Source organism: Chlorocebus sabaeus, chromosome 7 (genome assembly GCF_047675955.1).
Source record: "Chlorocebus sabaeus isolate Y175 chromosome 7, mChlSab1.0.hap1, whole genome shotgun sequence".
NCBI lineage: Eukaryota > Metazoa > Chordata > Mammalia > Primates > Cercopithecidae > Chlorocebus > Chlorocebus sabaeus.
In genome coordinates, this window is record NC_132910.1 from 60,301,456 (window position 1) to 61,410,836 (window position 1,109,381).

The 1,109,381-nt window shown below is 38.6% G+C and overlaps 10 protein-coding genes, 3 long non-coding RNA genes and 4 pseudogenes across 24 annotated transcripts; 7 read left to right on the forward strand and 10 right to left on the reverse strand.

Moving 5' to 3' along the window:
* Positions 1 to 10,364: 10,364 nt before the first annotated feature.
* COL25A1 (collagen type XXV alpha 1 chain) lies at positions 10,365 to 523,055 on the reverse strand. Of its 2 annotated transcripts, XM_007999508.3 has the most exons (37): positions 522,055 to 523,055; positions 520,937 to 521,006; positions 258,677 to 258,721; positions 256,710 to 256,717; positions 221,671 to 221,688; positions 187,011 to 187,037; positions 186,845 to 186,871; positions 147,505 to 147,576; positions 146,668 to 146,775; positions 143,799 to 143,834; positions 126,582 to 126,608; positions 124,197 to 124,241; positions 105,348 to 105,401; positions 103,384 to 103,410; positions 100,921 to 100,965; positions 93,892 to 93,924; positions 93,411 to 93,446; positions 88,400 to 88,444; positions 72,072 to 72,134; positions 66,418 to 66,486; positions 65,606 to 65,650; positions 64,025 to 64,069; positions 62,736 to 62,813; positions 55,379 to 55,402; positions 54,712 to 54,756; positions 51,225 to 51,269; positions 48,592 to 48,672; positions 47,640 to 47,702; positions 46,968 to 47,018; positions 43,777 to 43,803; positions 33,843 to 33,896; positions 28,526 to 28,579; positions 26,581 to 26,607; positions 25,565 to 25,618; positions 20,633 to 20,710; positions 18,802 to 18,840; positions 10,365 to 15,555 (listed from the first exon to the last, which is right to left on the reverse strand). In XM_007999508.3, exons 1-37 carry the CDS (start codon positions 522,349 to 522,351, stop codon positions 15,553 to 15,555), a joined length of 1,965 nt encoding a protein of 654 aa, XP_007997699.3. In that variant the 5' UTR covers positions 522,352 to 523,055; the 3' UTR covers positions 10,365 to 15,552. The 2 variants fall into 2 exon arrangements, with proteins under 2 accessions (XP_007997699.3, XP_007997700.3); XM_007999509.3 differs by lacking the exons at positions 10,365 to 15,555; positions 18,802 to 18,840; positions 20,633 to 20,710; ... (2 more) ...; positions 65,606 to 65,650; positions 147,505 to 147,576 and adding exons at positions 35,798 to 35,833; positions 40,177 to 40,257; positions 148,351 to 148,410 and having other exon boundaries at positions 23,442 to 25,618.
* Positions 523,056 to 565,463: 42,408 nt separating this feature from the next.
* Positions 565,464 to 566,610, reverse strand: LOC103236099 (RNA-binding motif protein, X chromosome-like; annotated as a pseudogene).
* A 90,604-nt stretch (positions 566,611 to 657,214) lies between these two features.
* On the forward strand, positions 657,215 to 757,963 carry SEC24B (SEC24 homolog B, COPII coat complex component). Of its 4 annotated transcripts, none has more exons than XM_007999515.3 (24): positions 657,215 to 657,413; positions 681,200 to 681,943; positions 690,979 to 691,146; positions 699,146 to 699,250; positions 708,600 to 708,680; positions 712,280 to 712,521; positions 723,100 to 723,281; positions 727,089 to 727,191; positions 729,061 to 729,187; positions 730,848 to 730,957; positions 733,602 to 733,714; positions 737,379 to 737,497; positions 738,153 to 738,208; positions 738,451 to 738,657; positions 741,881 to 742,004; positions 742,405 to 742,563; positions 743,342 to 743,515; positions 744,417 to 744,527; positions 747,372 to 747,547; positions 748,467 to 748,604; positions 749,725 to 749,829; positions 750,682 to 750,774; positions 755,947 to 756,050; positions 757,074 to 757,963. In XM_007999515.3, exons 1-24 carry the CDS (start codon positions 657,287 to 657,289, stop codon positions 757,186 to 757,188), a joined length of 3,783 nt encoding a protein of 1,260 aa, XP_007997706.1. In that variant the 5' UTR covers positions 657,215 to 657,286; the 3' UTR covers positions 757,189 to 757,963. The 4 variants fall into 4 exon arrangements, with proteins under 4 accessions (XP_007997706.1, XP_007997705.1, XP_007997708.1 ...); XM_007999514.3 differs by having other exon boundaries at positions 657,216 to 657,413; positions 723,097 to 723,281; XM_007999517.3 differs by lacking the exon at positions 699,146 to 699,250 and having other exon boundaries at positions 657,219 to 657,413; positions 723,097 to 723,281.
* On the reverse strand, positions 736,155 to 736,281 carry LOC119624116 (U2 spliceosomal RNA; annotated as a pseudogene).
* A 12,468-nt stretch (positions 757,964 to 770,431) lies between the features above and the next one.
* On the reverse strand, positions 770,432 to 771,223 carry LOC103236705 (protein SET-like). The gene has a single exon (XM_073017824.1). It carries the CDS (start codon positions 771,076 to 771,078, stop codon positions 770,704 to 770,706), a length of 375 nt encoding a protein of 124 aa, XP_072873925.1. The 5' UTR covers positions 771,079 to 771,223; the 3' UTR covers positions 770,432 to 770,703.
* Positions 771,224 to 771,813: 590 nt separating this feature from the next.
* Positions 771,814 to 774,628, forward strand: LOC103236102 (cell division control protein 42 homolog; annotated as a pseudogene).
* A 7,700-nt stretch (positions 774,629 to 782,328) lies between these two features.
* MCUB (mitochondrial calcium uniporter dominant negative subunit beta) lies at positions 782,329 to 895,184 on the forward strand. Of its 2 annotated transcripts, none has more exons than XM_007999519.3 (8): positions 782,329 to 782,585; positions 864,544 to 864,619; positions 865,703 to 865,873; positions 875,751 to 875,855; positions 888,887 to 889,047; positions 890,438 to 890,641; positions 891,242 to 891,358; positions 893,659 to 893,870. In XM_007999519.3, exons 1-8 carry the CDS (start codon positions 782,487 to 782,489, stop codon positions 893,734 to 893,736), a joined length of 1,011 nt encoding a protein of 336 aa, XP_007997710.3. In that variant the 5' UTR covers positions 782,329 to 782,486; the 3' UTR covers positions 893,737 to 893,870. The 2 variants fall into 2 exon arrangements, with proteins under 2 accessions (XP_007997710.3, XP_072873639.1); XM_073017538.1 differs by lacking the exon at positions 782,329 to 782,585 and adding an exon at positions 863,940 to 863,958 and having other exon boundaries at positions 893,659 to 895,184.
* Positions 894,769 to 918,272, reverse strand: CASP6 (caspase 6). Of its 3 annotated transcripts, none has more exons than XM_007999523.3 (7): positions 918,166 to 918,272; positions 904,521 to 904,563; positions 903,853 to 903,999; positions 902,954 to 903,030; positions 901,065 to 901,240; positions 897,068 to 897,227; positions 894,769 to 895,709 (listed from the first exon to the last, which is right to left on the reverse strand). In XM_007999523.3, the coding sequence occupies exons 2-7, from the start codon at positions 904,547 to 904,549 to the stop codon at positions 895,471 to 895,473; spliced, it is 828 nt and encodes a 275-aa protein (XP_007997714.3). In that variant the 5' UTR covers positions 904,550 to 904,563; positions 918,166 to 918,272; the 3' UTR covers positions 894,769 to 895,470. The 3 variants fall into 3 exon arrangements, with proteins under 3 accessions (XP_007997714.3, XP_072873640.1, XP_007997713.3); XM_073017539.1 differs by lacking the exon at positions 918,166 to 918,272 and adding an exon at positions 917,931 to 918,034; XM_007999522.3 differs by lacking the exon at positions 918,166 to 918,272 and adding an exon at positions 909,569 to 912,019.
* On the reverse strand, positions 918,103 to 931,882 carry PLA2G12A (phospholipase A2 group XIIA). The gene is made up of 4 exons (XM_007999526.3): positions 931,391 to 931,882; positions 925,095 to 925,171; positions 923,947 to 924,112; positions 918,103 to 920,954 (listed from the first exon to the last, which is right to left on the reverse strand). Exons 1-4 carry the CDS (start codon positions 931,596 to 931,598, stop codon positions 920,836 to 920,838), a joined length of 570 nt encoding a protein of 189 aa, XP_007997717.1. The 5' UTR covers positions 931,599 to 931,882; the 3' UTR covers positions 918,103 to 920,835.
* Positions 931,883 to 943,495: 11,613 nt separating this feature from the next.
* CFI (complement factor I) lies at positions 943,496 to 1,015,833 on the reverse strand. Of its 3 annotated transcripts, none has more exons than XM_007999531.3 (13): positions 1,015,732 to 1,015,833; positions 974,542 to 974,812; positions 972,490 to 972,643; positions 962,867 to 963,042; positions 961,876 to 961,989; positions 961,624 to 961,734; positions 958,898 to 958,918; positions 954,302 to 954,337; positions 951,070 to 951,173; positions 950,789 to 950,892; positions 947,795 to 948,075; positions 945,284 to 945,388; positions 943,496 to 943,910 (listed from the first exon to the last, which is right to left on the reverse strand). In XM_007999531.3, the coding sequence occupies exons 3-13, from the start codon at positions 972,558 to 972,560 to the stop codon at positions 943,693 to 943,695; spliced, it is 1,341 nt and encodes a 446-aa protein (XP_007997722.1). In that variant the 5' UTR covers positions 972,561 to 972,643; positions 974,542 to 974,812; positions 1,015,732 to 1,015,833; the 3' UTR covers positions 943,496 to 943,692. The 3 variants fall into 3 exon arrangements, with proteins under 3 accessions (XP_007997722.1, XP_007997718.1, XP_007997719.1); XM_007999527.3 differs by lacking the exon at positions 1,015,732 to 1,015,833 and adding an exon at positions 1,002,532 to 1,002,888; XM_007999528.3 differs by lacking the exons at positions 958,898 to 958,918; positions 1,015,732 to 1,015,833 and adding an exon at positions 1,002,532 to 1,002,891.
* On the forward strand, positions 988,030 to 1,014,199 carry LOC119621502 (uncharacterized). The gene is made up of 3 exons (XR_005238069.2): positions 988,030 to 988,066; positions 1,004,283 to 1,004,455; positions 1,014,093 to 1,014,199. It is a non-coding gene; the product is annotated as an uncharacterized lncRNA (long non-coding RNA).
* Positions 1,015,834 to 1,015,906: 73 nt separating the features above from the next.
* GAR1 (GAR1 ribonucleoprotein) lies at positions 1,015,907 to 1,025,480 on the forward strand. 3 transcript variants are annotated; one of them, XM_007999535.2, is made up of 7 exons: positions 1,015,907 to 1,016,175; positions 1,016,530 to 1,016,755; positions 1,018,326 to 1,018,480; positions 1,019,398 to 1,019,457; positions 1,023,175 to 1,023,316; positions 1,024,726 to 1,024,794; positions 1,025,163 to 1,025,480. In XM_007999535.2, the coding sequence occupies exons 2-7, from the start codon at positions 1,016,542 to 1,016,544 to the stop codon at positions 1,025,174 to 1,025,176; spliced, it is 654 nt and encodes a 217-aa protein (XP_007997726.1). In that variant the 5' UTR covers positions 1,015,907 to 1,016,175; positions 1,016,530 to 1,016,541; the 3' UTR covers positions 1,025,177 to 1,025,480. The 3 variants fall into 3 exon arrangements, with proteins under 3 accessions (XP_007997726.1, XP_007997725.1, XP_007997728.1); XM_007999534.2 differs by lacking the exon at positions 1,015,907 to 1,016,175 and adding an exon at positions 1,016,184 to 1,016,378; XM_007999537.3 differs by lacking the exon at positions 1,015,907 to 1,016,175 and adding an exon at positions 1,016,184 to 1,016,293.
* Positions 1,019,468 to 1,028,896, reverse strand: LOC103236111 (uncharacterized). The gene is made up of 3 exons (XR_498064.3): positions 1,028,797 to 1,028,896; positions 1,021,663 to 1,021,742; positions 1,019,468 to 1,019,848 (listed from the first exon to the last, which is right to left on the reverse strand). It is a non-coding gene; the product is annotated as an uncharacterized lncRNA (long non-coding RNA).
* Positions 1,025,568 to 1,045,525, forward strand: RRH (retinal pigment epithelium-derived rhodopsin homolog). The gene is made up of 7 exons (XM_007999533.3): positions 1,025,568 to 1,028,809; positions 1,033,827 to 1,034,017; positions 1,035,718 to 1,035,817; positions 1,036,354 to 1,036,507; positions 1,037,769 to 1,037,937; positions 1,043,041 to 1,043,219; positions 1,044,646 to 1,045,525. The coding sequence occupies exons 1-7, from the start codon at positions 1,028,704 to 1,028,706 to the stop codon at positions 1,044,758 to 1,044,760; spliced, it is 1,014 nt and encodes a 337-aa protein (XP_007997724.2). The 5' UTR covers positions 1,025,568 to 1,028,703; the 3' UTR covers positions 1,044,761 to 1,045,525.
* Positions 1,029,199 to 1,100,024, reverse strand: LOC103236108 (uncharacterized). The gene is made up of 5 exons (XR_498061.3): positions 1,099,845 to 1,100,024; positions 1,053,013 to 1,053,185; positions 1,044,689 to 1,044,756; positions 1,043,744 to 1,044,091; positions 1,029,199 to 1,029,472 (listed from the first exon to the last, which is right to left on the reverse strand). It is a non-coding gene; the product is annotated as an uncharacterized lncRNA (long non-coding RNA).
* On the forward strand, positions 1,048,649 to 1,075,912 carry LRIT3 (leucine rich repeat, Ig-like and transmembrane domains 3). Its single transcript, XM_007999532.3, has 4 exons — positions 1,048,649 to 1,048,859; positions 1,052,232 to 1,052,704; positions 1,070,693 to 1,070,998; positions 1,072,715 to 1,075,912. Exons 1-4 carry the CDS (start codon positions 1,048,744 to 1,048,746, stop codon positions 1,073,854 to 1,073,856), a joined length of 2,037 nt encoding a protein of 678 aa, XP_007997723.1. The 5' UTR covers positions 1,048,649 to 1,048,743; the 3' UTR covers positions 1,073,857 to 1,075,912.
* Positions 1,081,279 to 1,082,130, reverse strand: LOC119621487 (keratin, type I cytoskeletal 19 pseudogene; annotated as a pseudogene).
* Positions 1,100,025 to 1,109,381: the final 9,357 nt, after the last annotated feature.

Below are 1,109,381 nucleotides of genomic sequence, written 5' to 3' on the forward strand. Positions count from 1 at the left end.
CACTGGCTAATTGCATATTCTAATTGCATTGTTGCTTCTATTACATATACTATTAGTAATTACTAGTATAATTAGACTATTATTATTGCTTCTCTTAATAGAAGTAGTATTCAATGTTCTATTCTTGTTTTTCATTTTAAAAGGAATGTTTATAACTTTTTGCTAATAAGAAATATGTTTGCTATAGGTTTTTAATATGTTCATTCCTATGTCAGGTCAAGAAAACTCCATTCTATTTCATATTTTAAAATCAGAGAATACCTATTAAATTTTATCAGATATATCTTAATTTCCCCTTTCTTATGTTATACATTTCTTATCCTCTTTTTGTACCCAAAATAGCATAATTAGGCTTTGTCCTTCTTTCTCACATTTTTAGAAAAGTCAGTGAGGAGAGTAGTCTTTAAAAATTAATATTTTAGCCCTAAAAGTAGAAAGAATAACTTTATTGTTGGTGAGTTCTCAAAGCAGTACCAAAAATTGCTAGATGAATTAAAGAAGAAAATGAGAGCTGATTGTGGCAGTAAATTATAGACAGTAAGTTGTGGGCAATAAATTTAAAACAGCAAATAGTGTAAAATATGTAGCTAAAACTATCTAAGGGTAGGTTCTCTAGTCTGATATATATATATATTTTTTCTTGAGATGGGAGTTTTGCTGCTGTTGCCTGCCCAGGCTGGAGTGCAATGGGGTGATCTTGGCTCACTGAAACCTCTGCCTCCCGGGTTCAAGGGATTCTCCTGCCTCAGCCTCCCAAGTAGCAGGGATTACAGGTGCCAGCCACCACACCCAGCTAATTTTTTGTTTTTTTTTTTTTGGTAGCTACGAGGTTTCAGCATGTTAGCCAGGCTGGTCTTGAACTCCTGACCTCAGGTGATCTACCTGCCTCGGCCGCCCAAAGTGCTGGGATTTCAGGCGTGAGCCACTGCACCTGGCCAAGTCGAACATCTTTGCTCAATTTTTTCATTATCTCTTGATTTTATGTTTGTTTTCATTTTCTGAAGGTAGAAGAACAGTATAGGAAACTCCATAATTATTCAATGTCAAAATGGCTAAGATATTTGATACCTTGTCCATTTACTAAACATCTCAACCACGGATGAAGTCAACAACTATTTCCACCACTGTTTGACCATTTCAGAACTCCTGTCTTTCTGTCTTCTCAGCCAGTGACTTGATATATTTGCTCATTATAAATATGACTTATTTTTTTTTCTTTCATTGTTTCTGTATTCCAACCTTCCTTTTAATTTGTAAGTATAAACTCATAATTTGGAAAAGCTTATATCTGCTTGACTGCCTTTTATGTACTCTACTGAAAAACATTTTCCAAATGGGACTTTATTACTTTCAGAACTTGTCATTGCCCTTGAATGATGGATTTGGTGAACGCTGAAAGCAGGCTTCAATTCAAGCTAAGATGTGAAACCTGGGGCATTTTAGGGTGGAGATATGAGAGGGGATTGAGGGTGGAGTGCAGTGGAGATTAAAAGAATGGAAAGGAGTACCAAAGAGTGAGGAGTTACCAGCGAATACAGCTCTGAATAGTCACTCCTTGGAACAACTCCTGTGATAGGAATGCCAATTGAGTAACAAGGCCATGCATACCTCAGATATGGCAAGTTTTGACTGAATTGGAGCAAACACTGCTGCCAGACAGCATTTCCCAAATTGCGTCTATGAAAGACATATCCTTTATCTCTTTAACAGACATTCCAGTTCATATTCTCCTTTTTTTTTTTTTTTATTTGAAACCAAGTTTTGCTCTTTTTTTTGTCCAGGCTGGAGTGCGATAGAGTGATCTCAGCTCACTGCAACCTCTGCCTCCTGGGTTCACGTGATTCTCCTGCCTCAGCCTCCCCGAGTAGTTGGGATTACAGGCACGCACCACCACACCTGGCTAGTTTTGTATTTTTACTAGAGATGGAGTTTCACCATGTTGGCCAGGCTGGTCTCAAACTCCTGACCTCAGGTGATCCGCCTGCCTTGGCCTCCCAAAGTGCCTGGATTACAGATGTGAGCCACCGCACCCAGTCCCAGTTCATATTCTTACGTTTAATTATCTTATTTGTGGAATACTTATCACTATTTTATTGGATAATTGTTTTCTGGAGGACACAGCTTGGTTTAGAAGAAGTAAAGAACAGCCCCCCCACCAAGTCTTTTCTGCTATCACATTTTAATGTTGATACTACAGAGAATAGAAGGGAAAATGCACATAGACTTGTGTCCCTTGTTTGGAGGGATCCTTTTGTTTGTTTTTGAGACGGAGTCTCGCTCTGTCACCCAGGCTGGAGTGCAGTGGTGTGGTCTCGGCTCACTGTAACCTCCACCTCCCGGGTTCAAATGATTCTCCTGCCTCAGCCTCCTGAGTAGCTGGAACTACAGACACCCGCTACCACGGCTGGCTAATTTTTGTATTTTTAGTAGAGATGGGGCTTCACCATATTAACCAAGCTAGTCTTGAACTCCTGACCTTGTGATCTGCCTGCCTCGGCCTTCCAAAGTGCTGGGATTACACGTGTGAGCCACTGCGCCCAGTCGAGGGATTCTTTGTTATCAATTCTGAATCAGTAGAAAAGTCATGCAGATTTTAATATGAATTACATGCTCACTGTTGCATTGCATATTCACACACCCAATATTATCCCTGGATGACTTGTTCTTTTTTTCCTTTGGTTAATTGCTTTCATAAATATATTACTTTAATTAGTATGGATTTGAGTGCCAACTATGTGCTGGACATTAAAGACATAAGGGCAAACAACACAGAGCTCTCTCTCTATGGAGCCATGGCATGTCAAAAGTGCTATGATCAATGAAGTACAAGAGGCAAAGGGAGCATGGGGAGAGTTACACAACCAACACTGGAAAATCCAGAGAAGCTTCCCCAGAGGTAGTAATGACTGAACTGAGATTTTTTTTTTCTTTTACTTTTTCTTTTTATTTCCTTTCTTTTTTTTTTTTTTTTCCGAGACAGTCTCACTCATTTTTGAGATCTCCGCCTCCTGGGTTCAAGTGATTCTCCTGCCTCAGCCTCCCGAGTAGCTGGGATTACAGGCATGTGCCACCACACCCAGCTAATTTTTGAACTTTTGGTACAGGTGGGGTTTCACCATGTTGGCCAGGCTGGTTTTGAACTCCTGACCTTAGGTCCTCCACCTGCCTCAGCCTCCCAAAGTGCTGGGATTACATGCATGAGCCACTGCGCCCGGCCTGTTTTTTGTTTTTTGTTTTTTTTTTTAAGCCTCTGAGACAAGTTCAACTAAGCTGATACTTTAAGAATAAGTAGAAGTTAGGGAGGTAAAGTGGGTTTTTAGGTAAAGGAGGGATGAAACAGTGGCAGAGAGAAAGTCTGGAAATGACAGAGAAGAGCCTGGTTGAATAACTGAAAAGTAAGTGCAGGTTGTCTAGATAAATGACAGGAAAAGAATGGCGAGAGGTAAGGCTAGAGGAGTGGATACGGACGGAATAGGCCTTGTAAATGGCAAGCAATTTGACATTTATCCTGAGAGAAACAGAGCTTCAAGTTAAAGAGTTTCAAGCAGGGAAAGATAATTCTGGCTACTGTGTAAGGCAGGACCAACCACTGTAAGACCTGCAGTTACAGTAATTCACACATGACACAAGTTACTTGGCCTTAGGTTGTGGCCATGCAATGCTGTGAAGATGGCAGTGGTAGTTTATATTGAATCAGTAGAATCTGCTGGTCATGAAGAGTGACTGGGGATGATGAGGAGGTAGAGTCAGATGTGACAGGTAAGTTTTGGTTTCATCAATTGTGTGAGTGGTGATACTATTCCCATAGTGATACTGTGTGGGGCAGAGGAGGAGGAATGTGGCAGCGGGGCAGTGGGCAAGATCAGTTCTGCATGTGTTGAGTTTGAGGTGCCTGTTGCACATCCAGAAGTATGCAGCTGCAATCAAGACTGGAGCTTGGAGACAGAGAGTGGCATGTTGATGGTAACTTACTTTGTAAGGCTTTAGGAGCTCATAAGGGGAGAGAGTAGTTTCACTGTGTGGTGGGGGAGGGCTTAATAATGGATTGAGGAGTGAATGGAAGGTGAGGAAGTGGGTATGGTGAGTACATAATCAACCTCCTAGAAGTCAGTCTTTAAGGGAAAGCAGCAAAAAGAAAGGCCAGCAGCTAAAGGAGTGCATGAGGTTGAGGAAAGACCTTTATAAAAATAGAAGATATCTGAGTATTCTTAAATGTGTTTAGTCAAAGGGAAGGACAAGTTGAAACAACAGGACAAGGTTCCTGGGAAGCCTGGGGTGGATGTAGAGCATTTGTGGCAGAGGTTAGCTGTAAGAAGGGAGAGTGACATCATTTTCAAATGTGATAGAAGGGAAGGAAGGAATCAAAGGTGTAGAGGTGGGCCACTTTCAGTCAGCTGAGGGGTTTGAGAGAGTCTCTCTGTGGATTTATTTTCTTTTGTGAATGCAAGATCATCTACTGAGAATGAAAAGGGAAGAAATTAAAGGAGAGTAGAAAAAGTTTGAATTACCACCATGATTAGGGAAACACAGACAGAATATTGATTATTGGTAGTTGTTGAATGCACAGGTAAATTTGGAGACTGAATTTATGATGAACCAATCTGGACTACTGAGTGATCTTCTCCCATAGCATTGAGTAGACTACACCAGGTAAAGATGCAGAGAAGGTGGACAGATGGGCTATTACATATTTGGCTTTTGGCAAGTGGGCACACGGAACAATGGGGTAAGGAAGTTTGTTGGCATCAGTGTAGGTGAAAATTTGTTCTGTGCAACCTAAGTTGGAGAGCAGAGGAAATGGAGCTGTGTCGGGCATGGTAAGGAGGGCCGAGAGATACAGGGAATGGAAGTGGTTGTTAGGTGCAAGAACAGTTACAGTGGGAGTCACTGGGAAGGAAACCCTGCCAGGATAGTAGAGTCCTCAGAGTGGGATGTTTGAATGCATTATTCCAGAGTCGGAGCAGTTTCAGGGATTGACACAAATTAGTGTGTCAGGGGAGGGAGTTGCAGAATTGGAGGGTGCAAAGAGTCATTAGAAATGAGGTCTGAGAAGATAATGGAATAAGGTGTTGGTTATATTACCCATGTTGACATGTAAGTTACCTCAAATGATAACATTTAGAGAGAAAAATAGGACTGTGAACCACGTGCTAAAGGCTTCAATTAAAAAAGGTAATGACAGAAGATGGCTGCAAAGAAGGGCAGAGGGTACTAGTAACCAGTTATCACACCACTCAAAGAAGTGGGGCCTTCTAAACATGAATGAAGAATTAATTGTGTGGAACTGGCAATAAGGAGCAATGTGGATGACCAACTTTCTTCCCATCTAGGTGGGAGGATTGTGGGAAAATCAGCAGCCTCCACTTGAAGGAGTTGCAAAAGAATGACCTCAGAGTTTTAGTTAAGGCACTGATGAGAAAATTCATAGAAGAGGTTCACAATAAAAGGATGGTCACCACCCCTGAATTAATGTCACTTATATTTTATTAAAATAGACTAGACTAGCAGTGTTTCTGAAAGTGTGGACCTTGGAACAAGTGCACTATCACCACTTTCGAGCTTGTTAGAAATAGAAATTCTCAAGTCCCATACCAGATCTCTTGAATCAGAAATTTAGGGGGTGGGACCCAGTTATCTGTTTTCGCAAGTTCTCCAGGTGATTCTAATAAATGCTGAAGTTTGAGAACTTCCAGACTAGATCTAACTTCCTAACATGAAGAGACAATGAAAAGTCAACAAATACAAATTGAGAGATTTAGAAGGCAAACATTTGATATTTAAATAGATAACAACATGTGTACTGTACAAAGGTGTTGAGGGATCGGAACAAAATCGTGGTCCTCAGTTTCACTGACTTGCTTTAAACCACACATCAATCATCGTAGGCCTCCTGCTCTTTACTCTTGTTCTCCATGGACTAATTCAAACCTTTCTACTTTCTTTAAATTCCCCCCGATCACTTATTAGGTGATATTCCATCTACCACCAAGCAGGTGATATTACACCATACTTTATATAAAACATATCTTTAGTAAAAGGTCGCAACACATCTTCCCTTAGTTTGAGAACTAGCTAGCATGCTACAGACAAGCTCTGTGGATTGTTTTGCCCATCATGCACATTAATAAAATTCAGAAGTCCCAGTGAGTTTTGTTGTTCTTGCAGCTTTTGTTATTTCTTTTCTTTTTTTCTTCCAAGAGAAATAATCATTTATTTACTAAAAAATATTAATTGAGAACTCACTGAGTTGGGTTCCTGCTCAGTTTTACCATGTGGTGGGGGGGACAGACAAACTACAGTTATTAGCCATCTGATAAGTATTTTAGCAGTGCCAAGTAAAAGAAATTATTGGAGTAGAGAAAGAGCATCTCAGCTTGGCAGGAAGGGGTGTTTAGTAAGTTGATGCATATGTTGAGTCTTGGAAGAAGAGCAAGTATTCTTCAAATGAATGGCAGGGATGAGGATGGAGACTATTTCAGGGCTAGGGAGCAACCAAAGGGATCCTCAAATAGTTTAACATGGGAGAACGCTGGGAGAGGGTTGCTGGCCAGCGAGGCATGAGGTTATAAATTTCGTCATGGTTGACTCACAGTGGGCCTCGGATTCTACACTGAGGTATCTACATGAGGATGGGAGACTACTGGCAGATTTTAAGCAAAGGAATAGCATGATTAAATTTCCCTGTAGAACTGTTTTTAGGGAAGCTGGTTTTGGCACATTGCTATGGTTTGGACATGGTATGTTCATGCCAAGTCTCATGTTGAAATTTGATCCCCACTGTTGGAGGTGGGGCCTACTGGGAGGTGTTTTGGTCATGGGGATGGATCCCTCATGAATGGCTTGGTGCCATCCTCATGGTAATGAGTGAGCTCTCATTTTATTAGTTTCTCTGACAGTTTGCCCAAGTGCTGGTGTTAAAAAGAGCCTGGCACCTTCCCCTGCTCTCTTGCTTCTGCTTTCTGCATGTGGTCTCTGTTCACTGGCTCCCCATTCACCATCAGGGGAAGTAGCTTGAAGCTCTCACCAGATGCAGATGCTGGTGCCATGTTTCTTGTACAGCCTGCAGAACCCTGAAACAAATAAACCTCTTTTCTTTATAAATTACCAAGCCTTAAGTACTCCTCTCTGGCAACAGAAAAATAAGCTAAGACATACACGTGCTTGGCTTACATTGAGAAACACTATCAAAATCTGCTGATATAGTTATTGTAGAAGTGTTCTTTATAAGATCTCTCACATAAATATTTTCAGGCCAGGTGTGATGGCTCAGGCCTGTAATCCCAGAACTTTGGGAGGGTGAGGCGGGCGGATCATGAGGTCAGAAGATGGAGACCATCTTGGCCAACATGGTGAAACCCTGTCTCTACTAAAAATTAGCTAGGCATGATGGTGTGTGCCTGTAATCCCAGCTACTTGGGAGGCTGAGGCAGAAGAATCGCTTCAACCAGGGAGTCGGAGGTTGCAGTGAGTCGAGATCGTACCACCAAACACTCCAGTCTGGGAACAGAGCAAGACTTCGTCTCAAAAAAAAAAAAAAAAAAAAAAAAAAGGCCAGGTGTGGTGGCTCGGGCCTATAATCCCAGCACTTTGGGAGGCTGCAGTGGGCGGATCACCTGATGTCAGGAGTTCAAGACCAGCCTGACCAACATGGTGAAACCCTGTCTCCACTAAAAATACAAAAAATCAGTCAGGCATGGAGGCACGCACCTGTAATGCCAGCTACTCGGGAGGCAGAGGCAGGAGAATTGCTTGAACCCAGGAGGTAGAGGTTGCAGTGAGCTGAGATCACACCACTGCACTCCAGCCTGGACAACAGAGTGAGACTCCATCTAAAAAAATATATATATTTATATTTAATATATATTTATAGAAATCAAATTATATATACTTTAAACATATGTATATATATTTTCAATTAGCTTTGGTTATTTTGAGGAACCTGTGCCTTGTCACCTTATGGATGATACAAGTGTGTTCTGATTTTTCTTTTGCTATGAACACCAGGAAGCTCAGAGCCATGCTGGTTGTTTCATTGAATGATACTATGGAATTTTATATTTTCTTTCTTTTCATTATAACTTTCTTTGTGGTCTTGAACTATGTTTACATATGTTTTTCCAGGTTCTTATTTTTAAACTAATTTATGTATTTTAAAAGGTTTTTTTGTTTATTTGTTTTTGTGAAAAAGGGTATCCCTCTGTCACCCAGGTTGGAGTGCAATGGCGCCATCTTGGCTCACTACAGCCTTGATCACCCAGGCTCAAGTGATTGTCCTGCCTCAGCCTCCCAAGTAGCTGGGACTACAGGTGTGTACAAGAATGACTGCATAATTTCTTTTTGCACTTTTTTTTGTAGAGACAGGGTTTTGCCATGTTGCTTGGGCTGGTCTCAAATTTCTGGGCTCAAGCAACCTGCCTGCCTCAGCCTCCCAAATTGCTGGAATTACAGGAGTGAGCCACCATGCCTGGCAATAGTGTTCTTTAAAAATGTTCTTTTAATTTGTCTTAAATCTTATGGGAAATGAAATAAAAGGATGAATTTATAAATAAAGCCATATTTGCTTTCTTTGGATCATCATTCTCAGAGTGATAGAGGGTATGAGATAGTTAATAGTTGCAGAGAGGTTAGTTAGAAGGTTTCTCCAAAAGTTTAAGAGAGAAATGAGGAAAGTCTAACCTGAGGCCGTGGGATGGGGATGGAGAGAAGGGGTAGATCTGACAGAGATTTAGGAGGCAGAATTGGAGGAACTTGGTGATGAATTAGATGCTGTGCGTGTGAGGGGATGGGTGGGTGATGGAGGTGTGTAGTGTCCAAAATGATTCTGAGGCCTCCACCTTGTTTGCCTGGATGGCAGGTGGGGAAGGTGGCACCATTCATTATGATATGGAAGTCTGTAAGAAAACCAGGGGTGAAGCGGAAGATGATAAGCACCCATGGGACATCCAGGTGGACATGCCTTTATCAGTTGGTCTGAAAGTCAGAAGGAAGTCTGATGAAGACACAAATGTGGTCTTTGTGAGAGTGAATGAGCTCTTCTGGAGAGAGGGAATGCATGGCTGAGAAGAGCAAAAGCAGAAGAGAGAATGAAAGTCGGAGCCCTGAGAATCATCATTTAATGATCAGGTAGAGAAGGAAGAGCTGGCAAATGAAAATAAGACAGAAAAGTAGGATTAAATGACAAGAACATAAAGACTTGAGAGCTAAAATGAGCACTGAAGAGGGTGGCAGTGGTCAACTGCATCTAATGCTGCTGGCAAGATCAACAAAGATGAGCGCTAGATCTAGCCATTCCACAGTGTATATACACTTCAAAACATCGTATTTTGCACAATAAATATACACAATTTTATCTTTCAATTGCAAAAGCAAAAATAAAAGGTGAGCATTGGGAAGTAGTCTTTTATTTGGGACTTGTAAATAATTGGTGTCTTTGGAGGCATTTATTCATTAAATACTTTATATATATATATATAATTTTTTTATTTTTTGAGAGTGAGTCTTGCTCTATCCCCTAGGCTGGAGTACAGCGCATGATCTGGACTCACTGCAACCTCCACCTCCCGGGTTCAAGCAATTCTTCTGCCTCAGCCTCTTGAGTAGCTGGGATTACAGGTGCCTACCACCATGCCCGGCTAATTTTTTGTATTTTCGGTAGAGACGGGTTTCACTATGTTGTCCAGGATGGTCTCGATCTCCTGACCTCGTGATCCATCCGCCTCAGCCTCCCAAAGTGCTGGGATTATAGACGTGAGCCACCGCACCCAGCCCATTAAATACTTATTAAGTGACTATTATGCGCTACAATCTAATCATATACTGTTGACCAATTTGATGGGAGGATGGTAAGAGGCAACTAAATGTAAGGTAACTTAATTCATCAAGATGGGAAATAGTGGAGGAAAATTAGGAGGGAAGGCCGGGTGCGGTGGCGCATGCCTGTAATCCTAGGACTTTGGGAGGCTGAGGCAGGTGGATCATGAGGTCAGGAGTTTGGGACCAGCCTGACTAACATGGTGAAACCTCGTCTCTACTAAAAATACAAAAATTAGCCAGGTATGGCGGTGGGCATGTGTAGTCACAGCTACTCAGGAGGCTGAGGCAGGAGAATCGCTTGAACTCAGGAGGCGGAGCTTGAAGTGAGCCGAGATCGGTCCACTGCACTCCAGCCTGGGTGACATAGCGAGACTCCATCTCAAAAAACAAAAACAAAATCAAAAACCAGAAAGTTCTAGTTTTAGAAAATCCCTATAGCTAGGTATGTGCACCAGGTTAAATGATGGGGTTACAATATTGTAGAAGAGTAGAATAAAATTCTTTATGAATAATGTTTAAATCAAAGAAAAGAGGCCAAGGTTTTCATGAACATCAATAAAGCTTTATAACAATACAATTCATTATCATTGTTTGGATTAATATTGTAATAATTACACACTTTTTACATTATGAAAATAAGTCATAAATAGTGTAAAAATAATTCTGAAGATCAACTTCTCACAAACTAGGAACCCTGAAAACAAATTTAAAAAGCAAATAAAAACAAATTGGAAACTGAACACAATGCAATTATCTCCAAACCACAAATCAAAAATCTTATGCATCTTTTGATACAGTAATGTCAGCTGGAGAAAGTACAATGAAATTAAAGTAAAAATTGAACAGGGAGAATTCAATCTTTCAATTATTTACACTACTGAGATAAACAGGTTTGTGCCATATTTACAGTGATAAGACACAACACATTCTTAGAATAATCAATTATATGAGACTGGCCCACAAACATTTAAAAAAATATGCAGTGTAATGCTTGCCAAAATATTTTTTTTGCATATTTCACTTATTTTGTATTTATGTGAGTTTTTGGCAATATAAAAATAGCTGCACATAGAGATGAACTTTAAAATGTAAAAAATACAAATAAAAATATAATATTTTCTAAAGAAAAATCAGATACATACATCTTTTAAAAATGTTAAGTTGAATGAAACATTTACAACAGTATAAAGAATACTCACATAAATGTCAACAGTATGTAAGACATTCTTTTGTGAATCCAATTCATTAATATTTCTGAGATAGGTGAGAATATCAACTACATTTTGAGAAATGTGGTACTTTCTTTGTTAAGTTGTTAATAAATCACGCATAACTGTTTAGGCTGAAAAAAATCTTCCTATTCCCAAAAGGACAGTTCTTTCAATAAGCAGCACAGGCAATTTTATACATTTAAATATTTTGAAATGAAAAAAGTCATTAAAGTGTTTATTAGTAGGGGGTTAGCAAAAACCAAACTCCACTAAAAATTTAAGTTAGAGGAGTGTCCTGCTGTGTCAACTTTATGTTGGCAACAAATCTAGCCAACATAGATATCCCAATAAAAATGGGAAGAAGTAGGGACTGACAGTCCTTCTAGTCTAAAACAATTTAGCATAATCATAATTGGTCAAGCTTGTTAATTCCACTAGGGATGTATGATTTTAATAGCCAGAATCACAATAATAGTCAGATTGTTCTTACTTATTTTTAGAAAGATAAGATAGGGTTCCTAAGGACTTAACTTCCAAGAGATAGCAGGAGCTTTTGTTTTTACAAATTAGAAAATCCTATTTTTTTGAAGTGTGAAATATTAATATAATTTGATTATTAGGAAATAAGAAAAAAGATTTCAAATATTAGCATCTGTATGTTGCTTATGATCACTTATTAGAAGATGTTAAAATACCACTAAAGTATAGCCCAATTCTGGGTAAGACAATATATAGTGGGGAAAGAAAGGATAACAAATTATGTTAAGTGTTCATGCTTTGATAGTAACATTAAAAAAACAACAACCTTGGAAATTAAGCACATTTCCTAAGTGATAAAAATGCAACATATCAAAGACAATTTTTCCATTGGTACTGACATGCTGATTTGACAGTTTTCTAAACTAGCATATATATCTGTCTATATAGATAGATAGACAAAGGGCATGTAGTATAAACTACTTGATGTGTAAGTTCTTGCTGTCCCATAAGAACATCGTATGCACAGAATGTAAATTTAAAAACAAGACCTTTCTTCTAGTAGGAATTAAAGATATTCTAATGTCCTCTATAAAATCACATGAGAAAAAAAAGTCCTCCAAGACTGCTTTTACTAATGAAAAACAAAAACTGAAAGAAAAAATTAGGTATATTTGTGCACTAAGTACTCTATAAGGTGTGTGCAGACTTCTCTAATGCTAGTTTTGTCATGTTTCATCAAATCATATAAACTAAAAGATGAGTGAATGAAAAAGATGAGACACATGAAAGTAGATAAAGGCATATGATGTATGAAATGACTATGAAAGAGGAGGATCCATGATCCGAGTAAACACACATCATCCGTCTATAGGTACACTGTTTTGTTTTACATTAAGAAAGCCTGGTCATCGGACCATAATTATAGCAAATTCATGAACTTTAAAAATAAAATCACACACTAATGATTTAGGAATGCTATTAAACAGGGAAATAAAATTATCCATAGTAGTTGCATTGTCCATAGAGAAAAAGGAAAAGAAATACATTAGCACCAACCAACATACATGAAAAACAATTTTAAATCTAAAACACATATCAATTTGCCATCTTTTAATGTTTTATCAGAAATAGAAACTGACCTTGCCTTATTTCCAATGTGTCTTTCATGTATATTTTCTCAACCCTCTATCCAATAACATACATTAAAGAAATCTTTAAGGAAAGTATATTATCTATCAACACATATCAACAAACACAATTCTTTCATTCATTTAGAAATTATTTAAGAATTCTCTATATTGATGACAAAATGGATGCTTGAAAACATTATAGTAACTGAAAGTTAAAGATTATCCATTATGGTTAAGACCTAGTAATTCCACTGAACAAGGAGGAATAGCGTCATCCCTTTGTTTTTCCCAAGGAAATAAATGTAATGGAAGTTTATAACCTCATTTAATCATGAAATAAGTCGATGTTGTGAAATCAGTTACAGAGAAAAAACTCAATATACACACAGGACAGAACAGTATTCTTTGAAGGGCTGTATTTCAAAACAAATTTTTTGTACATAAAGTGTTTTTCTTTTGATGTTGAGGTATCATCTCCTGAAGCTGTGCAAGTTTTAAATAGTGATCCATCTCAATCCACCTCTTTCTACTAGAGAAGCAGAAAAAAAGACAGAAGGGAAAAAATACAGCCACTGGACACTGTAGTTTGTTTTCCTGAAGAGAATGTCGTTCCACCCACTTCAGTTCATTTTTCCAAACCATTTAAGACAAATTGTGTCAGACATTGAGCAATACCTTATCCTAACACCATGCCATACAAGAAATTGTTAGAAAATGCCCTCCATTATTTTCAAAATGCTAAACTGGCTTAGGGGTGTGGAATGTTACCAGAGATGTTACCAGTTAGACTGATCTAATAGTTTAAACATCTTTCAACTTTGAAAATTTAATAGAAAAAAAAAAGAAGATGCCATTTTGTATGACCGTCATTTGGTTACATAACATAAATGAGATCATGAGGATTTTAGGTTTCTTGTCTTATGGTTATATCTTAACTATAAGCCAATGATGAGTTAATTTCCCTTCTGGTGGTGACACCTATGCGTGAAACTAGAAATCTTCCCAGAAGACGGCATCGAGTCAGGAGAGAAATTAAATTCTCTAATGGGCTGAAAGGGTGCCTACTCCTCATTGATAATGTTTCTTTTAATGTAACACTTCCACTTAGAATAAGCCATTTCAAAACATGCTACCAACTCTTTACTGTGCAAAGAAATGTTCCATCTAATACGTTTAGGTAAAGTTTGAGCAAGTAGATGAAAAATACTCTCTTTATGGCAACTATATTTCACAGCTTTCTGAGATCTTAGATTTGGTCTGTGGATATGAGGATAAGACAAACATTTAAAAAATGTTAAAAAGAAAGAAATCTATAGACAAAACTTAAAACCATAAAAACAGAAATTAATATTATCAAATGTGACAAAATCTTGGCTTTATATTAACTGATAATCTCCATGTACGTTACATTCATCATGTAAAGAAAGTCAAAACATACTTAAAAATGTGTAACTTTCATGCTTTACAACGATTAGACTGAAAGTGGAGCTTATTTTATACTCTATCCAATTATCCAAAACAAGAGAGAAGTTAGTAAAAGGTCATTTTGACCATCGGAGCCAAATTATTATGATTTGAAGTCTTCTTAAAAAAATTATTCAAAACATATGTGACAAAAACTGAAATGAATATTTTTTCAATATTCCTGGGACTAAAGAAAGAAAAAGGAAAAAGCATTAAAAAGAATGAAAAATACCTTTCTGTTTCTCAAACTTTGAAATGTTTGACATGGGTTGGATCTTTGGAGGAAGGAAAGCTCTCACAACAACTTTGGCACAGATGTCCCAGTGAGCTCTCCTATATCATCAGGAAAGGTGATTTTGGCTGATCCCTTCTCAGAACATGTTATTTCTTCAGTAACCCAAGTTTTGGTGGGATGCACATCCCTGTTTCCTCAGGGACAAGGGCTCCCATTCCAAGAATCTCCTATTCCAAAAGAAGCGCTGTGCCTCTGTCATTTTTAAAAGCACCCATATTAACACTTGCTGAAATTCAGTTTATTTATATATATATTTTTAAGTCTGGTTCTGCATGTTTGCATTTGTAAACCTCTTTCCTACTTGGTCACACGAGAGACAGTGCTGGAGGCTGAATCGGTCCTCTTCCCGTGTCTTCACTGCCAAGGGCAGCCCAAGGAAAACTGGCGGCAGCAACAGGCTCAACCCCTTCGTATTTCAACCAAAGTGGCCACGTGAGCCCACAATACTGGAAGCTGTAGATCTGCAGTCAGGACTGCAACTCCCTCAAAATACAAAACAAATTGTGTGTGTGCTCTCCACCACCTTATCTCTTTTTGGCAATAAGCCATGGTGTAACCCCCTTGAGATGACAAAAGGAATAAAAGCTCAGATGTAATCAAAGGACTTGTGATCAGCATGCTAGCATCTGAAGTTGCACAGCAAGCAGGTTTGGCACACAGTCATGCTTTTTTAGTCAGTTTCAATGGGTAGTGTAGGTATGAGTCAACGCCAACACGGAAGGTGAATAGGAATGTGATAATCAACTCTAAAATCAGTCAGTATAGTACATTTTCGTAGCTTTGAGCCCATATTTGGTCACCATTTCATGTAAACTATTTCATGGCACTTTTTGTCCATGCAATTAGCAAGCCCGAAGAAGGAAAATAGCTAGTACAATCAATCATTATCTACCACTGATTTGTCCATATAAATACGTATCTTCACATAAGATAAAGAGATACTGATCTATATTTTTTGCAGGTTTCTCACTGATTTCACAAATTGCCCAATTTCAGATGTAAGTGGAGTAAAAATGGACATGTATACTATTGCCAGCAGGAAGAAGCAGCCCTATGTAAACATATCTCAGACTTGTAAAATCTGCAATTCAGTTTTCAACTATAAATATTAAAAGAGGACCATTATATACACAACTTCATGCTTGAAAGGTTAGATTCATCACTGCAGAAAAAGACAACAAAAAGATAAATACATGGAATTAGTAGTCTTGAATTAAAATTTTAAATCAATATTTAAGAAAACTGGTAGAACCTTGAATAGAGTCTATAAGCCAACTGACTGGCTACCAATGAGCCAATTGATTATCTGATATGTGTGCTATATATTACTTTCTAAACTCCAAGATGTCATGGCAATTTCCATCTGAGGTTCATTCCACATTTTTCCTTTGCCACTGAGAATTTTAGGGTAAGTGTTTTGCTCAGTAACTGTTCTGGGAAAGCAGAAAATTAGGATGTTTATCACATATGTACGATAATTAAATTTAATTCTGTATTTGTAAGCTACATAATCTTCTGCAAGCATTACAATACAACTGTGGAAAGGGCTGAGGACTGACCTCGATAATGTTTACTTCACCAACACCTGACTCTAATCCTCTATTCTTCAGTTCTTGGTTCCTCCTTCCTTTTGCAAGCCTTGCCCACTGTGAATGTTATGCAAGGTAGACCTGCCTGCTCTCAGGCCTTCAATCTGTATTACAGGTTCCATTGTAACCTAAGGCACCACAGATTTCTGGTTTCTCACCTCTCTCTCATAGCAGTCATAATTACTAAGGTTTTCCTAGAACTGCATTAAGTCAGAGGTCTGAGGAACAGAGGTCTTTGAGATATACACTTACAAAGCAGATCTTAGAGACATCCTTGACATTTACTCAAAGAAAAATCAGTAAGTAGAATGTACAGAGAAGGAGAATAACAGAGGTCTCTTCATTCACCCTCCACAATGCACGGAGTCATCTTTAAGTTTATTTATCAACATTTGTTTTTCTCTATTCAAGGAAAATAGATGCTCTACTAGGTGTGCTTTGGAGGCTGCTTTCTAATCTTCAGAGATGGAGTTCACTCAATATTCTTGCCTGTCATGCCAATGCCAAAAATGTGTCTATAGGAAGCACTCCTTTTTCCAAACCCTCACTTATCTCTCTTAACTCTTCCTGTGTTGGTAAATTTAGAAAACGGAACTATATCTAGAAAGAAAACTAATTTAAACAAAGATGAAATAGTTTTGCATGTATAAATCATTGAGAGGAGCATAACCAAGAGGAGGTGGTAATCAGTGATTTTTATGACTGCCACAATTTGAATTTTAAGTCAAGTAAACATTTGCCACTGTGCCCTACAGCCTAATAAACACAGCAGTGTTCAAAAGGGTGATAACACCCAAAATAGGACTCACTAAAAGCAATCCGCTGACCTTATTTTAAAAATATAATTTTAAAAGTAATTTTTATTTGACTATTTTATATCACAGCTAAGTTGACCACATAAGAAATTTGAGAACGTTTTCATTTTCTAATTGTTTCTTTCCTTTCTGGGGATGGGTGGGAGAGGTTGATCAGAATGATTTGCATTTGTGTGTTTTGGGTGGGTGTGGTAAACAATACTAAAGTTTCACAATTCTTATTCTTTATATAAGAAGGTGCTAGATTCGTAAGATCTTGAACCTTCTGTAGCATATAGTGTCTATTCTGTGGAAAAATATGTATTTAAAAGGAAAATTTCTGATTTTCTAATAGTATTCATATTACTACCAGCTTTGGTCATTTCATGAACCAAAAAGATGATGAGTTCTTTGTTGCCATTTAAGGGTATAAACGCCTTTAAAAAGGCAGCGATTCAGAGGTGGCTAAGAACGATTGTGAACCCAAGTTCTGAGTGGTGTCAGAAGGCTGGATAAAGCAAGCCTACTGCATCTCCGCTATGTGAAGTGTGCTAATGGTTGGTTTAAAAAATCATTACACTATTAGATTACAGGGCAAAGGTTAGAGAGTAAGTGGTAATTCCAGCTCAAGATGGTATTAAAAATTCTGTGAACGGAGGTTATGATAGGGGAGGGATAGTTTTCTCAGGTGAATAAGAATATGATGATAGGTCCATTTTCATGAGACCCACTTGACCCTGTATGTGATCAAGCTAATTATCTGACAGGCTGAAAGCGGAGTATGGGAAGCTACTAAATAAATGACGCTACTGAGAGAGGTTTTACTTTCTCTGGTCAAGTAGGTGAAACTGATTAAGAAAGAGAGTGAGTTATTCAGGATTTTCTCACCGTGGAGTTGCTAGGGTAAGATGCAACTAAGAGAGTCAGGTTTCCCATCTTTCTGCATTGCTACATAGTTTTGCTATAATGTTGCTAATGAAGCATGCCTGTCCAAAATTACTGAAGAAGCCACAAGGTGGGGAAGAAAAAAATTTCAAAATGATTGAAGCATCTTGTGCATTTCCTCAGCTCATTTTTACATGCTTGGAATGCTTTTATCCTTCAGTAGCATGTGCACAGCCTTTATAATTAGATCTTCACCATTATTGCATAAAGGTTTGGTATTCTCTGAATAGCACAGCTCATTCGGATGATCTCTTCCCTGCTTATGGTTTCACTGTTGCTTTCTATTGTCTCTCTCTCCCTCTCCTAGGTGTGTTACACACTAGTTCTGTGCTCTTGGAAGGTCCTTGACCTCTCTGAATTTGTTTCTTCATCTGCATCACTGAGGGTAATAAGACTTTATGGGGTCATTGCATGGATTAAATGAAATGATATTCTCTATATGAAAAGGCTTATCATACAGCCTTTGCACATAGAAGGTTCTCTATAAAGAATAAACTCCATTCCTCACTGAATACACACACAGTGACTATGGGCAGTCATATGAAGAGGCTAGAATAAACTGATTCATAAAGGACACCACTTAAATTTAATTCAGTTTCTCCTACATAACTCAAGACATCATTAAACAAATGATGCTTATATTTTTCTGCTTTCTCAGCTCTGTGACTATATTGACAGGATTCTACCATGTATTAGCATGTTTGTCTGTGTAAGTAAGTATAAAAAGAAGAAGAATCACAATTGAGAATAGGTTTAAACATTAGGAAGACAAAAATTTTGAGAGACAAGTAAAACGTTATCAGGGTGCACTGCCCCTTTCCATTCCAAAGAAAGGATTAGATAGGGAAGGTTCCAAATTGCAATGTTTGCTAAGAATTGCGTTAGCTGATCAGTTTAGGAAGAAATCAGCAGTAAACATACTGATCAAAAGATATTCTGGAGATGAAATCTTTTGCTTTTTAATATCCAAACAGCTCTTCGCAATGTCACATCCAAAGGTCTGTTCTGAATGGAAAAGGCTAGTCCAGGTTAAGAGAAAGGGAGAGTGCTTCTTTTGAGAAATTATTCAGTAAAGCCTACCTTTTGCCAACAGCCAGGCATGGGTAAGCCATCTGGCCCCTGTTTTAAAGAGAAGAAAAAGAATTCCTCAGGCTCCATAAGAGTGATTAAACTTCATAATTCACATGCTCAGAGGCTTAAAAATAAATTTCTACCCATTAGTGGCTTTGGTCATGGGCATCTTTTACTAATTAGCAACTCCCAATATATTACCCAGTGTTAGGTAAAATAAAGAAAATTCAAATGTTTTCCAGAGTGAGTACACATTTTGAAAACACATAAAGTATAGAAAATGTTATGCCTAATTTTGAAAAAGTAATTTACAAAGCATAGTGCTCTATTCATATCTATATTTTTAGATAATAAATCTATACTCTTAATTTCATTAAAACAGGTCTCGCTGGTATCTCTATTAAGTAAACCGAAATAACTTATCTTCCTGGTCACTATTAGACTATGGCTGAATTCATGATAATGATGAATAATCAATGATAAACCATTTCTATCTGAAGTTTGTAGCTCTTCACATGCCAGTAGTTTTCACTTTTCTAATATTGAAAGTAAATACAGTAGAACATACTCAATTGAATTAGAAGACAAGCAGCCTATCTATATTTTTATAAAATATTATTTAGAACATTCATCGATTTCCCTATTTAAATTATTCAGAAGTTAAATTCTGAATAAAATAAGAGGTTCCTAAGTGTTGCAAAATGTATTTTAAAGTGTATGTATTCTTCAGATACAAATGATACAAATAAGGCAGGAAGAACTGGTACATCAAGAGGGCATGCTTCTACTTTTCCCCCAACAAAATGATCATAAAATATGATTTATCATCAATACCAAGCAAACAAAGAACTAGGAACTTTGTATTGAGATTTTCTAACTATAATCACTGACTGCTTAATTTTTAAAAATATAAATACAATCTCTTAAAGAGAAATATAAATTTATCTTTAAAGAATCATGCTTATACCTGAAGAATAATATAAGAACATGCAGACCAGTATAACCATCAATGCAAACATAAAAATTTTTATTTATACCTCAGAAAATATGAATATACTTTCATTTTAAATGTAAAAAAAAAAGAACACTTTTGAAAATCTTCATAAAATATTTGGGAAAAACTGGTAATGCCAGATTGGTACAAGGAGAAGGTTCAACCAGCAGAATTTTAGATTTTAGTATCAGGAGGATTTTGAGTTCATGCCAATGGAGATAAGGGAGTTTGGTCTACTTCAGGAAAGTGAGTTTCAAAAGGAGAGACCATTAAATTGAAAAGGTTATGTGATAAAGAAGAGGGTTGGGGCTGCAGACTCTTATCATCTTTAGAAGCTCAGAGAAGTTTGGTCCTCTTCTCTGTGGTCTCTTAAAGCATTCTCTTGAATTGGTTAACGCTTAACAGAAGCTGAATTCCGTAGGTTGGGCCTTATTTACAGCCTGATAGAAATACAGCGAAAAAGGCAGAAATACCTTTATTTGTTTTAGAGAAAAAGAAAAAAAGTCAAACTCAGGTGGAAAACCAAAAGCTATGGTCCAGCAGTGTCTTTGCATCAAATATTTTCATATAATTTTACTGTAATCTTTAAATTAATATTCCAAGGAACACAAAAAAGGTGGTCATGTCAGTTGTGAGAACAACATCAGGAGATTAATTTGCATTCATTGATAGAAACGCGTGCTTGCCCTCTGACTCTGCAGAGTGGCAGAAGGAGCCTGTTCATGCACATGCATGTAGTGTGTTTATCATGTAAAGCTTGCCCAGAAAGCACCACTTTACACTGATAGAGATGAACATGTAATAAAGGAACTGCATGCAGGGTGGTAGGAAAGAGAAATACTGTACCAATTGGCAAGGGGCATCCAGCCCATCCAGGCCAGGCTGGCCTGGCTCCCCTTTTTCCCCCTTAACGCCACGGAATCCCTGTTTGTAAAGATTAACTGATAATGTTACTAACACAAGAAATCACTTAAGCACAAATTCTGCGAAAGAAGTAACTACAACAACAAAAGGCTGGGAGAGGAGCAACTCTGAAGGGAAAAGTAACATCCAGTGAAGTTGGACAAAGTAAAATGGAGGGAGACATATTCCTACAACAGGGGCTTGTCTGAAAACAGTGGCCTTCTCTTTGGAGGGGTATGGAATAGTGCTGGTTCCTTTCAGATCTTACATTCAGGTTCCAGTTGTGCCGTGATATTTGGGGGTTAAGAAACCAGGCAGAGCTAGTGGCCAGAGATGAGATGTGGAACATATCAGGATAACTGTGATAAATGTTTCTGGGTATCTTGAAGTCCGTGTTAAATGACCCCAGTCAGAAACCCTCCTGTTACGGATCCCTCCAGCTTGCTCTTCTCCCATCTGATCCCCTCACACAAACATCTGGAGACAGTTCCAGGAGTCAGACATACCAACGGGCAGGGTGCATCTAATCCAGGAGCACCCTGTTCTCCTTTCTCCCCTTTAGGGCCCTTTTTGCCTTTCTTTCCCTTTTCCCCCTGTGGATACAAGGGTTTAAATAAAAGACAAATTTTATTTTGGGGGAAATAATGGTAATTCAAAAGATGGTTTAGGTAAGAAAATTCTGGAAGGGCATTTACCACTGTTTTCTGATTTAGGTAAGGCATGATATTATAAAAGCTAATACTTTCAGACTGACAATGGATTCTGGGCAGGGGCATGTGGGATTTTATTTAAGATACTCAACAAGACAGAAAGAGGCTTAAAAGCTGATACATCAGAAGTGCTAACTTAGACCACAATGTCACAGTCATGAATTAGGTGTCTGAGTCACAGATCCTGTGAGGATGACAGGTACCAAAAGCATTGAAGCCAGCCAGTGGCAGATGAAGTTCAGGGAAATAATGGATACTTCACTCAATTTTCAATACCTGTCACCTTTCTTTTTTCTAATCCTGTAACAGATGAAAGCTGCATTGAACCAGAGGAAAAGGAAAGAATGTTAACAGTGTCTATTTCTTTGAAATGTATCCAACTTTATGATTGATATTACTTGTGTAACTCTCATTCAAAAATATTCAATGTCTTAAAATATGCTATTTCTTTTAATATTTTTTATATCCTTTTGTTACAGCAAAACATTTTTTTAAAAGAAACTAAAAGCAAATACTTTCCTTATTAAGTCAGGTAACAAATGTTAAAAGTGCTAATAGTTTGCAGCAATGCCAACTGGAGAAACAGACTTATTTATAAACCTAGGGATCTTCTTTAATTCACTCTCTTACTGATCTCATGCCATGTATTTACAATGGTAAATGAGTTTCCAGCTTACTCATAATGTGACAAAAGCCAAAAAAAAAAAAAAAACAAAACTATGTTCAGGAGAGGAAAAGCAGCTTGGACTCAATAAAAATGAGGTAGGCAGGATAATTACATAGTGGGAATGTGGCTATGGAAATTAGTATTTAGGAATCAAGGTAAAGGTTGTGGGAAATCTGCATGGATCATAGGGCCAGAGGAATTAAGGAAAGGAGGCAAAAGGAGGAGAAGGAAGGAATGCACCTCAGCTGTTTTATATTAACATCAATATCTCTGCATATTTATAGACAGGGAGTTAGTGCCGTGCAGAATTCAAAATACTATACAATACATACTTAAATAAATGTATTCATTCTGCAATCAGGATGGGAGTTACAATAAAACTGAATAATCTCTGAAGCAAAGCAACATGAATATTGAAAGGTGAAAAGAGATACACATAACAGAAATATATGAGATGTGCATTCAAATTAATACATTCATTCTGACAGCATGAGCAAAAGCTCTTCATTTATCTCCTGTGTGCCAAAAAGATTGCATCAGAAGGCTCAGAAACAAAAACACTTGGATTTCTTGAATATGGGGCAAAGAGACATTCTCTGTGGCTTAGTTGATCATGATCAAAGACAATGATGACCCCAGAAGCCAGGGTGAAATGAGAGCAGTTGTGATAGGAAGTAAGATGGGAGGAACATTCAGAAGTAAGTTGGTCACTCACTCAAGATGGATCAACATCCTTCCTTAAAAAATCACTTCAGCACCATGACATAAAACTGATGTAAACTCATTTGGGTGAGCCCTTCCCTCCCAGAGGGCAGTGGACTCTTCCTCACATAGGTGGGTCTGAGACCGGGTGTGTTGGGTATTATTAATTTGGAATTCAATTCGTTATTTGATTGGTAAATCAACTCAGATTAACCACTCAACAGAAAAATGTTGTCATATGAATGGTACTGTGCCAGACTATAGGAATCGTTTTTCAGTAATATCTTAGTGAGCCTCAAGCTTTACGGAAAAGAAACACTACAGTATGAAGAATAACGTGCCAATGTTATTATTAGTCAGCACTGTTTTGTAATATGTACTGATTCCCCATGCAACACAAAACCATGTCATTGTGGGTATGAGTACATGAGAGTTCTTGATAACTTTTATTTCCCATGTCAAATAATTATATACATGAATTATTCTCATTTAGAATCAATTTTTGTAAATTTAAATTTAAAACTTCTAATCATGGAAGCTGAACATGGAAATATTTTGTATGGGTGATTAACATTATTCTGAGGATCAAGTTTCTAGCTTTTATGCTTTCCTATGCTGTAATGCTGGTAATTTCTTTCTCGTAAACATGAGTATCCTCCTAATGGTATTTTTTTTTTTTTTTTTGAGACAGGGTCTCACTCTTGTTGCCCAGGCTGGAGTGCAATGGCATGATCTTGGCTCACTGCAACCTCCACCTCCGGGGTTCAAGCGATTCTCCTGCCTCAGCCTCCCAACTAGCTGGGATTATAGGCACCCACCACCACCCCCAGCTAATTTTTGTATTTTTAGTAGAGACAGGGTTTTGTCATGTTAGCCAGGCTGGTCTCAAATTCCTGACCTCAAGTGATCCACCCGTCTCAGCCTCCTAAAGTGTTGGGATTACAGGCGTGAGCCACCGCACCCGGCGGTAATATGTTTTTGCGTGATTAAGATTTTAGACTCATATAACCCATTAGGTAAATATAAAATGCATATATATACGTTTTTGAGTTTTTTTAGAGACAGAGTTTTGTTCTGTCACCCAGGCTAAAGTACAGTGGTGTGAGCATAGCTCACTGCAGCCTCAAACTCTTGAGTTCAAGTGATCTTCCCACCTCAGCCTCTGGAGTAGCTGGGACTACAGGTACACGCCACCATGCCCCACCATATTTTTTTTATTTTTTAGCAGAGCTGGGAGTCTCACTAGAGATGGGTTGCCCAGGCTAGTGTTAAACTCTATGCCATAAGCAGTTCTGCTACCTTGGACTCTCAAAGCACTGGGATTATAGGCATGAACCACTGCACCCAGCCACATATCATCTTTAAAACACACTCATCTTGGGCTGAAAGCTTATATGCACAATTTATCTCAAAACACATGTATTTTATAGTCAGAATTTATAATTCAGAATAAAAGAATTTTTTTATACCTCAGTTTTCTTGTTTGTGAAGTGGGGAAAATAATGCCAACTTTGGGGGTTGTTATAAGGATTAAAAGACTTATCATATGTAAAGCTCTTGGGAAAGCACATAATGCTCAGTAAATGTGATGATACTGGTGATGATGACGGGGCTTTCAGATAACCACTTACGCGGGCTCTCTTACCAACGGGTGGGGGGAGAGTCTAAGCAATGCTTAAGGCCTAAAACTTACACCACAAGCTTAATAATCTTCTTTCTTTGACAACTCTCATTTAGCCTTGCTTGTCAACAGCTATGAAGGTCACTGTCCAAGATACTTGATAGGGTTAAAGAGAGCAGGGACATAAATTAACCTGAGAAATATAACAGGTTTAAATTTGTACTGTGAAATATAGTTTCAGCCACTTTAAGATTTTCACTATTCTATTGAGGGATTGAGTTTTTGATGGCTTTTTTTGTTGTGCCCAACGTAAAAAGTTCTCCTTAGATCTACTACCAGGTAAAAGACCCAAGCAAAATACTGAGAAAGGGGTGGTGGGGGAAGAGAGAGAGAGAGAGAAGGATGGAGGGAGGGAGGGAAGGAGAGAAAAGAAACAGAGGAGAGGAAAGGAGGGAAGGGAGGAGAAAAGAACAAAGGAGAAGAAAGGAAAAAATGGCTTTTAAAATCCATAATCCAAACTTTTCAAGTCACAAAACCATATTGCCTGATATTGGCTCCTAAAGACCATGGAGCTGCTGGTTCAGAGATAGAACTTCAAAATCAACCTCATAAAATACACCAATATCTCCGTTTTAAAAATCCCTGTTGCTCTGAACCTGAAAGTGGCAAGTCCTAGTCCTGCGTAGTGAACTTACTGTAGTTTATCAGTCACACTGCTTCTCCTCCATTTTCAAATAAAAAATATCAAGGTACAAAACATATCTCCATTTCTCTACTGGGAAGTAGTGAAGACAAGTGAGATGCTGGCTTTGCAGGGTTCAATGAGCTCTGCCAAATACCATTGCAGATTTGTGCCATTTAATTTTACTTTTTAAAATAATTTTTTTCAAAAATCCTTTACTTTTCAATAAATTGGTGTCAGGTGGTTGAAAAACTGTAGCTTGAATATCTGGGGATAATAATTTTTTCTTCTATACTAGGCAGTGCCCTTACTCTGGCAGCACAGCCTTCTTCATTCCTCTCTGAAGACCTGATTCCTTAAATCAGGCATCAGTATGTTTTTGGAGCACAGGATGGAAAAAGATTAAGTGTCAAATGGAATCACACAAGCTGAACAGCAAAGCAGACAGCAGGAGAAGAATCAAACAAGGTATATGCTGGGATGGAGAGGTCACCTTTTCTCCCTTTTCTCCTAGATCGCCCTTCTCACCCCGTGGACCAGGGAAGCCCTGTAAGATAAAAAGCAAACCAAAAAGATCTATTGGTGTAATAGTGGCAAAATCATCTAGAAACAAATATTTTAGGATTTTACATTTCTGAACTTAAATATAACACAAAATGGCTCACCAGTCTTAAGACTGGTGAGATAATAAAGCAGTGCTTAGAAATGTAAGTTTTCTAATGTCTCAATTATCTATACACAACAGGTTGCTTGATTTTTCTTTTAAGACATAGAGAGTAGAAAGAATATCAGGATACTAGTTTGAATTCTTGGAAGTTCACTGATTTGTGCAGATTTGGGCAAATCACTTACCTCTCTGCACTTTAGTCCCTTGACTGTAAAATGGGGTTAATGATATCCACCAGACAGCTGTTGTGAATGTTAAATGTGGTGATGCACTACAAAGTACCAGAATGATACCTGCCCATAACAGGTGCTCATAAACAGTAACTAGTATTTGTATTACTTTTGGTATTCTCATTATTCATGTAATACAGGATGAGCAGTGATTGTGTCTAGAGGCATTTGCTTTTGACATTCTCTATTTTCACAGAAACATATTAGCATAAGATATATAGGGACTAAATGCTAAAGGAAAAAAATACTGCCTAACTGCTTTGAGAAAAAAACATATCATTCTGTAAGGATAGCATGTGAGAAGTATCTTGATTTTATGCATATTTTTCATACATAGGTCATACTGATGTTAAGAGTACCCTCAACTTGGGAAAGTATTTTGAAGTGCCACTATCCACTACTAGTTATTAATTTTATACAAGATAATTGTGTTTTTTTGCTTTTCTGTTTTATCTCATGCAAACACTACTGTATATTGCCGTTTACATGCACAGCAATATATGTTCTATGCATACCTATATGCACAGAAAATAAGTATTCCTTTTGTTATTGATGATGGAGACCATCAACATCTATTATAATAGGATGATGTTTATTGTACTTATTACTTACATCAAGACCAGGCTCTCCATCTTTCCCCTGCCAAAGAACCATAGTAGCTACATTAGTGTTTCTAAGTTTTATGAATAATTATAGATTTATTTAAGGCTGTCTGAACATGCAACACTAGTACTAGAACTACTTCAGAAATGTGAAAAAGATTCTCGTTTGGATTAGTGACTGTTAGTGTTGCAGTTAACTGTCATGAAAATTTTATATGATATATTGGGTTAAATAGACTAATATTCTGCTGGTGTTTAAGGCTTGGTAGCTAAGTTATCAGTCCAGGAGTTACACTGAAAGCAAAAATACTGTTTAGTTGATTAGTGACTGTTAGTGTTAAAGTTAAGGGTCATGAAAATTTTATATGATATATTGGGTTAAATAGACTAATATTCTGCTGGTGTTTAAACCTTGGTATCTAAGTTACCAGTCCAGGAGTTAAGTTAAAAGCAAAAATACCGTTCAGTTGAATTAAAAACATACCAGCACTAATAGAGGATATGAATCAATGCTACTTTAATTCGATAAGTTAGTAGTTAGCTCACAAATGAGTAAAGAATGTAGAAATACAGTTTTAATTTGGCTAGATGTGCACACCATGTACGAAGGGTGTGAAGATTGCAACTGAAAAGCTGTTTTTAAGTAAGCTTTGTAAATGAATAATCCCCAAATATTTTTTTAAAAGTCGTAAGACTGTTAGGCAAGAATGATAAATTCACTCCCATGGTGCAGATTATCATGGTGATGACCCTATTGTGTCATAGTATGGATCCATCCAAAGTTCACGAAAGGCTACTTTGATTCCATCAATTAGATTTTGAAACCTATTTCAAAATCAGCATCTTTTTTTTTTTTTTTATTTAGCACTGAGGTAATCATGGACTGTTTGTTATTTCAATTCATAAAAAGAATGTGGGAGATATGGAAAGGTTAAAACCCTTAATGCAACAGACGCTTCTACTGTCATCCTACCCTATCTTAATGAATCAATTATAATCATTCCCAAGATGATATTTTTAAAGCAAATCAGAGGTCTCAATATGAATTCTGTGTAATTAAGAATTTTCAGGCCAGGTGCAGTGTCTCATGCCTATAAATCGAGCACTTTGAGAAGCCGAGAAGGGCGGATCACTTGAGGTCAGGAGTTTGAGACCAGCCTGGCCAACACAGTGAAACCCCATCTCTACTAAAAATACAAAAATTAGCTGGGCATGGTGGCACACATCTGTAATCCCAGCTACTCGGGAGGCTGAGGCAGGAGAATCGCTTGAACCTGGGAGGTGGAGGTCGCAGTGAGCCAAGATCACGCCACTGCACTCCAGCCTGGGCAAAAGAGCAAGACTCCATCTCAAATAATAATAATAATAATAATAATAATAATTATTATTATTATTTTCAGAAGACAGAACGTTATCAATGTTCTATGTTCTGAAGATCATTTGTCATCACAGTAATTTAGAAAGTCAGAAACATCAAGTCGTCATAAATATCAACGTAATTTGGGGAATACTTTTTACTAGCAAGAGTCATTTTAGTAAATAGTCTATAGGAACAGATAAAGTCTGAAGAAGGCTGTTTTCAATGAAGCTTCCACAGCCATTTTTGGATCCAGTGACCTTCCAAGGAAGTACCAGTTATGAGTGTCCAGTCAGATGACGTAGGGAGGGCATCTTCTGACAGGATCCTGTTCTTGGGTTAATAGTTTATTCTAGAGACAGACTCTGATCCTGTCAATCTCGTGAAGTGCCTGGATATGTGTCTGTACATGATAAGAGGGCGAGATACTGAATATGACCTATTTGTGAAGGACATGGAATTACTGGATTTATAGGTAATGAGTGGATTGCTGTTTCTTCTCTAACATTAGTCTGCCACAAGGGAAGGGTTAACCGTGTCAGTGACTGGTCATCTATGCATGCGGAAGGTGGGGATGTGCATGTGACCGGGAACTCACAGGCAGCCCATAGGGCCCTCTTGGTCCAGGCTCTCCCATAGCTCCTTTTTCACCCTAAAATGAAAAGTAGAAAGTTCAAATCATACACACACACCCACATTCACACACTTCCTCTCATGCCCTATGTCTAAAGCCTCTATTTCAAGGACCATTCTATGAAAATCTCAAAGATTTAGCTCTTACAGAGTCACTGCCAGTGATATTTGGAAAGTAATCTACAGTAGCATCTTTTGCTAAATCACCTTTGAAAGAGGGGCAGCACAAGATTGCCGCTGGTCAGCTGTGCAAAAGCATTTGCATATCTCAGATGCCATACTTGGGTTTCTTTGGCATTAGTGTGAAGCATTTATTTGTTACTAATTATTTTGTTAGCACCTTTAAATGTAAGAATAAAGTGCCATTCTTTTTTGAGACAGGGTCTCCCTCTTTCATTCAGGCTGGAGTGTAGTGGTATGATCACGGCTCACTGAAACCTTAAACTACTGGGCCTAAACGATCCTCCCACCTCGACCTCCTGAGTAGCTGGGACTACAGGCAAGCACCCCTATGCCCAGGTAGTTTTTAAATTATTTGTAGTGATGGAGGTCTTACTATGTTGTCCGGGCTGGTCTTGAACTCTGGGGCCTCAAGCAATCCTCCCACCTTGGACTCCCAAAGTGTTGGGATTACAGGCTTGAACCACAGTGCCTTGCCTGAAAGGCCATTTCTTCTATCAAAAAAAAGTTATTCAGGGAAGCCCTTCCTCGACTGCCCACTTCCTACCACCAGCTATATTTTTTATTTCACAGCCTTTAGACACCAGAAGATGCATAAAGTTCGTGACCTGCTTATTCTCTGCTACCCTCACTAGAATACACACATGAAGGTTCTGGGGCCTCTAGCTTTGTTGTTCCCTATAGCATCCTCATAACTTAGAATAGTGTTAGGCACATCAGGAAGTGTTTGTTGAATGAATGAGTCAAGGCAAATCTATATAATCATGTACACAGTTTGATTCCTTTCTGACAAAGAGGATTTATGTATTTTTTTATTTATTTTTTATTCTGAGACACAGTCTTGCTCTGTTGCCCAGGCTAGAGTATAGTGGCACAATCTTGGCTCACTGCAACCTCCACATCCTGGGTTCAAGCAATTCTCCTGCCTCAGCCTCCCGAGTAGCCGGGATTACAGGCGCCTGTCACCACGCCTGGCCAATTTTTGTATTTTTAGTAGAGACGGGGTTTCACCATGTTGGCCAGGCTGGTTTGGGAGTCCTGACTTCAGGTGATCCACCCACCTGAGCCTCCCAAAGTGCTGGGATTACAGAGGTGAGCCACCGTGCCTGGCCTGAAAAAAAAGGGTTTAAAAACTTTCAACCCCTCTGAATGCTAGATAAAGTAGGTATATGTTATCTTCCTCACTTTCTCTCCAAGTAGCTATTTAAATAGAATAGCTTTCCCCATCTTACATGATATTCTTGAATGCTTATAAAGAATAAGTATTATTGGAGGTAATCTTGTGAATAGAATAATTGTGATGTTAAAGAAAGGGATGTTCTGTATTTCAAATGGTGTTTTCTGCTGCTGCCATCTCCAAATTGAAGTATTTGTCAGTATTTAGTAAGAAAACTTCAGGAGTAATGGTGATTTTATGTAAGTAGCCAAACAGAAAATCTTATCTCCTTTTATCATACCCCTGAAGGAGTTTAAAGGTTAGCAAATCTTTTTTCTTGGCAAAACACCAGGTTCAGCTGATAACAGTGCCTGCAGAGCTACCTGATATGCCTGTGTTTCTCCAGATTCCCATGTGAGCAAATTTCAGGTCCCTGTTGGCATTTTCTTTATCTAAATTTGAGGAGTCAGTGGAACTAATTAACACTGTCACCTACAGGCAATATGGTACAGGTGAGATTACTGAAAATAAATATGATAAAAGCTTAAACTTTTTACTCATTATTACTTTATGGTTATTACTAAAGCAGAAGCAATTGCACTCAGCACAGTGGCCAGATTTTAAATGAAACATTAAACATTTTTTTAAGAAGGGAATTTTCTTAACTTGTTAAGAGACACCTATAAAAAATATCTACAGCATAGGACTTAATAGTGAAATATCAAAAACAATCCCTTTAAGAATGGAGCAAGGGATGGGTGCAGTGGCTTATGCCTGTAATACCAGCACTTTGGGAGTTCAAGGCAGGAGGATCATTTGAGGCCAGGAGTTTGAGACCAGCCTGGGGACCAAGGTAAGACCCTATCTCTAAAAAAACAACCAAACAAAGTAACTAGTAAGATGTGTGTGTGTAAGTCTGTGTCTGTCTGTCTGTCTGTCTGTCTATCTATCTATCTATCTATCTATCTATCTATCTATCTATCTATCTATCATCTATCTAATCTGTGTGTGTGTGTGTGTGTGTGTGTGCGCATGCATGCACGTGTAGTGGGAGGTGAGGGTTTTAAGGAAAGATCCACATAAACTGGACTGTGTCTAGTTTGAAATAACTGAAACAACTCCACAGATTAGAATGAGTCTAATTGGAAAAATCTCCATAGATTATTTTGACATAACCATTCCCTTCTCCGCTGAGAATCTTGGCTTTGTCTTATTCTTAAAACAAATATACTATGGCTTATTTGAATAAAGCTGTCGCTAAAACAGGTGTCTGTGAAACTCCTCTTCTAGAACAGCCCACCCCCAATAATTACTTCAAGCTATTAACAATAATTCCATTTCTCTTGCCAGTGACTGCCTCAGAAGTGGACAGCTGACCCAGTGCTGGCAAATGAGGTGTCAGGGGCATCAGCCAGGAAGCTCTGGGGAAGCTTCCTCTCTGCTCAGGAAGAGATATGGGGGTAGTCTCTCTGTTCTCTGCTGGTGTCTCACTAGAGAGGATGCTTGGACCACTGTGCCCAGCTTGTCTACGGTCAGAAGACAAAGCCAACATGTGGAAAAGGGCTCCCAAGCAAAACCTAGAGTCCTCCTTTGAATATTTTCTTATATAAAATAATGTATTTCTTTATTGTGTAAGCCATTTTGAATTTGGGTTCTGTCACTTAGAGCCAAAAAGCATTCTAATGATTCCAGCTTGAAAGCTTTTAGGAATGAAATATTAACACAGGGATTTGAATGTGCAACTCCTTTTCCTGGATTAAGCAATTCCAAAAGTATTTTTCAACCTCTCAAGCTTAATACACTTTATAGAGTTCCAAAGCCAAATGAAGAAATCAGCTAAGGTAGGGAGGATCAGGTGCTTGCAGAGTGGAATATTAATGCTGTCAGTCATACACTTGAAAATGTTTGAATAACATTGCCTGTCAAATGCATGGTTTCTTTTAGGTTGTTCTAATTTCATTTGGGTTCTTTAATTTGCACGTCAACACTGAGGCATTATCCTAGAACACCTCCCTTTGCTGATTCTGACTTCTTTAAAATTTGAAACTTTTTCGAGAGAATTCAGATGGCGCCTCCATCAATTAACTCTGAGAATCACACTCCAGTTCAGCACTTCCAGTGAGGGGCACTTGGAGAGTACTGATATATGATCCAGTTAAGATAGTTAACATCCTGAGTAAATACAAGAGTAATACTTTACACTGCACACCATTTGACTGAAACTATGCCTTCAAATTCTTAGCAATTTCATTTGCTCTTCTGGTTAATTCTGCTCCAGCACTGAGACCTGATACTCTTGTGACATTGTGGAGCTATCGGAAGTAGCAGCTGATTTACCACATGGTAAACCCTCTTGAGCCCCAGGGCATTCTGCCAAAAGACTGCCTGAGATTTGCTGCTCCATTTTTAGTACGTGGGCTGGGTTTCTTCATACAATGCTTGAAAGCCAATATGCGTCAGCAGCGTTGAGGCTTTTAGCTTTTAAATATTTTTAATTAAGATGATCTTCAGAAGTCATTGGTTTGATCTTAGAAATATGACAATTGCACATTCAGATTATACGTTCCCTTAGAACTCATCTCTTTCTACAAGCATTCTTGGATAAAGCCAATCTTCATCACTGTACAGCTTGTAATATTTGTAATATTTTGGCCTCATTCTCTGGTTATTTCCTGCATGCATTTTTCTTTCTCTGCAATTAGATTGTAAACTCTTCTAGGTCAAGAAGAATAGCTGCTTTTTTTTTGCAGCATTCAGTATATATTAATAAATATTAATAAAAATATTAATAAAAGACGGGGAGATAATTAATCAATTATAATGGTATTTATTATTCAATGTACTGAAGCAAATGAGCAAAATAGGCTTTGCCTAAGTGGGAGGAGAGTGTTTCCATCTCACACTAGCAGTGATACCATGCTTTGCACATCGTAGCATTTGGTAAATATTTCCCGAATGAATGAGATCACTCTACAGAACACAGAATTATAGAGTTGGAAGGTATGTTAAAGAAATGACTACTGGCTCTCTTTTTTTAAAGCAAATTACCCCAGACTGATGAAATCTATCTAGTTTTTAAAATACCACAAACTTGCACAGTGAATCATTCCAACATTTTGAAGCCCTCACTATTAAAATACTTCTTTATATCCTGTCCTGGATGGTAGGGAAATTGATGACATAATTTCACTCAGACACACAAAAATACTTCTAAGATTTCCAAGGTGAGGAAAAGAAATAGTGGGAGAAAAAGAGAAAGAGAGAGAGAGCGCGAGAGAGCGCGAGCATGAGAGGGAGAAGAGAGAAGAAAGTTTCAGGTAGATGACCATTTCTCTTCCATTCTGAATGTCTTTTTTTTTCCCCAAAAGATATGGAAACATGGCCTAGCAATAGAGAGGTTAGTGAAAGGTTTTTGTTTTATAATGCACTGAAATTATTTCCTTATGGTTAAAGAAGAACAGCCTATCCTTTAGCTTTAAAAAAGGGGGGAGCATGTGTAACTGTGCAGAAAAGAATACTTAGGTTTCATTATTTCCTTTGGAAAAAAGTTATAAGCTACTCTGAATGAGTACAGTAGCTTTATATAAAAGATTATCAACCAGAATACATACTCCTGGAAATTTTAGCTCCATTGACTTCAACTTTCTGGATGAAGGCCAAATGAAAATATCTTCCTTATGGGTGAAGGAAGAATCATCTGAGCTATTTATTTTAGCTATGTAAATGTATGTGTTGTTTTTATTAAGGCAGCCATGTTCTATTTTATGCTCTGTGGTTTTCTTCTCTCAATACTAGGACTCTGAATAGAACTTAGGATGGTATCTCTTTTTATTTAATATTAGATAGCCCTTTATTTCTTCTGAAAAATGAACAGTTCAACTAATATGGAAAAGCCATGCTCTGTGTTTTCTTTAGTACAAGCTTCATAACCTCAGCAACAACTTACTCTTTCTCCTTTGGGACCTGCAGGGCCATGGGGTCCCATAGGACCATCTGTTCCCTAAAAAAAAAAAAAAAAAGATAATATGAGATATGTCACAAGGGCTGCAAGAATAGCAGTTATAATTTATCCTGAATTTTTCCTAGGTGAATGGTGCCTAAGAATACCAGTAAGACAACTCATCTCCTTTCAAAGTGCTTTATGCTTGATTATTTCAGGCCAGCGGTTTTCAAGAAACTCATGCAAAAAGGATGAATTATATAACTGCATGTTTCAATGAAAGGTACACACAGAAAGCTGCATATCATATTTAATTATATCTTTTTCCTCTGACTAAATAAAGCATCATTGGCCGGGTGCAGTAGCTCAAGCCTGTAATCCCAGCACTTTGGGAGGCTGAGGTGGGTGGATCATCTGAGGTCAGGAGTTTGAGGCCAGCCAGCCTGGCCAACATGGTGAAACCTCGTCTCTATTAAAAACACAAAAATTAACTGGGCATGGTGGTGGGCACCTGTATTCTCCTACTCAGGAGGCTGAGATTGTAGTGAGCCAAGATTGTGCCACTGCACTCCAGCCTGGGCAACAGGGCGAGACTCGGTGTCAAAAAATAATAAATAAATAAATAGAGCATCTTCACTTTGCCCCATAATCCTAAGAAGAAAAATGTAATTGTTTTTCCTTCCTGTCACCTTTTCCTCAAGCCCTTCTCTATACTCACTGCCACCCTTAGCCGGGCAAGCTCTGAACTCTTGTTTTCAGCTGTTTAAGAGGCTTGAACAGTTACACAAGTAGAAGAAAATTATGAAGCAAATGAAAACAGCGTGTAACTGTTCAATCCAAACTTTCTGCAGCTCTCTTGGGGGCAGCAGGGGCTTACAGGAAAGGAATCATTCTTATAGATTCTGCGGCAGTGGCTGGTCACTAGGCTTACAACTCACAAACCAGGCAGCCAAGATGAACTTAAATATAGAATTCCCTTTTGTGCCCCTGGTTAGTTCAGGATTAGGATTTCTGCGGGAGAAGAGGTGATATTTGAATGAATGTAAGAACGCTGAGGTCCAGTGAAAATCATGACTGCCTGAAATAAGTTTTTAGAATTGAAAAGGTGGGAATTTCTTTTAGATTCTTAAAACTGTAGCCAGGACTTCGAGTATACTTGCTCATTTCCAGGATGACTATGCTTAGATTCACACAAAATGGATTATAATATTTGCAAATGTAGGAACTATTTCAGCATGACTTTTCTTTAGTATTCCCATTTCTGTTCTACTATTCTGGTTTATTCTGTTAGAGCCTTGTGATAAGAAAGAATTCAGAGTTTAAAATTCATTCTAATGTTGCCGAATTCTCATCAGCTTAACTGATATTTTTCTTACTGCCTGATTTCAAAGTTCACTTTCAGAAGACTTCTAAATACTGAGTATTTGTGGCTGAAATTTAAGAGCTGGAGCTGTTAAGAACCAAAGAAAAAAAGACAAAATGACAGAAGACAGACAAGTCATTTCTATGAACAGAAATTGAAAGTTAGTGCCAAGGAAGAAGTTACATTTGATGGACATAAGTCTAAAAGGAAAAGCAAGTTACAATAATTTCACATTATTTTAATCTCTTCAGAGGGCTGCTCTCATGGAATTGTAGGGGATGTCTGTCTACTGGTTCTGGAAAAATTTGTCTGGGATTCTAAGATAATGAAGCCCATTAGTCTGGTCATTCTTCCCACCTAGCAAATTATCCAGAGTTGAACACAAGTTTCAGAAAGACGTTCTGGCAGTTTAGCTGTTCTCCACACAGAGTTGCAACCGTCCTCTGTCCACCTTTCCCCTCTTTGCGGCCATCTTTGTCCACCTTCCCCGTTTACGACAGCTCTAAGTACACCCTAGACATGGAGCAAAGGGGTCTGTCCTGAAGCGCACGATTCACAGCCACAAAACATGTCAGAACAAGACAAGGGACTGACTCACCCGGGATCCTGGCTTTCCGTCTAAGCCAGATGCTCCCTGTGTGATTTGGTTGGTAGCAGGGTTGGTGGGTGTAACACGAATGACAAGAACAGAGATTAGTATGAGGTACCGATGAACAAATGTAACACTTCAAACAACATAATACGCAGTTACAGGGTTCTGGGATGAATATCACATTGCTACAAATTGTTAGTTAAAAAAAAAAAAAACCACATGACAAACACCCCACAGATGATGGCATTTTAATGACATTTCTATTTGACAAATTCTTATTTAGAAATCAAGCTAATGAAGTGTATAAACTGGGCTACAAAGTAGTTACTCATAACAGTCGCAGGCTTCTATCTAATTTCCCTATGAAATTCATTTTCTAAAGACTGTGCTGTTCACCATATATTTCTTTAGGTTCTGAAGAGAAAAGAATGGGCTAAAAAAAGGGCTCATTATAATAATCAATCAAATGTAGCATTTCAGAGAGAAAAAGAAAGCTCTGGTTATACTTGTTAAAATAGTGTTTATGAATAACAAATGCAGGGTTTTCACATGTTAGGATGACTCTTGGTGGATTTTACATCAACAATAATTACTCATTGTTTTCGCATTTGTTCCTGCTGTTCACACTACCTTCCACTAGAGGGACTTCTAGGAAAGGGAAAAAGCCAGAAAACAGTTGGTGGCGACCAAGCAAAAAATAACTTCCAAACTAAATTGTTTCTCGATTCCTTCAAATAATCTTTGCATCAAAGCCTGACTGGGGAAATAAGTTTAAAAATTTAATGTTCTCAGACAATGCACGCTTTTCTTCACTTTGAACTCTAAGCTACACATAGTGTATGATTAAAAAATGGCATTTGCAATGTTTGTTTCAAGAATAAGCACAATTATTTCTTTGATACGGCTTTTGTGTCTCAAAGCCCAAGTATTTATTTATAGTCCTTTAAAAATATTGATTTGATTAAGGAGTATTTAAGAAAGAAAATGCACTGGCCCTAAAAATTCTCTTGTCAAGATCGCAGAACTATTTCCCAATTTTATGCTTCAGATGCAGTTAATAATACAAAATGGAAAAAAAAAAATCGATTCCAGATGAAAACTCTACCAATGATGTTACTCTATATACATGTTGGGTATTCTGAGTTTTTATTTTAAAATTTCTTCTGTATAATCCTATTATGAGCCATACTATAACTGCAAAATACATACTTTTTTTTTTTTTTTTTTTTTTTTTTTGAGATGGAGTTTCATCCTTGTTGCCCAGGCTGAAGTGCAATGGCACAATCTTGGCTCACTGCAACCTCCATCTCCCAGGTTCAAGCGATTCTCCTGCCTCAGCCTCCCGAATAGCTGGGATTACAGGCATGCGCCATCACACCCAGCTAATTTTTGTGTTTTTAGTGGAGACAGGGTTTCATCATGTTGGCCAGGCTGGTCTCAAACTCCTGATGTCCACTGATCACCTGCACCTCCACTGATCATAGTGGAGATCGGTGATCTCCCAAAGTGCTGGGATTACAGATGTGAGCCACCGTGCCTGGCCTACGTACGTCTTTTTTTTTTTTTTTTTTTTTTTTTTTTTTTGAGATGAAGTCTCGCACTGTCGCCTAGGCTGGAGTGCAGTGGTGTGATCTCAGCTCACTGCAACCTCCACCTCCCAGGTTTATGCCATTCTCCTGCCTCAGCCTCCCAAGTAGCTGGGACTACAGGCACCCGCCACCACACCCGGCTAATTTTTTTTTTTTAATCGAGACAGGGTTTGTTAGCCAGGATGGCCTTGATCACCTGACCTGGTGATCCAACCGCCTCGGCCACCCAAAGTGCTGGGATTACAGGCATGAGCCACTGTGTCCAGCCTTACATATGTCTTTTGTTAGCAATAATTACAATAAAAATGTATATTGTTGTTCGTTTGTTTAAGGTTAGCATAGGTACAGCTGTTAGCTAAATGTTGCATAAAAATTATCAATAGCCCTAAATTTTAAATTAGGGCAGACTTTAAATAAATCAGACTGAAAGTTTAAATAAAATAGAAAATCCAAACTTTTTTTTTTTTTTTTTGGAGACGGAGTCTCACTGTGTCCCCCAGGCTGGAGTGCAGTGGCGCGACCTCGGCTCACTGCAAGCTTCGCCTCCCGGGTTCACACCATTCTCCTGCCTCAGCCTCCCAAGTAGCTGGGACTACAGGCGCCCACCACCTCGCCTGGCTAGTTTTTTGTATTTTTAGTAGAGACGGGGTTTCACCGTGGTCTCGATCTCCTGACCTTGTGATCCGCCCGCCTCAGCCTCCCAAAGTGCTGGGATTACAGGCGTGAGCCACCGCGCCCGGCCTTGTTTTTTTTTGAGACGGAGTCTTGCTCAGTCGCCCAGGCTGGAGTGCGGTGACACAATCTCGGCTCACTGCAAGCTCCGCCTCCCGGGTTCACGCCATTCTCCTGCCTCAGCCTCCCGAGTAGCTGGGGCTACAGGCACCTGCCACTACGCCCGGCTAATTTTTTTTGTATTTTTAGTAGAGACGGGGTTTCACCGGGTCAGCCAGGATGGTCTCGATCTCCTGACCTCGTGATCCGCCCGTCTCGGCCTCCCAAAGTGCTGGGATTACAGGCGTGAGCCACCGCGCCTGGCCAGAAAATCCAAACTTTCTTTTGCCTTTTGATACTTTCTTCAGTTACCATTATTATAACATTTGAAAATAAATGTAGGCCAGGCATAGTGGCTCACATCTATAATCCCAGAGCTTTTAGAGGCCGAGGCGGGAAGATTGTTTGAGGCCATTGAGTTAGAGATCAGCGTGGGAAACATGGCGAGACCCAATCTCTATAAAATATTTTAAAAAATACATCGCTTGAGCCCAGGACTTTGAAGCTGCAGTGAGCTATGATTGTACCATTAGACTCTAGCCTGGTGACAGAGTGAGACACTGTCTCAAAAAAAGAAAAAAGAAAGTAAATGGCGAAATTGTAATAATTTTACACTGATAGAATTATATCTACCTAGAATGCTGAATTAATGACCCACATAAATTATAGAGGTTTTATGCCTGTAGTCCATTGATCTAACTGGTGTGATTAATTGATTAAACCTATATTCTAGGCTGGGCTGGTGGCTCATACCTGTAATACCAGCACTTTGTGAGGCTGAGGCGAGTGGATCACCTGAGGTCAGGAGTTTGAGACCAGCGTGTCCAACGTGGTGAAACCCCATCTCTACTAAAAATAGAAAACTTAGCTGGGCATGGTGGTGCGCACTTGTAGTCCCAGCTACTCGGGAGGCTGAGGCACAAGAATTGCTTGAACCCGGGAGATGGAGGTTGTGGTGAGCCAAGATGGCACCACTGCACTCCAGCCTGGGTGACAGAGAGAGCCTCTGTCTCAAAAATAAATAAATTAAATAAACCTATATTTTAATACAAGGTTTACATCAGTCATTCAATAAATAAATACCTACTGACCATCTACTATATGTGGGATGTATGTAAGGCACTTGCTATCAACTGGCATAAAGTATAATACCCATGGCAAAAATGAAATAAGTGGTCATCAGCTTTTTTTCCTCCCACATTTCAAATTGTGTATAAACTATATTCTGCTACTGATTTTATGTCATATTTTACTCATATAATCTATATTGTTCTTTGTTGATTTGTATCTATATTCACCTAATAGGTAGCATATTAAAGGCTTGAAATTAAAGCCTCATAATAACAATTCTTTAAAAATCTCCGTTTAGTTGTTGTGGAAAGAAGGCTGACATAAAGAAAACGAAGAGCCAGGGGGAGATTCCTTCTTCATGAAAAATAAAAATCTCTAAACAACTGCAAAATACTTCTTTTATACTACTCACTATTGCCACAAGAACCTCATAACAGGGAATTTTCAATACGAACAACATAAAACACGTAGAACATGATATGATTGATTAATGTAAGGAGCCACAGCATTGACCTCACGCCATCAACAATGGCCAATTCCATACCTGCCACCAACAGAGGGCTACAGTTTTTGGTATCCAAGGAGAAAAAACAATTGAGGAGGAATTTTAAACTGCACTAGACTATAAAAAGTATTTGGGAGAAACTAATGAGCACAACACTTTTAAAAGAAGGGGATAATGGGAGAAGAATTATCAGCCCTAAAAGAGGAAGGTTGGCATGTATGTAATTGAAGAATGACAGGACATTTATAGCATTGTTTGTTGCGGGTCTTCCTCTGACACAAAAGCAGGCATCAGAGACACAAAACTGAGCTGAGCTCTCCTCGAACATAATGTGTTTCCTAATTACAGAAACCTCAACAGTATGAGCTGCTGAGTAAACTAGAGTTATCACGTAGGGTAGAAAGAAAAATCTGAGATTTGCACTAAAATGGAAAGTTTTCTTTACTTACTGGAAGACCAAGGGGTCCTCTGTCACCCTTTTGACCTGGTTCACCCTTCAATCCTTTAACACCATTTAACCCTGGTTCACCCTAAATGCAAAAGCAAATGCCAATTTTGGTTGCTATTATGGGTGTTTAAACTGTGAGAGAAGAGAGCCAGTCTCTGAAATAGTTGCAGATTCCAGTTTTAGGAAACAGCAGAGTCAGGCTAGATTTGTCTTGCACCAAATATTAATTTTTAAACTTAAAATTAGTTACTAAACTGACATCAACAATTAATATTCTAGAAATCAAAATTCCCAGGAAAGTGTGCTCCTTACAATAAAAATATGTATGGTTGACTTCCTAAATTTTTCAGTTCTATCTCAAGGAAATTCATGTTATATCACATTTTTATGATCAAATAATTCAAAGACAATCGAGTGGAGGATGCTGAAGAAGACTCAGTAGAAAAAAAAAAAAAAACCCACTCTGCTGGAATGGAAAACTGGAATATGCAGGACAGGGTTATAGACAGATATTTTAAGCCTTTAAGCATGTTGTCCAATGGAATGAACTAAAAATGTAGCAGCTGATGTTTGAAGTAATGCCATTTAGCAAGTCCTCATTCACTGCCCTTGCCAAGTCAGATCCCTACATGGACTAATCAACAAATCACCAATCCCAGGAGAAAATATGAAGATCAAAGAACTTAAATGTAGTTTTACTAACTATCCATCTGCCCAATGTTAGAATAAAGAAAGTATGAATTTAACTCAGGGTGACACTATAAAAGTCACGGTAAATGATAAATTATTGACTCTATTTTTAAAAACCAAGAAATACAGTACACCTATTTTCCATCAGTAACAACATGTTAGATATCAAGTTCTGACCTGTATACTTTTCGACTTTTATGTGTAGACATTAATTTGCCAAGAAAATCTTGAAGGACTTGTAAATGAAAGATGATTTCAGACACAAATGCCCTATAGAGTTTTGCTGGGTTGGGACGGGAAAGGGAAGAGGCTATACTGACATGGCAGAAGGGGTTTTTAACCTGGGTAATATTTACTCAACTTGCCTAATGATGTAAGTCAGTGTAGCGCTTGTTAAACATAAGGAGTTCAGGGCCCCACCCAGTCCATGGTAGCACAGAAATGGGTATCTTTAATAAGCCTCCCAGGTGATTCTTATCAGGAAATTCTGGGAAACACTGAGCTAGATTCATGCATGGAATCATGTTATGTATTTGAACTTTCAAAGGGGGTCGCAAAGTGATGAACACATTGGCATGGCATAAAGAAACTTCAGGATTTTGAAGACAGGATGTTTGCCGTGCAGCCACTCTAGCAAGTCCAAATGTGCCGGTTGTTGGTAAGATAGTATCCTGGGAATTCTACTGATTGAGGACACGATATTAAGGCCAAGGCTCAATAGTCAGTGACTAATTTGAGATCTGTGGCTTTGCATGTGTGTGTACTTTTAGCAAGTGGTCTTGAGGTACTTGGGGTTAAATCCAGTGACAGAAAGACCAAATTTCAAGTCTGGACCTAAGTTCTAGTCCTAGATGTGTCATGAACTAGCTGTGTAATTTGGGGCAAATAACCTAAACTGTTTGGGCTTGTAGTTTATCATCTATGAAATCAGGGAACTTGCATAGGTATCGATGAGGTCTTTTCAACTTTATAATATCTGAAACTTATGATTTAAGTAAGAATTGAAGTCATATGGACAAAATAAATTGTTGCATTCTAGAAATCAAAAGCATCTTGGGCATCTCCTAATCCAACTGTGATGGCATATCTGAATCACTTATGAAATTAAATATCTTAGTGGCATTATCCTTAGTCATTATGACCAGGCTGGTTTTTGTTGGCATCTTAAAATCCAAGAGTAGGGCTGGGCGCGGTGGCTCACGCTTATAATCCCAGCACTGTAGGAGGCCAAGGCAGGCGGATCACTTGGGGTCAGGAGTTCAAGACCAGCGTGGCCAACACGGTGAAAACTCGTCTCTACAAAAAATACAAAAATTAGTCGGGCATGGTGGTGGGTGCCTGTAATCCCAGCTACTTGGGAGGCTGAGGTAGGAGAATCACTTGAACCCAGGAGGTAGAGGTTGCAGTGAGCCGAGACTGCACCATTGCTCCCCAGCCTGGGAAACAAGAGCGAAACGCCATCTCAAAAAAAAAAAAAAAAAAAAAATCCAAGAGTAGGAAGCACTGATTTTGTCCAGATGGGGAAAAAGGCCGAGAGAGATTAAACAACTACTAAGATCACAAAGCTGATAGATGGTGCTCTGTCTTCTGACTCCCTCAGATAGTACTCTCACTCCAAAGTCTAATTCATGTTTCTGAGATACTGTTAACTCACTGGCCTTATTGGAAGGTAAGGTAGTCTAAGAAGAATAAAGAGGCGTGAACTTCTCCCATTCCTGGGTGTCACCTGCATGACTGGGAAAAGGAAACCCAGATTTTCTGAGTCAGACCAATACCTGCCACCATCCCTAGAGCTGGGTGGGCTAAAGAGAGCCAGCCTCCCCAGAGGAGACAGTGGCCTGCCTCTGGGCTTTGTGACACCTAGTGCCAACATTGCCTTTATGTGTCTTCCCAGCCCCTACCTGTTAGTTGCACCAGCTCACTACTGAGGCACTCTCAGGAGTTCATGAACCTTCTTTCAAGCAGGCTTGAGGATGAGTTATAGAATTTTTCTGTTCAGAACCAAGTATCACATAGCAACAATAACAGCTGTCTTTTGATATTTATCAACAGCTGCACCAAATATTTTGCTAAGCGTTTTATAATCATACCTCATTAAGTTATCACAGCACTGTAAGGTGAGTTACCCAGTTGAGTAAATAAAGGATCAGAGAGGGTCCATAATCTGCTCAAAGTGATACAGCCTGGCAAGATTGAGATTAGAACATAAGTCTTTATCACGTATGCGCCCTGAAAGGGGGAGCTTGTCTTTCAGGGCTTATTTTAATCTGCCGGATGTCCTCTCGGTCTAGACTAAGGCAAAGGACAGGTGGAGACCATCTTCATCATGCAAGCTACACTAATTCTGCCAAAGAGGAGCTTTTCTCCCATGTTCTCTTTTTAACCCAAAAGCATAGAATGCATGTAAGTGCTGTGATCTTCTTCCCAGTATAGCACACCTGAAATACCCCACCCGCTTCTAGACCAATGACCTCTGGGCGAATACAAAATTAAGATGCTGGAGAGGCAAAGCATTTAGATGTGGTATGACTACATGGCAAGCAAGAAATATCGATTACTAACATCCAAATATACAGCTAGAGACACCATTAAAAAAAGCATCTAGACTAGTCTGAGAATCTCATCAGATTCACTTCTAAATGGTTGACTTGAGTACATTATGATTCATAATTTGAGAAGCTTACATAGTAACCAGGAAAAAGGCAAAATGAGGAATAATTTATCTCCAAGTGATCACTTAAATTTGTTATAAGTCATTTTGTGTTATGAGATTTAAACATCTGGATGCTTAAAGGCTCAAAGATTATCAACATTACTTGACAAATAAGACAGGACAGACATGCTTCTGTCATGCTTCTCCATGATTATCAAGGAAGTAGAAATCAAATAATCAAGGGATTTGTTGGATTACCTTTGGTCCAGGAAGTCCATGAGGTCCCTGAAAATGGAAAACAGAGCTTTTAATTAAGAATTGATTCTCTGTTTCCCAGCTGGAGTGAATATTATATCACGTAACAAAAGAGATGTAAGATAAGAATCTTCTTGTTTGAGCTATAGCTAGAGGCAGGCTAGTGGATATTATTTATTACCTACCAAAAGTTCCTGCCAGTTCTTGGATTGCTCTGTAATAGGAAATTCATTAATAGCAATTCTGTCTGCTAATACCTTTGAGGAGGGAGAAATCCGCCAGGGTTACATGGAAGAAAGAAGTAGGAAAAAACAGTATTCTGAATAAGTAAATTATGGTCACTCTTTCCTCCCATTGCTCAAGAAACAGCATTATTGGAATGATCTAAGCCACAGAGCATAGCCAGTCATCCCTTTCTGACTAGCTCCATTTCTATTTTATACCATAAACAATTATTATTGACTTCTTCTCCTTCTCCTTCTTCTTCTTCTTCCTTCTCCTTCCTCCCTCCCTCCCTTTCTCGCTCTCTCTCTTTCTCCTTTTTTTTTTTTTAAAAAAAGTCTGAGTGGAATAAGCGAGATGCTTCATGAGTTCAAATGAAATAAAAATATGACTTTGAAGAGAAATTTGCCAAAGAGAAGCCCCAGACTTTAAGTGACAGGGAAGAGGAGAGGTTTTCCATTAACTCTTCCAGACCCAAGGTGTTGAATAATCTAAAGAAGACAGGAAGTGAGGAGATGACACCCAAGTTTGGGATTCTGGAGCATCATTTATTTAAGATTAAAGAAAAAATTGTTATGTAGGAAAGCTAAGCATTATTATTTAGATTGCATCTATTTTTACAAAAACAAATTCTTCAAAGTTCTTGTAATAATTGTTTATCGGTGGAAGAAAGTCATAATGCATGCATGACTCAGGATCATAAAACACGTATTTTGTAGAAAATCTAAATATACAGACTAGTCAACTTAAATTAACTAAGGTTACTGTGGATTGCTGTAAACATTTCAAGTGATTTAAACAAACTATTTGGAGAAAGGAGTATTTAAATATCCATCAGTAAAATTATAAAACTTCAGGAAAAATTTATATTAAGCAATGCCTATATATTTGTTACATATGTCCACATTAGAATAATATTTTCCTTTTCGATAAGTTTCAGGTAAGCATTTTCAGGAAATGGCTGTTACTTTATCAGGTATTCTTATCTCATTTTAATAATGGCTTAAAATTCCTCTAAACTAATTAATTTTATGATATGAACAGGCTGTGGCATTTTCTAATTTAACTTTCTATCTTATAGTAGAGGGAGTATTCAAAAAAAAAAGCCAAAAGTATGTCATTTGCTTAATTCTTAATGAACCGTCTAGTTTTAAGAAAATAAGGTCATACTGGGTGAGGTGGCTCACACCTGTAATCCTAGCACTTTGGGAGGCCAAGGCGGGTGCATCACTTGAGTCCAGCAGTTCAAGAGCAGCTTGGGCAATGTGGTGAAACTTCATCTATTCAAAAAATACAAAAATTAACTAGGCGTGGTTGGTGACATGTGCCGTAGTCCCAGCTACTTAGGACGCTGATGTGGGAAGATCACCTGAGCCCAGGAGATAGAGGTTGCAGTGAGCCATGATCGTGCCACTGTACTCCAGCCTGGGCCACAGAGTGAGACCTTGTCTCAAAAAAAAAAAAAAAAGGAGAAAGAAAGAAAGAAAGAAAGAAAGAAAGAAAGAAAGAAGAGAGAGAGAGAGAGAGAGAGAGAGAGAGAGAGAGAGAGAGAGAAAGAAAGAAAGAAAGAAAGAAAGAAAGAAAGAAAGAAAGAAAGAAAGAAGGAAGGAAAGAAAAGGAGGAAGGAGAAGGAAGAAGAAGAAGAAGGAGAAGGAGAAGAAGGAGAAGAAGTCAATAATAATTGTTTATGGTGTAAAATAGAAATGGAACTAGTCAGAAAGGGATGACTGGCTATGCTCTGTGGCTTAGATCATTCCAATAATGCTTTCTTGAGCAATGGGAGGAAAGAGTGACCATAATTTACTTATTCTGTAATACTGAAGTCTTTTGATTAATTTACACCTGAGAGACACATGTGACCTTCCAGCCTGCTTGACTTGCTCTTATTCTGCTCCAGTCAAAAGCATTTGAAGCACTCTGCCTTTGACATTCTAACCTTAACACAACTGTCATTGGTTTGACATTTAAAGAATTATACTTGCTTAATGGCTGCCTTCCTCACTGGACATCAGTTCCTTGAGGGCAGGGTCACTGTCACCATTGGCCACTGCAAGACACCTGCAGTTAACACTGGCCCTGGTTCAATGAATCAATCAAAGTATCATAAAAGTAAGAAGGAAAAGATACCAAAATATGTTATCTGAGGAAGTAAGCTTCAATTTTTATCATACTGTTTTACAAATATCCTTTTTTAAAATTGACACATAACTATATATTTATGGATACGATATGATGTTTTGATACCTTACACGTAAATGTTCCTATTGAACATTTCATTAAAGAGTTCAAACCTCAAACTTTGTCAGAATCATTCTTTAATGGCTATTACTACTACTACTATTACTATGACTATTATTTTTGAGATAGGGTCTCACTGTCTCCCAGGCTGAAGTGCAAGGGCACGATCAAAACTCACTGCAACCTCGGCCTCCCTGGGCTCAGGCAATCCTCCCACCTCAGCCTCCTGAGTAGCTGGGACTACAGGCATGTGCCACCATGGCCAGTTAATTTTTGTATTTTTTGTAGAGATGGGGTTTTGCCATGTTGCCCAGGCTGGTAACTCCTGACCTCAAATGATCTGCCCACCTCGGCTTTCCAAAGTGTTGGGATTACAGACATGAGCCATTGTGTCCAGCTGATTCTAAATCTTATTCTGCTGGTATTAGAGCAGCGGCTGGATTAAATGATTTGCCAGTGTTCACGCTGTAAGGCTGTAGTAGAGCTTGCTATATCTGTCTGTCTTTCCTCACCTCTATCACAAAACTACTCTTATCTCTTCCCAACATACGTGTTTGGGAGAGTGAATGACAACACTGTAAAGTTAATATATCTCAAAGCACCTGGTATTTTCCATCCATTCCACAGAGAGTAGTACAAAATACAAGCTGACTGTTTAGAGGGATGTGTTCATGTTCTCTCTAGTAGCATGCTCATAAATAAGCAATTACATTTTGGAAAGAAGGGAAACTTACCATGGGGCCAGGTGGGCCATGGGGACCTGGTGGGCCTGGTGGGCCTATGATCTGTATGTCCAAAAAATAAAAATGTTTTTGGTTACTTCATTTAGATAAGGCAGTTCAACTTGAATCTTGTGCTGGGGTTCTGCTAAGGCCATTAGTAGTTGCAAAGGAAGAAAGATACTGGAATAAGTGATGTGTTTGATTCTCTAGATTTAGAAATTCCCTTGTGAGAATTAAAAAAAATACTCCAAAAAAAAGTTCTACAAAAGCCAGAATAAATCAAAAGTATGTTAAAAGAAAAGGAAGCAACTGATTACCAAGAAACGCTATAATGTCACTACTATCAAACTCAAATATTTCACTAAGCATAAGCAGGACTCTGGAGAAACAAACAAGTATGTTCTATATTCACAAAGATCTATCCATTGTTATGAGAAAACCATTGATTTTTTTTCCCTCAGGATTAGACAGTCCTCTGAAAACCTGCTTCTACCTCAGACCTCTGATATACTTTGTCTCTCACTGTGTAAGGCTGACGGATGTTTCTTCTACAGTTTGACAAACCAAGAAGTTTGAGGTCTGTCTACTGTTGTTCAGTCATCTGGCAGAGGTGGTATAGGTAAGTGACAGGTCAGCGTGTGAGGAGGTTCAGGAACCATGGAAGTTCAGCCACCATGGACTTACAGAAGGACCCTGTGGACCTGGCATTCCAGAATCTCCTTTTTCTCCTTTCATTCCATTGGCTCCCTACAAACAACCAGTAAGCAGGGTTAAGCAGAAAAAGTTATTTCCAGTGTAAGAGACAACTGAATTTTCTCCCCAATCCCATTGTTCTCTTGACATTTTATAATATTATGCACTTGCTACATAAAAGAAGGATTTATCTCCTTGCATTCTAGCTTAAAATAGCAACTTTACTAAAATCTCTAGGATTATGGGTGGTATGTAAAATAAAATATAAAGTAAATACAAACTGGCTTGAGCTTGATTGGTTCAAGTCCTATGGTGTTATATATATTGAGTTATAAATGTTATATCTTTTATGGTGGTGTGCAATTTAAACAGCAAAGGTAAGTCTTTTAACTTAGTTTTTATTGACATTTATATACTTCCTTGTTTTATAAAAAAGTCTAAGGCAGTGTAGTTTACTGCATTTTTTAAAACAATTTTTACATTTTCTCCTCCAAATTCTGGGTTAGAATTATGGGGAAAACTACAAAACACCATCCCATAGTATCATACACACAGAGGACACTTTCCAGAGAAATTTGTTTTTTAATTGTCCTGTATTTTTTGGCTCATTTCTTTATTATGGTTTATTTCATAATAACCAGTTAATACCATCTTATGCATACTAAATTAAAGTGGCCAACTATGTTTATTTTATTATCTTCTAGGGAAAACAATTCAGGAAAACATGAAGGCTTACTTTATAATTCATTTGGTTACAAGCTTTACAATTTGAGTTCCCTAGAGTAATTAACCAATAATACCCCTCAAATATTTCAAAATAAAAATATTAGATGAACCAGTAGATGAGATTGCAGCTAATGATATAACTCTTTTCTGATTATTTAATTTACCTTAATAAGAACATAACATAAAAAGTATACACAAACGAAAACTATAAACATACCGGTAATCCAGGAAGTCCAATTCCTCCTTTTTCGCCTGTCATACCTGGGTCCCCCATGTCTCCCTTTGAGCCTTTGAGTCCCTAAAAATGATAGATAGGGTTGGCATGTAAGCAGCATACTGACCCCTGATAATTACATCCTAGGGAAAATAGAATTCCGGATCAATTTCATTAGTAGGTGGGTTCAATGTTGAGATGATTCTGATTTTTGTTTTTAGGTCGACTTATTTCTTCCAGCACCCTTCTACATGCAATCAGTACTATTTCTCTCTATAATGAAATAGATTAAGTTCTATTAGACCATTTAAGTATGAAAAACATGAACTTAGGTTTTCACATAATTCTCCTGATTTTGTATTTTTACCTGGCAGCTAATTCTATCTCACCACACCTGAAAACAACTTAATAGATTTCATTCTCAACAATACAGGATGTATTCTGAACTGGGACCTAGTTTTATATAATAACAAACGTCCAGACAAATTTCTCTCATCTCTATCCACTATACTCCCCTCCCTCCTTACTGCAGGCAGAAGTTCCAGTCACCATCAGTTTGCAATGGTCCAGTCTACAGACTGGTAAATCATTGGATCATTTACCGCACACTAATGCTCAATCAATGCTTAAAAGTATGACAACCTCTTCACAGTGTTCTTATTTTGTTCTCATGATGTCTCTATGAGGTGAGCCAGAATGTTATTTTTATTCTCCTTTACAGTGAGGAAATAAATATGCATTTTTAATGTTAACAAATCTGAATTTTGTAATTTTCTTTTTTTTTTTTTTGAGTCGGAGTCTCACTCTGTCACCCAGGCTGGACTGCAATGGCGTGATCTTGGCTCACTGCAACCTCTGGCTCCCAGGTTCAAGCCATTCTCCTGCTTCAGCCTTCCAAGTAGCTGGGACTACAGGCATGCGCCACTATGTCCAGCTAATTTTTGTACTTTTAGTAGAGACGAGGTTTCACCATGTTGGCCAGGCTGGTCTCAAACTCCTGACCTCAGGTGATCTGCCCACCGTGGCCTCCCAAAGTGCTGAGATTACAGGCATGAGCCACCATGCCTGGCCTGAATTTTGTAATATTAGTACTGACATTAATTTATATTTTTAAGCATTTTCATCCTAGGAAACTCACTTCAATATACTGATGGCTCATTCTTCAGTAGAGATGATCATAGTTATTATGGTAAGGGGCTTCTAGGCTGCACAAACCTGTTTATCTTTTCTTTATTAAAAACTATTCATGGAGAAAAATTATTTATGGAAAGGAACTTTTCTTGTTAACTGTATCTATTTAATAGTACCTAGTTCAGAATTACCCACTGGGTGAGTAGATGCCTGAATGAATAAATGGATCTTACTGATTAAAAACACCTGGATTATTTTTAGGGATCTACTAACAGAGAGCAGCCAGACGGCAACTTAGTGACAGAAGAAGACCTTGCAAAGCCTATAGAAAAAAAAAAAAAAAAGCTAGCTGCTATATCTGTAGGAGTCACATTGTATATCATTATGCATGTCAAATTAATTACTTACAATGACCAATGGTCAGAGAAGTAACATAGACAGACTTTAAAATTCTAAGTGATCTATGATATAGCAAATCATCTAAGGTATCTATGTTTTTTTTTTAATCACATGTTCACTTAATATGGCATTATTATTGTTTCAACATATAACTCTGATATTAAAGATAACATCTCCTAAACCTAATTTTCCTATCTAATACTTTCTTCTAAGGAATACATGTTCACTAGCTGTATTAAGAATCCTTTTGATTTCTTATTATTTTCCTGATTTTAGCCATTTCTCGGGTAAATAATGGAAACTAAGAAAACACTAAAGATCTTGAAATGAACCCTTTTGATTCCATTCCAAATTCTGAATACTGTCCATGTTCTCCAGCTCAGATTCTTTTAGGGCAGGGGTCGCCAAACCATGGCTCACAGTCCAAATCCATCCCAGGGATTGTTTTTGTACAGAATGAATTAAAAAAAAAAAATGTTGAGGTGTTAACCAAAAATAAATAAAAAGGAAAGTTCAGCACAGAGTGTATGTGGCCTGTAAAGCCTAAAGCATTTACTATCTGGACTTTTATTAACCAAGCTTGCCGACTTCTGTTTTAGGGGGAACCCTCAGAGATATACTACCATACTCTGCCAAGCTACAACTTCCCTGCCTGTTTCTGTATTTTCTAAGGATCTAGGGATTAGGTGTCATCTTTATTTGGGAAAGGAAAACGTTGTCTAAATAAGGCATATAGGCAAGATTTAGTTTTGTGAAAGCTATCGTCACTGATTTGAATTTTGACATATTTGTATTAACTGACAAAAATTAGGCTGGTTTTACTAACTTGGTAATGATTTTACAAGTCTACTAAAAATTTGCAGGGGAGTCACTGGTAGGTTGATATAAGGTATTAAGAACCAGACTAAAGTATCATATGGCTTAGATATTTCTGCAAAGAAAACTAAGGTCTAATTTCAAACTAATTGCTTTTTAGATTCAATGAAGTCCTTAAAAGAAAGAAGGTATCAAATATCAATGCTCATGACATTTTGGCTTCAAACCTACAATAAAAGTAGTAATCAAGAATGATGCTTTGAATAATAGTATATATCCATGAAAATTACCTGCTCTCCATCCATTCCTGGGATTCCTGGAGATCCTTGCTCTCCCTGTTAAGGTAAAAATAGATGACTTGCTTCCATTCTCATTGTTAACATACTGCACTACATAAAAAAACAATGCTAGTTGGTTAACAGTACAATTTGACTTTCAGCAAATGCATCATAACCCGAGAATATTCTGTTATAGCACATATCTAAACTAAGGGAAGTAATAATCTTTCTTCAAGATTATGTATAGTATTTATATGTAGCTAAGATCCAATGCTTTTAGTGTTTTTATTTTTTCTCCATGTGAGATGCAGGTTAAAACAGAGTGGTCAAAGAAAACTGATAGACATAATTTGATAGCTGACCATATCCTATAACAACAACCTATCTGCCTTAGTTAGTTAACTTTTTTCTTCATACAACCTCTGTATGATTTCTCTTACTTTCCAATTTCAGTAAAAAGGAAAACATAACAGTTAACCTAAAAAAATAAAATGCAAAGCCTCATGAATTTGCAACAATATTTTAATTGGCACAGTTCAAACAGTTAGTTACAAATTCATGATTGTGAGTGTGCAATTTCCAGAAAAGCCTCACTGAAGGATATCATAAATCAGATATCTTAATCTATATAAAATTACTTTTGAATCAATTCAATTTCTTATACTGTGCTATGAATGAACTAATATTTACTATTCATGTTATGATTTATAAAGATTTTTGACAAACTCAAAATATAGAGATTTTTGTTTGCCTTTTCAAACTGAAGATGTTCCATTAAAAGCAAATTTATACAATATGCCAGAAAGTTAATCGAACAGCGAATGTTTAGTCACCTTTCAGTTTTGAAAAGTGACTAAATAAATTCCTTGAAAAGTAAGCATTATTTTGTATCAATGAGTCATTTATGTGGATCCCATTACAAATATCCCTGAATCCCACACTGTGGAAACTTTGAAAAAACAGCTCTTCTGAGTGTGAGAGGCCTGCCTCACAGACAGATTTTCAACAAAGCTGACCTGAGCCTATATTTTCTAGAAAGGCCTGTTTGGTGATACTATAAACGACAATATTGAAATGGCTAGAGCTCCTTTCCCTGGTAAAAACTTTAAGAGCTATAAGGTATAGCATGAAATTTGAGCTTTCCAGTGTTTAAGGCAGGCATGATCTTGTGGTTATAAACAAATGAAGCAAGAAAAGCAGTGGGGGAAGGGCCTTTTCTTATTTCAGATTTCCTGCTCTTTGTGGTAGCAGCAAAGTTTATTTTGCCACAAACAAGTCTGCTGAGAGGTTGGATGCACCTGGCTAAGCCCTAGTTTCATTCAGAGTCTGAATACTTGTCAGCACTGTGGGTCCAATAATGATGGCTTTGCTAGGCTTTTCCCTTTAAAATATGACTCACAAGTGTTTAAAAGGAGAATATAATTCATGAGTTATTCATTTATCCTTCAGCTCTCAAATGGGGTTTCTAAGAGTTATTTGATGTGTAGGGAATCAAACAATTCTTGTGTGATAAATGAAGGAGAAATGCTAATTGAGTAAGTTCCCATTCAGTCTGAGTTCCAAGATTAGAAGCGGTTCTATACTTGACTCAGGCTACATTTTGCTGTCGCTTGGTCATAGCTACATTCCACCCCAATTATCCCAACCTTTTCAAGGACAGATCATGAAACACATAAAGGACTGTATCAGCTAACACAAGATCTCAATTATAAGACCATTGTGGGGTGGGTGGGGGAGGGATGATAGCATACTGGGAAGGATGGCAAGGGTAGGAGGTAAGCAAGAATGACTCAACCCTCCTCCATATTGCTTGTCTAGATATTCATCTGGGCAACTTCTTCCTGTCTTTCAGTTTCAACTCAAAGCCGCTCTTGGCTCTTAAGACTTAGAGGGACCTTCTATGCACTCACTCTATTAGCAATTGTACCTTTACTTGCCTATCTCCCTCCCTAAGCCATAAGCCCTTTATTGGAATTTCTTTCTAGTATCCTTACTAGATATTAGTCCTTACCATAGAGTGGAGGCTCAAAAATTACTTACTGAATAACTGAATTAAGACATGAATAGCAATTGGATTGTAAAAACCAGGGGAATACAGGTTTTAGTGATACAGCTTTTTTTTTTTTTTTTTAACCTAGGAGGTCCTTTTTGCCTCTTTGGGTCAAAGAATGTGTGCCTTTGGGGCTTCTCTAGGCCTTTGGACTGTTGAGAAAAGTCCTAGAAACTTTTGAGGTTGGTGGGAAATGAGATATGTATTTAGCTCTGGGGACAATTTTGGTTCTGGAGTCTTAGTCAAGTGAGGAGGTGAAATAATGAACTTAGACCCTTGGTTGGTTCTACACAAAGGAAAAAAGAAATTGCAGATTTCCTTCTAGGATATCTAGTCCAGTTCACCAAGATATTACTGAATGGAGGTCCAGGCAGTGTTGCTCACCAAGAATAAAGATTATGTATAATTTTTTGTGTTATGTCTCTTAGGGACAAGAATGTGCTGGAGAAATAGAAAGTTAAAAATCCCATACCTTATATTAATGTTATACATGAAATCTATTTGAAATTAGGATCTATGTTCTAAATATATAGGCAAGGAGCTCAGTAATATTGTAATTTATATTCCTTTATATAATAGAAAGATAAATTTTCTATATACTAGACTTCTGTTTGTAAGTATCTTGAGAGAGTATGAAAGCTGATATGTGTGCGTGTGTGTTATGATAGACTTAGCAAATAAATTGCCCTAAGAAGCGTAAACAAAAGATGAATTTTGAAATAACTTGAATCTCCTACAAGAATCCAATGACGAAAGTCATATTTCAACACATGTAGCTCAGTTCTGAAAAGCCAGAATCACTGGCCATGTGTTAATTGATCAAACATGGTTGAATGACTAAGCTTCAGTTTGGAGGGATACAGCCATCAACAAAGTTTAGATATAAGCAAGCAATTCTACCCTTCTACTATATTTAGTTGGTATGTTTCATTAGATAAGATTTAAATGGCAAAATGTCTGAAAGTAAATAATAAAGACTGCATTATGAAAAATGATCCCTAAAGTTTTGATTTGTGAATGCACCATATTAAAACTTCCCTTACTCTTTTTATTAGAAAAGCATTAGAAAAAAGGATCTTTCTTGGTGTCAAATTAAATTTTCTCCAACCCTCCTTTAATTAAATATTTTCTTTTTTTTATATACCACATTTAGTGTTTCTTACATTTATAATTTCTGTGGAACTGTTTTCTCTTGTTTAATATTCTTTTTCTCAATGTCTTCCCCTAAATTAAATTTCTCTCTCTTCTTTTCCTATTTTCCCTAATTCTTTTCTAATTTCTATCTTCCTTTAGTCCAGACCTCAATTTCCTTTCTTCACTCTCTAAAACAATATTGCCGATCTCAGTTTCTTCAGCATTTTGTAAGACTGATTTTCAAAGATGCATATACTTAATGTGGGATTGTCTGCACTGTATGTGATAAATGGAAACAAGTAAATAAAGAATAACCTTTGGCCCTTGTAGTCCTTGAGGTCCAGGAGGCCCAGGAGGACCCTAAATCAAGAAAAAGCACAGTTTTTAAAAGTAGTAATTATATGTATCAAAATTCATGCCTTAAATAGGCACACTATACACTTCCCTTATTTCTGTCGTAATCAGATATCCCCAAATATAAATTTGCAATGAGGAAAAATTTTTACTAGTTACATAATTAGAAAAACCCACCTATTCATATACTAACATATGAACACATTTGAGGTAAAGATAAGATGGAAGGTCTTTTGGGTAGATTCGGTGAGGCAATGTAAAATTGCTGCCATGCTCCACACTTATCCTATTGGGATGAATTAGCCTATGAATATTAGCTTTGTTTCTACATATGCTCCTTGCCCCTCCACCCCAAAGACTTTGATTTCCCAGACCCTACAGAATAAAGCTATATTGTTTAGATAAGGCCAGAGACTTTTAAGAAAATTAGCAATCACTTTTTTTCTTGACCTTTTCACTAAGCAGACAAAGTGATTCAACTGGAGCAAATGTAAAAGATTATTAATACAAGAAAACATAAAATTAAGTATCAGATAAAAACAATAGCTACATTAGTACCATTTTGACTGGCATGCATCAATACCAAATACAAAACCACAAACCACAGAAAGCATGCAATAGGAGTTACCGTGACAGTTAAGGTGGTAATCCTCTGTTGGGAAAATGTATTGACAAAGACAGAGTTATCTATTTTGTGTGCCAAAGTACAGTAATACATTTGTGAAATAATCAACTTTTTGAATATGTTTTGGCTAGTGTGATCTTATAAGGAGTTGACAAGATACTGAGAACATATTTTCCTATCTTCAATACAGTATAGTTGTAGAGATTTTTTAAAAATTATTTTTAGAATCCTATTTTAAAAACCTATAGCTGAAGAAAAAGAATGTCAAAATTTTAATTCACCTGATTGAAAAAATTATGCAGTAAAGTTGTATATGCTAGAGGCTTGTCAGTATAATTGTGAACTGAGAAATTTTGCTATTGATAAAAGCTGTATTCTAGAGAGCACTTCATTATGAAAAACAGAAATACCCAACTGTATATTTTTCTCTTTTAGTCTGCAGCCCATTTGTTGCATTAAAACTAACTTTGTGTGTGTGTATGTGTGTGTGTGTGTGTGTTCCATGACTAAAGATATTAGTCGACATGGAATTAATCTAATTTCTTTTTTTTTTTGGCATTCCATTTTTTTGTGAACTTAATCAGTAAAACAAATGAGTTTTTAAAATTGATTGCTTGATTTATTATACTTAAGTTCTGGGATACATGTGCAGAACATGCACATTTGTTACATAGGTATACATGCGTAATCGTGGTTTGCTGCACCCATCAACTCATCATCTACATTAGGTATTTCTCCTAATGCTATCCCTCTCCTTGCCCCCCATTCCCTGACAGGCCCCGGTGTGTGATGTTCCCCTCACTGTGCTCATATGTTCTCATTGTTCAGCTCCCACTTATGAGTAAGAACATGCGGTGTTTGGTTTTCTGTTCCTGGGTTAGTTTGCTGAGAATGATGGTTTCCAGGTTCATCCACATTCCTGCAAAGGACATGAACTCATTCTTTTTTATGGCTGCATAGTATTCCATGGTGTATATGTGCCACTTTTTCTTTATCCAGTCTATCATTGATGGGTGTTTGGGTTGGTTCCAAGTCTTTGCTATTGTGAATAGTGCTGCAATAAACATACGCATGCTGGTACCAAAACATAAGTAGACTGGTACCAAAACAGATATATAGAGCAGTGGAACAGAACAGAGGCCTCAGAAATATCACCACACATCTACAGCCATCTGATCTTTGACAAACCTGACAAAACAAGCAATGGGGAAAGGATTCCCTATTTAATAAATGGTGTTGGGAAAACTGGCTAGCCATATGCAGAAAACTGAAACTGGACCCCTTCCTTACACCTCATACAAAAATTAACTCAAGATGGATTAAAGATTTAAATGTAAGACCTAAAACTGTAAAAACCCTAGAGGAAAACCTAGGCAATACCATTCAGGACATAGGCAAGGGCAAAGACTTTATGACTAAAACACCAAAAGCAATGGCAACAAGAGCCAAAATTGATAAATGGGATCTAATTAAACTAAAGAGCTTCTGCACAGCAAAAGACACTATCATCAGAATGAACAGGAAACCTACAGAATGGGAGAAAGTTTTTGCAATCTATTCATCTGACAAAGGGCTAATACCCAGAATCTACAAAGAACTTAAATTTACAAGAAAAAAACAACCCCATCAAAAGGTGGGCAAAGGATATGAACAGACATTTTTCAAAAGAAGACATTTATGTGGCCAACAAACATATGAAAAAAAGCTCATCATCACTGGTCATTAGAGAAATGAAAATCAAAACCACAATGAGATACCATCTCATGCCAGTTAGAATTGCAATCATTAAAAAGTCAGGAAACAACAGATGCTGAAAAGGATGTGGAGAAATAGGAACACTTTTACACTGTTGGTGGGACTGTAATTTAGTTCAACCATTGTGGAAGACAGTGTGGCAATTCCTCAAGGATCTAGAACTAGAAATACCGTTTCACCCAGAAATCCCATTACTGGGGTATATACCGAAAGAATTAATCTAACTTCTTAAAGTGCTAGAGAACTGTAACAAAATATACTGTCTCAAAAGTCTTAATCTCTAAAACATAATTCCTGATCCATGAATCATATTTTTGAATTAACATTTTCTGGTCTAAGTTCTGTGCTGAGAGTTCTATGGGGTTGATAACCACTTTATGAACTCACAGAGGGGAGAACGTTTCCTTTACGGACTCTGGTCATAGAGAAACATTATTCAATTACATTTAAACTTGTAGATATCCGTTGAACGCCATCCTTGTGTTTTCCACTATTCCACTCCAATTTCTGATTTGAGCTGTTGTTACTGTTTTGTTTTTTTTTTTTTTTAATTGTTGTAAAAGGTAAAATGTCCACAAACTGGGGGCAAAGTTATAAGGAAAAAGTAAGGTCCCAGAATTTTCCATCACATCCGTGTAACATAATTCCATTCAGTTTATTCTTCAGGGATTCACCTAGAACAAGAACTGGATTTGTAGTTATAAGAAAGCTACTTTTTTGTTGGTGTTGTTCCTACAGTGCAGATAAGTCATTAAACAAGGCTATTAGAAAATTAAGGAGTAGAAATAATTTCTTTATCATTGCCTTCCAATGACATGTTACTTTTTTTTTTTTTTTTTTTTTGACATGGAGTCTCGCTCTGTCACCTAGGCTGGAGTGCAGTGGCGCGATCTCGGCTCACTGCAAGCTCCACCTCCCAGGTTCACGCCATTCTCCTGCCTCGGACACCTGAGTAGCTGGGACTACAGGCGCCCGCCACCACGCCTGACTAATTTTTTGTATTTTTAGTAGAGACGGGGTTTCACCGTATTAGCCAGGATGGTCTCGATCTCCTGACCTCGTAATCGGCCCACCTCAGCCTCCCAAAGTGCTGGGATTATAGGCGTGAGCCACCACGCCCTCCCTACATGTTACTTTTTAACTAGAAAACAGGATCATAAAGCCCTAAAAAGGAAAGGGAGCTTCAAATTTGAGCTCTCTGTGCCATATATTAATTCATTTTTTACTTGAACATAATGGTAGTTTGTATTTTTTATATTTAAGGATAACAACATGTTTAATAATGAGCTGCAAAATAAAAGATTATTATTAATGGTAACTGACCTAACAGATGGAGTTTAAATGATTTTGTTAAATAACTATGTTTGTGAAACTTTAAAATTGTATAGTGTTCCATCCAGCTAATAGAAAAACAAATGACAATAAGCTGAGCTAACTTCACAAATACATAGACTTGACCACCATCGGGAAGCACCAGTATGCAGACACACAGAGAAGTCCTAACGATGTGTCTCACTTTGCATTTCTGATATGTGGCAAATCTAAGTTAAAGCTCTATAAACTCAGCAGGATTCTGTCCTGAACTCAAATAATGAATTGAAAACCAGAATTTTTGGTGGTGATAGAGAAAGACATGCCATTCTCTAGTGAGACACGATGTGAAATGGGAGGCATGAACTACAGAAACTGCAAATTGGGTAAAGCCCAGCAGCCTGCTTTGTGATTTATTCCCTGAAATGTTTATCTGAATCTCTTTAGAATTAAAGGTTATTTTCTTTCATTTCTCATAATGGTGAAAGCTCAAACTCGCCCACAATTCATACTAGAGAACAGGTTTGGTTTAGACGGCGATGAGAATTTTTTAAAGAGTCAGTTAGGAAACAGAGGTTTTATTGCTAATTTGTGAAAATTTAACCACCTTAAATAAAAATAAATAGCTTATGGCAATGTTTATGTAAATCACAATCTTCAATAGAGGCAACAGTCAAATTTTATATTTCTAATATGGTATGATTTTAACTGTAATATACTTCTACTTATCTGATTATCCTAGAGTATTTGTGGCAGATGATTGCTTTAAAAGGGGTAATAATGACATACCTGCAAAACTGTAAATATCCATCACTAGTTAATTAGAAGAATAAATGTCTACTATCTCTTCTCAATCTAATGTATTAATTTTATGAGGAACTCAATTCACTAGAGCACTATGTTAGGAAAACCAATAGTTTTGATGTGAAAAGATAACTATAAGCATGGCAAATAGTTGCCTAACAACCAACCCCATAAGAAGAATAAACCTTTAGGTTGAGACATAAGCATAAACTAGTGATGGATATTGACTGTTTTGTAGTCATATAGAATTAAAGATGAGAAAAAGAAACAGGTATCTTTTCATATCGAGATATAGGTGTCACATTTTTTAAAAAGTACAATGCTTTTAGGCATATCAGTAGAAAGTGCTGAGAAGCTCTGAAAAATCACCCTAAGAATAGTATTAGGTTTTGTGGACTTACAGAAAAACATTTATTCCAATAACATCCTCATTTTGCAGATAAGATCAATGAAGTATAGATACATTAAGCAATTTCCCCCAAATGACTGAGCTAATAGAGGGGAGATCAAAATAGAGATTTCCATTTTAGACTAAGGATAGCTTGTCTCATGCCAGGCCCAGTTCATGCAAAGAATGCTTTGAGAACTTGAACACAGTGTTGCAGAAAAATGCCCAATTATATTGGAGCAGTTCTTGGAGGATAAGAAAGTAGATACTCCTTAAAGGTGTAGCAAGAATTATGGGGCCATTGGAAGTAGTTCAAGGGCAATTGACAACATTGCTAATAAGCTAAGTTTTTAAAAAGTCGCTATATTTTATAAGAACTTTGAAAACACGCCGGGCGCGATGGCTCAAGCCTGTAATCCCAGCACTTTGGGAGGCCGAGGTGGGCGGATCACGAGGTCAGGAGATCGAGACCATCCTGGCTAACCCGGTGAAACCCCGTCTCTACTAAAAAATACAAAAAACTAGCCGGGCGAGGTGGCGGGCGCCTGTAGTCCCAGCTACTCGGGAGGCTGAGGCAGGAGAATGGTGCAAACCCGGCAGGCGGAGCTTGCAGTGAGCTGAGATCCGGCCACGGCACTCCAGCCTGGGCGACAGAGTGAGACTTCGTCTCAAAAAAAAAAAAATAAATAAATAAATAAAAATAAAACACAGTAGGCACACCAAAACTTTGTGTTCTCTGTCTCTGTCTCCCTTTCTTTCCTTAAATAGTTATCAACTTGTGGGGAAAAGCGAACAATTTAGAAAACTAGTTCTAGAACTTGACAGTAGCCCAGAGGCCACTGATTACGTCGAATCCAGTTACACAGAGGAACACTAATTCAAGCTCTTGACTAAAGATACTGTCCAAGCAACACTTCTCCAAGCAGTAAACATGCTTCTCTTTGTATTTTACCAGAAGAAAAAGAATGAAAAGGCCAAAAAATAGGCTGAGCTGAAGATAGATTAAAAAAAAAAAAAGACTTAGTACTCTACTAGTTAAAAATGATAGTTGTAGCAAAGAACCTATTAGAGGTACAGATCTGTCATAATTAGATTGTGTTAGTAAAATCATAAAGATGGAAAAATCAAACAGGTACAAAGTGGCAGAGAAATGTTTAAAACAACTAATTTGGCTTACAAGCAAAGAAATGGCTTGTACATGAGTTAAGTATACTTATTCAACCAATAACCGTTTATTTAATATTTACATATCTAGACAATATAAGCATAAAATGTTTTTCTATCACCAAACTTACAGTCTCATAAGAGGTAAGACTAAAATCAACTATGGAGTTTGATTTTCAATGGTAAACCACCAGAACCCCACTACTAATGTTTTAAAGGATTAAGAGGAAGAACTCATTTGAGTGGCAGCAGTGGATTGATGTGTAGAATTTATATGGGAAAGAAAGGAAAGAAGAGTGGGATGAACACAGGCAAAAAGGGGGAGATTTGTATGGATATGATAAAAATGATTATACCAGGGGAGATTCTGCTGTGGAGAAATGAAAAGTTCTCCACAGGAAGGGCATGACTATAGAGGCTTAAGATGGAGAAGCTTTGGCTTGATAGAGTAGGCAGAAGGGGGGTCATTAGGTTTCTGAGCAAATTAGAAGCATCGAAGCCATGATCGTTTATAAAAATTAATCTTGGAGTGATACACAAGATGAATTAGAAGGACAAGGAGGTACTAGGGAAAGAGTCATTGGTCAGGGAGCTGTTGCTGTATTAGGCATGAAGTAAACAGGATGTGGACTCAGTTGGGAATGGAAAGAACAGGCAATCTCAAGAGATACTTTGAAAAAGGGAATAGAAGCCCCTTGGTGAGACAGAATAAGTAAAGGACTAAGAATAGTTTAAAAATGGCTCTAAACTTTCTATTCCCCCAAAATCCAGATTCACGGTATCACTAACAGAAACCGGTTACTTAAAAAAGGGACTCATTTGGTAGGTGGGAAAGGTAACCAGTATAATTGTGTATATGGCTGGAAGTTGATAAAGCATTCATACATCCATAATGAGAATATTCTTGAACAGCTGGGAGTATACACAGATTATATCTGGAGACGAAAGAACTGAGAGCCATAATGTGGAAGAACACAGAGGGAGTGGCTGTACCAAGAAAAGATCAGAGATTTGAGGATACTAGGGAATAGACAGAGAAATTAGAAACACCAAAATACAGGTGATACGCCAGAGAAGAAAAATGGAAAAAATGAAATGAAAGTAGAAGGTCAGAGAGACAAAAAAAAAAAAAAAAAAAGTTTCACAAGGAAGGTGGTTTGATATCAATATCACAAAAATGTCAGGGGTGATGAGTCCAGTGGACTTGACATAGAGGTTATCGTTGACCTTTGTAAGAGAAGCTGCAACAGAATGATGATAAAGGCTAGAATGCAGGAGTCTAAACATGAAAAGAATGACTAGGAAGCAAAGGTGATAGAGACAAGCCACATAGTCGATTGCTTACTTAATGAGATGAAAAGAATTATATCGTAGCAATAATAAGAAATACTTATAGAGGGCTTACTATGTGCTTACTCTTATACTAACAGTATAATATATATTGTGCCATTTGGTCTTCTCAACAAGGCTATGAGGCAGATACTGCTACCATCCTCATTCTGTAGACAGGGAAACTGAGGCACAGAGAAGTGAAATAACTTGTCCTGGGTCACACATTTAGTAAGCAAGAGAGCTGAGATTTTGATGCAAGCAGCTCCAGCCCCAGAGGCACAGAGCTCTTGATTGCCTTGCCACGCTCCCTCTGCAAGCAAGGAGGCAAAACTTGGCCAAACTAACACAAGGTTTATCCCTCATAAGCCTTAACTATATCTGAAGGTGGAAGGGAAAGGAAAGAAAGGATTGAAAAATGCTACAAAATAAAGAAGATAAACTGGGGCAGAGAGAAGAGGATGGGTTCTTGAGAACAGGGAGAAGGGGTGCCTTGAGCAGTGGAGTCCTCTGAGGATAGAGGGTGTGGAAGCTCATATTTGCACACATTACATGGGTGCTCCTCAGCATCCTTCTTAGTGTATGTCAGGGCAGGGAGCAGTCACTTGCCTGTAAGGCTTCGTGGAGGTTGCCGTTGTAGTCTATGATCTCAGTGGCTCCTTGATCCCCTTTTTGACCAGGTGGACCCTATGACAAAACCAGTCAAGGGAAAATCATGGGTATTAGCTTAGCATGTAGTGTGGACTATGGCAGAAACAGAAACAGAATTCACAGCTCTCTCTGACCATCATTTCCCTACTAAGGCCCAACTGTACTTTAGAATATATAAATAATTATGTTCAAAATGTATCCTTATTTCAAAGGAGGCAAACTACTTCTTATATCCTGTTTTTGGTAGGTTCAATATATGAAATCTGATTAAAAAAAGATTTAATTTTTGAAACTATTTTCTGAAAATTACAATATAGGCTACTCTGATGTGACCTGTACAATTTTATTTGCTTTATTCGTATTTATTAAAGCATCCTCCAACCTTTTGTTCCTCATCCATACTTCATATATTGCTTCCTCATTCTTTTTTTGAGATGGAGTCTCGCTCTGTTGCCCAGGCTGGAATGCAGCAGCGTGATCTCGGCTCACTGCAACCTCTGCCTCCTGGGTTCAAGCAATTCTCCTGCCTCAGCCTCCCATGTAGCTGGGATTACAGGCATGCACCACCATGCCCAGCTAATTTTTGTATTTTTAGTAGAGACAGGGTTTCACCATGTTGGGCAGGCTGGCCTTGAACTCCTGACCTCAGGTGATCCACCAGCCTTGGTATCCCGAAGTGCTAGGATTACAGGTGTGAGCCACTGCACCTGGCCCTCATTCTTTAAAAAGATAGAACACTGTTCTGCAGAAAAATGTTGGCTTTCCCATCAGGAATGAATGCCACAAAAATTAAACCAAATAGGGAACAAACAATAGAATACATGTATATTTTTAAGACTTCTACCCTACTTACTAGATCTGCTACTTAACTTCCATTAGTCATGCCATAATTCCCTGACTTTTTTTAAAAGGATGCTGAACATATGGGTTATTGCTTTCTTTATAATTGAGTTAATTGAAAAGTGGAAAATTCCATTAGCTGGATGGGAACAGAGGGAAAGTAGACAGGGGGAGTTCTTCAGACTTTCTCAAAGAAACTTAGTTTATATGTTGGAATCCCTACACTCACTGCTTCTGGTGAGGAAAATAAAGGAGGTGGGGCATTTCAGGAATAATTACAGTAGTCTACCTCCAATACTATTATTGAGTATTATTAATACAGATGTCATATGAATAGCCATGCAGACATGAATTCAAATCTGGGATTGTAGGAAGCAAAAGTTTAGATGGATGACAGGAACACTCACCCTTGGTCCCTGAGCTCCAGAGTCCCCTTTGTCTCCACGATCCCCCTTTTCCCATTGGAAAGAGAAAAAACTCAGTTAGAAATGGGAGAGTCTAGAAATCTCTCATCTAAGAATGTATTTATACCATACAGAAGCACCTTTAATATGAACTTTTGAAGTGAAAAATAACAGCAACCACCACCAAAATGGCAAATGCTTTTTTTTAAAGATACAGCTTGAAAAGAACTAAAATTCCTTTTTTAAAAAAACTCCTTTTTCAGGTTATAGAGTATCTTGAAAAAACAATATATATGGTAATTGTCTCACTAGGTAGGATCTGCAAAGGCAAAGCAAGGGGTTTCTATGGCACCCAAAGTAAGCTTTTACCTTGCAGATTGAGCCATGTTCTTCCTTTTTATGAAGAGATTTGGGGCAAAGGGAAAAAGAGCCAACAATTGTGTTGTTTTTCCTCTGAGAAGAAAAGTATAGATAATTGGGACAGGAAAGGCATAGAGAGCTCATTCTAGGGAGAATTAGGAAAGGAAGGTCACAGGCTAGGCCTCCCTCTGATGATGGGGATCTAAGGAAAAGTTCATCTGTAGGTATAGGCATTTAATACTCAGACAGTGCTGAAGTGGACAGCAGCCAGCTGGAACAGGTTGGCAGGGCTGAAGGTCAGAGGCAGGGCAAACCCAACGCTCTTTTTTCAGTGCAATGTGAAATTTATCTGAAGTTTCACTGATGGTGGCATTACCTCAATTGTAGAGCATGAAGAATAGTCTAAGCCCTCAAAATTCTTAGAAATGTAAACTGAAACTTTGGAGAAGAGATTTGAACCTGTGTAGATTTAAAGGTTCTTTAAAACAGCCTTAAATTGATAGGGTTCTTTTTCTGTATAGACTTCAAAGCATTTTTATATGTCTTTCTACAGATTCCCATAAACTGGGTAAGGATGAATAAAGATAAGCAGGAAAAAGGATTATAATTCTTCCCATCCACAGTATGCTAATAACATTGATCATAATAAATTTGCTATGAATGAAGCGTTAATAATCTTTGCTCTCTGTTTTCTTCATCTTGGACACATTTTTTTCCATGTTAGTAGCTAACAGTATTTTAAATAACACAATTCTGCTGACACTATATATGTTATTGCAGATAGTATAAAGAGTATGATATAGAGGAGAATTTCAATTGGCAGTAAATTTAATGCAATGAAGGCAGTCAATTAAAAAACAGAGTATAATTTGAGCATTTATCACAAAGATAGCCAGGAAATGAAAAATTAGATTATACAACACATAATTTAAGGAAAGTTCTTAATTTTTTTCAAAGAAGCTATTCCTATGAAATAGGAAATACAACTTTTCTTACGGAATTTTCTGAAGCACAAGACTACACAAAAACAAGCAAGATGAAATAAACGTATTGTTTTGAGATATCATCATAGAGATACTGCAATTCATTTTGCAATAAGTATTGCAATTCCACTGTGTGAAAGAGTTTAATCTAAAACATGAAAAACATGCCTCTGTGGCAAAGGTAAAAAGCACAGATCTTGAAGGCCTCATGTTATATTTAAATGGTTATCTGGTTACTGACCTTTGACCCCTTTGGGCCTCTACTTCCTGATTCACCTTGTTTCCCCTATTACAGGAGAATAAGAGTATGAAAAAGATAAAATTATAGAGGAGATAAGAACAGAAGAAAAGAAATTAGCAGTTACTCAGAATAATGAAGAAAAATGGAAACACTTTATTTTAACTGCCTCAATATATGGCTCTACAGAATGTTGGTTATTATAATACTAAACATAAGTATCATCACTATATCATCAGTTCATTCCACTATTATTCTGAAGGCTGCCCTCCCATCAGTGGATGAGAAGAGTTCTGTGAGTAATTCTCATTAGTCTCAACAGTGTTGGCCTGCATCAATTTCCTTTTCATCAAAGAGTAAATCGTTTCCTGTGTCTCCAGGACGGGCTATTAAAATAAAGTGTGACCATACTAGTTTGCAGAAAGTTTAAATGAATAAGGTTAAACAGTCAAATAAGTCCTTAGCTCTAATATTTTCAAGGTGTTACGCTCCATTAAGTTACCATAGAAACTAACACAGCACTTACCAACAGGGATTTTTTTCTCAGTAAGTTTTAATATACATTGAGTGATAATGTGTTAATATGACAGCACTTCTTTCACATTTGGATATGCTATCAGTTTGCTCACTGAACAGAGTAAACAGGGTGAGATGAATTGTAAAATCTCTTTTGAAAAGAACCAGTTGGTGTGCATTTCAACAAACTATTTGTGATTTGGGCTGTTTTAATACCTGTTAAGAATGTTTTAGTTTTTTTGTGTTCTAAATCAAATCAAGCCAGAGAATGGTTATTTTCCAATGTAAGAATAACTGACCTTTGGTCCGGGGGCTCCGGGTTCCCCTCGCTCACCTCTTCCAGGAGGTCCTGCTTCCCCCCGTTCACCCTATCACAAATTGCAAAACAGGTAAGTGGCCATTCCCCCAACCCAGGCTGGTTCCTGTAGATTAATAAATGAGTTGAATGAAACCAAAGAAAGCAGAGAGTTTTCATTGATTTACCCAGTACCCAGCATTTTATTAATCTCTTTACATGAATTATCTCATTTTATAATCAAAACAATTTGTGATGGTTAATTTTAGGTGTCAACTTGACTGGATTAAGGGACACATAGCAAGATAATAAAGCATTGCTTCTGGGTGTGTCTGTGAAGGTGTTAATGGAGGAGACTGGTGGGTGAGTCTATTGACTGAGTGAGGAATATCTACTTTCAATGTGAGGCGGCACCATTAAATCTGCTGGGGGCCCAGATAGACGAGGAAGGCAAACTCTCTCTTTTGGAGCTGAGAGCCCTTCCTCTCAGTCCTTGGACATCAGAACTCCAGGTTCTTGTCTTTGGATTTTGGGACTTGCACCAGTGCCCCTCAGGCTCTCATGCCTTCAGCCTCAGACTGAAAGTTACACCATCTGCCTCCCTGGACCTGAGGCTTTCCAACTTGGACTGAGCCATGCTACTGTCAACCCAGGGTCTCTTCCAACTTGCAGATAGCCTGTTGTGGGACTTCTCAGCCTCCATAATTGCATGAGCCAATTACCCTAATAAATCCCCACTTATCTATCTATCTCCCTGGATATATCCTATTGGTTCTGTCTCTCTGGAGAACCTTGACTAATATGCAATTATCCAATGTTTGTATTATCATCCCCATTTTATGGATAAGGAAATGGTTTGGTAACTGCCTGTCAAATAGCTATGTTGGTAAATAGAAAGACCTTTAAATGGAATTGATAAAGACCATCATTATACCTCAAAATAGGAACGAATACCCCTTTTCATTCTGCAGTCACTTTTTAAGCATTGCTGGCAAGAAGCATGGCAAAGTGGTTAAGTTCCTGGCTCTGTAATCCAGCATCTTAGGTTTTACTCCTGGCTCTGCTATTTACCAATTCTGTGTTCTAGGGTAAGTTAGTTAGGTTCTGTACACCTCAGTTTCCTCTGTAAAATGGACAAAGTTAATAGTACTCATCTCATAGTTTATGAATGTAAAAGTGTTCAGAATGTTGCTAGCCACACAGGTTTTACAGTTTTTTAAATATATTCATATCTCTGTGAAGTTTAAATATGGCTACTGTCCTCAAGGACCTAGTGATGTAGTTAGGCAGACAAGAGTCGCAAAAAACCAAAATAGTTAAGGATTAAGGAGTAACATAAGGCCATATATGACAGAAGGGGAATCCCCATTGATTTCTATTATTGTGGATTGGATCCCTGTAGGTGAGACTTGAATTGTGTCCTGAAGGATGAGTAGGGTTTATTTCATAATTATTGCTGTTAATGACTGTAGCATGGATGAGTGCAGGAACTGCACAAAACACTTTACATGCATTATCCTATTTAATCCTCAGGATAGATGAGAAAAGTTTTATCATCCATATTCTACAGATGAGGAAGCCAAAGTTTGGAGAGGTTAAGTAACTTGTTCGAAGTCACAAAGCTTCTAAAGTGGGTAAAACTGATTGTACTCAAACTTCAATTTTTGCATAAATGTTTTAAATGTACATCTTTGCACATCTTTGATCATTTTCTCAGGATAAATTCCTAGTTGGAAAATTGCTAGGTCAAAAAGTATGAATATTTTTAAAAACTTGCTAAATTGCCCTCCAGGAAGATGGTACCTTTGAATACTCCCTAAACACAGAGTAAAGAGTGTCTGGCTTCTTGCATAAGGGGCAGAATTTCAATCATCAAACATTTAGAATTCAGACTGTTGATGACATATTTATGGATGAAAGAGGTGCTCTCCTCACTGAAGGAAATACTTCATCTTGGAAAAGATAAGAAAATAGAATTGGATCTGTGGTGGGTCATGTAGGGCTTTAAATTCCAAGATCCTTATCTGTATCATGCCCACTTTGGGAAGCTTTTGTGGTTTTGTAGGGGAGGCGGGATAGGTTAGTCAAGGGTTAAGAAAGACAGGAGGCAAGAGTTAAAGACTTAGTAGGCTTCTCAACAGCAACTGAAGAGGTTGTGAAAAGGGAGAGGTTGAGAGAAAGACAAGGGACTTCTCTAGATACAGGAGATAGACACAATGGCCCAGAAACGAAAGGACTTTTTGCTTTTTGTCATCCCCCACCCCATTACCCTGTTGAGTGAGACTAAGGAGCTTCTATTGGTATATGAAAATTATTAAAAAACTGTAAAGTATTTGGTGTTTCTTTTAATGTTTTACTTTAAGAATTACAGAATAATTCTAAAACAGTCCACTATGAAAACCCCTTAAAAGTCATTTATCTGTAGTTTGCCACAAGAGTGAAGTCTATACATCTTTACTTTTTAACATTTATATATTTTTAGAGAGGGGATCTTGCTATGTTGCCTAGGCTGGAGTATAGTGGCTATTCACAGGCACTATCATGGCACACTACAGCCTCAAATTCCTGGGCTCAAGTAGTCCTCTGGCCTCAGCCTCCTGAGTAGGTCGGATGACAGGTGTGCACTACCACACCCACCTAGAATCACTTTTTGTTACATCCCTTATTAGTTCCCTATCACTCTCTGAAATCATATTATTTATTTGTTTACTTCTTTCCCTCCTTCCATCTGTTCCTCACCCACACTGCAATGTAAGCTTCAGGAGAATAGAAACTGTTGCTGTTGCATTTACCTTCCATGCTTAAATGTAGAAAAATATTTGGTAAAAATATTGGCGAATTAATGAATAAACAGTATTAGTAAAAGTATTCTAAAATATTCTGACTATAGCCCCATTTCTTTTCTTTTCTTTTCTTTTTCTTTTTTTTTTTTTTTTGAGGCAGGGTCTCACTCTGTCACTCAGACTGGGGTGCAGTGGTGTGATCTTGGCTCACTGCAACCTCTGCCTCCTGGGCTCAGGTGATCCTTCCACCTCAGCCTCCTAAGTAGCTGGGACTACAGGCATGCGCCACCATGCCCAGATAATTTTTGTATTTTTAGTGGAGATGGGGTCTCGTCACGTTGCCTAGGCTGGTCTCAAACTCCTGGACTCGAGCAATCTGCCTGCCTCAGTCTCCCAAAGTGCTGAGATTACAGGCTCTAGCCACCATTCCCAGGCTCCTCCCCCCATTTCCTTAGCCTAATCTAGGTCCCTCTCAGGTACTAATGTAGGTACAAAAGATGCAGCATTTTTTGATGCCATTACACATCTTCCTTGATTATGATCTCTCTTCACTGTGTTGAGAATAAGAAACACAGTCTTAGCTACTTTTTAAATCTGAATTTAGTGGTACAAATCCAGATTGTCTACACAAGTAGAAGAGTGGTGTTCAGCTGAAAGAGATTTTTAAAATAATCATGACTTTCCCATTATCATACTGAACCAACCATAACATTTATACTTGGCATATGTGGATTCAACACGAATTAGATATTGAACTAATATTCATGTGTGTATACGTGTGCACGTGCATGTTGCTGTTTTAACAGCTGATTTAAGGTAGGTAATTCAGCTGACAATTAACCTCAAAGTAATGTTAGTAAAATGAATTTCCTATCCATATCCCCTGTGTGGAAATACAAAATAGGTACAGTACATTCTTTACTTTTATCTGGGGTTCAGAGTAGTATCTGTTATATGAGTACCTGGTCTATAAAATCATGCTAGGTTCTTCATAACAGTAATTAATGTTGATTTTATGCCTCTATATCTGGAACTTTTTCTGAAACTGCAGAATAGTTTAAAATCAGGTAACTAAAGAAAAGATATTTAGGAATGAACTCCACTCTCTACTGCTTGTATTTTTTCTATTTTCCCTTGTACAGCACACAAAATGCCACACACGCTTTTAGATCCAGTTCACGCCTGGCTTTCTCCTTCATTGACCAGGCCTCCCTTTCTTTGTGTATCATGCCCATCCGCGAGGCTGCCTTCTTTCCTCCCCTGGCTCTGAGGCTGCAAGCCTGAATAAATACAACCGTTCTTGTATTAACAGGGAATGCTCATTATTTTCTTGCTCTCACTCTCTCTTTTTATTCCAAAAAGACATTTCTTGTGTGAATCTGCTCAGGCTAAAACAGGCATTCCTCATATTTTGTTAATAAGCCTGACAGCTCATTATGTGAAGAAATTTCTTAAGAAAACAATTTTGCATAATCCGATGGAGTTTCAGTCCCCCCTAGGACACACATAGTTTCCATTTACTAGGTTTAGAGTTATTTTCACTTGACCAGAAGAAATGAGGACCCTTCTGTCAGAACAGACCATGAACATATTTCTGCAACTCTTGGAAATCATCCCTGGCTTATTTCTGTTGAATGCAATACACATTGAGGCAAAGACTGCTGTGGTTTAAAAATAAAAGAATGTAGTTTGATGTAATTTTGCCCCTTCTTTGATTCATGAGTCTGTCATGAGTAAAGTTCCATCATCAGAGCTGTACTTTTTATGTCTTTCAGGGTAGATTAAAAGAGAACTCTGGGTCTGACTGTATTCATAGCAGCATTTTTTTTTTTTTTTTTTTTTTTTTTTACATGGCAGCACATAGATTTTTGCTTTTAGAGCCCTCTCTAGGGTTGCCAAGCAGAAGATCATGAGATGGTTTTCATTATAGAATATTTTTGCAGACATTATTCTGAGTAGATCCTTTTGGGATGAGGCACTTAGGAATCTATATGACATCAGTACTTGCCTTTGAAATCTGGGGAGTAATGGGAATTGTAATAACCTTTGATTTACAAGTATATCCTGAAAATGGTGATGAGGAGCAGCAGTTAATGAGTTCTATCTCTACTCCTCAGAATTCCTCTACTTTTCCATATGGCCAGGAGGCTAATAGCATCCTATCAGTTTAGGAGTAATTTGGGGGACAAGTGGAACAATTAAAATATTCCACCATCCTGTTGTCTTGCCTAAGGCTTTCTAGAATTAACTTTCTACTACTCAATATTAAACACAGTGGTCCCATTAGAAGTGTTAGTAATAGGTAGGTTAAGCTGCTTTCATTCTCTATTAGGCAAAAATATCTGGCAACCTAAATTATGAAGTTATCCCACATTTCTTTCAACATAGTGGACTAAAAATATATGACAAAAATTTCAGTAAGAAGAAATCAAGCAGGAAAGAAGGAGGGAGGGAGGAAGAAAAGAAAGAAAATAAAAGAAAGAGAAAGAAAATAGAGATGGAAAGAGAGAGAAAGAAAGGAAGAAAGAAGAAAGGAAGGAAAGAAAGAAACAGAGAGAGGGAGGGAGGGAAGGAAGAAAGGAAGGTAAGAAGGAAGGAAGGAAGGAAAAGGGAAGGAAGGAAAGGGAAGGAAGGAAAGGAAGGGGAAGGGAAGGGAAGCGAAGGGAAGGAAGGAAGGAAGGGAGGAAGGAAAGGGAGAAAGGAAGGAAGGAAAGAAAGAAGAAAGGAAGGAAGATAGGAAGGAAAGAAGGAACAAAGGAAGACAGAGAGAGAAAGAAGAAAGAAGGAAAGAAGAAAGAAAGAGAAAAGAAAAGAAAGAAGGAAGGAAGGAAGGAAAGAAGGAAGGAAAGGAAGAAAAAGAAAGAGGCCCACTTACTTTTGTTCCTGGTAAACCTGGTAAGCCTGGTTCTCCTTGAGGACCAATGAAACCTGGTTCTCCCTTTAAAAACATGGGCATATGAGATCATTAACAATAAATAAATAAATAAATAAACAAACAAACAGCTAAACTCATTTTCTTCTACTGAGATTTTACTTCCTTGATTGTACACAGCTTTCTTGCCAAGATCCAGGTACTGACTATAAAATTAATCAAAACCGGTTTTAATCAGTGAAGACACTTTGAGCAAAACTTTGGAGAAGTTTTAGAAAGTAAAAGTGACTAAGTAATCAGATAAATGTCCTTATAATTTCCTTCCCCTCTGTTGTCCAGTGTTTCTTACCACTTACCAAAACAAGATGCATTATGTTTGGGTGAATATGGTAGGTAGTCTCTAAAATGGGCCTCAATAATCTTACCTCCTGTTGTTCATCCCCTTGTGTAATCCTCTCCCCTTGAGTATAGACTGGATTTACTGACTCACATCTAGTGAACAGAATATGGCAGAAGTGATGGGGTATCACTTCTGAACCTAAGTTGTGAAAAGTCTGTGGCTTCCATTTTGGGGGCCCTTTCTTGTTCTCTCTTAATTGGATCACATGTTGTGAGGACTGAGGACTGCCCAACCACATGTGTGAACTTGGGAGCAAGTGCCTCACCCTTTTAGAGTCCTCAGATGAGACCACAGGCCTGGCTGCCAGCTACACAGCAATCTCATGGGAGACTGAGCCAGAAGCACCTAGTTATGCTGTGCTTGAATTCCTGTCCCTCACAAACTATAAGACAGTTAATGTTTGTTGTTTTAAGCCACTAACATTTTAAGGGTATTATGGTAGGCAGCAATGGATAACTGATGCAATGAATGTTGTTAGGGAAGCGATTCAGGAGTGTTCAACATGAAAAGAAAACTATCTCTCCTTGCCATACCTCCAAAACCTTGTCTCCACTATCTAGAAGAAACCCAGCAGTAAAACAAAAATATATTTCATCTTGGTCCGTGATTCCTGGCACTAACCTCCTAAAATTGAATTTTCTGAGCGATAGGATAGAGAAGGAACATCTTTTGTTATTCAAACCAGTTCCTTTCAACCATCCCTGAGTCTATGTCACTGAGGTGACTCTCATCGACGCCCTAGACAACTTCAGGATAGGAACTGGTTGCCAGAGGGACCAACGGCATAAGAGTGTGGGAACTTTCTGCCCTACCTCCCAGCCTCTGGGGAGGGGACAGGGTCTGGAGATGAGTCCAACCACCAATGGCCAATGATTTAATCATTAGGTCTACATAATGGAACTTCCATAAAAGGCCCTAAACAACAGGGACTAGAGAACTTCCAAGTCAGTGAGCACACCCATGCACTGGGAGGGTGGAATATATCAACTCCATGGAGACAGAGGCTCTTGTGCTCTGGCCTCTTTTGGACCTTGCCCTATGTACTTCTTCATTTGGCTGTTCATTTTTATTAACTATAATAGTATATAGCACCTTCCTGATTTCTGTGAGTTGCCATAGCAAATATCAATCCTGAGTCGGGGGGTTGGGGGCGGGATGTGCAAACCCCTGAATTTATAGCTGAGTCAGACAGAAGTACAGGTAACCTGGGGGCTCAATACCTGTGCCTGGTGACCAAAATGAGGTCACTCTTATAAGACTCAGCCCTTAAATCTGTTTGATACCAACCTGGGGAGTTAGTGCCAGAACAGGATCGAATTGTAGGACACCCAGTTGGTGTCAGAGAATCAGAGAGGTAGAGAACTGGTGTTGGAAAATACACTATATATTTCGTGTTGGAAAATACTTGAGATAAGCGTTCACATTATCTTGACTATCCGTAAAGTTTTATTTTCTTTTTTAACTATTTGAGGTCAAATATAAGAGTTTACCCAAAATCTATAAGAAAATTTTAAAGCAAAAGACATAATGGCTTTGTTCTCAGTTCCTGTTTGTTCACCCTCTTAGATGATTTCTGGAGTAGTTGTTAATGTTTTAAAATATATTTGATTTCTTTCTAAGGCAGAAGTATTTCCACCTTTGTTTCATGATACTTGGAACTGAGCAGGAATGTATAGATAAAATGTTTTATAAGACATGATAAAATGTCAGGCTGGGTGCAGTGGCTCACACCTGTAATCCCAGTACTTTGGGAGGCTGAGGTAGGTGGATCACTTGAGTCCAGGAGTTTGAGACCAGCCTGGGCAACATAGGGAGACCCCCATCTCTACAAAAAATATGAAAAATTAGCCGGGTGGGATTGTCTGAGCCTGTAGTCTCAGCTACTTAGGAGACTGAGGCGGGAGGATCGTTCAAACCAGGGAGGTTGAGGCTGCAGTGAGACATGATGGTGCCACTGCACTCCAACATGGTTGACAGAGAAGACCCTGTCTCAAAGAAACAAAACAAAAAGACAGGCTAGAATGTCATCAAATATTTTCCACACAAGTCAATTTTTAAAATATGCTATTAAAAACCTTGGGTATACCCAAGGATACCACCACCACCAGACATATATTGATACATAACTCATATATATTTATCTCTAGCCCTGGTGCTCATGAGACTGATCTAAGAAAAAAAAAAGGGCAGGAGTGGGGAACTAATGCTTTAGGTTTATTGCTTGCACATTTTCCGTAACTCTCTAGTCTACCTGTCCCATACCTTACACCTATTAGAAAGGAGAATCTGAAAACATAATTTTGGGTGGATCTCTTAATGGTCTAAAATGAAAATCTGAACTATATTCAGAGAAATCAGTGGCGATTATTCTACTTCTAGTGAAAGAGTTTAACTAAAGTCAAACAAAAACATTACAAGGAATACATTTGTTTACATGTAAAATATTTCCCCTAACAAAATGATATATACAAAAAAATATGTCCTCTCCCTTCCCAAGATAAATGCTGTGTTAAAGTCAACGTGTATCATTGGTAACAACTTACTGTCGGGGGAATGTAATGCAAGTTAATATGTTGAAAGTTTGTAGGAAGACAAGAATTCTTGTATACATTCAAGTGAAAATAAAATGATTTCACTCTTTAGCAAAACAAATAGATGCACCATTAAAGCATACAAATAAAAGAGAAGAAAAAAGAGTATATGTTGCAAAAACATATTTCTTATACAGGTTAGTGTTTAGTTTATAAACAGATGAAGCATGCAGGTGCATAGTTCACAAACAAATAAATAAGGCTTTGCGATCTCAGCTGCCAGGTAAAAGTGTTTTTTTCTTCCTTTTTTAAAAAATAGAAGATATGTTGTTTCCTTTAGTAAGTGTATAGAAAGTTCTTTTCTTTTTATGTGCTAGCTAAAAGCATTGATAGTTCTTTTAAACAAAAAATTCAGGGGAAAATTTATTTCTAAATACAAAATTAGCACTGCATTTGACAATCTCAATGATTTTAGCACAATTAATATTGACTGGCTAATTTTAAAGGCTTTGAGTATGATACGTTATACCTGATCATGCCACTTTAAGAAAGCATCTACCATATCTGTACATTCTGACACACTTCTTATTTCAATTTATTCAAGGAGAAAACCACATACTTAATTTTAGGATCACAGTTTTCGTCTATTTACTTCCAGAGGTCTGCATCACTTTAGAAACATTATTTCCATTTTCTCTATATCTTGGCTGGATGGGCAGGAGTTAATTATTGGTCTCTTTTTTCTCTCTCAGACTTCAAAAACAGTTGTTGAAGTAAATAAGGCATGGATATGTTGACTCATGGTCTTCAGCTAGTTGGGCTATTTGTTACTTCCCTAAGCTTATACCAGAGGTTCTCAAAGTGTGCTCTGGGGACATCCGGAGATTTCTGGACCTTTTCAGAAAGTCTTTAAGGTCAAACTATTTTTACAATAACACAAAGACATTATTTGCCTTTTTACTTTCATTCCTTCATGAGTGCACGGAGTATGAAAAGTTCAATAGGCCAGACGTGGTGGCTCATGTTTGTAATCCCAGCACTTTGGGAGGCCGAGGCGGGTGGATCACTTGAGGTCAGGAGTTTGAGACTAGCCTGGCCAACATGGTGAAACCCTGTCTCTACTAAAAATACAAAAACTAGCCGGGCATGGTGGCCTGCACCTGTAATTCCAGCTACTCGGGAAGCTGAGGCAAGAGAACCACTTGAACCTGGGAGGCAGAGGCTACAGTGAGCTGAGATTGCGCCACTGCACTCCAGTTCAGGCAACAGAAGGAGACTGTATCTCAAACAAACAAACAAAAAAGAAAGGTTTATTATATGGTTCCAGATTCCACATTGCACCTAACCTTTAAGAAACTGCTTGTGAGGTTTAGGATAGTAGCAAAGAAAAATACCAACAATTATTTGAATAGGCTAACCTTCCCCTGTCCAATTACGTATCTGCATGAGGCCAGTTTTTCTTCATGTACTTCAATCAAAACAACAAATTGAATGCATAAGCAGATATGAGAATCCAGTTGCCTTCTATTAAGTCAGGCATCAGATTTGCTATATATAAATATACACACACATACACACACACATATACATATATACACACACACATGCATATATCTCTCAAAATGTCATTCTTCTTGCACTTTTTAAAAATCTTGTCTTAAAAACCAGTTATATTTCATAAAACATGCTATTTGATTAACATGTAATGGATTTTTAGAACTTTTTCAGTTTTAACTTCTTTTTTTTCTTTTGTTTTCATTTTTGAGACAGGGTCTCACTCTGTGCCCAGGCTGAAGTTCAGTGGTATGATCATGGCTCACTGCAGGCTTATCCCCTGGGCTCAAAGGATCCTCCCACCTCAGCCTCCTGAGTAGCTTGGACTATAGCTGTGCACCACCACGCCTGGCTAATTTTTAAATTTTTTGTAGAAACTAGGTCTCGCTATGTTGCCCAGGCTGGTCTCGAACTCCTGGCCTCAAGCAATCCTCCTGCCTTTGCCTCCCAAAGCACTGGGATTACAGGTGTGAGCCACTGCCCCCAGGCAGCTTTAATTTCTAATGCAGAAATAACATTAGACATATTCTACACAAACAAAAGCTCTTTCAATTCTAATTTTTAAGAATGTAAAGGGATTCTGAGACCAAAAAGTTCAAGAACTGCTAGAACAAAAATGCAGAATTTTATTAAAGACTGACTTTTCAAGCTGGAGTCTTAATAGAGGATTCTGGCTTTGTTAAGGTGTGGCTTAGTTAAGACTTACCATGCAAAACTGCAAGCAAAGCACTTAGCCTCTCCCTAGAATGAAGTCAGCGTGCAATAAATGCTTGTTATTATTGTTTCCCTTATCTTACAGGCTTACAAACGTTAGCTGTCTAGTAGTAGTAGTAGTAGCAGCAGCAGCAGCAGCAGTAGTAGTAGTAGTGCTACAACATCTCTGCAACCTAATTGGTAATATACAAGGTGACTTCTTGTCACCTTTTAACCTGCCTAGGGTTATACTCAATACTACTTCAACTTCTTTCAAAAAGTAACCCTAACTTTTCTCAGTTGAATATGTCATTAGCTCATGAGACAGTATCCATCTGCCAGAGTAGTTGAGATTGCAAAACCAAAAGAGGTTGAAAACACATCAGAACTGTGTAAGATAGAGAAGTAACAAGTTTACTAAGAATGAGTTTTCTTCCTTCAAAGAGGAATAGAAGAAAATGTTCCTACCTATCAATTTCCCTAAATGAATGTAATCCTAAAAAAAAAAAAAAAAAACCCATCTTTTTGAAAAGAATTGATATGCGGTTTAAAGGTTCTAGAATCTCCTAAAATGTCTAGGCGAAAGGCAATGACGATCTAAGTTTATAGAAATATTTTCTTGTAATAAAAAAATAAGCAAATGACGACTACACTATAGTCCCAATTAGTCACGATTTTTGTTAACCAGGGTAGAGGAAAGAGACCAGGTTGGGGAAGAAGTCAGGAGGAAGCAGCTGAAGTATGATTCAAAGGCAAAGGACTTTTGGGAAATCATCTTTGGAGTCAATCAGACCTCACAAAAACGAGCTTACATCAGTTTTCAGGGCAACAAACAGGAGAAATAACTTTATGTTGGAATGTATAATAATTATCACAGCTGTTTTACATCTTTAATCTCCCTTAATCAATGGGACATAGGAGAGTAGTAAATTGAAAATAATCCACACGTATTTGTCTGGGTAGACAAAGTGAGGGAGGAAACTGGAACTATAATAGAATTAAGTACTTACATTACTTTTAATGAAGGAAAAAAATAAATCCAGAGGGTTTTTTTTTTCATTTTTCTCATTTTTCTTTTTTACTGGGCAATTACCTAAATTAGAAAATCCAAATCATAATTTCAAAATGGACCATTTTAGAAATAACATGAGAACGTAAAGCAGAGATCCTTTGAAAAGGGCATGTCCTACTCCCATTATCAGGGAAATGTGGATTTAAACAGGCAGACTACAAGTAAAATAGCTCTACCATTGAAGTAAAAACAATAAAGTAGGACATTTTCTGAAAGTATTTAAAGTTAATGTTCTGTCAATGCATTTTAAAGAAAATAACAAAAATGTCTAAGAAAAATAGGGAAAAGACAAAGACTTAAACCTCTGGCTTGTTGCATTTATCAGGATGCCAATGAATAGCATAAGAATAAGTTGGATAGAGCACCAGTTATTTCAGAGTTACTTTAATCTGTTTTTTTCCTCAGGTATTATACATATTTCTTCTCTCATTTCATAGATATTCCACATTCTCCATCTCCATCTGTTCACTCACTATCTCAAGTTAGACAGCATGTTAGGTTTTTACTTTTGTTATCAGTGAGAACAAGATGACAAAGTCAACTGGGATTCCTCACATTGGTGCTGAGGATAGACAGTGTGTGGAAGGGAATGTGTGAAGGCAACTAAGAGACAGATCTGAGACCATTGTTGCTTGCAAAGTTAGTGCCTAACTCATGGGCAAGGACTTCATGACTAAAACACCAAAAGCAATGGCAACAAAAGGCAAAATAGACAAACGGGATCTAATTAAACCAAAGAGCTTCTGCATAGCAAAACAAACTACTATCAGAGTGAAAACGCAATCTATAGAATGGGAGAACATTTTTGCAATCCACCCATCTGACAAAGGGCTAATATCCAGAGTCTACAAAGAACTCAAACAAATTTACAAGAAAAAAGCAAACAACCCCATCAAAAAGTGGGCAAAGGATATGAACAGACACTTCTCAAAAGAAGACGTCTATGCAGCCAACAGACACATGAAAAAATGCTCATCATCACTGGTCATCAGAGAAATGCAAATCAAAATCACAATGAGATACTATCTCACACCAGTTAGAATGGCAATCATTAAAAAGTCAGAAAACAAAGGACGCTGAAAAGGATGTGGAGAAATAGGAACACTTTTACGCTGTTGGTGGGAGTGTAAATTGGTTTGACCGTTGTGGAAGACAGTGTGGCAATTCCTCAAGGATCTAGAACTAGAAATACCATTTGACCCAGCAATCCCATTACTGGGTATACACCCAAAGGATTAGAAATCATGTTACTATAAAGGCACATGCACACGTATGTTTACTGTGGCACTATTCACAATAGCAAAGACTTGGAACCAACCCAAATGCCCATCAAGGATAGACTAGATTAAGAAAATGTGGCACATATACACCATGGAATACTATGCAGCCATAAAAAGGGATGAGTTCACATCCTTTGCAAGGACATGGATGAAGCTGGAAACCATCATTCTGAGCAAACTATCACAAGGACAGAAAACCAAACAGTGCATGTTCTCACTCATAGGTGGGAATTGAACAATGAGATTACTTGGACACAGGGCGGAAAACATCACACACTGGGACCTGTCGGGGGGTGGAGGGCTGGGGGAGGGATAGCATTAGGAGAAATACCTAATGTAAATGGTGAGTTGATGGGTGCAGCAAACCAACATGGCACATGTATACCTATGTATCAAACCTGCACGGTGTGCACATGTACCCTAGAACTTAAAGTATATATATGTGTGTGTGTATATTATATATATATAATATATATAAACACTTTATATATATATATATTTTATATATAATATATATATAAAGTTAGTGCCTAAGGTGAGAGAGAATAGTAAAAAGAAGGAAGACAAGGATGAGGAGAAGGAGTAGTGGAATTCAGGGAGGGAGGGAAGGAGAGAGAGAGAGGAAGACAAGAGGAGAAATAATGGAGAGGAACAGGCGTTTTAAAATGTTCTCCTCCTTTCTCCATTACCATAAAAATTAAATCCAGATTTAATCTGTTCTCTTTGTTTTTGTTGTTTTCTGTATTGTTTTGTTTTGTTTTTATGTGTCCTGGAAATCTCCAACTAGATCTACTCTTGAAACAAACAGAACAATCTAAACGATGTATTATCTAACCCTTAAAATAAGTATAGAACTATGATTTAATCAAAACCTGGGGATAAAATATATATAACATTATTTATCAAAACCCTTAGGGCAATCCAAAATTGTAATTACTAACACATAATAGCTGGCATCCCATTCTGTTCCCCAAGCCACATGCTAACCAGTGACTGAATGGGATGTCCGCAATATGGATATCTCAGCCCTGTTAGTGTTATTATAGCATAGGACTAATGCAGCTTCAAATTCCAAAATGAAGACAAATTTGGTCTAATTTTCTAGTCTTCTGAATATTGCATCTGATTTCTTCCTGAATTGTTTCATGCATTTTATCCTTTGGTTATTCTTAACATTAATTAATAGTTCACCATCAATGAGTTAAAAAACCAGGTCTCAAAGCTAAGACTACAGCACATTTCCCTTTGTTAACCCGGTAGAAAAGATGAATAATAGAATAGCTGTGGTTTTGGCAACAACCTGGGGTTCAGTTAGGAAAGAAGAAATGCTATTAATTCAGGATAAAACACAATGTAGGCCTGACAGTAAACTGCCGGGAGCAGCCGCAAGCTGAAAATCTGACACAGGTCGCTAATTTGAACAAAAGATTTAAACAGCCAGGGCACATAAAGATACAGAAGCAAGTCTGTGGAGAATAACTTTAGCTGAAATCAGAGGTGTATCTTCATATGACCCAATGTGGAGGGCCTCATTGTCTCACATTGATCTTTCCATTTAGGCAGTCATAACTTCAATCTTGTAGTATAAGCTCAGTGACTATCAGCCACAGTACCTAACGTGCACTATATTTGAAAAAGGGTCCTATTTTTGCGTGGAACAAAAAGTTCCACTGTCGATTAGGGTATGAGCATTAAACCTCTCTGTCTCTCCTTTCCTCTTGTGTCCATGAACTGGCTATAGGTACACACAGAAATGACGTAAACTACAGAAGATTTAGCTATAGGAAAGTAGGTTCTATTCATTCTAAATAAGATAGATAACTTTAAGGTAAGATTTTTGACTGATGCCCCTTCTCCTCAACTCCTTTGCTATTACTTTAAAAAAATTCATATAGTCTAATGAGATAGCAGCTTAAATACTGTCTTCTGGCCAAAAGGCAAAAAACTAACAAATAAAAAAAACCATATGAACAACTACCATCTCTAGCAACCACAAGGGAAACAAACAAATATTGGCCTTCTATTTTACAGAAAGGCAAGGCAAAGCTGGAAATTCCTTAGGAGCATGACATTTCTGAAATCTAACAATGACTACCAAAGGTCTCATTAAGTCTTAGGATTCAATAATAAAATCATGACTTACTTTTCTTCAAACCCACACTTACTATATAGCAAAAAAGTATTTCAGGTGACCTTATTTTATCTTCTAAAATGGTTATTGGAACAGTTAACACTCTTTTGCCAAATTTACATAATGATGAGAAGAATCAACAAATACTTAGATGGGATTATTAGTCAATGTAAGAAAGGAGGAGACAGCTTCCTTCGTACAGAAATGACTCATCAGGTGTTTCCCTATAAACTTCCAGAATTTACCGTCTGCTAAATGAAATGGTGGCCAGAATGTACTGACTGATTAGCTGTTGCCCATAGAAAAACCTCTGGTTTTTCATTTTACCATTTGTTTTATTTTTATAAGTCATTATCAATTAAAGGAGTAAAAAAATTACTTTTTAACCCCTCTAAAAAAAAAACCTCAAGTATACCAGGTTAAAGCAAGTACTTTTTTCCATGATATTTATTACCCCCGAGAAGATCCAGTTTTCATTGCCCAATAAATAGTATAGCAGGGCTTGAAAAATATGTGCTGATCTGCCTGGGTGCTAAAAGCATCACCAACAATTTTGATTAATGTGTCTTGACACTGAATGCATTAGCCATACAATATTCTTCTTGCTTAAAGGCTAATTAGAATTCAAGGCAGCATGATACCTGCTTTTGAGGATTACAGTAAGAACATTTGCTGTAATAAGAACCATCAGGCAGCCAGTTTTGGTAATGATTGATATGTAAAATTATTGAGGGGAAAAAGAATGAGAAAGTAGAGTCTGCCCCCAAAACATTTATTTCCCCTAAGTATCAAATTTTAGTGTAAATTAAAACATCTTGGTGGCACTGATTAAAATGAACTATAATAGCAGGTTTATTTAAAACCCAGAAAACATACCTTTGTGATTTTTTTTTCTTAACTGGATTACATCATGAAAGCATATTCCTTGTATTTATTTGAGGCTTCATTCTGGCTGCTAAAAATCTCTGATTTCTGGTTATTTGAGTTTCCTAATTGGACTCTCCAATTATTCAACTTTTCAGATGAACTTTGTGCAGGCAGGAAATAATTATATGTAACGATAACACCATGTTATTCATTTAACATTACTCCATTTTCTTTTTCTCTTTTAGGAATTCATTTCACATCCTACGTTGCTTCCAGAAGTTTTTCTCTGCTATTTTTAAAATGTGATTTGCTGTTTTTGAAGAAGGAACCTCATCTCTGGTGGATTTAGAAGATAAGCTTCTATTAGATTACCGAGCACTGTACTTAATCCTAAGAATGCCAGAGTAAATGCTTCTGCCACTTGTAAAAGCTAGTCTTTATATAATTTAGTGGCAAGAATTATTTCATATGCTGGGATATAAAGGTTAGTTACTGTCTCATACCCTCCTAGTCCCCAAGTTCTTGATCTTAATGTCAAATTTTCACTAACGTGGAAGCCAGAACAAAAATACCAAGCTTTGAAGCATGATAGTACTGTGAAAATGTATTTGCCAATAAAATGATTTCATATAATTTTTACGGCATTACATCTCCCTTGCTCCACATTCCCCCCTCCCCCCCCCACCTTTTTTGCTTTCTGAATATGGTGAAATAAACTGGTGGTATACGTTTTTTGTTTTTTTTTTTTTTCTTTTTGAGATGGAGTTTTGCTCTCTTGCCCAGGCAGGAGTGCAGTGGCACGATCCTAGCTCACTGCAGCCTCCACCTCCCAGGTTCAAGTGATTCTCCTGCCTCAGCCTCCCAAGTAATTGGGACTACAGGCATGTGCTACAACACTTGGCTAATTTTTGTATTTTTAGTAGAGATGGGGTTTCACCATGTTGGCCAGGCTGGTCTCGAACTCCTGACCTTAACTGATCCACCCACCTCGGCCTCCCAAGTGCTGGGATTATGGGCGTGAGCCACCGTGCCTGGCCTGGTGGTACACGTTGAAAGAAAGAAAAGCAAGTGCTGAAAATCTATATTTATTTATTTATTTATTTTATTAATTTTTTTTTTTGAGACGGAGTCTTGCTCTGTCGCCCAGGCTGGAGTGCAGTGGCCGGATCTCAGCTCACTGCAAGCTCCGCCTCCCAGGTTTATGCCATTCTCCTGCCTCAGCCTCCCGAGTAGCTGGGACTACAGGCGCCGCCACCTCGCCCGGCTAGTTTTTTGTATTTTTTTAGTAGAGACGGGGTTTCACCGTGTTAGCCAGGATGGTCTCGATCTCCTGACCTCGTGATCCACCCGTTTCGGCCTCCCAAAGTGCTGGGATTACAGGCTTGAGCCACCGCGCCCGGCCTTATTTATTTATTTATTTATTATTATTATTATTTTTTGAGATGGAGTCTTGCTCTGTTGCCCAGGCTGGAGTGCAGTGGCACAATGTCGGCTCACCGCAACCTGTGCCTCCCGGGCTCAAGCAATTCTCTTGTCTCAGCCTCCTGAGTAGCTGGGACCACAGGTACCTGCCACCACGCCCAGCTAATTTTTGTATTTTTACTAGAGATGGGGTTTCAACTTGTTGGTCAGGCTGGTCTCGAACTCCTGACCTCAGGCGATCCACCCACCTCGGCCTCCCAAAGTGTTGGGATTACAGGCAGGAGCCATTGCGCCCAGTGTGAAGATCTATATTTATGAAAAATGTCTTGGGTTAGGTAACATTGACTGGGGTCTGGAGAATTTCCATCATTACAAGTCAAGGTTTGCTTTTACTTTTCCTGTGAACAGAACCAGGAAGGAGAACATTGAAAGTGCCATGTCCTATGCCCACAACACTGTGGTTCTTCATCCTTTGTTCCTGGGATACATTTGGGTTATAGGAAAGGTGTATAGTGTGATGTCATGTTTGGAGAAAAAGCAGGTGATCCTGACTTCTCTTAAAGTAACATCCACTGGTGACTGCAAAGGAGTTTTCAGAATTTACATTTACTAACCTACAGAATATACATGGCTTTATATCCTATAGGTTAAAATTACATGAGGAAAGACTGTATAGAACATGTGTGTAACCAATGTTTCCAATATTTTGAGCTGCCCTGAAAGAAAGAGATAACAATAACCCAAACTGCTACAGCATTTACTACATGCTTGGCAATATTTTAAGAACTTTATTAGTGCATTTAATTTTCACAACAACCCTCTGAGTTATGGTCAATGAGTCCCATCTTATGAGGAAACTGAAGTACAGAGAGATGATAGAAGTTGCCCCACATTATGTTATTGATAAGGGGTGGACAAGGATCTGCACATTGGTGGTCTGTTCTGAAGTCTGCTCTATCCCGCTTACTGCTAGGGTAACATAACCATAAAAATGGGGTAAGTAATGTACTTACGTTTTTCAAAATAAGTGTAGAGAGCAAGGCCTAAGAAAATAGGAACTTAGAATCTTACTCTTCTATGTAGTATCAGAAAAGCTGGTTACAATAATTTGACCCATTAAAAATATGTGAAGGCTTGTTTCAGAAACTAATTTTCTGGGCTCAAATCTTATTCCAGAAGATCAATGTCTGCATGGTACATTGTATATAATTTAATTTTCCCAGTTGAACATCGTGACACTATATGAACCATGAATGCACGAAACAGGAATTCCAAATGTCTTCCATATGGTAAGAGGACTTTTGGATACTTCTGCAGGAAGCTTAAGGGTAGCTCGAAATTAAGTTATGCCTGTTCTTAGTGACTTTTATTATGTATGCCTAAGGTATTAGCACTTTTCTCTGAGTGGGACCCTGAGGTGATAGATAGATGAGTCTGCTGTCTGTATTTAGGCACTTTGCTCATTTCCTGAGAGCTGTGGAAGGCATGTGGATGCTCATTAAGTTTCCCACCATTCCCCGAGAGCAACAGGTGGTGAATCAAAGCTTCCCTGGTATGTCATGGCTGGTTTCCTCAAAGTCTTGGAAATAACGGGTGGCATTCACATGCTCTCTGTAGCACCAACAGATAAGAAGGAGATGAATAGCAACAGGAAGTATTTCCAAAGCATAAACAAACACACAGGTCTAGGAAGGTTATGAGTAAAGTGCTTGCTACCACACATTCTATATCCATACATGGTGGTTTCATCTTTTAAATCCTGTTACTCGTTCAAACTATGAAATCATAGTTAACTGTCCTGTGGTGGCTACCTAATAGAAGAAATGTAAATTAAAGGAAAAAAGAACATTTTAAGTTAAGAAAACTATGTCATAAAATTATAAGCCTTTAACTCTACATTTATAAATATCCAATGACCAATAGTTGTGATGTATCTTTAAATTGTCTCCTTTTCAAAATTACTAATTTATAGTGAGCACTGACTACATTATAAGGAAAGCATATCTCCCACATCCTGATTAGAGAAGACAAAGCTTATTAACCAAAAACAGAGCCTAAGATTTAAATCAAATACCAGATAGTTACCCAACAGTACTTGGTAATTATGTAGAAGAGTATCTCTAGTGATTGATGAAAAGAGTTTTTGTCAATTAATAGCTTCTTTTCACTATAGTCAGCAGTCAATGAGAGAAAAACAAAAGAAAATATCAGAGCTACCTGACCTCGACAAACTCCATCTGGCCATTTCCTATGACCCGAGGAATAAAAGCGTTTGCTAGAGGTGGCAAATCATTTAACACCCCTCTCAACTTCAAAAAGCTCAAAACATTCTGACTAGTCCACAGATGACTAGGCAAATTCCGAGGATCCAATGGGATATTTTTGTGATGGGGGATATAAGACTAAAGTAAGATGATAAATAGTATAATCAAAATTGCTGCTTTTTTTTTTTTTCCTTCGGAGGGAAATAATCAATTTCACATTCTCAAGTACTCTCTCTCTCCAAGAAAGTGCTTCAAGCTCAGGAGAAGGGACAACTGGATTTCAAAGTACAGAGGTTCCTGTGAGAGAAGCTGATAACCCGATCACCTACAAGCACTTGCTGCAGGAAACTGCTTCAGCCCTTCCTAATGCCCCTCCTTTTAAATGCCTTCCCCTTTATTTATAATGCTACAAGGTTATTTTTGATTAATGCTGAGTATCACTTTCTTATCACTTTAAACAAATAGTTTTAAAATTTTTATCACTTTCCCATTATTTGTAAAAAGCTATCTTTGTGTGTGTGTGTGTGTGTGTGTGTGTGTGTGTATGTTACTAAGGAATGCCATAATTTAACTCTATAATATGAAACCACCTATTAATTTGTGAAGTTATTTTTGCTAAATATCAAATGATAAGGAAGTGACTTCAACTCTTTAGTAAACTGCTGTCATAGAGTGTTACTTTTCACCAAAGAATCCAAAGACTAAAAATCTATTAAAAGGACATATCTGAACTTTTATGATACTAATCTAGAAACATCAAACAAAAAGATAGAACTAAAACTGCTGAATGCCAACCAAGAAGACATAGCTTTCATGTCTATCAATTATACCAAATATACTCATAAAATATTATATACATCATATGACCTCTGGGAACTCAATAATATATCTATCCTAAAATCATATTATTTCACATAACTCACACTTAAAGCAGAACCTTCATAAAACAGTATACACAACTCTCACACTAGAAGTAGGCATGCTAACTTTATTTTCCTTTTTTAGAGATGGAATCCCACTCTGTTGCCCAGGCTGGAGTGCAGTGCGTGATCTCAGCTCACTGCAAGCTCCACCTCCTGGGTTCAAGAGATCCTCCTGCCTCAGCCTCCTGAGTAGCTAAGATCACACCTGGCTAATTTTTTTTGTATTTTTCAGAGAGACAGCATTTTACCATGTTGGCCAGGCTGATTTCAAACTCCCGACCCAAGTAATCCGCCTGCCTCCGCCTCCCGAAGTGTTGGGATTACATGAGCCACCATGCCTGGTCTAGGAATACTAACTTTAGAATGGACTAATGTACAACAGAGATTGATTCAAAACTTTGTAACATGAGAACAACAAAAGGAAAATGTATTTGCATTATGTTAACCCCATTAAGTAGTTCTAGAACATATCTTAAAAGTTTTAAAATAAGAAGCTGATTTTAAAGGAGCAACTATATCTAAGGCAGTAGAACTTTAAGCCTTGTCAGTTGCCATGTAAACAATTTCAAACACTTTTAAAAAATGCTTTTAACATTTTTAAGTGGTTTACACCCATTTAAAACAAATGTTTTCAAACTAAGCTTTAAACAATTATTTCAAAAGATATTTAGAAAGTTTGTGGGGACAGTGTATGTGTTGGGTCAAAATATTTTAGTAATATGATTTGTACTTTGCAGTGATAATTATTGAGAGGAAGTAGAAGATAAATGTTTTAAAGGGATTAATATAATGAGTGAATCACAAAAACAGCTGCCTAAATGTTAGATTTATGGGGATGTTAAGACTCTAATTCTGATCAAAATCTGATAGGGTCTTAAGAATAAAATTAAAATGTGAAGGTAAAGAGACTAGACTTTAAAGAATTCCTGTGACTTCAAATGAAGTGACATTTACATTTATTTAAGGGGCAATAGTAAGTTAAATGGAGAAATAAACAATCCATTTCGCCATGGCAAACTTTAGAGGTATCTGTGCTTAATTTTTAATTTAAAAATTTAGTTAGTTGAGATGGCTGGAGAGTACTTAGAGAACAGCATTTTATTTTTATTTTTCATTTGTCCCTATTTTCCTCCAATTTGGGTGAATCTCATAATTACAGTTCTGTGAAGCCAAGACTGTCCGTGCAGTATTTACCTTTATCCCCGGAAGTCCAGGAAGCCCAGGAAGCCCTGGTTCACCCTACATAGGAAAATCATATAGCATTATAGAATGATATTCACTCAGTCACAATATCTGGAGAAAAACATGGCAAATGTTCCTAGCTCAACACTTTCTGCAAAGATAAATTTAAAAACCGTCTACTTTCAAAAAGTTTGGTGAGATTATACAATTCAGTCAACTCTTGATTTAGAAATGGGTTGACCACTTCATAGATTTTTTGGGATTTTCTCTCTTCCTTTCAGTTCACTGCACATTGGTATCTCTGTCAGATGGTGAGAAACAGGAGTCAAAAGAGAAGAAACTCCCATATTTCATTATTTCTTCATTAAATGATTTGTTGGGGAGGCTCAATCTATTTGCCCAAATGAAGATAATGTGTGCATTTCAACAATGCATCCTATCTCAGTATTCCCTCACCTTAGATAATCAAGAGTTGGCTGTATGAACAGATGGTCACATCAAAACGATATTCATTAAAAGTCTTGCTCACTTAAATAGTAAGCTTTCCTTTTCATTCCTGAATGATGAGAAGAAAAATGAATACTTAAGATTAAACCTAACTCCAGTCTGTATTTCTGACAATTGTTGAGTCTGAGCAACCCTGCTTAGCAGCTTAGGGCTAATGGTACTATGCAGCTGTTGCTGAATACAGGTTTGAGATTAAGTAGTACATTTTGGGTGAGCATATTGGAGTCAAGCTTAACCTTCTCATTTTCACAGAGTTGTCTACATTATTTTAAGCCCAAAGAATGATAACAAGAGGTTCCATTGCTTATAAAATCTCCTGAATTCTACTAAAGAAGTATAAAGGAAAGTCAGGAGAAAATGAAAGTCCTCTCTGTTGGATTGAAGTGACTATTTTTTTGTGTAAATAACATTTGAAGGCAAAAGGGTGATACTATTTCATGATGGCCAATTAGTGGGATGACAACTAAAAGACACAGGAGCATTAAACTAACAGTTAAGTGACAAAATAAAGCATTTCCTTTCATCTAAATGCTTTAACAGTCCGCATTTCAAGGTACATCCACTAAGTCCAACCAGAAAGTATTATTACTTTCAAATTATGAAACAGCATAGTTTGTTCTAGTATTATCACAAAGTGATGTCTGAGACTGCTTATTAAGCTGTGTGATTAGACCAAAAAAGGACAATGGTTTTCTTGATGATTTAGGTCAAAGTTACTTCAGGAATGCAAAAGAAAAATGATTCTGTCTGAAACTATATAAATGAAGGTTTGCATTATGAACAATAAGACTAAAATGAGATTAAGCCAGAGGAGAAAGGCTGATTATTAAGAACTTGTTATTCCATTCAAAGAATGTCCAAGTAGTTAAATTTCACACAGATATAACATTATATATTTGATCTTCTTTTACTTTCTCTTTTACCTTTCAATCAATGAGTTTAAGAGGATCCAGTGAAAAGAGTTTGTGTATATTTTTTGCTGAAAATTCTTTTATATTAAAAAAGTATAAAGCCTTTGAAAACAGTAAATTGCAATAGAATGTACAACTAATAAAAGTAAACATATTGATGGCAAATCTATAGCTTTGTATGGTTTCAGAAAAGTTCCCCAAAACTCATTTTTGAAGACATTCCATCTGAAACATTTGTGGAAATATGTAGGTTGTAACATTATTGTCCAACAGGTGTTCTCGTCATATCTTTCCTTCCCACCAAATGAAAGGATTGAATGACTACTTTAAAGAAAGATATTTATTTAAACGTGCATGCATACATAGACACACACCCATATATTTAATCAAGAAAAAGATATGTAAGACATTATGGAATATTTTATAATGTAGATTGACTACTTACAGAGATTGAGCATTTAACTTTTCTCTACATCATATGTGTACTATGTATGTGTATTAAGTAATAAATATATTTTTTAGTGAACAGATACTTTAGAAATTCTTATTTCTCATAGTTTTCATATTTCATAATTTGACCTTTCCAAGTTTATGTTTATTAGTTGATATGATGAAAGATTATAATACATGTAATGTTACCCTTTGTGGAACACCGCCTAACATTTTTAGGAAGACATTTTTTTCCTATATAAATCCTCTGTCGTTATACCATAAAAGGTTATCTTCTAACTAGGATAAGTGTGTCCAACCCACAGCCCACAGGCCACATGCAGCCCAGGATGGCTTTGAATGTGGCCCAACACAAATTCATAAACTTTTTTAAAGCGTTATGAGATTTTTTGTGTGATTTTTTTTTTTTTTTTTAGTTCATCAGCTGTTGTTAGTGTTAATGTATTTTATGTGTGGCCCTAGACAGTTCTTCTTCCAATGTGACCCAGGGAAGACAAAAGATTGGACACTCCTGAACTAGGCAATAGCTTTTCAGTTAACTTCTCCATTCTTGCCTATTCCTTGGTTCAGGGACTTCTCTCAAGAACTCAATTTGGGGATGCACAGCCCAAAATTTGGGATCAGATCTTGGTCATAATTAGGATTTGGTTCATTATCCCATTCAAAGGGGATATAAAAATAAATCAAAAGTGTAACATATCTGTGTAAAGCTTAACCTTCAGGTTTAGACTTTTGCTTTTTTCCCCTTCCTTTCACCTTTCACTCTCCATTACAGGAGAACATCAAAATCAGGACTGAGCCTTCACCTCATGTCCCTGCTAGAGTGCTCTATATATTTCTAGAGAGTTTAACTGTGAGGGGCCCTTCTGATAGGAGATCAAGTAATTTTACTCCTTTAAAATTAAAATATTTATTTTAAAAAGATGTGGGAAAATTAGGAAGGAAAGAATTAGGTGATGAAACACAATACTTATAAATCTACACACTCACTCTACAAGCACATATATACACTCCAACTCACACATCAATCACATAGTAAACTCTTGAGGCTATAAAAGAAAGAAAATCCAATGAATTATTCCTACATTATGAATATAACTCTAGATCTCAAACTCTCATGCTGAAAAAGACCACACAGTGGAAAGCTAACTGATGAGTTTTTTGCTGTGTCACAACATTCTGTACTTTTCTGGGGTGTCTCTGACACAGGAGCCTAAGTGCCAATGAACCCCTAGCATTGTTCTGAAACGGAGAGAAAATGCCGTGGAAGATCTCTTGAAGCAATTCTGTACTCAGTTCAGTTTATTTCTCTAATCTACATCAGCAGCAAGCATGGACATACTTTACTTTTAAATCAACATTGGGCTAAGTATTGTCAAATCCCGATATTAGACAAAGGAAGTCATAATATTGTGGGAAAGTGGGATTGTATCAAAGGGTAGAATCTGGCCTAAATATTAATGAAAAAGATGATGCTTACTTTAGGGCACATATTCATTCAGGAGAACTGTAAGCTTTTAAGGATTCTGCCCCTTCTCTCAATATAGTTTAAAACTGGATTTGAATGCAATGCAAAGGAAATCCAGTGTTCCCATGTGTAAATCTATAAACTTCCAGAATGAATCTAAACTGTATTTCTAAGTAATCATTATGATAAGGCAACATTTTATTAAGTAATTGAAAATCTATTTGAATATTCCACTCTGAAAACAGTGAAAACTATACAAGATTATAGCAAGTTTGTTTTGGTTTATTTTTTAGAGACACAACTGTCTTACAGACTTTTTAGCAAATCACGGATTTGGAGAGCAGTAAAAACTTAGACTTTAAATTTGAAAAACTAAAGGACCTAAAATTAGATTGTCTGAGAAGATCAGTTGCTTTTTCAAACCAAAGCAGACCATGGATCTCTGTATCGCTAATTCCAAATTTCTCAAATAAAGAACTGATAGGAAATCTTCGAAAATAAATAGTAAAATTTGCAGAGTTCTGCTAGGCTCTTTGAAAGAGTCTCAACTTTACTTAAAACCGGGCCTAATGAGTCATTGCTTAGACTCTTAGTTTTAAGAGAAAAATCTGTTTTTAAATTAGAGAAATGTTAAAAGAATGTGAAAGACCTCCTCAAAAATTATGTTCATCCTAAGTGTTTAAAACGAAGTAATTATTCTCTCAATGACTTCAAGAAGGTGGAAATATTATTTTACTATATCTTAAGGTTCTAAAATACAAGAAGGGATTTATTCTCTCTTTCCTTTTCTGCTAATGAGGTAAATTTTATTTTTCTATTCATATGTTTATCTACAACATCAGCTACTGCTAGACAAAAGCAGAGTCATGATCTTTAAGAGATTTATCCTAATATAGAATCCACATTTACTTGCTAGCTACATCTGTGGTCTAAAATCTGACTGCATAGGCATCAATATCCAAATGCTCAGATAATAAACTGCTAGCATGTGTTTCCTGTTTCAGACTCAAATGAGAGTATGAATCTAAACAGATTCACTGCATGTCCTCTAATTTACTGCTAAAATGATGTACAAATGCAAAAACCAAAAACTACTGTATCTATAAAATGGTATGACTAGTGCCTGTAAATAAAATTTAGTTCATTAACAAATTTAGTGTGTATAACAACACTCATGGCACAAGTAGATATAAGTCACATAAAAAATTATCAGTATGGAAGCATTTGCAATGATAGGAAAAGGAATGTAATTCATAAAGAATTATTCATCACTATTGAGACAGTTTAATAATAGTTAGATAGAAACATCAAAGCAACACAGCAAATTATAGACTTTTTTCCATTAAAAAGTTATTTTAAAAAAGATAGAAACATGCAGATTACCATTAAACATGCAAGATAAATTGTTGGCATTCCAACCCACCTGATCTTTGTTAGTTTCAAACAGCTAAGTATATGTAGACTTTATTTCATAAAGCATCCTTTTACATGTATAAAGTTTGTTTGCACATTGTGCTATGGTCATCATCAATAACTTTTAAAATGCAAAATAACCAATAACACTCTGTAATGCAAAACATGAAAACCACATCATTTTGTAATAATTGTTTTCATATTACACAGTGGATGGTAGATATAAAATGGTGAATATGAGACAGTAAGAACACACTAGAGATAGAGATATTACCTTTTGCCCTGGACGACCAGATTCTCCAGGTTCTCCCTGGCCAAAGAAAACCGAAGATGAAAAAGATGGTCTTACAAGAATTTTCTAAAACCTTTAGGCCTCTGGGCACCGTCACAGGGATGGCCTAGTCCCCTTCTACAACCACATGTCTTTTATTTCCTTTATCCTGCGACTCTACATCTCATTAGACATACTGCTTTAATTTTTTTTTTTTTGCTGTAAATATACCTATAGATCACATATAAATCACATTTCCATAAAAACCAATCAGAAAGGGAAGAGAATGTAAGACTTCTTATTTAAACCTCCATCAAATTTCCCACAGATATTCCCTATGACTTTTGGAAGTCCAATTATTGCAGGAGAATAGGAACAGAGAGATAACCACGTAAGTTGCTAAAAAGGGAGAGAAAGTAGAGGCCTATAAAAATCAGAACTGTAAATCCTGGAGTACAACAAACACTTGCAAGGTTATACTTACCTTAATTCCTGCAGCAGATGATCCAGGGTCACCCTAAAATGAAACCCAGGAGAGATTATGCCACAAGTTATGGGAATAGGAAACATCACAAGCACCCAGAGAGCCATTACCAACACAGGTACTCAAAGGGTACCTCATGACTAATGGGCCTAACTATGCTCCATAAGACTTTGTACCAATATCTCAGCTGTTAAGATGTCAACATTTCCAAGATAAACAATGCACTTCCTAAAAACATGAGTTTACTTCGCATGCAGATACATAAGGATTACATTCTGTGAAATAAACATAAATACGAATTTCTTCCCTGGATACAGTGCTAAAAATACATTGTGAAGCAATAAATTACAATTTAGAGATATGGAACTTTTGGCTTTCTCTATTCCTGGAATTTATTAATGCCATCAGCTATCATTTACTGGGAGTTCGCTGACCCTTTTGCTCTTCAGCAAGTCAAGGTTCAACAGATGAAGTCAGAGGTTAATGATGTCGAGTTAGAAAAAGCCACGCAGCAGATCAGTTTGTTTTCCTCATGAAGCACTGTCACAGTTACAATGGGCACGTTTTTTCCAGCTTTACACTTATTTCATTGTAACTCAGGCACCAGGAAGTTACAGGATGATGGATGACTTGTGGGTGAGGGGGACACATGTGAGCTCTGAGAGAAAGTCTTGAGACAGAATCTGTTTTTTAAAAGGCACTGTATTCCAGCCAGATTTCGTGGAGTGTGAATGCTTCTCTAAAGCAAACATGTTATAAATAAGCAGATAGGAACTAATGGGGAAAATAATATGGAGGGTAGCTGCGAATGTTGCTTATTTCTGAAATGAGGTCAGCAAAGGGCCTAGAATTTCAAGTTCCTTCTAGCCCTCTCTGTCTCATGAATACGCTAGAAGGAAAAAGAAAAGGTCATTTGAGACTGTCAAGAAAATAGAAACAGCCACAGGAGGGAGGCACATATTGGGATTTCCTCAGCTGTCTCATCTGTACAAATGCTCAAGGAGCTCTGGGGGCCCATTTCCTTGTTCTAGATTCCAGAAGCTCCTCATCAATCTCTTTTAGAGACAGACATAAGGCCTCAGGCCTCTGTACACGAGCCACTTGCCCAGCTCCCTCAATTTCTCTCCCCTCTGTCCATGGCTGGCACTTTCTCTCTTCAATTCTTGGCCTAAGCGGCTTTGTCTCAAAGACCCCTTCACCAACCAGCCTAGACACATCAGACGCATGCCCCTCATGCACACATCTTACTCCGTAGCATCATGGTCTGTTCATGTCCACTGCAGCTTACTTTCTAATTGACTATTTATGTTTCCTGCCTATTCATTGTCTATCTCTCTGTTAGACAGTTAGTTGAACATGAGCAGATTTTGGATCTATTTTTATTTAGTGCCCTGGCCCATAGTATATGCTCAATACATATATGGTGAATGAATGAACAAATCTCAAAAAGAATTTTTAAACAGGTTAGTTGTCAGGGATCAAAAAGTAAAATTCTTTAGGAAGGGAAAAAAAAGCTTAGGAAAGAGAGGGAAATAGCAAATTAGCTTGTTAAGTAAACCGATAGTTATGTGAGTTTCTTTGACATCTATAACTGCTATCCCTCCTGTTGAAAATTAAAATGTAACTAAACATAAAGAAGAGGACCCTAATACCGTCTTACTGTAGAATGAAACTAATTTCTCTTGCCAATCATTAATATCCAATTGAGTTCCAAATGGGAAGCAACATAACTATGTCCAATAAAAAGAATATTTATTTCTACTAAATTAAATCTGAAAGCCATCAGTATCAGTGAAAGCCATCAATGAATCAGGTTTGTAATATTTTATACAATAATATCTTTGAATTCATAAAAGCAATTTTGACTCTACAAAAGTTCCTACTTTGTCTCATTTAAACCTCACAAAACTCTCATGAAATAAAGGGACAGATATTATTATTTCCATTTAATAAACAAGGATATCAAAGCAGCTAGCTAAATGAATTTGGGGTTTCCTAAATTCTACTGCCATGTTTTTTTTTTTTTTTTTTTTGAATAGAAAAGAATTGTTGGCTTATTTCATTTTGACAACAGGACATAAAGGCTGTAGTAAACTTGTAAATACAAGGAAGCTGCTTGTATTAATTGTAGTTTAATTCAATATCTTAATGAAAAGCATCCAGATAATCCCTAATGTGAGTAAAGACTAGATTTAGTTCTCATAAAAAGTGGATGGAAAGAAAAAGATAGTTTCTTGAAAGGGCAATATATTTGTGGAAATCTGAGCAGTTCCGTTTGATGGACAACTAAGAGTGATTTTTTTTTTTTCTTTTTTAAAGACTTAGAACTGTGAAATCTCAAGGAATTTTTACAACTTTTAAGTGGTAACATGACTGCTGGAAGACGTTCATAAGTTAAGCATTTTAAAGGATAATGCTGCAAGTAGTGGAAATAAAATAGTGTGTGTTTATAATCCTCCTTCCCCACAGAGTGAAAATGAATACTGGATTAAAGTAGGGGGAAAAACCCCAACTATGTTTTAAGTATACTCTTAGCTTCGTAAGTCAGTTGGCTTGGAAGTAAACATTTCTACAGGGTAAGTTATAGATGAGGAAATACTATAAGAAGATATTTTAGATAAATGAATTTGACTTTACTATGTTTCATTCAAGCATAGTTTCCATTTTTGTTTGTGATTATTTTCAAAACAACACTCAGTAGATAATTACATGTGTGTGTTAATAAGGCACATGTGGATATATGAAGTGAATATAGTGACTTATTTTTATCATTCGTTAATTCATTCAACAAATACTTATCAAGCACTAATTGTGTGCCAGACATATCTATTAATAGATGCTGAGAGCTGGGAGATAACAGTAAGCAATGCAGTTACAATCCCTGTCCTTGTCCTGCATTACAATGATCATTTTCTAATATATGTAGTGCAAAAATATTGTTGATGGAAAGCATGAATGATAATTTATTTTTTTTCTTTCTTTCCTTTTTTTTTTTTGAAATCTGATGTAGGAAGAGACTGTCATGTTTGGAAAATTCCATGTCACTATGCATGCACAGAAGACGTGATAAGCAAATTCATGGCTATCAAAGGAATTATAAGGAGTGCTGTGGAGCATATAGCAGGTGACCTACCTAGTCCAGAGGAGACTGAAGGCTGCTCCAGGGAAATGACTTATAAATTAAGTTTACAGTGGACTGAAGAATGAGTAAGATTAGAAAGTAGAGAAGTGATGATGAGGAGTCGGGGGAGGAGGACAGACAGCAACAGTATTCTAAATTATGGAAATGATGTGTGCTAATTAGGGAAGGCCCGGCACTGATTGGTGCAGGAGTGCCCACTGGGATAGGCCTTCAGGTGTGATTTTATGAAAAGAAGACAGTTAGGTTGGCTCTAAATATGATGTGGCTTCTGAAAAGGCTCAGAGGATGCAAGTCAAAGATGTATTTTCATACTTCATACTTCATACATGCATCTTTGCTATGTAGATGTGAAGTATGAAGATGAAGACAAGTGTGAATACACATAGGCAAGGAAATGGGGGAGAGGGGAGCAAAGAAAAAAAAACAGGCAATGCTAAGAAAGCGAAGGCAGAGCTTTTGAATCAACAGACAGAATTGTGAAGAGTAGAGTGATGTGGCCAAACCATTTAGTGTGCAGCACAAACACCCCATTTCTCACAGGGGAAAATAGATAAGAAATCAATTTCTACATTTGTTGGTGGGGTTAACACTCCAAAGAGTGGGACATAATCCTTCGACAGTAACTCTACACATGGCTGAACTCCGTCTTTGGCAGGTTTATGCTCTTAAACCTAGGGTGTACCATGATTGTTGGCCAGAGTGTGCTGAAGTTGCTGGCCACAAAGAAAACCCAGTCTAGTGGTTTTTATAGTTCCACAGTATTTCCAGATGACCAGTCTGGAAAGGTTTAGATTACTTTACCATCCAAAGGCGCTGAGTTGAATCAAAAGGAAAAAAAAAAATCCTATTAAAGTCAATCAATGACGTAATTTACTACATCAATGGCAGAAAAGAAGGATTTTAAAAAATTTTTACATCTCAAACTTGGTAAACGATGAATGAGTTTCACATACTGTACACAAAGGCCATGAGAAGAGTGTTTCCAACATGCTGGAAACAAATTATGTGACAGAAGGAGGAAATGTTTAAAAAACACATCAAAAATTATATTGCAATTACAGCATTCTTGGGATAAATGCTACAGGTCGGATTACATATTATACACATTACAGATTCCTATTTACAATCCCCTGTTTAGACCCATTGAAGGTTTATAGAAATGATTTCCGTTTTAACTGAAGCATTTCTTATACTTAATTTCAGCTGACTAATAAAACTTTTTGATAAAAAAAGAAAAACAATCTAGTTGATTTCAATTTCCATGTGGGAAGAAAAGCTAATATTTATTGAGAGTTTATTATGTGTGAGTCAGTATGGGAAATGATTTGCATTAATATATAAAATAAGAACGGTATTCCTTTGAGATGACCTTGGTCTTTTCAAAGAAAAAAGCTGTTTTACCATTGTAAAATTAAATTGCAAAAAATTTAATTTTATAATATAATTAGAGAAACAATTTTTGTCCTACATTCCAAAAATGAAACTTTAAAAAGACATCTTTTAAGCATAAAATTCTCTACGTAAATCCACATAGGCATAGTTTAGATGTAGTATAAATTTTTTTCACTTGAAAAAAATTGCGCTCTGTGTAGAATATTTCCTTTCTTTTAAGTGGAGGTTGGTAACTATGGCCAAATTCAGTTGGCCACCTGCAAGACCCAGGAGCTAAAAGTGGTTTTTAAGAATCAAAATAACAATAATATTTCATGACACATGAAAATTACATGAAATTAAAATTTCAGTGTCCAGAAATAAAGTTTTATTGGAATACAGCCTACTCACTTGTTTATGTATTGTCTATGGTTGCTTTCATGCCATAACAACAGAGTTGAGTAGCTGTGACAGAGACCACATGGCCCACAAAATCTAAAATATTTATGTTCTGGCACTTTACTGACTTCTGCTTTTAAGCAAAAACAAGCAAGTTAGATGTAACACCAGGTTTATATATTTAGGGTTTCAAATTTTGACTTTGAGAGTAATCAGGGTATATCATTGGTCTCATTTGTATTAAACAGATTCATGCCATGTTTGATTGCAGCACGATACTTAAAGTTGGCAGATAAATAAAATGGGCCTATAGCAGTGATACTCAACTGTGGGTGGGTGGCTTTGTCCCCCAGGTAACATTTGACAATGCCTGGAGACATGTTTGATTGTCACAACTCAGAGGTGCTATAGGCATCTTGTGGGTAGAGGTCAAAAATGATGCTAAACATCTGAGGGCCCCATAACAGAGAATTATCTGGCCCCAAATGTCAATAGTGCTGAGGTTGAGAAACACAGATCTATAAGAAACTGAGAGCCCACTCTAATTTCTAGACTGCTTGAATATAAATACAATTGCTACTTGGTGACATTAATTCATTCCTACCACACATGCCATATTTATATTAATATTTATGAGAAGAAAAAAGATAAATTTCTTTTTATTTTGTGGCTATGTTTTTATGACTAACCATTATCCATCTGTACTGTAATAATTTTCAAAGTGGAATAATTTCCAAAGTCTCAGCTCTAAGGTTAAATAAATACATCTTCATCACTCAATTACTTAGCCTGATTTAAATTAAAACCCATCTGGGCCGGGCGCGGTGGCTCAAGCCTGTAATCCCAGCACTTTGGGAGGCCGAGACGGGCGGATCACGAGGTCAGGAGATCGAGACCATCCTGGTTCACACGGTGAAACCCCGTCTCTACTAAAAAATACAAAAAACCAGCCGGGCGAGGTGGCGGGCGCCTGTAGTCCCAGCTACTTGGGAGGCTGAGGCCGGAGAATGGCGTGAACCCGGGAGGCGGAGCTTGCAGTGAGCTGAGATCCGGCCACTGCACTCCAGCCTGGGCGACAGAGCTACACTCTGCCTCAAAAAAAAAAAAAAAAAAGAAAAAAAAAAAAAAAAACCCATCTGACTTTATTCTATTTTCAATTTCTTAAAAGATCTTAATCCTGAAAACATAGCACAAGTGAAGTATAACAACCTTCCTATGTCAGAGGTATCTATAAAGTATGAATCCAAGCAAAAGCTGTAATGATAGACTGAGGAAAAATAAGAAGAGAGGAGGCAGAAGACAAGCCCCAAAGCTACTGCAGTATAAATGCTAGTAATGGTTTAAAAGACCCGTTGCCCAGGACAGAATACGAAGCCTGACAAAATATCCAGATTTAGTGGAATTTGAATTGAGGTAAATTTTCAAGACTGCATTAGAGGATCTAATCAAGTGACATTACTTATAATCAAACTTTTCTTTTCCTGTTCTTTTTAAAATTATTATTTCAATGGGTTTTGGGGGGAACAGGGGGTGTCTGGTTACATGGATAAGTTCTTCAGTGGCGAGTTCCGAGATTCTGGTGCACCCATCACCCAAGCAGTGTACACAACACCCAATGTGTAGTCTTTTATTCTCAGCCCCCTCCCACACTTTCCCCAAGGCCCCAAAATCCATTATATCATTCTTATGCCTTACAATCAAACTTTTAAATCTCATTCCAATCCTCTGACATGTTCTCTCCTGAAACTGGTACAAACTGCATCACTTTAGGTCTCTATTTTCATATCCCTGAGTATAAAGGGAGCATCCCATTTACACATGAATAAGTGTTTTAATTCCTTGAAAGCCATATTGCTGAAAACTTAGCTACACATTTTCTATAATTTTTGATATATCATTTTACTTTGAAAATGTTTTAATTTGTGGATAGGAGCTTGTGGAGTAATCACCTTTTATAAATCAAATATTTAAATGTTTTCTAATCTTGGAGAACGATCTCTGACCTTATCATATTTAGCAACTCTCACTCATCTCTCTAAAAATCTCCCATCTTCGTATAACTTGAAATAAAATTTCTTGCTGATATATGTACCCTTTCATATCTTACAAAACTGTACCTTTTCGCCTGTGTCACCTTTGGGGCCGTTCTCTCCTGCGTCTCCCTGAGGAAGGGAAACAAGTGACACATGTAAAATACATTGGTGACATTAAGCAGAGTATTTTTCATTATTTTAAGCTTTCTTTCATGAACACTAGATATTAAAATCTGTTGCAAATGCTCTATAGAGCTAACGTATTTATACTTGACCAGTTGTCTGATATCAATAAAAGAAATTTTACTACAATGAACATGGCTGAACAGTTTTAAACTATTCCACAGTATTAACAGAAGACACTTGCTTATCTATCTTCCAATGCCTTATTTGGGCACCTAAAGCCTCCTTAATTCTGTCTCTCCTCAAAGCTCCACTCAAACAAAGGTTTTCTTCTGACAGTTCCCTGAATATGCCATGGGCCTTACCACCTCTGAGTCCTTCTTCATACTATTTCTGTCACCAGGATCCCTCGTCTCTCTTTCCCTTTCCATCTGTATAAATCCTGCCCTGTCTTCAAGCATATCTCAAATCTCCAGGGCCTCAAAGTACATGACAGGGCCCTCAAAATCTGTGGACTGAATATTTATTTTTCTGGGCCTACATGGTTTGCATTTGTGAAATGAATGTTTTATGCTTTACTAGAAAAATATAAAAAATCATAGTTTATGCTTTTTTGTTGTTATTTTTGAGACTTCCTATGCCTGTTCCTTCACTGACATCTCTTTTTTGCCTACAGAGCAATGCATTAGGGAAATAAAGCATTCGTTTATTATCCATGCTTTCTTCCTTCAATTCTGAATTCTTCAATATAAGTCTTACAATATGTTATGTGGAAATGTTATGGACTTTGGAGGCAGGGAGACAGCCCAGTTCCAGCACCTACTGGGCAAATGAGATTCTCTTTGCATCAGGTTTCTCCTGTGCAACGTAAGGGAAAGGATAATTTACACAGTTATAAGAAATAAGTGCTACACTGTGTGGAAAGCAACTAGGACAGTATCTGGCACATCATAAGCTATTAATGATAACAATGCATTACTATTCACATATTCCATAGGCTGGAATGCAGTCACTTTTCTATTACTTAAAAAGTTTCTCAAAATAGGACAGAAACTATTGATCATAACTTTCTTGGGAGAGGGGAGAAAGGAAGTTGGGAAGGGAGACTTTCACTTTTTCTCTGTATTTTGCTTTATTCTTTCAAATAAGCATGAAGTCAGTCTGCTTGGGCATTTGTTTATGGTGACGAATACACTGTGCAGGCCACGAGAGCCTGGGACACTTTCTCTAATGAACGCCTGGTATAGTGCTGATACTGCTCTTTTTCCCTCCTAAATTCTATACAAAAGAGTCACCCAGTGACTAATTAATTTCAAATTAATTACCATGAACTGATTGGATGCTAAATAAATGCCCTAGTAATGTGTTATGAGGGACCTTTGATAGGCAGTTGATTTGCATGCTTTTTATAAAATTGCACAAAAATCCCTCTATTAAAAAACAAAACAAACAAACCTTCTTAGTAGGGAAACTGGCTCAGAGTAATTGCAAAGCGAAGGGTTTAACTGAACTGCCCCCTCAGGAAACTGCCCTTTCCACCCACATATTTTGCTCTCCCTCTACTAATGTTTTGTTTTCTTTACAATGTTGAAAAATACAGTTGTAATCAAGAATTTTTCTTGATCTTTAGATAAACTTCTTTTGAGATTAGAGGTCATAAAACTCATTTGTCAGAAAGACCATATCACTTATGAAGAGCATGATGCAGTAACTTGGTAGTTTCCTACTCAGCATATTTTTCAAACACTATTAAAATAAGTAGCATGAGAACCAGGAAAATAAGTATCATAACATGCAATCAGAGCCTAAAAATAATCAGGACAGGCCCAAGTAAGGAAGAGTCTAGGATAATTTAACACTCTGCTTTTCCTATTCCTCTTTTTGGTTTTTATGGGAATTCTTTGTGGGCAACCTTCAGATAATTGCTGCCGGTAAACATCTGTACCCCTTTAACCTAGTGACATCAGAAGCAGTAGAGAGAGGTGCGGGTGCTTGGAAAAGTATTAGAACGGCATTAGCAAGTAGGCAGACCAGATTTTGCAGGCCTAAGGATTTTTGAAACCCATCTAAAAGCCTGATACAGAATGTTTAAATTTGCTCCCTTCCTCTTCATTTTTAAATATTTGTTCTGAAGGTACATCGGCACCTTTTTCTTTATTTTTTAAAAGTTTTTTTTTTAACCCAAATTTTTGTCTATACGTAAGAATCACACTATTTCCTCCTTCCACTAATTCACAGTTTGAAAAAACACAGGGGTCATTGTATCTATATCTATATATCTATATCTATCTACCTACCTACCTACCTACCTAGTAATCTACCCACCCGTCCATCCATTCACGCATACAGTTTAGTTTGGGTACTTCTTTGGTATGCTGCTGGTGGGGAGTAGGGAGAGAGGAATACAGGCAGAATCATTCTTACCTTTTCACCTTGTTCTCCAGGTTCTCCCTGAGCAAAAAGACAGAGATTGGGTGACATCACATCATAAAACACCTAATTTTATGATCCTTACTAAAGAAAACAGATATTGAACTTACTAGGTAAGTTATGCATGACACTTTCTATTTTGGCTACATGTAGTTGCCATATGAAAACAAATGATAAAATGAGTTTCCTGGAGAATGTGAGCATGAATATCAATTATCAAATGTAATCTTAATTTTTTGCTTTTATAGCACTAAGAAATGTATTTGAAGATTATCATCCAGAAACTGGCTTTTGGAGCACTAAGGAGAATGATGGTGTGGCAATTCAATATCTTGAGAGGCTTCTTAGCCTACAATTTTTCATTCTGCTTAAACTCAGAGTTAGTAAGGTGGACTAGCATGCTTTTCTGAAAATCCTTTTATTCAAAGGATTCCCTGGTTTGTAAATAATTTCAAGGTTCTAGGGTGCCAGGGTAGTTACCCAATCTGTCTTGCCCTAATATGATCATAAACAGTCCTAATCTTGAACCCCTTACAATATCATAAACTCTCTTTAGCTTCTGGTAACCAGCATGTTCCAGATCAGGTATATTTTAGGAGGCACCTTCAGGAAAGACACTAGAATGGGGCAGAATTGAAGTGAGTTTAAGAATGATGTCCTTACTCAAAATGATGACCTGGATGGCATGAGGAGTAAAATGCAAAATGGTGCCCTGAAGAGAATCTCATTTTCACTTTACCCAGGAAAGGACAGAGGTTGGAGCAGGAGAGTAGGAGTCCTAAAGTAAATCATATACATTATGATGTAGTTTCCTATGAAAAGCTTGAGTGAATGTTGCCATAAGATCAGACTGCTTTGGAAAAAAGATGAAATAAAGCAATTATCTTTTTTTTTTTTTTAAATGTATAACCCACTGCAGAAGTCAGTTTGGAAGCCAGACTCTTTTCTCTGGAACTCAACCTGACCCTTTGGCTTTCTGCATTTCTGGTCACCTTCACTGCTCAACACCCAACCTGATGGTCGCTAGGCAACACCAGAATAGCACTGTGAACATGCATTAAGCATTAACTCCTATTGTCTGGCTTTTTAGCATGCAGAAAGAGAGAGAAGAAGACAGGAAAACAGCTAGAGTCCCAAAAGGAATATTTTCTTTCCTCTCCTGCAGGACAAAGGACAGGTCTATAAATTTAAGGTCTGTCCTAGGCGCCTGTCAATAGCAAATGATCTGTAAAATCAGCTGACAGGCATCTGTGGGTAGGAATACATACCAGCACAGCTGATGGGATTAGACATTAGTTTTGTACTTCAAGGGATGTTCGCTCATCAAAGGATTTGGGATTTGGCTGCCTGCTTGATTTAAATTGTCACCAATCTTTTTATATTTAACTGATTCAATTTTTTTTAAGAAACAAAGAAAACTTGGAATAAAAAATCTTCATTACATTTTTCCCCTATTTAGTAATTCAGACTACATCCATTTTTAAATTTTAAACATCTTTAATCTGCCTTCATCTGATTAACTGGTTATGTTGTGTAAGAGTTGGAGGTGGCCAAATCTTGGGGAAAAGCCATAGTGAATGTCATCTTTAGTAAAGCATATGTAAATATCAAAATTTTAGGCAATATGGACATGACCTATGTTTTTATGTACCCATTAAGTGGTAAAATGACAACAGTCAGATTTGAAACATAGGCCTACTCATGTTATTTAAGTATCTCAGAATAAAGATGTTAGACAATCACATCCCATTTATTTTTCTGCATTTAATACTAATGAGAATCACAAATGTAATTAATTCATTACTAACAAAGTTCTATACTGTAGCAGAGTATACTATTCACAAAATACTCATTTAAGTACAACCGGTGAGATTGTTAAAAATTGTATTAAATAATAGCTTACAATTTCCTGACAATTCATGTGTCAAATGATTCTGCTTGACTTTATTTATACTAACCTTTGGTCCTGGTATTCCATTCTGTCCTACTGCTCCAGGCAACCCAGGCTCACCCTCAAAAGAGAAAAATAGATACTACTAAGTAAAATAGACAAAAATCAATACATTACATGGATCATTAGAGGAGACAGCCATCTAATAATTCTCTAGAAATAGATAAAGAGTAAGTAAGTGACTATTAGTTTAAATTCAAGTTAGCTTCCATGGTCCAAAATGCTGCACGTAATGGAGCAAGGATACAATGGGGTTAATTTCCTTTGTTCAGTCTTATCATCATTAAGAAAACTGAGGCAACTTACCAGCAGAAATTAATATCTAGCATGTTGCTGGGTACATTGTGAACATCAAATAAATATTTTCTGAATGAGTAAAAGACATCTGAAAATACAAGACTCTCTTGGCAAAAAACTTTTAAGTGATTCATCAGCTCAGAAAAAGAAAGAATAAATCATTCTGTTTTCACATTAGACTTAAATGAACATTTACAAACCTAAATCTTGAAGAACATACACATCTTTGAACACCTACTTAATTCATTTAGACACATTGACACGAAAGTAAACACTAAAAATAGCTTTGGTTTTTCTTTCCAATTTTATTATAAAAAGAAGAAGAATAAAACATTCAGACTTATGGATCTCATTGTCATATCAAGCGATACGCTTTTGGACAAAAGATGATGGTTATTAGGCTAGAAAAAATTTCCTATTTCAGAAAGATGATGATGTTTACTAGTCTTTCAAGACTCTGAACCAGCAATTGTTTTCCAAAGAGGCAAAGCTCCCTGAAGTGCCTAGAAACAAGGAAAAGATACTTTGGCCCTTTATGCTTCCATGTGGCTCAAACTTACAGCAATTAGAATTCTGTTCTCATTTTAAAACATTCTGAAAGCCCTTCACTGTGTGCCCCAATTACTGGACAACTTTCTTCTTTCCATTGAGGCCAGCAAAGTTGCTCCTTAGTTGATTTTTAAAAAATAGACTTTATTGTTAGAGCAGTTTTAGGTTCACTGCAAACTTAATTGATTTTTGAGAATGTTTTCTAAGTCACATGGAGGGCAGGAATTCTGTCACTTTTACATTTGTGTTCTCAGCTTCAAATACATGTATGTTAATAATAACAGTAACATTTCTTAAGTGCCAGAATCTTTATAGTCATTGACTCAATTCTCACAAATTTCCATGAGGTAGGTACTATTTTTATCTCTATTTTACAGGCAAAGAAACTAAGGCACAGAGAAGTTAAGTAATTTGTCCAGATTTACATAACTATAGTCAGGACTTGAACTTTCATGGCTTAAGAAGTTATGCTCTGGCCATCAGAGAAATGCAAATCAAAACCACAATGAGATACCATCTCACACCAGTCAGAATGGCGATCATTCAAAAGTCAGGAAACAACAGGTGCTGGAGAGGATGTGGAGAAATAGGAATGCTTTTACACTGTTGGTGGGATTGTAAACTAGTTCAACCATTATGGAAAACAGTATGGCGATTCCTCAAGGATCTAGAACTCGATGTACCATATGACCCAGCCATCCCATTACTGGGTATATACCCAAAGGATTATAAATCATGCTGCTATAAAGACACATGCACACGTATGTTTATTGCGGCACTATTCACAATAGCAAAGACTTGGAATCAACCCAAATGTCCATCAGTGACAGACTGGATTAAGAAAATGTGGCACATATACACCATGGAATACTATGCAGCCATAAAAAAGGATGAGTTTGTGTCCTTTGTAGGGACATGGATGCAGCTGGAAACCATCATTCTCAGCAAACTATCACAAGAACAGAAAACCAAACACTGCATGTTCTCACTCATAGGTGGGAACTGAACAATGAGATCACTTGGACTCGGGAAGGGGGACATCACACACAGGGGCCTATCATGGGGAGGGGGGAGGGGGGAGGGATTGCATTGGGAGTTATACCTGATGTAAATGACGAGTTGATGGGTGCTGACGAGTTGATGGGTGCAGCACACCAACATGGCACAAGTATACATATGTAACAAACCTGCACGTTATGCACACGTATGCTAGAACTTAAAGTATAATAATAATAACAAATAAATTTTAAAAAAAAAGAAGTTATGCTCTGGTTTATGAAGTTATGCTCTTAACACCATGTTACACTGATAAGTGAATGAGTATATCTAGGAATTGGGAGAGAGTAGATGATGAATATTTCTATCTCAATTATTATTTGGTTTATAGTCCCACTTATAAATGACTGTCAGAATATATAGAAACCTGAATTAAATATAACCTACATAGAGATGATTTTTTAATATCTACCAGATAAACTAAGCAATGTGAAGCTTGTGGTGTCTTTCTAGAATAGCGAAAAGTATTTTACTATTATAGTGGATTATTAAAATTGCTAAAGTCTTAACCTCCTGGAAAAAAATTCTGCTTCCTATATAAAGTCACACTGTAATTGTAACTCTTGCACTTTCCTTGGTAAAATGGGAAAAAATGTTGACTTAGAATAATGATGGTCATTACGGGGAAATTTTGATGTGCCATTTGTACATAACAAAGGATAAGAACTTGGAAACAGAATACATCCTGAAAAAGGAGTATCATTTACTGTGCAACCAGAAAAAGACCTATGGAGTCTGCTTGCTTCAAAGAATCCACAACAGGAAGCACTAATATCATAACTCATGGTTTAATGCAAATAAGAGATGCCGCCAGGAAACAATGCAAACTTTGTTTAGACTTTCAAAGAATAACCATGGTAGCAGAGTTATTTTTTTAAAAACTGGTTAAGCCTCTGGAACAGGACAAAAATTCATGCTGAGATTTTGAAGCAAGGAAGAGAAATGTTGCTGAGGTATCTGCATAACATTGTCCTTAATATATGAACATTGAGGGACTAAAGCTTGATCTCCTTTTTTTCTTTGATTTTTTATGTTTTTAATCTTTAACATAAAAGGCAGCAAAAAATGGTACCTGTAATCCCCATCGCTCTATAATAATTGTTTTCATTTTGTCCCGTCTCCTTCTGGTCTTTGTTATTTACGGTTACATTATTTTCAAGCAATTGTAAACATATTGCATAGCTTGATGTTCTGATTTTTAAAATCTTTATATGCACATTTGTTTTCACACAGTATTTGTGAACACTGTCTTGTGAATAGTTTAATCATCTATCAAAGTCAGGTGTGATCATTTGTTTAATCAGTCCCACATTGTTGAATACTCGTGTTCTTCCAATTTTTACTATTAAATATAAACCAAAATAAACACCTTTGTAAATACACTCATATTTTTCTGTCAAATAATTTAATTATGATAAATTATCTAAATTTGTTTTATTAGTCAATGGAAACATTTTATGGCACTAACTGCATATTTCTAAATTGCTTTCTAAAAGAGTTCTGAGTTTTATTTGCTTTTATAAGCACTTTAAAAAATTTTTCATAGGCATTGCTTTTATAGGCATCCACTCTGTGTTACTTTTTGAAAACGTTTTACAACAATGTTTTTTCACAACAGCATTGAATATCACAATTTTAATTATTTTTGTGGCTATTTTAATATGCACAAATGAGAGCTTACTGTTGTTCAGTTTTAAATTTTTTACTTGTAAGCTTAAATATTTTCTGATGGGTTCATCATTTAAGTAGGTATTCACAAAATTTTACAGCTGAAAAGTGAATAAAGCTAGAGGAAAAAATGACTGATAGCATTTTACCTTTATAATAGTTATATCAAGCAACACATACTCCAAGTTAGATTAAGGGACTACAGAGCATTCTGTTATTGTCCACACTTAGTTTCCCAGGTTCTGTGCAAAGAATATAAAAGAGAAACCACTGTACAAGTCTGAGTTTCATAGCCAAGCTACAGAAGTCTGTAGGTGCTGATTATTCAACTAACAGTGAAAATTTACTATACGTTCTACTCTAGACTGAGTGTTTCCTGAGACATAAAGATGAAATAGACATGACAAGTGCCTGTGCCCAAAGAGCTTATTTTTGAGTGGGGCAAATATATACATATATGTATACATATACACATATACATATACACATACACATTAGGGGGGCATCTAATTGAGTTCATGAAACATTTTTGGGGGAAAGTTTTCTTGCACTTCATGAAGAAAGAAACATAATAAATAGAAATCAATGAGAAGTCTTACTGAGGAATAAAGCATACATCTTGTATTAATATCTTTCAATATATCAGGACAAAAATCATTATCATGAATCCTCTAAATAAAGTTATCATGATGTTACACTATTACATAATAGTGAACATGTACATATACAGAAAAATATATCAGAAAGGTACAAACAAAAAAAATGGGAACCATGTTGTGTGTGTGTGTATGTGGGTGGGGGGAGCTGGTCTCATGTGTGTTGCACAATCTATCCATCTATTTCTGAACACATTTCATACTTAAAACACTGAGGGTATTCCATAGATGGTAATAAAGAAAAACGGCAGCTAACATCTTAACCACAGGTAGATTAATGGGGTTTTGCTACTATACTTTAAATTTAAAGGCTATTCCCAGTATGACCATTCCCAAATGGCCATTTCCATTTTAGGCTGAAAACAAGTTGGACTGACTTTTAAGAAGGATGGCTTGCTTCTTTCATTTAAAAAAAAAAAAAAAATCCAACTCTTTTGGAACTCTAATGTAAAATATTACTCACGGCCATTACAATTATTTCAGGAACTGTCATTCAAGGGCTACTTGAATGAATAGTTAAGGATAAAAAGAAATGCGGTTTTCTTATAAATACTGAGCACTCAAAGGAAGTATGTCATCTAGCAGTAATATTGCTCATCATCACTTGAATCACGATAGATTTCCTTTCTGGAAATTGGAATGAGAATGGAATGGACCTATACGTTATACCTGGAAAATGAGCAGAGTTTAAACCTATGTTGTCCAATTGGTACCACTAACCACAGGCAGCTATGGAGCAGTGGAAATGTGGCTAGTCCTAATGGAAATGGATGTAAGTGCAGAATACAATTTTAAAGATTTAGTAGGGCAAAAAGTGTAAAATATCTCACTAAAAATGTGAATATTATTATTCTTGAAATATTAATTCATATCATGTTAAAATGATAATTTTGAATAGACACTGAGTTTAAAAACTATATTATTAAAATTAATACTACTTCTTTTTACCTTTTTCCAATGTGGTCAACTTAAAAATTGCATATGCAGTTTGTATTTGAGGCTTGCATTATATTTCTGCTTCTCTCGAGCATTGGTTTAAACTATAAAACTATTTAATTGTTAGAAGACATCATGAACCAAAAGCCTTTAAAAGCAAGGAAGGAGTACTATCAGTATTAAAGCAAGTCAACATACAGCAAGACTTCAAAATGGAGACTCCACTTCATTGCATATGCAGTTAAAATGCACCACAGAACTCTGCCAAGCTGGAGCAGTATGTGGCGGGTGGAGAGACGAGAAGCAAGCTCCGGCTCAGGCCAGAGTGGCTTTTGGAGGGTCCAGGAGATCAAGTTCTTGTGTGTAACATGGCACAGCCAGTCTCTGTACTGTCTGTATGGTAAGCTAGTGGTTAGAGGCTGACTCTAGGGACCAACTAAAGGAGTTCTTTGCCACCCACCAGCTTCCAACATTCTCTTAAAAGCAAGTCAGGCATAGAGCTCCCTCACTCAGTTCTCTGCAAGCCTGTCCCATCTCATTCAAAATAAGAGCCGACATCCTTACAATGGCCCCAGCCCCACATGATCTGACTCCTACTGCTCCTCTGACCTCCCTTCTGCTGCCCCCTCACATACTCCAGCCACACTGAACCCGTCCCCACCTTGCTCCAGTGTGGAAAGCATCCGCCTGCCCAGGGCCTTTGCACCTGGGCGTTCTCTAATGGACCTCCTATGTTTTTTCCTCAGATAGCCATAGGATTGATCTCTCACCTCCTTTAGCTTTGAATCAAGCATCCCCTTACTACAGGGGTTACCCCTGAGTTTCCCCCACTCCCCTAACCACATCACCACTCCCTGTAAAGGTGTATGCCTGTGCCTTTCTCTATTATACCAACTGCCACCTAAGATACAACTTTGTGTTTCTTTTTGGTCTCCCGCCATTAGGACTTTCAGGTTTGGCAAACAAAAATATAGGAGATGGAGTTAAATTTAAATTTCAGATAAATAATGAATCATATTTTAGCTAAATATATTCCAAATATTAAATGGGACATAGTCATATTAGAAATTCTCAGTTGTTATGTGAAATTCAAATTTAATAGGGCATCCTATATTTTATCTGACAACCCTATTTTCCACTCCCATACCCCCATCACCACTAGACTATGAGCTCCTTGAGCAGAGGACTTGGTCTATTTAGCTCATTACTCTTTCACAGCACCTGTTAAAACCACTCACACATAATAGCTGTTCAGTACATCAGTGTTAGAGGAATGAATGAATATAGGAGAACCAAATGCATTAAGCCTACATGAAGATGTGAAGCACTGAATAGGCCAGGTAGGAAACGAGACAGCAAGGCTGCCCAACTGGGAGTTTGGAAAATAGTATAACTGTCACGGCAAGAGATGGCTCTGTCTCAGGCACCTGCAAGGCAGCCGCCATGGGAAAAGAGAAGGGAGCAAGGAAAAGATGGGAGAAATGTTAACTCTGCAGTGGCGCACCTCCAAGTCATGCCCAAGTCAGTCTGAATCGCTAGGATTGAAGGACACAGGCCCAGCATGGGGTAGAGTGAAGAGAGGTGAGTGTGAGTCTATGAAGGGCAGGGTGACAGCAATGAGAACGTCAATGGCTTCCAAGAAAATCCCTCCAGGACTCTGTTGGGGGAAGAGTGTTTACCTAGAGGACTAAAGGCTCCAGCAATTCAGCCTGTGGGTCCAGAGCCTGGGGCATTGTCGACATTTCCATGTACTGCTCATCTCTTCCGTCTGCTTCTTCCTTCACCCCCAGTGCCTCAGGTGAGGGGTGAGAAGTAGCAGGGACGATGCTGGTTCTATAAATTTTCATGTCATCTAAAGTTCCCCAAAGACCCTCTCAGAATTTACACAAGTGTCATCATTTACTCCATGAACTCACTAACATCTGCTTTTCCCTAAGCAGGAGCACTCACAAAACAGTGAAATATTTTAGTGAAAGGAGCCAAGCCAGTCATTCTTAACAGTGGAAGAAACATTCAGAGAGAGGAAGTAACTTTTCCAGAGACAAGGAGCCACAAAGAGGTAGATGTGAGATTAAAACCCAGGTCTTCTGATTCCTCATCTTGTGTTTCTTCTATTCAAGCAGCTTGTGTCTAAAAATATTATTCAATTTTATCATGTTTCTTTTCTGTTTAATTTTCACATAAAATAGTAAAGTGGCTTTAGGACACTAATACCAGCCTAATACCATAATACCAGCTGTTCCACATAATAGCTGTTCAGTACATTGGTGTTAGATGTACTGAACTTCCAGTTCTATGACAAAGAACAAATTGCTTATGCTTCCATTCGGGCTGTTTTTCTCTTGTAAAGTGTGTGGGGCTGAGTCAAATATTTGCTTTCTTCCAACTCTAAAGGAGTAAGATTTATTACTATTACTAGTTGTTGCTGTTGCTGCTCTTGTTGTTGTTGGACTAAAGACGTTACCCGGTCATTCTTTATTTCTTAGAGATCTGACTAAATTTGGCTCAAGTCTAAGACTTGCTTTTTCCAGTCCCCTGCTCAAGCCTTGCATCTATACATGTCTCTGATTTGCCCCACACCAATTCAGGTGGTTCAGTCAATTCTTCACCAGTTTCCTGAAGAATTCCTCTCTGCAGGAATTTCGTGAATTCAAGATTCACCATTTGGTCTTTCAGGAAGGCGTCATCACGGAGCTGAGTCTGTCTTCATCTTACTGGCTTCTCCTCTCTCCCTCTTCCACCTCACTGTCCTCCTTCTTCCCTCCCTCCTAGACCATCTTAGGAAATCGGCTTCTCTCTCTGTGTAGCAGTTCTGCAGTCTTTAGCTCCTACTTGCATCCCCAATCCCTGATTCTTTTTCCTTTTCATTCCTGGAAGCACAGGAAGCTGTGTAACATGCAAAAGTAAAAAGAGAAAACCCCTAGCCTGGACAATTAGGTTTGCTTATGCGTCAGAGAACTGGCATCCCTACTGGGTTATCTAAACAGCAAACTTCCTCCCTAAAATTAGAATCGTGTAACCGCCCAACAGGCTCATCTTGCCGGCTGCCCAGACAGAGCCAATTTGTCAAGACAAGGGAATTGCAATGGAGAAAGAGTAATTCACACAGAGGTGGCTGTGCAGGAGAGCAGAGTTTTATTATTACTCAAATCAGTCTCCCCTAAAACTCGGAGCTCAGAGCTTTTAAGGATAATTTGGTGGGTAGGGGCCAGTGAATTGGAAGCGCTGATTGGTTGGCTCAGAGATGATATCATAGGGAGTGGAAGCTGTTCTCTTATGCTAAGTCAGTTCCTGGGCGGGGGCCACAGAACCTGTTGTCAGGTCGAGGTGGGGCCATCCGGTTAGAAATGCAAAAACCTGAAAAGACATCTCAAAAGGCCAATCTTAGGTTCACAATAGTAACGTAACTTGCAAATCTTATGACCTCTGGAATAACAGCTGGTAATATTTAGAATTCCAGCCCCTCTCATCCTTACTCGGTGGCTGGTGGCCTTTCACTCATTTTACAAGAACATTTTAGTTTTTGGGAAGGGCTATTATTTAAACTATTTGTAAAATCCAAGACTAGTTCAACCTATGCCCAGGAATGGACAAGGACAGTTTAGAGGTTAAAAGCAAGATGGAGCTGGTTAAGTCTGATATCTTTCACTGTCATAATTTCCTTAGTTATAATTTTGCAAAGGCAGTTTCAATCTCTTTGTCCACATTGGTAATGTGAATACTAAATAGTAGAAAAGCAGACAAGTATATCAGCCAGGAACTTAATACAAATACCCTCTTTCGGGTAATTTGCTGAAATGGGTCTTAAACTGTTTAATAACTAAATTTAACCTGGTGACCAAACCTTCCTTATGCTTTTTTAAAACTTACAAATGTTGGCCGGGCGCGGTTGCTCATGCCTGTAATCCCAGCACTTTGGGAGGCCAAGGCGGGTGGATCACGAGGTCAGGAGATCGAGACTATCCTAGCTAACACGGTGAAACCCCATCTCTACTTAAAAAAAAAAAAAAAAAAAAAATTAGCCAGGCGAGGTGGTGGGTGCCTGTAGTCCCAGCTACTCGGGAGGCTGAGGCAGGAGAATGGCGTGAACCTGGGAGGTGGAGCTTGCAGTAAGTGAGTCGAGATCACGCCACTGCACTCCAGTCTGGGTGACAGAGCTAGACTCCGTCTCAAAAACAACAACAACAACAACAACAAAATTACAAATGTCTAAAAATGACAAATAAGAAAACATGATAGTTGTATCAATAATATAACAGTATGAGGTGTTTCAGAAATAAGTCTTCTGGTTAACTCTTTTAATTTTAGATTTTCATACTGTTCATGTAGACAGAACTATATACAATACAAGTTGAACAAAGGAAATGTCATGCAGAGAGAGAGAAGTTTCCAGGGGGGTGGGGTCATGAAAGATACTAAATTGACTTTATCTGGGTGAAATTTACTTAAATGAAAGGAATTATTTGCCTTGAGGACACTCACAAAATCTGAAGGTCTAAGTAGGAGTATGCATGGTCACATGGAAGACTCCCCCATTCCACTCCCTGCCTGATAATTTCCTCCTTTCTCTTCCCATCCTCTTTGTCTCTCCAGCCCTAGCTCTCTCTAGGAAGTGCCTTGGGGATTACACGTGAACCCCACAGCCTCCAAGCCCTGCCCACAGCTCCTCATCAACAGTGCTCCACAGTCGCCCATAGGCTTAGGGGTGCACATGCTGGCAGGATGGTCCACTCTTCAGAATACAGATCTGGGGAGGGCCCAGTACTGACAATGGACTCAAGACAGATGAGGCAGGAACTCTTGGCTTCCAGGTACCTGAGACATGATCTGGAAGTGAGAAGACAAGACTATGGGCAGGCAAGTCTCCTTGGCCCTATGGACTCCTCACTTATGAGGAGGGTGATACCACAAGATGGACAAAGGAGGCTTAGAAGAGGGGCACTGCTCGCCTGCATCCAAGGGAAGCACTACCCAGCATCCCCTTTTAAAATAACATGAAAGATGCAAAAGTGAGCCCAAACCAGCCAGAGAGCATGATGCCACAGAGGGTTCTCCGTTTTGAATATAAAAATATTATCCTCGATGTGTACTCTTATGGGGGAAAAAGATTAAGGATAAAAGCTTAAGGGATAGGAATATGAAATATCAAAATGGATGAAGGGGGTCATATGAAGTGAGTTTCTTAGGGCCGGGAAAAGTCAGATACAGCAGTTTTTCAACTCCCTTTTGTTACAAGAATCTCTTCTAAATTAGACAATTCGTGTTTATTACAACTTTCCACTGGACTGGGATCACGAGAAAAGAAGTTTCAGCAGTAGTGGCCAATCCTCATCTGACATTCCCCTGGCAAGAGGTTGAGGAAAAGACCTCTACCCACGTGTCTCCAGTCAGAAAGGAGCTCAACAGAGTTGCTGCATATTTTGGGAAAGACACTCTTTCACGCTCTGAATGTAGATATGAAAGAATGCAGCGCCAGGAGTGATTGGCAGCCACCTTACAACTGAGAGGAAAGCGGGAACTAGGTTGACAGCAGGAATATGGAAGAAGTGCCAAGAGATGAAGGAACCTGGGTTCTTAGTGATGAAGTTTAGTTGTCGGAACAAAGTCAAGCTGAAGACTGCATTAGCGCTGGACTTTCAAGCTCATATGACTTAAGGAAATACCTTTATTTTTTCACCTGGTTCTCTTAGGTTTCCATGACTTGTAACATAATGTGTTCTTGAAAATATATCCATTTTTAAAGTTTTAAAACCCAGCTAATTCTTTATTTCCTAAAGTATAGTTCTTAAAGATACTGTGTATAGTTTGAATGATAAATTATTCTTTCTCTTGGAAAGAGAATGTGTTTAATTATTAATAGAAATTTTAAATGTTTATGTCCAAGTGGAAAAATTCTAAAGGTCAGTGAAGAGAATGAGATAATACTTCTTACTGATACTCATTTGGACACCTAAGAGGTTTCTGAATCATGGAGGCGTTAATGCCTCCAATTCAAAGAGGAAAACAATCTATTGTTATTTAACAGTCTTTTAATGGACAGTTACATGTATTACTTCCTTTATCTTTTCTGATTAAACTTAGAGGTGAACATTATAATCCCTATTTGAAAAATGAGGAAACTAAGGCTCAGAGAAGGTAAGCAATTTGTCCGAGGTCATACAAACACCGAGCAGCAAAGCTAGGATTTTCTGAATTTAAAAATCCACACTCTTAACCACTACCAAGCAGTGGAAGCAGAATGCCTGACTCTTAAGTTCTACTCTGCCACTAACACTTGGATGACCTGGGGCTTCTTTTACTCTTTCTGCACCTCAGTTTCCTCATTAAGAAAATGGAGATAATCATAGTGCCTATTTCACAGAATTGCTATGAGGACTAAATGAGCTAAGATGCCTGTAACACTTAGGACGCTGCCCAGCAGGTAATAAACACTGGATACATTTTAGTAAATATGATATACTGCTTCTGTTCTCTGAACTAGGCAGAGAAGACAGAGGAGAGGATCCTGAAAGGAATTCAGTTTCTCATAAACGAATCCCACTGATGCTGTCTCACAGTTGGATCATGGCTACCCCTTGGCCATGTGGCCTGGCATCAAATAAATGGTACTGGGTAGATTTCACCTGTTATGATTTTTGACAATAAATTATAATATTGCAGTCTTATTTTTAACACAAATCTCAAAATCAAGAATATCAGAGATTAGACCTAATGATACAAAAACAGGGTGTGTGGTTTATATTGACTTAGTATTTTAGTAGTCAGAAATTTTAAGGAAAAGCTGTCCATGATGAATACAAAAACCCTATAGTGATGAATAATATCAACAACACGGTGTTTTAGGAACAGAATTCTAAGAGCAAGGTTATCTATAGTTTAAACTGTAAATATTGCGGCATGGTGATAGCTCCTCTTCTTTTGCCAACTCCCGTTTATAGTGGGAGCCTCACCGAAAGTCTCCGATTCAGGGAAGTGCTCTTACTCAGTCCTTTGCACCGGGCCAGGGAGCCCTGTGCTTTTCTGTTATAATACTTCACAGTATTCTAATTTAAAAATCTATAGAGTTTTCATATAATTGTTCATTTAATCCCCCTACTACCCATTAGCCTAGAAATTCCGTGAGGCAGAGACAGCTGTAAACTCAGTGTTCAGTTGGTGCCTCACACTTAGTAAGGGTTAAATAATATTTGTTGAATGAATGATCGAGGAAATTCATAAGTGACTTAAAGAGTACATTTAAGGGAAATTTCTTTAAAAAGCTTTTCCCAATTATGGATACAATTTAATCAGATGTAATATGTGGGTATTTTTGTGATTTCTTCTATAAAATGCAGTGTCTTTTACATTAAAATATAAAAGAGTGGATTTCATGATGTCATAATTCATTCATAAACATTTGCTTCACTGTTTTTCTGTTTTGTAGCAGCGAGTGAGAAGCTTTACTTCCTCAGCTACCCCTTTCTCTCAGCAATCCCAATCCTTCAACTGTTTATTCTTCCTTCTCCCAATATTTTCATTTGCTAGAATAATAACTGGTATCGAACTTTATAGTAACATGCCTAAAAAAGTCAGGAGGAAAGTGGTTTTAAAGAAAATCTTACTATAATAGTTTTATTTCAAGCCAGCACAACTAGGTTTTTGTTTTCTCCTAAAGAAACCCAAAAATAATTACAGGAAGAAAAGAAATATCTTGTGTTCTGCTTAACAAGTAAAATTGAGTGAAAAAAGTCTTTAAGGGTAGAGTAGGTTTTTGTATAAAAATGGCTGAGAATATATATATCATTCTCAGGAATGGATGAAGTGACTTGACTTTATGAAATATCTGTAACAGGAAATGATGGTACTTCTTTAAGAAGAAAGCATTCATCCTCTCATTATAGTTACTAGAAGAAAATGGTCATGTACTCTTGGAATTCTAATATATACAATTATTAATGTTAAAAAACTGAAAAATTAAAAAGTGTAATTCTCACTTTTAACACAAAAAAGATTGAATTGTTGTAAGATACTTTCCTTGAACTATTAACTAATCTGGAATCATCAATCAATCACTTAATTTAGTCTCAATATCTTTTCTTCAAGTTTAGCATTAGAAAGTCAAAAATATATTGCATAATAAATTACTGGGTAAATTCTGCTAAAGGAAAATTTTAAGCTAATTAACTAGAAAACAAAAATAGCCCTACAACATGTTGAAAACCTTCAGGAATGTAGGTAGCAATAAATATATAAATAAATAACAAAAAAACCTGTGTTTAGTGTTTATAGTAAGTGAACGGGGAATTAAAAATATCGGATTTATTGTATTGTCCACTGCATAGACTTGAATCAATGGCTTAAGCTTTGAAAGTCTAAGAGCTTCAATTTATCTGTTCTCTAAATATACTTACAATAAAAATGCCATTAAAAGTATGCTGTAAAGATTAATGTCAGTGAAGAACTGTGTGACCCAGGTATAAGAGATAAAAAGGAATTTCAAATGTCATAACTGTAAACTAATTAAAATTTAATGTTACTTAAAAATCACATAGCTATTTGTGATGGATTCATAGGTGATACATTAATATCAATTTTTAAATTTATGTTATATTTGAAGTTTTAAAAATAACAATAAACTCTAGAAAGCACTTAAAATTGCATGAATCAAGATCATCTGATATTTATCTTTTGGTTTGGAAACAATCCCTATGACTCTGCAGGCCTCAGAAAAATTCTAGCTTACATAGACATAAAAAATTTCATTTTAATCCTGAAAATCTTCAACATTATTTTTGTAGTAATCAAGAGACAAGGATGTGAATTAAGAGGAGTAAACATAGGAACTTTGTATGGACTTTATCTCGAGCTCCTTTTTTTTTTTTTTTTTTTTTTTAAGATGGAGTTTTGCTCTTGTTACCCAGGCTAGAATGCAATGGCACAATCTTGGCTCACTGCAACCTCCACCTCCAGGGTTCAAGTGATTCTCCTGCCTCAGCCTCCCGAGTAGCTGGGATTACAGGCATGCACCACCATGCCCCGCTAATTTTGCATTTTTAGTAGAGATGGGGTTTCTCTATGTTGGTCAGGCTGGTCTTGAACTCCCAACCTCAGGTGATCCACCGCGCCCGGCCTCCAGCTCCTCTTTCACGGCATTTGCACAGTGTTGGGCACTAATTGCTATTCAAATAAACTGTCATAGTGATTATCTGTTCTTATGGATGCTAAGAAAGATGTAAATCAGGAAAAAGTAGAAAAATACAGAGTTTTAATAACACCTTTTAACAGTCCAGATTTTTAAAAACTGACATAAGTATGTAAACAAAAATTGTAGACAGCAATCTATTTTGCCAAATAATTCTTCACTTTAAAAACACGTTTCAACCATAAAATTATTTTAAATAGCTCACATTTCTCCAGAGTATTTGAAGTAGGAACTAACTGATCAATATTCAAATATACATCACTTCATGTATTATGTGTGTGTGTGTGTTTGTGTGCATGCACTCATGCACACACACATGGTGGGGGGAAGAATACATTATGGAGGATAAATAAAATGTTAGTTATATGTTTAAACCAACAAGATCTTCAGGAGAATTACATTATTTTTGTGTTCAATAAAATTAGCCAAAGAAGAAATAGATAACATTTTATATTTTTAGGTAGGATTTGTATTAGATCTGCCCTAACTGCTTGGTTGGTGGAAACAAGTCCAAATTACGAAAACATCAGCTTTCAGAATTGGGAACAGAGGATGCTGAAAGCTAGTTGCATTGGAAACAAGACATGGGGGATGGGGGACTTTTTGTGTACTCATAGTATCTCTGAGAAACTTAGGGATAAATTGGTACAGCTTCTGCTCTCATTTTACAAATGAAGCCCCTTTGAATGCAGAGAGAAAAGGAGTCCTTCAAAGGCTACACAAGAGATGAAAGAGTACAGAGTGTTCTGACGCCAGGACAGGGATCCTACATCAGCCCGCTGGTGACTGCGCTTTCATAATAATGTGAAACGTGTCTTGTATCTATAGCAGTGACATTCCAACCACCCAGTCCTTAAGAGCTGGGGCCCTTAGTCCTTAGGGTCAGGGAAACAGCCAGGGTACAGGGAACACATTCTACCTCTACGTATAATTCTGCATATTCATTTCCTCTCTGTGAGGAATTCAACAGGGTTTTCCTCCCTGCTTGAATGTAAGTCGAGGGCTCATTTGCTGACACTTTTTTTTTTTTTTTTTTTGAGACAGGGTCTCACTATGTTGCCCACGCTGGAGTGCAGTGGCACGATCATGGCTCACTGTAACCCTGAACTCCTGGGCTCAAGCGATCCTCTCACCTTGGCCTCCCAAAGTGTTGGGATTACAAGCATGAGCCACTGTGTCCAGCCTGCTGAAATTCTTAAGGCATGAGAATACTACTAGAGATACTTGACAACATTCATTGGGCATCTATTACAAAATATTCACTTTATATATGTTGCCTAATTAATACTACAGGGTCTGTCTCTATAGTGTACACTGGAACCTTAGAAAGGTTAAGTGACTGGCCCAAATGAGGACACAGAGCATTCTCTCTCAGATGCAGAGACCACGCCCTTTTCTCTGTACCACACTGCCTCCTACATTTCACAGAAGGATGCTCTGTAGCCCTTCATAGGTTGTGATGCCAGAAGGGGCAAGATTGGAGTCTAATACCATGCCACTGCTTATGCAAGTCCTTTCTCTTAATGAAAAGCCACTATAAAAATAAATATTTAGATTAGCAATCAAGGTGATCAAAATGTAAAATACAATGTGTAGGAAAAACGTCACGCCAAGTTTATGTGCTAAGGCCTTCACCTATTTTGCCATCCTGAATGAATGGACAATGTTCTATGGGAAACAGAGCATTTTTGTCTTCTTTTTTTCTTTCTCTCTCTCTTTCTTTTTTTTCAAATAGAGACAGGGTTTCACCATGTTGCCCAGCTCCTGAGCTTAGGCAGTCCTCCTGCCTTAGCCTCTAAAAATGCTGGGATTATAGGCATGGGACACTACGCCTGGCCAGTGTTTTCTTTAAAAAGTATACTTTTCTTTTTTCAAACATAAGAAGAGAATTTTTTATTCCCCAGGGTTTTTTGTTTGTTTGTTTGAGTTTTTTTGCCATATTTCTTACTTTTTTCTTTTTAAGAGATAGGATCTCACTATGGTGCCCAGGCCGGACTCAAGCAATCCTTCTGCCTCAGTGCCCCCAAGTAGCTGGATATTATTTGCCATATTTCTGATGGCTTAGAAATTATATCCTCCCCTAACCACTGCCTGAAAACTTTTCTAAGTATCAAAAGTACTCTTTTGGAAAACGCAAAATTGTATTGGAGAAGAAAATGTTTTCTCAAGACAATTTAAGGATATTGAGGTGCTCTTACTAAAAAATAATTATGTCATTGTAAGCTCCTTTCTTGGAAAAACAAATTCTAGAGTTCAAGACTCCAGAAAAACAAAGTCTAGAGTTCAAAAAAATTGTTTAAAAACAAATTCTAGAGTTCATTTCATATGCTCATATGCTCTAAGTACGTAAAATTATTAATCTATTGCCAGTTTTGTTTTTACTAAGTGACCTACTGTTTCAGTGAAGGAGACTCGTGTTCTTTACACTTTCTTTTCCTAAAAATGATACAGCAAATATTACAAATGTTAAGTAATGACTAGACCTAACAGAAATTCCATACACAAAGCTTTAGGTTCAGTTCTCTGAAGGAGGGAAAACAAATTTAAATTACATTTTGCTGATGCCTTCATAAAAGTGTGAAATCATTTCATTTCCCTGGGTTTTACAGAAAACACTTTTAAAATGCCACAGAGATGTATAACAAGACATAAAACTGCAAATATTAACTGTCTATTTCCTTGAAATATAATTTAAACTTGGTGACTAGGACAAGAAAATGTCACATTCCTTTCTCTTGCTAAGGAAATTGCATATTTCCTTTGCAAAAATAAAGAATACGCAGTCTTCAAAAGGTATATGTGACAGTTTTAAAGTTGTTTTGTTTCACGTTAAAAGTTTCTATAAATTTTCATGATTGTCTCAAAGTTGAAAAACGAAAAGAAACAAAGAAGAAAAAGGAAAACATTATTAACCTTAGGCATACAAGTTTTGTTTTTCACCAATGCCAAAAACAATATTTATGCCATATCTGTATTTCGTTCTTTCTAAATGTTATCTGGAGTTATATAATTTTCAGATCCATCTGAGAATGAATACACTTTTAAATTTTTGCTTAGGTTTCCCTCCGTGATCTGCAATATTCTAAATCTTCTGTCTTTGCCAGGATTTGTGAAGCAAATGGATATGCATTTTACTAAGTGGAAAACGTAGCTGTGACATGGATGGTTAACTACTGGTGACTGTGTGGTGTTTGGTTTATGGACTAAAGGACACCATAAGCCTTGGCTGAGAACATTAATTTCATGTAGGAATTGAGTACTTCTGGGAACAGAGAGCCTCTTAAAAACATAGATTAACTGAATTTTCAGAACTCCACTGAACTGAAGTGAAGGAAAAGTTTAATGGTAATATCAAATACAGTCTAAAGGCTTTACATCTATTTACTCCCTTAACTCTCATTGACTCTATTAGGTAGGCACTGCCATTGTCTCCCTTTACCAATGAGAAGCTGAGGCCAGAGAATTCCAAGGACTTTGCCAAAATTCACACAGCCTCTGAGTGGTAGACTCATGCTCTTAGCAACTTACTAGGTTTAAAGTTGTGGTTGTTTATGTCTTATTGACAGAAAGAAAAGATGGATGTGATGGAAAAGATCACAAGGAGTATTTATTGCATCTGAAAGGGTTGAGTTACGTATGATTTCAGAATTTGGTCCAGAGTACATGGATTTAAAATACTCTGGGAAAGCAAGACAATAGGTCACAGGGTATAAAAGGGCCAGGCCAAGAACTCTGAGGAAGACAGCAAAGTCCCTCGCTCAGCTCCCTGGCTCCTGACGGACTGGCTCAGCAATGGGCTTTGTCAGCGACCACAAAGGCTTTCCTGGTTTCTGTGAAGGTTCCAGGCTAAAGAGCCGGTCAGGGATGTTGAGGAGCTATGCTTTGTCCAACTAGTAAGTATGTAGCAGGAGTAAATGTATACAACACATAGACATGTGTATGTAGAGTGTATTGTTGTTTCTTTCACTTTACTTTTTCCCCTCATTATTAACAGTACAATAAAAGTGTATGTAATACCAAAGCGGGACAAACCTATTTAATTTCTACTTTTGCTTAACAGTGAAAAGAGCTTCCTTCTGGATTCAGAAAGTTTTACTAGTTCCTTCTATGAGAATAACTTTTGTTAGCCAATTATTAATACATATTAGTTTTACCACGACCAGAATAAACTAAAGTGCATTTTGTTTATCACAATCAATGTTAAACATAAATTTTTCCAATTCCATATCTATTTATGAGAAAGATATAGTTGTATCACATACATAATTTACTGAACAGTAACACATCCAAAATACTTGAAATGGAAAATTTTCAAAGAATTCCTGACTCTTTAATGCATCTTTAAAAATTAAACTAATTTGGTCATTTGTAGCACAATCTTCCTGTATTTCAAAAGTATACGTAGTGTTTTTATAAGCATATAAGCTTATTACTAACATTATGAACTAGAATAATTTTGTGATTTCAATGGTCACCAAGTTATTTTTTAAATACAATATTTTATAGAACTCACCTTTTGCCCATTCATCCCTGGAATTCCAGGTGCTCCAATAGAACCCTAAAGAGACACATGATTAAATTCAGTTGATATCATACACAAAATATTTCAATTCTAAATTTATATTGTATTAGTTATGTAAGCCTTGCTAAAACATTTCTAGGAAGTTTTATTTTTCAGACCTTATCTATTGTGTTCAAATATATAATGTAAGCAGATTCCTCAAGCTTCCCCAGAAACTACAGAGTTAAAATTAAAACTTGCTTCTAAGTATCCACTTAACTTTAATATGTTTTAAAGAAATTTACATGATAAATTGATCATACCTATCAGAGGGCCACATGGCTCTAAATTTTCATGTTTTTAAGAATAAACAGGCTTAGTTCCATCTGGAAAATGCCTACCAGTAGCAGTAACACTTGCATTTAATGAGTTAAAATACCATAAAACAAAAGGTAATCAAAATAACAACCATTTGTTCTGCAGTTAAATAAGGGACCCATGTCGTAAACTCAAATTTGTTGTATTTTAAGCATTTTTCTCCCAGACTTTCAAGGAGTAAGTTGAAGCCACATGAATGTGAATATGTCTTCCAGAGTGACTCAAAAAGGTGTAAAAAATGTTATACACTGACCAGGAACAACACAACTTCTTTACAAAAAAAGTTAAGGTGTGTGTGTGTGAGCACGTGTGGGCATGTGTGTGCACACGCATAGTGGCGTGAGTATGAATGATTGGACATAGATGGGTGAGCTGGAGAATAAGAAAGCTAATTATTACCTGAGAAAAATCTATGACATTTAACTGGATACAGAAACATTAGCAAATATTTTCAAACAGTGATGTCATTTCCCCCCATTACACCTTCCATTTAGGCTCTGGAGAAACCATTTTAAATACAATGTGCTTATTCTTTGTCTAAAACTGGAAAACAGATTGTTCTTAGTAGATGTATGATATTACATTTCTTTAATAATAACGGGGAAAATACTTTTTTTAAAATAGCAATTATAGACCAAAAACTCCCCTGAAAAGTAGTCTACTGAAAAAACAGTAATTGTAATGAAAACAAATTGAGATGGCAAGTTCCTTAGTGCATTCAGTGATTATATTGAATGGGTCATTAAAGGACTTCCCGAAGCCTGAAGCAGTAATTTTATCCTGGTCGTATGTGGATTAGAGTAGCTTTACAATTTCACACCATGCTTAATAGAGACATTATTGCAAAGGACAAAGTGTTCCTATGCACAAGTTGTCTCGCAACCCATGGACTTTTACTTGGTTTGTAGGATTATGTTTCAACAGATGCCACATGCCCAGTGCTTGGGGGATAAAAAGTCTCTATCTTTGATGGATTCCAAAGATAAAGAATAATCACTTTTCCACCTGTTATAATACAATTGTTTTCTTTAGTTTTCCGCGGGTTAAATACCCGCCTCCCCGATTGAGGGGTATAAAGATGGGGGAATGAGGACTTACTGATATTTTGCTGGCAAAATGCCATCTATTTGCTATTAAGATATTTACTACTATAGGATAGGTGTAATTTTGGAAACCCTAGATCTTCTCCATCAGAATTTGAAAAAAAAATTTGTTTTTGAGACCAAGTTTTGCTCTGTCTAACCCAGGCTGGAGTGCAGTGGCACAATCTCGGCTCACTGCAGCCTCTGCCGCCCAGGTTCAAGCGATTCTCCTGTCTCAGCCTCTTGAGTAGCCGGGACTACAGGCGTGTGCCACCACACCCAGCTATTTTTGTATTTTTAGTAGAGAAGGAGTTTCACCATGTTAGCCAAGCTAGTCTCTAACTCTTAACCTCAGGTGATCCAACCGCCTCAGCTTCTCAAAGTGTTGGGATTACAGGCGTGAGCCACTGCATCTGGCCTCTCCATCAGAATTTAATGGTCAATTCTGATGATTGTGGATAACAATGAAATGACTATCAGGAAGTCACTTTTCAGGTTACCTCAGCAAGAAGGACACCAACAGGCCACTTGAATATAGTGAACCTAGTAATATCCTTTTTTTCGGCTCAGTTCCCTGGCCGTTTGGCAATCACATAATTGAGGAAGGCCATGCATTCATTTTGCAATATCAAATTATCTTTCACATTTTAAATTTTGTCATAATGTTTTACCAGTATTTGAATTAAAAATTCAATAACGTACAAGTTCAGCAGACAACTTAAAAAGAGTCTGCTCTGGATTTATTGAATTTTTAATAATGGAGTCAATTAGACATCTAATGCTCACATTATATGACTGTATTTTTAGAAAGCAGAATGCACAAACCAGACTAACTGCTTCAGCATGGCTTACAGTAGCTAATTTCATTCACCTCTCCTGCTTGCCATTAGGTCATGAGAGCATAATTACTTTCACAGTATTGTTGTTTATACTCTACCTTTTGTCCTGGAGGCCCTAGAGGACCCTAAAAAAGAAAAACAATTCAATTAACATAATGTTACAGCCACTTAAGCTTAGATGACCAATTTAAACTGTCCTATTCTCTAAGATTCTCTTTGCTCTACTGAACTATGTTGACATTTCATATATTAGGAAAAAAAAGGAAAGAAAAATTTCAGTTTGAAGTACCACATGGATCTTTTCTTCTAATTTTCTTGTGAAAAACATTAAGCATATACAGCAGGATTCTGATTTGTCCTCACTATTAAAAAATAATATTTGCTGTTCCAGCACATGTTGTTTTTTAAAAAAATACCTATAAATGTATCACATTAATCTCATTTAAAAGGCTGAAAATACAGTCCTTAGAAGCAGTTAAAATGCAATGTAGTTTTTCAGCAAATGGACACATTAGATGACTTCTGCACCTGCAAATCTTCAGTAAGCAGATTTGCAAAGGAAATAATTGAATGGCATTACAAAGAAACATGTTTTTTTTGTTTTTTTTGTTTTTTTTTCTCTATTCTTCCTCTTAGGAAATATAGTCAACTAACCTGCACAAAAACTTGTTTACAAACTAGGGGAGGCCAGTGTCAACTATGATACCGAGTATATACTAGAAAAGGGAACAAAAGATGCTGTCAGTTGTTTCTTAGACTAAAATACTGGGTGGAGGAGATTTAGTAAGATCAATGAGAATATTTATACAGCATGGAAATGCAGCAGTTTTGAGATTTAGCAGTTTTTCAACCACAAAATCAGTGTTAGGATTCTCTTGGCTTTATTTAGAGCAAGGCATGGCTTTGAGACAGTGGAAAATAACTCAAAGAGATATAGCTATATTTCTATTTGTATCTATTTTAAAATATAACTATTAAGCATTTTCTTCCAGTTCTTTGAAAAATATTTTTTAGTATGTTTCAGCAAAGTTATAGACACTCATCATTTCATGTTAAAAGCTCTTTATTCCATGACATTTAACTAACGATCAGCTTATTTTCAGTGTGTGACATTTCAGTTAATCAGCATGTTGCATGCCTACTCTATAACACTAAATAAAACACTAGGGTGGTTGTTAGAGGAAGATCTGTTCATGCATCCTTTTTATTAAAAATATATAATGTTTAGGAACATTCAGAGAATCTGTTCCCCATGTTATTTTGCAATCCTCACAGGAAGACTAACAATTTCCTCATATAATCAGCTTTAGGTTATTGAAAGTACACTGTGCAATATTGCCTTTATATATTTCTATTTAATTTACTCAACCAACCAACTGTTTAATGAGCTTGTTATTTGCTTTATCTGTATGGTCAGATATTCTCTCTACTTATCTCACTCCCTCTATTTAAAATTCTCCCTGTTTTAGATTTTGCAGAGAAAATAGAGACTATCAAGTGTAAATTCCCTCGACATCTTGTCTCTCATCAAACCAAATGTATGTGTACCTCTTTCCTGTATCAGGGGAAGAAGAGCCCCTCCTCCTATACAAGGCAAATTCATCCGGTATACTCTGGAATCCATCCTTGTCTCTGTCCTCAGGGATCTTTTGCAATCAGTTACCCCTGCATCTGTATCAGAGGCTCCACTTCTTCACTAGTTCTTCCCCTTAGCATATAAACATATTTAATCATTTCCTCACTTGGGTAAATTGTTTGGGAAGTAAATGTTCATGTTATCATACTAAGTAAGGGCAGAATTTGGAGGTTGTGGTGATAGGAGATCTGAGAATCAAGAAAGGACTTGGGTTTTATCATTGTCTATGATTCCATTTTCTCCAGTGTCTCTAGAGTACTTTACTTCTTAAAATGTTGACGTTAGAAAGGAAATCATAGAACAAGGAGTACATTAATTCAGTATTTAGACTGAGAATGTGTATGTTCAATTCACAAAGGCTTGTTTCCCACTGTAAACCTAACTGCCACTTGAAAAAAAATGTTGTTCACTAAAATTGTCTCTTTCATCACATTGATATATAACCCTGGAAGGGGATGTTTCAAATGAAAATAAGAGTGAATTCTACATCAAATATTTTAATTAGAGAATAACATATCTGATATTTTCTAATTTGGTCTCTGTTGCATAATCACATAAAATCAGAGATTTAGAATGACTAATCATAACTCTGAAATTCATAAAATTAAATAAGTTGTATATTTTAACACAATATTTAGTGAAAATCTAAGGATGGCTACAAAGACAATATTTTCCTTCACTGTTAGGAAACTACTGCTGCTTCTGGTAACCTCTAAAAATAAAAGCAGTTTTTAAGATTTAACATTAATTTTAAATTGGGAATACATGTCTTACAGAATTTTCATAACTATGCTGCCAAGAATATATTCACAGTTACCAGAAATGTGCATATACTTCTTTTATCTCTCTGGCAGGAAAAATGGTAGAGATCTAACAAGAGTATCATCCATTACTAGGGGGTGACCTGGGATTAAGGCAGAATAAAATATAGGACACTTAAGTACAGACAGACAGACAGACAGACAGACACACACACACCCCCCACACAGACACGTGTGCATGCATGCACACATCCAGAAATACGAGTTATTTTTACTGAGCAAGATTTTACTTATATACATTTGTTTTGAGTACCCTTAGATTAATAATACCATTATATATCTATGACACTGTGGTAATTAAAGTTAAGCTTACAAATCCAAGTTTCCCTACCCAAAAATTGATTTTCAAATTAGGGTATGTTGCTACCAGTTGGTTAAGATGATTACATTTGATTAGTCTTGCAGTTTTTGGTACAAAGGTAAGTTTATAAAGTAATGGGCAAATAACATAGAAACATTCATTGATTTATCAAATCTTTTTTTTTATTTTTGTTTTTCCTTTTGAGATGGGGTCTCACTCTGTTGCCCAGGCTGGAGCGCAGTGGCGTGATCATAGCTCACTGCAGCCTCAAACTCCTGGGCTCAAGCAATCCTCCTGCCTCAGCCTCCCAAGTAGCTGGGATTACAAGCACATGTCACTATGTCTGGCTAAGTTTTTAATGTTTTGTAGAGACAGGGTCTTGCTATATTGCCCAGACTAGTCTCGAACTCCTGACCTCAAACGATCCTCTCACCTTGGCATCCCAAAGTGTTGGGATTACAAGTGTGAACTACTACACCTAGCCTATCTAATATTCCTTACACTTGTTTATATTTTCATCCTGCACAACAACTTGGATGAATAATGCCATAAATTCATTATTCACTCGTCAAACAAATGCTGACTATTCCCAAAATTAAAGTCAATTGTTCTAGTGATTCAAGATTTCTAAAACAATTCCATTATTGTTATCCTCATGATTTAGTAAGTTTGGATCAAGTAGATTTCCAACCTAGAGTCATAATCTTTTCGGTTCATCTTTATTAATCGATGAAGCAGTCCTTCTGTAGTCCTTCTTTATTTATATTTGCATATACTTTGTATATAACCAGTTAAGATGAAAAAATCTAGTTTGATTTTTTCAAAATAATTTTTTTGCATATATGTCAAGATTAAAAACTGTAACATACAGAATCTCAACATACTAAGCTACATTTCTTTAAACTCCAGAAACGTCAACTATAATTAGAACCTTAAAATACACCAATTTAAATACAGGTTCTGGGTGATATAAATTGTAAAAACTTTTTATTGAAGAATTCTGCATCATGAGTATAACTTTATCAAAAAGACCAAAACTCAAAGAGTCACTGAAAAATTCTAAACATGGAGTAACGGCACTAATCTGCATATAATTCTTTATACCAATTTTAATAATCTTTCAGAAAACACCATGGAAAGTCATGCAAAATAAAGTTCAGATAAAAACTTGTAAACACAGTAAGAAATTATATAGTATACTTGATTTTCTTTCCAATTTTTCCTCTCCCCTGCTAGATTCCATATCTAAACATTTATGTACAGTATTCAGCATATGGTGAGAAACTTAAAGAAACCTGATCGACCTCATGTTGGTGACTTGCTTACCAAAATCATGTTACTCGGGCCTCAGAGTAAAGTTTTACTCCTACTTCAGTCCTTAAGAATATCTGTATGGTCCAGCCCTCTTCTCCAGTCACATTGCTACATTCCTGTTAAACCCATTTCTCGTTCCCTTAGCTAACGTAACGTTCACGTAATGACCACCCTGCTTTTGGTCTCCTCCAATCCTTTCTGCACACTGCTGCCTGCGTGAGCTTCCCCTAATGGGTTCATACCTTTCCCATACTTAAATATATTTCAATGGCTTTTCATAGCCTTTTAGAAGAGTCTGAGATTTGGCAGTAGTTGCAGTTTTGTGCATAAGCCAGGCTTCCATAGTTCTACACCTCTGTCTGTTCCTATAAAGGGCTTTCTTCTCTCCTGTCCTCTCCTGCATCCATTCCAAATATCAGAGCTCAGAGCCCTCACCCTTGGGGTTAGGTGCCTTCTTTTGTTCTCCAAAGCACCCCTATGATGTTTTTGTAGAATTTACCAACAATAATCATAATTGTCTGGTTACTGCTTTCTTCACTCTAAATTACCTTTATCATGCACAGTAGCTGGCACATAGTGATTGCTCAGTGAATCATTTTGAGGTTAATTCATTTATTCATTCACATAATAGTTTTTAAGAGCCTACTGGGTGCTATTTTGCCTACAAAATAAGGCAAAATAAAATGACCACTCAGTGAGCACTCAAAACAAAATAAGATAAAAATACATACCACTGGACTTCATATACTAGTGAATGTAGTAAGACAGTAAAAAAATAAAATATAAAATTGTGTCAGGTGGTAAGTGCTAAAGCAAAGAGGGGGATATGGATTGTGAGAAGTAGATGGAATACTTTAAATTGTGTGTGTGTATGTGTGGGGTGGGGGGGTCATTTAGTGAAGCTCTCAGTGATAAAGAGGTCAGGCAAAGAGCCATGTATATAGAAGGGGGAAGAATATTCCAGGCAAGGGAAGAGCAAATGCAGAGACCAAGAGTTGGGCACATGCTAAGTGTGTTCAAAGAACACCAAGGAGGCTATCAGTGAGTAGCGGGAGATGGGGATACGAACAGGAAAGAACAATTGTATGTGTATGGCCTTGTAGGTACTTGTAAGCACAATGATGTTTACTTTGAGTAGGATAAAAATTAAAGAAATGAATAAATGGATACATAAAGCAAATCAGGTTTTGTTTTGTTTTTTCTTAAACTTTAGACAATAGTGTTTCAAGATAGGAATGGCAGGATTTTTCACTCTTTTTGTTCACCTGACTCATTCTAACATTGCTGGCCTATTCTAATAGCCTCCAGATTACCTCTAATTGCAAGCGTGAGTAGAGGAATTTAGGTCATGACTTCCATATGAATACAGCAAAGAAATCATCCAAATTATATGGTATCATTAACAATTGAGAGTGTTGTGTATGTGTATGTAGGCCTACGGTCTCCAATGCACTTCAGAAAACAATTATGCAAACAGTAGATAGAATTATCAACCCAAGTAAATCTTCAAAGTAGGCTGTTAAGAAAAGAATGATGCTGTGACCATTATGCATTGGCTGTACTTTCCAGTTTGTGAACAAAAAAAAAACCACAAAAAGATGCATCATGGGATGGAAAAAAATCAATGAATTTTTCTGACACTACTGATGTTAGCACAAATTTGATTGAGGTATTAATTACTTAAACAGGATGCTGAGTTCCTAAATGATGTGCTTTAGGATGCCTCTTGGGACATGTTTTAAGGCAAGTTCTGGTTGCCTGCTATTAGGAAATGATGTAGGGGGCGGACACAGTTCCTGTTCTGTCCCTGATGACTAACAGTAAAATCTGAAGCTCTGAGAGCTGCTGGTCATTTCTGGACATGAGAATATACAACTAGCTTCTGTAATAAAAAACACAGGGAACAAAAAAAGAGGTAGCCCATCTGCGAAAGGGAGGATAAAAGCCCAAAACTATTAAGCCATTTAAAATTATTTCCTTTTCAAGTTAAGAATTTTTCCATGATTTAATAAAAGTTAGGCAAAATGAAGAAAATACTTTTAAAAGTCTAGTTCCAAAGGGAAGAATGATAACACATATAATCTAACTGATGGAGTCATAAAACATTAGTACCAGACTTTCTCAAGGGTTTGGTACAACAGATTTTAATTACAATTTTTTGAAAGATATTAACCTGGTGTAATGCATCATGAGATCACAAAATACATAAACTTGGTTTATAAAGAGTAAGAGGAAATTTGTCTTACTTAAGAAGGGATCATTTAAGATGCATGTATATAAAATGTCATGTTCTGCTTGGGTGTTTGATGTGGGAAGGTTAAGAAACATAAACTCTAGCCACTATTATATATATGTCTGGAGTGTAATTCAAGTGATGTTTTACAAGATTCGGATTTCATAGCTTAAGTGTGTAGAAATGCCAACTAGAAACTGTTGGGAAATGTTTAGAATATAAGAGAGTGCACTGCAATGTTTTCAATGTAAAAGCCCGTGATTTAGTTGAAGTGGGTATGAAGGAACATAGCATAAACAAGAGCAGAGCAAGACAGTGCTGAAAAGGGAGAGCCTCATCTCTTGTTTCAGGTCTTTCATAGATCCTGTCTTCAGTCACACTTCATCATTTATATTTTCCCAAGAAGTCCATATCCTTCTCCAATCAGTCTTCATGTGAAGTTCTTAATCATTCTTCAAGGCCCAGCGGTCATAACTCACTTCCTTCGTGAGCCTTCTCCAGCGCACCCAGACGAAGCTTGTTTTTACCCTTTGTGTTTCTTTAGCACATTTCAACTGGCTATATTTTAACCTATTTACCTATTTTAAAAATCCACTTGACTAGGTAGCAACTTCCTTGGGCCATATATTTCATATCATCAGCACCTAGATTAGTGCCTAACACATAAATAATTATTGACTAAATGGAAACAATGAATGAATGAATTTAAAAATCATTAAATTCTGTTTACTGGCTTTCCACCATTATTTCAACACTCATACTATCATAACTCTATCACTGAAAGAGTTCCCAGTTTTGAGGCAGTTGTTCTGTTTAAGTATCAGAGATTTTTGTTTCAGTAATATCACCCCATAATTCCTATTATTTGAAAAAGTTCCTCTACAACCCAGAGCCTTTTAGGAAGATGACATGTCATTATATGTATTCATGAGCATTTGATGAAAAAAAGTTCTACATGCGGTAGTTATTTTTTAAAAGAGTAAATTCTTTTTGACTTCTCTATCTCATGTGCTGAATTTTTGAGGAAAATATTAAACCAGGATGATTCATTTATTGGTGTTTCTCAAAATCATGAGGCTATGACCTCTTTAAGGGAGGTCTCTTAAAGCTCAGGAAATTAAAGAAGTAATACATTTTTCTCACCACTTGACAAAACCAGAACCCAAGACTAAATATTGAGCATTAAATACCATAGATTAAAGATAAATCTAGGTATATAAAAATCTATTTTTGATCAGATTCCAAAACAGAGACTCTATATTACCTCTCGCCAGATATCCACACTAAAATTAGCTCACTCCATCTCTTCGAAATATTTAATAAACTGCTTCTTATTGCTAAACCCAAAATGAAAATGATCCGAAAAGAAAGAAAAATTAACAGGCTTCTCTGCCCTCTGTGATTAAACATACTTCCCTCGAGTACTATAAAGGAAACAAATTTATGGTTCACAAAAGCCTATCACCCTACACTACACTCAGTAAAAAATATTTCCATTGAGCAGTGTAAGTGCTTTTCCTATTTTAAATCAACAATGCTGAGAAACACTGGCTGCTAGAATTTAAATAACTCATGATTCACAGAAAAAGTTCTTAAATTTAAGATTATAATGTATAGTCATATCCTATTAAGATCTGTTTTCTACCTAGATGGATCTGGACTGTCTATTAATAATAGAACTTTCTATAATGATAGAAACATTCTATACTGGTCAAACCAATAGGATAGCCACCAATCACATATGGCTACTGAGCACTTGAAATGTGGCCAGTACAATATTTAGACACTGAATTTTAAATTTTATTTATTTATTTATTTTTTATTTTCTACAGGGACTCACTTTATCACCCAGGCTGGAGTGCAGTGGCGTGATCTCGACTTGCTGCAACCTCCACCTTCACCTTCCAGCCTCAAGTGATCCTACTGTCTCAGCCCCACAAGTAGCTGGGACTACAGGCATGAACCATCAAGCCTAATTTTTGTTTTTGTTTGTTTGTTTTGTAGAAACGGGTTTTCACCGTGTTGCCCAGGTTGGTCTCAAACTCCTGAGCTCAAGTGATCCACCCACTTGGGCCTCCCAAAGTGCTAGCTCCCAAAGAGCCTGGCCAACTTTAAATTTAAATGGCCATATGTAGCTAATGCTGACTGCATTGAACAGTGCAGATCTAGACAATAGAACACCCAAGACTCAAATCAGTGAATTGGATTCTAGCCTGGTTCTGCCATTAACTATTTTGTAACCTTGGCAGTTTCTTTTTCACTCTGATGTTATTCTGTGAAATGCTAAGCTAAATTATTTCTAAGATTTCTTCTAAACCTTTTATATACTACTTAATAAATAGCCATATGGTGTGACTAGAATTTGGGGCTTTTTTTTTTTTTTTTTTTTTTTTTTTGAGACCGAGTCTTGCTCTGTCACCCAGTCTGGAGTGCAATGGTGCAACTTTGGCTTACTGCAACCTTCACCTCCCAGGTTCAAGTGAGTCTCCTGCCTCAGCCTCCAGAGTAGCTGGGATTACAGGCACCTACCACCATGCCCAGCTAATTTTTTGTATTTTTAGTAGAGACGGGGTTTCACCATGTTGGCCAGGCTGGTCTCAAACTCCTGACCTCAGGTAATTCACCCACCTTGGTCTCCCAAAGTGTTGGGATTGCAGACGTGAGCCACCGCACCCGGCTGGTGTGACTAGAAATTGATGCAATTACTTTTCCATTGTCCTCATGAAAATCATCCTTTTAGTTATAACATGCATATTTATAAGCACATATATACTCCAAATAATCTATAATATATATAAATATAAAGAGATGCAGGCCGGGCGTGGGGGCTCACACCTGTAATCCCAGCACTTTGGGAGGCCTAGGCAAGAGGATTGCTTGAAGCCTGGGCAATACAGCAAGCCTCCATCTCCATAAAACATAAAAATAAAAAAATCCGGGTATGGTGGTGCATGCCTTAGTCCTAGCAACTTGAGAGGCTGAGGCAGGAGGATTCCTTGAACCCGGGAGTTTGAGACTGAGGTGAGCTGTGATCATGCCACTGCACTGCAGGCCAGGTGACAGAGCAAGAACCTGTCTCTAAAACAAAACAAAACAAAAGAAGAAAAAGAAGAGCAATTTTATGTAATTCTGTTGGATTTATCCTGCCCAATCCTACCCTTGGGACATAATGACATGACATCAATTGGGAGAAAAACATAAAGCTAATTTATTTGTACTAGAGCCTGATTTATTAATGGATTAACTCATATCATTCAGTCATTCTGTTTATTAAACACATTAAGTACCAAAAACTATTATATGATGTGATAAATGCTGTGAAGCAGGGGAGAAGACAGCTTCTAACTTAGCTTGGGGGAGTGTGAAAGTGTATGCATGTGTGTGAGGTTTCCTCAAAGGAGGTGACCAAGCAGAAGTCTATTTCTTTTTTAAGGCTCCACTCAGACACATAGATCCTGAACTTCCCTTAGATCTGGCAAGGAGGCTTTTGTCTTGAGCCCATGCTTTAAAGGGCCCTTTTCTGATTGTGCTTCCCAGGGGGTTAGGAATCCATGGGTCTAAGAGAACATGCTTACCCGTACACATACCCTCCACCCTCAGCCCTACCAGCCCCCCAGCCACCTGACCTTTGGGTACTAAGGACTCTGGAAATCTCTGCCCCAGTGACTTGAGCTCACTTCAAAGACTCTGTGTTGCCTCTTCCCAGGCCTGTTCTTCTGAATGTGAACCATACCACTGGTGTACACCATAACAAATTGGAAGAGAAGGCAAAGAGGTGGGTATTTTGAGGGGGATCGATGAAATTTGGTCCTGTGAGCATTCAAGAACCCTTTATAAAGTTAGAGCCTGAGTCTTATCAAGTTGAAGAATGGAGGAAGGGGTGGGAGAGAAGGGAAGCAGGCCAAGGATAGGGCTAGGGCTAGTTACAGCCCTCCTTGTGCCACCACACTGTGGCTTTGAATTCCAAGGAGGGCAAGAATTCTGGATTTGAACTTTCCAAGTCATCATGAGAATATATCTGTAAAGGTTGGAGGATAGAACATATTTTACTGAACAGTTTCATTAGGTTGATTTATAACTTAAATATTTAGACACTTTGTATAAGGACTCCCATTTTTCCTCTTGCCCTAAAACTTGTACATTTGCCCTAAGTCAGCAAAGGTGAAGCACATTCAAACAGACTTAACTCTATTTTTAAAAATTTCTCCTTTATCTAATGATGAAATATGAGAATTTGATGAGACAGATCAATTATAACTTAGTTAATATTCTCATACAAGAATCACTTACTTTGCTTCAGTAGAGCTACAATAAGCTGGATTCTAAAGTTAAAAGCAGTGACAACTAGAGAAGTTGATTATGGTTTTGAAGAAGGAGACAATTTTTAAGACTTTCTTCTATTAAAAGCTTAGCATATGACTGTTCATTGCTTTTAATTATTTACAGAACATATGTAATAGATATATATAATATGCATCTGTGCATTCATAATAGAAACAGAGCAGGATGACGGGACTTTAGAGTTGGAAGGGAACTTATACCGTTTAGTTTCACCATTTCTTACAGATGAGGACTCTAAGGCCTAGATACCTTAATTTGCCCAAATGATAGAACTTATTAGACCTTGAGTTTGAGCCACTGTAAAAATAGTTAATATTAGAGCTGATTCACAGCCTAGAGGTCATTAAGGAAAACAAAATGAAGTAATGAGAGAGGAATACAGACAGAGTCATCTACTCAGCTGTTGAGACTGTCTTTCTGCTACATAATCATGCTCCTAAATCATTGTTGAAAATATTCCCCAGGATGACGTTTTGTTTCCAGGAGACAGAACCAGCTTCAAAGGAAAGTCAAACGTTCCTTCCTATCACCTCACTAAGCGACCTTTAGACACCTCTAGAGAAAAGTCTGTGCACAGAGGAATCAACACAGAGCAGGTCCCCCAAGGCTGGGGAGACAAAACTCCACTGTGTTGATTCTACGGCAGGACTCCCTGGAAGGGGTGGCAGGGCAGCACCAGAAATAGAAGGCATCACTTGTCTGCTTTCTCTGGTCCATTTGAAAAACACACTACAGGCTCTGGGCAAAAGTGCCAAGGAGGTGGGAGGAGCCTTGCAGGTGTGCCATTTATATGTACTTCATGGACAATCAGATTAAGGGAGGCTGACAAAGCATTAGAATGGTTGCTAAGGCATCTCAGCAGGCAGCGCACACAACTGAAGGACATGCAGTTTTACCAAATAAGGTTTTGTTGTCAAAATTTTGTCTAATAACTAACTACAATTAGATGATATCAGTCATTTTTGTTATTTGTCATTTGAAGGTTTGGGGGTCTTGCTTCCTCTGCCAGATCCAAATCGGGAAGTCTGCTGTTATCTTTAGTGTCTGCCATCTGTTGATCAAGATAGCAGGCAGATCAAAGCACAGTGAAAGAAAGCCATGAGTTTTAGCAAATCTGTGGGATAGCAATACATTATAAATTGAACATATTTAAAGTAAACCTTTACATACTGGTTATTTCAATTTTATTTTAAATGCAACCAAAACATTTTCATGCTTATGTTATTAATTAATATTTTAAAAACATTATATTCACTTGACCCAAATGTATTAAATGTGTTTACAGGTAAAATTAAAATAAACTAAAAGTATCTGTAAACTGTTTGGACAAAAGTCCAAATTTCACTTTACGGCATTGCAACAGCAAATATTTCTGAGTTTTGAACTCTCAGATACCACTAGGGCCCAATGAGGAACATTTTAAGTATTCTTATAATTCAGTAGAAGATAAATGAGTATGTTATGGAGTTTATATATATTTAGGGGAGGAGAAGAAAGGAATAAAGAGTTTCAGAACAGGAAAGTGATTTGGTCTCTGAAACCTTGGATATAGACAATTTGGAACAAAAATAATATACATGAAACTGGAGCTATTTGGTATATTTTTTTCGATACCGTCTATCTTTCACGCTTTTGAAAATTTCTGCATCTGTCAAAGAAAGAAACAGCAAGAATATCGAAAGGAAAGATACCTTTTAAAATACTATTTTAATAACGATTTAAATTTCTGAAGAACTGAAAGATAAAGATCATTTGTGCTAGGATTCAGAACTTGATCACTTCCAATTATGGTCATTCCTTTGTTTCATTCTTGGGTCTAGTTTTATAAGATACAGCAGCTCTCTCCTTATTTAGACGGAGTCAAATTTATTTAAGTGCAAGATCTGGGTTTTAAAAGCTCATCCTGAACTTCCTGGAAACCTAAAGGTCATGTTTACAGAATAGATGCACGGCAGGATTAAATAAATGTGGAACTGTATGAGCTGCAGGTCTTCTTTTTTATTCTATCAGAGATGCTGTTAATCATCAGATGACTACTTCTGCAATATAAACTATATATCTTAGATTATGAAAACTAATTCCCTACCTGATACACTCATAAAGTTTTTCAAGAGCTAATTTTAGATTGTTTCTAGCTTCTTCATTTCATCATCACAGACATTTTAAATTTATAACAATTCTCTAGCGCCTCTTAAGACCCTTATGTAAGCAAGCACTCCTCCATGACACAAACCAACAAATGTAGTGGGGTTTACATAATGTGAAAAAGATGAGAGTAGTGGTATTTATTATCTTTTGTTTGTCTTAATAAGTGGGTGAGAAGGGGAATGTTATGAAAAATTAATAATGTAAGAAGATACGATATATGGGGGACGGCTAAAACAACAACTACAAACAGGACACAAGCAATAAATTACACTCTTAATTGCAGTATTTGACATGTTGTAATTTAATTGGTAGCTATTATTCAACTGTTCTTAGCCCTTACATTTCTTACAGCAGCCTTTCTGTATGCCAAGTTATATCACCAGACATTTGTTTTAATAGTAATACTTCTCATTTATGGAACTCTTTGTGATTCATAAAACATTTCATATTATCATTTCACTTGCTTCTCACCATAACCCAGTGAGACAGGTAGAATAGGAATTATTACCTACATTTTATAGATCAGTAAAAAGGATCACAGACTATAGTCATATACCACTAAGAAGTTCTAAAACCAGAACTACTGATACAATGTACTTTTCTCCCTAGCAGATTTCAGGTCTCCCCCGCCCCCCACCCCCACAGTGTGTGAAAGAAAATTTCTAAGTTTCTAAGAAAAATTTCCTCCTCACGATTCCTCAAGGATCTAGAACTAGAATTACCATTTGACCCAGCCATCCCATTACTGGGTATATACCCAAAGGATTATAAATCATGCTACTATAAAGACACATGCACACATATGTTTATGGCAGCACTATTCACAATAGCAGAGACTTGGAACCAACCCAAATGTCCATCAATGATAGACTGGATTAAGAAAATGTGGCACATATACACCATGGAATACTATGCAGCCATAAAAAAGGATGAGTTCATGTCCTTTGCAGGGATATGGATGAAGCTGGAAACCATCATTCCGAGCAAACTATCACAAGGACAGAAAACCAAATACCACATGTTCTCACTCATAGGTGGGAATTGAATAATGAGATCACTTGGACACAGGGCGGGGAACATCACACACCGGGGCCTGTCAGGGGCTGGGGGCTGGGGGAGGGATAACATTAGGAGATATACCTAATGTAAATGATGAGTTGATGGGTGCAGCAAAACAACATGCACATGTGTACCTATGGATCAAAGCTGCACGTTGTGCACATGTACCCTAGAACTCAAAGTATAATAAAAATAATAATAAAAGAGAGAGAGAAAAAAGAAAAATTTCCTCCTCATGGAAACTGCAGTTATATTTCTAGTATCCTCTTCTCTTTTTGGTATGAGTTAAAATATACAGGTGCTGTTCAAGTTAATAAATCATGATTTCTTTTTAAAAAGGTAGATTTTTAGATTGGAGAAATATTTCATCTTAAACAAACATAAAAAGTAGAAATTCAGTTTGCTGAGGAGAAGAATTAGAGGATTACACTGATTTGCAGAAAGATTCTGAATAGGATTTCTTTAAACAGCAAAATTCCCTGGCACATTCAAAATATGTTGATTCAAGAAAATCTAATTTATACAAAACTTTACAGGAATACATCTGGTATATAAATCCACACTCACCTGTAATTTACTCTAGAGAGAACAACTGAGTGATAATAATAATAACATACTCATATAGTTCTTCATTATATGTTTTAAAGTGCTTTCCCCTAATTTATTGCATTGTCTTTGGCAACCTTTTAAGGCGGTCAGAGAGGGTATTATTATCCTTTCTTCACAGATGAGAAATTGAGAGGTTAAGTGACTTGCCCAAGGTCAGACGGACATTCATTCATTTACTGCTATCAGAATGATGTAGTTTCAACGGGGTAGTCAAGGAAATATGGTTCTTCCTCCTATTTTTTTAAACAAGCTGTGAAAGCCATTAAAACAGAGGTAGATGATCTCACAAATACAATGTTGAATGAAAGAAGCCAGACACAAAAGTGTACATACTGTAGGATTCGATTACTATACAATTCAAATGTAGGCAAAACTAATGTATAGTGACAGAAGTCAGGATGGAGGTTACCTCTGGGGTGGCAACTGGGGGTAAAGAAGGGTTTAAGATAATGTCCTCATTCTTGATCTGGTTTGTACATAGTTTGTTCACTTGGTGAAAATTCACTGGGATATACACTATAATTTGTCACTTTTCTTTATATACATTAAAGAAGTTTTCTCTCTGAAAGGAATCTTACATCTTAAAAACAGTAATTTTTAAATGCCATTTAGATCACTTAATCTACATATCCTTGAAACATTTGTCCTTTCCAGTAGGTTTCTTAAATGCATTTAAAAAATAAGAACATGCACTAAATTATAAGAGTTTAAAGAGTCAAGAAAAGTTTGTAGAAAAAAAAGCCCAGCACTGTTTCACCTGAGAAAGTTTTGATACAAAATGGGAACTGGAGCATGCTAAGATAATAATGCAAGTGATTTAGGATCAGGTCAAACATTTGTATTTAACTATGTCAAACTGGGAATGGTAAGCAAATGAGATTATATTGTTATTCACACAGTATATCCTGGAGAGCATATGTAATATGTAAGAGAGAATTCCTTGAGTGGAAGATGATAATTTTTAAAAAATATCCATTTTATTTCAGAATATTGTACATTAGGATGCTGTATTAGCTATCAGGGAAAAAAGCCAATGCCAGCGATAAAAATCTGAGTAGTCTGTGCACACCTGGAGACAAACAAAGGCTCCTGAGAAGCCCACATAGCTTTTGATATAAGAATATATGGGAAGAATGTGTTTTCACCATTTTCCAGGACAAAAATTACATGTACCTTCAATTGCTTAAATTAATTTCAAAATTTATATTGTAGTTCTCCCAGAATTCCTCATACTCTATAACTCCATACCACTGAGAGCTAACGCTGCACTTGTATGCAGTTACCACTGATGACAAAGGTTTTAAGTTTTACATATAGACTCTTTTCCGTTCCTTCCACTCTTTTCTTTTTTTAAACAAAAACCATTATATCACCAAAAAGTATCTGTATCGGGCACGGTGGCTCACGCCTGTAATCCCAGCACTTTGGGAGTCCGAGGCAGGTGGATCACAAGGTCAGGAGATCAAGACCATCCTGGTCAACATGGTGAAACCCCATCTCTGCTAAAAATACACAAATTAGCCAGGCATGCACATGCCTGTAGTCCCAGCTGCTCAGGAAGCTGAGGCAGGAGAATCACTTGAATCCGGGATGCGGAGGTTGCAGTGAGCCGAGATCACGCCACCGCACTGGTCTGGGTGACAGAGCAAGACTCCATCTCAAAAAAAAAAAAATAAATAAATGTAGAATAAAATTGTATCTTGATATTACAGGTCAGGAACAGAGAATTTCCAGGCAGTGGATGAGATCTGGACCCGGGATGCTTTCATTTCACCAGGGATCCTGCAAAGGCAGCTGTACCAACAGCTGACTTCCCAGGAGAGCTGCGAATGCATCTCAAGCCCAAAGAAGCCTTGCTGATTCCTGACTCTATGCGTTAGTTTCACTAGGACCTACCTGTTTTTTAAATATATATATATTTAGAAACAGGGTCTCACTGTGTAACCCAGGCTGGTCTCAAACTCCTGGGCTCAAGTGATCCTCCCCTCCCTGGCCTCCCAAAGTGCTAAGTTTCCAGGTATGAACCCCCGTGCCCAGCCTAACATTATGCAGGATGGACAGTGTCAAGCTGATTGTGGTCACCTGTCGGCAACCCGGCAATCTCTGGGCCCATTCCTTCAGTATCCAGGATGAGTGTGAGCCCTCTTCTGGCATTTGGGTTATTAGAGAATTACCCTGTGTTTCCCAACAGTGTTCACATCGTAACAGATTAGAGAGACAGTTCAGGAGACAGAGAGGAGGGGACAGGAAGAGGTAGGTTGAAGGAATTTTTAACCAAACATCTTTTCTACCAGCAAAAGATAAACAAATCATGGGGAACTGGGACCTGTGTGTCTATGAGTAAGTCCATGTGGAATCATTTCAGGACCTTTTTTGTTTGTTTGTTTGTTTTTAAATGACAGAGAACCAAAAGGCACAGCAATTTTTCTCTGGATAGAGGTGTTCAATGGTAGAAAAACTCTGAATCACTGTGCAAAGTTTCCTGTGCGAATCCATTTAGTCAGACCTGATCCCTTTGAAAATGGGATTTCCATTTCTATTTAAGCTAATAGGCATGCCCCTAAATTTAATCTCTCTTGCAGCAGTCACTTAATTAATTCTCTCCTTTGGCCTGCGGCATCTCTGTCGCTCCCCACACCTGGAATCTTTCTTTTTCTCCTGCATCAGCAATGTAGATATGTAGTCTTATGACCCTTAGCATGTAGTAGATAGGCCATATTACTTTTAACTTTTACTAATTTTCACTTTTTTATTATAGTCTGTTATATGACACATACATTTGTCACACATAATCTTGACCATAGTTTTAAACAACCTGGCTTAGTATAGAAAAAGATAAATTGAGATACTTGCCATCAAGCCTTGTTCTCCTGGTTTTCCTGGTTCACCCTTAAAAAAGAATAGTGATAATTTTAGTAATGCTGTAAGTATTTTTAAAAAACCCTTCAATCATTTTTTTTTCTTTGGGGCATGTAAATGTCAAGTATATTTCTTCAGGTTAAATAGAGGAATGTAGCACATTAAAAGAGAGCTAATTTCCCTTCTACAAATAAACTTTACAAAGTTAGGGTTTAATAAAATTAGTCTAGATTATCATGTCTTCTTTAGGATGACATAAAGATAAGGACATGGTGTCTGTATGAGAACTCAGAACTTTCATACATAGGACGGAGAGACAATTGCTCTTAGTACAGGTGTTTAATAAAATGAGCAGAGACTGATGTTAAACTTTGGTCTTCCTGGATTAACGATGGCTGAAGTAACATGTTTTATTAAATTTGATACAGAAAATTACACTATATCATGACATCATCATTTTCTTATATTCAGATTGATATAGAATTATCATATTTTATTGTCATAATGACAGTCATTGGCTAAAAATATTTTTTGTCCTAAACTGCCAATGAATATAGATATTGCTGGTCTTTCAAAATAAGTATTTCACAGTTTATTTTTATAGTCTTTTTCTAGCAAGGTATGATAACACATGCCTGTAATCTCAACTATTTGGGAGGCTGAGGCAGGAGGACTGCTTGAGTCCAGGTCTTTGAGGTTATAGTGTGCTATGATGGCATCTGTGAATAGCCACTGCACTACAGCTTGGGCAACACAGCAAAGACCTCATTGCACACAAAAAAATCTTTTTTTACTTTGGGAGGCCGAGGTGGGCGGATCACCTGTGGTCAGGAAATCGAGATCATCCTGGCTAACATGGTGAAACCCCGTCTCTACTAAAAATACAAAAAAATTAGCCGGGTGTGGTGGCGGGCGCCTGTAGTCCCAGTTACTCAGGAGGCTGAGGCAGGAGGATCACTTGAACCCGGGAGGCAGAGGTTGCAGTGAGCTGAGATCACGCCACTGCACTCCAACCTGGATGACAGAGCGAGACTCTATCTCAAAAGAAAAAAGAAAAAAAAATCTTTCTCTAGCAGTCATCATAGTACATATAAATAAACTCTGAGACCATATATAGTTCAAGTTATATTTTTGAAAATTTTAAAACAAGTTAATTTGTCCTATGTGTAGAAAGCTCCATTTCTTACTTACATGAATAAACTATATTTGTTTAAAGAATGATATAATTTTGGATTATGTGGTTTGTCATACCTTTAAATTTTTTAAAAGTAATTTATATCTTGAATTTGAGTATAGTATATAATGCTCAATGATCTGACTAATGTACCATCAAAATGGTTTTAACTACTTTTTGAAGAGACACCCATTGTATTTCTGTTCGCAACCAGCAATCAATGGGAGAGCTTCAAATATCCCTAAAGCTGTGGATCTCTCTGCCTTTTGGAATATCATCATGAGAAAAAGCAAGGCATTAGAAGACAGCAATAGAATTCAACCACTGTCTTTGGAGGTTGAGTGAAAGCAGTCCTAACAACTAGCAAATCATATGTTGAAAGACAATTCCGCATTTTATATCAACAAATTCACAGCAGCTTTCAGAAAAGGACATGGGCTTATGAGGCTGTCTCAGAAGTTTTAAAGTATGCTATATTCTTATAAAGAGTCATTATTTCTAAAAATGCATAAATATATGCATATAAAAATGAAAGAAAATATACTAAAACATTAATGAGTATTGTAAATATTTATTTTTTTGTTTTATTTTCAAAATTTTCTGCTTTGTGGATAAATATTTTCATTATTATTATGTACCACAAAAATACTATGAAAATAATTTGTTAAATAAATACACTTAATAAATAATTTAATCCAGTAATAAACCTTAATTTCTAGTCCTAAAGTCATAAAATAAATCTAAAATTTTTGACCTTTTCCATATATTTCTTTTAATTGCTGGGTTGTCTCTGAAACCAAACCATTTATCTTCTGTGTTTTACTACTATATCATTGACACTTGACCAATCTTTGTAGCCAAGTATTGAAATTACTTTTAAATTATTTCTATGAATAAGCCTTACGTACAAAAGACAAATGATATTTAAACCATACCTACTGATGTTTTAACCATTCATTTTATGGTTATTAGCAATTTTGGGGTTTCAAGTTATTTATAAGGGAATAAATATTAGAACATTTTACTTCCTCTACTTTCCATAAATAGTATAGGACTTTATTGGTCTACTCTTGAACCTTTGGAAAATGTTATTAGCCTCCTACTTAGTTTTTCAGACTAATCTCCCATTTAAACCAAAGGCCCCGGTGCACACTATGGCAGTCAGGTTACACCTGGGATTGGGCAACTCCAATCACAGGCTTCTTGAGGCTTCCCTCAAAAACAGTTTGGTGGCTGCCTCCAGGTGTCTCTTGTGGTTTGCTTGGATCCCCAGTGGATTAAGTGGTAAAGAGGAATGCAGCTGGGAGCGCCCTATGCTGCTTGGGGACTTTCCCATCATCTCTCTTCCCTCAACCCACTCCACTCATCATCCCATTTCCCTCAACCCACTCCACTCATCATCCCATTTCCCTCAACCCACTCCACTCATCATCCCATTTCCCTCAACCCACTCCACTCATCATCCCATTTCCCTCAACCCACTCCACTCATCATCCCATTTCCCTCAACCCACTCCACTCATCATCCCATTTCCCTCAACCCACTCCACTCATCATCCCATTTCCCTCAACCCACTCCACTCACTTGACCCCCTGACCTGATGCCCCTCACCACCCTGCTCCACACTAGTTCTCAGCCCTTAACACGAAACAAAACGTGTGAGAATAAATGATCCAAAAAGCGACTCACGGGTACTCCTGGCATTCCACGGGGGCCATCTTTCCCTGTGTCCCCAGGTGGCCCTCTTGGGCCTGGAGGGCCGGGGGGTCCTGGAGGCCCTGCCTGTCCTTGGTCACCCTGTGATGGAGAAAGGAACAGACCAGCAATAACCATGAAAGATAAAGACTCAGGTCTTCTTTTCAGCACCTTATATTTGCATTATCTGATCCACATTTACACTATGAAAAGAACCAGAACAACCACAAATATAAAGCCTGTAGGCAATTTGCCTCCCAGCAGGGAGCAAATAAATATTCATGCTGGGTGACTGAGTAGATGCTATTAAAATCAAAGCAGCTCAGGAACCAGCACTTCCATTCTTTGAAATAGTGTATATGTTACCACTATAGTCAGAGCTGGTATAAAACGTGTGAATTACTTTATCCATAACACTGCATCAGTTGTATTCACCTCATTTAATAAAATGGTTGCCTTTATAGTTAGACAAATGTGTTTACTTTTTCATACCCTATAAAATTAGGCATATGAGGCTCCCATCATATTGCATAATAATTTATAAATTACCAAAGCTAGAGAGCTTAGAAACTGGATCTGTTAGTAGCTACAATTTAAAATTTTTTAATTAAGAAAAAATTAGATGGGCTTTTAGTATCTTTTTTGGTACTTGTATCTAGCACTTCAAACAAATGCAGCTGACTAAACATAATTTTGTTTGAGGATATTTCCAAATAAATACCCACCCACCGCCCACACCCCACCCATAAGAGATAAACGGTAAAGCAATAGGTATACAGAGCAATAACCGATGTAAAGAAGAAATCAGACTTCAGCAAGAATAAGCACTACCTTAATCAGGCGGCGTTTAATGAGCTGCTGATCAGCAGAGAGAAACCCATGATTGATTTTAGGAAACACCATCTGATCAGTCAGGTGAGGTCAAAGGTTGAAGTTCAGAGATGAGAGAGTTGAAGAATAGACATCAGAAGGCCCCAAGAAAGAAATAAAGATATACACATTAGACTTATAATGATTATTAAACAAAATAGAACTGGCACTTATGTCTAACGTTAGACCCACTGACTCTTCTCGAAAGAAATATCATCCTGAAATGCGATGCTGAGACCAGATCTTCAGTGGTAATGAACATTTTTTGTGCTTCATCATTTCACTGTGGACGTTGGATCTTTTTAATGTAGTTTATTCCCAGAAGCAGGTAAGCAGGTGCACCCCTGCATTCTTCACTCTGAGCAGAAAGTCTAGAGACAAAATGCCAGTTCCATTTCCATCAGACTTGTCAACCAGCATAATGTGACGTGAACTTGACTGCCATTTTATTGACACCCGAAGTCCAGAGAGAGTACTTAGGATGATTTAATTGACTGGAAAAATATTACAGAGCATTAGAATGCATACAAATTAAGCCATCAAGGCATGGCATGGTTCTAGATCGCTATGCCCACCTCTCTTCACAGTACCTGTTTGACGTCAATATCCTCCTCTCAAGTATGCTCAGGATACACCCTCTTACTAGACATTTGACCTCAATGATGCAAGTGGGGTCCCAAGTGCCCAGTAACTTGACATATATGATGAGAGGAAGCCAACGGGCTCGGCAAGCCAATTGAATGGTTCCTGCTCACGCTTATGCTGATTGCATTTCTGACTATACAGGCATGAGTAACAACCACAAACCTTGACGGTGAGGATCTGATTACTGTGCAGGGCAGCAACTGTGGGGAAGCCTGGCAGGCCCTATGGACGTAGCACAGCACCAAAACAACACGACATAAAACGTCACACAGACATTTCACTGGGGGACAAACAAAACAAGCACATACCTAGCGCCTCCCTTCCCTGGCTCTAAGTCTTGCCTCGTCTGACACACAATAAACAAAATTAGACACATGAGGCCCCAAAATAAACTTTTTTTTTTTTTTTTTTTTTGAGATGAAGTCTCACTCTGTTGCTCAGGCTGGAGTGCAATGGCCTGATCTAGGCTCACTGCAACCTCCACCTCCCGAGTTCAAGCAATTCTCCTGCCTCAGCCTCCCTAGTGCTGGGATCACAGGCGTGCGCCACCACGCCCAGCTAAGTTTTGTATTTTTAGTAGAGACGGGGTTTCACCATGTTGGCCAGCCTGGTCTCCAACTCCTGACCTCAAGTGATCCACCCACTTCGGCCTCCCAAAGTGCTGGGATTACAGGCGTGAACCACCATGTCCAGACTTTTTTTTTTTTTCCTTTTTTTTGAGATGGAGTCTTGCTCTGTCACCTAGGCTGGAGTGCACTGGCACAATCTCAGCTCACTGAAACCTCTGTCCCCAGGGTTCAAGTGATTCTCTGTCTCAGCCTGCCCAGTAGCTGGGATTACAGGCATGTGCCACCACATCCAGCTAATTTTTGTATTTGTCTTAGAGACTGGGTTTTACCATGTTGGCCAGGCTGGTCTCAAACTCCTGACCTCAAGTAATCTGACCGCCTCGGCCTCCCAAAGTGCTGGAATTACAGGCATAAACCATCAGGCCTGTCAAACCAATAATTTCCTAAAGCATGGAATGGGGAAACAGAGAGCTCATGGTCATTGAGCCTGGGGCAGGTACAATGGGATCTGTGTCTACATGGTGTAAAGAGTTTGCTACATGGAGCATTTCTAGAATCTTACAAAATTACAACATCTTAATTACAAAATGTTAGTACAAAATGGAGATAACTATAGACACTGTTATGAAAACCACACTGTAATTTCCCTCCATTGACATTCTATTTACAACTCAGGATATACAACACATGTATTAATTCTTTTTTGGACAACAACAGGGAACAAAATTTTGTCATCAGATCATACTTATTCCCCAGAATAAACATAGTACACCTCACAAAATACAGTCTTGCCACCCACATATCAAAATTTCTCTCTCCAATCATATGATGAATCTCAGAACTCTCCTGTTTCAGGAATTCATGCAGAGGTGGTGGATGAAAATCTGTCTCTTATAACATGTGTATTTCATGTCAGGGGGATTTATGGTCACACTCTGCAGTAATCACTTCTGTCACATAACTTTTCCGAAAGAACTTGACAGTTCACACAACCCCTTAATGCAGAAAAGCGGTTCTGAATTCCTTGAGAACACGGAGAGATGTTTTAGAGACTCGTTCTTCAATAACTTGTACTAACTCCTCCTCACAGGCGTTATCAATTGGTTAAGTTTGAGAGAGAAATTTTGCCTTTGTTCTATTTCTTTTCTAAGAACATGTGAAACTAAAACCTTTTATTCCTTTTTTTCCAAAACACACACACACACACACACACACACACACACACAGAGAGAACATGTTTACCAGTTTACCATACAAATAAAATAAACAACCACCACAGCAATACATGGCCTGGGCTCTCTCTCTTCCCACCCAAATTTATCTTGCAGATATTTTTAGGAAAGCCCAGGAAATTTCTACATTTTTAGTTTTATTAGTTTTGTGAATATTTCACCCCCCACATCCCTCACATTAGAGATATGTTTTTCATTTTAAGAAAGGCAGAAAAATTAGTTTGTAGTCTGAAGACACTTCTTCAGCTCTAATGCCTTTGATTCTCCGTCTTCAGGACTACAACTTCTCAGGAAGCAAAACAGAGAAAATCTTATCTTTTGCCAAATCCGTTCTGATAAGGCTACTAAGTGGCTCCGTAGTTTTGAGGTGACCTATGTCCTCTTTTTCTTCTCTCTAAATACAAGTCCTTTAAATATAGATTCTGCATACATTCAGAAATGCTACAAGTTGGAAAACAGATGTATACAATTTGCTTTTGTTTTACTATGGAATATGAGTTTAAAATGTTATTAGATGGTAATGTGCCAGCATCTTTCCATCTGTGACTCATTAGCCCTATATTACACAGTCAGAATTTTATATATAAAGCTCATATTTATGTAACAAAGAACAAAAACAGATACAAACAAGAAGTCTATGAGGGATCAGAATCTTGATTAGTGGCGATAAATCATAATGTCACTTGAAACAGGATTATCTAACAAAATAATTTTAAATTAAAAACCTTTTAGCAGCACACATGGTAGGCCTTACAAATATTTTGAAATTTGAATGTATAAATAAGTCACTTCTTGTACTCATGTCTGAGCATGACCAGCTTTCTATCTGATCATATTTTCAAAATGCTCACACACACACACACACAAAGTCTCAAGTTGTATAACTCCTTAGTTTGGGTTCCAATTTTAATGAGATCTAAAGAGAGAAGTGGGTAGGCAATTCTCACCTCAGAAAGATCTTTTTCCTCAAACAGAATAATCTCTGTTTGAGGAAGCTGATTTATAATCCTTAATCATCTTGACTGTGAAAATGCTACCAATTAGGTGTTTAGAGCTACATTTTAAAGATTTCATTAGCATGCCAGGCAAAATAATTTTTCAGGAGTTTACATGTAGCAAAGTAAAAAGCAGACATGTGGATGGATTCTCTTAAATACTAACAAAAATCCCATGATTTGGGCTGCAATGTCCTAGGACCCCGTGCGTTTCAAACTGGGGTAAAAGTAACTCTGAGAGTATATGCTGGTGTCCTAGAGAGTGTTTCAAAGCAATAACAAATATGGTCCATCCTCCTAAAAAGTCTATTCAATTAATGGCAATACATTTAAACATTATTATGTAAAGCAAACATTGATATATTATAGGGTTATAGCATTCAAAATTGGACACGTTTTAAAAATTTTCACCATTTGACGGTGGTAAAAAAAATCCCATTTCACAGGGGCTGCCTCCAGATCCTAGGTAGACACTGACTCTGCTTCTTGTGTGAGTTCTTTGGAGGGTTGGTTTCTAAAGTACAGGTGTTGACACCTATCCTCAGTACAGGTGTTGATACCTTATGGCTTTGTGTGGCCACACCTGCTAGGCTTCTCTAGCCGCTCATACAGAGGATACAATTTTTATTAACTATACCATTTTTTCCCACAGTATCATTAGTCATATCCTTTCTAAACAAATAAAATGGACATACTTTACTTGGTTTTGCATCTCAGAAAGTTTGCCTGGTACACAGACAGTTTGAGTGGGTGTGGAAAAACAAATGTGTCTCCAGAAAAATACGGAGAAAAAAATCCAGGAATATTGAATATTGAATACTGAATATTGAAATAATTTTTGTTATTGTTGTTATTTTTTGAGATGGGGTCTGACTCTGTCGCCCAGACTTGAGTGTAGTGGTACGATCTCGGCTCACTGCAACTTCTGCCTCCCGGGTTCAAGCAATTCTCCTGCCTCAGCCCCCCCAGTAGCTGGGACTACAGGCATGCACCACCATGTCCAGCTACTTTTTTGTATTTTTAGTAGAGATGGGGTTTCACCATGTTGGCCAGGCTGGTCTCGAACTCCTGACCTCAGGTGATCCGCCCACCTCAGCCTCCCAAAGTGCTGGGATTACAGGCGTGAGCCACTGCACCCGGCCTGAAATAATTTGTACACATTTTCACCCCCAAATACTTTGAATTATTAAGAAATCGGATGAATAAGAGCTGTAAAACTACCATATATAACTCATTTTTTCCCCTCCTGAGAGCATAAAGCCTCAGACAGCTTCATGAATCTTCGTGACATTCTGTGAAGTAGGCAACCATCTCACAACCAGTATTTTGACATCATGACAGGAAAGGCTGTATCTCCCCCTTCATTACCAACTAGAAGAAACAATGCAAGCCTACCCCAAAGGGATACTGAACAAATAAATAATTCATAAGAAATGCTTCTAACTACTTAGAGGCCATACATTCAAGGTGTTACTGTCATTTTTATTGTGTACTCAGTAATAATGAGTATTATAAGATTATAAATAGTGAGAAAATTTTGTGCTTTCTCAAACGTATTCAGTAAGGCAGTGATAGAGCCAGAAATTCAATCCAGGTCTTCTGATTCTAAACTTTGTCATTATGCAATTTATGTGTTTATAATTTTCTTCTACCTGCTTTACAGTTGAAATAGTAGAAAGCTTAAAAATTGACTAACATTCAACAATATTTAGAAAGCGTTTGTTGAGCACCTTCTGTGCAACATTCACTATGCCACGCTCTGGGGATTGAATGGTGAGCAAGAGCCCATGCTCACAGGGTTTACCATCTAGTGGAGAAATAGAAATAAGCTGGCAGTTGTCATACAGAGTGACAAGTATTATGGTGGAGAAGTGGGGGGGGCTACAAAGAAAATAAAATGTGCACTAGACATATGTTTCAGGAGCCATGGAAAACCTCCCAAGCCAGGTGAAGTAGAGGCTGGAGGTTGGTATAGGAAGAGTAAAACTAAAGATAGACCATTTAGGAAGGTATTACAATAGTCTAGCTGTGAGATTGTGTCTTAGAATTAGAGGAAGGACAAATCAATTGTTTGAATTGTTATTAAGGAAGTCGAATTTGTAGGACTTGTAACTTGGCTGAGAATATAAGGGTAAATGAGGAGCAGAGAACGGTCCTAGGTCTCTAGCTTGGACAGTGGAAGGATAGTAGAGGGAACACAAGGAAAAGGCTTTCTGGGGTAGGCAGGTAGTTATGAATGATGAATTCAGCTACAGGTTTGCTGAATTTGAGATGTCTATGGACAGCCAAGGGGCAGCAGTTGGACATGCATATAGAACAGAAGAAAGGTGAGAAATGACTGGGCACGGTGACTCATGCCTATAATCCCAGCACTTTGGGAGGCTGAGGCGGGCAGATCATGACGAGTTCAAGACCAGCCTGGCCAACATGGTGAAACCCCGTCTCTACTAAAAATACAAAAATTAGCTGGGCATGGTGGCAGGTGTCTGTAATCTCAGCTATTCGGGAGGCTGAGCCAGGAGAATCATTTGAACCCAGGAGGCAGAGGTTGTAGTGAGCCGAGATCACGTCATTGCACTCCAGCCTGGGCAACAACAGCGAAACTCCGTCTCAAAAAATATATATAAAATAAAAAATTAAATAAATAAAAAAGAAAGACAGGTGAGAATTATGAGCCATAGGGATATGCGAAGTCATCTCGGGAGGTTGTAGAGAGGGTAGACCTAGGAAAGAACCCTTCAAAAGACTTAGGTTTAAGGGATGAGCAGAGGAAGAGGCAACCACAAAGAAGATGAAAAGGAGCAGCTATAGAAGCAGGAGGAATGGTAATTCTCCTCACAGAAGTTCTAGTCAGGTAAATGACTCAAAATGATAGATGCACATACTTTGCTGTTTATTGCATCATCAATAATGCTGCCTAATTCACATAAATGACTCATAATAAGAACAGGTTAACAATGGTCAGTGTCACTGACAATGGCTGATCATTGATCAGCACAAGGGAGTGTACCTGAGGTTGTAGGGCTATGGATGAAAAGATAATTATTTTACTTACAAAGAGTCAAAGGGTCCCAATAGCAAGTCATATTAAATAAAAAATATGCATTATGCTGAGAAATGAAATCTCCAAGTTTCTCCATAATGTAAATACTATCATGATTCTGTTTGCCCAAAATACATCATGCATTACAACACGACCATTACAGTGGGCATGTGTGCAGCATAAATAGAGATAAATACTCCTCAAAGTTGATAAAATAATTTCTAGCTAAGAGAGACCAGATGGGGAAACACTATAATAGGATACAAAAATATTTAGGTAAAAGAATTGCTTCAGTTTAGCAGAAACTGTTAGAAGGCTAAATTAAGAAAGAAAAGAATTTAAGAGAAGGAAATCTGCAACTAGATCATTCCATATTGCAGTAGATGGTATAATTTATCTGTCTGAATAGAAAAATCAACTATATAAAGCTAAACAGCTAAAGGAATTTTTGAACAATCATGCAGTACAAGAATTGGAGCCTGTGGAAATCAGAAGTTATAACTGATGGTAAAAGATTGCCTCATGGTAGTATTAATTATGGGAAGAATTAGCCTTCTGTAGTTGAATATAATATTTTCAACTGGCTCAAAAAATTACTATTTTTCTATCTTATTGATACTCTAAATTCTACTAATTTTCTCATAAATTTTAACCCTAGTCACTCCAGGAATTATCTTTTTTTGTCTATAAATAGTAAGTGTAAATTTTACAAGTTATTTGAATATAATATTTTCAACTGGTTCAAGAAGTTACTATTTTTTTATAGATACTCTAAATTCCATTCTACTATGTTTTATCATAAATATTAACCCTAGCCAGTCCAGGAATTATCTTTTTATACGTCGATGACAAGCGTAATTTTACAAGTCATTTGGAAGAGAAAGAAAACAATGCAATCTCTGTATTGACAAATATCATTAAATACTGTAGCTACTAAAATGCTAAGTAAGTGAAGACAGCCTGCAAAAGATCTATGAATAAGAAGACAGCAGATAAACTTCAGCACTGGCAAGTGCAAAGTATTAAGAAAAGTGCCTAAACTACTCATATAGTGCCGAAGGCTCTACTTGTTGTATATAATCTATTAGGGGATTCCAGGGCTTGTTGTAAAGTGTTCCCTAATGACATACAGCTAAGAAAGGCCAATAGAAGATGAGACCCCATGAAAAGAGGTAGAATTCCTGAAGAAGGATTTTCCTGGTCTGAGTGAACCAGAGAAGTATAGACACAGGATACAGGGAAGAAAAATAAAGCAGCCTTGAAGTCTGGGAAGATGTACAAAAATAAAACTGTATTGATTTTATTTATATATACTCTGCTAGAACTGGATCAGAGCTATTCTCCACAAATAAACATAAAGAGAGCAGTCCGGTCTTAGGGTTTCTTAATAATAATTAAAATAATAAATAATGACAATGGTGATGATGGTATTAATAGTGGTTAAGGCTTATATGATACTTCCTTTGCGTGAGGTATTCTTCTAAGAGTTTTATAAATATTAACTCTTTTAATCCTCACACCAACTACTTGACAGATGAGGAATTTGAGACACGAAGAGGTGAGGGGTCTCGCCCACCCATCTGTAAGGGGCAGAGCCACGAGTCACCCCCTGGCCACCTGCTCCAGTGTCAACCATCTTAACCAGCATACTTTCCATAAATTTTTCTTTTTTTTTAATTTTTTTGAGACTGAGTCTTACTCTGTTGCCCAGGCTGGAGTGCAGTGGCACAATCTCGGCTCATTGCAATCTCCGCCTCCTGGGTCCAAGTGATTCTCCTGCCTCAGCCTCCCAAGTAGGTGGGACTACAGGCATGCAGCACCACACGCCCAGCTAATTTTTTTTGCATTTTTAGTAGAGAAGGGTTTCACCATGTTGACCAGGATGGTCTCAATCTCTCGACCACGTGATCTGCCCACCTTGGCCTCCCAAAGTGCTGGGATTACAGGCATGAGCCACCGTGTCCAGCCCCATATCTTCCATACATTTTTCATAGTCTCTGAATTTCATTTTCACTTATTCATTTGTTCAATCAGAATTTAACACAATTGCACAATGACCAAGGCAATATTTGGACATTGAGATTAGAGCGGTAAACAAGATAGACCTTATACCAGGCCTTATGGAGCTTAGAATGTATGAAGGCAGGTAGACATGAAACAAGCAACTTCAAATGTGGCTGGGATCTCTTTTGCTAACATTTATCCATGCTCTTTTTCTCTTGTATTTTTTCATTTCCTCCCCCCTCCTTCATCAAGCTCTTAGATGACCCTTTGCTTAGGGCCTCAGAGGAGGCATAAGGAGGCAGAGTGCAAGACATAACTTGTCTACCAACATTTCTAGAAATGAAAAATACCTAGAAAGACACTCCCCCAAACTAGAAGTGAGGAAAGAGATCTGTAGTCTCCGAGAGCAGAGAGGGACCTAAGCTCTGCTTCCCAGCAGCACTTCCAGGAAAGCAACACCACAAAGAAATGGCCATGTGGAATGTCAGATAGACATGTGTGAGCAGGCTTGCAAAGGATTCCCCTGCCTGAAGTACTGCACAGAAGTAGCAGAACGATTCCCATGCCCCATAGGTGCAGTCGTGACACACTAGGAGACCCTTGTGGCTAGCCACTCTCAAAGGGCAATGATACTTTTCCTTCCTGATACTTCCGCCTAGATGAACACTGGAAAAAAATAGAAAATATATTTTCCTTTTCTAAAGACATACTGAATCAACACTTGGTATATAGAGATTAGGTTCTATTTTAGGAACTCTCCCTGGAGATGTAGACTCTTCTTCAATTTGGGCAAGGTCAAGATAAGGGCAATGGCAAAGGGTTGTAAGGATTCCTGTGGGAGGTCAGATTGATGAGAACAAGAGGGATGAACTAAAACATGCATTCCTTCGTGTGACAAAGTTCTCTGGAATACATGCTATACGCCAAGTACAGTGAAAGAAGCTGCAGGGGTTCAAATCTAATGGGGGAGAGGGAATTGTCATATGAATGTCAATCCACATGGAAAATGTGTTAAATTAGTGCTCTGGTTAGAGGAGCAGGCAGTACTAAGTTTATTCTGTCTAAGGACTGGAGTAAGACTCCCATAAAGGTAGAAATTAAGACATGTGAAGATGATTAGCATCCTGGTATTGCAGTGAAGTGTGGACTGGAGGCCTCTGGAGGAAGGTATTCCAGTCTGTAGCACAGAGAGCAAAGGAGAAGGTACACTCAGGAAATTCTGATAAGGTGAGTTTGGCTGTGGTGAAGCACACACATTTTAGATAAATGCCTGGAAAAATTAATAGGGAACAGATGTGGGAGGTCTTAAAAGAAGCTTCAAGAGGGAAGTAGTGGAAAGCCATGAAGGTTTTTATACAACGAAGGTGCCATGCCATGTGAGTACGAAGAATACAATTCTGACACAGTTAAAGAACAGATTAAAAACCCAGATATGGTTCATGATCCTTCATCTGCAGTTCCAAAATCCAAAGTCCCTGAAGATAAATATTTTTTTTTAAATTTTTTTCTCCTTCCTACCTCTCTCCTCTCTCTCTCTCTCTCTCTCTCTCTCTCTCTCTCTCTCTCTCTCTCTCTGTCTCTCTCATGGTGTCTCACTCTGTTGCTGAGGCTGCAGTACGGTGATGCAATCTCAGCTCACTGCAAACTCTGCCTCCCAGGTTCAAGTGATTCTCCTGCATCAGCCTCCTGAATAGCTGGCACTACAGGCACCCACCACCATGCCCAGCTAATTTTTGTATTTTTAGTAGAGATGGGATTTCACAATGTTGGCCAGGCTGGTCTCAAACTCCTGATCTCAGGTGATCCACACACCTTGGCTTCTTAAAGTGTTGGGACTACAGGCGTGAGCTACCGCGCCCAGCCAAAATATTTTTTCTTAAGTTTTAAAGTTTTTCCTGTTTTCAGGAAACTTATGTGATGGAAAAAACTTACTTGAACAGATGTAAGGCTATTTATGGTCATTAATAATCCTTCTAAGTGTGAATATACATATGTTTCACTGTAGAATTTGATGGTTTGATTACAAGGTGTCTCAGGCCCCTAAGGGTTTCAGACAATATGCACAGCATGAACTAAATTAACTTTCTAATTTCTAAAAACCCTAAGTTCTGAAATACGCTTAACTAACAAGAGTTTTAAGAAGGGATTGTGAGCCTAGTTCAAAATTAATGACAAAGAGCCCTTTAGCAGAACTGAAGATTATAGAAAGAGTGGTAAGTTTTGAATTTAAGGAAATGAATGTGGGTTTGAACAATAAAATGTATTAATTATAGACAAGTCTAAAAAATGCCCTGTCTCAATATATGGCAATTTGCATTACATATTATAATTTATACCAGTTTGTATTAATTAAAAATAAATCTACTTTTATGATTTCAGTGTTATATATTAATGAGAACTAGTATGATCAATTGTCTGATATACATCTTTTAATTAATTGCCTTAATGAATAAGGACATTTATAATTAGCACCTGTTTTTCAAATAAGCAAAAAATAACCGTGAAAATTTTGTCCTTTTATGAAATGAAAAAAAATTCTCCAGCAGTCCTGTTTAGAACGTCAATTTGATTGTCAAACACTGCATAAAAATCTACTTAAACCTCCCTGTGAAAACAAAAATGGTGCAAAAGCAGGCTGGAATTCAGCCCTATCTGAATTTCATGCAATATGCCTTTGAAATACAAATTTTGAATTATGGAGCTCAGATTATATAGTTTTTTAATTCTCAAAAACTCTTCCAAGATGGTGCAGTATAAAAATAGCATGCAATACAATAATATTTTGGAACTACATTTCTACAAAACCTAGGCTGCCCTTCAGTTGAGGTTGCCAGGTCAAGGACTCATCTCAACTTGAGTATATCCCATCCATTTTCTGAAAGGAAACAGTCTACATCTGGGAGAGGAGGCACAGCATGGATCAGGAAAGAAGATCAGTAGCTGACAGGGTACCTGACACTAAAGGGAAAACAGGCATTTCTCCAGTAGTCTGTGAGAAAACCTCAACTTTTTTTTTTTTGGATGTTTCATGCTGGGAGAGAAAGCATAAGTGTCCTGCCATTCTCTGGATACTCTATTTAGTACTCTCATTTAATGAGTATTTGCTAAACATCCTTGTTTGATACTAGATTGAGTTGACTCTAAAATTCCTTGGGCATGCACCCTGAATGTAGCCTCTTTTCTACTCATGGAAGAAGTAGATGGCTATAATGGATGGAAAATCATCCTGTACCTCCTTGTATATCTCTGCAGTTCAACATCCACCCTAAATAAGGTTTAGCCCACAGTAAATGCCTGACAGCCCTCTGGGATAACTGAACTCTTCAAAAAGATAATGGAGTGCTTGGAACAGTAGAGCAGAGAGTAATGTTACTTGCAGTGGTACTCTTCTAGGTACTTTTCTCTACTAGTTCATCTGGTCCTGTTCTCCAACATCCTCCTTTAGTTCAAATCCTAATTTTGTAGTGTTTTCTCAGGGTCTGCTCAATTATACAACAGTAAAATAGAGTCTGTTGCTTGAGGGCATCCCTGAACTCTGCATGTTTCCCAAAGAGGCTAAAATATTTATTGCAATTTAGGACATGTTTGAACATCCTGTAATTATTTTTGTATTTGATGTCACTTGTACATATGGAGTAAATTCAAATGACTATAAGAATTGGCAGGGGCGGAGCAAGATGGCCGAATAGGAACAGCCCCAGTCTCCAACTCCCGGCGCGAGCGACACAGAAGACCGGCGATTTCTGCATTTTCAACTGAGGTACTGGGTTCATCTCACTGGGGAGTGCCAGACGATCGGTGCTGGTCAGCTGCTGCAGCCCGACCAGCGAGAGCTGAAGCAGGGCGAGGCATTGCCTCACCTGGAAAGCGCAAGGGGGAAGGGAATCCCTTTTCCTAGCCAGGGGAACTGAGACACACAACACCTGGAAAATCGGGTAACTCCCACCCCAATACTGCGCTTTAAGCAGACAGGCACACCAGGAGATCATATCCCACACCTGGCCGGGAGTGTCCCACACCCACGGAGCCTCCCTCATTGCTAGCACAGCAGTCTGTGATCTACCGGCAAGGCAGCAGCGAGGCTGGGGGAGGGGCGCCCGCCATTGCTGAGGCTTAAGTAGGTAAACAAAGCTGCTGGGAAGCTCGAACTGGGTGGAGCTCACAGCAGCTCAAGGAAACCTGCCTGTCTCTGTAGACTCCACCTCTGGGGACAGGGCACAGTAAATAATAACAAACGCAGCAGCTCTGCAGACGCAAACGACTCTGTCTGACAGCTTTGAAGAGAGCAGTGGATCTCCCAACACGGAGGTTGAGATCTGAGAAGGGACAGACTCCCTGCTCAAGTGGGTCCCTGACCCCTGAGTAGCCTAACTGGGAGACATCCCCCACTAGGGGCAGTCTGACACCCCACACCTCACAGGGTGGAGTACACCCCTGAGAGGAAGATTCCAAAGCAAGAATCAGACAGGTACACTCGCTGTTCAGAAATATTCTATCTTCTGCAGCCTCTGCTGCTGATACCCAGGCAAACAGGGTCTGGAGTGGACCTCAAGCAATCTCCTACAGCTACAACCTACAGCTGAGGATCCTGACTGTTAGAAGGAAAGCTATCAAACAGGAAGGACACCTACACCAAAACCCCATCAGTACATCACCATCATCAAAGACCAGAGGCAGATAAAACCACAAAGATGGGGAAAAAGCAGGGCAGAAAAGCTGGAAATTCAAAAAATAAGAGCGCATCTCCCCCGGCAAAGGAGCGCAGCTCATCGCCAGCAACGGATCAAAGCTGGACGGAGAATGACTTCGACGAGATGAGAGAAGAAGGCTTCAGTCCATCAAATTTCTCAGAGCTAAAGGAGGAATTACGTACCCAGCGCAAAGAAACTCAAAATCTTGAAAAAAAAGTGGAAGAATTGATGGCTAGAGTAATTAATGCAGAGAAGCTCACAAACGAAATGAAAGAGACGAAAACCATGGCACGAGAAATACGTGACAAATGCACAAGCTTCAGTAACCGTCTCGATCAACTGGAAGAAAGAATGTCAGCGATGGAGGATCAAATGAATGAAATGAAGCGAGAAGAGAAACCAAAAGAAAAAAGAAGAAAAAGAAATGAACAAAGCCTGCAAGAAGTATGGGATTATGTAAAAAGACCAAATCTACGTCTGATTGGGGTGCCTGAAAGTGACGGGGAAAATGGAACCAAGTTGGAAAACACTCTTCAGGATATCATCCAGGAGAACTTCCCCAACCTAGTAGGGCAGGCCAACATTCAAATCCAGGAAATACAGAGAACGCCACAAAGATACTCCTCGAGAAGAGCAACTCCAAGACACATAATTGCCAGATTCACCAAAGTTGAAATGAAGGAAAAAATCTTAAGGGCAGCCAGAGAGAAAGGTCGGGTTACCCACAAAGGGAAGCCCATCAGACTAACAGCAGATCTCTCGGCAGAAACTCTTCAAGCCAGAAGAGAGTGGAGGCCAATATTCAACATTCTTAAAGAAAAGAATTTTAAACCCAGAATTTTATATCCAGCCAAACTAAGTTTCATAAGTGAAGGAGAAATAAAATCCTTTACAGATAAGCAAATGCTTAGAGATTCTGTCACCACTAGGCCTGCCTTACAAGAGACCCTGAAGGAAGCACTAAACATGGAAAGGAACAACCGGTACCAGCCATTGCAAAAACATGCCAAAATGTAAAGACCATCAAGGCTAGGAAGAAACTGCATCAACTAACGAGCAAAATCACCAGTTAATATCATAATGGCAGGATCAAGTTCACACATAACAATCTTAACCTTAAATGTAAATGGACTAAATGCTCCAATTAAAAGACACAGACTGGCAAACTGGATAAAGAGTCAAGACCCATCAGTCTGCTGTATTCAGGAGACCCATCTCACACGCAGAGACATACATAGGCTCAAAATAAAGGGATGGAGGAAGATTTACCAAGCAAATGGAGAACACAAAAAAGCGGGGGTTGCAATACTAGTCTCTGATAAAACAGACTTTAAACCATCAAAGATCAAAAGAGACAAAGAAGGCCATTACATAATGGTAAAGGGATCAATTCAACAGGAAGAGCTAACTATCCTAAATATATATGCACCCAATACAGGAGCACCCAGATTCATAAAGCAAGTCCTTAGAGACTTACAAAGAGACTTAGACTCCCATACAATAATCATGGGAGACTTCAACACTCCACTGTCAACATTAGACAGATCAACGAGACAGAAAGTTAACAAGGATATCCAGGAATTGAACTCATCTCTGCAGCAAGCAGACCTAATAGACATCTATAGAACTCTCCACCCCAAATCAACAGAATATACATTCTTCTCAGCACCACATCGTACTTACTCCAAAATTGACCACGTAATTGGAAGTAAAGCACTCCTCAGCAAATGTACAAGAACAGAAATTATAACAAACTGTCTCTCAGACCACAGTGCAATCAAATTAGAACTCAGGACTAAGAAACTCAATCAAAACCGCTCAACTACATGGAAACTGAACAACCTGCTCCTGAATGACTACTGGGTACATAACGAAATGAAGGCAGAAATAAAGATGTTCTTTGAAACCAATGAGAACAAAGATACAACATACCAGAATCTCTGGGACACATTTAAAGCAGTGTGTAGAGGGAAATTTATAGCACTAAATGCCCACAAGAGAAAGCAGGAAAGATCTAAAATTGACACTCTAACATCGCAATTAAAAGAACTAGAGAAGCAAGAGCAAACACATTCGAAAGCTAGCAGAAGGCAAGAAATAACTAAGATCAGAGCAGAACTGAAGGAGATAGAGACACAAAAAACCCTCCAAAAAATCAATGAATCCAGGAGTTGGTTTTTTGAAAAGATCAACAAAATTGACAGACCACTAGCAAGACTAATAAAGAAGAAAAGAGAGAAGAATCAAATCGACGCAATTAAAAATGATAAAGGGGATATCACCACCGACCCCACAGAAATACAAACTACCATCAGAGAATATTATAAACACCTCTACGCAGATAAACTGGAAAATCTAGAAGAAATGGATAATTTCCTGGACACTTACACTCTTCCAAGACTAAACCAGGAAGAAGTTGAATCCCTGAATAGACCAATAGTAGGCTCTGAAATTGAGGCAATAATTAATAGCCTACCAACCAAAAAAAGTCCAGGACCAGATGGATTCACAGCTGAATTCTACCAGAGGTACAAGGAGGAGCTGGTACCATTCCTTCTGAAACTATTCCAATCAATAGAAAAAGAGGGAATCCTCCCTAACTCATTTTATGAGGCCAACATCATCCTGATACCAAAGCCTGGCAGAGACACAACCAAAAAAGAGAATTTTAGACCAATATCCCTGATGAACATCGATGCAAAAATCCTCAATAAAATACTGGCAAACCGGATTCAGCAGCACATCAAAAAGCTTATCCACCATGATCAAGTGGGCTTCATCCCTGGGATGCAAGGCTGGTTCAACATTCGCAAATCAATAAACATAATCCAGCATATAAACAGAACCAAAGACAAGAACCACATGATTATCTCAATAGATGCAGAAAAGGCTTTTGACAAAATTCAACAGCCCTTCATGCTAAAAACGCTCAATAAATTCGGTATTGATGGAACGTACCTCAAAATCATAAGAGCTATTTATGACAAACCCACAGCCAATATCATACTGAATGGGCAAAAACTGGAAAAATTCCCTTTGAAAACTGGCACAAGACAGGGATGCCCTCTCTCACCACTCCTATTCAACATAGTGTTGGAAGTTCTGGCTAGGGCAATCAGGCAAGAGAAAGAAATCAAGGGGATTCAGTTAGGAAAAGAAGAAGTCAAATTGTCCCTGTTTGCAGACGACATGATTGTATATTTAGAAAACCCCATTGTCTCAGCCCAAAATCTCCTTAAGCTGATCAGCAACTTCAGCAAAGTCTCAGGATACAAAATTAATGTGCAAAAATCACAAGCATTCTTATACACCAGTGACAGTCAAACAGAGAGCCAAATCAGGAATGAACTTCCATTCACAATTGCTTCAAAGAGAATAAAATACCTAGGAATCCAACTTACAAGGGATGTAAAGGACCTCTTCAAGGAGAACTACAAACCACTGCTCAGTGAAATCAAAGAGGACACAAACAAATGGAAGAACATACCATGCTCATGGATAGGAAGAATCAATATCGTGAAAATGGCCATACTGCCCAAGGTAATTTATAGATTCAATGCCATCCCCATCAAGCTACCAATGAGCTTCTTCACAGAATTGGAAAAAACTGCTTTAAAGTTCATATGGAACCAAAAAAGAGCCCACATCTCCAAGACAATCCTAAGTCAAAAGAACAAAGCTGGAGGCATCACGCTACCTGACTTCAAACTATACTACAAGGCTACAGTAACCAAAACAGCATGGTACTGGTACCAAAACAGAGATATAGACCAATGGAACAGAACAGAGTCCTCAGAAATAATACCACACATCTACAGCCATCTGATCTTTGACAAACCTGAGAGAAACAAGAAATGGGGAAAGGATTCCCTATTTAATAAATGGTGCTGGGAAAACTGGCTAGCCATAAGTAGAAAGCTGAAACTGGATCCTTTCCTTACTCCTTATACGAAAATTAATTCAAGATGGATTAGAGACTTAAATGTTAGACCTAATACCATAAAAATCCTAGAGGAAAACCTAGGTAGTACCATTCAGGACATAGGCATGGGCAAAGACTTCATGTCTAAAACACCAAAAGCAACGGCAGCAAAAGCCAAAATTGACAAATGGGATCTCATCAAACTAAAGAGCTTCTGCACAGCAAAAGAAACTACCATCAGAGTGAACAGGCAACCTACAGAATGGGAGAAAATTTTTGCAATCTACTCATCTGACAAAGGGCTAATATCTAGAACCTACAAAGAACTCAAACAAATTTACAAGAAAAAAACAAACAACCCCATCCAAAAGTGGGCAAAGGATATGAACAGACATTTCTCAAAAGAAGACATTCATACAGCCAACAGACACATGAAAAAATGCTCATCATCACTGGCCATCAGAGAAATGCAAATCAAAACCACAATGAGATACCATCTCACACCAGTTAGAATGGCGATCATTCAAAAGTCAGGAAACAACAGGTGCTGGAGAGGATGTGGAGAAATAGGAACACTTTTACACTGTTGGTGGGATTGTAAACTAGTTCAACCATTATGGAAAACAGTATGGCGATTCCTCAAGGATCTAGAACTAGATGTACCATATGACCCAGCCATCCCATTACTGGGTATATACCCAAAGGATTATAAATTATGCTGCTATAAGGACACATGCACACATATGTTTATTGCAGCACTATTCACAATAGCAAAGACTTGGAATCAACCCAAATGTCCATCAGTGACAGATTGGATTAAGAAAGTGTGGCACATATACACCATGGAATACTATGCAGCCATAAAAAAGGATGAGTTTGTGTCCTTTGTAGGGACATGGATGCAGCTGGAAACCATCATTCTTAGCAAACTATCACAAGAACAGAAAACGAAACACCGCATGTTCTCACTCGTAGGTGGGAACTGAACAATGAGATCACTTGGACTCGGGAAGGGGAACATCACACACCGGGGCCTATCATGGGGAGGGGGGAGGGGGGAGGGATTGCATTGGGAGTTATACCTGATGTAAATGACGAGTTGATGGGTGCAGCACACCAACATGGCACAAGTATACATATGTAGCAAACCTGCACGTTGTGCACATGTACCCTACAACTTGAAGTTTAATAATAATAAATAAATTAAAAAAAAAAAAAAGAATTGGCAGATAATGTAAATAAAGAAGCAGGTTGAAGACAAAAGGAAGTGGGGAGACTTCGCTGAATAGAAGAGTGAAGCTGGGGCTGAAAGGAAACAATAACTAATCCCTTGATTTTTGCCACAGATGAAAGCAGACCTAGTGTGGCTACATCTTCACCTGCTTCATGAGAAACCAGAAATGAAAGTCTTTTTTTAAGGAAAAAATAATGTTTGCTAACAATTGAAATTTTGTTTATACATTTTATATTCCAAATGAAAATACATTTGATAGTAGGATTTGTCTCACAGATCACTAGTTAAAGATCTCTGATTTACTGTTTTTGAATGGTGAAATACAAACAAAACAACTGTAGGACTTTGCCTTATAGCACACTTAGCCCAACCGATAGAACTTTATTTTGTTGCATTAGCATTTGAAGAAAGGGTTACTGGTTCTTATTGTATCAATTACACATTGTAATTCACAGCACTGATTCTTAAATCATAGAAATGTCAAAATATGATTGTTATACACTATCTCTAGCAGGAATAAGAACAGAACAAGGTATAATTCCTTTTTGAAAAGGACGTACCTACATCCCATAGTGATTAATTCATCTGGGAGGAGTCCCATGATTTGCTGTTAATGAAAGAGGCTGTTGTAATCTACATGAGAATTATGGTTTCTCTGGGATTGTCAAAACCAAATTTCCTGACTTCTATGAAATTAAATCTAAAGTTTAGAATGACATAAATATTGAAAAATCATAAAATAAACTTTCTACTTTTTGGTTTTAATTTCCTAGTGGTTGATAATGTTATTTAATGAAGTACAGTACATTTTTCATATTAAGTAGTGTATCACATGCTATCATGTTTATTTAATTCTTAAAAGTGATATTTATTTGCACATATAATTTACTTGAAATAACTACACTGATAATATTCATATTTAACCTCAAAACTCTTTTATACTTCCAAATTTCAAGTACTTTTATGCTGCCAAATTTAGATAATAATAAGGCAGACAAAAATGTCAAGAGTAAAGATTAGATTGTCTTTGTTACTGAAAATGAGGGCTCAAAATATGCCTTAGGTACAATTTTGAATAGGAACAATTCTTTCTTTATTTAAATGTACTTAATATTCCATTTATCAAAGAAAATTGTCCATATATAATAGAAAAAAGATTTTCTCTTTTTATGGTTACATGAATTAATTCAAAGTGTAACGTGGTCTTTCAACTTAGTAAATTTTAAATGATATATATGCATTATTTGCTATTAAATAAAAGAGAAAAAAAGGGAATGACAATGCTCTCGGTTTGAATGCATAACTAATCCAGACCAAGGAAAAAACTTTCTCTGATGTTTTAAAATATCTAAAAGCAATAGCCCAATTTACAAAATACAGACGTATGTTATAAATCTTTTTATTTTTTTAATGGGTCTTCGATTTCAGTACCCATAGGAACAAAGTTTATGTTTTAAAAACCAGGTGGCATCTGGGATACCCAGATAAGTGACCAGTTCTACCACCTCATTAGCTACAAGTTTTAGGACTCACATATGTGGTTAAAAAAATTACAAGATGTATGTCTGTCATGTCATTATTGAAATTGAATTGCTTATTTTCACATAAGGGACTGTCAATCATTCTCCTTGGATGATATGGGATTTTAGCAAGTAAGAAACATGAAAGAGAGGAAGAAGTTACTATTTTATAGCTCTGGGATGAAGCTTTGTAATATTATAAAGAGTTGAGATTAAGCTTCATAAACTTTAACTGCAAAATTGTCCATGTTTCCTGACTTGCGAAATGTTGGGGAAGTTAATGTTAGAAAAGCAGCACAAAACAAATTTGACTAAGAAAAAAAAAAAGATTTTTCAAGGGAAATGCGAGTCAACTTTTGTACAAGCCATAATTATTCAATTTGTGAATTACTAAGGGCCTAATAATTCACAAATTGCAGAGTGGACTTCCCTTCCCCTCTCCTATTCTTTGTAGGATTTCCTTCTTTATGAATATCTTAATTACAAATAAGGAAGGAAAAAAAAAAGGAAGTGAAAGTCAATCCAAGGATTAACACAGAAGAGTAGCATGGAACATTATGATCTGTGTCAGGAGCACTTAGGCTCCATAAAGACTGGGAGGAATTTCTAAGGGCAACAAAAAGAGCATATTCTGTTAAATTCAGACAGAGAAGCATAATAAAATAATAGATCTATTTTTTTCAGTCAACTGAGAATAAAATGTGAATAGTTGATAGAAGAAAGCAGTAGCAACCAGTTCCTATTTAGCTTCTAATCCTCTGTCAAACAGAAAAAAATATAGTTGTTTGAATTAAACATTGCCACAAATACTGGTGTATTAAATGCCAAGGAAAGTGAAGAGATTACTAATGAAAACTTTGCAAATATAAATGTGTTTTAGCCCGAATAAATAGCTTTCAAAATACTGAGCATTTGCCAAAAAAATTACTCAACCATTCACATCTCTTTTTTGGAAACTGTGAAAAGTGCAAGAAGCAATAGAAGAGAGAAAAAGGTAGCTCTGTAAAGTATAGACAGATTGCTAAAATTTATAATGACCTAAGTGAAGATGAGAATATATTATTAAAAGAATTGTTGGTGAAAATTTATAACAGAATACTAACTTTATTTCCTTTTTAAAAAGGGTTATTAGTAGGTGGATGCACATATATAACTGGATTTCAGCGAGTGGTATGCCAAGGTTTCCTGTATTATTCTTAGATTCTATATTGAGAAATCTGAACTGAAAATCAATGAAAAGAATGGATTTATAACTGGTTGAACAATCTACACAGATAATAATGCTTAACCAGTCACACAGTTCAGGACCTCCGGACTGATCCATTCAATCTACTTTTTTTTTTTTTTTTTTTTTTTTTGAGACAGAATTTTGCTCTTTTCTCCCAGGCTGCAGTGCAATGGTGCAATCTTGGCTCACTGCAACCTCCGCCTCCCAGATTCAAGCGATTCCCCTGCCTCAGCCTCCTGAGTACCTGGGATTACAGGTGAGTGCCACCGCGCCCAGCAAATTTTTATATTTTTAGTAGAGATGGGGTTTCACCATGTTGGCCAGGCTGGTCTCAAACTCCTGACCTCAGGTGATCCACCTGCTTCGGTCTCCCAAAGTGCTGGGATTACAGGCATGAGCCACTGTGCCCAGCCTCAATATATGTATTAATGAATCAGTCTTCTCAAACTTTGGGTGTGGGAATGATTTTTGTCTCTACATGAATATTTCTACATCTATATCTCAAATATCCAGGAAATGGGAGAGAAGAAGAGGTATAATGATTGTTGGATTGCAAATCAGAATCCAGAGGGGACCTCAACAGGATGGAATGATGAGAGTGGTATACTAATAACATGGATAAAAGAAAGTAATGGTGTGTGAATCCAATAAACTAGTTATGTAAATACACAATTGAGGAGCTAAGAATAACAGTAAAAAAGAGATTTTAGAATTTAAGTTGATAAATTTATACATTAATATATGATATGGCTGCCAATGTTGTTTCAAACTCATCTAATTCCAGACTGTATTAACATAAACAGACACATACAGAGGTAGGTTTTATCCCAAACACATATTCCTTTAAGGAGGACATAGGAACATGTATAGAGAACCATGACAGTAAGAGGGCAAAAACTGTTCATATGAAGAATGGATGAAGAAGACGGGGTTGGAGCAGGAGAAGATGAGATGGGACATGAGAGGTATTTTAAACAGGCTGAAAACTGAAGGGAGAGCAGAGTAGAACCACCACCACCACAGAGTGTATTCAGTTTCAGCTGGGCCATCACTGCCAAAGAATGTAACCAATAATGGAAGAGCTTTAAGGTTCATTTTACCCATGAGCTTCAGTGTTTCTATAAACCACTGAAGGACAGTCATGTTTAAGAATAATTAGTTCAGAAGACAGGACTGAAACTAAATGTATAGGAAGTAGAGAATGGTAGGCATTGATTCAAAAGAAGGAACAATAAATATTTGTTGAATGAATGATTGAATTACTTTGCAATGTTAGAACTATCTATGATTAGAATAGTCTGCTTTTTAAAAGAGTGAGTTCCTTGTCACTGAAGATGTTTGAATAAAACTCAGCTTAGGACACCCTATAGAAGTTTCCAGGCAATTAGCTGGCAGGGTCAATTGCCTAAATTGGTGACATGGGTTTATTTTACTGTTATAAGAAAAAGTCTGATGAGGCAGCAATGAATTTCTCTTATCCATATTATCTTCCCCCTCCTCATCACTCTTTTAAAATAGGACAACGATCATTTATCTAGAAAGTCTTTCTGGCATTGCCAAACCATTTTTAATTCTAATAAAAAGCAAAATGTGACCTCTTATATTACCCAATAGTTTAAAACACTATAAGAAAAAAAAATTCAGATGCATTCAACTCTTTCCGATAAAAGGAAATACAATCTACCATATAGGATTCCATTTATGTTATCTTTTTTATTTTTTAACCTTTGGACCATCTCATTAAATTCTATATTTATTGCAGTCAGATAAATTAACTCTCAATTTATTTTTATATCAAGGTGGACACAAAGAAAAAAGAATTGAATAATACTGACCCAAATTAGTTCTTCATCTTAAGATTTGTCAATACAACCATAAGGGGCAACTCCAAACAATTCATGATCTTGTTCTTCATTGATGCCTCAACAGGGCAATTTTGTTAGAAATACTTACAAGGGAAAATGTTCCATTAACCCAACTGTGCAAACAAAACCCAGAAAGTACATATAATAACTTAAAACATGGGTGTTTACAGAAGTATACGGACTAGTATTATAAATGAAATTATTTGGGTCCAACAATGAAAACATATGCAACTAAATACAATATGATTCTAAATATCTATGAATTTTGGCTATGACCTATAAAAGATATCTAAGCTAGATCATCTTAGGTAATAAACCAACATTTAAAAAAAAAAAAAAAAAAAAAAACCTCTAGGAAATTCTGAAATTTAGAGTCCCATTTTTCCTTAAAGGAGTGATTCTGAAATTCTCCCCCTCAAAGTCTCCTGTTTCTAATTTCAAACATACGCAATTAAAAGACTAAAATTCATCTTTTTCACATTTTTTACATGTTACTTAGTGACAGTTATTCTATCTACAACTGTGCTAACTTTCTAAAAATTCTGTTATTCTATAATTTGTATTTTAAACAAAAAATCTTGCAGATAACATAAATTCTGTTGGAATCTTGATGTAAAACTACCAAGTTTGAACTATACTAATTTTAATCTTTGAGCAGACTGGTATACTAATAAAAATTCTACAGTACTATAGACTGAAAACCACATGTATAAAAATAATTCTATATAATTTTAAAACAAACCGTATGTAAATTATGTTAAAGGAACTATTATAGCCTCTTTTTATAGAAAGTAAAAAATGATTCATAATTAATTGTTTTGTGTTCTATGTGTTTGTATATTTTGATGGACTTTGTCATATAACATCAAAAGCAAAATCATCCTAATATCTAATCCAGGTATTGCAAACTTCAATGTCAACAGAAACTGCACACATATGTAAGTAAACGGAACAGGTTGGGTGTCACCGGGGATAATCCAAAATGCGTGTCCTACCTAAAGCAGACAGACTCCATTCACCTTCAGCCAACCTTCCTTATAAAGGAAGGTAAACTCAACGGTGCCAGCTTTTTACATTTCTCAAGAGAAAATTTTAAGTAAGATTTATATGAAATTGCCCAGTATTAGCAACTAATCTGGGAAAGAAAAATGAAAAGTATCTACTACCAAAATCTGGTTCACAGGCTACCAGTCTGCAGCCTCTAATCTGCTCCTTTGTGAATTGCTAATTTAAAATATAGAAGGAAGATTGCACCAAATAGTGAACACATTCCAATAACAGGAAAAAAATAAAGACATTGAATTCCTTTTCCCCACTACAACCAAAGGTGTTAATCTCTACCCTAAAAAGAAATTCCATATTAGTTGTGACAGTTTCTCAAACTACAACCCTGTTGGCACATGCCATTATATTTGACACATTCTAAAAATTGTGACTTGTTGTAACAGTTACAATATAAAATTCTGGGTAGATACAATGACTCAAACTTTGCATTCTTCTCTGACACATTTTATTAGAAGTACATGGCTCCAAAGTGGAAGTAATACCACAGACCAGTATAGAGTTACAGTATTAACATTCAACATAGTATTGGTGACATAGCAAGCTTTCTCCAATTCAATTTTGTTTGACTTTTCTGCCTAAAAATGTAAAATGAAAGGTGAAGTTGTAAATCTCTACATTAGCTTTCTGAACAAATCCAAAAAGTCTAATAGATCTCCAGATATTCCCTTCTTCCTGAAACTCCTCAAAATTCATTTCCTTTCATAAAATTTTTGAATAATTGCAAATGACTACTAAACAAAAGGTTGCAAGACTGAAAAGTGATTTTTTTGTGATTTTGTACTGAACAAAAAAGGCAAGAAAAATAGAATGGCTTTATAATGTTGTATTCCAGAGTTTCCTAATATAGAAGATCCTTTAGAAAATTCACTTTGTCAACCTAGAAATAATGTGTTTATCTATGCCAGAAAATGAAATAACATGTGTAGTGGGGTAAAGTTCTTAACGTAAACATAGTAGTTATCTATTTGGCAGAGAAAGAAAAAGAGATTGTTCAAAGACAATATATTCCTTACTATTCTTTTCATCATCAAAATTATACTGATTGTCAACTATATTACACATTTTTTAAACAACAAAGATGTACCACCAAAGAAATGTAAGAACATTAATAAAAATGGTTAAATTGTAGCTAGTGGCTTTCTACCATATCATGCATATAAGCCATGTTAACAAAGACAAAATACAGTAATTTTTCATGTTCAAAACATGAGATAAAACTATGCCAGTGGTTTAAAATCTTTCCAATGCTATGTTCTCAAAGCACAGTTCAGTAGGATAAAAATGAACTGAGGATAGGGAAGAATCAAGGCTGAAAAATTACAAAGTGCTGGTATAACTTCTGTTAAATTCAAGGACTACATTAGAGCCCCTTTTGTATGTAAAAGTTTGCATTCCTAAAAGGAAGCTTTGGTGCTGGCATTCCAGAACCATCTTCTTCAACCACTACAAAATAGAAAGAAAAGCTATATCTAAGAAAAGTCGTCTGTCTCCTGAATTAGTCTCCAAGTTTCCTCTAAAACTGAAGTCAAGGTAAATATTTGTTTCTCAAGATTATCTTGAAAACGTGTGTGGACAGTCAGAGCGAGTCTTTGATGTGATCATCAAGAACTTCCACTGTGCTTGCTTCCATCTCACTTTGCAAAGAAATACTAAAAATGATTTCCTTGCATGTTAAGGTATGCAAGAAGAAACCTCTAGCACTAAATTATGGTTAATTTACATTCTCTTTAACCCTGAAATGCTATACTGAATAGAAAAATACTTTTTAAAAAACAATTAGAAGATGAGGAGCTTAACAATTTTTGTGCAAAAAGCTAAGGAAGACATATCAAGTTAATCTAAAAAGTTTCATAGATTTCTTTGAACATTTACCTATCTTTTCAATAGGAATTAGAGTATAAACAAGAATAGGTTCACATTTGTGCATGTTTAGATCTTGTATATGCGGAGAATCTATATTTATGGACAACTCTGCTTCATAAAGACATTATTGATGAGTGTAATTATGAGTAAGTATTCACACACAGATAATGTGTATATAAAATATACCTAGAGATAGACTAATTCCTGTCAGTGAGAACTGAAATGCATTCACACTAGCATATGGAAAGAAATACAGTACAATATTTTAAACCACTGGCTATAAAAGGCAAGTGTTTGATAACTCTTAATATAAGAAGTAATTCATAAATCTTGCAAAAGACAATCCAAAATGTATTATTTTGATTGTCTTTCACAAGATTTGCCACTTAGTTTTTAGTTGCATATGATTGCAGTATATGCAACTTCAAACTAAGGCACATCTCAGAAGGTTCTCCTGTTTTGTTCTGTTCTGTTCTGTTCTGTTCTGTTCTGTTCCGTTTTGTGCTTGGGCATCACTCCCTCAGTCACTTTCTTCATTCTGTACTTCCTACCTCACCAGTGGAAGAATTTCCCTTTAGCAGTCCCAGAAATATCACAAAGTGATGGCTTCCTCTCAATGATGACAAGGTCAAGATTTTGGCATGAAATTTCAAGATTGGGCCACAATTTAAATAGTCTAGCTAAGTAAATTAAACTCAGCCTCTAAAAATAATAAGCCTGATGAAAGGCCAAAGGTATAAAAATATTTTTGAAAACAATTGAATGTATTCTTAATTAAAATTTTGATTGTATCTCCCTTAGATTTTTCTTCCCCTGCCAATAAACAGAATATTCAGGCTGACGTGTTCTTTCGAAGACATGGCAAATGAGACAGGAATTACCACCTGTTGTTCTCTTGTCTTTCCTAATGTTACAGTTGGTTCCTGCCATTTCCCATTGCATCCCACAGGCTTCAAGCCAGGACAGCACTCTCACTCTGCCATGGCAATTTTTCTCTCCTTTTGTTTTCCCACCACCATTTCTCTACCCTAATTCTTTTTTTGTTTTTGTTTTTTTTGTTTTTTTTTTTTTTTGAGACAGAGTCTCGCTCTGTCACCCAGGCTGAAGTGCAGTGGCAGGATCTCGACTCACCGCAACCTCCACCTCCCGAGTTCAAGCAATTCTCTTGCCTCAGGCTCCCAAGTAGCTGGGACTACAAGTGCTACGCCCGGCTAGTTTTTGTATTTTTAGTAGAGATAGTATTTCACCATGTTGGCCAGGATGGTCTTGATCTCCTGACCTCATGATCCACTTGCCTCAGCCTCCCAAAGTGCTGGGATTACAGGCGTGAGCCACCGTGCCCGGTCCTTAATTCTTAATTATAAGGAATTACTTTAGGCCGGAAGCTGACTAAAATACCTGTACTGAAAAGAGTATCCTATGTAACCAATTATTTGATGGTTTGGAATGCTACACTGGAGGTTTTTGACACTACCTTTCCATCACTGACTCTTTTGTCAATCAGATTCATGCTAAATTCACAAGCTTATAAAGCATGATAAGAATGCCTGGAAGTTCCTGGTATGTGAAACTGTAAAACCAATAGTGTTGTTATTATTATTATTATGATTACTATTTGTCTCTCTATGTTTGTGTTAAGTAATCCATTTGTGCTAATAAAACCCACTAGTGATCAATAAAGTTTTCTCTGAATATCAACATTTTTCAAGCAAAGTTTAACTGGCTTCTAAGAGATGAAAAGCAAAGCTTCCTCATCCCCCAAAGTCACTGTAGAATTACATTTGAAGTAGGGCCTTGCAACTGACATCCTTTTCCTACAAAGCCAGTCTTGTTTGCCAATTGTGATTTACAGGCTGTGTCTGCTGCAGGGGACTGCTGGACACATTAGTGCAGGTATGCTTATGAAAGGATGCGGCTGTCTGGCATTAAATGACTTTCCAGAGACCCATCTTGTTCAGACCTATAGGAACTGTTCTCCCTGAACATGATCTGTCAATGCATAAGCCATTATTCCACCCATTCTGGAGGGAAGAATCAAAAATATAATCCTGCCCTCCAGTCCCTTCTGTAAATCGTGACGCACCATTAAAATCTGCTGTTTTATACTTTCTTGACTTCTATTTGTTTAATCCACTTCAAATATTTCCAGTTGCAACTATAATTCTACATTTGGGAGTGATACAAAAATAATGGTGGTAATAATGTTCAATTTTGTTAGTGTAAATTGTTTATAAATTGCTGTATTTTCTATCCACAATACGTTCATTATTCATAGGTATTACCAGCTAAAGTATAAATTGGATTTTTTTTTGAACATTTCAAATACAAGTTTTAGTATATTTACTAAAAGGCTTACATTCTCTACATAATATTGAAAGTCGCCAACCCCAAATCAACTTTCACATTTTTAGCATATGCTTCCATTGTAGGCATTAGTGCAACTCATAGCTCTACATTACATGAATAAATAAATCTAAAAATCTTTTATTTGGATTCAGGTAAAAAATAAGCTTGCTTAGATATAAGACAAAGAATAAAACCTTCTGTATAGTTTCATGTTTGAGAGAGGATTATCAATATATTACTTATCAAGGAAGTCTTTAAATTATTTAACCAATATTTTATAAAAAGCAGCACTTGTAAAAATCCAAACAAAAGAAATATAAATGGAATAATATTAAATATACATACACAAATATATTCTCTTTTAATTAAAATATGTCATTCTACTTAATTTCAAGAAAAATGTGAAATAGTGCCCCTAAGCTTGAAAAGATAAGGCATACATCCAGAGATATATGTAACGTGAAAAAGTGAGAAGAATATTGCAGTTTACATAAACAATGAGCACAAAAGTGTGGACAAATGAAATCTCTTTACTCCATAAAATGGAAATAATTATTTATATATCATATGTAAATAATTTCTTCCATATCATAAACAATGCAAATAATTTAAATAATTTAAATAATGTAAATAATTAAATTAAATTAATAAAATAATAAATGATAAATAGTAAACAATAAAATTAATTAAAATAATGTAAATAATCAAATAATTATTTACATATGATGGTCACTGTACTCAAAAGACAAAAAGGAAACCCAATGGTTATTTAAACTGGTTGGCATCATTTTCCAGAATTTCTTGTCAGAGGATGTACTTAGGATTGGATTTTGGCTTTGGTTTTGATTTTAGTATCTCTGTGGTCATTAACAGAATTTTCAGTTAAAGGCTCACATCTCAGGCATTTCACTACTATACTATTTTATATACATAAGCATCTTACACAATGTTCCTTCTTACTTTCATATATTTTGTATAAAAGTTGACTCAACTGAATTACTATATTTATTCCGTAGAGATAGATTTACTTACATAATCTTTTACATTAAAGACATATATGCAAGATTTAAAGTGACATAATATGGGTAGACCCATTATTGCTCATCCTTTCCAAATCTCTCTTTTTTTTCATATTTGATGAGCCCAGCCATTCAACCACTAACTCTGAGATAAAATTCAAAACACTGAATTCCAAAGAAATATTGTCAACACATCTACCATTGTTTGTAAAAAAAAAAAGTTATTTTCTAAATTGACCCATATTAGGACAAATTTACAAATATTCCTGGGTTCAATTCAATGCAACAACTTTTCAGTGTTTCAAAGTACGACAGAGAACACTCAAAAGAGAACTCTGATTAGAAAATATAATAACATTTGCAAATCTTAATGATCTCACTGTTTCCATGCCAGCTTCTGAATCTGGAAAGTGTTAAAATAATTTTCACATAATTTATTTCTTTCCATTGTGTTATATCCATTCCCTTTTCTCAGGCAATACATTCAGCACCCAATGAGTAGTATATTCATTAAGGCTACAGAGAAAGGCAAGGGTTAAACAAATAAGAACATCAAATTAATATCCAAGCCTAAATGCTTTAGCAGAGCCAAAAAATCTGTTTAATCATTCAAGTCAACAAAGGTTAAGATAATAAAATAAACTTCTAAATGCTTTCCTTTTCTGGAACTTAATCTGTCTTGCCAAAGATGTTTTTAAGATGCTATCAGTTTTGCATAGTCCCAGCTGTTATGAAAATTTACTCGAATACACTAGGAGGAGAAAGGAATTTTATGAAAATAGTTAAGCAGAGCTCCTGGGTGGCTTACTGAAACTGTGAGAGCTTAGGACTCATTTAAAACCAGCTGTTGGCTGATGATGTCGAGACCAATAACCACTAAAGCTCCTATTTATCAGGACTCTGTGTTATTTGGCAAGGTGATGGTAACCAACTGATTAGAAGATTAATATATAATCAAAAGATAACTTCATGATGTTTGTTCATTTTATTGCCTAAGTTTGATTAATAAATTTGCCACAATTTCAGAATAACATAGTATTCCATTTTAAAAAGTCATTATTAAATATTAAAACAGCTTTGCTTATTTTTAAGGCTATGTTTTTAAGTCACTAAGACAGAGAAAAGAAATATGAGCCATTATCATCAAAGCCCTGGGTGTCACTGTGATTCCAGGGCTATGGTTCATGATGAGGGCAGAGGCCCTTATGAACTGGGCAAACAAAAAGCCCTCTTTAATGATGAAGAGAGACAGCGGTAGCAGTAGTGGGTGTAGATGACAACAGGAGAAGCATTAAGTCTTGAGACTTTTACAGTTGACATTGAGATTCTGTTACTGATAAAAAAAATGAAGTACATTTTTTTTTTTCAAAGAGAGACTTAGAATAAAAGTGGAATCAACAACATAGCTTATAGGTTATGCAAATTCAGCATTATGAAGAGCAGAAAACAAATTTCATCCATCTGGTTATCCTGGAGAAACAATTACTAATAGCAAGTATATGCAAGATCTTGATATGCAATTTTCTTTTTAAAAAATTTTTAAGACTGATGTGATAATATTTACAATTTTCAAATAGGTGTTATTGAGTTGAGAAGCAAAATCCATATTATAATGAGGTAATTGGGTGTTCTTACAATCCTTGGAGGGGGTCAACATTGCCCTGCCTCTCTTTGCTCCATATAGTGAGTTCTAAGGTATTACTCAGTGATATACAGGTTCTAGGGTATTACTATGTGGCAATCATTCATTCATTTATGTTTTGGGGAGTATTACTATATGGCATTCATCCATTCATTTTTTTCTGTTGGGTTGACAGTGCATGGCCTGCATACACTGAGTCTATCGTAATTGCAAAGAAAAAATATCCACCTATTTATGCTTGTGTTCCCCAGCTTTTTCAATCTTATTCACAGAGGCCTGGGATTTTCAAGTTGAAAGGGTTCCTTGCAGCCATCTGGAGGCAGCTTGATATTGTGGAAAGACAGCAGGATTTGAAATTGGCACTGAGTCCCAACACTGTCTTTGGTAAATGTATGTGAAAGAACTTGAACAAGTCACTTAATCTGCTTGAGTTCAATCCTCATCAGAAATAATAATAATAATAATAATAATAATAATAATAAAGTTGGCCATGTGCAGTGGCTTGCACCTGTAATCCCAGCACTCAGGGTGGCTGAGGTAGGCAGATGACTTGAGTCCAGGAGTTCAAGACCAGCCTGGGCAACATGATGAAACCCTATCTCTACTAAAAATAATAATAATAAAAATAAAAATAGCTGGGCATGGTAGTGTGTGCCTGTAGTCCCAGCTATTGGGGGACTGAGGCAGGAGCATCACCTGAGCCTTGGGAGGTTGAGGCTGCAGTGAGCCATGATTGTGGTTCTGCATTCCAGTCTGGGCAACAGAGTAAGACCCTGTCTTAAAAGAAAAGAAAGAAAGGAAAAGAGAAAAGAAAAGACAAGAAAAGAAAAAAAAGAAAGGAAGAAAAGGAAGGAAGGGAAGGGAAAGGAAGGGAGGAAAAAGGAAAGAGAGAAAGAGAAAGAAAGAAAGAGAGAGAAAGAAAAAGAAAGAGAAAGAAAAAGAAAGAAAAGAAAGAAATAGAAAGAAAGGTTATATTAATACGTGTTCTACTACCTTACAGCATTACTTTGGAGGATAAATGAGAGAACACATGGAAAATGTAATCTGTAAATATCTAGGTTCAAATTCTGGTTCTGTCAGTGAGTGATTATTATTTTGGACAAAATATTTAAATTTTCTAAGTCTTGGTTTCCACACCCATTAAATGAGAATAATAAAAGTAAGTATTTCATAGGGTTGTTGAAATAAGGTGTGACATCATAGAGTGATTGGCATATTTTAGGAACTCAATAAAAGTATCCTTATTATTATTTCAAACAGATATTTCTGTAACCCCTATTATTTCACATTAATGTTGATGACTTTATAACAACTACCTTATTGATAGGGAAGCAGTCTTGTTCACTGAAAACAGCACAAACTAGAAGCTGAGAAAACCAGGTTTGAATCCCATTTCTACCACTTACAAATTGTGTCAACTTGGGCAAGTTACTTTACCCCATATTCCTCATATGAAATATGGGAAGAAAAAGGAGGTATGGTTTGTTGAGAGCTTATTACAGATTTTTCATATATTACTTTAATCCTGATCATAATCATAGAGATAGTGGTAGAGTTAGAATTTGATCCCTGTCCAGCCTGTCTTCAGCCCATGTGGATAATCATTTTACTCGACTGTATCTACTTTTCCTGTCCCTTCGCCCCCCAATAATCTCTCTCTCTGCACTATAGGAAGGCTTAGAGATGATGTGTGCAACTTACCTAGAAAAGTATTCAACAAGTTGTAAGACTAAGTTATCAGCAATTATAATTATTATGTGAGATCTTATTTCCTAGTCCAACTTCCTTATTCAACCTAGGAATCCCTGACAACTTCCTTTTAGCAGGTCGTGCAATCTCTATTTAAATACAAGCTTGGTAAAGTCATAGCCTCAAAACTTTGCAATACAAAGCTATGAGGACGAAATAAAGAGAATCAATTATCTATTAATTTATCTCTATGTGGTGACTGACAGCACAGATAAAGCACCATCCTGACCCTAAGCCTAAAGGCTTAATGAAATACTGTGTTTGGAAGGATGAATTAAAGATTAGTGGCAAATCTGCAATGACATCTCCCCAAGAATCAAGGCGGGAAGTGCAATTCTTATGTCAGGATGCATTCATTTGTGGAAATCTAACACTCAGTGCCTCGTAGAATAAAACCAAATGATAATTGTGGTTGTTATATTATACCTAAAACTGTAGGCCTGAAATTGGTTCAATGTATACTGAAAGAAAGTTAATGCTGAAAAGTTAGCCCACTTTCTCCTGCATTAAATCATATGCCATCAACTGTATTCAAAGATGGTCAACATTTACCTTTTAACGTCTTGCAATCTGACTTCCGCTCTCACTACTTAACAAAATGTATTCCTTTAATAGTACATGACTCCAAAACAGCAAATTCAAAAGCTTTTTAAAAGACCTCATCCCTGAGGCTCTCTTTTTATTGAGAACATTACACTGGCCACTCTTTTTTTTTTTTTTTTAAGTAGTTTTGTCTGTAGTATTCACACATTGCAATGTCCTGCTTCTACCTTCAAATGCTCTCTCTTTTGCTGACAGTCCTTCCTTCCTCATCCCACTCCTTAAGTGTGAGTATTTTTAAAGGTCCTCTTCTAGGGCAGTACTCTTCTTACTCTTTGCCTACCATTTTTCAAATTCTAGGATTTCAATTCTCCCTCTGTGATAGTCATCTATGTAACAGTTACCTCCAGTTATGGCACTGCCTCAGAATTCTAATCTCATGTTTCTGTTTGTTACACTATTCCAATGAAATATCTCATCAAGATCATGAATTCAACATAATTAAAACCCATCTTCTCACTTATCCTCCCAACTTTCTTCTGACCTATTTTATCAAGCATCAAGCCAGAAATGTTAGCCCTATTTTTATCTTCTTTTTCAACTGCATCCCCTACATCCAATTAGCTTCAAGATTTGTCTTGAATTTTCACCTCAGCATCTTTCCATTTCACTTCCTGACTGCTTTTTTAAAAAACTTTAACCTGACTACAACTCCACCCAGGGTCACAGGTCCTCCGTGTAAATTGAATAGGGACGGGATCCATCTTTCACTCTTTGCCTCAAGACTTCTCTCTCACCAAATGCTCCTCTCTCAGTGTCAGCCCTGATTTCCCTCTTTGTCTACTCAGGTGTTTGCTTGGCACTTGTGGTAAACCTTATTGACTGGATGACCTAACTTCCCTTTCAGCCCTATTCCCCTTGTCCCTTCCAGCTTTTGGATGACCGTGTGACACAACCTAGCCAATGAGACATGACCAGAAGTCTACTAAGAAGTTCATAGAGAAAACGTTGCTTTCTTGATTCAGACTTTTCTCTCTCTACCCTTCCTGCTGATATACCTAGATGCAATGGTTGGACTTGAAGCAGCCTTCCTGCAATCATGAGACAAGGCCAAGAGAGTCACAGACTTAGTAACATCATTGAATCAGTAGTAACACCATTTAATTATATAAATAACACTATCAACTACCTTCTCCAAACTTCTTTTTATGTGAGAAAAATAAACTCATATCCTAGCTTTCACGGTGAAATTCAAACTTTTGTCCATATTTTGGTGACCACTTTGGAATCTCTTTCTTGGTTCATCAACTTACGACCTCCCACTCTACCTCTCTCCCTAACGCCCCGCTGAAATTCTCACTCTGACACTGACCTTTTTACTCAGCATATGTCCTTGCCTCCAACAATACCTGATGTTCCACGCTAAGTCAACTCATCCTTTTCACTTACCTCTCCACTGAGGACTGGATATTGTCAATACAGCCTAGATTCTTATGACCTTGTCCTAAATGAGTGACATAGTTTCATGGTCTACTTGGTCACCCTGCTTTCAGTCTCTTCCAATTGTATTCTATAGCAGATACTACCACCAAATATATATATACATATATATGTGTGTGTGTGTGTACATATATATATATATATAAAACATATATATGTATTTAATAATTATTATTTTGAGCCCGAGTCTCTGTCTGTTGCTCTGTTGCCCAGGCTGGAGTGCAATGGTGCTATCTTGGCTCACTGCAACCTCTGCCTGCCAGGTTCAAGTGATTCTCCTGCCTCAGCCTCCCAAGCAGCTGGGATTATAGGCACTCACCACCATGCCTGGCTACTCTTTGTATTTTTAGTAGAGATGGGGTTTCACTATGATGGCCAGGCTGGTCTTGAACTCCTGACCTCCGGTGATCCGCCCACCTCAGCCTTCCAAAGTGCTGGGATTACAGGTGTGAGCCACTGTGTCTGACTTCAAAAATATTTTTATAAGGAACATTTGGTCATCAGCACAGATAGTCTCAAAAGAAGATAAGCACAGATTACTCAAAATTCTCAATGGCTCTCTAATGCCTACCACACTAGACATTCAAAATGCTCCATAATATAACTTCAATCCAAAATTTTCAGTCTATATGACACAATATTTTACTTAACCTATTTATTGGTAAATGGAATATTATTTTCTAGGGTCCTTTTTAAAACTTACTTTTAATTGACAAATACAAATTATATATACATATATTTGTGATATATATATATTGTTTTGAAATATGTATACATCATGAGATGGCTATGATGGCTATATCAGGCTAATTAACATTTGTATTACCTCATATCCTTATCTTTTTTGGTGAGGACACAATGTACTCTCAGCAAATTTCAAGAATACAATATATTGTTATTAACTGTGGTCACATTGCTGTACAGTAGAACTCTATTCGTCTTATGTAACTGGAAGTTTGTATCCTTTGACCAACATCTCCCAAAACCCCTCCCCACCTAGCCATGGGTCACCAGCATTAAATGCTCTACTTCTATGTATTCAACTTTTAAAAATGCCACATGTAAGCGAGATCATGCAGTTATGTATCTTTCTGTGCCTGCCTTATTTCACTTAACATAACGTCCTTCAGGTTCATCCATGCTGTTGCAAATGAAAAGATTCCCTTCTTTTTAAGATTAAATAGTATTCCATTGTGTATACCACATTTTTTTAAAACACAAATGGAATATTATTGTTCCTTAACTAAATCCTGCCATTTTCTACTTGGATCATATTGTTTATACTATTTCCTCTTCCTGGAATATGTAATGTCTTGCTCTTCAGCGTATCCTCTAAAGATTACCCATTTATCAAATTCTAGCTCAAGTGTCACCTCTTCCGCTGCCAGCGCTCATTTAAAATGAAATAATTTTCACTTTTCTAGCACCTCTTGGTATATCTATTTGAGGCATATAACATATAACCACACAGTTTTCTTACTCAGGTACCCATGAAATTATCAGCTTCTTGAGGGTCATAATGATATAACAGTATTTTATTCATACATTCAACAAATGTTTATTGGATATTCACTATTCTATGTGAAGGTGGTATGAACAAGATAGAGAAGAACCTTGCTTTTATGGAATATAGGATCTAAGGAGGGAGGGGGGCATATTTTATAGATAATGAGCAAGTAAATACATAAACAAGATAGAATAATCTCTGCTTTAGATTGAGTAGTTAAAGAAGTTCTCTCAGAGGAGGTGATATTTGAGATGAAGTTTCAAGAATAAGAACCCAATCACAAGAAGACCACAAGAAGACCAGGCAAATGGAAAGCTGTTGAGTTGGGTGAAAGTGCAGTGGAGGACAGTTTGGTCGAGTGTCGTAGGTGGAGGGGAGACTAGTGTGAGATAAGCTGGTGGGAATGGGCAAGAGCTAAGCACAGCAGGTTGGATTTCATTCTAAAGTTTTACACAGGAGTAACATGATCTAATTTACAAGTCAAGTGATCTCTCTGCCTGCTGTGTAGAAAATGGATCATACAGGGTTAAGAGTGGAAATAGAAAGATTAATTGGAAAGCCACTGAAGTAATCAAGAACATGAAAGTAAGTCGAATTTGGTAGTTAGTAGAAGAGAGAGATAAGTGGACACATTTATTGTGTCTATAGTATTAAGCCCAGTATCTTAAAGATGGTAGTTGCTCAATATATACTGCTGAATATATGTCCAAGTACTTAAAAATAGTCTCACATTCTTAATTTCTATATGATCTTCAAGTTTTTCCTGCTTTGATTTACCTCTTACGGCTTAATTTATTCCCACTGGATACTTGGGGAGTCAAAGAGATAAAACTTTCAAATATTCAAGAAAATGATAAAGGTCTCATAATGGAAATTCACCTGACAAAGAGCTGACATGATGGAGTTTGGAGTTCATATTGTTAATTGTGGGAAGAAATAAACTATTGGAAACAAATGGTAAAAAGCGTAATTCAAAATCTGCAACAGGATGAAAATGGACAGGGTATTGGAATAGAAACTCTAGATTTTAAAAAAGAGAGCCTTTGGTCATTATCAGCAAGAACACTGTGCCTAAACAGAGAATGTGGGTAAAATTAATTTTCATTAAAATTGGAGATGTTTCCAACTCTTTCTTTTGATGTTTTTTGAAATATAGAACCTTCATCTTACTATCTTGATATGATCAATTTCCTAATATGTAGTTAATACTATCTTACTAGATAGTAATGTTTATAAAATTCTAAGGGCACTGAATGAGACCTGCTTGGAATCTGAGAAAAGACAGGTGAGTCAGTGGGTTTTCATTCTCTTTCGCCTCTACCTTCCAGGACATTTAGATTTGTACCCATGAAGATTCATCCTGTATTAGGAATCCAATCCAAATTCCTTCAATACAAAGCAAAATACAAAGGAAAATGAGATCACTTTTTGCCACTTTCCACCTGAAATGCTAAATGGGCTCTGAATTGAGTGATACTTGGCCCCATTCAGTGTGAAAACTGGCTGAAATCTGTATGAAAGGCAGTCTGGGTTTGTCGAAGTAGTTCATGAACTTTGGCCAAACTTTCAAGGAACCTGGTCCAAGTCTTGGTTTGTAATGCAACATGAAACCAGGTGAATTTCAGATGGTTTCAGGTTTCATCCTGAAAATTTGGCCTAGCTTTATAATCAATCATCACTCTTTGTAACGATGAAAGCCAACACACCTTTTTGAAAATGAGGACTGCATGCATACTGATGACAGCTAAGTTGTGAACCACCCTTCACTTCCTTTGCCAAAAGAAGATTTCTCAGAATGGAAACAGTTTCCCTCTTACCTGGAAAGGGGAAGTTGAGTGATTTTGATATTGCGTGTAGAAAGAAATGATACTTGATATGAAGAGACATGTCATGTGAAATAATCACCACATACAGAGCAAATGGCTGTATTCTAATCACTTAAGGTTATAAGAGTCTTATTTTCTTCACATCCATGACAGTGGATAACGTGGTGTTTAATCTCCTAAAATGAGCTTCTGGCCATGAAGCTAGTCATCAGCCAGAGTAACTGCCATGAGAAACAAAATGCTGTGAAGCATAACCAGTATTTCTATATGAAGAAGTGGCTGAAGAACAAAAGGGAAAGTACAACAAATCAGAGCATAACTGTTATCTAGTTTAAGAAACATGAGGAGATAATGCAACTACAAACCTTTCAAGTTTGCATCAACTGCATCTTTTGCAAAAATATCTCTATGCAGTATAAATGCATTTAATAAGCAACCAAGCACAGTGAATTTTACAGAAAGACCTACATAGTTTCTGTTTTCAACCTGAAAGTTTTAAATAAGCCTTTCCACTGTAAAAAATTACTCTATTCAACCAAATACTTGCTTTTGTGCATAGTGACATGAGAAAATTGAGAGGTATGTTGAATGGAGCCACTACATCATTGAAACAGTATGTCTGAACATTTGGGTAATAAGGCACAGATGTGAAGTAGAGGACTTGGCACTACCAAGGTAACAACAAAGCATTCACCATTGTGTTATAATGGCTAAAAGGGCCACATCTGAGAAGCTTAAAAGAATGCTCCCTCCTCCCTGCAGTGCTAAATTGTATTACACCTTTTATCTGCTTAAAAATCTACAAAAACTAGAAATTCAAACAAGTATTATGCAAACTTATGGCAAAGAACAAATATGTAAAATGCATTGATAATTTTATCTGCAAAAAAAAAAAAAAAGTTTATGCAATAGCACGTAAAGTGTAACTGCAGCAAAAGGGCAAATTCAATAGAAATCCATATGGCCTCTATGTTGCGAAACAATTCATGCAAATCTGAAGGACTCAACAGTCACTGGCAAGGTGGCTGCTATTGACTCTTAGATGTGATTCTGGCCCTTACTCAGTACGTCTAATTATTGTGGAATTTTCTATTTATAGGCATCAAGTAAAGATAATGCAACAGAATACATCCAAATTGTTAATTAGTTTTTTTCACTTACAAGTGGTATGGTGTTTTTGCCAGCCATTACTGAACCATGTGGCACAAAGGCAATTATGAAGCTGGGGTACTTCCATTCAATAAATATGGAGTTAGAAACTAATCTTCTGCCCAGGATAGGTAGAGCACAACTTACCCGAGGTCCCTGATCACCTTGTTCTCCCTGTAGAATAGAAAGGTGAGATAACAGTTTTAGCCAAAATGTATACATGATGCGCATTCAAAAGATCAAAATATAACACAGTATAGGTCATGCCAATATGGATCTCCACTAACTTTATTTCTGGTATGCATTTTCTTACCTTATCACCTTTTGGACCAGGAGGGCCCTGAAAAAACAAAAAGAAAAATATTTTAATTTAAAAAAGATATTGTAAACTGAATAGATCAGTCAGGTTAGTTGAAAGATTCATTCAAAGAATACGGAGATAGCTGTCAATAAGGTTTCTCAAGAAATTTTGGTTTCTAAACTATGATCATATTAGAATGTGAAACATATAACCATATATGTTTGTTCATAAATACCTGTACATATCATGTCATAAGTACATAATATGCTGAATAAATTTTCACGAACTCAACACATATATGCAAGTAGAACCCGGTTAAAGAAACCGAACATTACTCACAAGTTAGAAGCTCCTGTTGGGACATTTCCTTGTCACTACCCTCCACCAACAGTAACCACTATTCTGACCCCTGACAATATAGATTAGCTTGCCTGTTTTTGTACTTTATGTACATAAAATCACAGAGTCTGGCCTCTTTTGCTTAATTAGTGTGAAATTCATCCAAATTTTGTGTGTAGTGGTAGATTGTTCTTACTGCTTTATAATACTCCACTGTGTGAATATATCATCATTTACTTCTTCATTCTACTGTTGGTAGCCATTTGTTTCCAGGAATTTCTAGGTCTTCGCTATTATAAAAATATTGCTATGGCCAGGTGCAGTGGCTCATGCCTGTAATCCTAGCACTTGAGGAGGCCAAATCAAGTGGATCACCTGACATCAGGAGTTCAAGACCAGCCTGGCCAACATGGTTGAAACCCCATCTCTACTAAAAATACAAAAATTAGCTGGGTGTGGTGGCGCATGCCTGTGATCCCAGCTACTTCGGAGGCTGAGGCAGGAGAATCGCTTGAACCCGGGAGGTGGAGGTTGAGGTGAGCCGAGATTGTGCCACTGCATTCCAGCCTGGGGGATAGAGCAAGACTGTCTCCAAAAAAAAAAAAAAAAAAAAAAAAAAAAGGTGCTACAAACATAGTAATTCACATCTTTTGTGAAAAATTATATTCATTTCTTTCTGCTGGGTGTATATCTAGACAAGGAACTGTTTAGGTTATAGACTATACATATGTTCAGTTTTAGAAGATGCTACCAAATGGTTTTTCAAAGTGATTCTTACCATTTAAGCCCCGACAGTGATGTACAGAATTTCAGTTGCCCCATATTACCAATACTTGATATTTTTTATCTTTTTCATTTTAGGCATTCTGGTGGTGATGTAGTAATTTCGCTTCATGTTTTAATATGTATTTACCCAGTGATCAGTAAATTGAACTCCCTTTTAATACACTTATTGACCATTTTGCATCCTTTTTCATAGTGTCTTTTCATACCTTTTGTCCTTGGCCTACTGAATCGTCCTGTTGATTTGCTAGAGTTCTTTATCTATTATATATTGTACATTGTACATATGTATGTAGGTAGATGTAGAGTTATTTATATATTTTGAATGAGTCTTTTGTCAGATATATTTACCACAAATATATCCTCCCACTTTGTTTACTGCCTTTACATTCTCTTAGAGGTGTTTTTGATGAATACCTCTGAGTTCTTAATTTTAATAAAACTCAATTTAACATTTTTTATCCTTTATAGTTGTCCCTTTTTATATTCCACTTAAGAAATCTTTGCCTACTTCAATGTCATAAAGAGGGCTATGTTTAGTTTAAAAGCTAAAAGCTTCATTATTTTATCTTTCATATTTAAATCTGAATTTATTAAGAACTGATTTTGTGTATGATGTGAGGTAAAAGTCAAGATGTTTTTTTAAAATGTGGATATCAAATTAACCAAACACCATTTCTTGAAAATGTACCTTTTCCCCATTATAGTACAGTATTACTTTTGTCATAAGTGATGCTATATATGTGGCTTTTTACAGGAATTTCTATTTTGTTGGGCAGCTGTCTATTCCTGGGCCTCACTGAGATCTTCTTTACCTTTGAACAGAAATACTAATGCTAGAGGCACTGATTATGTTATGTTTTCTAGCTCTTAAAGATAAAGTCATGTTTTGGTTTCAGCCCACCTGAGGAGCTGGAGCATTTCAGAGTCACCTTCTCTCACCTCCATTTTCAGCAGGGCTGAGGAAAAAGGACAAGGCTGGACAGGAAATGGGCCCAGGTTCTAGCAAAGTACCCCATCCTAGGTGTCAGTGGAGACTCTATGTCGCTGCAGGTGGGAATGTAGCAATGCTCCACCTTCTAAAACATTTCCTTCTGCTAAGTACCAGCTACAGAAGAACTGCACCAAATTCTCATTCTCAGTGTGGCCCTTCTGGTAACAGCTGTGAAATTATCATAAAATTACGAATAACTACACCATGTCCTATGCTTTGTATCTTTTACCATTGATAAAAAACTTTTGCACCTGTTATTGCATTTAATCTTTTCCACAATCCAATGAGGAAAGTATTATGAAAATCCTTTTACAGACACCAAAAATGAAACTCAAAGACTATCAATGTTAGGCTTCTTGCGAGTTAGCCAGGACTTTAACCCAGTATGTGTGACTTTGAATGCAGAGGTTTTGACACAAAATATTTGGAACACAGCTCTGGAACTAGAGTCTCAGAAAGAAGGATACCTGTCTGGTGCCTACCTTCCACAAGCGCCATCTAAAATGCCTCCCCGTTGCATTTTCCATAGTGTCACAGACACTGGTCCCAACGTCTCAAGTTCAAAATGAGAGAAAGGAGAATTGAGGAGGAGTGAGGAGGGGGAGAAGGGACTAAGATAATGGAATCAACTTTATAAAACCTTTTTATCTCTTACCCCCAAAATCATTTTGCCATTTAAAAGAGGAAAGAGAAAAAATTTTGTTTTCAATAAATTTTTAACATTTTTATTGTTTTCCGTGAATCAAGTAGTAATTAGTGAGTACGGTCTATGTGTTCATCTCTGGAAAATTAAGTTTAAGGACTTTATTTAATTATTTTTAACAAATGCAAAATGCTTACTAAGGTTATACAAGTAGCATTTTATTTGCGGTGGGGCAGACGAAAGCCAAAGAAAAGAATAATGAGAGGATATCACCAAATTTAAAAAATACAATCGAGGTTCTAGTCTTGATTTAAGTAGCATGTTAACTTTATTTTGATTTTTACACACATTTGTTGAATGTTTATACAGTGTGGCAACATTGTAAGCACTGGTGGGACACATATGTTGGGAAAGGTTGATTTAGAAAGACATGGTCCCTGTCCTGGAAAAGCTAAATAGCCTAGTGTCTAAGGCAAACAGTTTCCACATACTAGCATTAAGAAAAAATGACCTCCAGAAAATTCAGTTACATCAAGGTCAACTGTTACTATGGACATTTCCCCAGCCTCCATATCCACCCCCTTCCCAGGTTCCTCTTTAAACTTTTGTTTGCTTTTGCCAGTGAGATTTCAGAGGCCACATCTCCCATTGTACCAGTCCTCTAAAGGCACCTTGTTAGGTTACACAGCATCTTTAAGGACAAAGTTTTTGTGAAGTTATTTGACAGGAACAGAGACAACCCTTTTCCTCAAAGTCCAATTACTCATGCCAAATCCACATGTCAACTAGAGCTCTTTAGCCAGCTTACCCTGAGCAAGGATGCTTAATTCATGAACACATGAAAATTTGCACCCACAATTGAGCAATAAATATTGCTGCCTCAAAAGAGGGTGTTTCTGAGCAGACAGTATGGCGTCCTGGCACCTGCCAGCTTAGGAAAGAAGCAAAGCCGAGGTCAACCTCCACACACAGCTGCAGGGGCTGCTTCGGACGCTCCAGCCCCCACTTGTGCACTTGGGATTAACAGCAGGTGTTTTCTTCTGCTCTGACTGAAATCCCACTCTTCTTTCTGAATTGGACCCTCTTCACTGAAAATATGGGTTGAATGTGCAGAACAAAGTGGGTTACCTTAGTAAACACAGATAGTATAATATTTCCAAAATTTAGAAGCCATACTTTTTTTCTAGGTCAAAAAATTACAAATGAAAGAAAGGTTTATTTGATCATTAGCCTTTAAAATTAAAATTGGGGTATTAATGATTTTTTTCTATCTTTAGCATTAAAAAAAAGCTAACTAGTATTAACTAAAGGATAGGCAGCAATAAAAATTAATGGCTATTTGAATTACAAATTATTTTTCAATGGCACATTGCTGTTTTCAACTAAACCAAGCTCAACAATCTAATATTTAGTAGACATATTTATTGTTCAGGTGACAGTACCAATGGCTGGTTGGTAACTATTCGATGATAAAACTTTGTTGCTCCAACAAGGTTAGGGTCAATGGAAAGGAAAGATGGTAAAATCAGCAGTCATAGGGAAGTGAATAGTGAGTCACAGCTCTATAGAAGGCCCTTTTGGGGACTCTTGTCCTGGTTTGGTCTAGAATCCAATAGTCAGGTCTTTTATAAGCCCCACTTTAATAAATAAGTAGGAATATTTGAAATGATCTTTTGAATTACTTGTGTGTAATTAATCCTAAAGTTAATTGCAGAAATAAGTACTTAAGGGTGCTAATAAAGTTTTTATTTATTATTGTTGTTAGTAATTAGAACATTTATTTTAGGGCATTGTTGGAATGTTATTAACTTCCTACCAAAGGATTTATAAATTTCCATGGCAAACTTCAAATTAGCCCCTGTTCAAATGGCTTTACATTCAGAATCTGCAGGAACCACCCTTCTATTTGTAAAAAGTCTTTAATGTGGGTTTTGGCCTATACCAATTTAAGTCTCCTCAAACCTACTTCTGTTTAAGTAACTAAGGTTTTAGCTTTTTTCCTATCCTCTATTGTCTATTTCAATTAAATGATAAAACCAAACTGAAAACAAAGAGAGGCACAATGAATGACTTTCAGGAAAATATTGAATTTCAATCTACATAACAGCAATGGAAATACAGCTGGAAAAGAGAGATATATTCACAGGCCCGGAGTAACCCAATCATGGTCCTTTATTTACTGGAAGTATAAATTATACTTGCTTTGAACTGGAAAAAACCAAGGAGGGAATAGTTTTTAAAAGATGACAATCATGAAAACAAAATTAAATTGTGCTTGAGGTAGAAAAAAGTGGAAAAGGAGCAAATATTGGGAATTCTTGGCAGCCCGAGCTCCTGGAACAAGAACGGGGTTATGACTTTTATCCCAGGAAAGTATAGATAAGTTTATTTTTATTCATGAAATATAACGAAATCTCTTCTGATTCATCTATTCACTGTTGTAGAAATGAGGACAAGCAAGCTTCATTCTCTAAGCATTTTCTGGCTCACTATCAGCCAGGCGGTGTACGCTGAGTCTGGAGGAGGGACATGTAAATATAATCACAATCAGTGGACTAAATACGGTGTTGTGGGAGTTCAGAGCAGAAAGAGGACGGAGAGCTGGAGTTGAAAAGATGCTATTGGAACTGGCTCTTGAAAGGTGTCCAGGAAACAAGGGGATGGAGGGAGGAGGAGAGAAGCAGGCCGGGGAGAAGGGATGCACATGACCAGTTGTGAGAAAACACCACGTTGTCAGAGAAAGCAGTTCAGGGTGGTAAGAACATGTGGAGAGTGGAGATAGAAAATAGCAGGAAAGAGATTTCAAAGTCTGGTTAACCACACTTGGGTGTTTGGGCTGGATTCTGTCATCAATGTAACAAGGAATGCGGAGATGCAGTGTGCTCTGTTTTGTGGAACTCAGAACATGAGGTGTTCCGGATTCTTAGGAAGTGTTTGCCTTGGTCCAAGAGAGAGATGGTAAAGCTTTGAATTAACGTTGTCCTAGTGGAGGCACAGGGAAAGTTCTAGATTCAGGAGACATTTCTCAGGTAAAAGTCAACAAGACTAGTTAACTGATTGGACATGGGGGCCACTAACAGGTGTCAACATGTTTTAACAAGTCCTACTCATTTCAAGGTTCAGAATTTAGTGCATTTGCAGACAAACATTGGCCTAAGCTGGTTCAACACAGATAAACACAGCAGTTCCACAGCTAAGTGAATCATACAGAGTTTAAATCTGGTTTTAGGGTTATATTTCAAATCCACAGTGTTGGCAGCTTCGGCTGGCCTAATTGGAAATAGCTGAGGAGAGAGAAAACATTCTCTATCATCACCATTGAGCAGAAGCAGCACAGAGGTAGTCATAACTGCCTCCCCTCAGAAGCCACCATTCTTCTGTGTTAACTTCTGAATACAGGACATCTTTATCACATTTTCTTTCCTCTACTTTTTCAACTGTAAACTGAATATGGAATTATTCTATTTTAAACTCCACAAGTTTCCTAGTCTTTTAAAGATAAAGAAGATAGTCTACTGTACAAGCTGTTCTCTAGCAGCACAGCACAACCTCAATGGTCACCGCACGCCTGATGTGGGTCTTCTCCCTGATGTGCTCAGGCACAAGCAAACGTTATCCATGTTCACAATCTCCCAGGAAGGAAAGAAGCGGAATATCCAGTTTTTCTCTTGTACAACTAGGATAGAAGCTTCAATTCTACTGCCTACTCCCTAAATTGCATGATGAACTTGGCTCATAGTGCCAATGACACACATATGCAAACCCCACACTTATAAGGAAACTGAATTTGGTACCACAGTTTCTTAGCAGGTATCCAAAACTGCAGAAAATCACATAGCAAATAGTATTAACAATTGAAAATCTAGTGTTTTACTTTAAAAATAGGGATCCTAGGTATTTAGGTGAGGATACATCCACTCCTGAAAAAAGTGTTTTATGTAGTACAGGTTTACCTCCAACTAGAATGTGAACATGTGTTCTTCCGAGTATTTACTTTCACCTTAAATTCATACACAGTTTTCTGTTTTACTGGCATATACTTTTTAGAGACATTTCTTCTTCAAACCACTATATTGTTTTATTGACTTTCAACTTTGCAAATAGCTTCAACTACAAATGTGAAAATTTTAAAGTTAAAATAATGTTTTCTGAAAAAACTGATGTAAAATCATAGGAGTTGCCCTATAGTAAGTATAGATAAATTGTGTGTGTGGAACTTGTGTTTAATATCTTTTTAAATGCTTCAGTAAAAAGTTAAAAAAAGTGAAAGTATAATTTGAGAGTTACTTTAAAATGCAGTACATGAAATAAAGTATCTTGGTAGTTAAGAGCTTGAGTTTTGGAGTCAAATAGATGCAGATTGAAATCCTGGCTGTAATCACCTGCGTGATCTTTAAATGGTTAACTAATCTCTTTGTTCCTCAATTTCTTAATCTGTAAAATGTGGAAAATAATGCCCACTGTTTGGCTAAAATAAAATATTATACATGAAGCAACTTATAAAATGCCTGTCCTACCAATAGTATAATAGTAATTATCAAGTATACACTCCATATTTTTAATATTTTAATTATGATAAACATAAAATAAAATTTCTTTTTCAGATACTTGACTTGAGGATAAAGAAATACAATAGATTTCCTGGCTAGGTGTGGTGGCTCACGCAGCACTTTGGGAGGCTGAGGCAGGCGGATCATGAGGTCAGGAGTTCGAGACCAGCTTGACCAACATGGTGAAACCCCATCTCTACTAAAAATACAAAAATTAGCCGGGCGTGGTGGTGGGCGCCTATAATACCAGCTACTTAGGGGGCTGAGGCAGGAGAATCCCTTGAACTGGAGAGGCAGAGGTTGCAGTGAGCTGAGATCGTGCCACTGCACTTCAGCCTGGGCAACAGAGCGAGACTCTGTCTCAAAAAACACACACACACAAACAAAATAAAACAAAACAAAAAGGAAACACAATCGATTTCCTAAACCAAAAGAAAATGCCTTGGGAAATGTCCTGGGGGATGGTTGAAAATATTTTGAGAATATGAAGGTCTAATATAGTCTACCTCTATCATTCAAGAGCTATTACCAAACAAAACAAATAAACTTCCTCGTAGTTTTAACCACATTACTTTTATGAATAAAATAGACTAAACATCAGACCCTAAAACCACCTAGTCACCCTTAGCATAGAGTAGGTGTCCAACCAGTTCTTGCTGAAATGAAAGGCCCAGAAAGAAAAGAATGCAATAAAACTCTCAGTGTTCAAAGCAGCAACGTATAAAGAATTATAGAAGAACCAGATTCAATGTTGCTGCAAAAGAACCGTGTTTATTATAGTGTCAAACTCTGCTAAGCCAGGGAAGGGAATTATAGCTATAAACAGATTTATAGCTTCAGACTTTACACCTTTCAGTGTGCACTGAAGATTAAAAGAGACCAAGCAGAGGGGGTGGGTATAAGCAGAAACTTTTAAAATATCAAAACCAGCCTCACTTACTAGAAAACAAATTTTTATGGCTATTATTTTCTGGGCATTTTCTACAGTAAGATCCTAACTATAAGGTTTTTTGTGATGTCCATCTGAGCCCTGAACAAGGGACTATATGTGCCCATGATCAGTCTTAAATCATAAGCAGCTGCCATAAGGAAGCAATTAGTGGGTCTAGCACGAAAGAAAATTTAGAAAAACCAAACATTAAAAAAGGACTTTCAAAAGTAAGACTGATGTAGCTCCATGGAGTTAAAGGCTTATAAAACAGCAGGAATCAGGGACGCTTTCTCTGGTTTTCTTTTCTAACACAATACAAATTAAATACAGTCAAATTACTGCTCCTGTCAATCAAAACCAAGGGGGCCCTTCTTCCTAGCATCATTCCTTACCTTAAATGTTTTAAGAAATTGCTAAAACTTCTTTGTTTAACTTTGATTTTTTTTTAACTTATTTTTAGAGGTCAAATAAAATGAACTCCACGGTGAAAGACTTGGAATCCTAAACATTCCTTTTGTCGAAAGAAAGTATCAACTTGCTCTTTTAATGCCCTAGTAACCCTGTGATTTTACAGCTAATGGTGCCATCTATCCTACAATGCTCTTACTGTCCTCAAAACGATTCAAACGTATTCAGAGATATGTTCATGTTTATACCTTGGGTTTAATCTACAATCATCAATTTCAGCATGTTTCCTAATATATTGTCCCAACATAATTTTACCGGGGCTACTTAACAAACATTGTTTGCTGGTCAGTTCGATTCTTTGCTTCATTTGCAGTAGTATATAGAGCAATATAGGTTTTATGAAGGGCCGCTGAGCACAACACAGGCTAAGGGTAGGATGCTCTGTGGAGTCTAAAGAGATACTCAGAAGGAATTAAAAAATGACTCTCAGATGAGGCTAGTAGAGTCTGACTCTCAGGGCTTGTCTACCATTCTCATGCTTCCAATGTATATTGGATCTCCCTCCTTTTCAGTCGATGCCTAAGATGATCAAAGGCTTTTAATACGAGCTTCTACTACGACACTCCCCATCTTCAGAGTCTTCTGTACCTTCATCCTTCTGTCTGTGGAGTGAAGGTAAAACTGTACCTACCCACTTCTGTGCCTCCTCCCCAACCTTGCCCTAGTTATTCTTTTTCTCACTTGTCTCTTCAATCATTCCCATTCCCTTGGATTCTTCTCTATGCCCTTCAAACATGTTCTTTCGCCCTCTCCTAAAGACAAGGGGAAGCAAAGCTGACTTTGCCCATTACTCCCTCATTTTAGTGTCTTATCTTCTTCCTCACTGTCTCCCTAAACAATAGATTGGTCACAGAAAGGAAGTTGAATTGGAGGACAGAGAGGGAGGTAGCAGAATAGATGTCATATTTTTACAGTCTGTTTTGGGAAAAATAAACATGAGTTGAAATGCATACTGATCTTGGGGACATTTCTTTCCATTAGGAAGAAGAAAGTTGAACTATGGGAAGGAAAACTGCTGAACCAGTCTTCCAGGCACGAGAGAGGAGTTATCTCTGGCTAAACTAAAACCAAATAAACTGGAGTTTTGGGAAGATGGGGTTGACAAAACCTGTAAATATTCAGATTGCCCAAATCTGTGTCTAAACCTTTTTTGTTTTTTACTCTACTTCCCTCATCAGCTGTGAAATGTATACCCTTAAGGCTATAACTATTATCTGACTTATGTCCTAAATTCTTTTCTAGGCTGCAATTCTGCATTCTCAACTGATCACCAGATGTATTAGCCAACATATACCATCATCAGCTCAAATTCAACATTCTCAAACCAAATTTCTCAATTTTTTTTGCAAGCCACTCATGATTCTTGACTTTCCTATTTTTGTTAAACACAGTACTGCTCCTCCAAGTCTAAAAGCTTAGTATTATATTTGATTCACTTAACTTAATCTATTGCCAAGTCCTATAGATTTCATTTTCCACAAAATCCCTTGAATCTATGGCCATCTTTTCATGTTTCTTGCACCCTTGTTCCTGGATAACTGGAATAATCTACAAGCCTCTGTTGGTCTTACCTCTTCTACTCCATCCTACATAATTTTGTCAGATTAATTTTTCTAAAGCACATTGTTGAGCATATCATTCCTCAACTGAAAGAATTTCAGGGGCCCATTTTGTAATCTACAATGAAAAAGTTGCCATAGACAACAATCTTCAATAGATGTATTTGGTGAAAGGTTGCTGGGTATCAGGTCAACATACCTTGACCTCCTGATCAACCATGTACTTCTTGATATAATGAACTAAGAATTATACTATAAATTTATTACAGATTTTCCTAAAAATTCAGCCAAACCTACTCAATCTTCTGAATGTAACCCGTAGTTTAAATAAAATAGAGAACATAGGGGAACAAGTTAAATAATACCAAAGGAAATAATTAGACAAATCCAGAATGTGGGACACTCTAAATATAGAGTAAATGTCCTAGAAAAACTGATTTCATGGAACAATAAGGGGAAGGAAGACCACTATAGAATAAGAAAGACTGAAGAGTTTTAATAATTAAATGCCAAGTGCAGGCTTTGGGTCTTGGTTCTAGCAAAACATCTGTAAAAAGACATTTTTTAGACTATTGGTGAAATGTAAATACGGACTGGGTATTGATATGAAGAAATCATTGTTAATTTTATTAGGGTTGATGATAAAACGGTGGTTATGTTTTCCAAAGCCTCTGTCAGTTCGAGATTCATATTTCAGTATTTGTAAACATAACGATATAATATCTAAGCTTCGCTTCCAGCAAAAACTAAACAAAACAAAATAAATGAGAGGAAAGGGATTCATAAAAGTAAGATTAGCAACTGATGTTTCTTGAAGCTCGGTGATAGGTCTAGGTCAATTTATGATACTATTTTCTCCTCCTTTTGAGAATCTTTGAACATTCCCATAGTAGTTAAATAATTTAAAAATTTATTTTAAAATGCTCTTCCAATTCATGCCAAATAAAGCATTAACTTCTGCCTGTGACCAAAGCCTTCTATAACCTGCTCCTAATTTTCCTTTTCTGCCTTATCTTCCCCAGTTCTCTACAAGGAGCCTCTTCTCCAGCCTGTCTTCAATATCATCTATTCTCAGAATGACCTTCTCTCTATCTTTACTTATGTCTTTCTTCCTTCTCGTGAATAAACATTATCAATTGTCATTTTGCTTGGAATAGTTAAAGCATACCTTTCTTTTCTTTTTCTTTTTTTTTTTTTTTTTGAGATGGAGTCTCACTCTATCGCCCAGGCTAGAGTGCAGTGGCGTGATCTTGGCTCACTGCAACATCTGCCTCCTGGGTTCAGACAATTCTCTGCCTCAACCTCCCGAGTAGCTAGGATTACAGATGCCCACCACCACACCTGGATAATTTTTTGTATTTTCAGTAGAGATGGGATTTCACTATCTTGGCCAGGCTGATCTTGAATTCCTGACCTTGTGATCCACCCGCTTCCACGTCCCAAAGTGCTGGGATTACAGGCATGAGCCACTGCACCAGGCTGTGGATACCTTTCTTAAACCTCTTACCAGGAAGCCTGAGCTATGAAGCTACTTGGAAAAAAAAAATAGAATTTTGAGTTTCTGGAAGAAAATTTTGCCCTTGCAGTACAGTCCCATCTCCACCTCTCCCATAAGCTCACGATCTCTATAGCCATCACTGATGACTCATATCCATGACCTCGCTTCCCAAAGCATTACCAGACTACCCTTTGAATATGTCCTTTCCTTATTTCTGAACTCCTAAAACACTTGTGTCACTCTTATGAAACTTAGCTCACCCTGCTGGGAATAAGATTTGTTTCTTAATAAAATACTAGGGCCCTTGAGGGTAGGAAAAGAGGTACGTGGGGAAACATAACAAACACTGACTTTGGAAGCTTTAATATATACTACCACATGACCTTTGGCAGATGATTTAACCTCCCTGAACCTCAGTTTCCACATCTGTAACCTAGAGCAAAGAATAATTACCTCATATGCAAGTTGTAGAAAGTAATTAAAAGAATGTAGGGTTTTCTGTAAATATTACTTTCACTCCCTTCCTCTCAAATGTGTAGCTTTGTGCCTTATACATGGTAAATATCCAATAAATACATTAGCATATTTTCTGCAACAAAGGCCTTTAACAAGACATCAGGACCAAAATTAGTATTTTCTAAATAGCCTGATAGCAATAAAAAAGACACAGATATCTGTGTACTCAACATGTTTCCAATGAGTGCTTATGAGGATAGAGTTCAACCAGAAATTGTGCTTTTTAGGGTGACTACAATTTCTCATGTGTTGACTCATGACACTAGGTAAGAAGAGTTAATAGAAGAATAAAAACTTTGCACAGTCTCCTGGAGAGGAAATGAACAGTATTCAATGAAATGTTTTTCTCACATTTCAAACACAGGCAGACATCTTTGGCTCCTGTTTCCCTCCTCCCTGTGACTTCAAAGTTTTAGAAAGAGTATTCTGTTTTCACTCTTCCCACATTTTCAATACCGAGTCATTCCTTAAACAATGGCAAATGCTGCACTGAAAACCACCAGGCTACCGAAGTTACTGAAAAATTTTCTACTTGCAAACCCAGTAACAACATTTCACATTCCCCATTCCTTCCTTAGCTTCATCGGCAACACTCTTCTCTGGGTCTTTGACTAATGGGGCTTTCTCACTTTCCTTCCCTGGACCTTTCCCTCTTCTGCAATTCATAATTAACCCTATCCTCATTTCTGTCTTTTCTTCCCCTCTACACACTCTCTGGGGATCCCCTTTATTTCCACAGTGTCAGCTACTACTTGTCCACTCTATCCCACTGTGGTCTCTCTCCAGGACTCTGCCTACTGACCACTCTACTTCTGCTCCTGGATGTGCTATTCTCATCTCAGATCATTATGTTCACCACAAAGACTTGGTAGTTTTCTTCTGAGTAAACCGCATGCACTTTATTCAGGGTCCTGCTGGCCCAAATTGGGACTGGATCAGTTAGAGGAGGCTTCGATCCAGATGAAGCTCCCTGCCAGACTCCTAGTTAGGCAAGTGGAGCAGAAGGTGGATTTCAAACTGTGCCTGCCCCTTGGCTCAGCTGCTTTGTGCAGTGCACAGTGTGCATAAATGTCAATGGTAGTGCTGAGCTTATTGCAACGAGTAATGTTTCCTTCGCAAATAAAAAGTTCTACTATGTTTATTTTTTTTCAAATAGCTCCATAGCTTAGGTTGCCAGGTAAGAGGTTTCAAGGAAGGCGTGCTGTAACTCTTCTAAGCAAAATGATAATTGATATTGACTTGACTATATCAATTATGGATACATCAGCTTTGACTTGTTTTCAATTCTGCGTATTTTTATTAAAATACAATTTACTAATTTTGAATTACTATGATCAATTCTGCCTGATTTAAGAGTTCCAATAATTAGCACTGGATATACTGATCATTTGGAGAGACAAAAAACAAACCTTAAAGTGTACAGGCTAACATTAACTTGGTGAAAGATTAGACTCTTCTACACTCACTGTGCTAACAAGATTTAAGCATGCCCTACCCAAAAGAAAGAAAACAGAACAAAATGTTTCTGGAACTCTTTTTCTAACTACTATCATATAGCATTCCTCATTTTAATCTCTTACTATCCAAAAAATAAGTATATATTTAAAATGTGGTGTCAGTTGAAATGTCTGAAGATGTTCAGAGAGAAAATAAAATTAGCCTATCAAGAATTTTGGTTAGGATATAAAAATTGCCAAATAGGCCGGGCGCAGTGGCTTACGCCTATAATCCCAGCACTCTGGGAGGCCAAGGCGGATGGATCACTTGGGGTCAGGAGTTTGAGACCAGCCTGGACAACATGGTGAAACCCGTGCCTACTAAAAATACCAAAACTAGCCAGGTGTAGTGGTGGGGCTGTAATCCCAGCTACTCAGAAGGCTGAGACAGGAGAATCGCTTGAACCCAGGAGGCGGAGGTTGCAGTGAGCTGAGATCACGCCATTGCACTCTAGCCTGAGCAACAAGAGCAAAACTCCATCTCAAAAAAAAAAAAAAAAAATGATTTCAAACAAAAGAATCCATAAAAATATATATGTGAAGTTATATCTACAGAAATAATATACATCACAAAATTTATAAATAAAATTTTTAAAGTTTGAAATATTTCAAAGTGAATTAATCTTATTTCACTGAAGAACATTTTGAACTAAAACTCTTTGCTCTCTTTAAAGAAAATTATACACACCGTGTGCACATAAATGCTTATTTTACATAGAGGGTCCTATGCTATAACCATATCTAACAGTGATCGTTGCTCCATGTATTTCTTAACTTTAATATTGAATTATTTATCCCAAAAATCTATACATTTTGAGGTTATTATCATATTAAGTGCTTATCCAGCAAGTAAAGTACCAGCTCTAAGGGCAATATCAAGTCATTATGGCTCTATCTCAGTATGAGTGCTTATGTGAGAAAGTATATATGTGGGTGCTTACATGTGCATAAATATGCCTTTACTAATAACAGTTATATATGTGTGCCAATACACTGTTTTAAGTGCTTCATTAGGTCATGTATTAAGTTAAACGAACTATTTTCATTTTGCATTGAAAAACTGGAGGAAAAAAGTTAACTTGTCCAAAGTCATGCAGCTCATAAGTGGTAGACCACAACTTAAACCCAGGTACCTACCCCTGGAGCCCACACCCTTCACCCTGTATGTGTTTCATATGCTATTGTACTAATAGACTGCTAAAAGCTGATATTTTCAGTAGGCTCAGAATTTCATCATCAAATGCATATAAAATTATCATTAAATCTGAATGATTAAATATATACATTTATTTAACAGAAATTTATTGTGCATTTTCTATAGATCAGTATTGTATAAAGATGCAATAATGAGTAAATTCAGGGAGTGATAACAGCTTCCACAGATGCAAAACATTGTTGGACTAAGTTAATTGTTCATGAAATGCTACGTGTTATTCACCTTTATTCAGGCAGAATTGAGAGGAATATATTTGATAGAAAACATAGCATAAAGTAGGCAATAGAAATTCTTCAGCTAATTTCAGTGAGAAAAATTCTAAGATAAAAGTAAACTCTGAGATGATACTATACCATTTAAATACACAAATGATCACGTAAAAATAATGAAATATGGATTATAGTAAAATAAGTAAGCCATTATACCATATGTACTCTTAAAGACATAAACTATCTAGAGTACAATGGAGTTTTTCATATCATATTAACCATCTACTTCATAAAATATCAAAAACTCTAATATAGTAAGACTTTTATTATCATTCTCTTTATAATGTAACCACCACATAAAATACAGATAACAGAGAATGATAATACTTTGCAAGTCTAGCATGATTTCTTTGGGATAGACTACATTCTTAGCTTAATATGACAGTTCTATTGTGTAGGGAGCAAAATATTTTCTGCACACACATGCACACATATGCATGCAAAGGCACATGCTTTTTGAATTTCTTGGAGAATGTATATTTACTCCCACCCTCTGCCCCCAAGTCAGGCTATATGATCTGAAAAGGGCTGGATTGGAACACAAACATGAAATATGGGAATTTCTAAAGTGTTAGGTTAGAAGGAGCTTAGTATATAATTAAAAACGTATGAATAGAAAGTTAAATGCTGCCCCAAATACAATATTTTATTCAGGAATAATTTCTTTACAAGGCACACACAGCTTGAGTTTTCTAAATTTTAGTACAATACTGTGAAATGAAATGAATGATTAGAATACACACACAGAAGGAAGCAAAGAAACATTTGGGGGAAAAGGCAAAGTGACATCCTCCACTTCTTTTCAAGAGCATCTGAAAAAGTACAAATGGCAGCCTCAAGTCTCTGTGTGCAGTTGTCTGATGGTATTTGCTTGTGGTTTCTCTTACATTTTTTTCTCACTGAGTAATACAGAATTACAACATGCATAACACTTTAGTCCTCCAAATTCCTAAGGGAATTATATCTCCTTTATGTTCATGCAACTCTGAAAGAGAGTTATGAGGCTTTGAAACTAACAATTTTATGCAAAAGAAATGGCCTTAGAATGGAAGGCCATTAATACAATGTCCCACTATTTCACTATCCTCTGTTGAAGATACTGATGGGGTTATTTGGGCCAAAGTCATGGTCAATATATCTTTGTAAAGAATACAGGATAGAATCCTGAGAAAGTTTTAAAATATGACTAGTTTCTACAATTTTTATCAAAGTCTTTATTAGTGGAAGAATATTGATATCTAAGCAATATGGGGTTGTACACAACCACCATGAACTACTTTCTATGACAGTCCCAAGAAAGCCAAGCCTCGGACCCCACAAATAGTTACAAAATGAAATAGCATATCATAAGTATGGCCCTGGGTTAGTACTGCTTATTTTCACCACAGATTAAATATCGATATAAATAAACTACTATAATGAAGGAAACAAAGGTATCCATCTCCAAACCATGTGGAAGCAACTTAATTGAAACTGTTAAATGTTCAGTAAAGTCTCAGGCCTTAACTTCAGAGATGTTCTGGGAGGAGGGCGCCCAAGATGGCTGAATAGGAACAGCTCCAGCCTCCGGCTCCCAGCATGAGCGACAAAGAAGACAGGTGATTTCTGCATTTTCAACTGAGATACTGGATTCATCTCACTGGGGCGTGTCAGACAGTCAGTGCTGGTCAGTGGGTGCAGCCTGACAAGCGAGAGCTGAAGCAGGGCGAGGGATTGCCTCACCTGGGAAGTGCAAGGGGGAAGGGAATTCCTTTTCCTAGCCAAGAGAAACTGAGACACACAACACCTGGAAAATCGGGTAACTCCCACCCTAATACTGCGCTTTACCAAGGGTCTTAGCAAATGGCACATCAGGAGGTTATATCCCACACCTGGCCCGGAGGGTCCCACATCCACGAAGCCTCCCTCATTGCTAGCACAGCAGTCTGAGATCTAACTGCAAGGCCGCAGTGAGGCTGGGGGAGGGGTGCCCACCATTGCTGAGGCTTAAATAGGTAAACAAGGCCTCCAGGAAGCTCTAATTGGGTGGAGCCCACTGCAGCTCAAGGAGGTCTGCCTGCCTCTGTAGACTCCACATCTGCAGACAGGGCATAGCTAAACAAAAAGCAGCAGAAACCTCTGCAGATGTAAATGTCCTTGTCTGACAGCTTTGAAGACAGCAGTGGTTCTCCCAGCATGGAGGTTGAGATCTGAGAACAGATAGACTGCCTGCTCAAGTGGGTCCCTGACCCCTGAGTAGCCTAACTGGGAGACATCCCCCACTAGGTGCAGACTGACACCTCACACCTCACACGGCTGGGTACACCTCTGAGACGAAGCTTCCAGAGCGAGAATTGGAGAGCAACACTCGCTGTTCAGCAATATTCTATCTTCTGCAGCCTCCATTGCTGATACCCAGGCAAATAGGGTTTGCAGTGGACCTTAAGCAAACTCCAACAGACCTACAGCTGAGGATCCTGATTGTTAGAAGGAAAACTAATAAACAGAAAGGACACCTACACCAGAACCCCATCATTTCATCACTATCATCAAAGACCAAAGGCAGATAAAACCACAAAGATGGGGAAAAAGCAGTGCAGAAAAGTTGGAAATTCAAAAAAATCAGAGCGCATCTCCCCCTTCAAAGGAACGCAGCTCATTGCCAGCAACGGAACAAAGCTGGACAGAGAATGACTTTGACGAGTTGAGAGAAGAAGGCTTCAGTCGATCAAATTTCTCAGAGCTAAAGGAGGAACTGCATACCCAGTGCAAAGAAGCTAAAAACCTTGAAAAAAGAATGGAAGAATGGATAACTAGAATAATCAATGCAGAGAAGACCATAAACGAACTGATAGAGGTGAAAACCATGACACGAGAACTATGTGACAAATGCACAAGCTTCACTAACTGACTCGATCAACTGGAAGAAAGAGTATCAGTGATTGAAGACCAAATGAATGAAAAGAAGCGAGAAGTGTAGAGAAAAAAGAGTAAAAAGAAATGAACAAAGCCACTAAGAAATATGGGACTATGTGAAAAGACCAAATCTATGTCTGATTGGTGTGCCTGAAAGTGACAGGGAAAATGAAACCAAGTTGGAAAACACTCTGCAGGATATCATCCAGGAGAACTTCCCCGACCTAGTAAGGCAGGCCAACATTCAAATTCAAGAAATACAAAGAACACCACAAAGATACTCCTGGAGAAGAGCAACTCCAAGACACGTAATTATCAGATTCACCAAAGTTGAAATGAAGGAAAAAATGTTAAGGGCAGCCAGAGAGAAAGGTCGGGTTACACACAGAGGGAAGCTCATCAGACTAACAGCATATCTCTCGGCAGAAACTCTACAAGCCAGAAGAGAGGGGGCACCAATATTCAACATTCTTAAAGAAAAGAATTTTCAACCCAGAATTTCATATCCAGCCAAACTAAGTTTCATAAGTGAAGGAGAAATAAAATCCTTTACAGACAAGCAAATGCTTAGAGATTGTGTCACCACCAGGCCTGCCCAACAAGAGATCCTGAAGGAAGCACTAAACACGGAAAGGAACAACCGGTACCAGCCACTGGAAACATGCCAAAACATAAAGACCATCAAGGCTAGGAAGAAACTGCATCAACTAATGAGCAAAATAACCAGCTAATATCATAATGACAGGATCAAATTCACACATAACAATATTAACCTTAAATGTAAATGGAATAAATGGCCCAATTAAAAGACACAGACTGGCAAATTGGATAAAGAGTCAAGACCCATCAGTTTGCTGTATTCAGGAGACCCATCTCACATATAGGCTCAAAATAAAGGGATGGAGGAAGATCTACCAAGCAAATGGAAAACAAAAAAAAGCAGGAGTTGCAATCCTAGTCTCTGATAAAACAGACTTTAAACCATCAAAGATCAAAAGAGACAAAGAAGGCCATTACATAATGGTAAAGGGATTAATGCAACAAGAAGAGCTAACTTCCTAAACATATATGCACCCAATACAAGAGCACCCAGATTCATAAAGCATGTCCTTATAGAACTACAAAGAGACTTAGACTCCCACACAATAGTAATGGGAGACTTTAACACCACACTGTCAACATTAGACAGATGGATGAGACAGAAAGTTAACAAGGATATCCAGGATCTGATCTCAGCTCCAGTTCAAGCAGCCCTAATAGACATCTACAGAACTCTCCACCCCAAATCAACAGAATATACATTCTTCTCAGTACCACACTGCACTTATTCTAAAATTAACCACATAATTGGTATTAAAACACTACTTAGCAAATGTAAAACAACAGAAATCACAACAAACTGTCTCTCAGACCACAGTGCAATCAAATTAAAACTCAGGACTAAGAAACTCACTCAAAACCGCAGAACTACATCAAAACTGAACAACCTGCTCCTGAATGACTACTGGGTAAACAATGAAATGAAGGCAGAAATAAAGATGTTCCTTGAAACCAATGAGAACAAAGTCACAATGTATCAGAATCTCTGATACACATTTAAAGCAGTGTGTAGAGGGAAATTTACAGCATTAAATGTCCACAAGAGAAAGCAGGAAAGATCTAAAATCGACACCCTAACATCACAATTAAAAGAACTAGAGAAGCAAGAGCAAACAAATTCAAAAGCTACCAGAAGGCAAGGAATAACTAAGATCAGAGCAGAACGGAAGGAGATAGAGACACAAAAAAACCCTTAAAAAAAAAATCAATGAATCCAGGAGCTGTTTTTTTGAAAAGACCAACAAAACAGATAGACCACTAGCAAGAATAATAAAGAAGAAAAGAGAGAAGAATCAAATAGATGCAATAAAAAATGATAAAGGGGATATCACCACCAATCCCACAGAAATACAAACTACCATCAGAGAATACTGTAAACACCTCTATGCAAATAAACTAGAAAATCTAGTAGACATGGATAAATTCCTGGACAAACACACCCTCCCAAGACTAAAACAGGAAGATGTTGAATCTCTGAATAGACCAATAACAGGTTCTGAAATTGAGGCAATAATTAATAGCCTACCAACCAAAAAAAGGCCAGGACCAGACGGATTCACAGCCGAATTCTACCAGAGGTACAAAGAGGAGCTGGTGCCATTCCATCTGAAACTATTTCAATCAATAGAAAAAGAGGGAATCCTAACTCATTTTATGAGGCTAACATCATCCTGATACCAAAACGTGGTAGAGATACAACAAAAAAAGAGAATTTTAGGCCAATATACCTGATGAACATCAATGCAAAGGTCTTCAATAAAATACTGGCAAACCGAATTTACCAGCATATCAAAAAGCTTATCCACCATCAGGGATGATCAAGTCAGCTTCATCCCTGGGATGCAAGACTTGTTCAACATACACAAATCAATAAACGTAATCCACCAAGTACACAGAATCAATGACAAAAACTACATGATTATCTCAATAGATGCAGAAAATACATGCAGAAAACTACGATTATCTCAATAGATGCGGAAAAGCCCTTCATGCTAAAAACTCTCAATAAACTAGGTATTGATGGAATGTATCTCAAAATAATAAGAGATATTTATGACAAACCCACAGGCAATATCATACTGAATTGGCAAAAACTGGAAGCATTCCCTCTGAAAACTGGCACAAGACAGGAATGCCCTCTCTCACCACTCCTATTCAACATAGTATTGGAAGTACTGTCCAGGGCAATCAGTCAAGAGAAAGAAATAAAGGGTACTGAATTAGGAAAAGAGGAAGTCAAATTGTTTCTGTTTGCAGATGACATGATTGTATATTTAGAAAACCCCATCATCTCAGCCCCAAATCTCTTTAAGCTGATAAGCAACTTCGGCAAAGTCTCAGGATACAAAATTAATGTGCAAAAATCACAAACATTCCTATACACCAATAATAGACAAGCAGAGAGCCAAATCATGAGTGAACTCCCATTCACAATTGCTACAAAGAGGATAAAATACCTAGGAATCCAACTTACAAGGGATGTGAAGAACCTCTTCAAGGAGAACTACAAACCACTGTTCAATGAAATAAAAGATAACACAAACAAATGGAAAAACATTCCATGCTCATGGATAGGAAGAAGCAATATCATGAAAATGGCCATCCTGCCCAAGGTAATTTATAGATTCAATGCTACCTCCATCAGGCTACCAATAACTTTCTTCACATAATTGGAAAAAACTACTTTAAAGTTCATATGGAACCAAAAAAGAGCCTGCATTGCCAAGACAATCCTAAGCAAAAAGAACAAAGCTGGGGGCATCATGCTACCTGACTTCAAACTATACTACAAGGCTACAGTAACCAAAACAGCATGGTAGTGGTACCAAAACAGAGATATAGACCAATAGAACAGAATAGAGCTCTCGGAAATATTACCACACATCTACAACCATCTGATCTTTGACAAACCTGACACACACAGCAATGGGGAAAGGATTCCCTATTTAATAAATGGTGCTGGGAAAACTGGCTAGCCATATGGAGAAAGTTGAAACTGGATCCCTTCTTTAACCATATACAAAAATTAACTCGAGATGGATTAAAGACTTAAATGTAAGACCTAACACCATAAAAACGCCAGAAGAAAACCTAGGCAATACCATTCAGGACATACTCATGGGCAAAAACTTCATGACTAAAACACCAAAAGCAGTGGCAACAAAAGCCAAAATTCACAAATGGGATCTAATTCAACTAAAGAGCTTCTGCACAGGAAAAGAAACTATCATCTGAGTGAACAGGTAACCTAAAGAATGGGAGAAAATCTTTGCAATCTATCCATCTAACAAAGGGCTAATATCCAGAATCTACAAAAAACTTACACAAATTTACAAGAAAGAAACAACCCCATCAAAAAGTGGGCAAGGATATGAACAGACACTTCTCAAAAGAAGACATTTATGCAGCCAACAGACATACGAAAAAATGCTCATCATCACTGGTCATCAGAGAAATGCAAATCAAAACCACAATGAGATACCATCTCACACCAGTTAGAATGGCAATCATTAAAAAGTCAGGAAACAACAGATTCTGGAGAGGATGTGGAGAAATAGGAACACTTTTACACTGTTGGTGGGAGTATAAATTAGTTCAACCATTGTGGAAGACAGTGTGGCGATTCCTCAAGGATCTAGAACTAGAAATACCATTTGACCCAGCCATCCCATTACTGGGTATACACCCAAAGGATTATAAGTCATGTTACTATAAAGACACATGTACACATATGTTTATTGTGGCACTATTCACAACACCAAAGACTTGGACCCAACCCAAATGTCCATCAATGATAGACTGGATAAAGAAAAAGTGCCACATATACACCATGGAATACTATGCTGCCATAAAAAAGGATGAGTTCATGTCCTTTGCAGGCACATGGATGCAGCTGGAAACCATCATTCTGAGCAAACTATCACAAGGACAGAAAACCAAACACTGCATGTTCTCACTCATAGGTGGGTGTTGAACAACGAGAACACATGGACACAGGGCAGGGGACATCATACACCAGGGCCTGCTGAGGGGTGGGGGTCTGAGGGACGGATAGCATTAGGAGAAATACCTAACATAAATGACAAGTTAATGGGTATATCAAACCAACATGGCACATGTATACGTATGTAACAAACCTGAACATTGTGCACATGTACCCTAGAACTTAAAGTAGAATAATAATTTTTAAAAAAGCTCTGCAAAAAAAAAGAGATAAAAGAAAAAAATGTTCATGAATAATTATAACACAATTTAAAGAGGAAACCGGAGGAAGGAAATTAATATTCACTGAGTGATTGCTATGAACTAGGCACCACATTAGACATTTTACATATATTATCTTATTTTAATCCTCACACTGTTGAGATAAGACATAATTATCTCTGCTGCACAGATGAGGAAAATGAGACTAGCCTGATTGAGTAACTTGCCAAAGATAGATAGCTTGCAAGTGGTAAAGTTGGGATTTGAATTATGTAACCTGTCTGATCAAGGTCCATGCCCCTCTATTTTAATTGTAAAGTGTTATATAAAAAGTTACACAGTGCCAGGCTTGGTGACTCATGCCTGTAATCTCAGCACTTTGGGAGGCTGAGGCAGGAGGATCACTTGAGGTCAGGAGTTTGAGACCAGCCTGGCCAACATGGTGAAACCCCTTCTCTACTAAAAATACAAAAATTAGCTGGGCGTGATGGCACAAGCCTGTAATCCCAGCTACTTGGGAGGCTGAGGTAGGAGAATCATTTCAACCCAGGAGGCAAAGGTTGCAGTGAGCCGATATTGTGCCACTGCACTCCAGCCTGGGCAACAGAGTGAGACTCTGTCTAAAAAAAGAAAAAAAAAAAAAAATATATATATATATATATATAGAGAGAGAGAGAGAGAGAGAATGTTGTCAGGATTCAGAAAAAGGGAGAAATTACATTTAGTTAAGGGAGAGTAAAGACTTCTTAATAGAAGAAGCAGCATTCAGATATGAAGGGGTATCCTATTTGGATGTGTGGAAACTGAGTGTGTCCAGGGGTTAGGAGGAAAGGCTACTACAAGAAAAGGCAAAAAGAAAAAGAAAGATTTGAAGAGAAAAGAAGTAAATGTTTTGATTTGTTTCAGGGGAAGCATAGTCTAGAAAGGGCATTAATGAAAAATTAATGGGAGATTAGGCTAGAAAACAGGCCAGATAAGAGGATTTGAATGTCAAGCAAGAATCTAGATTCTATTGTATTCTAAATGAAAAACATATTAAGACTCAAGGTTTTGAGATCAGAAGAGTGACATAATCAGAACTATGATATATAATTGTATTAGGATGCTGCTGGTTGATAGTACACTCAATCCTAAATGCCTGCACTACAGATACAGATAAAAAGCTAACTACTCACTTTCCTGACTTGCCTCCCTGCAGCAACGAGTGGCCAGACAACAGGCATATCTTCACAGTGGGCAGAATGGCAATTGGGAAACCAGGGTTAAAACAAACAGGCCTGTGAGATCCTGTCAGGTAGGCAGTCTGCCACTGTTCAGTCTGCCACTGGCAAAGCTGCACAAAGTATTAGTACTGTGACTTGAATACCTGGCAGTAGTGAGGAATGGGAAAGGAGAACTGGGATGAAGAGTACAAGGTAGAAAGGGAATGCAGAGATGGGGATCCAGGAAATGACTTAGTTCCAGAGCAAGGGTTTTTGAATCTGGGCAGAAACTTAACTGTCTGAGAACTAAGGCATGACTCTAGGACCATTCTTAGAATAACAGTATTGATCCTGAGTTACCTGCATATTGGTAAAGGGCCTATTTAAATGCCTCATGTTTAAGGTCTCCATTGAACCTGGAGATTATCCAGATGTGCAGATGCAGAGCAGGACTTGCAGGTGGGGTTAAAGTCATCCGTGGAAGGGATGGGTCTGCAACATTTGAGAACTTTGACACACTATAGACTATTATTGATAACATTAAAAGTACTATCACAAGAGATGTGACATTTTTCCAAAGATATACCTAGAACCAACAGGGATATGAAAAGGTGTTCAGCATCACTATTCATCAAGGAAATGAAAATCAAACCACAGTGAGATATCACCTCACACCTGTCAGAATGGCTACTGTAAAAAAAGACAAAAGATAACAAGTGCTGGTAAGGATGCGGAGAAAAGGGAATCCTCATACACTGTTGGTGGGAATATCAATTAGTACAACCATCAGGGAGAATTGTATAGAAGTTTCTCAAAAAATTAAAATAGAACTACCATAGGATGTAGTAATCCCATGGCTAGGTATATATCTGAAGGAAGTAAAATCAGTATGTTGAAGAGAAATCTGCATGCACATGTTCACTGCAGCATTTCTCACAATAGTCAAGATATGGAATCAACCTAAATGTCTATTAGCTGATGAACAGGTAAAGAAACTGTGGTATACATACACAATGGAATATTATTTAGCCACAAAAAAGACTATCCTACCATTTGCAACAACATGGATAAACCTGGATGACACTGTGCTAAGGGAAATAAACCAGACACAGAAATATAAATATTTTATAATTTCATAATTTCATTTAAATGTGAAATCTAAAGTGGTTAAACTCATAGAAGCATAGAACAAAGGCTGAAGGGTGGCAGAAATGGGGAAATGTTGGTAAAAGGGCACAAATTTTCAGTTACAAGATGAACAAGTTCTGAAGATTGAATGTACAACATGGGTGGTGAAAATATGTTAATTTGATTGTTATATTGCACAATACATATGTATGTGAAATAATCATATTGTACATCTTGAGTATATTCAGTCTTCGTCTACTAAGTAGTTTTAAACAAAAATATAGATACAATTTTTTTTTGTTTTACTTTAAGTTATGGGATACATGTGCAGAATGGGCAGGTTTGTTACATAGGTATCCATCTGCCATAGTGGTTTGCTGCACCTATCAATTCATCATCTAGGTTTTAAGCCCCATGTGCATTAGGTATTCATCCTAATGCTCTCCCTCCCCTTGTCCCCCACCCCTGACAGGTCGTGGTGTGTGATGTTCCCCTCCCTGTGTCCATGTGTTCTCATTGCTCAACTCCCACTTAAGAGTGAGAACATGTGGTGTTTGCTTTTCTGTTCCTGTGTTAGTTTGCTGAGAATGATGGCTTCAAAAGCAATTGCAACAAAATCCAAAATTGACAAATGGGACCTAATTAAACCAAAGAGCTTCTGCACACCAAAAGAAACTATCATCAGAGTAAACAGGCAACCTACAGAATGGGAGAAAATTTTTGCAATCTATCCATCTGACAAAGGTTTAATATCCAGAATCTACAAAGAACTTAAACTAATTTATACAATTTTTAAAATTAAAAAAACCAGAACTATCACAAGAACACGGACTGGGTCTGTTTATCTACCACAATTACACTGCCTTATTGTGCCTTGCACATTGTGCTTTGTATATAGGGGCTAATACTTGTTGAGTAGTTAATTGAATTATGTTAATATGAATTAATGAACAAATATCAGGGTAAATTTCATTTTAATAAATTTAGCCTTACTCTCAAAAACTCTCATTACTTCTAGTTTGAAATATAAAAGGCCAGGCGTGGTAGCTTATGCCTGTAATCCCAGCACTTTGGGAGGCTGAGGTGGGTAGGTGGATCACCTGAAGTCAGGAGTTTGAGACCAATCTGACCAACACGGTGAAACCCCGTCTCTACCAAAAATTCAAAAATTAGCTGGGCGTGGTGGCAGGCGCCTGTGGTCCCAGCTACTCGGGAGGCTGACACACGAGAATAGCTTGAACCTGGGAGGTGGAGCTTGCAGTGAGCCGAGATCGCACCATTGCTCCAGCCTGGGAGGCAGAGCGAGGCTCCATCTCATAAAAACAAAAACAAAATGAAATACAAATGCTCATCTGCCTTTTCGTTCATTTCTCTATCTTCTTTCTGCCTTTACCCTCTGTTGTTACTTGTTATTTTTCCAGGTTGCTGTGATATTATTTACTTTATTCCCCCCCTTTTCCTCTCCAAGAGTTTTATTTCCCTTGATTCAGGAGATTCACAGCAACACCCTCTCTCTTCATTTCCCTGGCCCTTTTTCCATCTCAACCACAGCTGTGAGGATTGCTTTTTTAATTCTAATACCCTTTCACCATCTCATTTCCCTTGTCAAGAACCATTTTCTCACTCATTTAGGTAAATGCAGACTCATCTCTCTTCCCTGAGGTCTCCTTTCTTATTTAATTTCATACTACGACTGTAAAAGAATTTGCTGCAATTTAGCTTTCTAGTCCCAGCAATTCTCAACAATCTACGCTGTCTTCAGCTTTAGGAAGATGATCAGAACCACTCACTGAATAAAAGATACTTTCCCTTTTTACCATCAGTCAGCAAAATAAAACCTTATTAATCTGGAAGGCTTTACAAAATAACGTGTGATATACAAGTAGATTTGAATGTTTTTTTTTTTTTTTTTACTCTCTAAGGAGGAGTTTGCACTGTATAATATAAATACTATGAATACGATGATGTGGGAACGATAGAGTTTGGATATTTGCCCCCGCCCAAATCTCTTGTTGAAATGTAATCCCCAGAGTTGGAGGTAGAGCCTGGTGGGAGGTAACTGGATCATGGGGGTGGATTTATCATTAATGATTTAGCATCCTCTTGGTGCTGTCCTCGAGACAGCAAATTCTCACAAGATCTGGGTGTTGAAGTGTGTGGCACCTTCTCTCTCTCTCTCTCCTGTTTTTGCCATGTGATGTGCCTGCTCCGCCTTTGCCTTCCACTATGATTGCAAGCTTTCTAAGACTTCCCTAGAAGCTGAGCAGATGCCAGCACCATGCTTCCTGTAAAGCCTGCACTACCATGAGTCAGTTAAATCTCTTTTGTTTATAAATTACCAGTTTCATGTATTTCTTTATAGCAATGCAAGAACAGCTTAACAAAGAGAATGTTCAACCTATGCAAGACAATTCTCCCTAACATAAACACTTGCACGTGAATAACAAGTTGTTAATTACAATTCTGTTCAAATCTTTTAATAAACTTTAAAGGATGCACAATCTCTATATTAGTCCATTCTTGCATTGTTGTAAAGAAATACCTGAGACTAAGTAATTTACAAAGAAAAGAGGCTCAATTGGCTCACGATTCTGCAGGCTGCACAGGAAGCATAGCAACTTCTGCTTCTGGGGGAGGCTTCAGGAAGCTTCCTTGCCAATCACAGCATAAGGCAAAGGGGGAGCCAGCACTTCACAAAGTCAGAGCAGCAGCAAGAGAGAGAGGGAAGGGAAGTATTACGTATATTTTTAAACAACTAGATCTTATGAGAACTCTATCAGAAGGACAGCACCAAGGATGTGGTGCTAAACCATTCATGAAAGATTCACCCCTATTGTGTCTGGAATTGGTGGATTCTTGGTCTCACTGACTTCAAGAATGAAGCCACGGACCCTCGCGGTGAGTGTTACAGTTCTTAAAGATGGTATGTCCGGAGTTTGTTCCTTCTGACGTTCAGATGTGTCTGCAGTTTCTTCCTTCTGGTGGGTTTGTGGTCTCGCTGGCTTCAAGAGTGAAGCTGCAGACCTTCACGGTGAGTGTTACAGCTCATAAAGGCAGTGCAGACCCAAAGAGCAAGCAGCAGCATTTATTGCAAAGAGCAAAAGAACAAAGCTTCCATCGGGTCAAGAGGACCCCAGTGGGATGCCACTACTGGCTCAGGCAGCCTGCTTTTATTCCCTTATCTGGCCCCACTCACATCCTCCTGATTGGTCCATTTTACAGAGAGCTGATTGGTCCGTTTTGACAGGGTGAGGATTGGCGCATTTACAATCCCTGAGCTAGATACAGAGTGCTGATTGGTGCATTTACAATCCTCTACCTAGGCATAAAAGTTCTCCAAGTCTCCACTAGATGAGCTAGACACAGCACTGATAGGTGCATTTACAAACCTTGAGCTAGACACAGAGTGCTGATTGGTGCATTTACAATCCTCTACCTAGACATAAAAGTTCTCCAAGTTCCCACTAGATTAGCTAGACACAGGGCACTGATTGGTGTGCTTACAAACCTTGATCTAGACACAGAGTGCTGATTGGTGCATTTACAATCTTCTAACCAGACATAAAAGTTCTCCAAGTCCCCACTAGATTAGCCAGAGGCAGAGAACTGATTGGTGCATTTACAAACCTTGAGCTAGACACAGAGTGCTGATTGGTGCATTTACAAACCTTAAGCTAGACATAGAGTGCTGATTGGTTCATTTACAATCCTCTAGCTAGACATAAAAGTTCTCCAAATTCCCACCTGATTCAGGAGCCCAGCTGGCTTCGCCTAGTGGATCCCTCCCAAGCCAAGGCCACTGGTGGAGCTGCCCACCAGACTGGTGCACCTGGACTCCTCAGTCCTTGGGTGGTCAGTGGGACTGGGCGTGCTGGAGCAGGGGACAGTGCCCATTGGGGAGACTCAGGCTGTTTGGGAGCCCACCGCAGCGGGAGATGGCTGAGGCCCAGCAAGAATTCCAGAGCAGTGGGGGGGGTGGGGGGGGGGCGGCAGTGCTGGGGGACCTGGCGTGACCTCTGCAGCTGCTGGCCCGGGTGCCAAACCCCTCACTGCCCAGGCCAGCAGTGCTGGTCGGCCGCTCCGAGTGTGGGGTACGTGGAGCCCACGCCCACCTGGAACTCATGCTGGCCCTTAAGTGCCGCACAGCAGCCCCGGTTCCCACCTGCGCCTCTCCCTCCACACCTCCCTGCAAGCAGAAGGAGCCGGCTCCGGCCTCGGCCAGTCCAGAGAGGGGCTCCCACAGTGCAGTGGTAGGCTGAAGGGTTCCTCAGGCATGGCCAGAGTGGATGTCCAGGCCGAAGAGGTGCCAAGAGCGAGCGAGGATTGCTACCACATTGTCACCTCTCACTATGATTCAATCACCTTCCATCAGGCCATACTTCCAACACTGGGAATTACAATTCACATGAGATTTGAGTGGGAGCACAGGTCTAAACCATATCAATCCCCCAACTTAAACATTTACAACCCTTTTTTGGAGGAAGTATTTTGTTTGGAAACCTAATTATATCTTACCGTAGGAATCACAATATGAATATGGTTTCTTTTCCCAGTCTAATCCACAAAAGCCTATTCTTAAAAGTACCTAAAAGAAATCCCCATTGTACAATAGAAACAGACCATTATTAGTAATAGGGTCTTAATGAAAAATCCATTGAAAGTCAGAAGTGTAGATTTTTGGTGGCAGTAGGCTGGCTAAGAAAAGTCTGAATGGCATGGCCATGACTCAGGCAGGGATGGGAAATGTGGATTTAAGGGTTGGCTAAGGAAGAATTTGTTTGTAGAAACCTTGCACAGATGACAAGCTGTTTTCCTTAACTAGTTGCAAAAGAAGACGGAGAGTGAAAGAAGAAGTTTAGGCAATGTCCATACCGTTCCATTTTCCCACAGCTAACAGCATGTGCTAGGGAGACCCAGAGCTGGAGAGGAACAGAATTATCAGGCCAGTTATACTGAATTGTACATAAATAACAAAAAAGTTTTGACATTTTAGGTGAGAAATCTTATAAAATCAAAGAAATCAAAAGGATTGACATTTTAAGAAAAAAGTAGGTATCATTTTGAGTCAACAAAAAGAAGAGGAAAAAAGAAAAGACAAAATTTCAAGTTCCTGTTACTAGACATATACTGTATGTGAAAAGGATAATTTTCAGTGAGCCAAGTAAACAGAACATGGAAATTTTAAGAAAAATTTGATCAAATAAACGAAAGCTTTCAACAACTGAAAAACCCATAACAACTTTCTAATTTTTTTTTTTTTTTTTTTTTTTTTGAGTCTCACTCTGTTTCCCAGGCTGGAGTGCAGTGGAGTTATCTTGGCTCACTGCAACCTCCATCTCAGGTTCAAGCAGTTCTCCTGCCTCAGCCTCCCTAGTAGCTAGGATTACAGGTGTGCACCACAACACCCAGCTAATTTTTGTGTGTGTATTTTTAGGAGAGATGGGGTTTTACCATTTTGACCAGGCTGGTCTCAAACACCTGACCTCAAGTGATCCGCCTCCCTCAGCCTCCCAAAGTGTTGGGATTACAGGTGTAAGCCATCGCGTTCACCCTCTAATTTGGGTTTAAAATGCATATTGCTCATTAATACACTGTATGTATTTACCTTATAGATCTATGCTAAACAGATTTAATGTACAGCTTATATAAATTTACTCAAAGAAAAAGTAGGCTTATAGTAAGGTGTTAATGTAAGATATAACTATAAAATACAAAAACTCTGCTGCAGATATTTATAATCAAATCTACTACATATATCATTTCTAAGTGCTCATATTTATGATAGATAAAATTTGTTTTGTGGTTGAAAGTCTATTTAAGGAACAGAAAATCAAACATCACATGTTCTCATTAATAAGTGGCAACTGATTGATGAGAACACATGGACTCATTGTCGGGAGCAACATATATTGGGCACCTGTAGGGGCTTGGGAGCAACACACATTGGGCACCTGTGGGGGCTTGGAGAAGAAACAGCATTGGGAAGAATAGCTAATGGATTCTGGGCTTAATACCTGGGTGATCAGATGATCTGTGCCGTAAACCACCACGGCACACGTTTACCTGTGTAACAAAGCTGCACATCCTGCATATGTAACCCTGAACTTAAAATAAAAGTTAAAAAAATAATAAATAAAACTAATTTTGCTGAAGAGTAATTTTTTAAAAGTCAGTTTAAGGTCTACGTTTTTTGTAAAAGAAAATTTCCCAAGAGCAGAGCAGAGGTTAGGAAAGTAATGCATTACAATAGGTAATGGGGAAAACAAAATATACAGATGGATAAGAGCCTATACAAAATTCATCTATAATTTAAAGAGTATCAGAGAAAAGCTAATGACCATCAAGCACCAAATGCAAAACTTCATGAAGAGCTATTTAATTTCAAATCTAACAATGGAAGTTTCTTTGGAAAAATATTATGATGATGTAGGCGTAAGAGGTAGGCCAGGCTTTTCCTTGGGGACACAACAACTCTTCGCTTCTTTTTTGTGCTATGGAAAGATTATGTGAGGGTATATCTTGGCTTCACGTTTTCCCTCATACCTATCCTTCCTCAATTTATTGACTTCCTTTTACTGTGATGTGAGGAAGACATTTTAAACTAAATGATCATGAGATTTCACATCCACTAAAGGCAAACTGGTAGCCAAAACAAAGGAAACCAGAGCAGGTTTCGAATGGGACCATTTGAAAATGCTGGTTCCAACCTCCTTGCAAATTTTCAACATTTTCCAGCATAGGCAGTTAGGCAGACTATGTTTCTGCAGAGCCATAGCAAATATAGGACCTTATGTGAAGGTGTTCTGAAGTGTCATGATATACATTCATTCTCAGCCACCATCATCCACGGTTTTTCTGGTCCTGTCCTGTCCATTCTTGGTTTCCAATGTTGGTTTATGATCTTTCTTCTGTTTATTAACTGTGGCTGTATACTCAAGATTTACTATGACTGTTTTTCTTTTTACAGTTACTCTCTTTAGTATCTTATTAATTACTATGCATTTAATGCTGCCTTTATATTTAATTTCCCAAGTCTTTCTATTAATATCTGAATTTTCTACTCTGTCTTGTCTATAAGACACGTACACTTGGATGTTGTGGCACATGTAGGTGCCTGCCCACCACTAACTGCTCTAAGACAGTGCTAGAATGCAGGTCCCATACGTCCCTATGGCTTCCTAAATTCCTTTCATAGCAGGCCAGGAGTGCTGAAAAGCCAGCACCCAGCTGCGACCCTCAACAGTAAAGGCAGGGAAATTAGTGGATAAATCCATCAACTTCCTTGTCCCTCTCTGGAATGATTCTGCAACATGGTCTACACAGTCTCTCAAGATTCCTCAGCAGGATTGAGCCCCAATTGTCCACAGCAGTAACCTGCTAATTGAGGTACCCATTTTTTGGTGGTGTTGCCTTCCCTATGTCATTTCTCCACCCTCTCATGATGCTTTCTAGGATCATCTCTCAAATAAATTATTTATGCTCAATTTCTTAAGAACTGCTTTGGGATGCAGGAAAGAAGGTACAGCTAAGACAGAGGTCCTATTAAAAATTAAAGTATGTTAAAGATTACGATCTCTCAAAATCAACTCTTCAACTTCTTTTATCATCGGCTGTCTCACCACCTTCTCTCAAGGGCTGAGCACTACAAAGTATGAGGGTTTTAGATATAGACTTCAGTTTAGCTCCCAGTTAATGGTGTTATTCATGTGAGTAATTTATCTCTTCTGTTTCTGTATGTTTATACACACACGCGCGTGCACACACACACATACACACACACACACGTAGGGTAATAATACTTTCCAAGGCTGTTGTAAGCATCAAATAAAATAAAACATGCAAGCTGAATACAGTGGCTCATGCCTGTAATCTCAGCACTTTGGGAGGCAGGCCAAGGCGGGCAGATCACTCGAGGTCAGGAGTTCAAGACCAGCCTGGCCAACATGGTGAAACCCCATCTCCACTAAAAATACAAAAATTAGCAGGGTGTGGTGGCAGGTGCCTGTAATCCCAGCTACTTGGGTGGCTGATGCAGGAGAATCGCTTGAACCCAGGAGGCGGAAGTTGCAGTGAGCCAAGATCGCACCATTGCACTCCAGCCTGGGTGACAGAGCAAGAGCAAGACTCCGTCTCAAAAAAAAAAAAAGAAAAAAAAGCAAAACAAAAACCCCCAAAAAACAAAAGAAACCATGCAAAACATCTTTTACTTGTCTTCATTCCATTATAATATGGTTATTTCAAATTTAGTAAACAAGCTATAACTTTCTCCTATGGGTTTTATTCCATTAATAATTACCTTGAACCAACATGGAACACAAGAGTGAAAATCACAAATGATGAGAATATAGGTATTTTCAGATATCAATACAAATTAATTAAAAGTCAAACTTTCTCATAAGCTTGGTGTGAAAACTTGTTTACTGAAGTATGTGGAATTTTTTGTTTCATTAGACATCTATATATAGAGATCATACAAACCATAAATAATATTCTTGTGATCTGGTATGAGGTGGAGCACACAATAGATAATTCATGATATTGACTACAAAGCTATCATGAAAATGGCTTATTTGTGAAACAATCTAAGGCAGAAATAGCATTCGGTACATCAAGGGGAAAGCGATGGAAGATGAGTTCAGTAAGTAATTATATTATTTATAGGCACTGGAGTATTAAAAGTAAAACATTAATAACTGCATTTTCTTCTCTATAGAATCCTACACATTATAATTAGTTTTGATATTGAATTTGTTGTTTGAGTTTTTTGTACTGACTTTTCATTTCTGAAAACTCACTTCTTCTTTTGTATTTCCATCTTCATACCACATTCCTCCCCTTCCTAAAATTTGCTTATTTTCTTCAATATGATTTAGGGCTCAGTAAGATTTTCTGTTGACTGCATTCATGCTTAATTATAAATCACGTCTTTGGCAGTTGTTTCTAAATTAAAAATTCAATATCTGTCTGTAATGAATCAAAAGTAGCTGGTAGGATCACAGTCTAAATAATCAGAGTCTGCAGGGATTCACAACATTATTAGTACACGATTAATCAGTACATAATGCAAACCAGTTCAGACTCGACTTTTATGTCGTGCTGTCTTACATTAAAGTCCTGTGGCACTGTTTCAGATCAGTTAAGAGTTTTGCTTTATATGATAGAACATTGTTAAATCTGCCATCTGGCCCAACAGCTGATGCGGCTCACACAACCCTGAAGAGGCCCCAAGGGTTTACTCCTGGGAAATATTTGGTCTACTGTGTGGTGTCGTGATTACCAGTTCATAGCTTTTTTATATCTTTTGAAAGATTTGCAGAAAGACCTCCACACTGGAAAAATTCTACATTGAAAATAATTATTTGCCAGAAAAGAATTATCTTACCTGAGGCCCAGGCTGACCCTGAAATTAAAAAGAAGAAGAAAAAGAAAAACCATTACAAAATTGTATCCTAAGTGAATATTTTCACTACCGAAACTGAAACTAGTTCTGGAAATATTTACAAATATTTCTGAAGATAATACCCTAACTACTGATAAATTTCACTTGTGGCTTTAAAAAACTCATATCACATCCTACTAGTTTTACTTTATGCTATTTATCTAAAATCTGATATTATAGTCTATTTAACTCCAGAATGACTCCAGGGTTTTAGCGTCCTCTAAAATTTAATTGGAAAAAGAGAAGGTAAAATGAATACCATACCTAGTATTATCGTGATGAAGGGGTTACTTAAAGGAAGAGTCTTCCAGGACAGGCTATGAGCCCAAGCTATGAGCTATTCAAAGCACAGACTGCGAGCTACACATTCAAACATGACAGAGTTACATTTTAAAAAAATAAATGCAGATACTTTAGTGTTAGAGCTCATCAAGTCTTTTCATTTCTCATTATTTCAATAACATTTTAAGTTAGTTTAAAAAATAAACCTTTATCTTTTACTTTGCATAACTGAGCCTAAGGACATTTTAAAAGGATATGAGAGGCCTTTGGATCATGCATCCTAACTCTTCACACAGTCAATAGATTATGTGACCTCTGTCCAATCTAATTTATTTTAAATGTCATTTTCTTGTTTAAGCTGATCAAAAATTTCAAAGCAGTATAACTGTAAATGCTTCTAACTAAAGATCAATCACTTGTGAATAAAAGTATGGATTACCTATCAACTTCTTATAACCTCCAACTGGATTTTGTATTAGATGAGATTAAAGAAAATGTTCACACTGAGTTAAGAAATCTTAAAAAGTAAATAAATAATGTGCAGTCTCATTGTCTCAGCTGTGTGGCACCAAGTATCACACAGGAAAGTGTGGCGCTAATACAGCTCCCAGAGAAGGCCCGGGAACTGTCTCTCTTAGCCTCTCTCCAGGCTTGCAATTTCCTTAGGTACTTGTTCTCTAACTCACTGGGGATAGAACAGATGATTTCCAAGAACTTTGCCTGAAAATGTAGTTGGCAGGTCAAACTAGGAAGGGGAGCCAAACCAAGTCACTGCAGATGTTACTCACCCCAATCCTCTACTTTCCAGTAGTGGAAAGAGAGAGAAAGAGAATAACATCCTTACCAAGTGCCAGGCACTTTTGGATATACTATTCCATTTATTCCTCATAACTGCCCTGAATTTTTCAGATGGAGAAACTGAGGCTCAGAGAAATAAGCTGAAGGTTACAACTTACACAAACTTATAGAAAAGCCAGAGTTTAAATCCAAATCTGATTTCAAAGTTTATGCATTTTCTACCAGGTCATTCTGCCTTTCAGCCTAGAAGTTTAAGCTGACAGTTATATATAGACTTGCTCAGATCAACTATGGTACAAGAGCATTCTTCAAGCCGGTAACACTCTAAACTTCCCAACCACTCCAGGGCTGCCACAGCATGAATCTTTGCTTCCAGAAGCATACCTAGGACCAGTAGGCACTCCTACCTCCAACTGATACATATACAGAAGCCAGTTCAGTAAAGCTTCTTGACGATAATAGCTCTAAAATCAGCACTAAACATAGAGAAGATTTCTGTGGAGACACTATGAAGGTTTTTTGTTTGTTCGTTTGTTGTAAGGTCTTACTCTGTTGCCCACACTGGAGTGCAGTGGCACAATCACAGCTTACTGTGGTCTTGACCTCCCAGGCTCAGGTGATCTTTTGACCTCAGCCTCCCAAGTACCTGAGACTACAGGCACATGCCACTGTCAATGCCCAGCTAACTTTGTAAAAAAAAAAAAAAAAAATTTTTTTGAGTTCTTGCCATGTTGCCTAGGCTGGCTACAAAGGTTTTCTCCCAAGAACCACTTACATGTAACTATGGATCTTTCCAGATCCATGTACTGGGTGAAATTACAAACATGTGGTCACTCTTGTGCACTCTTCCCCTGCCCCGCCCGCCACCAACTCCCCTCAGCTCTAAGCTTTTGGTCTTTCTGATGTTTTGAACTAATGCAAACTCAGAAATGTGAACATGTGGCTGGGCGTGGTGGCTCATGCCTGTACTCGCAGCACTTTGGGATGCTGAGGTGGGCGGGTCACTTGAGGTCGGGGGTTTGAGACGAGCCTGGAAAACATGGTGAAACCCTGTCTCGACTAAAAATACAAAAATTAGCTGGGCGTGGCAGCACGCACCTGTAATTCCACCTACTCGGGAGGCTGAGGTGAGAGAATCACTCAAGCCCGGGGGGCAGAGGTTGTAGTTTGCTGAGATTGTGCCACTGTACTCCAGCCTAGGTTATAGAGTGACACTTTGTCTCAAAAAAAAAAAAAAAAAATGAACATGAATATTTTATAGAATCCCAGAATATATTACATCTCTTATATGTGTTATGTGAAAGTTAAAATGCAGGATTCTGTAAAACCAGGAAGAATTTCTTCAAACGAAAATTTGTTTAGTATAGTTGTGATATTTTCAGACTCCTGTGGTTGTTCTACAAGTGACAGACTTTTCCTGTCCATCTTTAATATGTTGCATTCCTGCCATTACACTGACCAAATGATGTGGCACGATGTGTGCATACACTTATATGCTATTATATAAAATATATATTGCATTATGGATTTTATGTTAGTGATAGAACAAACAGCCATAAATGACTGTTTACTACTAAAAACTGACATCTATATAGGCATTGGAAAGTTTATAGCACTAAAGGAACTCAGATTACTCTAATGTATAATATGAATTTCAGGGGTGTATGGCGTGTGTGTTAGGGGAGGGAACAGGAAAAGGAGAGAAAAGAGGAAGTGGTTGATAGAGAAGCTTCCCACAGAAACAAAGCATACAATGTAACGAATTCAGTAACTCTGATCTAAAACTTAGAATACACAACACAGGCCTTACCACTCTTCTAGGAGATTCCAGGACTGCCTACGCCAGGTCCTCTCACTCACTAGGATGTAACAATCTATTCACTAGCAGGCACCTACCTGCAAAAAGACAATCTGACAGCGCAAGTCTTGCAGTCGTCATAATAGAGCCATCTGGCAAAACCAGGGCCATGATCAGAGGAGAGGTTTCTGGGGATATGGTAATGGTATCTGCTCTGAGCAGGAGCCGTGGAATAGAGGGAGAGCAGGAGAGTGTCTCAGAAACTTCGTAGTGACTGACAGCATGTGGTGATAAAGACTTTGCCCCAGACTAATCAAAAAGAAACACCTCAGAATTTCCTTAAGCTGCTTCTAAGTAGTTTGATTAATACAAATATTTTCATTCACTACTGAGTATTTTTCTAGTTAATTGTAATTTAAAGGTAGTGACCACTATTGATAATTAACTGGGAAGGTTAACTTTTTCTAAAGGACACCCTGAATGAGTAGTTATAAATTATGATTAGGGTTCACAAAACACACTGTTAAGTTGCCTTTTTAAAAACGGAATTCCTGAAAAGATAGTTTTTCCCAAGCAAATCACCAAAATGCTTCATAAATAAAAACCTGAATCTATTAAACGCAAAAGCCATGCCAAGTGAAACAGTTAAGTCACAGACATACTGAAGTCAGGAACATACATGAGAAAGTGGAGAATACTGAGTGCTCCGGGTCACTGACTCACTGTACATCAACAGTTAAATGCAATGCTCTCAGGGCAGCTTAGGTACCAGCAGGAAGAAGAAGAAACAGCAGGAGGAGCTGATCTTAAAAACTGATCATCAGAACAGCAAAGTGGAAAACAATCAGCCAGTAGCTGATGTTTTACAAGAAAGTATTCAAAGGAGGTTGAAAGTTTGGCGAGGCAAGTAAGCCACAATGGAACATGACAAACGAGATGACCTGTCACAGGAGTATGCATTACTTTAGGCAACTAAAGAGCAATATTAACTATTCTTTTTTGGACTGTTGTTGATGGCAGCAGCGGCCCATCTGGAGTGGCTGCTGTGAAGATGCTGGCTGCAGCAGAGGAGGTGCAGCCAGGACCATGTGCTCCATGAAGCCAGCGGGGGCAGGAACAGGCAGGATCCCTGCCCCCTACTGAGTTGGTGGGACGGGTGCCCTGCAGTTCTGGGGACAGCTGCAGCTGCCCAGCCATGGCTCCAGACCCTGGCATTCCCTGCATTTAGGGAGCCTGGGAAGCCCCTCCTGCCCCTGTAGACTTAGAAGTGCCTGCTCCCACTCTCTGGCCTCTCCCCACTTCCAGTGCCGGCTCCAGGGTGGAGCAAAGTTGTGGCTGAGCATAGACACTGTCACAACCAAGCTGGGTGTCTGCATAATCAGGGCAGTGCTGATATAGCAGCCCCCCACTGCCTCAGCCACCTCCAGACTTTAAGTGCCAATGAGAACAGAATGGAGGCCAGTGGGGCTAAGGGCAGCACAGTGCAGGCCTGCAGGTGCCCCTTGGCATGAACAGCCAAGGTGCCATGGAAGACATGTTGATGATGGTGGGAGGCAGACAGGTTCCTAGGCAGAAAGGGGTGGGTCCCTGGTGAAACCCCTCCTTCAAGCCAGGAAAGGCCTGAAGCCTGGGGACCAGACTGCCAGTTCCGGGTCCAGGCCTGCCCATGACTGCCCATGGATAAATCAGCACTCACTTTCTTCCTTCTGAAGCCCATAAAAACCCCAGACTCAGACAGACTCACACGGACATGGGGACTACCACCTACAGAAAGGAGCCACCACTCTGGGTCTCCTCTCTGCTGAGAGCTGGACACTCATCAGGATGACCTGCCTGCAGAAAGGAGCTACCCACTTTGGGTCTCCTGAGAGCTGTTCTGTTGCTTAATAAGTCTCCTTTCCGTCCTGCTCATCCTCCAGTTGTCCATGTACCTCATTCTTCCTGAATGTGGGAAAAGAACTCGAGACCCACCAAATGGCAAGACTGACAGAGCTGTAACACAAACAGAGCTTAAACACCTGCCCCTCACTCGCCATGCTGCGAGCATCAGTAAAAAAGAAGAGCTGTGGCCCTTCAGGGAGCCCAGACCTAGGGCCTCCCTGAGCCAGGGCTGTGACTCTCTCTTCGGGGTTTTGTGGTTTCTGGTGTCTCCAAGTTTCTGGGTGCCACCACATTCCCCTTGCCCAGACATGGGTGCCCGCAGCAGAAGCCACTTGCAATGTGTCTTATCCAGCCACAGATTTGCATGGAGCTGGCACCTGTGACAGCACCTGGAGCTGCCTGCCCCATTGCAGCAGCCAGTGCACCTTGGCTGTGTGCAGTGGCTGGACCCTGCACTCATTCATACACCCTTCACCATCTGGCATCTGGCTCACCCTTGGCATGTGTAGGACCCAGGCTGGTAGCACAAGCCAAGCACAGCCTGCCAGGCCAAGTGGGCAGAATGAGCCCAGTGGGTCTGAACAAAACTCAGGCAAAGGCGCCACTGGCCACAAAGGTTTCCAGCTGGAAAAGTGACACCCAAAGGATCCTGTGACATTGTCACAATTATAGTTGCTAGTAAGCGCTAACACAATGCTCTGAATTGACAAACTCATTTGGATCTCTGACTGAGGCAATTAGTTTCACTACATGACACTTTTTTTATACATCATAAATCTGTGTCTTTCCTTTTCAGACAGGACAAATGCTGCTCTCCCATTTAACACACTCACAGATAGGCACAGAAAGGTTGTAGTTTTAAAGTACAATATTATTTTGAAATATTGATTAGGATAACAGATTCACATACATCTTTACTGTGATCAATTTTAAATTCAAAACGTCCATCTACAAAAATTTGAGGAAATATTAGTATTGTTCATGCAACTCTAAAAGGTACTACCTCTGTTTCAAGATAATTAGAAAGAAATTGCCTCAATAACTCAGAAACTCATCATTAAGAAACCCAAGCTTGACTACTACTTTTATTTTAGTATACTCATATTTGGATGTTTTTATTCTCTTGAATTGTTGGATTCCTTGCCATCTAAAACAATCATTTGAAATGATTACTATAATTTCATTATCTTTAAAATTCTCAAATTTACACGCTGAGATGTCAAGTTTATTTTTCCTTTCAGGTGAAAGGAAAAGCACCTGTAAAATAAGACCTGTAGTAGGCACCCAGATAAAGCTTTAGAACCACCTCAAAAAAACTCTGAGTAGCTGCAGGATTGTTCTGGTGGCAGGAGGTCTTGAGGGCCAATAGGAGTCCTGTCAAGGAACCCTCTCCTGGTCCCTGATCCCATCCTCTTTCTTTTATTTTGAGATGGAGTTTTGCTCTTGTTGCCCAGGCTGGAGTGTAATGGTGCAATCTGAGCTCACTGCAACCTCTACCTCCCATGTTCCAGCAATTCTCCTGCCTCAGCCTCCTAAGTAGCTGGGATTACAGGTGCACACCACCACTCCCAGCTAATTTTTTGTATTTAGTAGAGATAGGGTTTCACCATGTTGGTCAGGCTGGTCTCAAACTCCTGACCTCAGGTAATCCACCCACCTCGGCCTCCCAAAGTGCTAGGATTACAGGTGTGAGCCACTGTGCCCGGTCCTGTCCTCTCAATGGGACCCTTAGCCTTACAAGAGTTGCAGTTTGACCTACAGTCTGTGCCAGTTAGTGGAACAGATGTATTCTACACTTGCAGCACTAGGGAGTAGGGATCTTGCCCATCCTCAACTCTGTGAATATGTTTGCATTTTCTTCTCCAATATCTCAGACCCCAAGCTATAAGGTGCATTTGAAACAATTGTTGAACTGCTGAAATGTGAGCCTATTTTGACTAGCCCAAAGAGGGTAGACAATAATATTTTTAAAGAACCAGTAGAATGGTTACTCTCCTTACATTACAGTGGTATATTTTCAAAATGTAAGTTCTCAATTTAATATTCCAGAAAGTATTCTCTTGGCTTCTGTTCACTGCAGAATAAATGCATCAATGTTGAAAAGGAAGTTTTACTGTATTAGTCCATTTTTACACTGCTATAAAGACATACCCAAGTGTGATGGTTAATTCGGAGTGTCAACTTGACTGGATTGAAGGATACAAAGTATTCATCCTGGCTGTGTCTGTGTGGGTGTTGCCAAAAGAGAGTAACATTTGAGTCAGTGGGTTGGGGAAGGCAGATCCACCCTTAATCTGGTGGACACAATCTAATTAGCTTCCAGTGAACAAAAAGCAGGTAGAAAAACATGAAAAAGAGAAATCGGCCTAGCCTCCTGCACTGGATGCTTCCTGCCCTCAAATATCAGACTCCACATTCTTCAGTTTGGGGACTGAGACTGGCTGTCCTTGCTACTCAGCTTGCAGACAATGTGACCTTGTGATCATGTAAGTTAATATTTAATAAACTCATATATATATATAACCTATTAGTTCTGTCCCAGATCCCAATATACCAAGACTGGGTAATTTATAAAGAAAAAACGTTTAATTAGCTCACAGTTCCACATAGCTTGGGAGGCCTCAGGAAACTCACAATCATGGTAGAAGGGGAAGCAGGCACGTCGTACATGGTGGCAGGCAAGAGAGAGTGAGCAAGAGCAGGGAAAACTGCTTCATAAAACCATTGAATCTCATGAGAACTCATTCACTATCATGAGAACAGCACAAGGGAAACTGCCCCCATAATGCAGTTACCTCCCACCTGGTCCCTCCCTTGACATGTGAGGATTATGGGGATTACAACTGGAGATGAGGTTTGGGTGGGGACACAGAGCCAAAGCATATAATGAACACTCAATAGAATTTTATTCAGATAACAAAGAAAACTGAGGCAGCCAAAGGCCAGAGGAGCCTATGTATACACCTACCAATACAAAAGAGAGTTCCATCTTGAAGAAAAATTACTTTCTAGTTTGATTTGGTCTCCATATCCAATTAATATGAAAATATTATATCAAATTACTTTGTAAATTATGCTCTGTAAGTGTTGCATGAAGGTTTAAAATAGGTTATATATCTGATTCTAACACTTCATTTCATTCAAATTTAGATAAAGCATCAACTAATTTTTAAAACTAATTAATATGTAAATGATATACTAGAGAGAGAAGCAATTGAAAACATAAAGCATTATGGATTATGTATATTAATTTTAAAGTGGCTTTGCAAAGACTGCATAATCTCCCAATGTCTACAAGCTGCTCTTGCTTCCAAGGATTCTTATACACTTGACTGAGATAAACATTATTCATAATTTATATTGCCTGTTGTGCTATCCTACAGTATAGATATTAATAATTCTGCAAGTTAGCTGCAGTCAAATAATATTACTTAGACAATAATCTTTCAATTTAAGGTTTTCTTTTGGAAAACAATTCTCAATGGTTTTAACGTTGGAAAGCAAAAGCCATATTCTACTCTAGAGGAAAATAAGTGGCTCATCTAAAACCTGATGGATATTTCTTTTTTAAAAAATTGAAAGAGAGGTAAGAATGAGCATGGAGATTATTATGGGGGGTTCAATATAAAAAGAAAAGATTCAAAACTTGGAAGATTTCTTCCATGATATTTGCTTTTCATAAATACATAATTGTATTTAAAAATCTACTCATGTTTAAACAGGTCAACAAGTTGCCACATTAATTTTAAAATATTATATTTTCTAACACAATACCATATTTATTTTTTCTCTCTTATGACTAACATGTTCATATGTGGAACATAAGTAAAAAATTTTATCACATGCATTTTTGTTATAAAAATTTTACATACAGAACATAAAAAAGATAAAGACTCATTCATTAATTTGCATTATTAAATTTTATTGGATACCTAATATTCCACTGAGGTTTATTCAGATTTTTACTATTATAAATAACATTTATGTCTTTCTATATACAGATGGTCCTCAACTTATGATGGTTCAGTTTACAACTTTTTGACTTCACAATGGTGCAGTCACAATACGCATTCAGTAGAAGTTTTTGAATTTTGCTCTTTTCCCAGGTTAGCGATACCTGGTGCAATACTCTTTATGTTGGGCAGCAGCAGCATGCCGCAGCTCCCAGTCAGCCACTCAGTCACATAGGCAAACAACCAATACTCTACTGTGTGCTGCGCTGCTGGCATGTTTTGGATATTGTGTTTTGTATTTTTGTGTCCTATCACGTCTGCAAAACACTCATCTGTTTCCTGTTTCTGGTGAGAAGAAGAGGAAGGCAATTACTCTTGAGATGAAACTCAAGATAACTGCCCAGTATGAAGGCGCAAGCCAGTAATGGCCATTGCAAGAGAGTTCGGACTTTCATGATCCATGATATCAACCATCTTAAAGGATAAGATGTGAATCAGTGAGGCAGTGAAATCATCAGCATTGGTTAAATCCACTATCATCACAAAGAAAAGAGCTGGGCTGATTGATAACATGGAAAAATTACTTGTCATGTGGATGGAAAACCAGATACAGAGGTGCATACTACTTAGCCTACTGATGATTTAGGCTAGGGTAAGAAGTCTGTTCTATAAGGTCAAAGAGTATACCAATAATTGTACATATATACAAATGTTTATAGCAAGACAAGGCCAGTTCCAACACTTCAAAACGCATCATAATTTTCATAATATGAAGATCTGTGGTGAGACAGCAAGAGCCGAATATTGAAGGTACCAAAGCTTTTGGGAAGAGCTGCGTAGGGTAAGTGTGGATGAGAAGTGTTTACCAGCACAAATATTTAAAGTCAATGAAATGAGCTTATTCTGAAAGTATACGCCAGAGCATATATACATTCACCAAGAGTCCAATGTCACGGTCTACGGCATCCAAAGGCTGTGTAACACTGCTTTGGGGTGTTACAGGAAAGGCCTTAATTTGAGGTGGAAATGTTGCTTTGGGGTGGAACTGTTGCAGGGTTCAAATTAAAGCCTTTCCTAATTTACCACTCAGAGAACCCAAGAGCATTCAAGAATGTGAGCAACCATACACCCTAAAGAAAAAGCCTGGATATCAGTATTGTTTGACGACTGGTTTTTGAACTGTTTTATTCCACAGGCAAGAGAATATTGTAGGAAAAACAACATTCCATTCAAGATTCTTCTAATCTTAGACAATGCTCCAGGGCTTCCACAGAATATCGGTGACATGCATCTTGATGTAAATGTTGTGAATCTGCTGCTGAACACAAATGCTTTCATTCAACCCACGCACCAAGGCACAAGAGCTGCGTTCAAAGCACATTGATACACCAGACATTTGCGCAGGCTGTTGGAGCGACTAAATCTGGCTGCATTCTAAATTCTATCCAGAACATCGTCGCAACAAGGGAAGAAGTCACATGGCAATGCATGAACGGCATTTGGAAGAAAGTTTTGAAGACATGTGAACACATTCAAAGGCTTTAACAAAGATTCTGCTGTTGATGAAAGAGTAACAAGATACTAGTGCTTAGGAAATCACTAGAATTGGACATTGATAAAGAGAAAATTTATGAGCTTGTTGGCATCGAGGCTGAAGAACTTTCCAACGAGGAGCTGACTGAATTGGAGGAAGAAAGAAGTAAAGAAGTTGAGGCAGAGAAAGCAGAAGTGATGTCCAAGGCACCAAGAAAGTTCACAGCAAAGAAACTGGCAGAAATATTTGCTACTACTATTAGCAATGGCTTTTGGAAGGCAGAGAAACAGATGTCAATTACAGGAGATTCACAAGCACTGATGGCAGATACAGGATGCTCTTGTTTGCGATAAAGAGAAATATATGATGAAAAGAAGAAAAAAACCATACAGTCAAAACTTGCTATCCTCTGGAAGAACATTGTGCCTGCTAAACCATCAGCAAGTGTCAATGTCCTTCTACCCGCTATTCTCAAGCCTCTCAGAAGAAAGAGACATTGATAACCCTGTTGCTGCAGCATCTCCATCATCCAGCAATTATTTTTAGTTCAATGCTTCAAACATTCTTCACCAGCGGGCATTCTTCTGTGTATGTTACTTCATGGTGAGTACCCATACAACCATCCTGTTTTTCACTTTCAGTATGGTATTCAATAAATTACATGAGATAGCCAACACTTTATTATAAAATAGGCTTTGCATTAGATGATTTTACCCTACTGTAGGCTAATGTAAGCGTTCTGAGAACATTTAAAGTAGGCTAGGCTAAACTATGATGAGCAGTAGTTTAGGTGTATTAAATGCATTTTCTACTTACAACATTTTCAACTTACTCTGGGTTTATTGAGACATAAACCCATCATAAATTGAGGAGCATCTGTAAATATCTGACTATATTTCTGATTATTTCTTTATAACACTAAAAATGCAGTGTTATTCCAATTATTAAGTTTATATATGTTTACATATTATGTTTATTTATATTGTAGTATACAAAATATAGGTTATATATTTTCTAGGATATATTTTTGCATATATACATATTTATTCAGACATATAGTTAGAGATTGATCTAAAAAAAGAAAGAGAAGGAAAAGAAAAGAAGAGATGAAGAGGGAGAAAGGAAGAAAGAAAACATGTACAAAAATAGTGGTTACCTATGGATGATAGGATTATAAGTAAACATTTTTATTATTTTAGTTTTTAATGCTTCTCTAAATTTTACTAGCCCCATCTCTTGATTACAAAAATATATTGTCACATGATAACTAATTAACTGCAGAAAACTTTTAAACTCGTAAGTTGTTATTTTTTTTCCATATTAGTCATTTACTCAAAGATCTACGTCAATGATTTTGAATTCCAGTTTCTAACTTTCTCCCAATTCAGGGTGTTTTTAATTACTTGGAAGAATGTTGCAAAATGCTTAAGATATGCTCTCAAAAATTCAGTAAGTAAGGGTTTTAAATGTACCTTTCTGTATGCCACATATCACTTGGAAGTAGGAGTAGAGAAAGGGGCAGGAGAGTTACACAGTTAAATACCAATGAGAAGAGGTCATGGCTCCACATCAACTGGGGATCCCTGCTAGGCACAGAGTTCCTTGGATCCTTTGCTGTTTTGCAAACCAAAATATCTGGGTTGTAATTTAACTGCATTATTTTACAGAGTTGTATAAATAACTTACACTTTTGACTATAAATGTTTGTTGAGTATCTAAAACATCATGCTTATCCAAGTCTTTTCACCAGCCGGTATGGAATCAGGATTGGCAATCAAGGTGTAAGTAAATGATCAGTTTTACAGACATGTTTAGTAGGATATAATAAACAAATATGGAATACTTCTGAAAAGAGACCTGCTCAGCTTCCATTGCTTTAAAAACATATACCCAGGCAATTTTTACTGCCCTACCAATTTTTATTACACTGAATATATTGAGTAATTTGGTTTCTGCTATGTTTAATAACATTCTTAATGTGTGCTATTTTGATTGCTCCAGATAAATACTGGAAGCCAATTTATAAACATCTTTCAGTCTGATTAAATTTATATGTGCCCAATTCTGATTTTCCAAATATTGTGCACAAAGATGGACTTGACAGTGCTCTCTGCAGCTGTCCTAGATGTTTCGCATTAATAAAGGCATGCTAGCAGATTTCTAACACCCAGAGAGTCAATTAATGTATAATGCATGAGTCACATCATCCTTACTGCTTCACTAAGGCAGAATCCTAAAAATGAAGCCTGTTTTAAAATGAGGGAGGAGAGGCTCTGCAAGCTGACAAGCTTATGTTCTTGAGGGACCCAGATGTTTGTGGCTGAATTGTAATAGCTACCACTTACTGACCACTACACAACACGAAGAGCTTTACAAATGACATCTCTCTTTGTTACAATAACCCTGCAAATTAGGGGTCATTTCTACCATTTTGCAGTTGAACAAACCAAGTTTCAGAAAGGTTAAGTAACGTTTCCTTAGTCAAACAGCTTCTAAAAGGGAAGTTCAAACTATGAACATGGGTTTATTTGACTTGGACCCTTTTGAGCTCTCACTTGTGTCATGCTGGTTGCCCATGGGCTTGGGTGAGATTACCCAGAGAAAGAAAGTAGCAGTGATTCTTAGCCCTCTTAGGAACTGGATAAAAGCTATAGATGCAGTAGTTAGAAATATCCACATATAAAACACTGCACACACACACACACAGACTCTTAAGTTAGTGGATTCTCTAGGAAATAATTCACTTGGGTTCAGAACCCCTGACTAGGGGTAATGTAACGTAAACATTTCAGGAGCAGGAGAGGAAAAGTGTTCCAAAATAGAAACTGAGGATGAAAAAAACCTAAAAACAATGACAACAAATTAGAGTTACAGAAATCAAGATTGGAGAGAATTTCAAGAAGGGAAATTGATTAAAACAAGGAGTCCATTGCATTTAACAAGTAGAAAGTTGGAATTTGTATTGTAATTGATTGAGCAGTGAGGTGAGCAAATTAAGACAAGAATAAGCTCCATAGATGGCAAGCAGGTGTCATATGAAGTGTCAACTCTGGTTATTAACAACTGCCTGGAATAACATGTTTAGAAGGTTTGGAGGCCAGTTATAGACTTTGGAAAAGGGTGTGGGATTGATAGGGAATGTCTACAGACAGCAATAATGGAAAACATGTGTGCCGACGATTTGCTAGCCTGAGTAGACACCTCTTTTTAGTAACTGTGCATGAAGAGAAGAAAGGAAATAGGAGCGTATCTAAAAGGCATATAGGGTTAAGGAAAAGTTTTCTTGCTTGTTTTTGTGATAAGGTGGGAGGTACTTGAAAATGTTTACAAACGGACAGGACATAGAGAAAAGAAATGGCTTGCAGAGCAGTATCAGCATGCAACAGAACACAAAAGGAAGTGGAGTCAGAGAAGAATGTGGAGAAAAAAACACCATCTTGTATAAGATGAGAAGAAAGAAAGTGAGAATAAATACAGATCAATTTGCTGTACAGAGGCAGAAAATGGACGTATTCCATTCCTTAAATCTCAGAGGACTCTGAAATAGAAGTCTGCTAGGGATGGGGCAGGTGTGAGAGGAATAAAATTGATTATTTATTCATTTGCATAATATTTGTTGAGCACCTACAGTGTGCAGGCATTCTTCAGGTACTAGGAATATAGTAAATATGGTAGCTGAAACAAAGCCCCGCTATCACTTTTGTGGGGGAAGCAGGCTTTAAGAGACTGTTTATGAATAATGTGGCAGCTAAAAGGACTCAGCAGGAAAGCACATGAGGATAAGGAAGCTAGAGAACAACTCAATGGGAGGGTGCTATTTTACAGGGTGGTCATGGGAGGCCTTGAACGGAGAAAAGGAGGAAAAACAAGCAAGTGGTAATGCTCTGTAAGACGGAGATATGCTTAGTGTGTCCAGCAACTGACAGTGTGTCTGGACTAGAGTGAGTGAGGAAAAAGAGTAAGGAGGAAAGTTACAGAGAGGGAGGGAGCAGATCAGACAGGACTTTGCAGGTCATGGTAAGAACTTGGCTTTTAATCTGGATGAAATAGAAAGCCATGGCGAGGAGGTTCTGCACAGAGAAAGGGCACAATCTGAATTATATTTGAAAAAGATCATGTCCATTATGGGGAAAAGGCAGTAGAAAGGCAGGGGTATACACAAGGAGAGATGTTAGGGGGCTTTTGTAACATTCTAAGTGAAAGATAAAGGATGGGATGGGCCAGGGTAATAATAACCAACGAGGTAAAAAGTGGTCAGTTTCTGGTGTAAGACTTGCAAATAGATTGAAAGTGGGGTGTGAGAAAAAAGAGGAGTGAAAAATGACTTGAAAGGTTGACCAGAGCAATTAGAGCAGTGGAACTGCTCTTTAGTGATGTGTGGAAGATTTAGAAGAGGAGCAGCTTTGGAGAGTAAGGGTGGAATTCCAGCATTTGATTTTGAACATGTTAAGTTTGAGATTTCTAGGAGATATCCGTGTGCAAACATTGAATAGATAGTTGGATATACAAGTCCAAAATTCAGAGAGTTCAGACTGGAGATATACATTTGGGAGACTTTGACATATAGATAATAGTTAAAGCCATGAGATTATATGAGATCGCCTAATGAGGCAATGTAAATAAGGAAGAAAAAAGGTCTAAGTTCTGAGCCATCAGGCATTTCAAAATTCATTTATTAATTCATTCATTCGTTTATTGAGACAGGGTCTCACTTTGTCACCCAGACCAGAGTGCAGTAGTGCGATCGAGCTCACTGTAGTCTCACACTCCTCCCAGTTCAGTCTCCCCAGTAGCTAGAACTACAGCCATGTACCACCACACTCAGCTAATTTTCTATTTTTTTGTAGAGACAGGTTCTTGCTATGCTTCCCAGGCTGGTCTAGAACTCCTGGGCTCAAGCAATCCTCCTGTCTTGGCCTCCCAGTATGCTGGGATTATAAGCATGAGCCACCATGCCCTGCCCATTCCAACATGTAGAAACCATGAAGAAGAAAAAGGGGCCAGGCCTGGTGGCTCATGTCTGTAATTCCAGCACTTTGGGAGGCAAAGTGGGCGGATCACAAGGTCAAGTGATCGAGACCATCCTGGCCAACAGGGTGAAACCCCATCTCTACTAAAAATACAAAAATTAGCTGGGCATGGAGGCGCGCGCCTGTAGTTCCAGCTACTTGGGAGGCTGAGGCAGGAGAATCACCTGAACCCAGGAGGCAGAGGTTGCAGGGGGCCGAGATTGTACCACAGCTCTCCAGCCTGGCAACAGAGCAAGACTCTATCAAAAAGGAAAGAGAGAGAGAGAGAGAGAGAGAGAGAGAGAGAGAGAGAGAGAGAGAGAGAGAGAGACAAAGAAAGAAAGAAAGAAAGAAAGAAAGAAAGAAAGAAAGAAAGAAAGAAAGAAAGAAAGAAAGAACGAACTGACTAGCTAGGAGATAAACAAGGAAAGTATTTCAAGAAGAGACCAATTCACTGTGTTGAATGTGGTCTAGCAAAGTTGGAACTGAATTCTGACCACTAAATTTGTCATAGTAAAGGTAACTAGTGTACTTAAGAAGAATGTTTTCAGTACAGTGGTAGTGATGGAGGCCATGTTAGATTAGAGAAAGTGGGGAAACAATATTTGATGAGTGTGGGCAACTCTTTCCAGAGTTGCATTGTAAAAGGGAGTGGGAGCCATAAAGAAATGGAACAGCATCTAGGAAACATATAGGGTCAAGGAAGTTTCGTTTTAAGGACAAAAGGTATTATGGAATAATTCTATGCTAATGAAATTATCCAGAAGAGAGGAAAAATCAATGATACAGGAGGGAGGCAATTCCTAAGTTTTAAATTGCACACCATTCTGAGTAGCGGGATGAAATCTCATGCCATCCCACTCCATCCCGCCCAATACATGAATCACTTCTTTGTCAATGTAACTATGCTGTATACACCACCTGCGGAAGGTCAATAGTAGCCTAATGCTATGTCAACAATGCCTATGTCATTCACCTCACTTCTTCTCACCATGTAGGCATTCTGTCATCTCACATCATCACAGGAAGAGCGAGTACAGCACAATAAAATATGTTGAGAGATCACATTTATATAACTTTTATGGTAGTATATAGTTACAATTGTTCTATTTTATTACTGTTGTTGTTAATCTCTTACTTTGGCTAATTTATAAGTTAGACTTTATATAGGTGTGTGTGTGGTATGTGTGTATATATATTTATAGGAAGAAACAGTATGTATAGGATTTGGTGCTATCTGCAGTTTGAGGCATCCACTGAGGGTCTTGGAACATATCCCCTTGGACAAGAAGGAACTACTATGTAAAAATAATATAGATAATATTGTCTATATTTATTCAATAAGAACTCAAAAACTCAGAAATACAGAGTACTCATACAAATTTGTAATTTCCTGCCTACAATATTCTTAATTTCCTTACAATTCTTAGACATTATTGTCTTTATATATTATTTGTGATGAGCTATTACAGAAATTACTCTGAAAACAGGAAATCAGAGGCATCCAGGCACCTCATAGATAAAGAACCTACATCTACTCCCTGCTTTAAATATTTTCCTTGCACAGCTGATACCTGCCACGGACATTAATGCACCCTTTCTCCATACCTCCTGCTCCTCAGAGTTCGGATGCTCTATTCTTTACTTCCTCAGGATGAAAATAGGTGGCCAAGCCTCATGAACAGGTCAATTGAGACACAAGCAGCAGAAGGCAGGTCAGAGTATCACATCCCTCCAGAGAGGTGGTGCCTGGGTCATTATTTCCCAGAAGGCAACAAGATAGGCTATGAAAGAAATAGCAACAGAAGGAAGAAGCTGCTGCCAGATTCCCTGCCCCTCTGGTCTTTAGAATTCATGAATCCCCACACCTGAACTATGAGAGAGGCAGCTACCCCATCATTCCCATCCTACACTCCACCATTGGGCACACTTCGGCTCAGCACTGGCCACAGAGTTCAAGTGGAATAGCCTGTAGTGCATCTCCAGAGAAGACAGGCAGGGGCAAGGAATAAGCTGGGCTTTGGGTGACAGGTCTAGGAGGAAGGGAACCATCAAGGACCCACAGCACGAACTCAGTAGTTGTGAAGACAAAAGATTATGTCTGTGAAAGACCCTTGAATAAGTGGCTAATGTAGTGAATTACCGATGTTGCAAAGACTCAGCCAAGATTCATGTAGACTCTCTGGTCTGTATGGGAGCTTTGAGGTAGGTCAAAGGCCTGTGTAGTCATTCTTCTTCACATTGACAGGGACATATTAAAGTCAGGCTTCCATGTGTACCACAGTGCAATGCCTGTTAAAATTTTTTAAAAGGGTAAAACTTCATTTTGTTGTTGTTGCTGTTGTTGCTTTGTGCCTCGCTCGGCTCTGTCACCCAAGCTGGAGTGCAGTGGTGCCATCACAGCTCACTGTAACCTCCATCTCCTTGGCTCAAGCGATCCTCCCACCTCAGCCTCCCGAGTAGCTGAGTTCACACGCCTGGCTAATGTTTTGCATTTGTTTGTAGAGACAGAGTTTCGCCATATTGCCGAGGCTGGTCTTGAACTGGGCTCAAGTGATCCACCTGCCTCAGCCTCCCAAAGTATTGGGACTACAGGGATGAGCCACTGTACCCGGCCAAAACTCCATTTTATGCAGTGTATATCAGGATAACTACTAAGCAGACCTGCTTTCTTATGCCAAGCAACTTTCAGTAACTATATGCCATATATTAAAGTGTTACAATACCTGTTGCCCAGGCTGGAGTGCCAGCGGCGCGATGTCGCCTCACCGCAAGCTCCGCCTCTTGGGTTCACGCCATTCTCCTGCCCCAGCCTCCCGAGTAGCTGGGACTACAGGCGCCCGCCACCATGCCCGGCTAATTTTGTTTTTGTATTTTTAGTAGATATGCGGGTTTCACCCTGTTAGCCAGGATGGTTTCCATCTCCTGACCTCGTGATCCGCCCACCTTGGCCTCCCAAAGTGCTGGGATTACAAGCGTGAGCCACTGCGCCCGGACATGTTACCATACTTTAAAAAAAGAATTGACGGAAATCACCATTCCTACATTTTCTGTAGCAAGACCAAATAAACTTCACCCACCAGGTCACAAAACCTTAAGGATGACAAGAGCTGGGTAAACCGAGTGCTGCTGAAATACCAGAGGGAGAGCAATGGCACTTGGAGCACTCAAGCAGTTCCAGCGAGATGTACTGATCACATTTTAAAACTTTACTTTTACTCCATCAAAGAAAATGACATTTCATTTTGACCAAATCAAGGCATAGTTAGACCTGGCAGTCAAAACCCTTGGCTCCAGCCCCTGTAGAGGCCCTTAGCCCCATGACCTCCCTCCAACTGCTATAAGCTCCTGACGCCTGGCACACTCTTGTTCCTGCTGTACCCACCCCCTGGTGCGTCCTCCCGCTCATTCACTTCCATGCTCTGAGGCTTTCACCTCTTCCCAAAGCTTTGTCTGCTTTCCTATAGCAGATGGGAACTTTATTTCTTCTAAATATACACAGATCATTGTGTCAATTCTTTTATAACATTACATTCTGCCTTAAAATACAGATATTGATAGCCTGTCTCTTCTATTAAACTGCAGGCTCCTTGAACAGCTAACACTTATAGTGTTGTTACAATATGTCAGGTACTGTGATGTTGGTTTTGCAGACATCAGTAGGTACCATTATTAGCCCCATTTTACAGCTGTGGAAACTGAGACCAGGAAATGTTGAGTGACTTGTCTAAGATCACACCACTAGTAAGTGGAAATACTGAGACATACATTCCGGTCTGCCAGATTCCTCAGCCTAGGTTTTTAACCATGATGTTACACCACATAGTCCTTCCACAGTGGAAGGCATGTCATAAACACTTGATTTTTAAAAAATTCATTCTTATATGAATTTTGATTCAGCCCACCTTTATTAAGCCAGGCACTGCAGTGATGCGAGAGAAACAAGGAAAATAAGTCCTAAACTCTTCAACAGGGGAACTTACGGTCACAAGAAACACAAAAAGGTTAGTGCACTTTAAGATTCCCATTCTTTATTCTTATACTTGCCAAGCAATTGGAAAATCTTTTGACAGAGCCTCAAGTTGTGGAAACTAGTTAAAGTCCTCTCTGCTCACTGCAATAAAATGTTTTGTAACGAGAAATCAATCGCCTTAATTTATTTTAACAGATAACATTATACAATTAGCGATGCTGAGATTAAATCAGATACTGTAATGTTATAATCAAGAGTATCTGAATACATTTCTTTTCTTTTATAGCATAAATGTTCTCTGTTGAGACAGGAAATGTAGCTTAGCATTTTTAGAGCCACTGGCTAAATTACCTCTATTGATGAGGCTCGGCAGGTTCTTTCTGAACGATTCTAAATAACTGCTGAGGGATGAAAGAAAGTGTTCCATAGGCTCTAGCCACAGCATGCTCCGAGTCTACTGGGGAGACAATAAAGCACTTGCCCCATGCATGAATGGGTCTACGTCCCGCCTGGAGCATGGCTGACTAGCCATCCCTGAAATTGTATAAATGAAAGGAAGTAGGCCAAGGTAGACATTTGTATTAATAATTGGTGTGCATGAAGTAAATTAGGCTATCCCACCAGGTCCTCCATAAAGGATGGAAAGGCAGTATGAACCTTTAGAAATAAAGTCTGCTAAAGCAATCTTTTCAAAGCTTTTGACAAATTGCAAACCTCAGTCATTTATTTTTCCTCATTGAAAGGAAAGCTCAGGGAAAAGTTTCAGTTCGGTTCACACACAACACATATACAGATTCACATACACACAAAGAATGTATAGGTGTATGAAGCATGAACCAGGACATGAGAGTTATGTAGCACTATCCTTATTCACAGAGGTAGTCAAGGGACCTGGTTGTGCCATTAGGCATGGGAGCATTTTTCAGCAATGTCAGAGGGCAGGCGCACAACAGTTCCGGGCTCCTTTAGCTCCTATGTATCGTGCTCCACATGAACAATCCACAGCACAGTGAAATCTGGCCCCCTTGTTTGCACAGTCATGTTGTGATAGCAGGAACAGTGAAAGGCAGTCCCCATCAGATGAGAAAGGTCAAGTAATACAACCAAACTATGGCTCAGATTTTTCACATTTTGAAAGGAAACAAAACATTGGGAACCTCTTTGCTTTTATGGATCTGGGGAATGGAATTTTAACCTGCCTATTTTTTGGTGTAGAAAATTTCCAGGTTTCTAAATTGTCTTCAACATCTCCCTTTCATGAAGAGCACATAGCAGGTAAAGAATAATGAAGAATATTAGCCCATTTATTAATGCTATAAAATCAACTTTTCCTCTAATCTTTGCAGGAAAAAAAAAAGCTAATTTATTTTGACAGTAATGTCTTTTACACCAAACATCATTAATCTTACATCATTACATAATAAATTTTTATTCTTATACTTGCACAAACATTAACAATAATAATCCAAAAGGAATAATAAAATCAAAGTTAACAAATAATGGCAAATTATTTAAATATTTTAATTAAAAAACAGATTCCCAAACTTCCTCTCAATTCTATTGACATTTAAATTAAGGTGAAACACAAGCAATTAAAGATTAACAAAGTTTTGAGGTTTAACTCAAGTAATTAAAGAATAATATTATAGTACTTAAAGAATAGAAAATAGATTCCCTTGGTAGTGCTATTCCATTCCTTAACCACTCAAATATTTAAATAACAAAAATGTAGTAGTATTGAAACTTGAAAAACATCTTTACCTAAAAGTTCTCATTATACTTAAGAAACTGAAAGCTCCACATACAGAAACAGAATGCATATTCTCATTCATCTTGAGTGTCACTCAAGAAACACATTTGATGTGGTTTTTGCCTTGATAGTGAGGACACAATAAACTATGAAAAATGTCATTTCTGGAAAATTTGTTGGCTATAGTTCAGCAAGAAATGAATCTTTTTAACAGATATGGCATGATGACTTTGATGAATTGAACTTTTAAACATACAGAGCATTAAAAAAGATATTCCCTTAGAAATGAATTAATTTAGATACAACAACATACAGTATACCATAATTCATTGTGTCCACTTTCATCACTGCAGAGTGGTTCTGTCCATGTGACAAGATCCCTCTTCAAATTCCTATTTGGGCTTCACTTTCAATTCATTAACTTAAAAAATGAAGACCTAGCTTGGACCCAATCTCTAAGTTTCCCATTAACTCTTATCAATTCTGTAAGTTTTATGTACTCTGAAACTTTTCATGGTTTGAAGATAAAAATTTCAGGAAAATATCTTTCTGAAAGATTCTTTCTATCTAGTTAGCAGAAAAGTTTGAGCTACAAGAAAGTTCCAACAAGACAAGTCAATAATCTTGGTCAATTTCTATATATGCATCACTTTGAAATTTGTTGAAATTAAAAGCTTATAAATACCAAATATTAAAATGTAACACTCCACTATGGGGCTCTGTATTTGGATGTTTAGACAGGGAGCTGAAATCTTATATAAGGACACATATTCATATTACTGGGATTCATATGATGTCTTGATAGATAAAGTCAAACAACATTTAGCTAATTTTGGTTATAGTTTAAAAGAAAGAAGTTTGAAGGCCTGTAATGTAGGATACCATTTTTAGTATCCTAAAGGATTTAAAAGCATACCCAGCGTACGGTGAGACAAGGTGAGAACATATAGTAACAGAATAACAGAATAAGTATCCTTTTTCAAGAGATTTATCATATTGATTTTAGTAGTATGTTACCTGCCATGGCTACTATCAGCCAACAAAGGCACATCTGAAATGATGCTGACTTCCAGTCCCTAAGCAAGAAATCTTCTAATGTAAACCATCGATTAACTGTTACCAAACTCTTCCTAAAATGAATGCTTATATTGTCCATGGAGTCTAATTTACTGACAAAATAATAAGTGTATTATAAATCATTGGAAGTATTAAAGTATGTTACCATACTCGTAATCACAGTACTTTAGAGCAATAGTTTGGGCTCCAGGTAGCATAAAGAGAGAGGAGACAGCTCAATTTCCAATAATAATTTATAAGAATAAAAACTTTCTATTTAAATTTACTTTTAACAGAACAGAAACCTAGAAATGACCGGGGTACTTTAGTTATTGGAATTTCTAGATAGTATTGGAAGTTCTAGAAATGAACAGGGATGAAAGAAATTTCCTACTTTTTAAGGATACTTTTTAATGACAAAATAAAAGCTTCTCCTTCTCAATGATGAATAGGAAGAGGTTTCCCAATCCAAATTCATTTGCCTTGTGGTTTTGATTAAAATCTACACATAGGAAACTTCATATTATAGGAAATATACAATTTTTGTAGTGAATTTCTTATAAATTACAATATTTGTTACAAAGTCAAGCAATGTTTCATTTTGTTTAAAATGTTCCAATGATCTAAAATTGCCATCAGTTTGTTTATGCTCTTCAAACTCTCTTCTCCTAAACTCTACTAGTATCACCTCTCTTCTCCTAAACTCTACTAGTATCAACATAAAGATTCTTATGTTATTTTATTTTTATTTTTATTTTTATGTTTATTTTATTTTATTTTTTTGAGACGGAGTCTCGCTCTGTCGCCCAGGCTGGAGTGCAGTGGCGTGATCTCAGATCACTGCAAGCTCCGCCTCCTGGGTTCATGCCATTCTCCTGCCTCAGCCTCCCGATGAGCTGGGACTACAGGCGCCCACCACCACGCCCGGCTGATTTTTTGTATTTTTAGTAGAGACAGGGTTTCACCGTGCTAGCCAGGATGGTCTCGATCTCCTGACTTCATGACCCGCCCACCTCGACCTCCCAAAGTGCTGGGATTACAGGCGTGAGCTACCTCGCCCGGTCCAAACTAAAGATTTAAAAAGGATTTTTTTTCCCTCTAAACAAGCGAACTAATGCCTATGGGAAAATAACCTTCTTAACAAATAAAACCCAGGGGATCTAGTCAGACAAAGGAATAAATTCTCATCTTTCACGTGACTTTCAAACTAGTAAACAATACAAGAATTCTATAACATTTTCTTTCAAACTCATGCCATATGATGTATAAAGTAAGTTTGTATGTAATGGCAACTCCAGATCAGCTTTCCAGACATGAAGATTCAATGATTAGAGGCTTAACTTTAATATGCAAAGTAGAGGGTTGGGTGGATGTGGAGAGGGTATCAGGATAAATAATCCACATAACTGGAAGTGGAAGTTTAGGTCATTTCCTATCCAAGGATATACACAGGGCATATTGAATAATGGTCAGACTACCTGAAAGGAAACCACAAGCTGATTAGTTCCACTCCAAGGGATGGTTTTTAAAAACCAGTTGTTATTCTTCACCATTGATTAGAAGTCTAAATGGAAGGCTACATATGGTGAAAGATATATACATTCAGCCATTACCACAGAAGGGTGATAAATTATCCAGCATGCCTGCAGAGAACTCTCTAATCCACTCTTTCAATTTTCACTCTCACCTGTGAAAAAGCCTGAACTGTATGCCAATTGGTTGTTAATAATGCTGTCTGGAAGGGAGCAAGTTGAAATTGTTCCCCAAACTGCAAATCAAGAGACAAAGTATGTGTGTCTACTACAGTTGAATGGAATTATATATCAGAATAAAAGACTGTGTCTGCAGTACAGGACTGAAGTATGCTTTCATGTGTCCTATAAAATCCTTGTGCTCTGGGCAGCACAAAGCTCTTAGAATGCTTCCATTTTTTTCTCCCAGAAGAACATCATAACATAGATGGAGCTAACAAAGGCCTCCAAAAGGAAGCTTGTGATATAAAATATAAAATAATTGTTTTTAAATTTGTAGTTTCCAGATTGGGTTTCTACTCTGCCTGCCAAATACTCTCCTTCTTTCTCATGGGTTAGCTGCAAAAATATGGATTTCATTTATTAATGGAAGTGGTGACTTGGCCACTTTGCATGGATTCTTTAGTTCTTCCATCTCCACTCTCCTCTTCCTCCATAGAACACAGTGAGGTATGATGGATCCAAAGCCAGGATGAGGGGAGCACACAGTGAGGCTGTCTGGCATGGTCTGCAGCGCAGCCTACTCTGGCTGCCTCTCAAAACCCTCCTGACTAGTGCTACCCGCAATCCTTCACCAGCCCCTCTGCTACCAGCAATCCTTCACCAGCCCCTCTGCTGGGCAGCAGAAATGCTGGCACCAATCAGTGTCTTTTACATAGGTTCCGAATGCCAGTTTTCCAGGAATATTTCATCCTCGCATGTGTCAGTAGCAGAGAGACTCTTTTGTAACTTTTCTCTAAAAGTGTGTGGGTCTGTATTTATTTGCTACAGAAAAATAAAATGTAAGACTTCCACAGCTTAGAGCTGGCCCATGTGTCACTTCTGAGCCATGTGTGCCCTAAGTCTGTCACTCTCCTTCTCTGAGCCCTTGCTGACAGCTATAAAGTAAAATAGCACAATTTTATCAGTCCTGCCTTCTTCATGGGGTCATAGCATCAAATGACCTATCTGAACGGGCTTTTGATGACTTACTTTCAATTAAATGTATTATATTATTATTAGTCAGGAAAGCTTATCAAATCAGGCATGCATATTTACATAACACTGCCAAGTTACAAGATTATGCACATGGAATATGAAAGCTGCATCAACGAAATGGACAAAAGAAAAAGGAGGAAGGAATTACAGAGAGAGAAGAAGAAAGCCATGAAAGACAAGTGTGAGGGTACATCTGTGCATGTTCAGTAAGGATCTGAAAAAGTAGAACTTGAGGAGGTGTCTGTTTACAACCTTACTGTGATGGTTAATTTGATGTGTCAAGTTGGCTAGGCTGTGGTGCCCAGTTGTTTGGACAAATACTAGTCTAGATGTTGCTGTGGATGTGATTAATGTTTACCATCAGTTCACTAAGTAAAGCAGATTTCCCTCAATAATGTGGGAGGACTTCATCCAATCATTTGAAGGCCTTAAGAACAAAAACGGAAATTTCCCGGAGAAGAAAGAATTCTATCTCAAGATTTAACATAGAAATCTTGCCTCAGTTCCAGCCTTCAGGTCTGCCCTACAGATTTCAGACTTACCAGTTCCTACAACAGCATGAGCCAATTCCATAAAATAAATCCCCATAACTCTATAGGTGCCCTGTGGTTCTGTTTCTCTGGAACACCCCGAGTGATACAATCATCAAGGCTGTTTCTATTGATAAACCCATTGGATTCTTTTTAGTCTTTATCTTATTTGCCATTTTGCACGAACATGTGCATTCCAATCATGCCAGGAATACAGTATAGAGAGAATCAAGTCCTGAGCAAATGAGCACTTTTGGACACAATGAGAAGAGTTTGGTGGCTCTCGAAGTCAATAAATATCTCCACTTAGCTGTCTTACCAATAGCTCAAACTCAAATGTTCAAACCAGAAATCTTTGCTTCCCGTAACAGGCTTCTTTTCTTGAGTTGCTGTTCCTGCAGTGTCCTCCTCTATCCCTACTGGAGATTCATCCTTCCCTTCTTCGTCTGGGTGACTGCTCGTGTCTACTCCAGCAACCTTATAGTTCTTTCACGAAACAGTTTCTCAGATGAAGCCCTCACCATCAACCCCTACCCAAGTCTGCTTTTCTGTCTGTATTCTCCATCTCAGTGGCCTCACTATGATTTGCCAAAATGAGGACTGAGAGCCACCTCCACTTCTATCTCCTCTTCATTACTACCTCATCACATATCTGTCATTCCTACCTCATTAATGCCACCTAAATATGCCCCAGTCTCTACATCTCCCCTGCTACCATTCTTTCCAGATCGTTTTATGTCCCCCCGATTAGCTGCAACAATACCCTAATCATCTCTCTCTTCCCATTTGTCCTCCTCCTTGTCCTTTAGCAGAATGGCCTTCTCAAATGTTCCTCTGACCTTGCCACCCTGCTCCTTTAGCCCTTCTAAGACTGCATACTTTTAGGGTAACCACTTGGAATGGCATGCAAAGTTCTCCATAGCCTCATCCTGCTCCAATCTCTGATTTTACTAGTTACTTCCTAATCTCTTTCTTGAACTTTACATTTCAGCTTTATTTCATACACCACTTCAAAAAATGCCAGTTTTTTTTTTTTTTCTTGGGTTCCAAAGCTTTGAAAATGCTAACCTCTTGGAAAATACACACTACTTTGATTTTTCACCCTGACAAGTCCTTCACTGATCTCAGATCCATAGGCATTCCTGATCCTCTCCACATCTAAATCTGGATTGTATTCTCTACTGTCTTCCCACTGCACCTTGGCATATCCCGAGCATACTTCTCTCACAAGATTGCTATGTTTTTGTTTTGTTTTGTTCCTCTCTAGATGATAAGGTCCTTGAAAGCAAAAGCCATGTCCTATTTGCCATTTATCCTCATCATACAGCAGAGGGTGTGGTATGTATTAAGCACTCAGTATTAGTTTGATGAATGAATCAGTGTGAGAATATGCATTATCTTTTAAATAAATCTATGAACTAATTATTAACAATCCTTTAAAGTCTCTCCTGTCTCTAAATTCTATATTCCATCCTTTTATCTTTCCTTGACAATACAGAAATACCTTCTTTCAAAATTATGCAGAAATAAGAAGTAGAGATATGTGTGCATATTTGCTTGTGTGTGTGTATATCTTTGAGGCCAAAGATATTAGTAAGTAACAAAAGATGCATGTTTTATTTCATTTAACCCTATGCAAATCTTAAGGATGCATGAGAACTTGTTTCAAAAAGTGTAATAAAAATATCATTAATTTTTAAAAACATAAGAACATCTAGGTAACCTGGAACACTTTAGATTCCACATCTTGATGTCTTTTTAATTCCACCAAAACAGAAACAAAAACTTATTTAATGACTACAGAAGGGGATTCTTTCCACATTATAGTCCATGACCCAGTTAAGACCAAACACAGCACTTAGTTAACTTAGACCAAATGTAGGCCAGCTTCATGGTGTCCACATAATTAGAATTACACAGAAGCCACCCTTTGTATAAGAGGAATCACAGCATTTCACATAGCTAGTTTGGAAGAATGGGAACATTGAGCCCTTCTCTGATCACATGCTGCCAACAATTATTAAATGTTTAGCCATTCATGAGGAAACAATAATCATTCACTCATTTGACCTTGTTCAAAATATTAACATTCAAAATGTGTCTAAGCTGCTTTGTAACAGTGCTTTATTTTCAAGTGGCTTTCTTGAATATAGCTAGTTATTGCATCACAAACCTGCAAGAGTCATATAATTACTTCCCTAATTAGTCCCATAAGATATTTACAGGTCTGCATTAGGCAGACAGCCCTAGGAATTCAGCAACATGACTAAGTATTTGGTCATAAGAAAGCAAAACAGGAAGCAGTGACATGACACCCTATTTGTTCAGACACTGGACATTAGAACTGTACACAGGTGTCCAATCATCAACTAACAGCAAAGACTTTAAAACTGAGGCATTCCTTTTAAATTTTCCTTTTAGAAATTTTTACTGCCTTGTACTGTCTGTTTTGGTTTTTATTTTTTAATCTGAAAGGAAGCAAAGTTAATTTTACCTATCAAGTATCCTGGGGAGAGAAAGGATTCAGTCCTAAATTCTCACTTTTAAAATGTTACCGTTTCCTACCATAAGAATGGCAGTGGCTCACTCTTCAAGCCTCATGAAACTGACTCTAAAAGTGTTAGTCACTTTTTTTCACAGAAGTATTGCTTGAAATTAAACTTTATCCTGAAACACCTGGGAATATGAAACCAGACAGATAACCAGAATTGTGCCTAGTTGAGGAGGTTACCCTGGACCCAATACTGTTACAGATCTAAGCCACTCCATGGCAAGAGAAATGGTACAAGGAAAGAGAAGGCCGTAACAATGAATACAAGTGCTTACAGATTTGAGAAATGCTGAAAGATAAAAAGTCCTCATCATCAATGAGATTATGAAGTAATCTGGAAGGCCTGGGTCTCATGACCTGCCATGAATACCTTTCTCTTTTTACAGACCACCCTTTAACTTTTCCGTCACACTTTGTTTTTAAATCCTGTTCCTTTAATTTTTTTTCTGTTCTAGGTTTCTAGTGATAATAGTTTTAATGCATGTTCTTCTCTAAAATGTTACAAGACTGAGACCACATTATTCCCAAGTGATGATTTCTGGTTCTTTTTATTTCTTCAGGAATTATTTCCAGTCGGGCTGTGGAGACTCAGGTCTGTGGAGACTGGCTGTTCACCAAATTTGTTTACTTTTCCTTCTGAGCCCACAGCTACATTTCTCTCCCTCTCTTGCAGTTAGGTATGAACATGTGACTTGACTCTTGCCAAAGGAATGTGGTCAGAAGAGATATAAATCATAAAATCCTAAACTTCCAATAATGGTCAAAAGAATCCTCCCATCTGATCCACCGCTCTTTCCTTATCTATGGCGGTGCATCCATGCCCAAGATAGCCTTGGAACACACGTGTTAAAGATGGCAGAGTCTCCAGCAGTCTGGGCTCCTGCAAGGAGCCTTGCCCATCACTATGCATAAAAAACGAATTTTTACTGTGGTAAGCCACTAACATCTTAAGGTCCGTCTGTTACAACAGCTAAAGTTATTCTAAAACAGATGGTATTCAGAAATAGACTGTAAGAAAAAAATAATGTTGAAAAAAAAATTGTCAATATTTTTGTATGTCTATTTCTTCTTCCTTGTTCCTTTTTAAAATTTTATTTTTAAATTTTTTTTTACTTTAACAGCCTTACTTAAGCTCAGTTTGCAGTTCTTTGCCCCTTAATGTTGTCACTTCCAGAATTCCAAAATTCTGCTTAACCTGGCACTACATCTACAGAAACGATAGCAGAGGAAGCATTAAAACAGACTGCCACTAGACACAGTGCCCTCTACAAACACAGAAGCCCAAACCACTCAATACAGAAGACAGGAAAAGACACTAGAGAAACTCTTCTATGTACACATTCATAGTTATATTCTTTTCCTTTTTCTGCTTTCTGGTCTAGAAGACAAATCAGTGTGCAGGGTCTCAAAATGAACAACCTGAGTTGTTCATTTGACAAGTGACAGCCTGAGATCATTCTATTAAAACTCTACCCCTAAACAGCCTTTCAGGGCAAATTAATTCTCTCGGTTTTGCTTCTTTGGTTTGTTATGGTGACTGTTATAATGACTGAATTGATCTGGCTATGCTGGTATTTTACACCCATACTGCCTCCTACAAGATAAATAGTTTGTTCCCTCCATCAATAATCATAACACCCTGTTATTATAGGAAAAAATAACAGTTACTGCACATTGAAAAGCACACTCTTTGAGTCCAAATATAAATGTTTAAATATTATAATAATTAAGTAGGAATATAACAAAGGAGTAATTAAAGGAATATTTGCTTAAAAACTTCAAGAAAATTTTATACCTAGTTTTCTTAACTCAAAGAGGCAAAGCTCATACCTCCACATGATTTGCTTCTGTTAAATGATAATGAGATGATTTACGAGTTTGTTTTGAGTAACTGGCAATTTAAAAGAGCAGGCATAAGATGTAAGATCTACAAATAACTAAGAGCTTAATATGAACCATACAGGATGAGGATAGGATAAGATACAACAAAGAAGATGCTTACAAAGAAGGTGGTATCACTTAAACCTTACTTGCCTGAAAAACATCTTATAGAAATATGGGGGACTTTGAAGAGAACAGACCTGGGTTCATATTTCAGTTCTGCCTCCTGCTAGATGTGCATGCACCCTTGGGTATATGATTTGACTGGTCCAATCCTCAGCTTTCTCCACTATAAAATAGGTATAGTAACTCCTAGGTCACAGGGTGGTCTGAGAACTGGTATGTAAAGTGACACATGGTAGGTAGCTGCTATAAATTGTAGTTATTTGTATATCAGGAAAAGACATAATTTGACTTAAAAATCTTATCATTTTTTCAATATGCAGTAAAGGTATCAGAGGTTTTCATCTAAAAGTTCTACTGAGATTTCTTGTCCTAATTCATCTACCACATTGGCAGAAATAGCATTGTAAGCTTAACTTGGCCAAGTCTGCTTCATTCATCTGTCAACAAGATTCTAGGGTTCAAACTGAGTTGACAATTGTTAAAGGTGGACAGGACAGAGCAGGCTGCACAACAGAGTCGTATTTCACACCTCAGAGGGTTCTACACGACCAACAATAACATCATATCCCTGTCAGTCAAGCATCATTGTAGGGCTTGATAGACTGATACAAATAAAACAGCCAGTTAAAAAAAGGTCTCCTGGCTCTTTTCTGGCTATAGTTACAGGACTTGCTTGATTCTGTGACCTGTGAATTTTAGAATAACACTTCTTTTTGGGACAAAGAGACAGAAGACACTATTGACTCTGAAAAAGATCAAAACTATGTGTAAAATTTGCTCCATTTAAAAACCCTAAAGTCATTTTGTAAATTTTGATCAAACTCTCTCTGCCTCCTATTAAAGTAGAAACTTATTTTTAAATGATCCAAAACAGAAGGTACCATTTGACAGTCATATAATACAATGGACTGACAAATCATTCTAGCAAATACAGTTGTGATATCTGAGCTAGATGCTCAAAGCACATGCATAGAGTCCATTAGAACAATATTCCAGTATGTTACCTTTATGAGAAAGAAAATAGAAAAAAGTATCTGATGTTCACTTAAAAACAAATTACATACATTATCACAAAATTGCTCTGTTGCAGCCATTTTTAGCAGACTCCTCTGTGTGTGTGTGTGTGTGTGTGTGTGTGTGTGTATCAAAATAGATAAGGCTGAGTAATAAGCTGAAAGCTTCCTAGAGAGTAAATTGATACACGGGATCTAATTCAAGTTGTATTTCAAGTTTAAATTATAAATGATCTCAATATGCAAGACTACAAAAACTGACAAAAGAAACACATAGTTACATATCCACACATAATTCTAGTGGAATATATCCAAGTTTTCCAAAACATTCTAAGTAAAGTTGTAAATATATGGTTGCTAAATTAAATTTTATCATTAATACTTTTTTGTTTCTTTTAATCTTACAGGGAGATCTGCCATTATCCCCTGAGCCATCTAATTTTTTATTTGTTCGTTCATTTGTTTGTTTGTTTGAATTAGTGCCCAAATGTCTCTTGCACTGTTGGAGCACATTCCATAATGAAGTGAAAGTGAATGACAGCAAAATACACATCAAGACCCCAGGTTACACTTTCTAATCTGTCTGTACACATGAAGCCACAGCACCATGGGAACTGCAGGCCAGAAGGAAGTTTGAGAAATTTACTTGACGTAGATTTTGTGCCAAGGATTGCTCACCAGAAGCAAGACTAACTTCTCAGACCAATTTTGTGCTTTATATTTAGAGTGTAGAATGGAGGCTAGGGCAACTGTGATTAAGATGACAATATATCCCTCGATAGCTTACTTGTGGAGATAGTTGAATAATGATTTAAAAGATATAAAGTAGGATGATACATTTCTCTAAAAATAAAATTATGGAAACTGTCAGATTTTAGTTCAGGCAAAAGAAGTGAAAGGAAAAAATAAACAGTTGACTTTAAACAGCATGGGTTTGAACCACATTGGTCCACTTATATGCCAGTTTTCCTTCTCTGCTGATAACAAGACAAACCCCTTTTCATCCTTCTCCTCCTCAGACTATTCAATGTGAACATGGTGAGGATGAAGATTTTTGTGATGATCCACTTCTACTTAATGAATAGTAAATATATTTTCTCTTCATTGTGATTTTCTTTTTTTTTGAGACGGAATCTCACTCTGTCGTCCAGGCTGGAGTGCAGTGGCCGGATCTCAGCTCACTGCAAGCTCCGCCTTTCGGGTTCACGCCATTCTCCTGCCTCAGCCTCCCAAGTAGCTGGGACTACAGGTGCCCGCCACCATGTCCGGCTAGTATTTTGTATTTTTTAGTAGAGATGGGGTTTCACCGGGTTAGCCAGGATGGTCTCGATCTCCTGACCTTGTGATCCGCCCGTCTCGGCCTCCCAAAGTGCTGGGATTACAGGCTTGAGCCACCGCGCCTGGCCTTCATTGTGATTTTCCAAATAACATCTCTTCTCCAGCTTATTGTAAGAATGCAGTATGTAATACACACAACATACAAAATGTATATTAATTAACCGTTTGTGTTATCGGTAAGGTTTTCTGTCAACAGTCGGTTATTGGTAGTAAAGTTCTGGGGAGTCAAAAGTTATCTGTGGATTTCTCACTGAGCAGAGGGTTGGTGCCCCTCACCCTCACACTGTTCAAGGGTTAACTGTACATAAAATTAAGGTGATGTAAAAATAGGAATAGTCCCTAGAAATTCAAATTGTCAGTAATTGGGTATTGTCTCTAAATGAACATATTGCTGATAAATTTATCTAATTGCAATAATCCCATTGTTCATTAATATTTACTCTGATATAAAAAGAATGCCAGAAATTTGTTATAAAGCGACCTATTCTAAAGCAAAATGTGATGGAAGGCAGATACTTTTTAGATATTATACGTGGAGATTTACGAATTGGAGGCTCAAGAGGATTTCATCGTAACGTATTTTACCCACAAGGAAGCCCATGATATTGGGTCCTAAGTACTATGGTAGGCTTCTATTTTGTTAGTAAAGATAGCATAATCAATGTTTTTTCTCTTTTGTACAATCAATGTTTTTTCATCTTATCAAATATAAGCAGCTTGAATTATCTTCCAGTCAGTATGGAAACTCATGATTATACTTTATTTATTGGATTTGATGCTGTTTGCCAAACATATTATAACTTCTTTAAAATGTAGTCAAGGTGGGACAGTATCAATACTTGTTTTATAGATTAGCCATTTTGCATTTTTGGCCATAATTTTATATTATATGTGATTATTTTAATCAAAGAATATGATTTCACCCATGGCCTGACAAACCCATGTAACAATGATCCATGTTATAACACAACTATAATTCACAAGGAATGGAATAAAGTGTGGTAAACTGAATCGATTTGAAATCAGACATATCTAATTGAATTTCAACTTTGCAAATCCTCTAGCTGTGCAACCTTTGGTAATTAACCTCTATGAGTCTGTTTCCTCGCTGAACAATAGGAATAGTAACATCAGAGGGTTGGTGTGAGAACAAAATGAAATTATACATGTAAAGTGCCTAGAATACTGCTTGCCTTACATTAGGGGCTTAATGGTAATTATTTATATATAATAAGAAAAGGAGGAACAATTGACATCTTTAGGTAGAAAATTTGGACTAACAGCCTCAAGAAAGTGAGAACTATGTGGTTGCTTGAATTTTCGAGGAATCAAAGAGGAAGTACTAGAATGCTGAAGAATTCATAAGGCAGAAATGAGATTTAACTACCTCTTGACATAGCTAATGTGGATTCCACAAAAAGAAGCCTTGAACACTCTACTCCATCCGTAACCTCAGGAGTTTCCTCTGGGTAGTAGTGGTTTGTTACTTACTTAACATGAAGAGACTTAAGTATGAAGCCAAAAAGTAAAGACTCTTAGACCTAGGGCATGCCATATGCCTAGCATTAAGCAAGAGCTGAAAGTCAGTTACAGAAGCAAAGTCATTTCTAACATGATTAATGTTCCATCCTTGAACGTGGCAGGAAGGCTGCAAAAGATATTTGGAAGCCAATGTTTCCTCTGAATAAAGTAAACGAGTATACACTAAGCCCCTCTCCCTGGACCATGCTGGCCTGTTAGATAAGTTGCCAATGTGGAGTCTGCAAACCCTGGAGCAAACTGGCTATCCAGGATGAGAAAATATCTCAAGGCCAATGATCATTGCTACCGTAAATGCACAGTGCACCGTATAAACACTGGGGTCAGATGCAGTTATCCAGCATATTACTCAAAAACACATCTAGCTCAGAGCTGACAAGATAATCTGTTCCTGTGAGTGCAAAGCAGACTGGAATGCTGCAGCTATGACCTACTCAAGTAAAGAAAAAAGAAAGTGAAACTCTCCAAGGGCTCCATCTCATGTTCTTTATGCAGGCAAAACTCCAACAGACTTCAAAAGAAGTGTTGCCTAAGGAGGGAGGACTGGTCCAAGCTCACTGGGGGTATCATTTCCATGATCATGTTGCCATCTACATTTGGTAGACTGGCAAATGCAAATATTTCAGATACAAGTTTAAACAGATGAAAAAAGAAGTGTGAAATAGCTTGGAGATTTGCTTGCAAAAGAAACCTCAGAATTCCAGGAAAAGGATTTAAAATCAGAAGCTTCATAAGTTATCCAAAAATCTCATGAGGGTATTGGTGTGTGATCATATCAGAAATAAATGTTTTTCATCATATGTTCTCACTCATAAGTGGGAGCTAAGCTATGAGGATGCAAACGCATAAGAATGACACAATGGACTTTGGGAACTCAGGGGAAAAGGTGGGAAGGGGGTAAGGGATAAACAAACACAAATAGGGTAAAGTGTATACTGCTCAGGTGATGGGTGCACCAAAATCTCACAAATCACTGCTAAAGAACTTACTCATGTAACCAAATACCACCTGTTCCCCAATAACCTATGGAAATAAAAAAATTTAAAACAAATTTAAATGGACATACGCTGTATTCTAACATATCACATGATCACAAAACTGTGTATTTAAAAAATAATTTTCCAAAGGTCAGTAACATTTTTCTAATAGACATATAGGCTATACTTTGGTGTTTTAACAAAGTTTTAACATACGTGATCCTGATAAATGCAAACAAGGCAAAGTGCAGCAAACGTACTTACAGGAGGACCTATCGGGGGAGCAGGTGGAGAGAGAAGAAGAGGGAGAGAGATGAGTTAGTGAATATGCAAAATATCAAGATCAAACAAAAGATATGAGCATAATCAGCATGATTAACAGACATGGAAGTTTTTAAAAATTCACTGATTCTTAACCATTTTTAGACCATGGAACCTTTGAGACCATTTCAGAAAAATTTATAATTGTACACAAAATTTTACATAAAATTTCAAGTGACTTTTAGATTGCCTAAAGCCTGTCTATGAATTACTGAGAGGTTCATATATCTTAAGTAAAGACTAATTTATAAAAGTTTAGATAAGTATGAATTATGAGAATATTTGGTAATTTATGATAGACCAGTTATAGAGAATTGATATATAACTTCCTGAGTTTGATAAAACAGCCAAATGAGAAATGTACCTATTATTTGTCCTTAGAATTTTTTATTCGACACTATTATAAATATATAAAAATCTAGTTCTTCATGTTTATATAAATTTCTTTAAAACCATCAAAACAGGCAGAGTCTAAGACAATTTTAAATATTTCACATACCATTATGCTCAATTAAAATACCAGTTCTAAGTAGCTAGGAAGTTGGAAATTGGCTTTTATTTTCTAAGAAACTTTGTATAAGCATAAATTTTTCACTTTTTCCCCATAATCCTCTTTCTTTTGACAACAATCAAAGATCATTTCTATGATTATCTGATTCCACTAATGTTTTATCATTTCTTTTTCCTCAAAACAAATTTATACAGTATCCTTTATTAGAAAACTTTACACTTCATGAAGGAATACCTACACAAGTTTTCAATTATTTAGATTCAATGAGCTTTAAAGGTAGCTTTTGATAACACTCTTTAAAAAAAAAATAAGCAACTACACTGCTCAAATTAATAAATTTTCATAAACACTTTTTACTTTTACATCTTTCTTAAAATGGAAGAGGACACGAGGCAAGAAAAAAAACCACACATCAATCTGCTATCAGCTCTTCTCGATAGGTTAATGTTTCTGTTTCAATACTTAGTAATTGATTATTTTTAATATTGATAAATATTTAGAAAAAATACTGAAAAATAATTTACGGCATGCTAGAGTCAAATCTTAAATTACTTTATCTTGCATGGAAGAATTAATGGCCTCATAAGACTTTATGTTGTCACTTTCCAAAGAAAAAGAAAAACAGTAAGTGAACTCATTTATACAGATCACCTCAGTTTCAAAAGAAATTTTACTTGACTTTTCTGTTTTACATTGGAGATTTGTTTTACATACAGGGATTTGACCTGAAAGCAAGAATGTCCTGAAGTAGGAATCGGGACAATTGGTTCTGTTTCAAGTTCTGCCTTGGCCAAATCACCTGACTGCTATGGGCCTCCATTTCCTCAACTACAAAATGGAAATTCTGGATTGATTACTAAGGCTCCTGTCATTAATAAAATTTCATGGTTGTACAAGAAGGATAACACATTCTCAAATTTTGAAAACAATGGGAGTAAAAGCATGACAAAATTGCGCCAACTGGATAAAATAGCAACACAGCTTTCTAAGACACGTGCCCTAGTGTCCCAAGGCAGATGTTTTGGCAAAGGACCTACATTTACTGACCACCTACATCGATGGATACGTGGCTGATGCTATCACACTGTGTGCAGCTGAGAAACCCTCCATTGTACACAGAAAGGACAGACTTAACTTGACCCAGTAAATAAGCCCCAAATGGGTACCAATTGTTACTAAACTGCAATTAACAATACTTTGCAAACTTCCCCTTTCTGCAGTTTGATAGAAATAAGAAGATTAAAAAAACACAAACAAACAAACAACTAGGTCTAGCAGAGAAAATTTAAACGCACACATACAACCTCCAACAAGACAATATTAACATTAATTACGAAGAACAGATGCCGGAACTTAACCAGAACATGAGTGACATAGAGCAGCTGAAAGAGAGACTTACCAGATTCTCCTCTTCGGCCTCTCTTACCTCGTTTCCCTGGAGGGCCTGAAATACAAAGGATAATGTTTTGAGTGTAGTTTAACTTTTTTTCCTGGTTCCACCAAAATGTCTAGTAAATAATTTATATATATTTTCTCATTGTTTTTATCTACCAATTTCAAGAAAGAGACCAGATGTTTGTAAAGGTCAGTACTGTCTTTCGTGTTTCAGCAAAACTCTTAAGGTTCATTTAATTATAAAAGCTACTCTAGATACATGATCATCTAGGGTTACTTAACACCAATGATTTGGAATTTTTGTTCATCCTGCTTTAATATCATCAGTAAAGAAAGAGTTTGCTAAGAAAATTGTTAGTGTTGAGTTTTATGTTTCTAAGGAATATTTCCTTTCAGTATATGAATAATTAAAGTACTGATTAATAATTTAAAAGTACTAAGTCCAAATGATTTATAGTTTCTTTTCAGTCAGGTCCATCATAATTTTCTGAAAATGTTTAGTTGGCAGTTAGTTAAATGTATATATTAGTAATGGAAAACAATCCTTACAAATATTTATACCTCATTAAATGTGAATATATTGGAATTTTACTGATCAACAACCACCTGAATAAAATCACAACCTTTTTAATAGGGCAGTATTTAGGTAGTAATTATAGATCTGATTTTTCTACAAGGGCAAGGTCATTATTGTCATTCAATAAATAGTTAGCCTTTATGATGATCCCATTTTAAAAGCAGAGAAATAAAACTTCTTTTTTTTTTTTTTTTTTCCCGGTGAGTTACCAGTAAAGACCACCAAGCTAGTATGTATCAGACTTAGCACAAGATTCTAGACGTTTATGGCTTTCAAGCCATTATTCTCAATTATATAATTTCTGTCCTCATTTCCTTGGGCAGGAGTAGCCTTGCACTGAATTATGGTTCAGGCAAATAGAAGAGAATAATTAGCCCACAATGAGAATTGAGGTCTTATAATATTTGCCAGGAGAAGAAGGCCAAGGAAAATACAGAACTGCCTGATTTTAAAGAATGAGCTGCTAAGTAGGACTGATGACTTCCAAACTTTAGAAAGTTCAAGACACAAGCAGCACAGGCCTTAGTATCCAGGCGACTTTCAATGTGATCCTGAGCTACCGGCTCCCACATGGAAACACTATCATGAGAAATAAAAACATCAGTGGGGCAGTTAGTTTCCTCCCAATCCCTTACACAGAGTAAGTCTCACACACACACACACACACATACACATAGAGACATAATCTGATATATAAAACTTCCTTAAGACTAAGAATTATACTTTTTCTAGTACAACATCACTTAAACTAAGAACTCTCTAGCAACCACTATATACTTATAATGTCTGTGGTTCACATGGTAGGACCATTAGAAGCCATTGTGGAAGAGATGACAGATGAGAATTTTCGAAAACTGAATATAGTAGTCCTATGATTTAACTTATATTTCAAGTGGCATGTAAAAATAGTTCACCCTAACTATGTGGAAGGAGAAACTTAGGAATATTCAAAGACAAAAAAAAAAAAATGCTAGGAAATACCAGAGGGAAATTATAATGGAAAGTACTTTGACTGACTGTTGTCTCACCTACAACAAAGGTACCACAAAGGCCCAGCCCTGATTTTTACAACATGTCTTAGAGGCCTCTAATTATTACTTATTTATTGGGAATTAGCTTCTTTGCCATTTTCCCCCTGAAGAATGTGTCTTTCAACAGTAGATTTCATCAAATAAAAACAATAGATTGCACAAATATTTAAGAAATAACTTGAATAAATTTTTATTTTATTTAACAGAGAGAAGATTATGAAAAAAATGATTAAAGAAGCACTCACATCTTTTGAAGAAATCAAAAACCAAAATACGAATATTTCTGAACATATCTGGATTAAATATTCAATCAGAAGGTTTAAAGAAATGAATCAAATGCTGTGGTAAATCTGCTTGTCATATTGAGAATTGAAGAACAGGATGCAAGCAAAATGAAATGGCATTTGGCAAGACAGATATCTATTGAATATGGTAGGGTTTTACAAAGAATGTCATAATATTTGACAGAAAATGAATTTAAACTAAGTTATGAGAAGATGGAATATAAACTAATGAATTTACAAAGAAAATACTGGATTTAAGAAAAGCAGGTTATAATTATTATCAGAATCAGAAAACTGCAGGGAGCATTATACTGAGCTTGGTGAGATAATAAATTATACAAAACTCTCAGAAAAGTCTAGGTAAAGATCTTACTTACAAAGAGAATAATCTGATGTTTGAAGAAGTCTACTGTGCAGATCAAATAATTTGATCTTGCTTCTGAATTTAAAGACAAAAAGAATAATAAAAATGAAATGGATGAGACGAATTTGGCAATGGATAGCTGGCAGAACAGAGTGAGAAGATAACAAATCAGAAAAAAGAAATCAGACAAAACTGATGTTAACAATTGTCACAAAAGATAGTGGCCATTTCCATTCCAAACTGAGTAATGAATTGTCAGCCAGGCATGAGCTGTATGAACACATACAGAAGTTGGAACATGGTTCTCATTCACTAAACTTGGCCAGATCTTTGCAACAGAAATTCTCAGTAAATTCTATCAGCAGAAAGACATGACTCTGCAAAACAAACTGGTTCAAGAATATGAATGGGAAGAGAAAAAACAGAAGCTATCAGCAATAGAGGAAGTGAAAACTTACAAGCAGAAAATTCATTCAATGAAGAATGAATTACAGAAAACAGAGAGAGATGACAAAACCAGATTGCTCTTCAGTGTTAGAAAATTCAGGACAATTGGTACTATTCATGCTTCAGAAAGAGTTCTTGCTAACTTTCAAAAATAGATGCAAGCTGTCAGCCTGAGACAGAATTAGTAAAAATTTGCCATCATGGTAATTATTTAAAAACCAGTGACTATAAACCCAAGTTCAGACAGACCCAGTTCATCAATTAACAAAGGAAAGCTTCCTAAACCATTCCAGTTCCTCACTAATGATGTACCCCCTTGATAAGGCTCTTCTCTAAAGTTAGATATGTACCTAGAAGGAAACATATGCCACTCTATGGGCCCTCATATGATTGTGAGGGTGGGTGGTTACTGGAAGTAGTTGGAATACTCTTCCCTGGCTCATCAGATGAATTACCAAAACCTGTGAATTCTACCCGTATTACTTGGATCTGTTCACTCTTCTTCACTCCTAAGAGTATAATATTTCAAGGCTGAGTTTAAACGTAATCTTTCTTGGCACTCCAGTAAGAGATTTTTTCACAGTCATCTTATTTCTCTTTGAAAATATTTTTACCTTTTATAAACATTTACAACAAACACACAGGAAGTATTTAGAGAAAAGTTTCAGAATTCATCATTGGCTAGGTGTTTTGTTTTGACCTCTTGTTTTCTATTTCAACACACATTTCTGGCTGGATCTGCTTTTGGAGAGCAGGTATCATGTGGATAAAAAGCAAATGGAAGGCTCACACCCTGGGTGATTGTGCTTAGGTGTGTGTTGTCATAAACACCTGAGAATAGGGAGAAGATGGCTAGCTCATTACAAGAATGGCTTAATGGTCGTCGCCACTGACACAGGTCCATTAGACAATAAATTCCTGACTGAATGGAGGAGGTAATTAATGAATATAAAGACACACACTAGGTGTTCAATAAATATCAGCTCCCTCTTTCACTTAATTTATATTTTCTTTTTAGTCCATTGTGATTCTACTTGATAATTTTATAAAAGTTGACTATGTATGTGAACAAGATTGCAAGAGATTAATATCACCTTATAATTATACTATTCAAAGAGGCAATTTAATATACTAAAGACAACATAGAACACAGAGTTCAAAACCTATGGAATTTTCACTGCCGTGTGAATGGAACTGACTTTTAACTAATCTCTTTGATTTTAATCTGCTATCTGGTAAATAATACTCATTCTGCCCCATCTGTATGATTATTGTGAGGATGAAACTGTAAACTGCTATTACATTATACTAAACAAGTGTTTCCTTCATTTTTCATTCATGTGTTGAAGCTTATAAACTATTTCCATGCTATATTACCGTCATATTCATCAATAAGAATAGTAAGGTTTTTAAACATAGTAAGATTGCTAAAATAGTAAGATTTTGACACATTCTAATAAAAAGCTGAAACTTAGAAGCTTCATCCGCAGAAGCACAGGGAACTTTAAGTACATTAGATTAAAAAAATCATAAAATACTTCAAACAGTAGAAAATATTCCAAAAAAATACTCTTATTCAGAGTTTTCGAGGCAGAAAATGGAGATGTTATGGCAAAGGAAAGGGCAGGAAACTGAACTTGTGGTCTGGGAGGGACAGAGTGAGGATGAAGCTCTTTGCAGATGGAGCAGCCTTCTTGATGGACGCACGCTGGGGTAGGGAAGTCTGGAGGACAAATGTGTGCAAAGCCAAGATGCTCCTCCACCCCAAAGGATCCCTGAACAGGTCGCCAACAGCTGCAGCTGGCTCTTGGGAGGGAGGAACCTGTCTGGGCAGAGGAGACAGCGGATCATCCTTTCTCAACCAACCTCCCCCATCCTCCAGCTACGTTCAGAGACTAAACCAGGTTTACCTTCAGGTCCTCTGGATTAACCTTACAAGCAGGCACAGATTAATTTCAGAGCTCTCCCCAAAGTCCTCCCACCTGTTTGCTTGCTTAATGCCTGAAATTCCTTCAAGATGGACCAAAGCCTTTCATTCCACAATTAGAAGTAAAAGGCTTAAATGGCAATGCCTGGTAGAAGTAGAACACTAACTAAAATTTATTCTCTCCATACTCATAAAATGTCTGTACTAAAACAGACCCACAAGGTCATATGAGCCAAAGGTTTTCAGGCTCTGCTTAGAACCTGGACCATCAGAGCAGCTCCAGATTGCCATACTGAATTGCAACCATTTAAAGTAAAAGCTCCATGACTAAAACAAGTTTATAAATGATTCACATTTCTGCAAATGTAAAACTGAGCCCAACAGAGGTGAAAAACCTGCCCACAGTCCCACACAGCAGATCCCAGATTCCTGATTCCAAACCAGCAAATGTTTGAGGGACTATTTTCTTACACATTATGAAACTAATAAATGTATTTAAATTCATTGTTTGCTGGTAAGATTTTTACTGTATTTTAGTTAGAAACAACAAAAATTGTTGCCAAATTTTTATTTTTTATAACCTAATCAGAGCAACATAATTTTAATAAAGTAGCTCATCACACTGCCTGTCAATTTCAAATTCACATTCCACAGACACAACCGGCCACAACCAGCCCGAACTTTCCAAAGTACGTTATCAATGGCCCACCTTGTATTTTTCGAACATCGCTACTTAGACAGATGTATTATTAATCCTTGTGACAGCCTTCCACTAGACTGTAAGCTCATGAAGGGAGAAATTCTCTTGTTCACCCTTGTATCTCCAGCAGCAGGCATGAGGCTGACCACTCGGAAAACTTTAAAGGAGCGCTGCCTATGAGCTATTTGATGCACACCAACGTTATTTCATACTCTTATGGCAAAAACCACAATTACTTTTGCACCCACCTAAAACATTAATTTTTTAGAAGAAATGACTTTTTTTTTATTCAGGAGATTTATTTCCCAAGATTTTCTCAATCAGCATGTACTCTACTATACATAACACAGTGTTGTTTGTTTTAAATATCTTTTATGTGTGTATTTTTGTTTCAAATTTCCTCAAGTTTTAATTTCTGTGGAATGTCAGTTTATAAACGAAGTTAATCATAATAAATAATCATAATAAATAATACAATAGCCAAGTTCCATAACTCTCACTACAGAGTTATTATTCAGATATACAGCAATCATTTTAAAGATAATGAGTTCAATTGAAAATTTGGAAAAGTCTCTCTCCCTTATTTTTAACAATACAAAAGATACACTAACAAATGTTTGAGGAACTATTTCCTTACACATTATTAAAGTAATAAATGTATTTAAATTAATTGTTTGCTAGTAAGATTTTTACAGTATTTTAGTTAGAAACAAAAATTAAGTTGCCAAATTTTTATTTTTATAACCTAATCAGAGGAACATAATTTTAATAAAGTTATGAATATTTATAATATACTGTTCCCCTAAAGTAATTAGATTTGTTTTGTGAAATTCCTAGAGGATATTTTTTAATCAAATAAAAATACCAAATATTTAATTTTATGAATAGTCCTTTCATAAATATGCTTATTTTCAAGCTTTTATACCAAGGGATTTATGATAATTCCACATAAAATTTATAAAACATAAAGAATATGCAGAAACTATGTTCACCAAATGAAGATAAAACACAATAAAGCCCATGGAAGGTACAAAAAGATTTTTAAAAATACTGTCTTCAAGTGGCTAATAAATTATCAGTATATACATTAGACCACCTAAAACCAACTGAGAGGATATGTATGTGTGTACTGGTTTAAATGCAAAATGTAATATTCCTTGGTGTAGTAGTCAGTGCTTCAGAAGAAAATGGGCGAGTTATTCCAGAATATACTTCTCATGTGAAATTTTTTTGTTTGACACAGTCTTACTCTGTCACTGAGGCTGGTGACAGTGTAAGTGGTGTTGAACATTGCTACTTAGACAGAGTGCAGTGGTGATAATAGCTCACTGTAACCTCAAACTCCTGGGCTCAAGCAATTCTCCTGTCTCAGTCTCCTGAACAGCTTAGGCTATGGGCACACACCAGCACGACCAGCTAAGTCTTTTATATTTTGTAGAGACAAGGTCTCACTCTGTTGCCCAGACTGGTCTCAAACTCCTGGCCTCAAGCAATCCTCCTGCCTTGGACTCCCAAAGAGTTAGAATTAAAGGTGTGAGCCATCGTGCCTGGCCTAAGAGAGTTATTAAGCAGCAAGGTATGTCCTTCTGGAAAAGCATGTTATCTTTCTCATGAAATGCACTGAGAGCAGGACTCTTATTTGTTTCTATATTTTTTTCAATTTTATTTATTTACTTATTGAGACAGAGTCTTACTCTGTCACCCAGGCTGGAGTACAGTGGCGTGATCTTGGCTCACTACAACCTCCACCTCCTGAGTTCAAGCGATTCTCCTGCCTCAGCCTCACAAGTAACTGGGACCACCACGCCTAGTTAATTTTTTTTTTTTTCATATTTTTAGTAGAGATGGGGGTTTGTCATGTTGGCCAGGCTGGTCTCAAACTCCTGAATTCATGTGATCCGCCCACCTCTGCCTCCAAAAGTGCTGGGATTACAGGCACTGTGCCTGGCTTTAATTTGAAATAAAGTGAAAATTTTAACAATTGCCATTAAGATGTTTTAAGTAAACACAAATAAATTACATCAGAATTGTGGTAAATCTAATTCTCAACATATGTGATCATTAGAGTTATTTTTAAATTGGTTGAGTTTCTACTCCTGTGGAGAGAGGTCAATAAACAAAATCACCTTCTAAAACTTATTCCCAGTTATCGCAGTGTAAGTTTAGTTCTTTGTGGTGCCAGGATTAAATCAAGTATGTCCAGTTTATCTGAGAATTAGTTGATATTTATTAATTTCATAAGTAGGAAAAACTGATCACATTCATGAGACAACTGGAGACTCTCACAAGGACATACTGGAAAACACTACTGCACGTAAACAATAAAAGAAATGGATTTCCAAAATGAGTACAATGTTTTCTGGGCTTTATATCAATGCTTTGTTTCCAGAAATGGAATTCCAGAAAATGAGGGATTATCTTTGTTGCTGTTTTTAATATCTAGATAATAAATATAGTAGAATATTCCATAGAAACTGTTCAAGACTACAAACAGCCTGATGTTGCAGTTCATTGACTTTAATGAGGTCTGATGTGGCACAGTTGTTATTTCTATCATTCTTTTCCCACACATAAAGTGTTTCATTATTATGGTACTAGAATGTTTTACCCCAGGATCCTACAGGGGATTTATCATGACAGCTTTTTTTATTTCTACTTGTGGGGAAGGGGGCTGCAAAATGTCAGAGACTAGGGGTTGGGAAATAGGAAAGATATGATTCTTTGTGAGATTACATGCTATGTAACAAGAGTGACTATTATCTATACAATGTAATATATTAACATGAAAAACAGTTTCTAAGCTTGCAGAAAAATATTTTAAATTAACTTTGCAGATTACATGTTTCTAATGGAATTGAGAGTGGTAGACACCTCTTTTAAAGATAAACAAAAATGTTAAACTAACAGAAAAAAATAAGATCAACAGTTGAATGTAGTTTTTCAAATATTTAATAAATAAAATTATGTTAATTTTTATTTATCAAAGATTGAAATAATCTTCATGGAAAATTTAAAAAGTGGGCTAATAGAAACTAGGATTTGTTTTTATTAATGGCTTTGTGACACCACAAGCTTTTGCCAAATTTCCAATGGATGAATTAAACACAGCAGCACCACACACACCGTTACACATATGTAAATAGCCCAGATATTTAAGTGGGTGCTAAATTAATCATTTAGCATGACGCCAAAATTTCCACCCAGTAGTAAAAAGACTCATAGAATAATAATACAGAACTGGTTTAACACTCGAAATGAGTGATGGAAAATGAAAAAACAGAAAGGCAAGACAAAGACATTCGAGTAAGAGTAGGAGTAGTTCAGAGAGAGAAGGTAACATGGAAGTATGGACCCAGTGAAATAAGCATGAAGGCACGGGCATACTAAAACAATCAGTGCAGGAATGATAGAGTAAGATCTGTCTGTGAAAGCCAGAGAACCTAGTGAGCCCCTGTATCATGTGGGGGAAAAGCACAAAATACTAGGAAATAATACAAGGGACAATGATGATGAGTAATACTTATGAGTGCCATCACACACCTTGCACTGGGCTAAGCACTGTACATGCTTGGTCTCACTTATTTTTACTAGTTGTGTGATCTATACAATTCTGGAAAGTGACGATATAGAGAGGTTAAAAGATTTGCTCAACAGCACATAGGTAGTAAACAGTGGGTTAGGGATGTATATCAAGACAACCTGACACTTCGATTACAAATGCTGAAACTAACAATTTGGTCACTTATTAAACACACTATAGATCACTGTATTTTCTGATACAAAAACACACAACTGCCCAAAAGAAAATAAGAGATTTAAGTCAACTTAGAAAAAATATGTTCATGAGTATTTCTGAAGCCCTTTATTTAAAATCTTTGTTTATAGGCTTATTTTTAGCTTTTCATTTTAAAGGAAAAATAATCATGAGAAATCACTGGCCAACAGTTAATAAACTTCTATTTTACAAAGTTAAAAAGACAATGTTCTCTCTTCATACACTGAGAACACTCATGGCTAGCCTAAGGGAAGGTGATTAACACATATTTATGTTTAAGCTCAGTTAATATGCTCTTAGAGCATGCACAGCAGTTTTTACCCAGTCTGTTATATATAAGTATTTAAAGTGACAGAAATAAGAAAAATATTGATCTTTTAGAAAGGAGGGATACTGCCTGTCTTATTCATTATTGTATTCTCAGTACCTGGCACATAATTAAATGTTAAATAGATGACCTTTTTTAAAGTAGTATTTCTGCTAGTTAAAAATAAAACAAAACAAAAAAAAATGGCAGAGTACAACTTCTGAAATCAGCCATAAGGGCCTAAGTTTGAACCTGTCTCTTCAACAATTTAGCTATGTGACTTTGGACAAGCTAACCTCTTAGAACTCTTGTCTTCATCTACAAAATGTCGATAATATCTATCTCAGACTTGTTCTGAGTGTCAAGTGAGATATTTTACTTGTGAGGTACTGAGCACATAGCAGCTGTGGAGACACAGCATCTGTGCCCATAAAGGCAAGTGCTACTTAGGAGATACTTGGGTTAGGGGACTTGACTTTGATGAATTAGATAATCGGGGAGGAAAGAGCAACCTCTAATCCTCTTCAGCCTACAATCCAGCCCTCACAAGGTTCCCAAAGTGACCTGTCTCTTCTTACAATCCTTCCATGGCCCCCTTAACCCCCCTTCATTGCCCCTTTGCCATGTCAGACCCTAACAGTATCACATAGCGTAATGATAATGGACATGAACTCTGGCAGATGAGGTAAATCATAGCATCTATTTCGTTTTTGTGAACATATTAGCAGTTGGTCCATTTGCATACACGTCTGGCACAGAGTAAATATTCTTTAGATGTTACCAAATGTAATGATTTTTCACATCTCTGAATGTTTTTCATTTGTCTAGAAGTCCTTTGCAGATGGTACCTTCCACACGTTGGGTGCTCAGTACCAACTTAGACTAAATATTCAAAAAAAAAAACAAAAACAAAAACAAAAACAAAAAAAACCATTACCTTCTTGGCAAAATGAGTTCATGGCTTTCAGAATTTGGGCTGTCATGACACAATTTTTCATTCACCCAAGCTTAAAATATCAAGGTAATTTTTTAGTCCTTCCCTCGCATTCTTGGGAAATTTAGTGTTTCATCAATATTTTTCCTTGAAACAACTCTTGACTGTCCCTTTGTTTTCATTCCCAATGCTGATGCTATAGTTTGGGCCCACACTTTTCAACTCTAAATGCTTACTGGTCTGTCTCAAATCCACCTGCATAAACTACTAGGGTAATCATTTTAACCTATTTTCATCATGCAATTCTCCAGATCAATAAGTTTTCATGCTACATAAGGGAGGAAGTACTTACACATTGGGCCAACACACAAGGTTTTCTCCTATCTAACAAATCCAACCCAAGTCTCCATACTACCTAAAAGAGTCTGTCTTGCCTAATCCTTGGTCTTTCATCACTCTTGTGCTCTCCTTACTTAAATTTAATTTCTAAAAGACATAATTGAGGACTGACAATCCTTTCTCCTTTGCCATGTATTTGGCCCATTTTTCTCCTCTAGTATTTTTTCCAGCATACCCATGAATTGATTATGGTTGGGATAGAAATTCTGCCTTCTTCACTATCACTACCAGGTTAAAACAGTTCAATTTTAATAGAGTTGTTAAGTAAAAGCACAACATTTTTAAAATTTTACTCCAGTTACCTAAATAGGAATAGGAATAGATTTCATACTTCAAACTATAGTTTAAGGAGGAGCTGCTATTTTGTCTATTTAAGGAATTAATTTGCTCAATGCTATGATGTATTTGGAAATGTCATGCATGTAAAAAGTGCTCTACAAAATGCCAAATTATCTTGCTAACCTAACTGAGAACACAGTGCAGTGTAGGTTAGGATTACAGTTGGCCTCCCATAGAAAATGCTAACATAGGTGACCTTCACCAGAAAATCAAATCCCATTTGACCATTTAAAAAGATACTCGAAATCTCCTAGCCTCCCCTACTGAGTTTCATTGCCTCCTTCAGAATAAACACAGTTATTTCCCTGCAGTTAAATTTCAGATTCATACTGACAGGCAAATTCCCTAGCATACAAAAACATCATGAGTAGATTTCTATGAATAAAATGTTTCCCCATATGATTTCATAATAATTCTAGAACTTTAATGCTGCTATATCTATCACATGGCAAGTAAAACTTTTCCAATGAAACTACAGATGGGCCAATCCAAGACATGATTTTAACTTCTGAGGCTGAGTTTCTTTTCTATGTTGCATAGTAACTAACACAGAATTTTTTAAAATATCAAAAGCCTTGATATACAGACACTCTTTTGCCCTTAGGTAATAAAGAAAACATACACCAAAATTTTATTGGCTTTCCATCTGGCATCTTTCATACTAATGAAGATGGGAAGCTTCAAAGCATGCTGAGGTTTGGACGAGTGTCAGAGGTCTACCTACAAGTGCCAATCAACTTAAAGGACTTATGAAAGGTCCTTGATCAAGTAGACCAAGAGCTCAGGAGCTAACTATCAGAGGTGAAAGCTCAAGAGTTACAACTTTAGGTTATGAAGGAGAAGGTAATTTCAAAGTAGAATTTGAGTTCTTTTATTTTGCAACTTGACTATCAAAAGGGTTTTTCATAAAATAGGACAGTTTTAAAATATGGCATTTTATTATGATATCAAGTAACATGAGAGGAAAAACCTTCAAGGAAAAAATTAACTGTAATAAATATAGAAGAATTGTAATAATCACAAATAGAAGGGATACTATGAAGTCTATTTTATGCACCTTAGTAAAATGACACAAAAGATGTCTTGAATAAGACAATTGTACAATATAAGTAAAATAAATTTTGTACACAAAGCTTTGTGTAAAATATATTCAACAGAATAAATTTTCACTAGTAGTGATACTCATATCCATATTTAAGAACAAAAATGAGGAAATTAGGATCTTAATCCACTTTGACACAACCTATATTCCATCCACATGCATATTTATGAATATGCATGACTTAATCAGGTTTAATCATTCCTCATATTCAGCCTCTTCATTAAACAATTATTATTAAGAAATTCTTGAATTCTACTGGTAAGCTTTGAAGTTAGTTGTTAATACACAACATGAAAAAGGATTACTATAAATAACATAAATCCCCAAGACACCTGACTGAATTTGATTGTTCTCTGAATATTTTATGCTGAGATAAAAATGGATGCAACTAAAACAGTTCTTGACTATTAAAATATTTTAAGTCAAAAATAGCCATGAGTGCCTATGCCATCAACACTTTATGAGTGTGTTGGGTTTCCTTCTGACAAGGTCTCATGAATTTGTGAGAGATGCAAGGCCTAAAACAAAAACAAAATAAAAATAAAGAACACTGTCAGCCAACATACAATACAGTGTTACACTGCAAATGGCATTGATTATGCCACAGTTGCTCAGAGAATAGAGTTGAGAAAAGGTTGTCGGAAAAGAGAAATTTTAATTTAAGTTTAAAAAGTCGATAAAAGGCTGGGTGCGGTGGCTCATGCCTATAATCCCAGCACTTTGGGAGGCCAAGGTGTGTGGATCACCTGAGGTCAGGAGTTTGAGACCAGCCTGGCCAACAAGATAAAACCCCGTCTTTACTAAAAATACAAAAATTAGCAGGACTTGGCAGCACGTGACTGTAATCCCAGCTACTCAGGAGGTTGAGGCAGGAGAATTGCTTGAACCTGGGAGGCAGAAGTTGCAGTAAGCCAAGATCACACCACTGCACTCCAGCCTGGGCAACAGAGCAGGACTCTGTCTCAAAAACAAACAAACAAACAAACAAAGGATAAAAGAGGATAAGGAAGGATAAAAAAAAAATAAGGCACAGCTCCAGTGCAGTGGTTCACATCTGTAATCCCAATACCTTGGGAAGTGGAGGCGGAAGGATCGCTTGAACCCAGTTCGAGACCAGCCTGGGCAACACAGTGGGACCTTGTCTCTAATAAAAATAACATGGCATAAACACAGCTAGCCACATGCACTGCCGCTCACCATGAGACTACATTCACTGGAATTTTTGTTTGAAATAAGATTGGATAAGTAAGTCCAGTCCAGATTATTAAAGTCCTCAAATGGCAGGAGAAAAAGTTAAGAAATTCTCCAATACATAACAGGAATCAAATATAGATTGAGTAGTAAGATAATGACATGAAGAAAATGGTGTTTTGTGAGGACTAACCTGGCAGGAATTAGAGAAGACAATTATGAGTCTCTTACAGAAGCTGAGGCACAGTGATAAAGGGACTAGTGACAAATGGGGACAAAAAACAGAAACTGAAAGTAATACTTGACAAAAAGAGTCAAAGTTGGAGGATTAATTGGATTTAGGATCTGAATACAGCAGGTTGAAACTCAAAGATGGTCTCCGAGGATTTGAGCCTTATAGAATAGAAAATTGGTGGTACTATTTACATATATTGGATAGATTAAACCAAAGATCCCTCTGCCATTAACATGATAGTCAGATGTCAAGCTTAGGCCTTGGAAACAGTTTCAGAATATTGGCATATTTATATGAATTAGATCCTCTGTGGAGTCTACCTTTCTTCTTTTAACACGATACGCACAGACCTTTACACCCAAAAATTGGAAAACATTTGTTCTTGTATTTGGGCATCCACAGTATGCAAGGTTAGTTTTGTAGCTGTAATTACAAAGTTCTACAAGTAAATGGATAATAAGTTGATGTTAACATTACAGAATACTTACCAACAAATCATCAAACAGAGGCCAGACCTACTAAGGTTGTTTGTATCTTTCTATTGATTCCCTTAAAATCTGTAAAATCCACTCTGATATTTTCACTCAAATACAGTGATTTAATTCAGAATTTCCGTCAGTTGAATATTGATTTGAATCATTCCTGAACTAGGAAGACAGCAGGAACAGTGGCTAGAGAGCCAGAGACCTCCGATGCATTGTCATTAAGTTCTACAGAATATTAGACTTCTTATCTATAACATGAAAGGACTGTACTGGAGCTCCATGTTTCCTTCCAACAATATGATTCTATGAGAAGCAAAAGAAAATCATTTTTTTTCTAACTAAATGACCACACCTGGTCTCCAGTACCTACAAAAGCCCTAACCCTAGGTCCACCAAAGTAAATACAAGAATGCCCGCCAAGTCAATTGATTTCACATCCAATAGGTATGCAGATCATTATGTGAGTATCACAGGAAGCACCACCGTGAGGAGGTACAGGGTAGAAGTAGAGCATGGTGTATCCAATGCACCGCTAAGGAGGGCAGTCAGCCTGCAGAATTCTATTGGCTTTCCAGAACTGTGGCAAGAACTCACAAGTGGTAATGAATGAGAGCAATGTGCTCTGCTCCTTTCGGGCTCATCTAGCCCCTCGGACTGGACTGATGGCTACAGCTGAGAAATTCCAAAGGGATTGAGGAGGGGAAGTGCCCAGGGCATGATGCAGGCACACAAATCCCTCTGGAGTCCTAATCATTCTGCCCGAGTACATGCAATCATGAAGCACAGTTGTTTGATCTGGCTACACACTCTGTCTTTCTTGTGAGGGAGAAGGAGGACTGTTTAGAAGTAGGAACACTCCCATTCAGTTGCATCACAAATTGTGATAAATCAATAGCCATTCCTTGTCCAGCCACGTCAATTACAATCTGGCCAGATCAGTCGTACATTTCACAAGAATGTAGGGAACTGTTTTCTATAGTTACCTGACAGCAACATGTTGTGTTTGTTGTGCTAGAAAATGTTGATGCAGTAATCCAAACACCACCAAATGGCTTGCAAATACCTTTTTGGTGTTCTGTGTGTGTGTGTGTGTGTGTGTGTGTGTGTGTGTGTGCGCGTGCGCACGCAGGTGCATGCATGTGTGTTTAAGAAATAAATTTTTTCTACCTTAATGCTATCCCTTACTTTTATTCCATTGGATGAAACAACCAAAAATATCTAATATTAATTTAGAGGAAGTCTTGCAAAGAGAACCTACTGAACAACTCTGTTTTTATTTAAAGACTATGCCAGTCTTATGACTATCTCTGGTCATTAGGCCTAGATTTTGAGCCACAATTGACAAGACCTTCCTTGTGATGACAGATTAAAGTATTCACTATATGGCAAGGTTTTTTATTTCATTGCAGCAACCAATGATGAAATGCAATATGGTCAGATTAAAGGTAGCACATAACTACCCTTTTGTAGTAGTAATGTCTTTGGTGAACCCACACATGCTATCGGTCATTTAAATCCAAAACCTGGAGCTGAGCAGAGCCCCATCAAAGTCTTCTTTACATGCCCCACCTGCCCTGGGGTGGTGCATACATCATTTAAAGCAAAGCTTAGTGACAGCTGCAGAAATGTACTCAGTGAAGCTAAAATAGACAGCAATCTAGAATAATAGTGATGGAAATATCTGGACATTCATATTTAAATGAATGAAATGATCACCCCAAATCCAGAGCTGATTTGCAGCTGGTACACATCAGCACTATCACACTGGCTGTTGGTCAGTTTTAGAAGCACGACTCACCCCAAGTGCCTCTTTTCCTAATACCTGACCATCCTAGCCCCTTCCCCAGAGCCCCTGGAATGCCACACAAAATGGGTACTCAAGGAAGAAAACCCCTGGCCCAGCAGGAGGTCTCCCAAACTCAGTTCCAGCACTGAGACTGGCATCCATTATGATTTGCTGAAAGACAAACTGATAAATACTTTGAATACTACCCTGCCTATCTCCATCATCAATACAGCACATATCATGCTGTATTGCAATTATTTCTTTATAAGTCAGCATTCATCTACTATTCTCAAGCACTAAAAAACAGAGAACCAGTCTAATTCATCTTGAACTCTAGTGCCTAGGATGGTAGAGTATAAATAGATCCTTGGTGAACCTATGGATGAATGACTTCTAAAATAGTCAAATTCCTTTCTTCCTTTTTTTGAGACAGGATCTTGCTCTGTCTCTAGCACTCCCAGGCTGGAATGCCATGGCATGATCATAGCTCACTGCAGCCTCAAAATCCTGGGTTAAAGGGATCCTCCTGCCTCCCTCACCCATGTAGCTAGGATTACAGGTGCATGACACCACACCTGGCTAATTTTTTTATTGTTATCTTTTAGTAAAGATGGGGTCTCACTATGTTGCCCAGGCTAGTCTCTAGTGATCCTGGCCTCAAACAATCCTCCCAAAATGCTGAGATTACAGGTGTGAGCGACTACATCCAGCCCCAAAATCAAATTTCACCATGTCACCTTGATCATATAATACTTCCAGATAAAATTATTCTCATTCTTACACAATATTTGCAACTTCTTATAAGGCTTTTCATATAGACACATGTGGTCTTCAAGGTTTTTTTTTGGCTTTCACATAGGAAGATAGCAATGGTGAACTAACAGTCCCAAGAGGGAACTCTTTTGAGTTAGTTGTGCTTCGTGTCTTACACCTGCCACTGTCCTCTGGAAGCATAATAAACTTTATAAAGGAACATCCTATGGATATAAAAATATCAACATTAAGAAAAAATACTTTCATCTGACTCACTATAGAAATAATCTCAAGAACTTATATTCTTCAAATACCCATACTTTTTGAACGTATATAATGGTTAAGACTCCATTGAGCACCGGGGTCCCCTACCCCAGCACTTTTAATCTAAACATAGTGAAACTCTTTGATGTCTACGGGAAAAAAATAACACTGAAAGCAGTTTTGTCTTCACTGTGTTTAAAAATTATAGTCACAGAGTGTTTTTAAAAATATTTCCATTGGACAATATTTTGGTGCCAGACAGGAACCTAAATTTTGTTTCATCGTGTTGGGGAACATTTAGGATATCAGGAAGCACAGTGGAAAAATTTCTTTACAGAAGAATATACTCTCCATCTCCTGGTGAACAGTTTTTGTTTTCTTTTCCAGGGAGTAGTTTATGTACTAAGTTTAGGCCACACATGAAAGTAATATCTCCCTCAAGAGACTGCCTTTGGCTTATGCTGATTTTTTTCTGGCCAAGACTATGGTAATGATTTAAGGAGGAAAAGAAGCAAAATGGAATAGGAGGAAAAGATGGAAGAAAAGGGATTACAGAAATGAACAGTTCTCTCAATAGAATTCAACACAATTAAAGTATGTGTTGGGAAATTGTGAGGGTCAGATCTCAGAACCAAAGTCGGTGAGACAGTGCCTTCATTGGGTAATCCATACTGGGTATTACGATTCCATACTGGGTATTATGATTCACCAAAGGAACGTCACAGATGCAACAATAATCGAAAACCAAGTTTGTCTTCTAAGTTCAGTTCTCATTACACAATAACCAGAAGTCTACTGGGGTGCGTGCCATTGCTTTCGGTGGTTCCTCCAAGGCCAGCTGTGCATATCTTCAGTAGCTTGGAAGCTGGCCAGTGCAGTAAGCCCCATGCTGGACTTGGGAAACTAATCCCCTGTATTATTGCTTTTTCACAGGTGGGACACCTGCCCTTTTCTTTTATCAAAGTCTTCCTAATGACATATTAAAGGCTCCCCAAACTCAACACAACATTGGATTATTACAGTTGAATGAAAAGATAAAAGCAACAAAGAAACATGAGTAATGAGTAAGCAGGATATTTAGTCTAAGGACCTGGTGCACACGCAACAGATTTACCATTTTTGACAGCCAGACTGAAAGGGAGGGAGAGAAGAAGGAAGGAAAGAAGGAGGGAAGGAAGGGAGGGAGGGAGTTAGGGAGGGAGGGAGGCAGGGAAGAGGAGGGAGGTAGGGAAAAGGAGAGAAGAGAAAGAGCAAAATGGGAGGGAAAGCAAACAAACTCAGGATTTTTAAAACTGTCAGTTTGTCAAAGGAAGTTTACTTCTGAATCTCCTATGATAAATCTGATAATCCTATATAGTAGTTTAAAATATAAAACCAGCAGCATGGCCAAATGAAAAGATAATAGGTTTTGGTGCTTACAGGTCTGTATTATAATCCTATCACCACTAAATATGTTATTCTCTAAATGTGACAACGGGTGTGGCTCTCAGTTTTCTCATCTATAAAATGGAAATAATAAATATGACCTCATGAAGTATTTACTTATTCAAAAATAATTAGAGACCTTACTATTGTCTGGCTCTGGGTTCGGTGGTATAGTTAAAACAGAGAAAAGATGCCCAGAGTCTTTACAATGGAGCTTACATACAAACAGAGGAGACAGGAGATAAGGAAACCAAGAAATATATCACATATTTACATACTGAGATTAGTCCTATGAAAGACATAGTCAAGTCCTATAAGAGGAAATAATTATGATGAAGAATGAGGTGAGATATGAATAGCAGAGGCTATGACACATATTAAGCCCTCAAGAAAGATGAATTTCTTCACTTTATAATTTAACCACTCTACAAAATACAAATATTTTAAACTATTAAAATATTTTTGGGCTTAGCAGAAAACTCTTGCAGACTTGCCAAAAAGGCAATTTAAAACTAACAATACCTAATTACTTTTCTTTTTTTAATTTTTTTTTAAGAGACAGGATCTCATTCTGTCACCCAAGCTGGAGTACAGTGGCATGATCATGGCTTACCGCAGCCTCGACCTCCCTGGCTTAATGAATTCTCTCGCCTGAGCCTCCCCAGTAGTTGGGACAGCAGGCATGCACCACCACACCCAGCTGATTTATTTTTATTTTTAGTAGACAAGGTGTCTTGCTACGCTGCCCATGTTGGTCTCAAACTCGTGGCCTTGAGCAATCCTCTCACCTCAGTCTCCCAAAGTTCTAGGTGAAAGCCACCATGCCCAGCCCCTAATTAGCTTTAAAGTATGTGGAATTCCACGTCAACTTTTAACTACTGCTTAAATGTAGAGCATCAGGGACCATGATCATTTAGGCCAATCCCAGCAGTCTAAGTATGCTGAAGTCGAAAGCTGAATGGCAAACATTTGTGACTACATCTAAAAGGAAGGTGGAACAATAAAGAATTGGGACGTTTAGTGCAGGCCAAGACAAGAACACTTTTTGGGCTCTCTGTAAATGAAATCTTCATATCCCTCTATGGCGCTATTTTCTTTTCCTGGAGAAAATCATGAGAACTGGAATTGTCCAGGAAATGTGGAAGCTGCTGGCATCTAAATATTTGAAAACTCATTTTATTTATTCATATATGAAATAAGCATATGCTACTTACCTTAAATAGCTAAATATTAAAATATACAATTTTTGAAAATAAAAGCAAGATAACTATATAACAGGACATTTCAAAAATTAAGAATATATATATATATTTTAACCCTCTCACCTGTATTCCCAGCACTTTGGGAGGCCAAGCTGGGCAGATCACAAGGTCAGGAGATCGAAACCAGCCTGGTCAACATGGTGAAACCCCGTCTCTACTAAAAATACAAAAAAATTTGCTGGGCATGGTGGCGGGCTCCTGTAGTCCCAGCTACTTGGGAAGCTGAGGCAGGAGAATGGCATGAACCCGGGAGGTGGAGGTTGCAGAGAGTCGAGATCATGTCATTGCACTCCAGCCTGGGAGACAGAGCAAGACTCCATCTCAAAAAACAAAAAAACAAACCCTCTCACTTTGCTGACACAACTATTGTTTGGCGCCACTGTACTTTTATGAGCATGTATTTGATAAGTTTATTTCACGTGCATAACATTTTTAAATCTTATTTTTCTACTTAATCCCACATCATAAGCCTTTTCCATGTTATGTCAATCTTCATATTCATGATCTTTAATCATATTTGGTTAAGCTGATGTTTCATTTTAGAATAATTACATAATCCATGATCCTGATTTTACTGTTCAACATTTTGGTTGCCCACACATTTTGGCTACTCTTAACATGAAAGACATTTTCGTGCAGATACGGTTTTTTGGGTTTTTTTTTTTTCATAATAGGGATTGTTTCCTTGGGATGAAGTATCAGAAATACAACTCCTGGGCTAACAGGAGTCGAAAATCCATTTTGTGGAAATTGACACATACTGCCTAATTGCTTCCCAAAATATATATACTAATTCATAATGACTATTATGTATTGAAATATATAATACTTTGAGTCTCCATACCTATGTCACCACTGGATAATGTCATTAATTTTCAAATTTCTGTTAACAGATGAACGGTGTTACCTTAATTTAACTCACATTTTCCTCTTTCCTAATTAGGCTGAACATTTTTTATTTAATAGTTACATTTCCTCTTTCATAAACTCAGTTTATGTATTTTGTATGGATAAGTTTTGAGAGAGTCAAACAATGAGAAATCTCTGCGTTATTTTGAAATTTGGTATTGTGGTTATTATCATCATTGATGTTTTCTTTCTTATGTAAAATGTAACCCAGTCATAGCACAGGGACCCCAGATTTTAGAATTCTGTTCTCCCCGTAATTATAGAATCAATATGGGTCTTCCAAATCTGGTGGCTAATAGTGATTTCATCACTTCTGTCCTTTCTGAGTTCTGTAACACAGACTCACCTACATTCTTAGCTTGTAGATTTCTGTTTTCTTTCTGAAACCTTTTGAAGGCTCTGAGATGACAACACCATGACCACTACGTATCCCCACTCTCACCAAGATGTCTTACTACTCAATCATAAATTTTGCAATCAGCACTACAGCTGCCAAGCTATTCCTTGCCCAGATGTGTTAAATCAGTGCATAACTCTACAGGGGGCCCACATAAAACTTTATACTGCTCCCCACCACCCCATTCCAACCTCCAACATGAGTTGCCCTGACTCTGCAGCACAGTGTAGGATTTAATGGCTTATTCCATTCCTGCACTGTGTTCTGGGCTGGTCCCTGAAATCAAGTTTTATCTGGTCGAGGCTTTTCTCTGAGCACAGATTTACCATTATTCCCTCAGTTTCCAGATGGGATCACTACATTGTTATACACACAATCTGGCCTATTTCAGAGAACCTCTGATACTGATTGTGTGTATGTGTGTGTGTGTGTGTCACATGTGCATGGGTGTTTGGTGGTTCTCAGGAGGGGAGGAGTGGTGGAGGGAGAGAAATCAAGACCTTGGCCTCTTACCTCAGAATAAATGAGCACTTCAAACACCTTTCAACTCCTGAATGTAACTTTGGCTGCTAATCTTCCTTTAAAATCACTCTAGGATTTGGAAATAACTCTAGAAATAACCTCCATGATGGGCATCATGAGAATGCAGAGACCCATTAGACCAGAGATTCCAAAAGGACAAAACTCATGTTCATCCTTTGAGCTGGCTCCTCCACCTGGTGTGTATTTACTCAAAAATAATAACACAATTGCTGCAGATCTTCTTTAATAAGTGCCCCCTGGGATTTTGGCTTCATAATATAGCATTTCATTGTTGATTGCTAGATATTTAAGGTTTATCTCTGAACCACAACAAAATGTGTCCTTTGGAATATTGTAGCTTCATCTGCTTGTGTGGTCTACTGATAATCAATGTTCCTCTACTCATTGTAGGAATAATTTACATACTTTGAGATGCTATCGTATCGTTCCTGGCTGCTTTCCCTAGAGGCTTAAAGCACTGCATTTAATATCTTCTCACAGATCATATCTTCAGGTCTCTATTATTTTGCCAAATTCTACTAATTTCACTATTTCTGTCTACTACTTTTCTGTCACTTCACTAGTTGGATTCTACTAATTTCTCAATGTCATTTCCATGATACAATGCCACAACTAAAAATAATAGATTAATAAATAGAAAACAAAAACAATGTCCTTTTGCCCAGACCCTAATCATTCAACTTACAAAAAGATGTAGATTATTTAGACTAGTGGTCCCCAACATTTTTGGCACCAGGGACCAGTTTCATGGAAGACAATTTTTAGACAAGGGTGGGTGACTGTGGTTTTGGGATCAAACTGTTCCACCTCAGATCATCAGGTATTAGATTCTCATAAGGAGTACGCAACCTAGATCCCTCACATGCACAGTTCCACAGTAGGGTTCCCGCTCCCATAAGAATCTAATGCCACCACTGATGTGACAGGAGGTGGGGCTCAGGTGGTAATGCTTACTCACCTACTGCTTGCCTTCTGTTGTGCAGCCCGGCTCCTAACAGGCCAAGGAACAGGACCAGTCAGCGGCCCAAGGATTGGGGACCCCTGACATAGGCAGACTCAATATTTATGTAGCTGTTTGGACTAGTTGAGAAATAAATAAAAGTGGCACCAGAAAAAATAAACAATTCTAGTCCCACCCCTCAGAGTATTATTGGCTTTCTTTGCTTTGAAGAAAGAATAAGCAACTACTCTTGAAAATTCCCATTGTCATAGAATATGAAATAAATGTACAACATAGTCATGCCAAATTATATGAAATGCTAAACAGGGTTAGCTAATGTGTAAAATCCAAAGAGTTCTCCCAAGCTACTTAAACAATATCAAATTTAATCTAAAGGCAGTTGGATTCCTGATGATGTGACTTAGTTTAAGTAATGAAATTAGCATACTATCCAAAGGGAGTTCTGTGTATTATTCTCATTAGTTATGAGAATACGATTAAATGATTTACACATTTACAATAATGCCACCATTCAGGCATTCGATGGAACCATATAGCTAAGAAAATCATAGATGTTTCACTTAAGAAAACAGAGCTTGTTTCAACAAATTTTTAGTTACTAGAATGCCATTGATATCACTCAGACCCCGGTAAAACATTAAGTTTCTTAGTAAGACTGTAAGAAGTATGCGCATGACTTAAGAAGAATTGGTAACATAAACTCACACATTTGTATACAAAATAGGTCCCCTGAAACATAATACTAAAATGAGGTGAGCTCTGTATTGCATGTATCCCTAACAAAGAAGCAAAACAACAAAAAAAGGTCATTTCACCAAAATAGGTTATTAACTTTCTCAGTAACATGAGTCCTCTAAAAGTAGACAATATTGCCCCGATGACATCATCTCACAGTTTTATGATGAGAATATGACAGTTAAGTACCAATTCAAAATCCAGGAAACACCAGCATTCACTGAGTTGCTAGAATCTATGGTGGAAGTTTTAACACCAGAACAGAATACCACTGTTAGCCCCATTATTTTGTTCTTTTAAATAATTTTCAAGTGATTTATAGGCACTTTCTTTCCTATTATAATAAAATAATTACTAAATTAGTTATCTAAATACATATACTTTAAAATTGGGAGTGTTTTATTAATAGAGCTAGATGTACATATGAACAGAGAAGAATTTTAAGTTATTCTATATACTTGGAATTAAAGACATGACATGACTAGAATCATGTTTGAAGGGGGAAATGATCATAAGAATTGATATTATGTGATATGAATAAAATAGAACAACAAAATAGATGAAATATCAAAGTATATTAAAACCTTATTTTTAACCTATTAGATCTTCTCATAAAATTGTGGGAGAGTACACACTTTTAAATTATACTTTCTTTCCCCAAAGACATCTATTAACATTGAAAAAAAATGTAGCCCCAAAGGAAAAAAGTTAACACAATATGTAATGAAAATATATTAAGAATTTTATATCTTTCACTTCCTTTGTATATTTTACCCACCATACAGTCCACACAGACTTAGCCAAATTAACAATCGATATGATCTTATGTATGCACTTAAAAGCCCATATAAATACCAAAACATCGAGTATTTCCTGAGAATTCTAACTGACAATGCAAATTTCAAATGTTTAAGCATTAACAATAAATTCAGTCAACCCTCAATATCCATGCATTCTGTATCGCAGATTCAACCAACGACAGATAGAAAATATTTGGAAAAAGAGTTGCATCTGTAGTGAACATGTGCAGACTTTTCTTTCTTATCATTATTCCCTAAACACTAGAGTATAACATTTATTTACATAACACTTATGTTGTATTAGGTATTATAAGTAATCTAGAGATGATGTAATGTGTAAGGGAGGATATGCATAGCTTATATGCAAACAGTACTCCATTTTGTATCAGAGACTTGAGCATCCATGGATTTTGGTATCCAAGAGAGGTCCTGGAACCAGTTTGCCACTGACACCAAGGAACAACTATGTATCTACATTCATCAGAATTCTTAAGGGTCACATTAATATGATTTTTTAGGTGTTTTAAACTATATCAGCAATATCTGCTTTGTGCTTCATAGTAAAATTATCTCTCTGTTTAAGAGGGAATTTGCTCTTTGTCCCACTTTCAACTTTTATTAACCTTAGTAGCTTACTAATATATTCATCAATTTATCACTTATCAAGTGCTTTTTATGTGCTAACCCTGGTGTTCTGCTGATTCCTGAGACAACAATGAAGAACATTTTGCATATCATTCCTAATAAGAATATCTGCTACACTAATAAGTACAGTAGAGCAGTGGTCCCAACCTTTTTGGTACCAGAGACTGGTTTTGTGGAAGAGAATTTTTCCATGGACCCAGTGGTTAGGGGTGGTTTGGGGATGATTCAAGGGCATTACATTTATTGTGCACTTTATTTCTATTATTATTACATGGTGATATATCATGAAATAATTATACAACTCACCATAATGTAGAATCAGTGGGAGCCCTGAGTTTGTTTTCCTGCAACTAGACAGCCCCATCTGGGGGTGATGGGAAACAGTGACAGATCATCAGGCATTAGATTCTCATAGGACACGAAACCTAGATCCCTCACATGCACAGTTTGCAATAGGATTCACGCTCCTATGAGAACTTAATGCCATTGCTGATTTGACAGGAGGTGGCACTCAGGCAGTAATGCAAGCGATGGGGAGTGGCTGCAAATACAGATGAAGCTTCACTGGCTTGCCTGCCTGCTGCTCACCTCCTTTGCTGTGAGGCCCAGTTTCTAACAGGCCATGGACCGATATCCGAACTCTAAAGGGACTGGGGACCTCTGCAGTAAAGGGTCCTGCAATGATTGCTCCTGCTGTGTTTAAAGCAAATTATCAGATAAGCTAATTGGCACAGTACCAAACAATAAGTAAAGGTTTTGATAAGTGACCACCATGGGCTAAATGAAAATGGAAAACCAAATCAGGATGCATTAAAGTCATATAAAGGAAAATTTTTTAAAACAATAAACTTTTAGAACGGAAACAGCAGAAAATGAGAGACTGTGGAATCCATACCTATACAGCAGTACTTAAGCACAAGGCCAAGCACTGCTCTAGGGAGTATGGGATGAACTATCAGCTTGTGGAATTTCTTTCAGATCTCTATTTCCATAATGTCAATAAAAACAAAACTAGCCTTCCACCTACTGCCTCTTCCCCCACTCCTGCTAAGGAATGAAAGTGGCAACATTATTTTAAACATTATTTTCTTCAGCTAACACTGACAGCCACTATTCTCTCTAGCAGGCACTAGGCCTAAAGGCAGCCTAAAAAATTTAAATAGCTGAATCTGTATTAGAAGCCCAATGAACACCAGCTTCAAACATTTTAGCCCCAGAGCAATGGGCAGCCATTGAAACATGATGTCAACCATCTGAAGGGTAAGAATGAAACCATTTTAAAACGGAAACAGACAGAAAGGCAAACACCCTCAAGCATTTTCAAGCTATGCTATAATAGATGGTGTGGAAAGCTGTGCTAAGATCAAGTGCGGAAGGATCTTAGTGCAGGAGAAAGTAAAATCTGCAATGTGAGGAGGTCATTTATAACTCTGACAAGGGTAGTCTCCCTACTTGCTGCTTTTTGGATGACTGAAATGTTCACATTTAGAGTAGTTTGAGATATAGGTATTCAGTTCTTTCGCCATCACCCATAAAGGATAATTCTGGGGGGAAGACAGGATGCAAGTGGTCTGGTCGTAGCAGTAGGGGTGTTTTCTTATCTTTTCTCGGTTGATCTTACAATGTCACCCATTACCCAGGTCTGTCCAGATAGCCTCTTGACTTGTTTGTCTTTTAAGAAGATTTTTGCAGTGTCTGGGTTTCTCTATTAAACTCTCATTTTCTGATAATTTTCCTATACCTTCCTAAACTCAAAACAACACTGGAATAACATCACTCATAACTCATTTCCTAGAATGTGTTGAAGGTTTTTGTTTTGCTTTGCTTTTTAAATTAGAGTCAGGGATTTTGGTACTATTTAAAAGTAACCTCTGATACTTATGATGCTCCCTCTGAGTATTTACCATAGTGTAATTAAGTTAACCCTCTGAATTTCAGCAGTACTGTATGTAATTTTTGAGGTTATCTATTTATCATAAATTGTCAGATATTCTCAAATATGCACTTTTCTTTAAACTAAATAAAATAAATGACACAGCATTTGCACCATCAAAACTGTCATGCAGGCTTTTCTCAAAAATAAAAGTTTAGAAAAGCACATTTAAACAATATTTATCATAAAGCTGCTTTTCACAGTTCTTTCTGGCATCAGATTAAGAATTCACATTTATTAAAATGGAATCTGGAAAAAAAGACACTATGTACACAAAAGCCCACCCAAATGTTTAAATAGGGCTTATAATATGTAGGAAAGTTATTTCTAGGTGACATGTTAAAATCCATAGGGGAAAAACTAGATGAACTGCAAGGCAGAAGTCTAGCACGGACTATGTTGTGACAGAAGTACCAACACTGTAAAGTGCCCACAAATCCGCAGCATGGGCAGACTTCCTACCTGCCCTTGTAATCCTGAACACCTGCCTGCTATGATTAGCAGCTACAGCACACTGGCTTCCAAAGATGCATTTCTGAATGTGAGTTCTGGGGAAAGAGCAGCCTACAGAGATTTTGAATCCTGATTTTTGTTTCTGCTTACTACATGGAATGCCAAGTGCAAAAGGCAAGGAAAAAAAAAAATCCATGTTTTCACTGGCAAGCCTACAGAGTCTTGTGGTCAAAAGAATCTTGCAATTTCTGCTGATGCTCCTGGAAACAGATTGATGATCTAGGTTACTGTGCTTTTTCAGGAGGTGAATGAAAGAATGGTGTTATATAAGACAGATCATTCTGAAATACAGTTTCATAATAATCGCAAGATTCAGACTGAACTAAAGTAAAGCTTCGGCAATCTTTCAGGTGGATTTTTTTTCTACCCAAGATTTCCGTTTGTTTTCAGTGTCCAGATAGATTTCCAGCTGGACAGCTGAATGCTCTCATTGTTCTATTGAAGAATATTCTCCACTATTTACCATTAATCAATCCACTTTAACTATGTAGCATAGTGTTTAGTATAACTGAAATTTTTTTTATAGTCATTTGAGCAATCTTTCTGAATTGAGTCAAACATTCATTTATTCAACAACAAAAAATGTTGTCATTTTACGGGTTAGGTATTGTGCTAAGTCCTGACATGAAAAGCTGAAAAATAACACATCGCCCTTACCCTTGTGAGGATTTCAGTATGTACAGAGAGATATGCAAACACCTATGATACGAGCTAGAATAAATTCAAGCTCAGATAGCTAAAAAGTGCACACAATAAAAGGAGTTAATTCTGGCTTATAGGAGGCAGCAGCTGAGAAAATTGAGACTCTTCACTGCAAAACTTAAGAAAAAATATTCCATCGATTTAGAGTAGTTTTCCAGCATTCTGGAGCTGACAAGCACACTTTTGTGTCACAGGTTTCCAGTCTTCCTGAAAAGTCTTAGAAGTGAGTTAAAACTCTTAGAAGTGAGTTAAAACTGGTGCTGTTTTGAGAATTTCATCATATCTACTGAAACAATCAGAGACTACAGGGGCAATATGGAATAGGAACCATTGATACGTAATTTAAACTCAGATTACAAAAGTAATAGAAATAGGAAGTGGGTCAATGGCTTTCTTTCCAGTCAGTACAGAGGTGTTTATACTAATATCAGTTGAGTGCTTTACTCAAGGAACTGGGCTGTGCCAGCTTCTGTTTGCAACTGTCATTACCAAATTGTGTTGTCATTATCATTACCACCACCACATCACCATTAACAACTAACACATACATAGCACCAGGCATGTGCCAGGTACCGTGCTATTACAGATATTAATCACTCCTGTAATCCTTACATCAACTTTATATGATAGGTACTACTGTTATTCCCATTTTATAGGTAAGAAAACTGAGGCATAGTGAAGTTAAATAATTTCTTAACTAATTATTAAGTAGTAGAGCTAGGAAGTCTGGCTCTAGAGTTTTAGGTCTTAACCATTATACTAAACTGTTTCTCTATGGATTTTAAAAATATAATAATAATAAATGCAGTAATACAATATTTACCTAAGAGAGTTAATCCTAATAGAAAAAAATATTAAATTTATACATAAGAAGCAAGGGATAAATCACCTGTAGGACACTGTAAGTCTGTGATACCCTTACCCAAAGGTGTTCTATTACAAAAATTGACAAGTTCTTTTCCAAAAACTCTTCTATTTTTCTCACCTAAATAACCCAACATATAGGACTAATTTTAAAACACATAATTCACTAATTACCTTAAGAACAATGATGCGCAGTGATATTTTTATGTAACTATTAAAAGATGTTGAACCCAGAGTTCTAATGAGTATTACACGGGAACCCTCTGTTTTTTACATTATTTAGATATATCAGACTTAAACAGCATCCTATTTATTACTATTCTTTCACAACTGTACATAATTAGATTTTACCACCTAAATTTTATGAATATTTCCTAGATATATTCCTTCCTTTCCACCCTCAATGAAACTGTTTTATTTTCCGCTATCTCCTACTTCAGTTGTTGCAATCAACTCTCTTAAATTACTGAGCTCATATGATATGCCAAGCATTGTGCTAGATGCATAATATACTTACCTAATTTGAGCCTTATAAAAGTTCTGAGCGGAGTAGTAGTATCCACATTGAACAGGTAAGAAGAAGTTTCAGAGATTAAATAACCTGCTCAAGGTCACATTGCTGGTGAGTAGGGTTACTGGGAGAATTCAGAAGCATTTCATGCATGGTCAATATTTCCCCCAAGATACCATCGTAATTTACTGTGCATCTCTTCTGCCTCACACAAATGAATTGATTAATGTATGTTTTATGCTTGACCGGAACAATGTACAAGGTCCTTCCAATCTAATATACCATTATGGCTCAGCTTTCAATACTCTATCACCCACTACAGTTTTTTGTCTCATATCAAAAAACAGGCTCTAGATCATCTATTCAGAAAAAAAGGGCAAGGGATATACAAAAATCAAAGAAAATATCTTTAGATTAGACAGAATATTAATTCTACTTGCTTTCATTTCTTACAGTTGTAATATTTAATAAACATTAGTGATGAACCAAAACCGATCTGACTATACTATTTTTTCAGAAACTGATATTTTGGTGTGTTTTTTGGTAATAGCTTTATTTCTATGTAATTCAAATACCATACAGTTTATCCATCTAGAGTGCACAACTGAATGATAATTAGTATATTCATAGATACGTGCGACCATCACCACAGCAAATTTCAGAACACTTTTATCTCCTCAAAACGGGCAATCACTAATCTATTTTCTTTTTTTCACTCTGTCAGCCAGGCTGGAGTGCAGTGGCACAATCTCAGCTCACTGCAACCTCCATCTCCCCGGATCAAGCAATTCTCCTGCCTCACCCTCTTGAGCAGCTGGGATTACAGGCATGTGCCACCACACCCAGCTAATTTTTGTATTTTTAGTAGAGATGGGGTTTCACCATGTTGGCCAGGCTGATCTTGAACTCCTGACCTTACATAATCCACCCATCTCGGCCTCCCAAAAGTGCTGGGATTACAGGTGTGAGCCACCGCACCTGGCCCACTAATCTCTTTTCTATCTCTACAGATTTGTCTTTTCTGTACATTTCATATAAATAGAATCATATACTGGGTGGTCTTGTGCGACTAGCATAATGTTTCAAGATTCATTCATGTTGTAGCATGTACCAGTACTACATTCAATTTTACAGCTGAGTACTATTCCATTGTACGGAAATACAAATTTTCTTCATCCTTTCATCAGCTGATGGACATCTGAGCTGTTTATACTGGTTAGCTGTTAAAAATAATGCTGCTATGAACATTTCTGTACAAGTTTTTGCATAGACATATGTTTTCATTTCTCTTAGGTACAGACCAAAGTGGAATTACTGGTCATTTAGTAAACTCGATCTTTCACTATTTGAGACACTGCCAGACTGTTTTCCTGTACCATTTACATTCCCATCAGCATGCGTGACGGTTCTATGTCCTCACCAACATTTGTTACCATCTGGCTTTTTTATTAGCGCCGTCCTAGTGCATGTGAGGTAGGATTTCACTGGGGTTTTCATTTGCATTTTCCTGATTACTAATGAAATTGAGCATCTTTTTATATGCTTATGGGCCATTTGTTTATCTTCTTTAGAGAAATGTCTATTCAGATCTTTTGGCCGTTTTTAAATTGGTTTGTCTTTTTATTTCTGAGTTGTAAGAGTTCTTTTTATATTCTAGATACATGTGCCTTGTGGGATATACGATTTGCAAATATTTTCCCCTATTCTGTGGGTTGCCTTTTCACTATTTTTCTCTTTTTAAAAACTTTTATTTTAGGTTCATCGGTACATTTGCAAGTTTGTTATATAGGTAAACTACTGGCATGGGGGTTTGTTGTACAGATTATTTCATCACCCAGGTACTAAGCCTAATACCCAAGAGTTAATAGAAACTGCAAAATAATGCCCCCTTTTCCTAAAAAGAGCCTCATTAAAAATTATTAGATGAGAAATATAATATGATAAGAGAAGGATATTTATGAAAACTATAGTATATAAAATAAGTTTGATGCAGCCATTTCTAAAATAAGACTTTGTAAAGGGCACAAGCAGCTTTAAAAATCTGATATTGTAATGAAAATTTAATAGGACTTCCAAACAAAGAAGCATTCATCTATTTCAGGACCTTCTGAGAAACAAATCTAAGTATTTGCCTATGTCTGGTTTAAAAATGTCTGATATTTTTAACTCCATAATAGTCATCAATGTGATTTACTGATGTAAATTAGTTTGTTTAGTTGTTTCTAAACATCAAAAAGTGATATTGTGAAAGGCTAAAAAAGGAAAGCCTAAAAAAAATGAAAAAAAAAAATTCTAAAGGGAAGCATAACAATTTTATTACTCCATACATTCCAGACTGCTTTATTTCTTCTTTAACTGCTATTTAGTATGACCAAAATACAGAAACACCAACAACTTTTACACTAAATACAATATTTTATACATATAAAACTACAGAGAGTAGGCAAGTTTCTGTAATAATCTTCCACAAAGAAAGATATAAAGAGAACAAAAAAGGAATAGCTTTTATCTCCCTAGTTTTTCATGTCAGTTTGCCTTTCATATTTTTATCTCTCTCTCTCCTGTATTCTTATTTATCATACAATACAACAACAATTTAAATTAAAGGAAAAAGACAACATGTGGCATTTTGTTTTGTTTCAAGAAAAGAGAACAATCCACTACACAAGACTCATTTTGTGTCACAAACTCTACAAAGCTTTTTCCTGAGGACCTTGTCCTGAAGCAGAACTTAGAGCTTCCTCATTTTGAGTCCCTTTCCAATCATATACATCTGTCTGAGAGAATAAAACAGATGACTGTATTAATTTGTTCCATCTGTTTTGACTGTAGGACTGGAAGTTCCTTGAGGGCAAAGGACACATATTCCCTTGGATTTCTAGGTAGACAGTACAGAATTTGAAAGGGCCTTCCCTAACTAACGTGTTGAAAGACAAAAATGAGTAAGTTATAGGTATGCCTTGCCTTAATTAAGGCCACAGTATTAATACTATTCTCACAGAGTTGAAATTGAAAAACTAAAACTGTAATGGAGGAAGCTGCTTATAAGTTAGCTCTCAAAATGAAAAAAAAAAAAAAAATCAGCAACCGACAGTAGAAAGAACACACTGCTCACCGCAAATTCACAAGATAGGATCATTTCTGGTAACCCAGATGACTGAAGTATGTTTATTTTCACATCACATACTTAATCTCTAACACTACAGGTTCCCCTGAATTATATTACATTGAATTACATTACATTGAATTCCCCGAGAATTTATTCTTGTATGTTATTATACAAGCAACGTTATAGCAAGAACCACACACCAGGTTTTTATGCCCTATGTTGAAGCCCATATTACGTTGTGTTCTGTGGGCCCAGGATGATTCATTTAGAATGCAAAACCAATCTCTCATTTTGCATAAATCAGTAGTTTTCACATCTGAGAGCTACCTGGTTAGTTTTCAGGTTGTGGCATTTCATTTTATTTTGTTTTCTGCAGTATACTGTCTCGTGCTCCTTCGTTTTTGTTTTTTTGAAATGGCAACCTAAGTTACATTTTAATAAATGCCTTATTCTTTCCTGCATTTTAATTTTTATCCCTACAATTCCAATAGAGCCCTCTCAAAAGTCACCAATAACTTTTCAAATTCAATGACCTTTTTCTTTTATCAGCCTCCGTGTCTAGATGTCACAGCAGAATTTGGCACTTCTCCTCCTTTTGGTTTCTGTGACACCAAATGATCCTGGTTCTCATGCGCTTTGTGACATCAGTGTACCTGTTCTCCAAGGTTTTGTGCCACTGTCTTCTTTATCTACTCTCTCATCCATTGAAATCGGGGCTCCATTACCTCTACCTAAGTCCTGCATCTAAAGAGTCAGCTGAGCCCCATACAAGAGGCCAGTCTGCATTTGTAATTGTCTTCCATGTCCCCAGAACCTTCAGACTCTGCAAATTCAGCATTTTGAAACAGAATGCATGTTCCCTTCAGATGAAGTATAGCATATTCCTTGTCTCTCAGGTTCTGATTTTATTTAAAAGTTTACTCCCTTTCTCTCTTTTCTATTCTGCAATATATCTTGCACTCATTCGTTCTTCTGATTCCACTGACTCCATCTCAATGTAGGTCAATTTCATTCACCTGGACAACTATAAAATTCCAAGTGAACTAGTTTCTAGTCTTTCCCCTCTCCAATGCATTAAACATACTGCCCTTATGTTAAGCTTCTTTAATGACATATCTAGTTATTTATTTCCATTGCACAAAAAGCCATAAAGGGATAGAATGCAAAAACTTTTGTCTAGCAATCAATGTTCCCTGCAATATCTACCATATCTACCACTTTTCCAACCTATTTACTTCTCCTCCCTTTAGGGATTTGGCATCTCAGCAAAACCGACATATTAAATCTTTGTGCATACTCCAAGTGAAGATGTTTATCTTAGCACTGCTAGCACCAAGAACACTGCCTAGCCCATAAAAGTGCTCAATAAATATTTGTTAAAAGAATAAATGATAGCCTATAAGAATCTTTTACCCTGAAACTAACATCCAGTATATTTTATAAGGATGAGGTAGAAGTTACTATAAAGTTCACTAAATCCAAAGAGTAGAACCAGCCAAAGGAGGAATGGGAGTGGAAGCTACTAAGGAAGCCCCAGGAGGACACTCCCCCTCTGAAATATTATTAGCTCTGTTGGAAAGCACATGACTTTTTAGACTTAAAGTAAGAGGATGAATGGTAACTTGCCAAAGAAGCTCCCAGTACTACACATCTTTTTTTAGAAGAAATTCAGTTCCTGCTGTTCTTTATTTACTTAAAAAGGAGTGTCACCTATCAGAGTCATTTGTCAAGGGCTGAACAGTTGCAGCATAACAAATTTAAACCTTTCACTATGAATAAAGCATAATTAACACACTGGCCAAAGGATGCTGAGTGTTCAGCTCAAAAACATTCTAGTACCAACAGAGAAAAGGAATCTTACTTGGTAAATTAAAACATATGTTGCATGTTTTACTCTCAACATCCATAAATTGAAGGAAGAGATGCCAATTTGTCTAGTAATGATGATGAAGTTGGGAGAACAGTGAGGAAAATCCTCCCTTAAATGATTATTTTCCAGATAATTTATCATCTCCTATTTTTGCTTTGAGATATATTTTGTGATGAGATGTTTATAGTAGAATTTGAACCACATGACATTTAAAATATTCAAAAATAAATAGAAAAGCTCTATAGTCTATTCTTTAATCAGCCTTCCTGGTTCTGTCACTATAATAAGTAAGTAGGACTCTTAATGCATCTAAATAAGAAATCAGTGTTATTCCCTGTTTATGCTTGACTATTGGGAATTGCTCTTTGACTATTAATAATTATTCATCACTCATGCCTGGCTATTCAAATAAAAACTCTGGCTAACTCTTCTTGGAAAAGTCTGTTTTTACTCAGAGGGGCCTAGGAAAGCTGTTTTGCAATGTAGCGGGCTCCCCTTACACACCTTTACAGGAGTTAGTTGAACATCACATGCTAGTGCCCATAGCATTATCAAAGTACCACAGATACGTTCACTGATAGGACTGCTGACATGGAGTGCTGTCTCATATGGCCCAGTGGAGGTTGAGGGTGACAAGAAAAGAGTCAAAAGACAGTGAACAATGGGATACTTGCTGTCACCTAGTCTGTGTGGGATCCCTCCTACTCAGAATGCAAGTATGAGTATCAAGGGCTGAATATGGACAGGCCTATCAACCACCCAGTGTGTGGGCAAAATGGCAAAATGTTCCAAGCAGCTAGGAGAGAGCAACGTTCAAGTAATCCAAGAGCCATGGCTGGACCCCAGCCCTCAACAATGTGACTGTTAGCATCCATGCTGTGGCATTATTCTTTCTTTCAGTAAAACAAAACAAAACAAAACAAAACAAAATCAAAACCAAAAGCCTCTCTTTGAGGGAAGCAGCATAGACAAGAAACCTTAAGATTGCATAAAACTTTTTGACTGAACAAAACAATAAAGGAGTTTGTACCTAAAACACAGAAATTTAACTGCACTACCCACTCCCACTGCACCATACCTAAATGACACCAGACATAGAAATTCCACTGCCTAACTCATGCCTTGAAATCCAGGTGCCTCCTCTGAAGTGATCCATGTGCCACTCTTGCCTGAAAATAGAAGTAGTCTTTCTAAAGTTACATGCACACATCAAGAAATATAATGATGACCCTTCTTGCATATTCAGTGGTCCTCTACTCTACTGAACTACACTTCAGGTTTATTAGAAACATTTAATATACTACTGACTGATCTGTTTACTATACGCTGTGAAAGTCATATTACTTTTACTTTGCTTCCTTTATTTTAGTAAACTCTGTTATTAAATATAGACATTCAAATACTTACATTAGGAAATACGTTCTTCAAAAATTTATTGCTTTCTGCATATAAAATCTCACCTGTATTTTTTCTTGAATAATTAGAATTCCCATAATAGTTAGAAATTGGGTCAAATAGCTGCAGTGGACTGAGATATACACTGTTCTGTGATTATTATTTAAACCTCATTCTATACACTATTCATATCATTATATTTTAAAAACAACACACAACTTGACTGGCATCCAAAAAGTTAGTACAGGAGTTATTTAATACTCTGAAGCATCTGTGGTAATGAATGGACTCTAAGTTTCCTTTTCTATTGAAAATACATTTTAAATCTATATATTGAATATATATATTAAAATCTGATATAAGATTTCAGAATTAATCAACACACACAGAAAGGTATATTTTATGCTGCTCTTATTGACGGATGCTTTGTAAGTTTTAATTTTATCAATCTTGTCTAGCACTTGAGAAAAAGAAAAAGTTGATACAGTTTAGAGGCTGTGTTGAGTGTCAAAAACATCTTTAATTTTCTCAGCTTTATGAGTCTGAATCTGGAAAAAATTAGAGTAATTGTGGCTCCACAATGAGGAGCAGGTATGGGGCACGGTTTAAGGTTCTGATGCCACCTGTGGCAAAACTGAACTGAGGCTCGGATCAGTGGTTCTGAGATCTTTTGTTTTGTTTTCAAATAGGTAATTTTATTTTTAATTGTAAATGGACAACTTATAATTGTATAAATTTATGGGGTGACATTATAATTCATGAGTCATACTGTACTAAAATGGTTGATGTGTCTGCCTCCACCATAAATCTATAAATGTCTAGAAACAGGAACTTATCCCATTCAACTTGCTCTCGTGAAGCTTAACACAGTGCCTGTGAAGTAGACATTCAAAACTGATGAATGAATGAATGATAACTACACAATTAGCAATACTTGTTAAGAACCAGGTAGCGTTCCAGGCATTGAATTTATAGCAGTAAGTGAGACAGTTTCCCTCCTTTCAGGGGATTTACATTTGAATAGAAGACATACTCTTCTCTGTGGGGCTACATGTAACCATTGAAGTTGGCAACATGAGATTACTGCTGATTTGGACAAAAGAATGAATGATGGGGATAGAACCCAGCTGAGCAGGAGAATGAAGACAGTGATTACAGAGAACTCTTTCAAGCAGTTTTCCTCTGGGAGAATTCCAGTTTTAATACTGTGGTACCCTTTTCTCTTAGAAATCAACCACATACAGCAAAGAGAAAGAAGCAGAAACAAAAATGACATCTTTGCCTGACTTGTTCACTCTTTTATTAAAAAAATTTTCAGAGAGAAGTGAAAAAGGAGCTTCACCTGCCCATGACCAGCACATGAAGAGGAGGACTGGACAAGCACAGTGGGGACATTTGGAAAGAGTAATTCAAGGAACTATTAAACGAAAGAAGACACGAAGTGGAAAAGCCATCACATTGTGGGAAAAAATGACACGGAACAATCAAAATAGAGATATAACCTCATTACCTTACAGAGAAGGGACCATTTAATCATCCTGGCAAAACGATCAGGTTATTTCCAATGAAATTACATTAATTCATTTTGGGCAGGTCAGTTCAATCTCTCATCTTTCATTCCTTTACTAGAATACCTACCTCACAGGACGTGAAGAAGGCATATAGCAGCTCCTGTATTTAATAAATAATAGCTTCTTTTCTGCTAAGTGGATAATTAAAAAGTGCTTGACAGAAATTTCTTATATAAAACCTGTACTCATTTTATTTACTCTGTTTTTTGTTGTTGTTGTTTTTTTTTTTTTTTTTTCATAAAAACCAGAAAGGTCAACATCATTTCAGTTCCGGTTTGAATGATTACAAATTATGAGATCAGATCTACTTGAAGCATATAGGACAGTTACGTCTATTATTTCACTTGAGTATATATATTTTTTTAATATTTGTTTTGAGACAAGGTCTTGCTCTGTCACTCTGCCTGGACTGCAATGGCATGATCTCGGCTCACTGAAACCTCTGCCTGCTGAACTCAAGTGATTCTCCAGTTAAGCCTCCCAAGTAGCTGGGACTATAGGCATGCACCATCATGCCCGGCTAATTTTTATATTTGTAGTAGAGATGGGGTTTTGCCATGTTGCCCAGATTGGTCTCGAACTCTGCACTCAAGCAATCTGCCTGCCTCGGTTTCCAAAAGCACTGGGATTACAGGTGTGAGTCACCACGCCCAGCTGTATTTTAGAAGTATAATTGCTGCATAGGTTTTTGGTTTTTTTTTTTTTTTTTTTTTCAAAAATTCAATTAAAGTCACATAAATATGAAGTACTATAAATTCTGCAGGAAGTTTGAATTTACCAAATTCAGTATATATAAATGTAAAACATTTCTAATTAAGAATATAGTGCATATATAATATAAACATGTAAAATGTAATAGAAATATGTAATACTTACATGTAATAGAAACTTGTAAGATGTTTCTATTTCGCAAACCTTTGCTAATTTATTCATGAATGTTTAATCTGAATTTTTGTCCCCTATGATTTCCTTGTTAGTAGGTTTTCTTTATTTTTCTTCTACCTCTTACCTTCACATGAAAATTTTTTCACTTTGGTAAATGACTTTTCATCTTAATTAAGCATAGAGGAGAGTATCTGTCATCAGTCATTCTGTTGCATTTATCAAAAAGTCAAGAGGCTGTTAGGAAACTATGCAAGTGCTTTCAGAATTAAAAATTAAAATATACAGTTTTAGAACTTATAGCAACTAGAACTAAATATACTGCTTGCAAGTGCTGAAATGTAGTTATGCTGTGTCTAAAAGTCTTATAAAGATAATATACTTATAAATGAGTGCTATTTTTTAAAAAAGCAAAAACCTTCTTTACTACTTAGTTTCACCCACTTACTTCTTGGTCAGAATGCCAAGTGGAATATTATCAGTTTAAAATTTCATTTGAAAGTTTATTTTCTGAATTAACATCATTGAGAACTACAGTGAGCAGCCCGATGTGATGTAACTACTTAGGAAACAGTCTATTGGACTCAGCATTAGTGATTGACATCTTCAAGGGATGAGTGTGCATCATCAAAGTTAAATCAAAGCTGCTAACATTTATAGCCTGGGTTGAACAAAAAATTTTCAAATGAAATGTTCTGAGGGAAGACCTCTCCTCAGGACAGCTTACATATTTATGTACAGGAATAGACATTAAATTTCCTGGCTTCCTTCTTTTTTCCCAACTGTGAAAGGCAAAACACAAATTTGGCAACATCTCCTGGAAAAAAAAGAATCATATAAGTGGCTGAAAAGGCAGTTCAAGGAAGCAGTTTTTGAAATGCTTCAGAATAAAGTCTAGTCAACAGACTGACATCTAAAGGCTTCAATACTCTGACTACAACCTTCATTTCTAACTTGTTTGCTTTGATTCTCCTTCTGTAACTCCTTAACTACAGTTAGACTGGTCTCTCCCTACACCTCCAAAAGGTGTTTGCTTTTCCTCTCTGTTTGTGCTTATGAATACCCTCTTCTCCCCTTTTCGTCTCTCTAAGTCCCATTACTATTTCAGATGCAACTCAAACTCATTTTACCAAGTCTTTCTCAGTCCAAAGAATTTCCTTTACACTCAAAACCACTACAGCAATTATCTATATAATTTAATACTCAGTAATCATGCATTTCTTTCTGAGATGTCCTATGTTGTTATTTAAACCGCTATTTTCATCCAAATTGTGTGTGTGTGTGTGTGTGTCTGCCTGTCTAGCCTATACTTTCATACAAACCCACAACACCTAACACATAGTTCACCATGCACGGCAACAGAGTTCTCAAGAGCATATATCACTTCCTGAGAGTTCTTTTAGAAGTCAGCTAAAACATTTCCAAGACAGTTCTTTCCTTTCTGCTTACTAGTAAAATAGTGGCTCAGATATCTGACTAATAACTCTTTAGGTGGAAAAAAAAAACCAAAAAAAAGCCCTGTACAATACTGCAATCCTTAACACCAGACTCAGAGGGAATCCATTTTAATCTGAAATAGGCCAGGACACATCACCACTTATTTTGAAGGGTCTGGCTGCTCTGCATAAACACACAAGTGCAGGAGCAGTTTTCCAAGATTCATTGAGATGTGAGCCAGCGATGTATGCCTCAGATTAGCAGCAAGCCAAAAGCCGAAAGACGCAGACTCTTAAAACATTTATGACATGTTGGTCAGGAGCAATGGATGACAGCCCAAGGAAACAGTAATGCGATACTGAGCTTTTCACCTTGAGGTGACTGGTTAAAGCTCAGCTTGGGATCATGAGAAATTTATAGCACCCTAATGCAATAAAGAAAGCTATCTGCGACCCAGGGAAAGTGACCATAAGACAAGGGCCACTACTACAAGTCCACAGGGAGATCTGAGACAGAGGCACAAAGCCTAAAAAGAAGTTAAGTAATCTGTAATCTCAGCACTTTGGGAGGCTGAGGTCGAAGGATTGCTTGAGGCCAGGAATTCGAGACCAGCCTGGGCAATATAGCAATACTCTGTCTCTACAAAAATTCTTTTAAAAAAAATTAGCTGGGTGTGGTGGTGTGCAGTCTCAGGTAGTCCCAGCTACCTGGGAGGCTGAGGTGAGAGGATTGCTTGAGCCCAGGAGTCTGAGGCTGGCTGCAGTGAGCTATGGTCGCGCCACTGCATTCCAGCCCGGGTGACAGAGCGAGATGCACACATGTGTGCACACACCACACCACCCACATCACACACAGCCATCACTTTCCACAAAGAATAAACTTCCTCTGGGGCAATCCTCAAGGTCTACTCCCTTACCTTCTTACTCCCTTAGAAGTTATCTTGAATTCTAAGGTACCTGTACTAAATTATGGATTTGACAAAACTGCTTGTCCCTCTTACTGTCAATTTAAAAAAGTGATTTTGGTAACTGTGAAGGTACAATGTCTACAAGACATTGTCTAGTGTCCCTATATGCATATTTACCTTACTTTCTAAGATTTCTCAGAGTTTGCTGTAACGGAGTGAAAAAGAGCATGCAACTTGGCATGAGAAGATCCAACTTGAGTCTCTGACCTCAAGCAACTCACTCAATCTGTGTGAACCTCAGGCTCCTTTCCTATAGAATTGGGGTAAAAATAACCTATATTCATAGGAGATTGTGAAGATTGAAGGTTAAATGTACTACTGCCAGAAAAAAAAAAAAGAAAAAAAATTTACCTCTGCCAACTGCTTTACAAAATCAAGTAAAATTACAGTCAGTTTTTTTATCCTCACTGGGAAAGGTTATGCTGAACATTGGTCAGATTTCCTACTCCAGGCCAGAACAAAACAAGAAGTCTTAAACCCCGAGATCTTCCAAGCACATGTGCAGTTCAAATGATAAAAGGGAACTATGAGACATGACTTTAATAAGGCTTTGGAAAATACAAACTAAAACTAAAAATCACATTCTCTTTGCCCCCCTATTTAGTCTAAGATGAAGTTCCTAACCCTCTTACAGAATGCAACTAAAAATCATTTGACATCTCAACTAATTTAATCCTTCCTCTTAAAAAATGCATACAGGCTGGGTGCAGTGGCTCACGCCTATAATCTCAGCAATTTGGGAGGCCGAAGTGAAAGGGTCACTTGAGGCCAGGAGTTTGAGACCAGCCTAAGCAATACAGTAAGACTCCATCTCTATGAAAAAAAACAAAAACAAAAACCAAACCAAACAAAACAAAACAAAACACTCTTTTAAAATTAGCTGACTGTGGTGGTGCATGTCTGTAGTCCCAGCTACCTGGGAGGCTGAGGTGAGAGTATTGCCTGAGCCCAGCAGTTTGAGGCTCACTGCAATGAGCTATAATCATACCACTGCATTCCAGCCTGGGTGACAAAGCGAGACCATATCTCTTAAAAGAAAAAAAAAAATACACACAGCCAAAATATGGATTTTAAAGTAAAATACTGTAGTTCAAGGACTAAGAAAAATTTTCAGAACTAACGGCAATCCTGTAAAATAATATATGAGGCCAAACATGAAATTAACATTTTTAAAAGCATGTTTTGCACTAATTCTCAATGCAATTTAGATGACAACATTTTGTTAACTTCAAATTTATCATCAAAAGCCTTTTCCTTTTTCTAAATTTATAGCAACTTAGTATTTCTCACTGCAAAAAAAAAAGTTTTTAACCATTTAGAACTTTAGTTGGAAAATATCCATACCAAATCAAAGACATTATAATTTCACAAGCCCTGTTTATTAATATTATATGACTAGGCAAATACAGCACAGTGCCTAAAAAACAACAGAGCTTCAATAAATATGTACTGAATGAAGGAAACAATAAATGAATGAATGAATAAATGATAAGTTTGTCTTCCAAGGTTTTGTAAAACCTTTCTACATATATGAAATATCCTTCCAGTGAAAGAGAGTTGGTTCTTCCTTTCTCCATTGTCAGTTGCATAAAAATACAAAAGGAAACCCATCCAAACCACAGGCACATGACGGATAAAAGTATTTAGAGTTGACTAGTCAAACAAATATTCATTCAGATCCTGCCAGAAGAACTAAGATTTCACAAGGCAAACCCTTGAATTTAATTTTCCTCCTTTCCATTACATTTGCTTGGCAGACACTTAGCCCCATCAGAAGAGAACCATTAAATACATCACTGCAATCCTCTTAAACATTCAAGTTCACTGTGTACCATAATACTTTTTAACTTTCCTTTCTTAAAAAAAAAATTAAAAATGATTCCTCAAAGAGAATGTGTGGTTTTTATATTTGCTAACTTAGGAATCTTCTACTCCCTTCTTATAACTACAACTTTCTTTTGGACTTAGCTTAATTCACATTCATACCTAGTCTTTGACATAAGGTTCTCATGTTTGATAGCTGACTATCGACTTAATCAAATCATTTAAATCATGCAGCATTAAGATACTACATTTTGGCAATACACTTTATTCCACATGTCTGAAAACTTCAGAATTTCAGACAATCATCAGTGGAAATGTAGATTGTTGATGATTAGTTTACAAATGCTCTCCCCAAAAATCAAAATAAGTCTATCTTTAAGTCATCTGATGAGTTATAAAGACTATACTTGAAAACAGATTCTTCCAAAACTACAAAAAGTAAAGCAAAGCCTTCTAATGATTAGACAAGAACAGATCAGTTTAAATATATACTAATCATGCATTTGAATAATTGGTCTACATTTTCTCCCTTCTCTAATTGTTACAACTTTTCAAAGAATACAATTCACTTTATTCTACTCCCATATAACCAACCACCATTAGTTGCTAATGTGGTAAAACATCATCCCAAATAAACTGTGTTCACTGTGAATAATGTTGCAATATACTGAAAATTTCAAGCACATGTAACAAAATCAGTTACTTCAATATTTAAAGTAATGAGTTAAAATTTCAGAAATCCTCAGATGCTAACTCTTTCAATGACAGTAAATTGACATATCATTATCTTGCTACCAACTAATAAATGACTTTAGGATGCAGTAAGAATTCATTCCATGTTGTCTGTCAGAACACCAAAGACACTCAGCTTTTAAGTACTCAGCCTCTGTTAGAACAAAATAGATGATAAATGTGATTCTCTTATCAAAATATACTGGTTTTTTTAAAAACCTAGGAATAGTAAAAATTTGGTGTTCAGACATACTTTAGGAAACTCATTCCATTATTTTTCACTGGGAAGAGGGCATAATGATGCAGAACCAAAGTGCCAGAAATGAACGGGGACTGTAGTTCTCTTTTGACTTACCTGCTTAAGTGCACATTACTGGTGTGCAGCCCACACACAGCCAATATGTCAGGGCCCAAAGGTTTCATACCAAGAGATCATGCAGAGACAATGCATGCACAACTCATTTGTTCCCTGGGAAAGTTAAAGTAAACCTTCTGCAACTAGTTCTGAAAATCAACTGCCCTTCTGAAAACCCTTGGAAGAATTATTTTCAATAAGATAGCAGTAAAATAAAGAGTAATGGAGTAGGAGACAAGGGTATTTGTAAAACAAGGCCTAGTTGGACTAACAAAGTGATCTTCTTACTTACTAGAGGCTCTTACATGGAAAAGTGAGAGAGGGGATCAGCTGTCATATGATCCCTGGCAACCCCTAAAGGGCATGTCCACAGCACAAAATTCATCACATAAGAGTAGCAAGAGAAATTTTTTACCAAGAGTAGAAATTTGGTCTTTGCACACTAAAAGACTGGAATTTGTGCACAAGTTGAAGATGAATTCACTAACTGAGTAAAGGGTTAGGAAACTGAAGTGGAGCCACAGTGTCTGGAATTGGGATGAAGGGTTAGACAGCTATAGAAAACAATGGGTTGGCGACATGACAGCCAAATGAATATTGTCATTATCACTTAACCATTTAATTAATGTTTTCTTCATGCATAGCAAAATAATGTATTGACTGTAAACAAACTTTGCCCTGTTACCATTTTTTCAGTAGATAATAAAACTTTTCTTCTACAGTTCACTACTAAGAGACTTTCTTTAGTAATATGATTACTGTCATGCACCACAAAATGACACTTTGGTCAATGACGGACTGCATTTATGATGGTGGTCCCATATGATTATAATGGAACTGAAAAATTCTTATTGCCTAGTGATGTAGCCTTTGTAATGTCATAGCACAACAAGCTTTTCTATGTTTAGATACACAAATACCGACCACTGTGTTACAATTGCCTAGAATATTCAGCACAGTAACATGCTGTACAGGTTTGTACCCTAGAAGCAACAGGCTATGCCACATAGCCTAGGCATGCAGTAGGCTATACCACTAGGTTTGTGTAAATCCACTCTGTCATGTCCACACAATGACAAAATTGCCTAATGACATGTTTCTCAGAACATATCCCCATCATTAAGTAACTCGTAATTGTATTATTAAAAGTTATATAGATTTAAAATGCCATTTGTCAAAGTGTTAGCTTAATAAAAACTTTTCATAAGTTCAATTTCTTCTATTTTTAATTTTGTATAATAAATCAACCAAAAAACAGGCCTGTCATAGAACGGCACTCAGCTGCAGTTCTTGACAAATAGCTATTTCCCCTCCCTGATTATGGCACCAGTTGCTGATGTCAAAAGACAATACCATGACAAATTTAGTTACAGATTTAATTGGCTTTAATTCATGATTCATGAATCGGGGCATCCTCCATTCTACAAAATAGAATGAGAGCTCCCACTGGGCAATGGTGTAACAGTGAGCGGTATAAGGTAGCAACAAGGAAACAGAACAACAGGAAAAAAGTTGACTAGTTAACATCAGGTTACTTTCTTTGTAAGGGTTAAAAGCAGAAGGAACTTCGTGTTATGCTGGCTCAAGTAGATTGAAATCCCCTGTTTGCAGGAAAAATTGGCCCTTTTAGGATCTATCTGCTTCTTTAAAGTTTCAGTTTGATTATGTGGCATTTAGCATGACTGACTCCATTTTGGTTTGGTCTGGTCTGTTTGGCCAAGTGCAAGAGCTCAGTTCAAAACAATGGCCTCTCATAATTTTTGTTTAACACTTACAAGTGAGTCATGTTAATTAAAATTATGTTATCTGGCCTGTAATCACAGCACTTTGGGCAGCCAGGCAGGAGGATCACTAGAGCCCAGGAGTTTGAGACAAGCCTGGGCAACATGGAGAAACCCTGTCTCAAAAAACCAAAGAAAACAAACAAAGAAAAACACAAAAATTAGCCAGGCTTGGTCACACGCACCTGCAGTCCCAGCTACCTGGGAGGGTGAGGTGGGAGGATGGCACCATGGCACTCCAGCCTGGGTGAAAAAAGCAAGACCTTATCTCAAAAATAAATATATAAATAAATAAGATTATGTTATCTTAGGTAAACATATATATATATATATATATATATATATATATACATTTATATTTTTTTTTTTTTTTTTTTTGAGACAGAGTCTCGCAGTGTCACCCAGGCTGGAGTGCAGTGGCGTGATCTCGGCTCACTGCAACCTCTGCCTCCTGGGTTCAGGTGATTCTCCTGCCTCAGCCTCCCGAGTAGCTCGGACCACAGGCACGTGCGACCACGCCCAGCTAATTTTTGTATTTTTAACAGAGATGGGGTTTCACAGCGTTGGCCAGGATGGTCTCAATCTCTTTACCTCGTGATCCGCCCGCCTCGGCCTCCGAAAGTGCTGGGATTGCAGGTGTGAGCCACTGGCACCTGGCCCAAATTTCATTTTTTAAGATGCAAATTAAAACCATTTAAATGATGGAGCAATGACATTCTCTAGGGATAGATGGTGTATCAATTTCATAAAGGCCTCTGCTTCAGGAGACTATTGTTATTATTCTGTGAATGCACATTACATGAAGACTTTTTTGTTGCTCCAGACAACACTTGTATGACCCTTCATCAATATCATCTACTTTCTCAATTTACAGTATGCTACTTTTCTTTAGGCAGACACAGAAGTGCTAAATTGTTTAAGCTGACACCCAGTTTCTAAGACCCATACTGTCTTGCCAAAGTGTCTGTGGGCCAAGGGAAGGCCTTGGGTAATGGGACATGTAAGTGATGGTTACTTAGAAGTGTTCTGAAATATAGGAAACTGGGGACCCAAGAATCCTCACCTCTGGACAAGTGGCTGTTTCTGTTCATGATACCAGTACCTGCTTTAATCGAGGAGACCCATAATCCATGTAGATGTAAGACTTTGGATAAGATAAAGCAAGTGCTCATATTAGAGTAAATATCTGCCTGTGTCATAGATACAGTTTAAGTATAATTCAATTATTGTCAATATTATGTATCATTTTCACTCTCTGGATAATAATTAAATCTTCTTATGCTCAGAAACAAAACAAAACAAAATTTTCATCCTAGATCATTGAAGTCTTCATCAATCTTCTTTATTCACACTAGTATTCTTTACTCATGTACTGTCTAGGTCGAATAATTTTACCTGATAGCAAGAATATAATTCATCAAGGAGATAAAGTACAAAATGACCCCTATTCCCCGACCTACTTTAAGCACAGGATGTTTCGTCTACAACAACTGTTAATTGCAAACTTTGAAAGATTAGACAACGGAGTGAAATAAAGTAGCAGTTATATTAGGTAATAATTAAAAGTATGGATTTTGAAACCAGACTGCCTTAATTCATTTCTGGCTCCAGTACTTAGCAGTTTGTGAGCTTGGATATCAATCTGTAAAAGCTCAGTCTCCTTATCTACAAAATAGCTACTTCACAGGAGGTTATCTATGTAAAGCAATCAGGGCATGTAGGACACACAGCAAATGCACAATGAAGGTTAGCTCTACTATTATTTTACACTATTGTCTAATGATCTAAATATTGTTAATAAGATGCTTTCCTTTAAGAAGTTTTGTGTGTGATAGGAAAAATTAGCAAAACCAAAACTATCAACCCGAACCTTTTGCACAATTTTGTAAGCAAATAATCAGACGAATGATTGCCTTGCTTGGGAAAAGGTAGATGTAACAACAAATAAGAAATGAGAAATCTATACCAACATAAAAGTTTTGTTAAACTGACTTGGAAAAGCCAGCATTGCACAGATTTCCAATTGAAATATTTGCATATATAGACAAGAGGCAGTATATTTTAATGATATATAACTTTTTTAATATAAAAGAAAAGGTATGGCAAAAATACAATATTCCATTCTTACCAAAAGTTCTCTTTAACTTCCATGAAAGTGATCCTTTGCCTATATTACAAATGAAATATTTATATGTAATGTAAAAAATAAATAGAAAAAAAGACCAAAGAAAGTATGGAACTTCTAGAACCAATAATTGAATATTAGACATAAAACAAGATGAGAAGTCTTTTAAAAATAGGTTCTCCCAGAGTTAAAAAAAAAAAAAAGAAAAATAAATAATACATTTGAATACATGAAAGTCAAGTCTTTTACATATCCTAAAACACCATAAATTAGTCTGAAAGGTAAATAGGAGAAAAATAAATATATATGCATAACTAATGTATAAAAAATTCTGATGAAAACATGAGGGCAAAAATAGTTAATTTGAAAGAAAAAAAACCAAAACACGGAAACACAGAAAAAAGGCCAATAGACATATTTTTAAAACTATTTGAACTGCTAATATTTGGAAAGCCATCTTTCAATCAAATTAAAACAGCAGCGATATTATTTTTTCATCTCCAGATTGGCAGATTAAAAATAATAGCATCATGTGTGGGGACAGCATGTGGGAAATCTCTACCCTCCTCTCAATTCTTCTGTAAGCCCAAAACTACTCTAAAAATATTAAGTCTATTGAAAAGAATGAAAAATTCACAAGAAATCGGGCACATCCATACACTGCTGTAGGAGTGGAAATAGTGCAATTTTTCTGAAGGGCAGTTTAGTAATTTAAGCATATTATTTGGTACACTACTTCTAGTAATTTAACTTAAGGAAATAATCATGGAGGCACTCAAGGGTTTGTTCACTGTAAAACATGCAGTCATTTTCAGCAATGAAGAATCATTAAGTAAATTATCAAAGAATGGTAGCCCTCATTAAAAATCATAAAGGTAGACTGTCAATCAGATATGAAAAACATTTTCAAAATGCTTTTAAATAAAATCAAAACCAATGACAAAAACTATATAAACCAGATAAAATATAAGCCCATTTTTGTTTAAAAAAAAAAAAAAAGGCTGAAAACATACACCCAGAAGTTAGTAGTAGGTGGGTCTCCTGCTGTCTGTGGGTGATTGAAATAAGGAGAATTCATTTTTCATTTACTTGTTTGTTAATCTTATTCATATTATCTAAATTTTTGACCACAAAAGTTATACATATTTTCCCTATAGCATTTCTATACCTAAAGAATAAAAATCTCTTCTTTAACACCTTTAACACCAAGTTTATCTTCTCCAGAGAAAAATGTTAATCTCTAGTAAGTACTGTTAATTATGAATTTTCATAAAAATAACCTGGAAATATTTGTTTTACAGAGTTCATGGTTGGGAATATGACACTGGAGAAGGAGGTATGCTATACACTGCAATCCCAGAGACAGTGAAATACTCCCAGTTCCAATTTTTTCATAATCAGACTTCAGAACTGAAAGGTAGATGTTCAGGCAGTGATGGTTCTGCAAAGGTGACCTCACCCACACACAGGTTGGTTATGTCTGACCAATTTAATAAAAGTTTACTAGCTAGCTATTTCTGGTCTAAGAATTCTAGAGCCATCATAGGAAAATTTTAAGTGGCTACTTCAAAGGGGTCTTAGATCGAACTGGAATATAATAGGAATAGGACACAACTCAAAACTTCCCCCTTTATAGTGTGATGACAGTATTATTGTTGATGTCACATAATTGTCTTGGTCAATTTGAAAATACTTCAAAATAGAATACAAAGGGAGTAAAGAAGAACTACAAGATTCCACGTGTTTCACCAAACACTGTGTGATTTCACCATGACAGTGATGAGAGAGGTAGAAGCCGGGCAGGAATGCACAGGTAAGGCTGAGCCCTCCGTGACTGCAGGTGAGGAAAGAGTGAGGACAGTGGAGAAAAGCTGCAGTCAGTAGCAGTAAAGCTTGCTAAATAAGCTCAGTAAAATGCCCCTGGTACACCAAACCTAAGCCTATCTGACCTTGTGGAAGATAAAGTTGCAAAAGAATTGCTAAAAGATCAGGATAATTTGGGAGAAGAGGGGAATAGTTCTTAAAATCGATATTTCAAAATATGCAAAAACGTACAAAATGTATGAAAGAAAAAAAACCTCAGTATCACTACTGTGTTTGCAGAAGCTAATCCAATCCTCCTGCTTTCCCATAATATTCACCAATTCCTTTTCTCCAGAAACAAGTCTAGGTGTCTCTTGAACTCATCTATGCTCCTCCAATTGCTTTTCCCAGTAATTTATTCCATGTGTTTATTATCTCCTTCATGAAATGCTCTCCACTCAGCATGGAAGTAGACAAAGCTAACTCTTCAGGCTGACATCTGGCTGTCTCTTTCAGAAAGCAAACACCCTTTCAATGCTTCTCTTGGGCCCGCGTTTCACACACCCCAAACTTACTGAGCTACGGATGAAATGATCTTCCCTGTCCCCCATGAAAACTCACAACCAAGAGTTCAATGAATCCCATTCCATAAATAAATAGCCCAATCCACATTATCCAGATTATCAATTTTATAAAAGTTTAATATGAAATACATCACATGTATGTTTCTGTGATATTTTGTTTCCCTTAGGATATAAAATCTTTATGAGGAGCACTTTTTTTACATACAGAGCATAAACATTATCATGTTCACCTTATAGAAATCAAGTGCTTTCAATTATTCTAATTCTACTAACTTCACAGAAACTCAAACATGTTTGAAACTCAACTTTTTATGCATGCACATGTATTTTACAAGTAAAATACAATGTGTAAAACTATAAATTTTATACAGGTAGATAAAGATATATTTAATTACTCTTGTGAGTTTTTTCCCTTAACCTGTGTTTCTGTTAACCACCTAATTTATAGGTGGTTTTATAATTTTCAGATATCTTTTTGCTATTGATTTCTGAATTACTTTCATTATGGTCAGATATTTCCTATATGATTTCAATCTTTTTAAATTTATTGAGCCTTTTTGAATGGTCCAGAAATATAGTCTTGCTGGTGAATGTTCCATGTGCACTTAAACAGACTGTTCTGTTGTTAGGTGGAATGTTCAACAAATGTCAATTAAATCAAGTTGGTTGATAATGTTTTTCAGGTATTCTATTTCATAACTAATTTTCTATTTATTTGTTCTATCAATTTCTTAGAAAAGGATGTTGAGATCTCTGACTAAAATTGTGGGATTTTTCTATTTTCTCTTGTCAGTTCTGTTAATATTTGCTTCATATACTTATAAGCTCTAGTATTAGTTACAGATACATTTAGGATTGTTATGTCCCCTTGATGAAATGACCCATTTGTCATTATAAAGTATCTCTATGTATCTTTCATAATCTTCCTTGTTATAAAATCTACTTTGATATTAATATAGCCACTTCAGCTTACTTTATGCTTACAGTCAGTTTCTGGCAGATAGCATAGAGTTGCTCTTTATCCAATCTGAAAAATCTCTGACTTTTAATTGGGGGTGTGTAGACTATTTACATTTAATGCAATTATTATTATGTTTAAATTTAAATCTTCTATCTTGCTATGTATTTAAGCAGATATTTATAAATCATGTAAGTACTATAAGTATCTCATTAGTTTGGTAATTGCGCTACCATCCAAGAAACAAAAGATCTCTTAACACAGAAACCTTTAAGAGTCACAACAACACACTGATGTTCTGAAACACACATTCTTGTCCTTAGCTGATGCTACAAAGAGATCTTATTTCATTAACTTCAAATAAACTCACATATCACTATGCAAAACAAATAAGAGATCATAATAAAAATTCAATGTTTTCATAGAAAGTTCATTATTCTTTTTCTTTGCACCAAATTACATTTTTAAAATAATAATTTCACAAATCAAATCTTGCTAAATGTTAACTCTCTAGACAAATTCAGTGAGACTCTGCAATCTATGCTCCTTTTGGTAATATTACTAAATACTTTTGTTTTCTGACTCACCCCTTATTGTACACTATCTGTGTTAGTCAATTATTCCATAATTAAAATAAAAATTTATTTCCCAACTACTTTTAGGATCATACCTAAAGCCATGGGGTCATGCTTATAAGTCACCAATTTTTTGTTTGCCCACATAGCCAAGTATGTACTTTCTCTTAAATTGTCGAACAAGTTTCAAAGTAATTTTTTTCTTCAAAAAACACAAAAATACCCAGAATTGTGGTATTGAAATACCATTTCTCACTGAAAGAAATTAAGATTCTTTGGAGAAGTGTCTGAACTCATGTTTACAATGGAAAATGAACAAACTGAACCTGCAGCATCTTATCATGGAAGCTATCACAACCACTAGTGTTCTGTCAAAGGGCTCAGAGCCAACTTGGATAAAAGATGGTGCAATTTGATCACGAATAAGGTTAATAACACAAAGTGCTGACACATTAAATCCATGAGTTTTTAATGATTCAAAAGTATACACATTGGTCATTTTTGGAAGATGCTAGAAAACGACTTCATTATTTTGAATACAGATAAAGACTTAAGTGGGAATCATTTCTTTTCTATAGAAACTATGGCTCAACATAACTCAATAGACAATGATTTCAGACATTTTAACAGAAAATTTTTTATAGAAATATTCCAACTACAAATGCAAAAGGAATACTAGAAATAGAAAATCACTCCTTTTAGCCAGGTTCAGTAGCTCATGCTTGTAATTGCAACACTTTGGGAAGCCGAGGTGGGAGGACTGCTTGAGGCCAGGAGTCTGAAACCAGCCCTAGCAACATAGCGAGACCCTGTCTCTTTTAAAAAATGAAAAATTAGCTGGGTATGTTGGCACATGCCCATAGTCCTAGCTACTTGGGATGCTGACGTGGGAGAATCTCTTGGGCCCAAGAGTTTGAGGTTACAGTGAGCTGTGACTGTGCCACTACACTCCAGCCTGGGTGACAGAGCAAGACCCTACCTCAAAAAAAATAAATAAATAAAAAGGAAACCTCTCTCTCTTTTTTTTTTTTTTTTTTTTTTTTTTGCAATCTGTAATGAATTAAGGGTTCCAATCAATGTTTATTAAAGCCAGATAAAGGAGAGCAAGAGAGAGCAAAAATCAGACATGATGTATCTCCTAACACAAGCTCAAAATTCTCATTATGACATGGGTTTGCCAAAACACGAACTTAGTTTTGCCTAAGTTCTAACTCTAACTTCCAATTAAAAGGAAATACAAGGAACAGAGGAACACATTAAAAGACACCTTTAGGAATGCAACAACAAAATCTGGAATCTGGGAAACTACAGGATAAATTAACTAATTTCTTCAACAACAGCAAAAAAATAAAAAAGAGAGGCAACCTATAAATTAAAGGAAACTTAAACATCTCAACCAGCTGCAAGATGATGCTTAAATTCTGATTCAAATAAAATAACTGCTAAATATTAATAACACAATCAGAAAGAAGAAAACACTGGATATGTAGTGATAATAAGAAATTGCTATTTATTAGATGCAATAATGCTATTGATTTAATAAAAATTGCTATTTATTAGGTGCAATAATAGTATTGTGGTTATGGTAAATAAAGTCCTAATTCTTACAGATAAATATTGAAATGCCTGCATATGAAATGATAGTCTACGTTGGATTTTCTTCAAGATAATCCTGGTGATAGAGGGAAGTGGGTAGGAATAGGGGCCATATGCTGATCACTACGGAGGCTGGTTGGGGATAAATTATTTTGTGACGCTATTCTCAATACTATTACATTTGTTTTTATAATTCTCTATAATAAAAAGATTCTAGGCTGGGCACAGTAGCTCACACCTATAATACCAGCACTTTGGGAAGCCGAGGCAGGTGGATCACTTGAGGTCAGGAGTTCGAGACCAATCTGGCCAACATGGTGAAACCTTATCTCTACTAAAAATACAAAAATTAGCTGGGCGTGGTGGCACACACCTGTAATCCTAGCTACTCAGGAGGCTGAGGCAGGAGAATCACTTGAACCCAGGAGGCAGAGGTTGCAGTAAGCCAAGATTGTGCCACTGCACTCCAGCCTGGGATACAGAGTGAGAGGCTCCATCTCAAACAAACAAACAAAATTCTAAAAACTGAATTCTGCTCTCTCATTGTATTTAAACTAAATGACAAAGAAATTGGAAGAAGTTCATTAAATAATCTTATTGGTGATAATTTCATGATATGTAATGGAAATAACAGAAAGAAAATGGAGAGCTATGAAAAGGTGGATAAATAAGGCTTCACCACTTGGAAACATGCCATTTTCCTGGTTTTAAAGAATGTAAAATGACCCTAGGAAGAGCTCTGGCACTTGCCCTTAAGGATGGTTCTCCCAAGGAAACAGAAGGTAAAGATATTAAACGAAACCCCACATCCTCTTCTGCAAACTTTAATGTACCAAACAGCAGCTTTTCCTTTTAAATACACTTCAACCTCTTTTATGAAACCTATCAATTTCATTTCCATTTATTGAATATGGTTAGTTTCTAGAAGCTGTAAAGTTTTCTGTCAAAACTACTTTATGACAATCTTAATTATCAATTTTACTCAAGAATATCTTATTATTAAGGATGTCAGACACCATACTCTATTACATTTAGTGAATGAATACGGTGCTTTCTACATTTTCAGTATGAGGGATCTCGCTCACATAATCAGGATGATAACATAGGAAAAAGAATATTGTTGATCTCTTTATAATAAACATAAATTCTAAACATACTGATGAGTTACACAAATTATCTTTCTCTTTTTGCCTCCCTACTCCTATCCCACAATTGTCTACAGTAGACGATTGTGACAGTGACCTATGACTCCAGCCACAGGCATCATTTCTTAAAATTTGGGAGTGATGAACAGTGAAATTTCTGTTCCAACTCCTCCTAAATTGCCAACTTTCCCACATACTACACTGACTTAAAATCAATACATTGGCATTTGTATTTACTTTGATAGTTCAATGAGTTTTTACCTTAAAGTTTGCCCCCCTCTCCCCACCCAAAATAAAAAACCTGGGAAATTCTCATATTGTATACTTTACAAGAGAGATTTGTGATTGAGACTGTTACGCTCATCCACAGCCACCTTATAGGATTATTCATGACACTGGAAGAGGTATTCAGCTATCTGAGAAACCAAAAAAAAACTCAATGTGAGGAGTGTTATTCTGGAAAAGTATAGCTAAGAGCATTTGTGCCTGTATCTTTCTAACACTGGGCAGAGAATATTAGCTATAAAAACAGGAATGAAAAGTTCTTGCCAAAATGGAGCAGAATTTCAGCCCCACCAATCACTTTGAGACTATATGTATGTGTAATTCTCAATATCCATTTTAAAAAAATTTTTGTGGGGGGCGGGAGTGGGCAGGGTCTCGCTCTGTTGCCCAGCATGAAGTGCAGTGGCATAATCATGGTTCCCTGCAGCCTTGACTTCCCAGGCTCAAGTGATCCTCCCACCTCAGCTTCCAGAGTAGCTGGGACTACAGGTGCAGGCTACCTCGCTCTGCTAATTTTTTTCTATTTCTTGTAGAGATGGGGGCTCACTATGTTGCCTAAGCTAGTCTTGAACTCCTGGGCTCAAGCAACTCTTCCTCCTCAGCCTCTCAAAGTGTTGGGATTACAGGCATGAGCCACATGACTTGTCCACTTAAAATTTAATAAGTGCTTCGAAAAGTTTTTTAAAACTTAGTTTAGTGTAAATCATAATGATAAATTCAGTATCCGCCATAAGTTCCAATGAAACAATTTAGACAAAAAGTAATATTAAAGAAAATTAGGTAGTTACTGAGAACACCTTTTTTACTCTGTCTCTACAAAATACCTAAGGGAAAATTATTTTCTAGGAAAAATTATATTCTAGGTTTCTAAATGGACTTCAACAATAGTCTTCAGGAGTTATTTCCACAAAGTCTGTATTTACAGATTTTATTTTTCCTATTTCAACCTCAAAGATGACTACATATTTTGAAGTTTATACCTCAATGTAACAATTCAGGAGTAATATGTATTATAGATCTTTTGAGCTGTGATATAACATTTTCATCCATTTTTACTGAGAAAAGGCAACTAACCACTTGTCATTTAGCAAGATAATAACATGTTTTTCATCATTGACAAGTGAAAGTTGGAAATGCTAGAGGTGAGAAGAAGAAAACCCCAACAGAAAAGAGATGAGGAGCAAGTATTGCTCTCCTTTCATCACGTGATTTTACCTAAAATAGACTGAGAAATTAAAGAGAGATGCCAGCCTTTATTTAAAAGGTAAACAGCATCTAGAATATTACTAACACCTGTAAAGTCATACTAACAAATACCAAAACTGATAGCCTTTACACAAAAGAGGACCACCAATGTGACTACCAAAACAAACAAAAAATACTGAAAAATAAATCCAAGCTTTTTGTTCTTTTCCTCACTGTGGGCACCTCATGTATACACAGCTTACCACTGAACAGAGGATGGGATGAATGTGTAACAACATTTTTAAAATTCCATTTAACTTCTAATTCCATGTGATCAACTCCTCCCATTCTTTTTCTTTTCTTCTGAAAACTATCAGTGTAAACTTTCTACATACCTTAAAAACCTATTGATGTACATGGCCAATTTTTATCATACCTACATCTTAAGTAAGAATATAGATAGTTATTTATAGCATCTGGTAGAAAACATTTGTAAAAATTTTACATTTTAGGTTAAAAATTACAACTTTTGTCTGTGGATAGAGAAATCAAATACTGTGTTTAGGTTATATTTGCTTCAATGCACAGTCTAATCTACAAAACACACACATACATAAATTAGAGGAGCATTTGTATATACACATATAGTATTAAAAAGCCCAAATAATTATTCCTAGTATAGCCATACCTTGAAATACTACGAAAAAATACAAGAGGTTGAGTGTGTGCCATAAATTCCAAGGACAAATTATTTCCGAGGAGAGCTTTTCTTTTAAATGTTTGCATGAATTAATCATCATTCAGGGTGCAAGAGGCGAGTAGCTACTGATCGCCGCAAGTGTAAAGGTCAGCATTACATCCACATCTTCTGTATTTCTTATCCCTCCAGTTTCACCACATTGTTTCCTTTAAGGCACAGATTAGCAGAAAGTCCTTGGTCTACAACTCAATGATGCGCGCGTGCTATTCGGGATGCTTGGTAACCCAGCCATGAAGAACCGAGCACCGAATACCCTGTTACAGAGCACTCAGAGACACCAGTGAGCATCACTTCTTTTTACTCCTCCGTTTTTGCTAATAACCTATTGTTACTCACCACTTATTTTCTGTTCACCAAAAATCGTTAGCTTTAATTTTAGATCTTTCTGTTACCTTATTAATAACCCCCTCTCTTCCTCCAATCCTTCATTAAGGTGATTTTTTTAAAAATAAATTAAAATGGTACACATTATGTTTTTTTTTTATTTTTTATTTTTTTAGCAATAAAGTATTTTGAATTAATTTATGTACATTTTTAGACACGCTATTGGACACTTCTTAGACTATAATATAGTGTAAAAATAATTTTTGCATGCACTTGGAAACCAAAACATTTCTGTGACTTGCTTTATTGTGATATCTGTTTTATTGAAATATCTGCTTTATTGTGGTGGTCTGTAACTGAGTCCATTGTACAGGTATGCCTGTACAATCAAGTAAAGAAAGAAAGAAAGCTCCAAAATACTTTATATACACTTTCAAAAACTGACAAATAATTATTCCTTTCAAAAAATGAAGATGCCAATAAATTCATCTTTTTTTTTCCTTCTTTCTTTTTTTTTTTTTTTTTTTTTTTTGACAAAGACTTGCTCTATCACCCAGGCTGGACTGCAGTGGCACAATCTCTCCTCACTACAACCTCCTCCTCCTGGCTTCAAGCTATTCCAGTGCCTTAGCCTTCCAAGTAGCTGGGATTACAGATGTGCACCACCAGACCTGGCTGTGTCAAGAGTTATGGTACAATTGTCTACCTAGAAATTGGAGTTTCTCCTTGACTTCTGTGTCACCCCACACAACAAATAAGTTTCCAAAGCCCATCATTTCTGGAGAATATACATTTCCCTTTCCTCTTTCCATGTCTACCACCATTTTTGTATTTTTAGTACAGATGGGTTTTTGCCATGTTGGCCAGGCTGGTCTCGAACTCCTGGCCTCAAGTGATCTGCCCGCCACAGCCTCCCAAAGTGCTGGGATTACAGGGGGCAGTAGCCACTGCGCCCGGCATAAACTCATCTTTATATTAACAAGCTGTTACCTAAAACAACTAATGAAATGTGAACTCTCCCTGCTTTCCTCTGCTTCAGTGGCTCCCTTTCATAGTTCATGGTTGTCACCAGGTGCTCTGTGTCTGAGGATGTATATGTCCAGTTTACCCATCTGATATGCTCTTAACCCCACATCTAGCACTGTTTTTTGGACTGCTAATCACAAAAATGCAGGACTGGTTATCTTGCTCCCTAATGTCTACATCCACATCTGAGCAGTTCCAGAACCAGTGTTGAAGATGTATTAGATATGGAAACTGAGATGATCAGTGATGGCATCCTCACTGACGCTCCAATCCTCACAGAGAAGATAGACACACATATCAGCTTTCTTATTATCTCACAGGTCATCGTCCACTTCCTTTAAGTCCCTTATTTCCATCTTATAAATGGAAGTGTGGCCGTTCCTTCACCACGTTTCTTTTCTCACAAAAATACGAACACCAGGATTGTAAGAATTTGTGTTTTCATGCCTCTATATTCAGAGCCTAGAGGTCTGGAATTCTTTGTGTTTCATTCTGTATGGTCTCAGTCTACATCTAGTACAGAAGGGACGTTCAAAAATTAGCATCAAGAGCAAATATAGTTTCTTCTTATATTAATACTCTTGAATCACTGGGCTTGAGACAACCACGTGCTCCCAAAAAGGTACCAAATCAGTGATTTGTGATCTGTACCCAGCGTTGATCTTCTGCTGGCATTCACCCAGGAAGCCTCATTTATTCTCTGGAGTGTTTATGTTTTTAGCATCTCCTTGAAACGTTCCTTTTGCTTCCCATAATGCCATTGTTATGTATAGACCCTGTTTCCTCTCACTGTCCCTGGAACGTTAGTGTTTCTCAAAGCTCATGTCCTTTGCCCTCTTCTCTGTTAGCTGTTTTTCTTGCAGGGGCTTACCTACTTCTATGGCTCCAATTAAATATGAATGATTCCCAAATCTGTAGTTTTAGCTCTTATATCACTCCTGATCTCCAGGTCAATATTACCAATTTCACGTGAGCAAATTCTCCAGACCCCTCAAATGTAAGAAATGAAATGTTCACATTGTTCCTTCTCTCCTCCCCATTTTTCCTGCTAAAACTTTTCCTGCTCCTCTCTCTGAAATTCTCTAATTTCAGTCGAGAGTTATGGTACAATTGTCTACCCAGAAATCGGAGTTTCTCCTTGACTTCTGCATCACCCCACACAATGAATAAGTATCCAAAGCCCATCAGCTCTGGAGAATATACATTTCCCTTTCCTCTTTCCATGTCTACCACCATCTTAGTCTGGTTCTTCATCTATTTTTGTCGGCACTATTGCAATAGCATCTTACTCAGGCTCCATGATTTCAATTCCAACTTTCTGAAATTTTCCTCCAAAGCAGTTCCAGAGTGATGTAAAATTCAAAGCTGACAACATTTACCCTTCAAGCATTTTTCATTGTCTACAGGATCAATTTAAAACCCCGTGTGGCACATGAGGCCCTTCAAAATCTTTCTCTGGCCACTGTTCCAGATTTTTCTCTACCTCCTCCCTTCACATGGAGTCTTTATTTTGCTATAAATTGTGTTTCTTTGATGTACTATGTGGTGTTTTTGCAATGACTGTTCTTTCTGTAGGAAAGGTCTTCTCTTCCATTTCTCTGTATCCAGCAGGAATTGACCACTTTACAACAACTGTGAGGGCCAGAATCCAGTCCAGGAAAATGTGCCCTGGCCTGACCCTATCCCACAGTCATCCCTCAGTTGTTCTTAGCCTCCTCTAGACTGGAACTGCCAATATATCCTCCTGGCTTCCCCTTAAATGTAGTCCTGTATCTATGGTGGATTATTTGCTTTACAAAGTCTTCCACTCACGACCCATCATCTCATGTCTTATGTCACAACCTTTTGTTTATCTGGCCCAGTGCAAATAAACCAATAATATGCCTTCACTGTCTTGCCTTCGGAATCCTTCCTCTGGAAGATCTCTCAAGGATTCCTTGGACACAGCCCAGTGCTTCTGGTCTAGATTTGACCTCAGACAGTGGATAATGGCTGGACCTTCTGGTAAAATTCATCTCAGCTTTTAAGTCTCAGCTCAAACAGTATACTTCTCTGTAAAGCCTCCCCTACCCTTCCCAGAGTCATTAATTTTTAGGCTTTGGATAAATTTCCATTACGCGGCTTTCATCCTGTAATTAATATGTGTTTACTTTTCTCTCCCATTAGGCTATAGGCTCTTTAAAGGAAGACTGTAGTATTTATGTTATATCCACAATACCAGACAATGTCAGGAATATAGTAGATGCTTAATACATAATGATTGAAGGGAAATAAAATGCTAGTTCAATAGTATTGTTCTCCAGTGAATGAACCCTTAAGACTAAAGAAATTCATGTACCAATACATTTGAAGAATCTCACATTTAATCTAAGTTATTGTTCCTAGCTACTCCTAGTTTCTGTTTGCCTGTTTTTCTTAGTCTTAGTTGCTTTATCTTCTTGTTTTTATTTGTATTAAGTAAATGTTTATTGAGGGAATTAAAAAAAAACAGTAAATGAATGACTGAATTGATTTAGTAGTATTAATTAAATTCCCTTGCTATATTTTCATTTTCCTATCAATAAACATGGTTAATAAACTCTGTTGTTATAGGAGATCTACAGGATATTTAAATGGGGCCTAAGATTCCTCCCCCACTCAACCACCCAACATTCTGAGGTGATTTACTTCTTCTCCTGGGAAGCAGATGGAATGAAAGACAGTGAGCACAGTCTATTTTTCTTAAAGTAAATAAAGGCACATGTGTTCTTCCCAAGCTAATGCTTGTCTGACCATAATAAATATGGTGGATTATGGAATGAAAATTTTCTTTACCCCAAATTCCTCTTTGGTTAAGAATTATGCTTATTTGCTTTTTAAAATATATGATTTTATAAAATATTAGAAAAAAAGTGTTTCTATTCTGCCATGGCATCTATTAAAAAGCAGATTTCATTTTTTATTTTTTCAATATATGTCCTCAGTTTATATTAAATGTTCAAGTAAAACTAATATGTACATATTTCCTTATTAAGGAAACTTATCCTCAAAAAAGAAAGAAAAATGACACTAGTCTCAAAGAAAGTAAATTTTATGTTTAAGACAACCTGAAAAATTCATATAATTACAGAGCAGAGAAAAGTGAACAAGTATATAATATAAACTACTTCATCACATTTCCACAAAGGTTTTTCTCTTTCTCTGTGCAGCATTCTTTCTGTTCTTACCCCAGATCTCTCAGAGGTAAAACCTTGCCAAGAACGAAAAAGTCTGTTGAACCCTGTAGTAGTTTTACAAAATTGGCAAACATCCATAAAGACTTTCAGAAGGACCACCAAATTCAGCTGAGCTTTCAACTAAAGACCCCTGAACAGTCAAGTTTAACTCTGATTGATAAGGGCAGAAAACTAAAGAACTGACTCAGCAGCGGTGGCAGTACATAGGTTTAGTTCTTCAATTTCTTTGATAAGTGGAGAATAGGAAAGGCTCCTACACTGGAGAGAGGAAAAACAAACAACTGTTTTAGTAGCACTGGGGCAAATGTGAATAATCTCTTCTTCTGATGTGTTTCCCTGATCTCTTTGGGAAAAAAATGTCTCTTAACAGCACAGGAAGAAAACTGGTTCCTTAACCCCCTGATGACAGAAACAAATTGTTTTGCAGCTCTGGGAAGAGATTTGTCACCAATGTGCAAACCAGACCCTGTATCCTGGACATTGTGCAGAGCTGCAATATCACATTTTTAGGGAATTCCAAAGTGATCCTCTAATAACACAAGAGAATTTTTAACACAAAATTCTGTCTTGATGGCTTAACATATATGGATTTTGTGTGTGTGTGTGATCTCAAATGTAATTTTGTTTTTAGTTTAAATATTATTATTACATTTGCTGTAATTCTCATGTATCCAGGAGACTTTATTTTTATATCAATATAGTTTTTGAAAATATTAATTCTGTTGTTAATGTTAAAATGTTACTGGATACATTTAACATCAAATATATTTAAAACTAAATAGCTGTTTATGGTAAACTGGGCAATAAAGAAAGCTTGCTGACTGAACTAACCATACTATGAATCACTCCAGTGATGCTATTTCCATAAAAGAGACTGTCCTTATGGTAACCCTTCATAAGCACTTCATGAGCACTACATATTTTCATAAGCATTTCCATACGCAGCTGAAGAAAGGCAACATATGTAGTACAAAAAGCATGAGCTCTAAATAATAGACTTAGAATACAAATCCTAGCTCTGCCACTGAGCAGATATGAAATTGACTAAGTAACTTAGCATCCCCAAGTGTCCAGTTCCTCAGTTATATAACGAAGATAAAGAAACAAATCTTAAAGAATCACCATAAGCACCAAACGAGAAAATATATTAAGCACCTAGCTGAAGGTCTTACATGTAATAAGATGACCAATAATTGCCAATGTCAATTATCATCAAAAAATAAAAACAACCACGATGATAATAGTTCTGGAACAAGATTCAAAGATATTAAGAAGTGAAACATCCTTCCTATAGGATTTGTGAGTAGTTCTGTATAGGGATAAACTCTGCATACATCATCCAAGAACAACAGAAAATCTAGAATTAACACCCAATTAATTATTTAGAAGCAATATTCCATCAGTTCATTAAATGATAATTAACCTTTAATTATGTGCTGGCAATATCAACATAAATGGCATAGTTCGTGAGATCAACAGGATTACAATTTAGGATAGGGGTATACAAAACTGTATACTTGCAAAGACAGATGACTATGAGTAAGTACGAATGTAGGTGGACATTCAATCCAGACTTGAGGGAGATGACAGAATCAAAAAGAGCCTTCTCAAAGGATCTGACATCAGAGCTGAGCTTTGAAACATCAGGAATCATCCAGGTGCAGAAAGTGACGTAGAATGGAGTTGAGAGGTGGAATGTGCCATGTAGGACCAGGGAGCTGCATGTGAAAGTCATGAAGACATAAGAAAGCCCTGTGCATCCTGGGGATTACAAATACTTCAGGAAGGCTGGAGCGTAGGACCCAACACACTTACCAAGAAAATCAATGTGACATACAGGAATTTCATTTTTGGCAGGTACCCAGAGTAAGATGTTGCCAACCCTTGAGAATGGGGTCTTTTCCTTATGAAGGGCATGTACAATACTGGCAGCAACTAAAAATGGCAATGTGGATGCCAAAATTACTGTTGCACTTAAAATTGTGGTAGTACTACATAATCAGGACCACCCAACTTTTGGTCTTCCAAAAGAAGGAGTGGCTATCTATTTAAGGCACAAGAAAATTACCAGCATAGTAAAGAACAGCTTCAATAAAGTATTTGTTCAAGCAAAATCAAACTACAATCAAATTAGATGACTGCACCACTAATTGCTAGAACAGTAGGAAGCAGGATGTTATTAAAAATTTATGAACATAGGCATCCAGTGAAATACTCATAAAACAAAAATAAAATACATTAAAATGCTTTCGGCCCCAAATCAAATTCACATGTTAAATAAGAGTCAAAATAAGGTATAACATTCTTGTAATAGTAGTTACAATTAACATAAACAGCAGCTGAAAAAAAAATAACCCCACACCTGATACTTAGGGGATTTGCCTAAACACAAAGAAAACAGATACCTTTATTTTTCTCTTCTCTACTTCCAGATATTATTTTAGGTGACACTACAGGCAGTGGGAACTGCTATAGGATTAATGCACCTCAAAGACTTTCTTGTGTTGAAAAGAAGAGGAATTCTAGGGGGACCAAATCCTATAGGGTAAAATTTGGTATGAGCAGGTAAAGAGTCAAAATGTAGGCTTTTGAAGAGCTCTGTCAAAAGTTGAAGGGCCGACGTTAAGTCAGGGAACAAAGCTACACAATGGAAATGGTAGGGCTTAAATATTTTTAGCTCCTTTCATTTGAACTAAGCGGATGGTCACAACATCAATTTTGTATCTTTCTTCTTCTATGTTGTAACATCCACCAATCATCCTCATTCCTTGGGCAAAGATGATTAAAACCACAGGAAGTCATGTGGAGATGTTAAGGATGTACCTTCAGGAGAAGACTAAAATATTAGGCAATAAAAAAGAACTGTAGCTTTTTTAATATCCCGCTCTCCAGAGGCCTGGGTACAGACAGATGCATCAAGAAAGCAATAGTTAACGAAATACTAGTTCCCAAAGTATCAATGTGAAAAGGAGACCAAGCAGCACTGAGATATATAAAAGGAGCACGAGACGGGGAGAAGCTGCCGCCAAGATGACATCTCAATAGTGCACATGAAACAACCCCTGCACCTACCATGTATCCTAAAGGTGACTCCTGGGTTACATACATAACAGATAAGATGCTGATCTTCTTAAATCTATCAGAGAAGTGAGGGAACAGGACAGATCACAGCTCCAAAAATTGGAGAGACAGACAGGCAGATACCGAGAATCAAAACTTACTGGAACTCAGCAGAAACCAGGGCCAGGATAGGAAAACCCGAACTGTAGTTGATGAACTGCTGGAGATTCAGCAGGGACAACAATGAGAATCAAAAACTCCAGAGGAACACAGTCACAGGGCCCCCACATTTTCGTGAGTTTTACCTCTAGGAGCTCTGCCAGGGGCTCACAGTGAATACTGGAGAAAAAGGCAGTGAACGTCGTGCTTTCAGGTGAAGGAGGGGAAATAAGCCATTTTGAAATAACAACAGCATTTTATGCTTGTCAACAAGGCCTCCATCAGGAGAATCTATTTTCACAGAGCATAGCCTGTTGTGATTTTATCAGAGCCTAATCTACCTGAAGATTAGGAAAATCTTCCTCTAGCCATGTTATCCTACTTAAGGGAAGGGGGAAATAAGAAGCACTGCTGAGGTTCACAGCTTAAGGGCACAGCTTACCAAAACCTGAGACCTACTCATAGAACTATAGAGCTCTCCTCCTCTCCCCACACCTTACCACATTACTAAAGGCCTCTTTACTACAGTTCCTTTTATCCAGTATATCATGCCCGCCTCTCAAAAGTGATTACAAGGCATACTAAAAAGCAAAACATATGGTTTCCGAGACTGAACAAGCATCAGAACCAGAGTCAGATATGGTAAGAATGTTGGAATTATCAAACCAGGGGTTTTTTTTTTTTTTTAACTGTAATTAATATGCTAAGGGCTTTAATGGTAAAAGAATATAATATGCAAGGAGAAATGATTAATGTAAGCAAAGAGACAGAAATTCTAAAAAAGCATTTTAAAAGGATTGCTAGGGATTAAAAACACTAGCACAAATGAAGAACGCCTTGATGGATTCATTAGTAGACTGGACATGGTTGAGGAAAAGAATCTCTGAACTTGAGAATGTGACAATGGAAACTTTCAAAACTGAAAACTAAAGAGAAAAGTAACAGAAAAGAAAACAACAGAATATTTAAGAACTGTGAGAAAACTAAGAAGTGTAACGTGTAATAGGAATATCAGAAGGAGAAGAAAGAGAAGAAAAAACCAGAAGTAATATTTGTAACAATGATGACTGAGAATTTTCCAAAATAAATGTCAGATCCCAAACCACACATGAATACCAAGCAGGATAAATGCCCCCAAACTACGCCTAGGCATACATATCATATTCAAACTTCAGAAATCAGTTATAAACAAAAATCTTGAAAGAGACCAGAGGGGAAAAAAACAACTTACCTATTGAGGAACAATCTAAATAGAATAAGAATTACATCCAATTTTGTCTCAGAACCCATGTAAACAAGAAGAAAGTAGAGAGGAATATTTAAAGTGTTGAGAGGAAAAGGACCATCAAAATAAATTCTGTACTCTGTGAAATTATTCTTTATAAATAAAGAAGAAATCAAAACTTTCTCAAACAAAAATTGAGAGAATTTGCTGCCAGTGGAACCACCTTGCAAGAAATGTTAGAAGTTCTTCAGACAGGAGAAAAATTATTAGGTTAGAAACTCAGATCTACATAATGAAAGTGCATCAGAGAATGACTAAGTGAAAGGAAAATGGAAACTGTTATTTCCCTTATTCTTAGTTGGTCTAACAAATGCCACTTTATTCAAAATAATAGCAACGATGTATTCAGTTATGTGTGCTCATGTATATTATACATACGCTTATATATACTTATGCATAAGAGGAATGACAGCAATGATACAAGAGATGGAAGAGAGACATTAGGACTATTAGAAATATTTTGATATTATAAGTTATTTGCACTATCTGTGAAGTGGTACAGTGTATTTACAAAGTGGACTTAGATTACTTGCAAAGTGTATTGCAAACTCTGGAGTAACTACTTAAAACCAGTGTTTTTAAAAAGATAAAAATAAAAAAGAAGTATAACTGATGTGCTAAAAAAGGAGGAAAATGGAATGATATAAAATGCTCAATTAAAACCAAAAAGGCAGAAAAAAATGTAGAATATAAAATAGGAACAAAAGAACAAAGACAACAAACAGAAAACAGTACCAAATACGGCATAATCACTTTAAACATCAGTGGTCGAAATACAGCAATTGAGATACAGAAATTATCAGAGTAAATAAAAAACAATAATTAATATATTTTGTCTCCAAGAAATCCATTTAAAATATAAAGACATATAGACTAAAAGTATTAATAGAGAAAGGGGAGATGTTGATCAAAGGGCACAAAGTTTCAGTTAGACTTGAGGAATGAGTTTTAGTGATCTATTACACTGCATAGTGACCCCAGTTAATAATAATGTATTGAATATTTCAAAATTGCTAAAATAATGCATTTTAAACATTCGCACCACACAAAAAAATAACACAGTGAAGTGATGGGTATGTTAATTAGCCTGATTTACTCTTTCTACGACATATACATATAACACAACATCATGTTGTACCTCGTAAATACATATAATAATTGTCAATTAAAAATGTATGTAAATAAAGTAAAAATAAAAGTATTGAGAAAGATGTACCATGGGAACACTAATCAAAAGAAAGCTGGAGTAACTATATTAATCTCAGACAAAGCAGCCTTCAGAGAAAGAAAAGTTATCAGGAATAAAGAGGGTTTTACATAATAATAAAGGGGTTAACATTTCAAGAAGACAAAAAAGCCTTAATGTGTATATGCCTAAGAAAAGGGCATCAAATTATGAAAGCCAAAAATTGATATAATTGCAAGGAGAAACAGATTAATCCATTACTACAGTTGGACACTTACACCCTTCTGTCAGAAATGGACAGATCCACCACGCAGAAAATCGATGAACTCAACAGAACCATCAATCAACTGGATATAACTGACATATATAGACTACTTCATCAACCAACAGCAGACTACACATTCTTCTCAATTTCACATGGAACTTTCACCAAGATACACCACATTTTTGGGCTAAAACATGCCTTAACAAACTTAAAAGAATAGAAACTATAAAATGTTTGCTGGCAGATAACAATGGAACGAAACCAGAAATCAAAACCAGAAAGATAGCTAAAACATCCCAAAATACTTAGAGATTAAACAATATACTTCTAAATAACACATAGGTCAAAGAAGAAATCTCAAGAGAACTGTTAAAATATTTTGAACTAAATGAAAATAAAAATAGACCTTACTAAAATTTGTGGGATATAGTGAAAGCAGTGCTTACAGGAAAATTTATAGCATTGGATACACGTATTAGAAAAGAAGAAATATCAAAAATTAGTAATCTAAGCTTCCACATTAGGAAACTAAAAAAAGAACAAATTAAATCCAGAATAAGCAGAATAAAAGAAATAACAAAAATTAGAGCAGAAAGTAAAGGAATAAGAAATTAATAGAGAAAATCAGCAAAACTCAAAACTGGTTCTTTGGAAAAAATCAATAAAATTGATAAACCTCTAGAGAACACACAAATTACCAATAAAGGATATGAGAGTAGGAACATCACTACAGATCCCATGGACATTAAAATGATAACAAAAGAATTCTATGAACAGCTCTATGCCCATAGATTGAATAGACCAACTCCTTGAAACACACCATCTGCCCAAACTCACTTACACAGATCTGAGTAGGCTTATTAATGAATTCATAATTAACACTCTTCCAAAACAGCACCAAACAAAGATAGATTCAGTGAATTCTACCAAACATGTAAAAAAAGAAAGTATATCAATTCTCTAAAAAGCTCTACAAGAAGATAGAAATGGAGGAAGTACTTCCTGACGTATTCTATAGGGCCAGCATTATCCTAACACCAAAACCAGTTAAAGACATTAGAAGAAAAGAAAACCTATCAATCAATATCTCTCATAAATACAGATGCAAAAATCTTCAACAAAATACTAGCAAATAAAATTCAACAATGTATAAAAATAATGATACACCAAAACCAAGTGGAATTTATCTCCAGTATGCAAGGTTGGCTCCATATTTAAAAATTCATTAAGGCAATCCATCACAGCATAAGCCTAAAAAAGAAAAATCACATGGTCTGCATCTATAGATTCAGAAAAAGCATGTGACAAAATCTAACACCCATTAATGATAAAAACTCTCAGCAAACTAATAGAGAGGAGCCTCTACCAGATAAAGAACATTGACAAAAACCTACAGCAAACATCATACTTAAGAGTGAGAAACTCAAAGCTTTCCCATTTAGATCAGGAACAAGACAAGATGTCTCTTCTCACCACTGCTTTTCAACATTGTACTGGAAATCTAGCTAATGTAATAAGACAAGAAGAGGAAATTAAAAGGTATACAGATTAGGAAGGAAAAAATAAAACTGCCTCTTTTTTCTGTAGATGACATGATTATCTATGTAGAAAATTGGAAAAAAAATAAACAAAAAACAACTCTCTTGAATTTAATAAGCAATTATAACAAGATTTCAGGATAAAAGGTTAATATACAAAGTCAATTGCTTTTTTATATACCAACAATAAATAGGAGGAATTTGAAATTGAAAACACATCACCAGGCCAGGTGTGGTTGCTCATACCTGTAATCCCAGCATTTTGGGAGGCCAAGGCAAGTGGACTGCTTGAGCCCAGGAGTTTGAGACCAGCCTGGGCAACATGGCAAAACTCCATCTTTACAAAAAATACAAAAATTAGCTTGGTGTGATGGCATGCACCCATTGTCTCAGCTACTTAAGAGGCTGAGGTGGAAGGATCAATTGGGCCAGGGGGTGGAAGCTGCAGTGAGCTGTGATTGTGCCAGTGCACTCCAGCATGGGCATCAGAGTGAGACTCTATCGCAACGAAAGAAAAAAACAAAAAATTCAAAACCAATTATCATTTACATTAGCACTCAAAACAATAAAATAATTAGGTATAAATCTAAAAAAAAAGTGAAAGATCTATAGGAGGAAAACTACAAAATTATGATGAAAGACATCAAAGAAAGAACTAAATAAACAGACATTCCATATTCATGGACAGGAATACTCAATATTGTCAAGACATCAATTTTTCCCATCTTAATCTATAGATTCAATGCAGTCCCAATCAAAATCCCAGAGAGTTACTTTGTGGATGTCAACAAACTGATTCTAAAGTTTACATAGAGAGGCAAAAGATCCAGAATAGCTAACTCAATACTGAAGAACAAATCTGAAGGACTAACAAAAGTATAAAACTCTTACATGATAGATAATACAGGAGAAATCATAGATAAACTTGGGTTTTGTGATGACATTTTAGATAAGACCCCAAAGTGACAAACCATGAAAAATATAACTGGACCTCATTAAAATTAAAATCTACTCTGTGAAAAACAATGTAAAGAGAAAAAGACAGACTGGGAGAAAATATTTGCAAGAGGCATCTGATAAAGGGTGATTATCTCAAAGATACAAAGAAATCCTAAAACTCAACTATAAGAAAACTAACAAGCTAATTAAAAAGCAGACCGAAGATCTAAATAGGTAGCTCACCAAAGAAAATACACAAACGACAAGTAAACATAAGAAAATTTCAATGACATATGTCACTAGGGAATTGCAAATTAAAACAACAATAAGATACTACTACACACCTATTAGAATGACCAAAATCTAAAACCCTGACAACAACAAATTGCAAAGATGTGGAGCACAAGGAACTCTCATTCATTGCTTGTGGGAATGCCAAATGATACAGCCACTTTAGAAGAAATTTTGGCAGTTTCTTACAAAATGGAACATAATTTTACCACATGATTCAGCAATAGTGCTCCTTGATATTTACCCAGAGGAACTAAAAACTTACATCCACACAAAAATCTTCACTCAGATATTTAAAACAGCATTATTCATAATTGTCAAAACTTGTAAATAATAAAGATGTCCTTCAATAGGTGAATGGATAAACTGTGATACATCCAGACAACGGAATATCATTCAGTGCTAAAAAGAGATGAGCTATCAAGCCATGAACAGAGATGGAGGAAACTTAGATGCATACTAATAAGTCAATGAAACCAATCTGGAAAGGCTACATATTATATGATTGCAGCTATATGATATTCTGAAAAAGGCAAAACTATGGAGATGGCAAAAAGATTAGTGGCTGCCAAGGGTTAGAGGAGAGGGAGGGATGAACAGTCTGAGCAGAGAGGATTTTAGAATGGTGAAACTGTTCTATATGATACTGCAATGTTGGCTACCTGTCACTATACATTTGCTCAAACCCACAGAATGTCCAGTGCCAAGAGGGAACCCTAATGTAAACTATGGGCCCTGGGTGGTAACAATGGGTCAGAGTAGGCTTATTGATTGTAATGAAGGTACCACAATGGCATGGGATGTTGATAGCACAGGAAGGTAAAGAGGGGGCAGATACATGGGAACTCTCTGTGCTTTCCACTCAGTTTTGCTATAAACCTAAAACTACTCTAAAAATTTAAGTTTATTAGAAGGAAGGAAGGAAATGAGGGGAATCAAGGGCAGAGGAAGGGAAGTCTGTCATAAATTTGGCAGCAAAAGTAGATAGAATGTGAGTTATGCCCAAGATGCCCACAAAGAAAGTGCTATAGGAATTAGGAAAGGAAGACATTACTTATATGTTGTAACATGTAAGTTATACCTTATAGCAACTTTGATTATGGGACTGTGATGAATTCCCAGTGAACTTTCTAAGGGAAAGAAGTCATAATTCTAATGGAAGGACATTTGGAGCTGTGAATGTTATCAAGGACAGAAAGAGACACGTAAGCATGGTTTTTAGATATATCCAAAAGTATATTTGACAGTAAATCTACTAAGCAATAACTTTCCAGGAAAATATGTGAACCACGAAATTAGAGAAATATACTTACTGAGTTATTCACACACTTTGACAGTCCTCAGAAATAAGCTAAGGCCAAGGAATGACCGTAGAGCAGACAAGTGTAAAGACAACCAAGACTTGTGGAGGAATGTGCTGTTCACCAGTAATCATGCCAGGTGACATACCTAGTTATCCGCAGTTTGCTTATTTAATAAAAGAAGCTAAAATGTGCAGACCCACAAAAGCTATACAAGAAGAATCAAATATCCTGCAAATTATCCCACTATTTAAGGGATTTGAAATTTCTTCCCAAAGATATCTATTTGATACCTTTCAAGTGTAGGGCAGAATATTCACATAAATAGCTGAGTTGTGACATGTTTATCAAATTTTCTCTGACAACAAGAACTTTAATAAGGATGTCTTCCCTCCCCAGTAAATGAACAGCAGCCATAAAAATAAGAATCCAATGCCAGTGATACTAGAGCAACTGCCTAAAAAAAAAAAAAAAAAAAGGTTGTTTTTTTCTTTAAATATAATCTATAAATCTTTGCTTACCGAAACAAAATCATATCATCTATTAAATATGTCCCTCTAAATGAAATCTTATTTTAATTATTTTCACAATCTGATCTATATTAAGCCTAGCCCATATTAATAATGTGAGCTAAAGGAATAAATAAATGTAAGTTGATATGATTAAATTCTGGCAAAAATAGAGTTTAGGTAAATTAATAACTACATGGAAATACAAACCATAAAGTGAACTGAACTTCTCCCTAAGAAAATATGTATGGAGTAATATGCTTATATTTGAACCAAAGATTAAGAAGTAAGGCATTTCACAATTACAAAGAAATAATATTCTATTGATAACACTGGAATTGAAAAATGAAATTATTTCCACATTTATATAAAGAATCATGACATATTTGCAATTATTCTAAAGTGCTCAATGAGGCCAGATGTTGCTCTTGGACATAGGCCTCAGTTCTACAGCCATCATGGATTAATCCTCCCTCTTTAGAATTTCTCCTTCAAAGATGGCTGAATAGGAAGAGCCCCGGTCTACAGCTCCCAGCATGAGCCACGCAGAAGACGGGTGATTTCTGCATTTCTAACTGAGGTGCCAGGTTCACCTCACTGGGGCTTGTCAGACAGTGGGTGCAGGACAGTGGGTGCAGCGCACCAAGCATGAACCAAAGCAGTGTGAGGCATTGCCTCACCCGGGAAGCACAAGGGGTCAGGGAATTCCCTTTCCTAGCCAAGCAAAGCAATGACAGATGGCACCTGGAAAATCAGGTCACTCCCACCCTAATACTGTGGTTTTCCAATGGTCTTAGCAAACAGCACACCAGGAGATTATATCTCACACCTGGCTCACAGGGTTCCATGCCCACAGAGCCTCGCTCATTGCTAGCACAGCAGTCTGAGATCAAACTGCAAGGCGGCAGCAAGGCTGGGGGTTGGGGGGAACCCGCCATTGCTGAGGCTAGAGTAGGTAAATAAAGCAGCCAGGAAGCTCGAACTGGGTGGAACCCACCGCAGTTCAAGGAGGCCTGCTTGCCTCTGTAGACTCCACCTCTGGGGGCAGGGCATAGCCAAACAAAAGGCAGCAGAAACCTCTGCAGACTGAAACGTCCCTGTCTGACAGCTTTGAAGAGAGTAGTGGTTCTCCCAGCACGGAGCTTGACATCTGAGAATAGACAGACTGCCTCCTCAAGTGGGTCGCTGACCCCCAAGTAGCCTAACTGGGAGGCACCCCCTAGTACGGGCAGACTAACCCTTCACACAGCCAGGTACCCCTCTGAGACAAAACTTCCAGAGGAATGATCAGGCAGCAACATTTGCTGTTCAGCAATATTCACTGTTCTGCAGCCTCCGTTGTTGATACCCAGCCAAACAGGGTCTGGAGTGGACATCCAGCAAACTCCAACAGACCGACAGCTGAGGGTCCTGACTGTTAGAAGGAAAACACTAACAAACAGAAAGGACATCCACACCAAAACCCCATCTATACATCATTATAATCAAAGACCAAAGGTAGGTAAAACCACAAAGATGGGGAAAAAACAGCAGAAAAGCTGAAAATTCTAAAAATCAGAGCACCTCTCCCCCTCCAAAGGAATGCAGCTCCTCACCAGCAACAGAACAAAGCTGGATGAAGAATTACTTTGACGAGTTGAGAGATGAAGGCTTCAGATAAACTTCTCCAAGCTAAAGGAAGAAGTTCGAACCCATGGCAAAGAAGTTAAAAACCTTGAGAAGGCCGGGCACGGTGGCTCAAGCCTGTAATCCCAGCACTTTGGGAGGCCGAGACGGGCGGATCATGAGGTCAGGAGATCGAGACCATCCTGGCTAACACGGTGAAACCCCGTCTCTACTAAAAAATACAAAAACTAGCCGGGCGAGGTGGCGGGCGCCTGTAGTCCCAGCTACTCGGGAGGCTGAGGCAGGAGAATGGCGTGAACCCGGGAGGCGGAGCTTGCAGTGAGCTGAGATCTGGCCACTGCACTCCAGCCCGGGTGACAGAGCGAGACTCCGTCTCAAAAAAAAAAAAAAAAAAAAAAAACCTTGAGAAAAGATTAGACGAATGGCTAACTAGAATAACCAATGCAGAGAAGTCCTTAAAGGACCTGATGGAGCTGAAAACCATGGCATGAGGACTATCTGATGAATGCACAAGCTTTAGCTGTTTTGATCAACTGGAAGAAAGGGTATCAGAGATGGAAGAGCAAATGAATGAAATGAAGCAAGAAGAGAAGTTTAGAGAAAAAAGAATAAAAAGAAATCAACAAAGCCTCCAAGAAATATGGGACTATGTGAAAAGAACAAATCTACGTCTGATTGGTGTACTTGAAAGTGATGGGGAGAATGGAACCAAGTTGGAAAACACTATTCAGGATATTATCCAGGAGAACTTCCCCAACCTAGCAAGGCAGGCCAACATTCAAATTCAGGAAATACAGAGAATGCCACAAAGATACTCCTCGAGAAGAGCAACTCCAAGACATAATTGTCAGCGTCACCAAGGTTGAAATGAAGGAAAATACGTTAAGAGCAGCCAGACAGAAAGATTGGGTTACCCACAAAGGGAAGCCCATCAGACTAACAGCTGATCTCTCAGCAGAAACTCTACAACCCAGAAGATCTACCAAGCAAATGGAAAACAAAAAAAAGAGGCAGGGGTTGCAATTCTAGTCTCTGATAAAACAGACTTTAAACTATCAAAGATCAAAAGAGACAAAGGCGGCCATTACATAATGGTAAAGGGATTAATTCAACAAGAAGAGCTAACTATCCTAAATATATAAGCACCCAATATAGGAGCACCCAGATTCATAAAGCAAATCCTTAGAGACATACAAGGAGACTTAGACTCCCACACAATAATAGTGGGAGATTTTTACACCCCACTGTCAACATTAGACAGATCAACGAGGCAGAAAGTTAACAAGGATATCCAGGAATTGAACTCAGCTCTGCAACAAGCGGACCTAACAGACATCTACAGAATTTCTCCTTCATCTTGAAACCCCTGTATCTCCTGATCCTGATTTGTGTGCCTCTGACACACAAATGGAAACAAACAAGGTAAGTTTATACAAGTTGAAGAACAGATACATAAAATCTACATGCTACTTCAACTTATGTTGCCCAGTCCCAAACTTTTCACTAATGACTTTGCATTAAAAGTTCAGAGTATGTTTCATTCACACAAAAAAATTTCACAAAATGTAAAACTAGAAATACACAAGGAAATACTCTACTTTCTATTATTTTACTATTCTGTTTCAGGCAGTGACATTGACTTTAAAATTTGCAAAATCAGCATTTTACTTTATGCAAATGGTATTTTTGACAATCCCTGCTCCCTATACTTCTTTAATTTTATGCAGTAAGATGGTTATTCAGTTTTCCTCTGCCATGTATTTTTCAGCAGTTTATTCTGACTTAAATTCAAAGTTTTAATTAACGTCCTAAAATGTAATTTTAAGTTATCCTATGCAATTATGTGGGCGAGTTACTCAGAGAGGGCTAGACATTATTAGCTATAATCACCTTCTAAAATAAAAGTTTAAAATATATGATTTTGTGAAATTTTCCATTCTGGCTACAACCTCTCCTTGCTAATACACAAACTTTTAACTTTATTTTTCTAGTCTAACAACAAAAGAATGTCACATAAAAAACATCAGCTCACAAAGACCGAAGAATTAAAATTTTTTTTTTCCAGCTTCTAATGTTTCATTGCTAGTAGAGAATGGTTATCATGCCTTTAAAATAAATGTGTGTATTTAATTAAACTTAATTAAATAATTAAGTTTACCCTCTACAGCAGATGTGCAACAATAAATGCAAAATGCTCCATCTCTCACCTTAAATTGCCCTAATTCCTAGAAAGGATTTCTACCCAAAATCAAATGAGTAAAACAGAGAATTATATAGACAAATAATGCAGTTCTACTAATTCATTCTTTAAAAAATCACACATTTACCTTTTTCCTTTGGGTAGAAAAATATATAGCAAGATATAAAAAATATGTGTATATATTATCTCCCCCTTAACTTAAACTAGGAATTTGCCAATGAATATATTTAACTGTGTTTGATACTGACCAAATGTCCTGAAAGTTTGAAATAATATATTTGACATAGTTGCTTTAATATTATAGAATTTAAAAACAGAAAACAAAGCAACACCACCCCCCAAAACTTTTCGCCTAGAATAACAACAACAAAGGTAGGCAGAAGTGTCTTAAGATTTTATTCCACCTACAAAGACTCTATTTCTGATAGAATCTACATCTACAGACAGGAAACTGAGTTATCAAAGGGATGTATAAAGTTAAACTCTATCTATTGCTACAATGTGTATGTGGAGAGAAGGCTATCCCTTAAAGAACTAATCCTGACAGTATTACCTCACAAATGATGAAAAGGACTTTTTGGAAGGCAGTTGCTGCAATCTAGGTAGTTTCTTCAATATGCAAATTTATCCCTAGTGACAGGGAAAATAGCCTTATCAGGAAGTAACACTTCTAACTTACAGGAACCATGTGGTAATACAGCTGGCAGGGTACCGAACACCTGATTTCTTTCAATGGGTATATTTTCATGCTCACACTGAAGCAGCTCTGAAGGAGTCTTCAAAAAGTGAGACTAAAATAGGCAATGTTAATACATCTTCTTAAACCAAGTGTTTCTAGAATACAAACTGTCAACATTTCTTCGCTTCATTTCTCTATAAAATTATTCCTAAGGTTTGTGTGCCTGTGGTCACTGGCTGAGAAGAACTAGCAGTTGATGGAACAGGTATTTTAATATCATTATTATTGTTGCAATGGTGATCAATTTTCATGGAATCAATTTTCATTCCACATGGAATCAGTGGCCTATAGATACTGAAGAGTAAATTGGATACTGGCACAACTCCTGAGAAAAGAGCTAACAGTTGCCCCACAGTGGAAGCCCCAGGGAGCTGATCAGATACAAACAGAGTAAGAATGCGTAACATGATTTCAACATCAAGTAAACACAAACATTGCCATTTTTCTAGTTAAATTATTAAATAAGCAATATTTGGGGACCTTAAAAAATACTACCTACTAATGGTTACCGTTGTTCTTTTGAAGGAAACAAAAAGGTGGGAAGAGATACACATAATAACTCCAATTCATATTGTTAAGCCACAAAGCTTTTTATGGGTTCACCAAGTTCTGTAATTATTTCCTATGTGCTTTGCTGTGCCGTAATAGTTTTTATAGGAAGAAAACATGTATGTAAGAAAATTTTATTATTTTGCTACTTGAAATGGAAAGAGGTTTTTTTAAAATCCCAAATGTTTTTTTAATAATCCTCGTGGTAAAAAAGAAAAGTAAAGCATGCAAATGAAAAACATACTTTCTTGATAAATGTTGACATTTTTTCTAAAAAGACAAACTGAGTCATCAGAGGTTAACTTACTTCATTCTGTATATAACTTCTTTTAAATGGAGACTTTCAAGGAATAAGAATGTATTTGCAAACAATGTGAATCAAACCTAAATCCAACTCTGAAGATAAGAAGGTAGAACAAAGCTTCCAAACCCAGTCTGCTTTGACTTGAGATCAAGAATTTGGGAAAATTTCATTACCATATCACTATGTCATATACTGACAGTAAAAACAAAGCACAATGATATTAGGATATAATATAAACTCAAAACATCGCACATTTAAATAATGTTCTAAAGTTATAACAGCTCTTCTTATTTTAAGGACAAAAGAAGCCAGATTATAACAGATACTACAGGCTTATACAATGTCTAGTGTATTTATTCCAAATATTAGATAACCTGATAACTTTCATTTTAAAAAGCTTTGAGATACTACCTCTTAAGACTTCTCTCTTCACTTCCTCTCTTCCCTTTTACATTCTTATTTTCCCAATTTTTGTTTTTCCCAACTTTATGTCTTATATTAGATAACGTGATAACTTTTCATTTTGAAGAGCTTTGAGATGCTACCTCTCAAGAAACTTCTCTCTTCACTTCTTCACTTTCCTTTTACATTCTTATTTTCCCAATTTTTGGTTTTTCATTCAGTGAAAGAACAATAACAGATGGGAACAATAACAGAAATGGGGAAAGAGATAAAAGCTTCAGAATAGTGAATAAGAATTACTCATAATCATATAGCTCAAGGACGTTAGTTTTAAAAAGTTTAAAGAAAAGAATTATTCATAATCTGATAGAACATTACACTGGCACAGTGTATTATTTCTTGGCAATAAATTATTCCAAAGTGCTATGATGCATTTGAGTATGAGGACCACACCTTCATTCCTTAGTGTGTGCTACTTTACTTAAACATTTACAAGGCATAATAGAACCTCAACACTGCTTGGTCATAATTTGGTCCATTATTCTTTCCAATACTCAAGGAAGAGATTAATTATCAACTTCTAGTTGCAACAGTATGCAACAGTATGCCAAAGTAGAAAAATCACTGATTTTTGTTTCATACATGTGACGCACATAAACACAGCTCTAGTGGTTATTAGTTGCGTGGCCTCAGACAAGTTACTTTCTTTTATTTATTTATTTATTTTATTTTTATTTTTAAATAGATACAGGGTCTATGTTGTCCAGGCTGGTCTCGAACTCCTAGGATCAAGCAATCTTCCCACCTCGGCCTCCCAAAGGGCTAGGATTACAAGTGTGAGCTACCATGTCTGGCCAAACAAGTTACTTTCTGAGCTTTAGTTTCCGTATTAGTAAAAGAGAAAAAAAGAGAAGAAAAACCAACCTCGAGGGGCTAAATGGGCTAAAAATTAGTTGGTACTTAATAGGCAGTAAACATTAGCTTCTTTCATTTGAGATATTGTCTTTATATTCTGTATCTATGTACAATATGTATCTAATTAGTAAAGAAATATTACTGAATGTGATGGTGATGTGATGGTCATAATTATCATTTGAATGTGGAACAGTATATATAATACTGGCCCTGTAATACCTGCATTTGAATGCTCACAGCAGCACTATTCATAACAGCAAAGTCATGGAATCAATCTAAATGTCCATCAATGGATGAGCGGATAAAGAAATTGTGATATATATATCCACAATAGAATATATTCAGCCTCCACAGTAGAATACTATTTGGCCATAAAAAAATAAATGAAATCATGTCTTTTGCAACAACATGATTGCAAATGGAAGCCATTATCTTAAGTGAAACAACTCAGAATCACAAAGTCAAAATCCACATGCTCTCACTGATAAGTGGGAACTAAATAAAGTGTATACATGGACACACAAGGTGGAATAATACTCAATGGAGCCTCGGAAGGGTGGGAGGGTGGGAGGGGCTGAGGAATGAGAAATTATGTAATGGATGCAATGTACACTATTCAGGTGATGAGTATACTAAAAGCCCAGATTTCACCATTATGCAATATGTCCATGAAACAAAACTGCACTTTTGTATCCTTAAATTTATACACATTTTTAAGGGGGAAAATAATTGGTCCTGCATATACTACAAACCTAATCACAATTCCCAGACATATGAGTGATATAGGAGTTAAAAAGAAATGATTTAGGCAGATAGTGAGGGTAAGGAGTTCCTTGATAAGGTTTTCCTTTCAATGAAAAGCAGCCCCCAATCATTTTCTTTTCTAACAAAGGGCAGCCTATGTAATTAAGGTGCAGACATAGCAAGGCAAGCTAGAAGCTTGCACGGGTGAATGCCAGCAGTTGTGCCAACAGGAAAAGAGCTACCTGGGGACCAGGCATTTTCAAAATGGCGGCTCCATCTTCCCTTCTCCTTGACAATTACATGTGCAATCTGGAGCAGACAACAAGGGGAAGGCCAGGCAAAGACTCAATTGCATAACAAGATTAGGGTGGAGTGCCAGGTTTCCCTGCAGGTTATGTAAACGTCACACCTTGTTCAACTAATCTTTGGACCCTATATAAATCAGACACCGCCTCGTGAAGCCTATCTATAAAACCCTGTGCACTCTGCGGCGGGGGGACGTCCCACTCGGGCGCCCCTCTCTCTCACAGGAGAGAGTTATTCTTCTTTCTCTTTCTTTTCTTTTGCTTATTAAATCTCCGCTCCTAAACCCACTTCTTGTGTGTCTGCATACCTGATTTCCTGGGTGTGAGAAAACGAAACTCGGGTATTTACCCCAGACAAGGACGCCACTTCATGAGCAGACAAAAGGGGAGGTACAGCAATGCTCACAGTTTATGTATCATTCAGCTTAAGTGATTTTTAAATCTTGCATAAAATAAACTTAAATAGAATCTAAATTGTCAAAACTAATGAGAAATGACAGTTATTCTTTGATATTAAGGCACAGCAGGGACTCTCTTTTTAAGGCGCTGCAGTCTCCCAAGAATGGAAATAAAGGAAAACCTTGAGTTCCTTCAAGGGAAATTCCAAGCACCTAGCTGGCCTTGAGAAGTAAATAAGCAGCTTGATAAGCAAGAAGGTAATAGTGAAAGAGTGAGGCCTATCGTATGTACACTCCTTTCGATCCGGATAGTCCCGAAAATCAGTGTATGATTAACATGGCCTTAGTCAAAGCATGGAAGATATCCAGAGGAAATTACAAAAACAGGCTGGTTTTGCAGTGATGAATACCTCGCAATTACTGGAGATAACTAATCAAGTATTTGTAAATAGAGATGCAACAAGCCACCGAGAAAGTCGTAAGGAGGGCGAATGCCAGGCCAGTATAATAGCAGTTGTAATAGTAATAGGAACCTGCTTACTACTCCCTTGTTTGCTACCTATACTTCTTCAAATGATAAAAAGCTTCATCCCTACCTGAGTTCACCAGAATGCTGCAGCACAAGTATATTACATGAATCACTATCAATCTGTTGCACAGGAAGACATAAATAGTGAAAATGAAAGTGAGAACTACTACTAATAAGATGAGTGAGAGTCTCAAAGGGGGGAAATCTGAGAAGAGAGAAGGAGACTCCCCCATATTCTATATTGTTTTATGCTCAGTACTTGATCTGAGGAAAAAAAAAAAAAAGGAAGTAAAACCAAAGGTAGGCAGCCCGGCGCCAGGCACCAGACCCAAAATCAGGCTGGGCCTGCCTGACCTTAGCCTGATAGTTAAAATTCAACTCATGACCTAGCAACCGATGTTATCCATAGATTCCAGACATTGTATGGAAGGACATTGTGAAACTTCTTGTTCTGTTCTGTCTCACTCTGATTACTGGTGCATGCAGCCCTTGTCACATATCCCCTAGATTGCTCAGTCAATTACGGCCCTGTCATGTAAAATCTTTAGTGTTGTGAGCCCTTAAAAGGGACAGAAATTGTGCACTCAACAAGCTCGGATTTTAAGACGCTAGTCTGCCGATGCTTCCAGCTGATTAAAAGCTACTTCCTTCACTATCTCTGTGTCTGTGGGGTTTTGTCCGCGGCTCATCCTGCTACAATAGTAGCCTAAAACAATAACCAAGGAAGTTAGAGTCAGGAGATGTTTGGTTCCTTTGTAGAAACTAAAACAGTATATGTCCCTGAGTTGTTTTTCGGAAACCCAAACCCCCACCAAACAGATCTGCTGGCACACAGACCTTAGATAAGAGGAAGCTAAGGACTAAACTCTGGCCACCATTCCTTATTCAAAATTTCTTCCGGAGGAGCCTAGAGGAGGTGATGCTCATGAGCCAGAGCTAACATTCTTTTCTGCCGATCTCAAATTTTTAGACAAAGCTTTGCTTCCTGAACCTATCACAAATCAGAAAATCTTACAATCCACCCATGACCTGTGGGTCCCTGCTTCGAGCTCTTCCTCCTTTTTAGGTCAAACCAATGTATAGCCTCCATGTATTGATTTATGACTTTTCTCTATAACTTCTTTCCTGAAATTTACCCCTGCCTTTAAAAACTCTTACCTGCAAGACATCAGGGAGCTCAGGTCTTAAGCATGAGCTGCCCAGATTGTCCTTGTTTGGTGCCCTGCAAATAAACACCTTCCTTTTCTGTGTATCCCAGAGTAGGACAGTGACTTGACACTAATGTAAGACTAAAATAGGGGCCCCTGGAAGAAACCTTGCAATGGTGACTTCAGGGAATTTTCTGCTATCTAATCACCAAAGTCTCCTTTGGATAACAGAGCATTAGATAAGCAAATCAAAGAAGCTGATATCTAAGGTTCCTTCTGGCTTGTCTGACCACTGACCAGTCTTACTTGTAGAACTCAAGCTATGGTATAAAGTATGTTGTGTTATAACAATATGTGAAACTGGGAACAGAAAAAGTCAGGAATTTCAAAACCAAGGAAATTTTAAAACACAGATTCCCAGGCTGGAAAGTCTGATTCAACATGTCTAAGGAGGGCCTGGATATGTGCATTTTATGAAAGCTCTTCGGGTGATTTTGATGTACAACCAGGCTTGAGAATCATGAAATAATTCATGCTTTTACTTAGTTGACCTTACTTTGTCAATTAATTTTTTTTCTTTTCTTTTCTTGAGACGGAGTTTCGCTCTTGTTGCCCAGGCTGGAGTGCAATGGCGTGATCTCAGCTCACTGCAACCTCCACCTCCCAGGTTCAAGCAATTCTCCTGCCTTAGCCTCCCGAGTAGCTGGGATTACAGGCCTGCACCACCATGCCCGGCTAATTTTGTATTTTTAGTGGAGAAGAGGTTTCTCAATGTTGGTCAGGCTGGTCTCAAATTCCTTACCTCAGTGATCCGCCTACCTAAGCCCCCCAAAGTACTGGGATTACAGGCATGAGCCACCACTCCTGGCCCTTTGTCAAATAATTTCTATAATTTTTCTGTAGTTTTTCACTTGAATCCCAATCATTGTGCTCAAATCTAATTATATTATAAAGTAATATAATTTTCTTCAAAAGTGATAAAAATAAAGAGATACCACAAAAATGTTTAGAGTGGACAATTTATGAACAACATAGGCAAAATATGAATTAAGTGATGACTATACGGTATGATAAAACTGAATCCTGGGCCAGGCTAGTCTTTGATTTGTAAAATTTGTCCTATTCCCTCGACAGATGTTAAATGTTATCTCTTTGGCAATCAATGTGGCAGCCATACCATATTTTCATTCCTGCTGGACTGTCATAGTAAACTAAGAAGTTATAGATTATATAGATTTGGCCAAGTTTAATAAGCCCTTGAAGGAAAGTCTCTAAGTTGTCTCTCTCTCTTGCAAAGTTGTTTAAGAATAAAAGAATTGTGAACTTTTGAGGTGGGATAACAGATGAAAATTCCTTGGCTTAACAAAGCAATTAATAATTTATTAAATCCATCTTTCCACAGAATATACACACATACATATACATACATTAATCAGTAAAATCGTTCTAGACTGTGGAGACTAAAATAGGCCATACTTACGAGGATGATTAAAGTCAAATCAACAGGAGAGTTTAAATTTCTGCTTCCACTAGTGTTTCTTTGCACAATATTATACAGTGCTCTACATTATAACAAACAGTAAATGTTCACACAAAATACTTTCAATGTACTCAAAATTTAGTTGTGAATGCATACACATTAAAAAATTATAAATAGTAACAGAAGGTAGTATATAAATAGATGTCCCAAAAAATGGCACTGAAAAAAAATAACATAAGAATTCAGCTAGAAAGATAGGAATACAGAATGGAGTGATCAAGGATGATTTCCAGCTGATAGAAATTGTTCTGAATCATCAAAGATGAATATTTTTATCAAGGAGAGAAGCAAACTAGAAAATAAACTTGAACAAAATCATAGAAATGAGAAGTAAATAAGTATGTCGGGTCCAAGCAAACAAAGAGAAAAAAATCTGGCTTTTAGTTGATGGCCTTGATTTAGAGGAAGCATGAGCAAAAGCATTGGTAGTTTCAATAGGGTCAATATCTGGCAAGAAAGAGGGACCTGAAAAACTAATCTGAAATATTGGTACTTTATCCTATATGCCACTGGTCATTAAACATTTTTGATCATGTAACCCTTTCAATACTGAACCTGCATTAAAAATACATATTTATTTATATTGCATATTACTAAATCATTTGTTTATAATTCATATACCAAAACAGAAAATTTAAAGGAATGATATAAGAAATGAAAAATAATTTTAAATATCTTGCTAATCATGATAGTTTTATACCATCAAGGTTCAGCATAATGATAGTGAATGAAACTTAATATTTCAAACACTCTTTTGGCTAATTGCAAATAATTTGGCAATAAGATATGGTTAGACAATCATGATTAGCCTTATATGACAAAGAACTCTAAAGAGAAGATAAAAATAATTTTAAAATCTCAGCAGTAATGTTTTTGTTGGTTGCTTATTGAAAAGATAATATTTTGGAAACACTAGCTTAATAAAAGTACTATTAAATTTAATGTATTTAATTTACTATTAAAGTACTATTAAATTTAATTTTACTGATTTCTTTTTACTTTTAAAAGTTTGACTATTAGAAAATTTTAAATTACGTATGTGGTTCACATTGTATTTCCACTGGACAGTATTGCCCTCTATACTGATGTGGCTGAAATATAAAAGATGATGGAACGCAAGATAATTCTGAATGTTGTTTTAAACATACTGCTGTACTCACTGCCTTACTCAATCAGATCATCTTTGGTAGGGTATGCATTTTGTTATTTAATACCACATATTTTATAGCTGTTCAGTGGGAATATACAAGGAAAAAAAGGTGAGGGGGAGTTCATGATCGGGGTATAGGGAGATGAAAGCTGTGTGATCAAGATATCACCATCCAGAGCAGTAAAATCTTCCCTCTCATATCTCATTATCCAGATGCAACCTATATTCAGGAGAGGAGGAGTGTGACACTCACAAAAAAGCAGGGCAGCACATACTGAGGCCAGCCCATCATAGGCGCAAGTCCTCCTCACCTCTCCATTCACCAGGAACCCAGATGGTGCCCCTGAACAGTGGCACTGCATTGTGAGAAACCCCGCAATGCCAAGAAGGAGAAGCATGCGCTGTTGCTGGTCGGTGTCAGCACACTCACCACTGATATCATCTAATGGATGTGGGGAGGCTGAGTGATCCTCAGCTCTCTCTTCATACTACCAGGGACTCAAACGGAAAGGAGGACCATTCTCTGCTAGAGATAAGGGCCCCTCAGTAACTTCATCCTAACTAGACTTGGAGAGTCATGGTGCTGAGAAGTGCCAATGAGGTTTTAAAATGAAAAATATTAGATTAGAAAAAGCAAAAAGAATTGGGCAGTGATAGTCACAAATGCATCAGTAAGAGTGTCACAAAGAGAGGGAATGGTTGGTGCCCATCCAACAAAGCCTCAGGGACGGAAAGCCATTAGACTTTAAATAGTCTATAGTCTAGACCTTTACAATATACATAATACACATACACATACACACACACAAATATATTTATATGATTTGTTTTTATTTTTTGTTTATTATAATTTCACTCCCAGATTCTTAAGAAAAGTTTTCAAAGAGGCTGCTTCCTACACCCTTTCTAGAACTTACTTTCCTTGAACCCAATACTAACATATCAGCTATTATTAAGAGACATAAAATAAGGGCCTTATCTCAGATTTGCTTTTATTCACTTTAATCCTGACAATATATAAAAGAATTTTAATTTAAATAAAAATTTCAAAAGACTATTTCATAATTTGATTCTGTAAACTACATTTTAAATGAATTCTATGACATTAACTAAATAATCATAGAATCAATTTAAGTAAAAGGAGAAATTTTGATTAGCTATTAAGAAAACAAATTAAATTATAGTATGAGCTTTGACATATTGGAATGTGTTTTCTGCATTATGCATTATCCTTCTCTGAAGGTAAGAAAGTAATAAGTAATGACATAGATTTTTTATTTTCAGGGGATAAAAGATTGGAAAGAATAATTTTCAAAGCCACTTCTAATAATACAATTCTATAAACCTTCTAGATTTCCATATTACTTTGTGGAAATATGTTCTGCTTTGATTTTTCTACTTGCAAATACTGAATAGCAGTATTAAGCTGTGAGGATTAATTCATGGTGATATAATGTGGCACAAAAATGGGTGTATGAGACCTATGTATTCATTTACATTTTTCATAATGAAATATTTAATTTGTGGACCTGACTTTTTCCTCCTGAAAATAACTATATTCATTCTTGTTTAGAGAAAAAACTTTCAACATAGAATTCATTTATAATATTAATTAGAACATCATCTACTACATTAGAATGCAGTTATGGGTCTGTTACTAGGTCTATTGTACACTGGTTTTCAGATAGAATATAATTCTTTTCTTCCTTGACATATCATTTAGAATGAAATATCTATAAGGAAACATATTTAACAATTTTAGTTTGTGTTGAGTATTGAAGAAAGAATACATTTGGTTTACTGCTATGACCCAAGTAATAGAAGTAACATTTTATGAAAACACTAGATCTTATTGAAATATTATTTTTTATTATTATCTGGCATTGTCTAATATTTACCATTATGATATATAGGGTCATTGTTGGGTTATTTTCCCCAAAACTCTACCTAATAAGTACCTGCCTATGAAGACATTGAAGGAAAAAAAAAAAAATCCACAGTACAAATTAAGAAAACAACAAGCAGAGATTCAGTTGTTCACCACGAAAGGGCCAAATTTGCTCAATGTTTGTTAGGAAAGTCTCCTTGCAGTATGAAAATATTCTTGTAAATATCAACAGTTATTATGTTAATATGTATTAGCAGTAGAATGTAAGATATATAGCAGCAGAAATGTATGGCCTTAAATTATTACTGCAACACCCTGTGTGCAGAATGGTGACTGGCACAAAGTAGGCACTCAACAAATATTTTCAAAGTAAAGGAATGGATAATTGCTTAAGTCTATTAATTCACCTTTTTCTCTGACATTTATGAACATATAGAAATACTCTATTAAATATTGGGAATAAAGATGAATAAAATATGATCCATAACCTCAAAAAACTCTCAGTCTATTAGGAGAGATAGAAAAGAATAGATAATAACACTGAAATGTGCCAAGTATACTGATTGAGATTTTCACAAAATTCTATGTAAACATATTAAACACATCCTAGAAGAACTACAGGGAGAGGGATGGGAGTCAGGAAATGTTTCTTGAAAGAAATTAGTATTAAATGATGAAAAACAGCCAGATAAGAATCAAAAGAAAACACCTCAGATAGAGGGAAGCATGAAGATGAGAAAAAAAGGGTGTCTTCAAAAATGACAAGTTCCACATGGTTATAGATTAAATGAAAGGCAGAGTTAGAAAGGAAGACAGGGGCCAGATTGTAGCAGTTGGTTTTTGCTTTTTTTTTTTTTTTTTTTCTTACAGGTAATGAGGAGTCTTTAAGAGTCGTAATTAGGAGATGATAGGTTTTTACATTAGATAATTGCTCTGGCAACAATGTAGAAGACAGATTAGACAGAAGGTGGAATGGTGTTCTAGGAGTCAAGGAGAGAATTGATAAGGGCTTGAACTAACACAATAGCATCTGCAAGGAAAGGAGCATCTGATTTACACAATACTTAGGATGGCAATTCTCAATCTCTGGAGTCTATTAGTACCATGTGGGACCCTGTTTCAATCTACCCAGGGCCCCTCCACTCCCTCTAAAGATTTTGGCAAAGAAGCGCATTCCCCATTTCCAATGAGAGTCACTAACATTGTAACCCTTTATGATACCTATAAGCATGGCACAGCCCTCAGGTGTTTGGGGAATAAAAAACTAAGAAGAAAATCACCCGGACTTGGTTATTAGATAATCACATAAAGGAGTGAGTGATGGGGAAACAGGAATCCACCATTATTGTATGAACTAGATGGATGGTGAAGCCATTAACCGAGATTGGGAGGAAGGCGCAGAGAAGGAGCAAGTTTGAAGTCTGAGATGCCTGCAAACAACTACGTGGAAAAGTCAACAGGAATTAGAAATACAAGTCAGACTTGGACAAAAATTCTGAGCTAGAGATTTGAAGTCATCAGAATATAGATGATGGATAAAATGCAAGTAAGGAAATTGCTTATAGATCAAGAAGAAACAGAGGGTCAAAACAGAACCTGGAGAATTCTCCTGAGGGAGTGGGCAAAGAGGAACTCAAGAAGATAACAGAGAAGAAATTCCCAAAAAGTAAAGTTTTCTGTCAAAAAAAAAAAAAAAAAGAACAACAACAACAACAACAACAACAACAACAAAGAGAATGCCATCCAGAAACACCCAAGTAGAGAGAGTTTTGGAAAAAAGGTGGTGATCAAGAGTGAACTGGGGTAGAAAAGTCCAATAAGATCAGGACTTGGGCCCTCTTGCTTTTGGTAGTAAGCTGGTCTTACTGAGCTTTGCCAGATGTTCCATGAAAATAGGGAGGCAGAAGACAGGTTAGATCAAACTGAAGAGTGAGTAGGAAACTAAACTCCACCTAGATTAGAAGCAAATATACTATACTCAAACCAAATTCCCTTGATCCTTCTGAATGTGCTATCAACTTTCAACACAAGTGAGGACAGCTTAAGTCAAAACGGGGACTGGTTCCTCCCAAACAATTGAAGCTTCACTTAAATGGAGCTCTTTCTTTTTTTCTTAATCTTATTCTCTAAACTCCAAATTCAATCTGCAACACACATCTACTTATTAAGTCATAAAGTCATAAAACATGAGAATAAAAAATAGAATGAAGTTATATAAAACAGAAATCTGGGTTTGTTTTTTTCCCAAAGACACAGACTTCAGACCTGACTCAATAAAATGTATTGAGAGGAACTCATGTGGTAGCTCTCTGATAGACCCATATATAGAGAGCATAAGCTTGTTGGTCACATTCACTGTACAGACTGTACACAGCTTAGAGTGTGAGACACAGTTAATGTAATCAACAAGCACATGGTCTCACATATATGGCATAAGATCTTGGTATTCATTTATCCATTCATTCGACAAATATTATTATGTGCTTAGTATCGTACCAGGCAGAAAGCCCCGGTGGCAGGGATACAGCTTACAGTTAGCATAAAGGGCACACAATTAAAAATAATAATAGGGCAGGTGCGGTGGCTCACGCCTGTAATCCCAACACCTTGGGAAGCCAAGGTGGGTGGATCACCTGAGGTCAGGAGTTCGAGACCAGCCTGGCCAACATGGTGAAACCCCGTCTCTACTAAAAATACAAAAAAATTAGCCAGGTGTGGTGGCATGCGCCTGTAGTGCCAGCTACTCAGGAGGCTAAGGCACGAGAATCGCTTAAGCCCAGGAGTCAGAGGTTGCAGTGAGCCAAGATTGCGACATTGCACTCCAGCCTGGGTAAAAAGAGCAAAACTCTGTCTCAAAATAATAATAATAATCATCATCATCATCATCATCATCATCATCATCATCTTAAAGTCCAATACATGCTATAATTGAAGAAAGAGCAAGAGCTCCTACTCAAATGTGGAAAATTGGGAGAGATTAGTCAGGAAATGCATCCTGAGGAAGTAATACTCAAACTGAAGTCTTTAGTACACATGTGAGTCAGTCAAATGAAGAGGAGAAGGAAGAATGTCCCATTGCATGGAGCATTTGAGGAACTGAAAAGGTTCGTTTGCCTGGAGTCTGGTGTGAATGGAAAACTGGCAAGGCACCAACTAGAGAGTTGGGTAGTTAGGGTGTAGATGATGTAAGCCATGTGTGGTGGGCAGCCCCTGAGAAGGCCTCAGTGACCCCCAGCTGGTGCAGTCATCAGCCCTTGCATGTGGATCACAGCCCCACCTCTAACACACAGTATATAGCAAAATTGTTAGGATGTCACCTCCAAGATATAGGGCTTCTGTCTCAGGTGCCCTCACTCTTCCATGGATCTCTCACTCTAGGGGAAGCCAACTGCCACATCTTCCTTTGAAGGCCCACATGTTCTTTGAGCCAACATGAGTAAGCTTCAAAGCAGATTTTCCCTTGAGATGACTGCAGCACTGGCTGACACCTTGAGAGAAGCTTTGTGAGAGACCCAGAGTCAGAACACCCATTCCTAGACACCTGACCCAAGGAAACTGTGAGGTAACAAATGTGAGTTGTTTCCAGTCACTGAGCTTTGGGGTAATCTGTTAATACAGCAATAGATTGCTAATATACCATGTTAAAGTATTGGGTTGAGCATTAACCTAAAAGAATGAGAATTTGCTGAGGAGTTTTAAGCAGGAATAAAGATGAAATGTTCCTATTTGCAATTTTAGACATTGAGTAACACTGTCAAAGTAAGCTTGAAATAAAAATCTGGAACTATCAATGAAAATAAAAACTTAAGCAAACAATACTTTCTGCTACAAAATTCTAGTTCTAAAGTTCAATATCCTGTATAAAACTTGTACCTCACTCCTCAAATTAATCAGTCAACAATCAAATTAACTTTTTAAACATTGTAGATGCTCCCCTCTCCACTTAAGATCTACTGGACCACTGCCTTAATTAAGGCCTCTATCATCTCCAACCTGGACCACTGGCAACAACCCCTTAATCATTTCCCCACCTAGAGTCTGGTGTCCTTCCCATCTACCCCCAAACTGTACTAAGATCATCCTAATAAAAGCAAAGCTAAGTATATATCCCATTCGATTATGGAAAACAACATAAGCTACTATACAAATCATATATTTACTTCCTATTTATTCTCCATCATCTCCCAAATCACAATTTTGACTGAGTACAAGGACCCAAATTTAGTAAAAGCTCAAAAAACATCTGTGGAGTGGTTGGTATAATACCTCATCAGGTTAAAGGAATCTGAACTTATTAACCAATGAGTAAGGTATCCTAATGCATCTCAAAGAAGAAGCCATGAAGTTGAAGCATGTTTGGTTATTATCACCCCTTTCAAATACATGCTCTAATTTAGAGAAATTAAGAAAGTAGGGAGAAAACAGAAATTTCATTCTTTTTTTAATATATATATATACTTTAAGTTCTGAGATACATGTGCAAAATATGCAGGTTTGCTACATAGGTATACACGTACCATGGTGGTTTGCTGCACCCATCAACCCGTCATCTACATTAGGTATTTCTCCCACTGCTATCCCTCCCTTTGCCCCCCTCCCCGCAACAGGCCCTGGTGTGTGATGTTCCCCTCCCTGTGTTCAACTCCCACGTATGAATGACAACATGGTGTTTGGTTTTCTGTTCCTGTGTTAGTTTGCTGAGAGTGATGGTTTCCAGCTTCATCCATGTCCCTGCTAAGGACATGAACTCATCCTTTTTTATGGCTGCATATTATTCCGTGGTGAGTATGTGCCACATTTTCTTTATCCAGTCTATCATTGATGGGCATTTGGGTTGGTTCACTATTGTGAACCAATTCACTATTGTGAATAGTGCCACAATAAACATAAGTGTGCATGTGTCTTTATAACAGAATAATTTATAATCCTTTGGATATGTACCCAGTAATGGGATTGCTAAGTCAAATGGTATTTCTGGTTCCAGATGCTTGAGGAATCACCACACTATCTTCCACAATGGTTGAACTAATTTACACTCACACCAACAGTATAAAAGCATTCCTATTTCTCCACATCCTCTCCAGCATCTGTCGTTTCCTGACGTTTTGTTTTGCTTTGTTTTGCTTTGTTTTGTTTTGTTTTGTTTTGTGTTTTGTTTGTTTTGTTTTGTTTCAGACAGAGTCTCTTTCTGTGGCCCAGGCTGGAGTGCAGTGGTGCGATCTCAGCTCATGCAAGCTCCGCATCCTGGGTTCACGCCATTCTCCTGCCTCAGCCTCCTGAGTACCTGGGGCTACAGGCACCCACCACCACGCTTGGCTAATTTTTTGTATTTTTAGTAGAGATGGGGTTTCACTGTGTTAGCCAGGATGGTCTTGATCTCCTGACCTTGTGATCTGCCCACCTCAGCCTCTCAAAGTGCTGGGATTACAGGTGTGAGCCACCGCACCCAGCCCTTTCTAACTAGCATGAGATGGTATCTCATTGGGGTTTTGATTTGCATTTCTCTAATGACAAGTGATGATGAACTTTTTTTCATATGTCTGTTGGCCGCATAAATGTCTTCTTTCGAGAAGTGTCTGTTCATATCCTTTGCCCACATTGTGATCGGGTTGCCTTTTTCTTGTAAATTTGTTTAAGTTCCTTGTAGATTCTGGATATTAGCCCTTTGTCAGATGGATAGAATGCAAAAATTTTCTTCCATTCTGTACGTTGTCTGTTCACTCTGATGATAGCTTCTTTTGCTGTGCAGAAGCTCTTTAGTTTAATTAGATCCCATTTGAACATTTTGGCTTTTGTTGCCATTGTTTTTGGTGTTTTAGTCATGCAGTCTTTGCCCATGCCTATGTCCTAAATGGTATTGCCTAGGTTTTCTTCTAGGGTTTTTATGTTTAAGTCTTTCATCCATCTTGAGTTAATTTTTGTATGAGGTGTAAGGAATAAGTCCAGCTTCAGTTTTCTGCATATGGCTAGCCAGTTTTCCCAACACCATTTATTAAATAAGGAATCTTTTCCCCATTACTTGTTCTTGTAAGGTTTGTCAAAGATCAGATGGTTGTAGATGTGTGGCATTATTTCTAAGGCCTCTGTTCTGTTGCATTGGTCTATGTATCTGTTTTGGTACCAGTACCATGCTCTTTTGGTTACTGCAGCCTTGCAGGATAGTTTGAAGTCAAGTAGCGTGATGCCTCCAGCTTTGTCCTTTTTGCTTAGGATTGTCTTGGCTATACAGGCTCATTTTTGGTTCCATATGAAACTAAAAGTCGTTTTTTTTCTAATTATGTGAAGAAAGTCAATGGTAGCTTGATGGGGATGGCACTGAATCTATAAATCACTTTGGGCAGTATGGCCATTTTCACAATATTGATTCTTCCTATCCATAAGCATGGAATGTTTCCATTTGTTTGTGTCCTCTCTTATTCCCTTGAGCAGTGGTTTGTAGTTCTCCTTGAAGAGGTCCTTCACATCCCTTATAAGTTGTATTTCTAGGTATTTTATCCTCTTTGTAGCAATTGTGAATGGGAGTTCACTCAAGATTTGGCTCTCTATTTGTCTATTATTGGTGTATAGGAATGCTTGTGATTTCTGCACATTGATTTTGTATCCTGAGACTTTGCTGATGTTGCTTATCAGCTAAAGGAGATTTAGGGCTGAGACAATGGGGTTTTCTAAATATGCAATCAGGCCATCTGCAAACAGAGACAATTTGACTTCCTCTCCTCCTATGGGAATACCCTTTATTTCTTTCTCTTGCCTGATTGCCCTGGCCAGAACTTCCAATACTATGTTGAATAGGAGTGGTGAGACAGGGCATCCTTATCTTCTGCTAGTTTTCAAAGTGAATGCTTCCAGCTTTTGCCCATTTGGTATGATATTGGCTGTGGGTTTCTCATAAATAGTTCTTATTATTTTGAGATACATTCCATCAATACCTAGTTTATTCAGAGTTTTTAGCATGAAGGGGTGTTGATTTTTATTGAAAGCCTTTTCTGCATCTATTGAGATAATTATGTAGTTTTTGTCATTGGTTCTGTTCATGTGATGAATTATGTTTATTGATTTGCATATGCTGAACCAGCCTTGCATCCCAGAGATGAAGCCGACTTGATCGTGGTGGATAACCTTTTTGATGTGCTGCTGGGTTTGGTTTGCCAGTATTTTATTGAAGATTTTCACACTGACGTTCATCAGGGATATTGGCCAGAAATTTTCTTTTTTTGTTGTATCTCTGCCAGGTTTGGGGATCAGGATGATGCTGGCATCATAAAATGAGTTAGGGAGGATTCCTTCTTTTTCTGTTGTTTGGAATAGCTTCAGAAGGAATGGTACCAGCTCCTCTTTGTATCTCTGGGAGAATTTGGCTATGAATCTATCTGGTCCTGGATTTTTTTTGGTTGGTAGGCTATTAATTACTGCTTCAATTTCAGAACTTGTTGTTGGTCTATTCAGGGATTTGACTTCTTCCTGGCTCAGCCTTGGGAGGGTATATGTGTCCAGGAATTTATCCATTTCTCCTGGATTTTCTAGTTTATTTGCATAGAGGTGTTTATAGTATTCTCTGATGGTTGTTTGCATTTCTGTGGGATCTGTGATGATATCCCCTTAATCATTTTTTATTGTATCTATTTCATTCTTCTGTCTTTTCTTCTCTAGTAGTCTGGCTAGTGGTCTGTATTAATCTTTTCAAAAAACCAGCTCCTGGATTCATTGATTTTTTGAAGAGTTTTCCGTGTCTCTAACTCCTTCAGTTCTGCTCTGATCTTAGTAATTTCTTGTCTTCTGCTAGCTTTTGAATTTGTTTGCTCTTGCTTCTCTAGTTCTTTTCATTGTGATGTCAGGGCGTCAATTTTAGATCTTTCCTGCTTTCTCCTGTGGGCATTTAGTGCTATCAGTTTCCCTCTAAACACTGCTTTTGCTGTGTCCCAGAGATTCTGGTACATTGTGTCTTTGTTCTCATTGGTTTCAAAGAACTTATTTATTTCTGCCTCAGTTTTGTTATCTACCCAGTAGTCATTCAGGAGCAGGTTGTTCAGTTTCCATGTAGTTGTGCAGTTTTGAGTGAGTTTCTTCATCCTGAGTTCTAATTTGATTGCAGTCTGAGAGACTGTTATGATATCCATTCTTTTGCATTTGCTGAGGAGTGTTTTACTTCCAATTACGTGGTCAATTTTAGAATAAGTGTGACGTGGTACTGAGAAAAATGTATATTCTGTTGATTTGGGGTGGAGAGTTCTGTAGATATCTATTAGGTATGCTTGGTCCAGAGCTGTGTTCAAGTCCTGAATATCCTTGTTAATTTTCTGTCTCATTGATCTAATATTGACAGTGGAGTGTTAAAGTCTCCCACTATTACTGTGTGGGAGTCTAAGTCTCTTTGTAGGTCTCTAAGAACTTGCTTTATGGCTCTGGGTGCTCCTGTATTGGGTGCATATATATTTAGGTTAGCTCTTCATGTTGCATTGATCTTTACCATTATGTAATGGCCTTCTTTGTCTTTTTTTGATCTTTGTTGGCTTCAAGTCTGTTTTATCAGAGACTAGGATTGCAACCCCTGCTTTTTTTGTTTTCCATTTTCTTGGTAAATCTTCATCCATCCCTTTATTTTGAGCCTATGTGTGTCTTTGCATGTGACATGGGTCTCCTGAAAACAGCACACCAATGGGTCTTGACTCTTTATCCAATTTGCCAGTCTGTGTCTTTTAATTGGGGCATATAGCCCATTTACATTTAAGGTTAATATTGTTACATGTGAATCTGATCCTGTCATTATGATGCAAGCTGGTTATTTTGCCCATTAGTTGATGCAGTTTCTTCATAGTGTCGATGGTCTTTACAATTTGGCATGTTTTTGCAGTGGCTGGTACTGGTTTTTCCTTTCCATATTTAGTGCTTCCTTCAGGACCTCTTGTAAGGCAAGCCTGGTGGTGTCAAAATCTCTCAGCATCTGCTTGTCTGTCAAGGAATTTATTTCTCCTTTGCTTATGAAACTTAGTATAGCTGGATATGAAATTCTGGGTTGAAAATTCTTTTCTTTAAGAATGTTGAATATTGGCCTCCACTCTCTTCTGGCTTGTAGGGTTTCTGCAGAGAGATCTGCTGTTAGTCTGATGGGCTTCCCTTTGTGGGTAACCTGACCTTTCTTTCTGGCTGCCCTTAACATTTTTTCCTTCATTTTAACCTTGGTGAATCTGATGATTATGTGTCTTGGAGTTGCTCTTCTCAAGGAGTGTCTTTGTGGTGTTCTCTGTATTTCCTGAATTTGAACGTTGGCCTGTCTTGCTAGGTTGGGGAAGTTCTCCTGGATAATATCCTGAAGAGTGTTTTCCAACTTGATTCCATTCTCCCCATCACTTTCAGGTACACCAATCAAACATAGGTTTGGTCTTTTCACATAGTCCCATATTTTTGGAGGCTTTGTTCGCTCCTTTTCATTCTTTTTTCTCTAATCTTGTCTTCATGCTTTATTTCATTAAGTTGATCTTCAATCTCTGATATACTTTCTTTCACTTGATTGATTCAGCTATTGATACTTGTGTATGCTTCACAAAGTTCTTGTGCTGTGTTTTTCAGCTCCATCAGGTCATTTGTCTTCTTCTCTAAACTGGTTATTCCAGTTAGCAATTCCTCTAACTCTTCTTCAAGGTTCTTAGCTTCCGTGCATTGGGTTACAGCATGCTACTTTAGCTCAGAGGAGTTTACTATTACCCACCTTCTGAAGCCTACTTCTGTCAATTCATCAAACTCATTCTCTGTCCAGTTTTGTTCCCTTGCTGGCAAGGAATTGTGATCCTTTGAAGGAGAAGAGGTGTTCTGGTTTTTGGAATTTTCAGCCTTTTTGAGCTGGTTTTTCCACATTTTTGTGGATTTATCTACCTTTGGTCTTTCATGTGGGTGACCTTTGGATGGAGTTTTTGAGGGGATGTCCTTTTTGTTGACGTTGATGATTTTTTTTCTGTTCCTTAGTTTTCCTTCTAACAGGCCCCTCTGCTGCAGGTCTGCTGGAGTTTGCTGGAGGTCCACTCTAGACCCTGTTTGCCCTGGTATCACCAGCGGAGGCTGCAGAACAGCAAACATTGCTGCCTGTTCTTCCCTCGGAAGCTTCGTCCCAGAGGGCATCTGCCAGATGCCAGTTGGAGCTCTCCTGTATGATTTGTCTGTCGACCCCTGTTAGGAGATGTCTCCCAGTCAGGAGGCATGGGTGTCAGGGACCTACTTGAGGAGGCAGTCTGTCCCTTTGCAGAGCTTCAGCGCTGTGCTGGGAGATCTGCTGTTCTCTTCAGAGTCAGCAGGGAGGAACCTCTAAGTCTGCTGAAGTTGCACCCACAGCTGCTCCTTCCCCCAGGTGTTCTGTCCAAGGGAGATGGGAGTTTTATCTATAAGCCCCTGACTGGGGCTACTGCCTTTCTTTCAGAGATGCCCTGCCCAAGAAATTTCATTCTTTTTGTTCAGTGAAGCCAAACATATTTGGGGAAAAACTTCAGACTCACATCTCATCAGAAAACTATTCCATTTACCAACTTAACACCTCTGTGTAGCACTTCACAGTAATGTCTAAGTCCATGGCCCACTCAGGGAGACACAATTGTGTAACTACTCAGAAACAAGGTAAGATTAGGACCTTAGGAGCCGTTAGCATTTCCAAAAGCATTATACAAATTGTTCCTATGTGAGACATTTATTTGTAAAAAGGAAACTAGTAATTAATTCACAGTCATTTCAACTGCATAATTGTTTCAAGTAATATTGATGTCATGAAATCCTTTAGCCAAGAAACAAACTGTTAAGTGACTATGGAAAGTTCTAATAATCAAGACAGGAAAGATCTTTAACTCCTATAAAATCCAGTGACTCTATCTATGAAATGAAAGTAAGCAGAATTTTTCAACTGAAACCTCAGCTTTTATCTAAATGACATAGCTACATTCTGAGAAGTTCAATGAAAACTTACACATACTGTAATCATTCATCCTTAAAATTGCCTTTCATTGAGCAAAACTGTAATTCTTTATTTCATTCCTTTTATAATTTTTGACAAGGTCAAATACTAAAGTTCAGTGTTACCATTAAGAGAGAAAGTACAAGCTGGGCGCGATAGCTCACGCCTGTAATCCCAACACTTTGGGAGGCCGAGGTGGGTGAATCACCTGAGGTCAGGAGTTTGAAACCAGCCTGGACAACATGGTGAAACTCTGTCTCTACTAAAAATACAAAAATTTAACCAGGCGTGGTGGTAGGTGCCTCTAATCCCAGCTACTCAGGAGGCTGAGGCAGGAGACTCACTTGAACCTGGGAGGCAGAGTTTGCAGTGAGCCAAGATCACGCCATCGTACTCCAGCCTGGGCAACAAGAGCTAAAGTCTGTCTCAAAAAATAAAATAAAATAAAAATTTTAAAAAAAGAGCAAAAGTATAAAATGCCCTTCTTTACTACTTGAATATATCTTCAAATATTCAAATATTTTATATTATCTCCATGCTACAGTAATATTAATTAATGTGTAAGGTAATTGTGCAAATTGAAGCCTATTTCTTTCTAATTTAAATGTGTAAATCAAACTTAATGAAAAAGCTCTTCTGTAACAATATAAACAATCAAATAAATTCCTCATTAACATTTTCAAATACTAGTATCAAAAGAAATATTCATCTTGCTGTAAATTCAGTTTGGAATGACTTTTTAAAAGCTTTTGAGGTTTTTTTAAATCAGAATTAGAATAACTATGACTAAGAAGTAACCGTTAAGTAAAAATGTATTTTCTAACATTTTGAGAAACTCTCATTAAGTACTAACACCCCTCATAATTACTGTGTAATAAGAAAAGTCTATTTACATCTTATTTGCAATTTACACTTCACTTAGATGGTTCAGAATCATAAAAGCATCTATGAAGAAAGATTTTAAAATCATTATATGACAATGTTTAATAGAAAGTGATGGCTTAAATGTTACAATATGTTTCTTGAATATCTTCACATTAAACAGTAATTGAACAAAAAGCCCCCTGGTTCTGCTTTAGGGCAAGTCCCACAAAGCTCTTCATTATTGGAATTTCCAACTTGGAAGCCAAACTAAATAACAAGGAGTAATTTGCCAATTAGAACTTCCTGCTCTTTTCTCTTTATTCTTTAAACACCATTCAGGGGCTGAAATGGTCAAACACTTTTAGCTTCAAAACAGCAACTGAAAGGATTTAATTTGTGTCTCTCTAAGGTGAACCTGTCAAGAGGCAGCCGTGATGCATTCCATGTCCCCCAGCAGCAATTTCCCTTAAAGACAGAGGAGGAGGTTTACACTCTTGCAGAATATGAAGTTTCCTTTCCTCATTTCCCATTATTTATTTCAATTAATGACCTCCAAATTTTACACTTGGATAACTACTGGACTTAAGAATGTTGCGTCAGTGTGTTACTGGATTCTGCAAACATCTTCGGACCAAATCTGTATATGTGTGTGTGTACACGCACTGGAAAAAAACATTTCATAGCTACCTGACACAAAGTGGAACAAGGACCACCAAAACTGTGTAAAACTCAAAAAACACAAAACTGCGTGGACCTAGAGAGGATCAAAGTATTCTCCATGAGAGCAGCCTGTGGCAAGAGAAAGGGTAAAATCGCCAGCAGTTAAAGACCATTGGCAACATTTGCATTTCTCACCTGTATTTCCCTAATTGCAACCTGAGTTTGCTTCTCAGCTTGTTATTCAATTTAAAATTTCCAATGATTAACACAATTTAAATGCATGCTTCTAAATTGCAAACACATTTACAGATTAACACAAAATCAGTGAAATCAGTTCCACCCTTCTAACCCAAGGAAACAGGAAAGAGTCTCTGGGCTTCCCCATCAACCACCCACTGGCACTAAAAAAGGAGGCTTCACTTTGCTCACAGTGAGCCTGTGGACAACCCTAAGGGAATCGCTCACTCTTCTGAACCCTAGAACAGGAGAATCAGTTAAGGAGGAACTGCCTGTCAAATATTTACTTTCAAAAAGTATTTTTAAACAGATTTTTTAAAAATTCATTTTATTCTGGGTCTATACTGATAATCCATTGAAAATGTATTAGAAGTACTGATGGAATGTATCTCAAAATAATAAAAGCTATTTATGACAAACCCACAGCCAGTATCATACTGAATGGGCAAAAACTGGAAGCATTCCCTTTGAAAAATGGCACAAGACAGGGATGCCCTCTCTCACCACTCCTACTCAACATAGTGTTTGAAGTTCTGGCCAGGGCAATCAGGCAGGAGAAAGAAATAAATGGTATTCAATTAGGAAAAGAGGAAGTCAAATTGTCCCTGCTTACAGATGACATGATTGTATATTTAGAAAACCCCACTGTCTCAGTCCAAAATCTCCTTAAGCTGATAAGCAACGTCAGCAAAGTCTCAGGATACAAAATCAATGGGCAAAAATCACAAGCATTCTTATACACCAATAACAGACAGAGAGTCAAATCATGAGTAAACTCCCATTCACAGTTGCTTCAAAGAGAATAAAATACCTAGGAATCCAACTTATAAGGGATGTGAAGGACCTCTTCAAGGAGAATGACAAACCACTGCTCAGGGAAATAAAAGAGGACAACGAAATAAAATGGAAGAACATCCCATGCTCATGGATAGGAAGAATCAATATAGTGAAAATGGCCATACTGCCCAAGGTAATTTATCGATTCAACAGCATCCCCATCAAGCTACCAATGACTTTCTTCACAGAATTGGAAAAGACTACTTTAAAGTTCATATGGAACCAAAAAAGAGTCTGCATTGCCAAGACCATCCTAAGCCAAAAGAGCAAAGCTGGAGGCATCACACTACCTGACTTCAAACTATACTACAAGGCTACAGTAACCAAAACAGTATGGTACTGGTACCAAAACAGAGACACAGACCAATGGAACAGACCAGAGCCCTCAGATATAATACCACACATCTACAACTATTTGATCTTTGACAAACCTGACACAAACAAGCAATGGGGAAAGGATTCCCTATTTAATAAATGGTGCGGGGAAAACTGGCTAGCCATATGTAGAAAGCTGAAACTGGATCCCTTCCTTACGCCTTACACAAAAATTAATTCAAGACGGATTAAAGACTTAAATGTTAGATCTAAAACCATAAAAACCCTAGAACAAAACCTACACAATACCACTCAGGACATAGGCATGGGCAAGGACTTCATGTCTGAAGCACCAAAAGCAATGACAACAAAAGCTAAAATGGACAAATGAGATCTAATTAAACTGAAGAGCTTCTGCACAGCAGAAGAAACTACCATCAGAGTGAACAGGAAACCTAAAGAATGGGAGAAAATTTTTGCAATCTACTCATCTGACAAAGGGCTAATAACCAGAATCTACAAAGAACTCAAATTTATAAGAAAAAAACAAACAACCCCATCAAAAAGTGGGCAAAGGATATGAACAACCACTTCTCAAAAGAAGACATTTATGCAGCCAACAGACACAAGAAAAAATGCTCATCATCACTGGCAATCCGAGAAATGCAATTCAAAACCACAATGAGATACCATCTCACACCAGTTAAAATGGTGATCATTAAAAAGTCAGGAAACAACAGGTGCTGGAGAGGATGTGGAGAAAAAGGAACACTTTCACACTGTTGGTAAGACTGTAAACTAGTTCAACCATTGTGGAAGACAGTGTGGCCATTCCTCAAGGATCTAGTACTAGAAATACCATTTGACCCAGCAATCCCATTACTGGGTATATACCCAAAGGATTATAAGTCATGCTGCTATAAAGACACATGCACATGTATGTTTATTGTGGCACTATTCACAATAGCAAAGACTTGGAAACAACCCAAATGTCCATCAATAATAGACTGGATTAAGAAAATGTGGCACATATACACCATGGAATAATATGCAGCTATAAAAAAAAGGAAGAGTTCATATCCTTTGTAGGGACATGGATGAAGCTGAAAACTATCATTCTCAGCAAACTATCACAAGGACAAAAAAACCAAACACTGCATGTTCTCACTCTTAGGTGGGAATTGAACAATGAGAACACTTGGACACAGGAAGGGGAACATCACACACCAGGGCCTGTCGTGGGGTAGGGGGAGGGGAGAGGGATAGCATCAGGAGATATACCTAATGTAAATGATGAGTTAATGGGTGCAGCACACCAACATGGCACGTGTATACATATGTAACAAACCTGCACGTTGTGTACATGTACCCTAGAACTTAAGGTATAATTTAAAAAAATAATAATAATAATAAAAAGAAAATGTATTAGAGCTGGGCATGGTGGCTCACGTCCGTAATTCCAGCACTTTGGGAGGCCAAGGAGGGCAGATTGCTTGAGGTCAGGAGTTCGAGACCAGCCTGGCCAATGTGAGGAAACCCTGTCTCTAGTCAAAATACAAAAATTAGCTGGATATGGTGGCACACACCTGTAGTCCTGGCTACTCAGGAGGCTGAGGCACAAGAATTGCTTGAACCCAGGAGATGGAGTTTGTAGTGAGCCGAGATTGTACCACTGCACTCCAGCCTGGGTGACACAGAGAGACTCTGTTTCAAAAAAAAAAAAGTATTAGAGTATTTATATTTAAATATTTTTAAATGAGAATGTATTGCCTGTATGAATGGAGTGCTTATAAGGTCAGCCAGGTTGAGAGAAGACATTGCTTTCACCATAGGAGATAGCAGAAGGTCAGGATCGCTAAGCTAAGAGTCCGGGAGAGAATAATCCCTTTTAGACTGGTTGTTAGGGCAGGGTTCCCTCACTTTCTACACAGTTTTAAAAGGGCCTAGGGAGTGCAAATTAAAGTGAAAATAAATACTATAGAGAGAAAGTATCAATAAGTATAAAGGACTAGAATTTCATTACTATTGTCTCTTTTTGTTCTACGAGAATGTTTCAGTTCAAATAATTAGATCAACAGAAATTTATAGTCATAGCATCTAGAACTTTAGCAAATCTTAGTGACTATTTAATTCTTAAACGCTTGCCACACGTTTCAGATATAAAAAATCGACAAAAAATGATATATTTTAAAAATAAGAACAGATGTCAATTTTACTTATACATAGTTTGCAATGAATTCCAAGGGTTACCTAACACGCAAAAAGAATATATTGCCTGTTCTTACCTTTACAAAGGAACCTCAAGTCAATTTGTCAAAAACAAATATTCATTCTACCATCCTACCAGGTACCTAAATTAGAAACTGGAAACACTTCCGTGGCTGCCTGCTCATCTATCACCACGTTTAGTCTCCAGAGTCTGTTTCCTGGTCTCCCTTCACACCGCCCTGCTCTATTCCAGGAACTGATCACCTATCTCACTGTCACTAGTCTTGCTGGATTCCAATCCATCCTCCATACTGTTGCAATAATTCTATTTCTCATTTACAATTTTGACCCTGTCACTCTCTTGCTTTTCATGCTCTGGTGGCTCCTTATCGCCACCTTTCAGCATGTTTCCATGGCCTTTCCCACTCTGACTTTAACCTCTGGCCAGTTTCCCCTGCTGCCACTCCTCCATCCAGGTCTTACAGTGTAGCTGCCCAGCCTTCTCACCTTTCCCCAAATGTTCCTTCTCCTTGGCTTGGCTAATGCTTCTCACTGTTTTGGGAATCTTCTTCCTACCCACTTCCCTTCTTGTCTTCCTCCTCTCTCTATTTTGCATATTTTCACACACCTTCACTTCTCCTTCCCTTTGAAGTCTTTCTTCAAAAACACACAAGAATTGCTCTTCCACAAGCTTATTATCACAACATCCTTCAATTGCATTATCATACACGTCTCTTCCAGATAGCCCTAATCTCAACTTTTGCATACACCGGTAAATTATGAGCTGTATGCTGATTTCTGTAGCCTTACTTTCCAACAAAGCATTTGTATTACAAGTAAGTACTCTATAAACATCTGTGGAGTCAAATCACTTTGGCAATGAATTTACGATTGCCAATGGACAATGATCATGAGCCATTTCAGAAACGGTTTCCTGTTGGATCATTTGTCATGATTAAAGAAAAGTTGAAAAATATTAAATCATTTAATAACATTCAACTTCAGCAATTAAATATTGAAATAGATAAAAACTACACTATTCATCAATGTTCACCAATGAATTTTTTTTTAAGATGGGGGTCTCACTGTGCTGCCCAGGCTGGTTGGCATCAGCGAATATTGATTGAGCCTACTCAAATACATTAACAGTGCTGTGTACTGAGGTGATTTTAAACAATATTAATAAAATATAACCTCTGCCCATGGGAATTTACAATCTAAAAATTTATGGCATTGGCTATAGCCATAAGGATAATATATGTTATATCACTGAGGTGAGAGGTTGCGACATGTAAGAGTCTACAAAACACAACAAATCAGACATCTCTATGGATGCTGAGTTGTGATTATAGTGAAATATCTGGCACAGTGCTACTTGTATTTTATTTGCAGCTTCTTTCTTAAACAATTGGAATGTTTTAAATTGGTGTTTAGAAATATGCATATATATATATGTGAAAAATGATGTGAAGCATAAATAGCTAGTTGTTCTACAGGATTAGATGAATGATAATGTAGACATATATAAATGATCCAGAGGCCATTTCTAGGTTCACACCTAATTAAATTTTCTGGATTGGTAGTTTTTTGGAAATAATTTTGTGTGCATGCGTGTGTGTATGTATGTGTGTGTGTGTATGTGTATGTGTGTGTACCTGTGTGTATGTATATGTGTGTGCATGTGTGTATGTATGTATATGTGTGTATGTATGGGTGTGTGTATGTGCGTGTATGTGTATGTATATGTATGTGTGTGTGTAGGTATGTGTGTACGTGTATGTGTTAGTATGTATGTGTAGTTGTGTATGTGTGTGTTTGTATGTCAGTATGTGTGTGTATGTGAACATGTGATAGACTGTATTGTCTCTAACTTATCTAAGCTACTGTGAACAGACTGGTTGCTATTAGTTTGAGACACAGAAAACAAATCAAATAGGCCATCAAATACTATGAGTGATCACATTCTGATCTCCTTTTCTATGATTTCTCTAAAAGCTGTCGAGCCCCACTGTGATTTTTAAAAGGAGAATCTATTAGGTTTCTTAAGCTTCTAAGGTCGTTGGCAGTTCTCTCCTGTCTAGTTAATCAGGTAATGCCTCCTAAGGGTACTTCTGAGATGAGTGAAAACTGGGGTCATAATTTCTAGACTGTCAAGAAAATGGGAATTTATACATTGGATAAACCCCAGGGATGTTCCGTAGCAAGAACTTTTATTTCAGTCTGGAGGTAAAAAGGCAAAATATCAAGATGTGGCGAAAAGTTTCTTGCAGCTATCTAATTTATTTTAACAGTGTGTTTCAAAAATAATTATCATTAATATAATCAGCAGAATATAAGATAGGAAAACTGTATGTAGAATTAAAGTGGGAAAAACAACTTTTTCTATGAGAATTAAACTTGACACTGGGATGTTTATGTCTAATGACAAATTTCAGTGCTGGAAAATATTATACACACAGTTATATTTTTTACAATTTTGCCATCAGGACAATAATTTTAGATGTCAAGACGATGTGTACACCAAATTATCATTGAATTTCATTTTAAAGAATCTGTTTACTCTTGAATTACATTCCTTCATTTAGACTTTTAAAAAATAGATTATGTTCTCAATTCATTTTTTAACGTAATATTTCCAAACTTATTAAGGTCTGCAAATGCAGGTGTAAATAATTATTACCGTGTCTGTTTACATTTCTGCTTACTGGACTTTTACTTTGGTTAGTTGAAAATTAATTAGTTATAACCTGCAAAAAGAGAAATTTGAGATGTTTTTAAAAGGTCTTCAATTGCGTAAAAGTGAATTCTAAAAATGCTACAGATATTAATAGTATTTATCACATAGTAAAAAACAGTATATACATTGTGGATGTATAAAACGCACCTGAATTGCATGTTTTATAATGATTAATTTTATCTTATATGAATTTCCCCTCAAAAAAACGTATGGACGCTAATAGAGACCATTTCTATCCTGCTGCAAGTTACCTACAAATTAGCAAACGTTCCAATGTATGATGTCTTCCTAACTGGAGAACCTCCTGAGATAGCTGACCATTTGGTATCTCTTCTAAGACACACTAGACTTAGCTTTCTCTTAACTCTCCCATAGTGATGCAATCACATTAACCACAAAATAAGCACAGAGACTTATGTCTATTCAATTTTCCGCATTAGTGTTTTATTAAAATTCCTTGGGAGAAAAATGATCTACGTAAGGCATATATAATGCCAGTAACCTCATTTAAAAAAAAAATTCTTGATTTTCCTGAAAAACAAAATTTAAAGTCCAGCAGCAGCATTAAAAATTCTTTACTTTGTATCAACTGGTTATAGGAATCCCTCCAAGCTGTCCCAAGGAATCCTAGAAATATTGAAAGTAAAATTTCACACTGTTGGTATATACAAATTACCACTTTCTGACTTTTCAATTCCTCCAAAGCTGGCTAATCCCCTGCTGACTCTAAAAATAGAGTCTTCCATGTTTCTAAAGTTTCTCTGAATATATGACCAACTTTTATCTGATCTGATTGCATCTGGCACTATATGCCAAGAATAAAGAAATTGTTACTAACCAGTTAATAAAGCTAACTTAGCTTCCATAAAAAGGTATCCATTACAATGAATCGTCTGTGCTTAGAGTTTTAAGCTGATTGCTAAACTTCTACTTAATTGGATGCTTGATTAGATCTAGTCCAATATTTCCTAATGATGTTCCTAGATGAAATGTATGTGTCTAGAAGTACAACTTCAATTCTTCAAATTCTCTATATGAACAGGTAATTTTCAATAGAAAGCATGACTTTTTAATAAAAAAAAAAAAGTGGCATTTACCTTACACTAAAAGGGGAAGAAAGACTCTTACTTTCAAGTGTCTGTATTACTGAAAAAAAAAAAAAATCTCGATAATGAGCCCCAAAGAAGACAAATAATCCTTAATATTTATTGTGATAAAATATCAATGGGACAAAATTTAACTTAGCAGAATACAATAAGTGGAGTTCAAAAATTATACTTGAATTCTGATGGGTTTACATTACACAAATTCATTAGCATATATTTAATTGTAGCTGGCTAAGCAAAATTCAGAAATAGCACCTAAGAGAAAGAAGGTATCCTACACTGTAAAGTAATAGAGATATTCTGCACATTTTTCCCTAAAAATTATTCTCCTCTGATAATATTAAAAATACCAGTATTTCCACATTAGTGGCATTATACATTTAATTGTCATATAGCCAAGCAAACGTTTACTTTAAATGGTACCTAATTATGGCATTTAAAAAACAAAACAAATAGCATTATTCACAAAAGCCAAAAGGTAAAAGCAACCTAAGCACCCAAGGATGAATCAATAGAAAAACAAAACGCAGTATATATGTACAATGGAATGTCATTTGGCCTTAAAAAGGAAGGAATTTCTGACACATACTACAACATAAATGAAACTTAAAGACATACTGCTAAGTAACATAAGCCAATCACAAAAAGACAAATATTGTATGATTTTACTTATATGAAGTACCTACAGTAGTAAACTTCATAGAGACAGAAAATAGAATGGTGGTTGCCAGGGCCAGGGAAAGGAATCGGGGGCGTGGAGAGAGGTGGAAAATGGGGTTTAATGGGTACAGAGATTCAGCTGGGGAAGACACAAAAATTCTGGAGACAGATGATGGTGACGGTTGCATGACAACCTGAATGTACCGCAAAACTACACATTTAAGTGGTTAAAGAGATATATGCTATATATTATATCATGTATTAATATATTATACCGCAATTTTAAAGATTTAAAGTACTTTTAAATGCTAAAAAAGAAGTACTCTGGACCGGGTGCAGTGGCTCACACCTGTAATCCCAGCACTTTGGGAGGCCAAAGTGGGCGGACTACCTGAGGCCGGGCTTTCGACACCAGCCTGAACAGCATGAAGAAACCCCATCTCTACCAAAAATACAAAATTAGCTGGGCATGGTGGGACATGCCTGTAATCTCAGCTACTCGGGAGGCTGAAGCAGGAGAATCGCTTGAACCCGGGAGGCGGAGGTTGTGGTGAGCCAAGATCGCACCATTGCACTCCAGGCTGGGCAACAAGAGCGAAGCTCCATCTCAAAAAAAAAAAAAATACTCTGCATGTGCTTTTTTAATAACCAAAAAGGAAAGAAAAAGAAGAGTAACAGCACCTGCACAACTAGGTGCTAAACCAAAGGGAAATATTTCACAACAGGGCTCTATTCCTTTTCAGTATAATGCTGATGCCTCCAAAGAAGAGCCACATATTTTACCACTCAACTTCTCAATGAAACTTAGTAGTCACCAACAACATACACCTTGATTGACTTTTGTGAAGATATGTAATATTTGAATATACTAGAAAAGGGAGTTGATACTGGTTCAGTAGAATTTATACATATTTAATTATTTTTATCAACCAGTGACTACTCAACTAACACTGACTTTTCTATGTTCATCATGGTTATGAGTTCTAGGGAACCTAAAAAACAATGAGACTTTTTATTAAGTGTCTTAATGTGTACCAAACACCATATATACTTTAGTTCAATTGCTGTATACTACAATCCCATAAGGTCAGTGTTATGCCCCTTTTCAGATGAGGAAGCTGAAGCTCCAGGACTAAGCAGCTTGCTGAGCAGCACACATGGTTTGAGGGGGGCCTGCCTGACTTACCAACACATGGCCCTTGCCCCTGAGCAATTAGAAACCAATATACTTAAGCAAATGAAAATTTAAAGTAGTAGCAAGAAAATTAAAAAATAATCTATTTGCAAACTAGAAATAATTCAGGGATTTTTGACTATTGCTTTTATAGAAAATCAAATCGAGGCTAAATATCCTTTATGATTATCATCTTTATGGTAAGTCAAATCTAGGTTAAATATATTTTATGACTTTCACCTTTATAATAAGTCAAATCTAGGTTAAATATATTTTATATTCTAAATAATGAGTAGCAATTAAAAGCTACCCAGGGAGATGATGGAATTTCTATGTATTAGAATCTTTAAGAATTCAGAACAGACAAAAACACCATCTGTCTTCTACAATTTATGTACAGCGTTATCTAAGGTCATTTCTTGAAGTCCTCTGCCACTCAGGAGCTGTCTTAAAATCTCTCTTTCTCACACACAAACACACACAAGCACAAAAACAAACGAGTTATTTCCAAAGTTCAAGGGAAGAGTGGTTTGCTGAGGTAGGTGGGTCTGAAAAGGTTAGGGACTGCATGGTGCGACTATTGGGTCATGTCTGCGGAGCACATAGAGACTTGAAGACATTGGCAGGACAGTTGTTCCTCTCCTGAGGCAGCTGCCTCATCAGCGAGAATATGGAGACACTGCCTAACATGAGTGAGTCAGAAAACATTCACAATCGTCATCAATAAGCTTATGCAAATAAGAAATTGAAATCCTTGGTGGAAAACGAGAAAACATCTTCCCCAAGGAATTAAAATCCCATGCGTGTCAACTGAAGCAATTAATACAAAAGAAAGTCTTTCTCTTCTTTTCATTTAACTTCCCTACTCTTGAGATTTCAATCCAAAGCAATCCTTTCTATCATTAAGATACGTCATCTTCTTTCCTTAGTAGACAAGGGAGAAGGGCTTGGCAAATAAATCTTTAGCTATTACAGCAAGGGGGAAAATGATCATATTATACCCTCCCTAGCTTCCCTCCTTCCCATTTTCCCCTCCCATATATTTGGATCTTTCTGACTACAAAGGAAGCTCTGATATCACTTAAAGTATTTCAAAGCAAGGCAGGGATGATGTTAATAGTGTTAAGTATATTCATAAGATTAAATATTCCCTTTTTAAGCAACTCTGGTTAAGGGAGCATAGAGCTAACCAAACTTTACAGCACTTAAGGATAAGTCATTTGGCACTGTTGCTTCTACTATTCAGAAACAATTCCTCTCCTTCTTCTACAAGAACACTACAGACCCAAGAAAGAGAAACAGACTTAAGTTGTCTGACCTCCTCTGTTATCCCCCAGGCTGTTGGGAAAAAGCAATACATATTTTGGTCTCCAATTTATCACTCCTATTTTCACAGTCATAAATTACTTCTCGGGCTTTAAAACAACAGGGTTTTTAAAGGACACTGTAAGGTACTTAAATTCCAGTAACTAAACTCAGATGTATGAGGCAATTTAAAATCTTTATAAAAGCTCCCTGTTTCAAAGCTACCCAAAATGGTATCCTAGAAAGCCTGTATAACAAAATGCTAGAGAGATAAGGTTAAAAGTAACACACTAAACATATCTCTTCAGAGGTCTCGCTACATAGAAAGTAATCAATGAATGAATGAATCTTAGATCATATCCTGTCACAGCTAATCAACTAATTTTTATTGCTATGATGTTCAAAATAAATTATCACAGACTAATCTATCATGCATTATCTTCATCCATGGACCAACAGAGCAATTCAGATGTCCAAAGTTCTGTTTTATTCACTCACATAGAATGAAACTGGTTAAACCAGGCACCATTATGTAAGTACACCAGGTATGATTCATAAGCAAGAAAATTAGCCAAAGCTTTTGGACAAACTGAATCATAGCAAACAAAAGGCAAAGCAAAGAGAACAAAGCAGAAGTAAGGTGCTTAAGGAAAAACCCTGTTTTTGGCACAGATCCATAAGAAAAACAAAAACTGTCTATTAGGTACATAGTCAGAGTAGGGCCATTTGTCAAAGGTCTGTAGGAACAAACTCATGTCTCAAGAGGCAGAACCGAGCTGATGCTGTCAACTGCCGGTGCTGTAGCTCCAACTGCAGGAGCTCTAATTTGACCTCCTGAGAAAGAATCCCAATTAGAACCACATAAAGGAAGCCATTTAGACATGGTGCTTTGGGACAAGTCTGACCCAGCGTGTCAATGTCAACTGAAACAAAAAACTAAAGGAACTTTCTCAAGCACGTTGTCTTTTCTAGATAAAAGCTAAAGACCTTTTAGACCCAGCTTTTGAAGCAGGCTTCCCTGGACTAAAATGAGGACGACTCAAATACTGAAAGCCGGCTTGATTTTTTTCCCCCAAAGTCTGATGGTGTACTTTGTGAAAACAGAGGAGTAACATAACAAGCTATATGCCATATTCTAGCAAAATTAGCTAGTTAAGAATGTTTAATTCTTAGTGGTCAAACAGCAAGCTATGAAAGGTATTCATCTGTTAGTGATTTTAAATTTGGCTTCCTGTCTCAATTTGCCATCACTGCTGATTCCTTTTGGAATTGCCCCAAGTCTACACTATATTGCTTTTGCTACATCAACTACAAAGCAAACTCATATGCTGAGATACAAAAACTAAGGCCTGTTTGAAGATATAAGGGGGAAAGAGTATGGGAAAAAAGGGATAATTTAGGATTTCAACTATAAATCACACGGATACAAGAAAATAGCATGAAACAAAGCAAAAATGCACTCTATTCCATCCAGTTTTTGTTTTCAGTGAACTGTAGATTAAAGGTTCTTATTTGCACTCCAGTGAGTCGTTTAATCCGCTAAGGTTTTGCAAATGTACATTTTTCTGTGTATAGGTACTATACCTTTCATTAGATTCTCAAAGATATCTGTGACCCAACAAAACTCAAGAGCCACTTTTCTAGATTTATGTGTATTTGCAGGTGTATTCTATCTATAGTATCTAAAGCACCTCTTTCATTTTCAACCTGAGCTTGACAAAAGCAAAAGTATCACAGCAAAGAAGTGCACAAGACCTAAGGCAAGGTCATACACCTACATTCAAATTTTTAACTGATAGTCAATTGCCTTCCATGTAGCTCCTGAAATTGAACAACTTACAAGGCATTCCCAGGAAGGGCACAGTGACTGAAGGAAGAGAAGAACTGTGTATTATGGATATTCTCAATTAATGAAGAAATTGAAATAAAAGTTCACAAAATGAATTTTGACTCAACAAAAATTACTGGGATTTTTTAAAATCTCATATCTTCAAGATTAAGTCGCATTGAAAAACTCGAGTTAAGACAACTAAAATCCAAAGAGCATACTCCAGTAAGATGTTAACCATTTTCAATTAACTCAGCATAGGAAATTCCCTGGTAGATGACGTCCTCAGTACAGTGCACAGAGGCAAGTTGTTCCATAATTTAGTCAACAGAATAACTTTAGGTGCTTCCTGTAGGGTTTCTCCAGTATATTCACCTGTACTATTTCATAATTCCTCAAGGGAACCTAGAAGACAACATGTTCAATGTGTACATAAAGAAACATGGTAATCATTTCTCCTAAAGAGAATGATAATCACCTCTCTTAAGGAGAGATAATAATACATTCAAAAGCATGTTAATACTCTTGCTAAAGCAAAATTTAAAGGTTGGCACAGTTGTATTTCATATTTATTTATAAATCACCAATCCTGTCTTACAAGGATTTTGATAGGTTATTGGTAACAGACAACCATCTATCTATAAAAAATACATCTTTTGCAAGTATAGCTCCCTGCTTATGCCCAGGGGAGCAGTCGCTGAAACGAGACACTAGGCTATTGGCACCTAGCACGTGTCCATACAGCCGCTGCTGCAGAGCACAGCGTGGGGCACTGTGCCATTCCTGGCGCTAAAGCACATACAGGATCAAAGGCACGGGCATAACTGGCATGCCACCATCTACAGCTCTAGATGTGGAGCCAGCACTAAAGCCTCTGAATACTTCTATATAAAATTACATGAATGTTGACAAACCACCTGTTGAACTAAAGAAAAAAAATAAATTATGCCCCTATAAGACCACTTTTCCCTGTGTACTCCTGTAAAAATGGTTCTTTGAATTTTTTTATGCATATATTCTACTTTAAATGCTTTGCAATATCCAGCCTATGGAGAGTTATGACAATTTAAATTAAAAAACAAAAAAAGAAAATTTTACATTTTAGTTTATCAAAATGCAAAATGCTTTAGGGTTGTGAAGGAATACCTTTGTTAAAATGTTTACCAATCTGTGTGTCTTCCTGTGAATGCCAATGTTTTAAAGACCAAAAAAAAAAAAAAAAAAAAAAAACAGATTAAACATTTTCCCAACAATGCCTCCAACTCTCCCCAACTAAAACTCTTCTAGGAAATACTATTAAAAAGCTGTATTCTCCTACGTAGTATATTCTTTTATTCAGAACATGTTAAATATGCAGACATAATGGTAGTAAAGCAAGATGGAAATTATAAAGACAAGATGTTAATTCACTTATAAAAAACCTACTAAGTATCTACAATATTCTAGGAGCAAATCTGGGCTCCAGAGATAAAAAGAAGACTAAGTCGTGGCCCTGCCCTCAAGACTATCCATAAAAGGGACAGAGATCATGGGCAATTACTGGAATTAAATGTGATTCGTGGATCTAGAGAGCTATGTACATGGTACTGTGCCTCAGTGGTTTCCAGAAGGTTTTGCAGGGAACAGCTTGAGAATTTTAAAGAAAATACCCTAAGTTATAAAGTTTTAACACTATTTTTTAAACAGTCACCTGCTTCAAAAAATCAGAAGGAAGAAATGGTTATACGTTGAACACTTTCCTTGTAACACCTGTCCATAGTTACCTTGCTCTCCCTTAAGCATCCATTGTTAACACAAGAGTCTCTTATAACACTCTAATATTGCTTCCCTGATTAATAAAGGCTTTGCTTGCCAATGACATTCTCACGAGTATATTGTATTTTATTATGTATTTATGTAGTATGTATTTTTTTATGACTAAAAGCCACTCTGTAGTAAGTGGAGCAATCCATAAAAACAGACTTCCAATGTTAGTAAAATTAACATTAGAGAATTAAGTAAAATTCTCTTTTTACTAAACATGCTAAAAATTTTTTATAATGCTTCAAAGTAGAGAAGAAGAAAAGAAACAGGAAACAAAATAAAAGAAAATATAACATGCATTCTAGATGGAAAAAAGAAAATAGCAAGAATACCTTTAAAAATATGCTCCAGTACAAGGCTTTAATTAAATCTAAAATTACTCTCTCAGATAACTGAATACATTACTTAAGTGAGTAACTGGGTTATGAGCTAACCTAATGTTCGCTATGCTTATAGTGGTGAGTCTGGTGACAATTTTTTAATGAAATAGAAAGATAATGTATATGGGCAGTTGTCACTTCTCTTCACTACTAGAGACACGCACAAGAATACACATGACAGGGAATCCTCCGCACCCCACGCTTTCCAGCACCACCCCTGTCCCACCATCCTTTGCTAGATCTTTGCCTCCCCAGCACTGGCTCCCTCAGGATTTCTTCCAAATAACTACAATGGCCAGCAGTTGAGTAATTTGATAGTATGAAGCATGGTTCACAATATAGAATGAAGAAAAGGAAAAAGAAAGAGCTATGAAGAACATTAATCATGAAGAAAACTGTAAGGAAAAGGCTCCAATTTGAGGTATTCTAAACTCACAAGACGGGGTTCTCACTATGTAGCTAAAATAGTGGATTTAGAAAGTATTATCAATATTACACCATTTCTAGCATTTTGGAGGCAGAAGAGTGAAATCCACAGGAACAGAAGAAATATTCATAAGCTAGCAGAGAGGGTCAAAAATGTGAAAGCAAGCAAGCTTGTCAGCATGATAAACAAATAGAACAATCTACATATAATATAGAGGCAATCCAAACAAAGAACACTAGTGAGGTAGGAAATAAAACTGATTACCACAGAACAAATGACACAAAATCAATATTTAAAATCATGTACTTTCAAGGAGGTCAGAGTGTAAAATAACAAAAGTTTATAATTGTGACAAAACCAGTTTCTCTTATAATAGGTAAATAGAAAACTATAAAAGATACCATGCTTGGAAGGGAATAGGGTAATAAAGCTATGACCGAAGTTTAAACACCAGGGCCAAAATTTACATTGTTTTTTCTAATTTATATTCTATCATAGAAATTTATATTGCTTTTCTTAACTGAGAGTCAAGATGTGTCTATGAGTAAATAAAGGTCTGAGGAAAAACACAATCACTACTTAAAGTTGAACATATGTGTAAAGTTGAGGAAAAGAACATCTCTTTTGTTCATTTTTAATGTCTGAATTAGCAAAATAAAATCAAACAAAAATGTTAAGTGTTTATAAATAGAGCAAACTATTAACAAAAAGTAAAATTGCCTTGGAAATTGGCCATACTTAACCCCAAGTAATAAATATTATTGCAAGTTTTTGTTTTTAAATTGAAGGTAAAGAAAAGCAGAGGAGATTTCTACTTATTTTATATTTTTATACCTAAGTTTGCCCTTCTTCAACCTGTCATGGATAAGCCACTACTACCTACAAGACGCCTTGGGAACAGGCTCTGTCCATCTGCACAGTTTAGCATATTTGCACTAATTACTACAAGACTGGCCTATTGTTGGCCCCTCAAGCAGTCAGTGAGCCTGAGGTCAGCAGGAAGAGCTGTATGACCCACGCACTGACCCCAAGGGATGGCCAGTGACCTGCTGGCCTGACCTGTAAGTGAGGAAAGAACTAAAAATTCTCATTAGGATTCACTCTTTTTTTTAACTCAAAAAATAAAGTTTTTAAATGAGCATATCCTAAAATCCCTTTACCAACCTACTTATTATGTAATTGGCTTATTTCCTTTCATTACAACAATACAGTATTTTATTTTTAAAATTTGAATTTCGTTAAACTCTGTACCTTTTATATAATCCATATAGGAAAATTTATAATAATTTACATATTATAAGTATTTTTCTAATTCTCTTTTGAGACAGGGTTCTCACTAGAGAGAGGGTCCAGGTTAATTGTGAACTCCTGGCCTCAAGTGATCCTCCCACCTTCACCTCTCAAAATGCTGGGATTACACACATGGCCTCAACTATTTTATATGAATTTCAACTACACCATGATCTAGTTGGGGAACTAGAACCAGGGGAAATTTTGCACCCAGGAGATATTTGACAATCCCTGGAGACATTGATTCTTGCAACTAGAAGGTGTGACAGGCATCTACTGGGTAAAAGTCAAGGATACTGCTAAATATTCTATAGTGCATGGGACAGCCACACAAAACAAAGAATTATCTGGTCTGAAATGCCAATAGTGCCAAGGTTGTTCTAGTTGATAGAAACCTGAATTAGTTCATCTTATTGATTTGCTTTATAATCTAGTAAATCAGTTCTTTCTTTCTTATCCCTAAATATCTACATCAAGTAACATAATATTGTTCCTATAATTACCTGGATTGATTGTTTAAATATAAGCTTTCTGAACCCCTGATGACGAATCTGAATTGTTACGAGAGAGACAAGGGAATTTACACTGATATCCAGCCCTGTACTCTTTCTGCTGCACTCTGAATTGTGGAAGCCAAATATCTTCTTGGTTTTATATAACAAAGTATTTGTTTTTCCATGTTTAAACTCTGGAAGTTATATTGTATTTTCTTAAAAAATGGGATGAATTGTTTAAGAAAATACAATAACATCCCAGTTACTATATTAATACTTTAAAATTATACTGCAGATGGAAAAGACTTTGGAGTTCATTTGTAAAACTTTCTTATAGGTGAGAAATAAGATGAGAAGTGCCTGAGATTCCCGGACCAGTTAGTGACTTCACCAGGGACCATGTGTCCACTCGAGTAAGGTATGAAGTAGTAGTTCACTCCAAACCTCAGGCAACAGGTAACATCTAGTGAATCATTCTGCAGCACCCTGAACTTCCTGAGTGGTCTCTGTCAGTCATTCCAACATCACGTCCAGTGCTCTGTTTATGGGGCCAGGAAAGTAATATAGAATCAAGAATACAGAAAAGAACATGAGGACATTTTTAAGATAATATAGAATTCAATTCAAATTAGTATAATATGGTACAGTTGACATAAATGCAGGCAATTGAAGATATAACAGGGGAAATATATCAGGCAAGGCTTCCTGTAGAAGGTTTTGCATCAAATTTTGAAGGAAGAAGAGGCGAAAGACTGGTTAGAAAGAGGTATAGGGCATTTTTGGTACATGCAAAGGCCCAAAAATAGAAATTAGACAATCAAAGTCAGAGAACTGCAAGTAGCTGTTAAGTGACTGGAGCAGGCAAATCATACTGGAGAGTGCTCAGAAATTAATTTGTTAAGGTCAGCAGTCTAACGCAGAAAAGGGAAAAGAAGTGGTGAAATCATCCAAGTGCCAGGCTGTATGGATTCTCAAGACACCTGCAACTACTGTCCATCAGCTTGTTTTGCTTCCTACATAGCAGTTGTGACTCCCTAAAATCATTTTTATTTACCTACTTGGCTTTTCTTGGTCTCCTTAACTACAATGCAAGTTCCATGCACTGAGTTTGGGTTGCCAAGAGGAATGTCTAGAGTCAATGAGAGCACTTTAAAATGAGGTGGATAGTATGGGAGCTATAGAAATAAGAATGAGTGTGACTAACATGAATTAGATGGAAACAGTCAAAGTTTACTGGACTGTTCACAGCTGATTCACCTGCTCTGCTACAGATGTGGCCTGAGAGGCACTGTCTGACAGAGACCAGCCTCACCGAACATGTGGGGAACTGGCATCCCAGCAGCTGCCTGAACATGGAGAAGAGTTAATGACCTCCTCTCCAGGGAGTGAATTCATTTTAACTAATGTGAATTTTACCCAATTTCTTAAAAAGGGAGCCAGTGGATAAGTCATTCTCTCTTCCTCCCCTTGAGGCAATGTTCTGACATGCATTAGTTCCTATGTCCTCTCTGATGATGTGCTGTGAGACTGAGCCATCTTTGGGGCGCTTCTTGTGAAGCTGCAGCCTGGTGAAGTTCACCTCCTTATATTTGTTCACCTACCTTTCACCTCCCCTGCTCTGCTCCGTTTCCCCCTCACTTCTGCTTCCCTAGGTTTGCACTCCCCAGTAAAGTGCCAGGATGTTAAGCTTCTGACTCAGGCCATGTTTTCTGGGCATCCCAGGCAAAGACAAAAGCTATCCTACCTACTAAATGAAACTCAGCCCAAGTACTTAGTGTGCTGATTTTCAACCTATGTGGTCAAATCCAGCAAGGTTTAGAGATGTGTACAGTGTTACTAAGTGTGTGGCACAGGCTTTACATTGCCAGTTCATCTGCCCAAAATTGTTTCCACCAGATACAATGGCCTTTGCTGCAGCCATGTAAAAACTGTCCAGAGTTTTTTGGCCTATATGACTAGAGAATATGCAAGGTGGGGTATGAAGGAACTGAGGACAAAAGAGAGGTAGGCTAGCAACACACAGAAAAGAAGCAACAGGGAAATGGAAGCAGACTAATTGCAGAAGATCAACCATTTCCCCCCAGCAGGAACTCCTGCTGCACAGGCTGCGTGGCAGATTTTGGAAGCCTAAACAGCATAAATGGCTAAAGGTGTTTTCTGATGAATGAGGTTTTACTTCTTTGGCAGGTAACTGAAGTCTGACTTTGGGAACAAGAACACCTGGAAGTCAGCTCAGCTCTTGAACTACTCCCAATTCCTCATATCAGGTTCATTATGAGAAGCCACCTGTGTCTCTGCTCATCAAATCCTGCTGGTTTCTGGTTCTGATCTGTTGCAATGCACCAAAGAGTCATTTTTATTTACAAAAGTAAAATAAATAATTCATAAGGATTTCCTGACCCTTCAGCCTTCAGCCAATGTGAAATTGGTCTATGTTGATGATCACAGAATTGTAAATTGCTTCAACACTTCTGCTAAGTAATTACTTAATCCAAGTAGTAAAACCTGAGTAATATAAATTAACGAGTGGTATGGCTCAGTTTTAATTAGTGAAAATTATGAATTACAAAGGTTTTTTTTTTTTTTTAAGAAATGCTTACAGAAGAGAATGCTATGTATTCACCAAACTCCACTTGCTTTTCCTCTTGGGCACACAATGGAATGTAGGCAGAAGTAGGCCTGGCTTGTGCAAGAAACCTAGTATGCAAATCCTCCATGATTTTTTCCTTTTCCTATTCACTGCTTGATAAGAGAGGAAGACACAGCCCTGAAAGGAATTTAGCATAGTCAAACAATGAAAGAATCCTGGATCCCTAAAAGAATACAGAGCAGAGACATCTCCTCTACCCCCAGACTTTCATCTCCCACATTGGAGATTGGAGTTTGACCTAACCAAGAAATACATTTGTTGGTTGGTTGGTTGGTTGGTTGGTTGGTTGGTTGGTTGGTTTTGTTTTTTAATGTTAATAGACAGGATTTGAGGAAATTGTTGGTGTAAACAGTGTTGGTTACTCCAACTGGTGCAAGTCTGTAATTCAAACTAGGTTAGCAACATTCATTTAATCATTTAAATAATAAGAATCATTTATCTCATGTGTTAATCTGTTCAAAAGTCCTCTAGGGTGCATGCTTTATAAATGGATAGTACCAAATAAAATCATGTGAATTCATTTTATCAAATGGTTCTTCCATGTTACATGAGGATGCTTTTTGTTCTTTTAAATATTTTAAGCATTTCCACAACAATTTGCTTTATGATATTAATTAGCAATATGAAATTTCCAGCCCAGTCTATCTCAATAATCACAATTATATCTAGTTAGAAACATCACCACTTTCTTGCTTTTCAATAATTTGCTTATTACTAAGTCTGGTTGGATGTCTCGCAGAAATATGTTTCCGAAACCACTGAGCTCTACTTCATTCTGTGGTTTTAGACTCCACACCTGAATTCAGAGATGTCTTCCAAATGTTTGCAACAAAAACTGTTACTTCCAAATAGAAAAACAACATATGATAATAGTCATGTAACATCCTTTGCACATAGAACTAGACTGCGTATTCTCTGAGTTATCAGAAATAAGAATTCAAGCATATATATTAACTCAAATTTAGGTCGTAAGCAGGAAAGGGCGATTTAAATTTTTTTTCAGTTTTATAGCTTTCAGGCAGAATACGGACAGTGGTCACAAAGTCCTCATGCATGTAGGCTAAGAAAAAAACTTCTTAGCTAACAGCAAAGACCTAATATCAGTTATCAGGGTCATCTCTAATAATTTCCAAAACAAAAAAGGAAATAGGTAAAATGAAAGCATACATATACAAAGATCTTTAAAGGGAATTTTGGACACTGTCCATCGTTTAAAAAATAATGAAGGGCCAGCTATGGTGGCTCATGCCTGTAATCCCAGCACTTTGGGAGGCCGGGTCAGGAGGCTCACTGGAGACCACGAGTTTGAGACCAGCCTGGGCAACATACTGAGACCCCGTCTCTACAAAAAAATTTAAAAATTAGCTGTGTATGGTGGGGCACACCTGTAATCCCAGCTACTTGGGAGGCTGAAGCAGGAGGATCACTTGAGCCTGGGAGATTGAGGCTGCAGTGAGCCATGATCATGCCACTGCACTCCAGCCTGAATGACAGAATAAGACTGTCTCAAAAAAGATAATAAAGAATTAGTAGTCATGATGGTGTATACTAGTGAGAAAAAGTATAGTTCACGTTAAGTGTATGCTATCTCCATAATATTAAGAACTTTTTAAGTAAATTAAGTGTAATTTTAAAATTGCATTAAGCACAGTTTCTAACTAGAAGAAAGCTTTACGTAAACAGTTGTTCAATATAAATGTTTATTGAGCTGATACATCTTTAGCATCAAAAACATCTGGAAATACAACATTTAAAAATTCCAATTCTTTAAGATCTTGCTTTAAAAAAATGACGTTTTTAGTTGAGATTTCCATTTTTCCTTTTTAAAATAACTTGCACCAAGAATAAAATTAGTTCAATTTTTCAACTTAAAAGTCATATACATACTGTAGTGCCTGAATTTCGAATCAGTAGGGTTCAAATCAGTGTAAGTTGTCTATGAGTGGGTGAAAGTGCGTGTATTTTTAGTTGCCACTTATAAGATGAGCTAAAAGTATTCCATGGCATATTCCAGATTTCCTACTGAATAACAAACGTATTTCATTTGGCATGTCTAGTAGATCAATTGTCTCAATCTCTTTCCTTCCATCACCACTTATGCTTAAACATCCTTAAAGCTTTTCCTGTAAATACAGCTGGGATACAGCTTCTTTCTGCCAATCTATTATTCTGTCACTTTTCCTTCTTTTATGTCCTCAATCAAATAAGTGTTATTTTCCTGCTTTTATTTTGGCTGAGAATTCAACTGAATCAGTTTTCCAACAAATCCGGTGCATAGAATTCTAATTTTCCCTATTACTTTTGCCTCCCAAACAAAAACAAGCCATCTACTGTGATTCTACTGTATTTGGAGTTGGAACAGGTGCTCTGTCTTCCTAAGGCCTAAACATTAAAATATTTGTGAAATGGGATTTGTACTGCACTGATCTGTGTAAAGTCATAGCTAACAACAACACATATTTACAATGAAAAGATTTCCTGGCACTGTGAGCACACAAGCCTTAGGAGGGTTCTAAATGTTGCACTGTGCCATTGTGTTTCTCTCTGGAAAGTAATGCCAAATAATGCATTCATTGAGTGTGAATCTAATATACAAATTAAAGCTTGGGACTAATGGGTTTTTCAAGAAGCATGAAATTCCTTTTTGTAATTGCTGAGTAATAGACATTTCTACTGAATTTGGTATTTCTATGAGAGTTTCTTTCATTCTAGTTAGTGATTGGAAAATCTGCAGGAGGAAAGTACTTACAGGTGGTGGGAAAGATTCATGTAAATACTGTGCCTTTGAAGTTGGGGAGTTAATTTTAATAAAGTTTCTAGAAAATGAATATGATCAACGAGGTCTTTGTTTAACAAATTTGCTTTTCTTGAATCTTACAAAATGGAATGAAAATGAGAACGGCGCCCTGTTAGACAAATGTTCGTGAGGGTATTAAACAAAAATCCTATAGGAATTTGTGTAACATCTTAAGTAGGTTTAAATAATCCTTGAAGTTGAACCAGAAGTACATTTTATAAAACTCATCTTTCTCTCTCAAGAGTCCCATTCAGGATAACATGTGTGCAAATCCTAGGCAATATATGGCTGCAAAGTGAGGCAAGGGACACATCAAGAGTAAAGCCAAGTTCTTTCTGAGTTATACCCTATAACTCCTCTGTATTTTGGTCTCTAATTCCATGTGTGTAATACAAAATGAAGAAATAAAGCTTTTTTCTCTATGGCTTCTTGAATGAATGAACATAAGTTTGAGAACATCTAGGAAAAATAAATACTTATTGTGTCAGGCATTATTCTTAAAATGTATCATTATGACATTTCTATCATTTTAGGAACAACCTTAGGATAATTACATTTGTAACTGTAATTGAAGTGATAAGATTTCACCTAGTTCTCTATTTTTCTAAAATCAGCTTCTCTTCTTCCCCACTCCCCCTGCTTACTTCACTCTCCCTTGCTTTTGAGTTACTTCACGTACATTAACTTGGGGCTGAACGCTGTGTTAAGCTCTGGATATACCCCACTGACAAGATGAATGAGTCTCTTACAGTCTAGAAGAAAAGTCTAGCATTGAACAAGTAAAAGGAAAAAAATGGAGAGGTACCAATGCTTTGGGGACAAATAACAGAAGACAATCTACAGTGACACAAAAAACTTATCTGTAATTTCAGATCGATGAAGGGAGGTCGGCCAATTAATGATTTCATGGAACTAGAGAAACAATTTTATCAAACTGTTTATCTTGGCCTCCATTCATGTATTTCCTTAATTCTGCAACCCAGTCAATTTGGGTTGAAAGGGCATGGATAACCTTAACTAGTTGGTTTTTTAGGTTGCCATTTATGAGGCTCCTAAGAAAGAATGATGAACTAAAACTTGAGAATCCATCTCTCTCACAATGGCTCATTGTTTCTTCTGAACAAGGTTCTGCATCTTGATGAAAAATTAAATGGAGCCATGGCAATTCCTTGGCTAGGATTGTTTTCAAGGTTATGTGAAATTTTAGTACATCCCTCTGAACTCTTACTCCACGGAAATCCTACATTCTTGCTTTCTATTCTGGCTTTAAAATCCTGATAAGTTTAAGTGAATTTATTAGAGCATACTCACCATCATGGACTGAAGAAATATTACTGAATAAATATGGAGATCAAAACCAACTACCAGCAAAAGAGTGGGGGTATTAGCTAGTACACTTTGTAAATGCAACGACTTTCTCTTGCTTTAGAGTTTCACCATAACTTATGATTCTTCCTTTGACTTAAAATAGGAAATACAATTATTCCAACTAATTTTATTGTATGCATTTTACACAGAAACAAACACATAAACAATCCTTAGAACACTCAGTCATAAAAGATTCACAAATTTCTATTATTATTTATAGTATATCCTTTTCTAAACTCAAAATATACAGATGGAGTTCCAGTTTCAATTGACATATATGACTCTCAGGAGCTACTATATATCATATTAAAGTGTCCTTGCAGAGATGTTCTTTCAGGGCTATGCCAAAAGTTTAATCTGGAACCAGACAAAACTTAACCAAGCTGTGACTCAAACTACTTCAGAATGGGATTCAGAAAGTATCATAGGCATATAAATCCTAAGATTTACCCTAGAGAGAATAAGATGTTTTTAAACCAAATTTCTTAGGATCTTTTGGTATCTCTTGATGTGAATTCATTGGAACGTCCATATTTGCCATTCTGCATCCACATATTGAGCAGCTTAGCCTCTCTCTGGGCATCTCTCACCTGTACTACTGCGTGTGCCTCTAGGCTACTCTCCACAACATCTCCCTCCTCCACACCATGCAGATAATTCTTGTTAAAAACCTGATAATATCCTCTTGTCTAAAAGCTTCCCCATGCACCCCACACTCAACGGCATACATTTTAATTATTTAACTTGGTAGAAGTGTCCTTATATAAATACATCCCCAAACTACCTCTCTAGCCTCAGCTACTCTTCCACTTCATTCACTCAGTGTGTCCTGCCACATATGCAATACCTTCTTTCTGCCCATATGTGCTCCTTGCTAAATCCTTCTGTATATACAATTTACTTTTCTTAAAATTCTCTACTCCTCCATTCTCTGCCTGGCAAACTTCCTCATCTAGCCTTCTCTAACGTAGCCAGGAATGGTTAACAAAGTTGCCATGGTAATTTGTTCATCAGTGTTGACACTTACTTGTGTGCCTTATGATATGACTCATATTTGTCTGTATTCCCTTTTCCTTCACTGGCTGTAGCTTACATAATCTCTGATGGCAAAGACCATGTCTTGATTATCCTTGCGTGTTTGCATATATCTATATCTCTATCACCTGTCGAATGCTTTATATAAGTGCTCAATGACAACTGGATAAACGATTTTTCTTAAGACAGATTCAGACTGAATTGAACCATTTAGGCTAATCTGATCAGCCTCTATTGCAGCTGTAGAAATTTTAGTTTGACAAAATAGTCCAAATGAATCTATAAAACAACTAATTTCCATTATAATATGGTGAATTATACTATACATCTTCTTCAACTAATTTATTTGGATTTATATTTAAAAGTTTACCTAAAGTCACAGGAATATATATTTTTCCTTCAAAAGGGAAAAGAGCAAAAGAAATAAATGAAAATATTTAAAATTGTCTTATTATACAGCCTGCATCTTTGCAACATATTATTATACTGGTATTGTCTAATTAGCCCCAAGAGTTACAAAATTCAATATTTAAAATTCCTTACCTATTGAAAACTGTATTATTTCATATATTTATGTGAAAATGTATAATATATAATAAATGAATAAACATTCATATTAATTATACAAGTCAAGAAAATAAATATTAAAAGGTTTGGTGTTTCTAGCTATGAATATTGGTTCAGATAAAAATATGTCATAGAACTATTCTGACTTGAGGACATGTTCCATAAATTTTACTGAATCAATATTTTCTATAGGGAAAATGCAAGCAAGGAGAAAATTAAACAGTATTCTACGTTTATTTTTCTGATAATTTATTTACTAAGGAGAAGAGAGAATTCCCTAATAGGGAAGATGAAAATTACTGATAAAATTTTATTTATATGCTAAAAAAGTATAATTCTTGAAACAGGAAATCCATACCAGGTCCTTCTAAAAACATTTTATGATAAGCAGCTTTCACCTCTTCTGTTTATTCAAATAGCAAACTGGATTTACTCCTGTTCAATGCAGGCCGTACAATTCACACATCGTTTCAGGAGTTTGAACACCAATATTCAGTGTTAACTCTTACTGTCTATGAATGCCTAAATGATCTTCTGATTGAAAAACAAAAAACAAAAACAAATAAACAAAAAACCTGACTCCTGGGTAGGAAAGAAAATCTGAACTTATTCTAACTCAATTCAGAGCACACATGTCCATGGTATGCCCCCAAATGCATGGCTGGGTAAGGAGATCATGAGATGGGCAGGTGGAGAGGAAGGAATAGAAGGAGAAATAAATTCATTTTCTTACTTGAACTCAGTAAGATTCCTTAAAATGAATAACACATAGTGGTATATTTACTTGTAAACAATCCTTTGCAGAAATAGCTTAAGTGTCATCCAAAGTTTTTAAACAATGAATCAGAACATATTCTCCCTCAATCCCGTTGTCCAGGTGTGACATGTAGACCTAACTGACCCACATTGTGCTTCTATGACCATTTCACACAGCGGTAGTTCCTGTGGGTACTGTCTGTTGCTTTCCAGTTCCTCTATCAACTGCAAATGTGTACAGGCACTTCCCAGCGGATGCAAGCTGCATGAGGGAAAGAACTGTTTTTTATCTTTTTCACTTCTGTATCTCTGGTCCCATCAGGACATTACTACTGATGGAATGAATGAATGTGAACCCTACCACCAAGACCTATTACCCATTGTATCCTAGCCCTTCTAACCAGTGGAAGGTCACATGGACAGAACCGGATGACTAAGAATGAGCAGAAGGAGGCATCCCAGAGGCTCCAGCCAGAGTCTTGCCAACTGAGAGTGCTGGGACTCTTACCCCAAAGTTCTCATTTCTTGCCTCACTTCATTGACTGACAAAGATTGAGTAAAACAAACAATGCAATACTTCTGACTCACCTCCCCATATTCCCAAATCCACATGTTGAAAGCCTAATCCCAGTTTGATAGTATCTGAAGATGGGGCCTTTGGGAGGTATTTAGGTCATGAGGGTGGAATTCACATGAATGAGAATAGTGCCCTTATAAGAAGAGGCAAAAGAACTAGCTAGCTCTTTAACTCTGAGAAATAAGTGTTTGTTGCTTAAACCATCCAGATTATGGCATTTTGTTACAGCAACTCAGGCTAAGACACATTTTCTCTTATCAAAATATAAAGTGAATGGTGTGAAATAAAAAGTGAAAATAAGACGAGAAATATTAAAAACTCCTCTATCATAGTTATTTGCCTTTCTCTGAGCTCTTCCAAGGTAAGTGCTGTATTTCATTCATCTTTGAATAGCCACTACTTTGATGTAACTCCTGACATGTAATTGGTGTTCAACATATATTTGTAGAGCAAATGACGGCCACACACCTTGAAATGCATGCAAATAAGATAATCTGTTTCCTACAGATGATGAATATCCAGGACACCTCTCACATGAGCCCTCTAGTCCCCTGACTGTGCTCCCAAGGGTATCAGTGATGTGAAGTCCAGGCCTTTGTTTAAAGACCAGTCTCCACAGAGGATATGGGTCTCTGTGTTGACACAGAGACAGAGATATCCCAGGGAATAAGGCCTAATGAGAAAATTTAATAAAGTGTTTCCCCTTCAAGGGGTTAGGACCTGATATAATCATTCCAGGCATTTTAAGGGGTATACGTCCTGCAGGGCCACCTGAACCATCAGCACTGGAAGTCTGAGATGAGGCAGGAGCAATCTGCTTGCTGAGCTCACTGAGAACATTTCCTTCTACTTAAGCCCCTTTTTGCTTCTTCCTCCATCCACTGTTCCAAAATATTTATTGCACCAGGCACTGTGCTAAGGGATGGAGATAAGAAAAATAAATAATGCAGTTACAGTCTTTGTCCTTACAAAATGCACTGCCAAGCAGCAGAAACAGATATTTAACCAAGCAGATACAAAAAATATGATAAGATATAATCGTGGAAGAATAAGGTATTTGTCAAGAAGGTGGTGGGAGTGGGAGGCAGAAAAGGTATCCCTGAGGCAGTAATGTCTAAGTTGGGACCTGAAGATGAATTTAATTGATTTAAGCCTCTCTACAAGTCCACGTCCTAACCACAATCCAATCCTTCTTGCCTCCTGTGGGTCTAAGTGTCCTGCCTGTAGTACCATAATCCATCTTGATTATAATCCATCTTGATTATACCACTTTGCCACAAACCATTTCAGTTCTGTAATAACTGAACTCTCTTTCGTCCTGTTAGGATGCTAAAATCTGGAATCCCTCTCAGAGGCCTGAATTTGAAAGTTTCTCTAATGCAATTCGGTTGAATAAACAGCATCCTAAAGTCTCTTAAGTCTGAGAGTGGCAATACAATGTTCCGTGTACCTTTAAAACAGCCACTCCTCATTCTGTCAAGCCTTTACTGTATCTAAGTTTAATGTGAAAACAAATTAAATCCACATAATAGAAGGTGCATCAAGGGTTATGCAGTAACATGACTGGCTGGTCAACAAACATGAGATCTCAGACAAATACTATTTAAAATACCATCTTTAAGCATTTCAAACATCTTAGGATTGATGATATTCTATCTAGTAGCTTGCAATGTAAAGAAGTTTGATCTTTAGAAAAGTACCATTAGAAGTTGCCGGGCTACTTCTTAAAACTGGACATTATAGAAACCATACTTTAAGGTGAGAGGTTTGTGTGTGTGTGTGAGATAGGGCCTCACTCTGTCATGCAGGCTGGAGTGCAGCGGTGCAATCATAACTCACTGCAGCCTCCAACTCCCGGGCTCAAGTGACCATCCTCTTTCAGCCCCATGAATAGCGAGGACTACAGGCACACACCACCACATCCAGCTAATTAAAAAAATATATATATAGTAGAGATGAGGTCTCACTATATTGTCCAGGCTGGTCTCAAACACCTGGGCTCAAACAATCCCCCAGCCTCAGCCTCCCAAAGTGCTTGGATCACAGGCCAAGGAATTCTGATATCCAAGATATTTCTTGATTAATTAAATGTCCTTCAGTTAGATTCCTGACTGTTATATCATGGGAAATCTTATTTTGAGTGTATTAAATTGCATTGCATTAAAGAAGCATACAATTTTACAGTATATGAGAATATGCAAAGTAATACTCTTTTTTACTATGAAATTGATTACTTTTCTACAAGCTTCTCTATGAGTATTGCTTTTCTATGAGCCACCAAATGGCAAATATGAACTGGCAATAATACTAGTATAAAAGAAATTTAATTACAGAAATTTTCACAGAATAAGAACTCAGTTGGTTATATGTCAATAATTATATTCGGTTTAAAACAAATCATCCATAAACTCAAAAACATAATTATTATCAGATATAACTCTTACATATTCAGTACAGGTTGAGTATTATCTTATCCAAAACACTTGAGACCACAAGTGAGGATTTGGATTTTTTTTTTTTTTTTTTTTTTTGGATTTTAGAATATTTGCATTATATTTACCAGTTGAGCATCCCAAATTCAAAACTCCAAAATCTGCAATACTCCAATGAGTATTTCCTTTGAGCATCATGTCAGCACTTGAAACATTTTGGATTTTAGAGCACTTCGGATTTTGGATTTTTGGATTTGGGATGCTCAATCCATATGGCTATATTTTTTAATTTTATGAGTATTAAAAGCTAAATACTGAGACAGGCGCTAGCCCATGGAAACCATAACCTTAAGACTGCTTTCTAAATTCTGTCCATAGACTACAAGTAAAAAGGTATCACCTTCAGAATCTCTGATACTTATGAGAAATGAATTCAGTTTTATACCTAAAAACATTAAAAGTCTGTGAATACAAGTAGCAACTGTGGTATAAGGCCTAAAATAAAGCCCTATTTTAAATGTTGCCTTGACATGTGATGAAACCAGGAGGGCCTCAAATGGCCAAACTGCAGCTCCCCCTCCCCATTCTGTCCTGACAAAGTCCCCTAGCTAAACATCCCTTTTTATCACAGGGACCAGACACATCTCCTGCTTATTCCTGAGAAGCAGATTTCAGTTCCCCACCAATCCACAGAGTTTTTCAAGCAAGCCAATCACAACCTCCCATAGGAACTAGGGGGTACTCCACCCTCTTGACACTACGAAGCCCACCTCTCACAGCCTTTGCTCATTGACACTGCTCCTGGGTACAACCCGTCTGTGGCACTGCAGGGCATGTGGAGTCCTCCTCCCCCAGCCATGAGAATAAATGACTAGGAAACTGCTGTCAATATCACCTGTCCATGTTGAGTTGTGTGTTCCACCATCCCCAGAACTCTAGGGCAGGAATCTCTCCTTCATCAGTGGGGTAAAAGGGAGGCAATTAAAACAGCAACTTTATTGGCTATTGAATGCAAAATTAAACACTCACCTTTTGTTCTTATAGACTAAGGGTCCTCAAAGCCAAGGCTGCAGACCACTACTGGTCCATGGCCTGTTAGGAACTGGGCCTCACAGCAGGAAGTGAGCAGCAGGTGAGTGAGCATTACCACCTGAGCTCTGTCTTCTGTCAGATCAGCAGTGGTGTTAGATTCTCATAGAAACATGAACCCTATTGTGAACTGCGCTTGTGAGGGATCTAGGTTGTGCACTCCTTATAAGACCCTAACTAACCCCTAGTGATCTGAGGTGGAATAGTTTCATCCCCAAACCATCTCCCACCCACTCCCATCTGTGTAAAAGTTGTCTTCCATGAAACTGGTCCCTGGTATCAAAAAGGTTGGGGACCTCTGTTATAGACCATCATTTCAGTTGAGTGTTTAGCTCTACCGCCAGAAAAGGATATGGAAGTTTCTAGGGGCTTCGACTCATGGCCAAGGTCATAAAAAATCACATCGAGTTTCTAGCATTACAAAGCAAATAGTTTGTGCCAAACCCAAATCTGGGTTTTTATGCAGTTAATATATTTTGATTTGAACATTGGGGCCCTGAGAGTGAATCTATACCACTCAGTGAATATTCCACAACGTAATCATTATTAACCAATTTTAAGTAGTGTACATTAGCATAGGTTCTGAGGAATCTTGTTCCACTGAAGCACAATATTGGGGAACTACATAGCATTCCCAGCATTCCAATAAGAGTTCTTCATATAAAACACAATTGTGATAATGTCTTAAAAATATGTTATTTTTTCCCCCTCATCATTTTCATGATTAAATGTTTCTCTACTGGTACATTAAGTCCATTTACTCAAATATTCATAAAACATGAGATTTTATTTATTCATCTTTCCCAAAAAGTTAATTTTTAGGAATAGAGTTGAAAACACAGGTCAAGTCCTGTCTAATGAAGACGTACAGATGTCTAGTCGTAACTAGTAAGTTTTTTCCTACATCTTTATGAGGCCTATGGTATTGGTATTTTCCAGTTCATTTAAAATTATTTTTAGCTTATACTTTATGACCTACCAAATGTCTTTTCCAGTAAGAGTTAAACCTTAACTTATAGTGAAGAATGTTGTTTGATACAACTACATTAAAGAATTGTATAGTAGACTATAAATGTTCAAAAAGTTCTAATTGCCATACAGTCATTCATCTATTCAGCACACATTTATTGGATACCTACCAGAGCTATCCATCGATGCCACAAAGATAAACTATACAATCCCTGTCCTTAGGGAGCTCACATAAAAGCTAGAGAGGGCAGTTTGGGAGGCTGAGGTGGACAGACCACGATGTCAGGAGATCAAAACCATCCTGGCCAACATGGTGAAACTCTGTCTCTACTAAAATAGAAAAAATTAGCCGGGCATGGTGGTGCATACCTGTAGTCCCAGCTACTCGGGAGGCTGAGGCAAGGGAATTGCTTGAACCCGGGAGGCAGGGATAGGAGTGAGCCGAGATTGTGCCACCGCACTCCAGCCTGGCAACAGAGCAAGACTCTGTCTCAAAAAAAAAAAAAAAAAGGTAGAGAGGAGACTTGGCTTAAAAGAGTGGAGGATAGGATCCAGGGAAAACACTGATAATTGATGCTTCTCCCAAAAACTAGAAAGGGTCAGCAAATACAGGTTAGGGTGAAAATGAGAAAGCTCCAAGAAAAAGAATAGAGTGCTGACTGAGTTAAGATAACCTAAGGGTGGTATATTGGGTAGAACTGTGGTCCCCAAAAAGATACGTCCAAGCCCTAGTCCCCAGTACCTGTGAATATGACCTCATTTGAAAAAAGGGTCTTTGCAGACGAAATTAAGTGAAAGATCTCAAGATGAGATCATTCTGGATTAACCAGGTGCCCCAAATTCAATGACAAGTTTCTTTAAAATAAAAGGAAAAGACACAGACAGAAGAGGAGGAACATAGGGGAGAAGGCCACATGAAGAGAGAGGCAGAGGCAGGAGCTCCACGAGGTCAAGGATCACCTGGAGCTACAAGAAGCTGGAAAACCCAAGGCCAGATTCTCCCCCAGAGTTCAGAGGGAACGTGGTGCTGCTGACACCTCGACTGTAGACTGCTGGCCTCCAGAATTGTGAAAGGATACGCTGAATTTGTGTTAAGCCACCAAGTTTGCAGTAATTTGTTACAGAAGCCCTAGGAATCTAATATAGGTGGGGTACCTGAGAGGGATTTCCTGGTCTAGGAATGAATGGCAGGAAGGAATATGCAAACACACAAAATCAAGTTTCTAAATTGGAAAACAATATTCTCGTCTCTGAAGACAAAAAAGACAGAACATAGTGGAGTCTGTATTGGCCTAGATCAGAAGCCCCATCTGTCGTTGCCTAGTTGCATCATTGGACACACTCCTCTCAGAGTTTCAATTTCTTTATCTGTAGAGTGAGGGGGACCGAGGAAGAGTAAGTTGAGAGTTAAAACATAGTGTAAACAAAACCTGAACAACAGCCTACAGAACCACTCACCCATCACTGCATTTGGGGAATGTTAGTAAAAAGCTCTACTTAGAAACATTAAAATGGAATATCTTGTGTTACTCCGGGGACCAAAGCGAGCTACAAAACTTTTATTCTGACAGGTCTCCTCCTTGAACCAGCCCCCATCCCAGACCCCATTCCTCCATTTTGATGCTGAACTTTTAGACTAAATACAGTGGGCACCATCTGCTATCAATACAGCCTCTACTCTTCCCAGCCAAGATGAGCTCCAGGCCAAGTTTATCTTGTGAGTTAACAGGAGGTGACAAGCCTGGCAGGACACGAATTCTCCCTGCATGATTGATGCAGCCTGGCTGACCAGCTCCATGCTAATGAGGATGTGCCAGGGCTCCCAACAAAAACATTTTTGAATAATTTAAAACGAAAGCATAATTTGCCAGGTAATGCGATTCATTGTGTAATTACAGCTCCAGGTAAATTTGCATTTAGGGGTGCCTCTACAGCAAACATCAGTTGACTGCAAACTGCCTGTTAGCAAAATTAACCCTATAAATAGTGCAAAACAGCAGAGAGACACATTAATCTTATGAGGGAAGACAGTGAAGGTAAAATGTTTCAAATGCAATACTTCTAAATGAATAAGAGAATTAAACATGAGTAGAATACCTATTTTCGTCCATTAAAATAGGTTTAAGTGCAAACTGATACCATTTCTGGGGAATTGACTTTAATTTCTTGCCCTAATTCAGTTATCTACTTAAATAAGTTTAAATAAGTTTCTTTTTCCTTTTCTGGCAGTTTATGGCCCCTCCTATATACATCCTCATGCTGATCATTCAAATAAGGTATAACAAACATCTGAAGCATTCCTTAAAAGAGGGAACTGCCAAATACGTTTCTCCTAAAGAATCAAAATGCTGAAAACGTTTTCAACTATGTTGGGTTAGGATTTATTAAGTATGGGCCCATACGTTTTTAAAACATTGTCCTTTTAGCCGCAACACTGGAGAGTTAAGAGAAAAATAATAATAACCAGATTTTTCCATCTAGTGGGAGCCTTGCACAGAAAGAGCACTTGAACTAAATGTGGAGCCAAATGATGCAGGTATACAATTGACCTTGAATTTGTTAGCTACAATGAGGCTGAGGACAAACTGCTCTCTCTAAGCCTCGGTTTTCTCATCTGAAAAATGGATTTCAGCCAGGCACGGTGGCTCACACCTGTAATCCCAACACTTTGGGAGGCCAAGGCGGGCAGATCATAAGGTCAGGGGATCGAGACCATCCTGGCTAACACAGTGAAATCCTGTCTCTACTAAAAATACAAAAAAAAAAAAAAAAATTAGCCGGGCGTGGTGGCGGGCGCCTATAGTCCCAGCTACTCAGGAGGCTGAGGCAGGAGAATGGCACGAACCCGGGAGGCAGAGCTTGCAGTGAGCCGAGATCATGCCACTGCACTCCAGCCTGGGCAACAGAGCAAGACTCTGTCTCCAAAAAAAAAAAAGAAAAGAAAAGAAAAGAAAAGAAAAAAATGGATTTCATATCAGCTAGCCAATCTGCTTCACATGAATTTTGGGACTCAAACCAAATGGAATAGTGTACATAAAAGTGCCTTTGTAACATAAAGCTTCAATAGGACTGTAGAATATTAATCATTCAAACAAGTAACATTAAGGAATATACTCATTAAAGCAAATGTTAGACTAGCATTTTTAAAATGAAAAAAAAAAAAAAAGTTGTCCTAAAATGTTTTTCCAAGTTTCATCTGCCACCAGGGACATGAATTCAGGAAATCTTATCCTCAACTTCCTAGTCTGGAGGCACAGCAATGACACAGGAGGAGCTTCAAGGTGACGGTCACCACCTGTGTTCCTCTCTATTAAATCAACATCTCTGAGATGCCTCCAAGCTGGCAAGAGAAGCACACCCACTATTGAGTCCCAGCCTTCCCTGCAACCTGCCTTAACTGCCCTCACCTCCCCCCCCTGCACCTGACACAACAGCTGTTTGGGCAGCTCCCACCAGAGCTGCTGATTTCAAAGCCCTGTACCGTTCAACTATGCATGTCCATCCCATCCTGTTACGCCGTGGTCATCTGAGACTTCTAATATGCATTCGTGATCCTAAACACTTGCTCCTCATTCAATTTTTTTGGATTTCAGAAACCAAACCCCCTGTTAGAAACCTTGCATGTTAGGACAGAGAAAGGTAATTCCCATGTGAATATATAATCATCTATCTCAGTTTGTTTTAAAAATCTTATTATTTGAAATAACCAGTTACAAAACACTTAAACACCTGTCTTATTGATATAACACTTATAACTTTGTGTTATAAACCTGTCTTTTTTCAGATCTTCCACAAAACCAAACTTGAACTTCTTGAAGCTGTATTTTTCTTAATGTGGTCTTCTGTACAGTTTGGAAACTTGGAAACTTACTAGAAGAGTTCATCAAAATGTTGCTTTATTTTTAAATAGAGGTTTAGAGAGTTCTGTGTATGTTTCTTGTTATTTAATCAACAATTAAAACTTAATGACAAAATGCTTCACATCTGAAATCAATAGGGATTTTCCATGAGCAAAGACTGTAAAATCAGCCTATTATGAAGAGATTTGCATATTTTAATTATTGTGTTCTAGGACTTTTGTCAAATAGATGCCTCAGTGCAGTAAGCACCATGTGGTTTGGGTAAAATGTTAACGCTCTGCTTTTAGTATATATAAATGTTGTTAGAAGCATAAATATGTTAAAATGGAAATACGTCTGGTTAGAGTGAAGCCTTCATTTTAGTGCATGTGTTTATTATCCTGCTCTCAGAGTTTATTTGGAGAAGAAGAAATTTAGGAAGATTAAAATGTAAATAAACTGCTTGTAGAGGTCAAGTTAATTAGTAAATACACATAAATGACCATAACATAAGACCTCTGGCAACACTGCCAAAGTAGCCTCAAAATACAAAGCTGATTACTGAAATAATTTTGACTCTAAACTGCAGATAACGAGTTAAATGCATAAAAATTCAGGTTTTTATTTCTCCAGCTCTGACAACTAGTTATTTTAAAACTCTAAAGGATAGTAAAGTTTATTCATTTATTTATTTATTCATTTAAATATTATTAAAGAGAGAGAGTTGGACAAGTTACTTAACCTCTCTTTGCTTCTGTTTTCTAGTCTGTAAAATGGGGCTAAAAGTTGTTCTACTGCATAGGATTGCTGTAGTAATTAAATGAATTAATGGATAAAAAGCACTTAGAATAGCACCTGTTACAGATGGTGATGGTGGTGATAACGATGATGATTATATACAGGGCTTTCAGAATTCAAATATATCTTTTAAAAACCAAAAACTTATATTAAGAAGATTTCCATTAAGAAGTTTATAAAATAAGCTTCAAACCTATAGTTTTGAGGCTTGAAGGAAGATTCCGTTGAAATAATGTCAGAAAGGGCTGCAACTTTAGAAAATAAAAGCAGCTTTTGCAAGTTACTCATATTTTCAATGAAAAGATTAAATATTCATTGACTAATTATTTAGCATTTGTAAAACATAATATTAAAAAATGATTTGATACATGTTTGTGACATTTCTAGAGATACATCTTTTTTCAGAAGGAGAGGTAGAATCAAATATATAATGTCATAATTCCTAACACTAATACCATCTATGCAATGCAAGTTTCCATGAAGACATTTGTGGAGGTCTGCATTGAGCAAAGTGGGCTCTGTCCATCAGGAAGCACTTTCTCATGAAGCTTCAGTGTCATTAAATCACAGCACTCCTAAAAACACATTTTTAAAGCTTTGCCCAAGCCCGCCAAGTTTCTGACAGCCCATTCTACTTTATGTTAATCCTCTGGTTCTTGAATATTATACGTATGTGATTAGGGTGGGGTGGAGAAGACTCCTTTGAGGATCTGAAAAAGCTATGGATCATCTCCCCTGAAAATTCACCTACACGTATCTTTTACACTGAACTTCAGGGACTTCATGGACCAGAGTTCCATCCATAGAACTCCCTATTCTAAATGGCGACTATTTGCTTTTACCCTGAAATTAAATCTAACATTTCAGTAAAACATCATTTGCCCATATGAAATACAGATGAATTAATACAGATTTAATTTCTATGTAAAAATATCAGATTATATTATTATACATATTTTAATATATTGCTATGTATCTTTTGAAAGTAAAGAACAATAGCTAAATTTCCAAACAGAATATACTGTATTACTTTTTAAATTTTTCAAATTGACAAATAAAAATTATACAAATGTTTTGATGTACAAATGATGTTTTGAAATGTGAATACACTATGGAATAGCTAAATTGAGCTGGTAATTAACATATGTATTACCTCACATACTTAATTTTCTGTGAGGAGAACACTTAAAATCTACTCTCAGCAATTTTCAGGTATATAATACATTGTTATTAACTATAGTCACCATGTTGTACAATATATCCCTTGAACTTTTCCTCCCATCTAACTGAAATCTTATACCCTTTGACCAACATCTCCCCAATGCCCCCTGCCCCTAGCCCTTGATAACCACCATCCTACTCTCTGTTACTATGAGTTCAACTTTTTTAGATTTGACATGTAAGTGAGATCACAAGGTATTTGTCTTTCTGTGCCTGTGTTATTTCACTTAACATAATGTTCTCCAGGTTCATTTATGTTGCCACAAATACTGAATTTCCCTCTTTTTAAAGGCTGAATAGAATCTCATTGTGTATATAGGCCACATTTTCCTTATCTATTCATCCATTGACAGACACTTAAGTTGATTCCGTATCTTGGCTATTGCAAGTAATGCTGAGATGAACACGGAAATGCAGATATCTTTACGAGGTGTGATTTTCTTTCCTTTGTGGTGCACTAAGCAGTGGGATTGCTGAATCATTTTTTTGAGGAAACTCCACACTGTTTACCACCATGGCTGTTTTCCATAATGCCATAATTTATATTGCCACCAATGCTGTACCATTTTCATGGCTATTTGTTATTAGTTTTAACTGTGTAAAGAACAGAGCAGGAAGCACGTGCAAAAGAGTCTGTTCATCACTAAGGAAGGCAAAGGGTAAACTATAGTATGATTATATTGATCCCATCAGCTACATAATAGTATTTGAATAAGATATCCTTCATTTTTAAATATGTGTTTAAAAGTATAACATTTAGTAAACATGGTAAAGGTTTGGGCAATCTTCTGGTGAATAGGTACTCTTGACATCTCACATCTGTTCCAAAAGAGTACTAAAGAACCACGAATGCCCAGGTAAGAGCTGAAAACAAAATTCATTTAGATAGCACTACATAAAATTTATATAATCTTCCTATTAAACAAAACTGCAATGACAGACATTTAACATTCCCTCGCTTTATGGGTAAGTGACTGAGGTCACACCACAAGACCATTAGAATTAGAGGCACATATAGAGTCCCGGTGTCTACCCCAGCAGGTGTTAGGATAAATTACACTTGCAGCCTGAGAACTTTTGATGCTATAATATGAGGGGAAAAAAGGTTTCCTATTCACCTTTCAAGCTTCAAGCTGCTTTTCTGAGAACAATAGAGGTCATAGCACACACACACAAAAAAGAATCAGCTTCGCTTTATCAAAATCCTTTTTGTTCCCACTTCATTGCTCATTATTCTTGCAACCTTTATACCTAGGCATCAGAAATATTTTAAACTAGGATTAGCCTCGTTACTTTAGTTAAATGTAACCCTCAGAACTATAATGTATTAGCCATAGATGACATTAACCTCAGTAATAGAGTGTCAGAGAGAGAAGCCTCCCACCCCACCTGTGCCCCCAAACATATTAAAGGAAGTTTTAAATTAAATTAACCCAACCAGCATCTCCACCAGCATCCTGATGATGTAATATCAAAGACTCTGATGCTTTGCTCCCATACCCACCTGCCAAAAATCTACAAAAAAGAAAAAAGAGAAGACAATGTAAACAGAGAAAAACTGATGACAAAAAGTTTGGACCCATACCAAATGATGAACAGATAACAATTTAATAGATTACCACACCTCAAGCCTCAGGAGCAAACAACAAGCATTTTTGTGATTCATGAGAAAAATGCAAAGACTTTTATTTCATTTTACAAGCTTGTCTGACTTATCTGTGCTTTTTTCTTTCTACCACACCTCAAGCCTCAGGAGCAAACAACAAGTATTTTTGTGATTCATGAGAAAAATGCAAAGACTTTTATTTCATTTTACAAACTTGTCTGACTTATCTGTGCTTTCTTCTTCCCATACTCCAAGTGATTTCAAATCTAGAAGGTAATTTTTAAAATGATTTGTAGACGTAGCAAGTGCAGTATTTTATCTTTGCATAGATCAAGAACTATAACAAGGTATTTCAGATTTCTGGGGCATCTTGAAAACATTAGAAACTATTAATGTGAAAAAAAAATGATACCAACTGTAAAGCATTCTTTGTCATTAGAAATAAATGCTAAACCTAAAGGCAAACTTTATGAGGGAGGTACAACACATATGCCCATATGTGCATTTCCCTGGCTGGCTTTTAATAATAGCTAAAATATTGATAATAGCATCATGATTTCCAGTGTGCAAGTCGAAAGGTAAAGAATAAATTGATGTTTAAACTTAAAATATTTATGAAGCCTATATTACTAATACCTTTAAAACACACAGCAGCTTAAAGAAAAAAAACAAAAAAACAAAACAAAACAAAACCCTTTCAAAGGTCCTTTCACAACTCTCTTTGAAGGCCACTTCACGAAGAAAACGCTGTTGTCTAAAATTTTTCAGCTTGGAGAATATAATGTTGTTATTGTCTTGCACTTCAGAGGTAGGAAAAGTATACATTAGTTCTCTTGGCTCTAGGTTTCCATGACTGAGCAAGGATATGGCTTTGTTCCAGATAGCAGTTTTCAAGGAATTTTGCTTACAAGGAAGTGCTAAACCAGGCACTTTAATTAACATTCATATTTACTTTGTTGCTAAACGAAGGTAAAGATTCTGTTGGCATAGATTAACTCTCATTCCCATAAATTTAAAATCCCTCTAGAGGATTCTGCTCTGGGAAGAGAGTGAGATGCATTAACACTCCATTAATATCTTCCTTGGAAACATTCTTTCTAACATTTATCTCTTCATCATTTCCTGAATCTGTAATGAAATGCTTGTGCTGGCATCTAACAAAAGGATCATGTCCAGGGCCTAATGAAGTGTTAGACACCAAGGTAAGAAGCAAGTCGGCTGCACTGGTTCCTAGCTTCGGATACACAATGGTACTTTTTAGACTATATTTAGCTCCAAAGTCATCGTCAGTAGCCCTAGGATTTAAAGCACAGTCTGAAAGAACTTCAAGTTCCAGGGCTGCCTGAACAAGTTAATCAGAGTTCTGTTTTCTAGGTCCTAAGCCAGACACTGAGGTAATTTCCATTTGTACATCCTTTTCTAAAGTGAGAGACTTCCTGAAAGTGACATTCTGGAATCACAAAATTTCAGGGCAGAAGAGCTCTCCGAGGTCACGTATAGCAGTTTCCTGTCCATTGCTTGAAATGCTACCACAATATTCCTGCCAAGTGGCTCCCATTCAGAGATGAGGAACTCACCACCTTGTGAGGAAACTCATTCCTTATTCAACAGCTCTAACTATTGCAAAGTTCCTGTTTTAGTAGAGATTAAATCTTTCTCCTGGGGAATCGCATCTCTTGAACCTGATTCTGGCCTCTAGGGCCCCCAGAACAAGATGAGTCGGTGGAAAAGCTTCACCAACATAAAACTGGTATGTTGTTTTGAAATTCAAAGATGTATAGAAAAGAAGAAAGTGTTGTGAGCAGTCAAGAATATTGTCAGGGTTGAAGAAAGGCAGTTTTGAAGGCTTAAAAAAGGTATGGTTAGTTTTGCTTTTTCCCTAATTATGTATTTCATAATCATAGCTTTACTACCCCTAAAATTATTCATAAGGCAGTCAAGGATGAGGAAATACTTGTTTATGACAGTTTTACTTGGATTAGGTAAATTGAGTCCTTGGGATACACCTAATCTCTGGGATAATAATAATAATAATTTTCATACATTGAGCACTTATCCTTATAAACAATATTGTGTTCAGTGCTCTCAGGCAATAGCTGAAGCATTACTGTCTCCGTGGTACAAAGAAGAAAACTAAGACTCAGGAAGAGTAAATAACTTCTCCATGGGTAGTCAGTAGATGAGCCACAGGTTCACATTCAGATCTGTCTGATTCCTAAGCTAAATTTATTCTGCTTTTCAAAACTTCTTGTCTATTTTTTGGAAAGAATTTCTATAGCACTGTCAATCCTCTAAAATTAGAAGGTACTACAGGTCTGTTAAGGATGGAATATTGGTGCCCTCCCCATTCAAATGCTAAAGCCCTAACCCCCAGTGTGGCTGCATTTGGAGATAGGGCTTCTAAGGCAGTAATTATGGTTAAATGAGGTCGTAAGGGTGTGACCCTGATCTAACAGGATTAGTGTCCTTATAAGAGTGCGTTCTCTCTCCCTCTCCCTTTCCCTGTCGCACTTCCTCCTCCCTCTCCCTCTCTGCCTTTCTTCCTCTCTCTCCGTCTCCCCATCACCAGAGCACACAGCAAGAAGCCAGACATCTGTAAGCCAGAAAGAGAGGCCTCCTCAGAGACCCCACAGGACCTAGATCTGGAGGACTTCCAGCCTCCAGAACTGTGAGAAAACAAATTTCTGTTGTTTAAGCCACCCAGTCATAATACATAAATAAGTATTTTGTTGTGGCAGTCTGGGCAAACTAATTTAAGATCGTTCTATCATTCGCTAAAACCTACCAAATATTTGTCTGACCATTACATAGTCTGACAAATGAGAAAAGAATGGCAATGAGCATCTCTCTTGCCAGGACCTTTCGTCATTCTTCCGACCTTCCAGTTGGGAATGAATGAGATGAAAGAGAAGCACATGGAAATCTCCTTCCCGTGGACCACTTGCTGACTGCTGTGCTTTAGAGAAACCACTCCAATTCTTGGTTGACTGTCTTCTTGGTAAATTGAGAAATCTCAATTCTAACACTCTATTATCCTATCTGAATGAAAACAAAACTTTTTCTAATCTTTCTTTCTCATCTTTTTTTGGATTTTTCCATTTTTCTCTTTTTCTCAGATATTTGTATTCTCTGGATTTTTAATGTAAACAAATTAGAAGAAAAATTATATAAATGATAGTAATTTTTCAGAAAAGAGATCTTTAGCTTTAGAGTTAATTTTGCTTGTGACCTCATCAATTACATTATTGTATGCTGCCTATAAAAGCATCCCAACACAACTTTTTTTTAAAGCGTCTCAAAAATCTAAGAATGTTCTAGCAGTTTCAGGAATTCTTGAAAATCCATAAAGGTCACTGAAGACATTGGAAGCCCTTCTGCGATTGCCTTTCAAGTGGTCCCCTCCAGAAGGGGACCATTACATAGTCTGACAAATGGGACAGGATCACTACAAAAAGAGACAACAAAATGTAGATTTCCCCACCTGGGGATAATTCTGAGTCCCTCTAAACAAACGTGAGAAGAATAAACATTTACATAATGTTTGCCTTCCAGATGTAAATAATCTGCTCCCAGGAGTTCATTTGATTAGAGAATGTTTCTGAGGAGGTCCAAGGTCATGCATTCAACATCAGCAAATGCTTTGCTTTCTTCTGTGACCGAAAACTGGACTACAAACTGTTCATCTAGCTCACAAATTCAAACTATTGATGGTCTATGGAAAGTGGTATGAGAACATAAATAATGAGCTAATGCAATTTGATCATTGTTACAGGGAACAACCTTTAGGGGTATGATTTGGGGTAATCATTATTTCTCTATAAAAGAAGGCAAATGATTTAAATTATTTTCAAAATATTAATACTTGAAAGAAGAAAGGAGAATCTATAGAAATTATTGTTATGCGATGCTACCTTTTTTTTTAATAGTGACACAGAGTCATGTGTTTTGTGTGTGTGTATTCTCTTGCTCTCTACAGATACACATATAATGAACTTTTCCACCTTTTCTTCGTCTCAAAGACTTCTCCAGGTTTCTTTACTTTTATTTAAATTAAGTAGATTCAGAAATACCTTCATCAAGCATTTTAAGATGGATGTTCAGTCATTTGGCCTTTGCTAGTCTAGCATGATTAAAAACATAGATAATGGAGCCACACTGCCTGATTACAAATCCCAGCTGACACTTACCACCTACAGAACCTACGGCAAGTTATTTGACTACCCTCTGCTTCAGTTTCCTCATTTGTAAGATTTCAAAACAAATACTTGCCTCCTAGGGATGGCGGGGGACTTAAATGAGTTAATAAATGCATAATGCTAAAAACAGTAGCTGGCACACTATAAAAGCTACAGAACTTGGTATTATTAATTCATACTTATGGAGCATATTGCAGCTTCAAAATGAAGCTAATACATAGTTTTGAAAAATTATTTTTTTTCTCAGTCCTCTATGATTGGTGGCTTCATTTGATTGTAGTGTTATATGCAGGCTGCAATGGAGAAATGTGGTAATTTTGTTAAAATCGGCTTTCCCCTTGGCCAAGGTACAAGGATGTGATGACTTCTCTCATACTATAGCAATGCGAGGGCATCAACTAAAGAAAAATGGTTTAAGGGAGAAAAAAAAAACCTTTCCTCATTCTTCCTATTTAAAATTACATATTGTTAAGCAGTTCCTAAAGCAAACCAGCTTTTCCAACGTCTTGAAAAAACACCTATGAAGGCACCCTCCAAAAAGAGGTAAGTCACAATAATGAAAAGTGAGAGTAAGGGAGACAGAACCATGACGAGAACGTGGAAGAATTTCCCACTAATTACAAGGCCAATGAAACTAATCAAAAAACACAATAAGAGATCATAATTGCAACGTCAACTCTAAAGTGGGACTAGAGACCCGATGTTTTGACGTTCCTCCCCTACCATCTCTTTTTGATTCATACATACACGGGCTACAACAAATATCCAACTGGGCAGCCACCCCTCTCCTGGATGCTCCCCATGCCCTATCCAGTTCTTTCCTCACTAACTCTCCTTCCAAGGAGACCGAGCTAGCAGGAAACAATTGGACAAAAAGTTTGGGAAGAGAAGGCTGGGAACACGTGGTGGTGCTTTGGATGCTGTAACTGAGAGTGGACCCAGGAAGCTTTCGGAAAGCAATACACTTCACCTTGCAGTTTTTCATGATTTCATATGTTCAGAGTATCAGAGAAATGTGGGGTGGGGGAATCAAACACAACAGAAGATACCATTTCAGTCCAACTAAGCTACACTGGATAAAAGCCTATTAGATGTGAAAAACTGAGCTAAAAGATACATGTGTCAAACTTTAGGAAACTGTAGCTTTGAGAATGTAATCGTACCTAAGGGGTCCCAAGAATGGGGACAACGGCAAGCCACTGGCAATCATCATCTATAGTTCTCTCTTATCTCAAGACTGAGTAAAGAAAAATCAAATGTGTAAAAGGAAAAGAATACTACAAACAAAGAAAGGAGACCATCAATCAGAAGAATGAGGAAACATCTAACCATTATCTGCCATGGAAATCCTCCATAAAATGCAAGACAGCAGGCCTTTCACGAAAAGGGAATCCAGAAGAAGAGAACAGAGTATGATTAAAACACCATGGGACAAAGTAAATAGTAATAATGTTAAATATATGAAGATTCTCTGTGTGTCAGTGGTGGCGGCGGGGGCAGGGAAGGTAGTTCAGTTAATGAAGATCATACAGGTTTTTAAAATTATTTTTTCAGTTAACACTAAAATGAATGTTTTCTTCAAGCCATTACATTTTCTTTTAAAACAGGATTTTTAAAAAGATGGATAATATTTCATAGTGCATATTCTATCATGTATAATTCTCTTACTATTGGGTATTTAGGTTTTTATATTTTCCAATTTTAAATAATACTGGGCACCTTTGTGCTTACAATTTTCATAACATCTTTGATTATTTCTTTAAGATATATTCCCGCAAATAAGATTGAGGTGTCAATGAATTTTAAGATTTTTCGGGCTGAGCATGGTGGCTCTCGCCTGTAATCCCAGCACTTTGGGAGCCCGAGGCAGGTGGATCACTTGAGGTCAGGAGTTCAAGACCAGCCTGGCCAACATGGTAAAAGCCCATCTCTACTAAAAATACAAAAATTAGCTCAGCCTGCTTGCATGCACCTGTAATCCCAGCTACTAGGGAGGCTGAGGCTGGAGAATGGCATGAACCCAGGAGGCAGAGCTTGAAGTGAGCTGAGATTGCACCACCACACCACTGCACTCCAGCCTGGGCGACAGAGGGAGACTCCGTCTCAAAAAAAAAAAAAAAAAAAAAAAAAAAAAGTGGGTTTCAAGGAAGTTTGTTGAAGTTTGTTTGTGCTCTTATCAGCAATATTTGTTACTATCCATTTCACAAAGTCCACCTCAGCACTGTATCTACTTTTTATCTTAATGCTCCATATTTCAAAGTATTATGTTGACTTAAAAATTGTACTAATTAGGTCAAGCACTTTTCCTGTATTTGCCTATTTTTTGTCTTCTCTGAATAGCTTGTAATTCTCTCTGCCATTTTTGCCTCTTAAGGCATTGATATTCTTTTTTAATTGAAAGAGCTTTTTTACTCTTTTTTTTTTTTACATTAAGTTTACATTTTTTACATTAAGTTTAATGACTTTTACTATTGGTGGGAATTTTTTCCCCACCAAATATTTGTCCTTTGCCTTTCCTTTCATTTGTGGTATTTTTCTAAATGTTAATTTACAATTTTATGTTTTAAAAAAACTAACAAAGCAGAGAGAGAAGTAAATGGGCAGAGGCAATAAAGAGTAAAATATATGTTTAAGAAAATACAGTCAGTGATATGAAAGAAAAGTATGAGATGTTCTCTTAAAATGCAGAAGCAAGCAAGCAGATGAAAAATAAATGAGACAAGATAACATGTTTGTAGACCAAAGAATGCAGAGCCAGTCTATTATTTTGGTATTTATTCCAAAGTAATTGGAATGAAAACAATAATAGAAGACATAATCAAAGAAGAACTTCCTTAGATTGAAAAAAAAAAAATCATGGATATACACATGTGATAGGCTCATCACATTTTAAGCAAAATTTATGGAAAGAGACCAATGCCCAGAAACATATTGACAAATATTTTAATCACAAGAATAAGGAAAATGTTTACAAAACATTCAGATTGAGGAAGGAAGGAGGTAAGAAGGGAGGGAAGGAGAAGGTGGAAGGGAGGAAAGATACATCGGTGGCAAACATATATCCACACTCCTATGCAATCCCATTGTGGGGATCATCAGACTCTTTCTGGAACATAAACAATCCAACTTTGGCAGGAGCAGGTGAGAGATTGAGGTTGTAAAACAAGACAGTAGGTTAGTCAGTGTCTAAGAGAAAGTCGGTATGAATGGATAAAATGGAACAGTTTTATGTAATGAAGTTTTTACAGGCCTGAAACTGCTTAATCACTGATTTAATTTCTTCTTGAAGAAAATATGGAGTGGATGGATGCAATAAGAACTGATCAGTTACATAGAAGAGGCTAAAAATTCTAAAGCTTGCAATTTCATTATTACATCATAATCCATATCTCCTCTTTATATAAGCCTGTGGATTTTAAAGCTAACTAACAAACTTGGGGACACTCATCAAAGCTGACATTCAGAGCTGCAGAGTGGCATCTTTTCATCTGCTATTTCACATAAGGAGGGAAAATGATCATCCAAAATAAGACTTTGAGTATGGCTTTAATTTACGAGGTCTGAAATTATTTTAGATCTGTGGCATAAAGCCTATCACCCTTCTGGTCTATAGTCATGTTACTTTTAAGGGAAGATGGCAAATTGCTTCAGCATTTTCCTGCAAGGTTGCTAATACATACCAGATCACTATTCCGAAGCAAACAGCTTGCTAGAATAGTACACAGAAAGCAGGATTTTAAATAAGCCACAAACCATGCTTCTTGGTTTTGTTTACATTGGTTTCACATATTAGGAAAACAATTAGCTTCACAGTAAATTCAGTGATGAAATAAATTATGTATTTGCCTGTCAGGTCGGGAAAAACACGTTCTTGTGGGAAATCAAGAACACGAGACAGGAGGGAATTCGTGCTATTTGACCAGGGTGACAAATTCAAGCAGCTGAGACCAGGAACCCCAAACTCTCATTTTCATACCCTTGTGTGCCATAGAGATTTGGTACTTGTCACCCACAAAAGAGGGACACATGAAACACAGGGAGCTCGGCAGCTGCTCAAAAGATTGAGGGCTTAGCAGCCCACTGTTTCCAGCCACGTTCCCTGAAAGCCTTTCACCTCGGCCAGTCACTGTCAGCTTTGAGGACTCTCCTGTTTTCCATAAGGAGTGCATTCGGCCTTAAGAGTCTCTATATATTTTAGGTTAATAGACCTAATATTTATTGCCCCCAAAATAATGATTATAGTTGAAATCCTTTATTGAATGCTGATAGTGATAAGAACTGTGAGAAGCACTTATATATACAGCAGTACTCTGTTTTTTAAAATTTATGTCACAAAGTATTGAATCCCTAAGGTAGCACAGAAGAGGTATCTAAGTACCCCATACATGTGAGTTTCTATTTTACCAAGTGTATGAAAGCACTGTGGAGAAACACAAGATTCAATCTCTATGCTAGGCGAGATTTTACACACTGGTGCCAGAGATAAGAGCCATCTAAATTACTGTAATCAAAGGAGAATGTGGCAACTTCTCTAAAAGAAATGAAATTAAGTGCAACAGGAATAGTGGTCACAGGGAAATTAATTCCAACAAGAAGTGTCAGAGAGATCTTCCTAGGTTAAATAGTCATTTGAGCTGAGTCTTGAAGGGCAGGTAGCATTAGAAATAGAGAGCAAGAGCCAAGGGAAATACAGAATCTGCTTGGGATACAACAGTGATTCCATTTGTCTAGAATACAGGGTATGTGGAGAAGCAGTGGCAGCCAGTCCTGGAAAGGCAGAGGCAACCTGGTAATGGATGACCATGTATGTTAAGCTAAGAGTGATTAAGGTGTCACTAAGGAAAAAAGATCTTGGCATTAAAGAGATTAATCCAGTAATGGTGTGCAGTAAAGTGGTGAAAGAAAAAAGGCAGAGAATTGGGGGTGGGGGTCTGCAACAGTCTAGATAAAAGTGATGAACTGACTACAGTGATCACAGGGAACAGGCAGTGTTACACGCTGAGCTGTGCCCCTCCCCAACTCATATATTGAAGTTCTAACCCTCAGGACCTCAAAATGTCACTGTTTTTAAAGACAGAGTCTTTAAAAAGGTAATTAAGTTAAAGTGATGTCATGAGGGTGGGTTTTAATCTAACTGGAGTGGTGTCCTTATAAGAAAAGGGAAGGTGGGCCGGGCGCAGTGGCTCATGCCTGTAATCCCAGCACTTTGGGAGATCAAGGAGGGCGGATCATGACGTCAGGAGATTGAGACCATCCCGGCTAACACAGTAAAACCCCTTCTCTACTGAAAATACAAAAAATTAGCTGGGTGGCCGGGCGCGGTGGCTCATGCCTGTAATCCCAGCACTTTGGGAGGCCGAGGCGGGTGGATCACAAGGTCAGGAATTTAAGACCAGCCTGGCCAAGATGGTGAAACCCCATCTCTACTAAAAATACTAAAAATACAAAAAAATTAGCCGGGCGTGGTGGCACGTGCCTGTAATCCCAGCTACTCCAGAGGCTAAGGCAGAGAATTGCTTAAACCTGGAGCGGCGGAGGTTGCAGTGAGCCAAGATCGCACCACTGCACTCCAGCCTGGGCAACAGAGCGAGACTCTGTCCCCCCAAAAAAAAAAAATAGTTGGGCATGGTGGCACGCACCTGTAGTCTCAGCTACTCAGGAGGCTGAGGCAGGAGAATGGCAGGAGACAGAGCTTGCAGTGAGCCAAGATCGCGCCACTGCACTCCAGCCTGGGTGACAGAGCAAGACTCGGTCTCAAAAAAAAAAAAAAAGAAAGAAAAGAAAATGGAGCTGGACACAGACACATACAGAGAGAGGTCCATGTGAAGACACAGAGAGAGCATGGCCATCCACAAGGCAACGAAAAAGATATCAGAAGAAACCAACCCTGCTGACATCCTGATCTTGGACTTCTAGCCTCCAGAATGGTGAGAAAATACATTTCTATAGTGTTATGCAATACTTTGTTAAGGCAGCCCTTGCAAACTAGTAAAAGTAGGAATGGAGATTCTGTAATGCAGGAATGGACAGATGTAAGCGATTTAGAAAAGGATCAATTCAGAGCAACCAGCTACAACCAGACAGAGAAAAATTAGAAAGAGTAAAAGTTAACAAGACTTAAATTCAAGCAACCAGGAAATGTTATAAACAGTGGCAATTCAGCCAACTAGAAGAAGCTGGTTTAAGGGAAAAAAAAAAAAAATTCAATTTGAAAAATTTTAAGTTGGAGTTCTGACAAGACATCCAATCCATGTAAAAATGTAAATTAAGTAATTGTTACTGTGGCAATACTTCAGGAATGAGCTAAATTTTGTGGTCTTCTTGATAGTGGTTGAAGATGAGGAAATCCTTGTCTATAGGAATAGGCAAGGTTGTTCAAGAAGATAATGAGGAATAAGAATAAAAATGTGAAGACACACTTGGAGGAACACCTAAAGCTTGCAGGCAAATGAAGAGACAGAGACTGAGAAAGGAGTGGTCAATGACCACAGAAACCATGTGGTTTCACCGCAGCAAAATACAGAGGTGATTTCATCACCACCTCTTCTTTTACTCTGTTCTCCTGCTGCACCAACTTCAGTCAGAGACCCCTGATATTTCATTGCCTTTGGGGTGACAGGATGCTGAGAAGGGGTCCCCTGCTGCTCCTGAGTAACACAGATGAGGTCCAAGAGTCACTAAATACACAACATGGACAAAAATCAGGAAAAGACGTCTTCTACCAGGTTCTTACTCAGAACTTGTAGAACCAGCCCTGCTATAGTCCCAACAGGAAGTCATAGACCAAAATCTTAGGATACTGCATAATCAACTTGAGCCTTTATGGTATCGAGAGGAACAAACCACTGAAAAGGGAGAGAAGAAAGAGTTAAGGGATAAAGGTATTAATTGATGAGCAAGGTCTTTGACTAATACTATTCTCTTTATTTAAAAATTAGACTGTGCGAAATAAGCAATTTGTTTTAAGCACTAACATGAGCATACAAACTTGTTAAAGCATTTTTGGTAGGTCTAACTCAGACTCCTTAATGACAAGATCTCAAATATCTGGGCAAGAAGGAATGGATTTGATAACAATAAACCCAGCGCTCCTTATCCTATTCGACATTTTCATGAACTGTGAAGAGAAGATTGTGGTGGCAAAGGCTAATGTAAAAAATGAATATTTGCAGGCATATTTTATCTCCTCCTTTTCAGGTCAGCGGTTACTCCTTTTACGATGTCATATTCCACACAGTGTTCATCACAGTGTCATGTATATCGTAAGTGCCCAGAAAAACTTTACAAATCTATTAGCCTGTTATCTCAATTGATTTTGGGAGAAGCCTAGTGTTAGATAAAGTTCACTAATTCATTGCAAAAATATTTACTGAGCTTCCATGCTGAGAACTATTCTAGACCTTGGTATACCCTGATGAATAAAGCAGAAGTCATCCTTACCCCATGGAGTATATAGAAAGAGTGAGTGGAGGAGAAAGATACATAATTAGGAAATTATATACCAAATCGGGCAATAGATTGGGATGGGTAACTTTGTAAACTGCTTCTTTGATTCCATCAGTCCATTCTAGATATATGTTTTGTTCTCATCAAAAGGAAGAATATGAAAATAAGTTATAATCTCATGGTAGATTATATTAATGGCCCCAGTTTTTCACCACTACCAGTATCCATGCACTTTACACCATGTGACTTTGCAATTCCTCCTAGTAAAGAGAAAGAATATTTCTCTGCTCCTTGACTTCAGATTGATCCATGCGACATGCTAACATATAGGTATAATGTGACACCCTCCCATCAAAACATTGATGTGTTTTGATAGCACAACAGGGTGGCTACAGTCAATAATAACTGTACATTTTAAAATAAAGATGTAATTGGATTATTTGCAACTCAATGGATAAATGCTTGAGGGGATAGATACCCCATTATTTATGATGTGCTCATTTCGCATTGCATGCCTGTATCAAAACATCTCATGTACCCCATAAATAAACACACCTCCTAGGTACCCACAAAAATTAAAAATTAATATTTAAATAGACAAAAAAATTGATTTGCACATGTGTAACTGGCTTGCCTTCTTACATTTCTAGCATGGTGAGGCCTAGTCCGTTGGTCCCAGGAGGATAAGGAGAAGCACATGGAGCAGAGTAGCCCCAGCCAGTTGCTGTAGATGAGCCCAATCTAGATCTGCTGACCTCCAGCTGACCCACAGACACATGAGCTTCATAAACTGTTTTTATTTCATTGAAATACTGTGGTTGCTTGTTATGTTGCATTATTATAGCAACAACTCATTGGATACAACTTTATATAGACTTATCTTAATAGATCTTAGCGTTCTGTTCATTTAACAGATGTGAATAGGCACTTCACATGTTGTAAAACATCATAGTAGGATGAGCCTGGACATATAACTAGAAGTTCTAATTTCAAAAATGTAAGAAACTATAAAACCCAAAAATATGGATTGTACAAATGGGAGAACCAAGTTGAACATGAGTCAACTTCTCATTACTAGACTCACCAAAGTAAAGTCCACAACTCAGCCCTAAGACCTTACTAAAATGTACTCTTTCCCAGACTGTCATATTGAACAGATCATGACATACAGAAGCCAAGGAAAACAAAATTCCTGTTTTACTGTGTCCCACATGCTGTGATATTTTCAAACCCACATGCATCCACCAAGAAGCAGTCAAAATGTTTGATTCTGGAAACGAATCCGTAACAAGAATAGAGTACAGAACAAAAATCAACTCAACAAGTCAACCCATATGTTTTTCATTTTCCTGTATTCTATGAAGGAAGTCAATGTGGTAAGTATACTTGGCTCCCAGTATAGGGACTTCCAACTATTCTTTCTAATTTCATATTTACAGAGCCCTGTGTTACCCTTTGTCCTGCCCCTGAAATAGCAACAGAAGCGAAGAAGGTAATTGACCAAAGAGTAAATGTTGTACTTTTCTAGTGTAGTGATCTTGGACTCATGCTCCATGCCTAATGCAAAGATCTCTGTGCACTATACACAAGTGGCTGGGATGAGCCAAATAAAGATAATGTACATCCATTACAGGGAGACAAGACCTCAGGCAATCACCATTGCAGTGTTGAAAGGAAATGCAATCAGACAGCCTTCCTTTCCTCTTTAAGTCCAAAGTAACATTTACAGATTTGTACACAGTTTGGATGCTTATTTAAAGTTTGGTAAAAAATGAGAAAGTTTCTCACATAGTTTGTAGTGTATGAGAGAATAAATATAAAACTATATGCACTGTAACATATGGATATATGTGACTGTGTGTATATATGTGTATATATGTACATATAAATGTTTGTAAACATATATGTTTATATAGAGAGTATATGTTAAATGCATTTACTCTAATATAGCTGTAAGCACAGACATAAATCATATATCCTCAACCATATCTCTACCAGAATTCCATACAACAATCTGACAGCATTCTCCACTTCAAATCTTTTAGAAGAAAGGTTTTATTTTTCATTTGTCCAGCTAAAACTTAGTGCAGCTCAGGGTAAAGAGAAGTCATTTCAAAACATTCTTCTGTGTGTACAGAAGTAAGAACAGAGACTGTACTTCATCGTACATACATTACACTCTCAGACTACCTCTGTAGTGGATTTAACAAGAAAGCTACAGTGCTCCTAAGCAACACAGAAAAATCAATCACCTGCAGAGACATGTTAATTATCAATGTGAAAATACTGAAAGGTATCAGAATTACTTTAGAGAGGCTAGTCTTTAATACAATTATCAAGTAATGTTAAAATTCAAAGACTTTCAGACAAATAGTATTGCTCTTTCTTGTTACTCATGGTCCATTTAGAATCTGTTTACCAGGTATATATTCCACAAACATATAATTATCAAACCATATGTTCAACAGTAAATATGTAAAGTCACAGGACAGGGCCAGGCGCAGTGGCTCACACCGATAATCCCAGCATTTTGGGAGGCTGAGGTGGGAAGATCACTTGAGCTCAGGAGCTTGAGACCTGCCTGAGGAACATAGTGAGGCCTCATCTCTACTAAAAATAAAAAATAAGAAGAATTAGCCAGGTGTGGTGATGCATGCCTCTAATCCCAGCTACTCAGAAGGCTGAGGCAGGAGGATCATTTGAGCCCATGAGGCTGAAGGTGCAGTAAGCTATGATCACACCACTGCACTTCAGCCTGGGCAACAGAGAAACACCCTGTCTCAAGCATAAATAAACAAATTAAATAAATAAATAAATAGAGTCACAGGATAATCTTCTTAAAATTTCACATTAAAATTTGCATGCTCTCATTGGGAATCATATAAATTTAAAAGCTTGTAACTTATTTTCATAGCACTAACATTATACAGGCTGTTTCTAAACTCTTATTTCACTTAACATATCAGGCCAACACCTTAATCCGGAGTCTCTGAAATCAACTTATAATTTGTAAGACTCAATACTTGACAATATGCATGTATACCTGACTATTACAGATTGAAGGTGACTGATTCAACAGATAAGTTATTCATCCTATCAAAACATGTTATATTCAATAAAATTAAGTAACTAACAAGTACCAGTGGAATGCATGCTAGTGTAAACTGAGATGAATAATATAAATGAAACTTTACTATGTTGTCAATATTACATTCATTCAACACATTTTGTCATTCACAAAAACATATATCAAACAAACTCTGCTTCTTTATAACAGCAAGACATTTTTGATTGTTCATGTCTTAAAAATAATTTTTCTTGTACTTTTATATCAATTGTTTGCTTTTACTTTGAACGTTTTTTATTGTATCTTACCCTAGTCGTCTCAAAAATGAGTGTGTGGCTCTGGCCAATGATTCCTTCTTTCGTGGACTTGTTAACTCAACACAAGACAGGCCAGGAGGGCCCTCTTTAGAAATAACTCATCTTTTCTTAGCTCCTTGAACAGTAAAGTCACCTTATTAACCACATCAGACTCTGCATATTCATACACACACACACACACACAAACTGATATATAGCTATTAATATTATGCATTAATCAAGAGAAAACTAATGTTCAGAACACATTCCATTTTCTCTCTCTGGCAGGCTTCTCAACATCTGACTTCAACTCTTTTTAAGTGTTCCAAAGGAACTTTATTAATACTGTAGAGAAAGATTCCTTTTACTCTCTTAAATTCACTGATAACCAGGTAAAACTCATTGAACAATCAAATCCTAGAGAAAGCCTCTTGAAAAGTCTGTAGAGGACATCAAGGAAATGGAAGTCACACAACAGCAGTAACACCCTGATTGCATTCTACGCTAGCTCTAGAGCCTCCCTTCTGAACAGACACAGCAAAAGTGTTAATGAAAAATCTGTTTCAGCTGTGATGAGAAAAAGATTTCAAAATCCATAAAATTGCTACTTCTGTCATGCCCACACTTAAAATGGTTTACAATTTAAATCCTTAATAATGCTACAAATGCCTGGGAAGGGAAGACTTCTAATATGTACATTTGTGAATAATCTGTCAGATTCATGAGATTAATCTTGTGCTTGAAGCCAGGATAATACAGCACAGCTCTTTCTCTGAACACTAAACACTTCCCTGTACAGCATTTACAAATTGCAATTGGTTACTGAATCTAAATAAGACCCTGTTGGGACAGCAGGGAATGTTTTAACATGGGAGTGCACAGGTAGAACGAGATAAACTGTTAGTTTGAGATTTGATGGGTGTAGCCAAGTTCAGATCTTTTCTTCACTTTCTATTTCCCTCCTAAAAGCACTTGACTTTTTTTATAAGAATTATCCAGAATTTTTAAAGAATGCAAAGGATCTTTAGTCAACTGATTCAAAGAAAAATGTTTTATAATTTTACTTAACACATTTCATTATTTCTGACTTTAATTTTAAAGTGATAATTGGCAAAATCTAATGGATCCCTGTCATGTCTTTCCACCATGATATGTACTTCCAGTACAGAATTGGAATTACATTTCTTTTGTTTTTCTTTTTCTAGAGGTGGGATTTTACCATGTTGCACAAGTTGGTCTCAAACTCTGGGCTCAAGCCATCTGCCCGCCTCAGCCTTTCAAAATGTTGAGATTATAGGCATGAGCCACCGTGCCCAGTCAAAATTGGAATTACATTTCTGAAAATGGCACTGTAAATAAAAATGAGATATATTTAATCTTATTTGCCCCTGAGAAGCAAAGTTAAGATATGGGATTATTTCCCAGAAGAAAAAACTAATGACTAACTTTTTATAGAAATGAATACAAAGATTTTTATAACAATACATGAATATAGTAATCCAAATAAGTATATATTTATAGTTGCCATTAGAGATATTTACAAACACTCTGATTAGCTCCCCTTCCTAGCCTGGGTTAGGATTGTATTTCCCTAGCCCTTAGAAGCCAGCATGGTCATGGGACTTCATCTGGTCAAGAAAATGTGTTAGAGTAACTAAAAGTCACTTGGGATTGGAAGCATTAAAAGGTAGTGTGTAATTTACCATGACTATTGTCCTCTGCCAGAGTGACTGGAAATGCTCAAGAAGAAGCCTGCTCTATTAGCATGGGTACCAGAGTTAAGAATAAACTGCAGCAAAAGCACCAGCTGACCTATTACATAATATACACAGACTGTCAGCAAGAAATACACCTTAGTTATTTTGAACTGCTGAGATTCTGGGACTATGGGTTATCACAGAGTAACCTAGCTTAAACTAACTGACACAGACCTTCTATATTAAAATATGAAGCTTTGTAAGAGGCAGCTAAATCATTAAGTAACCAATCACACATTGGCTTATTTTCAGGCAGCAATAAATGAAATGGTAACTTCCTTCTATTATTCACTTTCCATCTTCCATCATCGAAGTCTTTCTCCAGTCGCTCCTTTCACACAACAATCAGATGTGTTCAAGCCTCACTGCTGGTGAGACACCTCCTTGAATCTTGCCAAGCCTGGGAGTTAACTGCTTTTCACTGCCAGCATTTCTGAAAGCATAGTCTACAATCATTGCTTCACTTCCATTTTACCTCATGCATTCTGGCAATTATATTAAAGAACTTTGAATCATCAAATCCACAGCTCTTTGCTTTTTTTCCATCTTTTCAATTTTTCTTTCTTTTATTTCTGATATGGTATCATTTTGGTTCTCTCCTAACATGTATCTTTTGTGGGTTTTTTAGAGACAAGGTCTCTCTCTGTCACCCAGGCTGGAGTGCAATGGCACAATCTTGGTTCACTGCAACCTCCGCCTTTTGGGTTCAAGCAATTCTCCTGTCTCAGCCTACCTGGGACTGCAAGTGTGCACCACCATGCCCAGCTAATTTTTCATATTTTTAGTAGAGACGGGGTTTCGCCAGGTTGGCCAGGCTGGTCTCCAACTCTTGGGCTCAAGTGATCCACCCCCCTCGGCCTCCCAAAGTGCTGGCATTACAAGGCGTGAGCCACCGCACCCGGCCTCTCCTAACATGAATCTTCCAAGTCTCCTTTGTTGGTTCTTATTTCTCTATGTGTAAGTATGCCTTGAGATCTTTTTCAGATCTTTCATCTCTTTTTCATCTCTCCCCAATAATCTCATTCACTTGTACAGCTTCAGCCCTCACTGTCATGTACACATGATTCCCAAAACCCTCTATCCTAAATTAGGTTACTTGACATATATATATATATATATATATATATATATATATATATATATATATGTGTGTGTGTGTGTGTGTGTGTGTGTGTGTGTGTGTGTTTATATATCTCCTACCCATATCACTAGAACCACAAAAATCAACTTATATTTTGGAATATTTATTTCTCTCCTGTCCTTTCTTCACTGACATTCTCAACAAGTCTCAATACATCAATGTCATTTTCAATAATCTTATCTTCCTCACTAACCACACTCAATCAGTTCCCAAATCCTATCTGTGTTCAGTGCTAACTTAACACAAGACTGCTATGAAAATAAGAAGAAAGCTATCTTTTCTGTTGGTATGCACTTGGTCCAGTAATTTATGATAAGGAATAGAGTTTAATAGAAAATCTAATCCAATAATATATTAAAAGAATTATACACCACAACCAAGTGGGATTTATGCCAGGTATAAAAGACCAATTCGACATTTAAAAATCAATTAATGAAATCCACCACACATCAACAGGCTAAGAAAGAAAAATAATACAGTCATATAAATAGATGCAAAAACAATATTTGACAAAATCCAATACCTATTCATTATAAAAACACACAGCAAACTAAGAATAGAGGGTAACTTTCTCAACCAGAGAAAAAACACCTACAAACAACAAACCATTAACATTACACTTAATGGTGAGAAATTAAGAAGCTCTTTCTCTAAACTCAGGGGCAAGGCAAGAATGTCCCTTCTCACCACTTCTATTCAATATCACTGGAAACCCTAACTAATACAGTAAGACAAGGAAAGAGGCATATAGACTAGGAAGGAAAACTTACAACTGTCTTTTCCACAGATGACAAAATTGTTAACATAGAAAATCTGAAAAATCAACAAAAACTCTTGGAACTAATAAGCAATTATGGCTAGGTTCCAGGACATGAAGTTAATATACAATGTCAACTGCTTTCTTGTATACCAGCAATGAACAATTAGAATTTGAAATTAAAAATAAAAACCACTTATGTTACCACAAATTGAAAAGAAAGGTACAAATCTAATAAAATATGTACAAAGTCTATATCAGAGAAGCTACCAAACTCTGGTGAAAGACATCAAAGAACCAAATAAATGGAGAGATATTTCATGCTCCTGGACAGAAAACTCAATATCCTTAAGAAGTCAATTCTTCCCAACTTGATCTATAGGTTCAGTGCAATCCCAATCAACTTCCCTGCAAGTCATTTTGTGAATACTGACAAACTAATTCTGAAGTTTAGATGAAAGGGCCAAAGACCCAGAATAGTCAACACAATAATGAAAAACAAAATCAGAGGACTGATGCTACCCGGCTTCAAAACTTACTATAAAGCCAGAGTTATCAAGACAATGTGGTACTGGCAAAAGAATAGACAAATGGGCCAAAGGAAAATAGCCTAGAAACAGGCCCACACAAATAGAGCCAACTGAGCACTGACAAAGGAGCAATGGCAACTCAATGGAGAATATTTTTTCAACAAATAGTGCTGGTATGACTGGATATCCATATGCAAAAAAAAAAAAAAAGAATCCAAACACAGTCCTTACACCTTTCACAAAGTCTAACTCAAAATGGATAACTGACCTAAATGTAAAACACAACACTATATAACTCCTAGAAAATAACACAGGAGAAAATCCATGTGATCTTGGACTTGGTCATGAATTCTGAGATATAAAACCAAAAGCACTATCCATAAAAGAAAAAACCAAAAACTTGGACTTCATAAAATAGTAAGTAAATTTGTTGTCAGTATTCACAAAAGACGTTGTTAAGAGAATAAAGGGACAAGACACAAACTGGGAAAAATATTTACAAAATATACATTTGTTGTGGGTTAGTTGTGTACAGTAGAAGGATATTAACCACTTTGTGCCATTAGATACAAAATAGATTATCTATTGATCAACTGGTCAATCTATCTACAGATACATATCTATATTTTATATATGTGTGTATACCTGTATCTATAGTGATATCTAGCTATATGGAGATAAAATACTTTTGTACATACATAGACATCTATATCTTATAGAGATAAGATAAGTGGCGAGAGAGATACCTACATCTGTACAGATATATGGATATGTTAGAGAGGCAGCCATGGGGGATAAAGAGAGAAGCAGGAGAAAAGAGAGAATGAGAATGAATAATAGCAGTAAAGAGGTGTTAAAAAAATCAAAGAAATAATACCTTCTTCCCCCAAAAGTCCTAGAACTAGAGGATGTTGTAGATGGAAAAGTCCCTGGCCCCAGGTCCCACCTTCATGACTAAATAAAGACTCACACAAAACCATATCATACTGAAATATCAGAAAATTGTAGTTAAAGGAAGCTTCACAAAATTACAGATAGAAAAACAGGACACATATGAGGGACAATCAGGATGGCATCAGAATTCTCAACTATAATAATGGAAAGCAGAAGACAAGACGAGCCATACCTTCAAATTTTAAAACTAGAATGATTTCCAAAGTACAATTATTTACTAACTAGACTAAAAATCAGATATATCAACCAAACAAAGACATTTTGGGAAATGAAAGTTCTCAAAAACTTTACCTCTCATCTGCCCTTTCCCGGTAATTAAGATCTGATGGAGTCCACCAAACCCAGAGCCGCCCCCAAAGAAGAAGAAATGGGACCCAGGAAGGAGGAACGGGAAACAAAAGGAATTCACAGGATGATGCTGAGGGAAGCTTCAGGAAAGCAATTTCTCAGGCCAGAGACCACCAGTCCAGAGGGAGAACTGAGAACTCCCGCAGGATGCCACCAAGAAAACAAAAAGAATCCTACAGGTTGTCTGATTTTACCATAGTGATGAATTTGATAGTTTTAGCAGAGTATCTTAAGGTGAAATAAATAGTAAAGCATGCATAGAAAAGTAAGAAAATAAATAAAAGTAAAGCAATGTTTAATTCCAAGGGAAAAATTTAATCATAGAACAATACAGCCCAACTGTGACAAATTTCTACTTAATCATAATAAAATCAAATAATTATTTGTGGTTTGGTAAATGTCAGTGTATATTTTATTGTGATTAAATAGAAAGTTGTCACAGTTGGGCCATATTGTTCTATGATTACAGCTAGACTGAAAGGGTAGGGGAAGATCCATGTGTGTTTTGAGTGGAGCAGCTACAGAAATAACAGAATAAAATCTTAATCTATAAAAGCTAATTATCAATGGAAAACTTACAATACACACTTTTTAAAATAAAAAAAGTAGTCCTGCAAGCTTATTATTAGAAATAGGAAGGTAAATAACAGAAACAGCAGCTAAATGATTTCAAGTTGTTGCTTCTATAAAACAGAAATTGAGGGTGGAGGGAAGGTGGGGTAGAAAAACACTCTTACCATAATCATGATGATTTTTTAAACTATACACCTGTATTAATAATATTTAAAATTTCAAAGGAAAATATTTTATCCTAAAGGATCCCAAAGGGGCTGGATTACTCCAACTTGAAATTTGACATTTTTATATAGGTTATCAGTTTTGCATTATAATTTGAGATAATAATTCTGAAAGACATTGTATGAAGGAATCAGCAAAATGCCACAACCAGAAAGCTCTTTCCACCCCCACCCATGGCTTAGGAATAATTAGGAAAAAATGGCCTATATAATAGGCACACTCTTTTATTACAACCAGAAAACCAAAATACAGTAACAGTTATTAACAAAACAAAACAACTACCACCAGCAATAGTGTATTCAGATAATAATTTAAATACTACATTAAGATTAAATGACCAATTATGCCATTTAAAGAAAGAGAAACCATAAGGAACTTTTGTTTTACAGAAACAATCTGCTTACAGACACAGCATGACTACTTTGTTTCAACAACAGCAAGCAGGAAGATATTTGATATTGTCCGTCCTGTAAATGAAAACATTTTTTAAGGTATTTGAAAGAAACTTCCTGTTAAAGGTGTTATAATATCTACCAAATAAAAGACAAAAAAATGGAAAATACACACCTGGGACCCTAAAAATTATTCTTAGTACTCTGGGAAAATTCCCAGTGGGATTTTTTTTCGTTACTCTGTCTTGCAGCTAAATGGCAGTTCTGATTCTACCGTGACTGATAAATTTGATTTTGAAATATAGAGTAGATAAGTAAATTGTCAGTGCTTCCACAAAACTTTACTATCTTAGTGTGTGTGTTACCACAGTGTGATTGTTCCAATATAAAATATTAAGGAGTGTGGCAAAAAGTGTTGAACTTATCTTTGCCCTTATAAGAAATACATAATTCATTATCCTAATGGTTCAGCTACATCATGCGTCTCCACTGAATTATGGAAAATCAGTTAGAGAACATGCATTCATCTGCAATATTATCCAGAAAGCACGCTGAATAACACTGAGCTCTAAAACAATCATAGAGTTGATATATATCTTAAAATAGATTAAATATTTTCCACAATTTGTTTCTGTGCTGGAGAATGCTAGTTTTTCAATATCCATTCTTTCTTGCTTTCTTCAGTAATTAGCCCTTCACATTTTAGTTGGGCATATGGCTGCCTAGCTAAAGACTATATTTCCCAGCCTCCCTGAAGTTGGATGTGGACATGGGACTAATTTTGGCCAATGGATTGTGGACAGATTGACAGATAGGACTTCTGGTTTGTGCACTCAAAAGTAAAGAGCAGGTTTCCCACTGCCTCTTTCGAAGTCCCCACAGATTGGAAAATAAAAACAGTCATCTTAGACAATAAAATGAAAGCCTCAGATCAAATACAGAAGACATTAGGATCCTGGGTTCCTGATACTGTCAAGCTTCCAGGCCACCCCGATCACTTACCCAGACTTACAAGAGGGGATATAAACTTCTATCTTGATTGTCATTGTATTTTTAGACTCTCCGTTACTTCAGAAAAATCTGTATCCTATCTAATAAAGTTTCACCTAACACTTTCCTGAAATATAATTCAGGGGCTCTTGACAACATACTAAATTTGCCAGACACCTTTTTTCCAAAGAGTCCAATTCCCTTTCCATAATTTTACATCATTTTTCTTCACAGTGCCTCTGATGTAATACAATAACAATGCTTTAAGATTGACCTAACCCCCAGATTCCATGACCCAAGTGCTCACGTCAAGCTGCTTTCTGCCCTGGAAAACAACATCTGGTTCTGTGTCATACTCCCGGGCAAACTAAATTCCCTGTTTTTAGGGACCAAGAACAAGATTATTTTAAATCATTTTTCAGAAAAAATCTTTTTCATTTACAATCCTTACAATTCACCAAAAACACACTTAATATATAAGATTAATAGAGAGCAACTTACGGCTTTTCTCTAACGTTACCTCATGGCACAAAATGGTTAATATCCTTCTACTGTACACAACTTACCCGCAACAAATAGCTTTCTCATATACTAAAGACAGATTCCGATATTTATAAAGTACTTTTATCTATTCAGAGAGAAAAACACTATAAAACATAAACATTCTGTGGCTCTAAGGTTTCCCCTGGCACCCTGTCTTCTCTCTCCATAAAAACGGGATAATTATACCTGCCACAAACTATTTCGTGCTGATGTTATGAAGATAAATGAAATAACCTATATATGAAAGCATTTTGTGCTCTTAGGAAGAATAAATCCACCTTAAATCCAAGATGGTCTAATTCTTTATAATGTTTTCCAGGGATTTGCTGAACAGCCGAAGAGAGGTCATCACCCACAACAAACTTTTGGTACTGAAGGACCACCTTTCTAACAAAAGTCTCACCTCTCACACCTGACAACACTTTTCAATTAATTAGGGGTAAGTCCAGATGCTGCTCTATTTGGCCATCTTCAGCGCTCTAAAAGAATCCAGATTTTTTACTTCAATGCCTTGCAACAACTGAAATGAACAAAAAGCTCTCTAAATCACAGGGGTTTCAGTTGACAGGTTAACAGTGAAACCCATTTCAGTCAACTTCAAATGCAAAGCAGATTTGGCAAGAACCAGGGCGGGGATGAGCGGGAAAAAGAAAGCCCTGGTGGCAGTCTGACAACTCCCTCACGTCTACTGTCTGCTGTAATACATCAGCGACCTCTGAGGACCCAACCAGTCAGCTGAGTCTGGTCTCCAACTCAACCAAAGGAAGATCTTTTAGTTGGCATTCCTTCATTACGTACAGAAATCTGCTTTAGGTACATAGCTTCAGCAGAGAAGTTAGAAATAAGAACTACGGTGGTAAATTCAAAAGCCAAAATTGTATGAATCTGACTCATAAATTACAGTCCTTACCCTAATATCCAACACTTTAATGACTCTGGTTAACTTCCTATTTACCTTGTGCTGGGGTTACTAACAGATTTCTTCGCTTTTAGGTGCAGTGCCAAATGGTTCTGCACACCCCATGCTGTTTTAGAAAGTTGCCAAACAAAGAAATGAGGAGTGTGCCAGCTGCCTCTGTACCTCACTGTGTGTATATGGGATACAGCTGAGTCAAAGCATCCCATATCAGATCATCAATTAGCTGTGGGTGATGTGGGGGCGGGGGAGTTTTAACATCTTGGCAGTCTTCCTGGAGCATAGTTACAGTGATGTAAGGTAATATCAGAGCTGGAGTGATTTGCAAGAGGATCACTGAGGTCTTCAATACAGTTCTCCTCTCACTCCTGATGGCTTGTCCCTGAGGTTTCTATCACTGACAAAACACTTAAGATATAGCTCAGGTGTTGAATGTCACTTTCCATTGAAATTTCTCAAAATGCTAATTTTCTAGTGCATGGTTTTCCCTTAAGCCAATGTTAGCAAGAAAACACTGCTTCTCTGTTTAGATAAGTGTTAAAGAAAACAGAAATGACAAGTTAACTATTGTTTTGAAATAAGCACTATACATTGCCCCATAATTCAAAATGTGTCCAAATTCTATTTACAACTTAGTGACTACTGACCATACCTGTAATTGATCATTAAAAAATATTTAGGATGCTGAAAAGTCAGGAACAAAAGAAAGTAAACATTCAATTTATAATACACCAAATACTTAAAGTTATGTTTTATAAGTCAATCCTACCTACACAGTGCTAGCAATAAAGTATACTCTATTAAAGAATTGCTTCTCAATGTGATACTTTGAAAATGGTTGCCAAGACACTCTTAAACTTTTCCAAAATCATTGAAAGAGCTCTTCTAGTCTTTCTAAAGTAGGCTCAATGTAATCAGCATTTTTCCTAGTGACCATAAACTAGGTTGTCCTGCAGTTTAACAGAGCATTATAGAAAGAGACACGCATATATACTCATTCTGTATACCCTCTGCTAATTCCAACACAGCATGCAGTATGAAAATCACAGCACAGGAAGAGCTAAAATATAATTAACAACTCTGAAATGAGTCTTGCGCTTTCTACTATGCATCAGTCTGGGCAAAACTACTTTGACTTAAGGAGTGAGTTCCATCTACGAGGTAGCTCTTATGCTTCTGAATCCAAGCAAGCCAGCACACCAAAAATAAAGAAGTCATTTATCGTATTCTTTCCATCCACATTCACTCATCCATTCAACAAACATACACTGAGGAGTCTCTTTTTAGCAGACACTGTTCCACACCCTAAGGATGCAGCCTTCACCTCACTCTGCACTTCAGAATGTGGAGAACCCTGCAGGGAAAATTTTTTTTCCAAGAAAGAAGATACTAGTTAATAAAATGAAAACAACAAATTATTAGATCTCATTCAGATAGTTTAAAAGCAGGAATTTTTCTCACAATGTTATCTACATAGTGACTTCAGATTTTTTTAAAATTTTAATATACTGTTTTATAAAAAGGATTATTAGCTTCAGTGAAGAAACTACAAAGAACCACATTATGAAGGAAAGTGATAACTCAAATTAATGATTTTGTTTCCATTTTAGAGAGGAGGCACACATATACATGAGTCCACACAGCTTTCCTATATCTTACCAAGTTGAATTATTTTATACTAAGCTACAGAGAGCAGTAGCATGTGACAGAAGCATCTTACATAGAATACAAAGTGCCCTGAAGAGGATCATTTTCCACTGCATTTTCTCTATTCTCATTTACACTCAGACACATAAACCAGACTACTTCTTAACACTTATCTACTTCCTGCTCTTAGCACTGCGCTGAGAAAATAGGGAGTACATAATAAACAGTAGTTAATTGAATGAAATGTTTTATTACTGTGCTTTTCATTATATTCACTGAATATTTCTTCCATTTACATGACAAAGAATGAGGGGCATTTCTTTTGCAGGTCCTCTTCCACTAGATATATTGGTAAAGCAAGATGGCTGTCAATTAATATTTTCAAGTAAATTTAACAGCCTAGGTGAGAGTTACATGCAACAAAGAATGGCGACAAAACAATGGGTTAAGGTGAACACTGCTCTGTACATATTCAGAATAAGCTAGTATCTATTTCTATTTCCAAAAGCAGGTGAAACTAATCACATAACAATGCTGAATGGTAAAGATTTCAGTTTTATTCCAAACAACTAGATAGGAGATAATGCCAGAAAAAAATGAGAGTTGCTAATATGTTCATATATGTCTGAATAACCCAGTGAACTCCTTCAGAGATGAAATGTTATCCAAATCAATGAGGGTTTCTCCCAATAAAAATATAGGCAACATTAAAATGTAAAATAAAACAAAAAAGATTAACTAATAAACTCTATTTCTTTCCAGACACATAGCAGTAAATTTTAGTATCTTTGGGGATATTTATGAGATCCATAATTAGTAACATACTAGTAACAACATTAATAAAATTTCCCTCACTTTATTTTCAAAAACCTTCAGTAAATAATTACTATCTTTGTAATACAGACTATGAGCATTTCTACATAATGTATATATCTCACAGAAAGGAGTATATGATATCCCCACTCTTTACTGCTGTATCTTCTGTTTTCAATGGAAACACTTGCTCTCAAGAGTAAACGTTAAGCTGGGAGAGGTGGCTCACGTCTGTAATCTCAGCACTTTGAGAGGCTCGGCTGGGCGGATCCCTTGAGGTCAGAAATTCGAGAGCAGCCTGGCCAACATGGTGAAAACCCATCTACTAAAAATACAAAAATTATCCCGGTGTGATGGTGGGTGCCTGTAGTCAGCTACTCCAGAGGCTGAGGCAGGAGAATTGCTTGAACCCGGGAGGCAGAGGTTGCAGTGAGCCAAATTAGCACCACTGCACTCCAGACTGGGCAACAGAGCGAAACTTCATCTCAAAAAAAAAAAAAAGTAAACATTAAAATACAGTATATGGTTCTTGTTATTCATTATAGTTCTGTGATGAACCAATTTGGGAAGGGAAACGGAAGGGTGCAACATAAAGGAGATAAGCCTCAAAAAAAAATCACTAAGAGGTATAAAGGCTCCTACTAGTATCAAAACAAATTGCAAGCCACATAATATGGTTGTCGGAAAGCTCTATTTGATATTGAATAACTGTAATGTTTTATATTGAAATTTTCACAATTTTAATAAAATTGTGTAAAACCTCTGAGTGTTTCTCCTCTTCTACTTAAAATTTTAAAATTCACTTCTTATCCAAAAGAGATAATGGTCTAAGTTCAAAATAGTCACTCTGCTAGGTTTCTGCCCACCTTACAAAACACTGCAGAATGCAGTCTAAGATACCTCACAAGATACTGGCAGGCAAGTTGAGCCAGCATATTCCAACAGATAAAATTGCAATGTAATCTTATTTTGCCTCCCACTGTTTTTAGCATGTACACAGTGGGACAAGTTCTTCCCCTACCATGGCTCAAAAATCATACAATCGTGACCTTTTTGATAACTCTTAGGTAATAAAATGCCTATATTTTCTTTAGGTTGCAAAATACAGTCTCAGTCTGACCCCCAGAAAGTCAGTCTCCTGCTATAATTAAGTGATGCCAACATCAGTCCATGTTCCAGCTGTTCCCCCTATTCCTGGATAAAGCCTCCCACCTGGGAATGGATAAAGCAAATGTGGTATATATACAACATGGAATCCTACACAGCCATAAAAAAGAATAAAATTATTCCCTTTGCAGCAACACGGATGTTGCTGGAGGCCATTATCCTAAGCGAGTTAACACAGGAACAGAAAACCAAATACCGTATGTTCTCAATTATAAGTGGGAGCTAAACATTGAGTACACATGGGCACAAAGAAGGGAACCACAGACACTGGGGCCTACTTGAGAGTGAACGGTGAGAGGAGGGTGGATGAGGACTGAAGTAGTACATATTGGGTACTATGCTTATTATATAGGTGACAAAATTATGTTTACACCAAATCCCCGTGACACACCATCTACCGATGTAACAAACCTGCACTGCATATGAACCTAAAATCAAAGTTGAAAAGAAAAAAGGAAATGTTTTAATACGTATATATATGTTGTGTGTGTGTGTGTGTATATATATATAACAATTAAAAAATACAAAAAGTTTTTTTTAAAGCCTCCCACTTAGGAAGGGCATGAGTGACACTGACACTTTTCCTTTCTGATCGTCTCCCATCCTGTTTGCTAGCTGTTCATTCTGAGCCTTCTGAATGATATTAAGAGACGGGGAGTGATAATGAGGGAGAAGAGGTATGGGGAGCAAGATGTTCTTACTTAAATTACCTGGCATTGTCATCAGTGGGCATCCCATTCTATGAACCTGGAAGATATTCAGAAAAAATACTTAAAAAATAAAAAAAAATTAAAGATGTTAAGAGAAAGAAAAGCTCTTTCATTAGCAGGGTGCCTATGAAGGATTTTAGAGACATTCCATTGCAGGAGATCCTTTGCCCCTGCCAAATACGTTTCTAATCTGGTTGTTTGCTTAACCTCTTTCCAAACCCTAAGGAACCCAAAGATCCAACTGGAGCTTCCATCTGCTATGGTCTGTTCAGAATTCCAGGCAACCATGCTGACCAATGTCTAATATTATTTCACAATGCCTCGACCTGAAGAATGCTATAGCAGGAGAAAGAATGTGGGCTTTCACAGTCATAAGACCTGTATTTTGAATTTCCGGCCTTTTATTTCCTGATTGCCCTTGGAGTGACTAACTCTGAGTCTCAGTTTCCTCATCTATAAAACAGTATGTTATTTTAATATTTTAGATGATAATTCTCTAGTCTTGACTCATAGAAAGGCATTAGTAATTGGAACACCAATTACACAGAATGCAGAGGAATGATGATCTGGTTATCCATTGCTCATAGAAAACCACCTATAAACTTAGTAATTTAAAGAAATAATTCATATTATCCTATGTTTGTGTAGTCTCATCTGGGTAGTTCTCTGATATGGTTACAGATGATGGCTAAGATTTAAGTCATTTGAAGCCTTACCTGGACTGGACATCCAAGATGGCTCACGCACCTGGCCGGCAGCTAATGCTGGCTATCAGCTAAGTGTTCAGCTGACCTGACAACCAAACCACCTACACACAGACTGTCTATGTGGCTTGGCATTGTTACAATATAGAGGCTGAGTTCCAAAAGGGAGCCCTCCAAAAGCAAGCATTCTAAAAGGCCTATTGGGAGGTTGAAAGCCTTCATAGAAGTTAGTGCATAACATCACTTCTGCCACACTTTATTGGTTAAGAAATCAAGGCAAGCTCAGATTAAAGGAGAGGGAAATTAAACTCCATTTCATGATATGAAGACAGTATGCCACGTCAGAAAAGAACCAACTGTTTATAGACTATCTATCACAAATGACTGTGGAGGAAAGTGGGAAGCCAAGGAAGAGGGAAAAATAGTACCCGTGAGTTCCCTAAAATGAGATGCACATGAGGATAAAATTACAAGTTCTTAAATTTTTTATCTTTTGCTTTTAAAATTTCTAATTGTTGTATAAAGTAAATAAAATAGTAGTACTGTGGTACATGGATGGCACATGCTCCAAAAAAATCAGTAACAGGAATGAAGGCAAGGAATTATCTGTCTTCTGCTGCAGTAAGTATTCTTCTAACACGGTAAGAACGTATAAGAATTAGTGACATAGGCCCCTACTTGTTCTTTACCACATATATAGGAGAAATATTTGCTTTTTATAAGTAATAATAGAGATGTGTAACCTATAATATTTGAAGACCACTGACAGAGTGTCCTGTTTCTGCCCAGACGTGGGGATGACTTCAAGTCAATGGATTCATGCATCAGTATGTGCTTAGAAACAGAAAAAGACCAAAAAAGCTAGAATGATTTCTAGAATACTAATTATTAAATCATGGGAATATGACTAGCGGAATCTAATCTAAGATGACAGAAGTGCCTGAGTATCTATATTTTTACCGAGATAATTAATACTCACCATAAGAAATGTATGTGGTAGATTATAGACAGCTGCAAAGTATGTAACACTCCTCCCACTAAAGGATGAGATCCACATTACTCCCCCTTAAATCGTGGGCTCTGTGACTAATTGACTAACAGAATGTGGCACAAGAGATATTGAACCAGTTTCTGGGCCTTCGGATGCTGGCAGCTTTCACTTTCTGTCTTTTTGTGATACTTGTTCTTGGAAATCAGCTGCATGCTGTTGAGGGAGCCCAAACAGCCCAATGGGGAGGACTATGTGGGGAGGAACTGAGAACCCTGGTCAACAGCCCATTTAATCTCCCAGTTAACAGCACCAACTTACCAGTTATGTAAGTGAGTCATCTTAGAAATGGATCCTGCAGCCCCAGTTGAGCTATCCCAGTTGACGCCACACGAAACAAAGTCAAATCCTATCCAAATTGCAGGTTTGTAAGCAAATTAAATGATTATTGCTATTAGAAACCATCAAGTTTTTTTTTTTTTTTTTTTTGAAACCATCAAGTTTTAAGGTGGCTGATTATACAATGCAATGTCCTAACCTTAGTTGTTCAAATTGTAAGTTTAATATTGCCTTTCCCCAATAAATTAAAGATAATGAACTTCATCTAACATAAGAATCTACCATCACATTTTATGGTGAGTAATGCAACAGATCTAAGCTATAATGTGACATGCTATCACATAAATAGTAAAAATAGTGCCCCCCACATGATCACCTTCATCTCTGAACATGACCTTGCTATCACACATCAGAAGGTAGAGGCCCCCATAGTCATCAGAGATTCGCCTCAACCCATCCTCAGCTTTTTGACTGATTTCTCCCTGTAACCAATGACATCTATTGGTGAGATTAATGATTTGTGCTTTAAAGACAGTGTGATATGTGATTATGAAAGGGAATAAAACTTCATGCTCGTAGGGACTAAATCTTTGTCCTCAGCCTCATAAGTGGTCCGTTTTGACCATTTAACCTCAAACGAATAAAAAAAGTAACAGAAAACATATTGAAAACTTCGTAAAATCAATTAGGTTGTTTCATACAATAGCATTAAAATGAGGCTCCACTGTAGTGGACCAAAAACATTTAGAGGCCGTATAGACAGTGTTATACCTTAACTTTATAATTAATATTTTATATACGTAGTCTATGGAAAACTGGAAGTAGTCACCAAGTCAATCTACATTGTTCATGTATAGTAACACTAAGAAACACTAGTACCAACAGTAACCAGTAACACTGAGAAAAGTCCTAGATTACCAACTTCGTTAGAAACACTAATCGTTGCTTTAAAATTACTTAAATATATATTTTTTAGTTTCCTGCAACAGTACTTTGAACATCTCCATTTGGATATATATATTTATATATATAATCTATGTAACTTGTTTGTGTTGGACAAGGACCAAGTGGAGAAAAAAGTATCAATGCAAGACAAAACATAAAACAAAAGGGAAGTAAGGAACCATCTACCCTGTGCTTCAAGAAAGCAGAAGAGATCAGAACTGCTGATGTTAGTTTGAGTCAAAGATGCCAAAAGGACCTTAGGAAGTGCTCCGTGAAAGCCATGGTTACCCTTTGATCTCACCACGGCTGGCATAGCGCTAGCGAGAGAGAGCTTGACAGGTTTCATTCTGGTTTAGTCTGGTGCCCAGATTAGCAACAGATTCATTTAATAATTTTTAACATGATACAGAAGAAAATCTAAATGTACAATCTGCCTGTGTGCCTGGAGATTTTTCCCTTAGCTTGATGCATTGCCTTTTGATGAACATTTATCTCAGCAAATCTTATTTCTGTACACTAAGGAATTTTCTAGTTCTAGAAGAGCTTTTAAATCCTTTGGCAGAGATTCACTCATCCTAGTAAAACAATAGCTGGCAGATACACACAGTCTACAGGAAATCAGGGTAACAAGTTAGGTCATTTTTTAGGTGAGCTACTTAGCAAACTTTGATTTGTCCTTCACAAAATGAAGATTTGTTTTCTTAAATGAAAGTACATAATTTCTTTTTATTCTCTATTCTAAAAGTCAATAAACAAATCATCAAATAAAATCTGGTTTATACCAGCTTTCATGACTCACATCTGGGCTATGTAGCTCACAACAGTATTTTCCACCATAATATTTCTGTAAAAATCATCCTAGAACATATTAAATCCAAAGAAAACAATATAGTTTATTTGGAGGTCAGCCATCAACACTTACACCAAAAATTTTCTTACCTCCCTATAATTTTGATACCTGACCTTTAGTCACTAAGATGTAAGTATGTAGAATATGTCTTTAAAACAACTAATTAGATTATATTCAGCTATTTTGCCTGGAGATCAGGAGGAAAGATGTAAGTAACGTCAAATCTGAATTAACTCCTCCCCATATACCAATCAGCTGCTAGTTCTTTGTTATCTAAGAATGTCTTCCACATTGTATCAGAATTTGAGAGAAAGTCCCATGAGGGCAGAGGCCACCCTTTCTTGCTCACCACTGCATCCTCTGACCTAACACAGCTCCCAGCACCCAGTAACTACTTAGCACATATTGGGAGGATGAATACAGCATGAGATCCTCCTCAAAGCCATCTTTTCTACATTCTAAAATCAAATCTATATTAGCACCCCTCTTCTGCCTTAAAAAATTATTTTTAGAAAGACCTTTTTAATACATTACATGTGTGAGTCAACACATTGGGTTCAGATAGATAGGTGTAGTAGGGCAGCTAGCTGGCACTGACCATCCAGTCTGAAATGTACCTCTCACCCACATGCCATCCCCCTCTGCCCCCATATCTCTTGATCCCCTTTCCTTGTTTTATTGATCTTTGTAAAAATTATCCTCAAAGATGTTCTATAAGTTTCATGTCACTTGTCTATTGACTTCTAATAGAATGTAAGTGCATGAGGTCAGGAACTTTATTTTGCTTTATCCAGTGTTTCTACTGCCTAGGAAAATGTCTGGCACACAGCAGATGTTCATTTTATGTAATGGATGGATAGGAAGGAAGGGAGGGAGGGAGGGAGGGAGGGAGGGAGGGAGGGAAAGAAGAAACTCAGTGGGCTGCCATGGTAAAAATGCTTACGGGTTGAATTGTGTTTCTTCAAAGAGATATGCTCAAGTTCTAACCTACAATACCTATGTATATGACCTTATTTGGAAATGGTCTTTGTAGATATAATCAAATTAATATGACACCATACTGGATTAGAGTAGGTCCTAATCCACTATGGCTGCTGTCCTTATAAAAAGAAAAGAGATTCAGACACACTCAAAAGGAGGACAGCCATGTGAAGACAGGTAGAGATTGGAGTTCTTCTGCCACAAGCCAAGAAATGCCCGGTACTATCATAAACTGTAAGAGGCAAGGAAGGGTCCTCCTCTAGAGGCTTCAGAGGGAGCATGGTCCTGCCAACATCTCGATTTCCGAGTCTCAAGAATTGGGAGAGAATAAATTTCTATTATTTTAAGCCACAGTTTATGACACTTTATTACAACAGCCCTAGAAAACTAATACAACTGGGCACAATAAAAGAAGGGTATATTAAGGGAAGGGTCTCAAAAACCAGAGTGGAAGATTGTAGAAAGACAAACTTTGCCTAACTAAAACATTTCCTGCAATATTCAACCAAAGCTGGTTGTAGAACAATGAATAAATAAAAGATGTACTAGGAATTTTAAAAAGGAAATTCTTAGAGCAATAGGTTACATTATTCTTTTTAAAAACCTAATTATTTTTCTTAGTTTAGTACTTAATCTCTCTTTTCTTAATTTTTTTTTTTTTTTTTTTTTTTTTTTTTTTTTTTTTTTTGAGACAGAGTTTTGCTCTTGTTGCCCACGCTGGAGTGCAATGGTGCAATCTCGGCTCACTTGCAACCTCCGCCTCCCGGGTTCAAGCTATTCTCCTGCTTCAGCCTCCCGAGTAGCTGGGATTGCAGGCATGCAGCACCACACCCAGCTAATTTTGTATTTTTAGTAGAGACAGGGTTTCTCCATGTCTCTACTAAAGAGACTCCATGTCTCTGGTCAGGCTGGTCTCGAACTCCTGACCTCAGGTGATCCGCCCGCCTTGGCCTCTCCAAGTGCTGGGATTACAGGCATGAGCCACTGTGCCCAGCCTCTTTTCTTAATTTTTAATGCAAGTTTGCCTAACAAATACTATCTTTGGGATGCCTAACAACTTAAGAAATAGACAAATCTGACACTAAAGTTCAATCTCTTACCAATGGGCTAATATTTTACCTCAGATGCTAAACTGCAACTTTTCAGATGGCAGATATGCAATTTTGTTACTTCTATAATTCTATTAATTTTACTGGAGGTATTTTAAATTTTATATTTAATATTTAATTATTTTGTTTTGACCCTATTTTAAAGCAAATTCTGTTTATTCCTTTGGCCATCTAACCATTAATATATTTGAAATACAAAACAGACAATAATAGTAATAATCTCAGAGCTATCATTTTTAAACACTATGTGTTAGACATACTTATAAACTCTTTTGTAGATTAGTCTTTTAAGTCTTAATAACTCTAAGAGAAATGCAATTAATAACCTATTAATAATTTAGCAGGTGGAAACACTGAAGCTTTGAAATGTATAATGCAATGTGTCTCTAGTATTTCACCTTGGTTACAGGTAGGCTCTGACAAGCCAGATATCTAGTTATAATCATTTCTCAGTAATTGTGGGGGACTAGTTCCACGACCTCCCAAGGACACCATAATCCACGGAGTCCTTTGCAGATTATGTTTGAGTCCCTTATATTAAATGGTGTAGTATTTTGCATATAAACTACACACATTAGGTATTACTTATAAAAATACAATGCAAATGCTATGTAAGTAGCTGTTATACTATAGAGTTTAGTCAATAACAACAGGAAAAAAAGTTTGTACATGTTCAGTATAGACACAACCATCCTTTTCTCCTCCCTGAATATTTTCAAATCACAGTTGGTTGAAACCAAGGATACTAAACCCACAGAAATGGAGGCTGACTGTATATACAAGTCATATGTAATCCGTCTATATTCCCATAGCTAGTAAGTGGTGGAGCCAGGTTTGTGCTCAGGCGATCTGGCTATACCTTTATGCACTATTCTATAGTCATGTCTTTTTTATGGAGATATATGTTTTTCCTGAAGTTGGCTCACTCATACTGACAGTACTACAAGTCATATAATAAAATCATTTCTCAGTTGCCAGTAATGGTGAAAATGAACACTCACCTTTCGGATGAATCTTGTAATATGGTTTGTTACGTTTGACAAGATATAATTTGGAAGGTTCACAAGACTTTGTACATTAGGAGACATGACTTATTAATGTACCATTAATGGAAAGTGTTACTAAATACTAAAATTCTGCGGAATCAATTGCTGCTTTTTTTTTTCTTTTCTTTTTTTTTTTTTTTTGGCTTTTGAACTAAACTTACTCTCCATGGCAGCTTAAAAAGAGAAGTCCCATGAAAGTTTTAAACTCTATCCAAACCCAGGACAATCCATCCTCTGTTTAGATGTGCCTCCACCCATCTCAGATTTTGATGTAATTTGTCAATCTGCCATGTCCTTGTTCAAATACTGCAGTATGTACTCTCTCAGCTCTTATGCCAAAAACCACATGAGTCTCCTAACTTCAGGAATATGTTGGGTAAATATTCTCACCCAATGAACTGCTTTTGAACACTTATTGGTTTGCATCTAATATTATATATCACTAATTTGTATCCTCTTCACTTCAAAAAACATAAAATTCACCCTTTGAACACATCGCATGTCCCTGAATATGTAAGCTCTCTAACCAAATCTTCAGCCGCCGTTCTCATGAGAGTTTTTTATCTAATGAGATTACACTGAACTCAAATCTAAAATAGATTTGCGTTTAGGATTAAAGTGATAATTCTTTCTCCTTTATAAAATTTGCTGCCAAAATAGGTTGGTAGTTAGAATACCTCCACGAGACTCTTGATGGCTCACAAAACTTCTGTTTTCTGGACTTAAAATGTGTAATGAGAGGTTTCAATGATGTCAAACTAGTTATAGGGAGAATTTGATCAGCCACTTTTAAATTTCCAGGCATTAGAGCAAACCCATTTAAGTTTATATTAATGAGTTAGTATAAACTTTCCCTGGGAAGGTTCTCTGTGATCCTCAGTTGGAATTCTGCAAGCATAAAAGCAAGTCAGTAAGTCCAAAAGGCTTTATTTATTAAATTACCAAATCACAATAAAATAAAACTAGAAGGAACTGTGCAGATAATCTATAAACTCATTATTTTACAGGTGATAAAATTGAGGCCGTGGAAGGCACTGACTTTACACATGACTAGGTTTCTAGCCCAGTGTACTCTCCACTGCTTCAGACTGTTTCTGAGGACCTGGTATTCTGAGGCAGTTCCTGCCAATAGTCACACAGACAATGAGTCTTCTTTTTTTTTTTTTTTTTTTTTTAAGGTACAAAGAAAGACTGAGAACAAATAATTCTTTTAAATATCAGTTTTTACTTTTAGTCTCCACCCTATGTTCCCTGCTTCTTCCTCTGGCTCTCACCTCCTCAGTCCCATCCTGCCTACCACACTCCCACTCTCTGTGTCACCCCCCACAAAAGAAACAAAGCTGGGCATGAGTTCTGTTACTTTTTTTTTTAACCCCTCCTATAGCCACACCATTATTTTCCATAATTCCTCTCTATTATTTTCCATAAACTCAAGAGGAAATTATACATCCTAGCACAAGCAGCCTCCTATGACTTTGTTGACTAATGCCTGAAGGAAAAAGCTATTACTTCCTGTGGCCAAGTTATAGCTATAATTTTAGTTTCTTCTTGAGATCACCTTCTATATGACAATATAAAATTACAAAATGCCAATTTAACTTCTGAAAAATAAACTTCTTTTGTTATCCTACTAAACAGAAATCCATGTTAAAATAAAAATACTTGTACACTTTTTATCTCTATACTATTATAATTTTCTGAAAAATAAGTCATTTTTATTTGTATCTGTGTTCAATAATGAGAAGGAAAACCCATAAGTATTATTTGTTTTCTAATCAGAAAGCAGGCTAGAAGATACCATCTGTCACTTATAGTCTTACTTCTAATCTAATAGAGGCAATAAACCCATATCAGAGCCACCAATTGCTTTGACTTCTCAATCAAGTCTTTGTATATTCTATAAGGGAAAAATTCACCCAAAAAACACACTATGAGAAAAATCTCTGTTTTCTGGAAGACATTTAGTATGATGTCAGCCATCTGAACTGTGGTTCTTTTATTGGTTCATTACATTTTATTTTAAAGATTAACTGATTTTGCTCTTCAGTGATCCCATATTTCTGAACCTGCAGATTTCTTGAGATTGCGCAGACATCCATTTCACTTCAGGTACTTGTGGTTTATCTCAACTGATGAGATATTCAGAAATAACTCTACATAGCAGAATTTTATGAACAAAAGCAATTCAAACTAGACACAAAGACTATCCAAAAGGTTTTACACCAGACACACTGTGGTTACACCAGACACACTGTGCAGAGAATTTTAATAACATTATTTAATGAAGATCTGAAGACCGGACTCATTCTATCATGTATCAACTATGGTAATGATATGTTTAATATTGCACACATAGCAGTATTTTAATAGTAGAATTATTCGATAAGCATATAGAAATGTATTTTGCTATTAAAATCAAATCAAACCTCATGAGGATAATGTCACTAAGATTCTAATAATAGAAAAAGGTTCAAAAGTACTTTATTGAAATCCAAATTCTGGAAACTAAATTCAAATTCCTTTAGAGCACATGGAAACAATTTTCTTTCCTTTTAGTACTCAGAAATAATATGATTTATTCCCTATAATATTGTTACTTCACTGTTTTCAACGTCACATTGCTTATGAGGTTTCTGCATTTATAATTCCTCTGAAAAGCATATAAGTAGACAACTATTTTACTGTTATGTGTGGATATTTTTCCAGAAAATTTTATGGGTGAAATGTAGAACCGAGACTGAATAATGTGAACACTGAATGTGAGGATAAGTCTTTAGAGCCAAAAATTTCCAGGAAGCAAGAGTTTCCCAACCCTGCACAATTTTATCAATTACTCATCCCGTATTATTTAGTACTTAATATCTTATGCATATTAATATCTTATGCATATTAAGTACTAAATAATACGGGATGAGTAATTGATAAAATTCTATAGCAAAAAAAAAAAAAAAAAAGCCCTACATTACTCTTTGCGTGAACAAATTTTCACTGAAAAATAAAGCGATTTCAAAATTTTTCAAATTTGCCTATAACCTTTAAATCAGAGTAGAATGAAAGTTCATGCAAATTTCTCCAATGAGTTCTTAAAGTGTATGCTGTGCTTTAAAAATCTATACCTGTAGGAATTACATCCAGTCATTAAACTTGTTTGAAATAGTAACGGATGAAACCACAGTTACTGTTTCCAAGAGTATGCAGAAACACATCTGAACCTAGCATGTTTTTGCTGACCTTAAAATATATGATATAAGTACTTCATTTCTAATACTTAAAACATGTATGCATACCTGTTATAACAAGAAAATGGGATTAAAAGGCAATTGAGACATAGACAGAAAATAACTCTTTAACACTTCTATTATTTTAACCAATACTACTTTTGAGTATCAGATTGTGAAATCACTGCAATGCTGTTAACAGTTAAGTGACCCAATTTACACCTTCTGTGTTATGGGCTCTTAACCAGTGTTACTAAAAACCTAGCTATCTTGGCCTTCCTTTCACTGATCAACCTATAAAATGCAGGGACCTATGATCATATCAGAAATGAAAAGACTTTGCTATTTAGTATCTACATCTTAATGTTCCTATATGTTGGTCTTCTTCAGTGTTATACACGTTAAAGACTTTTCATGCCTAAATAAAAAAATAAATAAAGTACTCCAATTTTGATAAAGACACAATTATGGGTCAATGCTGCTGTTGTAGTAACTCCTACAAAAGGAAGTTAAAGAATAAAGTAGTCGGCCAGGCACGGTGGCTCATGCCTGTAATCCCAGCACTTTGGGAGGCCGAGGTGGGCGGATCATGAGGTCAAGAGATCAAGACCATCCTGGCTAACACGGTGAAATCCCATCTCTACTAAAAATACAAAAAATTAGCCGGGCGTGGTGGCAGGCGCCTGTAGTCCCAGCTACTTGGGAGACTGAGGCAGGAGAATGGCGTGAACTTGGGTGGTGGAGCTGGCAGTGAGCTGAGATCGCGCCACTGCAGTCTAACCTGGGTGACAGAGCAAGACTTCGTCTCAAAAACAACAACAAAAAAGAATAAAGCGGTCACAAGTCTCAGCAAAATAGGCATATTCTTTCAGAGAAACTAATAAAATTTTAAAATAACATCAACTATTAAGTCACTTTTCATAATTGTACTTATCATATTCTGTAATTTAAGCATAGTGCTCCAAATAACTTTATTTTTTGCTTATTTTATTTATTTATTTATTTATTTATTTATTTTGAGACAGAATCTCACTCTGTTGCCAGTGCAGCAGCACAATCCGGGCTCACCGCAACCTCCGACTCCCCGGTTCAAGTGATTCTCCTGCCTCAGCCTCCCAAGTAGCTAAGATTACAGGCATGCGCCACCACGTCCAGCTAATTTTTGTATTTTTAGTAAAGCCAGGGTTTCACCATGTTGGCCAGGATGGTCTCGATCTCCTGACCTTGTGATCCACCCGCCTCGGGCTCCCAAAGTGCTGGGATTAAAGGCGTGAGCCACAGCGCCCGGCCAACTTTTTATTCTTTAACCTCAATTCTAACACTTCTTAACATTTGAACAATCATATTTTTTAAAAACTGATTTTCAGAGAAACTTGCTTAACTAAAAGCTCAACTCTATAATCTCTTAGGCCCCTAGTAAGTATTTATAAGAATTTATGTTCTCAAGAATTAATATTAAGCTATTTAATTTTAGTAATCAACTGTAATAATTACTACATAAACAATTTAATATGTTTAACTTATAAATTCCATCATCTTTTACTTGCTAAATGTAGGATTTAGAATCCTTACTTCCCACACCTAGTCAACTATTTCCTCAGTGACCCAAGAGAGTTTAAAAAGTCATGTTGTCTCTACAGCTATAAACCAGACATATTCCCAAAGGAGGCTGTCCATTTTGGGCTCAAGATTAAGTAAATCTATATTGCTGAATGAAAAAACTGCATTGTTTTACTCCCAGACAAAACAGTCTCTACAAATCCACTTTATTGTTTAAATAACTCTGTCTTGTATACATCTGGAAAGAAATGTGATTAGTTTTATTAATTTTTTAAAAATTATCCAAATAAAATTGATTTCCTAACAATAAGTGTGAGTGGTTATGGGTATATAAACCTTCTGTATTCCGAGACCTGAACAGCATCACAGAAGCTGATCCTTTCGCCTTCAGCTATATCACATATATACCAACTCAAACAGACCAAGAATTAATTCCTGAAGGATGCTTTAGATATATACACTCTTAGGAAATGTTTCTTTAAGGAATTGTCAGCTTCCATCTCCTCATATCACAATTTAATTTGTAATTTCCTGGCATTTAGAGAAATGAAAATTTAAATGTTCTATTATTGTAGATATTTATATCTTTCCAATCTATTTCAGCCTATTAATCAGGTCACCAATGTGGTCTTACCCAAAAATAAACATTACAATTCTAACGCATCTATTGTAACCAGGCAGGCCTCAATCTTATTGTTAAGTGTGCTCTTAGAAATTTGGGATGCATTTTTACATGAAAACACTGGAAATTGTTACTATATCCCACATTTTCCCAAAAAAATCTGCACTAATGATAGTTCTATGTCTTAAATATTGACTTTAGAATCCAATATCCCCAAAGTTTCAGGGTATGCAGAATTAGTTGGTGACAGCTGCTAGCAGCTGGCAGCACCCAAAACCAAGTCAGAAAAGAGTTCTGAAAGAAAGTGAGTGGGGACATCTCCCCCACCCCCACCTTGACCCTAACAGTTAGGGAAATGACCTGCATTTGGATAAAGATAATTCCCTTCCTAAAGTACTCTAAGCTTCTTAGTAGAGTCAGAACTCCTTGGAGTACAGGAGAGTATGCCCTATCTGCTGCATTTACCAGTTAGGTCTTAATAATCAGTCAATTATTTAACAAAACATCTTGTATAATAGGGATCAGTAAAGGGGTTAAATGATGAGATCCTTTATGTCTATTACTAAATAATGTCTTTTAGAACCAGGCATAGCATACAAACTAGTGTGTGACAAGTGCTGAGTGTAAGATACTGATATCCCAGAGATTTATGAATTACGTATCTAAGAAGTATACCTATCTACCAATTTTGAAATATATATCTCAGAATTTATGTCATCTTCTTCCAAGTAAACACCTTAAAGTGCTATACTGAAATTTACTTCATTGCTTCAAATATGCTCTGAACTCCTGTCTTGGCATTTTTAATGTTTTTTAATATCCTCAATGCTATTTTATCTTTTAAGAGTACACACGATTTTTAGAAACACAGGTTTTTCGGAGCTAGGACTTGTGATAACAGTGATAAACATAATAAATAGTATCATCTGTGTTTAAAAAGAAGGAGGAGGAGGAGAAAAAAGTCATCAAATTGGTATCGGGGTTTGGTCAACAAGGTTCTGAAAAACTCTGAAAGGAAATATCAAAAAAAGGTCATTGAAATTGCCCACTAATATATGGGTAGAACCCTTTAAGGCCTTGGAGAGAAACCACATGAGGAGGTCCTTTGAGTGACTGCATTAAAAGGAACAAGATTATTTGTCCTTCTAAGTTCAGGCATAATATGTTTAAATATCAGTCATCTTAACTTAAAATCTCACCCGGGAGTTTGTCTATATTTTCATGTATTATGTTTACTTAACTCGGGCTACATCTGTACTCCTTAAAGTTTAAAAAAAAAAAATCAAATCTATTTCAGTCAAAGAATGTAAATTACTTGACTAAAATATGATAGAAATTCTTGTTTCTACCAACTCAGTAGAATAGTGATTCTCAAACTGTAGTAGTGTACCTTGGATATTTGTTAGAAATACGAATACCTGGCCGGGCACAGTGGCTCATGCCTGTAATCTCAGCACTTTGGGAGGCAAAGGTGGGTGGATCAACTGAGGTTGAGAGTTTGAGATCAGCCTGACCAACATGGAGAAATCCCATCACTACTAAAAATATAAAAATTAGCCAGGCGTGGTGGCAGGTGCCTGTAATTCCAGCTACTCAGGAGGTTGAGGCAGGAGAATCGTTTGAACCCGGGAGGCGGAAGTTGCTGTGAGCCGAGATTGAGCCATTGCACTCCAGCCTGGGCAACAAGAGCAAAATTCCGTCTCAAAATAAATAAATACATACATACATCCTACATACATACATGCAAATACCTGAGTCACACTCCCAGAAAATCTGACTTAACCAGCCTAGAGTAAGTCCCTAGGGAATCTGCAATGTTAACTCCCAGCTGATTATGATAGAGGTGGGCTTGGAACCACACTTCAAGAAACAGAGCACTCAGCTCTCATGAGGGTTAGACTTTCCAATTAAATTATCACTTCAGTAGGTATATCTGACAACTTTGAAAAATAATCCACAAAGAACTCTTCTCAGTAAAATAAAATATTTGCAAAGTATGCATCTGACAAAAAAACTTACACTGAGAATCTACAAGGAATTCAAACAACAAAGAGAACAAATAACTCCGTTAAAAGTAGGCAAAAGACACGAATAGACAATTTTCAAAAGAAGATATAAAAATGGATCAACATCACCAACCATCAGAGAAATGCAAATTAAAACCACAATGAGATACCATCTTACTCTAGTCAGAATAGCTATTATTAAAAAGACAAAAAATAACAGATGTTGACGAGGATGCAAAGAAAACGGAACACTTACACACTTGGTGGGAAAATTAGTACCACCTCTATGGAAAACAGTATGGAGATTTCGCAAAGAACTAAAAATAAAACTACCATTTGATACAGCAATTCTTTTTTTCTTTTTTTTTCCTTTTTTTAAATTTATTATTATATACTTTAAGTTCTAGGGTACATGCGCACAACGTGCAGGTTTGTTACATATGTATACATGTGCCATGTTGGTGTGCTGCACCTGTTAACTCGTCATTTGCATTAGGTGTATCTCCTAATGCTATCCCTACTCCCTACCCCCTCCCCACAACAGGCCCCAGTGTGTGATGCTCTCCTTCCCATGTTCAAGTGTTCTCATTGTTCAATTCCCACCTATGAGTGAGAACATGCGGTGTTTGGTTTTCTGTCCTTGCGATAGTTTGCTCAGAATGAGGGTTTCTAGCATCATCCATGTCCCTACAAAGGACATGAACTCATCCTTTTTATGGCTGCATAGTATTCCATGTCATTTATGTGCCACATTTTCTTAATCCAGTCTATCATTGATGGACATTTGGGTTCGTTCCAAGTCTTCGCTATTGTGAACAGGGCTACTATAAACATATGTGTGCATGTGTCTTTATAGCAGCATGATTTATAATCCTTTGGGTATATGCCCAGTAATGGGATGGCTAGGTCAAATGGTATTTCTAGTTCTAGATCCTTGAGGAATCACCACACTGTCTTCCATAATGGTTGAACTACTTTACAGTCCCACCAACAGTGTAAAAGTGTTCCCATATCTCCACATCCTCTCCAGCACCTGTTGTTTCCTGACTTTTTAATGATCACCATTCTAACTGGTATGAGATAGTGATACAGCAATTCTACTACTGGGTATATACCCCAAAGAAAAGAAATCATATCAAAAAGAGACCTGCATTTGTATGTACATCACAGCACTATTCACAAAAGCAGATATGAAATCAACCTGTGTCCAGCAATGGATGACTGGATAAAGAAACTGTTGTGTGTGTGTGTATAACTTAACTATCTATTTATATATATACATATATACACACATACAATTTCATTGTGTATACATATTTACATGTATATAAAATGGAATACTATTGTATTCCAATACAATAGTATACAAATATATTTATATAAATATGTATACATACTTGTTACACACTAGTCACACACTAGTTTGTATTTATATAAATATATACATACTATTGTAATGGAATACAATAGTATTCCGTTGCATTTGTAATACACACACACACACAACGGAATACTATTCAGCCATAAAATAAGAATGAAATCATGTCTTTTGCATTCACACGGGTGGAACTGGAGACTACTGCTTTAAGTTAAGTAAGTCAGAAACAGAAAGTCAAAAACCACATGTTTTCACTCGTAAGTGGGAGCTAAATAATATGTATACTTGGACATGGAGTGTGGAATAATAAGACACTGGAGGCTCAGAAGAATGGGAGGTAGGAGTGAGGGTGAGACATGAGAAATTACTTAATGAGTACAGTGTACACTATTTGGGTGATGGTGGCACTAAAAGCTCAGACTTTACCACTGTACAATATATCCATGTAACAAAACTGCACTTGTACCCTATTTTTCTATTTTTTAAAAAGAAAAAGAATAATTTTTCTCAGTAAATGTTTCATATTAACTTTCTCACTGAAAAATGGCAGAGATTTATGAAAAGCACCATTCAATCCCTACATATGTTCAATATCAATCAAGGCTTATCTCTTACCAATCCCAAGGAAAAACATCTCAGGTTTCCCCTCTTTGTTAGGGGTGTGGGCAATAATCCTGAGACACACAATCCTAAAAGACCGAATCCTGAATGCTGAGACTCTGAAACATCAAAATCCCTGAAGTCTAAAATCCCTAAAATCACAACCCTAAAAGATCAAAATCTCAAAAATATAATTCTGGGGAAAAAAATAAAAAATATTTTAAAGACATTTATTTACATGTTTAAGGGGATTTATTTGGGAAACATAAAAACATGGCAGAACACTTGACAGGCCACCTTATGTTAATACGATAAAATAGGCAACAATAATATACATATTTTTACAAGCACAAACACTCAGGTATGGTAACAATGGTTGCATGAGTACAGCAGTTGTGAGTAGATGAACCAGATTCATAAAGAAATAGGTCAAAACGTGAAATGCATAAACATATATCACTATGGTTGGTAACTGTGGGCACCCAGCTATATAATTGCAGTTATCTGAAATACCATGATGAATAACCTAAGTCTTTTAACAAGATTGATCACAAACTATGATAGGTCACCACTACATACGCAGTAAGAGTCAAGATCTTGAGAAATTTCATCCTTCACAAGTGTAGATATACAAAAAGGACATTTCTTCATCTTTTGAGGCGGTTTCAATGTTTTTATATACAAACACAATTCTTAGCCACAGAGTCAACATTGTGATAAGGCATTTTAATGGAGTCAAGTTTGCAGCAAAAAAAAAAAAAAAAGCATAAAACAAATTAGAACTCTCTAAAATTATTTACACAATTTACACCTCCAGTATTAAAAATGATATGAAGATGAAATACATAGCATAATGAATTGTTACTATGCATGAAGGAGCAGGTGTCATACATGATTGAATAACTTGGCAGAGGAGATTTCTTGTAATTTTTGCCGGCATTTCCACTTTTCCATAACTTTCTAAACACTTGCTGCACTTGTATTTGGAAAGTGGTTATAATCTACAAATTTTGTAACTATAAGCTGTCCATTTGAAAGTCTAGTTATTGCTCAGCCATTGCAATTAGTGATTCTCTACTTTGACAGCATCAATTAATTAGCTTTTAAATTTTTATCTTTCACCATTAAGTAGCCTCATATACTATCATAGCCTTCCTGCAAGGGGACAATTTTCCAGCTCTCTTCCACTGTGTTATAAGGAAGATAATAAGAAAAAATGATATTCGGCTTCCCTGATAGCAAATCTGTGTTACTCAGGGTTCTCCGGAGACAGAACTAATAGGATACATATATAGATACATGAGAGGGGATTTACTAGGGGAATTGATTCATTCAATTATGATGGCTGAGAAGTCCCAAGACAGGTCATCTATAAGCCAGAGACTCTGGGATGCTGGTAATGGTGGCTCAATTCACATTTGAACACCTCAGAACTAGGGAAGACAATGGTATAACTCTCAGGCCAAGGCCAAAAGTCTCGGGACCTGAGGTACCACTGGTGTTAAGTCCTGGAGTCCAAAGGCAGGAAGCCTGAAGTTCTGATGTCCCCAGGAGCAGAAGAAAAGTCTGTCTCAGTTCTCAGAGAGACCAATTTGCCTGCTTTATTTTGTTCTCTCTAGGACCCCTGCCATCGATTTGGATGGTATCCACTGACACTGAGAGCAGATCTTCCCCACCTAGTTCACTCAGACTCACACTGATCTCCTCTGGAAACACCCTCACAGACACACCTAAAATAATACTCTGCCAGGTTCCTAGGTACTCTTTAATCCAGTCAGGTTAAAATCCAGTCAGAGTAAAATTAAGTCCACAAGTCCACCCCTTGTCTACTTGGCACCCACACACATCTCTTTAAACCCTACTTAATTTCCAAATAAAGACAATAATAAGGTAATAGTTCTACCTAACATGATGCAACTGACATGATGTAACTATCCTTCACACAGCCAGATATACACTAATCCCTTTCCCCAGAATTTGGCTTCTTGGATTTCAGCACTCAGGATTTTAACCTTTTAGAATTGTTATTTTCAGAATTTTAGATGTTACAAATTTTAAATGTTAAGGATCAAAAGATCCTTAGAGGTTTTGATCTGTTGGAATCTCAACATTCGGGATTATGGTGTTCAGGGTTGTCCTCAGGATTATGACAGGCACTGCTTTCTTAGGCTGTAAGAGCAGGCAAAAATGAATTTCACCAAGGCTTTCCCTACAATATGAAAACTTGATATAGGTCTCTCTAGATCCCTTTCTTGACCAGAGACCAAATATGCTAGCACCACCATCCCTGGATTTGCAGAACCCACTAAAGTTTTTGGTATTACTGTGGAATTCCAGATAGTATAGTGGCTAAGATGTAGGAAAAGTTTTCCATCTCTGTTAGTTTATGAATAGCCTATCTTAGAGTTATTTACATCATTCTTTAAACAAAATCTATTTTTAAACGCCCAACTGCATAACTGACTGAAACGTTCATTTTTACACCATCATATGGTAACTTACAGTACAGATCTAGAGAAGTAGCAAAATTTGGAAATAAGATGAACAAAAATTCACAAGAGACATTTTAATGTCTTAAAGAAAACCCCCAGAGAGGCATCTGCTAAAAACATAAAATAATTTTAAGCTCTGGGGTGCCCCTCTCCCTTAAAAAAATTGGATTTCTAAATAGCTACATTTGTAAGGTCTTCCTGATTATTCCAGAGGCATTCTGTCACGTGACTCCAACATGACAAACTTATTCTTGTTATTTGCAAAAGTTATGGTGTATAAGATTGCCGCAAACACTGAATTCACAAATTCTGAACCATTGCTCCTAGGGGAAATACAGGGTTAGATTCCTGCAAGCTTCTGGTTACAATATTTTCAGCAATCATTTAATACATAACCTTGCTTCATGTACGTTTTTGTTTAAAGATACCTTATTTAATATATATTGTTGATTCATTAACATTGAACTCACTGCCAACAGCACATTTAACTCATGCTTGAACAAAGCCTACCTAACACACATAACTTCTCCATAAGACACATTATAGCCTTCTTGCATTTAGGAACGCTGGATAGCAGTTCAGCACTGTGTTTGGGGACCATTTTCAACAGCAAAACCACCAACAGAAATCACAAAAATTGTTTATATGTGGCACTAAATAAATTCTGAAAATGACACTTGGTTACACTATAACAGCTGAACCAAGAAGGCAGGACATCACCTTGTTAGAGTGTTGGGCAACTCAAATTTTTCAGCCCTCTGCACATGTCTGACAATGGCTGTGCAAGTGCCATGAGTATTGATTTCGGGGGTATGTTGGGCTGTTCTTGCATTGCTATAAAGAAATATTTGAGACAGGGTAACTTATTAAAAAAGAGGTTTAACAGTTCATGGTTCTGCAGGCTGTACAGAAAGTGTAGGGGCATCTGCTTCTGGGGGACCTCCCTCAGGGAGCTTTTACTCACGGTGGAAGGTGAAGCAGGAGCAGGAACTTCACATGACAAAAGCAGGAGCAAGGGGTGGGGAGGTGCCACACACTTTTAAACAACCAGACTTCGTCAAAACTCACTATCACAAAGACACCATCAAGCCATGAGGGATCCGCCTCCATGACCCAAACACCTCCCACCAGGCCCCACCTCCAGCATTAGGGATTAGAGTTCAACATGGGATTTAGGTGCAGACAAATATTCAAACTATATCAAGGGGTTACAAACAAATTTTTGAAAGTAGGTGAATTGCAAATACAGAATCAATGAATAACAAGGATCAACTATACTCTCATCATCATGGTCAATAAAGCCATACCATCGAGGGGAAGTCCCTATTTTAGATTTGATACATACAGAGCAGCATTTCCTAAGGTCCTTTTTCAGTGATGTAATGCTGCAACAAAATATATTATTGTAGCATAAACAGTGTTATTTGTAATAATTTCAATTATTTAAATCACTCTTGCCTTGTGACAACCAACAGTCGCTGTATTTTATTAAAAATTTTATTAAAAACTTAACAATGATATTAACAGCCACATGAAATTGTTTAAATTGTCAAAAGGGGAGCATCTATGCCAATGTCGGAATGCCAATCCAAAGGTTCTATTTCAAAAATGCTTAATCAAAAAATAAAATAATAAAAAAGCACATTCAAACAGACATTTGAATTAGCAGTACAGAGAAGAAATGGAGGTAGGTGACAAAGAAACAGGTATCTATGACCTAAAACACAAACTCAAAAATGTTGATAAAAATTAAAATTAATCTGCAAGGTGTTGATTAGAGGTAAAAAATAAATGTAAGGCCGGGCACGATGGCTCATGCCTATAATCCCAATATTTTGGGAGGCTGAGGCGGGCAAATCACGAGGTCAAGAGATCAAGACCATCCTGGCCAACATGGTGAAACCCCATCTCTACTAAATACACTAAAATTAGCCAGGCATGGTGGCAAGCGCCTGTAGTACCAGGTAATCAGGAGTCTGAGGCAGGAGAATCGCTTGATCCCAGAAGGCAGAGGTTGCAGTGAGCCGAGATAGAGTGCCACTGTACTCCAGCCTGGGAACAGAAGCAAGACTCCATCTCAAAAAAATAAAAAATATAATAATAATAATAAATTAATTTTAAAAAATTATTTACATTAAAGTTAATCAAATTATTCATGGCCAGTGAGAGTTACTCAATATGATTGTGACTTGTAACAATTGTTATTACATTCCAGTATTCCAAACCCACTAAATACTCATAGTCAAGCTTCTGTTACATGACAAACTAATCTACACATTTTAGAATTCTACCATGTAGAATTTCTAAGATTTAGCTATTATTTAGTGCAACTTCCTCATTTTACATATTAGTGACCACCAGCTCAGTTTACAGTAATCTCAAGCTGCAGCACATTCTTGTTTGTGGTGTGTATTATATATCAAAGAAGGCAAAAATTCACAGAGAAATCCAGGAAAGACAACTGCAGGGAGGCAGTGGCTCTTTTTACATGACATGAGGTGTGTGGTCAGGGATGAAGTCAAACAAGACCATTTGATTGAGCACTGTAGCTCTGCTTACTTTATTTTTTTAAGCTGCTCTAAATTCTGTCCTGACCATCCAAACTAAATGGGATTTTCTAAACAGGTTTATTAAGGTTTATTATAAAAGATGTTTCTTTATTGCTGAGAGGCAACATGGAAGAACGGAAATGTGCGACCTTGCAACTCAGGCAGACCTGGTCTAAACCTCAGCACTCTGTTAGGAAATGTGTGATTTTAGGCAAGCTAGAAACTTGCTGAACTTGTTTTTTTATGTGCAGAAGAAAGAAATTAAAATCCTACACAAAATGGTAGTGTTTTGAAAACTAAACAGCTTAAACTATAAAGAATATCTAACACAGAACTTAGTTACATACAATTACTCAACATATGATAGTTCTTTGGCCCTGGATAATGTCAAAAAATTCTGAAGTCATCATCTCAATTTCTTGGGTTAGCCCAGATGTTACCAAAAATCCAAATATGATTCTTGCTGATTTCAGAAGTCACCCAGTTCTTAATACAACCAATTTGCAGAGTAAGCCAATGGGAAGAGAAAAATGTACCTTTAAATCATAAGTACAAAAATCAATACTTTGTCAATAAAGCCACACTATGAACAACAGAACATATCATAATCCATACTGACGATTTTTCCCTCTAAGTCTTTGGCACAATATACTTAGAATTCATCATATGAATTGATTTTCTAACATGGCACATTAAAAAAGAAGTTAGTTCATATTACTATTTCAGTCAATAAAAATTACAAGATGACTTTAGATATTGAATGAGAAAATATTGATGTTAAGTAACACTCCTATAAATTGTGGTTGAAATTTTGATCCACCTTTATAACATACAGAGTCATTGTCTTCAACAGAAAGATTTTAGACTGAATTATCCTAATAGTTGTGTCATCGATTAAATGCACTTGTGTAGCTACCAGGAAAGACTTGATCAAGAATGTTAGCCAGTAATAATTTCCTAATGTAAGCTGCATTCTCCTTTACCACACAAAATATATCCATTCAATTGGTCTGCAATTACATCCATAGAATTTTTCTTTCTGAGATATATATAAGTAACCTCTGTGACAAATCATGTAATTTGGTCTAGACCAGAAAGAACAATACATTATAAATCAGTGTCTCATTTTGCTATAATTGCCTCCTTAAAATAGCTACAACTGGATCAATGTCTCAGAGGCTGTTTTATTATACCCACATTCTTAAAAGCATCAATGACAAAACACTGACTAAAGCAGAAGAGCAGCTGGTTCCATGGCTTCATGAAAAGAATGTTCTGAAAACAGTTCAAGAATGTTTGATGCACTTCACAAGGATTCTGTTCTAAAATTTCAAAGCCACATTAAAAAGTGATAACTGCTATCTTCAGTGGAAAAGAGGAAGTCCAAAATGTTAGAATTGGATCAAATGTTAGCAAAAACTATTTTGGGGTTACTTATGAATTCTTCCTTCTTCTTTCCTTCCTTCCAAATATGGCTTTCACCTGCATATTAAGAATGTAAGGACCTGGGGTTGTTTTTATTTCTTAAAGGCAGACACAGCTTTTTAATGCTTATCATCTGTATAGCATTCCAATTCACTTAGCAGGACAGAGGAATGTACTGTCTAATGAAAACATAATTACTTTTATAATCAACTACTTAATAAATGTATTACTTATACTTATTTTATTTTGAGTCTGCTAAATCCATGTTCTCTTTGTCTTGTTCTTTCTTTGTCCCTACATGTTAATTACACTTGGGTTTCTTTCCATAGTACTCTGACCGTCATATTCATTCTGATCCAACTAGTACAAAACTATCTTACCTTATGAACTTCAGGAAACAGAGATATTGAAAGACAGTGAGTATGTGGACTTTTTTCTTTTTTGTGGCTATAGGAAAAAGTCATATCTAATTTCATCTGTTTGAGAAAGTTCATTGAGCATTGAATAAGCACTGGAGGAACAGATTCAAAAATGCAGTTATAAGCTATATGTTCAAGCTTTAGTAATGTGATCCACATTCCTGAGATTCGATTTATTCATCACACAGGAGACAGGTAAGATTATAATAATACTGACATACTTCACAAAGATATTCTGAAGAATGACTAATAAATGAGACCTCTGACATTACCATATAGTGCGTGAAGCCCCATTACTCATGCTGCAGTGTTCTGTAGTGGGTAATTATAGGCTTCTAGGGGCATTAGTACATAATGTACCATACTTAATACTGCTTGATAGGTACAACTCTGTCACCCTTCTCCATCTACTGAATAATTTCATGGTCTTCAGATCATAGCTACTGCTTCTAAACATAATACTGCACTGTTAACAAGGTCCACAACTTGAGCAACGGAAGTGCAACAGAATACTTTTCAGCTTCAAATATTCTGCTTTCCTACCTATTTACTCCATACGAACTTGTTCTCAGTGGTCAGTCCATTGCCCCACACTATTTCTTGAAGTAGCCTCATTCAATCTTACTGCATTATCACATTATGGAAAAAATAATGGGTAGAAGCCTATGTGGACAAATTAATTTTTTCCATGGTAAAACTAAAGTAAATATTCTTCCCACATCAAAACGTCTCTTTCCATAAATAAAGGCCAAGCACTAAAGATAAGGCTTGGGTAAGAATTCTCAATCATCTCCACTCTTCTTTTTTCTCAACTGTTTTTCTCCTTAAGACTGTGCCTTCCCCTTTTCTAACATTATTCTCCAGAAATAAGCCTGTTAGCAGTGTGATAGACTCTCCAACATCTACTCTACTCCTAAACATTTAAATTAAGCCAACTATGGCAATTTCTTCTGTGTTGACAATTGTTAATATTAGTTTCAGAAAAGAATAGGTCTATGTCAATTTGGTTTGCTCAGGGCTTCTGGGGGAAAAAAAAAAGCTAATCCTGCTCTCTTTCTCTCTCCCCTCCCGCTGCGTGATAAGAATCAGGAAACACGTCAAAGTTGCTGCTGGCAGCCATCTTAGATAACAAAAAACTTGCCTCAATATAAAGCCACCAGAGAATCATTTCCAGATTGGGAAAATAAGGACCTCCCAAAATTCACTTCTCCCTAAAGACAATAAGAACACCAGCAAAAATGGTCACAATCATATTTTCCAGAACTCTGGAAATTAACCAAAGGCCTGCAACAATCTGAGGAATTTTTTTCAAGAAAAACAGTTGACTCTCTATAAGAACAGCAGGTTGTGGAATTTTAACTTAGCCTATTCCCATCCCCTTCTTCCCAACCTTAAATACCTGTAGCCTCAAAACCATGGAAGCTGTGAAACCCAGCAGTCACTGTTTGGTCAGAACAGGTTTGGAGCTCCCCCCAAAAGCTCCATCCCAGAGACTTGTCACAATTTGACCTGTGACAGACAAGCTCTATTCTCAGGAATAAATTTTTGACCCCACTCAGATATTGCTAAGTGAGAAAATACCTATCCCCAGAGTGTTTGTTAAAAACAATCAGCAGCAATTTTTTAAGATCTCAGTGGCCAGAGTCAGTGATACCAGTTAGGGCTAACAAGAGACTCACACAAAATTGTAAGCAAAATCTGGTTAATAAGACATTCATAACAGGCTTTGAAAAGCTCCAATATATTCCTGGGGGATCTAAAGGATCTAAATAGGCACTTGCACGTGCAGGGCTGTGTGCCTATCCAGGGAAGAACTAAGAAGATTCTCATCTCTCATTCCTTTTTTTTTTTTTTTTGAGACGGAGTCTCGCTCTATCGCCCAGGCTGGAGTGCAGTGGTGCAATCTCGGCTCACTGCAAGCTCCGCCTCCTGGGTTCACGCCATTCTCCTGCCTCAGCCTCCCAAGCAGTTCATCTCTCATTTCTGATTGACCTTAAGGTGATGCACAAGCAATAAGTAAAAGCTAAGACAGAGTTGTAAACTGCTGGAGCACTGAAGGTATGCCCCCAACAAACATACACCCACACACAAACATACACACACACACAGCCCCTCCACTAAGAATGGGAGACTTACTGATTCAAGAAATTTAAGGACATCTCAGTCTAATCATTAGCTGACCACTTAATTCAATGAGCAGATACTTCTGTGGCAATACATGACAAAGAGGAAAGAATTTATCCAGTAAAGTCATAAAACAAATAAACAGCAAGGTGCAGGTAAAACTCAATCTATGGGCATAGATTGTACAATTAAGGCTAAATGTAATCTCTTGTGTGACACAGATTTTGCAGTTACATTCAGGTGTAATTTCTTCTATGGTGAAGATATTCATTATTTATTTATAGCAGTTATTTCTAAGAATAACCTTCTCAAAAGCACAGATTGGGCAGTTAGCTCTAGGTGGAATCTCCCTGTGACACAGATTCTTCTACACTTCTCCACACCCCACAGTAATTAGGCACAGGACTGAATATACTGTAGGTGTTTAATACGTAATACTGATTTCTTATACATTGCTTATACTTTGTTGTTATTTCATTCATATGCATAAAATTAAGGATAAAAAGTTATATCCCATTGTAAAATAATAACAGTTCAAGAAACCACCAAGAAACAAACACTTAGATTTTTAAAAATATAACTCCAGAGAAGTGATACATTTTACAAAAGATTTCTTCACTTTTATCTCTTTAAATTAGAAGCTCCCATATGCACTTAAAACATTCAATTTATAAAACTTTATGTTATACACTATTTTTCAAGAATATATTTGCCAAATAAAGGAAGACATAAGAAACCAAGATTTATTTCCTCTAAATAAGAGCTATTTTGAATTTTCTGGTTTGCTAGGTATCAGAGGCAACAGAACCTGACAGAGAACATTAGTCCTGAATTGAATGAAACACAAACCCATTCCCCAAACACCTGTAACTCCTCTGGCTCATTCTTAAAAGCTCTCATAAAACTTAAGAGTACAACCACAAATGGTCACTTTTCCATTCAGTACTTCAGGAAATGAATATACTATGTTCAATCTATAAGCCTGGCACAAAATTTAGTTGATAGCTAAATATTGTTTATATTTTAAAAAGTCATCCTTATCCAAGAAAACTATTTTCATTCTGAGTCTCCTCCAAAAACTAATTTCTTCTAGAAATGGCTTTTTATTTATTGTCCTACACACTTTAAAATATGACAATCTTATTTGTTTTAAGAACATTTTTGATGCAATCTTTCTCTCCAATGACTTACATTATTTAAATATCACTTACAAACTATGTTAAAAGCTATGGATACTGAATATGAGTCTTTATTATATTTAGTTCTCAATAGGAATTGATACAGAAAATAGCCAGACTAGAGCAGACTCTTTTTGCTCCTCTAAAAAAATTGTTTAAGTGTACAAAAAAAAAATTTATAGGAACATTGCTATATAGTTTCACATTATGTAGAATGGTCACTGAAAATGAAGGAAATACATCAAAATATCTCATAAGCATGTTTAATTAAAATCTGATTCCTAAAAATTTTTTAAATTTATACTAGTTGAACATGCTAAAAAGCCAAGTGATCTGAATCACTTATTTACAAGAGATAGCATTTACAGTATGCCTTATTTTATAAAAACACTAGATATCATCCCAGGATCCCAGCAGCAGTACTTTTCTCTCCTTCATGGGAAAGCAGAGAGGAAACAAAAAAACATTTCTAATGTGATCTTCACACTATAAAAAATAAGTGCTAAGGCATAACTGCTCAAATAAATGGTACAGTTAGGGAAATAGAAAGGAAGGGCAATTTGTCTCCATTCATAAGTGGAGATGAATAAAACATCTCATACATGAGGTATTTAGAAAAATTATCTTTCAGAGCTCAACCTATTATGGGGGAAAATTAGGGTTCACCCAGATGGAACTTTTCAAATGAAAAATTTACAAGGGCATAAACCTTCAACCAGGGCAGTAAAAAGAGAAATAAAAATTACATGAATAAATAAGAGAGTTGCCATAAGGCTTATTTAAAGCCACAATTAGCAAGTTTCCACTGGTATTAATGCAGAAAATGTATACTGGTAAAGGAATGGTTTGACGGCAATCTTTTTTTTTTTTTTTTTTTTTTGCTTTAAAAAATTATGTATTTTTGTGATAAAATATGCATAATGGAAAAACTACCTTTTAACATTTTTAATTGTACAGTTCAGGGGCATTAAGTATACTCATACTGTTATACAACCATCACTACCTCCCATCCACAGAACATTTTTCACCTGCAAAACTGAAACTATGTGCCCATTAAACAATAATTGACTGTTCTAGGCCCCCATCCCAGCCCTTGACAATCACTATTCTACTTTGTCTCTGAATTTGACTACTCTAAGTATCTCATTAAGTAAAATAATACAGTTTTTGTCCTTTTGTTCCTACCTTCTTTCACTTAACATAATATCTTCAAGGATCGTTCATGTGTCAGAATATCTTTTCAAGCCTATATGATATTCCACTGTATATACATACTACATTTTATCTATTCATCTGTCAATGGATACTTGTGTTGCTTCTACATTTTGACTATTGTGAATATGTTGCTGTGAATGTGGGTATACAACTATCTCTTTGAGATCCTGTTTTCATTTCTTTTGAGGTACATACCCGTAAGTGGAATTGCTGGATCTTATGGTAATTCTGTTTTTAATATTTTGGTACATTTTTATTATTGGGCTTAGATTTCTTTTTCCCAATCAAGTTTTTTTACCAAGCAGCTTTAGGGAGAGAATAGAGAAACACATACTTTTTAAGTATTGCCACACACTTTAGGCAGAGTTTTGGCCCATTATGATAATCTCAGTAACAACCATGTACTGAATAAGTGAATTCAAAGAAAGGTTATGTCAGGCAACTATTTCAAAGTTTTGTTATCTCTGCTTGCAATTTTTGTTCAATCATCGACCAAGTGCTTGAGGGCTTACTGCATGTGAGGCTCTGTAGACTAAGTATTAATGAACTTTCTTTTTGTCCTTGCAGTACCAGGTATCACTATCACGCATTTTGGAGCTTTGATCTCAATTTTCTGCCAAATGAATGGTCCTGTGTTTTGTGCTCATTCATTTACAAACAGAGATCCCTCTGACCACCTTGGAACTAGAAGGTGTGTGGTCAGAGAACCATGAATGGGCTGCTCTCTGCCTCTCACAGCAGCTCTGCTTCTCCTTGGGACTACTACTTGTTTTCCCCATTCCTAGCCCATTCTCTGTATATCCTTGGTCCAGATTCCAGAGGGTCTGCCAACTTGCACCCCATTCAGGCATCCATTACCAATATTTATAAAGCCCAGCACTTCTCTGGTACAGAGCAGGCCACGGAAATTCCCTTTTGATGATAACGACTCCTGCATGCAGAGTGGTGGGGGTAGGAGGGTAGAGATAGCCACTTTCTGGATGGAAGCAGTGTTATCAAGCCAAGGGGAACCCATTCATAGGCTAACCAGTAACTCCCAAGGAGAGGCCTAATAAGGGCAATGACATCTACTCAAGTCAAACAGGTTTCCGCTGATGGCGATCTTTGAACCAACTACTCTTAAATCCATCCCATCATTGCTAAAAGAATATGGTCATCTTTTGTTTAATGATGGGGATACATTCTGAGAACTGCCTCATTAGGCAATTTTGTCATTGTGCAAGCATCATAGAGTGCTTAAACAAACCTAGATGGAATAGCCTCCTATACACCTAGGCTATATAATACAGCTACACTATGTACAATAGGTATATTGTAGTAATATTATATTTATATTATAGTAATATCGTAATATTTATATTGTATAATGTAGCTATATTATATATATGTGTGTATATATGTGTGTGTCTATATATGTATATTTATTTATTATTTATATTCTATTGCTTGTAGGCTATAAACCTGTATAGCAGGTAGGCAACTGTAACACAATGGTATTTGTATGCCTTAACATAGGAACGTTACAGTAAAAATATAGTATAAAAGATTTTTTAAGTGGTACTTGTATAAGTCACTTACCATGAATGGAGCTTGCAGGACTGGAAGTTGCTCTGGGTGAGTCAATGAGTGAGTGGTGAGTGAATGGGAAAGCCTAGGACATTACTGTACACCACTGCAGACCTTATAAACACAGTATACTTAGACTACACTAAAATTATTTTTAAAAATTTTCTCTTCAACAGTAAATTAACCTTAGCTATTTACTTTACAAACTTTATTGTGTTTTTAATTTTTTGACTATCTTGTAATAAATCTTACCTTATAACACAAACACATTGTACACTTTATAGACAGTTCCAATTTTTACATTTTTTTGGTTTTACTTTTTAAAACATTTTGTTAAAAAACTAAAATACAAACACACACTTTAGCCAAGGCCTACTCAGGGTCAGGATCATCAATATCACTGTCTTTCCACCTCCACATCTTGTCTCATTGGAAGGTCTTCAGGGACAGTGACACACACGGAGCTGTCATCTCCTGTGATAGCAATGCTTTTTTCAGGATGCCTCCTGATGTAAAATAGCCTAAGGCTATTTTACAGTTAAAAATTTTTTTAATAAATAGGAAAGCAGTCTAAAATAACAATAAATAGTATAGCACAGTAAATACATAAACCAGTAACATAGTTGTTTATTATCATTACCAAGTATTATGTACTGTGCATAACTATGTGCTATACTTTTGTATGACTGGAAGTGCAGTAGGTTTGTTTACACCAGCATCACCAAAAACATGTGAGTAATGCATTGTGCCATGACATCACAACAGCTATGACATTATTCGGTGACAGTTTTTCAGCTCTATTAAAATCTGATGGGACCAAGGTCATATATGCAGTTCATCACTGTTCTAAGCATTGTCATGCAGTGCAAAACTGTAATGTGGCATCCTTAAACTTTCAGGAACATAGTTCTCATTAATATATGTCTAAAATCTCCCATCCTTCAAAAGCCATTACCAGGACCACCAACTCAGATGCACCTCCAGTCCTGTGCTCCAAAGGCCCAAATGGTTTTCATCACTCATTGAATTCACACGTCCATTTACATCTTTCTGGCAGTATGTTAGTATTTTGCCTTTATAATCAGTGACACAGTAACATCACAGTCATAAAGAGACCCCACTGACAGAAAGACCTGAGTTCAAACCCTGATGCAGTCACTTGGGTTAGTGATTTAATATCTCTGTACTTCATCTTCTTAAGTGACCTTATAGGTCACTGAATGAATTAAATGAAATAGTACATTTAAGTTGTCTGTCCAGGAGTCTGGGAGTTCATTAAGTTCAACAATTGTTACTGTGATCACTTGTACATCTTTTTATCCCATATGATAGTATAAATCCTTTCAGAAACAATGGAGAGTACAAATAATTTTTTGAGGGTACTTATTTGCTTTTCCTAAAGCAAATTTGTTATTATTTTTTAATTTGAACGGAGATTAATTATTCCAGAACACTACACAATGCCTCTCACATCTATTTGTTGAATTACTGTTCATTACCTTAGTATTCATCCCATCAGCCTATCAGTAGAAGAATACAGAAACAAAAGAAAGGAAGCCTTTTCTTGGATGTAAGAGGTTTTTTGTTTGGTTTTGTTTTTCCTTTTTTAATCTACAAATGCAAAGGAGTGGGCTACAGAATCTCTAAGGTATCTTTTAATTCTCACATTCTAGAAACCTGTAATATCCATTAGAGTCAAATAATTTTTCCTCTATTTTGAAGCTACTCCTTTTTAGCTTTGCCAACATTCTCCCTTAAATGACCTCTTTCTTTCCAAAATGTCATCTAATATGGTTTGTATTTTCTAGAGTGCCTTGCCTCTTCACTTTCACCTTCTTTGTGCAATCTTTAAAATAATAGAAACCTTGTTTTAATAATCAAGATCTATTGCTAAAAATTCTACTAAGTCATATATACACCAGGGAGGGTGGTCTGTTTTCTAGATGGTTTCTGAATACAGCCTCATTAAATCACCTGGTAGCCACTTAATGGGGGACCTGTGGAGGAAACAAGTCATGTGCTAAGTCAAATCTATGAAACATTTGTCTAGCCAAGAAAAAAAAAATTGCTTGAGGAATAAATGACTCAGGTAGCCACCACCAGTTTTCACCTTGGCACTCTGTTAGTCCCCATGTCCTTTTGAGCTTACAGATGGTCTTAATTAAAAACAAGTAGTTTCTAATTTACAACACAGGAAACATTTAGAATTTGTTGTCGAAGCAGAGTTAGTGGAACCTAGTAACCCCAATCTCACCCCCAGACAACTACCTCCATGACTTTAATTCATTTGTACAGATTCCTGATGTATTCATAAGTCTTTTTTATTACAAGTAAAATATCCTTCTATTGCACTTTTTTAAAAAAGGTTGAAAGTCACCATATCGAGACTTGACTTCTTTCCACTTTGTGTCCTTGAGTTGTGTCAACCTTGTAGTGGGAGCTGACTACAAAGACCAAGTGCCCTGGGTCTGGAATATTAATGGCTGATGGGCTTCACCTTTCATATATGTCACATTCTCTGTGACATTAGTGTCCTGAGGCTTTGTAAAATGGAATGCTACACTTATCTTCTTGCCATCCAGCTTTTTCTACAAACGCTCTAATAGCTGCTGTTCCACATTGACATTTCCCCTGCTTCACATCATGTATTTAAGAAACAGTCAATTCCACTAACAATTTTTCTAACAGCCTATTCTGCTCAAAAGTATTTAGCCCCATTTTTTAAAGGCAAATACTAACCTTGGAATAATGAACGTCCTTAACCCACCTGCACTTCACTTCACTCTTTGCAATAAACACATACACCAACACTCAATTTGTCAAAGTTTTTCAAGAGGTGAGGGGATGAGGCTGAAGGTCAAATTAAGAATGGTTGTTTTATGGTCTGGGAGACTAGCCAACACTAGTGTTCTCAAGATGGAGCTTGAACTGGACAAGGCTTATGGTATAATCCCAGGAGACCATAAGCCACCTACTATTTTGGATGATTCTTACCTATTCCTTAAAACTCACATTCTGTGTAAAAGGTGGCTTGATATTGACATTATTTGCATTTAGACACCAACGCTTTTCTAAAATAGATAGAAGTGACTGGCTTTTTATTTCACTGAAGTTTTCTTAATTCTTTTATTTCCAGAGTTTGGGAAGTTCCTTAGGCGTAATAATTGTTCATTACGAACTTAGCAAATATATTTCTTTTATCTTTTATTGTATATATTTAAGGTATACAACATGATTGATGTTTTGATATACTCAAGTGATTACCACAGTCAAGCCACTTAAGACATCCATCATCTCACATAGTTATCTTGTGTGTGTATATGTATTAAGAACACCTAAAATCTACTCTTTTAGCAATTTCTAATATAAATACAATGTTAGTAACTAAGGTTTTCATGCTGGATATTGTATCTGCATACTTAGTCATCCTACATATCTGCAACTTTATACCCTTTGACCGACATCTCCCTTGTATTTCTTTTATAAAATTTTTAAAAAGCTTTTTCTAGGTAGATTTCAGTATCTCTGAAAACTTTCGTATCTTAATATTAAAACTATTTGAATCTTCAACTAATAGTTCTATTCATAAACTAAATACAATTTTTCAATGTGGAATGAGTGAGCGAATAGGAGTTAAAAAGAGTATAACCTTCAAGTTGAGTCTTCATCTCTTTGTGACTCCAGGCATCTTCATGCCATTAGTACACACAGAAGAAATGGTTCTGTGAACTTGGAAGGAAAAGGTCTATGAACCAGTTCTGCCTGTGAGATGAGAGGGGCCTTTGGAGCAGCTGTAATTAAGCCAAGAGCTCTGTAGGACCAGATAGTTACTCTTTATTCTAAAAGAAATAATTATTTAAAATCCGTACCTAAGTTGGAGGGTTCAAATTTAACTCAACTAGAGAAGAGCCACAAAGATGATTAAAGGGTTGGTAGGTAGTATCTATTGGGAAAGAATAAAGAAACTAGGATTATTCCACCTGGTGAAGGGAAGACTGATGGGTGATTTAAAAACATTCTAAACGTATTTGATCAGTTATTCCAGTGACCAGCTGTTCTCTATCTACAATGAGGACAGAACTAAAAGAAATAGCCTTAAATTCCAATATGAAAAATGTAGATTAGATCTAAGAAAAATTTCTCTGAGAGTGAGGTTTTTAATACTGCAATGAAATAGCCACTCTGAAGTCTTTAAATCTGACATAGATTACCATCTTCCTGTAGAAGAGAGTTGTGGTACTAATGGAAGGTCAGAGGATAAATTATTTCATTGTCCCTTCTATACCTATAAAATCTATGTTTTTTGAGTCAATTTCTTTTGCATTTATTGAGCATGTAGAATTACTTGTATAAGAAAGTACTGAAGGCAGTGAAGTTGACCATCAAAGATTAAAACGGTCCAGTTGATAAAGGTTCTTTTCTATGTAGAGGATTCTCAGACCTACACAAAGCAGCTCTAGACTACAGTAAACCCCTACCTTTGCTGATCTCACAGTCATACACAAACACTATCCTCTTTACCTATCCTAGAAGAAGTAAAGAGAAATGGAAAGAAAAAAAAAAGCACGTTTATTTTTTCATCATGAAAAATAGCTGAAAAACAGGCATTGAATTCCCTAAGTCATGAGCAATAGAAAAACAGTGTCTACACTGTGAATTATCTTTTTCCGCTTTCCAATATTTTAGTATCCACTGACAAACTAAAAAAAGCAGGAGATAATATCCTTAAATTCACAGACTATATCAGGAAAAGTGTCACTTTGTAGGCCTTCCTATGATTATGCTTCATTTAAAAGTACTTAGAAGATCCCACTCTTCCCCTTCTATTGCAGTAATTTGCAACAATTTTAAGCAACTTTGCAAAGTGAATAAAAAGGAGTTGAAGCATCTGCAATTCAAGGCATTTAAGCTTTAATTCACAAACTGCAGCCCTGAGAATAATTATGAGGGCCTAGTTATTTTCTGCTATGTTGCACATGAAAGGCATCCTATCACTTTTTTAAAAAATATCCAAGATGAAGTATTTTTAGAATTGTTATCATTCTTCACTTGAGCGATTCAATAACTGCAGCACTTGCACTGCAGTCCTCAAAAGAGCTTACATAACCAAACACATACAATCACAGAGGTTTCAAATTAAGTGTCTGGGTAGCGCGTTGCCTCACAGAATATTTGATGAAGGGCACGAAGCAAATCTTTTAAAATTTGCTCCCCAGAAACTCTTAATACTATGATAATATAGTGCCCAATAAATATGCGGATCGCTAGAAAAATATTCTGTGTCTTGGTATCTCTATATTTTTATAATCTCTATTCAAAGAGCCATAAACTAAAAGTCACTTAATACACTGGATAACTAATATTATCTGATTTTTAAAAGTAAACCTCCAACTTTCTCAATATGGCACTACAATTGACACAGTTAAGACAAAATTTAAGAGTTCAGCTTCTGTCATATCTTAGGAAGGCTTTCAGTGACCATATTATATAATTGATTATCTAAACCTAGATACTTTGAGAGTAAAGGAGGCCCCATTGATAATTACACCAGAATAGGAAAAAAAAAAAAAACTAACTTTCCCAGGCAAACCTAGAAAATATGAACACCCTTATTATAGACCAATACAGTCTAGTTTGTCATAGCCAAATATAGGAATCTGCAAGGTCTCCAGGAACTTGGTCCTCTGGGTTGGGACTGGTATACAGGAGGTAATTAACTGGTATGAAGGTGCAGAAAGGAAGTTTATTTTGGAGGTCAAAGCATCTATCAAAAGCCAGTCTGGAGAAGTCAGCAATGATGGAAACCAAACTTGAAATAACAAAGGTATCCTATCCTATGTGTGGAGCATGGTGATGCGAGAAGAAAATGCAGGAACATTTCAGAGTACCAGACAAGCAGGGAAAGAATCAGTAAACCCTTGGAATTGAATCTAATCATCCAATTACCTATAAGCATTATATGAATACCTGCTGTGAACCAAAGTCTACCTTAACCTTGGGTTCATGAGTACAGCAGTAGCTACCAACAGAGGGTATCAGCTAAAAACAAAGCAGATGATTGTTTAGAAAAACTACAGCACAAAGTAAGGATTAAATCTGAAAGAAAAAGATAGAAGTCCTATGTTAACAATCATGGAACAGAAATAGGATAGAGCTTCAGTTAATACAACTACACCCCAAAGGTAGCAGCAAAAAAACGACTCAATGATTAAAGACAGGCAAATTTACACCACATATTAGGAAGTTGTCCCAGTGATCAGGATCAGGGTTAGGCCGGCTGATGGAAGACCCGGGTGCCTTGCCCATGGGGAGGAGAGACATGCAGAGGCCAGGCCTAAAAACTAGTTTTTCAGTAGAAGAAACTCTAGTTGCTTTTTTGTTAAAAAGCAAAAAAAAAAATTAAAAAGCATAAACAATACATAAAATGAAAACATTAACAGCAATAAGAATACCTAAAGTAGGAAAAAATATTTAAGCACGAAAATAGATACTATCATAGCAGATACTTCAAATTCCTAAGACTGCTCAGATGCAACATTTTAAAACAATGACGATTATAATGATTAATATTCAAATTGTCCTCAAGGTATTACATGCAAATGCCAATATCTTAACATAAAATTAAGCAGACATTAAATGCAAATGACAAATCTATACAGTAAATTGGTAGAGCTAGAAAACTACTAGTTCTAGCCATAAACAAATAATGAAAGTAAAAGTAAGCTCTAGAGAGTACATCATTTTCATCTACATCAATGAAATTCTGATCTTGGATAGTCAAACAGGGTAAAGACATTAAATGGTATTCTAATTGATGAGTGAGTACTCCACCAAATCTCAAGGAATTCTTGTTTTCTCAAAAGTTATTTGATATCTTACCATATCCACTTTCCTACCAAGTTTCTGATAATTAGTACATCTATATCTTTATAAATTTTTAAAAATCTGAGTAGGCATTCAACAAATCCTAAAATTGTATAAATACTTCAGAATTAAATTATATTCCGATTTAATTCTTCTACAAAATTGACACTACTATGCTCATTTTTCTCCTGTATATGATTCTATTCTCTTTCTCTTACCTACTCTGTGTTAAACTTCTTCATTAATTTATTTATCTACTGTACAAACTTGTTAAACCATTAAGGAGGCCTCTGTTTTAGGGTTTGTAAGGGACACAAGGATGAAACCAAACATGAGTCCTATCTTCAAGCTTAGGTGGAAAATGCACAAAATATGCCCTGGAATGCAAGGTAGGTTCAGAAGATGAACAAATTATTTCTATATAGGAAACTTACATCTGAACTGGGATTTAAAAGGGGAAGAATGTAATAAAAGACCTAAAAAGCAAAAGGCTTGATGTTTGTGCATGTGAGAAATGTAAAGTATTCCAGATCAGCTGGAACATAGGAAAAGGAAGTAAAGAAAGATAAGCTTGAGGCCGAGTGTGGTGGCTCACATCCGTAATCCCAGCACTTTGGGAGGCTGAGGCAGGCAGATCACCTGAGGCCAGGAATTCAAGACCAGCCTGGCCAACATGGTAAAACCCCGTCTCTACCAAAAAAACAAAAATTAGCCGGGCATGGTCCTGTAATCCAAGCTACTCAGAAGCTGAGTGAAGCAGAAGAATGGCTTGAACCCAGGAGGTGGAGTTTGCAGTGAGCAGAGATGGAACCACTGCACTCCAGCCTGGGTGACACAGCGAGATTGAAAAAAAAAGGAACAGAGGGAGGGAGGATTGAAAATGTGGAAAGGAGCCCATCATGGAAGGCTTGAATGTCAGGTAAAGATAAGTGAAAGAAAGGAAGCCAGTTAACGCTTTTATGTAGCAAAACAGCAATTAAGACCAGTTCAAACTATTAGACAAGCCTACAGACAGTCACGTGGGCCTAAATTAGGGAACATGTAATATTGCTTAGGTACAATGCAAAGGCTTTAACACCAATGAATGTAAGAATCATAGGAGAGGAAGACTCGGAGGAAGTTAACACTGAAAAAACAGTAAATAGATAGATAGAGGAGGAGCATATTTAGCAAATGAAGTTAGTCTTGAACATGCTAGGTGGGAAGAAAAACTAAGGCATTCTACATGGGATAACCACCAGGTAGTTAAAAACATGTGTCTTCAACCAGAAGATCAAAACCCAAAGCAAAGATTTGAGATTCATCAGAACAGATGACACCAAGAGGAAGAATATAGAAACATAAGAGAGAAGATCCAAGTAAAACATCAAGGGATGCTTTTAGCCAGCAAAGGCAAGAAACGGGTCAAGAAGGGAGAGAGATACGAGAAAGAAGAGAATCAAGAGAGCTTAATGTCATGAAAGTCAAGGGAAACAAAGTTCACAGAAGGAGGTATAGTCAACAGAGTTAATTGCTAAAAGAGTTGAAAAACTCATATTGTCCCAAGTCAAGATAATATATGAGAATATTTTACCTTCTACACATACCTATATAAATGTATTGCTACAATTATAACTATTATTCTCTAGTCCTTAACCAGAGTAATTTGAAACCTTTTATTCTTCATTTAGCTTATTCAGAATTCTAAGTGTTCAAGAAAAGTAATATTTCCTTTTTTTACACTCTCTCAAACTTTTCATCAATAAATATGCATATATTCAACTATGGCAAAGATTTATTTTACTAACAAGTGTGTCCAGAATATATCTTGACTCTAGAAGAAGGTTGAAATCTTCACTGGTTATCAGGGCAGTTGTGTTGACGAAGTCCCCTGCTCCAGCCACCCATTCGACTAGCAGCAGTGAAGACAAGGAATCCAGAGCCGCATTGTACTCGGCTCTACACTCTGCTTGCCTCCACGGACACAGCATTTCAGAAGTACCCCCACAAAAAGAATCAGCATCTTCCTATCTTCATAAATGACATGAAAATAAGCATCCATCTATCTCCACCCATGCCATGCAGTAAAGCCAAGCCAAAGCACTAGTACCTCCCAGCTGCCAGGCTCCTCCTCTCATGCCCTGCAGGGGATCAAGTTTGTCAGACATCAGTCCAGCCCTCTGGTGAACAGCTGATCAGTGAGGGGTGGGTGAAATAGTCACCAAGCAGCTGCACCATTTTTCAGGGACAAAGCATGATGGTTAATGTCTATGGGAAGATGAATGTAAGGAAACAGCAGTTAAAGTCCTTGATAAGCACTGCTCAAGTCATCTCCTGGCCAAAAATTTTCCAATTGCTTTTCTGACCTCCCTCATATAAGGAAGACAGTCAGCTAGTGGCATACAATTAACTCTGTGGTTCATGGACTTATTCAGCATATACTTAATGTATATCCACTAGGTGCCAGACATTATAATAAAGACTGGATATTTTATCAACTTAACTAACTTACATACATAGTAGACACTGTCCAGGAATGTCTTCTTTTCTTCAAATCTAGTCCAGTCTTTAAAAGCCCAACTCAAATATCAGCTCCTCTAGGAAGGTTTCTCTGAGTCTCCACAGGCAAAAGTAACGACTTTTCTCTAAAATCTCACAGCACTCTATCTGGACCTCTGTTATGGAACGTGATGAACATTCCATATTTTAATTCCTTATATGCATCATCTCCTAATAGACAATAAGTAACTTGAAGCCAAGATTCATGTGATCTTCATATCTCATATCTCTAACATCTTCATATTCCCCAGAACATAATGTAGTTCTTTGCATAATTAATGAATTAATAAACTACCTGCTGTCCACTTTGACCCAACACAGTTAGATGCTTAGGGGTGGGGGTGGGGAGGGAATCGTCTATTCTCTACAGCTAAAATCAATTTTAAAATTTAAATAGAGAGACAAAATAAACAACAAAAATGTTTTTATATATCAGTATAATACAGTAAATAATCATAATTCCAATGTCAATAATACTGAACGTAGCACATTTTGATTAAGATAGGTTTTAACTTCACCTTTACATCTATTAAAGAAAGGATTTACTAAAAAGAAAAACTTGGCTGGGTGCGGTGGCTCACATCTATAATCCCAGCACTTTGGGAGGCTGAGGCAGGCGGATCACAAGGTCAGGAGATTGAGACCATCCTGTCAAACATGGTGAAACCCCATTTCTACTAAAAATACAAAAAATTAGCTGGGCATGGTGGCAGGCTCCTGTAGTCCCAGCTACCGAGAGGCTGAGGCAAGAGAATGGTGTGAACCTAGGAGGCAGAGGTTGCAGTGAGCAGAGATCACGCCACTGCACTCCAGCCTGGGCGACACAGCGAGACTCCATCTCAAAAATTAAAAAAAAGAAAAACTTATTAAATATGTATGACCTACTTAAGCTTTCAAGATGAACTGTTTTTAGGTATTTTTAAAACATCAATTATACTAAAATCTTACATATTCATTGAAAGAGGCCAAATAACATTACTACTTTCCTCTATCAACAAAACATTTGTTAGCAAGGAAGTTGGGTAACTGTACGTACTTGAGATAATTTTAAAGTTATACTTACTTATAAATAATCTATATAATTATACTTTGCAAATTCACCCCCCACTTGCTTCAAATGCTCTAATTTCATGAGAGAAATCTTAATGTGTGGAGGATACTGAAGACCTTAAGGGCTACATTGACTAAGTAAATGAAAGGTAGGAATCAAAACCCACTTTTTTTGTGGAGGAGACGGACAACCAGTAGTATTGGGGGCATGTTACAGTGGAAAGAGTAACAGCTTAAGAGTTTGAAGACCTAGATTCTAGGCCCCATGCTGGTATGATGAGCTCTTTGTCCTGGGGCAAGAAATTTAAACTTTCTGGGTCTGTTCACTTTTCTAAAAATGTCAGCTTGATAGATTTGCTATAAAACAACAATAGTCTCACTCTGAATTGTCTCCAAGATATATCATAGAGAATTAGTATTGTCCAAACAACATAAAGGTTTTAAGGCATAAATATCTGGGGGGAGACAAACTTACTAACCATATGTATTAGAGTTTTCCACAGATATTGAACAAATAGGAGATATACACACAGAGACACATACACACACACACACACACACACACACGTATGGGGAGAGAGAGAGAATGTAAAGAATTACTTTACATGATTATGGAAGACGAGAAGTTCAAGTCTCAAGATCTACAGCTGGCAAGCTGGAGAACCAAAAGAGCCAATGGTGTAGTTTTGGTTCAAGTCTTAAGACCTGAGAACCAGGAGAGCCGATGGTGTGAGTTCCAGTCCAAGTCTGATCCCAAAAGTCTGTGCCCCAGCTTGGTGATAGAGAAAGCAAATTCTCCCTTATTCTACCTTTTTGTTCTATTCAGGTCTTTCAGTGGCTTGGAAGAGGTTTTCCCATATTGGGGTGGGCAATCTACTTTACTGAATATACCAATGTAAATGTTAATCACATCCAGAAACAGCTTCACAAACACACCCAGAATAATATTTAACCAAATATCTGGGCACTCTGTAGATCAGTCAAGTTGTCACATAACACTAGCCACCAGAAGTTCACCCTTGTTAACCCATATACATCCTCTTAAACCATACTTAATCTCCAATTAAAGACAATAACAAGGTTATAACTCTGCCTAACAAGATACAACAATTCTGCATACAACCAAAAACACATTAACCCTTTCCCCAGAAGAGGATGTAAAGTGCTTGAGTTATGTTTATATCTTTTTCTTGATATCCCATAATTTTAATACTATGATGTAAAATTAATACTACTTAATACTATGATATGAAAGTGATACATCTTATGTTATATAATAAGGGAATCAGGGAAAAAAAACAGATTTTTGCTTAATATATTTACATATATTTACATGCACATATATTTACACACAAAAAAACATATTCATAACAAAATAAAGAGGAAATACTCAGGATAACTATAATTCTTGTTTTTGTAGCTGGTCATGTGGTCATAGATGGTATTGATAACTACCTTCTTCTACCACCCATTCTGTATTCCCTTTGCCTCCAGCAATCACATCCGTTGACTGTGTTTCCTTACCTGGTAGAGTGACTCAAACTTTCATTCCTGAAGGATCTAGGCTGTTAGCAGTGCTGTCTGGATTGGGTTGTTTTAGTTTTCCATTGACATGAATCACAGGGCATGGTAGACTAAGAGACACCCTAGGAGATCCCCTATATACCACACATACTCCTCCTTATCTTCATGGTAGAATAGCCGTCCAATTTCCCCTTGCTAGTCAGGATCAGTCACCCCAGCCAGCACAGTAACTCCCTTCTTTGCCTGCTGGTTCAGAGGCATGAGGAATCCACAGTGGCCAGGGAGCAATCTTAACTTTCATTTCAATGGAATCATTGTTGTGTCTCCTGATAGAAGCATTCTTCCTTTGGGAACTGAGACCTCTAGACCAGCAGAGCATAAGGTCATGGGAACAGGAAGCAAAAATTTTGCTAGTTGGTCACTAAGGGTAATAGTGAGTGGTGCCACTCCCATTTTTACCCTTGATTCCTAGACCCATAAATTCGGGCTATGAGAGAAATAGCACCATATATTTAACACTGATTCAGAGGATATACAGTCTTTTGGAGAATCTTGCCTCAGCCTTGCAAGGTACTGCCACCTGAAGTGGCACTGTAACTGAGGCTTCAAAAGGCCTTTCCACCGTCTTTCAAGCCAGCAGCTTCAGAATGTTGGGGAACACTGTAAGGCCAATGAATTCCATGAGCATGGGACTTTTGCCCCACTTCTTTAGCTGTAAAGTGAGTTCTGATCAGAAGCAATGTTGTGTGTATGCTGCTAGGGTAGATAAGACATTCTATGAGTCCATGGATGGTAGTTTAGCAAAAACATTACATATAGGGAAGGCAAATCCATATCTACAGTGTCTATTCCAGTAAGAACAAAATGCTGCCCCTTCTATGATGGAAGAGGTCCAATGAAATCAACCTGCCACCAGGTAGCTGGCTGATCACCCTGGCCAATAGTGCCATATCAGGGACTAAGTGCTGGTCTCTGCTGCTGTCAGAATGGGCACTCAGCAGTGGCTGTATCCAGATCATCTTTTGTGAGTGGAAGTCCACACTGCTGAGCCCATGTATAACCTTTATCCCTGCCATGGTGGCTAGTTTATGAGCCAACTGGGTGAGAACAGGTGTGGCTGGGGCAAGAGGCTCACTGGTATCCATAAAAACTGTCACCCTATCTACTTGATTATTAAAATCCTCTTCCACTGAGGTCACCCTTTGGTGAGCATTTACACAGAGCACAAACATCTTCATAGTTTTTGCCCATTCAGGTGGGTCTATCCATATACCTCTTCTCCAGATTTCCTTGTCACCAATGTTCCAATCAGTTCCTTCCAAGTCCCTAACTGTCCAGAGAAATCACTGGATACAACCCATGAATCAGAATATAATCGCATGTCTGGTCATTTCTCCTTCCAAGCAAAGTTTACAACCAGGTGCACAGCTTGAACTCTGCCCACCAGGTGAGTTTTCCTTTACCACTGTCCTTCAGGGGTATCCCAGAAAAGGACTATAGAGTTATTGCTGTCCACTTTCACATGGTGCCTGTGGAAACATCTGTAAAGCTGGCCCAGGTCTTTCCTCCTCTCTCAACTGATCATAGCAAACTTTCTGTGAGGCCATAGGCACAGGCTAGGAGAAAGAAGGCAAGGCAGAGGGAGTTGCGATCGTAGGTTTCTGGACTGCTTCCTTGTGTAACTTACTTGCGTCTTCTCTTTCCTACTGGAAATTGAGTCAGTTAGCTTTTTAAATCTAATCAAATGAGAAAGCCAATTCCAGAAACCCCATAACCAATTCAGAAAACTCAAACTAAAGGTTCTGTTCCTCTAGAACCACTCTTGGTACCAAAATCTATATTACGCAGGACTCTCCTGAGAAACAGAGACAATATGATGGTGTAAGGAGATTTATGATAAGGAATTTGTGCAGATGATTATGGAGGCTGAAAGATTCCAAGATCTTCAGCCAGCAAGGTAGAGACCCAGGAGAGTTGGAAGTATAATTCCAAGCTGAGTACTAAGGCCTGAGAACCAGGAAAGCCAAAGGTATAAGGCCCAGTCCAAGTCTGAGTTGAAAGGCAGGAAAGGCCGGGCGTGGTGGCTCAAGCCTGTAATCCCAGCACTTTGGGAGGCCGAGACGGGCGGATCACGAGTGGGGACACAGTGAAACCCCGTCTCTACTAAAAAATACAAAAACTAGCCGGGCGAGGTGGCGGGCACCTGTAGTCCCAGCTACTCGGGAGGCTAAGGCAGGAGAATGGCGCAAACCGGGGAGGCGGAGCTTACAGTGAGCCGAGATCCGGCCACTGCACTCCAGCCTGGGCGACAGAGCAAGACTCCGTCTCAAAAAAAAAAAAAAGAAAAGAAAGGCAGGAGAAGACCTATGCCCTAGCTTGAAGACAGGCAGGGAGAGCAAATTTTCCCTTACCCTGCTTTTTCATTCTATTCGGGCCCACCCACACTGGGGGAGGCCACCTGCTTTACTCAGTCTATGGAATTAACTGTTTATCTCATCCAGAAACACCCTAATAGACACATCCAGAAAAATGTTTAACCAAATATTTGGGTACCATATAGCCCAGCCAAGTTGACACACAAAATTAACTATCATACCGTAGTTTAAAAACTCATAAACATTTACTTTAATCTAACTTTTTACTCAAAAAATCTAGGTGTTTTTTCCACCTAGAATCACTCTAAAATCCACTTATTGACCAACGCCAAATAATAACAAAGTTAGAAAAATAAAGTATTTCTTTTTACAGGATTTTTAAAAGTAAAAAATTTTTAAAAGAATTGTTTAAAGAAGAAATGAAGCAAAAACCCTGATGAATCCCACCAAGTGTAGTATATATAATTTTACATCACCACAGCCAGAAAAGACTATGTATTGTACGTCTTAGTCACTAACATAATTAATATTTGTAAGGGGATTTATAGTTTAAATGTGCCTTTTGTCTCAGTACTCAATTTGATTCTCAAAGCAATCCTATGAGGAAGGTAGAGTAACATTATTACTATTATTGTTGTTCGTTTCATTTGCCAAAGACATTGAGGCTGAAGGGGGTTTAAATCACTTACCCAAGGTCACAAGCCTGGGAAAGCTATTGAGTAGTTTCCTGTGGTCTGCACTCACATAATAGCAACAACAGGGTGCTATGTACACATAGCCATATGTTTATATATATATTAGTATGTGTGTATATACATACATATCTGTTCACGTGTAATATATTTAATATATGCCCCCTCATTTTCACCAACCCTGGATTATCAACTCCTTAAACATAGGAAAGATGTTGTACTCACCTGTCTATCTCCAACAATGTTTACAAAAGTGCCTTGCATACAGTACATAGTAAATAAATTTTGGTTAAATTGAGCTGAATTTAAAGAAATTCCTTTAATAAGCTTGACTATTGCTATGTTTTGATCAATATGCTTAAAAATAAGACACATTGCCCAGCAAAGAGATTTTTCTAGATTTTTGACAGGGTTTTCAAACCGGTAAATATAGCCTTTTAAAAGACTTCTGTATGTCTCTAGATACATCTCCAAAAGAAAAGAAAAAAAAGGGAAAAGAGAAAATTAGCATTTATTGAGCTTCTATCATGCACCAGGCACTGTGCTAAGTGCTTTCACAGAATTATTTTAGTTCCAAAAAGCACTAATGCAAATACAAGACTAACAAAAATCTCACCTGTCAGGGATGAATTGGAGTCACTGGGCAAGGAAAATCCTGTCTTCTATTAAGTGAAAGCTGGCAATTGAACTATTATTAAAAATAAGTATCCCATTTGGGTGGGAAAATGCCTTTTCTCAATGAAAGTTTACTTGATGGGAGATCTCTGCCACTGGGGACAATATGAAAAAATTCTGAGCTTAGCCATAATGAAAAATTATTTTGCCCATAAAATAGTACCCTTATAATATTTAAACTCATATATTTCAAGGATAACTTCATCTTATATTCCAAATTAATTTAAAAATAAAACTTAAATCACAAAACCCAAAAAATGCCACATTGCTAAAACAAACCCAGACCCCACTGAAGTTGAAAATTTGGTGCAAAGCTCACAGGGTTTGTGGTTTGGGTGTTTTCCAAATGTATTTCAACTGCTGCTCTAAAGTCATGGCTCTCCCCTAAGTAGAGTGTCTCTGAATGGGAAAGAGGATGAATATCTGTAGTCGGACAGACTACCTACAGAATCCTTATGGAAACCCCTTCCCACCTCGCAACTACCCCATCTCCCAAATGAGAAACTGCTCATTCATTCATTCAAACAAGCATTATTATGCACTAGACTCTTTTTAAAAACCTCTTTACCTTTTCCGGTTTTCCCCTAAGCCAGAAAAAAAGTCAGAAGCTGATAGAAAAATGAAAATAGCAACAACAAATAAATTCCTCTCATTAAAATGCTTGGTAATTTCACAATATTGATGCTTTCTGACAGTCTCCTCTATATTTACCTCACAATGAATACTACATCTGTTATATGCTCCAACAAAACTTGCTTTGAGTTTAGAACATTGCAATTCCATTCTGCTCTTGCACCTTTAGTAAGTTAAGTAAAATGAGTATTTTACAGAAGATTTCAAGTGACAGTCCAGAAGTCACAAATAGCGTTTAGAACAGAGCATACCTAGTTCCCACATCATCTGCTCATCAATGCTAATCTCACCTCATCCCACATGAACCTGAAACCTTTCCTAAAGTAGCCACATGTAGAAACTACTTGTGGATATGAACATGTTAAGCATTGTTTGTGTGTGTGTGTGTGTGTGTGTGTGTCTGTGTGTGTGTGTGTTTGAGTACAAATTTAACCTAGAGAGAAGAGCAAAAGAGTTTACCATATTGTTTTAAAGTAGGCTTCTGGTGCTATATGTCTGATATTTTACAAAATTAAACTTGATCAATAGTTAAATGGTAAGATTTTTTTCATTCAGAAAATGTATGGACAGTTAAATAAATTTTCTTCAGATCAAATTCAACTTGGGTGAATACATACAATTGCAAATAGCCTAGCCATAAGCGACCTTTAAGGCATCTTCTCAAACTGGGTACATGTCCATCAGCAGAATGAAAGTGTATAGGGTGCCAACGTGGTACAGGCTCCTAACACAGCCATTTCACATGAATATTTGAGAGGTAACTGAATTTTTGTGATCTCAAACAGTTTTTTAATTTATTTTTTTAAAAATAAGAGTAGAAAAGGTAATCAGGGATAATGATTAAACAAGTTTTAGTTCCAAGTCTTATTACTCACATTTTTCCAATTTCACAGAAGCCTCATTTCTAGACCAGTGTTTGGCTGACATAATGTTAACACTCATGGAGCTTTTGTGGCAAAACAGTGAAAATACTAGGTATTAAAAAGACCTAAGTTGACCTCTGACTTGCCACTATCATTATAGGATGCCTTGGCAAGTTCTTTTAAATCTTTATGTCTGAGTTTCTTCCTCTGTAAAACAAGGTGGTTGTTCTACATCATACCTAAACCTCTTTCTAGTCTATATTCTGCGATTATTTTTAATGTTTTATCTTTGAGATAACTGGAATCTAAGGTTAACTGAATCAGGGAAAAGTCTTCTCTGGGTCACTTCTAATCCCCTAACAAGAACTTAACTAACTTGACCACACTGACAAGTTTCCCTTAGCAATTTTATCTAGGCTCATCTATCTACAGAAAAAGGTGGTTTATATCATTCTGTATGAGTCAGTATTTTGCTGAGATAAGTACTTTTCACAATAGCATCTGTTCAATCAAATGAAATTCCTAGTCTAATTGCTACATAAAAGATCATTATATCATTCGTAACATCTGTACAAATAAAATTTCTAGATATGTAAGGGGTTTGGAAGATTTTATATTTCATATATCATGTTCCCACAACTTGTCTTCATCCTGCACTTAAGAATCCAATGTGAAGATAAATTTTCACCCTCAGTCTGAAATGTAATTTCACATAAAACCAGTTTATTATGACATCTCTTTGTAGTTCCTTTCTTATATTTTTAGAGTATTAACTCATTCCATGCTTAAAACAGAAAGACAATTACTGTGCTATTCATCTATGAAAGATGATCATGTACAGTTTAACATCTGGTAAGCAAAAGAAAATCATGACTACTTCTCTTAATGTAGGAAGAGTCCCCATCAGGAAAGCGACTTGAACCATAAAGAAATATTTGGATAGGAAGAAAAGGAACAGAAGGAGCAAATGAAACTTGTCAGGGGGCTACTGTGTTCTATCCTTCCATAGACTTTAGTGCTCATAGTAACTCCATTAGACAGGCTGTTTCCATCTATAAACGAGTAAACCAATATCAAAGACATTGTTATTCCACAACTAAGCATGGTGTAGTTGGAATTCAGGCCCAGCGTGGTCTCCCTCGATGAGGTTATGCTGCCTCCAGATTAAAGGTAATGGGACAGCATATGCAGTTTACGACGAAGTGGGCATGTAAAGGAAAGAGAAATTAGTCCCAGATTGAGACGTCATAGACTGTACACTCCAGAAAAGAACTGTGAAGAAGGAATTAAGAGGAGAACCAAAACTTAACAATGGTCACCAACATGAAGAAGGAAAGAGAATTTCAAAGGAAGGATGGTGGGAAATGTTAAGCATTAGGAAGTTGGTAAAATATGAGAACACACTGACCACCTGTTAGTGATATCCCCATTAACCTAATGAGACACCTATAAGTCATGATACCTTCTTCTCCCTTACCAGTTAACAGAGCCCAATTGAGTTCCAGCCCTTCCTTTCCATTCTTCCTGCTCCCACCCAATCTCAGACTCATCGTTTCACAGCTGAACAAATGTACTGGCGTGGTCTCCAGTTTGTGCCCTGGTCCACCTACACTTCATATTTTCCAGCTTAATATTCCTAAAACACTGTTTTGACCATATTACACTTCTGTGCAGAAATCAAAATGGTTTTCCACTAACCAGACGGTATTCATCCTTACAGTCTTTTCCACTGCCCATGTGCATTTTCACATTAAAGCTGAATCCCAATATTGCCCTAGTCAACCTGTGGACTCTATGACCATTTCACTAGCTGTCTGACCTGCTGTAAGTTAATTATTCTATCTGTACCTCAGTATATCATCTGTAAAATGGGAATAAATAACAGTATGTACCTCTTATAATTATTTTGAGAATAAAATACGTAAAATACTTGGAACAGTGCCTGCACTGTTCAGTAAGTTCTTTAAAAATATCAGTAATCACTATCATTGTTACATTATTAAGTTTATAATAAAATAATGCAATTATAATTGCTATTGCTTTTTTGGCCAAATACTGTATAACACCTCAACATAAATGTTATTAACAATAATAATGATAGCAGTGTTGGCACCAAGATTTAAACACAAGTAATATGGCTTTAGTTATGCTTTTAACCACTATGCTATAATCCCATTAAAAATTATCTGATTAATGTCATTAAATATAATTCCAAGCTTTTGTTCTTGCTATTTTCTTTTTTTTTTTTTTTTAATTTATTTATTATTATTAAACTTCAAGTTGTAGGGTACATGTGCACAACGTGCAGGTTTGCTACATATGTATACTTGTGCCATGTTGGTGTGCTGCACCCATCAACTCGTCATTTACATCAGGTATAACTCCCAGTGCAATCCCTCCCCCCTCCCCCCTCCCCATGATAGGCCCCGGTGTGTGATGTTCCCCTTCCCGAGTCCAAGTGATCTCATTGTTCAGTTCCCACCTACGAGTGAGAACATGCGGTGTTTGGTTTTCTGTTCTTGTGATAGTTTGCTAAGAATGATGGTTTCCAGCTGCATCCATGTCCCTACAAAGGACACAAACTCATCCTTTTTTATGGCTGCATAGTATTCCATGGTGCATATGTGCCACATTTTCTTAATCCAATCTGTCACTGATGGACATTTGGGTTGATTCCAAGTCTTTGCTATTGTGAATAGTGCTGCAATAAACATACGTGTGCATGTGTCCTTATAGCAGCATAATTTATAATCCTTTGGGTATATACCCAGTAATGGGATGGCTGGGTCATATGGTACATCTAGTTCTAGATCCTTGAGGAATCGCCATACTGTTTTCCATAATGGTTGAACTAGTTTACAATCCCACCAACAGTGTAAAAGTGTTCCTATTTCTCCACATCCTCTCCAGCACCTGTTGTTTCCTGACTTTTGAATGATCGCCATTCTAACTGGTGTGAGATGGTATCTCATTGTGGTTTTGATTTGCATTTCTCTGATGGCCAGTGATGATGAGCATTTTTTCATGTGTCTGTTGGCTGTATGAATGTCTTCTTTTGAGAAATGTCTGTTCATATCCTTTGCCCACTTTTGGATGGGGTTGTTTGTTTTTTTCTTGTAAATTTGTTGGAGTTCTTTGTAGGTTCTGGATATTAGCCCTTTGTCAGATGAGTAGATTGCAAAAATTTTCTCCCATTCTGTAGGTTGCCTGTTCACTCTGATGGTAGTTTCTTTTGCTGTGCAGAAGCTCTTTAGTTTGATGAGATCCCATTTGTCAATTTTGGCTTTTGCTGCCGTTGCTTTTGGTGTTTTAGACATGAAGTCTTTGCCCATGCCTATGTCCTGAATGGTACTACCTAGGTTTTCCTCTAGGATTTTTATGGTATTAGGTCTAACATTTAAGTCTCTAATCCATCTTGAATTAATTTTCGTATAAGGAGTAAGGAAAGGATCCAGTTTCAGCTTTCTACTTATGGCTAGCCAGTTTTCCCAGCACCATTTATTAAATAGGGAATCCTTTCCCCATTTCTTGTTTCTCTCAGGTTTGTCAAAGATCAGATGGCTGTAGATGTGTGGTATTATTTCTGAGGACTCTGTTCTGTTCCATTGGTCTATATCTCTGTTTTGGTACCAGTACCATGCTGTTTTGGTTACTGTAGCCTTGTAGTATAGTTTGAAGTCAGGTAGCGTGATGCCTCCAGCTTTGTTCTTTTGACTTAGGATTGTCTTGGAGATGCGGGCTCTTTTTTGGTTCCATATGAACTTTAAAGCAGTTTTTTCCAATTCTGTGAAGAAGCTCATTGGTAGCTTGATGGGGATGGCATTGAATCTATAAATTACCTTGGGCAGTATGGCCATTTTCACGATATTGATTCTTCCTATCCATGAGCATGGTATGTTCTTCCATTTGTTTGTGTCCTCTTTGATTTCACTGAGCAGTGGTTTGTAGTTCTCCTTGAAGAGGTCCTTTACATCCCTTGTAAGTTGGATTCCTAGGTATTTTATTCTCTTTGAAGCAATTGTGAATGGAAGTTCATTCCTGATTTGGCTCTCTGTTTGACTGTCACTGGTGTATAAGAATGCTTGTGATTTTTGCACATTAATTTTGTATCCTGAGACTTTGCTGAAGTTGCTGATCAGCTTAAGGAGATTTTGGGCTGAGACAATGGGGTTTTCTAAATATACAATCATGTCGTCTGCAAACAGGGACAATTTGACTTCTTCTTTTCCTAACTGAATCCCCTTGATTTCTTTCTCTTGCCTGATTGCCCTAGCCAGAACTTCCAACACTATGTTGAATAGGAGTGGTGAGAGAGGGCATCCCTGTCTTGTGCCAGTTTTCAAAGGGAATTTTTCCAGTTTTTGCCCATTCAGTATGATATTGGCTGTGGGTTTGTCATAAATAGCTCTTATTATTTTGAGGTACGTTCCATCAATACCGAATTTATTGAGCGTTTTTAGCATGAAGGGCTGTTGAATTTTGTCAAAAGCCTTTTCTGCATCTATTGAGATAATGATGTGGTTCTTGTCTTTGGTTCTGTTTATATGCTGGATTATGTTTATTGATTTGCGAATGTTGAACCAGCCTTGCATCCCAGGGATGAAGCCCACTTGATCATGGTGGATAAGCTTTTTGATGTGCTGCTGAATCCGGTTTGCCAGTATTTTATTGAGGATTTTTGCATCGATGTTCATCAGGGACATTGGTCTAAAATTCTCTTTTTTGGTTGTGTCTCTGCCAGGCTTTGGTATCAGGATGATGTTGGCCTCATAAAATGAGTTAGGGAGGATTCCCTCTTTTTCTATTGATTGGAATAGTTTCAGAAGGAATGGTACCAGCTCCTCCTTGTACCTCTGGTAGAATTCAGCTGTGAATCCATCTGGTCCTGGACTTTTTTTGGTTGGTAGGCTATTAATTATTGCCTCAATTTCAGAGCCTACTATTGGTCTATTCAGGGATTCAACTTCTTCCTGGTTTAGTCTTGGAAGAGTGTAAGTGTCCAGGAAATTATCCATTTCTTCTAGATTTTCCAGTTTATTTGCGTAGAGGTGTTTATAGTATTCTCTGATGGTAGTTTGTATTTTTGTGGGGTCGGTGGTGATATCCCCTTTATCATTTTTAATTGCGTCGATTTGATTCTTCTCTCTTTTCTTCTTTATTAGTCTTGCTAGTGGTCTGTCAATTTTGTTGATCTTTTCAAAAAACCAACTCCTGGATTCATTGATTTTTTGGAGGGTTTTTTGTGTCTCTATCTCCTTCAGTTCTGCTCTGATCTTAGTTATTTCTTGCCTTCTGCTAGCTTTCGAATGTGTTTGCTCTTGCTTCTCTAGTTCTTTTAATTGCGATGTTAGAGTGTCAATTTTAGATCTTTCCTGCTTTCTCTTGTGGGCATTTAGTGCTATAAATTTCCCTCTACACACTGCTTTAAATGTGTCCCAGAGATTCTGGTATGTTGTATCTTTGTTCTCATTGGTTTCAAAGAACATCTTTATTTCTGCCTTCATTTCGTTATGTACCCAGTAGTCATTCAGGAGCAGGTTGTTCAGTTTCCATGTAGTTGAGCGGTTTTGATTGAGTTTCTTAGTCCTGAGTTCTAATTTGATTGCACTGTGGTCTGAGAGACAGTTTGTTATAATTTCTGTTCTTGTACATTTGCTGAGGAGTGCTTTACTTCCAATTACATGGTCAATTTTGGAGTAAGTACGATGTGGTGCTGAGAAGAATGTATATTCTGTTGATTTGGGGTGGAGAGTTCTATAGATGTCTATTAGGTCTGCTTGCTGCAGAGATGAGTTCAATTCCTGGATATCCTTGTTAACTTTCTGTCTCGTTGATCTGTCTAATGTTGACAGTGGAGTGTTGAAGTCTCCCATTATTATTGTATGGGAGTCTAAGTCTCTTTGTAAGTCTCTAAGGACTTGCTTTATGAATCTGGGTGCTCCTGTATTGGGTGCATATATATTTAGGATAGTTAGCTCTTCCTGTTGAATTGATCCCTTTACCATTATGTAATGGCCTTCTTTGTCTCTTTTGATCTTTGATGGTTTAAAGTCTGTTTTATCAGAGACTAGTATTGCAACCCCCGCTTTTTTGTGTTCTCCATTTGCTTGGTAAATCTTCCTCCATCCCTTTATTTTGAGCCTATGTATGTCTCTGCGTGTGAGATGGGTCTCCTGAATACAGCAGACTGATGGGTCTTGACTCTTTATCCAGTTTGCCAGTCTGTGTCTTTTAATTGGAGCATTTAGTCCATTTACATTTAAGGTTAAGATTGTTATGTGTGAACTTGATCCTGCCATTATGATATTAACTGGTTATTTTGCTCGTTAGTTGATGCAGTTTCTTCCTAGCCTTGATGGTCTTTACATTTTGGCATGTTTTTGCAATGGCTGGTACCGGTTGTTCCTTTCCATGTTTAGTGCTTCCTTCAGGGTCTCTTGTAAGGCAGGCCTAGTGGTGACAAAATCTCTAAGCATTTGCTTATCTGTAAAGGATTTTATTTCTCCTTCACTTATGAAACTTAGTTTGGCTGGATATAAAATTCTGGGTTTAAAATTCTTTTCTTTAAGAATGTTGAATATTGGCCCCCACTCTCTTCTGGCTTGAAGAGTTTCTGCCGAGAGATCTGCTGTTAGTCTGATGGGCTTCCCTTTGTGGGTAACCCGACCTTTCTCTCTGGCTGCCCTTAAGATTTTTTCCTTCATTTCAACTTTGGTGAATCTGGCAATTATGTGTCTTGGAGTTGCTCTTCTCGAGGAGTATCTTTGTGGCGTTCTCTGTATTTCCTGGATTTGAATGTTGGCCTGCCCTACTAGGTTGGGGAAGTTCTCCTGGATGATATCCTGAAGAGTGTTTTCCAACTTGGTTCCATTTTCCCCCTCACTTTCAGGCACCCCAATCAGACGTAGATTTGGTCTTTTTACATAATCCCATACTTCTTGCAGGCTTTGTTCATTTCTTTTTCTTCTTTTTTCTTTTGGTTTCTCTTCTCGCTTCATTTCATTCATTTGATCCTCCATCGCTGACATTCTTTCTTCCAGTTGATCGAGACGGTTACTGAAGCTTGTGCATTTGTCACGTATTTCTCGTGCCATGGTTTTCGTCTCTTTCATTTCGTTTGTGAGCTTCTCTGCATTAATTACTCTAGCCATCAATTCTTCCACTTTTTTTTCAAGATTTTTAGTTTCTTTGCGCTGGGTACGTAATTCCTCCTTTAGCTCTGAGAAATTTGATGGACTGAAGCCTTCTTCTCTCATCTCGTCGAAGTCATTCTCCATCCAGCTTTGATCCGTTGCTGGCGATGAGCTGCGCTCCTTTGCCGGGGGAGATGCGCTCTTATTTTTTGAATTTCCAGCTTTTCTGCCCTGCTTTTTCCCCATCTTTGTGGTTTTATCTGCCTCTGGTCTTTGATGATGGTGATGTACTGATGGGGTTTTGGTGTAGGTGTCCTTCCTGTTTGATAGCTTTCCTTCTAACAGTCAGGATCCTCAGCTGTAGGTTGTAGCTGTAGGAGATTGCTTGAGGTCCACTCCAGACCCTGTTTGCCTGGGTATCAGCAGCAGAGGCTGCAGAAGATAGAATATTTCTGAACAGCGAGTGTACCTGTCTGATTCTTGCTTTGGGATCTTCCTCTCAGGGGTGTACTCCACCCTGTGAGGTGTGGGGTGTCAGACTGCCCCTAGTGGGGGATGTCTCCCAGTTAGGCTACTCAGGGGTCGGGGACCCACTTGAGCAGGGAGTCTGTCCCTTCTCAGATCTCAACCTCCGTGTTGGGAGATCCACTGCTCTCTTCAAAGCTGTCAGACAGAGTCGTTTGCGTCTGCAGAGCTGCTGCGTTTGTTATTATTTACTGTGCCCTGTCCCCAGAGGTGGAGTCTACAGAGACAGGCAGGTTTCCTTGAGCTGCTGTGAGCTCCACCCAGTTCGAGCTTCCCAGCAGCTTTGTTTACCTACTTAAGCCTCAGCAATGGCGGGCGCCCCTCCCCCAGCCTCGCTGCTGCCTTGCCGGTAGATCACAGACGGCTGTACTAGCAATGAGGGAGGCTCCGTGGGTGTGGGACACTCCCGGCCAGGTGTGGGATATGATCTCCTGGTGTGCCTGTCTGCTTAAAGCGCAGTATTGGGGTGGGAGTTACCCGATTTTCCAGGTGTTGTGTGTCTCAGTTCCCCTGGCTAGGAAAAGGGATTCCCTTCCCCCTTGCGCTTTCCAGGTGAGGCAATGCCTCGCCCTGCTTCAGCTCTCGCTGGTCAGGCTGCAGCAGCTGACCAGCACCGATCGTCTGGCACTCCCCAGTGAGATGAACCCAGTACCTCAGTTGAAAATGCAGAAATCGCCGGTCTTCTGTGTCGCTCGCGCTGGGAGTTGGAGACTGGAGCTGTTCCTATTCGGCCATCTTGCTCATCTGTTCTTGCTATTTTCTATATCTAAACGATCCTCTCATTCTCAGATTATCAAATTCTTAAATATAATCATTAAAAATCCAGCCCAATTACTATCCCTTTTAAGACATCTTTTTTCCAGCTAAAAGTCATGGTCTAACAATTTTGAATTCCATTTACACTTTCATCTTCATTTTATGTGGCACTTAATAATTTATTGTTAGTAAATTTTAACCCACTATATTTTCATATTATATCAAAGTTTACAAATCACTTTTAAATATATGTGATATATTTTTATAAGTGATAACTCCTTATGTTTGCTTTTTCTGCGTAAAGCCCCTGAGGGCAGGGACTGTGAATTACACCTCTATGTAATGTCACTGTCCCTTAGTACCGCACCTTACATAAAGGAGGCCTGTACAGATTCCTGTGGGGAGATTATTGATCCCTCACATGCAAGTAGTTTCAATAGAGTGGTTGAAAAAAGTAACCAAACTACTTTTCACAATGAGAAAAAAAAAAATCAATCGAGGTTTTCAGATACTAAATCTCATTTTTCTTTAGGAAATGGCTTTTCAACTTTAAAAGAATCCATTTTCATTTAAAATGTCTGTTGCTGCAAACTGTCACCTGTTTTTTCCAAATATATTGTTGGTACTTCTTAATCACTAGAAAAATGGGGTTTCATTGCCATGGTGACTGGAAGAATAAGTCTGTAGACAGGAACTACAATTCTGTCACTGTGACTAATGGCATTTTCCTTTCCTACGTCTTTATTTTGATTTAATATATAAAGCCCAAAGGCAAGCTGGATTAATTTCCATTACACAAGGCATTACCCTAGTTCTGCTGCAGTAGGAATGTCACGTTAAACTTCAACAGCACAGTCTTACCAAGACTTGTGGCTGCCTTCAAAGATTATAGTTAGAATTACCCAAAGCATCAATTTAAACATGTCATATATATTCATGTTTATGCTTCTAAGTATTTGCATTCACATAAACAACCTTTGATGGGTGTGCAGGCAGAGAGCTACTATTTCCATTTTTTATACCCATCTCTGGCATCTATACCTTTCTCTGGCATCCCATTAAAGCAATGCTAGTTTCAAAACAACAGAAAAACAGAAAGGAAAAGACACAAGCAATGTAGCCAGAGGCTGCCCTATCATCCGTGCATTGCATGCTTTGCGGGAAGAGGCTTGAAAATAGCGATTTAGTTTACGACTAACAGGAGATGCATGAACTCTTTCTCAAATTTTTACTGGAGAGCTAGAATTCCCACTTATGAGTCAAGGTGCAACTGTACCAGGCACAAAGTAGAACAGGTAAAAAACTGTCCTTAGTTTAACCCAGTTCCTTATTCAAAGCTGCCTCCATTTTCCACAACAATATTTTGGCAATGTTTTCTTTGCTAGATATCATATTGTAAGTTCTTTGAAATATCTTTTTATTCAATAGGTATTGGTCAACAGCAAGCAAGAGAAGAAATATTCTCATAAATAGCTGAGTCCTTTATTTGGAGAGAGCTACATAGAAAAGTAACAGGGAAAAGAGTGGGTCAAATTTTTTTTTAAATTGGGTACAAGGGGGAAGGAGTAACGATTTTGGAACTTAAACAGGGAATACACATCTCTACTCATGCAAGTAACCATTATTGTTTTAATATATCTTATTCCCCCCTCAAAGTCTTATCTTGAAAGTATACTGTTTGTTTAGGATTTTTGTTTGTTTGTTTTGTTGGTTTTTTCGTTTGTTTTTCTGAAGCGGAGTCTCACTGTGTCACCCAGGCTGGAGTGCAGTGGCACAATCTCTCCTCACTGCAAGCTCCGCCTCCCAGGTTCAAGCCATTCTCCTGCCTCAGTCTCTTGAGTAGCTGAGACTACAGGTACATACCACCACACCTGGCTAATTTTTGTATTTTTAATAGAGATGGGGGTTTCACCATGTTGGCCAGGCTGGTCTCAAATTCCTGACCTCAAGAGATCCGCCTGCCTTGGCCTCCCAAAGTGCTGGGATTACAGGCGTGAGCCACCATGCCTGGCCATATACTGGTTTTTGTTTCTTTGTTCTCTTAAGCTGTACTACAAGAAAAATTAAGGTATATGAAATAGGTAGCCATATTATGTAAATTATGGCATATCTTTATCATGTAAACATTAAGAACAATGAAGATTTTTAACTACATGAAAAATGTTTAAATTATATTAAATGAAAAAGTAAAATAAAACATAGCATATCTCAACTATGAAAAAATGTATTTTACATTAAACAAAGTAAAAGGACACATGCTAAAACATGAACAGTTGTCACCATGGGTGAGTAGGACTATTTTTCCTATAAGTTCTATATGCTACATTTTCTCCCAAAAAGTTTATATTAATTTTGCAATCAGGAGGGAAAAAAAAACAACATTACAAAAGAAAAAAGATTTTCAAAAGTTAGTTTCAGAGGAAATATCAAGATGAAAGGACTAGCCCAATTTATTTCTATATGTAAAAGTAATCTGTAAATTACAAGAATGATATAAATTATTGTTATTGTTATTACCATTTTTCAAAATAAAGCAACAAGCGATATTTCTGATAAAAACTGGGAGGTAAAAACCATAGAATTGCTTAAGCAGCCTTACTTCAAATTATTGTATTTCAAAATATATTTCCTTGAGATTTTATTATCTTTAGTCTTAAAATCAAAAAGAGCATTCCTCACATTACACAGTTTAACTCCAGGCATTATAAGTGATAATTATGTATTTAATTGAAACAAGCTTTTAAATATAAAGAAATTATACCAGGCACGGTAGCTTATTCCTGTAATCCCAGCCCTTCAGGAGGTGAGTGGGTCACTTGAGGTCAGGAGTTCAAAACCAGCCTGGTCAACATCGCGAAACCTCATCTCTACTAAAAATACAAAAATTAGCCAGGTGTGGTAGAGCATGCCTGTAGACCCAGCTATCTGGGAGGCTGAGACACAAGAATCGCTTGAAACCAGGTGGGTGTAGGGGAGCAGAGGTTGCAATGAGTCAAAATCGTGCCATGGCACTCCAGCATAGGCAACAAAGCAAGACTCTGTCTGTAAAATGAAGAAATGTAAAGAAATTCATTTTGTTTCCCTTTAGTAGGCAAAGTTTGTTCCCTTGAGCATCACTGCAAGTATCTGTTATGATGCTCCCGTAGTAGATTATTATTGACTTACACAGGTAATAATAGTATAGGCAAGTAATATTTTGATATACAATAATTTCAAACATCCTTGTTCCATGTTGTTTCCCTTTCATTCCCCTAAAGTAGGGCACTTTTCATCAATACAAGAATAAGTGGTAAGAGAACATGCCTTCATGGGCCAGCATCATCTTGATTTCTAACCTGTTCATTTGAGAGCATTTCCCCATCTTCCCACACATTTATTTACCTACTATATTTTTAAATGCATGAAATAATGCAAGCTCTAAAAGCCTCCTACAGGCCAGGTCCAGTGACTCATCTGTAATCTCAGCACTTTGGGAGGCCGAGGCTGGTGGATCATCTGGGGTCAGGAGTTCAAGACCAGCTTGGCCAACATGGCAAAACCCTGTCTCTACTAAAAATACAAAAATTAGCCAGGCATGGTGGCATGCACCTGTAGTCCCAGCTACTCGGGAAGCTGAGGCAGAAGAATCGCTTGAACCCGGGAGGCAGAGGTTACGGTGAGCAGAGATCGCACCACTGCACTCCAGCCTGGGTGACAGAGTAAGACTCTTGTCAAAAAAAAAAAAATCCTCCTACATTAGTCATAACTAAGTTTATCTATTAACAAAAAAGTTTAGGGTAAGCATCATACTATATGTTTATAACCACTGTAGGTGGGAAAGAACCATTCCTTTCAGTTCATCAGTAAAAGTTATTAATTTCAGAAGCAAAATTTCATCTACTTTGCAAAATGCATATTTATTTCTTTAGAATTTCTGTAATAAGAGTCACAATACAGACAAAACACTGAAATAGTTACACATGTTAACATCCCCAAAAATCATACAAGGTGATTTTAAGTTAAGCACAATAGTATTTTATTAGAGAAAATAAATCTCTGGCAATTTATCTATCAAAATCTTTCAGGCTGGGCGAGATGGGTCATTTAAAAATACAGTAGGTAAATAAATGTGTGGGAGGATGGGGAAATGCTCTTAAATGAACAGGTTAGAAATCAAGATGATGCTGGCCCATGAAGGCATGTTCTCTTACCACTAATTCTTGCATTGATGAAAAAAGCACTTTGGGAGGCCGAGGTGGGTGGATCACCTGAGGTCAGGAGCTCCAGACCAGCCTGACCAACATGGCGAAACCCCAACTCTACTAAAAGCACAAAAATTAGCTGGACGTGATGGTGGACGCCTGTAATTCCAACCACTTGGGAGGCCGAGGCAGGAGAATCACTTGAACCCGGGAAACTGAGGTCGCAGTGAGCCAAGATTGCACCATTGCACTCCAGCCTGGGCGACAGAGCAAAACTCCGTCTCAAAACAACAACAACAACAAGAAAACTTTCAAACTAAGAGCAATATTTTTAAATTGTAAATTATGAAGTCTTTTACAATATATCATGTTGGGGAGTTGCTGGCGATATATTTTAAAAGAACACAATAATGGGCCTTTAAAGAGCAGTAGTCCTTTCACTGAATTCAGTGCTAAACGGATTTTTATTATCCCCGTTAATGACAGAGGGTGGCATACTCAAAAAGCTGCAAATACTAGTAAGAAAAATAATTAAAATATTAGAAAACAAGAGTTATATGTAAGGGGAGAAATTGGATAGTGGAGGGAAACAGGGAAAACTTGGTAATGATATAAGTGTATTGGGCTCTCGATTTCACCAACGAAAAATCAGAAATGAGTTTATATTAAAGCAGAGAAATTTAAGTTAGATATTAAAAAGAATTCCCTAAAGTTTATTGGTTTCTACAATCAACTGCCATGGAAAACTATAGCTCTGTTCCCTTGGAAATTGCTAGGAAATTGATGGCCAGAATGATAAACTGAACATTGTGTAAAACAAAGCCCTCTCTGCCCCGGGAATTTCATACTGTACTGCTGCCTTGCTTTCTGTCACTGAACACTGGGCCCTCTGCTCTCTACTACTTACTTTTACTAAATATTCTTCTCTCCTACTGCCTTGAGAAGGCATTTAGCAATATGACATAAAAGATACTGTGCTTTACCAAGAAGGAAAAACAAAACAGCACACCTCCTCAAACGTTCATTCATTAATACTTGCTAAATGTCCTCTATGGACCAAGCACCACGAGAAACCATGAGAAGCTCTCGGCATACAATGGTGAGCAAGACAGCCGTTTCACTCATGTCACTTAGAGCCCAATGGACCAGACAAACTGTACAAGAAGAAGTAACAAAAAAAGATTTTAAGTACAAATTATTTTTAAGACACAAACAAAATTCTATGAAATTCAGATTTCTGTGAAAGCATATAAGCAAGATAACTTAAGCTTCAAAAAGGAAGAGAAGCTTAAGCTTAGAATTAAAGGCTAAGGAGGGTGAAGGCTCTCCAATAACATCTTGGGTGAAGGCCAAAAAGTTGAAAAAAGAAAACAACAGAAAATGGTGCGACCAGGAGAGGGAAGGGTGAAAGACTCAGCTAAGCAGGATAATGAAAACTTCAGCCTGTTAGCCATGCTGGCATGGTTGAGTTTTATTAGGGATTGCACGGATTTCACTTTAGAAAGAACACTCTGGGTATGGTGTGCAGAACACACGGAGGAGAGCGATAATGGAGTGGGGGAAACCCACTGGTAGCTGTTACCATCACGCAAGGAACAATACTGGTTGGCAGAACTAAAGGAGTCGCAGAAGGAACAGAGAGAAATGGACAAACTTGACAAAATCGCGAGGAAAACAGACAGGACATGGTGAATGAAAAATTATGGGTGGTGCCAGGAAAGTCAAGAATAGTTCTCAAGTGTCTGGCGCGAACGATGAGCATCATTCACTGAGAAAAGCCTGGACGAAAAGCAGATTCAGTGGGGAATAGGGAATGATAGATTCAGTCTGAGCCATTTTTAATTGGAGATGCCCAACTACAGATCAGGCCCACTGATCAAATTCTCCCAAGGTAATTTCAAATGAAATCCAGCAACATGTGGTATCATTGGCACTCCCTGGTTTACAAGTATCTTCAGCATTCCCACTCATTCCCACCAATGAGGACCACGTGGTTTTGACTCTAATGTTAAATAATTAATTAATTTCATTATATTTTATAAAGATCAACATCACCTTTGTTGAAGGAAGGAAATGTTTTCCAACTTAGAAACACAGTCTTGCTAAAAGAAAGGTTAACTTCTTTTAGCATAATTTCTAGTTAATCTATTTATAATGCCTTTTTTTATATAAAGAAAACGGAAAGTAAGTTCAGGTCCAAGTTCATGAATCATGCTCTTGTTCAGACATATTTGACATTTCCAATTTTAGCCATGTCACTAAGATGGAAAAATTCATGATTTAGTAAGCCGAGCAAAGTTCACTGATCATCCAGTATTTAATTAGAAAATCCTCAAGTTTTCAGGGCAAACCATAAGCTATATCTGTTTTAACTCTGCTATTCTATTAACCTATCTATTACCATTCGGGAGCTGAAACACTGCACAGTATTCAGCATGAGCTACAGCTCTGAATTCATGATCACATAGGCAATAAATACTTTGCACTGAAGGCCAAAGGACAATTTAAACAGCCCTGGTTCCTTTAAATAAATCAACTATGCTTTCTCTTTAGTATCTCTTTCCAATTAACAGTAACATTTTCCTTATCTTTTTTCCATCAAACTAAAGTTATAATTAAGGCAAGAAATACCTATTCTTGCATGTGTTTTCTTACAGTAATAACAGTACGTGTGTGTGTGTGTGTGTGTGTGTGTGTGTGTGTGTGTGTGTTAAAGAGGAGCAGGAAGTGTTTGTGTTTTTACATCATTTGAACTATATAAAGAATTCAAGATACCACAACTGGAGAATACCAGTGATGTCAGGACTCTCCTCCAGAACAGCCACTGTTGGGGTCCTGTGCTGCACACCACCAGACCTTCCTAAATGTTACTTTCAAATCGTTAATCTGCTTTCTCTCATTATCTGCCTGCTAAATGGTAATTTAAAACAGGAAACATTAAGAGCGTAAGCGCTCACAAAAGCAACCAAAGAAAATGGAAAGAATGTAACAAATTTTACTGGCATACATTTTTTAAGCAATAGAAAATACAACCAAGTCATGTCAGCATACAGCCCTTTCTCTGGATTCCTCTCAGATTAACTTAGTGCTTTTCCATAGTTCTTCTCTTCTCTCAGGTACTTTTCTTTCTGCTACCAATACTATCTCCAAACATTTCCTGTGCTAAAGCTTTTTTAAAACAGGGTCTTCTCTTGAGAAGTAACAGGTGCAACCGTTAAAGAGTTAAAACCTTGAACTTCAATGAGACATAGCTAACTTCTGCTACTTAAAAGTTACATGACACACGAAAGTTTGTTAACTTCTTTAGGGCTCATTTATCCTGTCTATTAAATTAGGATAACAAGTTGTTGTAAAAATTAACTAAGATAATACATGAAAAAGATCTTAAAACAGTGCTTGGTAGTCAGAATAATGAATGTCAGCTATTATTTTTCTAATTTGCTTGGCAGGCTATGGATGAACAGCTGAGGAAAAGAACAAGCTATAATTATTCTCTGGAAATGATGAGGTGAAGACGACTGACCTTCAGATATCTTCACATGACAATGGAGCGATTTGAAGAAGGAACGCCAATATCAATCTCATGCCTTAAGCAGTGTAACAGAATTTTTTTTAAAGACTCCATTGACCCTAAAATAGACTTTGTGGATTGTTTATGTTGTTGGCGCTAACCCTATGAAGATATGGGGGGTCAGGGAGGATATACTAATAATCTAGGACAGGCTTTCATAAATAAATGGTTGCCTCCTGACCAGTCGGCATGACCTCAGTCTGTAATGTTTACATCCATCACTACGATCAAAAAATAAAAAATAGTATTCATTGTAGGAAGAGAAGATAAAGATTACTCTCAACTATAGAAAAAGTGACATGAAAACGTGGATACAAATCTTTTTCTGTACATTTGAATTACATTTTCTTCAAGCAAAAACTAAGTAGCAATTATAGTTATAAACTGAACCTATGACTTTTGTGCTGTTAGCTTTTTTGGGACTCCTCTGGGAGCCTTCGCTATTGCACTCCAAGTTATTCTGCTTTATGTCTTAATTAGATTAAACTGCATCACTTGAATCTGAGATCATCCTAAATCTGCCTGCTAAATGGCAATTTAAAACAGGCAACATTAAGAGAATAAGCACTCAGAAAATCAAGGAAAGAAAACAGAAAGAATGTAACAAATTTTACTGGTGTGCATTTTTTTAAGCAATAGAAACTGCAACCAAGTGAGGTCAGTATGCAGTCCTTTCTCTGATAGAGAGGCTAATGAACCCAAATGCTGACCTATAGCTCTTAAAACCAGATACGAAAAGTCCACTGAGTTTTCTGTGGGTTTATGAAAAATGGTATAAATATGGTATCAGAAACTCGCATTCATCGAGCACTAGTGACAAATAATACTGCAAATTCTCATTCCCATAACTGGCAAAATGTAGAAAGCCCAATAAATCAGGTTAAATCTTGTGTTTACCTGTTACTTGAATAAAAGTTTTCTAAAGTCATGGTAAACAAAACACATTTTCAATTCAAAACATTAAATGTTCTCTCCTATTCAATTGTATTTGTAAAGATCCAGAAATCTAAAAAAGAAAAACAAATCAAAGAAACTAGAAAAGAACCCAATTAAAAGAAAATCTTCAATGTCTCCCATCAAACTAAATGCATTTCCATTGTAAGTTTTTAGTGTTATAATCAAACAAGGTATTTTAACTCTTCAGTTTCTTCTTTAGTCAGTACAGTATATCTCCTTTATGGATAACATCATACATGTTGAATCATCCCTAATCGAAAAATCTGAACTCTGAAGAGCTCCAAAATTCCAAACTTTCTGAGCACCAACATGATGTCCAAAAGAAACACTCTGGAGCATTTAAGATTTTGGATTGTCCAGATTAGGGATGCTCAACTGTATGTATATAATGCAAATATTTCTAACTTAAAAAAAAGTCTGAAATCTAAAATACTTCAGGTCCCAAGCATCTCAGATGAAAGATACTCGACCTATATAAAACAGCCTAAAAGAGCTTTAATCAAATCTGACTCCATCTGACGTTTGGATCTAGTCTATATTGTCTTTCCTTGGTTATGACATACATCAGTCAAGATCGCTTCATTATTACAAAAAAAAAAAAAAAATGTGCATTGTAGGAGAAATAATTTGGGGAGAAATCCAAAACTTTAAAATGTCAAGCTAAATTAACCATAAAATCTTCACTGCAAGTACATCATTTTACTGATTGAAAACTCACCTTTGAACATGTTAAAATGAGGTGTGACTATCTGCAATATATTATAAAGAGCGCATTGTTTTATCAAAGCACAATTACTTTTGTCACAGGTAATGGCATAGGCATTAAGAGATTTGGGTGACTGAGGAAGGGGAACATCACACACCGGGGCCTGTTGTGGGGTGGGTGGAGGGGGGAGGGATAGCATTAGGAGATATACCTAATGTAAATGATGAGTTAATGGGTGCAGCACACCAACATGGCACATGTAAACATATGTAATAAACCTGCACATTGTGCACATGTACCCTAGAACTTAAAGTATAATAAAAAAATAAAAAATAAAGAGATTTGGGTGACTGAAAAATGTCTGCAATAATCTGAACATTTTCCTTTTTCTTTGCTTTGCTTTCTTTTCAGGAGACTATTAAAATTAGATAAGCATTTATGTCTATTTTTTCATGATTCTCATATCCATTTAATGCTGTAAATTATTGTTGCTGTGAGGTGAGAAAATGACGACTACTGCTCAAGTTTATAAAGGATATGGAACATAGCTACTTGCATGCATAGGACACCGCTAGAAAAATAGACAAGTTATCAGTCACTGTGATTTCTTCTGGGTAGATGAGCAGTTTGGCTCAGGGGTGGGGTAACAACTCTTTCACCTTTCTGTTCCTGTACAATGAACCTATGTAACCCTTTTTAAAACAATAAAATATTCTAAAATTAAACATATAGAGCCAAAGACATGTGCAAATTTAAAACTATCATTTATGAAACAGATTACATGTCAATCATGATAACCTAAAATGTATAAACCAGAAGTAGTAATCTCTAAAGATTTCTTCCACTGCTCAAAGGAAACAAATCCAGATGCCTTGAGGCACAGCAAAGCTAGCCCCAACGGTGTGAGCTGGCTCAACAGAAGAACAAGCTTCCCAACTTGTGAGACCAAAGGCTCCCTCTTTCTAAGGAGACCACTTCCTCAACTAGGAGGCTTCCTGTGGCTCCCACGGTCATGGTTACCTCACTGTTACCATCCCTCCACCCATCCCTATAAAGATGCAAAGTCTTAAAGGGCAGGTCCCTCTCCTACAGCCTTCTCCTGGAGAATATAGTCCAGCACTGCTTCATGACATCTCAAGGATTCTGGCACACTTGGTTACTTCTCCACTTCTGAGTTCCTCAATTACTCCGATCTCATATTTTACCATGTGACACTAATGGTATATGCAACCAAGCCCCTTTTGCACAAAATTAAACCCATTTATTTACTCAGTAAATATTTTTTGAGACTATACTATGTGTCAGGTCCTGTGTTGGGCACCTGGAAAACCTATGGCATATATTTATTTCAATAAAAATTAGAATCTAAAGATCATAATTATCTAATACCTTGCCAGTATAATTACTAAAACTCACTTATTGAATACCCTCTTCTGAGCCAGCAATGTACTAAATGCCTACTAGACATTATTTCTAATTCTTGACAGATATTAATATTTCAATTTTATGGATGAGGAAACTGAGACTGGAAGCATTTTAGTTATTTGCCAAGCCCAGATAGTGGGTAAATAGCTGAGCCAGAATTAGGGACAGGTCTATCTGGTTCCAAAGGCTGAGCCCCTTCCACTGGCTACACCACTGCTGCCTCAGTGGAAAATAATCAAGATTCTTTTTGCATCAGTTTTGAATATAATGCTATTTTTCTTTTTTTATTATTGTTACACAAAATCACTTAGGTGCCAATTTCCTAGTAACATAGAAAAGCAAAACTAAAATGTAAATTTAATGAAGGCCAATAAAATAAGGTTTTTGGTTAAAGGAAGTTGGAAGAGAAAATGCCCAATTTTATAGTGTACTAAATTCCAATTCACCTAGCTGAAAACTATATTACATATTTCCTTTGGCCTTCTTTTCTCTTTGACCTTAAATAAGCAGCTAATAAAGAGAATAAATAGTCTTTCCCTTGGTAAAATAAATTAGGTGAATATGGTTCTTTCACTTAGGTGATGAAGCACTCCCAGAAGACCAACTATGTCAACATCCACCCCTGTCTTCGCAGTAATGTGAAAATCCCATCTACCATCTTGGATTTGCTCTTTGGAGGCCTAAATTTTCAAAGTCTGTGTAATTCATTATATTAAACATTATTGAGTGTCAGTCACATGCTATGGACTATGCAGAAGAGAAATCTGACCAGCTTCTTTCCAGGGAGTTCTTTACATCAAAAACTTCAACCCTGAACACCACAGTGATTTTTCATACCAATGATTTCCTTCTTACTTCAAATTTTAAGATAGGGGTTAAGAACCTGAGGAAAAAGTATATAATTTTACGGTACTCACACTAAACTTTTTCAAAGAATTTGCAGGAAAAAAATCCTCTCAAAATTCTAACAATTTTTTATTCTAAGTGGTATTTTCAGTAAATTCTCATTCAACTTGGTATACAGTGTATTTTTGTAAACTTTTTTAAAGTTAAAAATAAAGAGTGGGCATGGTGGCTCACGCCTGTAATCCTAGCACTTTGAGAGGCTGAGGCAGGTGGACTGCTTGAGCCCAGGAGTTCAAGACCAGCCCGGGCAACGTGAAGCCCCATCTCTACAATAAATACAAAACTAACCAGTCATGGTGGTGTGTGCCTGTAGTTCCTGCCACTCAGGAGGCTGAGGTAGGAGTCCCCTGAGCCCGAGAGGTCAAGGCTGCAGTGAGCCATGATCACCACCGCACTCTAGCCTGGACAACACAATGAGACCCTGTCTCAAAAATAAATCAAATAAAAATCAAGGTTATATCTCTTTTCAGTTATATTACAATAAAATTATAGAGTAGGATGAAAGTGTTCATTGATGTGTGCCACATTGTATAAATGAACTACCACTGGCTACATGCCATTATTTAAATACACCAGCTTGTTACTGCCCTTTCAGAGCCAAAGTTTAAAGCAGGAATACATGTTGGAAATCATTTAATCCAATACCCTCATGTAATGGATATAGAACAGAGGGAATTATGAGAGTATTAGCTAAGATTAGCCAAATAATCTCCTTTGTAATATGTGTTCATTGGTGTTTGTATTTGTTTCCCAACTGTTCATAAAGTTCTTTGAAAGCAGAGCTTTCCCACCAAATGGAAGTTAAGTATGTACTATGGACAAGGTACTGTGGGAGTTAGGCCCAGAAATAAATAATTGAGATGCAAAGTGGTATTACTACAAAAAGCAATGGATCAAGGCTTAATAAAGCTTTCAACCATGCTTGGAAGATTTGCAGGGAGCCTTATTATCTGAACTGACATTTGAGCATGTCATGAAGTATGGGTAGGCATTTGCCAGGCAGAGAATGGGAGTGCTGAACATTCCAGGCAGGGGAGACTAAGTCACACAGCAGGAATAGAGCAGGTCTGAGGGAGTGAAGGCCTCCATGGCTGGGTATTAAGTACAGTATCAAGTGGGACAGAAAAGGAAAGTTAGGGTCAATTTGGGCTTCATCCAAAAAGCAATGGTGAAGGAATGGAGGTATTTAAGCATGATATAAGATTTGCATTTTAGAAATGTCCCAATATATGCCCCATGAAAAAATCAACGGGGGAAGGGAGGATGGGAAAGGGGAAAGAGGATATATGAAATAAAGACAAAAGGGATGAAAAGAGGTCAGATGCCACACATAGTGTTACTTTCTTTGTAATCCACTATAGCCATAGGCTCACTAAGATACTTCATTCTTACCAGATTCTCAATTGATTAAAAAAACAAAGATTATAGTAATTGTCCTCGTTACTAAGAAGAAATCTTCCAATAAAAGATCAAGGATTTTTAAATTAAAAATTAATTGTGTAAAAAATATATCCCCAATTGTTTATTTAACTAGATGCTAACAATTGAATATTTTAATTTAGCTCAAATTGCTAAGTGCCATGCAGAGTCTTATACGGTCCTACGGAAGGAGCAAATTGGCACTGAACTACATCAGTAAATTAGGCTGTTAAATAATCATCAATACACAGAAAAGTAACATAACCTTTATATTTCTTGCTTATTAGAAAACGACAAAATGCCAACTTGTCAAAACAATATGTTCTCATATGATTATTACTTTTGAATACATATAATTAGTTGGTTGAAAGCAATTATATTTGACCCAGTGGTTTCCAATATTATCAAAAGTACTAAAGACAACCTTTCTCTGTTCAACAGCAATCCTGTTTTAAAGCTAATAATCACTCTGTGCATCACCAGAAAACCCATCCTTATAATTAGAAAAATAAGACACTAACACCTCCACCTTGGGCAAACAGCCTTACCCCTCGGTCTCAGTTTTCTTATATGCAAATTGTGAAGTAATGCCTGTCAGATCTACTCTCCAAATTATTGCTTGGAATCAAATAAGACAATTAATGTGAGATCAATTATAAACTGTAAAAAAAAAAAATGAAAACAAATTAAGGAATCTTTAAAATACACCAAGTTGTTACTACCCTTTCATAGCCAAATTTTAAAGCAGGAATACTTGTTGGAAATCATTTAATCCAATTCCCTCATGTAATGGGTACAGGTGGCAAAAATCGGAACACTAATCATCTTTCCTCAGAATTCATAGCACACACAGTTAGTATCACTCACTTGAAAATCAACCTCGGATGGTGTCATATTCCTTTGTATATACGTTACACCATTTTGAATTTTTCAAAGTATCTTTTATTTTCCTTTCAATCAAATGTTCTATTTACCTTTTTGATTAAAAAATTGATAATCAAAAGTTCAAAGTCTACTCTTCCAATTCCCTAATTAAACATACCCTAATTTCCTGTGTACAAATTACTTTCATCTCAAATTTCTAAGCCATAAGGATGGACATAACAAAAACAGATGAAAACAAAAATATATCATTTTATAAGATTCTAACAAATCAACAGCTATTCTTTTTAACTTTAGACTGGTTTACAGAGAGAGAAATGATTTCCCCAGATTAGTTAACAACTATGGAAAGATTATTTATTTCCATATAATGAATAGCTAATAAAGAGTCTTTCATCTAATATTTTATATTAACATTGTTGAATATCTGGAACATAAGCCAAAACATCCTAAAGAAAAGAGGCAGACATTTTAAAATGCTAAAAATTATCTTGCCAATTAATTTTTGTTAAAACAAATAATTTAAGAATTCATAGAAATATGCACCACTATCTTTTCCTTTTTAAAATTAAACTAAGTACTTAAGACCCCTGAAAATATTAATTGGAAAACGATATTTTATATATAACTAGAAAATAATTACAAAATTCAGCAAGTTAAACTGGCACAATGGTTATTTAATAACCTGGTACAAAACGTATGTCTATAATACAAATTGTCTAGGAATATTATACTGTGAATCTTCTTATATAACACGCGAATAATTAACTATCTCTATGAAAATTCTCAGTATGTGTCGGCACAGTGAAACCATTGATCATACACTACCTCAGATAATTGAGACCCAGAGTATTGGTTATTGAACTTCCCTTTCATTGTACTTAAAATATAAAATTAGTTTTTAGACAGAGGTGCATGTATACACAATGGCCCTCTTTATGAAGCCAATGTTTTATTAAAACTCCTTTTTGTCACTCTACAAAAGGGCACTCTGAGCCTACCAACAAAACAGCTGAAAAGAACAATAGCAATGAGTCAATGTCCCCCGCTGGGTCTACAAAAAGTGTATGTTCCCCTCATGAAGAAGGCGTGCACGTAGCATGGCTGGGAAGCAAGTACTGGGTCTATTGTGTATTGTATATGATCTCAAGTAGAGAAAACCATCTGTCCTTTTGCCCTGAAAAAGGACCCCCTGTGAGCCTCTTCTCACGAGTCATTATAGTTTCCTTCAACCCTGACACTACACAGGCTTTGAACTGACGGCTATCTGTCACAAAAAGTTCATCTCTAGCTATTTTTCCCCAGAGGTTTCATAGGGTTTAGGCTAAGGTGACCAACCATGTCCTAACAAAAAGACTAGTGTGTCCCAGCATAAAGTGAGACAGAGATGTGTGACCCACTGGCCATACAGAATGGAGAACAGTGAATGTAGTCAACTACAGAATATGCAAAGGCGCCTGGGGGGAAAGAAATGAGGATGGCTGAGGGCTTCTGTCTTCATTTGGAAACAAGTGCTCTTTAATGCTAACAAGCATTCTCTCAAAGAGTTGTACTGATCCTGTCTCCTTTACTGTTTCTCCAAGAAATTTTCATAGAAATGACAATTCCTATTCAACCCCAGGCAAACTTAAAACTGGAGTGCAATATTAGGTTTCTCTCTGTAAAGTTTTTTCTAGAAGGCAATCACTTGGTAGGGTTGTTGAATTGTCACAGTCCCTAGGGTTTGTCTAGCCACCACCCTGATGCCAAAATGGCAAGAGGCCTTCTACAGCATTTTCAGAGAAAGTCGTGTGAGCATTTTCCTTCCTCACAGCCTCCCTCCACCACCCCTGCTTCTCAATCCACTGGGCAAACACCTACCCATTATTCAGCATTCAACTCAAAGACAATCTTTTCTATAGACTTCCCTGCTCATTCTTCTCCTCCGTATATACTGCTGTCATAGAACTGATAACATTTAATTGTCATTACATGTTCTTACTGGATGATAAGCCCTCAAGGATAAAGATTGTCTTATTTCTTAGCCGGGCGTGGTGGCTCAAGCCTATAATCCCAGCACTTTGGGAGGCTGAGGCGGGCGGATCACCTGAGGTCAGGAGATCAAGACCATCCTGGCTAACATAGTGAAACTTCATCTCTACTGAAACTACAGAAAAATTAGCCAGGCATGGTGGTGGGTGCCTGTAATCCCAGCTACTCGGGAGGCTGAGGCAGGAGAATCACTTGAACCCAGAAGGCAGAGGTTGCAGTGAGCCGAGATCACACCATTGCACTCCAGCTTGGGTGACAGACCAAGACTCTGTCTCAAAAAAAAAAAAAAAAAGTCTTATTTTTTATACATCTAACACAGTACTTGCCATAGTAGGTGCTTAGTAACTATTTATAGTACAATTCTTTTGGGGGAAATCTTACAAAACTGGGTTTTATTCAACTTACTGAGCAGAAGAGAGCACCACCTTGAAGAAGTCTTAGCAGGATCTCCAAAAGGGTAGAAGAGGTTAGGGAAGGAAACATTCAGGGTTTTAGCGGCTGGCGTCCAGTCATAGAGTAGTTTCGGGGTAGAAGTTAGTCAGTGTGGCCTAGGCGGGAATTGCTCTATACTGAATTCTTGAATTCTCTCAATGATGGTGAGCCCACCACATGAAAAGAAAGCCATTTTTTAAACAATCTTGTTAGAGGGGAAAAGTTCTCTTATTTTCAACAGAAATGTGCTCCCTGTTCATTTCCACCCAGGGACCCAAGTTCTGCCCTGTAGTAGAAATAGCCCACCACACATTGGAAGACAACCACCACGCTTTCCTTAACATCACTACCACCAACCACTTCTAGTTCTTGTCCTTTGCAAGGTAAATGTTTCCATTCTCTTCTGCTGTTATTCCTACAAGATACATTTTAGATGCTTTCATCTTCATTGCTCCGGCCTGCAACCGGTCTAATTTGTAACCATTTCCTTCTAAATGAAACTAAATACTGCATGCATGATTCAAACTGTGCATCATGTAATAGAACTACTATTTACTTTGTTCCAGGAACAATATTGTTATTAATATTGCATTAATTATTCCCCTTTAGCCTTCTCCTTGGTATCCCTCTCTCCTTGCTTCTGAAAGGGATGATTAAAAACTTCAATAGAATTTAGGAATTCTGTTTCCTCAATGACCATGTATTTAACCAAACAGAGAGAAACTCGTGTATAAAGTCCATTATTATCCATACATTCATACTAATTTAGAGCTTTTGTTAAAAGCCACAGATTACAAGCAGTTGCTTCAAGTAATTAGTCTGGTTGAAAGACAGAAAGAAGAGTGGGGCTAGGGTGGGAGCTGAAGAGTGGGGGAGGAAAAATCTTAACTGAATTCTTCAGTTTTGAAATAGATTTTTAAAAAATGTTCTCTTCTGAAAGTATCTAGCAACTAAATTAGATTTGTCCTATGTGAAAATGTCAGAACAACATCCCCAGAGAACCTGTATTTTCATATACTTCAAACAACAAATAAGAGTCTTTGTTGAAAATACCAACACATAAATCACAGAAAAATTTCACTTAATAGTAAATACCCTTGGAATCTTCCAGAGAACTTAGATTATATAGCATTTCCATGTATCCGTTTTTGATTCTACAGTCCAATATTTGAGTTTTCTGGCCCAACTAATATATTTTATTATTATGTTATACCATGACTTCCATGTTAATATAATTCCCCATTTCTAGAACTGCAAACAAAATGTGTTATTATTGGCCGGGCGCGGTGGCTCACGCCTCTAATCCCAGCACTTTGGGAGGCCGAGGCGGGTGGATCACGAGGTCAGGAGACCAAGACTATCCTAGCTAACACGGTGAAACCCCATCTCTACTAAAAATACAAAAAATTAGCCGGGCATGGTGGCACATGCCTGTAGTCCCAGTTACTCGGGAGGCTGAGGCAGAAGAATCACTTGAACCCGGGAAGCGGAAGTTGCAGTGCGCCAAGATCACAACACTGCACGCCAGTCTGGGCAACAGAGTGAGACTCCGTCTCAAAAAAAAAAAAAAAAATTTGTTTGAGTTCTTTGTAGGTTCTGGATATTAGCCCTTTGTCAGATGAGTAGATCAAACAAATTTACAAGAAAAAAACAAACAACCCCATCAAAAAGTGGGCAAAGGATATGAACAGACATTTCTCAAAAGAAGACATTCATACAGCCAACAGACACATGAAAAAATGCTCATCATCACTGGCCATCAGAGAAATGCAAATCAAAACCACAATGAGATACCATCTCACACCAGTTAGAATGGCGATCATTCAAAAGTCAGGAAACAACAGGTGCTGGAGAGGATGTGGAGAAATAGGAACACTTTTACACTGTTGGTGGGATTGTAAACTAGTTCAACCATTATGGAAAACAGTATGGCGATTCCTCAAGGATCTAGAACTAGATGTACCATATGACCCAGCCATCCCATTACTGGGTATATACCCAAAGGATTATAAATTATGCTGCTATAAGGACACATGCACACGTATGTTTATTGCAGCACTATTCACAATAGCAAAGACTTGGAATCAACCCAAATGTCCATCAGTGACAGATTGGATTAAGAAAATGTGGCACATATGCACCATGGAATACTATGCAGCCATAAAAAAGGATGAGTTTGTGTCCTTTGTAGGGACATGGATGCAGCTGGAAACCATCATTCTTAGCAAACTATCACAAGAACAGAAAACCAAACACCGCATGTTCTCACTCGTAGGTGGGAACTGAACAATGAGATCACTTGGACTCGGGAAGGGGAACATCACACACTGGGGCCTATCATGGGGAGGGGGGAGGGGGGAGGGATTGCATTGGGAGTTATACCTGATGTAAATGACGAGTTGATGGGTGCAGCACACCAACATGGCACAAGTATACATATGTAGCAAACCTGCACGTTGTGCACATGTACCCTACAACTTGAAGTTTAATAATAATAAATAAATTAGAAAAAAAAAAAAAAAAAAAGAAAGTGCTATTATTTTAATGAGCTTGACCTGAATCAGCATATCTACTCAGGTCACCTCTCTACAGCACAGAACTAGAACTTGATCTATATAATTTCAAATCCAACATAAGCTACTTGTCAGAGAACATGCAGCTATGTAGCTTTATAAATGTTCAGTGATTATATCCTTTGTCTGGCATTCATATTTCTTATATGTTGAAATGGTATCTTACAAAAAAATATTTGGCAGTTTCATCAAAGAAAAAGGTTGGATGCCTTAAACTATTAATTTGTATTGAATTTAGTCCTATAATTCTTTGGGAAATGTTTTATATGTTTTTCCTGGGAAAGTTATATTTGTAGAGCTGAAGGTCCATTGGCCAGCTCCTTGAGTATTCTGAAAAACTAAATATACTATCAAATATATATGAAATGTATTCTTATGAAAATTTACAATACAATACACTGAGTACTTAGGTCTGGCTAATTGCAGGAAATTGCCTTCTGTTAATGATGTAGTTAAAACAAAAATATTGTCCCCATGGAACACCTTCTAGTTTCAATTCTGTTTATAAAGAATTTGGTGAGTTGGCATAATGTTCACTTCCCTTAAAGGACTCTCTCTTGACAAATGATTCTTTTTAAAGAAGAGCTTCTTAGTCCTTTAGACTGTTCTAACAAAAATATCATAAAATAGGTAGCTTATAAAACTAACATTTATTTCCCACAGTTCTGGAGGCTGGGAAGTCAAAAATCAAGGTGCCAGAAGATTCAGTACCTGGTGAGGGCCCGCTTCCTCTTGAATGGCACCTTCTAGCTGTGTTCACACTTGGTGGAAGGGGCATGTTAACTCCCTATGGACCTTTTTATGTGGGCACTAATCCAATTTATCTGACCTCTGTCCTCATGAACTCGTCACCTCTCAAAAGACCTACCTCTTAATTCTATCACACTGGAGATTCATTTTTAACGTATGACTTTTGGGCAGGGGGCGGGGGAGACACAGACACCCAGACCACATCAAAAAATAAATTAATCCTCTAATTTGTTGTAACTGGTTCACAATTCTATTTTAATTTCTGCATTAATTATATGGTTTACTGTAAGATTTTCATAATCAAGAACATAGTCAAGGACCAAGTTCACAATTCTATTTTAATTCCTGCATTAATTATATGGCTTACTGTAAGATTTCCAAGTCAAAGAAAGCACATAGTCAAGGACACAGATTTCGTGTTTGGCCAGTAAGAAGGGAATTTTAGGATTTTTTAAAAATATACCTCTCTGACTGGGTGCAGTGACTCATGCCAGTAATCCCTGTGCTTTGGGAGGTTGAGACCATCCTGGGCAAAATAATAAGACTCCATCTCTACAAAAAATTAAAAGATTAGCCAGGTCTGGTGGCGCACACCTCAGTCCCAGCTGCTCCAGAAGCTGAGCTGAGAATTGCTTGGGTCCAGGATTTTGAGGCGATAGTGAGCCCTGACTGTGAGCTTGGGTGACAGAGCAAGACCCTGTCTCAATCAATTAAAATAAAAAATATACCTCTCTCATAATTGGAAATAAACTGTGAGTTTTTGAAAAGTAAAATGTTTATAAAAGTAAACCAATATAAAAGATAAATGTATACACAGTCGCACACACATGTGTTGAAAAGCTTTTATCAATTGCATTAATCATTTTTTGTTAATGAGCCATATCCACAACAACCGTGTGAACATTTGCTCTTTATTCTACTACGTATCTACATTTCCTCTTTCTCCAGCATCCTGGAACTTTACTTTCTTATCTTACATTTGTTTTCTGCAGACCAACTCAGTTCTGAAAATTCTACATTTGGGGTACCAACAGGAACAGTCTGCTCTAATAAAGAATTTTCAATCTGATGATCCTCAGGATACTGAAAAATGAGGCAGGGTCTAAGATCTAGCAAAGAGTTTACATTGTCTTGTGAGGAAACTAGAGTTCCTAGAGCTTTTCCATAAGTTTGGCCTGCACTACCTGGACTGGTCTATCTGGGTCTGCTATAGAAACAAAGATAAAAATTTAAAATGTTAAACACTTTGCAAGACCGAACAATGAAAATGACAACATAATTAAATGTCGAGACTTACTTTCTCTTGATCACCATCGTGCATTACTATATGTTCAAAAGAAGTTTAGAGACAAGAAACACCTCAAATATCTATCAAGTCAGAGTATTTTAGAAATTACACATCCATTCAATGGAATTCTACTCAGATATTAAAGCAGCAAAAGATGAGACAGCATAATCTATAAAATACTCTTGCCAAAAATGTTTAACCTGAATCTTATCAAGTTTACAGGTACATAAGAAATAGCAGACAAGTGAAGTAATACCATGCATAAAGAAACAAATTGAGAACATAGAACGTTCTAACAAATACAATGCATAAACCTTGAGTAGATCTTAGTCTGGGGGAGTAAAGTTAGCTATAAAGACATTCTTGAGACACTGCTGGAAACCTGAACGTATACTGAATATTAGATGACATTAGGAAATTATTTTCTTAGGTATGATTAGAGTATTGTTGTTATATCTTTATAAAATTCATGCTGAAATTTTTTTTCTGAGACAGAGTCTTGCTCTGTCACCCAGGCTGGAGTGCAATGGCAAGATCTCCACTCACTGCAACCTCCACCTACTGGGTTCAAGCGATTCTCCTGCCTCAGCCTCCCAAGTAGCTGGGACTACAGGCACACACCACCATACCTGACTAATTTTTGGTATTTTCAGTAGAGACGGGGTTTCACCATGTTGGCCAGGCTGGTCTCAAACTCCTGACCTCGTGATCCTCCCACCTCAGCCTCCCAAAGTGGCTGAAATACTTAATGGTAAAGTGTCATAATATCTACCGCTTACATTCAAATGGTTCAACAAAATGTATGTGTTTACATACACATGTAGCTATAGATATAAGAAATATAAATATGTAGGTAGACAAAGCACATCTTAAAATGTTAGACTTTAATATTAAATAGGAAAAGAAATTAATTAATTAATTGGGAGAGTACAAGAAAACACTTTACAAAACAGTATGCAAAGGGCTCCTCTAAATAAGTGTAGTTAACTACAAGCAATATATATACTAGTTACCATTCACTAGTTTTCAAAGAATAAAATTATAATTAAACTAAAGCTGATCAAGGATTGCTTAACTTTTCTTGATTATCCACCATGTAATCAAGTAACCATACAGTGCAAAGGTTATTATAAATTGACTTAAAGTCATTCTCCAAAAATTGTTTTCTTGAACAAATTTCCACATCAGCTCCTATGTTTTTCTTACAATAGCAAAAAAAAAAAAAAAAAAAAAAAAAAAACTAAATTCCAAATAAATATGGTTTTTTTTAAGTGGGAGGGATGGAAATAACAGTTATTTTGACATTTTAGGCTCCTTTTTAATCAAACAGTAGAAATTTTAATTTCTACTAGCACTCCACCACTCATACCACCTTAGGAATGTTTAGGTGATCAGACAGTCCCTTCTAGAAGGTACCTGGATATGAGCTGGTTGTGACCTAAAGGGATAACAATGTGTTAACTACTAATAATCTACTCAAAACTATATTTTATATGCACAAAGCTCAATAGCATTTGATAACAGAAAAAGCAACTTCTAAGTTCTTAAATGTTTATTCCATGGTTATTAATCTAATCATTTTGAAGAAAACTGGTGTAAAAGATTATACCCATCTAGTTAATAAGGAGTAATGCTAAGCAAAGAAAACTACAAGAGGATGTTTTCTTTTTAAAACTATACCTTCATTTTAGAGCAATATAAGCACTTTTGTTTGTTATACTACTAAACTTTCTTCCTTAGAAACACTTGCCCCCAAGAACAGTGAGTGCTCTTTCTAAGTCACAGTCGAATGTGCTATTGTTAATATAAGCATAAATTCTCCTAGCTGAGCCTAAGGGGGTATGTCATTATGCCATGCTGCAGGCAGCAGAAAACCAACCCAATGGGAAAAATGATGATTTGCACAGTTAAATTATATACTTTTGCTTCAAGTTTGTTTTTAAAGCTAGTTCATCTCTCAACGAAATCATTTTTTTAATATGAACACTGACATTCATACGAAGCAATTTTTCAGCTACTCTAAAAAACACAGTAAAATGCTGATGGATTTCTGGCTGGGTTTTAAATCCAGCTCCCCAAAGAGTAAGAACAACAGAAACGAAAGTTCCTGCAAAATCTTCAGGACAAAATGTCAAGAGTGATTATTATTAACAAAAATACTCCTTTGATCTTAAATAACTATAATGTTTTCCCCTCTAAGGCACAAAAAATGGAGCCAGTAGCAGAAGTGGAAAAGAACTAAAAGGTGTTGCATAAAAATGAGAAAAAATAATAAAAAAGACAAAGCTGAACCCAATAAAACATCACTGATTTGTGGTACAGTGGAAAAATGAGCAGGGATTTTGGAAGGAATTCTGAGAAGGTGTCATTTAACTATTTATAGAGTCAAGAACTGCTAAAGATATTCTTCAATATCATTTGCTAATCATTTATACTATGGTTATATCACCCTGCCTTTGAGAGTTCACCACAATGCTGGTGGGGATACCTGGAGATCAGAATTTTCTTTCCCTGGCTAATGTGCTATTTAGCTGTTCACATTACAGGTTCATAAAATTAGAATCAGTAATTCCACCTATAGGTAATTATCAACAATGCACACAGATATATTAAGTTTGCTGTGTTCTAGATGTGAAGTCTTGAGAATACTCACTTAAGCTACGTCGTATTAAGCTTACTTGATTCAGGTTATACATAAAAGGCTTTGATGAAACCAAAATATTTATTGTACCTAATTATGACTAGTTACTACCTAAACTTTATTATTATTATTCTATGCATTGTAGAGCACTGAAGAAAAAAAGGATAAAGATCATATTTTTAAGGAAAGAAAAATACTGTAATGTTCTTAATGAACATAAGAACAAGCTGTATACTCTGAAATGTGTCAGACACAAAACCTAAGCAGCATTAAGTAGAGAGGATAATTGAGCTGAAAAGGAGAAATTTATATAAAATATAAGTTACTTCTTTTTTTCTCCAAAACTGAAAATATCTCTGTGTATTTGAATTAGATAGCTGCTATAGCTGAGTTGGGTCACTGAACGAAAAGCAGAAGTTCAGGCTTTAGACCTCACTAAATAAAAAGGGTCTCACTCTACTGTATAGGCTGGAGTGCAGTGGCGTGGCCATGGCTCGTACAACCTCAAACTTCTGGGCTCAAGCAATCCTCCTGGCTCAGCCCACCAGGTAGCTGGGATTACAGGCATGTGCCACCATACCAGGCTAATTTTTCTTTTTTTTTTTTTTTTTTTTTTTTTGAGAAAGGGTCTCACCATGTTGCCCAAGCTGATCTGAAACTCCTGGGCTTAAGTGATCCTCCCACCTTGGCATCCCAAAGTGCTAGGACTACAGGCGTGAGTCCCATCAGCTGGCAACGTGTTTTTAAAAATTACTTGAATGCTTTTAGGTAGGTCTTACAATCCAATCTACTGGCAAGATAGCCTAGTCTAACAAACTTCACACAAGTGTGTTACTTGAGTGACATTTGAGTTTGCCATCTGGCTTTAGACTTTAGTCTGACCCAGAGTATCTTCATTTATACTAACATTTGTTCCCCTTCTCTTCCATTTCTTCCTGCTTTCTAGAAACTCATCAAGCCCTACTTCTGCAACTTGAGAAACACTTTCTTTATTAACCTTAGACTATCTCAGCTAAAGTTCTGCAAACCTCCAAACTACTTCCCTCCAAATATCCCTGGTGGAAAACATCAACCCACAGAACAGCTTACTCTTAGTCATATTATTTTATCTAAATGCGAAAAAAAAAACAGTGTTCTATAACCAACAACGTTTGGAAAACACGCTATATTATATGCTCCAGTTTGGAGATTCACAAGGCACAAAACCTACAGTAAATAAATCTGCGTGTATGTGTTTAATTTAATGTATCTCTGATTTATTTGATCTTGATATCTTCTTCCTTACAACATTTGTTAACAATAAAGTGGAAATGGGACCAGGTGCTGTGGCTCACGCCTGTAATCCCAGCACTTTGCGAGGCCAAGGCAGGCAGATCACCTGAGGTCAGGTGTTCGAGACCAGTCTGGCCAACATGGCAAAACCCCGTCTCTACTAAAAACACAAAAATTAGCCAGGCGTGGTGGCACGTGCCTATAATCCCAGCTACTCAGGAGGCTGAGGCAGGAAAAATACTTGAACCCAGGAGGTGGAGGTTGCAGTGAGCCAAGATCGCACCAGTGCACTCCAGCCTGGCCTGGATGACAGAGACTCTGTTAAAAAAAAAAAAAAAATGGAGACAGAGAGAGACAGACAGACAGAAAGAAAGAAAGAAAGAAAGAAAGAAAGAAAGAAAGAAAGAAAGAAAGAAAGAAAGAAAGAAAGAAAGAAAAGGAAGGAAGGAAGGAAGGGAGGGAGGGAGGGAGGGAGGGGAAAGAAAGAGAGAGAGAAAGAAAGAGAGAGAGAAAGAAAGAGAGAGAGAGAAAGAAAGAAAGAAAGAAAGAAAGAAAGAAAGAAAGAAAGAAAGAAAGAAAGAGCGAGCAATAGTTCTCTGAGGAACACAGTCGAAAGCACTGCAAAGCACAGAAGACAATTAAGTAAATGGATCATTGTAAAAAAGCAATTCCAAAGGTGCTCATAAATAGATTATTGGCAACTAAAAGAGAAAAACTACCAGAAAACCATGGGGCTCTGTGCTGAACTCTCTCATGCTTAGGCATTTTATTACCAAATCAGAAGAAAACACCATTAGTCAGTTTTCATCAAATTTCCAAGCCACATGAAGGCAAAGGAAGCTCGAAATTTATTGAAAGAATAATTATTCCAACAAATTCTGATAAGGCTGGATTTAGGTTTTATAAACATACATAAATATTTAGTAAAAATATATATGTAGTCTTGAATTTGCCCCCCCTACACCCCACCCAGGAAAAAAAATCCTATACAGTAAAGAGTGAGGAAGACATGACTTAACAGCATATATAAAAAATACTTAAGGATTTTCATCAGTGCTAAATTCAGTATCAACCAATAGAATTATGAGACCAGCAAGAAAGTTATTATAATTTTAGTCTGCCTTACTTAGCAGTATAGTTTCTAGAACTAGGGAAGTTTTTTTCTCTCCCATTCCTGCATATGCCTATCAGGCTACATCTGGAGCTTCATTGAGAATCAACTGCACAAATTTAAGAAAGAAATAGATGAGCTTGAACCTCCAAATGAATTAAGGGAATTTATTCTAAAAATAAAACCATCAATAGGAAATATAATAGGTCATTTTAAATACTTGAAGAGTTATCATAGTACCGAGGTACTCAACTTGTTTTTTATGATGTAGAGCGAGAATGGTATATAGAGTCAAATGATCCATGCTATATAAAAAGAAGAATCTCAACCTAACAAAAAGATGAAGTTTTCTAACAAACTTGTCCAAAATTGAAAGCACTATTTCAAATGATAATCATAAATTGAATGACTTATGTCACCAACCATTATAGCCAGAATGTCACCAAGGGAATTCAAGTATCAAATGTAATGTATGTCTAGATAACCTTCAAACACACTCTCTCCAACACTGAGATTCTAAAATACTAGCCAAGCAGCATTGTCCCTTGGAGAGAACATTATCAGGAATAACGCAATTCACACAATCTAAAAAAGGGATTATCAGTGCCAGTGGGTGTGAGAAGCTGAATGCTGACTCAAGAGAGCTGATGGTTCAACTTTCAGGATTTTGCAAGCCCCCTGTTAAACACAGCGATTATTAAAACAAATTTTATAAACTTACCATTTAAAAATTACCCTAAAAGCAAAGCTAATAAACACTCAAACATCACTTCCTAATGTTACTTTGTTAACTTGAAAGCAACCCTGGTAGGATATTTACAACCGAAAAACTTGCAAATGCTACAAATCAGAGTTGTGTTGTTTTTTGTCGGGTTTTTTTTTTTAAGTGCTTAAGCATTTATTAGCAGCATACCACATCAGTAATATCTTAGCCAAGAAGAATTGACTGGGCTCCCACATATACAGCTTGAGGCTGGTGGAAGAGAAGTAGGAATCAAAGTAATCTTCCTTAGGAAACAGAAAAATTAGAAACAGGAAATAGTATCTGAACTTTCAAAAGTTATCTGTCATCCTATTAAACTGTGGTATAATTATACAATAGTGTATAGCCTTCGAAAAGAATGATGTAAATCAATTTGTGTTAGGAAAATAGGCAACAAACTATAGCAGCAGACACCTCTGATCAGAGATGGTATATTGTGTACCACTTTTAATTCAAATATTTGCATTTTTGTTATATGCATGGATCATTTAATAATAACAATACTATCATCAAACACGAAGAAAGAGTTCAACCTTGAGGTACACCTTAAGCATAAGGCAACAGAAGCAGCTACAATGCAGAGGAAAGAACAGCTTTGACAAAACAATAGAAATAGAAATAAAAATTCTTAGGCCCCAGCAGGTACTATAAATGGATACCTCCTGGTGAGAAGATGACCATATATCCTGACTGTTCTGACTACCCTTCATTTCCTGTTCTAAGAGAACTAGCTGCAGAGTAGATATTCTTGCCTTTTTCATTCACTGGGAATAAGTAAAGAATGATTATCGACTGGGAATGATTTTTGCTTCCTCTGGGACATTTGGTAAGATCTGGAAACAGTTTTGGTTATGGAAGCCAAGGAGTGCAACTGGCATCTAGTGGATAGAAACAAAGGATGCTGCTAAGCATCCTATGATGCACAGACCAGCCCCCAACAATAAAGAATTAACCAATCCAAAATATCAGTAATGGGAAGGTTGAAAATCTGTATATCACTGTTACTGAAGGCCACCTAATTCCATCTCTGTTCTTACAACCCAAGGGAGTCTAACCAGAGATGCCGCCTTCGCTAGAAAACATGACCATGGAGTCTGATCCAACATTTAGGAGGGCCAGCAAGGCTCCAATAACTGCCATGGAAGGCATCTTGGGGAAGGGTTAAAAATGTGACAGTTGACCTAACAACTGGCAGAGATCATTTATCTTCAGAAAAACCATCTCATTGGTGTGTTAGCAGCATTTCTGCAAAGTATCATAATACACACACACACAAAAAAAATCCAAATACCAATTTCTCTGATAACATGTTACTATTTTTGAAGTTATGAAAAGTAAACTGGAATTATGAGTTCAAATACCAGTTATCATTGATCATTGTAGTTTTAAATCCGTTAAAATTGTATACGGTTGGCTACAGGCCATACTTGTGTAACTATTAATTCTATTGCAGTCTTCAGTCTGCTTATCTGACGCCATTAGTTCTTCACAAGGGTTTAGCAGCCTACTTATTTCCCTAAACAGTCAGGCATTTGGCACAGGGTCTCACCTATAGTAAATCACAATAAACATTTTATTAGTTAATTTAAAAAAATTTTAAAGACTGCTATACACATGATCTTTCACCTTTGCCTGAGTCTACTGGTGTTAGGTAATACCAGAGGTCAGTTATCATCCACAATATATCATTTTTAAATACTAATATCTAAAATGTTTAATATTTATAATTAATCCCTCCTCTACCTAGTAATATGAGACAACCAGAATGTAACTTGCTTTTAAATGAAGATAAATATTTCCCTACAAAACCCACCAATCCACCTGTAGTTTCAACGGATTCCCCTCATCCATAGCCCCCATTCTGACATACTTTCTTCCTAGAATGTATAGGCAAGGCCATCATCTAGCTTCAGCCATTCTTCTGCCAAAATCCAAGTTGCTGAGGTGGCAGCAACTGAGACAGGCAAGAGCAGAGGAGAGCATCCACATACCGAGGAAGCTGAAGGTCGAGCTGTTTGAGGAGCTGATAAAGTGAATGCTGCATGTGGGTAGAAGAGGTAAAGCAAGATCAAACAAGGCCAATGGGAGACATATGGGCCAAGAATAGACAAATTTTTCAAAGCATGGATTAAAAACAACGTTGTCTGAAGCAACAACACATGCATGAGTAAGATGGGAACTGGCTGGAAGTATCCAAGAAAAAAACAAACTAGGAGATGAGATATCTGAAGTCAAAGCCAGGAGGGCCAAAATAGCAGTATAAAATCCCAGAGGCAACCATATGCTCATATCAAGCAAACGCAGTCTACAGATGAAGGGTTTCTCCATTCAAAAAGGTCCTTCAGTCCTTCCCCTTCCTCAGCCTTATTCAGGCTCAGGAATAACTAAGGATTTCCTCCTCTACACCCCTTGCTAGAGAAAAAGGCTAGATATTTTTGTAGATTACGAAACAAATATCATTTATGAGCTCAAAATTTTAAATACAGTAATGGAGTTAGTATAACATGCTCTGTTTGCTCTGTTGCTAAATACACACAGTGAAAAATATAAGACAGGAGCATGGAATTGATTTACTCACAAACATTTTCTTTTCTAATCACAATGTGGTTACCTGCAAAATCCGTTATGATGAAAGATGATCTTTAACCCCTTTGTATATCTTACTTTTCAGGTTTTTCATATTAAATATTTATAATACGCACTATTATTAATAGGGTGGTTCACTGAAAGTACAGAAAAGGGAGAAAGGCTAATGTAACTGCCTGTACATAATTTCCCAAAACACAAGACAAGGTCAGCAACTCCGTCTTCAACATTAGTGGAACTATTCATTGGTACCTAAATATAGGAAGCAGAGTCTTCCAAAGTGGTGTCCAACTCAAACAAATTGTCAGTGTTACAATTTTCCATTTTACACTGATGTAAATCATACCAGTAAAGCAATAGCATAACAATTAGCACCACCCCCATGGGCCTAGCAGATAAAGTATATAAAGCCCAAACTCACAGGAACTGTCTTTTAAATAACTAATTTTAACAGAAATGAAAACATTTAGTCTCCCAAATCCATAGGTTAGGAATATGAAAGGAAACAGAATAATAAATAATCATTACTACCAGGAATACTAAATTACACACACACACACACACACACACACATACACAAAATTTTTTGCTTACCTAAAGAACTGTTTCCTATGTAGTTGCCTTAGACATATAGGGAAAAATCTGTGCTCCTATGGAAAACTATGCATTGTCTACAGCACATCTTTCCTATGTATCTGATTCTGATTCTTTGAGAGCTATTTTATAACTGTGTAAGTTGCAGACAATAGAAAAACAAAATCACTTTTGTCTATAGACATACAAACTCTATCTGAGTATAACCGACTTCCCACTGTGAAAAAGTCCATTTTGCCTCCCTTTGTACATCAATTTCAACATTCCTGAACTAAAAATATGTATGTCTTTAAACTCTCCTTTGAAATGGTTACAACACCTTACTAGTTCCTTCTTTAATGATTTAAGTAAAATCTTTAACACTTGTTAATTTTACACCTGTATGAAACTCATAATTTTATTTCTTGAAATTTGTATTTTAATAGTAATTTTTGAGAAAACAATCAGCTACTTTTTGAAATGTGGGAGAAATATTGATATTTGCCATTGATGTTTTCTCAGTTATGCTGCTAAATTGAATCATGAATATAGCTATCACCCAGGAAAGGTCTAGAGGTTTTAGGACCCAAGGGTGATGAAGCTCCAAATCAGAAGCTGACAGTAATCCAGGTAAAGTGTCATCAACAGAATGGAGGCAAAATAGGGGTTCTATCCATGCTAGAGAAGGGGAGGGAAGATAGGGGATCCCCCTGAGTAGAATGGGGTTCTTATGTAGGGACATAGAACATCCTCTGTTTTTGTAGTTTCATAGCTATATGGCTACCTCCCAAAGACATTCCTGTCCACTCTGCTTGCCAACCACGGATCACATTAGGGCAATGCTTGTTGATTGAGGGCCTGTTTGCTGTATTTACTCTTGGTGTTTTAGGAATCCAATTAACATTATTAATCTCATTACATCCTATAAATGTGAAACAGTGTGAATGTTTAAAATGCTAGCAGTATATGATTACAAATAAACAAAAGTATGGATGTAATAACTTGAAAATGATGAGAAAAAAATGATGTATGATACATATATACAGGGGATACAGGTTACTGATTATAAAATTCCTCTGTCTGAGATTTCTTCTTGAGGACTGATGATAGAAGCAAGGGTTTTCTGCTCAAAAAGATGAAAGCTTAAAAGAATAAAAGACATTCTGACTCTAATATGTCATGCGCTCACCCACAGAATACAGAATGTATACCTGAGACTTCTCCATTTAAGGCATTTTTTGTTATAAAAATAAATGAACCTTTTTTAAATATACCAAAAATGGTAACATAAATTTTACCACCAATATACAGCATTCCTCATACAGAACTTGGTTGCAGAACCAACCCAATATTCAGGAAAGTATCCTCAGAAGTAGCTAAAACTTGGAGCATTAAATAATTTTGTACAGAGGAAATTATATGCAAGAACATAAAAGTCCTGGTCTCTTTACGGATGTAATTTCTCAATGCTAGAGGTCTGGGGTTTTTCAAATTAAAAACTTCCAGATGCTTAACATGTATGGTAGTACTAAGTCAAACTTGTCAGACTTGCTGCTTAAAATCCTGGGAAACTGTCAGTATATCTATAGGGGTTGGGAAGGAAATTTAAGGAATACCGTTTAGTTAAATCTCTTTTTTTGTAGTTTATAATAGCTTTGGTTGGCATGTCCAATCAGGGGCGTCCAATCTTTTGGCTTCCCTGGGTCACATTGGAAGAATTGTCTTGGACCACACATTAACATTAATGATAGTCAATGAGAAAAAAAAAATTGCAAAAAAACTCATAATGTCTCAAGAAAGTTTACGAATTTGTGTTGCACTACATTCAAAGCCATCCTGGGCCACATGCAGCCTGCAGGGACATGGGTTGGACAAGCTTGGCCTATATGGTCTTTCCAGCCTTTATTACTTGTTCAACTTTCCTATTTTTGTTGCTTTACTGATAGTCTTTTTGCAGAAGACAAAGTAACCAGTTAAAAAAGAAGTCATTTTCTCTTCCAGTCTTCCTTGAAGTCCACAGTTTGAGATTGTGTATTAAAGAGAAAATAAATTGCTCACCAAAGCTTGATAACTTGTATAACTGCTGTGTCATTCTGTGTCCTACCAGACAAGTGATGAAGGTGCTTCACTTAGCCAAACAACTGTCCACAGCTAGCTACTCATACAGTAAATAGTGCTGCTGATGACAGTGAGCATTCATTTCAATGTGAGGGAGAGTATTGTCTTTCAACTTTTCTTTTGCAGTACTTATTACAGTATGATTGTAGCCAGATTTATACTTTCTATGTGAAATGTATTGTATATCTCACTCACTACTGGCTAAAATCCTGTTAATTCCTAGAGATTTTTCCTATTACTATTTATGTGCAATTCATGTATTCTCATTGTGCCATCAACTTAAATTTCAATATGCAAACATCATCATTTTCATACACAACCAAAAATCAAATCAAGTAAGAAAGTCTCAGAGATCTTAGAAATATCTTTAGAAGATCTTAGAAGTCTTATAACACATATTTTCCATAAATAATATAATTTAGAGGAGAGTTATTTTTCATATACTACCTCGTGGACTAAATATTAACTATTCATCAAAAAATCAACTGCTTTAAGTAAATACATTTTAAAAGAATGAACTGCTATAACTTGGTAATAAAGCTCTGTATGAATAGCTAGAATTAAAAAATAAGTAAAAACATAAGGGAAGAAATTTGAAAAAACAGAAAATTGTCATTAGAAGAACAAGAACAATATTGTGACTTGAAGTCTTAAAAAATAAGAGACTTTAAGAAAAAGGATGAGGTGAGATGTAGATTTTCTAATGAACAGTACCATGCTCAGTTACACAGTGCATTTACCCAGCTTTCCTGTGATACTATTATTACATCAGCTTCCTTGCTAGAATACTCCAACCCATTAAAGAGATGATATTACAACAATAGTTATTTTCAGACTTTAATTTGAATAAATAATTTTACTACCATCATTTCTAGTCATGCTTCTAGTACAGTATTTCAAAGATCACTTCTGTGTTGACAAGTATAAGTCCTCTGGGGCTTGCAATTTCAATAATTTTCTAATAGTGTCCTACGGAGTCCTAAGGTTCTTTGGAGATGCCTCAGGGGCCAGCATCGGAGAGAGAGGTGGGCAGCAGAAAGAAAGAGCATGGAGGCTATTGGCTTCTGCCCCCTCTAGTCTCTGATGTCAATCAGTGTAGCTAACATTGTGTGCAATTTCATATGCTGGGGTTTCTCATATAATTTCATTTTTTTAAAAGGTTCAGCCTTTTAAATAAATGTTATAAAATCCCTGTACTACTTAATCTCCAAGATTTATATTAGTTTTAATATGTTATGGCTCACAAAGTTCTCAGAGAAAAGGTTTAAAAGGCATGGGGATGAGAATAGTAATGCATGGAAAGTGATGCACCACATTAAAAGCCTCAACCCACATTTTCAGATCTTCGTTATACACATCTTACCATTTTATAGAGAACCTTCTATAGAGAGCTTTATGATGAGTCCTAGAGATACACAGATACAAACCAGAGCCCCTGCCAAGGAGCTCACGAGTGAGATTGGTAGTGGAATACAGCTGTACCATGAGATCGCTTATCTGGGAAGAGACTGTCAGTATATCTACAGGGGTTTGGAGGGAAGTTTAGGGGATGCGGTGAGCCCATAAATGACATTGGTAGTAGAATAGTTATACCATGAGACCACCTACCAGTTAGCATGTGTCAGGATCTGCCCACAAAAGTCACTTGGATCCTTGACCCATTTAACCCACTTGATTCCCAATCAAGTTGATAAGCATCCTGAGAAAAGCAGTTATTTAGAAGCATTTTTCCATTTGAACATCATCTGCTCTGACCTTGTGCCCTAATTCTTTCAGTAAAAAATGATTTTTAGTGTTCCAAAGTTCACTTAGGAGCCCTAGAACTGGCCAGCATTTCTGGCATGACTTTAAAGTAAAAGCGTTGGTTTTTGAGTGGTTTGTGGAAATCACTTTCATCTTATGATCATATCATATATTATCTTAAAATGCTGGCTGGAATCTGGAGTCTCTGAGATGACACATTGGGGTTTCATAATTCCTGGAAGGGTAATACAAACAACTTACCTTTGACAGCTCCCAGCATTGACCTAAGACATCAGAATGCTGAGTAAGAAATGGATCAATTTTCCTGACATATTTCACTGTAGCATCTTACAGATCAAAAATGGAGGTATAATACAAAGCTATAATGGAGAATTCCTCTGACTCCCTAACTATTGTCCAGAATTATATAATAATAAGAACTCTAAAATATCAAGTTTTCTAAATATGATGATAGAGAAACATGACTCTGAGAGATTAGGAAATATAAGAGGCTTTTTCCTCCCCTCTTTTACTCTCCTTACATGTAAACTCTTTGGTAAAGAAGGGAAAACAATAGACTTTACCCCTTCCCTGACCAGCTACTTTTAGTTAGACGCATTCTGACTCTCAATACTGCCATAATGTACAAACTAGAGCTGGCTACAATTCATACAATTTACTCAGCCACTTAGCCTAAATGCGAAAATTGTGTTTTAAAATGTGCTGACCACATTTCAAATACAAGAATAAAAATATTGCGTACATAATCCAGGAAACTAGAGTTCCTAAAATCTAAATAATTAACATCCAAATGAACAGACATAGTCTTGGCATTCATGACAAATAAGGTCTATGCCTACTAAATATGCCTTTATAGCAAAAAGATGAATTTAGCAATAAGACTAAAGAATACAATATGAAGAAAAATAAAAAATGCATTTCAACTCTCATATTATGTGGCAACTTAAAGTTGAAATGAAGACTCCAGATGAAATTATGTCAAAAGCATGACAGTGATTCCAAATGATTCTGGATTTTGAGAAATTCCAAAATGTAAGTACAAAATCCTCAACAGGTAAGTTCAATTACATTTAGTTCATTTATTCTATCTACTGGGATAGTAGCTTAAACTTCGTATCTGTGAGTTTATCTACTAAATGAACGTTTTGACTAATATAAATGTGAAATTTACTAGATTATTCTAAATATCTTAAAGCTGATAGGACACTAGAGTTTTCAAATATAGGTGGAAGAAATTCCTTGCTTCCTCCATGAATCTTTTTCATTGCAAACAGAAGTCAAAAGATAGAAGTCAGCTAGAGATTTAACTGGGAAGGAGGAGGCAGAAGAGAGGAAGTCCTGCTATTCAGCTCAGTTCCTCCTCCTAGTGGTCACAAAGGGGAGGTACCTGCCATCTGGTGTCATTTCCTCAAGGGCTCCTTTCGTTTAAATGACACAGAATAGTCATTTGGAGGAATACATGATGCCAATGAAAAGTGCTCAATTTTAATTTGTAGGTGATTTCCACTTACTTCTGCTTCTCACTCTTCTATACTTATTTAAAACAGTCAATTTTAAAATAATATTTCTTAATTGCAAGATTTCTGAATAAATCCCAAATGAAGCAGTAACTATCCATGTCTAAGAATTGAGTATGCGGGCACACCACAGTAATTTTTTAAAACAAACCAGGGAAAAAGTGTTAAATATCATGGTGTGTTAAACCACCACATGGAACTTCACCCATATTGGCAAACCAGGGAGGCTGGGGATGCGTCTATATTTAACCATCACATACTAGGCTATAGCCGCAGCCCAGATTGACTCATACATTGTTTTCACATTCTCAGCTTCCTTCAAACCACCAAGTAATTGTTTATAAAGTGATAGTATGAAATAAAAACCTTTTTCATGATAGGTTTTGGACGGTTTCCACTAGAGATAACATAGATTGATGTTATTTGGATAAATGTCTTGTGAGGTTCCCTGCAACAGGAAATGCCCCGCTGGGCTGCAAAGCAGTCCTGATTCTGACGTATTTCCTCATCAGCTCTCCATTTACCTAATCCTGATGTTAAGAGGATGCCCCTTCTCATCCCTAGACCTAAGCCTGACATTCAGATACTATTTTCATTAACAACACATAGTTGATTTTGTACAATTACAAAACAATCAGAAGCATGGTAGGATATTATGGCCCTGAAAGGCTTCTTATGTCTACATATAATTTGAATGAGCTGGAATGAATGAAACTCTATGCAGAATTTGTACCCTTTTCTTAAGTAATTCCCAGCTAATGAAAAAAATAGAATTATTAAGGCAAGAAAGAGAAAAGAGTAGTTTAAGAATTAGCTTCTTAATAACTTGTAGACAAGAGAAGCCAAGCAACAAGAACATTGCTTCAAGAGACAATTTGTCATTCGCCCTTTGGGTGACTGGGCATTTTTACCAGCTGTCACTCCTGGACCAACTAAAAGTGTTACATCCAAACTGTTGTACTCATTAGGACTGAAACAATTTAACATGGATGCCTGAAGGCACTCGGATATCACATTGTATTGTTTGGCCTTATAAGAAGTGAGGAATGCCTGCTATTCTCATTTAAATAAAATTTATAGCATTTTAATTTGATTTCTTTCTGCAAACTGTTTCTGACTATTCTTTACCTTACATAATTGAAAATCTATTATTATTCCCTTACTTGATGCACTCTTTCCATTCACTGTGCAGCATGTTAGGATAAAAACATACAACCTAAGTGAAAAACCATGTATAGTAAGAAACACAAGTTTTATGTGAGAAAGTAAATTTATGTTAGAAAGTTAATTTAAAGGTTCTTCTTATACAATGGGAAAGAGTACACAACCATCGAGCTACAGTTAACATTTATTTCCACCCAAAACTGAGAACACAGACAACGAGGTCAGTCACCAGGGGCAATATTGTTTGCATTTATGAATCTTGCTTGCCTATGTGAATTGCTTGCCTACCTGTATTCTTATTTTGTACACCATCATTTTTATGGACTTGGAGTGTACAGAGAGACCTCAGAAGTTATCTACTGCATGTTTTTTATGTCTAGTTAAATTCTCTAAGCAAATGACTAGCTGTGTTACATGGAATGATTATCACGAATGTACAGGAGCCAGGTCCAGTGGTACTGTTCAGTAAGCCAGACATGAAGTTTCTCTCCTTATTCAACGTAACTCTCCCTATTTTCAGGAGAAAAGCAGAAGAATAAGCCATTCTCCTCCTGTCTACAACAACCCTTTACATACTAAAAGTGACTTTTTTGTTTCACGTGGGGTAAGTATACCAGGTATCAGTACACCTCTATCTGTTCATAAATTCTTGGAAAGCTAAAAGGCAAATCAGCTTTTTATCCATTGCTAGAGCTTTTATTTTCATCAGAAACCAGATTTTCTCCTATTGTGAACTTCTAGAAGAGAATTATACTTTTTTCTCTCTTTTCCCCAGAGAAAAGAAAAATAAAATCTTTGGGTTTACAAAAATGGAAGAGATTTTAGTCATCTGCCCCAAAGCCCACTATACTTTTTCTTGGTTGCACTTGTCATACCTGTATACTCATGTCATTTTTATTTTTTTTATTTTTTTATTTTTTTTATTTTTTTTTTATTTTTGAGACGGAGTCTCGCTGTGTCTCCCAGGCTGGAGTGCAGTGGCGTGATCTCGGCTCACTGCAAGCTCCGCCTCCCGGGTTCACGCCATTCTCCCGCCTCAGCCTCCCAAGTAGCTGGGACTACAGGCGCCCGCCAGCACGCCCAGCTAGTTTTTTGTATTTTCAGTAGAGACGAGATTTCACCATGTTAGCCAGGATAATCTCGATCTCCTGACCTCGTGATCCACCCGCCTCGGCCTCCCAAAGTGCTGGGATTACAGGCTTGAGCCACCGCACCCGGCCTCATGTCATTTTTAAAGAATTGTCTGTCATCTTCATCAAAATGTAAGCTTCATGAGGGAAGATACCAAGTCTGCCTTGTACACCAACATTTTCCCAATGTCTAGTACAGTATTTGGCATACAGCAGCCTTTTCATTTAACCTGAAGAACTGACAAATGCCCTTCAAAGTCATTCTTGTGCAGCACTCCTATTTTGGAGATATGAAAATAGAAACTGTAAGAGGTGTTCTTGGAAATGACTTCCCAAAATTACATAACAAGTTAATGACAAAGCCAGGATTAGAACTTTGGATTCTTTATTCCGCATCCTCATTCTTCCTCCACTACACCACAGAGGTTCTTATACCTAACATCCTGGGCAGGCAACACTACTGATGAGTAAGATACGGAAAGCTTTGTGATCTACACATCTTTTGGTTGGCTGCCTGGCTCCCAGCTGGAACATAAAGCTTTCTCATAGATATGCCTGGTTTATGCATACTTTATGTAAGACTCCAAGAACAGAACCCAAAACTAAATTCTACAGCCATAGCAAACAGCCAACTTATTCTCTCCAATTAGAGTTGAATTTTACAGAGGCCAAGCCACAGATTCCAGCTGAATTTCTCTGGTTCGGCTACTGCTAAAACAAATATTCTGCTAAATACAGCTTCAATTTGTATGGAAATTTAAAAATTATTATTTTTTAAATTATTTTGGGTTTCTTTAAACCAAATATTTTTTAAAATAGAGTTTTTCTGAGCGCATGAAAGAAATAAATGCAAGTTTCCCAGGGTGACAAGATGATCTAAAACTGGATTGTGGTGATGGCTGCCCAACTCTATAAATCTGTTTTTAAAATCTTAAAATAGGTAAATATTATAAATTTTACTGCAATAGGCTGTTAAAAAATGAAAAGGAGTCACAAAATTAAGCTATTTCTTTTTGTAAACATCTGGTATTAAAACTGCAAAGATATTCTTTAATATCCCCATGGTCTTTTAAGCCCAGGTCCTATCCACTTCAACCATGGTTTACCTAAAAGGTCAAAAGTTTTCCCTGAAATTTTTGTAAGAATAATTTAGGAGACTTATATAAATATCAAAAAGGAACCAATATTTATATAGCACCAAGAAGTACTGACTAGTATGATTATCTGCATGAATAATCTACAGATATATTTATTTAATTAAGTATAGTGTTCTAGTCCAAACCTGCCATTAATTAGCCACTGGGTTTTTAGCAAATTATACAACATCTCCAGTTCTCAGTTTTCCCACCTATTTCATATGTCTCTGTAGATCACAGTAGAGCTAAGTAGCATATAATATACTAAAAAGAATAGTAATTGCTATTGTCTAATGGATAGCCACTAATACGCCAGACTATTTAGGTAAACTATTACCCTAAGGAAGGTATTATTAGTCTTTTTTTCCTTTTTTTTTTTTTTTTTTTTTTTTTTTTTGCAGATGAGGAAATTAGAACATAGGAAAGTTCATTAGTTTTACCAATGTCACACAGTTATTTAGTACCAGATCCAAGATTCCAATCCAGAATTATCCAGGTTCAAAACCTATACTTATTCTCTATTCCTTGGTAGACTGGGCTTTTGGTTCTATCAGATGTGGGCATGAATCCTGACCTTGCCTTTACTATGTTAAATTAATCATCTTCTCTGAATCTCAGTTTCCTCATCTGTAAAATGAGATTACTAATACTTAACTCAGGGTCCTTGTGAAAATTAAATTAGAGAGTACATCCCCTGCCATTAGAAGCCATTTTTTAAAAACTGTCTTTTTCACCTCTCCCTCCCAGAGGTTCCTTCTTGTGCATAAAAATATATCTATAAATTCTATGATTACCTTAGAGCCTACCTGAATAAACCTCACTGGGATTGAGTTCTATCAAGAGCAATTAGAGTGAACGCAAACAACACAGCATTGCTTCTTTGCTATCAGTCCTTGGCTCTGTGACTGAAACTGTCAACAAGAGTGTCAACTTCAAGGGGTAGGCATCTGTCCACAGGAACTGAGCTGAGGTCACAGACTTGTCTCACTCTGCCCTACAAACAGATGTCTAGGTGACATCTCTTAGTCACTGCAAACCAGGGTTAGAGCCAAACCAGGTGGAAGTGCTGAATCTCTTTTCTAATCCTCTTGGTCAGCCCATTCATTCCCTAAAACAATTCTTCACAGACCATAATTCGAAATAACGAGTTTTCTCCAGGATATTATTTTCAACATAATGTCCTTATTTTGATGATGTCTGATTATTCCTCAAGCCAAAGGTAGTGTTTCCATTACAGCAGTTTTTCAGCAAGAAACCTGCTTGATTCTGCATATTAGAATGCACACCTTCAAATGTTTACCTCGAAAGTTGCCAGGTAAAAACTGATGTAATGTGGAGCTCTAGTGGTGGCAAGAGGTAAAGCAGCTATTAGTGGGCGCCAACAAAAAAGCCTAGGAAATCTCCATTTATTATTAAATTAACATGCTAAGATGAAAAATGGTCCAAAATAATCCAAGATAATATACAGAAAATTTTAAATGTAATAGATTTCTTTTAGATTACAAGTTAAACTTCAGTAGCTAGCCTACATTAAACGTCCTGAAACAATTATATCTTCTCAAAAAATAGAACTCAATGCTGTGGTTGTCATTTTTCTATTTTTACTAAGTTCATTAAGAATCATATTAATTAAGCACTAGCTATTTTTCACAGAGCTTGTAAGAATACCGTATACAAAAAAATGCTGGACTCTAAGTGGTATGATCAGTGAAGTTCTGTACCAACTGTCCTGGGAATTTAAATAATCCCTACAGGCCGATGAGGTGGTTGTGAGTTAATTCCCGCACTAGAAAAGTGCCTTCCTTGAATATTTGACTTCTGAGATATTTTCCAACTTAAAACAACTAAGAATGAGACCTACACTATCAAAGGTTAACTCTTTGTTTTTCTGGTACCTAACGTATATGTCTTCTCACTCAAAAGGGCTTCATTTAAAAAAATATAACTCTCTTATGTTCAAAAATTTAACAGAATATAAATAGTAAATTTTGTATAATGTACAACCTGGAGTTGACATTTAAAATTTCTAAATGTGGGCCGGGCGCGGTGGCTCAAGCCTGTAATCCCAGCACTTTGGGAGGCCGAGACGGGCGGATCACGAGGTTAGGAGATCGAGACCATCCTGGCTAACACGGTGAAACCCCGTCTCTACTAAAAAATACAAAAAATTAGCCGGGCGAGGTGGCGGGCGCCTGTAGTCCCAGCTACTCGGGAGGCTGAGGCAGGAGAATGGCGTGAACCCGGAAGGCGGAGCTTGCAGTGAGCTGAGATCTGGCCACTGCACTCCAGCCTGGGCGACAGAGCGAGACTCTGCCTCAAAAAAAAAAAAAAAAAAAAAAATTTCTAAATGTGGTGCCTTGTTTAGCTGTGCCAAAACAAGTTATCACGAGGGGGAAAAGGTTTCAGAATATGAAAAAATACAAGAACTTGCCTTTTCATATATAAGTACCTAAGTATCATGTTCCTTAATAATAAAGAAATCTTAAGAGACTCACTTTCCATGAGTGATGATAAAAGAAACTATCATATTCATAAATGTGTTAACAATGTTGACCTGAAATAAACATCTCAACTCATGGGAGTTTTCCATGACTTATATGAGTTGAATCCACTACATGTTTCCAATGGCCATATTCCAAGGGCTTCTAAATTGTCAGGTCTGAGATAACTACCAAGCCATCAAAGGTACATGAAGGAAGACTTAATGATTACCCAGGGGGTCTTATTCATGATGTCCTTCTTCCCTGTCCTTCTACTAATATGCTGTCTTTAATATAGTTCCCTGAAGCTACACAGAAAAAAAAGGTAAAAGTATAAGAGCCTCTTCTTCAAAAGTCATTGAGAATGCAAGAGTTTGTAATGGGAAGCTCAAGATAAAGAACTGATTTTCTTTCAGTCATCATCTCTAGCTATAGAATAGGAGATGGAATCTTTTTAACAGAATAGAAACAGCAGGAAAGGAAGTGAAGGTGGTTTACTAACATAATCATATGCCAAAGGGAATAAACCAAAAAAAAAAAAAAAAAAAAATCTGCACTAACGCAATATGAGCGAGCCAGGAATTCAGAATCTAACAGTTCTACAGTCCTTTTCACTGTGGACATTAAGACAATTTAATTGAAGAATATTTTTCAATTTGTGAATCTAAGATGTTTGTTTTTGTACATCACCTTGCCTATATTTTCTTTGGTGATTATCTCTATCTCCTTTGCTTTCCCACAACAGGCCTTGGTATGCTGCTTAAAATAATATTTGGGGCTTTATTTTCCATCCTTCTGAATGAGACATGTTGATTTTATTAAAGCAAGTTGCAGTCTGCATTCTTTCTTTACTATTATTACAGGTAGACTTGACAGACACAGGACCTTTGTCTTAAAATGCTCTGCTCTGGAGGAAACCTTGTTAAAGAAGTTCCATTTTACCTGCTGGGCAGTTACATTCTGAAGGTGCTTCTCTTGCGATTCTTATTTTAGCCATATGTTCATAGGATTTCTGCAGGAAAAGAAGAGTTATTAACAATCATCAGTAGCACTGTAGAGACATGGAGTCTTTAGGGACTCTGGCCATACGCCTGATTTACCGGCATTTCATAACCTGCATAACTAACATTTACATAAGTACTTGGACTCTAGTCAAGAAAGTAACCATGCCTAAGCCCTAAAAAAAGACAATGACCACTGATAGGGTATTAAGATTGCTGGACTTGTGTAACATCTTTCTCCATTCTTCCCTACCACCACTCTCTCCCTCATATGCAGTCAATGTAAAAACCTAGCACTAAAATGCTGCAGTACTAGGTAAGCTGTGGCTTACCAATAACAGCCAATATTTTATACATGAAGCTCAACTGTTTTATCATGCTAGGCTGCAACAACTGCCAAATAGGCTCCCCGCTAGGGTAAGGTTCCAGAAAACTCCCTTACTCTAGTCTAAAGTTGCCCTTAAACATAACAGATTCCTTTCAGCTCTCAACTCCAAGGGCTCTGCATTCATAAATACTCCAGCACTGCAACCTTTACCAAAAATAAAGCTACTTTTAAAAAAACGTTTAAACTTTTAATATGAAAAGATTGAACGTGTGAAATTACTGACTTTACATTATACATGAGATTATTTTACATTTAAGAGTGATTACCTTTTTTGTATATTAATAACATCTATGACCGTAACCATCTTATAACATGTAAAAGATTTAACAGATGCTATTTCTGCAAGAAATATTCTCTCCACAATTGGGAAAGCCTCACATGTGACTTAGGATAACTAAAAAGAGGTAAAATGCCCTTTCTCCCTTTTAGAACTTCCTATATGTTTAACATGCAAACATTAAGAGAGAGTGAGGGAAGATTAGAGATAGGGATGGGGATATCAAGGGATGTGCACATATAAATATATGCTACAGTGAGCATAGATCCTTGCCCAACACATGCACGCGCGCACACACACACAGCCACACCAAGTTTGCGTACAGTAAGGGTAGCGGCTAGTCATACACAGAGTCACGCTTGTACAAGATGCAAAATACCCCAGCCTCTCACACCTGAGCCAGAAGTCGCTCCACTTTCTCTTGCACCATAGCCTTGAGCTGATCCAGGGTATCAGGCAGCAGATGAATGGAAGGGGCCCCTTTGGCGGATTCGAGAGCGGCGATCCTCGCCTGGAGGTTGTTGGTTTTCACACCCAGGTACAGGCAAGACACCACGGCCACCACTGACAGAAGAGCCGCCAGGAAGCCGCACGGGGACATGGTCTGGGCACAATGCTGCTCGGCAGGGCTGGAGTCCTCGGATCCGGGCTCCCGGGCCCCTCCTTTTCCTGCGTGCTTCTTCAGCAGCATCGTGGCGGGGTCGGCCGTCTTGGCTTCGCTTCCCACCCTCTACACCTTAAATAATCCTAAAAGGAAAGAAAAAGGTCGATTCCTCCAAAGTTCAGTCCCTGTGGTTGCACAACTAGCTGGTGGAGTCAAGCCCGCGAGCGGAGATGGACCCCTGCCTTGCTCAGCGTCCAGACCCGCAGGCGTGCACTATCCCCGCTTTCTTCTCTCCTCCCAGCTGGAAGTGAAAAGCACCCTCAGACCGGGGACCGGGTGGCGGTGGGGTAAAAAGCAAGACGAAGCCCACCCAGACAGCTCTTCCGACTCCCAGAGGACAGACACCTCTTCCGAGGTCCCCGACAGCGGTCGCTCAGGGTCCGAGGGACGGCGACCGAGGCACGGCGCGGGGCCGCGGCTCGCCCTGGCCACGGAGGACCGAACCTGTTGCGCCTCTGTGAGTTTGCCTTATTTCTACCTACTCGGTGTCTTTCAGCACGCCGACCTGTCTCCCACCTGCATTCAGTTCAAGGCAAAAAGGCTGGGAGAGCACGCTAGAGCGCAGCGCGAAAGGGGCGGCTAAGGGGGAGAAGAGAGGAAAACGAAATAAACCCAAGGAGCCAATGCTAGTCGCGAAGCCGAAGTCGCGGCTGCCCGAAGGATCTCCGCAACCCCGCGTGCGCGATCCTTAAATACCCTTCGGGATGCTCGTGTGAGTGTGTGTGTGTGTGTGAGTGCGCGCGCGCTCCGAGCACGACGTCCCTCCCCCGACCCCCTCCCGGCTCCCGGCGTCCGGCCCGCGGCTCCCGCTGCTGCCGCTGCTGCGCGCCCCCCTTCCGAAGCCAAAGCAGGAGCCCGCCTTATTATCATAATATATTCACCTTGGCCCAGCCCGCGGGCCGGCCCAGGGAACCCCCCAGGGGGGCGGGAAGCTTGGGTGGGAGCGGGGCAGGAGGTCTGTTATTAGCATAATGCATGCAAATAGCTGGAGCGGCCACCGTGATTGGAGAGGAGCCTGGCGACCCCTCCCCCTGAGCAGAGTAACTTCAGCGTCCCCGAAGGCCACCTCTCTGGCCCGGGCCAGGGGCCGAAGCGGGGTCGGCTGCGCAAGAGGCGGCAACTTTGGCTTATACTGACTCAGTCCAGCGCCCCCTCTTTATCCCACTTAAAAATGGAGAAATGGCCTCCGGGAGGAAGATGTGAAGCAGAACGCTCTATCTCTCCCGATCTTCACTCAAAAGCAGCCGCAAGAGCTCTTGCTGTCTCGCTCTGGTGCAGCGTTTTTCCCTCCTCCCTCACTTTCCCACATGCCCGGAGGCAAAGTGTCTGGCGGACGTCTGAGGTACATTTCCCCACTTCCCTTCTCTTCCCAATGCCGCCCGCAGATTCTCCAACGAGGGGAAGTTTTCTCTCCCCTCCCCCAGTTTCCTTGTCTTGACGGCAGAGTCTCCTCCCAGCTCTGTATTCCTAGTCTGTACTAGGATGCTAATGTGTTTTCCTGATTCCCTGGTTTGCGGGATTGTAAAAGAGAGTGTTGAAGTATACGCATTTCTCAGGATTTAGGAAAGGAATGAAGAATGAAGTCAGTTTTTCCTCTTACCTGACTCTCCTCATGCTGTTCCCGCTGGAACAAATTACAGGGTCTCTAATGGGATTTTGGAAAGTTGGTAACAAGTAGCATTTGACATCTAATTGACTTTGGGGAAAACAGAAATCCCACCTCTTATTCCAAAGAGTTCTTTCTTATCTCCCTATTAAAAAAAAAAAAAAACACACACACATGTATTTTTCCTATTCTCCTTGATCAAGCTAACCTGAAGTCGTTGCTTGTTGTAACGTTGTTGTGACTGTAATCAACAAAATACTTACACTTAGTTGGTCTTTCACACGTGTAAACGGATATTGCTTGGTATGAAGCAAGGTAAGGAAATAGCATTAGAGGAAGAAAGAGACTAACATTGGAGGAAAACTCAATGAATTTTGCTATAAAGTGAAAACCATAATTCATTTATATTACACAGTGGTTCTCAAAGGATGGTCCTAGACCAATAACATCAGCATCACCTGAGAACTTAGCCAACATTTAAATTCTAGGTTCCTACCACAGATCTGAATCAGAAACGCTAGCTACTACCACTACTGAAAAAAAAAAAAAAACAGCGATGTGTTTTAACAAGCCCTCCAAATGATTTTGATATATACTACTAAAGTTTGAGAACCAATGGTATAATACTTTCCAAAATATCTAATACTTTTTTGAACCTCATAACCCTGCGATGTGAGGAATTACTGTTCCTCTTTTAAATATAAATAAAATTTTTAAGTAAATTTTAAAGAGATAAATTTCAAGTCACATTTAATTGTGATTAAACATGTTTCCAATAATGACCCAAATAATGGGTACAAATGTTTTAATGTACCAACTCTTTCCGTAACCTCTAACTATTCCTTAGTCTCCTCTGCAGGCTTTTTCTGTCATTTCTCTGAAAGTTGGTGCTCCCTGGGCCTCTGTCTATTCCATCTTCTCTTCTCTGTATACTCTCTCCAGTAGAGTTCCCAGTGGCCATCATTACACTGATGAGTCATAAATTCATATTGAAAGCCCAAACCTCTCTCCTGAACCTCGGATCCATGTAGCCAGTTGCCTCTTTGCCATCTCCATTTGGATGTCTCACTCTCATTTCCAATTTAACCTGCAGCTTACCTCCAAACTCTACTCTGCTCTCTCTGTTTCCCATCTCAGCCAATGGAGTTGCCATCCATCCAGTCTCCCCAAGCCAAAATACCCAGTGGCCAGCCCTGACTTCTCCCTTGCCCTCCTCTCCTCATCTATTTAGAGTCCTTCAATACTTCCGATTGTCCTTAAGACAAAGATCTTACATCTTTCAACCCCCACAACAAACCCCCTTGTCTACCATCTCAACAGCCTCATTGCTCATTCTTCCTCTCGGACTCTCCACATCAACTTCTCTGAAGTGTGGAAACAATGAGAATAAAGAGCTTTTTCTTTTGGACAACACACCGCTCTTAAAATTTCATTAGAAAAGCCATTTTCTGTCTTGACTGATGCCTACAGTAGGTTACACATTTAATTTGGATGATGCAATGTTCTTATAGCATGCTTTGTGTAAATTGGCCATGAGAAGGTACATTAACAACTCTTGCAAGCCCTCAGCACTATTAGATCTTAGTAGAGAGATAGAGCTGGAATTTTGTGGCTTTGAGATCTTTATCCAAAGGATTAGATTTGCTTTATGTCTTTGGTGGGCACAATACCTCAGAAATATACCAGCCATTAGTGCTAAGATTTCAAAACCCAGTAGATTCTCTGCATTAAGCACACAGAACGTGTGGATCAACAAAGCTCTGAGGGTTTGAATGCATGTTGTTCTGTATATTCATCAAAGCACAGTTGTTATTTTGGTTCCAATGTGGAGGCTTCAAAAAAGTAAAAATAGCACTAAAAATGCTCTAGTCCAGCTGACTCCTATTTGCCTGACTAATATCAATAGTATTAACAGTAAAATGCAAACAGCGGGCTATAGGACAGGTATGCAGTGGGAAGAATAATGGACACCCAAACATGTCCATGTCCTAATCTCCAAAACAGTGAATGTGCTACCTTGCATGCAAAAACAGATTGGCAGATATGATTCAGTTAAAGATCTTGAGGTGGGGAGATTTTCTTCAATTATGTGGGTGGGCCCAGTGTAGCACAAGGGTCCTTCTAAGGGGAAGGCAGGGTCTCAGAGTGAGAGGCAATGTAACAATAAAAGCAGAGGTGAGAGTGATGTGAATACTGGCGTAGAAGATGGAAGGGGGTCACAAATCAAGGAATATAAGCAACTTCCAGAAGCTGCAAAAGATAAGGAACAAGTTCTCCCCTAGAGCCTACAGAAAGAACACAGCCCTGCCAACACCTTGATTTTAAGACCTCTGGCTATCAGAACTATAATTAATAAGTTTGTGTTGTTTTAAACCACTAATTTGTGATAATTTGTTACAAGAGCAAAGGAAACCAATATCATCACGATCACAAGAAATCAATGTTCATCTGCTACAGCATCATAAGTGATATTGGAACCACCATAATGCCCTACAACTCAAGCAGACCCTGTAGTAACAAAGCACTGTCTGTCAAATGTTTATACATTTCTATTTCATTGACATGCCCACTGGGAAAGGATCAGAGAGATATGCCCTCTCTCATGTCATATAAAATTAGGATGCCCTTTATGAGGACATATTAAACTGAATAAAATAAGTTGTTTCTTTGATGCCTCCCATTAATGCAACTCAAAAACAATAAATCATCCAAGCTGTATAGTCACTTTCATCTCTCCTCCCTACTAATGCTAGCCTAGCCAGAATCCTGACCCAGGACTCAGCATTGCTACTGTTTTCTGCTTTGTTTTTGAGAGTGCGTCTCACTCTGTTGCCCAGGCTGGAGTCCAGTGGCATGATCATGGCTCACTCCAGCCTCCTGAGCCCAGACCACCTGGGCTCAAATGATCCTCCCACCTCAGCCTCCTGAGCAGCTGGGACCACAGGTAATCACCAGGCTAATTTTTTATTTTTTGTAGAGATGGGGTCTCTCTGTGTTGTCCAGGCTGTCCTCAAACTCCTGGGCTCAAGTGATCCTCCTGCCTTGGCTTCCAAAAGTGCTGGGATTACAGGCATGAGCCACCGCACCCAGCCCACTGCTAGTACTATTATTACCAATCTCCATGACAGAAAAAAATGAAATAAAGATTAATGACAGAGAGGCATATCAGGAAGTTAAAGTAAGAAAGAAAGCACCTGGAGAAAGAGCAAGAAAAGATAAGGGGAAAACTGAGACAGAAGAAAGGAGCTTTTTAAGTGGGTAAAAGTGTTTTTTAAAAAGAAAAAGACATAATCCACTCCTATATACCTCTAGGAGGCTAATCTTTAAAGGAGATAAAGCATAGAAGTGAGAAACTAACATATACTAAAATTTCTGATGGTTTATGTGTATTTAGAAAGATTATCTCCCCAAAGTAAATAGCTGAGATAATCGTGGTATGCTCTTTTTAGATATTAACTACATTGCAAAAAAAAATTTTAGTTTTATTAGAAAATATATTTTAGCATCATTGGTTTTTGAGGCTAAGGTTTTTATAACCACAGTTTTCACCAAAGTTCACCAACAAAGCTATCAAGCAGAAGCGAATGTATGAAGAGATTTGTGGCCTTTTTTTTTTTTTTTTTTTTGAACACTGAGTTTCACTCTTGTTGCCCAGGCTGGAGTGCAATGGCACGATCTCGGCTCACTGCAAGCTCTGCCCCCACCCCCGGGTTCAAGTAATTCTCCTGCCTCAGCCTCCTGAGTAGCTGGGATTACAGGCATGCACTACCACACCCCGCTAATTTTGTATTCTTAGTAGAGACGGGGTTTCTCCATGTGGGTCAGGCTGGTCTCAGACTCCCGACCTCAGGGGATCCGCCTGCCTCAGCGTCCCAAAGTGCTGGGATTACAGGCGTGAGCCACCACGCCCGGCCTGTGGCCGTCTTTATATACCCACAACCACCCGTTGCGTCCACTAAGTACCTTAATAAAGAAAATGGAAGAATACATTGTGTACAGTATTAAGCATGTTATTTTATATTCTTCAGATGAGAATGTGAGCTCATGGAAACATCTTTTAAGAAGACAAAGTTTCCTAAAGGGAATGGAGTAGGCAGCAAAGAGTTAAGTGAACCGAAACTTAAAAGATGCAGTTCTCCCACAGCCAGGCAAATTTCAATAAATCATAAACAAATTATAAATATCTTTAGGAGCAGAAGAGCAGAAAAGAAGGATTTAGCTCTTAGTGACAGGCTGAAAAATTCTTTTTCAAACAGATCAAGGAACTGATCCCATTTATACAAGCCTGGTTAAGCAAGGGGCTTACAGCTGTATGAATGCAATAATCTGGATAATACAAGCCCTCCAAAATATCAATCCTCTATGCAGAGTCAGTTTTATGTTTGCTGTTTGTTCTTGTTTTTGTTTTATTTGGAAGGAGGAGGTAATTTTTTTCCTCAAATCTTAAATAACAAGGTAATAGCCCCACTTAATGGGTTCTTCCCCAAAAGTCACCAATTATATTGCTAACTCAAACAAGAGGCAACTTTTCATTGAACTTCCAAATCAACTTTTTCTTATAATGCTACATACACTGAACATGTTCATATCATTGAGTCAGCTCATGATTAAGAACACAGAACCCAAGGCCAGTCTGCCTGCATTCATTATCCAGCTCTGCCATTTAACAGCTATGGGACATTGGGTAAATTACTTCACTTTTCTGTGCCTCATTTTTCTGGGCCATCTATAAAAGAAGAATGATAATACTTAACCATTAGGATCTTTTGCTGGAATGGTTTGTGAAGGCATTACAATGCCTGGTAGATATTAAGTGCAATATACATTTACCTCTTGTTGCTATTATTATTATTACTTTAAAAGTGTCCGTTTATTGACCCATAGACACTGAAAAGCAAGAACAATCCATATGATTATGCTATGGGGCAACGGTATATCCTAATCGTGATTTTAGTCCTATTTCAGTTTACAAGTATAAAATAGCGTCAGGGCAACATTTCAGCTACTGGATAATTTGGAAAAGTCCCTACAACAGGCAACCATTAATGTATTTGATATCATTTTAGGTTACTTTTGCCTGTTTTAGAGCTTCATATAAATAGAAGCATACAGTATATATTTTTGTTATTTGTTTTTGGTGGGTGTTTTGGGGGTTTTTTGTTTTATTTGACACAGGGTCTCACTCTGTCTCCCAGGCTGGAGTGCAGTGGCATGATCACAGCTCACCGTAGTCTTAAACACCTGGGTTCATGTGATTCTCCCACCTCAGCCTCCTGAGTAGTAGTTAGAACTACAGGCAGATGCCACCATGCCCAGCTAATTTTTTTTTTTTAGAGATGGGGTCTCACTATGTTGCCCAGGCTGGTATTAAACTCCTGGGCTCAAGTGATCCTCCCACCTCAACTTCTCAAATTTTTGGCATTACAGATATGAGCCACTCTGCCCAGTCATAGATATTCTTATGTGCCTAGCATCTTTTGCTCAACATGTTTTTGAGATTTGTCTATAGTGTTATATTTTGTTCATTTTTATTATGATGTAATATTCCACTGTTAGAATACACCATGACTTGTTCATCTGTTCACTTGGTCCATTTTTTTGCTGTATAAATAAAACTGCTATGAACACTTATAAACAAGTTTTTATTTTGTGTATTTCAAAAACAAAGAGAATAATTTCATTTCACTTAGAGATGATGATTAACTAAGATACTTTTTATAAAGAAGAACAGAAAAGAGAATGTGGTTCTATCAGATAGTAAAATATATTCTAAAGATATAGTAATTAAGCCAGTTTAGCATTGCTTCAGGGATAGAAATTAAACCAAAGAAGTAGAATAAAGACCCACATATATACAGGTACTGAAAATGAGAATGAAATAACACTGCAGAGGGGTAAGGAAAAGGTGAACTTTTCAATCAATTTTGCTATATATTCAGACAGAAAAAATTAAATTTTTCTGCATAGAATTCACAAAAATTAAAGGGAGATGGTTTATAAACCTAAATATAAAAGGTGATAATATGAGGGATCTTCAAAAAGTTCATGGAAGATGCATGTTATGAAAAAACTATGCATGGATTTCAAAATGTTTTGCACCAAAATAAACTCATACTAATTTGTTAGACCATATCTTAATAGGATCTAGTTTGAGGTATTAAGGATAAAACATCAGTTTGAAAAAAAGTCCCCATCAGAACAACAGGAGTTCTCCTAAAATTGAAGCAAGAAAAGATACCAAATTTATGGAATTTATGGTGAAGCTAGGTGGCACAATGGTGAAATCACTGATGTTTTACAAAAAGCTTAAGGAGACAGTATCCACAAAGAAATCACCAATTTGCAAATGGATAACTCATTTTTAGAAGGGACAAGATGATTTTGAAGATAAAGCTCCAGTTTATCATCACAGTTTACACTCACAAATTGATGTATTTGTGAGTGTAAACCAAAAATTCTAAGCTCCCCCATCCAATTGCATGGACCCCTTCTCTCAGCCAAGGGCATTCTAAGGTAAACCTGAAACAGTAGTTCAGGCTATGATGGGAATGGGTGGTCGGACATGCCTCATTATACCTTTCTTCCATTAAAATTCAGGCACAGCTGACCAGTATTAACATTAAAATGAGACCGTAAGACTGATAGAACAGTCTTTTTATAGCAAGAAGATACCAACGTGACAGATAGCAAGGGCTGTTAGAAACCAAAGTATTTTACCCCAAAATATGTTTCTTTGCCATATCTTGAAATAGCCCTGCAAAGTTGTCTCTTGTGGGGAAAATCTACATTTTGTAGAGAATCCCCTTCCCTTTTCAGGCATTTTTCCTGATCCAGGAGAGAATCAGCTGGGAGTCTGGCACTTTTTTAAGTCTGAAAAGAAACATTTGCAACCTGTTCTCTCTAAAGCCTATTGCCTGGAGACTTCATCTGCATAATGGAAACCTTGGTCATCACAACCCCCTTATCTTAGCCCAGACATTCCTTTCTATTGATTCTAGGTCTTTAGACAGTAATTCAACTCTTTCACCCAATTGGCAGTCAGAAAATCGTTGAATTCACCTATGACCTGGAAGCACCTGCTTTGAGTTGTCTCACCTTTTCAGACCAAACCAATGTACATCTTACATATATTGATTGATGTCTTATGTCTCCCTAAAGTATGTAAATCTAAGCTATAGCCTGACCATCTCAGGCGCATGTTCCCAGGACTCCTTGGGACTGTGCCCCAGGCTATTAGTCACTCACATTTGGTGCAGAATAAAACTCTTCATATATTTTACAGAGTTTTACTCTTTTCGTTGACATGAGAAAAAAAAAAATTGTGTTCATCCCCTAATTGGAAAGGACCAACAATTAAGAACAGAGACAATAGCCAACATCATAGACATTGCGACTGGTTTGGCTTACACAATCTGACTGTAAAATTAAAGTTGAGAAAACTTTCCACTCAATGAGTGCCAAAACCATTGCACCCAGATTAACTGCCAACAATAGTAAAGCTTTCAATGAAAATGTTAAACAAGTGGGATCAAGATCCCGAAGCATTTCTTTGAAGAACTATAACAGGAGATGAAACATGGCTTTACCAGTATGCTCCTGAAGACAAAGCACAATCGAAGCAATGGCTACCAAGAGGTGGACATGGTCCAGTCAAAGCAAAAGCAGCCCAGTCAAAAGCAAAGGTCATGGCAACAAATTTTGGGGATGCTCAAGGCATTTTGCCTGTTGACTTTCTAGAGGGCCAAAGAATTATAATATTTACTTATTATGAGAATGTTTTGAGAAACTTAGCCAAAGCTTTAGCAGAAAGATGCCCAGAAATTGGGTAGAGTTTCTACAGTCTTGATTTGTCTCCTTCTGACTTCTCTTTGTTTCCTAATCTTAAAAAAATCTTTAAGGGACATTCATTTTTCTTTAGGTAATAATGTTAAAAAAGACTGCATTAACATTATTAAATTCCCAAGACCCTCAGTTCTTTAGGAATGCACTAAATAAAGCTCGGGATGATTGATGACAAAAGTGCCTAGAACTTGATGGAGCTTAATTTGAGAAATAAAGTTTATATTTTTTATTTTTACCTTTTAATTCCATTTTTCCATGAACTTTTTGAAGATCCCTTGCATAAAGCATTTAAAAGATAATAAAGGAGAATGTAATCATGACCTTGGATTGAGGCAGGGTTTTCTAAATAATACACATAAAGAGCTAGCCACAGAGGAAATGATTGATAAATTGGAATATATTAAATCAAGATCTTCTGTTTATTTAAAAAAATTAAAATGATTGAAATACAAGACACAGAATGAGAAAAGATATTTGCAAAATATAAAAATGAAAAAAGACTATTATCTAGAATGTATAAGAATTCTTGCAAATCAGTGCAAAAAAAGCACCAACTTAATAAAAAAAATAGCAGAAGCTTAAATAAGCACTTTTACAAATGAAAAACAAAAAACAGCCAATAAACATTTTTAACTTTTAAGTTCAGGGGTACATGTGCAGATTTGTTACATAGGTAAACTTACAGGAGTTTGCTGTAAAGATTATTTCATCACCCAGGTATTAAGCCTAATATCCATTAGTATTCTCCAAATCCTCTCCTTCATCCCACCCTTCACCCTCTAGTAGGCCTCAATGTGTGTTTTTCCCTACTATGTGTCCTATACTCTTATGATTTAGCTCCCAGTTATGAGTGAGAACAGGCAGCATTTGATTTTTTTGTTCCCATATTAGTTTACTAAGGTTAGGCATCCAACTCCATCCATGTCCCTGCAAAGGACATGATCTCACCTTTTTTTATGGCTGAATAGTATTCCATGGTGTATTTGTATCATGTTTTCTTTATCCAGTCTATCACTGATGGGCATTTAGGTTGATTCCATGTCTTTGCTATTGTGATTAGTGCTGTAATTAACATACACATGAATGTTTTTTATAATAGAACAATTTATATTTCTGTAGCTGTATACCCAGTAATGGGATTACTGGGTCAAATGGTATTTCTGTCTTTAGGTATTTGAGGAATCACCACACTGTCTTCCACAATGGTTGAACTAATTTACACTCCCAACAACAGTGTATTAATGTTCCTTTTTCTTCACAACCTTGGCTGTGATAGCCACAGAGGACAGACAAATTTATAGGCAGACAGGATGGGTCCTTGGTGAAACTCGATCTTCAAGCCAAAGACAGTCTAAAGCCTGAAAACTGAGCTACTAATTCAGGATAGAATCCACAGATCTGAGTGAGAACTTCCATCCCCGCCTTATCCACTCTCTCTATATATAGGTTCTTACTGAATGATGCCTTTTAACCAATTGAATGGTGTCTTTTCCAAGCCCACCCATAAACCAATCAGCACATGTTCCCCCATTCTAAGCCCATAAAATCCCTGGACTCAGCCTCACTGATGGCAGTCTACTTTTGGGTCCCCTGTTGCTGCTGAGAGCTTTCTGTCACTCAGTAAAATTCAACTCTGCCTTACTCACTCTCCAATGTCCATGTACTTCATTCCTCTTGGTCATGAGACAAGAACTCGGAACTCACCAAACTGCAGGAGTGAAAGAGCAGTAACACTCCCTCCCACTCACTGAACTATGGGAGTAAAGAAGTTGCTTGGCGCCACTCTCTCCCTCTTGCTGAACTACAGGAGTGAAGAAGCCACTGGGAGTCGCTTCCTCTCACTCACCGAACTACGGGAGTAAAGAAGCTGCAACCCTTCTGGAGGCTCATCCAGGTCTTCAGAAGGGTGAGTAAGATCAGACCTGTGACCCTTTACTTTCATTTCTGAGGGTTTTCATCCTCACATTTTTTTTTTTTTTTTGAAAACAGATAAAACACCAAGTCTCTGTCAGACAGTTAAGGGTGAATAGAGCAACTGCCAATCTACAAGACTCAGAGGACAGGCTTGCTCAGGAGGACATTGTCAGTCCCCCTTCATCCTCGAGTGTTGGGAATGTTGGCCTTGTTCCACTCCACTTTCCTTTCATGGAAGTCTAGCCATCACACGGGATTGGAAAAAGGTCCTGGGACAACTGAAGGTATCTAGCCAAGGCACACCTTGGTGTTACCTGAAGGCTCCTGGATCAGCTCCAAAACCCCACAGCCCATTCAGGTGCTGGGCCAAGGCTTTGAGTCCTTCCTATCTCATTTTCTTTCTTTCAAAAGTGTCCTGACTGCTATCCCCTTTATAGACAATGTTACGGGTGTTTTTGCAACCAAAAGAGATACTATTACTGGATAGAATGAGTACTGGCTTAGTCATCAGGAGTGTAATCCAGAACAATGTTGCTTCTGTCTATTCTTAGAAATAGACGGATGTAACAATTAAAATAGTTTTCTTTCCCCTGTTGAAGAAACTCATTACCACAGAACAAGAGGCTATTTCACCCAGGTACCTTCCCTCCTCTGCATTTGAATTGTTTTTTTGCCACCCTGTCAAGAGTCAACATAATTCTGTGAATACAAGGAGCTTTTCTATGCAAGGGATTAATGTGTTCCTTTTGGAAGGCATCTTATTAGGCCAGGTCCCCAATTCCCAGGATTCCTTTTCTTTCCTTTGTTTGAGGAGGATCTGGTTCCACAGCTTCACCTTAGCATTACTCCATTGTATTTTCCAAGCTTTGATTTGAAGCCCTATAAAGAAAACTAGATTTGAGGGACCAAGAGGCAGTCAACAGCAGAAGACTAGGGCACGGCACAGTGCCTATCCCTGCCAATTAGGTCTTCCCACTTCGTGGGTGAAGGTCATGTTCACATCCATGGTGTAAACGCCATGAGCCCATCCACGGCATCAGTACTAGGTATTGAGATCTATTGGTCACCTGCAGGCTTACAAACCCCAGAATCCCAAAGATGCACCTGTTAACTGCAACAAATGTGGCAAACCAGGGATGTTAAAAAGGACTTCCCAGGCAGCATGAGGAAGCCACCTTGACCCTGTCCAATCTATGATGGGGACCACTGGAGGGTAGACTGTCCCCAGAGATGCAGGTCACCTGATCCAAAGCCAGTCTCACAAGTGGTCCAGCAGGACTGATGGGTCCCAGGGCTCCTCTCCCTGGCTCTGACAGTTCAGACTTCCATTACCATCCAGGAACCCTGAATGATTCTGGAGGTCGAAGGGAGGAAGGTGAACTTCTTCCTGGATAACAGAGCAGCCATTTCTAGTCTCCTCTCCAATCTAGGCCTCCCTTCTTCCCTTAGCATGACTATGAGGGATGTCTCAGGAAAGCTTTTAACCTGATAATTTTCCCAACCCCTTAGTTGTAGTTGGGGTGAAGTCATGTTTACTCATGTCTTTTTAATCATGCCTGAAAGCCGAACTCCTCTGTGAGGCAGGGATATTTTAGTTCATATGTGAACCACTATCCTATGGCTCCAGGACAGACTCCTTGCCTCTTCCTGGTGGAGACTGATACCAATCCAGAAATTTGGGCAACTCAAGGGAAAACTGAACTGAGCCACAACCACCATACTGATCTGGATCCACCTTAAGGATCTCACCTGCTTCCCTAACCAGAGAAAATATGCCCTAAAACTAGAAGCTAGGAAAGGGCTAGAAGCCATCATTGATAACTTGAGGATGCAGGGCCTCCTCAAACTCTGCAACAGCCCTTATAGTGCCCCAATATTGGGAGTACAGAAACCCAATGGGGAATGGAGACTGGTCCAGGACTTCTGCCACATTAATGGCTGTGTTTCCAATTCATCCAGTGTTTCCCAATCCCTATACCTTCATAACTCAAATACCTGAGGGAACTAAATAGCTCACAGTCCTGGACCTAACAGACACATTTTTCTGCATACCACTATATCCCAACTCCCAATATTTGTTTGCATTCAAGGGTCTCTCCAACTAGACCACCCAGTTAACCTGGATGGCACTACTCCAAGGATTCTGGGATAGTCCTCACCCATTTGGGCAGGCATTCTCAAAAGATCTCTCTGGGTTCTTTCATCCTCAGGTTAAAGTTTTACAAAATGTAAATGACATTCCCCTTTGTGCCCCAACTGAGGAAATCTCTTAGGAAGACACTAAGGCTCTTCTTAATTTCCTAGCTAACAGAGTCTCAAAATCTAAGGCTCAGCTCTGTCAGACTTCAGTGAAGTACTTAGGTCTAGACTTGTCAGAGGGGACCAGGGCACTGGGTGAAGAAAGGATTAAGCCTTTCTCTTGCTTTCCCTTCCCCCAAACCCTCAAACAACTGAAAGGATTCTTGGGCATGACAGGATTCTGCAGATTATGGATACCTGGGTAGGATGAAATAGCTCATCCCTTATATCACCTAATAAAAGAAACTCAGGCAGCTAAGACTCCCTCCTGAATTTGTGAACCAGAGGTCAGAAGGGCCTTTGACCAGCTGAAATAAGCCTTGCTTGGGGTACCAGCCCTTAGTCTTCCCATAGGGAAATTGTTTGATCTTTATGTATCAAAAAGGAAGGGAATGGCCCTGGGAGTTCTAATCCAGGCCTAAGGTCCAGCCCAGCAGCCCGTAAGCTACCTAAGCAAGGAGCTTGATTTGGTAGCTAAAGGATGGCCAGCCTGCCTCCAGGCAGTTGCAGTGGTAGCTTTGCTAGTGCCAGAGTCCACTAAGTTAACCATGGAGAACAATAACATAATGTGGCAGGACTGCTGTCTTCTAAAGGGAGTCTCTAGCTAACAGACAACTGCCTTCTCAAATATCAGGCTCTGCTACTGGAGGGATCTACAGTTCAGTTAAGAACCTGTCCTGGCTAACACGGTGAAACCCCCGTCTCTACTAAAAATACAAAAAATTAGCCGGGCGTGGTGGCGGGCACCTGTAGTCCCAGCTACTCATGAGGCTGAGGCAGGACAATGGCGTGAACCCAGGAGGTGGAGATTGCAGTGAGCCGAGATTGTGCCACTACACTCCAGCCTGGGTGACAGGGCAAGACTCCGTCTCAAAAAAAAAAAAAGAACCTGTCCCTGTCTAAACCCAGCCACATTCCTCCCAGAGGAACCTGAGGAGACTGAACATGACTGCAAACAGATAGCAGAGAAAAACCTAAGCAGCCAGAGAGGACCTCAGGGAAATCTCCTTAGAGAACCCAGACTGGATTTTCTTTATGGATGGAAGTTCTTTTGTAGAACAAGGGATCCATGAAGCAGGGTATGCAGTAGTCACCCTGAATGACACTACTGAGAGTGCACCTCTCTTCGGGCACAGTTTCTCAACTAGCTGAGCTTGAGGGTGCTTGAATTAAGCAGAAGGAAAGCATCTGGCATTTATACTGATTATAAGCATGCTTTCCTAGTCCTTCATGCCCATCCCACTATCTGGAAAGAGAGACTTCCTCACAGCTAATGGGTCTGCCATTAAATACTGTCAATAAATCAATAGACTATTATCCTCAGTTTTCCTTCCATGGGAAGTGACAGTAATACATTGTAAAAGCCCCCATAGGGGATGGATGAGATAGCTGAGGGAAATAAACTGGCAGACCAAGCAACTAAATCGGCAATGAGAGGGCCCCAGATTTCTGATCCACTTGAAGCCCCTCTGATATAGGAGGGCTCCATAACAGAAATAAAAACCTCAATATTCTCCTGCAGAAATAGAATGGGCCACCTCTTGGGGATACACCTTTTAACCCTTAGAGTGGCTACAATGAGGATGGCAAACTTCATCTATCAGCTTCCAGCCAATGGAAAGTTCTTAAAATTCTTCACCAAGCCTTCCACCTAAGAAAGGATAAAACCTATTAATTGGCTCAAAGGTTGTTCTCAGGTAAAAATCTGCTAAAAATGACCAAACAGCTCATTAATGCTTGTGAGACTTGCCTTAAAAATAATCCCCTCAATCAAGGGCTTCTCCCTGCAAGAACCCAAAGAGTGTGAGGCTACCCAGGAAAAGACTAGCATATAGATTTCACCCATATGCCAAAGATAAGGGGCATCCAATACCTCCTGATTTGAGTAGATGTCTTCACTAACTGGGTAGAAGCATTTCCATGTTGAACAGAGAAAGCCAATGAGGTGATAAAAGTGCTAATTAATGAGACAGTTCCTCACTTTGGATGCCCTAAGTACCTCCAGAGTGATAATGGCCCCTCATTCAAGGAAGCTATCACCGAGGGGGTCTCAAAGGCATTAGGCATACAATACCATCTTCATCGTGCTTGCAGACCACAATCCTCGGGAAAGGTAGAAAAGACAAATGATATTATCAAAAGGCACCTCAGAAAACTGTCTCAGGAGACTCATCTCCCCTGGATTACTCTTCTTCCTATGACCCTACTATGTTAAAAACACCCCTTTGAAGTCCCTTGAAAATGATGGATGGACAGCCTTTTCTCACCAATGATTTCTTGCTAGACCAAGAAACCTCTTATTTGATTAAACATGTAACTTCTTTGGCCCATTTCCAACAGGAACTGAAACAACTTGGAGGCCCAATCCCATGAACTAGGGGGCCACCTTGATTCAACCCAGGGGACCTAGTACTGGTAAAGGCTCTTCCTTCTCTTTCTCCCTCTCTAGGCCTGGATTTGGAGGGAACTTAGACTGCACTTCTTTCTACTCTTTCAGCAGTAAAGGTCACTGGAATAGATTCTTGGATTCATATACTCAAGTAAAGGCCTGAGGAACTGACAGAATTACTTCTGTTGACCCAGAACAGCACCCAAAGTACCAATGTGAAGAGAGACCTCGAGCTGACGATCATAAAAGATAAGTGTCAATAATTAACCTTCCATGGATATCCTCTTTATAGTCTTGCTTATACTTGCTGTTCTTGCCTTTGTTTTGTTCCTCACCATAAAGCATATTTGCCAAGGACCCCTTAATTCTGAACACCCATGAGATTATCTACCCTCCTAAACTGCTATCTCTTCTAAAATGTAACTGCCCTCCCCTATACAAGATTTTATTTATTTCACAAGAGTGAAACAGCTCTGGTCACAACGTTGTTTTCAAACTGGCTAGTTTATTTTACTTCTTATTTCTGTTATCTCTCGCACTGGCGTGGATTTTTCCCTTTTAGCTCCTCTTTGTATAATCTCATAATTGGTCCATGAATACTTAACCTCTTTGTAAAATTTGTTTCTTCTCACCTAGAAGTCATCGAACGATAGATGATCATGCAAATGGAGCCTTGAATGACAGCCTCCTTTATACCAGGGACCCTTAAATAGGCCTCTGAGAGAGATCTGACTGCCATTTTCCCAAAACAATACCCCTTGTCAGCATGAAGCAGGTACAGTAGTCATTATCCCTATCCTAATGGCAGCTAGATATACCTCTTCAGAGGGGGAATTTATAGGGACAGGAGACAGATAAATTCCTGGGCAGACAGGGGCAGGTCCCTAGTGAAACTTGACCTTCAAGCCAACGACAGTCTAACGCCTAAAAACCGAGCTACCAGTTTTGGATAGAATCCTTGGACCTGAGTGAGAACTTCCATACCCATCGTACCCACACTCTCTCTCTGAGTTCTTTCTGAATGATGCCTTTTAACAAATCGAATGCTGCCTTTTCCAAGCCCACTCTTAAGTAATAAGCATATATACCCCCATTTCTAATCCAATAAAAACCCTGGACTCAGCTTCACAGATGGCAACCCACTTTCAGGTTCTCTTCGCTGCTGAGAACTTTCTTTCTGTCACTCAATAAAATTCTACTCTGTCTTATTCACTTTGCAGTGTCTCTGTACCTCATTCCACTTGGTCATGAGACAAGAACCTGGAACTTGCCAAACTGCGGGAGTGAAAGAGCTGTAACACTACCTCCTCCTCACTAAACTACAGGAATGAAGAAGCCACTGGGCATCACTCCCTCCTGCTCACTGAACTGTGGGAGTAAAGAAGCTGCAACATCAGCATCTGTTATTTTTTGACTTTTTAATAACAGCCATTCTGACTGGTGTAAGATGGTATCTCATTGTGGTTTTGATTTGCATTTCTCTAATGATCAGTGATGTTGAGATTTTTTTCATATGATTGTTGATCACATATATGTCTTCTTTTGAAAAGTGCCTATTCATGTCCTTTGCCCACTTTTTAATGAGGTTGTTTGGACAATAAACATTCTTAAATGTGCTCAACCCTATAAGTAATAAGAAAAAATGCACATTGAAACACCATATGATACCACTGTTCACCTATCACAATGGTTAAAATGAAAGAGATAAACAATAACAAATTTAAACAAGAATGTAGAGCAACTGGAACTCACACACTGCTGGTTGTAATGTAAATTTGCACAAGTACTTCAGAAAACTGTCACTATCTATAAAATTGAACACACGTGAACACTTTATGGAAGGACCTTGAAGAGAGTAATAGAAAAAGTCTGAAAGCCTAGAAAACTGTGTTAGTAGATGCCTGTATTAGTCTACTTTAAAACTGCTATAAAGAACTACCTGAGACTGGGTAATTTATAAAAAAAAAAAAAAGGGGGGGAGGTTTAATTGACTCACAGTTCTGTGTGGCTGGGGACACCTCAGGAAACTTACAATCATGGCAGAAGGCAAAGGAGGAGCAAGGCACATCTTACGTAGCAGCAGGAGAGAGGAAGTGCCACACTTTAAAGCCATCAGATCTCATGATAACTCACTTACTATCATGAGAACAGCATGGGGAAAACCGCTGCCATGATTCAGTCACCTCCCACCAGGTCCCTCCCTAATATGTGGGGATTACAGTTCGAGATGAGATTTGAGTGGGAACACAGAGCCAAACCATATCATACTACCCCTGGACCCTCCCAAATCTTATTTTCTTCTCACATTTCAAAACACAATCATGTCTTCCCAATAGTCCCCCAGTGTCTTAACTCATTCCAGCATTAGTCTAAAAGTCCAAGTTCAAAGTCTCATCTGAGACAAGACAAGTCCCTTTCACCTATGAGCCCATAAAATAAAAGCAAGTTAGTTTCTTCCAAGATAAAATGAGGATACAGGCATTAGGTAAATGCTTCCATTCCAAATGGGAGGAATTGGCCAAAAAAAGGGGTTACAGGCCACATGCAAGTCCAAAACCCAAAAGGGATGCCATTAAATCTTAAAGTGCCAAAATAATTTTTTACTCTATGCCTCACAACCAGGGCATGCTGATGCAAGAAGCGGGCTCACAAGGCCTTAGGCAGCTCTGCCCTTGTGGTTCTGCAGGGTACAGCCCCCTTGGCTGCTTTCACGGGCTGGCATTCAGTTCCTGCAGCTTTTTCAGATGTGCAGTGCAAGCTGTTGATAGATCTACCAGTCTGGGGTGTGGAGGATTCTCACAGCTCCACTAGGCAGTGCCCCAGTGGGGACTCAGTGTGGGGGCTTCAACTCCACATTTCCCCTCTGCATTGCCTTAGTAGAGGTTCTCCATAAGGGCTCTGCCCCTGCAGCAGACTTCTGCCTGGACATCCAGACATTTCCATACATCCTCTTAAATCTAGGCAGAGGTTCACAAAGCTCAACTCCTGTCTTCCGTGCACCTGTAGGCCCAACACTATGTGGAAGCCACCAAGGCTTCGGGCTTGCACCCTCTGAAGCAATGGCCTGAGCTGTACTTTGGCCCCTTTTAGCCATGACTGGAGGTGGAGTGGTTGGGATATAGGGTGCATGTCCTGAGGCTGGCTGCACAGAGCAACAGGGCCCTTGGCCTGGTCCATGAAATCATTTTTTCCTTCCTAGGTCCCCAGGCCTGTGATGGGAGGGGATGCTGTGAAGATCCCTGAAATGCCCTGGAGACATTTTTCCTATTTTCTTGGCTATTCACATTTGGCTCCTTGTTACTTATGCAAATGTATGCAGCCAGCTTGAATTTCTCCCCAGGTTTTTCTTTCTACTACATGGTCAGGCTACAAATTTTCCAAACTTTAATGTTCTACTTCCCTTTTAAGCATAAGTTCCAATTTCAGATCATTTCTTTGTGAATGCATATGACTGTACACTTTCAGAAAAAGCCAGGTCAACTCTTGAATGCTTTGCTGCTTAGAGATTTATTCTGCCAGATACCCTAAATTCTCTCTCTCAAGTTCATAGCTTCATAGATCTCTAGGGCAGGGGCCAAATGCTGCCAGTCTCTTTGCTAAAGCATAGCAAATCCAACCTTTGCTCTAGTTCCTAATAAGTTCCTCATCTCCATCTGAGACTACCTCACCCTGAATTTCATTTCCATATTACTATCAGCATTTTGGACAAAACCATTCAAGCCTCTAGGAAGTTACAAACTTTCTCATATCTTTCTTTTTCTGAGCCCTCTAAGTTGTTCCAACCTCTGCCTCTTACCTAGTTCCAAAGTCACTTCCACATTTTCAGGCTATCTTTATAGCAGTACCCCACTCTTGGTACCAGTTTTCTGTATTAGTTTTCACACTGCTACAAAGAACTACCTGAGACTGGGTAATTTATAAAGAAAAGAGGTTTCATTGACTCACAGTTCTGTGTGGCTTGGGAGGCCTCAGGAAGCTTACAATTATGGCAGAAGGCAAAGGGGAAGGCAAGACACATCTTACATGGTGGCAGGAGAAAGAGAGAGGAGGAGGAAATGCCACACTTTTAAACCATCAGATCTCATGACAATTCACTCGCTGTCATGAGAACAGCATGGGGAAAACCACTCCCATGATCTAATCACCTCCCATCAAGTCACTCCCTAATACATAGGGATTACAATTCTAGATGAGATTTGGGTGGGGATGCACAGCCACAACATATCAATGCCTAATTGCCTTACCGGAGACTTCAGATGACAGCTTAAAGGATAGTGAGGAAGTGTCATTGGAAACTATAATGAAAGAGATTTGTACTATGTAGAGTCTGATGCTACAACATTGTTGCCTGCAATAATATAAAGAGTATAAAAAATGTACTTAATGACTATGTGACCTACCTGAGTAGATTCCATTTAGAGTTTTGAAGATGCCAACAGATTTCTTCTGGTTGTGTATATGGTAAAATATAAAAGAAGGTAGATAAGCTAAAGACAGTTAAATCAAAAGCAGCTAGGAATTATAGGGATTAAAAATTCTCAGCCTCTCTAGATGATAACCGATACTAATATTAATAAATGACTATTGAAGAAAGTCGAATCAAGAGACTCACAGAAAAGCTGAGAGTATGGTTATAAAAATCTTTTAAGACCTTAGAAATACTTCAGAACACTTAGTCAAACAATGGAGCTTCTTAAAAGTTTAGGGATGCTGTTCCTCAGTAGGCTCAGCAGAAACTCAAGGTAGAGTCAATGCCAATAACATTTATAGGAGACCAACATATGTTTAAAGAAAATAATAATTTCAAAAACATCTACTTAGACTGAAATGAACAGAAACAGTAAAAAAGGAAAAGAGGCCTTTGGACCCCAAAACCTCTATAGGCAGGAAGCAGGCTGAGAAAATTGTAGAGCTGCAAACACAAGCTACCTTTTATAGAAAGGAAAAATACCTTAAAAGCAGGAAAAAGGAGCCAGAATGCAGAGCCAATAGCCACAAAAAAAATCATTCCTGGAAAGGAAGAGGCCTCAGTCTTAATCAAAGAACCTCAAACATTCCAAATTCTAGCTGAATTTCAGAAGTTCTGTGGATTGGTTATTCCTGTGGTCTTTTTTCTCCCACTTTTAAACAGAAGTAACTATAGCATTTATCTTACGTCAGTCTCACTATCGTATGCTTGGTAGATGTGGGGCACATAACTTGTCTCTTTAGTTCACAGGTCCTCATACGCAGAGTAACTATACTTGAGGAGAGGAACTTGAGGTTCCTAATCAAGGAACCACATCTGAAGAGCTTCATTCACACCTGGGTCTGATCAGATGATGAGATCTTTGATTTTGTTGTATACTATAACAGATACAGTATATAGTGTGCCAATGATAGCCATAAGGCCTGTGATATAGTGAGAGACGTAATGTGCCTATGATAGCCATAAGGCCCACACAAACATCTCAGAGAGCCAACACTATGTGTCACTTAACAGCATGATGCTGCATGCAGCCTGGCCTGGGGATTTCTAACGCTGGCCCAAAGATTTCCAGGAGACAAAATCACCTCAACACAATGCAACTCATAAACCTTAAAACATTGCTTACTGTTACAAGAATAGCTTAACCTCTCTTTTTGAAAGAAACATCTGAGACTGGACATGGTGGCTCATGCCTATAATCCCAGCACTTTGGGAAGCTGACACAGGAAGATTCCTTGAGACCAGGAGTTCAAGATGAGCCTAAGCAATTATAGCAAGATCCCGTCTGTACACAAAAAAAATTTTTTAATTAATTGGGCATGGTGATGTGTGCCCGTAGTTCTAGTTACTCAAGAAGCTTGAAGTGGGAGGATTACTTGAGCCCAGGAGTTTGAGGCTGCAGCTATGTGATCTCACCAGTGCATTCCAGCCTGGGCTGGAGGCCCTGTCTCAAAAAAAACAAACAAAAACAAACAAACAAACAAAAAAAACAAGGACCTGGTAACTGACCCAGATTGAATACAAGTATGAGAAATGGGGAAGAATCTCCCAAACTCTGAGAATGGTCTTCAGAGGAAGACCCTCCTGGTCAGGGAGTCATCTGACTCCCAACTGTATCTGGCCCATGCTACAGTCTGCTCTTGCTATCCATCTTGTAAGAATGATGCCAGAATGAATAAACTGCTTGACTATCAGACAGTTTCTAAGACTCATCTTTGATACAAATTGGACCAAAGGGAAATTGCTCCTGGGGAAGCTGGTTAACTAGGACCACTAAGGAGCCCTGAACATGATACATTTCAAATTGATGCTGCAATGTGATGAGATCTGGGGAGGTTTTGGGAGAGAAGGAGTAAAGTTTGCCTCCCCCTGGATTGCTTTCTCTAAGACAAGCAAGTTGCCATATCATGAACACTTTCAACCAGCCTAAGAGGAAGCCCGTGTGGTGAGGAACTGAAGCCTTCTATTAATAGCCAGCACCAATTTACCAAGTATGTGGATGAAATGGATCCTCCTGCCCCATTCAGGCCTTCAGATGACAGTAGTGCCAACCAATATTTTAAATGAAATCTCATAAGAAAACTAGAGTCAGAAATACCTAGGTAATCTGCTCCCAAATTACTGACGTACAAAAACTATGAGGTAAATGTTTATTGTTATAAGCCACTTCATGTTGGTGACCATTTATTATGAAGCAATAGATAACAAATATAACATATCCTGAATATGATTATTAATTTTCCTTCATTTATTTTTCCACATATATATTCATAAGCAATATATGATTTAGCTTTATATAGCTTATTTAACTTCATATAATGTACTCCTTTTTTTCTCAGTATTGTATTTGAGGGATCTGTTTAAGTTGTAAATGTTTAAACATTTTTACCGCTGTAAATATACCATTGTATGACTATACCACAGTGTATCCATTACCTTGTTAATGGGTCTTTGAGTTGTCTCTGTTTCCTTCCCCCCTCCCCCATTTCAAGCAATGCTGCCATAAGAATTCTTCCACACAGCCAGGCGCGGTGGCTCACGCCTGTAATCCCAGCACTTTCAGAGGCCAAGGCAGGTGGATCACAAGGTCAGGAGATTGAGACCATCCTGGCTAAGATGGTGAAACTCCGTCTCTACCAAACATACAAAAAATTAGCCGGGCGTGCTGGTGGGTGCCTGTAATTCCAGCTACTCGGGAGGCTGAGGCAGGAAAATGGCGTGAACCCAGGAGGCAGAGCTTGCAGTGAGCTGAGATCCCGCCACTGCACTCCAGCTTGGGTGACAGAGTGAGACTCCGTCTCAAAAAAAAAAAAAAAAAAAAAATTCCACACACACATCTCCTTTTACAGATGTGCGAGAGTTTCTCTAGCTATTTTTGCTGTGTAACAAATTATCCCAAGACATAGCAGCTTAAAACAACAAAACTTAATTATTTCACACTTTCTGTGGAACAGAAATTTGAGAATGGTGGCCCTTAAGGCCTATCATGAAGTTGCAGTCAAGATGTCAGCTGGGGCTGTAGTCATCTGAAGGCTTCATTGGAGTTGAAGGATCTTTCAAAATGGATCACTCACATGGCTGTTGGTGAGAGGCCTTAGTATCTCCCTGGCTGTTGTCAAGAGACTTCAGTTCCTTGTCACTTAGGTCTCTCCAAAAGTCTGCTTGGGTGTTCTTATGACATGGCAGCTGGCTTCTCCCACACAGCAAGTGATCTAAGACAAAGAAAGAAAGAAGCTATGATGCCTTTATGACCTATTCATGGAAGTCATACACTGTCATTTCCACCATATTTCATTCATTAGAAGTGAGTCACTAAATCTAGTCCCTATTCAAGCTGAGGGGATTAAGCCCCACCTATCACATAATTTCCAGACTTATTTTAAAACCACCACAGCTATGTCCCTAGTTGATAGAATATATGCATCATCTGGAGCTGGAAGCCATTATCCTCAGCAAACTCATACATGAGCAGAAAACCAAATACTGCATGTGCTCACTTATAAGTGGGAGCTGAACAATGAGAATACATGGACACAGGGAGGGGAATAACACACACTGGGGCCTGTCAGAGGGTGGGGCCAGGGGAGGGAGAGCATTAGGAAAAATAGCTAATGCATGCTGGGCTTAATACCTAGATGATGGGTTGATAGGTGCAGCAAACCACCATGGCATACATTTGCCTGTGTAACAAACCTGCACATCCTGCACATGTACCCTAGAACTTCAAATTAAAATTAAAATTTAAAAAAAGAATATATGCATCATTAACTTTGTTAGATAATGCCAAATTATACTCCAAAAATGTTGTACCAATTTATACACCTACTAGCAATAGATAACAGTTTCTCTTTTTCCACATCCTCACCAACTGGCATTTGCAATATTTTTTATTATTTTCTTAGCTTTACATATTTTAATAAATCTGCGCTAGTTGACACTTCAACAAGACTAGCAAAATTAACTCAATTGCAGCACTTATTATATTGCATTGAGAAAAGACCAGAAAATGATGATGGAGTGAGACATGGATTATACGACTATCTGAAAAAATATCACTGCAGAAAGCGGGAACAGGCCGAGGCTCAGAAATGGGTGCATATTGGGTGTGTTTGAGGAAAAGCAACGGCAGCCTAGCAGGAGTACAGTAAGCAAGGGGAAGTAGGGATAAATTTAGAGGGATAACAAGGTGGAGAGTACATCATCGAGAACCTTATAGAGCTTCACAGAAAGTACCATTGGACAGTAGAGATATTTAGGATTCATCCGTATAGAAATCAGTAGTTCTCAACTTTTGCTGCACATTGGAATCACCTGGACTGTCTGAACCATGAATTCGCACTGTAATTTGCCTTCTCTGAATCTACTACATGTTTCCTTGGGGCCACTGCTTCTCCACGTGGCCTTTTTCTGTGGTCTTTTCACACCATTTCTTCATCAGGGTAGTTGGGCTTCTTCTCATAGAACAATGTCATTTCCACTGAATGTTAGTGGTTAAAACAAGTAATATGGGTAACATCATTTCAAGAGGAGACTAAAGATAAACATGAATGCAGGGAGGCCTGATTGCCTGGAAACTACTCATATAAGAAACTACCACATAAGGGAAGTATAGGCACCAGGGATGTGAGGGACAATGACAAGATGTGCAGAGAAATGGATTCTAGATCCCAGTAGATTTGTTGGAGTTAGGACACTCAAAGCAATGAGATGGGAAAATAGGTATGGCAACTGGAGAGTAGAATCCTTGATAGAAGGAAAGGATTAAAGTCACTGGTGATGGCAACGTCTAGGGCAGTGTTTCTCAACCCTGGTGTGGTGTTAGAAATATATCCCATATGCCATAAGATTTTGATATAATTAGACTGGAGTGGGGCTGTCACTGGCATTACTTTAAAGGTCCTTGGATAATTCTACTTGAGAGCTAATTCTAATTCTAATTAAGAACCACTGATTTAGAATATGACCTTAAGGGGAATGGCTGAGATGAGCTGTAGGACAAAATCATTTGGAACAAAAAAGTTAAACAAAAAACTGTCACAAGGCGATTGAAATAATCACCTGCCTGAACACTGAAATTTCACACAAAAAAAATATGAAAGGAGGAGTGATAAAGAATGAGAAGTTTAGGACTGAAAGATTCAAGGAAAGAGGATCAGTAATTCCAGGTTTCTATTTTATGGAAAAATGATGATACTATGGGCAGAAATGGGGAAATATGGCAGAGAAATTTATTTGTAGGGGAGGTGTTCAGATTTTTAGACAAAATAATATAAAGACATAATATGGCAGGGATAACTGCATATCTATGTGCTAAAGAATGAAATTGGATCCCACTTCAAAACATACAAAAATTAACCCAAAATAATCAAAGATCTAAATGTGAGAGCTAAAAATAAAAAGCACTTAGAGGGACTAGGCACGGTGGCTCACGTCTGTAATCCCAGCACTTTGGGAGGCCGAAGCGGACGGATCACGAGGTCAGGAGTTCGAGACCAGCCTGGCCAACATGGTAAAACCCCCGTTTCTACTAAAAATACAAAAAAAATTGCCGGGCATGGTGGCGCACGCCTGTAATCCCAGTTACTTGGAAGGCTGAGGCAGGAGAATCGCTTGAACCCAGGAGGCAGAGGTTGTGGTGAGCAGAGATCACGCCATTACACTCCAGTCTGGGTGACAGAGCAAGACTCTGTCTCAAAAACAAAAACAAAAATAAGCTCTTAGAAAAAAAATACGGGTAAATATTTATGGCTCTGGTGTAGGCAACAATTTCTTAGACACAACACCTATAATCTATGGCCATACCACCCTGATTGTGTCCAATCTCATCAGATACCTCACCAACAACACAAGCAACATTAGAAAAAACAAATAAATTGGGCTTCCTCAAAATTAAAAACTTTTCCAAGCTCACCATCAAGAATGAGAAAAGACACCCCACAAAATGGGAAAGAAATTTGCGAATAATCGTCTATCTGATAAGAGACTTGCATCTAAAAAATACAAAGAACTCTTAAATCTCAATAATAAGCAAATAACCCAATTAAAGAACAGACAAAGGATCTGAATAGACATTTCTACCAAAGAAGATATAAAAATGGCCAACAAGTGCATACAAAAACGCACAACACCAATAACTTTCAAGGAAATGCAAATCAAAACTGCAGTGAAATACTACTTCACACCACTAAGATGGTCATAATAAAACCATGAATAATAACAAGTGTTAGTGTCTTGGTCTGCTATAACAAAATATCATAGACTGGGTGGCTTATAAAGAACAGTTCTTCATAGACAACCATTTTCTCACTATAACCTCACATAGTAGAAGAGGTGGGGGAATCTCTCTGGGATTTTTTTAACTAGAGTACCTCATCACCTCCCCAAAAGCCTCACCTCCATATACCATCACCTTGAGCAGTTTCTCAAAAGGTTAAACATAGTTACCATATAACCCAGCAATTCCACTTCTAGGTATATACCTACTAGAATTAAAAACATGTCTATGCAAAAACTTGCTCATGTATGTTTACAGCAGCAATATTTACAATAACTAATAAGTGAAAATAACTACAATGGCCATTAACTGATGAATGAATACATAAGATATAGCAGGCATATTCTTACAATAGAATATTATTGAGCCATAAAGACGAATGAAGTACTTCATACCTCTACAGCATGAATGGACTTTGAAAACATTATGATGATTGAAAGATACCAGTCACGAAAGACCACATATTGCATGATTATATTTATATGAAACACCTAAAATTTCTAGAAAAAGTAAATCTATTGAGAAAAAAAGTAGATTAGTGGTTGCCTAGGCTTGGAGATGATAAGGGGAATGGTGGTGGGGTGGTGGTGACTGCTAAAGAGTACAATGTTTGTTTTTGACATGACAAAAATAGGTTTTGTTTTTGTTTTTGTTTTGTTTTGTTTTTTATTATTATACTTTAAGTTCTAGGGTACATGTGCATAACGTGCAGGTTTGTTACATATGTATATTTGTGCCATGTTGGTGTGCTGCACCCATCAACTCATCAGCACCCATCAACTCGTCATTTACAAAAATAGTTTTAAATTGTAGTCATGGTTACATAACCCTGTGAGTATACTAAAACCATTGAATAGAAGACTTTAAATGGGTGCATTTTAGGATAGGTGAATGCTATCTCAATAAAACCATTTATAAGAAAAGATGCAACATGTTTAAAATTCAGAGATAATCAGAATGTACAAAACTTGATTATATTTTGGCAGTCCCTCAAAAAGTTAAATGTGGAATTACCATATTACCAATTATCCAGCAGTACTACTCCTAGGTATATACTCAAGAGAAATAAAAACATGTCCATGTAGAAACTTGGACACAAATGTCGCGCCAAAAGGGAGAAACAATCCAAAAGCCCATCAGTGAGTGAATGGATAAACTGTGATATATGCATGAATGGAAAATTATTCAGACATAAAAAAGAACAAAATACTTATAAATGCTATAAGTTGGATGAACCTCAAAAACAGTACATTAAGTGAAAGAAGCCAGACAGAAAAAAAAGTCACATATTGTATGATTCTTTTTATATGATATATCCAGAATAGGCAAATCCAGAGAGTCAGAAAGTAGATCTTGCTTACCGGGTGACCAGGGAAGAGACAGTGATTACTCAATGGGTATGAGGGTGTTTCTCTGGGGAGATGAACAAGTTTTGAAGCTAGAGAGAGGTGGTGGTTGCCCGACATTGCATGTGACTACACTAAATGACACTGAGCTGTATACTTTATCATCGTTAATTATATGTTATGTGAATTTCACCTTAATTTTAAAAACTTGTGCATTAAACTTCTTTCCATTTATACTGAGAGGTGACAACACGCTAGCAGCCCTTGCTCTGGGCGCCTCCTCGGCCTTGATGTCCACGCTGGCAGCGCTTGAAGAGCCCTTCAGCCCGCCATGGCACTGGGGGATCCCCTCTCTGGGCTGGCCGACGCCGGAGCCGGCTCCCTCTGCTTACGGGTAGGTGTGGTGGGAGAGGCGCCGGCTGGAAACCGGGGCTGCGCGCGGCGGTCACTGGCCAGCGCGAGTTCCGGGTGGGCGCGGGCTCGGCTGCACTCCGAGCGGCCGGGGCGCCGCAGGCGCCTGGCAGTCAGGGGCTTAGCACCCAGGCCAGCAGCTACGGAGGGTGTGCCAGGTCCCCCAGCACTGCCAGCCCGCCGCCGCTGCGCTCGAATTCTCCCAGGGCCTCAGCTGCCTCCCCGTGGGGCAGGGCTCGGGACCTGCAGCCCGCCATGCCCGAGCCTCCCCCTGGCCGTGGGCTCCTGCGCGGCCCGAGCCTCCCCTATGAGCGCCGCCGCGCTGTTCCGCAGCGACCGGTCCCATCAGCCGCCCAGGGGCTGAGGAGTGCAGGCGCGCGGTGCGGGACTGACGGGCAGCTCCGTCCATGGCCCCAGCGCAAGCTCCACTGGGTGAGGCCGGCTGGGCTCCTGAGTCCGGTGGGGACTTGGAGAACTTTTATGTCTAGCTGGAGGTTTGTAGATGCACCAATCAGCACTCTGTGTCTAGCTCAGGGTTTGTAAATGCACCAATTGGTACTCTGTATCTAGCTAATCCAGTGGGGACTTGGAGAACTCTTCTGTCTAGCACTCTGTGTCTAGCTAAAGGATTGTAAACGCACCAATCTGCACTCTTTGTCTAGCTCAGGGATTGTAAACGCACCAATCAGCACTCTGTATCTAGCTAATCTAGTGGGGACTTGGAGAACTTTTCTGACTAGCACTCTATCTAGCTAAAGGATTGTAGAACCCACCAATTCCAGACACAATACCAAGTATTCAACAGAATTAAAACATTAAACAGACATCAAGATTAAGCATCTCACCCATGCAGAATATCTGCCACATACAAATTGAAATAGAATATAATATGCAGTTAGAGTTTGTAGTTTTTCAGAGGAAAAATTTTTAAAAAACAAATTTTTCTCCCAACACAATGTGTTTGGCATGAGGTCCCAACATCCCTAAAACAAGTGTTAAAGACAGAAGTGCTTGTTTGTGAAAAGCAAAAAGCTTTTTCTGGAGCATGTTACCATCTCAAAGGATATTTGAGGTCTCACTTTTTGAGACACCACTTACTATAATTAATAGTATATTAACATATATAATAGTATATTTAGCTCATTGCTAACATAGTGTCCGTGTTATTACTCTTGTCACTAATATGTCTGGATCTAAGATGTGATTAAGTAAATTCCTAGAAATAAGTACTGCATGGAAATCTCTGGTACTGGATGGAGCATGGCATCAGGAGGGGCCTGGCAGTGGGTACAATGCCAGATTTGCCTATTCTGGATATATCGTATAAAAAGAGTCATATAGGTAGAGACCCAGACAGGCTATATATTTGAATTGCCTCATTAATTAAGTCTTCCAGGCCACCTATTATAAAGGCATCTATTACACAACTGGCACCTGAAAACGAACTTTCTCTGATTTGGGAATCCAAACCTTACAATAGGACTGGTGTTAGGTACAATTTTGTCTTCATGACTTGGCTACTCTGGTATTATCATAGTAACAAATCGCATGCAGAGAACCTTACACAGCCCCAGGTTCGTAACACTCCCAGGATGACTGATAGTTTGCTTCTTTTCAGTAACCTGTTTTGGGTCCTGTAATCAAACACCATGTGGGGTCTTGTGGGTACTCAACCTCATAGGCAAACTTTGTCCACACCTCTCTACCCCCATTTCACACAAACACACACAGCCTGCTCTGTAGCGCCCTCTGGGGCCAAGGGATGCACACCCCAATGGTAAGTTATACCCTTTGGAGGATGAGTCTGAAGAAGAAGGTGGAGGCCTATGAAATGGGGCTTGGCACTATTTGATAGGGAATTCCACTGTCCAGTATGTTGAGCACGGCTGGGGTTGGGAAGAGAGTATAGCAGTGGAACTGGGTGGGCATATGTCCTTGGCCCAGTGGATTCTTCACTCTGTGAGGAAGAGAATTGCCGGACGAGGGTCTAAACAGGGACTCTGGAAAGGACAGGCCGGGAGAACAAGGGTGGTACTGCCTCAGACTAATGCTCAGCACACTTTGCATAGCTTTACACAGCTGCATTAACCATAGACTCGGGAGTCATTTCACTTAGCACTAGCCTTATCAAGTGAGTTACAAGAAAAGGAAGCTGAATAAGGAAACCCAGGCCACCCGCCTGTCCCAGGGAAAGGGTATGTCACAGCAGTTTCTGAGCTCAGATGTTTCTGAGCTTCTATTCCTGCCACTGAAAACCCCAAAGGACTGCTCGGTTTCCCCAAATAGGTCAGAGATCTAAAGTTGGAGAAGAAGAGCCCCAAGGACATAGGAAGAAAGGTGGGTAGGTCTCCAGGGTCTCTGTCTTGTTCTCCAGCCTGCCCCATGTATCAATCCCCTTGTTTCTGTCACCTCCTAAGGATGGCAAATGCCCCCAGGATAAAACATTTACCAGTTCACCAATTTCCGCTCTTACAATCACCCTATTCTCTCAAGGCAATTCTTCCCAGTTTTCTTAGGTATTTCATGCTAATAACAAGATGTTTTCTATATTTTTTCTGGATATATTTTGTAATTTATTTTGTAAGAAGGTTGGACTGAATTATAGTTGACTGTTACTGGAAGTGGAAATCCCCAATTGGCTTTCAGATAGTTGGTTTTTGGCAAACTGTGTTTCAGTGAATGGACCCCAAGTAGAGCTTCAAGTTTCCTTAGATTAGCTTTGAAAATGCGTTATTTAACAAACACTTCTTTAACCAGCACTTACTGAGTGTTACCCTCTTTAAGGCACTATAGTAAACCACAGAGAAGATACAAAAATGAAAACAATGTAAGTTGTGCCGTTAAAAGAATGTATAATCTTGAGGGGGAGTCAGACATAGGTATAAATAATAAAGGAGTGAAGGAGGAAGGTGAAGTGCAGAGAATGAACTGAGTCTGGAAGTAACACGCCTCGAGATTACAAATTGGAACAGAAATGTCATGTTTTGTGAGGACTATAAATCAAAGGTCTCAAAATGGTAGGCCACAGACTGAATTCAGCCCACAAACGTGTTTGGTTTGGCCCACATCGTGTTTTAAAAATAAGAGATTTCCCATTTTAAAAAAAATCTGTATTTCCATCTTCTGAAAACTCATATCTGGCAACTGTCCTCATTGCCAACTGGCAAGCATCAGCTGGAGCCGAGTGGAAGCTGCCTCCTTGGAGAGGGCCTCATTTCTTCCAGTCACCACATTTCCCATCAGTCCCCTGCCATCAACCTTCACACCCCACACAGTTCACTTTCTCCACCTAATGAAAAGTGCTACATAAATGAAGCTTCCAGTCCTTCTTCTAGTAATCAGAGAGCCAATTTTAGGCCTTCAATTTCATCTCCAACCCCCTCACCCCCTCTACACACACACATACACACACACATTGTTAACCCCATTTTTCTATATAGAAAATCTAGACCACAAGGACTCACCACCACTGTCAGTCATTGAAATATCCTTCCTGTAGGCACTTAAGTTTATGACCTCTGTGTGTTGATCCTATCCCTGCAGCATAATCCGTGGGAGAGCAAGTCCATGAAAGTTCCTTCCCAGCAGTTTTACTGCCAGAGGCTTTAGAGGAGAAGCCACCCCTAAGAGTTCTGTTTCAGAATAGGATTTAGGGATTGTGTCCTATTACGTATAAGTTGAAGTCTGAGTATCAGATTCTACTATTCTTCCATGAACCTTTAGGGCATATTTAATCATCTAATCATTCTGAACTAGAGGAAAATTTGTAGTCCAGCTCAGAGATGCAGGAGGAATAGAAACTCATCTGTAGGGTACCAGGGATCCTGGCTCTACCTTCACACCAGATTCCTAGCATTGAGAAGGCTCCTGCAACTTGAGCTAACTGGTGAAATCCTAAGGAGGAACAAGTTTCTGGATAGACATTGGTAATTTGTGATCATTATTAATAACAGCCCTATTTCTTGTAGGCCTTGTGAAAGCTTGTTTGATTCTGTCAGTAAACTCCCTGTTGTTTTCTCTGTCAAAAGCCTCCAGTCAAAGCTCTCGGTGTGGTCCATCAAGAGGTGTCCCTTTCAGCTGGCTAATCAGAAAAAATATAACTAAATCTAGTTGATGAGTAAGGTTGTCATCTAATAGGGCGGGGGTTAGGTGAGAATAACATGAATTTCTAAGATCTGGCTCTATAAAGAGGAAATGAGGAGCCAGAAGCACAGTGGCCAGAAATTTAAGGTATCCATAAAGGGCAAATAATAGTGTGCTAAAGGAAGTACACAGAGCAGATTCCAGTGGAACAGAGTCAGGTAGGAAAGCTTAGCACTGAAGACAAGCACTGTCCAAACTGACTTGAAGGGTGGGCAGCCCGCTGTGTAAGTGAACACCTTAAAGTGGGAAGGGATTGGATGCATGCCACTGAGGTCCAAACTAAGATTTTGACCAAACTAAGATTTTGACCAAACTAAGATTTTAAAAGAGTTCTTTATGTGTTCTGGATCTAAGTCCTTCGTGAGACATGTACTTCAAGTATTTCTCTCTCCATATAACTTGCCTTTTAATTATTTAACAATATCTTTTGTTAAATAATTTTAATTCAATGAAATCCAATTTATCGATGTTTTCCTTTATGGTTTATGCTTTCGGTGTTCTATGGAATCTGCTTAACCCAAGGTTATGAATATTTATCTCTAGAAATGTTATAGTTTTGGTTTTGTCAATATTTTGGTCGATGATTTATTTTAATTAATTTTATGTATGGTACGAAATAAGGATCAAGAGTCCTTTTTTTCCATATGAATATTCAGTTGTTCCAGCACCTTTGTTGAAAAGACTGTCATTTCTTCTCATGGCATTAATAATCTTTGTAAAAAATCAACCAATAATATGTGTGGGCCAACTTCTGGACTCTCTATCCTGGTCCATTGATCTAGATTTGTATCTTAATGTCAATACCACGCTATCTTGAAATCTGTAACTCTATAAGTTGGAAACTAGGTAGTATAACTCTCCAACTTCATTCTTGTTTTTGAAAAATCGTTTTAGCTATTCTAGTTCTTTTGTCTTTCCATATAAATTTTAAAAATCAACTTGTCAATTTCTACAGAAAAACCTATTGGGATTTTGGTACTTATTGTATTGGATCTGACTTTGAAAGAATTGACATCTCAACCATATGAAATCTCTAGTCCATGAACATAGTGTATCTCTCCATTTATTAGATCTTCTTTAAGGTCAAAGCAACGTTTTTGTAATTTTCTTTGTATAGGTCTTGCTTATATTTTGTTAAATTTATCCATAAGTATTTTATATTTTCTATGTAATTGAAAGTAATCTGGCTTTTCCCATTTCAATTCCAATTAAACATTGAAAATATTTAGAAGAACAATTGATTTTTTAATATTACCCTTGTACCATGTGACTTCATTAAACTTAATCATTAATCTGGTAAGGAGTTTTTGGTAGATTTCTTAGGATTTTCTGCATACCATACACAATCATGTTGTTTGCGTATATAGATGTATATATGCCTTTTACCTCTATTCCCTGCTTTGTTGCACTGACTAGAAATTCTAATAGATAGTAGAGTATGAATAGTAGGAGTAAGCATCCTAGTCTTGTTCCAGATGATAGGGAAAAAACATTCAGCTTTCTGATAATATGTATGATATTATTTTCCAGTTTTCTGTAGATGACTTAGATCAGATTTAGGAAATTTCATTCTATCCCTAATTGGTTGAGAAGTTGTCTTTTTAAAAAAATTATGAATATATGCTGGATTTTGTAGAAAGCTTTTTCAACACTTACTAAGATGATCATATGGTCTTTCATTTTTAGTCTGTATGATTAATTACATTGATTGATTTTGAATGCTAAACCAACCTTAGATTCCTGGTCCTTTTATTTAATATTGGGGATTAAATTTGATTTTCATTTCCTATACTGTCTTGGTCTGGTTTGGGTATTGAGGTAATACTGGCCTTGAAGTAAGTTGATACATGTTTTATCCTCATTTTTCTAAAAGAGTATATGTGAAATTGGTAATATTTCTCCTTAAATAAGAAGCCATCTGGGCCTAGCGTTTTTTTCTGGAGAAAGCTTTAATAACTAATTCAATTTATTTAATAGATAAAGGCTATTCATATGACTTCAGTAAATGCTGTAATATATGTCTTTAAAGGAATTTGTCCATTTTATTTAAATTAGTAAATATGCTGGCACAAGTTAACCACAATATTTGTAGTTTGTCTCTATTATTTGTCTATTTTCTTTTCATTGACTTTTGCTCTTATCTTTAACATATTTTCTTGTTTATAATTATTTTGTGTTCATTTTTGTTTGTTTCTTTTTGGCTTTTCCTTTTTCTACTTTCTAAAGGTGAAGCTTACGCCACAGATTTTAGATTTTTCTAATAAAAGCATTTAAAGCCATACATTCCCTTCTAAGCACTGCTTTACTGTATCCCACAAATGTTAATTTGTTGTTTTTATTTTCATTCAGTTCAAGTTATTTTGTAATATTTCTTATAATTTCTTCTTTTACCTATAGTTTATTTAGAACTGTCTTGTCTAATTTCCAAAACTTCAGATTTGACAGATTAACTTTTTGTGTTTGTTTCTAATTTAATTTCATAACAGTCATAGAATATCATTTCTATGATTTTGTCCTTTAAAATTTGTTGATCGTCTGGGTGCAGTGACTCACACCTATAATCCCAGCACTTTGGGAGACCAAGGCAGGAGGATCACCTGAGGCCAGGAGTTCAAGACCAGCCTGGGCAACATAGCAATATCCTTTCCCTAAAAAAGATAAATAAATAAAATAGAACAATTTTTAAAATAGATTTGTTGATACATGTTTTATGGACACCATATCATCCAATTTGATGAATGGTTCACATGAAGTTAAAAAATTTGTATTCTGCTATTGTTAGGTGAAGTGTTTTATAAACATCAATTAGGTGGTTGGTTTGATAGTGTTACTCAAGTCTTCTATTATCCTTAGTGATTTGTCTATTTTTTCGTTGCCATAGAATCTTCCAATGTAATTGAAGAGGGTTCTGGTCTCTTCTTTTTTCAGGTCTTTTTTATTTTGCGTACTTTGAAGCATTGTTTTGGGGTGCATAAACATTTATGATCATATTTTCCTGATGAATTCACCTCTCTATAATTATGAAAAGATTCTCTCTATGCCTAATAATATTTCATGCTCTCAAGTCTAATTTATATTATATTAATACAGCTATTTTATCTATTTACTGTTCTTAATGTTTACATAGTATATCTTTTTCCATCCTTTTATTCTTAACCTGTCTCTTTTTATTTAAAGTGCAGTTGTGTGTGTGTGTGTGTGTGTGTGTGTGTGTGTGAATTTTGTCATTGTTGTTGGGTCTTGCTTTTTTATTCAGTCAGAGAACTCTGTATTTTCATTAGAACATTTATATACTTTATGTATATCATAATTATTGATACAGTTGGATTTTTACCTATCATCTTGCTATTTGTTTACTATTTATCATATTTGTACTTATACTTTTTTTCCTCTTCTTCTCAATCTTTTGGATTAATACTATATTAGCAGGATGTAAATATTTAACTTATTTTATTATGAAGCTAAACTGATATTTCCCCTTTTGTTTTGTTTCATTAGGAGGACTGACTTAACACATGGAAAATGAGTGGCTTTACCTTACTCCTAGCCTATATGAAATGTGAATTTCTTCTTTTGGCCAAACTTTTTATTTAGTATTCTCTAGTTACTTGACACACACTTAAATGGTCTTGTTGGGGGAGGGGAAAGAGGAGGTTCTTGCAGATTCCCAAGGAAATATCAGAAAGGCAAAAGGGCGAGCACTATCCATTTGCTTTTTTGGGTTTACTGGGTTAATAGCACTTTCCTTACATAGGTATCTGATTTCAGGTTTTTCATACTGGGAACATTGAGATTTCAGTTGGAAGACACACTGAAATCTTATGAGTAGCATACCCCAACCACCCTCTAATAGCTAGCTTTTTTGTACAGGCAGAATGATTCATTTCTCCATTTTACATGGCTAGATGCTTTGTAGAAGATCTCAGAACTGTTTGTCTCATTTACTGGGAAAAATCAGACAGAAGTGGCCTTTAGGGACACTTTTACTTGGAAAGTTACACGAGTGCAACAAGTCTTAACACATTTAATATTTGCTGTTGAAAAGCAATGTCATAAAATCAAATAAAATTAAACATGTTCTGGATTCTGTTCCAAGATGGCCGAATAGGAACAGCTCCAGTCTGCAGCTCCCAGCGTGATCAACGCAGAAGACACATGATTTCTGCATTTCCAACTGAGGTACCTGGTTCATCTCATTAGGTCTGGTTGGACAGTGGGTCCAGCCCACGGAGTGAGAGCCAAAGCAGGGCGGAGCATCGCCTCACCTGGGAAGCACAAGGGGTCAAGGGATTGCCCTTTCCTAGCCAAGGGAAGCCATGACAGACTATACCTGGAAAAACAAGACACTCCCAACCAAATACTGCACTTTTCCAATGGTCTTAGCAAATGGCACAGCAGATTATATCCTGTGCCTGGCTTGGCAGGTCCTATGCCCATGGAGCCTTGCTCGCTGCTAGTGCAGCAGTCTGAGATCGACCTGCAAGGCAGCAGCCTGGCAAGGGGAGGGGCGTCTGCCATTGCTGAGGCTTGAGTAGATAAACAAAGTGGCCAGGGAAGCTCTAACTAGGTGGAGCCCACCACAGCTCAGCAAGGTCAGCTACTTCTGTAGTCTCCACATCTGGGGGCAGGGCATAGCTGAACAAAAGGCAGCAGAAACTTCTGCAATCTTAAACATCCCTGTCTGACAGCTCTGAAGAGAACAGTGGTTCTCCCAGCATGGTGTTTGAACTCAGAGAACAGACAGTCTGCCTGCTGCTCAAGTGGGTCCCTGACCCCTGTGTAGCCTAACTGGGAGACACATCCCAGTAGGGATCTACTGACACCTCGTACAGGCAGGTGCCACTCTGGGACGAAGCTTCCAGAGGAAGGATCAGGCAGCAATATTTGCTGTTCTGCAATATTTGCTATACTGCAGCCTCTGCTGCTGATACCCAGGTAAACAGGGTCTGGAGTGGACCTCCAGCAAACTCCAATGACCTGCAGCTGAGGGATCTGACTGTTAGAAGGAAAACTAACAAACAGAAAGGAATAGCATCAACATCAACAAAAAGGATATCCATGCCAAAACCCCATCTGTAGGTCACCAACATCAAAGACCAAAGGTAGGTAAAACCAAAAAGATGTGGAGAAGCCAGAGCAGAAAAGCTGAAAATTCTAAAAACCAGAGTGCCTCTTCTCCTCCAAAGAATCACAGCTCATTGCCAGCAACGGAACAAAGCTGGATGGAGAATAACTTTGACAAACTTACAGAAGTAGGCTTCAGAAGGTCGGTAATAACAAACTTCTCTGAGCTAAAGGAGGATGTTCAAACCCATCGCAAGGAAGTTAAAAACCTTGAAAAAAGATCAAGATGAATGGCTAACTAGAATAAACGGTGTAGAGAAGACCTTAAATGACCTGATGGAGCTCAAAATCATGGCATGAGAACTACATGACTCATGCACAAGCTTCAATAGCAAATTCGATCAAGTGGAAGAAAGGGTATCAGTGATTGAAGACCAAATTAATGAAATAAAGTGAGAAGAGAAGTTTAGAGAAAAAAGAGTAAAAAAAAACAAAGCCTCGAAGATATACGGGACTCTGTGAAAAGACCAAATCTATGTTTGATTGGTGTATCTGAAAGTGATGGAGAGAATGGAACCAAGTTGGAAAACACTATTCAGGACATTATCTAGGAGAACTTCCCCAAACTAGCAAGGCAGGCCAACAATCAAATTCAGGAAATACAGAGAACACCACACAGATACTCCTCGAGAAGAGCAACCCCAAGACACATGATTGTCAGAATCACCAAGGTGGAAATGAAGGAAAAAATATTAAGGGCAGCCAGAGAGATAGGTTGGGTTACCCACAAAGGGAAGCCCATGAGACTAACAGTGGATATCTCGGCAGAAAAAACTCTACAAGCCTGAAGAGAGTGGGGGCCAATATTCAACATTCTTAAAGGAAAGAATTTTCAACCCACAATTTCATATCCAGCCAAACTAAGCTTCATACATGAAGGAGAAATAAAATCCTTTACACACAAGCAAATGCTGAAAGATTTTGTCACTACCAGGCCTGCCTTACAAGAGCTCCTGAAAGAAGCACTAAACATGGAAAGGAACAACCAGTACCAGCCACTGCAAAAATATGCCGAATTGTAAAGTTCATCAATGCTAGGAAGAAACTACATCAACTAACGGGCAAAATAACCAGCTAACATCATAATGACAGGATCGAATTCACGCATAACAATATTAACCTTAAATGTAAATGGGCTAAATGCCCCAATTAAAAGACACAGACTGGCAAATTGGATACAGAGTCAAGACCCATCAGTGTGCTGTATTCAGGAGACCCATCTCACGTGCAGAGACATGCATAGGCTCAAAAAAAAAGGGATGGAGGAAGATCTACCAAGCAAATGGAAAGCAGAAAAAGCAGTGGTTGCAATCCTAGTCTCTGATAAAACAGACTTTAAACAAACAAAGATCAAAAGAGACAAAGAAGGCCATGACATAATGGTAAAGGGATCAATTCAACAAGAAGAGCTCACTATCCTAAATATATATGCACCCAATACGGGAGCACCCAGATTCATAAAGCAAGTCCTTAGAGACCTACAAAGAGACTTAGACTCCCACACAATAATAATGGGAGATTTTAACACCCCGCTGTCAATATTAGATCAATGAGACACAAGGTTAATAAGGATATCCAGGACTTGAATACAACTCTGCACCAAGCAGACCTAATAGATATCTACAAAACTCTATACTCCAAATCAACAGAATATACATTCTTCTCAGCACTACATCACACTTATTCCAAAATTGACCATATAGTTGGAAGTAATGCACTCCTCAGAAAATGTAAAAGAGCAGAAATCACAACAAACTGTCTCTCAGACCACAGTGCAATCAAATTAGAACTCAAGATTAAGAAACTCACGCAAAACCACACAATTACATGGAAACTGAACATCTGCTCCTGAATAACTACTGGGTAAATAATGAAATGAAGGCAGAAATAAAGATATCCTCTTTGAAACCAATGAGAACAAAGACACAACGTACCAGAATCTCTGGGACACATTTAAAGCTGTGTGTAGAGGGAAATTTATAGCACTAAATGCCCACAAAAGAAAGCAGAAAAGATCTAAAATCAACACCCTAACATCACAATTAAAAGAATTAGAGAAGCAAGAGCAAACACATTCAAAAGCTACCAGAAGGCAAGAAAAAACTAAGATCAGAGCAGAACTGAAGGAGATAAAAACACACACAAAAAAAACCTTCAAAAAATCCATGAATCCAGGAGCTGGTTTTTTGAAAGGATCAGCAAAACTCACAGATCGCTAGCAAGACTAATAAAGTAGAAAAAAGCTAAGAATCAAATAGATGCAATTAAAAAATGATAAAGGGGATACCACCACCAATCCCACAGTAACACAAACTACCATCAGAGAATACTATAAACACCTTTATGCAAATAAACTAAAGAAGGTAGAAGAAATTGATAAATTCCTGGACACATATACCCTCCCAAGACGAAACCAGGAAGAGGTTGAATCTCTGAATAGACCAATAACAGGCTCTGAAATTGAGGCAATAATTAATAGCCTACCAACCAAAAAAAGTCCAGGACCAGAAGGATTCACAGCCGAATTCTACCAGAAGTACAAAAGGAGCTGATGCCATTCCTTCTGAAACTATACCAATCAATAGAAAAATAGGGAATCCTCCCTAATTCATTTTATGAGGCCAGCATCATCCTGACACCAAAGCCTGGCAGAGACACAACAAAAAAAAAAGGGAATTTTAGACTAATATCCCTGATGAACATCAGTGTAAAAATCCTCAATAAAATATTGGCAAACCAAATCCAGCAGCACATCAGAAAGCTTATCCACCATAATCAAGTCAGCTTCATCCCTGGGATGAAAGGCTGGCTCAACATACACAAATCAATAAATGTAATCCATCACATAAACAGAACCAATGGCAAAAATCTCATGATTATCTCAACAGATGCAGAAAAGGCCTTTGACAAAATTCAACAGCCCTTCATGCTAAAAACTCTCAATAAACTAGGTATTGATGGAATGTATCTCAAAATAATAAGAGCTATTTATGACAAACCCACAGCCAATATCATACTCAATGGACAAAACCTGGAAGCATTCCCTTTGAAAACTGGCACAAGACAGGGATGCCCTCTCTCACCACTCTTATTCAACATGGTGTTGGAAGTTCTGGTCAGGGCAATCAGCCAAGAGAAAGAAATAAAGAGTATTCAATTAGGAAAAGTGGAAGTCAAATTGTCCCTGTTTGCAGATGATATCATTGTATATTTAGAAAACCCCATCATCTCAGCCCAAAATCTCCTTAAACTGATAAGCAACTTTGGCAAAGTCTCAGGATATAAAATCAATGCGCAAAAATCACAAGCATTCCTATACACCAAGAACAGAGAGCCAAATCATGAGTGAACTCCCACTCACAATTGCTACAAAGAGAATAAAATACCTAGGAATCCAACTTACAAGGGATGTCAAGGACTTCTTCAAGGAGAACTACAAACCACTGCTCAACTAAATAAGAGAGGACACAAACAAATGGAAGAACATTCCATGCTCATGAATAGGAAGAATCAATATCGTGAAAATGGCCATACTGCCCAAGGTAATTTATAGATTCAATACCATCCCCATCAAGCCAGCAATGACTTTCTTCACAGAATTGGAAAAAACTACTTTAAAGTTCATATGGAACTAAAAAAGAGCCTGCATTGCCAAGACAATCCTAAGCCAAAAGAACAAAGCTGGAGGCATCATGCTACCTGACTTCAAACTCTACTACAAGGCTACAGTAACCAAAACAGCATGGTACTGGTACCAAAACAGAGATATAGACCAATGGAACAGAACAGAGGCCTCAGAAATGACACCACACATCTACAACCATCTGATCTTTGACAAATCTGACAGAAACAAGAAATGGGGAAAGGATTCCCTATTTAATAAATGGTGCTGGGAAAACTGGCTAGCCATATGTAGAAAGCTGAAACCTGAATCACTTCCTTACACCTTGTACAAAAATTAATTCAAGATGGATGAAAGGCTTAAATGTTAGACCTAAAACCATAAAAACCCTAGAAGAAAACCTAGGCAATACTATTCAGGACATAAGCATGGGCAAGGACTTCGTGACTAAAACACCAAAAGCGATGGCAACAAAAGCCAAAATAGACAAATGGGATCTAATTAAACTAAAGAGCTTCTGCACAGCAAAAGAAACTACCATCACAGTGAACAGGCAACCTACAGAATGGGGGAAAATTTTTGCAATCTATTCATCTGACAAAGAGCTAACATCCAGAATCTACAAAGAACTTAAACAAATTTACAAGAAAAAAACAAACAACCCCATCAAAAAGTGGGCAAAGGATATGAACAGACACTTCTGAAAAGAAGACATTTATGCAGCCAACAGACACATGAAAAAATGTACATCATCACTGGTCATCAGAGAAATGCAAATCAAAACCAAAATGAGATACCATCTCATGCCAGTTAGAATAGTGATCACTAAAAAGTCAGGAAACAACAGATGCTGGAGAGGATGTGGAGAAATAGGAACGCTTTTACACTGTTGGTGGGAGTGTAAACTAGTTCAACTATTGTGGAAAGCAGTGTGGCGATTCCTCAAAGATCTAGAAGTAGAAATACCATTTGATCCAGTGATCCCATTATTGGGTATATACCCAAAGGATTATAAATCATGCTACTATAAAGACACATGCACACATATGTTTGTTGTGGCATTATTCACAATAGCAAAGACTTGGAACCAACCCAAATGTCCATCAGTGATAGACTGGATTAAGAAAATGTGGCACATGTACACCATGGAATACTATGCAGCCATAAAAAAGCATGAGTTCGTGTCCTTTGCAGATACATGGATGTAGCTGGAAACCATCATTCTGAGCAAACTATCACCAGGGCAGAAAACCAAACACTGAATGTTCTCACTCATAGGTGGGAATTGAACAATGAGAACACTTAGACACAGAGCGGGGAACATCACACCCCAGGGCCTGTCGGGGGGTGGAGGGCTGGGGGAGGGATAGCATTAGGAGAAATACCTAATGTAAGTGACCAGTTGATGGGTGCAGCAAACCAACATGGCACATGTATACCTATGTAACAAAGCTGCACGTTGTGCACATGTACCCTAGAACTTAAAGTACAATAAATAAATAAATAAGGTTAAAAAAAATTAAACATGTTTTACTTTTTTCCTCACAAGAACATAAAAATTATGGAGGGGAACTTAACAGGGAATTTTTAAAAGGCAACACAATTTTGCCTTTAAGTAGTCCTTGGGTAGTTATGACAGAATAGTTTGCACTTTTTGTTTGTTTCTTTGAACTGGGATTTTGGTCCAAAGTTTTGTTTGTTTCTAATATCTGCTTCTGCCTCCTCCTCTATCAGACTGGCTTCCTCCATGGCCACCACCTTTTAGCGCTCCATGGCTTGAATTGCGGTAGGAATCACGTTGAGGATTTCCACAGAAGGGTGAAGCCCTCTTTCTTGTCTGCCAACTGGATCACCACCACTTGAGTAGAGATCACTTTGGCTGCTTCAGTAACTGTCTCGACTTCCACCATATCTGTCAGGTGAGCTGCTATAATCATCGTAGCCACAGCTTCCCCATAAGATGGCGGGGGCCCTCGTGTAGGTGGAGCACTACCTGAGTTACCATAACTTTCGTGTGAATCTCTGTAGGAACCTCCATTGGATGATCTGAATAGTCACAATCACGACTATATCCATCTCTATCGCTATAGCCTCTTGATGGATAGTCACCATGTGAACTGAAATGACCATAATCATGGTAAGTATAATCTCGTGGTGGTGGTGCATAATCTCTTGTATCATGAGAACTTGGGTAATCTCTGCTTGAATAGCTGTCTTGTGTAGAATACCCATCATCTCTTGGGGACAAATAAACATCTCTACCAGAGGGTAGCTGTTCCCTTCGAGGTGGGTCTCCATAACTATCTCTTCCACGTGATGCAGGAGTTCTTCCTCCCATTCCACTGCTGCTGCGAACTGGTCCTGAAGGTGCAGATGTCTTAGGAGGAGGACTCCCACTTCTTAGTGGTGGTCCTCTTTTTACTGGGAGTGGTCCCCTGGGAGAACTCATGTTAAAATTCATGGACTATCCACCGTCATCCATGTGTCTTCCCCGTGAGGGTTCCCCTGGTTCCTCCACTTCCTCCTCTTCCACCTCTAAGACCACTTGGAGGGCCTCTACTTCTTGGAGGTGGAGGCAGTCCACGTCTACCACTTTCAAATGATGGTTTGGAGGCTTCTTCCACCTTGATAGCTTTTCCATCTAATGACTTTCCATTCATGTCTCTGGCTGCATCCTTCGCATCTGCTGGGCTTTCAAAGGTGACAAAAGCAAATCCCCTTGATTTGTTGGTTTCATGGTCTTTCCTCAAGAGTGCTTCCACTATTCATCCATATTTGCCAAATACTGCTTCAAGAGCTTTCTTATTTGTTTCCATGCTAAGTCCACCTTTTACATAATTATAAGCCATACAAAGTTGCCACACTCTCACTCTTGCATTGCCAAGACAATCCTAAGCCAAAAGAACAAAGCTGGAGGCATCATGCTACCTGACTTCAAACTCTACTACAAGGCTACAGTAACCAAAACAGCATGGTACTGGTACCAAAACAGAGATATAGACCAATGGAACAGAACAGAGTCCTCAGAAATAATACCACACATCTACAGCCATCTGATCTTTGACAAACCTGAGAGAAACAAGAAATGGGGAAAGGATTCCCTATTTAATAAATGGTGCTGGGAAAACTGGCTAGCCATAAGTGGAAAGCTGAAACTGGATCCTTTCCTTACTTCTTATACGAAAATTAATTCAAGATGGATTAGAGACTTAAATGTTAGACCTAATACCATAAAAACCCTAGAGGAAAACCTAGGTAGTACCATTCAGGACATAGGCATGGGCAAAGACTTCATGTCTAAAACACCAAAAGCAACGGCAACCAAAGCCAAAAGTCTGTTTCAACTTTTTTTTTTTTTTTTTTTTTTGCGAGTGAGTCAGAAGGGTGACAGTGGGTTCAAGCTCCAACGAGCTCACCAACAGAGGCTTCCTAGCAGCTCACCACCAGTGGCGGCTGCCAGGTCTGAGGACCCAACCACAAAGCCGCTAGCACTACTGCGCAACTGTGAATTTTTAAACTCTTTCTTGAAAAGTAGAGAAGAAGAAATTCTGTTTAAAAACTCACCCCTCAGCCAGGCGCGGTGGCTCACGCCTGTAATCCCAACACTTTGTGAGGCCAAGGTGGGCGGATCACGAGGTCAGGAGTTCAAGACCAGCATGGCCAATATGGTGAAACCCTATCTCTATTAAAAATACAAAAATTAGCCTGGCGTTGTGGCAGGTGCCTGTAGTCCCAGCTACTCAGGAGGCTGAGACAGGACAATCATTTGAACCCGGGAGGCGGAGCTTGCAATGAGCCAAGACTATGCCATTGGACTCCAGTCTAGGTGACAGAGCAAGACTCTGTCTCACACACACACACACACACACACACAAAGGCTCACCCTTCTTTGTTCTCCCAAAAAGAGGAAAACTCTGGGCTCTATTTTAATGGACTACTGGGGAAATAAATTAAGCTACTGGAGCTTGCACCAAGAATGACAAAAGGGGAAACTGGAGCTTACCTTTCAGGAGTGGGAAGAGCTGAAATCTGGCAGCACAGAGAAAGAATCTTATCGTAAGGGGCACTGTTCAAGTGTGTGAGAGCTGTGTACTATATCGTCTTTGACAGCTGGTCACCTGGTCTTTCCTGGAGTGAAAAATCTCCCACTCCTGGACAAGAGTCATTTAAACCCAAGCAGAGTTTGGCAGACCATTCCAAGCTACTGTGTGACAAACTGCTCCTACCTCGAAACTTTAGTTTTTAAACTCTGGCATTCCAGCCTGTCCCTGCCTTTGGTCTTATTTGATATCCATTATCAGACAAATTACCAGATGCTTATTTGTATCTATTCTGATTCAAGCTTAAGTCTTCTCAGATCTTTTGGATATCAGTCTATATTGTGATTTATCATGACCTAAGGTTTTACCCAAATATAAATTATATCCCCCTAAGTGATTTCAGATTGGAGGCATCGGCTGCACACTTCCCCCAACTTTTCTTCCTATTTGAAGCTCTGCATCACCTTGTTTTCCTAAAGTTCTGCCTTTATAGGTAGTTTTCAAGAATCTACAAAATCTATACTTATTTGAGAAGGAGAGTAAATTTTTTATTGAAGGTTAATACACATACAAAAACAGAACACTGTACAAAATGTAAGTGTACAGCTTTATAGCTTTTTACAAAATGAACACTCCTGTGTAACCTGTACCCAGATTAAGAAACAGTCGCAATCCCTCTCCTTTTTCCTATTGGAGACCTACTAGTTTAATTTGATCTGCTTTTTATTAACTTTCCATAAATAAAATTAAACAATACTGACTTGTCTTTATCTGACTTCTTTGCTCAATACTATATTTGTGAGATTCATTCATATTTTTGCAGATGGCTGTGGTTCATTTATTTCTGTTACCATATGTATTTATTTACTTGATATAACACAGTTTATTTACTCATTATTAATGACTATTGGGGTTGAGTCTAGTTTTTTGGTTATTAGAAATGTTGTTATAACACACTTGCCTGAGTCTTTTGGCAAATATCTAATCATTTCTGTTGCTTATGTACCTAGAAGTGAGATGGCTGGTTCATATGATTTGCAAATGTTCAGCTTTAATAAATATTGCCACCCAGTTTTTCAAAGCGGTTGCAACAATGTACCTACCACACTTGGTATTGCAGAGCCCTTTTATTAGGTTGGTGCAAAAGTAATTGCAGTTTCTGCCATTAAAAGTAATGGCAAATAAATACAATTCCTCATAATAAATTTCCTCATTTATGCTATACAGTTCACCTGCCTCCCACTGTATTGAGAGAGTTTTTGGCTTCCCATCCCCACCTTCTATCCCTACATTCCCTGTGCTAATAAGTATTTACACTAAACTTAAATTCACCCCTCTGGTACTACCTGATATGCACTATCGTCAGTAAAGAAATGGCACTACACACTGTATAGTCTCCTTAGACTTCTCATAGTTAACTTTTCTTAACTTGGAGCTATTTGATAGTGACAATCATAGATATATAGTCACAGCCACACACACACACAAACACACACACACACACACACACACACCCCTGGTGCTAGTAGGTGAATGTACAAATATTATACACCTTATATTTCAAAAAAAAATCATGCTATATTAGATCCTAAAATATAAAGAACCCTTTAAAATGACTAAAAACAAAGTGAATGGGAATAACATAGCAATATTAGAGACTTACTTGTTCACAGCAAGAAGTATGACTTCAGTGCCATAATATTGGAAACATCATAGAGTGAAGATTAAAGTGTAATGCAAGTGTATGATATTGAGTCCCTCTAAGATCTGCTTCTTATTAAATTTACCCAAAAGAGAATTCACTCATGTTCTTCTTCCTAAATGTAGTTCATTTTACTAGAAAAGAGATCACATAAATGCCTAGGCATTCAATTTCCCGCTAAAGCATTTCTCAGTGCTAAATTCAACTTTTTCCAAATGCAGAGGATAGATGAGACACTTCAAAGAAAGCACTTCAGGTAAGACATTGCATTTTCTTCAAATCCACCCTCATGTTCATGCATTCTTCTTTACATAAGTGTTTGAGCACCTATTTAATACACACAGCATTATGAAAAATAAAGTGGAGGATTATAATGTTCCTGGTTTCAACATTCTTATGGCTTATATGAAATAAATATTCTTTAATTTTTTTTATTTGTAACCCCCAGCTTTTCTCTATAAAGAAAGACATCCTTCGTTTTCTATCTCTTTTGGGTAAATAACTTTATTGTTTACTTGAAACTGTATTAACTACAGCAAAGAAATCTCAAATTATTCTCCTAGAAACAGATTTCTCCCTCAGTTAAGAGATTTCCATCTATTACTTTGTGCACCATTATGTATTTTTTAAAATCTAGCTTGATTATGCTCCCTTTTGTAAATAACCAAAGACTAGAGTTTAGTTTCTATGGAAATCAACCTCTCTCTCTCCTCTCTCTCTCTCTCTCTCTCTCATCTCTCTTTCTCTCTCTCTCTCTCTCACACACACACACACACACACACACACACTCACAGTGAAAGCTGGGAATAATGAGCTGAATTCTCTATACAACTCAATATTCCAATTTGAGTGTATACTACAAACCTTGCACAAGGGATCAATTTTACCACCTGGAGTGCAAGAATATATTCCTTAGCATTAAGCTATGATTTTGAGAGCTAAGTTTGGGCTTATTTAAAATTATTTTCCCTTTGTCATTTTCATGAGTTTTTTTTTTTTTTTTTTTTGGCCTTAGTAAAAGAAAAACGCATTATGCCATTAATTAAAATTAAATGCCTCTCTTGCAGATACCTATAAGTCTATTAGACTCCTAAACTGCCCTTTGTCGTCTTTAATAGACTTTTCCTAGACTTCATGTAACCATATGTACACAAGTCACTCTATTCTCCTCTTGAGTCATGCATTTAGGTCCTATTAACACTAATGGAATTTATATGCATGCACACTGAGGGAGAATAAGTCCCTTAAACACCTTTTTAATGGAACAGTTTTGTTTCTTTCCATTCCTCTTCACACTCCTCTGTTTGGAATTTCTCTTGCCAATCTGTGCTTCCAAATAATATAGTTCTGATTTCTTTTTCAGCTCTTATGCTTTATTTTTTATTGAATTCCAGGGCTCAAGGTAGGACTCGACTTCCCCTCTTTTACTGATCATTCCTGGAAAAAGCAGCATGACTAAATCATTACTACTGTATTAGATTTTCTGGTTTCAGAGTGAAATTCAGATGTTGCTTTCATTCCAGTTCTTACTTTCCAGCAAATATATTTAACCCACAGGCTTTTTTTTTTTTTTTTTTTTTTTTAATCCTCCTGAAGACTTAACTAGCCAGGAGCCAATTAAGATAATGAATTTACTCAGGAGGCTAAAGACTTTTCCACGTTAACATGCAAATAAATAGGCATGATTTCAGACTCTCTCACTATAATGTTTTTATTTGTTTATACTTTAGGGAGGTTTTTTTTTCTTTTTTTCATCTCTTAAGTACCTATCACATAAGACTTCAGCAACATGCTCAAATTTAGAACAGTAAAGTATCAGGAAATGCCTTTGGAACTATAATGCTGCAGAAAGTAAACCTCTAATGCGTATACTAACAATTGTATTTTTGTTTAGCTCTTAGAAATGCATTACTCTTTATTGTTCTTAATATAAATAATCTTTATCAATAGACAGCTTTGTTTTTCCTTCCCCTATGTAAAGTGAGAGACTGAATAAAACTGTTATGACCAAGTGCCTAGCAGAGTGCCAGACTCACAGCATTAATTTGAATCACATGAAACTGCCATTTTGGTAAATCAAAAGCTGTTGAATAAGTGTTTTAAAAATCTGTTGAATACATCTGTTAAAAAAATAAATAAGTGAATGAATGAAGTCTCTTTCAAGAGTAAAATTTTATTTTTATTCTAATTTCAAAAATTAAAATAATAGTCTAAGGTAGTTAAAATACACATTAAGCAATGGACTTTTCCCAGTCATTTAATGGAATAAAACTCTAAAATTGACTAGTCCCTGTTGTTTTCTGACTCAGTTTGGGGGCAGGGGGAGTTATAACAACAGAGTACAGCAAATCTAATATTAATTAATTGCTACTAAAGGTAAGCTTAAATTTACATTATAGATAGATGATATTCTGATATATTTGAGCATTTGGAAAATAAATTGATATATGAAAGATCCGATGGTGTGTGTGGAAAGAATTGAGGATAAACATATGAAAAACTGAATAAGTAAATTTAATTAAAAATTATACAAGAAAGAAACCATAATTATAGTATACTACTTAACTTTTCAGCAAATAATATTCAGATATCACAAGCAGATAACTCTCTTTAGTTATTCCAAAATATTATCTAAAAATACAAATTATCTATACATTATGCCATTAATCAAAATTAAATGCGTCTCTTGCAGATCCCTATAAGTCTATTAGAATTATCTGAATTATTATCTAAAAATGTCAATACCAGTAGGAAGAGTTCAAAATATTGAAGCAGATTATGGCTGGAAAGTATGAAAAGGTGAGAGGGAAATTTCCACTTTTAATTATGACATTTAGAACTTCAGGAAAACCCCTTAACCATACACCTCACAATATTATGAATTTCAGTATAACCGAAGAAATTGGTGATGGGTTCTGAACTAGACTCACCCCAATTATGTTAACTTTACAATACTGCAACCCTATATTCTACCCAATTGAAATTTTTGACCCAATTTAGACTGCTATATGAGGCTTTATATCATTTGCATTTTAACTACATGCAAACATTAATATGATAAAAAAATTAATATGAAAAACTTGAATTTCCTATTGAACTTATCAAAATTTTATTCTTTTAAGCAATTAACTCCAACTTGGAAAGTAAAGGTGATAGTGAGAGAGGAGGGGAACTCAGGGTACTCTTAGGTAACTTTAACTCAACTTCACAATCTTACCTTTTTTTCTCTGATTCCTCACTGTTTCCAGCCACCTTTTTCTCACAGCTGACTGGCAGGAGGGTGTGGGGCACTTTAGGTGCTATGGCCAGAATTAACAGGATAGGAAAAAATCATTTGAGTTCCTTAGTTTTCCTGCTGTAAGCCTCAATGCAACCTCATTATTTTGACATTAATTTTGCATTCATGCAATAAAATAACTTTCACTATATCATAGGAATGTAAAAAGCATGAGAAAGTAATACAGTTCATGAAAACTTACTTTGTATTCTCTGACTTTCACAACTGGAAAATTAAACTCTGTGCAAAAATGTATCTACCCACTCTTTTCATGAATGTATTCTCCATTATGTCCAATTTATTATGGGAATCAAGTCTTTATCAGAATAACTAATCAGATAAAATGGTTTTGAGCCCATTCTGGAGCTGTGATGTCTACATTCCTTGCATACAAAGGTGAGCATTATAAATGAAATATGGTATTTAGTAGATACTTAATCAGAAAAGCTTTTCAGTTCAGTGCAGTGTCATTTTGGAGTTAAAAGGGGATCATGATTAAATAATTATGATGGCTTTTATCATTAGCCCCTTGCTGACTCAGGAAAGAAAGTTACCCAGATAGTGGGGCCAGAGCAGAAGCAAAATAATTCAAAACCACAACAACGAAACAGATTAGGTAATGTTTAAAACAAAAAGCCCTAAATGGGCCCACCTTTGAGAATGTCTTCTCTGTTATTCAGAAGTGGTAGCCCACCATGCCAGGTCAACTGAGAGCTCGCTGGGGGTGAAAACTCACTGCAGCCCCAGAATAATTTTGAACCCAAGTTCCAGTTGGAGATCCAAAGTGCTGGTGCTTAGATCCTCCCATTGCTGCTTCTAGACCATTGTTCTAACTTGCTCATTCAAAAATCCCTTTTCTGTGAGTCTCACAGCATCTTTATGTAGCCATTTTCTCAGCCAATAAGCAAAGCACAGTGTAATTAGAAGTATGAACTCCTGAGCTATACACCCCTAGATTTAAACCTCAGATTCTCCACTTATTAAGTGTGTGGCCTTGGCAAATTTTTTTGCCAATTTTTTGCCAAATTGAGACCTCTCAGTCTTATCACATGTAACAGAACAGTACCAGGCATAAATGCTGTTATTAAACAGGCTGAACTCAACAGATGCACTTCCTCTTCCCCACCCCGCACACACACTCTCACATGAGTCCCTTTAAATCCATTATAAGATCTTGTTTCTTCCTTGGATGAAATATTGGACTGATCCTATAACTTTTCCATAATTTTCAAGATTACTCCAATCATCTTCTATCCCAATAAGTTATATTCGAATAATTAAAACATCCAGTAGTATTAAATCACTAAAATTTCCAACTTTTATCTACTGTAGAGATTTTCCTCTATCCCAGCTTGAAACCATTTATACCTGGAAGGCTTTGTGCATTGGCTGGGATGAGAGGGGATGTGAAGGGTCAGCTTTTGCTCTCCCTCCTTCTCACCAACTAGCTTTACCTCCTCTGCTAGCATCCTTGTCAGCATTCCTGACCCTTCCAAAGCCTGTCCCGGGAGAAGCGGGTATTATGGGAGCACTCTGAGCTTGGGAGTTGATTGGAGCTGGTACTTTCCCTAGCAGAGTGCTTCGGAAGTTTTCTCAGAAGTTTACATTTTTTAAAGGAAGGGGTCGTTTTTCTCTGGCTGGTCACTAATTACCTCAACTCTAATCTCCCGGGCATTTGGCAGTCCACCCCAGCCTCTCTCTACTGGGGTTCCGTCGCCGTCCAAACAGCCCTCTCACTTGGATGACTTTTTTTTTTTTTTTTTTTTTTTCCGAGACAGAGTCTCGCTCTGTCACCCAGGCTGGAGTGCAATGGTGCTGTCTCGGCTCACTGCAACCTCAGCCTCCTGGGTTCACGCCATTCTCCCTGCCTCTGCCTCCCGAGTAGCTGGGACTACAAGTGCCCATCACGGCGCCCGGCTAATTTTTTGTATTTTTAGTAGAGACGGGATTTCACCGTGGTGTCGATCTCCTGACCTCGTGATCCGCCCGCCTCGGCCTCCCAAAGTGCTGGGATTACAGGCATGAGCCACCACGCCCGTCAGCCAGATGACTTTTAAGTTGGTCCCAAGAGTCCACTCCCCTATACCAAGTTCCAGTGATCTCACTTGCTTCGCAGGAAAACTCATGCATCCTCTCCTTGCGTGAAGGTATGGCTCGCCTTTTTTGTCTTCTCAACTGTAGGTCAGTATCATTAAACCAACATCCTCAACTCCAGGGCACATGTTTCCAGTTTCCAGGTGAAAAGAATCGTGTACAACCTGTGCAGGCCTCCTCCTTTCTCCAGTGCTGGAAGCACTGGTTACCCACACCCCAAATCTCCCCAAGGAATCTTCTCTCCATCCATGTAGCATGTCCTGAAGAGGCAATCCAGCACCTCCTTTGGGACACAGCGGTGATTGGGCAGTTGCTGATTCATTCTCAGTCTTTGGAGCCTCAGCCAAAACTGTGATGTAAAGTATTCCATCTCATGTTTTGTTACATTTGTTTTTAACTACTGCTCACTTCCAAGGCACTCTGCACATTCATCGAGGTCTTTGATTGCTAGATTAATCTTCTTTTTACACCCTGATGCCTTTTTCATCAGTGGAGGGATTTAATTCCTGTGAATTTAATTTTACATGCCTGTGGAGCAAGGAGTATTGGGTAGTGAAAAGATAAATAACAATTTCAACAATGCTTGCAGTTCCATGGCCATTCTTCTCAGTGAATTTATAACCCTGTGTAAGCTCCAGCTGGAGTTGAGTCTGCTATTTCGTAGGATATATTCTGTTCCTAATATGCTTTTATACTATGAGCATCTCACCTTATTGAGCATGAGTCTATTATTTTTTTAAAAATGTTTTTCATACCTATAGCCCCTAAATGCAAACCAAAATACATGGGGTTCTTAATGAGGAAACACACTGATCATTTCTAAAGCTAGACGGGAAACTGAAAATTAACTTGTGTAAAAAAAAAAGAGGCAAGGCACAGTGGCTCACACCTGTAATCCCAGCACTTTGGGAGGACAAGTTAGGGAGATCCCTTGAGGTCAGGAGTTGGAGACCAGCCTGGCCAACATGGTGAAACCCTGTCTGTACTAAAAATACAAAAAATAGCTGGCCGTGGTGGTACGTGCCTGTAATCCCAGCTACTCAGGAGGCTGAGGCAAGAGAATTGTTTGAACCTGGGAGGTGGAGGTTGCAGTGGGCTGAGATTGCACCACTGCCTTCCAGCCTGGGCAACAGAGCGAGACTCTGTCTTGGTGAAAAAACAAAGAGAGAGAGAGACAGAGAATACAGGCATAGGGTCACCAATTTGTCCTGGTTTGCTCAGAAGTTTCCTAGTTTTAGCACTAAGAGTCCCATATCCTGAGAAGCTCCTCAGTCCTGGGCAAATCAGGGTGGTTAAGGACCCCGCTAGTCGGTCCAGCGTGATAGTTAATTTTATGTGTCAACTTGCCTGGACTAAAGATACCTGGATACCTGGTGAAACATTATTTCTGAGTGTGTCTGTAAGGTTGCTTCTAGAAGTGATTAGCATTTGAATCAGGAGATAAGTAAAGAAAATCTGTCCTCACTAAGATGGGTGGGCATGGGCACCATCCAATCTATTCAGGGCCCAAATAGAACAGTAAGTTGGAGAAAGAAAGGGCAAATTTTCTCTCTGTTCTTGAGACATCTATCTTCTCCTGCCCTTGCACATCACAGCTCCTGGTTCTTGGGCCTTAGGACTCCAGGACTTACACCAGCACACCCTAGTTTCCAATCCTTTGGCCTCAGACTGGGAGTTCCATTGTTGGCTCCCCTGGTTCTCAGGCCTTTGGACTCAGACTGAATTATCCCACTGGATTTCCTGGGTCTCAAGCTTGCAGATGGCATACCATGGGACTTCTCAGCATCCATAATCATGCGAACCAATTCCCATAATAAATCCCCTCTTATATATCTCTCTCTGTATGCTATTAGTTCTGCTTCTCTGGAGAACTGACTAATGCAATCCAGGCATCAGAAGGAGCAGAGGTTCTTGGAAGAGTGTGAGGCTGTACCTGAACCCCCACCCCTCAGCCCAGGCTCCAGCTCTCCTCAATGGCACTCTCTCCCAGTTCTCTTCCTGCTTTTCCCATTGTTTTTGCCTAGGCTAAGTGAGGGAAAGAAAAATAAGCCTTAGATGGCTTAAGTCAAAGGACTAAAAAGCCAGGTTACTAATATTTTATGCAAGGTGTTTTTTTAAAGAATTTCTAGAACTTTTCACTGTGTGTTTCTCAAAGACTCTTTTATACCACAAGGAGGAAAAGGAAATGAACCACGAATAGCAAAGTGGTCTGCCCTTAGCCACACAACAATTACGGGGAAGATCTACGGTTTCCTGTTGTTGGCCTGGCCTGCTGAGCCATTTTTCTTGGTAAGTTACTTAAGCATATCTGGGTTTCAGTTTGGTTTTGTTTGTTTTATAAGCTTTAACTTTTTAAAAAAGAAATACTATATTTTGTGTGTAAGCCACTGCCTGATGATGAGGCTCAAATAAGAAAAGTTTGACAATACATGTGAAAACCTCCTTCTCAGACCTCCTTCCTCTAAGTCTGCAGGCCACTCGCACTGCCAGCTCATTTTGGCCTAGTTATTTGCTTGTTCTCTCTGTCCCAAACATTAAATCTTGCCTGTCCAAGATTCCTCAACATTTGTTTCATTGAACATGTCAAAAGAAAACCAAGTAATCTGAAAAACATAAAACATAAAAACCTCCTGGCTAATAGAAAAAGGTAAATGGGTCTCACTCTCCTTCTAGTTTGCCTGGTGGGCTTCCTTTTACAAAGAAAGCCCTACATTTTTCTGGTCTAGAAGAGTGGTATCTAATGGCAGGAATATCACATCAGGTAGAATGTGACGGCAAAAAATAGATGGAAGAACCATTTGAGAACAGAGAGAATTTTGGAGTTTCCTGAACCCCCCCAAGCCATCCATGACTGATTCCATCAGCTCATAGTTAACACTGAAGTGATAGAACAAGGATTCAGAGCGAAAACGCAACTGATGGATCCTGGTAGTCAACTCAAGTAGTGCAGGTGCGTTTGTTCTATGTCTAACATCTTTACACACTAGCGTGATTTTCTAAAACTATGGCCATTTTCAGAGACAGGTATAGTCAAAATCAAAAGAACAAAAATAGATAACATGTTGTAAAATTACAAATGTGTCTCTCAGTTGGGCACAGTGGCTCACGCCTGTAATCCCAGCACTTTGGGAGGCCAAGGCAGGCAGATCACTTGAGGTCAGGAGTTCGAGACCAGCCTGGTCAACATGGTGTTGAAACCCCATCTCTACTAAAAATACAAAAATTAGCCGGGCATGGTGGTATGTGCCTGTAGTCCCAGCTACTCGGGAAGCTGAGGCAGGAGAATGGCTTGAACCCAGGAGGCAGAAGTTGCAGTGAGCCAAGGTTGCCCCACTGCACTCCAGCCTGGGCAACAGAGTGAGACTCCGTTTCAAAAAAATAAAATAAAATAAAAAGTATGTGTGTGAAGTTTTCACTTGAAAAGCTAATCTGCAGCAAGATTGGGAATATTAATGCATAATACTGATGTCAGCAGGCATTGTTTAATCAGTGATAATGACTGAGAGATAGGGTCTGTTCAAATGACTGCAATCACCTTTACAAGTTGTGCTGGTTATTCTTTTTCTTTTTTTCTTTTTTTTGAGACGCAGTCTTGCTCTGTCACCAGGTTGGGGTGCAGTGGCGCAATCTCGGGTCACTGCAACCTCCACCTCCCGAGTTCAAGCAATTCTCCTGCATCAGCCTCCCAAGTAGCTGGGACTAAAGGCACACACCACCACGCCCAGATAATTTTTGTATTTTTAGTAGAGATGGGGTTTCACCGTGTTAGCCAGGATGGTCTCGATCTCTTGACCTCGTGATCCGCCTGCCTCAGCCTCCCAAAATGCTGGGATTACAGGAGTGAGCCACCATACCCGGTGGCTGGTTATTCTTTGTCACGTAGATCTATTCTATGATAGGGAACCATCAGGAGATCAGAGAAAGCTGGAGGATGGAGAAATTGGGGGATATGTTCTGCATCCTTTCCTGTCCAACTCCCTCTTTCTCTCTGCCAGGGTCTGGTTTGACAATGACTGTGTGACTCTATGTAGGGCCAGAGTTCATGTTGGATGGTCCTTGTGGCATGGCTGCAGTTCTCATCAGCTTTCAGTAAAGACATTTCCTCTCCACTTGCCACTTCAGGCCTCACAGTTCTAACAGCTTCCCACTGATGCTAGTCCTTAGGTAGTCACTACTTCTTGTTGGTTCTCATAACCATGCCCAGCCATTTTGAATAGTCGCTCCATCAAACTCATTTCAACTGACCCCTTTAATTGTATTATCTGCTTCCTGCAAGGATACTGAATGATACATGCACGAGCGATAAAATGGAGAATTGAAGAAATTTCTAGGTTACACAGATGTAAAAGAAAGCATAAAACGACTTTTATCTGAGATTTTTACATAATTAAAGTATTTCAATGCTTCATCCTTTTCCATGTGGACAGTGCAAGAATCAACTCCATTCAAAACAGTGTCTTCATTTTCCCCAGTTTTTTTTATACAGGTTCTTTTTAAAATCTTTATTATAATATTAATTATTTAACTGTCCTCCAAAGATTATTCACCTCTTGGAGGTATTTTGAAAGATTTCTGTGTAATGTATAATGCCAAACATTTCAATTTTCATGTATTAAGTCCCTGGTTCACTCCCAGGTTTGGGCACCCCCCAAATATATATACTAAAATATATATGAAGTCATGTAGCTTTCTTTTTTCCAAAGCACAGCAAAGAGATCAGCATAAGTTCAGGGATACTGGAGTTGCTGAAGAAATCAAATGAAAACTCTAGATCCTAAATGAAAAATAATTACTACAAGGAAAGACTGAAAACCATTAGACAATAGATGTAATATCAAACAAATGCAGCCATTATCCCACTCTATTTAATAGATCTTTAATTTTATAAAGGTCCCTGCAGTTTAGAAAATGTTTCCATATATGTAGAGGTTTCCTAATTGCCTCCCATGTACAGTTCTTCCCCTTTGCCTTGGGAACAGAAGTAGAACTCTGGGTTTTAGTTGAGCATATAGCCACCAAACTAACAGACTACATTCCCCAGCCTCCTCTGCAGTTAGCTGAGTTCTGACAAATGAGATCTGAGTGAGGTGAGTGGAATATACAGCAAGTCTCCTTAAGAGAAGTACTCTTCTTCCCTTTCCCTCCTTTTTGTTGGCTGCAGTGCAGGCAGGATGCTTGGAGCTTAGACCAGATGCTCTGAACCACAAGCAGCATGCGGATGGCAGAGCAGCAACATAGAAGCAGCCTGGGTCACTGATGCTGGGTCACTGATGATGGTGGAGTTTTCCTACCAGCCCTGAGCAACCTACCTCCAGACGCCATTCATGTAAAAGAAAAATCAATTTCTATCATGTTTAACTCACTCTTAATTTGTATTTTTAAAATCATATAATGCTAATTGTAATCCTAAGCTATATAATGTATATTATCTTACCTAATTGTAAGCTAAATGAAATTGTGTGAGGGCAGAAGTCATGTATTTCTTCACTGCTAAACCCTCACAGTGCCAGCACAAAGTAGGCACACATGAAATCATTTCTCTAATTAAGTGAATAAATGAATGATCCATAAAAACACCCCCTTGAAAAAGATCATTGATAGGATAATGTTCTCCAAATGTGAACAATAATCATAGAAAGACTTTTAAAACAAGGAAGCATAGCACTATGGATAAATGTGTGGGCTCTGGAACCACTCTGCCTGGCTCCAATCCTTACTCGGATACTTACCAACTGTGGGTTGGACAACTTCACTTAACTTTTCCTCGTAATATGTAAATAGAGAAAATATCAATACCTACCTAATAGAGCTTTTGTAAGAATTAACTACGTTGATATATTTCTAAAACCTAAAATAAATACTGGCATTAGCAAGCACTCAACAAATATTAACTAGCAGTAAGTACATATAACAGCTGACCCTCATTATTCGCACATTCTGTGTTTGCAAATTCGCCTACTCACTAAAACGTATTTGAACCCCAACAACCAATGCTTATGGGCTTCTGTGGTCATTCATAGAGCAGTGAAAATTTTGCGTCGCCCAATGCTCACATTCCCCACTGAGTTGAACAAGGTGACACTTTCCATTTCTCAACTCTCATACTGTAAACAAGTGACCTTTCCTCAGTCTATTTAGTGTTTACGTTTTTGTGCTTTTTGTTGGTGACTTCACTGTTTAAAATCATCCCCAACTGTACTGCTGAAGTGCCATCCAGTAAGCGCAAGAAGACTGTCATGCACCTCACAGAGGCAATACCTATGAAAGGTAAACTTTGTTCACTCATGCATTACAATTCTGTTGGCCATGCGTTCAATGTTAGTAAATCCACAATGTATATTAAATAAGGTACAGAAATACACATAAAACAGGCTATGTATTGATCAATTGACAAACATGTTATGATTAGAGACTCACAGAAATATAACCCTGTATTTCCCCTAGGTTCAGTATTGACTAATCCAGAATTAGCAGTAACTTCATAGAATATAACCTACTAAAAATAATGAGAATTGACTGTGCGTGTGTGTGTGTGTGTGTGCGTGTGCGTGTATGTGTACATAAAACAATAAGTACTTTCTAGGCCAAGTGCGGTGGCTCACACCTGTAATCCCAGCACTTTGGGAGGCCGAGATGGGTAGATCACTTGAGGTCAGGAGTTTGAGACCAGCCTGGCCAACATGGCAAAACCCCCTCTCTACTAAAAATAGAAAAGTTAGCCAGGTGTGGTGGCTCACCCTGTAGTCCCAGCTACCTGGGAGGCTGAGGCAGGAGAATTGCTTGAACCCAGGAGGTGGAGGTTGCTGTGAGCCGAGATTGTGCCACTGCACTCCAGCCTGGGCCACAGAGCAAGATTCCATCTCAAAAAAAATTAATTAATTAATTAATTACAAAGTGCTTTATTTCCTAGGACCAATTTATGGCTAGCTTCAATTTATATTTTTGTTACATGAATCTTTAAGAGGAGGATTTGGTGATCCTTTCCATGGGGAGAAAAATTTCTAGATGGACTTCGAGGGCTAATAACACAAAGCTTGAAATTGCAAAAGCCAAAGTGAATTTTTAGTTAACAACAACAAAAAAAATCAACAGGTAGTTGATCCAGAGGATTAGCTGGTGGGCTGCAGTGACAACCAGGAATTCCTGAATGTGTTTGTCTTATTTTAAACTTCTGACAAGTTACTCAACTAACATAAGACTACATGGGAAGTACATTAACAATGCAAGTTGTCTATATCTAGCCCTGTAGTGGACAGGAGTCAGGTTCTAGACTTGACAGTGTAAACTAGAGGCAGTGTGAGTTGGGGTGATCCCTAGAGAAGAGAAGGCAGACCAGAACTGTGAACTCATTATTTCCTCTTATAGTTACATATTAAATAAAACTCTTAATAAAGTAGGTGATGTATTCCTCAAAATTAAAAAGAGAATTTTGTTGTTCACCAGCATTAGCTCTGGAATCAACAGACGTAGGTGTGAATCTCAGCTCCACTATTTCCTAATTTAGAGGTCCTGGGCAAGTCAATCAACCTTGGTTTTCTTTTTTGTTTGTTTGAGGCAGAGTCTCGCTCTGTCACCCAGGCTGGAATGCAGTAGTGTAATCTTGGCAAACTGCAACCTCCACCTCCTGGGTTCAAGCAATTCTCCTGCCTCAGCTTCCCAAGTAGCTGGGACTACCAGCACACACTACCACGCCCGGCTAATTTTGGTATTTTTTAGTAGAGATGGGGTTTCACCATGTTGGCCATGTTGGTCTCGAACTTCTGATCTCAAGTGATCCACCCACCTCAGCCTCCCAAAGTGCTGGGATTACAGGCATCAGTTTTTTTAATTGATTTTTTTTTTACTGATAAAATCAGGAACTAATACCTACCTCAAAATATTGTTTATGTGTTTAAATGTAGTTAAATGTAGTATGTGTATGACAAATACCATATTGCTAGGCATATAGTCAGTTTTCAGTAAGCAGCAATAAATACATAATCCCAGGTTTTGTCTTTCTCTGCAGTAGAAAAGTAATCCTTAGCTTATATGTATACCAAGATGTGATTATTTTAGCAAATATCTTAATATACTTTGAAAAGAACATAAGTACTTAGTGTGTTTCATCTCAATTACAATAATCATGTCAATACTCAATCTCTACACTTCTTTTTTTTTTTTTTTTTTTTACTTTAAGTTCTGGGATACATGTGCAGAACATGCAGGTTTGTTAAATAGGTGTACGTGTGCCATGGTGGTTTGCTGCACCCATCAACCTGTCATCTAGGTTTTAAGCCCCGCATATTTGTCCTAATGCTTTCCCTCCCCTTGCCCCCCTCTCCCTGACAGATCCTGGTGTGTGATGTTCCCCTCCCTGTGTCCATGTGTTCTCATTGTTCAACTCCCACTTATGAGTGAGAATATGTGGTGTTTGGTTTTCTGTTCCTGTGTTAGTCTGCTGAGAATGATGTTTTCCTGCTTCATCAATGTCCCTGTATAGGACATGAACTCATTCTTTTTTATGGCTGCATAGTATTCCACGGTGTATATGTGCCACATTTTCTTTATCCAGTCTATCACTGATGGACATTTGGATTGGTTCCAAGTCTTTGCTATTGTAAATAGTGCTGCAATACACAACTTGTCAATCTCTACACTTCTTAACATCAGAGAAATGTGTCAGGGAAAACAAACAAACAAAAACTATTTTAAAGATTTCTAATTACAGTAATTTGGAAATTAGCTCAAAACATCTTCTTCTAGAGACCTTTCATTAAGGAAAGCATAATTTTGTCAGTGAGCCCCAGGTTGATATTTAGAGATTAGACATCTAATCACAATGGATTGACACATTCATTCATTCATTCATTCATTCATCACTTGTTGAGAATACACTAAAGGCCAGATTCTGTCCAATGCCCTGGGAATTTAGCTGTGAGCAACATATGTATGGTCCCTGCCTTGTGGTCTCGGGAGGAGAGGAAGAAAATAAAAGCATAAAACAATTGCACAAACAACTGCATAATGATAAAATATGGTACACCTCAAGAAGTGTTACATCAGGACACAAGTGATGCAGTCTCAGCATTCTTTCAAAGAAATAATGAGTAATTATTTCAGGAACTAATGACTAATTCCAGGAACTAATAAGTAACTCCAGTAAGTCTAGAACTAATGAGTAATTCCAGTGTAACAATGGGAAGAAAATATTTCTCCTTCACTGACACTTCCAAAAATTCCCTCTCCTCTCTTACTTGCCTGACTCCTCAGAGCCACAAAACTTCTCATTCCCTATCCTGAGGCCACACTGGTCTCTTAATTTCTATTTGTTTCCTATTTTCCACTTCCCTGGTTTCTTCGCCATTCCCATTCCACTCCCTTCCCCAACAATATCCCCAAATCCTCCTTGGAGGTGTAAGAGTGGAATAAACAAAGCAGCACACTTTTCCAAGTTGAGAGAAAAAGGCCAGGGATATTCTCTGAAATTAATTTTTATTACTGTGCAGAAGGAAAACTACAGGGTTTAATAGAAGCATTCAACAGGAAAGCCCAGCCAGTCTGGTAAAAATAGAGAAAAATCCGTGGGAAAATAACATTTAAGTTGAGACTGGAAGAAGAAGCGGTTAGTGGAGAGAGGGAAGAAGAGGACATGAAGGAGACAGAAAAGAGCACGGCGCTGGCGGAACAAGATGGTCAACGTGGTCAGGGCAGAGCAGGGAGAAAGAAGTTTCCCTCATCTGGTAAATGAGGCTGGATAGGCAGAGAGGGGCCAGATCATGCCGGGTTTTATCTTAAAATCAATAGGAAGCCACTGAAGAGTTTTTTGTATTTTGTATTTATGAATATAATTCATTATGAATATAATTCTTTATATTTTCAGGTCAAATTTTATGACTGTTTTTGGTAACACTGGTTTTTTAAAGCCAAGAATATTACCCTGAACTTCTCTCATTCATTATCACAACATACTCACCAAAGCTTTTAATTTTGAAATGAGAATGATCCAGGTACCCTAGTTTCTAAAATTCACTTTTCTTTAAAATGAAAATCACATAGAAAAAATGAATATATCCTGCACCTATGCACAAATGCATTTCAGTTTTAATTGCTATAGACCATGTGTTGAAACACTCCAAATAAGATTAGTCCAGGAAATATAGCATAATTATAACTCAAAACGTAGCTCTCCTTGATTATATTATGAAACCCAAAATGGACTTGTGACACAGGTTAGTTTTCAAACATTGAAATACACACATTTTTATCTTCCTCTACGCTTGTAACAAAGATTCCTTCTCTCTGTATTCACACTGAATGACTGTGTTCAGCAGGAAAGAAACCAGTCTCTCATACCATTCTTTTCCTAAACACCTGGTTATTCAGTTTTAACAAGGTGACTGGTTTCCACCATAACTCTGCTATTTTTCCACTTGGCTGAGTCCCTTTGGACCTTAAAGTAAAAACCTATGTAACATTAGCTTTCCTACTTACACTATATGGGTTCCACCTACATCATGCCACTAATTTACAGGGGATACTGTGAATAATGCCAATAGGGATTCCTTCCTGTGCGCTTTCATTTGAATCTCTGTGAGATGGACCAAAAGGCACTATTATTCAGATCTTTCATGTTCTACCTCAACTCATATTTCACTGATTTATAAGCACAGGTAGAACTCTTTCATCTGTTGCTGGCTCCTTTCCTAGTTTATTGTGTATTTGAAGTAACCATAAAGCGAAAAGATTTGCCAAGTTACCTTATTTATAGGATTAGAATAATGGTTGCCATTTACCTTTCAGACCAAAGTTCTTTCAAATACAACTAGAAGGAGGTCATTCCACAGTTGCAGCTACCCTTCCAAATGCTATAGAAATGCAGGGGAAGAGTGGTCGTCACGTCAAACCCCCAGGTTGCATACTTTAAATGCAGCAGTAAGGCTGTACCTGGTGCTTACTGAAACTATTCCCAGTTTGAGAGCAGATGGACCATAAACACCAGGTAAATAATACTGGCTTTAATAATTTTTAATTAAATGGAGAACTTAGAAGTTGACCACAAAGTTCTCCTTCCTACCTGGCTATGGAGGGAACAATATTATATACACTGAGGTTTAAAAAGAAAAGTATCATTCTTAGACCCAGGTGAATGGACCCTTGTCCTAAGCCCCATGCTGTAGAAGGCCCCACTCTTCCCCATGTTGCAAGTATTCTCCTGTGCCCACTCAGAGGTTACACCCCCCAACCTTTGGGACCATTTCTGAATTTCAGGACCCCAGAATTCCTTGCCCAGATAATCCTCAACCTGCTTCCAGAGTTTCTAGACCTAAGGGTGATCAAGTGGCAGCTGTCAGCAAGGAAGTATGGTTGGCGCGTAGGTATGCAAATTGGGGTGTCCACACATACACAGGAAGCCCCTCATCATGTAAGATGCAGCCAGCCATGGAGGAGACAGGGCCTGGCTCTCCCCATGCCTCCGTGCTCTGGTAGGAAACACCAGGTTAGGAGAAAGAGCATCTCTTACTGAACAATTTGTTCACTTGATTTATAACTTGGAAATATTTCAATATATGATTTGTAGGCCTCTATTTATATTCTTGCCCCAAATCTCACAATTGTAAAGAATGGCCTTTAAAAGAATATATTGAGTTCAAGACATCAGTAACTAATAGTAATTTGGGAAACTTTATATTCTTTTCTAAACATAAATCACTAGAACTGTAATACAAAAGATGTGACAAGGAAGGGGGAGTGGGGTTCCACTGTTTAGATCAAACAGTAGCTTCAATCTCTTAAGTTGTGCTCTTTGTTCATTAAGCATGAGGAGCCGGATAGAACATTCTTCTCTCCGCCACAAGAATTCCATCTGTAGAACAGAGGCTCCCAGGCTGCCAGCTGCTCTTCACTCCCCTGTCGTAAGAATGCAGCTGAGGTTGAAAACTTGTCACCAAGTTGGAGCCAATATCCACCTGTCCCTCTTGTCAGTCTCTTTCTATAAAGTCTTCCTGGGATTTAAAAACTAAAGCCATAAAAATGGGATTTGCTTTGACTCTTTCTAGAACAGCTATACACCATGCATGCATCATATGTCCCACAATGACGGTGTCTCTTAAAAATTGTGATATTTAAATAAAATAACAGCTGTGCAGTACTATGAACAGTCATGACAGATATTCTTAGAAATTGTTTGCTTACTCAAATCACTGAGTGTGGATTTTATTTTTCCAGTAAACCAAAAAAGACAGAAAGAATAATAAAAGGAGGAATGTTCACAGCTATAATTTATACAAAATCATGTCAAAAAATTTCCTACTTCTCATGAATAAAAAGCTAATATATAATTATATAAGTATGGGCTTTTTTTCTATGGTAGGAAAGACAATGCTGCTATATAATATGCATGTCAATATGCCATTAATACCTAATATATTTTGAAAATATATAAATCCCTAATGGATTTTGCTTCAATTTGGAAATTATATACAAGAGCATGTCTATCTTTTCATCAGATCATTAATAGGAAGACATGATTATGACATATATTTTTAAAACTTTATTTGGAAGAAAAGTATTGCAAAGATATCTAATGTAATCTCAAATGTTGTGTCTAAAATCAAAAAGGAGTGTAACTAAACACATACAGCAGACTTCCTTTGGGATCTGAAAAGTGTCACTGCGGGGAACAGAGTTAGTCTGGCTCCAGCTCTGGATGAATATGCATTGCTGCTTTGCAGCAAACAGGACAGGGCAATTTGAGTTTGCAACTGGGCCAAGTTGGGGTATGGTGAGCTATAGTCTTTTACATATTTTGGAGTACTTTTCTTGTTCCATGACTGCCTTTGTTGCAAGCAAATATTGTTTGTACGGGATTTTTAACAGCTTTACAAAAATAGTTACCTGTTCAAATCCTTTCAATGAAGAATTCAAAAGAAAAAGAGAAAGAAAATTGAATTCTGTACTTCCTAGGGCCACATGGCTCTTATTTAGGAATCAGAAGGGGACATCAAGTGAGGCATTTTGTATATTAACTTTATTAATTATGTTCATACATAAAGAGATTTTTTTTTTTTTTTTTTTTTTTTTTGAGGTGGAGTCGCGCTCTGTCACCCAGGCTGGAGTTCAGTGACATGATCTCGGCTCACTACAACCTCCACCTCCCAGGTTCAAGCAATTATTCTGTCTCAGCTTCTTGTAATCCTGAGATTACAGGCGCCTGCCACCACACCTGGCTAATTTTCCTATTTTTAGTAGAGAGGGGGTTTTGCTATGTTGGCTATCCTGGTCTCAAACTCCTGACCTCAGGTAATCCACTCACTTCAACCTCCCAAAGTGCTGGGATTACAGGCATGAGCCACCATATCCAGCCATAAATGGATTTCCTAATGGACATCTTTTTCATACAGATTGAAAATGCTCAATCCAGATATAAAAAAGATAGTGCACCATGCCACTGGAGTGAATAAAATAAAAGAGAACAGTGAGAGCCAAAATACAGACACAGTGGCTCATGCCTATAATTCTAGCACTTTGAGAGGCCAAGGCGGGCTGATCACTTGAGCTCAGGATTTTGAGACCAGCCTGGGCAACATAGCAATACCCAAGACCTTGTCTCTTCAAAAAAAATTTAAAAATTAGCTGGGCGTGTTGACATGCACCTATAGTCCCAGTTACTTGGAAAGCTAAGTAGGAGGATCACTTGAGCCCAGGAGGTTGAGGCTACAGTGAGCTGTGTTCATGCCTCTGTACTCCGCCTGGGAGACAGAGTGAGACTCTGTCTCAAAAAAAGAAAAAAAAAAGAAAAAAAGAGTCGAAAGAGAGACTACAGGAATATATATCACACACATTAACACAGAATTAATATTACACAGAGTTATGGGAAACAGATATTTAACAGAGCCCAGTCAACCATGCTCCCCTGTGTAGAGTGAAATCTTTAAAGATGGTATCCACTTAACAGATTTTGATTGAGCTAGAGAGAATGGCTGAATAATGATATTTATCCAATCTGTATATATGCTGATCTTTCAAGATATTTCTGATTTTAACTTTTAAGAAATAAAACATACATTTCTATATTTGAGAGCTTAAAAGTGGATATGCCTTAGGGAAAACACTGCAGACTTACAGAGCCTCCTGAGCATGTATCTTGTCCTGCCGACACTGAAATCAGAAAATAGTAAGTGAAAGCAATTACCTTCATTGATTCAGTATAGCTTAGCTATTCTTGAAACAGAGCTTATCAATGAGAAATCAGTTAGGAAAGTCACTTTCCTATCTCAAAATTTCAATCATGGAAGGTGACGCAAATGTCACAAGCTGCGATTTCCTAACTCCCTAATTTGCTTTCCCTCATGCATGCTACTGTTTCCTTTGGAGAGGAAGGAGCAACTGGAAGCCAGCAGCTGAAGGTTCCTTCCTTTCAGTTACTCCCCGCACTTCACACTCTTCATGCCTCTCACTTCACCGTCTCCTTCACCTTTAATGCCATGAAGTTCCAATATAAAACCTAAGCCTGTGGTAGCCCTTTCTAAATCAGAATGTGCAGCTCCACTTGGCAAGGCACCACATCTACTTTTAAAATATACACCGTACCCAGGCACAACGTGAGCACTCAGCACCAAACATACGTGTCAAACAGTAATAACTTCAACATTTCCTCACCATAACCTCGGCATATGTTCAAATAATATGGGCTACTAAAATTTCACTACACATGTACTTTTCTACCACCTCTACTGCACAGAAAGCTCATTCAACTTTAAGTCTCAGGAGCACTGAAACATGTTTATTTATAATATTATTTTCCAGTTTGGGTGGAGAGCCAATTTATACACTTTCAATAATTTCAATAAACAAGTAGGCTATATCCTTCCTATCACAGTCTTCATTGTACGTCTGTTATATACAACAAGATTATTTTCTTAATGTTGACTGTGCCACGTGTGTGTATGTATGAATCAATAGATACAGATGCAGATAGCTGCCATTCATTAAATGTTCACTCTATGCCAGGCAATGTGCTAATCACTTCACTCATTTGTTTAACAAATATTTATTGAACACCTCTGATGTGTCAGACACTGGATTAGATATTAAGAACATAGAAGCTAAAAGGACAAACATAGCCTGTTCCTCATGAAGCTTATAGTCTAGTAAAGAAAACAAACATTTAAAAAACATTATAGCAAGGAATCTAACCAACCCAAGGTCTTGACACTGATAAAGCAGCATCTTTGCAACCTGAGAGATAGTATAGCAGGTGAAAAGTGGGAGCAGAATGTTCTTGTGAGAGGAAACAGCACATTAAAATGTGTGGTTGCTTTGAAAAGGTAAAAAGAACTTGAGGGGAAGGGGAAAAGTGGTTAATGGTGATACTGGAGAAACGGGCAGTGGCAAGGTCAGGGAGGGCACTTTAAGTGCATTAAGGAATTTGGGCTTTACCCTGAAGACAACGAGAAGGGGCTGAGGGGATGTAAGCAAGGCAGTATCACCATCAGATTTGCATTTTGTAAGAGTCCTCTTTCCTCAATATGGAGCAAGGAGTAGTTAGAGAGACCAGTTAGGAGCCATTGCCCATGAATCCAGGCTGGAGATAATGATGACCTAGACTAAGGTGCAAAAGTGAGGAGGAACAAAGGGAACGTATTCAAGAAAATGGATGTGGTGATGTCATAGGACTGGAAGACAGATTGAACTTGCTTGGAGACATGTAGGAGAGAAAGGAATCAAGGTCTCAACAATTGCCCTGTAGGTGTAATTGTGGTAGAGAGCCAAGCCAGATTATTCCCCTGGAAACACAACCAACATTTTCTTTATTGTTTACTTTATTATTATCTTTACCATCATGCTTCAATTATCTTAGTTCTCCATGTGGATGATATATACACCTAGGATACCTACAATAAGAAAGACTCAAAGCACTTTCCAATTAGTAGGCAAGCACTACCTTCATCTCACACATAGAAAAAAAACATAGTGCCGGGCACAGTGCCTCACGCCTGTAATCCCAGCACTTTGGGTGGCCGAGGTGGGCAGACCACGAGGTCAGGAAATCAAGACCATCCTGTCTAACACGGTGAAACCCCGTCTCTACTAAAAATACAAAAAATTAGCTGGGTGTGGTGCTGGGTGCCTGTAGTCCCAGCTACTTGGGAGGCTGAGGCAGGAGAATGGCATGAACCCGGGAGGTGGAGCTTGCAGTGAGCAGAGATCGCGCCACTGCACTCCAGCCTGTGCGACAGAGCAAGACTCTGTCCCAAAAAAAAAAAAAAAAGAAAAAGAAAAAAAAGCATAGTTTACACAAAAGGAATATTGGTACTTCGTTCCTTGGCTTCATCTGAATCTTTTCTGAGGACCATGAATAGAAATTGAGACCTGGTTTCCAAATGAGTTTGTTTTCCTAACACTCTACTACTTTATCATTCAAATTGTTGTTTTGCTTCTCAAGCACTGTAGGTTCTGTTAATTTGGGAATATTACCAGAAATCCTAAAAATATATGATTTTGGAGTCCAATAAGCAGACTCTCAAAATTTATTTAGTTGCTTAGTGATTATGCTTATAGCATCATAAAAGCTAAAATTGATGAGAAGCCAGCAGAGCCTATTTCAAAAACCAGTAAACTCTATTCCAATAACTTTCTGTCGACTTCTAAAACTTGAGAGTCAGACCTATAAGACCAGTAAAGGATCAGTGTGAAGGGCAAGATTGGACACAACCCTACAATGCACATTCGTCAATAGCATAAGGTACCTATTTTATGAAGTGAGTATTCTACCTTTTCTAAAAATATATAAAAAGCTACCATGAAGATGACTTGATGATGTCTATTATCGTTGCTAGTGATATCATTATAAGAATCTACATACTTTGGAAACTCCCCAAAATTAAGTCTCTGTCTTACATGAGATAAAAAGGATGTATGTGGAGAGAAGACATCTAGATAATGTTTTCTCTTATTCTACAAATAATTCTACCGACAGTGCAATACTGATTCTTCATGTATTTACTCGGTGCAAACAAGAAAGAATTAAAATTTAGAACAGTGTCATCCAAGTGGCACACACACAGAAAAAAACAAACCAAACCAAGTAAGTAGTTGAAGTGCTGTTTCAAGAGGACACTATATAAAAACAGATTGTCTAAGAAACTGACTATCTGGGGAAACAAATGGGTATTATTCAAAGCTGACCTTGAATGTAATAGAGTATGGAATTAGCAAGTTGAAATATCTAGCAGAAATGTACACAGGCACAAATGGCTATGTGTTCTCACTGCCCTGAAACACTACAGGATTAAACTTATCCTTGTATTATATACTTTTTAACAGAAGTGCTTAACCTTTTATTCCTATGTTATCATTTCACAAATGTGACATCAATTATTCTTAGAACCAACTCACAAAAGATTGACTCTGGTGGTTTTTATGTGGGTAGAAAGAGCAAGTGTCAAGATGAGCTGTATCAACAGAACAGAGATCACCATTCTAATCAACAGGGTGCTGTTGTGCACTTCATTCACTACAGTTCAGAAAACACAAATTTTTGAGACAAGGTCTCACTATGTCACCCATGCTGGAGTGTGGTGGCACAATCTTGGCTCACCACAGCCTCAACCTCCTCAAGCTTAAGTGATCCTTCTGCCTCAGCTTCCCAGGTAGCTGGGACTACAGGTGCACACCACCATGAGCAGCTAATTTTGTTTTTTGAGTTTTTTATTTTTATTTTTTTATGAGACAGGTTCACTTTGTTGCCGAGGCTGGTGTTGACCTCATGGCCTCAAGCTATCCTTCCACCTTGGCCTCTCAAATTGCTGGGATTACACGTATGAGCCACCTTGCCAGCCCTCCTCTGAAAAATTGATGTAGAGATCTTCAAACCTAGAACTTATACTTTAAGTCACAATCCACTACAAGCCAAGTTTCCAAAATGTTAACATTGATGAGTGAATTCACCAAGGGCTCACTATAACTTTAGTGGTAGTAAAATACCAGAAAAGTCATGATGTCACTTATTTCAAGAGGAGAAAGAGAGGGGTAGGAGAGGAGGAGCAAGAAGAAGAAGGAAGGAAGGAAGGAAGGAAGGAAGGAAGGAAGGAAGGAAGGAAGGAAGGAAGGAAGGAAGGAAGGAAGGAAGGAAGGAGGGAAGGAGAAGGGAAGGAGAAGGAAGGAGAGAAGGAGAAGGGAAGGGGAAGGAAGGGAAGGCAAGAGAAGGACACAAAAAAATAAAGATCCACAAACGTGTTCGCAATCTATAATAGAGTGAAAGCAAACTGCCTCAGTCCCTATAAGCCCAAACCCTTTAAAGGTCCATAATAATAATAATAGCATCATTTTAATGGTACTTGCTTTACGCCAGGCTCTGTTCTAAAGGTGTCATATATATTAACTCAGAGGTACACTATTATTATGTTCACACTACAGATGAGGTTACTGAGGCACAGGGAGGTAAATAACTTGCCCAGAATTACTAAGCAGTGGAATCAGCATCTGAACCTAGACAGTTCTGTCTTCAGGAGCTAGTTGCTGTGTCCTTAGTCTTTATTACAGCATCTCTAGATACAGTGCTACTCAAAGTGCTTGTTCATGGAATGTTCATTACTGGTCTACAATGAGATAAGGTGCTTGCAACCACAATGTAACAACTAGGTCACTAAACACACCGTACAGATAAGCTGACATTATTATTATTATTATTATTATTATTATTATTATCATCATCATCATCATCATTTTGGTGGATTTTATACATGAAAGAAGTAGTGGGCCTGTTTACAGCTTGGCTCAAGTTGCTTATCTCATCTTCAACCAGTAACGGTTCTTGGACTAGCAACAGTCTGCAAATTGCCTTTTTTATTTTTTTGAGAGAGAGTCTCACTCTGCTGTCACCCAGTCTGGAGTGCAGTGGTGCAATCTCAGCTCACTGCAACCTCTGCCTCCTGGGTTCAAGAGATTCTCCTGCCTCAGCCTCCTGAGTAGCTGGGATTACAGGCACCTGTCACCATGCCCAGTTAATTTTTGTATTTTTGTATTTTCAGTAGAGAAAGGGTTTCACCATGTTAGCCAGGCTGGTCACAAACTCCTGACCTCAAGTGATCTGCCCGCCTTGTCTTCCCAAAGTGCTGGGATTACAAGTGTGAGCCAGCATGCCTGATGGGCAAATCGCCTTTTGAGTGGTGTGACCTTAGAAGATTATCTTCCCTGGATTGAAAGAAGGAAGGGAGCTAACACTTTTGAGCAGCAATATCTCCTTGGCTTTGTCCATGTGATCCTACAGACAGCCCTTTAAAGGCAGGAGTTAATCGATGTGCTGAACTGTCTATTTCACCGTCTCACAGATAGTAAGTGGAATAGACAGGATGTGAATGGAGATCGGACTGGTGTCCAAACAGACTGCAGGCTGTGACATGACGCCTCCCACTTCCAAGGAGCCACTCAGACCAAGAATAAGGAATAAAACAGTTCCAGGGCTCTGGAAAATGTGTGAAATGGGCAAACTTGGAGTTTGCTTTTCTCAGCTTCCAGTCTTGTACCACCACCATCCTCAAATCCTTTCCTACCCACTCACCCTACAGACATGTCTTTTTTTTTTTTTTTTTTTTTTTTTTTGGTGGAGTCTTGCTCTTTCGCCCAGGCTAGAGTGCAGTGGTGCAATCTCAGCTCACTGCAACCTCCGCCTCCCAGGTTCAAACTATTCTCATGCCTCAGGCTCCTGAATAGCTGGGACTACAGGTGTGGGCCACCACACCTGGTTAATCTTTGTATTTTTTGTAGAGACAGGGTTTCACCATGTTGGCCAGGTTGGTCTTGAACTCCTGACCTCAAGTGATCTACCCACCTAGGCCTCCCTAAAGTGCTTGGATTACAGGTATGAGCCACCGCACCTGCCCAGAGATATCCTCTTTTGATGCATTTAGTCAGATGTGTTTCCTTGAGTTCTTTTCAAATAAAGCTACATGATTTACCTCATCAGACTTCCCCCAGTTTGAGCAATGACAAGTTTTCCATGAGTCCAGTTAACATAGGCCCTACCTCCAACTAAGGCAAAATACAACGTGTTGTGTGTTTAATCTCACTGCATTCCTATCGGGAACACACCCATTTAGGAAATAGAAATGATACCCCCATCTCCAGGGTATCTGTAAAATGGAGGGGGTGGGAGTGGGAGTGGGCTACTTCTCTGTCCCACACTGGTGAGCAGTTCTGGTCTCAGATGTCCCTTCCTTGCACTGCCCTTGGCATCTAAATGGGCTGCCAGGTAAAGGGCATGTGAATCGCAGAATCTGCCAGGTAGAATGCAAGTCTAAACTTCCACCTGAAGACCTTTATACCCAAGAGGTGGTCATCTGACTTCTGCATAAACTTCTTGTGACAGAGAAGCAGTCGCTTAAAATAGTAGATTTGGGTTCTGGAGTCAATTGTCTGGGTTTGAATCGTGGTTCTACCAATTCTTAGCTGTGCATACGGGGAAATTTATGAAACCTTTCTGTCTCATTTTCTTCACCAACAAAACAGAAAACCTACCTTATCACATCGCCGTGAATATTTAATGGGATAATGATATATAGAGAGCACATAGTAATTACTGAAAAATTTTAACTATTACCATTACTCCAGAGTGCAGTAGACTATATATTTCTTGCTTGGAAACTGCGATTCTACTAAAGGAATCTAAAATTATATTTGATTTTTCTTTCCAGCCCTTGTTTATTCTTCTATTCAACAAGTATCTATCATGTTCCTGCTGTGAGTATGCAGAGGGATGGGTGACTTGGAGGGTTAGGAAAGGTGCTGTATTAAATCAATTTATCAGGGTAGTCCTCAATGAGAAGGTGATATCTGAGCAATGATTTGAAGCAAGAGAGTTAACTACAGGGACTCCAAGAAAAAGAATGTTTCAGCAGTGCACAGATGCTATGGTGGGACCCATGTGGCATGTTCTGGGAACAAAAAGAGTCCGTTGTGGTTGGAGCCCAGTGAGTGGGTGGGGGAGCAGTAAGAGAGGAAATCAGAAAGGTGAGCGACAGACCCTCGGAGCTGGTGGGTTTCTATCTGAGGGAAATCTACAGCCGTTGCAGGGATTTGAATAAGGAAGGGAATGATCTGATTTGTATTTTAAATGGATCACTCTGGATGCTGGTTTGAGAAAAGACTTGAATATCTTTCCTCTCCCCACCTCCTTCAGGCTGAGGGGAAAGCAAGGTAGATTCTTGCCATATTGTAGTAGAAAGACGACGGCGACTAGACCAGGGTGGTGGCGGTGGAGGGGACGAGCAATGGTACGATTCTGGGTCTAAAGAAATGGGCCTCGAAAGCCACATGAAGAAAACGTATGTAGTACAAAACCACAATCAAATGTATCAAATGTGGCTAGCAGGGCCAATAAAGTGAGGACTGAGCATTAGATTAAACCACCGAAAATCAGGGCTAACCCAGACAAGAGAGATTTTGAGGACGCGCTGGACGCAAAAAAATCTCACTGAAGTGGGCTTAAGAAGAATGAAAAGACTGTGTCCAGTCATGATGAGGCACCAGAGACTGAATTTACCCTCCTGCCTTAAACGCCTGAAAAACTGGACAAAATTCATGAAACAAAGAATTTTCAGTCAGTGGAAAACACACAGCACAGGACAGTGATCCCTGAGAGCCGGGAAACAAATGAGGTGCTCCATATAACTGCCCAGCAAACTCCATAGAGATTCCAGCCACATTACGCAGCAGGGGACACCAAACGGAGTGCCCTGAGGTGAGGGACAGAGTTGAGAATTCAGGGAGAACAAGGTAGTGCAAGAATTCACAGAGCAGAATAGCACAGCAAAGAGGACTGCTCAAAGAAAAAGCTCTGGAGGCCTGCAGTGGTTCCCTCTAGAGGGGCTTCAACTGAAGAAACTCCCCAAGGCCCTGGAAAGAAACACAGAAAAGAGAAAAGGAGCGAGAAATAATTCCCAGAGTCACACAGGACTGGAAATAATTCAAGGAGTAAGAACTGCATGTTTCAATGCTAATGGGAATTATTCAACAGAGAGGGAACAACTGATGATGTAGGAGAGGAAGGGGAGAATTGCTCAAGCAATGTCTCTGTGGGGGCAAGAAAGGTGCCTCCACAAAGAGGGTTATGTGCTTGAGATAGTTCTGTCACAGACAAGAAAGTGGTACCTGTGGGTGGAGATGCTGAGCGGTGAGCAGACGCAGTGGTGATGCGGGAACCGTGCAACTTCTCTTATGATCACCTCAGTTTTCTCAGTTAAGCAGAAAGCAGGAGCATCAGCTTAGAAGGAGGATAACGGAGGAGATGCTGAGGAATTGAGGAGAGAGGAGGATGTGTGAAATATTCACTTAGGAGAGTAAAATGAGGAAAAGTCCTAATGCAACCAGGAACATTTATATGTTTCTACGAGTGGCAGCATTAAGGGCCTATTTGGTCATAAATCTAAAGTGAGGACTTCCCGTGCGGTTGTGTTTTTCTCCTGCCATTTGCAGCTGCTCAAATGCAGGTGTGGGATGGTAAGGATTGGATTTCACCTGGGTTGGGGATTTGCTAAGTGAGTAAGATAAAGGGAGAGAGGGGCAAGCAAGCCATGCATCATCACAGTTGACTTTGAATGGAGTCCTATTTTTTCTCCCTTGAACTGTTATTAAACCAGATCCTCTCTCTGCTGTATTTGTGTCACTGAGTCTTTCAACCTAAGGCCATTCTGCTCATATATTTTTATTCCATCACTCATCATTAAAAGCTATTCTTCCAACTGTGGATCAGTGAACTCTCTCTTCTTCCTAGTCACCACCAGAAACATTGAACAGGACAAAGTCAAGGGCAGGTTCTCTTGGTTCACCTCTACAGACTTCTCGTTGGATTAGCAATTTATTTGTCAACATCAAGCTTGGTAAATACATGTAACTAGCTTTTTGTTTAGATAATTCTACCATCATCAAATTAAATATCTCCATCTTTTTTCAGTGACATCAAGAGGGTTTATTAATTGCCTTGCCAAAACCAAAACATTCTGTATCTACAGCATTTCCCCACCTCTCAGTGTAATTTTTTTAAATGTTTTATAAAGTTAGTGTGGCACAACTTCTTAACAAATCCATATTTGCTATTAGCAGTTAATGTTTTGGATTTTTTTCCCCCAAGTACTTTAAAACAAGATAGCACTCTTCTGGGTGGGCCCGCTATATCTGCTCAAAGTCGGAGATGGCAGAATTATGATGACTGATGACCAGACTACCTTTCGTGGAACAACCACATACCTGTTACCTCCAAGCTGGTTCTAATTTATTTGAAGATTCACACGAGTTCCTCAAGTAATGGGGGTCTAGGTATAAGTATGCTGGGAAGGCAGTGCTAGTTGCTTCACCAATCTTTCCCTTCTTCTTACTAACTGGACTCCCAATTTTCTTTCTTTCTTTTTTTTTTTTTTTTCTGAGATGGAGTCTCACTCTGTTGCCCAGGCTGGAGTACAGTGGTGGGATCTCGGTTCACTGCAACCTCTGCCTCCCGAGTTCAAGCAATTCTCCTGCCTCAGCCTCCTAAGTAGCTGTGACTACAGGCACACAACACCATGCCTGGCTAATTTTTATATTTTTAGTAGAGACAGGGTTTCACCGTCTTGGCCAGGCTGGTCTTGAACTCCTGACCTCATGATCCACCTGCCTTGGCCTCCCAAAGTGCTGAGATTACAGGCGTGAGCCACTGCACCCAGCCCTGGACTCCCAGTTTTGTCTTGGGCAACAATGTGCTAAACTAAAAACAGAAAAAGGAGAAGGGGTTTATATTTCTTGAAGTTTTCTTGGCCGGGCGCGGTGGCTCACACCTGTAATCCCAGCACTTTGGGAGACCGAGGCAGGTGAATCACGAGGTCAGGAGTTCAAGAGCAGCCTGGCCAATATGGTGAAACCCCGTCTCTACTAAAAATACAAAAAATTAGCTGGGCGTAATGGCAGGCGCCTGTAATCCCAGCTACTCGGGAAGCTGAGGCAGGAGAATCGCTTGAACCTGGGAAGTGGAGGTTGCAATGAGTCAAGATCATGCCACTGCACTCCAGCCCTGGCGACAGACTGAGACTCTGTCTAAAAAAAAAAAAAAAAAAAAAAAAAAGTTTTTCTTGCGAAGAGTCCACGTCACTGTTTAGGTAATGAGGAAAAAAGCAGGATCTTTGGGGGAAGTTTTGCATTCCTGATACTTATACATGGAAAACACATTTCTCTTCTCTTCATCATTTCTTCTCTCGTGGAAATAGATGTGAAGCTGGAGTCTGTGAGATGGCAAATATGAGGAGAAAAGCTGCTTGTTCAGGATGGTGAAGTGGAAAGCTAGCTCAGCTTGGTGTGTTGTTGATGTTGTAGGGCTACTGCTCCAGCCCTGAGCTGCCTGCCTGCAGACTTCTTGTTATGTGAAGACTACAAACCCCCTTTGGGCTAAGTCACTAATGCAGAGTTCCTGTTCTGTGCAGCAGAACTTGTACATATATACATGGATAGAAGCTGGAAAGCTGCCAGTCACAGGAGCAGCCGTAAGAACTGACTGCTCTGTCTCCCCCAGCTCCCAATTGCTACATGGTTTGTCTCTGATGATGTCTATTTCTTTTTCCTGAATATTTATTTATTTTTCTTACTCTAACGACTTGCTTCCTTATCTAATCATTCTATCTGTTCTCTGAGTCAAACTTTCTCCTTACTAGTAATTTCTGCTCTCATGATTTTAGTTAACCACAGTTCACCCTGCCCTTTCCAACATATCTTTACATCAAGATTTTTACCTGTCAGCTCCCACACTAATTTTCTCATTCTTTGTTATTCCAAATTCTGGAGAGGAGTATGGTAGTCCTGTTACGTTTAGGCCACAGGCCAATCTATTGATCGGTCACCCCTGGGTCTGGCGTTCACCTCTAATCCAAGCAGCTGTGGTTTGGGGGATGAATGATTTTAGGAATCCCATAGAAATCATGGCCCTCTAAGGGCCCTTCTCAGCAAAGACTCTGGACAGATCAAGGCTGGCAAGAAGGGACAGAACAAGCATCATATGTAGCTCAGGTCTGCAACACTGTACCAACAGAAAGCATAGCCACCCCTGCAGACAAAAGCCAATTAAAGTCTCATATTAAATTATGCACATTTCAGAAAACATAACTAATAAACTATGACTGGGAAATTCCAGGGCTCAAGTCGTAATCCCAGTTTTTCTATTAACACACTATGTGAAAGTTTGAAGATCTCTTTGTGCCTTACTTTCTTCATCTGTAAAAATAGGGAACTCATATCTATTACCTCCTGAGGTTGCAGAGAGGAACAATAAAATTGATTTGCAAAGTGTTTTATTGCCATAAAGTGCTATGCTGAAAACAGCCTGTGTTTAAATAGCCTGATTTGTTACAGTATGTGATAAAGAGTGCTATTTAAAGAATATATTCTAAATAAATGCATTCTTAATTTTCTTTCTGTTGTTAATTTTGTGACACTCACTAAAATCCAGGAAGAATACTCTGATATGTTAAAGTCTTTATTCACACTAAATTTTTCCCTACCCAAAAAATAAAATTCCAGTCCCATAGTCTTACTCTTCCACAATTCATTCAGCTAACATTTAAGTATAACAACTAGATCTCTAACTTTATGCTTAAATTTATGGAATCCAAGGTGCAGCCAGTACTGACTTTTGAGTGTCACTTATGCTCACCTTTTCCCAGCTCCATCTTCAGTAATGTCATATTGATAGCTCAAAATCAGCTATTTTCAGAGTATTTATATCACAGAAATGAGCAAATGTATAAATGGGATATTTACCTTTCTCCTTTCCAGAGAACTGGTTATTAAACATTTACCAGCACACCACTGGATTTCATGTACCTAGAACTGAAAAACACACAGATACAAACATGCATCATCATCATCATCAACAACAACAATAGAAACAGCAAAACTACACCTAAAAAGCATCAGAGAGATTAATTTTTAGGATGATATACTGTTTCTTCTTTAAAAATTTTTCTATAGGAAAATATTTGCTATAAGTGGATCCAGATATTTTCTTAGCCTAAAGCAAAGATTCTCAAACTTTAGCATGCCATCGGAATTACCTGGAGAGCTCATCAAAACAAACTGCTCAACTCCAAACCTTGAATTTCTGATTTAGTAGGTTCGGGATGGGGTCTGTTAATTTTCATCTCTGACAATTTCCCAGGTGAACCTGATACTACTGACTTAGATGTATGTGGGGTAACACAAAACAAACCAAAAACAAAAAGGAAGATTGGAGGATTGCACTGATAAATGTGAATTGGACCAGTGAAAATTTAGTGAAACGTACAGGATTTTTACGAGCCTCTGAAAACTATATGAAATGCCAGTTTTAGGATGCTGGCTATTTTACAGATTGCCTTGTTTCTGGGCCTGAAAACTATATGAAATGCCAGTTTTAGGATGCTGGCTATTCTACAGATTGCCTTGTTTCTGGGCCTCTTCACAGTAAGTGAGGTTACTATTATTTGTTCTGATAGATCTAAAATGCTGTGAATTTGGAGTCGGAGTTTTTACTTCAACAGAAAATCACTTTGCCTCATTGGGCTTCAGTTTCATTATCTGTTAAAAGTGAAAATTAAATTTCATGTTCACAGTTCTGTGTTAATCAGCTATAAAACAAAAAAGAACTCGCTCACAGGTTCCTTAACTAATGAAGTTCTGTTGTAAAAATAATAACAATTATAATATATCAGAAAATAAGAAACCAGAATCTCAGATCCCAAAGACATGGATGAACAGGACCTAAAGCAGAGGCAGCTCACAGAATGGAGTTTGGAAACTGGCTTATCCTTGGAACCTAGTGAAGCTTTTACAACCCAGTTACTTTGCTGCCATCTCATCAGCAGGCTCACAGGTCCCAAAAATCTAGTGTTGTGACATTACCATGACCTTGCAAGTCTTCATCTCTGCTTCTATTAATATGTCTCTCTCAGTTTCTCCTTCTACTACCAAATGGTCCCTACTCTCCTTTTCTCATAGCTTCTGTATTTCCGTGTAATGTAACTATTGTATACCTCCCAGTTTCTGGCACCATTTTGATGGCGGCAGCAGCCTGTCTAGAATGGCCACTGTCATGACACTGGCTGCAGTGTGGGAGGTACAGCTGGGGCTGTGTGCTTCATGGAACCAGTGGGAGCTGGGAACAGGTGGAAGCCCCACCCCCTTCTGTGTTGGCAGGGCGGAGCTTCACCCTCCCCAGGCACAGCTGCAGCCTCGAAGCCATGGCTTCAGACTAAGGTCTCTCTGTGCTCTTGGAGTCTGGGAACAGGCAGGAACCCTGCCCTCCCAGATGCAGCTATAGCCACCCAAGCCATGGCTGCAGACCTGGGCATCTCTGCACTGTTGGGGGCCCAGGAAGACCCCCTGCCCCCACAGGCTCAGAAATGCCTGCTCCTGCTGCCTGGCCTCTCCCTGCTCCCAGCACCCACTTCAATCTCAGAGCGAAGTTGAGGCTGAGCCTGGGTGCTGTGACAATCTGGACAATCTCTCTGCAGTGTGTGTGCGCGCTTGGAGCACATGCTTGGAGAACTGACATGCCAGTTTCCTTCCACCTCAGCCCACTCTGGACTTTGGGCACCAACGAGCATGAGAGGCAGACTGAGTCGGGGGTAAGGGCAGCTTGGCACGGGCCTGCAGGCACCCCTCGGCATGAACAGCCTGGGCACCATGAACAGCGGCAGGAAGCAGAGAGGCTCCTGGATGAAAAGAGGTGGGTCCCCAGTGAAGCCAGGGAAGGCCTGAAGCTTGGGGGCCAGGCTGCCAGCCCAAGGACAGAAATGGGAACTTATAGTGCTTTTTCTGGCCTGCCCATGACCACCCATGGACGAATCAACATGCACTTCTTCCCTTATGAAGCCCATAAAAACCCCAGAATCAGGAGACATTGGGATAGCCAGATGCAGAGAGGAGCTGCCCTCTCCAGGGTTTCCTCTCTGCTGAGGGCTGAACACTAGTCAGGACACCCTGGCTACAGAGAGGAGCTACCCACTGTGAGTCTCCTCTGAGCTGTTCTATTGGTCAATAAAGCTCCTCTTCACCTTGCTCACCCTCCACTTGTCCACATACCTCATTCTTCCTGGGTGCAAGACAAGAATGAGAGACCCACCGAACGCAGGGATGAAAGAGCTGTAACACAGACAGGGCTGAAACATGCCCCTTGCTCACCATATTGCAGGTGACAAAAAAAGAGAAAAGCTGCAGCCCTTCAGAAAACCCAGACCTAGGAGCTCCCTGAGCCAGGGCTGTGACATTCTCTTTGGGGCTCTGCAGTTCCTGACATCTCCAACCTTCCAGGCACCACCGTGTTCCCCCATGCCAGCCATGGAAGCTGCTTGCAGGATGCCCGGTCCAGCCACAGCCTCGCCCAACCTTCCAGGCACCACCATGTTCCCCCGTGCCAGCCATGGAAGCTGTTTGCAGGATACCCGGTCCAGCCACAGCCTCGCAGGGAGCCAGCGCTCACGCTGGCACCTGAAGTTACCCGCCCCACCACAGCCAGTATGCCTGGCTGTGTGCAGTGGCCAGACACCACACTTGCTGCCTCACATACCCCTCACCACTCCAGTCATCCTTGGCAGGCATGGGATCCAGGCCAGTAACACGAGCCAAATACAGCCTTCCAGGCTGAGTGGGCCCAGCGGGCCTGAGCAAATCTCAGGCAAAGGCACAGCTGACCACAGAGGTTTCCAGCTGGTGAAGTGACACCCCAAGAATCATGTAACAATTTCATTCTTGCCATCTCTATAAGCTTTGCATTCAAAGCCTAATAAAGGATGAGTTTAAATCTACCTTATTTAATGCTACATTCACAATGCCTAGTATACTGCTTGGCATACAGTAAGTATTTTTTCAATGAATGAATGAATGAATGAATGAATGCCTCGTGTAAGTCAACTCATAGACTGGCCCACTCCAGACCTATTTATATTATAGCCAAGAAAGCAAGCTTACACATTATGGAATTTACCCAGTTACACATAACAAATCTGAAAATCAGCCTAGGTCAGCAGGAGTCTATGGGTAAGGCTGAGAACATGAATATTTATCTACAGCCATTCACCTTTGGACATTCTTTATCTTATTTAGGCCCAGGAGAGGAAAAAAACTGGATTGGTTGAGAAGAGAAGTTGATAAAGACCACCCTTACCAGCTGTCTAGGATCATCCAAAAACTTCCACCAGCTGAGTTAGTTTTCAGCCAGGATGTCAGTGAACAATTGTTTGCAAAGACGGGGTTCCCTTAGAGCAGATTCTGAAACAAAGTTTTGAGTGCTGCAGTTGATATAGATGTCATCCCAATGAAGGAATAAAGAAATGCGACACGAGGGGAAAAAAATCAGCTAATTAAGACGTGTTTTCACTCTGGCTGTGTTACCCACTCTGGGCAACTGGAACTTACTTGCTCTCTGGAACTCTGCATGTCAAGTCTCAGTTATTCCACCAGACAAGTGAAAGAACTGGGATACATACACCTCCTCCCATCAGTTACTGGTGGGGCTGGAGGTCTGGGAAGGGGTCATTAGATTCCTGGCTTACCCAGCCTGCCCATGTTGCCAGAGAATACCTTGATCAGGTTGTCAGAAGTTAGTGATAATAGTGAACTACAATGACAAGCCAGAGAGAAAAAAGGCCCAGGCACTGACAGTGATTATTACAGACTCTCTTCCACCTTATGGTCATGCCTGAGAATTCACTGCCCCAGAATTTTAGAATTCCAGGAGACAGCATAACTCTATTTTGTTCCTTAAGTCTGTGACCCACAACACTTATCCACAGCCACAGAACCATCTCTCCAAATCCTCCCCACCCTCGGAAACGTTAGTAGCAGCATAGCTGCCAACCTCTTTTTTTTTTTTTTCTAATGAGACGCGAATTTAACAGGCAAGGAGGGGCAAGAAGGCAGGGAGAAGAAAGAAGCGTCCCTGTACAGAGACCAAAGCCGAGAGAGGGAACCCCGCCTGCCACAGATACCAGCTAGGTATATATATAGAGGCTGCAGGAGGCGGTGTCAGATTTGCATAGGGCCCAGGGGATTGGTTTGACTAGGCATGTCATTCACATAGCCGGCGAAAAAGCTGGCCCTCCCACCCAAGCCTTTTAAAATACAAATGCAGGGCACCAAGACTTTCTACACACCTGGGGTTACGTGAGGGCGGCCATGTTGTCAGAAACATGTGGGAAACGGCAAGAAGGCCGCTGGAATCGCCATGTTTGGGTGGACCCAGTTTCTAATGGCTGGTATTTGCATATCAAAGGTTGCCCTCCTGGCTATAAGAGCCGGGGCTTTACAAGAAAGTTTTGCGGAGATGCTTTAATGAAAGGAAGACTTCCGGGTGGGGCACGATGGCTCATGCCTGTAATCCCAGCACTTTGGGAGGCCGAGGCAGGCGGATCACCTGAGGTCGGGAGTTCAAGACCAGCCTGACCAACATGGAGAAACCCCGTCTCTACTGAAAATGCAAAATTAGCCGGGTGTGGTGCATGCCTGTAATCCCAGCTACTCGGGAGGGCTGAGGGAGGAGAATCTCTTGAACCTGGGAGGCAGAGGTTGTGGTGAGCCAAGATTGTGCCATTGCACTCCAACCTGGGCAACAAAAGCGAAACTCCATCTCAAAAAAAGAAAAAGAAAAAAAAGAAAGAAAACTTCCCAAGGACCCCTTTTCCTGTCTATCTGCCTAAAATAATTTCTTAATAACTCCTACAACATTCCCCCATGTGGAGATGCCACACTAACTGCTGTTAGGGGGTTTTGGGCGATGACTCCTTCTGACTACTTCCTGCTGAAAAGGGGCCTCGAATGGGGAACAGCAGCTAGGGCTCCTCCTGGGTTGGATCTAAGGGTCCTCCGAAGAATGGCATGTCCGTGTGTAGTTTACAGCACCATTTGGAGTTTGCTTCTAGGCGAGAAGAAACAATTCGAGGTATAGTATTGTGTATACAGGGTCCAAATATCAATACAAGACATATAAGCAAGAGAGGGCTTAATAAAGGGGTTGACCAATTCCTTAAAGAAGACTGGAATTTAATAAAGAGGGACTGTAGCCACCCAGGGCTGAAGCCGGCATTTTCCCTGAGCCTGTCAATAATTTTGACATGACTTTTAAGTATCTGTAGATTTTTCTTTTCTTTACTAGAGGTGTTAATCCAAAAGCTAGCTGCCAACCTTCTGAACGCCACTACAAAATCAAAGTAGGAAATAAAAATCACTATAGCAATTGCCATAAGATAATACAGTTTTCTGCTTACTTGCACTCCACCCAAGCTTCTCCCCTTCACCCATATACACCCATATTATGAACTCATTGAGAAAAAGTCCTCTCTGCTATTCATTTTTAAATCTCGCAAATCTAAAACAGAATTGAGCAGGTAGTTGGCATTCAATCAGTGTTTCTTAAGTGAATTAACTAAATTGACAAGCCTAGTTTAGATCCATGGCATCAGAGAGTCTATCCTCAGAATCCCACACATGCTATCCTGGCCATTTAGTTCCAAAAAAGAGCAATGTTCACTACATAATTGGGACTGACTACTTTGCCAAATTCAAGCATCATTTCTGATACTTGAGAACATTGCTGTTTTTCAGTCAAAACTGTGTTGCATACTTTACTAATTAGGAACTGTGAAACTATGGCACTCCAGTTACCATTTTGGAGACAAGAGAGAAAAAAACACTAACAAGATTTTTATTTCCTGAACCCCTGAAAGTATCTGTTCCTAGTGCCTATGGCGTGGGAGTAGCACATCTATTACGAAGGGCACCAAGTACACTCAAGGGAATAGAACTGATTTTTATTTTGTCACTTCCATTTACAGGTATCTGTTTATTTATGTTTCTCTGGTTGAATTGCTCTTGAGGAGTTTACAATTTAATGTGTGCTTTCTTCTTTTGTAATTCTCCGAAGCCCCTAGTAGAGTGCTTGGCACATAAAGGATTGTCAATAAACCGTGGCTGCTGGGTAGAGTCACCATGCTAAGTAGGTGGAACAACCCTAAACAAGCATTAATTGCTAGAATTTCTTGAGTCCTGAAAGTAGTCAGTGTCTAAAACCTGGTAAACAGGCTGCTCTGGCCACATCAGTGTTCAGGAATGACTAAACATTTCATTTCTGCAGCCACTGAGTTTGTTTTTTAAAGTCATCTCCAACAGCAAATAAACATATAGTGACCTTAATCTTTCATTTTGTGACCCACCGGTATACAATAAACAGTAACCATAAGGTAGGCTCAATGGTTAGTAATAGATAGCGTAAGAGCATTCATTCAAAAGGTTGGCACCGAGAGACTCAAGCTGTGGAAAACAGAACTGAATTCTGCGAGTGCCTATTGGTTAGCACAAGTGAGGTTTCAGTAGAGACATTTGCTCTCAATCTCTTGAAATATTAATCTCTTTGCTTTTTAGGTCTTCTTTTGGTTACCATGAGTAAAATCAGAAGCAAATATGTGGAGTAAAATAAAAAATTAGGAACTCTAATTTCTTAAGAAAAACTCCTGCATTGTGATTTGATAGGGTCAGGAGTTAGAAGGAAGGATTCAATTTTCAGCAACTCTGAAAGCCTTGCAGCCCGCCATGTGTTTCAGCTTGGCCTTGATCTGCAGCCGTTCCTGTTTGCTATGTGACAGACAGCTGTTCCCTCCCGGCTCTCCGTGGTCATTCCTCCACCTCACACACCAATCCGTGTGTGAAATGAGGCACCAACAGGAACTGCAGCCCAACATGAGCAGTAGTCTTTGGCTGGAAGGCTCAATATCAGACCAGGACTGATCATCAAAATGTCTCCCCAAGGAACAAATAAAAAGACAGGCAGAAAACAAAATTTCCTACTATATAAGACTACCAAGAAATAAAGCTTACAATATGCCACAGAAAATCTACTTGTACTTTCTATCATATCTGGTTCTATTTTCAGCTGTTACAGCTTTCCCGTCACCTGCTGGCTCTTTCTGAAATAAAGATACCAGGAGACTGAACCTCCGTGTGGCTTATGATTGAGAGCTCCCTGCTAGAGCACACAAATCACACCTTGCTGTGAGACACCACTGCATCTAGCACATGACTGCTGTTTGTAAAATGTCCAGTCCTCATTATCAGGCTCAGCAGTCTCACCACCAGACTTTTAATTAATATTTTAAGCATCTGTGCGGTTGTGCGTGCCCATGTGCATGTTTATAATACAACGTCCAGTTTGCTTTCGTTTTGTATTTTCTGTTTCTGGAAAATGATGATTGAAATGAGGTAGAAAGGACTGTAAAGCCCAACATACAGAAACTTACCTTTTTCCTTAGAATGACTTATTTTATCTTTTGAATGAGCTAGAGCCTAGTTAGCCATCTATCAGAAACTGAATAGGGAATGCCTACTGCAACTGGAAGGTTGGACTGGTGACCTTCCCTGTTCCTCCCAAATTAGCAATTCTGTGATTGTCATGTGCTGGGCAAATTGCTATTAAAACATTTTTCCAAGAAAATTATCAAGCTCAAAAGCAGCTGATTCATACTGATAACTGCTGATACAATTGGTATATTTTCTGTTTAGACAGGAAGAGAAGGATAGAGAGGAACAATTCCATGGGACTTGAAAGCAGAGAAATCTATTCAGGCAGCGACTGAGTCTGTATCATAGGTTCACATGTGCAAAGCTGTGTTTACATGGCTGAGTTGCAGTTTTCATTACAGGTCCCATGTTCAGAGCTTTATAATTCATGCCTAACTTAACGTTACTGACTTTAATCTGGGAAGAAATGTTTCTATGAAAAACTGTGAAATTTATTTTATTAATTTGCTTTAGAGGTGAGAAAACTAATACAAAAGCAAAAAACATAAAGATGTTTTTACATTTTAAGAAGCCTCTTTACCATGTCTAGTTTCACTAACATACCAAATGTGACACTTAAGTCACATTTTCAATTAAGAAAGGAAAAAGGTACATAATCACAGCATTGGCCACCGAAGGGGAGTGCAGAACAAGTCTTGTTGTAAGGACTCCCTAACCCAAAACATTCTTATGCTGGTGAAACCTATGAAAATAAAACATCTAGGACAATTTTGAAAAGTGAAGAATTTTTTTTTTTTTTTTTTTTTTTTTGAGATGGAGTCTCGCTCTGTCACCCAGGCTGGAGTCCAGTGGTGCGATCTTGGCTCACTGCAAGCTCCGCCTCCCAGGTTCACGCCATTCTCCTGCCTCAGCCTCCCAAGTAGCTGGGACTACAGGCGCCTGCCACCATGCCCGGCTAATTTTTTTGAATATTTAGTAGAGACAGGGTTTCACTGTGTTAGCCAGGATGGTCTCGATCTCCTGACCTCGTGATCCGCCTACCTCAGCCTCCCAAAGTGCTGGGATTACAGACGTGAGCCACCATGCCCAGCCTGTTTTTAATGCAACTAACCAGTCACAAAAGTCAGGGAGAAAAGGGGAACTCTTGCTAACTGCTAGTCCCAAACCTGGAGCAAAGCAAATTTAAAAGATAACTAACTGTATGGACTGTTTATAACAGTCTTGAATGATTCTTAGCACCAGCTGAGAGGATCAGCTTCCTCACCCTATAATGATGCTTCTGACTACCTACTCATAGCACAGGTCGTGGACAATTACCCAGTTGAAAATTATTGCTAAAATAGTCCATTGAGCTTTAACAACACATCAGAGACTTTAAAATACATTTTCTGTCATCCAGAAGGGTAAGCGCTTTTAGCACCAGAGAGAGTTAAATAATTGATATTATTACTATATCCTATTACACAGATAAGGAAACTGAAGTTCAGAATGGTTGCTTAATGTGCCCAAGCCATACTGCAAATATTGACTGATACAGAATTTGAAACTCCATTTGACTGACTCTAAAGCACTTGTGCTTCCCACTACACCAGAAGGCCTTTCGGCCACGTCTTCCTGTTAAAGAGAGAGCTCTGCTCTCCCTTGTTTTGTCACGACTGAGAGGAATGGGTCTGCATTCCTTCGAAGTGCATTGCTCTTAAATTAATATAAGGAGTAGAGACTCCTTTTTTTTCTAATTAAAAATAATAACTAAAATATAATAATCTAAACATCAGAGATTAATATATTAAAACAGTTGTTCACTGAGATATGGAGGGCTTTCTATTGGCAGAATGTTTTGAGGTACAGAAGAGCTGTTTAATTTTTAGTGTCATTTGTTAGTAGCCCTTAAAGTAAAAACTTTCCAAGTAAAGCTTCATTTGATAATGAGGTTAATCAACTACACTGAAAATTGCATTACCACCAAATCACAGATAGGAATCTAGATGACAGCTTCAGAGGGTACCATAGTTTTGATGACTTGGGGAAGAATAGAAAGAGCACACTGGGCAAGGGATCAGAATATCAGGAGGATGTGGGATCTAATCTTGACTTTCTGTGGACTATCATAGTCAAATTTCCTAAGTTCAGTACATCTACAGTTTTTGTTCTGTACAATGCACTAAATAATCTCTAGTTCCACCTAGCTGTAAATACCTATGGTATATTCAACATATCCATGTACTGTATAGAAGTTTTGGTTACAGACCACCTTTGGATAGTATTATTTTTTTTAAAAAGAATGATTTGAAAAAGTCATCACTGATACTTTGATTACATCCAGATGTTCCATTGATACTGTATTGTCTAGGTTAAATCAATGAACATTCTCTTTTATGTGTTAGTCTACTCAGAGCTAGACATAATATAAGGTAGACTTACAGTTCCACATGGCTGGGGAGGCCTTACAATCATGGTGGAAGGCAAGGAAAGGCAAGTCACATCTTAGACATAGATGGCAGCAGGCAAAAAAAGAGAATGAGAACCAAGCAAAAGGAGTTTCTCCATATAAAACCATCAGATCTTGTGAGACATATTCACTACCACAAGAACAGTATGGGAGAACCACTCCCATGATTCGATTATCTCCCATTGGGTCCCTCCCACAGCATGAGGGAATTATGGGAGTTACATTTCAAGATGAGATTTTGGTGGGGACACAGCCAAACCATATCATTCTGTCCTAACATTTCAAAACCAATCATGCCTTCCCAACAGTCTCCCAAAGTCTTAACTTATTTCAGCAGTAACTCAAAAGTCCACAGTCCAATGTCTCATCTAAGACAAGGCAAGTCCCTTCTGCCTATGAGCCTGTAAAATCAAAAGCAAGTTTGTTACTTCCTAGATACAAGTGGAGTACAGGCACTGGGTAAATACAGCCATCCCAAATGGGAGAAATTGGCCAAAACAAAGGGGCTGCAGGCCCTATGCAAGTCCAAAATCCAGCAGGGCAAAATCTTCCAAAATGATCTCCTTTGACTCCATGTCTCACATCCAGGTCATGTTGATGTAAGAGGTGGGTTCCCATTGTCTTGGGCAGCTCCACCCCTGTGGCTTTGCAGGGTATAGCCTGGCTATTTTCACTGGCTGGCGTTGAGTGTCTGTGGCTTTTCCAGGTGCACAATGCAAGCTGTCCATGGATCTACCATTCTAGGGTCTGGAAGACAGTGGACCTCTTCTCACAGCTCCACTAGGCAGTGCCACAGTAGGGATTCTGTGTGGGGGCTCCAACCCCACATTTTCCTTCCACACTGCCCTAGCAGAGGTTCTCCATGAGGGCCCTGCCCCTGCAGCAAACTTCTGCCTGGGCATCCAGGCATTTCCATACATCCTCTGAAATCTAGGCAGAGGTTCCCAAACCTCAATTCTTGACTTCTGTGCACCCTCAGACTCAATACCACGTGGAAGCTGCCAAGGCTTGGGGGCTTGCACCTTCTGAAACCACAGCCCTAGTTATTCACCTTGGTCCCTTTCAGTCCTAGCTGGGCCAACTGGGACACAGGGCACCAAGTCCCTAGCCTGCACACAGCAGAGGGACCCTGGCCCAGCCCACAAAACCATTTTTTCCTCCTAGATCTCTGGGCCTGTAATGGGAGGGGCTGCAGTGAAGACATCTGACATGCCCTGGAGACATTTTCCCCATTGTCTTGGGGATTAATTTGGCTCCTTGTTACTTATGCAAATATCTGCAGCCAGCTTGAATTTCTCCTCAGAAAATGGGATTTTCTTTTCTATTGCATTGTCAGGCTGCAAATTTTCTGAACTTTTATGCTGTTTCTCTTTTAAAACTGAATGGTTTTACAGCACCCAAGTCTCCTCTTGAATGCTTTGCTGCTTAGAAATTTCTTCTATCAGATACCCTAAATCATCTCTCTCAAGTTCAAAGTTCCACAAATCTCTAGGGCAGGGGCAAAATGCTGCCAGTCTCTTTGCTGAAATATAACAAGAGTCACGTTTGCTCCAGTTCCCAACAAGTTCCTCATCTCCAGATGAGACCACCCCAGCCTGGATTTCATTGTCCATATCACTATCAACATCTTGGTCAAAGCCATTCAACAAGTCTCTAGGAAGTTCCACACTTTCCCACATTTTCCTGTCTTCTTCTTAGCCCTCCAGACTGTCCCAACCTCTGCCTGTTGCCCAGTTCCAAAGTCACTTCCACATTTTGGGGTATCTTTTCAGCAGTGCCCCACTCTGCTGGTACCAATTTACCATATTAATCTGTTTTCACACTGCTAATAAAGACATACCTGAGACTGGGTAATTTACACAGGAAAAAAGGTTTATTGGGCTCACAGTTCCACGTGGTTGAGGAGACCTCACAATCATGGTGGAAGGCAAGGAAAAGCAAGTGACATCTTACATGGATGGCAGTAGGCAAAAAAAGAGAATGAGAACCATGCAAGGGGTTTCTCCTCATAAAACCATTAGACCTCGTGAGTTATTTACGACCACAAGAACAGTATGGGGAAACTGCCCACGTGATTCAAGTATCTCCCATTATTGGGTCCCTCCCACAACATGAGGGAATTATGGGAGTTACAGTTCAAGATGAGATTTGGGTGGGGACACAGCCAAACCATATCAGGTGGAATAGAAGCCACTTCAAAATTAATGAACTAACTGTCAAGGCTATCTGTGGAGACCCTGCTCACTGCTACCTCTCTTTCTACTTCCCACATACCCACCAGTGAAAAATATATTGGGTTCATAATTAAGGGACATTCTATAAAGTACCTGGCTTGTACTCTTCAAAAATGCCAAAGTCAAAAAAAAGAGAACATGGCTGAGGTGCAAAGGATGCAACCATGGGTCTCCTGGAGCTGTTCCTAGTGGAGAACTTCAAGTCATGGCAGGGCTGCCAGGCCATCAGCCCCTTCAGGAGGTTCACCTGCATTGTTGGCCCCAGTGGCTCTGGCAATTATCTTTACCTTTTTTTGGTAAATGTTCATTTCATCTGATGCACAGCTCAAATTCAGATTTCCTCAATTAACTTCAAAATGTTCTTTGAACACTTATACACCATTGGTGGGAAAGTAAATTAGTTCAGCCACTATGGAAAGCAGTTTGGAGATTTCTCAAAGAACTTAAAACAGAGCTACCATTCAACCCAGTAATTTCATTACTGCATATATACCCAAAGGAAAATAAATCATTCTACCAAAAAAGACATGTGTACTTGTATGTTCATCATTACAGCACTATTCACAATAGAAGAGACATGGAGTCAACCTAGATGCCCATCAGTGGAGGACTGGATAAAGAAAATGTAGTACGTATGCATGAGAGAATATTACACAGCCACAAGAAAGAACAAAATCATGTCCTTTGCAACAACATGGATGCAACTAGAGGCCATCATCCTAAGCAGATTAATACAGAGACAGAAAACCTAATACCACATGTTCTCATTTATAAGTGGGAGCTAAGCACTGGGTACACATGGACATAAGATGGTAAACTACTAAGGCAGGAGAGAGGGAGAGAGGGAAGGGCAGAAAAGTTACCTACCGGGTACTCTGCTCACTACCTGGGTGATGGGATCACTTGTACCCCAAACCTCAATGTCACACAACATACTCATGTGACAAACCTGCACATATACCACCCCCCCGAATTTAAATAAATTTGAAAAAAAATTTTTTTAAAAGAAAGGTTAAGGAAACTATTGCAGATAAAGGAGAATAGAGAAACTTGATAATTAAATGGAACATATGCTGCTGGATTGAATCTTGGACTGGAGGAAAACAGCAATATAAAACATATAAAGCACACTGTTAATAATTTTTAAAAATTTAAATATGGATGGTAGGTTAAATAATAACACAAAATCAATGATAAATTTCCTGAGCATTTTCTGCTGCACTTAAATTATGTAAGAACTCCTTGTGCTTAGTAAATACACACTGAAGTATTTAGGGGTAAAGCAACATGATATCTCTAATGTACTCTCAGAATGGGTGCGGTGGTACACATCTATAATCGCAGCACTTTGTGAGGCCAAGGCAGGAAGACTGCTTAAAGCTAGGAGTTCAAGACCAGCCTGAGCAGCACAGTGAGATCCTGTCTCTTAAAGTAAAATAAGATGAAACAACATACTCTGAAATGGTTCAGGAAAAAATACATATGAATATATATTTGTGTATATGGAGTTTTTATGTATACATAATATGTGTGTGTAGATGTATATATACATTTACAGAGAGAGAGAGCTAATTATAAAAACAAATTAAACAAAACATAAATTATTGACAAATTTGGGCAATAGGTGTATGAGAGTTCCTTGACTATGCTTGTAGCTTTTTAGTAAGTTCGAAATTAATTTAAAATAAAACTATCAAAAACCATTGACTCAGAGCAAACTTTTTATAAACTATGCTATTAACTACTTTATGGGTAAATATCTATTGTCCTACATGCCCAACCAATGCACCATCCCAATATATCCTATCTTCTGTGAATAATATCCTCCTGTGTTTTTAACCTGCTCCTTCTCTTCCTCCCTTTATCTCGAACTCAGAATACTTTATCCCCTATTCTAGCCATGTGAATGACATATCCTTACAAGACATGGCTATAGCTGCTTGGCCTGTGGGTAAACACTTGACCTAAGATGAGCCAATCTAACAATTTCTCCATGATTTTACACTGGGTTACAAAGGAAACCCAAACCTGTTATTCTTTGGTGGTTGTCCTTGTCTGGATTGTCTCAAAATCTCACTCTGAAACAAGGATTTGGATTCCATCAGTTTAGTTGGGAGCTGATCCCAGGAAGCATGGTAAGAGAGTGTGGAAGTGAGAAAGGGAAAGGAGAAAGCAATAATAAAAGATATTCAGTCCTGCTGAGCACCATCTAAGAGGCCTATAGAACAAAACTCACAATGCTCTCCCTGCAGTATAAGGAAACATATTTATGCACACATTCCCATCATCTGTGGCTGAGTATTACTCCTGGGCCTATTAGCCACCTGCCACTTTTGTCCTACCAACCCAGCCCATTTCCCCCGGCCCCCAGCCAGAGAATGTCCTCAGGCAGAAAGATGTAGGTGCTTGAGGTAGAAGGCCTGGGACCCATAGATGAACAATTCTCCAACAGCAAGTGACCTCAGAGATGGGCCAAGGGCACATGTTTAGGGCAGCAGCAGTGTCTGGAACAGTGGTTAGCAGTGGAGGATTCGGGCAATTGTCAGTGGGCCATGCTTCCTGCCACACGGAGGAATCTGGTCTACAGTAACAGGGAAGGAGACTTGCAGAGAAAGAAACAAAGACCAAGGTGCTGACAGCAATTGAAAACCTGGTTCCAATTTTTCTTGAGGCCCAAGCCACAGCTTTGCCTGTTCAACCTTTTCTTGGAATCAGTGAGTAAATAAAATCACCTTCATAGCTCAACAAATTTGAGTTGAGTTCCTGTCACATAACTAAAAGCAATGTATTAAACTTAAGATATTGTCATCGACATCCCTGTGATGAGATTCCAGTACTGTCACCCTAAAATCCCATCGTATGAATATGATCAGTATAGAGTAATAATTATAAAAACTTCACCTCTAACCTCCGTATTTTTCTCAGTAGCAAGGTTTTCTTTTACTTATTTTTAAGTTGGGACCATTTTTAAATTGCCTCAAATATGTTCTTTATCCACGGCTACATATATCTTTTACAACCAAAACTAATCAGACTTGGTAAAACATTCTCCATCTATCTTGAGGATAATTTTGTGGAAGAAGTATTAAATAGTATCTGTTTTTAGAAAGGACTTGACATTTTTGAAAGAAATGTGTTTACTGTGTATAAATTTTACACTGACTGAAAAAATGTCTGGTGGTAAAAGAAAACTAAAAGGAAGTGAAATACAATTCAGCCTAGAAAAACAACTCAAATAATTTATTTTGGGGGCAGGAAACAAAAACATATTTATTTCCTGATCCTGAAAATACAACCGTGTTTTGAGACCAAGGAAGATGGATGATTTTAATGTGCAGCTAAGTTGAAAAAAGTGAAAAAGAAAAAATATCAAGATATACGCAACACATACACTTACTTTATAGACAACCCATTAAAAAACAGTCCCCAGCACACATTTTTACATTTCTCATGAGATTTTGGAATTTGTGCTGCAAAAGCATATGTGGAGTATATGCAAGTTAAGACACAGTCGCATCAATAGCACAGGAATGCACGCCATGGGGTGACAGTCATCACCAGGTTCTCCGTATTTCCCACAGGGGCTATTTAACAATGAAGAGTCTATTGTTCAGGCTCATTTTTCCTTCCTAGAATAATATTTCAAATGATTATACAGGATATTTTAGTATATAAGAAATACCCTAAAAGCAATAATTGTGGATAGTAACAGTTTAAATAAGAAACTCTGTTTCATGAGGTTTTCACAGACCAGTCATTCTCTTTCCTTTTTAATTTGCTTCTTATCTATTTCATTATGGCTGTATTTACACAAACAGGAAATTGAGAGTTTAATTTTGAAAATATGGAATAGCCTTACTAGATTACTTATATCAAAGCAATCATCTGAATAAAATTTATTTTGAAAGGCAACTCAAAAGCAAGTTGTTTTCCTGAATTATCTCGAAAGCGCTCAAATTTGTAATTCAGTGGTCCCCAGCCCCCGAGCCACGGACGGGTGCTAGTCCATGACCTGTTAGGAACCGGGCGGCACAGCAGGAGGTGAGCAGCGGGCGGGGCAGTATGACGGCCTGAGTTCCGCCTCCTGTCAGATCAGTGGCGGCATTAGATTCTCACAGGAGCGCGGACCCTATTTTGAACTTGCACATGCGGGCATCTACGCTGCGAGCTCCTTATGAGAATCTAACTAATGCCTGATGATCTGAGGCGGAACAGTTTCATCCTGAAACACCACGCCCCACACACCCTCCCCACGGAAAAATTGTCTTCAGTGAAACTGGTCCCTGGTGCCAAAAAGGTTGGGGTCTGTTGGAATTCATTCTGTCAGAAGAGATATAGCCTGAATATAATTTTTACTATATTATTCTTTGAATATAGTGAATGATAAAAGTTAATGCCTACCTCTTATTTTATAGACAGCCAGTGCAAACTTGGTTCTCATTTCTCTTCTTTATTTTCCATTTCTTGGTGCAAGATATCTAGAGTTTCTGTTGGAAAACAGTATAGAGAGGTGTTAAACACAGGAGTTTTAGAATCACAATCACTCACCCTCTATACGCCTCAGTTTCCACATCAATAAAACTGGGATCTTAAGAGTACTTTGATTTATAAAGTTGTTGTAAGGATCAAATAAGATACATCTAGTAAAACACTTAGAAAGTATTTGAAAACAGGATCTTGAAGAAATATTTATACACCCGTATTCATAGCAGCATTATTCACAATAGCCAAAAGTGGAAGCAACTCAATGTTTATCAACAGATAAATGGATTTAAAAAAAGAATGTATGTGGTATACACATAGGATGAAATATTGTTCAGTCCTAAAAAGGAAGGAGGCTGAGTGGGGTGGCTCATGCCTGTAATCCCAGCACTTTGGGAGGCCGAGATGGGAGGATTGTGTGAGGCCAGGAGTTCAAAACCAGGCTGGTCAACATAGTGAGACCCTATCTCTAAAAGACAAACAAGCAAAACCCCACAGAAATGGTGAGATTTCTCTTGGCCAGGCACACTGGCTCTTGCCTGTAATCCCAGCATTTGAGAGGCTGAAGCAGATGGATCACTTGAGGTAAAGAGTTCAAGACCAGCCTGGCCAACATGGTGAAACTCTGTCTCTACTAAAAATACAAAAATTAGCTGGGCGTGGTGGCACATGCCTGTAATCCCAACTACTTGGGAGGCTGAGGCAGGAGAATCACTTGAACCCAGGAGGTAGATGTTTCAGTGAGCCAAGATCGCACCACAGTACTCCAGGAAAAAAAAAAAGAAGAAGGAAATTCTGATGCATGCTACAGCATAGATGAAACTTGAGAACATTCTGCTAAATTAAATAAGCCAGTCACAAAAAGACAAATACTATATGACTTCACTTACAAAAAGTTACCTACAATAGTCAAACTCACAGATAGAAAAGAGAATGGTAGTTGTCAGGGGACAGGGAATAGAAAGCTATTGTTTAATGGGCAGAGATGTGTTTTACAAGTTGAAAAATTCTGGAGATTAGTTGCATAATGATGTATCTATACTTAACACTATTGAATTATACACATAAAAATGGCTAAGATGGTCAATTTTATGTGTATTTTACCACAATAAAAAAGAAAAAAATGGAAAACAATTTTTTAATAAGATTTTATTTTACCTTCAAACAAAATCAACTCCCCACTTATGGCATAAAGAGCTTCAGTAGAAAAAAGCTATTGTTTTTCTCTTTGTTTTTGAAATTTTCTGATTCAGGATCAGGCTGTTTATATGTCCTATAATATCAGGTAGCTATTTAACAAATATAGTAGCAAGCCTCTGGGTTCAAATGAAAGCAAGCAATTAAGTTTTTTCTAGGGTTCTTCAGGGCGCCCTGGGTGGGGACAAGTCCTGTGAGAAAGGAAGTACCTGAAATTAGATATGCAAACAGAGATCACAAGCACAAGTGGTGTATTCTCCTCGCTGTGGGGTGGCACTATAAAAACTGACAGCCAACCTGTTAACTGTTTATGTAAATAAGGAAGGCTACTACCAATTCTGGTTCTTGGTCCAGCAGTAGGTCACTGTAAACGCTCCACACAAACTCTCCATAACAAAAAGAGTAAAAAGAATAAGAAGTGGCCACATTCAAGCACAAGAAGAATAAATAATATCCACCAGACCTTTGGTATTCAAAGCTCACATCAACTATTCTGACAGCAGGGGTACTGCCAGGAGCCACAGTGATACTGAGTCATATAATATGACACAAAGAACACAATAAAGTAACCTAACCACTGGGGAAGGGGCTATAAATTCCAAATAGCTTGGGGTAAACTTAGCAAGAAATATGCAGTGCTGACATAAAGAAAAATATAAATTTTATTGGATAATCTAAAATAAGTTCTAAATAAATGGAGCAAAATACCTTGTTCTGAGATGAAAATAATTGATGTTTTAAAATTTCAAATCTTCCAAATTTCATTTATAAATGTAATATAATTTCATTCAAAATTCTAACTCCAAAATTATGTAACAAAAGAATAAATAGAAGAATTTAAACTATTAGGCAAAATATGTAGACAACTTAATTCTGGTATGATACTAGACAGATCAATGAAAAAGATTCCAAATCCAGTGACACATCCAAAATACATACAAATTTAAAATTAGTCAAGTGCTTTTTTAATCAATAGAGAAAAGATAGATTTTCAATAAATAACTGGTTTAAAATTTTGTTAATTCTAAAAAAAAGTTAGATTCCTTACCTAATACCACGTTATCATATATTTGTGTATTTCCTCTGTGATTTCAATCACATATGGTGAAAATGCGATCAATGCCTTTCTTGTGTAAATTTTCATTTTTAAAAAACGATAAAAAGAGAAATCAGATGACCAATACAACTTTGAAAAAACATTCAACTCATTATAATTTAAAAGTGCAAATTAAAATAATGAGATATGAATTTAGCCCATCAAATTGGCATTTTAAAAAATGATAGCACAAATGCCAATGAGAGTTCAAGGAAGGGGGCATTTCCATTAACTGCAGGTGAGAATGCAAATTGGTATAATTTTCTAAGGAGCAATTTGGCAATATGCTTCCAAAAATTTTTTTTTAACAAGATCAGACCTTTTTACCCAGTTTCCACTTGCGAAATATGTTTAAAAAATGATGACTTCAATATCTATAAATATTATGGACTTTGTAACCTCAAATTCTTCCTCCTGGAAAACAACCAAAATGTTGGATTTAAAATAAACTTCTTTTTAAAATGCTGGGGAAAAGAAGAATGAGGAGGAGGAGGAGAAGAGAAAGAGGGAGGGAGTGGGAGGAGAGAAGGAACAAGAGTCAGAGGAAGTGGGGAGGCGGTGCAGAGAGAAACATAAAAGAGAACAAATAAGTGTGTGAGCTAAAACTTCAGCAGGAGAGAAAAGATTTATTCTCAAACCTTTCCTCAAACCCTCCCACCCCCCACCAAAGTCAAGCGTTGTTACCAGTTTCTTGTGTATACTTACAAAGAGTCTATGTTTATAATTGCAACTATGCATTTGTAGACTTTTAAAATCCATGTGGTAACATACTATTCTGCACCTTGCTTTTTTCTACTCAAAATGAAATGATTTCATTCTTACACAAACAGAACTTTCCTGTTCTTTTTTACTTTTTAACCAATTCACAGCACTCCATTTAATGGCTGAACTATAATTATTTAACCAATGTCCTATGGACAGGCATTTAGATTATTGCCAATCTTCATTTTAAATAAAGCATCTGGTGGCTGTTACCATTCCCTGGCATTCTTTGGCTTGTAGCCACATCACTCCCATCTTTGCCTCCACATTCACAGTGACTTTTCTCCTGTGTCTGTCTTCTCCTCTGCATGTCTCTTATAAGGATACCTGTCATTGGGTTTGGTCTCCATCTGGATAATCCAGGATAATCTAACGTCAACATCTTTAATTAAATATGCAAAGACCCCCCCTTTTTTTTTTTCAAATAATTTAGCAGTCATAGGATCTGGGGATTAGAAAGTAGAATATCTTCTTTGGCACCACCATTCAGGCCATTACAGATGTAAAGTGATTATGTTGAGTAGACAATGAGGTATATGAGATTAGAATTCAGGAAAGTGATCTGAGTTGTAAATATGTAAATTTGGAGTTATCATCTTATAGATGTTTTTAAGCTATGAAACTGAAGGAAATCACTTAGGAAGAAAAGGAAACGCATAGGGACCATACCTCGGGGCCCGACATAATTTAGAGGCCAGAAAAACAATAAGAACCCAGCAAAGAAAAGAGAAAATATGTGGCCCATGAGAGAGAAACTTGTCTGCTTTGATCACAGACAAAACAGACTGTTTTGCCTTTATTTTAAATGGCTCCTAGCATCTAGAAAACACTTCAGAAAATATTTCTCAAATAATTATTTTTGATTGGATGGCCAGTGAGGTAAGAAAAACAAAACAAAACAAACAAACAAACAAACAAAAAACTAGACAAGTGTGGAATCCCAGATTTCAAGGGAAGAAGGTTATTTTCAAAAAGGGACCCTTCCTTTTCTGGTTGCAGAGCTGCACAGTAGGCACTCTTGTCCTCACCAGCAGCCTTGCTGTCCAAGGGCCCTCTGCAGTATGTGTGGGTCTTGGTGTACCGCAAAAGGGCCAACACTTTCAACAAGGTGAATGGATGGCTCTGGAAATGACTGAGCCAAGCATACTGCAACAGAAGCAGAATCTGTTCTGCTTCTGGACAAAGACCGATTCACTGGTATGCCCATGGGTCAAATAACCTAGATTTACAAAAGCTGCCAGTTGATCTCCAAAGCCTATTACCAGAAAAACATGGTTGAGGCTTCCAAGAAGGCGATTGAAGATATCTTCACCCAGTACGATCAGCCCCTACTGCCAGCTGACTCCCCTTATTGCAAATCCAAGAAATTCAGAGGCCCCAGAGGCTGTGTTGGCCACCAGAAATCTTACCAATAAGCCCTTCATGAGAAACAGGGAAACAGGGTTCACTTTTATATTAAACAATGATTGTGGGATTTTAAGGTTTAAAAAAAGGGGAAAGGAGGGACTCTTTCAAGTTAAGATGATGTGAACATAGACACCTATTTTTCTCCTTCCTAAAAACCCACGGAAGTATAATAAATGAGTTTTGTTTTATACCTAAACCTACTAGTGTAAGGAAAATAGTAAAGGATACAGCAGCAACAAAATTTTGGAAGTTGGCAAGCTAACCAATGTGTGATAACTGATTTAACACTCCTGAGAAATCCACATCCCTAGCTGGCAACAAGGAAAGTTCAAAACCAACATAATTTGCACCATAGTCCTCAAAATGATCAGAAACTGGCAACACCAGAAAAATCTAAAACTGAGTGTAAAAGCAGGTTTCTAAATAAGGAGATGTGGGTAAAGTTGTTTGAGAAGCAGTTAGATTCCCAAATCCCTGACCCCAACCTAGAGGAAACAGAGGAGGGATATCTTGAGACTAGGCATCTGGTGATCCCACATCTAGTGCTAAATGCAGGCAGCACGAGTCTTCTTCCCCAATCCGACTCCCAGAATGCTGGCAGCCAGACCTTTATCCTCCAGAAGGGAAAGAGAAAACCTCTTTTCTGCAGAATCTGACCTGCTCAAGAGCGAGACCTGGATACTAACTGCAGAGGTTCCTCTACAAATGGCCCACCCAGATTCCACTTCGGTGAAACTCAAAGTTAAGTCTCTCCCACAGGCTCAGTGTGCCCGTCAGGTTTTCAGTCTCACACTTTACTGATCATGAGCAGAGAGCAAAGGAATTAGAAGCCCAATGAAGAAAGCCTCTTTCAACAAGATGGAACCCAAAATAAGCAAACGAAAAAAGGCAACTTTGGAGGAGAGAGAAGCTTCAAAAATATGTTATCAAAAAGAAAAAGAGAGAATATATTGCATCCATGAAACAAAAACAAGATGCCATAAAAAAGAAACATTCAGAGAATTAGAAAAGTACTCTAAGACATTAAAGTATAATAACAGAAATGGAAACTGTTATAGGTGGATAGGAAGAGAAAGTTGAGAATATCTGTCAGGAAAGTGGAACAAAAAATCAAAGTGATGAAAAACAGAAAGGAAAGAAAGTTAGAGCACCATTCTAAGAAGTCCAACATCTGAGTAATGGGGCAAAGAAATCATCAATGAAACAATTCAAGAACACTTCTCAGAAGCAAAGAACATGAGATTACAGATAGAAAAGTTCCACAGAAAAACAGGCACAATGGACATATCATAAAATTTCAGAACTCCAAGAAGAAAAATAATCTCCTAAACTTTCAGAGAGAATAAAACAAATTACATGCAAAGGATTGGAAATATGATCCTTTATCTTTTTTAGAAACAAACACTGAATATTTACAATAAAACAGAGTAATTCTGAATTTTGATTTAAAATAATTAAAAGTTGGCCATGCATGGTGGCTCACGCCCATAATCCCAACACTTTGGCAGGCCGAAGTGGGCAGATCGCTTTAGCCCAGGAGTTTGAGACCAGCATGGGCCACCTGGTGAAACTCCATCTCTACAGAAAATTAGCCAGGCGTGGTGGTGCACAACTGTAATCCTGACTACTCAGGAGTCTCAGGTGGGAGGATCCCTTGAGGCCAGGAGTTCAAAGCTGCAATGAACCATGATCGCACCACTACACTTCAGCCTGAGTGACAGAGCCAGACCCTGCCTCAAAAAAGGAGGTAAATAAATGAATAAAATAAAATAATTAAAAGGTCAGAAGTGGGGGATATGCTGTAGAGGCAATGCAATTGGCTATAAGTTGACAATTGTGGATTGATGGGTACGTGGAAATTCATTGTATTATATATTTGTCATATAATTCTCTTTGAACATATTTTAAATTTTCTATAATACAGATTTCTTTTTATAAACAAAGAAGGAATGATAGGAATGATTTCGATTTCTTAGCAACACTGGAAGCAAGAAGACAATGAAGCAATGGCTTCAAAATCCTGAAAGAAAACTATTTCCAAAGTAGAATTCTATACCGAGACAAACTGTAAATCAAGTACAAGGGAAGTGCCCAAGTAGATGAATTGGCCTTAGCTAAATCAATGGCTGTCCATCCATTTATCTTGGAAGTACGACAGAGTATTTGGATACTGATACAAGTAGGTCTGTATATTTGATAATGGACATAGGAGGTATTTCTCTTTAATGTACTTCTGATCGCTTTACTTTGAGGAGCTCATAATCTAAAGGAGCATATGGACGTATAAACAGGTAATGTTTATGTGTAACAAAACAAAATATACTAAGTTCTCTAGTAGAGCTATGTCTAGCAGCTTATGGGACTCCAGCTTTGTGGCTCAAGAAAGGATTTATGGAGCAAGTAATGCCTGAGATGAGCCTTAAAGAATGTGTAGTAGTTACACAAGTAAAGAAGGAAAGAAAAAGCATTCAAGGTGGTGAAATCACCATTAATAAAGGCACAAAGGAATGAAACATCATGGTGTATATAGAATACTAGCACAGAACCAAACACAAGGCTGGGCCCAGTAGTTCACGCTTGTAATCCCAGCACTTTGGGAGTCCAAGGCAGGAGGATCACTTGAGGCCAGGAGTTCGATACCAGCCTTAGCAAGATAGCAAAACCTCGTCTCTACAAATACATTTTTTTTAAAAACTAGCTGGGTGTGGTGGCATGTGCCTGTGGTCCTAGCTTCTCAAGAGGCTGAGGCGGGAGGATCGCTTGAGCCCCAGCAGTCAAGGCTGCAGTGAGCTGTGATCATGCCACTGCACTCCAGCCTGGGCAACAATAATGCTTATTGGCATGGACCTGGCATATCTAGTGTGACTAGAGATCATAGATGAAATTAGAAAGTAGTGTGCAGTTATTTGTAATCTGAGTGTTGGTTTTATTGTCATGAAACAGCAGAGTCAAGAAACAAGATGCTGGCCAGGTGTGTTGGCTCACATCTGTAATCCCAACACTCTGGGAGACCAAGACTGGCGAATCTCTTGTGGTCAGGAATTTGAGACCAGCCTGGCCAACATGGCGAAACTCCATCTCTACTAAAAATACAAAAATTAGCCAGGCATGGTGGCACGTGCCTGTAATCCCAGCTACTCAGGAGGCTGAGGCAGGAGAATTGCTTGAACCTGGGAGGCGGAGGTTGCGATGAGCCAAGATCTCGCCACTGCACTCCAGCCTGGGTGACAGAGCAAGACTCCAGAAAAAAGAAAAGAAAAGAAAAGAAAAAAGAAAAAGAGAGAGAGAGAGAGAGAGAGAGAGAGAAAGAAAGAGAGAGAAAGAGAGAGGGAGGGAGGGAGGGAGGGAAGGAAGGAAGGAAGGAAAGAAGGAAGGAAGGAAGGAAGGAAGGAAGGAAGGAAGGAAGGAAGGAAGGAAGGAAGGAAGGAAGGAAGGAAGGAAGGAAAGAAAGAGAGAGAAAGGAAGGAAGGAAAGAAAGAAGGAAAGAAGGAGGGAGGGAGGGAAAGAAGGAGGAAAGGAAGGAAGGAAGGAAGGAAGGAAGGAAGGAAGGAAGGAAGGAAGGAAGGAAGGAAGGAAGGAAGGAAAGAGAAAGAAAGAAAGGTGCTGAAAACTGTGTTCTGCAGTAGGAGTTAAGGATCTAGAAAGTTTAGGAAACAACCGAGATGGTAAGTTCCTTAGCATCTTTAATGTTTCTCCTACCAATGGACTTCTACACTCAGTCTTAGGAATAGTCCGGCTGGCTCACAGTTCACAAATTTTTTTACTAAGGTTGAATTTAGCCATGGCTTATATATCATTTATTTAATTCAGCAATGTTTATCATCATTTGTTCATTTGCCAGTTGATTCTACAAAAAATTTTAAGCACCTATTTGTATAGACACTGTTGACATAAAACAGTCTTTGTGCTGTCTGTAGTTCAATGAGAGAGGCAGATGCTAAAGAAATATAGGCACACTTAATACATAAAAGGCACTTTTATGTGGCACAGAGTCCCTGCCATATGACCCAACCAGAAGGTTCAAGTATTTCAGTACAATTGAGGTCAACTTCAATGTTAAAAATACTTCCTAAGTACAATAGTAATTTTTAGTGCATATTATATACACGGGCCATGAAAGAAAAACCCTAATTTGAACTTTATATTTGTTAATTTTGAATGAAAATACTAATTACTCCTTACCCATTTCTGTGAAACTCTGAATTTTTATTTGTGATGAGTCCGGGTCTATTGGATAGACGTTCAGCATTAGTAAAATGACAGAACATGTTACAGGGAAAGTATAAGAACATACAGATTCATTTTCTTTTAAGTTTGAAAAAAAGGAGTCTTTGACTAAAATGGAGCTTCTGTTTGGTGAATTAATGGGTCACCATAACCAAATAATTGTAAGTCACAATTTAACTGAAAACCAGAGGGTAAAAATAGCAAAGACTAAACATATAATATCCTTCTTTCTTCATCTTTGCTTCTGAAAGGTGTGTCTTTCCTGAACTATGAATCACTGCCACAGACTTTGCAAATTCGTTCCATAAGAGGGAAGTACCAGAGCAGCAGTAATGTTCTCATCGTGGGCTTTGCTGCTTTGGAGGGAAGAGGGGCACAGTCTACAGCTTGGATAACTCTCATTCCCCACAGGTTGCATAAAAAGGAAACTATTAAAACATAAATATTCTGCATTATTTCACATTACCTTTGCACAATAACTGTGATGACTATACTAACAGCAGGCGTGATCTTATTGCCTCCTTTCTTCTTAAACTTGAGTCTTGGGTATCATCATAATCAACATTATAAAGCTTCCAACATCTCAATCCTAAAAAGTAAATGAAAGCATGGTCCATAAAATTTACAGCTTATGCTTAGTATTTTGGCAACCATTGGTACTCCATAGGCCTGAAAGTAAAATAAATAGGGCTTGAATTTTGAGTCAAAATCAAAATTAAGGTTTTCTTTTTCTTTTATGACTTGGCTTGCTACATAATTCTGATTGCTACAGAAAAAATTCTGAAAAATTTTTGGTAAAATTCTGCTTGCTAAAAATTTTTCACCAAATTCCCAGATTAATAATTGTTATCTTAGCCAAAACTTTTTCAACATTGTTAAAACATTGCATTGTCTAAAGTCTCTCTCTCTCTCTGTGTATGTATATACAGATGCACACAGACTTTACGTATAATTTCTGCATGCCCTAAAATTTCTGTTTCTGTATTCTTTCTGATTGTTTTTCCAAAAAATTAACACCCACATTGACTTATTAGCTTCTCTCCTAAGATAGTTTTCTTTCCATATATGAAACAAAGTTGAAAAAAATAGCTTATTTTACATCATATAGTAATAAGTTAAGTATCATATATATTCTTCTTTATCTTCCCGATAACAATTGCTTGAACAATGATGATAATGAATTTGTGGGTGGGATTATTATTACTTTGTCCTTCTTTACCCTCTTTTGTATAATTCGGGGTACAATGGACTTCTTTACCCTCTTTTGTGTAATTCAGGTACAGCAGCACCCCATAGTGGACATTTTGGTACTTCTCTGTGAAGAATCATTTCACCTTCAAAGTAGGAAATTGATTTGCTTTAAGGAATGCAATTTGTGTGGATATTGCTGATGATTATCTCTCTTAATATTGCTCTGGTGAGCAAATGTGAAGTTACAGATTTTATCTAATATAAGAATAATATTCAGCCTCACAGTTATTGTGAAAAGATAAAAGAGAAGTATTTTAAAATAAGTGTGAAGATACACATAAGTCTGTGTTTCTAATTTACTATGTAATACTAATTATATCCTAAAGTAGACTTTGTAAGGGAAGCAAAACCAATGCTTAGATTTTTGGTAATAATAATTATCAGAGTAAGCCATTCATCCTCATCCACATTCCTACATATCTATAGAAAGATGCCTAATAGAGGTAATTGTTGCTGTTGCGATTAAATCAAGGCACAAAGAAAAAATAATCATGTATGCTATCCCAGGAGTTGATATGTAAATCCAGTTAACAAAGAGAAAAGTTATGCTAATATTAACATTCTCATTTTCTTTTGCCACAGTAAGTTTGGATTTGTGAGACATCAATTAAAATCAGCGTGGGAGCATGGATTTTGCACATTCATGGAGAAACATAAAGAGCTGCCATCTAAATGCAATAATGCAGTATTTACTATTGTTTTAAGACTCACACCACTTTTTGTCCCAGAATAATTTATCCTCCCTGACTCAGAGTACAAATCCCTGGCTAGATTGGATCAGAAACAAATTGACAACCCAGAGAGGAAGCATTGTGTAGAAGGGACAGCTTACCCCCAGCCGCATGCTTTAGGGGCTTCACCCAGTTTGTTCATAAAATCAGACTCACTGTAAATATTCAGGACTTAGAATGGTGCAAGGTGAAAAGGAGGAAAGGGAGTCATTTGCAAAAGATAAAAAACACAGTCACTTCCACAGAGTTCAATCATGCAATTACTTGTTGAATTAACCAGACGTTTCTCAGTTAACGTCTACATACAAAGCACTGATCCAGGCACTATGGACTATATAGTAGGAGTTGGCAAACCGCAACTAGTATGTGGCCTGTTTTTCTACAGCCTGTGAGCTGGGGATGAATTTACATTTTAAAAGATTGTTTACAAAGGAGACAGAGAGAATAAAGAGTATGTGACAGAGATATTTTACCAGCAAAACCTAAAATACTGACTATCTTGTCTTTTACAGAAAAAGTTTGCTGACCCCTGCCATTGACAGAGATTTAATACTCAATAAAGTTAGAGTCTGGAAAGGATACTAAAACATTAACAATAGAACAAACTCAATAACTTATAACTTTCAGTCATTTACTGTGTGTTCAGAACTGGGTTAAGGCTGGTTGTGATGGGTGATACCTGTCATCTCAGCACTTTGGGAGGCCCAGGCGGGAGCATTGCTTGAGTCCAGGAGTTTGAGACTAGCCTGGGCAATATAACAAGACCCCATTTGTACAAAAAATACCAAATAAAAATTAATCATAAGTGGTGGCACATACCTGTAGTCCTAGATACTTGGGAAGCTGAGGCAGGAAAGTCACTTGAACCCAAGATTTTGATGCTGCACTGGGCTATGAATGCACCACTGCACTCCAGCCTGGTTGACAGAGCTAGACCCTGTCTCTTAAAAAAATTAATTAATTAGTCTGGGCGCAGTGGCTCACGCCTGTAATCCCAGCACTTTGGGAGGCCAAGGCAGGTGGATCACAAGGTCAGGAGATTAAGACCATCTTGGCCAACATGGTGAAACCTTGTCTCTACTAAAAATACAAAAATTAGCCAGGCTTAGTGGCCTGTACCTGTAGTCCCAGCTACTCAAGAGGCTGAGGCAGGAAAATCGCTTGAATCCGGGAGGCAGAGGTTGCAGTGAGCCGAGATCGTACCACTGCACTCTAGCCTGGGGACAGAGCGAGACTCCGTCTCAAAAAAAAAATAATAATAATAATAATAATTAATTAATTAAAATAGAATTGGGGTAAGTGTACTATTTTCATTATTTCATTTAATCTTCACCAAAGAAAGTATGAGGTAGTTATAATTATTATCAATTTAACAATGAATAACCCAAGACTTAAAAAGGCTAACAAATAAGATCATGTAAATGACCAAATCTGGGATTAAAATCTAGGCCATCTAGCCCACAGCACTTAACCACTCAGTTCAGGTACACAAATAAGAAAGAAAAAAAGAGTAGAGAAATATAAAACTACAATATACTACAGCAAAACAGAGGTGGCAGATAACACTTCCAGAGGGCTGTTCAGGGAAGATCCTTGGACATGGTAGTTTTTAAGTTGGGCCTTGGAGGATGAGAGTGATTCAGATGCCTGACACTGCAGGGAAGGGCAGCCAGCTTTGGAACAGCCTAGGGGCAGAAGCATCGAGGGTGTTAGGGATCAGCGAGCTCCCCACTTAGCAGAAAGAGAAGGTACAGGAAGATACTACTGGGAGATGAGTAGGAAACCTCGGTTAGAGCTAGACTGTGGATGGTGCTGAATTAAGGAAAAATGGGGAATTTAAATAAATGAAAGTGACCGGACATTTATGACTAAACAGTTGACGTAATCAACCCTGTGCTCTGGGGAGGTTAATCTTACAAGGGTGTTAGGATAGATTAAAAGAAGAACTAGAGACAAGAAAATAAATGAGTAGGCTATTAACAATAATCCACGTCTGAGATGATGAAGACCTGAACTAGAGTACAGACAGTGAAAACAGCATGCTAGAGAGGAAAATGTATTGTTAAGGTCTCCACCTACCAAAGCCACTCACTAAGCAAGAGGGAAAAGGTAAGTGGCCTGGCAAGGACAACCCCCCTACCCCGCTTCCTCAGACCCCCCATAAAGGCTAAATGTTGTCTTCTTTTGATAATTGTCGCTACTTTTTCCCCAGCCTTGTGCCACCACACTACCATGCATAAACACATACGCACGGGTACACACAGGTATGGACATCAGTTTTACTGACTGAAGATCCCAATATTGGTTATCTTGATAAAGTCAAATTTACTTTAATGGAATTTCACCTGAATAAAAACGTCAGTGTTTTGAGGTTGAGTGGAGAGTTGGGGAAAACAATGCCACACACCATGATTTACCATGTTTACAATCCACAGGAATTGCCCTCTACATGGGTGGCAACATCTGTATCCAAATCAACAACTCACACTTCAGACAGATAGGCCTTGGTTTAATGAATCTGTCACTTTAAAATATGGACTGTAGGCCAGGCGTGGTGGCTCACACTTGTCATCCCAGCACTTTGGGAGACTGAGGCAGGAGGATCACTTGAGGTGAGAAGTACAAGACGAGCCTAGGCAACATAGTGAAACCCCATCTCTATAAAATTTTTTTAAAAATTAGCTGGGCATGGTGATCTCAACTGTAGTCCTAGCTACTCAGGGAGCTAGGACAGAGGATCACTTTAGCCCAGGAGGTCAAGGCTGCAGTGAGCTATGATGGTGCCACTGCACTCCAACCTGGGTGACAGAGCGAGACACTATCTCAATTTTTGTAAAATTAAAAAATTAAAATTAAAATTGAGTGTCTATTCAGCAGGGGAAAGAAGGGAAGTTCCAATCTCTGCCCTTGAGGAGTTAAGAGTTTAATAGGCAAATGGAATATATATACCAAATGAATACAGGACATTTTTAAAAAGCAACATGTTGATGCCATCAAATTGTATTCTTTTGGAGCACTTAAGGCATGTATTCTTTTTTTGTATAGCTGAATAATCTGAACAGGTGAGTTTAACCATTGTTTCACTCCCCATTTACATGTCCAACCTCTTTATTTCAACCTTCTTGAATAAATTTTTTTAAATGCTACTTACTACCATCACTCCTTAAATAGTATCTGGGCCTTGCTGGAACAGATTGGTGGTGAGTCCATAATAAAGGGCAGGAAGTGACTTGGTAAATTCTTTTTTTTTTTTGAGATGGAGTCTCGCTCTGTCGCTCAGGCTGGAGTACAGTGGCGCGATCTCGGCTCACTGCAAGCTCCGCATCCTGGGTTCAAGTGATTCCCCTGCCTCAGCCTCCAGAGTAGCTGGGATTACAGGTGCCCGCCACCATGCCCGGCTAATTTTTTTATTTTTAGTAGAGACGGAGTTTCATCATGTTGGCCAGGCTGGTCTTGAACTCCTGACCTTGTGGTCGGCCTGCCTTGGCCTCCCAAAGTGCTGGGACTACAGGCGTGAGCCACCATGCCTGGCTGTGACTTGGTAAATTCTAAGGACTTACCAAAGTCAAGCATAGAATAACTTTGTTGTCCCGAGATTGTGATTACTTCAAGCCAAGGTGGAGAGATGAAAATGTAATTGAGGGGAAAAGCAAATTCAAAAGCCAAACATGGCTATATTAAGCACTGAGTTGAAAGAGTAGGGTGAGGACCCAAACCACTGGCAACAACACTGGAAGCCAAGAGTGTGGGAGAACGGAACGCAGGGCGGTGGAGCTGGTGACTCAGGCATCTGAGATAGTAGGTCCTTGTTCTGTAAATGTGCAGTGAAGTCTTGCCTGACCTACGTGGAGAGAGGAGCCCCTTAAAGATGATACCAAACTGGACAGCCACCGTCTACTGATCATTAATGTGTTCTGGATTGGGAGATGTTACAGGAGAGTGGGACTAACAAATCTAAGTGCGTGCATGCTGAAAGGATGACAAATAGCAAAAGTGTCAATATAATCAAATAAGATAAATCAGGTATATTCTTATAGGGGTGACTTTGCACTCGGATTTCAAAGCTTATATTCCAGGCCTTTGCTATTGTTGACTCACCTGGTCAAATTGCCAACAGCATGCTGTGGGCTCCTTTCTGGGCCAACGTGCCTTTGAATCCCAAGTACTACTGCCGTCAATCATCTTTGAGCCTGCAAGTTAGGATTCTTGGTAGTAAAGGAAGAAGGCAGATTTTTTGAGGAGCTATTCTGGGAGCCTTCTTGTTATCCACTGGACACTGCTTATTTCACTTTGTGGACTTACAGTGTAGCAGCTGTGTTTCGATTTCTCCTGTAAGGCTTGCTGCAGAGGAATATCATCAATTAAAACAGACAAAAGGAGACCACAAATTACTTTACCAGTTACCCCTAAGCTGACAGTCTGTAGATTACAACCAAATCTTAAAGTGTTTTCCCGGTCAATTGTATTATTCCACAGCTCTTAAGTGTCTATTTGAAGACCTAAAGCAGGTGAGGTTTTCGGCCCAGATCCAGAGTTTAAAATTTGTGTAATATAAAGTAAGCCTACCTACAGCTTTATGAGAATTTCTGTTAAGCTTTTGGGAGTTTAGTCTGTATGCTGTCATCCTTCATTTTCAAGGAATACATTTTTTTAATGATGGTGTTTCTCATATATACTTCCCATCATCGGCAACATCTACCTTGAGTTATTTATAAGCTGCTGTCAAACTTTCAGAACTTTTCTGCCTCACGTGTATGTTCTAGTATACCAAACTTGATTCTCTCCCCTCTCTCTCTCACTGTGGATGGAGAAAGCTTTAAGAGGCCCTTGGTGGGTTTGTGTGGTAGGAGAGAGCTTGTGGGGAGAAGTATGGATTGGGGAGTGGAGACATGGAAACAGTTCTGGCAAAGTGGCTTTGCACAGAGCTGCTCCATCCACGTGATACCTTAGCAGTCCAAGCTGCAGGAAGGGAAGGCTGGCCACATGCCAGCTGCTCACTGGGAAAGAGTGATGGCTCCTGTAGACTGGCAGCAGGAGATTGTTCTGCCTCTTCAAAATGCTGTCAGGGACTTCTTTGCCAATGAATGAATCCCTGGGCCACCAAAAGTGGTGCATTCACACATACACCTCCAGGTGAGAAGCATGGAAAAAAGGCTTCCTCTCCCCTGTACCTCAGAGACCTGGTCATAGTTCTGATTTTACTAACAGCTAGCTGTGTGGGCCAAGGTAAAATTATTTGACATCTATGAGTTCCAGTTATTTTGTTGTGAATAAAGAGGGGGAACTGAGTAAAGAATGTCTCTGACTCTAAAATGCCATGGGCCTGTAATCTATCAGTGTACCTGGTAACCTCAATAAAAGTGAAAGTCTGGTGTGACAGCTCTTCTAGAGCTTCTTTCATCTAGTCATGTCTATGATCAGGCCAAGTCTTATAGTTTGTGGGATTGATACAAGATTCAGAATAACTGTGTGTCATCAGAAACAAAAGTTTGGAAAAGACATTTCCCCAAACTAAATTAAATATCACTGCTCAAAAATAATAAAATGCTATAGAAAGAAAATATCAACGCCACCACAAATCAACATTGGAGGAACAGCCCTAAAAAACATCTGGAAAATAGCATTAAGTTAACAAACCACTAGATAAAATGTTTGATTTCCCAGTCACTGATGTTACTAACTGCAAAAGCAGTTAAAAAGTTTTATGAGGAATAATATCTTGGCACTGATGAACAGCAAGAAACCCAGCTGTTTGCACTTGCTGTATAACAAGTGCCAATGCACATACTGTAATCCTCAGTCTGCTGAGCACTGCAATGGCAAACTGCACAATATGATAGAACGTTCCTGATTGGGCAAGAGTGACCAGACTATTGGGACTCAGTAACAGGCAAATGCCTCCTTTTACTACAACAGCCCACTTCGAGGGCAACTTCCTTGTGAATTGTTATTTCTTGCTATATATTCATTCATTTGCTTTTACTAGAAATTTATATCATGGTCTGGAAAGAACTTCTATTTCCAGGCAAGAGTTCCTTTAAACCATTCCAGATGTTGGAAACATTATGAGACTGGCCTAAGAAGAGGAGAGGTGGGGATTTGAACATGAGCTATGTAGGTGACAGACAGAAAAGGAAAGGGCCCATAGGTGAGTGGACGTGAAGAGAGATAAACAGATAAAGATTCATGGGAATCCTTAAGCTCTCCACCTCAAAGTGCTAGGAGAATACGCATCCTGCAATTGAGATTTTGAAAGAGACTAAGATAAAACTGGAAGACAAAGGAGAAAGGAAGGGTTCAAACATCCTGATATGTTATTTCCAGTGCTACTTAGGCACTCATTGAAATCAACAATTCTTTAAAATTAAGAGGGAAAAGTCTAATCAACTTGGCTATCATTTCATTTGATGATTAATTGTTAAACTTCTAGTGTGTATCAGGAAAAGTTCTAAGTATGGAAGGTGGCGCAGAATAATGATGAACAATAAAAAAAGGTCTGTTCCAAAAGATACATTATTTAGGCAATCTCCTGTATAAATGATCAATCACCATCTACAACAAGTGTTAAGAAAACAAAAAATATATATGTAGGAAGGGGGTTTCTTCTTTTTCTTCTATGCACATATTAGAAAAGATGGATAATAATCAAATAACAACAAAAATAAATATACAAGTACAACTGTGATGAGTGCTACAAGGCAAGGTAGATGGTTCTATAAGAAATAATCAGAATATTTGGCCTTGTCAGCAAGGTAAGGGATGGCTTCCTCAAGGGATATTTGAACTTTTATCTACAGGGCAAGTGGAATTTCATTAGGCGAAAAAAGGGTGTTCTGTGCTGGAAACATGTGAGGGGAGAAGAAAAGACACACACACAATACCTTTAAGGGCAAACAACCTTTATCCCACGTAAATGGCGATGCAGATATAATAAGCAAATGATATAATAAGCAAATGGATGTAATAAGCAAATTGCAATGGGGAGAGGAGAAGGGAAAAGATATATATATTTACAGTCACCAGACTGTGAACGATTCACCACCAGACTGGGAAGCAACAGCCTGGGCTCCAGAGTCGGACACTTGTCCATGCACAGACGAGGAGAGGTCTCATGAAAGTTTGGTGTGGTCTGGGACCGTAGCTTGTTTTGTAACGAGTTGTTTGGCATGAGGCCCAGTCACGAGGGCCCTTCACAACTGGACTCAAGGAACACAAAAAGGTCAACTTGTTTTTGCGATTGTCTGTTGTTTTTCAACAACAAACATATAGGACTAGACTGAAATAGAGATTTCTGTGAAACAGTGCTGGATGAATGCCTCAAGGGGCTCATGCAACCTGTTCCAGGACTTGGTGACCATTGTTTGTGTCTATGTTCGATTGAGTTGAAATTTAATATTTACCTTTTTCTCCACAAGGGGCTGGCTGGAGGTGGGGAAGAGTTCTCTAGAAAAGAGTCTAAATAAGTGGGCTAATCAAGGTGCTGCAAGGCCAGCGTTCAATAATGGAGAGCACTGATATGGAGCCTGCCACAAACTGAAACTAGGGGGAAAATTTAGGAGCAAAATGTGCAGGCGTCTATAGGAGTTTTGTCTTTAATCTCAAAGCTTTAAAGGGTTTTTTTTTGCTGAGGATAACACGATCAGATCTGGCACTGAGAAGACCTCTCTGGCTGCATTATGTAGAACGGATTACAGGACGCAGATAGACTACTCAGTAAATTATTTCTGTAGTCCAAGTGATAGAGGACGGCAGCTTGTACGAGGATGTTGGTGATGGTGGAGGAGATGGAGTTTCTGAGAAACTCTAAGGGAGTGTAAGGTAAGCATGTTAGGTCTATGACTGTAGAGTTGGCAGACAGCTCCAAAAGCCACATTTTTCATTCAAACAAGAATTTGCTTTGAATGAAAAAGGAAGACAATGAATGCCACTGTAAGAAACACGAACAATCAAGGAAGCTTACCATATCCTTTCTTATGCATGTTACTTCCCAGTATTGGCCAACCACCTATGCTAAAAATGACACAGAAGGAAAGGGAAATATGGAAGAACTCATAGTTCTTTTACTTTCAATCCTTCCTTATTTTTCAGCAAATTAAAAGTAGAGTGTTCATAAAATGTGCACCTATCAAGAAGTGAAAAAAATAATTAATTTTGTGAGGCATTTCCACTCTTCTTTCGGAAACAAAATGCATATGCATGTATGAATTGTGTAATTTTGGTAATTCCACATATGAGTTAAGTGCTTTTGTATTTGCATTTATTTGTTTGGTTATTATTTATGTAATTTTTAGAGACAGGATCTTGCTCTGCTACCCATGCTGGAGTGCAGTGATGTGATCATGGCTCACTATAGCCTTAACCACCTGTGCTCAAAGATCTTCCTACCTCAGCCTCCCAAGTAGCTGGAACCACAGGCATGTGCCACCATGCCCAGCTAGCTTTTTTGTTTTTGTTTTTTTGTAGAGAGAGGGCTCTCATTCTTTTGCCCAGGCTGGTCTTGAACTCCTGGGCTCAAGCAATCCTCCCACTTCAGCCTCCCAAAGTGCAGAGATTACAGGCATGAGCCACCACACCTGGCCACACATATATTTAACTGACATTGCACAATATAATGATAAACAGTAAATTCATGCTAATAAAACTTTTAATTTTTATTTATTTACAATGACAGTAAATTAAAAGAGACACCGTAACAAGTTGAGAGAGACTGTAGAAGAAAAGGAAAAATGTATTTTAGTACGTTAGTGGCACTTTTGCCTTTCTCTTTTGAATAAGGCATTCAGCATTTTCGTCTTACATGAAGATGATGTAACAGGCCCCGCACAATACATACCTTCCTAGGTTGTAGTTGGCTATTTAGTTACTCAATTCCCACGAGGCTGCCACTGCTGAACACATGGTAAGCAAGATGGAAATGGCAAATAAAACCAAATGTGGATTTGGGTAAGGAGAGACTTGATTCACAATGGTTATTACAATGGGAGGAGTAGGACTATGGCAATAGGGAGAACACTCAGATCATGCAACCTGCAAGTTTCTCGTTGGTCTTTATAAGGAGATTAGCACACAGACATGTGCATGCACAGAGGAAAGAGCATGTGAGGACACCACCATGAGAAGACAAGGCTTCTAACAGATGGAGGGCTATCTGCAAGCCAAGGAGAGAGGCCTCAGAAGAAATCAAATCTGCCAACACCTTGATCTAGAACTTCTAACCTCCAGAACCATGAGAAAATAAATCTGGGTTGTTTAAGCCACCCAGTCTGTGGTATTTTGTTATGACAGCCCTAGCAAATTAACAGTCTTCTTAGTTTTTACATACTTTGTGTATTCCATACACAAGTCTTTGTCAGATATATGTATTGCAAATAGTTTCTACTGAACCGACTTGGCTTATTTTCTGAAAAGTATCACTTAAAGAATAGATATCTTTAATTTTCATAAAGTTAAATTATTCAGTTCTTCTGTATTATGGTTTGTGGTTTTCTTTCTTCTTTTTTTTAAGACAGGATCTCACTCTGTCACCCAGGCTGGAGTGCAGTGGGACGATCACAGCTCACTGCAGCCTCAAATTCCTGGGCCCAAGAGATCCTCCCACCTCAGCCTCCTGAGTAGCTGGGACCATGGGTGTGTACCACCTTGCCTGGTTATTTTTGTTTTTTGTTTTTGGCAGAGACAAGGTCCCACTATGCTGCCCAGGCTGGTCTTGAACTCCTGAGCTGAACTCCTCCCACCTCAGCCTCCAAAGTGCTGGGATTATAGGCATAAGCCACTGCGCCCAGTTGGTTTGTGCTTTCTTGTGGAGTCATTCCCAAGTCACCTCTCTGCCTCATTATATCAACCAGGGATGAATAAGGAGACTAAAAACATGCCAGTTATATCAACAGAAAAGTTTAATATAAATAATTATTAAGTAGTAAATATGGCGAACGACTAAAAGAGATAAAAGAGGACTCTAAGGGGTATAGAAATAGCAACTGCAGATGGTGGCTACTACCTCTAAAGCCAATGGAGAATGCACGAAGAAGAAAATATGAAAATTTACAGGGGGCAGGCCAGGTACAGTGGCTCACTCTTGTATTCCCCACACTTTGGGAGACTGGATGGGAGGACTGCTTGAACCCAGGAGGTCGAGGCTGCAGTGAGCCATGATCGTGCCACTGCACTCCAGACTGGGTGACAGAGTGAGACCTTGTCTCAAAAAATAAATAAAACTAAAAATAAAAAATTTAGAAGGGGCATCTTCCCCACCAAGGCTGAGAGGCCTCTCAGAAGAGGTATGACTGCCACAGAAACATTCAGCCTGCTGGTGGCATGGAAACTTCTGGAGGATGGGAACCCAGCAGCCTACCCCTAGGTGACAGAGGAACTTGGTGAAGGGCACAGATCTCAGGAGGTTAACAGGACTCACTGACCACAGCTCTGGTCTCAAGGTTTGAACTGCTTAGTTAAAAACACTCCAAGCAGGAGAGGAGAGGGGAGGGGAAAGAGGAGGGAACCTAGAGCGAAGAAGACGGAAAAGGAGCCAAATGGGTAAGAGGAAAAACAGAAAAGTGGGGAGTAATGGAATCTGAGAGTTGGGCATTTAATGCTGCTAAAAGAATTATTGGCCGGGTGTGGTGGCTCATAACTGTAATCCCAGCACTTTGGGAGGCCAAGGCAGGTGATCACAAGGTCAGGAGTTTGAGACCAGCCTGACCAATATGGTGAAACCCTGTCTCTACTAAAAATACAAAAATTAGCCAGGTATGGTGGTGGGTGCCTGTAGTCCCAGCTACTCGGGAGGCTGAGGCAGAGGAATTACTTGAACCCAGGAAGCGGAGGTTGCAGTGAGCCGAGATTGTTCCACTGCACTCCAGCCTGAGCGATAGAGCGAGACTCAGTCGAAAGAAAAAGAAAGAAAGAAAGAAAGAAAGAAAGAAAGAAAGAAAGAAAGAAAGAAAGAAAGAAAGAAAGAAAGAAAGAAAGAAAGAATCAGTCTTTTGTATTTGAGATTTCTTTCTTCTAGCCCATCTTCAGTTAATTTTATTTAACCTTTTATCTTTCCATATCTGCCTAGATATTGTCTCATTGTCTCTTCTGGATGCCTTCTCAAACCTGCCCCCAGCCCCAACACATGGTTAGTGCTCCTTTGGCTGCCAAACACCGTTGTGTTTACCCTTGTGATAAAATCATTGAAGTAAGAGACTATGTTCTATTCTGCATTCTGTCTCTGGATCATAATATACTCCTCAGCACATTGCTAGTATTTCAACATTTGATAATTTTTAAAAATCTGAATAAATCACTCTTTTCTCTGTCCCTTAGTCTTTTTACTTGTACTTTTGTCATGGAACTTATTAGGTATTACTATTTTTGTAAATTGTTTTCTCTCCCACAAAAACTGTTAGCTTCTACTAATCTTTGGATTCCTTTGATTGACAAGCACTGTGCATTGCACAAAGTAAGCATTTACTGATTATTTGCTGTATTAAATGTCACCAAACTCATAAAAGGTAATTATAATGTTGTAAAACTGATTTTGTAGTTGGCTTATAAACTGACTCTGAAGATATTTTTAAAATAATTTTATCAGAAGGCATGCAAGAATCTTGGAGTATTGGTTTATACTCATTTGGCTGCAGGAAACAGAAACTCTATCAAGTTACAGGTTGAGTATTCATAACTTGAAAATCCCAAATCCTCCAAAATCCAAAACTTTTTGAGCATCAACATGACTCTAAGGAAATGCTCAGTGTAGCATTTCGGATTTGAAACTTTTGTACTGGGGATACTCAACCTGCAGTTTAAATAGAAAGGAAGGAGCGTTTCTTACTATAAGGAGTAGGACTACAGCCGAGACTCTGGAATGGCCTGGAAGCAGGCCCTTCATCACTGGCAGCAGTACTCTTTGTCATTCCTTTCTGCAAGTCCTCCACTCACAGTGATACTTCATTCCGTCTTTCATCCTTTTCCTCCTTTTCTTCACTGATATCAATGAATGGAATGACAAGGTGGAGGAGGGACATGCCTTGGTAAGCATTCTGTCTGGTTGAAGATGGACCCCTACAACTCAAGAATTTACAGCTCCTCCATTTAAGACAGATTCCAAACTGAGGCTGGAGTATTTTATTCTCACTCCCAAATTGAGAGCGAAAGAACTCTTATTTACCTTTTCAAAAATCAAAATTTTGTTTTTGTCAAGTGCCTACTCCTAGTCCAAGCAACAAGGGTCCAAGCAGGGTCCGCAGGGAAAGAATGGCTGTAACTATGAGAACCAGGGAGTAGATGAGGATAGGGAGGAAGGAAAATTCAGTGGAACTAGACAGAAGAATTGGAACCCAGGATCTCAGTTTTAAAAATATTTTTTAATCACCCATTCTCTTTTTCTCCCTTCCCTCCTCTCTTACATCTTCATTCCTTCCCTCTCTAGACACTCCCCTCCAGCAATGCAAGCTTATCTAATTATGTTCCTACTTAAGAAAGTCCAGAGGCTAATTTTGAAACAAACCAGGTGTGGAGTCCCAACTGCAGCATCCTCCCACTTAGCAGGGGTCACAAACAATTAGTCCACCACCACTGGGCTGGAGTAAAGATGACGCCAAGCAGACCTCCAGGGAGAATTATGCAACCTAGCCATCTGAACAAAGACACACAGACCCCACATCCTGCACCACTCCCCCATGTCTCCCATACCAAATTTCCCTTTAAAAACTCTATGATAAATTTTACAATTTAAGGTGGTACTTTAGACAGCTAGTTCACTATCTTCCAGGTTTGCTGGCTCTCCAATGAAACCTGCTTTTCCTTCCACCAACCCTCGCCTCTCGTGTCTGGCTTTTCAGCTATGAGCAGCCAAATCTGTGTCTGGTTACAGTATCCTAATAAGTTATCCACTACACCAAGCCACCTGGGTCAGAGGTTAAAAGGAAGAAACTAAGTCTTCCAGGAACCTATACAACTATAGGGCTGTCCCTAAATTTGGTAGTAGGCAATTCAATGTAGGTAGAGCAGAGTCAGGTTTGATGTGTTTTGGCTGACACGAAGGGCTTAGGTCTCATTCGTGTACATATTAGATACAACTACCAGTGGGGCTGAGGCTCCTTATATAGCTTGCTTAGTAGTAGCTTATCTATTGGTTGAGCCCAGACAACTTTAAAGGTATTGGGACTAAGAAAAAAAAAATATTTTTGGTTTTTTTTTTTGAGATGGAGTGTCAGTCTGTTGCCCAGGCCAGAATGCAGTGGTGCAATTCTCAGCTCACTGCAACCTCTGTCTCCTGGGTTCAAGCAGTTCTCCCTGCCTCAGCCTCTTGCGTAGCTGTGATTACAGGTGTCCACCACCACACCCAGCTAATTTTTGTATTTTTAGTAGTGATGGGGTTTTGCCATGTTGGCCAGGCTGGTTTCGAACTCCTGACCTCAGGTGATCCACCTGAGGTGGATCACTTTGGCTTCTCAAAGTGCTGGGATTACAGGCATGAGCAGGCAGACCTAAGAAAATATTGAAGCTTATGATTTTATTTCGAGTACTAGCACTGTATTAGTCCATTCTCACACTGCTATAAACACAAACCTGAGACTTGGTATTTATAAAGAAAAGAAGTTTAATTGGCTCATGGTTCTGTGGACTATACTAGTGTCTGCTTCTGGGGTGGACTCAGGAAACTTACAATCATGATGGAAGGTGAAGGGGAAGGAGGCACATCTTCACATGGCAGAGCAGGAGAGACAGAGAGTGAAGGGGGAAGTGCTCCACATTTTCAAACAACCAGATCTCATGAGAACTCACTCACTATTATGAGAACAGCAAGGTGGAAATGTGCCCCCATGATCCAGTCACCTCCCACCAGGTCCCTCTCCAACACTGGGGATTACAATTCAACCTGAGATTTGGGTGGGAACATTGAGCCAAATCCTATCATGCACGTCGCTAAAATAAGCATATCACTACCCAAGCTGATTGCTTTGAAAGGCAGCATTTATTTATGTGGCTGTGTTCTGAGAAGTATGAAGAAAATTAATTTCATTATATTGTATCACAATTCATACCATTTGTCCTATATTTATGGTAGGAGAAGATGACATTGAGCATGGTGTATACTTAATGTCTCATTTGTTTTACAAACTAAGAGGATACAAAGGAAATTAACCCCCCAAATTACTGAACATTATGAGATATACTCTGCTGCCTTATTGTCACATGGTAACTACTTGCCTAGAATCATATAGATTTTTAAAATATTAACGCATAACTCACTGACCAGAACTGGTCCCATGGTCCAACCTAATCACCATGTGCAATGCAGTCATGTGCCGACGGTGGAATGCTAGGACAGCATGGTCGCTGCAGTACCAATGCTTATTCTCTGCCACGCGCTTTCCCCCACCATGTCCCACCCTAACACTTTAAGGTTAAAATGCAGATAAAACTTTACCTGAATTTTAAAATAACAAGAAATAGTACAGTGTTATCAGAACAGAGTAGATTATTTTTGTAATAAAGATGGGATCTTATTCTGTTGCCCAGGCTGGTCTTGGGCCACTGAGATCAAGTAATCCTCCCAGTTTAGCCTCCCAAAGTGGTGGGATTACAGATGTGAGCCAGCTCAGAAAGTAGATTCTTTTTATTTTATTTTATGATTTTAAGTTCCACGGTACATGTATGGGATGTGCAGGTTTGTTACATAGGTAAACATGTGCCATGGTGATTTGCTGCACCTATCAACCCATCATCTAGGTACTAAGTCCAGCATGCATGCATTAGCTATTCTTCTTATGCTCTCCCTCCCCCCACACCCCTGACAGGCCCCAGTGAGAAAGCAGATTCTTTTTTTTTTTTTTTTTTTTTTTGAGACGGAGTCTCGCTCTGTCGCCCAGGCTGGAGTGCAGTGGCGCAATCTCGGCTCACTGCAAGCTCCGCCTCCCGGGTTCACGCCATTCTCCTACCTCAGCCTCCTGAGTAGCTGGGACTACAGGCGCCCGCCACTGCGAGAAAGCAGATTCTTAATGTTGAAATTTTAGGTGTAGGACAAGGGGATTGATTATAAGGATAAACAGAAATGGATGTAGATAGAGAGCTTCCTGTACTCTCAAATGAGACAACTGCATAAACAGCTTTACTTAAGCAGGTCCATGATGCTGGGACTGTTCAAAAAGTGTTACATGCTATGGAGTAAGGAGTTGAAGGATTCTAGCAGCATTAAAGAAAATGTTAATTTATTTGGTTTCATCTCATCCTAGTCAATAAGTCAACATATATAAATTGTTCCCCTTTTTGATTGCCTAGAAGTAAGCACTTTTATCTATTCAGTTTTTAGATTCCTATGCATTGCTTTTAAATCAATTGCATGAACGGAAAACTCTTCTCATTAATCACATGCCAGTGAAGTCTCCTCAAGTCAGAGCACATCTACACATCGTCCACTAGATGGCGGTGAAAGCCCACCGACATTGTAGACCACGTAGGAAGAGCGTCCAGACGGAAAAGCGGGTTGGACCTTTCTGGTCTGGTTTGTTTTGTTTTGTTTTTTGTTTTTTTTATTTATTTGTCTGTTTGTTGGGGTTTTTTGTTTTGTTGTTGTTGTTGTTGTTGTCGTTGTTAAATTTTTAAGACAGAGTCTCTCTCTGTCACCCAGGCTGGAGTGCAGCAGTGAGATCCTGGCTCACAGCAACCTCCACTTCCCAGGTTCAAGCGATTCTCCTGCCTCAGCCTCCCGAGTAGCTGGGACTACAGGCTCCCGCCACCACTCCCGGCTAATTTTTGTATTTTTAGTAGAGACGGGGGTTTCACCATATTGACCAGGTTGGTCTCGAACTCCTGACCTTGTGATCCGCCCACCTTGGCCTCCCAAAATGCTGGGATTACAGGCATGAGCCACCGCACCCCGCCTCTGGTCTGTTTTTAAAACTAATCATTTTGGGAGGCTGAGGCAGGAGAACTGCTTGAACCGGGGCGGCGGAGGTTGCAGGGAGCTGAGATTGCACCACTGCACTCCAGCCTGGGCGACAGAGTGAGACTCCCTCTCAAAACAAAAACAAAGACAAAACTAATCATTAAAATGAAGAGGACTGTTGGATTTTAGAGCCTCAGATACGAGGGTTTTTTTAACCTCCATTTTTTTAATTATTAGAAAGATATGGCAATGACAATGTAATTTTAGTATCTAATTAGATTATATTTTTTGTTTAAATTTTAAATTCTGGGTAATCTGTCCATTGAAGGTACTTGGCTGGGGAAGCAATTGAAAGTGTCATTCCTCAGTATGCTTGAAATCTCTCATGCTCTTCATGCCCAACTAAGATATATAAGAGAAAATCCTGTCAGTGGCCATCAGCAGCTGCTGGAGAATGCACCTTTATATCCAGATTCTGGAGTCTTTCAGGCAACCCTCCCTTCTTCCTCTTTGACTTCTGTTTCTCATTCAACTCACCAGATTGGGATAATCATGTGTGTGGAGGAGATTCTCAATCTCTTTGAGTTTCAGATTTCTCATCTGTGGAATTAAAGTGTCTACTTTTTTGAGGAAATAATATATGAACATACATAGAACAATGTCTGGCACAGGCTAAATGTTCCAAAAGTGGGAACAATTATTATTTTCTCCTCAGACTTTTACCTTATTTTGAAAGTAAGCAGGCTAGGCCTGGTGGCTCATGCCTGTAATCTCAGTACTTTGGGAGGCCGAGGCAGGCAGATCACCTAAGGTCGGGAGTTCGAGACCAGCCTGACCAACATGGAGAAACCCCATCTCTACTTGTGGGCGGAAAGCCACCCAGGTGCCGAGGTAAGAGACTGAAGGCACAAACTGTTCCAGTATAATAAAACAAAAATAATTAGAATACAAAAAGTTATAGTAAAAAATAAGATACAGATACGATTATATATGAATATTATCAATCATTAGTTGGCAGTGTTGCTCTTTGTTTTATTATTATCATAATCTCTGTTTTATAATCATATCCTAGAAAACACCAGGCCATACAGAGTCAGGAGCTGAAGGGACATTGTGAGAAGTGACCAAAAGACAAGAGTGTGAGCCCTGTGTCATGCCGGGATAAGGGCTACTTGAGGGCTCCTTGGTCTAGCAGTAACGCCAGTGCCTGGGAAGGCACTCGTTACTTAGCAGACCGGGAAAGGGAGTCTCCCTTTCCCCGGGGAGTTAGAGAACACTCTGCTCCACCAACTCTTGTGGGAGGCCTGACATTAGCCAGGCCTGCCTGCAGTCATCCGGGGGCTTAAACGTCTCCCTGTGGTGCTGCGCTTCAGTGGTCACGCTCCTTGTCCACTTTCATGTTCCGCCTGCACACCTGGCACCTCCTTTTAAGTTCTTAAAAGATAGCAGTAACAAAATCAGTGAAAGTATTAAAGTCTTCGATCTTTCTGATAAGTGCACAGAAGAAATGGCTGACATATACTGTCCTCCCTCTCTGCTTCGGCTATCACAAAGGGAAAGGCCCCATCACGTGGACACGTGACTTGCTAGACCTTATCAATCATTTGAGATGACTCACACTCCTTACCCTGCCCCCTTGCCTTGTATACGATAAATAGCAGCGCATGCAGGCATTGGGGGCCACTACCAGACTCTGAGCACTGGTGGTCGTGGTCCCCTGGGCCCAGCTGTGTTTCCTTCTATCTCTTTGTCTCGTGTCTTTATTTTTCTGCTCTGTCTCGTCTTCGCACCCAAAGAAAAAAGCCACAGGCCCTGTAGGGCTGGACCCTACTCTACTAAAAATACAAAATTAGCCGGGCATAGTGCATACCTATAACCCCAGCTATTTCTGAGGCTGAGGCAGGAGAATCACTTGAACCCGGGAAGTGGAGGTTGCGGTGAGCTGAGATCAAGCCATTGCACTCCAGCCTGGGCTATAAGAGCAAAACTCTATTTCAAAAAGAAGAAAAAGGAAAAAGAAAAAAGAAACTATAGGGCATTAATTATAGTAACTTGTATACAGTTTTATCATTTGTGCTAAATGATCATGTAACAAAATTCTGATTGCATAGTGTTCAATGTGTGTGTGCACATTAACTATCAAAATGTCCATATTTTGTATCTACAACAAACTCATATATTGGCAGCAACTACAGTGCTATTGGCCAATTACAACAACAACATGAAACACAGACACCGAGAGAAGAAATGTTATGTAAACCTAGAGTGTGAGCATCTCAGAGCACATATTTTCCAAATGTCAGTTAACAGGGAAAACTCATAGATACCACAACCAGTGACTTTCCCTCCCTGCCCTGAATTATGGTGAAAGTGTATGAATTCTATGACCTGTTTTCAGCTATACAATTTAGAGCTCCACTGGAGTTCTGTGGAAGACCAAGTGAGGAGCTTTCAGTTTTGGAAAGTAGACACTCACATAAATCGCCTAGATTCAGGAAAAAGAACAGCTAGGCAGTTTGCACAATTTACAACTCAGGTGCCATGTGATATCATTTCTGTGGGGATTCTCATTCCAAGATAATGAGACTGATGTTAATAAACAATCGAGATTTTTACTGAGTTTCCTTAAAGGTGTAACACAAGGGTCTCTCCCAGAAAAATAGAAAGTAAAACTTCCTACAATACTTCTCTATCTCTCTCCTCTCTCCAAAGTTCCCTACTCATGACAGCTGCTAAAATCCTCCCTCTCCTCTTTCAATCTCCCAATCCTTCCATGTTGTTATGTAACAGTTTTCTTTCTCCCCTGTTCACTACCTTCTTCCCACATGGTGTAAAAGTGAGAAGTTTTTCTTGTACCCCTGCACCAACCATACATAGAAGACAGCTAAAGGCCTCCCAGTTCTCTCTCTCTTCTTGGCAAGAAGCATGTGGCATCCCCTACAAAGTATATTTCTCTCCTCCCGAATGTTTTTTGCATGAGACATTTTCTTACAGAGAAATTCTGGGGACTAACATTCTCTACTTTGTTTTATGTATACAAAACAGAGTATATAACATATATATAACAAAGATGTGCTGGGCGCGGTGGCTCACACCTGTAATCCCAGCACTTTGGGAGGCCGAGGCAAGCGGATCACCTGAGGTCAAGAGTTCGAGATCAGCCTCAACGTACAGAAACTCTGTCTCTACTAAAAATACAAAAAATGAGCCAGGCGTGGTGGTGCGTGCCTGTAATCCCAGCTACTCGGGAGGCTGAGACAGGAGAATTGCTTGAACCTGGGAGGCAGAGGTTGCGGTGAGCCGAAATCGCACCATTGCATTCTGGCCTAGGCAACAAGCATGAAACTCCGTCTCAAAAAAAAAAAAAAAAAAAAATGTATATATAGAGCCATATATATATATACACACACACACACACACACACATATCTGGTTCATTGCAGCCTCGACTACCTAGGCTCAAGCACTCCTCCCACCTCAGCTTCCTGAGCAGCTAGGACTACAAGGCTGTGTCACCATGCCTGGCTAATTTCTAAATTTTTTTGTAGAGATGAGGTCTCTCTATGCTGCCCAGGCTGATCTCAAACTCCTGGACTCAAATGATCCTCCTGCCTTGGCCTCCCAAAGTCCTGGGATTATAGGCATGAGCCACCACACCTGCCCCTTCTACTCTGTTGTATTTAGAAGGAGAGAATCTTATGGGAGAAATTCCTGTTTTAATTTGTTTTAATCTATTACATAGAAACTGTCTACAGCACTATACTAGATTTCTACTTTTCATCAGTGAAGAAGAAAGTTGTTATAAGGAAAAAACATTTTGTTTTGTTTTTTTTGAGATGAACTCTCACTCTGTTGCTATGCTGGAGTGCAGTGGCACAATCTCAGCTCACTGCAACTTCTGCCTCCTGGGTTCAAGCAATTCTCCTGCCTCAGCTTCCCGAGTAGTTGGGACTACAGGCGTGCCACCACTTCCAGCTAATTTTTGTATTTTTAGTAGAGACGGGGTTTCACCATGTTGGACAGGATGGTCTCGATCTCTAGACCTTGTGATCCACCCGCCTCGGCCTCCCAAAGTGCTGGGATTACAGGCGTAAGCCACTGCGCCCGGCCGGAAAAACCTTTTTGAACGAGATCATGAATCAACAAAATAAAGAAAATAAACTTCAATCCTTGGATACAATACAGAGAAAAGGAAGGACCCCACAGGAAGGGTGCTTATACCAGAGTTAAAGTTGGATGTGGCTTTAAAAGCTTTAAGGACATTAATACAAGTTTTTATAATTATGGAACATATCAAACTACATGAGATCCAAGTATCAAATAGAATCACAGGTTAGATATAGAATCTGGAGTTGGGGGAAAGCTTAGGGAGCATATAGTGGAATTTTCCTCCCAATGTGGGAATAGCTTTTCCAGAAATCCCAGCACAGGTACATCCACCTGTGCTTGAACATATCTCATATATCAAAATTCAACTAGTGTTTCCTTGTTCTGCCATCTGAAGCAACAGCCTTGACCAATCTTCAGTAGATAACTTTATAAAATATTTTAAGAAATTTATCATTTTTCATGATCTTTTCTCTAACCCAAATCCCCCAATTCCTTAATATTTCTTACATCACAAGCATTTTTTAATTGTATTTTTAATGGGCACAAAAATACATTTCGATAGGAATAGGTTCTAGTGTTTGATGGCACAGCAGAGTGCAAAATAGTTAAAAATAATTTATTGTATATTTAAGAAGCTAGAAGAAAGATTTGGAATGTTGCCAAAGCAAAGAAATGATAAATGTTTGAGATGATTAATATCCCAATTACCCTGATTTGATCACTACACATTGCATGCATACATTGAAATAGTACACATACCCCAGAAATATATATGCTCAATTTGATGTATGATCAAATGGGATGTATCAATTCAAAAATTAACAAAAATTTATTTTTAATAGACAGATAATTGGATGTATTTACAGGGTACAATATGATGTTTTGACATCTGTTTACATTTTAGAATGGTTAAATTCATGAACAAATCCATTATTTCACATACTTACTTTTTTGTGTGGTGAAAACATTTAAAATCTACTGTTTTACAATTTTGAAATATAAAATGTGTTATTTATTATAGTCATAATTCTGTGCAATAGATTACTAAAGCTTATTCCTCCTAACTGAAACTTTGTACTTTTGGATCAACATCTTCCCATTCCAGCCTGGGCAACTTAGTGAGATCCCATTTCTACAAAAATATTCTTAAAAATTAGTCAGGGGAGGTGGCATACACCTGTAGTCCCAGCTACTCTGGAGGCTGAGGTGGGGAGATCACTTGACCCCATGAGTTCCAGGCTATAGTCAGCTAGGATAGCACAACCACACTCCAGACTGGGAAGTGTGTATATTTCACATTTTCTTTTTTTCTTTCTTTTTGTTTTTGTATTTGTTTTTTTTAAGAGACAGGATCTCACTCTGTTGCCCAAGCTGGAGTGCAATGTGCAATCCTAGCTCACTGCATCCTTAAACTGCTGTGCTTAAGGAATCCTCCCACCTCAGCCTCCCAAAGTGCTGGAATTACAGGTGTGAGCCAACTTTCCCTGGCCCACATTTTCTTTATCTATTTATCTGATTCACCAAGATTGGTTCCATATGTTATTTATTGTGAACAGTGCTACAATGAATATAGTAATGCAGATATCTCTTCGACATATTGATTTTCATTCCTTTGGAGACATACCCAGAAGTGAGATCGTTGGATCATACAGCAATTCTTCTTTTAGTTTTTTGTAGAAACTCCATAGTTTTCCATGATTCCTACCAACAGTGCATGAGTTCCCTTTTCTCCACACCTTCACCAACACTATCTTTTGTCTTTTTGATAAAAGCCATTCTGACAGGTATGTGGTGATATCTCATTGTGGTTTGAATTTACATTTCCCTGATGATTAGTGATGATGAGCATCTTTTCACATATCTGTTGGCCATTCTTATGTCTTTTGAGAAATGTCTGTTTAGGTTCTTTGCCCATTTTTTGATTGGGTTATATGTTTTCTTGCTATTGAATTGTTTAAGTTCCTTATATATTTTGAATATTATGCCCTTCTCAGATGTATGCTTTGCAAATAGTTTTTACTCCCAATCTGTAGGTTGTCTATTGTTTCCTTTCTTGTGCAAAAAGTTTTTAGTTTGATACAATCTCATTTGTTAATTTTTGCTTTTGTTGCCCATGATTTTCATATTCAAGAAATCTTTGCCCAGACAAATATCATGGAGCTTCTCCCCTATGTTTTCTTCCATTAGTTTTATAGTTCCAGGTCTTTAAGTCTTTCGTCCATTTTGAGTTGATTTTTGTGTATGGTATACCACAAACTTTGTAAACACCCTGCCATCATAGTGGTGCTCTGACTTATCAATATTCTTTTTTAAAAGTGTGTCCTTTTTAACTGAATTAGTATGCTCAACTATTTATTTATTTATTTATTTATTTATTTATTTATTTATTTAGAGACAGAGTTTCTGCTGCCCAGGCTGGAGTGTGCAAGTGACTGAATTATGGCTCACTGCAGGCTCGACCTCCTAGGCTCAAGTGATCCTCCTGCCTCAGCCTGCTGAGTAGCTACGACCACAGGTACACGCCATCATACCTGGCTAATTTTTTAACTTTTTGTACAGACAAGGTCTCACTCTGTTGCCCAGGCTGGTCTCAAATTCCTGGGCTTAAGTGATCCTCCCACCTTGGCCTCCAAAACTGTTGGGATTACAGTCGTGAGCCACTGGGTCTGCCCCAACAACATTTTTTGTCTGGCATTATTATTATTTTTTTTTAAGAAACAGCTGTGTTTTACATTTTTCATGTAATTGAAGTTTATTCTTTCAACTAGTAAAAAAAGTTTTTAAACCAATCCTTTGTAACTCATAAATACTTCCTTATGATCTTTTAACTTAATTTTACACATAACAATAAATCTAGGCTGGGCATGGTGGCTCACACCCGTAATCCCAGCACTCTGGGAGGCCAAGGCTGGAGGATCACTTGAGAGACCAGCCTGGGCAACACAGCGAGACAATAGAGACATCTCTATTAAAAATTTTTAAAAATCAGCCCAGTGTGGTGGTGCACTCCTGTAATCCCAGCTGCTTGGGAGGCTGAGGATCACTTGAGCCTAGGAGGTTGAGACTGCAGTGAGCTGTGATTGCGCCACTGCATTCCAGCCTGGGCAGCAGAGTGAAACCCTATCTCGAATGAATGAATATATAAATCTACTTTCTAGAGCCATAGTATAGCAACTTTGTCTCCTTCCAGCAGATGGCACTAAAGATTGTGCACAGTAATTTTAGTCTAGGGCAGTGCTTCCCAGCCTCTTCATGTCATAACACAGCTAGAAAATAAGGATATTTTTGTTGGGTAAAAGACAAGGATGCTTGCAGCCAAAGAAGACTAGCCTGAGGATCACTTGAGTACCCCTTAGCTGTCCCAGCGTCTGAAGAGGTTTAATATCTTGGTACTTCTTATAATGAATTGCACTCATTCAGTGTGCCCTGGTATAGTGGTGCCCTGATGTAGGTCATCTTTTTATTAATTTGGGGCCTATTATGAGTTTATGTTTTAAAACTGTGCTTTATAAATATTAATCCCAACATCGATGTCAGTGAGAAAGAAGTGAGAATTTTGAAGGTGGTAGTAAGAGTGACGTGAAGATTTAAAAAGCAGAGATTTAAAAATGAAAATTCATAATAATAAATATACAGTAAAGTAGTATGACCCAGTTGAAATTAGGAACAATTCTGAAAAGCAAAGAGTGACTCATGCTGTATGAAATCTCCATTTGCTATGGACTGAATTCCATACCCCCAAAATCCAAATGCTGAAGCCCTAACCCCCCATGTAACTGTATTCAAGAGAGGGCCTTTAAGGAGGTGATTAAGGTTAAATGCAGTCATAAAGGCAGAGCCTTGTCCAATAGAACTGGTGCCCTTATACCAAGAGACACCAGACAGCTTGCTCTCTCCCCATCTCTGCCTGCCATGTATGGACCAGCGAGAGAAGGTGGCCATCTACAAGCCAGGAGGAGAACCTTTACCAGAACCTGATCATGCTGGCACTCTCATCTCAGACTTTCAGCTTCCAGAATTGTGGGAAAACACATTTCTGTTGTTTAAGCCACCTCGTTTAAGGTATTTTGTTAAGGTGGCCAAAGCAGACTAATTCACCATTTTTCTATAATAAACAATAATCAGTAAGAAGAAAAGTAATTGGCAAAATGTACACACTGTTGACTATGTGATGAGAAGATCACTGTCAACCTTGGGTGCCCATTAACCCATTAGGAGATGGTTCAAGTATCTTAAAGGCCTAAGAAAGTAAACTTATGGAAAGCAAGGGTGCTAGGCCCATTTTAATCTGTACAACATCAACATGAGTGGTAGCAGGTGTGAATATACTGCAGCTGCTAAGAAGTTCCTTTAGGATCATCAAAGAGGGGCATTTCCTTCCTTAAGGGACTTCAAATGTAAATCCAACAAAGAATGCCCTTTAGAACCTTGCTACTGAAAGTGTGGTCCATGGAAGCAGAATCCGCATCACCTGGGAGCTTGCTAGCAATGTAGATTCTCATGTCATCCTAACCCTACCCAATAAGCATCTTCATTTTAACATGATCATCAAGAGATTCATACGTGCCTTAGTTTGGAGTGCACCACTACACAACTTATATCAGTAAAAAGGAGAAGAGTAAGCTTGGTTCTAAAGTTGCAAAGGACTGGCTCACTTTTCTGTTTTCTGGAAATGCATATGTGGCTTACTCTGAACTTGGGAGTATTGGGACTTATGAACAATCGAAATTTTGGAACCTAACCTGTTCATATGTAAAAGAGTTTCCAAAGTTCCAAAATGGGTTCTATAGTCCTCTAATTTTCTGAAACAGAGTACAGAGCATAATTTAATTTTTCTTTGTAATTGAGGGCCAAAGCTATGAATATCTGTTTTGGTCCTGAGATATGGTGATGTCACAAAGCGCTTTCAAGTTATAAAGCAGGTGTTTGGTATATGACAGTTCCATTTACTTTATTTCCATCAGTATATTAGGTTATAAATTTCTCAGATGGTAGAGACTTGTGGACTATGTTTATCATATTTCCAGTGGAATAAATAGGGTTGTTCAATGTAACTAATTGTGTCAGACTACCATGCATTTTTAATTCATTTTTCTATTTTTTTTGTTTTTCCTGTGCTTATTCTGCCAACTAATAGTGATTGCTCCTCTCAAGCTACCTATATTAACAGCATTTCCTTCCCTTGTCTTGTGATTCATAGTTTCTAATCTGCCGTGGGCTAGATAAGTGTGTTACTACAGAAATTACAGCATATCTGAAATAATAGCCAAATAGTTTATGTGACAGAGATTTCCTGTAAGTGCATGCAGTATTGTTCATAAGTTGACTATGTGGTAATTATTTGCCTAATAATCTCATCTTTTATTTTTCTTTTAGTATCTTAGTTGTGTTTTAGACCACTGAAATGTAAATGAGAGTTAAATGACATCAATATAAGTGATCAAATACTAATAAAGTCAGAAAAATTATTTATTCTCACGATAATGAGTAGTGAAACTCAAATTGGAAAGCCATAATGAAAAGAACAAAGATTCACTAAGAGCAAAAAACAAACAAGAAAAACCACAGCCAGTTTTTTTTTTTTAATTCAAGAAATATAAATACAAGTCAATGGGAATATATAGAAAAGTTTCTGCATACCTTTGAGAACAGACCATATCTTATTCATTTTTGTATCCCTAATACCTAGCCTATTACAAATGTAATACATCTGTAAATGGATCAGATAAAGGAGGAGAAAGAAGAAAATTGTTTCTTCATATTAGGAGAGGTACATCTCATAGAGAATGCCACTAAAAGGGAAGGAGTGATCTACAAATGCCAAATGTGATTTAAAAACTAGAGAATAAAAAGCCTGGTGGAGGAATATGGAAAGCCAGGCTACAATAAAGAACTGACATTTCTTGGCCGGGCATGGTAATCCCAGCACTTTGGGAGGCCGAGGCAGGCAGATCACCTGAGGTCAGGAGTTCAAGACTACCCTGGCCAACATGGTAAAACCCCATTATCTACTAAAAATACAACAACTAGCCAGGAGTGATGGTGTATACCTATAGTCCCAGCTACTCAGGATGCTGAGGCAGGAGAATCTCTTGAGCCCAGGAGGTGGAGGTTACAGAGAGCCAAGATGGTGCCACTGCACTCCAGACTGGGTGACAGTCTCAAAAAAAAAAAAAAAAAAAAAGAGCTGACATTTCTTGATAGGTGTTCAGTTGTCCAAGGCTCCCACTTCTGTTACACAGAATAGAGTCTTAAGTTGGGGATGACAAATAGTAACACATGTGTTATTTCACTTGCATATATGCAGCAGAGATTAATTCAATTACCCACTCTTTCTCACTGAACACAGACTTAGCCTCAGCATCTGTATCAACACTACACCTCAAAGAATCTGAGTTGACACAGGAAACATCATAATTGCCATTTGTGACACTGTGATCACAAATCCACAAAATACCACTTTCATTGGTCTGTAAAAGATTGAAGAGATGTCCTGAAAGAAAGGACCATCATCTTCCAAAGTAAGAGAATGAATCAATTCAGCTTAACTCTGCTATTCAAAAGCAGTGGTCCTCAAACTTTCCCAAGCATCAGAATTGCCTGGAGAGCTTGCTGTAGGGCCCTATCTCCAAGGCTTCTGAATCAGTAGGTCCAGGATTTGGGCCCATAAATCTGCATTTCAAAAACTCTGAGATTTACCATTATAAAGTATACTGGAACAAATTCTAAATATGAAAAACCGAAAATCTTTTGACAGCAAGATAGTAAATCATAACTAGCATAGCTTTATGAAGAAAAATGTACATTAACGCAGTATAGTTTATAGTAAAGCAATGGTCTGGAGCTAAATAAACCTCGGTTTGATCTCTGGTTCTGCTAATTACCGGTTTATGATTTTTACTAAGTTTACTTGAGCTCTATAAGCATTAGTTTCTTCACAGATAAAATAAGGATAAGAAAAATATCCCGTGGAGTTATTGTTAGGAATAAATAGAAAAAAATACATACCTAAAGTTACAAGCACAGTGCCTAGTAGATGGTTCAATCCTGTTCGTTCAATCCTTCATCCTTTTTTCACTTATAGCAGTAATGGAAATTAAAGCAAAAGAGTGAAATATTTTCATAAAGGTTGAAGGGTTTGTTGGGAGGAAAAATATCTACCTTCTAGAAGGGGTGCCATGGCAGCGACAGCACAAGGTCCATGTGGGGTGCCTGTAACGAAAGAAAGACAAATGAATGTATAATACTTAACGTAAGTTTTACATGGCATTGGAGCCTTCATAAGGAAATGAAGATCTGAAGAAACCTGAGCGTTTTATACTAGGTTTGATGAAAAGTAGACTCTTAGGAAAAACGTGCTAAGACAAAAAGGTGAGCTAATGGCAGTAAATTGGGGGAAACCTACCAAGGCCTACTCATTTAGATTCCTCTTGGCTCTGTCTTCACAGAAAAGATTGCTTATTTTCTTCAGGTATAGGGAGGGCATCTCTCACATGAGGGTCTTAGACCTGCTTCACAGGAAGGTCAGAGTCCTCACACCTGCCATTTCTCAAATTTCATCAGCTTAAAATATTCAATATGCTAAGGTGTTATATTTTGGGGTAGTGTGCCCTGAACACCATCATAAACGTGCTAGAAAAATTCTACAGCGAATTAGTGGACAAGGGGAAGCAGCTTAGGTATTAAAGATTGTGGAGAAGATCTATTAAAACATAGGGCTCCAATCCTCCTCTTAAGGAGTCTCCCCTTAAGAGACAGGGTTCACTTTCATCCCATATACTTCTGATTAAAATGAGCCTCTTATACCCAGGAGAATACATTCCAGGTGCAGAAAGCCAATTACCTAGTTATTCCCTTACCCACGTAATTATAGACCTTAATCCAAATTCAAAGGACTCCTGAGAGATGCTGGAATCTGTAATTGTGTAATCTCTTTGATGAAGCACAGAGTGTGATCTTTTGCTCGTGTGGGGCTAGGTTACTGTGGAGAAGCTGGAAACGCTGTGGAAAAAAGAGCTTGCCCCTTTTGTGTATATGGACTCTAATGCAGTTGAAATTCCTAGAAGTCAAAGGTATAAATCTAACTACTAAAATCCTATTTGTAGTGCATTAAAATGCCAGTTATTAATTTACGGTAACAACTAAAGGGAAGCTTTGTATTATTCTAGGACTACAATGCAATTTATGCTTTGCATAATGATTCAGGAAATGACTTCGCGCTCCAGAAATACCATCTTGCTAGATACCATTCTGAATCCAGCGTTTCCGAGCAATCTCATCTCCGATACAGAATGATGACATACTCAGGATTCCAAGACGGCAAAATGACTTGGGTAATGTAGTCTAGGGCCTGCCAGTGCGTATGCTGAGACAGACCAGAAAGACTTAAAAGATTCCACTAATGTAGACAAAGCAAGCTGAGCCACAACTTCTCCGAACACCAACAGGATGCGCCAACACTTGACCAAAAAAAAAAAGAAGATAAAGTTTGTCTTCCAGTATTCCCTTACCCTATTTTCCCCTTCCTCTTCCCTACTTTATCAGTGGGAAAAGTTCTCAATAATGCAATTCTTACTGAGATTCTTGGGTTTATCAGAGAAATGTTTCCTCTTTCTTTGTCAAGGAATTATCTATTCCCAACAGACATGGAGCTTGAATGCTTTATTTCCTTTGGAATTAAGAAAGGGGAGGTGGGGGAATCAAAAATTAAAAACCAAACCCAAGTCACTGTTCCTCTTCGAGGAAGGGTGGGTGGGTCAGTCGGATCTGGCGTTGCCTGAGCTCCGAACATTAACCCGCAGCTCTCAAGTTCGCCTCCCAGTAATGCCGGGCCCAGCCTCGCCGTGGTCGGTCGAGCCTCTGCCCAAGGTGGGAGCGGGCCACCCGGTCCCTTCACCCACTGAGGCCCAGGCCTCCCGCCTCAACACTAAGGTAGCTTGGCCGGGCCGGAGCAGCAGTCGCGGGGCCGGCACTGTGGCCGTGGAACCCCGGGCCAACCTCAGGCCTGGGCCAGCTCGGCTCCGGCCTGCAGGGGGCGCTGCGGCGGCACCGGCGCAAGGTCCGCGCGTGCGGGAAGCGACCCCAGGTGTAAGTCCCGCGGCGTGGGGCGCGTGGGGCGAGGCGGAGAGACTCAGGATCCCCGCGCCCGCGGGGGCCGCCGAGCGGCAGCGCTGGGCTTGCGGAGGAGCGTGAGCACCTGAGCCGCGGTCCCGGGTTACACCCTCAGTGACGCCAAGCGCGTTCCTTCCTCTTCCTCTCGCCTCTCCGGCCCCGCCTTCTCTTCCCTCCGCCCACCTCTCCGAAGCGGAGCCGCCGTCGCCAGCAGCGCCGTCATGTCGGCCCCCGCCGGGTCCCCTCACCCGGCCGCCAGCGCCCGGATCCCGCCCAAGTTCGGCGGAGCGGCCGCCTCAGGAGCCGCAGCGTCCGCGGGCCCGGCCCCGGCGCCGCACCAGCAGAACGGTGAGGCGGGCGGCCCGGGCGGAGCGCGGGGCCTAGCACCGGCTGGGCGGCCTGCGCGGCCACATCGGGGCGGGGCTGGCCGGGAAGGGCGTCCGGGGCCAGGCCCGGCCCGAGGGACGGGAGCGGGCGCGGTGCGGAGGCTGCGGGGTCCGCGCTGGGCGCGGGGGAGGGGCAGGGAAGGCGGGGCGCGGGGCGCGCGGGGGTGGGATGCCCCTGGCGTGGGGCCGGGGTCGGCGTGGGAAAGCTGGGGCCGGGGGTGTTTATGTAATGCGACCCCGGGCCCGAAACCGCCGGGGGCGAGTAGGGGCGATTGAAAAGCTGGGAACCCAAGTAGTAAAACCCAGTTACCCAGCCTGGCCGCAGGCGAGTTGCCCCGAGCGACCCCTTGGCTGCGGGAGCGGGCCAGAAGCCGAGGCCGCAGAGTGCGTGGTCTGGGGAAGGCTGGTGCAGCCACCCAGCAGGGTGGATTGTGCCCTTCCTGCCTCAGGAAAATTGCTTCGGTTACTGAGGCCCAGCGAACACGCTGCCTTGAGGAAACTTAAGTTTGCACTCAAGTTTGTAGACAAAAGGGTGTAAATATGCTATGTAAGTGTAACTGTAACCCTGACCCAGTTCGGCCTCAAGATCTGTCATTGCCGCTGCGGCTGCTGCTCGAGCTTTTGGAGTTTGCTTGTAGTGTTTGAAAGGGAGCAGGTGTAAACGGATTTAAACGAACATCTTTAGATCTGGGTGTTTTTCCTAGCTCCACTTTCAGAGATGGAAAAACGTGCCAGAGTTGGCCCTGCTTTGAGGCAAGGCCTTCATACAGGCAGCAGCCAAATGCAACACGAAAGCCGCTTTCATATTAAGGTCGTGGACTTTTAGTAGGCTGCAAAGTGATCGTCTCTAGGATATGCATTCCCTAATGCTGAGATTTGGAATGTTCGAGGATAGGGGCCAAGGGTGGGGGAATTCTCCTTATAGGCTTGATAATATGTCAGATGAGAACCTTGGAAAGTAATTGACTGAATTTAGAAAAATACTTCTGTCCTGTGTTGGTACGAGAACCAAACTACATTAGTACTCTCCAAATGATTGACCTGTTTTATCTAATTTCCTAGTGAAAATCTGCTGAACTTTATGAATTAGTTTAACCAACATCTAAGTTTTACAACTGATGCTTTTTAAATATGAAGTGTATCGTTTGTCCTGAGAAGCAGAGGTTGATTTTTTTTATAAACAAAAGTGATACTTTAGCCTCAATATTCTTTGGATCAGCCTTACCTATCAATATTACATGCTGTACTCTCAGTAGTCATTGTTTACTATAATCGCTTTTGGATATGACCAGGATTATTGGTGTTGTACACCTGAACAAATGTAAAAATATTATTTGTGAGCAGTGTTTGTTCTTGTAACCTTAATATAAGTTCTTGTTTTTGTTTGTTTTTAAAATATCTTTATGAAGGAACTAGAAGACAATAATTTAGTAAAAGAGCCCAAGTCTTTTAGAACATTGTAGACTCATGTTTACCAGTGATTCAAGGATTGTGTCTTTCCTTGATTTTTTGAATATGCATTATCATCTTAGTGAACAGTTTTTAAAGTGGCAAATGTTTATTTCAACCTTATAAATTTTGTGAACACTCAAGAATGCCAGGATATGTACTCAGCCAAGTGTAATCAGGATGTTAAAATCTGTAAGAACAAATCAATGTTTGGATGCCAAATACAGATGATGCTTGAGTTCTCCTGTTTATAATCACTACTTTCCTTTAATGTTGCAATAATCATTTCAACATTTTTTGCGTGCTTACCAGTTGGGTACTCAAGGTTAGGGTAGTAGATGAGACAGAGTCCCTGCCTTTCTCCTAACTTGCCCTGTATTTGATAATGTTTGAATTGGTTCTGGCTAGCCTTGAGGGACTGGACAGGTTGGGGTGGGAGGGAAAGGTTGTCGGTAGCGGAGGTTACAGCATGAACTAAAGTCTGGAAATATGAAAGTGCAGGGCAGACTTGGAAAGTGAAAGGAGTCAAGAGGTGCAGAGGGTGCTGGGTGGCATGGGAAGCCAAGGCATTGAAGCTGAAAGGAACAGGTTAAAAGGGGTCATGTTGCAGAAAGGCCTTAAATGTTATGCTAGGAAATTTGAAAGTTATGGTAAAGTATAAGAACTAGGGTCAGGTAGAGACAAGGTCTCCCTGTATTGCCCAGGCTGGTCTGCTGGGCGCGAGTGATCCTCACACCTCATCCTCCAGAAGGATTTTTGTTTTTGTGGAAGGGATTAGTATAAGTAGAGAAATCAGATGAAATCTCTTTTTGTTTTGTTTGCTGATCTAAAAAAAAAAAAAAAAGTTTGCTACATGGTATCAGCATCTAGTAAGCAGTCACTTGGGTTTCTCATTTATTTTTCAGCCCTACATAAAGTAGTTAGCCTTTTAATATAGCTCTGTGGAATTCCAGACATGGTGAAAAAGAAATAGGTCAGAAATATGAGCATAAAACAGACAGAATTGCAAAACTGGAATGGTACCCAGAGATCACTCACTTCAGTGTTGTGGTGTAATATGAAATACATTTAACCTTTGTCCTGGGTTCCTGAAACAGCTCCTAAAACTCTTGTAATTTCCTGAGTGATAGGAGTGTCGCTTGTTACTCACAAGGAGCCTCTTTTGATTACATTTGAGTTTATACTAATGAAATGACTTAGGGTGGGTCTCCTAGACAGCCTCAGGCTGGAGCTGGTCACCAGAAAGACCAAGTGATTACAGAGTTGGGACTTTCAGTCCCCACCCATCATCCCCTTTGAAGGGAAGTGGATAGGCTGGAGATGAAGCTTTATAAAAACTCTAGAACAGTAAGATTTAGTGACCTGAGTTGCTGAACATGTGGAGATGCTGGGAGAGTGGCGACACCTGCCCCCATCCTTTGCCCTGTACATCTCTTTCATTTGGCTGTTCATCTGTATCCTTTATAATAAACAATAGAAGTGTTTTCCTGAGTTCCACAAGCCCTTCTACCAAAGTGATTGAACCTAAGGAGGGGGAGTAGAAGCTCCAGTTTGTAGCTGGTTCCTCAGAAGTACAGATGGCAACCTGCTACTTATGATACTTATGATAGGCATCTGACATGGGGAGCAGTCTTGTGGGACTGAACCCTTAATCTGAGTTAGATCTGAGTCTAACTTCAGGTAGGTATCTGACTCAGGGATCTGAGGCTAACTTCAGGTCAGAATTGAATTGAATTGGAGGACACCCAGTTGGTATCTGCTGGGGAAAAATAAAAACAAAAATTCACACATCTGGTCACAGAAGTGGTCTGTGTGGAATGAGAGTAGAGTGAAAAAAGTTTTTTGGTTTTTATTGTTTGTTTTAGAGAAAGGGTGTCTCTCTGCCACCTAGGCTATAGTCAGTGGCTATATCATAGCTAAGTGGAGCCTCGATCTCCTGGGCTCAAGTGATCCTCCTGCCTCAGCTTCCCAAGTGAGTAGGACTACAGGTATGCATCACCACTCTTGGCTAATTATTTTTATTTTTATAGAGACTGAGTCTCACCATGTAGCCCAGGTTGTTCTCAAACTGCTGGCCTAAAGCGATCCTCCTGCCTAGACCTACCAAAGTCTTGGGATTACAGACGTGAGCCCCTAGGCTGGGCCCTGTTTTTTCTTTTGCAAGTGGTTAGCAAATGGCAAAGTTTTTTTGTTTGAGACGGAGTCTCACTCTGTCACCAGGCTGGAGTGCAGTGGTGCAATCTCAGCTCACTGCAACCTCCACCTCCTGGGTTCAAGCGATTCTCCTGCCTCAGCCTCCTGAGGAGCAGGGACTGCAGGCGCATGCCACCACTCCTGGCTAATTTCACCATGTTGAGATGGAGTTTCACCATGTTGGCCAGGATGGTCTCCATCTCCTGACCTCGTGATCCACCCGCCTCGGCCTCCCAAAGTGCTCGGATTACAGACGTGAGCCTCGGAGACTGGCCCACAAACTTTTTTTTTTAAAGATTTGTTTTTCCAAAGGGCGTTGTATATAGATCCCTGATAGAGAAATCAGAAAAAAGCAAAGTGGTTGTGGTTAAAATAGAAGTAGAGGTTCAGTTGTTTTTAAGCACAGTTTGAAAAACACAGAGTTCAGTTCCCTAATTTTACAGATGAAGATTCAGAAAGGTTAAGTAGGTACATTTTCTACCAATTCTGTGAAAGCTTTGTGAGGGTAGCAGTTTTTTCTGTCTCTTGTTCATGTTGTATAATGAGAGCCTATAACAGTATAGGCAAGTTACAGGTATTCGTTAGACGTGTTTTAAATGAAGTCTATTTTGTTTCTCCTAATTCCAACTCCAGGTCTCTTTTTAAAAATTTTTATTTATTTGTTTTAGAGACAGAATCTCACTCTGTCACCCAGGCTGGAGTACAGTGTTGCCATCATAGCTCACTGCACCCTTGAACTCCTGGGCTCAATCTATCTTCCTGTCACGGCCTCCTGAGTAGCTGGGACTATAGGTGTGTGCCACCATACACAGCTAACTTTCAAAAAAAAATTGTAGAGACAGATCTCAAACTCCTGGCTTCAAGTGATCCTCCCATCTGGACCTTCCAAAGTGCTGGGATTACAGGCATGAGCCACCGTGCCCAGCCTAAAGATTTCTTTCTATTAACAGACTCTAAGAAAAGTCTTTTTAGAAACTTTGATGTTTGAGAAGAGTAAGGAATAGAGAGGCAGAAAAGCAAGTCTTCATGATCACTTTTACTTGTTTTCTAGGTGTAACTGCTAGCATGTTTCCTCTGGTTATTCGAAGATACAGCTTGACTTGATTGAGTCTGTTAAATCTTTCTCTTAAACTTCCTTCCTTGGTGTTGTATTTCTATCCTTCATTTTTCATTGCACAATATATGGATTTTTAGAACTATTTGTATTTCCATACCAAGCATTAATTGAATATTTCTTACCTTTTACTTTGCCTTTTGGGATTCCTTCCAAAGCTGAGTCCTCAAACATAGGAAGACTGACTAAAATAATACCCTGGTAATGATCTTGTTGGGAGGTCAGGGGCGGGGGGCAGTCAGATTTAATAATAAGCTGCTGGTTTTTAATTTTACTTTTAGGAAGCAAATGGTGCTTATTTTCAAATGAAAGCATATTTTAATCCTTCCATATGCCCTTTTCCGGAATGAAACTACAGTTTCATCACTTTAATTGTCAATAATGCAAGAAAGATGAGATAGTAATGGGAATTACTAGAATTGACTGTGGAAGATGTAAATAAACATTCATACAGCAGTACTATCGGGTCAGTCACAGGAAACCCTTAAACTTTGAGGACACATGGAACATTTAAAATGATGTAAATTCTCCCTAGTGTATCTCAAATAAGTTACTTTTGATCAGAGGCACATCAGTGTCTCAGGTTTCTCATCTTCATTTATAGCTAACTGGAAGCATCAGGTCCTCTCATGAATATACCCCTATGGTATTAAAGTGACTGTGTCTGAATACATAATTTCCTTCTAAGCTGATTTTTTTTTTTTTTTTTTTTTTTGAGACTGAGTTTCAGTCTTGTTGACCAGGCTGGAGTGCAGTGGCGCAATCTCAGCAGACCGCAACCTCTGCCTCCCGGGTTCAAGGGATTCTCCTGCCTCAGCCTCCCAAGTAGCTGGGATTACAGGCATGCACCACCATGCCTGGCTAATTTTGTATTTTTAGTAGAGACAGGGTTTCTCCATGTTGGTCAGGCTGGTCTGAAACTCCTGACCTCAGGTGATCCACCCACCTCAGCCTCCCAAAGTACTGGGATTACAGGCGTGAGTCACTGCACCCAGCTCTAAGCTGATTAATAGATATCTCAAAGATCTTAAAGTAGGCTGGGTGTGGTGGCTCACGCCTTTTAATCCCAACACTTTGGGAGGCTGAGGCGGGCAGATCACCTGAGGTTGGGAGTTCGAGACCAGCCTGGCCAACATGATGAAACCCCGTCTCTACTAAAAATACAAAAATTAGCCGGGCATGGTGGCAGGCGCCTGTAATCCCGGCTACTCGGGAGGCTGAAGCAGGAGAATCGCTTGAACCCGGGAGGCGGAGGTTGTGGTGAACCGAGATCATGCCATCACACTCCAGCCTGGGGCACAAGAGCGAGACTTCGTCTCAAAAAAAAAGATCTTAAAGTATTCACTCCATATGTAAGCAAGTGTCTTATATCTGGGTTTAGTTTTTATTTTTAATTGCTATATATATTGCTTTAGTTGTTTGCAGTGTCTTTTTACTCCCCCTTCCCCCAGGTTTCTGGGATTGTAGCAGTAATTAATTTTGTAAACCATATTCATTGCCACCACTAGTATTTCGTGTTACTTTATCTTTCCAATTCATCTGTAATCCCTGAAGTATTTTATGCTAAAGGTATTAAAATAGAATAATTTTCTTTCCTAGAAATGAGGCCTCTTCATTGTCAGCATTGTTAGAAAAGATCATGTTATATATATTCAACTCTGGAGAAGCCACTGTTTTCAATAGGCTAAGCATACTCAAACTTGTCCAGAAGGTGTGGACTAGTGCAAAGGTTATAGGCTTTGATACAGCCCAAATTTTTGTGGAGAAACTTACTTAACATGCTTCAGGGTGTAATGATACCTTTCTTACAGAGTTGTTGAGAGAATTACATTAAATGAGGTACTATTTTTAAAGTACTTAGCCCTAGAAGGGGATTAGCAATTAGAGTCCCATTTTCTTCAGAACACCATTTTATAAATTCTTCAGGTAGCAGAAACCGTATGGGTTTTGTTCATCATATGCCCAGTAGTAGCAGCTTATAATAGGCACTCAATTAAGTAAACTTAGCTTCCTATTCATTACTGCTTTTGAAGACTGGCCACTGACAGGAGTCTGTGTGCCAGCTCCCTCTCCCCTTTTTTGTGTTTAAGGCTCAATCACTACTTTAGTCTTTATCTTTATTTTTTCTGCTTTCCAGTCCTCCATCCCTCACGTCCACAAATGTATTCTTGGAAGGTTTCTGGTAGTAGGCCATCTACCTTAGCTAGTTTGCTTATGGAAAGGTAAGTTTAATGGGTTTTAAGTTTTCTAAAATTGTGTGCCAAAAGTCATTTGTAACAGGAACTGAGGAAAAGCAGGATGAAGTATCGAGAGGGAGTGGTAAAAATCATGTCTTGCCTAGCCAGTGGCTAAGTCTTAACTTGTTTTCCTTAGGATTTGCTTAGGATTTCTGATTAATGGGTATTGTGAAATGAGCTATAAGCCTGGCTTTGGAACCGGCAATGCCTGGCTTCTTTACTACTTACCAACAATTTGAATTCATATGAATTAGTGAGCTTTCGTGGCCCTGTTTATTTGCAAATAAAAGATGATAGTGATACTCCACAGAATTGTTTGAGAAGCATATCAGATTATATGTAGAAAAGCAAGGTATCTGGCATGTGGTAGATTCTGAACCAATATTGGTTTTCTTTTCTTTCTTTTTTTTTGAGACAGGGTCTCACTTTGTCACCCAGGCTGGAGTGCAGTGATAATGATCACAGCTCACTGCAGTCTTGACCTCCCCGGGTTAAGGTGACTCTCTCACTTCAGCCTCCTGAGTAGCTAGGACTACAGGGGCATGCCTCTATGCCCAGCTAATTTTTGTATTTTTTGTAGAGACGGAGTTTCACCATGTTGCCCAGGCTCAAGTGATTCTCCCACCTCAGCCTCCCAGAGGGCTGGGATTACAGGCGTGAGCCACCGTGTGTGGCCTTGGTTTTCTTTTGGTGCCTCATACATAGCACTCATTGTCATGGTATCCAAGAAGTATAAATGATGTTGTAGCAGGAATAATCTATACTTAATGCAGTGAGATTTAATCCAATTGTTTGCATAGCCTGTGTCTGTAGGCTCTGCCCGCCAGCAGTGACTGGAACAGTTACCTTCATCCTCAGGTATATTTGCAGTTTATGGAATGTAGGCGAAAAAGAATACAAGAAAACATTTCTCTCAGAGCTTGGGAAGCTCTATAACTGTTAGCCTTGCATTATAATAATCTAGGATATCCAGATGTAATCTGAGACTCCTCATTTTTGAAATCACCAAGGTTTCTAATTGCCTGTTTCCTTAGGGGTGTGTGAGTGTGCAAGTGTGCACATTTTTATGCTCATTAAAAAATCTGTATTTTGGCATTGCTAGTGATACCTTATTGGCAGGGAGAGTATATTAAAATATTCAGTAATCAGTACTGCATATACTGACCGTTAATGGATTCCATCCTTCATACCAGAGCAGGATCCTATAAGCTTCCAGCTGTGCCAGGCATTAGTCCTTCTGTTGCTGGATTATGAGGTTTGGGCTAGCACGGTGGGGTAAAGCAGGGGAATAGGGCCACGGCTATGACTCATTACCAACTGATTCAGAGCTATTTTAATATTTTAACAAAGATAATTGTTAAAATGCATACCTGGGTGCATACTGACTGAGTATTGGCCTGTTTCTTCATAATTAAGTGATGAATGAATTCAGTCTTCGATGTGATTCTACCTCAAAGTTAATATGAATTTATCTTAGTAAGATAGAGGAGCTTGTACTTTGCTGACCTTGATGTTTGTGTTCAGATAATGGAAAGTGAAATCTGACTTTGATCCGACTGAAAAAAAAAAGTTGGAATTCAATTCAGGAAAATGTTCATGAAACAAATATTTTTAATATTAAAATGTGTCAGGGAGGGCGAATGATCATGCTATTATGGAAATCTTAGGAATAGTCGAATTAGAGACATGGTTTTTATTTTCTGTCTTCATTTTTTTCTTTTTAAACAATAATTGTTGTATGGTGGAAATCGTGAGTGTTACAATCTTATTCAGGTAACTTGCTTTATTTTTGTGTTTTCCTGTATGTTTATATTACTCATTTATCAATTTTGCACATTTATATTAGGGTTGGTAACCTTTTTATGTCAAATGTTTTTTTCCTATAAAATGGCTGTTTTGTAATGTTGGAGTAATCCTATTTTGATGCTTTATTTTCCTTGAAGCTTCCTTAACTTTATGATAATATCTCTTAAGTGAGCCCTCAGTACCAGTTAGTCCTGTGGTATTTCCTGCTCCATTCCCAGTGTCACATTTTTCCCCTTTTCCCTCAAATTCTCAATATCCTCCCTCTCTGCCTCCCTTTCCGATGATGACCTTACTTATTTTACTAAGAAATTGAAAGCAATCTGGCAATCTGAAGGTAAAATATTAATCTTCTGCCACCAAATCTATCAGTCTTCCTGCATATTATTATTCTTGCCTTATCTGAGACAAATTCAGATTATTTGGGTACAGAATTCTGTTCCCTCTCTTTTAAGAACTTTGTGTCTGCGATTATCTCATTTACCATAAATTTTGATCTTAAACACCTGAACCTTATTTTATGCAATGCATATGTAATCCTGACAGTTATGTATAACTTTTTTTTTAGAGACGAGAGCTCACTGTGTTGCCTGGGATGGTCTCGAACTCCTGGGCTCAGGAGCCTCTGTCTCCCAGAGTGCTGGGATTACAGGCATGAGCCACCAAGCCTGGCCTATAAATTTAATTTACAATTTCTAGCAAATATTTATTTAGCTCCTCTTTACATAACATTTTGTACTAATATTCTGGGCATACAAATGTGAATGTTCTCTGCACTCCGGGAGTTCTCTACCCCTCAGTAAAAGAGGAAAGGACTGTTAGCACTGAACATCTCTTTCCTTCATAAAACATCTCTTTCCTTCATAAGGTCTGTGAGAAGGGTGCCCAGAGTTCTGAAGAGGAAACAATTCTTTTTGGTTAAAGTAATAGAGAATCTTAACAAAAGAAGTTAGATAGAACTTCAGCTGTATCTAAAATGGTGGACACATTTTGAATTGTCAGGTAAAAATGCATGAATCAAAGGTAACGAATTTAAAAAATGTACTCTGAGCAGTGCAGGGGTACAATGAAAGAATAGTCTGGGCCCGGTACGGTGGCTCATGCCTGTAATCCCAGCACTTTGGGAGGCTGAGGTGGGTGGATCACCTGAGGTTAGGAGTTCGAGACCAGCCTAGCCAACATGGTAAAAAACCCATATCTACTAAAAATAAAAAACTAACTGGGTGTAGTGGCGAGTGCCTGTAATCCCAGCTACTTCGGAGGCTGAGGCAGGAGAATCGTTGGAACCCGGGAGGCCGAGGTTGCAGTGAACTGCAATCTTACCATTGCACTCCAGTCTGGGCAACAAGTGCTAAACTCTGTCTCAAAAAAAAAAAAAAGGATAGTTTTTACAATTACATTGGGGCTGTTAATGGAGGTTCCTGGAAATTGTCCTAAGAAGTTTAGACTTCATTTGGATCAAGAGCCACTAAAGATTGTATGGTAAGGAATGTTAAAAAGTATTCTGGTAGTGTTAGTAATGAATTAGAGGGAAGTGAACGTGGAGTAAAGGGAAGTCATTTAGGGAATTTTTTTCAAACCAAATCCTATTTCATATGCCCTAAAGAGATCCTGTGTTGGTTTTTTTTTTTTTTTTTTTTTTTTTTGGTACAGGGACTAGACTTGCATGAAATATTTGTTTTATAAATTTTAATTTTCGTGTTAAGTTCTCTTAAAGCAGGAAGATAATCAGTTTTCCTTTTGTGAGAATCTAGTGTCTGAAAGGAGATTATGCTACCGAGACAGATACGTACTGGGGGTAGATCTTGTGATAATTTAGTCTTGCTCAGGAGGGCATACATATGCTTATAGAAAATCATAGGCTGTGTCTTGCTGGTACCTGATAGTATCAGTCAGGCTGACCAGCTGATCAGCTCCATTGAAAAGATTATAGACCATTTGTTAAAAATCTTTTATTTATTCATTCAGATTCAGATACAGATCTTCATTCAGTACCAGTGAGCAGATAATGTGTTAGAATCATCTGTTTCCCTCTTTTGACATAGTACACTTGAAGCTAAGAATATAAAATTCTTTCAGAGATTATATAAAAACTGAATTTTTTTAGTTTTGTTTATTTGTTGTTTTGACACAGGGTCTCACTGTGTCACCCAAGCTGGAGTATAGTGGCGTGATCACTGCTCACTGCAACCTCGATCTCCTGGGGTCAGGTGATCCACCTCACCCTCTTGAGTAGCTGGGACTACAGGTGTGCACCACTACATCTGCCTAATTTTATGTAATTTTTGTAGAGATGGAGTTTTGGTCTGTTGTCCAGGCTGGTCTTGAACCCCTGGACTCAAGCAGTCTACTGCCTCAGCCTCCCAAAGTGCTGGGATTACAAGCACATGTGACCATTTTTTAGTTTGTTTTGTTTGTTTGTTTCTTTTTTTTTTTTTCTTTTGAGACAGAGTCTTGCTCTGTTGCCCAGGCTGGAGTGCAGTGGCACAGTCTTGGCTCACTGCAAGCTCCACCACCTGGGTTCACGCCATTCTCCTGACTCAGCCTCCCGAGTAGCTGGGAGAACAGGCGCCCGCCACCGTGTCCAGCTAATTTTTTTTTTTTTTTTGTATTTTTAGTAGAGATGGCGTTTCACCATATTATCCAGTATGGTCTCGATCTCCTGACCTTCTGATTTGCCTGTCTCAGCCTCCCAAAGTGCTGGGATTACAGGCATGAACCACTGTGCCCAGCCTGTTATTTTTATTATTTTATTTTATTTAGTTTTTTGAGACAGGATCTCACTCTGTCATCCAGGCTGGAGTGCAGTGGTACAATCTTGGCTCAATGCAGCCTCGACCTCGTGGGCTGAAGCAAGCCTAGCACCTCAGCCTCCTGAGTACCTGGGACTACAGGCACAAACCACCATACCTGTGTAATTTTTAATTTCATTTTTGTAGAGATGAAGTCTCACTATGTTGCCTGGGCTGGTCTCAAACTCCTGGACTCAAGCAGTCCCCCTGCCTCAGCCTCCCAAAGTGCTGGGATCACAGGCATGAGCCACCACACCCAGCGCGTTGTTTAGTTTTTCGATGATTATTTGATGCTTATTTGTAAGGCACTGTATTGGGCAATTTGGTGGGTGTAATAATCAATTTATTCTAAGAATCCCTTTTTTTTTTTTTTTTTTTACATTTTTTACCTCTGAAATTGGGGTGCATTTTGGAATCAGTGGAATTCTAAACTTGCTTTCCATACAGTCAAGTTGTAATATAGTTGTATGAAAATCGGCCATTGATACCTGATGTGGTAGGCTGAATAATGGGTCCACCAGCTATGTCCATGTCCTAATCCCTGAAACCTTTGCATCTGTGATTAAATTAAGGCTCTTGAGATGGGGTTTTCCTGGAACTTGGTAGGCCTGACATAATCACAGTGGTTCTTATTAGAGAGACATAGGACAAGTCAGAGCCAGCAGCAGCAAAAGAAATGTGAAGTGGAAGCAATATTATGTAATGGCATGCATTCACTTGTAGGATTAGAGAATGTTCTCCTGGAGGAAGAGCTGAGCTGAGAGCTGAAGAATAAGTTAAGAATTGGTCAGGTGAAACAGAAGAGAGTATTTTGGAAGGTTCCATGTAGAGTGAAAAGCCTATCTGAAGATTGAGAGGTGAGGAAGCATGGCTTGAAAAAAATTTAGCATGATAAGGATATGTGCAGAACAGTGATTCTCAGCCTTTTCATACTCATGGCTACTTCAGTGCTAAAATTTTTGGTGGCGTTCTTAAAGGAATTACACTTTGAACACTTGTATTAAAATAAAAGTTTCAAAAAAAGTATCACATACTCACTTGATCACCTTCAGAAGCCTCTATAAGACAGCTTAAAGTAAAACTGTCTTCTGCCTTGATGAACCTCTTTTAGGGCCTCTTGAGGCAAAACTCAAGCATACAATCTTACTTGGTGTTCTTCTGTGGCTTCTTTGCTTTTTTGTGGCAAATGGTATTTTTTCCCACCAGCTCAGCATTCTATTTGACTTCACCGTATCAGTAAGTATCTTAAGTGTAGCAAAATTAAATTTTATTTATTGATCAAATGTCGGCAGAGGCATGTGGAAGACTTGCAGTGTACTAGTATATTAAGGCATACCTCTTTAAAATTATTGTATGAAGAGGTGGTGAGTGATAAAGCAGGAGTGATAAGCAGGGGTCAGATTATGGAGAGTCTTCGCATTGTTTTCTATTTACTGCTGTAACAAATGACCACAAATTAGTGGCTTCAAACAACATGAATTTATCACCTATAGGTTAGAAGTCCACCTGAGCTAAAATCAAGGCATCTACGGGGCTGCATTCTCTTCTAGAGAATCTAAGGGAGAATTAATTTCTTGCCTTTGTCAGATAGCTTCTGGATGCTGCCCACATTCCTTGGCTCATGGCCCACTTTCTCCATGTTCAAAGCCAGCAACATTGCATCTCTCTGAGAATTATTCTGTAGTCACATCTCCCTCTGACTCTTCCACCCCTCCTGTTCTGCTCTTAAGGATGCTTGTAATTATATTGGTCTCACCTGGGTAATCAAGAATCTGTTTCAAGGTCAGCTGATTAACATTCTTAATACCATGTGCAACCTTAATTCCCCTTTGCCAGATAATCTAACATATTCACAAGTTCAGAGATTAGGATATGGACGTATGTTTTATTGGTCATGTTAAATAATTTGAATTTTTTTTTTTTTTTGTGGCAAGAGAAACCATTAGAAGGCATCAAAACAGGGAGTAACAATATCAGATCTGCTTTTTAGATAAATCACTCTGGCTATGTTTGGTGTGTCATACAATTTAATAGGTCATTTCCAGCACCTTTTTCTACTGATATATTAAAAACTTTATTTTGCAATAATTTTAGACTTACAGAAGTGTTGCAAAGATAGTACAGAAAGTGCAGTACCCTTCAGTCAGCTTCCTCTAACAGTAACTTATGAAACTTTTTTTTTTTTAAAGACAGAGTCTTGCTCTGTTGCCCAGGCTGGAGTGCAGTGATGTGATCTCTGCTCACTACAACCTCGGCCTCCCAGGTTCAAGCGATTCTCCTGCCTCAGCCTCCCGAGTAGCGGAGACTACTAGTAGGCACTTGCCACCATGCCTGGCTAATTTTTGTGTTTTTGTATTTTTAGTAGAGACGGGGTTTCACCATGTTGGCCAGGCTGTTCTTGAACTCCTGACCTGCCCAACTCAGCCTCCCAAAGTGCTGGGATTTACAGGTATGAGCCACCGTGCCCAGCCCATCTTCCAAAACTTTGGTACATTTATCAAAACCAGGAAATTAACATTGGTGAAATAAAATTACAAATTGTATTGATGTTTCACCAGTTTTTACACCAGTGTCTTTTTTTCTGTTTCAGGATTTAATTCAGAATATCATGTTGCATTTAGTTGTCATGTCTCTTTAGCCTGTAATCTGACAGTTTTTTAGTCTTGTCTTTTTTTTTTTTTTTTTAATGACTTCCTCGCTTTTGAAGAGTACTGATTAGGTATTTTGTAGACAGTTCCTCACTTTGAGTTTGCTGATGCTTTCTCATTATTAGATTGTGTGTATGAATTTTTCATAAGAATACCACAGTGGTGAAGTATGCTTCTTACTGAGTCATTTCAGGGTTTGCATGGTACCAGCTTGTTTTATTACTGATCATGTTAACCTTGGGCACTTGACTTGGTTAAGAGGGTTGTCTTAGCTCAGGCTGCTATATTGAAACACCATTGACTGAGGCTTAAACAACAGATATTTCTTTTCTTTCTTTGAGGCAGTGTCTCACTGTCACCTGGGTTGGAGTATAGTCGCTCAATCATGGTTCACTGAAGCCTTGACCTCCCAGGCTCAAGCAGTCCTCCCACCTCAGCCTCCCAAGTAGCTGGGACTACAGGCATGTGCCACCATGCCTGGCTAATTTTTTTTTTTTTTTTTTTTTTTTTTTTTTTTTTTTGTAGAGACAGGGTTTCACCATGTTGCGCAAGCTAGTCTTCCTGGACCCAAGCAATCTGCCTGCCTTGGCCTCCCAAGTTGCTGGGATTACAGGCATGAGCCACTGCACCCAGACATTTATTTTTACAACAATTCTGGAGGCTGGAAGTTTGAGATCAGAGTGTCAGTATGGTCATATTCTAGTGAGGGCCCTCTATCCACCTTGTCACTGTGTGCTCACATGGCCTTTTCTTGGTATGTGCACATAGAGAGATCTCTCTCTTCTTTTTATAAGGGCACTCCTTCTCTCATGGTGGTCCTGCCTTCATGACCTAATGTAAACCTGATTACCTCCCAAAGGCCCCACCTCCTAACACCATGAAATTGGGCCTCAGCATAGTTTTGGGGGGACATAAACATTGAGTCTATAATAGAGGGATGTCTACGAGGTTCTTCCTCTGTAAAGTTATTTTTTCCTTTCATGGTATGTTTATTAGGAGTGATTCACTTAACTCTAGCCTACTTTCAAAAGAAAGAGAAGCTGGATGCAGTGGCTTACACCTGTAATCTCAGCACTTTGGGAGGCTGAAGCAGGAAGATTACTTGAGGCCAGGAATTTGAGACCAGCCTGGCTAACATAGACCTTGTTTCTACAAACAAAGTAAAATTATTACCAGGATGTGGTTGCACTTGCCTGTAGTGCCACCTACTCTGGAGGCTGAGATGGGAGGTTCACTTGAGTCCAGGGCTTCAAGGTTACAGTGAGCTATGATCACACCTTTGTAGTCCAGACTGGGTGACAGAACAAGACCCTGTCTCTTAAAAATGTAGGAAAAAAAGGGAATTAAACTCTGCCTCCTGCAATGAGGTGTACCAAATGATTTGTGGGCTTATGTTCAGATCACCACAGTAATTAATAAATATTCTTTGGGAGATACTTTGAAGTTAGTCTACCATTCTGTTTCTTCTTAAAATTTCACTCACAGCCGGGTGCAGTGGCTCACACCTATAATCCCAGCACTTTGGGAGGCCAAGGCAGGTGGATCACCAGGGCAGAAGTTCAAGACCAGCCTGGCCAGGATGGTGAAACCCCATCTCTACTAAAAATACAAAAATTAAATGGACGTGGTGGCAGGCACCTGTAATCCCAGCTACTTGGGAGGCTGAGGCAGGAGAATAGCTTGAACCTGGGGTGGGGGGCAGAGGTTTCAGAGAGCCAATATCGCACCACTGCATTCCAACCTGGGTGACAGAGTGAGACTCGTCTCAAAAAAAAAAAATTACTTACTCATTTTAGCATTTCACTAATGAATTTTGCTTACTCTCACCTGCCTCAATTATTACTGTGCAATTTTTTTTTTTTTTTTTTTTTTTTTTTTGAAAGAGCCAGAGTCTTCCTCTTGCTCAGGCTGGAGTACGGTGGCTATTCACAGTTGTAGTCCCACTACCGATCAGCATGGGATTTTTGATATCCTTAATTTCCTACTTCTGCCGGTTCACCCCTCCTTAGGCAACCTGGTGGTCCCCTGCTCCTGGGAGGTTACCATATTGATGTCAAACTTAGTGTAGACACCCAATCAGCGTAGCACATGACAGCCCAGAACTCCTGGGCTTAAGGGATCCTTTCTTCAGCCTTTCCAGTAGCTGGGACTACAGATGTTTGCCACAGCACCAGCTACTATGGATTTCTAATGGTAATTTTCTCTTTCCCTGTTTCGTATAACGGAGATTTCCCTGTTTAATCCCATTTTAAAATTTATTCAATCATTTGTGTATGTTATTATAAACTCAAAAATGTTTACTTTATTCTTTGGGGTATAATCCAATGCTGTATATAGAGAAGGAGACAGGGTCTTGCTCCATTGTCTAGGCTGAAGTGCAGTGATACAGTCATGGCTTGCCGCAGCCCTAACCTGCTGGGCTCAAGCAATCCTCTCAAGTAGCTGGTGCCATCTGCCTAGCTAATTTTTTCTTTTTTTTTTTTTTTTTTTTAAAGAGACGGGGTCTTGCTATGTTGCCCAGGCTGGTCTCAAACTCCTGCCCTCAAGCAGTCCTCCTACCTTGACTCCCAAAGTGCCAATACTATTGATACTTACTTTTGTTGCTCAGATTATTCCAGCTGTGGCCATTGGGAGCTCTTTCATGTTGGCTTCTGTATCCCTTTCCCCCAATCCTTTTGTTGTTTGGGCACTTCCTTACTTTCTGGCACTACAAGTTACTCTGTCTTGTACTTGCCTTATCCCAGTACCAAAATCAACCCTATGTCCAAGGGACTCTGGTTTCTTTTATTGGAGGATGATATTTAGAAACCGAGAACTAGGTGTTGGATATGCTTATTACTACGGTGGTGTCACTGCTTCAGGCTCTGAAAGTGGACAGAGCTAGGAAATGTGAGTATGTATATGTATATGCTAACTCATCTATAATTATTTTTGTGTCTATCTGTATCTGTATTACCTAAACATCATTCAGTTAGGTTATCATACATTTGTAATACAATTAGACTGATCTGTCCAGTCTGTATTCTAGCCTAGGTTTTCTTGACATCCTGGTTGATTTTTTAAAGAAAATTTACGTATAGTATATTTCCTTTCATTCTTTGTATAATACAGCTCTCCAGGTTTAGATAAACACATGTAATCATGTATGTATTATGCCAGTGCAGTACCTTCTGAAACAGTTCCGTCACCATAAAAACAAAATGTTCTTGTAGTCAGTGCCTCTCACCAGCCCCTGGCAGCCATTGCTCTGTTCTCTATCCTTGTTTTTCTGAATGTCATATAAACGGAACCATGTAATATGTAGCCCTTTGGGTCTGGCTCCTTTCGCTTAGCTACATTCATCCATGCTGCTGTACAAATTGATATTCTGTTCCTTGTTATTGCTAAGTAGTATTCTGTTTATGTGTGTACCATGATTATTTGTCCCTTCCTCTGCTATCAGACATCTTGGTTGTTTCCGGTGTTGGATAGTTATAAAAAAAGCTACCATAAACATTCATGTACTGGCTTTTGTGTGGACGCAAGTTTGCAGCTCACTTAGGTAAATAACTAGAGTGGGACTGTTGGGTCACATAGTAAATATATACTTAAGTTTATAACAAATTGCAAAATTATTTTTCAGGGTGGCTGTACTAGTGTGTATTCCCTCCAACAATGAGTGAATGTGTCTCTTGCACCACATCTTTGCCAGCATTTGATGTTTTCGGTTTTTGATAGTGTCTTGTTGTAATTTAATTTATATTTTCCTAATAACTAATGATAAGCATCTTCTCGTGTATATTTTGCATTCTTATGTCTTTTTTGGTGATTATCTTTTCAGATCTTTTACCGATTTTTGGTTGGGTTGTCTATTTTTTTTAGTAGTTGAGTTTTAAGAGTTCTTAGCGTATTCTGAGTACAAGTTTTTTATTAAGTGTCTGATTTGCAAACATTTTCTTTCTGTGTTATTCTTTTAATTTTCCTAAACGTTTTCATGACTGTGTCTTTTTATTTTATTTTATTTTATTTTATTTAGATGGAGTTTCGCTCTTGTCCCCCAGGCTAGAGTGCAATGGCGTGATCTCAGCTCACTGCAACCTCCGCCTCCCGGGTTCAAGTGATTCTTCTGCCTCAGCCTCCCGAATAGCTGGGATTACAGGCATGCACCACCACACCCAGTTAATTTTTGTATTTTTAGTAGACACAGGGTTTCTCCATGTTGTCCAGGCTGGTCTCGAACTCCTGACCTCAGGCACACCTGGCCAACTGTGTCTTATCTATCTTTAATCCCCCTTAGCTCCTTTCACAGAGCATACTTTTTTTTCATTTTGGTAAAGTCAACTTTATCAATATTTTGTGTTGCTGAGTATCATAGGTGATGTTGAGGCTCAGAAAACGAAACCTCAGGCTGGGTGCAGTGGCTGTCACTTATAATCCCAGCACTTTGGGAGGCTGAGGCAGTAGGATTCCCTGAGCCCAGGAGTTCAAAACCAGCCTGGCCAACATGATGAAACCCTGTCTCTACTAAACATGCAAAAATTAGCCAGGTATGGTGGTGGGTGCCTGTAATCCCAACTACTAGGGAAAGTAAGGCAGGAGAATCACTTGAACCCTCAGGTGGAGGTTGGAGTGAACTGAGATTGCCCCACTGCACTCCAGCTTGGGTGACAGAGCAAGACTCTGTCTCAAGAAAGAAGGGGGGGGGGGGGAGAGAGAGAGAGAGAGAGAGAGAGAGAGAGAGAGAGAGAGAGAGAGAGAGAAGAAAGAAAGAACGAAACTCCAAAATGAAGGCCTCAGAAGCAAAAGTTTTTCTCTGACTTTCTGTTGCCGCTTGTCTGTCAGTCCTGTTCTCCCCTGAGGCTAGCCTTAGAAACCAGATTCCCTCTTCCCCAAAGCAGGTCATAGAAACTGGAACCCTTTTTCCCCAAAGCAAGCCATAAAACCTAAAAATATTACTCTAACTTTCCCTCTGTCCTATCTGTAAAAACTGGCTGTAATTATCTCACCTACCTTGTTTGACTGTAGGTCATAAAACCCATTCCAGAGAGGGTCCTGTCCCATAAGCAGGAGGAAAGAATGTGTGCTCAGGCCAAGAAGAAACTAAACAGATAGGCCTTCCTGGGTTTCCCCATTCAGTCTGTTCACATTAGATTATAGCCTTTTTATCCAATTATACTTTCGCATGGCTGTCCCTACTTTGTTGAACCTAAGCATAAAAATAGACAATTTCCTCTATCTTTGGGTCTCATTCTGAAAGCCCCCATGTATTACATGTTAAATAAATTTGTGTGTCTTTTCGCCTGTTAATCTGCCTTTTGCAAGTTGATTTTTCAGCACACCTTCAGAGGGCCAAGGGGAGCTGCCCCTTTCACCTCTATAGTAAGAATTCATTGTCAATCCCAGATTCCCTTCAAAAATCTATCTTCTCTCTTAAATGTTTAATTTACAATGAGATTTAGGATTCTTTTTATTTTTTATTTTATTTTTTGAGCTGGGAGTTTCACTTTGTCGCCCAGGATGGTGTGCGGTCGTGCTATCTTGGCTAACTCCAACCTCCGCCTCCCGAGTTCAAGTGAAGTCTCCTGTCTCAGCCCTCCTGAGTAGCTGGGATTTCAGGCATGCACCACCTTGTCCAGCTAATTTTGTAGTCTTAGTAGAGTTGGGGTTTTACCATGTTAACTAGGCTGGTCTCCAACTCCTTACCTCAGGTAATCTGCCCGCCTAGGCCTCCCAAAATGCTGGGATTACAGGCTTGAGCCACCACACCCGGCCTATGATTCATTTTGACTTAATTTTTGTTTAATATATGTTGAGGTTCTTTTCTTTTTTTCACATGTGAATATCTAGTTATTCCAGCACCATTTGTTGAAAGAACTATCTTTCCTCAATTACATTGCCTTGGCACCTTTGTCAATAATCAGTTGACTGTATTTTTGTGGGTCTGTTTCTAGACTATGTTACATTCTATCTGTCCTTTCACCAATACCACACTTTTAAATTGTTGTAACCTATAAAGTACACCTTAAAATTGGGTAATGTGAGTCTTCCAGCCTTGTTCCTTTTCAGTTTTTGTTTGTTTTTAGTAACTTTGCATTTCCATAGAAATTTTAGAATCAGCTTGTTGATATCTACAAAAAAAAGCCTGCTGGTGTTGTTTATTATGATTGCATTGAATCTAAAGATCAAAACTGAGATAAGTTACATCATAATATCAAGTCTTCTAATCCATGAACACGGTATGTCGTTCCATTTCTTTAAATCCTTGATTCCTTTCATTAGTGTTTTGTAGTTTTCTTTGTATAGGTTCTGAACGTATTTCATTAGACTTAGATATCTAAGTACTTCTTTTTTGTGCTATTATAAATGATTGTTTTTTAAAATCTTAATTCCCCTTGTTTATAACTGATCTTTAGAGACATAATTGATTCTTATATATTGACCTTATATTCTGTGACCTTGATAAACTCACTTATTAGTTCCAGGCATTTTTTGGAAGATTTTTTTTGATAAATTCTACTAGTGCAGACTTTTCTGAGACTACAGTGAAAGGTAGCAAATCCATCTTTTAATATATTTAAATAGGAGAAAGGAGGACAGCATTTTACTTTTGTCGTGTTAATGAAAGATTCCTAACAGACTTTATTTCCTTAAGTAAATCAATTCTCTCAGATGAATTATTACCATCTAAAATAATCTGAAAGAAAAGTCAATTATACACCTAGTAAAATAGTGTTATCAGTATTTTTGTTCTCTGTATACTTCTTGGAATTATAGGAGGAATGTAGATGATATTTTTCCCTTACAGCTTGACTGTGTAAGTTATTTTTATGCTGGCTGTAGTATCTATATTACATGAACAGAAATGAAGATTCCATTACATTACTTAAAAGAAATTGAAAACAATTAGAAAATGTAAACTTTATTCTTATCTCTTTTCTAAACAAGTATTTTAATACATTATTATGGCAAGGAGTATAGTGGTACTTCCTTTGTGTATTTGTGTCAGTGGAGCTGAAACATCTTGTCAATTTTCTGTTAACTTATCCTTTCATTTGAGATATGGCACAGATAATCTCTTTTCTTCCACAAGACAGAAAAACTAGATTCCAAGATAATTAAGATTTGCCCAAAACCCAAAGAAAAGTAATTGGAACTAAAACTAGAATTCTGTTGTTGGGACAATTGGCCGTTTGTAGCAAAGGACAGCAGATCATTGGTTAACAGCACGAACTTGAGCCAGACTGCCTGATTCAAATTCCAGCCCAGTTAGTTCCTAAGCATGTAACTGTGTTAAACATCTTAACTTTTGTGGCTCATTTATTGACAATGGGTATAATAATACTATGTACTTTAGAAGATTAAAGAAGTTAATATATGTAAAGCATTTAGAACAGTGAGTGGCATATAATATAATATATTTAATGTAATATTAATAAGATTAACATTAGGATTAATGTTTTGTTGGTATTAATAAAATATATGCTATACTTATCAAAGATACATAAAAATGAAGGTATAAAACATTAGAGTAAAACATGGTTTTATAGTTCTACAATCTTGAAATGAAGAAGCCACTACTAAGTATGATTTAAAAATTCGTCAAGCATAAAAAAAGAATTTTACTACGTAATCAAGAAATGATAGCAAAAGATACCATGAATAAAGTCAAAACATAACAGTAACCTGGGGGAAATACTTACAGTACATAACATTAGGCGAATTTTCTACTGTGTGAGAACAGTTAGAAATCATTAAGGAAATCACAATGCTGTAGAAAAAGCAAACAGCAGAGAAAGACACCCAAATGAGAGTCTCGGCATCATTCAAAGTTAACTACTGTAAACTAAAGTGTTTCTCACTTTTCAGATTGGCAAAGATTAAAATATAGTCAGTGTTGGGATGATGAGGCAATCTGAAGCATTATTGATGGGAGGTATAAATCGATAGCCCTTTTAAGAGATATTTGCCAATAATGTCAATTTTAAAAACATAAACCTTTTGAACTTCCAGTTTGACTTTTAGAAATTTGTCTTATAGCTTCATCACAAATGTTGACCTCATAAATATAAATTGATTCATCCCCAAGATATTCATCAATGGAGATTTGGTAAATAATGTTATATCTCTACAATGAAGTACTATATGTAAATTTTTAAAAGAATACTGAGGATTTATATATGCTAATACAGAAGGATATTCAGCATATATTAAGTAAAAATCAAGTTACAGAACTAACATCCTTTTGTGTGTTTAAAAAATCAAATTATATACGTGTTTACATATGCGTTACATAGATACATGGATATACAAAGGATGCATAATCATTAACTGTAACTATATCTGGGAAATAGGATATAAGCTACTAGACAGAGATTTTTACTTTATACTCTTCATTGTTTGAATTTTTTTCTACAGTGGGTATATTGTTGCTTTTATAGTTAGGAAAAATAAAAAGTGAGAAAAAAATTTTGGCTCTGTGCAGTGGATCATGCCTATAATCCCAGCATTTTGAGAGGTTAAGGGAGGAGAGTCACTTGAGTCTAGGAGTTTAAGACCAGCCTGGGCACACAGTGAGACCCTGTCTCTACAAAAAAATAAATTTAAAAACATTAACTGGGCAGTGGTGTGTGGGAGACCAGCCTGGGCAACATAGTGAGAGCCCGTCTCTGTAAAAAATAAATAAGTAAAAATTAGCTGGTCACCATGGTACACACCTGTGGTCCCAGCTACTCGGACGGCTGAGGTGAGAAGATTGCTTGAGCCCAGGAGAACAAGGCTATAGTGAACCATGATCATGCTACCGCACTCTAGCCTGGGATCAGAGCGAGACCCTGTCTCAAAGTTTAAACTTCTTCCAGGCTGAGTATATTACTTGCTGATAGCTGTATAACAAAATACCCCCCAAACTTAACAACTTAAAACAACTACTATTTATTTCACAGTTTCTCAGGAACATAAACTTGGGAGCGGCCTAGCTAGGTGGTTCTGGCTCGGGCTGTCTCATGAGATAAGCTGTTAGCTGGGCTATATAGTTATCTCAAGATTCTACTGAGTTTGGAGGATCTGCATGAAAGCTCAGTCTTGGTTGTTGGCAGATCTTAGTTTCTCTCTGGCTTTTGGCCAGAGAGTTAAGTTCCTCCTTGCATGGGCTTCTTCATAGGACTGTTCACGACTTGGCAGCTTGTCTTCTTTCAGACTCGGGTATCTGAGAGAAAGAGAGCCAGAGCTCAAGACTCACCTAACATGGAAGTGACATATCATCACCTCTGCCATATGCTGTTGTTCATACAGACCAGTTCTGGTACATTGTGAGGGAGGACTACTCAAGGGTGTGGATAACAGGAGGATTGGGGATCACTGGGGGCCATGTTGGAGGCTGGCTACCATAATGGGTCTATAACAGTGTATACCTTTTGTAATAAGTTGAGATTATGGAAAAGAAAGTTAATTGGGTCAACATTTAAATGGGGACTATTTTAAAAAATTAGTTATGTGTTTACCAATACCTGTAAATACTTGCATTTCTTTTTCAGGTCCAGCCCAGAATCAAATGCAGGTTCCATCTGGATATGGATTGCATCATCAAAACTATATTGCTCCCTCAGGACATTACTCTCAAGGACCTGGGAAAATGACCTCATTGCCATTGGATACTCAGTGTGGTGATTACTACTCTGCTCTCTATACAGTACCAACACAAAACGTGACTGTTAACACAGCGAACCAGCAACCAGGAGCACAGCAGATGTACAGCAGGGGTCCTCCTGCCCCTCATATTGTGGGATCCACTCTAGGATCTTTCCAAGGTGCTGCATCATCAGCATCCCATTTGCATACGAGTGCCTCCCAACCATACTCCTCTTTTGTGAATCACTACAATAGTCCAGCCATGTACTCTGCCAACTCTTCTGTTGCGTCTCAGGGATTTCCCTCTACTTGTGGTCATTATGCTATGTCAACTGTTTCTAATGCTGCGTATCCTAGTGTTTCCTATCCCTCTCTGCCTGCTGGTGATACATATGGGCAAATGTTTACCTCACAGAGTGCTCCAACTATTAGGCCAGTTAAAGATAATTCATTCTCTGGTCAAAATACAGCTATCAGCCATCCATTGCCACTTCCACCTCCACCATCACAACAGCACCAGCAGCAGCAAAGTCTTTCAGGATACAATACTCTAACGTGGTCAGCTCCAGGCCTTCCATCGACTCAAGACAATCTCATCCGAAACCACACAGGATCCCTGGCTGTAGCAAACAACAACCCAACAATTACTGGTAAGTTGAATGAAAAGTTCACCAAAACATGTTTGAAAATCAGTGCATTCCCAATTAAGTTATTATTTACATGAAGGTTAAAGGTGATATTGCCTGATAGAAAAACTGAAAGTTTGCTCAATTTATTGTGGTTTTTTGCAGCACCTCTTTGAACCCTTTCTTCTCATCCATTCCCAGTTAGCCACCCAACCATCTGCCTTGTCTAGCTTGTTTCCTTGCCATGATCAGTCAGCATTTATTGATCTATTTTATACATCTGCAATAGTTGTCTTTAATGTGAATTAGATACAGGGCAAAATGGAAGGGTCTGTTTTGAGGATATGTTGGCCACTATTTTCTCTTTTATACTAGTTCAACCTTAGGACAGTTGTTTTACTAGCCAGAGCCCCACTTACTTAGAAAAGAGGATGATTTGCAGCAGTGCACTGGTTTCCCCAAGTTAGCCCCTGTTAGTGACTTTTGCAGAAGACATCTTTCCTGCACATAAACAGTGTTTCTCATTTTCAGATTAGTAAGTTAGGCTGAAAGATGGGGAAGGGAAAGGAAGATGCGTGAAGAGTACCCTGGTATTTAGCCCTTCTGACCTTCCTAAACCAAAGTGTTGTTAAATTTATTTGTTTAAAAATTATGTATGTAAGACGTGGCTTGGTTTTTTTTTTTTTTTGACACAGGGTCTCACTTTATCACCCAGGCTGGGCATGATCTCGGCTCACAGCAGCCTCGACCTCCTGGGCTCAAGTGATCCTCCCATCTCAGCCCCACAAGTAGCTGGGACTACAGGCATACGCCACCACACCCAGCTATTTTTGTAGAGATGGGGTTTTGCCACTTTGCCCAAGCTGGTCTTGAACTCACGAGCTACCGCGCCTGGCCCAGTGTGGCTTTTTAAGTACAGTGTTTCCATAGGATATATTCATTTTAATTCAGTTTGCGAACTTGAATTTAACAGAATCTGCTCTTGAAGCAACTGAAAATGTATGTAAAAAATGGAAATTGGTAAAACTGTGGTAACTTTTGGAATGATATCTTTAGCTGTGTATCATTGTCTGGATAGCCATGTGTCAAAGATGCTGTGGAAAGATATCCTTCTCTGGACAATTAGATTATTTAAAATTAGAACTTTAATATCAGACCCGAGCTGTTCATTTGAGATCATCTACTCTTTCATTGCTATGTCGTTTAGAAATGCTTTCAGCTACAAGCACCTAATAGTAGTTTAAACAAAAAGGGGGTATTTTCCTCACAACACAAGTCTAGGTGGATGCAGTGGATCCAGCTGTTCTTGGTATCCTTTTTTCTCTTTCCACTCTGCCACCCGTAGCATGTAGGTTATAGAAACAAGATACTTCTGTACCTATAGACATTAAGTCAGAATTAAAAGCAGGAAGAAGGGAGAGGAAAGGGGACTGGTTAGTGGCATTGACAGACTTCATTTTACGGATCACTTGCCATAGCTATTTAAAAGACCATTCCTAGCTTCAGGGAAAGCTGGAAAATGAATATTAAGCCTTTTTTTTTAGCATCCATAGTAGAGGCAAGCAAGAAAAAAGGGAGTTAGCACTGACTTGAGTGAGTCAACTCAAAGTGTCTGTCACAGTTCCGAAATCTGGCTGTCTACCAGAATCACTTGCACAGATTGCGATTTTCAACTACAATTTACTGAGCTAGAATAGAATCTCCAGGGTACTTTTGAGAATCTATTTCTAACTGGATCTTCAGTGATGCTGTGAAACAGATCTAAATTTTACTGTAGTCCTTTTGTTTTACAAATGAAGAAAGTTATCCAATTTGAAGTGGCCTGTGGTCATTAATGGTAGAAACAGAGCTTGGCCTGGAGGTCAGTTTTTTCTGTCTCCCTCAGAACCAGGGCGTTCTGTCCTCTAAAAATTCTGTTTTCCTCTCTCTTCTTTCAACATTGCATTTACAGATCCACTTATCCTAAAGTCCTTCCAACTTAAGGATTTTATGACTTTCATGACAAAATAAATACAGGTAATTCCTATCTTAGTTCTGAGGTGGGAATAGCACCCTGGATGGAACCAATTTATATTGAAATGTGTCAGGGAAATATGGGGTCACTTGGCTAATGAACAGAACAAGTAATTGGGAAAGGCCTGTCATTAAGAAAAGATTGAATAAAGAGGGAGAATAATTATAAAACTATTCTCTGTTTGAATAACTGCTGTAATGAGTCCTGTAGGCAGAGAGGCAGGATATATTTTCATTCTCTTAATCTTAGTACTGTACTGAGTGCCATAATGAATATATTTTAGAATTTAATTTGTGTTCAGAAGTGGGTTTTTTTTTCCTGCCTTTAGATTGGTAAATTACTTTTCAATTGAAGTTCAGAGGTTGACAAATTAAATATTATCTCGTGTTAATATGACAAACGTGCTTCACCATTTCAAAAAAAATAGGTTATTTTAAAAATCTACTTTAAAATTAAATATTGCCAAAGTTCCCAGACTTTCTCAGTTGATATATTTCAATATTTTTCAAGTGCCCCATGTAACTTAGTGGTTCATAAGGTATTTGATATGTATCACTGTTTTTCTTGACAATTTAAAATATTCCTTGGAAACTTGCGAATTTGTTGCAGTGCCTTGGGGAGCCTAGGTAAAAGTACCTTGTGCTAGGTACAGGGTATGGGAGTATTGAGTTTAACGTTCTAGAAAGTCTGGCAACATAATTGCTTTCAACACTCAAATTGTATTTTCACATTAAAATGAAAATCTTAGGTATTAAACATAGTTTTGTGTTAAATTCAACCTTTGAATAATTGACTTTAAAAAGAAATGATTACCTTCTTTACTACTTGATTGTACTATCTTCATTTTCAGATATACTAAAAGTCCTCAGTCATTTTATAGAGTTGGAGATGCAAAAGCATAAAGCTGAGTTAAGCGAATATCAAAAATATGACAGATGGATACATACTGTTACTTTTAGGCAGCTAATGAATTAATATTCAAAACATAGACTAAAGGGGACCTTTAAATATTATCTCATTTGCTTTATTTTAGAAAAGCCTATTAGTACATTATATTTCAGTGCTAGAACTTCAATTATTTTATTAAAAAGTCCACTCCGGGCCGGGCATGGTGGCTCACACCTGTAATCCCAGCACTTTGGGAGGCTAAGGTGGGCAGATCATGAGGTCAGGAGATCGAGACCATCCTGGCGAACACGGTGAAACCCCATCTCTACTAAATATACAAAAAATTAGCTGGGCAAGGTGGTGGGCGCCTGTAGTCCCAGCTTCTCGGGAGGCTGAGGCAGGAGAATGGCGTGAACCCGGGAGGCGGAGCTTGCAGTGAGCAGAGATCGAGCCACTGCACTCCAGCCTGGGCGACAGAGCGAGACTCCGTCTCAAAAAAGAAAAAAAAAAAAGGCCCACTCCAAGTATGTATGTTTTGAATGTTGCATTAGTTGTTAACTTAGGTTGCACTTTTGGCTAGTGTTTAAAAGGTGTCATTTCATTAGGCCATTTAAAAATTTTTAAACTCTCACTGTAGGTGAATCTCTAGTATAGTCAAGTAACCTAGTATATAGAATTGTAATAATAATTACAGGAGCTCTTTTTTAGTTTGAGGTGAAGTTGCCTGAGTGTGACTTGGGGATGTAAAGGTGCCCATTTTTGACAGCAAGATGAATACCAAAACTCTGTAGATTCATTTAAAATAATTTTCTTAATTTGTCTTTAGTGTCTCTTTGTTTTACAAAGTACATACTTTTAAAAATTAGCAAGATAAGTCTTGTTGCCAATATGTAGAATTTTGCCAGAAAAATTATTTTGATTAAAATTATTTTGAATATTTCTTGTTTAATAAGAACCACATCTTGATAGCATATTATGAAATAGTAGTGTCTGATTAATGCTGTTTTCTGATGCTCAGTTTTATACAAAAGCATTTAAAAAGCTACTTGAGTAAAAATAATAAGCATTTATATAATTCTTCACAGTTGATCTTAGCCAGAAGACCGAGAAACAGTGTATAATTCTTGAATAAAAGTCCACTACACACATGACATTAAGATATAGTCACTGATAAGTTAAAAAGTCACTGATAAGTTAATATTTTATCTGTCATCTCTGGTTGGTAATGTGCTTGAGGAAAAGCAGAAGCAAATATTTTGTAGGACAAGATTATTTGGACATAGAAATATAAGTAAGAAATAAATTAGACAACCGCATTGGAAAAATAAAATGCTCGTACAAAATACAAGTAGTGCAGTAGAAGAGACTATTTTTAGTTTTGGAAACTTGTGTGATTACAGAGTTATGGGAATAGCGTAATTTTACTCCCTCACATACTTACTCCTTCAGTTTTTCTAAAGATACTCTTGAACCTTTTTTCATCTTTTTTCAACTTTGTGCCCACTACTTGTAAATTTTTCTACGTGTTCTCCCTCTCCAAGCTGAGAAGATGAGATGTTCATCTTTGTGTTCACTTATTTCAGATTCTGGCTTTAGCTGTTACCCCCTCTCCAGAGTATCAGCCTCAATTTCTGCTGGACTGTGGCATTTGGATAGGTGAGAGGAATTAATGAAAGGAAAACACACACCTTGTCCTATATGTAATCAGCAGCCATTAAAAGTTTATAAGCAAAGTAGTGGCACTATCAGATTTGTGTTTCAGAACTTTCTTCTGTGAACAGTGTAGTAGATAACTGGAGAAGGAAGAAACTAGAACAGGAAAACCAGCTAGAAAGGAATTATTACAATTATTAGGTGAAGGATAACTCAGACTGGATTCATTTATACAGAAGACAGATGACAGAGATGACTTCAAGGATTTGTTGATATAGTTTATGAAGGAAAAAGAAAAATACAAGATTACTTAAAATTTCTAGCTTGAACAACTTGAGTGGATAGTGATACTATTAAGTGAGAATTTATTTAATCTCTCCTAGTTTCTAAAGAACTTTTTGCACGATTACTTAAGATAATGCTTGCTTTTACAGGATTATATTAATAAAGGAGTATTCCTTTCAGAGGCCATCTACATACCTAATCCTCAGGTGTGTTACGCATGAAGAAGTGGATTCTAAGTAACTAACAGGGAACTAAGGAGCTACTAAGAACTAACTAAAGGCCCAGCATGGTGGCTCATCCTGTAATCCCAGCACTTTGGGAGGCCGAGGCAGAAGGATCACTTGAGCCCAGGAGTAAAAGTAAAAAATTAACTGAGGAACTGCCATAATCATCAAAAGAAGAAAATATTTATTCTTGAATCGTGATATCCTTCTCTCAGAAATCACACCTCAGAAACTAAACAGAGCAACAATGAATTTTGCATAGTCCAGTTTTATGTATTGTTTCTTTTGTCAAATTCCCTTTGTGAAAGGAGCAGCTTCTTGGTTGGCATGTTTCTCTGGTCCTTAATGTTGGTAGGCCTTGTCTCCATTCATCCAACAGGTACTTGAAAGCTAACTATGTTCCACAAGTTGTTCTAGTGTTGGGAGATAAAATAGTGAGTAAAAACAGTTAATGCTATCCTCATAAAGTTTGCAATTCACTTAGAGAAGCAAATATCTAAATAAACACAAATGAATGTAACATTCCTATTATTATTTAAGCATCATGAAGCAACCGTATATGGTACTTGGTAGCATTACTTTAGGTGCATTTAGCCTGTTAGTCATGAAGCCTAGGGAAGTCTTCCCTAAGGAGGTAATACTTTAGCTGTAATCTGAAGGATAAAGTCTCCATGTATAAAATTAATTGCAGGTGAAGTAAATGTGTAAATGCAAAAAGGCAAAACTTTAAAACTTTTCAGAGAAAATACAGGAAACTAACTCTAGAAACTTGGGGTAGGGAAGGAATTTTTAAGCACAATGCACATAATGCTAGCCATAAAGGATAAACGTGATAAACTCGACTCATTTCTAATTTAAAACTTTTCTTTATTGAAAGACAACGTGCAGAAAAGAAAAACACAAGCTGCAAACTGGGAAGAAATGTATATACTTACAGTGTTTACCCAGAATATACAAGTACTACATAGAAATTAATAAAGACCAACAACCAAAAGAAAAATACTTGAATAGGCATTGCACAGAAGATTAAATGAAAACATAATCTCATTAATAAACAGTGAAAAGCAAATTAAAACTAGAATGGGATATCATCTTATACCTAGTAACAGATGGGTAAAAACTAGAAAGTCTAACAATACCAAGGAATGGTGAGGGTGTGGAATAACAGGAAACTCTTAGACACTCTTGGTAGGAGGGCATATTCATTCGTGTTTTAGGAAAATTTGGCATTAGTGGATTGAAAATAACCACACCCCACAACACAGCTATCCCTCTTCTATATACTCTAGAGAAATTCTCCTCATATGTGTCATATATGCGTCCTGTACATATGTGTCACCTGGGATCTCATTTAAAATGTAGATTCTAATTCTCCAGGTCTTTTATGACTTGGCCTAAGATTCTACTTTCTAACAAACTTCCACATAAGGTGTTGCTATTCTGTAGACTACACTTTGAATATGAGGGCCATAAAACACCACTTCCTGTTTTAGATGGATGCCTCTTATGGCAAATGATTTTTGTTTGAGCTACTGGACAAAGAGACTAGTCTGCTCTCTAGGCTCATTTCCTACAGAGCTGTCCCCAGGGCTGAGGGATTCGATATCCCTCCTGCACACCTCCACATATTTGAGCTGTGGCACCTATGTGTAGAAGCTCTGCCCTAGGGAAAGTTGCATGTCTATACCAGGGACAAGTGCATGAGTATTCATAGCTGCACTGTTTGTGAAAACAAAAAATTGGAAATAACCTAAAAGTCCATTAATAGCAGAATGAATAAATAAATTATATTCTTCCATCAGACTTCTGAACAGCAGTGAAAATGAAGTAGAGCTGCACTCATTAACATGACTGAATCCCAGGAATGTAGCACAGGAAATACGGAAGAATACCTGCAGTATGTTATTGTTATAAAGTTTACAAAATGAGCAAAAATAATGCCTTGGGATACTTATATGTGTGGTAAACTATTTGAAAACAAAAGCAAAAGGATAATAAACATGACTCAGGAGCGGGCAGGGGAGTGCCTTCTGTGAGGAGCATATTAGAGCTTCAACAGTATTGAAAATGTTTTATTTTCAAAATTGGATGCTGAGTTCATGGGTATTTTATTATGCTTTATATATATACACATGTGTATCAATACATATACGTACATACACATACACCTGATATGATTTCATTGTATGTTTTTGAGACAGGATCTCCCGCTTTCACCCAGGCTGGAGTGCAGTGGCATGATCTTGGCTCACTGCAGCCTTCTCCTCCTGGGCTCAAGCCGTCCTCCCACCTCAGCCTCACCAGTAGCTGAGGACCACAGATGAATTTTTCAGTACAGATAGGGTTTTGCCTTGTTGCCCAGGCTGGTCTTAAACTCCTGGGCTCAAGCTGTCTGCCCACCTTGACCTCCTAAAGTGCTGGGATTATAGGTATGAGCAACCATGCCTGACCCTAATTTTAGATAATTATATCTTTCTCAGTTTTTACTTGGATGCTGTTAAATATTCTTAATCACTGTTTTATGTTGGCAGTTTTAGTGATAATATCAGTTATCTATTGCTGGCTTAAAATAACGATGATTTATTTTTCTTGATTCTGTGGGTTTGCTAGGTAGTTGTGCAGGTTTTTCTTGAATTCACTCATGTGAATTCATTTTGCTGGAGGTTTGCGTGCCTAGAAGATTCTAAGATGGCTTCACTCACATGTTTAGCAGTTGGTGCAGACTCTTCACTGGGGTGCCTAGGTTTTTCTGTATGTGACTATACCAGCTTCCTTACATGATGATCCATGCAGCATTTCAGAGTGGAAAGGTGTAAGCTGCAGTGTCCCTCGAGACTTGAGGTCTGGGACTTGTACACTTTTATTTCTGTCCCATACTGTTGATTAAAGCCAGTCACAGGGTTTGTTCTGATTCAGAGGGTGGTAAAATAGACTCCATATTGATGAAAGGAACTGTAAAATATTGTGATGATGTTTTCAGTCTTCCACAATGATAGTTTGTCTTCCTACTAAAAATGATGAAGCAGTCAGCGTATTTAGACTACCTTCTTTCCCCGTTCCTCATATGTGCTTATGTTGTTTTTACACTATTAGGACATATAGCACATTTTGTTTTGTCACCATATTCCTATTTGTTTCAGTCCCAGAACTAAGATTGTTTGTATATATACACACACAGTATACAGAGACACACACATGTATATGTGCAGGTATAAGTAAGTAAATTTATTCAACATATCATGACTGCTCACCAGTAGTCTTTTGCCATAGGTTTTTCAGTTATCTCTTGGTTAGATAATCTTGAAGATTATCTTCAATAACTTACCCAGTATTTCTCAACCAGGGACGATTTTGCCTTCTAGGAGACATTTGGTATTTTGAGCTATCACAAAGACCCACGATGAGTCGTGTGCACTTTATTCCAGAAGTTCAACCTCGTGTTATGATTAGGCCCTTACTTAGTTACATGTGAAATAAGGCATCTGGTTAGAAACAGCAAATGAGAAGTAGCAGTTTACAGTGCAAAATGAGATCTGAACTGATTACTAGAAGTGTCAGAGACCACATTATTGCAGAGTCAAAAACCTCTTCCTCTTCTCCTTACCTGAGTCACCATTGCATAGTACAATAATCTGTTCAATAATTTGTATTCATAGAGATCATTAGTAAATAAAAGTTGAGTTCATTTTAAGAAGATAAGGAAGATTGTGAAATATTTTAGGAAAATTATCATTAAAGTTTATTAAAACATTTGATGAGTAATTTTTCAGTTTTTAAAAAGTCATTTGTACCACCTTCTTTTCAAAATATACTAGGTAAATATGATTCTATTGAAGTTTCTACAAGAACTTCAGATAAACTGTATTTTGTTAGTAATATATATTATGTTATATAATTACATATTATTTTACATATATTATATATAATATACGGAGTAATATATTAATATATTTCAAGTCTCTGTGGATGAAATAGTTTCTTCTCTTCAATTGCAGATTCTTTATCCTGTCCTGTTATGCAAAATGTTCAACCTCCCAAGTCCAGCCCAGTAGTATCCACCGTTTTATCAGGATCCTCATCAACAAGAACACCTCCCACTGCAAATCACCCTGTTGAGCCTGTGACCTCAGTTACACAGCCATCAGAGCTATTACAACAAAAAGGTATTTGAGATATTTATTATCGTATACACACACAGACGCACATACGTATTTGAATAGCTGACTTCAAAAAGTTAAACTGTAGGATCCTAATTTATAGAAGATATGATAAAAAGTTATTTATAATCTCAATCCAAACACAACTTTTGGAATATTAACTTACAGTGTCTCATATATGTTTTACATAATTACATACCATTTTGTATTTTGCTTTTCTGTTTATTACACATAGTTTTCATGTCATTTCATTTCATCTATTGAGTCTTTATAGCTCTTTTTATGGCTAATTATTCATTGTGTCAATGTGTAATGGTTTATTTCATTCCTTTGTCGTGGGACATTTATTTCTCATTTTTTAAAGGTTATTATAGTTTCTTTTAGGATAAAGTAGCCAAGACTTGATTATTTAGTGACTCTCCATATCCTATTTGATTATTTCTGTGCTTTTTGTTATTGATAGTAGAAAGTAAGCTTTGACACGATTTTGCAAATGAAAGGGGGTGAAAATGAAATTGTAACCCATACCCTTGCGTCATTGAAGAACTATATGATTTATGGTTTGTTTAATATTCTCCATGTGTTAAGTAAGTAAAAGGTAATAAAATGTGTTGTTTTGACCCTGCTTCCCCACATTGTTTCTTTTGGCAGGTTTTTTTTATTTTTTATTTTTTTCTGTCTGGCTAAAATTCCAAAGTATTGATGTTTCAGGTTAATATATGGCATTTTTTATTTGATCAGAGATGATTGAACTGTTTTCAAGAATCTATAGTTTATATTTCCAGAGCAACCACTGTATTATTTAGGGACTATACTCACTATGTAATGACAGCTCCTAACCTTGAGTGTGAAGAACCTTCTTATAGGTCTGAAACTCAGAAAAGTAAAAAAGCATGAAAATTCCTAGGGTGATCTCATTGCTTGTATCTGTTGAGTGTCTATGTGATCAACAGAGACCTTTCTGTCAATTGATCAGATGATACATTACACATTTTCTTACTTAGTTTTTTAGGAAAAGGAACTGCAGCACCAGAGTGTCTGTCGATTCTCAACAAACCAGTGGGTATACTGGAAATTGAATTTAGTTCTTAAAAGTATTTGCCTTCAAAGGGAAGGGCCACTAGTAGTTTTGTTTATCATGAATCAAAAAAGTTTTTAGGATAGATCAAAGCCCTGACTAAATAAATGGTGTCTTTTCTTGTTTTTCCTCTACATTGGTGACTGCCTTCCATTTCTTAAATGTTTTGCTCTTTTTGGCCTATTACATTGCCCCTGCTGATTTATTTCTTCCTATCATATTTTCTTTTTTTTTTGGAGGCGGAGTCTTGCTCTGTTGCCTGGGGTGGAGTGCAGTGGCACGATCTTGGCTCACTGCAGTCTCTACCTCCTGAGTTCCAGTGATTCTCCTGCCTCAGCCTCCTGGGTAGCTGGGGTTACAGGTGCACGCCACCACGCCCCGCTGATTTTTGTATTTTTGGTAGAGACGGGGTTTTACTATGTTGGCCAGGCTGGTCTCAAACTTTTGACCTCGGGTGATCGGCCTGCCTTAGCCTCCCAAAGTGCTGGGATTACAGGTGTGAGCCACCACGCCCGGCCCCTATCGTATTTTCTTTTTGACCATCTTACTGTAAATACCATCCTACTGTCTTTTTATAAATATTATTTTGTAAATGGTTTGCCCACTAAACAATGACAATTATGTTTCTTCTTTTTTCTATTAAAATATATTTTTAAAGTAGAAGAAACTGCCATTTATTGAGCACATACAATATATCAGGTATTTTATATCTCATTAATTCAAATATTAATCTTATGACATAGGTATTCTTCCTTTTTTATAGATGAGAAAAGTGAGATTGACAGAGGTTAGGTAACTTGCCCAAGACTACAAGTTAATAAGTAGCAAAGCAAAAGATTTTTAACTCAGGTCTCTCTGTCTTTTATTCTTTCTATAACATAAGGCTGAATTTTTGTTGTTATTGGCTGTTGACAGACTAACTCTTGATTTACCTAAGGTAAGTTTCTTGCTTAAGTAACAGAAAATATCATACTGGAGACATCTGAATTGTAGTTTTTATTGTTGCGTTTTCATAAGTAGGAGAATGGCCTCTTAGTGACTTCTTTGTCTTTGGATAGATCTGGGCTACACAACCTAATTGAGTCAGGGCTACCACATGTGGTGGTGTAAATTGTCATTTGCATATATGAAGCTTCTTTGAATTGTGCAGTGTATCATCTGCATAGTGTTTACTGTGGGCCTGATATAACCTACTAAAGTGGTTAATACTTAAAAAGAGATTAGCTTTTTTTCTTCCAGCTGCAAAGACACCGTTGCTTAGTTGTTCTCCCAAGACTAAGCATTTTTTATCTGTTTTTAGGAGAGACATCAAATTTTTGTTTGAGTAGCCCCTAAAGTTATTTTCATAAACTACCTACTTGAACATTTTTTAGATTGATATCTAAATTTTTTCATCAGAAATTTAAATACTTGTAGTTATGTAATTTTTAATGTATATGCTGGCTGACTTTTAAAACAGAGATGTTACATTATTCTTTCAAATGTACCCTTTGGAATGATACCTACCATCCTTTTGCAAAAAACACGAATAGCCCTTCTTTAACATTTGAAAAGTTTACATTTTTTCATTTTTCTCTTTGATGGCATATCTCCTTTCCTTAATGAAATAATAAAATATATTCTTATACTAGAAACTCTTTTATCACTCTATTGTGCTTTTCCATGACAATAATGTATAAATTGAAATGTTAAAATGTGTTTCATTATCTGTGACTTTAAGTCTCTAAATAGTATTTTTTCTTTTGAATGAAGCCATCAATCATTACAACTTTTTCTCTCTCTCCTTTTTTTTTTTTTTTTTTTTTGAGACAGACTCACTCTGTCACCCAGACTGGAGTGCAGTGGCATGATCTTGGGTCACTGCAACCTCTACCTCCCAGATGCAAGTGATTTTTGTGTCTCAGCTTCCTGAGTAGCTGGGATTACATGCATGCACCAACATGCCTGGCTAATTTTTGTATTTTTAGTAGAGATGGGGTTTCACCATGTTGACCAGGCTGGTCTCAAACTCCTGGCCTCAAGTGATCTGCTTGCCTAGGCCTCCCAAAGTGCTGGGATTACAGGTGTGACCATTGTGCCTGGCCAATCACTACAACTTTTACTGTTGGCATAAAATTGGTCAAAACAATGTAAACATCATGAATTTTGGTATTTATGTAAAGTACATTTTTATTGGAAATACATCTTTAAGTGAAATGAATGGGCTTTCTCCTCTCCCCACTATAGCTTTGTATCTGAGTTGAATATGATTCATTGTTAGAATATGATAATGTTCAGATAAGTTTCATTCTTAGTTTTTATTTTCATGCACATAATTGCTGAGAAGCATTGTTCACATAAAGTAGATTAGAATTATATTGGAAGAGTTCTGCTAAAGCAGTATCATTCTGTTTTACTTAATTTTGCGTTTACTCTTTTTACCCTTCTGAGTTACATGTCAGAAATTATTGTTTGTTAGATTTTATTTTCCAGGTGATAGTTAACATTATTATTTCATATAGCAGTTTGTAATTTGCAAATCCCTTTAACTTTTTCTATCTGTATTACTGTCTCATCAGATGAAACAAGCATGTCATATGTTATCTTCCTTTTATAAGTGAGGAAATTTAAGTTTAGAGAGGTTACATGTCTTACCTAAAGACCTATGGAGTTGGTAGGAGAGGTACCCAGGCCCATTGCACACCTTTTGCCTTCAAACTCAGTACTTGTTTTAATCTATCAGCAGTTATTCAAAATATTTTGAATTTTCTTCTACTATGGCCAATATATCTTACCATACTGTTTGTTTATTTATTTATTTTGAGACAGGGTCTTGTTCTCTTGCCTGGTCTGGAGTGCAGTGACTCAGCTCACTGCAGCCTTGACCCTTGAGCCTACTGGGGCTCAAGCGATATTCCCACCTCAGCCTCGTGAGTAGCTAAGGCCACAGGCACACACCACCACATCTGACTAATTTTTTAACAAATTATTTGTAGATATGAGGTCTTTCTTACTACGTTGCCCAGGCTGGTCTTGAACTCCCAGGCTCAAGTGATTCTCCTGCCTTGGCCTCCCAAAGTGCTGAGATTATAAATGTGAGCCACTGTGCCTAGCTACCATACCCTATAAATGTGTTTTTATCAAAAACAAGCTGTGATACAGGCCATTTTATGGATGATATCTCCGTATAACCTGATTGGCAGAAGCAGTCCTCAAAACATAACAAAGCATATACTACTAAGTACTAACAGCTGCACTTGTTGGTAAATTTTTTTTTGTTAAAAAGATGTAGAAAGTGTTAAATATTTTATAAAATATAAAAATTAAGAATTGACTATATTTTATCATGAAAAGGTTGTAAAATATTTTATTGCACATGTCACATTGACTCTGAAATCACAGAATTTTTATCTGTGAGTTTTAGTATGTCTTAAAAACACTTAGTAGTCCTAGGAAGTACTCCATTTGTTTTTAAAAATAATTCCAACTAGGCATGGTGGCTCACGCCTGTAATCCCAGCACTTTGGGAGGCGAAGGTGGGTGGATCATTTGACGTCAGGAGTTCGAGACCAGCCTGGCCAACATGATGAAACCCCGTCTCTACTAAAAATATAAAAACAATAGCTAGACATGGTGGCACACGCCTGTAATCCCAGCTACTTGGGAGGCTGAGGCAGGAGAATCGCTTGAACTGGGGAGGCAGAGGTTGCAGTGAGCTAAGATCATGCCACTGCACTCCAGCCTGGGCGACAGAGTGAGACTCCATCTTAAAAAAATAAAAAGAAAAATAAAAAATAAGTAAAATAATTAGTAGGACTGAGTGCGCCAGTCAGGTTAGTGGGAGGTTTTTTTTTCTAACGATGTGTCCTAAAAAGAACAGCTGAAAATAATTTTAATTAAATATATACAAAAAGATGTTTTTAAAGTTAGTGATATGGCTCACATTTATTTCATATTTAGTATGTGTCGTGCACCATTCTAAGCATTTGAAATATATTATTTAATCCTTACCACAACCATTTGAAGTTTTACCCCATTTTATAGATAATGTAAGTGAAGAACAGAGGTTAGTAACTTGCTCAAGGACATACCAGTAGTAAGTGATAGAACCTGGAGTTGAACCCAGAGTCCCCATCTTTATCCACAATGTCATGCTCTTTCTCTGTTCAGTATTTCCTACTGTGTACTTTATATAAGAGGCTTGTATACATTAGAGCAATGTGTCATAGTAAGAATTAGGATAAACTAAGGTCATGTGTTTCCTTTGTAAAGTAAAAGAAAGGCTGTCATTAACACGGGCACTTTTTTAGGGGGATAAGTTTGAGGAAAGAGAGTATTTATGGGAATCAATCTGAAAATTGATTTCCTTAAAACCATTCTTTTGTGGGGACCCTTGAAAAGTCTTCCAGTGTGTACACCTAGTTTCCAGTTCAGGAAAGAGAGCAGCTACTCAAAAGTCTGAACTACTGAATTTAAAAAAGCTAATCTCCACAAGAGATTTGTTCTGTTAAGATTAGTTTGATTTATTCCCGGTATAGCTGTATCTAGGGAACACTGAAGAATATTAAGCAGCACCAAGGATATGTTCTCCTGGAAAGGTTTGCCTGAGGGTACTTTAATGGTAGGTAATTTAAACTAAATGTCTTTTCGAAAATATTGGGACCCTTTGAATAACAGAGTGCTACGTCATGTTAGAGTTATAAAGTGTTTCATGTTTCTTGGTTTAGTAGATTTATACCTTGGAAGCTCTGGTTAAGATAGAATAAATTATGATATAACATTTCTTTTCCATTTGGTGGTGGTAGAGTAGATACTCAGTGTACATACATTTCTACAGTGAGTTTCAGGCTGAGCTCTGGGAAAGGATGTCGTATTTTACCACCTTATATATTTGAGCTATGTATCTCATACATAGAGTTTGGCTCTTAAAGAGAATCTGAATTAGAGGCACTTCAGGAAGCATTCACGTGTCCTAGAATAGATGACTTGGCTGTCAACCCCTTGCCAGCTGTAGCTCCCCATTTGTTGTAGTCCGTATGTGCTATACCCAACCTAGAGCAGGGCGCCTTGCCTGGCTAATTTTTTTTTTACTTTTTACAGAGATGGGGTCTCCATATGTTGCCCAGGCTGGTCTTGAACTCCCAGCTTCAAGTGATACTCCTGCCTGAGCCTCCCTAAGTGCTCAAATTATAGACAAGAGCCATTGTGCTTGGCTCAGATTTTTATTTTAATTGGACTTTTTTGTCAGAAGAATGTGCCACTCTGAATTTGTTTTTGGTATTAAGTTTGTTTCTTGTATTACCTGACCCTATTTTACGTTGATTTTTATTTTCCCAGATGAATTTGTGATGCTGCTATTTTACCGATTTTAAAAGATGTTCCAGCAAAGCTAGCAGATTTTTCCATGACTTTTTAGTCATTGTTGAAAGATCAAAGCTTCATTCATCTACAGTTTAACCTTTGCTTCTACCAACTCAAATTTTTTTCTTAATAGCTTTTTTCTTACTCTAGAGAAGAGTTGTTTACCCATGCTAATCAAGTATGCTAGTCACCTGAAAAAAAAATAAAGAAAGCGTTAAAGCACTACCATGCATGTGATTTTGGCGAGGCAGGGCTTCATTGTACCCCCAATATTAGGAAATGTTCTTGAAAATCCCCACTATGTTTTTGGGCTTTCTTTTTTCTTTTTTTTCAAAGTAGAGCTATGAGATTTTCCGTACAAGGATGTTTATTCTTATTTATGAAGTGTTTTCATTTTCTTTTTTTCTTTTTTTTTGAGATGGAGTCTCACTATGTCACTAGGCTGGAGTGCAGTGGCACAATTTCTGCTCACTGCTACCTCTGCCTCCCGGGAGAGGCGATTCTCCTGCCTCAGCCTCCCGAGTAGCTGGGACTACAGGCGCGCGCCACCACGGCCGGCTAATTTTTTTATTTTTAGTAGAGATGGGGTTTCACCAGGATGGTCTCAATCTCTTAGCCTCGTGATCTACCCACCTCAGCCTCCCAACTGCTGGGATTACAGGCGTGAGCCACTGCGCCCGGCCTTCTTTTTCTATTAAGATTATTTTATTTTCCCTGTTAAAAATTGTATAGATGTTAATTTTTAAAGTCCTGATTCTACCAGAGCAAATAATAGAAATACCCAATTACATTTTTTAAAGGGAGGTAGTATACAGTTACCATTATCAGTTTATTATGCCCTTTTCCACAGAATCTGCCTTCTCTTGGTGTATTTCGCAAAGGATCAGTCTTAATCACCTGCTTCAGACTCACATGTAGGCAATAGGATGACACTGACATGACTGGCTGTCTCAGAAAATTCAGTTTTCTGTAATTCTCACACTTGTATGGTCACAGTTAATAAGTCTCCCAGCCCCCCTGCCCCGTCGACCCCCCACTTCCAGAGTATCTACTGTTAGCAGAGAACTATGCCGAATACAGTTTTTTTCTTTAACTGTCATTCTTTTTCTGTTATGGGAACTGAGTTTACCATCAAGGTAACATTAGCAGAAGGAAGGTACCAAGTATGTGTTTTGTATGCTGTACAAAATCAGTTCACTGTAATGATCACTGCCCACCGAAAATGCACAGTCCCAAAGGAAATATATCACAGGGCCATAAGGTCAAAGAAAATAAACATGTATAGAGCTCAGTAAACTTTTCAGAGAATATTATTGCAGCTTCCTAAATACTAACTGTATTGGACAATACATGATAGATACCTTTTCACACTTAAGCCAGTTCATATTAAAGCTGCTTTTACTAAACTGCTTTGCAGAGATTTTCTAATGGTTCTAGTTTTGATAATAAATTTGCTAATATTAATATGCATGTTGGGATGTTCTTTGGAATGTCAGAATTCTTTCTCACTTTTAATGCAATGTCAAAATTTTATTTCTCATCTTTCCTGTTGGTTTGACTCTTATGTTTGTGCTTTCCACTTTACAGGCATGCAGTATGGTGAATATGTTAATAACCAAGCTAGCTCCGCACCAACTCCCTTGTCATCAACTTCCGATGATGAGGAAGAGGAGGAGGAGGATGAGGAAGCAGGTCTGCTTTAGCTTTACACCAGTTCTTGATCTTTTCCTGCTCAAGTTTTCTTTTTATTTCTACAGTCTTTCTTAGCCTTTTAAAAAAGTCTTTGAAGATTTAGCATGATGGTTTATATGAGGTTTGCATTATAGAAGGTGTGTCACATAAAATGAGGTGTGTGTTTGTTTTGTTTTTCCTCCTTTAGGCATCTTTGCCATATTGTAAATAATAGAATCAGAATACCTCTTTCATGATAGTAGAGTGCATTCTTCTTTCAGAAATACATTTCCTTCCATGTCACATGCAAAATAATGAGTCCTGACTGAAGCTTTTGGCTGATGATTGCTCTAGCATCATTTTAGGAATAATGCTTCGTTTTCTGCTTTGCATGCTACTTTAGTCTAATCAAAATAAGCCATGCGGATTTTATAATAGGGATAGAGAAATAGGACAGTGTTTTAGTGAGGTCCTTTTGGCTCTTCTTGTCATGTATTTAGAAGGCCCAGAATTTGTAGTTATTTTCCTGCTTCATGAAGTAGTACATATCTTGCTAGTTGAAGAAGTTGTGCATATGGTTATGTGTTGCAAACTGTTTAATATCTTTTTCTGCCTTTGATAGGTAGAACACTGCTAAAAATTAAGCAGTTCAGTTCCTCCATTAATTCTAATACAGGTTGAATATCCTTTATCTGAAATGCTTGGGGCCAGAAGTGTTTCAAATTTCAGATTTTTTGAGATTTCATAATATTTGCTGCAAATACATAGTGAGATAGCTTGAGGATGGGACTCAAGTCTAAATACTAAATTCATTTATGTTTCATATACACCTATACATATAAACTAAAGGTAATTTTGTACTATATGTGTTTTTTGTTTTTTGTTTTTTATTTTTGAGACAGAATCTCACTCTGTCGCCTAGGCTGGAGTACAGTGGCACAATCATGGCTCACGCCAACCTCCGCCTCCCAGGCTCAAACCATCCTCCTGTCTCAACTCCCATGTAACTGGGACTACTGGGACTACAGGTCACCCTACACAGTTAATATTTGTGGTTTTTGTAGAGATGGGGTTTCATCATGTTGCCCACACTGGTCTCGAACTCCTGCACACAGGGAATCCACCCACCTCAACCTCCCAAAGTGCTGGGATTACAGGCATGAGCTACCTCACCAGGCTTGTACTATATATATATATATATTTTTTTTTTTTTTTTGAGATGGAGTCTTGCTCTGTTGCCCAGGCTGGAGTGCAGTGGAGCGATCTCGGCTCCCTGCAAGCTCCGCCTCCTGGGTTCACACCATTCTCCTGCCTCAGCCTCCCAAGTAGCTGGGACTACAGGCGCCTGCCATCAAGCCTGGCTAATTTTTTGTGTTTTTAGTAGAGATAGGGTTTCACCGTGTTAGCCAGGATGGTCTTGATCTCCTGACCTCATAATCTGCCTGCCTCTACCTCCCAAAGTGCTGGGAGTACAGGCGTGAGCCACAGGGCCCGGTCTTGTACAATATTTTTAATAATTTTGTACATGATACAGAGTTTTGCCTGTGACTTGTCGTATGAGGTCAGGTGTGGAATTTTCCACTTGTGGTGTCATGTCAGCCCTCATAAAATTTTGGGTTTTGGAGCATTTTAAGATTTTGGATTTTCACATTACGGATGCTCAACCTATAGTTTAAGACTGAACCAATAAGTGATGATCTTTCAAGTTATTATATGTGACCATAATTCTCCTGTTCTAAATGGGAAGATCTGTTCTACAATCATTTTAACAAAAAATTTCTATTTCCTGTGCATTTAAAAAATATGTAAATCATTATATGCGACTCGAGGGAATAAAAATTGGGAGTGGTGGGAAATAATTTTTCTTACTCTAGATATGTAAGTACCCATCTATGTTTCTGAAATTTTTTTGGAATTTTAAATTTTAACAAAATTTCAAACTCACAGAAGTGTAAAAGAACCCCTCACGTACACTTTACCCAGATAAACCATTTTTGCCACACTTGCTTTATAATTCTTTATCAATATATTTTTTCTATACCATTTTCAAGTAAATTGGAGACATCATGAACTTTACCGCTAATACTTCATTTATATTTCCTAATCATAAGGTAGGTGTCTTACATAGCCAAAATACAGTTATCAAGAAATTGAGCATTGATGCAATAATAGCTGATAACACAGTTCATTGTCAAATCTCAGTTGTCTCAGGTAGATCTTTTATAGCTATTTTCATGGTCCAGGATCCAATCTGGATCATGCATTGAATTTAGTTGTCATGTTAGAGTTCTTCAGTCTCCAACAGTTCATTAGCCTTTCTCTTTCCTTGCCTTAACATTTTCAAAGAGTACAGACCAGTTATTTTGTAAAATGTTCCCTTATGTGGGTTTATCTGAGGTTTCCTCGTGATTACATTCAGATCATGCATTTTTTGGAGGATTATCACCAAAGCAACGTTGTGTTCTCAGTGCATCCTATTTGAGGCACGTGGTGTCAATTTGTTCTCATATTGATGAGGTTAACTTTTATTATTTGAATAAGGTGGTATCTGCCAGGTTTCTCCACCATAAAGTTACTATTTTTCCCTGTTAAAATTAATAAGTAATTTGTTGGGAGATTCTTTGAGACTATGTAAATGTTCTGTTCTCCAAAAAAGAAAAAAAAAAAAAAAAGAGATCAGAAAGATTTGGCGACTGGGTGCAGTGGCTCATGCTTGTAATCCCAGCACTTTGGAAGGCCGAGGCAGGTACATCACCTGAGGTCAGGAGTTTGAGACCAGTGTGGCCAAAATGGTGAAACTCTATCTCTACTAAAAATACAAAAATTAGCCAGGTGTGGTGATGCACGCCCGTAGTCCCCACTACTTTGGAGGCTGAGGCAGGAGAATCGCTTGAATCTGGGAGGCAGAGGTTGCAGGGAGCCAAGATCATGCCACTGCCCTCCAGCCTGGGTGGCAGAGTGAGACTCTGTCTCACAAAAAAAAAAAAAAAAAAAAAAAAATTTAGCATTTATGGCTTTTTTCTAATGTCTTGTTTATTATTTTTCTTGAGTATATTATAAATTTAAAATTCTTGAGTTTTTATGACATTTGGATTTTAATAATACCTAACATTTTTAGCATTTACTGAATACCTGTCATAGCAGTACAGAGCTTTTGTGTCAGTTTTTCTAGACTCACATCCCGACTTTGTCACTTTCTAGCTTTGTGATAATGATGGTAACAGTTACATATAGTTGTTTTAAGGATTGAAGATGTTGTTTGTAAAGAGCTTAGAACAGTGTGTGGCAAATGGTGAACACTCAGAAGGATTAGCTGTCGTTACCAGCATTGAAATTGTGTTCTTGTCTGTTTTTCTCAACAATTCTGCAAGGCAGAAATAATCAACTGTATTTTACAGATGAATTAACTGCAGCCTGAACAGGTTAAGTAACATTTGTCTGTGGTCACATAGCTGCTCAGTAGGCAGAGTAGGGATTCAAACTGAGGTCTCTCTGCAGGAAAGTATGAAAAAGAAGATGCCTTCCTATCCAGTGAGAGAACATAAACCACCAGAGTAGGTGGGAAGTAAAGGTCACGTGACGGTAGTCATTACAGTATTAAACTTAGATGTTATCTTACTCCTGTGTTTTTTTCTATTCCACAAAATAAAACTATATTATTGACGTTTTTACTATAGTCTTGGTGTTCTCTATTCATGGTTTTTAAAAATAATATCTTTGTTGGTTGCAAATTAAAGAAACATTCTCAGTGGTGGGATGGGAAGAAAGTCTAGCTTTAAAAGGAATTTTATTTTTTTAAACCCTGCCCAGTTACAATAATTTTTTTCATATGTACAGAGGTAAAAGAAAGTGGCTGAAATTGGTGTGGGGATTACATGTAAGTGTCTAACAAAGTAGCGATTTGGAGTGCTTTACTTCTTAAGCCTTTCAGTGACATACATTCCCTTTATTTGTGAGATTTTTGTGTGTTTATGTGGGATTGTTCTCCAACTTTGAAAAAATTTCATTGAACTGTGATGAAAAATCAGCCAGCAGGTTGGAGAATCAGAAGGTATTGTGTTAGCAGTGTTAAGTATTGAGGAAAGTTTGGCTGAGAGCTGAGGGAAAAAAACAATTGGAAAATCTATCAGGAAGTATTTGTATTGTTTTGTTTTTTCCACTCTATAGCACTGTTTGGAGATTGAGGGAAGAGAGAACAGGAAGAACATTTCCTGAGTCTCTTGCTAATATCTGTTACACCTGTGATATCTGTTAAGTTGTAATTGTAGCCCTGTGGAGTAGGTGTTATTATGAGATCTGTTGTTACTAATGAGGAGCAGCTCAGAAATGTCAGGTGTCTATTTTCCCTCAACTGGTAGGGAGTGGACATGAGGAAATCTCAGATTATCTGGTTAATTTCAAAAAGTTTAGCAATATTAGTAAGTATATTACCTTTGTTGACCCATATTGCTTGTCTTTTAGAGAGAGAGAACAGCTTAAGCCTTTTTTTTTTTTTTTAAAGGCTTAATTGCTTTCTGATACTCTTCCCTAGCTTCAAGGATTCTGAGCTATTCTTATCTGTTCTCCTCATTACTTCTTTAGATTTCAGCTCCCTCTCTTTTTCTCTTTCTTTTTTTCTTCTTTCAAGCTGTAATGTAGAACCAGTAAAAGAATGAGAGAAAATTGCTTCCAACTACTGCATTTCATACTTGACCCCCATTTGATCTCAGAATACTTAATACCACTAATTGCAATGTGAGGTGACTGAGGCAAATCGGTACTATCTAGGCATTAAGCATGGGACAAGTACCAAAGCTATTGATTGAGTGGAAACCAGTTTGTATGCTGAAAGCAGTATTTTGCTTGCTATCAGGATTCCAAAGATCAATATATTAGCGTATCTATGGCCATCAAATACTTATATGATAGGGAAACAGATACCATATGATTACAGTACAACTTGAAAGGTGTAAGCGGGCACGGTGGCTCACGCGTGTAATCCTAGCACTTTGGGAGGCTGAGATGGGCGGATCACCTGAGGTCAGGAGTTTGCAGCCTGGCCAACATAGTGAAACCCCATGTCTACTAAAAATACAAAGATTAGCCGGGCGTGGTGGCTGGCGCCTGTAATCCCAGCTGCTTTGGAGGCTGAGGCAGGAGAATCACTTGAACCTGGGAGACAGAGGTTGCAATGAGCCGAGATCACGCCACTGCACTCCAGCCTGAGTGACAAGAGTGAGACTCTGTCTCAAGAAAAAAAGAAAAAAGAAAAGTGTATTAATTCAGGGTTGAGAATGTGCCCCTGCATAGGAGAGGAAATGATTTTCTGTGGGCATACAGGAAAAGTTTGACAAAGGATTTGAAATCTGAAGGATGAGTAGTAATTTGTCATGTGGAGAAAGGAAATTATGGCTAACAGACCAACATGCATCATGCATAAACAGAAGAAAAAATGTAGTATTGGGTCAAGAGCCAGAAGTTGGGTGTAACTGCATCATAAGGTAAAACAAGGAGGATGGTAAAGGGACAGGTGAGAGATGCAGGTGAAAAGGACAAGTAGAAGCCAAATTTTTGAAGTTTGTTTTATGACAATGTGAAGGCATTTAGACCTTATTCACTAAGATGGTGGGGAAATTAGTGAAGGTTGTTTTTAAGCATGTTCAGAATGTTAACATACAAGTTTTCAATAAGGTATTGTTTTTTAAAAATACCTTTTTGATTTGTTTGCCAGTAATGGCATGACCTCTAATTAATGCATTAATTAGAATGCATTAATCTAAATACCAGAATGTCATGAGTCTGTTTATCTTACTAATTTATTTGGGTTTGTAACATTGCTTTGCTATTTTGACAAGTTCAAAAATAGAGATTTGCAGTTATTTTTTCTTCTGAAAGTGAATTTAAAGTGAACTAGCAGATTTCAAACTATTTAGTAAACAAAATAGAATAAAAAAATTAATACTTTAAAGCTTATAGCATTATTAAAATGAACAATCTTTAAAATATTAGCAGTTGATTTGACATGAAAGAAGCTAAACAGCATAATTTGAGTAGTAGTATGTTCTTTGGAATAAGTGGATGTATAAGTAATCTTTTATCTTTGGACTTTATTTTTTTTCAAGAGTGGTTATTTCTTGATATATACATTTAAAAGTTTTTCTTAGAATTCCCATGATATTTTTAATAGCAGTTTTGGGAAATAATTCACATACCATAAAATTCACCTATTTAAGTTGTGCTGTTCTGCAGTTTTTAGCATTTTCACAAAGTAGCAACCATCACTACTATGTAATTCCAGAACATTTTCTTCACCCCAAAGTAGAAACTTCATACGTTTTAGCATTCTTCCCGTTCTACCCTCCCCGCACAGCCACACAGAGCTCTAGGCAACCATTAATCCTCTGTCTCTATAGATTTGTCTATTTTGAACATTTTATATGTAGAGATCATATAATATGTGGTTGTTACTTGCCTCTTTCTCTTACCATAATATTTTCAAGGTTCATCCACGTTATGGCATATGTCGGTACTTTATGATTTTTTGTTGCCAAAAAATATTCCATATGTGAATATATCACATTTTATTTATCCATTCATGAGTTGATGGACATTTGGGTTGTTTCTACTTTTTGGCTGTTACGAATAATCCTGCTGTGAACATTTGTCGACAAGTTTTTGTGTGGGTTTATGTTTTCATTTCTCTTGAGTAGAATTGCTGGGTCAGAACTCTGTATTTAACTTTTGAGAAACTGCCAAACTGCTTTCCAAAGTAACTGCACCATTTTACAATCCAGTAAGGATTCTAATTTCTCCGCATCTTTGGTAATAAGTTTTGGCAAAGATGTGGAAAAATTGGAATCCTCATTGAATTGGTTATAACCATCCTAGTGGATGTAAAGTGGTATCTCGTTGTTTTGATTTTCATTTTCCTAATGGATAGTGATGTTGAGCGTCTTTTCATGTGTTTATTGGTCATTTGTTTATCTTCTTTGGATAAATATCTTTTGCCCATTTTAAATTTGGTTATTTGTTGTTTTATTGTTGAGTTGTAAGAATTTGTTACATATTCTGAACATTAACCCCTTATCAGATATATGATATGCAAATATTTACTCTCATACTGTGGGTTGTCTTTTTACTTCTTGAAGATATGGTAACCTTTAGAGCACAAAGTTCTTAATTTTGATGAAGTCCAAGTTATTTTTTTTCTTTTGTTGCTTGTACCTTTGATGTCATATCTTAAAATTCATTTAGTCATGAAGATTTATTCCTGTATTCTAAGAGTTTTGTAGTTTTAGCACTTACATTTTATGTCTGTGATCCATTTTGAGTTAGTTGTAGTGTAAGGTGTAAGGAAGGGGTCCAGCTTTGTTCTTCTGCATGTGGATATGCCTGGTTGTTCCAGTACCATTTGCTGAAAAGAATATTATTTCCCCATTGAAATGTCATGGTAAATAGTTTAGTTTTATTAAGGTAAAAAATATATAACATAAAATTAACTGTTTTAAAGTGTATAATTCAGTGACATTTAATACATGCACAGTGTTGTGTAATCCCTACTTCTATTTAGCTCAATCTAACTTTGTGAAGTACTAGACATTTTCATCATCCCAAAAGAAAATCCTACACTCAGTCACTCCCCATTTTCCCCTCCCCCCAGCCCCTGGCAGCAACCGTCTACTTTCTGTCTCTATGGATTTACGTATTCTGGATATGTCATATAAATAGAATTATATAATATATATGATCTTTTCTGTCTGATTTATTTCACTTAGGCAAATTTTCAGGTTTCATTCACATTGTAGTGTGCATCTATACTTCATTTTTATGGCTAAATATCCCATTTTATAGATATACCATATTTTGTTTATTCATTCATCTGTTGATGAATATTTGGAGACTTTTGACCTGATATATCAGCATTCTGCTTTAGTTTAAAATTCACAAATAAAAGGAACAAAAAGGAAAGGACGTTACTTTCCATTAATTTATTAAGAGGAAAAATATATGTGCAAAATTGTTCTACTTATCACGAAGAAGGCACTTTGTAATTATTAGTGTCTTCTACCTATTACTTATTTTATGGGTGTCTTCATATCCACTGTCTTATTTAGACCTTATAAGAACATAAAAAACCACACATAGGACATTTAAAAAATCGTTAGCGTTTTGCAGAAGAGTTATATAGCAAGTTACCTTCACTTATTCTCAGGAGAAAAAAACCACAAAGTTATATAGCAAGTAAATGATGGAGTTGAGGTAACTGCAGTCTTTGCCTCCAAATCATGTTCTTTGCTAATAAGAAAATGTTCCTACACAAAAAGCATTAGCTGTTATGCCCTGAGTCAGTATACCTAATTCTCATGTTTATCTAAAATTATTCAATGAAAGATAATTATACATACCTGTTCTTTTCCTATCACAGTTGAAAATTAACCTAAATGTAGTTTAAATACTAGTTATAATATTGGTATTAAGAGCAAGGGATAACTTCTGTAGCACAGAATTTTGTCTTACTGTGAAACAGAGCAAGCTCTGTAACATAATAGAGGGATCATGCAGATTTTTTGTTTTCTTCATCATAATATACTCTAGCATATGTACCTAGGATAATTGTAGGTCTCAAAATATGTGTTGAATGAATGGAAGAAGTATATTGTTTGTTCTATTCATGTGACCTGTGACCAGGTTTCATCATAAATTGCTACTGAATTCTCATCTTAACAGGTTTTGAATGAGCACACGTAATAAAAATTCTTGTAGTCTAACATTTATATAAATTAGTGTGCCTTTCATTTATATTACCTTATTAAATATGGCAGGTATTATTTAATCTCTATTCTGCAGCTATAGAAAAGACACAGAAAAGCTTAGTAGCATGCCAGATAGCAACCTAAGCTACAGACTCCTCATTTATCAATGTCTCAAACGGTGCGCTATGATATAAATAAAAGTCATTAAAATTTAATTACCTTAATATGCCCTAAGATTGATAAAATGTATTTAGTATTTATCATTAATAATGATAAAATATATTTGGTAGATGTAATCCTTAAGATGTGACTATATTAACATTTCTATCAACCTAAAATTTTTATATATGTGTTTGACTACTTTTAATAGTTTAATATCTGTTCTTCTCTAAGATGCCTTACATGTTTAACTGAATTTTATCCCACTCATCGGCTTCATTTTCTCTCCACTCTCATCTTCTATTCTTAACAGAAATTCATTGGTTTTTAAAATGTCTCTAGACATCAATCATTTCACTTTTTTACTAGAATCAGGAATTTTCCTAGTTCAGCAAAAACATCTTTTTCAAAATTGCCAAAGGCTGCTTTAAGATACTTTGTCATTTTAAACCTAGTAGATGTTTTGGTTTTCTTTTTAGGTGTTGACAGCTCTTCTACCACAAGCAGTGCTTCTCCAATGCCCAACAGTTATGATGCCCTGGAAGGAGGCAGTTACCCAGGTAATTTGTTGTTTTGTGCTTGCTTGTTCTTCATTTTAAAAGTTATTGACCATCAGTTGCCTTCAAATGTGAACATGTATTACACAAAATAGCAGGCTATATTTTTAACAAGAAAAAAAAGAACATTTTTCTGGCACTTCTCAGCCGCAACTTAATAGTATTAATTGTCACTAACAACTATGAAGGTTGTTTCTGGGGCTATTATTATTTCCCCTTCTTTTTAAAGAATAACTGCTCCTTAAATAAATTTTATAGTTCTAATCTCATGCTTAGGTCTTTGAATTCTTTTCAACCAGCCTCTGAGTATAGTCTTTGACTCTTTGCTCCCTCAGTGGCTTCTGGCTGCCTCTAGTAGGTAAATAGATGCTACCCCCAACTTGGGGGTGGGTTTTGGAGACATCACTTTTAACCATATCTGAAATCACTTTAGCCATTACATTCAAGTACAGGAGTGGATAGTATTGAAAGAAAAAACTATCATTTCATTTTAATATCGTATACTGTGATTTTTCTCGCTCTACTGTCTCCTATCACTGACAACCTGACAACTGTACCTGACCTCTGTCTCTCTTTTTCTAATGATTCCAAGCTTCAAAACTAACAGAAAAAGCAGTTTTGCCCTTCTCTTTATTTCTTATCTCTTTGTTGATGATCCAGGATGAAGTTTAATTGAAGTGGGAATGTTCTATACTTAAAAAAAAAAAATACTGTCTTGCTATCACTATTCCATGAATCAGTAGAAAACTTCAGTCTTTTCAGCTCAGTATGGAATTACCTTGTAATATTTTTAAAATACTGCTGGGTGTGGTGGCTCACACCTGTAATCCCAGCACTTTGGTAGGCTGAGGTGGGCGGATCACGAGGTCAGGAGATCAAGACCATCCTGGCTAACATGGTGAAACCCCGTCTCTACTAAAAATGCAAAAAGTTAGCTGGGCATGGTGGCGGGCACCTGTAGTCCCAGCTGCTCGGGAGGCTGAGGTGGCAGAATGGCGTGAACCCGGGAGGCAGAGCTTGCAGTGAGCCAAGATCTCGTCACTGCACTCCAGCCTGGGTGACAGAGCGAGACTCCGTCTCAAAACAAAACAAAACAAAACAAAAATTTTTTTTAACTACTTGAATAAATGACTCAGTTTTTTGTAGTTAAGGATTTTTGCCCCTAGGAATTTTGTTTGTGTGTGTGTGTGTGTAAGAAGTTGTAAACCATTCCAAAAACAATCTCTTGTCAAGATAGTCTAGAAGAGTTGCTTAATTCACTAAAAGATGAACAACCATATAGTATCCCATGAACTCTAAATTAATGTGAAACGAAAAATGTCTAGTGTAGTATAGTTGAAAGATTCTGGCCCTGCAGTCAGACTTTGGTTTCTTTGTATTCATTCAGTCAACAAATTCTAATCTTGTAATCCTATGTGTTGAAAGTATTTCAGTAACCTTGGACAAGTTTTCTTCCTATTATACTGCACCAAAATTAAAGAACTATGTGAGCATCTGTAGCAGTAATGTTAAATGAACTGTAGGCCTACTATATGTCAGGTGCTAGGATAGATCTGTAGAATTCTTTCCTGAAGAAGGGGAGAAGATTTAGACCTTCATGTTTATAACTCCAGTTTTCTTTCCTCCTCCTCCTCCTCCTCCTCCTCCTCCCTCCTCCTTCTTCCTCCTTCTTCTTCCCCTTCCTCCTCTTCTTCTCCTCCTCCTCCTTCTCCTTCTTTTTTTTTTTTTGAGACAAGGTCTCATTCTGTCACCCAGGCTGGAGTGCAGTGGTGTGATCATGGTTCACTGCAGCCTGGTACTACTGGGCTAAAGCCATCCTCCCTCCTCGGCCTCCCAAGTAGCTGGGATTACAGGTGCACACCACCATATCCAGCTTTTTTTTTTTTTTTTTCTTTTCGTAGAGATGGGGTCTCACTTTGTTGTCCAGGCTGGTATCAAACATCTGGCTTCAAACAGTCCTTCCACCTCGGCCTTCCAAAGTGTTGGGATAATAGGCATGAGCCATTGCACCCAGCCCCATTTTTATTTCTTAAGCTGATAAATTGTCATGTTACAAGAACTTTCTGCCTATGTTTCCATCACCATGAGGAGAGACAAGCAAGAGATCTAAGGATTATGACACCGTATTGAAGGTCTTATCCTCTTAAGTCTGGGAGGTTACCAGAAAGCCAGTAAGCTGATCCCTGCCTAGTCAGCACAAGATGATAGCAGAATGTCTAGGAATGTATCTTCAGAATTAGACCCAATAAGGAGATGTGATTCTTCAAGAAAAAAAAAAAAAAAGATTGATTCAGTTAAAGTTTCTAAGAATGTATTTTTGCAGAATCCAAATGCTGGTAAAGGATATCTTATGAACTAAAATGAATGCACATTGTAGATTTGACTTCATAATAGGACTAAACAGTCAATATGCCAAATTGTTAATAATGGTTATGTGTAGAGTAACTTTTAGAGCTTCTTTTTGTTATTATTGTTTTTGTATATGATATTTAAGTTTTCTCCAGTTTTTTTGTTTTAATTCCACTTTGTTTTAAATTTAAATAAGGGCATTTATTAAATACATTTTACTTGACATTTATTGCATATTAAACATTGTTCTAGGAGCAGGACGCTATTCTAGGCAGTATCTTTTTTTTGTTGTTGTTGTTAGAGTCCCACCCTGTGGCCCAGGCTGGAGTGCAATGGCGCAATCTCAGCCACTGCAACCTCAGCCTCCTGAGTAGCTGGAGCTACAGGCACCCGCCACCACCCCCAGCTAATTTTTGTATTTTTAGTAGAGATGGGGTTTTGCCATATTTGCTAGGCTGGCCTTGAACTCCTGACCTCATGATCCACCCACCTCAGTCTCCCACAGTGCTGCGATTACAGGAGTGAGCCACCGCGCCCAGCCTCTAGACACTATCTTTCATGCTTGACTAACAGTTTTGTTACTGCAAATAATGCACATTTATAGAGGATTATGGAAACATGCTACTCCTTCCATCGAGTTAGTTTCTATATAGATGGTAGGGTTAGGTAAAGCAAATTGGAGAAAAGAGTAGTTGGCACCCTTTTTATTGCTTGCTTTGTTTCGTGGTGCTTAGTGTCTGCTGAGAGCATTTTTTAAAACTGTATTAACTTTGTGTGTGTGTGTATTATATAAATATATTGTTCTTATCTGTTAGAATTATCATCTCAAGGGGCTCACGCCTATATGCTCCGCACTCTGGGAGGCCAAGGTAGAAAAATCTCTTGAGCACAGGTGTTCAAGACCAGCCTAGGCAACATGGGAGACCCCATCTCTATTTAAAAAGAAGATGGTGAAATTATGTAAAATATGGGGTAGAGTTTTCTCGTAAATACTCCTGTAAAAAGGAAAAAAAAAAAGATGTAGTATGACAACATGTAAAACAAGATTAGCAAAATATTGATAATTATTGAAGCTTAGTGATAAGTATATGGGGTTCATCATTCTCCCTACTTTGTGTGTGTTCAAAATTTCTTAGAATAAAAAGCTTTAAAAAGAAAAAAGGACATGTCAGGGGTTATGGACTGGATCAGGAGTCCAGTCTTTGTGGAGTCTTGATTTTCAGTTGTTAACACCATGTGTTTCCATTTTTTAGATATGCTTTCTTCATCAGCAAGCAGTCCTGCTCCTGATCCCGCCCCTGAACCTGATCCTGCTTCTGCTCCAGCTCCAGCTTCAGCTGCAGCTCCTGTCATCCCTCAGCCTTCAAAAATGGCTAAGCCTTTTGGCTATGGCTATCCAACACTTCAGCCTGGTTATCAGAATGCTACAGCACCACTTACTTCTGGAGTACAGCCCAGTAACCCGGTATATTCTGGATTCCAACAGTATCCTCAAGTATGTATTCAGTCGTATATACACATTGTAACAGTTATAAAACTTAATTCTGACAAATTCCTGGTAGGAATTACATGTCAGCCTAGATCAAACATACATAGAATTTGATCTCAGCTTTTTTTTGTGTATATATGTAGAAAAAGATTAAATTAAATATAAATGCCGGGCGCGGTGGCTCAAGCCTGTAATCCCAGCACTTTGGGAGGCCGAGACGGGTGGATCACGAGGTCAGGAGATCGAGACCATCCTGGCTAACACGGTGAAACCCCGTCTCTACTAAAAAATACAAAAAAAAAAAACTAGCCGGGCGTGGTGGCGGGCGCCTGTAGTCCCAGCTACTCGGGAGGCTGAGGCAGGAGAATGGCGTAAACCCGGGAGGCGGAGCTTGCTGTGAGCTGAGATCCGGCCACTGCACTCCAGCCTGGGCGACAGAGCGAGACTCCGTCTCAAAAAAAAAAAAAAAAAAAAAAAAAAAAAAAAATATATATATATATATATATATATAAATATCACATTTTTAAAAAGGTTAAATCTAGATCAAGATATTAGCTATGATTTTATTTTTCTTCATTGTATCTTTATTTTTCACTCTGCAATTGCAAGTATTTTATAATCAGAAAATTTAAGTAAATGTTAAGTTTTTAAAAAAATTTTGTATTATCAAGCTGGCATTCTCCTTAGAAAATGACAGGTAAAATGTGATTTGGTCCCTACCCTGCATTTAAAGAACTTTATGACACATAACTCATCTTGATGAGAGCCTCCACACACATAAATATGCTCATAGGTTCACATGCTCATTTACTGCTGAAGTGGCTACATTTTCTGGGGTATAAACCCATGGTTCGTCATCTTGCAGCCAGGAAAATTTAGGATGCGGACACACATGAGGAGTTTATGGGTGGAAGTTTAATAGGCAGAAGAGAGGAGAAAGAGAAACAGCTTTCTGGAGAGGGGCCTCCAAGTGGAAAACACTGGCTGGAGGTGGATGCACCAAATCTTATAGTCCATCTTGAGGAGGCAATGTCTTATTTACTTAGGGCTCACAGATCGGTTCAGTTAGTTGTTACCTTTACATAAGGCGTTGGGGGAGAGGCTGGTTGCCCTACCCTAATCTTCTTATGCAAATAAATTATCCTTGGCCAGCACCATCTTGTCTGCTCTTTACTGTACACATGACTGGCAGAGAAGGGAATGATGGAGCTGCCATCTTGAACATGTCTGGCCCCTAGTTCCTGCCAGCATTCACCCTTGGAGGCCGCCAGCTTGCTTGTCTATGTCTGCAGCTCGACTTTACAGGCTGCTCTTCCTTAGAGAATGGTTTGGGGCTGCTTTTCATTAAAAAGAAAAGCCTTAACTGAGGATTCACATACCCTCACTATCTGCCTAAGTTATTTCTTCTTAACTCCTATCACTGCTGCTAGGACCCATTCTGACATGACCTTTTCTGGAGCCATCTTATAAACCTAGCAGTTTAACAACTGATACGATATTTATACAGTGAAATACTTGACAGTATTTCATTCACATCTGTATTTCTTGAGAAGAAAATAAAATACAGGGAAACAAATTTTTTTTTTTTTTTTGAGACGGCGTCTCACTCTACCGCCTAGGCTGGAGTACAGTGGCGCGATCTCGGCTCACACTACAACCTTTGCCTCCCAGGTTCAAGCGATTCTCCTGCCTCAGCCTTCCAAGTAGCTGTGATTACAGGTGCCCACCACCATGCCCGGCTAATTTTTGTATTTTTAGTAGAGATGGGGTTTTACCATTTTGGCCAGGCTGGCTCGAACTCCTGACCTCAAGTGATCCGCCTGCCTTGGCCTCCCAAAGTGCTGGGATTACAGAAGTGAGCCACCGCTCCTGGCCAGGAAACAATTTTAATGACAAGAGTATTGCTACTTACAGAAAACTGTTCTCAGTTGACTAACCTTATAGAAATTTTATGGTGAAGTAAGAATGAAAATGAGAAATAGGATAATCAGTGAGGAGCAGTGGCTCACTCATGTAGTTCCAGCTACTCAAGACTAAAGTAGAAGGATTGCTTGAGCTCAGGAGTTTGAATCTAGCCTGGGTGACATACCAGGAAGCCATCGTGAGTGGGGGTGGGGCAAAAGAAAAAGGAAAATTATTTGTTTCTGGAATTTAACCTTAGAATTAAAGTACAGAGGAAAAAGGGAGGAAGAAAACTGAGAGAGACATTAGAGGAATATGGTTGGTTAGTACAGATTTCTCTGCCTCCCATTTGCTGGATTTTATTTATGGCTCTGTTATGCCATGTGAAACAATTTTTAAGTCTGTCTTGTTTGACTTTTGTACTTTTAGGCAAGTTCCTATTTGGGGTTGCAACATATTATTTACTTAGAATTTTTATGACGAGAAAACCAGGTTCAAAGAAAAGGTTGATTCTTGGAAGTGTTGAGCAAGGAGAAAAAAAATTATTTTGAAATAGTAAGTGATCTTAAATAATGACTTAGGATAATAGTCCGCAAACCATGGCCCTCTGGCCAAATCGAGCCCACTGCCTGTTTGTAAATAAAGTTTTATTGGAATACAGCCATGCCCATTCTTTTATGTTATTGTCTATGGCTGCTTTTGCGCTGCAGTAGTACAGTTGAGTAGTTGCAAAAGAGATCATGTGGCTCTCAAAGCTTTAAAATACTGACCATCTGACTATCCACAGAAAAAGTTTGCTGACCCCTGACAAAGGAGTATAGGAAGTATTTTTTATTTCGTATTTTATTTGGGAGGTTATTTTAGAAGTGTCAAGAAATTAACTTTGGGATAAGAGTAAAAATATTCTACCAGAATTAAAAAATACAACATCATTTTATTCCATAATCACAATCCTTTTTATATTCTGGGTCTAGTACAAGTTTTAGAAAAGTTTGGATAAAGGGGACAAAGATATACTAAAAAGTAACCTGGGTTATCAGTCACACTTAAGTGAGCATCATAAAGCCAAAATATTTAGAAGTAGACTGTTAGAAAGGAACCATTCCCACCTTTCTTTTCTTTTACATAATTGGAAGCATACCATATGTACTTGTGTCTAGATTCTTTTGCTCAACATTATGCTTATTGTGTGATTGTAATTCATTCGTTTTCATTGTTCTGTGGTACTCAATCATGTGAATAGACCAGTTTGCTTATTTGTTCTATTGTTGATGGGCATTGGGGTAACTTTCCAGTGTGGGTCCATTATGAATGATGCTATTGTGAACATTTCTGTCCGTGTCTTTTAGTGAGTGTATGTATCTAGGAATGGAATTGCTGGGCCATTAGATATTCATTTTTCAACTTTAGCAGTTAAAGCTAGACAGTTTGCCAAAGTGACGTTCTGATTTATACCTCAATAGCAGCATGTGAGAGTATAGTTGCTTCACATTCTTGTCAACACTTGGAATTTTGACTTCTTAAATTTTAAATAGTCACCTTCCTTTCATTTTGTGAGGAAATAGAAACTCAAATAAGTGAAATCACCTGTCCAGTACCACGCTTGGTTCTAAGAATGCAAAAGACCTTGCAGTTCAGAATTAAGCACTTTTTTTCTCTTTAACTGATAAGGATTTGTACAGTAAAAAGTCATACTCAGACTTTTTACTGTAGATATATGGATATATGGATCTTTCCAAGGAAGATTACAAGCAGCTATTTATTTTTGTCTGATCTGAATTTAAAACCATTTTTTGAACACTACTGTTTTAGGGTCAGTGAACAGTAATGATTTAGGTATACAGCTAGAACCTACATTTAAATTCTTATCTACTAAAAAAAGATGATAAATTTTCATCAAAGATTAAAATTATCAAACTTTTTTAAAAGAAGCCTTTTTTTTTTTTTGAGACAGGGTCTCGCTCTGTCGCCCAGGCTGGAGTGCAGTGGCATAATCTCGGATCATGGCTCACTGCCACCTCCGCCTTCCAAGTTCAAGCGATTCTCCTGCCTCAGCCTCCCAAGTAGCTGGGACTACAGGCATGTGCCACCTCGCCCAGCTAGTTTTTTATATTTTTAGTAGAGACAGGGTTTTGCTGTGTTAGCCAAGATGGTCTGGATCTCCTGACCTCGTGATCTCCCCACCTTGGCTTCCCAAAGTGCTGGGATCACAGGCGTGAGCCACCACGCCTGGCCCATTTATTTTCGAAGTTCCAGGTAGGGTAAGAATATCTTAGCTTAGCTTTAAACAGTCTTAACAGTCATAATAAAGTTGAAATGGCTTTAAATGTTGTACTTAATGTAGTGCAATGAAAGAGCTCTGTGTAAGGGCTTTTCTTTGTATTGATTAATTTGAGATGACTTTTATTAAGTGTGGGAAACCCTAACAGTTGGTTTTGGAAGAAAAAAAAAACACCTTAAAATTTGTTTTATAGGGTTGAAAAACAGGAAAAAGGCTGATGCTTAAAAACAAAAATGAAAATTAGAAAAATATTTTCAGCAAATATATGAAAAACCAGATATAGATACTACATAGCTTTTTAAAATTACAAATTTAGTGAGATCAATTAGAGAAAATGCAGATAAACAAAAGGTAAAATATTAATAAATGTTAACCAGTATTTCTACCAGGTTGTAGACAGCAATGCTTAGAGTCTGTCTTTCCAGGTTTCTTTCACTACACCTTGCTAGGGAAGCCAGGAAAGAAGCTGATTGTCTAGATGACTTGTTTAAACAAACAAAAGAAGTTGAAAAATACAAATATCACTTTGGAAAATGTTTAAATTTATTTAACAGTATAAGAAGAAACCTTTCTTATCATATCTTTCATCATTTTGGTACTTGTATGTTTTATAATGAGTCTCCCATTTGCGGGGCATAACTCAGTTTCAAAATCAGCATCCTTTTAAGCTTGGTGTGCTTCTGTGATCCCAGTTAAGACAGGAGAATCACTTGAGCTGAGGAGTTTGAGATCAACCTGGGCAACATAGCAAGAACCTGTGACAAAAGAAAAAAATCCTTGTATGTGTATACACACACATACACACACACACACACACACTTTATCATACATAAATGCACATACATACAGTCATGTGCTTCATAATGACATTTTAGTCAATGATGGACCCACATATATGATGGTGGTCCCATAAGATTATAATGGAGCTGAAAAATTCCTGTCACCTATTGACTTCCTAGCTGTGCTAATGTCGTAGCACAGTTATGCACAGTGCATAATACTTGATAACAAAAATAAATGACTACTGGTTTATGTATTTACTTATACTAAACTTTTTATCATTATTTTAGAGTGTACTGCTTCTATTTATAAAAAATAAAAGTTAACTGTAAAGCAGTCTCACACAGGTCTTCCAGGAAGTATCCAGAAGAAGGCATTGTTATCACAGGAAATGACAGCTCCTTACATGTTTTTACACCTTAAGACCTTCCAGTGGGACAAGATGTGGAGGTAGAAGACAGTGATTATTGATCCTGATCCTGTGTAGGACTAAGCAAATGTATGTGTTTGTGTATTCATTTTTCAACAAAACAGTTTAAAAAGAAAAAAGTTTAAAATAGAAAAAAGCTTATAGAATAAGGCTGTAAAAGGAAGAAAATTTTTTGTACAGCTGTACAATGTGTGTTTTACACTGTTTTTGCAAAAGTCAAAAAGTTATTTAGATTGGTGCAAAAGTCATTGTGGTTCTTGCCATTGAAAGTAATGACAGGCCAGGCGCAGTGGCTCACGCCTGTAATCCCAGCACTTTGGGAGGCTGAGGCGGGTGTATCTCCTGAGGTCAGGAGTTTGAGATCAGCCTGGCCAACATGGTGAAACGCTGTCTCTACTAAAAATACAAAAATTAGCTGTGCTTGGTGGCGGGCGCCTGTAATCCCAACTACTATGGAGGCTGAGGCAGGAGGATTGCTTGAACCCGGGAGGCAGAGGTTGCAGTGAGCCAAAATTGCACCAGTGCACACCAGCCTGGGCAGCAAGAGCAAGATTCCATCTAAAAAAAAAAAAAAAAGGTAATGACAAAACCCACAGTTACATTTGCACCAACCTATTAAAATAAGTAGTTTATGAGGTAAAGAAGTTACAGTAAACTAATGTATTATAGGAGAAAGAAAAACTTTTTTTTCCCCACAGAGTCTCGTTCTGTCACTCAGGCTAGAGTTCAGTGGCACAATCTCGGCTCTCACTGCAACCTCCACCTCCCAGGTTCAAACGATTCTCGTGCCTCAGCCTCCCAAAGTAGCTGGAAGATTACAGGCACCTGCCAGCACATAACTGGCTAATTTCTGTATTTTTAGTAGAGACTGGGTTTCACCGTGTTGTCCAGGCTGGTCTCAAACTCTAGACCTCAAGTGATCCACCTGCCTAGGTCTCCCAAAGTGCTGGGATTACAGACGTGAGCCACCATGCCTGGCCAAAAACTATTTTTATAGGTTTGATAAAGCCTAATTGTGCAGTATTTTTAAAGTCTACAGTACACTGGTGTCCTGGGCTTTCACCTTCACTCACCACTCACTGACTCACTCAGAGCGACTTCCAGTCCTGTAAGCTCCATTCATACTAAGTACCCTATGCAAGTGTACCATCTTGTATATTTTATACTATATTGTTCCTGTAGTTTCTGTGTTTAGATATACAAACATCATTGTGTGCAGTTGCCTACAGTATTCAACACAGTAACAGTGCTGTGCAGGTTTGTAGCCTAGGAGCAAGAGGCTATATCATATAGCCCAGGTGTGTAGTAGGCTATACCATCTAGGTTTGTGCGTACACTCTGATGTTTACACAAGGACAAAATCGCCTAACGACACATTTCTCAGAACATGTCCTCATCACTAAGCGACGTGACTACACACACACATTTGTGCATTTGTCTTAACTATTTCCTTAAGTGGAATTACAGAATCAAAACATTTATTTAATGGGTATTGTTTTTTGTTTTTTGTTTTTTTTTTGAGATGGAGTCTCGCTCTGTGTCCCAAGCTGGAGTGCAGTGGCACGATCGCGGCTCACTACAACCTCTGCCTCCCAGGTTCAAGTGATTCTCAGCTTCCCGAGTAACTGGGATTATAGGCGTGTGCCACCAAGTCCAGCTTAATTTTTGTGTTTTTAATAGAGGTGGGGCTTTACCATGTTGGCCAGACTGGTCTCAAACTCCTCACCTCAGATGATCTACCTGCTTTGGCCTCCCAGAGTGCTGGGATTACAGGCGCTAGCCACCACATCCGGCCAGCGTTTAATTCTTTTAAGACTTTGGAATTTCTCTCTACTAAATAGAAGTTTGTTCCTACTCTGTGTCAGTACTATTCTAGGCACTGAGAATACGAGAGGAGGCTCAGTGAGCAAAACAGTTCCTGCTCTTAAGAAGGTTGGTGGGAGGTCAGGATTAATAAGACAATAAATAAGTAAACAAATAGTTTATTTCAAGTAGTTACAAGTGCTGTGAAGTAAGACAAGTTGAACTACTTCTCCTGTCTCAGACTCCCAAGTAGCTGGGACTACAGGCATGTGGCACCACGCCCAGCTAATTTTTCTTTTTTTTTTCTTTTTTTTTTTCCTGAGATGGAGTTTCACTCTTGCCTGGCTGGAGTACAGTGGCACAATCTCGGCTCACTGCAACCTCTGCTTTCAGGTTTCAAGCAATTCTCCTGCCTCAGCCTCCCGAGTAGCTGGGATTACAGGCACCCGCCACACCATGCCCAGCTAATTTTTCAATTTTTAGTAGAGACGGGGTTTAACCATGTTGGCCAGGCTGATCTTGAACTCCTGACCTCGTGATCCACCCACCTCAGCCTTCCAAAGTGCTGGGATTACAGGCATGAGCCACTGCGCCTGATCTAATTTTTGTATTTTTAGTAGAGATGGGATTTCAATATGTTGACCAAACTGGCCTCGAACTCCTGAAGTCAAGTGACACGCCCACCTCGGCCTCCCAGAGTGCTGGGATTGCAGGCGTGAGCCACTGCGCCTGGCCTCATTTTATAATTTCTTTTGTTGTTTTTACCTTTATTTGTATCCTTTAAAAGGTCTTTTCAGCCTTAAGATTAGGAAAATATTCTAGCTATTTTTTTTTTAGTTATTTGATGATTTTGGTTTTGCATCATTAATCCGTCTAAGGTTTTATTTTGGTACATAATGTAAATAAGAAGTCTCATTCTCTCCCCTTCACCTGCAAAATGGTTTACCCTTAGTTCACTATCATTTATTAGATAATCTGTCTTCTCTCTCTGATTAAATATCCCACCTTTATTTTATGTCCTAAATTCTTAGAAAATTGGGTCTTTTGGGGGGTTTTCTGTTATATACTACTGTTAATTCATGTGATCTTTTTTCTGATTCTTTACAGCTCTACAGAAAACTCAGAGAATCCTTTTTATTATCCAGTTTTTTTCCTTAACAGCACCACCTTCAGTTACTGTCAACATTTTGCTATATTTGTTTCATATGGGTCTACACTGCCCCCACCCCACCACCACTTTTCTTGCTGAGGATTTTAAAATTAGGGAGGTAGACAGCATTTCTTACACAATCACAATACTACTATCATAGCCAACAAAATTAATAACTTCTAAATGTCATTTAAAATTCAGTCTATATTCACATTTTCCAGACTATTTCAAAAATGCCTTTGTATACTTTGTTCACATTAAAACTCAAATAATAGTTTACTAATTTCATTTGCTTATGTCTCTTAATTCTTGTTTTAGTTTAAAACAAGCCCCACCCCTCTTCTTTTTAATGCCTTTGATTTGGTAAAATAACTGAGTCTGTTGTTCTGTAGAATGTCCCGCATTCCGAATTTAGCTGTTTACTTCTTTGTGGTATCATTTAACTTATTTCTGTTTCATTTTCTGTGGATTGGGAGTTAGATCTAATGGTTGATTATATTTAGGTGTATTACTTCAATTATTTGTTTATTTAGGTCCTAATATATATTTTGGAGATATACACTTCAAAATATTATCTGTTTATTTAACTATACCAGTGCTAGGCTTGATTAGTACCTCATATGGTGACATCCTGATCCTTTAATTATGAAGTTCCTCATTAAGCTTTCACCCAGTGGCTTTATCATCTGTTGATATCTATGGTCTTCCATTACGAGTGACCACTACCTGAATCATTTATTTCAGTATGGATTGTTAAAATAGTGATTTTTCTGAATGTATCATTATCCATATATTAGCTGGAATTCTATAGCACATTAACATAATGGAGTGCTCGGTGGCTGCAAAAAGAAATCCAAAAAGAAAAGCATAGAGTTATTGCCAGGACATTTTTTTAGTTGAAAAAGGGGCTATATTTAAAACAGCATGTATGTTTAGCTTATATAAATAGAAACAATGGAAGGATTAAACCATAAGCTGATAAAAATAGTTAATGATAGGCGGAGGTGACTAAGAGTGAAATAAGATATCTCTGAATACTTTACTGTATTACTACCTTATTATAATTTTTTTGACATTAGAATTATGTAAATGTCATGTTTACTCAAAAACCAAAAAGGTTAAAAATGATTCTTAAATATGAAAAACAAAATAAAAATTTTAAAAAACCTGTTTATCAAGTTGGATACATTCTAATGTCAGGAAAAGTACTGTTCAAGCTGATCTTAAAACCTAGTATTTTATCCATCTCAGTGGGATATAATGTAAGGACAAAAAGAACTATGAAAAATTTAATAATCTGACATGATAGTGTTATAAATGTATATTATAGGATAAAATAATGCTGAAATCAAGATTTGTAGCAAAAGAGAACAGAGATACCAGTATAAAATCAAAGAACCTAAGTAAAAACCCCATCATCTTAAATTTGAATTAGAACTGTCAACATGAATTCATTATTTGCTTCTACTTTAACCTCTATATTTTCCATCTTTACCTATTGCAAGTATCTGGAAGTAATAACAGCACACTAGTAATAAGCACCTTTGTAATCCAGATTATGGTTTTTAGATATCATCTCTACTGAAAAGGAGCCAAGATTCCTTTTTAGACAAACAATTCTAGGTTTGAAGTAAAAGAGTATAAAATATTGTGTAAGAAAGGGAAACTAACAAAGGCTAGTTAGGTTCATATAAAAGGGTACTGGGGCCATCTTGAAAGGGCTTTCACTGGAAGAATAATGACTATAATTCATTACATCAGTTTGAGTTAACAAAAAGCCATGAATTCATGATAATAGTAAAAATATAGGAAACAAAAAAATAAGGCAAAACCTGTTGAACACCATTGTACATTTCTGTAGTATCAACTCATTGTGAAACTTGATAATTGGGGGTGGGGGAGGGGAACCTTGAGACTATTGGGGCATTTATTCTGTTTTTCAAGTATAAACTGTATTCAGGGAAACCAAATTGCTAATGTTGAAAAGCATTGTTGCTGAAATTTCATTACGAGGGTTAACCTTGCTAATAAGTTTCAAATTTATTCAGTATTTTTGCTTTGAGTTTTTTTCAAGTGTGCTTTAAGATTGACTGCATACTAAGTCATTCTGTTACCAAGCCAGATTTAAATTTTCTTACCTTTTTGCTTTTTCTTTATGTTGAGATGTGTAGTATATATAGTATAAGAATATTTATTTATGTTTTATTGTTCTTTTGTTTTGAATTGCTCTTTCAGCAGTATCCTGGTGTAAACCAGCTGTCCTCCAGTCTAGGAGGATTGAGTCTTCAGAGTTCTCCACAACCAGAAAGCCTGAGACCTGTAAACCTCACTCAGGAGAGGAATATTTTACCCATGACTCCTGTTTGGGCTCCTGTACCTAACTTGAATGCAGACCTCAAAAAATTAAACTGTAGCCCAGAGTAGGTATTTATTTATTTTATAATCTTTCTTAAGTGATGAAAACATTGTGTGACTTTCAAAAATAGTAAAAGTAGTATGTTATTTCTTCGGCTGGAAGTTTTGTTAATGTTGACTTTTCTATTTTAGTTTGTATAGATGTAAAATTTGATTTAGATAATCTGTTTTTGTTCCCATCTCTGTCTCAATCCAGTCCCTTCCCCCATCACCTAATGTTAGGGAAATTATTTCTATTTGAATGAAGGGTTTCAGGAACCCAAATCTAACTATATTTATTATTTCGTAAGTCTTTTTCCTCACTTTTCAATAATAATAATCAATCTTTTAAATAAGGACAAATATTTAAAATTTCAGGCTTTGCTTGAAAAGAACATAGACCTCACTTACGTAATCTCAAGAACAGGTTTAGATAAATGGTTTATCTCAGAATTTTCTTTTCCCACTCAGTAGACTCCCAGGCTTACTAATCCAGTCTGAATCTAGATCGGATTTCCTTTAATAGAGAAGTTTAGCTGGTAGACTGCACTGGCAGCCACCAAGCCCTGGTGTACCTTTGTGTGAATGAGCTCTGTTACTCACTTCACAGTGCCTCATGTCTTTGTTCTTGTATGCTTTTAGTTCTTCTGTATCCTATGAATAGGATATCCCCCGGTCTTAGTTTTTTTTTTTTTTTTTTTTTTTTTTTTAGAAGACATCCTCCTGCTCCTGGAATTTCTCCTCCTCATAAAGTAAACACTGATTCACAGAACAACATTTCTTGTTGTTGTTGTTGTTTGTTTGTTTGATGGGGTCTCATTCTGTTACCCAGGCTGGAGTGCAGTGGCCCAATCTTGGCTGACTGCAACCTCTGCCTCCCAGGTTCAAGTGATTCTCATGCCTCAGCCACCAAGTAGCTGAGATTACAGGTGTGCACCATGATGCCTAATTTTTGTATTTTTAGTAGAGATGGGGTTTCGCCATGTTGGGCAGGCTGTTCTCGAACTCCTGATTTCAGGTGACCTGCCCACCTTGGCCTTTGGACACGCCTATAATCCAAAGTGCTAGGAATATAGGCGTGATCCACCGCACTTGGCCAACATTGTCTTCTTTCTTGTGTTAGGAGAATTAGTATTGTTTAGAGCCAATATTTCCCTTTTCTTTTTTTGTTTTTCTTTTTTTCTTTCTTTTTTTATTTTTGAGATGGAGTTTCGCTCTTGTTGCCCAGGCTGGAGTGCAATAACACCGTCTCGGCTCACTGCAACCTCTGCCTCCCAGGTTCAAGCGATTCTCCTGCCTTCGTCTCCTGAGTACCTGGGATTAAAGGCATATGCCACCACAGCCAGCTAATTTTGTATTTTTAGTAGAGACATGTTGGTCAGGCTGGTCTTGAACTCCCGAGCTCAGGAGATCCGCCTGCCTCGGCCTCCCAAAGTGCTGGAATTACAGGCGTGAGCCACCGTGCCCAGCCTATTTCCCTTTTCTTAAAGCAGTAGTTTTCCAGCTTTTTTTAAAAAAGCTGCAAACCACTCTTTCAACCAAAATATTATATAGAATTCCAATATAGAAAATAGGAGGTGGAGCTGCTTTGAGAATTTCCCCTCTTCTTCTACTGTACTCTACCATCCACATACCATCAGTGCCTCAGGTACTGCCAAGATCGTTTCCATAAAAGTATAGGGCATCATGGATTATAGGTTGAAAACAGCTGCCCATCCTTCTGAATATAAGTTGCTATCAGGTTGATAAGTTTGTAAATTATGACCTTGTAGTATAAAAGGTTAGGCACCCCCTACGTAGGTAAATGTAGTGTATGGGCCATGCATAGTAACTCACATCTATAATCCCAGCACTTTGGGAAGCTAAGGCAGGTGGATCACTTGAGCCCAGGAGTTTGTGACCAGCCTGGACAACATAGTGAAACCCCTTCTTTACCAAAAAACAAAAAAATTAGCTGAGCATAGTGCCATGCACCTGTGGTCCCAGCTACTCTGGAGGCTGAAGTAGGAGGATCCCTTGAGCCCAAGAGGTGGAAGTTGTGGCGATCCGAGATCACACCACTGTACTCCAGTCTGGGTGACAGAGCGAGACCCTGTCTCCAAAAAATAAAAAATTATTAAAAAAAAAAAGAAAGTATGTTGCATACGTATAAGAGAACCCATAGGTAAGGGGAAGGCATACATTTTTCTACCCAGTTATGTGTGTTTTGCGAAAATGTCTCTTTTATCAAAATAAATAATTAGGAGTAGAGGCTTTAGAGTTGAGCAGACCTAAGTGGCTATGAAACTGTACAGTTTACTTAACCTCTCAAAGTCTCAGTTTTGTCAACTGTAAAACAGGAATAATAATAGTATCAACATACTAAGATAAATCATTAATTCAATAAATATTTATCGAATGCCTTGTAAGTTAAATGCAAAGCACTGTTTTCTATGTGCTGGGGATAAAGTTGTAAACAAAACACAGTTCCTGACCTCTATGGAATCACAGAACTTACATTCTATGAACAGTCAAACTAGTAAATATATAATGTAATGTTCAGGGTATTACAGTGAAGAAAAATAAATCAGAATAAGGAGTACGGGTGGAGGGTGACTCTTGTAAATAAAAGAATCTGGACAGGTTTACCCAAAGACTTTTAACATTTGAGTGGAGATCTGGATGAAGTGAGAGAGTAAGCCATATGACTCCTCTGGGAATAAAAGGGTTCCAAGTTGCATGAATAGCAAATGTGGAGGTCCTGAAGCAGGAACAAGCTTTTCGTGTTCAAGGAACAACACTAAGGCTGGAATAAATAGATATCTCTATATCTGTACGTGATATTAATGACTCTTCTTAAAATTTCTTGCCTGGCTTTCAGTACTTCTGCTTTTTACTTCTTTGGCCTCTCCTTTATTCATTCTTTGTTTATGGACCTTAAAACTTCATGAGTTATTTGGCCAGGTGCAGTGGCTCACACCTGTAATCCTAGCACTTTGGAAGGCCGATCACAAGGTCAGGAGATTGAGACCATCCTGGCTAACACGGTGAAACCCTGTCTCTGCTAAAAATACAAATAATTAACCGGGCGTGGTGGCGGGCGCCTGTAGTCCCAGCTACTTGGGAGGCTGAAGCAGGAGAACGGCGGGAACCTGGGAGGTGGAGCTTGCAGTGAGCCGAGATCACACCACTGCACTCCAGCCTGGGCAACAGAGCAAGACTCCATCTCAAAAAAAAAAAAACTTCCTAAGTTTTAAGCGCTTTCTCAATGAGAGAAACTGGGCTAGGGTGATACAAAGACAAAATTATCTCTGATCTCAAGTGGCGAAGACAGACAAGAAAAACAACCAATTAAAGTAAATCAGACTAATTGATATCATAGAAGCATACACATATCTCAGAGCACAGAGAAAGAAGTCATTCCTTCTAACTTGGGGAGTTAGGGGTGAGGGTGGTTACGAGCGATAACCTTCATGAGTCTTGTAGTAAGAGTGGGAGTTTGACAGGTGCAAAGGGGGCAGTAAAGCAGGAACAGAATAATTAAAGAAATAGGCCTTTTCACTCATGTTTTCTATGTGCTCCTATTCATCTCTTCCAGGCTAATCATAATGGAGCAGTTGGTCTTCCCTGAATGTGTACTACTTTTCCACCATGAAAGTGTTGTCTCTTTAATTTAGATCTTTTGGCATATATTACATACATGCCTAATTAATCAGGACCTTCTTGCTTACAGTTATAACAACATGCCCAAATGATTTTCACTTGTGTCCTTAAATGCTCTTAATTATCTTATCTACTTCAGTGTATTTTTCTCTGATAGCTAATATCCTTCATGTTGTTTATGTTTTTTGCAGTTCATTTCGGTGTACTTTGACAAATATTCCACAGACACAGGCTTTACTGAATAAAGCTAAGCTTCCTTTAGGATTGTTGTTACATCCCTTCAGAGACCTAACGGTAAAGTAACATTTTATATTATTTATGGGTACTGACATGTATGCTTATGTACAAGGTACTTAAATTTTATATTTCCTTAGAATTTTCTTTATCTTCTTTTATTTGAAGTTAGAAATAATCATTTCCATAACATTCAACTTGGCAAATGTTTTTTGAACACCTACTTTGTGACAGGCTCTAAGCTAAGCACTGTTAGTACAGAGATGATCAAGTCATTGAAGTTGCCTCCAAAAAGTTCTTACCTAACAGGGGACAAAGATGTAAAAATAATTACAGTGCAGGATAATTAATACATGTAATTAATCAAATTCTATGAGATACTTAGGTAGTGAGTACAGTATGAGAAGTGATTCCCTGTGGATACAATAGCAAAAGTTTTCTATAAGTGCTGAAGTCTGACCTGGATTTTGAAAGATTAGTAGTTTTGGAAGGTGGAATGGCCATGGAAGGCAGATACACTTTAGGAGTTCTTTGTTAAACACAAAGGAAACACCAACAATGATGTCCACTTAGACAGGAAAACTGTCTGTTCCTTAACAAATTAAACAGATTTGTTAATTAAAAGAAAAACTTTGTAACAGTAGGGAATTTTAAACCTTTAAAGTTTTAAAACTTAAATTTTGAAAACTTCAAAAATAATTTTATTCAGGGCTGTTTTATTTGTACTTCATAAGTTGCATTTCTCTGTCAAACTTTTTTTACTACTGTTGTTTACTACCCTTCTTACTGGTTCTGAGTTTTCTTTTGCTCTCATTCATCCAAAAAATATTGATTGACTACCTTCACGTTGGAAGCTGGAGATACAAAGGTTAAAAAGCTTTCCTGTGAAGTTTATTTTCCTACTAGGAAGTATAGGAAAGATCAAAATGAATAGAAAATAAAAAAATTGTAGTATATAATAAGTACATGAATTTATTCAGTAAATATTTTTAATCACCTATGATACTCTTAAAACCTTATCTGTAAACCAAGACAGTTAATTTCATATATATATATATACACACACACACACACACATATATATATGTGAGAGTTTTTCTGTAAATATGAGTATCATACAAATACCTTCTGGAAGCATATATACTAAATTGTTTACAGTGACATCCTCTGTGATGTAGAATTCTGTAATTTTTTATTTTCTCATTCTTAGTTAACTGTATTTCCTGATTTTTTTTTTTACAACAGATAATGTGGTTACTTGCATAACAATAATCGTGTGAAAAAATTAAATACAAAGATCAAAATGTTCATGTGCAGATAGAACAAAAAACAGAATGAAATATACTAAAATGATAGCAGGTTAATTCAGGGACATAGAATAATATGTGATCTCTTAATCTTTTTTCATATTTTCTAAATTTTCTACTTGAATATAAAGCTCCTTTCCCAAACTAAGCATAGAGATGTAATTTTTTAAAAGGGCACATTGTGTTTGACTGCTTCTGGCCTCAGCTTCTGTCAGAAATTGCTGTGGCAGTCTAATGAGCAGTGCCTAATAGTCTAGTACCAGGTGCAGTCAACAAAGACAAAGGTATTTGTATATGGTATATTTCTCTCTCACTGTTATTTCTAAAGGTCAGCTGATAAGATCTCATTTACATTATTTTCTTGGCCAATGTTTGGTATGACTTTATTTTAGTGTTATGATTTGTGACAAGAGGGAGAAAACTTGATGGCTATGTGTGTTGCTCAGCATGTCCCTGGATTTTGTTAATATGCTTCCATATAAAACCACAAAAAAACCACTGCAATCTCTGCTTTCCAGGTTCAAGTTAAGGTTTATGTTCTATATATGGAACAGAGCAGTATACATTCTCTTTTTCCTTGGGGTGCCTTTTTCTGCTACAACTTCTTTATTTTATTTCCTAGCAATTACCAGTGATAACATCAAATACCATTGTGAGGTGCCGATCCTGTCGAACATACATTAACCCCTTTGTATCCTTCATTGATCAACGTAGATGGAAATGCAATTTGTGCTATAGAGTTAATGATGGTGAGTTTTAGATTCTTAAATGTGTTTTAATCCTATTTTCAACATTTTTTTGACATTTTATCATTTACTGGTTTCTCTCTTCATTGCTTTAAAAAGAATTTTCATGCAATCTTTAGTAGAGGGAATATAGGCTAAGGCAAGGACTAGGGATTCTTCATTTTGGCTGACCGAGGGATAATTGACAATGAGGAGAGTAACAATGAGGACAAAGTAAAAAAATAGAAACAGTGACACTCATGCAGGTTTAGTTATGCTTGCCCCTGACAGTAAGATTGTCTTACATTTGTCTGTTTGATTCATTCAACTCAGGTAGAACTTTGCCAGTGTATCTAGATGCATGCATGTATATGTGTCTGTCTCTTGTTCCCTTTATTTATTTCTTTGGTTCCCTTACTAAGTTGCTTTCAAATTTTTGTTTCTCTGTCTGATTTTTTTCCGTGTCATTTGATATAATAACTAGGATACAAGTCTAAGAAGGAAGGTTACGTGCATCCTGGTTTTCTCACCTGATTTCAGAACATAAGTTTTTTTATCCTTCTGATCTATTGTTTATTTTTTTTTTTAGGTTTTTTTTTTTTTTTTTTTTTTTTTCCCGAGATGGGGTCTTGCTCTGTCACCTAGGCTGGAGTGCAGTCGTGTGGTATGGCTCACTGCAATCCCTGCTTTCCAGGTTCAAGCTATAAGTTCTAATCATGCCTCACACTCCCAAGTAGCTGAGACTACAGGCTTGCACCACCACTCCTGGCTAGTTTTTGTATTTTTAGTAGAAATGGGTTCCCACTATGTTGGCCAGGCTAGTCCTGAACTCCTGGGCTCATGTGATCCATCCGCCTCAGGCTTCAGTCTCCCGAGAGCTGGGATTACAGACATGAGCCACTGCGCCCAACCCTGATCTTTTTTTTTTGAGATGGAGTCTCGCTCTGTCACCCAGGTTGGAGTGCAGTGGCGCAATCTCGGCTCACTGCAAGCTCCGCCTCCCGGGTTCAAGCAATTCTTCTGCCTCAGCCTCCCGAGTAGCTGGGACTACAGGTGTCCACCACCACGTCTGGATAATTTTTGTATTTTTTAGTAGAGATGGGGTTTCACCATATTGGCCAGGCTGGTCCCGAATTCCTGACCTCATGATCTGCCCCCCGCCTCGGCCTCCCAAAATGCTGGGATTACAGGTGTGAGCCACCACGCCTGGCCCCCTGATTTTTTTTTTTTTTTTCCTGAGACAGAATCTCACTCTGTCGCCTAGGCTGGAGTGCAGTGGTGCAATCTCAGCTCACTGCAACCTCTGCCTCCCAGGTTCAAGCGATTCTCCTGCCTCAGCCTCCTGAGTAGCTGGGATTACAGGCGCACACCACTATACCTGACTAATTTTTGTTTTTTTTTAGTAGAGACAGGGTTTCACCACGTTGGTCAGGCTGGTGTCGAACTCCTGAGCTCGTGGTCCGCCTGCCGTGGCCTACCAAAGTGCTGGGATTACAGGCGTGAGCCATCGCCCCGATCTATGTTTTAAGGAGAGCTTAAGGGATTGATTTTTACCATTAAATGTTCACAGAACTATTGCTAAACCTCATGTAAATATTGATAATAGATACTTATATTTAGGTGTGTGTATATGTGTTTAGTTACAAATTGTGTCTCTAAATTTGTACTGGGACCTCTTATCTAGTTCCTGAAGAATTTATGTATAACCCCCTTACCCGATCTTATGGAGAGCCTCATAAACGACCGGAAGTTCAGAATTCAACTGTGGAGTTCATTGCTTCTTCGGATTACATGGTAACTATTCAGTGTTAAGATTTGTTGTGGAACACATATTGATCATTTGTAATTTTCTGTTAAGTGAATTCTTATTGAGATTTTGAAATTGTTTATACTCATAATTTTTAAAAACAAATTAATGCTGAAAGTTTATATTTAACAAAGAGAAAATATTTCTAAAGGTTATTTGATCTCCTAGAAGGCTTTCTATGAGTAAGAAATGTTAGTTCTGTCTGTCTGATGATGGGCACTAGCATCTATGATTTGTTGCCATTTTTATTTCCTTGCATGGAATGGATATAGGTATACCTTTTACCATTTAACATTTAAGACTTTAAAAACAGAGAAATGCACGTTTTTGCCCAAAACGTAAGTTTTTTTCGCCAAGTACAGATATCAAGATAAGTGGATATGGACTTCTCTCTAATTTTTTCTTCTGTTCCAATTAGGAAATTCTATCTGTTCTTTAATTATATGAACTCTAAGATCTCATTCTTTTCACTTCAGAAACAAATTATTGACCCTAAGTTTTGCTCATCTTATCATATCTTCTCTTTTTAACATATTTATAAAAACTGTGTTGGCTGGGCATGGTGGCTTATGCCTGTAATCCCAACATTTTGGGAGGCTGAGCTGGTTGGTCACCTGAGGTCAGGAATTTAAGATCAGCCTGGCCAACATGGTGAAACCCTGTCTCTACTTAAAATACAAAAATTAGCTGGGCGTGGTGGCGCACGACTGTAATCCCAGTTACTAGGGAGGCTGAGGCAAGATAATGGCTTGACCATGGGAGGGGAAGGTTGCAGTGAGCCAAGATCGCGCCATGGCACACAGCCTGGGCAACAGGGCAAGATTCCGTCTCAAAAACAAACGAACCCAAAAAACTGTATCTTCTGTAGCTGCATCTCTAATCCTTGTCTACAAAACTTAAACTGCTGCTGGTAAAAAGGAGTAACTGATGTGCATTAAATTTTTGGCACCTGATTCATCTTTATTTTTGTAATTTTTGTATTCTTTTGTGTCTGATTTGGCATATGCCCACCTGACTTCCATTTTCATGTTTGTTTCTGTATTAACTATAATAAACTTTCTTGATCACTTTTACTCTCAAGTTCTACCTTCTTTATGATTATTTTCCCACTCCATTCTGGGTTCTTAGGAATCTTAATCTAATTGAAGTGGTAAAGCAAAAAATAATCTTTCAAGTTTTGCCATATGATTCATATGGCCCTTGGTTAGCATATTTTTATTATTTATTTATTTATTTATTTTTGAGATGGAGTCTCGCTCTGTCACCCAGGCTGGAGTGCAGGGGCATGATCCCGGCTCACTGCAAGCTCCACCTCCCGGGTTCACGCCATTCTCCTGCCTCAGCCTCCCGAGTAGCTGGGACTACAGGCACCCGCCACCCTACCCGGCTAATTTTTTTGTATTTTTTAGTAGAGACAGAGTTTCACCTTGTTAGCCAGGATGGTCTCGATCTCCTGACCTCATGATCTGCCTGCCTTAGCCTCCCAAAGTGCTGGGATTACAGGCGTGAGCCACCGCGCCCGGCCCGGTTAGCATATTTTTCAGAAAAGATTTCATATATTCTTTTATTTTAACTTATTTATTTATTTAATTTTTACTTGAGACAGAGTTTCACTCTGTCACCCATGCTAGAGACAGGGTTTTACCATGTTGCTCAGGCTGGTCTCAAACTCCTGGGCCCAAGCAGTCTACCTACTTTGGCCTCCCAAAAGTGCTGGGATTACAGGCATGAGCCACTGCACCTGGCCTATTTCAACTTTATATAACAGCAGTTTTCAAGCGTACTCCAAAGAAAACAGTATAGTGAACCATCCTTTGCCCATCACCAAGCTTCAACAATTATCAACCATAAGGACTTTTCAAAGAATGTATTTACAGGCCAGGCATGGTGGCTCACACTTGTAATCCCAGCACTTTGGGAGGCTGAGGCGGGTGGATCAGCTGACATCAGGAGTTCGCAACCAGCCTGGCCAATACAGGGAAACTTCCCGGTCTCTACCAAATACAAGAATTAGCTGTGCGTGGTGGCATGTGCCTGTAGTCCCAGCTACTCAGGAGGCTGAGGCAGGAGAATCGCTTAAACCTGGGAGGCAGAGATTGCAGTGAGCCAAGATCATGCCGCTGCATTCCAGCCTGGATGACATAGTGAGACTCTGTCTCCAAGAAAAAAAAAAGTATTTACAATACCATCACAAGGACTTCCTTTACACATAGCACTTAAACATTAGGATTCAGTCACCTCCAGGTAACCCAGTAGCTGGTACTAATGGCAAGTTGTTGGGTTTAAATTTTGTATTTAGGAAAGGGGAAGGGATGTACATCTAGAGAGCTTAGCCAACACTCCTTATCAGAAAAACATTCAACCCATCTATTTAACTGTGGCTGTGTGTCAACTGCCTTGTCATGCTTAGTCCACAACCAACTGAATAGAAAAAAAAATTAAAAGCGTATCATTTTCATGAGCACATATTACAAAATAGCAATCCTATTTGTGTATTTTTTGTATTAATATATTCAGTAAATATCCAGTAGTAATAGTGATATATAAAAAGAATATATAAAAGAATAAATTATATATAAAGAATAAAAAGAATAAATACCCAATAAATTACTTTATTTTTATTCCTTTCAGCTGCGTCCTCCTCAACCTGCAGTTTACTTGTTTGTTTTAGATGTGTCTCATAATGCAGTGGAAGCTGGATATTTGACAATTTTGTGCCAGTCACTCTTAGAAAATCTAGACAAGTAAGAATACTTTTAATTCATACTATACATGTGTGTATGTTATATATATAAATGGATGTAAATATGAAGTGTTCACAGTTTGTGGGATTGGGTTTGGTTGTATTTATCAACTAAAAAGAGTACTACTTATGTACCATAGAATAAGGATCTAGATACTCCAGTTATGATTTATGACTTGGTATCTGAATTATAGAATCATAAAAATCTAGTATTTAGTCAGGAATTTAGATCTTATCTAACTGTCTGACTTAGCCAGTCTGAACACGGGGCCAGAAATCTTGAGTTACCCTGTGTATCGGGAATCTGGATGAGACTATCAAAAAGACAAAAGATAACATGTTGATGAGGATGTGGAGAAAAGGGCAACTACACTTCGGGGAATATAAAATAATACAGCCGTTATGGAAAACAGTATAAAGGTCCCTCAGAAAATTTAAAACAATTGTTGTATGATCCAGCAATCCCACTACTTGGAACATATCCAAAGAAAAATCAGTGTGTGGAAGACATATCTGCACTCCTATGTTTATTGTAGCATTATTCACAAGAGCCAGGATACATAATCAGACTTTAAGTATCTATCAACAGATGGATGGATAAAGAAGCCAGTATATGTGCAAATGGAATACTATCCACTCTTTAAAAAGAAAATTTTTCTTATTTATGATACCATGGATAAACCTGGAGGTCATGATGTTAAGCGAGATAAGAACAGACATTGCATGTTCTCAGTCATTTGTGGGAACTAAAAAGGTAAATCTCATAAAAGTAGAGAGTACAGTGGTTGTTACCAGGGATAGGGTGGGAGGTTTTGAGAGATGCTAGCCAAAGTGTAAAAGATAGGAGGAATAAGTTCAAGAGATCTGTTGTACAACATGGTGCCTGTAGTTAATAGCAGTATATTGTATTCTTGGAAAAATGCTAAGAGATTAGAATTGTTGTATTCTCACTACAAAAATAATAACTTTGTGAGGCAATGCATATATTCATTAGCTAGATTTAGCCATTCCACAGTGTGTGTGTAGATATATATATATATTTCAAAACAACATGTTTTTCATGACATATACGTACAATTTTATCTGTCAGTTTAAATAACATTTAAAAAGATAAAAGGATTTTTTTAAAAAGAATCTGGATGAGAGAAATCTGGCTGTAATTTATGCCTGAGCAAGGAATTTTTTTCATGAACTTGTTTTAATTGCACTGATGACAGAATCAGCTGGTTTAAAGGGAAGGAGGAAACTGATTTTGTGCTTAATATGTTAGGAAGCCAGAAACTGAGCATTTTGTTTGTTTATTTTTATTTTATTTATTTTTTTTGAGACAGAGTCTTGCTCTATTGCCCAGGCTGGAGTGCAATGGCGCAATCTCAGCTCACTGCAGCCTCCGCTTTGTGAATTCAAGCAATTCTCCTGCCTCAGCCTCCCAAGTAGCTGGGATTACAGGCACCCACCACCGCACCAGGCTAAGAAACTGAGCATTTTGGCACATTAGTAATGAGCTGGATTGTGGAAATGGAAATAGCGAGTATAGGATATGTGGCTTATACCTGGATCTAATTCCCTCCTCCGTGTCTACCAAGATTAGTCATGAAGGAGCCCCTCATCTGGCTTTAAAAATGAACTGTCCAAATCTCTGGAAAAGACAGTTGTTTGCACATTTCTGTTTCACTCCAACACCCACAAGAGATGTGACTTCAGGTTGTTAGAGTGGTTCACCACTGCAGTGGTTCTCAACATGTGTAGAGGTGTGGGGCTTGTTATATATGAGTACTCTGTCCCAAGTACTTTGGTGGTTCCAAAAGGTTCTCCTCTACCATATGAGCTTGAAGAGTCCTTGCCCTGTTGAATGCTACTTCTAGTCACCATAGTCTTCATATCATTGATCTTGGCCTGAAAGGAAACTGATGACATTAAGATGTTCAAGATTTTAAAAATTCAGAGATATTGAGAGATTTGTTTTTAGTGTTTGTTGCTTCATGTTTTAACCCTTGAAGTATTTGCCCCTACTTTAGTCACAAGTGCTTCAAAAATAGCTTTAACAGTGAGTGGCAATGGAAGACTACTCTACAGAGATGATTGGTTGGCTTGTTGTTGGTTTGTTGTTTCTTTTTTTTTTTTTTTTTTGAGACAGAGGCCTGCTCTGTTCCCCAAGCTGGAGTGCAGTGGTGTGATCTCTGCTCGCCGCAGCCTTGACCTCCCAGGCTCAAGTGATCCTCCCACTTCAGCCTCCTGAGTAGCTGGGACTACAAGCGCACACCATCACACTCGGCTAATTTTTGTATATTTGGTAGAGACAGTGTTTTGCCATGTTGCCCAGGCTGATCTCGAACCCCTGAGCTCAAGCGATCCACCCACCTCAGCCTCCCAAAGTGCTGGGATTATAGCCACTGCACCTGGCCTGTTTTTGTTTTTAAATACCAAGTTTTAATCCCCCAAGAGGGTACACCATTCTTGGAGGTACTAAAATACCAGGTTGATGCATAGAGTGGATGGAGCAAGCTCCTATTGCGTCACTATGCTCCAGAAATCCATTTAATCTATTAGCCTTGCATGGAAAAGTATGAAATAGGAGCCACACTGAGAGAGATGATTGACAACTTGTAAATTAAATAGACTGTGCAAAACCAAAAGTGTAAAACTGGGAATGGAAAATGTTTTTAAAATGTTTCTATTTGATTACAGCAGAAAATAGAAGCATTGGGAAAGTAAAAGAAAAAGAAAGTGATAGAATAGCAACAAATGTATAATATGTTTTTGGAAAGGGCTCTGGAACTTCTTTGAGAAAGAAGAGTTTGATGCTGGAGCAGTTTCAGCTCAACTTCGTTTATTTTTAGCTTGGAGTAGGTCAGTAGTCTTCTCTAACCAGTAATAAATGACCCCATCCCTCAGTGATCTTAGAAGTCTCACAGGAGTGAAGATTAGTGTGTGGAAACATCATAAATATTGACCATATTGGTAAACTGAACATCCACATAACTTGTGGCATTCTGTTCTCTGAAATGCTCTTGACCCACCTTGCAGACTATATCTGAATACCCTGATTAGTCATCCATAGCAGTGATAATGCTTCTTGCTTTGATGCATATTCTATTTTGGCATCCTATAATATCCAAAGATATTTTAAAGGCATTGTTAAAACAATAAATTACATAACTCAAGTTAACATAGTTGGTAGTACTTAGTAATATGCTTCTGTAAGATGAGACATCTATCTTATTAATAAAGCTTGACAGGCAGTGAAATGGTAATTCTTTTATACTGTGGCATCGACTTTTGAAAACAGCTCTAACAACATTTTAAAAGATTAATGATAGATAAAATGTTTCAGTGTTCATAAATGTGGTTTTTGTGTAAAATTTTACACATTAAAATCTGATTTGCAGTATATTCAGTCTTTTCTTGGAAAGTACTCATTTCTCATTCTGCCCTTAAAATGCTTAAGCAAGATATACTATTGTTCTAATATTGGAACTGGAAGTAAGTTTTCACCTTGGTCGTCTTCTCTGATATATATTTGTTTAGATAGGGATAATTTTTCTGTCCCCTGTAGAAAAGCATATGTGTAATTATCCTTGGACTTAAATTACTATTTCATTATTTTCTGAAATGAAATATGTTACTGAGCACTCTGAATTTAAAATTGTCATTTTTATCTTTAGGCTTCCTGGAGATTCACGAACAAGAATAGGATTCATGACCTTTGATAGCACTATTCATTTCTACAATTTACAAGAAGGATTATCACAGCCTCAAATGTTGATTGTGTCTGATATAGATGGTAAGCAGTCAGTAAAATAAAAACCTTTCTGACTATGGACTTTGAAATGGGGGCTACTTTATTTTAATATACATCTTGCTATATGCTGTGAGGATAATGTCATGCACTTTAGTATTTGTTCAAAATAATTGTTTTTCTGGAAATACTTGATTCTAAGTTATTTATGCCTGTGTATGTATTATATACATGTATGTATAATATATACAGAGTGTGTATATTTAATAAAGCAATATTATGTGGGTGCACTGGCTCACGCCTGTAATCCCAGCACTTTGGGAGGCCGAGGTGGGCGGATCACCTGAGATCGGGAGTTCAAGACCAGCCTGACCAACATGGAGAAACCCTGTCTCTGCTAAAAATGCAAAATTAGCCAGGCGTTGTGGCGCTTGCCCATAATCTCAGCTACTCAGGAGGCTGAGACAGGAGAATTGCTTGACCTGGGAGGTGGAGGTTGCAGTGAGCTGAGATCACACCATTGCACCATTGCACTCCAGCCTGGGCAATAAGAGCGAAACTCCATCTCAAAAAAATAAAATAAGTAAAATAAAGCAAAATTACAGTACACATTACATGTGTGACCTGATAAAAACTTTAGGATTTTCTAATGTATTCTTTTGATTCGATTTGTTGATTAAAATGTATGTTTTCCTTATAGATGTTTTTCTACCTACACCGGATAGTTTACTTGTGAATCTATATGAAAGTAAAGAGGTAAGGTTGATTTATTTTCTTAAAGCATAAAAATATATTGTGACTGGTAACTAAAATGTTTAACATTTATTTACTTGATATATTAATATTACAAATAATAGACAATGTAAATGGCATATTTATTGACTCCTCAGTTCCAGTCCCCAGAAATACAGTGACGCATGATACACTATGGAATGTTTTAAAAGAAGATTATTCCTTTGCCTTCTCAGTAATTCAATTTTTGATCTTTGTTTTCTCAGCTTATAAAAGACTTACTGAATGCATTACCAAATATGTTCACCAATACAAGAGAAACACACAGTGCCCTTGGTCCTGCACTTCAGGCTGCCTTTAAATTAATGTCTCCAACAGGTGGCCGTGTGTCTGTATTTCAGACACAGTTACCTTCCTTGGGTGCAGGACTTCTGCAATCCAGAGAAGATCCTAATCAGAGATCAAGTACAAAGGTATTTTATATTTAGCTTTTTGTCATGTTCAAGATTGTGTAATTATTTGTTTATTCTACTTTTCTAATTCATTAATAATAAAAAACTGGCAAGAGAGTTGGGGTTTTTTGTTTGTTTTTTGTTTTGTTTTTTGAAACGTGGTCTCACGCTGTCACCCAGGCTGGAGTGCAGTGGCACGATCTTGTCTCACTGCAACCTCTGCTTCCTGAGTTCAAGCGATTCTCCTGCTTCAGCCTCCTGAGTAGCTGGGATTACAGGTGTGCGCCACCATGCCTGGCTAATTTTTGTATTTTTAGTAGAGACGGGAGTTTCACCGTGTTCATCAGGCTGGTCTTGAACTCCTGACCTTGTGGTCCGCCTGCCTCAACCTACCAAAGTGCTGGAATTACAGGCATGAGCCACTGCGCCTGGCCGCCAGAGAGTTTTTGTTTGTTTTTGTTTGTTTGTGTGTGTGTGTTTGTTTTTTTGAAACAGAGTCTTGCTCTGTCGCCCATGCTGGAGTGCAGTGGCGCGATCTCAGCTCACTGCAAGCTCTGCCTCCTGGGTTCACGCCATTCTCCTGCCTCAGCCTCTGGAATAGCTGGGACTACAGGCGCCTGCCACCACGCCCCGCTATTTTTTTTGTATTTTTATTAGAGATGGGGTTTCACAGTGTTAGCCAGTATGGTCTCAATCTCCTGACCTCGTGATCCACCCACCTCAGCCTTCCAAAGTGCTGGTATTACAGGCGTGAACCACCACGCCTGGCGAGAGTTTTTAAACTCAAATTATCTTTTTGGTTTTGTGTCACAGTATGTTCTTTTTATTACTTTGTAAGTCATAGAAATTTATAAATCATTTAGTATAACCCTTTCATTTTATAGATGAGGAAGTAGAGTATCTAGGTAAAGGTTAAATAACTATTTAATGGTAATGGTAGTGCGACTTGACTTTCTGACTCCAGTGTTATTTTCTATTACGTAAGTGGTAAAACTTACTAAATGTATCTATTGTAATTCAACATGCTCATACTAATAAATGTTTTAATTATAAAGATAACACAGATCATTGTATAACACTTGGAAAGTGGAGAAAAGCATAAATCACCAATAATCTAATGATACTAGCATTTAGTTATACAAACATACAAATAAGCATAATTGGGCATCACACGTGTGTGTATGTGTGTATGTGTGTGTGTGTGTGTGTGTTTTTAACTGACCTTTTTCATTGGAGAATATATTGTGAGCATTCTGTGAAGTCACAGAGAAAATAAATGTGAAAATAACCAATTAATTGATTGCTTTTCAGCTATTAAATAGTTGTCTTCAGAATTTTTTTCTTTTGTTTTTTAAAAGTAGAGACAACATCTTGCTGTGTTGCCCAGGCTGGCCTCAAACTGCCGAGATCAAGCAATACCCCTGCCTCAGTCCCGCAAAGTGCTGGGATTGCAGATGTGAGCCAGAGCTGTATTTGCACTATTTTTTCAAAAAACGGCTAGGTGTGGTAGCACCTGCCTGTAACCTTAGCTACTCAAGAGGCTGAGGCTAGAGGATCATTTGAGCTTAGGAGTTCTAAACCAGCTTGAGCAATGTAACGAGACCCCATCTTAAAAAATAATAATGGCCAGGTGCAGTGGCTCACACCTATAATCCCAGCACTTTGGGAGGCAAAGGAGGGTGGATCACTTGAGTCCAGGAGTTTGAGACCAGTCTGGCCAACATTGCAAAACCCCATCTCTCCTAAAAATACAAAAATTATCTGGGTACAGTGGTGCATGCCTGTAATCCCAGCTGCTTGGGTGGCTGAGGCAGGAGAATCGCTTGAACCAGGGAGGCAGAGGTTGCAGTGAGCTGTGATCACTGCCACTGCACTCCAGCCTGGGCAACAGAGCGAGACCCTGTCTCAAAATAGTAATAATAATAATAATAATGATGAAAGGAATATATGAAGCTGGACATTACTTGGGTTTTATGTGAAGATTTGGTCAGGGCATTTTTAAACCCTTATTTCAAATAATAAATGAACTACAATAGTCATTTTTCTTTTGTACAAGTTCTGCCTGGCCTCAACATATATTTGAGAGCATGTCATTATAAGTAGTTATAAGTGCGAATTAAACAATTTTAATAGTGTCATAAATCTTTAGCCACATATCCAGTTTTGCCTTAGGATAAATTGTTAGAAGTGAAATTATTGGGTTAAAGGGCATAATCTTTAAGTTATTAAAGAATGTTTTGTTTTTTCGGGTTTTTAAATCAACCTCTCTTAAGGACTCTCATCCTGTAACCTCCATTAAGTAGTGTTGCTTTTTTTATTCTTCACCAATATGCTAGAGAAAAAAGGCAGCATATTTCACTCTTTATAGAAATTGTATTTTAAAATTGCATTTGAGAAGGAAGCTAATTTTAAAATAATTGTATATTTTAAACTCATTAACAAGTTTAGCTGACATTTAGTTCGTTGACCCATTACAATCCATTATAAATTACTGTGGTGTTTTGAACACAGGAAGCTGTTATATATTTACTGAATCCTTTGATAGAGTTTTGTTTTGTTTTCTCATTTAACTTTCAAAAATATTCTCTGCCTGCCTGCCTGGGACGCTAAAGTTTCAGTATCTGTTCTGGTTTACATATTCCTTCATATTCTTAATTCCTTATATTAGAGTAAGCTCTAATATAATCATCATGCAGTGTAGTTAAGAGGATTGAAACATTTTGTTAGGAAATATTGCATGGTGATTAAGAACTTGGAGACTCTCTCTAGTGTCACCTTCTCATCTCAAGTCTTCTCATACCAAAAAGAAACACCTTCCTTAATCTTTTACTCTTAAGTTATGTAACAATATTTAATAATGGTTAACAGCACTCATTCTGCAGCCAGATTTCTTGGGTTTATATTCCAATATCCACCCCTCAATATCTATATAATCTTGGTCAAGTTACTTAATCAGTTATTGCCTCAGTTTCTTCATCTGAAAATGTAGATAATAAAAACCATATGAGATGTGTTATGAAAATTATTTAATTTGTGTGAAACATCTTAGTGGTGGCACATAAGTGTTTTTTATAAAGATTATCTATCATTGTTATTATCATAGGAAATCTGCACCAAATGCCTAGACATTTAAAAAACTCCTTAGTTTGGTAGGGAGGCAGAGGACATCCTTTTTATTATAAAAGTGACATGAAAACATGAGCATAAAGATTTCTAGCTCTTACTTTATGATCTGTTGACTTAGGTGGTACAACATCTTGGCCCCGCAACTGATTTTTATAAGAAGCTTGCATTAGATTGCTCAGGACAGCAAACTGCAGTGGATTTGTTCCTTTTAAGTTCACAGTATTCTGATCTTGCTTCGCTAGGTAAGGAAAGTCATCATGTGTACATTTGTTTAAATAAACGTTTTTAATGCATACTTAAATCTAAACTCTTCAGTAAGCATTCTCAATATTTTAGGGAGAAAGACATGTGCATTAGATAGACAATATCTATGAAAACTACCAGTAAAGTTTAAAGCACTATACAAATATAAAATGTCACTAGTATTTTGTTTATATAGCATGATTCCCTTACCATTCTGCTCAACAGTAAACTTTATCGTATGTTTTATAAATATTACTGTTTTCTCAGATTTGTATGTTCTTATTTTGATGTCTTAGGTTTTCTCGTGACTTAGATTTCTTCATAATGTGAATCTGTACTACTGTTGGACAAGTAGAATATTATTTCTGTAACTAATACTTCTTGTATTTCTCTCTAAAGCTTGCATGTCCAAGTATTCTGCAGGGTGCATCTATTATTATCCATCATTCCACTATACTCACAATCCTTCACAAGCAGAAAAGTTACAAAAAGACCTAAAACGGTATCTCACAAGAAAAATTGGGTTTGAAGCTGTTATGAGAATAAGGTGTACTAAAGGTATGAAGTTGTAAAACTTACACTTTATATTAAATACTTGTATCAAAGTCAGTGAGCATTCCATGTATTGACTACCTCTGACTGTTCATTACGGAAGACTGTTTGATCTGGTTAGCCATACCATGTTTTAAATAGATAATAGTTATTGAATAATCCTTGCCCAATTTTTAAAAATAACTTGAATAAGTAGACAAAAGTAATGTTTGGTTTACTCAGAAGAACCTAAGGGAAAGCGTATATTAGAAATGATTTTAGAAGGAGAATTAGAGGAATAGGGAAGATCTTAAATAAGAATTGTCAAATGAAGGGTCTTTGCCTTCATAATCATTTAATGTACACTTCCTTGGTTTTATGTGAATATTTGTTTTAATCCTTTATTTTAAACCTAGGATGAGTTATATAGTAACCCTCATTTGTTTAATTTACAAAATTTGTTTTGTAAAACCCTCATTTGTTTTACAAATTAAACCCTCATTTGTTTAATTTTGCAAATTAAACAAATGTTTAGTCAGATTATGTCTGACTTCAAGTCACATGTGAGAAAATGTAAATAAGGTTAGGTGTCAATACAACTGAAATGTGTAGTCTGCCTTTTATATAATGTCCACTGGTTTTTTTGAATTGATATTTTAGAAACTCTGTCTACACTTGAACCTTACTCCCCAGTTATCCTTTTGATTCAAAATCATAAACATCTTTGACTTTAAAAAGTAACTTTAGGTTGAGGTGAAGATATTATTGTTAACTTCATTTTTTTGTATCATTTTCTCTTTTTTAGGTCTTTCAATGCACACTTTTCACGGTAACTTCTTTGTCCGTTCTACTGATTTGTTATCCCTTGCCAACATCAATCCTGATGCTGGATTTGCAGTGCAGTTGTCAATTGAAGAAAGTTTAACAGATACTTCCTTAGTATGTTTTCAAACAGCCCTATTATATACATCAAGCAAAGGTAATGTTAACAGAAATGAAATATAGTCTGCAGCAGTAATTCTCCCCTCCTTTCACATGGCCTTTGGTGGAGTGGGGAAAAAGAAAGAATACACAGTGGGAAGTAATGGAATTTGTATTAATCAAATATATGTTGTTATTTTCTTTCTTTTTTTACTCTCACTTTTGAGTCTTTAAATAGTACACTTTTTTAATTTATGGAAGACTTGTACTCCTAGAATCTTGTTTCAAAACAATTCATGCTAAATCCAACTATGCCATTCTTTGTATTATTTCTTGCTCCATAAAGTAAGACACTGTTTAGCAATTAAGGCCTTCATTTGTTACTTGACAGTTAAGTTTTCTGATATTTTACTCTGGGATATAATTTAGAATGAGTGATATAGCGTATGTTCATACTCTGCAGATTTGGAGAGTGTTTAATTTTCTTTTAAAAATGTTAATTGTAAAACTTTGTTTTTACATCTCAAAATCCTGTTGGTGACATAATCTTGCCAAAACAATAACTTGAATAAAAATTCGACTTGTGGCCGGGCATGGCGGTGGTTCACGCCTGTAATCCCAGAACTTTGGTAGGCCGAGGTGGGTGGATCACCTGAGGTCAGGAGTTCAAGACCAACCCGGCCAACTGGTGAAACCCCGTCTCTACTAAAAATACAAAAATTAGCTGGGCATGGTGGTGGGCACCTGTAATCCCAGCTACTTGGGAGGCTGAGGCAGGAGAATCACTTGAACCCGGGAGACAGGTTGCAGTGAACTGCGATCACAGCATTGCACTCTAGCCTAAGAGACAGAGCAAGACTCTGTCTCAAAAAAAAAAAAAAAAAAAGAAAATATTCAACTTGTTTGCTTTGTTTTATTTCCTTTTTGATCTAATGTATTTTCAATGACTTTTTTTTTAGGTGAGCGGAGAATTAGAGTACATACACTTTGTTTGCCAGTGGTAAGTTCACTAGCAGATGTATATGCGGGAGTGGATGTACAAGCTGCCATCTGCCTTCTGGCAAATATGGGTGAGTAAAAATTGAAGGAACAGGTGAAATGTATTTTTCTGTCTTGAAAACTGAAGCTTGGCTGGGGGCAGTGGCCTCACGCCTGTAATCCCAATATTTTGGGAGGCTGAGGCAGGCGGATCACGAGGTCAGGAGTTTGAGACCAGCCTGGCCAACATGGTGAAGCCCTGTCTCTATTAAAAATACGAAAAATTAGCCGGGCGTGGTGACAGGTGCCTGTAATCCCAACTTCTTAGGAGACTGAGACAGGAGAATTCCTTGAACCAGGGAGGCAGAAGTTGCAGTGAGCCAAGACCGCGTCACTCCACTCCAGCCTGGGCAACAGAGCGAGACTCTATCTCAAAAAAAAAAAAAAAAAAAAAAAAAGAAAGAAACTGAAGCTAGGGTTTTCTCTTACTTAAAAAGCATATGTTTTACATTTTTATTTACTGCAATGTGAATCAGACTGTCCTCACATTTCTTGCTTAATCTTACTTTCAGAATCTTTGAGAGAATTCATAATCTCTAAAAATGTGGTAAAAAACTGAAATGTCCTTCAAATAATGTATGCACAAACCACGGTACAATCATACAATCAAATATAATTCAGCAATAAAAAGGAATGAACTGTCAGTACTTAAACAAACATGGATGCATCTCAGAGACATTGTGCTGATTGAAAGAAGCTGGACTCAAAAAGCTGCATAGGCCGGGTGTGGTGGCTCACGCCTGTAATCCCAACACTTTGGGAAGCCGAGGTGGGCAGATCACTTGAGGTCAGGAGTTCAAGACTAGCCTGGCCAACATGGTGACACCCTGTCTCTACTAAAAATACACGAAAAATATTAGCTGGGTGTGGTGCTGCACGCCTGTAATCCCAACTACTTGGGAGGAGGCTGAGGCAGGAAAATCCCTTGAAGCCAGGAGGCGGAGGTTGCAGTGAGCCGAGGTCGCGCCACTGTACTCCTGCCTCAGTGACAGTGTGAGACTCCATCTAAAAAAAAAAAAAAAAAAAAGCTGCATACAAATGATTCCATATATATGACATTCAAGGAAAGGGAAAATTAGCAAATGGTGAATAATCGGAGTTGAGGCTGAGGGAGGGTTTTACTACAAAGGGGCAAGTGTAAGGGGATAATTTTGGAGTGATGGAACTATTGTGTATCCTGATTGTGGTAGAGATTACATGGCTACGCATTTGACACATAACCGCTACAGAACGGTACTTAATTATATGTAAGTCTAAAAAAATCCTTTTGAGAATTAACATAGCACTTAAATGTTTTCAGTGAATTTGCTTTGTAGATGAACTCAGACATGAAACAAGCCTTGCTATTTCCCATGCAGTCCTAGGGAAGGAGAGTCATTAATACTAATTTGGGAAAAATTATAATAGCATTTACTGAAGGACCCAAATTTTTTTAAATAACAGAAGCATTTAATCAGTCCAGGCGTAGTGGCTCATGCCTGTAATCCCAGCACTTTGGAAGGCTGAAGCAGTAGGATCACTTGACTTCAGGAGTTCAAGACCAGACTGGTCAATGGGGTGAGACCCTGTCTGTATTAAAAATACAAAAATTAGCTGGGTATGGTGGTGCACACATGTGGTCCTAGCTACTCAGGAGGCTGAGGCAGGAGAATCTGTTGAACCCTGGAGGCAGAGGTTGCAATGAGCCAAGATCGCACCACTGCACTCCAGCCTGGGAAACAAAGGGAGACTCAGTCTTGGTGGCTGGGGGGGGAAGAAGGATTTAATCAGATTCTCTTAAATATTTAACTAAAATCAAAAGCTTGTATATCAGATTTCTTTCTTAATTTTAACTTTTGTTTTTGATTCAGGGATATGCAGGTTTGTTACGATGGGATAATTTGTACCCCAAACCTCAGGATTCATATTTTTAAAGTATAATTTTATATATGGATTTTGAATTAATTATGCCATAACCAATTGTTTTTTAATATAATTTTAATTTTAGTGATTGGGCATATATATTATAGGTTATCCCTATTTTAATAGAATATATTATTGTAGAAAAATAAGTTTCACATTATCTGTCTCTTCAGTGGCTGCATGAAAACTTGTGTTTATTTTTCCCTTTCACAAAATTTGTTGGCTTGGAATGCTTTACAAAAATTGTAGAGGATCGCAAGGTATAATTCAGATTGCAGAAATTACATTGGTTGAGCAGAAAAAAATGATACATGTGACTTGGCTTTTGAGTAATGGAAACCTTTCCAAGGCTTTTTCATAAGTAAATGGTAAATGTATATTTCATTAATGTCAACAGGGGCTACATGTTTTGGGGTTTTTTTGTTTTGTTTTGTTTTTAGACAGGGCCTTGCTCTGTTGCCCATGCTGGAGTGCAATGCCACAATCACAGGTTACTGCAGCTTTGACCTCCCAGGCTCAAGCAATCCTCCTACTTCAGCCTCCCAAATAGCTGGGACTGCAGGCACATGCCACTGTGCCCAGCTAATTTTTTTATTTTTTGTAGAGACAAGGTCTCACTATGTTGCCTAATCTGGTCTTGAACTCCTGGTCTCAAGTGATCCTCCCACCTTGGCCTCCCAAAGTGCTTGGATTATAGGCATGAGCCACCATGCCCAGGCTGGCTAAATGTTTTTAGACTTAAGAGATTAAAACAAAAATGTTCAAAAGAATCTAGACTTGTTCTGATTGTCACATTTATTTCAGAAAAAGATGTATAAGAAAACACTTGAAATGAAGGAGCAGATGAAATACATTTTTCTATCCTAAAAACTTAGCTGAATTTTGTTTCTTAAATAATGCATATCAATTTTCTCTCTTATAGTGCCCATTGGATTCTAATGGTTAAAATACCTTTCACTTTGGTTGCTTTATAGCTGTGGATCGGTCCATTTCATCAAGTCTATCAGATGCAAGAGACGCCTTAGTGAATGCTGTAGTGGACTCATTGTCTGCATATGGCTCAACTGTCTCAAATTTACAGCACTCTGCATTGATGGCGCCCAGCTCCCTCAAGTTGTTTCCTCTCTATGTTTTGGCCCTTCTCAAACAGGTAGCTTTTTTATACATTGGTATATTTAATATTGTTTTTTAAAATTCTCAGATATTTATATGAGGAAAGGAAATCTAGGTTGTCGTTTTCTAATAAACTAGAGGATTATTCACTTTGGCATTGAAAGGGTTTTGAAGAATAGAAAAAGATCAATGGGGCCGTGCATGGTGGCTCACGCCTCTAATCCCAGCACTTTGGGAGGCCAAGGTGTGCGGATCAGCTGATGTCAGGAGTTCGCAACCAGCCTGGCCAACATAGTCAAACCCCTTCTCTACCCAAAATACAAAAATTAGCTGGGCGTGGTGGCACGTGCCTGTAATCCCAGCTACTCTGGAGGCTGAGGCAGGAGAATTGCTCGAACCTGGGAGGCAGAGGTTGCAGTGAGCCAAGATCACGCCACTGCACTCTAGCCTGGGCGACTGAAGAAAAAAAAAAAAAAAAAAAAAAAAAAAGATCAGTGGAAAATGAAGGTATACAAATAAATACATGATGACTTTAGTGAAACCATATTTTCTCTTCTTTAAGTGTGTGAGCAGTTTGCAGAATGGTGCAGTAATAGCTCACTCTTAATATGTCTTTCTGGAAAGAGACTCTTTAAGGACAGGAACTAATATTTATCAAGCATCTTTCCATGTCTCTGGCACCATAAAAGGTGTCAATGCATCATTTTATTTAATCCTTTCAACAACCTAAAGAGATACTATTTTCCCTGTTTTTCTCATGATGACAATATAGCTCAGAGGAGCTAGGTAACTTGCTCCAGCATCACATACCTGTTACATGTCAGAGCTGAGAATTGAATCCAGGTCTGTCTAATTTAAAGGTCATGCTTTTCCCATGATTGATAGTGTATATTTGTTTTTATATTTGTCCACCATATTTGTATTTTACTTGAAAATATTTATCTTTTTCCTTGTAGAAAGCATTTAGAACGGGTACAAGCACACGGCTGGATGATCGTGTATACGCCATGTGTCAGATAAAGTCTCAGCCACTTGTTCATCTAATGAGAATGATTCATCCCAACTTATACAGGATAGACAGATTGACAGATGAGGTATGCATTTTAGTGCATTTGAAATTTTTAAATTTGAATATATTTGAGTGTGTTGTTCTACAGCTAAGATGACAATATACTATCAACTGGTTTTTCTTTTTAACTCTTTTCCTCCTTGCGGTAGTAATACATTAAAGAAGGACACTAGCTGTGGATCTGATTGGAAGGCAGGACTCTCAGATACCATCAGTGGTTAAGGAGTTTTAAAAAATAGTTTCACATTGGAAGTAATTTGTCTTGTAGGTTTGGTTATAATATGTATTACAAACCTAAGTTGTAGAGTGGACATTTCCATTTATATTTGGTAGATGTTGACCGCTTCTCTTTTTTTCCTTTTTTTTAAATTTTATTTTAAAGACAGAATCTTGCTCTGTTGCCCAGGCTGGAGTGCAGTGGTGCGATCTCGGCTCACTGCAGCTTCTGCCTTCCAGGTTCAAGCAGTTCTCCTGCTTCAGCCTCCCAAGTAGCTGGGATTACAGGCACATGCCACCACGCCTGACTAATTTTTGTACTTTTAGTAGAGTCAGGGTTTCACCATATTTGCCAGGGTGGTCTCAAACTCCTGACCTCAAGTGATCTGCCCATCTCGGCCTCCCAAAGTGCTGGGTTTACAGGCATAAGCCTCCGTGCCTGGCCAATACTGCCTGCTTTTGATCAGATCATTTGCAATTGTGATTATATAGTAAACCAAATCTGGTATCCAATAATAATTTTAATGTGAAAATATGTAGTGTCTTTTATCTTCCCCGTGTGAAAACTGTATTCTTTGGAATTAGTATTAATTCCAAACATAATGTTATGTTGCCAAAGAAATGTTAAAAAGTAGCTGGCTATGCATCAGAGCCAATAGTCATACTTGTAATATATTATGACCCCACCTTAAAAGGGAGGGGAATGTGACTGATCATTTTATGTATTCATGTTTTTACTTTTTAAATTTGAGTACATTTGAGTGTGTTGATTCTACAGCCAAGGTGGTAGCATATAATCAGTATTTTTTATATCATGCAAACTCAGAAGGGTTATTTTACAATGCTTCATAAAGGGTTATTGACCATTAACCCCCAAACTGCGATGATAGTAATGTAATCTCATTCACATTCTGTCTTTTTCTTTTCAGGGTGCAATACATGTTAATGACAGGGTTGTACCACAGCCACCTCTTCAAAAATTGTCTGCAGAGAAGCTGACAAGAGAAGGTGCTTTCCTTATGGACTGTGGCTCTGTAAGCACCCTCTACTGGCAAAGCTTAACACTGTTTGAGCTGACCAAAAATAAAGAAACACTTCTAGGGTCCAGCTGTTATCACAGAGCAGGCAGTGAAAGGTGCATTAGGATTAGGAGCTGAAATTGGTAACTGGCACTAGAGGTCAATTTACTTTAAACTTTTCTATTTGGACTTCATTTTATACTGATGTTATTGATACTTGTATTAATAATACTGATAGAGTAATACATTTTAATATAGATTATTTACCGTCATGAATTATGTATACTTGATGAAGAGAACTAATGAGGTAAATTCCTATCTTCAGGAACTTTACCATCTAGAGTCTAGAATTTAAAAGTATTTCAAGAGTTTATCTAGTTCAACTTACATCCATTGTCAGAAACCTAATTAATGATTAGGAGTTCAAGAGAAATCACTGGGCAGGGGTAGTTGTTGAAGGGTGTCAGAATGGTTAAGATGGCTTCAAAATGATACCTTATGAGCAGAAGAAGGATTTGGATAGCCACAGAAGAGGGAGAAATGCATGAATGAAAATATACAGATAGTAGTGAAGTGGTGGATGGGAAATACAGAGTCAGTTATACTGATTAAGGGATTATATTTCTATTGGGAAAATAACTGCAAAAGGTAAAATACATTTTATGGGAAGCCTTAACATTTAATCAAAGAAGATGTGAACCACTCTGGATTCTTACATATAGATTCACAATGTAACAGTTATAGATTTCCTTTTTACTCTTATGTTTGTTCCTGCCTTATTTGAGGTGATAGGTTTGAGAACATTAGCTAAAATGAATTCTCTTGACTATTAGGGAGTTTTAATATTTTGTTGCTTTTTGTTTTTAGGTTTTCTACATTTGGGTTGGGAAAGGCTGTGACAATAACTTCATAGAGGATGTGCTTGGATATCCTAATTTTGCATCAATACCACAGAAAATGGTCAGTAGATTTTATACACCTATAACTTTTTGTTTGCTCGTTTTTTTTTTATTGATGTAAAATTCGTGTAATATTCACCATTTAAAAATGTACAGTTCAGTGGTTTTTGGTATTACACAGTGTTTTACAACCATTACCGCTATTTAATTTCAGAACATTTCTATCACCCTAAAAGAACCCCATATCTCCCAGTTCTTCCCTATCCTTGTCCCCGGCAACTAGTAACCTACTTTCTATCTCTGGGTTTGCCTGTTCTGGATATATTATATAAATGGTAATATGTGGCCTTTTGTATTTGACTTATTTCACTTTCTGTAATGTTTTTAAGATTCATTCATGTTGTATCTTGTATTAGTAGTTTGTTTGTTTATGTATTTATGTATTTATTTATTTATTTATTTTTCTAGACAGAGTCTTGCTTTGTCACTCAGATTGTAGTGCAGTGGCTCAATAATGGCTCACTACAGCCTCGACCTCCCAGACTTAAGTGGTCCTCCCACTTCAGCCTCCTGAGTAGGAATCAATAGTACTTATATCAAAATAACTTTCAAATGGATCAAACATTTAAACGTAAAAAAGGAAACCAGGCCGGGCGCGGTGGCTCAAGCCTGTAATCCCAGCACTTTGGGAGGCCAAGATGGGCGGATCACGAGGTCAGGAGATCGAGACCATCCTGGCTAACACGGTGAAACCCCGTCTCTACTAAAAAGTACAAAAAACTAGCCGGGCAAGGTGGTGGGCTCCTGTAGTCCCAGCTACTCCGGAGGCTGAGGCAGGAGAATGGCTTAAAAACCCGGGAGGTGGAGCTTGCAGTGAGCTGAGATCTGGCCACTGCACTCCAGCCTGGGCGACAGAGCCAGACTCCGTCTCAAAAAAAAAAAAAAAAAAAAAAAAAAAAAAAAAAAAAAAAAGGAAACCACGCAGATCACTAGGAGAAATATTTGTGAAATTTTTTTTTTGATAGTATTAAAACAGGCCGGGCACGGTGGCTCATGCCTGTAATCCCAGCACTTTGGGAGGCTGAGGCTGGCAGATCACGAGGGCAGGAGATTGAGACCATCCTGGCTAACACGGTGAAATCCTGTCTCTACTAAAAATACAAAAAAATTAGCCGGGCACGGTGGCGGGTGCCTGTAGTCCCAGCTACTCGGGAGGCCGAGGCAGGAGAATGGCGTGAACTCGGGAGATGGAGCTTGCAGTGAGCCAAGATCACGCCACTGCAGTCCAGCCTGGGCGACAGAACAAGACTCCATCTGAAAAAAAAAAAAAAATTAAAATGGGTAAGGCCTTTATGTGTGAGTCAGTGATTCAAAAGATCAATAAATCTGAAAGCAAATATAAAACATTTCTATTTGGTAAAAATAAATAACGCCAAAATGCAAACAACAAAATCTTAAGATTATCTGTAACTCATAAGACTGAAAACGGGCTAACTTCTCTATAAAAAGTTCTCTTACCTCAGCCTCCTGAGTAGCCAGGACCGCGGGAGTGTGCCACCACACTTGGCTAATTTTAAAACTTTTTTTTGTGGAGATGGGGTATCCCTGTGTTGCCCAGGCTGGTCTTGAACTCCTGGGCTCAAGCAGTCCTCCTGCCTTGGCTTCCCAGAGTGCTGGGATTACAGGTGTGAGCCACAGTGCTTGACCAGTGTGTTCTTTTTTATGGCTGAAAAATAATCCATTGTATGGACATACCACATTTTGATCATCCATCCACTCATCCATTGATGGATATTTCAGTTGTTTCTACTTTGGGGCTATTGTGAATAGGGCTACTATGAATGCTTGTGTATGAGTTTTTGTGTGAATATATGTTTTCAGTTCTTTTGGGCATATCCCTAGGATTAGAATTACTGGGTCACATGATAACTCTGTGTTTCACTCTTTGAGGAACTGCCAAACTGTTTTCCGACAACTTTAACTTTGGATTTAAATTATTTTGCTGGGCCGGACACGGTGGCTCACACCTGTAATCCCAGCACTTTGGGAAGCCGAGGCGGGCGGATCACGAGGTCAAGAGATCGAGACGATCCTGGCCAACATGGTGAAACCCCGTTTCTATTAAAAAATGCAAAAAAAATTAGCTGAGTGTGGTGGTGGGTGCCAGTAGTCCCTGCTACTTGGGATGCTGAGGTAGGAGAACCACTTGAACCCGGGAGGCAGAGGTTGCAATGAGCCAAGATTGCACCACTGCACTCCAGCCTTAGCGACAGAGCAAGACTCCGTCTGGGAAAAAAAAAAAAAAAGTGGTTGGGTGCAGTGGCTCATGTCTGTAATTCCAGCACTTTGGGAGGCTGAGGCAGGCAGATCACGAGGTCAGGAGATCGAGACCATCCTGGCTAACACAGTAAAACCCCGTCTCTACTAAAAATACAAAAAAAAAAAAAAAAGCCAGGCGTGGTGGCAGGTGCCTGTAGTCCCAGCTCTAAGGGAAGCTGAGGCAGGAGAATGGCCTGAACACGGGAGGCGGAGCTTGCAGTGAGCCGAGATTGCGCCACTGCACTCCAGCCTGGGCGACAGAGCGAGACTGTCTCAAAAAAAAAAAAAAAAAAAAAGTTACTTTGCTTATACTAAACACAAATTTTTCAGTAGGATTTTACTGAATGTATGCTAACCAATACTAAGGAAATATGATTCTGAAAACAGATTTGTATAATTAATTAATTGAAAGGGAAAGCTGGCCTACCTTATTGTTAGATAATGTAAATATATCCTTTTTCCTGAAATTAATATAAATTCAGTGTAATCCTTATTACAATCTGTCATTGTTTGATTTTTTTTTTTAAATTGACAAATAATCCAAGAGTTCATTGTTGAAACTCAACAAACGAGGATAATAAGGAAACGAAAAGGGAGAATAATGTCAGCAAAGGGGAAAATATATGAAAAATAAATTCTAAGTAAAATAGTAAACCTTCTTCTAAAGCTGTAGTTATTTAAGTACCATGATACTGGCACAGTAAACAGATCAGTGGAACAGAATAGAGTTCAGAAACAGGTCTAATTAATGAAAAATACAGTGTGGTAAAGATTGAATTTAAATTACTGTGGGGAAATGGAATATTAGAAAAATAATCTTGGGACCACTGATTAGTCATTAAGGAAAAAACAAGACGATATTTACTTTATTCCTTATATCAAAATGACTTTCAAATGGATTAAACATTTAAATGTAAAAAAGGAAACCATGCAGATCACTAGAAGAAATATTTGTGAATTTTTGTTTTGTTTTGTTTTGTTTTGGAGATGGAGTCTTGCTCTGTCGCTCAGGCTGGAGTGCAGTGGCGCAATCTCAGCTCACTGCAAGCTCCGCCTCTCGGGTTCACGCCGTTCTCCTGCCTCAGCCTCCCCAGTAGCTGGGACTACAGGCGCCCGTCACCATGCCCAGCTAATTGTTTATATTTTTAGTAGAGTTGGGGTTTCACGGTATTAGCAAGGATGGTCTCAATCTCCTCACCTTGTGATCCCCCAGCCTTAGCTTCCCAAAGTGCTAGGATTACAGGCATGAACCACTGCACCCGCCGAAATTTTTTTAAAAATAATATTAAAATGGGCACGGCCTTTGTAAATCGGTGATTCAAAAGATAAATACATCTGAAAGCACAAATATAAAACATTTCTATTTGGTAACAATAAATAAATAAAGCCAAAATACAAACAACAAAATCTTAAGATTATCTGTAACTTGTAAGACTGAAAAAGGGCTAACTTCTCTATGAAAAGTTCTCTTACAAATCTTTAAGAAGACCTACTTCCTTCCTTTCGACCTCCTCCAAAGAAAACTGGGTACAGGATTTTAACAGGAAATTCATAAAGGAAAAATAAAGTAGAGGTCATATGAAACAATATTTAATCTCATAATTAGGAAAAAAATAGTAATATAGCATTTCTTTCATTTACCAGATTGTCAGAAATTTTAAAATTTGATAATAGACAATCATGTAGACAGCACAGGGCAATGGACACTGTTGAGCACTATTGACTGGAATATATAGTACTTATGTAACCTTTTTAGAGGGCAATTTGACAATGTCTGTTAAAATCATGTTCTTTATGACACAGTAAATTATTCTGCAAAGAATGTATCCTGTAGATGTATTCGTGGAAATAGGTATATATACACACATGCTATAGTATTAAATAATAGCTGTGCATTTATTAAAAAGAATACAGTCTGGCACACTGTGCCATGCACCTGTGGTCCCAGCTACTTGGGAGGCTAGGAGGCTGAGGCAGGAGGATTGCTCGAACCCAGGAGTTCAAAGCTGTAGTGTACTATGACTGCACTTGTGTACAGCCATTGCACTCCAGTCTGGGTGATGTAGCAAGACCCTATCTCTTAAAAAGAAAAAGAAGAAGGAGGATACAGCCTGAAGTGAATAGTATTCATGATATGATCCCCATTTGTATTTTCAAAACTGTGTTTGTATACTTAGTAATAATTTAGAAAACAGCTGAAAAAATTCGCATCAAAATGGAAATGGTTTTTAAAATATTGACAGGAATTGCAAACATAATTATTCCAAACTTGTCTATTTAAATTTTGTTATATACTACATTCTTGAATTATTTAATTTACTGTTAATTTACTATTTAATTTACAGTTGACTTTGAAAAAGAAAAGTAAATCTTACCTTCTTATGTATGTGTGTGTATAAAAAAATAGACTTTTAGGTCCTTTTAAAATCTTGCATATAGTTGTAAAATATATTTACATATCCACACTGTACTTTAAAATTCTTTGCCTTTAAATTAAAGGAAACGTGAAATTCTCCCAGAATGGCTAATTTTAGAATAGGATATAATATATAATTGCTAAGGGAATTTGGAATTTAATGGTATCCCCCTTCATTTGAACATTTCCTCTGGAAGAAGCATAAAGGCGCCACACAATACTGGTGACATGCTAATCATTTATGTTTTATTGACTTAGCAAGAAAAATATAGTCAGTTAAAATGTCAGTGACATATCATTGCACATATTTTATTGACTTATCCAGAAAAATATAAACAGATTTTTCAACAGTTTAAATAATTTGTGTAGTTGCTGCTGGTGAAGCCAAGAAATAGAGTGCTGGCAGTTGGGGGTGATAGTAGGAATCATGATTTTGTTCTAATACTGCTGAAGTCTATGAGAAAGGAAATAGTTTCCTAATTGTATTTCTTTTACCAGACACATCTTCCAGAGCTAGATACACTTTCATCGGAAAGAGCCAGATCCTTCATAACTTGGCTTAGAGACAGCAGACCATTAAGTCCAATCCTTCACATAGTAAAGTAAGTACTTCTGTAACTTAATTGTGAAGTTGTCTTTCCTATGTAGTCTGTGGAATTGCTTGTCTTCAAAACAAACTTTAAATAGTATCGAAATATATTCTGGTGGTAAAATGTTGTTACTTGATTTATATCCCCTGTATTCCATTTTCTGACATCTCCATGTATTAGTAATTTTTAATTTTTATTTAATTTGAGATAGAGTCTCTGTCACTCAGGCTGGAGTGCAGGGCTGCTACTATCACGGTTCACTGCAGCCTGGACCTCCCATGCTCAAGTAATCCTCCCAACTCAGACTCCCAAGTAACTGGGACTGCAGGCACTTCCCTCCACACCTGGCTAATTGTTAATTTTTCTTTTTTATTTTTTTGAGACGAAGTTTCACTCTTGTCATCCGGGCTGGAGTGCAATGGCGTGATCTCAACCTACTGCAACCTCTGTGTCCTGTATTCAAGCGATTCTCCTGCCTCAACCTCCCAAGTAGCTGGGATTACAGGCGGCCACCACCACGCCCAGCTAATTTTTGTATTTTTAGTAGAGACAGGGTTTCACCATGTTGGTTAGTAGAGATAGGGTTTCACCATTGGTGAAAAACCATGACCAGGGTTTTACCAGGCTGTTCTCGAACTCCTCACCTCAGGTCATCCACCCGCCTCGGCCTCTCAAAGTGCTGGGATTACAGGCGTGAGATACCACACCCAGCCAATTTTTAATTTTTTTTTTTTTTTTTTTTTTTTTCTTTTTAAGTGGTGGGGCTCTTTCCATTTTGCCCAGTCTAGTCTTGAACTCCTAGGCTCAAGCAGTCCTCCCACCTTAGCCTCTTAAAGTGCTGCGATTATTGGTGTGAGCTACCATACCCAGCCCAGTAATTTTTAAAATATACAGTTACTCTTTTTAGAAATATGCACTTTTATTTTATTTGTATAAATATACAAGATACAAGTGTAATTTTACGAGATAGATTACAAAGTGGTGAAATCAGGGCTTTTAAATATGTTTAGACAAATGCCCTTTTCTTTCTTCCAGAGATGAGAGTCCTGCCAAAGCAGAATTTTTTCAGCATTTGATTGAAGACCGGACAGAAGCTGCATTTTCTTACTATGAATTTTTGCTTCATGTTCAACAGCAGATTTGTAAGTGAAGTAGAATAAAATTGAATAAGAAAAAGATCTATAACCTAGGTAAAGCATAATCTGTCAGAGAAGCACGTGGGAAATTTGAAATGAAGGCATTTGTTAATACAAGATGCAACACACAGCACTCTGTCTGAGGCTTTGGTAAAAAGTAAAGGGGAAGAAAGAACTTGACAGATCTTTTTCAACTCAAATTAATGGTAACGATGATGCTGTTTCACCAAGTATATTTTGAATTGGTTTCTACACATTTCCAGTAGTATGGCAGTACAGTGCTCTGTTCATTGCAAGCTGGCAAATTTATGTAGCTATGTGGAATGATATGTCATAATGTAAAATTAGATAACTTTTTTCTTATAATTAATATAACATTTCTGGACTCGAACTCTGGCAAGAGATGCCAAAAGGCAGTGGTACCATGTTATTTGTTTATATGAATTACTTTTTAACAAGGAATGTTTCTTATTCATTAAATGAATTCAACATTTTCCCTGTAAAAACAATAGAGTTTCAGTACATGAACTATAGAAAAAATCTATATATAATGTACATAAATGTTACATTTGTAAAAAAAATGTAAAAATGTAACTACAGAATATGAATTGCTTAAACTGTGCTGCATTGTTGGATGACAACTCTTTTTGTCACAGTTAGAGAATGAGGTTGACTAATGCGTATTATGAATTGAGTCCACAAAGGAACACAAAACTATTTGTAATTCTGTTAAATCTTTTATGTGGATTTATTTATGATCAGCCTACTAATTAAAACTATTTCGCTTGACAGTATGGTTTGGTGATTTTTTGGGGTTTTTGTTTGGTTGGTTTTTTGTGGGGATTGGTGGATTTTTTTATATACAGAATGTATTGAACTTACTAATTGGGGAAGTGCAGTGATACTGCACTTGTGAATGTGAATCAGGCCAGGCATGGTGGCTTATGCCTGTAATCCCAGCACTTTGGGAGGCCAAGGCGGGCAGATGACTTGAGGTCAGGAGTTCATGACCTGCCTGGCCAACATGGTGAAACCCCATCTCTGCTAAAAATACCAAAATTAGCCAAATGTGGTGGCAGGCACCTGTAATCCTAGCTACTCAGGAGACTGAAGCTGGAGAATCGGTTGAACCTGGAGGCTGAGGTTGCGGTGAGCCAAGATCATGCCACTGCACTCCAGCCTGGGCAACAGAGTGAGACTCCGTATCAAAAAGAAAGAAAAAAGTAATATATATGAATCAATACATTTTCATTAGTCTGTGGACATTACCAAGTACTTATTCTGTTTGTATTCTAAAACAAATGGTGTTACTTTCAAAAATACTCTTAATTAGTAAGTATAATCTTAAATTGTCTTTCTCATTTATATTAGATGTTTTTGCCTGCACACTTATAGCAAGAAAATTTTAGTAACACATGTGACTATCCCATTTATTTAATTGACTTTAAGATTGCCATCTTGAATTTTGAAAGTGATTTTCGTCTGATCCAGAAACCTCTCATTCAGTGTCAACTTGTTTGCTATAAAAAACTGTTAAGGATCCATTAGATTATGTGATGTAAATTTTATTCTGTACACTATGAAAGTCCCCATCAACAAACTTTGGAAGGAAAAGGACTCTGCCAGGCTTGGTGGCTCATACCTATAATCCTAGCACTTTGAGGGGCCAAAGTGAGCGGATGACTTGAGCCCAGGGGTTCGAGACCAGCCTGGGCAACATGGGGGAAACCCTGTCTCTACAAAAATACAAAAAAATTAGCCAGGGATCGTGTGCACCTGTAGTCCCACCTACTCAGGAGGCTAAGGTAGGAGGACATCCTGAGCTGAGGAGTTCAAGGCTGCAGTGAACTCTGACCACACCACCACAGTCAGTCTGGGCAATAGAGTGAGGCCCTGTCTCAAAAAAAAAAAAAAAGGAATCTTTCAAAAAAAGAAAAGAAAAAGACTTGCTGTGTGTAGTGGTTTATTTTTACTGGTTTTGTGCTTTCTTGGATCTCATTTCTTTGGGGAAAAAAAGTACTCTCACATTCCCTGATGGAAGTTAGAGGTTAAATGACTCACCCTAAATGACTTTACTTACTAATTAGTGACAATGCTAATAGTAAAAATCCAAATGTTCTCCCTACCCACAACCTACTCCCACCCCACCCCCCACCCACAGGTCCATACTTGTCCCTATACCATGCTGCCTCCAGCAAGAGAGAATCTGAACATTAAGAGAAACTAACCCAGGCATGGTGGTGCCTGCCTGCAGTCCCACCTATTCGGGAGGCTGAGGCAGAAGAATCACTTGAACCTGGGAGGCAGAGGTTGCAGTGAGCCGAGATTGTACCACTGTACTCCAGCCTGGGCGAGAGCCAGAGTCCAACTCAAAAAAAACAAAGAGAAACTATAGTACTCTAAGGGCAACTAAGTACTTCAATTTCACTCCAAAAAGTATAATTCTTCTTTATAAAAGACAAAAATCTTTTGCCTTTGGATATTTTGTCACTCATTCAATAAATCTTTATAAGCATTTAGTGCTTGCCAGATATTGTTCCAGGCACAAAATAAAATCCTCACTTCCATAAAGCTTATACTCTAAAGTGAGAACGTAGAAGACTGGGGAGAGGCAAAAATCATTTTATATAATTTGTAAGTGTGATGTATAATTCTATGTAAGTATGATGAATGTTATGAAGAAAAATAAAGCTCAGAAAGGAGATGGAAAATACTGTTTTTGATAGTGACCAGGAAAGGCTCTTTTAAGAAGATGAGAGTTGAGCAGAGAGCTGAAGCCACATAGATACCTGGAACAAGAGCTGTCCAAATAGGAGAACTTTGTGGTAGATGAATGCAGAAGTTACCTTCTGATTGCTCTTTTCTCTGTGAAAGAAGCAGCAGAATTACCAGCTGAAAAGGGGTAAAAAGGGTTAGAGGTTTTGCAAAATAGTCTAGGAGAGTAAGATGTTGAATTTACCAGTGGTATGTAGTAGGATCGTGAGGGCCCATCTTGGGCTGTGAGTCGAACTTAAAATGAAACTAATAAGCATAACTGTACCTCTTTCCTCTAGCTATATTCAGTGCTTGGTAGAAAGTTGGGTTTAACCACAGTTGGATACAAGGAATAGAGGAGGAGCAAGGGAATTTAGAATGTATATAAGGGAGTGACTCTCATTTAAACTACAAGAGCACAAAATGGGTGCTGGATAGAGATGGGTAGTGATGGGTAGCGGGCTTAGTTGTTTGGAGGTCCCATTGAGGTTAAAGAGCTTTTAAGAGTATAGATGTCAGAAAGAATGAGTTGGCAAGATAAGGTGTAGTGGTTAGGATGTGAAAAGCTTGGAATTGAGATTTGGGGGAAGTTTAGATAACGACAAGACTAAGGGGAATAAGTGGTTGAGATGTTATTAAAGATAACTAGAGGTAGGGATGTGAGAACTTAGAGCTCAGGGTTTCAAATGGATCATCTATTTGATTATTAAAATTTTCCCCCAAAAAATGACAGGAATAATCCTGGGGACATGGGGACTGTAAATGATTGCAATAAGGAGGAGTGGCAAGGGGATATGCTGAGGGCGTGAGGTAGGCAAGGAGGAAGAATAATCCAGATGCCTACAGAGGAGTTGAGGGATGCCTGCCCGGGGTTTAGCATCAAACACAGCCATCCTTTGACAGGTTTGGAGGAAGATAATATCCTCAAGACAGCCAGGTTTCAGTTAGCGTGTGTGGAGACTGACATAAACCAAAATACAGTCATGAGAAGAGTAATCCTGATGGGAAGTGGATAATTCATTCTCATTGCCGTCTTTTGGCCATTTGCTTTGTGAGGCAGGGAGTGTTGGGTGAGATCAGGGGGTAAGATTGTCAGGAATTCTGTGAGCTGCTTTTTCAACTAACTAAAAACAGATAGTGGTTCTTAGTGGTAGTGGTAGGGATGGGATCAGAATTTCCTGGGAGAGCTTTTTGGATACCTCAATTCATATTCACTACCTGATTAGGGACCTGGCGAGAGATACATTAAAATGCATACATTAATTATTAAAAGTATTCATACATTAATATGTATATATGTGTGTGGTAAATGCTATTTGATAGCTATTTGGGGATTTGACTGTTACGTATTCAACTTGTGAGGCTAGGAAATGCACATATTAGCAAAGTGTTATATTAAATAAACCGTGAGCCCTCCTCTTCTAAATATCTTCTCACTAAAATACTTTTGAAGACATAGGAAAAGATGAAAACTCACAAAAAAGTTGAAAACATTGCAGACGTTATCTAGAGAAAACTAAAACTTACTGAAAGAAGACGAGTTATGAAAAAAATGAACACTCAGCCGGGTGTGATGGCTCACGCTTGTAATCCCAACACTTTGGCAGGTCGAGGTGGGAGGATCTCTTGAGGCCAGGAGTTTGAGACCAGCCTTGGCGGCATAGCAAGACCGCATCTCCATAAAAAATAAAAATAAAACATTAGCCAGTTGTGGTGGTATGTGCCTGTAGTCCTAGCTGCCTGGGAGCCTGAAGTGAGAGGATTACTTGAGCCCAGGAGTTTGAGGCTGCAGTGAGCTACAGTTGCACCATTGTAATCCAGCCTGGATGACAGAGCAAGACTCTGTCTCAAAGAAAAAAAACCACAAATTTTCAAAGAAAAAATTAAGAACACTCAAGCTTTGGCACGTGAAACCTGAAAAACAAAAATAGGAGATACTACATAATTCATTCATCTTTTGCCTCTGAATTCAGAGACAGGATCTGTATCAACCAGAAAATTGATATCCTCCTCCCGCTTGCATTCTTATAATAACTGTAAGAAGTAGTACTTAATATAAAACAAGTGGGTGGGAAGTATGTATGTGTACTTGGTTTAAGTGGAGAAGGTAATCATAATCAGGGGACATAGAAGCTATTAATGTATTCATTGCCTTCAGATTAGACATGGGCAGATCCAAAAATTAAAATTTTTTTTTGTTTCCTTTAGTAAACAATGCACAGTTCTGTGGATTTTCATTTTTGGACCAATGAGCATTACTTACAAGTAATTACTTACTAGTAATGTTATTACTTACTAATAAGTAAATTACTAAAGACCACTAAAATGTGTTTCCACAAATGAAAATCACTGTTTTATTAGAGTTTGCTTAGGACTCTACTTATAAGATGCCTGGTTCCTGTACAAGGTTTATAATTTTGCAAGAATGCACAAAAGTGTTTATACAGGTGTTGTCACACAGCAGGTCAGACAACTGACAGAAGCTATCCTACGGTCAGTACTCAAGCATTTTCTCATGAATGTATCATCCTGTTGGGAGGTATTCATGGTTTTTCTGCTATTTTTGCATTTCAGATATGTATTATTTTAGCTTGATAACCATTGAGATTGCTATAGATTATTTGATTTGTGTATAATGATGTATATATGCATATTTCACTATATTTTTCTAGTTTTCTATAACTGAGTTTTAAATATTTTTGGTAGAATAATATGCTTTCATTGCTAAAAATAAATACCCCTCTATATTGCTTATAACATTTTGATGATGCAGCCAGTGAATATGTGCTAATTTAAATAACTTGTATATAGAATTAAGCTAACTGCCATATTATAACTGGGTTCTTTTTAACTTAATAGGATATTGTTTTATAATATTAAATCATATGTTTAAGCTCATTCTCTTTAAAAATAAACAAGCAATTTCTATATGTTCCTCTCAAGTCTTTATTACTTAGGAATTTGCTTTAGAGCAGGGATTGTATTTTGGATTTTCTTTAAACTTCTTATCCCACTTCACATATCCCCAGGTACTCTTCCCAAGACAGGATACATGGCAGAAACACATTTAATTTAATTGAACAACTGGAAAAGCTTATTAGCCTTTCTTATAGTGGAGTCATTTCACAGTGACCCTTGGGAAATCTGTAAAACATTATGCCAGTTAGGAGGACTTTTTCCCATTTTTAATGAAAGTTTTTATGGATCTTTTTCCCCTGTAGTCGATTTCTTTCAAATTGTGCTTCTTTGGGGCTTAGGTCTTATGACTTGCATAGTAACAATAGAAAATGCCTATTACATGCACTTCCTATGGAACCAGAAAAATTCTAATAGAATGGAAGATGACTGTTTCTCTAGCCTGTCTCCTATTAGTTATCAAAAGCTGGTAAGTAATTATGTTCAGAGTTAGGAATAATAGAGGTAAATGGAGAAATGGATGAATAAGATGTTTAAACAAGAAAGGTCAAACTTTAAAGCTGTATTTAATAACTAGGACCCTGAATACTGTGTTCACAAGCAAAAAGTGGTCTTTCAAAAGGTTTTTACCAAAAATGTAATGAACCTAAATTGTCTTCATAGCATTTATGGCACTTTTTTGGGTCATAATCTGTGAGGAGTGAGGACAAAATTCGGGTGGAGAATGAGTAGTAACCAGAAGAATAACTTTGAAAGGAAAAGAAGGTAAATGTACATCATTATAGGGCCTGTTCTTTGTTCACATCCAGGCTTTGCAAATGCTGCTCCCCTGCTTGGAAAACCCTGTCTTTCATTCCCTTCCTGGCTTTCTTAGCACTTCCTCCTCCTTATCCTTCAGAATTCAGCCTAGGGATCATTACCTCCTGGCAGCCTCTCCTGATGGCTCTCTCATCTGGGTTAAATACTCTCGTGTGTATCCGTAACACATTCTCATCTCTACTATAGCCCCCATCAGACTGTGTTACAATTGACATTCTCTCTCAAACGTGGGAACCAGGTTCTCTTAGTCATAGTGCCCCCCCTATACCTGACATACAGTAGGCATTTAGTAAATGTTTGTTGAACCAGTTTTTCCCCCTTAGAGACAGGGTCTTGCTAGGCTAGAGTACAGTGGTATGATCATAGCTTACTGCAGCCTCAAATTCCTGGGCTCATGGGATCCTCCTGCTTCAGTCTCCTGAGCAGCTAGGACTATAGGCATGTACTACCATGCCTGGCTAATTATTTTTTTGTAGAGAAGATATTGCTATGTTGCCCAGGCTAATATTGAACATCTGGGCTCAAGCGATCCTTCCATCTCAGCCTCCCAAAGCCCTGAGATTACAGTTGTGAGCCACTGTGTCCAGCAGAACCAATGTTATGCCAAGCTAGAGAGAAAATGCATTGAAGACCTGTGAATAAAAATAAAGACAGTTTCAGTTGGATAAGAGGAGAAACATACTATAATACACTAGATAGAAATTGAAAGAAAATCTGGCATAGAATGAGAATGGTGCCAGAAGATGGATAATAAACCTTATGGAAATTCAGGAGTATACCACCTCTGAAGTTGAGTTTCAGTGTTCTGGAGCATGTTGCAAGATCCCCACTAATATAGAAGACAAGTTGCTGCTCCCTGTGCCACTTTCCACAATGTGAGGCACAATGCTTGGTGGCTTTTTTTTTTTGGAAGCTATGTATACAACATTTCAGTGTGCTACTGTACTCCATAACCAAGTAACTTGTAAGGCTGCCAATCTGAGGTGTGGATAGAGCAAAAGAAGGCTCTACATCAACTCAGACTTCAGTGCAAATTGTTTTGCCACTTGGGCTTTATTGACGCAGCAGATCCAACTCGGCAGGGTCTGTGGCAAATACAAATGCCATAACAAGCCTTAACTGGAGAGTCAGACTTCTCTAGGGTTTTAGAGCAGAGCCATGACCTCTTCTGCAAAAAAAACAAAAAACAAAAAACAACTTACCTTTGTGAGAGTAGCTCTTAGATTGTTATTGAGCTGTCTAGTATAGGATGTCGAATGTCCTTGGGATCTATGCTGACCAGTGTGAACCAAGCAGTAGGAGTGAATATGCACAGTAGCGATCTATCGTTAAGTGGCAGCTTAACATTAGTATATAAGGGATCAGACTCAGCAGATCCTAAAGTCAGTTGCATGAGCAGGCAGCTCCGACTCATGACACCGCTTCCTTTCCCTGCATTCACATTTATGGCCTTATGGGGATGTTTTCCTATAATTAGTTAAGGGAGAAACTAAAACCTGAATTTAAGACAAAGTGCTGGCATCAACTGGTCTGCTATAGTATTAGTCTAATAATAAATCCTCTTTGTGGGCAAAACTTCAAGCAGTACAGTGATTGACACTTTATATGTATATCTCAAAAGATGTAGATCTGTGTAGCTTCATAGGCAATGGCAAATGACTAGATGACAAAGGTCTTGGCAGGAACAGGATTAGAAAATTGGGGACAAGGAGGTTGGGAGAAGAGGGATTTGAATGAACTTCACGAAATGGACACAGCACATGAGATAGTTGTGTTCCATATCAATGCACCCCAAAGGGCATCTGCAGCAAAATTTGTCCATCTCAATCAGGTGGAGAAGGTGACCCATCCTGTGAATATCAGCCTCTTTCTGTAGCCACCCCAGCATTTGCTCAATGGTTCATGTACAAAGTTACCATACTTGTAAGGATAGAAGCTATGTGTGGGCTAAATATTATGGATATCCCTTCACCAAGGCTGATCTGGCTACTGCCACTGTTATTTCTAAGCGTTGTCAGCTGAGACCTACTTTGATTCCTCAATATAGCATCATTCCTTGGGGAAAACTGGTAGCCACCTGATATGTTGATTACATTGTACCCCCTTGATATGGAGCATTTGTCCTCAATGGAATAGACACACAATCTCGATATGGATTTGCCTGCCCAGATTGCAGTGTTTCTGCTACCACCACCATCTGTGGGCTTACAGAATGCCTTCATCATTGCCGTATGACCTCCACAACATTGCTTCTGATCAAGGAACTCATAGCAAAAGAAGTGTGTTAATGGGAATTCACTGCTGTTACTACAACCTGTCACCCTGATATGGTTTGAATTTGTGTCCCTGCCCAAATCTCATGTAATCCCCAAGGTTGGAGGAGGGGCCTGCTGTGAGGTGATTGGATTGGATCATAGGGGCAGATTTCCCCCTTGCTATTCTTGTGATAGTGAGTTCTCATGAGATCAGATTGATTAAAAGTGTGTAGCACCTACCCCTGATTTCTCTTCCTCCTCCTCTGGTCATGTAAAACGTACCTGCTTCTGCTTAGCCTTTGGCCATGATTGTACGTTTCCTGGGGCCTCCCCAGCCATGCTTCCTGTACAGCCTGTGGAATTGTGAGTCAGTTAAGCCTTTTCTTTATAAATTACCCAGTCTCAAGTAATTCTTTATAGCAATGCAGGGACAGACTACTACAGACCCCCCAAAGCAGCTGACCTGGCAGAAAGGTGGAATGTTCTTCTAAAGACTCAGTTATGGTGATGATTGGAGTATCATCCTACAGGATACAGTATATGCTTTGAATAAGCAACCAACATTTTTCTCCTCTAGCCAGACACACAGGCCTGAGAATCAAGAATTGAAAGTGAAATCATTCCCTTAATATAGTCCCCGAATTTTAGGGTCTTAGTTTACAAAGGAGAGATGCTTAGTTCTCAAAGGGACACAGCATCGTTCCAACTGTACTGGAAGTTATGAGTATTACGTAGCCATTTGGGGCTCCTTCTGTCAACAACCAGAAGGAGAATCGTCTGGATTATGAAGAGGAATTGATTTGCTGTGACATAACTGGGCAAGGAGGACTATGTCTAGAGGATTTTTCCAGAGTGCCTCTTAATACTTCTATGTTCAGTACTAAAAGTTAATGAAATATAACAGCCTAGTAAAAGAATGGATCACTGATGATTCAAACTCTTCAAAAGTAAGATTTGCATCTCCCACCAGGTAAAGAATGCCAACCAACCAACATTCCGTACTGTGCTGAAGGGAAATTAGAAGACAATCTGAGAGGCATAATGGGAATAAATTTGATAGTGAAAAAGAATTCACTTCTAGCACTAGATCTGTCACAGTATGTTAGACTGACTGTAATAGAAAGAATATGGGTTTGCAAGCCAAACAACAAAATTTGAATTATAGTTCCTCTGTTAGCTGTGTGACCTGGGGCAAGTCTCTAAACTTCTCTGAGCTTTCATATCCCTACTAGAGAATAATAGTTCCTTGGTAAGAGTTTTGTGAGAATTATATGGAACGAGTATGTAAAGTTTCTTGTGCAGCACCCGGCTTGTAGTAAATACTTGATAAATGGCAGTCAATGTCTTAATAAAATAACAGCACAACAGTAAGAATAGTAATAATACTCCCACATCGAGCCTGCCCTTTGCCCTCCTATCACTTTCCACCTTCACTGAAATTATTCCACACTGGACATGGAAAACCAAAATATTATCATGTGGGCTGCTGCCTCCTCCACTGTTTACTGTGATCGATGTATTAACTACACTTTTTGCTTCAGACTCTCCAGTACAGATGGGTATACAGAAAGAAGCAAGTAGTCTTAGTTCATTACATGTACATACCATCAGACTGCAAAACTCGATGCTCACCAGTAAGCCACAATTGTGGGTTTTTTGTTTTTGTTTTTTGTTTGTTTGTTTTGCTATCAGGTTTATTCTAAAAAGACTATCTCAGGCTTTTGACCTATCTGTTTATTAAAATAGTGGTTATGACCTCTTAAACTTCTGAGCCTGTAAACATGGTGTTCCTCCTGCTAAGAACTCATCTTTACTTTTTTATCTGGTTTACTGCTCTTCCTCCTTCAGTTATTAGTGTATACAGATGCCAGCCTGTCCCTTACCACTAGCCTGGGCCGGGTCTCCCTGCTGTATATTCCCATATGCCCTTACAGTTAGTTTTCCTATTCTAACCTTTATGTCACTTTACTTAATTACTTGTTCACCAGGTGAACAAGCTTCCCCACTAGGTTCTATGTAAAGTAAGAACACAGAACTCATCTTTTAAAAAAAAAATTCTTAAGTCTCAATTTTTAAAATAATTTTTATTTTTATTTCAATAGTTTTGGGGGGTACAGGTGGTTTTGGTTACATGGATAAATCCTTTAGTGGTGATTTCTGCTATTTTGATGCACCCATCGCCATCACCCAAGCAGTATACACTGTACCTAATATGTAGTCTTTTTTTGTTGTTTTTTGTTTTTTTTGTTTTGTGAGTTGGAGTCTTGTTCTGTCACCCAGGCTGGAGTGCAGTAGCTCAATCTCGGCTCACTGCAACCTCTGCCTCCCAGATTGAAGTGGTTCTCATGCCTCAGGCACCCAAGTAACTGGGACTACAGGCACACACCAACACGCCCAGCTAATTTTTGTATTTTTAGTAGAGACGGGGTTTCACCATGTTGGGCAGGCTGGTCTTGAACTCCGGGCCTCAAGCAATCCACCCACCCTGGCCTCCCAAAGTGCTAGGACTACAGGCATGAGCCACCTCGCCTGGCCCCAATATGTAGTCTTTTATCCCTCATCCCCACCCAACCTTCCCCCCACCTGAATCGCCAAAGTACATTATATCATTCTTACATCTTTGCATCCTCATAGCTTAGCCCTCACTTATAAGCTAGAACATACTATATTTGGTTTTCCATTCTGGAGTCACTTCACTTAGAATGATGGCCCCCAACTCCATCTAAGTTGCTACAAAGGACATTATTTTGTTCTTTTTATGGCTGAGTAGTATTCCATGGTGGGTGGGTGTGTGTGTGTGTGTGTGTGTGTGTGGTATAAATATATATATACCACATTTTCTTTATTTACTCATTGGGTGATGGGCATTCAGGTTTGTTCCATATTTTTGCAGTTGCAAATTGTGCTGCTATAAACGTGTGTGCAGGTGTCTTTTTCATATGATGACTTCTTCCTTTGTGTAGATACCCAGTAGTGGGATTGCAGGATTGAATGGTAGATCTACTTTTAATTCTTTAAGGAATCTCCATACTGTTTTCCATAGTGGTTGGACTAGTTTACATTACCACCAGCAGTATAAAAGTGTTTTCTTTTCACCACATCCACACCAACATCTATTGTTTTTTCACTTCTTAATTATGGCTATTCTTGCAGGAGTAAGTTGATATCTCATTGTGTTTTTAATTTGCATTTCCCTGATAATTAGTGATGTTGAGCATTTTTTGACATTTGTGGGCTGTTTGTATATCTTCTTTTGTCTATTCACATCCTTTGTCCACTTTTTGATGAGATTATTTGTGTTTTTCTTGTTGATTTGTTTGAACTCTTTGTAGATTCTAGATATTAGTTCTTTGTCAAATACACAGTTTGTGAATATAGAAACTTATCTTTTTTATTCATCACCTACCATCAGCCTAGAACAGTGTCTGGCAAATCCCCATGTACTACTAACCACAAGTTTGTGTGTTTCTATTATTTTTAAAGATGGTTGTAGTTTTTTTTTTTTTTTTTTGAGACAGTGTCTCGCTCTGTCACCCAGGCTGGAGTGCAATGGAGTGATCTCGGCTCACTGCAACCTCCGCCTCCCTGGTTCAAGTGATTCTCCTGTCTCAGCCTCCCGAGTAGCTGGTATTACAGGTGCACACCACCATGCCTGGCTAATTTTTTGTGTTTTAGTAGAGATGAGGTTTCACCATGTTGCCCAGGCTGGTCTCAAACTCCTGAGTTCAGGCAATCCACCCACCTCGGTCTCCCAAAGTGCTGGGATTATAGGCGTGAGCCACTGCGCCCGGCCTAAAGGTGGTTGTAGTTTTAAAGTACTGTTTTATTATTGATCTATTAAGTTTATTCAGCAGATATTTGAGAACCTACTACTTAGGTGCTGGTGATAGAGCAGTGAACAAAACAGACAAGGTCTCTTCTGTCATGGAGCTTACATTCCAGTTGGGGGAGACAGATTTTAAAATTATGTAATATGTCAGGTAATGATTAAATGCTAAGGGAAAAAAAAAAAGCAGATAAGGGCTAACTGGCAGGAAGTAGAAGTTAACACAACCAACCGCATCTCAGCTCACTGCAACCTCCGCCTGCTGGGTTCAAGCGATTCTCCTGCCTCAGCCTCCCGAGTAGCTGGGATTACAGGTGCCTGCCACCATGCCCAGATAATTTTTGTATTTTTTTAGTGGAGACGGGGTTTCACCATGTTGGCCAGGCTGGCCTTGAACTCCAGACCTCAGGTGATTCACCCGCGTCGGCCTCCCGAAGTGCTGGGATTACAGGTGTGAGCCACCGCACCCAGTGAACCCCATTTTTAAAGGTTTTTTTCTTCTTTTTTTTTAAACGAGAAAATAGGTACATGTTGGTCAGTGCTAACTGTCCATATTCACATAGACACACAGTGTACTTTCTGAGCCCAGTATACAGAGAAAGGAGGCAAGAAGCTAGAATTCTATGGACTGCTACGCAGGGGCCTAGCACCCTCCAGCTTCCAGCAGAGCGAAGGGAGCAGGTTTTTTTTTTTTTCCCACAGAGCTCGGTGGTGTTGACTCCATACAGTTTTTATTCAGTCAGGAAGGGATAACAATGAATTTCAAACAGAAGGGTAAAGACTCTTTTCTCATTGTATTCTGCTCAAGATATTTCTCCCAAATAAGTGTAGAAAAAGGAGACCTCAAGAATAAGGCAACTGAGCACAAGAGGCAAAAACAAAACAAAACAGACTACAACTTGCCCCCAGGGACTGGATAAAATTTAAAAGGGGGAAGGTTGGAATCCGTCAGTGTTCTGTTAGTCATCTCTTTCATCCTCCTGTCCCTCCCCTTCATCATCATCTTCTTCACCTTCATCTTCATCCCCTTCTTCATCAATGTCTTCTAATCCTTCCTCCTCCTCCTCATTATCATCTTCTTCTCTTTCTTCATCATCCATATCGGGAACCAAGCAGTACTGTAATGGGTTTGGCCAAATATCACCTTTGATGTCCTCTCCTAAGTCATCGGCGTCTGCATCAGAATGGTCAGTAAACCAGGTCAAGAAGCTCTCTGGTGCCTCATGCTGCCTCTTCCTGCTGGCTTTATTCTGCATTTGACTTAAATGTTTACTCACATCCTTTCCAGACTTCCATTTGATTTCAGTGGACTTTGAAGATGGATTAACTCTCATTCAGATTAAATTATTTGAAGAGAACTTTATTTTCAAAGTAAGGATTTTCATCAAAATAAAAATCTACTCTGTAACCTGATTTAATATCTTCAAATTCTGTCACTTCAACTCTGGTCAAATAATGCAATGCCTCTTCGTTTTCGTTCCCCAGCAGTGCAGACACTTGTGGATGATTGCCAAACGTTGTTACCCCAAAACTTAGGATTTTGGAGATCAATTCTGACCTCTTCTAAAAAAATTGTTGGCAGAGTTTGTTATATTTCTGTTCTACTTTCAAAATCTCCTCACGTCTTGTTCATTAAGTCTGTCTATTTCATTTTGTATTTATCAATGTGTTCAATTGCTTCTTGCTGTTCTTTTTTGCCCTTCTTCAGCAAGCCTACAGAGGCCGAAGTCTCCTCTGGTTGCAGAGCAGGAGGTGGTCTTGGTGTCTTCTTTTGAGACAGGAGGGGAGACTGGCATTTGGGGGCCATGCTGCTAGGGAAGCCCAAGAACCAGACCACCAGTCTCCTTGCTCTTCAGGAAGCAGGCAGAAAACTCTAATTTCTTGTATTTAATTTCATGAACTTAGCTTATATGTTAGCAAGTTTAAGGTCACTTTTGAGATTCCCTTTGAGGCCTACCATGTGGTCATTACATTGTGAATCATCCATATATGTTTGAAATAATGTGTACTCTCATTTGGGTACAGAGTTCTTTATGACTCTATTAGAAATGGAGGTCCAGGACCTGGAGGCAGAATAGGGAAAGGAATATCCTTCTCTATATACCATTAAAATTCAATCAAAGGGGGAGGCCTAATGGATAACAGGAGTATTCCTGGAAGCCATTCCTACATGGGCATGACTAGCAATATCTTAACAGTACATGGAAATGACCGTGAACCGCACAAAAATATCCCACTAAACCCAAAGTAAATGTGTCTCCAGCTCAGCTTGCTCTTTGCTTCCTAGAGAGACAGAAAGTAGATTTGTAGTTGCCTGGGGCTGGAGGTAAGAGTGGAGAGTGATGCAAATGAGCCTGAGGAATCTTTCTAGAGTGATGGAAATGTTCTAATTGATTGTGGTGACTGTTGCATAACTCTGTAAATTTGCCAAAAATAACTTTTAATAAGTCAAAGTTACATAGATCATACCTTAATAGAGCTGTTTACAAAGTTTTTTTTGAAAGTGAGATCAGAGATTCAAATGTGAAAAGGCTGTGACATATAATACTTATGAACTAGCTCACACTGAGTAATCGTTTTGTCTCATCAAGAGTCCTATATACTGTGGGGAAGTTTGTCGTGCACCCGAAACATCTATGTGTGCTGAGTGACTTTGTGGACAGTGCCTCCCCGGTAAACCCGCTCTGTCTGCAGTGTCCGGAGCTTCTCCCACAGCAGTTTGCTGATCCCACCTTTGTGGCCAGATTCTGTGCTGCAAAATGGACATCTCTTCCCCCTCTCCTCCAGTCCCCTTCTTCCTAATAAAACTCTTTTCTGGAGAAGCTGAGGTCAACATCAAATTTCAAATATTTAAAGTGGATACAAAACTATTTCAACAATGCAGACAATTAGGTGCATTGTTGTGGTCAATGGAGTTGTTTGTAAAACATGTCTCCTGATATCCTACACAACAAATTTCCATCCTAATAGGTACAGACTGTTTTTGACAACTGCATTCACAGTTAGGATTGGTGCAGAGCCATATACTCCTGGACTTTTAATACTGCACGGCAAGAAGATTATGACAGATTATAACTGCAGAGTTACCCACAACAGATATATTTCTAGTCTGTTTCTCAGTGGTCTCTCCATGTTCATTTTAAAGTGTGAAAGAAAAGTGAGGGCCTGAGATAACTCACCACTGCCCAAAGGCTCCTTTCTTGCTTGTCATGACCCAAATTGATCTCAGAGATGATCCGTCTATTATTGAGAAAATTACCAAAAACAAACAGAAGCCTATCACTTCAGAGACTGCCGAAAAGCCAGCCCACAACCTGAAGGCTGTCTAGTATATGGACGGTCCTGCACCCACACAGCAAGACCTAAAGAATGGATTTGACCTGGAGCCTCCAGAACTGAAGAAGAGCTGCAAGCCTATGCTGCTGTCAACATCTCTCCAGAGCCCTTTCTGCATGGCTGGTGTAGGCATCATACTAAAAGCAATGTTTAAATCAAACCAAAGATTAAACATTAAAATGCATTTCTGCAATAATGACAGATACCCTGCACCAACTCACACGCATCCCTGTGAGACAGGGATTATAGGTATGGCCCCCTTCTCCCTCCCAATACTAGTTAATTCTGAGTAATTGTGTATTGTTAGAAAAGTGATCAGTACTCATTTTTGGTTTTTGTTTCAAAAAACAATTTTGTTTTTACTTAAAAGCAAGGCATGCTTGTGATGACTGTGTAACAGACTAATCGGAATTGTTGAAGCTGCTCCCTGAGTCCATTCTGGAGGGTAATCTGGGACATCTTAGTGGGGTATTATTTTTTCTCTTTTTTGGAGGAGGAGTGTTTGTAGGGTTTGTTTTTTAGTCCTTTTTCTTTTCTTTCTTTCTTTCTTTTTTTTTTGATTCATTAACCAGTGGTTAGTCCTTAAAAAGAGAAGCATGGATTGATTCCATATTCGACTTCTTAGATCTAGCTTAAAAAACATGTTCCCTATATGGGGTGCTTTTAGGAAAGAATATAGTAAATGCCTTATTTAATAACATACTCCTTTTTGAAAGTCACCCTTTCTCCCCACCCTTGAGTAGGCTCAGTATTTGATGAAACTCATGAAAGTGGGTGGAAATTGTCTTGCCCCTGTTCTTTTCAGGGATGCACTAAATAAATGACTGTGACTTTCAAGGAAATTTGTTTGCCAGTTGCTGATTTTTGGGGAAGTTAATTTCTAACTTCTTTCACTGATGAATAAAGAAAAGTATTGCACTTTTGAAATTCAACAAGTGGATTGAGTTTGTAATTTAAAAAACATTTTTCCCCGTCAGTCATTGTCTTATATTGCTTATTATAGATTTGCAATAATAGTATATGATGTTTCTAGAATGCAGCTGAAGACCTGGTATGTAGAGGGAATGTGAAGAGCGGTACCAGAAGACCGACATCTATAGAATGATTCACAGCCTCTCAAGTTACAAGGATGGAGACCTGCTTCATGAAGAAGCTGGGGTGTAGTGGGGATGGATAGAACACTTAACAACATGAGGTCAGGGGAATCCCCTCACTTCTGTTTCGCAGACGAGTAACCCAAGAGCCGCCAGATGAGGCTCTCTGGTTTTTTTTTTGAGACATAGTCTACGCCCCAGGCTGTAGTGCAGTGGCGTAATCTCGGCTCACTGCAACCTTTGCCTCCCGGGTTCAAGCAATTCTCCTCCCTCAGCCTCCCGAGTAGCCGGGACTACAGGCGCTTTCCACCACGCCGGGCTAATTTTTGTGTTCTTAGTAGACGCAGGGTTTCACCATGTTGGTCAGGCTGGTCTTGAACTCCTGACCTTGTGATCCGCGCATCTCAGCCTCCCAAAGTGCGTGCTGGGATGATAGGCGTGAGCCACCGCGCCTGGCCGGCTCTCTGGTTTAATAAAAATTGTGGAAAGAATCTTATCGAGATTCTTCATAAATGTTAATAGGGATTTTTATCAGTTTTAGTTGTAGTTTCCAATTTCTAAAAATGTTTAGGTAATTTTTTACACCTTTCAGAACCTAGCTCATGAGTGTTGAATCAATGCTTTCTCATGTCAATTCTTTGTATAGGCATTCTTTTCAGATCTATTAAACAAAAACCCTTCACAAAAACAAAAAACAAAAACAAAAACATACACGTTTCTTTTACTCGGAGCACTAGCTAACAGGAGGAAAAGATTCAGGTAAGGTAATTTGCCTTCCCATATGAACTTAAAGTTTAATGTGTCACTCTCCATCTAGGGCAACTGTATTTTGAAAGACAGACGCTAAGTGAACACAGGTGAATCAGTCTTTAATGGTGAAGTTTTTTACTATCGTAGAAACTTGCGATTCTTTCTCTTTTTTTTTTTTTTTTTTTTTTTTAATTTATTTATTATTATTAAACTTCAAGTTGTAGGGTACATGTGCACAACGTGCAGGTTTGCTACATATGTATACTTGTGCCATGTTGGTGTGCTGCACCCATCAACTCGTCATTTACATCAGGTATAACTCCCAATGCAATCCCTCCCCCCTCCCCCCTCCCCATGATAGGCCCCGGTGTGTGATGTTCCCCTTCCCAAGTCCAAGTGATCTCATTGTTCAGTTCCCACCTACGAGTGAGAACATGCGGTGTTTGGTTTTCTGTTCTTGTGATAGTTTGCTAAGAATGATGGTTTCCAGCTGCATCCATGTCCCTACAAAGGACACAAACTCATCCTTTTTTATGGCTGCATAGTATTCCATGGTGTATATGTGCCACATTTTCTTAATCCAATCTGTCACTGATGGACATTTGGGTTGATTCCAAGTCTTTGCTATTGTGAATAGTGCTGCAATAAACATACGTGTGCATGTGTCCTTATAGCAGCATAATTTATAATCCTTTGGGTATATACCCAGTAATGGGATGGCTGGGTCATATGGTACATCTAGTTCTAGATCCTTGAGGAATCGCCATACTGTTTTCCATAATGGTTGAACTAGTTTACAATCCCACCAACAGTGTAAAAGTGTTCCTATTTCTCCACATCCTCTCCAGCACCTGTTGTTTCCTGACTTTTGAATGATCGCCATTCTAACTGGTGTGAGATGGTATCTCATTGTGGTTTTGATTTGCATTTCTCTGATGGCCAGTGATGATGAGCATTTTTTCATGTGTCTGTTGGCTGTATGAATGTCTTCTTTTGAGAAATGTCTGTTCATATCCTTTGCCCACTTTTGGATGGGGTTGTTTGTTTTTTTCTTGTAAATTTGTTTGAGTTCTTTGTAGGTTCTGGATATTAGCCCTTTGTCAGATGAGTAGATTGCAAAAATTTTCTCCCATTCTGTAGGTTGCCTGCTCACTCTGATGGTAGTTTCTTTTGCTGTGCAGAAGCTCTTTAGTTTGATGAGATCCCATTTGTCAATTTTGGCTTTTGCTGCCATTGCTTTTGGTGTTTTAGACATGAAGTCTTTGCCCATGCCTATGTCCTGAATGGTACTACCTAGGTTTTCCTCTAGGATTTTTATGGTATTAGGTCTAACATTTAAGTCTCTAATCCATCTTGAATTAATTTTCGTATAAGGAGTAAGGAAAGGATCCAGTTTCAGCTTTCTACTTATGGCTAGCCAGTTTTCCCAGCACCATTTATTAAATAGGGAATCCTTTCCCCATTTCTTGTTTCTCTCAGGTTTGTCAAAGATCAGATGGCTGTAGATGTGTGGTATTATTTCTGAGGACTCTGTTCTGTTCCATTGGTCTATATCTCTGTTTTGGTACCAGTACCATGCTGTTTTGGTTACTGTAGCCTTGTAGTAGAGTTTGAAGTCAGGTAGCGTGATGCCTCCAGCTTTGTTCTTTTGACTTAGGATTGTCTTGGAGATGCGGGCTCTTTTTTGGTTCCATATGAACTGTAAAGCAGTTTTTTCCAATTCTGTGAAGAAGCTCATTGGTAGCTTGATGGGGATGGCATTGAATCTATAAATTACCTTGGGCAGTATGGCCATTTTCACGATATTGATTCTTCCTATCCATGAGCATGGTATGTTCTTCCATTTGTTTGTGTCCTCTTTGATTTCACTGAGCAGTGGTTTGTAGTTCTCCTTGAAGAGGTCCTTTACATCCCTTGTAAGTTGGATTCCTAGGTATTTTATTCTCTTTGAAGCAATTGTGAATGGAAGTTCATTCCTGATTTGGCTCTCTGTTTGACTGTCACTGGTGTATAAGAATGCTTGTGATTTTTGCACATTAATTTTGTATCCTGAGACTTTGCTGAAGTTGCTGATCAGCTTAAGGAGATTTTGGGCTGAGACAATGGGGTTTTCTAAATATACAATCATGTCGTCTGCAAACAGGGACAATTTGACTTCTTCTTTTCCTAACTGAATCCCCTTGATTTCTTTCTCTTGCCTGATTGCCCTAGCCAGAACTTCCAACACTATGTTGAATAGGAGTGGTGAGAGAGGGCATCCCTGTCTTGTGCCAGTTTTCAAAGGGAATTTTTCCAGTTTTTGCCCATTCAGTATGATATTGGCTGTGGGTTTGTCATAAATAGCTCTTATGATTTTGAGGTACGTTCCATCAATACCGAATTTATTGAGCGTTTTTAGCATGAAGGGCTGTTGAATTTTGTCAAAAGCCTTTTCTGCATCTATTGAGATAATGATGTGGTTCTTGTCTTTGGTTCTGTTTATATGCTGGATTATGTTTATTGATTTGCGAATGTTGAACCAGCCTTGCATCCCAGGGATGAAGCCCACTTGATCATGGTGGATAAGCTTTTTGATGTGCTGCTGAATCCGGTTTGCCAGTATTTTATTGAGGATTTTTGCATCGATGTTCATCAGGGATATTGGTCTAAAATTCTCTTTTTTTGTTGTGTCTCTGCCAGGCTTTGGTATCAGGATGATGTTGGCCTCATAAAATGAGTTAGGGAGGATTCCCTCTTTTTCTATTGATTGGAATAGTTTCAGAAGGAATGGTACCAGCTCCTCCTTGTACCTCTGGTAGAATTCAGCTGTGAATCCATCTGGTCCTGGACTTTTTTTGGTTGGTAGGCTATTAATTATTGCCTCAATTTCAGAGCCTACTATTGGTCTATTCAGGGATTCAACTTCTTCCTGGTTTAGTCTTGGAAGAGTGTAAGTGTCCAGGAAATTATCCATTTCTTCTAGATTTTCCAGTTTATTTGCGTAGAGGTGTTTATAGTATTCTCTGATGGTAGTTTGTATTTCTGTGGGGTCGGTGGTGATATCCCCTTTATCATTTTTAATTGCATCGATTTGATTCTTCTCTCTTTTCTTCTTTATTAGTCTTGCTAGTGGTCTGTCAATTTTGTTGATCTTTTCAAAAAACCAACTCCTGGATTCATTGATTTTTTGGAGGGTTTTTTGTGTCTCTATCTCCTTCAGTTCTGCTCTGATCTTAGTTATTTCTTGCCTTCTGCTAGCTTTCGAATGTGTTTGCTCTTGCTTCTCTAGTTCTTTTAATTGCGATGTTAGAGTGTCAATTTTAGATCTTTCCTGCTTTCTCTTGTGGGCATTTAGTGCTATAAATTTCCCTCTACACACTGCTTTAAATGTGTCCCAGAGATTCTGGTATGTTGTATCTTTGTTCTCATTGGTTTCAAAGAACATCTTTATTTCTGCCTTCATTTCGTTATGTACCCAGTAGTCATTCAGGAGCAGGTTGTTCAGTTTCCATGTAGTTGAGCGGTTTTGATTGAGTTTCTTAGTCCTGAGTTCTAATTTGATTGCACTGTGGTCTGAGAGACAGTTTGTTATAATTTCTGTTCTTGTACATTTGCTGAGGAGTGCTTTACTTCCAATTACGTGGTCAATTTTGGAGTAAGTACGATGTGGTGCTGAGAAGAATGTATATTCTGTTGATTTGGGGTGGAGAGTTCTATAGATGTCTATTAGGTCTGCTTGCTGCAGAGATGAGTTCAATTCCTGGATATCCTTGTTAACTTTCTGTCTCGTTGATCTGTCTAATGTTGACAGTGGAGTGTTGAAGTCTCCCATTATTATTGTATGGGAGTCTAAGTCTCTTTGTAAGTCTCTAAGGACTTGCTTTATGAATCTGGGTGCTCCTGTATTGGGTGCATATATATTTAGGATAGTTAGCTCTTCCTGTTGAATTGATCCCTTTACCATTATGTAATGGCCTTCTTTGTCTCTTTTGATCTTTGATGGTTTAAAGTCTGTTTTATCAGAGACTAGTATTGCAACCCCCGCTTTTTTGTGTTCTCCATTTGCTTGGTAACTCTTCCTCCATCCCTTTATTTTGAGCCTATGTATGTCTCTGCGTGTGAGATGGGTCTCCTGAATACAGCAGACTGATGGGTCTTGACTCTTTATCCAGTTTGCCAGTCTGTGTCTTTTAATTGGAGCATTTAGTCCATTTACATTTAAGGTTAAGATTGTTATGTGTGAACTTGATCCTGCCATTATGATATTAACTGGTTATTTTGCTCGTTAGTTGATGCAGTTTCTTCCTAGCCTTGATGGTCTTTACATTTTGGCATGTTTTTGCAATGGCTGGTACCGGTTGTTCCTTTCCATGTTTAGTGCTTCCTTCAGGGTCTCTTGTAAGGCAGGCCTAGTGGTGACAAAATCTCTAAGCATTTGCTTATCTGTAAAGGATTTTATTTCTCCTTCACTTATGAAACTTAGTTTGGCTGGATATAAAATTCTGGGTTTAAAATTCTTTTCTTTAAGAATGTTGAATATTGGCCCCCACTCTCTTCTGGCTTGAAGAGTTTCTGCCGAGAGATCTGCTGTTAGTCTGATGGGCTTCCCTTTGTGGGTAACCTGACCTTTCTCTCTGGCTGCCCTTAAGATTTTTTCCTTCATTTCAACTTTGGTGAATCTGGCAATTATGTGTCTTGGAGTTGCTCTTCTCGAGGAGTATCTTTGTGGCGTTCTCTGTATTTCCTGGATTTGAATGTTGGCCTGCCCTACTAGGTTGGGGAAGTTCTCCTGGATATCCTGAAGAGTGTTTTCCAACTTGGTTCCATTTTCCCCCTCACTTTCAGGCACCCCAATCAGACGTAGATTTGGTCTTTTTACATAATCCCATACTTCTTGCAGGCTTTGTTCATTTCTTTTTCTTCTTTTTTCTTTTGGTTTCTCTTCTCGCTTCATTTCATTCATTTGATCCTCCATCGCTGACATTCTTTCTTCCAGTTGATCGAGTCGGTTACTGAAGCTTGTGCATTTGTCACGTATTTCTCGTGCCATGGTTTTCGTCTCTTTCATTTCGTTTGTGAGCTTCTCTGCATTAATTACTCTAGCCATCAATTCTTCCACTTTTTTTTCAAGATTTTTAGTTTCTTTGCGCTGGGTACGTAATTCCTCCTTTAGCTCTGAGAAATTTGATGGACTGAAGCCTTCTTCTCTCATCTCGTCGAAGTCATTCTCCGTCCAGCTTTGATCCGTTGCTGGCGATGAGCTGCGCTCCTTTGCCGGGGGAGATGCGCTCTTATTTTTTGAATTTCCAGCTTTTCTGCCCTGCTTTTTCCCCATCTTTGTGGTTTTATCTGCCTCTGGTCTTTGATGATGGTGATGTACTGATGGGGTTTTGGTGTAGGTGTCCTTCCTGTTTGATAGCTTTCCTTCTAACAGTCAGGATCCTCAGCTGTAGGTTGTAGCTGTAGGAGATTGCTTGAGGTCCACTCCAGACCCTGTTTGCCTGGGTATCAGCAGCAGAGGCTGCAGAAGATAGAATATTTCTGAACAGCGAGTGTACCTGTCTGATTCTTGCTTTGGAATCTTCCTCTCAGGGGTGTACTCCACCCTGTGAGGTGTGGGGTGTCAGACTGCCCCTAGTGGGGGATGTCTCCCAGTTAGGCTACTCAGGGGTCAGGGACCCACTTGAGCAGGGAGTCTGTCCCTTCTCAGATCTCAACCTCCGTGTTGGGAGATCCACTGCTCTCTTCAAAGCTGTCAGACAGAGTCATTTGCGTCTGCAGAGCTGCTGCGTTTGTTATTATTTACTGTGCCCTGTCCCCAGAGGTGGAGTCTACAGAGACAGGCAGGTTTCCTTGAGCTGCTGTGAGCTCCACCCAGTTCGAGCTTCCCAGCAGCTTTGTTTACCTACTTAAGCCTCAGCAATGGCGGGCGCCCCTCCCCCAGCCTCGCTGCTGCCTTGCCGGTAGATCACAGACTGCTGTGCTAGCAATGAGGGAGGCTCCGTGGGTGTGGGACACTCCCGGCCAGGTGTGGGATATGATCTCCTGGTGTGCCTGTCTGCTTAAAGCGCAGTATTGGGGTGGGAGTTACCCGATTTTCCAGGTGTTGTGTGTCTCAGTTCCCCTGGCTAGGAAAAGGGATTCCCTTCCCCCTTGCGCTTTCCAGGTGAGGCAATGCCTCGCCCTGCTTCAGCTCTCGCTGGTCGGGCTGCAGCAGCTGACCAGCACCGATCGTCTGGCACTCCCCAGTGAGATGAACCCAGTACCTCAGTTGAAAATGCAGAAATCGCCGGTCTTCTGTGTCGCTCGCGCTGGGAGTTCGAGACTGGAGCTGTTCCTATTCGGCCATCTTGCTCCGCCCCCCTTTCTCTTTTCAATAAGGAAAGGAGACCGCCAGGAGTGATTTGCCACTTGTTGCATGTTTGCCAACTTTTATTCATTAACTGAAGCCTCTTACTGAATCAGGAGATAAAAATGCGGGGTGCCCAGTTAAATTTGAATTCAGATAAACACCAAATAATTTAGTATATCCCAGATATTTCATTTTTAAAAAACAAATGTGACCCATGCAATATTTGGGACATACTTATACTGAAACACTATTTGTATCTAAAATTCAAGTTTAACTGGGCATCCTATATTTTATCTAACAACCCTACTGTAAGCTAGCTGTGCGAAAGCTTGGTTTAGGTTGCTCTTAAATGCCTTTGGTTTTTTTTTTCAAAAATAAGTAGTCTCAAAGTATTCGATTTCCCAGTAGTTAGAAGAACTCAATTCCGGTTCCGAAGCTTCTTCAATTAAAAAGGTGTTTCAAAAGAGAAGTCAATTCTGTGGGAGATACTTTCCCAAAAAGCTCGGGTTTGGGTCACTATACTGTGAACTACAAACCTCCGCAGGGGTAGGCCCGGGGCTGCCCGCCTGACACCGTGCTCGCCAGTGAGCAGGGGCCGGGCGCTACAGCCCCGGGCCGAGGCCTTGGCGGTTGTAGAGGTGGGGGCCCTCGGCCGACCTGCTTCGCTCCTTCTTCTCCAAGCTGGGTGGGGAAGACCAACTTCCTGAGTGGCCCTGCCCCCTCCAGATGCTGGACGCTCTTTTCCTCTCATCCCCCACTTCTCTCCCAGTGCGGGTCGGATGGAGAAGACGGCGCTCAGAGCACGCAGCGCCGGGAATTAACAGCGAGTTTTAAAATCTGGAGGTCGCAAGGTGTGCGACGCCTGCTGCTGTTCATTCTAGAGGGGCGTCTGCTGGCGGAGGAGGGGGCCCTCGACACCTAAGATGCAGAGGGCGGTTCGCTCTCTGGCTCCCGCTCTTTTTTTCTTTTCTTTTCTTTTTTTTTTTTTTTTGTCGGAGGAAAGAAAACAGCCTTGCGCCCGGATGCGTAGAGAGCCGACAAGTGGAAACAAGGACACACCCTCCCGTGAGCCCGCCCCAGCTGGAGCCGCGGCGCGCTAAGCGAGCAGGCTGGGCGGGGAGGCGCGGGGCGGGAGCGCCCACAGCTCGGAGCCGCCAGGCGCTGACGAGGAACCCGGCTGAGGGAGGATGCGCGGGTGACGCCTGCGGGAGCTGCGCGCCCGGGCGGGAGGATGCTCCCGAGGGGCCTCTGGCCGTGGCGCGCGCGGCTCCTGCCAACCCCTGGCACCTGGGGCCCAGCGCGCCCGTGGCCGCTGCCGCCGCCGCCCCAGGTAAGAGCGGGTGCGGGGCCGTGGGGTCCGGAGTAGGCGGGTGCAAAGTTTGCGTTGGACAACTTTGGCGGGAGCAAAAGCCGAGCGGCCGAGCAGTCGACTGCGTTTTGCTGGCTGCCAGGCTCCGCGCGCGGGGCAGTCCCGAGAGGTGGTGGCCGGGCAGCCGACGTGAGTCACGGAGGCCAGGGCTGAGGTCAGGAATGCGGGCCCGGGAAAGGTGAAGCCGGAGCGCCGCGACTGGGGGCGCCTCACCCGGGCCGAGATGGGGTGCGGGGACCACCAGACTTCGGCCTGGGAGCAGCAGAATAACCTGGGAGGCAGTTTCTGGGCTGCAGCCCCGGGCAGGAGCAAGTTTCCAAAGCCGCTGCGCCGCGGGGCCGGTTCCCTCTCGGTGATCAGTGCCGGAGCCCCTAAGGAGCCCGAAAACGATGAACCGGGCAGTGACCGTCCCGGGTGTGGACGGTCGCAAAAGAGTGAAATTTCCATCCTGAAATCTGGGAGCACCTCCCTTTCCCAGAGGGAAGAAAAACTAGTGTTTTGTTCAGACACCCGAGAGACGGGTGAATCATGAGTGTGGGCTGGTGAGTAACAGTTGGCCTGACACCGTTGTATTGTGGTCTGTGGAGAACCGTGGCTTGAAGGAGGAGGAGAGAGTGAATGTGCACCAAAAAAGACAAGAGGGGGAAACTCGGAAACTTGAGTTTAACTAGGATTGCGATGGAGCCTGACGGGAGCCCGGGAGCGCAAACTCTGACCCAGATGTGGAAAGACAGCCTTTTAAAAAAAGCCTTCAGGGTGTGTGTGGTTGGGGAGGGAGCTGTTTTCTGAGTTTTAGCTTGTTCCTCCCCTAAGCTGTTAGATTAGTTTCAGATTGTTGAAGGTTTAAAAGCCAAAAGTAAGCAGTGTGATTCTCTTGTCACTTTCACTTCCTGTTTATTTTGTTCTTTTTTTCCCCTTCCCCCCCTTTTCCTCCAACTGGCTTAGGGCTTCAGTTTCAATTGATGCAGGGAATATTTAAGTGCGTTTTTTTTTTTTCCTTTTCATTGAGTTTGTGACCAAAGGATTAAATGCATTTAGAAAATCAATTCCCGGAATGTTTGAAAGAGAATGAGGAAGGCCATGTTGTTACTACATGTAAGAAAAGGAGCAAACTCTCTAAAATGTAAAATGGTAGACTTATAAAGTCATTGGGGAGATGGGCTTTTTATACTTTTAAAGATTGTTACTTTTACTGTAAGTGTTGCATTTCATAGTCAACCCAAACATTAAAACAACCCAATACAAGGAACCTCTTTCACACACCATTTTAAACAGATTATTATTATTATTTTTTTTTTGGACGGAGCCTTGCACTGTTACCCAGACTGGAGTATAGTTGCGTGATCTCAGCTAACTGCAACTTCTGCCTCCTGGGTTCAAGCGATTCTCCTACTTTAGCCTCCCCAGTAGCTAGGATTACAGGCGCTCGCCACCACACCCGGCTAATTTTTGTATTTTTAGTAGAGACCAGGTTTCACCATGTTGGCCAGACTAGCTGGTCTCGAACTCCTGACCTTGTGATCCGCCCCCATCGGCCCCCCCAAAGTGCGGGGATTACAGGCGTGAGCCACCGCGACCAGCCCCAAGTGTTTTCTGTTAAGTCGATTTAATACGTTGAGTAGCATTTTTATGGATCCCGCGACTGGCTGCTCTTTCTCAAATTATCAACTCCAATCCCTTTTCTCCATATTTCCCATCTGATGCTATCTAGGGTGGTGCCATTGCATACCTCAGCAGGAATGTGGATACCCTTTTAAAAGAAAATGGTACCATCGGGCTTATTAGGCCTAATAACAGTGAAACAGTAGTTAGGAATCATCGTAAGCAACCTTATGTTTGAATGTTTCTAACTTGCAAATTTTTGTTTTAAGCCAACTGTCCAGCTATAAAGACAATTTTCAGAACCTGAGAAGTGGAAATGCTGCTTCTTTATATGCGGCTTTTAAATTTTACCATGAGGAAACCGATAGAAATATTCTGGCTCTTTAGGAGTTTAACTAGGACTACTAAACCATTTTCTGCTAATCAAATTACCTGGCTATCCGGACATTTTCCATTCTAAGGTTTCACTCTTTTGTGGTTTTCCCACTTGTTATGAAATGTCCTGTGGCTAAAGGCAAGTATTATTTCTATATATTTTTCCCATAAACATTCAGATCCCTAGAGCCTGTAAAGCAGCTAGAAAAACTCGTTTGTGACCTGACAGCTCATAAAATCTTAGCTTGCAAGGACTTGTCATAAGCAGTATTTCAGATAAGTGTTCCCAACTATAATTGGTCTTTCTGAAGTTTTTCACACTTCTATGAGTGTGCCTTATAAGAGCATTTAATAACTTTGAAAAATACACAATTCTCATCCTTCATATTGTATGTGAGCAATTGTCTGCTAGTGTTTTCTGGGTGAGGGGAAAAAACAGTTTGTTGACATGGATATACAGAATTGTTTTTTAAAGAACACATTTAGTCTGAAGTGTAGTAGAGCAAGAACATATTGTATTATCTTTGGGCAAGGCATGGCCTGGTGGCCATAATCGCGTTCCGGTGGCAGCATCTCTGCTTGTCAGCACTCTAGCTGAGTGGTTGTCAGGGCAATCCATGGCTCCTGCTGATGTTTCTGTGCACAAAGACTCAGTTTTGAGTAATTGTGGTGCTTGATGAATTACATCTAAACAGAAAGCCCTTGCTTAAATGTGCCTTTCTGAATTCGGGTTTTCTGCTACTTAGATTGAGAAACTCTGTGATACGATTTCATGTCCCCAATACAGCATTTGAGTCCCTTCATAAGCTATGTTTAAAAATTTTTTACATCAAGCACTTTGCAGAGCAGCTTAAGTATCGAGTGTGCTTTTTTTAACTTCTAGAAACAAAGCATATGGATGTTTAAATTCCACTACAAGATATCAATTTAGAAATTGTTTTCATCTTTTTAATTTAATGTACATATCGTTCTTGTTTGATATATTCCTACTACCTCTTGTATTTGCAGTTGGTGCATTGTATTCTATTCTATAAAACTAGCTTCAGAGCCCTCTCCTGAGGAGAGCAATTGGTTGTGTGTTGGTGATTGTATTTACACTATGGAAAAGACATTGATGCTTTTATCTCAAAGTAATGCTAGACCAGCTTGTCTATTAAATATTAAATATTACCACCCTTGTAGCACTTAAGTATTAGTGTTTGTTTGTTTGTTTGTTTGTTTTGCTTTTTTGTTATTATGATTAAATGGTATTAGTGCTGTTTTACAGCAAATTCTAAGCTAGGAAATCATTTGTGTCTTGGCAGAGAGATATTTGTTGAATGAGGTACCTGTGAAACTAAGGTAGAAAACCTCGAGCTAAATATTGATTAATCTAACTGACATCTGCTATGTAAACTAAATGCGTTTGGGTCATGGAATAGAAGTGAGCAACTAATTTGGTTGGTGTTAGGCTAGCAATGCGACACGTGAATGCCTGCCAACCTGGCCCTACCACCACTTAGCTCTGTGAACTTAGCCGAAGTCATTCAGTATATTTGGGCCTATTTTGTCACCTTCCCAAAACAAAGAGATATGTCTAACTGATCTTAAAAGTCCTTTTCATCCCTAAAATTGCTATTTTGTTGTTTTACCAGGGGAATATAAATATACCATTGAACAAAGTATTGTCAATGTCAGAATAGTCTTAATGATTGAAAAATTATCTTTTATGATCTTTGGAAGTCAATAGAGTGGTAGTTTTACTTAGTGGTTGTAATAACTGTTTTTCCTTTATTTTATTTATTTATTTATTTATTTTTTGAGAGGGAGTCTTGCTCTGTCGCCCAGGCTAGAGTGCGGTGGCGCGAACTCGGCTCACTGCAAGCTCCGCCTCCCGGGTTCACACCAGTCTCCTGCCTCAGCCTCCCAAGTAGCTGGGACTACAGGCGCCCACCACCTCGCCCGGCTAATTTTTTGTATTTTTAGTAGAGACAGGGTTTCACCGTGTTAGCCAAGATGGTCTCGATCTCCTGACCTCGTGATCCGCCCTCCTCAGCCTCCCAAAGTGCTGGGATTACAGGTGTGAGCCACCGTGCCTGGCCACTGTTTTTCCTTTCAAAAGAAATTGAAACTTGGCTGGGCACAGTGGCTCACGCCTGTAATCCTAGCACTTTGGGTGGCCAAGGCAGGAGGATCACTTGAGCCCACAGGGTTGAGACCAGCCTGGGCAACATAGTGAGACCTTGTCTCTACAAAAAAAAAACACAAAAAACGAAAAAACGAACAAACAAACAAAAAACACGAAAAATTAGCCAGGCATGGTGGTGTGTACCTGCCTGTAGTCCCAGTTACTTTAGGAGGCTGAGGTGGAAGGATCGCTTGAACCCATGAGGTTGAGGCTGCAGTGAACTGTGTTACACCATCGCACTTCAGCCTGGGCAACAAGAGCATGACCCTGTCTCAAAAAAAAAAAAAAGAAAAGAAACTGTATTTGATGGGGTTCGCACATCATAATGAATTAGAGTAAGTCTCTCTCTAATGCTTCATTCTGTTATCGGTGTTTTTATCTGTGAAATCTTATTCAGGATTATCTTTAAAACTCTAAAACCATTACATAATAGACCTCTTAGGTTATCCTACAAGTTATCAACCATTAGGTAATAAGCAAAACAGCATTATCTCAGCCATATTCTAGAAGAATCTTTTTTAATCCCATTTACTTTAACAGTATTAATTTTCCTTGTTTTTTAAACACATACCAGCTCTCTGTTCTCTGAGCTGTCTTTAATTTGTAGCATAGGATCCTTCACCCAAATGTTTTCATTGAATTTTCCACATTGGCACATACCTTTTAAAAAAGAGGTTGATGAAACACGGTAATCAGTTAAAAGGTACCCATTAAGAGGATCCATGGAAGAAATTGCTGTCTGGTCTTAGTATTAGAATAGTTGGGTTTCTCCAGAGCAGATGCAGGGTACATTATACAGACAGTGAAGAGTATAGGCAGTAGTGTTGTTATGCAATGGCTGCCAGAACGCTGAGGATCAGATTTTTGACCCACCTCTAACAAATGTGAAAGACCTATACCATGCATGTTATGTATTTACAGTACTCATAGTTTCATCTTCTCTACCTTCATTTTCCTCTAGTCATCACCCATTTTTCCAGAAGCATCTTTGAACGGGAAAAAAGTAATGCATAAATAAGGTTTTAAATAAAAATCAACTCTTTAATATTTGAACAAATATATTCTAAGTAGTTCATTGTGGAAGTGTGGCAGACCAGTCTCTTTCTTGTTCACTTTGTCTTTTTGCTGTTTTGCCCATCGAAGGTGTTCAATACATACCGATTGTGTTGCATGGCGTTGCTGTAAGAATCTAATTTTGATGCTATAGTTCTCTCTTAAAGAAAGGTGGTAGTACTGAAGTTACTCACTCTCCTCACTTATGGAAATAGAGTCCTCTTTTCTTCCTGCTGCCCTCACTTGCTCTGAATCTTCCTATTTCCTTGCTACCTCATCCCCACCTGAGTTTAATATAGTTTGCATCAACTACCAAGCCCTATAAATCCATTTGCTCTGAGAGTTTCCTGTTTCATAAACTTCCAAATGGTGTTGATTTTACATAATTTTTACCTTAACTACAGGTTCACCACAAGTATTGCAGACCAGGTTTGTATTTTGGCAGCTCTTTAGGGAATAGATTTCAGTTCAGGATTCACAATATTGATGAGAAATGATCTATGAAATCTACATGATAAACAAGGTCTATTGAAGATAATTTTTTTGAATAGATTTGAGGGCAAGAAATAGGGAACAGTGAGAGGCAAGATACGGGCCTAGACTTGAAATGCATACAGCCAGCCGGGCGCAGTGTCTCACGCCTGTAATCCCAGCACTTTGGGAGGCCAAGGTGGGCAGATCACGAGGTCAGGAGATCGAGACTGTGTTGGCCAACATGGTGAAACCAAACCTGGTCTCTACTAAAATACAAAAAATTAACCAGCCCCCATGGTGGCACGTGCCTGTAATCCCAGCTACTTGGGAGGCGGAGGCAGGGGAATCGCTTGAACTTGAGAGGCGGAGGTTGCAGCGAGCTGAGATTGTACCACTGCACTCTAGCCTGGCGACAGAGCAAGACTCTGTATCAAAAACATATATATATATATATATATGCATATAGCTTATAAGCAGAAATAAGAAATGACATAAAACATTGACCCTCATATCAAGAAACTGACAGGTTAGCAAAGCTTTGTTGTGGTAAACTTTAGAGAGGAAAATCTTGAAGGCTGGCAAGGGTCACCCCACAAATATGAGTTCTTCCTGAGGATCTTACAATATTTACTAGATTGAGTAGATGATTAGGTCTGGTTTTTCCTTTACTTTTATTTTTTTTAGGAAGTGCTATGGGCCAGGCATGGTGGCTCACGCCTGTAATCCGAGCATTTTGGGAGGCTGAGGCAGGTGGATCACGAGGTCAGGAGTTTAAGACCAGCCTGACCAATATGGTGAAACCCCATCTCTACTAAAAAATACAAAAAATTAGTTGGGTGCGGTGGCAGGCACCTGTAATCCGAGCTACTCGGGAGGCTGAGGCAGGAGAATTGGTTGAAGAGTAGATGGCTTTTTTGAGACACAAGGCAGAGGTTGCAGTGAGCCAAGATGGTCCCATTGCACTGCTGCCTGGGCGACAGAGTGAGACTCTGTCTCAAAAAAAAAAAAAGTACTGTGGACACAGGTGGTATTATATTCAACTGCATATATAACTGTTTATAATGAATGCATTGCCCAAATCACATTTCTGGAACCTAAAGATGAATCTGCTTATTTTCAACCTCTTGGGCATAACAGTAAATAATGAATGCCCTGTTCCTGTGCTGAGGAAGGAAGAAGGCATTATTCTTTTTGATAAGTCCTTCTTGTTTTTTCTCTGACTCTGCGTGGTACTGTATGTATTCCTGTGGGGCTCTCTCCTTTGTTAGACATTTTGTTTGTTTTTGGATATCAAGACTGTCTTGGCCAACATGGTGAAACCAAACCCGGTCTCTACTAAAATACAAAAAATTAGCCGGCCTTGGTGGCGGGATTATAGGGACAGTAGTGCCTCTCTCTCCCTTTACCCCTCTTCTTCACCCTCCTGACGTCTACTCTTTTTTCAAGGCTGAGTTTCAGTAGCCAACCCCCACCTCCCCACTGACCCCTCTTCAGTTTTCATGAGGTCTCTTCAGATCTCTGCAGGCAGATTCAATTATGCTTCGTTTTTCAGCACCACAATACTTACAGCACTTACATCATTTGACCACACATTATAGTTAGTTGTGCTTGTATGACTTTCCCACCTGGACTCTCAGCAATCTGTGGTCAGAACTGTTTCTTCTCCATCTGTGATCACCTCTGCCCTGGCACAGTAGGTACATAACGAATGAATGGGTAGATGACAAAGAGCAAAATAGTATATAAAGTTCCTTAATGATGTGTTCTGTTCAGGTTTTATCTTCACAATTTCCTCTTCTCCACTTAATCTAGGGGGAAAACCTGAAGCATTCTTGTCTACTTTTGTGATATGAGCTTTGAATAATTGAAGATTTTTTAACAGCTAACAAAAAGAACCTTTATACATATTACATTTTCTATTAAAAGTTAACAGTAGTCTTTTTTTTTTTTTTTTTTTTTTTTTTTTTGAGATGGAGTCTGGCTCTGTCTCCCAGACTGGAGTGCAGTGGCGAGATCTCGGCTCACTGCAAGCTCCACCTCCCGGATTCACGCCATTGTCCTGCCTCAGCCTCCCGAGTAGCTGGGACTACAGGTGCCTGCCACCATGCCTGGCGAATTTTTTGTATTTTTAGTAGAGACGGGGTTTCACCGTGTTAGCCAGGATGGTGTTGATCTCCTGACCTCGTGATCCACCTGCCTCGGCCTCCCAAAGTGCTGAGATTACAGGCCTGAGCCACTGCACCTGGCTGTGAACAGTAGTCTCAAATCATATTTTGATTAATTGTTTTATTTCAGATATACTTTCATATCAGGATTTTTAAAGGGCATAATTAACAAAATTTAACAAAACGTAAGTTCTTGAAGGACTGCCTGGCATGTAAGTATTTTCTTGGCTATCTTTTTTGTTTGTTTGTTTTTTTGAGATGGAGTCTCGCTCTGTTGCCCAGGCTGGAGTGCAATGGTGTGATCTTGGCTTACTGCAACCTCTGCCTCCTGGGTTCAAGTGATTCTCCTGCGTCAGCCTCCCAAGTAGCTGGGATTACAGGTGCCCGCCACCACGCCCGGCTAATTTTTGTATTTTTAGTAGACATGGGGTTTCCCCATGTTGGCCAGGCTGGTCTCGAACCCTTGACCTCAGGTGATTCGCCTGCCTCAGCCTCCCAAAGTGCTGAGATTACAGGTGTGAGCCACTGCTCCTCGCCAGGTCTCTGTGTTACAGCAGCTCTGCCTGTGCCTTATCTTGTTCAGTGGCTGATCAGCCAACCAAAAGTTTCTAAATAGATTGAGACATTGTGAGATGAATGCTGTTGGAGGCTGTCAGGAAGCAATACTACAGAAGCTCCAAGAATGCTTATCCATGGTCAAACCTGACATAGAAGAGGAGATGTAATGCATGTTATAGAGCATAACATTTTGTCTCATGCTCTCTTGGCCTGCCACTCACCCATACTATTTCTGGTTAAAAATCCAGCTTTGACATCACTGCTTCCACAAATAGAGCCTTTTCTGATTACCTAGATGAAAATCATCTTTCCTTCTTCTATCTCCATATAGTGTTTATTCTTTTTGCTGCTCATTTGGTACTTCTGTACTCCCTTGTATTAGGGCTTTTTGTGCATTGAGGTTACCAGCGTGCCTGCATCCCCCCATGTACCTTCTCTTTCTCTGTACATTGTAATCTCGAAGATCAAGTGCTGTATCTTTTATATCTTTGGGCATGTATATCTTCACATTTCTTATTCTGCTAAAACAGGTACTTGTCCTAGTGTTAAACTAATGAGGTATAAGGAGATAGCTGTCATTGTCTTTATGAGAAATGATGTTGGTCTCTATCAGAGGTTGGTAAACTTTTCCGATAAAGGTCCAAATAGTAAACATTTTCACTGTTGGTGGCCTTTGGCCTCTGTCCGAACTACTCAACTTTGCCAGTGTAGTGCAAAAGCAGCTATAAATAGTACATAAATGAATAAGCATGGTTGTGTTCCAATAAACTTTATTTTCAGAAATGGTCACAGACAAGATTTGGCCCATAGGCTGTAGTTTTGGCCAGCCTCTGGTCTATAGACTCAATATCAAGATTTTGGAAGTACTAATACAGATGTTATGCTAGAGGACTAGTTTAGATGTAGCAATCCTATATATGTGTAGTGGGATGAGATAAGTGAGTACGTTAATAAGGACCAATCACGAAGTCATGATTATTGTACATGGAGTTGGAATAACAGGAATGGATAAAATGGAAAAACAGGAGGAATGTAAAGATACATAGAGATTTCAGTAGTTTTCTGTGTGAGCCTTATAACTAACCATGAGGCCACAATGCCTGGCAAGTATGAGAGAAGGAAGAGAATGGGAATGCTAGGACTAAGATGTAGAACGAATTCCTGTCTGAAGTCAAGGGAAGAATCAGAGTCAGTAGTGAGTTCCATTTCCTATGGGAGAAGTGACATGATGGGTGAAAAGGAAAAGGCTTGGGTAAGGAACATTCAAGGCAGTGCATTGGCACAGGTGTTTATTCCAATAGGTTTATTTCTCTTTGGAATCATTAAACCATGGGTATCTTTCATCTAGCCCAATATTAGAACTTGGCATGTGTATGTTTTTCCTTTCCCAAACCATTTTTTAAGAAACAAATTTTGTATATCTTTCTTGTTCAGAGTAAGCTGTGCCGCTGAAACAAAGGACCCAATGATTAAACCTTATTTATTTATTTATTTGAGACCGAGTCTCTCTCTGTCTGTCACCCAGGCTGGAGTGCAGTGGTGCAATCTTGGCTCACTGCAACCTCTGCCTCCCAGGTTCAAGCAAATTTCCTGTCTCAACTTCCTGAGTAGCTGGGACTACAGGCATATGCCACCCCGCCCAGCTAATTTTTGTACTTTTAGTAGAGACAGGGTTTCACCACATTGGTTGCCCTGGTCTCCAACTCCTGACCTCAGGTGATCTACCTGCCTTGGCCTCCCAAAGTGCAGCGATTGCAGGCATGAGCCACCGCGCCCAGCTATTGTCAAAGCCAGTTTTTTCCCTCTTAGGAAATGGTTCTGCGATGAACTCTACAGGTCAAACAGTAGCTCTGCTCCACACAGTCATTCAGGGACCTAAGCTGACCTATTCCTTGTCATCTTCTACATGTGATGTCCAAAAGCAAAAGTGCACAGAGGATGTTTGAGTCTTGCAAGATGTTATGGCCTAGGCCTGGAGTGTTACATATCTTGTGTTTGTGTTCCATTGAACATTTTATTGAATATGTCACATGGCCACATTTAGCTTCAAGAAGGCTGAGATATGTAGTCCTGGCCAGGAACCACATTCTAGCTAAAACTTCATTACTGTGGGAAAAGGAAGGATGGATTCTAGCAGATGTTTAGTTATATCTGCCACAGTCCTCTTGTCCAGAAACAGGGTAGTTTTGTTTTGGGGGTCACTGAATTTCCAAGACACTATTGAGCCTCACTTATGAGTGTTCCTCAGCAATAGATATTTACGAGGAAACTTTATTTCTCTCTGAAAAACGTAAAAAGTAATTTGAGCTAGAACAGGAACATCTGACACCTTATTGGGTTCATTATAAGCTGCCCTCCAGGCTGTACCATAATAGAAAAGGATATAGTCTGGTACACTTACACACTAAGGAAGAGAGAGAAATACATTATAATGGTTAAATTAGAATTTGAGGCCAGAACTGAAGTTTATGCAATGACATCTGATAAGGAAGAAAATAAATATAACTGAGAAAAGATGCTGATGGTATGGTTTTAGGGAGGACTTACTTTAGAGGAATTCTGATGATTGATAGCTAAATGAACAATAATAAAAGTTATTAAAAGTATTATGCATATCTAGTATGTTTTAGTAGCATTTTATAGACACGCTTGTTATAAATATGTTCTAAAAACAGGAAATCTTAGATATTTAGGATAGTTGAAAGATGTTAACTAGCTGTATCTTAGAATAAAATGTGTCTTAGTATGTAATATAACTGAGACTAATTCACGCTAGTTCAGGGTATGTTTAGAAAGAGATTTATTAGCATGACATCGTATAATGAAGTCATGTTATTTTACTTAATCACGTCACTTTTGACTTATATACATGGTTTTTAAATTTGTCAGATTTGGATGTCACTATTGATCAGTTTCAAATGCATAATTTTGAGATATTAGAAATGTGTAATGGTTTTTCATACTACTGCAATATAATTATTGTTTTATAGAATGAAATGGCTAGATTGCCATAGCTACATATATATTTCTTGAACTAGTCACTCTGTGTATTGTCTGTGGAACATTAGTAAGGCTTCAATTAATGAGTTGTCCGAAGTGCTGTTTATAATATGTACATATATGTAGTATTGGAAATATTTAATATTATTACTGATATAAACATTATGAACTGTACCTGTGCCCAGCAGTGTCAAAACATAAAATATCATTGTAGGTCCTGTGGAATTGTCTTTTTCTGGAGTCTTATTATTCTCATCCCCCACTGCACCAGACTAATCTGGGCTTAGTAAGCACATATTAACCATTGCTTTAAGAGTATTAGCAACAGGCTGGGCACGGTGGCTCACGCCTGTAATCCCAGCACTTTGGGAGGCTGAGGCAGGCAGATCATGAGGTCAGGAGATCGAGACCATCCTGGCCAACACTGTGAAACTCCATCTCTACTGAAAATACAAAAAAATTAGCCGGGCGTGGTGGCGGGCACCTGTAGTCCCCGCTACTCAGGAGGCTGAGGCAGGAAAAGGGTGTGAACCCGGGAGGCGGAGCTTGCAGTGAGCCGAGATCGCGCCACTGCACTCCAGCCTGGGTAGCACAGTGAGACTCTGTCTCAAAAAAAAAAAAAAAAAGAGTAATAGGAACAAAACTGATTTAGCAATGCTAGGAAAAGGTTGTTTCTCTTAATGAGGGAGAAAAGTATGTATAGGATGAGTGAGTCCTGGCTTGGTAGTTCTGTACACGGGATCTGGGAGTTTCCGTTGATCCACTCATGAATGATGGATTCTAGAAGCTAGTATGGCTCCTAACTAATTGAAGAGAAGTGTAGCATCTGATTACAGCAAGAAACAGTTCCATTTCATTATATTGGGATTGTCACATTGATTGTCAGACTGCATCAAGGGCATTGTGTTTTGTCACTGGGGCAGTACTTGACAAAGAACACTGATAAAGCTGGAGAGGGAGGTGCATTCAGAAGATGATTAAGATTTTGAGAGTTCTTATAGGAGATGATTAAAAGGGCTGAATTTCTTTTTCTTTTCTTTTTTTTGAGACAGAGTTTCGCTCTGTTGCTCAGGTTGAATTGCAGTCGCACAATCTCAGCTCACTGCAATCTCCACCTCCCAGGTTCAAGTGATTCTCCTGCCTCAGCCTCCCAAGAAGCTGGGATTACAGGCGTGCCACAACCATGCCCGGCTAATTTTTGTGTTTTTAGTACAATCGGAGTTTTATCATGTTGGCCAAACTGGTGTTGAACTCCTGGCTCTGCCTCCCAAAATGCCGGGATTACAGGTGTGAGCCACTATGCCTGACTGGGGCTGCATATTTTTAATCTAGTGAAAAGGAAGCTAAGGAAAAGCAAGATATTTGTATTCAAATATCTGAGATGGTATCATGTGAAAGAAGGCTGTCATTCTGTGTTGCTTCTGAGCAAGGAAATTACTCCCAAGATAGAGCAGAATAGGTAGGCAGAGTTCAGCTCAGTTCAAGAAAATTTTTGTATCCATTCTGGCTCTTCCCTAATAGACTGCTTCTTGAAGTACAGGACTCCCATGTTTCTAAAAGAACTCAGGCAGAAGCTAAAGAAGCACTGGAAAAACTACCAACACAGCTAGAGCCTGGTGCTGGAGAAGCCATCTATATCTGTGCAATAGGAGCCTGCGAAGTGAACACACCCGAACCAGGAAGCAAAATCTTTTCCTCTATCAGTGTCTCTCTAGTGTCCTCTAGTTTCCTCTTCAGTGCCAGTCAGCAAAGGAAAAATATTTGAAGGTGCCAGATCTGTTTTCACAGAGCAGTCAAAAAGGGAGAATTTGAGGACATATGCAAGACGTTAATAACCATCATATAAGGAATGAGGCAGTAGCTGTTGTGCAGTGCTTGAAGGTGGCAGCTGCACTCATGAGCACTGCCATGCTGGTCAGGCCAAGGAGGGATGGGAGACAGACCCAGACTGGTCAAGCACTGATAACAAAGTGCTCATTTTAAATACAGTGTTAGTGCCTAGAATAGAAATCAGGGAAGCAGCACTTGTTCCAGGGTCAGAGAATCCAACCCGAAGATGGATTGGGTAAGACAGAGAGATCCAAAAAAGTATGAGACTTATAATTGCAGGAGAAGTTAGACTGAGTAGCAAGGAAGATGGGTAGATTATTGAGAAGCCAAAAAGTTTGCTTCAGTAGGGGCATTTGAGACTCAGGGCTGCCCCAGGTCAGAATGGAAGCTGAGGTGATCTTGATCTCTAAGCTCCCTTTTATCTCTGATGTTCTCTGAGGTCCCTTGGGTACCCAGATTTGACATCCATCACAGTGTCAGAAACCACTGAGGTTTGGAGATTGATAAACTCAGATGCCTTGCTAAAATTAGCCTACTGCTGTTCATCCCTTGTTCTGCCTGCTCCTTACCATCTGCCTTCCCCACCAAGGAAAAGCTTTGGCTTATTTATAGTGTAATAGCTATTTTAGTGAGAGTAATTTTGTTTTAGCTTTTTATTGATATATTATTAATCTTTCTGTAAAAGGTCGTTGGGGGTTAGATTGTTTGTTGTTGAGGTTTTGCCTGAAAGCAACACAAGTGTACTACTCATAACTGTTGTTCATTTGAGCTTAAGCTTGGCTGCTGTACTGACAGGTTATAGTCCATCTTGGCATATGAAATTCACTTTATAACGAATCCAGCCAGATTCATTTAATTAGATTATTCAATTTAGTGGAATTGTGCTGCCATTTAATTAGTGGAGTCTGAATTTGTGCCAGTGACTAAGCATTGTAATCAACAGTTGTTATGCCTGCAATTATGTGAAAACTGATACCAAAGTCTAACCTCTCTTGCAGAGAAAATATACTACCTTAATGTATCTTTCACACTAAATTGGGATGAAATATCTCAATATTTATAGTTATCCCATTTATGTAAGGCATTAGAAAAAGGTCATTTCATAAGTATAGCAGTGACCATTAAAATTATGAATATAATAGTTATGTATAATATAATATAATAGTTAGCATAGTAATGTTCTTGGTTTTGAATCTTTTAGAACAGCTTTGTAGTCTGTGCTAGTCACACTACTTTCCTGGGAACCTTTTCACTCTTATCTACCTGGTTTAGTCTAATTGGCCATCTTAGTCCAATCTGACCTTCATTCAACTGACCACCTGACCCAGAAATTTAGAATTAAGTCGAGGATTCTTACCTCTGCTGGCTGCTCTTTTGAATAGTGGAGTTGTACTTTGGTACCTTTGGTGGTGACCATTTTCTACCATGTGGACCAAGAAGCAGTAACAATTGATTTTTAGTAATAAGCAGAATGATGCTGACAGGCAGACAGGAGGAGACAAAATGTGGATCAAGAGGACTTCCCAACTCCAGTTCCTGATCCTGAGTCCATTCCTGAGGCTTAACTAAATCCTTCTATGTAGCCTCCATAAGAGATATTCCTAAGTCCTCAGAGTAAATTTCCATTTTTACTTATGGTAAGTCAAGTAGGTATTTGTTTCTTTCGTCCAAATAACAAATATATATGAAGTGATCATTCAAACTTATCAGAAAAACATTAAGAAATGGGTAAAAGACATGAGTGGTTTTCAGAACAGGGAACAAAAATGTAAATAAACCTGAAAAGTGGTCAGCCTCACTGATAGTCAAAAAATGCAAAAACAATAGTAGAAAAAGATAACATTTGCTTTTTTTTTTTTTTTGGCCTGTCAAATTGCCAAAGAGAAACAAAAAACTCAAAACGTAAAGCATGGCATGATGTGGGAACTCTTTTGGGTTGCTAGTGAGAGTGTAAAGTGATTGTATAATTCATGGTCCAACAGGAAACAGATGGCCTACTGAGATTAGGATAATTAGAGGGAAGTTTATACACAAAGGATTATTCACAGAGATGTGGGCACAGGGGAACCACTAGGGATAGTATACTAACCTTGGACTAGTATTGATGGGCGACAAGATGAAGGGGTTGTGGACCACAACCCTGTGTCAAGGGCCAAGCCAGACACTCAGAAATTCTTTATTTTCTTTCTTGTTTTTTTTGAGATGGAGTCTCACTTTGTCGTCCAGGCTGGAGTGCAGTGGGGCGATCTCGGCTCCCAGGTTCAAGTGATCCTCCCGCCTCAGCCTCCTGAGCAGCTGGGATTACAATCATGTGCCACCACACCCAGCTAATTTTTGTACTTTTAGTAGAGCCAGGGTTTCACCACGTAGGCCAGGCTGGTCTCGAACTTCTGACCTCAAGTGATCTGCCTGCCTCAGCCTCCCAAAGTGCTGGGGTTACAGGCGTGAGCCACCACACCCAGCCAGAAATTATTTCTTTATGGTTCCCTTAATCATGAACTTTGTAACATTCATTAAAACTGAAATGGAAAAATCCTCAGTCCAGGTTAAAACTTCAGGTGCTTTATTCAATCATTTTTAATGACAGCAAATTTTTTCAAAGTCAATCCTGTGTAGTTTTTAATACCAGCAGCTTTTGAAGTCAGCACTCCTTTTGTTTCATTAATAATATTTGTAAAACAAGGCCGGGCACAGTGACTCATGCTTGTAATCCCAGCACTTTGGGAGGCCGAGGCGGGCAGATCACGAAGTCAGGAGATCAAGACCATTCTGGCTAATGCGGTGAAACACCATCTCTACTAAAAATGCAAAAAATTAGCCGGGCGTGGTGGCGGGCGCCTGTAGTCCCAGCTACTTGGGAGGCTGAGGCAGGAGAATGGCGTGAACCAGGAGGCGGAGCTTGGAGTGAACCGAGATCGCACCACTGCACTACAGCCTGGGTGACAGAACGAGACTATGTCTCAAAAAATAGTAATAATAATAATATTATATGTAAAACAATAGTTCATGCTGAGCATGTGCCACACGATATCATGAGCTTTGTCTCACTCAGTCCCCCTCACTTCTGGGAGTCCTAGGAAATAGGTACTGATATTACCCTGTATTTACTGATCGGCTGATAAAGCAACTAAGGCTCAGACCCAGCCTGTCACCTGACTTAATTGAAGAAGAGTTTTGAAGATTGCTAAAACTTGATCGTTTCATAGCCTAAAATGGGTACTTGAATTCTTTAAGAGCTATGAGATTAAATATTAAAAGAGACCACAAAAATGACCTAGCCACATCAGTTTTATGTGGAAAACTTCTATTAATTAAAAGAGAGTTTAATTCTTTGCATAGTCAGATGTCAAGTATGGCTTCAAATAATCCAAGAATATTGGGCAAGGAACTTCAAAAGACAGTTTGGCTCAGTATCATATCTGTAGCAAAATGAGAGTTTAGTACATAGCTATCTCTTTTGTTGCTTAAAACCAATCTCTCCTCCCTCCACACACAAAAAATCCAGTATCTTAAATTTTAAAGTTATTCTCCTAAGTGCTCATAAACCAATATATAGGAATATAGTTCTTGACATCTCAATGGTTGGTCGATGTCTGAAAATTTGATAACTCATTAAAAATAACTTGTTACAAAGTATTTTCTGTACATACAATCGCATAGAATTTCTACATGGCCTTGACATACATCTTATATAGATGGGAAAATTGAGGCCCAGAAAGATTAAATAAATGTTTCACACAGTAGGTAGTGGAGCCAGGACTTAAGTCCAAGTCTTCATAATGAATCTCATACTTTTTTTTTTTTTTTTGAGACAGGGATTTACTCTGTTACCCAGGCTGGAGTCGAGAGATACGATCATGGCTTACTTAACTTACTGCAGCCTCAACCTCCTGGGCTCAAGCAGTCCTCCTGCCTCAGCCTCCCAGATAGCTGGGACTACATGTGTGCACTACCATGCCTGGCCAATTTTGTTTTTTAAATATTTTGTAGAGACAAGGTCTCACCGTGTTCCCAGGCTGGTCTTGAACTCCTGGCGCAAGCGCTCCTCCTGCCTTGGCCTCCCAAAGAATCTCATGCTTTCAAAAAACGACATTGCCCTATTTTTCTCCTCTCTCTTTTTTGAAGCACAGAAATAGACATGGGCAAACTGAAGATAAACCCTATGAAGGAAATCCCCTTAATTCCTGGATGATAAAAATGAACAAGTCACAAGAAAAATCAGCTTGAAGTTTGAAAGTACCAGGACTTTTATGTCTTACTTTCCTTCTGTTTGCATAACCATATCCTGTTCACTGGAGTCCTGCCTCCAGTATTCCTTCACACTTGCTTCCACTGCCTTGGTTGTCAGTGACACACTATACAGAGCATTGGTTTTTCCCATGATTTGTTACTTCTGTTAGACTAGACATTCTCTGAGGTCAGGGACCATGTGTGATACTTCTGTTTTCTACTTTAAAATGTATGGTTGTGGATTTGAAACTCAAAGTGTATGGGTTGATTTCTTTTTCCTCCATAGCATATTTTAGTTGTTGAGACTCTGAGTAAAACCTCACTTTTTTTTTTTTTTTTTTTTTTTTTTTTTGAGATGGAGTCTCGCTCTGTCACCAGGCTGGAGTGCAGTGGCACAATCTCCGCTCACTGTTGTATCCTCCCCCTCCCAGGTTCAAGTGATTTTCCTGCTTCAGCCTCCTAAGTAGCTGAGACTACAGGCGCCAGCCACCACGCCCAGCTAATTTTTGTGTTTTTAGTAGAGACGGGGTTTCACCATGTTGGCCAGGATGATCTTGATCTCTTCACCTTGTGATCCACCCATCTCGGCCTCCCAAAGTGTAAACCTCACACTTAAAGCAAAGCAGGACCACCACGTAGCATTAGGCAGGTTTTGCACTTAATCTAGGGTGCTACATGTAAGACATGGCATTTGCATTGTGGATAGGTAAATTTATTATGCTTTTCTGGCAAATGACCATGAATGTATCGAGGAAAGGAAGCCAACTTTTAAATTCACTCAAAGACACCTAAGGATCAGTGCAAAAATCCTGACCACTGCCACGTAGAAAAGAGCTGTGTGTTATTGCCAACTTTAAATTTATCCAGAGAATGAGTCAGAATAAAAATGAGATTTAAAGTCTGACTGACAATAGCAGTTATATTAAAGAAGAAATAATGAACCAAATCCCCCAAAATGAACATAAAACATTTATTTATTTATTTTTATTATACTTTAAGTTCTAGGGTACATGTGCACAATGTGCAGGTTTGTTATATAGGTATACATGTGCCATGTTGGTTTGCTGCACCCATTAACCCATCATTTACATTAGGTATTTCTCCTAATGCTATCCCTCCCCCTCCCCCCCCTCACCTCATGACAAGCCCCAAAGTGTGATGTTCCCCGCCCTGTGTCCAAGTGTTCTCATTGTTCAATTCCCACCTATGAGTGAGAACATGTGGTGTTGGTTTTCTGTCCTTGCGATAGTTTGCTCAGCATGATGGTTTCCAGCTGCATCCATGTCCCTGCAAAGGACATGAACTCATCCTTTTTTATGGTGGCATAGTATTCCATGGTGTATATGTGCCACATTTTCTTTTCTTTTTTTTTTTTTTTTTTTTTTTTTTGAGACGGAGTCTCACTCTGTCGCCCAGGCTGGAGTGCAGTGGCCGGATCTCAGCTCACTACAAGCTCCGCCTTCCGGGTTCCGGCCATTCTCCTGCCTCAGCCTCCCGAGTAGCTGGGACTACAGGCGCCCGCCACCTCGCCCGGCTAGATTTTTGTATTTTTTAGTAGAGACGGGGTTTCACCGTGTTAGCCAGGATGGTCTTGATCTCCTGACCTCGTGATCCGCCCGTCTCGGCCTCCCAAAGTGCTGGGATTACAGGCTTGAGCCACCGCACCCGGCCTATGTGCCACATTTTCTTAATCCAGCCACCGCACCCGGCCTATGTGCCACATTTTCTTAATCCAGTCTATCATTGATGGACATTTGGGTTAGTTCTAAGTCTTTGCTATTGTGAATAGTGCCACAATAAACATACGTGTGCATGTGTCTTTTTTTTTTTTTTTTTTTTTTTTTGAGACGGAGTCTCGCTCTGTCGCCCAGGCTGGAGTGCAGTGGCGCAATCTCGGCTCACTGCAAGCTCCGCCTCCCGGGTTCACGCCATTCTCCTACCTCAGCCTCCCCAGTAGCTGGGACTACAGGCGCCCGCCACTGCACCCGGCTAATTTTTTTTTCTATTTTTTAGTAGAGACGGGGTTTCACCATGGTCTCGATCTCCTGACCTTGTGATCCGCCCGCCTCGGCCTCCCAAAGTGCTGGGATTACAGGCGTGAGCCACCGCGCCCGGCCTGCATGTGTCTTTATAGTGCATGTGTCTTTATAGTAGCAGGATTTATAATCCTTTGGGTATATACCCAGTAATGGGATTGCTGGGTCAAATGGTATTTCTAGTTCTAGATCCTTGAGGAATTGCCACACTGTCTTCCACAATGGTTGAACTAATTTATACCCCCACCAACAGTGTAAAAGCGTTCCTGTTTCTCCACATCCTCTCCAGCATCTGTTGTTTCCTGACTTTTTAATTATTGCCATTCTAACCGGTGTGAGATGGTATCTCATTGTGGTTTTGATTTGCGTTTCTCTGATGACCACTAATGATGAGCATTTTTTCATGTGTCTGTTGGCTGCATAAATGTCTTCTTTTGAGAAGTGTCTGTTCATATTCTTCCCTATTTTTTGATGGGGTTGTTTTTTTCTTGTACATTTGTTTAAGTTCTTTGTAGATTCTGGATATTAGCCCTTTGTCAGATGGGTAAATTGTGAAAATTTTCTCCCATTCTGTAGGTTGCCTGTTCACTCTGATGGTAGTTTCTTTTGCTGTGCAGAAGCTCTTTAGTTTAATTAGATCCCATTTCTCTATTTTGGCTTTTGTTGTCATCCCTTTTGGTGTTTTAGTCATGAAGTCCTTGCCCATGCCTGTGTCGTGAATCATATTGCTTAGGTTTTCTTCTAGGGTTTTAATGGATTTAGGTCTGACATTTAAGTCTTCAATCCATCTTGAATTAATTTTTATATAAGGTGTAAGAAAGGGATCCAGTTTCAGCTTTCTACATATGACTAACTAGTTTTCCCAGCACCATTTATTAAATAGGGAATCCTTTCCCCATTTTTTGTTTTTGTCAGGTTTGTCAAAGATCAGATGGTTGCAGATGTGTGGTGTTATTTCTGAGGCCTCTGTTCTGTTCCATTGGTCTGTATATCTGTTTTGGTACCACTACCATGCTGTTTTAGTTACTGTAGCCTTGTAGTATAGTTTGAAGTCAGGTAGCATGATGCCTTCAGCTTTGTTATTTTGGCTTAGGATTGTCTTGGCAATGTGGACTCTTTTTTGGTTCCATATGAACTTCAAAGTAGTTTTTTGCAATTCTGTGAAGCAAGTCATTAGTAGCTTGATGGGGATGGCATTGAATCTATAAATTACCTTGGGTGGTATGGCCATTTTCATGATATTGATTCTTTCTATCCATAAGCATGGAATGTTCTTCCATTTGTTTGTGTCCTCTTTTATTTTGTTGAGCAGTGGTTTGTAGTTCTCCTTGAAGAGGTCCTTCACATCCCTTCTAAGTTGGATTCCTAGGTATTTGATTCTCTTAGTAGCAGTTGTGAATGGAAGTTCACTCATGATTTGGCTGTTTGTCTATTATTGGTGTATAGGAATGCTTGTGATTTTTGCACATTGATTTTGTATCCTGAGAGTTTGCTGAAGTTGCTTTTCAGCTTAGGAGATTTTGGGCTGAGATGATGGGGTTTTCTAAATATACAGTTGTCTCATCTGCAAACAGGAACAATTTGACTTCCTCTTTTCCTAATTGAATACCCTTTATTTATTTCTCTTGCCTGATGGCCCTGGCCAGAACTTCCAACACTATGTTGAATGGGAGTGGTGAGAGAGGGCATCCCTGTCTTGTGCCAGTTTTCAAAGGGAACGCTTCCAGTTTTTGCCCATTCAGTATGATACTGGCTGTGGGTTTGTCATAAATAGCTCTTATTATTTTGAGATATGTTCCATTAATACCTAGTTTATTGAAAGTTTTTAGCATGAAGGGCTGTTGAATTTTATTGAAGGCCTTTTCTGCATCTGTTGAGGATAATCATGTGGTTTTTGTGGTTGGTTCTGTTTATGTGATGGATTAAGCTTATTGATTTGCGTGTATTGAACCAGCCTTGCATCCCAGGGATGAAGCCCACTTGATCATTGTGAATAAGCTTTTAGATGTGCTGCTGGATTTGGTTTGCCAGTATTTTATTGAGGACTTTTGCGTTGATGTTCATCAGGGATATTGGTCTAAAATTCTCTTTTTTTGTTGTGTCTCTGCCAGGTTTTGGTATCGGGATGATGCTGGCTTCATAAAATGAGTTAGGGAGGATTCCTTCTTTTTCTATTGATTGGAATCATTTCAGAAGGAATGGTACCAGCTCTTCTTTGTACCTCTGGTAGAATTCAGCTGTGAATCCATCTGGTCCTGGACTTTGGTTGGTAGGCTATTGCCTCAGTTTCAGAGCCTGTTATTGGTCTATTCAGAGATTCAACTGATTCCTGGTTTAGTCTTGGGAGGGTTTATGTGTCCAGCAATTTATGCATATCTTCTAGATTTTCTAGTTTATTTGCATAGAGGTGTTTATAGTATTCTCTGATGGTAGTTTGTATTTCTGTGAGATCAGTGGTGATATCCCCTTTATCATTTTTTTTTTTTTTTTTTTTTTTTTTTGAGACGGAGTCTTGCTCTGTATCCCGGGCTGGACTGCAGTGGCCGGATCTCAGCTCACTGCAAGCTCCGCCTCCCGGGTTTACGCCATTCTCCTGCCTCAGCCTCCTGAGTAGCTGGGACTACAGGCGCCCGCCACCTCGCCCGGCTAGATTTTTGTATTTTTAGTAGAGACGGGGTTTCACCGTGTTAGCCAGGATGGTCTCGATCTCCTGACCTCGTGATCCGCCCGTCTCGGCCTCCCAAAGTGCTGGGATTACAGGCTTGAGCCACCGCGCCCGGCCCCCTTTATCATTTTTTATTGCGTCTACTTGATTCTTTCTTTTCTTCTTTATTAGTCTTGCTAGCAGTCTATCAATTTTGTTGATCTTTTCAAAAAACTAGCCCCTGGATTCATTGATTTGTTTTGAAGGGTTTTTTGTGCCTCTATCTCCTTCAGTTCTGCTCTGATCTGAGTTATTTCTTGCCTTCTGTGAGCTTTTGAATTTGTTTGCTCTTGCTTCTCTAGTTCTTTTAATTGTGATGTTAGGGTGTCAATTTTAGATCTTTCCTGCTTTCTCTTGTGGGCATTTAGTGCTATAAATTTCCCTCTACACACTGCTTTAAATGTGTCCCAGAGATTCTGGTACGTTGTGTCTTGGTTCTCATTGGTTTCAAAGAACATCTTTATTTCTGCCTTCATTTCAGTATTTACCCAGTAGTCATTCAGGAGCAGGTTGTTCAGTTTCCATGTGGTTGTGCAGTTTTGAATGAGTTTCTTAATCCTGAGTTCTAATTTGTTTGCACTGTGGTCTGAGAAACAGTTTGTTGTGATTTCTGTTCTTTTACATTTGCTGAGGAGTGCTTTACTTCCAACTGTGGTCAATGTTGGAATAAGCGTGATGTGGTGCTGAGAAGAATGTATATTCTGTTGATTTGGGGTGGAGTTCTGTAGATGTCTATTAGGTCTGCTTGGTCTAGAACTGAGTTCATATCCTTGTTAATTTTCTGGCTTCTTGATCTAATATTGGCAGTGGGGTGTTAAAGTCTCCCACTTTTAATGTGTGGGAGTCTTAAGTCTCTTTATAGGTCTCTAAGAACTTGCTTTATGGATTTGGGTGCTCCTGTATTGGGTGCATATATATTTAGGATAGTTAGCTCTTCTTGTTCAATTGATTCCTTTACCATTATGTAATGGCCTTCTTTGTCTCTTTTGATCTTTTGTTGGTTTAAAGTCTGTTTTATCAGAGACTATGATTGCAATCCCTACTTTTTTCCTGCTTTCCATTTGCTTGGTAGATCTCCTTCCATCCCTTTATTTTGAGCCTATGTGTGTCTCTGCACGTGAGATGGGTCTCCTGAATACAGCACACTGATGGGTCTTGAGTCTTTATCCAGTTTGCCAGTCTGTGTCTTTTAATTGAGGCATTTAGCCTACTTACATTTAAGGTTAATATTGTTATGTGTGAATTTGATCCTGTCAATATGATGTTAGCTGGGTTTTTTACCCATTAGTTGATGCAGTTTTTTCCTAGCATTGAAGATCTTTACAGTTTGGCATGTTTTTGCAGTAGCTGGTACTGGTTGTTTCTTTCCATGTTTAGTGCTTCCTTCAGGAGCTCTTTTAAGGTAGGCATGGTAGTGACAGAATCTCTCAGCATTTGCTTGTGTGTAAAGGATTTTATTTCTCCTTCACTTATGAAGCTTAGTTTGGCTGGATATGAAATTCTGGGTTGAAAATTCTTTTCTTTAAGAATGTTGAATATTGGCCCCCACTCTCTTCTGGGTTGTAGAGTTTCTGCTGAGAGATCCACTGTTAGTCTGATGGGCTTCCCTTTGTGGGAAGTTGCTTATCATCTTAGGAGATTTTGGGCTTAGCTGCCCTTAGCATTTTTTCCTTCATTTCAAGCTTGGTGAATCTGACAATTATATGTCTTGGAGTTGCTCTTCTCGAGGAGTATCTTTAGGGTATTCTCTGTATTTCCTGAATTTGAATATTGGCCTGCCTTGCTAGGTTGGGGAAGTTCTCCTGGATAATATCCTGAAGAGTGTTTTCCACCTTGGTTCCATTCTCCCCGTCACTTTCAGGTATACCAATCAAATGTAGGTTTGGTCTTTTCCCATAGTCCCATATTTCTTGGAGACTTTGTTCGTTTCTTTTTACCCTTTTTTCTCTATACTTCTTTTCTCACTTTATTTCATTAATTTGATCTTCCATCACTGATACCCTTTCTTCCACTTGATCGAATTGGCTATTGAAGCTTGTGCATATGTCACATAGTTCTTGTGCCATGGTTTTCAGCTCCATTAGGTCATTTAAGGTCTTCTATACCTTGTTTATTCTAGTTAGCCATTCGTCTAATCTTTTTTCAAGGTTTTTAGCTTCCTTGCAATGGGTTTGAACATCCTCTTTTAGCTCGGAGAAGTTTGTTATTACTGACTTTCCGAAGCCTACTTCTGTCAGCTTGTCGAAGTTATTCTCCATCCAGCTTTGTTCCATTGCTGGCAAGGAGCTGCATTCCTTTGGAGGAGCAGAGGTGCTCTGATTTTTAGAATTTCAGCTTTTCTGCTCTGGTTTCTCCCCATCTTTGTGGTTTCATTTACCTTTGGTCTTTGATGTTGGTGACCTACAGATGGGGTTTTGGTGCGGATGTCCTTTTTGTTGATGTTGATGCTATTCCTTTCTGTTTGTTAGTTTTCCTTCTGACAGTCAGGTTCCTCAGCTGCAGGTCTGTTGGAGTTTGCCGGAGGTCCAGTTCAGACCCTGTTTGCCTGGTATCACCGGCAGAGGCTGCAGAACAGCAAATATTGCTGCCTGATCCTTCCTCTGGAAGCTTCGTCCCAGAGGGGCAGCTGCCTATATAAGGTGTCAGTCGGCCCCTACTGGGAGGTGTCTCCCAGTTAGGCTACACAGGGGTCAGGGACCCACTTGAGGAGGCAGTCTGTCCTTTCCCTGAGCCCAAACGCCATGCTAGGAGAACCACTGCTCTCTTCAGAGCTGTCAGACAGGGATGTTTAAGTCTGCAGAAGTTTTTGCTGCCTTTTGTTCAGCTATGTCCTGCCCCCAGAGGTGGAGTCCACAGAGGCCAAAGGCCTTGCTGAGCTGCGGTGGGCTAAGCCCAGTTCGAGCTTCCTGGGCTGCTTTGTTTACCTATTCAAGCCTCAGCAATGGTGGACACCCTTTCCCCTGCCAGGCTGCTACCTCGCAGGTTGATGTCAGACTGCTGCGCTAGCGGTGAGCAAGGCTTCGTGGGCATGGGACCCACCAGCCCAGGCGTGGGATATAAATTCCTGGTGTGCCGTTTGCTAGGACTATTGGAAAAGCACAGTATTTGGGTGGAAGTGTCCTGTTTTTCCAGGTACCATCTGTCACGGCTTCCCTTGACTAGGAAAGGGAAATCCCCTGACCCTTTGTGCTTCCTGGGTGAGGCAGTGCGCCGCCCTGCGTTGGCTTGCCGTCTGTGGGCTGCACCCACTGTCCAACCAGTCCCAATGAGATGAGCCAGGTACCTCAGTTGGAAATGGAGAAATCACCCGTCTTCTGCGCCAGTCACACTGGGAGTTGCAGACCAGAGATGTTCCTGTTCAGCCATCTTGGAACAGAAATCCAAAAAACTTTAAAAAAAAAATTACTTGTACAGGTTTGAAACAAGTTTATAGGAAATGAGAATATCTTAAAAAAAAAAAAAAAAAAAAGGGTTGTAGATTTTAGTAAGAAACAACCATAAAGTAACTAATTTATAAAACTGTTTTAAGTGTTGCATGAGTATTGAGATCAAAACCTTAACTTTTTCTAAGAAATAGACTCATAAAAATAAGAGATACAGTCCTCTCCTGGAAGCTTTGTAAATGAATTCAAAAGTCTTTTCGCAGATGTTGTGAGTAATAATTGGACTGTCTTATTGCACTGAAAAAAATAACAAGTCAAAATGAAAACTTGATAGCTATTTCAGAGATTTGAAATAATTAGAAGCAAAATTCTAAGTGGTTAGTAGCTATAATATAATTTAAAATACAGAAACTTAGAGCATTGCATTAAGTATCTAATGGACAGAGCTAAAAAGATTCATTTGTTTCTCTTTTAAGGAGTTAGTTTTAACTACTTAGTTTCGCAGTAGCCTTTATCTTCACAAGTATAGAAGCCAAAATAAAATTTTGTGGTGTCCTCTTCACATTAGTGTCCTAACTGAAGGGCGGGCAAGGTAGGACTGTGGCTGAACTGTCAAGACTATATCTTTAGCAATGTGCCATCTATTTCTCATTGTTTAAAAATATTCATGCTGAAGGATGACACACTGAAGTGAGGGTGAAATTTTGCAACCAATAGATGTGTTTCTCATTTGGCAGTGGTGATGCAAATCGTCAGGTAACTCATTCTGTGTCCTTGGGCAGCAACCGAGAAATTGCTGTGTGACTGCAATGAGAATGAGCTCGGTATTTGAGTCACTGGATTCAGTTGCATCTTACTCTGTGCCAGCTAATCTGACATTTCAGTGTTCCTGTGGAGATTCTGATGTTTGCATTCTGATGCTAAAACCGTCAGCTTTTAGCAAAGTTTGATATTGGAAATGGCTAATATCATTTGAAAAAAAATTTTGTTTTACTGCCACTGCCACCCCCCAAATTGAAGATTTCATCTGCTATTTTATCTCTTATGAAGGGTTACATTTCTTAGTTCAGTATCAGCGAAAATTTCTCTCCTGAAAAACTGACATCTTTCTTTTAGATAAGGAGTGTAAATAAGTCAGCCTGACCTTTTTCACTGTCATGTGGATCAAGAAGACAGAGCCAAGTTTTATGCTTCACTCTGATAGCTCTCCATAGTCTACACCATCAAATCTTGGCTTTTGTTTTCAGTTCTGGTAAATCCATATTTTTCTGGGGAGTAAATTGGATATAAAGAATGATTGATAAAAAGGCAGTATAATAAAATTTTTCATATAACCTGGTAAACCATTTTTGAAATTCATTGGTAAAAGAATAGATAGAACAGTCTAGAAAATTCTGAAAAAGAAATAATGAGAAGGGACTTGTCCTAACTGATGTCATTAAGGCAACCATAATTAACACAGGGCAGCATTTAATATATTGTGCTTTTTGAAATTACTTTTGTGTAACTATGTTGGCATCCTTCTGATAGTCCTGCAAGTGAGAGCTACTGGTGCCGTTACAGATTTCTTTGTAAGGTAGAACCTGAAGTATAAGGTCTTTACTCAGTTCTTTTGCCTCAAGGTGCAGGCCATGCCTGGCCCAGCAGTTCCTCCTTGTGTGAATGAGTAGGGTGGACATTCCCAGAGAACCCTGTTTGCCAGAAGACGGGGCAGAACTAATTTGACTGCTTGGTGTAGCTCATTATCTACACTCTGGCATTTATCTCCCCTCTAAGAATAACTTTCCAGGGAGTTTACCGAAACCTTGGTTTACTCTAACCCAGGAAGTTCTTCCTGTCTCTCTACAAACATGAATCCTGTGCTGGATACTTCAGCCTTCACCCCACTTACTTTAGAGCAGTAGAGAAAGCCCTTAGGTTTAGGGATTTGGGCAGAATCCTATAAATAACATTCATTTTAGTTGCCATCCCCTGTGCTGGGATGTGGAAACGGAGACACAGAGACAGATTGTTTTATTGAATTGAGTCTCTTCAGTAGTGTTCACACAAATGCCTGGGTAAGCTTTAATTGCAGCTTACTGAAATCAGTGTATTTCTGGTGGTGGTTTTCCCCCCCCCCCCTTCTTCCTTTTAGATGTGACCAGTAGGATCTATGAGAGGAGGGATTACGTCCTGTTGACTGTTGTATCCTCAAGGGCTGGCAGGGTGCCTGGCACAGAGTGGGTGCTCTGTACATGCTATTCACCTGACTGACTGTTGTCCATCTGCCTGACCGTGCGGGAATCCTCACACTTCTTTCTCAGACGTGGCTGTTATTTAGCACTGCCTTATCATATCTTAGATAAGAATGCTAGGAACATCTTGTGTTTCTTTCTTCTAGTTGATGCAGTTCCAAAAAATTACCATCAACCAATTTGTCTAGTGGTAAGTTCTCTACGTTGTTCCTTTTTTTAACTAGGGAGGAATATTCCTCAGTTGAGACAAATTCCTATCAATTATCTGTTTCGTTTTTGTTATTTTGTGAGAAAGACATATTCTTAAAAGTTGACATTTTTAAAGGCCATTAGAATTATGCTAGAAATAATAAATCCTTATTTTTCTTAATTCTGAATAATAACCCCATAATCCTCAATTTCTTTGCTAATTTTGTGTAAAAACTGGATTATATTTGAAATTATTTTATGATCACTATGGTGTTTACAATCGTCGTTGCTCTATAATTGGCTTACCCTTTTGCTTTTGTTTGCTTATAGTTTAAATACTTTCTACTCCAGTTTTGAAACACTGATTAGAATAGTGAAAACTAAATCCAGTGCCATTTCCATGTGTTATCTAGCTGTTTTATGGGATTTTAAAAATTGAGCTTCTTTTTATTAATAATTGGAAAGCCCATGTAAAAGGGGTTAAAGAAAAAAATTGAGTTTTTAAAATTTAGTTTTTATTATCAGGTTTATATGTGCATACATTACAAGTGAAATAGTTGTACAAATTGCTCTGAAAAACAGTGGACCTCCATGCACTCCTCAAAAGCAATCACTTACTACTCTTAGCTGGTAAGTTTTACTTACCTTCATGTCTCTGAATGATACACTTCTGTTGCTGTCACTTGATATTTCAGTTTTAGGCATTTTCTGTTGAACTCTATAGAAGATGAGGATTTAGCTCTTTTTACTCCTGCCCCAGACTTGTCTCCCCTTTCTCTCTATAAAGTGTTACCATAATCTTAGCTCATTTTTCAGGGTTTACTTTGTTGTGACTACATAAAGGCTATTCACTGGTGAGACATGTAGAAAACCATGATTACATTGTCTTTTCTACACAAGGTAATCATGTCTTGTCAGAAGTTAAAAATTGTTGGTATGCATGCACCCACATTTGCAATTAGTTTCTCTTCATACCGCTTAGTAATTCAATCTCAAAATCTCAAATGTTCCTTCAGCTGTGTAAATCTCCTCCAAATACATTGAAACTCATTGGAAATTCTTTCAGTTTTATCTTCTTGAAGAAATATTCCCTGAAGCCTTCTGATATGCCTTTCCTAGCAACTGCCACTTTGTTCTCTCCTTTTACCATTGTCCTCTCTCATGTTAAATGTTAAATTTTTTTTTTTCCTTTGAGACAGTCTCACTCTGTTGCCCAGGCTGGAGTGCAGTGGTGCGATCTCAGCTCACTGCAACCTCCACCTCCCAGGTGCAAGTGATTCTCATGACAGCCTCCCAAGAAGCTGGGACTACAGGTGTGCACCACCACGCCTGGCTAATTTTTGTATTTTTAGTAGAAACAGAGTTTCACCGTGTTGGCCAGGCTGGTCTTAAACTCCTGGCCTCAGGTGATCCACCCTCCTTGGCCTCCCAAAGTGCTGGGATTACAGGCGTGAGCCACCGCGTCAGGCCTCTCATGTTAAATTCTGTTGTGTAGACTTCGTTGGTTCAGTCACTCAATTTGGTAGAAGACCTCTTTCGGTAGACTTGGGGGAGGGGGAAATATATATATATGAGTGGTATATATTTTTCAAAGACTATAGTGGGTAGTTTGGTTGCATTGACTACATCAGTAACTTTAGAGAGAATTTTTGAGTTATTTCTCCATTATATTTTAAGTCCCATTGTTTGTTTATATTTTGAAATGGAGTCTGGCTCTGTTATCCAGGCTGGAGTGCAGTGGTGCAATCTCGACTCACTGCAACCCCCGCCTCCCAGGTTCGAGCGATTCTTCTGCCTCAGCCTCCCCAGTAGCTGGGATTACAGGCATGCGCCACCATGTCTGGCTAATTTTTGTATTTTTAGTAGAGGTGGGGTCTCGCCGTGTTGGCCAGGCTGGTCTTGAACTCCTGACCTCACGTGATCCACCCGTCTCAGCCACCCTAAATGCTAGGATTACAGGTGTGAGCCACCGTGCCCAGCCTCTGCAGTATTTTCTTAACTTGATCTTTTAAATGTTCTTTTGAGGTTTCTCTTTCTGCTGTTTTAATTCTTTAATTTCCAAGAACTATATTTTATTTGCTGAATTTCCTCCTTTAATAAAAATGCAGCTGAGCACAGTGACTCACGCCTGTGAGTCAGCACTTTGAAAGGAGGCCGAGGTGGGTGGATCACTTGAAGTCAGGAGTTCAAGACCAGCCTGGTCAATATGATGAAACCCCATGTCTACTAAAAATACAAAAATTATCTGGGCATGGTGGCATGGGCCTATAGTCCCAGCTATTCGGGAGGCTAAGGCGGGAGAATCACTTGAACCTGGGAGTTGGAGGTTGCAGTGAACTGAGATCATTCCAGCCTGGGTGACAGAATGAAACTCTGTCTCAAAAAAAAAAAAAAAACAACAACAACAAAAAATTATATGTATATATATTTCTGTATATTTTATAACACACTGTAGATATTTTTATGTAACACAAACATGCCACAAGTTCATATTTCAAACCAGCAACTCCAGTGCCACACTTAAGGTTACATTCTCATCTTCCACATTTCTGTAACTGATTATCTAATAGGAGGAACCTGTCAGCCATTATTTCACTATATTTAATCATTTACTCAAGCCTGGAATACACAGAAAGTAGTAGTTTTAAACCGCTATTCCATACCACTGCAAAAAGTAAATCTACTCCAGTTCCATACTTGTTTATAGTTCTTTTTTAAATAAAATTTACATTAAATGAAATACACATCCTGTGTGCACACTTTTAGGAGTTTTGACAATACACAGACCTACTAACTCATACTTCTATAAAGATATGAAACATTTCCATCACACCAGCAAGTTCTCTCATGCTTTCTCTTAGTCATGGAGAGAATTTGAAAGCTCTAATATACACACAGATATTTTGAGAGTAACAGATTCAGAAAAAACATTTTAAAGGTATGTTCTGTTATAAATTCCTTTTTACGCATTTACTTGGGAGACACCACTCATGATTTAATTTTTTCTTTAGTTATTTCTAGATAACACACAAATGCTTCTTTCACTACTGAAAATGCCAGTGCTCACTTCAAGGCTAGAGCAAGTTGGCTCTGTGTGTGTGTACAAATATAAATGCATACATCTTGTGTGTTGGCAGGGATGGGGGGTGGTGAAAAGGGGCAGTTGAGATAATACCCAAAGGTATATTAGGAATCTTATTTGATGTCAATCAATATTTTCCTATGTAATTTAAAAAAGAGTTCTCCCTAAAGATTGGATGAGTCTATAGGGAATCACTTGGATAATAAGAAACAGTATAGTCCAGTCTTTGGTTGTAAAGTAACCTTGGGAAAAGATACCCACTGTCAGTTATTTCCAGTTTTCCCATGGAGTTGGGGAAAGCACCTACTGGAACTTTAAGTCCCACTTGATGCAACCCTATTGCCTTTTTCAAGCATATCTAAGACGGACTGATTCAGAGACTGGGTGATTATCTGAGACCATGCTGGGCCTTCTGAAAAGTGTGTCCATTCCTTTCTGTATCTGTATGTACGATGATCCACAGGTAAAGTGCCCAAACTATGAAATGAATATTTTTAGTGAAATTTGTTTAGAACATCAAGTGAATATTCTTAGAAAGAAGGAAAAGACTTACTTGAAAAACAGCTCTATAAATAAGAAAACCTGATTATCTTAACACTGCCAATGCAGTATCCCTTACATCTCCCACTTTGGATCTAGTCATAAAAGTGAGCTAATGATGTCATATTAGAAGTTTCAGCTACCTTGATTTTTTCTTTATTTCATCACCTTTTTTTTTTTTTTTTTTTTTTTTTTTTGAGACAGAGTCTCGCTCTGTCGCCCAGGCTGGAGTGCAGTGGCCGGATCTCAGCTCACTGCAAGCCCCGCCCCCCGGGTTCACGCCATTCTCCTGCCTCAGCCTCCCAAGTAGCTGGGAGTACAGGCGCCCACCACCTTGCCCGGCTAATTTTTTTTGTGTTTTAGTAGAGACGGGGTTTCACTGTGTTAGCCAGGATGGTCTCGATCTCCTGACCTCGTGATCCGCCCGTCTCGGCCTCCCAAAGTGCTGGGATTACAGGCTTGAGCCACCGCGCCCGGCCTATTTCATCATCTTTAGTAATAAAATATAATAATTTTTTTTCCCAGATCATTTAGCTCAATTTCTCCCTGGCATCATGTCATAGATTGGAAGTCAATGGGCAGAATTTAAGTCTGAGTAAATTTTCCTAGTGCTGCCTCTGTACTTTTCGGATGCTATGTAGTCCAGTCAGTCCAAGGGTACTGTTAGCACTCTAGAGGTACTTGTCAGCTTGACTTTTCCTTGACATGAATTATTGGCAAAGGGTTACTCAGTCTCACTAGAGAAGAAAAGCCTGTGGGAAGAGGTATAGCCTTAGTTCTGGTATACCTCAATGCTTCCATTTATATTTAATGCAGCCTGCTGCCTGCTAGCCTGTCACTTCTCTTTCAAATTCAGCAGATCCCTGAGAATTTCTAAAACAGAGTATTTACCATGGGATACAATCTACATGGATATTGGGCATTCAGTAAATACCTGTCTAAAAAATTGCTTCATAGATTCTGTGAAGGTTGTCAAAAAGTGTAGTTTTGTTGTGAGGGTTACAGTGGGGTCTAGTTTGCATATTTTCTTCAAGAATGTCATAATAGGCCTAGTGGCCTATTAGCCTCAGATTCCCAAAGCTTTTCAAAAGAACTGTGAAAGGCACAGTGAAGCCCATTGTCATATTACTAGACACTGGCATTAAAAATAGAGAGGACCAGCCTGGCCAATATGGTGAAACCCCATCTCTACTAAAAATACAAAAATTAGCCGGGTGTGGTGGTGGACGCCGGTAGTCCCAGCTACTCTGGAGACTGAGGCAGAAGAATCGCTTGAACCTGGGAGGAGGAGGTTGCAGTGAGCCAAGATGCACCACTGCACTCCAGCCTGGGCGACAGAGCGAGACTTGTCTCAAAAAAAAAAAAAAAAAAAAAAAAAAGGAGGGAAAGGCAGCCCCCTCAATAATCCCTGGAGAGAAAGTCTCAAGAAGATAGAGTAGCTCAGCCTGAAGTGAGGATGGAAGGGAGAGGCCTCCGGAAAAGTGGGTCAAATTCTCTTTTAATTATGATCTGGGCTCTTGATTTTTCTTATTGCTCGTTACAAAGGAGAATTTGTCCGAGAACATCAAACTGAGACTTCTCATTGAGTTCCTTTCCTTTTAGAATACATATATGCAGTTGTTCTTTCCATAGTCAAATGGTTAATTTTATTTTCTCTAAATTGGTAACAAAAGAAATAATTGTGAAAGTATATCCATAGACCAATATATATTCAGCTCTTCTGAATGTAGTAAATTAGCTATTCTGTATCAGCCAAATGTTGTCAGAATAAATAGGCTAGGCATTAATCATTTATGAAGGATGCTTACATTTTGACTTTTGGATGAAAAAGTGTTGAATGTCCTTGACATTTAATATATTTTTTAAAACCTATCACTTCCTCTGGGGGAAAAAGGTGAAAGTAGAGAAGGTCTTCTTAACAATGGATATTTAATTAAGCTCTGTGGTCCAAGAACAGAATTGAATATCGCGGGTTGCAGTGGAATTTGAAGCCTTACTTAATCAAGTGCTGAGCTTTGCTTAGGTTTGCATGTCAAATGAGGTGAAACTTGTTTAGGATAGTTTCCATTTAAAGCCCCTTCCCACCTCTCCCAGCTTTGTTTGATCCTCCTCTTCAGCCTCCTTTGGCTGTGTCTTATGTGATTGAAAACATCTTGGGAGTTATGAAGACGACGGAAACGACAGGAACCAACTTTGCAACCTTTATTCTTTTTTCTGAATCTTAATTTTTTCACCTCCCAAGTATGTGGTTTTAGAGTATCTGAAGCCTTTATACTTCAGTAGTGTTGAGGGAAGTCTGTCTCGAAGGTCCTTGGGGGTAGCTCTGCTTTCATTTGTTCTTTGCTGGATCCTGTGAGTGATCTTGAGGATTCAGAATCCTGGTTTTGTAAGTTCCCTTGGGTAGTCTGGCCCTAGAGAAAACTAGGCTGTGCTGGCCAAACTTACACCTTTTACTGAAATTATATTGATATTTATTTATTTTTTTAAGACAGAATCTCACTCTGTCACCCAGGCTGGAACAGTGGCACAATCTTGGCTCACTGCAACCTCCACCTCCCAGGTTCAAGCAATTCTCCTGCCTCAGCCTCCCAAGTAGCTGAGATTACAGGCGCCCACCACCATAACTGGCTAATTTTCTGTATTTTTAGTAGAGACAGGGTTTCAACCATGTTGGTCAGGCTGGTCTCAGACTCCTGACCTCAAGCAGACCACTCACCTCAGCCTCTCAAAGTGCTGGGATTACAGGCTTGAGCCACCTCGCCCCATGTTGATATTTAGTCTGAAGTGTTGTATGTCATACGCAGGACAGTGCTTTCCTAATATTGAGGTATCTTGGAGATGCAAATCAATCAGAAAACTGTTTGTTGGACCAGGATTTAAGGAATATATTATCTAGCCTGTGATGAACAACCCATTTCCACTGTTGGAAATACAGGTTTTTAGTGAGTAAATGGCAGTGGCACTTTATTGTGATTCAAGAGGTCTTGGTTCTAGTTTTAGTTCTGCCACTACCTGTGCTCCTTAGCAATTCATTTATCTTTTTGGGCCATGTAGCCCTTATCTGAAAAATGATCCCCCAACACATAGACGTAGGTGATCTAGAGTCTGAGTCTAGGATGCAATTTTCCTTCTCTTACTAGTCCTTACTGCCTGTAACAATCCCATTTCTCATTCAGATGCCATGAGTATGTTACCTTTCCACTTTCTGCTTTTCTATTTTATTACAGTGAAATGGTAGATTCATAGGCTAAAAGCCATTTAAGGATCAGTCTAACACAGTCACCCATCTGATGCTCTGGGAGAGCCCACACTGACTTAAATGGGGTTAGCTCTTTGGGAATGAAATACTGCTTTAGATAATTGGATATTCCTGGGTTTCTGTCAGCTAGTGGTAGGAATAGGCCTGAGAGGGAACTGAGAAAAACCCTGGTTCCTAAACTTAGCTTCGAGAACAAGATTTAGTTAGGACGGGCTAGAATTGAGAGACGTCCAGCTCTCCATGAGGTGACTTGAGTTTTTGACACGTGTTTTTATTATATTTTTTGTTTGTTTGTTTTGTTTTTTTTTTTTGAGACAGAGTCTCGTCCTGTCGCCAGGTGGGAGTGCAGTGGCATAATCTCAGCTCACTGCAACCTCCGCCTTCTGGATTCAAGCGATTCTCCCGCCTCAGCCTCCCGAGTGGCTAGGACTACAGGTGCCTACCACCACACCCAGCTAATTTTTGTATTTTTAGTAGAGACGGGGTTTCACCATGTTGACCAGGATGGTCTTGATCTCTTGACCTCGTGATCCCCCCGTCTTGGCCTCCCAAAGTGTTGGGATTACAGGCATGAGCCACCACGCCTGGCCTATTGTATCTTTTTTTAAAAAAAATTATTCTCTCAATTTTTCTGGGTAATTGGTAGGTGTATATATTTATGGGGTACATGAGATATTTTGATACAGGCATGCAGTGTGTCATAATCACATCAGAGTAAATGTTATCCATCCCCTCAAGCATTGATTCTTTGTGTTATAAACAACCCAGTTACACTCTTTTAAATTATTATTTACTATAGTCACCCTGTTGTGCTATCAAATACTAGGTCTTATTCTTTCTAACTTTTTTGGGGGGATACCTGTTAACCATTCATACTCCCTTCCCTACCCCTATTACCCCTCCCAACCTCTGGTAACTATCATTCTACTTTCTGTCTCCATGAGTTCAATTGTTTTAATTTTTAGCTCCCACGAATAAATGATAACATGTAAAGTTTGTCTCTCTGTGCCTGGCTTACTTCACTTAATATAATCTCCACTTCTATTCATGTTGCAAATGACAAGATCTCATTCTTTTTTTTTTATGGCTGAATAGTATTCTGCTGTGTATATGTACCACACTTTCTTTATTCATCTGTTAATAGACACTTAGGTTGCTTCCAAATCTTGACTATTGTGAACAGTGCTGCAGTAAACATGGGAGTGCAGGTATCTCTTTGATATTCTGATTTCCTTCTTTTGGGTATAGACACAGGAGTGGAGTTGTGGAATCATATGCTAGCTTTATTTTTAGTTTTTTGAGGAACCTCCAAACTGTTCTCCTTAGTGGATGTATTAATTTACATTCCTGCCAACAATATATAAGGACTCCCTCTCTCCACATCTTCACCAACATTTGTTATTGCCTTTTGTATATAAGCCATTTTAACTGGGGTGAGATGATATCTCATTGTAGTTTTGATTTGCATTTCTCTGATGATCAATGATGTTGATAGATGTTTGCCATTTGTATGTCTTTTTTTGAGAAATGTCTATTCAGATCTTTTGCCCATTTTTCAGTTGGATTATTTGATTTTTTTTCTCATAGAGTTGTTTGAGTCCTTAATATATTCTGGTTATTAATCCCTTGTCAGATGGGTAGTTTACAGATATTTTCTGCCACTCTATGGGTTGACTCTTCACTTTCTTAATTATTTTCTTTGCTGTGCAGAAGATTTTTAACTTAATGTGATTCCATTTGTCCATTTCTGCTTTGGTTGCCTGTGCTTGTGGGGTATTACTCAAGAAATCTTTGCCCGCTCCAGTGAGAGTTTCCCCAATGTTTTCTTGTAGTACTTTTGTAGTTTCAAGTCTTAGATTTAAGTCTTTAATCCATTTTTATTTGACTTCTGTAAACAGCGAGAAATAGGGGTTTACTTTCATTCTTCTGCATATAAATATCCAGTTTCCCTGGCACCGTTTATTGAAGAAACTGTCTTTTCCCCCAACATATGTTCTTGGCACCTTTGTTGAAAGTGAGCTCAGTGTGTGTGAATTTGTTTCTGGGTTCTCTATTCTGTTCCATTGGTCTATGTGTCTTTTTATGCTAGTGCTATGCTGTTTTGATTATGATAGCTCTGTAGTATAATTTGAACTCAGGTAATGTGATTTCTCCAGTTTTGTTCTTTTTGCTTAGGATAGCTTTGGCTAGTCTCGGTCTTTTGTGGTTCCACATAAATTTTAGGATTTGTTTTTTCTATTTCTGTGAAGAATGTCATTGGCATTTTAATAGGGATTGCATTGAATCTGTAAATTGCTTTGGTAAGTATGAACATTTTAACAATATTGATTCTAATCCATGAATATGGAATATATTTCCTTTTTTGGTGTTCTTTTCAATTTCTTGCATCCATGATTTATAGTTTTCATTCCAGAAATCTTTCACTCCTTTGGTTAATTCCTAGATATTTTATTTTATCTGTGGCTATTGTAAATGAGATTACTTTTTTATTTTTTCAGATTGTTCACTGTTGGCATAGACAAATGCTACTGATTTTTGTATGTTGATTTTGTATTCTGCAACTTTATGAAATTTATCAGGTTTAATAGTCTTTTGGTGGAGTCCGTAGGTTTTTCTAGATATAAAATCATGTCTTCTGCAAACAAGGATAATTTGACTTCTTCGTTTCCAATTTGGATGCCCTTTATTTCATTCTCTGGTCTGATTGTTCTAGTTAGGACTCTCAGTACTATGTTAAATAACAGTGGTGAAAGTGAGCGTCCTTGTCGTGTTCCAGATCCAGGAAAAGCTTTCAGTTTTTCCTCATTCAGTATGATACTAACTGTGGGTCTGTTGTATATGGCTTTTATTATGTTAAGTTCCTTCTGTACCCAGTTTTTCGAGAGTTTTTATCATGAAAGGATGTTGAATTTTATCAAGTGCTTTTTCAGCATCCATTGAAATGATCGTGTGGTTTTTGTTCTTCATTCTGGTGATGCTATGTATCACATTGATTGATTTGCATATGTCAAACAATGGTTCCCTCCTTGGGATAAAAACGCACCTGGTCATGGTAAATGACCTTTTTAATGTGTTCTAGATTTGGTTTCCTAGCATTTTGTTGAGGATTTTTGCATCAGTGTTCATCAGGGATATTGACTTGTAGTTTTCTTTTTTTGATGTGTTTTTGTCTGGTTTCGGTGTCGGGGAATACCAGCCTTCTAGAATAAGTTTAAAAATATTCCCTAATCCTCTGTTTTTCACAAGTTTGAGTAGGATTGATATTAGTTCTTCTTTAAATGTTTGGTATAATTCAGCAGTGAAGCCATTGGGTCTTGGGCTTTTTTTTTTCTTGGCTGGGAGAATTTATTACAGCTTCAATCATGTTACTTGTTATTGATCTGTTTAAGTTTTGAATTTCTTCATGGTTCAGTCTTGGTAGGTTGTATGTGTCCTTACTAATTTCTTCACTAACTCACTCATCATTCAGGAGCATATTGTTTAATGTCCATGTGTTTGTATAGTTTCCAAAATTCCCCTTGTTATTTATTGATTTCTAATTTTATTCCATTGTGGTCAGAGAAGATACTTGATATTATTTCAGTTTTTTGAATGTTTTAAGACATGTTTTGTGACCTAACATATTATCTAACCTTGAGAATGATCCATGTGCTGAAGAGAAGATTGTGTATTCTGTAGCCATTGGATGAAATGTTCTGTAAATATCTGTTAGGTCCATTTGGTCCATAGTGCAGATTAAATCTAATGTTTCTTGATTGATTTTCTGTCTGGATGATCTTTCCATTGATGAAAGTATGGCATTGAAGTCTCCAGCTATTATTGTTTTGCGGTCTATCTCATGTTTTAGCTCTAATAATATTTGCTTTATATATCACGATGATCCAGTGTTGGGTGCATATATATTTATAATTGTTATATTCTCTTGCTGAATTGACTCCTATCTCACACTTATATGAGAGAGAGTATTACCCTATTCTAGGGTAATGACCTTCTTGTCTCTTATAGTTTTTGTCTTGAGATTCATTTTGTCCCATATAACTACTCCTTTTTTGACGGGGGGGTTCCCATTATCATGGAATATCTTTTTTCATCCCTTTATTTTCAGTCTATATGTCTCTTTGTTCTTGAATTATGTTTCTTGTAGGCAGTAGATAATTGGGCCTTGGTTTTTTGTTGTTGTTGTTGTTCTTTGTTTTGTTTTGTTTTGTTTCGTTTTGCTTTTGAGACGGAGGCTCACTCTGTCACCCAGGCTGGAGTGCAGTGGCGCGATCTCTGCTCACTGCAAGCTCCACCTCCCAGGTTCACGCCATTCTCCTTCCTCAGCCTCCCGAGTAGCTGGGACTACAGGCGCCCACCACCACGCCCGTTTAATTTTTGTATTTTTAGTAGAGATGGGATTTCACCATGTTACCAGGGTGGTCTCGATCTCCTGATCTCATGATCCACCCGTTTTGGCCTCCCAAAAGTGCTGGGATTACAGGTGTGAGCCACCATGCCCGGCCTGTTTTTTTCTTTTTAATCCATTTAGCCACTCTATATGCCTTTTGATTGAAGAGTTTAGTTCATTTACATTCAGTGTTATTATTGATAAGTAAGGACCTACTCCTGCCATTTTGTTATTTGTTTTCTGGTTGTTTTGTGGTTTTCTCTTCTTTTTTTTCCTTCCTGTCTTCCTTTTAGTGAAGGTAGATTTTCTCAGGTGGTATGATTTAATTTCTTGTTTTTTGTTTCTTGTGTGTCCATTCTTATGTATTTTTTATTATTTGAGTTTACCATGAGGCTTGCAAATACTCTCTTAAAACCTATTATTTTAAACTGGTGACAACTTAACATTGATTGCATAAATAAGCAAACTAACAAGTATAAAGAAAACTAATAAAAACTCTGCACTTCATTGTCATCCCCCTGCTTTTTAACTTATTGTTGTTTCTATTTATCTTATTTTACTGTCTCTTTAAAAGTTATAGTTACTCTTATTTTTATTTGTTTATTTTTTTGAAACAGAATTTCGCTCTTTTCACCCAGGCTGGAGTGCAATGGCGTGATCTCGGCTCACTGCAACCTCTGCCTCCTGGGTTCAAGCGGTTCTCCTACCTTAGCCTCCCGAGTAGCTGGGATTACAGACACCTGCCCCCATGCCCAGATAATTTTTGTAGTTTTAGTAGAGATGGGGTTTCACCATGTTGGCCAGATTGGTCTCCAACTCCTGACCTTGAGTGATCCACCTGCCTTGGCTTCCCAAAGTGTTGAGATTACAGGTGTGAGCCACCACGCCTGGCCCATAGTTATTATTTTTTATTGGTTCATCTTTTAGTCTTTGTGCCTAAGATAAGAATAGTTTATACCCCACAATTACAGTGTTACAATATTCTGTGTTTTTTTGTGTACTTATTACTGATGAGTTTTGTACCTTCAGGTGATTTCTTATTGCTCATTTAACATCTCTCTTCTCCCTCTCCCTCTCCGTCTCCCTCTCCATCTCCTCTTTTTTTTTTTTCTTTCTCCTCAAAGTATTGCTCTTATCCCCCAGGCCGCAGTGCAATGGTGCGATCTTGGCTCACTGCAGCCTCCACCTCCTGGGTTCAAGCAATTCTCCTGTCTCAGCCTCCCGAGTAGCTAGGATTACAGGTGCCTGCCACCATGCATGACTAATTTTTGCATTTTAAGTAGAGACTGGGTTTCACCATGTTGGCCAGGCTGGTCTCGAACTCCTGACCCCAGGTGATCCACCTGCCTCGGCTTCCCAAAGTGCTGGAATTACAGGCATGAGCCACCATGCCCGGCCTCTTTTTCTTTCAAATTTAAGGACTCTCTTTAGCATTTCTTGTAGAACAGGTCTGGTGGTGATGAAATCCTTCAACTTTTGTTTGGAAAAGTCTTTATTTCTCCTTCATGTATGAAGGATATTTTCACTGGATTTGCTATTCTAGGGTAAAAGATTTTTTTTTTTCCTTCAGTACTTTAAATATGTCGTATCACTGTCTCCTGGCCTGTAAGAGTTCTACTGAAAAGTCTGCTGCTAGACATATTGGAGCTCTATTGTATGTTATTTGTTTCTTTTCTCTTGTTGCTTTTAGGATCCTTTTCTTTATCCTTGACCTTTGAGAATTTGATTATTAAATGCCTTGAGGTAGTCTTCTTTGGGTGAAATCTGCTTGGTGTTCTGTAACCTTCTTGTATTTGAATGTTATCTTTTCCTAGGTTTGGGAAGTTCTCTGTTATTTATCCCTTTGAATACATTTTCTACCTCTGTCTCTCTACTTCCTCTTCAAGGCCAATAATTCTTAGATATGACCCTTTAAAGCTCTTTTCTAGATACTGTAGATGTGCTTCATCTTTAAAAATTCTCTTTTCTGTTGTCTCCTCTGACTGTATATTTTCAAATAGCCTGTCTCAAAGCTCACTAATTCTCTGCTTGATCAATTCTGCTAGCAGGAGATTCTGATGCATTCTTCAGTATGTCCATTGTATTCTTCAACTCCAGAATTTCTGCTTGATTTTTAAAAATCATTTCAATCTCTTTGTTCAGTTTATCTGATAGAATTCTGAATTCCTTTTCCTTGTTATTTTAGATTTCTTTGAGTTTCCTCAAAACAGCTATTTTGAGATACCTGTCTGAAAGGTTACGTATCTCTGTTTCTTCAGGATTTGTCCCTGCTGCCTTACTTAGTTTATTTGGTGAGATCATGTTTTCCTGGATGGTCTTGATATTTGTAGATATTTATTGATGTCTGGGCATTGAAAAGTTAGGTTTTGTTTTGTTTTGAGACAGGGTCTCATTCTGTTGCCCAGGCTGAAGTGCATTGGAGCAGTCATGGCTCACTGCAGCCATGACCTCCCTGACTAAATCGATCCTCCCACTCAACCTCTCGAGTAGCTGGGGCTACAGGCATGCACCACCACATCCAGCTACTTTTTGTATTTTTTCTTTTTCTTTTTTTTTTTTTATTTTTAGAGACAGGGTTTTGCGATGTTGCCCAGGCTGACCTTGAACTCCTGGGCTCAAGCAGTCTGCCTGCGTTGGCTTTCCAAAGTTCTGGGATTAAAGGCATGAGCCACCATACCCAGCCTGAAGAGTTAGGTATTTACTGTAATCTTCGCAGTATGGGCTTGTTTGTACCCATCTTTGGGAAGGTTTCCAAATATTTGAATGGACTTGGGTGTTGTGATCTAAGCCATATCTGCATTAGGGAGCACCCTAAGCCCAGTAATACTGTTTCTTGAAGACTTGTAGAGGTCCTGTCTTGCTGATGTTGGATAAAATCCAGAATTCTCTGGATTACCAGACAGAGACTCTGTTATCTCCCCTTACTTTCTCCAAACAAATGGGGTCTCTCTCTCTCTGTGCTAAGCTGCCTGGAGCTGGGAGTGGGGTGACACAGTTGTTACTGGAAAGGGCTCCTGATCCAGACCCCAAAAGAGAGTTCTTGGATCTTGTGCAAGGAAGAATTCAGGGTGAGTCCACAGTGCAAAGTGAAAGTAAGTTTATAAAGAAAGTAAAGGAATAAAGAATGGCTACTTCACAGACAGAGCAGCCCCGAGGGCTGCTGGTTGCCCATTTTTATGGTTATTTCTTAATGATATGCTAAACAAGGGGTAGATTATTCATGCCTCCCCTTTTTAGATCATATATGGTATCTTCCTGATGTTGCTATGGCATTTGTAAACTGTCATGGTGCTGGTGGCAGTGTAGCAGTGACAGTGACCAGAGGTCACTCTTGTTGCCCTCTTGGTTTTGGTGGGTTTTAGCTGGCTTCTTTACTGCAACCAGTTTTATCAGCAAAGTCTTTATGACCTATATCTTGTGCCGACCTCCTATCTTACTCTGTGATTTAGAATGTCTAACCTCCTGGGAATATAACCCAGCAGGTCTCTCAGCCTTATTTTACCCAGTCCCTATTTAAGGCATTGCTCTGGCTCAAATGCCTCTTGACACAATCACCCCTACGGTCACCACCACTGGGACTCCGCTGGCTCAGACCTGAATCCAACACAGCACTGGGTCTTGCCCAGTGCCCACTGCAGCCACTCCCTGGCTACTGCCTATCTTCACTCAAGACCTTAGGACTCTACAATCAGCAGGTGGCAAGGCAAGCCAGGCTTGTGTCCTTCCTTTCAGTGCAGTGAGTTCCCCCAAGGCTGGAGCCGGTCCAGAGATGCCATCCAGGTGCCAGGGGCTGGAGATTGAAAACCTTAGAAATCTACCTGGTTCTCTGTTCTACTGCAGCTAAGCTGGTACTCAAGCCACAAGACAAAGTTCCTCCTACTCTTCCCTCCCCTTTCCACAACCACTGCCACCATAGGCCCGTGGGTAGTACAGCCAGGGTACTGCCAATGTTCACTTAAGGCCCAAGGGTCTTCAGTCAGCTCATGGTGAATGCTACCAGACCTGAGACTCACTCTTCAGGGAAGTGGGCTTGCCTCTGGCCCAGAGCAGGTCCAGAAATGCCATCTAAGAGCCAGTGACTGGAATGGGAGACCCCAGGAGCCTGCTCAGTGCTCTACCCTCTGTGGCCGAACGGGTACCTGATTTTTGGTTCTTACAAAGGTGGCTTTTTTGTGTAGATGCTAAATTTGGTGTGCCTGTTGGAGGTTGGAGATGATCAGCAGCTTGGATCTGGCTATTTTCTCTGCCCCTCTCTCCTATTACATCTTTTAATTTAATGATTCTATAAGCATCTCTCACCTCTGGGGAAGCTTTTCTGTAAGACGAATATGATGAAATATGTTGAGAGATAGTGTTCATTTCCTAGTGGATGTTCCCTTTCTAACCTGCTTGTTTGACCTTAGATCTGCTGTTCCCTTACTGTTTTATCAAGAGTATGATATTAGTGTATTTATAAAGTTACGTGAGATGTACATAAATAGGTAACAGTCATGCATCATTTAATGACAGGGATACATTCTGAGAAATGCATCCTTGGGCGATTTCATCATCATGGGAACATCAGAGTGTACTTATGCAAACCTAGATGGCATAGCCTGTTACACACCTAGGCTATGTTGTATAGCCTATTGTTCCTATACTACAAACCTATACAGTATCTTACTATATTGAATACTGTAGGAAGTTGCAACACTATGGTAAGTTTTTGTGTATCTAAACATGTATAATGTACAGTAAAAATACAGTAACTCAGAAAGATGAGCATCTTCTCCCATACCCAGATCCATAGGCCTGTGATGAGAATCAATGGAAATTTTTTATGCAGGTGGTAGGTTTCACCCCACAGAAAAGTGATAGAGAATAATGTATTTTCTCTGTATACAGAAAAGAGGTAGCTACCCACTTCCTCTTCCAAAAAGAGAGAGAAAAACTTTTACTCCTTTGAGATAGGATAAGAAGAATCTTGAGTTCTTAAAACCATTTGGAATGTAAATACGACTTTCCAGGGCCAGATAAACATCTCCATCATGGAGAGAGTGGAGAAGTTATTATCAGAAGATGTTTCTAAGGTCTAGGCTTCTGTAAATACCCAGAGAGAGTCTTCCTGGCACTTTGGAACTTAGCCCAGGGGCCTATTCTGGGCTCTAACCATTTGACTCACTTGTAGAGATAAGAGAAGTTTTATCACCCTTTTGGATTAGACAAGTTAAGTAGACAAATGGCTACAGAGCTAATCCTCAGGTTATGTGAAAAGTAAAATGCTTCTAGGGGAAGTGAAAGCAAATTCTCTAGCTTTTGGTGTATATATTTCCATGTCTCAGGAGGCTAGGGCTTTTTACAGAAGCTAAGCAAAATCCAGAGAAGTCTTATTTCCCCATATCTACAGAGAATACTTACACAATTCTGATGTTCCTTATTATTTAACAACAAAAAAAAAAAAAATTGTGACTTAGTGGAGATAATAGGGATATTCCATTACTTATATATCATGCAAGTGAGGATTTCTCAAAATTAGGACCAAACCTCACTACAGTTCAAATAGAAGCCACAATCTAGACATTTAGTTCTTTTTCTCTCTTTTTCTTTTCTCTCTGGTTAAAAAAAAAGGCTGATGATTTGAAGGCCATTTCTTTTTATTGGTGTGGTTCATGCTTGTGAAAATGAAGCAGATGGCAAACTGGGGCATTTTAAATTCCACTGCTGGCTAAAACTATAAGAAGAAGATAAAGCCCTATGATGATGCTGCATTGATCAAGTGATTAAAATGAAAGAACATTTTGTAACATAGAATTTCTCTTGATCTCCTTGACTAGGCTTGTAGTGTGAAAATTTTAGAATAACTCATTTAAAACAGACTGCTTGTTAATTTTGTCTCCATTAATTGTGTTAGTCTTGGGGCATATTAGTCTGCATAGTCTGCTGTAACAAAATATTATAGATTGGGTGGCTTATAAAGAGACGTTTATTTCTCGCATTCCACGAGGCTGGAAAGTCCAAGATCAAGGTGTGGGAAGATTGTTTTTCTATCGAGGGCTCTCTTCCTGGCTTGCAGATGGCCACCTTCTTGTTGCATTCTTCAACAGCAGGAGAGAGAAAGCTCTGGTATTTCTTCCTCCTCCTTTTTTTTTTTTTTTTTGTTTGAGGTAGAGTCTCACTCAGCCAACCACGCAGGCTGGAGTGCAGTGGTGTGATCCCGGCTCACTGCAACCACTGTCTCACAGGTTCAAGTGATTCTCCCGTCTCAGCCTCCCGAGTAGCTGGGATTACAGGCACCTGCAATCATGCCTAGCTAAATTTTGTATTTTAGTAGATATGGGATTTCACCATGTTGGCCAGGCTGGTCTTGAACTCCTGACTTCAGGTGATCTGCCTGCCTCGGCCTCCCAAAGTGCTAGGATTACAGGTGTGAGCCACCACACCTGGCCTCTTCCTCTTCTTTTAAAGGCCACTAATCTCATCATGGCGGCTCCATACTCATGAACTCTTCTAAACCTAATTATCTCTCAAAGGCTCAATCTCCTAATACCAACACATTGGGAGTTAGGGCTGCAACATATAAATGGGGGGAGAGGGGGACATACATATATTTATTTCATAACAGAAGACCTGGGATGATTTCCAGTAAAAGATGTCAGGCTTGACAAATACATAAATTTCCTTCCTGAAATCCTAACAAGAATACAGGAATTAAAAAATATATCAGCCCACAAGGATAAACAGATTGGGAAAGGAGACAATGGCAACAAAGTATTGGAGTAGAAAGTAGAGGGACAAATAGTAGCAAGCTTCTATTAATTATCTACTATTGCTATCTAATGTTGCCCAACAAAATGTGCCAAACCTTAGTGGCTCAAATGGCACACATTTATTAGCTCAGTTTCTGTAGTCTAGGTAGGAATCCAGGTATGCTGAAGTCTCTCGCAGGCTGAAATCATGGTGTTGGCTGGAACTGTAGTCATTAAAGGCTGTTGCAAAGCTTTCAGGTACACTCACTGGTTGTTGGCTGGATGCAGTTATTTACAGGGGAATGGGCTTTGGACTTCCTTTCTGTTGCCCAGTGGTTGCCCTCAATTTACTGCCATCTGGTCCTCTTCAACATGGATGGAAGCTTGTTTCATCAAAGTATGCAAGCTGATAGACAACAGAGCGAATCTAGCAGACAGAAGTCATTCATTTGTTGTGTAATCATGGAAGACGCAGCCCATCATTTTCTCTGTACCATTTAATAGAAGCACATCACTGGGTCCTGCTCACATTCAAGAGGAAGAAATTACACTTACATAAGGGTCAGAATACCAGGAGGCAGGATCACTGAGTGCCATATTCTTTAAAAAATTAAAGTATTTATTGAGATAACTTCAGATTCACAGGCAGTTTGTGAGAAATAATACAGAAAAATCTGGTATATACTCTATCCATTTTCCCCCAAAGGTAACATTTGGCAAAACTGTAGTATAATATCACAACCTGGATATTGACTGATATTGAAGTTGATATAATCCACCAATCTTATTTATATTGCCCCAGTTTTACTTGTGCTTGTGTGCATGAGTTTACTTCTGTATACTTTCATCATGTGTAGGTTCATGTATCCACCACCACAATCAGAGATTGCTAATGTTAGAGGACTGTATTTGAAAGCTGCATGCAACAGTCTACCCAATGGTTCACAATGCAAAACAATACTGGTTCATAATGCAAAAATACATTAACCCCCTCCCAGTGCCCCCAAATTGTCAGCCCAAAGTCCAGAACATTACAGCGTCAGCTCGAAGTTCAGAATTGTGTCATTTGAATCAGTATTGAGTACAGTTCCAAATACAGTCTCTTTCCATCTATAAACCCATGCTATAGGATTGAGGAGTGAATGTTTGTGTCACCTAAATTCATATGTGGAAACCTTAAGCCTCAATGGAGGCTTCTGGAGATAGGACCCTTGAGAAGTAATTAGGTCATGAGGATACAGCTCTCATGGTTGGATTAGTGCCTTTATAAGAAGAAACAGGACGGAGTTGCTTCCTCTTTCTGCACTCCGCTGTGTGAGGACACAGAATAAGATAGCCATCTGCAAACTTGGAAGATGACCCACACCAGAGCCCAACATGCAGGCACCCTAATGGATCCTAAGCCTCCAGAACTGTGAGAAATAAATTTCTGTTGTTTAAGCCACTTAGTCTGTGGTTTTCTGTTACAGCATCCTGTATCGACTGAGACCCCCAGGGACTCAAGGTTGTGCTTGTGGTTTTCATCTTGTTTTTGCATTTCCCCGCTTTGCATCCATCCTTTCCTGACGTCCTTCCCTGTGGACCTCAGCTCTAGAATCAGACATGAAGAAAACAGCCTTTCGAGATTGCTTAACCAGTTTCCACAGTTGCACAACTCCACGTCTTTGTAACAAATCTTTGTATAATCACACATGCACATTCATAGTAGTTGCTTCTCTGGATGAACCCAACTGATACACAGCACAGAAAGCTTATCATTAGGCAGCAGTGGGAAAAGCTATGAATCAACCAATTTATACCATTTAACCTTAGGATTTGACAGAACAAGTGCTTTCAGAAATATGGGGTAAATTGTAGGCTATAAGCATGATAATTGGTTGAAATTCTGCTCAAGAAGCTATTAGATTCCAAACTGTTTTTCTACTCTGCACAGCTGGGCAAGTGCTCTCTTTCCCACCTGGAAGGAATTTCAAAGTTTTATTTCTTTAGACTTGATGATACCTGACACAGTTGAGAGCCTGCATACTCTGTGGAAAACAACTGGGTGAAAGTTAACTTAGTGAAGTTGAACCATGTTTCTTTACCCATATTGCAGATGTCGACCCCCAGGATTATACTTTCCAAGCAGATGAGAAGAGTCTTTTTGTAGGGAATATGGCCAACCCAAAAGAAGGGACTTGAGGATACTGGCATTGTATGAAATCCTCAACAATATTACTATCATAGATGTGAATTTATTTGATAGGTCTCAGCAAGCTAAAACAAAGATTTCATTTAAAGAAGGTGGTTTTAGGACAAGTATACTAATCAAAGAGTCTTCCTTTATCAGTGAAAGACTGCCTCTTTTCCAAATGCACATCTGAGAAGGGTCACTATATGTAGTGCTGAGGGAGAGGGGACTTTTGACTAGAAACACCTGTCAGTCCACATCAGTGCTGGTGATCAATGAATGACAGGTGTCACCACCTGTGCACCGTCATGTTCATTTAGGACAAGAAAAGGAAGTACCTCTAACATGGTGAGTAGTAACTTATGAAACTGGTTACCACAGAAAGGGCATCGGCCAAAAATTTCAGTTCCAAAAGGATGTATGTGAAGTGATGAGTGATAGATCCATAGTGCCTCACAGTTAGTTCTCATTTAGTAAACATTTGCAGAGTGAATAAATAAATATTTTGCTACTTGTTTTTTCCCTTCAGTGCATATTTCTAGATTGTCTTTTAATTAACTTATTTCCTTTCCCAGGAACCAGCTTTGCTTAAATTGTAGCTACCTCCTGCTGGAGAATTCTGCATTTTATTTTTACTGCTTTATCTTAGTAATTGGACAATTTTTATGCTTTTTATGCCTTTATTATGTATACTGTCCTGGCTAATGTACCCTTCACTTCTATGAATCTCGCAGAGAACTTCTTCACAGTACCCTACCTCTAGTGGAATCTGCACAATGGGGCTGTATTGTCCAAGTCGTGAGCCATTTATTACCCAACAGAATAACCAGCTGTGAGAATAAAACATAGCCCTAAACCTTGTCATCCTCTCCTTTCTTGTAGCCCAGCTCTATTTTGCTTTTACTTGGACCTGACACTTTAAACATGTTTAACTTCGCCTGTCTTGCTGACTTTTGGATTTTCTTGAGAGAGTTGCAGCCGTAGGTCTTTCTTTTAAGAAATTTCAGTACAGAAAAGGAAAACTTCTTTTAATTCCAGCATTCAGAAATAACCATATTAATATTTTGGTATCTTTCCTTCCAATCTTCTCTATGCACAAGCATGTTTGTATATAATATGTTCTTAAAAACGTGTACTACAGTCAGAAGTACAAAAGTATAAAATATACTTTCTATAGATTTGCCCTCTTCCAAAAAAGCAAGAACATGTATTAAAATTGCAAATTATGTATTTTAGGTACAGTTAGTGTTTATGGATTTCCAGTATTTGAACATGGGCCTTAATTTTAGTTTTTAAATTTATAACCAAATATATGCATATTCAGTTGGCCAAAGCCTGAATATCTAATTCTATGTTATATTAGTCACCATTCTTTGCACCTCTAGTTGATTTCCTTCTTTGTCCTAGCCATATTGTTGTGATCTCTGTGCTTTGTAACAAACACTACTATCAGCATTTTGATTTACCTTTCTTCACTGTTTTATAAAATAATGATTTATGCAAATTAATAGACCCAATTTGCCTCAACTCTAGCACAGATGCTTGCAAAACTGGCCTATTGGCTGGTATAGGATCATTCTAAGTGTTTACTCCCTTAGCTCATTGTTTTTACTTGTGGTACTCTTTGCATTTTGGTAGGGCAATTTTTGGTAAGTTCTGTTTAGTGCATTGCAGAATGTTTATCATCTCTGACCTTGTATACTAAATGTTTTTAGCACCCATAAGTCAATATGACAACCAAATAAGACTCCCCACACATTTCCACATTTAGTGTGTGTGGGATGGGAGGGACGACCATGGCTGGGTAGCTGATGCATTGAAGTCCAAATTTCATGTAAAGGTAGCTTAGAAGTGAAAATGTATAATTATGGAAGTGCTGGTTTTGAAATTTAAGAAACTTGAAGAACACAATTGCAATAACATTATGTATAGTTTGGGGTGTAAAGTTTTTCAAAGTATCATTGTCATGAATCTTTTCTTGTATCATTAATATTTTCTTGAAAGCAATTGTAATGAATGCATAATAATCATATGTTACAGATTCATAATTAACCCTTCTATTATTATTGGACAATTGTTTTCAATTTTTTGCTGTTATAAATAATGTTGCAGTTAACATCTTTATAGATAAAATCTAATTATGTATTAAACCCACAATAAGAAATACGTACAAATTTTATTTTCTCTACTTTTGATCTCTTTTTATACCTACTTTAGGTAAAGATGTTCTCAGAGTTACTTGGGGAAGATCAGGATAAGAGTAGCTTCTCTCTATTTCTTGGAAAGGCCTGGGAAGTCTTGTTTTCACATGTAACTTCTTGTATTTGTAGGAGATGCCTTTGGCCCTTGCATGCATCCATTTTTGCCCACCTCTGATTTCATCTGTAACTGGTGGATAGTTTCTTAAAAATTCGGACTCACCTTCCATTGCTGGTGTTTCATCTCAAACCCAAGCTATACCCAGTCTTTCTGTATTCTGCTCAATGCCTTCTTCAGCAGCACAGGAACTGGGGAGTTTGCTGAGCCTGTGTACCAAGTGTAGCAGGGGAAGGCTGTGAAGTTAATACCTCTCCTTCCCCTCTCTACCTCCCTTCTGCTCCCATATCAGGGAGCTGAGAACAACCCTCATATGGCTAAATAAATGTTTCAGCCTCTTGTCTTTCAGATGGACAATTGTGAGTGATATTCTAAGTGCTACTCGTAGGTACTGGCAGAATGAGTCCCCTGTTGTCTCTAGCAGTGACCTCAGTAATGCTCTTACATTAGCTCTTCTTCCTTCCCATATCATGCCTCCCATTCTCTTTCTCCTGCTTTATAAGATGACCTCCCAGAGAAGTAAACCCAAACTAAGATTCGTATGTTAGGGCTTTTTTGTTTACTATGCTGCTTCTTAAATTCATATGATATACTTTAACCTAACTAAATGGCAAGTGAGAAAACAGCCTAGTAACAGATTATAATTAGCAAAGATAACAAAATCAGTGGGCCAAAGTTAAATAGAACCTATAGGGGAAATAAAATATCATATGACCTAACCAAAGGTATTATTTTCTAGTAAATACCATTAGTCTTTAAATAGTTACATAGTCTAAAATGTGCTTAGAAATAATGGTCTTTTTCTATAGAATCTTTCTTGCTTATTACTTACATGCAATAAATAAAATTGCCAACATAACAATAAGTTTTTAGAAGATGCACTTATTACCCTCTGTAAATGTACACACCAGAAATCCCAGTTGGTTTCAAGTTCATTATTGAACATTAAACCTCTTTACCTACCTACCTACCTACCTATTTATTGAGATGGAGTCTTGCTCTGTCGCCCTGGCTGGAGTGCAAAGATGTGATCTTGGCTCACTACAACCTCTGCCTCCCAGGTTCAAGCAATTCTCCTGCCTCAGCTTCCCGAGTGGCTAGGATTACAGGTGCCTGCCACCACATCCAGCTAATTTTTTTGTATTTTTAGTAGAGACACAGTTTCAAATGTTGGCTGGGCTGATCTCAAACTGCTGACCTCAGGTGATCCGCCCGCCTTGGCTTCCCAAAGTGCTGAGATCACAGGCATAAGCCACCATGCCTGGACCATTAAACCTCTTTCTATGATGTGTTGCTCTTCTTGAAAGTAACAAAGGCTGGATGCGGTGGCTTATGACTGTAATCCCAGCACTTTGGGAGGCTGAGGCAGGCGGATCACAAGGTCAGGAGTTCAAGACCAGCCTGGCCAACATCATGAAACCCCGTCTCTACTAAAAATACAAAAATTAGCAGGGCATGGTGGCACACACCTGTAGTCCCAGCTAATCAGGAGGCTGAGGCAGGAGAATCACTTGAACCTGGGAGGTGGAGGTTGCAGTGAGCTGAGATCACGCCACTGCACTCCAGTCTGGTGACTGAGCGGGCCTCCGTCTTGAAAAAATAAAAGATAAAAATAACAAAGCTTTTACATCATCAATACATTAGTCTATAATTGTATTTTGGGAACATGTTCCTTCTGCCTGAGAAATAATAATAATAATAGTTACAGTAATAGTGATATTGTGGCATATATCACTTTACACAAAGCCTGCTCATCTTTAATGCTGTGTCAGCCTTGTGAAGTAGGTACTGTTATCCCCATTGTGTAGATAAGGACACTGAGGTTTAGAGAAGTTAAGGTACCTATGTCACATAGCTATGGAGTGACAGTGTGGATACCCATCCCTGCCTGCCTAACTGAGCTCTGCCTTTAAACTCTTCATGCCAGTTCCCTGTCTCATCAGATAGTTTCTGAGGCCTCTAGGGATCAGTCTGATATCCCTAAGGACCGTGTTGGAGGAACTGTGAGTGAATTCATGGTCAACTACCAAGCGTTCTGTTCCTTCTCGTTTTGCTCACAGGCACAACAAATGCCAGACAGATGCCTCGATTACTTGTAACTCCAATGTAAATTTAAATTCTGATATCCCAAAACAGAGGTTTTCAGAGGGGCGAATCCAGGCACATTAACTTCAGTAATAGGTCAGAAGTGAGGCCTGTCTGTACATCCTGATTTCTTTCTTTGTGGCACACTGTGGGCAGGAAATAGTTCCTCACTGTACAGTACTAATTATGATAAATTATTGTATCAGAATTTTATTCAATTATAGAAGGATTTTAGTTGCCCCCCGCTTACCCCTAAAATGTATTGTACATGTGCCCTAAAGAGCCATTTATGAGGAAACTTCAGGTAACATACTAGATGTAACAGGAGAAGGCAGTAGAAGATAAGTGTTTGCTGAGAGCCTCCCAAGTGCTAGGTGTTATAATCTCATGTATGTATAAATTAGCATTCAGTTTTTATCATAACTGCCTCTGTGCATTAATGATCCTATGGCAATAATTTTGTTTTTCTCTTTGTTATTGATGTAAAGAGACTGGCAGTTGATTAAAAGTAAAGAGTATTGATTATATTAATAACATATTGTCTTTATGATGCTTTATAATTCACAAAGCCCATTCCTCTAAACTTTTGAGCAACTCCAGGTAGACAAGAGGCATCTTTATCCCTACTTTTACAGGTTATGGGACTGAAGGTCAGAAAGCTCAAAGAACAGGAACTTCAACATTCTTTTTTTATTTTTTTCCAAGATGGAGTCTCTCTATGTCACCCAGGCTGGAGTGCAGTGGCTCCCTCTGGGCTCACTGTAATCTCTGCCTCCCAGGTTCAAGTGATTATCCTGCCTCAGCCTCCTGAGTAGCTGGGATTACAGGCGCATGCCACCATGCCTGGCTAATTTTTGTATTTTTTTTTAGTAGAGATGGGGTTTCACCATGTTGGTAAGGCTGGTCTCGAACTCTTTGACCTCGTGAGCCACCCACCTCGCCCTCCCAAAGTGCTGAGATTGCAGGTGTGAGCCACTGCGCCTGGCCCCCTCATTCTTATAACTTTTAAGCCACAGTAAATTTTACCAGTTTGATTGAATTTTTTTGTTGTTTTTCAATGGCTATTAATAGACTGAATTGGTTGGAAGGGAAGAATGGGATGAGGAGTAATGATTGAGATACTATAAAGAGTTTAGTTGGCCGGGCGCGGTGGCTCAAGCCTGTAATCCCAGCACTTTGGGAGGCCGAGACGGGCGGATCACGAGGTCAGGAGATCGAGACCATCCTGGCTAACACGGTGAAACCCCGTCTCTACTAAAAAGTACAAAAAACTAGCCGGGCAAGGTGGCGGCGCCTGTAGTCCCAGCTACTCCGGAGGCTGAGGCAGGAGAATGGCGTGAACACGGGAGGCGGAGCTTGCAGTGAGCTGAGATCCGGCCACTGCACTCCAGCCTGGGCAACAGAGCCAGACTCCGTCTCAAAAAAAAAAAGAGTTTAGTTGATTCCATAACTGTTACAAATTATACAGTTGAAGGCTACTGTTAGTGTTGGGTGGTACAAAGAGTTTATATACTCATCCTCCATCTTTACCCTGCATATATTAGAGAAAAAAAGGGATTACCCTAATTATTACTAATATATCACACAGATATGTTACAAGATAGATGAATGCAAATGACACTTTGAAATGCTTGGAAGAAAAAGGACATGAATTTAAGTCAGCGGTATTGAATTACAATACCCTGAGAGAAAGGAACATAATATTCTACAGTGGCTATACACAGAAGAAATAAAGCAAACTTTATCCCTTAAGCTTCTATACTGTAATAAAATAAGGGGCAGAGTATATTAAATACAGCATTATTATTTTGTACTTGGCCTGCATAATGTCAAGTCACAAAATTATAATGTCACTACAAGTTATTGCCAAGGGATAATTAAATTACAATGAAATGACTAGTGTACTTACACCTCTGTTGTTCATCCATAGAAAACATGAAACTTGAATAATGTGGGGATTTTAGGACATTTTTATTTTTATTTTTTGAGGTGGAGCCTCACTCTGTCACCCATGCTGGAGTGCAGAGACGCTGGAGTGCAGAGGCACGATCTTGGCTCACTTCAATGGCTGCCTCCCAGGTTCAAGCAATTCTCCTGCCTCAGCCTCCCAAGTAGCTGGGATTACAGGTGCTTGCCACCATGCCCGTCTGCTTTTTGTATTTTTAGTAGAGATGGAGTTTCACCATGTTGGCCAGGCTGGTCTCCAACTCCTGACCTCAACTGATATCCCCGCCTTGGCCTCCCAAAGTGCTGGGATTACAGGTATGAGCCACTGTGCCCAGTGACCATTTTTAATAAATATATGTATTTGTTCTCAATTACAAAAGGACAACATGCTGCTTGTAAAAAGAACTTGAAGAATCAGGTGTTAGAAAGCAAAGACAAAAGTCTGTTCTCTACATTGCCTCTCACTTCATACATCCTATGGCAACCTGTAGTGTATATTTGTTTATTTTAAATAAAAATTTTTTTAATAAAGGATAGAAAATCTAATGTTTCTGAAATTTGGGATAAAATATGTAAAATAACCAAATTATTTATTGGCCAAGAGATTTCAATGGATGGAAACTGAAAGTTAAAGAAAATCTACTAAGATCTCTGGAACTTTAAGATTTTGAAAAGCAATCCTGGACTGCAAGGATGTTTCATTTCTTGTAGAAATGTCAGTTTGATTTAAAATTGAGGATCTCTGAGGCACTTTAAAATCCAATAATTGAGATTGTAATTTTGATAAAATCTACTCCAATCACTTCAAGATTAAATCTATGTATGCCTCCATGGGTGTGCCCACAGCACCCCAAACTTAATCCATCATAGACCTTATCACATAGTCCCTGATTTATGATGACTTTGACTTTATGATGATGTGAAGCAATGTGCATTTGGTGGAAACTGTACTTTGAATTTTGATCTGTTCCTGGGTTAGCAATATGCAGTACAATACTCTCTGTCGATGTTGGGCAGCAGCAGCAAGCCACAGCTCTCAGCCAGCCATACATCACGCAGGTAAACAACACTCCCCTGTGTACTGTGTGACTGGCGTTTCTCGGACATTGTGTTTTGTGCTTTTGCATCCTGTCATGTTTACAGTATACTCATCTATGCCTCCTGCTTCTGGTGAGAAGAAGAGGAAGGCAATTACTCTTGAGATGAAACTCAAGATAATTGCCCTACATGACGGCAGCAAGCGATTAATGGCCATTGCACAAGAGTTGGGACTTTTCATGATCCATGATGTCAACCATCTTAAAGGATAAGAAGTGAATCAGTGAGGCGGTGAAATAGTCAGCATTAGTTAAATCCACTGTCATCACGAAGAAAAGAGCTTGGCTGATTGATGATACGGAAAAATTACTTGTCATGTGGATGTAAGACCAGATACAGATGGGCATACTACTTACTGATGATGCCAGCTAGGGCAAGAAGTGTTTTTGATTACACTAAAAGAGTGAATGAATGTGTTGATGATCCTGTGTATACACAAGTGTTTATGTCAAGTCATGGCTGATTCTAGTGCTTCAAAAGGCATCATAATTTTCTTAATGTGAAGGTCAGCAGAGAGGCAGCAAGTGCTGATATTGAATGTGTCAAAGCTTTTAGGAAGAGCTGTAGAGGATAATTGTGGATAATAAATACTTCCCAGGACAAATATTTTGTGTCAATAAAGTAAGGTTGCTCTGGAAGCATATGCCAGAGCATACATGCATTTATCAAGAACTTAAGGCTTTCAGACTGTGTAATGCTGCTTTTAGGTGGAAATGTTGCAGGGTTCAAATTAAAGCTTTTCCTAATTTACAACTCAGGGAACCTAAAAACACTGAACAAGTGAGCAAGCATTCACTTCTCATTTATTATCACCATAACAAGAAACCCTGGAGGACCTCAGCATTGTTTGAAGACTGGCTTTTGAACTGTTTTTTATTCCACAGGCAAGAGAATATTGTAAGCAAAAAACCACTTCATTCAATATTTTTTTATTTTTAGAGAGACAGAGTCTTGCTCTGTCACCCAGGCTGGAGTGCAATGACATGATCATAGCTCACTGTAACCTTGAATTCCTGGACTCAAAATGATCCTCCTGGCACAGCCTCCCAAGTAGCTAGGACCACAATACACACCAGCACACTCGACTGATTTTTAAAAAATGTTTTGTAGACTCAAGGTCTTCTACTATGTTGCCCAGGCTGGTCTCAAACTCCTGGCCTCAAACAATCCTCCCACCTCAGCCTCCTAGAGCATTAGGATTACAAGCATGAGCCACTGTACCTGGCCCCATTCAAGATTCTTCTGATCTTAGACAGTGCTTCAGGGCACCCACAGCATATAGGTGACATGCATCCTTATGGAAAGTTATGAATTTGCTGCCAAACACAACCACACTCATTCAACCGGTGGACCAAGGCACAATAGCTGCATTCAAAGCACTCTATTTATGCCAGGCATTTTCTCAGGCTGTTGAAGTGAATGAATCTGGCTGAATGCTCCTAGAGTTTTGGAAAAGTTTTAACATTCTAAATGCTATCCAGAATATCACTGGGGCATGGGAAGAAGTCACACAGCAATGCATGAATGGCATTTGGAAAAAAGTTTTGAAGACCTGTGAACACATTCAAAGCCCTTAGCAAGATTCTGCTGTTGATGAAACAGTAACAAGATACTAGTGCTTGGAGAACAGCTAGAATTGGACGTTGGTGAAGAGAATATTTATGAGCTTCTTGGCATTGAAACTGAAGAGCTTTCCAGTGAGGAGATGATCAAACTGGAGGAAGAAAGAAATTGAGAAAGAGGAAGAAGTTATACCTGAGGCACCAAGAAAGTTAACAGCAAAGAAACTGGCAGAGATATTTGTCACTATCAGCAGTGTCATTCAGAAGTTAAAGGAAAGAGATGTCATTATTCACAGGAGCTGACATGCAGTTCAGGATGCTCTTGCTTGCTATAGAGAAATATATAATGAAAAGGAGAAACAAACTGTGTAGTCCAAACCTGATGTCAGCCAGGTTGGTGGCTCACACCTGTAATCCCAGCACTTTGGGAGGCCAAGGTGGTGGGTGGATCACTTGAGGTCAGGAGTTCAAGACCAGCCTGGCCAACATGGTGAAACCCCGCCTCTACTAAAAATACAAAAATTAGCTGGTTGTGGTGGAGCACGCCTGAGTCCCAGCTACTCGAGAGGCTGAGGCAGGAGAATCTCTTGAACCTGGGAAGTGGAGGTTGTAGTGAGCTGAGATTGCACCACTGCACTCCAGCCTGGGTGAAAGAGCAAGACTCTGTCTCAAAAAAAAAAAAAAAAAAAAAAAAAAAAAAATTAAAATTTAAAAATTTAAAAAAAATACCTTGATGTCTTCCTGAAGAACTCTATGCCTGCTAAACCATTAAAAAGGATTGATGCCCTAGTGCATTTTCTAAACTAATCTCAGGCCTCATCAGAAGAGAAATTAATGACCCTGTTGCAGTAGCATCACCATCATCCAGCAATTAATTTTAGTTAATGCTTCAAACATTCTTCAGGCCCAGTATGCATTCACCTGTGTACATTACTTAATTGTGAGTACCCATACAGCTATCCTGTTTTTCACTTCAGTACAATACTCAGTAAATTACATGAGATATATTCAACAGTTTATTATAAAATGGGCTTTGTGTTAGAAGATGTTGCCCAACTGTAGGCTGGTAGGCTAGGCTAAGCTATGAAGTTTATTTTAATAGGTTAGGTGCATTTTCAGCTTATGATATTTTCAACTTACAATGGGTTCTTGGAATGAACACATCATACGCTAAAGAGCATCCATATTACAATTACAATCACTCTTTGATCTCATGGAGTAGGGACTGTATGTTGTTTACTAGTAGATTTCCAGAGTCTAGTGCATTATATAGCAAATATAGTAAGTGGTCAATAAATGGTTTTGGGAGAAAGAGGATACAGGGTGAGGTACAGCATCTCATCATTCTGAGGAATGCAGTTTCTATTGGGTATACAGTAGTCAGAAAATTATTTCTTTAGGTTATCTTAAATTATCTTCAAATAAAAAAATTTGTTTAGGTTGTTGTCTTTTCCTTAATGATTTTTCTGGAATGCACTGGTCCTCAGTGTTAAAGCTCAGACAGGATTGAGTTCTAACCTTTTTGTATCATTGTTTTAGTTACAAATAAGTGTCCTAGATTAGGGTTTTTGTTGGCCAGTGTCCTGCATTCTGAGGTAACTCCCCAAGTGAAATTTAAGTTCTAAGACTGTGACAAAATTGACTTGTTAGCACTGTTTACACTAACCACTTGATTCTCTACTATGTAATTTCCTTCTGGACTAATTTTACAGTTCTCACCAATCCCAAATTCTTTCCTGAAATTCTTAGAGGAAATATGTGGAAGATTTTTCTGGCAGAGAAAATTTACAAGAAAAAAGTTCTCATCAGTTTTCTTCTCCAGTGATTATAAATAAGCTATTTTAAAGAAGAGTGTAAAAGGCTTTATAGAAGAGATTTAGTAGATTTAATACTCAAAAATTTAATATTCAGAAATCATGGCTCTAGTACATAGGTGCTATGATCTCTATCGTTACACAGATAAGTAGTTATAATTCTGAATACACAGGCTCATGAAAAGTCCTTTGAGAATCAGGATTTTTTTTAAAAATTGGAATCCTGGGCCAGGTGCAGTGGCTCACACCTGTAATCCTACCACTTTGGGAGGCTGAGGCAGGTGGATCACCTGAGGTCAGGAGATTTAGACAGGCCTGGCCAACATGGCGAAACCCTGTCTCTACTAAAAATACAAAAATTAGCCGGGTGTGATGGCACACGCCTGTAATTCCACCTACTCGGGAGGCTGAGATAGGAGAATCAGTTGAACACAGGAGGGGGAGGTTGCAGTGAGCTGAGATCATGTCATTGCACTCCAGCCTGAGTGACAGAGCGAGACTCCGACTCAAAAAAAGAAGAAGCCTGGATAGCACTCGTACTTGCAAGACTATAGTGAACAACTTGAGGAACATTTGCTGCATTTTGTCACGTTATAATTAAAACAGCCTGATTTTCTTTCTTTTAGGACAAAACAAATTTTATTTAGAGATATTTATTCAACATTAAGGGGTAAATAGAGCAAAGAAGGACAAAACACAGGCATTAATATGTTAAAATTGCTAATGTTATATGTTGAATTAATGGATGAATTATTCCATTATGGACATTTGCTAGGGAGATTTAGTTTTCAGTTCTAGTCTTCTATTATTTACCACTATTTCTAAATTTAATTTTTTCATATTTTCAGAAATGTCCTCAATATACTTCGTTTATGCCCAAATAAATCCTAATTCTTCACTTTTTTTGTGACTGACAGAAGATGACCAGTGTTTGCTGGCATATATCTGGAAGCATTTTGGAAGGAATGACAAAAGAAGTAGTTTAGTTTTTTGTTGTTGAAGAGGCATTAAATTAATCTCAATAATTACTTCAGGATAAGGTGATATGATATATGATTTCAGGGAACTGAAAGAGTCTAGGTTTTGCCTCCTCAAATGGAATCTGTCAAGCATTTTCAGCAATGAAGAGCTTTTTGCTGTGCTCCCATAGCAGTTTTTCATAACCCTATTACAGTGGCTGTCACATTAACTTGTAGTTGTTTATACAATCATTACTCCATTCAGCAGGTATTTTCATGAGTGCCTGCCATGTGTCAGGCATGGCCCTTGGTGCTGCAGATAAAGTTGAGAACACAGAGACAAGATTGTTACTCTCTAGACCGGGCACAGTGGCTCACACCTGTAATCCCAGCACTTTGGGAGGCCTAGGTGGGCAGATCACCTAAGGTCAGGAGTTCGAGACCAGTCTGGCCAACATGGTGAAACCCTGTCTCTACTAAAAATACAAAAATTAGCCGGGCATGGTGGTGCGTGCCTGTAATATCAGATACTTGGGAAACTGAGGCAGGAGAATCACTTGAACCCAGGAGGTGGAGGTTGCAGTGAGCTGAGATCAGACCACTGTACTCCAGTCTGGGTGACAGAATGAGACTCCCATCTTAAAAAAAAAAAAAAAAAAAAAAAAGGATCGTTGCTCTCTTGAGGCTTTAGTAGTGAGAGGCCAATAAAAAAGAGAACACCTAACAAGTCATTTGCTTTCAGGTTGAAATAGGAATTAGGAAGATGTTAGAACAGGAGAAGTATGGGACACAGAGTCCTGGGGCAGGGGCAACATTGGATAGGATGGTCAAGAGAGACCCTCTTGAGGAGGCAACATTTGAGCGAGTCCTGAATGATAAGGAGTCGGTGGTACAGAGATTTGATAGAAGGGCATCTCAGGCAGAAGAAATGGCCAGGTGCAAAGTCCACAAGCAGCAATGAAATTGTATTTAAGAATGTATATAAGGAATACACTAGAAAGCCAGTGTGCCTGGAGAGGAAAGAGCGAAAGAAAGAGAAATAGAAGATGAAATAAAGGAGGTAGGCAGAGGCCAGACAAGGCAGAGATTTAATTCTAAGTGATAATGGTGGGATATTGAGTTTTTAGCAAGGGAGTAACAATCTGATTTATGCTTTTAGAAGATCACATTAGCTATTATATGGGGAATGATTGCAGAGGGCAAGAGTAGAAGCTAGGAAACCAGTTAGGAGGCAAAGTAGTCAGGGAGAGATGGTGATGACTTGGATAAGGGTGGAAATGGTAGAAATAAGAACAGATTTGATTGATTTGGAGTTTATTTTGAAAGCAGACTTGATAGTGTAGCAGGACTAACCACAGACAAAACCTCTCAGACACCGAGATAGTGAAGGGAGTGGCTTTAATCAGCTGGGAGCATCAGCAGGCTAGCATCTTAAAATCCGAGCTCGTCAGGTGCTTAACTTTTGTCCCTTTTAAGGGCGCACAACTCTAAGGGGGTCCGCGTGAGAGGGTCGTGATCGATTGAGCAAGCCAGGGAGTACGTGACAGGGGCTGCAAGCACCAGTGGTCACAGTGAAACAGAACAGAAAGGGAGGTTTCACAGTGTCCTTCCATACAATGTCTGGAGTCTATAGATAACGACCAGTTAGATCAGGGGTCGATCTTTAACTACCAGGCTTAGATCAGGCAGGCCCAGGCCTGGTTTTGGATCTGGTTCCTCGGTTTCGGGTCTGGTTCCTAGGCGCCGGGCTACCTGACTTTTGTTTTGCTTTCCTTTCCTTTTTTGAGTACAGACAATATGAGAGGGTCTGTCTCTCTTCTCTCAATAGCACCAGCTGAGGGATTGTATGTTTGAAAGAGAAAATTTGGTTTTTGGCTTGGGCAGCTGGGTCTATGGCGGTACCACTTACTGAGCTAGGGAAAAGTAGGTGAAGGGCTGAGTGTAGGGAGAAAATAATTTCTACCCATCTGCGAAATTGAGATTTTCTTGAGAGAGGGCAAAGTGAGGTTCCAAAAGGTTAAGAACGTGGACACAGGCCCTGCAGATAGAACCAGGACTTCGATACCGGCAGTCTGGCTCTGAAGCTTGCACCCTTGCTTGTTTGGCTTCATGGTTAGAATTACAGACTAGAGTCTAGGAGGAAGGGCATTCAAGGCAAAGGAAGCCATGGCCAAAGGTGTAGAAGCCACCAAAGAGTGAACATTTGGAGCAGCAGTTTAGGACTTGGTGGTAAAGAATTATTTTGTGGGACCTGTTAGGTAGGGTCTTAGAGATATTTAGATTATGTTTTGTTCTTCATCTCCCTAAATTAACATTCAGTCAGTCCTCCTTAGAAGTTTTATTTTTTTCTTATTTTTTAATTTTAATTTTTATTTTCTTGAGATGGAGTCTTGCTCTATCCCCCAGGCTGGAGTGCAGTGCTGCAGTCTTGGCTCACTGCAATCTCTGCCTTCTGGGTTCAAGTGATTCTCCTCCTCAGCCTTAAGAGCTTAAGTTAGAGCTTTTGTCCAGCCTAGACTGTTTGTTAGAAATTTTGATTTGAGGAATGTGAAAATATAGGAATAAAAATCAGTGTTTTTTCTATTGTCTTACTCAACAACAATCAATACAGAAGACTTCTGTGACCTCTAGTCACCAAAATTGAATGTAGATTTCTCCCCACCAGCCATCAATCAGTTAATTCTGCAATGGATACCAGCTGGGCATCCTCTAATTCAATTCGATTCTGACACTATATACCTGAAGATGGCTTCCCACGCTAATCTAAAGAACCTAGTTGTTTTACCTGTGCTTCTGACTGACTATAAATCAGGGTTCCTACTGTCCTCTCCTCAGGTTCTATTAATTTACTAGAGTGGCTCACAGAAAACTCAAGGAAACACATCTACTAGTTTATTATAAAGGATATTACAAAGGATACAGATGGAGATATGCATAAGGCAAAGCATGTGGGAAGGGTGTGGCACTACCATCCGCTCTCTGGGGATGCCACCCCCAGGAGCATCTATATGTTCAACTACCTGGAAGCTCTCCAAACGCAGTCCTTTTGGATTTTTAGGGAAGCTTTATGTAGGAATGATTCATTAAACCTTTGGCCATTGGTGATCAACTTAACTCAGCCTCTCTCCCACTTCCTGGAGAGTGGGTGGTGGAGCTGAAAGTCCCAACCCTCTAATCCTGCCTTGGTCCTTCTAATGAGTAGCCCCTGTCCTGAAGCCACCTAGGAGCTGGCAGCTATCAGTCAACACATTAGCATATAGAAAGACACTTATCACTTTAAAGATTCCAGGGATTTTAAGAGCTCCTGCCAGGAAACGGGGATGTAGACCAAATATATATTTCACAGTATCACAGGAAACATAGCTGCTTTTTTTCTTTTTATCAGATTAAAAAAGAATCCTTGCTGGGTGCGGTGGCTTCTGCCTGTAATCCCAGCTACTTGGGGGGCTGAAGTAGGAGCGTCACTTGAGGCAGGAATTCAAGATGAGCCTGGTCAACATAGCGAGACCTCGTCTCTGAAAAAATCAAATAAAAAACCATCAGCCAGGTTTCGTGGTGCAAGCCTGTAGTCCCAGCTACTCAAGAGGCTGAGGTGAGAGGATCACTTGAGCCCAGGAGTTGGAGGCTACAGTGATCTATGATCATACCTCTACATTCCAGCCTGGGTGACAAAGTGAGACCCCATCTCTAAAAAAAATTTTTTCTTCATTATCTAAATTGTTTTTTCCTTTGAAGTTTTTTTTAGTAAGATAATCCGATGATACATAAATGATCTGGCTGCAAAAATTTTTTTTTTTTTTTTTTTTTGAGATGGAGTTTTTCCTCTTATTGCCCAGGCTGCAGTGCAATGGTGCGATCTCGGCTCACCGCAACCTCCGCCTCCTGGGTTCAAGCAATTCTGCTGCCTCAGCCTCCTGAGTAGCTGGGATTACAGACATGCACCACCACACCCAGCTAATTTTGTATTTTTAGTAGAGACAGAGTTTCTCCGTGTTGGTCAGGCTGGTCTCAAACACCCAACATCAGATGATCTGCCTGCCTTGGCCTCCCAAAGTGCTGGAATTACAGGCGTGAGCTACCGCGCCCGGCCCGCCAAATTGTTTTTTTATTCTTACATTAAATGTACTGTCTTTCCTGGACTTCCTGTTATACAAGCTGACTCATTATTTGAAGAGTCCTTGAGCTTCACCATTTCACAGACCTGACAACATACAGAATTCTTTTCGATTCTTTATATGATAGTTTATTCTCTTTTTCACCTTTTCTGCCTAGATATTCAATTTCTGGACAGAAGTCAGTGGCAACTCAGATGGGATCAAGCTAGTATAATTTGCCATAGAGAATAATCTTTCAGAGGAAGCAAGTTATGTAAATAATTTCTGCTCAATTAGAAACTGAGTATGCACCCAATCTGTACAGTTCTGTTTGTTGTGATGTTTAACACCACACTACACACAGGCACTTGATTTGTGACTTCTGATGTCAATGCATTTCTAGTTTATGAGCTTTACCCATCTCTTATGCTTTGTGACTCTAGGAATCTGCTTTTCAACTATCATACCTCTTTTTTTTTTCACCCCCCAACATCAGATAACTAGATAGGAATGTGAAACTCCTTCACGTAGCTCTTTTTTATTCAGAAAATAAGTTACGTAATAGACTGAAATTGAGTGCCTGTGGCATGTGTACTAAATATAGTGGTAAATATTAAATATCGTATGCTTTGGACACAATACATGCTTGCAGGATTTTCCTTTAAAAAATGCAGGGCAAAGTGCAGTAGGGAAAAAAAGAGGAGGTATAGTTTCAGGGGAGTGCCAGTTATTAATTTATTATCTGTCAGCTCCAAATCTATGGTTCTTTGCCCTGCTTTGTGATTCTGGAGTTGGACTCTGTCAGCATTTCTCCTTTGCCAGCTGTGCAGCTTTAGGCTTTGTCAGTGCAGGACCTGGGGAGACGATGCATGGTGACAGCAGTAGATCGGTACTGTTCTTCCAGTTCTGGTTCACCTTCCTTTATTCAGCCCAGGGGTCCTCGCAGATCAACTTAAGCAGCACTCTCAGACCTTTCTCTCCCCACCTGTAGGCTGTTTCTTAGGTAGCTCCAGCCCAGTCTTCAGGCTGGTTTCCTCCCACCAAGAGGGCTGGTCTAGAGAATAGCTTGGTCCTGTTTACACCTTTGACAAACAGCAGGCCCCTCTTTGGCGCCAGTGCTTGTGTATTTCTCATGTAGCCAATAACCACACCCTCTTTGAAGAGGTCCGAATCTCAGCCTAGATAAATGTTATTAAAGAGCACTGAAATCCAAAAAACAAAATTAAAATAATACATCCCGCCATTACTGAAATTTATTTAGGGCAGAGATCAGTGTACTTTCTCTGTGAAGGGCCAGATAGTAAATATTTTAGGTTTTCTGACCACATATGGTATCTGTTTCATATTCTTTGTTTAAAACAACATTTTGAAAAGATTAAAAAAAGTCTTAGCTCATGGGCCATGGTTTACTGAACCCTGGTTCAGAGTATGAATAAAGTAAAATCTTTTTTCAGCTGGAGAAATCTAAGCTAAAATAGTGAGAAGTCTGAATTTTAGACTTATCATTTAGTGCTGCATAACAAATCTCTCTAAAATTTAGTGGTTTAAGACAACAGTAATAATTTATTAGCTCTCACAGTTTCTGTGGGGCAGGAATTTGGAAGCAGATTGCCTAGGCGGTACCAGCTCAATGTCTCGAATGAGATTGTGGGTGCTGGTTAAAGTGGTGATGATTTTTTAGTTTTTAAATTTTTTATCTCTTTTATGTCTTGTGTCATTGCCAGTTTTTTTGGTTTGTTTGTTTTAGGCAGAGTCTCACACTGTTGCCCATTCTGGAGTGCAATGGTGCGATCTCAACTCTCTGCAACCTCCACCTCCTGGTTCAAGCTATTCTCTTGCATCAGCCTCCCGAGTAGCTGGGACTACAGATGTGTACCACCATGCCTGGCTTATTTTTGTATTTTTAGTAGAGACAGAGTTTTGCCATGTTGGCCAGGCTGATCTCAAACTCCTGACCTCCAGTGATCCACCTGCCTCGGCCTGCCAAAGTGTTGGAATTACAGACGTGAGCCACTGCATCTGCCCTGTCATTGCCAATTTTTATGTCAGCACTATCTTGATAGGTATCAGGGTGGAATGGCCAAGTGAATATCAAGTCCTGAGGCTGATATGTCAAAATAATGACTATGAAACTACAATATCCGTAAGGTGTGAGGTTAGAAAGTAGAGATGTAAGGAGGTGACATATGATAGAAATACATACATTGTATTATAGGAAGGGATCCAAAATGAAATGTATGACTATAAATTTATAACATTAGACGCGACAGAAGTGAAGAAATACCTATTGAAAAAATAAAATTTAAACCATTCCAGTTTTCAGATGAAGTCTTTTGTTTTGCATGTTTGCATGTATTTGGATAGAACATAATATTTTATAATGAATTCTTTTTTTTTTTTTTTTTTGAGATGAAGTCTCACTCTGTCACCCAGGCTGGAGACGAGTGGCGCAATCTTGGCTCACTGCAAGCTCTGCCTCCCGGCTTCATGCCATTCTCCTGTCTCAGCCTCCTGAGTAGCTGGGACTACAGGTGCGCACCACCATGCTCAGCTAATTTTTTGTGTGTTTTTAGTAGAGACGGGGTTTCACACTGGTAGCCAGGATGGTGTCAATCTCCTGACCTTGTGATCTGCAGGCCTTGACCTCCCAAAGTGCTAGGATTACAGGCGTGAGCCACCATGCCCAGCCTTTAATGAATTTTTAAATGAAACTATAACTACATCACTAAATATGCCCGAAGTAGAATAAATGTAAAGCATACTATGTGTTGATTTGCACGACTTGAATACAGTTGCCAACTGTGCTACCCCATGTGGCTCTCAAGCCTTCTATCATCTCAGACACTCAGGCATCAAAGCAAGGAAGACAACTTTGTTAGCACCATCTGGCTAGACTGCCATGTAGATTCTCTTCCTTTGAGACCATGCTTGACAATAATTGGCTTAGGTTAGGAAAAAAATTGGTGTATGTTCTTATCTAATTGACACCCCCGCCCCATGTACAGCTTTTCTTCCTAAATTATTTCTTTCTCTGGCTCTATTACACTTTATTTATTCTTTTTATTATCACACTTACTTTCATTGTATTATTCCTGTCCTAACTCTATTATTATAAAGAAATCTCACCAAGGAGAATTTAAATCTCATTTCAGAGGTCCAGTCCAGATTTAGCTGAGAATTCTGAAGAATAACATTCATACAGAAAATATATAGTCCATAAGTTTAATGAGTGATCATGCCATGCAGTTAGAATCCAGACAAAAAACAGAATGCTGTTGGCAACTTAGAAGTGTCTCCATGCTCTGTTTTAGTCACTACCTAAGCCCTGCAGTATTGTGACTTCCAACACTGTAGATTACTGTTGCCTCTTTTTCAAATTTATATGAATAGAGTCTTACAACATACACTCTTTTGTATCTGTCTTTTTTGCTTAACTTTATGTTTGTGAGATTCAACCATGTTGTTGTATTGTTACTGTATTCCATCTGATGAAGATGCCATTATTTATTGTGTGGTAGGAGTTATTAAATTATTTTAGGCAGATAGAGAGGAAAAGGAGTCCTTGGGACGTTTCATTTTTAAATCAGCTCTTTTTAAATTATTATACTTTAAGTTCTGGGATACATGTGCGAACATGCAGGTTTGTTACGTAGGTATATACACGTGCCATGGTGGTTTGCTGCACCCATCAAGCCGTCATCTACATTAGGTATTTCTCCTAATGCTCTCTCCCCTAACCCCCGTTACCCCCTGATAGGCACCGATGTGTGATGTTCCCCTCCTTGTGTCCGTGGGTTCTCATTATTCAACTCCTACTTAGGAGTTAGAACATGCAGTGTTTGGTTTTCTGTTCCTGTGTTAATTTGCTGAGAATGATGGCTTCTAGCTTCATCTATGTCCCTGCAAAGGACATGAACTCATCCTTTTTTATGGCTGCATAGTATTCCATGGTATATATGTGCCACATATTCTTTATCCAGTCTATCATTGATGGACATGTGGGTTGGTTCCAAGTCTTTGCTATCGTGAACAGTGCTGCAATAAACATACGTGTGCGTGTGTCATTATAGCAGAATGATTTGTAATCCTTTGGATATATACTCAGCACTTAGAGCCAGGGCAGCAAACCTTTAATATGCAAATGCCAGCCATTGGAAACTGGGTCCACCCAAACGTGGAAATTCTCACAGCCTTCTTGCCCTTGCCCCACATGTTCCTGACAACATGGGCACCCCCACATATCCATGTGTGTAAAACATCATGGTGCACTGCATTTGTATATTAAAAGGCTAGGGTGGGAGGACCAGCCTTTTTGCAGGCTACATAAATGACATGCCTGGTCAAACCAATCCCCTGTGTCCTATGCAAATCAGACACCACCTTCTTCAGCCTCTATATATACCTGGCTAGTTTCTGCCCCACTTGGGGTCTTCTCTTTCGGCTTTGGAGTCTCCCTCCCTCTGTCTCTGTACAAGGGAGCTTCTTCCTTTTTTCTTCTCCCTTCCTTCTTGCTTCTTAACTCTCTGCTCCTTAAAACCACTCCACGTGTGTCCGTGTGTTCTCATCTAATTCAAGGTGAAACAAAAGCCCTGGTATTTCTCCACTCATCCGAGCCGTATCATTTGTACTGATGATGAAGATTTGTGTAGTTCCAGTTTTTGCTTATTATGAAAAATGCGGCTCTAAACTTTATGTTTGCCTTTTAAGAACATATGCAATTGATTATTTTGGTTTACAACTAGGAGTAGAATTTCTGGGTCATTAGGTATATGTGTCTTGAGAGATACTGCCAGTTTTCCAAAGTGTGGTTGTCACTCCCTACAGTAGTGTACAAAAGTTTCATTTTGAACATAGACTCTTAGTCTCAATCTAATTCCGGGACTGGGAATCTAATTGACCCAGCTTGGAGCAGGTGTCTGGTCAATTACAGTGAGAGGATTAAAGGTCACATAGTACAGACATGGTTTTGGGAGGCCCACCACTGCTACACTCTAGGTGGAAGTAGAGGCAATTTCTAAAACATTGGAGATTGTATGAACTGGGTAGATACCCTAAAAGGTTTCAATCACATATATACAAATTAGATGCACAAGGAGAGGCTCTGGCCTGGAGATACAGCTTCAAGCCATCAGCAAGGTAATGTAGTTGAAGCAATGTGACTAGATGAGATTGCCCAAGGATACTGCTTAGAGTGAGATAAGAGAGGGTAGCCTCTGGTAGAACTCTGGAAAACACCAACATTTAAAGGATGACAAGAAGAGGAATCTCTAAAGTAAACTGAGAAGGTATAATCAGAAATCCAAGGGAATGTGATGTCATGAAAATTAAGAAAGAGAATGGCCGGATGCAGTGGCTCACACCTGTAATCCAAGCATTTTAGGAGGCCGAGGCAGGCAGCTCACCTGAGGTCAGGAGTTCGAGACCAGCCTGGCCAACATGGTACAAAAGGCAGTATTTGTGAAGTGTGATAAAGTGAAGCACAATAAAATGAGGTATGCCTGTATTTTCAGGCATTATGTACTGCCATTTCATTTATCAGTTCTCTGTGTATTCAAACCTCCTGTGAAGGAATCTCTGCATTTTGTATTCACTACAACAGAGGGCATAGCAACTTAGAGTTCTGTGCTTTAGAAATTCAGACGTGTTACCTTCATGTAGTTCCCGTTTGTTTCCCAGTTTGGAATTACTACCTTTGTCATGCAAAGATGTTCAAGTACTTCTGCATTATATAAAAGTTGTGACTATAAATAGATGTATTCATTTAAATAGTATGTGTCTGTATACAAAATTCTATGGTCTAGATGCGTGTCTAAAGAAACTATCTTTGGCTCAGGAAAATAGATAATTGTATTGATTTCACAAAATATTGCGACTGCATTTTTGGAGTTGTTTTTAGACCTTGAAACATTATTTTGAAGATCTTTAGTGGTAATAAGAATCTTTTCAAGGGGCATTTGATAATTTTTAACAAGCAAATATTACAAACCAAGTCTGTTGCTTTTTCTTACCCGGGTTTCAGCTTGTGTCTTAAAACTTTTTAAAGTAAATTACATGATCTAATGATATCTGTAGAATACGACTGAGTGAGCCCTGAAACAGGAAGAATAATGGAGTTCTCACTCGTGGATATGGAAAGGGCAAATTGTAGCACCATATTATTTTCAAAAGCCTCATACTGAGATTAGCGTCAGATGTGGTGCTTCTGTAGCAGAGTAATTAAAGTTGTCCCTAAAAGGCTTATATTTAGAAGTAATTGTTTTTATTTATTTTTCTGTGTCAGTGTATTAGCTGTTGCTTTTCAACTAAGAAATCTAAACTGATAACCCTCTGATTTATAGTCATTATGCAAATTATGATAGTCCCTGCTGTTGTCCATTATATATCAGTATTTTTTCTTCACTCCAGTTAAAAAGTTGTTTCCTTTTTGAAGTCAGGCTGCTGCATCTTTTTTATTTTCTGCTTGAGCTCAACTTCTCTTTAGGCTATGTTTTCTACTTCTTGATACTTGACATTTTCCTAGTGCTTCTAGAATGGGAGGTTGGATCACAAAAAGCTGCTATTTCTACTTTAAAGAGATAAAGTCTGAAAATTTTTTTTTAACTGAATGTTCTTTTTGTCACACTCCCTGACACATTGTTTTTTGGTTAAATGATATGTAGTAGAGTTATTGATATACAATACTCTCAGCTAGATTTTTTTTTTTTTTTTTTTTTTTTTTTGAGTCGGAGTCTCCCACCATCGCCTGGGCTGAAGCGCAATGGCATGATTTTTTGTGTTTTTAGTAGAGACAGGGTTTCACTGTGTTGGCCAGGCTTGTCTCAAACTCCTGACCTTGTGATCTGCCCGCCTCAGCCTCTCAAAGTGCTGCAATTACAGGCGTGAGCCACCCACCGCACCTGGCCACTCTCAGCTAGATTTTAATATGGGAAACAACTTACTATTTTTTTAACATCCAAGAGAAACAGTATTATTCAAACTTGACTGAGTAAGTCAGATTTATTTTATTTTATTTTTGAGACGGATTCTCCCTCTGTCGCCCAGGCTGGAGTAGAATGGCGCAATCTCCACTCACGGCAAATTCCACCTCCCAGGTTCAAGCAATTCTCCTGCCTCAGCCTCCTGAGTAGCTGGGATTACAGATGCACACTACCACACTCAGCTAATTTTTGTATTTTCAGTAGGGATGGGGTTTCACCATGTTAGCCAGGCTGGTCTCGAACTCCAGACCTCAAGTGATCCATCCGTCTCAGTCTCCCAAAGTGCTGGGGTTACAGGAATGAGCCACCGCGCCCAGCTTTATTTTACTTTTTTTTTTTTTTTTTATTATTTATATTTTTGAGATGGAGTTTCACTCTTGTCGCCCAGGCTGGAGTGCAATGATGCAATCTCGGCTCACTGCAACCTCCACCTCCCATGTTCGTGCGATTCTTCTGCCTCAGCCTCCTGAGTAGCTGGGATTACAGGCATGCACCACCATGCCCATCTAATTTTTTATTTTTAGTAGAGATGGGATTTCACCATGTTGGCCAGGCTGGTCTCAAACTCCTGACCTCAGTTTATCTGCCCACCTCAGCCTCCCAAAGTGCTGGGATTACAGGCATGAGCCACCGCGCCTGGCCCAGATTTATTTTATAAAGAACTGATGAATGTTTTTAAGCCATCCAGTCTGTAGAACATTGTTATGGCAGCCCTAGGAAACATACAAACATAAAGCTGTAAAACATGTTGGAAAATAAACTATTCGCCATAAGATATTTTAAACAAATTTGTGTTAAAATGAGTGAAAAAATGTTAAACAAGATTTGGGGGAGCCTCTCTGAACCTACTCTGGTTCGGAGGCTGCCCGATTAAAAAAAAATTAAGTATATTCAGCAGATTCTTAGAAAATGTGAAGGTCTTTGTCATGTTCAGTAGAGGGGCAAAGATAAATCGAGACTTTGTTAGAAAAGTTATAGTTAAATATGTGTGTATGTTAGTATAGTTTAGTTAGTATAGTATGTGTATATTTTCTAAAGTGGTAGAAAAATAAATAGAACAGATTTTTTCAAGGAAAGTAGTAAAAGGAGAAAAAACTATATAAAACAAAACTAAAAATATGAAGGAAATAAATGTAATAAAAGTCATTGTGAAAAACTTGGTGGAAAATAGAGAAGACAAAAAACAAGCAGCCACAATCCCACTAACTCCTGACTTTTTATGCCGGTCTGTCTATAGATAGATATGCCCACATTGTCATAGTCAACTAAAAGCTGATTGCTAACATTTTCTAAACATTTACCCACCTCATACGAAACTTTTCATAAACAAAATAATTTAAATAGCTCTATCACATCTTGTCCTATGGATCTAAGAGAATTTACTATTTACCTATGGTTGGTCATTTCCATTTTATATACTATTTCCAACTTCATTTTTCCTCATTAGAAAGGAACACATTCTCATTTTAGAAAATGTGTAAATCACAGGCATGCAAAAAGGAGACAATAAATCACCAATCATGCTATCATCTAAATTATTAAAGTTAACATTGATGTATACTTTGCGGTTTATTTTCTATGCATTGTATGCAGTTTTTCACCATTACATCTAAATGGCTTCTGAACACCTTTACACATAAATCTTTGTTTGCATTTTTATTTCTTTAGGATACATTGTGGAATGATATCATAAAGTATGAATAACTTTAGGATCCTGATAATGTATTATCAAACTTCTTTGGGGAATTTTTTTTCATGTTGTTTTTCTCAACATAATCCCAGGTTAGAAGTAGTCTGAACCTAAACAAGCAAATCTTTATAAGGTTTGGAATCAAACAATAATACACACTTCGGCATTCCTGGAGCAACAAGCCTCCCTCTTGATACTCACACCCGCACATGTCTAACTTCGCTGGGATGGTCCCCAGGTACCTCAAACTCAGCATTTTTTTAGCTGAGCTCTTTCTTATTCCTCTGTAGACCCGATTCTCTCCTTTATTCTTTTTCTTGATAAACTGGTTCCATTACCAATCACTAGAACTGGAAGGCTAAGAGTTGTCCTAAATTAATATTCCTTAAAATCAACTGGTAGTGGTTGTACCAGTAGTTACAACTGAACTGTCACTAAGACCCACTGGTTGTACTTCATACAGACCTCTCAGATTCATCCTATCCTCTCCCTTCCATCACCACTGCCCTACTTCAGATTCTTACCATTTTCCCTAGATTATCTTAACAGTTTCCTAACTGGCTTCCCCCACCAACCCATTCCAGATCTAAATCTATTCCTATCTTCTAAAATCAAGTAAGTCAAACTACTTCTAGATGTAAAGACTTCTATCGCAAAGAGAAACATTAAAAAAGAAAAAACAAAACAAAAAACAAAAAGAACTTCCCACGAGTTGATTCATATCCTCTTCTCCAGCCTCACCTTATCATCTGCAGCACCACCCACCTCCCAACCCTCTATTTCAGACATTCTGAACCCATCACAGTTTCTTGAAAGTGGCATGCTGTTGCATGCTTCCTTGCTTTTACACTTTCTCTATTCACTGCATAGAGAGCCCTAGTCACTGTACCCACTGTGCATGCTCTTACCACTATCATCTTCCCACCATAAAATCTGTAGACTCGATCTGTACCTATCATCTCTCCCTTTCCTCCTGCAGTACAGCGGTCTTCCTCCCCAAAGGCTAGTCCTCCCGCTCAGATGCTTTCCATCTTGTGTCCCTCAAGCTTTCTCAAACAAACAGATGTTTTTCCTTTACTCCTTCAGTTGTCACTCTCTCACTACCTCTCATGCTATACAAGTACATACATCAGCATGCAGATATACTCTGATGTCTCTCAGCTTAAGTCCCAAACCCTCCAATAACCACATAGCCTTCCAGCTACTGCCCTATTCATGTGCTCCCCTTAGCTGAACTTTTCTGTTTATCTAGAGTAGCTGTCTTCTCATCATCACTTCCCACTCACTCTTCAGCATACCACCACCTGGTTTCTCTCTCCAGCCCCTCAGCTTTCTAGCTCAGACCTTTCCTGAGGTCCAGAGTAGAATATGAAGATACTTGACTAACATCTACCCTTATGTAATCATAGACATGGGAAACTAAATTGATCTAGAACAAAACTCTTGATTTTCCCATGAAACGGCTTCCTCTGGTCTCCTCTTCCCCATGCAGTAACTGACTCACCATCTCCGTAGTTGCTGAAGTCACACCCAGGAGTTGTTCTTGACTCCACTAAGCTATCAGTTTTACCTGCATACTTTTATCTGCTTCTCTCCGTTTTTATTGTTAGTGCTCTGGGCCAGGTCACCATCATCTATTGTGCCAACTTCTAAACTGGTTTCCACCCTTGCCCTCTAGGCTGCCCTTTTTAAAGCAGCAAAAGTGATTTTAAAATGTAAATAGAATCACTCCATTCTTCTACTTAAAACCTTTCAATGAATCCTTATTACACTTTAACAAAATAAAAACTTGTGGCCAATGAGATGCTGCATGACTTAGACGCTACTTCTCATACCAGTCTCATCTCATCTCCCCTCTCTTCTTACTTACCTTACTCTGGTCCTACTGGTCCTCCCTCAATTCCTAGAACATGACAAGTTTCTTAGACCTCAGGACACAGCACATGGTATTCTCTCCGGAATGTTCTCTCCCTCTCTCTATATCTAAGTGTTTTACATGTGGTATCTTATTTAATCTTCTCAGCAACTATGAGTCAAACACTACTGTTTCTCATATTTTTTCATTAAAATGTATTTATGTATCAATTTATAAAAAAAAAACAAAACCTTGGCATTGATAGAAGAAGTAACTATAGAACAAGAGCTGGCAAATAACAGCATGTGGGGCAAAGCTCCCCACTGTTTTTTAATAGACCATTTTTTACAGCAGTTTTAATTTCATAGCAAAACCACGCAGAAAGCTCTAAGAGTTTCCATATACTGTCTGTCTACGTCCACTCCCTTAACCTCTGGTGTTATCAATATTTTGCACCAGAGTGGTACATTTATTACAACCTATAAAACTTCACTGGTACGCCATTATCCCCCAAAGTCCATAGTTTACATTAGGATTCGCTCTTGGTGTTGTACATTCTACGGAGTTGGACAAATATATAGTGACGTGTCTACATTATAGTGTCATACAAGAGAGTTTCACTGCCCTAAAAATCCTCTGTGCTCTGTTCATCCCTGTGTTTCCCATAACTCCTGGCAACCACTAATCCTTTCACTGTCTCCACAGTTCTGCCTTCTGCAAAATGTCATGTAGTCGGAATCACACAGTCTGATTCTTTTCAGATTGGCTTCTTTCACTTACTAATATGCATTTAAGGTTCCTCTATGTCTTTTCATGGCTTGATAACTCATTTCGTTTTAGTGCTGAATAATATTCCATTATTTAGATGTACCATTGTTTATTTATTCATTCGCCTACTAAGAAGAACATATTGCCTGCTTCCAAGTTTTGGCAATTATAAACAAAGCCATTATAAACATCCATGTGCAGTTTATTTACTGTATTTTAATTGCTAGAATACTGAAATGCAGGGACCACATGGAGATTAAGTAATCTAAGGTCACACCGATAATAAGTGACCACAGTCTAGTATTAATAGTTAGGAGCCCCTACCCTTTTAAATGTGCCACTGAACCATCACCTTATGGTAAAAGGGATGTAGAACTGCACCTGGCCCACATAATTGTGTGTCTGCATCTGTTGGGACAGCGTAAGGAAGAGGTGCTGGGCAGATGGAAATAGTAGCTGTTAAAACCAGCTTCACACTATTGAAAACCATGTAAAACAAGGCTTCCAGGCGTAAGTGATCTGAACTAGAGGAAAAAGTACTAGGTATTTCCCTTACAAACAGATCTTAAGAAACTGCATTCATATAATGATGTTGAAAAAGTTTATTAATTATAAATAATGTATTTTTAAGGCAATATACCCAAATATTTCCTTCTTTTTTCTAACAGACCACAGTAGGACAGGAAAATTAGTCTAACATCTTTTCTCTGGGTTGTAGTCCTTCATTATCTGCTTTCAAAACCAGTGTCCTGTCAAAAGGAATGGAAGGAAGGAGAGAAAGGAGGAGGAAAATACATGTATACAAGAATATAATTTCAGACGTCCTGCTGAGATTAGTTCTGAAGGGACGACTGACTTAAATGCGTAGTTCTTAGAAGGAATGTAAATGCAGCCTAGCTGAGAGGGAGCTGGTTGAGAAGTTACAGTAGGTGGAAGTTATTGTTGGCTACTAGCCAAATATTGTGTGTATTACTTTTGTTTCTGTTCTGTATTAGCCAAATGCCATTCGTATCCTGTTTCTGTTCTGTTTCAGTCATGTTGTGGATTAACTACTCTTCTTGGACTATCCAAACCAGAAGAAAAAATTTATTTTCACAGTGATGATTCATGTAGTACCTGAGACTGAAATATTAATTAAGATAACTGCCTAGTCTGTGCTACCAAATGCAGTTTTTGTTAGGGAGATACATAGATCTAGAGGCAAGTAAGAGTTCATCAAAAGAGAGCTCCTATATAGCAGTGTGATTTTTTTTTTTTTTTTTTTTTTGTACAGAGAAGCAAAAAAAAAAAAAAAATCATTGAAGCTTGAAGCTCAGTGTGAGGTTCTACAAGAGATCATGATGCACCACAGGATGTAGAACTAATGAACCCAAAGACAAGCTTCAAAGCAAAACAGCTATGTAGCTGAGGAGTGTACAAAGCAGCCTAACCCCAAAAGCACCATTTTTCTTGCCTCACACAAGAATTTCTTGTTTCTGTGGAGTGCAAAAGTACTCTATATTAAGTGACACAGAAAACAACATTTAAAATGATGGAGTTTGTATTCATTTCACATTTCTATTCATTTTACATGTGGTATCTTATTTAATCTTCTCACACTGATAATAAGTGACACATATGCATATATTTTATGCATATATTTTACCAATTTCCTTGTTCAGAATTTCTCATGCATTCTTATTCCTTGTTCCTGTTACATTTTGTTCACTACAGCTTAGAGTAGTGCCTTCAATGAAAGCCTATGAGTAGTTAAACTCTCAGTCTGTGTTATAAATCCAACAACTTCTGTCCTTCTGAGAGTTTAATCTGTTTACATTTATTGTGATTTCAGACAAATGTGGATATCTGTGTACCACCTTACTCTGTGCATTCTGTTCATCCTGATTTTCCTTTGCTCATTTTCTTTCTCCTTTCTTGTCTTCTCATAATTTGGCTAAATTTTTTTTATATTCTTTTATCTCTATTGGTTTGGAAGTACACACTTTGTTTCTCTCTTCATTTAATTTTACATCCTGTGGTGTGTAAGCTTTCTTTGATTTCCTTTTTCCTACAAAATGCTTTCAGTAAATGTGTTTTAGTCTCTCAGTCTCAGTTTTGTTCAAAATGGTAGCTTATCTGGCTATAGAATTCAAGGTTGGTTGTTATTTCCTCTCAGAACTTTGAAGATATTCCTTTGCCTCTAATCTCTATTAATTCACCTTATGTAAATTTAATTGTTTTCCTTTGTAGGCAACCTCTTTTTTTTCAGGTGTTGTAAGAATTTTTTGTTTCTGGGGTTCTGCAGTTTCATCACATTGTGTCAAGGACAGAGTTAATTTCATTTTTCCTGCTTTGGACCCATTTATTTATTATGATTTTTTAAAATAAAAATAGAAATACAGTTTCATCTTGTTGCCCAGGCTAGTCTTGAACCCCTGGGCTCAAGTAATCTTCCCACCTCAGCCTTCCAAAGTGTTGGGATTACACGCATGAGCCACTGTGTCCAGCTAGGACTCATACTTCTTAAATCTAAGGATTCATCCTGAGAATCCTTAGATTTGAGAAGTCGGGGGCCTGATTTGGGGAATCTGAACCCAGGTGTGGTATAGAGGGGCAGCCCAGCTAACTGGATTAAATGAAAAAGCAACAGATTTGGTTCATACCATTTGTTTGTTCAAAACTATTAAATCCCCTTTGATACAAAATGGTAGGCTTCCCAAGATGGGTTTGAGGTGAGGTGTAAACAAAACGAAGACCTGAGTTTTGGTGAGTCATTCTTGAAATTCAGCTCTGCATGTGTGATGGGTTTGTGTAAGATTCTCAGAATTTTAATAATAACCCTCTAAAAAGGGTTGTTGCAGGGTATGGCAGTTTCTCTTTTAAGCTTTACTAACATGTCTGAGGATTGTCAATATTCTTGGGGTTTCTAAATAAAAACTTGTACAGGAGTTTCTTTGCTTTAAAAAAATTTTTTATTTTCAATTTCCCAAGTAACCATAGTTTCCTACTGGCATGCAAAAAAGGTTTAATATTTGACCCTTTGTTATTAATCACTTATCTCTGTACATGGTAATTTTGATGTTTTTCTAAACCTATTGTTTTTGAATTATTAATTTTTTTACCCTGGCCTACCAGTCTCTCAGAATTGTATGATTTCGAAACAGTCTCAAACATACAGAAAGTTGTGGCCACAGTAGGAAGACTATTTTGTTTGTGAACTATTTGAGAATACATTGCGAATCTGATGCCAGTTTCCCTGAAACATAAGAACATTCTCCAACTTAACGACAAACAACCATCAAAATCGGAAAATTAATGTTAATACATTACCACCATCTAATTTTTAGACCTCATTAAAATCTTACCAATTTTTCCAATAATGTTCTTTATTGGCAGAAGTTCAGAATCACAGTTTAATTTAGTTGTCATGTCTCCTCCACTCTGGATCAGTACAACATTCTTTGACATTCATGATTTGACTCTTTTAAAGATTACAGTTATTTTGTAGAATGCCTCTGGGTTTGTCTGGTATTTCCTTGTGATTTGCTTCGGATTATATAGCATCTTTGTTGGAAATATATCAAAAGTGTCCCATGTATTCTCATTGCATGATTTCAACTTGCCCCATTACTGATAATATTACTTTTGATCATTTAAGATGGTATCTGCCAGGCTTCTTCCCTTTGAAGTTATTATTTTTCCTTTGAATTGATGCTTTTGTGCGAAGGCATTCTCATTCCTTATTAAACTTTAAATTTATTCACTTAATTATGTCAGAATACACTCATGGTTTCCTATCTTCTTCAATGTATTATAATTTATTACTATCATTATTTAATGCTAAAAATTGTTCCAGATTTGACCATAGGGATGCCCTTTGACCTGCCTTCTGGGTTCTTTTGATAAGTCTCCCATCATCCATTGAGTACTTCCTTGCTTTCTAGTACAGCGAGATGCTCTAGGTTCATTTTGTCCTTATCCATGCCCAGCCCTAGAATTAGCCATTTCTCCAAGGAGCCTTGCTTCCTCTTAGGTAAGCATAGTATTTGGTGCCAAGATCTAGATGCTAGATGTTTATTATTATGAGTGTCACTGCTCATAGGCTCTCTCAGAAAGAGAGAATATATGTATACATATATATGTCAGTATAAAAACATACATGTAAAATTTACATTTCTATACTTATATACACACGTACATTAAACATCTGCATCTTTTAAAATTTTTATATTTAATTTTATTTAATTATATTTCTTTATAATTTTACATATTAAAAACCATGAATTCACACCAGTACTTCCAGCTCCAATCTAACACTACAGGGTTTATTCTAGTCCCTTTCCATAATTGTAGTTCCATGCTTGGAGAGGATAAATCTGGCTTCCATTATTCTTGATATATTTTTTTTCTTCTGCATGTGACAGTCTCTCATATCCACTACCACTCCTTCCCCTGCAGACATGGCTTTCTTACCCTAGTTGGGCTCCAACTTTTTTTTTGAGCCTGTTTCCCATGCAGAGGCCCTTTTCATCCCATTTGGGTTATGATACCCACACTAATTGCCCTCCACTGTTTATAAACCCTCCTCACCACCCTTCTGTAGGCCAGAAGTTAAAGTTCAAGGTGTTGGCTCAGTTGTTTTCTTCTGAAACCTTCTCCTTGGCTTGTACATGGCTGTTTTGTACATGGTTGTCTTCTCCCTGTGTCCTCACACAGTCTTTCCTCTGGGTGTGCATGTCTGTTCAAATCACCTCTTCTTGTAAAAACACCAGTTATGTCGGATTGGGGCCTACACTAATGATCTCATTTTAACTTAATAACCTCTTTAAAGTATAGTCACATTCTGAGGTACTAGTCTTAATGTAAAAGATGATGTTGTGTTGACATTTATTGCCTATGTTGTGTTTAATACTAAAATATGTATTTGAATGTTTTGTTTCACTTATTGATGAGATTCTTTTAATTTTGAGCATAATGGAGCCTCATTTGGGTCAGTGGCATCTTTATTTTTTGAAACAGTGAACACACTTTTAACCACTGATTTATTATTTTAATAGTGTACCCTCAAATCCTGAAAAATTTAAAAATGCAGTTTATAAAAGAATTATTCTTTGCACAATTACTGGCAAACTTATTGTTAATAAACTACTGTAAGGTGATGCATTAAAAAATCTGGATCAGTATGATACAGCCACCATGTTGTGACTTTGGTGCTAATTTCTCTGGTGCAAGTCCTTTTGAGTTCCAAATGCCTATGAACCAATTCCCCAATGCCCATTCTTTCTACTCCCACAATATCTTTGTTCACACACTGCACCATGATATTATTAGGTCTTCATTAAGCACCAATGCAATTGTGTAAACACAAACACCAGTGCAAGCCCACAAAACACGTTCCATAGTGAGGTGGCCATTTAGATGTTGTAGACTCAGCACTGCTGTCCAATAGAACTTTCTGTGATGACAGAAATATTCTATTCCTGCGCTTTTGCTTTTTAGTGAGATAGTCAGTAGGCATAGGGAGCTTTTGAGCACTTGAAATGTGGCAAAGGTGACTGAGGTTCTGAATGTTTGTGTACATAATTTTTTTGTGGTTGCTGTTTATAGGAGATAGGGTCTCACTATGTCGGCCAGGCTGGTCTTGAACTCCTGAGCTCAAGCAATCCTCCTGCTTCAGCCTCCCAAAGTTCTAGGATTATAGGCATGAGCCATCGTGTCCCGCCTGTACATAATTTTAACTAATTTAAATAACCACATTTAACAAGTGTCTACCATATTGGACAGCACAGATCTAGAGCAGTGTTTTTCAAACTCTAATGTACATGTGAATCACCTGAGGATCTTGTTAAAATGCAGACTGGAATTCAGTAAGTCTGGTCTGAATCTGTGATTCTGCATTTTTTTTTTTTTTTTTTTTTTTTTAAATAGAGTTTTGTTCTTGTTGCCCAGGCTGGAGTGCAATGACGGGATCTTGGCTTACCACATCCTCCGCCTCCCGGGTTCAAGCGATTCTCCTACCTCAGCCTTGCGAGTAGCTAGGATTACAGGCATGCTCCACCAAGCCCGGCTAATTTTGTATTTTTAGTGGAGACGGGGTTTCTCCATGTTGGTCAGGCTGGTCTCGAACTCCCGACCTCAGGTGATTCGCCTGCCTTGGCCTCCCAAAGTCCTGGAATTACATGCCTGAGCCACCGTGCCTGGCCTGATTCTACATTATTAATTAGCCGCAAGATGTTTCTGGTCTGGGGACCGCATATTGAGAAGCATGTATCTAGACTAGCTACATCCATTTGTTTTAGATTATTACCTGAAAGGAAGTACTGAAAGTAAAAATTCTCACAGAACTCTAGGATTTTCAGGTGACCTCATACCCCAATTTGGGGATCCCGTCCTAGTGTGCTACTGCTATAGCATACACAGTAGCAGGCAGGCATACAGCCAGGAAGGTTCAGGGAGCTTGCCAAGGGCTCACCCTGGAGATGCATGACAAGTTGAGTTTTTCATTGTGCTTTTCATATAGTATTAAAAAGAATCTTATGGTAAAATAAAGACACTTATTTCATCTTTCCCACTCTTTTTATAAAAAAACAAATTAATCTTTCCTTCTTGTAGGTTTTGTATGTGAAGCTGTGTGGGAATGTGAAATACTACCAGTCTCACCATTACAGTACCGTGGTGCCACCTGATGGTAAGCTTTCTTATTTATTTGATTCATATGTTAATTGTTTCCCTTTCTTCCAAATAAAGTCTTACACTATCCCCATCCCACCCCACCCTGATTGGGTTCACTTCCACCTTTTTGTGCTCCCATAATAGAGCTGCTGTCTTTTGTCAAATTCCCACCTCAGCAATCAGAGGAGTTAGAGATGATAAGAAATAGTTGGGTGGGCATGGTGGCCTGTAATCCCAGCACTTTGGGAAGCCAAGGCAGGCACATCCCTTCAACTCAGGAGTTTGGGACCAGCCTGGCCAACAAAGCAAAACCCCATCTCTACAAAAAATACAAAAATTAGCCAGGCGTGGTGGTACATGCCCATAGCCCCAGCTACCCAAGAGGCTGAGGTGGGAAGATGGCTGGAGCCCAGGAAGTAGAGGCTGCGTGAGCCATGATCGTGCCACTCCAGTTTGGGCAACAGAGTGAGAGACCCTGTCTCAAAAAGAAAAAAACAAAAACAAAAACAAGAAATAGTTTCTGTTCTCAAGAAAACTAGAACTTAAGTGTTTACCTGGGAAGACTTTTTTTCTTTTTCTTTTTCATTTAATCAGGGTCTAGCTCTGTCACTCAGGCCGGAGTGCAGTGGCATAATCTTGGCTCACTGCAACTTCTGCTTCCCAGGCTGAAGCCATCGTCCCAGCTCAGCCTCTTAAGTAACTGTAACTACAGGCGTACACCACCATACCAGACTAATTTTTGTATATTTTGTAGAGATGGGGTTTTGCCATGTTGCCCAGACAACTCTCAAACTTCTGGGCTGAGGCAGTCCACCCATCTGAGCCTCCCAAAGTGCTGGGATTACAGGCATGAGGCACCATGCCGGCCACCTGGGAAGACTTTAAGTAGATAATAGTGTGGTACATGCTACACTAAAATGTTATAGAATGGTAGGGAATATGTAAACTGTAGTATAATGAAGGTATTATTGGAGCAATACAAATTTTTATAGGACTTCAGAGGTGTGTGAATTTCATGTTTAAGCATTCCTTCTAGAATTCTTGTATTTTTTTTTTAAGTAAATTTTACCCATTTATTTTTTCTTTTTTTCCTTAACAGAAATAACAGTTAATTATAGACATGGCCTTCCCTTGGTAACACTTACCTTGCCATCTAGAAAAGAACGTTGTCAATTTGTAGTGAAACCAATGTTGTCAACAGTTGGTTCATTCCTTCAGGACCTACAAAATGAAGATAAGGGCATCAAAACTGCAGCCATCTTCACAGCAGGTAGATATGTATATAATTTTACAGCTTTGTCCCAGGGTTTCTGTCTCTTCTGAACTCTTGTTTGGTTCTTTACTTTTCTAGAAGGAAGTACATTGTTTACTTCATTAGATAATAAATGGTTGGTCTTTATTCTTTCATTTTTGTGCATCAACACTATTTAAAAAACTGTTTTGGCCTGGCGTGGTGGCTCATGCCGGTAATCCCAGCACTTTTGGGAAGCCGAGTCAGGCAGATCACCTGAGGTCAGGAGTTTGAGACCAGCCTAACCAACATGGAGAAAACCCTGTCTCTACTAAAAATACAAAATTAGCCACCAGTGGTAGTGCATACCTGTAATCTCGGCTACTTGAGAGGCTGAGGCAGGAGAATCACTTGAACCCAGGAGACAGAGGTTGTAGTGAGCTGTGATCGCACCATTGCACTCCAGCCTGGGCAGCAAGAGCAAAACTCCATCCCAAGAAAAAAACAAAAAACAAAAAAAACTGTTTTACCTTCATTGAATGAAAAATTAACGGAACAAATTTAATGTAAATTTCAGTTACTTATTTTATAAACGTAGCCTTAAAGAATTTTCATGAGAAAATCTTAGTGGCACAGGCATTAGTGTGCAATTCTCAGCAAAATCTGAATAATTAGAAAACAAAGTATAGTTTTAATTATTAAAATAAGCCAGTGAATAATTAAAGTATACAAAACATGTATTCACCACTGTTATAAAGCAATTACAGTCCAGTATATTTTTTGGAAGAATTAGTTCTTAGGAAGAATATACATTTTTTAAAAAACCAGAAGTAAGGCCAGCCATGGTGACTCAAGCCTGTAATCCCAGCACTTTGGGAGGCCAAGGCGGGCGGATCACGAGGTCAGGAGATCGAGACCATCCTGGCTAACACGGTGAAACCCTGTCTCTACTAAAAAATACAAAAAACTAGCCAGGCGAGGTGGCGGGCGCCTGTAGTCCCAGCTACTTGGGAGGCTGAGGCAGGAGAATGGCGTGAACCCGGGAGGCAGAGCTTGCAGTGAGCTGAGATCCGGCCACCACACTCCAGCCTGGCGACAGAGCGAGACTCCGTCTCAAAAAAAAAAAAAAAAAAAAAAAAACCAGAAGTATGTCATCATTTAGACATTTAAACTGTAGAATACAGCTTTTATGTTCTCATAGTCTAAAATGGTCTTAGACCAACTGTTTCTAAATAGAATAAAGAATTATTTACCCTATCCCACTATAGCAGCTGCAAATATAGATAAATTAATTTGCATTATTTTATTATGATATTAAATACTTAGAATAAAATTATTTAAGTTCACGATTACCACTGCAGTTTTGAAAGGGAAATAAACATACTTTTTCCCTATCCAAGTTCCAAATTAATTAAAGGATAGATAGAGAAGTTGGAAAATGGAGATTAATTGATTCATTCAACAAATATTTATTGAGTACCTAATATATGTCAGGCACTGTTCTGTATGCTAGAGGTAGTGCAAAGAACAAAAGGCATAAAAACTCCTGCCCTTATGGAACTTATATTTAGGAGGAGAAAAAAACAAGATAAATTATGTATTATGTTAAGTAATAAATGTTATGAAGAAAAAGCAGAGTGTGGAAGATGTGTGTGGGCAGGAGTGGGCTTGGTAAGATTACATTTGCACAAAGACCTGGGGGAAATGAGGGAGGAAGTCATGTAGAGGGAGGAGAGCTCTGGGCCGCATGCAGCGGCTCACGCCTGTAATCCCAGCACTTTGGGAGGCCGAGGTGGGTGGATCACCTGAGGTCAGGGGTTTGAAACTAGCCTGGCCAACATAGCAAAACCCCTTCTCTGCTAACAATACAAAAATTAGCCAGGTATTGTGTTGCATACCTGTAATCCCAGCTACACTCAGGAGGCAGAGGCAGGAGAATAGCTTGAATATGGGAGGCGGAGGTTGCAGTGGTCCGAGATGGTACCACTGCACTCCAGCCTGGGTAACAGTGAGACTGCATTGAGGTGGAAGCCTACTAGACAGTGGCCGCAAAGGCGGGAGCTGGGAGAAAGGAGGAGTTCTGAGAGCTGGGGAAGGGCAGATCAGGAAACGCTTACTGTAGGTTGTTGTTAGGACTATAGATTTAGCTGGAAAGGGTGCTTTCTTCCTGCTAAAACCTGGATCAGAGAATAAGGTTTTAGCCCTATGGCACAATGGGCTTCCTAATATTTCATCCTTGAACTAGACAGACGTTCCCCCCAGGCACAGGAACGCTGGAATGCCCATGGGCGTTTTCCACAGGAGCAGGGCCCGCCTCTCTGAGCTTCCAGGGGCAGGCAGATGCAAACCTGGAAGTCAGAAGGGGTTGCACTGAGCAGCGCTTGCCTAGTGGTAAGTGCTGAATTAGTATTGAAGTGAATTAAATAAGAGAGGTTAAAACAACGATTGATGTTTACCCTGCTTATTTCTAAAAATAAGGTTAGTAGCTTTGAAACAGCACAAAGAGAATAGAAGTCTTAGAGGAAAGGGACTCTTTGGACTGAGTGCAAACATCCTATGGGGGTTTAAATTGATACCCAAGAATACATGAAAAATTTAACACTGTATCACTAGTGCTTAAAAATGTTTCACGTCAGTCTTTTGCTATTCATACCTTTGTATAAAGGATAATGTAGTATTTCAACTGAGAAATCATATTCAGTGGATGTCTTTTTATAGTAAGATTTTAAGTAGCTGGTTTAAAGTCATTTACATGTAAATTTTTAAATGACACTTGGAAAGATAAAGTGATTGGTGTGTTGCTGATTTTTTTTTTTTTTTTCTTTAAGAGACTCTGTGGGTGGAATTTGCCTGCATTTAATTTGGGCTTGAAAAGAGTGTTCTAAGCTTGTCAAGTTTTGCCCATTGTGTGGGTTGAATTATTTGGCAATTTTTTGGAAAATGATCTCACTGCAACTGATGAACAGCAACCCAAACAGCCAAATTCTAGGAACAGACGCAGGTGCAGACTTGATTTGCAGTCTTCTAGAACAAAAGAACTATAGGGAGGCAGACAGGAGGCAGCAGCCAGTTTCTTTGGAATGTTACTAGTGTTAGTCCTGTCATCACACATATTAATGCAGCTAAAATAGCTCTGGTTGAATGTAACCAAATGAATGCCAGGCCAGGATTTGAAAATACACATCCAGCATTTTCCTGGACCTAATTTCATGTAATTATATGTGAACTATTCTGAAGAGAAAATGATAGAAAAAGAAACCTCTACCCAGCACCAGTTTTTTGCTTATTATTCAGTGAGTTTGCTTTCTTAACACCTGGATTACATTAAAGTTTGGTTCAAAAATATAACAAAAACTAGGCTCTATGAGAAGCTGTGCAAAGCACATTGTGGTTAAATTTTTTTAAGCCTTTTTTTTTCCCTGAAATACTCCTAGGATATTTGAAATTACTTTTAGAATCTCTCCTGCCTCTCTCCCCCTCCACAAAATAAACCATACAATGCAAATTTATTTCTTAGGCATAATTCACGTTCATTATTGTCCTCGCCTCCTTGAGTTTTTGCCTCTTCATTTTTTTCAAGCTTGAAAGGGAGATGAGCCCATGCGGTGATAGCTTGTGGTGAGGTTCAACCGGTTTGAGCCGGTTTCATCCGGTTCGATCCGGTTTCATCCTGGTCTTGTCTTGACCGGTCCATTTTGGACTGGTCTTGTCTGATGTGGTCCGGTTTGGTTCGAACCAGTTTGATCCGGTTCCATCTGGTTTGATCCGGTTCGAACCAGTTTGATCCGGTTTGATCCGGTCTGATCTGGTTTGAACCGGTTTCATCCGGTTTCATCCGGTTTGATCCGGTTTGATCCTGTATGATCCGGTTTGATCCGGCTTGATCCGGTTCGATCCGGTTTCAGCTGGTTTCATCCAGTTCGATCTGGTTTCATCCTGGTCTTGTCTTCACCGGTCCATTTTGGTCTGGTCTTGTCTGATGTGGTCCGGTTTGGTTTGAACTGGTTTGATCTGGTTCCATCCGGTTCGAACCGGTTTGATTCGGTTTGATCCGGTTCGAACCAGTTTGATCCGGCTAGATCCGGTCTGATCCGGTTTCATCCGGTTCGAACCGGTCTGATCTGGTTTGAACCGGTTTGATCCGGTTCAAACCGGTTTCATCTGGTTTGATCCGGTTTGAACTGGTTTCATCCGGTTTGATACGGTTTAAACCGGTTTCATCCGGGTCTTGATCCGGTTTGAACCGGTTTCATCCGGTTTCATCCGGTTTGATCCAGTTTGATCTGGTTCGAACCGGTTTGATCCGGTTCCATCCGGGTTTTGATCTGGTTCATCCGGTTTCATCCGGTCTGATCAGGTTCAAACCAGTTTGATCCGGTCTGATCCGATTTGATCCGGTTTGATCCGGTTTGAACCGGTTTCATCCGGTTTGAACAGGCTTCATCCGGTTTGATCCGGTTTCATCTGGTTTGATCCGGTTTTATCCGGTTTGAACCGGTTTCATCCGGTCTGATCCTGTTTGATCCAGTTCGATCCGGTTTCATCCGGTCTGATCCTGTTCGAACCAGTTTAATCCGGTCTGATCCGGTTTGAACCGGTTTCATCCGGTTTGATCTGGTTCGAACCGGTTTGATCCGGTCTGTTCCGGTTTGAACCGGCTTCATCCGGTTTGATCCATTTCGAACCGGTTTGAACCGGTTTGATCCCCGGTTTGATCCGGTTTGATCCAGTTTGAACTGGTTTGATCCATTTCGAACCGGTTTGATCTGGTTTGAACCGGTTTCATCCGGTTTCATCCGGGTTTTTATCCGGTTTGAACCGGTTTCATCCAGTCTGATCCGGTTTGAACCGGTTTCATCCGGTTTGATCCAGTTCAAACCGGTTTGATCCGGTTTGATCCGGTTTGAACTGGTTTGATCCGGTTTGATCTCCGGTTTGATCCGGTTTGATCCAGTTTGAACTGGTTTGATCCGATCTGATCTGGTTTGAACCGGTTTTATCTGGATGAAACCGGTTCAAACCGGATAAAAACCCGGATGACACCACCGGTTCGAACCCGATGAAACCGGATGAAACTGGTTCAAACCGGATCAGACCGGATCAAACTGGTTCGAACCGGGTGTAACCTGATCAAACCGGATCAAACCAGATGAAAACGGATCAAACCGGATTGAACTGGATGAAACCAGCTCAAACCAGATCAGACCGGATCAAACCAGTTCAAACCGGATCCGACCGGATGAAACCGGTTTGAACCGGATCAAACCAGATGAAACCAGTTCGAACCGGATGAAACCGGATCAAGCCGGATCAAACCGGATGAAGCCGGTTCAAACCCGTTCGAACCGGATCAGACCGGATGAAACCGGTTCAAACCGGATCAGACCGGATGAAACCGGATCAAACCGCATCAAGCCGGTTCAAACCGGATCAAACCGATTCGAACCGGATTGAACCGGATAAACCAGATGAAACCGGTTCAAAAACCGGTTCAAACCAGATGAAACCAGTTCAAACCGGATCAGACCGGATGAAACCGGTTCAAACGGGATCAAAACCCGGATGAAACCAGATCAAACCGGTTCAAACCGGATCAAACCGGATCAAACCAGTTCAAACCGGATGAAACCAGTTAAAACCAGTTCAAACCGGATCAAACCAGATCAAACTGGTTCAAGCCGGATCAAACCGGATGAAACCGGTTCAAACCAGATCAAACCGGTTCAAGCCAGATCAAACCGGTTCAAGCCGGATCAAACCGGATCAAACCGGTTCAAATGAAACCGGTTCAAACCGGATGAAACCAGATCAGACCGGATGAAACCGTTTCGAAACCGGTTCAAACCGGATCAGACCGGATGAAACTGATTCAAACGGGATCAAAACCCGGATGAAACCAGATGAAACCGGTTCAAGCCGGATCAAACCGGATGAAACCGCTTCAAACCGGATCAAACCAGTTCAAACCGGTTCGAACCGGATCAGACCGGATCAAACCAGTTCAAACCGGTTCAAACCACATCAAACCGGTTCGAACCAGATTGAACCGGATGAAACCGGTTCAAACAGGATGAAACTGGTTCAGACCGGATCAACCCGGTTCAAACCGGTTCAAACCGGATGAAACCGGTTCAAACCGGATCAAAAACCAGATGAAACCGGATCAAATCGGTTCAAAGCGCATCAAACCGGATGAAACCGGTTCGAACCCGATGAAACCGGATGAAACTGGTTAAAACCGGATGAGACCGGATCAAACTGGTTCGAACCGGATGTAACCGGATCAAACTGGTTCGAACTGGATGTAACCGGATCAGACCGGATGAGACCGGTTCGAACCGGATTGAACCAGATGAAACAGGTTCAAACCGGATCAGACCGGATCAAACCGGTTCGAACCGGATCCGACTAGATGAAACCGGTTCGAACCGGATCAAGCTGGAGCAAACCGGATGAAACCAGTTCAAACCGGTTCAAACCGGTTTGATCCGGTTTGATCCGGTCTGAACCTGTTTCATCTGGTTCAATCCGGTTCGAACCGGTCTGATCCAGTTCGATCCGGTTTGAACCGGTTTGATCCGGTCTGATCCGGTTTGATCCGGTCTGATCTGGTTTGATCCGGTCTGATCCGGTTTGATCCGGTCTGATCTGGTTTGATCCAGTCTGATCCGGTTTGATCTGGTCTGATCTGGTTTGATCCGGTTACATCCGGTTTGAACCAGTTTGATCCGGTCTGATCCGGTTTTAACCAGTTTCATCCGGTTTCATCGGGTTCGAACCGGTTTCATCCGGTTTGATGCGGTTTGAACCGATTTGATCCGGGTTTTGATCCGGTTTGAACCGGTTTCATCCGGTCTGATGCGGTTTGAACCGGTTTCATCCGGTTGATCCGGTCTGATCCGGTTTGAACCGGTTTCATCCTGTTTGAACCGGTTTCATCCGGTTCAATCTGGTTCGAACTGGTTTGATCCGGTTCGATGTGGTTTGAACCGGTTTGAACTGGTTTGATCCGGTCTGATCCGGTTTGATCCGGTTTGAACCGGTTTCATCCGGTTTGATCCGGCTTGAAGCGGTTTGATCAGGTTTCATCCGGGTTTTGATCCCGTTTGAACCGGTTTCATCCGGTCTGATCCGGTTTGAACCGGTTTCGAAACGGTTTCATTCGGTCTGATCCGGTTTGAACCGGTTTCATCCGGTCTGATCCGATTTGAACCGGTCTAATCCGGTTTGAACCGGTTTCATGTGAACCGGTTTGAACTGGTTCGATCCGGTTTGAACCGGTTTCATCCGGTTTGATCCGGCTGGAACTGGTTTGATTCGGTTTGAACCGGTTTCATCCGGTTTGATCCGGCTTGAACCGGTGAACCGGTTTCATCCGGTCTGATCTGGTTTGAACCGGTCTGATCCGGTTTGAACCGGTTTCATTTGAACCGGTTTGAACCGGTTTGATCCGGCTTGAACCGGTTTGATCCGGCTTGAACCGGTTTCATCCGGGTTTTGATCCCGTTTGAACCGGTTTCATCTGGTTTCATCCGGTCTGAACTGGTCTGATCCGGTTTGATCCGGTTTCATCTGGTTCAATCTGGTTCGAATCGGTTTGATCCGGTTTGAACCGGCTTGATCCGGTTTGATCCGGTTTCATCCGGTTTGCTCCGGTTTGAACTGGTTTGATCCGATCCGATCCGGTTCGAACCGTTTTGAACCGGCTTCATCCGGTTTGATCCGGCTTGATCCGGTTTCATCCGGTTCGAACCGGTTTCATCTGGTTTGATCCGGTTCGAACCGATTTCATCTGGTCGGATCCGGTTTGAACTGGTTTGATCTGGTCTGATCTGGTTTGAACCGGTTTCATCCAGTTCAATCAGGTTTGATCCGGTTTCATCCGGTTTGATCTGGTTTGATCAGGTTACATCCGGTTCAAACCAGTTTGATCCGGTCTGATCCGGTTTGAACCAGTTTCATCCGGTTTCATCGGGTTCGAACCGGTTTCATCCGGTTTGATGTGGTTTGAACTTGTTTGATCCGGTTTTATCCGGTCTGATCCAGTTTGAACCGGTTTCATCCGGTCTGATCTGGTTTGGACCGGTTTCATCCGGTTTGTTCCGGTTCGAACCGGTTTGATCCGGTTTGAACTGGTTTCATCCGGTTTGATCCCGTTCGAACCGGTTTGAACTGGTTTGATACGGTTTGAACCGGTTTCATCCGGTTTGAACCGGGTTGATCCGGTCTGATCCGGTCTGATCCGGTTTGAACCGGTTTCATCCTGTTTGAACCGGTTTCATCCGGTTCAATCTGGTTCGAACCGGTTTGATCCGGTTTGATGCGGTTTGAACTGGTTTCATCCAGGTTTTGATCCCGTTTGAACCGGTTTTATCCGGTCTGATCCGATTTGAACCGGTTTCATCCGGTTTGATCCGGTATGAACCGGTTTGATCCGGTTTGAACTGGTTTGATCCGGTCTGATCCGGTTTGAACTGGTTTCATCTGGTTTGAACCGGTTTCATCCGGTTCAGTCCGGTTCGAATTGAACTGATCCGGTTTGAACCGGTTTCATCCGGTTTGAACGGGTTTCATCCGGTTTGATCCGGTTCGAACCAGTTCGATCCGGTTTGAACGGGTTTCATCCGGTTTGAACCGGTTTCATCCGGTTTGATCTGGTTCGAACCGGTTCGATCCGGTTCGAACCGGTTTCATCCGGTTTGAACGGGTTTCATCCGGTTTGATCCGGTTTGATCCGCTTACATCCGGTTCGAACCAGTTTGATCTGGTCTGATCCGGTTTGATCCGGTTTCATCCGGGTTTTGATCCGGTTTGAACCAGTTTCATCCGGTCTGATCCGGTTTGAACCGGTTTCATCCGGTCTGATCCGGTTTGAACCGGTTTCATCCAGTTTGAACCGGTTTGATCCGGTCCGAACCGTTTTCATCCGGTTTGATTCGGTTCGAACCGGCTTCATCCGGTTTGATCCGGTTTGAAGTGGTTTGATCCGGTCTGATCCGGTTTGAACCGGTTTTATCTGGTTTGAACCGGTTTCATCCAGTTCAATCCGGTTCGAATTGAACCTGTTTGATCCGGTTTGATCCGGTCTGAACCGGTTCGAACTGGTTTGATCCGGTCTGATCCAGTTCGAACCGGTTTCATCCGGTTTGATCCGGTTTGATCCGGTTCGAACCGGTTTGAACTGGTCTGATCCGGTCTGATCCGGTTTGAACCGGTTTCATCCGGTTTGATCCGGCTCGAACCGGTTTGATCCGGTTTGAACCGGCTTCATCCGGTTTGATCCGGTTTGAACTGGTTTGATCCAGTCTGATCCGGTTTGAACCGGTTTCATCCGGTTTGATCCGGTTCGAACCGGTTTCATCCGGTTTCATCCGGTTCGAACCGGTTTGAACCGGCTTCATCCTGGTCCATTTTGGTCTGGTCTTGTCTGATGTGGTCCGGTTTGGTTTGAACCGTTTCGATCCGGTTTCATCAAACCGGGGAGAGAGGCAGGAGCAGAGACCAGGTTAGCCCAGGAACCACCTGATGGGCTCTGCTGCCTACATTCCACCCCACCCCCAACACTGTCACCCAACACTGCTCTGGCCTTGCTGTGAAGGGTTTCCACCTCCCCTGAACCTTTGCATGAGCCTCCGCAGATGCAGTTTCAGCGAGGGTATTACCTGGATTCCAGCACAGCTGACTAGGTGGGAGAGGGAGTGCCTGCCTGTTCCATTTTGTCCAAGGAAATGGGAAGTAGAGCAACAAAGGAGGATTCCCCTCAATGGGAAATGGGTTTGGGTTTGGGGACACCCCCCAAAAAGTAATGTCCGCTGTTAAATTGTACAGGCCTGGGTTAGTAATTTTCTGTGTGTTGGAAAATTGTTCTTACTGTTCTAAAACAAAGACATACTCTTGCATGATGTTTTTCTTTCAGATGGCAACAAGATTTCAGCTTCTACCTTGATGGATATTTTGCTAATGAATGATTTTAAACTTGTCATTAATAAAATAGCATATGATGTACAGTGTCCAAAGAGAGGTAAGAAACACAACTATCCAGCTATTACTATTTTTTTTAGATGCATTCTCACTTGCTCTATTGCCCAGGCTGAAGTACTGTGGCGTCATCATAGCTCACTGTAACCTGAAACTCCTGGGATCAAACAATCCTCCCACCTCAGCCTCCAGAGTAGCTAGGACTGCCCTCATGCACCACCATGCCAGGTTAATTTTTTAAACAGTTTTTAGTGATTGAGTGTCCCTATGTTGCCCAGGCTGGTATCTTCACTTTTACCTTTAGCTGTGAGGTTTTTAGAGGGAGCACAGTTTATGTTAAGAATCTTTTAAATTTATCAGATGACCAAGAAGCCTTTGGAAAACCAGTGTTTAAGCTTTTCAAGCAGGGGTGTAAGTGATCACCTACAGTTGCCTAGCAGGGCTTTTAGTCCCATATACTCTTTTTAGACTTTCAAGATTTTACTTTAGGATCTTAAATGCTTAATCCGATATTATTGGATTAAGAGAGAAGTAGACCTGAAAATCAAGAATTCAAGTATATATGGTTGTATGGCTCTTAAATCTTTTAAAAAAATAAATTGTATTATTTAAAGCAGTTTTAGGTTCAAAGCAAAATCGAGCAGAATGTACAGAGAGTTCCCTTATGCTTTCTGCACCCCACACCCCTTACTATCAATATCCCATACCAGACTGGTTAAAATTGGTGAACACACGAACACATCATTGTCACCCAAAGTCCATAATTTACATTACGGTTTACTCTTGGTGTTGTACATTCTGTGGATTGTGACAAATGTAGAACTACATGTATTCATCATTAATGTATATAATGTAAATAATTATCTTGTTTTAATCTTTCTTAAATGTATATATAGCTTACATTTATTTTAATATTTAACATTAAAAGTGTCTTGGGTCTTTCTTTAGAAGTTTGGTGATGTTTGGTGATGTTTTTATGACCAGAAATATGCGGTAAGAACCTAACTCTTGCTTATATCAGTTAGCCTGTGGTAAAATTGGTTTCCTTATAGTCGTTTCATTTAAAGTTGCAGTTTTCAAGAACCTGACTATGACATTAAGAATTATACAGAATAGGGCCAGGCAAACTCTACCAAACTCTACCAAAATTCAAGGATGCTCAAGGCCTTGATATAAAATGTTATATGTGCATATAACCTACATATTCCCTTCATATACTTTAAATCTCTAGATTACTTATAATACCTAAGACAGTGTAAATGCTGTGTAAATGGTTGTTATACTATATTCTTTTTTCATTCATTTTGTTGTTATTGTATTGTTAATTTTTATTGGATTTTTTTCCCAAATATTTTCAATCCATGGTTGGTTGAGTTCACGTATGCAGAACCCACAAATAAGAAGGGCCGATTGTATAGCCTTTTCAGATTCGCTTCTTTCTTTCTGGTGGAGGTAGGGGCACATGGGAGTAGGACCAGGGACATGAGAGAGCTAGGGAAGAGAAAATAGGATATTTAAGAAAGGGAATACAACAGGGAAAATACTAAACAGTGGGAGAGAGGAGTGAAAAAAAGCGGGAGAGTGGGAAGAAAAAAAGGAGAAAGACAAGAGGGGAAAGAAGAAGGGGGAAAGGAAGAGAGAGGAAAGAGAAGAAAAGGGAGTGATAAGGGAGGAGATAGGAGGCATTAGTAAAGAAGAAAGTGAAGAGGAAGGCCAGATTGGCTTATTTCACTTAGTGATATGCATTTAAGTTTCTTTCATGTGTTTTCAGAGCTTGTTAGCTCATTTGCTTTTAGGGCTGAATAATAGTTCATTATCTGTATGTACCACAGTTTATTCATTCACCTACTGAAAGACATCTGAGATACTTCCAAGTTTTGGCAATTATGAATGAAGCTGCTATAAACACATGTGCAGGTTTTTGTTTGCACATAGATTTTCAAATCATTTGGTTAAATACCCAGGAGCAGGATTGCTGGCACATGTTGTAAGAGTGTTTAGTTTTGTGTAAAACTGTCAAGCTGTCTTCCAAAGTGGCTGTACCATTTTGTGTTCCCACCAGCAGTGAATGAGAATTCCTGTTGCCCCATATCCTTACCAGCAATTGGTGATATCAGTGATTTGGGTATGATTTTCACCATTGTAATAGGTGTGTAGTCATTGTTTTAATTTGCAGTTTCTTAATGACATACGATGTTGAGCATCTCTTCATATGCCTATTTGCCATCTAAGTCTTCTTTGTTGAGGTGTCTTTTCAGATCTTTGCCCATTTTGTGACGAGGTTGTTCATTTTCTTTTGAGTTATTTGTATGTTTGGGATAACAGTCTTCTATCAGGTATGTCTTTTGCAAATATTTTCTCCCAGGCTATGACTTGCTTTCTCATTGTCTTTCACAAGTTGAGGAAATTGCCTTGTGTTCCTGGTTTGCTGAGAGTCTTCATTGTGAATTGGTGTTGGATTTTGTCAAATGCTTTTTCTTCATCTATTGATATGATCATGTGATTTTTCTTCCTTAGTCTGTTGATGTGATGGATTCCATGAATTCATATTCAAATGTTGAGCCTTGCATACCTGGATAAATCCCAGTTAGATGTGGTGTAGCAGTCTTTTTAGACATTGTTGTATTTTATTTGCTATTATTTTGCTGAGGATTTTTGTGTCTATATTCACCAGAGATGTTGGTCTGTGGTTTTGTTTTCTTACAGTGTTTTTGTCTGGTTTTAGTATTAAGGTAATGCTGGCCTCATAGAATGAGTTAGGAAGTATTCCCTCTGCTTCTGTCTTCTGAAAGAGATTGTAGAGAATTAATACAATTTCTTCCTTTGATGTTTGGTAGAATTCACCAAGGAAATCTATCTGGACTTGGTCCTTTCTGTTTTGAAAGTTTATTAGTTATTGGTTCAATTGCTTAATAGGTATAGGCTTATGCAGATTGTCTATTTCTTTTTGTGTGAGTTTTGACAGATTGTGCCTTTTAGAGAATTAATCTATTTTATCTAGGTTATTGAATTTGTGGGCAGAGAGTTGTTCATAGTATTTCTTTATTTTCCTTTTAATGTCCATGGGATCTGTAGTTAAATGCCCTCATTTCATTTCTAACATGAATAACTTGTTGTCTCCCTTGTTTTTCTTGATTAACCTGGCTAGAAGTTTATCAATTTAATTGATTTTTCCCCCAAAGAACTAGCTTTTAACATCATTGATTTTTCTCTATGGATTATCTGTTCTCAATTTCATTGGTTTCTACTCTAATATTTATTATTTCTTTTCTTTTGCTTGCTTTTCATTTCATTTGCTCCTCTTTCTCTAGTTTAAGTATAAGTTTAGATTTTTCAATTTTAGATGTTTATTCTTTCCTATTATATGTATTCAGTGCTATAGATTCCCCTCTGAGCATTGCTTTCAGTGCCTTCCATAAATTTTGATAAGTTGTATTTTCATTTATTTTAAAATATTTTAAATTTATTTCTTGTGATTTCTTCTTTGACCCATGTCTAAGTATTTTGGGATTTTCCAGCTATCTTTGGGTTTTTGATTTTTATTTTAATTCCACTGAGATCCGAAAGCATACATTGTATTTTTCTTTTTTTACATTTACTCATGTGAGTTTTATAGCCTTCAGTGTGATCTCTCTTAATGAGATGTTGCATGTGAACTTGAGAATGTGTATTTTGCTGTTTTTGGATAGTCTATAGATGTCACATTTATCTCAGTTGATTGATGGTGCTATTGAGTTCAACTGTATACCTCCTGATTTTCTGCTCGGCAGATCTGTCCATTTCTAACAGAGGAATGTTGAAGTCTGCAACTGTAAACGTGAATTCATCTGTTTCTTCTTGTAGTTCTATTAGTTTTTGTTTTGCCTCATGTACTTTGATGCTGTGTTAGGAGCATACACATTAAGAATTGTTATGTCTTCTTGGAGAATTGGCCTTTTATTATTATGTAATGTCTCCCTTTACTCCTGGTAGCTTTCCTTGCTCTAATGTCTGTTTTGCCTGAAATTAATATAGCTATTTCAACTTTCTTTTTATTAGTGTTAGCATAGTATATCTTTCTTCATCCCTTTGCTTTTCATCTATATGTATCTTCATATTTAAAGTGGGTTTCTTATAGACAATACATAGTTGGATCTGGTTTTTTGATCCACTCTGACAAGCTCTATCTTTTGATTGGTTCATTTAGGCCATTGACATTCAAATTGATTACTGATATACATAATATCTACCGTATTTGCTACTATTTTCTATTTGTTGCCATTGTTGTGGTTTTTTTCCTGTTTTTGTCTTCCACATTTTTTCTGCCTTTTTTGGTTTTTAATTGAGCATTCTGTATATTTCATTTTCTCTCCTTTTCCAGCATATTATTTATACTTCTTTTTTTAGTGGTTGCCTAAGAGTTTGCGATATACATTTACAACTATTGCAAGTTCAGTTTCAAATAACATTATACTGCTTCACGGCTGTGCAAATACCTTATAATAAAAAAAATCCCAATTCCTCCCTCATGCCCCTTGTCTCACGGCAGTCGTTCATTTCAGTGATTCGTAAGCATAGGTATACCAAGCATACATAGTCAAAACCAGTGTTAGCATTATTCTTTTGAACTGACTGTTATCTAGTAGATCAATTAAAAATAATAAAAATAAAGGTTTTTATTTTACCTCTACTATTCCCTCTCTGATTCTCTTTCTTTCTGTAGAGCCAAATTTCCAACCTTTATCATCTTGCTTTTCTCTGAAGAACTTCTTTTAATATTTCTTGCAAGGCAGGCCTGCTAGCAACAATTCACTAAATTTTGTTTGAAAATATCTTTGTTTCTCCTTTACTTTTGAAGAATAATTTCACAGGGTACCAAATTTTAGGCCTTTTTTTTTTTTTTTTTTTTTTTTTTTTTTGCCTCTCAGCACTAAATATTTTATCCCACTTCTTGCTTGCATGATTTCAGAGAAGTCAGGTTTAATTTCTTTTTTTCTCTGCTATAGCTAAGGGTTCCCCCGCTGTCCCTGGCTTCTTTAAGAATTATTTTCTTTATCTTTGATTTTCTGCACTTTGAAAACGATATACCTATGTGTAGTTTTCTCTTGGCGTTTGTTCTGCTTGGTGTTCTCTGAGCTTCCTGGATCTGTGGTTTGCTATCTGACATTAGTTTCGGGGGAATTCTCAGTCTTTAATCAAATAATTCTTCTGTTCCTTCCTTTCTTCTCCTTCTAGTATTTTCATTACATACATGTTATTCCTTTTGTAGTTGTCCTAAAGTTCTTGACTATTCTGTTCTGGTTATTTTTTTTTCCCAGTCTTTTTTCTCTTTGCTTACTAGTTTTGAAAGTTTCTAATGAAATATCCTTAAGCTCAGAGATTCTTTCTTCAGCTGTGTTTCATCTACTAACAAGCCCATTAAAGGCATTCTTCCTTTCCGTTACAATGCTTTTCATCTCTAGCATTTTATTTGAATTCTTAGAATTTCCATCTGTCTTCTTACATTACCCATCTGTTCTTGCATGTTATCTACTTTTTCTAGTAGATTCCTTAGCATATTATTTGTAGTTATTTCAAGTTGCTAGTCTGATAATTCCAACGTTCCTGCCATGTCTGGCTTTCGTTCTGATGCTTATTCTGTCTGTTCAAACTGTGTTTTTTGCCTTTTAGTAAGTCTTGTAATTTTGTGTTAAAAGCTGGATATGATATATTGGATAAAGGGAACTGCAGTAAATAAGCCTTTTATAATAAGTGATAAAGTAAGGTATGGAGGGGAAGTGTTCTGTAGTCCTGTGATTAAGGGGATTAGGTCTCAGTCTTTCAGTGAGCCTGTACCCCTGGACTGTGAACTTCACAAGTGCTTCTCAGTGCTTCCCCCACCCTCCACCACCTTAGGTGGGATAGGATGGTTACAGGGTGCTGAAGTTGAGTTTTTCTTTTCCCCTAGGTTAACTAAGCTGTAATGAAATCCCAATCAGTTAAGCTCTGGGAAAATAATTTACCTTGTGGACAGTCCTTGTTAAGAATAACAGAATTTGGCCAGGCGCGGTGGCTCACGCTTTTAATCCTAGCACTTTGGGAGGCCGAGGGAGGGGGGATCACTAGGTCAGGAGTTCAAGATCAGCCTGCCAACATGGTGAAACCCTGTCTCTACTAAAAACAGAAAAATTAGCTGGGCATGCATGGTGGCAGGCGCCTGTAGTCGCAGCTACTTGGGAGGCTGAGGCAGGAGAATCACTTGAACCCGAGAGGTAGAAGCTGCAGTGAGCTAAGATCATGTCACTGAACTCCAGCCTGGGCAACAGAGTGAGACTCCGTCTCACAAAAAAAAAAAAGAAAGAAAGAAAGAACAGAATTCTCTAGCATATTTCAAAATGACTACTTTTCCTTTCCTGCTGCCAGAAGGAGGAGATTTTTCTTCAATTTTCACTGTGAGTACCTAGTAGAACTCCCAGAAGTGAAACTCACAAAAGGGTGGGAATGCCCTCACCTGTGGGACTCCTTGGAGTGTTTTCAAGAGTTGTCCAGGCTGAGCCTCCAGCAATTTGTCGGTTACAGTTCAGGTTTTCCTACCCTGGTACTGATTCTTTGCAGATTTCTGCTCATGAGTCTCTGCTTCGTTAAGTTGTCATTGTCTGTATTTATCTATCTCTTCAATTTTGGGGACAGCAATTTTCCATCTAACTTTAGTTTTCTTACGGATCTAAGAAGAGTTGTTGATTTTCATTGTACTCAGCCATTTATTACTTGTTAGGATGGAGTGACAACTTTTGAGTTTTTTATGTCAGACAGGAAACTGGAAGTCTTAACTCTTTCTTAAAGAGAGCTTTTTTTTCATCTCAAACTATCATTTTGGCCATTAGCAATATTCTTTTGGACAATTCTTAGCCATTATTAGTTCAAATATTGCTGCTTTTCCTTTCTCTCTTTTTTCCTTCTTCTGGTAGTCCCATTATGCCTAAGTTACACTTGTGCAATTGTCCCAGTTCTTAAATATTTTGTTAGGTTTTTTTTCCCATTCTTTTTTCTCCTTGACTTTCAGTTTGAGAAGTTTCTGTTGGCCTACCCTCAAGCTGACTGATTCTTTCCTCCCCAGTGTCTAGTCTACTGATGAGCCCATCAAAGGCATTCTTCATTTCTGTTACAGTGGTTTCTATTTCTAGCAATTCCTTTTGGTTCTTTCTAAGTTTCTAGCTCTCCATTTACATTACTCATCTGTTCTTGCATATTGTATACTCATTCCATTAGAGCCTTTAATCATAGTTGCTTTACTCTCGTACTCCGATAATTCCAAAATTTCTGCCATATCAGAGCTTGTCTTGTCCCTTCAAACTGTGGCTGTTGTTGTTTTTTTCTTTGCCTTTTAGCTTGTCTTTAAATTTTTTGCTGAAAGCTAGACATGAGGTATCAGGCAATAGAAACTGAACTAAATAGGTCTTTAGTGTGAAGTTTTATGTGGCTAGGAGTTAGATGTTTAATGTTTGCTGTAGCTGTAGGTATCAGGCTTTCCCTCTAGTGTCCTTATTTTTGTTTCTCCTGATGTTTTGGGGGTTTCCCTATAAATTCTTTCTCAAATAGAATCTGTGCCTTGTATAAAACTGGAGCCCTGTTAATGTAGTGGTAAGATATTGAGGAGAGGAATCATTCTATAATCTTTTTTTGTTGTTGTTGTTGTTGTTTTGTTGTTTTTTGAGGCAGACTCTCGCTCTGTCACCCAGCCCAGAGTGCAGTGGTGTGATCTCAGCTCACTGCAAACTCTGCCTCCTGGGTTCACGCCACTCTCCTGCCATCCGTCACCACGCCCGGCTAATTTTTTGTATTTTCAGTAGAGACAGGGTTTTACCGTGTTAGCCAGGATGGTCTCGATCTCCTGACCTCGTGATACACCCGCCTCGGCCTCCCAAAGTGCTGGGATTACAGGTGTGGGCCACCGCGCCTAGCCTAATCTTATTATTAAATATATATCTTTTTCACTGGGCCTGTGTCTCTAGACTGTAATCTTTACAAGAATTTAGCCTCTTTTATTCTCCTCTATGAGGCAGTGAGGCTAGAGGGGTCTGTAGTTGACTAATTGCCCTTTCTCCAAGTCAGATAAAGCTCTGGTAAAGTAGTTTCCCATTATGGAGGACATGTGCTCAGGGCTATTTCAGAATGGTTATTTTTCCTTTCCTCCTGCCCAAAGCAGAGACAGTATTTTTCTCTGATCTCTGATCTTCACTGTGAGAACCTGGTAAGGTTCCAGGAGATAAAACTCATGAAAGTGTGGGAGTTTTTCCTTCAATGCTAGTTCACACTGAGTGCCCAGCAATTCACCAATTACAGTTTAAGAATTCCAGCTAGTATTGGCTTCTGAGGCGTCTTCTCCCAGTAAGCTATAATTATACACTGTTAAGGATAGGAGGAAGAAATTCATAAGGTTATGCCTTAATAAATTGGTGATAAAATAAATCAACAAATAATAGAAGGCTCTTACTTACAGTGAGGTGCTGAGCATCTACTGGTAAATGTGGGAGAGTTTCTGGAGGTGGAAAATCATCATTTTGCAGCCAAATTCTAGATGAGGCAAGAGCCATCAACAGGGAGAGAATTTAAGTAAGAAATTGCTTTTTAAAAAAGTCCTCCAGCTTGAAGCAGCTCCAGCTAGCCATACAGTGTACAGTTTGAACACCAGTGACTCCTCTGTCTTTGTCACTTACTCCCTCGACCCCGTTTGTTGTAAGTACTTTCTTACTTTTTGGTATAGAAATATGATCCCGGTTGATCTTGTACCAACTGTCATGTCCTGTCACTTTTATCAGCCATTTCTCTGAGGACCCCTCAAATAAAAATAATTTTAAAAAATTTTAATTGTATATTTGAACATTATACAGGATTTTCAAATACAAAGAAGAATAAAGAAATTAAAATGAATCACTTATTTCAACACTTACTTTCTTCCATTCTGAATTCTCTTTTAACATCAGGGCAGTATTTAACTTCAAAGAGAGGGTGACAGAAATTGAAAAATATAGAAGTGGAAATCCCTGTTAAGATATTACACAACTTTCATGTCCAGTGAGTTCCTAACTCCCTGGAAGGTCTTTCACTTGCTGTTCTTTGGGTTGCATGTGTGAACAAACAAGTGGAAAAAGATGTTTACAGGCCATCCCATTGCTCTACATGACCTTCCTAACCCTCAAACCACCACATGGACCATAAGCCTTAGGTCCAAGTGGGATAAAGCACAACCTCCCCACTCCTGCCTGCTCATTAGAAAACCCCGCTTGCTGCCTGGAAGGGCTGTTTGTTGGAATTGAACTCCTAGGGCAGAAGCCTCCCTGGAGATGGGAGGTCAGTGAGCCCAGGTTTCCCTGGAACCTCAGCTTATGAAAACTGTATCAGACTTGCCAAGTCTCAGAGTGTAAAGTAAACAGGGACACAGCAGGTATAGTTGGGAGGAAAACAATGGCAGACGAATCATACTGGATTAACTGAAAATGAAATTTATAAGATTACAAATTTGGAGTTTTCAAAAAAGTTATTTAAACTCCATTTAACTAAAATATTCCTAATACATTGCAAATTTGGATTTGAAAATTTGGGGTATGAAAATTAAGTTCACACGGAAGACACATGTACGAGAAATAAGCTTCTGAAGAAAAGGAAAATAATAATTATCTCTCATTTTTGGCCTTTATTAGGAGGTGCCACAGACAAATAATTATGAGTTAGTTTAGGTTGGTAGTGTAGCACATGAATTCTGTGGTGGCAGCCAAGGGCACTCATTGTTGAACTCAGATAAACATTTCATGCCACTTGACAAAGACTCTCACCTTGACTAAACTTCAGTCAGGTTCCTCAGAACCCTCTTCTCAACTAGGCGTTAACCATGGCCTATAAAAACTGTAAACTCTCAGCACAAATGTTGTCAACACTGCCCCCCTCACACCACACACACTAAGAGACTTGAACAAACATTTGCATAGTTTCTAACAGCTCAAGGCCACATTGTTTGGATGACAACTCCAGTTCTCTTAGAATGCCTATCTGAGAAAGCTCAGTACCATCTGGAAAATTTACTGTTTATTCCAGCCAAAACCTGGTGATAGGTCAGTAAGCCATAGAACGTCATCTTTAGAGCAATGCTGTACTTTGAGTATGTTCCCCAAAGTTGATGTGTTGGAAACTTGATCCCCAGTGTTGTAGTGTTGGGATGTGAGGTGTATCGGGAGGTGTTTGGCTCACGGGGGCACTGCCCTAATGAATAGATTAATGCCATTTTCACTGGAGAGGTTATCATGGCACTAGGTTCCTTACAAAAGGATGAGTTTGGCCCCTTCTTGTGCTGTTGTGCATACACACTTGCTTTCTCTCTGCCTCCCTTTTGCCATGGGATGATGCAGCAAGAAGGTTCTCACCAATATGCCAACACCTTGGTCTTGGACTTCTCAGACTCCAGAACTGTGAGGAAATAAAATTTTGTTATTTGTAAGTGATATTCTGCTGTTGCAGCAGAAAATAGACTAAGACAGAAAATTGGTACCAGGAGTGGGGCTATAAGAAATATCTGAAAAGGTGGAAGTGGCTTTGGAATTTGGTAATGGGCAAAGGCTGGAAGAGTTTGGAAGAGCAGAATAGAAATAGCCTATATTGCCACGAACAGAGTGTTAAGGACAATTCTGGTGAGGGCTCGGAAGAGAATAGCTGTAGGAAGTCTCAAAGTTTTTAGAGATTTACTTAAGTGGTCATGATCAGAATGTTGGTAGAAATATCGATGGTAGGCTGGGCGTGGTGACTCACACCTGTAATCCCAGCACTTTGGGAGGCTGAGGCAGGTGGATCACTTGAAGTCAGGAGTTTGAGAACAGTGTGGCCAACATGGTGAAACCTTGTCTCTACTAAAAATCCAAAAATATATATATGGTAAAGGCCAATCTGATAAGCTCTTTGAAATGAGGAATATCTTATTGGAAGCTGGAATAAACACCATTATTGCTATGGACTTGCAAAGAACTTCTGAGCCCTCACCAGAACTTTTTTTTTTTTTTTTTTTTGAGACAGTCTCTCTCTCTGTTGCCCAGGCTGGATTGCAATGGTGCAATCTTGGCTCACTGCAACCTCTGCCTCCCAGGTTCAAGCAATTCTCCTGCCTCAGCATCCCGAGTAGCTGGGACTACAGGTGTGCACTACCATGCCCAGCTGCTGTTTGTATTTTTAGTAGAGACGGGGTTTCACCATGTTGGCCAGGCTGATCTCAAACTCTTGAACCCAGGTGATCCACTCACCTCGACCTCCCAAAGTGCTGGGATTACAGGCGTGAACTACCTCACCTGGCCTGGGGGTATAAATTTTTTATCACCCAAACCTGTCCTCTCTTGGGAGTCTCTCTTTGAAATGCTAATGTTCAAGGACATAACTCTCTTACTCCCAACCTGTGGGTGCCTGGCTCTGACTTGCATCCTGTCATAAGATATGAGGAGTTTATTTCTCTTCTGGATAGTTACCAATTAAACCCAGATGGCCCAGTAACATTAACCAACTATCCACTTTTTGTAAATTTTCATTTCCCTGACTCTGTTCAAGCCCCTGCTGTTCACCCTGCCTATTCTGTCATTCTTTCTTTAAAACAGTCATCTCTGCACAAACTGAAGTTGAGTTCGGTTCACGCTGGACCCTATTGCAATAGTTATTAATAAAATTTACCCTTGCTGTTTTAGTGCCCAGCTTTGTCTATCTTTGTTATATACTCCACGGTTTTGACAAAATTTTGTCCCATCTATGCCTTTTCTCTGTATATAGATCTTTTACATACCAATACACTTTTCATTAACAAAAGGACTCTGACTTTTCTACAGATCTCAAAGCCTAAAAGGGAACACCTAGCTTTCACCCCTCTATGGCAGCTATAGCCTAGACTATGGAAGAGGGTAAAGACTACAACAGTCTTGAATTGGGTAGTGATGGAAGAAAAATAACTTCAGGACTACTGACACAAACTGATAACTTCCGGACTACTGACACAAACTGGAAAACTCACTGGACTGATACCGACTCTAGACACACGTCTCTCTTTTCTGCAGTTGTTTGCTGCTGCCTGGTGGGAAGGTCCATCTTCCCTTCCTCTCACCTTGTCCTCCCTCACGTTCTCTTACAGTGATAATGAACAATTACAGCTCTCAGAAAGGTATCAATCTGAGGGACTTCTCATAGGCTGAGCGTAATTTTATATGGACCTTATAAACCCATAGAGAAGGTGGGATGAGGGAAGTCTATAATCAAGAGAACTTTATATTAAAAACTCTGAAACCGTAATTCCTGTAAGAGTTGAAAAATAATTTTCCCTTTACTCTTAGTTCTTAGCTGGGATGGACCCCTGTAATAAGAGAGATTACTAACAAAAAATCAAACAGTAGTTTATTAATGTGTATGTTTCATAGACACATGGGAGGTATCCAAGGAATGAGTAATTCTCAAAGAGGTGGCTCTGAACCTCAGCTGACAGACCATCTTCTACAAAGAACAATACATTTTTAGAGTTGTGACAAGACAAAGGAAAAGGGCCTTGAATCTCTGGGGGCAGCAAATTGTGGAAAAGCAAATAAGTTGGTTAAAGGTAGTTAAAAGCTACTAAAGTTTGTCATGTAGATTCCTCTGGTGCAATCTCTTAAGTGAAAAGGGTCTAAAGTTGTCTCTGGTGATCTACCTTTGTTCTTTCTGGTAGAGGGGTCTTTGTAAAATTTGTGTCCTGCTTTTGGGCAAATAGGGAGAGGCTGGAGAGCCTTTCTTGTGTCTGCTTATTTTCAGTTGCCTTCAGCGCATAGTAATCCTTATGCCAAAGTGGCATGTTTTTTGGTGACTTTTTTTTTTTACCTTGTATATGAACTGCCTTTCAGATCCACACTTTGTTGTTTACTGTGACACTCTTTGTTGAAAAGAACATACTCTTGAACTGCTTTTCAAATGTATATTACACCTTTGTTTACATGTTTGTACACCAGCTTCCTTACCCTGTGGATCCTAAAATAATATTTGGAAAGAGAACTGGGGACAGAAAGACTTACACACCCTGCAGGAACAATATGGTGACTGGCTTGTTTCTCTTGTGTCTTTTCTCAGAAAAACCAAGTAATGAGCACACTGCTGAGATGGAACACATGAAATCCTTGGTTCATAGACTATTTACAATCTTGCATTTAGAAGAGTCTCAGAAAAAGAGAGAGCACCATTTACTGGAGAAAATTGACCACCTGAAGGAACAGCTGCAGCCCCTTGAACAGGTTAGGAAGCATCACAGTTGAGTGTATTTGAAAATAATACCTAGTGTTTATTGAGTGCTCCTCATGTGAGCATCTTTCTGAATGCTTTCCATATGCTAATTTTCTCCTTTACTCCTCACAAACAACCTGTAAGTTCAGGACTTCTATCTTCCTCATTTTTTCAGATGAGGAAACTGAGCCACAGAGGTATATCGCTAATGCATGTAGAGCCTGGACTTGCGCTCACGTGGCCTGTGTTCAGAGCTGCCATCTTAAACTCTCTGCCATGCTTCCTCTCCAGAGATCAGTCGTAATGTCTCTGTAAATAAGTGTTATATGAGCAGGGAAGCACTAGCTGGAGTCCTACCTCCCTTTCCTTTTTAGAGAATAGGCCCAGAGCCCTTACTCCGCCTAACAGAATTGCAGCTGGAAAGTTGGTAATAACTAGCATCTAAAGTTAATCAATGGTGTGGAAACAATAACTTTGATTTGGGGAGATAGTTGGGGAAATGTGTTTTGTTTCAAGGGAAAGAATTGCATTCTTTAGACTTATAATCCCATTTGTGATATTTATTTAAATGGAAAGGTCTATGTGTATCTCTCAATATGAATGGAAAGTTTCTAGAGATGTAAGGAAGTTTTAATAGTAATTACCTCTAAGGGTATTTGGAGGATGTCAGAGAGAGGGACTTGTTTTATTTTTTTGATTGTTTAACATTTTAGTTTTTTCTTTACTTGTAATATATTTACTTGGATTAAAATTTAAAAATCTAAAGTTTTCCTCCCACCCTATCCTCCCAGTTTCTACATTCTCCACACCTATGAATCATTTTAGATTTCCTTTATCTGTGTACAAACAAATACAAATATATTCTTATTCTTTTTCTCAGAAAAGGAAGCACACTATTATGCACTATTCTCATCTTTTTTCAGCGTATTATAGAAATCTCCCCTTATCAGCACAGAGCTTCATTACAGTTGTGTAACATCTTGATGGGCATATGGATTAGTTTTGGACTTCTGCTTTTAAGAATGAATCTGTAATGGGTTTTGTGTATGCAGATATATTTTCAGAATGAATTCTTAGAAGTGGAATTGCTGAGTCAAGTAGGCCTCTAATTTTATTTGGGTCTCAGAGGATGACTTCTGAGTTTTTCATTGTATACTCTTCTATACTATTCATTTTTCCAAGGGCAGTTACTACCTTTATAATTTTAAAAAGATTAATGAGCTGATATGGTAATGAGTATTTACTCATTCATGTATATGTTTTATAAATTGTTTTTCCATATATCTGACCTCTTCAAAGTAATACAGATGTGCATTTGTTTAAGAGTTCCTTTTCATCTTGCTTTTTGTCCCTTTAGTTGGTGTATTTGTAAACGGAATTAAGTTTTTCATTTCCCCTCAGGTGAAAGCTGGAATAGCAGCTCATTCGGAAGCCAAAACCAGCGGACTCCTGTGGGCTGGATTGGCACTGCTGTCCATTCAGGGTGGGGCACTAGCCTGGCTCACGTGGTGGGTGTACTCCTGGGATATCATGGAACCAGTTACATACTTCATCACATTTGCAAATTCTATGGTCTTTTTTGCATACTTTTTAGTCACTCGACAGGTGAGTAGTTTGTTAGGAAAATGGTAAGTTAGAACATCTTTGCAAAGAATCTCTTATCTAAGCAATGAGCAATAAAGCCTTTTTATTTACTGAATTACTGCCATCTGGGTTTTTATGAGCTGGTAAATGTATTGTTTTTCACAAGACTGGATGAAGACTTACAACACAGAGAAATTATATATAACTTCTATGGAGAAGTAATTAGTGTAACACACAGATTCCTCCATTGGGATAAACATGTGTTCTCTGTGCCCTCATTTATAAATAAAACTGAATTTGCATTGCAAAACATTCAGTAATATCAGCTTTGTCTCATGGTTTATTCAGTATGCCAAAAATCTCCCTTTTCTTTTTTCTTCCCTCTTCTTTCCCATTATGTGTAATTTCTCCCAGCTTGCCTGTTTTTGAAAGGAGCAGCAGATCTTAAATGAGACTAAATGTTTTATTTGTGTTGGCTTATGCTTACTCTCATGGCCATTGCAAATATTTTACCCATTCATCTGCCTTCTTTTGCTTTGGTGTTGCTGAGTCAAGTATCCTTGCAGAGGCATTATGTTCATTCAGAACATGTTATTTTCTTCTCTCTCTTTTTTTTTTAAGGATTATACTTACTCAGCTGTTAAGAGTAGGCAATTTCTTCAGTTCTTCCACAAGAAATCAAAGCAACAGCATTTTGATGTGGAGCAATACAACAAGTTAAAAGAAGACCTTGCTAAGGTATACTACAAATACATCTTACAGCTGGTTTGTTTGGGAGCCTGAACTTAGTATCAGGGAAATACAATTGGTGGCTCATCCTCACAAATTAAATCTTGGTCCTAGATTTCTGTGTGTTGTAGGATTGTTCATTGAAATGGTTGACATATTTCATATTAATTTCATATCCCACAGTTTTACTCTTCTGTGTATGAAGATAGCTTTAAATATGTGTTAAACTTTCTTAAATGACTTGAGATAGTAAAATAAAAACTTTCACTGGAAATCCAAAACAGAATTTTAGGAAGGTGAACACTGTGATAAGGAATTTAAGGCATTTATAAGTTTCTTTTCCCTAAAGATAGAAGAATCATTATAGTATTCCTCCCTTCATCTTTTTCCCTTCTGAAAGGCACTTACTCAGGTATACACTGCTAGAAAGTGAAGGAACCATGGTATGAACACAAGTTTGATTTTGGAGTCTATATTCTTAAGTACTTTTTCACAATCTGTTTGTTAGCCAGTTATCTCTGGCCTCCCAATTTACTCATTAACTTTGTTCAGATGGTGATTTCTCAGCACATCACCTGATTTTTCATTTTTATCAGTAATTTCATAACAAGTTTTAGTAAAAATATCCTCCATTGCTCAATGCATGCTTGTTTAGTAGTTGGTAATCAAACCTTTTATTATCTGTACTTTCTAAATTACTCATCCCTAAAATTTAAAACAGAATCACTCAAATTTTGTAGTTCAAAAATTGAAGAGCATTTTAATTTCATTTTTAATTTTTTTTTTTTTTTTGAGACGGAGTCTTGCTGTCGCCCAAACTAGAGTGTAGTGGCGCAATCTCAGCTCACTGCAACCTCCACCTCCTGGATTCAAGTGATTCTTGTGCCTCAGCCTCTTGAGTAGCTGTGACGATCAGTGCCTGCCACCATGCCTGGCTACTTTTTTTGTATTTTCAGTAGAGACGGAGTTTTACTATGTTGTCCAGACTGGTCTCAAACTCCTAACCTCAAGTGATCCGCCCGCCTCGGCCTCCCAAAGTGTTAGGATTACAGGCGTGAGCCACCATGTGTGGCCAAGCCTTTTTTAAAAATGTATTTTATTTCATATAATCATTCTATAGGAAAAATATAATGCTTTTAAAAAAATTTTGTGGATTCCCTTATATTTGAATAATCCTATCTGAGAAGGCTAAGGAATGTTCTTTCAGCTAGTTTATAGGACAGTGCCTTTGAGATTTAGAAGGTAAGCCTAGTGTGATCCCAGCGATTTGGGAGGCTGAGGTGGGAGGATCTCTGGAGTCCAGAAATTGGAGACCAGCCTAGTCAACATAGTGAGACCTCATCTCTACAGAAGTTGTTTTTAAATTAGCTGGGCATGGTGGCACATACTTGTAGTCCTAGCTACTTGGGAAGTTGAGGCAGGAGGATCCCATGAGCCCAAGAGTTCAACACTGCAGTGAATTATGATAATACCACTGCACTCCAACCTGGGCAGCAGAGTGAGACCCCATCTCTAAAAAACTTTTTTAAAATATTTAACACCTTGTTAATTATCTCTAAGGTAATAAAGTGGAGATAAAAAGATAAAGTGGTAGGTTAAGGGATTTTTAAAGAATATGAACTGAAAAACCATTATAAAGGGGATAAACTAGTATTATTATTATTATTTTTATTTTTTGGTTTGGTTGTTTTAAACCTTTTTTTTTTTATTATTATCATACTTTAGGTCTAGGGTACGTGTGCATAATGTGCAGGTTTGTTACATATGTATACTTGTGCCATGTTGGTGTGCTGCACCCATCAACTCATCAGCACCCATCAACTATTATTTTTTTAAATACATAAGGATGAATTAGTAAACTCATCTTTTAAAAAGATACACATATAATATTGAAATATTTATATCCCATCACTTTGGGAAGCTAAGGTGGGCAAATCACTTGAGTCCAGGAGTTCAAGACCAGCCAGGGCAACATGGCGAAACTCCCTCTCTACAGAGAATACCAAAAAATATTAGGCAGGCATGGTGGTAGGCACCTGTGGTCCCAGCTACTTGGGAGGCTGAGGCAGGAGAATCACTTGCACCAGGGAGGCGGAGGTCACAGTAGGCTGAGATGGTACCACTGCACTCCTGCCTGGGTGACAGAATGAAACCCATCTCAAGAAAAAAAAAATTTAGCCATTTGTCACTAATAGTTTAAACATTTTATTGCTGTAAGCAGACGTTGTTTATAGAATTCCTTTCAAGCAGTAACATTGGTATGTTTCTCATTCTTTCTGATCACATGCTATTTCTTTTTCCCACGACAGGCTAAAGAATCCCTGAAACAGGTGCGCCATTCTCTCTATTTGCAAATGCAAGTAGAAGAACTCAATGAAAAGAATTAATCTTACATTTTTAAATGTCATCGGATTTTCCATTTTGTATTGATTTTGCAACTTAGGATGTTTTTGAGTCCCATGGTTCATTTCAATTTGATTGTTCAATCTTTTTTTTGTTATTAAATTCTTGTAAAACAGAAGTATTGTTTGAAGTTCTCAACTGAGATTTTTACTTTTTGGATTTTTAAGACTTGCTAATGTTAGAAAGGGCTTGTATGTGTCTATCAAAGCAACAGTGGCTGCTGTTAGCTAAAAATCCTTGTCAGCTTGTCCCATGTTTATTCTCTATGTGAAGGTGAAAGGGTATGTGCTTGGCATTCACTTTCATTCTTAGACTTAATTTGGAATCATCTTTTTTAAAAAAAATTAGAGACCAGGTCTCACCAAATCAAACTCCTGGGCTCAAGCAACCCTCCTGCCTCAACCTCCCACGGAATCATCTTGTCATTAACTTCTTTTTAAATATGCAATAGTTTGGAGTAAGATCTTTTTATCATTTATCAAAAAGGCATAAATGTTCCACCGACCATAAAGTATAGCTGGTACTAACTTCACCTGAAACAGTGTATATAAACGATTGCTTTTGAACCTGCAAATCACAAGTTTCAGGTATTGAAGCCAAAACAGTTAACCTTCTTCAGCCTCTGGCAGATTATTAACAAAACAGTATTACCCAGATTCTACATCATATTAATATGAATTGAACCTTGAAAGTAACACCTGTTATTCTATTAATGTGATCATGTGTAAATGGGTCTGATGACTGTTGGACTGTTTGTAGGAACTTAACATGGAAGATGCTGACAGAATCCGATTTTGCAGATGTTCAGCCTGTAGTGGCTAAGAATTATCATGTTTTCTATTTCATCCTCAGAATGCCATATAACAATTCTGGAATGCTGATTTTTTTAAAAGTAGGAATTAAAGTCATACACAAAATGTGGTAATTCATATGTAGATGAAATATTAAACATTTATATGACCGAGTAAAAAACATCTATCAGTTACACAAATGAACAAGAATGCGAGTTAGAAAAATGTAGTAAAATATGAATTTCAAATACTTTATTAAGGGATAATGATTTAATTCCTGGATTTCAAAAACCTTTAAAAAAATCAAACAATAAACTTTTATAAAAAAAGTAACAAAATACAAGTTAAATCAGCTAGATTTTTATGTAACCCTGCAGTTTATTAATGCTTGTAAATTTTTATTTACCTAATTTCCTGAGGATTTTGTTTCTGCATATCAAACCCTTTCACCATGGCCAACATGAATTTTTTTTTTTTTTAAAGGCAGTTCTCTGCTGGGCATTAAACTTTAAAACATTTGAATCATTGGACTATAATGCTTCAGCCTAACGATATTTATATAAAAAGAAGAGAAAGACATTTTCTTTTTTTTGAGACGGAGTTTCACTCTTATTGCCCAGGCTGGAGTGCAATGGCGCAATCTCGGCTCACCACAACCTCCCCCTCCTGGGTTCAAGTGATTCTCCTGCCTCAGCCTCCCAAGTAGCTGGGATTACAGGCATGCGCCACCATGCCTAGCTAAATTTTTTTTGTATTTTTAGTAGAGACGGGGTTTCTCCATGTTGGTCAGGCTGGTCTCAAACTCCCGACCTCAGGTGGTCCACCCGCCTCAGACTCCCAAAGTGCTGGGATTACAGGTGGGAGCTACCACGCCTGGCCGAGAAAGACATTTTCAGTAGATTAAATTGTAAAATAAGATAGCCCCTATTAATTAGATTTTGGAAAGAAATGCAGCTTTTTAGTTAGCATTGAGGCAAAGCAGGGAACCTGCTTCTTTCCAATCGCACTTGGGTCTTTGCAAAAGTCCACTCGGCGCTGAGAAACTTTCCTGTTCACCAGTGTGAGGAGTTCTGTGAACTCTAAGGAGGAGCCATATTTTCCCAACATCTCACACAAATCCTGAATGTACCATGAGCCGTTCAGAGTTTCCCGATGAGAATAATATCCTAAAAAAGTGAGAAGGAAAATGTTGCTGCAGTTTTCTGGCTTTCAGTTACTGTGTGTATTCTTTATAGTTACAGAAGTATAAGTTCTTAAAAATGCTTAGAAGAGTCTTAAGATGTGTCCATGATATATATGGCTTAAATTTTTTTTTGACTCTTCTCAAATGGAAAAAAGAGATTCTGTATAGTTTTATATACATGGGGTTAATTCTATATAATTTCCTCCATTTCCTAAAAAATTCCCAAGATAGACAATCACTGAGACATGAGATTACTAAAAAGAAGTCAAACAAAATTATTCACTACAAAAGCAAAGAACCATTATCAAAATATTTTTCAGCTGGGCATGGTGGCTCATGCCTATAATCCCAGCACTTTGGGAGGCTGAGGCAGGCAGATCATTTGAGGTCAGGAGTTCGAGACCAGCCTGGCCAACATGGTGAAACCCCGTCTTGACTAAAACTACAAAAATTAGCTGGGTGTGGTGGCAGGCATCTGTATTCCCAGCTACTCTGGAGGCTGAGGCAGGAAAATCACTTGAACCCAGGAGGCAGAGGTTGCAGTGAGCCGACATTGTACCACTGCACTCCAGCCTGGGCAACAGAGTGAAACCCTCTCAAAGAAAAAAAGACACACACACACATATGTGTATATATATACACACACACATATATATGTAATAAATATATATACATATATGTAATACATATACACATATAATATATACACATATGTATGTAATACATATTATATATACATATATATGTATAAAAAAATGCTGAGTGCAATGGCTAATACCTATAATCCCAGCACTTTAGGAGGCCAAGGCTGGAGGATCACTTGAGCCCAGGAGTTTGAGACCAGCCTGGGCAACATAGAAAGACCCAGTCTCTACAGAAAAGTTAAAAAGTTAGCCAAGCATGGTGGTGCATGCCTATAGTCCCACCTACAGGGGGGCTGAGGCTCAGTTTCTCAAAATTGAGGCCACAGTGAGCCATGATCATGCTACTGCACTCCAGCCTCAGTGACAGAGTCAGACCTTGTCTCAAAAAAAAAAGGCTTTCCAGGACAATTACCACAATGGCACTACCACCCTCAGTAAATGATGGTAGGCTAATATTAATATAATTAGACTTGCTGCTTTACTCAATATAACTCTCAGGAATGATTTTTCTGTAAGGTATTTTACACTTTCATTTATCACTCTGTGCCATGTGGTCAAAGAAAATTATAAGTCTGAGAGCTTCAGGATGGAATCACTCTGTCCCAACAGAAAGACCTGACCCAAACCAATCAAAGGTGAAACTTACAGGGCCTTAGCCAAGAGAGGTAATTATATGTTTGTTTTAAACACCACACACCTTCTGCAACGGAGTAACACATAAGGAAGTCAGCTCCAGCAGGCAGCGTGTAAACGGAGGCTGCATCTACCTCAGTTATGTTGGTGTCCAGCTTGTCTGTCTGATTATCTACTGCATCCAAAGGAATGACTGGCACATCGTGCTGGTCTCCCCGACATGCCTACAAGACAAGGAGGAAAAACCCACCTCTTTGCCTACTGTTTTCTTCCCAGTGCTTAATGTGTGCGGTGAATGTGTAAGCCGGTACACCTTCATTACAACAGAAACCACATTCTGAGCAGTTCAGAAGCAATACATTCAGGTTTAGAGGGGACAAAAGCCAACAAAGCTGTTTCCTACTTATGTTTTCTTTTAGTTAATTATTATTATTATTTTTTTGAGATGGAGTCTCGCTCTGTCGCCCAGGCTGGATGGAGTGCAGTGGCGCGATCTCAGCTGACTGCAAGCTCCGCCTCCTGGGTTCACCCCATTCTCCTGCCTCAGCCTCCCGAGTAGCTGGGACTACAGGCGCCCACTACCACGCCCGACTAATTTTTTGTACTTTTGGTAGAGACGGGGTTTCATCGTATTAGCCAGGATGGTCTTGATCTCCTGACCTCGTGATCCGCCTGCCTCGGCCTCCCAAAGTGCTGGGATTACAGGCGTGAGCCACCGCGCCCGGCCTTTTAACGTTTTAAGAAAACATTGGCATCCCCAAGTATACATAAAATTATGTTGGTAGAAGGGTGCACTGTAGAGGAAAAAGCTTGTGGTTTTAAAATTTTTATGGATTAACCACACCCAGGGCACACTGCGTTACCTTCGCTTTTGAAAGCTATAGTATTGACCTCAGTGTTTCTATTTAGGCAGGCAGTGTATGTCCAGATTGACTTTTGCTTGCCTGGCTGCTGCTATAAATTATTAGGAGTTAAAAGGACATCCAGCCTGACCTGACAAGATACCTGTTAATGCACCTTCTTCCTTGTGTGCCCATTAAAAAGTGAGGTCTCAAGTTTTTACCCACTAATTCTGACTCACTCAGAATTTACATTAAATTTAGACTCACTCAAAATTAACATTAAATTCTGACTCACTCAGAGAAAAGGTTAACACTCACTCTTACGAGAAGAGGCTAACACTAAACTCTTCTCGTAAGTGACTTTTACAGGCTGAATTGTGTTCCCACCAAATTCATATGTTGAAGTCCTAGCCCCAATACCTCAACTGTGACTGTATTTGAAGACAGGGCCTTTAGAGGTGATAAAGAAAAATGAGGTCATACGGGTGAACCCAAATCCAACATGACCAGTGTCTTCATAAGAAGAAATTAGGACACAGACATGCACAGAAGAAAGACCATATGAAGGCACAGGGACAAGACAGCCACCTACAAGCCAAGAAGGGAGGCCTCAGAAGAAACCAACCCTCCCCACATCTCCATCTCAGACTTCCAGCTCCGAGACTGGGACGATACATTCCCGCTGTTGAAACCATACAGACTGTGGTGCTTTGTTACGGCCACCCTATACATGAATACAGTCAGCTAATAAGATTCTGTTATAGCATTATAAATGCAACAATCAGTTCTGAAATGGTTAAAGAATTATGAGCATCAAAAGTCCTGAACGATTTAAAATCATAAATAGAAAATCCCTACTATCCCATTTGTACAGGCAAATTTTAATCTTGGTATCAGCAGGCTTATTTTCAGGCCTTGCTTTCTACTGTCCTTAAATAAAACAGAACACCTTTAACCTGATGGCATCACCTGCCCAGTCAACTGCAATAACAGTAAAGAGCGAGCCTCTACTGAGGGTGTGCCGTATGCCAGGCACCGTTCTAAGTGGTTTTCATTCATTAAGTCAGGTAATTTTGCCCGCACAACCACCCCATAAGGGAGGTGCTCTTTTTACCAAGAATCTAAAACATACAGAGAAAGTAACTGGGCAAATTATTTCCTTCATTTGTGGCTTTCTTCCTGTAGTAGCTCGTTAGTTATTTCCACTTCTCTTGTGTTCGACAGTGTTGACCACTCCCTTTTTCATGAAACAATCATGTCATCATGTGTTTCTTATTTTTCTCCTGGTGTCCATCCTCCTCAGTATCTTCCCTCTTCAGCCCATTCCTCATGGGTGCCCCCCAGTTTTGTTTTACGCTCCTTTTTCAGGTGGTATTCAACATAAGTAAACTCATCTAATCCCATGGCTTCCATGATCACCTCCTGATTTCTTTCTCCAGCCGAGGCCACCTGTCTTAGGTTCTATACCTGTATCACCAATTCCATTCCCACAGACATTCCAATGCAGTTGTCCAAACCAGAAACGAGGCAGTCATCCTTCACTTCTTACAGCCACTTCCTCACCCCAAAACAAGGTTTTATGGTAGGATGTGAAATGCAGTTTCTTGTTTGATACGGTTTGGATTTTTGTCCCCTCCAAATCTCATGTTAAAATGTGGTTCCCAGTGTGGGAGGTGGGGCCTGGTAGAAGGTGACTGGCTCATCGGGGAGGATCTCTCATGAATGTTTAGCATCTTCCCCTTGGTGATAAGTGAGCTCTCACTCAGTTCACATGAAATCTGGTTATGTAAGAGAGTCTGACACCTCCCCCTTAGCACTCTCTTGCTCCCACTCCCACCAAGTCATATGCTGGCTCTCCGTCGCCTTCCACCATAATTGTAAGCTTCCTAAGGCTTCACCAGAAGCAGATGCCAGCACCATGCTTCCTGTACCGCCTGCAGAACTGTGGGCCAATCAAATCTCTTTTCCTTATAAATTACCCAGTCTCAGGTACTTCTTTATAGCAATGCAAGAATAGACTAACACAATATTATGTCCTCCATGCCATTCATGGAAATACAGAATTGTGGCACTGGCATGTCAGGTTTCTCTTTTTGTAGTTCAGAATCTTTGGCTGGGTGCAGTGGCTCATGCCTGTAATCCCAACACTTTGGGAGGCCAAGGTGGGCAGATCACCTGAGGTCAGGAGTTCAAGACCAACCTGGCCAACAGGGTGAAACCCCGTCTCTATGAAAATACAAAACTTAGCCAGGCATGATGGCAGGTGCTTGTAATCCCAGCTACTCAGGAGGCTGAAGTGGGAGAATCATTTGAACCCCGGAGGCGGAGGTTGCAGTGAGCTGATACTGCACCATTGCACTCCAGCTTGGGGGACAGAGTGAGACTCCACCTCAAAAAAAAAAAAATCCTTAATGATGTGCCAAGTAATACTATTCATGCAAAAAAAAATTTTTTCTTTTTGAGACAGAGTCTCACTCTGACACCCAGGCTGGAGTGCGGTGGTGTGTTCTCGACTCACTGCAGCCTCTGCCTCCCAGGTTCAAGCAATTCTTGTGCCTAATGGCTGGCATTACAGGCACCTGCCACCATGCCCAGCTAATTTTTGTATTTTTAGTAGAGACAGGGTTTCACCATGTTTGCCAAGCTGGTCTTGAACTGCTGACCTCAGGTGATCTGCCTGCCTCGGCCTCCCAAAGTGCTGAGATTACAGGCATGAGCTATCACACCTGTAAAAAATACTTTTATCCCTAAAACCAATTTGGCAGTGGGCAAACAATTTTGGTTTAAGGGGCAATGTGAAAGGGATGAGACAGGATAGGACTAGAAAGCTTTATTTTTCCATTCTTTCCACTGGTTTATATGCTCTCCACCTCCCAAAGAAGCAAACTTAGTCTGATAAGGTTGCCTTGCATGGCACTCTTTAGTCAGCAGGTACCTTTTCCAATGGCTTTCCTTGATATCATGCTGGGCCAGCGAGTAGCACATTGGTTACTTTGTGAGTCACTTCAAGTGTCAATCCGAATGCTGTTACTTTGTAATACAGACAATGAGAGTATCAAAGAATTATTACTAACGGCTCAAAGTGCAACTCTGGCCAGAATTCAAAAAGGGCCTGTCCAATTACTGGAGAAAGTTACTTTCAAAATTGGCTTTTAGACCTTTATCACATGTTCCAAATGACAGACTTTATAATTAAGATGACAACGTAATCAGTCTTACCTGAATGATAAATATCTTGGGTTTTCCAACCAGGCTCTGACACTTGTCTCCTTTGAACAAGCCAGTTAATGTCTGAATTTCAATTTTAGCATCATATGCATAAATGTGATTGCCTTCGCCATGGCTCAGGAAGACACACACAAAGCAATCGGCATCTGCGTGGCTAGAGGTTGACACTATAAAGGACCCAAAAGAGAATATAGAAATGAGAACACGATGCTTGTTATCTACACATAAAAATTCAGTTTATTAATACTAGAATAAAGTTACGTCCATATGACTGGGGAAGAGGAAAATTTGTGGTTTTGTCTTTTTTGTTTTTGTGAGAAAAGAGTTTCACTCTTGGTGCCCAGGTTGGGGTGCAGTGGCACGATCTTGGCTCACGGCAACCTCTACCTCCCTGGTTCAAGTGATTCTCCTGCCTCAGCCTCCCAAGTAGGTGGGATTACAGATTTGAAACCATACCCAGCTAATTTTTGTATTTTTAGTAGAGACAGGGTTTTGCCATGTAGCCAGGCTGGTCTCGAACTCCTGACCTCAAGTGATCCACCCACCTTGGCCTCCCAAAGTGCTGAGATTACAGGCATGAGCCACCACGCCTGGCCTATTCTTTAATAAGTGTAAAATATCTGTAATGAAACAACTTATTTTAGTCTTTAATCAAACAGAATATACCATACTGTATCTTATGTTTTAAAAAATCCAAATTTATTCAAGTTCAGGGTAACAGAGTTTGACCAAATTTCATTAGCCTTTCTAAAACACAGAATGATGTGGAAAACATAAAGGGATTATGATAGGGAATCTCATTTAAGATCCAAGTTACTTCGGCAATAAACTAAAAATCTCCTTGAATCAGCAGAGACCTTAGAGCAAAAGACCCGGGAACTGCTGCTCAACAACTCCCCACGCGTTGCTGCACTTTCACCATAGGAATACAGCACTTAGGGCCGGGCGCGGTGGCTCATGCCTGGAATCCCAGCACTTTGGGAGGCCGAGGCAGGTGGATCACTTGAAGCTGGGAGTTCAAGACTAGCCTGGCCAACACGGTGAAACCCTGTCTCCACTAAAAACACAAAATTAGCCGGGTTTGGGGGCGAGCTACTTGGTAAGCTGAGGCAGGAGAATCGCTTGAACCCAGGAGGTGGAGGTTGCAGTGAGCTGAGATCATGCCACTGCACTCCAGTCTGGGGGACACAGCGAGATTCCATCTCAAAAAAAAAAAAAAAAGATTATAGCACTTAGAGCTTCCAAAAGAGTACTCAAGGCCAGGCGTGATGACATGAGACTGATGTCTTCCAAAGCTTCTGAGCAAAGTAGAAAAGCTGGTAAGCAGCCAAAGTTAAAATGTGCAGTTTAAAGAAGAGCTCTGAAGAAAGTTTAAAGTAATTATGCAAATATAACAGTTGGCAAATGATCTGAATACCCATGGCATGCAGTGATGATTATAATACAGGTTGTAATTAGAATCCGTACCCCATATTGATGGGAGAATTAAAGGAGGTAATGTATATAAACCAACACTATTTGGAAACCAGTGAGGAAATCGGTCATGAAAGGAGTCAATGAGAAAAAGCCTATTGACTGCCCAGCACCTGCAGTAGTTGCATTTTAGGCTTTTACCGCCAATTGAAGGGGTCATTTCATTCATTTCTACAATAGACTGTAACGAGTGGTATGCTAAATATAAACTTTAGAGGCATAATTCTTCCCAAGGGTCTCTACATGTGCTGGGTAACGGAAATACAGCAGCATACCCAAAACCTGTAACCTGTGCTAAATTAATTTTTTTGTCACGTAAGTAATTGCTTGTACCTGTCTTTACAGATAGGATGAAGGACTCAATCTCATTAGAGGAAGATGAACTATATAATAGCAAAACTACCTACCCTCATGAATTTTGAGCAGTAGTTCTTCTGCTTTAAGATCGTTAAAGCATTTCACTTCAAATCCTAGATCTGAAAACCTAGTGATATATTAAATGAAATGTTAGCCTATAAACTTTTCAAAGTTGTCAAATATCCTTACTTTGGAGGAATCTATACACATTTTAATGACACATAAATTTTCTTTCTTTAGGAGAAAAGAAATGAAATATAACAATGGTGGTTTTCCCTTCATTCACCATGGTAGGAAAGGATTTAATCATAATGACAACCGATTCAATGTAGAGTGTTGTTGTCTACTATGCAAATGTTAGTACAAATGCAAAGCCTGTCAACATTTAACAGAACAGAGTAAGGAAGGTAACTCAGGCAAGTTCTTAAGGGAGGCTGCATCAAAGCGAGGCCCATCTTGAAACACTCTTGATCTGCTATTACCTCATTAGTGTTGACAAGTTACGATAAGTAACTTTTTTCCCCTACTTCTATGAGTCTGGAATTTTTTTAATTTTTAATTTTTTTTTAACTTTTCTTTTGGAAGCCTGGAAAAAAAATTATTTTATTTTTTATTTTAGAGACAAGGTCTCCCTCTGTAGCCCAGCCTGGAGTGCAGTGGCACGATCACAGCTCAGTGCAACCTTGAACTCCTGGGCTCAAGCAGTCCTGCCCCTTCAGCCTCCAGAGTAGCTGGACTACCGCCACCATGCCCAGCTAATTGATTTTTATTTTTTGTAGAGACAGGGTCTCACTCTGTTGCCCAGACTTGTTTCAAACGCCTTGCCTCAAGTGATCCTCCCACCTTGGCTTCCCAAAGTGCTGGGATTACCAGCATGAACCACCACACCTGGCCAAAAGTAATTTTATCACTTAACTGCCTCATCTTGATATGTAGATAAAACTACTACCTGCGGGTAAGATTGTCTCTGTCTGTGCAGGTGCCCCGCCTTTCTGGCAGTGTTAAGTGCCAAAAGAACCTCTCATGATTGAAGATTAAAGCAATTCCTCTCCTCCTGTGGTCCATTTTGTACTTTTCTGCCGGATCAAATATTTCTCTGTTAATGAAAAGTTCAAAAACAATCACTTCAAGTCATATTAAATAATGAGCCCCTCCAAGTTCTAGGTCAACATGTAGATAGAGATCTGAGCTTCCTCCTTGCCAGGTTGATGTTCCACTGGTGTGCTCCAGGAAAAGCCATGCTAATAAGGAAAGTCCTGAAATATCTCTCTGGCAATTGGTAAACAGCAGCCATGTGCCATCCTGATACATCCCTAACCCTCTGCCTTGATGTCTTTCCCCGGGCCCCCAGGATCCAGCAACCAAGAATAACCATGAGGCTCAGAACCAAGCTCTAGCTCTAGGCTCATGCCATGCCGGTATGTATTCTGACTCCAGGTCCCTCGACAACCAGGGGCAGCACCACCTGCCTATCTACAAATCAGCTCCCCAAAGGCTAAAACTTGGCCTACTCAGTTCTTCTTTCCAGCTCCCAGGACCCATTCTTGCTTTGATTTCTGTAGGCTGATCATGACCATCAAAGGAAGAGACCTTTATTAGAAAAGAGCATGGCTTTACCTTTTATAGAAGGCATCTGTTTCTGTCATGTTTTCTTCCCCACCTATTAAAAAAAAAGTTGATTTTTGTTCATTATTTTTTACTTAAGGCAGTAAAATATAGTAGGAACTCCCATTCCCCTTCCAACTCCCAAACTCTAAGACCCTTCTGTTTAGGTTAGTTTAAAAGCCAAAGTATACGAAGAGAAGGAAATGAAACTGCTTACTAATAAACTAAATTAACAGCTCTATGCTTTCTCACCCCCAACTCAACCTGCAAAATAACAATCTTATAAACAGAAATAGAGAAAATATTACACAAATGCATTCACTGCAAAATATGCCTAGAGTAACATAGTTCTGTGATTATGGAGTTGAAATATGAAGTTGCTTTGTTATGCAGAAAATGTTTTTGCACATATTTTCTGAAACAAAGAATTGAGTCCTACAGGAGAACTGAAATACAGTGTGGTTAATGCTGGATTAGCAGTGGTGTAGGCCTGGAAGAGGTAGAAGTTTGGGTGGAGGAAGGGAAGGGCAAGGGCAAAGACTTGGACCTTGGATCTCCTGCATGACACATCCGCATTTCCAACTCTATAAGGGAGCTCTCTGCTCTCCAATCTCAACTGGACTCCCTACTCCCTGGACAGCCAGCCTTCCACTGAATTCCTGTCTACTCTCCAGAGCACTGCTATGTCATGGAACTGTCTGTGATAGTGGAATTGTTCCATATTTGCACTGTCTCATAAGGTAGCCACTGGCCACATGTGTCTACTGAGCATTGAAATGTAGTTAGTGCAACGGAGGAACTCAGTTTATTTTCAATTTAAATTAATTGGCCAGTGGCTTCTACACCAGACAGTGCAAAAAGTGGCATCTTCTACAATAAAGTCCCCATCCACTCATGCATCTCTTTTTACCTGATAGCTCAACAGCTTAGAGAGGAAACAGTAATGAATAAACCGAAATATTAGCAGTATAGCAAGAGGCACCCTTCAGTTGAGGAGGAATGACCGTAAAGCATGGACTCTTACCCATCATCTCCTAGCCAAAAGGATTGTGTTTCCCTGACCTTAAGAGATCTCCCCATTACTAGCCCCCATCACCTGATGGTTCTAACCTCACTTCTCCTAAAAAAAAATACAAGGTGGGGAATTCAGTTCAAGTCCCCGTTAGCCTATTCCTCCGGGAACTGCCCCAAGCAATCAGACCCAACTAAGACCCCACTAAGGCATCCCTCTGTCCATAAGCCCTAAGTCAGTTTTGCTCAACCTTGGACATCAGAATTCCTGGTGTGGATGTTAAAATGCAGATTCCTGGATCCTAACTGAGACAGAATCAGAATCTTAGAGGAAGGAGGTGACAGCTTCATTTTTCACAAAGTGATTTTTACACTAAGGTGTGAGAGCTAAAAGCAGCTTCTCCAACTGGTCCTCCCCACTGCATGGCAGATGAGAAAGCTGTTTAGTCCGACCTTTGCCCTAGGTGAGCACAGCAACCAGGTACTTCCTACTCCACACACTGCTCTATGAAGACAGCACAGGGATTTCACTCTTCCCGTTTCCAAAAGCTGTCGGGATCTATTGCCTTTTGATAACCTCACCTGCTTATCTTTTAACCAATTAGACTACAAAGAAACAGTAACTTCAAGAAAATTAAAACCATATGTCACAACCATCTGCCTCACCCGCCAAAATTCTGCACAACTTGGAAAGCACTCAGTGTCTCAGCGTCTGCCCTGGTGGTAGCAGGCCAGCGGCTCACCTCCTGCGGCTTCTGCTCCATACCGACTGCTGAGCCGGAGGCTGCTCACAGCCTAACTCGCGGAAGCTGTGCCAAATGGCTGCTCAGCAAACTAACTCATATCCCTCAGGGTGAAAACACTGGAGATGTATTCTTGCTTGGGTCTTTAAAACTCTTGTTTCTCATATTCCCAAAGAAGTAGCTTCCCAGTTGTTAGCTGATATATTAGTAACTTAAGATGTGAGTTTGGGTTGTTTCAAATATGCCCTCACATTAGTCAAGACCTACAGGTTTAAGAATGGCTAACTAGTATCAAGTAGCTGCTCAAGAAAATCTATTTAAAACGATGTGCAGGCCGGGCATAGTGGCAAGCCTATAGTCCCAGTTACTTGGGAGGCTGAGGCAGGAGGATCTCTTGAGCCCAAGAGTTGTAGGATATAGTGTGCTATGACTGCCCCTGTGAATAGCCACCATACTGCAGCCTGAGTAACAGAGCTAGACCCCCATCTCTTAAAATAATACATTCAGTTTCAAAGTTAACAGATTTGGCAACCTCAGTGAGGGAATTTTTTTTTTTTTTTTAAGTTTTTGTGTTGTTTGTTAATGCTACAGATGTAGGGAAAAACCTAGGCTCTGGACACCCCGGTTCTGATGCTGGCTGGCTGTAACTTACCTTCACTCTCACAAAGTGCACCCTGCATCCTGTAGTACCAATTAATGACCAGGTCCAGTGGCCACTCTAGCAAACACCGAATCAGAACAAAATGCTATGGAGACAGATGTCAGGACCTAAGTTCCAATACTTTTCTGGAGTTGATAAACTTTACCCACAGATTGCAAAGAAAATAACACATCATGACCACCTTGAGCTGTGTATCCCAAGCAGACAAGCTTTCCAGAAGGGGGCACTTAAGTATCATTATGCCGCATTTATATTTATTTTTTATTTCTATATTTTTGAGACGGAGTCTCACTCTGTCACCCAGGCTGGAGTGCAGTGGTGTGATCTTGGCTCACCACAACCTCCGCCTCCTGGGTTCAAGCGATTTTCCTGTCTCAGCCTTCTGAGTAGCCAGGATTACAGGCATGCGCCACCATGCCCAGCTAATTTTTTTTTTTTTTTTTTTTTTTGTATTTTCAGGAGAGACGGGGTTTTGCTATGTTGTCCTGGCTGGTCTCGAACTCCTGGTCTCAAGTGATCCACCTGCCTCAGCCTCCTGGAAGTGCTGGGATGACAGGTGTGAGTCACCGCGCCCAGCCTGCATTAATATTTAAAAACCTGGATAAAGTAAGAAATAGCTTTATTGATATGGAGAAAATAAATTTTAATGAAGGAGCTACCCTCTATAACAGATATAGAAATTCCTTTTCATTTGCAATCTACTTATCAAAAATGTGCCCTTCCTTAAACCTGATTCTTGACCTCTTTTCATCTTTTTTTTTTTTTGAGACAGAGCCTCCCTCTGTCGCCCAGGGTGGAGTGCAGTGGCGCAATCTTGGCTCACTGCAACCTCCTCCTCCCGGATTCAAGAGATTCTCCTGCCTCAGCCTCCCCAGCAGCTGGGACTACAGGCGCCCACCACCGTGTCCGGCCCTCTTTTCACTTCTCTTCCTTTCCAGGATAATGTAACTGCCACCTCCTTGTTCCTTAAATCAGTTTAGGTTTTACAAAACTAATCATTCCTTTTTTCACCTCACTCTAATTTGATAATCCCTCCAGATAATCCTGCCAGCTACCATTTGTTGATGGCCTGACGCCTTAGATACCTTATCTCACAGTTCCACAGCTCAGGAACAGGGACAGAGGGGGCCAGGCGTGCCAAGGTCGGCAAAGTGGAGTTGGGATTGAAAGCCAGGCCCACCTGCAGATTCCAAAGTCTCTGCAGGCCCATCTCCACGCAGCCCCTCCCACCTGAGACCAGCTACCTTTCTACACTTTGTTCAACTTCCCAAACGACTTGGATCATTCTACTGTCATCGTCTTCATTCACTGCACTCTCTATGAAAATCTACCCATCGGCTCCATCAACATGTTTAGTAACCCTATGTAGAGTAACCTCCATCAGGCCTAGAACATGTACGGGGGAGTGCGGTGGAGGAAGAAGAGGAAGGGAGCAGGTGAGTGAAGGAAACCCGGGCTTCCCGCCCCTAGAGATTGCAACTGGATCCTGTGCCTCCAGGACAAGGCTACCTATCTACTCCCTCTACGACCATGTGACTTTTACAACTTGCCTCTGGAGCACCACTTCCTTTGTGCAGCAAAATATAAAAAGTTCTTAAACAAAGGCACTCGAACCAACTGCAAGCGTTTCTTTTTTTTTTTTTTTTTTTCTTGATTCTCTGTCGCGGAGGTTGGAGTGCAGTGGCGCGATCTCACTGCAACCTCCACCTCCCGGCCTCAAACGATTCTCCTGTCTCAGCCTCCCCAGCAGCAGGCGCCGACGCCTGCCTAATTTTTTGTATTTTTAGTAGAGACGGGGTTTCACCGTGTTAGTTAGGCTGGTCCAGAACTCCCGATCTTTGGTGATCCGCCCGCCTCGGCCTCCCAAGGTGTTGGGATTACAGGCGTGAGTCACCGCGTCCGGCCAACTGCAGGCGTTTCGAACTTTTTGTTTGTTTTACTCTGGCCAGGCTTGAAGTTTCTAAACTTTACCAGTAATAAGTGACAGAACGTATGTTCTTAGCAATAGATTATTTTGCAGAGAAATGTTACTGTGGTTTTGGCTCAAGCCCACAGACAGCAGCAGGTTTCCCGGATGCAGAAGAGAGATACCGGGGTATGCTCGCCGCCAGGAACTGGCCGCCTCCAGCTGAAGCCCGGGCGGACTCAGGGCCTTGGCCCGGGCACCCCGCGGCCAGTTATGATTTATGACTCGGCGGAACAACCCCTCCTTTTTACTTTTCGAAGTGAGCAAACAAAAGATCCAACCCCCAAAAGTCAGCATTTAAAACGGCCAGGCGTGGGGGAACGTCAGGCCCAGGTGGGGCCAGCCTTTTAAGGTTTAAACAGCCGGGGCGCCCCGAAAGTGCTCATTGTCCTGGTGGACAAAGGCGGCAGGGGCGCGCCCCGGCGCCGGCGCCGCTACCCGGGACCGCCAGGAGGCGGCGGTCAGGTCCCGGAGTGCTTCTTAGGCTGACGCTCGAAGCCGTCCCCGCCAGCCCTGAGCCCTTCAATCCAAGAGTGCAACTTTTCCAGGCCGCCCTGCAAAGCCGAAGGAACCCGCCGCACCGCTCCGGACCGCGAGACCAGCCGGCTAACCCGCATTTCCCCTCCAGCAGGAGCAAGACGCAGACCTGCTCGGTGCCCAGTCAGCGCCCCCGGCCTACCTGCGGGATGCACCCCGCGGAGCCCCGACGCCGAGCTCATCGCGGCCAAGCGCGCAGCCAGACGCCCTGGCCTCCGCTTCCTGAAGCCAGAGACTCCCGGCCCCGCCCTCTGCCCCCGAGAGTGGGGCCAGTTGGTTCTGGCGCCGCCGTAGCTACCGTGGATCGTGCTGGTCCTTCCCACAGAGTTAAAGCTCCTCCCAGTCGCTCCGCAGCCCGCGGGGGCCAAGAGGGCGGGGAGACGTATGCGGTCTTCGCCTCTAGGCCGGCTGGGACATGCCAGTTGTCACCCAAGGGATACACAGACCGCCTAGCCCGAGGCAATTTCACATCACTTGTGTGAGCTCGGCCTCATTTAATCCCAGCTGCCCCAAACATCTACTCTTCCTGACTTTCTAGAGGTACAGGCATAGATTGTTTTATACCACTTAGCAGATACTGCCTGTATTTCAACATTGGCTCGCTTTGTCTCTGTATCACATTTTGGTAATCTCGCAATATTTAAAAATTTTTCATTGTTATTATGTCTGCTATTGTGATCTGTGATCAGTAATCTTGAATATTATTGCAATTGTTTTGGGGCACCATGAACCGCGCTCATAGAGGAAGGCGAAATTAATCCATAAGCCCTGTATGCGTTTGGACTGCTCCACCGACCTTTCCCTTCTCTCTCCCTCTCCTGGGGCCTCCCTACTCCTGGAAACACAATATTGAAATTAGGCCAACTAATAATCCTACAAAGGCCTCTAAGTGTCCAAATGAAAGGAAGAGTCTGTCACTTTAAATCAAAAGCAAACATGATTAGTGAGGAAGTCATGTTGGTAGGCAGAAAGCTAGGCTTCTTGCTCCAGTTAGCCAAGTTGTGAGTGCAAAGGAGAAAAGCCAAGTCATGAATGCAAAGGAAAAAATTTTGAAGGAAATTAAAAATGCTACTCCAGTAAACACACAAAAGATAATAAAGCTGAACAGCTTTATTGTTGATATGGAGAAAGTTCTAGTTGGTCTGGATAGAAGATAAAACCAGCCACAACATTCCCTTAAGCCAAAGCCTAATCCAGAGCAAGGCCCTAACTCTTCATTTCTGTGGAGGCTGAGAGAGGTGAGGGAGTTGCAAAACAAACGCTGGAAGCTAGCAGAGGATGGTTCCTGAGGTTTAAGGAAAGAAGCTATCTTCATGACATAAAAGTGCAAGGTGAAGCAGCAGCTGCTAATGTAGAAGCTGCATCAGGTTATCCAGCTCTAGCTAAAATCATTGATAAAGGCATCTACACTAAACAACAATCTTTTGTTTTTGAGATAAGAGTCTTGCTCTGTCACCAAGGCTGGAGTACAGTGGTGCGATCTCGTGCAACCTCTGCCTCCTGGGTTCAAACGATTCTCCTGCCTTAGCCTTCCAAGTAACTGGGATTACAGGCATGTGCCACTATGTCCAGGTTAATTTTGTATTTTTAGTAGATATGGAGTTTCACCATGTTGGCCAGGCTGGTCTTGAACTCCTGACCTCGAGCAATCTGCCCGCCTTGGCCTCACAAAGTGCTGGGATTACAGGTGTGAGTCACCATGCCCAGTCAGAAAAACAGATCTTAAATGTATATGAAACGGCCTTCTAGTGGAAGAAGATTCCATCTAAGACTTTCATAGCTGGAGAGAAGTCAATGCCCATCTTCAAAGCTTCAAAGAACAGGCTGATGCTCTTGTATTAGGGGCTAATACAACTGAAGACTTTAAAGTCAACATTCCTTTACCGTTCTGAAAATCCTAGCGCCCTTAAGAATTATGCTAAATATGATCTATAAATGGACCAACAAAGCCTAGTTAGTGACAGCACATCTATTTACAGCATGGCTTACGGAATATTTAAAGCCCACTCTTGTGCTCTAGTGCTCAGAAAAAAAGGTTCCTTTCAAAATATTACTCCTCATTGACAATACACCTGGTCATCCAAGAGTTCTGACAGAGATGTGCAGAGACTGATGCTGTTATGCTTACTAACACAACATCCATTCTGAAGCCCATGGATCAAGGAGAATTTTGACTTTCAAGTCTTATTTACAAAATACATTTCATAAGGCTGTAGTTGTCATCGTGATTCCTCTGATAGTTCTGAGCAAAGTAAATTGAAAATCTTCTGGAAAGGATTCATCATTCCAGATGCCATTAAGAACATCTGTGATTCATGGGAGATCAAAATATCCACTTACGGTATGTAACTAGAAACTAGAGGGGGAAAAAAAAGAAAAACGAAAAATCAAAAATATATGTATCAGCCACAGTGGCTCATACCTGTAAACCCAGCACTTTGGGAGGCCAAGGTGGGAGGATTGCTTGAGGCCAGGAGTTTTGAGACCAGCCTAGGCAACAAAGCAAGACCCTGTCTCTACAAAATTTTTTTTTTAATTAGCCAAGAGTGGCGGCGCATGCCTGTATTCCCAGCAACTCAGGACACTAAGATGGCAGGATTGTTTGAGCCCAAGTTTGAGACTGCAGTGAGCTGATTGTGCCACTGCACTCCAGTCTGGGTGACAGAGTAAGACCCTCTTTAAAAAATATATATATATTCTATTTTAATATATTAAATTTATATTTTATATATTATATATAAATATATATTATGTATATATAAATGTAAATATATATAAATATATTTTTATATAAATATTTTAAAATTATATATACTTCAATTGGCACACTGGGTGGCATTTTATGGGCAGGACAACATACCAACCCATTTTATATATACACACAAACGTTATATACAGGTATATGTATATATACTCCACATTAACAGGAGTTTGAAAGAATTCCAATCCTCATCAATGATGTTGAGGGGTTCAAGACTTCAGTGAAGGAAGTCACTGTAGATGTGGCAGAAGTATTAAGACAAATAGAACTAAAAGTAGGGCCTGAAAATGTGGCTGTATTGTTGCCATCTCATGATAAAAGTTTGATAGATGAGAAGATGCTTTTTATGGATGAACAAAGAAAGTGGTTTCTTGAGATAGAATCTACTCCTGGTGAATATGCTGTGAATACTGTTTAAATGACAACAAAGGATTCAGAGTATTAGTTGACAAAGCCGTGGCAGGGTTTGGGGGGACTGACCCCAGTTTTGAAAGAAGGGTCAAATGCTATCAAACAGCATCACATGCTACAGGGAAATCTTTAGTGAATGGAACAATCAATGGATGGCCAGGTGCAGTGGCTCACGCCTGTAATCCCAGGACTTTGGGAGGCCAAGGCAGGCAGATCACTTGAAGCCAGGAGTTCGAGCCCAGACTGGCCAACATGGTGAAACCCTGTCTCTACTAAAAATACAAAAATTAGCCTGGCACGGTGGCAGGCACCTGTAATCCCAGGTACTCAGGAGGCTGAGGCATGAGAAACACTTGAACCAGGAGGCAGAGGGTGCAGTGAGCCAAGATCATGCCACTGCACTCTAGCCTGGATGACAGAGCGAGACTCCATCTCAAAAAAAAAAAAAAAGAAAAAGAAAAAGAAAAAAGAATGAAGCAAACTTCCTTATTAAGAAACTGTCAGTCACCCCAGCATTCGGCAAATACCACCCTAATCAGTCAGCAGCCCTCAAAAAGACCCACATCAACAAAGATTATAGCTCACTGTAGGCTCAGGTGATCCCTAGCATCTTTTAGCAATATTCTAAAATTAAGGTATATACATTATTTTTTTAGACATGTTATTGCAAACTTAATAGACTACACTTTAGTATAAACAACTTTTATATGCACTGGGAAACCAGAAAATTTGTGTGACTCTTTATTGGCGTTCTGGAACCAAACTCGGAATCTCTCTGAGGTATCCCATAGTTGGTGGCGTATATGTTCCTGTTTCATGTGTAGTCCTTTCCCCAGTGCGAGTTACTTTGTAGGACTTGCAGTAACTTATTTTAAATGCTCTTTGTTTGTATAGGAGACTTGGGCCAAAGTAAACTACAGGTAACTCCTGGATTTTTTTTTTTTTTTTGTGAGACAGTTTTAGCTCTTGTTGCTCAGGCTGGAGTACAATGGCATGATCTCGGCTCACCGCAACCTCTGCCTCCCAGGTTCAAGCGATTCTCCTGCCTCAGTCTCCCAAGTAGCTAGGATTACAGGCATGCACCACCATGCCTGGCTAATTTTGTATTTTTAGTAGAGACGGGGTTTCTCCATGTTGGTTAGGCTGCTATCAAACTCCCGACCTGGTATCCGCCCACCGTGGCCTCCCAGAATGCTGGGATTATAGGCATGAGCCACCGCACCCGGTTACTCCTGGATTTTTCAAATCTGGCTTTCACAGGCAGAGCTAATTCAGGGACAGGATCATGCAGAAATTCACAGAACGATGAGGGTCTCGATGGTGTTTCTTGGGGAAAGCATGTTGTCCTACCCATAAAATACCACCCAGTGTGCTAACAAGGTACCATGGGTTGCTCAATGTTGGATTTAATTTAGCTCCTCCTTGGGTGGTTGGCTATTGTACAAAATTTACTTTGACAATGCTTTCAGATTTGATGAAATGGTGGCTTTATCTTTTGTAATTCCTCTGGACCTTGTAATTTTAAAAGCAAGCAATCTTAGAGTGGGAAAAAATTAAAATGTGTTAAGGCACCATTTCTAATATATTAAAATAAGTATAAGGAATACTTAAGAAATAGGTATAAGGAACTCATCTCATACCATTATTTGGGAGAGAAAAAATCTAATTTGATAACTTCCACATCTGCCTGTGGTTCACGTCTTGATGTCATTAAATAGAGTATGAAATCAAAGAAGGGTTTTTACTCAAACCATTTACTGTTCATTTCACTCTATGCATAAAATATTTCAGAAATCACTGTCTTAGTAACTTATTCTGCAACAAAGACATGGAATATCCATATTTCCCTTGTATGGTGGTTGTGATGATTGGGTTAAGTGACTGTGAAGGACTCAGAATACTGCCTGCCATGTGAAGAGTTCAATGAATATTGGTTATTACCATCTTCTTGTACTCACTGGAAACAGGAGTGGCATTTTTTGGTTTCCTCATTACCTACCCCAGTTGCCTTGCATGTGGCTCAATATTTAGCCATTGACTACAATTCGGGGTTTTCACATTTACACTCTGGCTTTTATCCAGTCTGAATGAGTTATCTGATCACCAGAACTTACAGTCCTTTGGCCTCACTTTCAGAGTCTCTGAGTCCTGAAAACATTCCCTCTACAAGAGTGGAACTCCAGTTGGCTGACTTTCCACTTATCTGAAAAGAGCAGATGGAAGGAATTTGTCATTTTTTCTCCCTAAGTATCTTATCATCTCAGAATGTTACTACTATAGTCTATGTGGTTATATATTTTAAAACAATATTTTGTCTACCTTTTTTTTCCCCTTATTCACCACTGATCAGGATTTTGTCTAAAAACATAAATACAGAGCATTTTCTGGGGTACTTATTTCAGAATTACAAATATATAATTTTAGCCTCTTAAAGCAACAGCTAGCCACAGTAAAATGGCTGAGTGCCTGGGACTGGGAAACAGGCTGCCCAGGTTCTAGTCATGGCTTCCCCATTTTATTTGCTGTTAGATATTTGACAGATAATGCAACTTAACCTCTCATAGCTTCAAACTCTTTGCTGTAAAATAAGGTCCAAATCTATTCCAGAGTTTTTGAGACAGTAAATGGCAAACTCCTATGACAGTACTGAACCCACAGAAAGCTTTCAGTACATTAGTTATTTTCAGCACTGAAGATTATCTAAACTACTTCCCAAGCTGCAGTCTGTGAACCAGCAGTATCATCCTCATCTGGGAACTTGTTAGAAACGCAAATTCTCTTGTCTACCCCAGACCTAGTGAATCAGAAACTCAGGGGGTGGGGTTCAGCAGTGTGTTTTAACAAGCCCGCCAGTGAGTCTCATGCACACTCATGTTTGAGAACCACCAACATAGACTGGAATCCTACCAAGCGCTCTCTTCCCTCTCAAAGAAAAATATTCCCACAGTAAATCCATTAAAATTCAGATACACTAAGTTAACTGATAAGATGACTGGATTCTTCCTATATCTGAATAGTTTTCCATAAAAATGACTTATTGAAACTGGTTTGCCCTCCTATCTCAATCGTGTCTTCATTACAGCTTCTCTGCGCTCAGTGTCTCCTTTATGAAATAAACAGCCATCTCTGTCCCTGGAAAAAGTGTGTCAAAAGATTTTAAAGAGATAGGCATTATTTCAAGGCAATATATTATTTTAAAATATAAATAAAAGTGGAACTTATTGAAACTGAAGGTCTTGGCTTGTCACCTATCATAGGAATGAAATATAGTTAAGTTCAGAGATAATTCTACAACTTAAAAATTTTGGTCACTAATTTTGGTGTTTACCTGTTTTCTCACAGAATTCATAGAAATATTAAATTTCTGTGATTCTGATTGCTATACTTAAAACTTGAAAGCCAACAAAGAAATGTTTGTCAAGTTGTCAACAAGATTTTTGAAGGATGTAATGGAAACTGAATAAGGAAGTCTGAGGCAAAAAGTCTAACATCATTGTGACATATATAAAAGATGACACTACTGATCCCTTTATAGTTTTATTAATAACTATTGTTTTTCATATACTGGTTACACTGATTCATTTTTGCTCTTTTATTTTTTAGGCAGATGGTTGGTTTTTGTAGGATTAAGCAGTGAGGAAAAACAGCAAACTAAAAATGCTACTTCAAATATAGCACCAGTCACCACATAAGGCTTAAATCAATATATTGCAAGTAATTTCTATGAATGTTGAACAATGCAACATAGTGTATGTGAAAAGATCTTGCCTAATAAGTTTCATTCTACTCCTCAAAGTTACTGAAGTCAGTTAACTATTAATAACAGAATTTTTATAGAAAGATTCCATCTTCTTTACTGTTAGATGTTATACCTGTCTTGTACTATGATAAAATAATGAGCATTGTGCATCACACCTTCTGATAATCTCATACTTCTATAAATACTGAAAGAAATAATCACTCTTTTAAATTTAGAGAGAGTGGGTTTTAGGCTAACAATTTGTTTCTTCTTTCCAAGACAGAAGTCTTGTTCTGACGCCTATGCTGGAGTGCAGCAGTGCAACCTCAGCTCACTGCAACCTCTGCTTCCCAGGTTCAACCAATTATTGTGCCTTCACTTCCTGAGTAGCTGGAATTACAAGTGTGTCCCACCATGCCCAGCTAATTTTTGTATTTTTAGTAGAGACAGGGTTTTGCCATGTTGGCCAGGCTGGTCTCGAACTTCTGACTTCGAGTGATCTGCCCACCTTGGCCTCTCACAGTGCTAGGATTACAGGCCTGAGCTACCATGCCCAGCCTCTAAGAACTAATTTTAATGAGTATTACTGGACTAGTCTACAGGTTCACTGAAAGAAAGGCTACCTGTGAAGATGTGTTTAATTAGCTTTTGCCCTCATATCTCAATTCTGTCTTCATTACAGCTCTGTGCTCAGTTTTTCCATCTATGAAATAAATACGGCCATATCTGTCCCTGGAAGAACTATGCCAAAAGATTTTAAAGAGACAGGCATCATTTGAAGGCAGTATTATTTTAAAGTATCAATATTACATTTCTTGCAAAGAGCTGCTGAAAGTTAGTTCTCGGTTTTTTGCTCTTTTAATGAGTTTATTCTGTCAATTGGGAAAATATCAACTTCAAAATCTAAATATATGCCATAATATGTTGGGACAAATTTTGAGTTGAAGACAGCAGTACAAACTCATGTTGAGCTGTGTACACACCTACAATAATAATTACAGATGTGTACATATGCATGGGTTAATATACCTACGTATTTCTCAATTCTGCTGCAAACAATGACATCCCAGTAGCAACAAGCACATCTAATGCCCAGTTCTTGGTTTCTAAGTATGATTCTCCAACAAAAGGAACCAGGGCTCTTTGGAGGAGGGGTTGATTCTAGGGATTCTAGCATTGGGGCAGGGAATATACAAGATGAATCTGGAGCATCTTGTAGTGCCAGAAAGCAAGGAAGTGCTCAAAAATCAAAAGGATGGGCACATCAAACGGACATAGCAGCCAACCTGGCAGAACTCCTAATAGCCAAGCTGGACAATTTAAGCAACAAATAAATACTGTGTTACCCAAAATACAAAATATACATGAGTCCATACTGATATAAACAAATTAGAGTGGGAGGGAGAGACAAAGTTCCCATATGCAAAAATTCCCAATACTACATATGGATATTCCCACTTCCAGGAGGTTGAATGTAATCTTCCCCACCCACCACCTCCCATGACTGGACTTAGTGACAGTTTTCCAAAGAATAGAAGTATGGAAAGGGAAAATAAACAGTAATTTTCAGCAGCAAAAAGCAACACACACTACCTTAACCAAGTGTCCAAAATTAATACACCATCAAGCTGAGAGCATGTAACTCCTGACATGATGCAGTGAGAAGGACCTTCGCCTCTGGTATTCTTCCAAAAAATCCATAACCCCACTCTAATCATGAAGAAAACATCGGACACTCAAATTGAGGCACATTCTACAAAACACCTGATCAGTACTCCTCAAAACTGTCAAGTTTATGAAAAAGAAAGACAGTGGAACTATTACAGACCAGAGACTAATTAGGCATGACGACTAATTCAGTGTGGTATCCTAGACTGGATCCTGGAAAAGAAAAATGACATTAATTAAAAAACTAGTACAGTCTGAAAAATAAAGTCAAGTTCTGTTAATAGTAATTACCAGTATTGGTTACTTAGCTTCTGACAAATGATTCACGGTTAAATAAAAGGTTAGCACTAGGGGGACTGGGTGAGTGGTCACAGAAGCGCTCCATGTATCTTTGCAACTTCTCTGTAAATCTAAAAGTATTCCAAGTTTTTTTTTAAAATCTGAACATAAAAACTGTTTCTACTGATTTTTGTGTAATTTGTGATCATGAATTATATTTTATAAAGATATTCTGAGTTTGTCCTTTTGAGAAAGCCAATGCTGCTAACAAAATTCATGAATTCATTATAAGTGTAAAGTTACCTGGACAAGTATTTCAATAATAAATATTGATAAACCATTAAGTTTTTGTTTTTTTTTAAGATAGTCTTGCTCTGTTGCCCAGGCTGGAGTGCAGTGGCACGATCTTGGCTCACTGCAACCTCCACCTCCTGGGTTCAAGTGATTCTCCTGCCTCAGTGTCCTGAGTAGCTAAGACTACAGGCATGTGCCACTACGCACGGCAAATTTTTCTATTTTTAGTAGAGATGGTGTTTCGCCATGTTGGCCAGCTGGTCTCAAACTCCTGACCTCAAGTGATTCACCCGCCTCAGCCTTCCAAAGTGCTGGGATTACAGGCATGAACCACCATGCCTGGCCGATAAGCATTAATTATTAATAATGGCTTACAAAACTGTATCTTTTATAAAGGTTTGAAATAAAGAATCAATTGAGGATTCCAAACATTTAAGAGGAAGCCCAGTTTGCTCACTTAGCCACAAGGCATACATGCGCCTTGTCTCAGTGGAACAGCTGCCACCAATTCAAGTTGGAAGATACTAGGTTCCTGGCAATGACACATCTCCAAAGTTAGGAACATGGCCCTTTCTCCATAACATATTTTTCCTTCTGCCCTGTTCTACCTGTAATGACTTACAAAGAACCGCCTCTCCCTATGCTGTCCTTCTCTGACTTTGAAAGTCATTTCATCTTAATAACTTTGGCTATGGGTTATACCCAAAGGATATATATGGCTTGAGGTCCTGGGCTACGGAAAGGTTAACAACCAGTAGTCAGAAAAGACCAGTCTAGGAACATAACTGAGCATTCCAAGAGATTGAAAAGTTTTCCACATTCATAGACATCTTCAGAAGCTGTTGAAATTTTCTGGGATTTGCTCTAAACATATGGTAATAATTTTCAATGTAAATAGGAGATCTACAAGAGGCAGTTATTTATATCTTGCCTTTTCCATCCCTTTGGCTCTAGTTAAAAGGGATGCTTTGATACTGAAAAGCAGTATCAAGCACAAATTTTAGTAAGACCACAGTTAGTAAAAGGTTATAGTCTTTAAAAAATCTGTGATAAGAGGCCGGGCGCGGTGGCTCACGCCTGTAATCCCAGCACTTTGGGAGGCTGAGGCGGGCGGATCACGAGGTCAGGAGATCGAGACTATCCTGGCTAACACGGTGAAACCCCGTCTCTACTAAAAATACAAAAAAATTAGCCGGGCGTAGTGGCGGGCGCCTGTAGTCCCAGCTAATCGGGAGGCTGAGGCAGGAGAATGGCGCGAACCCGGGAGGCGGAGCTTGCAGTGAGTCGAGTTCACGCCACCGCACTCTAGCCTGGGCGACAGAGAGAGACTCCGTCTCAAAAAAAAAAAAGAAAAAGAAAAAAAAAATCTATGATAAGAAACAAGTGCTGGGAAATAAATAACAAGGCATAACAGCAAATAGTGCCCTGATGTATTATGTTAAGTATCTTTTCATTTATCTCATTAAATCCATCTTTTCTCCAACTTAACAAAGGTTATAGCAAAAGATAACATTTGTCATGTGAGTAGCTCATAAAATAGGAGTGGCTATGCTTCTGAATCACATTCACATCACCTTCTAGGCATATTACATAATACTCAGCTATCCTGGATTTGCTCCCTACGAGGTTATCAGCTGATGGTTCCAATTTTACAACTGGAAAAATGGAAACCTTGTCCTTGTAAGTAGTCCTAATAGAAATGGGACTTACTCATATGCTCAACGGGCTACAGAGAAACAACATATTATGTTGTACTTTAATGACATATTATGTGTAATTAAAATAGAAAAAAAAAAAGTCCGTTCCTTCTAGGCATAAATGTGTATTTAAAATTTCATAGTAAACAAATACTTGTAAGTAATAATTTCCCCATATTTCCAAATAAGATAATGTTGCATAGACCTTATGAATTTTATATTTGATCTTTTTGGTAAATACGGTTGTGAAAATTGAGTTTATATTCTTCTTTTCAAATATTCTCCGCTTAACAAGCACTTGTTTTTGGTATTGGTCAAGACGTTTGGCATAATAAGTTAGGAAGCAATGCCGGAGAAGATACCTGAGAAGACAAGTGTGCCCTCCCCTATCTCCCTCACTTTTTTTTCTTTGAGGTTTTTAACATCAAGATATAAATTACTGTAAGGTCTCAAAATAATCCTTTCACAAAAATAAGACAGTTTTATGTTGTAAAAACATTAATTATTTGTCAAAGGTTTGTTCTTCCATCTTCATCTGTCAACAGCTGTCAGCATCTCCTTTAAAGATCGGTTTTTTCTTCATAATGACACCTGCATGCAGCTCGTTGGCTGTCCAGATATGGTTTACAACCCAAATGTATAACACTGTCAAACAAGAGTTCCACTGTTGTTTCACATGCTGCAAAATAAGGAAATGGGATTACTGTTGGGCAACTGCATTGCTCTCTTTTCACCTGTGTTACACATTACGGCACAGCAACAAGCATATCCCTCATGAGCACTGAAATGTATTCTAGATGAAAGTCATCAAACTCTCACAAGCTGTAGCATATTTACATACATACATGTAGATATCTACAGACTTCCAGTTTTAGTCTCTTTATCATGCATCTTACTTTTTGTATACATTTAACTGTTCAATCCAATTTTTTTTTTTTTTTGAGACAGAGTCTCACTCTGACACCCAGACTGGAGTGTCATGGTGCAGTCATAGCTTACTGCAGTCTCCACATCCTGGGCTAAAGGGATCCTTCCACCTCAGCCTCCTGCATAGCTGGCATTGCCATGGCCAGCTAATTTTTAATTTAAATTTTTTAAATTTAATTTTTAATTTTAAACAGATACACAACACCACACCCAGCTAATTTTTTTTTTTTTTAAGTGGCGATGAGGTCTCACTATGTTGCCCAGACTGGTCTCAAGCAATCCTCCTAACTTGTCTTCCCAAAGTGCTGGGATTATAGGCGTGGGCCACCATGCTTGGCCCAATTGTTTAAACTAGACAAGTAAGAGTCTTTTAAAATAGCACTGATTAATCAGTGTTAACTTTCTTTTTATTTGAAAAACATAATCACTAAGAGATGTCTGATAATACTCTTAAATTTGCATTTTAAGAAAAAATGTTTTAGGTGCGGAAGAAACAAAGTGTAAAAATTGAAACCTCAAAACATTTCATTATGGCCAATGGCTTCTAAGGACTGATCATACATCAGTTAAGAGGCTTAAAGTAAACGGAATCCAATCTCTTTGACGAATGTCCTAATTTGACTTGGGGATATGGGAGCATAGAAATCAAAAGTACTTTTTCCCAGTCAGGTTTATTTGTTTGTTTGTTTATTTATTTTGAGACAAGGTCTCACCTCACTCTGTTGCCCAGGCTGGAGTGCAGTGGCATAATCTTGGTTCACTGCAACCTCTGCCTCCTGGGTTAAAGTGATTCTTCCACCTCAACCTCCTGAGTAACTGGGACTACAGGCACCTGGCTAATTTTTGTATTTTTTATTAAAGTTGGGGTTTCACCATGTTGGCCAGGCTGCTCTCAAACTCCTGGGTTCAAGTGCTCCACCAGCCAAGGCCTCTCAAAGTGCTGGGATTACAAGCGTGAGTCACTGCACCCGGCCTAGTCAGGTTTTTAAATTTTTTTAAGACTGTGAAAAGGTGATTTATTTACTTTTCTTATTCTAAGAAACCTGAAACATCCAGGTGAGATTATCTTAACATGTTACACTAAAAGAGATATAGCACAGAGTGACTTTTAGTTATCCAAATACTTTTAGTTTCAAAATATTCATGTTAAGGAAGAAACCTGTCATTACAAAATCTTTCAAAGTTCTCCAAAAGACGGTGCCATTAAGAAACAACCAACCACAGAAGTGGAGAGGCTATGACTATTAAATAGGAGGTCACAAGATTATTGGTTTCACATTCTTCTTAAATCAGAAAACAGGAAATAAATCCATCTATGCTTCAGGTTTACAGCTAGTTTACTTTAGCCAAAAGCTGCAAAGGGAGACAGAGGCTGTGAATTCAAGATTACCTGCAGCAGAGATTTCTTCCTTGACATGAATTATTAGGATGTTAGAATCAGGGCTATAATATGAGACTATTTGGAGAATACTGTGTAATAGACAGAACACAGATTTTAAAGTCAGGCTAAATGCTCACTTGGGGCAAGTTACTGTTTTCTAAACCTTCGTTTCCTTCCTTGAAAAATGGGGATAACACCACCTACCTCTTTAGGTTTCTGTTGGCATCAAATGAAAACATGAATAAAATATCTAGCACAGTATCTTATGATAAGTGCTTAAAATGTTATTTTCCTTTCCTGCCTTGCCTCTTCTGATTTCAGTGTATGATATGTTCTTTGGCTTGACAGTAGAGAAATATTATAACTATTAGTATTTGAATGGTGATTTATTTGTATTTCCACAAATACTTCGTTTCATCCTTATGACAACTCTATGAGGTGAGTATCATCATTCTCCTTTTAAAAATGACACCAAAGGGCCCTTTCCCTTTGCTAGTTTGGTTTTGTATCTCTTCACCATAATACCTCATGGCAGTGAGTACAACTATATGCTGAGTCCCATGAGTCCTCCTGGTAAATCACTGAACCTGGGGGTCATCTGGGGACCTTCCCAACAGAAACAGGTAAAGACAAGTCTTCTAGAAATTCCTACTCCAAATCCAGTGTGCAATACTCTTAAATTCACTGATGGTATGGTCTGAATGTTTGTGTCTCTTCGGAGTTCATGTTGAAATCCTAACCTCCAAAGTGATGAAATCAGAAGGTGAGGCCTTTGGAGGTGTTTAAGTTCAAAAGGATGGTGAATGTGATTAGTGCTCTTATAAAAGAGGCCCCAGAGAGCTATCTAGTCCTCTCCACTAAGTGAAGACACAGTTAGAAGGCATCTGCTGCGAACTAGAAAATGAGTCCTCATCAGACACCAAATCTGCTAGTGCCTTGATCTTGGACTTCCCAGCCTCCAGAACTGTAGGAAATAACTTTCTGTTGTCTGTAAGCCACCCGGTCTATGGTAGCAGTCCAGACGGACTAAGACAACTGGAATCAGAGTTTCAAACATTAGCTACTTTAGGTTGTTACATGATGATTGGAGATATATTTTAGGGTACAAGGTAGATGAATTCTTCTCTCTCTTGGCCTTAGACACCCCTACTCTCCCAAGGTTTCCTAATGCTTTTTGCTTCTGTGACTGTAAATCATTTTAGATTACAAAATCATCAGCTCCTCACCTCAGAAAATTGAAGTCTGTGTCACAATAGATAATATATGTGAAAGATTTCTATTGATAAACCCTATACTAAAACATAAAGCATTTGATAAAACTTTAAAAAGTACACTCATCCCCAAGCCATCAGAACATCCTTACCCTGAACATGCTGAGTGAGTCCTAGTGTTTTCTGTACATCGCGGCAGATCTTGGAGAGACAATATTGGAATTCCTCATCACAGTCATTCTTGCTTTTGCCACAGGTCTCATAGCACCTGTCGTGTTGGTTGCAACACTTTGTCAGGGAAGGGATACCAATGTTAAGCTGCAAAAGGCATTTGGATGGATTACTGTCAATGAAATGCAAAACTCCTCTGCTGAAGTACCACATTCAAATAGATTAAATAGGCATAAATGATAATGACTGCTGTATAGATAGTTCCAAAATCCATTTCTGCCTACAAATATTTTCCGTGTTGTAAATCTCCCCATTACACTTACCCACACCCACCCATGTTACTCTCTCAGCCATGCCTCACTGCTTCCTATTCTGCACAGGTAACACTCACAGTTACCTGTCAGTAACAAAACTTCCATTTGTCCAAAACACAAAACATAAGTTTTAAAAAAAGAAAGATAAATCTAAGTCCATTAAACCGAGATTCTCCAGGGGCTAGGCAAGTATGATTTTTGGATATTCAAAGTGTTTTGTGGCCTCTCCTTCCAAATAAAATTTACTTTATGTGAAATATCACAGAAAACTTTCCTACAACTCAAATTTTGTTGTTTTTTGATCTTTAAATATTTCTCCATTCCCCAAAGATACTATTACTCTGAATCTATAACTTCAATTATTTTAAATAACTTTATACACAAAATCCTTGTGTCTAGGAATCATTCTCATAAACATTTTTTTCCCCATAATACTTGGCTTAGATCCAGTCTCTCCTACAACAACCACACAGCTATCCCACTTAGTCTTGTTTTAATGTAGAAAACATGATTTATCTATACTTTTTCCCTCTAAGTAGTATTACTTCTGTACTCCAAACTTTTCAACTATGTATGTGATAATATTAGGAAATATCACTTAAATAGTATGAACATCTATAAGATTCAAAAATAAAACAACTTTACTTCAGTTACTTTGGTTAGGAGTTTTGCCAAAAAGAATCTAATAAACCTGATCACTCTTATACCCAGCTAAATTATTTGTGAATCTAAGAGCATGCTGATAGTCTTATATCACCAAAAGTATTACATGATTTACCAGTTATAAAACTTATCAAATAAAAGACAATATTTACATGAACACCAAACAGTGGAGAGCCACATCCATTCGGTGGGGAGGGTTTATAACCATAACGTGGGAAAGGCTTAGATCCTATAAAATATAAATGGTATCATAATTAATTTTCAAATATGATAAAAATAAAATAAATACTCAAAAAGGTCAATATGCTACATTAGTCTTAGAAATATTTAATATTTACTTGAATGCTAACATAAGTGCATATGTCTTTATTCTGATGAGCATTAAGAACGCTAATTAGACTTTTTATTTCTCCTGTGGTGAGGAATATATACAAATGTACACATATATACATATACACATATATAGCAATTCATAAAATGTAATTATTTGTAAGCCTATGCCATATGAAACATACAAAAGCTTATCCTGGACTTCTGGAGATTTCAGAGGTCACTTCCCAGATAGGGTTCATATGTATGAAAGATAAACCCAACCTGTTTTCCTGTACATTCTAACACTTTGTTTTTTAGAGCTAAGATAGTATCTTCCCAATCTCCCACAAATGCTTCATTGCATACAAACCTCAATAACCACTAACCAACCAGTTTACTCGGGCAAAGCCTAAGGCTAAGGAAGACAAAGTCATCTGATGATCATTTAATAACCTTAGTACTACAAGACATTACAGGACCACACAATCTGCCTGCTGCCCTCCCACTTGGTCAACCATTCCACAAATACACTCCTTTGCCATCTAAGGAAAAAGTTAAGAGGCATACTTGGTGAACTACGGTACTCCAGAAGTACTGGAGTTCTAATGAAGTACTTCCAAAGAACAGAAGACTTGGAAGGCTAATGCTCCCCAGTAGCATCAAGTGTTCAGCAACAAGGAAAAAGATGACATTATCATAGCAATCTTAAACTTTGGAAGGTACTTCAGAAACATCTCACCTCATTTAATACAAGCTTACCTCAGAGATACTGCAGGTTCAGTCCCAGACCATCACAATAAAGCCAATATAACAATGAAGCGAGTCACACAAATTTCTTTGGTTTTCCAGTGCATATAAAAGTTTGGTTTACACTATGCTGTAGTCTATTAAGCGCTCAATAACACTGTCTAAAAAAACCAATGTACAGACCTTAATTTAAAAATAATTTATTGCTAAAAAATGCTGACACAGATACTAAGTGAGCACATGTTGAGAGAAATATGGTGCCAACAGACTTGCTCAATGCAGGGTCGCTGCTAACCTTCGATTTGTTAAAAAAAACAAACAAACCACAATTATTTGTGAAGTGCATTAAAGCAAAACACATTAAAATGAAGTATGCTTGTATAGAAATCACTTCAACCTACCAGTCACCTACTGTCTCTTTGAATGTTTCCCACAACCCTCCTACATCAAGAAATAACCTATTCTACTGTGAAATGACATCAATTGTTAAGACATTCTTCTGCCTTCTTGTAAGTTCTACCTATAAACAATCCTCTGCCCCTTGGGGAAACAGAAAAATAAGCCAACTCCCTATTTTACACAATAATCCTTTCAAATATTTGGGGCTACAATTTATCTTGCCTTCTAAAATGAGATATTCCCAGGTATTTTACCCTAAGACATGGCAATTTCCAAATATGACCCCACAGTTGGATACATATGAGTGACACAAAGTATTCTACCAATTTTCGTTTAACATTTATTGGTAGGAGACTTAAATAAAGACAAGGTTACCCTCCAAAAGTAAATTGAGGGTAAAAAAAAGCAACTCTTTCAATAATCAACCATCAAAATAAGTAACCCCTCAAGGTAATAATTGAAAAATGGTTTCAGCTGGGCTCACGCCTGTAATCCCAGCACTTTTGGAGGTTGAGGCGGTAAAACTGCCTGAGCCCAGGTTTTTGAGACCAGCCTGGGCAACATGAGACCCTGTCTCTATTAAAAAAAAATATATGTATATATATACACACACACACACACACACACACACACATATATACATATATATATACACACATGAATTTTAAAAAAATAAAAAAAGAGAAAAAAATAAATGGTTTCAGTGACTTGCTCAGAAGTTCCATGCTCAACTGAGGTCACTATACACAGCCTCAAAAGAGTAGTATAACCTCATGAAGATATAAAGCTATAGCCTGGACTGGGAGCGATGGCTCACACCTGTAATCACAGCACTTTGGGAGGCCGAGGCAGGTGGATCACCTGAGGTCGAGGGTTCGAGACCAGACTGACCAACATGGCGAAACTCCATCTCTACTAAAAATACAAAATTAGCTGGGCATGGTGGCACATGCCTGTAATCCCAGCTACTCAAGAGGCTGAGGCAGGAGAATCTCTTGAACCCAGGAGGTAGAGGTTGCGGTGAGCCAAGATCGCGCCATTGCACTCCAGCCTGGGCAACAAGAGCAAAGCTCTGTCTCAAAAAACACCACCACCACCACCACCACCACCACCACCACCACCAACAACAACAAAAAACCTATAGCCTGCTCTAAAGGAACAATCTATACAAAAAGGAATGGTTATGATGAGTCTAGAAAAGGGAACGCCAATGATAGCACTTAGGTCTTGTTTTTCTAACCCTGTCTATCATAAGGATGGGTCCTTCACTTCCCTTGGAAGATGAGGGTAGATGACTCAAGCTATCACAGAGAAGTCACCGTGATTCTTCAACTCCTACTTTTAGTCCTTCATTCTTTTTTTTTTTTTTTTTTTTTTGAGATAGAGTCTCGCTTTGCCTCCCAGCAAGCTGGAGTGCAGTGGTACGATCTTGGCTCATTGCAACCTCTGCCTCCCGGGTTCAAGCGATTCTCCTGCCTCAGGTTCCCCAGTAGCTGGGACTACAGGCGTGCGTCACCGGGCCCGGCTAATTTTTGTATTTTTAGTAGAGACGGGGTTTCACCATGTTGGCCAGGCTGGTCTCAAACTCCTGACCTCATGATACACCCGCCTAGGCCTCCCAAAGTGCTGGGATTATAGGCGTGAGCCATAGTGCCCGGCCCGGTCCTTCATTCCTAAGAAAACAGTTTATGACTTGGCTTCCTACTTACAAGGGCCTACAGAGGAAGGACATACTAACTACTTGGATGTCCAGTGGGCATCTCAAACTTAAGCTGTCCCTCCTGACATTCACCTCAAATTTGTTTCATTCACAGTTCCCTGTTTTCAGTTAATGGTAACTCTATCCTTCCAGATGCTCAGAGCAATAATGTCAGCCATTGTTGCTTATGTTCTTGCGTTCTTATACCCCGCATTCAATCCAACATATATCCTGTTGGTATATCCTGTTGACTTTACCCTCAAAATATTCAGAACTAATCACTTCTTACCATCTCTACTACTACCAATCCCACTCCAAGCCACAATGGATTACTGCTATAAACTCCTAACTAGTTGCCCTACTTTGGTTCCCCTGCCCCACACTAACCCTCATAATCCAGTCTCCACACTGAGCACAAGTGATCTTATTAAAATATGTTAGATCATGTCTTTTTCTGCTCAGAGCCTCTCCAAAGACTTCTCATCTTTTTCAGAACAAAAGCCAAAGTCTATAAAGCCTATGAAACCGTGTATAACCTGGTCCTCCCATGATTTCTCTGACCTCATCCTCTTCCTATTCTCTCTTCCTTTCTTCCTTAACCTATTCCTCTTTGCTGTTCCACAGACACTGCAAGTCTGCTCCTGTACCAGGGCCTTTGAACCTGCCCTTCCTGCATGTGGATGCCCTTTTTCCTGACACTAGTTTCTCTTTTACTGCTATGGTTGGAATGTTTGCATCACCCCAAAATTCATGTTGAAACATAATCACCAATGTGATGGCATTAGGAGGTGGGACTACTGGAGGTGATTAGGTCATGTGGACAGATCTCTCATGAATGGAATTTGTGCCCTAAAAAAGTGGCCCTAAAGAGCTGCCCTGCCCCATCCATCACCATGTGAGGACACAGCTAGACGGTGCCATCTGTGAACAAGGAAGTGGACCCTTACCAGACAATGAATCTGCCAAATGCTTGATCTTGGACTTCACAGCCTCCAGAACTGAGGGATAAATTTCCGTTGTTTATAAGCCACTCAGTTTAAGGCATCTTGTTATAGCAGCCTGAACAGACTAAGACATTCACCTTCTCAGCAAGTCTTCCCTGACCACACTATTGTAGCACATATGACCTTCTAACATACTGTATCACTAATCTACTGATTTTATTATGTCTCCCCACCCTAAAATGCAAACTCCTTGAAAGCAGACATTTTTGTGTTTTGGATTCCCAGTGCCTAGAACAGTGCCTGGAATAACTTTGTGATGAATTTTTGCAATAGGTATGTGATGAATTAATGAACAGAAGACTTGGAAGGCTAATTTCCATGGCGGTTGGAATATTCATTATAAATGGAGATCATCCATTGAGAAACCCTGCTGTTTGCCCTAAAGCCTCTTTTGAGTTTGGTGAGCATTCATCAGCCTCCAAAGACTGATCACTTCTAGCTTGTCACATCTCTTTAAAATACGGCACCTCAGACTGAACATTGTAGGGTAAGATGGGCTTTTTAGCCTTTTGTGGTGGATAAAGTACTTGTATTAAAACAGCCTAACATAGTATGTTTCAGCTGTGCCTCACTGCTAACATAGACAGTAGTTTAAAAAAAAAAATCAGTTATTTCTAAAATTGACTTTTTAATACCTACTGCTAGAGGCTTAGCACCTTTGCAATTTAATTTTGAGCCTAAATATAAGATTGTATATAGTAAGATTCAATCTTGTTTGTTTCAGTTCACCATTCTCGACTGCTCAGCAGTTTTTAAATCTAGAGCTATTCACCCAGTGTTGCCTGTTGCTCCCAGATATTCACAAATTAAGATGTAGATATTAATCAGGACAGGTGTCCACTACAGATGAGTCCTCTCTCTAAGCAGCGGTGAAGTCATCAAATCATATCCAGTTTTTCTCACAGGAGTATCATGAGAAACTATATATTTATCTATAGTTTTCTTTGCCCTAACAACACACTATAAACCTCTTCACAGCTCCACAGACAGAGATTTTTGTGTTTTACTAACTGCTGAATCTCAAAGTAGAACAACATCTGACCCACAGTTGGGACTCAAATATTTGTATAATGAATAGGAATGACTAAGTAAAACTGTAACATTTGCTTCAGGAAAGGCAACCATTTGATCCTTAAATTATGCACTTAATCCTCCTCACAAGTTCTACAAGAACAAAAACATCTTTATGAAGCATACGTTTAGCTGGCAACATTTAGGCACAAATTTAAGAAGCAATGAAACATGTCTCAGCACCTGTTCAGCGCTTTAAAGTACACAAGATACAGTTCATCCTTTACTTCTATTAACATAAAACTAGAAATTATCTTGAAAATTGCAGGCAGCAGGTGGCATCACAGCTTTACATGATATCAGTTCCTTTTAAGTTCACCTCTACAACCAGGTTCCAACAATGAAGTCACTGAATCCCCTATTATTTTCTGCTGCCAGCATACTGAGACTCTAACCTTGGCTAATCTTATTGGAAACACGATCTCCCAAGTGCTATTTTAACATTTTCAATTTCCAAACGAAAGTCTAATATTTTTCTGACCTATTAAAATATTTAAGCACTCAAAAATGTGCTACAAAAGAATCATCTGTCTGAAATACTGAGTTGATCAGTACTCATACTGCCACCAAACAAGTTCTCAGGTTCAAAGAGAAAGTTCGAAAAATATTAAAAGAGTAAACGAAAATAACTGTATTAACGTTAACCAACAATGAGGAGAGGGGTAACTGATATCTAAGGAAAGGAGAGTTATCGGAACCCTTTCTCAACACTCGAGTACACCAAGTCTGTACAAAGGTCGCAAGTTATTGTCTGTGGGTTTGCAGAAAAAAAAAAAAAAAACATTTAATATCAATTATAGAGAAAGTTAATACGGCATGGTTTTTAAATTCTCAGTTTGCTTCGCATGTTCATCCAATTTACGGAAGCAAAAACTGAGCTAAAATCAGTCTGTTCCACTCCATTCCCATGATTCCCACGTCAGTAAGTTCTTGGGCAACTTGGTGCAATTGAAGGGGGAAAAGGTAATTCAGAAGCAACGCAAATGGAACGGACAGTACACTCAGGTGACCTCTCACATTCTAACAATAGTGGTGCGAACTTGTACCCAGCTTGCTCAATCACAAGAAACGCAAGATTCTAGCAGTGGTTAAGTTTTTCCACAGCCGAAGGACACCGTCAAGGTCTGCCTTGCATCTGTCACTCACACCTCCAGGACCTCCGTCACCCCAATCCCCCGAAAGTACGAGCCCTCGCTGGGCCCGGGTGCCCCCTCACCGTCACGGCATTTATACTGGCAGAGACCGTCCTCGCCTCCCAGGAGGTCCAAGGCGGCGTTCAGGTACGTGTCTATCTTATGAACGCCGTTCCGGATGGTCTTCAGGGTGGCCCTCCAGTCGGTGGTCTGGGCCTCCTCCTGGCACCTGACAACAGCGGCCATGAGGAGGAACAGGAGGGTGAGCGCGGGGCGCGGAAGCAGGGCCATCCGCGCAGCGCGGGGCTCTACGGGTCCCCGAGCTGCGGCGGGGGGCGCGTCCCCACAGAGCCCCCGGGACGCGCTACGCAGCGGCGCGGGCCCCGGGCTTGGCAGCCGCCAGCTCCATATCCACGCCTCCTTCCCGGCTGGCCGGCAGGGCCTCGTTGGCTTTACGTGAACCGCCTCGGGGAGGCAGCGCCGTCGCGGGGACGCGCCCGCTCACCTGGACCACCGCGCCCGCTCACCTGGGCCAGCGACCGTCCCTGTGCGCCTGCGCCGAAGCACGGAGCGTCAGCGGCGCACGGGAGGGGCGGGACGCGCAGGGGGTGGGGCAGGGGCGGAGTTGGTGGGGGTGGAACCGGGGTGGGGCGCGCGGGGCGGGAAACGGGGGCGCGGCCTCTATGCCCACGTGGTCTCCGCGGCGCCCTCACAAGGGCCTTGGTCCTGGTTCACGAGGGAACCTTAAAAAATACCCAGGCCTGGGCCCCTTTTCTGGGGAGCCTGATTACGTTGGTCCCAGGTGGCAGTGGGCGCCGGTATTTTTTAAAAGCTCTCCGGGCTGTTAACCGTAAAGCGAGAGTGCAGAGCTAACCCAGGTGGGGTTATCTCTGACCTGGCCAGTCGGGGCTCAGCGCAGTAGCCCCGAGAGACAAGCTTTCTGGGTGTGGACAACATGGGAGAAAATAACCCGTGTCCCCTTCGCAGAGAGGGCTGCGAGAGGTCCAGCTGAGTTTCCGGCTTGAAGACATGGTTCCATTGGCAATGTGGGCAGAGTCCGGCTCTCAGCTCGCAGAGCAGGGCTTTTCCTCCTCGCGTCCTCTCCCGGTCCTCCAGATCTGCTGTGGCCGCGGTTGGGAGCGGGATCTGGGAGATGCCAACCCAAGCCTTGGCGATGCCTGACTCTAATCAGGACGAGCTAGATGCTAGTTTAGACTTTCCGTAAAAAGAAAATAGTCCAACAGTAAAAGTCATAAAATTCTCGCCTGGTAAGGAAGAAACGGTAGTGTAAACTTTAAACTACAGTTAAAAAAAATATAAATAAAATAAATCTTAAGGAAGTTCATTGTTTTCCTACTGAAGGGATTTTGTAACTTGATAGTTACAGTGACGTTTGTTTCTCTGTACCCACCACCCTGCCCCCAGCATTGTGCAGGACCCATAAATAACTATTGCAGTAGTACTTTGTATCGGTTATAAATATCTGTTTTTCTTAGTATCACAGTAGTTTCCAAGAATTTTACAGTAATATCCAGAGCAATGTTGAAAGTGTTGGGCAGGCCAGGGGCAGTGGCTCACGCCTGTAATCCCAGCATTTTGGGAGGCCGGGGCAGGTGGATCCCTTGAGGTCAAGAGTTTGAGACCAGCCTGGCTCACATGGTGAAACCCCATCTCTACTAAAAATACGAAAAATTAGCCAGACGTGGTGGCGGACACCACCTCTAATCCCAGCTACTCGGGAGGCTGAGACAGGAGAATCGCTTGAACCCAGCAGGGGGTTGTTGCAGTGAGCTGAGATTGCGCCACTGCACTCCAGCCTGGGTGAGAGAGCGAGAGAAAGAGAGAGAGAGAGAGAGAGAGGGGAGAGAGAGAGAGAGAGAGAATGAGAGAGAGAGAGAGAGAGAGAGAGAGAGAGAGAGAGAGAGAGAGAGAGAGAAAGGAGGGAGGGAGGGAAGGAAGGAAGGAAAGAAAGAGAAATTAAGAATTGGGCATAGGTGTGTCCTTTCTATGAGAATTACCAATAAGTTCTAGGTTTGGCCTTTTGTGTTTGTTACAAACTTAATGAGCTTATAATAAATGTTCAGTGCACAGTTTATAAAAATTACATCCCTCTTTATTGAGTGCTTACTTTCTGCCAGGCACTTCGTGAATATGATCACTCACATTGAGAACACTGCTTTACAAGGATGCAGGCTTTGAGTAAGTTAGAAACATAGAAAGGCATTCCTCCCTACAAACGGGGTAGCCCAACAAACGGGGTAGCCCAACAAACGGTGTAGCTCCAGGCTGGAGACCGCCTGCACATCACTCAGGCCCTCAACCAAGAGTCTTGGGCACTGATTAATTCCTACCACAATGGAGAAGGGGGAAGAATGTTCCCTGGAAGGTATTATTATCCTCCTCTTTTACAGTAAAAGAGTCGAGGTGAGAAGTCATGTGACAGTATCTACTCCAAACCAAGGCCTCTGTCTTCACAAAATACCATAGATACTTTTATTTTTAAATTTTTAGATAACACATTTCAATACATTTTAAAAAGGGAACCTAGAATCATTGTCTTAGCTTTCTGGAACATTGGTTTCTCAGCTCCAAAGTATGAAAATTGGACTAGATTACCTCTGAGATACCACTACTCGAATCCTTAAACCAGGTTTGGTTCTTACAACTCTTCTTCCAAAGAAACTCCCTAGTCCAGGGATAAGACTTTCAAAAGAAAAGATAGAATGTAGTAAAATAACCTGGTTCCAGCCCTCAGTTATGACCCAAAGCCTCTCCTTTCCCCCACTTTCTCTATTTTTTTTACTCCTTTGTGATCTCATTTCTTACACCTTGACTACAGCCTATACTCTGGGGAATTAGATTTAGTTTTCTTTGTCTGATCTCTCCTTAGGGATTAAATTCTCAAATGCCAGTTCTGGCTGATGGAGCTGTTCTCTTTCTCTCTCAAGTAAATCTTTTCCATTGTCCTCCCCATGAGAATCACCACCATTTTTATAGAAAACAAGACTCTAAGTTTTATTTTCACATTCTTTTCACATTTAATCATTATATATTTGTTGTTCTGCTGCAGTAATTACAAGGTTTACTTTTTCCTCTTAATTGATGCTGCTGAATACCAGGGATCTGCATTGACAACAGACTATCTATATAATTTTTAGGGCTCAGTGCAAAATAAACATACAGAGCTCCTTGCTCAAAAATTAAGAATTTCAAGGTGATGGCCGGGCGCAGTGGCTCATGCCTGTAATCCCAGCGCTTTGGTAGGCCAAGTGGGCAGATTACGAGGTCGGGAGATCGAGACCATCCTGGCTAACATGGTGAAACCCCGTCTCTACTAAAAATACAAAAAGTTAGCCAGGCGTGGTGGCAGGCACCTGTAGTCCCAGCTACTCGGGATGCTGAGGCAGGAGAATGGCATGAACCCAGGAGGCAGAGCTTGCAGTGAGCCGAGATGGCGCCACTGCACTCCAGCCTGGGCAACAGAGCGAGACTCCATCTCAAAAGAAAAAAAAAAAAAGAATTTCAAGGTGATAACAGCAGAGCATTAAAGTAAGTGCAGAGCCCTTTTGAGTGTGGGGCCTTGTGCCACTACACAGGATGCATGCTCTGATTCACCATATCATATAACCTTTTTTTTTTTTTTGGAGTCTAGCTTTGTCGCCCAGGCTGGAGTGCAGTGGTGCAATCTTGGCTCACTGTAACCTCCGCCTGGAGGCGGAGTTTCAGCAATTCTGGTTTGCTGGGTTCCAGCAATTTTCCTGCCTCTGCCTCCCGAGTAGCTGGGATTACAGGTACCTGCCACCACATCTGGCTAATTTTTTGTATTTTTAGTAGAGATGGGATTTCACCATGTTGGCCAGGCTGGTCTTGAACTCCTGACCTCAAGTGATTCCCCTACCTTGACTTTCCCAAAGTGCTGGGATTACACACATAAGCCACTGTGCCCAGCTCATATCATGTAACTTCTAGATGACCCACTTCCATCTTTTCTTCCCAAACTTTGGCATAAAATGTTTGAAAAGAGCCTTCTATATAGGACACTTTCATCTAACCAGCAAAACCTGTTATTTTCATGACAGACATCATTAGTTGCAAATCCACAGCTGTCTTCCAGGTCTTTCCTGCTAGGGAGTGGCTAATTTGTCTATATATACTTTGACCGTGGTAGGCAGGAGCTGAAGATAGGAAGTCAGTTAGGATACAGTAAACTAGGTATGTCATTAGTATGGCTTGGTCCAGGAAAGGAGCAGTGAGGTGTGAAAAGTGGTCATATTCTAGATGTAACTTGATGGTGGAGCAGAAGGGATTTGCTGATGGACTGAATATGCGAGAAAAAGAGGAATCAAGGATGGCATTGAAATTTTGGCCTAAGCCATAGGATAGAGAGAGTTCTCACTAACTGAAATGGGGAGAATTGTGAAAGGAGCGGGTTTAGGGGGAAAATTTTTAAAATTAATTTCAGTCATACATGTCCGAGAAGCTTATTCTGAGTCTGCAGTTCAACGTAAAGGTTAGAAATCTATTTGGAAGTTGTCAGAATAGAAATGGCTTTTAAAGTCATGGCACTTAGCTTGGTGCAGTGACTCACGCCTATAGTCAAAGCACCTTGGGAGGTCAAGGCTGGCAGATCACTTGAGTCCGGGAGTTCAAGAGCAGCCTGGGTAACATGGCAAAACCTTATCTCTATAAAAAAATTTAAAAAATTAGCCAGGCACGGTGGTACATGGCTGTAGTCCCAGCTACTTGGGAAGCTAAGGCAGGAGGATCCTTCGAGTCCGGGATGCAGAGGTTGCAGAGAGCCGAGATCGTGACATTGCACTCCAGTCTGGCAACAGAGTAAAACCCTGTCTCAAATAAATGAATAAATAAATAACATGGGACTAAATGAGATCCCTAAAAAGTGAGTGTACACAAAGAAGCAGAGCTAGGTCTAAATCTTAGGAGGTCAAGGAACGAAGAACAAATAAAGGCGCCTCAGAAGGAGCAGCCAAGTGCAGTAGAAGTGGAAAAGTGCTCTATTCTGGTGTGTCAGAGAAAGACAGAACCACCCATTTTACTGATACGAGGAAGGTGGGGGCTAGATATTGACTACTAGATTTAGTAACTGGGAGTTATTGGTGAACTTCACAAGAGTCTCATTGAAGTACTGGGGAGAAAACACAGCTGTAGTCAGAGGAAGAAAAGAATTAGAAATGGCACTTACAGGCCGGGCACGGTGGCTCACGCCTGTAATCCCAGCACTTCAGGAGGCCAAGGTGGGCGGATCACAAGGTCAGGAGATCGAGACCATCCTGGCTAACACGTCTCTACTAAAATACAAAAAATTAGCCGGGTGTGGTGGCGGGCGCCTGCAGTTCCAGCTGCTCGGGAGACTGAGGCAGGAGAATGGCGTGAACCTGGGAGGTGGAGTTTACAGTGAGCTGCGATTGCGCCACTGCACTCTAGCCTAGGTGACAGAGCCAGACTCTGTCTCAAAAAAAAAAAAAGAAAAGAAAAGAAAAGAAATGGCAATTACAGGCTGGACGCAGTGGCTCATGCTTGTAATCCTAGCACTTTGGGAGGCCAAGGCGGGAGGATCACAAGGTCAGCAGTTCAAGACCAGCTTGGCCAATATGGTGAAACCCCGTCTCTACTAAAAATACAAAAAAATTACCTGGGCATGGTGGCGGGCACCTGTAATCCCAGCTACTCAGGAGACTGAGGCAGGAGAATTGCTTGAACCCAGGAGGCAGAGGTTACAATGAGCCAAGATCGTGCCACTGCACTCCAGCCTGGGCGACAGAGCGAGAGTCTGTCTAAAAAAAAAGAAAAGAAATGCAATTATAGTGAATACCAAAATAAATTATGAAAATATATAGTATGCTATATTTGTGCTGATTCTTGTTGAATGATATATTAATAAATACCTTGAAATGGGAAATTCTGGGTGGCCAAGACTAGGCTTTCTTTTCTTTTTTTCAGAGACAGAGTCTCATTCTCTCACCCAGGCTGGGGTAGCATGATCATAGCTTACTGTACCCTCGAACTCTTGGGCTTAAGCAATCCTCCTGCTTCAGCCTCCTGAGTAGCTAGGAATACAGGTGAACACCACCGTGACTGGCTAATTTTTGTTGTTATTATAAAGATGGGGTCTCCCTATGTTGCCCAGGCTGGTCTTGAATGCTTGGGCTCAAGTGATCCTCCTGCCTTGGCCTCCCAAAGTTCTGGACTTACAGTCATGAGCCACCACACCCAACCCTACACTATATTTTCTATGTAGAACTTCCCAGAACAATAATCAGGATAGGCAGTCAGATCACTTCTAGAAACACCTAATGGTTTCTTCTATATATATGAACATCATGGAACATGATAGTATTGATGAGATGAGAATGCAAAATTTGTGGGGTTTAATGTACCATATTAACTTAGAATGCTTGGAAACTACAATATTAAACAATGCTTTGTGTTATTTTAAACAACAAAAAATCAATAAAATATTAACGATCAATGGCAGTTTCTATTTTTTAGTATTTTCCAATGTCTCACTAATGGCCTCAGCAGTGTTCATTGTGATGAAAATAAAAGCCACATGGTGAAAACAGTTCCAGCCATAATGGTTAATTTTTGTCCAGGATGAAAACAAAAGCCACATGGTGAAGCAATTCCATCCATAATGATTAATCTATGCCTAGTGCCAATGTTGTGGGAATCAGGCGGATGAGAGAGACTTCAGGGTAAAGCAGGAGGATCTTTATTGAGTGTACTGAGACTTACATCTGGAAAACTGGGCCTAGAACAAAGATAGCACTTGACTTTTATATACACTTCAAAAGGGAGTGGGCTAGCTTGAAGCAGGCTTACAGTTACAGTGGTGAGAAAGCAAAGATACAGAAGCAGAACAATTAATCAAATTGTGATAGGTTCATAACTCAGGATTACACATAACTGTTGCTATGCAACCCAGATGTCAGTTATCTAGGTTTTCCTTTAGTGCCTAGCACGGCTTATTCCATGACCTTCACTATGGTGTCCAGGTGGCTGTATCTCAGGCCTGCTCAGACAGTTTATGACCTTCACTCCACAACTTAGATAAGACAGAATGCTTGAAGTTGCCAATTACAGAGAACAGGAATCTATAAATTCATACTGTAAGAGAAAGGAAAATTTGTTTTTCTTCTCCTTAAATTGAGGGAGTGCTGGGAGAGTCTCCAGAGCACATTCCTTTATGTCCTGGCTTCTTAGATAGTGTTTATCAAGACTTTTCCTGGGTCTGGGCCTTGCCTGCTACTGCCTTTGGGATGAGTCAGCCTAATACAGGAAAGCTTATTTCTTTCTCTTTTTAATTTTTTATTTCTTTTTCCTTCCTTCCTTCCTTCCTTCCTTCCTTCCTTCCTTCCTTCCTTCCTTCCTTCCTTCTTTCCTCCCTTCCTCCCTTCCTTCCTTCCTTCCTTCCTTCCTTCCTTCCTTCCTTCCTTCCTTCCTTCCTTCCTTTCCTTCTTTTTTTTTTCTTTTGAGATGGAGTCTTGCTCTGTCGTCCAGGCTGGAGTGCAGTGGCACAATCTTGGCTCACTACAAGCTCCACCTCCCAAGTTCATGCCATTCTCCTGCCTCAGCTTACCCAGTAGCTAGGACTACAGGTGCCCGCCACCATGCCTGGCTAATTTTTTTTGTATTTTTAGTAGAGACGGGGTTTCACCGTGTTAGCCAGGATGGTCTAGATCTCCTGACCACGTGATCCACCCACCTTGGCCTCCCGAAGTGCTGGGATTACAGGCGTGAGCCACTGCACCTGGCCTCTTTATTTCTTTAATTGCCAACCTCACCAAGGCTGGAAGGTTAGTCTCTAAAAGGGAACTTAAGTTAAAGAGAAATAAGTACTAGGTTCCACCCTTTGGCTAGAAAGTCAATGGCATCAATAGCTTTCAAGTTGGGACGAAGTGAAGGACAAGAGATGGCTGCACCAGATCTATGAGCATAGGCTTGTTCCATAATATGTTGAAGACAATGACCCTCTGCTTGGATATGGTGGGGGTCTACCATCAAGAAAATTTGATCAAAGAGATATTTTCAAGTTATCTTTGTCGGCACAGTGTAAGATTGTTTGGCACACAGTAGGGATGGAAAGGAACCCACTTAGGTGAGACTGCAGGGTTTTAAACCATCAGGACAGAGTCCATATGTAGTTTTTCTAATTAGGGTTCCCGGCTACTTCCAAACCTCTGGTTGATTTTCAGCTTTGTATTTACTATCACATACTGTACACCTTCATTGGGCTTCCTTAGACATCACAACTTCAAAATATCCCTAACTGTCTAAACCTGATTCCATTCCTCTACTTCCTTCCTTTCTGTACTCAGTGGCAACGCCAATCACCTCACCATCTAAGAGCCTGGGAATTATCCTAGACTCAAATCCCTCTCCCTAGTACTGTAATCTATTTGTCCCCAAATGCCATCTATTTCACTCAACATATCTAGAGTCAGTGCCATCCTTTTTATCCCTGCTTTGGTTTCTACCTTCATTATTTTTCATTCGATTACTCCAAGAGTGTCTTAACCATCTTCCCTACCCTCTCTCACCCACTTCCAATACATCTTCCTCGTTGTCTCCAGCTTGAACTTCCTAGAATCCTTTAGTGATCCGAACTCTTTGGCATGAGGCTCTCCCTGGTATGGCCTTTCCCCCTCTCCATCTCCTTAGCTGCACCCTGGGCTCCAGTCACAATGAACTGCTCTCTATTCTTGTGTGTGGTTAGCTCCTCACGCTGCAAGGCCTTTGCATTTGTATCTGCCTGGAAAGTTCTTCCATAATTCAGACTAAGCTCACCTCAGAAGAACCCCTCTTTAATATATCAGGCTGATTTCTAGATCTCCCTTGAGTTTTCCTTACCATTGTACCTGGCAAGGTGCAGCTTCATAATTTATTTTCCGATTTCTCTTGTAAGACAGCTCTGAAGCCAGGGTTAAATATAAGATGAAGGCAGAGCTCTACATCCAATGAGTTTTGTCCCTGGCCACCCTCAGGCTAGCTCACAGAAGCAGGAATGTCCAGTGCCCAGTCTCTGCAGTACAAGTTGTACGTGGAGATGGGGACCCATGCTAATGGCCATGGTAGTCTCTGATAGGGCAGTCCTGCAGTGTGGTCTGTGAGCATTATTTCCAGATGTGTAGACTCCAATTCTCTGGCTCTTTTGGAAATTCTATGAACTGCATAATACTTTTGAATGAATTTATTTTTTCATTAAACCAGTTAGATTGGCTTCTGTTGTCTGGAATTAGGAGCGCTGAGACAGACCTCTAAACTAGGAGAAGCTTGGAGTCAGGTCATCTCACTCCTGCTGTTCCTGGTCTCTGCCACATAGAGTCACTTTGGAGGGCTGGCTCTTCACCCTTCAAGCCTTGACCCTGGTCCACTTTTCTGTGAAGCTGCCAGATGCTAGATCACAGTGCAGACTGGCTTAGCCCTTTTGGAGACCCCCTTCCTAGATTGGCTGAGGATGCCCTATATGCTGGGTTTCCCACCTTGTAGCACTTGAGTACTTTTCTCTTTTTTTTTTTTTTTTGAGACAAGGTCTTGATCTGTCACCCAGGCTGGAGTACAGTGCTGCAATCACAGCTCACTGCATCCTCAACCTCCTGGGCTCAAATGATCCTCCCACCTCAGCCTTCCAAGTAGCAGGGGCTACAGATGTGCGCCACCACTCCCAGCTTTTTTTGTGTGTGGTAGAGATGGGGTCTCGCTATGTTGCCCAGGCTGGTCTCAATTTTCTGACCTCAAGTGATCCACCAACTTTGGTCTCCCAAAGTGCTGGGATTTCAGGTATGATCCACCGCGCCCAGCCAGTTTTCTCTTATCTCATACACAGACATATTCTAAGGTGCTGCATTGCTCCAGGATTGCTAAGTTAGGACAAGGTGGTTTCCAAATATGTCCATAAATTCTTTGATACACCTCCTCCCTGCCACCATTAAGAGATGGGTTATTTCCTTTCCTTTGAGCCTGGGCAGGTCTTTGTGATGTTAAGTGACTTCCAAAGCTGGGTTAGAGAAGGCCATGTAGGTTCTGCAGTTTCTCTTGGGAGGCTCATCGGCTGCTATGTAGGAAGTCTAGCACCCCTGGGCCTGCCATGTTGAGAGCCCATGGCAAGAGTGCATAGAGAGACATATCTGAGAAGCCCCAGCTGTCTAAGTCCTCCCAGCCCAGGTACCAAACACATGAGTGAATAAGCCTTTGTGATAACTCTGGTCCAATCCTGTCTGACAGCAACAGCATGAGAGACTGAAAGGCGAACTGCCCAGCAATAAATAACCAAATACTTTCCTGAATGTAATGGATGAAAAATCTGGGCAGCATGGGAGGGAGAGGTGGAGAGTTATTGTTTAATAAATATGAAGTTTCAATTTGGGGAGATGAAAATTTTCTGCAGATAGATGGTGATAATGATCGTACAACAATGGGCATGTACTTAATGTCACTCAACTTTACACCTACAAATAGTGAAAATGGTTAATTTTATGTTAGGCATATTTTACCACAATTTTTAAAAGAAAATCTGGGCAGTAACTGATTTTGGAATATATGTAAAAATGGGTATTTTATATTATTAGACCAACTGGGCTCTATCCAAGACTGGCCCTAAATAACATAATAAAGGTAATATTTATATGAAACATATATGTCTGTCTTCAGGATAAGGATAGCTGTGCTTAAAAAAAAAAAAAAAAAAAAAAGGCAGCTAATGTTTATTCACCGAGCAGCCTCTGTGAGGCAAGTCCTAGGGATGTAGCCAGAAGGAAGACAAATGAGGTCTCTCTTGTTATGTGTCTTATGTTGTAGTTGGAGGAGGCAGTGTTGAAAAGAGGTAGACAACCCAATCAAAACAGAATACACTCGGGGAATTCAAGTGCTATGCTGAGATTAAAGTAGGTGGTGTGATAGAGGGAGACTGGGCGCCTACGATAGCCCTGGGGTGGGGTGGGGGTGCTATTTTCTGTAGGTTAAGAAGGAGCAACTGTTGAGTTTGGGTTGACCACTTTTCTTTTGAAATGTTACTAGATAGTCACATGGCAATGGTATATACTAGTGTTCAGTGGCATATACTAATCTGAGGTTCTAGGAAAGGTCAGAGCTGAAGATCCAGATTTGTGAGTCACTGGACTGTAGGCAGGATTTAAAACATAGTCTAGATGAGATTACTGGGGAAAGGCAAAGTGAGAGAAGCAACCAGAAGGAAGAGGCTGAGAACAGCAGCGAGGGAGGAGTGTGATGCCCTGAGGGGCTAATGCTGCTAGGATGAGAACAGAAGTGACTGTGAGGTCTGACATCATGGAGGTAGGTGGTGTTATTGAATTATCTGTGGAGAGGTTTAGAGAGAGGGTCAAGGAATGCTTGTGAAGTGGGGGAGCAAAGGCTAATTTTTCAAGAAATTTTAATACTTAAAGAAGCAGGGGCCTGGTGCAGTGGCTCATACATGTAATCCCAGAACTTTGGGAGGCCAGGGTGGGAGGATCCCTTGAGCCTAGGAGTTCAAGACTAGCCTGGGCAAAAGAGCAAGATGCCTCTCTACAAAAATTTAAAATTAGCTAGGCATGGTAGTGTGCACCTGTAATCCCAGCTACTTGGGAGACTGGGGTGGGATGATTGCTTGAGCCCCAGAGTTCAAGGCTGCAGTGAGCTATGATGGCACTTCTGCAGTCCAGCCAAGGCAACAGAGGGAGACTTTGTTCTCAAAAAAAGAAAGAAAGAGAGAAAGAAAAGAAAGAGAGAGAAAGCAATAAAGAAAGAAAAAGAGAGAGAGAAAGAAAGAAGGAAGGAAGGAAATGAAAGAAAAAAAGAAAGAAAGAAAGAAAGAAAGAAAGAAAGAAAGAAAGAAAGAAAGAAAGAAAGAAAGAAAGAAAGAAACGAACGAACGAACGAGGGAAATGGGACAAGAGCTGCCAAGTCAGTTATTACCCTGTGACAGGTACTATGCCAAACATTTATATAAGTATGTAGTTTCATTTTCATACAATTCCAGTTTCCATTTTATAGGTGGAAAAGGAGACACAAAGAAGAAAATAAATTGTCCAGGGCATAGTAGGTGACAGAGCTGGGATTTGAACCCAACCTTATGTGAGTCCAACATTATTCAATTAGTTGTACCTTTAGTCAATAAATCACTCCTGCATTGATATAATTTAATAAAATTTTCTGATAAATAAAACTCGTATGCTTGACCAAAATATTTATTTGAGAATTATACAACAAAATTCCAATATGGCATAAACTTTGTGAAGACCTTTAAAAATATCCAGTGAGATTTGCTTCATTTTTGCCCCTAGAGAATTATTAATTATACAGTTTTATTTCCATTAAATGGAACTCTTGAGAGAAAAAGAACAGAAAGAAGAGGGAGATCACAATTTTATACATTGTGCTGAGAAATAAAAGGCCTTCCCACATGGTAGCTAATCCAGTCAAAATAATTGGCCACTTTGGTGTAAACACCTGGGAACTCTGGTTTTCCACAGTTTTCCCCCCAACTCACAACACCCCAGACATAAGTCACATTGTTGGCATCCATACAGACTAAGGGGCCTCCAGAGTCCCCTTTACAGGCATCGATGGAACCATCATATGTACCTAAGAAAGAAATGGGAAAGAGAAAATCACACATTTCCTTCCATTTTTCAAGGCTGCCATGCCTCCTCCAGGGCATTTAACGACTCTGGCTTTCTTACAGTTTCCTGACAGCAATAGCATGGGCTCTCCTTAGAGGCCCCGGCTGGGCTTGCAGGGTTGGAGAGATGCAGGTTGGAAAATGCTTTACGAGTCTTCTATTCATTCCCCCAATTCAGCATGTTCTTCCTGTGTTCTCTACTTTATGCAACTGAGTACCGAGATGGGATTGCAACCTGAAAGTTGCACCAATGCTGAGTGGGAAAATGACAGGACTACCTAGTGCTTACTGAGTGCTAAATATTTATTAGTCACTCATTGTCTTCATTCTCACTACAACCCTGTGAGGCAAATATTATCACCCCTATTTTATACATGAGACAACTATGACACAGAGTTTAACTTGTCTAAGGTTACACAGCTACAAACAACAGGGTCTGGACTTGAACCCAGGTAGCCACACCTCAGAGCTTGTCCTCTTGACCATGATACTTCCTTTTGGGAGATTTTGTGCTGTTCACCCCTTTTGTCCACTGTAATCCTGAACTCCATTTCAAGATAGGAGGACACTTTCTTCTCACTCATGACTTTCTGAGATTTTTAAATCACTGTATCCGAGAAGTTATAGGATGCCAATAACTGCCTTTTCAGTAATACACCATTTAGAAATGGTTTCAATAAAGCACCTAAATGCACTACACTGGCTGGTACTTTGCCTGCCTTTGTATCACCTCCAAAAGTAGGAGCTGCTATTGTTGTATTGGGCAGGAGAATTAGCTTAACCATGTTATCAAAGGAGTCCGTGGCATAAGAAATGCACTGTGATTTCCATGGAGGGAAAATTTACTTCCAACTGGAAGTAAATCTTATCTCATTTGACATGAGATAACTTGAATTTGTATTTAAAAGTAATTTAGTTTTGATCCTGGGTATACCACCTCTTGTCTGTAAGACTTTGGGCAAATTATGTAACTGCTCTGCATCTCAGATGCCTTATCTATGATCCTCAATTTTACAAATGAAGAAACCTGCTCAAGGTCACATGACTAGCAATTAATAAAAGCTGGGATATAAATCTAGGTCTGGTTCCAGAGCCCGTGCTCTTAGTCACCTTGCTGTGCTGCTATAGAATCGCTTAAGGAGGATTTTTCCTCATAGTATTAGAGGAAGAAACCTGAGCTACAGGGAAGGGACTGGAAGAGTTTGACAGTGCTACAGCCAGAAGGCCAAATAGAGGGAATTAGGGCCCAAAGCATGGGGCTGATGTGGTGGGAGTAGATGTTTGATAGGAGAAACACATACATCTTGACATCTTGGATAAACCACTTGGCACTTACCTGCGCATTCCATTTCTTTTTCATAGAAGCGATTTCCATAAAACTTAGAGCAGTTGCTTATTAGTTTAACTTCACCCCACCGAAGTGAAAAGACTTTTTCGTTATCTAAACAAAGTGAGAAAGCAAACATTTAGAAGTCACAAATGAGAAATCTAAATACATACTGTCATAACTTAATAAACCATTAGGATTATGAAAGGGTATATAGTCTTGAATATATATAAACTTTTGAGGACACTTCCTTAGCATGTTTAATCATATCATATCTCTACTTCTAAAACTGGATGGATAGTCAAGGGGGACTATTGAACATGTGGTCTGAAGTCACACTCATTTAATAAAGAGCTGGTACCCTAAGTTGAATGAGATAAAATCTTTCCCTTTTGGTTGCAGAACTCGGTCAGGCAATTGGATAGGAATCAGTGATGAGGTCTTTTCACATAAATACCTCCTATCTTCTTACAGTCCCTTATTTCCTTGAGAATGTTTGTTAAAGCGAAAACAGTGTTTTAATATAAGAACTTCAAATAAAGGAAATACATATGAAGTTATCGATGTTTGTGTGTTTTTGTGTGTCTGGGAAGAAAAATCCATCTCTCTCCTAAGTGATTTGAAATTATTTAAAAGGGGATTTAGGATTTTCTTCCTCAAGTGATCTACCTCCCTCGGCCTCCGGGATTACAGGCATGAACCATCGTGCCCAGCCAGGAAGGAGTTTATTTTTTTTTCCTTCAAGTTCTACTTCTAGTTAGTCTCAAGATACCTGCCTTCCTTAGAACAAGAGCTTCTTAAAAAATAGTAATTTCTTATTTCCCCTAATTTGGGAAAAGCCTTTAAAACTGTGAGCAATTCTTAATGGCCCAGGAGATAGCTAGTGCCTTGGCACTCTTGTAAGCTTCTTGAGGCACTTGTCACATTCTGCTCTCTGATGGTAGCTGAGGCAGCAAAATGGCAGAATTTTAGCTACTAGACTTTAAGGTTATCAGTAAACACCTTGAGTGCTGGACTTCATCTTTCAGCTGTGCAACTTATTCATCCCCTTGTTCGTTGACTGGGTCCATATTTTCCATCAGTGAAATCCTAGCACTTTAGCATTGTTATCTTGCACACAAAGTAAATCCTCAATAAATGTGTTAAACCATGATCAATAAATGTGTTAAACCTTAATCAATAAATTAATCATTGATTAAGGACATATCTAACTACCAGTTTATAAGAAGTACATGGAATAAGGGAACATGGTAAATGCTAGATCAGGCTGGGCACAATTTGGTGTTTTAGAAGTTTTGGGTATTCAGACATACCACAAATCCAGATTTATTTCTACATATATTTTACACCTTCCAATGTGGCAATTATAATGAATGTGTTGGAATATAAGTCTGCAAGACCAGTGCAATGAAGGTACTTAGAGTTTCTGCTAACAAAGAGAGTTTAAGACGTTAAAAGGAAGCTAAATTTTAAGGTTAAATCTTTTTTTTTTTTTTTTTTTCTGTTATGCTTGTGGTTGTTTTGAGACAGAGTCCCGCTCTGTCACTCAGGCTAGACTGCAGTAGCACAATCATGGCTTACGGCAACCTCAACCTCCTGGGCTCAAGTGATCCTTCCACTTCAGTCCCCCTCAACCTCCAGGAGTTGGGACTGCAGGTACACACTATCACATCCAGCTAATTTCTAAATTTTTTGTAGAGACTGTCTCAAACTCCTGGGCTCAAGTGATCCACCTGCCTTGGCCTCCCAAAGTGCTAGGATTACAGACATGAGCTACTGTGCCCAGCCCAAGGTTAAATCTTCAAGACGAAGGGAAAGGGTTGGCTAGTTTAATTCTAATCTAATCTCTAATTCAGCAAGTCTTTCTAATAATTTGTCTCTGAGTGTCCAGATCTTTTATTCGTAGGAAGTGTTCACCTCAAGTCTTCTTAGAAGTTCAAAAAATGAATTCCTTATGTTCTTTTTTTCTTTGTAGAGAGGGTAGGGCATGGGGAATAGGGAAGGAGAGAGGAGGGAAGTGAGAAGGAGGGTTGTGGGCATCAGTGATTCAACATACACCAAGGCTATCCCTTTGTAAACCTTTTTATCTTTTACCCACATCTCCCCAACAAATCCAAACGGTCCATGCTGTATGTCTCCCTGTCTCTATATTTTTTTTCTTGGTGAATGGCTACCCTTCAAAGTTTGCCTCAGGATCATAGAGAGAACATGTATGTTCTTTGAAAGCCTAGATAAGGACTGGTTCCACAATTTGCAGAGTCCAGTGGAAAATGGAAATGTGGAGTGGGGCCATTTCAAAAATTATGCAAGAATTTCATGATGGTGACAGCACAGCAATAAATCAAGTCTCAGGGCCTTCTGAGCGTGGAGTGCCAGGCAGCTGCACAGGTCGCAAACCCATGAAACCAGCCTTGGCTGGATGTTTGCTTTTCTGGATATGATGTTATGCTTCTCTCTGAGTGCTAGGAAATTAGCTCCCATGCATTTCTACTTCCGATTAACAAATTGTAAAACATATACCTTTTTCTCGTCCCCAGCCAGAAATGATGCATGTATCATCAGGCTGGAATAGATAAGGAGACCAGGGGACACAGGCAGGGATGGAACGAGGCAGCTCACAATCTTTTTTGTTTCCCTCTTTTTTCATTTTAATCAAAGCGATGTCATTTTGGTAGGTGCCTGCATTGTAGTTTTCATGGAAAATAATTCTATCCGCGAATTCAACTGCTATATCTTTAGTACTGGGGTGTAACCAGTCTACTACTGTTGTCCATATTTGGTAACGATGAGTTTTACTGGCTCTATAACAGAAAAAAAAAGGAAATAAAATATATTGAGAAAGAATGTAAATAGGAATTCTGACACTTCACTTTTATGTTTTTCCCTTTTAAAAACCTTTTTCATTTCCCCAGATTTTTTTTAAATCCTTGGTGTCATGAAACAATGAGATTAAATTTACTTAGTGCAGAATTAGGTCAATGGTAAATGATAAAGCTAGGAATAATCCATGTAAGTGCTCAATATGAGGAACATAAAGAACTCACTAACAACTAGAGATGCCCAGAAGTGGAATGAGTTTACTGCCTCTAAAGTGAGTGCACCATCATTGCAGGTGTTTGCTAAGCAGAGACGAGACAGCATCTTGCCATAAATGCAGTTAAGGAACTAGGGAGTTGGACCACACACACTCATTACTCTGCCAACCCTAGAGGTTCTCGGGGCAAAGGCCACAGCAGTCATTATCCTGACCCTTAAGACTAACTTTATCCTAACATTGCATTGTATTTATTTGTTCACATGTCTTTCCTCACACTAGATTGTGCTGGTTGAAGCCAGAGATGGAGTCTGATTCATCTATGCAGCCCTGGTGCCTATTATTATACTTGAATCATAGTAGCTGTTTTAAAATCCCATTGAAATGGTGAATGAGCTAAATGTTGCATATTCTTATGCTTCACTACATTTTCATATCAAATTTCTTTCTTCCTTTCTTTCTTTTTAAAACAGAGACAGGGTCTCACTCTTTTGCCTAAGCTGGAGTACAGTGGTATGATCATAGCTCACTGCAGCCTTGACTCCTGAGCTCAGGAGACACTCCCACCTCAGCCTCCCTAGTAACTAGAACTACAGGCATGTGCCACCACATTAAGCTAATTAAAAACATTTTTTTTTTAAGAGATGGGGTCTTGCTATGTTGCCCAGGCTGGTCTCAAACCTACCAAAGTGCTGGGATTATAGGTGTGAACCACCGTAACTGGCCTCATACCAGTTTTCAACTCATAGTTTCAAGCAAATTGGGCATCTACCATCATCTTCTCATGGAACAGTATAGAGTCACTTCAGCAAAGTATTATAGCTTAGTTTTTTTGGTTTGATTAGAAGTAGGGTGCTAAATTATGACCTCATAGTCTAACATTTCCAAACAAGAAATTATTTTATAGAATGGCTTTTCCTTAAGCAATAAAAGTTATTTTTAAACAATTTCATGGAAATCTTTTCAAAAAATGTATTATTTATATCAGTGTTCCCCAACCTTTTTGGCATCAGGGACAGGTTTTGTGGAAGACAATTTTTCCATGGAACCATGGAAAACTGGGGGAAGGAGGGGATGATTTCCAGATGAAACGGTTTCACTTCACATCACCAGGCATTAGATTCTCATAAGGAGCATGCAGCCTAGATCCTTCACATGTGCAATTCACAATAGGGTTTGCACTCCTATGAAAATCTAATGCTGGTGCTGATCTGACAGGAAGTGGAGCTCAGGTGGGAATGCTCGCCCACCACTCACCTCAGTTCCTAACAGGTAGATCAGTACTTGTCTGCAGCTCAGGGGTTGAGGATCCCTGATCTATATAACTTCTGCTTTCTCAAACAGCATTAACTGAACAGAATTTATCTTTACATAAGGGTGATTCAGGTAATCACCTTAAATGGTGATGTCCTAAGAAATAATGAGATGTTCAGGAAGCTTTTGTTTATAGTGTTCCAAGAATACTGTCCTTCATATTAATTTTGGTTGTTTTTCAGGATCACAGGTTCTAAATATTTATTTAGTCAATTTATTCAACAAATACTTAGCGTGAACTTATATGTACCAGGCACTGTGTTTGGCACAGAAGTCAGCATGCAGAAATGAGCAAAATCAGAAACAGTTCCTGCTTTCATGGAGTTGAGGGTCTAGGGAAAGATGCAGCAGTAAATGGATTATCACACTGATGAAGATAATACATTCTACCATGAAAAGTGAGAGGAATGAACAGTATGTGGGCTTTTAAGAACTTATCAAGAGGGCTTTGACTTAAGGGAGTCAAGGAAGGCTCCCCAAGGAAGTGAAGATCAAGCTGAGATCTGAACAAAGGGTACTACTAAGTAGGGAAAAAGGATAAGGAAGATCATTTCTGGCAGGGGAAACAATATATGAAGGTCCCTTTGCAGGAGGGGGCAAATGCACTTGAGTAGCAGAAAGCAGTTCAGAGTGGAGGTGGTGGAACAGGAGCAGGAGGTGACTCTGTGGGGCAAGATGAGATTGGCAATGGTTAGCAGAGGTCAGATTACATGGGGCCTCAAGGGCCATGTTAAAATTTTTGTTTCAATTTTTATCCTAAGAGGAATGCAAAGTCATTGCATTTTAGGTGAAAAGTAATCAAAACTAGGTATAACAACATGACTCTTGAGCCACACAGTAAAGAAAATATAGGTGGACCACAGTTGAGAACAAAATGTAAGTAGTACCTACCCACTCTCCCACCCTGCAAATAAGCCAGGTGAAGTAATTGGGCAGCTATGGGTTTGATCTGCCAGTGAGATCAGCAATTTTGGTCTGTGGAGGACACAGCAGATTCTACGGGACTGGCCTCTGGAATTCCGGTTGTGAATACCAAAGGATACTTTGCAATTAATATAGTGGAGTTTGTCAATACCTTTTTCAGATATGCTTTATCATCTGCCACAATCTCTATTATTCACTTCATTGTTTCAGGAAATCTAAAATGTACTGAAGACATCTTTTACCTGAGACAATGTGCAGCAGTTAGAACCCAACAGCCACCAATATAAATTCCCCCACAGGTGATTCCTTTGGCATCCTTAATTCCCACCTGCCATGGGAAGTCTCCCTGTAAAAGACATTTGTGTGGTCACTGCATTCTAACAGATAGTGATACAAACAGCCCTAAGATATTTCCATGGCAAGACTCCCAGTCTCTTATAATTACATCATCCTCCTGCCCCTTCCCCCCACCAATTTAGGCTGTTTCTGGGCAGTTGTGTTGTGACTTTTCATGCGAGTTTACCAGTTGTGCTGGCTTTCCTCCCACAATTCGTTTCCTTCGAACATGCATTCTGTTTTTAACTCCACAAGATAATTTAGGTAATAATGATTTTATCCGTCTTCTTTCTTCAAGAAAGGAAGAGATTACATCATTATTATCTTGAACCCATTAACCTTTTTAACACACTTCTTGATTATCTATGCCACAAAAACAGCAGAGTCACAGTCAGTACAACACAGGCTGGAATCATTAGTAAATTATTTTGAATGCTAAACCATACTATTTATCTATTTAAAAATTCTGGCTTGATATTAAAATTGGCTTGATTCTCTGAAGTTTTGCCTAAAGATGGACTAGTGGCAGAAAGGGGCTGGCCAAGAGGTTAAACATTTACCAGTCTCTAGCTTATAAAGGATGCCACATGTCCAGGCACTGTGACAGAGGCAGCTCAGAAGGGAATCACATTCTGAAATCATCAGGATAAACTAACAACATGGCAAACTGTGTCTTTTATGTTCTTTCTTTCTTTTTCTTTCTTCTTTCTTTCTTTCTTTCTTTCTTTCTTTCTTTCTTTCTTTCTTTCTTTCTTTCTTTCTTTCTTTTTCTCTTTCTTTCTTTCTTTCTCTTTCTTTCTTTCTTTTCTTTTTTTCTTTCTTTCTCTTTCTCTCTCTCCCTCCCTCCCTCCCTGCTTTCTTTCCTTCTCCTTCCTTCCCTCCCTCCCTCCCTCCCTCTCTCTCTCTCTCTCTCTCTCTCCCTTTCTTTCTTTCTTTCCTTCTTTCTTTCTTTCATTTTGAGATGGAGTCTCAGTCTTGTAGCCCAGGCTGGAGTTCAGTGGCATGATCTCAGCTCACTGCAACCTCCGCCTCCTGGGTTCAAGGGATTCTCCTGCTTCAGCCTCCCAAGTAGCTGGGATTACAGGTGCCCATCACCACGCCCAGCTAATTTTTGTATTTTTAGTAGAGATGGGGTTTCACCATGTTGGCAAGGCTGGTCTCGAACTCCTGATCTCATGTGATCCACCTGCCTTGGCTTCCCAAAGTGCTGGGATTACAGGCGTGAGCCACCACGCCCAGCCATAGTTTTTAGTTTCTAGAGGCTGTTTATACGGAACTCTTTTATTAATATCAATGTTAACATAGTGATAGTCATATTAAGTACTTTCTATATGCCAGGTCCCACACTGAGTCTTTGTATATAGTTTATCTCATTTAATCATCCTATTAACCCTAAGAGGTGATGTGCCAGTGATCCCGGGACAAATGGGTTAGTGGGCTGGGGAGTGTTTTAAGCCATTTGACATGTGACAATGTTTTCTTCCTCTATCTGTGAGCGTGCAGACGTCGGGCACATTTGTCATGAGAAAACACGGTAGAGCAAAGTTTATGACATGAATTTTCCAAAGAATTTATGATGATTGAAGAAAGTAAAAGATATCCCTTTATTTCCTCTCTATATTTTAACATGTCATGGAAATTTTAGTAAACTTGCTTCTTACCCCCAGATGAGAAAGGAAAATGAATATTGCTGTTAATAATTTTGGGCATACCAAAAAAGTTAGGCCCCCAAGAAAAAGTGGTTGTGGTATGGAGGCTAAAGCAACTCCATCTTGGATACTAATCTGCCATGCTAGCTTCTGATTAACCCCAATTCTGGGAAGGCCGCTGAGATTTCCAGTTTATCTATTATTCCCTGTATAAGAGCATGCACTTACTGTAAATCCTGCCCTTATGGTAAACTGCTACCCATTAGCTCTGACACATGTGTGCCCCTCCCCTACAGTATACAATCTCTGGGTCCGGAGAGAACTAGCACAAGGATCCACCATCTTGTCTCACTGTTGTCCAGGACACAGACATGGCTTCCATTAGTAAGTCCCTATTAAATGTTTCTTTGTAAGGAACCAGATATGTTAGCCTCTTTCTTTGGCCTCTCAACTTCCTTAGACTTTGGGGGCAGATTTGTGTGAACCTGCCCACTGTGAAACACATGGATAGAAGACGGTTTTTTTTTTGGTCTCACCCATCCTAAGAACTGGGGTGGGGGAAGATTGTGATGGCAAGTTTTTGCTTAGACCTTTGAAGGAAGAGGGATCTCATGCTCTGAGGACTGTGAAACCAGCTTAGGTAGTATCTGAAAATGAATGTTATCCTGAGTAAAAATAAAGGGACATTGCTGAAAATCCCTTTTGACTAATATCCATAGCTTTGAGATCTAAATCTTTTTTTTTTTTTTTTTTTTTTGAGATGGAGTCTCACTGCATTGCCCAGGCTGGAGTGCAGTGGCACAATCTTGACTCACTGCAACCTCTGCCTCCTGGGTTCAAGCGATTCTCCTGCCTCAGCCTCCTGAGTACCTGGGATTACAGGCACCTGCTACTATGCCTGGCTAATTTTTATATTTTTGTAGAGATGGAGTTTCACCATGTTGGCCAGGCTGATCTTGAACTCCTGACCTCAAGTAATCCGCCTGCTTTGGCCTCCCAAAGTGCTGGGATTACAGGCCTGAGCCACTGTGCCTGGCCTTAAATCTTTTACTCATTGCCTGATTTTTAAACATTGTTACTTAATTTTTGTTACTGACAATTAGAAAGAAGTCTACATGAACTTCATTTAAAAATCCCACTGAAACAGGGAGCTATTTTATTCCCAATTTGTATTTGAGGTTAAGTTACTCAAGTCTTACGTTTTTATAGCTAATACATAACTGAGTCAGGATTTAATGTAAGTCTGTCTGACTAGAAATCTCTAATCAATTGCTATCTTCCCGGGAACTTAACACTTTAATTTAATTTGGCTTTTAGCGCACAACTGGCCACGGTACAGATCTTCAAAGGTCTCCTATTACCATGATTTAAAACATTGTGAAAGAATGGCTAATTCAATTAGCATCTATTATTTTTTCTGTTTCAAAAAATTATGTTATGAGTCATGCTTGAGAGCTGGTTGTTTTTTGACAAAACTGACCTGGCAAAGTTCATATCAAATAGAAAAAGCTTACGTAGGATTGGAGTATTGTTTTCACTTCAAAATTAGCCATATGAATTAATCCAGTTTTAAAAGCAATTCTCGAGAATCATTTTAGCTTACTTTCCTTAAAAGTGATACAGAAAGGAGAAGAATAACGTTATATTTTTAAATTTAAATTGATACCAAAATTAATTGTTGCTTGAATCAATTATATATACATGCAAATGACACTGAAATTACAGCCTAAACCAGTGAGCCACCAATAAAAAAGTATAATGTTAACTTACCTGCATCCATGTCAGCAGTCAAAATTTCTGTTTCTTCTATGATTAAAAAAAAGAATCCAATGTTTAAAGTTGTTAATTATGGTCAATATTAAATCATTATAATCATTTAAACATTGATTATAATTTTCTGCCTTAAAACTTGGCCTCCCTTTTATAAAGGACTGTACAAAATGCCCAAGGCATGTCATCTTATTTCCTTTCTATAATTAGGTAATTGTAAAGGCTCAAGATGCACTGTATAGAAATTGCTGGCACAAGTTAGAGATATCTGTTGGTACTAGTGAATGTTGAGACTCATAGTGTCACAGTTTCCTGTAGTTACAACGGGCAAAATGCACAGCCCAGAAGGGGAAGGCTTCTCTTTCAACTCTTTGCATCCCCAAGGTGTTTTTTTAAATATATATATTATATAAAATAAATATATATATTATATAAAAATAAATATATTATATATAATATAAATATAATATATATTATTTACATTTTATATTATATAATTATATATTATATATTTATATAAAATATATATATATTTTTGAGACAGAGTCTCACTCTGTTGCCCAGAGACTGGAGTGCAGTGGCGAGATCTCGGCTCACTGCAACCTCCAGCTCCTGGGTTCAAGTGATTCTCCTGCCTCAGCCTCCCGAGTAGCTGGGATTACAGGCACGCATCACCACGCCCTGCTAATTTTTGTATTTTTAGTAGAAACGGGGTTTCGCCATATTAGTCTGGCTGGTCTTGAACTCCTGACCTCGTGATTCACCCGTCTCGACCTCCCAATGTGCTGGGATTACAGGCGCGAGCACCCAGCCACCCAAGGTGTTTACATAAGGTAGGGAGCGGTCATCAGCACTGACCAAGGGAGTCCTGAGCTCACAGGACAAAGGCTCCTCTCAGTTTGTACAGGTATGGGTTAGCATTAGGCATCTGGGATGCAGAAGTAAACGAGAAAAAAAAAATCTTTTTTTTTTTTTTTTTTTAGATTTTTTTCTTGAAGTTATACCAGATGTTTTCATCTTTGCTCTGCCATCCTAGAACATTTCTGTGGACAGAATCATTATTTCCTTGACCTGGGTATCTGAAGGCGAATTCCCACCAACATGTTGCTCTGTCATGGATGAGGATATGGCTGGGGATAGCATAGCTCAGAATGGCAGCGTCACTTTGCTGCATTCCTGTGTCTTGTCACTGAGCTTGCCAAGTTCTCTTTGGGACAGGTTTATGAGTGTTCATTATGCCACACACCTAAGTTGTTTTCTAGGGCAGAGAGAGGCTTTGCTCAGATGCATTTACAAAAGCACCCTTGTGATTCAGAGACGAGTTAAAAATACAAAAAACTAGCCGGGCGAGGTGGCGGGCGCCTGTAGTCCCAGCTACTTGGGAGGCTGAGGCCGGAGAATGGCGTGAACCCGGGAGGCGGAGCTTGCAGTGAGCTGAGATCCGGCCACTGCACTCCAGCCTGGGCGACAGAGCTACACTCCGCCTCAAAAAAAAAAAAAAAAAAAAAAAAAAAAAAAAAAAAAAAAAAAAATATTTACATTCAATACCCAACAAAGGAAGATGGGAAAGTCAAGTGTAGCTGAGGTGTACTAGGTATTAGAAGAACAGCATTAACTTGATTTTATATAATCAAAGTTGAGGTGTACTAGGTATTAGAAGAACAGCTAGTACATCTTTGATTATATAAAAATTAAGGATTTCTATTCAACAAATCTCACATGGATAGAGTTAACAGATGAGAGACAGCATGGAAGACGGTATCTGTAATGTTTAAAACTGACAATGGATTAATTTCTAGACTGTAAAAGGAACCCTGGCAAAATCAATAAGAAAGATTACAATGAAAGAAATATAAAATTAAGCAAAGGATGTGAACCAGTGAAAGGATAGAGAAAAGAAAAGGAAGATGAAACTAAAAAGTCAGTACACACATGAAGAGAAACTCAGAATCATTTGTTAATATAAAAATTCAAGTTAATAAACAATGCCATCACTTGACAGGGGGAGAAACATGCTTGATGTTGGTGAGGTTGAAGAGAACCCTCAGGCATTATTGGTGGAAGTAAGGACTGGTATATAACAGCACTGCCAAAGAACAGACAGGCACTGGTAGTCAAGTTAGGGATATGCATACTCCAAGACTCAACTTACTACTATGGTTTGAGAGTGTGTCCCCCAAAATTCATGTGTTGGAAACTTAATCCCCAACACAACAGTGTTAGGAAGTGGGGCCTAATAAGAAGGGATTAGGTCATGAGGCTCTTCCCTCATGAATAGATTAATGTCATTATCTCGGGAGTGGGTTAGTTGTAGTGAGAGTGGGCTTGTTATATATAAAAGTGAGTTCGGACTCCTCTTGTTCCCTTGCTCTCTTGCCTTTCCACCTCCTGCCATGGGATGATGGAGCAAGAAGGCCCTTGACAGATGCGGGCCCTGTGACCTTGGACCTCACAACCTCCAAAATTGTAAGAAATAGATTTATTTTCTTCATAAATTAACCAGTCTGTGGTATTCTGTTATAGCAACACAAAAGAAGACGCCCAGCTAGATGCCTCAAAGAAATCCTCCCACACACACTTAAGGAGAGGATATTCATCACAGTATGACTGTGGGCTGAAAGTCCATTACTGAGAAAGTGGAGAGTAAATTGTGCAAGATAAACACAGTGGAGTATTTTATGCAGCAGTTAGAAGCAACAAATTAGATGAACACAAAGTAACAGACAGGTCTTTAAAATGTAATGAGTTGTGAAAAGAAAAAAGGAAATACAGATCTACAACACAATACTATGTGAATAAAAAATGTATGCTTGCAAAATAACAACACACATTGGATAAGAATGCATGCAAACAAAAAGACGTACATATTAAGTCACTTAGAAATGATTGCCTATCAGGGGAGAGGAACGGATGTAAGGTATAGTGATAAAGAGGCATAAATGAGTCAAACAAGACAGGGACCTTGCTTGACCCCTGATGATCATGTATAAGCAGCTGAGGAGTATCATTAACGCATTACATTGCCCCTGAGATCTGAAACTAGGGAGGGAGTAGGAAGGAAAGGAGGGAGGGAGGGAGGGAAAAAAGGAATAGAGAAGGAGAAGGAGGAGGAGGAGGGAAGAGAAGAAGAAGAAGGAGAAAAAGAAGAAGAGAACAAAAGGAACAAGAAGCAGAGGAAGGAGGAGAAGGAGGAGGAGGGAAGAGAAGAAGAAGGAGGAGAAAAAGAAGAAGAGAAAAAAGGAACAAGAAGCAGAGGAAGGAGGAGAAGGAGGAGGAGGAGGGAAGAGGAGAATAAGGAGGATAAAAAGAAGAAGAAGAGAAAAAAAGGAACAAGAAGCAGAGGAAGGAGGAGGAGGAGGAGGAACAGCAGCTTCAGAGGGCAAAATGACCAGTGAGAGAGAATACAGTGAAATAATAGGCATTTAGAGCAAAGGGTGGTCTTGAGCTAGCCAGTCCCTCAGAAATCCTAAGAAATCCTGAGGAGGTGGCTCATGCCTATAATCCCAGCACTTTGGGAGGCTGAGGCGGGTGGATCCTGAGGTCAGAAGTTCAAGACCAGCCTGGCCAAGATGGTGAAACCCCATCTCTACTGAAAATATAAAAATTAGCCAGGTGTGGTGGCACATGCCTGTAATCTCAGCTACTCGGGAGGTTGAGGCAGAGAATTGCTTAAACCCGGGAGGTGGAGACTGCAGTGAGCTGAGATCGCACCACTGTACTCCAGCCTGGACTACAAAACTGAGACTCTGTCTCAAAAAAAAAAAAAAAAAAAGAAAGAAAGAAATCCTGAGGAGGATCATGAACTTTGACATTATATGAACTGGGGATGTAAGTCATTTTACATGAATATTTTTCTAGTTCTTTTTTTTTTTTTTTTTTTGAGATGGAATCTTGCTCTGTCGCCCAGGCTGGAGTGCAGTGATGCGGTTTTGGCTCACTGCAAGCTCTGCCTCCCGGGTTTATGTCATTCTCCTGCCTCAGCCTCCCAAGTAGCTGGGACTACAGGTGCCCGCTACCACGCCCGAGTAATTTTTTTTGTATTTTTAGTAGAGACGGGGTTTCACCATGTTAGCCAGGATGGTCTCGATCTCCTGACCTCGTGATCCGCCCGCTTTGGCCTCCCAAAGTGCTGGGATTACAGGCGTGAGCCACCGCGCCCGGCCGTTTGCATGAATATTTTTAAAAAGGGTGGTCCCAAAGAGCTAGAGGATTTGGGGACATCTGGCTGATACAAGTAAATAAGAAAATGCCTATCATGAAAAGATGTTATCTTTTCTCCGGTTGCAATTTCTTGAGGCACTACCTTGATTTTGAGGGAAAATGAAGAGGAGAAAGGTATTCGGCACAGGTGAAATGGGCAGGGAAGAGTCCACTCTGGGTGGTGTTTTGGTCAGCAGGCTGTGGATGGGGTGTGTGAGAGTGAGTTTATCACACTGAGAAAAGGCCTCTATGCCTAAACTAATGTTCAGGCTGGGTTATTGCTAAAATGTGGTCATATCATGCTCCATTAACAGTTACATTAAAATATACGAAGACCATAGAACCTGAGTTTTGTTTCAATTTTTTAATATCCCCAAATTGTAATAAAAATTTTACCTTGAGCCACAGATGCAAAGCCTGAAGAAAACAAAAACAAAAACAAAAAATTTATCAAAGGATACTTTTTAACTGGGAGAAAATGCACACTATATCAATATACTATACATGTCATGAAAACCATCGCACCTTATTTCTGTTTTCTTCAGTAATAGAATTTTTCTGTAAGAATAGATTTACCTTGAATTGTAGGATGTCTAGCTGCTAAAAACAAAACAAAAAACTCACTATAGCAAAGAGATCGTTTTGATTTGAATAAAATATGCACAAATTATTAAATTTCAGATCAGTACAACTTAATAGTTAGAAGCATTACTAAAATGCAAAGGCAGAACTCATCCCTAAATAAGAGTAAACTGAAGTAACAATGATAGTTGGCCAAATGTGTTTTTGAAATAGATTTTAAAAAGATAAAAGGAGGTCAGGTGCAGTGGCTCAAGACGCTTATAATCCCAGCTACTCAGGAGGCTGAGGCAGGAGAATCCCTTGAACCCAGGAGGCAGAGGTTGCAGTGAGCCTGCATTGTGCCACTGCACTCCAGCCTAGGCAATAGAGCAAGACTCTGTCTAAAAAAAAGAAAATAAAAAGAATTCTTGCCTAAGATATTAAACCTTGCTCTTAAAAAAAATGCCTGTAATCCCAGCAACATGCCTTCTGAAGTGTTGGGATTACAGGTGTGAGCCACTGAGCCTGGCCAGGGCAGGGATTTTTGAAATGTTATTCACTAATGGAACCCCAGTACCTAGGGCAGGGACTGGCACACATAGTAGCAACTGAATAAATATTCATCAAGTAAATGAATAAATATAATAAAGAGATTTTTCCTCCAGAAAGCACTGATGGAAGCAAAGAGTCAGTCTGTATAGCTTAGAATAGGTACATAAGAATATTTTTCACCATTGGAGATAATGTATCCAGAACACCAACTCATTGCTTTGAAACTTGGTAAGTAAAAGGAAAGAATTAAGCATTATTCTGCCTCTCAATAGATTTCTAGTTAACAAGTGCAGAAGGCATGATAAAATTAAAAATTGCCATTGTACAGCCCCTACTGACAAAATGGATGTAGGCAACAATTTAAAAGGCTGCTAAAGCCATTAGGCAAAATATTGTGGGGCGCTTTGAAATGGACACACCAAGCTGATCAAATAATCATCTTAGCATCACTAGAGGAGGGACAACCAGACACGAAGACATTATGTGTAATAGGAAATACATGCAAGACTCATCAAGAAATCTTGCCTAAGGCCAGGCACAGTGGCTTACACCTGTAATGCCAGCACTTTGGGAGGCCGAAGCAGGCAGATCATTTGAGGCCAGGAGTTTGAGACCAGCCTGGCCAACATGGTGAAACCCTGTCTCTGCTAAAAACAGAAAAATTAGCCAAGCATGATGGCACATGCTTAAAATCCCAGCTACTCAGGAGGCTGAGGCAGGAGAATCTTGAACCCAGGAGGCAGAGGCTGCAGTGAGCCTGCATTGTGCCACTGCACTCCAGCCTAGGCAACAGAGCAAGACTCTGTCTTAAAAAAAGAAAATAAAAAGAATTCTTGCCTAAGATATTAAACCTTGCTCTTAAAAAAAATGTTTGTCATTGACTTGAAGCTCAAAACCTTGGTTATAATCAAGTCTCTTTAAATCCAGAATAAGAAGTATCCTATAGGCAAATGACTCAGTTTCTCTAAAAAAAAAAAAAAATTAATAGTATGAACAAAATTGGGGTAGGGAGGTGGGGAAGATAACTCTTGATGAATAAAGAAGACTTTAAAAATGTAATAACCAAACAGAACATTGAGATTCTTTCAGATCGTGATTTGAATATATTCATTCAAGAGACATTTTGAGATAGTTGATAAAATTTGAACATGGCTGTTACTAAATGATGTTAGTGAATTATTAATATAGTGAATTATTATATCTAAAATAGATTTTAGATATACTAACGAGAGAATGGTTTTATATATATATATATATATATATATATATATATATATATATAGTGCTTTTATCATTGGAGATGCGTATAAATGATGTGATATGATATCTAAAATTTACTTTAAAATACTCCAACAGGCCAGGTGCGGTCACTCACGCCTGTAACCCCAGCACTTTGGGAGGCTGAGGCAGGCAGATCATCTGAGGTCAGGAGTTTGAGACCAGCCTGGCCAACACAGTGAAACCCTGCTCTACTAAAATACAAAAATTAGCCAGGCATGGTGGCAGGTGCCTGTAATCCCAGCTACTTGGGAGGCTGAGGCAGGAAAATCGCTTGAACCTGGCAGGTTGAGGTTGCAGTGAGCCAAGATTGTGCCAGAGCACTCCAGCCTGGGCAACAGAGCAAGACTCCACCTCAAAAAAAGTAATAATAAATAAAATAATAAAATAAAATAAATTACATACAAACAAATTGGAAGAGAGATAAACAAGATGGGCAAACTATCAATAACTTGCAGGTAGAAAATGGGTACTTAGGGGTTGGTTCTAATGGTCTATTTTTTGTATGTGCAGTGAGAACGTCTTTTAATAGACAGTTCTGAAATAACAAGCAGATATTCAGTGGATGAAAATATGGGGAGATGAACATTCCATAGTTCTGCAAATGCCCACTCAGTGTTCCTACTGCTACACCCATCTATGGTCCCCTTAAGATTATACTTTACCTAAAGAAAAGTTTCAGAATCCCTGGATTCAATAATGAAAAAAGCCACTCCAAGACTTTAAATTACCTTCACAGCCAACTTCATCTTCCCCTGTAATGCAGTCCACCTCACCATTGCATCGATACTGGCTTGGAATGCAAACATCCGATTTACAATGGAAGCTTCTGCCATGGCATGCTGTGCAAACATAAGTAGGAGAGGTTTTTTCATTCCTTAAAATTGAATGAGGCACAATCTGAAATTCAATAGTAAAGTTGTTTTTCCTCTTTTAGTCAGAAAAATGAATGTAGAGGATTTAGAGGCTAGATTTATGTCTACCTTTACAACACAGTTCATCACTTTGGTCTCCACAATCATTGATACCATCACAGGCCTTCGTCTGAGAAATGTATTTCCCATTCACGCACTGAAAGGAGTCATTCGTTGGAGAATCTGTAAAGCAGGAATAATCTTTGTGAAATTTATTTATGGAGTGGTGGCATGACATCTTTATCAGATTTTTGGGATAACTGAGTCATTAAGAGAAAGTTAAACTTCAAAAAAATGTATAAAATGTATCGGTGTTATCAACATAGTATATATGACTCACAGAAAATAAATGTCAAAGCTGGCTTATGGAGGCTCTTTTATTATCTCTGAAAGTCAGTATTTATTGTGAAAGTCTGTATTTGCTGAGATGGAGAGGAATGAAGAGTACATGCTGACACTGACAAACACTGGTTTCCACCCATTTCTTACATGCTGCTACACTCATCCTCACCCCTACTCCCAAGACATGCTTGGGCGGTGCCATTTGTTTACATTTTGATGGTACTTGTTTTTAGCACTGAAAAGGGATGGGTATAGGTTTGGTCTTTAAAACTACACATATGACTAAAATATTCCAGTGTCATGAAGGGGGAGAAAAGTGGCAATGACTGCCTGAAAACTGAAGCACCGATGTGGTCACTTAAAGGTTTTAAATACATTCATATATGCTGGCCCTTTTAAAGGAGATGCTGAGGTTTCTTCTTATGTTTGATTGACTTGTGCTTGCTATAGTAACTTTAATCCAGATGATCAAATGAGGCAAGAGGAGTCAGGTAACTTTGCTTCCCATTTATGAACCTGTAGAGAGGCAATGTTTGAATGGCAAATGGTACAACAGGGGAAAGGTACCAATTTAGGTTCCAAAGCCCAAAACTTGATATAATCTATATTATTGCCTCTGTGACTGGCAACTAGGCATCAATCATTTGTTTACTATAGGCTTGGTGTAAAATAAACAACCTTCAAGGAAGGGAAAATAACTGGCAAATACTCCACCAACCTGCTTTCTGTGTGTAACACACCACATCAGCTAAATCCTGGTAACCCACAGTTCTTCTCTTAGTAAAAGTACATTCAGCCAAGCTGGTCTCTAATCCTCGGCAATGCACATGTAGACATTCAGTGGAATTTATAGAGAGATCAGACAACTTAAACCTTCTTTCACTATCAGCACCTCTGCAAATAGAATAAAGAAAACATTATGGTAGAATAACTGTACTTGGCATGTATAACCCTACAGTAGCAGATAAGAAACTAGAGTAATGTCTTCTCATTCTCTATATAGGAGTTACAGATTGGGCAAGATACTGAAACTCTGAGCCTCAATACCTTCATCTATAAAAGGGAATATAAGTACCTCACTGGATTTTGTAAAGATTAACTAAAACTTGGCTGGGGGTGGTGGCTTACACCTGCAATCCCAGCACTTTGGGAGGCCAAAGAGGGTGGATTACCTAGGTCAAGAGTTTGAGACCAGCCTGGTCAACATGGTGAAACTCCCATCTCTACCAAAAATACAAAAATTAGCTGGGTGTGGTGGCCCACACCGATAGTCTCAACTACTCAGGAGGCTGAGGCAGAAGAATCACTGGAACCCAGGAGGCAGACGTTGCAGTGAGCTGAGATCACGCCATTGGACTCCAGCCTGGGCAACAGAGCGAGACTCTGTCTCAAAAAAAAAAAAAAAAAAAAAAGATTTTCCATCTTTTCCTTTTGGTAATCTCTCTGCCTGCCCCATGCTGTAAACTTTAGGTGGTTGGTTCAATTATTGCCTAAGACTTGGGAGGTTAGGTTAGTTTAATTCCTATAGGTCAATTTTGCTTTTACAGTAAGCTACATCTTCACTTCAGCCTTGACAGTATTAAGGTGCTATTTTGGCATCTGTGTGCCATTGCTTGGACTTCTCAATTTGTTCAGAATTTGTGAGAAGAGACTGCCTCAGTGACGTATCATCCTAGAGATGATGATTTACAGTGAACTATTCTTCTAGGACATTCAATAGTTCCTTGCTTCTCTCTAGAAGTAAATGGGGAAAATATGTTAAAAATAAAAAATTGAGCAAAGATGCATCAGGTAAATGGAAACAAAAATAGAACAGTAACGACAATATAAATATTAGACTAACTAGGATAAAAGGCAAAAGTAAAACAAGGTGAAGCCTGGATTTGTAATTATTTCAGACCATGAGGCCGTGCCATGAGAACAAACAAGAGCCTTTTGAGGCAATCTTATAGGTTAATAATCTGAAAAATGTACCAATCTAAAAATATCTAAAAATACTATATAAGAGGGCACACCCAAGATGGCTGAATAGGAGCAGCTCCAGCCTCCAGTTCCCAGCATGAGTGACACAGAAGAAGGGTGATTTCTGCATTTTCAACTGAGGTACCGAGTTCATCTCACTGGGGAGTGCCGGACAATCAGTGATGGTCAGCTGGTGCAGCCCGACCAGTGAGAGCTGAAGCAGGGCAAGGCATCACCTCACCTGGGAAGTGCAAGGGGGAAGGGAATCCCTTTTCCTAGCCAAGGAAAACTGAGACAGACAACAACTGAAAAATCGGGTAACTCCCACCCTAATACTGCGCTTTACCAAGGGTCTTAACAAATGGCACACCAGGAGATTATATCCCACACCTGACCTAGAGGGTCCCACACCCACAGAGCCTCCCTCATTGCTAGCACAGCAGTCTGAGATCTAACTGCAAGGTGGCAGTGAGGCTGGGGGTGGGGCGCCCAACACTGCAGAGGCTTAAGTGGGTAAACAAACCTACTGAGAAGCTCAAATTGGGTGGAGCCCACCTCAGCTCAAGGAGGCCAGCCTGCCTCTATAGACTCCTCCTCTGGGGACAGGGCATAGCTAAACAAAAAGCAGCAGAAACCTCGGCAGAGGTAAATGCCCCTGTCTGATAGCTTTGAAGAGAGCAGTGGATCTCCCAGCACGGAGGTTGAGATCTGAGAACAGACAGACTGCCTGCTCAAGCGGGTCCCTGACCCCTGAGTAGCCTAACTGGGAGACATCCCCCACTAGGTGCAGACCGACATCTCACACCTCACACGGTGGGGTACACCACTGGGACGAAGCTTCCAGAGTGAGAATCAGATAGCAACGCTCGCTGTTCAGCAATATTCTATCTTCTGCAGCCTCCGCTGCTGATACCCAGGCAAACAGGATCTGGAGTGGACCTCAAGAAAACTCCAACAGACCTACAGCTGAGGGTCCTGACCGTTAGAAGGAAAACTAACAAACAGAAAGGACACCCACACCTAAACCCCATAGGTACGTCACCATCATCAAAGACCAAAGGCAGATAAAACCACAAAGATGGGGGAAAAGCAGTGCAGAAAAGCTGGAAATTAAAAAAATCAGAGCGCATCTCCCCCTCCAAAGGAAAGCAGCTCATCACCAGCAACGGAACAAAGCTAGACGGAGAATGATTTTGACAAGCTGAGAGAAGAAGGCTTTGGTCAATCAAACTTCTCAGAGCTAAAGGAGGAATTATGTAACCAGTGCAAAGAAACTAAAAACCTTGAAAAAAGAATGGATGAATGGATAATTAGAATAATCAATGTAGAGAAGACCTTAAAAGAACTGATAGAGATGAAAACCATAACACGAGAAATACGTGACAAATGCACAAGCTTCAGTAACCGACTCGATCAACTGGAAGAAAGAGTATCAGTGATTGAAGATCAAATGAATGAAATGAAGCGAGAAGAGAAGTGTGGAGAAAAAGAGGAAAAAGAAATGAACAAAGCATCCAAGAAGTATGGGATTATATGAAAAGACCAAATCTACATCTGATTAGTGTGCCTGAAAATGAGGGGGAAAATGGAACCAAGTTGGAAAACACTCTGCAGGATATCATCCAGGAGAATTTCCCCAACCTAGCAAGACAGGCCAACATTCAAATTCAGGAAATATAGAGAACGCCACAAAGATACTCCTCGAGAAGAGCAACTCCAAGACACATAATTGTCAGATTCACCAAAGTTGAAATGAAGGAAAAAATGTTAAGGGCAGCCAGAGAGAAAGGTCGGGTTACACACAAGGGAAGCCCATCAGACTAACAGCAGGTCTCTCGGCAGAAACTCTCCAAGCCAGAAGAGAGTGGGGGCCAATATTCAACATTCTTAAAGAAAAGAATTTTCAACCCAGAATTTCATACCCAGCCAAACTAAGTTTCATAAGTGAAGGAGGAATAAAATCCTTTACAGACAAGCAAATGCTTAGAGATTGTGTCACCACCAGGCCTGCCCTACAAGAGATCCTGAAGGAAGCACTAAACATGGAAAGGAACAACAGTTACCAGCCATCGCAAAAACATGTCAAAATGTAAAGTCCATCGATGCTAGGAAGAAACTGAATCAACTAGTGAGCAAAATAACCAGCTAATATCATAATGGCAGGATCAAGTTCACACATAACAATATTAACCTTAAATGTAAATGGACTAAATGCTCCAATTAAAAGACACAGACTGGCAAACTGGATGAAGAGTCAAGACCCATCAGTGTGCTCTATTCAGGAGACCCATCTCACATGCAGAGACACACACAGGCTCAAAATAAAGGGATGGAGGAAGATCTACCAAGCAAATGGAAAACAAAAAAAAGCAGGGGTTGCAATCCTAGTCTCTGATAAAACAAACTTTAAACCATCAAAGATCAAAAAGACAAAGAAGGCCATTACATAATGGTAAAGGGATCAATTCATCAGGAAGAGCTAACTATCCTAAATATATATGCACCCAATACAGGAGCACGCAGATTCATAAAGCAAGTCTCTAGAGACTTACAAAGAGACTTAGACTCCCATACAATAATAATGGGAGACTTTAACACCCCACTGTCAACATTAGACAGATCAACAAGACAGAAAGTTAACATGGATATCCAGGAATTGAACTCAACTCAGCACCAAGCAGACCTAATAGACATCTACAGAACTCTCCACCCCAAATCAACAGAATATACATTCTTCTCAGCACCACATCGCACTTATTCCAAAATTGACCACATAGTTGGAAGTAAAGCACTCCTCAGCAAATGTAAAAGAACAGAAATTATAACAAATTGTCTCTCAGACCACAGTGCCATCAAACTAGAACTCAGGACTAAGAAACTCAATCAAAACCGCTCAACTACATGGAAACTGAACAACCTGCTCCTGAATGACTACTGGGTAAATACTGAAATGAAGGCAGAAATAAAGATGTTCTTTGAAACCAATGAGAACAAAGATACAACATACCAGAATCTCTGGGACACATTTAAAGCAGTGTGTAGAGGGAAATTTATAGCACTAAATGCCCACAAGAGAAAGCAGGAAAGATCTAAAATTGACACCCTAACATCACAATTAAAAGAACTAGAGAAGCAAGAGCAAGCACATTCAAAAGGTAGCAGACGACAAGAAATAACTCAGATCAGAGCAGAACTGAAGGAGACAGAGACACAAAAACCCTCCAAAAAATCAATGAATCCAGGAGCTGGTTTTTTGAAAAGATCAACAAAATTGATAGACTGCTAGCAAGACTAATAAAGAAGAAAAGAGAGAAGAATCAAAGAGATGCAATAAAATATGATAAAGGGGATATCACCACCGACCCCACAGAAATACAAACTACTATCAGAGAATACTATAAACACCTCTATGCAAATAAACTAGAAAACCTGGAAGAAATGGATAATTTCCTGGACACTTACACTCTTCCAAGACTAAACCAGGAAGAAGTTGAATCCCTGAATAGACCAATAGCAGGCTCTGAAATTGAGGCAATAATTAATAGCCTACCAACCAAAAAAAGTCCAGGACCAGATGAATTCACAGCCGAATTCTACCAGAGGTACAAGGAGGAGTTGGTACTCTTCGTTCTGAAACTATTCCAATCAATAGAAAAAGAGGGAATCCTCCCTAACTCATTTTATGAGGCCAACATCATCCTGATACCAAAGCCTGACAGAGATACAACCAAAAAAGAATTTTAGACCAATATCCCTGTGAACATTGATGCAAAAATCCTCAACAAAATACTGGCAAACCAGATTCAGCAGCACATCAAAAAGCTTATCCACCATGATCAAGTGGGCTTCATCCCTGGGATGCAAGGCTGGTTCAACACATGCAAATCAATAAACATAATCCAGCATATAAACAGAACCAAAGACAAAAACCACATGATTATCTCCATAGATGCAGAAAAGGCCTTCGACAAAATTCAACAGCCCTTCATGTTAAAAACTCTCAATAAATTCAGTGTTGATGGAATGTATCTCAAAATAATAAGAGCTATTTATGACAAACCCACAGCCAATATCATACTGAATGGGCAAAAACTGGAAAAATTCCCTTTGAAAACTGGCACAAGACAGGGATGCCCTCTCTCACCACTCCTATTCAACATAGTGTTGGAAGTTCTGGCCAGGGCAATCTAGCAAGAGAAAGAAATAAAGGGTATTCAGTTAGGAAAAGAAGAAGTCAAATTGTCCCTGTTTGGAGATGACATGATTGTATATTTAGAAAACCCCATTGTTTCAGCCCAAAATCTCCTTAAGCTGATAAGCAACTTCAGCAAAGTCTCAGGATACAAAATCAATGTGGAAAAATCACAAGCATTCTTATACACCAGTAACAGACAAACAGAGAGCCAAATCATGAATGAATTCCCACTCGCAATAGCTTCAAAGAGAATAAAATACCTAGGAATCCAACTTACAAGGGATGTAAAGGACCTCTTCAAGGAGAACTACAAACCACTGCTCAGTGAAATAAAAGAGGACACAAACATATGGAAGAACATACCATGCTCATGGACAGAAAGAATCAATATTGTGAAAATGGCCATACTGCCCAAGGTAATTTATAGATTCAATGCCATCCCCATTAAGGTACCAATGACTTTCTTCACAGAATTGGAAAAAACTGCTTTAAAGTTCATATGGAACCAAAAAAGAGCCCGCATTGCCAAGACAATCCTAAGTCAAAAGAACAAAGCTGGAGGCATCACGCTACCTGACTTCAAACTATACTACAAGGCTACAGTAACCAAAACAACATGGTACTGGTACCAAAACAGAGATATAGACCAATGGAACAGAACAGAGTCCTCAGAAATAATACCACACATCCACAGCCATCTGATCTTTGACAAACCTGACAAAAACAAGAAATGGGGAAAGGATTCCCTATTTAATAAATGGTGCTGGGAAAATTGGCTAGCCATAAGTAGAAAGCTGAAACTGGATCCTTTCCTTACTCCTTATACGAAAATTAATTCAAGATGGATTAGAGGCTTAAATGTTAGACCTAAAACCATAAAAACGCTAGAAGAAAACCTATGGAATACCATTCAGGACATAGGCATGGGCAAGTACTTCATGTCTAAAACACCAAAAGCAACGGCAACAAAAGCCAAAATCGACAAATGGGATCTAATTAAACTAAAGAGCTTCTGCACAGCAAAAGAAACTACCATCAGAGTGAACAGGCGACCTACAGAATGGGAGAAAATTTTTGCAATCTACTTATCTGACAAAGGGCTAATATCCAGAACCTATAAAGAAGTCAATCAAATTTACAAGAAAAAATCAAACAACCTCATCAAAAAAGTGGGCAAAGGACATGAACAGACACTTCTCAAAAGAAGAGATTCATACAGCCAACAGACACATGAAAAAATGCTCATCATCACTCTCCATCAGAGAAATGCAAATCAAAACCACAATGAGATACCATCTCACACCAGTTAGAATGGCAATCATTAAAAAAATCAGGAAACAGCAGGTGCTGGAGAGGATGTAGAGAAATAGGAGCACTTTTACACTGTTGGTGGGACTGTAAACTAGTTCAACCATTGTGGAAAACAGTGTGGCGATTCCTCAAGAATCTAGAACTAGAAATATCATTTGACCCAGCCATCCCATTACTGGGGATATACCCAAAGGATTATAAGTCATGCTGCTATAAGGACACATGCACACACATGTTTATTGTGGCACTAGTCACAATAGCAAAGACTTGGAATCAACTCAGTGACAGACTGGATTAAGAAAATGTGGCACATATACACCATGGAATACTATGCAGCCATAAAAAAGGATGAGTTCACGTCCTTTGTAGGGACAGGGATGCAGCTGGAAACCATCATTCCCAGCAAACTATCGCAAGAACAGAAAACCAAATACCACATGTTCTCACTCATAGGTAGGAATTGAACAATGAGATCACTTGGACACAGGAAGGGGAGCATCACACAACGGGTCCTATTGTGGGGAGGGGGTAGGGGGGAGGGATAGCATTAGGAGATATACCTAATGTAAATGATGAGTTAATGGGTGCAGCAAACCAATATGGCACATGTATATATATGTAACAAACCTGCACGTTGTGCACATGTACCCTAGAACTTAAGGTATAATAATAATTAAAAAAACTATATAAAATGCCATTGTTTTCCTCAATGAGTTCTTAAGGAAGTAAGGGAAATCTGCACTGGTTAAAATTAGAGATGTCTGTTCATGAGCTTATATAAGAGCAAAATACTGAGAAATCAAATACTGAGAGAATCTACCAGTAGGTTGAACCATAAGTTGTAGGTAACAAACTGATGAAACTCATAAATAGCCTATAGCTTAATTTAACAATATAAGAGACTCTCACTAGTGAACTACTAGCAGATGTAGTTTAAGAAGAAGAAAATTGAATCCAGAAAGAAGGAACAAACCAAGAAGTTGGTAAACATGAAGTAAATCTGAGTAAGCATTGTCTTAACAGTAGCGATAACGGCTTATTATATCATCATAGTGATTAACTTCTGGGATACAGAAAAATAAGGTGGAACTAAATACTAGAAACTTGATGGGTTAATTACATTTTTTTCTATTATTACTGAAGATGGTGAGGACTTCCTAAATCAATGATTTATGGTATAAATTCAAATGAAACTAAAGAAATAGAAATATAACGCATAATAATCAAACCAACTAGAGGTGGAAAAGAGGAAAGATTTTAAAAAATCTTTAATTTAGTAGAAATTATAAAAGGAAAAAGACAAAAGCACACAAAAAGCAGGGTAAATAATAAGCCTAAAAACCAGAGAAAAAATAAATTCAACAATATAAGTAATTATAATAATGTAAATGGACTAAACTCTTCAGTTAACAGTGATTGTAAACATTGAATTAAAACAAATCTAGATATGTGCTGTTTATAAGGAATATGCTTAAAATCTAAAGATATAGGAAGATTGAAAGTAAAGAAATAGAAAAAATTCTAAACAGAGCAGCTAACAACTTTGCTAATTCTATTAATAATGAGTAACATATCTATTATCTAGAACCCTGCACGTGGAGCATTTGAAAAATATTCAGCCACAAAGCAAGTCTCAACAAATATTTGAAAAAATTATTATCTTACAGGGATGTTCTCTAACCACACAGAATAAGAAAATCAATAACACAAAGTTAACCAAAAGCAAACTAACATATTAATTAAAACTAATATTATAATAAAGAAAACTTCTAAATTACATATGGGGCAAAGAAGAAATTATATTGAAAGTTAGAAGATATTTTGAACCAAACAATAAATAAAATACTACTTATGAAGGCTGATAGCATGTAGATAAAACATTACCTAGAGAGAAATGTTTAATCTTAAATGTTTACATTAGGAAAGTAAGACAAATTGAAAATAGTTGAGTCAAGTATTCAACTCAAGGAATCAGAAAAAATGCAATAGGGAAAAGAAAGGAAAGTCAAAGATAACAGCAAGGATTGATGAAGTAGAAGATAAAGAAACAAAAGACCATTTTACAAATAACGAAAACCTCTACACGGTTTATCAAGGAAAAAAGAGAAAAGGCATATATAAACCATGCTATAAACTATAACTATATAAACTATAAACTATACTAGTTATATATAAACTATATAGTTTATACTAAACTATAAACTATACTGTATAGTGTAGTTTTATATATACTATATAGTTTTTATATACTGTATATATACATATAAAAACTATATAGTATATATAAAACTACATAGTATATAAACTATAAGTATATAAACTATAACTATACTTATAGTATATAAACTATATAGTTTATAAACTATACTATAAACTATAAACTACAGTTTATCCTAACTATAGTTTATACTGTAACTGTATAGTTTATACTCACTGTATAGTTTATAGTATATAGTATAGTTTAACAATACATATATAGTATAGTATAACGATGCTATATTTATACTATAAACTATATAACTAAAAACTATACTCACACCCAGTATATAAGCGATACTAAGTGTGAAAAAATGTACATAATTGTAGATGAGTAGGAGACAGACAGAAATGAATGTGTTTGTGACTCTCAGAATCACTAAAGGATTCACGTCCAGATACTTCAACAGACTTATTATCCATGCTTTGTGGTCAGTAGGGTTCCAAGTGTTGGGTAAACATGAATGCATATCATCCTCATAGCAATGCTATGATGCACGTAGTTAATTTTCTTAGGTTACATATGTGGAAATTAACACACAGAAAGATTAGGTAATCAAAAAGCAAACAGAACAATTAAATCAACCATGAGAAAATCCACTGATACAAGCACTCACTGTTGAAATCCAAGGTCAAGGCAGGCCACGTTGGCTTCCCTCATGCTCCAGCTGCTTTTGCATATGAACATTGCCTTATCTTGGTCCACAAGTTTTACTTCAACTATTCCCTCTGAATCTGTATTTCCATGCTTCAAGGAAACACTAAAATTTCCTAAAATAAAAAAACAAAATAATGTGCAATATGTAGCCATTCACTTTTTTCTCTTAATTAAAAGTCTTTAAAAATAATAATGTACTTAAAGTCAAGTGAGCTTTGAACATCATGACAATTTTAACAAGTAATAGTAAGCAATTATTTTATGAGTACTTATTATGTGTCAGTGGCTGTGTTATTCAGCTGTATAGAGGATCATTAAATTCTCACATCAACCCTATGAGGATAAAGCCTGTTTATTCCCATTTTTACACATGAGGAACCTAAATCTAGGGGAAGTTAAGTTCCTGGCCCAAGTGGTGAAGACAGGATTTGGAACCCGCTCAACTGATCTCACTCCAAAGTCCATGCTCTCAAAAGTAAGCCCAACAGTGAAAATGTAAAATGTAGAAAGGGTTTATGTATTCTCATATATTTAAGGCATTTAATGCCTCAAGAGAAGAAAAGTCTGACACTGATGAAATAACTTCCACTATTGCCTTCCGCCTTTCCAACAGGGATTACAGATGAGCTCAAACAGGGAGCTTTCCTCCTCCTTTTCCACAGTATCTCAACATCTTAACTCATCTTAACTCAGCATCCCAAAAACATACAGCATCTCAAAAACATGAACTGGCATATGTCATGGTGCCTTTAAAAATAATGTTTTAAGCGTTCCTAAGGTCATGAAGTGTCTGTAATAACTTGCTATCAGAAGACAATGAGCCCAACCTTTGCTGTCATACACAAAATGTAGCAAGTACTTTCTGCACGCCAAGCACTGTGTGAAGAGCTCTGCATACATTGTTTTATTTAATTTTCACAAGAATTGTACAACTTAGAAACTTCACATTTTACAGACAAGGGAACTGGGGTCTAGTAAGGTCCAGCTTGTCAACAACCAGGGTGGGGTTTGGAGGGACTTGAAACTCAACTGGACTGACAGTGAAATCCTTAATCATAACTGCCCACTAATCTAAGTGCTAGGGCCCCAGCCTCCTCAGCACACGAGGCACCTGGAGGGACTGTAGACAAGCTCTCTGGTCTGACATCTGGGTTTGCTAGGTTGGAGTATGTCCCAGGTCAGCAGTGGCTGAAGCAACCCTTGGATATTTAGGGACAATGGGGTCAGGGCTGGGGGAGAGGGTTGGGGGATGGGGGGATGGCTGTTGAAAGAAATTATTGGGGTAGGCCATGCGCGGTGGCTCACGCCTGTAATCCCAGCACTTTGGGAGGCCGAGGCGGGCGGATCATGAGGTCAGGAGATCGAGACCATCCTGGCTAACACAGTGAAACCCGATCTCTACTAAAAATACAAAAAATTAGCTGGGCATGGTGGCAGGCACCTGTAATCCCAGCTACTTGGGAGGCTGAGGCAGGAGAATGGCATGAACCTGGGAGGCAGAGGTTGCAGTTGCAGTGAGCCAAGATCACACCACTGCACTCCAGCCTGGGTGACAGAGTCAGACTCCATCTCAAAACAAAACAAAACAAAACAAAACCAGAAATTATTGGGGCCACAGGGGGACCTGAGGCCTGACTAGCCTACATGTGAGTACCAACCTTACTTGAAGACTTTTCACTGGGTTCTGAACCAACTCAACGGCCCTGGGAATAATCCCTTCAACCAAGTAGAAGTGAGTGTGGGGACAATTCTAAAGGGCTGGGCAGTGGGGAGTGGCAGGGGCAGTGAATGGAAGGTCTGGACTCAACATCCTATGGTCTGCACTCAAAGGCTGGTTGGATTCTGGCGACTCCTGATTTCTTTAGTGATTACCCCAATTATTATTGAGAGTCTAGAAAAAATTTTGAGTTGTCATCATAACATACATAAAAGAATTATTTTCTGATAGAAAGTATGGCATACGTATGCCCTTTTATATCATAGAATGACTTGAAAACTAGGCTTTTACTACCTCCGGCTGTGCATGTTCCATTATTTAAAAACTTTGTCCCTGGACGAAGACACTCCAAACTCTTTTGTTGACAGTATGTTGGGAAGCTTCTCCCATTAGTTGCACACACCACGGTGCCATTCTTTGGGCACTGATACGGTAGTTTACAAACACAGGTGCCCTCAATGCATCTCTGCCATGGCTGGCAGAAGACTTTATTGCAGGAGAGGTGAGTATATTTTTTTGCTAAGCACTTTTTTTCCACCCGATCCTCTTGAAATGTGGAAGTGACCTGTAAAATGCAAAATAAACATTAACTTAGCAACAAACTAAAGACTCCCCTTTGAAGATGAGTAAGTGAAGGAAAAGAGCAAAACAGATACAGTCCACAGTACAGATGAGGGTGGTGTGGTCTGGTGGCTTTAAGAATTAGACAAACCTGGCTTCTAGACCCAGTTTTGGCACTTACTGTTATATGGCCCGTGGCAAGTGACCTTCCTGAAACGCAAATTTTCTCATCTGTAAAATGCGATAATACCTCCTATTTTGCAAGATTAGAAATACTATGTGTGTAATGGCTGACAGATACTAGACATGAAATTAATGAGAGCTATTATTACCCTAATATTACCCTGCAGGACTCCAGTAGAAATAATATGAGGGCTGGTAACAGGCCAATTGGGCCCAAAGTCAATCTGCGAAGAAAAGTCAATGTTCTCTCCCTGTTCCCCAGAGCTTCCTCCTGAGGATGCGCCTCCTGTCCTCTAGTCTCCCCTGCTGCCCGCAGTGAGCCCCGCTCCTTCCTCAGTGCCCTGCAGCTGCAAAGCATCAAGCTGGGCAGACAGAAATCAAAGTCTTTAAATGCCATTATGAAGGGAAATGAAGAAGCTAATTAAAACCATGCAAAACTTTGCAAAGATTGTTAAAGTCATTCTCCATAATTTGCTTTTCAGGAAACTTTACAAATTGCTAAACACACACACACACACACACACACACACACACACACCCCCAAATGACAAATTGGTCATTCTGAAAACTGGCTTTTGACACAGTGATCTAGAAAGAAATATGCCAGTTACACACTTTTCATGGTTCCACATATCTCTTTTTGGCACTTATTAGAGTTGGAATTTTTGTAATAATTTCTCTCATGTATCTTCCACTGATCAGCTTGCAAGTGTCCTGACAGCAGGTTTTACATATCACCTTTATATTGAAACAATGATGCTCTCATTGGGTGAGAAATCTAAGCAACTTGATTGCTTTTCTACCTTTATTCCTTTAAATCCTTTCTGAAATCTCATTCCTCCTTGATCTTTGGATAGAAACTTTGGTGAGTGTCATAACTTTTTCAGTCACTCTTAGATTTAAACAAAAACAAAAAAATTAAAAGATGTTTAGTCCCAGGAATAGTCACTAAATAGCAATGACAATGTCTAGTGCTGTGGAACCATTGAAGCTCTGACCTTCATGTCAGATGAAAGCCTCTCCTTCCTCCCAGCTCAGACTTGCTTCCAGGATGTGTGATGGGTCCTTTCTGAGCTCTCCTCCATTCCACAGCTTTCAGGTCATGCTTCCCACCTCTCAGGAGAGGAAGAGAGGGACAGCAGCCAGGTCTCGCCTGATTCGTATGGCTGAGAACTAGCCTTGGTGAGGTGGGGGTTGGAGCCAACTCTCTCATGCGGGGTACTATGAGGTTTTCTAGAGATTACACTACTGGGGAAACTTGATGTCAATTCACTCAATGCTGGCAGTGCCTCTCCTCCAGCTGGCTGCTCATGGTCCATGTCTTCTCAGCTCCAGTATCCAACAGTACTAGCCTCTTTTCCGCTGAGGTTGCTTACCTTTGGCAGGGAGCCTCTTGGGCAGGGGTCCTATTTCTGATGGTCCCCACGTCCATTCCCTCCTGAGGGCCCACACCTGTCTGTTGCCTTCCCTGCTGCCTACCATTGAAAGAGGGCTTGCTCCAACACAGCCACCTCTTTTTTCTCTGCCACCAGGCCCCTCCAGCCTTGGGTCCTTATTCCTTTCAGGTATGGGTCAAGTACCAGTTCTTTTTTCTCCTCAGACTTCAGGGAACACATGTCAAGCACTCCAAGGGAACCTGTGTGAAGCCCTTTCACAATGAAGAGAAGTGGCAGCACCTTCCATCCTCTTTGCCTGGGGTGGAGGTGGGGGATGGAAGGGAAAATACTACCTCACTCTGTTACATAAAATTACGGGAAGCCATTTTTTTGAACTGCACTCCTGCACCAAGCCCCAACAGACCAAACCAAAATGGAGTCACTTATGCTAAGTGGCATGTAATTAAACTGAAACTTTAAGGAAATGGGAAACCACATATTGGTGAGTTGAGGCTGGAATGGGAGGTGAGGAAGTGGAAGTAAAAGCTTGACTGGTTTTGGCCAGGCACAGGGGCTCACGCCTGTAATCCCAGCACTTCGGGAGGCTGAGGCGGGCAGATCAATTGAGGTCAGGAGTTTGAGACCAACCTGGCCAACATGGTGAAACCCCATCTCCACTAAAAATACAAAAATTAGCTAGACATTGTGGCACATGCCTGTAATCCCAGCTACTCAGGAGGCTGAGATAGGAGAATCACTTGAACCCGGGAGGTGGAGTTTGCAGTGAGTGGAGATCGCACCATTGCACCCCAACCTGGGTGACAGAGCGAGACTCCATCTCCAAAAAACAAAAACAAAAAAAAGCTTGACTGGTTTTGCCATTTAGACATGAAAACATGAACACAGACCAAAAAAAAAAAAAAAAGAAAGAAAAACAAAAGAAAAACAAAAAAGAAAGTCTCTGTCTCCTCTCCAAGCTCTGTTAAATTGAGAATAAAGGAATTTTTTTAAAGGGCATAAACCATAAAGTCAAAGAGAATGGGGAGAGGACTGTAGGACATAAGATATCAAAATGTTGGAAGCTGGAAAACAGATGGGCTAGTGGTAATGGATTTAGCAGACCAAAGAGAACTGAAAGCTAAGCCCCACAGAACCCCAGAAAAGCTTAGGAACTAGGAGACCTAGTACCTCTGAAGAAGGAGTGGCTAACAAACAGGAAATTGGTTGAAATAAATGGCTGTATGAACATGTTACTGAGGAATCTGTTGTAAACAGCAGAAGAAACAGCAAAGATTTGAAAGTGCTTGTCCCTGGAGATAGAGTTGGCGGGGGAGAGGGATGATAGGGGTGTTTTTCATTTTAAGTAAGGTCTGATGTCCTTATGCTTTCAGTAGAGAAGTAGAAGATTAGGGCCAGGCACAGTGACTGATTCCTGTAATCCCAGCACTTTGGGAGGCTGAAACCGGCGGATCATGAGGTCAGGAGTTCGAAAGCAGCCAGGCCAGCATGGTGAAACCCCGTCTCTACTAAAAATACAAAAAAACAAAAAACAAAAAAACACAGGCAGGCTGGGTGCGGTGGCTCAGGCCTGTAATCCCAGCACTTTAGGAGGCCGAGGTGGGCAGATTGCCTGAGGTCAGGAGTTTGAGACCAGTCTGGCCAACATGGTGAAACCTTATCTCTACTAAAAATAAATAAATAAGTAAAAAATTAGCTGGGTGTGGTGGTGTGCACCTATAATCCCAGCTACTCAAGAGGCTGAGGCAGGGGAATTGCTTGAATCAAGGAGGTGGAGGTTGCAGTGAACCGAGATCGCACCACTGCACTCCAGCCTGGGCAACAAAGCAAGACTCCGTCACACATATACACACACACACAAAAGTAGAAGATTAAGTGCTAGGCTCTGAAGCAGGAGAACATTTGATGGGATAGTAGCATAAAGGGCCACAGAGTAAAGAGAATTTTGTTTTCGTTGGGATAGAAGATATTTCATCATGGTTATAGGCTAAGAGGAGGAATCTAACAAAACGGGAGATATTGCATTTTCAAGAGGGAGAGAGAGGAGGAAATTGTTGAAACAAGGTTGAGGAGGGGATAGAAGAAGCAATCAGAGCATGGCGAAGTTCACCTTAGAAATTAAACAGTTTCCTATACTTACAATTTCCTATTGTAAGTTGGAAGCAACTTTATGATAACATTACCATTTTAAATTTCAGATGGATGGTAAAGGATAACACGAACACAGTGGCTGTTAACAAGGGCAACATTAATCAACAGAGAGACAGAAAATTACTGTTGAACAATAGCTGGGCATAGTAACAGTGTGGTTTATTTATACACTGTCTAAAACACGATGACAGTAGCTTTAATTTAAAAGAATTGGTAAGTCACATGTATCTCAATGTCTAGAATAGTGGTTGCCAAAATATGGGCTGATGATTTTTGAGGACGTTATTAAAGAGGTTTGTAAATGCGTACACCAGGCTCCGCCTGAAGACAAAATATAAATGATGTGGGTATGCCTCATATGTTTATGTACACCTATGTTTTGAATATATGCAAATGCTATTATGGTTAATAAGAAAAATTATTTAAATCATCATTGAAACCATAGTGACTATCATTTCTGTCTCTCTCACAATAACAGATATTAAAATAACAACTACCATTATGTGTGTTATTGGTGGTATAAGATGGAGTGGTGAATTTGATCTTTTTTTTTTTTTTTCTTGAGACAGAGTTCTCACTCTGTTGCCTAAGCTGGAGTGCAGTGGTATGATCATAGCTCACTGTAATCCTAAAGTCATAGGCTCAAGTGATCATCCTGCCTCAGTCTCCTGAGCAGCTAGGACAGACATATGCTACAATGCCCAGTTAATTTTTGTTTTTAAATTTTTTTTTGTAGAGATGGGGGTCTCACTATGTTGCCCAGGCTGGTCTTGAACGCTTGGTCTTAAACAATCCTCCCATCTCGGCCTCCCAAAGTGCTGGGATTACAGATGTGTGCCACCCTGCCTAACCTGAGAGTCTTTTAATGTTTAGTTTTGTGGTAAATATTAATACTGTTTACCAAAATCGTATTTTCCTCTGCTTCTAGGAAAATGGAAAGATTGCATTTTCCCCTTGAGGTTGGGCATGATGATTTCCTTTGGCCAATGAAATGTAAGCTGAAATAATTTGTTGGGTTCAGAGAGAAGCATTTAATCACCAGTGCTCAACAACCCAACTTCCTCTTCCTGTGTCATGTGATCATGGGAACGCAAATTGTAGAGATACCATAGAATCAAAGTAGCCTAGAATGCAGGGCCAACACATGTAAGATGGGTTCCCTACAGAGCCACCCGGACCCACAACAGGCTTTGCATGAACAAAACATAAATTTTGCCGGGCGCTGTGGCTTATGCCTGTAATCCCAGCACTTTGGGAGGCTGAGGCGGGTGGATCACGAAGTCAGGAGATCGAGACCATCCTGGCCAACATGGTCTCTAATAAAAATACAAAAATTAGCTGGGCATGGTGGCATGTGCCTGTAATCCCAGCTACTCGGGAGGCTGAGGCAGGAGAATCACTTGAACCCGGGAGGCGGAGGTTGCAGTGAGCTGAGATCGCGCCACTGCACTCTAACCTGGCGACAGAGTAAGACTCCGTCTCAAAAACAAACAAACAAACAAACAAAACATAAACCGTTGTGTTAACCCACTAAGAGCTGGGGACTGGTTCTTACTGGTGCACAACCTAGCCTATATGGAATGATACACTCTTTATAATTCAAACCCTCGAGAACTACTGGTGTAGAAAGTATGGGACTTAAATCATTCTCTGTGTGAGGCATGTTAAAGAAGTTTTTTCCCCCCATTTTTACTGAGTTTGCTGTTAAGAGCTGAAATAGGAGACTATCAAACACATGGATCAAGTATTCCTGACTGTGGCCCTAGACTAGTTGCATCAAAAACCACCTGAGGTGCATTATCTTACAAATGCAGATTCTGGGACCCAAACAATAGACCTTCTTAATCAGAATCTCTGGGACAGATCTTGGATTCTGCACTGTAAACAAGCTCCATAAATATTCTTATGTGTTCCCAAAACTGAAAACCACTATTATAGCCCAGTAATTTCCAAAGTGGCTTATTCATGTCTTGGGATATATGAAAGAATCAGTGGAATATAGAAAAAATATCAGAAATGTTATTAATAAAACATATAGATTATGTTTTATTTAAAAAGTAGTAAGAAAAAAATCTTTACTAATATTTAAACATGGATTATCACTTGGGCCTGTATTCATAGCATATTCATTCAATATTTATTGAGAACCTACTATGGCCAGTCACTGTTCTAAGTCCTGGAGATACAAAAGTGAGCAGGACAAAGTCATAGAGTTTACATTCTGGTAGGCAAGACAGACAAAAATGAATAAACAGTAAATATATAAGATGACATAAGGTGATAAATGCTATGTAGGGTAAGAAGGATACAGAATATGGAGAGTGAGGGGAGAATTGCTGTTTTTATAGGGTTGTCAGAGAAGATTTTGGAGAAAACCTTCCCTTGGGCTAAGGACCTGAAGGTGAGGGAGCAAGCTATGCAGCTCTCTAGGGGTGATGTATCACGGTCAGAGGAGATAGCAAGGGCAAGAGCTCTGAGATAGAGTGTATGTGGTACATTCTTGGTCAAGGGGGCCAATGTGACTGGAAGGGAATAAGTAACAGGGAGAATAGGAAGAGATCAGGTCAGAGAATTGGAGGAGTGGGTGACAGATCTTGTAGGAACCTGTTGGCTGCTGTAAAGATTGGCTTATCCTCTGAATGAATAATAAAGCCCTTGGAAGGTGTAAACCCTCCAGCGTGTAGAGGTTGAGCAGATGATGCAGAACTATTAAAGGAGACTGAGAATATGTGGTCAGTGAAGCAAAAGGCAAATAAACGGCAGATGGCACAAAAACAATAAAAAAGGAGTGAGTTTCATTTAGTTCTGCTCTGATCTTGGTTATTTCCTTTCTTCTGCTGGGTTTGGGTATGGTTTGTTCTTGTTTCTCTAGTTCCTTGAGGTGTGATCTTAGAATGTCAGTTTGTGCCCTTTCAGTGTTTTTGATGTAGGCATTTAGGACTATGAACTTTCCTCTCAGCACCGCCTTTGCTGTATCCCAGAGGTTTTGGTAGGTTGTGTCATTATTGCCATTCAGTTCAAAGAAATTTTAAATTTCCAACTTGATTTTGTTTTTCACCCAATGAAACTGAAAAAAAAAATTAAAGACAAATGAAACAAGAAGATGGTTCTTTGAAAAGATAAATAAAATTGACAGACCATTGGCAAGATTAACCAAGAAAAGAAGAGAAAAAAATCCAAATAAGCTCAATAAGAAATGAAACAGGAGATACTACAACTGACACCACTGAAATACAAAAGATCATTCAAGCCTACTATGAACATCTTTACGCACATAAACTAGAAAACCTAGAAGAGATGGATACATTCCTGGAAAAATATAACCCTTCTAGCTTTGGAAGAATTAGATACCTTGAACAGACCAATAACAATTAGCCATATTGAAATGGTAATTAAAAAATTTCCAACAAAAAAAAAGTCCAGGACCAGACAGATTCACAGCAGAATTCTACCAGACATTCAAAGAAGAATTGGTACCTATCCTTTTGACACTATTCCACAAGACAGAGAAAGAAGGAACCCCCCCAAGTAATTTGATGAAGCCGGCATCATCCTTATACCAAAACCAGGAAAGAACATAACCAAAAAAGAAAACTACAGATCGATATATTTGATGAACATGGAAGCTAAAATCCTTCACAAAATACTAGCTAACCAAATCCAACAACATAACAAAGATAATTTACCATGATCAAGTAGGCTTCATACCAGGGATGCAGGGGTGATTTAACATACACAAGTCAATAAATGTGATATACAACATAAACAGAATTAAAAACAAAAATCACATGATCATCTCAGTAGATGCAGAAAAGGCATTTGACAAAATCTAGCATTGCTTTATGATTAAAACTCTCAGCAAAATCGGCATACAAGGGGCATACCTTAATGTAATAAAAGCTATCTATGACAAACCCACAGCCAACATAGTACTGAATGGGGAAAAGTTGAAAGCATTCCCTCTGAGAACTAGAACAAGACAAGGATGCCCACTCTCACCATTCCTTTTCAGCATAGTACTGGAAGTCCTAGCCAGAGCAATCAGACAAGAGAAAGAATTTATTTCTTTTTCTTTATGGGCATCCAAATCAGTAAAGAGGAAGTCAAATTGTCACTTTTTGCTGACATAATGATTATTTACTTTGAAAACCCTAAAGACTCCTCCAGAAAGCTCTAGAACTGATACAAGAATTTAGCAAAGTTTCTGGATACATGATTAATGTACATAAATCAGTAGCTCTTCTATACACCAACAGCTACCAAGCAGAGAATCAAATCAAGAACTCAGCCCCTTTTACAATAGCTGCAATCAATCAATCAATCAATCAATAAAATACTTAGGAATATATCTAACCAAGGATTTGAAAAACTTCTACAGGGAAAACTACAAAACACTGCTGAAGGAAATCATAGACAACAAAAACAAATGGAAACACATCCCATGCTCATGGATGTGTAGAACTGATATTGTGAAAATGACCATACTGCCAAAAGCAATCTACAAATTCAGTGCAATCCAAATACCAAAATACCACTATCATTCTTCACAGAATTAGAAAAAAAACAATTCTAAAATTCATATGGAACCAAAAAAAGAGCCCAGATAACCAAAGCAAGACTAAGCAAAAAGAGCAAATCTGGAGGCATCACACTACCTGATTTCAAACTATACTATAAGGCCATAGTCACCAAAACAGTGTGGTACTGGTATAAAAATAGGCATATAGACCAATGGAACAGAATAAGAACCAGGAAATAACCCAAATACTTACAGCCAACTGACCTTTGACAAAGCAAGCAAAAACATAAAGTGGGGAAAGGACACCATTTTCAACAAATGGTACTGGGATAATTGACTAGCCACATGCAGGAGAATGAAAGTGGATTCTCATCTCTCACCTTACATAAAAATCAACTCAACATGGATTAAGAACTTAAACCTAAGACCTGAAAGTATAAAAATTCTAGAAGATAACATTGGAAAAACCTTTCTAGACATAGGCTTAGGCAAGGATTTCATGACCAAGAACCCAAAAGCAAATGCAATAAAAACAAAGACACATAGCTGGAACTTAATTAAACTAAAGAATGTTTGCACAGGAAAAGGAACAGTCAGCAGAGTAAACAGATAACCCATAGGGTGTGAGAAAATCTTCACAATCTTTACATCTGAAAAAGGACTAATATCCATAATCTACAACAAACTCATACAAATCAGTAAGAAAAAACAATCCCATCAAAAAATGGGCCAAGGACATGAATAGACAATTTTCAGAAGAAGATATACAAATGGCCAACAAACATGAAAAAATGCTCAACATCACTAATGATCAGGGAAATGCAAATCAAAACCACAATGTGATACCACCTTACTCCTGCAAGAATGGCCATAATAAATCAAAAAACAGTAGATGTTGGTGTGGATGTGGTGATCAGGGAACACTTCTACACTGCCGATGGGAATGTAGAGTAGTATAGCCACTATGGAAAACAGTGTGGAGATTCCTCAAAGGACTAAAAGTAGAACCACCATTGGATTCAGCAATCCCACTACTGGGTATCTACCGAGAGGAAAATAAGTTATTATTCTGAAAAGATACCTGCACATGCATGTTTATGGCAGCACAATTTACTATTGCAAAATCATGGAACCAACCCAAATGCCCACCAATCAATGAGTGGATAAAGAAACTGTGGCCTATATATGACGGAACACTACTCAGCCATAAAGACGAATGAATTAACAGCATTTGCAGTGACCTGGATGAGAATGGAGACTATTTTTCCAAGTGAAGTAACTCAGGAATGGAAAACCAAACATTGTATGTTCTCATTGATATGTGGAAGCTAAGTTATGAGGATGCAAAGATGTAAGAATAATACAATGGACTTTGGAGACTTGGAGGGTAGAGTGGGAGCGGGGCAAGGGATAAAAGACTACAAATATGGTGTAGTGTATACTGCTCAGGTGATGGGTGCACCAAAATCTCACAAATCACTTCTAAAGAACTTACTCATGCAACTAAATACCACCAGTACCCCAATACCTTATGGAAAAATAAAATATAAATTAAAAGAAGTGATGAACAACTGTGTTGAATACTTCCCCATTGTGACTTTGACAAATGTAATTTTAGTGGAATGGGGAAAAAGCAAGCCTAATTACATTCAAGAGAGAATAGAAAGAGGGAAATAAGCATAGCAAATTTTTGAGAGTTTAGATGTGAAGGGGCACAGTTTAGAGAAATGGGGCGATAGCTGGAGGAAGGTATGGGGTTAAAGGAGAGTTTTTCTTTTAAGATAGAGGATCATATACATGAGCTTGATTAAGGAACTTTATGTGATCTAGTTTTAGCTAAATTAATCCTCATAAACTGATAAGTGATTTAAAGAGATTCTTGTTGATAGATGAATCCTAGATTAAAAACAATGCCAAAATACAACACCAGTGAAAACCAAAAAATGTCAGTCTACACTTCTGGCATCAGTAGAAGCTGTTCATTAGCCATATTATGAGAAGAAAAACATTGAAAAGCTAATCAGATATGACAAGAAGTCAGCTCTTTCTCTCCATCAGCAGTACTAAAAAGATTACTTGAAATACAGACTTACATCTAATACATTAACGATGAACCCCCACTATGTATTCACTGTGCATGTTGCTCTTTCTCAAATATCTTTCATCAGGCCTCTGAGCCCAAGCTAAGCCATCATATCCCCTGTGACCTGCACGTATACATCCAGATGGCCTGAAGCAACTGAAGAACCACAAAAGATGACATTCCACCATTGTGATCTGTTCCTGCCCCACCCTAACTGATCAATTGACCTTGTGACAATACACCCTCTCCACCCTTGCGATAATGTACTTTGCGATATTCCCTCGCCCTTAAGAAAGTACTTTTAATATTCTCCCCACCCTGGAGAATGTACTTTGTGAGATCCACCCCTTGCCCACAAATTGTTCCTAACTCCACTGCCTATTCCAAACTTATAAGAACTACTGATAATCTTACCACCCTTTGCTGACTCTGTTTTCAGACTCAGCCCACCTGCACCCAGGTGATTAAAAAGCTTTATTGCTCACACAAAGCCTGTTTGGTGGTCTCTTCACATAGACACGCGTGACATCTTTCCCAGTCAATATGCTATTAATATCAAGTGAAAAAATTTAAAAATGATTAATGGCATTATTCCATGAAATAGTAGTAGTCAAAATTGTTATTAAAATATTATTTTTGTGTTGAAAATTTTGTTTTAAGGTACATTTCTTTGTATAGCACTTATTAGTTATACACAAATACATTCATATATATTAGGAGCACATATTCAGAAATTTATTTATTTATATTTTTGCTCCCCACCCACCGTTTTTTGCTTTCCACCCCCCCGCCAACATTTTTTTAAACAATTATTTATCAGCCTGGTCATCTACAAAACATGATTCCATCTCCTCTAGCTGCTGTTGCTTCTCTGTGTATATGGGTGATATGGTTAGGCTTTGTGTCCCCACCCATATCTCATCTTGAATTATAATCCCCATAATTCTGTGTCAAGGGAGAGACCAAGTGGAGGTAATTAAATCATGGGGGCGGTTTCACCTATGCTGTTCTCATAATAGCAAGTGAGTTCTTACAAGACCTGATGGTTTCATAAGGGGCTCTTCCTCCTTCACTCAATACTTCTTCTTGCCACTTTGTGAGAAGGTGCCTTGCTTCCTCTTCATCTTCCATCATGATTATAAGTTTCCTGAGGCCTCCCCAGCCATGCTGAACTGTGAGTCAATTAAACCTCTTTCCTTTATAAATTACCTAGTCTTGGGCAGTTCTTTATAGCAGTATAAAAATGGACTAATACAATGGGCTTTTAAAAAATTCTTTTTTAAACAAAACAAAACAAAGTCTAGCTCTGTGAGCGAGTGCAGTGACACAATCTCAGCTCACTGCAACTTGCGTCTCCAGGGTTCAAGCAATTCTTCTGCCTCAACCTCCTGTGTAGCTGGGATTACAAGTGCCTGCTACTATGCCCGGTTAATTTTTGTGTTTTTAGTAGAGATGCTGTTTCACAATAATGGTCAGGCTGGTCTCGAACTCCTGACCTCCAGCAATCCACTGTCTTCAGCCTCCCAAAATGCTGGGATTACAGGTATGAGCCACCACATCCAGCCTAAAAATTACTTCTTTGGTATTTGCAGTGACATAGCAATTATTTTTATGTAAACTTTATCTTTTTTTTCCTCTAGGCACGAGACCAGTGAAACAATTTTAGATGGTCGTTCATTAGAAAACAAACAAGAAATAAAACAACCTCATTTTCTAGACCTTATCAACCCTGTATATAGCTATATACCTTATCCTCAAGTTTCTTCATTGACCTCTTTTGTCTTTTCCATATTTAATCTATAAACAAAGAAAAAAAGATGATCAATTATGATTAAAGCAAGGAAAAGTCCACCCCTTTCCCTTTTTTCTGGGTACTATTGGAATGTTCCCCTTCTATTGCTAATTAGCTGTGTGATCTTAGATAAGTGACTTTATCCTTTTGATCCTGTTCCTCTTCTATAAAATGTGGAAAATAAAAATAATGTTCACACAAAGATATTGTGAGGATCATATGAAAAATACATGGGAAACTCAAATAAACATTTAAGATCCTATATAAATGTCAATATGATGATGATTTTGGTAGGTTGCCTACAGCCCCCTCCTTGTTCTATCCTTATTTCATCCTAGTTCTTTACTGTATGGTTTACTGGGCACAGGGTGTATTTCCCTGTTCTTTGAAAGATACTTGGAAAGTACTTGTACAACTGGGTTTGTCCTTGTGTTTCTCTGAATAGCTAGGAGAAAAGCATGACCAGACTAGCACAGGCATAAAAAGAAGAACCAGCCCTGCTGAGCCCAGTATAGGCCAGCTGACTCCCCACTGACCTACAGACTTGTATACCTAATAAAGTTGTATACCACTGAGATTATGTAGTGCTTTTATTATTATGGCATTAACCAACTGGTACAATGACGATTTCCCTGGAAAACACTGAGAAAAAAATTGGAAAACTTTCAAAAACAGTCAACAATGTAACTATTGTCTTTCCTCCAGAAGTGAATAAGCAACTTGGATCCCAAGAGTTAACAACCATATCAGAAACCTTTCCATTGAAAGAGTTTTAGGTCCCCTATGGCCTTATTTATCCCGATTATGGTCTTTACTAGCAATTTTTCCTCCACTTTTTTCTCTCCCTGGAGCTGCCCATTTTGCATTGTACCTGGGAGCAGCCCTGCTTTTGACATAAAGTGATGCCACAGATACCCCACAAACTCCTTAATCAGCAACCATTCTATTCAGATTAAAAAGTAGTTAGGGAGAGAATGTTTCTCTGGTAATACCTAACAATGAATTGTTCCAATTCACATAAGAAATTTGATAAGGTCTTTTGTTGTTTTTATTATTTTAAAGATAAATATTCATCTTTTTTCCAGAATCAGAATGTTGTTAGGAATTGTGGGAAGATGACTGTATGCTGTGGTCAGGTAGGATGGATTCTTGCGTGCTAATTTTCAGTCTCTCTAAAAACATGGAAATATTGTTTTGGGGTCAACTCTATTATTTTTGTCTCAGAGATTAAAAAGAAAATCACTTGTCCAGTTTTCTGGTCTTGTTTTTTTGTTTGTTTGTTTGTTTTTGTTTTTTTCATAATGAATGTAAGATAGCTAATAGATTTTTTTGAATAGGAAACATAGAGAATTGTTCAAAGAGGTTCAAAAATGTGCCTGTAAAAATTACATTTCCTTCCTTTCCTTATCCTCTCAATCCACTCAGGCCCCATTTCAGAGGTAACCACTTAACAGCTCTTTGTGAGTCTTTCCAGAGATCATAAATGTATACATGAGCCTATGTTACTCTCCAATCTGCACCCCAACATCAGTGCATTTGTAACTAGTGGCCCTATAATCAGCCCCCAAAGGGCAGTTAGTTTCTCATGTTTTACTATTATAAATAATGCTATGATTAATCTCCTTATATAATACACATCATTTCTTACATATGCTAAGTATATCTGCCAGATACATCCCTGGAAGTGATATTGCTGAATCAAAGGAATGAGTACTTTTAATATCCTGAAAGATATTGACTAATTTTGCTCTACAGAGGTTGTTTTAAATTGCATTCCCATCATAAATATATGAGAATATCTGGTTTCCATACTCTTGACTACAGAGTATATATTATTAAACTTTTTAATCTTTGCCAATTTGATATGTAAAAATGTTACCAGAGCACACTTTTACTTGCATATTTTTCCTATGAGTGAAGTTAAGCATCTTCAGTATGCTCAAATTTTAAGAAAGATTTTTTCTTCCTTCTTTACATCCTAACCATATCTTTCAGTGATATAGATTTTTTCTTGTTTTTTTGTAGTAACTCTTTATATATTAAAGAAACTAGCAATTTATCTGGAATACGAATTGCAAAAATTGTTTGTGTACTGACAAATGGCAAGTTTAGTGTATTTGTCCCACAACACAGACACTTTTAAAACAGCCCCATACAAGAAAATTAGTTTTAGTAAAAATCATGAAATGAAAGGAATAATGAATTATGAAGAAAATGCAAACAGTGAATATTTTAAAATGGAAATTCAGATATATAATCAAATCTGTAAAAAATTTAAAAAGTAAATTTAAAATACATATTACAGTACGAACAGCATCCAGCAAGGCAAAATTCATATTTGACATTTAATACAAAATAGTAGGCATCCGAGAAGTCATAAAATATGACCCATGATGAGGAGAAAAAACAGGCAATTGAAACTTACCCAGAATTCTAAAACAGATGTTAGCATTAGCAGGCAGGGAGATTAAAAAAGTTATTATAACTGTATTCCACATGTTCAAAAATAGAGACACAGATGATATGAAAAAGATCTAAATTGAACTTCTAGGGATAAAAACTACAATACACTCGATGGAACCAAAACCAAATCAGATATGCAGAAGAAAAGACTGGGAAACTTAAAGACACATCAATGGAAACTATCTACAATATAATTTTAAAAAATAAAAAAATTAAAGAATAGAGTGTAAATAAACTGTGGGGCAACTTCAAGCAGCCTAGTACATCTATAATTGGAGCCTCCAAAAAAGAGGACAAAATGAAGGAACAAAAAACATATTTGAAGAAATAACGGCTGAAATGTATCCAAATTTGAGAACAAATGGGGAATGAACCCCAAGCAGGAGAATCATGAAGGAAACTCCACCAAACCACGTCACACTCAAATTACTTGGAAACCAGTAACTAAGAGAAAATCTTCAAAAGAGTCAAAGAAAAAAGACACACTATGTACAGAGAAACAAAGATAAGTATGACATTTCTCATCAATAATGCAAATGCGAAGACAACGCAGCAACATTTTTAAAGTACTGAAAGAGAAAATTCGCAATCTATAATTCTATACCCAGCAAAAATATCATTCAAAAATTTAGGCAAAAGAACAACCTTTTAAGACACACAAAAGCTGAAGGAATTAGTCAGCAACATACCTGCACTACAAGAAAAAGCAGAAGGAAAATTATCACAGAAGGAAATCTGGATCTACACAAATAAATTAAGAATACTGGAAATCTTTGGGAGTTTTTGATTTGGTAGGAAGATAGTCTTTATCTCTGTTTTGCAATTTTTCTTGTGGTATCTTTGACTTTGCTATTATGGTAATTTATTGGCCTCACAGAATCCATAGGAAGTATTCCCTCCTCTTTACCTTTTGAAAGTGTTTGAGAAAAATCAGTGTTAATTCTCTTTATATGTTTGGTAGAATTCACTAGTAAAGCCATCTGGTTACAGATATTTCTTTTTTGGGAAATTTTTAAATTACTGATTTAATACCTTTACTTGCTATATAGGTCTGTTCAGATTTTCTATTTCTTCTTGAATTAGTTTTGGTGATTTGTGTGTTTCTAGGAATTTATTAATTTATCTAGGTTATCTAATTTGCTGCCATATAATTGCTCATAGCGTTCTCTTATCATTCTTTTTATTTCTGCAAGATCAGTAGTAATATCTCCAATTTCACTTCTGATTTTAGTTATTTGTATCTTCTCTCTTTTTTCTTTCTCAGTTTAGCTAAAATCTGACAATTTTGTGGCTATGTCCAAAGAACCAACTTGTGATTTCATTGATTCTAATGTCTTACTATATATATATATTTTGTCTCTACTCTAATCTTTATTATTTTATTTATTCTACCTTTGGGTTTAGTTTGCTCTTCCTTTTTCTAAAGAAGATGTGCTTCTTAAGTTGTAAAGTTAGGTTATCAATTTGAGATCTTTACTCTTTTTTAAAACATTTAAGTTCAGGGTTTGTTTTATAGGTAAACTTGTGCAGGTTTGTTATATAGGTAAGCCTGTGTCATGGGGGTTTGTTGTACAGATTATCTTATCACCCAGGTATTAAGCGTAGTACTCATTAGTTATTTTTCCTGATGCTCTTCCTTCTCCCAGCCTCCATCTTCTAATAGGCCCAGTGTGTCTTATAGGCCCCTCTATGTGTCCATGTGTTCTCATAATTTAGCTTCCACTTATAAATGAGAACATGTGGTATTTGGTTTTCTGTTTCTGCATTTGTTTCCTGAGGAAATGGCCTCAGGCTCCATCCATATTCTTGCAAAAGATATGATCTTGTTCTCTTTTATGGCTGAATAGTATTCCATGGTGTATATGTACCACATTTTCTTTATCCAGTCTACCACTGATGGGCATTTAAGGTGATTCCATGTCTTTGCTGTCGTGAATAGTGCTGCAATCAACATATGTGTGCATGTATTTTTAAGATAGAACAATTTATATTCCTTTAGGTATATACCCAATAATGGGATTGCTGGTTGAATGGAATTTCTCTTTTTAGGTCTTTGTGGAGTTGCCACACTGTGTTCCACAATGGTTGAGCTAATTTACACTACCACTAAATGTGCATAAGCATTCCTTTTTCTCCACAACCTCGCCAGCATGTTATTTTTTTGGACTTTTTAATAGTGCCATTCTGACTGCTGTGAGATGGTATTTCATTGTGGTTTTAATCTGCATTTCTCCAATGATCACTGATGTTGGGCTTTTTTTCATATGATTGTTGCTGCATATAAGTCTTCTTTTGAAAAGTGTCTGTTCATGTCCTTTGCCCACTTTTTAATGGGGTTGATTTTTCTTGTAAATTTGTTTAAGTTCCTTTTAGACACTAGATGTTAGACCTTTGTCAGATGCATAGTTTGCAAACATTTTCTCCCATTCTGTAGTGTGTCTGTTCACTCTGTTGATAATTTCTTTTGCTGTGCAGAAGCTCTTTAGTTTAATTAGATCCCATTTGCCAATTTTTGCTTTGCTGTGATTGCTTTTGGTGTCTTTGTCATGAAATCTTTGCTCATTCCTATGTCCAGAATAATATTGCCTAGGTTATCTTCCAGGGTTTTAATAGTTTTGGGTTTTACATTTAATTCTTTAATCTGTCTTGAGTTAATTTTTGTATATGGTCTAAGGAAGGGGTCCAGTTTCAATTTTCTGCCTATGGCTAGCCAGTTATCCCAGCACCATTTATTGAATAGGCAGTCCTTTCCCCATTGCTTCTTTTTGTCAGATTTGTAGAAGATCAGATAGTTCTAAGTGTTCAGCCTTATTTCTGGGTCCTCTATTCTTTTATAATGTAGGCATTTATTGCTATACATTTATCTTTGATAACTGCTTTTGCTGCCTGTCATATGTTTTGGTATGTTGTGTTTTGTTTTCATTTATCTCTAAGTATTCACAATTTCCCTTGTGATTTCTTCTTTGACCATTGGTTGCTTAAGAATGCGTTGTTTAATTTCCACGTATTTGTAAATTTTCTAATTTTCTTTCTGTTATTGGTTTCCAGCCTTATTCCACTGTGGTTAGAGAAGCTACCCTGCATAATTTCAACATTTAAAAAATTTATTGAGACTCATTTTGTGACAAGTCTTATATGGTCTATCTTAGAAACTGTTCCACGTGCACTTGAGAAAAATGTATATTCTGCTATTATTGAGTGCAGAGTTCTATATATGTCTAGTTATTAGGTCTACTGGGCTTATAGTGCTGTTCAAGTTCTCTATTCCTTATTGACCTTCTATTCATTATAGAAAGTGGAGTATTGAAGCTTCCAACTATTATTATATAATTGTCTATTTCTGGTCAGGCACAATGACTCACGCCTGTAATCCCAGCACTTTGGGAGGCCAAGGGTGGATCACCTGAGGTCAGGAGTTCAAGACCACCCTGGGCAACATGGTGAAACCCTGTCTCTACTAAAAATACAAAAATTAGCCAGGTGTGGTGGTGCACACCTGTAATCTCAACTATTTGGGAGGTGAGGCATAAGAATCACTTGAACCAGTTGCAGTGAGCTGAGATCATGCCACTGCATTCCAGCCTGGATGACTACATCTCAAAAACAAAAACAAAAACAAAGCACAAAAACAAGAATTGTCTATTTCTCCCTTTTATTCTGTCACTTTTCATTCATATCTTTTGGGGCTCTATTGTTTAGTGTATAATATTCATAATTGTTATATATTCCAGAAGAATTGACCCTTTCATTAATATATCATGTAATTTATCTCTTGTAACAGTTTTTTACTTAAGGTCTATTTTGTCTGGTATTAGTACAGACACTTTAGCTCTTTTTTGGTTGTTATTTATATCTTTTCCATCCTTTATTTCTTTGGACCTAAAGGGAGCCTCTTTAGACAGCATATAGTTGGATAATAATTTTTAAAAACTTGATTTTGCCAATCTCTGCCTTTTGATATTAGAATTTAATCCACTTCCATTAAAGTAATTGTTGATAAGAAAGGACTTACTCTTCTATTTGCTATTTGTTTATTGTATGTCTTATACTTTTTCTGTTTCTCATTTTCTCCATTACTGCCCTTTTTGTGTTTAGTTGATTTTTTCATAGTCAATTACTTTGGTTCCCTTTTTATTTCCTTCTGTATATATTTTTTAGATACTTTCTTTTTGGCTACTATGGAGATTACAGTTAATAGTGATTACATTTATAGTAATCTAGCTTGAATTGATAATAACTTGGTTTTGAGAGCATACAAAACTCTGTTCCTATACTGCTCCATCCGCTCTTTTATGTTGTTATTGTCATATGTTACATCTTTATATATTGTGCACTGTTAACACAGAATTATAATCGTTTTATATAGTTGTCTTTTAACTCATGTGGGAAAGGAAAAGAAGGAATACAAACCAAAATAATATAATACTGGTTTTTATATTTACCTATGTAGTTACCTTTACTGGAGTTCTTTATTTCTCGTATTACTTCAAGTAACTGCCAAATGTCCTTTCACTTCAGTATGTAGGGTTCTCTGACTTGTACTGTATTTCTTTATTTTAACTTAATTTTATTTTAGAGACGATCTCACTCTGTTGCCTAGGTTTGAATGGAGTGGTGTAGTCAGAGCTCACTGCAGCTTTGAACTCCTGAGCTCAAGTGATTCTCTCACCTCAGCCTCCCAAGTAGCTGAGACTACAGATACATGCCACCACACCTTGCTAACTTTATTTTTTATAGAGATGGGCTCTTGCTGTGTTTTCCAGGCTAGTCTTGAACTCCTGGGCTTAAGCAGTGCTCCTGCCTCATTCCCCTAAAGTGCTGGGATTACAGGCAATGAGCCACCACATCCAACACTTGTAGTGCATTTCTTGTAGGACAGGTCTATTAGTAACTAACTCCCTCAGCCTCTATTTATCTGTGAATTTCTTCATTTCTCCTTCATTTGTGAAGCATAGTTCTGCCAGATACAGAATTCTTAGTTGACAGTTTTTTACTTTCAACAAATAAAATTTTCATCTGGCCTCCATGGTTTCTGATGAGAAAGCTGCTGCTAATCTTATGGAATCTCATGACTATGTTGTTTTCAAGACTTTCTTCATCCTTGGTTTTGACAATTTGATTATAATGTATCTTGGTTTGGACCTTTTTGTGTTTATCCTTCTTGGATTGCATTGAGCTTTTTGAATGTGGACAGCCATGCATTTGATCAAATGTGGAAAGTTTACAGCCATATATTCTCTCTTACTTTCTTATTTCTCCTTCTGGGATTCCCATTATATATATATTTTGGTATGCTAGATGGTGTCGCACAAGTCTCATAGGCTCTGTTCATTCTTTGTCATCCTTTTTTCTTTCCGCTCCTCATACTGGATAATTAACTAAATGGAGTGATCATCAAGTTTGTTGACTATTTCTTCTGCCTGCTCAAATCTTCTACTGAAACCTATTAGAAAATTTTTCATGTTTGTTATTGTGCTTTTTAACTCCAGAAATTTTGTCTAGTTTCTTTTTAAAATTTCTATTTGTTGGCCAGTCACAGTGGCTCATGTCTGTAATCCCAGCACTTTGGGAGGGTGAGGTGGGTGGATCACTTGAGGTCAGGAGTTCAAAACCAGATGGCCAACATGGTGAAACCCCATCTCTACTAAAAATACAAAAATTAGCTGGGCGTGGTAGTGGGCACCTGTAATTCCAGCTATTCAGGGGGCTGAGGCACGAGAATTACTTGAACCTGGGAGGCAGAGGTTGCAGTGAGCCAAGATTGTGCCACTGCATTCCAGCTTGGGTGACAGAGCAAGACTCTGTCTCCAAAAAAATTCCATTTATTAATATTCTATATTTGTTTATACATTATTATCAGGGTTTCTTGTAGCTCTGAGCACATTTAAGACCGTTGAAAAGTGTGACATTGGCAAGATGGTGGAACAAAATGTCCCAGCACTTGTCTTTCCACAGAAACACCAAATGTAACAACCATCTACGAATAAAAATACCTTTATGAGAGCTCCAGGATCAAGGTGAGAGGTTATAGCATGCAAGTAGAAAAAAGATATGAGAAAATATTGAAAGGGTAAGAAAACAAGTTTCACTTTATAGAGTCACCCTTTACCCTACACAGCAACACAAAGAAAGAGATTCCTTTGGATCATGAGCTCTCTTGTGGGGGAAAAACAGAGCAACCCTGCCCCTGGACACTGGCATCAAGACTGTCCACCCACGCAGTGACAGTGGCACCAGGCCCACTGGTAGACCCAGGCACCAGGCTCACCCACACATGGTCTCAAGCAACAGTGTTTACATAGGCCCCACCAGCTGGCCCACCCAGAATCTCTGGCTAACTGATTTGTGAAAAGCTTTTTCTGCAAAAGTCAGTCTGTAAAGACTGAAAGAGGTGGCTGCTGCTTCAAATATCCAGACACTAATACAAGCTACAAGGATTATGAAGAAAAAAGACACCATCCAAGGAGCAAATAAAGCTCCAATAAGTGACTCAAAAGAATTGGAGACCTACAAATTGCCTGACAAATAATTCAAAGTAACATCTTAAAGAAGCTCAAAGAGCTATAAAAGAACACAGATAAACAACTACACAAAATTAGGGGAAAATAATTCATGAGCAAAATGAGATATTCAACAAACAGAAACCATAAAAAAGAACCAAAGAGAAATTTTGGAGGTGAAAAGAATACAATAATGGAACTGAAAAATTCAATAGAGAGTTCGAACACCATACTTAGTCAAACAGAAGAGAGAATCCGTGAACTCAAAGATAGGTTATTTGAAATTATATGGTCAGAGGAACAAAAATGAAAAAAAGAATTAAAAAGTATAAAGAAAGACTACAGGACTCATGGGATACCATCAAGCAAACCAATGTATGCATTATGTTATTTACAGAAGAAGAAGAGAAAGGGAAAAGGAAAGAAAGCTTATTTAAATTAATAATGCCTGAAAACATCTCAAATCTAGGGAAGCAAATAGACATCTGGATTCATGAGCCCCAAAAGGATCACGAAGATATCTAACCTAAAAAGGTCTAGACTGAGACACGTTATAATCAAATTGTCAAATGTCAAAGACAAAAAGACAATTTTGAAAGAGAAAAGCAACTTCTCATATACAAAAAAAAAAAAAAAAAAAAAAACCCTATAAAACTATCAGTGGATTTATTCTTCAAATTTCTTCTTCTTTAGAAACTTTGCAGGCCAGGAAAGAGTGGGATGATATATTCAAAGTGTTGAAAGGAAGAAATAACCCCCAAACCACTGCCAACCAAGAATATTACACCCAGAAAAGCTACCCTCTAAAAATGAAAGAGACATAAAGACTTTCCCCAATAAACCAAAACAGGAAATACATCACCTGCCTTATAAGAAATGATAAAAGGTTTTATTCAAGTAGAAATGAAAAGACGGTAAACAGCAACATTAAAGCTGCAGGATACAAAATTAACATACAAAAATCATGGTGTTTCTATACACCAATAATGAACTGTCCTAGAAAGAAATTAAGAAAACCATCTCAGGCCAGGTACAGCAGCTCATGCCTATATCCCAATGCTTTGAGAGGCCCCACGGTGGGAAGATCCTTTGAGGCCAGGAGTTCGAGACCAGCCTGGGCAACATAGCAAGGTTCCATTGCTACAAAAAATAAAATTAGTTGGCATGGTAGTGCGCTCCTTTGGTCACAGTTACTTGGGAGGCTGGGGTAGGAGGGTCGCTTGAGCACAGGAGGCCAAGCCTGCAGTGGGCTATAATTTGCCATTGCATTCCCACCTGGGCAACAGTGCAAAACCCTGTCTTTAACAAAACAAAACAATCTAATTTACAATAGCAGTTAAAAGAATAAAGTACTTAGAAATAAATTTAACCAACGAGGTGAAAAACTGGTACCCTGAAGACTGTATAACACTGATGAAAGAAATTAAAGTAGACACAAAGAAATGGCAAGACAACTCACATTCCTTCACTGAAAGAATTAATATTGTTAAAATGTTTATGCTATCACAAATAATCTACAGATTCAATACAATCTCTACCAAAATTGCAAAGGCTTTTTTTTACAGAAATAGAAAAAATAATTCTAAAATGTATATGGAATTTCAAAAGACACTGAATAACCAAAACAACTTTTTGAGCAAGAAGAACAAAGCCAGAGGCATCACACTTCCTGACTTTAAATATCACAAAGCTGCAGTAATCAAAACAATATGGTACTCTCATAAAAACAGACATATAGATTCATGGAATCAAGTAGAAAGTTCAGAGATAAACCCATGCATAGATAGTCAACTGCTCTTCAACAAGGAAGCCAACAATGTACAATGGGTGAAGGACAGTCTTTTCAATAACTGGTAATGGGAAAACTGGAAATCCACATGCAAAAAATGAAATTGGACCCCTATATTATCCCATACACAAAAATCAACTCAAAATGGACTAAAGACTTACACATACACCTGAAATCATAAAACTTTTAGAATAAAACATAAGGAATAAGCTTCTTGACATTAATCTTGGCAATAATTTCTTGACTATGATGACAAAAGCACAGGCAACAAATGCAAAAATAGACAAGCGGGACTACATCAAGCTAAAAACCTTTTGTACAGCAAAGGTTACATTTAACAAAATGAAAAGACAACATATAGAATGCAAGAAAATATTTGCAAACTATACATCTGGTAAGAGGTTAATATCTATCTAAAATACATAGGGAATTCCTACAACAAAAAAACAAATAGTCTACTTTAAAAAGTGGACAAAGGAGCTGAATAGACATTTCTTCAAATAAGATATGTAAATGGTCAACAGGTACTTCAAAAGGTGTTTAATATCACTAACCCCATTAGGGAAATGAAAATCAAAATCACACACCAGTTAGGATGGTTATTGTCAAAATAGCCAAAGGTAACAAATGTAGCTGAGGATATGGAGAAAGGGAAATTCTTCTACAGTTGTGGAAGAATTGATAAAGAAAATGTGGTATATACATGCAATGAAACATTATTTGGCCTTAAAAAAGAAGGAAACCCTGTCATTTGTGACAATATGGATGAACCTAGAGGACATTAATCTAAGTGAAACAAGGCAGGGACAGGAGGATAGATACCACATAATACCACTTACATTAGGAATCTAAGATAGTCAAACTCATGGAACCAGAGAGTGGGATGGTGGTTGCCAAGGACTGGGTGAGGGGGAAACAGGGAAGTACTAGTCAAAGGTATAAATTTTCAGTTATGCAAGATGTATAATTCTTAGAGATCTACACTACAGAATAGTGCCTATTGTTCATAATACTGTATTGTATACTTAAAAATTTGCTAAGAGCATAATTTCTTTTATGTTAAGAGTTGTTATATGTACACACAAAATAATAAGTAAAGAGGGTGACAGGAAACTTTTGGAAGTGGTGAATATGTTTATGGCATATGTTGTGATATTTTCACAGCCATATATTTATCTCCAAACTCAAACTCATCAAGTTATGTACACTAAATATGTATAGTTTATTATATGTCAGTCATAACTCAATAAAGCGTTTTTCTTTTTTTAAAGACCATTAAGTCTTTGTGAGTCCAAAGTTTGTGCTTCTTCTGGAACAGATTATATTCATTTCTTCTGTAAATGGGCCATACTTTCTCGTATTTTGCATGCGTCATAATTTTTAGTTGGAAACTGGATATTTTGACTCTTATAGTAACTCTTGAAATCAGACTCTTCCTTCTACGTGGGGTTTGTTTTGGTTGCTTGGTGTTTGTTTGATTACTTCTAAACTATTTTTGGTAAGTCTATTCTTTATCACATGTGGTCTTTAAAGTCTGTTCCTTTGACTTATATTCGGTTAGTATTTAGACAGAGATTTCCTTCAATGCAAGAGGAGAGAGAGAGACAGAGAGAGAGAAGAAACCCAGAAAAACAAATCAAAATCTCAAAATCTCTCCCAGTCTTTGCAGATTGTTTGTCCTGGGCACTTATCCAGGCCATGTACAACTCTACATTAGCTTTCACTTCATACTTGGACTGAACCTAGACATCCACCAGAGGTGCAGGCTCAGAGTCTTCTGAGGTTTTCCTGAGCATGCATCCTGCCCTGAGCATGTATGTGGCTTCCTAAACTCTCCCAATACACACAGGCACTTTTGAATGCCCTAATTTTCCATAAGATCTTAGCTTTTCCCCATGCTTTGGTGCTCTCTTGTGTACCTCCACTGTAATCCTTTGCCCCAGACAGCTGAGATTGCTCATTAATCTTACAGTGCCTGTCCTTTGCAATACTAACGCTTTTCTGCTCTGAGTTCTGAGTTAGATGAAACCAAGACAAGTGCCTGGGGTCTGTCCTTCAGGTAGGCTTTAGGATAGAAAAGACAAACACATTATTTTTGAATAAGGTCTTCTGTGTTCTTTCTAGTGCTAGGGAACAGGGTCCCTCCCTGAGTGAGAAACATAGATAGCTACCCTTCAAGACCACTGCCAAATCAGGGAGTGTACAGGGTAAGGACACAAAGGACACATGCACAAAATGCCACAAAGCTTTCCTACCATTTTTAGTTGCCTGTTCCTTCATTCAACATTTGCTTGGGTGCTATAAACCTTTGACTGTTTTCCACAGTTCTAAATAAAGTTGGTTCTGACAGCTTCTCTTTGGTTTTTGTGGAAGTGGATTTTTGGTTTTTGGTTTTGGTGGATCTGCCTACCCTGCCATTTCCACTGCCATCACTTGCACTGTATACCCTCCTGTGTGCCCCCTTCGTTTCCAGGATGTTGTCATTCTGCTTAACATTACCCCAGTTCTTTCTCTCTAAAATGCCACCCATATATGCCTGAGTTTTTAACAAAATTTTAGGGTAAAATAAAATTTAGGGTATCAGTTGGTGATTATGTCACAGGACAATTACAGTAAGTAATCATATCGACTGAAACATTTGGCTTCTGTTTTTGTTTTGTTTTGTTTTGTTTTTTGTTTTGACAGGATCTTGCTGTGTCACCCAGGCTGGAACATGGTGGCATGATCATAGCTCCCTGCAGCCTCAAACTCCTGGGCTCAAGCAATCCTCTTGCCTCAGCCTCCCAAAGTACTGGGATTACATGTGTGAACCCCCTCACCCAGCCAGTTTCCTTGTTGTTGAACATCCTTTGGTTATTCCTACCATCATAAGGCCCTATTCCTACCACCAGCAGCCACTCCCACTGTGCTACGGGTTTCTTTTTCATCTTTTCTGAATCCTCTAGTTTCCTCGTCTGAAGTTCAGTAAAACTGCTTTTCTTCTTTCACTATTCAGAGCAACTTAATTCTATCTCACTGCCATCTATCCCAGTCATTGACATCATCCACCTTAGCATCAGTCCATCAAGATGTTCTGATTAAAAAATAATAATAATAAGGAAGGGGATACTTTTTATCCCTTAGGCAGAAACTTACCCTCAGCTCTTAAAAATGTATCCCAGCTGCACATACTTCATTTCATTTTGAAAACTTAGATTTGTTTTAAAACTATATGAACACTAATTATATTGTCTTAAAGAGTAACCACTTAAAAATGGTTACTTCTTAGCAAGTAGAATTTAAAAATTCCACTTTCTTTCATAAACAAATATTTTAAGAAGTTCTGAAATTTTCATGAACTTGAGATTAACCCTTCTTAAAATGCTGTTTCTTAAAGCACTGAAGGCAACTTTGTTTTTGGAAGACTGTTCAATAAAAGAAAGAGGCTCTTTTCAGGAATAGAAAAGGGAGCTGAAATATTTCTTATTTTCAAAAAAGTAATTTTTCTAATTATAAAGTAATACACCTTTGTTTTAAATAAAAAAGAATAAAAAAAGTTTGAATTCTGAAATTCAGAAATGTATAAAACAGAAAATAGAATCACCAGTAATCTTATTAGCCAATGATAGCAACTATTAACTATTTAATACATACACTATAAGATCTTTTAGTCACATATATAAGTAGGTATAAGTATGCATTTATATATGTATGCATATAAACACACACACGTATGTGTGTGTGTGTGTTTTTCTTCAATAAAAATAAAATTGTAGTAAGGACTTTTTATTTAGATAAATTGTCATTTCAATGGTTACATAATAGTTCAATTTTGAATATACAATAATTTAACCAGTGTCTTATTAATAAGCATTTAGTTATTTCCATTTATTCTCTATTATAAACATTGCAATGATGATAGCAACTATTTTAGAAGTTACAAGAATCTTAAAATGTGTTTTCTTAAGTAGTTTTCTTTAAATATTTTCTTCTACAAGCTGGCATTAAGACAAGATAGTTTTGGATTGCCACCAAAGTTGGCAATCATCAGTAAGTATCTAAAATGTTGTAAACATTTTTCACCTTAATAGATGACACTCTAACTTCAATACAACATGTCATTTCAGTTTCGAGTTCCTTTGTAGCCCACAAACCCTTCATTCTGATCAAATGAATTCATTTCTTTGGAGGGGCCTGGTGCGTTGCTGCCTTCCTATGGTAGCACTTGCTGCTTTTCCTGGCTAAAAAAGCGGAAATCACTCCTTTTTCTCACCACTGATCACATGTAATACAGAATTAAAGGTTCAGCTCAAATCCTACTTGATCCATAATCTCTTCATGACCTCTCAGCATGAAGTGATTTGTCCTCTCATTAAAGTCCTTTACCACATATTTGTAACACTGTTGACAATTAAATGTCTACTGTCTTGTAACTTGTACTTTTGTGTTTTCAGATGTTTCAAATTTGCTTATTATTTCCCCTTTCTATAACTATAGAGTGTACTAAAAGGTTATTGAAGGAAGAGATCAGTCTCACTGTCTTTCTAGTACTGTACCTTACACACAGGAGGAACTTGGTAAATATTTTTTATTTACTACAATTACAATAAATCACAGCCTTGTATTAGTAAAACTCTTGTTCAGTGCAATGCCTCTGCATATATAAGCACATAAAAAGAGCTATTTTTTAAAAAAACTATTTTATCAAGATATTAACATAAAACATTTGTTGCTGACTATAGAGTGGCATGGTTGGTAACTGAACTATGTAATATTTAAGTCAAAATTATAAATTTAAGATTATTTTATATATTTTTACAACCTTTAAACTATCAATTAAAATTGTTTGCATAAAGATTGAATTGCTTACCTTGCAAAAACTTAAGTGGAAGCACAGAAATAACAGAAAAACATGAAGAAGCTTCATGTTGGAGGTGTTCGGGGTCTTTGTCTCTGCTGAGAACTCTTTTCCACCCCAGGTATTCTTTTGAAATTTAATTTTTAACCTCTGAAAAAATATTTCAAAAGAACAAGCCTCCTAAAGAACTCTGTACTTTTGAACTCCAAAAGAACTTGGCTGAAATCCAGAGAGATTTACCGTAACTGAAACCAAAAAATGGCCTTCCCAGTAAAGAACAGAGGGAGGTGACCAATAGGAACTTGTTTCCACTAGAAGAGACTGATTTCCTTCCACCCTGTTAGTGAGCAATGACTCAATTCTCTATTCCAGGGAAGACAGAAATTATATTGGAAGCAATATTTTTTTTTTTTGTAAAATAAAAATAAAATTCTTTAAACTTAAGGTTGAAGACTAGGAGACAGTAAGAATAAAAGCAGACCATAGCAAAGGCTGCAAAATACATTTAAAACTCTAGAAACCAGCTTCTTTACCATGTATTTGTTGTGCTGTGATCAAATTTTATTTTTGGAGTATAAGAAATTTCAAAAACAGGTATTCTTGTGCCAGTACCAACTATCATGCAGGATTTCTCTATTTATGAAATAAATCTGTGATAGCAGAAATGCTGACACAATTGGGTTCACCAGAAGCAGACTTGAGACAGTGAGCATGAGGTACAAGTGTTTGTTAGGGATCGATACCCGTACAAGCAAGGGAGGGGAAGCAGGGGTGAGCAGAGGGAGAAGTTGAACTGGAGTAAGTGTGACCTGTCACAGGGCCCCTGATTTCAGTATAAATGGCTGGGCCATTACATTCTGCCTTGCTCGGTCCCCTACTATATATTGCCCAAGAAGGGCATATATTTAGGTGAGATAGTTTTCTGTAGCTAAGGCAGACATGGAAGGATCTGACAGTTATGTGCTATCAGGAGGAGGTATCTTCTGACTACATTCTTTACAGCCAGGTAGCAAGACCTTCCTTGACAGGGGTTCTGGGAAACTCATCTCTGTGTCTTTCAGAGTACATACTTGCACCTTTTAGATCTATGTTCCATATATACTCCAGGAGTGGCTCCTTAAAAATTTCAGTGGGCCTCTATTCTTGAGAGAAAACTTAGAAGAGGAAGTGAATGGGAAAAACTACAGCTCCCACCCTTGCAGTTGATCTTGGGGCTGTAGCTGATACTCACCCTTGGCCCCCTTCCTATCCATTTTAGATTCCCTTTACCCTGACCTCCCACCTTTGCTGGTCTCGGAGACTTACTGGATGACATGACCCACAATCTCCTTCACGAGCGGTCTAAGCCCCTGGTTACCTTTTGTTTCTCAGGCAAAAGTTGCCATTTGTATCCCTACTGTCACAAGAGCAGGCTGGACATGGTGGCTCACTCCTATAATCCCAGCACTTTGGGAGGCCAAGGCAGGAGGACTGCTTGAGGCCAGGAGTTTGAGATGAGCCTGGGCAACACAGGGAGAGGTTGAGGCTGCAGTTAGCCATGATTGCACCACTGTACTCCAGTATGAGTGACAAAGAGAGAGCCTCTCTTAAAAAAGAAACAACAACAACAAAAACAACAAAAAAGAGGTACCCCAGTAGGTTATGTGGGTTCTACACATCTTCCTCCCTGCCCACGTTATAGTAATAGCAGCCCTACCTCCTCGGAATGATCATGGTCAATTACCCTTGTGGATTATGATTCTTTCTTTCTTGTTGGTCCCTAGATACAAAGAGCTCAGTGTACACCAGGCAACAGCTCTAGTTTATAATTCCATGGGACTCTTGCTTGTCCCTGGTGAAAGTATAGTCCTTTGGAGACCAAGACAATGAACGCTGCAGAGTCTACAATTGTGGAGACAAGATGCACAAAGTTCCCAATTGGTTAATGGGGGTGATGGTAAGTGTGGTCATTCTTGCCTTTATTCCTTGGTTCCCAGGCCCACGTATTCTTCCTATTGGGAATACAATGCTATATGAAAGTCTTTGATTGAATGTATATACTGCTTCCTGGAGGATAGCACCCCATTCTCACAAAGTTTGCATTTAACTGGCACCTCAGCTCTGCCCTCAGCAGCCCATTCCAACATTCTGTAAGTCCACCAGCTTCTGAGTGGTGTGGTATGTGATATGACCAGGGGATTGCATGATCACAGGCCCACTCCTGGACCTGCTTTGCTGTAAAGTGGGTAGCCTTGTCTGGCAGGATGTGATCTTTGGTAGATAATTAAGCACTCTATAATTCTCTGGATTATGGTGCGAACGGAGGCCCTGCAGGCAAGAAAGGCACACTCATACCTCAAATATATGTCTATTCCTGTAAGAATAGACCACTGACCCTTCAAAAAGTGAAAGAATCAGATGTAGTTAACTTGCTACTAAGTGACTAGTTGGTCTCCTTGATGAATTGTGCCATCTTGTGGGGACAGTATTAGTGTCAGCTGCTGTCAGGTTGGGCATTTGTTAATGATGTGAGCTAGATAAGCCTCGGGGTCCATACTATTGGTGTCATGGGTAGCCTCTATCTCTGCTACCATGGGCACTTCATTCTTGTGCCCATTGTGCCAGCACTGGGGTGGCTGATGACTGAGACTCAGTCATTTTGGCTCAATAATTTTGTTGGGCCAAATTGGCTGAGCCATTTTGTTGGATATTTAGTGCCTTTTCTCGGTAGATGCTTTCTGGTAGGCATGAACATGTGATACAAAGATCTTTACACTTCATGCCCACTCCTGTATGTACATGCATCCATTCTAGATTCCCTTCACTCTGACCTCCCACCTCTGCTGATGTCAGTGACGTACCTGATGACATGACCCACAGTCTCTTTCAGGAGTGGTCTGAACCCTTGGTTACCATTCACTTCTCAGGGTAAAGTTACTGTTTGTATCCCAGAACTTTTTGCTCTTGATCTTTGAATATTTTCCATTTCAGGAACAAAAGGAAATCACTATTGCCTGTGATTCTACATAAAGTCTAGCCTCAGGCCACCTCCCTTTCCACACAAAGTGGATGACCAGGTGTACCACCTGCAGCTCTGCCCTTTGGGAAGACTTTCTCTCACCACTGTCTTTCAAAACCACTCCAAAGTGTGGCTGTAATGCAGCCTCTATTTTCAACTTGTACCTATATACCAAGCCAACCCATCTGTAAACAAAATGTGACCTTTTCTCTCCTCCTTCAGCTGGTCATACCAGATTCCCCAGGAAGCTATAGGTGTGAGATGAGGAAGCGGCATGAGTGCAACTGTTTGGATGCTGGGGACAGGGGCAGTCTGGCCTACCTGCTACCTGTTTATGCACCTTGCTCATACCTCTGGTCCTGTTTGTGTTTGGCTCTGGATATCACACTTCTATCTTACAATACATTTTTGCTAGGCCTGCTTTGTGGGTCCATTTGGATCCAGAGAATAACAGGTAGTTCTGGCCATATGGTGATGTAGTGTCCTGTGATTCATTATTCTGCATTTACCAGGAACCAGTAATATACAAATTGGTTTTCAAAAGACATACAATTCTCTGCTGCAGATGGCATGGCCTTGCTCCAGAACCCTGAGATCCTATATTGTGGTTCTCCCACACGATCTTCCTCAAACACCTCACAGCATTTTTCCCTCATCACTGAGACTTCTGATGCTATACAGTCTGCTGGACCACTGCAGAAACGTTTTCTGCTTTGGCAGCTGGAGCAGTATTCCCTAGTGCAGAATATTCGCTCCCAGCATCCAAAAAGTCTCATCAGGTTTTGTGCTTCCTTCTTTGTTAAAGAAAGTACAAGATATAAAAATTTGTCTTTTACATTAGAGAGGATGTTCCAGCAGGTTCCTGAACACTGGTTTCCTAAAAATTTTACTGATGTGCCAGGCTTTATTTCCTACTCTCTGGAGCACATGTGTCTTACCAAAGTATTTATCATGCTACTTCCTCATCTCCTCTGATCAAAGTAATGCTATCAATGGAAAAACAACCATGGTGACTTATGGAAAATCCAGATGATCCAGATCTCTGACTATTATATTATGTCAGAAGGTGGAAGATAAGGCCTGGGAAAAACTTTAAGTGTATATGTTGCCTGTTCCATGTGAATGAGGACTGTTTCTGATCCTTTCTGATTAAAATGCCCCCTCTCTCTTGCTCCTACTCCAGCCACGTAATGTATGTGCTTTCCATTTGCCTTCTGCCATGATTGTAAGTTTCCTGAGGCCTCCCCAAAACCTGAGCAGATGCCAGCATCATGCTTTCTATACAGCCTGTGGAACCATGAACCAATTAAACCTCTTTTCTTTATAAATTATCTAGTTTTAGGTATTTCTTTATAGCAGTGCAAGAATGGACTAATACAGCAGTTAACAAAAAGAAAATGTAAAGTGCTCATGAGGACTGAAATTTTATTCAGTTTAAGTCTCTTTCCTCCTATGATCTCAATGAAAATAAATATAAAAATAAAAGTAATTCCACTGTACCATTGAAAAATGAAGAAGGATTCATTAATAGGACATAAACAGTGAGGAATTACTAGAATACATATAGTAGACAGGAAAAGATTAACTGCAAAACTTAAATGAGCTTAAGAAGTGTCAAATTCATATAGGTGACAACAAGGTATCCAAAATACAAAAGACCACAGAATAAATAGAAACAGTAGAATCTGAGAGAAGTGATGGACTAAGTAATTAATAAATAAAGGGAAGAACATCTGAGCCAGTGGCCCACACGGGGGCAACTTGAGAATTTACTCCAGGCTAAAGCCTACAGTAAGGCTCTCTGTAGCACATGTTCTAACCCAGAACCCCTTGAGTGGACACTAAGGCAGAAGTAGAGAAGCATTCTAGACGACACCAGCCTCCATCAAGTTGAGGGAGACTCTGCACTTAAGAGGCAAGCCATAGGCAAACCCTGAGGCCTCGTATCCCACCCTTCTCCTGCAGTCATTGAAGGCAGACTTCTATAATCAGAATCTACAAAAACAGAAGTATAGCACAATAAAAAGAAAAAGACCAACCTCACTTATGAATATAGACGCAAAAATTCTAAACAAAATATTAGCAAACTAAGTAGTATTCAATAGTCTTACCGTTAATAATACTTACTTGACAACACATATATATATATATGGAGGTTAAGGCAAACAAGTAATTATGCCAATGTCATAAGAATTTCAGGGTAAGACAAACACAAGTTTAAATTCAAAGAAATGGAAACCCTGTAGACTTAACTTTGAATTGGAAATGTCACTATGACCCCCAGTTTTTTTTCTTTCTAAAAATAATTACCTCTTAGTTGTCCATTGTGTCCATTGATAGGGCCTAGAAGTCCTAACAATCCAGAAGCAGTGAGCACTCCTTAGTGGCAGATTGTCTTCTCTACATACCATTTTCCATTTTAAAAAACAAGGCTCTTTGGAGAAAGTGCAATTCCACATCTGGGGCATAAAATGTAAAAGAAATATTTTGTACCGGAAAGCAAGGAAGCCATCACAGGCTAGTTGGTGGTTCTGAAAGACTTGAAGGGGCTCTCACAAGCCAAAGATTAAATATTTTAAGCATTGCAAAGAACAATGATAGCAAAAAATTGAAATAAAAAAGGAAATTTCTTTATTTCAGTTAATAATTGCAAAAGAAATGATAGAATTATCGTATTACTATTTTTCACTACCTTATGAGCCAATGGACCTAGTGATGATCACCAACAGCTGCTAAAACCATTAGGTGAAAAGCTGGCAGGGAACTCTAAGAGGTGGATGAGGCTGATAACACTGATCCCGCTGACTGATATCATCCCCAAAGAGAGACAACCAGACATTATGTGCCTCTTCATGGGACAGTAGGAAGTATTCTTGCAGAAGAGAGAAAAAAAAAAAAAAAAAAAAAAAAAGAACCTGAACACAATCAAGTCTGTAGATCTCACTATCAATTAACTACCAGTTTATGGGAAATACAGAGGATAGAAAAACAATTTATACCACCACAAGGATGTAATCAGTGAGAAAGTGGGAAATTCTACATGACAAAAGACTCAGTTTTTTCAACAAATAAATGCCAAGGGGTGGGGGTGGGGGGGGAACAGGGAGAGGAAACTGACATAGAATAAAAGAAAATTAAGAGACATATCAATAAAATACAATGGATGGCCCTTGTTTGGATCTTCATTTGATTGATCCAACTATTAAAATATATTTTGAAATAACTTGGGAAAATTCCACATGGACTGGATATTCGCTAATACTAAGAAAATATTATTTTTGTTAGGTGTTGTAATGGTTTTGTGCTTATGTTTTTAAAAAAGTCCTCTGCTGGAGATTTATGAACAGAATGTTTACTATAAAACACTCTAGCTATAATAATTTTAATAATAACAGTGAGGAAACGGAGGAAAACATTTGCAAAAGGTTGAAGGTGAGTGTTGTATAGAGAAAGGTTCATTATGTTGTTCTATCAACTTTTGTTTATGTTTGAAATTTTCATAATAAAAAACAAATAAAAGAGAAAGTCATGAGTTCACATTAATATTTACAATTAATGGCACCTTGACTAAGTACTTTTTTTTTTTTTTTTTTTTTTTTTTTTTTTTTGAGACGGAGTCTCGCTCTGTCGCCCAGGCTGGAGTGCAGTGGCGCAATCTCGGCTCACTGCAAGCTCCGCCTCCCGGGTTTACGCCATTCTCCTGCCTCAGCCTCCCGAGTAGCTGGGACTACAGGCGCCCGCCACCTCGCCCGGCTAGTTTTTTGTATTTTTTAGTAGAGACGGGGTTTCACCGTGTTAGCCAGGATGGTCTCGATCTCCTGACCTCGTGATCCACCCGTCTCGGCCTCCCAAAGTGCTGGGATTACAGGCTTGAGCCACCGCGCCCGGCCAGTACTTTTTTTTTTTGAGATGAAGTCTTGCTCTGTCACCAGGCTGGAGTGCAGTGGCATGATTTTGGTTCACTGTAACCTCCGCCTCCCAGGTTCAAGTGATTCTCCTGCCTCAGCCTCCCGAGTAGCTGGGACTACAGGTGCGTGCCAACATGGCCAGCTAATTTTTGTATTTTTAATAGAGATGAGGTTTCACCATGTTGGCCAGGATGGTCTCGATCTCTTGACCTCGTGATCCACCCACCTTGGCCGCCCAAAGTGCTGGGATTATAGGTGTGAGCCACAGTGCCCAGTCTTTCTTTCTTCTTCTTTTTTTTTTTTTTTTTTTTTTTTTTGGTGGAGTTTCGCTGTGTTGCTGGAGTACAGCGGCGCGATCTTGGCTGATGCTGACTACAACCTCAGCCTCCTGGGTTCAAGTGATTCTCCTGCCTTGGCCTCCCCAGTAGCTGGGATTACAGGCCCATGCCACCAAGCCCAGCCAATTTTGGCATTTTTAGTAGAGACAGGGTTTCACCATGTTGGCCAGGCTAGTCTCGAACTCTTTACCTAAAGTGATCTGCCCCCCTCAGCCTCCCAAAGTGCTGGGATTACATGCCTAGCTTCGGCTAACTACTTTTACAATTTTGTTCTAATATAAAAATTTTCAGCCCTATTCCTAGCCAGCAGCCCTCTTCGCTGCCATTAGCAATACAGTCTCCCAACTTACAATGGTTACACTGAATAATTTGTCTACTTTACAATGGTGTGAAAGCAATAAGCATTCAGCAAAACCTGTACTTCAAATTTTAAACTTTGATCTTCTCCCTGGCTAGTGATACGCATGCAATATTCTCTTATGATGCTGGGCAGCGGCAACAAATGAGACTTTCCAGTGTGCTGTGCTGCCAGATAGTTTTGCCCAACTGTAAGCTAATGTAAGTGTTCCAAGCACCTTCAAGGTAGACTAGGCTAGGCTATGATGTTCAGTAGGTTACATGTATTAAACGTATTTTCTACTCAGATATGTTCAACTCATGATGGGTTTATTGGGATATAACCCCATCCTAAGTTGAGGAACATCTGTATCTCCTTACTGGGTATTTTAATTAGATGTCCTAACCTTTCACTAAAACAACTGGATGGACACCTTCTTAGGTCTTGAATACCACAACTAGACTGTACATATATACTTTCTTCCCTCCATCTCTTTTATATTTTCTTTGTCTTTTTGACCATCATTCTATGATCATTTGTTAATAAGTAGGTTTTCAAGGCATGAGCAGAAATTCAAAGCATAGAGGAATTCGGTTCCATTTAACAAATATTTATTGGGCATCAATTTTATTCCAGGCACTGTACTAAGTACTTAGGATACCAAAACAAAGAAGATGTAGTTCTCACTCTTCAGGAGCTTATAGTCTAGTGTGAGTTTCTGCAGATGTTATTAGGAGTCTAGGAGTGGTTACTAGGGATTCCAGAAGAGATTGGAATTTTTTTTTTTTTTTTTGCATTCTTTTGAATTTCTTTCTCCATGTAATGCCAAAACTTGTAGTGATGACTAGTGATCAAATAACTTTATTAGCAATTTTGCTAGAGGTCATTCACAAACATGACAATGCTCCACACAACTATGTTCATTTCACTGAGTCCATTCTCAGCTTTTGATGGAAGGCAAAGGGTACTGTTGATGACTGGTGGGTGTTGAATTAAGAAAGAGGGACAATAGGTTGAGGGAGAGGGAGAGACAATAGGTTGACAACATCAGCCTATCCTTCCTGATTTACATTTCCTGATCTTCCCTGGCCTCCCCTTATTCACAGTCAACTGACAGCTAATGAACTCTCCTGACGTAATAGATAATCAAAGATAATATTTTAAGGAAGGAATTTTAATGCCCCATAACTCAAATGCCTCCCTGTTGCTTTGCTAATGTTGTAAACATTGCAAAACATGGTGTCACGCACGTCCATGTGAAGAGAGTCCACCAACAGGCTTTGTGTGAGCAACAAGGCTGTTTATTTCACATGGGTACAAGTGGGCTGAGTCCGAAAAGACAGTCAGCAAAGGAAGGTAGGGGTGGGACAGTTTTATAGGACTGGGGTAAGCAGTGGAAAGTTACAGTTAAAGGTGGCTATCTATTGTCAGCAGAGGAGGGGGTCACAAGGTGCATGGTGGGGAGATCACAAGACTCATGGTCCAGAAAAGAATGTCACGAGGTCGGTCAATCGATCGGGTGGGGCAGGGCAGGAACAGGTCATAATGGAATGTCTAAAGGTTGGTCAATCAGTTAAGACAGCAGCAGGCTGTTTCACTTCCTTTGTAGTTTTCAGTTGCCTCAGGCCATCTGGATGTATGCATGCAGGCTTGGCTCAGAGGCCTGACACATGGAGCTTGTAGGTTAAAAGTCAATTGCATTTGAAGATATAATATAATTTTTAAAAAAAATTTCCTTGTTTAGTTTGCTTATTTTATACTTTATTAGCATCTGTGTTTTACAAACATGACTTATAGTCCAATGTGGTGATTTTTGAAGATGAACTGGGAGATGGAAGAGAATTCTAAATCTTAATAATTCTGATAAAGTTAGTAATGAAGAATCACAACTTATAAATGAAGCAATGGCTTCAGCAAAATTGAAAAGACACTTAACTGCAAACCATAGTAAAAGAGCAGATAATTTTATATGACCTTTGGAAACCCAGAGTAAAGAATGTATTTTTTCTAAGTGACCTTCAGTAAAAAGGTCCAGAAAGCAAGTTATTTAGCAGAACTTTTTGACCCAAAAAGGAAAAAGCCCCACAATTGATGGGACCTCATAATTTCAGTATGTATAATTACAGAGAGTAAGACGCCAGCATATGATGTAATGACAAACTAAAACGGTTTCACTTTCAAAGTTTGATAAACTGATGTGATTGATGACATGTCACATAATGCTGCATAGCATCAAAAGAACCTAACAATTTCTCATCCAGGTTGATGAATCAACAGATTTCAACAACAAATGTCATAGAGTAGCATTTGTAAGATTTATAAATTATGGCAAAATTCAAGAAAATTTTTCTTCTATGAAACACTGCTGCAAAGAAGCAAAAGTAAAGATATATTTATTGTCTTGTCTTCATATTGGAAACAGAAGGTACATTTTGGAAGAACTGTGTCAGTATCTACTTACGGTACCCTATCGAGGACTGGTTCCTTCAGAGATTTCAATTCTCATTAAAATCCTGACACATTCACAACTCACTGCTTTCTTCCCAGAGAGTGCTGGTGTCAGAAAGTTTTGGAGCAAAAATGAAAAAAGTTCTAGATGATGCTATGAAGATGACTTATCAAACGCAGGGCAATTCACTTCTAAATTTTTTTTTTTAACTATGTGAAAACCTGGACAAGGCCCATATAAATCTCCTTCTACATGCATAAATCTTATGGCTTAGCAGATCGTTTTGGGGGAAGCCAGCTGGCATGTCATGTCAGTACTCAAGCACCCTGTAAAGAGGTCCGTATGGCAAGGAACTGGGGCCTGGCAACAGGCAGCATCAGCTTGCTAGGTATGTCAGTGAGCTCCCTCAGAAAAGGATCCTCTAGCCCTAGTCAAGTCTTCAGTGGACTGCAGCCCCAGGTGATATCTTGATTACAACCTTATGAGAGACCCTGGGTCAAAATCATCCAGCTAAGCTGCTCCTTAATTTCTGACCTACAGAAATTATGCAAAATAATGTTTACTGACACTATGGATTGGAGTGAGAGAAACTCATACAGATTCTGCTCCTTAACAGGACGCTTGACCTAGAAAGTGAATCATAGAAATACATTCAAGAAAAGAGTAGCCTAGATTTTACCAAATTCTTTGAAGATGAAGAATGGCTGCAGAAACTAGCATTTTTTTTTTTTTTTGCATTTATATAAAGAAATGCCCAACGCTAGGTAATTTATAAAGAAAGAGATTTAATTGGCTTATGGTTCCGGAGGCTTTATAGGAAGCGAGGTGCTGGCATCAGTTTCTGGTGAGGTCTCTAGAAGTTAACAATCATGGCGGAAGGGGATGGGGAGCCAGCATGTCACATGGCAAGAGTGGGAGCAAGAGAGAGATGGAGGAAGTCACAGACTCTTAAAACAACCACATCTCAAGTGAACTGAGTGAAAACTCACTTATCACCAAAGGGATGGTGCTAAGCCACTCATGAGAATTCTGCCCCCATGATCCAATCACCTCCCACCAGGTCCCATCTACAACACTGGGAATAAAATTTCAGCATGAGATTTGGAAGGAACAAACATCCGAACCATATCACCTACTTAACAGACATTTTCATCACATGAACTAGTTGAACAAGGATCTTCAGGCCCTGGAGAAAATCGTTTTACTTCGAGTGACAAGATTTTTGGGTTTAAATAAAAATTGAAAATTTGGAAAAGTTGCATTGCAAAAAGGGATCTTGAAATGTTTCCACTGCTGCTTGGACTTTAGAGTAAGGAAGTCTCAAGTCTTACTGAAAACCACCAGGGGGAATTGCAGAACAAAACTGAACAGTATTCTCCTTCCCCTTGAACACAACTGTATGACTAGATGAGGAACCCTTTCCTTGAATCTTCTAAGCCTGAGCACCTGACTTTGAGAAAAGAGGAAGAACTTTGTGAATGTATGACTGTAGATATAAGATGAAATTTACTTATTTGTGTTTCTTCTTCTTCTTTTGATACAGATTCTCGGTCTGTTGCCCAGGCTGGAATGCAGTGGCGCGATCTTGGCTCACTGCAACCTCTGCCTCCCGGGTTCAAGCGATTCTCCTGCCTCAGCCTCCCAAGCAGCTAGGATTACAGACGCCCACCATCACGCCCGGCTACGTTTTGTATTTTTAGTAGAGACAAGGTTTCACCATGTTGGCCAGGCTGGTCTTGAACTCCTGACCTCAGGTGATCCGCCTGCCTTGGCCTCCCAAAATGCTGGGATTATAGGCGTGAGCCACGGCGCCTGGCCTGATTTATGCCTCTACAAGTTTTGGATTTCTGAGAAAGAAGAGCAGCTTGACATGTTTAGGACAGTAATAAACATTTTGACATACTTTTAAACTTCTTGTTCAAGCAAGCTTTTTCTAAGTTTTAAGAGTAAAGACAGAAATCATCTCATTTCAGTTGAAAATGAAATCTGTATGTGACAATCTCAAGTTCAATTCAGAACTGAGCAAATACACAGCAAAAGACAAGCAAAGGTTTCACACTAAATAGGTAATTTTCATTTTTTGTTTCAAAAATAATACACTTACACGTATATAGGCCCATAAAAAGATCAACATTCGCTAAAATCAAATTGCAGCATTTACTAAACTAAAAGAAAAAGAAAAAGTAAAGTTTCTTCTCTCATTTAGTTTGTTTGTTTTGAGACCAAGTCTTGCTCTGTCGTCTGGGCTGGAGTGCAGTGGCGTGATCTCAGCTCACTGCAACCTCCGCCTCCCGGGTTCAAGCGATTCTCTTGCCTCAGCCTCCCGAGTAGCTGCGATTACAGGCGTGCGCCACCATGCCCGGCTAATTTTTGTATTTTTAGTAGAGAAGGGGTTTCACCGTATTGGCCAGGTTGGTCTCGAACTCCTGACCTCAAGTGATCCATCCGCCTCGGCCTCCCAAAGTGCTGGGATTGCAGGCGTGAGCCACCGCGCCCCGCCTACAAAGGTATTTTAAAATCCCCCTAACAATAACCCTCTCAGTTAGATAGGTACCAAGTTCCACCCTCTTCTAAACACGATGTCAATATCAAGGTAAGGTCTCAGAGGGTTTGGTTGTAAAAGGCTCCAGCCAAATTTAATAAATGGGAAGTGACTACCTTTATTTGTGAGAGAAGCTTTGGAGAATGTGGAGGAAGCAGATGTCAAACATAAGGGGCTTAAGGCGAGAAGAGGCAGAGGAGCCTCCAGCACAGTCCGCTTCACATCCTGTCGGTGCTCAAAACATACTTGAATGAATACCCGGTACAAAAGATAAAAATGATGGTTTGGTTTTCTTTAAGACAGCATAGTTTCTTTAAAATTACACAAACACATGCATTGCTTTTTTCCCTCTAATTAGTGAGACCATAGCACAAAAGAACAAGCACAGCTGAGCGCTCAGTGGTGCGAAAATCAAAAGGTCGGGAAGAAACAATAAACTCAGACAAACGCTTCCGCCGGCTGTGACAGGTTCTGAGGCGACCAGATCCACTGGACATAGCGCGGCTCAGATACCTCAGAGACCTGTCCACACAGTTGCTGAAGTTAGTAACAAACTAGTGAGCGCTGTTGGGGACCATTTAGTCTGAGAAGCAAATGCGCAAATGCGCCCAGCCAGTCGGCACGGACTTCAAGAACCAACCTTGTTTCTTGCAAGGTGCTGGCAGTTGTTCTGGCAGTCAGGGCGGGAACCAAACAGAAACCTACCCCACCTCTGGAAGGGAAGGCGGATCCCTAACGCCAGCTATCTCCAAGAGCAACATTGCCGCAGCACTTCCGGGACGTCGTGCTGGGACGCAGCTATTATACGTCACTTCCACGGCGCCGCGTTAGGCAAGTTGACCTCTCTGTCGTAAATTAGTGGTTAAAGTTAGATATTGCCACTTTTCCAAAGCTAAAGGCTGTTTTGGAACCAGTGTCGCTGGTTCCGCGCGTGACTGCCTTTTTTTTGGCAAACCAGTTATTCAAGTTTCTGGTCTAAAAAATCTCTGTGGCTGTACGGTAGCCGAGGAGGTTCCAGCGCGGCGGAAGTACCCAGTGGGTGGGTGTGCGCGCAAGGCCAGGGCCAGAGGGGCACGTGGCGCCGGTGAGTGACCGTAGAAGCCGGAGGATTTGAAAATGGTGGACGCGGAACCCAGCTGCCGGAGGGAGGGAGGAAGGAAGGGGATGCGGTGCGAAGACCTTGCTGTCTGAAGGGGGAGGAGGTACTAATCCTGGGGCGGCAAGGCTGGTGTGTTTGGTCGGTCGGCGCTCGGGAGACCATGAGGAAGTAAACTCTTCACCCATCAGGTTGGTGGTCACTGGCTGTCTGACCGTGGGTGAGGTGACAGGGCTGCTTTTGTCCCCTTTATGGTGTTCTCACCGCGGCTCCGAGGGGTTGGAGTGTGCTCAGAGGCTACAGTGATCAGAAGACACGGGTCGTTTTTTTTTTTTTCACCAGGGAGGAGAGAGAATGTCTTTTCGAGGCGGAGGTCGTGGAGGCTTTAATCGAGGTGGTGGAGGTGGCGGCTTCAACCGAGGCGGCAGCAGCAACCACTTCCGAGGTGGAAGCGGCGGTGGAGGCGGCGGCAATTTCAGAGGCGGCGGCAGGGGAGGATTTGGACGAGGAGGTGGCCGCGGAGGCTTTAACAAAGGCCAAGACCAAGGACCTCCAGAACGTGTAGTGTGTATGCAGTCTTCAATATTTAGCCTATTTGAAGGAATAGGGGTGGGTTGTGGGTTTGTGTTATTAGTCCAGCAAGTTTGGGATACACAAGCCTGTGTGGAGAATGATGTAAACTGACATAATCGTACAGTAGCACGTAAGGGTGGGGTGGGGAGATCAAGAAAGCTGAGGGATACTTAAAATGCATCATGGAGGTGGAACTTCAGGGTTGACAGGAAGATATTAAATAGGTAATAGCGAGTACTTATCCCTAATTCCCCAATTTTACAGATGAGAAAACTATGATTTAGAGTTAAGTTTTTATAGCTGAAATATAAGTATAGCTGAAATACAGGCTGGGTGCCGTGGCTCACGCTTGTAATCCCAACACTTGGGAAGCTGAGACAGGAGGATCGCTTGAATCCGGGAGTTAGACACCAGCCTGGACAATAAAGCAAGGACCCTGTCTGTACAGAAAAAGAAATACAAAGCCAAGTATTCTGACTCCAAAGCCCATGCTTTATATTACTACTTAAAAGTAGATAAGTGAGAAAACAATTTGCTTGAGAGGGAAACTGCCAAAGAGGAAGTCGAGAAAAAGACCCATTTAGGATAGTTTTATAGTAATTAATAATGAGATGGGAATGGAAGTCACAGAGAGTGAAACTTACTACATTAAAGAGGAGAGAGGGTGAAGCGTGTCTAAGAATGGTTGGATGAGTATGCAGGATGGTTTGAAAGGAGCAGTTTCTAGAATAAAAGATTCCAGCCTGCAAGCTGTTGTACCAGTCCATACACGAGGCATTGAGAGCCTGATTCAGGATGGTGAGGAAAAAAAGGAAGGGTTAGATAGGAGAGAGATTTCAAAGGAAACAAAATCGGTAGAACTTAGCTAATGCTGATAATAAAGGGTTCCAGGTTTTGAGCTTGGGTGATAGGAATGAAGAGTTGGTTTTGCAGGAATGTGTTAAGTATTTTAGTTTAGGGTGACAGTCTAGTTAGTTAGAACTAAAGGTAGTTATTTTGAGATTCCAGATGTCCTTGAAAACAATGAATCATTGTTAAAGAGGTGGTAGTGGGAATGGGAAAGTTCTGAGGCAAGAGAGAAAAAAAAAAGAACAAAGGGTGATTCTTTTAGGGGTTGAAGAAAAGGGAGTGAAGAAAAGGAATAACCAAGAGAATGAAGCAGAGTTTTGAATCAGATAATAAATTTTAATAAGATAACTGTTACAGGTGGAATGGTCTCAATGTGCCAGGCACTGTTTTAAGCACTTGACATTGGTTATTCCATTGAGTTCTTACATTACTGTATATTAGGTATAGCTGTACATTATATGTTACTAGTGTCTACTAAAGAGGAAACACTGAATTAGAGAAAGGGTGGGTAACTTCTCCTAGGTCACATAGCTAGTGTGTTGTGGAGTTGGTATACCAGCCCAGGAAGTCCACACTCTTAATGACTGTGGTCTTCTGCCTCAGAGGAGAGCAGGTATGGTGAAGTCCCAGGTAGCCAAGAAGAAAGCTTCCAGAAGAAGTGGGTCAGTATCGTTTGAAATAGTTCTGTGTTTTAACATTTTCTTGTCCTATTTCAGTATTAGGAGAATTCCTGCATCCCTGTGAAGATGATATAGTTTGTAAATGTACCACAGATGAAAATAAGGTGCCTTATTTCAATGCTCCTGTTTACTTAGAAAACAAAGAACAAATTGGAAAAGTGGATGAAATATTTGGACAGCTTAGAGATTTTGTATCCTTTTTCATTGGAAGACCTAATAATATTCAAAGGTTGCTATTTGTATTTTTGTGAGGAGGCAGTTAAGTGTAAATTAGACTTGTTGCTTCATTAAATTAGACAGGATTGCTACAGATTGAATCATGAAGGAGAATCAAGGGGAGAATGTATTCATCCATAGATATTAAAATGATAGACCCTAGCAAGGTGACTTTTTTTGGAAAATTCTAGAAATGATGGCCATTTGGATAAGTACTACAGGATTAAGTTGGCTGATTTGGATGTAGTGGTGCCACTGGAAATGTAGAATTAGAAGCTGTTTGGTGCCCCCACTACCCTGGAAACTCCTTTCTTGCTTTCTCTCTTTCTTTCTCTTTCTCTTTCTCTGTCTTTCTCTTTCTCTTTTTCTCTTTCCCTCTCTCTTTCTCTTTCTCTCTCTCTTTCTCTCTTTCTCTCTCTCGCTCTTTCCCTTCCTCCCTCCTTCTCTTTTTTTCTTTTTTCTTTTTTCTTTTTTTTTGACAGAGACTCTTTCTGTTGCCCAGGGTGGAGTGCAGTGGCATGATCTCAGCTCAAGCAACCTCCGCCTCTTGGGTTCAAGCAATTCTCATGCCTCAGCCTTTCAAGTAGCTGGGATTACAGGCGAGCACCACCGTGCCCGGATGATTTTTGTGTTTGTAGTGGAGGTGGGGTTTCACCATGCTGGCCAGGCTGGTCTCAAACTCTCATCCTCAAGTGATCCATCTGCCTTGGCCCCCTGAAGTGCTGGGTTTGCAGGTGTGAGCCACCACACCCAGCCCCTGGAAGTTCATTTCTTATCTTTCCTATATATGTCTATATATTCTAACCTTGTTTTTGAAATTATACATCAATTCAGAAGGTTTGATAGTGTCTTTCATCGTAATTGCTCATTTGTTCCTTAATAAAAATAATAGTATTTTTCAGTTAAATTGTCAGAAAACATGAAGGCTTCATCCTTTAAAAAACTACAGAAGGTGAGTCAAACTTATGATACTTGGGATCCTTGGTTTTATAAGGGAATGACCTATGTTAGGAAAGTCGTACTTGGAGCACTTGAGATTTTCCCAACATATCACTAGTAAAGCTCTTAAACTGAAATGTTCTGTGCTATAAATATTGAACATACTAATCTTTGAAAGTGATTTATTTGATACAGCCTTTTAGAAAGTAAAAATCACTACTTTTGCTTATATTACCAAAATCTGTAAACTGCTAGAGTAAGAGTTTTTTGTTGATGTAAAACTCTTATTGAAAAGCATTCATGACCAAACATTCTAGGTGGAATCTTAATTTATAAAACTTACGTTATTTGAGAGAAGGTAGGTACTAAGTGATTTCACAAGAACTTCAATAACATGATATATGCTGTGAAGGAAAAATACAGGTTGCCATGAGAAGCTTTGTAGTGCCACCAACTTTAGTCTGTAGTGTTTGCTGAAAAGGTGAGCTTGAAACTGAGGTCTGATTGTTGACTAAGAGCAGTTTCCACAACTGGTTGCATGTCAGAGTTATCTTGGGGAGCTTTTAAGAAGATGTACTTCCAGTTTCCACTTCTGGAAATTTGACCTAGGAGCTCCTAAGTAGGGCCCAGGAAAAGCTCTTGGGTAATTTTTTTTTTTTTTGAGACAGAGTCGCGCTCTGTCACCCAGGTGAGAGTGCAGTGGCGCGATCTCGGCCCACTGCAAGCTCCGCCTCCCGGGTTCAAGCCATTCTTTGGCCTCAGCCTCCTGAGTAGCTGGGACTACAGGCGCCGGCCACCATGCCTAATTTTTTTTTTTTTTTTTTTGAGACGGCGTCTCGCTGTGTCTCTGTCGCCTGTTCTGGAGTGCAATGATGCAATCTCAGCTCACTGCAAGCTCTGCCCCCTGGGTTCACACCATTCTCCTGCCTCAGCCTCCCGAGTAGCTGGGACTACAGGCGCCCGCCACCACGCCCAGCTAATTTTTTTGTATTTTTAGTAGAGACGGGGTTTCACTGTGCTAGCCAGGATGGTCTCGATCTCTTGACCTTGTGATCCACCGGCCTCAGCCTCCCAAAGTGCTGGGATTACAGGCGTGAGCCACTGCGCCCGGCCAGCACTTGGATAATTTTGATGTAGTTAGGCAAACACTTGAGAGTTTCTGAGCTAGTGAAAGAGGAAGAGGAAAGTGCATTCCAAGTAGAGAGAACAGTGTGTGCAGTCTCTGAGAGCAGGCAACTGAAAGGATACAAAAAGGCAGACGTATAGGTTAGGAATGAAACATTTAGGAGAGGTGGGGAAAAATGTGAATTAAGACCAGAGAGGTAGGAGGGGGCTTGATTAACTTAAGCCTTCAGGTCCTAAGAAAGAGTTTAGACTTTAGTTTCAATTGTGTTTTAATTTTGAATGACGGGATGACACAGTTAAATGTATGCGTCAAAAGAATGCTGGGAAGATACAAAGGCACCTTGGGAAGAGGTCACTATTGTGTGAGAGGGGCCAGGTAGGAGGCTATAATAGTAGTTCTGAAAGAGATGATATTTTGGACTCGGTAGTGACAGTGGAAATGGAGAAAATGGATATATGAAAGGTACAGGAAGTAGAATCAATAGGACCTTGTAATTGACTAGCTATCGAAATTGAAGAGGTAAAAAATATCACCATCTTTCAGATGTCTGACATCAACATCTTTGTGGGTGATGGTACCGATTAATTAAATGGGCAACAGTACAGAAGATGGGGATTAGGGGAAGATAATGAGTTTGGTTTTGGACATAGTGAGGTTGAGGTACATGTGAGACAGTCATGGTCAGAAGTTTAAAGGAAGAGTCTAGACTGGAAATAAATTGGGAATTTGTTAACACAGTGTAGGAAGAAAGAATAAAAGGAAAAGAGCACCTATGAAAAGTTTTGGGGCACCTCCTAAAGCTAAATGTCTGTTAGTGGAAACTCAGAAGTAATTGCCAGTTTAAAAAAAGCAAACCACAAGCCTGTCATAAAAGTGGTATCACAAAAATTGAGAATGTTTCCAGGAGGGACTGCTCAGCTATGGCAAAATGATGCAAAGTGTTCATTGGAAGACAGCCACATAGACGTCAGGGAGTCATGGAGCCAGTGCAGTGGTGGGCCCAGGAGCCAGAATGGAATAGGAAATGAGAAGGAACAATAGCTTGTTGTTAGCATATGGCTACTAGTTGTAGAAACCTTGGCAAATACTCACAGGATTGACTGCTTCTGGCATGCCTGGAGCTATTGAACCCAGAAAGAAACAGTGCTGAAAAGGGATTCTCATCTTGTGACCTGAAAAACAAAGAAGCTGGTAATAGCCACTTAAATTCATCAGAATCCCTGTCCCTTTTCTCAGAATTATTTATTTGAGGGCTTAGTTTTTTGGGTTTTTGCTTTTTAATTACAGATACTAACTTGAGTACATTCTACCTCCCGGTTTGCGTACCCCCTGCTATGTTGAGATTCAGCCCTCCTTACCCAGCCTGCATTATTATGAAGTCTGTAGACCGGTGCTCTCCACTTGAACTTTCTGCAATGATGGGAGTCCCTGCCTAGTAAAGTAGCTCTTAGCCACATGTAGCTATTGAGCACCTGAAGTGTGGCTCATGTGACTCAGGAACTGAATTTTTAATCATTAATTAATTTAAATATAAGCCACCTGCGGCTAGCGGCTGCCATATTGAACAGTAGATCTAGACAATATTTTTGAGATGATGGGCTCTGAAGGGAAGATGAGTAATAAGGTGATATCTAGAGAGGGATGCAGATATCTTATTATAAGTAATATATTACAGTTTTGAAATCCTCGTGTGTTTTGTGTAGAAGAACTATGATACAATATGCCCTTTACATTTCATTATCTGAGAAATGTCCTCTTTAACCCCAGTTATAGGATGGGTATAGTTTTTGTATATCCTTCATTACTTTGTGTGTTCAGAAGATAGTTACCCTTTTGATCTTTATTAAAGACTTGAAACAGCTAGTATGCGAATGCTTTATTTTGAATTTTAATGCTATGTTTTAAATAGTTTTATTTTTCTTACGGCAATTCTGTTGAGTGGAAATATTAAATAATCTATTTCTAAAGAGAAATAAGATTGAATTGGTCTTGATTTTTTTATATGCATGTAATGCTTATTGTGTGCCAAAGTGCAAGTGCCTTATATACATCACTTTTTTGATCATCACACAAACATGTGAGATAGGTACTCTATTCTCTACATTTTACAGATAAGGAAACTAAGGTAAACTAACACAGGAACAGAAAACCAAACACCACATGTTCTCACTCATAAGTGAGAGTTGAACAGTGAGAACACATGGACCCAGGGAGGGGAACATCACACACCTGGGCCTGTCAGGGGGATGGGGGGAAGGGGAGGGAGAGCATTAGGGCAAATACTGAATGCATGCGGGGCTTAAAACCTATATGATGGGTTGATAGGTGCAGTAAACCACCATGGCACATGTATACCCATGTAATAAACCTGCTCGTTCGTTCTGCGCATGTATCCCAGAACTTAAAGTAAAAAACAACAACAACAACAAAAAAAGAAACCTAAGGTAGTAAGAAATTAAGTCCCTGCCCAGAGATACATAGTAGAAGGTGGTAGGGTTGGGGGGGTTTGAACCCAGGCAGTTTTGACTCTATCACGTAGCTTCTTAATGATTATACTATACTGTCCCCCAAGTCGTACACTAATTGCTTTTATTATGTTTCCAGTTTTATATAGACCCATATAAGCTGCTGCCACTCCAGAGGTTTTTACCTCGACCTCCAGGTGAGAAAGGACCTCCAAGAGGTGGTGGCAGGGGAGGCCGAGGAGGAGGAAGAGGAGGAGGTGGCAGAGGTGGTGGCAGAGGCGGTAAGTTACTTGGGGAAAATTTCTGATGAAATTTCAAAGTCATAGCTGATTAATATAATACAATTTAGCTTTGTACATAGCAAACCCTCCCTTATGGTTCTTTTTATTAAAGCTGTTTTCAAATATTGGCAGATCGTCCATCATAATAATGCTTCATTTCAACAACTTGCTTAAAAAGAAAAAAATCTACTAAAGTATACTTTTGAGGGACTTCATTTCTTTGGGTTATTCATGTTTTCTTGGGCATTTTAATAAACCATAGGATTATCTTAATTTTAATTTCTTAGTTAATATCATTGAGTGTAGACTGCATACTGAAAGCTGGTCATACATTCTTTTAATTTCCGTGTATATTCTTTTAATACTCAGCAAAAGCTTTTGAGATAGATGATATCCTTATTTTATGAATGAGGAAATGGAGACTTACAGAAATTAATTTGCCCCAGTCAAACAATTGGCAGACCTAGAATTAAAATGCATATCTTCTGATGTCGTGTCAAGAACGAATAAATTCATTGCTGTGATCTCACTGTTTAGATGTACGCCTTTCCCCCAAGGTTTTGGCACATTCATCATTATGCACAGCTAGGTGATCAGCAGGGCTCTGGGGAGTGAGACTGCCATGCCCTGGGAGTAGGAGGACGGGGAGTGATGAGGTAATGGGCAGAGCCAAAGCGGAAAGGGAGAGGAACTGAAAGTTGGGCTTAGACAGCTTTTGTTACTGGAGCTGAAAAAGAGAAGGAATGCTTTACTTTGGCATCTCTCAATTTAATCATCATTTCACTCTATAAAGGTACTTTTTTGTGTCCATATGGGTAGGAAAATTTTCAGGGGTACCTTCTTGAGAATTTGATAAATAGAGATTCCCCTGTTCTCATTTGATGTTGAGTATCATTTAACATTTCAAAAAATTCACAACTATCTTATTTTTTTAAAATCTTAACTTATGTAGCTCAGTTAACCTTAACTATCATATTTATTATCGTGCCCCCAGAACAAAAGCACCCATATCTGCCATCCGTTGTTCTTAGGATACAAAGCCTTAGTTCTATCAAACTATCCTTAGTGGAATCAAAAAGTATTTATCATAAGCAAGAGCTAAGGCAATAATCATACATTTAACAAGACTTAATCATACTTTAACAAGTTTTTCTAATTTATTGAAATTGAATAATCTGGGGATTTAACCTGTTGCCCAGTTGGTAAACTACTAGTTTCTCCATTTTTATCTTGTAAAATTTTTTCCATGATAAAATATATGAATCTTTTTTTATTCATTATAATTATAGTTATTGTATTGATCTTTGTAGGCTTATCAGTATAAGAGGTTATATAGTTAATAACTGTTAATGTTTATTATTTATCTACTATTTAAATATTTTGCATTATTATTTAATAAATGTTTTTAGGTGGTTTTAGAGGTGGAAGAGGAGGTGGAGGTGGAGGCTTCAGAGGAGGAAGAGGTGGTGGTTTCAGAGGTAGGTATTATTTTTAAGTTGCTTAATTTTTAGAATTGATATTATCTGGCATTTTGTTTTTGCTTAAGTTTAATTTTTTCTGCCAGCAAGTATATGGAACATATGGTGTTCTTTGCTTAGCCTAATTTGTGGTTTCATTTTATATCACTTGGTTTTGCGTTTTCAGTTTTTTAACCTAATTCTAATTTGTTTTGCTTTATTATTAATTTGAAAAAAAAGGTGTATATGAATCTGACAGTTACATTTGGTAAAGTATGGTTGCTAAACATTATAGGAACTAATGCTGATTTTAAACTTGAGATTTACGTTATAATACTATTAAAAATCCATTTTCTGTGCCCTTAATACTTTAATTTTCTCTTAATCAGGAAGAGGACATTAAGTGAAACAGTTGACAGACATCACCAATTGACTTCTGTATTAACCTGCATGATCTGTTTCTACTGTGGATTGGAAACTTGGTTCTTGAGCAAGTCTTGAAGATCTTGGTCATTTTATGACAGTGGATCAAAAATGTTAGCATCATGCAAAGCAACGGAAGAGTGAATCTTGCTCTAAAAGAGCATGAACAAATCTTTCTAATGTTTTGTACAGTGCCTGGCACTCTGTGGGTGCCTAATAAATGGACGGGAGTTTTCATTTGAAGCATATTTGAATTTTTAAAATAAAGTGTTTTATTCCCTTAAGTTATTTAGAGTGTGTTTATTAAATGAAACCCATTTTTTGAAGTAGAAAGGAATAACTAAAACTTAAACATAGTGAATTGCAGATCGAAAAAAGGATTTATTTGTATTACTGATCTTTTAAAAAATAGGCTGCTGTAGCAGTACTTTAAGAGTATTTACAAATTAACACCCCTTTCAAAACCCTGGCCTTTTATGTATGAGAAGATAGCTCTGTATTTCCCTTTTGTATTTTAATACATAAATCAGTTAAGCTGTTTCTCTAATTGCAATTAATAATTGATTTAAAAATTTTCCATATTAGTAACGTGTTAAAGATGGAGTAGCTCTGTTCAAGTGAAAAACTGTAGCAAGAAATTTTTAAAAAGCAGTTACTTTTTCTCATCCAACATGAATATTAAAAGTTTTACTGAATGTTATTTTTACTTTTTTAAAGGGACTCTAAAAGTTTAAGGTGTTATTGACTACACATGAATATTTGATTGCATACTACATGTTCAGATTGCTGGGTAAGGATGTTAAAAATGAAATTAGTTTTGGTCACCATTGCTAGTGAATGTAAAGAAATGACTGTGGTAGCAAGTTAGAATGCTGTGATAGCCATTTACCCTGCCATTCATTTTTCACTTCTCAGAAGGAATGATGTTTCTGTATCATTTGTTAAATTATCTAACATGCTCATGGAGGAATGCTCTTGAATGCTCATTTGAGGAGCATACAGTGTTGTCTTTGTCAGTATTTGGGGTTTTATCTTTTTTTGATTGATGGAATTGCAGCAGGATGAATTAATATATATGAGGAGCAAATGTGTTGAAAATTACAGTTTTTACAGTAATAGGCAGTTATGCTTTTACAGTTTAGGACAGGAGATTATTTGATTTAAAACTGTGGTGATGAAATTTTCATGCAGTGTTAGGGCCAGGGTTTTTGCTTTTGGTTTGGAAAAGATGTTAGTGAGCACCAAAGGGTGATGGCATTGTCCCAAAGACAAATAATAATAGTGCAACATTTCTACAGTTTTTTTTTTTAACATTAAAAATAAATCTAAAATGGCAATAATGGAGATAATGTATAGATCAGTAGACAAACCACTTGGAGATTTTACCTTTTAGCTTATGCATATCTTTTGGTCACTGGCCATCTTTAAGCTTTTATTTCCATATCTTTTCCCTTTTTTTCCTTATAGTTTCTGTTTTTTTGAGATAGAGTTTTGCTCTTATTTCCCAGGCTGGAGTGCGATGGTGCAATCTTGGCTCACTGCGACCTCCACCTTCCAGGTTCAAGCGATTCTCCTGCCTCAGTCTCCTGAGTAGCTGGGATTACAGGCATGTGCCACCATGCCCGGCTAATTTTGTATTTTTAGTAGAGACGGAGTTTATCCATGTTGGTCAGGCTGGTCTTGAACTCCTGACCTCAGGTGATCTGCCTGCCTTGGCCTCCCAAAGTGCTGGGATTACAGGTGTGAGCCACCACACCTGGCCTAGTTTCTGGGTTTTTTGAGGCATTCATTTTGAATCAAATTCACATGTATTTCTAAGCCTTATCCCAATATAGCTTTTCTGTATCACCCATGAAGGAAGCATAAAAAAGAACTTCGAATGCACATACCTCACTCATATCAAAATTTTCGTCTGCAGCAGAAAGGTGACTATCTGAAATTACATATTTCTCAGGTTTTAGAATAATTATTTCTGGAAACGTTGTCATGGATGCTACAACTAGGTATAACTTATTATAGAAAAGGAAGGTAGTATGACCCAAAGCAAATTCAGAAATTCTAAGTTTTATTTTGCATACCGAATGAAAGAAAAGACAGATTTTTTAAAGGGAGTGATTTCCTCTTGGGTATTATGTTTATTGCTCTAGGGTCATTTGAAGACACGATGCTGATGAGATTCTCTTTTCTAGTATAGGTATAACAACATTACATTTATAAAAATGTGAGTACTGGTAGCTATAAGATTTGGGACAGATAAATCAACCTGTTCATCTTGAGTTTATACACATGCAAGATAACTGAGGCAAAAGGATTGTCTTAGGCTTCTGTGCCATTCTAGGATTTATGAAATTAAACTAAGTGGGTAAATATAGCCCTCTAGTGGTTCTTTTTTATGCTTACACTATTAACTTTGATGCATCTAAGCATTTCTCTAATGTTTACTGATTTTAAGAAACTGAGGAGAATCAGATTTTAATAATGTTAATAACATAAAGAATATGGGAAAAAGGTAATAGGGATACCTTATCATTCTAACCAAATATGTTCAGGTTAGTTTTCAGGTTGTAATGCAATAATCCAGAATATTTTTATTCTATACTTTACAATATCAGTGATTGAATTCAGATGCTTTGGCAAAGTATACAATGATTACTAACAGATAATATTAATTACTCATGTGCATATCAAACTATAGGGGAAATTAACAGGTGGATGGTGGAGTTGATCATGTTATATCCATGCTATGAAATAGCTACTAATAAATTAGACTATTAGATTCTGAGTTTATTGACTTGGAATTTATAATACAGCCTTAGGGGAAAACAAGTTGCATTATACATATACACATATATACTTATTTTTTTCCCCTCATTTTATTCATACAAGTGGAGGAAACCTCAAACACTTGTATGAATATATGTATAAGCAGAGAAAAATGTAAGAAAGGATATGCACCAACAATACTGGTAACCTTTAGGAGAGTGAGATTTGGAAGTTGGAAGGAGACTACTTCTTTATTACTAATATTTAAATTGTTAAGAAAAAAAAAAAAAAGGAGCTAAAATGGAAAAACTGGAAGGGTCAACAGAAAACAGGGACCTTAATCCGAATAGTTTTAGAGGACTAAGGCTGGCTCTTAATTTCCAGCAGAAATCAGTTAAGTCTGATCCTATACTGATTTCCTGAGTTTGTTTATTGTTTAAATGGGATGTGTGTGCTTGATAATCTCCTTAGAAAGAAGACTGATGCCCAAATAGGTTAAAATGTGTGGTGCTTGGTATTTCTTTTTGTTTTGCTAATAAGCTTTTCCCTTATTCTGGGAATTAAAATCCCTTCCTCTTTAGTCCAATTAAATCTGTTAAGGGAGGGCCTCTATGAAAAGGCCCTTCTTTGAGATCTCTAAGTGGAAATGATTGGTCCTGAAAAATCTTTCCTCAGTAGCTTGTAAAACTGTTCATAATTATCGAAGGCTTATTATGAAGGGTGTCTCGGTATCTTCCCTCCAAAATGCTAAGAAATAATTTAGGCAACAGTTCAGACTCTAAAAATGAAGATGGCTCGGTCTTTTCACAGACTGAACACAATATTGTTGCAACTTACTTGATTATGGCAGGTATGGATGTTTAATTAACAGTTATCTTTCTTTAGAATAGGCGAAGAAAGGCAGAAGTTTTCAGCATAAGGCATGCATTGTTTCCGGTTCCATATTATTGGCCAACCCCGACAAGTCATTTATCCTGACTTGGCTTGCTTGTTGGTAAATGAGGATGATGATATTCTATTTCTGGGCTGTAAAGATCAAATAAGAGAATGTGGGTGAAAGAATAAGTGAAAACATTGTTAGTGATGGCTATTGTCACAGGTTATTTTGAATTTTGATAAATAAGAGCAGTGAAGTGGGGCTGAGGAAAGTTTTCTATGTAATAAATCGTTCTTTTATAAAAACCTATGTATTTGGTTACTGCATTGTCAGAGTTTTTATTGGAGAAGAGTATGCACCATGGCAAAAATGTATTTTTAGCATCATTTACTATTCTTATATATAACCCTCATATTTTTGTTATTGGTGGTAGAATTTAGCTAAGGACTTAAAGTCTCTGGAAAGAAAAAGTCCTAAGAAGACAGAGCAGAGTATATTGTCATTGAGGACAGAGTCTGAGAATTCAGCTTGTTCCGGAATGCTTATTGGAAAACTCTTGAGTTTTGGATTTCATCTTTTAGTATATTTGCAACTGTGAGCAAGTTTCTTCTCCTTTTTGTTCTTCCATTTTCTCATCTGTAAAACAAGCATAAGAATAAGTTACCTGTCATGATTGTTATAAGGAGTAAAATTAAGTGACACATAAATGCCATATAGTAGGTGTTGGACAAATATTTGTTTCTTTTTCCCTTTCCTCCTCACATACTCACTGATGTAAAGGATTGTTTGCAGAAGAAAAGGGATGGGGGAATGACAGTAGAAACTTTTTATCTTTTAATGTGTCATTGAAGTGTGTAACTTTTGTATTGAGTAATCACTTAATTTTCAACTTTAATGAGTTTTAGAATTAACTTATATTGAGTTCATTGTTTTTTGCATTGACTTTTATAAAAATTTTCAAACATATTCAAAAGTAGAGTGAAAAGTATAACACATCATCCTATACCCAGTTTATAATTGTTTAGTTTCTTCCTTATAATTCAGTGTATTACTTCTAGTGCTAGAAATTGAGCTCCTCAGTTAAGTTTTGTGATTTTAGTGACATGTTATCTTGTTCATTTGAATACCTCTGTATGATAAGTACTAGACAAGTTCTAATTTTTTTGTAATTGCAAAAAAGACTGAGAAAATCTCATAACAATTACATGGAAATACCTTTTATACAAGTGTTTGGTTTAGTTATTTGTAGATGAGCAAAAAAAAAAAAAAAAAAAAAAAACCAACTCAAACTATCCTTTTTTGACCTGGTTACAAAATTAGCATGCAGAAAATATTCTACTTAGTTCTTATCTCCGTAACAGTAGTAATAATAGTAATCTTACTACTGCTACTAATGTTATTTGAACACTTGCTATATACCAAGCACTGTTGTAAAACCTTACACATACAGAATAATTCATCCTTACACTAATTCAGTAAGTTACCCTTCAGTTTTATTTCTCTAGTTTATATAGATGAAGAGCTTAAGAAACTTGTCCAACACACACATCTACTAAGTAGCTACAGCAGGATTTGAACCCAGGCATTTTGGTTCTACAGCCCTCACACATAAATCCGAGTCAGCTTTATCAAGGTATATACAATGAGTGTGTGTTATTTGCTTGTGTTTCTGGTGGATCCACTGAAGAAAGCATATCTGACCTCTTTATGCTTTTGTTCTGCCCCTGCATCAAGCATCTATTTTTCTTTAAATCCCCTAACTTTCCTCCTTTAACAAAACTCACGTAAACTCGCAAATCAAAACCAAAACTATGAGGAAAGGGTGTAGTGAAAGCATTTATTTCATTTGTTACTTTTACCAAGAGCCTATTTAGATTTTTTTGTTTTTTATTTAATGGTTAATTTGATCTTTCATTTAGATGTTGGCTCCTATAAACTGTTACAACTTCCAGTGCAACAGAAGTTTTGTTAATTTATTGTGTCATTGAGCACTCTCCCTTTCCCCAATTAAGACTGGGAGGTAAGAGTACATGGTGAATTTGAGGATCTGAAATAAATCATTATGGATGAACTGTAAAATGAAGGGTAAGAGATAGATTGAAAAAGATGGCTGAGTACCAGACAGTGACGAGCCATGTAAGTATTAAAGGTGACAGGGAGTCACTGAAGCGTTTGAAATGAGAGTGACATGATCTGATTTGCATTTTAGAAATGTGCTATAGTGGTAGCTAAGAGACCACATAGGAGGCCATTGCAGTGATTCTGAGGAGGGAGTAATGGCAGTGAGGACAGAAGGAAGTAGATACATTCAAGAGCTAGAAGGTAGAATTGATGAATGGATGATGGGATTGTGGGAAAAGGAGAGAAGTATCGAAGATGACGCCTAGGTTTCTTTTTTGAGCTACTGAATAGATGGTGATGCTCTTCATCAAGATAGGAACACACTTGGGGAAGAATAGGTTTGAGACAGGAGAAAAAATCTCTCAGTTCAATTTGAGAGGTGTTCAATAAAAAGCTGGACATATGGGTTTGAGTGTCCGGAGGCTGAAAAGTATCAGGGTATAGCCTTGGGTATGAAGAAATCACTCAGAGTATGTGTTAAATGTGAAAAGAAAGGGGTCTAGGACAGAAGGTTGGATAATGCACATATTTAATAAGACACAGATGGAGAAAGAAAGGCCAGGAAGTAGATCAAGAAGAGTCTGTTGAAGAGATTGGATGGAAGTCACAGAAGACGAGGGAAAATGTTTCAAGAGTGAAGAAGAAGTCAACATCAAGTGCTACTTAGCATTTAGACTGACTGTCAGATGGGACTTAAATCTAACAACTAGGTGATCTATTATATACCCATTAGAAGACCTACAGCTGTGGAAACAAGGCAGCGTGCTTGGCACAGCTGCAGAGAGAATGGGCTAAACAGCTTACTTCATACCCTCCATTATTTGTAAGACTCCCAGAATTATAGTTCCTTTGTTCTGGTTGTGTACTTGGTAGGCAGCAATTTACTGCACTGTTTTTATCTAACTTTAAAAACAAATCATTGAATTTGTAGCTAGCCCACAAAGTCTTCATTTCATTAAATTCTTTGGAGTATATCTTGTATACATGCTACAATCCTAGATGCTAAAAATAGGGCCAAAGAATCATCAAATTTTCTGTCATTGTGTTCTAATTATCTTGAAGGAATGATAGAAATTAAGCAATATGGGTTTTAGTTGTAGCCCACTTATTAAATAAATAAAGCTGTATGTCACATATTCAAAAACCACAGAAATCATGAGGAGCCTGAAAACTACACGAAGACTAGGAAAAGTAACAGTTAAATTATATAGCGTTACATAAGACTAAGTTAATCATAAGCAAGTAGTTTGGAAATTGAGGGAGGAGAGGATAGTGTGGGTAAGAGAAGGCTTAGGGGTTGAACTGGTTTGAAGGATGGATGGCATTTGGATAGGCAGAGGGAAGGAGCAGGGTGCTCCAAGTGGGAGAAATATGAGTCAAGCATGGTGTATCTGGGGAAAAACTGGAATGGAGAGTTCGCTTGGCAAGTGTAGAAATGTGCTTCTGGAGAGTGACAACAGATTGAGGCAAAGAGCCTGGAATATCAGGTTGGGACATTTGGATTTTTATCCCACAGCCAGTGGGGAATATTACAAGTTTTTGGGAGGAGAAGAGCCTTGGTTAAGTCTTATGTTATAGCAAGCTGATTCTGCCAGAAGCAAGAAGGGGAAAAGAACAGGAATCTGGAAGGTTAGTGTAACAGGCTAAGGCAGAAGTTCTGACTGAAGTGCCAATATATGATAAAAGTTTTTACTGAGCTGATATTGTTGTATGTTGGTGCTTGGAAACTGTCCCTCTCTGACAATAATTGGGGATCGATCACCAAGTAATTCTTTTCTCGATGGGGAACTCAACTCTATTCCTGCTTGTTGCACAACCCTCCTTTAGTCTCTAACAATCCAGTAATGATTCTAGCTTCTTGACTGAAATCTACTCACACCCCACCCCCTCACACCCCTTTAGGATCTAGTACAGCCCATATCTGGCTTATGCCCTTTACAGCATGTAGGGGATGTTAAACATGCACATCCAGTACACTCAGCAGTATTTCTCAGTGTAAAATAATACAGTGGCATTCTGGTTAATAAGTTTAGTTATCCGTCTACCTCAATGCAACCAGTCTGGGGCACTGACAACACTGAGGTTCTGGACCTGCAAGCAAAGAGTCAGAAACTAAATTAAGGTGGTATCAGCTGTGAGGCTTCTCTATGGACCAAAAAGCTGGCTCAACTTCCTCTCTAGATAGACAAGTCTTGTAGTATGCATTCTTCTATTGGGGTAGGGGTGTGCTTGTGTGTGTGTGTGTGTCTGTGTGTGTCTCTGTGTGTGTGTTGGAATGAAGAATTTGGATATGTTGAGTTTCAAGAAATACTGGAATAGTCATATAATCTTACATATGGTAGATGCTTAGTAAATGACAATGAGTTGAATGAAAAATAATGTGGAACTGGAGCTTGTGTCATGGCTGAAAATAGTGACAAAAGTGCTGTGAGGATAGAATGATAATTGAAGCTTGAGAAAGGCAACTATGGAAAAAGAAGAGTCCCAGGCCCCAGGAAGGAAGAGGAGGAAGTTAAGCTGTCAAAAAGAGGGTATGGTCCATCATATATTTGTCCCCAAAATCAGCAGGAATGGTATGAAAGCCAGTGAAGGAGTTTCAAGGACAGTTCACTCAGTAGTGATGACATTAAAACCAGCCTTCAGTGCTGCCTTGTGCAATTGGCAGATTCTTTGTGTTTTAATTTTCTCATTTCTATTTCACAGAAGGGATGTGAAGATGTTACAGTTTTAAGAACAGCAGGAGCTCTTCAAATAAATGAACTAAAATAGATCTGTTATGTTTTTAAAGGGGCTTAAATATTTAATTTTGAGTCTACTTTGAAACATTCAAATTAAACAAACTGCATCATATTTTTGTGTGTGTTCTCAGGTATGATAAGTATTCTCAGCAACATAATAGTTCTGGGCATCTTCATTAAGTACAAGGAACTTCGGACACCCACAAATGCAATTATTATTAACCTGGCTGTTACTGATATAGGGGTCAGTAGCATTGGCTATCCCATGTCTGCTGCCTCAGATCTGTATGGAAGTTGGAAATTTGGATATGCAGGCTGTCAGGTATTGGAGATCATTGGAATGAAAGCAAAACAAATAGATCAAAGAAATGTAAATTTAAATGTCTAAAAAGAATCCCAAGAGTTTAAATCGAAAAAGATATTGTAGGATAATAGACACAGCGCTTTTACAGAAAAGAACTTCAGAAGTGACTAGGAATATATTGTTTAATAAGAGAAATAAAACCACCAACCATTGTTATATTTTCAAAATTCTCCCAACCCAAAGGAAGAAACAAACAAAACAACTAGCATTCAACTAAAGAAGAGTGCTGATTTGCATATTCAAATAAAAATGTGCATATTGCAAATTGAAAAAGAAATACCCTGCTTTCATCTGAAACAATAGTGATTTAATCGTAATATGGAAGATAGTTAAGTCACCATGTTGTTGAATTTTTTTCCTATAGAAAGTCCTCCTTGAGAATTGTTACTAAATGTATTTGTTATTTTTTACTAAAAAGGAAATGAGTTAATATTAATTTGCTTTAAGATAGTAGGGAAATATTACTTTTGGCCTAATTCTTTTAGCGGTTTACTATCATAAGCTAAAAACTATAGAGAATTAAATGAAAGTAGTAGTGAATACTTAATATCCACGTAAGTACCAACCAGTTTTGTTAAGTCTTACTGTTCCTCAATCTGTGCTTCAGATTGTTTTCCTTTTTAAAGACATAAAACTATACAGATAATGATGAAGGCCATTGCATACCATCCTCAATCTTATTCCTCTCATGAATGTTTTCCTATCTTATATATTTGCACATAAACCAGATACTGTCTGAATACTTTAGGTTTTGTGTAAATGATATAACATTGTTTGCATTATGTGATTTCCTTTCATTGTTCTATATTATGTTTTTGAGGTTTATCCATGTTGATGGATATGGCTGTAAGTCATTCATTTTGACTGCTATACAATATTCCATTTTATGAACATAGATAGCCCAATGTACTTTTTCATTTTACTCTTATTGGACATTTGTTCCCATTTTTTTTCTATCACAGAGAAGGCTTCAATAAATGTTCTTATATACGTCTCCTTCTGCAATACATGAGTTTCTTTAGACACATTGCCTAGGAGTGGAATGGTTTAAGTTGTAGAGAATGTTCATCTTCAACTTTATCAGAAGTAGCCAAATTGCTGTCCAAAATAGTTATTCAAATTATGAGAACATCTATTACTCCACATTTTCCTTAATACTTGGGATTGTCAGACTTTTAAATTTTCATTTTCAAGAGTGTGAAATGCCGTCTTATAATCAGCATTGCTTTGAATATTTATTGTGGTTGCATGTGTTATGTTATAAACATTCAAACGCCAGTGGGCTTTTGTGCATACCCCATTCATTCTGGCCATTTTTCTGTTGAGTTTGTCTTTTCCTCCTGTTGAATTGCCCATCTTCTGAATACTAGTCTTTTGCTGGTTTGTGGTTGTTCTGCACTCTGTTCATAGAGTGTTGTAAAGAAATTTCACTGTAAGTCTTAAAATTTTGAAAAAAAGTTCATTTTAGTTAATGAAATTATAAAATACTTTCCATAAGTTTTTATTAAACTAGTTATAATTTGACAATGAAGATGTCTTTTAAAGTAGTAAAAAAACATTTAGTATATTTGAGATATATTCTAACAATGGTACAAAAACCTAAATGATTCTTGGGAGGGTGTTTAGAATGGTAGAGTATTTTCAATTTTGGTTTTCAGGTTTATGCTGGATTGAATATTTTTTTTGGAATGGCAAGCATTGGATTACTCACTGTCGTGGCCGTGGACCGATACCTGACCATCTGCCTTCCTGACATAGGTACAACGCTTTTCTCAGCTTTCTTAATGAATCCATTTCTTGACTAATGGCCACTAATATATACGCTAAAATATAAACCTAATGGTTTGTAGTTAGGGTCAGTTTTATTTCTCTGGCAATAATTGTTCAAATGTTTCAATGGCTTCCTATTGTACTTAGAATAAAATCCAAATTTCATAAGGTCATTCATACTTTGAGGTATGGACCAAGCCCAAAGTGAGGTCTTCGTATCCACTGTTTTGCTAGGTCTGGAAAGCTACTCTTCCTGCTTATCCTCTGACTGATTCTTTTCTCATTTAGGTTTCAGCTTAAATGTCATTTTTTTTCCAGAATGTGAACTTATGTAGATAGGCTTGGTAAAAAGGGAGAACATATTTGTTACTTTTATTTGGCATTGCATGCATGTTTTGGCTCCTGAGGCCCACCAAAGTGCTCTGTAGAGAATCTACTTGATAACACTTATGAATCAAGCAAGTTTAAAAAAGTGAGTCCCATTAATGGCAAGTGCTGCTATTATTTCCTATGCTTGATAATAGGGAGAAGAATGACCACCAACACTTACATTGGCATGATTCTGGGAGCCTGGATCAATGGTCTGTTTTGGGCTTTGATGCCTATCATAGGGTGGGCTAGTTATGCCCCAGATCCTACTGGTGCTACTTGTACCATAAACTGGAGGAAAAATGATAGGTAAGAGAGAAGTTTACACTTTATAATTAAATGCTTCTAGTGTAGACATTTTCTCACCCCTTCAAATTTAAGCTCAGAACATGTGTTCCTCATACAGAAGGTGGCAAAGTGCTTCCTCGGTAGTGATAATGTGATTCTAGCAAAAGTCGGAATTGAGAAAAGTGACTTATGCTTGTTTGCAAGTAAAGGTCATCCATCTCACTGTGTCTCCTTTACCCCATTCCTTCCTCCCTCCTCTGTGTTCTCTCTTAAAGCAGCAACGCAGGGTACCAATCACCCTTCCAATATTTGCACATCTCAAAGGTAGGATCATGAGCAGGAAAAGAGTTAGTGAAGCTAGATAGAGTGTGCGGCTCTGGCAAAAGCCCAGGCTGCCTCCTTGCTGTCTTTTCAAGATGGTCTGGTGTCCAAGCACATTCTGAGAACTGCATAGCAAAAGTACAGTCACTGCAAAGATTTACCTGCTAGTTAGTGAGGCTTCTATATATTTTCCAGGAACAAGAGGATAATTTAGTTCATTAAAGGAAATGAAGGATGACTTAAAAATGAACAGAAAATTTCTAAATCTCAAACCAGATCTAAATCTAAATTTTTTTCTGCAGATTCAAAAAGTAAAGGCTGGGCACAGTGGTTCATGCCTGTAATCCCAGCAGTTTGTGAGGTTGGGGCAGGAAGATCACTTCCGCCCAGGAATTTGAGACCAGCCTGGGCAACATATTGAGACTCTGTCTCTACAAAAAAAAAAAAAAGGTGGGGGTGGAAATTTAGCTGGCTGTGGTGGTACATGCCTGTGGTCTCAGGTACTTGGTAGGCTAAAATGGAGATTGACTTGAGCTGGGGAGTTCAAGGCTACAGTGAGACATGATTGCACCACTGCACTCCAGCCTGGGTGACCGAGCAAGATTCTGTCTTGAAAGCAATTAAAAGTAAATACTTTAGACTTTATAGGCCAGATGTCTCTATCACAGCTCTTCAACTCTGTCATCATCCTGTAAAAGCAGCCATAGCCAGCATGTAAATGAGGGCACATGGCTGTTTTCCAATAAAACTTTATTTACAAAGATGAGTGATAGGCTGGAATAGGCCTACAGTCCATAGTTTGCCAATTTCTAGCCTAAATGAACTAAAAGTCAAATACACCTCTTAAACTATTTAACAATACAGTGACTACCAATATTATTTTTAATAATTATCTCCTCTTTCCCCTTTCCCCGCTTAGGACATTAAATGAGCCATCATGATTGCCTTTTCTTATTTTCAGATCTTTTGTGTCTTACACCATGACGGTTATTGCGATAAATTTTATTGTGCCCTTGACAGTGATGTTTTACTGCTATTACCATGTCACACTATCCATTAAACATCACGCTACCAGTGACTGCACTGAGTCCCTCAACAGAGACTGGTCAGATCAGATAGATGTAACAAAGGTAAGAGGTCAAAATCCTTGAAAAATTGTTGTCATGGAGCTTTTACCCACTCATAGTTGAAAGAGTCCCTGGAACCACCGCAGTCTTCTCTCCCTCATCTCCATCTCTCACTTCCCAGATCTTTCTTCTGTGTTTGCCTCCTTATTTTTTATTTTTTTGAAACGGAGTTTCATTCTTATTGTCTAGGCTGGAGTTCAATGGCACGATCTCAACTCACTGCAACCTCTGCCTCCCGGGTTTGAGTGATTCTCCTGCCTCAGCCTCCCGAGTACCTGGGATTACAGACGCCCACCGCCATGCCCAGCTAAATTTTTTGTATTTTTAGTAGAGATGGTGTTTTACCATGTTGGCCAGGCTGGTCTTGAACTCCTGACCTCAGGTGATCCGCCCACCTTGGCCTCGCAAAGTGCTGGGATTACAGGTGTGAGCCACTGCGCCTGGCCACTTGTCTTCTTATTTCTGAATCATATGCTGTTTGCTCTTTTGGATATATTTTTGGCCATCATCTCTTGATTTCCTACTGTGGATGATGAGGATTTATTCTCTTATACCACCCACCTGCCCAACTCCTCCTCCATACCTTTCTCCCTCCTTATCTGTCAGTATAATGTTAACAATATTTGGTTAGATAAAGAGGCTCTTTTGCTGCTGTCAGTATGTTTAAACACACCACAGATGTGATGAACCTTATCCTCTTCTTGGAGCCATCCTCCTGGTTCCCTGGGGCCTCTTGCTCTGCTTTGAACTGATTGCTCCTGAGGACCGCTGCTCAGAAAGCCAACATCTCCAGGTCTCCCTTCATCATCAGCTCAGGATGCTTTCATCTCCTTCCAGGGTCAAATCCCCTGTTTTCTGGAATGCTTGTCTTCCTTTTTTTTCCCTTCTTGTTCTTAGTTTATTTCCTCTGATTTGGTGGAGCACATTCTTCAATTAATTCCTGAAGTTATGGGAGAGGTAATATTTTTAAGACTTTGCATGACTGAAAATGTCTTAATTTTACTATCATATTGACTGACTGTTTGCCTGGTCTAGAATTCTAGGTGCAAAAGTAATATTCAAAGAGTTTTGAAGGTATCACTCTGCGTCTCCTAGCTTCCAGTATTGCTGCTACAAAGGCTGATGGCATTCTGGTGGTTGATGCTCTGTGATGATCTGTGGGTTCTCTCTGGAAGCTTATAGGATCTTCTCTATGTCTCTAGTTTTCTGAAAATGTATACTGATGCACCTTAGTATGAGTATTTATCCAGCACTGGGTACTTGGTGAGTTCTTTCAGTGTGGAGACTCCCATCTTGCTCTTCTAGGAGATTTCTCTTATGATTTCTCTGATGATTCCAGTCCCTCTGGTTTTTTCTCTTTTCTTTCCTTTCTCTTCTCTTTCCTTTTATTTAGATATTTAATTTGCTAGATTTATCTTCTAATTTTCTTAAATTTTCTCTCCTATATTGTCTATTTTTGTTTGTCTCTTTTGTGGTGGTTGTTTGTTTCTTTTTGTTTCTACTTTCTGGGAGATTTGCTCAACCATATCTAGGTCTAGGATAAGGGTGAGGATAGCGAAGGCCAACCCCTGGGTGCAAAATTCAAGCAAGCTCCAAAAAACTCATTAATAAAAAAAAGTGGCTTAATCTAGTACTTAAAAAAATGTAAAAATTATGTTGAACAAAATAGAAATTTTAAAGAAATACAGGATCTGACCCTGCACTTATATAATTCACCTGATTCACCTCCCCCGATCCCAACCTGATAATATCATACAACCTTTCTATTACATTTTTAACATTCTACTCTCACTTTTACAGATAGGGTAAAAACCATTAAAAATAATTCCAACTTTTATTTTAAGTTCAGGGGTACATGTGCAGGATGTGTAGGTTTGTTACATAGGTAAATGTGTGCCATGGTGGTTTGCTGCCCAGATCATCCAGGTATTAAGCCCATCCATCCATTAGCTGTTCTTCCTGATCCTCTCCCTCCTCCCACCCTCTACGCTCTGACAGGCCCCAGTGTGCATTGCTTCCGCCATGTGTCCATGTGTTCTCATCATTTAGCTCCCACTTATAAGTGACAATATATGGTATTTGGTTTTCTGTTCCTGCATTAGTTTGATAATGGCCTCCAGCTCCATTGATGTCCCTGCAAAGGACATGATCTCATTCCTTTTTATGGCTGCATTGTACCACATTTTCTTTATCCAATCTACCATTGATGAGAATTTAGGTTAATTCCATGTCATGTCCATGATTGCTATTTTGAATAGTGCTGCAATAAACACACATCTGCATGTGTCTTTATAATAGAATGATTTATATTCCTTTGGGTATATACTCAGTAAAAGAATTGCTGGGACAAATGGTATTTCTGTCCCTAGGTCTTTGAGGAATTGCCACACACAATCTTCCACAATGATTGAACTAAGTTATACTCCCACCAAGAGTGTAAAAGTGTTTTTTTTCACAATCTCACCAGCATCTGTTATTTTTTGACTTTTTATTAATAGTCATTCTGACTGTTATGAGATGGTAACTCATTGTGGTTTTGATTTGCATTTCTCTAATGATCAGTGATGAGCTTTTTTTTTTCATGTTTGTTGGCTGCATGTATGTCTTCTGTTGAGAAATGCCTGTTCATGTCCCTTGCCCACTTTGTAATGGGGTTGCTTGTTTTTTTCTTATAAATTTGTTTAAGTTCATTGTAGATGCTAGCTATTAGACCTTTGTCAGATGCACAGATTGCAAACATTTTCTCCCATTCTGTAGGCTGTCTGTTTACTCTGTTTATAGTTTCTTTTGCTGTGCAGAAGCTCTTTAGTTTAATTAGATCCTATTTGTCAATTTTTGCTTCTGTTGCAATTGCTTTTGGCATCTTCATCATGAAATCTTTGCCTGTGCCTATGTCCTGAATGGTATTGCCTGGGTTCTCTTCTAGAGTTAAAAACCATTTTTGTTGATAAAACAGCTATTTTATACTCTATTCTCTCCTTGTTTTATGGATGTATATCTTCTGTTATTTCTGTGATATTATGTATATATTTATATTTCCTTCTGTTTACCACATATTTTTGTTTCCTCTGAGTTCTTGCACTGTTTTTTTTTTTTTTTTTCTTTGCCTGTCAATGTAAAAGTTTTCTTAAGGTCTGGTGGTCAATGATTGTTCCTTCATACTTAAGAGTGATGCATTAAAAATGTTAATTGTAAGCATGGATATGCTTATTAGTGAGATGTTTCTTTTGGGGGAATTTCTAATTGTCTCTGTAGTTATTATTATGACCATCATCATCATTATTATTATTTGCTCTCACTGTGATTATCTGCTAGTCAAAAAAAAATTTTTTTTTCTAACTTCCAAACTCAACCTGGAAACAAATACAATCCTATCTTGAGCTCAGTGAATTCTAGCACAGGCAATTACTGCTGGATGTGTATTATACATGACGCAGATAATTTTGTAAAGGAGCTCTTTTGTATCTTGCTTAAATGGAAAAATTGTCTTTTTCATGTTGCTCCCTCCTGATAGCCTGTTAAAATGATGGAATGGAGATTGGGGGGAATTTCTAACTGTCCAGGTAACTGTATCTCTAGGTATTTTATTCTGGGCAGAATTCCTTTCATGTTCCTAGGTGGGAGGTACAAGTCTATCTCCAAGTTTTTTCACAGGGAGAGGGCAGCACATATATACCTCTTTACAACACAGTACTGAAGTGCTTAGCTGAACCTGGTGTCCCTGTGTCCTGAGTTTCCCAAATTAGCCGCCTTCTTTTTTTTTTTAAATACTGAGCTCTGAAAGTCTTCCAGGGAGAGGAGGGGGAAGTTACTGGGTAGACTGAGTGGACAGGAAGAAAGATTTGGACGTCTAACTACTTTATTTCTTTTTTTTTTTTTTGAGACGGAGTCTCGCTCTATGGCCCAGGCTGGAGTACAGTGAGGCAATCTCCGCTCACTGCAAGCTCCGCCTCCCGGGTTCACGCCATTCTCCTGCCTCAGCCTCCCGAGTAGCTGGGACTACAGGCGCCCGCCACCAAGCCTGGCTAATTTTTTTTTTTTTTTTTTAGTAGAGATGGGGTTTCACTGTGTTACCCAGGATGGTCTCAATCTCCTGACCTTGTGATCCGCCCGCCTCGGCCTCCCAAAGTGCTGGGATTACAGGCCTGAGCCACTGTGCCCGGCAACTTTGTAGATTTCAACCAGTTCTATTTTGAGCTCCATGTGCACCCCCACATCCAGAGTTTTCTGGTATCCTTTGTTACTAGAATTTCCATAGCTCTGTAGCATGGTGATGTGTATCTGGTTTTCCCTCATAGTTGGCTCTTTTTAGCATTTATTTATTTACTTATTTATAAAATTGTTCTCATGTTCCTTACATAATTTGCCACTTGTCCAATGGTCATTGTTTCTATTTAAAAATATGTATTGTCTAATCTCTGATTCTCTGTCCTTATGGGTTTTTTGTCTTCTTTAACCTCTGTTCCATAATTTTAGCAGGAAACCTAGGGAAGAAATATAAAAGTATAATTTTTCCATTTAAACAAGATGCAAGAGATCTCCTTTACAAAATTATCTGCATTGTGTATAATATATATCCAGTAGAAATGGCCTGTGTTAGAATTCACTGAGCTCAAGATAGGATTGTATTTGTTTCCAAATTGAGTTTAGAAAGTTAGAAAGTTACTTTTTTTAGTTTAGCAGATAATCCCAGTAAGAACAAATAATATTGATGGTGATAATAATAATAATAGCCATGCCAGCAGTTCATAGCATAATGATGTGAAGTGGGGTGGGGTGGGTTTTTATCTGTCTTTCATCAAAGTCAGCTTTTGTACTCTTCCCTAGCATACAGAAAGAGGGCATTCTTTTATGTGTGTGTACCATTCTTAAAAGCAATGTTATATATTCTTGATATACCCATTTCACAAGGTCTTATTATCATAGGCGACTTCAGGCACTTGAACAAACAACATCAAAGGCAGAAAAACTCAGCTATTTCCTTTATATCATCAACAATATAAACATATTCAAATTCCAACCTAGATAGCTTTTTACCCTACTTTAGATATATTAATATTTAAATATTTTAGATATTGGGCTTGGTGCATATCTATTTCTTTTCAGATGTCTGTGATCATGATCTGCATGTTTCTGGTGGCATGGTCCCCTTATTCCATCGTGTGCTTATGGGCTTCTTTTGGTGACCCAAAGAAGATTCCTCCTCCCATGGCCATCACAGCTCCACTGTTTGCAAAATCCTCTACATTCTATAACCCCTGCATTTACGTGGTTGCTAATAAAAAGTAAGTAATGTCTGAAATGCTTGCAATACAAAATAAAACTGATATAAAAAGAATGTTAAGATTTCTTGGGAGTGAAGTGACAGAAACCCACTTCAATCTAGCATAAAGGTCATTTGCCTCATGTGACTGGAGCAGCATCTAGACCCTTAAATGCCCAGAGCTCCAGATTTGTGACAGACTCTTCCCACACAGTGGCAGAGATGACTGTGGGCAACCCAAGACCCAAGTTCTACCAGCTAAGCATCCCCAAATACCAACTGCATCTCACATGGCTCTCTGGTAGAAAAGCCCCTGGGATGTCAGTGGTCAGCTTAGTTCGAATGGTTACTCCCACCCCAAATACATGGAATAGTGGTTTCCAAAGAAAAGAGTGATTTTATTACTGGAAAATGGACAGGGCAACGTTGGGCTCACTTGGTGGGTAGCATAGATGTATATTTACAAGAAATAAGACATATCATTCAAATGCAAGGGAAAAGTTTAGTCCCAACATAAAAGGTATCTGGATTCTAGAGAATTCTTACCTCCTCACTTTTTTGGGTTTCTCAGCAAAATGTTCCCTTCCTGCCTCCTCAATGAAGTTTAGACGGAGTCTCTATTCAGGCTGGAGTGCAGTGGTGCGATCTCAGCTCACTGCAACCTCCGCCTCTGGGTTCAAGCAATTCCCTGCCTCAGCCTCCAGAGTAGCTGGGATTACAGTTGCCCACCACCACGCCCGGATAATTTTTGTAGTTTTAGTAGAGATGGGGTTTCACCATCTTGGCCAGACTCGTCTTGAACTCCTGACCTTGTGATCCACCCGTCTCGGCCTCCCAAAGTGCTGGGATTACAGGCGTGCGCCACCGCACCAGCTGAGGTCAGGTAATTTTATCCTGGAATGACAATGTTTGGAAAAGCAGCTTTAGTTACAGGTATGTGAAGAAACATAAAATTTTACAGACCAAACAGACCACATAAGAAGAATGATGAACACATTTTAAATTCAGAATCTGCTGGTAGTTCTTTTGGAAAATTCTTGCTGGGAAGAACAGATGGATGAAACACACATTGTTAGTTCAAATAAACAACTCATGGCACTTGACATTGGTAGCATCCTTTTAAATACATACAATTATTTACTTTTATTAGATGTCTTCAATCTATAGAATCAATGATGCAAAATTGGCCTTTAACTGTACAATATACCTTATGTATTTATAAAGTTTCTCAACAGGAAATCTATAGAATCAATAGTGCAAAATGGGTTTTAACTCTACCATATACTTTATATATTTATAAAGGTTCTCAACAGGAGATGTTAAGTTGGAGGCAGAAATTTATCCAGAGATGTAAATTGGCAGTAGTGGCATCTTAGCCATACTTGAAAATGCTTTAGAAGTTACAAATCATTATGAGTTAATGCCAAATTTTCCTTTTTTTATCGTAGGTTTCGGAGGGCGATGCTTGCCATGTTCAAATGTCAGACTCACCAAACAATGCCTGTGACAAGTATTTTACCGATGGATGTATCTCAAAACCCACTGGCTTCAGGAAGAATCTGAAATAACAGAAAAGGACACACTGTCAAAACACTTTAGTTTTTTGACAATGCTTTTATTTTAAATATGAGCCCATTTAGATCAAGTGCAGACATGGATCATTGTCCTATGAGACTGTAAGCTCCTCTAGCGCAGCTCATGCTTCTTCTCTTTGTGCACTGGCTGCTGCAGTGCATGCTTCTCTGTGTCCTGATATGTCAACTTATTGCTCATCTCCCTTGATGAATTAGGCATCCGAGGTTAACGTCCCCTTTCTTTCTCCCTATTATGGCATGCATTACACTGTACCGATGACCTTTAACTTGCCTGGCTCCTCCATTAGAATAGAAGCAGTCACTAATTTAATGTTAGAATAAATGAGTAAAAACAATAATAATGAATAATTCTAGATAATTACTGAAATGAGTTGTTGGATGTTCCCAGTTAGACTAGAAAGCATTTTTGGCATTTCAACATTTTAACATTTAAATCAATTAATTTATGTTATTAAAAATAATCAAATGAACATTAAACATGATTGTTTCTAAATAAAATGTTAAGTCGATGCATATATATTATATAGCATTATAACCCCTGTGCATATTTTGATGTTTTCTGCAATTTTGATTACCATTTTTCTGCATATATATTCCATATATTTGCCACCAGAGTTAACTTCAATCAGAGTGGAGATTTTTATATGTTTGTTCTTTAATGTATCCTTAGCACACATACCTAATTCTGTCTGGCATGTAGTAGGCACTCAATAAATGTTTTTTCAATGTCAAATGAATTTGTAGACTCACATATTTGTCATTCTAAATGACTGTTAAGCATAGTACAATATACCATTGTTTAAATAGTAGACATTTAAATTGCTTTCCAGTTTTTAGTTTCATGGATGTACCACTGAAAATATTCCAGTGCAAATATATTTTTTCTTTGGGAGAAGTTATTCTATTTGAGTGTTTCTTTTCAGACTAGAAATACTGGATACAAATACAAAAACACTATTATTGTTGCTAACTTGCTTTCTGGAAAGATTGAATTAGTTTACACTGATACTGGCAGTGTCTAAGTGGGCTTTTCATATTCCTGCTAATAGTGCTGTATATATTTAAATTATGAGTTGTATACTCTAACTTAAATTCATTTTATTTCACATTTCTTTAACTGCTAGTGAGGTTGTGTATCTTTGCATACTGTATTTTTTAATCTCTATTTTTTCTACCTGTAAATTGTCTCTTTAGCACCTTTGGCTGCATATTAAGTAAAATCTAGGTATTAGTTTTATATGTACAGTCCTCTATGTATATGGAAAGGTAAACTGTTATAGTAATCTTCTACGTTATCTCCTCACTCTCTGACTTTCCCGCTGCAATCAATTAATACAATACAACCGCAATCAATACAACTTCATAGCTAATCTTTGAAAAATAAAGTTCCAATGCCCAAATTCTTTAGCTAAAAACCTTCACTCGTCCACCAAGTAAGTATAAACCCCTCAGCTGGATTTTCAAGGCCCTCTTTAACATACTCCAAAAGGGACTTTTCAGCTTTTTGTCTTTCTTCATGGCCAAATTAAAATGTCTAGTGTTCCCAGAGAGTTCTGAATGCTTTGTGTCACTAGCTCTTTGCTCATCCTGTCTACCGTAGCTGAGACTTTTTACAGGGAAAGCATAATGAAATCTGTGCCCAAAGTCCCAGAGCCATTAAAAGACCAGGACAACTTCTGTAATCATGTCTAGAAAAATGGACTCAGAGTTCCAATTTGCAAGGCCGTGAACTCATTTCCAGTGATAAGCAAGAAGCAACTTTGCCTCCAATATAAAGGACTTCAACAGTGTAGAGTAATTATATTTCAGTGCTATGTTTTTTATCGTCTAATTTGCTTATATGATAAAACTAGGAAGACCGGGCTTTGGTTACACAATTCCCTCTGACCTCTTAGTTTTCTACTTTCTGATGTTTTTATCTTTAAACAGCATTTCTGTACTCAATTTGGCATTTCTTGCTTCCACGTAAGTCATGTCATCCATGAAATTAATAATTCAAAAACCCTTGGTTGCTTGGTGATCTGAGATTTACCCATCCTATTTCTTCTTCCTCTTGTGCTTAAAAACTCAGGGCCACCACCTCTCACTGCATCTCCAGCACTGGGAAACCTTAGGGTTGTTTTTAAATCCCTTCTTCATCCCTACATCTAATCAATCATTTCTCTCTCCTGGATGTTTCCTGAAGCTGCATTATCCTAACTATTACCAGCACAGCAGTCAAGGCTGTAGCCTGATGGCTGCTCACCTGGACTATAACCACAGACATCCACCAGAAGCCTCCTCCTTTCTTCTTGCTTGCGCTATCTAAACCTTCTCTCCCCACAGCCGCCAGAGAATTCTTCCTAAAAGGATAAGCTGATATGTCACTCCCAAGCCTAACTTTTATTGCTCTCATTGCCTATAGGCTGAGAGTAAGCTCTCCATAGGGAATCTAAGGGTTTCCTTGATAACTTCATCCCCACTTACCTCTCCAGCTTTATCTTTTTTAACTTCCCGCCTCAAAATCTTATACCTGAGCAACAAGAAGTGCTTGAAATTTTCTGAGGACAATACACTGTTTCTCACTTCCCTCCCTTTGTTCCCACTGTTCCCTTTGCTTGCAATGCGACTTTCTGAATTTTCCCATAATACATCCTCAAGCACCCTGTAAAAGGCAGCCAGGCACCACCCACCCTAGAAAGTCTTGCTTGACTAACACAGGCTGGGTTCGATGTTCTTTTCTGGTGCTTCTTTAGTAGTCTGTTCCTCTCTTTATCGTGTGCGTTCCTTATGTGTAACAACTGTTTTATTCCTCTTTGTACTCCTCAGTGCTCAGCAGAGAATAAGTACTCAGTAAATATTTGATGAACAAACGAGTTGTGCAGAATCTGAAAACCTGCAGTATTTTATTTTAATTGAGCACAGTTTTTCAGACTCTATAGTTTTTATATAAATTATATTAGTTTTAAATAACATTTTCTGTAATATGCTTATTTTTATAGAATTAATTTTCTTTTCAAAGAGTTTTTAGTTAAAGAGGATGGTTAGAAGCAGCCACTAAGAGGGTTAAATGACATATATTTATTACTTAAATCCTTGATTGTCCCTGTGGATTCTCCACTTTATGGGTGTGGAGATAGTTTTAAATTTAATTACGTTTAATTTTTATTTTCTGATAGAGCCTAGTATAGCTGAAAGAATTAGAGTTGATCTTCAAATATGGCTTTGATGCCGATAACTTGGGAAACTATTGAACAGAGATAGTTGCCTGCATTAAAAATAAACGGCTGGGATAAACCTTCCATACACTGAGATGACCTGGAAGAGTCTCAGAACACGTTCTCATTGGAGAACTTAGTCCTGCCACATCAGTAGTGGGTTGAAGCATTTTCCCTATAAAATCTATGTAACAGACTTGTTTTACTTTACTTTTAGAGATAGCCAGTATGTGGCAACATCAATAATTCTTTTCTAAATCATTTTTATGTCATGTGCTTCTATTTTTAAAACTAAATTTTTTAAAACTGAATTAGTTATACATGCTGGCAAAAACCAAATGTAAAGCATTTTATAATGTTATAACATGTAAATAATCTACAGAATTTTCTGGCATCTGCCAAGACTGAATTATTTTCAACATTAAGTATATTTTTAAGGTGTAGTGGCAAGTACATCCAGAGGAAAGGGTATAGGCATTTTCTTGCAAATCTAGATATGGGTAACTATTGAAATTGCTTGTCATATGTTTGATTTTCATTTTCCTTAGAATGTGTTACTTTGCTGAAACCGTATTCAAAGGCTGGGTCAATTGATCTCCTGCAAGATACACTTGAAGGTTAAGTAACTACAGATCTCAGCTAATCCCGTGTAATCTGCTGTTACTAAATGGCTGTTTGTATTCCAGGCACACCAGTTTCTGAATGCTTAGGATTCCGTTTTTACCTTTTGTTTAAATAACCTCTAAAAGGAGCAATGCATCTCTTTGCATGTCTGTGCATTGTCCTTAACGTTTTGGAAGGAGTGGGCTGTTCATGTCCTTCACAATGCACCTGTGATTATCACGGCAGAAATGACGGCTCAGGATCAAGGTATGCTCCTCTGCTTTCTACTAAGTGTTCTCTTTATTTTGACAAAAAGGACCCAAACAAGAAAGCCTACTTTTGAAAACAAATGTTTGAGGATCAGAAATCACAGAAGAGAATGTTTAGTGTCCGTAAGCTCTAACGTAATTGTGTTAATACTGGTCACCTACTCCTTCATTGTTTTCATTTCGAGCAGTTTAACTCTTAAAGGTCTCTCAAGTTACTGGAAATTTCTAAACACATTCTGTGTTCCAAAATTTTTGTCATGCTTATGTTCGCAAAATGTTGCTTGAGATCAAACCGTTTAAAGGTGCGTGGCCAGCTCAGCTCTTGATTATTGAAAGGCTAAGAGGGCAGGCTGAACAGGAGCTGCGGGACATGCTCAGATCCTTTGCTTTCATGGCTCTCCACTTCCTTTGAGGATTATTCGTGTCAACTGAGTGGCAGAAAGAAAGATCTCAAGAGTGAAGTTAGAGAGGTTGATAGTTAGAATTTTTCCATTTTAAGCTGATGGAATTTACAAAATAAGGAAGATTGAAAAAGATACTGTCTGTTGCAGACACTGTAGGATCTCACAGAAGTTATTCAATCTCTAGGTTGTTTTAGCAACCTGTGTAGTGAGAGTACTTATTTGCTTGTAATGTGCATGAGGCCTTTTAGATATGTTAAATGCAAAACAGAACTCTTGCTAGCTAAACACAGTAGAACTTGAATTTCTTTTTATTTTTTCGAGACAGAGTCTCGCGCTGTCGCCTGGGCTGGAGTGCAGTGGCGTGATCTCGGCTCACTGCAACCTCCACCTCCCTGGTTCAAGTGATTCTCCTGCCTCAGCCTCCCGATTAGCTGGGATAACAGGCGTCTGACACCACGCCCTGCAATTTTTTTGTATTTTTAGTAGAGACGAAGTTTCACCATGTTGGCCAGGCTGCTCTCGAACTCCTGACCTCAGGTAATTCGCCTGCCTCAGCCTCCCAAAGTGTTGGGATTACAGGCATGAGCCACCGTGCCTGGCCTAGAACTTGAATTTTTTTTTTGAGAGGTTATTTAATAATAAAATCAGATTATTCGTGACTTGGTTGAAGTAAACAGTGTCTCAGACAAAATAATTTGTTAAAAGAATTGCCCAATTTATGTCTTATAACTTTAAACAAATAAATAATAACTAAGACATATTTGTGAAAAGCTTATCTTGTTATTGTATAAACTTTAAGCAATTCTTGGTATTTTTTGACATATTCACTGGGTGGTTAAAGACGATGAGGGAATGTAGCAAGTTAAAGGCCTACTTGTCCATAGACGTGCAGCAGTGAAGGATCAGGCCAGGGTACTTTTGAGAAACTATCACAGAAATGTTTCCTTCTTTGTGGTGACCCCATTATTGATGGATTTTATAAAAATTATAGAATATTAGGCCTGGCAAGAAATAATCTAGTTCAACCCCTTGTCAGTTTATAAGTGAAGAAACTAAACTGTATGGAGACCAAATGACTTGTCCTAGATCATGTAATTGTGTTAGTAACTAAGTTCATAAAGATGCTAAATCTTTCAGTGTACAAACTGGGCTTTCTTCTATGATAGCATGCTGAAATACTTATTTTACTTATTTATTTTTTTGAGACAGAGTCTTGCTTTGTCGGCCAGGCTGGAGTGCAGTGGCACAATCTCGGCTCACTGCAACCTCTGTCTCCTGGACTCAAGCAATTCTCCTGCCTCAGCCTCCCATGGGGCTGGGATTACAGGCATGTGCCACCATGCCCAGCTAGTTTTTGCATTTTTAGTAGAGACGGGATTTCACCATGTTGGCCAGGCTGGTCTCAAACTCCTGACCTCAGGTAATCTGCCCACCTCGGCCTCCCAAAGTGCTGGGATTACAGCCGTGAGCCACCGCGCCCGGCCAATACTTTCTTAATGAGTAGAAACTGTTACCATTCTGGTATAAAGTAGCCCTGAAATCTGTGATACAAAATAGAGATGAAAAGTAAGAGCTATCCCTACAGGATTTCAAAGATTCCATGAGTTCTTCTCCTGAAGTTATAGAAATGAGACAACACTACCACTACCACACAACCACTACATTGCAGCTTTATGCTGCTTGTGTCTGTTTACATTATGAGCTGGTTTTTCAAATCCACTTATTTAATGTGATGTGTTTCACTAAAGGATTATTTTATTGTAATTATTTACTGAATTTATAATGTGCTATAATTTAGATGATACTTTGCAAAACTTCTTATTATTTTTTGTAATTGAGATGAGTATCTCATAGGAGATAAAAAAGTCATTTTCCAGGCTAAAATGAATCTAAATTCTCAGATTCCTCATAGTTTAAATTTACACATGGGACAGTGTTGTTTTTCTTTCTTTTCTTTTTTTTTTTTTTTCTATTTTGAGATGGAGTCTCGGACTGTCACCCAGGCTGGAGTGTGCAGTGGCATGATCTTGGCCCACTGCAACCTCTGCTTCCGAGGTTCAAGTGATTCTCCTACCTCAGCCTCCTGAGTAGCTGGGATTACAGGCACCTACCACCACGCCTGGCTAATTTTGTATTTTTAGTGGAGTCGGGGTTTTGCCATGTTGGCCAGGCTGATCTCGAACTTCTGACCTCAGGTGATCCGCCCACTTTGACCTCCCAAAGTGCTGGGATTACAGCCATGAGCCACATTGCCCAGTGTTGTTTTTCTAAGCCTGTTTTATACGTGCCAACAAACAAGATCAAAATGTGACTTGCTGAAGGTCAGCTCCTAGTTTCTGGTTTATTCCTTAGGCAGAAAGCAATGTGCAAGTCACGTTGTTAAAACAGAGCTCAACTTTAAACATGTACTGTGAACACTTTTTTTCACCTAAATAAGTTATTCTCTTAAAAAGGATTGATTTATTATTTTAACAGGGGTTCTTTTAAAATGGGTCATTTCCTAAAGAGGTCCACTTTAAGTTGGAAAGAAGTGGTTTTGAAAGGTGGCTGTGAAACCCACTAGCTGGGTGGCTTTGGGAAGTTACTGAATGTTGTTGGGCCTCAGTTACTTTCCATGTAAAACCGAGGTTGTTGACAGTAGCAGCAAATACCTACTGAGTACATATTATGTGGTAGGAAGTTGTAGAGTTTTACATCCATTGTAATTAATCATCCATAACAGTGCCGTATGGGAAAATTAGGTTGAGACACTGGTGAAGTGGTTTTCCATGGCCACAGAGGAGGTGGCAGACCTTAGACCTTGGTTAGATTTGAACCAAGGCCCACCTTGGCCTCCCAAAGTGCTAGGATTACAGGCGTGAGCCACGGCCCGGCTGAAAATTGATACGTTTTTCAAATGAGAAGTATTTTTTTCAAATGGGTGTTGGAAAGTGAGTTTCCTCACATTGCTCATGTTGTGACACTAGGTTGGTGCTATGTAATGACATGGATATGAACGAGCTCCCTACGAACCTCCCCGTGGACACTGTGAAGCTTCGCATAGAGAAGACTGTCATCCGCAGAATCTCGGCGGAGGCCTTCTATTACCTGGTGGAGCTCCAGTATCTCTGGGTGACTTACAATTCCGTGGCCAGCATTGACCCCAGCAGCTTTTACAACCTGAAGCAACTGCATGAGTTGCGCTTGGATGGGAATTCCCTGGCTGCTTTCCCTTGGGCATCTCTGCTGGACATGCCCGTTCTGAGGACCCTGGACTTGCACAATAACAAAATAACCAGTGTGCCAAATGAGGCACTCAGGTATCTGAAGAACCTTGCCTACTTGGATTTATCAAGCAACAGACTCACCACGTTGCCACCAGATTTCCTGGAGAGCTGGTCTCATTTAGTTACAACACCTTCTGGAGGCCTGGACCTTTCCCCAAGCAGGATTATTCTTGGTAAGCTCGCAAGCCTCTGGGCTTTTCATCTATAGATACTTTGCTATGCATAGCTTTTGTTGTCCAGTCTTTTAAAATTTACTGGATTTGGCTTTTTACTCTGTAATTGCACTTTTAGTGGAATAGTACCTTATTAGTTAACGTAGGTCAAGTTACCTCTTTCCCCTGTGTAAGGTGAAAGGGCTGTGTGTGCGTGCACGCATGTGTGTACATACATGTGTGAAAAAGTGGAAGAGAACTTGAGTCATAAATGGAGAGAGGACCTCTTCTCTTAAAGAGCCTCCAACTGAGAGACAGAATCCACCAACCTGCATAGACTCTTGTGAGCACAGCATTGCTCCATACTCTGGTACCAGTTTCTGCTCAGTTGGCTTTTCAACTCTTCATTAGGTTCTTCAGGAGCAGGAGAGGGGCACTGGCATCTTTATGTGATAGCAGTGGCTTCATTAGTTAGGAAGAATAGCTTCTAAATTTCCTTAATCTAAAAGGAAATGGGGGAAACATCAGTTATTTTACTGGCCCCAAATGGTTCACCTAACTGATTTGGTCTCTTAGTTTAGCTGTGACTAGTTTTGGAATTTTGAACTTGGCCTTGTTTAGGTTCTATGTGTATTTCTCTGGGGTTCTTTTTATTATTATTTTTATATTTTATGTGCAGAATGTGCAGGTTTGTTACATAGGTATAAATGTGCCATGGTGGCTTGCTACACCCATCAACCCATCATCTACATAAGGTATTTCTCCTAATGCTATCCTTCCCCTAGACCCCTACCCCCCAACAGGCCCCAGTGTATGATGTTCCCCTCCCTGTGTCCATGTATTCTCATTGTTCAACTCCCACTTATGGGTAAGAACATGCAGTGTTTGGTTTTCTGTTTCTGTGTTAGTTTGCTGAGAATGATGGTTTCCATCTTCATCCATATCCCTGTAAAGGACATGAACTCATCCTTTTTTATGACTGGATAGTATTCCATGGTATATATGTGGCACATTTTCTTTATCCAGTCTATCACTGATGGGCATTTGGGTTAGTTCCAAGTCTTTGCTATTGTGAATAGTGCTGCAATAAACATACATGTGCATGTGTCTTTATAGTAGAATGATTTATAATCCTTTGGGTATATACCCAGTAATGGGATTGGTGGGTCAAATGGTATTTCTGGTTCTAGGTCCTTGAGGAATCGCCAGACTGTCTTCCACAATGATTGAACTAATTTACACTCCCACCAACAGTGTAAAAGCGTTCCTATTTCTCCACATCCTCTCCAGCATCTGTTGTTTCCAGACTTTTTAATGATTGCCATTCTAACTGGTGTGAGATGGTATCTCATTGTGGTGTTGATTTGCATTTCTCTAATAACCAGTGATGATGAGCTTTTTTCATATGTTTGTTGGTTGTATAAATGTCTTCTTTTGAGAAGTGTCTGTTTATATCCTCTGCCCACTTTTTGATGGAGTTGTTTTTTTTTTCTTGTAACTTTGTTTAAGTTCCTTGTAGATTCTGGATATTAGCTCTTTGTCAGGTGAATAGATTGCAAACATTTTCTCCCATTCTGTTGATCACTTTGATGATCACTTTGATAGCTTGTGATCACTTTGATAGCTTGTTGATCACTTTGATGATAGTTTCTTTCGCTGTGCAGAAGCTCTTTAGTTTAATTAGATCCCATTTGTCAATTTTGGGTTTTGTTGCTATTGCTTTTTGGTGTTTCAGTCACGAAGTCTTTACCCATGCCTATGTCCTGAATGGTATTGCATAGGTTTTCTTCTAGGTTTTTTATGGTTTTAGGTCTTACATTTAAGTCTTTAATCCATGTTCAGTTAATTTTTGTAGAAGGTATAAGGAAGGGATCCAGTTTCAGTTTTCTGCATATGGCTAGCCAGTTTTCTCAACCACATTTATTAAATAGAAAATCCTTTCCCCATTGCTTGTTTTTGTCAGGCTTGTCAAAGATCAGATGGCTGTAGATGTGTGGTGTTATTTCTGAGGCCTCTGTTCTGTTCCGTTGATCTATATCTCTGTTTTGGTACCAGTACCACACTGTTTTGGTTACTGTAGCCTTGTAGTATATTTTGAAGTCAGGTAGCATGATGCCTCCAGTTTTGTTCTTTTTGCTTAGGACTGTCTTGGCTATATGGGCTCTTTTTTGGTCTCAAATGAAATTTAAAGTAGTAGTATTTTCTAATTCTTTGAAGAATGTCAGTGGTAGCTTGATGGGGATAGCACTGAATCTATAAATTACTTTGAGCAGTATGGCCATTTTCATGATATTGATTCTTCCTATCCATGAGCATGGAATGTTTTTCCATTTGTTTGTGTCTTCTTTTATTTCCTTGAGCGGTGGTTTGTAGTTCTCCTTGAAGAGGTCCTTCACATCCCTTGTTAATTGTATTCCTAGGTATTTTATTCTCTTTTTAGCAATTGTGAATGGGAATTCACTCATGATTTGGCTCTCTGTTTGTCTATTATTGGTGTATAGAAATGCTTGTGATTTTTGCACATTGATTTTGTATCCTGAGAGTTTGCTGAAGTTGCTTATCAGCTTTGGCTAAGATGATGGGGTTTTCTAAATATACAATCATGTCATCTGCAGAGACAATTTGACTTCCTCTCTTTCTATTTGAGTACCCTTTATTTCTTTTTCTTGCCTGATTACCCTGGCCAGAACTTCCAATACTGTGTTGAATAGGAGTGGTGAGAGAGGGCATCCTTGTCTTGTGCCGGTTTTCAGAGGGACTGCTTCCAGCTTTTGACCGTTTAGTATGATATTGACTGTGGGTTTGTCATAAAAACTCCTATTATTTTGAGATACATTCCATCAATACCTAGTTTATTGAGCATTTTTAGCATGAAAGGGTGTTGAATTTTATTGAAGGCCTTTTCTGCAACTATTGAGATAATCATGTGGTTTTTGTTATTGGTTCTGGTTAAGTGATGGATTACGTTTATTGATTTGCATATGTTGAACCAGCCTTGCATTCCAGGGATGAAGCTGACTTGATCGTGGTGGATAAGCTTTTGGATGTGCTGCTGGATTTGATTTGCCAGTATTTTACTGAGGATTTTCGTGTCAATGTTCATCAGGGATATTGGCCTGAAATTTTCTTTTTTTGTTGTGTCTCTGCCAGGTTTTGGTATCAGGATGATGCTGGCCTCATAAAATGAGTTCCTCTTTTTCTATTGTTTCAAACAGTTTCGGAAGGAATAGCACCAGCTCCTCTTTGTACCTCTGGTAGAATTTATCTGTGAATCTATCTGGTCCTGGGCTGTTTTTGGTTGGTAGGCTATTTAATTACTGCCTCAATTTCAGAACTGGTTATTTGTCTATTCAGGGATTCAACTTCATACTGGTTTAGTATTGGGAGGGTGTATGTGTCCAGGAATTTATCAATTTCTTCTACATTTTCTAGTTTATTTGTGTAGAGGTGTTTATAGTATTCTTTGATGGTAGTTTGTATTTCTTTGAGATCAGTGGTTATATCTTCTATCATTTTTTATTAAGTTTATTTGAGTCTTCTCTCTTCTTTATTAGTCTTGCTAGCGGTCTATTTTGTTAATCTTTTTTTTTTTTTTAAACAGCTCCTGGATTCACTGATTTTTTTGAAGGGTTTTTTGGGTCTCTATCTCCTTCAGTTCTGCTCTGATCTCGGTTATTTCTTGTCTTCTGCTAGTTTTTGAATTTGTTTGCTCTTGCTTCACTAGTTCTTTTAATTGTGATGTTAGGGTGTCGATTTCAGATCTTTCTCACTTTCTCCTGTGGGAATTTCGTGCTTTAAATTTCCCTCTAAAGACTGCTTTGGCTGTGTCCCAGAGATTCTGGTACATCGTGTCTTTGTTCTCATTGGTTTCAAAGAACTTATTTATTTCTGACTTAATTTCATTATTTACCCAGTAGTCATTCAGGAGAAGGTTGTTCAGTTTCCATGTAGTTGTGCAGTTTTGAGTGAGTTTCGTAATCCTTAGTTCTTTTTTTTTTTTTTTGAGATAGAGTCTCGCACTGTCACCTGGGCTGGAGTGCAATGGCACTATCTCAGCTCACTGCAACTTTCACCTCCCAGGTTCAAGCAGTTCTCCTGCCTCAGCCTCCCATGTAGCTGGGATTACAGGTGCCCACCACCACATCCAGCACATTTTTTGTATTTTTAGTAGAGATGGGTTTTCACTAGGTTGGCCTGGCTGGTCTTGAACTCCTGATCTTGTGATCCTCCTACCTCAGGCTCCCAAAGTGCTGGGATTACAGATGGGAGCCACCGTGCCCGGCCAATCCCGAGTTCTAATTTGATTGTACTGTGGTCTGAGAGACTGTTCATTACGATTTCTGTTCTTTTGCATTTGCTGAGGAGTGTTTTTACTTCCAATTATGTTGTCAATTTTAGAATAAGTGCAATGTGGTGCTGAGAAGAATGTGTATTCTGTTGATTTGGGGTGGAGAGTTCTGTAGATGTCTATTAGGTCTGCTTGGTCCAGAGCCGAGTTCAAGTTCTGAATATCCTTGTTAATTTTCTGTCTTGTTGATGTTTCTAATATTGACAGTGGAATGTTAAAGTCTCCCACTATTATTGTGTGGGAGTCTAAGTCTCTTTGTAGATCTCTAAGAGCTTGCTTTATGAATCTGGGTGCTCCTGTATTGGGTGTATGTATAATTAGGATACTTAGCTCTTCTTGTTGCATTGATCCCTTTATCATTATGTAATGGGCTTCTTTTCTTTGTCTCTTTTGATCTTTGTTGGTTTCAAGTCTGTTTTATCAGAGACTAGGATTGCATCCCCTGCTGCTGCTGCTGCTTTTTTTTTTTTTTTTTTTTTTTCGCTTTCCATTTGCTTGGTAAATATTCCTCCATCCCTTTATTTTGAGCCTATGTGTGTCTTTGCACATGAGATGGGTATCCTGAATACAGCACACAAATAGGTCTTGATTCTTTATCCAATTTGCCAGTCTGTGTCTTTTAATTGGGGGCATTTAGCCCATTTACGTTTAAGGTTAATATTGTTATGTGTGAATTTGATCCTGTCATTATGATGCTAGCTGGTTATTTTGCCTGTTAGTTGATGCAGTCTCTTCATGATGTTGATGATCTTTACAATTTGGCATGTTTTTGTAGTGGCTGGTACCGTTGGTTCCTTTCCATATTTAGTGCTTCCTTCAGGAGCTCTTGTAAGGCAGGCTTGGTGGTGACAAAATTTCTCAGCATTTGCTTGTCTGTAAAGGATTTTATTTCTCCTTTGCTTATGAAGCTTAGTTTGGCTGGATATGAAATTTTGGGTTGAAAATTCTTTTCTTCAAGAATGTTGAATGTTGGCCCCCACTTTCTTCTGGCTTGTAGGGTTTCTGCAGAGAGATTTGCTGTTAGTCTGAGGGGCTTCTCTTTGTGGGTAACCTGACCTTTCTCTCTGGCTGCCCTTAACATTTTTTCCTTCATTTCAACCTTGGTGAATCTGAAGCTTATGTTTCTTGGGGTTGCTCTTCTTAAGGAGTATCTTAGTGGTATTCTCTGTATTTCCTGAGTTTGAATGTTGGTCTGTCTTCCTAGGCTGGGGATATTCTCCTGGATAATATCCTGAAGAGTGTTTTCCAACTTGGTTCTATTTTCCCTGTCACTTCCAGATACACCAATCAAACATAGGTGGTTTGGTCTTTTCACATAGTTCCATATTTTTTGGAGGCTTTGTTCCTTTTCATTCTTTCTTCTCTAATCTTGTCTTCATGCTGTTTCATTAAGTTGATCTTCAATCTCTGATATCCTTTTTTCCCCTTGATGGATTTGGCTATTGATACTTGTGTATGCTTCACAAAGTTCTCAGGCTGTGTTTTTCAGCTCTATCAGGCCATTTATGTTCTTCTCTAAACGCGTTATTCTAGTTAGCAATTCCTCTAACCTTTTTTCAAGGTTCTTAGCTTCCTTGCATTGGGTTAGAACATGCTCCTTTCGCTCGTAGGAGTTTGTTATTATCCACTTTTTGAAGCCTATTTCTGTCAATTTGTCAAACTCATTCTCCATCCAGTTTTGTTCCCTTGCTGGCGAGGAGTTGTGATCCTTTGGAGGAGAAGACACATTCTTGTTTTTGGAGTTTTCAGCCTTTTTGTGCTTTTGTTTTCTCATCTTCGTGGACTTATCTACTTTTGATTTTTGATGCTGGTGACCTTTGAATGGGGTTTTTGTGTGACCATCCTTTTTGTTGTTGATGATGCTATTTCTTTCTGTTAGCTAGTTTTCCTTCTAACAGTCAGGCTTCTCTGTTGCAGCTCTGCTGGAATTTCCTGGAGGTCCACTCTAGACCCTATTTGCCTGGGTATCACCAGCAGAGGCTGCAGAACAGCAAAGATTGCTGCCTGTACCTTCCTCTGGAAGCTTCATCCCAGAGGGGCACCCATCAGATGCCAGCCAGAGATCTCCTGTATGAGGTGTCTGTTGACCCCTGCTGGGAGGTGTTTCCCAGTCACGAGGCATGAGGGTCAGGAACTCACTTGAGAAGGCAGTCTGCCCTTTAGCAGAGCTCGAGTACTGTGCTGGGAGATCTGCTGCTGTCTTCAGAGCTGGCAGGCAGGAATGTTTAAGTCTGCTGAAGCTGCACCCACAGCCGTCCCTTCCCCCAGGGGTTCTGTCCCAGGGAGATGGGAATTTTATGTATAAGCCCCTGACTGGGGCTGTTGCCTTTCTATCAGAGATGCCCTGCCCAGAGAGGAGGAATATAAAGAGGCAGTCTGGCTACAGTGGCTTTGCCCAGCTGTGGTGGGCTCTGTCCAGTTTGAACTTCCCAGTGGCTTTGTTTACACTGTGAAGAGAAAACCACCTTATCAAGCCTCAGTAATGATGGATGCCCCTCTACCCACCAAGCTTGAGCATCCCAGGTTGACTTCAGACTGCTGTGCTGGCAGCGAGAATTTCAAGCCAGTGGATCTTAGCTTGCTGGGCTCTGTGGGGCTGGGATCTGCTGAGCTAGAACACTTGGGTCCCTGGCTTCAGCTCCCTTTCCAGGGAAGTGGACAATTCTGTCTCACTGGCATTTCAGGCACCACTGGGGTATGCAAAAAAACTCCTGCAGCTAGCTTGGTGTCTGCCCAAATGGCCACCCAGTTTTGTGCTTGAAAGCCAGGGCCCTAGTGGTGTAGGCGTCGGAGAGAATCTCCTGGTTTGCGGGTTGCGAAGACCATGGGAAAAGTGTAGTATCTGGACTGGAGTGCTCTGTCCCTCACGGCACAATCCCTCATGGCTTTCCTTGGCTAGGGAAGGGAGTTCCCTGACCCCTTGTGCTTCCTGGGTGAGGTGACGCCCCACCCTACTTCGGCTTGTCCTCTGTGGGCTGTACGCACTGTCTAACCAGTCCCAATGAGATAAGCCAGCTACCTCAGTTGGAAATGCAGAAATCACCTTCCTTCTGTGTTGATCTCACTGGGAGCTGCAGACTGGAGCTGTTCCTATTTGGCCATCTTGCCAGCCACCTTCTCTGGGGTTCTTAAAATGTAATCTCCTTCTACCAGTAAGTCCCTCTCTGCCTCTTCATACACACACACACACACACACACACACACACAATATATATATATATACACTCTCTATATATACACTATATATACACATATATATACACACACACATCTATCTATCTATCTATCTATCTATCTATCTATCTAGAGAAAGAGAGAGCGAGCTTTGCATGGAGTTCTGTACATGGTGAATGCCTAGAACATGTGATTGCCTGATTGAAATTAGTGAACTGGACCCTTTTCAGGGGTATCTATAGGCAGTGAAGCATTGTAATCTTTTGTATGAGACACAAGCCTGAGGCTTTGATCGATCAGTTAGATGTGCTAAAATTTTGTTCCACTTTTTCACCCAATAAGGCTGTGTTGTCCATTCCCAAGTTATTTTCATCATAGCTACAGCAGAGGTTATATTTCTCAGGAAGATGAAAGAACTTTTGGGCATTTGGCCAGTGAAATGACTTATAAGCCTTTTGGAGTACGAGACAACATAGATGCTAACTTCGTGCCAGGCATCCTTCCTGACCACTATCACATGATCAAATATTTGCTGAAATAAAGCACAAGTAAAATATATATTTGTAAAAAAGAAACTGCTGTAACAGCACTCACATAACTTTAGCATTGCTTTTGTTGAAATGTCAATGTATTTGGTGTTTACGAGTCTAAAAATATGACTAATAAGAACCAGGTAGAAAGAGGAAAACTCATATAAACTCTTCTTATATAGCTAGTTCACATTTTCCCCACTGTTCATCTAGTCCTTTAAACATTTTTTTGTTAGACAATAAAAGTACTATTGTAGAATGGGTTAGAGAATAAAATCACATTAGTTTAACTTAACAGATATTTGTGGAGTTCTTATTATATACACTGATAGGCACATGTAAACCTATACTGCGGTATTTATTTACTTTATTTAAGCCACCAATCTGAACCTTATGAGTAAGGTTAATAGCTAGAAGATTCTATTTCCCTACCTATTTTTCTAAGTTTCCTGGAAAGTAATTCTTGGTTCTAATAGAATTAACCCAATGGAGTAATATAGTAGAAAATAAAATTCAATTACTAAATTGCAATTAATAGTTTTCTAATGATCAGTTACTAACATTACTATGAAGGAGCAATTGATAGAACATTCATATTTTTCCCTTGGGAGTTAAATCTGGATATTTAGGGATCAAAGGGAAAGGGTTATGAAACTTTACTGTCCATGGGAAGTTACCTAAACAGTTTTTTGTTTTTTTTTTTTTTTTTTTTTTTTTTTTTTTTTTTTTTTTTTTTTTTTTTTTTTTGAGACGGAGTCTTGCTCTGTCGCCCGGGCTGGAGTGCAGTGGCCGGATCTCAGCTCACTGCAAGCTCCGCCTCCCGGGTTTACGCCATTCTCCTGCCTCAGCCTCCCGAGTAGCTGGGACTACAGGCGCCCGCCACCTCGCCCGGCTAGTTTTTTGTGTTTTTAGTAGAGACGGGGTTTCACCGTGTTAGCCAGGATGGTCTCGATCTCCTGACCTCGTGATCCGCCCGTCTCGGCCTCCCAAAGTGCTGGGATTACAGGCTTGAGCCACCGCGCCCGGCCACTTAAACAGTTTTAACTGCATTTTAGGGCCCAGAGATTTTAAAAGGTGGTAACTTGAAAATACTTCTGTATAACATTACATTTTAAAACAAGGTTGTATAAAAAACATTACCATGACTATGTAAAAATGTGCAAAGACAAAGACGGAAAAAAATTCACTAACTGTTTAGCTATTTTCTTTGGTTAGTGGGACATCTTTTCATTTTTCTATATTTCCAAAATGTTCTGCAATGATCATGCATGATAATAAATAACAAAGGATAGTTTGAAGCATGTTGAGTGGCAGCTGACCTTAGCAAAGCCATGTTTGATATGTTCGCAAAAGGAGAAGAAGAGAGGACTAATTGATGTGGATAAATCACACACAGAAAACTCAGTGTTTTCATCTGGAAAATGGTGATGGCAGGGTTTGCTCCATTTTGTTCACAGGACTGTAATGAGAAGAAATGAAATATTTCATGTAGCAGTCCTTTAGAATATGAAGTCTACAGTCTCTGAGATTATGCTTTTAGATCAACAATTATCTGTAGAAGTTGTGACTGGGATGGGAGTGTCCTATAAAGACTTCTTTGTTTGGCCTTTTTGTTATTCCAACAATATTTGAGCCTTTTAGTTGCATCACTGAATATAGTGATGAGTACCAGTCCTAGATTTTCTAGAACTTAGTGTTTAAGTATAGCAATTACATCTTTCCAGGTGTCCTGTAGAATTTGCCTCTGTGCTGTTATAGTGGGATAGAGTCTGCTTTTACTTAGTTTTTATTACTCTGTGTTGATTATTGTTAGCAGATGGAGGTTCTATTTGTAATAATAACACTAATAGTTAATTTTGATGGAGTTGCTCAATGCCAGGTCTGGTTCTTATACTTGACCTATGTAACTTCTAGTCTCACCTCAACCCTGTAGTAAATACCACTTCACGCCCATTTTACAGATGAAAAAAATGAGACACAAGTTAAGACACTTGCCCAGATGCACTCAACACATAGTGGTGGAGCTGAGCTTTAAGGACAGGCCATCTGGTTCCAGAACCCAGGCGCATCTTCCCTTCTTTGTAATGCAAAGTATATAATAATAACACAGTTCCTTTCTTCATATATGCATTACTTTATTGATCACTTTAGATCCATATATTTATGTAATAAAAAAATTAAGGTGAGGTTTTTCAATTACTCTTTCTCTTCTACAGGAGTAAAAACATCAACTTAGTAAAATTGTCCTTTATTGTATCCATGAAAACTTAAATTGTTGCCCCGCAAATAAACATTGGAATTAACTATAAAACTAGGTTTTGATTTGCAATGCAGGTAAGTTTCCATGGCCTCTTTCTCAAGATTAAGTAAATATTTACACAGGCATATTCCGTAAGTCCTGACACTGTTTGTCTTAGCGAAAAAGGCCTGTGGTAGGATAAAACATGAAATGCTTTTTTTTTGGGTGTTGTTTTACTTGTACCCAAATTTGCTGAATTATAAACATGGGCTCTTTTCCTATTTGAAATGGAGATTGCCTGAAGGGTGGTGGCAGCCCTAGTATTTCCAGACTTTTCTAAAATGGTGTTAATTTAGTTCAAAAAACACTTATCAATCTCTGTGGATGTGCCCCACCCTTTTTTTGGTTTGAGGAAACAAATCCGCATAGGTAAGACTTATGCCTTGCTGGGTGCTCTAATCCTCACCTTCTTTCTATAGCTAGTAAGAAGGCAGAATCAAGTTTCAAATTTACAGTTAATCTCCAAAGCATCACTCTTTACTTTTTAAAACCTTGTTTTTAATGGAGACATTAAGGTATACTTTGCATAGGTGGAATGCAGGATTTAAGTCTACAGTTTGTTAAATTCTGATAAATGTATACCCTTACGTAACTTACACCATTATCAAGATACAGAATATTTCCATTACTCCAGAAACTTCTGTGTTTCTTTCTAGTCAATCTTGCCTCACCTATTTGAATTTTCATTGCTATAGGTTAATTGTGTCTGCTCTAGAATGTTATGTAAATGGAATCATATAAAATGCACCTTTGTGCCACGCTTCTTTCACTCAGCATTATGTTTTTGAAAATCATCCATGCTGTCGCATGTGTTGGTGGTTCATTATTGCAAAATTGTATTCAGTTGTATGAATGAAGCAATTGTTTATCCTTTCTCCTGATGTTGGACACATGGGCTGTTTTGAGTTTGGGGCAATAATAAATTAAGCTGCAATTAACATTCTTGTACAAAGCTTTTTGTGGCACATGTTTTCATTTCTCTTGGATAAAGTCCTAGGATTGAAATTGCTGGATTACAGAATGACTATATGACTGGGCGCAGTGGCTCATGCCTGTAATCCCAGCCCTTTGGGAGGCCAAGGCAGGCAGGTCAGTTGAAGTCAGGAGTTTGAGACCAGCCTGGCCAATGTGGCGAAACCCCATCTCTATAAAAAATACAAAACCCCGTCTCTATAAAAAAAAAAAAAAAAAAAAAAAAAAAAAAGTCAGGTGTTGTGGTGCATGCCTATAGTCCCAGCTACTCAGGAGGCTGAGGTAGGAAAAACCTGGGAGGCAGATGTTGCAGTGAATTGAGATCACGTCACTGCACTCCATCCTGGGTGGAAAAAAGAAAAGGAAAAAAATAATGGCTATATGTATAACTTTTAAGGAAACTGCCCATTTTCCAAAGAGGCTGTATAACATTATACATTCCTATTAGCATTGCATGACAGTCTGGTTGCTCCGTATCCTCACCAACAGTTGATGATGTTGGTCTTTTTCATCAGGAAGCAGTATCACAATGTGATTTTTAATTTCCGTTTCCCTAATTATTAATGGCATTAGCCAGATTTTCATTTGCTTATGGGTCACTGTATATCTTCCTTTATGAACTATCTTTTGCTTAGTTTTTAAGGGTTATTTGTCTTTTCTTTATTGAATATAAGTCTTTTGTCTGTTATATGCATTGTGAATATTTTCTCCAAGGCTGACTTGCCTATTTATTTTTTCCTGGTGTCTTTGGTAAAAAAGGTTTACATTTTGATGACATTTGATTCATTAGTTTTTTTCTTTTATAGTTAGTGCTTTCTGTGTATCATCTAAAAAATATTTGCCTACCTCAAAATCACAGATATGATATTTTCTTATTGTTTTAGCCTTTATACTCAATTTTTAGCTGTATATTCTTAGCTCTTAAGCTTATAGCTGTTATCTGTCTCAAAATAGTTTTTGTATTGTGTAAAGTAGGGGTTGAGGTTTACATGCTTGTGAATATGTGTCCACTTGTTCCAGCACCATTCATTAAAAAGACGTTCCTTTCCTCACTGAATTGTTAAACACTGTTGTCTCCACAAAGCTGAGTAGGCATAATCTTTGTCTTCAAGGGCTTATAGTCCTCAGAATAACTTTTGTACAAAAATTTATTGCTCACTTTTCACACAAAAATAGCACATTTAGTCCAACTATTCTGATGCATATAAATATTATTCTTTTAGAAAGGATAAAGTTCACTTGGCCCATCCAAGAATAGTTATATAAAGTCAACTAATTAATGCAAATTAGTGTAATTTTAGTTGATGTGTTGCCTTGAAGGAATGCAGTACAAGTAACAGTTTAACTTGAGAGAGTTCTCTTACCTTTGTCCTCAGAAGAAAAAAAACACTTAAATGTATTCAGTTCTTGGATCACGATTTTTATTCAGGTTTTAAAATTTGTACCTTTGACCTTAGATGTTTCAAGCTGGAGTAAATAGGCATTTTATTTTTGAGGGATTTAAAAATATTTACATAACTTTTATATATAACCAGTTAAATTAGTTTTTAAAAGAATTTTCTTTCACCATTAATACATTTTTTAATAATTTCAAAGCATGAAATAAATTGTTAACATTATAGCTCTTGAATCTTTCCCTATGCAAACATTTATACTCCAGATAGTGCTGCTTTAACATTTTTAAATTTTTAGTTTATTTTAGTTTGAAAGAGTATCTCACTTTGTCACCCAGGCTGGAGTGCAGTGGCGTAATCACAGCTTACTGCAGCCTCAACCTCCTGGTCTCAGTTGATCCTCCCAATTCAGCCTTCTGGGTAGCTGGGACAACAGGCAAGTGCCACCACCATACCTGGCTAATTTTTGTATTTTTTGTAGAGACAGGATCTCGCCATGTTGCACAAGCTGGCCTTGAACTCCTGACCTCAAGCAGTCTTCCCACCTAGCCTCACAAAGTGTTGGGATTACAGGTGTGAGCCATTGTGCCTCGACATTTTTTTATTTGTAGATAATAGCACTTATGACTGCCACTGTGACTCTAAATGTTTTTAGATGGCAAAGAGATGAGTTATGATAGAAAGGGTGTTAGATTATGATGCTAAAAAAAATCTGGGATGTAGGATTCTAAGCCATTTACAAAGTCAAGGTAGTAATATCTTTGTGCTTTGGTTTCCTTTGGTGTAAAATTGGAAGAATAATACCAGATTCCAGAGGTATGGTATAAGGCATAACATGGTGGTTAGGAGCTTTAACCACTGTGGTGGGTGGTTAAGAGCTTTAACCAGCATGGTGGTTCAAGATCAGGATGCTGAAGTTCAAATCCTGGCTGTCCAATTGTGTGACCTTGGGCATATTCCTTAAGCTTCCTGAACCTTGGTTTTCTCATCTTTAAAATGGGGATGATAATAGTACTACCTATCCCATGCTTTTGTGAGGATTGAGTCAGACTATCCTTCAGATGCTTAGTGCTATTGTTCTTTGATCTCCTGAATCTCTGCGTGTCTGGTGAGCAGAGGCAGACATTGATTACCTTTTATCCTGCACTACCTTTTCAAGGATTACCTTTTATTCTGCATTACCTTTTCAAGCTGTTTTCAAGAGAACAGCTTTGGAGGTTGAAATATATCTCCTTCCAGAGCAAAGGGTAAGTATGCTTACTACCCAGTATAATAAAGATGTCTCCCTTCAGTGCTGTGAGCAATGAACTCCTTCAACCCTGAGCAGGAGTCTTGTGTCTTCTACCAACATCCATAAAATGATGGCAGGCAAACTTGCCCATATCTGAGGAGTTTCCCAGGATGTTGACCTCTCAGTGCTAAAAGCAAGAAACTCCTGGGCAAACTGAAATGAGTTGCTGGCAAACTGGAATAGGTTGGTCACCCTGAAGTAGGGTCAAATCTCAGAGCCTCTGCAGTTTTGGGCAAGCACAGTCTTTGCCACATAGGAAGCAATCAGCAACTTGTAACTTGCATTGCTAGTATTATATAAAGAAAAAAATCTGGCATAAGTTGAAGTGTTTTCAAAATATGAAATAGTCTATACATAGTATATGACTGAATAAATTTGATGTGCTGGCAGATTTAGAAATTAATCTTAAAATCAAATCAGATAGCTATGATGAGCATAGCTTTTATATATAGAATATTGACACAAATTTTATAGATATAAAATATAAGTAATCTTTTATTTCAATATAAGTGTTTTAGTATCAATTTATGAATTCTTACTATATTAAGGTGGGTGTTTACATGTTCCTTTCTAAATTTTTTGACTGTTTTTATCTAACTTAAAATATCCCCTCTCCTCCTCTTAGGCACCATGATAACATCCCTTTGCCCTAGAGGACACTTGCCAGGGTGCGTCCTGTGCTCTTCTCTTCGCTGGTTTTATCTCTCGCTCAGGGAGCAGACACATGATTGGATCCTCATTTTGAGATTTTATTACTTGTGAGAGGCAAGCCATATATTATTTCATTGATTTCTTGCAAACTACAGCTCACAATTCTGACAATACCAATTGATAACAACATTTTTAATCTTTTATAAGTTTTTGTAGAGGTTATTGGCATGTTACACACAAACTGACCTGATTAATTTGTTAAATTGTGTGGGTCACAGTCAAACAATCTAATTCCAAATTTAGTTCTTTATAATAACATTTACATGTATATAAGCAAAACTGGTTAATGTAAAAAGTACATATACAAAGTAAAATAAACTACTGAAGGGATTTCAGCCTTTGGAAGAGGTTAGTGATTCCCCCTCCCCTCAATTTTAATAAGTAAAACCAGTTATATTGTTTATAAAAGGAGAATTGACTACTTTTAGTCTGTATTATAGTCAAAGTTGATAAACTAGCTTCACTTTGTATGATATTCACATTTGAACTGTGTATCAGTGTAGACATAGAAAAGTCACAAACTTGAAAGATTTAATGTTTAAAAATAAGCACTATTAGGAGAGTCTAGATCCACAGATTATCTTTAGCACCTCAATCAATAGAGATTAAAATGTTACAAATTAGGCATTCTATCATATTCTCCTGCTTTTTACTGAGTGATGATGGATTTTAGTGTTAGTTTGTTGTTCCATCTATGGTTTCTTTTAGTCTATGATCATTATTTTTATTTTATAGGCAGATAGAACATTACGGGTATAAAAAGCTCTAGCATGTATCTAGTCAACTCTCCCATTTTGCTGAAGAGAAAACTGAGGCTCAGCAAGGTTGCATCATCCAGGTCACAGAATTAATTAATGGTTGAGCCTCATCAGGAACCCAGGCACAGTAAAGTTGGTGAGAATGTCATTTCCTGTTACTTTTAAAATTTCTCTTTCATATATTTAAATCTGGCCTTCATGTATCAGGTCAACTAATATGAACAATAATGACTGAATATCTAATGTGGTATCTGGTGGTGAAGTGGGTTTTTGAATGTCTATGAACTGACTGCATTATTATAGGTGTTTCGGTATCTATCAGATCATATCTCCACCATTACTTATGTACTTGTTTTGAATTCTTTCTTACTAGACGTACAGATTGTATTACATTTGGTTTCTTTTGTTAAGATCAAGAAAATATGGACTCTAGTATAGGGAACATGTTTTATGTGTATGAAATGTGTTACTTATTCAGAGATTGAAATGACTCATTCAGAGATTGAAATGACCAATATTTTACAAAAGATTTTAAGTACTGTGTTCAGCAAGAAAGTTTAAAGGTCACAGAGATTCTACTGTGAATAAACCATTGTTCAAGGTAATTTCCATGAATTATGTAATTAAAAATTCATGCAACTCTATGAAAGAACTACTGCATTCTATAGATGAGGCTGACAGAGGTTGTTATTATAGATATCTACTCATGGGAGTGAAGCTTGATAGAACCGAGATTTCAGCCCAGACATTAAGTTCCAGAGCCACACTTAGTCATAGCAATATAAAATAAGCCAGAAAGTCTGCTTATCACATAATATTGGATGAAAGAGCCAACAGTTAAGATAATAGAATTCAAATTAATATTGATTCAATAACTAGGTATAGATTAACAACATTAAATATAAGAGGAAAAGTTTAAAGTTATTCACCCATGGAAGAAAAGCATACTTCTAAAACAGGAGATGAAAAAGTAAACTTTTACCAATACTGGCAGAAAAATATGAGCCAGTCATGACTTGCTATTATAATTTTTAAAAAGTATAATAAAAATCTAGAATTTATGAACTAACAGTTACATTTCCACCATGGTTAGAATTTGTAAAATTGCAGTTCTGTCTTTTCTTCTCAATTTATAATCCACTCCATTAGTAAAAAGCTATAACCACAAATCTCTGTGATAAATTTTTTTCTGTCTTGGGCTTTATATGAGGCTGTTATGGAACATCACTCCTAAGATCCTAGAGAGACTTTTGCCTGACAGAATGCTCTAAAGCTCCATTTTAGATCCTTCTGAGATTTTAGCACAAAATTTTATGGTCCCACCTGGATTTGATGTTTGCTCTGAAGTTCTATCTTAATTTGAGAATTTTGGAGAGGCCGAGAATAAGAAACAATTTTTTAATTGAACTCAACAAGTTTCGGTTCCTTTATATTTAACAGTTCTTCTTTAACTTTGCCTCTCCTTTATATTTTATTACCTGAAACACACCAGGGAGTAGTTTGAACAGTCTTTGTGGAAATATCCTTAGGTAGACCACATTGCATTGAATATGTTTTTGACTTTCCATGTGGACCACAGGTGACAGTGCTGCTAAACTTTTTGCTACTCCATAGCAAAGATCCTCTTTCCTCTAGTTTCCAGCAACATTTTCCTCACTTTTCTTCAAGCTCTCACTGATAGCCTCCTTGAAGGCCCAAAGGCTTCTGCTAACAATTCTGAAAGTGAGACATCCTGAAGATGCTTGCAACCGGAAGCTGTCCGCTAACCGCGTTGCTTGCAGCTGATTCTCTCTTGAAGGAATATTGAGCAAGTCACCTTCATGGTCACCACATATGACATTCATGCCAAGCCACGCTCTTGCTTCCACCAGCTTTTTAGGCTTCTCTCCCGCCATTGCCAGCATCTCACTCCGTATTTTTTGCCACACAAAGCTTGCATTACCTCAATACACCTTCAAATCACATAAAACCATAACCTATTCCAGGCTGAATTTGGTGCCTCTGAGAACCCTATAACACTTACAATACTGTAGGTACTTTCATAACACCTTTGAAAGATCTTTATTACTGTATTGTGGCATTCTGTGGTACCTGGATTAAAGTTTTAGCTCTGATACTAATTAGCTTTGTGACCTTGGCCAAGTTATTGGGCCCCTCTGAGGCCTCATCTTTAACATAGGGATAGATGAAGTCTGAGCTTCATCATTAACATAGGGATAATAATACCATTTTTCTCATAGGATTATTGGGATTACATGTGATAATACAGGTAAGTGCTTAGAAGATAATCTAGCAGAGTAAATGCTCAATAAGTATTAGCCATGATTATTAATGATCTGAACTAATGGACAGGATATATTCATCGGGATTGCTGGATTGCAGAGCAAAACTGACATAAAGGTGACTCTGCTTCATCCCTCAAAGCACTTCTGTTTTTAGGGAGATAGTGTAGATCCCTACCTTCTCAAGAGGTAGGACGTAAACTGAGTCATCAGAATTATCTTTGTCAACCTTTCCCACCTTCTGTTTTAGGTCTACAGGACAATCCTTGGTTCTGTGACTGTCGTATTTCCAAAATGATCGAGTTGTCAAAGGTTGTTGACCCTGCTATAGTGCTTCTGGACCCACTGATGACTTGCAGTGAACCTGAACGCCTCACAGGAATTTTGTTTCAGCGGGCTGAATTGGAGCATTGTCTGAAACCATCAGTGATGACCTCAGCCACCAAAATCATGTCTGCTCTGGGCAGTAATGTTCTACTGCGGTGTGATGCCACTGGCTTCCCCACCCCACAGCTCACATGGACCAGATCTGACAGCTCGCCAGTTAATTATACAGGTACTTTCTTAATTCAGCCCCATGATCAAAGGAGTTTATTAAGCTCTGAAGTTAACATCATGTTTTGTGTGATTTGAAATTAGCTAGTTAACACTAATAAAATATTTCAAGATTATTGGGTGCAAGGGATTTTAAAGGTACATTTTATTGGTTAGTATTCTCCTCAGTTTATCTAACTACCTAGATAAAATTAGACAATCTAAACTCTTTTTCTTAGGTAGAATGAAACAATGCAGTGAATGGATCAATGGCAGACAAGGCCTTTGTCTTGCTTCATCATCTTGGATACAGCTCACTTTAAAATGTACAACTATTACAATTTTTTAAAAAGGGCCTTTTGCTGGTCGGGTGCAGTGGCTCACGCCTGTAATCCCAGCATTGTGGGAGGCCGAAGTGGGGAGATCACCTGAGGTCAGGAGTTTGTGACCAGCCTGGCCAACATGGTGAAACTCCATCTCTACTAAAAATACAAAAAGTAGCCGGGCTTGGTAGTGTGCACCTTTAATCCCAGCTACACAGGAGGCTGAGGCAGGAGAATCGCTTGAACCTAGGGGGCAGAGGTTGCAGTGAGTCAAGATTGCACCACTGCACTCCAGCCTGGGTGACAGAGTAAGACTCCGTCTCCAAAATAAAAAAAAAAAAAAAAAAAAACGCCGGGTGGAGTGAGGCTTTTGTACAAGTCTCTCATTTTTGAATAATTATTTAAATAATAAATTACATGGAGACCTTATTATGAATCAAAAAGTATAATTTTTAGAAATATTGATTATATAGACTTTTCAGATTCTAGTGTGACAATATGCATGCTTTGTACCCAGTTTCAAGAGTGTTATTCTGACAATTAAAGTGATATATTTTTAAAACTCTTCAAAATTAAACTAAAATTCAGGTTGAAATGATGAAACCTGGTGGAAATAAAGAAGTTAAGGCCTACTGTTCCTATATATAGGTAGTCAATGGTCCACAGTTTCAGCTTGTGAGTTAAGTTTTGGGTTACTGGGATATTGTTCTGTGCATTATTATTCTTTGAAAAGCTTCTGAAATCAAGACAGAATGAAAATATACCCAGATATCAGAGTCTAGGATAGCAAAATTCTGATTTTTTAAAAAATTATATGTTATTCTGCAAACAGAAGAATCCATGATTTGCTAGTTTATCTAAGTTAAATATAAATCATTCCAAATACAAATGATGACTCTGCCATGCCAGAAAATGATCCGCTGTACCTCTGGCTAGAAGGATATATGCATTTTATTACCGTGAAAACATATTATAAGCAATACTTATGTAAGGTCATATGATAAACATTCTGTAGAATCGCAGTGACTTAAAACTGAAAGGGACCTTTGAGATTACTTTATTTCATCCTCTTATAAATGCAGAAACAGAGGCCTAAAGACAGGAATTGACTTATTCACAACCACATGCTATTTAGTGGGCAAAAGTTTCTAAAACCCAAGTCTCCTGATTCCCAGCCTTTTGTCTTTTAGAAATACTATTCCCTATACAGACCTCACAACACCTGGCAGCTCCTAGACCTTGATGTAAGCAGTTTGCAGAACCATCGCCCACTGTCAGAGACTTGCAGGGTGCCATTTCCCTCTCGGTTTCTGTGAGAGATGCATGTAGAGCGGATAATTGTTTCCTCCTTAGTTGGCATGGTTGCTTGAATTTTCCTTTTGTTTCTCACAGAGTATATATTTGTTTTCTTCCAGTAATACAAGAATCTCCAGAGGAAGGAGTCAGATGGTCCATAATGAGCTTGACAAGCATTTCTTCCAAAGACGCTGGGGATTACAAGTGTAAGGCCAAAAATCTGGCTGGGATGTCAGAAGCTGTGGTTACTGTGACAGTGCTTGGCATTACCACAACTCTGATACCACCAGACACTTCTGAAAGAACTGGAGATCATCCTGAGGGGGATGCACAGCCGGGATCTGGAAGATCTACATCTGGATCTAGCGCATCATCGTATCCTTGGTCCTCTTCCTTCTCCTCGACATCTTCTTTTTCTGCTTCTACTTTGTCCCCTCCCTCTACTGCTTCCTTCTCTTTATCTCCTTTCTTCTCCTCCACTGTTTCTTCAATCACAACTCTGAGCACAAGCATCTCAGCCACCACCATGGCCAACAAGCAATCATTCCAGCTCCACCCAGATGGGAAAAGAAATTTAAAGGCAGCAAAGAGTGGAAGTAAGCTTCCTCCAGCCAGCACAAGTAAGAAAGAAGAGCTGGCATTGTTGGATCAAACAATGCTTACGGAGACTAATGCCACAATAGAAAACCTCAGGGTGGTCAGCGAGACTAAAGAGAGTGTGACATTGACGTGGAATATGATCAACACCACACATAACTCTGCAGTGACTGTGTTGTATTCCAAGTATGGTGGGAAGGACCTGCTGCTGTTGAATGCAGACTCCAGCAAGAACCAAGTAACCATAGATGGCTTGGAACCTGGTGGGCAATACATGGCCTGTGTCTGTCCAAAAGGAGTGCCTCCCCAGAAAGACCAATGCATCACCTTTTCTACCGAAACAGTAGAAGGAGATGATTCTCAATGGTCTCTCCTTCTCGTGATGACCAGTACTGCCTGTGTTGTTGTCTTACTATTGATTTGTTTCTTGTTGTACAAAGTTTGCAAACTGCAATGTAAGTCAGAACCTTTTTGGGAAGATGATTTGGCAAAAGAGACTTATATCCAATTTGAGACCCTGTTTCCCAGGTCTCAAAGTGTAGGTGAGCTCTGGACACGAAGTCACAGGGATGACTCAGAAAAACTGCTGCTTTGTTCGAGGTCAAGTGTGGACTCTCAGGTGACTTTTAAAAGTGAAAGTTCCAGACCAGAGCATTATTGCTAAGGTTGTGCAGCTCAGGTGCATGTTTAATAAATGTACAATTTATACCCTTAAATTAGCATCTAAGGGCATAATTGACCCTAGGTTTGGATGACTTTTGGACAGATTTTCACATTGTGTGTGAAAATCACAAATGGAATGCTTTTAAGTGTGTTTAAAAAATAGGATGGGACCTCTGAACTGAAAAGACAAATAACGTTGATTTTTTTTCTTGTGTGGAAAAGGTCTACAGAAATAATTTTTAGAGTGTTGCTTACTAAATTGTTAATACTTTTTAGGGTACTGTTTTAGTTCTTAAAAATAAGTTCATATGAAAGTAGCAAATGAGCTCTGTATTTAAAAATACAGTTTTTTGAGTAACGAGGAAACATTAGCAAAACCAGCTAAGCCTTGATGTTTATTCATGTTCGAAGTGCATTATGGCATTTTCTGTGGACGTTTTCTGACGTTGCCTAATGGAGAGTGTGGGATCACAAAGGATTTTTCGTTCACTAAGGTTAAATCTAACTCATGGGGGAGGGAGGGCTCTGTCTCTTCATACCATTATACATTGTAATACTATAGAGTTGTGTTCATATTGCATGTAAGAAAAATTTTTGCTTTTCTTTAGAAATATAGGTATTAGTAAAAGTAAGTATACAAAGAGGATTATGACAAATAGACCATTTCTTTAAAAATGGTAACTGTTGCATTGAAACATATCTGCTGACAGATAATATGGATATTTAAAAATAACTTTAAATCAGTCTTTTAATATTTTGCTATTTGCTCTTATTTTCTCTCTTCTTTCTTCCTTCCTGGTCTTCCCTCCCTTTCCTTCCTTCATTCCTTCTTTCTTCTGCTTTGTCAGAAGATATACAAGTGGCCAAAGAATCACAAGCCAAGCAGTTTGTCTTCTGCCATATTATCTTTTGATTTCTGTTGATAAAGAAAAAGCTTTTGAAATTACTTACTGCCCTTTGAAAGTCTGTTTTAGAACCCCAAAGGATATTTGAGGATTTTGAAAGGGAAGCCTCAGTAGATTCATTTGGTTAGACTCTTTTCCTAGGTTAAAAACATCGGGGAATTTAAATACATAGGAAAGGAGTTCATAAATAAAAGTTAGTTTTTTAAGAAAGGGAATATTTTAATAACTGTAGTGTACTATAAGAGACATCTTGTGGCTTTAAGATTAATGATAGTGATAAGACCCACTCAAGCATCTCACAGGGCTGATATTACATGCAACTTAGCAGGATGCAACCTGACCCAGGGATTTCCAGGAGACAAGGCCACCTCAGCACAGATGCAACTTTCATAAATCTTAGAACAAAGCCTACCCTTACTAGATTAAACCTGCTCTATGAAAGAAACACTTGGTAATTGACCCAGACTGAATACATGTATAAGAAATGGGAAAGATCTCCCAAACTCTGAGAATGGTCCTCAAATAGAAGCCCTCCTAGTCAGTTGGTCATCTGACCTCTGACTATATCCGGCCCATGACACCAGCCAACTCCTGCTTTCCTTGAGGATGAAATTTAAGTAAGTCAATGAGTGACGACACCCATTTCTATAGGAGGATCAAGGGAGAGTGGCCAGGGCCTGGCTGTGATCGAGAGATTGGGTGAGATCTGAGGAACACTCTACAGTGGGTCTGGCAGTTTTTGTTCTATTTTCACATCTGTTGCTGCCTTCTACCTTCACTTCATGCCTCTGTTTTGGAGGTAGACACCAGGCAAAATTTGCCAAAATTACTTGTAAGACCACTCTGGTCCCACAGGAAGGTGGGCTCCTAGGAGGAGGGTGGTAGGAATGCTGTAAGCTGGGGGACACCCTGGGCTTGAAGAGCCACCCACCAACTGGTGTGTCTCTAGCCTCAGCTATGGGAGAGGAGCTCCCCGTCCCCAAAGGTCCTGGCATCATGACCTCACAGACCAAGAAGGCTCAAGTACAGCTTCTCCACAGAAAGCTTATCTGTTGCCCGCCAACCGGGGAAAGAGACTTCTCCAACAGACCCCTGGTCTAATGCTGTTAGCAAAGTCACCAAATCACCAACAGGCCTGTTGCTGCTATCTCTGTTCCTCTGCATGCTCCCAGTGAGACAGTGCAGCTTCCCCAGGGCTTTACCACCCCTACAATGCCTACTGGGTGCTGCTGGCAGCAGCCCATGTGCAGCACATCCAAATCACGGGGCTCCCTCACCTCAGAGCTGCCACTCTGCACCTGGCTGACCTGGAGGCCTGTGAGCTGCTGTGTGATCATCCTGAGTGCGCCAGATTACCCCCAGTGGCACCACAGGCATTGCCAGTCACCTCCTGGCCACAGTTAAGAAAGCAGCTGCCACCTCCAGAAACAGCTAGGGTGAGGAAGAACAAATCCCAGATCCCAAAGCAAGCACTCTCTCTAGCAGGACTGGGTTAGTAACCATCAGAGTTGGTTGTTACAAAGTGAGGTTCCTCCTTGTCTTGGCTCCCTTTGGCACACTCTGCTTCCTTTTCCATTTCTCTGCCATGCTGTGACATGGCAGAGGCCTCACTGGAAGCTGGTCAGATATAGTGGGCAGATCTTTGACTCCTAGGCCTCCAGAATTGTGAGCCAAAGTAAACCTCTCTTCTTTATAAATTACTCAGTGTCCTGTTCTGGTGACTCTCCCTTACTCCTGTCCATTCTGTTATGACCACAGAAAACAGACTAAGGAAATTCTTATGGATAGAAGATGCATTCTTACCTTAAATCTTAGAAACCTCAGCATATGAGGGTTTTTTTTTTACCTTATTAGGTCAGGAACTTTCACCTTTTCATGTAAAGGAAGCAGTTGACGGCTTCTTTTTGGCATATCCAAGTTGCCTGTGTCACTATTCTTGTGCTTTGGGACCACTGTCAAGTAAAATAAGTATTACTGGAATGCAAGCACCGTGATACCACAACGGTCCATCTGATAACCATGGTGCCTCCTAAGTGACTGATGGGCGGGGAGTGCATGCTGTGGATCCTCCAGACAAAGGATGGCTTACATCCTGGGTGGGATGGAGCAGGATGGCAAAAGATTTCATCAGACCACTCACAGCCACACCTCCTGGAAACACTCAGAGCCCTACTAGCGCTTGGCAGCCATATGAAACGGACAAAACCTGAAACTCTAGCTTGATTGGACCACCTCCAAGATCAACTTAAAATTTATGAATTGTTTATTTGTAGATTTCCCATTAAAAATTTTCGGACTGTGGTTGAAATTGGGTATCTGAAAACATGGAAAACAAAACGTCGGATAAGGGGGTACTACTGTAGGCCCTTTGACACGGGCAGAAATTCGAAGCCCACTCAAACACCTCATGCGGAGGCCCAACAGGAAAGGTGCCACCTGGCTGTACTGTGCGTACTGAACAGGAAGGGTCTACAATTCACAGGCCAAGAATACAACAGCTGGCAGCTATCTCCAAAGATGGGAAGATTGATTTCATTACTTAACGATCCTGTCAAGTTTATCCAGGAAGCACAGTCAGGTGGGACTCTGGACCCAGAGCAGGCAGGCGTGACAGAAGCTACTCCTGTGCTCTGTTGCATTGACTGTTTATGGCCTGGCAAGCACCACACTCCAGCATGAGCCTCCTTACAACCAGGGCTGAACTGAAAGTGGATGATGTACCTACCACAAAGGAAGGAAGAGAGCTATTGAGACATTTAGGTGTGCTCCAGTGGGTTTATACACCTTCCATCTTCACAGGACAGAGGCAACACTCATAGCCCTTAACCCCAACTTGAGTCTATCTGGTCTATGAGGAGCTACCTCATGCACAAAAGCTTCTCTACCTTCACCTCACAGACACATTTTGGGCCCAGGCACTGCCTGTGCACCTCATATCAGGATTACAAGGGCCCCTGCCCCATCAGGCCCTCTTGGACCAGACATAGACTTCTCTACCTGCTGGAAGACACCTTCACCGTTAATACCCAGGATAGCCATGGAGACTGGCCCACCCACCTCGACTAATTGCTACCTGGCATTTGCCTAGTAGGCCACCCCCACCTCAGTTTCTATGGCCTGCACCTCCTGGAAACCTCAGTTGTGCTGGGCAGCCATCTGGGATGGACAAGACCTGAAATTCTGGCTTCACTGCACCACCTCCAAGATCACACTTTTGCATCTACAACATCCTCCAGTGCATAGTGTCTGCAGACATTACTGCTTAGTTCTGAGTTCTCCTGGTCCTCCTCTTCCATTCTGGCCTGTCACTGCTCTGCAATTAAGCAGCTCCAAGCCTGATACTGCCAAGTCCATTCAACTCCTTTTATATCCCTAGAGCCATTTTCCAAGCCCCAGTGTGCCTGCTGTCTTTCACTGCTCCAGGTGGCCCGACATTTCACATCGAGATGTTGCTTCTTGAGACCTATTCACTGATTACTCAGCACTGAAGTCACTGACAATTTCCACAACAGGGTCATTTTGGTCACCCACTGAGTGGCCAAATCTGGCTTGCTGACCATCCCTTCACCAACCTTCAGCCACTTGTCCACTCTTCACAGTCAAGCCCTGGTTACTGTCAACTGCCCCTCCTTTGCCATTGGTGAGACTGCCACATATCCATGGTGAGACTGCCCCCATCCATGGTGAGACTACCCCCTAGCCACGGCTGAACACTGCTCTCATGATCTCCCCTAATTGCTCAACTGGATGCTGGACTTGCCATACCCCCTCTGCCGATGCAGTTCAACTCCCACTAGGTGGTTCCAAGGATGCCACTCATTCCTGTCTTACCTTCATAATGTGCTTTCTGCAGGACATCCCAATGCTGATTGGGGTATCTGGACTCACTGGCCGGGCACCTCTCACCTGGTTGCCCAAAGAGGGTGTAGAGGTCCTGTTCTGGTGACTCTCCCTTACTCCTGTCTACAGTCTCACCTACCCCCTTCTTGGATTCTCTTACCTCTACCCTGACATGGGTAGAAGTCCCGCTAGTGTTCTGGGCCTCCTACCGCTTCCCTTTCTTGATGCCACAAGCATGCAGCGGGGGGAGTTGTGGCTGCCATCTTGCTAAAGATTATATTCTCATTACAAGGAAGATTTGGAAGTATAGAATAGATTTCTAAAGCTGTATCAGCAGTCCTGAAGTAGAAAATTTAATAATTTTTAAATTTAAAATAATAAGAAAATCAATATTTTGTGTAACAAACAGATGGACTTTAAGGTACCACTTTCTAGAAATTATAATACAAGCAGCTGTAGAATGGAAAAATTGTTCATTCTAAATCATTCTTAATTAAAAAGAAAAAATAATTCTAGTTTAGGCATAATCTGTATGAATGGATAGCCTTCTCAGAACTCCTCCAATTCCCCTTCTTATATAATTTTCTTTCCTTTCCTTTCCGTCCCCACCTTCCTTTCTTTTTCTTTCTTTTCCTTTTATTCTTTCCTTTTTTCCTCCCCTCCCATCCTCTTTCGTCTCCTCCCTTCCCCTCCTCTCTCCTCTCCTCTCATCCCATCTCCTTTCCTTTCTTTCAGGCCTGGTTGTCCTTGGTGCTTTCATCACTCAGTGCTTTGTCTAATGAGCTAACAGTTTTCAATTCAGTATTCATTGTTTCAATTAAAAAAAATATCTTTTGCAGACAATTTTGTCTTTAGCTTGAATTTATTTTAGATCAACTTACTTTAAATTAAATGGTTACAAAACTTTTATGTCCTTACTCTGCTATAGATGTCATGCAATTTCATTGCCATGAATTTAAAAGGCCCATAGAAACAGAATACTAAAATACTACCAATATTAGAAATAATATGACTGTATAATGTTACAGACTACTGAGCCAAATGGTGGATATGGAAAGGTGCCTGAATTGTACAAAGGCAGGTTATTTGTCAAGGCAGTTTACTTGGACCATCCTCATCAGATAAATTACTTACTGTCCTCATAATGAAAATCAAGCGAAGCCTGGACTTAATTTTGATGGAGTGAAAAAGCTAGTTGATGATGCGGAGGGGATAGGAACCTCAGGAGAACACACCTGGATTATTTCTCAGCTTGGTTTTGACACATGAAGTGTGTTGCAAGTAATTTATTACTAATGGTGAAAGCACGAAAATTGCACATGATCTGCCTTCTAAAAATACATACATTTGAGTGTAGTCAAGGTTATCTCGATGATATCATTGCTCTCATGTTCTTACAACTATGTTTTCTTAAGTGAGAGAGAAAGACTGGTGTTAGCAAAAGTAGCAAGGAATGCCACATAATCAATAGCTTGTTTATCAGTATCCCCAGAAACATTGTAGAGAGCAAGCCTAACTATATGTAGCCAATATATGTGGCAACTAAAAATGATTACAATGTTTTATTTTCAGGAAAAATGTATTTGAGTTTTGTGAAAATTGTAGTATACCAGTGAGAGTATATCACCTGTGACACTATTATCAATAATATACTGTATGAAAAATTGTGAGCATTCAAAGCTCTTATGGCCAGAAAAGGGAACCCCGAATAGAGTCAGGCAAATACTCTGGCTTTGAGGAAACTTTAAAAATATTCAAGGAAAAAAATAGTTTTGATTCATGAAATTGAGTCTCAAATAAGATTATGGTTAATGAAGAGAGATTTTTTAAAACCAAGAAATAATGCAGATAAAATAGGAGACAGCTCAGGAAAGTCAAATGGTTGTCTATTAATCTCAAATTTCAAATGACATGTTTATAAAATATAAGAAGGGAAAGTAACCAAAGGTGAATGGGGAAATGTAGCAGATGTACTATAAAAGTTCTATAAAGTAAGACCCAAATGAACTGAGGATTTAAAAGAAGGTAAAGATGACCTGTTTTTGAGGAAAAAAAGGTAAAGGTGACCAAAAGGAGCCATGAGGCTTTATTTTATTTTATTTTATTTATTTTTCTAGAGATAGGGCCTCACTGTATTGCCCAGGCTGGAGTGCAGCGGCATGATCATGACTCACTGCAGCCTCAACCTCCTGGCCTAAACCTATCCCCTCACCCTGACCTCTCAAAGGGCTGTGATTATAGCCATTAGCCACTGCATCAGACAGATGCTTTTTTAGTCAAAAAGATCAAGGAGGGGAGAGTGACAATAGCAAGATGTTGAATGGGAGGTCCCAGACTTCATGTCCCTTCAACAAAATGTCCAGCTAACAACTGTCCACAGACAAGAACTTTTGTGAAAAACCCCCTAAATTGGGAATGAGCCTGATACTAGTGTGGACCACAGAACTGGATAAAAACCACATTAAAATGGTAAGAGAAATGGTCTTATTTTGACCACATCTCTCCTCCCTTTTCCCCAAGTTGGCATAGGGCCACACAGAATTCCCCCGGGTCCACGATTCTATTTTGCTTTTCCTTGGGTCATGAAATTTTATTTGCAGATCGGGGAAGAGCCAGAGGTAAGTGTCCCTTCCTTCTCATCCTCCTACCCAGGAGACACCCTTCAAAGGAAAGCAGAAGCCCAGGAGCCTGCCGCCTTACAGGATCTTGGAGGTGGACAGGTTGTTGTAGTGATCTTCCTGGCCCTCAAGCAGGCTGAGGTAGGTGGTGATCTCCTGCTCCAGCCGCGACTTGATGTCCATGAGCCACTGGTACTCCTGATTCTGCCTCTCACTGTCAGCAAGCACATCGCCCAGCTGAGCTTCAATACTTCTGATCGGCACCTGGATCTGTACCAGCTGAGCTCCAAAGTGCGCTGGTGGCCTTCCAAGGCGGCTTACATGCTGAGCTGCCACTGTGGCTCAATCTCAAGACCCTGGAGGGTGTGCCACAGGTCAGTGACCTCAGACCTGTACATCTGGAGCTGCTTTGTGTGGCCAACAACCTCCTGGTTCGGTTCCTCAGTCTGGCTGGTGAACCAGCGTTCAGCATCCTTCCGGTTCTGCTCGGCCTTGACCTCATGTTGGCTCTGCATGTCACTCAGGATCTTGGTGGCATCAGCACCTGGAGCCGAATCCACTTCCACACTGAGCTGGCCTCCCATCTGGCCCCTCGGGACATTAATTTCCCCCTCATGGTTCTCTTCAGGTAGGCCAGCTCTTCCTTCAGGCCTTCGGTCTGCATCTCCAGGTCGGTCCTGGCCAGGGTCAGCTAAATGAACACCCTGTGCAGGCCATTTTGTCAGCCTCCACACTCATGAGCAGAGTCTTCTCCCTCTCATACTTGGTTTGGAAGTCATCTGCAGCCAGACAGGCGTTGTTGATCTGCAGGACAATCCTGGAGTTCTCACTGACGGCACCAAGAATCTTGTCCTGCAGGTCCTCGAAGATCTTGTAGTAGTGGCTGTAGTCATGGGAGGGCCTGGGGCCCATGATTTTAAAATGGGAAAACAACAGAGACAGACATCCAGCTTCCCTAGCATTCTGAGGTGCATCCCAGGAAGCTCAGACCAGTCTTGCCTTATGGGGGACACTGGAAGTAATGGCATGGTTAGACTGTCTGGGGTCAGTTAGAAACAAGAAAACGAGACAGAGCTCACAGTGACCAGTGTGCAGATCTTGGCAGTAGCTCTGTGGTCCTGCCAGCTGTGGTGCCCAGAGAGAGATACCAGCCAACAGCACAGCCCACGTCCAAAGCTGGACTGATCACTCCCAGAAGCATGGTGGGAAGTTCAACCTGGCTTTAGTCTCTAGACATCCAGCATCCAAGCCCAGCGTCAGAGCCTATTTCAAGGCCCTGCCTATTCAGGGAGATGCCCACAACATTGCATTTCTTCAAAGCACAGGTGCCAAACCTGTCTGACATGGGAAGCCAAAAAGTGGCTTGATCTGGCCCCAGAGCCCACAATAAGGCACCACCCAAGCAGGGCAGCAAGCCTCAACTGTGCATTTCTATGGCGTATAGCCTGTGGTCCCATTTGTCCCGAATGGCAACTTTGCTAACATCAAAACCCAGTCTGCAGCCCTGCCCAGCTGTGGAACCCAAACAGTGATACCACCCAGCCAGGGATATACCCTGTGACCTGGCCTGATCAGGGGCCATCACATTGCTTGGCCATCAGCCTCACCTGATAGCAGAGCCCAGCCAGTGGTCTCACTTCACAGCAGAGCCCAGCCAGCAGCTTCACACAACCTCAAAGCAACGGCAGTGGCCCAGCCAACCAGTGAACCCAACAGCAAGCTCTGCCTACTGTGGCCATTACCATGTGACCTATCCATAATCACAGGGTAGATTAAATAGTGAAAGTCTATCCCTGCCAAAGAACACCTGTAGACTGTAAGAGGTCACTGTCTCCTCAAATATGCAGGCACCAACCCAGGACACAAGGATTATGAAGAATCAGAAAATCATGATACCTCCAAAAGAAACTAATAAAGCTCCAATGATGGACCATAAAGAAAGAAAGATCTATAAAATGACAAAGAACTCAGAATAATCCTTTTAAAGAAGCTCAGTGAACTATACGAATATATTGACAGAAAATTAAATGAAATTTAGAAAACAACACATGAACAAAATGAGAGGTTTGACAAAAAATAAAGAAATAGGTACTTTAAAAAAAATAGAAATCCTAGAGATGAGGAATACAATGACTGGACTGAAAACACTGCATAGAAGACTTCATCATCAAACTCAGTCAAGATAAAGAAATAACCAGTGATCTCAAAGACAGAACATTTTAAATTATTCAGCCAGAGGAGAAAAAAGAATAAAGAATGCGTACAGGAATCATGCAACACCATCAATAGAACTAACATGCATATAATAGGAATTCAAGAAGAAGAGAGAAAAAAAGTGTCAGAAAGCATATTTAAAGAAATAGTGCCTGAAAACTCCCCAAATTTGGGGGGAAAGATGCCAATATCTAGATACAGGAAGTGCAGGAGTTTGCAATCAATTTGAACTCAAGGAAGAGTTAACCAAGACATGTAATAATAAAACTATCAAAAATAAAAGACAATAAAAAATTCTGAGAGCAGTACAAGATAACCATATCACATGCAAGGTAGTCTCAATGTCAGTGGATTCCTCAGCAGAAATGAGGGAGAAATAAAAGCTTTCCCAGACAAAGAAAAGCTAACAGAGCTCATTACCATAAGCTAAGGGAGCTCATAAGGGTACAGTTACAGTGTATATATCTGTACCCTTATGAGGGTATATCTCTATACCCTCATATCTAAAATGAATTATTTTAGATATAGTGTATAGCATGGTAACTATATTTAATAATAATGTATATTTCAAAGTTGCTGAGACAATAAATTTTAAATGTTCTTGCCACAAAAAAGGTAAGTATTGAAGTGATGGATATATCAATTAGCTTGATTTAATCATTTCATGTTGTATACATATGTCATAACATCACTTTGTACCCTGTACATATATATACACACATACATAAATGTGCACATATATTACACACGCATATATATACACATACATATGCACATATATATACACACATATATACACACGGTATATATACACACACGCAAGGTATACATATGTGTATATATACACACACGCAAGGTATACATATGTGTATATATACACACAAGGTATATATACATATATATACACACACACTCAATTATAGTTTTGTCAATCCACGATTTCAAAAAGAACAAGGAAATAGGTCTACTTCCTAGAGATGATAACAGAAGGTATATCAGAGATGAGACAGCATCATTCAATTCCTATTTTTTCTTCTCTTTTTTCTAGATTGGGTTTTTAATTGAATATGGAGAATAAACTATGAAAAGTAGAAATTGCAGCCCAAGATAAAAGAGGGATTGGCAAGCTAACTCCAAGGTGTTTAAAATGAGACCAGATAAATTATGTACCAGGGTGCAAATAGAATTTCCAGCTATAAACTGTTTGGTAGCCTTTGAAAAGTCATGGCAAATAAGAGAGGTGCCACAAGATGACAGATGGGTACATTTCATCTTTATTTTTAAGAGAGGAACAGAGAGGATTCAGGAAATTATAGACAACTTGACTCATACTTGCAGATTTAACAATAGATTGTTTAAAATGCTGTAGTTTTTGAGCATTCAGAAATGAATGTTAAGGTCATTAGTAACCAACAAATGTAAAGTAAGGACAAGCTTTGATACACTCATCTGATTAATTTTTTATGAGGTTACTAAGCACACAGATCAATGGATTGCTTGAAAATCAAATTGAAATAGCTAGCGATTGGTATCTTCATGACATGATGGGGCAATATGGCATTGTCTCTTTTCAAGAGTGTCTATTAATGGCTTTATAGTCTCCAGTAGTGTGTCTTTACCCTATTTTATTCAGCATTTTCACCAATGGCTGGATGAACATAGAGGCTTCTCAACTTTGTAGAGGACATGAAAGTAGACAGGGTATCTCATTTCAGTGCTTCTCACACTTTCACTGAATATTCCTAACGGAGGGGAAAATAAACACGTACACCTGGAGAAACCAGGACAATTGTCCTAAGTGGCTGCCAGAAGACAGACATTTCTATAAATTTTATCTTATTTAAACATTATGTAAATTTTACATTCTATGCCATGATTTTTTAAAATATAAAATAATTCTCCCTCTAGTCAATTTTATTTCTCTAGGTAAAACTGGCATTTCTGTGTCTTTGAATATCTCCCATATTCTCCCAAAGTGCTGAGATTCCAACAAATGTTTTGCCATAGCTATAAGCCTGTGGGTATGGAGAGCAGGAGCAGGAAGGCTTGAGAGACTATAAGAGAGAGAAGAAGAGAGCTTAGGACATATGCAAAGCACAAACAAAATTACACCCAGAAGGTGAAAACCAAACCAGCGCCAATATACTGAACAAAGGCCTGAGACTTGGTCATCTGTAGCATGAAAGGGACAGGACCAGAGTCGGAAGCCCTGGAAAAGCATTGCTACTAGGGGAAAAGGAGTTAGAGAAGGTGTGATGCCCTTCAAAGACATGACAATAGGAGAGAAGAAGGAAGGAAAATGGAGAAAATTAAGTCCAAAGTATGGACATTGAGCATTTAATACAATTAATTATAGATCAAGACTAAAACAAGAGTGGTCATACGGGTAGAAGATTAATATATATACATTATTTATACATACTGACAGAGTGGAAAGAATGCACCTAAAAAATGGGAAGAGAAGAAAGTCAGGAATAGGAGAGTGAAAAAAATAATTGCCTGCTGTATAAGTAATATGAGGTAGTCAAAAATACTATTTAAAAATTATAGACCACACCAAAGAACATGTACATATACATAACGGAGTACTATTCAGCCATAAAAATAATGAGATCCTGTCATTTGCAACAGCATGGATGGAACTGGAAATCATTATGTTGAGAAAAATAAGCCAGACACAGAAAGACAAACATCACATGTTCTCACTTATTTGTGGGATTTAAAAATCAAAACAATTGGCCGGGCGCGGTGGCTCAAGCCTGTAATCCCAGCACTTTGGGAGGCCGAGACGGGCGGATCACGAGGTCAGGAGATCGAGACCCTCCTGGCTAACACGGTGAAACCCCGTCTCTACTAAAAATACAAAAAACTAGCCGGGCGCAGTGGCGGGCGCCTGTAGTCCCAGCTACTCGGGAGGCTGAGGCAGGAGAATGGCGTAAACCCGGGAGGCGGAGCTTGCAGTGAGCTGAGATCCGGCCACTGCACTCCAGCCTGGGCTACAGAGCAAGACTCCGTCTCAAAAAAAAAAAAAAAAAAAAAAAATCAAAACAATTGAACTTGTGGACAGAGAGAGTAGAAGGATGGTTACCAGAGGCAGGGAAGCATAGTGGGGGCATGGAAGAGAGGTAGAGATGGTTAATGGGTACAAAAAAAGTTAGATTGAATAAAGACCTACTATTTGAAAGCACAACAGGGTGACTATAGTCAATAATAATTTAATTGTACATTTGAAATAACTAAAAGAGTATAATTGAATTGTTTGTAACACAAAGGAAAAATGCCCTGAAGGGATGGTTGCCCCATTCTCCATGATGTGATTATTAGGCATTCAAAGCATCTCATGTACCCCATAAATACACACACCCTCTATGTATCCACAAAAATTAAAAATTAAAAAAATTATAGACCCAACAGTAAAATGCTAGAAAAAAAAGAGAATGAAAGACACTATAAGAGACACTAAAACAATGAGAACATAATGCATCTCTTCCTAAAAACCAGGTTAAAACAAAGACAAGCAAGGCATCAAACAGAGAAAGAATAAAACTATCAGTCTTTAAAGATAAAGAAAAGATCAAGCAAAACATATCAGGTTAGTTATAAGATTAAGAAAATTAGGCTGCCATCAGACTTTTTAAAAACGATGCCGAAACTAAGGTAACAGCAGAACTGCATGTTTAAATTGAGGAGTATTCTAAAAAATAACTAGCCTGTATTCTGTAAAAATATCTGTGTCATTAAGCATTTTAAAAAGGCTGGGAAATTGTTCCAGATTAAAGGAGACTAAAGACTAAATAACGAGTAAGTAACATGTTAACCTGGACAGGAGGGGAAGAATGTAAAAAGGACATTATTGAGATAATGGAAAATATTAACATAAGAATGACTGATTAGGTAAAAGTATTATATCAATGCTAAATTTCTCGAATTTAACAGCTGAGATTATGTAAGATAATGAAGGAATATTCAATATTCATATTCTTAGGAGAGGCACACATAATATTAAAAAATAAAGGAGCAAATGCAATCTATGCTGACTATAATGAGGCCTTGATTTTTTGATGTATTATGATGTATGCAACCTCATTTTAGTATATATTTGGAGATAGCAAGAGATTAATATTGCAAATGTAGCAAAATCTTAACAACTGGTGAATCTGGGTAAAGGATATTTTGGAACTCACTTGCAACTTTTCTGTGAGTTAGACATTATTTCAAAGTAAAAAAAAAATTATTAAAAAAGGATAGTAGAGCAAATACTAAAATGAAGTTAGGAAATAAAAACCCTGCTCAAGCCTCATCTCTAAATTTTAGATAGAAATCTGTTATAAACTATTTTTGTTCAGGTTGGCGATGCTTATGATTTTTATAAGCATGTTCCACATGTTCAACATGTACTGGAGAAAAGCACCAGCACCTTGATGAACATGATTAGATCAGGGTCCTTAGCTTGTTAAAGAAAAACTAACTTTGAAGGAGAAGTAGTGAAAATTGAAAAATTGAAATTTGATATTAATGTAATTAAGGTGCATCTTTAATTTAATGGTGCACATGTATTATCAGAATATGACTACTTTAGACAGGCAGGCAATTTTGGTATTTGCTTAAACATGATCTACGCCATTTAATAGCCAATGTCCAAACACAGCAGCTGATTCTCTTTTCTTCTGGACAGATGGAGTCCTTAACCCTGGGATATACTTATAAACTCAACATTTATTGAGTTAACTTCCCTTAGGACTCCATCACACCCCACCCATGCCCACACACCCCTGCCAATCCTGATATCATTTTACCCTTGGCAGAATCTTATTTCACTCTAGCAATGTGCACATTTGTAAAATGGAACATTTAGTTTTCATTTTCAAAGCATTGCTCAAGAGGTGTGTCCCACATCTTGGCTTTTAAAAATATATGTGTGTGTCTGTGTGTGCATGATTGCATGCCTGCAAGACAGTCTGCTTCTTGATAAACTGGCCCTGTAGTCATCTCTTGGAGTTCAAATAGATTTCTTGATGTATGGCTATAAGTTTATTGACTGTGATCACGTTTTAGAGACCAAACTCTCGGAAGGAAATGACCACGTCTGTCAATTTACTAAAACAACATGTGGTTGTTTCACGCGTGTTACCACGATGACCAAGGAACTAAAGTATTTGGAGAATGCAGTTTTATGGTTCTGATATTCACTAATATTTTTGACTAGTCTGAGCCAAATTATTATCATTTTTTACTTAGTGGCACAAAAAAGTCCTTATAAAGGATAATGGAAGGTTAAAATGGATTAGTTGTTTCCTCATCAAAAAATCAAGGCCTCATTATAGTCAGCATAGATTGTATTCCTTGATTTGTTCATTCATTGATTCACCTATTCACTGGGAAGATACTTTATGTACTCGTAATTACTGAAGGCTGAAAGAGAAAAAATAATGTTGGGCTCCTTTATAAGCCAATTATATACAACTGGTTTGCTTTGTAAAGCAAAAATTACTAACCATGAATTTTATATAATTAATTAACAGCTGAACACAGCGTAGAGAAAGAGCTCAAAAAATATTTGCTTGATATAATTCCATATACTGCATTAGCCTTTGTCAGGCTCAGCCCTTAAGCTTGTAGGCCCCATAGTGAGGCTGTTTGAAGGGTCTACTTCCTTTTGAAGGGGCCCATGTATTCTTGGGAGTGTGCAAACGCAGGGACATGGGCTAGAGTATCACGGACGGGAGGTATTTGTTTTGTTTTTCCAAAATGGAAACATCTTTTTTGTGTTTGGAGATTGTTAATGTATGAATTTTTTTCAAGCAACTTAGAAATGCATATAGTCAAAAGTTCTTATTTGTTCCATCTGCCACTTCTCCTAAAGATAATAACAATTAGTAATTTGTATATAGCTTTCTAGACTTTTAAATGCAAATAAACATTTTTTACATTAAATGAGATGAAATTACATGTTGTTCTGAACTTGGCTTTTAAAAAATAGCAATATATTGAGGGCATCATCCCATGTCAGTAGATAAAGACCAACTTCATCCCTTTATAATTTTCTCTAATAAGGATGAAGCACATTACTTTAGCCAAGTTCCTATTGATGAATAATGAGGTTGCTTCCATATTTTTGATATTATAAAGAATGCTCCAGTGAATATCCTAATTTGTTCATCTTTGCCTACATGTCCTGTTTTCTCAGGATAAACCCCTAGACAGGATTGTTGAGTCAAAGTGTATTTAAAAATTGTAGTACGTATTTTCAAACTATTCTCAGCTGAAAGATTGGACTCCAGTAGTGCATTAAAGTGTCTGTTTCCCACACCATTAAAATCACTGACATTATCAAATCACAGGCCGTCAGATAAGTACTCAAACATTTCTTCATTATTTCAATTTCAATTTCTTTTTTCTCGCTGAGATCAAATATCTATTGTGGTTGTTTATGCTTCTTTGTGAATAGTTTATTTAGAGACTTTACACATTTTTCTATTGGGTTAGTAATCTTTGCCTTTTTAGTTTGTAAAAACATTGAACTCTTAAGGATATTAACTCATCATCTACTATATATACTGCAAGTATTCATCCCTTGTTTTTCATTTGTCTTTCAGCTTTTATTTATGAAGTTTTGAATAAAGAAGTTTTACATTGTTGTGTAGTATCAGGTCATATTACTCTTATGGTTTCTAGCCTTATTATCATGCTTGAAAAGGTCTCCTCATCCTGAAATTGCTTACATATTCTGCAAATGTTTTGGACTTTTCATAATTGTATTTTACTTTGGAGTTTCTAATCTATATAAAAGTTAATTTATGTATGATATGAAATAGAGGGCAAATATAATGCCAAACGGGGTGAATTTAAATTAACTTTGTTTGTAAATTTAAAAATATTTTTTGGAACTATACAGTAGAAAGATCAGATTTGTATGAAATGTAATACATTTACAGTGAGCGTTAGGGAAAATAATACAGCTGAGAAAAACATACCTCTCTGATTATCTCAGTCATCTCTGAGGTGAACTGATCGCGAGGGTTACTACTTATGAGTTGTGGAACACCGAACCACAAGACAGATATATGATCTGCTTAGGTAATCTGCATCGTGGGACAAGTGAATGACATGTTTTTGGCCATTTAGACGAAACATTCTATACATTCTAAGAATTTTTGAGGGGGGTGGAGCTCCATTGTTTTTTTTTCTCTCTAAAGCAGAGTTCTCAATCTTAAATTTTCCATTGGAATCACTTGCTTTTATTTTATTTTATTTTATTTTATTTTATTTTATTTTATTTTATTTTATTTTATTTTACAATCAACTTTCTCAGGTTGAAGTGATTACTTGCTTTTAAAAATGCTCCTGCCAGACCCTGGAGATTCTGATTTTATTGGTCAGGGCCTAGCCATCTCGGATTTTAAAAGCTCCCCAGGCGATTATATAGTGCATGGCTAAGGTTGAGAACCTCTGCCTTAAAGATTCCTAATGATGTCTATCTGATATTATTTGCTAAAAGTTTAACCATGATTCAAGTAATATTTCTCTAAATTTCAGTACTAAGGCCTTCCCATCCTGGGCCATAATCCATTGTTCTAAGGAAACCACTAGGACCTTGGTATTGGGTTGATAAAATCTACACACTCTTCTAAATACATTTGAATCTACACAATGGATTTAAGAGAACTGAAGAACTGATCAGTCTAATAAAAGTTTTCAGGATAATTTCCCATGACAGTGAATTTATTAATTTGTTTTATAAGTATTACTTTCTACTACGATTTAATTGCACATTCAAAATGGAAAACTTTTGCAAAAGCTTTGTAAGGCAAAATGTTAACATGAGTGTGTTCATTTTCATTTTCCTTTTTAATAAAGCAACATAACAACACACCAATTATGGACACTACAGCCCCTGTTGGCACACAGTTTTCCTTACTTTCATGCAGGTGAATTACTCAAAGCCAAGTGTTAGACTACCAGAGCACAACTTGCTTTAGATTTACTGAACTAAATATCCAACAGACTTTTGCTCAACATAAGCAGCATAAAACAAACGCATGCAATCTAAGGGGATCTCAGGTGAAACATTCCCTTGAGCATCAGCTGTACATTCTTGGTGCCAGGTAGTAAACGTCATTGGGGAAATAGCTGTGAATATCATTCTTTCTGTACCTGAGAAATGTCACCTTCTCAGGAATGCAATTAACTGTGTGTTCAGGAACATAAAAAAGCATGTGAAATAACCTGGTGGGTGCTGAATATTTTCCTTTCTTCATTTCAAAATAAATAGCATGTTTATAGCAAACTAAGTAAAAGGCCTATTATTGGGTTTTGGTGAACCTGGTGTTCTCTAACTCTTGATTTGTTTCCTTTATAATCAGTAATTTCCAAGTGAATGTTAAGTAAGGGTCAGTAAGTGTGAATTACCCCAAGCTATGTGGCATGTTGGAAAAAATAAGATCAAGGGGTCATCAAATGAAGTTCTAGTTTAAAATAAATTAATTCTAGCACAGATCAATTTGTTTAGATATTGTCCAGCCAAAAAATTCATTCCTATGACCTGAGCCAAAGTCTTCTGACTTTGTGCTTAGTTGGCCTCCTCCTTGTCCCTCCCATCCAAGAACAGCATGGACAGCTGTGACCCAAAACAGGGTGTGTCTCTGGCTATGGGACTTAGATGCCACACTCTAGATTTTCTCTCCCATCATGGCATTTGAGGTTGAGATCCACATGTTGGCTTTGCTTCCTGGGCAGCTGGGAGGTTGTACAGGGTCACAGGGCTTCTCACAGGGGTGCACTGCTTCCCCTTCCCACTGGCCTAATTTCCCTCTAGGGTAGAAGTGACACATTTCTGTTCCCCTTGCAGATTGCTCAAAAGTTTCCAAATGATCAGGTGGGTTTTTGCCTTGGACTGATGCTGTATTTTGGGGACAATTTCCACAAGGGAGAGGCACTTTACATAACCATCAGCCTTGTGTAGGCTATTATTGCAGGGTTTTTCAAAACTATTTGCCAACGAGTTGATTTTTTGAGTCTTTATGTTTGTATATACACACACACACGCACACGTGCTACAAGATGTTATTTTCTGCTTCTTTTCACTTTTAACCCACTGGTCATTCACTTATTGACTTGACAAAGACATACTGAGTGCCTGCTCTGTTGCAGACAGTGTCTCTGGATTGACAAAATGTCTGGTCATATGACTTAGGAATATGGCAGAAGCACTTTGGAGAAGTTTCCTCTGAGATCATTTACTTTGAATGAAAAAATAAGGTGGTCATCAAGCAATAATATATTTTCAGGACTCAAAAAAAAAAATAAGTGGTTTTTTTTTTTTGAGACATAGTCTTGCCCTCTCGCCCAGGCTGGAGTGCACTGGCGTGATCTCGGCTCACTGCAAGCTCTGCTTCCTGGGAGCCATTCTCCTGCCTCAGCCTCCCGAGTAGTTGGGACTACAGGTGCCCACCACCATGCCCGGCTAATTTTTTGTAGTTTTAGTAGAGGCTGGGTTTCACCATGTTAGCCAGGATGGTCTCAATCTCCTGACCTCATGATCTACCCGCCTTGGCCTCCCAAAGTGCTGGGATTACACGCGTGAGTCACCGCGCCCGGCCAGAGTGGGAAAATTTTAAGATCCAGGCTCTTTTCCCAGCACAAGCCTTCTCAGTTGTGCGATTTTGAGTTAATCTGAAGGGTTTGGTGTAGTTTCATTTGTTCTTGGAGTACTATAGGAATCAGGTTCCTATGCTGAAACTACATCAAACCCTTCAGATAAATGTCAAAGCTATCTTACATGTTTGTTGAATCCAGAAGATCCTATGGCTGTCATATATAAATTATCAGTGATATAATCTTAAAGGATTTCTAACTTTTAATTTGATTTTATGATTTTTGTACTCCTCTCTGTAAATGTAGGAGATAAGAAATTGTTTTTCTCCATAAATGAAAAAAATCTTCAATTTATAGCCCAAAGACATGTCTTTGTCTTTTAATCCCTATGTCAATATTACCCTCTTGGGGCTATGTTTTCTGCCACTCTCAGGACTAGGCATTTATGTTTTCCTGAAAAAATGGTGACTCATGAGACCAACTCTTCTCATTGAAGACTCAAATGTGGTAAGATTGCTGTCAATGAAACTTTCCACATGGAAACTGGTTTAAAACATTTATAATGATCAGGGAAATGCAAATCAAAACCACAATGTGATACCACTTTACTCCTGCAAGAATGGCCATAATCAAAACATCAAAAAATAGTAGATGTTGGTATGGATATGGTAAAGGGAAACATTTCTACACTGCTGGTTGGAATGTAAACTAATACAACCACTATGGAAAACAATGTGGAGATTCCTTAAGGAACTAAAAGTAGAACTATCATTTGATCCAGCAATCCCACTACTAGATATCTACCCAGAAGAAAAGAAGTCATTATATGAAAAAGATAGTTGCACATACACGTTTATAGCAGCACAATTCACAATTGCAAAAATGAGGAACCAACCCAAATGCCCATCAATCAACAAGTGGATAAAGAAACTGTGATATATAGATACACAATGGAATACTACTCAGTCATATAAGGGAATGAATTAACAGCATTTGCAGTGAACTGGATGAGATGGGAGACTATTATTGTAAGTGAAGTAACTCAGGAATGGAAAATCAAACATTGTATGTTCTCACTCTTAAATGGGAACTAAGCTATGAGGATGTAAAGGGATAAGAATGACACGATGGACTTTGAGGACTCAGGGTGAAAGGGTGGGAAGGGAGCGAGGTATAAAATACTACAAATTGGGTTCAGCATGTATTGCTTGGGTAATGGGTGCAACAAAATCTCAGAAATCACAACTAAAGAACTTGGTCATGTGAACAAACACCACCTGTTCCCCAAAAACCTATGGAAATAAAAAAATTTAAAAATATACAACTGCATTATATTAACACTTACTTGAATATAAGAAAAACACTTAACACTATAAAACCAACAAACTTGACAGAAAGTGATGGAAAGTCTCGTGTTGAAGAGATACAGTGGTGGGCTAACTCCAGATGTTCTCAAAGGAGTTTTGAAAGAAATACTTTAATACATCCATACATATATATCAAAAAATAGAAGGGAAACTAGTTAAGTAAGGTAGAAATAGAAAACGATCATACAAAATAAAACTGATTAAGCATGTGTATTACCAATATATCCCTACTTTCAATCATTATGTTAAGTAAACATCTATTTTTTTAGTCATTGTCTGGGGAAAAGTGTCTTGTTGAGGCTTTGCGTTTCTCTTCCTATGCTGCACATATGTGATGTGTTGATAAAAAATTAATTTGCTGGCCAGGCACAGTGGCTTAGGCCTATGATCCTAGTACTTTAAAAGGCCAAGGCAGAAGGATCAGCTGATGCCAGGAGTTCAAGACTAATGTGGGCAATCTCTACACAAATTAAAAAAAATTAGCCAGGCATGGTGGCATGTGCCTGTAGTCCCAGCTTAAGTCTCATAGTAACTTAATTACAATGGGCAATATAGAGACTTGAAATTTTAAGCCATACATCCTCTGGAGAATATTTTTAATCTTAACACCCCAATTTTTAAAGAGAATGTTTGTTTTTGACTCAGAATGTTCTTGACGTGAACTATCAGGACTAGGTTATAGAACCCTTACATAGATGAAGTCTTGAATTCTGCATGAAATTTTTAGTAGTTTAGCTGTGACTCAGAAGCAGGAGAACACTCTAAAGAGTCTGATATGGTTTGGCTCTGTGTCCCCACCCAAATCTCATTGTAATCCCCAGTTTTGGGGAGGGGCCTGGTGTGAGGTGATTGGATCATGGGTGCAGATTTCCACTTTGCTGTTCTCGTGATAGTGAGTTCTCATGAGATCTAGTTGTTTAAAAGTATGTAGCACCTCCCCCTTCACTCTCTCTGTCTCCTTCTCTGCCATGTGAAAATTGTGCCTGCTTCTCCTTCACCTTCTGCCATGACTGTAAGTTTCCCAAGGTATCCCCAGTCATGCCTACTGTGGAACTGTGAGTAAATTAAACCTCTTTTATTTATAAACCACCCAGTCTCAGGTATTTCTTTACAGCAATGTGAGAATGGACTAATACAGTCTGCCTTTAAAATGTTTTTTCTACTGGTTTGATCACCAATATCCATGTTTTGCTGTTTAAAGAGAAATTATTTATCAGAGCTCTAGAGCTAGAACAAAGCAAGTTTTATTAATCTGGGTTCCACCAATTAAGTCTGCAAAATTATTTATTTGTTTGAAATGGCTTTATTGTTGCATTGTTTATACAGAAAAATTTTGCTACTTTGCAAATTAGTATGCAAAAGTTTGTAGTGTCTTATTTATCTATTTAAAATCCATTTTTTTGAGAAAAGTAAAGTTCTCAAACTTCTCAATTTAATTCTGTATTACCAGATGTTGCTAATTATGAATACGTTGTTACGCTCTCCCCTTTTTCTTCCATGTAAGTTTTAAAATATATTTTTATTATGACTCTTATTTCATCGTATTACAGTATCTAGCACATGTCTTTTCCCTCTTAGATAAGGCACGATTGAATTGGGTCTTACTCAGTTTTTTAAATCTAGAGTAGTGCTTTGCATAAATAAATATCTGTTGAGTGAATAACATTAACTCAATAACAATAAACGTTTGTGAGTGCTTTCAATAAATATTTGTTGAGTGGATAAAGGACAGAATGATGACTAGTCTCCATCTGAAGAGACTCTGTGAGGTAAAGGGGAGTGTGAAATGGTAACAGACTGCAACTAGGAGTCCCAAGGTGACAGTTTTACCATTAAGGGAAAAGTAGGTAGTTTGGTAGTGAAGGCAAGGAAAGTAAACTTGACTTTGCAAAAAATTAGGTTAATTCTTCCTAGGTTAATACTTCCAACTCCTAGGAAGTATTTAGAGAGTTCTGGGGTGTTTTCAGTTATCAGAATGATTGTGCGGGGTGGGGGTTGTCTGACTGGCAATTTTTGGTAGGGAGACGGGAATGTTAGATGTCCCCATGTATGAGAAAGTCCCACACATAGAGTTTCCCAAATCTCAAACAGCCCCTGGATATTCTGCTGGATTTTCAGGCTAATGGAGCACATTTTTGTGTGGTTTTCTGAGCCTAGACCAGTGTTTCTCAAACTTTAATAGGTCTATGAACCACGTGGGAGCCTTTGTGTAGTGAAGAGGTTTTTTTTTTTGTATTTTTAAATTGATATATCATAGATGTATATATTTTTGAGGTACATGTGGTGTTTTAATACATGTATACAATGTGGAATGATCAAGTCAGGTAACTGGGATGTCCATTAACTGCAACATTGATCCTCTCTTTGTGTTGGGAACATTACAATTCTTCTCTTCTAGCGATTTTGAAATCTACAATAAGTTATTACTTACTATAATTTCCCTACTGTATTATTGAATATTAGAACTTATCCTTTCTATCTACTTATATTTATGTAATGAAGATTCTAATTCTTCAGGTCTTATGTGGGGCCTGAGAGTCCCATATAACCAGCTCCAGGTGATGCGAAGACACTGGTTCACGGGCCCCCCTCCCAGAAGGTGTGATTGAACTGACTCAGGTGAGTCCTGTGCATCTGGAGCATTGAAGGCTTCCTGGGCTGTTTTAATATGCAGTCATGGTTAACAATTACTAGCCTAGAGACTAACTCTTTTTCCATATAAACACAATGTATTTTTTACACAGTTTTATGTATAGGGAATCTTTTATGATACCATGTAAATGGAAGAAAGGCTGTACTTCGATTTGTTTTGAACTGTTCCTAAGAGCTGTCACCCTTTGGAAAGATGAGCCCCTGACGGCAAGACCAGTCATAGTATTTGAGATGTTAATTCATTCCATCTGTATTGGTAGCTTTTGAATTCACAGTGATCCACCTACCTTGGTAAGTTTTTGACTCTTTTAAAGGGGCTTCCCTAGTATAATCATGCCCAAACATTTATATATTTATATACATATCTTGATTTACTTTCTTTTTATTTCTCATTTATAATACAATTAATAATTACATTGATTTTTTAAAAATATGTGGGCAGGGAGATTATTATCTGTCAATGTCATTTTGGGATATTAGTGGGGGAATTGGGTCTGATAAAGCTGAAAACTTCTCTGAATCAGAATGGAGGGCAGGGGAGCGCCATCATAGGCAGCAGACTTGAGGAAAGGGGCTTTAGGCCATAAGAGAACTGAACACAGTGTCTTTACCTGAAGGTCAGTGGATGGTTTCATAAGTCTCATTAAAATTATGCCTTTTTTTTTTTTTTTTTTTTTTTTTGCTTTTAGACAGTCTCACTCTGTCACCCAGGTTGGAATGCAGTGGCACAATCTTGGCTCACTGCAACCTCTGCCTCCCCAGTTCAAGCGATTCTCATGCCTCAGCCTCCTGAGTAGCTGGAATTACAGGTTCACCACCACGCCTGGCTAGCTTTTGTATTTTTAATAGCGACAGGTTTTGTCATGTTGGCCAGGCTGGTCTCAAACTCCTGACTTCAAGTGATCTGCCTGTTTCAGCCTCCCAGAGTTCTGGGATTATAGGTATGAACCACTGCACCTGGCCTAAAATTACAACTTTAAATAACAAAAATTTAAATCAAAAAGGAAAAAGCCCATAATCTGACTACCTATTCAAATAAACTATTTTCATTTCTCTGTGTTTCTTATCCATGTATGTGAAAATAAAAAATAATGTAATTGTAGAGTAGATATGATTTTGCATTTTTTCTATTAATATTGTGGTAAACACTTCCCTTTTAATGACTGTATTATGTTCTTAGAACAATGTCTTAACAATCTCTCTAATTATAACTGAAAATGGTTTTAAATGTTTACTACTATGAATAACATTAAATATATATTTGTGTGATTAGAATTTCTTTTTATAGTGGAGAGATTATTCCTTTAGGGAGAATTGAGAGGAGTGAGATCACATGGTCAACACCCATGAATATTTTCATGGTTCTAAAATGTGTTGCCACGTAACTTGCTGGAAGGGCTATACCAAATGCAAGTTGGCTTTTAAAAGTCAAACTTATTTTGATACAAGATCAACATATGTGCCACATTAACTAACCATTTATCAACTGGTGAGAAATAAAATTATCATTTCTTAACATACAGAATAAGGAATATAATCCAGGAATTGTGCCAACATCTTCATGTTATGAATGGGCCAGGCAATCACAAACCTCAGTTCTTTTCATTTTGGTCATAATTTTTTTTTTAAATTGTGATGTAGTCTTGCTCTGTCGTCCAGTCTGGAGTGCAGTGGCATGATTTCGGCTCACTGCAACCTCTGCGTCCTGGTTTCAAGCAATTCTCCTGCCTTGGCCTCCCAAGTAGCTGGGATTACAGCACCCGCCCCCACACCTGGCTAATTTTTCTATTTTTATTAGAGATGGGGCTTCACCATGTTGGTCAGGCTGGTCTTGAATTCCTGACCTCTAGTGATCCGCCTGCCTCGGCCTCCTAAAGTGCTGGGATTCAGGTGTGAGCCATCACGCCTGGCCCTTTGGTCATAATTTTAAAGTAGATCCCCTCTTCTCTAAGGCACATTTTGGACACACTGTGACCCAAGCCTCAGGTATGATTGTTTCCATCCTTCTTTTTGCCACAGCATACGTGAGAGGGCTGAGGCTGTAATTTTACTTGTGTATATGCATGTTAGGCCTCAATTGACTTCATAATCTACAACACTTGAGAGGATTAAAAATGAAGATTATGGCTGGTGAGATGGCTCATGCCTGTAATCCCAGCACTTTGGGAGGCTGAGGTAGGAAGGTTGCTTGAGCCCAGAAGTCTGAGACCAGCCTGGGCAACATGGCGATCCCCATCTCCACAAAGTATTTTTAAAATGAGCCAGGTGGCATGTGCCTGTAGTCCTGGCTACTTGGAAGGCTGAGGCGGGAGGAGCCCTTGAGGGGTTGAGGCTGCCATGGGCTGTGATTTTACCACACTGCATTTCAGCCTGGACCACAGAGGGAGACCTTGTTTCAAGAAAAAAAAAAGAATGAAAATTACAACTGTGAGAGGTGACAACATGCTAGCAGCCCCCCATCAAGTCCTGCAGGCGCTGGCTGGCCGGCCAAGTGCGGCCCCGCTGAGCCCGTGGCCACCTGTAACACAGGCGGGCCCGCGTGCAGCCCGAGCTCCTTGGCTCAGCCAAGACGTGAAGGAAAAGTGGAAGCTGGTTCCAGACAAAGCAAAGCTCCCAATTCTGAAAAGTCGGGGGTGGGGGTTGTTAGAGAGCCCTTTCCCAGAAAGCCTGACACCAGTGTGTTTAGTCTCAGGCTGCACTAGTCCTCTTTAACTGGCCGACAGGTGCCCGGTATTAGCCCCTGAATTCTAAGGAAAAATAGGACAGAATAGCAAGCGAAAGGGGTCCGATGGTACTCACCGCTTGGTGGCAGGCGATAGTCTCACCGCTTGGCGATAGGCAATAGTCTCACCGCTAGGCGATAGGCGATAGTCCCATCTATCCTATCTATCCTGACCCTTGCCCCCTGGGTCCTAATGCCTGCCGGATAAACTTCCTCTAGCCTCTTTTCTCTGAGGCTAGTCCGGCTTCTAAAAATCACTCCCTGTCTCTGGCGCTTTTCTAGTTTCTCCTATAGGAATGATTTCTAGTATAAACTCCAGGACTCTGTTACCTTCCTTAGGCACTCAGGCTCACCAATCAGAAAGACATAATTTTTGCCCAAAGCCCCGTTGTAAGGGGGACTACCTGGAATTTTAGGATCCCTCCTCAGACTAACAGGCCTAAGGAAAGCTATTCCTGAAGCTAGGATATGGGGAGCATCAGAAATTGTATCCTTCCTGTTCATATAAGTGAGGACAAAAGGTGTCACTCTTCCAACCCTGAAGATCCCTTCCCACCCTCAGGGTATGGCCCTCCACTTCATGTTTGGGGCATAACATCTTTATAGGACACAGGTAAGATTCCAATACTAACAGGAGAATGCTTAGGACTCTAACAGCTGTTCGATAATGCGTCTGTAAGTGCCACTGAATCCAACCTTCCTCGGTCCTCCTTGTGGTCTGGGAGGAAAACTAGTGTTTCTGCTGCTGCGTCGGTGAGCGCAACTATTCGGATCAGCAGGGTCCAGGGACTGTTGTGGGTTCTTGGGCAAAGGGAGAAATAAAACAAACCAAAACCAAGGGAGGTTTTGTCTTTCAGATGGGAAACACTCAGGCATCAACATGCTCACCCTTGAAATGCATCCTAAGCCATTGGGACCAATTTGACCCACAAGCCCTGAAAAAGAGGTGGCTCATTTTTTTCTGCACTAAGGCGCGGCCCCAATATTCTCTCTCTGATGGGGAAAAATGGCCACCTGAGGGAAGTATAAATTACAATACTATCCTCCAGCTTGACCTTTTCTGTAAGAGGGAAGGCAAATGGGGTGAAATACCTTATGTCCAAGCTTTCTTTTCATTGAAGGAGAATACACAACTATGCAAAGCTTGCAATTTACATCCCACAGGAGGACCTTTCAGCTTACCCCCATATCCTAGCCTCCCTATAGCTCCCCTTCCTATTAATGATAAGCCTCTTCTAATCTCCCCCACCTGGAAGGAAACAAAGAAATCTCCAAAGGACCACAAAAACCCCCAGGCTATCCGTTATGTCCCCTTCAAGCTGTAGGGGGAGGGGAATTTGGCCCAACCCGGGTACATGTCCCCTTCTTCCTCTTTGATTTAAAGCAGATAAGGCAGACCTGGGGAAGTTTTCAGATGATCCTGATAGGTACATAGATGTCCTACAGGGTCTAGGGCAAACCCTAGACCTCGCTTGGAGAGATGTCATGCTACTGTTAGATCAAACCCTGGCCTTTAATGAAGAGAGTGCAGGTTTGGCTGCAGCCCGAGAGTTTGGAGATAGCTGGTATCTTAGTCAAGTAAATGATAGAATGACAGTCGAAGAAAGGGACAAATTCCCTACCGGTTAGCAAGCCATCCCCAGTATGGATCCCCACTGGGACCTTGACTCAGATCATGGGGACTGGAGTCGTAAACATCTGTTGACTTGTGTTCTAGAAGGACGAAAGAGAATTAGGAAAAAGCCTGTGAATTATTCAATGATGTCCGCCATAACTCAGGGAAAGGAAGAAAATCTTTCTGCCTTTCTTGAGCAGCTATGGGAGGCCTTAAGAAAATATACTCCCCTGTCACCCGAATCACTCGAAGGTCAATTGATTCTAAAAGATAAGTTTATTACCTAATCAGCTGCAAATATCAGGGGAGAGCTCCAAAAGCAAGCCCTGGGCCCTGAACAAAATCTAGAGGCATACTAAACCTGGCAACCTCAGTGTTCTATAATAGGGACCAAGAGTAACAGGCCCAAAAGGAAAAGCGAGATCAGAGAAAGGCCGCAGCCTTACTCATGGCCCTTAGACAAGCAAACCTTGGTGGTACAGAGAGGACAGAAAATGGAGCAGGTCAATCAACCTGTAGGACTTGTTATCAGTGTGGTTTACAAGGACACTTTAAAAAAGATTGTCCAATGAAAAACAAGCCGCCCCCTTGTCCATGTCTGCTATGCCGAGGCAATCACTGGAAGGTGCACTGCACCAGAGTGCAGTGGTCCTCTGGATCAGAAGGCCCCAACCAGATGATCCAACAACAGGACTGAGGGTGCCTGGGGCAAGCGCCAGCTCATGTCGTCACCCTCACTGAGCCCCGGGTATGCTTAACCATTGAGGGCCAGGAAATTTACTTCCTCCTGGACACTGGCACAGCCTTCTCAGTGTTAATCTCCTGTCCTGGATGACTGTCCTCAAGGTCCATTACCATCCAAGGAATCCTGGGACAGCCTGTAACCAGATATTTCTCCCACCTCCTCAGTTGTAATTGGGAGACTTTGCTCTTTGCACATGACTTTCTTGTTATGCCTGAAAGTCCCACACCCTTATTAAGGAGGGATATATTAGCCAAGGCTGGAGCTATTATCTACATGAATATGGGGAACAAGTTACCCATTTGTTGTCCCCTACTTGAAGAGGGAATCAACCCTGAAGTCTGGGCATTGGAAGGACAGTTTGGAAGGCAGAAAATGCCCGCCCAATCCAAATCAGGCAAAAAGACCCCACCACTTTTCCTTATCAAAGACAATATCGCTTAAGGCCTGAAGCTCATAAAAGATTACAGGATATTGTTAAACATTTAAAAGCTCAAGTCTTAGTAAGGAAATGCAGCAGTCCCTGCAACACCCCAATTCTAGGAGTGCAAAAACCAAATGGTCAGTGGACACTAGTGCAAGATCTTAGCCTCATCAATGAGGCAGTAATTCCTCTATATCCAGTTGTACCCAACCCCTATACCCTGCTCTCTCAAATACCAGAGGGAACAGAATGGTTCACTGTTCTGGACCTCAAGGATGTCTTCTTCTGTATTCCCCTGCACTCTGACTCCCAGTTTCTCTTTGCCTTTGAGGATCCCACAGACTACATGTCCCAACTTACGTGGATGGCCTTGCCCCAAGGGTTTAGGGATATCCCTCATCTGTTTGGTCAGGCACTGGCCCAAGATCTAGGCCACTTGTCAAGACCAGGCACTCTGGTCCTTCAGTATGTGGATGATTTACTTTTGGCCACCAGTTTGGAAGCCTCGTGCCAGCAGGCTACTCTAGATCTCTTGAACTTTCTAGATAATCAAGGGTACAAGGTGTCTATGTTGAAGGCCCAGCTTTGTCTACAGCAGGTCAAATATCTAGGCCTAATCCTAGCCAGAGGGACCTCAGCAAGGAATGAATACAGCCTATACTGGCTTATCCTTGCCCTAAGATGTTAAAACAGTTGCGAGGGTTCCTTGGAATCACTGGCTTTTGCCGACTATGGATCCCCAGATACAGCGAGATAGTCAGGCCCCTCTATACTCTAATCAAGGAGACCCAGAGAGCAAATACTCATCTAGTAGAATGGGAACCAGAGGCAGAAACAGTCTTGAAAACCTTAGAGCAAGCCCTTGTACAAGCTCCAGGTTTAAGCCTTCCCACAGGACAAAACTTCTCTTTATACGTCACAGACAGAGCAGGAACAGCTCTTGGAGTCCTTACTCAGACTTGTGGGACAACCCCACAACCAGTGGCATACCTAAGTAAGGAAATCGATGTAGTAGCAAAAGACTGGCCTCACTGTTTACAGGTAGTTGTGGTGGTGGCCATCTTAGTGTCAGAGGCTATCAAAATAATGCAAGGAAAGGATCTCATTGTCTGGACTCCTCATGATATAAATGGCATACTAGGTGTCAAAGGAAGTTTATGGCTATCAGACAACCAACTACTTAGATACCAGGCGCTACTCCTTGAGGGTTCGGTGCTTCAAATATATACGTGCGTGGCCATCAACCCTGCCACTTTTCTCCCAGAGGATGGGGAACCAATCAAGCATGACTGCCAGCAAATTACAGTCCAGACTTATGCCGCTCGAGATGATCTCTTAGAAATACCCTTAGCTAATCCTGACCTTAACCTATATACTGATGGAAGTTCATTTGTGGAGAATGGGATACGAAGGGCAGATTATGCCATAGTTAGTGATGTAACCGTACTTGAAAGTAAGCCTCTTCCCCCAGGGACCAGTGCCCAGTTAGCAGAACTAGTGGCATTTACCCAAGCCTTAGAACTGGGAAAAGGAAAAAGAATAAATGTGTATACAGATAGCAAGTATGCTTATCTAATCCTACATGCCCATGCTACAATATGGAAAGAAAGGGAGTTCCTAACCTCTGGGGGAACCCCCATTAAATACTACAAGCAAATTATGGAGTTATTGCATGCAGTGCAAAAACCCAAGGAGGTGGCAGTCTTACACTGCCAAAGTCATCAGAAAGGGGAAGGAGAGGAGAGAACAGCAGCATAAACTGCTAGCAGAGGCAGGGAAAGACCAGCAAGAAGGAAAGAGGGAAAGAGACAGAAAGTCAGAGAGACAGAAGGAAAGAGAGGAAGAGACAAAGGAGCCAAAGAGAGAGAGAGAGAGTTAGAAGTAGTCAAGGAAAAATAGTGTACCCTATTCATTTGAAAGCCAGGGTAGATTTAAAGCCTATAATTGATAATTGAAGGTCTTCTCTGTAACCCTATAACACTGTAATATCACCTTGTTGTCAGTGCAAACAAGGGCATAGCCCGAAATCACTGAGACCACTGACAACCCATAGCCTTCCTATCAAAAATCCTTAACCCAGCAGATTTTCCTAACAGGGGATCTAAATCTTCATTGCCATACAAAGGTTCGACCAGACATAGGAGGAACTCCCTTCAGGACAGGACGATAGATGGTTCCTCCTCGGTGATTAAGGAAAAAGACACAATGGGTATTCAGTAAGTGATAAGGAAACTCTTATAGAAGCAGAGTTAGGAAAATCTCCTAATAATTGGTCTGCTCAAACACGTGAGCTGTTTGCATTCAGCCAAGTTATATTCTTCTTATGTGGAACATCGACCTATATCTGCCTCCCCACTAACTGGACAGACACCTGCACCTTAGTCTTTCTAAGTCCCAACATTAACATTGCCCCAGGAAATCAGACCTTATCAGTGCACCTCAAAGCTCAAGTCCGTCAGCGCAGAGTCATACAACTAATACCCCTACTTATAGGCTTAGGAATGACTACTGCTACAGGAACCAGAATAGCCAGTTCATCTACTTCATTATCCTCAAAGGATTTCTCAGACAGTTTGCAAGAAATAATGAAATCTATCCTTACTCTACAGTACCAAATAGATTCTTTAGCAAGCAGTGACTCTCCAAACCTGCCGAGGCCTAGACCTCCTCACTGCTGAGAAAGAAGGACTCTGTATCTTCTTAGGGGAAGAGTGTTGTTTTTACACTAACCAGTCAGGGATAGTATGAGATGCCACCTGGCATTTACAGGAAAAGCCTTCTGAAATCAGACAACGTCTTTCAAACTCTTATACCAACTTCTAGAGTTGGGCAGCATGTCTTTTCCCCTTTCTAGGTCCCGTGGCAGCCATCTTGCTGTTACTTGCCTTTGGACCCTGTATTTTTAACCTTCCTGTCAAATTCGTTTCCTCTAGAATTGAGGCCATCAAGCTACAGATGGTCTTACAAATGGATCCCCAAATGAGCTCAACCAACAACTTCTACTGAGGATCCCCGGACTGACCCGCTGGCCCTTACACTGGCCTAAAGAGTTTCCCCCTGGAGGACACTACAACTGCAGGGCCCCTTCTTTGCTCCTATCCAGCAGGAAGTAGCTAGAGCGGTCATCGGTCAAATTCCCAACAGCAGTTGGCGTGTCCTATTTAGAGGGGGGATTGAGAGGTGACAACGTGCTAGCAGCCTTTGCTCACTCTTGGCACCTCCTTGGCTTCAGCATCCACTCTAGGGGAGCCCTTCAGCCCTCCGCTGTGCTATGGGGGTCCTCTCTCAGGCTGGCCGAGGCCGAAACTGGCTCCCTCTGCTCCTGGGAAGGTGTGGAGGGAGAGGCGTGGGCGGGAGCCAGGGTTGTGTGTGGTGCTCATAGGCAGGTGCGAGTTCCAAGTGGGCATGGGCTCGGTGGGCCCCGCACTTGGCATGGCTGGCTGGGGCCTGCTGGGCTTGACTGGGGGATGAGCTCCCTCTGGGCTGCCAGAGTGCCCAGGCTAGGTGCGGCAAAGTCCCATGGTGAGTGCCTGTGAGAGGTGAGGCCAGCTGGGCTTCTGGGATGGGTGGGGACTTGGAGAATTTTTCTGTCTAGCTAAAGGATTGTAAATGCACCAATCAGCACTCTGTGTCTAGCTAAAGGTTTGTAAATACACCAATCAGCACTCTGTGTGTAGCTAATCAGGCCAGGACTTGGAGAACTTTTGTGTCTAGCTAAAGGATTGTAAACAAACCAATCAGCACTCTGTGTCTAGCTAAAGGTTTGTAAATACACCAATTAGCACTCGGTCAAAATGGACTGATCAGCTCTCTGTAAAATGGACCAATCAGCTTTCTGTAAAATGGACCAATCAGCAGGATGTGGGTGGTGCCAGATAAGGGAATAAAAGCAGATGACTTGGCCCACTCTGTGGAAGCTTTGTTCTTTTGCTCTTGGCAACAGGTCTTGCCGCTACTCTTTGGGTCAGCGCTGCCTTTATGAGCTGTAACACTCACCGAAAAGGTCTACAGCTTCACTCCTGAAGCCAGTGAGGCCACGAACCCACCGGGAAGGATGAACTACTTCGGATGGAAGGAACGAACAACTCCGAATATGCCACCTTTATGAACTGTAATACCGCGAAGGTCTGCAGCTTCACTCCTGAAGTCAGAGAGACCATGAACCCACCAGAAAAAAGAAACTTCGGACACATCTGAACATCTGAAGGAACAAACTCCAGACACACCATCTTTCAGAACTGTAACACTCACCCCGAGGGTCCGCGGCTTCATTCTTGAAGTCAGCGAGTCCAGGAACCCACCAATTCCGGAAACAACTGGTTCCCAAACTTCTTGGAAACAACATAATTTTCCTCTTAATAAATAAAGCAGTCAGACTCTGAGGTATAGTTTAAAAAATACCTTACATAAGCGATTTCATCTGCACAGTGCCAGAGTTGCATTATTTTATTATTCTTGATTTAGCAGATGCATTTCATGAAATGGCTAAAATATATATGTGAAAGCACTTAGGGGAATTGGAGCCATAAGTGACCTCAGAGAGAGTAGACCCTTTCCATGACATTGATTCAAATCAGGTGGCAGGATCTGAGATCTGGTGTTTTTAAAGTTGCCTCAGGATGACTTTTAATCTTAGCAAAAGTGGCTAAATCCCTTTCTTTCTTCTCCCTCCAAAATAGTTAAAATCTCAGGTGAAGGGCGCACCAAAATCTCACAAATCACCACTAAAGAGAACACAAAAAATACTAACCACAAAAGAAAAAAATGATAAATTGAACTTTATCAAAATTAAAATCACCTGCTTATCAAAATACACTATGGTCCTAGCCAGAGCAATCAGACAAGAGAAAGAAATAAAGGGCATCCAAATCAGTCAAGAGGAAGTCAAACTTTTGCTGCTTGCTCATGACATGATCCTGTACCTAGAAAACCTTAATGACTCATCCAAAAAGCTCCTAGGACTGGCAAATGAATTCAGCAAAGTTTCAGGATACAAAATTAATATACACGAATCAGTAGCCCTGTTATACACCAACAGCGGCCAAGCTGAGACTCAAATCAAAAACTCAACCCCTTTTAGAATAGCTTGAAAAAATACAATACATAGGAATATACTTAACCAAGAAGGTGAAAGACTTCTACAAGGAAAACTACAAGACACTGCTGAAAGAAATCATAGATGACACAAACAAATGGAAACAAAACTCCTGCTCATGGAGGGGTAGAATCAATATTGTGAAAACGACCATACTGCCAAAAACAATCTACAAATTCAATGCAATTCCCATCAAAATGCAACAGTCATTTTTCACAGAACTAGAAAAAACAATCGTGAAATTCGTATGAAACCAAAAAAGAGTCCACATAGCCAAAGCAAGACTGGGCAAAAAGAACAAATCAGGAGGCATCACATTACCTGATTTGAAACTGTACTATAAAGCCATAGTCACCAAACAGCATGGTACTGGTATAAAAACGGGCACACAGACCAATGGAACAGAATAGAGAGCCCAGAAATAAACCCAAATACAGTCAACTGATCTTCGACAAAGCAAACAAAAACATAAAGTGGGGAAGGGACATCCTATTCAACAAATGGTGCTAGGACAATTAGCAAGCCACATGCAAAAGGATGAAACTGGATCCTCATCTCTCATCTGATACAAAAATCAAGTCTAGATGATCAAAGACTTAAATCTAAGATCTGAAACCATAAGAATTCTAGAAGATACCATTGGAAAAACCCTTCTAGACATTGGTTTAGGCAAAGACTTCATGACCAAGAATGCAAAAGCAAATGGAACAAAAACAAAGGTAAATAAATGGGACTTAACTAAACTAAAAAGCTTCTGCACAGCAAAAGAAATAATTGGCAGAGTAAATAGACAACCCACAGAGTGGGAGAAAACCTTCACAATCTATACATCCAACAAGGACTAATATCCAGAATCTGCAAGGAACTCAAGCAAATCAGCAAGAAGAGAACAAACAAACAAACAAACAATTCCATCAAAAAGTGAGCTAAGGACATGAATAGACAATTCTAAAAAGATAATATATAAATGGCCAACAAACATATGAAAAAATGCTCTATATCTCTAATTGTCAGGGAAATGCAAATCAAAACCACAATGAGATACCACCTTACTCCTATAAGAATGGCCATAATAAAAAAATACTAGATATTGGAGTGGATATTGTGAAAAGGGAACATTTTTATGCCGTTGGTGAGAATGTAAACCATGGAAAACAGTGTGGAGATTCTTTAAAGAACTAAAAGTAAGTCTACCATTTCATGCAGCAATTCTACTCCTGGATATCTACCCAGAGGAAAAGAAGTCAGTATACAAAAAAGACACGTGTACACACATGCTTGTAGCAGCACAATTTGCAATTGCAAAATATGGAGCCAGCCAAGAGCCCATCAATCAACAAGTGGATAAATAAAATGTGGTACATATATACCATGGAATACTATTCAGCCATAAAAAGGAACAAAATAATGGCATTTGCAACAACAACCTGGGTGTAATTGAAAACCATTATTTTAAGTGAAGTAACTCAGAAATGGAAAACCAAACATCGTACATTCTCACTCATAAGTGGGAGCTAAGCTATGAGGACACAAGGGCATAAGAACGATACAATGGACTTTGGGGACTTGGGGGAAAGTGTGGGAAGGATATGAGGGATAAAAGACTACACATTGGGTACAGTGTACACTGCTCGGGTGCACCAGAATCTCAGAAATCACCACTAAAGAACTTATTCATGTAACCAAACACCATCTGTTCCCCAAAAACCTATTGGAAAAAAAAAAAAGACACTATGAA

What these genes read in the sequence shown, in the direction of transcription:
- COL25A1 (XM_007999508.3), bottom strand. Translation starts at nt 522,351, where the DNA reads ATGCTGCTGAAGAAGCACGCAGGAAAAGGAGGGGCCCGGGAGCCCGGA. An exon ending in CTGGAGAACAAGGTGAAAAG is followed by an intron (nt 100,966 to 103,383) that starts GTAAGAATGATT and finishes TCCCTTCCTCAG; the next exon opens with GGAGACGCAGGAGAGAACGG. An exon ending in ACCTCCACGAAGCCTTACAG is followed by an intron (nt 55,403 to 62,735) that starts GCAAGTGACTGC and finishes TTTTCCCAACAG; the next exon opens with AGGATTACCACCTTAACTGT.
- SEC24B (XM_007999514.3), top strand. Translation starts at nt 657,287, where the DNA reads ATGTCGGCCCCCGCCGGGTCCCCTCACCCGGCCGCCAGCGCCCGGATC. An exon ending in TTGCTTCTTCGGATTACATG is followed by an intron (nt 730,958 to 733,601) that starts GTAACTATTCAG and finishes TATTCCTTTCAG; the next exon opens with CTGCGTCCTCCTCAACCTGC. An exon ending in CCAATCCTTCACATAGTAAA is followed by an intron (nt 756,051 to 757,073) that starts GTAAGTACTTCT and finishes TCTTTCTTCCAG; the next exon opens with AGATGAGAGTCCTGCCAAAG.
- LOC103236705 (XM_073017824.1), bottom strand. Translation starts at nt 771,078, where the DNA reads ATGAGAGTTAATCCATCTTCAAAGTCCACTGAAATCAAATGGAAGTCT.
- MCUB (XM_007999519.3), top strand. Translation starts at nt 782,487, where the DNA reads ATGCTCCCGAGGGGCCTCTGGCCGTGGCGCGCGCGGCTCCTGCCAACC. An exon ending in TGCAGCCATCTTCACAGCAG is followed by an intron (nt 865,874 to 875,750) that starts GTAGATATGTAT and finishes TTTTTCTTTCAG; the next exon opens with ATGGCAACAAGATTTCAGCT. An exon ending in ACTTTTTAGTCACTCGACAG is followed by an intron (nt 890,642 to 891,241) that starts GTGAGTAGTTTG and finishes TTTTTTTTTAAG; the next exon opens with GATTATACTTACTCAGCTGT.
- CASP6 (XM_007999522.3), bottom strand. Translation starts at nt 909,608, where the DNA reads ATGAGCTCGGCGTCGGGGCTCCGCGGGGTGCATCCCGCAG. An exon ending in ACAGATGCCTTCTATAAAAG is followed by an intron (nt 904,000 to 904,520) that starts GTAAAGCCATGC and finishes TTTCATTAACAG; the next exon opens with AGAAATATTTGATCCGGCAG. An exon ending in ACTGCTCAAAATTCATGAGG is followed by an intron (nt 901,241 to 902,953) that starts GTAGGTAGTTTT and finishes GGTCCTTTATAG; the next exon opens with TGTCAACCTCTAGCCACGCA.
- PLA2G12A (XM_007999526.3), bottom strand. Translation starts at nt 931,598, where the DNA reads ATGGCCCTGCTTCCGCGCCCCGCGCTCACCCTCCTGTTCCTCCTCATG. An exon ending in CTCCACTGTTTGGTGTTCAT is followed by an intron (nt 924,113 to 925,094) that starts GTAAATATTGTC and finishes TGCCTTTTGCAG; the next exon opens with CTTAACATTGGTATCCCTTC. An exon ending in ACTCACTCAGCATGTTCAGG is followed by an intron (nt 920,955 to 923,946) that starts GTAAGGATGTTC and finishes CTTATTTTGCAG; the next exon opens with CATGTGAAACAACAGTGGAA.
- CFI (XM_007999527.3), bottom strand. Translation starts at nt 1,002,588, where the DNA reads ATGAAGCTTCTTCATGTTTTTCTGTTATTTCTGTGCTTCCACTTAAGT. An exon ending in TCCACTTAAGTTTTTGCAAG is followed by an intron (nt 974,813 to 1,002,531) that starts GTAAGCAATTCA and finishes TGCATTTTACAG; the next exon opens with GTCACTTCCACATTTCAAGA. An exon ending in ACTGCTGCACATTGTCTCAG is followed by an intron (nt 948,076 to 950,788) that starts GTAAAAGATGTC and finishes TTTCTGTTATAG; the next exon opens with AGCCAGTAAAACTCATCGTT.
- GAR1 (XM_007999535.2), top strand. Translation starts at nt 1,016,542, where the DNA reads ATGTCTTTTCGAGGCGGAGGTCGTGGAGGCTTTAATCGAGGTGGTGGA. An exon ending in CCTTTAAAAAACTACAGAAG is followed by an intron (nt 1,019,458 to 1,023,174) that starts GTGAGTCAAACT and finishes TTATGTTTCCAG; the next exon opens with TTTTATATAGACCCATATAA. An exon ending in CAGAGGTGGTGGCAGAGGCG is followed by an intron (nt 1,023,317 to 1,024,725) that starts GTAAGTTACTTG and finishes AAATGTTTTTAG; the next exon opens with GTGGTTTTAGAGGTGGAAGA.
- RRH (XM_007999533.3), top strand. Translation starts at nt 1,028,704, where the DNA reads ATGCTAAGAAATAATTTAGGCAACAGTTCAGACTCTAAAAATGAAGAT. An exon ending in TTGGATATGCAGGCTGTCAG is followed by an intron (nt 1,034,018 to 1,035,717) that starts GTATTGGAGATC and finishes TTTGGTTTTCAG; the next exon opens with GTTTATGCTGGATTGAATAT. An exon ending in AACTGGAGGAAAAATGATAG is followed by an intron (nt 1,036,508 to 1,037,768) that starts GTAAGAGAGAAG and finishes TCTTATTTTCAG; the next exon opens with ATCTTTTGTGTCTTACACCA.
- LRIT3 (XM_007999532.3), top strand. Translation starts at nt 1,048,744, where the DNA reads ATGCATCTCTTTGCATGTCTGTGCATTGTCCTTAACGTTTTGGAAGGA. An exon ending in AATGACGGCTCAGGATCAAG is followed by an intron (nt 1,048,860 to 1,052,231) that starts GTATGCTCCTCT and finishes TTGTGACACTAG; the next exon opens with GTTGGTGCTATGTAATGACA. An exon ending in CTCGCCAGTTAATTATACAG is followed by an intron (nt 1,070,999 to 1,072,714) that starts GTACTTTCTTAA and finishes GTTTTCTTCCAG; the next exon opens with TAATACAAGAATCTCCAGAG.